General features: G+C 37.1%; 8 protein-coding genes and 5 pseudogenes across 34 annotated transcripts; 5 read left to right on the forward strand and 8 right to left on the reverse strand.

Moving 5' to 3' along the window:
- Positions 1-8,423: 8,423 nt before the first annotated feature.
- On the reverse strand, positions 8,424-661,602 carry CRPPA (CDP-L-ribitol pyrophosphorylase A). 17 transcript variants are annotated; one of them, XR_012512151.1, is made up of 13 exons: positions 661,277-661,602; positions 646,239-646,515; positions 622,809-622,958; positions 557,083-557,187; positions 549,487-549,532; positions 520,091-520,188; positions 500,196-500,288; positions 499,658-499,750; positions 471,226-471,357; positions 347,951-349,743; positions 346,943-346,985; positions 134,945-135,063; positions 8,424-12,968 (listed from the first exon to the last, which is right to left on the reverse strand). XR_012512151.1 is itself a non-coding variant. In XM_003938685.4 (11 exons), the coding sequence occupies exons 1-10, from the start codon at positions 661,531-661,533 to the stop codon at positions 349,639-349,641; spliced, it is 1,356 nt and encodes a 451-aa protein (XP_003938734.3). In that variant the 5' UTR covers positions 661,534-661,602; the 3' UTR covers positions 346,601-348,088; positions 349,598-349,638. The 17 variants fall into 17 exon arrangements, 10 of the variants coding, with proteins under 10 accessions (XP_003938734.3, XP_074235660.1, XP_074235658.1 ...); XR_012512148.1 differs by having other exon boundaries at positions 8,426-12,968; positions 346,943-349,743; XR_012512150.1 differs by lacking the exons at positions 8,424-12,968; positions 134,945-135,063 and adding an exon at positions 331,797-340,505.
- LOC101047523 (rRNA-processing protein FCF1 homolog pseudogene) lies at positions 268,814-269,422 on the forward strand (annotated as a pseudogene).
- Positions 660,947-824,177, forward strand: LRRC72 (leucine rich repeat containing 72). 4 transcript variants are annotated; one of them, XM_003938668.4, is made up of 11 exons: positions 660,947-661,205; positions 663,200-663,258; positions 773,646-773,786; positions 779,163-779,236; positions 785,105-785,174; positions 801,172-801,253; positions 802,354-802,464; positions 810,244-810,333; positions 811,649-811,801; positions 815,669-815,696; positions 816,909-824,177. In XM_003938668.4, exons 3-11 carry the CDS (start codon positions 773,697-773,699, stop codon positions 817,072-817,074), a joined length of 864 nt encoding a protein of 287 aa, XP_003938717.1. In that variant the 5' UTR covers positions 660,947-661,205; positions 663,200-663,258; positions 773,646-773,696; the 3' UTR covers positions 817,075-824,177. The 4 variants fall into 4 exon arrangements, with proteins under 4 accessions (XP_003938717.1, XP_074235667.1, XP_074235669.1 ...); XM_074379566.1 differs by lacking the exon at positions 660,947-661,205 and adding an exon at positions 661,591-661,996; XM_074379568.1 differs by lacking the exons at positions 660,947-661,205; positions 811,649-811,801 and adding an exon at positions 661,591-661,996.
- On the reverse strand, positions 701,759-707,053 carry SOSTDC1 (sclerostin domain containing 1). The gene is made up of 2 exons (XM_003938669.4): positions 706,715-707,053; positions 701,759-704,016 (listed from the first exon to the last, which is right to left on the reverse strand). The coding sequence occupies exons 1-2, from the start codon at positions 706,917-706,919 to the stop codon at positions 703,601-703,603; spliced, it is 621 nt and encodes a 206-aa protein (XP_003938718.1). The 5' UTR covers positions 706,920-707,053; the 3' UTR covers positions 701,759-703,600.
- LOC101028772 (ataxin-2-like protein) lies at positions 820,810-835,386 on the reverse strand (annotated as a pseudogene).
- On the reverse strand, positions 831,057-882,022 carry ANKMY2 (ankyrin repeat and MYND domain containing 2). 3 transcript variants are annotated; one of them, XR_012512154.1, is made up of 11 exons: positions 881,734-882,022; positions 871,919-871,983; positions 862,795-862,933; positions 860,723-860,821; positions 851,857-852,017; positions 845,918-846,132; positions 845,017-845,152; positions 839,894-840,022; positions 837,581-837,710; positions 835,263-836,122; positions 831,057-831,434 (listed from the first exon to the last, which is right to left on the reverse strand). XR_012512154.1 is itself a non-coding variant. In XM_003938667.3 (10 exons), the coding sequence occupies exons 1-10, from the start codon at positions 881,798-881,800 to the stop codon at positions 835,938-835,940; spliced, it is 1,326 nt and encodes a 441-aa protein (XP_003938716.3). In that variant the 5' UTR covers positions 881,801-882,022; the 3' UTR covers positions 834,965-835,937. The 3 variants fall into 3 exon arrangements, 1 of the variants encoding a protein (XP_003938716.3); XR_012512155.1 differs by lacking the exon at positions 831,057-831,434 and adding an exon at positions 831,483-834,715; XM_003938667.3 differs by lacking the exon at positions 831,057-831,434 and having other exon boundaries at positions 834,965-836,122.
- A 387-nt stretch (positions 882,023-882,409) lies between these two features.
- On the forward strand, positions 882,410-949,238 carry BZW2 (basic leucine zipper and W2 domains 2). 2 transcript variants are annotated; one of them, XM_039472614.2, is made up of 12 exons: positions 882,410-882,511; positions 902,444-902,508; positions 911,434-911,610; positions 923,726-923,829; positions 925,107-925,172; positions 928,235-928,370; positions 932,762-932,871; positions 937,564-937,734; positions 939,705-939,851; positions 940,865-941,003; positions 947,256-947,378; positions 948,772-949,238. In XM_039472614.2, the coding sequence occupies exons 2-12, from the start codon at positions 902,451-902,453 to the stop codon at positions 948,798-948,800; spliced, it is 1,260 nt and encodes a 419-aa protein (XP_039328548.1). In that variant the 5' UTR covers positions 882,410-882,511; positions 902,444-902,450; the 3' UTR covers positions 948,801-949,238. The 2 variants fall into 2 exon arrangements, with proteins under 2 accessions (XP_039328548.1, XP_039328549.1); XM_039472615.2 differs by lacking the exon at positions 882,410-882,511 and adding an exon at positions 898,558-898,660.
- Positions 949,239-970,485: 21,247 nt separating this feature from the next.
- Positions 970,486-971,040, reverse strand: LOC101049532 (EKC/KEOPS complex subunit TPRKB pseudogene; annotated as a pseudogene).
- Positions 971,041-992,148: 21,108 nt separating this feature from the next.
- Positions 992,149-1,025,164, forward strand: TSPAN13 (tetraspanin 13). The gene is made up of 6 exons (XM_003938672.4): positions 992,149-992,441; positions 1,013,610-1,013,777; positions 1,014,440-1,014,520; positions 1,015,196-1,015,309; positions 1,016,358-1,016,471; positions 1,024,078-1,025,164. Exons 1-6 carry the CDS (start codon positions 992,379-992,381, stop codon positions 1,024,150-1,024,152), a joined length of 615 nt encoding a protein of 204 aa, XP_003938721.1. The 5' UTR covers positions 992,149-992,378; the 3' UTR covers positions 1,024,153-1,025,164.
- A 6,722-nt stretch (positions 1,025,165-1,031,886) lies between these two features.
- AGR2 (anterior gradient 2, protein disulphide isomerase family member) lies at positions 1,031,887-1,045,858 on the reverse strand. Of its 4 annotated transcripts, none has more exons than XM_039472610.2 (9): positions 1,045,778-1,045,857; positions 1,042,122-1,042,190; positions 1,041,698-1,041,843; positions 1,041,358-1,041,421; positions 1,041,187-1,041,239; positions 1,039,287-1,039,360; positions 1,037,192-1,037,255; positions 1,034,139-1,034,222; positions 1,031,887-1,032,203 (listed from the first exon to the last, which is right to left on the reverse strand). In XM_039472610.2, exons 3-9 carry the CDS (start codon positions 1,041,834-1,041,836, stop codon positions 1,032,154-1,032,156), a joined length of 528 nt encoding a protein of 175 aa, XP_039328544.1. In that variant the 5' UTR covers positions 1,041,837-1,041,843; positions 1,042,122-1,042,190; positions 1,045,778-1,045,857; the 3' UTR covers positions 1,031,887-1,032,153. The 4 variants fall into 4 exon arrangements, with proteins under 4 accessions (XP_039328544.1, XP_039328543.1, XP_003938722.1 ...); XM_039472609.2 differs by having other exon boundaries at positions 1,045,760-1,045,831; XM_003938673.4 differs by lacking the exon at positions 1,042,122-1,042,190 and having other exon boundaries at positions 1,045,778-1,045,858.
- A 49,798-nt stretch (positions 1,045,859-1,095,656) lies between these two features.
- AGR3 (anterior gradient 3, protein disulphide isomerase family member) lies at positions 1,095,657-1,116,564 on the reverse strand. 2 transcript variants are annotated; one of them, XM_010349339.3, is made up of 8 exons: positions 1,116,460-1,116,564; positions 1,113,160-1,113,295; positions 1,108,824-1,108,887; positions 1,099,196-1,099,248; positions 1,098,573-1,098,649; positions 1,097,951-1,098,014; positions 1,097,105-1,097,188; positions 1,095,657-1,095,881 (listed from the first exon to the last, which is right to left on the reverse strand). In XM_010349339.3, exons 2-8 carry the CDS (start codon positions 1,113,266-1,113,268, stop codon positions 1,095,832-1,095,834), a joined length of 501 nt encoding a protein of 166 aa, XP_010347641.1. In that variant the 5' UTR covers positions 1,113,269-1,113,295; positions 1,116,460-1,116,564; the 3' UTR covers positions 1,095,657-1,095,831. The 2 variants fall into 2 exon arrangements, with proteins under 2 accessions (XP_010347641.1, XP_003938725.1); XM_003938676.4 differs by lacking the exon at positions 1,116,460-1,116,564 and adding an exon at positions 1,116,291-1,116,365.
- Positions 1,099,260-1,102,716, reverse strand: LOC104652976 (cell cycle checkpoint protein RAD17 pseudogene; annotated as a pseudogene).
- Positions 1,116,565-1,123,119: 6,555 nt separating the features above from the next.
- On the forward strand, positions 1,123,120-1,123,878 carry LOC101051232 (U6 snRNA-associated Sm-like protein LSm5 pseudogene; annotated as a pseudogene).
- The last annotated feature ends 29,555 nt before the right edge of the window (positions 1,123,879-1,153,433 follow it).

Consider the following 1,153,433-nt stretch of genomic DNA (forward strand, 5'->3'; position numbering starts at 1 on the left):
CTTATAAACAGGAATAAACAAGTTACAGGTGGGCAATTATCCAGTTGAGCTTGTTTTTATAATCAGGGAGTGTCCCCTCAGTCAACTGAATAAGAAATGCTTATCTCTGTGTCTAGTTAATATCAGGGGAGAAACATTTCACCTAATCACTGGTGAGCTGAAGAATGGAAATTTAGAGCTTTTGTATCTGGCCTTGTTACAGCTAAACAAGGAGGTCATCTGTCAGTCTTAGGAGAGTCACAATAAATAGTGGACATCAAATCTTATGAGTCATATGGGGCAAGGTGGTTCTTTGCAGTAAACAATTTCCTGGAACATAAAAGAATGGGGGGTCTGAAAAACATAAGAGTGGTGAATATTTCTTAACCACAGCTGTTTTCCGGACAAAGTGCTCAGGTAAAGTTCAGTGTTCTAAGTCTTACCTCTGGAAAGGTATTAGGAAATTTATCAAATCTTCCTTTACGCATTAAAGAGAAAAACTAATGACACTGTTATGATTATAATTTTTATCATTGGTACTCTGCAAATTAAAAAAAAAAAATTTGACTTTCAGTCCAACATCTAAAGAGCTTAAACTCATCACTCCCATCCTCATAAGAAATAAAAGAAACAAATTCAAAGTCAACAATGCTACTTAAATTCATCAGAGAATTAAAGTCAAAGGCAAACCACTGCCATAAAACCTGAAAAAATGAGGAATACGACAAATCACAATTTAGCAGAAACAGAAACAGTCAGGAGACAGGATCTGGTAGGAACATTTAGAGGGAACCGATGAATTGTTGGAGACTGACATGGACTGGCTCAAGGGGTAAAACCTCCTACGGGCCCAGCCTTAAAGAAGCTGTCATAGTTCTGGAGGTTCTGGAGTTTTTATCTCCAGGAGCCCACCAGGTTCTCAGGGTGAAGATCACAGGAAAAACTGTCATGATTCTGGCAGAGGAAAAGGAAAGCAACCATTTTTAAATATCCCCAAAGTCTTCTGTTCTTCCTAACAAAGTCCGGCCCTTAAGGGAAACTATTTTATCAGAACTTAAACAATTTGGGTTTTTCCAGAGACTGAAGGACCTTGGGGAAGGGAAATACCCAGTTCCAGCCTTCTCTAGCTTTCCTGTCTCACCTAAAGAGAAAAACAAGGCTGACAAGCATTTATGAAGGTCAGAGACCAAGGGCAGAAGCCCACTAAAATATTAATCAGAGGAGTATAGAACACTTCCCCTCCTCCTACACATTTCCAATTAGACTACTGAATAATAAGGGATTACAGCTGAAATAAGTGCAAAGCTCAGACCCTACTTAAGAAGGAGTCTGAAAGGAAATCCAAAGACAAAAGGAGATGCAATAACAAAGACACTAGAGGAAAATTTTAGACTCTGACACCTACAGATACAGCCTAACCTCAGCCAGATAATATAAAACTTCATACTAATAGTCTATTTATTTCAGCTCCTTGTACCTGATACATCACTTCTGGCTTTGAACAACAACAAAAAAATCACAAGGCATATTAAAAGGTAAAGAATATAATCTAAACATACAAATTAAGCATCACAATTAGATTTAGAGACAGCAGAAATTGGAATTTTCAGTCTGCAAATAGGAAATAACTATGATTAATATGCTAAGGGCTCTCTTGAAAAAAGCAGACCCCATGCAAGAAAAGACGGATGCCATAAACAGAGAAGACCCAGAAATTCAAAGAAATAATCAAAAGTATATGCTAAAAATAAAAAATGATATATTATGAGAAAAAGGGAAAAAAAATCTTTTAGTGGCCTCATTGGCTGACTGGAGGCTGAGGAAAGAATCAGAGACCTGGAGACATATCAATAGAAACTTCCCAAACTGACAGAAACTTCTCAAACTGAAAAGCAAGAAAGAAGAAACATGAAAAAATAAACAAAATATCTAAGAACCATTGTACAGTTACAAAATGTGTATCACACATGTAACTGGAATACTGTAAGAAGAAAGAAAGGAACAGAAAAATATTTGAAGTACTTAATGGCTAAGAATTTTCCAAAATTTATAACAGACACCAAAACACAAAACTAGCAATCTCAGAGAACACCAAGTAAGATAAATACAAAAAATACATACCTAAGTATATAATAGCCACACTACAGAAAATCAGAGATAAAGGGAATATTTTCATAGAAGCCAGGCATAGGGAAACCCAAAACCCCTAACTACGGATGAACAAGGTCAGGCATTATATCATATTTTTCTATAGTAATCATGCCAGTAAAAAGAAAGTAGAACAAAATATTTTGTACTGAAAGAAGAAAAGCACCAACTAAGAATTCTATAAAGAATAAAATTATCGTTAAAGAGTGAAGGAGAAATAAAGGCTTTCCCAGAAAAAAAAAAAATTGAAGGAATTTGTTGCCGGTAGACTTACCTTGCAAGAAATATTAAATGTTCTCTAGAGAAGAGAAAAATTACATCAGTCAGAAACCCTATCTATACAAACAAAGGAACAGTATTAGAAAAGGAATTAAATAAACGTAAAATAAAATGCTTTATTTTATCATTCCTAATTGATAAACGGATTTGTTTAAAATTCTAATAGCAATGATATATTTGGTGATTATAACTTATGAGGAAGTAAAATCAATAACTGCAATATTACAAGGCATGGGAGGGAGGAATTGAGAATGTTTTGTTATAAGGTACCTGTACCACATATGAAGCAGCAGAGTGTTACTTGAAAATGAACTTAGATTACTTGAAATGTATATTGCAATCTCTAGGGCAAGTACTAATGTTATTAAAAAAGAAAAAGAAATAAAATTGATAAGCTAAGAGAGATGAGAAAATAAAATCATAGAAATTGATAAACAAAAGAAGGCAACCAATATAGGAAAGAAGGAAGGAGGAAGGGAGGGAGGGAAAGAAGGAAGGAAGGGAAACAGGGAGGGAGGGAGGGAGCAAACAAAGAAAACATTTACAAATATGGTAAAATTTAAGACTCATACAGGTCAAAAGAAAGGGTTCGTGAAAGATGCACCATGCTAACATCAATTGAAATAAAACTGAAGTAATGATATTAATTCAAACAAAGCAGACTTCAGAGCAATAAAATTTATCAGGGATTAAAAGTGCATTATGGAATAACAAAGAATTCAATTCTTGAAGAAGACATAACAATCTTTGATGTTTATGCATCTAACAACAGAGTGTCAAAATGTTTGAAGCAAAAATTCACTCAGTTGCAAGGAGAAATAGACATATTCAGTATTACAATTGCAGACTTAAACACCCCTCTATCGGTAGTAAGCTATTCAGCAAGCAAAAAAAAAAAAAAAAAAAATCAGTAAGTATATCCTTGAACTAAACAACATCATCAGTGAACTGCATGTAATTGAGATTCTTCATCCAACAGTATCACAATATGCAATCTTCTCAATCTCACATGGAACCCTTAGCGACAAAGACCACATTCTGAGCCACGTAATGCACTTTAAAATAGAAGGAATAGCAATCACACAAAATTAGCTCTCAATTCCCAATAAAATTAAACTAAAACAACAGAATGATGGCTGGAAATTCCCCAAATATTTTGAGATTATAATTAAGAGATTATAATTAAGGCTTCAAATAAGAAGCCTTGGGAGAAATTAGATGTATTTAAACTAAATCAAAAGAAGGAAAAGACATAAATTTGTAGGCTACAGTGAAAGCAGCATTTAGAAGGAAATGTACAGCATTAAATGTGTGTATTAGGAAAAAAAAAAAAAAAAAAAAACCTCAACTCAAAAAATCTAAGCTTCTACATTAGGAAACTAGAAAAAGAAGATCAAATTAAATCCAAACTAAGAAGATACAAAATTACAAAAATTGGAGCAGAAATCAGTGATCTTGAAAACAAGAGTTCAATAAATAAAATCAATGAATCCAAGAGCTGCTTTTCTTCTTTTTAAGATCATTAAAATTTATAAACTTTTAACCAGGCTAATACTCCCACCCCCTCAAAAAAAAAGAGAGAAGACACAGATTACTAATATTAGGAATGAAAGAGGGGTCATCATATATTTAAAAAATAATAAATAAATATTATAAACAACTTCCTACCCACAAATAAACCAGATGAAATCAATCAATGTCTTTAAAGATACCGTTCTTTTCTGAGGACAAAATTTGAGAAAGCTTGCTTTAAATGAACTCAGACTTCCATGATGTTTAAATTTTTCTGTCAGTTTTTTCTTAACAATCTTCATCCTTAATATTGAAATTCCATTTGCCATTTATTTTATCTTAAAGAAATAACAAAAGAAATATCTTAAATAACAAAAGCAGACACCTACCACTGTATATCTATTTATTCATCCTTTAGACTTGTCTACCTGTGTCTTACTGAACACTGCATTAGATGCAGAGGATTTTGTTAGCTAGGGATCATTTGGTAGCAGGGCGAAAAAAGTTTTAGTCAGTTGAAGTGGAAGGAAGAGTTTACTGGCTGGAATCAATCCATCTCACAGAACTTACAAGTAGCAAGTACTGCTGGGTCTCATAAGGTGCTAAAACCAGGAGCTAAAAAATTATTATGAATTTAGGTGTATCTGTGCTTATTGGTATCTCTCTCCCTTTCTCTCTCTGCCACCACAGCTCCTTACTACATCTCCTTCCTGTTCAAGTCCCCAGTTGAGCTTACCGGAGTTGTTTTCTATCAAATTCAAGTGTCAGCAAGAGAGAGTAAAATGCTCAATTTTGTTATTTGTGACCCAAACATCTGTGTTTTAATCAGCCTCCAGGTGATTCAGATACATGCTACAGTGTGAGAAACCTTGGGCCAGGGCAATTGTCCAGGGAGGAGGCTCCTGAGAGTTGTTGGCAGCCAACATTGACTGCAACAGCTGGGAGATGAGTGCACCATAGGACATTAAGGACATCAATGGCTTCCACTACAGGGTGCTAAGTGCCAGCTCCTCACTTTTTATATTCACTTAGAAAATTTTACGCTAGGACACAAAACCTCTGGGAGCAGAAGAGACAAGTGTCCTCTAATGTGTCCTAAAATTGATAATAACCTGACAATGTTATAGATCAAGTAGGAAAATGATCACTGTAGAAGCACAGAGCATCTTACAGTATCTGAAGCATATTATACTTTAAAATGGAAAACTGCAGACTACACTGGTCTGCGAACACAGAAGTCAGAGAAATTCAAGCACTTAGGCCTCATGGGCTAAGTGCTTGTTAGGCATGTGACCCAGTTGAAGCACTTCTATTGAATGTGTTTGCAGAACAAGATAGATGGACACTGTCAAGACCACAGGCTCTCTTAAGGGGAACTTCAGAGTTCTGGGATAGGAAGCTCTTCATTCATGGATGAGGAAATCCATTTACACACAAAACCTCAGCATAAGGCTCATCAACAGTTCTCTGACAAGAGAGAGAACATTTCCTGGAAGATTTGGGAAAACAAATATCTTAAAATTGTTTTAAGAAAACAGAAGATGTTTTGAGAAAATTAGTATTCTGACTTATAAAAGATAGAGGAAAATATTGCCTTAATTCTTTCTAAAAAACTGAATTGAGTATGTCACTTGATGTGAATTATAATTGAACACTCAAACTACGTTTTCTTGGACTTTCCTGTATAAACAATAGGACAAAATGTAATTCACTGGAGTCCAATCAGGAATCTCCACTAGGGACAAGTATGGTGGAAGGAATGGCCACATCACTGAACCTACTTGTATGTGCAGAATCATTCTATCCTTTTGTAGTGTAATCTGGCTCATGGGCCAAAGGAAAGAATTTTCTTTTCTTTTATTATTCACAAGTCCTCCAGTAGGGTTTGCTACCAGATTCTGGACTCTAATATAATAGTATCATAACTTGTTAAAAATAAGTTACTGATGTCTGTTGTAAAAAAATTAGCTCGGGCTGGGCGCGGTGGCTCAAGCCTGTAATCCCAGCACTTTGGGAGGCCGAGGCGGGTGGATCACGAGGTCAAGAGATCGAGACCGTCCTGGTCAACATGGTGAAACCCCGTCTCTACTAAAAATACAAAAAATTAGCTGGGCGTGGTGGCACGTGCCTGTAATCCCAGCTACTCAGGAGGCTGAGGCAGGAGAATTGCCTGAACCCAGGAGGCGGAGGTTGCGGTGAGCCGAGATGGCGCCATTGCACTACAGCCTGGGTAACAAGAGCGAAAACTCCGTCTCCAAAAAAAAAAAAAAAAAAAAAAAAAAAAAAAAAATTAGCTCATATATCATTCTAGAAAATCAGTACTATTAACCAAGTATAATTTAGTAAGTCCTATATATTATGATTGACATAATTTACAAATTTGTACTCTAATGACCACTAAATTAGCCTAATAATCAAACTCTTGAAAAAGTAATATAGAATTTTCTCTGATTAAACACGTATTACAGAAGGCATAAGCAAATTTTTGCCAAAGTATATTTCTTTGACACTCTGAGTTGCATATGACTTTCATAAATACTTTTATGCATTATATTGAGTTCAAAATCCATGACATATGTTTAACATTACATGTTGAAGAAATTCCAAGTTTACATTCAATAGTTAAAGTAAACAAATGCTTAGAAACACATAAAATTCTTATAAACTGTCACTACTTAACTGTCACCTGTCAATGTAAACATTTTAAAATTAACAGACATGTATTCACTGGCTGGAGTGATCACATGAAAACCATGCCCAGATAAAGTTTGGGAAAATGAAGTTTCATGCAGATAAAAGAAGATAAAAAAGAAGAAGATGATCCATTAAAAATTTGGAGAGATCACAGCTGACCCCCTTCCTGCTTTGTGGGCTGCCTGGGTGAAAAACCAGGGCCTTCCTGGAATCTGAAGAGGGAGAGGGGGTAAAATGGGTATTCTGCCTGGGGTGGTCATCCTACTGTAATCTAAGAGATCTGTGTGTCAGAACTGGCCAATATCTATGACATAGTCCATGAATACATTATGCTGGCATGCCCAGAATGTCATGATATAAGAGCCATTAATGTGTCTTGACTGTGGAGTATCATATCAGTCATCCTGGACTGCTAATTCATCCAGAAGGAGAAAGATGCTCAAACAGGTGTTTGGTAAGTGTATCAGCAATGCCTTTATTCCAGCATCCTTTCCTATCTCAGAGTGGTTCTGCCCTTGTAGCCAGAATGCTGCCAAAAGCAGACAGCTGCTAAGGTGAGATATTTTAATAGCTCATCTTAGAATTCAAACTCCTGTTAAGCAATATTCTTCTGTCTGGGCACATCTGAAATGTCTGCCACCCTCTTGTCCAGACTAGTAGGCAGGGAATGGATATATGGAATTAGCATACGCCCCAAGTAATCTGGATAATAAGAATCTCTTTATCCTCAAGCTCTCTTTCCCAAATGATCTATCTTCGGGGGCATGTGGATATTCTGTCCCCAGTAGTTACTCTTTGGTTCCTCTAGAATCTGAGTAAATCCAAGTCACAGCTTTACAAGTTATTGATTGAACAACCCTTTTAACCCCTCTGTGCCTTAGATAAATCATGTAAAGCAAGGAAAGTAATAGGATTTAACAGCAAAAAAACTTAAAAGCCCAGCTTTACTATTTTCTAGCTGAGCAACCATGGCGAACTTAATTTAACTCTTAAGTGGCTCAGTTTCTTTCTATGTAAAGTATGGATCCTAATAGTTCCTACTTCATAGATTTGATACAAAAATTAAATGAATTAATTAATACATGTAAGTAACACAGAACAAAGCTTGGCCCATTGTAGACACTATGTAAGTGTTTGCTATCATTACCAATACTACCATCATCATCATCATTATCATTGCATTTTTCATATTCAGCTGAAGAGTTTTTCATGCGATCAATGGATGTCTCTGTCTTTATTTTTCAATGTGATCATGTAAAAATTATACCCAGGTTAAACTCTTTTTTTTAATGTATGTAGTCTCACTATGTTGCCCAGGCTGGAGTACAATGGCTCAATATTGGCTCACTGTAACCTCCACCTCCTAGGTTCAAGCAATTCTCCTGCCTCGGCTTCCTGAGTACCTGTACCACCACACACAGCTAATTTTGTATTTTTAGTAGAGATGGGCTTTCACTATGTTGGCCAGGCTGGTCTTGAATTCCTGACTTCAAGTGATCTGCCCATCTCAACCTCCCAAAGTGCTGGGATTACAGGTCCAGGTTAAACTTACTTTTAAAACTTAAATAGATACAGAGATAAATAATAAAATATTTAACTAGTATTTAAATTATGTTTCAGTGGGCTATTTTTTTCTCTTAAAATGTTATATTTTTTAAAAAATGTATAAACATATTGTTAATAAAAGTATAATCTTAAAAATGATCATAGCTAACAATGAATAATAATGAACATCTGGAAAAGAGAAATATTGTTTAATCTATGATGGTTAAAACAATTGGTTGGCTTCTGTTAAAATAAATATCTAAAGAAAAAAATTAAATGTTTAGATATCAAATAAAAAAAGAAAATAAAGGGAGACACTTAACAAATTTCTGAATAAGGACAGATTTCAGAAGGTTAAAGTAACGGAATAACTCCTAACAACAATACTTAGGCAAGGTGAGACTATTAGGATAGTGGAGTGAGGAACTTGGTAAATCCTCTCTTCAACAAACACAACAAAATATCAGTAAAATCAACATTTTTGGAACTCCGGAAATTAACCAAAGACTTACAATACTCTGAAGAGCAATTATATTCCAGAAAAACTACTGAACTTTGTGATGTTTTAACTTGGCTTACTCCCATCCTCTTGTCCACAGAAATGCAGTTTAAAACCACAATAAGATACCATTCACGCTTACTAGAATGATTGTGATAATAATTAAAACAGGCAATAACAAATGTTGGTGAGGATGTGAAGAAACAGGCCTGGTGGGAATATAAACCAGTGCAGCCACTTTGGACAATAGTTTGACAATTTCTCAGAAAGTTAAACAAAAAATTACCTTTTGATTCAGCAATTCCACTTCTAAGCTCCTACCAAAGAGAACAGAGAACATATTTCCACACAAAGATGTATGTGTATAGTACCTTATTCATTATATCCCAAACCTGAAAAAAAAATTGCTCATCAACTAGATAGACAAAAATGGATGGAGAGACAAAATGTGGCATATTCATACAATAAAATAGTATACAGTAATAAAAACTATTGAAACATGCTATGTCATGGATGAACTTCAAACATGATGCCACATGAATCAAGCCAAACAAAAGATACTATATATTGCATGACCCAATTTATAAGAGATATTCACAAAAGGCAAATTGTTAGAGAGTGAAAGCAGACTAATAATTGTCTGAGCTGGGAATGGGAATGGGAATTAACTGTACATAAGGAGTGATTCTATTGGAAAGCTAAAAATCAGTTATGAAACTGATTTATGTGATGTTTATACCACTCATTAAAGTTACCAGTGATCATCAAATTGTGTCTTTGAAAGGGTGAATTTGATGACATGTAAAATATACCTCAATAAAGTTAACAACAACAAAAAAATGTTTTAACCTAATTTCCTGTGCCATAAACCAGTGGATATTTTGCTGGGTGCATTCTGGGACCAATGGACTACAGTCCTGGTTATGCAGACACAGGAATTTAGTTGCCAATAATGTGCTGTGCCTGGCATGGACAGAGGAAAGAATTTATAAATCACTGTCTGGGGGAGTCTTTGAATAAAAAGTCCATTTAAAACGGCCTTTCTTTAAAAACAGAGTTCTGGGTGTAAAGTCAAATTACTGGATGAGAGAGAGCCAAATATGTGTAAGAAGATTTAAAGCCAAATTTAGGAGGCGGAACAGGGACAAATTCTTAAAATAGCAGAGAGATAGCTGAGCGGCCTTGGACAGCTCCACATGCTCTTCTGAAGAGCATGATGTTGACTGCCACGCATAGTTCTCCTCTTAGATCTTAAGTAAGAATGTAAATGTTCAAGGACCAATAACTAAGTGAAAAACAAAGTAGAGCTTCATTATTCTAGACAAAAAAAAATACCGGATTATAAAAGTTTTGTTTCTTTTATTGAATCCTCCATATTTTATCTTTCTCCTTCAACAGAGGGTAGGATATTCGCTGTACAGTTCACAACTACTCATTAATAATTATCAGGCAAGTATTATGTGTCAAGTACTTGCACTTGGGATATAACAGTAACAAAACAGACCATAATTTCTCCCTCATTGAGCTTGCATCCTCACAGGCAGAGAGTAACAAGTACATACATTTAGATATAGATATCAAGTTAAATCATATAGAGATGCTACAAAAAAAAACTAAATAGGAAAGGTGCATGAGCAGGAATACAGGAAAGAAGTTGTGATTTTAACTAAGGTGGTCAAGGAAATCTCAAAGAGAAGGTGGGCCACTCTGGGAAGGGTCACCCTCTTGGGTGAGGCAATCCCTGCAGTGGTTGGCAGCTGGGCTCACCAAGAGCACTCCCAGTAACAAGGCAATGTCTTTCATTAAAGAGAAATCCAAGTCCACCATGTGCTCCAATATTCTCAAACAATGAAATGAGCAGAATGAGTTATTTATCTGTGATGTACTTATTGATCTTCATGTATAGGTGGTTAGACCCCATGATAGCCAACCCAGATGAGGGAGTAACAGGAGTATAATATCTGACTGGTAAATTATTAGGTGTAGAAGATAGTATACAAACCCAAAAAATACAACAAGAAAGTAGTAGAAGAAATCATTAAAATGTAGATGGATTGCAACACGGGCATTTGCCATGTCTCTAATTCTTAGGACTCAAAATATAGATAATATTATTGGTATACTGTCTCTTTTTACTTTCAAGTACTTCAGGGTGCAAGTGAAAAACTGCAGTCCTATGTATATTTTTAAAGTTCTATTTACTTCAAATCATTGCCAAAGTCTAGTTATTTAGCATTTATTCACATTCTAATTAATGCAAGACAATTTAAGCTAAATCACTAGTTATGACAAAGACTTTTCAAGGGTGTAAATCTTCAGAGATAATAATAGCTCACATTTATTGAGCAATTTCTACATGTCAGGGATTATGTGGAACACTAAATAATTTATCTCTAATAAATCCTTATAACAACTCTACCAAAAATACTCTAGAATTCATTATCCTTATTAACATATGAGGAACCTGAGGGTAAGGGAACCTAAATGACCTGTCTCAGTTTACACAGCTACTAGATTGCACATCTAGAATCCAGTCTCAGCCATGGAATTAGATGTAAAACTCTTAAGAGTTTCATTGCAAAGAATCCTGCCTGATGGCAATAGGAGATACACTCCTGATAAAGACTGATTAGCAGAGATGACAGTCGTATGTCAATGTCCCTCAGATCATCAACAATCTGGCCTTAAGCCCCAACTGCAGCTCTTTACCTCAGATCTTGAATGGGACAGTCATCCACAATAAGATCATCCACTTTGGTGATGGGAATTTAGAGAGGTAGGAAACTAAAGGCTTGACCAATAACACAAGAGTTGATACTAAGTTGATGAAAGCTATCAAAGCAATTCAGTTGCATATAATTTCACAGTAAAAAAAAAATATGATCTTTAAAACATGCTATGAGATACGGTTAATTCTCTGAAGATATATACAAAAATCAGTCCAGCATTGGAGGAATGGAATGCAATGTTTAACAAAAGTAAATTGCTGAAAAGTTGCCATTACAAAGAAATTCTGAAGTGTGCAATTGCTTTAGCTGAAGCAGATGGATTTAATCATGCCATGTTCGAGAATGTTTTTCACCTCCCCTTGAAATAATTAGCCACAAGACTATAAGTACATTTTTCATGTCAAATGGACAATGGCTTCAAAGAAATTGGAGGGCAGAACTTTAGGGAGAGAGTGAGAAAAGAAGATTGAGTGGATGTACAAAAGACAAAATATCAACGTTTTTTGTGTAATCACCGAACATGTGTCAGCAAGGCTGAGGTCACTTTTTAACTGAGAACAATACAACTAAATAAGAGAAGCAAAGAAGTAGAGCTCATCTTGCCGATCAACTCAAAATCTTGTAGAATTTTGGGGCAACATGGAAAGTTAGTTAAAACTAAATGTAAACAATGAGTTAAAGTAATGAAACTGCTAGAAAACAAATATTAAATATGATGCCTGAAAATGAAGGGCAAAAAATCTAATTCAAACCCTACTCAAATCAAACTTGATGACATGTCTTTTGGTCTGAATTGTATACTTGGTCTCATAGTGGCAAGGTTAGGTGTGTCAGGAGAACATTTATGTTATGGAAGACCTAGTAGAAGCTCTTGTATTCAAGGCTACCAGCCTGATACTACTTTAGTTAATCAAAATGTTCATTATATGACTTCTGCCATGGTCATTTGAATCCAAATCTTTAGTAAGGAATGGTTAGTGAGTTTTACCAGATTCGGTTTGGTTGTTCTCAAATTTTAATGGCATAAGCAGAAAAATGGACATATTTCTGAGTTTGCCATGCTAGAACTACTTACTCTCAAAACTTGTGCAAGGTATCACCAACCAGAAATCATCATAATCATCATAATTTTCTGGTCAAAGCACTTTTTATGTAGTAACCCTTGTAACTGTAATAATCATACCATTTGAGGTAGGTCCGATGATTATATCCTCATTTTACTAATGAGCAAGCAGAGGTGCAGAGAGGTTATGTGACTTCACTACATCACAGACTAGTACATAGCAGAGTTGAGATAGAAGCCTAGTTTATCCCACCTTTAGAGTCAGGGCACTTAACCACAGTGATATACTGTTGTGACAGCTACGTGGAAAGCACTTTGCTCGAATACGTGCATACTCTCCCTCCTGGATCTAACCACAGATTTCTTATCCACTATTGCTGACAATTCTGTGCAGTATCTCTTTTTGCTTCTTCTCTAGGGTAATCCAAGTCAACATTTATGAGAATGCCATAACTTACATGTAGCCTCAATGGAATCACGTTTCTTTTCTTCAGTATTACAGGACAGGATCTTGGGAGACCTAAACATAAAGTCAATGGAAATTTACCCCATTAAAAATACAGCATCTTATATATCATAAAATGAAAATGCTCAAAGGGGCTATATCTAAGTTCTATTCATATAAATTGAAAGTAATGATTGAAAAACGTTTTGTAAAAACTCACAAAAAATGTTCTAAGCAGTTTTGGAATGAGTAATTGATGTTTGTGGTACCCAGGGACAAATTAGTCATTCAGAATTTCAGAATGGAAGAAAAGCCCCATGGGTGTTTCTCCAAATATTATTTTTCTCCTTTTTTTCCTATTGTCCCTGCTTTTTGTAATGACCTGTCTGCATTTTTGGATAGCACCATCCTTTCACCACATAGCTGAGACCACTTGAGAAACACCCGAATGTTCTTCATTTCCCTCGGTATCTAGACCCAATTCTGAACCTGGTCAGCAATGATACAAGGAGTTGGAAATCAGAGAAGTTAACTCAGTTGTGCTGTGATGGAGGGTTTCTCTCTTTTTGGTGTATAGCAACAATACTCCAGATGCCCTTTAATCTTAGTCTGACTTTACAAGCTTATCTACTGCTGTAGCCATCTTCTAGGAAAACCATATGTCTTCCCGTGCTTGCCCCAAAACAAAAACCAACCAGGCTTCTACCTTTTGAATTTGAGTCTTGTAATGTAAAAATTTAAACTCCTGCCTATGCCAAACATTGAGGAGCCCTAGAGAAACTGTGTTTCTAAACTCCATTTTGAGAACTTTTTTGCATTTTGCCTTCTTGGCAGAATATCTTGGTGTTTACTATTACTGTAACCACTACTTGCTTCCTATTGTCATTTTTTTTTTTAAACCTATAACCTACTGGGCGCGGTGGCTCACACCTGTAATCCCAACACTTTGAAAGGCCAAGGCGGGTGGATCACGAGCACAGGAGACTGAGACCAACCTGGCTAACACGGTGAAACCCTGTCTCTATCAAATTACAAAAAAATTACCAGGCATGGTGAAATGCGCCTGCAGTCCCAGCTACTTGGGAGGCTGGGGCAGGAAAATCGCTTAAACTCGGAAGGCGGAGGTTGCAGTGAGCGAGATCGCGCCACTGCACTCCAGTCTGGGCGAAAGAGCGAGACTCTATCAAAACAAGAAACAAACAAAAGCAAACAAACACAAACACACACACACACACACACACACACACACACACACACACACAAACACCCCACAAACTTGTTGTATTGGAGTTCTTCTCTTCCATAATGTGGTAGATGCCACCCTCCCCAACCATCCTGTCATGTCCCCTACTCTAAGGTAGGGCAGCTATTTATTTTTCTCATGGCCTTCATGTTCCTTGACAGCAAAATTAGAATTAGCAAATCTATTTTCAGTTAAACCAGACATTAAGTTCCAAAGGGGCAAGAAGATTTTTTCTCTTCCTTTCTTTCTTTTCTTTCTTTTTCCTTTCGTCCTTCCTGCCTTCTATCCTTTTTCTTTCTTTTTTTCTCTTTCTTTCCTTCTCTCTCTTTCTTTCTATCTTATCATTTGTTAAATTCTTATTGTACAGCACATTGGCAAATTATTGGCATGTAGTTAGTGGACTCTAAAAAATATGTGTTGAATAAAGAAAGGAAGAAAATGAAGAGGGAAGAAAGAAAGAATAACTCAGGAGCTTTAAAAACTAGAAATCAATCAAAAAGTAGTAATGAAAGATAAAGTCCTCATACAATTCCTGGTTTCTGGAATTGTATGAGGACTTTATGTTTCATGAATTTTTAAAAAAAATACTACATTTTGGCAGGCAACGTAATCTGTTAGTTATGACATTTAGGTCAATGGTCACTGACAATGTAATAATAGTTAGGATTTAAATATTTTGGTGCTATTAATTTTATTTAGAAACTAACAGTAACATTTAGATCTCTGATACTAAGAATAATAAATGCTGCATGGTGAGCAGGAAGAATATGAAGTCATACATTTTTGTGTTCCAACTCAGCTTAAGCTCTTGCTAGTTGTGTGAACATGGCTAACTAAATTAAGCTCTGGATAATTTATTTTCCTCATTAGAAAAGGGGACCAGTATTTTTTACGTAGGTTTGGAAATATTACCAATATTTGCCTCTAGGGACAAAGTAGAATATTTTGTTTAAGTGTTAGAGGGAAAAAAAGGAATAATATTATAAAGAAAATTTAGTCACTTAAAGATATATTATTAACACTTTTAAACTAATAAAAGGTTATAAAAGCTTGTATAACACCATTTTCACATGTTAATTTATAAGTGAAAAAAAGTAGGTTTTCCCAAAAACAGCTACCAATAATTATTTCTGTGTTATAGGTTTATCATATTTTCTTTGTCAAACATTTCTGTTTATCAATATGTATTATACTCACAAATTGAAAACAAACAGACCTAAGGAGAAGGGGAATTTAATATGTGTCAAATCAATGTTTTTAGCACATTGGTTTTCCTGAATAGGAATAACTGACAGATAAAAACTTGCCTAAAATAGTATATTTGTTTTAGTGTTATTTTAAAATCAATTAGTAGCATTTTAAATGAAGTGTGACAAAAGTTAGTTTTTACTATCTGTATTTTCTAATTCTGGATTTTCAACTCATCAGTAATATTGATAAGGAAACACATAATTTTTTTTTTTTGTTAAGAGAAAATATACTACCTTACTAAGTAGAGAGATATAACAAACAAACTTTGAGAATAATTTTGGTTGCTTTGAAGAGCTAGTTTTTTATTAGAATAATGGTTCATAAAGAGAAACATGGATGCAATGTAACTTACACTTTCATGGTTCAAGATCTCCCTAAAATATCGTGTAATTTGGCCCACCAGTTGCACTGGTCTATTTCACTTATACTTATGGCAAGGGAGGTAATGAAATGGGATATTACCTAAACTAAGTAATTTTATTGGAAATACTACAGTTCAATTGTTGTTGCTGAATCTTTCCAGGACGAGTCAAAATACACCTTAACTTACAAATATCGAAAGTTCTGACCTTTTGATTTTTCATAAATTTTTCTTTACTGACATGAGTTATTCTTCCCACCCTTTTCCAGTTAGTAATTTGGATTCTTTCCTGAAGAGGATTTTTCCATGCACACCACATAAAGCTATCCATCAACTTCTTCCCATGCTTAAGTTTTTATTCATCTTAACCAACACCAATTTTTGTTGGCAAAAAATCAGAAAGTTAGGGAAACTACAAATGGAAAAGATACGACATGTCAACCAGTATAACATCATCCAAACAAGATTACTTCCTAAAATTTACTTAGTTTTTTTTATTATACCTGACATCACCATAATAGCATCATTATTCTTTAATCGTAGACTGAGAATATTTGCCTTGCTTAATGCTGAATATAATATTCATTTTTATGTTTTCATCCTTCCCAGAGTTGGAGGGAAAAATGAAGAAAAATATTTTGGCTGCATAATTCTCCTCCCATCCCTGCCTATGCCAAGTCTTTTCTTTTTAGTTCTGAAATATTAACTCTTAGTGCAAAGAGCATTACTAAGCTAAAAGGGATTTTCCTCAACAAGGAAGAAAAAGGAACAAAATATTGTCATTTACTGGAAAGGGGAGAAAGGAAAGTTACCCCAACTATGTACTTCTTCTCTGCTTAAAAATGGCCAGTACTATGATCCTCCTTATTATCCTTTCCCTCCCTACAAACTTCCTTGTCAATGACTATCACTTCTCATGTAATTATTTAGCAAATATACAAGCAGTTCATAGTACATGAATAAGCAGTGTAGTATATGAACAAACAGTTCATAGTATATAGTACATTGTTTTAAGTGCAGGGTTTACAAAATTAAAATTCTGTAATATCAATCCTCCAGTTGATGCAGACAGAAATAAACAGGTACTACATAAAAAATATTTTAAGGAACAATCCACATGGTACAGTGGACATATGAAAAGGCATTATCAGCCGGGCCTGGTGGCTTACGCCTGTAATCCCAGCACTTTGGTAGGCCAAGGCAAGTGGATCACCTGAGGTCAGCAGTTTTGAGACCAAGCTGGTCAACATAGTGAAACCCCTGTCTCTACTAAAAATAAAAATTAGCTGGATGTGGTGGCGCCTGCCTGTAATCCCAGCTGCTCCAGAGACTGAGGCAGGAGAATCACTTCGAACAGGAAGCAGAGGTTGCAGTAAGCCGAGATTACACCACTGCACTCCAGCCTGGGAGACAGAGCAAGACTCTGTCTCAAGAAAAAGAAAAAGAAAAGAAGAAAAGAAAAGGCATTATCTCTTTGAGAGTATAAAAAGGCTGCAGTAAAAGAGGACTTGAGGTTTGGCATGAATTATGACTTGAAAAAATGACTAGAAGGAACTCATCAGTGGAGTTGCCAAACAAGTGAACACAGTATGCAAAACTAGATGGTGTGAGTGAGTGTGTCATGCTTGGCAAGCAGTGCTAAGTCATCAAACAAATATCGTAAGATCTTTGATTCATATTCAGAAAAATTTAATCTGAAACTATGGAGGGTTAAAATAATGAATGCAACCTCAGTAAAGTTTACATTTCTGAAAGTTTATTCATCTTATTGTTTCAGATCTTCAGCAAAGATAGAATTTAAAATTTTTAATTAACTCTCAATGATTGGTGACCATGTATAATAGAAAAAAGAAAGGCAAGAGAAGCACTTCTGAAATGGTGAGGACAGTACCTCTAAAAATTCTTCGTTTTTACAAAAAGAATTACCACAAAGATAATCAAAATAAACACTTAAAGAATTCTGGAAATTAACCAAAGGGTTACACCACCACCATGAGGGGAATTTATTTAAAAAAATGGCTGAATCTCATTACGAATAAAGAACTCTGACCATTTAGCCTATTCTCATCCCCTTTCTCCAACTCTGTGGTAGTCTTAAAAACCAGTACTCTTGTAACCATGGTAGCTGTGAAAACCAGGAACCTACCAGTCAATGTAGATAACAGAATTGGTTTGAAGCACCCCAAATAACCTGTACCACCAAAAATTGCCACTATTTAACTAGTCTAGCAGCTTCCCAGAAAAGCTTTGATCTCAGGGTTTGTGTTTACTTGACATCACTAAAAGACTGCTGTATGTGAACAGTTTTGTTACGAAGTTGTCTGTTGGAAACAATCAGTGACAAATGTTTACTGTTGTACTGGTCTGAGCTGGTCGTACTAGTGGGGTTAACAAAGGCTGATGAAAATACTTGTAAGAAATTTGGAATGAAATGTCCATGAGGGTTTTGAAAAGCTCCAGCATATTCCTGGGAATCTAGAAGGCCATGTCCATGTGCAGGGCTATGTGCATGCCCAAAAAATACCTTAGAGGTATTATTCTCTCACTTCTTATTTTGAGGCTTTGCAAATCAGGAAATAAAGATTTGGGCAGAGTTATAAAATGTCTGTTAAGGGCCGGGCGTGGTGGTTCATGCCTGTAATCCCAGCACTTTGGGAGGCCGAGGCAGGTGGATCATGAGGTCAAGAGATCGAGACCATCCTGGTCAACATGGTGAAACCCTGTCTCTACTAAAAATACAAAAAATTAGCTGGGCATGGTGGCGCATGCCTGTAATCCCAGCTACTCAGGAGGTTGAGGCAGGAGAATTGCCTGAACCCAGGAGGCGGAGGTTGCGGTGAGCCAAGATCGTGCCATTGCACTCCAGCCTGGGTAACAAGAGCGAAACTCCATCTCAAAAAAAAAGTCTGTCAAGACATTAGGAGCATGTCTTCACACACACACACACACACATACACACACACACACACACACATACACACCATTGGCAAAGGCTGAGAGATTCATTTGTTTGATGAATTTAATGAAATCCCTGTCCAACCATGAGCTGACAACTGAACTAACTGAGCAGAGACTTCGGTGGCCACATATGACAAAGAATACAGGCTTTACAGAATTAGTTCAGGAAAGACAATGAATAAACAAATAGCAACAACAACAAACCTGGGACAGGGTTACGGGCTGATTTTAAGAGCTGTCACATAAACAATCTACAATATTTAATTAATAACAAAAAAGAAAATGTGACATGCAAAAAAGCAGGAAATTGTGGTCTATATATAGGGGGAAATAAAAGCAGCCTATAGAAAGTGTCCCTGAGGAAACTATTAACATGAGACTTACTCAGCAAGAACTTTAAAGAAGCTATTATGAATATGCTTAAACAAGTAAACAATTTGTGTTTAAAGAACTAAAAGAAAATGTGAAAATGATAAATTGTCAACAAGAGAATATCAACAAAGATGAATTTATTTTAAAAAAATTAAGAAAAATTATGCCATTAAAAAGTATAACAAATGCATTGGAAAATTCACTAGAGCTCAAAAGAAAATTTAAATGTACAGAAGAATCAGAAAGCTTAGAGAATGTCAGTTGAAATTATGCAGTGTGAAGAACATACAGAAAAAAAGGGAAGAAAATGAACAGAGCCGCCGTATCCTGTGGGACATCATCAAGCAAAGGAATGTACTCATTGTATTCATTTTCTGTTGCTGCTATGATAAATTATGTCAAAGTTAGTGACTTAAAACCACACAAATTTATTATCTTACAGTTGTAGGGGTCAGAAGTCTCACTGGGCTAAAGCCAAGGTGTCTATTGGATAGTATTCCTTGTGCAGACTTTAGGGTAGAATCTGTTTTTTGTCTTTTCCAGATTTTAGAGTCTGCCTGAGATCTCTGGCTAGTGAGTAAACATAAGCTTGACCTCTGCTCTGTCATAACATCTCTGACTCTGACCCTTCTGTTTCCCTTTGACACTTTCAAAGACTCTTGTGATTATATGGTACACACATAAATAATTCAGAATAACCACCACATTTTAAGACTCTTAATCTTATTTGTAGAGTACCTTGTGCCATGTTCATTAACATATACACAAACTTTGGGGATTAGAACCGATAGTTTTTTGAGGAGTCATTATTCTGTCTACTTCATATATAATGAGAATTTCTAAAAGAGTGCAGAGAGAGTAAAGGGCAGAAAGGGAATTTGAAAAAATTGTGGTTGTATGCTTCCCAAGTTTAAAGAAAAACATTAATATGAAATTCAAGATTTTAATAAACTCGAAGGAACATGTATAATTTGACACATGGTAGTCAAAAGAGAGACTTTCAAAAGCCACCAAAGAAAAAAAAGTGACTCATAAGAAAACTTCAGTAAGTTTAATGGCTGGCCTTTTATCAGAAACCATGAAGACTAAAGGCAGTGAAATGACTTCTTCAAGGTGCTAAAGAAAAAAACACTGTTAACCAAGAATGATTTATGTACCAAAAGGATCCCTCAAGAACAGATAAAAAATTAACACATTCTCAAATACCAAAAAGAAGAGACTGCATCATTAGTAGAGTTGCCCTACAAAAACTACTAAAGAGAGTTTGTGAAGTTGAAATAAAAGGAACTAGACAATAATGTGCTTCAACATGAATACATTAAAGCACTAGTAAATTTTACTATGCTTCTTTTGTAAATATTTTCTTCTATTTGATATAAAAGATAAGGGCATAAATTAATAATTATAAAACTATGTTGATAAGTTTATAATATATAAAGATGTAACTTGTAAGACAATTGTAGCACAAAGATGGGAAAAAGTAGAGTGATACTGGAACAAAGCTATTATATAATATTAAAATTAAATTAATTTGAATTATATAATTTAAGATGCTAATTTTTATCCCTAGGGCAGGCACTCAGGGAATAAGTCCAAAAATAGTAAAAACAACAAAAAAATAAGAATTTTAAAATTATATATTAGAAAATATCTCAACACAAAAGAAAGCTATAGAGAAACAGAGGAACAAGAACAAAAACATAACACCACATAAGACATACAGAAAAGAAATAACAAAATGACAGATGTAAATTTAATTCATCACTAATTATATTAAATATAAATAGACTAAGCTCTCCATAGAAAAACAAACATTTGTAGAATGGACTTTTTAAAAATACGTATTGGCTACAAAAGACACACAGTATATTGAAAAATCAAAAATAGACTGAAAATAAAGTGAAAAAACATATACCACATAAACAGTAAACACAAAAGAACTGTAGAGTTATTTTAAAATCAGACAAAATATTATTTAAAAAGAAATTGTAACTACAGACATACCAAAGTATTGTATACTGATGAAAGTCAATTCATCAGGCTAAAATAATTACAAACATATTTCCTTTTAAGTAAAAGACCCTAAGTATATGAAACAAAAACTGACAATATTAAAGGAAGAGATAAACAATTCAACAATAATAAATAAATATAGCAATACCATTTTAAAAAGGGATAGAATTAATAGGCAGAGAGAGCATCCAAAAAGAAAAAGAAGACTTGAAAATGCATACCAACATAAAATAAAATAATAAAATAAAATAAAATTCATCTTGATTGGAATGGAAGAAATAAAACTACCTCTATTTGGAAATCTCATGATCTTGAATGTTAAAACTCATAAGAAGTTCTCTGTCCTCCCTAAAAAAACTTTTGGACCTTATGAATAAGTTCAACAAGTTTGCAGGATATAAGAACAATATAGAAAGAATCAATTGATTTCCTATATACTACCAAAGGACACCCAAAAATGAAATTAAGAAAACAATTTCATTTACATTTAGTATCAAAATAATAATACTTGATAATTGTCTGAGTCAGTTTGGTGTTACTATAACAGAACAATGAAGCTGCATACTTCATTTAAAAAAGAGTTTTGTTTGGCTCATGATCTTAGTGTCTGGAAGGTTCAAAATTGGGCTTCTTTATTTGGTGAGTGACTCAGACCATTTCAACTCATACTGGATAGTGGAAGGGAAGCAGGCATTTGTGAAGAGAATGCATGGTGAAAGAGGAAGCAAAAGAAAGAAACTGAGGAAGCCAGACTGTTTTTAAAAACCTGCTCTCATAGAAACTAACACATCCCCAAAAGAAAAAGTGAGAACACATTCTGTGGGAGGGCATTAATCTATTTATAAGTGATCTGCCCCCGTGACCCACACTCCTCCCACTAGGCTTCACCTCTAAACACTGTCACATTGGAGATCACGTTAAACATGAGTTTTGGTTGAGACAAATGGTATTCAAATCACACCAGTAATAAAATTTAACAAAAGAAGTTCAATTCTTTTACACTATATACTACAAAGAATTGCTGAAAGAAACCAAAGAATTCATAAGTAAATAGAAATAAAAGTTCATGGATTGGAAAAATTTAATATTGCCAAAATTACAGTGTTTCTCAAATTATTAATTCAACATAATCCCCACACAAATTCCAGTTGCTTTTTAAAAATAAGTTGACAAAGTGATCCCAAAATGTCTATGAAAAGTCATGGGACCCAGTGAACTAAAACAATCTTGAAAAAGAACAAAGTTGCAGAACTCATACTTCCTAATTTTAAAACTTACATCTGCAATATTTAAGACCATGTACTAACATAAGTCTAGACATGTAGATAACTGGAATATAATTAAAAGTCCAGAAATAAACCTTATACTTATTGTCAGTTTATTTTAGGCAAAGGTGCCAATATGGAAGAAAAATAGCCTTCCTAAGTTTTCCATCATTTTTTGTAAATGCATAGATTTTAACAAAAGAGTAAATTTGGACTCCTTCCTGACGGACAACAGACCTACATGTAAAGGCTAAAACTACAAAACTTTCAGAAGAAAACATAGGACTAAATCTTTGTCACCTTGAATTAAGCAATAGTTTCTTAAATATAACAACAGGTTGGGCACAGTGGCTCATACCTATAACCAGAGCACTTCGAAAGTCAAGGCACGCAGATGGCTTTGAACTCAGGAGCTGGAGACCAGCCTGGGCAACATGGTGAAACCCTATCTGTACAAAAAATACAAAAATTAGCTGGGCATAGTGGCTTGTGTTGTAGTCTCAGCTACTGAGGAGGCTGAGGCTAGAGGATCACCTTAGCTTGGGAAGCGGAGGTTGTTGTGAGCCAAGATCACACCATCCTGGGCCACAGAGTGAAACCCTGTCTCAAAACAAACCAACAAACAAAACACAGTAAAAGTACAAACAATAAAGAAAAAATAGGCAAATCATAATTAATTTAAATTAAAAATGTTTGTTTTCCAGAGACATCAACAAAAATGTAAAACATCCCATAGAATAGGAAAGAAAGTGAAAATTATAGATAGATAGATAGATAGATAGATAGATAGATAGATAGATAGATATAGTTACATGTATATATGACAAAGGACTGGTATACAGAATATCAAGAAGTGTAGAAACTCAACAAACATCTCAAATTAAAATGGGTGAAATGTTTGAACATAGACATTTCTACAGAGTATATATATGAATTCCAAATACACTCATGAAAATGTGCTCAACATTATTACTTTTAGGAAAATGCAAATCAAAAGCATAATGAGATACCACTTCACAGTACTGCGATGGCTAAATAAAAAGAATGAACAATAACAAATTGTGGCTCATGCATTTCTCATAGGATGGTGAAAAGCTGTAGATGCACTTTAGAAAATAGTTTTGTGGTATCTCAAAAATCTAACTCCAGAGTTACTATATGACCAAAAATTTCATTCCTAATTGTATTCCCCCTAAAAATAAAAATATATGTTTGATAATAACTTGTGCATTAATGTTTATAACAGCATTATTCAAAATAGTCAAAAAAAGTAGAAACAGTCCAATTATTCATTAACTGATAAATGGACAAAGGTGATACACTTACTCAATGGAATATCTCAGCAAAAAAAGAGTAAAGGACAGATACATGCTAAATATGGATGAATCTTGAATACATTGTTCTAAATGACATCAATCACAAAATATCATGTATTATATGATATCATTTATATGAAATGTCTAGAATAGGCAAATTCATAAAGGCAGAGTCTAGATCTGTAGTCGCTGGGGGAAGGATTTGAGAGGCGATAAAATTCAATCCATAACATTCTGCCATTTGCCCCCAAAATTAACGTCCTTCTCACATGCAAAGTATATTCACACCATCCCAACACCCCCAAAGTTCTAACTCATTTCAGCATCAACTCCAAGTCCAAAGTCTCATTTAAGCATTGTCTAAATCAGGCAAGAATAAGACTCAAGATAGATTCTTTCTGAGACAAAATTTATCTCCAATTCTGAATCTGTGAAACCAGACAAGTTATATGCTGCCAAAATGCATGGTGAAACAGGCATAGAATCGACATTCCATTACGAAAGGAAGGCATTGTAAAGATGAAGGAGGTGGTGAATCCCAAGCAAATCCGAAACCTAGCTAAACAAATCCCATTAAATGTTAAGGATGGAGAATAATTCTCTTTGCCTAGATGCTGTGCCATCCGGGCCCACTTTGCAGGCCCACTACGGTGGCAACCCCACCTTCTGGGTCCAAAGGGATGACAGTCCCACATCATCAGCCCTGGGTGGTAATCTCACTTTCCATAACCTGTGGATTGTCCCCTGAATGCCTGGGCTAGGCAGCCTTGCCTGCAGAAACCAAAGAGGTATTGCGTCCTCTGGAACCAAGGAAGAGATTGCCTTGCTCCTCAGGTTTGTGCACTCTGCGCTTCTGGTGGCAGTGAATTATTTACAACTAATTCCATAACAGGCACATACCTAGGATTGGAATTGCTGGGTCCTTTGAGGAATTGGCACTGTTTTTCCAAAATGTCTGAGCTGTTTCATATACCCAACAATAAATGAGGGTTCCAATTTCTCCACATCTTCAGCAATACTGTGCTTGGTATTTCTGAGGCTTTACATTTTCAGGTAACTCCAGAGCACACTTACCTTCATCATAGTTTTAATCACAATTTCTTTCATTCTTCTGCCCTGTGATGACTCCTGTGCTTTTCTCTGTCATTCCATCTTATCAAACTCCTGCCAACTCATTGGCAGAAGGCAAAACATAATAAAGGACCTCATGAGTCTTTTTAGGATTTTTTAAAAATACTTTTGTTTTAGTACTATGACATTTGCCATCATTTAGTCAATTTGGTTTTGAAACGCAAGCTCTCTGAAGCTGGTTAATTTTGCTTAGATACGCTTCCTATAGTTTTCTTCCAGACAGTTTCTGGGTGGCTGGTGTTTAGCTGGAGTGAGTCTCAGACAAGGACTTCCTAGTGGCAGAACATTTACACATAAAGAGAAAACTGATTTTTTTTAAAAAATCAATATAACGAATTAATCTAATAGCATAAATTATATACATGCTCAATAATTAGTTATGTTTGCAAAGCAAATTAAGTCATGATCTTGAAACAAATTTATGCCCTTCCAATAACCTCTCCAAAATGTGGGACAAATCTAAATTCTGATGGAAAAATAAATGAGGTAGAATAAATATTTTTTATTCAGTTAACTGTGAATTTTCTTAATAACCCAAGCAAAACTGGTGCTTCTGGTTTCCAGCTGTGTAGTTCCTGTCTGTAATTTTTTTTTAAATGACTATTTTTGTTCACAGTGGTCACATAAGCCTGGGATATCCTCTTTAACTTTAAATTGCAGATTATCAGTATCAGACTGGAATTAAGTCATAAAAGATTATTATTGAATACTGATTCATTAGGGCTGATGCTGTAATGTTTCTTCAACTCATAAAATGCATTTACTATGAAGCCAGAGATTCAGAGATTTTTTTGATACACATATTTTTCCATGGTAACAGAGATGATCTTGTCATTTTGTAATTTACTAGACTGAAATAAGGCCCAGGCCAAGTACATGTTCAAAAAAATTGGCAGATGCTCACAGCATGCAGAACAAATTCCAGTCCAAAAGTGAAGGCATTACAAACGCCTGAATTACAATCTTTATCTCTACGGCAGGTGTTTCAAAACTGGAGTCATCCCAATTTTTTTTTCCTCTTGGTTATTGTTTTACTACAAGAATTTGAAAGGATATTAAAGATAAAGCAGGTGTTAGATAAGATTCCTCACCAGGAATGACTCATCAAGAGCCAATCAGGGATTTTCTATCTGTGAACATGACTAGGGTGGTGGCTTGGCTATGGCTATGAAAATTCCCTTCAATTCAAAATAAACCAATGTTTTTAAACAAAAGTTGGAAATAATCTCCACTTTAAGGAAAAAAAAAAAAGAATCTCCATAGTCACTTGGACTAATTAGGTTCCAATGAATCTATTACAATGTGAACATAAAGTGAGCAGTTCTGACTTTGTCTATTACATTAAGGTGTATTATATCCTTAAAATGTAATGTTTTATTAGATGATACACTAAATGTCTTAATACATTTAAATACAACATATCAAAATGAATTACTAAAACAAAATATATTAGTCAAAGAGTGAATCAGTCACAAAAGTCAGAAAACCTAGGGTTTAAGATGTTCATTACTGGTGCCTCCCAGAACTGTGCTAAGTTATTTTTCCTTGGAATAAAATGGATTAATAGATAATATCAAGACAGAGGTTCATTGGCCCCTTTGTCATTCACCTCCGCTGGGAATTACAGCAAGGAACAGTTGCCCTTGTTAACCTGTGAACATTTTTCACTCTCTTAGGTCATTGACTCTGGCTCAGGGGTCCAATTTTCCTTTCATTCATTAAGCACATTAGGAAGCAGAGTTCCTAACCCTTTCCAGTCTAAATGTGGAACAATCACATCCCCTCACAATCCACTGCCAGCGTGCTGGGACCTTTACGTTTCACTGTGCTCTCGCAGTGACGCAAGTTTCTAACAATTGAAGGATATTAACTCAAAAACTTGTTTTCTAATTGGAGGAGCTCAAGGGATTTCAAATAAATGAACTTGTATAAACTGGAAGCTGATACATATGCCTTTCCAATTTTTTTTTTTTTTGTTAAAATTAGAGGACAGGGCACTGCTAATCTCAGAAAGCAGACTTCAGAAATTATTTTAGCTAAGAAGCCAACTCTGAATAACAAAACTGAGCAGTTATGAATTGTTTAGATAACTGAAAAGATATAATCTTGTCTTTCATTTTAGTAAAGACACCATATATTTAGAACAATGTCATTTTATTACTTAAATGTGTGCATTTTATTAATCCATTGGATTATTTACTTTTATTTCACAAATAAGAAAGAAGCAAAGGAAATGTCCAATTGAACATTAGATGTCCACCAGACCTTTCTACTTTCCTCTAATTTTTATAAGCTAATAGTGGATTTTTTGAAACACTAAGTGTTCGTTTGTAATAATTATGATCAAAATATTGTCTTTGTTTGTAAACTATTTACTAAAACATCTATATTGCTAGCATCATCAGGGAACAACTTCCCATACTGCTTAAGTTAAGCATATCACCTTCAAGAGACTGAAATGAATGTGTCTAGTAGATTTTCAAGGAACTTTCAAACTGTACACTGCCATGTTAAGAAAAATTGATTTGGAAGAATGGTATGGAAATCCTCAGTGTTATTTTTCATTTTCTATATCCTCATGAGAATGATAGAGAGAAAGAGCAAGAGAGAGAAAATATGTATTTGGGAAAAAGAGAGTGAGGGAGAGAATTAAGTATCTGAGAGAGAGAGAGAGAGAGAGGGAGAGAATATGTATCTGAGAGAAAAACAGAGACACAGAGAGAGACAGAGAGAGAAGGTAGAGGCTCATATAACTAAATCTCTATTCAGATAATATTAGATACTTCTTACAAAGAATGAGATTTAGGCCTCTTCTTAAAATCTATGATTGATCTCCACAAGGGAAAATATTCATTAAGAAAATATTTTTATTTTATTTTTAATGTAAAATTATATGTTAATATATAATCTATCAGAAAATTTGAAATTACAAAGCTGCCAATTCGCACCATCTCTCTCTCTCTCTCTCTCTCTCACACACACACACACACACACACACACACACACACACAATATCTCCAATGGCAAAATAATGTTTTATACTTAAAAATTTCTTTCAGCCACCACCTAAAATTAAGGCACTCACTGGTCCAGTTGATAAAATGTGCGTATTTGTGCATATTTGAGTATGAGACTGTAATAATTAACTACTCATTTAAACATGTTGTTCAAATTACTGAAGTGATTCATGAAGACATGTGTGTTGTATATTTATACAATACATAACACAACCAGGCCACTAGTTCTGCAATATATATTACCAGTAGTAAAAATTTTTGAAAAAAATTGAATCTATATTTTTTATTCTCTAACTTGTTCTACAAGTATTTACTTTGTAATATATGACAAATGACCAATTTACAATTGCAGTGAAACTATTTGAGATCCCTGTTTTCCAATAACTAAAGCAAGATTCAATGTTATCCTTCAATTTTTTTAATATTATGGATAAAACATAATATTTTCTTCCTTTTTTTGCCTTTCTCTTGATACTAATTTGAGCATACTTCAATGCATTTTTAAACTACTTATGTTATTAGTACTTATATTATTACTATTATCATTATTTTGAGATGGAGTCTCACTCTGTTGCCAGACTGGATTGCAGTGGCTTGATCTGAGCTCACTGCACCCTCTGCCTCCCAGGTTTAAGTAATTCTCCTGCCTCAGCCTCCCGAGTACCTGGACTACAGGCATGTGTCACCATGCCCAGCTAATTTTTTTGTGATTTTAGTAGAGACGGGGTTTCACCATGTTGGCCAGGATGCTCTTAATCTCTTGACCTCGTGATCCACTTGCCTTGGCCTCCCAAAGTGCTGGGATTACAGGCATGAGCCACTGCACCCGGCCTATTATTTTAAACTACTTTTAATTGCCTCTGTATGTTTTACTTGTATATTTTAGGTTATTTTTATTTTTCTATTTTGTTTCACCAGAACTTTTTATATAGTCTCATTATAGGGTAGTTACATTGAATGGTTTATTTGGCCAAGTTACGTTTACTAAAAATGCTTCTTGTAACTAAAGCTAATTACTAATTTTTGTTCTAGGAAAACAATAAGACATTCCATTAAGGGGCAACAGGATTAGAATAAGTAAATGAATTAATATAGAACACAATTTCTGTAAAAAATGGAGATTATAAACAAATTATAATGGGAAGTCTTATTCATTACTAGTGGGAAAACAAAATGGTACAGCCACTTTGGGAGATGGTTTGGCAATTTCATATAAAACTATACATATTCTTACCATACAATCAAGCAATCATGTTTTTTGGGGATTTATTTCCAGGCTCTGAGCTCACCCCTATGACCCCAGGCTCCAGGACTGCCCAGCACACCCAGGTTCCAGACCCACTGCAGCACTAGACTAGCCCTCACGGCTCCAGGCTCCAGACCAATCTCAGCACCAGGCTGAATGCAACCCCAAACTAGCAAACCTGTGTTCGAGGCCTATCTTTGTAAACTTTGGCACTGGCCAACCACCATGTATCTAGGATCCACACCAGCCTGGTGGACCCAAATACCAGGCCAGCCTTCATAGAAGCAAGACTGTTTAACCTTTTTCCATGGTCCAAGGCTATAAGCCCACCTAACCAGATCCCAGACTGACACCCATGGACTCAAAATTAGGCTTGTTCCCACGGATCTGGTGCCAGGGTCACCTTGATTCCAGGCTGGTGACTGCGGACACAAGCTCAAGGCCTATTCCAGTGCCAGGTTTCCCTCCATGGAACCAGGCTTCAGGCTAGCTATTCAGTAGCCAGACCCACTGTATTAGTCTGTTTTCACACTGCTATAGAGAATTGTCCAAAACTGGGTAATTTATAAAAGAAAGAGGTTTAATTGACTCACAACTCCACATGGCTGGGGAGGCCACTGGATACTTAAAACCATGGCAGAAGAGGAAGCAGGAATGTCTTACACAGCAGCATGTAGAAGCGTGTGAAGAAGGAACTGTCAAATACTTCTAAAAACTTCAGATTTCATGAAAACTCAGTCACTCTGATGAAAACAGCATGGGGGAAACTGCCCCATGATCCAATTACTTCCTACCAGGTCCCTCCTTCGACACATAGGGATTATGGGTATTACAATTCAAAATGAAATCTGACTGGAAACACAGAGCCAAACCATATTACCCACCATAGTGAAACCTAGTGCAAGGATGTCCCCTGAAGATACGGGATCTAGCCAATACTCATAGATGCAGGCACCAAGATCACCTATATAGCCCAAAATCTAGGCCCGTTGAGTGGACCCAGGACCTGGCTCACCCCTGGAGACCCAAGCATCAGATCATCCCCTGTGGACCCAAGTTCCAGAGAAATCTGCTCACTAACCCAAGCACCAGGCCAGTCTACCTGAGGACTTTAGCAGCAATCTCTGGACAAGCTATCTAATAATGCCTTCTCCTGCTAAATCCAGTCTGTAAAGACTGGAACGTCTACCTGCTTCAAATAAACAAAACCAGTGCAAGAGTACAAGGATCACAAATAATCAGAAAAACATAACAATACCAAAGAAACCAACTAAAGCACCAATAACTGAACCTCAAGAAATGTCTGACAAAGAATGTAAAATAATCATCTTAAAACGGCTCAGTGAGCTACAAGAGAACACATACAAATTTTAAAAGCAGGAACACAAAACATGAACAAAATGAAAAGCTCAACAAAGACAGAGAAACCATAAAAAAGAACTAAACAAATTCTGGAGCTGAGGCACATAATGATTGAAGTAAAAAATTCCATACAGAGTTTCACTCAAGTAGAAGTATCAGTAAGCTTGTAGACAGGTTATTTGCAATTGCCAGCATAGAGAAACAAAAAGAAAAAAGAATAAAAAGAAGTGAAAAAGACTATAAAATTTATGGGACACCATCAAACAAATGATTATTCTCATTATGGGAGTTCTAAGAAGAGGAGAGAAAGACAAAAGGGCAGAAGACTTATTTAAATAAATAATAACATAAAATTTTCCAAATCTGGAAAGGGAAATTTGTATTTACATTTAATATAAAGAAATTTTCTGTTAGGTACATTATAATCAAATTTTCAAAAGTCAAAGAAAGGAATTTTGAAATCAGAAAAAAGAAAGTGAAAACCTTGTTGACTGGAAGAAAATCTTAATAAGGCCATCAGAGGACTTCTCAGTAGAAACTGCAGAGTAGAAGAAAGTGGGATGGCTCATTCAAAATGCTGAAAGGACAACACTGCCAAACAAAAGTAGTATGTCTAGCCAAACTTTTCTTCAAAAATGAGAAAGAGATACACACTTTTCCAGACAAGTAAAAGTTGATGGAGTTCATGACAACTAGATCTGCCTTAAAAGAATTGCTGAAGGAAATTATTCAAGTTCAAAAAGGACACTAACTGACTACATGAAAGTATCAAACTCACTGTAAAGGTCAGAATATAGTCCAATTCACAATATCTGATACTGTGTAGTGGTGGTGTATAAATCAATTTAATTCTATTTTAAACTTAAATGATAAAAGTAATAAACTATAGCTATAATAATTTGTTAGTGGATACAAAATATAAAAAGATCTAAACTGACACAAATAACCCAAAATATTGGGGGAAGAGAAGTTAAATTTTAGAATTTTTGTGAGTCAAGCTAAGTAGTTATTAAAAATTAAAATAGACTATTATAACTATAAGATGCTTCATGTAAGCCTCATGGTAACCACAATGAAAAAATATATGTATCAGATACACAAAGGATAAAGAGAAAAAAAATCACAACATACCACTATAAAAGTCATGAAATCACAAAGGAAGACAGAAAAGAAAAAAAGAAAGAAAAAGAAAGGAAGGAAGGAAGAAAGGGAGGGAGGGAGGGAAACTTCAAAATATTCAGAAAACAGCAAAATGGCAATTGAAGGTACTCGTCTATCAAGAATTATTTTTAATGTATGTATTAAATTCTTTTTTTTTTTTAATTTTTGTGATCTGGGCTCACTGCAACGTCCACCTCCCAGGTTCAAGCAATTCTCATGCTTCAGCCTTCAGAACAGCTGGGATTACAGGTGCTATTGTCATAGAAGCATAGGGGCAGAATGTTGATTGTCAGGAGATGGTGGGGAGACAGAGCAATTGGGCCACGTTGGGCAAACAGTTCAGAGTTTCAGTTATGTGCCATGAATAAATTTTGGAAATCTAATGTACAATCTGTTGACAATAGTTAATAATATTGTACTGTATACTTGAAATTTGCTAAGGTAATAGATCTTAAATGTTCTCACCACAAAAAAAAACTATGGCAACGAGTGAAATGATGGATATGCTATGTTGCTTGATTGTGGAAATCATTTCACAATGTATACATGTATAAAAACATCACATTGTGGCCATACACAGTGGCTCACACCTGTAATCACAGCACTTTGGGAGGCCAACGTGGGTGGATCACCTGAGTTCAGGAGTTCGAGACCAGCCTGGCCAACATAGAGAAATCCTGTCTCTATTAATGGCCGGGCGCAGTGGGTCAAGCCTGTAATCCCAGCATTTTGGGAGGCCGAGGCAGGTGGATCATGAGGTCAAGAGATCGAGACCATCCTGGTCAACATGGTGAAACCCCATCTCTACTAAAAATACAAAACATTAGCTGGGCATGGTGGCACATGCCTGTAATCCCAGCTACTCAGGAGGTTGAGGCAGGAGAATTGCCTGAACCCAGGAGGCGGAGGTTGTGGTGAGCCGAGATCGCGCCATTGCACTCCAGCCTGGGTAACAAGAGGGAAACTCCAACTCAAAAAAAAAAAAAATTCAAAAATTAGCCGAGAGTTGTGGAGCACTCCTGTGATCCCAGCAAATCAGGAGGCCAAGGCAGGAGACTCCCTTGAACCCAGGAGGCAGAGGTTGCAGTGAGTCGAGATTGTGCCACTGCTGGAGTATGACTCTGTCTAGAATGTGACTCTGTCTCAAAAAAAAAAAAAAAATCACACTGTATACCTTAAATATATATAATTTTTATTTGCCAGTTGTATCTCCATAAAGCCAACAAACAAAGCCACTGAATGTGCAACACCAAGAGTGAACCCTAATGTAAACTATGAACTTCAGCTGGAATGATGTATACCAGTAAGCTCATCCTCTGTAACATATGTATCACTAACGCTGAGAATGTTGCTAACGAGGGAGGTTATGCATAAGGAGGGGCAGGAGATATATGGGAAGTCACTGTACCTTTTGCTGTGAATCCAGAAGAGCAAAGGCTGTGTAAAGGCAGAAACACAGGGAGAATGCTTTATGACCAGAGAGGCAGAAACTGGAGTGATACAATCAATCCTTGTGATCCAGTCACAAGAATTCTATGTCATCATCATGAGCTATGAAGCACCAAGAAAGAATTCTTCCATTGAGCCCTCAGTAGGAGCATATCTCTGAATACACCTTGATTTTCCAATTCTATTCCACAAGACTGTGAGAAAATAAATTCCTGTTGTGTTAAGCTATCTGGTTTATAGTTGTTTTTATTGTAGCTCTAGGAAACTAATACATTTATGAAGAAATCTGATCTGCAAACAATGATAATTTTGTTTCCTTCTAATATTTATACCTCAATGCTTTTTAAAAAAGAAAATGATTTCACTGCCTAGAATCTCACTGCAATGCTAATGAGTAATGGTGATAACGGGCATCAATCTTATTCTGAAGTTCAATGAGATTCTTTACACTAGTTCACTATTCGCACGTTGCTTTCTGGGTCTCTATTAGATAGCATTTATCATGTTAATAAAGTTTCATTCTATCACAGTCTGGCTAGAAAAATTCTATTAAAATTAAGTTTGGATTTTTTGTTTGGTGTGCCATGTATTGAGAAAATCATATTATTTTTCTTCAATCCTTTCCCACTGTGACTTACTCTATTTCTTTATGCTCAAATATTCTTACATTCTTGAAAGAAACTATTGTTGGTGTTGTATTTTTATTTAAATATATTGCTTGATACAATTTGCCAACAGTCTATAGAGCATTTTTATACAAGTTCATAAGTAAAACTGACCAATAGCTATTTTTGGTTTTTTTGTGGATTTTTTGGGTTTGTTTCAAGATTATGCTAATATTGTAAAAAGAACTGGGAAGCTTTGTATCTATTTACATCTATTTCTACTATTTAATACAGTGTATAAAAGATTAGAATAATCTATTTGAATAGAGCTCATTCATAAAATTATCTGATCTGGGTGTCTTTGACTTTCAGCAGTCTTTTATTTCTTCAATGGTTATTGGTATGTTGAAATTTTCTACTCTATCTCTTCTCTAATTCTTGAGCCAATTATAAGGATGATTTAGATGACACTTAAGTATTCATAGATATCACCTATTTTGTATATATTTTCAAATACATTAGCATACATACAGGGTGTAGTAGTTTGTTAGGGTTGTCATAACAAAGTATCATAAATGGAGTGGCTTAATCAACAGAAATTTACAAACCCCTAGTTCTGGAGACTAAAAGTCCAAAATCAATATGGTGGCAGGATTCTTCTGAAGACTCTAAGGAAGTAGTCTCTTGTAGGCCTCTTTCATTGTGGGTAGATAGCAATCTTCATGTGTCTATTCATATGATTTTCTTTTAACATGTGTCTGTCTCTGTTCTGATTTCATCTTTTTGTATGGATGCCAGCCATATTAGATTTAAGTCTAATCACCTCATTTTTAACTTGATTACCTATGTAAAGAACCTATCTCAAAATAAGTTAACATTCTTAGATACTGAGGTTTGGACATTAACATATTAATTTTGGGGGTACACAATTTAAGCCATAGCACATTCCATCATATATTTTATTTTTTAAATTTAAGATAACTTCACATCTGTAATTATGCTTAACTTCTCACTTCTAACGTTACTTAGTGTTGCTTTTCCTCTATTTTATTATTAGTCTTGCCACAGTGCATCTATTTAGTATTATTGAAAATTGTGTTATTTACTTATTTCTTTCTTCTGCTTTATATGTTTCTCATTCTACTTTCTTGATATTGATAGAGGCAGGAGGCAAAGAAATTCTGGGCAGACAGGGGCAGGTTCCTGGCATAACCCTACCTTCAAGCCGAAAAGCCTGAAACCCATGGCCCAAAGTGAGAACTTCAATTCCTGTTGGCCCGCTATCTCCAGATTGGTTCTTTCTGAATAATGTCATTTTACCAATCGAATGTTGCCTTTTCCAAAACTACCTATTGCCCACCCTGGCCCCTATCCTGCGCCTATAAAGACCCCAGAGTCAGCCGGTAGGGAGAGACAACTGGCTTGACTGGAGACAGGTGACGTGACTTCATAGGGATGGCTAGACTTCAGAGGAGAGACGGCTTAACTACAACGAGCCAGCTAGAGTCAGCTGGACTTCAGGGAAAATTATTTGCCCATCCTGTCCCTTCTCTAGCTTTCCTCTCCACTGAGAGCCATTTTCATCTCTAAACAAAATTCTCCACCTCCATCATCCTTCAAATGTCTGTGCAATCTCATTCTTCTTGGATGCTGGACAATACCTCAGAGTTCACTGAGTCCAGGTACCCAAAAAAGGCTATCACACTGGCCCTTTGCCCTCACTGGTGGAGGGCAGCTGCCCTATGTGATGAGGCAAGAGGCACACTGAGCAGGTAACACAACACTGTCAATGGATGGCAGAGTTAGACAGCATTGTAACATGCCCTCTGAGGCTTCACAGGTCACAGGCACACCCACCTGGGCACAACAGTAGAGCCTACCCCGAGCCTGCTCAGGCAGATACCCAAAGCAGCTGGCCGGATCCTGCACTTGCTTGCGCATGTGCTCCTTCCTGCAAGAGGCTGAACAGCACGGACTGAGTAAATGGGGCAACCCTGATGCAAGTCCAATGAAGGGGTCAAGAAAAAATCCTGCATCAATATCAAACTTGGATAATGCATTTTTACTTTTTTTTTTTGGTTGTTGTTGTTGTTGTTGTTTTGAGGGAGTTTTGTCCTTTCGTCTTTTTTTTTTTTTTGAGACAGAGTCTCACTCTGTCGCCCAGGCTGGAGTGCAGTGGTGCAATCTCAGCTCACTGCAACCTCCACCTCCCGGGTTCAAGTGATTCTCCTGCCTTAGCCTCACAAGTAGCTGGGACTACAGGCACACACCACGACGCCCAGCTAATTTCTCATGTATTTAGTAGAGACAGGGTTTCCCTACACGAGCGGAGCTGATCTCCATCTCCTGACCTTGTGATTCTGCTACCTTGGCCTCCCAAAGTGCTGATATTACAGACGTAGGCCATCATGTGTTTTTGTCCTTTTTTTCTGAGATAGAGTCTTGCTCTATTATCCAATCTGGGATGCAGTGGCAAGATCATGGCTCACTGTAGCCTCAACCTCCTGGGCTCACGCGGTCCTTCCACCTCAGCACCCCCAGAGTAGCTGGAACTACAGTCATGCACCACCGTATCCAGTTAATATTTTTATTTTTGCAGAGATTGTGTCTCAACATGTTGCCCTGGCTAGTCTCAAATTCCTGGGCTCGAGTAATCCTCCTGCTTGGGCTCCCAAAGTTCTGAAATAATAGGATGAGCCCCCTTGACTGGTCTACATTTTTGCATTTTTTAAATAAACTCATTCATAGATAAACATTTTGTTATGAGCATTATTTCAATCACTTCCCAAAGATTTTAATCCATAGTATTCCATCTTTGCTCATTTCTAAAAAGTTTCTTATTTTCTTCTTTATCCCAATTGATAAAATAATATTTTAAGATTAATGAGTAGATACTTACTGAGTTTACAAAAATAATGTAGGCTGCATTGTTTGTTTTTTTGAAATCTATGGAGATTTATTTGGTCTATGGTTTAGTGCCTAACTGGTGAATTTCTCAAAATTTTTAAAGCAAAGTTTTGTTCTAAGAATACAGAGTATGTATGTATATGTGTGTATGCATGTGTATAGATTTGTATAATGATGTAAGCCATTTGCCTTACATTCCCTAGATATTTTTATATGTGAAATCTCCTTGAATTTTTCAAAACTATTAGGTTAATTCCTGGGACATCTTGATAAAGTATATCTTTTATCAGAAATAATTTTCCTTTTTTCCATTTAAAATTTCACATTGAAATATATTCAATTAACTTATTTTTATTGCTCTGACTACCTTCTTTTGTCCTTCTGCAAATTTACTTCTTATTTCAAAATTTAATGGTATCAGTAGATACTGTGTAAGTATATATTCTTAGGATAATATTCAGACAATCTGTGAATCTGAAATTTTTAACAGATTTTATTTCACCTCTGTAAATTTTGACTATTTTTATATTTGGAAATATTTCTGCAATTGTATATTGTATTTTGTATTTGCTGTGCTCTTGACAGATTTTAGTCCATTCTGCCTTTTGTTGTTTTATTTTTTCCTCACTTTTTTTTCAAGTTATTTTGAGGATATCTATTGATATCTGGTGTGCTAATGAACATTATGCTTTTTATTATATAGATCTGCCCTTAAATTGTTCTACCAAAGTCTAGGATTAAGCAATAGTCTCTCACTTAAACCAATTTTCTCTCTCTCAACATTTTGCATATTTTAATTTCTCCATTTCTCTTCACTCCCAGGCTCCATGAATCTGGATTTTATATCCATATGTTATTATATTTTACATTAGAAACAAACTGCTACATACACTTAAATTTTAGTGTTTTTCCTTACCATATGTCTATTATCACTTTTAGTCTTATTTATTGGATTTATTTTGAATTTTGCTAGAAATAATCTCCTAGTTGTTCTTTTTTGGAATGTCTGTGTTTGGGGAAATTTATGAGTATTTATATATTTTATGATGTATTTATTTCACTCTTTTCATTTATTAATGGTTTGGCTGGATAGAGGACTAAGATTTAAATTCACAATCATATTTCCTGAATTTGTTAAATACTACTTTATGTGCTCTAGCATCTGCTGCTGACAAGTAAGCCTTATTCAAATAGAATTCTTGTTCTATTGTAGTAACTAATTTTTGTCTCTTTACAAGCTTTAACTTAACTCTTTATCCTCAGAGTTCTGCATTTTACCATGACATTTCAATGTGTAGTTCTTTCTTTATTCATTTGTCCTAGGATTTTGTTGTATGTGTACTCATGTATGATGCCAATTTTTATTACGGAAATTTCCTGCTATGTTATGATGATTACGAGATTTTTCTGTATTTAGTGACTTATTATCATATGATTGTCGTATTTGAAAACACCTGTTCAAATTTTATTAGAACTGTTTCTGTTTATAGGAATTTGCATAATTGATTATGGAAAATGAATAGAGTATACCTGGATGAGGTATAACTGTAGTTTGTCTTCTTCTGCACATGGAAGCTCACTCCCCACATTTTTTTTTTTTTTTTTTTGGAGATGTAGTCTTGCTCTGTCTCCCAGGCTAGAGTGCAGTGGCACAATCTGGGCTCACTGCAACCTTTGCCTCCCAGGTTCAAGCAATTCGCCGGCCTCAGCCTCCCGAGTAGCTGGGACTACAGGCATGTGCCACCTTGTCTGGCTAGTTTTTTTGTATTTTTAGTGGAGATGCAGTTTCACTGTGTTAGCCAGGATGGTCCCGATCTTCTGACCTAGTGATCCTCCCGCCTCGGCCTCCCAAAGCTCTGGGATTACACGCGTGAGCCACCACACCCAGCCATTCAAACTCCTTTTAAAGAGTTGCTACCTGCCTCAGACATTGTCCAAATACCTTTGTTTCTTCTAACTCAGCCAATGTAAGAGACAGAGAATGGTCTCGTCAGCCAGTAATTCCTGCAAAGTTTACAAGTAATCATCTCAGCAGATCCCAGGGGTATCAGGCTGCTCCTTACATTTCATTACTTTGCTTTATCTTCCACCATAGATAGGCTGTCTTAAAGTGTTTTATGCCTCATTATGCTGCAGTTTCTTGTCAATCTGATTATAATTGCTTTGTATCTTACAGAGATTCCTTTCTCAGTGCAGGATGCTATGTTATGTGTGCTACCTTTTGTGTCAGGTCAGGCAAGAATTTAAGGCACTTGTTTTCATTTTCAATACTATTGAGAATAATTTTTAATTTTAAAACAGTTTTTCTTCTTTTTAAGTAGATTTAATCAGGAGGCAAGCCAGAAATATTTTATTTACATGACATTTTGTGACCAATCTTTTTATTGTCTGTCACTGTGATCTGTTTAATCAAAAATTCATTTTTCTAAAGAAAAGGATATAGAAAGATCTTGCCATAACATAAAAATAAGACTATTACTATAAGAAATTATATAATATAAATTTCCATTTTTGTTTTTTTCCTTGTTATGTCATGGTAGTTCAATGCTTCTGAGGAAATCCGAAGTAAGTTGACACTAAGAAAATAATTGTTCTTTTAGCGTTCTCTAAAAATTTGGAATTAAAATTATGACTGCTGATTCAAGAGGAGGCAAAAAAGAAAATGAATTCATTCTTTCACTGTCTTTTCAATAGAGCTATGGCTTGTCACGAAGTCTGAAACAATGAGTTTAACATCAAAGGTTTATCTAGTTTAGGTACTGGAGATAGCTGGATTCTGACTACAATGTTTTAGGCAACATAAACATGGCTTTCTAGGTAATTAGACAAAAAATCCTTGAGGAAATAAAAGTTGTCTCTTCCTAGCCCCTATACTTCCTATCACAGAAAAAGCCTTTAGAATTGTTTCATTTTGCCTAAGTTAACTCTATGCAATGAATGACTGAACTGAACTTCCTCCCAGGTACAGCCCATTATTCTGCACCACTTTAACCAGTAACCAGCCCAGCTGGAACTTTAGCCACTTGCCAAAATCCTCCTCCTTCTTAAAGATTTTCTGACCCACCTCTGAATTTTAATTTCCTCCCACTCTACCCTAGTGATGAGCTCTAACCTCTTCCTCCCAGCTGTCAAACCCACCTACTCCCTGGAGATAAAATATCTGCAACAATCTTGCCTCTCTGCCAACCATTCATTAAGGTATAAATGAATTTTCATATTTCTCTCTCAAGTGTCAAAAAGTCCATATCAAAGGGAAAAAAATTATACCCCCCTTTAAAACATTTCACCACTCTACCAGATATATTAATCCAGATGTAAGAAAACATTTTATTTTACTCTATTCTTACAACTCCTCCAGTTAACACACAAGTTCGCACACATGACATTAAAGAAATACGGTATCTAAAAACCCATTTTCAAATGCTAATTAATGAAAAATAATTATACCATCCTGCTCCTGAGTTATGTGGAAGTGAGATTACTAAGTATTTATCGTAAATATATTTTAAATCCTCTTTTTATAATGCATTACATTAGTGGTTGCTTATAGCAATCATAGAAGTATAGAATTTTAATAGAAGGGAACATAGATATCATCTAATATAGCTTTTCATTCTCGCATGGAACTTAAATGTATCTAATTTTAGGTGCTTACTATTTTGTGATGAAGTTTATTATTCATTTGAATATTCAATAAATACTTATTAAGTGTTTTATTATGCCCCAAAATTAGTCTAGTAACTGGGCATAAATCCAGGAATAAAATATGGTTCTGCACTTGATTTCAAGGAAGTTACATTTCAGTAGGAAAATAACAAGCAATATTTATAAGTGATCAACATAATACTTTTAAAGATAATAAGTAATAAACATAATAACTAATTCAATAATGAAATGTGTTGGGGTAATCTGGGATTTTACTTACTTGCAAGTTAATAAATTAGATACCCTATAACCTGGTAGTATTTGATAGATGATGGCAGAAGACATGAGACTTCTGGGCCAGGGACAAGGTTATATTTTACTCACAGCACAGTGGGCAGATTATTAGCAATTTTGCTTAGGCATCATGCAGACTCTCTTACAACCCCATAGGAATTAAGCAGATGGGACCAGATGGATTCTGTACATACAGTAAGGTTATAGCACAACTGAACACTATGGGAAAATCATGTTATTAATCTTCTTTAACTTTATAATTTTTGCCTGCATTTTTTATCAGTTACTAAAAGAAGGTATCAAGAATATCCCAAAATAAATGTCCATAATTTATTTTTAAAATTGTGCAGAATTTAGAATTGCATATATTCCTGTTGGATTGATAACTTCATCAGAAAATGACTCTCTCTGTGTCTAGTAATATTACCTGCTTTAAAGTTGTTTTATCAGATAGCCAAACTGCTTTTTTTTGTTGTTGTTTAGAGTACATGTAGTACATGTCCAGTAATTTTACTTTGTTTTTTTTTTTTTTTTTCAAGATTGATTTTTGATCTCGTTGCCCAGCCTAGAGTCCAATGGCTCGATCTCAGCACACTGCAACCTCCACCTCCTGGGTTCAAGTGATTCTCCTCCCTCAGCCTCCTAAGTAGCTGGGATTATAGGTGGACACCACCATGCCTGGCTAATTTTGTGTTTTTTTAGTAGAGATGGGGTTTCACCATATTTGTCACTCTGGTATTGAACTCCCAAGTTCAGGTGATCTACCTGCCTCAGTCTCCCAAAGTGCTGGGATTAGAGGTGTGAATCACTATGCCTGGGCTGATAATTGTACTTTTAAACATTCAAGGGCTGTATCTTACACAGCATATTGTTGACTTCTTTTGTTTTATACAGTCTGACAATGTTGAGTTTTAGATGGAAGATTTAGTTAATTTATAATTATTTGGCTGGGCCCAGGGGCTCACACCTATAATCCTAGCACTTTGGGAAGCTAAGGCAGGCAGGTCACGAGGTCAGGAGTTTGAGACCAGACTGGCCAATATGATGAAAACCCATTTCTACTAAAAAATACAAAAATTAGCCATGCGTCATGACATATGTCTGTAGTACCAACTACTCAGTAGGCTGAGACAGGAAAATCGCTTCAACCTAGGAAGCAGAGGTTGCAGTGAGCTGAGATCATGCTATTACACTCCAGCCTGGGCAACAGAGTGAGACTTCATCTCAGAAAAAAAAAATAAATAAATACATTTTAAAAAAAATCTGTGACAGGATCCTGCTCTGTCACCCAGGTTGAAATGCAGTGGCACAATCTTGGCTCACTGTAGCTTCCACTTCCTGGGGCCAAGTGATTTCCCTGCATCAGCCTCCTGAATAGCTGGGACTACACATATGTGTTATCATGCCTGGCCAATTTTTGCAGGTTTTGTTGTTGTTGCTGTTTGTAGAGACAGGGTTTTGCTATGCTGCCCAGGCTGATCTCGAGCCTCTGGGCTCAATCAAGCAATCCTCCCACCTCGGTCTCCTAAAGTGCTGAGATTACAGACATGAGCCACTGCACCCAGCCTAGTTAATTTGCATTTAAAGTTTTGCTGATATATTGGTATTTCAAGCTAGCATTTTACTATGGCTTTTAAATTTTACTAGTAGTTTTGTTCTTTTCTCTCCTCTTTATTTCTCTTTAATCTATATATGTTCTTATTTTACTTCCCCTCTGGTTTATTATGCATTCCTCATTTTTGTGTCTACTCTAGACATTACAAGATTTACCATTTATTAAATATATTTCATCCAAAAAAAAAAAAAAAAAAACAAAAACAAACAAACAAACAAAAAAACAGTAAACCGTGTGTGGATCCAAAAAAAAAAAAAAACTACATTTCAAATTAGTATACCACTTTCCAGAAATACTAGCTTTATGTACTTTCTTGTCAATGCATATTTGTCTTTAAAAAATCTACGTATTTTGCTTTTATTTGCAAAGATCACTTTTGCTTATAGACTGCTTGGTTGCTACTGTTTTAGCATTTTAAAGATGTTATTCTACTGTCTTTTGTCAGCTGAACAGTGACTCTCAGCCTTACTACTGCACCTATGAAAGTAATATGATTGTTTTACCTGTCTGCTGTGAAAAATATCTCTTAGATTTTGGTTTTGAAAAGTTTTTCTAACTTATAATGAGATGTGACTTTTATTGCATTATTCTGTTTAGAGTTTCTATTATTTAATGCCTAATTCTACTTATTGTAGTTTTCAGTTGTCAAATTTTCACTTGATTTTATTTTATAGATTTGTCTTTTTTTTTTTTTTTTTTTTTTTTTTTTTTTTTTTGAGACGGAGTTTCGCTCTTGTTACCCAGGCTGGAGTGCAATGGCGCGATCTCGGCTCACCGCAACCTCCGCCTCCTGAGTTCAGGCAATTCTCCTGCCTCAGCCTCCTGAGTAGCTGGGATTATAGGCACGCGCCACCATGCCCAGCTAATTTTTTGTATTTTTAGTAGAGACGGGGTTTCACCGTGTTGACCAGGATGGTCTCGATCTCTTGACCTCGTGATCCACCCGCCTCGGCCTCCCAAAGTGCTGGGATTACAGGCTTGAGCCACTGCGCCCGGCCAGATTTGTCTTTTATTGTGAAATTCTCCATTTGTAGCTATTTTTGAACATTTTAATCATATTTAAAAATTTACATTTGATTAAATATCTAAATCACCTTTGTGACTGTTTCTATTTTCTGTTCTTTTGTTGTCCTGGCTTTCAATAATTTGGTTCGATTTTCTAGCATGCCTGGTAATTGTTTCTGTTGTATGCTAAACATTGCATATAAAAATGTATAGACTCTTTATGTGTTAGATACTTAATTTTTATCTGGCAATGAATTATAATATGGGTGAATTTAGTTATCTCAATTCAAATGTGAAATAATTTTAGTTTAGATTTCAAAGTGATTGACCCAGCTGGCTTATTTCTGGTATGTTCCTATATACAGGAAAGATCTTTTTGCAGGACCTCAACGTATAAGTGTTCTTTCTTGTTAGTGGGCACTAAATTCTATTCTTTTAAGCTGTAACATTATGAGACAGGCATTAATCAGAATCCTTTTACTGTCATAATTTTCTCACTGTTTCTGTGCTTCAGCAGTGTCAAACTCTATGCTTGGCACATCATACATATAAGCCTTATAATACCTGCTCACAACAATTCTGCAATTTTGGAACTCTGTTATTTCTATTATACATGTAAGAAAACCAAGGCATAAAGTGAGTAACTATAACAACTTTTTGAGACATAGACAGTACAATAAGATGTAAATAGAAACAACAAAAGGTTAAAAAGCAGGGAGATGACATTAAGGTATAGAACTTCTATTAGTTTTGTTTTTTCTTAATTTGTTTATTTCATTTTGCAATCAATGTTAAGTTGTTATCAGCTTAAGATAATGGGTTATAGGATAGTATTTCCAACCCTCATGGTACCCTCAAGTCAAAAACCATTCAATGGATACACAAAAATAAAAAAACAAGAAGTGAAATACCACCAGAGAATATCACCTGCACCAAAAAACACAGGAAGGAAAAAAAAGAAGAGAAGACCACAAAGCAACCAGAAAACAACAAAATGGCAGGAGTAGGTCCTACTTATCAATAATTACATTGAATGTAAATGAACTAAACTGTCCAATCAAAAGACATAGAGTGGCTGAATGAAATAAACAACCCCCACCACCACCAAGATGCAGTGATCTGTTGCCTACAAGAAACATATGTCGCCTACACATAGACTGAAAATAAAAAAAAATAGAAGAAGAAGTTCCATATCAATGGAAACCAAAACAGAGTAGGAGTAGCTGTAATATATCAGACAAAATAGATTTCGAGACAAAGACTATAAGAAGATACAAAGAAGTTTGCTATATAATGATAAGAGAGTTGATTCAGGAAGAGGATATAACAATTTTAACCCCATTCTTACATAGAAAAAAAAAAACTGCAGCTCACTGCCAGCACTCATGTAATTTTACATAAACACACTCTTCGGGGCTGAAGCAAATCTGACTGATTTTCAATGTAAAAATAAAATGTAAAAACTGTTTTTGGAGTTATTTCTAAACAGAACTAACATCAGAATCATTCCTTTCAGAAAAATCAGATTGATCAAATGAATCTTTGTCCCAAAACTGTTCAAGAATGATGTTAACATCACATGAAATGTCACATTTTCCAGGGCCTGACATTTTTAGCATCAAGAATTACTATATTTTGTAAATGGAAATGCCACTATTTATTAGTCAGTTCTCACACTGCTATATAAAGAAATACCTGCGACTGGGTAATTTATAAAGGAAAGAAGTTTAATTGGCTCATAGCTCCACATGGATCAGGAAGTCTCAAGAGACTTACAATCATGGCAGAACATGAAAGGGAAGGAAGGGGCTTCTTCACATGGCAGCAGGAGAGAAAAGAGTGACCAGGGGAAATGTCAGAAAAGTATAAAACTATCAGATCTCATGAGGACTCATTCACTTTCATGAGAACAGCTTGGAGGAAAGCAACCCCATGATCCAGTCACCTCCCATTGGGTCCTTCCCTCAACAGATGAGGGATATGGGAATAACAACTCAAGATGAGATTTGGGTGGGGAAACAAAGCCAAACCATATTACGCAACTAAAAAAGGAATGCTATAAATAAAATGACGTCTTGTGTCCAATGTTGATATAGTAGAGCAATGCAAAAATAATAGAAAGTGAGATAATTTTATGTCCAAATTATCTTGGGGGAAACATGGCAGCTGCAAAATCTGCTGGCAAGTATTCCTGGGGCAGATGAGAAAAGGGTTAAATATATATGCACCAAACACTGGAGCACCCAGATATATAAAGCAAATTTTATTAAAGCTAAACAGAGAAATAGACTCCAATATGATAACAACTGGAGAAATAACAACCCACTTTCAGCATTGGACAGACCATTCAGACAGAAAATCAACAAAGAAACCTTGGACTTAATCTACACTATAGAACAAATGGACCTGATAGATATTTGCAGAACACTTAATCTAATGACTGCAGAATATACATTTTTTTTCCTCAGCACATGGACCATTTTCAAGGACAGATCATGTTAGGTCACAAAACAAGTCTTAAAACATTAGAAAGAACTGAAATAATATCAAGTATCATCTCTGACCACAATGGAATAAAACTAGAAATAAATAAGAAGAGAAAGTTGGAAATTATACACACATATGGAAATTAAACAATATGCTTCTGAATGACCACTGGGTCAGTGAAGAAATTAAGAAGAAAATTAAAAATTTTTGGAAACAAGTAATAAAGGAAACACAGCATATCAAAAACTGCAGGACACAGCAAAAGCACAACCTAAGAGGAAAGTTTATAGCTCTAAATGCCTACCTAGACCAAAACAAGAGAAAGAAAATTCAAATAAACAATCTAACTGGGTACTTTAAAGAATTTAAAAAGGCAAGAGCAAACCAAACCCAAAATTAGTAGAAGAAAATAAATAATAAATCTCAGAGCAAAAATAAATGAACCTGAAATAAAGAAAATACAAAAGATTAATAAACCAAAAAGTTAGTATTTTGAAAAGATAAACAATTGTGAAACCCCTAGACAGATTAAGAAAAAAAAGAAGGCCGGGCGCGGTAGCTCAAGCCTGTAATCCTAGCACTTTGGGAGGCCGAGGCAGGTGGATCACAAGGTACATGGTGAAACCCCGTCTCTACTAAAAATACAAAAAATTAGCTCGGCATGGTGGCGCATCCCTGTAATCCCAGCTACTCAGGAGGCTGAGGCAGGAGAATTGCCTGAACCCAGGAGGCAGAGGTTGCGGTGAGCCGAGATCGCGCCATTGCACTCCAGCCTGGGTAACAAGAGCAAAACTCTGTCTCAAAAAAAAAAAAGAAAGAAAGAAAAAGAAAAAAATGAAACACCTAAATAAATAAAATCAAAGACAAAAAATGAGGGATGACAACTGATGCCACCAAAATACAAACGATGGTTAGTGGCCATTATAAGCAAAAATATGCCAATTAATTGAAAAATCTAGAAGAACTGGATAAATTCCTAGACATAAATCTACTAAGATTGAACCATGAATAAATTCAAGCTTTAACATACCAATAACAGGTAATGAGATCAAAGCCGTAATAAAAATTCTCCCAGGAAAAAAAATCTCAGTACCCAATGACTTCATTGCTGAATTCTACCAAACATTTAAAGAAGAAATAATATCAACTCTACTCAAACTATTTTAAAAAAATAGAGGAGAAGGGAACACTTCCAAACCCATTCTATGAGGCCAATGCTACCTTCATATCAAAACCAGACAAAGACACATCAAAAAGAAAATTATAGGACAAAATCTCTTATGAATATTGATAAAAATACTTAACAAAACACTGGAAAACTAAATTTAGCAATATATTAGAAGGATTACTTGTCATTATGAAATGCAATTTATCCCTGGGAAGCAAGGATGGTTCAACATAAGCAAATCAATCAATGTGATATATCATATCAACAGAAGGAAGGATAAAAACTACATCATCATATCAACTGATTCTGAAACCCATTTGATAAAATTTAACATCCATTCATGATAAAAACCCTCAAAAAATTGAGTATAGAAGGAACATAACTCAATATAATAAAGCCATATAAAACAGACTCACAGCTAGTATCATACTGAATGGGGAACAACTGAAACCCTTTCCTTGAAGATCTGCAATGCAATAAGGATGCCCACTTTCACCACTGTTACTCAGCATGGTAGTGGAAATGCTAGCTAGAGCAATCATTAAAGAGAAAGAATTAAAGAGTATCCATATTATAATGAAAGAAGTCAAATTATACTTGTTTGCAGGTAACATGATTTTATATTTGGAAAAACCTGAAGACTTCACAAACTATTAGAATGATAAACAAATTCAATAAAGTTGCAGAATGCAAAATCAACTACAAAATTATACAAATTATAAAACTACTGAAAGGAAATGTAAGGGAAACTCGGTAGGACATTGACTGGGCAAATATTTAACTACCGGACTTCTACCTGACACCTTACACTAAAATTAACTCCAGATGGATTAAAGACTTAAACATAAGACCTAACACCATAAAAACCCTAGAAGATAATCTAGGCAAAACCATTCAGGTCATAGGTGTAGGCAAGGACTTCATGACCAAAATACCCAAAGCATTGGCAACAAAAGCCAAAATAGACAAATGGGACCTAACCAAACTCCACAGCTTCTGCACGGCAAAAGAACCACTCATTAGAGTGAATTGGCAACCAAAAGAAGGGAAAAAATGTTTGCCGTTTACCCATCTGACAAAGGGCTGATATCCAAAATTTATAAAGAACTAAAACAGGTTTACAAGAAAAAAACAAACAAGCCCATTCAAAAGCGGGCAAAATATATGAACAGATTCTTTACAAATGAAGACATGCATGAGGCCAACAAACATATGAAAACATGCTCATCATCACTGGTAATTAGAGAAATGCAAATCAAAACTCACGCCAGTTAGAATGGCAATCTCACGCCAGTTAGAATGGCAATCATTAAAAAATCGGAAGACAACAGATGCTGGAGAGGATGTGGAGAAATAGGAACACTTTTACACTGTTGGTGGGAGTGTAAATTAGTTCAACCACTGTGGAATACAGTGTGGCGATTCCTCAAGGACCTAGAAATAGAAATTCCATTTGACCCAGCAATCCCATTACTAGGTATATATCCAAAGGATTATAAATCGTTCTACTATAAGAACACGTGCACACAAATGTTCATTGCAGCACTGTTTACAATAGCAAAGACGTGGAACCAACTCAAATGCCATTGATGATAGACTGGACAGGGAAAATGTGACACATATACACCATGGAACACTATATAAAAAACGATGACTTCGTGTCCTTTGTAGGGACATGGATAAACCTGGAAACCATCATTCTCAGCAAACTGACACAAGAGCAGAAAATCAAGCACCACATGTTCTCACTCATAGGCGGGTATTGAACAATGAGAACACATGGACACAGGGAGAGAAGCACTACACACTTGGGTCTGTTGGGGGGAAATAGGGGAGGGACAGCAGGGGGTGGGGAGTTGGGGAGAGATAGCATGGGGAGAAATGCCAGATAGAGGTGATGGGGAAGAAGGCAGCAAATCACACTGCCACGTGTGTACCTATGCAACAATCTTGCATGATCTTCACATGTATCTCAAAACCTAAAATGCAATAAAATAAAATAAAAATTTTAAAAAAGTAATACCCTACAAACACAGACAGTCAAAGCAAAAACGGAAAAATGTAATTACATTAAGTTAAATGCTTCTCCAACAGGAAAGGAACCAATTCACAAAGTCAACAGACAGTCCAAGAATGGGAGAAAATATATTCAAACTATTCATCTGACAAATTAATAACCAGAATATACAAGGAACTCAAATAACACCATAGGGAAAAAATGTAACTATTTGTTTTTAAAAATGGGCAAAAATCTAAATAGACACTTCTCAAAAGAAGACATACAAATGGCAAACAGGTATATAAAAAGGTGCTCAACATCCTTGATCATCCGAGAAATGCAACTGAAAACTACATTGAGATGTATCACCTCACCCTTGTTATAGTGGCTTTTATCCAAATGTCAGGCAAGAACAAATGTTAACAAGGATGTGGAGAAACGGGAACCCTCTTAAACTGCTGGTGGGAATGTAAATCAGTATATCCACGATGGAGAACAGTTTCAAAGTTACTCAAAAAACTGAAAATAGAGTTACAATTTGATCTAGCAATTCCACTTTTAGGTACATGCCCAAAATAAAGAAATTCAGTATATCAAAGACATTTGCACTCCTGTTTATTGCAGCACTATTCATAATAGCCAAGTGTTGGAAGCAAGCTACATGTTAATGAACAGATGAACTGATAAAGGAAATGTGGTATATATACACAATGGAGTACTTTTCAGTCATAAAAATGAATGAGATCCTATTAGCAACAACATGGATGGAACTGGAGGGCATTATATATCATATAATATAAGTCCAACACAGAAAGACAGGTTCCACACTTTCTCACTTATTCGTGGGAGCTAAAAATGAAAATAATTCAACTCCTGAACATAGACAGTAGATGGATGATTACCAGAGGCTGGGCAGGGTAATGGGGGACTGGAAGAAGTGAGGATGGTTGATAAAAAAAAAAAAAAAAAATAGAAAAAATGAATAAGATGTATTATTTGCTAGCACAATGGGATGACCATAGTGAAAAATGATTTAATTGTGTATTTAAAAATAACAAAAAGAGTACAATTGCATCTTCTATAACACAAAGAATAAATGCTTCAGGTGATGAATATCCCATTTACCCTGATGTTATTATCATGCATTGCATGCATGCATCAAAATATCTTATGTAACTCATAAATATATATATACCTACTATATACCCATAAAAATATAAAAAATTTAAAAATTATGAGCTTAGTTTTCTTTACCCAGGTCAAAAGAGTGTTGTTATCGCTCTACAACATGGTCAATATAAAAATATTTCAGTAGTAATAGCATTTGAAATATATTTAAATATGGTACTCATAAATTTCATTAGTCAAAATATTGGAAACAATAAAGAAAGCACCATTTATTACCCAGCAAACTATTTATTGTACTATTACTAAAAATTATAAAAATTCTTACTGTCTGTTTTGAATTTCTCTTCTACTACAATCATTCCAAAGAAGTGTCTGTACTTGAGTCTTAACATATCATTATGGATCTCTGAATAACACGCTAATTATTTGATAAAATCTTTCTGAAAGTCCTCCCAGTATTGGATTGCAATTGTTCTACAAGAAGGAATATATATAAAAGAGAATTAGCTTGCCAGGCTCCACAGCATTTTAAAGATGGTATTTAAGAGAGGCCTACGACTACTATGATTTTACACAATTCACCAGGTGATAATTTCCCAGTCATCAGAACTAATAAAAGTTCAGGAAATGTCAAACTTCAGGAAATATAAAACCTCACCTAAGAACATTTTAGAAGGGTCCAGTAACCATCTCAAGTGACAAATAAGGCCTTCCTTTATGTCCATTACAGGGAGAAGAGAAGGTGGAAGGGGAACGTAGGAGTGGAGGGAAAGCTAGATCTGCAGCTTCCTGCATATGTATGTTGATCCTCCTCTTCCCTGGACAGGGATCAGTCTCATTTAATTAACTAATTATTTTCACATGTTATGTAAGAATGGACTATGTGCTAGATCTGTTATAGGATGTGCAGTAATTGGAAGGGTGGATGGAAATACAGAGAGAGGAAGTAATAGTGAAACTTGCTAATTTCATAGTCTAAGGTGATGCGGATGTGCATCCAAGACCCTTCAGAAACCCTAATTCCAGGAGGCAGTGACTACTCTTGAGGGAATTCAGGTCTTACTGCGTTATTCATCAGAATCAGTGTCTGTGTAGGTGATTGAAATAGCATATTACAACATTTTCTATAAAAGAGAGAAAAAACCTCTAGGTTACATAGATTGAATTTTTAGCATGCAACTCATAGCTAAAGAGAGACATACTCTCCTCTATAGCCATCAACTGTAGTGCTTTTATTATAGTTTCTTAGAAATACTATAAAGCTCTTCCAGGGTCATCTCTGCATTTCTGGGGTAATCCTTTGCATGTACCTCACCCTTCCCTATGCCTTCAATCAGAAAACAACAAATTTCAGATAGGTGAGTGTATTAGTCTATTCTCACACTGCTATGAAGAAATACACGAGACTGGGTAATTCATAAAGAAAAGAGGTTTAACTGACTCAGTTCTGCATGGCTGGGAAAGCCTCAGGAAACTTAGAATCATGTTAGAAGGCACCTCTTCACAGGGTGGCAGGAGAGAGAATGACTGCTGAGTGAAGGGGGAAGCCCCTTATAAAACCAGCAGATCTCCTAAAAATTCACTCACTATCAGGAGAATAGCATAGGAGAAACTGCCCCCATGTCTCAACTACCTGGTCCTGCCCTTGACACACGGAGATTATTACAATTCAAGCTGAGATTTGGGAAGGGACATAGAACCAAACCATATCAATGAGTGAAGTATTTATAAGCAATTGTGCTTTGTATGGATTACTCTTTGAAAAGCAATGCAGTCATTTGTGCCATTACATATATCCCTCAGCATGTTTATATATTTCTGTTCCATGACCTATGGGTCTCAACAATAAATTGAGCCACATTACTTCTTCCATTTTTCACACTGCATTCAGAAACACAAGCCTAAAATAAATAGACTGTGAATCAGGGCCATGGGAGTCTCTTCTTTTACAAGGGTTGTCCTTTGGAAGCACTTTCTCCTTCCCTAAAGAGCTTACGTTTTTACCAGCTAACCTTAAAAATGGGTCTTTTCCATGTCCATTTCCTGACTGTTTTGTTATTGGTCCAAATTATTTTTTCTCTGCCTTTCATGTCATTATAAACGAAATCTCACTGTGCCCTAGTGCATATATTAAAATACAAAATAAAAGAAGATTAAAGGTATAAACGGAAAAGTCAGCGAGCAACCAAAAATCCTCACATTTAGAAAGAAAGAAACTGGGTTAAAAGGTTACAAAGGAAAAGAATATGGGTTTCTGGAAAAGGCTCAAATATAAACAGCCCCCTGACCTTGGGTTCAAATGAGGAATGAATAGAAGGGTTGGACATATTTATTAAGGCAGACAATTTGAAAAATTTAATCCTCAGTTAAACTAAAAAACATCCAAGGAAGGCAGTATTTGAATGTCTACCCTCAAGTACAAGAGGAAGAATCTCTAGGGATTTTCTGGAGAGAAGAAACTCTATTACAACATTTTCCTGGCCTGAAAACCTAGTTACGAGGAAGTGAACAGAACCCAGCCCCAAGGCCAAATTTCAGTTCAAGTGGATGGACTGCCAGGACATCCTACACACCGGACAAAGACAGTAAAGCCAAGACTACCCACATTCTCATGCTTTTAAAACCAGGAACCTCAAGGGGGTACTTGATTTATGTGGAATAACTGGTCTGCCTAAATTCATTTAAGAAAGAAAATCTTTTCCAGCATCCTCACCTGGAATTGAGGATTTTGGAAAATGGAAATGGAAGATGGAAATATATTAAATTGTTCCTTGGCCAATATATTAGGACCCTGAAAAAAAGAGCCTAAGGTTCAAATAACAACAATAGACAGAAGTTATTGAACACTGACTGTTCTACATCATGTCGTTTTATATGTAGAATCTCCTATTGTCACAAAAATCCTACGAGGCATATATCATCATATCAGTTTTTATAGATGAGGAGGCTTGAGCCTAGGTTGGTTCATTACCCAATGAATGTGCTATAAACATGTAATGAAGAGCTATAATAGTTAATGGTAGAGACAGGATTCAACCCCCAGTTCTACCTGACTCAGGGCCTATATTCTTGACAATCTACAGTGCAGAATGAATGAACCACTGCAATAAAGATAATCATGAATTAAGAGCAAACAATATGCATATGATTCTGTACCTCGATTAATAAATCTTACGAGCAAAGGATGTCAAAGAAGACTATTTACAACTCACTTCTAGAAGAGTAAGAGCTTAGAGGGCCTAATGTTGCAAGGTACAATTTGTGTATTTACTCAGGCTCTAACATTCAGAATTTTCATGAATTTATCCTAGTCCTTCATCAGTTGTTATTAATCTATTAATCTTAAAATAAAAGTAAAATTTATAATTAAGTGATTATAATTTGTCATTTCCTTTGCTGTTGCTATATATTCACAGACATTCTCTCTTTTAATCCAATGACCACTTCATTGATTAGTATAAAATATGAGTTCTGTAAGTATTTTAAAAATAGTGTAGTTAGTATTTCCTTCATTTTCCTGATGTGACAATTGACACTCAGAGAAAACTCACCAAGGACCACAAGTCCTCATGTAGGATTCAAATTTAGCTTTCCTAACTTCAAGACCCATATATTTGGTACAATATCAAAAGCCACAAAACTACAAAATTATGTTGTTATAGAAATGAATAAAGTGAGTTAAAAAAAGATTACACTTGAGCAGGGTCTTAAATAATGAGCAAAATTTTTCATGGAACAAAAGTTGATTGTATATGGGGATACAGATATTCTTGGCCACTGCTTCCACATTTGGTGATATCATGGCACATGTATTAACATTTTTATGGCACACTTTTAGAAATGAGAAAATGATTCTCAGCCTGAAGCAACTTTCCTGTGTTCTCTGGCCACCTGGGCTCTGATCAGCTACCTTATGAACTGTGGGATCAATATCACACACTTAGTCCACTTGGCAAATATTCAGGATTTACCAGTTGAGAAGCTTAGTTGTATGAATACAAAACAGCATGCAAAAATGTAGATTTGAAGAAATGCATAAAATATTTTTGAAATCTTAAGAACTTTGGCTTGGTTTAGGAGACATGATGGGAAATAATTCTGGAGAAGAATTTAGAGTCAGATTATAAAGTTTCTTACATGTCATGCATTTGAAATGCAAAATTACATTAAATATGTAAAAAACATAATGTATAGATTTACTTTTTTCAGTTTTTCTCTTCAGCATTATTTCATTTACTTCTAACTGTATTTATTACTCTGGATTCCTTTCTGCAGTGTAGTATTTGGTACAATACAAATACTTCCAATGACATCAACTATGAAAGCTGAGAAAAACAAATGAAGCAAAAAACAGCACTTAAAATTATGGAAGATTAACTAAGTCAACAAGCAATTGAGGAACTGAGTTCCTAAAGAGAATGGAAGCACATTGGGATTAATGTTCATTTGCCTTCACGTTTTCACATTAGCAACCAAGTCGCAGCTCTGCGCATAGAAACTGATCATGAAGCAACAGTCTAAATAAACCTGAGGGGTTCAAATCAGCAAATTTCAGAAAAGTGACTTTGATATTCTATATAGTTTCTACTCTTAGCATTTACCAACTCTAAGACAATGAGAAACTGATTCTGTGGTTAGAAACTAAAAAATAGCTTAGCAATGATTTTGAAAATTTTATTGTGCCAGAAAGATAAAAAGTGGTCTTTAGATACCCCAAATAAGAATGATCCTCAAAGGTGTTTTTTAGTTGAGATTTCTACAAACATTGCATAGAAATGATTGAGAATAAACTAAAAATAGGCCAGTTTTGCCTAGATAAAATGATTTGTCTATATTTTGGAGCTGGCAAAAACAAACAAACCAAATCCTTTTTGGAGGAAGATATCATCCAAATGTTCTACATTTCTACTTTTTTTTTTCTACATACTGTCCAGCATTTAATAAAAACTTAAAAAACACGTCAATAAACACAGTCATTAACCAAACCAAAGAGAAAACAGATAGGAACAGGTATGCAAGTAATCTAAATTTTGTTGGAAATACATACAGATTTAAAATAACTGAGTTTAATGTACGTAATAAGATACAGTACAATTTGAAAATTTCACTAAACATCAGCTCTTCAAAAAGAAATTAACAACTAAAGGATTAGTTTAATGGCACCTTAGAAACTGCAGAAGACAGGATTCGTGATTAGTCTATAGATTAGCAGAAAATAATTTAATAATTAGTAAAAAAATAGGCCGGGCGTGGTGGCTCAAGCCTGTAATCCCAGCACTTTGGGAAGCCGAGGCGGGTGGATCACGAGGTCGAGAGATCAAGACCATCCTGGTCAACATGGTGAAACCCCATCTCTACTAAAAATACAAAAAAAATTAGCTGGGCATGGTGGCGCGTGCCTGTAATCCCAGCTACTCAGGAGGCTGAGGCAGGAGAATTGCCTGAACCCGGGAGCAGAGGTTGCGGTGAGCCAAGATCGCGCCATTGCACTCCAGCCTGGGTAACGAGAGCGAAACTCCGCCTCAAAAAAAAAAAAAAAAATTAGCAGAAAAATAAAAATGTAAAAATGAAGCACAAAGGACTGAAAAATGACATATCTTTAGATAAATTAATAGAATTTATAAAAATAGCATGACATTAAGTCCTAAATGAATTACTTTCCTATATTAGCAACAAACATTTTAAAAAATGAAAGTTGAAAGCTAAATGAATTTACAATCATTTGAAAGTCACCAAATACCTAGGAATAAGTCTAACAAAAATTGCAATACCACTACAAAGAAATCTAGAAAATACTACAAAAGAAATTAAAGAAAATATAACAAAAGGAGGAAAATATCATGGTAAGAAATAAATATAGGAAGAAGTGATACCTTAATAATATTGAATCCTCTAATCTCTGATTTACAACAAAATTGTTTTTGGAAAAAGACAGCCGTGAGATTCAAAAAATTAAAAAAATATTTTTGAGAAAATTACATTATTTAGCTTGATTGTGGTGAATACTTCACAATGTGCAAATACAGTTAATGAAGTTGTAGACCTTAAATATACATAATTTTTAGTTTTCAACTGTACCTCAACAAAGCTGAAAAGCAAAGAGGAAAAGGGTGATCTTTTCAGTAAATGGTGCTAGATCAATCGAATTTTTATGAAAATGGTGGTGATTTGTTTCTACTTCACACCTCATATATGAAATTCAGTTCCAATGGAATGTTAATGTGAGTGCTTATTGCTCAAGGTTCCACCTCAAACCTACTTTCTTCCAACAAGCATCACCTTACTGCATAACAGTCACTTATGTGCTTATTTTCTAAATACTTTACAGATAGAATGGTATCATATTACGCTGTCATACATTTTCTTCACCTGTGACCATTTTATTTACCTAATAAGGTATAATCTCTTTAAAGAGAAGAAATATGGGTTTGTATTCCGTATCAGTAATTTGATGGTACAGTTCCCTGATATAAAACACTTCTTTACCTGTATGTGATTCATTTACTTAAATAGCGTTAGATTCTGGAGGCCAGGCTTCTCACCGTATTATCTATCTTCTCACACATTGAACCCAATGCGTTGCACAACTGAAATTTCCAATATATACTTATTGATTGAATTTTCCAAGAAATAGGCATTTATAATAGTAGAAACTAACACCACACAAGTTTTCTTTACTTTAAGTCTAAGAGCATCACACTCTGCATAACATCCTAATGACTCATCATGTGCTGCAGGTCTTACGGGTCTAGATCTGTCCCAGCTTCCTGGGGCTCTATTCCTCACCTCACTCCTCTCCTTCTTTCTCAATCTAACCTATTCTCCTCTCTACGTGGAATGCTTTCCCAGGTCTTCACAGTGCTGGATTCTTCATATATTTTCGGTCTTTCTCCAAATGCTGCCTCCATGGAGAGATCATTACCATCTTATCAATCTCTGTCCAATATTCACTTTTTTCTCCATAGTTTCACCTACTCTTACCTAAAAATAAGCTATCCAAGGGAAGGGATTTTGTGTTTCTTATTTTTGGCATATCTCCAAGTCTCACACATACAATGTGCTCAGTAAATATATATCGAATATATAAACAAAGAAGTGAACAAATTGAGTAAACACTTGAAATAATGTTTGAAAAAACGAAAAACTACTAATTCATAGCATTGGTTCAGAGTGAATGAAAACAAAATCCTGAGAGACAGAGTAATATAGTAATGATACAAGAAGACATAACCTCAGAACCTGTGGTTATAATTTTAAAAAATAGGGTGAATGTGAGTTTTGAGCAAATTACTTTTACAAAATGATAAGCTGTGACAGTGCTTTAAAACTTCTAAATTCAGGTGGCATTGAATATTGAGCTATATGGAAAATAATGAATAAAGCTTATTATTTATCTATGTCTAAACTTATTCTAAAAAAGGAGTGCATCTGGAGGCCAGATGACTTTAGAATCAGGTTATTAAAAATAACTCCTTAATTCTTCAAAGTCAGTTGAGACAGGCATCATTATCCCATTTAGCAGACTTTAAAAGTTGAGGTCATAAAAATAAATGGCTTGTATAATGTTTCAACATCAATTTGATAGTGTCATGTTGGATATTAATTTGTAGTCACGTTTGTTTCTGAATTTGTGACATCATTTATGACATAATTTATATTATGAATGTAACTTTCAACACAGTGAGAGAAGCATCACACTCTGTGCTCTAGAATAGATTTCTCTTCTATAATCATTCAATTATGGGTAACCAGAGAAGCAATGAATATTACATGAGGTCTTAAATGTGGACATTTCCCCCATTAACTCATTCAAAATGTGTTGTCAGGGAGTTGGTGCAGGTTCAAGAGTGAGCTGACTTATGGAAAGACATGAATTGAAACCCAAATTAGAATCTTAAAGGAAGTATGGTATATTATAAAGCAAAGAAAGTGGGTTTGTGGTGGCACGGTGGTAGCGCATACCAATCTGATGACTGTTGACAAATCACATAGAAGTAGTTTCTTTAAAAAATTAAAATTAAATAAACTAGAGGTAATATTGTGATAGACAATTATTTTTCCTCTTGTGTACCATATCCTATAGATGTATCATATTTTTTTATTCATTCATATTCAAAACCCCATTCTCCCCACCAAAAAGTTCCAGCCTCAAAGTTGTTAAAGTCAAAACAATTGTTTAAATGGAAAATAGAAGCAATTTGTATCATTGGCCCACCACAGTTTGGCTCACTTCTTCCAGTCTCTGCTCTAGTGAGAATGAAGCCAGACCACACACTGAGGCTGAATTACAACACTTCAAAAAGAAGAAAAACACTAATGGAAAAAGTCAAATGGGTTTCCAAAAAGGAGGTGGTAGACAGTACAGAAACCTCTTAGCACAGCTCTTAAAAGGCTAAACTCTAACTCCCAGGCCCCAACAGGCAATCATTAGCTTTCCTTCCCATTCTTCTGTGGTTGTAGAACAGGAAATGTCCATTTAGCTGCACATTGTTCTAGAGTGCATCAGCTTAAGTGGAAATGCATTTTAGAGCCTCTGAACCCAATCCCCACTTTTGTAAAACTGATCCTTTCATTTATAAAAATAAAAATGAGAGCTGCATGAGATACTTTCTTGCTTAAGATTACTTGAGCAAAAGTGAATGAAAAAATAAGAGTAAATTATTTCAGCAAGTAAATGAAAAATTTAAAGAAGTAAATATTTAGAGGTAAGTCCTTATGTTGATAGTGATAGAGAAACCTCATTTTGTTATCTTGTACACAAAGGCAGCTTCCTAATTCCTAGAAGACAAGTGAATGTTGATACCTAAAACTGTGGAAAGGGGAGGAGTGCAGACAGGATTCAGTGAAAGCTCAGAAAAGGTATTTGATTTCTGGAATGTTGCCTGTCTCTTTTCTCAGGCCACAGCACTTAGGACACAGTGGTGAGGAGAAGAAAATACTGTCCCTTCCTTCAGGAAGACAGATCACAAGTTAAAAACAGTCCTACAGATGCAAAGTTAGAATTATTGTGAGTGCTAGAAAAGAGAAGTACATGTTAATATGAGCATAAAATGTATAAATTGACTAGGGAAGGCTTTTCTGAAGAAATGTCGCAAAGGTGACCTAAACTGTGAACAAATAAGTCTCAAAATCATGAAGCAGTTTGTCTCCTGAACACAGCTATGCTGAGAAGTTCTTCCCAAAACTATAGCTTGGTTAGACCTGGGAAGGTTAAGGTCATTTGGCCAGACATATATGTTTCCATGGCTCTTTCACAAACATTATGCAAACTTCTGAAAATCTGGATTTAACTTGGCATTTAAGGAGTCCTTTGGGGAAGAGCACAAATAGGAGCTTGCGAGATGCTTTAAATCTAGTCAGCAGAAATAAATGGATAAAAATAAAGAAGCAATGAGTAAGAAAATGTACATTTTTAAGTGGCGAATAGAAACTAGATGCTGTATATCAGTTATCTCACTCAATCTCCCTAGTTACTACAGGCATGGGGTTTAGTTATCCCCATTTTACATAGGTGGAAACTGAGGCTCCTAAGATTTAAGTCGCTTACCGATGATGACAAATTTAAGTAGTAGGTATGCTAGGATTTCAACACAGGACTGGCTTTGATGTCTTACTTTGCTTTTCATTTTTTCATACACAAAACATCTCCATAGAATCAGTAGGCCATAGGAGTGGATAACAGATACAATTTTTAACTCTATCTCTAATTCAATTTAAATATAGGAAAATCGTCCTGAAAACTCAACCTGATTGTCATTATCCTCTTTCTTTTTTTGAGACAGGGTCTCACTTTGTCGCTTACACGGGAGTGCAGTAGTGCAATCACAGCTCACTGCATCCTCCACCTCCCAGGCTCAAGTGATTCTCCCACCTCTGCCTCCCAAGTAGCTGGGACTACACGTATGCACCACCCAATCCAGCTAACTTTTGATCTTTTTTGTGGAGATGAGGGCCTCACTATGTTGCCCAGGCTATCTCATTATCCTAAGAGAGAGATTCCAGAGATTGCTTTAACTCTGTGTGTCTTGATAACTATTTTTTCTGTCAATTTAGTCATGCCCTGACCTTTCCTGGTGAAAACAGAAGGAGCTCTCTCCCTGACCACAGAGACAGACCCATAACTCAGGTTGGGTCAATAACACTTTCCTATTCTCCTGTCATAATATCAGACAGTGTGGCAGCCATTGTACTTTGGCTCAGTCAATACTCAAATATAATCACATTCTCCCGATAAACTGATTTTCAAATTTATGTAGAAGTTACCAACAATAGTCAAAGGAACTATTGAAAAGGATAAAATAACTGAAAAAACTAACATTTGATCCCAAAAATGACTACAAAGCTATAGTAGTCAAGATTGTCTGGTACTAGCATCAGAATTAAAAAAAAAAATAGATCTATGAAATACAATAGAAATTCCAGAAATAAAACTACACATATGTGAACAACTGATTTTTGGCAAAAACGCACAGTCAGTTCAATGGCAAAAGGAGATGAGATGCTGCTGGAACAATTGGCTACGGTGAAATATACAAGCATCAATCTATACCCCATACTATATGTAAAAATTAACTCAATAGAAAGCATAGCCCTAAAAGTAAACCTAAAATATAAAATTTTGAGAATAAAACATAGAAGAAAAGCTTTATTATTTTAGATCAGGCAATGATTACTTAAACATGGTGCTACCACAATGAATGGAAAATAATATTTTTACATTACTTTGATTTGCATTTATCTAATTCTTATGATGTTGAATATCATTTACTGTGCTTGTAATTTTTACATCTTCTTTGATAAAATGTCTGTTCAAATCTTCAGTCTACATATTATATATATATAATTGACTTGTGTGTTCTTTGTATATTCTAGACACAAGACAATTATCTGACCATTGTTTTGCAAATATTTTCCCCAGTTTGTGGCTTGCCTTTTAATTTTTAAATAATTTCTTTTGAAAAGTAAATGTTTTTAATTTAATGAAGCTGATTTTCTAATATTTTAATAGGATTTAGCTTTATATATCCCGATCAATCTTTACTTATGCCAAGATTATAATGATCTTCTCTGATTTCTTCTAGTAGCATTGTTTTAGCTTTCCTAGTTAGGTCTGTAATCCTTTAGAACTGTGTGGTGACAATGAGTTTCGTTTTTCTTTTCTCATGCAGATATTTAGTTGTTCCATCACACTTAGTTGAGATGGCTATACTATATGCATACTTATATTCACACTTTTAACAAAATCATTGTTCATATGATTTTTGGACTGCGTGTATTTCTAAAGTCCCTATTCTGTTTGATTTGTATAATTTTAAGATCACTATGACTATGTCTTGATTACTGTAGCTGTGTTAAATTCTTAATTCAGAGAATGTGCTAACTTTGATTTACTTCTATTACTTTTAGGTTGGTGCAAAAGTAATTATGGTTTTTGCCATTACTTTCAATGTTAATTAGCATAGTCTATGTCCTTTGAATTTTCATGTCTATTTTTACAATCAGTCTGCATATTTCTAAAGAAAACCCTCTCCCTCTGTAGCTTCCTCCTCCTCTTTACTATTCCGACTTAACAATTACAGTATGTTGTCCTCCTCAAATTCTATCTTTTTAAGTCCTGAATCTACAAGGACACTAGACTCCATTTAGGCTCATCCATCCTATCCTGAGGCCTGGAAATTGCTTCCAGGAAGTGCTGGAGCATTTAGAGGGCTGACCCCATTTATTTTTCTTCTCTTAGAGATTATAATCCCCTGTTGTCTGTTGTTCAATATCTGGAAACAGTTGTTTCCATCACTTTGTCTAGTTTTCTGTTTACATTGAGGAGACATTCCCTGAAACAGTAAATCCATTATGGACAGATACAGAATGCCTGTCAGACATTTTAATATTAGCCCTTGCAGTGGATTTGTAGTACATTTTATTGTGATTTTAATTTGTATTTCTGAACGACTCATAATATTGGGCATCCTGCAATACTTATTAGTCTTTCACGTATTTTCTTTTATAAAAGATTTATCAAATATTTTGCTTATTTTGATTTTTTTTGGCTTTTTTACATTTGCAGAAACTCTTATGCATTCTAGAAAGCAGAACTTTGTCAGAAATATTCATATGTACTGTGAACATTTTCTCCCACTCTATACATTTTCTTTTAATTTTTGGTAGCATTTTTTGTAGAGCAGAAGTTGCTAATAAAACTCAATCGTTGATTTGTAAAATTTTATGATTTACACTTTGTGTGTCCCAAGATACCTTCGCCTACCCCAAAAGACACAAGGATTTTCTCCTATTTTTCTAGATGTTTTACAAGTTTCAACTATTATATTTATATCTGATCCACTTGAAACTAATTTTGCATGTACTGATTAAGGTAAGGATTGAGGAACATGTTTTTCATGTATATATCTAATTAAATCAGACTAATTTTTTGAAATAAGTATTTTCCTCATTTAATTATCTTGGTACGCTTGTTAAATATGATCTCCCTTTATGTTCTCTTTTAATTTGTCTTCATTTTAAAAAGGTGTTTCTATTGTGTTTACATTATTTTTTTCAGTGCTTTAACTACACAATTTCATTGTATACCATCTCACAGAGCTTCTGAAAATAATTCTGCTGTCACATTTATTTTATTCTTTTACATATAACATGCACTTTTTTCCTCTCTACTTTTGAGAGGTATTTTTCTCTTATTGTTAGTTTTCTGCAATTTAATTACAATGTGCCTAGGTATTTGTGGTAGACAGAATAATGACACTCCAAAGATAAACACACTCTAATACCTGAAACTTGTGAATATACTACTTTTTGTGGCAAAGGGAGATTAAGGTTGTAGATGGAATTTAGGTTGCTAATTAACTGACCTTAAAATAGAGTCTTAATTATGTAGGTAGATTCAGTGTATTCACCCAGAGTCTTAAAACTGGAAGATAAATTCAGAAAGTCAGAAGAAGATGTGATTCTGTAGGAAGTTCACAGTGAGGTACAGTGTTGCGATCCTTGAAGATGAAGAAATGGGACTATGCAGGTGGCTCTAGAAGCCGGAAAGGTCTTGGATTCACACTATTTGTGGGTTACTAATCTTTATGTATCAGTGGAGTCATATTTTTATTAAATTTGGAAAATGTTCAGCTACACTTTCCACGTGTATACACACACACACACACACACACACACACACACACACACACACACACATATATTTTAGATGGAGTCTTACTTTGTCACCTGGGCTGAAGTGTAATGGCATGATCTTGGCTCACTGCAACCTCTGCCTCCCAGGTACAAGCAATTCTCCTGCCTCAGCCTTCCAAGTAGTTGAATTACAGGTACCTGTCACCACACCTGGCTAATTTTTGTATTTTTAGTAGAGACGGGGGTCTCACCATGTTGGCTAGGCTGGACTTGAACTCCTGAACTCGTGTGATCCACTCTCCTCAGCCTGTCAAAGTACTGGGATTACAGGCATGGGCCACCATGTCCGGTCCCTCTTCTAATATTTTTAATGATTTTCACTTCAGGATTTGTACAACACTCTTATATTTATAACAAGTCCCTGAGTGCCTATTTCTTTTTCATTCTTTTTCTTTTTCTCTCTCTCTGGACATCATTTTATAGTTGAACTACTATATATTCAGGTTTACTGATCTTTTTTATCATTGTGTTTAATCTGTTAATCTCATCCAGTAATACTTTTATTTCTAGCTCTCTTTGGTTCTCTTTCATTGCTTGTATTTCTTTCCTCACATTTTGTTTTAAATACTTGAAAGCATCTGTGTTAGCCCTTTTAAAATCATTATCTGTTTATTTTACCCTTTCTGTCATTTTTTTGGTTTGTTTCTATTTTGGCTTATAGATAATAATTTCCTGTTTGTTCTTATGTCTAAGCATTCTTATTCAGTGCTGGGCACTTGTGAATTTTATATTGTTGAGTACTAATTTAAAAACTTGTTCAAACGCAGTTAAACTTTGGTCTGTCATATAGTTATCTGTAGATAAACTTTTTTGAGGCTTATTTTTAAGTTTTAGTAGAGGACAATTTTTTTTCTAGTCTTACTACTAACTCTTTCTCCTGTTTATATTGAATGTTCTGGGTGTGCAATGTAAACTCTCCATTCTCACTGGTCAAAACTCAAAGGTCTCCTAGCCTTGTTAACTGCACTTCTTTAGCTTCCAGGTCTCAAGTCTTTCTTTTCTTGGACTAGTGGATTGTTTTCTATGCATGGACAATTTCAAATTTAGCAAAAGACTCAAGGGTACCCTATGCAGATTTCTGAGATTTTCCCTCTCCAGCTCCCTCTTTTCTGGCATTCTACTCTTTTAGCTGTCTCCACCTTCCAAAAATCTGGTCTTTGCCTCCTCAGAGAGATCACCATTCTAAACTTGAGATTCCCACCCCACCTACACCATGGGCTGGCAAATGCTTCTAGAGAAATAGTCACAAAAATGATAGAGCTCATCGCACTTGGTTATCTTTTCTTAGTATGAAGATTGTTACTATCTTCATGGTCTATAATGACAAATGTCTGCAAATTATTGCTTCATATATGTATTAGTCCATTTTCAAGCTGCTCATAAACATATACCTGAGACCAGGCAATTTACAGAAGAAAGAGGTTTATTGGTCTTACAGTTCCACATGGCTGGGGAGGCCTCACAATCACAGTGAAGCAAGGAAGAGCAAGTCACATCTTACGTGGATGGCAACAGGCAAAAATAAAGCATATGCAGAGAAACTCTCATTTCTACAACCATCAGATCTCATGAGACCCATTCACTATCATGAGAACAGTGCAGGAAAGATCCGCATCCATGATTCAATCATCTCCCATTGGGTCCCTCCCACGATATGTGGGAATTATGGAAGCTACAGGGTGAAATTTCAGTGGGGACACAGAGCCAAACCATATCATTCTGCCCCTGACTCCTTCCCAATCTCATATTTTCAAATTTCAAAACCAATCACGCCTTGCCAACAGTCCACCAAAGTCTCTTCTCATTTCAGCATTAACTCAAAAGGCCACAGTTCAATGTCTCATCTGAGACGAGGCAAATCCCTTTGGCCTATGAGCCTGTAAAATCAAAAGCAAGTTAGTTACTTGCTAGATACAATGCAGGTACAGGCATTGGGTATATAAAGCTATTGTGGATGAGAAAAAAAAGACAAAACAAAGGGACAACAGGCCCCACACAAGTCTGAAATCTATTGGGACAGTCCAATCTTAAAGCCCCAAAATGATCTCCTTTCATTCCACATCTCATATTTAGGTCAGACTGATGCAAGAGGTAGGAACTCATGGTCTTGGGCAGCTCCTCCTCTGTGGTTTTGCAGGGTATAGCCTTGCTTTCAGCTGCCTTCATGGGCCGGTGTTGAGTGTCTGCAGCTTTTCCAGGCACACAGTGCAGACTGTCACCCCAGCATCTACCATTCTGGGGTCTGGAGGACAGTGGACCTCTTTTCACAGCTCCAGTAGGTAGTACCCCAGTAAGGACTCTCTGTAGGTGCATTCACCCCACATTTCCCTTCTGCACTGCCCAAGCAGAGGTTCTCCATAGAGCAAGCTTCTGCCTGGGCATCCAGGCATTTCAATACATCATCTGAAATCTAGGCAGAGGTTCCCAAACCTCAGTTCTTGACTTCTGTGCAGTTGCAGGCTCGACACCATGGAAGCTGCCAAGGCTTGAGGCTTTCACCCTATGAAGCCATGGACCTAGCTCTACAATGGCCCCTTTCAGCCATGGCTGGAGCAGCTGACATGCAGAGCACCAACTCCTTAGGCTGCACATAGCATGGGCACCCTGGGCCTGGCCCATGAAACTACTTTTCCCTCATAGGCTTCTGGGCCTGTGACAGGAGGGGCTGCTGCAAAGGTCTCTGACATGCCCTGGCGACACTTTCCTCATTGTCTTGGTGATTAATTTTTGGCTCCTCGTTACTTATGCAAATTTCTGCAGCCAGCTTGAATTTCTCCTCAGAAAATGAGATTTTCTTTTCTGTTGCATTTTCAGGCTGCAAACTTACCAAAATTTTATGCTGTTTTCTTTTTGCAACTGAATGCCTAAATGGCACCCAAGTCACCTCTTGAATGCTTTGCTGCTTAGAAATTTCTTCCACCAAATATCCTAAATCATCTTTCAAGTTCAAAGTTCCACAGATCTCTAGGGCAGGGGCAAAATATCTCATCTCTTTGCTAAAACGTAAGGGTCACCTTTGCTCCAGTTCCCAATGAGTTTCTCATCTCCACCTGAGACTACCTCAGTCTAGACCTTATTGTTCACATCAGTATCAGCATGTCAAAACCATTCAACAAGTCTCTAGGAAGTTCCAAACTTTCCCACATTTTCATGTCTTCTTCTGAGCCCTCCAAACTGTTCTAACCTCTACCCATTACTCAGTTCCAAAGCTGCTTTGACATTTTGGGTATCTTTATAGCAACACCCCACTCTACTGGTACTAATTCATCATAGTAGTCTGTTTTCATACTGCTGATAAAGACATACCTGAGACTGGGCAATTTACAAAAGAAAGAGGTTTATTGGACTTCTAGTTATGGCTGGGAAGGCCTCACAATCATGGCAGAAGATAAAGAGAAGCAAGCCACATCTTATGTGGATGGCAGCAGGCAGAGCCAGCTTTTGTGAGAAACTCCCCATTTTAAAAACCATCATATCAGAATAGGGTATGTCAGACCTATTTACTATCATAACAGCATGGAAAAGACCACCCCCATGATTCAATCATCTCCCCCGGGTGCCTCCCACAACATGTGGAAATTATGGGAGCTATAAGATGTGATTTGGGTGGGGATACAGAGCCAAACTATATCAATATATTTTGTCCAATGTTGTAGTTGTTTAGGGAAGGAGGGTAATAGTAAGTCTTATAATCAATTTCTCTAGCAAGTAAGGAAGCATAATTGCTTTCCTTAGTTTTTACTGGAAATCTGTAAGTTGAAAGATTATAAGTATGACTTACAAAAAAAAAAAGTTTTTTTTTTCTTTCTTTTGTGTTCTTTCATTGTTACCTAATTGCAAGGATTAATTTGTAAGAAAAAAATAATTGTAATTCAAATGGTATGCCTTAATCATTTTTGCTTTAATTCCCAAGGGAATTTTTCTAAATGATTTCTTTCCTTGCACATATTTAAATAAATCTCTAAATATTTTATCGATGTTTCCATATGTTTGGAGGACATATGATTTCCAGGATATTAAACAAATCGGCATTAAACCAACCTCCTCATTATTTGTTGTTTACTGTTTATTTTTGTTTATTGTTTTAATAAACATCATAGCAACTTGATATCATCTATAATCACTTTTTTTAAATTTACTTTTTTTTTTAATTTTTTAAATTTTTTTAAATTGCATTTTAGGTTTTGGGGTACATTAGAAGAACACGCAAGATAGTTGCTTAGGTACACACATGGCATTGTGATTTGCTGCCTTCCTCCCCATCACCTATATCTGGCATTTCTCCCCATGCTCTCTCTCTCCCCAACTCCCCACCCCCCACTGTCCTCCCCTATTATAATCCCTTTTTAATTCATGTACTGATTCCTTTATAACTTCATTTCCAGCAAAGACTATTTTGATAAAATGTAATATATTTTTAGTCTTCAATTATCTTATTGCTTATGCATTACACATCTCTGCCATAGTAACGAACATTGAAACGAAAAGTTAATGTTTTTTTCTCATCTTCTGAGATAACAATTCCCTAAATATTAAAAACTGATTTTTTCAACATTTTATTGTAATATTTCTGTTGTCATAAAATTTATCCAAGTAAGATACAATTCACATTTTTAAGTAGTTATTAAACATTCAAAGTGAAATTTCTTTAAAAAATTCATTTCTTAATGAGATAGGTTTTTTTTTTTTTTTCTGGTCCAGTTAAGTTTTATATCCTTGGATGATATAAAGAATAAGATATATTTCTTGAATGAGATGGATTCCAACATCAATTTGATACTCATTTTTCATTTTTATAGATCTAAGCCCTGAGGAACCATGTAGTCATAAACTTAAAAAATTCAATTGAGGGAGTATTATTTTAGCTATGTCATTAAATTCTTTGAACAACTTCTGAGTTATATGCCCAAAATGACAGTGTAATTTATTGTCAAAAATTATTTTTTTATAATCACTATGTAGATAACTAGATTATCATCTAATTTTTTATTCCTGATTGAAAATAATTTGAAGCCATATGATGTGCATAGAAAAAGTTCATTAATCAGTAATTAAAAATTAGTGCCATTTATTTTCATTGGTGTCATAATGCCAATATTTCGGGGTTTTTATAATTTGAGATTTTATTTTAGATTCAGGGGGTACATAGGTCTGTTACCTGGGGATACTGGGTGATGCTGAAGTTTGAGGTATGAATGATCCTCTCACTCAAATACTCAGCATAGTACCCAATAGTTTTTTGACTTTTCCCCCTTCCTCCCTTCCCTGCTCTGGTAGTCTCCAATGTCTATTGTTACCATCTGCATGTCCATGAGTATCCAATGTTTAGCTCCCACTTATAAGTGAGAACATGTAGTATTTGGTTTTCTGTTTCTACATTAATTGCTTAGGATAATAGTCTCTAGCTATTTCCATATTGCTGCAAAGAATATAGTTTTGTTCTTTTTTAATAACTGCATATTATTCATAGTATCCCATGGCATACATGTGCCATATTTTCTTTATCCAATCCACTATTAATAGGCACATAGTTTGATTCCATGTCTTTGTTATTTTGCATAGTGTTATGATTAAAATATGAGTGCATGTGTCTTGATATTTTGAATTGTCCCTTTTCTCAGCTCCCTGCAGGTTTGAACACCATGAGTTACAAATAAAATAAGATTCAACCTTTCTGCTGTAAAGCAGAAAATGGGGCTATTAATTTCTTGACCATAGGCACTTTCTTAGGTAGATGACTCTTAGGAAAGTGCAGGCATACCTTGTTTTATTGTGCTTCACTTTATTGTCTTTCACAGATACTGTGTTTTATAACCAGTTGAAGGTTGGTGGCAACTCTGCATCAAGCAAATCTATGGGACCATTTTTCCAACAGCATGTGTTCACTGCATGTCTCTGTGCCACATTTTGGTAATTCTCACAATATTTTAAACTCTTTCCTATTATTATATCAGTTACAGTGATCTGTGATCAATGATTTTCAGTGTTGTTATTGTAATTGCTTTGGGGCACCGCAAGGGGAGCCCATACGAAAGACAGCTAAGTTCATCAATTAATGTGTGTATTTTGACTGCTCTACTAACTGGATATTTCCCCATCTATTTTTTTTTCTCCTTAGGCCTCCCTATTCACTGAGATAAAATACTATTACACTTCAGTCGATTAACAACCTCACAATGGCATCTAAATGTTTGAGTAAAAGAAAGAGTTGCACATCTCTCACTTTCAGTTAAAAGCTAGAAATGACTAAGCTCAGTGATGAAGGCATGTCAAAAGCCAGCTAAAAGCTAGATGTCTTGTACCAGTTAGCCAAGTTATAAATACGAAAAAAAATTACTGAAGGAAATTAAATTGCTACTCCAGTGAACACATGAATGACACTAAAACAAAACAGCCTTATTGTTGATATGGAGAAAGTTATAATGGTGTGTATAGAAGAACAAACAAGCCACATTTCCTTATTAAACCAAACCCTAATTCAGAGCAAGGCCTCAAGTCCATTCCATTCTGTGAAGGCTTAAAGCGATAAGGAAGCTGCAAAGGGAAGTGTGAAACTAGCAGAGTTTGGTTCATGAGGCTTAAAGGAAGAAGCCATCTCCATGACAGAAAAGTGCAAGGTGAAGCAGCAAGTGCTGATGGAGAAGCTGCAGCAAGTTATCCAGATCTAGCTAAGGTCATTTATAAAGGTGGCTACACCAAACAACAGATTTTCAATGTGAATCAAATAGCCTTTTATTGGGAGAAGATGGCATCTAGGACTTTCATAGCTAGAAGAAAGACAATGCCTGGCTTGAAAACTTCAAACAACAGGCTGACTCTCTTCTTAGGAGGCTAAGGCAGATGTTGACTTTAACTTGAAGCTAATTCTCATGTGCCATTTTAAAAATCCTAGGTCCCTTAAGAATTATGCTAAATCTACTTTGCCTATGCTGTCTATATGGAATAACAAAGCCTGCATGATAGCACATCTGTTACAGTATGGTTTATTGAATATTTTGAGCTCACTGCTGAGACCTACTATTCAAAAAATTTTTTTTCTTCAAAATATTACTGCTCAAAGACAATGTACCCAGTCACCCAAGAGGTCTGGTGGACATGTAGAAGGAGTTTAATGTTGTTTTTATGCCTGCTAACACATCTATTCTGTAGTGCACGGATCAACGAGTCAATTCACTTTTCAAGTCTTATTGTTTGAGACATACATTTCATAAGTCTATAGCAGCTTAGATAGTGATTTCTCTAACAGATCTGGGATAAGCAAATCAAAAACCTTCAAGTAAGGATTCACCATTCTAGATGCCATTAATAACATTTTTGATTCATGAGATGAAGTCAAAATATCAATACTAAGAGGAGTTTGAAAGACGCTGATTTTAGGCTTTGTCAATGACTTTGAGAAGGTCAAGACTTCAGTGGAAAATATAATTGCAGATGTGATAGAAATAGTAAGACAACTAAAATTAGAAGTGCAGCCTGAAGATGTGACTGCTGCAGTTTCATAATAAAACCCAAATGGAGGTCAGGCATGGCAGCTCACACTTGTAATCCTAGCACTTTGCGAGGCTGAGGTGGGCAGATCACCTGAGGTCAGAAGTCCAAGACCAACCTGGCCAATGTGGTCAAACCCCATCTCTACTAAAAATACAAAAATTAACCAGGTGTGGTGGTGCATATCTATAATCCCAGCTACTCGGGGGGCTGAGGCAGGAGAATTGCTAGAACCCAGGAGGCAGAGGTTGCAGTGAGCCGAGATCCCGCCATTACACTCCACTCCAGCCTGGCCAACAGAGCAAGACTGTTTTAAAAAAACAAACAAACAAACAAACAAAAAACAAAAAAACCTTGAATGGATGAGGAGTTGCTTCTTAAGGATGAGCAAAGAAAGTGGTTTCTTGAGATGGAAACTACTCCTAGTGAAAATGCTATGAACACTATTAAATATACAATAAAACATTTAGAATATTCTATAAACTTAGCTAATAAAGCAGTGGAGTTTGAGAGAATTGATCCTATTTTTGAAAGATGTTCTACTGTGGGTAAAATGCTATCAAACAGCATTGCATGCTACAGAGAAATCTTTCTTAAAAGGAAGACTCATTCAATGTGGCAAACTTCATTGTTGTCTTATTTTTAAAAAGTGCCATAGCCACCCCATCCTTCAGCAACTAATAGCCCTATTAGTCACCAGCCATCAACATCAATGCAAGACCTTCTACCAGCAAAAAGATTACGAGTCACTGAAGCCTCAGATGATCATTAGCACAAAAATGTTAAAAAACAATAAATTGTTTTAATTAGTATATTTACATTGTTCTTTAAACATAATGCTTTTGTATACTTAATAGACTGAAGAATAGTATAAACATAAATTTATATGCACTGGGGAACAAAACATTTGTGTGATCCACTTTATTTCAACAGTCACTTTGTTGCAGTGTTTTAAACCAAACCTGCAATATCTCTGAGGTATGCCTGTACATAGATGAAGTTGAGGATCTGGAAATTTTCCCTGTATTTTAAGCTATTCATGTCCATGGATTATTTGGAAATTCTTTATGTATCTTCAGTTGGAAGATCATAGAAGACTATGTGTGTGTGTGTGTGTGTGTGTGTGTGTGTGTGTGTGTGTGTGTGTGTTCGTGCGCGCGCGTGCTTTATTATGAACACCTCTAGGCATTATGCAATCTAGAATAAAAGACATGGATTCTGCTTTCTAAAAGACTACACTTTAGTCGGTCTCAGTGACTCACACCTGTAATCCTAGCACTTTAGGAGGCCGAAGTGGGTAGATCACCTGAGGTCAGAAATTCAAGACCAGCCTGGTCAACATGGCAAAACTCTGTCTGTATTAAAAATGCAAAAATTGAGCCAGGCGCGGTGGCTCAAGCCTGTAATCCCAGTACTTTGGGAGGCCGAGGTGGGTGGATCACGAGGTCAAGAGATCGAGACCATCCTGGTCAACATGGTGAAACCCCGTCTCTACTAAAAATACAAAAAAAATTAGCTGGGCATGGCGGCGCGTGCCTGTAATTGCAGCTACTCAGGAGGCTGAGGCAGGAGAATTGCCTGAACCCAGGAGGCGGAGGTTGCGGTGAGCCGAGATGGCGCCATTGCACTCCAGCCTGGGTAACAAGAGTGAAACTCCGTCTCAAAAAAAAAAAAAAGAAAAAAAAAAAAAAGAAAAAATTAGCTGGGCATGGTGGTGGGCACCTGTAATTCCAGCTACTTGGGAGGCTGAGGCAGGAAAATTGCTTGAACCTGGGAGGTGGAGGTTGCAGTGAGCCAAAATCACATCACTGCACTCCAGTCTGGGTGACAAGAGCAAGACTCCATATCAAAAAAAAAAAAAAAAAGACTGCACTTTATTTGGAAACACAAAACTAAACACACTCTTGGTATTACTCTGTTTCTATAGATGAGGCAAATGGAGCTCAGAAAGATGAGAAAACATGTTCAGTTTCACAGCTAGTAAATGGCGGCCTTGGAGCTCAAGCTTTGGCTCTGTTAATTGAAAGTCCATGCTGTTTTTCCTAATAACATCTTCCAAATGGCCAGAAAAACAGTATTACTTGACTAATGTTATAAATGGAAGCTATTAGGTGAATATGTATTATTTGGAAGTTTACATAAACAGTGAAGAAAAAAATAACTTGACCTTGAAGAATGGGAAAGCTTTTTGTAGATAAAAACAAAGAGCCAGATAAGCTGAGGCATAGTATAAAGAAGTTGGAAATGAGTAAGGCACATCATAGAAGAACAGGGGGAAAAAAAGCCACAGACAGAGTTTATTTGGAAAGCAGAGAAAGTTGGCAAGTTGCTGTGAAGTCAAGCATGGAAAATCTTAAAATGAAAATTATTTTCTTGAGAATTAGGAGGCATTGATGGGTTTTGAACAGGGGGACATGGTAAAAGTCATGTTTTAGGAAGAATTATCTGGTAGCAGCCTGCAGTACGTTTTGAAAACGGCTTTGACAAGACTACCTAAGTAGGCTGTTATAATAATCCAGATGTGAGGTTAGAAAGGAATAGACTAGAGTGTGAGCTGTGGGAATATAAAGGATAAGACAAATACCAGAGACAGTAAGAAGAAGGAAATCGCAGGCTGGGTGAAATAACGAATGTGGGGAACGGTGAAATATTAGGCAAGAGAGACTACCTTGGGTTACACAGAGCCTTTAATGCAAGCTCAGGGCCCACATATTTTAGATAGTAAGGAGCCAAAAATAAAGCTTTGAGCATAAGAGCAAGAGTGTTTGAAGAATATTAATAGTAAAATATTTTTATCTTATTCTACAGTAATAACATTAAAATATAATTATAAAAACACAGGAATCTAAAGTCTCAATACCATAAATTAGAAATTCCATTCCTCAAAGAGCAATACAAAATTATTTGTCATACTAGGTTGCAGCCAGATTAGCTTGTTTCTGCCATTGTGTGTTTTTAAAAAAAGGGTAAATAAATGGTTAATGAGACTTTCTGATTGTTTTCTATCAGGAGACAAAGAAGATGTAAGCAATTTGGGCTCAGCTACTCTCTCTAGATAATAAAGCTTGTGAGATCAATGGCTGCTATTTACAACTTCACCACAACACCACCCAAGAGAGCTGGCTACTTGGGAAGAGCTTCTATGACTAGGAGCAGAAGCTGAAGGGAACACTGTAAACAGATAATTGGAAGTGAGTCTCCCAGGTCGTGAAAAGTGTAGGGAGACTTTCAGCAGGGTTTGGAAAGAATTTGTCTATTAAGTCTCACAAGACAATCATAAGTCAAAGGAAGGGTTGGTCCTGGCAAAATCATGCAAGACTGACTGTTTTCTTCAGTGTCCATTTGACTTGTGAAGCATGCAGGTTTCTTCCTCTTTCTCTCTCTTTATCTGTCTCCTGCTCTCACACTCTCTCCGACTTTACACTCTACGATTCCCTTTCCCAGATACCTAACTGGATGAGACATACCAGTCTCCAATTTGTTCTCAGTTTTTCTAAGCGACTCTCAAGGAATCACTCATAAGATTGGAAGTAAAGAGCACGATGTTCACCACTTAAACGCTGTAGTGAAAGGATAAAAAGTGTTGAAAATTCCCCACTAACCCAATGAATCTTGACTTCATTGACTCATTCTCCTTTCTACTTATAAAGACTGGTTGGGAGGCAGTAATGAAAGGATGTTTGGGAATAGCACAGCTAACTTGGTATCTTTCTAAGAAGATTCTAAGGGGGTCTGATCCCTACATTTTTAAAGCTTTTTTATTTTTGATATTATTTATTTAGATACAATTCCACGTTTCCTGAATATATATATATATATATATATTTTACTTTTTGTAAAGAAAATTTTTATTTATTTATTTATTTTTTTATTGCATTTTAGGTTTTGGGATAGGAATATCACAAAGAAACTCATATAACTCGATTCATCAATTTTTATGTCAGGAGCTAATGATAAAGGAGGATGGTTGACCATTCTTTGGAGAAGTTGAGGTGAAAAGTAAAAGGAAATATTCAGTAATGGTGAGAGCAAAATCGAGATTTAAAAGACGATTAAATAGCAGCTAATTTAAAAATAAGGGGTTTAAAGTTGTCATTAAACACTATTTGACTGACACTTTTGGAATATCATCTGTATCAAAATGATGCCCCATATCCTAGATTTAGAGAAATTAGGTTTCAGTTTTAAATATTCAAAAGTGACAGGAGCAACTTGATACAAATTTCATGCTCTGTGTAGTTATGGATAAGGTGATAGAGACCAAAAATTATAAATAATTACTTTGGCTGAATTTTTATATCAATAGGAAAAAATAACGTAAATCAGAACAGTGAGAACAATGTAACATGAAATACTTAAATATATGTGACCATATTAATTGGTCCACTAATATGTTTTTACATTTCTCTGGGCAGTTAGGAAAATAATACACCAACCACATCTGTACTTTTTCAGTCAGCATACAGATCCAGGAATAGACTCTAAATTAGTTACCATGAAGCCAACGAGCTCATGCAAATGTCAGAACTCATGTTTTTGAATTCCACCATTTCCCAAAGCAAGTTGACCCAATGATCTATATTTGGTGGTGATTTTTATTCCCAGATGTTGAAAACAACTTCTTTGCTGGCAGTAGGTCCTTGAGGATGCGTTTTCCCTAAGCTTTAAATAGCATGCCTTAGGGAATTAGTATTACCCAAGATATAAAAAGATTAATAAGGATTTACAATTGAATAGCTCCAGTAATTCCTTTAATGGATGTGCATCCAAATTATTTCCTTGGTTAGTATTATAACTGCTTGTTTATCACTGCATTCCTAAAAGATAACTCTCTTTAAGTTTGCGCCTACAGGGTATCAGTCACAATGCAGTGCTGAGGAGGCCTGCCTTATTTCTTGGCACAGGAGCAACCTTGCATAAGTCCATGTGTGGGACTTTGGAGAGCCTATTTCCTTCTATCCCTCTGTAGCTTCTTTTTAGACATCTGACTTTTTTCCTGTCTCTTTCTGGCTTTTATGGAAGATGTTTATTCAATTCAGTGTGAGATAATTGAATTCTCAACAAGGAGCATGATTAATTTTCTAATTCAAACTGGGTACCAAGAAGTGGCCTGTCAAAGTTTTCCTTTTGTTGTACTGGAAAAAAAAAAAAAAGCAAATGAGTGTCCCTGAGAGCAGTTCCCATTTCTGTTTCAAGTTCCCCCACCAAGTCATTAAACATTCTCTGGGTTTTGTCAACAGCCTGGTAAACATCCAGAGAAAGAATCAAAATAACATTGTTTATTTAACATTCTTCAGCTCCAACTGCTGATTAGGATAAATAATTTGGATAAAACTCCTATCTGATCCAAAAATCACAAAGAGAAAGCATTAGTTATTGGGCAAGTTTAGAATGAGTTAGAAATACTTTAAACAGCAAATAATTTTTTGCACACTTTGATATTTTCTTCATCTTCAACTCATCTTGTTATGGCAATGTCAGAGCTAAGCATGAATGCTGAACAACCACTGAGAAAGCTCCTTGGAATCTAAGTGAAAATGTAGACAGTGATTTCCAGAACAAGCCATAGGCTGGAATGCCTAAAACTCAGTAGTCCCCTTTAAGTAACTGAAAGGAGTTGAGTCAAAATAGCATTTTCCAAGGGCTGCCTTTTCAGACTTTGGGCAAAATTTGTACTTATTCTACTTATCTCCAGAGAATCCAATAATTTAGCCAAGAGAGAAAAAAATGTTTCTAATCAACAAGAAGACTTTTAGGTTTATAGGAGATCAGGCAATAATGTGATGCCTCATTTCACATGTCTGCGCAAGCTTTGAAAATATCTATCATAATCCTGAATAAATATCTAGTGAAATAGGTTACTGATTTTTTAAAAAAATGTTATTTTCTTCCTATGACCTCTAATTCAGATTTCAGTAAATTAATTATGGTTCAATAAGCAGAATATTTAGTAGATCTTTTTTTTTTGGAGACAGAGTCTCAGTCTGTTGCCCAGGCTGGGGTGCAACAGTGTGATCTTGGCTTACTGCAACCTATGCCTGCCAGGCTCAAGCAATTCTTATGGGTCAGCCTCTCAAGTAGTGGGGACTACAGATGTGCACCACTGCAGTCAGCTAATTTATGTATTTCCATTTTAGTAGAGACAAGATTTTGCCATATTGGCCAGGCTAGTCTGGAACTCCTGGCCTCAAGTGATCCAATAGATCAGTTTTTTTAACATGAACTTTAACATAATTTTAAAATTCTGAATAGGTCACAAAATTTCCTCCACCAGCCTTGCTCTTATTATCTGTCCTGATCCAGATTAACAAATACAGTTATAAGGGCCATAGGATGCCACTCACGTCAATGCATTCATGTCTTTTCTTAGAAAGTTCTCTTTGCCTTCTTCAAAGCTGATTATCATCCTATTATTCCTTTTAGAATGCCTTCAAATGACAACATGAAATACTATTTTACTAGAAATCATGATTGAAAGACAAACTATCATTCTGCAAAATTGGATACTGGGCAGACATTTCCTCAAAAATGAATAAAATGAGCCTGGTACTTTGAGAAACACAAGTGGCAATAACTGTGATAAAATTTGAGCTGTCAAAAGAAAATGAAAACTTTGGAAGATTTTTACCTACCACCATGTGTTTGATAGTTTCCTGATACTTAAAAATATGACTTTTCAATAATGTATCTCAAGCTTTGGAGATCCACATAAGCTAATAATCTATTATCTTCCCAATTAGGAATGTATTGTTACAAAATCATATGCGAGAAAAAAGCCATCTAGAGTAAAGGATAAACCACTAGATTTTCCTATAAGGGGCAAGAAAAGTTTGTTCATACAATTTCAGATTCTATATTCCAACTAAATTGTAAGAAAATACTACTTGTCAGGTGATAATTTAATACCAAAGAAGAGTATCTGCAATTATCTGCATTCTCGTTCTCTTTTCAATGACTTATCTGTGTAAAAGCAGACTTTCTTGATATACTTCAACTAGAAAAAATATATTGCTACAGATTAATTGCAGGAAAAATATAAGAACCCAACTGTCTCTGATTAAGATATCAAAGAGATTTCCAAAAATGTAAAATAATACCATTCTTCTGGCCAAATTTTTGAATATATTGGCTATTTTTCAAAATGACTAATATTAAGGACAATTTAAAGTAGCAAGTATAAATTTTTCCATGAAAAATGTTTCCAAGGAAATGCAACTTTATAAACTCTAGCTCACTTTATTTTCTTATTTCTTATAAAATTTAGTTCCATTTATTTTGTGAATCCAAGCAAGTTATTTGCCTGAAGAAAAAAAATATACGTAATATCATTTAAATTCAAGGACTTTTTTTTTTTTTTTTTTTTTTTTTTTTTTTTTTTTTTTTTTGAGACGGAGTTTCACTCTTGTTACCCAGGCTGGAGTGCAATGGCGCGATCTCGGCTCACTGCAACCTCTGCCTCCTGGGTTCAAGCAATTCTCCTGCCTCAGACTCCCGAGTAGCTGGGACTACAGGCGTGTGCCACCATGCCCAGCTAATTTTTGAATTTTTAGTAGAGACGGGGTTTCACCATGTTGACCAGAATGGTCTCAATTTCTTGACCTCGTGATCCACCTGCCTCAGTCTCCCAAAGTGCTGGGATTACAGGCGTGAGCCTTCTTAATGATTATAGGCTTAATACAAATCCTTTTAATCCCTTCCCACCTAAATTTAGTGAAAAGAGGAAAATTGGAGATGGTGGTGCAGGTGCTATGAATCTCAGTGGAGCAAGGGAGTGTTAACTTCTCAACTTTGACCTCAGATCATTTTGTCTACCATACATGGAGTAATTTGTCATCTGGTTCTCTACATTGCTGGTACCCAGAGATTCCACAATGCTGCATCATAGGTACTGGAGAACAGGTTAAGTAACCTGATGTGAGACGACGGATAAAAGCATACTGACTAGAAATTTGAAATATTATCATTACCATGTTGATAAATACACAGAGAGCTGGGTACAAATGGCTAGCATCTGTAGTCCCAGTTAGTCAAGAGCTGAGGTAGGAGGATGGCTTGAGCCTAGGAGTTCAAGGCTAAGGTGGGTAATATAGTGAGACCTTGTCTTAAAATATATACACATATTTCATCTTTCCTTGTTTTCTCATTATATCTGCTTTATAAACAATATATTGAGGACATTTTATCTTCTTATTACATATTCCTCTAAATTATAATTTATAAATGTTGCATCATATTTTATCCTAAGAACATATACTTCATTTAAGAAATTTCATTTAGATGTTTCCAATTCATGTTTATTTTAAACAACGAGCTTAAGTGAGCAGCTGTTCATCTCTTCACCCAAATCTTTGTATTCATTCATGATTATTTCATTAAGACAAATATCCAGCAAAAAATTATTGAGTCAAAAGCTCAATATATTATTAAAGATTTGGGAACTCTTTTTCCAAGATTATTCTCTAGAACAGTTGTACAATTTAGAATTCACCAAGAACTACATAAAAATACCTAATTTAGTAGGAGTGAACATTATTTCAAATATGAAATGGCTGTTTCAATGTTTTTTGTGAACATTATATTTATTGTCCATTTTATTGTTTGTATATTAGGCCTTTTCATATTGATTTAATTATTTGTACTATAATTCTTTGAGTGATCTTAATGATGCCAGCCTATTCTCTCTTTTGGTTGCTTTACCTGTCTGTCCTTTTATTTTTAAACCGTATCTATCATTCTTTTATGAATATATTTTTTAAAAGGCAAATTGGCCTGGCGCAGTGGCTGATGCCTATAATCCCAGCACTTTGAGAGACCAGGTGGGAAGATTGCTTGGGCCCAGGGTTTTAAGACCACCCTGAGCAATATAACGAGACTGTCCCTACAAAAAATAAAATAAATAGCCAGACATGGTGCTGGTGCATGCCTGTAGTCCCAGGTACTCCAGAAGCTGAGGTAGGAGGCTCAATGGAGCCCAGGAGCTTGAGGCTGCAAAGAGCTACAATGGCACATATGTACTCCAGCCTGAGCAACAGAGTGAGACACTGTCTCTAATAAATAAATAAATAAATAAAACGGAAAATGCTAGATTTTTATGTTTTCTCAAATTTATAGAGAAATTTAACATTCATATATTTTTTAAACTAATATGAAAGTTGAGTTTCAATGCTGTCATCCTCATTGCTTTCAAGGTTTTTTTTGTCCTGTTTTTCAGTGTGTTTTGTCTCCTGTCTTTTGTTTTTAGGTCACGTTTTCCTTGCAATTTTTGTTAGCAATTCGGATACTCTGCATCCTTCTTATAGAAGTTGTCATTACTTTTTTATCATTAAAATACATTGTAACCACAGGGAAAAAAAAATTACTAAGCATCTGTTTTGTAATTAGAATAAGATCATTTGAATTCTTTCTGTGTCTCATTACTGATACAGGAGTTGAATACTATAGGGAAGAACTCTTTGGGTGAGTTTTTGTGATAATTTGAGTCATCTTTACCATGAAAGTTTGTGGGTGACATCCTTCCTAACCCCTTGCATACCTGATAATGTCAATCTGTTCATCTTGCACATAAATAGATTTGGCTGGTCATAGAATTTTGCCACTCACTGACAACATGACTCCATTGTTTTCTGGCAGTTAAAATGCCTATTTGATAAAATCAAAACATTTCAATATATTATCCAAGATTGGGAGCACTGTATAATCTTCAAATAGTCTTTCTTATTCCAGCTTCCAAGTCTTCTGAACACAATTTTTTGTTCAAATAAGACTGTCTCCTCATTTCTTTTCCCAAATAAGCCATTTTTAATTATACTTGCACTCTTTCCCTCACGTTGTATCACTGCTCTGGAAAGCTTTCTGTTATAGGCAAATTCTCTCCATTATTTTATTCCTAGCTCAAGAATTACATTTTTCACTGAGCTATCCAAAGTTATCCTAGTTTACACGGCATTTTCTTTTCTGTGACGCTCAGGTTAGCAGCTATTTATATGATGTTATATGCTTTTTCATACATTGAATGAGTTGTTTCTCTACTTAGGTAATACCTTAAGGTAAGTGGCAGTCAGCAGTTTTGATATGCATTTTACCTTCAAAATTGTATACATGGTAGCTTTTAGTAAGTACCCGCTGAATAAATCAGCATATGAATAAAGCAAGAAAACCAAACAAAAAGGCCTAAAAATTGATTTTCACTTTAAGGCACTTTATACATTCTTGGAAAAACATCTAAATTGCTCATTGAAAAATTCAGCCGAGTTAAACAGAGCCAGGTGCAAGGGCTCACACCTGCAATCCCAGCACTTTGGGAAGCCAAGGAGGGCAGATCACCTGAGGTCAGGAGTTCCAGACCAGCCTGGCCAACATGGTGAAACCCTATCTGTACTAAAAATGCAAAATTTAGCCGGGCATGGTGGCACATGCCTGTAATCCCAGCTACTTGGCAGTCTGAGGCAGGAGAATTGCTTGAACCTGGGAGGCAGAGGTTGCACTGAGCTGACATTACACCACTGCACTCCAGCCTGGGCAACAGAACAAGTCTCCGTCTCAAGGTTAAAAAAAAAAAAAAACAAAGAGTTCAAATTATTATAAATGAAAATTATACCATGTTCACAGGGTACTTGAAATGACCTTCAAGGAATTCTTTCTAGGAAGAGAAGATAATTGCCTCGTGATGCAGGCAGAATGGTGAAATGAGCTTTGAAGTGAGGTCATTCTTTGAGTTCAACTCTCAGCTCTGAGTTCTGCAAATGTTTAATGATACCTTCTTGGACAAGTTTCTAATCCAACTTTGTCCATTTCCTTCATTCACAAAATGGAAATAATAATGGCCTATGAATGATGTGTCAGACTAAATATTTAAAATATCTCTGAAAGCACAGTGTCTAGCAGGGCAGATAATAATCCCATCTAGCAAACATATCTTTAACCCCTTAAAATGTATTCATTCATCCGTCACAGCTTGATGAGGTGGGATGTATTATTACTTCAATTAAAGATGATGAAAATTACAAATAGAATAAGTAATTTTCCAAAGCCATAGCAGAACCAAACCATTGATTTTGTGTACATCTAGAGCACACATTACTGGCCACCAGAGGCTATAGTGCTACCCAGAGGCACAGGTATTCTTGGCCTGTTCTTACTCATCTTGACTCACACTGGCAGTCAGATCTTGTGGGAATTACCTATCCTCTTATGGAGCTAGTGTCAGCCTGTTGGGATGTTAATGGGAAATGATAATACTCTATTTCCCCTGAGGTATGAACAGGAGACAGGAAGGATTTAAGAAAATAGATCACTTTACAGAAAGTCATAAAATTTCTTTTCTGGAGATTTTCAACAATATTATTTGAAATGGTTTAGGTATTTCTGAATGAATGTCACAACTTCTTATGGTGCGTTCTGAGGCTGATGTTACAAAATTTGATTTTTTTAATTCATTGATGTATGATTCAGATGTGTTTCCCTTCATGTGGAAAATGAAATAGCTGGTATCCCAAGTGGGAAAGAACTCAGAACTTCTAAATTTGGCTTCTATTTATATTCATTTTTTTAAAAAGTTTTTAAAATTTTATTATATATGCATTTAAATGAAACTATGCCTTTTACAGTCAATGAGGGGGCTGTGCTGGAACAAAGTTCAAAACATCTCATTTTTAAAGCCCTATCCTAACACACTCATAGCATAGATGTATTGAGAAATGTTGAAGCACGATGGGATAAAAAAGAAAATGACAGGACAGCAAAGGAAGACCAACTTACTACGCTTGTGGCACTGCTGAATATGCATTATCTGATCCCCAGTATTCACATTGGAACATGATGACAACTCTGAAGGCAGCTTCCAGGATCAGACTTGGATGTGGGCGGAGTGAACATGAATGAGTGTGTGAATGTTTTCTCCTGGCTGGACAAACATTTTGCCATTCTGCCAAAGCCATGTTCTGTGTTGAAAAGATGAACTCCCTGTTCCTGATGCTGTCACATGCACCAGGAAGCAGTAGGAACACCCTGGAGCCAACACTTTTGGGAAACCAGACAAACTCTTTTAAAAAAAGCTTCAAAATATTGTGTCAACCCTGCTAAATAAAGTCACTCTTTGGGGCTTTTGTATCAAGTTATTTGAATATCCTGACACTGAGACAGGGAGAGAGCGCATTATGAAAACAGAAGGGGGTTGGGTATGGCGGCTCACGCCTGTAATCCCAGCACTTTGAGAGGCCGAGGCCGGGAGATCACAGGGTCAGGAACTGGAGACCAGCCTATCCAATATGGTGAAACCCAGTCTCTACTAAAAATACAAAAATTAGCCAGGCGTGATGGTGGACACCTATAGTCTTAGCTACCAGGAAGGCTGAGGGAGGAGAATTGCTTGAATCTGGAAGGTGGAGGTTATAGTGACCCAAGATCATACCACTGCACTCCAGCCTGGGTGACAGAGCGAGACTCACTCTAAAAAAAATAAATAAAGATAGAAGGAGACTGGCCTTAAATGCTCATTTGGATTTAATCTTGTAATGCCGTCATAAAACCAGTGACATGCAGTGATGCAAGAAAATGAACCATCAGACTTCCTTAGCACAAAGAAAAATACCACAGTTTTCCCTTGTGAGGCCATCCCTGTATCTCATAACCTTATAGTAATTAAATATCTCTTTACAGACAGTAAGTGTAGATGACTACAGGTATGGTATATGCAACAGAGAAAGAAAACGAAATCAGTATTGCTTAACTAGTTTAGCATCAGACATCTCAAAGATACTCAATGAATATCTTTCCCTTTACAAAAACCTATTTTACAAGAATCTCAGTTCCTTTCCATTTCTAAAAATCCTCTCAATAGCCCTAAATGTTATTACGCCCATTTTTCAAACACTGTGGCCTAACTTTTTATAAATGAAGATGGACTTGATCTGTTTGACCACAACCCCACATATGAGCTTTCCACACCATCAGGATTATTCCTCAGATTGTAGTAGCTTTTCCAGAAATACAGCAAAGAGCTCTCTTTCCTGCTTTTAATTGATATAGTTTCTTACTGAGATATCTGATTTAAAGGCTATAGCTTCCTCTCACAAGGCATTATAAAGTAGTACTCAAAAGTTTGGTTAGAGCTGGAATCCAAGATCTGTCAACTACTATTGGAAATTACTTTAAAAATCTCATGGTAGAAACAGTAAAAAGACATTAAGAATTAATGAAATCTGAAAAAGTATGGACTTCAGTTAATAATAATAAATAGTATATTAATATTGGTTTCTTAATTGTAACCATATTAATGTAAAGTGTTAATAATAATGTTATTAATACCCTTGGAGATGTGGCATATACTCTCTGTACTATCTTTGCAATTTTCTGTAAATCTAAAATTGTTCTGAAAAATTTATTTAAAAACAAAAACAAAACTCCGTGTTTCAGTGTCCTTAACAGTTTTCTTGTGAAAACTGAATAAATTAAGTAATAGCTACTCAGTACTTAGTTCCTGATAAATGTAAAATATGTAATAATTGTTAGCTGTGTTAGCTATTTTGGAGAATGTTTGGAAAGAGGACAGGGTTTGAGAAAGTCTAAGAAACTTTCATTTATTGTGAACATACTCCAAGTGGCAATGGATGAGTAGTCAGACTAGAGTCCCAGCTTTTCTAAGCATCAAAGGTTTATGCAGCAAAAGTCTTATCAGGAATGTGTTTTTTAAGGTTAACCAGTATCCTTAGGTCTTCTAGGGAAAGTTTATCCGCCCACTTCTCTCCAACCTGTCCCCAGTTATGAAGAAGGGTAAGGTGAGATTGAACAGAAACACAGGAGGAATTAAACTAAGCCCCGAAGAGAGGCAGACTAATCACACATACACATGTAAGTTAAAGATGTTTTGCTTAGATTCACTGTGACCCTGGTTGCTGCACTATGAAGAATGTTGGAAACTCAATATTCTGTTGCCTAAGACTCTTAGTCACCATTTGCCAATCACCAAATTCCCTCATTCCTCAATATTTGCCTCTATTGCCTTTGGTTGCAATTTTCTTACATAGGATGAAAATTTCAGTGTAGTGCCAAAGAAAGCAAGCATATGTGAAAAGATAGCACGTTCATTAGGAAATGAAACTAGGTGTCAGATGAAAAGAATTAACGACTAAAATGAAGTCCAATGAATCATCTTGAGAAAGCTTCCATTTGAATGACCTCCTACACACTGGTGAAATGTCCTCCATCCCTTCCTTAACTCCACGCTTAGTTCATTTTCTAATATATTATTGGATCAAAAAACAATGATCCACTAACTTCAAAAGATTTTCCAATAGCTGAAATTGTATATCGATCCTTTCCAAACTTGAAAGTGCATGAAAACCTCCCTAAAAAGAGTCTTGTTAAAAGGCACATTTTAAACTCAATGATTCTGTCATGTCGCCTGAGATTGTGTATTTCTAACAAGCTCCCAAACCTTTGAATCACACTTTGTTCAGTAAGGTTATAAAGGGTGACCTTAAAATACATTACATTGTCTGTACGTGAAGACCTTAATGTCACTGGTGAGTTTAAACTCAATATGGATTAGCAGTCCTATCTATTTTTAGATAAATAAACTCCTATATTTTGAAATTCTAAAGATACAATATAACTTTGTTTTTTTTTATAGAAATATTCACTTAGCTCAATAATTCTCAACCCTGACAGCAGCAGAGAACTTTTGAAAATTGCCGTAACTCATATACAGAGATTCGATGCAATTAATCTCGTACAGGCCTGAGAATCACTATTTTTTAAAGCTTGCCATATAATTCTATCATGCAACCAAGATTGAGAACCACTATAGAAAAGAGATCGGATTAAACATCCTTCCACTCTGGTTTAGTCATTGATTAGCTTCCTTGCAACACCCAACTAAAACATTAAATAAGTCACCAATGGCCTCTAGAATTCAGAGATCAAAAATACAGTGTTTGTATATTTCTGTATACAGAGTATATATTTCATATATATACATTTCTTATGTTTTTCTTAGAGATTCACAATATGTATGTTCAAACTATATATATATGTGTGTATATATATGTATATATATGTATATATGTATATATGTATATATATGTGTATATATATGTATATATGTATATATATGTATATATGTATATATGTATATATATGTATATATATATGTATATATATATATTAGCAGAATTTCTGTTGAATATGAGAGGAAAGTCAGAACTCAGGAGCTCTGTCATCCAGCTAATTGAAAATGGACTTTGGGCAGACATTTGTAGATATTACATGTCTGTGTAGTGTGTCTAAAGGAAGCGCTATCCAAAACCAACGGGTCTCTAGAGATGACTGTGAGAATAACACCAGTGACAGCGAGTTTCTCTGGCCTAATTAAGAACATGGATATCAAGTTAGTATCAAGGAAGTACACTCTAATAACACATTAATTGTAAGATCTTTAACAGGGCTATCCTAGGCCTTGTTCCTCCTGCTGCTTATCTGAGAGCAGAAGAAAATTTAGAAGGTGTTACAAACAGTAGGGAAGAGGACTTGCTTTCCAAAGGAAATGTGGTATCTTCTGTGCTTAGCATAGGATCCTGAATACAATTGGGACCAGCTGCTGGCCAAATTCTCCATAGCTCCACCCTTGGAACCAGGCCAGAGCTGGGCTTCAAAGTATATTTCAGTGAAAGTTCATTTCTGCTTTATCAACAAACATGAGTGCAGCCAAGTAATGTTGAATTACCCTTATGTAAACAATGTTTATCTGTTGTTTCCCTTTGAAAATAACTATTGTGTTTTTTGAGTAAGCCAATAAAATATTGTTTTTCTTTGTGATTCCTATGGGTTTTTTTTTATACAAATTCCACTCATAAATCCTACTTTTAAAGGTTCCCAAAATTTAAACACATTTAGTATTAAGCTCATGAATTAGAATACAAACACAAAGAGGGATATTCTATATTCTTGAATATTCAACAGTGTTGTGGTAAGAAATGTTACCACAAGCATTTTCCTCCTCTCAGACTGCAGTTTCCTCACCTGTAGAATGGGGTGAAATCCATATACCTGAGAGGATAATGAAGACTAAGTGAGAAAATAGTCAGTATATTTAACAGTGTTAATGCTTTCTCTGTCAAGATTACTTATATGATGCACAACAAATTCTATTAAGAGAATTTGTGTGCTCATTTTGTGCCTGACCCAGTGGTGAGGACAGGGGCATACCAAAAAAAAAAAAATGTGCCATTCAAGTACGGTTAACTCAGGAAACTTATACAGTCTGGATCCAACTAAAAGACAGAGAGACAACCTTTCATCTCCTACTCTCAAACTCAATGACACTCATTTTGTTTTTAATCAGTGCAAGCAGGCACAAGGGTTGGTTGCATTTACATCTCCTTTATGATCTATACTTTTTGAATCAGTGTTTTCCAAAAGGGTTCTCATAGAGCCTAAAAACTTCCTAAGAGAGGTTAGGTTGGATGTATGAGTTCAGGCAGGTAAGGCTGGGCCTCCACCCACACCAGAACAGCTTTATGCCTACTTATTTATACTTACTGCATTGGAATAAGCTTTCTATGGTGGAAAAGAGTTTTATAGCTAAAGTAAGAGTCATAACAATTGCTTTAAAGAACCACAGCAATGAAGCACTGCGTACAACTTATATCAGTCCTCAATCATCAAAATAATAAATATTTAAATGACCTTACATCTCCCTACTAACTCCTTTAATACTCCTTCTGGGTGGTATACTAAGTAGCAATTTGTATGCTAAATTTCATTTCCACGTTGACCTTCTATGTGCTTTCAGATCTTTGCTTTCATTTAAAATGCTGTTTTCTGCTGTCTCATTGAAAGCCTTAATCAATGAAAATGCTTTTGCCAAGTTGGTTAAAATCCACATATTTTAACCTAATTTTATTGGGACATGCCACTTAAGCCATCATTCTGGGCATCCAACTGTTTAAAATGTGCAGAAATTAAATCAACAATAGAAACAGCCACATGGAGATGCTTTCAGGGGCTGCCCAAGGATCTCTAACATTTGCTCTAAAGATTCCATTAAATTGCCTAGTTTTTAAAGATATTTGCTGATCTTTGCACAGTAGTTTTTGTGTGTTGGCTGGCAGTATGACTTCAAATATAAAGAATTAGGAACCAGATAAACAAATTAAATTACAGTAACACTTCATTAAATGCAAGGATGTGAGAGTTCATTCCATAAATATGAATAAAACAGACTGACCTATTAACGGAATTGATGGGTTAAGCATGTACCTTATTAAAAGATATGTGAATCTCAAATACTATGTCTTAAATATAAAATTCAAAATATGCTAATGTTATGAAATAACTTTATAAAAAGATTCAATTATTCTCCGTATTTGATTCAGATCATTGTATACATTTGGATTGATTTTTCAAATGATCACAGGAAAAAAATACTATTTTTTTTTCAAGTTCACTTAAGAAGGTCAGAGGGGGAGGTATGTTTATTTATCTTGTTTGTTTTAGAAAAAACAAAGAAGAGAGAATATTTTTATTTTTTCTTTTTGTTGAAATCAGTTTCTGACTCTAGAGAGTGCAACAGGGGAGAATGGGTGAATTATATCAATTATTTCATGGGGTAAGCTACATTCTCTATAAGGTTATCATAAATTGATTTTTTTCAGTGTTTCTAACAAACACAGAAAATTTGAAACCCCACTAAGCTTTCTCTTTGTTAAAGTTTGTTTTTATATGCCTTGAAATTGATGTTTGCAGGTCCATCAAGAGATATGTAAGAGGATGTTAATCCTAGCATCATTTTTGGTGGTGAGGAATTGGAAGAAATTTGAAAACTCCTTTGTCTCTTGGTGGACAAACAGGTACAACATAAAGGAGGTACTGTATGGAGATTGTGGAGCAGGTGGAGATTGTGGAGCAGGTAGATGCTGTGGTTTGATTATGCATTGAAATGTAAATTGATTTTAAAGTCATACTGGTCAGTGGGAAGCACAAAAGAGAATGTGATATATAATACCACGTTATGTATGTAAACTAAAAATGTATGCATTCTGAAAATATATTTTGCTAAAGTACCTATAAACTAAAAAATGCATGCAATGACTGAAGAGACAGCTTATTTCAACCCCACCCAATCAGAGGACACTACAAACAGATGTGTAATGTTAGTCCTCAACCACATGTTGTTTAAGAAAATCAGACAACTCAGAGCTTTATCATCTCCTTTCTCTTTTCTTACATTTAATTTAAAAAAAAAAAGAATACTAAATGTATACAGGACTCATGGAATAAAGGTCAGAGTTGGAAGTGAACTTGAAGCTAATTTAATTTAATCATCCCTCTGATACTTAATTTTTTCAATAACATTTTCTTCAGGGGCTTGTCAAGTCAACACAGGAATACTTGCATTGAAGAGGGCTCCATGGTCTTTGAAAGGAACACACATTTTCTATGAGTGTATGAAGATATTCCCTAACAAGAAAACCATGTGAGACATGAATAAGTCTAACTCTCTTTGTCCAAAACTTAATTTTTCATAAGATCTAAAGCAGTGTTTTCTCAAAATTGAGAAAAAAACCAATGGCATCAGTGTCTAGGGGTGGGAAAAGGAGAAAGCTTTGTTTTAAATTTACATTCCTGGACCTCATCCCACACTCACTGAATTAGACTCTAGGTTTAAAAATTTGGATATTTAACAAGTCACCCACCACTGCTAAGTGATTTTGAGGTTCATGAAAGCTGAAGAACTACTAGTATAAAGAAGCAGCATTAAAGTCTAATCTGTTCTGCTATCATTCCTATTCATCAAAAATATTTAAGGTGTTCTGGTGGTGAATTATTTTTCCTGTATATGGAGTTCACACTTCTTTCTTCCCAATCACTGCTCTAAGACATTGGATACACAATGAAATTTAAAATAGAAGAAACAAATCTATAGGCTTTTTTTAAGTTTAAAAGTTTTTGTTGTTGAAGAAGAACGCCAAATGTCAGGAATAAACTTTCAATATTATGGTTATAATTATGTGCTTTCATTATAGCAATAAAAAATTATTACTTTAGTAAATGTTCCTATAGTTATACAATTCAAAAAATTCATTTTTCTTTCAATACTGTTGAAGGAAAAACAAAACAAACACTCATTCACGGGCAGAGATGAGAGAAGGCATTAAGGATAAAATGTTCAAGTCCGGCACTGATGTTAATATTTGTCACATATACACATATATGTGTGTGTGTCTATGTTGGGTGGCTGTATATACACACATATATATGTATTTTATATATATAAAAAAAGGACCTTACATGAAAATTCTGAACAAGATAACCCTCTTTTAAAATGTGTTTCAAAGCCAAAATTTACCGCTCTGAGCTAATGAGAGGATTACTTTCCCCCTTAGTCATTCCTCTTCACCCTTAAAATAAGAAAATTTATAATAATGCTAAGCAAATATATATATATATATATATATATATATATATATATATATGATAAAATACTTTTTCTAACAACATCCAGTGGAAAGGGACATTTAGTTACCAAGTCATTGTGGTTTGTAAAGCTGTTATCTTCCTCGTAATATTCAGCTTTGCAGTTTTTAGAATCTGACAATGATGCTACAGTCTGGGACTTGGGACTTGTAATATTTTTCTTTCTCTAAAGTTCAAATAAAACTACTCATAATCAACCCACACACATTGACTACACACTCACAAATGCAGGTGAATGTATGTACATATACTCAAACACATACGGTCTGTCTTTCTGAAGATAGAAATCTGGCCCTTTAGTGCATTACAAAGAATACTAAGGACCAAACATTTTAGGACTGGAAAATAGCTAATGTTCTTGCCAGAGAGTTAAAGCTGGAATATCCCCTTTGTCATAGCCAAATTTATGACATGGATCAAAAACTATAAAAAGCTACGTTGCATCCTGCCATTAAGGAGAATTAATATTTTCAGTGGTATGTTAACCAACATTTTTCCAGTGTCTCTCGTTAAAAGCAGATTGTTGACTTTTCATCATGGTGTGCCAAACATTTTCATTGAAACCCTAACAAGACTTTCATCTTAGAACCATTATTTCTTAATGGACTTGGATAAGGGCAATGTAAAAGAATGGCTTTGCTTTGCAGCACTGTGGCATGTGGCAATGGCCTGTCATTAGCGCATTGGGCCTTGCTGAATCATTACACATGTAGACACTTAAAGCATTTCTAGTGTGATTTGATTGTTTTCCCTGAAGCACAATTCATGTTTTACCTATTACACTTAAGCAACAGAGGTTCTTTGGACTTTCATGTATCTTTATTATGATTGTTTCTATTCAGCTATCTAGTAAAAACCATAATAAATGAAATCATTCACTCACTCTCTCTCTCTCTCTCTCTCTCTCTCTCTCTCTCTCTCATTCACACACACACAGAGACACAGAACATCTTTTGCTTTTTTGTTTCTTATTAAGGATATCTACAGAATTTTTCTCTGTGCATAGGAAATCAATGCACCTTTTTAAAACCCTTGAGCTTCAACAACTTAGCAATAAACTACATGATACCAGTTGTTGAGATTACTCAAATTATATATTTTCAAAAAGCATTGTCTCCATGTACGCTGGAATCAATTGTACTATAGCAAAAAAAAGTCTATGGGAGACAAAAGGTGCTGTGTAAACAGCATGCCTCAATTTTTTTTGGACCCTTTGATTTGGCCAAATTTGATATATGAGATGTGAAAACGATTGTGATATAGCTAGTGAGCTGATATTGACAAGCTCTAATTTGCCTAGTTGGCCTTCTTTTTCCTCAAATACATATTTAGAGTCAATGACAATTAAATCTAGAGATGGAAACTTTGGCTTTTGGCCTGGGCTCTTACTTGAATGTGTTGGCCAATACTTCTATTGAGTGTTTTATGATGTGGTTGATCAAATTGTGGGGTATGACTACAGACCCTACCACTGATTCTGCAACTGGCAAGCTGAGAGTCACCTGAAGTTAGCTATCAGAGTCAGATAAACTGAAATTTAAGAATGCATGGAGGAAGGCTGGTTATCAAAGAAATAAGACTTAATTCTAGAATCTAGATTTTTATGGAGTTTAATATGCCTCCCAAGAAGTTTTATGATTTGGAAACCTGCATGAACTAAACACATATTACAAAATCCCTTACTTGGAATGTAAGTAAAGACATTCCATTCTTATTCCTAGGAAATAAAAGTCATCCCACTTCCTCTAAAGGTATTATTCCAGTTTGGATGCTTTTGACTGCAAGTAACAGATTTGCAAAACAAAAGTGGCTTTTAAAAATAAAATCATCAATATAACTCATGTAAGAAATTCCAAGGTTTTCCTTTCCAGGTGGGTTAATTGAGCACCTCAAGTTTGCTGGGTCCCGGATCAGCACCTCTGCCATTTCCTTTCCCTCACAATTGCGAGACTGTTATAGCACCACTTCCCTGTACCAGGATCTTTAAGATGAGGACAAAAGTAGTGAAGGCTTTACTTTCACATTTCTTTTTTTTTTTTCCCCAAAGAAAAGACATTTCTAAAGAACTCCACAACGTATTTCCACTTACATTTTTGTTCCTTTATTTATATGTTTGTTTTCAGGCAAAAATGAAGCATATGTAAGGTAAATACATTTAAAAAATTATTTGAGTGAATACCAAATTATTAGTTTCTATTGTATCTAAAAAGGCATGCTACTAAAAATGTTTGTAAATGGTACAGCTTGGGAACTAACCAGAACATATGCAGTCCAGTCAGAATGGATGCCAGGTGTGAAGACCAAGGAGACTGCATGAGTAAAAACAGGAGGAATGACATGTGTTCCTTTAGACAGAAGACAGACAATGATGGAAACCCAGAATGGAATGTCTTCCACCCAACTGTGTGCTTTACTCATGACTGAATCCTTACCATATAGCATGATGCTTAAAACACAAAAGGCAATTTCTATTCAGTGAATTAATCAATGAATAGATACAACCAATCACAAAATGTCTGGATGTAGCTTAATATGAAATTAAGGCTCATTTTTAAACTCTTCAATTTGTTACATTCTTTAAATATTTGTTCAATAGTTTTCCAACTTTATGCTTTTGTCTTTTTGTGCAATATAGATATAGTTGGTTGGAACATGTTATTCTTCATGTGATAAAATACCTAACCACTGTATCATAGACATTACAGAGTTTGCATAGTCTATAGCTTTGAATTAAATAAATGTAATATAAATGTTCTACAAAAAATATACTGTTTAGGCGGCATAGTTTGCTACTCTTATGATGGCAATTATGAGGTTAGAAATAACAGTTCATTTTATACTTTAGTATAATGTAGTTGGTTTGTTTCCTCTTCATTCCTCTTAATGAAATAATCTGTGCAACAAACCTCTGTGATATGAGTTTATCTATGTAGCAAACCTCCACATGTACCCCTGAACCTAAAATGAAAGTTAAAAAAAAGAAGTCCAAAATGAATCTTTAAGAAACATCTTTTCTTAGTACACACATATAGTATGCTTTAAAAGTTCATAAATGGAAGACTATGATAATGAAACTGTCTTAAAATTATAAATTAAAGAATATAATTACAAAATTAAGCCCTTGTAAATTGGTGCCCAAAGAGATAAGGTATTTATAAAACGTATACCACCAAGGGAAAAACTATGAGAAAAACGATTCAAAATGTGTTTTTTTTAATAAATGGATAGAACACAATTAATACTATATTTGATGTGCTAAAATACTTTTAATTATTTTAGAATTCAAATCTGCTTTCTCTCACTTGAAATTGTTGCATAACTCAAAAGTGATAATATAATTCAACCCAAATGGTACAGTACTTCAATGAGTTGGTGAAATTGATTCAGGACATTAAAGAGATGTCGGCAAAGTTACAAATTGCTATTCTAATCGGGAGTGAAGAGGTTAATTCAAGAGTCCACTAAAAACAGACTGGCAGAAATGTTTCCAGGGACGTGAGTGTTTTTTTTTTTTTTTTTTTTTTTTTTTCTTCTTTTCTCTCTGGCTCTTTTTTTTTCACTCAGTAGGGGTTTGGAGAAGAGGTTTGGAAGGGAAGGAGAGGGCTGGTTCCAGGCCCCTTGCATTCCCCAGAGCCCCGTTAAGGAAGGGGGAGGGCTTCCTGCCCAGGCAGCCATCTGTAACATTCTATGAACAGCAGGAACCAGGGCCGCTCCAGTCCGTAAACCCGGGTGAGGATTCTGTCTGCATTCAAAGAAAAAAACCAGAGGAGTTTCCCCTCTTTTTTCACGTGTTCTCTCTGGCTTTTTTTTTTTTTTTTCCTTCTTTCTTTCTATTATCCATTGCAGGTGAGCAATGCAGTTGGGGGTCTCGGAAGTTGCTTGCATAAACAAACTATCATCTCAATAATATCAGAATAATGCTATTGAGAACTCGCCCAACGGATACCAAAATGCGGGGCCTGACTTCTGGAATGTGCTGGCAGCAAGCTGGGAATGTCATCATCCCAGCTAATGTCACACCGTGGAATGCTTTCTGGGATCAGTGGAAGAGTGTCTGATGTTCCCTTAAGTTACTGCTTTCTAGGCTTGAGTCAATTAGAGCTGGCTTTTTGGAAAGTGGTGTCATTTAAAACCTATTTTATGAAAGTTATTTTTGTGCTTATAATTTTGGGGCTCACACATCTGTTATTTCCTCCTTGGATTGCACAATATGCTGCCTATGGAAAGTAGTAAAGAGTGACAATGGAAAAAATAACAAGCACTTTTTTGACTTCCAACATCTGGAGAAAACACATTTAAGGAAATGTTAACAAATAGGTACAGGGCTTGATAACATTAAAAAATATATATACTTCCTTACAGAGGGGAAAAACAATCAGAATAGATAGAATCTTTTAGATCAGTTTTACACAAAGAATACCAAAAAATTTAACAATAAAAATGATCTCATTCAAGAGGATTCAGTTCACATCCTTTCCTAGGGTCAACCAAATGACTAAAGTCAACTCCCCAAAGCACATAGGTACAAAAATCTTTTCTCCAAAAAGAAGAAAGTCATAGAATTTCAATTTCCAAAATTTTTCTATTTTCTGCTTTTCAATAAAGTTTTATTATTACATTTAACTTCCTGGCAGCAGACTGCAGAAGTAAACACATACTCATATAGGATATGAGACTTAAAAACAAAAAATTCAAGAAGCAATTCAATGCAGAGATCAATATTAGAATGAACAATGCTGCAACAGTTTTATCGGGAAAAAAGGACAAATGTGAATGTACTCTGGTCTTATATACTGAAATAACTTAAAGACAAAATATACTTCAAGGGAAAATAAATCATAATGAATACCTACTACTGTATTACCAAAAAGAGTGGTGGATACATTTCAGCACAGTTTGTCTACTTTCATTTATTCACTTTTTTATACATTAAAGTAAGCACTGGTAAATACTCCACATGGGTCTAAGTTTTTTTCTTTTTTTCTTTTTTAACCCAAAGTCACAGTTTTACACTGTCAGTATAGGCTAATTTATGAAGGCCTTGCATCAAAATTTGAAGATACAAAGTTCCAAATACAATTTTTTTTCTTGGAATTACTCAGTGTTCAGATGAGAAAACAATCCAAGCCAGTATTTGGAAATAAGTAAAAAATTTTGATAAAATACTTTAAGAAACCTATTGAAAATTGCAAAATCAGGTTTGTAGAAAGTTTTAAAGTTTTAGAAAATAAATGGATTGCTCCCAGGTGCATGTGGATGTGGTCAGTGCTTATGGGGTTATAAGTGCTCTTGATGGAGTAAGGGGGAGATACTTCCTGAGGTGACATTAATTTTCTTCCTGTATCCAGTCATCTTGCTGTCATGTTTGGGGTCAAGATTTGAGTTTTTAACATCTCAGAAACCATTTCTTTTTAATCTTGTATAAGCAAAGGCAGCACCATCAATAGAATCAAAGACATCCATATAATACCAGAAAAACAAATCATTAATTTACAATGACAAATAATTACTGTAAAAAGCAGGTTGCCCTCATCCACACAGCTAGCCTGGTTTCTCACCTGTAGTCAAGTCACAAAGGAAACCAAATCATATTTCAACCACTTTATCATTTTGCTATGAAAACTTGCTGTCCAGGATGAGAATGGTCCAACTTCTATGACCCACATGATTTGTCCATGAGGGTACATATTCTTTCAATTTAAACAACTTAATATATTGAAGAATGTTACAGTCCAGATAGGAGGGTCTGGGATCCATTTTGACTTTTAAAGAAAATGTAAATATGTTAGATGATGTAGAATTCTAAAGTAAAAGTATCAGAAAACAATTTTATCCTTCATTTTTTACATTTTTTTCAGGTGCTTTTGGTTTACTTAATCTCTAAGTATTGACAGCAGAGTTTACTTATATTTATTGACTTTTTTCATTGACTATTCAAATGGTCATTTTTACAATCTCCAAATTAATGGAAGGAAGCCTCCATTTTTCCAGCCTAAAGCAAGGTATTCATGAATTCTTAGCTATAGATGGGCAAATAAAAGGCCTTGAAATTTATTACGGGATGTTTAAACTCAGTCACATTAAACAGCCAATCTGGTTAATCTACAAAACCCTACGATAAGAAAAATTACCTCTATTTTTCTGGTAAGAAAATTCAACTTACACAAGATTTTCTAGTCATTCCTCTGGCAAAGACAGAGAAGGTATTTTAACTAGGCCTCTCTGATTTCTCAGAACAACCACCTGACTCTTTGCTATTTTTATTTATATTTCACTAAATAAAAATAATACCTCCTAAATTAGAGATAAATAATTATAGAATAGGAACTGTGACACATGACTTATGCATTCCCAGAAACTAGTGCAGCCAAACACATATGAAACACCCAGTAATTGCTGAATGAAAGAAAAAAATTAATGACTGAATGGCATAAACTCAACAAAACGTTCAGCTGCTGCTTTGGAAAGCTGTAGACTGAATATAAACTAAACTGACTTGTATTTCATTGAGCTGTTTCTTTTAAATTTATACTAATCATTTAAAATATATATTTATACTATTTAAATTCATACAACTTGGGAATTTCCTTTTTAGTAAGCCCTTTATTTTCCTAGAATTGTCAAATGGAAGGGAAAGGGGTTTCATATCTACACAATTTAAAAATATATAATCAGAGAAAAAAACATTGGTCTACATATGTCAGTTCCTTTTTAGATCCTATTCAACATTGCCCCTTCTCCTCAAATTTGGTTTGTTATTTTAATATAATTTATAATCACCCAATTGTTATTTTTTATTATGAAGGAAGACATAAAGATCTCTGGATGCTGGTTAATTACTTAAGTGGATCTAGCATCTTTCAAGTTGATATAACCTCTTTGAACCCAGAGACTCCTGAAAAGCTCATTCTTACACATCATAGGAAGTATTGCTGGAAAGTCTTAAGAAAAACAAGAGTTATAAGAAAATCCAGGTTTAAAAAAAAAAAATTATCACCAATACCACCATAGTATGAATTATTTGTTAGCAACAAAATGTAATTTATTGTTTAAGACCTAGACATAAAGAAACAGTGGCAGTTTATTACCATTGTTTCCTGTACTGCACTCTATGGATTCTATGAATTGATTTGTGAATTCTAACCTCTGATCAAAGATGTATCTATGGAGCATATGTTTATTTAGTCAGCAATCAATTAAAATATGTATTTTTTTAAAAATCCATTTAGCAAGTATTATTGATCACATACTCTAGACTAGCCCTAAGAGAAATATAATAAATATGGTTGACATTGACATATTGAAATGTGTTTTTGTAAAGAAACAACCATACATTATACATTATTTTTCTTTTAAAAGTGTATATAATTCAAATTTCTAACATTGAATTAGAAGGGCCAAAATATAGCCATATAATTGATTGGAAGATTTTAAACATTACATCTTTCTATTAAAGTTTACAAAGAGTAGTGGTCAAATTCATACATTTATGGTTAAGTAGATCTTTCATGATTTCTATTTCTATCCTGTTTACTAAGGTCAAGAATTATGTACTATATACTATTATTTCTCTTATGACTAATGTTATCTTTTGTGACCAATAATAAACATTCAAATATTTAAGAATTTAATTAAAAGAACTATTAAGGAGGTAGAGGTATGCAGAAAAAACTCAATATTGATTCAAGTCAACAAATATGCTTTTGGCCACAGAACCCCTTGTTACATGCTATTAGAAGAGTTGGGTAAAAGGCGGCAATGTGGTGTTCTGCCTTCTTTTATTCAGGAGGGTGTCAATGCTAGCAGCCTTCTTCTGTAGGTTGTCTTTTTATTTTTGTTGTTGTTGTTGTTTTGAGTTGGAGTTTTGCTCGTCGCCCAGGCTGGAGTGCAATGGCGCGATCTTGGCTCACAGTAACCTCTGCCTCCTGGGTTCAAGCAATTCTTCTGTCTCAGCCTACTGAGTAGCTGGGATTACAGGCACACACCACCATGCCTGGCTAATTTTTCATATTTTTAGTAGAGATGGTGTTTCACCATGTTGGTCAGGCTGGTCTTGAACTCCTGACCTTAGGTAATCCACCCACCTCGGCCTCCTGAAGTGCTGGGATTACAGGTGTGAGCCACAGCACCCGGCCAAGACCACTTGCTTTTCAAAGGGAAACTTGAGGTGAAAGAATTGAAGTAGTTATATTTTTGCATACAAATCAAACTGCTCAGGTAAGAGACACAGACAGGTAATCATCATGGTATCTCGAGGAGCCCTTTTCATTACATAAGTTCAACAAGTTCCAGCAGAAGATACTTTTGATGCCAAGGAAGCACAAAGCAGAGAAGGGTGAGAACCTAACTAGCAGGATTCACCCCTTTGAGATTCACAGCACTAGCTTCTGGGCACATGTGTTTGGTAAATGGTAGCAGCAAGTAGTTTATAGAGGAGAAGAAAAGAGTGTGATTAGTTCTTAATAAAAGCAGTCATTAAAAGCTTTCAAAAAGTAGAAATGCCAAGTTTTCATTTTGTAATTCTCAGTTCTGGAATGATCTTTGTAGAAAAACAAATTCGACATTCAAGGAGAACATGAAGATGGAAGGCAGATACAGCTGGGTAAAGTGATTTTCCCTGCTGCCAGCCAGATCAATTGTACATCCCAGCAGTGGTTTTGTCCTGGCCAGACAGGAAATCAAGAAGTCGTAGTGTAGAGGCAGGTAGAGAGAAATGACAACTTTCCCCCACAATAATCACATTTTTATGTTTTTTTCTAAACCTAAGCAGAGGAGATGAAATTGGAAAACTGTAATCTACTGTGGTAGCGTTAGATTTCTCCAAAATATGGCACTCATGTTTTAATTCATAATTCATTTAATATGTGCAATGTTTGGACTTTTGTAAAACAGGTTAGATTATATGTATATTTCACAGTTTACATAACTGATTTCACATACAATTTGTGTTTCATACATTATTATGTATATAATACGTGAACAAACAGTTTATTCTCCCATGCAGGGGTACTGGCTTGTAACTCTCCCATGCAAGACACCTGGAAGTGGCAGGTGTCTTGGTTGATGGTGGTGGTAAGTTTATAAGTACCATTACCATATAACATGGGAGAGACACATGTAAGTACTATGAGAAGGTAATTTTCATATTTGCCTAGTAAAAGCCAAGGGGACTACAGTATTTGTGAGAAATGAAAATTGCAATAAAGAATGCAGTAATTTTTGAACGTGTGGATTCAACAGTGACCTCTCTGTGCTCTTTCCCACTGTTTCTTTACGTCCTCACAGGGTTATCTCATTTGATCCTCATACACCTTCTATATTTACCTCATTTCACATGAAGCTGAGGCAATATGACCAAGCAGAAGAAGGGGAAATAAGGATGGGATGGGGGCTCTAAATCTAAGAGTCTGTGCGAGGCTTAACAAGCTGGCTCTCACATTCACCAACAGAGACTGAGGATGGCTTCCCCGAATGTCGTTTTCCTCAAAGACCTTTCAGCAGGAATTGCACTAAAAAGTAAACTGGGACATCGTAATGTGATGCTCCTATATTGCCATTTACTCATTGTCTCTCTTTTAAATAAGAACACATTGTAAATCTGTATCTCAACAGCCTCAATGAATACAACTATCTAATTTAAGCTTCATTCAGGAAATAAATAGCAGGTTCTAATATGGGATCTAGAGGCGTAAATACATGTGTATACATACGAGCATGAATGTACATAAGTGCCTTTGCTCTGCCCGGTCACAGCACTTACTACAAAAGCTTCAGTAATTCATTTTGGCAACAGAATGATAAATCTGCCAACCAAATGTTATGCTTAAGTGTGTTTTTCTGTTAGATCATTAGGTTTTTTTTTTCTGTGCTTAACAGATGTGTAGAAATTAAATGGGTCTAGAGTCATTAATATTTTATGAATATGAAAAGCACTGTCTTTTGAGTAAAACCAACCATTATCTAGTTAATTGATCTAAATAAAATATTTTCCCACATTAAAAAAATTTTCTGTGCTCTAACTCCATTCTTTATCCTCTGCTTCTGGAAACATAAACCAAAAAATAAAAAAATTAAAAATAAAAATCTACCAGGCTCTGAATGGAATAAATCCCTTAGTTTTACATTCTTCTTCACTTGCCTATTAAACTCGACTCAGGTCCTTTTAAAAGAGCAGTGAGTGTCATGCAAGTCCACTGGCCCCAGCACTGTAAATAACACTAGAGCATGTGCTATGTCATCACACAGGAATTACTGTAAGGAATAACAGGAAAGGACTTCAAAGATTATCTGGTTTAATTCCCTCACTTTATAGATGAGGAAACCAGGGTCGAGAGAGGGAAGTCCCCTGAACAAGGTCACACGTATAATTAGTGGGAGACCATGTTTGTTAATACAATTCCACCTTCACTGTTCTTCAAACAGCTGGTGGACTTATAGCAGGAGAAAAAAAAGTATAATACTGTTTCTGAATGAACAATGAATGAATAAACATTCATTTATTCAATAAATTTAGTCAGTCAACATTTAACAAACATTTATTGAGATTTCCAATAGGCAAGGTGCTATGCTAAAAGTTGGGGACCCAGAGTTGGACATACTTGGTGGAATCCCAGCAGGAAAGAGCTGGTCTCTGCTTTTAAAGGCAACAATCACAACAAGCTGATCCTTAGCAAGCAAAGCCCATTGAGGATTCTTCACGGCATACAGGCATGGCACCATAATAATGTCTCCTGCTACATGGAGTGAAAAAAAATCAAAGGGTCCTACTTTAATATTTTCAAAATCAGTCACAGGTTCACTGACCGTTAGGAACACAATCATGAGAGGTGGCATGTAATTAGCAAGGAGGTTTATCCTAGGACATTGATTCACACACTTCACTGATTCGTCAATTATAGTTTTCTTTATACTTCCTACTCTCTAAAAACATTACTTTAACAAATATATTCTTTAGGTCCTGTAATAAGGGTCAGGGATTAGAGGACTTTTCCATCAGGTAGATATTCTCAAGGTGTTAAAAAACAAAACTGGCCGGGCGCGGTGGCTCAAGCCTGTAATCCCAGCACTTTGGGAGGCCGAGGCGGGTGGATCACGAGGTCGAGAGATCGAGACCATCCTGGTCAACATGGTGAAACCCCGTCTCTACTAAAAATACAAAAAATTAGCTGGGCATGGTGGCACGTGCCTGTAATCCCAGCTACTCAGGAGGCTGAGGCAGGAGAATTGCCTGAACCCGGGAGGCGGAGGTTGCGGTGAGCCGAGATCGCGCCATTGCACTCCAGCCTGGGTAACAAGAGCGAAACTCCGTCTCAAAAAAACAAAACAAAACAAAACAAAACAAAACAAAACTACCTTGCAGTTCTTCAAGAATATCAGGTTAGATAAATGCCAGTGTTCCTTTCAGTTAACAATTATATTTCACTAAATACTTCACAACATATTTTTGTAGAAACTATATATTTATTATTGAAGTTTTTTAAAGTAGAAACTTAGCCTATGAGTGAATATTGAGAGTCGGAAATAAGCACCTAGGATATCCTTATATACACAGGTAATGAGAGACCACTGAAAAATAGTGAACCCTCAGAGACTTTTGACAAATCTTACAGGAAGGATCCAAAATCCTAAAGTTGAAAACTAGTAGAAAATTGATGGGGTGTGGTGGCTCATGCCTGTAATCCCAGAACTTATGGGAGGCTGAGGCAGGCAGATCCCCTGAGATCAGTAGTTTGAGACCAGCCTGGGAAACACGGTGAGACACTGTCTCTACCCCAAAAATACAAAAATTAGCCAGACATGGTATGGGCGCATGTAATCCCAGCTACTCGGGAGGCTGAGGCAGGGAAATCTCCTGAACCCGAGAGGCGGAGGCTGCAGTGAGCAGAGATCCTACCACTGTACTCCAGCCTGGGCAACAGAGAGACCATGTCTAAAAAAAAAAAAAAAAAGAAGAAGAAGAAGAAAGAAAAAGAAAATAATAGTTAATTTTCAAATGGGAAATTGCCTTACTCATGATACAAATAGTTCACTAGCAAATAAATAGAGAGACTTTAATTTCTAATTCTAACAGTGCATTGATTAAGAGCCTTGACCCTGGGAAAGAAAAATCCAGTTTAAAATACTGGCTCTGTCACTATAGTTTCAGTAAGATTCCATAACATTGATGACTATGAAGATAAAGTAGCAGAGCATTATAATTTATGTTCTTAGGTCCGAAAATATTTGAAACTGAAATTTTTTTATTTAGTAGTCCAAGCAACGTTTAAGAAATGATACAGATCATATCCCATATCTCCTTTAGTCCAGCAACATGCTTATTTCACCAAACACTGCAAATCCTTTTCTGGTTTCCTTAGGCTGAGATCTTCTCTAGCTGGTTGTTATCTCTTATGGAAGTTTAACCACAACCAGATTAAAAACTGAAGTTAAAGAAGTAACTGAGAACCAAAAAGGATTTACTTAATTGCCTATTTTATGTAAAAATGGGCCTTAGGCCCTAAAGAGGAAAGTGAGTCTGTTTCTTAACAGTTAATTACTGGGAGGATAGTTTCAGTGACCACTCCACTGCCAGAAGAGTCAGCAAATTGGCAGCTGGTTCTCTCCAGCTCTCTCTTCTTGGTATTTTACCAAGATAAGGTGGTATGAGATCAATTTCCCCTACTTTCTTTCTCCCTAGGTTTTCCATCTTTCTCTAGAAATCAAGAACAGTTCCTTTCCTTGTTTCAATGCCAGTCCCTCACCCCCCTTAGAAATCAGTGGAATTTGCCTTGGTTTAGGAAAGTTCCAAAATACTTCCTAGGCAGAATCATGGAAATTAAAGATGTGGAAGACCTCATTGGATCATCTAGTTCATCTATTTCCTATTAAAGAGTTTTCCAGATGGAAGATTTTTGTATTTTGGATGCCTCCTCTCATTTCTGCAGGGCCTGAAGTCAGATTTTGAGCATCCAAGTCTAACGTAGAGAGGTGAATAAGGCCTGCATTCAATAATTTCATAGACAGAAAAGTGCCTTATCCCAAAGGTGTTATCATATTACAACAGCTTTTGGATGGAAATAGGCAACACCTCATCAGAACAGTTATGCGAGAGTGCTGGACGGTTCTCCAAGCACCATGGGCCTGACATTTCTTTTGCAGAAAACAGTGTTTTGCTGCTGTGTCCTGAGCACAATGGAGCCCATTGGGAGCTCAGCTTTTTCTTTCCTTTTTGCTTTCTTTTTTTCTTTCTTAAAAAATTGCTCTAGGTTTCTATATACAGGAACTGCTGTTTTGGCGACTTTTCCAGAAGGCTCTTGGAAGAGGAGAGTGTTGTCCAACAGCATATAGATAGAATTGCACGAGGCCATGAACCAGTAACAGATACTTTATTCACTAGCAATTTATTTATGAATCTCCCCATTCATATATCTTCATCAGTATCCTGCAATGCTTCCAAAAAAGGATACCAGTTTTTTCCTTAGTGCTATGTTAAAGAGCCATCTTAAGTAAGCGCCATTGTGTTTACCTGGTTACGGTCATGTTGTGGTCAGGAACAATCTTCAGTTTTATCACAATACAGAAACATACTTTAAAATCAGGTGTGGTGGGATGCTGACTGGCTTGTTATATTAACTCTATAAATTTGTATAGATTATTTCGTCTGAGTCTCAGTGTATTCATTTGTGCTGTGATATTTTACAAGGCAAAACAAATGTTAAAATATCTGGCCCATGCTTAATGCAAAATAAATCATAGTTTCTTTTCTTCCCCTTTAAAAAAAATGATAATTAATTTGGGAGCTGGAAGAATCCGAAACATAGGAAATAAATGTTATCTTTTTCCCCTGTCTCACTTTACAAAAAAGCCCAAGTTAGTTCTACATTTTTTATGGCAATAATGTTTGCTTTTGAATGCATAGCTTCTTGACACTTCTTTTTTAAAAAAGAGAGAGGATAAAACGAAAACTTTACATCCAATATGCAGTTGATAAGAGCAATTGAAACAACTTTAGATACTGAGATTATTAGATCCTATAGTACTCCATTTGCCCTTCCTCTAATAAATTAAAATTATGTCCTTTAAAAATTATCTAATGACATAGGACTCATCAGACTGTTCACATTTGAGGGTCAGAATTATTAAGTCTCCTGTTTACTAGTTGCAGGAAACAATTTGAATTAGTAAGTACAAAGCGCAAAATATAGGAATGATTTTGAGAGTCTTTGCTTGGAATCCTCTTCCCTCAGTTACGTCTCAGTTTTTCTCGTTTTTCCTTAAAATTGTTATTTAAATGTAACTTTCTCAGTGAGGTCTTACATGACCTCTTGTAATGCAATTATAATTCCCTATAGATTCTCAACTTCTTTGACTTAACATATTGCATATTTACTTGTTTATATTGTTTATTTTCTGTCTACTCTCACTAAAAATAAGATCCACGAGGGCAGATATTTCATGCAATTTTAAGACCAATTGCTTTGGCCTCAGCAACTAAAATAAATGACTGGCACACAATAGGCACTCAAGTATTTGTTGAATAAATGACTGAAACAGAATTTTATAAAGTCTGAGAAAAAATAAATTTTGACTTCAGAAAGACCAGGGTCATGTCCTTTCAAAACAAGACTATATAGATTTTTCCCCTGGAGATCTATCAGTAACATGGAAGCCCATTTTTAAGGAGAGGATGTGTCTAAAATCCCATTTGATGTTCATTCTCTGTTAGCATACCCAGTTAGTTTGGAGGAAGATACAACTAACTTGCCTGTCATCATCATCAAATGGTATCCCCAATACTTCCGTGCTTAGATTCTGGAGCAGTAACCAACAGTGAAATGCCTACTTACCATGCTAATACAAAGGTGTGAAGCGGTTGAGGCGTAATTCAGTGGGAAAAGTATACCGTGGTAGTGTACCCTGGTGAGAGTGTGTTGAAGCAGAAAAAAAAAAATTCCTCTTTGAAAGATTGAAGCCCATATAGAGTTTTAGCTGAGTGTTCCATTAGGTCAAAGCACATGTTGCTCAGAGCTTCTGATTTTCAAAACAGTTGTATATATGGGTCTTTTTACAAAATCTCACAATTTCAAAATTATGTCAAACATTTAAAATATTGTATTAAAATATACTGCAAAGGTCATGCAAAGTTTATCTAGAAGACTGACGTGACTGACAGACCATGTATTTATAATTTCTGGTCTAATTTCCAATTCTAATTATCTGAATAATTATCTGAGCCTCTTGTCAGCTCAGTGGCAGTATTAGATTCTCATACACAAACAATTGTGAACTGCACATGTGAGGGATCTAGACTGCATGATCCTTAAGAGAATCTAACTAATTACTGATGATCTGAGTATGAGGTGGAACCATTTCACACTGGAATCATCATCCCCCATCACCATCTGTGAAAAAAACTGTCTTCCAGGAAATCAGTCCCTGGTGCCAAAAAGTCTGGGGACTGCTGTTCTATGCCATCTTAACTTTATTTGAGACATTTATACGATTATTAACAAAATCTAGTTTTACAAACTATATTTCTAATATATATACTTTTTCTTTCCATGGAATCCCCTTTGCTCTCTTGATTATTTTAGCATGCTCTCTAGGACTTTTCTAGTTATTTATATCCATACCTTCCTTGAGTGCTAAGTAGCATAGAAAAAAAAAAAAAAAACACTGAATGTGCCTACAGAAAACCTAGATTCTATCCCTGGATTGACCTATCTCTTACTAGCTATGCAAGTTTGAAACAAGCTATTTAAGCCACTTAGATCTGTGCAATTCTACTTTTAAAATGAACCTAACAGCCCTGTTCCTTTTTACCTGATGTGAAGTCATGTACATGAAAGAACTTTCAAACAATAAAAAGCTTTAAATGTTAAGTCTTATTCAAGTGGAACAGCACCATGGCTTTATACAACAGTTGAGTCTCTCTCAATGCTTTATTTCTAATAAAATGCTTTATTGCCAATAAAATTCTTTATTTTCAATAACATTTAGAATGCATAATTGCATAGTTTAGTTGTTGCTGCTGCTACCATTGCAATAATACTCTAAGGTGTTTTCTAGACTCCATGATTTTTTCCTAGGTCATGATTTATAATTCAGAGTGTAGTAACTTATAAATTTACTTTGCCCTGACCTAACTTATCCTTTTTTCTCCCTTCATATCAACTTTCTGAGTATCTTATATTTTATTGTTAACTATCTCCTTTCAGTCACACTGAATTTTACTTAGGTACATATTCAATCCTTTCTTATCATTTATTTTTATTTTTATTCACTTCCTCTATTTTAACCTTTAAAAATCATATTCACACATCAACAGCTGCCCAAATAACATGGTTTTTATGAAGCTCTGACTCTTCCAACTAAAATTTATCTCTATTTGAAACATCTATATAACTTTATAACTTTGAGGCTTAATGCCTTTTATTTTGGGTAGAATTTGCATTCATGTTTCAAGATTAAAAGACTCAGGCTTGTTCACTTCTGTAACCCCGCAGGACTTTGTATTATACATAAGTAATCAAAATGAGTTGAATTAATGGGTTTTCTTTAAGTCTATTACCTTCGCTTTCCTACGTCAAAGTCAAATGTCATTACTCTTTATTTTCATAGCTTTCATTAGATTCTTGCCTGCTACTCTACCAACTTCGTATTTCACTACACAGAAGACCTTGTAATAAGAAGGAAAAAACTTAAATAATTCATTTTGTCTTTATTCTAAGCAATATATTTAACATACTGGTTGGGACTGTGTTCCAGCATCAGTCCCTAGGGAACCTTGACACTAACACTTCTCTAAGTAGAGAAATGATCATTTATTCCTACACATTGCTTCCTGTCATTAAGCCATTTCCGCACTTAAGACAAAACATTTTCCATAATAACAAGGAAGCCAGTTTTTTTAAATTGTTGTTTGACCACCTATAGGATATATACTTTCAATCTCTTTGCAAGTGGAAATAAAATTACCTTTTTTTTTTGTCCATATGACCTCTGAGAAATCTAGACTGGTTTATTCAATAAATCTGTACTGAGAACCTGCTATGTGCCAGATACTATAAGAGACTATTAGGTATACATATAAGAAAAGCCCATTTTGCTTTCAAAAAGCTTTTTTGTCTGCAATCTGCTAAGAGTTGTAATGAGAGTAGAGGGGAAAACCTCTAACTCCACCTTCATGGATGTCCATGGATTATTTAACTCAGGTGGCCACTTAAGTTGAGTCTTCAAAGACAACTCCCTTGGTGCCCAAGGGACAGGAGGTGCATTCTGAGAAAAAGGAAGAGCATATACTGAGTTACCAAGGCATGTACCAGCATCATGATGTGGTAGAGGGCAGGTGCTTCAGGAGAGAAGCTATAGAGGAAGATGAGATGGGAAGAAGCCCTACTGCAGAAGGCCTTCTGAGCTACGGTGGAAAGTTCCTATAGTCTGGGCAATTAAAAATTATATATTTGTAGGCAGGGAAGGGTAACAATAAGATATGTGCCAGAGAGTTTACTCTGATGATGGAATAAAGGATATACTATGGAAGGCAAGGCTGGAGGCAGGCAGGCGTGTTCACAGATTATCTGAAAAATCTAGTCCAATGCTCTGAACCATTAAAGAGCAGCAACAGTAAAGAAAGGAGAGGACCAGATATATTTTTAGAAGAGTTAATAGGAATTTCCAATTGTGATTGAGTTAATTAGTGGGACATTATTTTCACCCTATAGAAGCTATACATATCCCCCCAAAAGTTATATTTTTCTAGGAATTCGTGATGCCATCATTCTTTCCAGCTGCTGCCCTCTTGACAAGTATGGGAATACGAATCACCACTCTGAAGTTCCCAAGTTTGCTTCCAGTTTCCTCCCAATGGACACTGTGTACTGAAAACCATTAGTCTTTGCTACCACAAGTCAGCTTAGCATGACAGCTTGCACATTCTAGCCAAAAGTTTCACCAGAATCCCTGATGACTTCTTTATACTAGTCTGTCACTTAAATATAGAGCATAACTCTTTATTTACCCAGTACAACTTTGTTTTACTATTAACCTGCCATGGTTTGTGCATCCCTTGCTTTCCTTTAAAGATGATCTTATTCCTTCTTTCCACTATCACTGATCATTCCTCATTTGCCATTTTACCTTGCCAACATGAGTTACAGTCAAGTTATTTTTTTATAGGTGACACATACTTTTCCTTAGGTTTCTGATAAGGTCATTGTAGGAGCCTCCAGACTTCCTGTGCTCTAATTCCTCTCTAAATGATTCCTGTTTCCTTTTACCAGTTTATGTCAATAAGTGAGGATAAAGAATTAAGGACAAAATGGAATTCTGATACATTATAATTTATATATCATAAAATTAAAACTGATGAGTCTACCCTTAATTTAATGTATTTATTTATTAAGAATAAGAAATATAACTAAAGTCCATTGCACTTGTTCCAGTAATTCCATATATAAATTCCAGCATTGTTTTTAAGTACAGAAAATATTTAAAAATAACCTAAATGCTCTAAGAGGGTATATTTAGTGACAGTCACAGTTTATACAAATAATGTGCTAAGTAGCTATTAAAAATTATTTTAGTATTATATTTTTATATGAAAAGCTATTCATTAAATGTAATAAAAGAGATACATGTTACATAATTAGATATAAACTATGAACTTATTTTGTGATAGCTATTTTTCATAATCCTATTTGGATAACAGAATTTCAGATGACTTTTATTTTTACAATTTTTTACTTTCTAGCAAAGAAATCTGCTCATTAAAAATTCAGAATCCTTGCTCTATTTATTTGGGAATACTTATCCTTGGTTCAAGCTCTGCTAACATTCTTAACAAGATATTAGTAATGCAAATGACCAACATTCTATTTTAAGAATGTTTTCAAGTGATACTGCAAAGAAAAGTAAACCAAAAGCCATTATTTCCTTATGGTTTGGAGCCCTTGTCTGACCAAAGAGAGATAATGGGCCTCACCTGTGCCTGAGCCTAGTCAGCGTTTATTTCAGAAACAGTAATGCCATGATGACTAAAACCAACTGGCAACTCCAGATTAAATAAAGATAACATATTGTGGCCAGTTTAGTCAATAAAATTTTCTTACTTCCTATGTCAAGGTTTATTTTCAAACTTCATGTCTATTTTGTAAAATAGCAAAGTGTTTTTTCCCTTTTTCTACACTCTTTATTTTGAAAGAATCCCCACCCCCACCACCCTCCAGTCGAATGACCAACAGCAGCATTTAGCATTACTATTTCTATACTAAGAAAAAGAAGGGACAGCTCCTGGATCAGCTGACATTCTAATCTGTGATCTCTATTTTCTTGATGACACACATTCTGCCATTTTATACTTGATAACTAGTGTTGGTGTACTGTATGCATTTTTCTCTCTTACTTTGTTCCCCTTTACTTTGGCAAGTCTCATGGAAAGGGGAGATGACTCCTTCCAATATCCAGTGGTCTTTTTTCCCTCACAATCTTGGAAATTACATTATAAAATGTGAAACTCAATATCATGCCACCAACGCATTTTGCATGTTAATTCGCCAAAAAGATAAATCACATTTTCTCATGTTTCCAGAATCTCTAGGATTATAGGGCATCCCACACTTGCTCCTGGGATGCTCTACCCTGGAGCCCCATCTGGTTTTCTTTTCTAACCATGTTCCCATGAGACCTTCTTTAATTTGAATTGTATTAAATTCATCAAACTCTTTAATGAGCCTTGGGCATTGTTCGACTTGTGTGGTGGCCTCTCCTGGATAGTAGCAGAGGGGAATCTTTACTGCCTTCAGTGTATATACTTCTGGGCGTTCCCATCAGGTCTAAGCACTGTTTCACATTATGTGAATGTCATAAATAACTTGGTTGAAAGGGTCAATGTTTTCTTATCTTGAAGAGAGTCAAAGGGCAGTTTGCATTTATCTAGGAAATGCACCTCACAGATGCTAGTCTTAAAAGCTCCTCAGGGGATGGGTGGAGAAATATTATTACCCTTACATAATTCTAAAAACCTAGGGGGTAATAAACCAACTGCACAAATCCTTCCCTTTCCTTTTAATCAAGGCTATAGCAAAAAAAAGAAGAAGAAGAAGAAGAAGAAAAAAACACTGCTCATAACCAAAAGTAATTTTATTTTTCTTACAATATGCTATTTTTCTCAGTAAATACTTTATCCCCTCTTGGCTTATTTCTTTTAGGATCTCTTTTACTTGCATACAAAGTGGGTTGTAAGAGGTTGACTTCAGTAAGATCCTTGAAACTGTTTCAAGTACACCTCCCCATATTAAAAGAGCAGGAGCCAAAAATTTTTGTTTGTTTTGTTTTGCCTTTTCTGTGATGAACTGGGATCTGATTTAAGAATTTAACACAAACCAAGCTAAAATAAAATAGAGTTTTGCAACTATATTTTAAAGGCCCCCTACACAGTCTACAGCTGTCTGGATCTGTTCCTGGATGGAAATCATAGATGAAGTCTGTAATATCTCCCGATTGAATTCTTAGTCTACCACCCATTTTCAGTTCATGCAATCTGCCCCTTGCCAAATTCCACTTCCTTTAGGCTGAATCTACATCCATTCATTTATGTTTAATGTCTGGGAAAATCAGCTTCTAAATTCCAAAGAAGTGGAATTTTACCAATTCATTTTAAAGAATTGATAACACATTCCTGCAAAATTCATTTTAAAAAGAAATACCGTAAGATCAATTCTATTTACTGTTGAGTTCTGCAACTGAACTAGTAAATCTTTTTTTGGTGCTGTTTAGACAACTTTGTTGAAGTATATTACAATGTACCTCAATAATACAATATACAATAAAATGCACTTATTTTAAGTATACAGTAGTTTGATGAATTTTTACAAATACATTTATATCTATCCAGGTAACAACCAATCCAATCAAGATATGGAATATTTTCATTCCTCTAAAAAATTCCCTTATGTCTCTTCCAGTGCAAAATTTTTAAGGTGGTACTGAGCTTGGCAGGTTAAAGAAACTGACACAAAGCTAGTGTCACTGTGGCAAAATGAAGAGGCAGAGAAGAATGACATAAAAAGAGGTCAGAGAGGCAGGTGGGGCCTGATCTTGCATGACCTTTTATTTTGTGGAGAGAACTTTGGCTTCCATTCTGAATTAAAACAAACAAACAAACAAACAAACAAAAACACTGGGCTCTTGATTGGGACCTTGTACACAGAAGAATATTACGGTGGGACTTTTCTCCCATCTCCAACTGTTTAGCGCTATAGTTTCGCCCTGGCATAGGTCCTCTGCTTCATGCTTTCCTGTCACATCCACAGCTGCATCAAATCATTTCCTGAACTCTCTTCTTTTTTTTTGGAGACGGAGCCTCACTCTAATGCTCAGGCTGGGGTGCAGTGGCATGATCTTGGCTCAATACAACCTCCACCTCCCAAGTTCAAACAATTCTAGTACCTTAGCTTCCTGAGGAGCTGGGATTACAGGCACACACCACCACACCCAGCTAATTTCGTCCCCTGAAATTTCATACTACATTGTGCCTTTCATTACTTACACTGTTGCTTCCATTCTATCTTTGTGCATGTAAAAGGAATGGAAGAAATGAAAGAAAAAGAAGGAATAGGAGGAAAGAAGCAAGGAAGGGCTGGGAGCTTTTTGGCAAATCCCTTCCTTGCACATAAACATTCATCTCAGGACCTGCTTCTGAGGAACCATACTTAAGGCAGCCTTCCTTGGAGGTCAGTGGTAGTCATAAACGTAATAAAGAAACTGAAGATCTCTGCAGAACAGAAACCCACTTCAACCAGCATATTTAACCACCATGTCCCTGACTTTTGGAGCCATGCTTAACATTGAGTAGACAATGAAAGCAGGTAAGAAAAACCAATTTTGACATTTGATAGAGTACTCAAACTCTTAAAAAGCCTACCCTACATTTAAAAACTATTTTATATTGTAATTATGTCCAAAGGGGATTATAAGCACATAATTAGTCATTAGTTTTATTCTGACATTTTACCCCCATACTCTCCTAAATTGTACTGCCAACCCCTCACTTCATGCAGATATAGTTAAGATGACCGTTCATGCCCACACTAATTTGCAAATGTCTTAAAGTTTGAGATCAATTATATAAATACCTAGCTATAGTGAGATCATTGTTTTAAAATATCGTCACACTGGCTATGACACTAAACTATATATTTGTTCTGTAATAGAGCATTGCCCTAATTGGGAATTTATGTTTTGATATGGTTTGGCTCTGTGCCTCCACCCAAATCTCATCTTGATTTGTACTCCCATAATTCCCACATGTTGTGGGAGGGACCCACTGGGAGATAATTTTAATCATGGGGGCAGTTTATCCCATACTGTTCTCATTGTAGTGAATAAACCTCATGAGATATGATGGTTTTATCAAGGATTTCCACTTTTGCATCCTCCTCATTTTTCTCTTGCCGCCGCCAGGTAAGAAGAACCTTTTACCTCCCACCATGATTCTGAGGCCTTCCCAAATTTCTAATTACATTAGAAATTGTAAGTCTAATTAAACCTCTTTATCTTCCCAGTCTCAGGTATGTCTTTATCAGCAGCATGAAAATGGACTAACACACTGCCATATAAGTGGTTATATGAAAAGTTAGACAAAGTCAACAATTCAAAGGAAAACATATCTTTTATATTTCATTGAAAATGAGACTCAAAGAAGTTAAGAAGCTTACTCAAATTTGCACAGCTCACTGAGGCAGAGCCCGTACTTGATTCAGCTATGACTGGTTCTGATATCTATATTCTTTGCATCTAACATTAGAAAGTATGGCCATAAAGAAGAGTCAGCATGTATCTCTTAGGCTGTAGCTGACACAATTATCTTCTTTGATTACAGATAAATATATAAATAAGTAAAGAGTTGGACACAAAAACATTTGACATGAGATTACATTAGTCTATAAAAATTTTAACTACTTCTAACTATTATTATTTAGCTGTGTTCTTTAAAAGCATATACAAAAAGGACTCATGAAGTAATGGTTTAACTCAGGCCAGGGACACATTGTGGCTTTGATGGTCTATGCTTGTAAGAAAGCATCCCTTAACATCCCTAAACCCAATGCATTCTTTTGTACTTGGTAGGATATTTGGTGGATTGGGGGTAACTATCAGATGAATCTGATATTATAAATATTGATAGACAGCCAGATATTCCATGAGAGATTCTCTACTTTTTCCCTGTGTTCTAGGCAGTATTTTCCAAACAATTGGGAATAGAAGTAATGTACACAGCTGTTCTGTCTTCTCTTAATACACAAAGTCAAAAGACTGCTGCCTACCCTCCAAGTTTTCTTCTCCCCAACCCTCAAACCACTAGAGAAGATATTTAGAAAATTCTAGTGGATCTTAGGGACAAAAAATTCTGATGTGTTGCTGACTTTTTCTGGGGCCTTTTAAACAAACCATCTTTTAATAGATCCCAGAAGAAAGAAATATCTAGGGCATGTAATTCTGACTTTATTATTCACACCAATTTTGATAAGTGGATATCTTACATGCACATGTATGTTCACTGCAGCACTATTCACAGTGGCAAAGACTTGAATCAACCTAAATACCCATCAATGATAGACTGGATAAATAAAATGTGATACATACATGGTGTACATGGAATACTATGCAGCCATTAAAAAGAATAAGATTATGTAATTTGCAGGAACATGGATGGAGCTGAAGGCTATTATCCTCAGCAAACTAATGCATTATCCTTAGAAAACAAAATACCACCTACTCTCACTTAAAGGTAGGAGCAAAATAATGACAACATATGGACACACAGAGGGGGACAACATGCACTGGGGCTTGTCAGAGGGTGGAGGATAGCAGGAGAGAGAGGATAAAAAAAAAATAACTAATATATACCAGGCTTAATACCTGGGTGAGAAAATAATCTGTACAACAAACCCCCATTACACAAGTATCCCTATGTACACCTGTACATATACCCCGAGCTTAAAATAAAAGTTAAAAAAAAGAAAAGTGGATGTCTTGCGGTGGTACTGATATCTTAAACTACCCAGGCAATGCCAGCTGAATGCTTGTTCTGAACGTAATGAGGAGAAAACTAGAGAAAACTTCACCATGATCATCTCAGCATGCTACAAATCTATTTCTGCATAGGCAAAGAGAATTTCTTCACTAAGATGTATCATTCGGTGCCAGGGCTACCACTGTTTATTTATTTATTTATTTTTAAATCTGAAAACCCCAAGTAGCAACTCAGATACACCAGTATGAATTGAAAATCATTTTAATAGTTAGTTTGGTTCTGTGCAATCGAATGATACATTCACAAAGAGGAGATATGGATATGGAATGCAGTTGTGATTGTTATATTACATTTATAATGATCTAATTCTTGGTTGTGAGGTCCTAATCTAATTATCATAATATAAATTATACAAATCAGCATATTATAAGAGTCTACATGTTAAATATTAACTTCCTTTAATGTTTTAGAATATATTTTATATGCTAATCAATTTGGGTCATTTAATATTTTATTCACAATGATTGGGATTTTTGTCAGGTAGTAACTTAATTGAAATGACGGTTTCAAAATTAATTCTAGGTATAATCAGTGAAAAGCCACAGATCCAAAGGTAGTGCTCCTTCTTGGGACAATGGAGAAGAGCAAAGTAAATCAGTAACCAAATAAATGCACATCCTAACTATTCAATCAGATAAACAGTCCAAAGGAATCCTTTTAACTTGGGTAATGAAAGGCGCTGGCTTTCAGTGAAAACACCTGAATTGTTAAAGATAAAATTTAGAAATATCCGCCAAGGAATTTATTGCATATATCATAGCTAGAGACAGAATCCTTTTTATTACAACTATTATGCCCAGGGCTTTTGTGATTTCCAGTTCTTTTACCACCTTGAAGCCTTCCTGCTGATCAGTTGTCTGCTCAAATGCTCCTCTGTGCTTCCCCCAGAGGAGGCAACTACATCTCTCTTGAAAACAGCTCCATTTCCTGTTCTGTGGCTGGGGGCTCTGAAGTGTAGACCTTCTTATGCTTCCATCAGAAGGTGTCATTAATTCTAGGGCACTTGACAATCATGTTCTCTTTAAAAGATACCAAGGAAGTGGGAGGGAGATCACTGACCCCTCACTGCTAGTGCAAGATTTTTCAGTTTCATCTATGGATGAAGGTTTCTTTGTGATTAGCTCCAGAAAGATTATGCCAACTCTTCCTTTCACACTTTACTTGCGGCATATTTTGGACCACAGTGGATATAGACCTGACAGTTGAAAGATGTCAGGGATTGATATGCTAAAAGAAAAAACTCACAGAAATGGAAATAATCACATTTTAAAAACCACCTTGGAAACTGCCATCCTACTTGCTCAATCACTTTGGCACTATTTAGAAAATTGTACAGAAAAGGTAAATAGAAACTGATTTTTCTTTGTGTTAGTATGTCCACTTTGAAGGTATGAACATAAGATTCATATTTGTAATGAAAGCAATCCCTACAGAGGTAATGCCTCAAACATAAATTATTGCTGACTTTTTCATTGTTGGTTGTTTACTTCAATTGATTCCTCTAGATATGTTAAAAATAACAAAAGTAAAACAAGAACTCTTATAGAAGGCATTGTTATGAAGGCCTCCCTGTTCTTCAGAGTGTCAGCTAGAATTGATGTGAGGCCAGAATAAGATGTAATGATGCTTATGTTTAAAGTTACCTCTATAAACGCATCTTCTGACTTCTCAATATAATGATTCTTCTTTTTGGATCGTTAATCTTGTAAAAAACACCAATTAGAAAGCATTTACTCAACTGTAATGGAGACTCTCTCAGATAATTTCTTTGATAAAGCATAGATGAAATCTAAGCTCATAATTTGAATACGGAAATTTTATTTGTGATGAAAGCTACACTTAGCAAATGTGGAATGTGGACTTCATACTTTAAGTGTTCTTGAAAATAGTAACTATGCCAGTGAACTTCAAGATGATGAAGTTTAATGGGCCCTGGAGTCTGAACAGATCTCATTGCTTGGATCCATATATGAGCTTGCAACCAGGAGTGTGTAGAATCAGCACAAATCAGCAGAGAGTCATGGCTCTGGTGGGAAAAGCATGTGTGTCCATCATAGGAGTCCCTGGCTGGTGTAAGTGATTGAGGAATTGAGAACCCTGGCTCCACTGAAGTATAACTGGGTGCTAGACAGAATTCCACTAGGAAACTTGTACTGAGATTATAATGGTTTGTAAAGGATGCCAAGAAAAGCACAGTAGGTGCTGCTGGGGCAGACTGAGGCATGAATAAAGAAGTCATTAGACATTAGACAGGATTAGAAAATATGAAGAATTATCAAATAAAAAGTATTATCTTTAGTGTTTGGACCTGCTTTTTCATTTGTTTTCTTTTTCCTTTTTCTCTACTTTGGTGGTTGACCTAGAGCTAGGTTCAGTTATTTGAATTCTCTGGCACTAGTGTCATCTGGCCTGGGAAATCCAATTAATTATTTTTTTGAAATAGCTACTATCTTAAAGCAATTCATTTATACTGGCAGAAGGTCAGAGCTAGTTCCAGAGTTTTGAGTGCCTAAAAAAACGGAAAATGTTCCTTCTCATGCCCTGACAATGAAAGCCAGTAGGTAATATTGAAGGGAATTGTGAGGCTTCTGGCATTACCGCCCTTTGCTTTGGTACCAGGAAGAAAAAGGAATGACTTGGAAAGATATTTAGCTTTCACCTGGATGAATCATGTCAAGTTTTGGTTTTTCCATTTCTCTGCATTTCATTTATTTGTTGGACAATGCTCTAATGTCACAAAGTGTGGGAACACTGCTGACATGACAGCTGTTTATATCTGTGGGTCAGAATGGTTACCAGGAGGTTGGGCCCATAGTGAGTAAACTGAAAGGCTCTGGGAAGAGGTAATAGGCACAGAGATATTCTTGTAAATAGCACAAGACATGATCCATCTTAATTTTTTTCAATCAATGTAGTTACAAAGTATTTAAACTCTCAAACCAGTGTGAGGGAAGAAGTGACACATTTAAGTTAACATAGGCACAATGGCTTACGTCTATAATCTCAATGCTTTGGGAGGCTGAGGTGGACGAAACACTTGAGCCCAGGAGTTTGCGACTAGCCTGAGCAACATGAAGAAACCCCATCCACACAAAAAATATAAAAATTAGCCTAGCATGGTGGCATAAACTTGTAGTCCCAGCTACTTAGGAAGCTGAGGTGGGAGGATCACTTGAGTCTGGGGGGTTGAGGCTGCAGTGAGCCTTCATTGTGCCACTGCACTCCAATCTGGGTGACACAGCGAGACCCCGTCTCAATAAGAAAAAACACATATTATTTATAGTAATTTTGAGTTTTCAAAAATGTAACACAAGAAATATAAAAATTTCATATTACACAAGAATATATTAATATATTTGAAATCTGGAATTGAATGCAGTATTATTGCCAAATAATGATTGAATTATCTTATTTTCAGTAAGGTTAAGGAAAGAAAATAAACCAATCAACTGAAAACAATTATTATTAAACTATTTTGTTGATAAAAACAAACAAATCTTGTGATCCATACTCTAGAAGCAAAGAAAGCTTACCAATTTTTTCTCTTACTGTTATTTGAAGAAAATCTGTAGACTTTTAGAAACTCATAGCCCTGTGCCTTACTGTAGGAGGAAAGTCTAAGGCCAGTATTTAGAGACATCTACGTTATGCCAAATGTTTTATATACACTATCTAACTCAATCTGAATTAAATGCCATTAAGGGAAGCATTACAGTTATCCACTTGGTGAATAAGAACATGAATCTCCAAAGGAGAAAACAGCATCACCAAAGGCATACTGTTGAAAGTGAAGTTGGATTTTGAGCCAAACAATTCTTAGTTACAAACCCATATTTTATATACTTCACTGACAAGCGAGAAATGGAGAGCAACTAATCACTATTTTTAAACTGTACTTAGCACCAAGGGAGTTAAAAATAATAATAAATGGAAAAGATTTGGCTTCATTCACACTTCATTCATTCAGCGAGAGTAGTGTGAAGCAGTGAACTGACCAAGGCCCAGGCAAAGAAACAACAAATGTGTCTGCAGCCTTCCCCATATATCCTTGCTCTCTGGGAAAACCGGGCTGCCTGCCTCACCTGTCATGGTTATTGCCGTCTCTTGGTTTTTATGGCTTTGAAGTCACTGTTCCTTCAGGCCGTTAGTTTGAGAATATAGTAAATTTTCTTGGCAACCTGACTAGCAGGCACTCTTTTTTTATCTTTTGCCTTCCAGAGAAGTCTGAGTCAGTTTGGTCAGGTTTCTAAACATCCTCATGCAAACCATGTGCCTCGAAAGAAGGGTGACTATATCAGTCTATCCTCATGGGTGGGCATGATTTGTCTAAGGTCTACCTTCCTTCTTTTATTGGCAATTGATTGAGTCGAGTATGAATATGTGACTTTACTTTGGCCAGAAAGATGTAAAGTGTTCTGGAGGTTCAAGAGAAGTTCTTTATGGATCTGCTGAGATGAATACAGGCAGCCTCTCTTTCAGGTCAGAAATGGACTAGATAATTTGTGACTTTAATGGATCAGACAACTACTAACGAAGCCCAATGAGAAACAGCCTTGGGATTAAGCCAGCACTGGGTAGAGCAGAGGAGACGGACAGAACTTGTGAACTCATAAAGGTTTTGTGGGGCCAGGGCTCCACCAATCCTAAAGGATGCCCTACCTCTGTCCTTTCATTGTTTAAGCCAGGGTGAATTGGATTTTCTATTGCACATATGGCTCCAAAAGCTTGCAAACTGATACAGGCACTTTAGACAAGTAGGAAAAGGCTGAGAGGATCCCTACCCTAATGTTGGTTCTGCTGGTTATCCTGAACCATGGGTTAGAATCTCTCCCCATCCAGAAATCTCTACTTTGCCTTCCAGAAGGTATCACACTGAAGGAAGTGAGAATGAAGGAAGGTATTTTCAGTGAACCTATATCTTGGAATTGAATCACACAATAGGAAGTTAGTTGAGCAGTGTCAATCACTCTTCTAGGCTGGAAAGATATAGCAGAAAAGCCAACAAGATTTCCAATGATAAGGAGTTTACTGTTTCAAAGGAGAAGAAAGGCAATAAACAAATAAACAGGCAAGTGTATAACCTGTAATGTGGGACTAAGTGCTAGGAAGGAGAGTAAGAATAAGAGTAAGTGGTAGAGGATGACAGTAAGAGAATGGGCTATTTTAAGAAAGGTGGTAAGAAAAGTACTTTTTTTAAAAAAAGCATTTACGTAGCGAATCAAAAAAACAGACAGACGCCCTCATACAGTTGTCTGAGGAAAAGTTTTCAGGCAGCAGGAATAGGTTATGCAAAGGTCCTGAGGTGAAAGAACACCTGACGTGTTATAAGAAAATCCAAAAGACCAGTGTGGCTGGAGTAGAGTGAGTTAACAGAGTAATGAAAAACAGGGACACAAAGAGGACACAGACCTTGCAGCAGATACACAGGTAAGGACTGTAGGTTTTAATAAACCATGATAAAGGCTTCACCTTTTCCTCATTTCAAGAGTTTTGAGGAAAGAGATGACATTCTTTTTTTTTTTTTTTTTTTTTGAGATGAAGTCTCACTCTGTCACCCAGGCTAGAGTGCAGTGGTGCAGTCTCGGCTCACTGCAACTTCTGCCTCCCACGTTCAAGCTATTCTTCTGCCTCAGCCTCCCAACTAGCTAGGTTTACAGGCATCTACCACTATGCCTGGTTGATTTTTGTATTTTTAGTAGAAATGGGGTTTCACCATGTTGATCAGGCTGGTCTCCATCTCCTGCCATCAAGTGATCTGCCTGCCTCCACCTCCCAAAGTGCTAGGATTACAGAGTAAGCCACCGCCCCCAGCCAGGTGTGATATTCTTGATAAAGTGAGAAAACACACCATAACGAGGTAAGGTTAGAGGCAGGAAGACGTGTTAGGAGGCAAATGCAATAGTCCAAAAAGGAGAAAATGGTGGCTTGAACTCAGGAGACAACAGTGGAGATGAAGGAAGTTGCCCAGTTCTGAATATATTCTGAATGTTGTTTAAAGACTAACTAAAGAATGTGAGAAAAAGAAAGCCATCAGGAATGACTCTACGGTTTTTCCCTGAATAAACAGAGTACACTTTTTCTAAGACTGTGGCACCCTGAGATAGGCTATTTTGGTGGGAGAGAGAAATACAAGTTCAATATTGGAATTAGCTATTTTAACATTTAGAATTAGTAAGGCAAAAATCAGATTTTTGTAGATATCCATGGAGAAGTGTTGAAATGACTGGGTATTCCATTCTAGAGTTCAAGGAAGAGGTTGAGATTAAGGATTTCTATGTGGAAGTTACCAGCATGTAGATGTATTAAAAGTTATGGGATAAGAAAAAATTATTTGGAGTTGTGTGCAGACCAAGAAGAGGCTTAAGACTGACTCCTGAGCATACCAGGGATTAGCAGTTGGGCAACAGAAACATAAACTAGGGAAGGAGAACAGAAGTGGAGGCCAGTGAGTTTAAAAAAAAAAAAAAAAAGAATCAAGGCAGGGGTGTTCCAGAGGGCAAATAAAGAACGTGTTTAAATGAGGAAGGAGTGAATGACTGTGTTTAATGCCACTGATTGGTAGAGTAAGATGAGAACTGAAAAACGACCACAATTTTATGAGAAAAAGACCAAATTCAAGCTGCTTGGCTTCTCTTTTCTGCAGGTACTGCCTTATCATATTTCTTCAGCATTTCAAATGCAGACTAATTAGACTATTTATTTTTGAAATTATATTTGACTTCTTATCCTAGCTTAAAATAAGAGCCAATACATGGTGTAATATTAGTATGATTAATAGCTGAAAACCCTGCAATGGTGCTAGCTAGACTCCAACTCTATGAGTGAATTGGGAGTACTCTGAAGGACATTCTACCCAGATACAGGAGACACTTGAGAATATGCAAATAAACTCCACAGAAGTGGTATATCTTTCATTAAATATCAGTACACAGATCTACAAAACCAAGAGCAAATAAGTTTAAAACCAAACTGATTGATTATAGCAATAGTCAAAAGACAAGATGAGTAGAGATTAATGCTCTTTGCAGACACAGTGAGATGCATGATTTGACTGAATGTTGGCAAGCCTTTTGAAAATTTTTATTTAACTCTCATTATATGTTGGTGTTATATTATCAGAGACCTTATGCCAATAAGATAGAGTTAGTCTTCCAAACCAAAACATTTACACATCTGTGAAACACCTGAATATATGTAAGTTTGTGAGTCTATGTAGTTACAAATCTAATTAAGTTCTAAATGGTGTAATAATGAACAAGGCAGACTTCTAAAATTAATGTTATACCCAGATTTGAGCCTCTCTTCTATGTATTCCTTAATGTTGATAATGAAATAGTCAGAGAAAATGTTTTGTATTTTGTTTTTGTCATTTAAAATTTGTTTTCAGGCTGAAAGAAGTTAATATAGTATGGTGCAATAAAATGAAGGCCACATTGTTATTTAAATAATAGGTAGCTTTTACCCTTAAGTTTTTTCTTTGTTATTTTTATATGACAATAGGAGTAAAAAGAAAACAGATTACTTTTGTTTCCTAATGCATGATTCACAGATGTATTAGTTTGCATTATATTGACATTAATGATTTTCTGTGACTAAAAATTTGAAAAATCCTCAGTGACACTGAATGAGTTAAACAGTCACAATATATGTATGTATTATTGACATACATATATTGTATGTATTATAGACATACACATATTGTAGATAATATATGTATTACTAATTAGGGATAAATATTAGTCAGGATTTTTTTGTTTGTTGGCTGTTGTTTTTTTTCTTTCTGAGACAGAGTTTCTCTCTTGTTGCCCAGACTAGAGTGCAGTGGTATGATGATCTCTGCTTACTGCAACCTCCACCTTCCAGCATCAAGTGATTTTTCTGCCTCAGCCTCCCAAGTAGCTGGGACTACAGGCACATGCCACCACACATGACTAATTTTTTGTATTTTTAGTAGAGACAGGGTTTCACCATGTTAGCCAGGATGGTCTCAATCTTGTGATCTTGTGATCCAACCACCTTGACCTCCCAAAGTGCTGGGATTACAGTTGTGAGCCACTGCACCAAGCCTAATAGTCAGTTTTTTAAGAAAAATTAAGTCAGTATTTTTGTAGGTAATTATAATACAAAACAATTATTTTATAGGTTTTCATGTTTCAGCCCCTGGACTTAGCACTTGATATGTAATTAGGAATCATAAGGGATAGGACTATTTGACAGCAGAGCCCCATTTTAAACAATAGAGATGAGGATTTGGAAATTTAAGCAATTTGGTGAAAATAACAGTAATTTGGTGTGCCACAGTATTAATCAATGCTCTGTACTGTGCTACATGCAAATTCTACAAGGCTAATAGGATGATATGAAGTCTTTTACAAGTAAAAATCTCTGTTCCCATAGGCGTATCATCTAAAATTCCATCATTAGAATAATTTGTGAAAATTTTCTGGGCGTTTTTAATGTACTAAGACCTGACGTTTCCTCAGCCCTAGCTAATACAATAGCACAGATTCATTACTTATTATTAGTCATTACTTTCATGAGTATCTACAGACTTAAAATAGGGTAAATCAGTAATCAATATTTTTTTTTTTTTTGAGACGGAGTTTTGCTCTTGTTACCCAGGCTGGAGTGCAATGGCGCGATCTCGGCTCACCGCAACCTCCGCCTCCTGGGTTCAGGCAATTCTCCTGCCTCAGCCTCCTGAGTAGCTGGGATTACAGGCACGTGCCACCATGCCCAGCTAATTTTTTGCACTTTTAGTAGAGACGGGGTTTCACCATATTGACCAGGATGGTCTTGATCTCTCGACCTCGTGATCCACCCGCCTCGGCCTCCCAAAGTGCTGGGATTACAGGCTTGAGCCACCGCGCCCGGCCAGTAATCAATATTTTTTGCTAGTGTGCCTCTAAAAGAATGTTTCAAAAGACAAATGTAATGCTTTAGACACATTCAGGTGTACATTTTTCAGAATATCTTCCTCTTTCAATTTGTACAATTTAAATTGTAATGTAAATATAATAGCCATTTGACAGTCATCATCTTTCAAAATATTCACGACAAGCTCTTCTATGATATTGGGGAATTTCACTTCGGTTCACTTTTTCCTTGAAATACCCTTTCCTTTCTCCTTCTCCCCACTCAAATTCATCCTGAAGTAAAACATTTTTGTATTTGAAAGTCTTTATATTAACCATCCTTTCTTTCACCCTTTGCTGTGACTACAATATACGTATTCATACATACATATATATATAATGTAATTGAAATTTTAAAAATTTCCTGGTATGATGAATTGTTAAAGCTTAAAATTTTCTTCTGGATTTAACTTTTATTATTATGATTATTGATATGCAAATGATCAAGTAATCATATTTTAAATTATTATCAATAATTATTCATCACCAGAACATGAAATTTATTTGTAAATGTATCTCTTAATGAAGTTAAAATTAATGTTTCCTTATTCAGTGTTCTTGGGTTTTACATATTAAAACTATATTATAGTAAGATTTGATATGAAGAGCTATACTTTTTGAAAAAGTGTGATTATGATGATTGGGATAAGGAAGACAGGAAAGAAGAATCACCTTCACATGACATCAGGCATATTCTCAAGGCAGATTAGTTTTAGAAAAGATGCATATGGAATTCAAGGATATTGCAATTGATAGCCACCGAACCATGTGTACCATAATAACATCTATGACAAGAATTCCTAGAAATCTCTGGTACCATTAGTTCTCCCACAGGGAGGAAGCAGGGATATTTCCACAAGTGAACCCTGGAGGTCAAAGAGCCTGATGACATTGTGTGCCAAGGAGACAGAGGGACAGAAAAGAGAGAGAGGCATTGATAAAGGAAATAAGGTATATAGAAGAAAATGAATAAACTACTACATACTATTTTATTTTAGACTGGATAGTGCTCAAAACAGGTAGTTTTTTAATATAAAACTTTTGGATTTTATTGAATCAGTATTTTGTAAAAATACTAGTATAAAGTAGTTTTTAACATATTAGTATTATATTTTACAGTGCACACATGCATAAATGATATTCTTGGCTTAAACTGTAATAAGTGATTATTCAAGTTGTTAATTTTATCAAGGCATTAATCTTTTAATTCCTTCCATGGATATTAGTTGAAATGCTAACTGAAACAAAATTATGTAAAAATAATTATAATCTACTTTCTGAGAATGTGTTCATTCAATCATTTTTTTTCAATAAACATTTAGTACCTTGTATGTGCCAGGCACTATTATAATTTGTGTAGATAATAGTATTGAATAAAACCAATTCACTGCCCTTGTGAGACTTCCATTCTACAGGAAGATATAAACAATAAAAAAGATCAGGACATGCAATTTTCTCACATTATCCTAAAGTTTCTCAAGATTTTATTTTTTCTCAATGGTAAATAGATCTAACAGATACAAATTTTATATCTTATTCTTAACACAAGACATATTTTCTTTTTAATAATTCAAATTAAATGTTTACTAATTAATAAAGAATCATTAATAACTATTATTAATAAATGAAGAAACCAGGACAATATTAGAGCATGCTGAAAAGAAAACTAAATAAGTACAATATGAACAGTCAGAAATGCTGAAATTACTTTGTAAATAGATACAAAACTGATTTCTTGGAGGGGCACTAGATAAATCCATTTATGCTTTTATGAATAAGAATCTTTTGCTACCAATTCTGTACGAATTAAAGTAAGAAAATAGCTCAAAGACAATGGAAGGCACAGATAACCCAAAAGAGTTAGACAGAACACCAAATAATCCTCTTTGCCTGTTCAAAATCTTTCACATTTTTTTCTGACAGTCTATTCCCCTGTGATCATAATCTCAACAGTTATTCTTGATTATAAAAGGACTATTATAAAAGGACCTGATTATTTATATAGGTGCAGGAAGAGGATTAATTTACCATACAAGCTCCTTGAGTTTGCTTTGCAATTCTTGAGTCATATAGTATTGAAGAGCTACAAAGTCCATAAATTAACCTTTGCCTGGATATTTCATAAGGAATCTCAGATTGTACTTTTTAAAAGTCTCTATTTTTCTATCCCAAAGGCAGGAAGTTAAGCCTAAGAACCTATCCCCATCAGATTTCACAAGCAGCACGTGTATACTGGAATCAATTACCATCTTCTAGAAGTCCCCCCAAATTTTTAATGTTCTTTGCCTGCCAAACATTTTTCTTACTATTCTTTTTTTTTTTTTTTTTTTTTTTTTTTTTGAGAAAGAGTCTTGCTCTGTCGCCAGGTGCCAGGCTGGAGTGCAGTGGCGCAATCTCAGCTCACTGCAATGTCCACCTCCCGGGTTCAAGCAATTCTCCTGCCTCAGCCTCCTGAGTAGCTGGGACTACAGGCGCATGCCACCATGCCCAGCTAATTTCTGTATTTTTTTAAGGTAGAGACGGGGTTTCACCATGTTGGGCAGAATGGTCTTGATCTCTTTACCTCGTGATCTGCCCGCCTCAGCCTCCCAAAGTGCTGGGATTACAGGCATGAGCCACCCCGCCGGGCCAGTTTTCTTACTATTCTTAAGGGTAAGCCTGGCTCCTTGTATTCCAGGTATCACTTGGCCAGTTTCCTTGGGAGAACTTTGGAGACATTGGCTCCTAAACAAAGCCTTTTTTTTTTTTTTTCTTAAAGACTTGTCATGCCTGATTTTAAAAAAGCATTATTTTCAATTATGACATTTCAGGCAAAACATTAGAGGACAGATTCTATTTGTCACTATGTAAATACTTCTACGAAAAGTTGGGAGACTTACTAAGTTTCTGAATTATGGATATGGGGTGGTAGTGGGTTGAATTGTGTCCCCCAAAATGCTGTGTTCAAATTCTAACACTTATGAATGAGACCTTATTTGGAAATAGGCCCTTTGCTGCTGTAATTAGGAATTTTGAGATAAGATCATACTGGCTTTAAGGGGGATCCTATATCCAATGACTGGTGCCCTTATAAGAAAAAGAAAAGAAAGATTTCAGACACAGACACGTCGGGGTAAGTCATGTAAAGACAGAGACAAGAGATTTAAGTTGTATGTCCACGAGTCAAGGAGTGCCAAGGATTGGCAATGACCATCAGAAGCTAGGAGGGAGGCAAGGGACAAATCCCCTCTCAGAGTCTTCAGAAAGAGCAAGCTGTGATGACACCTTGAATTTTGGACTTGTGGCCTCCAAAACTTCAAGAGAATAAATTTCTGTTGTTTGAGTCATCAAGTTTGTGGCCATTTGTTATGGAAACTCTGGATAACTCATGTAGGTGGTCATTAAGAATCAAATAATAGTATCTTAATGTAGTTTACTTCAGTTAGAAAATCAGATTTTACTCAATTATATGAAGAAAGAATAAGATATTTATATATTCAAAAAATGAAAACTTAAAACATCAGCAACAGCATGCCAAATTATGATAAAATTTTCTTTTTTTTAAAATCCCAGGAAATTAATTTTTTGTTATGCTGGTTCTTGGATTAGTAGTCTGCTTTCATGAGGCAGTCCACTAACATGGTTTGAAAGTTGTCTATGTGATGTTAGCTCTGAAGCCTGTACCTGAGTCTAGTCTTTGAAGTGCCAATCATTTAAAAACTCAAGAGACTTTCTTTGTTGGCTTGTAGCTTATGGAAAAGACTTCAGGCAAGCATCAGAATAAAATGAAATTTTATATAGATGAAAGAGACTTGATGGCTGTTACTAATTTGTCACCACAATCAGAAATATTGTCATCATAATAAAAGGTATCCAAATAAAAAAAGTAATATTCTCTATTGGGGTGTAATACATAATGAACTTACAAGTTCATTGAGCAGTTTTCCTCCTAGGGATAAAGCATATTAGATAGGGAAGACATTGACAAATTCTGATACGGATAGGAGACAGGGAAATACTGGGTAAAAGAGGGTGGTTCTCCAGTAAAAGTACCATTCTCAAGCCTAGGTACCCATGGCCCTATGTGAGAACAGGCATTCCTGTTTTCACGCCTAAAAAGTTGCCTTTGGCTCTCCACGCCTGCTAACCTGTACCCCAAACCCCAAACCCCAGGCTCCAGAAACAGTCAAGGAGATGAGAAGATGATCAGATGAATGGCAGAATGGCATGGTAGAGAAGGAGAGAAAAGAAGGAACGTCGGGAAGAGTTCATCTGGGAACAGTGAGAGAATCGTCCACTGGAATGCCAAACTCGAGAGGAAGATCATCTTCCTACTCCATCTCCTGACCAGCTCCCCATCCATCCTGCTGAGAGATACCTCCACCACTGCATTCATCTTTTAAGTTCACGTGTGTGACCCAATTTTTCCAGGATGCTGGACAAGAGATCAGAATACAGAAAGCTGTCACACTAGCCCTATGCCTTTGCAAAAAGGCAGAGGGTCCACTAAGCTGGTTAACACTTAAGCTGTCCAGGGATGGCAAGGCTGAAAGAAAGAGTACATGGTAACACATGCCCACTTGGGCTTTGGGAATCACAGACATTCACCCCGAGATGCTGCCATGGGGCCAGAACCCAAAAGTACTTGCCTGGGTTCCACACCTGTCCCTCTGCATGCTCCCCCTCCCATAAGGGGTTTGAGCTGAACAGAGAGCCACACTCCTGTTGCACATTCTGCAAGGGGTGCCAGGAAACTCTCCCGTTTCAACTCCAGGATTTTCCGTATTTCTGAATATTTATATTAATACAATTTTACCTAGATAATATACAAACTATCCAGAAAATGCTGTATCTCTCCTGACCTGAGAATTTTTCCCATGTAACTGTTGTAATATCATATCACATAAACATAAACTTGACTCTTATCTTTCTATACGGCAAAATAATGTATCTTTGTGATTTCTCATGGGGCCTCTGGGAAATCTCAAATACAGGTTTAGGCGCAAAATATGCCCTGAAAATGTTCTGATTATTTTCTAAATTCAGGGACCAATTTAAGGAAGGCAAAATCAAGAGTTGTCAGAGGCAATTTGGGAGCTTACTAATACAGAAGAGGTATCTAAGAAACAATTCCTAGCTGCCTATTTAATAAAACTGATGTTATATTAAAAACAAACATAGAGGATAATATCATTATAAGAACATTAGCTCTTGCGTAAGTGAGGAAGTTTTGTCCTTTTTTATTTGTTTTAAGTAATTGGGAACATAATAAAGTAAATACAAAGCACAGAAAATTTTTCTGGTGAGATAAAGCCTCTGCTACCTAGGCAGGTTGCACAGAAATTAAAAAAAAAAAAAAAAAAAAAAAAAAAAAAAACCATTCAAAAGTAGGTTAAAGCAACTATCAGTAAACTAGATGTAAGCCCATCAAAAGTGAGCAAATGTTACTAAAAATTTAACATACTTCATAGCTTCTTTTCAGATGTAGATACTTTAAATCAAGACTGACAAAATCCACTTTCCAAGTTTTGTCCTTTATCACGTTCTTTCATATTTGCAACATGTTGAGACTTTTTTAAAAAAAAAAATTATATTTATTCTTTTATTGCAGAGGAATTAAGCATAAACTTTTTTATTGCATTTTAGGTTTTGGGGTACATGTGAAGAACATGAAAGATTGTTGCATAGGTATACACGTGGTAGTGTGATGTGCTGCCTTCCTCCCCCTCACCTATATCTGGCATTTCTCCCATGCCATCCCCCCTGCAACTCCCCACCTCCTGCTGTCCCTCCCCTATGTCCTCCCAACAGACCCCAGTGTGTAGTGCTCCCCTCCCTGTGTCCATGTGTTCTCATTGTTCAACACCGCATGTTCTCACTCACAGGCGGATGTTGAGCCTTTTTAAAGAACATCATATGGTCTGGGGGTCTTAGGAAAACCCTCAGAAAGTCTGTGAGGTCAAAACTATTTTTATAACAATGTTAAAATGTCATTTTTTTATTCTCACCTGTCATAAATGTGCATTGGAGTTTTCCAGAAACTGTAGGCATGATACAGCCATAGATTGAATGCAGAAGCAGGTTGAAAATCTACCTGTTCTCTACTAATTTATATTAAAGACATTAACAAAAATATATAGCAATGCCACTCTTCTCACTAACAACTTTTTAAAAACCATTATTTTTATAAAAACATGTTTTCTATTAACATTAAATTCGCTTACCACTTCTATCTCTAAATAAATCAATAAGCCAGTATTTAAACATTTTCTGTCATAATCTTTAATATGGCAAATAATGATAGCTCTAAAACACAAAATTATGCTATTTGAGATCTTCAGCAGTTTCTAACAGTGGAAGGATATTCAGAGACCAAAAGTTTTGAGAAATGTAGCTTTTAAGAAAGATCTACTTTTTCCTTAAAGAGCAAAAGCACACACAGAGTAATTTTTCTCTGTCACTATCACTCCCTGTTTAGTCTCAACTAACATATTAATTACAACTTTTAACCAGAATAACCAACTTCTATTTCTAAAGTCATTGGAAGAAGCTTATTTCTTAAAATGTAATTTTAAATGTACACTTAGGCCACGCTTTTAGTTCTGAACTACACGGACAGAGAAAATAGTAAGATCTAAGTAAGAAAAAAAAACAAAAACAAAAAACGCTCAGGAAGATTAAAGGGACTAGACACAAAGGAGCACATGTTTTAGAGATTAACAAAACTTCATTAAAATCACAAGTTATCACACAGGGAATTCAATATTCACCAAGAGACAGGCTCCCTATTTTATGAATGTTGCCAGAAAAACCTAACAAGAGGACAGGAAGGAGACCTGTCAGAATCAGAGCCAAAGCAAACAGGTTAGCTAAAAAGACTTGGTAGACTCACTGAACAGTAACACACTCCTGACTGTCTTACTTCTCTCTAAAGGAATGGCAAAACCTGCACTATATGAAAATTAATTCAAGGTCTAATGACAGAGAGGAACTCCAAGTGACTTTCTGTAGTAAAGATGATCCTATTAGCTATGGTAGTGTCTCTATCTATTTAGGTTGCTATAATAAAGGTGCCATAGATGGGATGGTTTATAAATAACAAAAATTTATTTCCTATAGTACTGGATGCTGGGAAGTCCAAGATCAAGGCTCCAGCAGTGCCTGGTAAGGGCCTGAATTCTGGTTCACAGATGGCATCTAAGCTGAGCTCTCACATGATGGAAAAAGTAACAGACCTCTCCTGGGTCTTTTGTATAAGGGCACTTAATGAAAGGTAAATGATAAGCCCTCATTACCTAATTACCTTTCAAAGGCACCACCTTCTACTGTCATCACACTGGCAATTAAGCTTCAACATATGAATTGTGAGGAGACATAAATATTCAGTCTACCGCACGTCAGTTTTGCTTATTGTTTTCTGTAAAAACTAATATCAGTCATATTACTGGATCTTAGTAGCAAATGGTGACCAAACAACAGAGTACAATCAGAATCTGGTGAAAGGGAAAAAACTGCATGTGAACGTGGAAAATCAATTACTCTTGAGGAATTTCTAGAAACTGGCCTGTACAGTCAAGGCAGGTGTTACACTGCTGATAACAAAGCTGTCCATATGCTTATTGTCTGAGAGAGATGACACCATCTAGACTTTAAAGGAGCATTGTATGAACACAAAACAACGCTGAGTCAGCAAGTTTTGATATCACATTGGGAAGCATTATAGAGAATAATTATACTCACTATAACCAGTACATTGGACTAGAGGCACTCACACTATTCAGCCATGTGACTCCTTATCTTTTCTGGAGGATTACTGGCCACTGGTCACGTATTAAAGTGTTAAAGCGATGACAGTCATTTAATGTGGCAATTTTACTACCAGAAACTTACCTTAAAAGAACACTTAGATGTCATGAAATGTTATTACAGTGTGTTACTAATAATACAGAGGTTAGGTGAGAAATAAACATGCATCAATGGAGAATTGGTTCAAAATACTAACAGTTCATCCATGTAATAAAACATTATTGGTAGTTATAAATAATAATGTGACTTCATTTAATTTGTATAGTCACTTGACAAATACTTAAGGGCTCATAATATTCTAGGTACTATTCTATATTCTAGACACGCAGAAATGAATAAAACAGAAAAAGCTCTGCCTTCCTAGAGGTTACAAATCTAGCTACAGAAATAGACAAAACACAGTATTAAGTAATGCACATAGCATATTATATTAGCACTAAGGACAAAAATTAAGTAGTTAAATGGGATAGTAGGATTTTAAATAACGTGGCTGAGAAAGGACCCTCTGAGAGGGTGGAATTTGCACCAAGACCTAAAGTAGGTGAGAGAATAAGCCACCCATGTATGTGGAGGAATAGCACCTAAGACAGAGGGAATGACAAATTCCTGTGCCCCTGAGGAACAGAAAGGAGCCTGCATGGGCTGGGGGGAATGAGCAAAAAAGAGAGCAGTAGAAGATAAGGTCAAGGAGGAAAGGAGATACTGTGATGGGCTTTGGAAAGGATGGAGGAGAGAAGAAATGTGATCTGTCTACACTGTAATAAGATCACTCTGGTTGCTGCACTTAGAAAAGACTAGAATTACCTAAGGGTAGAAGGAAGGAGACCAATAGCAAAGTTTCTTCAATGATCTAAACAAGCAATAATGAGGGCTTGGACCTGGGTACTGGAGGTGGTAAACAGTAAGATTTGGGGTTTATTTATGCCAAGAGAATGTTTTAAAAAATCAGATCAGATGTGGGGTATTAGTAAACCAGTTAAAAATGATTTCAAGGTTTTTTCTTGAGTAACAGAAAGGATGGAGTTGTCATTTACTAATGTAGGGAGAGGAGTAGTTTTGTCAGATATCAGAAAATGGAGTTTGAACTTGAACTCTGAAATTTTTTATTAAGTTTCAGATGCCTATGAAACCTCCAAATGAAGATGTTAGTCAGTTGCATGCAACAGTAAGGAATTCAGAAAAGGTAGCAGAGTGGAGATACATATTTGGGAGATGCCATCATGCAAATGATATTTAAAGGTATCAGACTGTATGTGTCTTAAGAAAATGGTTGTGGAAATAGAGGGAAGTGGTGTAAAGACTAAGCCCAATAATATTTTGGAGTTTAAAGATATGGAATTGAGAAGAAGCCAGTCAAAAAGACCAAGAAAGAGCAACTCTAGAGGCCACATGAAGACAATGGTTCAAGATAAAAAAAGGAAGGATCCACAGTGCCAAGTAAATGTCAAGTAAGATGAAGAATGAAGACTGCACATTAAAATAGAAGTTAGTGGGGGAACTTATCACAGAACAGTTTCAATGCAATGGGTATAAAAATCCAATTAAATCTATATTTATATATATGCAGCATTTCTAAAGCCTGTTTAAGAGAAAAAGTAGCATATAAAACAATATATACTTGGAAAATTATATATACACATATATATGTTTAGATATGTGGGTTTATATGTGCATACATGTGTAAGTTTGGTATTTAAATGTATACATAGAAAAAAATCTGAAATAAAATCTCCCAAGATAGTAACAGAGGCTATTTTAGGAAGCAATACTTTAAAATATGTATTTTTATGTTTCCTCTACAGCATTTTTTTTTCTAATTAGTATCTATTACTCTTGCATTAAAAGAAAAAGGAAAATCTCAGTAAAGCAATCTCCTAAAAAATAAAGAATAAAAATATATAAGGAAACAGCAAGGTAATCTGTATCATGGTAAAATACTTGTAAGATAAAGGATAAGTCAAAGAGATTTTTAGTTCCTGATAAATTAGGAAATGTTCGGAAAAGTTTGGTTGTGAAATATATTTGTATATAAGCATTTGAAAAGTTCATAAAACCCTTTCTTCTTACACTGTATTATTTAGTAAAGAGTGTTCTTTCACTTAAAAATACAAATCTGATTTCAATTTCTCTTAATGGTTTAAAAACAAGATGCTGAATTTACAAAAGTCCTAAGAATATGCATTAGATAGATGGAATTTTATTCCTTTTCTTTGTAAATTTATTCTAATTTTTCATACAGATGAATAAGTGTTTAGTGTAGTAAGACTTATATTTTGCACATTTTAATAGTGATATACTTTAGGGAGGCCTCAGTTTACCAAAAGAGATTATCAAACATAATCATGACCCAGGAAGCAGCTGTATCCCATTTCCAAAGAAAAAAATGTACCATGCTGAACTGTTTAAAAGAAGTAATATAGTGGTGAATTTTTTTTCATGTGATTTAGTTTGAAATACTGTGCCTAAAATGCTGAGCTTGAAGTCCCATAAAGCTTGGTATGCTTTGCAAAAAGCACTTTTCAGTTTAATTTAGGCCAGGCCTCCTTTTGCTTTGAAGGAACAAAAAAGAAACATTCGCTATTCCTGGCCTTATCCTTAGGAATCAACTCAACACTTCCCAGTGGTCACGGTGACATCCATTGCAAACTTAGCTAATTATTGAATGAATGAATGAATGAATGAATGAAAAGAAAACCGTGAGTCACACTGTATCTTGATAGAATGTAAATGTAAATCCTTGAGTGGCTTATAGTCAAATATATTTTTTCATTGATGTGAGGCAGTTTTCTTTCAAAACTATAATAGCTTCAGGCATGCACTACTATTTTTAAACCAAGTCTCATTGTGCTGTACCACCTGTCTAAAATACATTTAAAGAAAATATTTATATATTTACTCCTGAGTTCAAATAATATAAATGAGACTCAGTCTATCTCAGATTTTTTATTCCGATCTTCCTGTCTTCCATTATGAGAACTACCCTCCTCTCATAGTCACTCTGAAAATACCATCATTCAAAATCTCCATAATTTGAGTTTAGAACACAAAAAATATTCATGTTAAATAATCAAAAACTTTTATCTTGATCTCATAGAAAGAAAAAGTTCAAATGACTAAAACAATCATATAAAATGCTTATTCTAGCCTATTGTTTTACATAATAACAAAAAATACAGCAATGAATTATAAAGTTATTAAAGGGAATAACATGAAATACGTGAAAATACTTAATTGCTCCAAATGAATATAAGAAAGGAAGACATATATAGATATATATATGTATATGTGTGTATGTGTGTTTGTGTGTATATATATACATATTAGTTTTATATATATATATGTATATATATACTAGCATTGTGAATTTTTTCTTTGGAAATGAGATATAGCTGTTTCCTGTGTCATGATTATGTTTGATAATCATATACACATATATACATATATATATAAGATAAATAAAAATCAAATAGGAAAATGGTAGACAAATTCAAAAGTGCCAACAACTACATTAAATGTAAATGGAGTAAACATTCCTATTAAGAGATAGAGAACTCGGCCGGGAGCGGTGGCTCACATCTGTAATCCCAGCACTTTGGGAGGCTGAGGCGGGTGGATCACGAGGTCAAGAGATCGAGACCATCCTGGTTAACATGGTGAAACCCTGTCTCTACTAAAAATACAAAAAAAATTAGCTGGACATGGTGGTGTGTGCCTGTAATCCCAGCTACTCTGGAAGCTGAGGCAGGATAATTGCCTGAACCCAGGAGGCGGAGGTTGTGGTGAGCCGAGATCGCGCCATTGCACTCCAGCCTGGGTAACACGAGCAAAACTCCAGCTCAAAAAAAAAAAAAAAAAGAGATAGAGAAATCAGTATAAATTTTAAGAAATATCCAAGAATATGCTTCTTACAGGAAAACACTAAAAATTTTAAAACACAAAGTTGAATGGCAAAAGTGTTATCCTGCATTTATTAATTATAAAAAAGCTGTTATAACTATATTAATATCAGACAAAGCAGACTACAAAGAATATTATCACACATAAAATGAAATTTATATGACAAAGGATCAATTTATCAAAGAGATGTAACAACACAAACATTAGTTTAAAAAGAGTTTTACATACCTGTAACCCCTCTGGAAGGCCAAGGTGGGAAGATCACTTTAGCCCAGGAGTTTGAGATCAAAGTGAACTGTGACTGTGCCATTGCACTTCAGCCTAGGTGACAGAGCAAGACACTGTCTCTGAAAAAAAAAATGTTTTAAATCAGGAAGCAAAAATTGCCAGAGCTAAAGAAATAATGCTAATGTGCAATAATAATAGGATTTTTATGTGTTTATCACTCCTCTTTCACTAATTTATGAAACAAATGGGTAAAATAACTATATAGAACATTTAAACAGCACTATTGCCTTAGTACAAACTGTTAGACAAAAGTATCATAGATTGGGTGGCTTAAAAGCAACAGAAATTTTTTTCTCACAGTTCCGGAGGCTAAAAGTCTTGAGATCAGAGTACAGAAGTCTGAGATCAGAGCATGACTGAGTTCTGGTGAGAGCCCTCTTCTAGGCTGCAGACTCCTAACTTCTTGTATCCTCACATGGCAGAAAGAGAGCTAAAATCTGTCTCTTTTTATAAGGGCATTAATCTATTCAGGAGGGCTCATCCTTATGACCTAATTACCTCCCAAAAGCCTGTTCTCTCATTACCAACATACTGGGGATCAGGATTTCAACATACTAATTTTGGGTAGACACAAACATTCATTCCATTGTACATATCAACCTACTGAATATATATAGACCCAATAACTTCATAATATATATGCATTTCAAATGCAAGCAAAACATTCACCAAAGTAAATATACTGTGACATAAAACTGTAATAATTTCAGAAGCTTGATATGAAACAGGGTATAAAGACAATGGAATTAAAAGTAATCAATAACAAAAAAGTCTAGACAGCTCATTTATTTTTTGTGCTGAATATTTTTATTAATAAAATATAATTTAAATGAATTAAAGATGAATTTCATTAACAATAGCATAAAAAGGTAAAATGCCTAGAAATAAATATACCAAAAAATGTACAAGAACTCTGTTCTAAAAACCACAACATATTGCTGAGAAAGATTAAGAAAACTTAAATACATGGAGACGTATACAATGTTCCTAGGTGAGGAGACTCAATAATGTAAAGATATTATTTTTTCCCTAAAGTTATCTATACATTCAATACAATTTCAATCAAAATTTCAGCAGAACTTTCTATATAAATTGAAAACTGTCATAAAGATTTTGTATGAAAATACAAGATAACCAGAATGGCCAAAACAATATTCATGAAGTTGAAAAACTTGGAGTATTTAATTTTTTCTTATTTTATTCAAGATTTGGATACATGTGCTATACATGCAGGTTTGTTACATAAGTATATACGTGCCATGGTGATTTGCTGCACCTATCAACTCATCATCTAGGTTTTAAGCCTCAAATGCATTAGGTATTTGTCCTAATGCTTTCCTTCCCCTTGCTCCCCATCCCCCAGCCAGCCCTGGTGTGTGATGTTCCCCTCCCTGTGTCCATGTGTTATAATTGTTAAACTTCCACTTATGAAGGAGAGCATGTGGTGCTTGTTTTCTGTTCCAACGTTATTTTGCTGATGATGATGGTTTCCAGCTTCATCTATGTCCCTGCAAAGGACATAAACACTTCTTCTTTTTCAGACAGAATTTCGTTCCTGTTGCCCAGGTTGGAGTGCAATGGCACCATCTCAGCTCACTACAGCCTCCACTTCTCAGGTTCAAGCTATTCTCCTGCCTTAGCCTCCAGAATAGATAGGATTACAGGCAACTGCCACCACCCCTGGCTAATTTTGATATTTTTAGTAGAGATGGGATTTCTCCAAGTTGGTCAGGTTGGTCTTGAACTCCTGATCTCAGGTGATCCACCTGCCTCAGCCTCCCAAAATGCTCAGATTACAAGCGTAAGCCACCACGTTCAGCCAAACTCATTCCTTTTTATGGTCACATAGTATTCCATGGTGTCACATTTTCTTTAATCCATCATTGACAGGTTCCAAGTCTTTGCTATCGTAAATAGAGCTGCAATAAATATACGTGTTCATGTGTCTTTATAGTAGAATGATTTATAATCCTTTGGGTATATATCCAGTAATGAGATTGCTGGGTCAAGTGGTATTTCTGGTTCTAGATCCTTGAAGAATTGCCACAATGTCTTCCACAATGGTTGAACTAATTTACACTCCCACCAACAGTGTAAAAGTATTCCTATTTCTCCACAACCTTGTCAGCACCTGTTGTTTCCAGACTTTTTAATGATCACCATTCTGTCATAAGTAGTATCTCATGTGGTTTTGATTTGCATTTCTCTAATGACCAGTGATGATGAGCTTTTGTTCGTATGTCAATTGGCTGCATAAATCTCTTCTTTTGAGAAGTGTCTGTTCATATCCTTTGCCCACTTTTTGACAGGGTTGTTTATATCTTGTAAATTTAAGTTCCTTTTAGATTCTCGATATTAGACCTTTGTCAGATGGATAGATTGGAAAAATTTTCTCCCATTCTGTAGGTTGTCTGTTCACTCTGATGATAGTTTCTTTCTTTCTTTCTTTCTTTCTTTTTTTTTTTTGATGGATTCTCGCTCTGTCACCCATGCTGGAGTGCAGTGGCATTAGCTCAGCTCACTGTAACCTTCACCTTCAGGGTTACAGTGATTTTCGTGCCTCAGCCTTCTAAGTAGCTGGGACTACAGGAATGTGCCACCACACCTGGCTAATTTTTTGTATTTTTAGTGGAGATGTGGTTTCATCATGTTAGCCAGGATGGTCTTGATCTCCTGATCTTGTGATCTGCCTGTTTTGGCCGCCAACAGTGCTGGGATTACAAGCATAAGCTACTGTGCCCAACTAGCATCACATAGTTTCTTTTGTTGAGCATACGCTCTTTAGTTTAATTAGACACTATTTGTCAATTTTGGCTTTTGTTGCAATTGCTTCTGATGCTTTAGTGATGAAGTCTTTGTCCATGCCTATGTCCTGAATGGTATTGCCTGGATTTTCCTCTAGGGTTTTTATGGTTTGGGGTTTTATGTTAAAGTCTTTAATCCATCTTGAGTTAATTTTTGCGTAAGTTGTAAGGAAGGGCTCAGTTTCTGTTTTCTGCATATGAATAGCCAGTTTTCCCAGCACCATTTATTAAATAGGAAATCCTTTCCACCGTTTGTTTTTGTCAGGTTTGTTGAAAATCAGATGGTTGTAGATATATGGTGTTATTCCTGAGGCCTTTGTTCTGTTCCCTTGGCCTATATATCTGTTTTGCTATCAGTATTTAACTATCTGACTTCAAGCCTTCTTATAAAGATATAAAATACCACATATAAGAGTGTGTTCCTTATTATTTACGTAAGAATAAATAAATAGGTCAATAGAACAGAATAGAGAACTTAGAAACAGACCTAAATATCTATAGTCGATTTAGTTTTGAAAAGCTGGACTGTGTGTGATGACTCATGCCTGTAATCCAGGCACTTTGGGAAGCAGAGTCAGGAGGATCATTTGAGCCCAGGAGTTCAAGACCAGCCTGGGCAATGTAGTGAGACCCTAGTCTCTATGAAAATAAAAATAAAAATAAAAATAAATTAGCCAAGCATGATGGCTTGCAGCTGGTCCCAGGTACTCCAGAGGCTGAGGTTGGAGGACTGCTTGAGTTCAGGAGGTTGAGACTGAGTGGGTGGTGATCACACCGTTATACTCCATCCTGTGTGACAGAGTGAGACTATCTCCAAAAAAAAAAATTCAAGGAAAAAAGACTTTTAAAAAACAGCATAAGCAAACTGAATAAGCATGTGAAAAAAATAAACCTCAAGCTACACCTCACACTATACCTTCATAAGGTCAGCCTAACATAAAAGCTAAGACTATAAAGCTCCCAGAGGGAAAAGATAGGGAGAGATCTTTGTAAATGTAGACAAAGATTTTGTTGAAATTAAAAAAGAAAAAAACTAATGATAATCTGGACTTAATCAAAACTTTAAAAAATTTTCTCAACAAAATAAACTACTATAAATATGAAAAATCAAGCCATAGCCTAGGAGAAAATATTTGCAATTAGCATGTCAATAATGACTAAGACTTGCATCAACAATATATAAAGAACTATAAAATAATAACCAAAAGACAAAATAACTCAATTTGTTCCCTTAAAATAAAGAACAATTAAAATGGACAGGAGACTTCAAAAAGATGTGTGAATGATCATAGGCATTTTTAAATCAAGGAAATGCAAATTAGCATCACAATGAGATACTATTTAACAAACATCCGCTGAAATTGCTAAAATTACATATGTATGTGTGTATATATATGTGTATATACACACATACATATATATATGTATACACACACATACATATATATGTGTATACACATACACACTCAAATCATTCCAAATGTTGGATAGAATACAGAACAACTGGAACTCTCTCATACATCGCCTTTGAGTATTTAAATGGTTACAACCTCTTTAGAAAGTAATTTTTTAATTTTCAGAAAACGGTAAAGAGAAATCTAGCTAATGATTTGTCAGTTTTTCTCCTGTGTATTTAGAGGAAAAATTAAAGCATGATCTACAAAAAGTCTTATGCAACAATATTCATAGTAGCTTTATCCCTAGTAGCCTAAAACTAAAAATAATCAAGGTATATGAACAGGTGAACGTATAAAATAAATAATGATACATTTATCCTACTCAGAAATTAAGAAAAATAACTGATACGGAATGAGCCTCAAAAACTCAATATTGATCAAGAGAAGCCTAACAAAAGAGTATGACTACTGTATCTCCCATTTTTATGAAGTTCTACAGTAACAAAGCTAATCTATGATGATAGAAATCAGAACAGTGGTTGTCCATTGTCAGAGAGGTGGGGAAGGGTCAGGAGGGAACTTCCTATGTTTGTGGAAATGTTTTATATTTTGATTAACCAAATGATTATCTAAATGTATACATATACATAAAATCAGTGCCTTTTACTGTACTTAAGTTATACCTCAATTTTTAAAATCTAATCATATGGAGGTCTGGCTTCTAAGAGATTTACCTACCAGAGTCAGGAATATCAAGCAAATACACTTCCTGTGTTTTGTCCAACAATCCCCAAAATAACTCTACTCCATAGGATCTAATGTTAACAACACTTTACAGCAATCTAGTACATAGAGTTTTAATTCATAAACCTTTTTTTTGGTCTTAAAATAAATCCTTGAAGTAAGCAGGCAGACATCATTATTCCACATCATAATTAAGGAAATTAAGGCTAATAAGCAGGACACAGAATTAGAAGGAGAACCTGTTTTCTGATCACTAACTGGTCCAGCTCTGGTTTCACTGTATCTATACAGAGCAGTTGCCTCCTTAAGGTATTAATTATACCTATTCAGTGATCCCCCACTGACCTCCTGGCTGAGCTCTTGGGTTATAAAGATAAATAACACCAGGTATCAGTCTTCAAGGAAATTGTAGTCTATATTGATTCTGCTGTAGCACACTGGAAGATATATATTTCTGAAGCAGTATACAGAAATTAATATGTAAAAGGATTTTCTAAATTATCTGATGTGCTAAAAATTAAATTAGACATCTTGGTCAATATATAGTCTATCAAAATATTCCTTTAAAAAGACTCTTCAGATTTTAATTCACCACTCATCTAACTGCTTGAACCTTGAACAGTAGTTTTTATTCCAACAGACCAACACACTAAATGTGTGCCTTTATTTCTCAACTGGAAGTAGAGGCCTCAAAACCTCAGAAAGGAAACATTTGGTTTGGCCTTTTTTTAAGCTGTCCTCATTGAGAATATACAGACAGCTATGAGAAGGAGGGATCCCATTAAGTTTCCATAAAACCACCAACTCTGACACCACAGAACAGTTTGTTCCTTTTGTTGGTTTTCACAGTCCCTGAAACTTGAAGGTGATGACAGGAAGAAAAGCTCATCAGTAAAGAAAAGAGAAAGTTACCTTAGAATAATTAGAAGCTTGGTTCTCCTGCAGAATATTTTTTTTTATCTAATAAAGAATATAGTTTCAATTTAACTGTGAAAATTAAAAGAATTTTAATTGTTTTGAAGTATCATTTACTCATTTACTAAGAGTATCATTCAGCCACAACATTTATTTTCTATTACGGTATGTCCTAAAGTTTAGGATCACCATGATTAATTTTGCATTTTAAATTAACAGAACAGGATAAATATACATACAGTAATCTTTTTATCTTATTTGGCCATATTAAAATTCATAGCTTTTGATCTAGAACAAAATAAGATGTTGATATGGCCTTTGTGACAAATTACAAATTCCCCAAATTATTGTGTAAATAGTGAGATGTGAAGCAATTAAAATCTTCACTTGAAACTTTAATGAATGTCAGGAGAAACTCTTATTTAACATTTTAGATAAGGTTAATATCATATTTCAATCCATTTTTAGATAAAATATAGTTTGCAATTAGTCTGCAGAATAAACACAGTCTATAAATTTAATCATAAAAATAAAAAATGAGAATAATAGGAAATATGTACATAGTACTCAGTAAGAAAAGCAATTGGTGTTCAAATTATAAATCTTAATCAGAAATGACTATGAACATATTGAATAACCTGTTAAATCTTAATAGATAGCCTGAATAAGAAACTCTGATGAAACGAAGAACCCACTTTCCATTCCTAGTTTTACCACTAATTAGATGTGTGGTGGTGGGTAAAAATAGAGAATTTTAAAATGAGATGAGGACTCAAAGGTCTCAGTGAAGACATTTTTCTCCAATAAAGATGACTGTAACAGCTGATCTTATGACCTCTGCTTTTACATTTATTTTGACAAAAACTCACTACTTCATGAAGCAGATAGTATTTTCTATAAATTACCTGAGGTTACTTCAGTTTAAATACAGTTATATAAATGTGCATGTCCTCTATGGATAATTACTTAACTGGAAGAATCCTAATCAAGGCCACTCACCCCGGGCCAGGCACAGTGACTGACTCCTGTAATTCGAGCACTTTGTGGGAATGAGGCGGGAGGATCACTTGAAGCCCGGAGGTCCAGATCCTCATCTCTACACAGTTTAAATAAATAAATAAAACTGGCTAGGCATGATGACATATAGCTGTAATCCCAACTACTCAGGAGGCTGAGGCAGGAGGGACCCCTTAAGCCTAAGAGTTCGAGGCTGCAGTGAGCTATGATTGCAACCATTCCAGTCTGGGTGACAGCGCAAGATGCCCCTTCTCACTTAAAAACAAAAATCGAAAAGCTTCACACTCAAAAATCAAAAAACCTCACACTCATGAAGTAGTGAGTTTTTGTAGTTAATCATCTACTACTTGGAAAATCCTAATCAGAATCTCACGCTATAGAATTATAGTCATAACCAATTGAATTGTCTCGAGTCATTCGACCTGCCCAGTGTAAAATGTATGCCACTCAGTCTCAGGAAAGTTAGCAGTGCTTTCTCTATGATAAAATTAGTATTGCCTCAGATGGCATGGACTTATCACTTCTGTTACTGATTGAACAGGACATAATCACCTTGATTAAATCCTTCAAAACAGCACCTACATTTCAGATTATAATCTCCCATTCTGACTAGCAAATTAACATAATTCTGCTACTGGAATATTGTCACATTTACCACATGGGACCCTTTCATTTAATTTTATTGCAAGAGTGTCTCCCCCAAAAAAACTTCATCAGGTTTGCTGATGAAGCTCGAATGCCTGATTTGTGTGAGCTTGCTCATAAATACATGTGTGGCAGAATTCAGCCTGGGAGTTGCTTTTATTGTAATGTACCAAATAGCAGCAGGGTGTGTAGGCTGTAGATATCTAACCAATGGAACCCAATCTTTCTGAAATTCATTTAGGTAAATTCACAACAGCAGCCCATTCTATTTTTGTTTTAGAGTTAATGTCTCAGAATACCATTTACTAATCTGCAAAAACGGTATCAAATTTTGAGTAGACTAGAGCATGTAAATTAGCTGATGAACACATTACCACTTCTGGTTTTATGGGTCCCTTAGGAAATATCCTTAATATTGAGCTGACACCAACTTCTATAAAACTTCTATGCATTTGTCATGGTTTTTGCCTTCTGGGCCACACACATGAACTTAATCCTTCTAAAGCAGGGCTAAATTTTTAAATATAAACTCAAAGTAGAAAACCCAGAACATGACTTAATTTTCTATTCTGGTTGAGACTTCACTTGCCAGAACAGCATAAAATTCCATCTCGGTCAGTTTGAGTGCTTGCCTTTTCCAAGTCTTGTGAAAACCCCAGAGTCTTACAACAGTTAGCCTATTCAAGGAGTCCTTTCTGGTCTTTAGTTTGTATTTGTCTCTTCTGATTTACTCAGTATTTAAGATCAAGCCATCCCTTGAAAGAGGCTACTCCTGTGCAACGTGGGGAACCTGGGATCCTTGCCATAGCTCACAGGCCTGGTGCTTATATGGTAGAGCTCTCTAGTTGCACTAGGTCATTTTACTGCTGACATTCTGCCACCGTCCTGGAACACAGCATCTTGGGAATCTCTGCTATTGACAGAGCCAAATCATGACTCTCTTCCTACTATTGGGGAAGCAAGCCTACCTAGATTTCTGCTTCCTCATCTCCAAGAAACGTGACCTTATACACAAGCACATGCACACCCATTATCTTCATGCCATGATGTTTCAACCCGTTCTCAATCAGTTCCTACCACCATCCTCCAGAGGCAGTCACTGTTCTGATTCTTTTTTATCCATAGAATAGTTTTCCCAACTCCAAAATTTGTGTAAATAGAATTGTGTACACAGAATATTTTAAAATGTACTAGATGTTTGTGGAAGGCTTCTTTTACTAAGTAACATGTCATGATTCATTCACACTGTTTGCATCAGAAAGTCATTCCTTTTCATACTTCTACAGCAGTATTCCATGATAGGCATAAGCCAAGTTTTAGTCATTCTGTTAATTGACAATTAGGTGATCAGCAGTTTTAAACTACTATGAAAAGTGTATTTGTAAACTTACATTTTTTTTTAAGTTAAATGTACTGGGGTGGCATTACAGGGTCAGTGGGTAGATACATGCTCAGTTCTGTAAGAAATTGCCAAAACATTTTCAAAAGCAGTTGTACCATTTTAAATTCTGACTAAAAAATGAGTTGTTCCACATCTCCATCCACATCTGATGTTGTCAGTCTATGTAGCTTTTATCATTATACTGGGTGTTTAGTAACATCTCTTCATGGCTTAAAGTCATTCTTGTCGAGCAGAAAATCAAACACCGCATGATCTCACTCATAGGCGGGTGTTGAACAATGAGAACCCATGGACACAGGGAGGGGAGCACTACACACTGGGGTCTGTTGGGGCAAAATGGGGGAAGGACGGGGGGGTGGGGAGATGGGAAGAGATAGCATGGGGATAAATGACAGATACAGGTGAGGGGAAGGAAGGCAGCAAACCACACTGCCATGTGTGTACCTATGCAACAATCTTGCATATTCTTCACATGTACCCCAAAACATAAAATGCAATTTAAAAAAAAAGACTTATGGCAGAAGTTAGAACTGTGTTCAATGCAAGGCAGAACACTACAGAAGTTGAGCCTGTAGGCTCTAAAATAAGACTGGCAGGTTTCTAACTCTGGCTCTATAATTTACTAATTGTATGACTTTGGGCATGTCTTTTTTTATTATTAAAACTGAGTAAACTCTAAAAAGAAAAGTCATTCTTGTCTCATATATTTCTGTGCCTTTTAGTGTTATTCATTTCAACATTAAGCAATAATGAAGCCATCTCTTGTGTATCCAAGTTTCAAATCAGTAACTTGTCAGAAGCAATCCACTTGGGAAAAGATGCATATACATGCCTACTCCCAATGCTGGCAAGGGCTGGAAAAGAACTATACATGGAAATCAACATATGATAGTCTAATATTTACAAGTTCTAATGTGGGCTGGCAAACCCTTATGTAACAGGTGCTATCATCTTACCTTGACATATCTACCTGCAGAGTGATCTAGGAAGGCAGACTCACAGTTCACACCAGAATGTAGAAGTGTGAGGAAGCCAGCTCAAAGCCTTCTGACCTTCGTTGGATATTCCCAGCTCTGGCTCCTCTCCACCCTCCAGAAGGCGACCCAGTGACAGCCCTGTGGACTCTCCAGATCTGATTTTTGTTCCTACTCCCATACACAGCTTTCCCTGAGCCATTCTTTGGGTCTAGTGACCAACATGTCAGTGTAATCATCTGGAGAGTGGGCCAAAAGGTGGACTTCGAGTAGGTGTGTTGTTTGAGCCCCACCCAAATCCTTGCTCTTTGGAAAAAACGTGGCCAGAGGCACAGACTCCTCTTAAGGAAATCTGAGCAAATTAGAGTGGGCACACCCATTTTATTTGCTACTGAAGTTTCATTTCACTACTTGCCTCAGAGACATGAATTTTGTCCTGGGCCACCACGGTTGCAATATTGGCAGTTCCTGAACAGAACTCTTACTTGCTTAGTCACCTTGGGCTTTCCCCAGCATTTGGCTGAGATGAATGTGATGTTTTCACAAGGAAACAACAAAGGAACAACAAAACCCACAAACAGATTAGAAAAGCACAGAAACTGATGTTGATCTATCTCAGATAACTTTTTGTCTGATGTGTAGAAATATAGTATTGAAAAAGCCGAAACCTAAATAACAAGAAGAAAAAAACACATACTCCCACAAGCAGGCACACACACACCTCTGCCAAAAGCATATACAGTTGAATTAGAAATGCTTCAAAAGGTCAGGCGCAGTGGCTCATGCCTGTAATTCCAGTATTTTGGGAGGCTGCGGCAGGCGGATCACAAGGTCAGAAGATCGAGACCATCTGGGCCAACATGGTGAAACCTTGTCTCCACTAAAAATACAAAAAAATTAGCTGGGCATGGTGGTGGGTGCCTGTAATCCCAGCTACTTCAAGGTATAAGAATTGCTTGAACCCTGGAGGCGGAGGTTGCAGTGAGTCAAGATTGCACCACTATACTCCAGCCCTGGTGACAGAGTGATGATACTCTGTCTCAAAAAAAAAAAAAAAAAAAAAAAAAGGAAAGAAAGAAATGCTTTAGAAAACATTTATTCATAATGTTTAAATTTATGAAACACTTATTATATCCACTAGTCACTGCTCTAAGGGCTCTTCATGAGTTATTTAAGGCTTAAATGCCATTTTCATCTCTATTTTAGAGACATGGAAACTGAGGCTCACAGAGATTAGATTAAAAAGACTCTTACATTTACTTGCTAGGGAGGAGCATAGGCAACATTCAAATCCAGACAGTCTGGCTGCAGAGTCCAAAGGCCTGGCCAGGAGGCTACACTGGGTAGGTCTACTATGTGTTAGGCATTTTACGAGGTGTTTTATATAGGTTAGCTAATTCAAACTGTGACATAGGTATAATTATCTCTGCTTGACAGATGAGAAAACAGAGGCTAACTAATTTGCCAAAATTATAAAACTAGCAAATGGCTAAGCTAGATTTTACTAACTTGCCAAAGTTATATAACTAATAAGTGGCTGAGCTCAGTTTTAAACTTGCTTAATTTATATTCAGGAGACAATGCCTGTGAAGGCAACATGAAATATTTTGAAGAATGTTTAAAAAATGGTTTTTTTATTTTTTAAAATTTTTGATTTACACATTAAGGAGTAAGATTCAAGTATCTGAGCCTGTTTTTTGTTTGTTTGTTTTTTAAATATGGAGCTCCTTGTCCTTTAACAATGCCTGATAATTGAGGCATTACTGTACCTTACTATACACAGGGGAGATATGATTTAATTTCCAATTCTATAGCCAACATAGAACCCGAGATTTTAGAAAGGTGCATTACAACTGGCTTTAAATGTATTTTATTTTTCTCCAGGAGAAAAAAAAGCTTCTTAGACATAGAAAGAAATATATCCATTAAGTATCAAACACTATTTCATTTCTATGTAAATCTATGGTTAAGATAACTTAGTGATTTCATATTTCCTTGTGAATGCAATAAAATCTGTTGGAAACTGAAGAAAAAATATCTGCACCAAATAATTCAGTATGCATTCCTCAGTACATTCCAGAGCTTGCAGCACATACAGCAAAGTACGGAAAAAATGACTGCCTGTGTTCTTCTACTTAGATTTTCCTTTTGAGCCCTTGGTGTGAGCATAGGTGTGGTGTTTTATTGTACATTTGTCACATGTTTCCAAGTTGCCACTGAATTAAGCATGTGCTTTTCAAATATAAGAACTGAAACAGAAAAATTTCTTAAAGGAAGCATTGCACTCTCTGTTCCTAAATATAGAAATATCTGCATATTTAAGCATGCTTGCAACCATAATCACAATGTACTACTTTTATAATAGTTGGTCTTACTTGAAGGAATATTCATTGACTAATTATTTTGGTTAAATTACGTTTCTCAGTCTTCACACAAAAAAATCCTCTTTACAGATCCTGAAAATCCTAGAAGGGCTAAAAAGAAAGTCATTCCACAAATGGGAATTGCCAGTAGCATTCATGGGCTGGTTATTAGAAAAAGAAAAGCAAATACAATCACAGATAACTCCATGACTCTTTTAAAATAGAAACATCTGTGTGGCCAGGTACAGTGGCTCACGCCTGTAATATCAGAACTTTGGGAGGCCAAGACAGGTGGATCACCTGAAGTCAGGACTTCAGGACCAGCCTGACCAATATGGTGCAATCCTGATCTAAAATCTTGCCTCTGCACTCCAGCCTGGGCAACAAGAACAAAACTCCCTCTAGAAAAAGAAGGAGTCGGGAGGAGGAGAGAAGGAGAAGGGGAGAGGGGGGAGGGGGAGGAAGAAGAGGAAGGTGGAGGAGGACGAGGGGGAGGAGGTAGAAATAATATTAAAATAGAAATGTCTGTGTAACATCTCTCCAAATGAGAATGCCTATCAGTATGGGTCTCTGTTTACTAAACATGGCAACATTGTTGCTGTTCTGTGTGACTATTAGTGGATGCATTCTCTCAACCATATTATAAATGTCAATGTATATTGTCGAAAAATTTATCTGTGCTGTTTGGTTAGTTTTTGGAACTTGACTTTCCAAGACTGCTTCAGCAATGAATGGGAGGTACATGGTGAGAATGAACCCCACACAGCTTTTGGTACCAAAGCCTGGCATAGCCCACACACAGCAGGAAGCAACTCACACATCTGGCAGTCCTGCTGGGGCATAGAGCCATGGGCAACCTGGCTGCCCCAAGCCCTTCCCTAAATGAGAGGGCTTCCTTGGAAGTATGCAAGGCAACACCAGCAGTGGCAAAGCTTAAAAGTAAACACTTAGAGCAAAAAGCATTGAGAAGGAAAACAAACACACTGTAGTCTTTTTGCCAGCATCAACAGTGGGAGAAAAAAAATCCTTTAACTGGGTAGTTTGGAAACAGGGGCCTTTAAGAGAATATTTTTCTTTTGTCCAGTGATTGAATTCTGTCCTGCTTTGATTTGTGATTTATAATGTACTGTTTTTTTTTTTAATTGCCGTTGTTTATGGCTTTTTTCTTTAAGAAACAAAACTATATCCGATAGTAAATGACAATAACTGATTAGCCTCCAGATTTTAATAAAGTTATGCAGAGAGTATTTTTAATTAACTTTAAAACATTTTTATGAAAAGAAATACAGTATCTTAAGAATCTGCTATGTGCTAGACGGTATATTAAGTGCTTAAATTATTTCATTTGGTGCTCATAATTAAACTGATAAAATATTTATTTCTGTCTTGATGTAGAATTTAAAGTGCAATGAAGTAAACTGACATGCTCATAGTCATACAGCTACAAATGTGATTTTTAGAAACTCAAATTTCAGCTCTACTTTTGACAAACAAATCCATTCTGCTAGTACACTATAAAGAAGATCCCATACATTTTCTCATTATTAATTACTAAATAATTTTGTCACATAACAATATCTTATACCAAATGTGAATTCAGGTATTATCCAGAAATCTCCATTGTCAATTCTGTAATTTTATTTTAAGAGGATTTCTGTAGAGAGACATTTTCAATCTATCTGGTTACATGATTAGAACTGAACATTATTATATGGAATCAAAAAATAATTAAATTAGAAGACTACCTAGGGATTGTCTTGTCCTGCAATGTCCATGGTCATCACTAGCCACATGTGGCCATTTAAATTTAAATTAATTAAAATTGACTTCCAGTTTCTGGCTCCACATATAAGAAGCTTGGAAACTGCCACCCTATTCTAACAGTAAGGAAAAAGCTATATATCAGACCAATCAATAACTTTTTTGGATCCAAAAGAGAGAGGTGGACACACAACGAACTGCTGCCCCAAGACTGGAAAGACAGATAGACGAATACCAGGAGTCACAGCTTAGCACAATTGCCTCACAAGCAGAAACCTCCCAGGCAACTAGGGCTGGAGTAAGAAATCTAACTGTAATTAACAAATTTTGGAGACTTGGTGTGGAGAACTCTGAGAGTTAAAAACTCCAGGAGAAATTGCCAGTAGACTTGCAATGTTAAGTTATTTAGAAAAAAGGAAAAAAAATATAGGTCAGAAACTTGTATTGATATAAAGGAAGAACATGGTAAAAGAAGTGAAGATAGGCCAGGTGTGGTGGCTCACACCTGTAATCCCAGCAGTTTGAGAAGTTGAAGCAGAGGGATCATTTGAAGTCAGGAGTCCAGGATCAGCCTGGCCAACACTGCAGCAATGTAGTCTCGGTTCACTTCAACCTCTACCTCCCAGGTTCAAGCGATTCTCCTGCCTCACCTTCCTGAGTAGTTGGGATTACAGGCGCATGCCACCATGCACAGCTAATTTTTATATTTTCAGTGCAGATGGGATTTCACCATGCTGGCCAGGCTGGTTTCAAACTCCTGATCTCATGATCTGCCCGCCTTGACCTCCCAAAGTGCTGAGATTACAGGAGTCAGCCACCTTGTCCAGCCAAGACCAAAAAGGTTTTTTTCTCTTTACTTATTTAATGTTAAAATGGAGGATCACGTGAGTGTCTATTCTCCCTATAGTAATTATAGCTGACTTTAAATTAACAGTCCATCGGGGCTGCATTAATACTGGTGCTACTGCATTGTAATCCATATTAGTTTACCAGAAAGGATTCAAAATGATTTAGTAATTTAACTTTCGTTCCAGTGTTCTCCTAAGATAAAAAAAAAAAAAAAAAAAAAAAAATGTTAGGTAAATTCTGCTTCACAGGTGGGAAGAATGAAGCACAACGCTGTGATTATCTAAGGGCTTGTTTAATATACCAAAACATGCAGCAACTTGAGAGTCAGGAAATCTGGATCCAATGGCTCACAAATGACCACAAGCCATGTAAGACTCTTGGGCCTTAATTTTCACATATATAAAATCAGTGTTATAGCTAAAGGACTCTGATAGAGATAACATCTTACAAATACACCTCAGGAGGCCAGGCATGGTGGCTCAAGCTTGTAATCCCAGCACTTCGGGAGGCCGAGGTGGGTGGATCACGAGGTCGAGAGATCGAGACCATCCTGGTCAATGGTGAAACCCCGTCTCTACTAAAAATACAAAAAATTAGCTGGGCATGGTGGCACATGCCTGTAATCCCAGCTACTCAGGAGGCTGAGGCAGGAGAATTGCCTGAACCCGGGAGGCGGAGGTTGCGGTGAGCCGAGATCGCGCCATTGCACTCCAGCCTGGGTAACAAGAGCGATACTCCGTCTCAAAAAAAAAAAAAAAAAGAAAAAAAAAGAAAAAACAAATACACCTCAGGATATAAAACAGGGGCTGGATTCTGTGAAGTACCTTGGGTGTGGGGTTAAATCCTGACACAATTATAACATTTGAAAACACACAATATTTCATTTTTAACCCTCCCATTCCATCCTTTTTCACCATTCAGGGTATCTCCCGAGAGAGATTAAAGAAACAGATTTTAGCTCTTACTCGTTAGTGCAGAAATTTCAGTTATTTTAAGTTTGTTTCCTTCTTTGCTTCTCTATCATCCAAGTTTTTGTTTCTTTTCTTTTTTTGTTTTAGTTGCTTTCCTTTCTCTTAGGGGCTTTTTTCTGAACATGTAGTGATCCTCAGCAGTGATCTTACATAATAGTCATAGCATGAAAAACTGATTCAGAAGCAGAGGCTCCACATGAGAGGACTATGTCAGTGGGGGCTCTGACTGCCTGGTTCATGGGGGATCCCAAGTGTAACATCAGCAGACTCTGTCTCTTGGAATACACAATTTCTCCACCTAGTTGTTTTCTAAACTATTCCCAGGACAATTATTTTCTGAAAAAAAAACTGCCCTTCCTGACAAGGGAAAAGGCCTGAGTGGAGTTTTCTCATCTTCGCCTGTACCACTGACCTGTGAAAACCAAAAGGGAAAGATGGTTCCCACAAATAAATGGATCTTACCCAGTGAAATTCCAGTTAAGAGTTGAATTTCTGGACCTTATTTAGGTGAAAGAAGAAAGAAAAGAAAAGAGAAAGAGAGAGAAGGAAGAAAGGGAAGGGGAGGGGAGGGGAGGGAAAAGGAAGAAGGGAGGGAGGGTGGGAGGGAAGGAAGGGAAGGAAGGGAAGGAAGGGAGGGAAGGGAGGGAAGAGAGGGAAGCAAGTGACTTCAAGTTACAGCCTCTGGTGGAGAGAGAACTTCTAATTCATTTCCGCTTGCTTGGTTTAATATTTGTTGAAAGCCTTATTCAATTATGATTTAAGGCAATAATGATTTTAATGTTGAGTGCTAATTCTTATTTTCTTACATTTAACTTTTTATTCATTCAACATGCCTTTCAGTAAATGATAAGATAGCGATAGGAGTGCGCTGTTTAGTAAAAGAAAATAGCACAGGAAAGGCAGAAGAGGGGAAACAATGAGGTGAGTTTCAAGATCCATAAGAGCCCAATTTTTTGAATACACATACGCGCGTGCGCGCACACACGTACACACACATCCAGCTAGTTCAGTTTCTCTGGGGAACACTAACACAGTAATAGAAGAAAATTGCGTGTGTGTGTGTGTGTGTGTGTGTGTGTGTATGATAGCACATATATGAAGAGCTAGCATATGTGCGTAAATACATGTTAGCTCTTACATATTTGCACATATATGCTAATTATTCACATGTGTGTTAGGTAACGTATATATGTCTATTTACATAAGTATAATGTGTATAAAGCACAGTGTTTTTGAATTAACACTAATAACAGCAGACATTTGAGTAAGAAGTTACAGGAAAAGAATTCAAGCTTAAGCGACATGGAGGAAATGGTATGATGAGCAAAAATAGCAAAATCAAAAGGAGTACTTAGGAGTAGGAGACAAGGCAGCACAATGAATTTAGTTTTATTTTGGAACATATCACATTTGATTTACTAAATGGATAACCAGGAAGGAAATTTAGGTAGTAAGAAGTGAAAGATTAGTAATGCATAATAAAATAATTGGGGAGGAAAGCAACATCTGAATTTCAAAATAACTGGAATAAAAGTGCCAAGATTTTTAATGCATAAATATGTATATTTCTATTAACACAATATTAAGTAAAGACTAAAATGTTAATAGAAAGGATAGAGCAAAATCTGTATTTTAACAGTAATTTCTGCCAGCACTTCTATTAAAGTATAGGCAATTGTGTGTTATACATTTATAATATATTAATTATATTTTTCATCTCTCTAATGCTTAAGATAAACAGCTGTTTCTTAAAAGGACTCATGTGTAAGGTGTCAAATGTTATTAAGTAGAATAGTAGCAATGCTGAACAAAGAAAGCAGCAAGAAATTAAGGTCATTATATACCTATGTACAATGTATTACAGTGATTATCTGTTATATGCCAGACTCTGTGGTATTTACTTTAGCTCCTCCTCAGACTATACCTGCTAGGTTAGTTATTTGTTCCCTAATCTATAGATGAGGCTCTGACTAATTCCCTTGAGTACAAACAGCTAGTAAGGATACAGTTTGATCTGAACCCAAATTCTATGTAGTTTTGACAACTCTTAGGTGTGTGGAATAGTTAACAGAGAAGATTTTTTTCACCCGATGGTTATCAAAATCAAGCATTTCTATTGGTTAGAAATGCCTCAAGAGCATTCTGTGGCTAAGCATTTTGTATTTTTTTTGGGTTCTGCTCAGTCACAAAGGAAGTTGTAATAAAAGTTCTCTCATGGAAAGATACTTAATTTTACTTCAGCTACTGTCTCCTCCCACTCACCATAAAAAGTTTATGTACCACAGACCATAAAGAATACAACCGAAGACAGAGACTCACAGAAAAGGGTTGATGTAATCTGTGCTCTGCAAACACTCTTCCTATACGTCATTTGTGGAAAAGCACAATAACTTTTCAGACATCTGTTTTTGAGGTTACAAAATCCAAAAACATCTACAGACTTCAAAAAACTTTGTAAAATTTAACACAATCTACCATATTGGAAACTAATACCAGCCAAAATGTTTTATCTTAAAGCAGCCTCTTCTTTCATATATTATTTGGATAATTATTCCATTATCCATTGGTCTAGCACTGAGTATATTTACTATACCTGGAGACGCATCTTAGAGCTAAAATAACATCAATCGAACAGCACCGCATATTTACTATCCTTTCACATTCTCAAGCTTTGACAAAAACCAGGACAAAAACCTTTGATCATAGTCTAGAATCCTGTAATAGAAGGGGATGTGTCAGAAATTAGGCTTCCCAAGATGGGGAACTCCAGAAGCTCCTGGAGCTCTGTGCTAAGTTACAAATTGGCTAAAGCAGAGCAGGTAAGCAACTGTTTACAGAAAGCACTATTAAAGGTAACAGGGGCAGGGCACAGTGACTCACGCCTGTAATCCCAGCACTTTGGGAGGCTGAGGTGGGCAGATCACAAGGTCAAGAGATTGAGACCATCATGGCCAACATGGTGAAACCTGGTCTCTATTAAAAATAAAAAAAAAAACAGCTCAGCGTGGTGGCACGTGCCTATAATCCCAGCTACTCAGGAGTCTGAGACAGGAGAATCGCTTGAACCTGGGAGGCGGAGGTTGCAGTGAGCCGAGATCGCACCACTGCACTCCAGCCTGGTGACAGAGAGAAACTCTCTCTCAAAAAAAAAAAGTAACTGGAAAGTGACTTCCCAACCAAGAACCTAATCTGTTCCTGCTCAATGATTTCTTATAGGTCAGTGTATTTTTTCCTCTAGATAAAATATTATAAATTTTACCTACACTCTTAGAAAAACTATTCCATACCTCAAAATTACCAAAAGAAAAAACTTATAAAAATAAAGCACAAATATATGCTTTAAAAATAGTAAGTAAATCAAGTAGAATATAAAATCACTTTGTAAATGCCCATTATGGTGGATTATACATAAGCAGAAATGGCAAACCTATGTAGAAGACAAGCCCAGTGAAATTAGGAATATATAATGCTTCAATGTCAACCTTTTAGAATACAGACATTTTTCTTTGCACCAGGATCAAAATTGTATTTATTATAAATTTGCTATGTATTAAAAACATTGAAAGCTTTTGAACTGGTAAATACCAGAGACAGACTTAAGAGACTTGCTCTTAAGGTCTGCAGGGCCTGAGACCTGCATGTTGCCTATGAGACTATTTTAAAGCTATTAATCACGCAGGCGTCATGGGCCTGCCTGGTTCTTGCTAGGCCCCTTGAAACGTATTTCTGTACTAACCCTTGAAGCTGATGCTAAGAGGTATTGCTCTCCCCTGGGCTGCATCACTCCCTGAAAACTAGGTTAGGAACCTGGATCTGCTGGCACAGGCCAACACAGAGGCCAGTCCAGCGCCCAGGATGCCCAGCTCTCACTGCAGTTGACAGAACTCAGAATGGGACTGATCCACTCAGCTCTCTAGAGAGCTACAGGGACAGCGTCTCCTCCCACTCTCCTTACCTTTCCAACTCAATATTTCTAGGCGGTTGTAATCCATCCCCACCCAGGGAGAGGTGGAATTCGGTTACGGACAATTTAGTCCAACTAAACCTCACTTTGGGTGATTTGAGGCAGCCTGCTTAAAACAAGAGCAGATACTCTCTCTTGGCCTCCAGGGCAGGGGTTGTGATTTTCTCCCCTCCTCTGCTCATCCCTCTTCCTACTGTCCCTGCGTGAGCACGCGCGCGCACGCACACACACACACACACACACACATACACACACACACGTTTCTCTCAGCTCTGCATCCTCTATCTAGGGGTTGAGATTTGGTTTCATTGTTCCCATGTAATTCTGTCTGTTCACACAATCAGTTATCAGACTTTCAAAAATTTTCCTTAAAAGATCAAAAAGAAAAAAAAATTCTCTATTTTCGGGTTTGGGATATGCATTGCCCCTCTGAAATCTGAACTGACTCTAGGAGATTCCCTTTGCTTATATTTTAATATTATCTTCATTAATTTTCTCTAGCAAAAGCAAGTCTGGCAATTCAATCATATCTGCAAGAGAAACATTATTGTCTAATTGTCATTTCAAACGCAGTTGTATTGTTTCTCATTATGCAATATTTGTTCTAAAGCCTTTCCAATCTTTTTAAGTTTTAGAGTAGAGTATCTTTTATGTTTTATTTTATTAGAATAAGAAGACAACATAAGGTCTATCTTCTTAGCAAATTTTTAAGTATACAATAGCATAGTATAGTCTTTTTGACTACAGGTACAATGCTGTACAGTAGACCTGGAGAGAAAGGCAGAGCATCTTATTACCTCTTTATGGTTAGATTGAGCTTTGGAAAGAACAGAAGATACGACTTAGATTTCCCCTTTCCTGGAGATTCACTCCTCTCCATTTCATGCAGTTCTCTTGGGATAGTCAGTCATGGAGCTTTACCTGGGCACTGGCACCTCAGATGGGAATCTGATCAAGGATTGGACAACCTGAGTATTTCATGCCCTGGTAACATGACTGGATCATGACAAACTAAGTTAATCTGACAGAGATACTGAGAAAATGTATGTTCTCTTCCTCAAGAATCAAAAGTATATAGAACTAAGGCTGTCAGTTGCCCTCTTACTGATTGCTTTATGGAAAAACCTCTCTGAAATTGAAGCCAAACAGAAGCAAGGAGAGATGAGAAAGTTCTAACAACAATGATTAGATCTCTAAATCCAGCTATGCCCATTTGCAAAGGTCAATAAATACTTTGATTTGATTTAAATTATTTTGAATTGGATTTGTGTCACTTGCAACAAAAAGTGACTGCAAAAATAGTATTTCATTCTGAAAGCAGCAATTCCATCTGATGCCTGGCAAATCCACATAGATGTCTCACAAGCACAACATCTTAAAAAATAAACTTGTTTCCCTCCTCCATATTCCATGTCACCAAAAAAAAACAAACAAACAAAAAATACTTCCAAGGACATTTTGTTTACATTAAGTACTGCCACACTTTCACCTGAAAATTCTTGAACCCATCCTCTCTTCTGTTCTTCCACTCTTGCTGCTTAATGTATAATCTCAATAATTTTTTGGCTAACCTATTGCAATAATCTTTTCTTAAATACTCTCCGCTACTTGCAGTTTTTCCCATTTCCAACTGTATTTCAGTTGTTGCCAGAGTGAAATTTCTGGAGTGTACCCTTAACAGGTGACATCCACATGAAGAGTTTCAATGGCCCATTACTGCCTAAAAGATAAAGTTCTAATTGCATAGCATATCCATAGCTCCTTTATAGCTTGGCTTCATATTCCACACTTCTAACCTGGTCTCCTGCCACTACTGCCCTGCAAATAACCTGTGTTCCATTCATAACAAATTATCTCTGTTCCTTGGACACACTAGTTGTTTGCATATAATGTTTCCCCTTTACCTGGAATGACCTTGTCAACATTTGCACCCATCAGAAAATTATGTGCCTTCTGAGACTCAGTTGAGCTTTGCTTCCTTCTACCAGATTTTTTTTTTTAAGGTTACATATTATCTAAAAATCCCCAATCCTTCTACTTTATAAGCTTAGCATTGTATTTGTACCCTTTTTCTTAAATTCACTTGGAAAGTCAATGAGCTGTGATCACAAGGGAACAGGAAGTAGTAATGTGTCCAAGAACTTTGCTGCAAAGAGGCAATATTTATTATCTATTGTTCTGGAAGCCAAGGCAAATGCAAAAATTTAAATCTTTTGATCCTGTACTATTTGGCTGGCTCAATATATCCATGGATTACATACTTGTGTTTCTATAAAAGAGGCCCTAAATATGCACTGGCATTTGCTGAAATTGTGGAGGACACTCCATGTTGTTTATGGCCTGCCCCCTTCAGCATAACTTCTTTCCTAGGGCCCAAATGGTAACTTTGTTACCCAAAAAATCAGGGATTTTCCTGTATTTTCACAAGTGTCTTGCTTTGGGCAATTCCTCAAGGTCTCTGGCATGGAATCCTTTTGCTGGCTGTCTCCATTTCGAGCTACTTTGTAGAGTTTACCCACTGTAGCCAATGCACTGGAACTCTCTCCTTGTACATTCCCCACTTCTTATTACTGACCAGAGCTTCCTTTTAAGTCTGGTTAACAAGAAATATGGATGTTAGCTTGGCCATGAGCACAATTTTAAAGGCCCAGCAGTGATCATGAAATCTGGCCAGATTTTTTTTTTTTTTTTTTTTTTTTTTCAGTTACTTAGCACTTCTTTCTAAGTCTAGGGTTTTAGGCTGTAAATGGAAGGAAACAAAAGTTCCTGTTTATTTCTCTAAAGTGCCTGCCTGCAACACTGATTTGTTCATTTTGAACCAGAGAAGAGCCAAAGCCAGAAAGGGGTAAGACTTACTCATTTAAAATGGTTATTTCAGTCCATCTCAGCAGCATGGATCCTTGGGACTTTCGAAGGCAACAATACCTGGGTAAAGGTGGTTTATCATTCACTCCTAGTTTGCATCATGCTAAATGCTGGATTTTTAGCCATAGGTGTGCTAAGAAACCCTCAATGCCCAGGCAAGACATGCTGAATATATTCTGTGCATTCTGGTAAATACATCAAGGTAATAATTACTTCCACATTTCCCCTTTAAACACACATTTTTTACTCAGGGCCATAGTTTGCCCTTACATACACCCAATGCATTTCAGATTTCTCTGTAATTTAAAGAAAAAGTATTGCTGAGGTGAGCCAAATTTATATATAAGCTCTTTGTGTAAGCTATTTCAGAGCTACAAAGGCTATGTCCCCACGCTTATATAGTTTGTTTCCTCATAATGGCTTTCTGCCATCAATTGGAATACCTTTCTTACAGTACCCCAGATCCCAATATGAAAAGCATTGACTTATTTTTTTTATTATTTTTTTAAAGAAAGAGTTCTTATGTATGTTTCTAAAACAGGAGGGCTGGTTTGCATTTTTGAGATCCTCGATCTGAACATAGTAAAAAAAGGTGATATGTTGGGGGGAAAACTGAATTGTAATGCCAGTGGAAAGAATGGGCTCATTTTCTTGCTTTGGAAGCAAGGTGGGCGGGAGCATATAGAATTTTTTTTTTTTTTTTTTTGCTGTATGGAAACTAAAAAGTATTATAATATGTGTCTGTGAAACAAAGCAAATGTAATAAAACACATACATTTGTAATATTTAAAAAGAATTCACTTCGGTTATTTCTTCCTTATGCATAGAACTATAAATATATTTTATTTAGTTTTATAATACTTTGAAATCTTCCCTATGATTATGAACTAGGTTATCATTTATACAGCTCTGTTGAGTATTGATAATGTCTTTTCAAAATGACATTTGTTCATCTGCAAGTATTTTGGTTTTATTAACATTGAGAGTGATTTTAATTTTCTTGACCGCAGGTTTTCAATATAGAACTGTGTTTCTTAGTTTCAGCAGCTTCTTCTAATTATATTTGATTTGAGAATGTTCAAGACCTGATTTTTGGAAGTGGGTCTCTTTGTGCATTGTTTTTATGTTTTTCTAAAACAGCCAATAGTTTATAGATGTACTGGGAAGTTACCAGGTTTCACTGTGCTTCTTACTATTATCCATACTTTCTATTAAAATACAAAATTTTAAAAAGCTCAAAATTCTGTCTGTGGTTTTGAAAACATTAAACTTAACTGCATCTTGTGAATCAAATACATGTCTGTGCAGAGACAATCAAAAAGAAAAAGCAATTGAAAACTCAAGTGCAATGTTGTTATGTTTTATTATAAAGAGTATTTAAAAAGCCAGATATTGTGGTGCCAGATATATTGCTTTAATGGTTAACTTCTTGGCATGTGGTCAAAAGGTAGAACGTGTATCTGGAAAAACTTGATGGGGGAAGAAAATGTCATAGCTTTAATTTTACTGCCTCAGACTACACAAAATTGTCTGTTTGAGCTTTACCTGCATCACTCTGTGAGCGGTCCTGTGTTCGGCACCATCCATGGAGGTTTGTGGAGGAAGTTATCCAGGAACACACAAAACAGTCATTTTAGTGTTTCCTTAGATTGACTGCATAATTTCAAAATTAAAAATGACTTTTGACTACCTTAACAGGAATTAAATTTAAATCTAAACTTAATTGATCTATTCTCCAAATGAGAAGTCTGAAATTCTGTGAATTCTCAGGAAAACATCTTTACTATCTTTATTTGCAGTTTTGGTTTGAGAAAATCAAAAGACTCAGGAATTACTTTTTATCGTATACTTTCCTTTAACCACACTTATTTCTATTTTAATTAAGATAGTCGTAAGTTCCCAGTAGGCAGAGGGAGAATCAGAAGAACAGGGATAGTAACTTTCTATCTTTAGTATCAAGAGCAATGGAACTGGTAAATTTGAAGAATTCAAATGCCTTATCTGTAAAACAGGCCAATGCCACATAGCAATAGGAATGTGTCATAACATAACTGAAAACATTCATGCCTGGCATTCAGGGTATGCTCCTTCTTTTTCTTTCCCTGAGTAGTTAGTAGTCTATACTCTGTAAATTACTCAAATGCATTTGTCTTCCTGTGTAATTTGCCTTAATTGATCTTACATATAGCAATGTAAAAAAGGTTTTACCCAAGGAATGATGAGAAAGAGAGGAAGCTACTAAATGTTGAGCATTTACTTTCTGTCTTTGAGATAGGCCAGAGTGCCTCATTTGAATTGTTGCCTCCAGTTGTTTTTAGTCCAAAGCTTTTCTTTGGAAGAGAGTGTAGTCAAGTGCTAAGTGCTTTGACTTTGGAACCATGTTGAACACGTTCAAATGCCAGGGTTTAAAAGTCTTGTGCACTTGGGAAAATGATGAGCCCTCTCTGAGCTTTAATTTTCCCTGGAAAACTTGAATAAACTTTGCCCTATATCATCAGGTAGTTGAGAGGATCAAATAAGATGATGCAAATAAAATGTTTATCTTAGACCCTGGCACATGGTGAGATTTGTTAAATTATTCCTCAAGTGTTAAAGGCTGAAGGCAAGGAGCAGAGGGAAACACATTGATTAATGGCATACTAACACCATTTACTAACTTCAGAATAACAGGAAGATGTTGGTAACATTTATTATGGGTCCATCCTTATCTCCTCACTTGTCTTTGCAAGTCAACTGTCTCAGTTGCCAGCTCTACTAAACTCAGAGCAAAGTGGGCATTCCGAGCTCCCAGAGAGTGGCAAGCTACAGAATGGTAAATGTCTGATAGCCCACTGGCTTCTTAGGCTGTTAAAACTGTAGCTTAAGGACTGGGCAAATAAGCATGTGGCTTACAGTGTCCCAAATGAGACCCTATCTGTTATATCACTTGCTCTTCATCACAATTAAGGATGGAGAACACTGAAATGTGGAAAACATGAGTAGTTTACATGAATTCACAAAATGTTTAAGAAGAAGTGAGTCTTGCCCATATTTTCTACAAAAGGGAAATACAATGGCTATAATTCCTTGCTCATTATTTTAGAGGCATTGACAAAGAAAGATAACTAGCTGCACATATATTTACTGAGTATTCGTGAAAAAAGAATGTATCATTCAAAAGACTGATGCCAGTATAATATGAAAGTGACTGTTAACATAAAACAAAGCTACAATATTTTCTTGAGTGATTCACATAACATATCACTTACATGTGAGTGAAATGAAGATTGACGAGGAAATTGCCAGCATCATATCCCTGGTTCAAAATAACAGGTCTATGCACAGCTTTATTCTGGCCTGTGTCTTTCGTTTTTGTGACAATCTTTGTTCTCCAACTACATTTTAAGTTCTTTAGATATAAACACCATGACTTATCCTTCTGCTAAGAACAGCTAGTACTATATGTACAAATAAATAATGTTTAGTAAGCCATAATTATGCCTCACAAAGAATTATAAGCTTTGGAAATAGGTCCAAATGAAAGCATGGATTCACAAAGACTTAGCTGAAGTCAGGATTAGAGAATCTTACTGGTCCACAGGAAGCTAGAGGCTAATGACTTCAAAAATCAAAATCTTGAAGAGATGGTCAGGCAATCCACCTTAGGATGCTTTCAACCCAAAGGGACTAGATCATTGAGAGACAGGGAGAGAGGGAGAGAGAGAAAGGGAGAGAGAGAGAGAGAGAAAGAGAGAGAGGTGTGAGGGGCATGTGGAGTCTAAAGCAGCGAGTGGCAAACAAATTAGTAAGAAATAAACAATCCTATCAAAAAGTGGGCTAAGGACATAGACAATTCTCAAAAGAAGATGTACAAATGGCCAACAAACGTATGAAAAAATGCCCAGCATCACTAATGATCAGGGAAATGCAAATCAAAACCACAGTGTGATACCACTTTACTCCTGTAAGAATGGCCATAACCAAAGTATCAACAAACTATATATGTTGGCATAGATGCAGTGATCAGGGAACACTTCTACATTGCTGGTGGGAATGTAAACTAGTACAGCCACTATGGAAAACAGTATGGAGATTCCTTAAAGAACTACCATTTGATCCAGCAATCCCGTTACTGGGTATCTACCCAGAGGAAAAGAAGTCATTATTCAAAAAGGATGCTTGCACACACATGTTTACTGTAGCACAATTCACAACAGCAACATCGTGGAGCCAACCCAAATACCTATAATCAACAAGTGGATAAAGAAACTTCAATATATCTATGTAACTTAGCCATAAGAAGTAATGAATTAACAGTATTTTGCAATGACCTGGATGAGATTAGAGACTATTTTTCTAGGGGAAGTAACTCAGGAATGGAAAACCAAACGCTGTATGTTCTCACTGATATGTGGGAACTAAGCTATGAGGACGCAAAGGCATAAGAACAATATAATAAACTTTGGGGACTTTCAGGGAAGAGCGGGAGGGGAGCCAGGGATAAAAGACAACAAATGTGGTGCAGTGTATACTGCTTGGATGATGGGTGCACCAGGATCTCACAAATCACTGCTAAAGAACTTACTAATGTAATCAAATACCACCTGTACCCCACCAACTTAGACAACATTTAAAAAATAAATAAGTAAAGCAGTGAGTGGGAAAATAATCTGAAGTAAGTAGATGAATTAAAGAGAGTTAACTGTAACAATCTTTTTTCCAAGGAAGGGGAAAGACAGGGAGTGCTGGTGGTGGTTGTAACCTGGGACAAGCAGAGAAAAGCAGTCACTAAAAGGGCCAAGTCCCTGCGGGACCACCATGGTTATGTATTGTGAAGTCATATTCTTTTCTTTTTTCTTTTTTTTTTTTTTTTTGAGACGGTTTCCTGTGGGCCACCATGGCTATGTATTGTGAAGACACATTCTCTTTTATTTTTTGAGACGGAGTCTCACTCTGTCACTCAGGCTGGAGTGCAGTGGCATGATCTCGGCTCACTGCAACCTCCGCCTCCCAGGTTCAAGCAATTCTTCTGCCTCAGCCTCCCAAGTAGCTGGGACTACAGGCTACTGCCAACATGCCCGGCTAATTTTTGTCTTTTTTAGTAGAGACGGGGTTCCACCATGTTGGCCAGGATGATCTCAATCTCCTGACCTCATGATCTGCCCGCCTCAGCCTCCCAAAGTGCTGGGATTACAAGCGTGAGCCACTGCACCCGGCCCAAAGACACATTCTCTTTCTTAACTTCTGTCTCCATCAAGCAGTCATGCTGAGCAATAAATGAGTCAATGAGATAATATATTATAAATATTTATTTTTATTAATATAGAAAAAGATGATTAAAGAATATGATTAAAGGTATAGTATGATCTATCAAAGACAGGTTTGTGTATATGCATATATGTGCATGCATACTTGAAAGAAGAATTGAGACAGTTTACACCCTGAATTATTGGCAGAATTTACTGATTGGTGCTGGTAATATGGTTGTTTACTCTTTCCTTCGTGGTGTGTAACTTTTCCAAAATTTTTGTTTTGTAAATGTGTTTTACTTCTATAATAAGAAAATATACATTTATACTTGAAGTATAACTCTCCAAAGTAAATAGCTACTCTGTCATATTATAATCACCATAAGAACAGGTTATAATGGAGTAAAAATAAGAATCATACAGTCCAACATCAGACGGTACATCAAAACATACAATACTTTTCTGATTTCTTACACAGATATATCACTGATTGCCCAAAGTCCCTTAGAATATTTTATCTCTTGTCTCCCCAACACATTTCTTAGCTGTGGCTAAGTTTCTTTGCTTTATTCTCAGCCAATGTTTCTAAAACTAAAACAGAATGAGAAATAATGACATTGGTTCTATAAAGAATCTGTTCTTCACCTGCAGAGATGCTACTGAGGCATTGTCAGCAACATGCACTTTGAATTATATGTTTGCAAATGTAGATAGTGGTGTTGAGTCACACATATTCTGTCCCTTGATCTCCTTTTCATCAGCAGCAAACATTTGTAAGGCAGCTGGCTGGAATTATTGCTGCACGCTGCATGGGCATAACACTAGCTTTGGTCATATGTAGGAAACTAAAGAGATAAATATCATACCCTTGGCATTATTAACACTGTATTCTCCACAACTGCTTAACTGCACAGCACTATGTATATTTGAACTGGGAGCAAATTTACTGTGACAGCCTAATTTCAGATACACTGTGGTTGAGAAACACAAATCAAATTTTTACGTGTATTTTGTGCCTAGGGGGTAGGTGGATTAGAACAGAGGTTTAGAAGAAAGAAATCTGGCTTCAAGACTTAAATAAGCTATCCTTTGGATTAGTAATTTTCATTGGCCTTAATCTTGGTATCTGCAAAACAAAGGATTTGAGTAGTTCATTGTTTTCCAAATGTATTCAGTGTTAGTAAGTTCATAAAGTGCTGCCTGATGTGACAGTTCCCTGTTGCTGTACATTGCTATTTAGCAGGAATGGAGCCTATGAACTATGATTTTAACGAATACTCTGATATAAGAAAAACTGGGTAACACTGGATGAAGTGTTGTTTGACCTCCCCACCCCAACTGTAAAAAGTCAGTAGTATAGGAGGTGGTTATCATCACATTATTGTTAACACATTCCTGTATGAATGCCTACAGTGAGAGATTTGCCTATTGCAACAACAACAACAAACAAATCTAAGAGATCATTTCCTTTAAGGACACATTGTTTTGCTTTATTTATTTATTTATTTATTTATTTATTTATTTTAAGATGGAGTTTCACTCTGTCACCCAGGCTGGAGTGCAGTGGCGTGATTTCGGTTCACTACAACCTCCGTCTCCTAGGTTCAAGCAATTTTCCTGCCTCAGCCTCCAGAGTAGTTGGGGCTACAGGTACACACCACCAGGCTTGGCTAATTTTTTGTATTTTTAGTAGAGATGGGGTTTCACCATATTGGCCAGGCTGGTCTTGAACTCCTCACCTTGTTATCTGCCTACCTCAGCCTCCCAAAGTGCTGGGATTATAGGCGTTAGCCACTGTGCCCTACCTGTTTTGCTTTTATTGTATAACTGAATGGCCAAATATAGATTCACTCATACATGCCGTGCATTGAAATCAACAGAGGGAACATGAGTCCTTAGAATAAAGGCTTGTGACATCAAGCATTCAGCTGTTAATCAGAGGGAAATCAGTGATACTTTTCTACCTTGTAGTCTTAACTGTAGTTACAGAATCCCTTTCCAACATTTACTATTGGAAGATGTAGAGCATGGTGAAATGTTGTAGGAATCATGGAAATGTAGCCTTGAGATGATGCCAGCTTTGAAGATTATAAGTGTGGGCCTTATTAAAGAAATGAATAAAATAAAACAGAATAATACAGCACACACACACACGCAGACACATACCTTTGATTATACTCAAACATTCACACGTAGAAACATACTTATGCTCCCCAAAATAAGAACACATGCACCCCTTTTCGGAACATATGCTGTGCCAAATTTTCAACTCTGGATTTAGTTTTTCGTTGATTAAACAATGAAACTGAAACTATCCAAATAAACTCTTTTGGCAGTTATTGAAAGTCTTTTGAAGTAAACCAGAATGCCTCTATAGTCAATGTTTCCATACTGAATCAGTCCCTGTCACAGTGATATTATGTTTATTTTTTATGCTGGAATGTAGATTTCTTCTTTTATTGCACCAGCTCTGCAAAGATAAAATAAGACGTAATGAAGCAGAATTTTATGAGTATGAGGACCTCTTCCCTGGTGAATGTGTAGGCTCTAATTCTTTTTACAATCTCTTTATAATAAGATTGGCCTGCTACTTCATAGCAGTAGTTGCAGCCTTCTTCTATCCCTCAGCAAGAGAAACTATTTTCTTGCCTTTGTGAATAAGTAATCCCTCTTAATACTTGGTGCTTCCCTCATTCTTCTTATGTTTCCATAGCCATGTGGTCTGTTGGAGCTTGTCATCTGTGACAGGAATTGACTGGAAGAGACCCATGTGAGAAATTCTAAAGGTACTTTTGAAGATTTCCCCAAAAGCATGCTTGCTTTTTTTTTTTTCCAGAGCCCTTTACTGATCAGAAAGAAAAAAACTCATAAACCAAACTTAAAACTTCAGTACAAGTATGATAACATTAAACATATACAAAAGTGAACTCGTAATTTTCTGCAATCCCCATAAAACCATTTACTTCCTCTAGAAGTCCCTGTTTTGGATAATGGCATCAAGCTAAGTGTTGAAGCCATAAACCAGAGTCACCCTTATGTCCTTCTCTGCAAATCCAGTTATTCATCACACTCTGGCTATTCTAAATCCAAAATATCTCTTATTTCTCATCTGTCTGTTCATTCCCCACTCATGAAGCCTCAAAGTAGGATCTCATTTAATGTAGCCTGTTCATCTCCCTGCCATTAACCTTTGTTTAACTAAAGTCCCGATTCCACTGCCAATTTCTAAAGTAGGAATTTGATTTTGTTTTTAATCAATTTTTTTTTTTTTTTTTTTTTTGAGACGGAGTTTCACTCTTGTTACCCAGGCTGGAGTGCAATGGCACGATCTCGGCTCACCGCAACCTCTGCCTCCTGGGTTCAGGCAATTCTCCTGCCTCAGCCTCCTCAGTAGCTGGGATTACAGGCACGCGCCACCATGCCCAGCTAATTTTCTGTATTTTTAGTAGAGACGGGGTTTCACCATGTTGACCAGGATGGTCTCGATCTCTCGACCTCGTGATCCACCCGCCTCGGCCTCCCAAAGTGCTGGGATTACAGGCTTGAGCCACCGCGCCCAGCCTCTTTTTTTTTTTTTTTAAGACAGTCTTGCTCTGTCGCCAGGTGCCAGGCTGGAGTGTAGTGGTGTGATCTTGGCTCATTACAACCTCCGCCTCCCGGGTTCAAGCAATTCTCCTGCCTCAGCCTCCTGAGTAGCTGGGACTACAGGCACGCACCACCACGCCCAGATAATTTTTGTATTTCAGTAGAGACGGGGTTTCACTGTGTTGGCCAGGATGATCTCAATTTCTTGACCTCGTGATCCACCCGCCTCGGTCTCCCAAAGTGCTGGGATTACAGGTGTAAGCCACCATCCCTGGCCCTATAAATTCTTGAATAAGATGAAAAACAAATGCTTTTTTCTTATGATTGTTAGCACCTTCATAACTCAGCCACAGTCTGACCTCTCAGACCCATGTTATTATTTCCTTAGCCTTTATTGACTTTCTCTTTTAGCCATACTTTTTTATCATTCTCTATTCATGCCTCCTTGTTATTTTTCTATCTTTGCATGGAATATCTCCTAAGAGATGGAATTCCATTACTTCTCACACTACAACACTCCTGCTTTAATCTAAAAAACTCCAGTTCAACCTTTAATCTTCTCATGTCACATTTCCCATGAGGCATTCTCAATTTCCTCACAGAGCACTGCATTCCTATCTATTAATAATGCGCAAATCATATTATGGATGGTGCAGTGGGTTGAATGGTGGCCTCCCTAAAAGGTACCTCACACCATAACCCCCTGCACCTCTAAATGTGACCTTATTTGGGAAAAGGCTCTTTGCAGATATAATTAAGAATCTTAGGATGAGATCATCCTGGATTATATGTGTGGGCTTTAAATCCAGTACAAGCTTCCTGATGAGAGACACAGAGCAGAGCCACACAGGGAAAATGGGAGACCATGTAAAGATGGAAGCAGAGATTGGACTGACCAAAAATCAAGAAACTCTGGAGCCACATGGATGAGGCAAGGCAGGATTGTCCCTTTAGAGCCTTTGGGAAAAGTAAGCCCTGTAGACACCTTGACTTCAGATTGCTGGCCTCCAAGCCATGAAAGATTAAACTTTCATTATTTAAATTCAACAAGTCTGTGGGAAGTTGTTATGGCAGCCCTAGGAAACTAATGTAGGTAGCTCTTTATACATTCACTCCTAAATATATCATAAAACCCTGCAGGGCAGATGTCACAGATTATTTTTAAATTAATAGACTTTACCTCTTGAGAAGTTTTAGTTTTACAGAAAAATTGAGCTCCAAGTACAGAGCATTCTCATATACCCCTTCCCATACAGTTTCCTTATTAGTAATAGCTAGCATTAGTGATGTACAGTTGTTACAATTAATGAGCCAACAGTGATACATTATTATTGACTGAAGTCCATAGTTCGCATTAAAGTTCACTCTTTGTGTTGTATATTCTGTGGATTGAGGCAAATGTATAATGACATGGATCCACCATCATAGTATCATACAGAATAGTTTCACTGCCCTAAAAATCTCATGTTCCATCTATTTATTCTTATCTTCTCACAAACACTGGCCACTGATGATCTTTTTACTGTTTCTATCTGCTTTTTCCAGAATGCCACACAGTTGGAATCACACAGTATGTAGTATGTTCAGATTAACTTCTATAACCTTATCAGGATTTAAGTTTTCTTCATGTCCCATGTTGATTTGATAGATCATTTTTAAAATCACTGAATAATCTCCCATTTTATGAGTATAAGGGGCCATAGATTTTTATTTCACCTTTGTAGCCTTACCACATTGCTCAGGATATTACATACATGTTCATTAATTAATAGATATACAAGAAGATATGTGATACATGGATGAATGATTGAATAAACCATGAATGAGTTTTAATGACTTATTGAATATAAAGTGAAAGCATGAAATCATACAAATCCTATAAAATAACTAAAGTGACTGTATCATTATTTTATAAAAGGATTTTTTTAATTATGGAAAAATTCATACCTACACAAATACGGAGAATATAATAAAACAAACCCCCTTATCTCTGTTACTTAGCTTCAACAATTATCATCTCAGGAATAATTGTTTTCCTTATCCCGTAAGACCTTCCAAAATTATTTCGAATTAAAGCAATAACTATAATCCAAATCATTAGAAAATTCTTATACCAAAACAGTCTTCTGTGTAACCTACCCTGACTCAAGGAATGCCAATGGGTTCAGAGATGCTGTTATGTATACCACATTAAAAATATTAATATATAAAAATAGGCATGTTTCATAACACTGTAAAATATGCACACTAGGTTTCTAGTGGGGATTCCTTTTAATATCTGCAAGATAAGTTTAGCGGCACCACTAAGAATGCCTGAGGTTATTAAAAAAAAAAGGCAGAGAAGAAATGAATCACTTGGCATAGTAATGACTAAGAAAGTAAAGAAATATTTTTCTATTAGTCAAACATCAAAGTGTGTAGCAAAAAAAAAAAAAAAAAAAAAAAAAATCAAAGAACTTCAAAAACAACAAAACCAAAACAACATTGCTCCAGGCAGGAAAAAAACATCAACCAAGTGATACAGGTTATTTCAAGGGGATTTCAGCTCTTTTCCACGTTCAACAGCAAGGTGGTGGCAACTCAGATTTCAATGATTTACTTTACCAATGATGGTAAATGTGTTAAAAATTTTTATTATAAACAATGGGGAAGAGAAGAATGAAAAAACAGGAGACTGATATAAGAAATGTTGGGAGGCACTGAGTGGAGCCTCCTGGGGAACTAAGATGCTGTGTTTGAGCAATCTGTGCTTTCTGAAAACCGAAAGTTCAGATTTTTATAGCATTCTTTTAAATGGTATTTCTTATAGACTAATAAATATATTGATTAATAAGAAATCAAACTATGTAATGCCAGCTTGAGCAAAGCAAGTTTCAGTTGCAGGGTTTTGTGCGTTGCAAACCATTTGAAATTGTAAATAAAACCTTCATGTTTTTCTTTCCTGTCCAGTATTTTGGGGGCATTTTGAAGGGAACTTTTTTCATTATTTAAAAAGGAAATGATTAATCTGCCTCTGTCCATTGCTGGCCAGATGGTAACCTGAATTTGCAGTTTATTTAAAGATTGTCAAAAGTTGGGGAAGAGAAATCCTTCCTATTTGTGATATGCCAATAATCTGAAAATAAATGAAATTATTTACTGTGAGGTTACATGACAGATATGTTTCCTATATCTTCTCTGAAGACACCATGAATAAACTGCACCCAAAATCACATTATATTGCTGACAGCTTTATGAAACTATTCAAATATTTTCTTTTGCAACTTTCTTACAATACATAATTTATGCCAATTTTTAATAGTAATATATTTTTATAGTAATATATATGGAGATATATACAGAGATGTATAATATCATAATAATTACATATTATTATTTATATATGGAGGCAGAATGGGACAGAGAGAAACAACTTAGGCAATGTAAAGATATGATTTAGATTATAGTCATTGCTTCCTTTTTCTGGTGTTATAATAATTTGACCCCTGCCCCATACCAACTTCCTAGTCATCTATTCAGTTTTTATTTATTTATTCAATAAATATCTGTTGACCACTACTTTTTGCCATGCACGGAGTTAAACATTATTAACCATTAGTTGAATACATTCAAGTAGCTCACACATCTTGAGGCCCATCTTTGTTCAAAGTGAGTTTATAAAGAAGAAAAATGGGAGTAACAATGTCCTTCCATGACAACAGTATAACTGAAAAAGAAAAGTAAAAGTATAAAAGAGAGATCTTTGGAAAGAAAAGAAGATTCTGAAACATTTTAGATTGAGAGCAAATATTTGGATTTGAACTCCAGGTTTTCTAGCTTTTGACAAACTTCAAAACACTTTTACATAAAAAACCCTCAACAAACTAGGTAGAGAAGGACTTTACCTCACTATGAAAAAGGTTATATATCAAATACACACACACACACACACACACACACACACACATACATACACACACCACAGCTGACATTACATTCAGTGGTGAAAAACTGAAAGATTTTCCTATAAGATGAGAAATGAGGCATGAAAGCCCCATTCTCACCATTCAAAGTACTGGAAGTCCTCTATATAATAATTAGGCAAAAAAGAAATAAAAGGCTTCCAACCTGAAAAGGAAAAAGCAAAGTTATCTCTGTTTGCAGATGACATGAACTTATAAGTTAAAAATGTCAAAGACGCCACCAAAAAAACCTTTTAGAATTAAGAAATGCAGCAAAGTTGTTGACTCAAAATCAACATACAAATATCGGTTGCATTTCTACACACTATCAAAGAACTGTTCAAAAAAGAGATTAAGAAAGCAATACTATTTACAATACCCTCAAAAAGAATACAAATTTAGGAACAAACTTAAGAAAGGAAGTAGAAGTCCTTGGACACTTGAAACTAGAAAACACTGATGAAAGAAATTAAGACACAAATAAATGGAAAGACACCCCATGTTCATGAATTGGAAGAATTAATATTGTTATAGTGCTCGTATCATACAAAGCAATCCACACATTTAATGTAATCTCCATCAAAATTCCACTGGTATTTTTTACAGAAAAAAAAAAAATCCTAAAATCCACATGCAACTGCAAAAGACTCCAAATAGCCAAAGCAATCTTGAGAAAGAACAAAGCTGGAGGCATCACATGTCCTAATTTTAACATATTTTACAAAGCTACAGTAATCAAAATAGTGTGGTACTGGCATAAGGAAATACACATAGACCAATGAAACAGAATAAAGAGTTTGAAAATAAACACACAATACGGCCAACTGATCTTCAACAAGGGTACCAAGAATACACAATGAGAAAAAGATAGTCTCTTCAACAACAAATATTGTTGGGAGTGGTGATGGAGCAAGATAGCAGAATAGAAATCACTCATTGTCCTTTCTGCAAGGACACCAATTTAACAACTTTCTATACCAAAAAAGCACCATCATAAAAAACAAAAAAACAGATGAGTACTCCCATTATCTGGTTTTAACTTCATATCACTGAGAGTCACTAAAAATGCAGGAAAAGCAGCCTTGAATTAAAATATCACCCCTCCTTTATCCCTCAGCAGGGGTGGCATGGTGTGGAAAGGGAATCTGAGTGCTTGGAAGAGGGAGAGCACAGCAATTTTAAGACTTGCATTCAATTCAAAACTTCCCTGGTAAGAGCAGAAAGCAAAATCAGAATGAACTCAGTTGATAACCGCCCATGGAGGAAGCATTTAAACCAACCCTTCTTACGTACCCACAAGCCTCACCACTATGGGCTAAAGGGCACTGTGGCCTTAAATGAGCTTTAAGGATAGTTGAGGCCACAGGCCTGCAACTCCTAGGCAAGTCCTAGTACTGAACTGGGCTCACAGCCAGGGAATGGAGGGGGTACACCACCTACCTACTAAGACAAAAGTGCTGGCATCACACCTCCCCCAAGCCCAGCCTGCAAAGCTATGGCTTCAAGAAGAAACCTTCATTCACTTAAAGAGAGGAGAGGGAAGAATGAAAAGGACTTTGTTCTGCATCTTGGATATCATCTCTGCTACAGGAGGATATGACACCAGTCAGAGTCCTGAGGTCTTCGTTCTAGGTCCTAGCTTCAAGATGACATTTCTAGACATACCTGGGGCAAGAAAGGAACCCACTGCCTAAAACAGAAGGATCCAGTCCTGGCAGAATTCATCACCTGCTAACTAATGAGCCCTTAAGCCCTTAATAACAACCAGCAATATCCAGGTAGTATGCCATGGGCTCTTGGATGAGACTCTGAGACTTGCTGGATTCAGATGAGACTCAGCACATTCCCATCTGTGATGGATAGTGGGAAAGATTCATTTTGCTTGAGAAAAGCAGACATAAAAGTAAAGGGGAATTTATCTTGCACCTTAGGTACCAGCTTGACCACAGTCAGGTACAGCACCAAGTTTGGGGTCCCCAATTCTAGCCCTTGACTCTTGGATGACATTTCTCGACCTACCCTGGGCCATAAAGGAGCTGACTGCCTCGAAGGGTGAGTCCAAGACCAGAAAGCATTTACCACAAGCTGACTGAAGAGCCCATGGGGCATAAGAGAACATCAGCAGAAGCCTCATGGGCCTATTGTGGTGGTGGCCACAGGGTGAGGCTCCTCTGCCTTTGGAGAAGAGGAGAGAAAAGCAGGAAGGACTGCATTTAGTGGGTTGAATGCCAGCTCAGCAGCAGCACAAGAGAACACCAGGCTGACTTCTAAGGTTTTTGACTCTAGACTCCTGGATGGCACCTGTGGACCCACCAGGGCTTGGAGGAACTCACAGCTCTGAGGAACAGAACACAGACTTGGCTGGATTTTCTACCTGGTGATTGTAAAACCCCAGGGCCATAAGTGAACATAGGCAGTAGCCAAGGAGTTGTTAGATCAGACCTTGCGAAAGACCCAGCACTGTGCTGGCTTGAGGTCTGACCCAACACAGTCATAGAGTGGTGGTGGCCACACAGGGTGCCTGTGTCCTTCCACTCCCATCTCTATGTGACTCTGAACAGAGAAACAGAGAAACAGAGAGAGAGAGAGAGAGAGACAGAGAGACAGAGAGACCAAGACCTGATTAGTTGGGGAAAAGTACGTAAGGGAAGAGAACAAGAGTCTCTGCATGGTAAACCAGAGAATTCTTCCAGATCTTGTCCAAGATCATCAAGGTGGTACCTCTGCAAGTCTGCAAGAACCAGAACCACAGAATTAATAGGCTTGGGGTACCCCCAGTGCTAGATCACAACACTTTCAATTATCTGGAAAGCCTCCCCAAAAAGTCAGGTACAAACAAGTTCAGACTGCGAAGACTACGATAAATATCTAGTTCTTCAAGGCCCAACCACAGACAAATATCCACAAGTATCAAGATCATCCAGGAAAATATGACCTCACCAAATAAAATAAGTAAGGGACCAGGGACTAATCTTAGAGAAACAGGAATATATATTCTTTCAGATAGCGAATTCAAACTAACTGCTTTGAGGAATCTCAAAGAAATTCAAGATAACACAGGGAAGGAATTCAAAATTCTCTTAGATAAATTTAATAGAGAAATTGAAATAATTAAAATGAATCAAGCAGAAATTCTGGAGCTGAAAAATGCAACTGATATACTGAAAAAGCATCAGTCTTATTAGCAGAATATAACAAGCAGATATTCTGGAGCTGAAAAATGCAACTGATATACTGAAAAAGCATCAGTCTTATTAGCAGAATATACCAAGCAGAAGAAAGAATTAGTGAGCTTGATGACAAGCTATTTGAAAATATGGAGACAAAAGAAAAAAAGAATAAAAAACAACGAAGCACATTTACAGGATCTAAAAAAATAGTCTCCAAAGGACAAATCTAAGAGTTACTGGCTTTGAAGAAGAGGTAGAGGGCAAGATGGAGGTAGAACATTTTTTAAAAGGGATAATTACTGAGAATTTCTCCATCCAAAAAAAGATCTCAATATCCATGTATAAGAAGGTTATAAATTATTGTTCCTGCTCCACTCCCACTGCTTCAGTTCACTAGCCTTAAAAAAAAAAAAGGTTATAAAATATCCAGCAGATTTAACCCAAAGACGACAACATCAAAACATCTAATAATCAAACTCCCAAAGGTAAGTATAAAGAAAGGTTCCTAAAAGTATCAAGAAAAATACAAATAACATACAAAAGAACTCCAATATGTCTGGCAGCACACTTTTCAGTGGGCCAGGAGATAGTGGCTTGACATGTTGAAGTGTTGAAGGCAAAAAACAAAACAAAACAAAACAAAAAAAAATATCCTTCACAAATGAAGGAAAAATAAAGACTTGTCCAGACGAAGAAAAGCTGAGAGATTTCAACACCAGACTTGTCCTACAATAAATGTTATAGGGAGTACCTCAACAGGAAAGTAAAGGAGAGAAAAAAAAAAAAAAAAAAAAAAAACACAGAATATTATAACATTGTAACTATGGTTTACAAACTACTTTTATCTTAAGTATAAAGATTAAATGATGAACCAATTAAAAACAAGCAATAACTACAACTTTTCAAGACGTAGACAATACAATAAGATATAAATACAAAAAACAAAAACTTTAAAATTAAAGATAAAAAGTTGAGGTGTAGAGTTTTTATTAGTGTGTGTGTTTATGCAAATGCTGTTAAGTTATTAACAACGTAAAATAATGGGTTATAAGATCGTATTTGCAAGCCTCATGGTAATCTCAAATCAAGAAACATATGATAGATTTACAATAAATAAAAGGAAAAGACTAAATCACATTACCGGAGAAAATCACCTTCACTAAAGGAAGACAGGAAGGAAACAAAGAAGGAAAAGACCATCAAACAACAAGAAGACATACAACAAAATCACAGGAGTAAATCCTTACCTGTCAATAATAACATTAAATGTAATCGGGCTAAACTCTTCAATTAAAAGACATAGAGAGACTGAATAGATTAAAAAAAAAACAAGACCCAATGATTTGTTGCCTAAAATACACAAATCTATCAATGTGATATATCATATCAACAGAATGAAGTACAAAAACCTTCTGATCATTTTAATTCATGATGAAAAAGCATTTGATAAAATTCACCATCCTTTCAAAATAAAAACTCTAAAAAAATTGGGTATAGAATGAACATAACATAATAAAAGTCACCTACAAAAGACGCATAGCTAGTATCATACTGAATGGAGAAAAACAGTGTTTTAGAAACACTAAGATTGGAAACACAACAAGGGTGCCCACTTTAACCACTGTTATTCAACACAGCACTGGAAGTCCTAGTTAGAGCAATCAGACAAGAGAAAGATATAGGGCATGTAAATTGGAAAGGAAGAAGTAAAATTATTATTTGCAGATGATAGGATCTTATATTTGGAAAAACCTAAAGATTCCATACAAAACATCCAGATAGAACTGATGAACAATTTCAGTAAAGTTACTGAACACAAAATCAACATACAAAAATCAGTAGCATTGTTATATGCCTACAGCAAACAATCTGAAAAAGAAATCAAGAAAGTAATCCCACTTACAAAAGCTACCAATAGAATAAAAGACCTAGGAATTAACCAAAGCAGTGGAAGATCTCTACAATAAAAATTACAAAATATTGATTCAAGAAATTGAAGAGAACACCAAAAAATGGAAAGATATTCCCTATTCATGGTTTGGAAAATGAAAAAAAAACAATGAACCACATTTACATGATCTAAGAAAATAGTCTCCAAAGAACAAATCTAGACGTTATTGGCTTTGAAAAATAACTCCTAGAAATTATTTGGTTTGGAAAAATCAATATTGTTAAAATTTCAATCATACTCAAAGCAATCTACAGATTTAATGCAATACCTATCAAAATGCCAATTACACTCTTCACAGAAATAGAAAAAAAGTTCTAAAATTTTTATGAAACCACAAAACACTTGAATAGCCAAAGTCATCCTAAGCAGAAAGAAGAAAACTGGAGGAATCACATTACCTGACTTCAAACTATACTACAGAGCTAAAGTAATCAAAATAGCATGATACTGGCATAAAAACAGACACGTAGTCCAGTGGAACAGAATAGAAAACCCAGAAATAAATCCCTACATCTACAGTGAGCTGGTGTTAGACAAAGATGCCAAGAACATAAATTGGGGAAATAACAGTCTTTTCAATAAATGGTGGTGGGAAAACTGGATATCCATATATCAGAAGAATGAAACCAGACTCCTATCTCTAGCTATATATAAAAATATCAAGGATATGGATTAAAGGATTTATTGAATTAAAGACATTTTCCATTGGATTAAAGACTTAAATAGATTAAAGTCTTAAATCTAAGACCTCAAACTATAAAACTCCTACAAGAAAATATTGGAGAAACTCTCCAAGGAAAAGACTTATTGAGCAATACCCACAGGCACAAGCAACCAAAGCAAAAAATGGATAAATGAGATCACATCAAGTTAAAAGCTTCTCCATAGCAAAGGAAATAATCAACAAAGTGAAGAGACAACCCAGAGAATGGGAGAAAATATTTGCAAACTACCTCTATGACAAGGAACTAATAATCAAAATATGTAAAGAGCTCAAACAGAGATATATATATCTATATATCTATATCTATCTATCTATCTATCTATCTATCTATCTATCTATCTAGATATCCATAAATAATCTACTATCAAGTCTCTATAATCAATAACAAGGCTAACAGGTTGTATTCTGGTTGCTTTCCAAGCCCAAGTCATTTTCAATCTTGCTCCCAGAGAAATATTTTTTTAAAATAGGAGTTGATGATTTTACTTTGACACTTTAACTTTGTAACTCAGGATTCTTCAAAGGCTTCTTATGTTACATTAAAATTCAAAATCCCTAACAGGAACTAAAAGGTACTACCTGATCTCGCTCTTCTTATCTCTCCAAATGTATCTTGAGCCTCTCTTTCCTTTGTTCAGTCCACTTGAGAGTGGACATCTTTTGAAGACATACTCATTTCTAAATTCAGAACCTTCAAACATGGTCTTCCTTCTGCCTGAAATGCTATTCTCCTACTTTTTTCTTTTCTATTGCCTTTTTACGGCTTTTTCTATATATTTCATCCACAAAATAAAAAGCCCCATCTTGAGTCCTCTCATAACAGATACTTCCTCTTCTATCCTCACCCTTTTTCAGTTGTAATATAAAATGCTAGAAACACTGGCTACTGACTACCCACAGTTTCCTCTTTCACTGGAAATGGTCATTTGCCAGAGGCTATACCATCTCTGAGATAGGGACAAAAATGCCTGGCAGTATTCACAATAGCAAAGTGATGGAATCAAGTTAAGTGTCCATGAATGTTTGACTGGACAAAGAAACTGTGGTACATATACACCATGAAATACTGAGTAGCCATAAAAAGAATGAAATCATATCCATTGTAGCAGCATGGACATAGCTGGAGGCCATTAAACTAAGTGAAATGTTTCCTAACTCAGAAACAGAAAGCCAAATACTGACAGTTCTTGGTTATGAGTGACAGGTCAATAATGGGTACACAAGGTCATAAAGATGAAAACAAAAGGCACCAGGGACCCCAAAGGAAAGAGGCTGGGGGTAAGGGAAAGGGTAGAAAAAGATTTTCCTTTAGTGTTTCTACCAAGTCTTACATTTAAATTGTTAATCCAGCTTGAGTTAATTTGCGTATGTGGTAGGAGATAGGGGTCTCATATCCTTTGCAGTTAAGCTTATTAAAGAGTTATTACATTTACTATTTCTGCTGCTTTTCTTGCCAGTTCTCTCCTCAGTCAGCTTCAACCAGCTTTGTTGAATCCATTATTCTTCTAAAATTATCCACACCTAGACTGCCAATCTAATTGTTGATAAATTCAACAGAATGTTTCCAAACATCAGATTACAAAGCCTGTCTTAAAACTGTATAACAGTTGTCCTGGCCGGGCGCGATGGCTCAAGCCTGTAATCCCAGCACTTTGGGAGGCCGAGGCGGGTGGATCACCAGGTCGAGAGATCGAGACCGTCCTGGTCAACATGGTGAAACCCCGTCTCTACTAAAAATACAAAAAATTAGCTGGGCATGGTGGCGCGTGCCTGTAATCCCACCCACTCAGGAGGCTGAGGCAGGAGAATTGCCTGAACCTAGGAGGCGGAGGTTGCGGTGAGCCAAGATCGCGCCATTGCACTCCAGCCTGGGTAACAAGAGGGAAACTCTGTCTCCAAAAAAAAAAAAAAAAAACAGTTGTCCTGTCTCCTGAAAAGACCTCTTTCTTGGCTTTTAGACACCTGCTAGCTTTGTATTCCTCCCATCCTTGCTCATAATTGTTCTCAGGCAACTTTGTCAACAGTGTTCTCCAACTTCCAAAATTGTTGGAGTTTTTCTCAAGTTCTTGGCTCTCTTTTTTCAAAGTTTTATAATGATCAGAAGGTAATACCATTCAAGTTTTTGGTCTCATTTATTCCATCTATAACTCTAATACAAATCTCTATTTTCAGTGTCAGATTCTGCTCTACCCCTTACTCTACTCAGTGCAACCCCACATTTCTTTCTTTCTTTTTTTTTTTTTTTTTTGAGACGGAGTTTCGCTCTTGTTACCCAGGCTGGAGTGCAATGGCGCGATCTCGGCTCACCGCAACCTCCGCCTCCCGGGTTCAGGCAATTCTCCTGCCTCAGCAACCCCACATTTCTAACTGTGAGTTCTTTATCTTCCTCCCTCCTCTCCACTGTTCCACTCATCCAGCAACACAAACCAGGAACTTGAGAATAATATTTGGCTTTTTCTCATCTTTTTTGTCTGCAATTCACCACACAACTGAGATAAAACTTTCTAAAATCGAACCCAATTATTTCAACCCCTCACTTAAATCCCCTCAATGATCTTTATTGTCCTCAAGATAAAGCTCCACTTTGTTTGCAAAGCTCACTAAAACTTTCATGAACAAAACTCTCTCCTCAGAAATATTCTATTTTAGTTATCATTCTCTATCTTGTCTAGAAAGGCAGTATAATTGAGTAGAGTGAAGCTGCCTAAATTTGAATGGTTTGCTATCCGTGTGTTTATTTGTATGGAGGTAGGGACTGAATTTGCCCAGGTCTCATTTTCCCTTAATGTTAAAATATAATATTATTCATTCACGTATGTGTGAGAATTGACATCAGATCTATAAAATCCTGTGATGGTTCCTCACAAGTAGAAACCACTCAACAAATTTTAGCTGTATTCATTATTATTAATAGTATTTCGTTTTAGACATTAGATTTCTCCAGGGCAGGTGCTATGCTAGGCATACAGTAGATACTAACTAAATAATTGTTACATGGATATAAAATAGTAGAACTCTATAAAGCAAGCTTATTATACTATCTAATACTTCATTTCTTTAAAGTAATCGTGTAAATTAAACAAACACACATGAAAGAACTGAGATAAGTATAAACTGGGAGATTCTAGAATTAACACATTCTAATACATATAAAATGAGAAGAAGAGTGGCTCATGCCTGTAATCCCAGCACTTTGGGAGGCTGAGGCGGGTGGATCACCTGAGGTCTGGAGTTTCAGATCAACTAACATGGTGAAACCCCACCTCTACTAAAAATTCAGAAACTTAGCTGGGCATGGTGATGCATGTCTATAATCCCAGCTACTTGGGAGGCTGAGGTAGGAGAATTGCTTGAACCCAGGAGGCAGAGGTTGCATGCAGTGAGCTGAAATTGTACCACTGCACTCCAGACTGGACAAAAAGAGCAAAACTTCAACTCAAAAAAAAAAAAAATCTAAAAAAAAGAAAGAAAAAAAACAAGAGAAGAGATAGTAACAGTAAGACTAATCCAGGAAATTCAATCACTTCACATGTAGAGGCTTAAGAAACAAATACTTTTTGAAATATCTAAAAAACTAAAGTCTTCTATTGTGCCTATGTCATCAGAGAAAGTAAATTTTGTAAAATAAAGCTTAACCAAAGGATGCCTTTCAAACTTTCTTATTCAAACCTTCTGGCAGAGATTGAAAACTCAACCACTTTACTTATCAAAGACTGCAATCAATATACCAAAGCTTAAGAAAGATAGGAATGAATAAGCTGCTCCACAGACTCTGAAGGTAATCAGAGTCTGATAGTCAGAGCCAGCCACACCATATGGTTGCTGAAAAATTCACTCAGCAACAAGAGCCATAAAATTGCAATACATTTCTGAAGACATAAACCCCCTACCTGTTAAGGATCAAATATAACCAGGGACAGAGAATTTGCCAGGAAAGAAAGTAAAGCAAGATTAGAAATCTTTAAAAACACCATTCCAGGGTTTGTACTATACACAACTGCATAGCAGACAGACAGACTTGTGAATTGCCTTTAGACAATACTGACTCAATACTTAACCACTACTGATACATGCCCATCCAATGGCCATTTCATTAGTGTGTGTCCTCATTCAATGAATTTTCTTCTCTTCCACAAACTTTTCAGAATTAAAACCACAACATTTAGGTATAAAGGCATATACATTACTAAATCAAAGTAAGTCCAACTCTGAGTCACTAGTGAGAAATTCTCTTATATTGCAAAGTCCTAGGTCTCAAGGATTGTATATAATTCAGAACATTTGAAAATGGCCTTTTTGTTTGTTTTATTTCTTTTCCATTATTCATGGATCAAGTCGGAATGGTCTTCTGAGGGTAGGAGTCACCACTTTTTCTCACCAGGCTTGAGAGAGGAAATTTTGCCCAGACTGGAAGCCTCAATGTGCTGGATCTAGCCTTTCTAGGATCACCCTGAAATTATTACTCTGCAAAGTTCTATGTCCTCACAGGTTTGCAAAGAAGCTGGATGTGAGTCTTCCAAAATAGCATAAATCATGGATTGTAATTAATCAAAATATGACTTTATTTTTGTTTCCCACAGGCCTTTCAGGTTTTATTCAATTGATAATTTTTCTTCATTCTTGGGTGAAAACTTAGGCCCTGTGATTTTCTGCATATTTTTACGGATTGGTTGCTGTAAGTCACAATCATTGTCTTATTTCAATAATTAGCATATCCAGAACATATTTTAATTAGAAGTTTGAACTTATTTGAACATAATCTCTCTTCTAGTTTAGATCAGCTTTATTTGGGAGTCTGAAAAAGGCATCAGGAAAGTGGGAATCAGATATTTTAAGTCAGCTGTACTCACTGCTCTTGGCACATGATGATTAAACTTGACTCTCATGAGGCACTTGCACAGGCTCTTCAGAGATGCTCACTTCTAGAAACTTCCATTCTGAAGTCCCATGACCATCTGCTGCTCTAAGCAGATACTTTGAATTTTTCTTTTCGAATCTAGTGATAAACCCTACCTAGCTTCTCTCTAATGGTATCTTTGCAGGCCCCTGGTCACCCTCTTTGGCATGATCTTAGATAAATTCATGCTGGTTCTCTATTCTGCATGACTCGCCAATGGCCTGCCAAATACACTCTAACAACCTTTGCTCTGACAAACTCTAGGAGTGCAGGTTGTTTGCAATGCTGCAATGCTCTGTGGGCTCTGTCACCATGAAATTGGCTTGCCCATCTTCTGCCCACTAGTGCTGTCAATGTAACCCCCAACTGCAGAGACACACACGGCATTCCCAGTCATCTTGTCAAAGCCTTCCTCACCACGCTTAAGAAATTGCCACAGACCCAGGGATATTGTTTGGAGGGTGCCAAATTGGTCATAGAGCTCACGATACCATCTTCCCCAAAGACACTGTCCTTAGAAATCTGCTCTGTCCACATTTCAACCTTTTCTGTATTCTTCATCTGCTGAGATTTCTTGGAGTGAGGAGGATAGAACTCAAGATATTTTATATAAATATACACTGCTTATAAAGATGTGTCTCATATCCACTGTAGTATCCCAGTCTCTCTTATGAGAGCATATTTGAAAAGGAGTCAACATGAGTCTCATTCTAACACTGTCATAGCAGCCTCACCTGACAAGATTACAGCATTTCTGGTTTGGGGCAGGCTCCCAGACTTTCCTATAACATTGCTACTTCTTTCTCTTTTGTTGATCTTTAGAAAAACACACACAGTTTCTCTTCAGTTTGAATTGACTTTTATATCCTCCATTCTTGGATTGGAGCAGATAAATAAGATGCTCAGACCAATTTCAGTTTTTTTCTTATGAATTGAACCCACTGTATAAATCAACTGCAAAGGTTTCTCACAATCTACAAAGATCAGTTACTGCTGGAAATTATATATATTTTATATATCGATATACGTTATACATAATATACCCATAGTAAAAAAAATACACGTATACACACACACACACACACACACACACACACGTGGTTTGAAATGCTACTATCCAAATATTTAATGCATTTGAAAACTCTAACAGCATTTGTGATGAAATGATAAATATTTAATTGCTACTGAAACATTCCTTAGACATGCCAAGTACATTCAAAAGAAACTTTCAGAACTTTCACTGAGGGTGAAAATATCAAAATCAATAATCTTAATAAACAACTTGTTGGTATTCCCAGAGATATTCTGACAGATGAGAGAGAAAATAGTTCATCTCTAGGTTTTTCCCTCTCTTTTGACATCAAGTGAGTATATCTGTCTTATTTTTGTGCAGAAGTATAAATAATGTAATGAAGAATCACAAAAGAGGAGCCTCCTCACAATTGGTGAGCCAGCTTTTTTAAATTAACAACCGAAAAAGATAAAGATCATACTGAAACACTTGTCTGAGGTCCAGAGGTAAAGCTTAATACGTGCATCTTAACAGGTACTTGACATTGAACCAAGTGTTGGAAGAGAGGAGGATATAACGAATGACTGGGTCAAGTGGAAAAGAACTCTGCTACAGATGAAAAGTATTGTTTTGCTGTCTTACACAAAAATTAATGAATGATTATAGTGTTTACAAGGAAATAAATATTTCAACTGCCAAATGATTAACAATGCCACCTATCTCCCTCCAAATATGATGAACCTTGAATATTTGTCTAGGTATATTCAAAATTATTTTCTCATTCCTCATTGTCTTAGATTATGATAAAATTTCTGTGTATATAACATATGTGCACACATACATATATATACACATACACATATTGAGAGAAAGAGTTCATTCAGTTGATCAATCTAGAATGGTAACATAGGAGAAAGAGTGGTTCATTGTAAATGCCGCAGGACACATGGTATTTTCTGACCAGAGATAACATAAATAAGGAAGCGATAATGTGCCTATATTTACAATAATTAAAACGTGTGAGGGGCATGCTTGGTGACACATTTTAAAGTGTATTTTAAACACACTAGATAAACAATAACTCATTCAAGTTGTGGAACAAACATGACATCAATTCTTTATGTTTCAAATGACAGGAAGAACTGGGAATGTTTTCTTTGGAAAACACAGAATTCGGTTAAACAGGTACACTGAGAAACGGGAGAACTATCTTCACACATTTAAAACAGCTATATGGAACAGGAAATCAATGTTTCTCCAGGTGCAGAAAGGAAAGAGAAAAAGGTAGAGGGAGATCATATCTGGATCAAAGAAAAAATGGGATATCTCAGAAGGAAGTGAGTTCTCTGCAATGTGAGGTGGTCAGATAGGTGATTTGAATCATGTCTATAATGTAATTTGACTTGACTCATTCATAAACCCTGTTCCATCACTTACTACCACATTAAACTCACGTGGGACATATTCAAATGGGTTAAAGAGGTATAGAGATACCAGTTGACTCCCTAGCTCAAGTAGGGCCCCATATTGACTCCTACTGTTCGGCCTTGGGCAGAACAGAGCACATCATTCAGAGTTGCAAAATACTTTTGTGTTTTAGCCCTTTCAAAATAGTCAGCTTCCTCTAACAAGCTCTAAATCTACTCTTTAAAATCCTGTATTTTGTTGCTCAATTAATTTATACCCTCCATTTTTTGTTTTCAACCATGAAACTATTCTTTATGGATTTCATAACTTAAAATCTCATATGCTGCATTGACAGCCCCCCCAAAAGAAAAGCACTTTGCTTTTTCAACATCTGTACTATTGTGATTTATGACCTCTTTTATTTGGTTCTCTGTCTTACATTTTTTTAGTAGGTGGAGGGATGGGGATCCATTCTTTGAACTGAATTGTATATAAATATCTGAGCTGAAGTACAATAACGGGTCTGTCGTGCATCGCACTGCAGAACCAGGAAGATAAATAATGTAGGCACATAAAAATACCTTATTATGCTTATTATAAACACCTTTGATTTTCCCTAAACACAGCCAAGTACACAGTATTTATACTACCCTGGTGTTTTGCATAAAAATCATGAAACACATAAATTTGTATGTGTGATTGTTTTCAGTAATCTCTAATCATTAAACGGAGTATAGTGATAGTTCATCTTTAAATTTAAACCATTTTTCTGTACACATAGAGCTATAACATTTTTTTCCACATGGTGTCATATTTATTTCCACAAAGTAAAAGTGATGACAGAAACTTTTTTTTTAAAAAAGGGGGTTCCAAAAAATATGTATTAAAACAACAGTAGATTTCCCATTAAGCAAAGAATTCAGTACCTCATTTTTCAGCCAGTTGAAGGAGTGTTGAGAATGTACTGGCTTTGGAAAAGATACCTCTTTCCAGCCAAAACTCTTCAGAGAAGTTTAATAAGAATAATTTCCATTCAGGAATTCCATCTTTCATATGCCAGGTGTCAGGACTGTCAAACCTTTGGATTGTTTAGTCTTATCAAACCTAATAAAACAATTGTACATAACCACAAGGAAACATTTTGTTCCTCTTTTCCTCACAGTATCACTTTTAAGTTCAACTAGGTTTACAAAAAACCAGTTTTGCATTTTTGAACATCTTGTTCACATTTCTAAGGAAGATTTTTCTTGAAAGCACATCAATGTAACGAGTTATTAAAATATACACATAAAACAAGAGGGATATTCAAGTGGTTATACACTGAATATAAACCCTGAGACATGAAGTCTAAATGGTATTCTTTCTGGAGAAAAAAAAATCCACAGTCAAAATCTTTTAGTCTTATCTTACTGGCCCTTCACGGGGAGTCAGATAATGCTGGCTGGCTGCTGCCTTGTGCCAAGCATTTGAAATTCAGTATAGAAAAGGGGCTTGCAAATTGTCATGGCTTGACCCATGACTCAGTTTTGTGAGATGATGGTTTCCCATGCAGAGCATCAAGTTGAAGATATCTTTATTTTCTTTAATTCCCACAGTTTATAGTTCTACAAAAAAAAAATGCAGTGGGAAGAATTTCTCAAAGTAAATATTTTAAGTGTCACCTATAACTGATACTGTTTAAATTCCTTAACAACATTTCATTAAAATCTGTTTTAATTTCTCCATTAATATATTAGTGATAAGAAAACATTCATTTTCCTAGAGGGCTGATGTCACCACTGTATTGCTCTAGCATAGGAGAAAGCATAATGTAGATTACATTTTAAAAATCCTCTCTAGATTGTATTTCTCCTGATTTACAAGATGACAAAATATGTTATTTCTTTACTGACCTATCCTGAAATGGTTGTGAATGTTCTCAGTGAATCTTGGATTTAAGAATTTATAGCATTTAGGAAAGAGGTAAGTATTTATTCTGCCCAACTGCCAGACTATAGGTTGGGTGCACATTGTCTCATCTAAGTCTCTCAAGTGTTCCCTGAGGTCCTCAATCAGTCCTGCCCTTAGTTAAGGGGAGGTCTAAGCCATGATTCACTTTCAAATCACTGGGTCCATCAGGGCCTTTCTGATCATAAATTGTAGTTCTAAATTCAGGGATTCAGTCTTAGATTTAAGACCAAGTCTTTGAGCTCTACATCAGTGTTAGTAGGGTGCAAGTTTGTTCTGCTATGCCTGAATCCTTTTCTCAATAATTGACCTAATACTTCAGTTCCTCCCAGAATGTTTAGTCCTGTTTGCTTTAGCTAAATTTCTGCAGTGATGAGAGTATAGTTCTAGTACTTGCTACTGGTTCTGTATCTCTTATTGCTGACTTTCAGCATATTCAATCATTAATCTATTCTAGCCTCCTGATGATAAAAGCCATCCCTTTGGAATTACAACTAATAGCTAGTGCAATGGAAATATTTGTAAACCTGTATACTCTCATAGCAATGTGATGCTTTATAAAATAAGCTGTTAAATTTGCCATGTTAAAAAAAAGGAGAAAATCATTAATTTTAAAGATTACTGAAGTAACATGGAAGTCAAATTTTTTATTTTGTCCCCGAGTGTGACAAATCCTCAAAGCCAAAGAGCCAAATTCATCATTGTATTCCTTGTCACCAAAATAAGGCCTGGCCTAGAGGCCTCTGTCCCACCAGCAGATCTAATTCCCAGGTTCTAATTCTTTCCAGTCTGATGTCAGAACTTGATTTTGGCATTTGACAGCTTCATTTTAGAGTTTTCATGGCTTAGAAAAAAATGTCAAAGATGTCAAAACAAGATTAGCAGCTGTAAGTTTCTGACAGAGCAGAGCAAGCAGTTAATAAATTGAGGCAAAAAGGAGGAGAGAGTAGACCTCTTTTTACCTCTAAAAGCATCAAATATAGAAGGTGAATCAAGGTGACTTAGAGCTTGTTCCATAGAGCCACATTGGACAAAGGAAAACTTTAGCTTAAAAACATCAGTGTGTTAGGATAAAAGTATGTAACCTGCATTTTTTTTTTCTGTATCAGTTTTCCTAGCAGTTAATGCTCCCATGCATGGACATATCTAGGATTTTGTTTCCTATAGTCAGTAAAGCATGGAAATGTGAACAATATACTACATACTACCTCAAGGTATGATTCTTCTCTAATCACCATTAAAATTAAAATTTATACATTTATAAATATCTAAAAATGTACAAATGTACTCTATTTCATACATCAGGTTGCATTATTAATAATCATTATGAAATAAAATATGGAGTTAGTATTAACCGAAAGTGAAGGTTAATCTCTGTTCTGCTAACCAATTAATATTTAAACACAAAAATGTGACTTACCAATGAGAACAAGTCATTTATGTAATAAAGTAGAAAATAATTTTTGGGGACAAGAGAAACCTTTCTTACTTTTCAACAACAGCATAGTCCATTTCAGTAACAAACAGTGTATCCTCTCAGCAATCCAACAAAGTGATCATATAGCAAGTACAACAGGAAATGTTTTCGGAAAATGCCAAGCATTCAGAAACTGTTATCTACAAAGTCCATACAAGAATATCTAAGTGATAAGTTTTATATGGTTGTGTACAAAAACTCATGTGGCCTGTAAAACTCAACAGAATATCAACCTTCTTAAAGAAATACTCTTGAACACACATACACAGAGAGAGAGAGAGAGAGAGAGAGAGAGAGAGAGAGACAGACAGACAGAGAGAGAGAGAGAGAGAGAGAGAGAGACAGAAGTTATGAAAGACAAAAGCACTTTTTAATGTGCATTATTAATTAACATGTTTTGAATGGGTTCATCCAGAACACACCAGTAAATTTCTTAACAATTGTTTCCTTGAACTACCAGTCACAGCATACCCTCATCTCTTGCCTAAAATTATCAGCTTTTTACTAAATGATTTTAGTTTGTTTCCATGGAGATCAAAAAGTGACTATGTGAGATTATGTATGTGAAGTTCCCTCTAAACTGTGTACCGTTAAAATGATTTCTGTTTCTGTGGGTTTTTTACTCACACCTCCTACTCACCTATCTTATTTTTTATTTTATGATTCTTCCAACTATGACCCAATGTCCCCATCTAGTTCTCCCTAATTTCTGAGACTTCCAAATATAAGACCCTCTCACTCATTACACATAGTGGGGATCACGGTTTCTTGTCATGACAAGGCGCAGCATGAGATTTAATATATTGCCACTCAGAATAACATACTTCTAATTCCTGGTGATAGTCAGAGATCAAGATGGCATATAACAGTCACACATATTACAGTAAAACACAAAAGATAACTATTAATATTTAAATGTATATAAACATAATGGCTTTCCCCAAAATAGATTTCGATTAAAAAAATAGTAATGACCGATGCCATTGAACATATACGAACACACAGTTGTTAGTGGTGTATATGAGAATTATCAAGTCCTCTATTTTTTTATCTAATATTTCTCCAGATTTTTTTACTTGTACAATTTTAAAATATCTTTATGCTTTAATATATAAGCTTAAAGAAAATATTATAAATGTAGTTCATGAAAACTTACAATAGTAACGAGGAAATATTTTCACCAAGTTGGAAGCTACATTTTATTAATAGTTTAAAAATGCAGCAGTTGGATAATTTTCTAAAAAATAATGAATTATTTTGCAGTGCTTGAAGTTATTTTTCTCTTTTCTGATTTCTCATGTTATCTATACAGAATATGGAATCATGTTTAAAGATTTTAAAACATTTCAAAAACATATTGTACATATATTACATAGACACATGTGTAATATGCACATATATGTATATGTGTGTATTCATATACACACACACTTTGAAGGATATTTATCTATGTATTTCTCTGTTTTACCTTAAGTTTCAATTCAAAAACCTGTGTTTTTTGATAAGATTATAAGTTTTATAAGATTAAATTCTAAATCAATACTGTTCATTTTTAGCATGTTTTATCATTCCTTAATGATAATGTTCATTTTTTAGAGCTAACTTTTTGTAGCTTCTATAAATTGTCATTCCAGATGGCACTCTATTGTTTCAAACTTGATGCCACTCACTTTCTTTTAGGAAAAGATATTTAATAGGAAGTCTAGACAGTGTTTTTCTACAAGAAGAGAGGGTGTAGCTAGAGGAATGCTATTAGGTTTAGCAATTAAATAATTCTTCCATGAATTACTTCCTAAAAACTGATATAAGTAAATAACTCCTCTAAGTCTCCAAGAAATGCTTTACCATAGGAAGTATCTCAACAATTTGCTGAAAATATTTGCATCTGTTCACCCAGAAAGTGAAAATTGAGTGATTATTATCTTTTTCTCCTTAAAGAAACCATCATAGGTACCCTGTGTCGTCCAACACACACCACAGCTAAGGGTGTGTGCTGTGTTGAGAAATGCTAATACACTGTTGAAAAGAAACATATCTCAGTATTTCCTCTGCAGCATATATTTTTAATGAATTAAACATAAAGGTCACTGGCAGTAAGAAAATACTTTTATTATTATAGTCAACTTAGTGCCCATGTTAGAATCTGACACAGACTAGAGGCTTGATAAATATTTACCAGATGAATGAATACAAGTTGTTTATAATCTCAGCTGCTGAATAGCAGGCTTTGAGTAAACTAAAAGACCTAGTTTAATATACTGCCCCCTCTCCTTGCACATTTTATTATCTTCAGAAGTTAAAAAGACCTAAAGGATGCATCAACATCATTTTACCATTCCAAGTGATAAGACTTAAGAATTGCTTATATTGTGTCTGGTAAAGACCAAATATAAATCAAATGATATATGAAAAAATTGGCAGGAAAAAAATCACCCAAGACTGAGAGCCAGGCAAGAGATATTTTCTTATAGTCCAGATTATCCCTAGCTTGTTGTATGTTCCAAAGCAAATGACTTCATATTTCTGGGAATCTTGACACATTGTTACAAGAAGAAGATGTTTTAGCTGTCAAAGTCTCTTTCAGGTTCTATATTCTCATGAAAACAACTAGCAATAATGAACAGTGGTTAGCTTGCTGAGCAATAAGGAGCCCCAAACATTGCTGGTGGAATTTTAGGAAATACCTCAGCCCCTCTGGAAAACAATTTGGCAGTTTCTTATGAAATTCAATATACATCTACCCATAAAATCCAGGAAGTCCACTCCTAGGTATCTACTCAGAAGAAATGAAACGTTCTATTTACACAAAAACCTATACACAAGTATTTACATCAGCTTTGTAATTCTTAACAATGAGAAATAACGTAGATTTCCTTCAACCAGTAAAGATATAAACAAACTGTGGCACATAGCTCAAATGCAGTATTAGCAATAAACAAAGCAAACTAATGGTTCAAACAACAACATGAACGAATCTTAAATACATTTTGCTGAGTAAAAGAATATGCTCTATTTTGTGACTTAGTTTCTTTCAAGGATACCTATGAATCAGGAATCCTAAAACAATTACATTTTTATATTAGGATTAAACAAATAAATAAATGTATTGTGCATAATAAAAGCCAGGTATCCCACTATCAGAGAAAGAAGTTGTAAAAAGTGAAGAGGAAAGATTAGAATGTCTCCTGGGGTGCTGCATTGAAATGATAGCAATATTGCCTTACTTTTAAGTTTGTATGTATATACACACACATATGGATATGTAAACAGATCTAAAAATAGCTAGGAAAAAGAGTGTAAGCATTAATTAGTAAGCTATATATTTTTCCTACTACTATTCCCAAATGGGGCTAAAATAAGTAAGACCCTTGTAACAAATGAGCACATACTGGAACCAGGACTCCTGGGAGAAATGATTGATTTGAAGATTCAGAAGGAAAGTTTAAAGTGAGCTGGAAGTATCTTCAAATTGCCAGAAAATAAGAAACTGGGGTAAAATAAGAAATAAAGAAAACAAAGGATAGAGGAATACTGAGTAATCACAGGAGCCAAAATGAAAAATCTCCCAATGGCTAACGCTGAAACAGCAGGAACAAAAAATAAGCAACTGGTATTTCAGATAAACTCCTAAAAATAAAAATTTTAGTTCATACTAACATAAATAAATAGATAGATAAAGAAGTAGGGTGACATGATTTGGCTGTGTCTCCACCCAAATCTCATCCTGAATTACAACTCCCATAAATCCCAGGTGTTGTGGGAGGGATACAGTGGGACATAATTAAACCATGAGGTCGGTTCCCCCCATACTGTTCCCATGGTAATGAACAAGTCTGACAAGATGTCACTTGGCTCTCATTCTCTCTTATCTGCCACCATGTGAGATGTGTCTTTTACCTTCTGCCATAATTGTGAGCCTTTCCAGCTATGTGGAACTGTGAGTCCATTAAACCTCTTTTTCTTTACAAATTACCCAGTCTCTGTTATGTCTTTATCAGCAATGTGAAAACAGACTTATACAGTGGGGCGTGGGTGATGGTTCTACTTTATATATTTATCAATGGAAAATTCCAATTAGAATAGCACAGATGCTGGAGAGGCACTGGAGAAATAGGAACACTTTTACACTGCTGGTGGGAGCGTACATTAGTCCAAGACAATGTGGTGATTCCTCAAGGATCTAGAGCTAGAAATACCATTTGACCCAGCAATCCCATTACTATTAATGACCATTAATACCCAAAGCTTATAAATCATTCTGTTATAAAGACACATGCACACGTATGTTTATTGCAGCACTGTTCACCATAGCAAAGACTTGGAAACAACTCAAATACCCATCAATGATAGACTGGATAAAGAAAATGTGGCACGTATACACCATAGAATACTATGCAGCCATAAAAAAAGGATTAGTTCATGTCCTTTGCAGGGACATGGATAAACCTGGAAACCATCATTCTCAGCAAATTGACACAAGAACAGAAAACCAAACACTGCATGTTCTCACTCAAAAGTGGGTGTTGAACAATGAGAACACACGGACACAGAGAGGGGAACATCACACACCAGGGCCTGTTGGGGGTTGGGGCGCTAGAGGAGGAATAGCAGGGGTGAGGGGACAGGTGAGGGGTAGCATTAGGAGAAATACCTAACGTAGATGACAGGTGATAGATGCAGCAAACCACCACAGCACGTGTATATCTATGGAACAAACCTGTACATTCTGCACATGTACCCCAGAACTTAAAGTATCATAATAATAATAAAAAAAACAACAACAGTAAAAATTGCCACAGCTGTGATCCAGAGATGGATGCTAAAATAAGTGGGCAAAAGTTTAAGCTGAAACTGGATATTTGCAACAAGATAATTACAACAAGGAAAATAGAAATTTAGAAACTCTTCAAAGACACTAACACAGTCAAGTGATTACCATTACCTGTCAGGCAAACTGTGCCATCTTCAGTACTCTGACATGACTCCCAGAGACAAGCACATTATCTGTGACATTTGTCTCATAAATTCATAACCTCAATTTAATCGTCAAAAAACATTAGACAAGCTTATGTTGAAAGTTAAAGTATATATAAATATGTGATGCTTCTACTGGCCAGTTCTCCGATCCGTTCTCTTCAAATGTCAAGGTCAAGACTGATGATTGTCACACATTGAAGAAGACCACAGAGACTTGACAATTAAAAGCAATGTGGGATTTGAGATTAGTTGCAGAACATAAAAAGTACATTAATAGAAGAACTGGGGAAATTTGAATAAATGTTGTGCCTTAGTTAATACTATTGCATGAAGGGTTATTTCTTTTGATAAACTTTTTATAGTCATATAATATATAAACATAAGGGGGAGATGAATCAAGGGTAAATGGAATTCTCTGTACTATTTTTGTAATTATTTTATAACTGTAAAATCATTTCAATATTAAAGAGTTAAATTCTTTGATTATTCAACCAGTAGGTTGTCAATATATTCATTACATGATGCCAATATGAGATTTTTTTTTTACGTTTGGGATAATTTCTGATTTCCTCCAGTGTGTTTTCTGCCATCACAGAGAAACATCAAAATATCTAAGCACTGCCTGGTCTTAAGAAATTTCCCTGTATATAGCACACATCAGTTTAGTCCACATAAACTAAGATATTTGGCCACATCTAACTGTAAGGCAGTCTGGAAATGGCATCAGCTATAATTCTGGTGCTGTAGAAAAAGGGAAGAAAGATTTTGGTGGTTGGCTATCAGCCTGTGATGCAAGAATAAAGAGCATTACAGGGAATTCTCAACCTAACATTTATTAAAAATGTTGATGCACTTCATACACAGAAAAGACTCTTAAAAAATATGAGTAATGTCATAAATATTAATTGCAATAGCTAACATTTGATTAGTAGGTTTTATTTTATAAAGGATCTTTCTGTGAAATATTGCTTTTAAATCTATGAAATAAATATAACAATCCCAATTTATATATGAAGAAATTAAAGCAGAGAGAAATTACATATCTAGTGACATACATGGGACAGAGAGATATTACATATCCAGTGATGTAGCTGGGATATAATTCTAAATTTTCTGACCCAACATCGACATTTTTCTGTATAAATTGTCTGTAGATACCCTCACTTTAATTACGAATGTTTTAAAAGTTGAAAACGATAACACCTCAATATTAATATCACATTGTCAGAAAACTGTATACTCTTGTCTTCAGAGAACTAGGAGTTTCAGAATGAGTCAAATTCTGCTTTTGGACCTGACTTACCTGAATTTGTGAAGTTCATAATGACTGAATGTTTCATTTAGGCCAAAGAGCCACCAATTCCAGGCTCTGGGTAAAAGCCAGACCTCGAAGGCTCCTATTATTCCAAGGGTACATTTCCAAATATTTTATTTCCTTAATTTGTCTCATGCTCTGGTTTTGTCCCAGGCAGGTCTCGTTCAAGTCCAAGTTCAAACAAGAGCCTTTCAGTCTCACAGTCTCTCATCTCTCCCCAAGTTTGTTTTGGCTGATGGCTTCCTGCTGTGGCCACACTACTTCTCTCACTCAAACAGTTGATCCCATATGTCAATGCTGTTTGAAAAGGAGTACTTAAAAGGGTAGGGTTATTCATAGATGGGATTGCTGAAGGACAGAAAGCCAGGAGAAACTCCTCAGTCTGTAACATTGCATTATCTACTCCCTTACTATGGTGTGAAAAACAAACCCCTATGTATCACAAGATTCAAAGTCAATATTCTAGTCCTTCATTTCTATCCATATAAAATTGGTATATCAACATTGTAACAAGAGTGTCAAGAATGCTAGTCTGATTTGCATCGATGACTGGGTAAATGTTCTGAATGGCAGAGTTGATAAATATGTCCTTGCTCTATGATAGTCAAAGCATACTGAAGCCTTTGAGCAAAAGTCACAGCCTCATTCTTTAAAAGATGTACAGAACTTATGCCTGCAGAACTGTAAGACCAGTAAAGGGAGTCAAAGACATTTTGCAGAAGAATAAAATTGGAAGAGTTTTCTCCAACCATCTTAAGGGCAACCTTAAACAATCTTTATTGAGACATCATTTTGAATAAAAGGAAAACCCAGACTTTCTAAAAGGTAATTCTTAGGTATCACATATTACCTCAACATAAAGAAAGATAAGCATAAATATAAGAAGTATCCCAAAAAAAAACCAAACAAACACAAACAAACAAACACAAACAAACAAACAAAAAGAATGGCTATCTCAGCAGAGAGGTAGTTTCTCATCTCTTGGAAGGCTCTAGGCAGGACAGCAAACGAAAGTCTGACTACATAGCTACAACACAACTGACAAAGTTTATTAACTATTTTTAAAGTCAGTTTAGATTTATTCCTGGATTTACTTTTTAACTGTCCATAAATCTGTTAAGGTAGATGTAATAGAACTAGTGAAAGTCAAAAAAGTATACAAAAATGCAAACAGTCAATATCAAACAAGGGAGTCATGCAAATATATGACTCGATACATATTATATTGAGATAGGCAAAATACTGTAATAATCAACATGAAACTCCAAGGATGATCAGAAATGACAAGCAGGAACTGATGGATGGAACCTTAGAGAAAGAGGTGTTAAGTGTTGCCAAAAAAAACTTAAAATAATATGGCATGGGCTTGGTTATGTTAAATATTGTCAGAAAACTGGATGGGCTGACAGCTGCAGTGAATGTCCATGATAAAAAAACTCAGCATTCTTACCGGTCTCAATATTTTTGGTGTTTGAGAGCAAAGATCATAGGATTTTATGAGAATGAGGAAGACTCTGAGTTATTTGATTAAATCCAGAGACAACATTGATAAGATCTTCTACATCACACTTTTAAGCTCCATCTCCATTCCTCAGTACCCTTCAACATAAAAATGAAATGAAAAGGAAAAAAAAGCAACATTACATGATTGACAGCTTCAATTATGCCAAGGGACATCTGTTATTCTTTCTGACCAGTTATGTTGCCTCTGCAGACACTAGCAGGCTTACACAGGTAGTCCTTTCAGAAAGAGCATGTAGCTGAGGGCTACTTTCCAAGCATTACTTGGAGGGGGCGCATTCTCTATTACTTAGGAAAACTGAAAGAAACGTATCTATTTTTAAATATCTCATTAACTTCAGGTTGCATGTTCCCAAGAAAGAGTTGAGTGGTTCTACTTTTTCTTGAGGTGGAGAATAGTCTGAAGTTATGTGTATAACAAGGCTGCACAACAAGACAGAAGAGCAAAGGACTAGTGATTACAGAACACTAACTTTGATTTTAATTCTTGTATGCATTGTATACCTTGTCTGGAAAGATAAAAGGGTATCAGGTGGTATTTAAACAATAGAGTGCACTAGGACTAAAGGATCTCAAAGAACAGGGAGGCTGAAGTGGGTGGATCACTTGAAGTCAGGAGTTCGAGACCAGCCTAGCCAATATGGTGAATACTCATCTCTACTAAAAATACAAAAAAAAAAAAAAAAAAAAAAAAGCCAGGTGTGGTGGCATTTGCCTGTAATCTGAGCTACCCAGGAGGCTGAGGCAGGAGAATCACTGCAACCTGAGAGGCAGAGGCTGCAGTGAGTCAAGATCACACCACTGCACTCTAGCCTGGATAAAAGACAAGACACCATCTCAGGAAAAAAAATAATAAAACACAAGGAACAGGGATCACACTTGTATGGGCCCAATATGCTTTGAAACATGAGCTAAATGACAGTCTGAGAGCTGATTAACAGACTATTTTTACTGAGCTGACAAGAAATCTTAAACTGAATCTCAAATTGCCTTCCAATATCATGCTAAAATATGTTGAGAAGTAAAAATTACCAATAATTTGGAGACAAATAGTTTTCTTGTAAAGAATTAATGTTGCCAGGGAATCCCATTTGTCTCCAAAGCTATGGTGCTGGATGTCATGTTGAGATGTTACCTTATTTTTTCCTCTCCCCTTCAAGGAGGTAATTAGCTCTATATTCAATCATTTCAAAAAAGACATGGCAGGACAAAAAAGAGGAATTGGCCACAAGTCTTTTAAGATCTTAGGAAAACCCAGAGGATTTTATGATGACGCCAAGATTCTTTGGTTTCACAGGCATAGCTTCTGAATGCAGAGAGAATGATTATCTCCAGACTAGAAAAATATGCTGCAGTATGTATAGAGGAATATATAGAAGGAGGTTATAGATTAGAAATAGGGAGAACTACATCTGGTTTTCTAGCAGTTCCAAGGGGGAGATAACAAGATTCCAGACAAACAATGGCTTGACACTGTTGTGCAGCTCAGTACACAGGATCCCTGTGTCCTACATTATTGGTCAGGGTTCTCCACAGAAACAAAGCCAATAGGCTCTCTCTCTTTATATATACATATATAAAGTTCTCTCTCTATATGTGTGTGTGTATATATATATATATATATATATATATACACACACACATAAACGTGTATGTATATGTATGTTATACATGTGTATATATACATATATGTGTGTATAAATGTATATATGTGTGTATAAATGTATATGTGTGTATAAATGTATGTGTATATATGTATATATATATACACACACATATTACATATATGTGTGTATAATTTATTTATATACATATAAATATATACATTTCTCGTGTGTGTGTGTGTGTGTGTGTGTGCGTGAGAGAGAGAGAGAGAGAGAGAGAGATTATGCAGGTTGAGAAGTTCCATCAGCTGCAAGCTGGAGAACCAGTGAAGCTGGTTGTTCAAATCGTCTGATAGCCTGAAAACCAGAGAGACAACAGTATGTCTCTCCATTTGAGATTAAAAGCCGGAGAAATGGCGAGACTACTGGTATAAGTCTAGAAGTCTGAAGGCCTAAGACCTGGAGTTCTTCTATACAAGGGAAAGAGAAGAATGATGTCTCAGCTTCAGAAGAGATAATTCACCTTTCTTCAGGATTTTTGTTCTATCTGGACTATCAGCCAATTGGTTGGTGCCCTCTCACATTGGTTCTGGACCAATCTTCCTTACTCAGTTCACAATTCAAATGCCAATCTCTTCCAAACCACCCTAACAGACACCCAGAAATAATGCTTTCCCATACATCTGAGTGCCCCTTAACCCAGTTAAGTTCATACCTAAAATTAACAAGCCCTCTGGATCAAACATATCAGGCAAGCAGCAGGGAGCAAGTGACCTTGAAAAGCCTAGAAGGGCTCCACAATAGACATCATGAAGGCAAATCACAGGAACCAGATGCAAGGGTCTACATCTTGGCTGACCAATGTATCTGGGTAGCCCTGGACTTCCCAGGTGTTAGCATTGAAAGATGCATATCTAGGAAATCCCCTCAGTTCCATGCAAACCAACATTTGTCATTTCCCCATCCCATTCTGTATCTGTGGCACTAGTTCAAGGAGGGTAAATATTTCAAGAAATAAAGTTAAACTTTCTACCTTTTTCCTAAGTACTAGAGATTCAGAGATGGAATTTAAAAAGGAATAATAGAGAATAAAGTTTTATTTTCTGACACAATAGAATTTGTGAATCAAGAGTAATACCTACCATAATTGAACACCATGAAAAAGAAAAGAATGAAGGTTTTTCAGAGGAAAATTGCTAGCCTCCAATTCTATACTGAGCCAAAATACCGAATAGTCCCATCATTGCAAAAGTTAGAAAACATCATAAATATATATGTTATGAAAGAAAAAGGGCAAAATAAAACAAATACAAAGAAAGTGCAACTAGCAGAATGCATTAAAAAATTACTCAAGTAGGATTAGTCATATTTCATGTGATAATAAATATTAATGAGTTAAACTCCCTCCTAAGTTACAAAACTCTCCATTTGCATTTTAAAAAATAATTCATTCGCATGCTATAATAAGAGTAATGCCTAAAATCAAACATGGCTCTGAGCCATCCAATATTAAGGCTCTCTCCTGAAACCCCATTGTAACACCAACAAAGATGTTATTTTAAAAGACATAAAGTGAAAAATGGAAGAAAATGGAAGGAGAGACACACCAACAGAACCCTGAAGCCTGGAAAGGATATGAATATCTGGCTTTGTTCTGATTTGCACTGCTGAATTTTCAAATGCTCAGAAATTATGTCCAGAGAGACTCTTTGGTGGCGGTGGGGTTGAGAAAAAGGTTGGTTAACAACTGCTTGAGGAGTGTTATCTGCGTAGCTCTCTCCCACTCTGTGTCCTTAGTGGCTGCCCCTCCCTGACCTAGTATAATAGATGTCTAAAAATTTATTCTCTGGAAACTTGAAAGAGAGGATCTCTGGACAGAGAAACACCAGGAAAAGTTAAGAGCAGATGTGCTTTAACAAAATAAACAAACAACAATAAAAGGAAGAGCAAGAGAACATCTGCAAACTGAACGATGAGACTTTCTACTCAATTATCCCTGCCTCTTACCAGAGTGCTGCAGCCAGGACTTAACCTCTAGGCAAGAGACTAGAGGGATTTTTTCCTAGGCACTATGACCAGACCAACAGGAGATGATGTAAGAGACTCACACTGAGGAAGCCCCAAGAAATGTCTCAGTCAGATAATCTTACTGTGTCTTTCTGTGAATCCCAAGGTCAACAGGTATCATTCTCATGCACAGAATTTATAATCAGATTTTCAGACCTTTCACTCTTAAAAACACACTAAAGGACCCAAAGTTACCAGGTGTTCTAGGAAAGTCTCTCATATAAAAGATAACAGGCCAAAACACATAGAAAAAGAAGACAATCTGAAGGTAAAGAAAATTACTTAAAAAGAAGGGAAATAAAAATCATATCATTAATAACCTAAGAGAGATACTGACACTGTGATTAAAGTATACACAGAATCTTCTTAAAAATAACTAGAAAAAAATTTTAAACCTTGGGAATTAATAATGCCACGAGCGCTAAGAAAAAAAAAATGATATAAGGTTTGATTACAAAAAAATGTTAAAAAAACAAAAAGATGGAAAATAACTGCTAAGAGAAAGAAAATTAGACATCTATGCAAGAGACTTAACATCTGAGTAAATGAATTTAAAGAAAAAGAGAATTGAAAAAGAGAATAAATCATGAATGATGTAATTTAAGAACATTTTCCAGAATTAAAGGACTTAGATTTCTAAATGTAAAAGACCTATCTACTGCCTGAGACAATGGTGTAAAAAAAAGTTGTACTCGAAGACACGACACTATGAAATTTCCAAATAATAGAAAAAAGAAGAAATTCTAAAGCTTACAGAAAGGGAAGAATAGGAAGGCTCATATAAAACAAAAAATAAGAATGACTTTCTTCTAAACAGCAACACAAAGAACCAAGAAGATGAAGTCATGCCTTCAAAATTCTGAAAAGAAATAATGATTAATCAAACAATTTTATTGCAGTCAAAATATCAATGAAGTGTCAAAATAAATTAATCTTCTGATAACCAATGCCTCAAAATATTCATCTGTCATTCCTTAAAATATCTTGTAGAATATGACACACCAAAATCATAGAGGGAAAAAAAAAGAAGATATGAGAATATAGAAAACACAAAAATCTAACAATGGAGAAAGGGAATCTCTATGATCATGATGACAGGAAATTTGATGGTGACAGCTGAATTCCGGATGGACAAAATAATCTAGTGAAGTTTGCCCAGATTCTTATTCATTATTGCGCTTATTTAACCATGTGCTGAGAAAAGTTTTATTCTCTCCTTCACCAAAATTTCTTCTTTGATGTACTTGTAGTTTACATAGGTAAACTAGTAATTTGAGCGGCAGAACATGTAAAGCAACCCCAAACTCCCTTCCATGTTTTTATGGAATGCACCTGTCTCATACCACAGCTCTGCCTGACAACTAATCAGCGGTTGATCCTTGTGATCCTTGTGTTTTGACACCTACTCTAGGCCACAAGCTCTGGCTTTCTCAGAAGGTAACCTTGAAATCACCCTGTAAAATCTTGGTTCAACTTATCTTCTTCAGAACACCTTTGTCTAATAATGCAAATATTGCCTTTCTTGGGCTTGTGGAGTGCTAATTATCATACTAATAATATTTCATATTCATCTGAATTCACAGTGGTTGATATAATTTTGTAAAAATCCTTGAAAACATGAAATAAAAGGACAAAAGCTTGCCAAAATATGCCTCAAAAAAATCAGATGAGAGGTATTAATTACAGAGAGAGAATATTTTGAGGCCATGAAAAGGAGAATCATTCTGCGTTGATAAAGTGTACACCCCACGATGAAAATATAACAGTATTCAATATGCTAAATGTGTTGTTATGTGTGAATGCATACTGATAACCCATAAGAATTCATGAAATAAATGCTGTTTGGAAATTGATGGAAATATAATTGTCATGGGAAATTTGAACTTGAAAAAATAAATACACAAGAAACATGACAAAAAATAAATATTAAGAGCTATTCATGACAAACCCATAGACAATATCATACCGAATGGGCAAAAGCTGGAAGAATTTCCTTTGAAAACTGGCACAAGACAAGGACGCCCTCTTTCATCACTGCTATTCAAACATAGTATTGGAAGTTGTGGCTAGGACAATCAGACAAGAGAAAGAAATAAAGCGTATTCAAATAGAAAGAGAGGAAGTCAAATTGTCTCTGTTTGCAGTTGGCATGATTGTATATTTAGAAAACCCAATCATCTCAGTTCAAAAACTCCTTAAGCTGATAAGAAACTTCAGCAAAGTCTCAGAATATAAAATCAATGTGCAAAAATCACAACCATTGCTATACAGCAACAATAGACAAGCAACAATAGACAAGCAGAGAACCCAATCATTAGTGAACTCCCATTCACAATTACTACAAAGATAATAAATTACCTAGGAATACAACTCACAGGGCATGTGAAAGATCTCTTCAAGAACTACAAACCACTGCTCAAGGAAATAAGAGAGGATAGAAACAAATGGAAAAACATTCCATGCTCATGGATAAGAAGAATCAATATCATATCACAAAGTAGTTTGTAGATTCAATGATATTGCCATCAAGTTACCAGTGACTTTCTTCACAGAATTAGAAAAAAACTACTTTAAAATTCATATGGAACCAAAAAAGATCCCACATAGCCAAGACAATCCTAAGCAAAAAGCACAAAGCTGGAAGCACCATGCTACCTGACTTCAAACTGTATTACAAGGCTATACTAACCAAAACGGCATGGTACTGTTACCAAAACAGACATATAGACCAATGGAACAGAACAGAGACCTCAGAAATAACACCACACATGTAAAACCATATGATATTCAACAAACATGACAAAAACAATCAATGGAGAAAGGATTCTCTATTTAATAAATGGTTCTGGGAAAACTGACTAGCTATACGCAGAAAATGGAAACTCGACTCCTTTCCTTCTTTATACCTTAAAAAAATATTAACTCAAGATTGATTAAAGACTTAAAGGTAACAACCAAAATCATAAAAACTCTAGGAGAAAACCTAAGCAATACCATTCAGGACATAGGGTCAAAGACTTCATGATTATACCACCAAAAGCATCTGCAACAAAAGTCAAAATTGACAAATGAGATCTAATCAAACTAAAGAGCTTCTGCACAGAAAAAAAAAAAAAAAGACATCATCAGAATAAACAAGCAACCTACAGAACAGCAGAAAAGTTTTGCTATCTACCCATCTGACTAAGGTCTAATATCCCGAATCTACAAGGAACTTAAAAATATATACAAGAAAAAAACCCCATCAAAAAGTAGACAAAGGATATGAACAAATACTTTTCAAAAGAAGACATTATGTGGCCAACAAACATATGAAAAAAAGCTCATTATCACTGTTCATTAGAGAAATGTAAATCAAAACTACAATCAGATATCATCTCATATCAGTTAGAATGGCAATCATTAAAAAGTCAGGAAAAAACAGATGCTGGCAAGGCACTGGAGAAATAGGAATGCTTTTACACTGTTAGTGGTAGTGTAAATTAGTTCAACCATTATGAAAGACAGTGTGGCACTTCCTCAGGGATCTAGAACCAGAAACATCATTCAACCCAGCAATCCCATTACTAGATATATACCCAAAGGACTATAAATCATTCTGCTGTAGAGATACATGCACATGTATGTTTACTGCAGCACTAATTACAATAGCAAAGACTTGGAAACAACTCAAATGCCCATCAATGACAGACTGGGTAAGAAAATGTGGCACATATATACCATGGAATACTATGCAGCCATAACAAAATATGGGTTCATGTCCTTTGCAGGGACATGGATGAAGCTTGAAGCCATCTTTCTCAGGAAACTAATGCATAAGTGGGAGTTGAACAGTGAGAACACATGGACACAGGGAGGGGAACATCACACATCGTGACCTGTTAGGGGAGGAGGGCAAGGGGAAGGAGAACATTAGGACAAATACCAAATTCATGTGGGGCTTAAAACTTAGATGATGGGTTGACAGGGGCAGCAAACCACCATGGAACATGTATACCTATGTAACAAACCTGCATATTCTGCATACGTATTTCAGAAATTAAAGAAAAATAAAAATAAAAATAATGAATTTGTGTGCTACATTAAACTATCTAGATAAAATTCACATTTTAAGGAAAACATACTACTAGAATTGAACCAATAGGAAGAAAAGTTTCAGTAAACTATGGAAGAAATTGAATTAAAATACCCAATAATTACTTCTCCAAAAATACTCTAAAGCCAAATGGTTATAACGGTAATTTTTTTCAATTTTCAAGGAAGAATATAAGAAAATTTATATAGTATCATTTTGAGGATTATGCTTCCATATATGGCAAGTGAAGGCAAACTCAAAAAGCAGAATGTAAAAAGTACCTAAATGCTTTCTGTAAAAAATAAAATGTAAAAGGAAATGCCAAACTGAGAAGAGGAGAAGAAAATTGTGAACATATATGACAGAAATTTAGTATCCTTAATATGTAACAGCTCTTAGAAGCAAATTAAAATTATATGGGGCATAATAGGGGGAAAAGGGCAAAATACTGAGGTTTGCTCAGGTTTGTATGATAGGCAAACAGACTGGTTCCTCAGAAAGAATTAGAAATGACCAAGAAAGCTATAAAAAAACTATTTCATAACTATTATTTAAAGATAGGCAAATTGCATCCACAATTTTAATCTGTTTCATCAATGTCAAATACAATAATTATTATAAAGCACTGCCATAAAAGGTGGGAAATGAGAATTGCCAAAACCATCTAGGAAAGTAATCTGAAATAGTAATGGAAGAGATATTAAAGCTGACTTTCATACTATTTTTGCCCAGAAAACCCAGTGCTAGAAAATGATCTTAAGAAAATAATTATATATGCACAAATTGATAAATAAGAACAATATGGATGTTTTCACAATAAAGTGAAAATAAAGTGAGTTTCATTAAACTGACAGACATTCCATATGTATATCAAAACTGATTGGTTTACATATAAGATGATTTATCTACATAGGAAGTTGTTTTAGCCATGAGAAATAATTCTAACAATAATTTAAAATCTTGGAAATTTCTGTAATATTGTGTAAATTAAACAGTCGAATACAAAATCATGTATGTGGTACAATCCCAATATAAAAATGTTTGAGTATGGATACATGTGTTTTACGTGTATACAATTATACATGAATGTTAAGAAGGCTAAAAGTTCTACAAAAAATTTAACTGTGCATATTCCTGAGTGATGGAATTAAGAGATTTCTATTTTTTCTATTCATGTTCTATTAATATTTTTATTCAGAAATAGTAAACATTCCAAACAGCAAGCAGCATTCCTCTTCAATGGAACTGGAAAGTGACAAATATGAAATGAATGGTTCTCCAAGGCATTTAATTGCTAATAGAATAGGCTTAGTCTTCCTACTGGTAGAAAAAAAATCCAAAATAACCAATAAAACTTGTTCACACAACTGTGCTGACAATGATATTAATGCCTAGAACAACACAGCAGTTATCTAAGGGAAAACCATGCTGGGTCCGACTCAATGAGAACCAGAGGAGGGTAAAAGCAAACGGAAAAAGATGAAATTGACAGGAAAAGCAAATGGTAATTTCAAGCTCCCGGCGTGGGTGGGCAGTTTGGGTGGGAAACTAACCTCTCCAGAGTTTGGGTTCACTGACCACAAGTGAAACAAGGATTGGCAGAGCACGCCAGATCGAGGCAAATAGCTATAAAAGTGTTCTGCCCTGTAAGTACCACCCTGAAATATAATTAAGCAGAAGAACAAAAGAAAACAGTGCCCAGGATTTCTCCATTCAGGAAACAAATCTAAAGAGCAGGAACCGGAGCCATGTGCCAACACTTCCCCAAGATCAGAGGCCAAGAAAATAACATAATATCTGAAAAATAAATTTAGTTAGATTCTCGCAGGACTTTCTAACTCAACTCTTTTGAATTGTACTGTTTAGTTCTAAGGACCACTTATGAAAGAAGTCTGGGTATTAGTTCTAGCCTAAAACCATAATAATTATTAAGTTTTATTTACATGGTTATATTTACTTTGGTAAATTATATGAACTATTTCTGACATACTGGAAGAAAGACCTAATCTACCTAGATTATGAACATGCTTATTCTACTTTAAACACACACACACACACACACACACACACACACACACACACACACTTATAAGTATGTATATGTATATTTAGTAGCTTCAATTCTTTTTTTTTTTTTTTAAGTCGTTTAGCATTCAACCCTTCAGCAAATGCTCTATAAATAAAGGACATTTACTATTCCATAGGCCTTAAAAAGTATGTAAAGTTATATAGGTCACATGTAAACTTTTTAAATCTAGGGAGAGGGAATAAAATATTAATATATAAATATAAAAAGGAAAGGCTCTTACTTATAAGAATAAGCTAGGCTACACTATAGTAAAAAACAAAAACAACCTGTTGTATCAGTGGCTTCCATAATAAAGGTTTATTTGTCATTCATAAAAGTCTAAAGGAAGTAAAGTGGCTCTCCAGACCGATGTTCCACCACATGATGACTCAAGAATACAGGATGCTTCTAAAACATGGCCTCCAAAGTTGCTGTCGAAGGAGGAAAGAGATGGAAGATGTACACTGGCTCTTAAATATCTCAGAGCAAAAATGATGTGTTATTTCATTTACTACTTTTATTTGTCAGAACTCAGTAATACTGGCCTTTGGTTGGTTACTCTGTGAAGCAGGCTCAGCCAATAATTTAAATCCAAGTGATTTATTTCACAAGCAATCCTGGGAGAAATCAATAGTGAATGAGGAACACAAGATATGAAACCTACACAAGGAGGCAATTTCAGTCATTAGCTATGGATATGCCATTGGATATGGTGGAATGAACACATATATAAAACTCAGGCATTTCTACATCTTAAAGATGAAACAGCATCAGCATCTGGAGGAAACTTCTAAAGGTGAAGGTACCAACCATTAGCAGAAAGCTGACTGATGGGCACAAAGACTGGTTACAGGAGATCTGAGGTACTAGGCAGGGCAACAATAGCATGCACTCTAAGTTGTAATCAAAATTCAAGAGAAGCTAGAAAGAAAGAATTGTCCTCATGAAGAGGAAATTTTGTAGTAAACACAAGATGTTGAGTCTGCCATGTTCGAGGCTATGTCATACAAGTAGACAAGAAACCTGCAATAACTTGGTGATAAGAGTGAAGGCTGACAATCTAATCACCAGAAGGGTGAACACAATGAACAATATCAATATTGATATTAATTCTTTATTGATCAAAAGATGAGTGTGTGTTTCATATATCAGATCAGTACCGTAGTATTCTCTCTAATAAAATATTATGGACTAAAATTCAGATGTCAACAGTAGTTTCAAAAAGCATAGGAAATCAACTTAAAGAAGGCTATTTATTTTCTTTTAGAAGAATTTTGATTTATTAGCCTTGGAGAAAAATGTCAACCACTTACTTAAAATTATACATTTATTAATCTAAATGAAGGAGGTTGCTCAGCACACTGCCTGCACAAAACAAGTTCTTGATAGATATTTATTTTGGCATTTATATTAACTAAAACCAAAATTAGAAAGTGATTCCTTAGCAAGCAGAATATAATTTTCACATATGACAATGTTAAGCTCTTAAGAATTTCTTTTTATAATAACAAAATTTGTTTTAAAACAACCTTAAGAGATAAATAATCTGATTGTGATCCAGACAGGTAAGAGAAACCTAAACTCCGCCTTCATGCCCAAATCAACCACATTTCTAATTCAAGTGAAGAACACAAAGCATATTTTAAAATTCAACATCATTACGGACATAAGTGATCCTTTACAGAGATTTTTCTACTTATAACTTTGCAGAAATTTCTTAACAGATTTTCTTTCAATCTTGAGTATGTAGTATTCCACGTTTTCTTCTCTTTTTTGTTAATTTGCTCCATTTTCATGTAATTATGCTACTCATATGGTTATTTTCACATTAATGCATGCAGAACTACTATGCTATGTGATTATAATAAAGATGGTTCATGACCCAATTTTTCCATTGCATTGTCTATGTAACTAACCAGTAACTAGAGAATGGTATCAACCTTAAAATATACCAACCTTGGTTTAAACAATCATCTCAATTACAGAATTATCATTGTAGAAGGTTAAAACCAAAATACTGTACTGTTTAAAAAACAAAAAAAAATAACCGAACACATTAAAAACACTTCATCCATAACATTATGTCCTGAAAATTGTTCCTGACTGACTCTAATGACCTGACCCATTTAAACAAAAGAAATTCCCTAAAAAAGCAAGTATTGCTAAAGCCAGATAGTACTTTCCAAAGTCCTGCCAAAAATAAATCCTAAAACATTGTTCTTACGCAATTATTACAGGAGCAGCAAGAACACAGCTCTCCGCTGGCTTTAGTTGCCAAAATAAAACCCAAAGAGTTGTAAAAATCCCAAAAATTCAGTTCAACTGTTTGAAACACATTTTTGAACCCCTACTATGTGCTGAGCCCTACTAGATTTTGAAAGTACAAAAATGTACATGGTATTTTCATGCTCACAGTGGAGCAAACACATTTAATCAAAGCCTGATATCAAGTCTAGATAAATGATGGCTATCTGAAGAATATTCCCAAAGAGATCAATTAGCATTATGATTCAGTCAAAACTGGTGCTTAAATAATAATTAATAATCATTTGTTAAGCTCCCATAGCACTCTATACTCTGAAATCAACCTAAATATATGAAACTTTTACTCATTCCCATGGTGATTTTGGAAATTATGGCCCTTTTGTTTGAAGGTCTCTCATCTCTAATTACTTATCTGCAAAAAAAACATCAAGCACATTGAGATGCTGTTCCATTACATTTAATAGAAAGTTTATACGTGGAGACTGCCCAGTCCTTTGTACATGTGCTACACTATTTGTCCTTAAGTCTAGGGATTTCCTTTACTTGGCATGAATTATAGGAGAAGTGCCTAACACCCAGACTGAGTGAGTTATTCTAGCTTATGGTGGTGTTGGAGAGAAAAGTGCATAAACCAGAGGATGTCATTAGACCAGTGACAATGGAGGAGAAAATATCCCGTGCTGACAGCTCTGCTTACTTGCAAGCTGATGGGTGTCAACCTGCAGAGCAGTACAGACAGAATGGCTTAGGAAGGGGTTTGCCGCATCTGGCAAGAAAGGAAGTGTAACAGCAAAAAGAGAACAAAATATTGTATGTCTGTGTTTGCTCCACCTAGGAAAAGCAGACACAATGAATCTACAGTATGTGTAGAGAAGGAACTAACCACATGTATTAATACTGTCTTTGTGCCTCAGCTGTAAAACGGATTCTGGGCTTATAGTTAAAGTGGCTGCACAGATGGGGCCTTTTCCCCTTTCTTTGCAATATTCCATATTCTAATTATGATTTGCACTGCTTCTGGCATGAAAGCAAGGCCACTGATGTGGCCCCAAGAGTAGGCATGATAAAAAGCCAGGTCCATGAACTCATGCGGCTGTTCTTTTCCTCTTCCCTTCTCCTCCCTCTGCTAATTCACTATGATTTTTTTTTTTTTTTTTTTTTTTTTTTGAGAGCATTTGGAATTCTTCAGTCTGTCTTTGGTTCCTTCTCATTCCCTGAAAGAAAGAAGATTCAACCTTCTAAAGGAACTCAAGAATTACTGGCAGGAGGAGGAGCACAGACTGATTAATAAGGTGGTACAAAAACCCTGCAAGTATATAAAGTGCTAATTGCTAAATAACTAACTATAGTAAAAGAACTTGAAAAGACTAACTGAATTATCTTGGAGTCCACATAAAATCCAAGTGCCAAATCTGTATCATGGGGCACAAGTCTCCCACTTCATATGGTACTTCATTTTGGCTCTAAATGTGAAGTTAGCTAATTCTAGCCTATAAAGGAATAATGCCAAAAAATCAATAAAAATCTCTAATTACAACGTTCTAAGTCATCTTAGTTTATTTCTGTTATTGCCAGTAAAGCCTTATAAATTTTCTGTCCTGTATAAATCGGTGTTTAACTAATGAACTTCACCTTAATATTCTGTCAAACTCTTATGAAGAACAAAAATGTTCTTAATAAATGATTAATCATGTAAGCTATATAGCTGTAAATATAGAAAAGAATCTTACACTATTTGTACATTTTAGCTCTTTAATATACTAACAACAATTACCAAGTATACCTTTCTATTTCAGTGTCATCTTTTTAAACACTCAAAAGGAATTTTTCTTCTTTTCTGTCTGTTGCAGTCATTTTTCCCCCAGAATCTCAATGAGGCTTTGGCTATTAGGTAATCACAGGCATTGCTAAACTTACTCATCAATTCATTCAGTTATTTATTCAGCAAATATTTACTGAATGCCAACTATGTTCCAGGCATTATTCTAGGAAGTACTGTAGTTCATAAAACAAAATGGAGCAAAAACTACCAAACAGAGGTAGAAAATAGGTGAAATAAACAAGTAAAACATATAATAAGGTAGATATGAATAGATGTCATAGAAAAAATAAAGAAATGAATATATAAACAAAGGGAATGGAACATCAAATATTGTGAACAAGAAATATTTCACTGAGGACAGTTGAACACATCTATAAAGAAAGACAGAAATAGTTACATGGATTTATCAAACAAAATTGTTCTGTAAAGGAAACAAGTACAACAGTTTTGAAGACGGATTATGAGTGAAGTATGTAAGGAAGAGCAAGGTGGTGAACGTGGCCGTCAAGGTGGTGATGATCAAAGAGCCCTAACAGACCACAGTATGTAGAACAACGTAAGTTCACTGACTTCTACTCTGAGTAGATGAGAAGACATTGGAGTTTGTGTAGAAGAGTGATATGTATTAATTTATGCTTTATAAATCTCTTACACTGATGATAAACTGTTGGGATGACAAAGGCAGAAATACAGATACTCGTTAGAAGGTTATTGCAATTACCTCGGCAATAATTGATAATTATTTAGGATGAACTATGAGCCATGAAGAGAGTAAACATAGGTTGGATTATAGATGTATTTTAAAGGTACAGTGAACAGCACTTGGTGACAGATTGGACACAGGTTTATCAAAGGAGAAAGATCATCTATGACTCCCAGGATTTAGGCCTGAGAAAATGAAAAGGTGGAGCTGCCATTTATGGAGATGGGGAAGACTCCATGAGGAGCAGGTTTGGAGGGAAAGATGAAGTGTAACTTTGGACATGATAAATTTCAGACGCTTATTGACTATCTAAGAAAAGAGGACCCAAGTTGAGGAGAGAAGCCTAAGATGGACATATCCATTCAAACGATTTGTAAAATAATGAAAAAGATGAGGTTGTCAAAATAGTGAATACAGGGAGAAAAGAGCAGAGTCTGAGGACTGAGCCTTTCTGTACTTTGGCAATTTGTGTTATGAGAGATTAAGGTAACTGCTCAAAGGAGACCAAGAAGAAGCAGCCATTGAAATAGAAAAAAGCTGGAATGTAGTATCCTGGAAGCCATATAAGGCCACTTCCAGGGAGAAGGGAGTAATCAACTGTTTCAAAATCTGGTAAAAGGTTAAGTAAGACGGTGAATGAATAAAAACTGAGCACCGGATTTATCGTTATGGAGGCCATTGGTATTTTTGATAAGAAAATTTTATTAGAGTGGAGTCAAAGCTTACTTAAAGAATGTTTAAGAAAGAAGGTAGGAGAAAATTGGGGAGTGAATTTAGACAATGTTTTGAGAGGTTTTTCTGTAAAAGGAAATGAGGAAAATCAATGGTAGCTGAATGGGATGATGGAGGCAATAATATCCTCTTTTTAGAGGGGAGAAATAAGGCATGTTTGTAGGTTGACATAAACAAATCAGTAGGAAGTTTACATACTTCTACTGAATTGTAGAAATGATACAGGGGAAACGATACAGGAAGGAGAAGAATGTATTGAAGTATAAGAGAAAGCAAGCAGTCTCCTGCCAGATGGAGAGATTGTCTTTGGATAGGAACACCCTTAAGTCATCCACTGTCCAAGAAACACATGCAAGTATGTGGTTTGTTATGATGGCAGGAGCTTGTGGAAACTCTCTTTTGAGTGTTTCTATTTACTCTGGAAGCAAGGTCATCAGCTCGGAGTTAGGGTTTGGGAGAAAGTTTTAGAAGTTAGAAGAGAAAATTAAAAGTATGAAATATTTTTCAGGGAGAGTGGGAGAATGAATGATGTGAAGCACTATGATCGTCAGGTGGCATTAAGTACCCACTTGAGATTAGAGGTCATAAAGTTCAAAGAAGACAATCATGGTTGTGTTTTTCTACAGCCATGTTTAGCAGTATAAAAGCAGGTGTGGAGTAGGCAGATAGATAAATTTAATCACAGGTTAGCCATTGATGAAACTATCAAGACAGATACACTGGAAGGAGAGAGAGTTATTATAGTGATAGAACATAGAACAGAAGGTGAGTAAATTAAAGAACCAAAAGCGTGGTAAAGGACAATGAAAAAGTGGTATGAGCAATTGATTTCGGCCCTGGTGGGATATAGTAGGTGTGAACTGGAAAGAGAAGTGGTAGTCATAGAGAGAAATGCCTGAAATTGCCATCTTTAAAGAAGTTAACGTGTTGGTAAAAATAAGAAACGATACTGTATAGCCATAGTACCAATTGTCTTATGTAGGTGGAAGATGATAATGTAAGAGGAAAGGAAGTCAAAGAACTAAGAAACTGATTGAAAATAAGTTTTGAAATCAGAAATACTTTGCAGAAGAGCAACTTTTATTTAAAAACTAAACTCCTGAAGGACAAAAGTGTCCTGGAGGTCAGTAAACGACTGCAGCAAGAAAGGAAGGGTAAGGTATAGTCTCAAAGCATGAACTTTAAAGCTGCAAAGATGTGTAAGTGAAAGGGAACAGATTACCCAGAAGTGGCAATGAGCAACAAGTGCATCTGTCCCATCTCCGGACTGAGGGGTAAGAAGTGTGAAAGAGAAAAGATCCACTAGTAAAGAGGGCTTCAGCGGAAAGAGTGATCTTAGAGAAGAACCAATGTCAATTATGGGAGTGGTTCTCAGTCTTGGCTCCTCACCTCATAAATAGACAAGACAGACAGACAGGCAGACAAATAAATGATGGACTGATCAACAGATTTTTTAAAAATATTTCTCAGTTTTACTGTGTAAAGTTCTTCTACAAGGCCTGCCATATGATTTAACTTAATTTTTTGGACAATTAAATTACATGATTACTATTATTTACATCGTCTACTATACAGCAAAAAACCTATCCAAAGTCATGCATAAAGTTTACATTATTCCAGATGAATTAATCAAGTGTGATTGGACAGAAAACAAATTCACTTTTGGTTATTAATATTCTTTTCATTATTAAGTTGGAACTCTCAAACAATAATGAAGATAGATCCCCCTTTACATGTTGCTTTGAAGCCTGGGAGTCCAGTGTGGTACCAGGTGTAACTCTGAGATGACTACTGGCACAACTGCAGATAAGCCAGCCTGCCATGTGGCACTAAATAACTGTGCCGCAGCCATGATCTCAATCTTCCAGGCCCTCTACACAAGATCTATGAATTTGGTGTTAGTCTACCATATTAATAAGAAATATTACATTTGTTTCTTTCCTGTAACATGTGTGGTATATATTTAATTGTACAAACAGAGCAAAGAAAAAGGCGAGTGCTTAATTATAAAAGATTAAAGACCTAATTCAAAACTGTTTTTTGAGGCTATATATTTTATCATCTTTAAGTCCTTCATTTATTCCCTCAAACAACATGTTGTGAGTACCTGATGTATGGAAGGCACTTTGCTGGCCAGTGGAGTAGCAAATGGAACCTTAACTTGTGAGAGTTTATGATCTTCTTGCTCCTATGAAGAAAAAGATTTTTCCACCACCGAAAAAACGCAAGATATATATGTATTCACACAAATATAGGAGGGTGAGAATACTTTTCATTTGAATATGTTCTCCTAAATATATTTCCTGAAAACTCTTGTGAAAACTGAATATATGTAGGAGGTCTTAAAAAACTTGGAATGAAGAATCCAATCAAAAATTCAGAGAAAACTAACTGTTAGGTAAATCTCCTGTGACTAAGAAAGTCAGAAATAAATGTTTCTGTCACCACTGACATGGGGACTAGGTGATTAAAATCAACTCATATATCTTCTTTAAAAAAAAAATTACTAAGAAGATAGATGAAATTAAATAAAAACAAGAGAGACCTGAAGGTTAAAAAAAAAATGCATTTGGCCATGATTCCTCTCAGGAGCAGCTAAGACAAAATAGAGTAGTGTTGCAGAAAGAAATAAAATTCCCCAAGGCAACCCAGCAAAGGAAGAAGAGGTTCTCTAAAGTATAAATGGGTCTTTGTTGGATTTTAACAAGCCCTCAATGGAGATTCCTGGAGATGTCTGAAGTTCTTCATTTAATGTGAAAATACTTTACACTTTTCTTTAAACAAACAAACAAACAAAATTACCCCACTGGCAAGGAGCCAAAGCTTGCACATTTTTTTGAGTCAACACAGGAAAAGAGAAAGATGAGAGGCCAAGCACTTCCACATTCACACTGGAGGAAGAATGTGCCCCACTTCCCCAAGTTCTCATCAGTGGCAGTTCTGGATGTTGATTAATGAGCCCTTCCACGCTCTTGGCCTTTCTGTCCCCAACTACTGCTCTATAGTTTCAATATTCACTCCAAATCTGAAAACGCCTCCTCAGTGAAGAAAGCCCTGAGATGATGCGGTGGGAATAAATGGGAAATGCAGGTATTAGCGCTACCTGGCCAGCAGGAAATTTGAACTGTATCAACTGAGATGGCCCAAAGAGCTGTTGAAATGTAAGATAAAGTTTAGAATGTGACTACTATGTCAAGAATATGAATTTGAATTTCGTTTTGGAGGAGACAGAAGGGGGTCAAAGTTCAAACTAAAAGTTTGAGTCAATGGGATACTCCGTCACTTTTTGGTTGTGTCCTGCTCTAGACTGAGACTCCTCTGAGTCACAGCTGCAGGGAGCCTTTTTAGTATTTAACCTTCTGAAAAGGAATTTCTGTACTATTTGGGTGGTTGAGCTGGACTAGCTTATCAAGGGCTATGATTTACTTAAATATGTAAATATGGTATTAATGGACATATGTAATAATAAAACACATGTATTTGCATATGATTTACTGGGCGCTGTTTGGGTTTTGTAAATATTAACTCATTTAACCTCAACAGCATGGCTATATGGTGTAAAACCCGAAGCATGGGAAATGCATGTAATTCCTCTATGGTCGCACAGCTAGGAAATGGTAGTCCTGGGATTTGATGATGGTTCCAGAGTTGGTGCTCACAAGTACTAAAATATCTGCTATACTTTTCGAATAAAATCTCTGATATGAACACTAATGATAACTTTCAAAGATGTATAGATTTTCAAGAGGAATTAACACTTTAGTATAAAGTAGACAAGGAAGGGGTATTTAAGAAGGCAAAATAGAACAGTGGTTAAGAGTTGAAACTGCATTTGAATCCTGTCTTCTGCCTGTTTCCAAGCAGACTTGGAAAAGTAGAAACTTCAAGACTCAGTTTTTCCAACTGTAGTATGGGAGTAGTAACAGTAAGATTACTGATTAGGTCACATACAACTAACACAATAACATTATAGTAAAGTTTAGCAATGATTTTAATGTCTTTTATATACATTGCCTCCAAGATACCTATTAGTGAACTCACCCCAATAAAATCTAAAGTTTTCATTTATTTTACTCTCAAAATATATATTAAAAGATTTTTTTCCGTAGGCCACCAAAAATTTGAGAATGGCAGGGGTGTTCTTGGTTTTAAGAGATATGAACATTATTTTTAGTACATCCAAATTTCTGACAACAAGCTGACAATATGAATGAAGCAAATAATTAAATTTACAAGACACTGTGAAGTGGCTGTCTTAGACATATCACATAATGCCTCCTTAAGGAGGAAACTGTTTTTACCCCAATGTGTCCATACTGTTAGGACTCTTCTAGCCCTTCTAGTATATAGTTGCTGTGTCCCTGAAGCAGCAGTTACTTATAAGTCAGCATTGTGGCTTATGGTACCAAAGGCAACTTTGTGACCAGATCACCCTAAGTCACTCTGATGTTTCAAGCTGCCAAAGACTTGCGGTAAGAAGAATGGTAGAAGGCTTCTATAATTTAAGACCAGAGATTTTTTTTCCACTGGAGTGATTCAATTTGCGTGGTGTGTGCACATGTGTTCCAGTACAGATGGAGACTCAAATGACTATCAGACCCTTTGGTGTGAGTTCAAATTTCCTGAAGGTGTTGGAATGTCTGTAAAACATCACATGCCCTTTTGCCTGCATTTAAAAAAAATATATTTTAATTCTCCACTGATCTAACATTTTGATTTAATTTGGGTAAGACTTGACACTGTCTTTGCAAAATTGTTTACCAAAAATATTTTCGAGTTTCTGGCAGGTAGTTGATTTTCATTAAGGAGTTATAGCTGATCTGTCTATAACGAAAGACCAGTCTTTGTTTGTGTCTGTTTTGTCCCAAAAAATCTTAAATCTTTATTCTTGTTCCAATACTATTAGTCATATTTTACAGAATTATTGGTGAGCCACTGTCATCACCCTTACAATGCATTTTTCCTATTTAAGCTTCAGAATTTTTTTTCAGGGAGCTTTAGGCAATGTTATCAATGCAAGCGCTGGGATTTTTTTTTTCTAAGTTTTTTGGTAATTGCAAAGTAGGTTTCTCTGTTTTCTTAATTTTACACAAATCGCAATTCTTGAAGTGAGAGGAAAGAAATCTTCTGATAATGTTGCGCAATAAATAAGTGAATTTTATAACCAGCTACTCATATATTTTAGGTAATACCTGAGAACCAAAATGCTAAGAATCTGTGTGAGAAGGAGACTGAAGACAGACATGACCTTAAATAGCTACCCTGTATTTTCATTTTTAATCACAAACTCAAAACACAAAAGTATTCATCAATTAAACTACCATCAGCAATTAACCTTGTAGGTAGACTGAAGTGTAACTGCTTATATCACATGCTTTAAGGAGCACGTATTAAAGTCCATTTGTCCCAGTTATTCTCCAGCATAGAAATTCTTGCTCCCTTTACCATGGCAGAAATTTTGCTATTAGATTCACTCTTGTGGATTCCATACCAAAGATTAAATAAATGCCCTTAGCATGCCACTGTGACTATCTAATACATGTTATTGTAACAGTCCGCACAGGCTAGCTTATATTAAGCTAAAAAACAAACTTCAAGTCACAGTAACAAAACAGCAAAGATTTTCTTTTTTCTGGTTGAGACTGTATCTCTATTAGTGCAACAGAGGGCTTCTGTTCAGCATAGTCACTCAGGGACTTTGCTTACCATCATTCTAAAGGAAAAAAGGATTCCTGAGAGAGTCTTGCAGTAACAATTGGATGTTCAACCCTCCAGAGTGACACCTATCACTTATTCCTACAACTCACTGGCCAGTGCTAATTACATCATGCCCTACAACTGCAAATGTGCCACCAAGTGTATTTAATCTGTGCCTGAATTTGGGGAATGTAAAAGCATTTGCCAAGAGCCCTAATGACTACCAACAGTTACCTCGAAGGAGGACTTCTGATTTTGAAAACAGCATTTTTCCTTTTTCACCTGAGAATTGTAAAGTGTTGGATGAATAGAGGGAAAAGCAGAACAAGCCCCATTGTATTGAGAGGCTTCATGGGATGGAAGTCAGAAGGAGAGGACCCTGTTTATTCAGAAGCAAAAATCAGTTGTTAGAAATACAAAAATGAAAGGAGCAGACCAATTTACTATGCAACTTTGTTCATATCAATTTTGCTTAAAACTACATTGTTTTAATTAGGGTCCATTATTTTCATGTAAATAGACTTTAAAATCACATAAAATAATCAAGATTGTTCATTAAAAAGATTGTCACCAAAAATACTGTATACATTTGTAAGGTACTATAAAGAACAAAACCAGGTTAATTAACCTGAATTAAAAGTAGCTGGAATTTGAAATGTACACGTACTAAGATTTATTTATACAAGTTTCTACATATGTTTAGGTAAGTGTTATAGGTATTCTCTCAATTCCCTAATATGGATAACTGCTTGCCAGAAAATCAATTTTCTTTGAGTACTCTATGCAATGGCAACACTTCAGTTTGTCTATTTCATTCTGAGGTGTCAGTGGCATTATAATTAATAGCACTTTTATTTGTAGTCAACCTAAGCATTAAGTTACCCATAAATGCTAGATTACTCACTGGTTCTTAATTGTGTCTCAATAACTAATTTCTTTTTATTTCTGCATAGCATCCTATTGTATGGATACACCGCAGATCCTCTGTTGATGGACATTTGGGTTGCTTACAGTTTGGGGCTACTAAAAATAGAGACAGTTTGAACAGACTGGTGCAAGTCTTTGTATGGATATGTTTTCATTTCTCTTGGATATATACCTAGGAGTGGAATAATTAGGTTATAGGAAAGTTTTTTTTTTTGTTTTTTTTTTTTTTACTTTTTAAGAAATTGCTAAGCTGTTTTCCGAAGTAACTGTGCCATTTTACATTCCTTTGATCATTGTATGAGAGTTCCAGTTGCTCCATATTTTCACAAACATAATACAGTCAGTCTCTTTAATTTTAGCCATTCTAATAGGTGTGTAATGGTATCATATTGTGGATTTAATTTTAAATTCTCTAATATTGAGCATATTTTCATATACTTATTCACCATTTGTAATCTTTTGCGAGGTGACTATTCAATTACTTTGCTTATTCTTTGATTGGGTTGTCTCTTTTGTAAGAGACTTGTAGGAATTCTGTTTATTTTGACACAAATCCTTTGTCTGATAAATATGCTGTGAAGCATCCACTAAGCTTTGACTTGACTTTTCATAACCTAACTGCAGTTTTAGAAGTGTAAAGTAATTTTTTTAAAAAAGGCAATTTAATCTTTGCTTAGATATTAGTTTTTATAAATCAAGGAGCTGTCCTCAGAGTCACATCCTATCCTTTCTAACTCTGAGACATTTGGCATCATTAAGATGAGAACAGTTCAAACACAGACATCCTCATAACCACCACCACCAAAACAAAGTACACTTCCTGAGTACCTAGATTCTACCAAGCAATATGGTTGGTTACTCGGATAGGAAGTGACTAAGACAGAGGCCTTCTGAAAATTATACTTTTATCTCTGCCAAACCCAGCACATTTTGGGTAGTATTTTGATTGCTCTGGCAACTTAAAAAATTGTGAATTAAAACAAAGAAAACCACACACACACATATTTCTAACCATCCACTTCTGTGAATCCGGCTCTTTTAAATACCACATTATTTACTGAGACAGAAAAGAAGAATCATGCAGGTGATTCTCAATATACAGCATCAAATCTCTTTCCATTCACCCCAGCTTTCAGGAATTGATTGAGCCCTAATATAGCATCACATAAAATAAATAATAAGAGGGCTTATTTTTTATTAGTGGGCACTTTACATATACTTTTTAAATATTAAAGCAAACAGTGTATTAAAGTACAAACAGTGTATTAAAGTGAGGAAAAACGTGTGAATTTTTAAGGTAAGACATGAAGTTTCTAGAAAATTTTATTGTTATAGTGAATTATGTCAATTCTACTCTGATGTACTAGAGTTCTTTACTCATTGGCATCTCTGATTTGACTTAATAATAACTGAGTTTTAAGCCAGAGAGAGTTCCATATTTAAGTCTTGAATGGTGCTAAAAAGTTACACATGCATAGAGTAAGCTCTGGCTTCAATATAGTCAGAGATTTTTTAAGTTAGTAAGCTCATATTAATAAAAAAAAAAGTCAAACTAAAAGAAGGTAAAAAGTAGAGCAAGCATATGGATGTAAAACGTAAAAAATATTGTAAGCAAATAGTAAAATGTAGGTTTAAACACAAACATTTCAGTAATTTCAGTAAAATTCAATCCAATAATATTTAATGAATTAAACACCATGTTAAAGTCAAAGATTTTCAGACTGAATTTATCAACAACAGCAATATATTTATGCTTGTTACAAGAGAACATCTAAAAATACAGCTAAGAAAATGTTAAAAGTAACAAATAGAATATTAAAAGCAGAAACCAAACTTTTAAAAAAAGCTAATATAATGATGTTGATATCAAAGAGTTTCATAAAGTGGAAATGTGATTTTAGAAAAAAGGAACATTTTATAACGATAAAAGGTGGAACTTACCAGAAAAATTCAACTATTCTAAATGCTTAATTATGTAGCTTTAATTTAATGATACCAAATTAACAGATAAACAAGAAAAATAGAAAAATTAATATGGAACATTTTACAAATTTTGACCACACACTGGGCTAGAAAACAAGGATTAAAACTCATAAAAACCACAATGTGAAAATGCTAAAGAAAAGATGTACAAACAGAATCTAACAAAATATAACAACAGTAAAGAGTTCCTGTCAGGATGAGGTTATTCCAGTAATGGGAGGTTGGTTCAACGTTTCAAGATGAATCAATATGTTTAGTTACCTTAACAGAATTTAAAATTCAAGAGAATTTGTGTTTATATGCATAAAAATAATTAGCCAAATAGCAACATGTATTACCTATAAACACTTTAATTAAACTGAATTTTTGAAATCTTCCTTTAAAATATATCTATAAAAATCTATGGCAGAATACAGAATTATAAAATATTAAAAGCTTTCCACCTGAATATCTTATTGGTTCTGCTATTCAACATTCTACTGATTCTCAAGCCACTATTTTTTTAAGCAAGTTTATTTAATATATATCATAAACTGCTATCTTTCAGTGCATGAAAAAGTTTGACAGAGAAACATCTTTGTACACAAACACTGAAAATATGTTGTTAGAACATATTTCTTTTTCCAATGAGTTTACATATACAGCTATAAAAGGTAAGCATGTTTTTTTTTTCTCTCTCTCTCTCTTCTTTTTCTAATATATTTTCATGTATATAGGTTTCCTGAAGCCACTATAAAAAGCTAAACAAGGAAATAAAATATATAAGAAATGGAAATAAATAAAATGCTTATTCTTAGAAAAACTAAAATAAGCTACATATGAATTGTTATAATCAATAAGTGGGTACAAGATGCTTGCTGGATACAAGATTGCATTAGTCAGGGTTCTTCAGAGAAAGGAAATCGAGAGAGATTGTTTCAAGATGGCTAACTATAGTACCCAGTTATTTGGTCAAACACTAGTCAAGATGCTCTGTGAAAGTATTTTCAGAAGTGATTAACAGTTGAATTATTAGAATTTGAGTAAAGCAGATTACCTCAAACAATGTGAGCTGCATTCAGTCACAAATGCCTTAAGAGTAATGGCAGGTTTCCTGAAGAAGCAATTCTGCCTCAACGTGGGGAGAAATGTCAGGTATAGGTGATGGGGGGATGGAGGCAGCAAACTATTTTGCCATGAATTTACCTATGCAATAATCTTGCATGATCTGCACAGGTACCCCAGAAGCTAAAGTACAATTAAAAAAAAAAAAAAGATAGCAGTATAGAAACGCTACTGTTAGCTTGCCATGCAAACTTCAAATTCAGAAATGCAACAACTCTTACCTGAATTTCCAGCCTACTGGCTGACCTTGTATATTTCAGACTTGCTAGCCCCCAAAACTCTGTGAGCCATTTCATTTAAATCAGTCTCTCTCTTCTTCCTGGTTTAGCCTTGGGAAGGTTTAAGTGTCCAGGAATTTATCCATTTCTTCCAGATTTACTGGTTTATGTGTATAGAGTTGTTTGTAGTAATCTCTGATGGTAGTTTGTATTTCTGTAGAATCGGTTGTGATATCCCCTTTAACATTTTTATTGCATCTATTTAATTCTTCTCCCTTTTCTTTTTTATTAGTCTGGCTAGCAGTCTATTTTGTTGATCTTTTCAAACAACCAGCTCCTGGATTTATTGATTTTTTTGAAGGGTTTTTACGTCTCTATCTCCTTCAGTTCTGCTCTGATCTCAGCTATTTCTTGTCTTCTGCTAGCTTTTGAATTTGTTTGATCTTGCTCCTCTAGCGTTTTCAATTTTCATGATAGGGTGTCAATTTTAGATCTTTCCTTGCTTCTCATATGAGCATATATTGCTATAAATTTTCCTCTAGACACTGCTTTAAATGTGTCCCAGAGATTCTGGTACGTTGTGTCTTCATTCTCATTGGTTTCAAAAAACATCTTTATTTCTGTCTTCACTTCATTGTTTATCCAATCATCATTCAGGAGCAAGTTGTTCAGTTTCCATGTAGTTGTGCAGTTTTGAGCAAGTTTTTTTTTTTTTTTTTTTTTTTTTTGAGATGGAGTCTCTGTCACCCAGGCTAGAGTGCTGTGGCGCGATCTCGGCTCATTGTAACCTCTGCCGCCCAGGTTCAGGCAATTCTCCTGCCTCAACCTCCTGAGTAGCTGGGATTACAGGTGCCTACCACCACACCCAGCTAATTTTTGTAGTTTTTAGTAAAGACAGGGTGTCAGCATCTTGCCCAGGCTGGACTTGTCCTCCTGACCTCATGATTCACCTGCCTCAGCCTCCCAAAGTGCTGGGATTACAGGTGTGAGCCACCACGCCCAGCATGAGAGAGTTTCTAAATCCTGAGTTCTAATTTGATTGCACTGTGGTCTGAGAGACTGTTACAGTTTCTGTTCTTTCGCATTTGCTGAGGAATGATTTACTTCCAATTATGTGGTCTATTTTAGAATAAGTGTGATGTGGTGCTGAGAAGAATGTATATTCTGTGGATTTGGGGTGGAGAGTTCTGTAGATGTCTATTAGGTCTGCCTGGTCACATCTGTGTTCAAGTCCTGGATATCCTTGTTGGTTTTCTATCTTGTTTATCTGTCTAATATTGACAGTGGTGCATTAAAGTCTCCCACTGCTGTTATGGGGGAGTCTAAGTCTCTTTGCAGGTCATTAAGAACTTGCTCTGTGTATCTGGGTGCTCCTGTATTAGATGCATATATATTTAGGATAGTTAGCTCTTCTTGTTGCATTGATCCTTTTCCAATTATGTAATGCCCTTCTTTGTCTCTTTTGATCTTTGTTGGTTTAAACTCCATTTTATCAAAGACTAGGACTGCAACACCTGTTTTTGTTTTTGTTTTTGTTTTTTCCTCTCATTTGCTTAGTAAATCTTCTTCCATTCCTTTGAGTCTGCGTGTGTCTTTGTGTGTGAGGTGGGTCTCCTGAATACAGCACACCGATGGGTCTTGACTTTTTATCCAACTTGCCAGTCTGTGTCTTTTGACTGGGGCATTTAGGCCATTTGCATTTATCGTTAATATTGTTATGTGTGAATCTGATCCTGTCATTTTTTTCCTGGCTGGTTGTTTTGCCCATTATTTGATGCGGTTTCTTCATAGTGTTATTGGTCTTTACCATTTGGTATGTTTTTGCAGTGGCTGGTACTGGTTGTTCCTTTCTATGTTTAGTGCTTTCTTCAGGACTCTTGTTAGGCAGGTCTGGTGGTGATGAAATCTCTCAGCAATTACTTGTCCATGAAGGATTTTATTTCTCCTTATGAAGCTTAGTTTGGCTGGATATAAACATCTGGATTGAGAGTTCCTTAAGGATGTTCAATATTGGTCCCCACTCTCTTTTGGCTTGTAGGGTTTCTTCCAAGAGATCCACTGTGAGTCTGATGGGCTTCCCTTTTTGGGTAACTCAACCTTTCTCTCTGGCTGCCCTTAGCATTTTTCCTTCATTTCAACCCTGGTGCATCTGAAGATTATGTGCCTTGGAGGTACTATTCTTGAGAAATATCTTTGTGGTGTTCTCTGTATTTCCTGGATTTGAATGTTGGCCTACCTTGCTAGGCTGGGGAAGTTCTCCTGCATAATATCCTGAAGAGTGTTTTTCAGCTTGCATTCATTCTCCTTGACACATTCAAGTACACCGATCAAATGTAGATTAGGTCTTTTCACATAATCCTGTATTTCTTAGAGGCTTTGTTCATTTCTTTTCACTTTTTTTCCTCTAATCTTGCCTTCTGGTTTTATTTCATTAAGTTGATCTTCAATCTCTAATAACCTTTCTCCTGCTTGATCGATTTGGCAACTCAAACTTGTGTATGATTCGTGAAGTTCTCATGCTATGTTTTTCAGCTCCATCAAGTTGTTTACGTTCTTCTCTAAACTGGTTAATCTAGTTAGCATTTCATCTGACCTTTTTTCAAGGTTTTTAGTTTCTTTGCATTGGGTTAGAATACATTCCTTTAACTCAGAGAAGTTTGTGATTACCCACCTTCTGAAGCCTGCTTCTATCAATTCGTCAAACTCATTCTCTATCCAGTTTTGTTCCCTTGCTGGTGAGGAGTTGTGAACCCTTGGAGGAGAAGAGGCTTTCTGGTCTTTGATGCCTTTATTCTTTTTGTGCTGGTTTCTTCCCATCTTCGTGGATTTATCTACCTTTGATCTTTGAAGTTGGTGATTTTGGATGGGGTCTCTGAGTGGATGTCCTATCTGTTGTTGTTGAAGCTATTTCTTTTTGTGTTTTAGTTTTCCTTCTAACAGTCAGGCCCCTCTGCTGTAGGACTGCTGGAGATCCACTACAGACCTTACTTGCCTGGGAATCACCCATGGGGGCTGAAGAACAGCAATGTTTGCTGCCTGATCTTTCCTCAGGTAGCTTCATCCCTGAAGGGTACATGCAAGTTGTCAGCAATAGCTCTCCTGTATGAGACATCATTTTGGTTACACAGGGGTCAGGGAGCCTCTTGAGGAGGCAGTCTTTCCCTTGTCTGCCTGCAGAGGAACTTCAGGGCTGCCACAGACTCTGTCCAGCTGCTGTGTAGGCTTCCTCTGGTTTTTGTTTGCACAGGTGACATCAGAATTGCCTCTACAATGGCAGATGCCCTTCTCCCTACCGAGTTCAATTGTCCCAGGCCAAGCTCGAACTGATGTGCTGGCTGTGAAACTCTCAAGCGAGAGGGCTTCAGTTTATTGGTCTTTGTGGGGGTGGGAACTGCCAAGCTGTATCACCTATCTCCCTGCTTTCAGATCCCCCTCTTTCTGGGGAGCAGGTAGCTCTGTCCTGCAGGAGCTCTCGGCGCTAGTCAAAACATCCACCCAGATCTGTGCCAACAACCCGTGTTGCTGGCCAGAGCCTCCACTCAGATCTGTGGTGGTAACTCACAGTGTTTTTCAGCCTGGCAAGGATCTCCTGGTCTGTGGGTTGCAAAGGCCATGGGAGAAGCACAGTATCTGAAACGGAGTGCCAGAGGGGGAAAAGTCCCTGATCCTCCAGCCAGTTGCACTTCCCAGGTGAGGCAGCACCTCACCCTGCCTTGGTTTGCCCTCATTGGGCTACACACACTGTCCAACCAATCCCATTGAATTGAAACCAGTACTTCGGTTGGAAATGCAGAGATCACTCACCTTCTGCATCTCTCTCACTGGGAACTGTGCTCCAAAGCAATCCTGGTGGAATTCCCCATAGCTCATTCTTTGACTTGTGCTTTACTCTTACTATTTTTGAGATTCTCTCATCTATATATACATACGGAAACATTTATTTATCTTACAGTATCTTGAATATAGTAGTAAAACAAAAATTAAAGAATGACCTATAGATTTATTGTACCATTTTACATGAGATATAAAAGCACACATCATAATATTACATATTGTTTATAGATATATAAATGACACTGAAAGGCTACACAAAAAAATGCAAGGATAAGGGTTATTTTTAAATAAGCAAGGTAATAGTATTAGAGAGAAGTATAAAGGTGCCTTCAATTTTAAGCTTTTTATATTTAAAAAATAAAAAAAATCTGAAGCAAATATGGCAAAATACTATACTTGTTAAATGAAGCACCTGAGTCAAAGCTATGGAGTGAATTGTATACCCCCCACAAAAATGCATATGTTGAAGCCCTAACACTCAATGTGATGGTAATTGGAGCTGGACCTTTGGAAGGTAACTCTTTTACCATTTAGTCCAGTAGTGTGGGGTTCTCATAACCAAAGGTTGCTGTCTCTCTGGCTGTCTCTCTACCACATGTGGACAAGTGAGAAGGTGTCCATCTCTGTGTGTAAACCAAGAAGGGAGCCCTCATGAGAACCTGACCTTGATGGCACCCTGATCTCAGACTTCCAGCATCCAGAACTCAGAGAAAACAAATTTCTGTTGTTTAAGGCACTCAGTGTATGATATTGTGTTATGGCAGCCCAAGCTGACTTAGGCCGTCATCATTATATTATTCATGTAATTCCTTACATTTGAAAAATCACCCACACTTTTCAAATATGTATATCCATAAAAACCTAGGTTATATTGGCCTAAGATTATACCCAGAAACAGAATATTATAACAATTAAAAGTAAATAAAGGCATTTTTCAAAACAAATCAATGTACTACAAAATCTGTGTAAGCCAGAACTGCAAGAGTATCCTGAAAGCCTTGTGCAATATCTGCCACATACTGGTACTTAAAGTTTGTGGCATGTGAAGCGTACATAGGTTAAACAAAAATTATAACGGTACCTGGGGAACAAACTTCACAAACCAAAGTTTTTCTGAAATCCCCAAATAAAGAAACAAAGTTACAACAAGAAAATACTTGTTTTCAAACATTTCCTGTCTAGAAACAAGTTTTTCAACTTCTAATATTAGTTTAAGTAGCACAGACCTCTTAGTCTGATAAAGCCAGTTTCCTAGTATCCTCCGTACACAACTTGCTAGTTCTAGCCTCGAAAACTGTGATTAAGCCCTTTCCCTTACTCTGTTTACAACCTGCCTTCCCCAGTCACCCTTTTCTAGTCCAAATCTCGGATCCTTGCAGACTAAACTGGGGCATATAAAAGCTTCCTTCTTTGCATCCTTTTGAGCTAATAGTCGAGTCAGTCTTATTTTGGATCAGTTTCAAGAAGTGTACTTCAACTTTGTCCAGAAAAGTGATCATATTTTGTTTGTAATCCTTCATCACATAAAGCTAAGAAGGTGTTTTAAATTGATATATTGATAAACTGTCACTGTAGGGAACTGCATCCAGATTTTGGGCCTGGGTAGAATTTCTAGAGTGAAGCTATCAGGAAAAATCTGAAATGTGTGGCTCCAAGAGAGAATTGTATGTATGGTCCTTTCCATTTTTTTTCATACCTCATGTGTGTTTATACTTTCACTAACTTTCCAAAAGTGTTAATTCAAATTGGTCTCCTAAGTATTGCCTCCTGTTGGTAGCATTTGGCTGTATAGTCAAATGAGCAGCTGCCTCTAAGCATTTGCTAATGCTTCCTTCCTCAAAGGAAAACTAGTACAAATTTAAGTTTGTGTTAATTTCCACCTGAGGCATGATGGCCTCTGTTGGTTTTTGGCAAGTTCAGATAATTGTTACAAAAATAGTTTTTTTCTTATTTACATAATATAAGAGTGTAAGCAACAATATTTATACTGTATTATTAACCTGTTTTATAGTAAATGTTGTTTATGTTATTGTACATGTGGTATCTATTAAGTAACATCTCAAAGAATAAAAACCACTTACTTGTTAAATGGAAAGCAAAATGTCAAAAATAATTTGGAGGAAAATAAAAGTAGATGGCAAATGCTGACAGTCATGAGGCTTACTGAAGTTATCAAAAAAGCAGATTAATTAGCTATTAATGAAAAGAAATAATAAGAGTTTTTCAAGCTTGACCGGGACCACTTACGGCAAGACTTCAACATGACTTCACACAACTTGACATATGCCAATTTTTCCAGTGCAGTTACAATTATAATGCCATACAAATGTTGACACTTGGGCAGGGCACGGTGGCTCACGCCTGTAATCCCAGCACCTTGGGAGGCCGAGGCGGGTGGATCACGAGGTCAAGAGATCGAGACCATCCTGGTCAACACGGTGAAACCCCGTCTCTACTAAAAATACAAAAATTAGCTGGGCATGGTGGCGCGTGCCTGTAATCCCAGCTACTCAGGAGGCTGAGGCAGGAGAATTGCTTGAACCCAGGAGGCGGAGGTTGCGGTGAGCCGAGATCGCGCCATTGCACTCCAGCCTGGGTAACGAGAGCGAAACTCCGTCTCAAAAACAAAACAAAACAAAACAAAACAAAAAAGACACTTGGTAATACTGTAGGATAACTGTAAAAGACAGTGAATGATTTATAAAACAGAGACATTGATTCCACGAGGCCTTCTTGAATTCAAGAAGAAAAAAATTAACATTTTTTATATAAAGGAAAAATATATGTTTTTGTTACTGTTGTTGAATTTATAGCTTATCTTTCCATTGTTACAAAGGATTTGAGATGGCTAGGCTAACCGAAATGTAAAACATGTTAATTAGTTTTTAAAATAAATAATCAAGAATCATTTACAAGAGGAGAATCTCAAATACTTTGGCCTTAGGATAAAAGTGGCATATCATCAAGTGCTTTTGCTCAAAAAGAACTGTCATTGCCTGAAACCTCACGTGATATCACATCCAGTACCAAAATATTCAACTATTCTTCCCTAAGACCATGCTACACAGAACCTCAGCAAGAAATGCCTGTGGGCAATTGTTCTAATTTAACCATCTCATTCATATTGTGGGAGACTGATGGAGACGAACAGAATATCCAGAGTGTTGGAACCACCGATCAGTAAAACCTTGCAAGATATGTCCCTACTTGGCCCTTGATGTAGCAGAGTATTGTAACAGAAATTCCAAGGCTGAAAGAAATTGGAAGATGTCTACTATATCTGACTATACAGAGGTAGGAAAAAAAACTAAAAATAAAAATACTGCAATTTTGGATTGTGAATTCAGCTAGCCAATTTTCATCAATAAATTATAATAAATCATAATATAAAAATACTGCATTTCTATTTTTATTTAATCAAACTAGTTTTTTGTTGTTGTTGTTTTTTGTTTTTTGAGACAGAGTTTCGCTCTCGTTACCCAGGCTGGAGTGCAATGGCGCGATCTCGGCTCACCGCAACCTCCGCCTCCTGGGTTCAGGCAATTCTCCTGCCTCAGCCTCCTGAGTAGCTGGGATTACAGGCACGTGCCACCATGCCCAGCTAATTTTTTGTATTTTTAGTAGAGACGGGGTTTCACCATGTTGGCCAGGATGGTCTCGATCTCTTGACCTCGTGATCCACCCACCTCGGCCTCCCAAAGTGCTGGGATTACAGGCTTGAGCCACCGTGCCCGGCTCAAACTAGTTTTAAAACTGAGTTTCCATATTGCAAGACTGGTGGAAGATTTAACCTTAGTTATTTTTGGGACTTCCCAGTAGAGTTCTACAAAGCTGCTAGTATTAAGAAATGGGAATTCTCTCTAGTCAAGTATCTACAGTTGATAACTGGATGCTGCAGGGAGGCCTGATATTTCATTACTCTCAGCAACTTTGGTGCTGCTCCCTTTTAGGGATCTCTGAAAAAGCTGGAAATCTGGAGCCTCCTCCATGAATTTCCAAAGGCTTGTGTGACTTACAGATTTCCCTCCCTTGTGTCACAGAAAAACCTCCAAATTTTCTGCTTCTCCAAAGCACTCTTTCTCCTGCCCTCTAACATCATGCCTTCACTGATTTTAGGAGGTGTCTACTTCATACAGCTTCTATTTTCTGCTACAAAATGCCACTAAGGAAAGAAATGACAAAGATTAACTACCTGCTTGGAACAAAAGGATAGGGAAATAAGGAGAGAGCACAAAAGCTATTTAACATGAAACTAAAATGCTGCCACAAGAGTGAATAAAGAATGGTGAAAAGTTTGTCAGTAGACTTTCAATATAACCTGAGCCTATATACACAAAATATTTTGTCTTGCCCCATCAATGCGACCCATTCTAAGAAATCATGAAACACATGATATTATTTTTTCCCGTCACTTTTTTTCATTTTCTTTTGAACTCAAATTAGAATTGGCTTCATTATTTACTAGATTTCCCTCTCCAACCTCCTTCCATCCAATCATCACTCCTCTCTCATCTTCTGAAAACTGGCAATTGCACTGCCAAGTTAAGTGCTCAGAAGCGGTACATCATGTATTTACTGACTCTCAATGTTTCAGGAATATTTGTCAATGTAAGACAGATTCTGTCATTAACACATTCCCTCACAAGTCAACTGGTGATACTTTTGCTTACTAGAAACTCAGTTACCAGGTCCTCTTGATTCTACTATTGTCCACCTATTTCTCTGAAGTGGCATTTATGGTATTTTGGTTGTCTCATAGCACTTTATCCAGAACCTTGTCTTGAAAAATCTGCCTGTCTACATGCAGATTTCCCTACATTCCATCTGCATATCACATGCTTTAATTTTAAAGTATTTGCTTGCATTGCAAAGTATTAATTATTTTTGGCTTTTATTGTCAAGTATTAATTCTTTCTCTGTTGTCAACAGGATTAAGTTCATTAAGCAATTCAGTTTTGTAATTTCCAATCTCTCAGCATCTAAACCCAACCTTGTTTCTTCATCTTACTTTCTTGTTACATCTCCTTTTAAACAAAAAACAAAACTGCCATGAATCTAGGCAAACCTTCAGGTTGCCTTCCATACAACCTACAGATCTCTCCAACTCCCTATTTTTATGAAAGTTATTTCTCTAAGAGATAGTACATTCTCTTTCTACATATGGGGAAATTCCCAATATCCTGTAAGTTCAGGTCAGGGCCTGCCTTCTCTAAAATGTGCTTTACAACGACAGTGGCTTCTCTTGTCCAAAAACTTCCAGCTTTGCTTTTCTGTAACCATTTATTGTTTCCTAAAAATACATACTTCCTTCAGACTTCTTGGCATTGTTCTGACTTTTTTTTTTTTTTTTTTTTTTTTTAAGATGGAGTCCCACTCTGCTGCCCAGGCTGGAGTGTAGTGGTGCGATCTTGGCTCACTGTAACCTCTGCCTCCCGGGTTCAAGCAATTCTCCTGCCTCAGCCTCCAGAATAGCCAGGAATACCGGTGTGCGTCACCACACCCAGCTAATTTTTTTTGTATTTTTAGTAAAGACTGTGTTTCACCATGTTGGCTGGTCTGGTCTTGAATGCCTGATCTTGTGATCTGCCTGCCTCAGCCTCGCAAACTAGTGGGATTACAGGTGTAAGCCACTCTGTCTGCCCTCTTATAACATTTTTAAATCACTCATATTAAGTTTTAACTTTGTGTCTATAGCCTCCCCAACTAGACTGTAAACTTTGAGTATGAGGCTATGATTCTGTATATGCCCTCACTCAGACCTCTTCACAATTTGTGAAACTCTCCTCTTATCCTCCCATTAAGAGGGCTGAAATGAATGAACAGCCACACATTATATGAGTCTGGAGACTATGGCAGAGAGTTTAGAGATAAAATGTTTTGAGTGAAAATTAACATTAAGTTGTACTCTGTGTCTAAATATAGCCATTTGATTCTTTTATAATTTTCACAAACTATTTTTAAATATGTTCTAATATGTATGTAGGTGTTTGTATACATATATCTACATAAAGTGCCTACTCTAAGTACAATGGCTAAGTGCACATCCTAATTTTTCATAGAGTTAGAGAAAGGTCTCCCGCATTATCCTGAAACAAAGAAAGTGGAAATTTAACTGGTAGAGGCAATGTCTTTCCTCCAAGAGAAGGAAGAATCCCTCCAATAACTGAAATGCAATCAATTTTTAAAAATAGTTTCCATGCATGTAAAATATATTTGAATTATCCATTTGTTAAGGTGTAAAACAAAAAAAAACTCATTTCTGCTCTACAGAATGGCACCATTGCACATTTCTGCTCCAGGGCAATTCTAGTGGATATATCTGGCAGCCAAACATGAAAGTGTGGGTGCTGTGGTGCTGGCAGCCAGCCCAGCATTTAACCCTGCTGTTTTAGAATATCATAAAGTAAGCACAATTTAATCTTTCAAATCATTTGGTCAGTGGCTGTGATTTCTGCAGAAAATAACTTCAAAGAAGACAGGCACCTTTGTTGATGTGTATTTAAGTGCCTTGAGTGCCAATGTATTTAAGAATAGGAAGTGAAAACCTCAAAGCCTGGAACACGTTCTTGGGATTAGATACCAAGAGGATGTGTAGACAGACCTATTAAATTTCTCTGGTGGTAAGGATGTGCTCAAGTTGATACAATTAAAAGAGTCACCCCCCCAAAAAAAAAATAGTAATTACAAGTGACTAGATACTACTTGTTGTAATATATCAAAGCCAAGACATTGACATGGGGCAAATAAATCAGTGTATAAAATAGTAAGTTTACTTCTGATGTGGGTTGTGGGGATAACTATTTTTTTTTATGACATGGATCTGAAATGCAGGTAACATGATTTTTTTTAAGTTCCGGGATACATGTACAGAACGTGAGGGTTTGCTACATAGCTATACATGTGCCATGGTGGTTTGCTGCACCTATCAACCCGTCATCTAGGTTTCAAGCCCCACATGCCTTAGGTATCTGTCCTAAAGCCCTACCTACTCTTACCTATCAACCCGTCATCTAGGTTTCAAGCCCCACATGCCTTCGGTATCTGTCCTAAAGCCCTCCCTACTCTTGTCCCCCATCCCCCACTGACAGGAGCTAGTGTGCTCATGTGTTCACATTGTTCAACTCGCACTTATGAGTGAGAACACGCAGTACTTGGCTTTCTGTTCCTCTGTTAGTTTGCTGAGAATGATGGCTTCCAGCTTTATCCATAGTTCCTGCAATGGACATTATCTCATTCATTTTTATGACTGCATAGTATTCCATGGTGTATATGTGCCACATCTTCTTTATCCAGTCTATCATTGATGGGCATTTGAGTTGGTTCCAAATCTTTGCTATTGTAAGTAGTGCTGTAATATACATACATGTGCATGTCTCTCTATAATGATTTATAATCCTTTGCATATATATCCAATAATAGGAATGCTGCGTCAAACGGTATTTCTGGTTCTAGATCCTTAAGGAATCACCACACAGTCTTCCACAGTAGTTGAACTAATTTATACTCTCACCAGCAGTGTAAAAGTATTCCTATTTTGTAACAGTCTCATTAGCATCTATTGTTTCCTGACTTCTTAATAATCACCATTTTGACTGGCATGAGATAGTATCTGATTGTGGTTTTGATTTGCATTTATCTAACAATCAGTGATACTGAGCTTTTTTTCATATGCCCATTATTTGATGGGTTTTGTTTTTTTCTTGTAAATTGGTTTAAATTCCTTGTAGATCCTGGATATTAGACCTTTGTCAGATATGCAGATTGCAAAAATTTTCTCCCATTCTGTAGGTTGCCTGTTCACTCTGATGATAGTTTCTTTTGCTGAGCAGAAGCCCTTTAATTTAATTAGATCCCATTTGTCCATTTTGGCTTTTGTTGCAATTGCTTTTGGTGTTTTAGTCTTTCCCCAAGTCTATGTCCCGAATGATATTGCCTAGGTTTTCTTCCAGTGTTTTTATGGTTTGGGGGTTTTACATGTAAGTGTTTAATCCATCTTGAGTTACTTTCTGTATAAGGTATAAGGAACGGGTCCAGTTTCAACTTTCTGCATATGGCTAGCCAGTTTTCTGAGCACCATTTATTAAATAGGGAATCCTGTCCCCATTGCTTGTTTTTGTAAGGTTTGTCAAAGATCAGATGGTTGTAGATGTGTGGTGTTATTTCTGAGGTCTCTGTTCTGTTACACTGGTCTATATGTCTGTTTTGGTACCAGTACCATGCTCTTTTGGTTACTGTAGCCTTGTAGTATAGTTTGAAGTCAGGTGACATGATACTTCTAGCCTTGCTCTTTTCCTTAGGAGTCTTGGCTATACAGGTTCTCTTTTGGTTCCACATGAAATTTAAAGTAGTTTTTCTAATTCTGCAAAGAAAGCCAATGGTAGCTTGATGAGAATCACACTGAATCTATAAATTACTTTGGGCAATATGGCCATTTTCACAACATTGATTCTTTCTATTCATGAGCATGAGATGTTTTTCCATTTGTTTGTGTCCTCTCTTATTTCCTTGAGCAGTGGATTGAAGAGATCTTTCACATTTCTTGTAAGTTGTATTCCTAGGTATTTTATTCTCTTTGTAGCAATTGAGAATGGGAGTTCATTCATGATTGGGCTCTCTGCTTATCTATTGTTGCTGTACAGGAATGCCTGTGATTTTTGCACATATATTTTATATCCTGAGGTTTTGCTTAAGTTGCTTATCAGCTGAAGGAGTATTATTATTGTGTGGGAGTCTAAGTCTCTTTGTAGGTCTCTAAGAAGTTGCTTTATGAATCTGGGGGCTCCTGTATTGGGTGAATATATATTTAGAATTGTTAGCTCTTCTTGTTGTACTGATCCCTTTACCATTATGTAACACCCTTCTTTGTCTTGGTTTAAAGCCTGTTTTATCAGAGACAAAGATTGCAACCCATGTTATTTTTTGCTTTCCATTTGTATGGTAAATATTCTTCAGTCCCTTTATTAAGGGTTTATGTGTGTGTTTGCACATGAGATGGGTCTCCTGAATGCAGCACACTGATGGATATTGACTCTATCCAATTTGCCAGTCTGTCTTTTAATTTTGGCATTTAGCCCATTTGTATTTAAGGTTAATACTGTTATGTGTGAATTTGATCCTATCATCATGATGCTAGCTGGTTATTTTGCACACTAGTGCTGCAGTTTCTTCATAGTATCATTGGTCTTTATATTTTAATGTGTTTTGCAGTAGCTGGTACTGGTTTTTCCTTTTCATATTTAGTGCTTCCTTCAGGAACTCTTGCAAGGCAGGCCTGGTGGTGACAAAATCCCTCAGCAATTGCTTGTCTAGAAAGAATTTTATTCCTCCTTCACTTATGAAGCTTAGTTTGTCTGGATTTGAAATTCTGGGTGGAAATTCCTTTAAGAATGTTGAATACTAGCCTGCACTCTCTTGCTACTTGTAGGTTTTCTGAAGAGTGATCTGCTGTTAGCCTGACGGGCTTCCCTTTGTAGGTCACCTGATCTTTCTCTCTGGCTGCACTTAATATTTTTTCCTTCATTAAAGCCTTGGAGAATCTGATGATTATGTGTTGTGGGGTTGATCTTCTCACGAATTATCTTAGTGGTGTTCTCTGTATTTCCTTAATTACAATGTTGGCCTGTCTTGCTAGGTGGGGAAGTTCTGGATAATATCCTGAAGTGTTTTTTCCAACTTGGTTCCATTCTCCTGGTCACTTTCAGGTATACCAATCAATCATAGGTTTGGTCTTTTCACATAGTCCTGTATTTCTTGGAGACTTTGTTCATTCCTTTTCATTCCTTTTTCTCTAATCTTATCTGCGTGCCTTATTTCAGCAAAGTGGCCTTTAATCTCTGATATCCTTTCTTCCACTTGATCATTTGGCTATTGATACTTGTGTATGCTTCACAAAGTTCTCACGCTGTGTTTTTCAGCTCCATTAGGTTATTTATGTTACTCTCTTAACTGGTTATTCTTGTCAGCAATTCCTGTAACCTTTTATCAAGGTTCTTAGCTTTCTGGCATTGGGTTAGAACACGCTCCTTTAGCTTAAAGGAGTTTGTTATTACCCACCTTCCAAAGCCTCCCTCTGTCAATTAATCAGCCTCATTTTCTGTCCAGTTTTGCATCCTTGCTGGAAAGGAGTTGTGATCATTTGGTGGAGAAGAGGCATTCTGGCTTTTGGAATTTTCAATTCATCTTCATGGATTTATCTACCTTTGATCTTTGAGGCTGATGACTTTTGGATGGGGTTTTTGTGGAGGGGTCTTTTTGGTTGATGATGTTGTTGTTGTTGCTTTTGTTAGTTTTTCTCCTAACAGTCATAACCCTCTTCTGCAGGTCTGCTGCAGTTTGCTGGAGATCCACTCCAGATCCTGTTTGCCTGGGTATCGCCAGTGGAGGCTGCAGAACAGCAAAGATTGCTGCCTGCTCCTTCCCCTGTAAGGTGCTGCCTGATGCCAGCTGGAGCTCTCCTGTGTGAGGCTTCTGTCCACCCCAGTTGGGAGGTCTTTCCCAGTTAGGAGGCAAAGGAGTCAGGGACTCACTTGAGGAGGCAGTCTGTCCCTTAGCAGACCTGGTGTGCTGTGCTGGGAGAATCCCCCTTGTCAGGATCAGCTGCTCTCTTCAGAGCCAGCAAGCAGGAAAGATTAAGTATGCTGAAGCTGCACCCACAGCCACCCCTCCAGCCAGGTTCTCTGTCCCAGAGAGGTGAGAGTCAGGGACATGACCTTTAGAGATCCCCCGCCCAGTGAGGAGAAATGTAGAGAAGCAGTCTGGCCACAGCCACTTTGCTACACTGTGGTAAATTCTGCCCAATCCAAACCTCTCAGTCTCCTCGGCAGTGTCTGAGGAAAACCACCTACTAAAGCCTCGGTAATAGCAGATGCCCTTTGCCCCATCAAACTGGATTGTCTCAGGTCGATTCCAGACTGCTGTGCTGGTAGTGAGAATTTCAAGCCAGTAATAACTGGCTTGCCGGGCTCCATGGCAGTGGGACCTGCTGAGTGAGACCAACCTTGGTTCCCTGGCTTTAGCCCCTTTCCAGGGGAGTGGACAATTCTCCTGTTTGCTGGGATTCCAGGTGCCACTGGGGTAGGAAAAAAATCCTGCAGCTAGCTCTGTGCCTGCCCAAACAGCCAGTCAGTTTTGTGCTTGAAACCCAGGTCCCTGGCAGTATAGGCTCATGAGGGAATCTCCTGGTCTACACATTGCAAAAAAATTACCCGGGGTGGGTAGCACAGTCCTTCACCTCTTCCCTTGGCTGGAAGAGGGTGGTCTCCTGGCTCCTTGCGCTTCCCAGGTAAAGCAACACCCCACCCTGCTTCTGCTTGTTCTCTGTGTGTTGCACCCACTGCCTAACCAGTCCCAATGAGATAAACTGGGTACCTAAGTTGGAAATGGAGAAATTACCTACCTTTTTCATTGGTCTCACTGGGAGCTGCAGACCACAGCTGTTTCTATTTGCTCATCCTGGCCCATTCATCAGATTGCATTATTCTATCTCATGGTTACTTAGAAAAACAAAAAATATTTTTTTGGAGGTATCATTTTTCTGTTTTGGAGAATCGTAAGTGATTTATTTCAATATCAGTGCTACTCTTCTGTGAAGACAAATTCTATTAATATGAAAACAAATTCTATGTAAAGAAACTGCTTTGTGAGCAAAGCAGAGAACACATTTTAGATTAAGGAAACCAAATTTGAAGTACTGAAGTATTCTAGCACAAGTCTCCCTATTGTTATAGACAAATTTTAGCGTGTTAGGCAAAACTCTGAGATATGACTGATAATTAAAGACCTCATCTTGCCTTGATTAAAAATAAAAAGGTATAGAAGACCAAAACAGCATTTTTCCTCAAAGCATTTATCTGACTCAGATTATATATACACAAACAAAACGTAGTTGAAAACAAAATCTCTTCTAATTTCAATAACAAAAAGCAATTGATATCTTCTTTACCTTATTATAGACCACCCAAGATAAACCACATTAGATTTTTTAAATTCAGAATTCTAGGATCATTTTTCCATTATCAGTTTTGTTCATTATCTGTTGTATAAATATTATGTTTTGCCTCCTTTCTTTATATTTTCAAATGACAACTTTTCTCTTATTAGTCCCAATTCCTTACATAACTTAACCTACTTCTGTGATTTTCAGCTCCTTGACCTCTTTCTATTACACGTTCATTTCTAATTCATATTTTCTTCCCTGCCAAAACTAGGCACATGATTTGTCCTAATACCACCTTCATTCCTTGCTCCTCGAATATCCTTGTGCTGTGCTTTTTAGGTTGTCAATTTCTATCTCTAGATACTACAAGTAATCTAGTAATCTGGTTAATTTCTCAGTTACTTTTTCTTGGCTACAAATAATTACTAGGAAAAATTAAATAGCCTAACTTTATAATCAATGCTCTTAGAAAATGTGACATCAACTGGAGCAATCATTCTACTAATTCCCATTTCACCCAGAAATTGTTTCAGGTATTTATATTTTTCTCCAAACTATGCAATTCATTCACTGCATATGATCACTCCTCCAAAACCATAGGGATAAGGATCTGGGTCACCCCACCTGAAGACCCTACCTAGACCAGGAGATCTGCTAGGCAAGGATGAGGAGCATCTGAAATGGGTGATGAAAGAAAGCTCTCTTACTAGACCTGAGTTCTACCTATCAGGAGAGTTTTCCTTCACCAATGCATTTCAAAGAAACCCCTGATTGAAATTGTAAGTAAATTGTCTATTTTCAGCTAATATCAACATAACCCAATAGTCATTTCGTGAACCCATTAGTGAGGGGCGTTCTCCTCCATCAGCTGGTTATAAGGTTTTCTCACAGATGCCAGAGGTTTGACTTGGAGAGCTACTGGTGCAACAGTAGTAAATGATACAGTGGTCTGGTCGACATGCTCATGCAATTCACTTCTTTTCTATCTGTCCCTGGTTATGCTTGATTCTGGATGTACCACTCCCATCTTATGAGGAATTACTGCTGGGTCCACCTGACCATATTACTTAAGTAATCGAAAAGGACTCAGTTCATGAGAGCCATCTCTGGCTGCTTGGTTACAATGCTGTCCGTCACATGGTCAGATGCGCCATTCCTACCGGAGACCAGTTGCACACCAGGAGTTGACTTTCAGGAGGTATGCACTTCTTTGCAACAGATGGTATGAACTTCAAGGGTCCATGTATTTCCATTACAGGTATCTCTCATCCCATAGTATGACAGGGTCTACATTTCTATTCTCCCATCACAGATGTGCCTTGTATAAGATGGCTCAAGTGGTAGGGTTGCTTGCATCACATCCCGGAACTACCGTAGAACTCTTTCCTACTTTGAGTGCCACTAAAAATAGCAGGCTTCCGTGCCACCTATAAACTGTGCTGCGACTTTATTTCTCCTTTTACCTGGTGTTTCTTCCATGATAGCATTTCCACCCAAATCTCATCTCAAGTATAATACCCATAATCCCATGTCAAGGGAGGGACCCGGTGGGAGGATCATGGTGGGGGGAATCCATGACTGGATCATGGGGGTAGTTTCTCCCACGCTGTTCTTGTGATAGTGAGTGAATATTCACAAGATCTGATGGTTTTATAAATGTTTGACAGTTCCTACTTCACATACACTCTCTCTCACCTGCCACCATGTAAGACAAGCCTACTTCTCCTTCTGCCATGATTCTAACTTTCCTAAGGCCTACTCAGCCACGCAGAACTGTGAGTTAGTGAAACTTATTTTCTTTATAAATTACCCAGTCTCAGGCAGTTCTTTATAGCAACTGTGAGAATGCACTAATACAATGCTAATGTTTTTAAAGTTCTAGTGATTTTACATTATCTGTAAAATGTTCAAAATCATTAGTATGCTATAAATATCATTCATGATTTGCCTCCAATCAGCTGTTTTAGAATCATATTGTGCCATCCAACCCTCAAGTTTTTTACTTCACAGCAGTTTCTCAAACAACATATCACGCTATTTTATACCTCTCTGACGTGAATTGTCTTGCTCCTTCTGGAATGTAAGCCTCCATGTCGGTTCTGTATCAAGTTTATACACAGGTTAAATATCTAGCCTAAATGTTCAACTTTAAAAAAAACTTCTTTAAGCAGAGCTAGTATCCCCCACATCTGTTCAATACTCTACTTATCACAGGCACAATACACATTCCCTAAAGATAAGCACCCTAACTTATAATATTTACATAGCTACAAAGGAACACCACATAGTGTTGACCCATGACACTACTCAATAGGTATTTCATTAGTGAGATTTTAACTCTAATGTCCATCAGAAGGATATTAACAGGAGAGAAATAATCAAATAATTGCAATAATAATTCAAAAAACTGGTGACAGAGACCACAATATAAAGACATGGGGATATAATAATGACTTACCTTTAAGTTTTAAGAAAATCAGATTGCATAACAATATTTATAAGACAAAATTCGTGATAATAGCATATTATGGCACAAATGCTAACAAAGATTATACCTGGGTAGCTGGAAGTCCAATTATTTAAGTTTTGTTCTTTATACTATTTTAATGTTTAATTATTATAGGTACACAATAAGTACATATATTCACTAGGTATATGTGATGTTCTGATACAGCCATACAATGTGTAATAAACACATTAAGGTAATTGAAATATCTATCACCTCAAACATTTATCATTTCTTTCCTTTCTTTCTTTTATTTATTTTTTGAAACGGAGTCTCATTCTGTCGCCAGGCTGGAGGACAGTGGCACTATCTTGGCTCACTGCAACCTCCGCCTCCCCAGTTCAAGTGATTCTCCTGTCTTGCCTCCCCAGTAGCTGGCATTACAGGCACACATCACCAAAAATACACTAACTTTTGTATTTTTACTAGAGACAGGGTTTCATCATGTTTGCCAGGATGGTCTCAATCTCTTGACCTCATGATCTGCCAGCCTCAGCCTCCCAAAGTGCTGGGTTTACAAGTGTGAGTCACTGTGAATGGCCACACTTATCATTTGTTTCCAGTTGTTACATTCCAATTATACACTTGGTTATTTTAACACATAAACTAAATTATCGTGGACATACAATATACAATAAATTATATATTGTAAAATATACAAGTAATTATAGTCATCTTGTTGTATTATCAAATACTGTATCTCATTCATTCTAACTATATTTTTGCACCCAGTAATCATCTCCACTTTCCCCCTAACCTCCCTGCTACCCTTCAGAACCTCTGGTATCCATCATTCTCAATTGCTTTAATTTTAGCTCCCACATATGAATGAGAAAATGAGGAAACATTCTGTGTCCAGCTTATTTCACTTAACATAATATCCTTCATTTCCATTTAAGTTGTTACAAATGACAGGATCTCTTTCTTTTTTATGGCTGAACAACACTGCATTGTGTATATATGCCACATTTTCTTTACTCATTTAACCATTGATGAACACAGGTTGATTCCAAATCCTGGCTATTGTGAATAGTGTTTCTGTAAACATAGTAGTGTAGTTTTCTCTTCAATATACTAATTTCCGTTCTTTGGGGTATATATGTAGCAGTGGGACTGCTGGATTATGTAATAGTTTTATTGGATTTCCACCAAGGTGGCTGAATAGGAACAGCTCTGATGAGTAGTTCCCAGCAAGAGCTGCGGAAGGCAAGTGATCTCTGCATTTCCAACTGAAGTACCAAGTTCATCTCATTGGGACTGGTTCGACAGAGGGTGCAGCCCAAGGAGGATGAGCCAAAGCATAGTTCAGTGTCATCTCACCTGGGAAGTGCAAGGGGCTGGAAAATTCCCTCTCCTAGCCAAGGGAAGCCATTAGGGACTTTTACCAACACTCTGACACTCTGGCTCCCATACTGCACTTTTCCCATGGTCTCCACAATCCATAGACCAGGAGATTCTCTCCAGTGCCTACAACACCAGTGCCTCGAGTTTCCAGCACAAAACTGGGCAGCCATTTTAGTGGCAGGTTTTCCCCTCCCCCCTCAAAGAACTGTTCATTCCCCTGAAAAAGGGGACTGAAGCCAGGGAGCCAAGTGATCTGGCTCAGCAGGTCCCACCCCAATGAAGACCAGCAAGCTAAGATCCACTGGCTTGAAATTCTCACAGCCAGCATAGCAGTCTAATATCGACCTGGGACATTTGACCCTGGTGTGGGGAGAGGTGTTCGTCTCTGCTGAGGCTCAGGTAGGTGGTTTTACCCTTGCCTGTGTAAACAACAATGGAGGGAAGTTTACACAGCAACTGGGTGGAGCCCATGGCAGCTCAGCAAGGCCTCTGCAGGCAGACTCTCACTAGACTCCCTTTCGGCTGGGCATGGCATCTCTGAAAAAAGGCAGCAGCCTGTTAGGGACATATAAATAAAGTCTTCATCTTCCTGGGACAGAACACCCAGGAAAAGGGGCAGTTGTGGAGTCAGCTCCAGCAGACTTAAACGTCTCTACCTGACAGCTCCAAAGGGAGCAATGGATCTCCCAGCACAGCACTCAAGTTCCAATAAGGGACAGACTGCCCCCTCAAGTGGCTCCCTGACCCCCATGTATCCTGACTAGGAGACACCTTAGTCAGGAGAGCTCTGGCTGGCACCTGTCAGGTATCCTCCTGGGACGAAGCTACCAGAGGAAGAAACAGGCAGCAACTGTTGCTGTTCTACAGCCCCTGTGAGTGATTCCAGGCAAGCGGGGTCTGGAGTGGAACTCTGGCAACCTCTAGTAGACCTGCAGCAGAGGGGCCTGACTGTTAGAAGGAAAACTAACAAACAAAAAGAAATAGTTCCAATACCAACAGAAAGGACATCTACTCAGAGACCCCAGCCAAAGGTCACCAACTTTGACAAAGGCAGATAAATCCATGAAGACAGGAAGAAACCAGCGCAAAAAGGCTGAAATTGCCAAACACCCGAATGCCTCTTCTCCTCCAAGGGATCACAACTCTTTAGCAACAAAGGAACAAAATTGGATGGAGAATGAGTTTGATGAACTGATAGAAGTAGGCTTCAGAAGGTGGATACTAACAAACTTCTCTGAGCTAAAGGAGCAGGTTCTAACACAATGCAAGGAAGCTAAGAATCCTGAAAAAAAGTTAGACGAAATGCTAACTAGAATAATCACCATAGAGAAGGACATAAATGACTGCATGGAGCTGAAAAACACAGCATGAGAACTTCGTGAAGCATACAAAAGTTTCAATAGCCAAATTGATCAAGCAGAAGATACCAGAGATTGAAGATCAACTCAATGAAATAAAGTGAGAAGGCAAGATCAGAGAAAAAAAAGAGTGAAAAGAAATGAAGACAGCCTCCAAGAAATACAGGATTATGTGAAAAGATCAAATCTATGTTTGATCAGTGTACCTGAAAGTGACAGGGTGAACGAAACAAAGTTTGAAGACATCCTTCAACATACTATCCAGGAGAACTTCCTCAACCTAGCAAGGCAGGCCAACACTGAAATTCAGGAAATACAGAAAACACCACAAAGGTATTCCTCAAGAAGAGCAACCCCAAGACACATGATCCCAGAACACATAATCATAGAATTCACCAGGGTTGACATAAAGAAAAAAATGCTAAGGGCAGCCAGAGAGAAAGGTCTCACCAAGGGAAGCCCATCAGACTCACAGTGGATCTCTCTGCAGAAACCTTACAAGCCGGAAGAGAGTGGGGGCCAATATTCAATATCCTTAAAGAAAAGAATTTCCAACCCAGAAATTCATATCCAGCCAAACTAAGCTTCAAAAGCAGAGGAGAAATAAAATCCTTTATGGACAAGCAACTGCTGAGAGTTCATCAGCACCAGGCCTGCCTTACAAGAGCTCCTGAAGGAAGCACTAAACACGGAAAGGAGCAACTAGTATGAGACACTGTAAAAACATACCATATGATAAAGACCATTGACACAATGAAGAAACTGCATCAACTAATGGGCAAAACAACCAGACAGCATCAAAATGGTACAACCAAATTAATATATAACAATATTAACCTTAAATGTAAATGGGCTAAATGCCCTAATTAAATGACACTGACTAGCAAATTGGATAAAGAGTCAAGACCCATCAGTGTGCTGTATTCAGGAGACCCATCTCATGTGCAAAGAGACATATATGCTCAAAATAAAGGGATGGAGGAAGATTTACCAGGCAAATAGAGAGCAAAAAAAAGTAGGAGTTGCAATTCCAGTCTCTGATAAAACACGCTTTAAACCAACAAAGATCAGAAGAGACAAAGAAAGGCATTGCATAATGGTAAAGAGATCAGTGCAACAAGAAGAGCTAACTATCCTAAATATATATGCACCCCATACAGGAGCACCCAGATAATAAAACAAGTTCTTAATGACCTACAGAGAGAGTTAGACTCCCACACAGGAACAGTCGGAGACTTTAACACCTTACTGTCAATATTAGACAGATCAATGAGACAGAAATTTACGAAGGATATACAGGACTTAGACTCAGATCTGGACCAAGTGGATCTAATAGACATCTACAGAACTCTCCACCCCAAATCCACAGAATATACATTCTTCTCAGCACCACATCACACTTATTCTAAAATTGACCACATAATTGGAACTAAAACACTCTTGAGCAAATTAAAAGAACGGAAATCATAACAAACAGTCTCTCGGACCACAGTGCAATCAAATTAGAACTCAGGATTTTAAAATCTCATTCAAAACTGCATCACTACATGGCACCTGAACAACTTGCTCCTGAATAACTACTGGATAAATAATGAAATGAGGGCAGAAATAAAGATGTTCTTCAAAACCAGTGAGAATGAAAACACAACATACCACAACTGCTGGGACATATTTAAAGCAGTTTCTAGAGGGAAATTTACAGCACTAAATGCCCATAAGAGAAAGGAGGAAAGATCTAAAATCAACACCCTAACATCACTATTAAAAGAACTAGAGGAGCAAGATCAAACAAATTCAAAAGCTAGCAGAAGACAAGAAATAACTGAGATCAGAGCAGAACTGAAGGAGATAGAGACACAATAAAACCCTTCAAAAAAAAAAATCAATGAATTCAGCAGCTGATTTTCTGAAAAGATCAACGAAACAGATAATTTGCTGGCTAGACTAACAGAGAAGAAAAGACAGAATAATTACATAGATGCACTAAAAAATGATAAAGGGAATATCGCCACTATTCCCAAAGAAACACAAACTACAATCAGAGATTACTACAAACACCTCTATGCAAATAAACTAGTACATCTAGAAGAAATGGATAAATTCCTGGATACTTACACCCTCCCAAGACTCAACCAGGAAGAAGTTGAAACCATGAATAGACCAATAACAAGGCCTAAAATTGAGGCAGCAATTAATAGTCTACCAACCAAAAAAAACAAAAAACAAAAAAAAACTCCAGGACCAGATGGGTTCATAGATAAATTCTACCAGAGATACACAGAAGAGCTGGTACCATTCCTTCTGAAACTATTCCAAACAATACAAAAAGAAGGAATCCTTCCTAACTCATTTTATGAGACCAACATCATCCTGTTACCAAAACCTGGCAGAGACACAACTATAAAAGAAAATTTCAGGCTAATATCCATGATGAACATTGATGCAAAAGTCCTCAATAAAATACTGGCAAACTGAATCCAACAGCACATCAAACAGGTTATCCATCAACATCAAGTTGGCTTCATCCCTGGGATGCAAAGCTGGTTCAACATTAACATTAACAAATCTGTAAATGTAATCCATCATGTAAACAGAATCAAAGACAAAAACCATATGATTATCTCAACAGATGCAGAAAAGGCCTCTGACAAAATTCAACAGTCCTTTATGCTAAAAAATCTCAATAAACTAGGTATCAGTGGAATGTGCCTCAAAATAATAACAGCTATTTATGACAAACCCACAGCCAATATTATACCGAAAAGGCAAAAACTGGAAGCATTCCCTTTGAAAATCGGCACAAGACAAGGATGCCCTCTTTCATCACTCCTATTCAACATAGTATTGAAAGTTCTGGCCAGGGCAATCAGGCTGAAAAAGAAACAAAGGGTGTTCAATTAGGAAAAGAGGAAGTCAAATTGTCTCTCTTTGCAGATGACATGATTGTATATTTAGAAGACCCCCACCATCTCAGCCTAAAATCTCCTTAAGCTGATAAGCAATTTCAGCAAAGTCTCATGATACAAAATCAATGTGCAAAAATCACAAGTATTCCTATACACCAATAACAGACAGAGAGCCAAATCATGAGTTAACTCCCATTCACAACTGCTACAAACAGAATAAGACACCTAGGAATGCAACTCACAAGGAATTTGAAAGACGTCTTCAAGGAGAACTACAAACCACTGCTCAAGGAAATAAGAGAGGGCACAAACCAATGGAAGGACACTCCATGCTCATGGTTAGGAAGAATCAATACCGTGAAGATGGCCATACTGCCCAAAGTAATTTATAGATTCAATGCTATGCTCATCAAGCTACCATTGACTTTCTTCACAGAATTGGGGGAAAAAAAAAAAAAAACACCTTAAACTTCATATGGAACCCAAAAGAGCCTGCATAGCCAAGACAATCATAAGCAAAAAAAAAAAAAAAAAAAAAAAAAAGCTGGAGGCATCCCACTACCTGTCTTCAAACTATACTACCAAGCTACAGTAATCAAAACAGCATGGTATTGGTACCACAACAGAGACATGGACTAATGGAACAGAACAGAGGCTGCAGAAATAACATCACACATCTAAAACCATCTGATCTTTGCCAAACCTGACAAAAGCACTGGGGAAGAGATTCCCTATTTGATAAGTTTGGAAAAACTGGCTAGCCGTATGCAGAAAGCTGAATCTGGATCCCTTCATTACATCTCATACAAAAATTAACTGCAGAAGGATTAAAGATTTAAACCTAAGACCTAACACCATAAAAACCCTAGAAGAAAACCAAGGCAATACCATTCGGGACACAGGCATAGCCAAGGACTTCATGACTAAAACACCAACAGCAATGGCAACAAAAGCCAAAATAGACAAATAGGATCTAATTAAACTAAAGCGCTTTTGCACAGCAAAAGAAACTATCATTAGAGTAAATTGGCAACCAACAGAATGAGAAAAAAATTTTGCAATCTGACAAAGGGCTAATATCCAAAATCAACAAAGAACTTAAACAAATTTAAAAGGAAAAAAAAAAAAACTAACAACCCAAACAAAAAGTATGTGAGGGATATGGACAGACACTTCTCAAAAGAAGACATTTATGCAGCCAATAAATAGATGAAAAAATGCTCATCATCACTGGTCATTAGAGAAATGCAAATCAAAACCACATTGAGATACCATCTCACACCAGTTAGAATGGTGATCATTAAAAAATCTGGAGATAATAGATGCTGGAGAGGATGTGGAGAAACAGGAATGCTTTTACACTGTTGGTAGGAGTGCGAATTAGTTCAACCATTGTGGAAGACAGTGTGACAGTTCCTCAAAGATCTTGAAACAGAAATACTATTTGACCCAGTGATCCCATTACTCGGTATATACCCAAAGGATTATAAATCATTCTATTATAAAGACACATGTATACTTAGGCTTATTGCAGCACTGTTCACAATAGCAAAAACTTGGAACCAACCCAAATGTCCATCAGTGATAGACTGGATAAACAAAATGTGGCACATATGCACCATGGAACACTATGCAGCCATAAAAACAGATGAGTTCATGTCCTTTGCAGGGACATGGATGAAGCTGGAAACCATCATTCTCAGCAAACTGACACAAGAACAGAAAACCAAACACTGCACATTCTCACTGATAGGTGGGAGTTGAACAATGAGAACACTTGGGCACAGAGAGGGGAATATCACACACTGGGGCCTGTCAGGAGCTGGAGGCTAGGGAATGGATGGGAGAGGGTGGTGGGATCAGGGAGAGATAGCATTAGGAGAAATACCTAATGCAGATGATGGGGTGATAGATGCAGGAAACCATCATGGCACATACATATACCCATGTAACAAACCTGCACATTCTGCACATGTAGCCCAGGATTTAAAGTATAATAATAAGTAATAAAAATAAAGAAGTTTTATTTTTAGCTTTTTGAGAAAGCTTCCTACTGTTCTCCACAGTGGTTATACTAATTTGCATTCCCACAAACAGTATCTGAAGCTTCCCCTTTCTCCACATCCTCACAAGCATTTGTTATTGACTATCTTTTGAATAAAAGCCACTTTAACTGGGGAAATAACCCATTGTAGTTTTGATTTGCATTACTCTGATGATTAATGATGTTGAGTATCTTTTCATATCCCTGTTGGCCATTTGTGCATATACACACACACACAAACACACACACACACGCGCGCACACACACACACACACACACACATATATTTTGAGAAATGTCTGTTCAGATCTTTTGCCCTTTTTAAAATCTAATTGGACTTTTTTCTTATATCATTGTTTGAGCTCACTATATATTCTGATATTCATTCTCTTGTCAGATGAGTAATTAGCAAATATTTTCTTCCATTCTGTGAGTTGTCTCTTCACTTTGTTGATAGTTTCCTTTGCTGTACAAAAGCTTTGTAGTTTGATGTAATCCCATTTGTACATTTTTACTTTTGCTACCTGTACTGTTGGGGTATTACTCAAGAAGTTTTTGCTCACTACAGTATCCTGGAGACTTTCTCCAATATTTTAAGTAGTTTTAAAGTTTGATGTTTTACATTTAAGTCTATGATCCATTTTTATTTGAGTTTTGCATATGTCAAGAAATCAGGGCCAAGTTTCATTCTTATGCATATGGATATCCAGTTTTCCCCACACCATTTACTGAAGAGATTGTTCTATCCCCAATCTATGTTCTTGGCACCTTTGCTGAAAATGAGTTCATTATAGATGTTTTAATTTATTTCTGGGTTCTCTATACTGTTCCATGGGCCTCTGTGTTTGCTTTTAGGCCAGAACCATGCTATTTTGATTACTATAGCTCTGCAATATAATTTGAAGTCAAATAATGTGATTTCTCCAGTTTGGTTCTTTTTGCTCAGGATGACTTTAGCTAACCTAAGTCTTTTGTGGTTCCTAAAATATTATAATTTTTTTTCTATTTTTGTGAAGAATGTCATTGGTTTTAACAGGGATTGCATTGAATCTGTAGATTGCTTTGGGTAGTATGAACATTTAAACAATATTGATTCTTCCCATCCATGAACATGGAATGTCATTCCATTTTCTGTGTCCCCTTCAATTTACTTCATCAGTGTTTTATAGATTTTATTGTAGCGATCTTTCACTTTTTCCGTTAGATTCATTCTAGGTGCTTTATTTTATCTATAACTATTGCAAATGAGATTACTTTCTTGATTTCTTTTTCACTGCTGGCATACAGAAATGCTACCAATTTATGTACAATCATTTCAATTGATAATGGAAAAGCATTCAATAAAATTTAGCACCTCTTCATGATAAAAACTCTCAAAAAAACTGGGCATAGAAGAAACATGCCTCACCATGATAAAAGCCACATACATGATGGATCAACATCTAATGTACTGGGTGAGGAAAAACTGAAAAATTTTCCCCTAAAATCTGGAACAAGATTCTTACTTTCACTACTGTAATTAACACAGTACTAGAATTCCTAGCTAGAGCAATTCAACAACAAGAAGAAATACAGCATCCAAATTGGAATCGAAGAAGTCAAATTATCTTTGTTTGCTGACAATATGATCTTAGATCTAGAAAAACCTAAAGATTCCACTTAAAAGAAACTATTAGAATTAATAACCAGATTTAGTTCAGTTGGATAAGATATAAAACATTTGTGCTGTATCTTGTCACTTTATATTCATTACAGAAAATGTTTTATAAAAATAAGTATTTTAAGTTTGGAACCAACTGCTGCAAAGAAATGTTATGTAAATAAAGATTATTAGGTTATTCTATATTACCCTTTCTAAACTGATTAATCTAGATGAGTTGTTTTACGTGGCAATAGAAAATTGTTTTCTGGCCGGGCACGGTGGCTCAAGCCTGTAATCCCAGCACTTTGGGAGGCCGAGGCGGGTGGATCACGAGGTCAAGAGATCAAGACCATCCTGGTCAACATGGTGAAACCCTGTCTCTACCAAAAATACAAAAAAAATTAGCTGGGCATGGTGGTGCGTGCCTGTAATCCCAGCTACCCAGGAGGCTGAGGCAGGAGAATTGCCTGACCCCGGGAGGTGGAGGTTGCGGTGAGCCGAGATCGCGCCATTGCACTCCAGCCTGGGGAACAAGAGCGAAACTCCGTTTCAAAAAAAAAAAAGAAAGAAAAAATTGTTTTCTAAGAACAATTCTACTAAAATTTTCTCTTGCAGGCAATAGGACTAATGTCTCCATATTTTTGTTTCAAAGAGAAATAGTCTTTTAGCTGAGCAACAATATATCCAAAGAATTTAGCTCTGTTTGCAGAAGATGAGAATAAATTCGAATAGATCATTGATATAAAACCTAAGGGAAAATGAAGTAGAGGTTTAATAAAACAAAAGCCAAGTTAATAATGCAGAAATAAGAAAAACAATAGAACTGAACACACAAAAAACCCAGGGTGTTTTTGTAGGGGCATAATAAACTGGATTAAACATTATTAAAAATATCAACAAAAATAAAAAATAACACATATAAAGAAGAATAAAAATATTTATAAACAGAAGAAATATTTAAAATTCTAATATAAATTCAACATAAAAAATATTTTAAAACCATGGATCAATTGATTATTTTATGAAAAGTATAAATTACCATATTGATTAAAGTTATAAAGAATTGGATGAGACAATAACTATGAAAGAAGTTAAAAAGTATATTAGAGAACTAGCTCACAGCAAGACAAATAGGTAATTCATGTGGGGCTTAAAACCTAGATGACGTGAAGACAAGTGCAGCAAATCACCATGGCAAACATATACCTATGTAACAAACTTGCACGTTCTGCACATGTATCCTAAAACTTAAAGTTAAAAAAAAAAAAAAAAAAAAGCAACAGCTCACAAGGAGCCTAGGTACAATTTATAGAAACACTTAGGAACAACAACAAAAATCACTTGTCTTGTGACTAACTGTAAGCATAAAAGGAGCCTATATCATACCAAAAAAAAAAAAATTAAATTTTATTATGATTTTGCTTATTCAATCTAATAAAATAGTATAAAATAAAATTATAATCTAATTTGTGATACAAAGATATAAAAATAATGCATGTAAAATCCAACAATATATTTAAATAACAAGAATTTCTTTCATAAAGAGTAAGAATATTTAGTATTAGAAAAATTATTAAAGATTAAATAATAAAAATGACACATGCATCTTAATATAAATGAATAATCATCTGATAAATACTCACTATAAATCAGAAATACATAACAGGTCTTTAACAAGTTAAAATATTTTTCGTATCACAAACCAATAAGAAGATTACACTTTAGGTAAAAGTTTAATTTCAAAGAGTACTAACTTTAGAATACAGCACAGTTATCATCACTATTATTTTATTGTTTCATAAGTAGTCAATAAATCAGTAAATGCATTAACAACCAACAAAAAAAGGATGAAACAGAATCTTATTTATAGAATATAATATCTATAGAAAATATAATTATCGTACAAATTATTAAAAATTATAACACTTTTTTTTGAGATGGAGTCTCGCTCTGTTGCCCAGGCCAGAGTGCAGTGGCATGATCTCAGCTCACTGCAACCTTGGCCTCCCAGGTTCAAGTGATTCTCCTAGCTCAGCCTCCCAAGTAGCTGGGATTACAGGCGCATACCACCACGGCCAGCTAATTTTTGCATTTTTAGTAAAGACGGGGTTTCATCATGTTGGTCAGGCTGGTCTCGAACTCCTGACCTCAGATGATTCACTAGCCTGTGCCTCCAAAAGTGCTGGGATTACAGGCATGTGCCATCACGCCCAGCCAACACATTTCAATACAGTCGCCACTAGCAAAATAAATTATTCTTCTCTACCAACAGGAACCAAATGTAAAATATATATCCCATCCATACAATCAGTAAAAATACAATATATTTTAAGTAAACTTTTTAGAAAATAGCTAATGCCCATATGGATATGATTACAAAATTCTACTGAAGGACAGTAAAGAGATCATGAAAGAAGATACATATTGTATCTCAAATAGTAAATTTTATCACAAGATTTCAAAATATCAGTTCTTCCTAAGTTAATGTGAAAACTCAGTGCAGGGGGGGTGGGAGGTGGGAAGAGATAGCATGGGGAGAAATGACAGATACAGGTGAGGGGAAGGAAGGCAGCAAACCACACTGCCATGTATGTACCTATGCAACAATCTTGCATGTTCTTCACATATACCCCAAAACCTAAAATGCAATTAAAAAAAAAAAGAAAGAAAACTCAATGCATGCCTAATGAAAGCAGACATTTGTCACTGGTCTCAAATCAAACAGGAGTAAAGCTAAGAAGACTATTTGAAATAAAAGCTGTGAGTGTGACAAATCCTATATAACATTAAATTTCACTATAAAATTAAAGTGATTGGAAACATTTGATATTGATGCAGAAATAAACATATCAATGGCATACAATAGAGAATCTAAAAACAGATGCAAGCACACATGGGAAATTTATATAAAAGTTGACATTTCTAAGTAGTCTAGATCATTCATCAAATGACAGTGGGCCAACTGGCTTATATTTGGAAAAAAATAAAATAAACTTGGAAAATAAATCTGAACAGCTACTTTACTTTCACCAAAATAAATCTCAAATTGACTTCAAAGTGTTATATATGTAAAAAACAACAAACACACTATTAAAAAATCCTTTGTAAATATCTTTCATCTTTGAGGTTGGGAAGCTTTTCTAAGCATATTACAAAATTCAAAAACCACCAAGAAAAAAACAATTTTAAAATATAAACTATATAAGCAAAACAAATTTTTAAAGCCGTAAAAAATTTTAAAGAAAAAAATATGATAGCCAAGTGGTCAATAATTACAATTGATAAAAAATGTCCCATGAATCATAAAGTAAGCAAAGAACAATACAAAAGAAAATTTAGCAAATTTACTAACGCAGTATTTCAGTCAAAGACTTTTGATGACCTAAAAACAGAGAATCAGATTCTTCATTTCAACAATACAACAACATTATGGGTACAAACAATAAAATACTGTGGCTCTATGTTTGGAAAATGTTTTTAAATGATAAGACAACTTGGTAGAATTTATAGGCCCAAGTGAACAAAACTGTTTATGAGAAAATGTTCATTAAATAATTGTTTTTAATATTTAAAATTTAGAAACAATCTAATATTTGACCAGCAAAGAATTGGTTGAATAAATTATAGTAAACTTATTTATTAAAAGGATGTGTTACAATACTTAAAGTATTGAAAGCATATTTCTGTGTACTGGCAGAAGAAGTGACCCAAGAATTATTAAGCAAAAGTAAGTAACTGCAGGACCTGACTTAAAATTTGATAGTTTCTGTAAATTGATAATAGTAACATTATTTATATAACAATGCAAACTCTTAGTCTCTACTTTGTTAGTGTACCATAAAAATTCAGCAATGATACACACTAATCTGTTTACATATATGTAAATCTTTGTTATATTTGAAGGGTAACATTAAAGGGGTTCCCTGAATTTCTCTTCTTATATTGATAAATTGTTTTCTAATGAGTATTTATTATTCTTAAAAGGAGAAAAACTATATTACTAATGATAATTTTAAAATACTTGTTTTTAGTTTGGGTATCTACACAAACACACTTTTTTTTTTTTTCCCCCCGAGACAGAGTTTCACTCTTGTTGCCCAGGCTGGAGTGCAATGGTGTGATCCCAGCTCACTGCAACCTCCACCTTCCAGATTCAAGTGATTCTCCTGCCTCAGCCTCCCAAGTAGCTGCGATTAGACATGCACCTCCACACCTGGCTAATTTTTTGGACTTTTAGTAGAGATGGGGTTTCACCATATTGGTCAGGCTGGTCTGGAGCTATTGACCTCATAATCTGCCCACCTTGGCCTCCCAAAGTGCTGGGATTACAAGTGTGAGTCACTGTGCCCAGCACAAACACATTATTAGCATAAAGGGTAACTTAACTGATGAAATTAAGCATGTTGTCTTTGCGATAAAGCAAATCAAAGTTAATCTAATATATAAGAATACCTATTAATATGGTGTAATTTCTGTTCAAATACAAATATCCATGAGCTTAAATATTGTCTATTTACACACATCACAGCAATAACTCAGGTGACATTCATAAGTAGGTATGCCTCAAATTATTTACAGAGAAATTACTTATCTGTAGAGCTGTGTAATATCGCTATAAACAATGTCAGTGATGCCCATATCCTAAAGTTGGTATTGTTTTCTCATTCAGTAACATAAAAATAGAATGACAAGGTTTTTCATTCTCCCTCTCTTGGCTATGGTTGAGAATTTTTTTTTTTTTTTCTCAGAACTTCAAATGGGAAAATAGGTAAGATACAACAGTGTTAACCAACCCAGATTTCTCACCTTATGCATTATTGGCACACACTTAAACATTAATTACTCAGATTTTCTTGGAGGAAATGTTCTGAATCTTAAATATTCTCTTCTAGTTATTTGAAATGTTTCCAACACAAAGAAGTAATACCTATATGAGGTGATGAATATCTTAATTACCCTGATTTGATTTTTATACATTGTATGCACATATGATAATATCACATGTAACCCATAAACATGTACAATTATGTACTAATTAAAAATGTTAAAAAGAAACCTGTTCTCATATAATTTTATGACATTTAATCTGAAATTCTTGAGCATAGTATTAAAAAAGAAAAGTTTTTGTTTTATCTTAAACTTTGGCTGCAATTAAAATCTCTGATCATTTTTACTTTGAGTTAAAGAAAAAACAATATAAAAATTTTAGTTTGTTATGGTAGATTTTAAATATAAGAAATTAAAGGAAAATTATGAACTAAATCTAATAAATGAGGTTGAGAAATAATATATCATTTATACTTAAGTGTTAGATAGCTAATATTAAATATTTATTTTAAATTGAATTTAAAATGGGCTATAAAAGCATGTTTAATACGATCTCCTTGAACATATATTTAGTGAAAAGACTACCTTTATAATAATATTTATTTTTTATGGTTGAATTTGGAGTTAGTTCTAGAGATTTTAGTTTTCCTAGACATACAGTAATGATGCATCTTACAAGCCCACCTAATTTTTATTTCACACAAAGTCACACAGGAAAGAAAAAACTCTAAAACTTCAAAAACTGTAAAATCCAAGCAGATAATACAGTAACACCAGGAGTCTGGGCGCAGTAGCTAATCGAAGCACTTAGGGAGGACAAGGTGGGTGGATCACCTGATATCAGGATTTTGAGACCAACCTCACCAGCATGTGAAAAACCCATCTCTACTAAAAACACAAAAATTAGCCAGGCGTGGTGGTGTGCACCTGTAATCCCAGCTAGTTGGGAAGCTGAGGCAGGAAAATCACCTGAACCCAGGAGGTAGAGGTTGCAGTGACATGAGACCAGGCCATTGCACTCCAGCCTGGGCAACAAGAGGGAAACTCCTTATCAAAATAAAACAACAACAACAAAAAACAGGATATACAGATGCCTGCTGGTAATGTACATTACACACACTGCAGCAATAACTCAGGTGACATTTATAAGTAGGGATGCCTCAAATTATTTTCCTGGGTCACAAGAGGGAACATTTTTAGAGGTTTTGTGTTACGAAAGTCAAAGTTTGCAAAGTAAGATATATGGATTACCATTCTTTTGTACAAATTATGTAATCATATATAATGTCACATGTGCCTGTATACATACAACATATACATACACATATTTCATTTTATATATGTAGATCGTGTACATATATATAATGTGTATGTCTATGTATATATAACATGCACACACATACACATACATGCCTAATCATGCACCTCCTGGACTCTAGAATCAAATTGCCATCTCTCAAGCACAATTACACTTACTTAACAGTTTAAATACTAGGGTACATCATTCTTTAATAAGGCTGTTTTGAAATTTTGAATCATTTCCTCTGGATTTCCATGGTAAAATATATTTTTTAATATTTATATTTTTTAAATACTGAATGGCCTTATTAGCTGAAAACTATAAATGCCACAAAACAGATTTGGAAATTGGAACACACCCAAAATAAATGGTTACCAACAGTGAATGGGAAGGCATAAGAAACAAGGCAGTAAAGCCACCACACAATATGAGGAAAATCATTAAATGATCTGGAAAAGCATCAAGATGGCTGGCCTCTTTGTAGTTCCAGCACAAAGACTGAGCCTTATTTCTAAATATTTTCCCTGGTGGGGAATAACAGCTTGAAAATAATCCCAGATGTATTCATTTGTGTAACTATTTGCTTTTTGCAGCATATAGGCATGGAAAAATTATTGAAGGTTTCAATTCTGGACTTGTATTTTTTAAATGTCAGGCTTTTGAAAAATAGCACCATTTTCCTTTAAAACCATTCATTTACCTGGAATGTTGGCCAGCAGGCCTATAATATGGACTTGGTTTTGTTAAGATTGAAAAAATGCCCAATGGCAAGAAAGGAATGGGCAATTTTAGTGAAGAAAACTAAATTTGAACTCAAACTCAGCTGAGCAAATGTCCAAGCAGAGTATAAAACAGTGTTTTTAGAATTCTCTAAGGCGGCCAAGGAATTCTAGATCCTGTTAAAGAAACATAAATTTACAGGGGAAAAAAGTAATCTAGAAAGTGTTCTTTAAAGATACTGAAAACAACATGTTTTTTTAAAAGTTTAAGGCAGAAGTTAACTTTAACGCTCAGGTACTTTTTTTCTTAAAAGCATTCTCTTATTTGGGATGATTCTAGGTATTGAGACAAGAGCTCCCAAAACTAAAATTCACTTTCATAAAACCATTTTAACACAGAGATACATTAAATGGATTCACAGTTCTCTATCAATTATTAATTTATTTAAACTGAACTTTTTAAAGTTCTAAACACATATAATTTTAAAATTAAAACCATTTCTCTGAAATATATGTATAACATGGCCTCATTTATGCAAATTATCTGTAGAGTATTAGTTCTTTTTTTCTATGTTTGAGAATACATTATTTTCTTAAAACAGGGTCTCTGGTAAGTGTGGAGTGTGTGTGTGTGTTTGTTTGTGTATGAGGGTATGTGAATGGAGAGAAAAATTATAATGAACGTTTTTCATTCATTTACTTTTTTTAAAAATTTTAAATGATACCAGGTATTTAAATAATTGAGTGAAATTACCAAAATTTTTGGTAAGCATTCCAGTGCCAAAATAAATGTTGGTGGTGGTTGTTTTATAATTAGACTGTCATTTAGAATGTGAAGGTGTATGTTTGAATCCACCATCCATTTTACAAATATTTAATGAGTACTATGGTATGTCAGGCAGTCTAGCAACTAGGATTTTAACTGTGGTAATGTAAATACGGTATATCGGTCCTCCAAAATGCATCTTCAGAAAAACAGCTAGAATCATATTCCTAATTATCTTAGGAAGATAATCTAAAACAAGAGATAAACATAAGAGTACTTTTTCATTTACAGATCTGTAAATATTTTATAAACATTACATCAATCCCCACATAATTTATATAGATGATTTATCACCTGAGCATGTGGAACTGCTATCCTCTGCTTTAGAAAAGATCTCTTTCACTCAAGTGATCTCTTGCTTTGAGACATATTACTAGCCATATGACAATGACACCAGAAGGAATGGATTGGATTAATTTCAAACAAAAATAAGTTACTCAATCTAAACTACATAAAACTCACCTCACTCTGATTTATTGCTTTTTTCAGACCATAGAAGTTGCAAATAAAATTTATGAGGGAAGAACAGTAAGTTAGGATTGGATAAAGACATAATTTTAGGCCTCAAGTTGCTTGTACAGTTAGATTTTAACACATAAAATTGGGAGCATAATACTAACAAGTTAATAAAATCAGCTGAGTGCTGACATGTAAAAATATTTCTTTAAACAATTGGTTGGTTCAATCAGCCTGTTGACAACTCGAAGTTTTAAAAACCTACATTACCTATATTCAATGAAATTAAAAATGTAGAAAAGTTCATAAATGCATGCATGAGAAATTCATTGGTCTTGGAATATATTTTGGGGGTGGGGTGGGTAAGTTACCTTTAAAGTTAAAACTGTAAAATTATCACATAATAAAAACCTGTGCTTTGAACACTAATTGCCCATGCATTAACTAAGAAAAAGCTCTCTTCCTACTATTATGAAAGTTTGATGTATGAACTTCCTTTGGTTTTACTGAGCAGTGTTTCATGTGTTTTTGGTTCTACTGTTCTTTTTTGTTTATTCTTGATTTTATTTTTACTAATATTCGTTAGTATCAATAAGGTATTAGATCTATGAAGATTCCTACAGTGTTTTAATTGAGAGTAAATTGCCTATAATAAAAGGGGCCTCCTACAGGCCTAGAAGGCTGGCCCACCCTAGTGGCTGGGCACAATTGCTTGTTTGAAGAGTTAAACCGAGGAACGATAGCCCACTTTGTCAGTACCTAGAGGGAAGTTGTCAAGTCTGGGACCCTGCTGCTTTATTCCTATAACTGTGTTTTAGAAACACCTCACAAGTGGAATTGTGGTTGCCTCATCCAGAAAATGTGGAAAGGATTAATGTGGCATGTAAAACAAATCACTCCTGAGCTCAGCTGAGAAAGTGGGTATTAAAAGCACTCCAGTCAAAAGAGCTTTAGTGAGAGGGTCACGGTGATATACAGTCAGCATATGTTGGGCTGGTAATGCTGCAGGGTGTTTGGAAATGGTAATGGTCCATGAGTGTAAAGTCTTTCAAGACCTCTTAAAGGCACATGTGTTTCTTGAGCATGTTCTCCAAACAAGGACGTGTTATGGGTTAGATTCACTGAAGCTTTTAAACTTTATTGATTGGTTTGTGAGATTCCAGGTTCACTTACTGCTTCAAAAAAAAAAAAAGAAAAGAAAAAAAACTGTTGATAAACACAGGCAAGAATCCCACTTTAATCTTAATCTTATGAATCAATAAACAATGTGGGATGTTGCCTCCTCATCGATTACAGTACAGGTTATTTATTTTTATTATGGAAGTGTTTGCTAAGTTTTCAGAGTTAATGGGCAATATAACCATGTTGTTCTTCTAAATCCAGGTGCTTTGTAGATTTTTTTTGAGGGGGCACAAAAGGGAGAGACCTGACGATTTCTTGCTATTTGAAATATGAACCACAGCCTTAATAAAAACTTGTGGGTTTCAAGTTGAGAGAGAACAAATAAACCTGCTAAGTGTAATTTCATAAACTGAAATGATTTTCCTTGGTATTTCCACTTTTGGAAAGAATTCATTCAGACCCCACATCATAATGCAAATATGTCATTGTAGCCAAATATGTATGAACTTGTAAAGAAAAGAAATACAATACAACAGTTTTGTACACATTAAAAAAAAACTGTCTATTCTCTTTTGTTTGGTTTACATTTGCACTTCTTTTCGGAGACACTTATGGTTTTTCCTACAAAGTTATACCTCATCACTTCATTCATTTTTCTAAATAACTTATACCAAAGGCTCACAGTCTTTGAAAGATGAAAGCACAGGCAAAGGTTGCAATAAATAAGGAGTGCTACATCTAACTAGTTGTCAGCACATGCACACAAAAAGCCTGGGTTTTTAGGTAGGACGTGGTAAAATATCAAAACAGGCTAGAGGGAAGTACTAGTTAACTAGCCTAAAAATCTCATCAGTGAAACTAAACAAATAAAAATATTACATGAAACTGTTTGGGTTCATTGCTTCCAAGGTTCGTCCCAACTTACAACCATGACTGCAAATATTTTTTCACCAACTTCAAGCATGACATTATTTGTTACCTTTGCTTTACTGCAGGCCTAGTAAAAGTCAAGATCAATAATTTCTCACTCCACACTGAAATTACAACCAGCCTGAGGGACACAGCAGATATAAAATTTCTTGCCATCACTGTAAAACTCATAAAGCATCACCGTTGCCTTGTTTTTAAACTGAACTTCCTGTCTTAGTCTCATTCATGTCATTGCTCTTTGCCTCACACATTTGGCAAAGGTAAAGAAGACGGTAAGTGCTCATGGTCTTGAACATAAAATGGATATGTATAGAAAGAAGATTAAAATAATGCAATAAAATAACATGACTGTAAGGACAAGAGAAGCTGCCATTTTCATATCATCCAACTTAGCTTATGTTACTAGCTACTCTTCCAGGACTGCTATGCCAATAAAGTTATTTCTACATTATATATAAATGGGTGCAACTTTTATACTAAGTCATCACTTTCAAATATAAAATAATTCAAAATTGCCTATTCTAGATTCAGAATTTTTCAAATGATTTCCTGATTATGTTAAATATCCAAAAGGTAAAAGTACAGTGTTTGTCTGCTCAGTATTATTGACAAAGGTATAGTTTTTTTTGTTATTGTTGTCAATACTACTTACATGATGACAGGAAATGGATGATCTTGAAAACAATGTTAATTTTGTTAAGTATGTCTGCATCTGTAACATTTTTGCCACTTTAAATTGAAAAGGATTCTGAGTCTGAATGATGGATTCTGCAGCATCTAACAGTAACCAGGTTTGGATTCTGGTAACAAGGAAATCAGTGACCGCTTGTTCCCTGTGCTCAGTGGTACTGACTTTGAATGCTTCCTCAAATACTAATTGGGGACCTGGACTATGTTGAATTGTGCAGGTTTCCACATTTTCCAGACAAACTGCACATGAGGGCAACTAATCCACGCCAAGATGTGCTGCACACCTGTACAACAGATGACCAAATTTAATGTGCAAAGAAAAACCTCCACAAAATAATATGATGTTACTTCACATGGTATACATACAACTCAGACGGCTAAGGGGCTGAATCATGCCATTTAGCTGTAAGTTTTCATTGGTAAAGACATTTTATAGGGCTTAAATTTTATATAGTCCAGTATCAAGTAGTACTCCTAATTGCATGACTTCAAAGTAGACATATGAGCCCTACTTTCATATTATTTTAGTGACAAGCAATCACTGCCCTTCCAATTGTTCCTATGAGGTCCTATATTATTAACATTATTATTGGGAATTTTATTTAAGTTCAATTTTAGTTAAAACTATGTCTCCTCCTTTGAATGAGAATTTGAACACTGAGATTAATTTGATAGAGAAAATCAAGTCTGAATTGTTTTATAGCCAAGAAGTACATTGGGAATCCCATAAAGCATTGTTTCAGGAACCTGGTTAGTGTTCTGTACACCTGCTTAATGTTTTTTTCATCATCACAAATGTCAAAGTGCTCAGTAAGTCACCACAGTTTGAATGACAGCCATGCACTAAGCAAGCAGTTATGTTTTTTCACTACCAAATTGGACCATAAATGATGAAAAAGAGGTCAAAAAGGAAGTATGGAACCATACAAATTTGAAAGGGGAAACTGCTAATAGCCATAAACCCTGTGCAATCAAAGGCTTGGCAAGTCATTGCAAATTACCTGCTCTGTGAATTACTGATCACACTGTGTTATGATATAGAACTTTCTAACTCTTTTCATCTGAAGTAACAGCGCTTCTAATAGCTCACAGATCAAAAGCAAAACCCTGCTAGTGGTATTCTGAAACAAATAAACCAAGGTTGCATAAGCATAATGCATGTGAACAAAATGTTAATAAACAACCACTGTTGCTTTTGATCAACTTACTATTTAATATAGTGTATGTGTTTTACAAATCAAATTTACCAATATAATCATTATATAAGGGGAAGATTGGTGAGGCATGCATGACTAATTTAAAAGGAAGAGTGAAATCTTGCATGATGCTTTCATTAGGGATTAATGTAGGTTGGTATGCTTTAAGCAAGATATTGGCGATCTATGAGATGTAAGATGCCAAACTCCTAAATCCTTAACTTCTAACTCAAGACTAAGAAATGTGGGAATCAGGAGTACTCAGAAAATACCCATCCAAATATTTTTCCTATTAGGGAAAGTATCTGTATAAATAAGTTTCTCTTTTAAATGTGACATGTCTACGAAAAGTGAGGTTTAATCAGATTGCTTTCCTCCTTTCTCTTTGCTAGAAATTATGAGTACTGATTTAAACGAATATTTTATTCTAAGTGGAGAAGAAAAGAAAAAAAAACATTGAGCCATAAGATATTTTATAGCAAAGATTTTGCTGAAGTGTTGCCAAGCTAGATTTTGCCCGAATATAAAAATAGCTCCAGTGCCTGGGATGTAGAGAAGAGGAAGAAGTATAAGAGGTAGACAGTTGCCAAAGAGAGATTTTCAGTTATCTTGGATAATTTTACTTGGTAACAACTCATATGCTTAAAACGGGAAATCACTTTCTCACTGGTTCTTACATCTACATTAGAACCATTGTTTGTTTTTGGTAAGAATTATTCATCAATTAGTGCTACTCATTGCTGTAATGCTGCAAATACAACACTGAAATAAGAGATAGAATTCCTGTCTTTATGGGAAAATGTACATAAATGCACACATGTATATAAATATAGTACTACAGAGCTATAAAGAATAGAAATAGGAGTCTTAGAGGGTTTTTGCATGGGGTGCTATTGGGGGTAGGATTGTTAGGTGGCATTTGAGCTGGCATATGGTCAATATGAAAAAGTTAACCTTGTATAGATCAAGGTTGATGGAAAATACCTGATAGATGGTAATAATAGCAAGGGGCTAAGTTCCTAAGTCTGTACAGAACTAAGAGTGGTTGAGAAAGAGCAAGAAGCCGAATGAGGCTCAACCACAGTGAGCAGGGACAAGAATAGAATATAATCAGGATTGATGACGTAAGGCTGTGTATCACATTAAGGAGAAGAATGGCATCTTATAACAGGCTATTCTTCGAAAAATAGGTGATACATCCAAAAGAACAGAAACAAGAAGACAAGCTAGGTCAATATTGCAGTTTTCCAACATGATAGTGGTTTACACTAGGGTGATGGCAGAAATGAAAGTAATCTGACTACACTCATCATGTTCCCAAATAAATTCTGAAAGATTCTCTTAATCCTCCAGTCCTTGTTGATACAACTTTCTAGTTAAAATGTTCTAGTAAATGACACTCTAGCCTCAATTCTCCATTCAGAGAATTTGTTTCTCTTAACATTAGACTTTAAATTGGTAAAGCATAGCTAACAAATAGTATTTAATTGAGCTGAGTATAGAACGAGTAGAAAACATGAATTCTTCATGAGAAGTTTATTTTTAAAGTTGTTTCAAATATTTTGGCACCTGTGGGGTTATATATCCATTGTTCAATAAACTGCAGTTGATGAAATCTGAGCAGCTAAGTTAAAGTTTTATTATTATCAGAAATAAAGGTCAGGGAGAGATTACCTGGGCAATGGGTATTACATTGGGGAAAGTTTTAGAAGGTTCTCTTGTACATTTTCTTATTATGATTTTCACAAATAACACAGATTCCTGGCTCTGTATTTTGTATAAATTAAGAAAGTCTCTCTATAAGAAAGTTCTTTTAAAGCATTTGAAAAGAGAATCTGGAGACTCTCTGCAATAAATACCAGACTGAAAAGAGAAGACAAAAGCATGGGGCAGAAGAGCAGACAAGAGAAATAAGAGGTGCGCGAAGGAATGACTATCAAACAGAAATGCTAGTACAGTATTCCAGCGTTCCTAGAGCCAGGGTTCTGGGAGGAGCAGTTGATGAATAATACCAGATACTTATTCCTACATATCACTTACAATTGCTTTTGGTACTTACTGGCTCCTTTGTTATTTTATAATTTCTCATGAGAGAAAGAAGCTTTAATTCATTAGTAAATGAAGCGAGATAAGCAATATTGGTCTGCAAGTTATCAGTAGCTGATACTATGTAAGAAAGGCAAGTAACAAATGTGCCTTGTTTCAAGGCCTCCCCATGCTTTTCTAGTTATAGCATACAGAGAAAATGACAAAATCTGCATGGCTCAATAGAAACCAGAGGGATTTAAGAGTGTCTATAAAATTCCTTTTGGAAAAAAAAAAAAAGGACTACATTCTCTTAACATTATATTGTTATAATAATACAAAGCATTAGGGAAAATATTTAATGTTAAATTTGTATCACACTTCCAAATGAATTCTTTTCAAATTTCCAGTGAGACACTTGAGTAAAACTGTATACCAGCTTTTGAGCTTGGAGAACTAATTCTTGTCTTTCAATGGCAAATGTAATGTAAGCATTTCTAAAGGCAAAATATTTTTTAATTGAGCTTTTTTATATAAAATATTTCAAACTAGGACTGAGAATGAGCATGTATTATTAAAGCAGTCAATATACCAGAAGCTTGCTATGGTTTGAACGTGTCCTCAAAGTTTATGTGTTGGAAACTTAATCCCCAGTACAATAGTGTTGAAAGGTGGGAACTTTGAGAGATGATCAGGTCGTAAGGGCTTTGCCCTCATGAAGGATTAATGTCATTACTGAGGGGATGCATTAGTTATTTGAAGATTGGTTTTGTTATAAAAACAAATTCTGCCCTCTCTCACTCTCTCTTGCCCATGTGACGCCTTTCACTGTGTTATGACGCAGCAAGAAGGCTCTCCCAGATTTGTCACCTCAACCTTGGACTTCCCAGCCTCCAGAACCATAAGACAAATAAATTTATTTTCTTTATAAATTACCCAGCCCTGATATTCTGTTGTTGTCCAAAACACGGACTAAGATGAAGCTTAAACATTATTAGAAGAATGTACATATCAAAAATAGATGTAAGCATTCATATATGTGAAGACAGAGATTGACCTTGCCAGTCATAGCTAGGTCTACTAAGAGTTCTTGCAAAACTCTCCTGCCCATGAAGGCTGTGTGCCATGATTTTTGGGTGTTGGAGACCTGAACTGTTTTTCTAGTACAACTAGCACAATCTGAACCTAAGTCCTGAACAGATGTCCACATGTAGAATACTTCCGTAACCAGGAAGAAAGACTATTCTGATTGTCTGATGGCTGCAGGCATTTTTAGCACTTCCCTCAGATTTGACTGCTTTCAGGCCATCCATCTATGGTTCATCTGAATATTGCTCATTACTAAACCAGGATGTCAGCTATGCTAGGAACTTCCTGGACTCCTTGGGGCTGAAAATCTGCAACTCATTGCTGAGGTCACTTGTTGGAAAGTTCTGCTTTAGAGGACACTTATGGAAGTAGGGCTTATGCCTTCTTCAGAATACATAATTTCTATGCACAAAACATTTAGTCACAGGTTTTTAAATCTAACTTTTAATAAAATACAAGAGCACATTTCTATTTTAGCAACTAACTGCTCTTAAAGGAAGTTAACCTTAAGATAGACCAAAAAGAGTTAAGTAGAGCATTCTGCTTCCTAGGTGCACAGTATAAAGAAATGCATCCAAGCCCTGAATGTTGAGTGCCAGTTTTAAAGATTTGTCTAATACATGAATAAAACTTAGGGCAGGAGAGGACTCCATTTTCACTAATTGCATAAAAAGAGAAATTACTACACTACATTCTAAGGCAATACTGTCTAACAGCAACATACTATTAGCCACATAAATAATTTAAAATTTAAAAAGTTTTAGTAGCCACATTCTAAAAACTGAAAGAAAACAGGTGAAATTAAATATTTTATTTTTAATCCAATATGTCTACAATGTTATTTCAAAATATAGTCAATATTTTTAAAATTATTAAATATTTTACATCCTTTCATACAGAGACTTCAGAAGCCATCCTTCAATTGTTTTTATTTCAATAGTTTTTGGGGTACAAGTGGCTTTTTGTTACATGGATAAGTTGTTTAGCAGTGATTTCTGAGAGTTCAATGCACCTGTCACTCAAACAGTATATAAACTACCCAGTATGTAGCCTTTTATCCCTCACCTTCCTCATAATCTTCCTCCACAAGTCCCCAAAGTCCATCACTCATGCCTTTGTATCCTAATAGCTTAGCTCCCACTTGTAAGTGAGAACACACAATATTTGGTTTTCCATTCCTGAATTACTTTACTTGGAATAATGGCCTCCAGCTCCATACAAGTTGCTGCAAAAGATACTGTCTCTTTTTATGGCTGAGTTGTATTCCACGGTGTATATATATATATATCACATTTTCTTTATTCAGTTGTTGGTCAGTGGGCACTTAGGTTGGTTCCACATCTTTGTAACTGTGAATTGTGCTGCTATAAACATATGCATGCATATGTCTTTTTCAAATAATGACTTCTTTTCCTTTGAGTAGATACCAAGTAGTGGGATTGCTGATCAAATGACAGTTCTACTTTTTTTTTTTTTTTTGAGACATAGTCTTGCTCTGTCCCCCAGACCGGAGTGCAATGGCACGATCTTGGCCTCTACAACCTCCGCCTCCTGGATTCAAGCAATTCTCTTGCCTCAGCCTCCCAAGTAGCTGGGACTACAAGGCACCTGCCACCATGCCCAGCTAACTATTGTGTTTTCAGTTTAGTTGCGGTTTCACCACTTTGGTCAGACTGCTCTGAAACTCCTGACCTTGTGATCCACCTGCCTCAGCCTCCTGAAGTGCTGGGATTATAGGCGTCAGCCACCACACCTGGCCTACTTTTAATTCTTTAAGGAATCTCCTGTTTTCCATAAAGATTGTACTAATTTACATTCCCGTCAGCAGTGTAAAAGTGTTCCTTCTTTACCATATCCATGCCAATCTCTATTGCTTTTTTCCTTTTTAATTATGGCCATTCTTGCAGGAGTAAGGTGGTATCTCATTACGGTTTTGATTTGCATTTTCCTGAGATTAGTAATGTTGAGTAATTTTTACATTTGTTGGCTGTTTGTATATCTTATTTTTAGAAATGCCTATTCATATCCTTTGCCACTTTTTCATGAGACTATTTTATTGCTGATGTTTGAATTTCCTGTAAATTCTAGGTACTAGTCCTTTTTTGGTTGCATAGTTCATGAATATTTTCTTCCACTCTGTGGTGTGTCTCTTTATCCTGTTGATTATTGCTTCTGCTGTGCAGAAGCTTTTTAGTTTAATTAAGACTTATTCATTTATTTTTGTTTTCATTGTATTTTCTTTGGGGTCTTAGTCATCAATTCTCTGCCTAAGCCAATATCCAGAAGAGTTTTTCCAATGTTATCCTCCAGAATTTTTATGGTTTGGGGTCTTAAATTTAAGTATCTGATCTATCTTGGTTTGATTTTTGTGTAAGATGAGAGACAGGGATGAAGTTTTATTCTTTTACATGTGGCTTGCCAGTTTTCCCAGCACTATTTATTGAATAGGGTGTCCTTTTCCCAATTTACATTTTTGTATGCTTTGTTGAAAATTAGTTGGTTTTAAGTATTTGGCTTTAGTTCTGTGTTCTCTATTCCACTCTACTGGTCTACATGCCTATTTTTATACCAAGGGTACCATGCTGTTTTGGTAACCATAGCCTTGTAGTATAATTTGAAATTAGGGAATATAATACCTCCAGATTTGTTCTTTTTGCTTAGAATTGCTTTGCCTATTTGGGCTTTTTTGTTTGTTCGTTTCATACGCATTTCAGGATTTTTTTTTCCAGTTCTGTGAAGAATAATGATGGTTTTTTTGATGGGAATTACATTGAAACTGTAGATTGCTTTGGGCAGTATGGTCATTTTCACAATATTGATTCACCCCATTCATGAGCATGGGATATATTTCCATTATTTGTGTCATCTATGATTTCTTTTAGCACCCTTCAATTTTCAGTAGCCACTTGTGGCTAGTGGCCACCATATTGGACAGCACAACTCTCAGGAATAACCCAAGCAAAAGTCCACCTCAACTATTGGCTTCCTGCTAAAGAAAGTCATCTTGACCAAGTTGCTGCAATAGGGGAATAAGCTGGAAGTTCTCTAATATACTCATGCCTAGCAGGCCAGAGGGAGAGGAGAAAGAAGTGGCAGCAAGGAGAAAAGCTAAGTGACTGGTTTCCCATAAGGAATGTTGAATTTTTTTCTTCATTAGGCTATATAGCTGGCTAATCTTTATATTACTTCACGGGCTGACCTCTTTCTGGGTAATACAGAAATACTCCAAGTACTTTATTTCTTCCCTACCTTGTGAAAATGAAAAAAATAAATTCAGACAGCACAGTTTTATTGCCTGCATTAGGTGGTGGTAGAAAATTTACACTGATGGAGAGGCAGACATATTAATTGAAATGATAAAGGAAGAAAAATGATTGTTTCTCAATTTTGGTCAAAATATCCAAAGTGTTTTTCTATGAAACAGGAATAATTGATCTCTCCAAATAATCAATTTGCATATTTAAAAATAGTACTGCAACCATTTTATCATGGTGTGACTTACTCAACATTGAGTTTCAATTTCAAACCCTCTGATCTTCTGTACTTAAGCTATGTCTGCCACATGTGCACATTGCTAAGCTTCCTTTTTCATATTAATTTTATTTACACTGAAAGAATATATAAAAACCAAAAGTGCATGTTTTTGTATTTATACATATAGTGCACTATTTTTGAACAACAATCTTTTTTTAAGTATTTTTCTACAATGTGTATTTTCCTCTGAAAAACAGAATTTGAAAAGAATTGCCAAATCTGTCTTGGAACTTCCACTTTAAATTTAAAACAGATCCCCAAATGTCTACTGGGATATATCTCTAGTATGACAAAGAATGTGCACCTGTGATTACCTAAACCAGCCAAAGAATGGCACCATTGCTTCACATAAATGTAGTCACAGACACTTTTTATTTGGTTATACAATTGTATCATAAATCCCATGGCTCAGTGTAGAATTCTATCTGTCCTACAGGTCCACTTTTTGCCTTTAGATAACATTTTACAGCAAACACTTAATGTATTGCTTCTGTCACCCTTTGACCACCAAAGGTACTTAGAACAGCATAATGGGTGAATAATAAGGAGACAAAGGGAAATCTCTGCCCTTCTGGCTCAGTCCATGCATATGGTCATAATTTTCCAACTTTATGATAATAAGGGGAACGCATTTATTACTCCTCTGCTCCTTCTCAAGTTCATCCTCTACTGTTAAGTTTAGCAGTTGGCCACTGATATTATAGAATTGCTAAATAATGTGCAGGATAATGAATGAGAAGGCCAGTTCAGTTTTATAAAGAAATAATGAATGAGAGAGAAAGAGCAGCAGATTTGAAGGACAGCTTCAGAGAAGCATTAACGAAATCAGAAAGTCAACTTAAAATGTTCTTCACATGTACCCCAAAACCTAAAATGCAATAAAAAATAAAAAAAAATAATTATAGCATATAGTAATATGCTATAATTACTTCAATTAAAAGGCAGAGATTAATAGACTGGAAAAAAAAATGTATTCAAACAACACTCCTGTTTTTATCAAGAATAGAGAAAAAAGAATAAAAGGAATTCAAACAAACAAATAAAGAAAAGATTTCCAAGAGTTGGCCGGGCGCAGTGGCTCAAGCCTGTAATCCCAGCATTTTGGGAGGCCGAGGTGGGTGGATCACAAGGTCAAGAGATCGAGACCATCCTGGTCAACATGGTGAAACCCCGTCTCTACTAAAAATACTAAAAATTAGCTGGGCATGGTGGCGCATGCCTGTAATCCCAGCTACTCAGGAGGCTGAGGCAGGAGAATTGCCTGAACCCAGGAGGCGGAGGTTGCGGTGAGCCGAGATCGCGCCAATGCATTCCAGCCTGGGTAACAAGAGCAAAACTCCATCTCAAAAAAAAAAAGATTTCCAAGAGTTAAAATGAAACTCACAAATAGGCTGACAGATCTCAGACTAATTTGTTCAGTTATTTTCTGCTCCAGATAGGACAGCTCCACCTCAGCCCTGGAGTAACTACAATTAAAATCATATTTAATTTTCTTGTCAATTGTAGACCACATTTAATAGCCTTTATCTATAATGACTTGTACAATTTGGATGGTTTTATATGGCTGAGTTTTTCAGGCAACTAATTAGATAACAGTGATATCACGTAGATTCAATATTGCTCAGTTTTCAAAATCACGTAAGGAAGAAAAAGTAATCAAATTTTTTAAAGTGGGTAGAAATATTGAACACTTTACAACTGTTTGGTTAAAAGCCATTCAAATGGCCAATTTGTAAATGAAAGATTATTCAGTGTCATTAATCATCAGAGAAATGAAAATTAAAACCAAAATGAGATACGACTAGGTGTACTCCAGAAAATCTAAACTTTAGAAGACAGAAAATATCAAATGTCGGCAAGCTTGTGGAGTCACTGGAATGTTCACACAGTGTTGATGAGAATGTAAATGATGCAAACCCTTTGGGTAAAGGTCTGCCAGTTTCCTTATGAAACCAGGCAAATGCCTAACTCATGATCAATCAATTCTATCTTTAGATACTTACCTAAGAAAAGTGAAAACATGTGTACCTTAAAAAGTTTTGTGCAAGAATAACCACAGCGGCTTTATTGGTCCAAAAAAAAAAAAAAACAAAACAAAAAATAACGGGAAAACTAGCTGAAGTCTTCATCAGCATAAGAATGGATAAACTGTGATATGGTCATACAATGGAATATTACTCAGAAATAAAAGGAACCAATCACAACAATAACTTGGATGTATCTCAAAAACATTATGATGAGTAGAAGAAGTCTTACACAAATAAGTTGGACATTATATGACTCCTATGAATGGCCATGGAGTCTAAAATGTGTAATACTAATGTATGACCTAAAAACTCTAACTGTCTTGGTTTTGGTGAACATAGGGCTAGGAGGTAACGATTAAGTTGTAAATTTGGAATAGTAAAATTCTACACCTTGAAAGTAGTTTTACAGAAGTGTGGCGTGACCATGGGGAAGCAAAAGAAAACAAAGAAGTATGTGACCATGAAGCGAATGCTTAGTCTCAGAGATCAGAGGCTTAAAGAAAAGGATAGATTAAAACCTAAAAAGAAAGAAAAGAAGGATCCCAGCATGTTAAAGGAAAGAGAAGTTCCCCAACATCCTTCCTGCTTATTTTTCCAATATAATACACAGTTGGGCCCACCTTAGCACATCCTTGTTGATACCAACTTTATCAACTTTTCCATAAAAGCCAAACTGGACTTAATGCAGTCAGTGATGGACTGTCTGTATGCCAAGTATATCCCTTGTATAACTGATTGTGTAATGGCTGAAATTGAGAAATTGGGGCAGAAGTATCGAGTGGCTCTAAGGATCACCAAGGAGCCAAGATTTGAACAATTACCATGTACACACAAAGGAACCTATGCAGATGACTGCTTAGTACAGAGAGTAACTCAGCCTAAGTGTTACATTGTGGCCACAGTTGACCAGGACCTTAAAAGAAGAATTTGTAAGATTCCTGGAGTTCCTATCATGTACATTTCTAACCATAGGTACAACACTGAACGGATGCAGATGATTATGGAGCCCCTCGATTCTAATTCTTACAAGACACAGTTCCTCTCTGCTTTTCTTTGACAAACTTTCTCTTGTTGCCAGTCCATTATACATGCAATAGTGTGAATTATTATTCTGTTGACCTAATTGCTCTATTTTGAGCTGAGAATGGTTAAATATGCTCACTTTTTTTTTTTTTTTTTTTTTTTTGAGAAGAAGTTTCGCTCTTGTTGCCCAGGCTGGAGTGCAGTGGTGCAGTCTTGGCTCACTGCAACTTCTGCTTCCCGGGTTCAAGCAATTCTCCTCAGAATCGCTGCCTCAGCCACCCAAATAGCTGGGATTGCAGGCACTTGCCACCATGATCAGCTAATTTTTTTTTTTTTTTGTATTTTTAGTAGAAACAAATACTTTCTTTTTTTACTCAGGATAGAGTCTCACTTTGTCACCCAGGCTGGAGTGCAATGGCATGATCTTGGCTCCCTGCAACCTCTATGTCCTGGGTTCAATGAATTATCCTACCTCAGCCTACCGAGTAGGTGGGATTACAGGCATCCGCCACCATGCCCAGCTAACTTTTGTATTTTTAGTAACTTTTGTATTTTTAGTACAGAAAAATACACTTTGGCCTCCCAAGGTGCTGGGATTGGAGGCGTGAGCCACCGTGCCTGGTCTTCTCACTTTTTGATGCTGTTTTGAAATGGATATTTCGTCTCGTAAAAGTTTTAGGCCAGGGACACTGGCTCATGCCTGTAATCCTGGCAATTTGGGAGGTCGAGGTGGGTGGATCACCTGAGGTCAGGAGTTCAAGACCAGCCTGGACAACATGGCAAAACCCCCATCTCTACTAAAAATGCAAAAAATAATTAGCCAGGTGTGGTGTCACATGCCTGTGGTCCCAGCTACTAGGGAGGCTGAGGTGGGAGAATTGCTTAAATCCAGGAGGTAGAGGGTGTGGTGAGCCAAGTTTGCGCCACTGCATTCCAGCCTGGGTGACAGAGTAAGACTGTCTCAAAAGAAAAAAAAAGAAAGAAAGAAAGAAAAATTAATGATTGTCAAAGGGTACAAAATCTCAGACAGGAAGAATATGTTTTATACTTTTTTTGAGTTCTGTTGTACAGTTTAGTGCATATACTTAGAATATTATACATTTTAAAACTGATGTTTTCATCACAGAAATATACTTGAGGTATTGGATATGTTAACTAGCTTGATTTAATTATTCCACATTATATCTACAATTTATGACATTAATTTGTAACCCATAAATTTATACAATTATAAATTGTCAATTTACAGTAAAGAAAGTCATTGCATCTCTTTAGAAATCAGATACTCTGATGATTGCTCACATAATTTGATGGCCATTGTTTTATACTGACTTAAAAAACATATATTAAATGTAAAAAAAAAAAGAAAAAGTATTTTAGTTATATGTGTGTGTATTTATCAAAAAATCATCAAATGATACACAAGATTTGTACATTTCACCTTATATAAAATTTACCTAAACAAAAAAGTCAATAAATATTAAACTCTAGTTGATGATATGCATACTAGGTGTTTAGGGATAATGAGTACTGATAACTGCAGTTAATTTGAATTACATTAGAAACATAAGATCGATTGATTTAATTGTATCATAAATCCCATGGCTCCATGTAGAATTCTATCTGTCCTACAGGTCCACTTTCCGAGAGACAGACTGATGAACGGATAAGTGAAATGTAAAGTCAGCAAAATTACAGATGCTAGAAGCTGAATATATGAGTGTTCATTTTGTAAGCTTTTCTAATTTTCTGTATGTTTGGAAATTGCCATGATAACATAGCAGGAAACAGATCACACAGATGAACTTTTTAGAATTGCTCCTGAAAACTAAAAGTTGAAATGAAAACAGCAAGATTTGAAATACAGAATATAGCTGTCTAATTTAAATAATCTTTAATGTTCTGCTTGCTATTCTGTTTAAATCAATATCTGTATGATTTAACAAAGGGATTTTGTATCTAACCTACAAAGGAATGGTTTTCTTATCTAAGGGACACCATTCTCAAAATGAAGGGCATAGAACCCAATGTAGAAGTGTGTTGGTCAGGGAATGAAAAAGCCTAGTATATGGATGCCTGCTCACAGACCTACATTCTGCCTATGAGCAAACAGCACAAGCTCTTTCTCTATACATAGGGGGCAAAAGTCATGCTGTTTTAATCACAAGGCCTTGAAGTCGGGGGATCTAAGTTTGAATTTGGGCTCACCCCTTCACTGTTTCCCTGTAAATATTATTGAAACTTTCTGTGTCTTGGCTTCATCATTTACCAAATGAGGAAATTATTGGCATGTACCTTTAAGATTTCTTCTGAGGAATAATAAAGTAACGTGGGTATTAACAACTATTATCACACACACATACAACTGAAGAAGAAAGCAGAAGAGAAGAAAATAAATTTGACGGAATTTTTAAAAAGTAAATTTTTTGAGTCAGAGGTGTAATGATGAAATAAGGAGTTGGAAAGAAAGTATAAACTATAGAACTTCTAGTGAATTGCAATCACTCCACCATACTTTTTTCCCTTTATTGCACTACATGGGTTATAAAAGTCCTTCCCCCTGACCCCCCGCCCCACAGCCTCCATCGCCCTTGAACACTGAAAAGCTAACAGGAATGATTACTCTTAAGCACAAGTTTGAATGAAAAGCCACATTATGAAAATTATTTTACTTTCCCCATAAATCTTCTCACAACTTTGTCATAAATAAATAGAGCTAGAGTCAAGGAAAGTGGGCTAAATCCCTCTCTTACTACTTGAACTTTTCCCAAATCATTCATCATTGATACAGGCAGATGGGAGCTTCTTTCTGGCATACATCTTTCTTTCTTTTTTCTTTTTTTCTCCCCCGAGACAGTCTTGCTCTGTCACCCAGGCCAGAGTGGTGTGATCTTGGCTCAGTGCAACCTCCACCTCCTGGGTTCCAGCAATTCTCCTGCCCTGGCCTCCTGCGTAGCTGGGATTACAGGCACCCACCACCACCATTCCCAGCTAATTTTTTGTATTTTTAATAGAGATGGGGTTTCACCATATTGGCCAGGCTGGTCTTGAACTCCTAACCTTGTGATCCACCCACCTCGGCCTCCCAAAATGCTGGGATTATAGGCGTGAGCCACTGTGCCCAGCCTCTGGCATACATCTTTGATCTGGCTGGGCTAAGAATAAGAGACAAAGGAGACTATGCTCAAATATTCAAGTTATATTTTGCCAATCTACTGCTTTAAAAACAGAAATACACGCACTGCATACTTATATCAATAAATCCTCTATTTGCTTACACTGGCGGTGCTGAAAATTGCTTAGGTAGCTCAGAATCATTTCTAGAGCTTTCAGTAGAACAGTGCTCTGACAAGTGAAGACAGGAATGGCATTCTCTAAATTCTAAGCTCTCAGAATTCCCAGTAGTTTTCATTGAACTAGAATTCACAGAATCTTTCAATTTGAGAGCTATCTATTTCAATCATGCCCTTATTCCTGGGCAAGGAGGACGATCATGTGCAGGGGCAATGGACCAGGGTAGGGGTAAAAATATCCTGATCCCAGGGAAATTATGTACGTATATATGTTTTGGTCCCAGGGAAATAGATGTATGATTAAGAGCCAAAAACCCGCAAGAGATTGCTCTAACAATGAATCTTAATTCTGCCTGAAATTCTGTGTTCTATTTCAAATCTTTGGAATAAAATTTCATGCCCCAGAGTTCTCAAAGAGAGGAAAAGTTAAAGGTGGGGGGAAAAAAGAAGACTAAAGCTGAAGTAAAACAACTTTCACAGTATGAGTGGCTCTTAAAGTTATTTTTCTTTAACTCAGAGAAACACTTTTTAAAACCTTTCTAAATGTTTTATTTGGGGAAAATAAAATTATTTATGGTGCTTGGAAGTAGAAGGCCACCATGCCTTATCTGTGTCGGGCTCCTATACTTGAAAGATTTTGCCTAATTGTGGTTGGGCAAGAAAACTTCAAGTGAAAAGTGCATTTTATATTTTATCTAATTAAATATGATCAAAGGTGCCCTCACAGCATTTGAATAAGCATTTTCCTAGTTATGTGGCACAGTCTATTTAAGAATATAGCCATTGGCTCAATGTCCTTGTTATTGATTCAACAGTTCCTTCTGCTACGGACGACCAAAATTTTCCATTCTTTGAAACCTTATGTTTTACTATGCAGATGAAACACACCTGTTTCTGATATACAACCACTTTCAATTCTTGTTAACTGTGAAAAATTCATGAAATGTAAAAAAATCTGCATTTCCCATTCTGGAGTTAAATATAATTTGGAACTTTGCATTGTCAATTAAAAGAAAAAAATAGGAGCACCTACTCCACGCAAGGAAGCCTCCATGGAGTCCAACATATCTGAAAATGTTTATTGAACAGCCACTTTGAGTCAGGCCCTGTTGCAGGCTGTAAAAGGTGAGCTATGAAAACAAAGAAACAAAAAGAGTAATAAGCAGGGAAGGAAGACAGAGTGCTGGAGTTAGGCTGACTTTTAAATAGGATGATCAGGGAACACGTTATTTGGGAAAATAAATGATAGTAGGGAAATTCTAAGAAAGATTGAAGAAAGTAAGGGTGTGAGCAATGCAGGTCTTTTGGAGAAGACTGCCCCCACAGAGGGAGCCATGATGCCTTCAGGTGGGAAGTGCTGGACATTTTGAAAATACAGAAGGCTAGTGATGCTGTTTGTGAATGCCTGATGTGGGAAGTGCTAAGAAACAAGTTCATACAGGTAACAGGGTGAATTATACCTGGCCTGTAAGCCATAAGAAAAACTTTGTTTTTTACCATGGTGGGATGGGAGCTTTTGGAGAGGTTGAATAAAAGGAGACGTATCTAATTTGTTTTATTAATAATATAATAATGCCAAAAACAGTATGGTTGCTTTGTTCCATATATACTGCAGAGTGTGAGTATACAAACAGACAAATCACTTAGCAAGCCATTGAGTACCCTAAGTAAGAGATTATTATGGCTGTTGAAACCAGGTCATGATGTGAAATGGAGAAAGTGGTCTGCTTCTGGGTATACTTTGAAGGTAGAACCAGCATAACTTGTTGAAAGATTGGATTTACCATAAGACAGAAATATGAATCAACAATGATTCTAAGATACTGGTTGTCATTTACAAAAGGCAAATAAAAAGGTACCTCTATTGACTAAGAAGGTAAAATCAATTTTGTAGTGGGGATGGGGGTGGAATTGGAATTTCCATTATGGACACATTTCAACTGAACTGCTAAGTAAACATATAAGCAAAGATGGTGTGGCATGCAAGCAGACATAATACCCATCTTGAGTTGAGGGGTGAGGTTCAGGCTAGAGATCTGGTAGTCATCAGTACATAGATAGTATCTAAAGTCATAAAATTCAATGAGATCACCTAAGGAGGAAGTGGATATTGATCAAGTCCAAAAACCGAGCTTTATCACATGGTTCATAGTCCAGATTAAGGAGCCAAAACCAAGGGAAAAAGAAGCAAAAAACAACAGAGGCAGGCGGATAGAGGTGAGAGACCAGGAAGAAATGGCCATGTTGTGGAGGTAGATGCGGGATAGAAGTTAGGAAAGTATCATGTCCTGGGAGTCAAGAGAAAACAGTGAAATAAAATGAGGATTATACTTTGCAATCATGTAGAAACAAGTAAAGAAAATAATAGGATATAAAACAATATTTAAAATGCAGTATAGTAAGTGGTAAGTGCAATAAAAGATCCACAGCACAAGTGCTCCAGTCATACAAGGGAAAGACTTCGTGCCCCTCAGATCAGGAGAGGGCTGCAGGAAGTAGGTAGTATTTAAGCCCAATGTTGAGAGATGAGTGAAAAAGTGAAAGGAAGAAGGAAAGGAAAGAAGGACAGTTAATTAAGAAGTAACATGTTACAAGAATAGAGCAGGGAAAACACAAGATATTTGGGGAACAGTGAGAAGTTCAAGCTACTCTTGAGTATACAGGAGGTCTAATCTAAGCCTACCGTCTTCATACCTCTAAGGCAGGAGTTCTAGGGCTGAAAGGTATTCAGAGTTTGTTACTGTTGTAGTATTTTCTGAAATCAAATCTTCAGCAGCAATGAGTATAAGAATTACTACAGTATTGCATCACTTTTTTCAATCCTTTTTCCCCTAATTTAATTCTTACCTACCAAAGCTTGTATCTTCATCTCCAAGTATAGTAAGAACGATACAGAGCATATGTCTCTCTCCATTAACATCTATTAAGTTCTTTTTCTGTGTAAATTCTGGTAGTAAGAAAAAAGGACTTACATAAATATGCAGAAACATTCACTGTGATGCAAGTCCCTGTTGTGTTCCAATTTTGGAGGAAGGGGGAGGAGGTAGAGACAAAGAAATATTAATAAGATAAGGCTCACTCTTTGGACAGCTGTACAGATTTATTAGTTAGGACAGTCTGCCTTAACAGTTAGAAAATAGAAACTCCATGCTAAAGATTTAGAATTTGGCACAGCATAATCTGACCTGTGCTCCAGCCCCTTGGAGACAGAGAGAGCTCTCTTGCCTACAAACATACACACAAAATTCCTTAGGAATAACAGTTATCATCTGTGAGATCTGATCAGCTCATGGCATTGAGGAGAAAAAGGAGATAAAAAGAGAAGCAAAGAATCACAAGAGTTTGTGTTTTGTTTTTCTCTAGTAATTGACAGGAAATATCTTATTACATTCCTCAAAATGTGAACATGGTAAATTTTCTTACAGATTTTTAAATGTGACTTAATTGTAGGGCCAATTTTATTGGATATTGCCCCTATCTTTGGGTTTCCAATGGCATAGTGAAGTAAACTAAGTCACAAGATCTGTTTCCAGTCCAAACACAGCTATCAGTTTAGCCCCTTAACTTCTTTATGTCTCATGGCTCTCATATGCAAAATTAGGAAGATATTGTTAAGTGGTAAGTGCAACAAAAGATGTGGAATAGAGTGGAAAATATTCAACATTTTAGAGTCATATAAACTAAGTAACTATATGACATTCGGCAAGCTACTGAATCCTTGTGAATTTCAGTTGTTAAACTGCAAATTAGAGAGAATAACAGCTCTCACACAGTGTAATGTGGATTGAAAGAAAACATGTATGGAAAATTTCTGGCACATAGTAAGACCCTCAATAAATATTCATTTCCTTCCTTCTTTTTACTTGGATATTTCAGTTCTAATATCACATCAAGGCTATGGCTCCTTAATTTGGGTAAAAACCACTTAGAAATGAAATCATCCAGTTTTACTACTGCTGGCTGTTTCGCAACTTTTTTTTTTTTTTTAATTGGCATCCTGTCTCTTTTAGAGCATAAGATAGCCTGTATCTTCTTTAAGGTAAAAAACAAAACAAAACAAAACAAAACAAAACAAAAAAAAAAAAAAAAAAAACTGGAAGAGTGCTTTTACCTTATAGCGGTGAGGAGAAATCTGGTATTTCCCTTGAGAAAAAAAATTTAAGATTATTTGGGAGAAAAAAAGAAAGGAAGGATGGGAGGAAGGCAGTTAGCTGATAAGCAGTTAAAAGGTCTAAAAATTTTAAAAAAGCAAAGTAGAAGTTATTTGCTGTGCTGCCCTCCTTTTAAAATGGGTTAGCATTATGCATAGAATGACAGTCATCTTTGTCTCTCCCAAAATGAAATAATGTATATTTTTTTCTATGAGAGTGAGTGAGTTTATGGCAGGAATGTCAGTTCGGTGAAAGATTCTGTGCTCTTTGTAAGAGGAAATGTATACTTTATAACTTTGACCTTTCTATATTTTTCTTATTTTGCTTGGCTACATATGGCAACCATTCCTTTCAGTTAGCAATTAAAGCCTATTTTGCAGCTGCCTTTATAAAACCAAAGCTTCCCTCCCACAAATGAAAATTGTAAAGTCTTCTTGTTTGATCTCATATGATTGATATAATTCAGTGTCATAGAATTCAGTATTTGAAACACATAAAATGCCCCAAATATGAGGGAAATGCAATATAAAGTCATCAGCCATTGGCACCATTGTTTTAGTCTATCACACAGTATAAACCACAAATGAAGAAAAAAGGAAAGGAAGACGTAGTAGTAATTTACACCTGTTTAGAAAGTTTGGCACTGCATCCCCGAGCATAGGGAGTCATTTACAGCAGGGGAAAAAAACGTAACCAGAGACCATATAAGTACATCAGATGAGATCATCTACCAGCAGCAATCTTTCAAATTCATAGACACTTCTGGATTCACCAGCCATGCAGAGGACTGTAAAATTCATTTTTAGTGTTTGAATGTGTTAACACACATTCTCAAGCTGTCTTTGTTATGAGATAATGCTCATATTATAAATGAAAAAATAATCAATATAGAAAACACCTCTGTTTACTGAAATTATGACAGTCTTAAACATCAGAAAGGCAAAGGACGAAATGAAACTCTGAAGTCTTATCTGAAATGTAAAAATAAGGCAATTTAGCAGAAACTTACAATCATATTTTCCCCAAAATATTTACCTGCTGTTCTTTTAAAAGATTCATTTGAATTAATTAATTACTTCCTATTTATTTTAATGCATTTGTCTTCTGTTGGGCATAACTAAATTTGGTCTCTTATTCTAAACGTCTTCAAGGACACAATTAAATGATCAAGAATATAATAAAGACAAAAGGAAAACAATTTACACACCTGTGAAATTATCCATACCTCTCTTCCTGCTTTTCTTCTGTAAAACCCAACATAGATATTATTTCAGCTTCCAGATCAGGAGAAGAAAGTGAAAAATCTATCTTAGTAGTTTCTGTAGAAACAGGCAACTCAAAGTCAAAATCTAGAATTCAGATGATGAGAGGAGTAAGCTGCTTCAGAGTGAGACAGGGAAGAGTAAGTGCTATCAATATTGCCTGTATGGGGGCCTAGTATGTATTAGAAAACATTAAATAATATTAATAATTAAAGTATCACTTATACTTTAGGACTTGTAAGCCATTCAAATTCACAAAGCAAATCTTTGGGCTAAAGAAAATACACGGGAAAAATAATAGACATTATTAAATTAGGGAAGTCTGAAAAACCTGAAAGGACACATAAGGACCTTAGCCGTACAGACCAGGGCTTTTCCAACTTAAAAGTGTAGACAAATTACCTAAGACTTCATTAAAATACAGATTCCCAATCAGCAGGTGTTGCACTGGACCCCAGATTCTATATTTCTAACTTCCCAGGCAATGCTGATGCTGCTCATTTTAAGAAGCAAAGTCCTAGATTGTAACAAAGGAGACAAGATTTATCCAGAAATTGCACCTAGGAAGTCTGAATATCAAATGTTCTTTCTCACCAATTATTTTCCTTTCAATGGAACTCAATCTAAAAAACATTTAAAAACACTCTAAAGAACTCCTTCTGCCTCTCCCATTGTTTTCCTTCCAAAGGAATGCACTCTAAAACACAAAAGTAGCTAACATTTTAAAACAATCACAGTATGACATTTTACTAGGGTAAACAAATTATTTCATCTAACTCTCAAACAGCCTGTGAAGAAAATACTTTTATTATCCCCACTTGACAGGAAGAGAAACTTCAGCTTAGAGAATTTCGCTAATGGTGTCAAGGGCACATATATAGAATTTAGAAGCAGAATTCTGAATCAGACACAAGTGACCTCAGAACCTAAATATCTTAGTCAATGTTACTGCAATTATCACGACATTCTTGAATACGCTCTTTGCTCTGTTGCAAAGAACTAATACAAAGGTACTGTAAGGGATACAGTTATTTAAGAATTTCAGAGGGCACCACTATCATTGCTAGCTTCTAAAATGGGAGTCCCCTGGGATAACTGCTGTTAACATTAGAGATTGTAAATGCATGATGAATAGGAACCTAGATGCAGTAAATAATCAACTGCAAGAACAAGAATGAATAAAAGATGTGGATAAACTACTTGCTGGATTCATCTCCTTAGACTAAAGAAAGCACATATAGACTCTAGATAAGGATATAATAGAGGCTCCACAGACTTGAACATATGGGATAACCCTTAAAGCTTCACGTCAGAAAAAAATAGCTCTTAAACTTTAGAATCCCTAAAGGACTTTTACTATTGAAGGGTACACGATTAAATATTTTATGCATTCTGTTATTTTTAAAGGGTGTAATCCCTCCTAAGGTGTGTTGGCCCTAGGGTCTTTGAACCAGTCTAGACCAGAATTAACTAAGAGTCATCATGTTCATTATAAGCCTGTTACAATTATGTTTGCTTATTTCACACTGTTTAATATACTCTCTCCTGTTAAACTACATCACAATGCCTTCAGCACCTGTTGCTTCTTTCTGCCAGACTGAAAAATATTCCTTTCTCTTTGTTATTCATGCGTAAGGATAAGATGAACTTGCCAGGAGTTGTCATTCTTGAATGCACCTGCCAAGTATCAGAGACGTTAAGAGTTGAAATGCTTATAGCATATGCTGTGGCTGCTGCAGCTACCGACTTCCAGTGTCACCCTGAATATTCAGGGTGACAGATTAATCTCTTGATGTATACACACATGACAATATGCCCATAGGTATACATCATGTTTATATAACACATCCCCCAGGTTACCTTTAGCTAAAAAGATATACTACAGAAATTTACTACCTTACACCTTTAACTTTATAAAATCAAGAATAAATCTCTTGGACCATATTTACAGATTTGTTGGCAGTTCTTCACATGAATGATGGCATTAAACCACGCACTTGGCCAGGCGCGGTGGCTCAAGCCTGTAATCCCAGCACTTTGGGAGGCCGAGGCGGGTGGATCACGAGGTCGAGAGATCGAGATCAACCATGGTCAACATGGTGAAACCCCGTCTCTACTAAAAATACAAAAAATTAGCTGGGCATGGTGGTGCGTGCCTATAATCCCAGCTACTCAGGAGGCTGAGGCAGGAGAATTGCCTGAACCCAGGAGGCGGAGGTTGCGGTGAGCCGAGATCGCGCCATTGCACTGGGTAACAAGAGCGAAACTCCGTCTCAAAAAAAAAAAAAAAAAAAAAAACCATGCACTTAAAAAATAAAATAAAATTAGGTTTAGGGCTACAAGTTTGAAATCTTCTTCCTGTTTTGATAAGTTCTTTAGTTTTCCTTTCTAAAGATGCCTCATACTTTTTCTACTCTTTTTAATGGTCTTCCAATGAGATAGAAGTGAGTACTTCTAAGCTACATTATTCAGAAGTGAGCTAAGCTTAGATAAATAGCCAGGGTGAAACTATCTAACTGCTGGGGCCTGGCCAGTTGACCCAGAAAACACTAGCCCATTACGTAAAGGACAGCAGCCAACATCCTTGAGTTAGGCTCTTCCTTAGACACAGATGAGGAACAGGACCTAATAAAGAGTTATTCATTCTTGAATCCTATGTAAAGTACCCACGATTGAGGGGATGGGAATGGAAGCTGTCCCTTTTCCATGATTTATTCAACTTTATCCTGCCAATCTTTTTAGATCTTATCACTGAAGTGGAATGGAGAGAAAGAAGGGTAGAGAAGGTTCTGTGGAATCCTGGCATGTGACTAATGCCAAGAAAGACAAGATTGGAGGTACACTGTTGCTTTCATTGCTTCACCACATTCCCAGGGACAGGTGAAGGTCTCGCGCTTTTGTTCAATTCCTGGGCAACCATGTACTTCAGTGTACCTTCCTTTCCTGTCCACATGGGCATGTGTCATTGGCAGCAGATGAACCTCCCTTTCTTCATAGACATAAAATAATCCATCCATACTGTTCTTGCAACTCACAGTGAACTCAATCTCGGCAGCAGCCCTATTTCATGAGCACCTTGCTTCAGGCAATCTCAGAACCAAGGACAGTTTTCCCTCTTAAACAGTATAGCAAAATATTCCTAGGTCTTTCCTTCTCCCTTTTGTTCATGTGTACACATACCACTCAGAGCCCAAACTGCTTCATAATTAAAGACTGAATTACGTATCTTTAGGCTTTTACCATTAGGAGACACATGACTTTATTAATGGCAAGCTTTCATGAATCTGGTGGTCAAAAATCTAGTCTGGGCATGGTGGCTCACGCCTATAATCCTAGCAATTAGAGAAGTCGAGGCAGTCAGCTTACTTGAGGTCAGGAGTTTGAGACCAACCTGGCTAACATGGTGAAACCCTGTCTCTACTAAAAACACAAAAATGATCCAGGCGTGATGGCGTAACGCCTGTAATTCCATGCACTCTAGCTTAGGTAACAAAGTGAGACTCTGTCACATTAAAAAAAAAAAAAAAAAAAAAAAAAAGAGAGAGAGAGAGAGAGAGAGAGCCTTCGTAGTGTAGCACCAGCATGGGATCAGGGACTTTTCTCAAAGAAGGACTTTCCAATGACATTTTTCACAAATAACTTGGCTAAATTCTACATGGACAATGCATTGCAGCTCCTAGAGCAAGAGTTCTTTCGGCAGAGCCACAGTCAAGCTGGATTTTCCTTATCCTGAGTTACTTATGGTACTTCAGTAGCAAAAACTCCTTGGATATGGACGAGGTTCAGTCACAAGTAAGATTTTGTCAGAGCTCTTTGGCATACTTAATTTCTAACTGATGCCAATGATGACATAAAACAAGGACTGAAGACACAATGCATTTTCAAGTGTACTCAGAATAAGCTCATTTTGCTCAGCAAAGAAACAGAGCATCTGCATGTAAGTCCTCTTTGTTCCCATGGGCTGCAAGTCTATTACCTAGCTGGTAGCATTATTGGATAATTATCTAGAAAAACAACACCAGAAGAGGGCTGCTGGCCTTCAGCATACTCAAAAAAATATAAAGGAGACAGAGTTGGAACTCTTTCCAATAGGGCCTAGGTCACTAATCAGAGAATTCTAAAGAGAATTCTGTGCACAGACACCACTAAAATTTAAAAGGAGATTAGAGACCTACTTCCATCCAGAATAATTTTAAAGGCCTGACATACACCATTAGATTGCCTGATGAACATTTCCAGAAGAATGAGATGTCTGTTTTGACTTTTACAGTGTGAGTAACACATGTCGAAAAGCAGGACAGAAGGCTTATTTTTCTTCAGATAGCAGAAAACTTCTCTACTTGTTAAGAAAGTATGGCAGCCTGCTTTTGTCTTTCTTTCTCCTTTGTAATTTGAAAGTCCTCCCAGATAAACCTTTATGGTATACAACTTGGTTTTGACATCCTGGCTTTATGCCTCTAACTGTTTATAAGTCATACAAGGAAGTCATCTATCTTGACCAGTCTGACTCAGACATATTTTCCATGTTAATTACACATGTTTGGACTGACATTGTAGTGATACTATTTCATTTGTTTAAAACAACAGAAGGAATGGCTCTTTAACTCAACAAATGTAGGTAAAAATGCTTCCCAGGGTAAGTGTAACAAGTCTGGAAATTATAAAGTCACAGGCACTGGTGGCTGAAACCCCAGAGACTAAGAGGCTGATATTCTGCAAGGATCCCTTATTTAGATTGAAAGTCAATGTTGGAAAAGTACAACATCATTATCAAAAAAATTATAATTATAATAATATATGTGTTAGGTACTCCAACAAGACTGGCATCCTAAAAATAATCACCGGTTTAAAAGGAAGCAGAGGCATTTTTTACTCTGACCCAATGGAAATGTTCAAATTTTGGCTGTGTTCTTGAGCAGGACCTCAACATTTTTTACACTTACCAGAACACCAGTAGTTAACCCTGTAATGGCCAACTGCTAGTTATTATTCTACATTTGGTCCGCAGCTGCATGGTTGTACTCACTTTATTGTCGTTTCAGCCCTCAACCCCTTAGCTGCCTGGTGACCGCTTGCATGCAGAGGGGCCTTTGGTTAACTAAATCCCCATCAGGATCACAGCTGTTGTAAAATATGTGGTGACAAAAATATCCATGTGCAATGCATTGTAGATAAATCTGTAAGCCAATTTAAGCAAAACTTGAAAAGCAAATGAGGAGACTCGTTGGATTCCCTGGCTTCTGAACAGTATAAACTACATTTCCCTTATTTTTAGGAATATCCATCGTAAAATTCCAGCATTCCCTGCTTTATGCATTGGATGATGAGGGCTAAATTTCAAAGTGATAGACACAATTCAGCAAAAATATTCTAACTTCTTTCACTCAGCAATAAGAAGATGAATGTCTTACTAGATAATTCAAACAAATTCCTCATTTTGGCACAGCTCTAAAGTCAACACTGGGTATTTATTCAACCACATGTCTCAATTTAAACCCCAAACCCTTAGGAGGCTTAACTCTATTGTTATGTATGTACAAATGTATCACACCACAATTGTTATAGGTGCCAAAGCTGCCAGGTCTGACATACCTACCAGACTGCCCTAGAGTATCCTATAGGTAATTATAGTCTGAGTTAGAATGACCACACCATGCCTGGTTACAACATTGGGAGATTTTGCTTCTTGTGATTTGAAAACATTTAAGAATGGGAAGAAACCAAAGAATTATATATGACCTATACCAAAAAGACAGGATGGAGAAATCCTTTTTCTCTATTTTTATCATTGAATGCCACTCTTTTATCACCTTTTCAAGACCCCAAATCAAGTGCCAGATGTGATCTGAAACTTTCTTAGCTCTAACTAAATTTCAGCCCACCAAGAGGAAGTTGTTTCTGGTTCTAATATAAAATTTAGCTTTTACTTAGCAGCGCTGATTGATTGAAATCTCCACCCCAGATTATGTTCTTTCCATTTAATGTTTAAGAATGTTTCTTAAAAGTCAGTGACCTAGAGTTTTCTTTTTAATTAATTTAAACAGGCATTACCTATGTGCCAGATACTAGAGATAAAATATTGAGTCACAGACCCTGAATGAAAGAAACCTAAGGTTCAGAGGTATGTAATCTCCCAAGTGTAAAAGAATGAAGATTTTTTTTCCCCTTCCATTTATCCTCCTTATACAGTGCCAAAAACAATGCAAATGAGAGGGGAAAATGTCTTTAGCAACTTGTAGCTGTTTACCCAACTTGGTAAGGTAAAAGACAATTGCTGAAGTCTGTTTATTAATTATGCATTAATGGCTTATTAACTGAATTCTCAGTAATGTTCACTGAGAAAAAAAAATATTAATTATCAGGAAAATATATGGAGCATAACCAGTGTATTATGTGTATGGCATCTAAAAATAATACAAGGTACACATTTTATCTTCAAGGAATTTACATTTACACTGGAGAAAACAAAATGTTAACAAATATTTTAAAGATAGAATAGATTGCATTGTACTTTGAGTGTGCATGTATGTAATAATTGATTTTAAAAATGATAATTTAGTTTTATAGATAGGAGAGCTCTTTGAGAGTGAACTGTCCAGCAAATCTTCATTAGTTTAGATTCTCATTATCTCACATTACGTTGCTCTATCCTGTGGTATTTCTCAGTGGATCTCCTCCATCCACAAGATAAAAAGCTTAGAAGGGCTACAAGGAATCCAGAGGTAGAATATCACCTGAGTCCGCTACATGAAGCCAGTGAAGTCATGGAGAACTTTATCAAGAGCAGTGAATTCCAAAGCCATCTTTTGCCTATCACCCTTTAGGATCCTTTTTTTCTTCACTTTTCTCCTGGTATTTTATCTGTTTCTTCCTGCTCCCCTTCTCTTTTGGATAATGCTTTGCTGTCATTTAAAGACTATCTTTCATAAAATCAGGGGTTTCAATAAATTTTAAAAGATTTAAATCAAAAGGAAAATAACTTTCTGGATTTGAGTGTGAACTTCACTTTGAGCAAGAAGACCTATATATAAGATATATCCCTTTACAATGAACATTATAAACTTTGCACTAAGGATTAAGAGATATCCCTCCTCTATTATAAAAAAAAATTGAATAGTAAAAATTACATGAAATTACTGTTTAAAGGTTTATTTAAAGCCAGAACAGCCCAGTTCTTACATTCTTTACTATAAATAAGAAATGAAGGTGTTGTATTCAGTTGAGGTCAAAAATCACTCATTTGGCAAAAAGAAAAAGGAAAAGAAAATTAGGTGCTATGTTAGATGCTGTGAACACGAGTATAAATAAGACATAGTCTAATCCATTATGTTACTTCTAATCACCAGTGAAATGGAAAATGAGCAAAGAACTTAATCACAGTATAAACAGGTGAAAGAGAAAGAGAAACTATCACTAAAAATGGATAAGATAGGCACCTGGCCAAGCTAAAAACAGCCTAACAGAGGAAAGTAAAGAAGTTCTTAAAAAGAAAAATAAGAAGAAAATTACAGCAATCAATGAAAGAGAATGACAAAGACTTTTACATTCATGGAAACACCTTGAAAAACACACAAAGATCTAGAATATGTTGAATTTTAGAGTAAGTACAAGTAACTCAATTTAAAAATGCAAGGGATAAATAAATACAAGAAGAAACTGGAAGAACAATCTTAGACTGATGAAGAAGGGCTTTATTTTCCAGATTATGGAGTTTGGAATTGATCTTATAAATAATTGAAATCCATTAAAACTTTTTAGAAAAAAAGATTATCATGGGAAACTAGAGCTTATGCTAGAGCCCTGGTCACCAAGAACAGGAAAAAATAAACATAAGATTTCATTTAGGAGAGAGAGCATAAAATGAGATTCCCACATTTTTTATGTTGAGGTATTGTGATTGCTAGGTTTTACCACATTACATAAGAAACACAGAAAAAAGGACAGGTTTGGCAGGGAAACAAGGATTTCAGCTTTGCATATGTTAAGTAGGTGGTGTCCATGGTATATCCATATGTATAGGGGAAAGCATAAAATTTAAGAGTAGATAAGATAATGTTTAATGGCTCTTAGCACTCATTAATGGCCAAACATCTCCTCTAAGGACAACTCTCCTACAGACAGCTACAGATTTTCAACAGAATATACATATAGAAGGCAATGGACAATGATGAAAAGTAGGCAGAGAGATCAACACTTGGATATAGAAAACTACGACTGAATGAGTCTCCCATTTTTTTACAGTTTATCACTTGAAGCAAGTCCTGGTCAGGTAGCTGAAACAAAGAAAACTCACAGTCTTGGTAGCTCGAAGAGGAGAGAGTTCAGGGTAAGCACACAACAATTACAAAATGAAAGAGTGGGATTCCAGAAAGCGGGGAGAACTGCAGAGAGGGTAAGGCTGAAGTTTTGCAGATAAAATGTATCCAAATTTCTGGATAACCTCGGAACCATGCATACACGGGGCAGATCTAAGCAATTCATCTAAAATGGCAATGAATTGAGATTTCAGCTGTCTCTCATCACAGATGCAGCAGCTTGCAGTTTAACTTTAGCAAAGTTACCTATCAACGTAAAAAATAATATTCTTCAGAGGAGCATAACTTAAACCAGATAAAATTTAAATTATCAACCTATAAAAAGAATGACAGGAAGGAAGAAGAAAAGGAAGGAAGGAGGCAGGATCTTAATCGTTCCTTTTGCCAGACTCGCGCGCGGCAGGGGTGCACCATCTACTCGGTCCACCCGAGTAGCACCTTTGCAGGAGGGAGCGTGTAAGCGAGTGTGGGATCTGGGCAGGGGCTCCGGACACCGACACAGGAGCAAGCTCTGTGCAGGTCTTCAGTGAGACCAGGCGGGCGCATCGCCTCAAGGGGGACGTGGTGGCACACAGGTGAGGGTACCCACAACCCAGAAGCCCCAACGGTGTTATAGTGCTCCTATAGATCCACCGTGGCATGGTAGCAAGCAGCTCAGTTGGCCTCTTGCCTCATCACATGGGGCAGCAGTCCGCCGCCAGCGAGGGCAAAGGGCCAGTGTGACAGCCTTTCTGGGTACCTGCATTTGGTGGGTGCTGAGCTCTTGTCCGGCATCCAAAAAGAATAAAGTCACATGAATGGTTGAAGGATGGTGAAAGTGGCGAATTGTACTGAGTGATGAAAACGGCTCTCAGTGGAGAGTGGACAGGAAGGGCAGGTCATCTTCCCCGAAGTTAGGTTGTCTCTCCAAAGTCAGGTTGTCTCCCCGTCTACCGAGAGTCTGTGGTCTTTATAGCTACCGGATGGGGAGTGCGTGCTGATTGGTTTGTAAATATGCAAAAATGGCTAAAGCTAAGACATCACTCAAAGGTGGGCACAACAATGTAGAAAACAAATTAGGAAAGTGTAGGCATAGGTAAAATAGGTGAAGGGTGGGAATCAGAGGAAAGTGTGCCACAGAGGAAGGCAAGTTCTCAATCCAGTGTGAGGATTTAACTTCTGGCTTGGCTTTCAGGATTTAAACTGTCTTTGGCTTGAAGGTGGGATTCCACCCGGGACCCGCCCCTATCTGCCTAGGCATTTGACTGCTTCCAGTTGCTACCAGAGGGAAGGAGAGAGAAAAGGTGAGAGGGAGGGAGTGAGGGAGGGAGGGAAGGAGCAAATGTAACCCATATCACCTATAGGCAAGACAAAACAGTCAATGGAGATGGATCTCAAGATTACCTAAATGTTAAAATTAGCAGAAAGGAATTTTAAAGCTGTTCATTATAACAATACTAAAATTATAAAGAAAACTATGTTCATAATAATGAAAAAGTAAAGAATCACGGGAGACAAATAGAAAATATAAGAAAGAACTAAACAGAAAGTCTAGAATTAAAAATAACAATATATGACATTTTAAAAATCACTGCATAGACTTAACAATAGATGACATATGCCAGAAGAGTCAGCTTAAAAATAAATTGATAAAAATGACTCAATTGAGGGCCGGGCGCGGTGGCTCAAGCCTGTAATCCCAGCACTTTGGGAGGCCGAGGTGGGTGGATCACGAGGTCGAGAGATCGAGACCATCCTGGTCAACATGGTGAAACCCCGTCTCTACTAAAAATACAAAAAACTAGCTGGGCGTGGTGGCGCGTGCCTGTAATCCCAGCTACTCAGGAGGCTGAGGCAGGAGAATTGCCTGAACCCAGGAGGCGGAGGTTGCAGTGAGCCGAGATCGCGCCATTGCACTCCAGCCTGGGCAAAAAGAGCGAAACTCCGTCTCAAAAAAAAAAAAAAAAAAAAAAAGACTCAATTGAAGAATAGAGGAAAAATAGATTTAAAATGTAAACAAAATCTCAAAGACCTGTGAGGCAATATCAAAAGATAATATGATGTATAATTGAAGTCCAGAAGGAGATAAAATAGAAAAAAAAAAACATGAAATATTTGAAGAAATACGGCCATAATTTTCCAAAATTTGATGAAAGGCTTGAATTGACAGAATCAGATATTTTAGCAAAGGTCAAAGAGAATAACTACAAAGGAGACACATTATAATCAAACTGTTTGAAACCAAATGTACAGAGGAAATCTTGAAAACAGATTTAAAAAAAATAAGATATTACGTACATAGGAACAATGATTAAACTCCCACTGATTTTTCATCAGAAACAATGGAGACCAGAATATAGCAGAACAGCCTCATTAAACGATTGGAAAAAGAAAGAGAAGTAGAAGGAAGATTCTAAGATTATATTGGGGGAATTGCCAAAGAGAAAAGTTATCAAGAACAGAACTTATGCAGCAACACTTTCAAAACAAAGAACAAATGAAAAGTGGTCATAAAGAGACCCAAAAATAAAGTACCAGAGACATTTAGGGAGACACAGAAAAATGAGCTCTCAACAAAGCCAATATGATATAGCATTTGAAGCAGGAAAGAATAGTAAAAAATTAAAGCAATAGAGTGGTCAGTTAAGATAAAGATTGAAAATAACCCTTTATATTTTGTAATTAGACAATTAATCATGTCCTCAGCAGAAGCAATTTAACTGGAATGCATATTCACTGCAGATTACAATTGGTAGAGGACTATCAGGTGGGAAGTAAAAATACTCAGTTCAAGAAGTCGGAATAAGAGGAAGAGCTGAGAAAGTAGTTCAAATAGGGAGACAGCTGTATGGCCAAAATAAGTCTCTTTTACTATGGAAAGGACTTTATTACTATCATATGCTGAAAAAATAACTATTGAGTAGAAAAGACAAAGATATAGGAGAGACAGCCAAGTAATGGATCAAGGCATAGGTAAAATCTTAAAGTTTAAACTGGAGGTATGGGATTTCACCCTCTGAAACTACAGATGAGATAAGAAAAAAAATGAAAATATAAATGAGATTGTCTAATCCTCATTTTTTGTCCTGAAACTTCAGTGTCTTAGAATCTGCCAAATGTTATCTATCTAAAACAAGGGACAGACTATACTTAATAAGAATCTAAAAGATGGCACATCTACATATGAGAAATAATCATTAGTTTAGAAAGTATAATAACAAAAAACACTATTTCCTCAAGTTGTAACTACAAAATGTGTATCGTTTTAGAAAATATCATGTCTGTACCATCACCTGAAATTGACTCTTTAAATGTAATATATAAGCTTTATATTTCACTTAAAAGTAAAAATGTTGTGCTATAAATTTGATAAATATTGAGTAACATACATTTCATAAAATAATATCCAATTTTTAATAAAAAGAAAATATATGAACCAGCCATTCATTCACAATAGAGATAAATTACTGCTAGATAGATGGATAGATGATAGACATCCAAGCACATTTAATAAAAATACAAGTTAAAATAACTTGGTATCATTCTTCATGATCAGATTGTGACAATTGAAGAGATAGTAAGAAAACAGCAAACAAGCATTTTAAAACAGTGTTGATGGGTCTAGAGACACTAATTTCCTCAGCAGCAATTTCAAAATGTGAATTAAAACTTTTAAATTTACCTCACCCTTTACCAAACACTTAACATAGTAATTATGGATGTATCTGAGGATTGAACTGGAAATACGTTCATCCTCTGTTGTTTTTATAATACAAATAAATGGCAGTTCTTATTTTCTTTTATTTTAAAGAAAACATCAATCCAATATTCAAAAACATTAAAAAATACTGTAATTCTGATATTTTTCAAAAACACTTTTAAATGAGAAATTCTAGTCACATCTACATATCAGAACTAAATCCCTCATGTGATTGTCTTCCCTAAAATCTTAGTCACTACAATGTGGCAGCTGCTCCTGATACCTCTGATTGTCTATTAAGGCTTTCCAAAACTATTTTCTAGAATTGCTATTTGTTCTCCTTTTCCTCTTTTCTTCATCTTTACAGTCTTAACAGTAGTATTATGTTACATTTAGAGAAATAAAAGCGTATTTTATCCAAACTGAATTTTTAAAAAATCTCAAACTGACACTCATATAAAATCACATATGACAATAGTTCTAAAAGCAGATACATGAGTTATTTTTAGTAGTAAATTCTAAAAGATAGAATTGTTTTAACTAAAATATACTTTATTAAGGAAAAATAAAAGCTTATATATTACTAAATTTCATGAGGTAAATATAAAAATAATGAAAAAGATATTTTTATATATCTCTTGAGTACTACTATATATTTTATTATAATTATTTAAAAAGTAACTATAGAACTTTATTAACTAGGAAGTATAATTAATTAAAATTTTCTGCTTTCAATAATGCTGAATAATGGAAAGAAGCTGAATGTGTTTCTTTCATTTTTAATCAAGCTCTGCCTTTCTAAGGTGTAACATATACAGTACTCACTGAATGTACTAATAGTTACATTCATCAAGCCCACATAACTGGACAGGAAATGGCATGCTCCAGAGAATGCCTTAAAGAAATCAGGAGGCCTATGTCCTTAGTTTTCAACTTTGGATTACATCAAATTTATAAAAACTTATATTTATAATTAATGCATTAGAGCAAAAGCAAAGTTTAGAAAGAGAACATTAATCAGTTCAATTTCAATAAGTACACAGATTACACAGGCCAATAAATCATGCAAGCAGCTGTGTCTTTTTTTAAAGCATTGGTAAATAATCAGTTGGACTGAAATTAATTGCATCCATTCTACACACCCCTACTCTCAGCAGTGTGAGAGTATCTGCACGCAAAAAATAAATCTAAGACTTTGTCATAATACAATAATATGTTATTAAAACAATTATTCAGCATGCATATCAAGTAATACATGATAGAATCATTGAGTTAATATGTCTACAGTCAAACCAATCAGAGTACTAAGAAATTAGAAAGCAAATTTTCCCACGAACGTACTTTTCAATGTATGAAAATTCATATATATACACATATGAATTTTATCCCTTTTGTGGCATTTCTATAAACAATTGCTTTATTTACTCAATTATGTTTCTTATACTCATGGAATAATTTAATCCAATTATTTCTGATAACTCTTTGAAATATGGGTTTGTAGGGTTGACTGTGTGAAACAAGAATATGTAAGTTGTAGGTAACACCTCATTGTACTCTATGAAATTGGAATAATGATTGTGAACAAACTTTGTTAATTCTGAAGAGTTATATGAAGGTGAAGGGGGAGGTAGAGGAGGGCTGCCTTTGTGTATAATTCCTTCCCAAGCACACCTGCCATCTTGAGCACCAAGAAGAAAACTGATTTGTGTGGCTCACAAGGAGCACACAGCAGATTGCCTCAGGCTTTGTGTTGCCACAGAGGACAGGTGCCCTGAGGCTACCACTTCATCCACTTTGCCCATCAGCCAGGAAAAAAATAAATTAACATCCAGAAAATTCCTCAAGTATCTTTCTTCTTTAGAAGGTAGAAATGACAGAAGACTGAGACTGTATGTTAAGTATTCAAAACTAGCCCTGCAACTTATTAGTCTATTTCCTCTAAAGACTAACCCTATCAGGACTCACATTCCACAATGGCTGACATGTATTTCCATGTAAGTATTTGCTAATTAACTAAATAAATACAGTATATCCTCTAAGGTGACTCAATCCTGTCCTGGCTCTTAAATCTTTGTCCTAGGTCTATGAAACAGAATACGCAAGGCCAGCTTTATGGGCATGTGATCTGTACAATCCCACATTTAGAAGGGTCTGTACTTGGTATAATGCTTATCTGTCATCATCTTGGAATTCTTAATTTTAAACATCATATCCTGCATTTTCATATTTTACTGGGCCCCACAAATTATGCAGCAGATCCTAAACAACATGTCATCAAGAGATGCCCTTATAACTTCAGACTCAGTCTTCCCAAGATACTCTCATTAGCTTCTTAATTTGAGTCCTGCTGACATTATTTTCCCAACAACAAACAGCATAAAATGGAGGGTCATTTTTTCTTTATATCCCATATATCATAGCATCACAAGCCAAAAGGTTGGGGTACCTTCGGCTTTCAATTTTCTTAATCACTCCCTCCCATGTGAAGCTTGAACTACTAGATGACTACGCATTGTATCTATTTCCTGCTCTCTTATACTGACTCAGTTGTTCTGAAATTTGATGGATTCATTTCATTGCTCTTTATCTTCATCTCTTATTTGACATATTTTCAAACACCTGAAGCAGGAGTTACCCAAAAAAACCCAGCGTTTGTTCTCCTGGTGAGTAACTAATGACTCTCCAAGAGAACGCAGATTTTTTAAAAAAATAGGAGTTTTATTGCTTGGAGCAAGTTAAGAGAGCACTGGATGTATTCTCTAAAGCAGTGTCTCCCCATGGGAAGGTGGCAGGAGGGTTTTATGGAGTGATGGTGAGGGGAAAGGGTACATCATCACGTGTAGAGGAAGAGTCCCAGTTGTGCAGACCTACTGACGCATTACGCCAGTTCACAGGTTACATGTTATGGTAAAGAAGACACCGCCCTTTCCAGGGTAGAGACTCTACCACAGTAAAGAGCAAAGTTCACTGGGGTTCATCTACAAATTATTGGAGTCTGTCACTGCAATTCACACAATTTAGGAAGAAACAGGATGCAGGGCAGGAGGCTGTAAAACAGGCTGATTGCTCAAATTGATTAAATTCCTATAATCCCTGAAGAGCCTCCCGGTTGCTGACACCAGCTTACTAAAGTAACACTGAAAATCTGTCTTTTGTGGTGGAAATTTGCATCTACCTCCACCAATCACCATTAATCCAGGCCTTTCCTGGATCAATATTGAGCATTCAACACCTTCAACGGTCTGTAAAGTAACATTTGCCATCTATTCTCTCCGAAGACTCTTTCCTATGAGGCTTCAACTACCTAACAAGGAAACCTTTGCTGGCCAGGCCTCTTCCTTTCTCTCTCCCACAACCTGTCTTGCCACTAAAACCTTGTCTACCAGCATAACCTGTTTTTGGCCATGCTCTGAGCCCGCATTCTTTTTATAACTTCAAGATGACATGTAAGCGTCTATATCTTACTGGCGGTTAGGTCTTCATTCTGAAGGCTCCTATGTACACATGCTAAATAAATGTACATGTCTTTAGCCCTATTAATATGCCTTTGCAAGTTGATTTTTCAGCGAACCTTCAAAGGACCAAGGTAAAGGCTTTCCCTTGGCCCCTGCCTCATTACTGATCACTTTAGAATTTGTAGGGATGAGCCTTTCAAACCCGGCCTGTAAGAGGCTTTCCTTCCTCACTGCCAATCACCTGTTCCTCCACCAATCCACAGCCCATGGTCATACCGTTGACGTTGCATCAGCACTAACTCACCATACCTCAAAATTCTAAAATCAACCCCTCTCTCCTTTGGCTGCCGCTTGCTGTTCTTTCAGTTTGCCTTCTCAAGTACTCATTTCGCAAGAATTCTTTAAATGTAAATGAAATGTCTAAAACACTGACTTTGCTTTTCATTATCTTCCTATGTGCTTCTGTTTCCTCTTCCCCATTTACCTGGCTTTTAGTCCATGTTTCCTAATTGAAGTAATTATCTTTTCATTATTTTAACTTGCTTGTCTTCCCTAGCATCCTCCCCTGGATACCCAAACACTGACTGAAACCATTCGAAAACTTTATTTTTTTTTTTTTTTGACACGCAGTCTCGCTCTGTCGCCCAGGCTGGAGTGCAGCGGCGCGATCTCGGCTCACCGCAACCTCCGCCTCCCGGGTTCCAGCGATTCCCCTGCCTCAGCCTCCTGAGTAGCTGGAATTACAGGCGCCTGCCACCACGCCCGCTAATTTTTGTATTTTTAGTAGAAACGGGGTTTCACCATGTGAGTCAAGGCTGGTCTGGGACTCCTGACTTTGTAATCTGCCCACCTCGGCCTCCTAAAGTGCCGGGATAACAGGCGTGAGTCACCGCGCCTGGCTCAGAAACGTTTTCATGCCAGTGCCTGAGAAGCTGAATATAATTGTAGAAAGTCACACACTAGGGAGAATAAAATCACATTGAATTTATGATAAAGTAGCCACATACATACTTTAACACTGCCCGACAAGCCTATTCTCCACAGAACTGAGCCATCCAGGTGGGAGGGTGACGCCTCAGGACGTTCGCGGTGTTTGCAGAGGGAGGAGCCTGATCCCACCTCTTCCGGTGTGGCGCTCCCTAGCCCAGATTGTGGTCTCGCGAGAGTTCCTGTTTTTTCTTTTCCTCTTTTTCATCCAACAAAACCCTGCCTTGGCTGGTCGCAGTAGTTCACGCCTGTAGTCCCAACACTTTGGGAGGGCGAGGAGGGTGAATCACGAAGTCAAGAGATCGAGGCCATCCTGGCCAGCATGGTGAAACCCTATCTCTAAAATTTCAAAAATTAGCTGGATGTGGTGGCAGGCGCCTGCAGTCCCAGCTACTCCGGAGGCTGAAGTAAAAGAATCGTTTGAACCCAGGAGGCGCTGAGCCGAGATCACGCCACTGTACTGCAGCATAGCAACAGAGCCAGACTTCGTCTAAAAAAAAAAAAAAAAAAAAAAAAAAAACAGAAAAGAAAAAAAGAAGCCTGTCTTACCATTCAAATTGTAAGCCTGAATTTTAGTGCCTGTGGGAGAAAGAACCCTGCCTTTAGCTGAACTAAGGAAAACTCCAGTAACAGAATCACACACACACACACACACACACACACACACACACACACCCCTTTTGTATCTTCTCTTCAAATTTCTGCCCATCACTCTGTCCCCTTCAGTGCAGAGATACTGGGATGATTTTTTTCACACTCACTGATCTTTTTTCCTACTCTTCACTCCTCAACATACTACACTGTAGTTTCTTTCCTCATCACTCCTCAAAATATTCTCTTCCTTAGGGAATTTGTGATCACCATGTTGTCAAATCTTTTCTATTCTCCTTTTCCTTAACATTCACTGGCATCCTAGGGTTGGCATTCTTTCTTGAAACACTCTTTTCCTCTGATTTCCAAAAAATCTGACACGTTCCTATCTTTCTCCTACATTACGCACTATAATTTCTAGGCTTCTCTTTCTTCTAAATAATTGCCTGACCCAGTTTTTCTGTGTAATCTTCTTGGTTGCTCTCTTATACGTACCATTTCTCTAGGGTACCCAACTGTCCTGGTTTGCCAAGGACTGAGGAGTTTCCCAGGACTTGGGATTTCACTGCTAAAACGGGAGAGTCCTGAGCAAACAAAGATGTTTGAACACCCTAGATCTACAAGCTGATAATTCCCATGATTATGTTCCCAATCCAGACATCTCTGATGAGTTTTAAATCTGCTTGGATTTGTAATACTCATTTCAGACTTAAATGTTTTTGAGACAGAATTCGATTTTTGCCTTCAAACTCTTTTCTCCTTATGTTCTGTCTCCACAGATGTCATCATAATGTAGCAGTAATTATGGCAAAATAAAATAAAGCAAAGGAAACTAGAAATCTTTTATGACTCCTTGTTACTCTTTCCTTTTTGCCACCCCTCCCCAGCAGCTGCCACCCTGTCCAGGCCACCAGCATCTACTCCCTGGTGCACAACAAGAGCCTCCTAATGACCTTCCTTCAGTTAACTCCTGACCCTTTGCAATCCATTCTGCACAATATAATCTAGAGTAAATCTGGCTTCAAACTAGAGTTCTTTTGGAAAACATATGTACAAATTTACTTCTTTGTGAAACATTTTGGTTTCTTTGCCCTATCAATAAAAACCAAATATTTCTCCAGGACTTACAACAGCATTTCTCTACCTATCTATAAAGAAATGAGTTTGTTTTACTCTTATTTTTCTATTCCACTGAGGACTGACTTGCACATGGTTAGGAGCAGTTGACAGTGAGATACACAATGCAAGTCTGAAACACCTGAACTGTTCTATGTCCTGAAATGAGTCCAGCGATCAAGTGTTAGAGTCTCAACAATGTGAGTTTTTAAACTTACATGACCAGAGCGGTCCACAAACCAGTAAGTTATACAACTCATTCTCTTGCTCCTGAACACAGAGAGCACCCTGGCTTCTCTGCCATTCGAAAGAGCTATCAGGTCTATGGACTCAGCTTAGAGTGTTCTTTGCCCAGCTCTCCACAATAAAGCTTGTTGTTACCCTTCAGGTCTCAGCTCAAATACCCTCCTGAGAAAGGCAGTTCCAAACCACCCTTTTCTCTCTCTCTCTTTTTTTTTTTTTTTTTTTTTTTTTTTTTTTTTTTTTGAGACAGATTCTTGCTCTTTTGCCAAGCCGGAGCACAGTGGTGCATTCTCAGCTTGCTGCCTGCCAGGTTCAAGCAATTTCCCTACCTCAGCCTCCCGAGTAGCTGGGACTACAGACAGCTGCCACCACACCTGGCTAATTTTTTGTATTTTAGTAGAGATGAGGTTTCGCCATGACCAGGATGGTCTCAATCTCCTGACCTCATGATCCACCTGCTTCAGCCTTGCAAAGTGCTGGGATTACAGGCATGAGCCACTGTACCTGGCCCCAAACCATCCTTTCTAAATTAGCTGAATTCAATGATTTTCTGAATCATCATAAAGCTTATTCCCTTTATAACATATTCTAGGATATTAACATCTATATTTTTCCAGCTTTATTGAGGTATGATACACAAAAATTGTGTTTAAGGTATACAATGTGATATTTTGATACACATACTTTTTGTATATCATTTTTATTTTTTAATTTCTAACTTCATAATTATTTTCTTTTTAGAAATGGGGTCTCACTATGTTGTCCAAGCTGGCCTCAAATCCCTGAGCTCAAGCGATCCTCCGGCCTTGGCCTCCCAAAGTGTTGGGATTACTGGTATGAGCCGCCATGCCTGCCCTGTACATCACTTTAACTCTTTTATGTCAAACAAATCTGTTATTTCCGGATACCTATTAACGGTTAAGAGATTTCCCACAACCCCTATATTGTTTATAGCATTTTGATGATTTTGTTCTAAGTGTTTTATATTTAAATTTTTAATCAATTGAAAACAATTGTATATAAAATATAATCAAAACATATTTTATATTTATATATACATTTATGTTTATATTGACAGATACATATGTAAATTATAAATATATCTAAATGTTATATAGAGAAGGAACAAGACGAAGAAAGCATTCTGTACTACTGAACATTTTGCAATGATGGAGAAGTTTTATAATCTGCGTTGCCTAATAAATTAGACAATAGCCACATGTAGCTTTTGAGCACTATAAAATATGACTAATGTCATAGAGGAGCAGAATTTATTTTATTTTTTGAGAAGGAGTCTTGCTCGGACACCAGACTGGAGTGCAATGGCAGGATTTTGGCTCACTGCAACCTCTGCCACCTGTGTTCAGGCAATTCTCCTGCCTCAGCCTCCTGAGTAGCTGAGACTATAGGCAAACGCCACCACATCTAGATAATTTTTTGTATGTTTAGTAGAGACGGGGTTTCACCATGTTGGCAGGATGGTCTCCATCTCTTGACCTCATGATCCACCTGCCTTGGCCTCCCAAAGTGCTGGGACTACAGGCATTAGCCACTATGCCCAGCCTAGAATTTTTAAATCTTACTGAATTTTAATCGAATTATATTTAAATGTAAATAGTGCTTCTTGCTAATAGCTGCTATATTGGACAGCACAGCCATAGTGAGAGTAGGTCCAGCTTTGTTTCTAGATAAATAGCTAATTGTCAGCCTTCAGTATTAAGTCACTCTTTTCCCACTGAATAGAAATATGAATGTTGCCATATATAAAATTTTCATATACAGACATCTATTTTCCAGATTGCTTGCTTTTTTTGTGGATCCATACAGCTAAAAACCATATTGAGTTGATTATGGTTGACTTTATAGTCTGACAAATAATGTGTAAAGCAAGTTTCCCAGCTTTTCATTATCCTATATCAAAGTTTGCTTGGCTGTTCTCAGACATATATTTTTCCAAGTGAACTTTAATATCATGGTATCCAATTCTAAAATCAACACTTGATGAAGTTCCACTTGGAAGTGTCTTGAATTTATAGAACAATTTGTTTAAGAATTGGCATTTTTACTGTATTAATTCTTCTTGTCCAAGATCACAGTGTTTTCCATGGTTCAGATGTTATTTTATGTTCTTCAATAAGATTTCACAGACATTTCTGCATAGACCTTATGTTTCTGTTTTTAAATTATCTATAAGACTATTATGTTGTTTATTGTAAATAGAATAGTTTTCCACATTCATTGCCATTTGCTTACAGATAATATAAACAAAAATGGTTGATCTGTAGTATTTATCATGTTTCTATCCTAACAAATGCACTTATTCAACGTTATATTTATTGGTATTGATTTTAACAGGAATCTTGGGAGTTTTAGACATATGGTATTATAATAAAAAAATCTAATTTTCCAATGTGTACACTGACTTTAATTTTTTCAGTTCACCATTTCAAAGCAATGGTGGTAGTAGAAATTCTGACCTATTTTTCATATTAATTAAAATGAGAGTTTTATAATGTAGAACCATAACTAGTTTTGATTTCAGGTAAATCATTTTCTTGTATTCTGTAGTTTACTTTTATTCCTATTTAGAGATTTTCTTTAAAATGCTTATTAAATACTACATAATCTTTTCAGGGTTAGTTGATATCATATGATTTTGTTTTTTTAAAGATACAGTTTTACTGAAAAATTCTGATTATTTAGAAATCTCTTATTTTACAAATAGTTTTGCCTTTGTACTTATATGTGAAGTTAAGCTACACTTATGAAGTTAGAAAACACCCAAAAGGTTTTACATTAACGTTTTTTCTGAATAGTCTGTAATAGCTTAAGTAACATGGAAATTATCAGGTTTTTAAAGTTTTGATAGAACTCAGCTGTGAAAATCTATGGTTCTAGTTATTAGTGATAGATTTTTTTAACTTTCTCAATCACTTTTATGATTATTAAGTAGTTTTTTTTTGTTTGTTAGTTTTGGTTTTTTACTTTCTTTGGGACAATTTTGGAAACAGTAGAAAACATTTTATCTAGGTTTTCAAATCTGTTGTCACAGAATCTTCTTTAATTGCATTTCTCTAGTTATACCTCTTATCTCATTCCCTCTCTTACATATTCTTTCAATCAGACTTCTTTGTCTTGCTTCTAAAATCGCCTATCCCTTGAGATTACATTTCCCCTTTGGGGAGTGCTGAGATGGATAGGAACCCAGATGATCCTTTCCCTCACACATGGCACTTACCTTGTGTGTGGACTCAACCAGGTGTACCCTTTGCTTTGAGAACCTCTGAAGACAAAATTCACTCCCAGCCTCCCTCTCCCTGACTCATCTGTCAGCTGCAGCCAGTCACTCAATTGTGACCCTTAGATTTAACAGATTGCTGCCAAAAGCCAGTCTATTGTGTCTCCCCTAATCTTGCAGGGACTACCTTTAAATTCTCAGGGTTCTCTACATAGCTTTTCCTTTAGAGCTGACGTGAAGATAAAATACATTATCACCCTCTGCTTTTATATCAGGTACTCACAGCACAGCTGTTTCCAAATAATTTCACTCTAAAATAGCAGTTCAGTCTCAGAAAACTGAAATGACTCTAGCAGTTATACGTAGAAAAAGGATCAATTTATTTAGTTACTGCTTACCAAATTTTGGCAAGGTGGTATGATATAGTTTGGATTTATATCCCTGCTCAAATGTAATCCTTAGTGTTGGAGCAGGGACCTACTGGGAGGTGACTGGATCATGTCAGCAGATTTCCCTTTTGCTGTTTTGGGGATAGTGAGTCCTCAGGACATCTGGTTTTTAAAAGCGTGTGATACCTCCTGCTTCACCATCTTCTTCCTGCTCCAACCATGTAGGACCTGTCTGCTTCCACTTCATCCTCCACTATGACTGTAAGTTTCCTAGGCCTCCCAGCCATCCTCTGTACAGCCTAGTAGTTCCTTACAGCAATGTGAGAAAGAAACTAATACATGGTGAAACAGCCTCTGAGTTGACCTGCAGGACTGTCTCCCAGACAATTCGAAAAATAACCCATCATAAATTGGCCACTTGTGCTACAACCAGGAAACATCCAAAACTATATACCAGGTTCTACTGTAGTTCCTGAGGATGCAATAGTGAACAAAACAAACAAGTTTCTGTAGTAACAAAACTTTACTTTTAGAACTAGAGTAGGGATGAGAGTCAGGGAGAAAGAAAGGTGAATATGTAAAATATGTATTATGTTTGAGGCTGATGATTGCTATCAAGACACAAAACAAAGGAGGTTTGCAATTTTAATGTGGGGAAGGAAGCAAGATACGTTAACATAGGTGGAAAGAAAGTCCCGGGAGGAAGAAGAATACCTGGCATGTTAATGAAATAAGAAGGCCAATGGGGTTAAAGCAGAGTTAGCAGAGTTAAGTCATAATAAAGTGTTGTCACATGGTGATGGAAGTACGGGGTCATAAAAACCAAGACTCCTTATTGGGGCTACAGAGCAGGTTCATCAATTATCAATTCTGAGGGAAGACTCCCACTCAATGTAGGATGGTGAAGATCATCACTATGGAACCACCAGGAATAGGAATCCAAACACCTCTGCCCACTGCATTTTGGGCTACAGTTTTACTAACTGCCCGAGTCCAATGAGACAGATCTCATTCATATGCAACAAGCTATATGAAGCAAGCTTATTACTCACAGACAGGCAGTCTGTAAAGCTGCCTGGGATGGACAGAGTCTCTACTGAGCTTGCTTTGCTTGTGCCATAGCTAAGGGAACTTAAAAACAGCCTGCCCAGGTTATATACCTCATGGGCTAGAGTAGTCATCCCCAATATTTTTGGCACTAAGGACCAGTTTCATGGAAGACAATTTTTTCATGAACCAGTGTGGTGGTGGTGGGGATAGTTTCAGGATGAAACTTTAACTGTTCCACTTCAGATCATCAGGCATTAGATTCTCATAAGGAATACACAACCTAGATCCCTCACATGTGCAGTTCACAACAAGGGTGGTTCACACTTCTTAGATTCATGGAATCTAACATAGCTGCTGATCCTAGAGGAGGCAGAACTCAGGTGGTCATGCTCGCTCACCCACTGCTCACCTCCTGCTGTGTGGCCTGGTTCCCAGCAGGCCATGGACCAGTATCTGTCTGCCACCCAGGAGCTGGGGATCCCTGGGCTACGTGACTCACCAGGAAAAGCTTTGAACGACATTTTGTTTACAGGGGAGAAAGGAACAAAGCCTTGGCACCTTGAGTAGTTCCTGCCTAACTCAAGATATTACATTCCCTAGGAAGGACAGGAACAAGGCCCAAGCCATTTTAGGCAATTCCTTCCTGTTTCAAGATACTGTATTCCCCGCATATGGATAACTGGGTCAGTGCAAGACCACCCAGAGAACTGTCCTACAGAGACCAGAGATGAGGGATCACCAGCTGATCCTGACGTGGGAGAATCTCCTGAGGCCAGCAGTTCAAGACCAGCCTGAGTAACATAGCAAGACCTGTGGCTCAGAAAAAGAAAAAAAAAAAAAAAAAAGAAGAAGAAGAAATAGAATCTTCCATTGTCTCATTGTTACCCCAGACTTCTACCCATGGCATCCATACTCAGAACTGAAATCATGCATTTGCTCTTTCTTGTATTAAAAAAGAAAGAAAGCAAGCAAGAAAGAAAAAAATACAAAGACTGTCAGATGGTCCAGATCCATAGTTTATGTGCTCAAAATTTTGTTCCTTTTTGGGGGAGAGAGAAACAGAGGTTCCAAGTCTCTATGGGCTATCTTAAAGTGAGAAAGGAGGAAATGTAAGCTAGCATTGATTTAGCACTTAGAATGTGTCATGCACCAGGTTAGAAACTTCCATCTTATCTAATCCTTGTAACTACTCCACAAGGTAGACCATATTAATTTCATTTATAGATGAAGAATCCTGATTCAGAGAGAAGATAAGAAATTTCTCAGGATCACTCAGTGTTAATGCAAGTCTGTCTGAAAGCAAGCCGCATTGTTTTGTCATTTAACTATTTTTACCCTTGAAATATCATTACTTATGCAACAGATTGACACATGTAAGTATTTTTGAACATGTTTTAGATTAAATTTTTTTTATATTTGCTGCATGTACTATCTATTTTTTTTTTTTTTTTTTTTTTTTTTAGGACAGAGTCTTGCTCCATCACACAGGCTGGAGTGCAGTGGCATGATCTCCACTCACTGCAACCTCCGCCCACTGCAACCTCAGCCTCCTGGGTTTAAGCAATTCTGCTTCCTCAGCCTTCCAAGTAGCTGGGATTACAGGCATCTGCCACTAAGCCTCACTAATTTTTTGTGTTTTTGGTAGAGGTGGGTTTTTGCCATGTTGGTCAGGCTGGTTTAGAACTCCTGACCTCCAGTGATCCACCCACCTCAGCCTCCCATAGTGCTGGGATTACAGGCATGAGCCACTGTGCCCAACCTGCATGTACTATCTTTTGGTATAATGGTCCACATCTCTCAGCCCATTTCTCTGACAATAAATGGTGGAGTCGACCTTGGAACCCAGGAGTGGCTGTCTGCAAAGCATATGTTGTTCACGATACTATTTTCTGTTGTGAAACACAAATGATTTTGGATTGACTAAACCTCAGTTCTTCTTCATCAATTCAACTCAGTTCCCCCTTTATCTATCTATCTATCGAGGGTTGATATTATTTAGCAAATTCACAGGACTTAAATTTATCAAAGCAAATTTCTCTGTGTCTTCCTCACCATAAAGGAATGCCTGGAAAGTTTTGACCCCTTGCCTTGATATTCCTCAATCTGACAACAGGTTACCTTGAGTTTGGGCCGTGGAAGATGCCAACCATGTTGGCAACATAGAATTGCTGAGATGTGTTTGGCATGAACTACCTAGTCCTCCCAGAACTACTCTAGTCCTTCCAGTTTATTATACTGATATGCTCAAAAGTAACCATCACTCAAGAGACTGGACCTTGTCCAGGGCCAGATTCCTGGACTTCTCTGAAGCTCTTAAAAGGGCCCACAACCAAACGCTATTAACTGCTGAAGACCACCCAAGAGTAGCCTTTAAACTGGATGTAGCCATATCAGATTTCCCAGGGCTTCCCCAGGCTAAGCTGGAGCACCCAGGACCACCCAGAGGCAAAACTGAAAATCAATTGGAGTGTTGGTTTGGACTCAACTTCCAAAGAATGTGTACTGTCTTCTCTAGCTTTAAGAAACCAGGCTAGAAAAGCCAGAGGCTACTCACTCATGGCAATGGTTTGGATGGAATATATCAACCCGCCACTTGGTTTCAGTAATATGTCCTCACCTAAGAAACAATCACATCCTGTGAATTCTAAACTGTAAGCTTGGCAAGAAAGTTGCAAAAGCCATTGTTCTCATCTACCGTATCCAATAGATGGAGGAAAAATGGAACTTTGTCTCCTCTCAGTCGTCTGATTCTTAAGAAGTTGGGAATATTTTACTCAGGATTTTAGATAAAATTATTAACTCACTAATTATATAGTGCCCTGCAATTTTTGGAAGAAATTTGTTACATATGTGAAAGATATCAGCGTTGTCATTCAGCTAATTTCTTGGCATGAGTTTTGAAAATAAATCTCTTTATCATAAAGATTTTATCAAGATGAATCCTGTTAATTGACAGCAGTAGGCTAGACTTTAGAACTTTAAGTCTGATTGTGCGGGTACTATAGTTCAACATACATGTAGTTGTGTGTCTTTGTTTCATATAAGTGAAAGTCAAAAGCGATGAATGAGCATATTGAAGCATTCTCTAGCTGAGAAATTTTGACCTTCTGAATGTGTATTACCATGGCCATATTCCAAGCCATTCTATTAAATCCCATGAGCAATTCCAAAGTGATATTGTAATTTAACAGAAATTTTTCTTGTGTACAGATGTAAAGAAATACTAGTATAGTTACACTGCAAGTCACCATATAATCTGAATTCGGCATAGATATGTCTCTGAAAAACCCAGGAGGCTGCTTTTCCTTCAACTGTCCATCAACTCAATGATAAAATGTAAGAAAATTCTATTATTTTCCACCTTCCCCAGAAAACCAAGAACAAGAAGTTTCACCAGTTTATGAAGTATTTAAAATTTCTTCAAAGATAGATAAATTGGTGTCCAAGTGATAGTTTTTTAAGAAAAGAGAAAATCCTGCTAGATTTATCTATTTGTTGAATAGGAAGAAGGGTTAACCCAAGAGTCATTTGTCACCCACCATGTGGAATCAATTACGTCAGACTAAGCCATCAATTAAATTGGAAAGCATTGCCCTTATGCTTTCTAGATTATAGAAAAAAATCTTACACAAATGAGAAAGAGGGAGCAGCAAGCTTGTACATGGTTGATTCAAACCCCTGCATTCCTGCAATTCTATTCCCAAAGATTGTCTTTCATCACGTCCAGGATTTTCACCTAAAACTGCACTGCAATACCAGCATCTAGTTACACATCCACACCACTGGTTAGCAGACAGACTAAGAAATCTCTCCACTTTAGTCATTTATGTGTCAGCAAGCAGGGAGCCCCACTTCCCTCATTGCCAGAAAACTTACTTCTCCAACACTAAAGTGATGGCTGGACATTTACAAGCCATTTTCTTTGGCTGACAATTTTGTTTTTAAACCCTTAGTGAAGCATCTGCAACTACTGTTTTACTGAACTAATTTCAAATGCAGTTGTGTTTCCAGTAATCTGTGACAGTTTTAAAAGTTTGAAGAGACCAGGAGTTGGAGACAACAGTAGAGCAGATGGGTTTCATTGGGACTTGTTAGCATCTTGCTAAACTTATGTTATAGAGACTTTTCAGGAGGCAAAAATCAGGTCAAGCAACAACAAATCCTTTTTAACCATACATCATATCAAGAGATGAAGTGAGAACACACAAGCCACAAAAATTTTATCTCTATAAGCAAGGATTACACATGTATATAAAATATAAGATGAACAGTTTTTTAAATCCTGAAAAATCACAATAAATTAATAATCATAAAGAAAATACATTCATTAAAAAAGAAGGGAACCTATGATATGCCAGGCATTCGTTTAAAAAAAGGGAATCTATGGTATGCCAGACACTGCTCTAGATTTGTAGAATTCATCAAAGACTAAAGGTCTTGACTTCAAGGAGTTTCCATCCAGGAAGGGTTGGAGGGCAGGATGGGTAGCCGGGAGCAGACAGAAACAAAGAAAATAACAAGTAAATTACAAAGCTTGCAGGAAGATAGTAAGTATGATGAAAAGATGAACAGGTGGAGTAGGGGAAGGGAGCTTTCAAGTATAGGGATTGGAGAACGAGGGCAGGTGAGAGAATCTGAGTTGTCTATATACTCTTTGATAAGTTGACATTTGAATAAACACTTGAAGGAAGGGAGGGCACTAGCGAGTTTATTTTAAATATACTTGGTATATTTCAGTGCTGTTTATCAGATCGGTGTGTGATTCTCAAATCCATTTGTTTTTAGAAAGTTGAGAATTACACACTGATCTGATAAACAGAACTGAAGACTAATCATTAAAATTTTAGACAGCACAAATGGTGGTAAAAATATACTTTCATTTCACTTGGATTGCGCCTCCCAAGGGCTTCTTTTCCACACCTCTTTCTTCTTTCTCATTTCTTGCTTTGCTCTTCTATTTTTCCCTGCCAAATTCATGTCCTCTCTCTGTTTCGATATAAGCGTTTTTAAAATTAAGTGAGTAACTAGAAGTGTTTCCAATAATGCATTACTGTCTTCCCAGGAAACCAACATACCCATATACCTTATCCTTGCTGTGAACACTTTTCTTTCCTGAGGTGACCATAGGAACTGAGGTAAAGTCTATGTCTCATTTAATGATTTTAATTGCATTCCTGAAACCCCTGCCCTAAAGTGAAAAGCCATAAATTGAAAAAAATTAAAAATCCACTAATTTCAAAAGGAAATTATCATTCATATTATCTCAATTCAAAATTCCCAATTTTTGTAGATTTGAACATATGTTCAAATGAACGGTGAAAACAAGTTTGTATAAATAATAAATGATGAGAAAGTAAGATCTAGTTCAAACATTAGATGTAATGTAATGAAGTTTCTTATGCTTACCAAGGAAGGAAGTGATTGAATTGCGGTGGCGTGTGGCGCACATCATCAGGCAGTTATTTGATATCAATGTTGGATTTGCTGGATGTATTACTTGCTCAGGTTGACAATGAATTATCACAAGCTCGGTGGCTTAAAAAGGCAGAAATAGTCTCTCATAGTTATGAAGGCTCAGTCCAAAATTGGGGTTTCAGCAAATTGTCTGGAGGTGGTAAGGGAGAATCTGTTCCATGGCTTTAGCATCTAATGATTGCTGGCAATCTTTGTAGTTCCTTGGCTTAGAGACATATCACTCAGCCTCTGTCTCTGTCTTCATACAGCATTCTTACCTATGGCTCTGTGGCCAGATTTTCCTTTTCTAATATGAACACCAATCATTGGAGGACCCACCCTCCATTGTGACCTCATCAGAACTTGATTACATCTGCAAATATTATTTCCAAATAGGGTCATATTGAGGCTATTGGACTTAATTTTCTAGTTAAGAGGTTAGGACTTGAACTTAACTTTTTAGTGAACACAATTCAGCTCACTGGCTAAAAAATTCTTTTCCCTGAGACTACAAGAAATTAAGGGCTCAACCTGACAGCAGTTCAAAAGATAGAAAATACATATGTAAAATAAACCGAAGATTGAGAAGATTGAGAAGATGCTTCCTCTTCATTCTTCCCACCTGGCATGCTAACAAAGCAAAAGTGGTTTTTTAATCCAATCATGATACTCAATTTTAATTTGTTCCACATGATGCCCTTTGATTAGAGATTATCATGTAAGTGGATAAATGTGTCTTTTCTAAAGTATTATTAATTTTGTATATTGTATTCAGGGTGTTTTCAGATTTAAAAAAATTATTAATTCCACCCCCAAAAAATGTTACTTTGAGAAAAGTGAAGTGCATGGTAAAAAGTGTTCACATCTTCAGATTCACAATCAAGTTGTGATCCAGATAATTTCATAAGGATTGAAAGCAATATTTTCAATGTATGCCACTATAGTCTAAAATTTCCCCAATTAAAAAGCAAGTCGTTGTTACAACATGGAGGCTTCAGGGTTAGGTAAGAGGTCCCTCAGGTTCATTTTTTAAGAAATGAATTAGCATACCAGGTATTATGAGATTGAATTATGTCTCCCCCCAAAAAGATATGTTTAACTTCTAATCCACGGTATCTCAGAATGTGATCTTATTTGGAAGTGGTGTCCTTGTAGATGTAGTCAAGATGAGGTCATTAGAGTGGGCCCTAATCCAGTAGGACTGGTATCCTCATAAAAAGGGGAAATTCAAACAGAGAGAGACAGTAAATGCAGAATGACATGTAGAGATGAAAGCTGAGATTGAAGTGATACACCTACAAGCCAAAGAACACAAAAAATTGCCAGCAATGCACCAGAGGCTAGGGGAGAGGCATGCAACAGATTCCCTTTCACACCCCTCAGAGGAAACCAATCTTGCCAATACCTGATCTCAGACCTCTAGCCTTAAGAACTGTCAGACAGTAAGATTTTGTGGTTCCGCTTGGTAAGACTTTGCTATGGCAGTCCTCACAAACTAATATACCAGCCTTTGCTGTAAAAGTGACATGGCAGAACAAGTTAAAAGTTATTATATGCCATGGACTTTAAAGGCTGGCCTTGATCAATGGAGATTTCAAACGTTGAATGTCAAAAGTCTGTCCTATGCCATAGCTTTCCCACACAATCTCATCTATACCTTTCTAAATAAGTGTGTTCTCATTATTGCTCCATTAACAGTGAGAGATGAAACATAGCTTCCCATAGCAAGGGTCCTTGCGGATGAAATTCTGTCTTCTCTTTCACTTTGGTTGCTTAACTTTAAACAGAATTCTGAGATGGCACTGAAATGCTACATGCATGTGACAGTAACTCTTCACTCCCAGTGCTACCCCCATTCTCTACTTCTTCCTCCTTTGTAAGAGAGAATAGAGGAAGGCCATGTACCCAGCTATCAGCACATTTCTCAGCCTCACTTGCTCAAAGAATGCTATTATTAGATATATCTTATAAACAAGATGTTGGATGACACTTTTGGAGAAGTTTATTCAGGTAATGGATCCTTTTTTACCCTTCTCATTTTGTTTTTTCTTTTCCAAAACATGGCGGCAATGTCTTGAGGTCCAGCAGCCTTTCAATGACCATGAGTAAAAGGCTAAGAGATCCATCCCTGAGTTCCTGACACTCTTGTGCTACTGAACAGAAACCACCAGCTGCCATCTCCATACTTACTGATTGACAGAAATAACAACAATATAAAAATAACATAATTGACACTAGTAGGCAATTTTTAACACAGAAAAACCTATCTGCAATGGAAGTCATCTAAGCTTGTCATGTATTACAACCCAGACTCATATATTAACATTCTTCATTTTTGTCTTTAAACAATGTTGTTATTGTTTGACCAAGAGAACATTATTTCACAACTTGAATAACATAACGCTAATCAAAAGAAAATAAAAATTATTCTTTTGAGGTTAATTCTCTTTACATTAGGCAGCTACCTCAAATACTGAAAAAAAAAATCTTTGACTACTTAAAAATTTTTAATTCATCAGAGCAAGTGATCATCTTTCAGTGGCCACAGAATGGACAAAGCCTAACTGCTCAATATGGGTTTGACAGAGTTTTAAATTTTGTGGTTATTCACTATTCACCGAGACCTCTCCAAACAGCTTCACTAGTAGAGGAGTAGAAAAGTAGGAATTACAAAAATGAAGATTTGAGGATCCTTTATTCTTTGGGCTTATTAGCCACTCTTTTGAAACGCAAGGAAATTTCTAGGGGATTAGTTCTAAGAAAAGGATAGGTGGTTGTCAATTCAGAAACCACTTCAAAAGATATACTACTAAACCTGAGGACCTATCAGGCTGGAGTTTTTGGTTTTGTTTCTACTTTTAAATCAAAGCCTTATATATAAGAGAATAAATGAAAGCTACTCTTTGCATTTAATAATTCTTGTTTTCTTTCTCCATGCAAAGAAAATCAAAGGAAATAGAAAACGAGGCTATCATCGGAATTATTCTAAAATGAGGCTACATTTTTACTTATAAGGTAAAGTATACATACTCATCATAAAGTTAATAGCATATTGTCAAAATGCCTCTTTAAAACAGAGTGAATTTTAGGAAATTTTCCCCATGCTTGCTTAGTTAACACAACTTATTAAAAACCTATACTTTTTCAGTGATTTCTCCCTGTCAATTCCATTATTTCATTTCAAAAGTCTTAGCTCAGTTCAACTGCTAAATTTTGGGGCATTATTTCTTCAAGGGAGTTATCTTCATGTGAGAAAACAAGTTGCCATGATGAGCAAAAACCCGAGATGTTTCATATGGTTTGATTATCCATCTAAACCACTCCTCAGCTCAGAAAAACTGTGTCGGTCAAAGGCATAAGGAAAAATATTTTTAATTAATTAGCATCCCAGAAAATTCAGCCAACAACGCATTTTAGGATAGATCTTCCTGAGGCTACATGTTACTCACTGGCAATCTTAAACAATAGCAGTTTAAGAAATATACCATAGTTCTTGGCCATAGGAACAAAAATCTTGAGTGTTTCTTGCATTCTCATCTTTTTCTCTTCCCAGAGGCAAGGTTAGGACTTCTAATTCTGCTATTTTAGGTGCTTCTTTTTCCCTTGCAACCACCATTCTTTTTCCTTTTTTATTTTCATATCTATTAATCTTTCAAATCACATTTCCAAATGATAGCATTCTTGAGTTTTTTGACACTCATCTCAGTCTATAAGTGTAACATCTCAAATGCATATGGCATCTTAAGTATAATGAGATTTTATGTTCATTATCTTGCTTTTGATGAGGTAGGTTAAGTAGGGAGTATTACAAATATAAATTGGGAGACTAAGGATCAGTTCAGCTAATTATATAACTCAAGTTTATTATAGTAAGTGAAGGAGCCAAGCCCGGAATCCAGGATTCAGCTTCCTAGTCCAGTTCTTCAACTACTCTCCTATACTTTCCTTTTATTGTAACTTGATAAATGGTACTTTTTCCCCGTTAACTGGAAGAGAAGTGAACCATAAAAGAAAAAATTATCTTCCATTGAATGGTGACATTCAATAAATGTCTCCAAGTCAAATTGCTATTGGTGAAAGCTTAAGAAGGTACTAGGGTATAGAAAAATGTCCTTTTGAAATAAGCAAATTACTTTATGTTACTCTCAACAATTAGGTCATTTACCAAAACTATAATATTCAATGTCATTCATTGCAAATCTAACACAAAGCCATTTTAGAAAGCTGAATAACTGACAAAGATTTCCAGAGGTATCCTCTGCCTGAATTACGTGTTTACCTTAAAAAATGTTATGAAGCCAGATACAGGATGTCAAGACAACCTCTGCTTGGATCAGAAGGTTGTTGCTCCTAAATTTACAGGACATTTCACATATATTCTTTGTTCTTCTGTATCATAAGTTATTTTTAAGGAAACATATTGCCACAGTATTGGGAAATGGTCTATAAGGTTAGCAAAGGCTGAAAATTGGTGGCAAAATTTAGTTTCAGTCTTCTGTTCTTATATTATCTACTTAATTTCAACTCTATCTGTAGCCATGAAATTCAGCACAGCACAACTACAAATTAAGGTTAAATAAACACACTCACAGCCTTAAGAAATAAAAACAAACTTTGCAGGTGAGGGTGTGAGTAGACGAGGCTTAAAAATCATGTATACCCATATTTTTCCTTCATTTGTTTCTGTTTGTTTTTCTTGGCCATCTTTGTGAGGGAGGAGTATTCTGAGTTTATACATTAGAGCAAAAATATTAAACCTTCTCTCAAACCAAGAAGCAATTTGCTCATTCAGTTATCCATTCAATAAATAAATATTTTGAGAGTTTATTCTGAGAAAGACACTGCGATAAATAGTGGGGATATGTTATGAACCAGATAAATATGGCATGTGCCTTCATGAAGCTCAGTCTCTTGAGAGACAAACAAAAATTAAAATCAAATTAAACATAATGCTACAATATTGAGAATATAGGATCCTTTAAGAGAATTTTGAAAAAAAACATTTCTGTAGGCACACTAAGATCAAGCACAATTCACTAAATATTAGGTTTAAATCAACTTAAATTTTCTCTTGTCAGAAAGCTTTTAGGAGTAAAAATAAATAAGGGTAAAAGTATTCTAAGGATCCCTTGAGCCAGCTAAAATGCAGAGAAAAATCTCGATCATTTTAAAACTTGAATCCATTAAGTTTTTGTATTATGTTAATTGCAATGTGGTATATTGCAACACTGTATTTGTGACTATTATGAACATGAGTTTAGAGTGAAATGAAAGGACCTACACTTCTATGGTAATAAAATGTTTGTAACAGTGAAACTCTACCTTCCTTGGTTCATGTCTTAAATTGGATGCACCTAAGAGTGTAACTCCATGAGGAAATAAAGCCAACTTTAGTCCACTAATATGGTAAAATATCTGCATCTTATCAGATGAGGAAATATATTATTTCATAAGGTAGTCAGTGTTTTAGCACAGTAATACTACAAACAGACCATTTTCAAATTGTTCACCTAAATTACTATTAACTGTGATAGTCTGATACTGATTCTAATAGTCAAAAAATAAAAGGAAATGGAGCAAATTACAAATTTACCTTCTATGTCCTGCCAAATATACAAAGTATTTCTGTGAGACATAACCAATAAACTCTTGACAAGATTCCATATTGATTGAACAATGCCAGGGAAAGAACTTTTGGTTGTGGTAGAATCCTCAAACCTCCACTGCAAAAATCTCAACTTTGTGTTGATAATTTGAAAATAACACTCAAATTGAAGAGACAGGAACATTTATTTCTGTTTATGGGTTTGTACTGATATCCACTGGTTTAAAAAAAACTTCCCATAGGAACTTTATTCCAGTAATTAAGATAATTGACAACCGGGACAGATAATAACAGATATCCAAAGATTAGCCAGTTGGATTTTCAAAGTCTTTCATATTTTGAAATGCCTTTTAATTCCAAGAGTAAGAATCAAGTCTACTGAAGTTTAGTCTTGAGTCATATCAGAGTTTTTGCAGTGTTAACAAAGGAATATCTTGTTGAAAATACTTCTTCCTTGTCTTTCTAACACAATACATGTCCTCTTACAGTAATGCAAATTTAAATACAAAGATCCATGGAACTGACACATACCAGTTTTCTGTGGAACTGACACAGCTCAGGCTCCCCCAAATCTTAGAATCTGAGAAAAAGTTTGCCAAACTGGAATTTACATCAATCCAAAAGAAATACCTTCTAATTTCTGCGTCTAGTCTTATCTACTGAAGGTTACCAACCCTGGCAAGCTGCTACACTGAACAGCCCCAGCTAAGCCCATTCTAGAGCAAACAGTGCCAAAGAAACATTTTTTTTGATGTTCACAATCCCCAAGAGAGTAGCTGTCAGACGGCCAGGGAATGAGTGTGTGGGCCAAACCACAAAGAAATAGTCTTATCTAGTGTTTATTTATTTTACTATTTGGCATATCATAAATTTGATCCAAATTTCCCTTTCTTTATGAAATGTTAATATATGTGTTCTGATCAGAGACCGGAAATCACTGCCATACCAGCTTTTAAAAGAATAGCAAAAAAAAAAAAAAGTTTTATATTCAGATATTTTGACTTAAGACATCTGTAAAATCTACATTTATATAACTAACCTCAAGTAATATTTAAAATATGCATAATATTCAAAAAAAATCAAAGAACATTCTTATATATTTAGTACAACTCTAAGGAAAATATCCTAATTCTGTGAATATTTTTTACTGGGCCTATGGCATATAGTACAAGCTTAAAAAAATTGAATTTACTGAAAGAGCAAATTAGACACATAATTATAGATCTTATCACATTAGCACATTAATTGTGATTGTCTAAACTTTTATATATCCAGTCCAATATAAAATCCTTTTTCACTAATCTACTTACAGTCTTTCAAAATAATGAAAAAAAAATAAAAAGAATATCAGAGATTTATTTTAACTTCCTGCTGTCTTCTGTTTTAGAAATTATCATTTTAAAAGAGGTAACTTAGAAGATTTTCTAATTTATAACTTGAGTTTGACTATTTTTATCTTCCTTTCCTATGGCAGTTCACTTAAAATGACAGTAACAACAACAATAAAATTAAAGAATACACTCATCATGATAGAAGAAATGGAAGAAGAATGAGTAGCATACTAGAGAACTTAAGAACAACAAAAAATAGATGAGGATAATTCTTTTTCTGGCAGTGTGGCAGCCTAACATAATCTGCCCTGAAAATAACTAAAATTGCTACATACAACATGCATAGCATCAGATTAAATTTGTGAATGTGCTACAAAAAGATAAGAGTTATTTGAGGGCAAAAACTAAATGACAAGAACTAAGCAATAAAATCAGTTTCACCTTCAGGGTATTCATCAAACCCAGGTAACCCTGACCACCAGTCAAGGATTCACAGGTCACGAGATATATGAGATAAACCCTAGAACTAATCCAACATAGAAAATTCTACTGATAATTTTTCTGCATAAACTGAAGAGGATATGGTAAAATACTCTTGGTTAGAATACAGGTAGACTCTGTTTCCTATTATCTACTTCCCCATCCTCATCCCACCTTTACACCTCCTGCCCTGGCCCACACCTCTGCTGCTAATGATAAAAAGAATAAATTACTCATCTTGAAACAGTGCTGGTAGAGGGAAAAAAAATTAACTCTCCTAAGAATTTGTAAATACATGTAGGTTCTCAATGAGTTTTGCAAACCAATGCTATACTACCTTGAACGTCTGAAAATGTTAGGCCATGAATTTATTTAAGTGGTCCTCGATTAGTAGTAACTCTAGGCTCTGACAGAAAAAACTTAATGTCCTTGCTAGGGGACACCAATGGTAAACCAAGACCTTAAGGAAATAACAGACAAGTTTCCAATAAATATGAACTCCTAAACAAAATTATAAAACATGTAGGAAGTCAAGCACCAGGACGGTATACCAAAAAAATTAACACAGTAGAGTCAGATTCTCAATGTGTTCAGTAACTCCTTAAAAATTAACATATTTTTTCTAACCAGTATACTTATATTGGCCTGGATAAACCAAAATTCAAAGAAAGAACTGGATACGTGAGGAAAGAGCAAAAGACTCTAAAACAACTACTCATATGGGAAATAACCAAATTTAACTTTAGTAATAAATAAATGAATAAGTGGCTTTTATTTTTGATCAAATTAAAGTATCAGGAACCAGTTTTATTAGCCTACTTTAAAGAAACAGGAAATTGAGAAAATACATGAAATTATGATTTTCAGACATTATACACAAGGCAGTATAGAATTTTGATCCTGCAGAAAAGGAGAAGTAAGGAGAATTTCGATTGTCAACACAGGCAAGGGAAATCCATGCAGAGCCCAGTGGTATGAATAAGTTGAATAAAAGGGGCTGAAATTTGGAGAGGTTAAAAGGGATGGCTACTAAGAGGGAGCTGCATGGAAAAAAGCTCCAGAGACCAAGTATTTGTTGGAATAATGATCTGCACATATGTGAGATAAAACTACCTGAGACAGTAGAAATAAAAACTAGAAAACCTTTAGGCCAAACAGTCTCTAGAGCTCACACAAAAATGGTAATAGTGCTTTATATAGCTAGAAAAAAAAATCATAATACATGGGGTGTAGAGAACAACGTTCAAAGGTTTATATATAAAGGTTTTACATATATATATATATATATATAATTTTTTACATTATATAAAACCAAAAAGGTTTTATATAATTGATAATTCATCACTGAGTGATGATGCAAAGTATCTGATCAATGTATTAACAATTCATGGTAAAAGGAAAAAAAATTAAAAATCTCTCAAACTAGAGGGAAAACTCATTGTCCTGATAAAAAACATATATGTCTAACCCATACGCAAAAATCAAGCAAAAAATCATAATACAACCAAAATCATATTTAATGAAAGACTAATACCTACCCACTATAATTTTAAAAAGACAGATATTCTCTCAAATTTTATTTAATATTGTACTTGAAGCTCCAGCCAATACAATAATAAATATAGACATACATTTACATACATATGTATACACATTGAAAAGGAGAGAGTAAATCTGTCTTTCTTTGCTGATCATCTGGCCATCTACATAGAAAATCCTATGGAATCTACTCCTCAACCTAAAAAAAGAAAAAGAAAAAAGAAAAAGAGAAAAAAAGAAAAAAACCCTACCATAACTACTAAGTCAAATAGGAAGACTACAGGACATAAGGTCAATATACAAAAATCTATGGTATTTCTTTATGTGAATGTCAAATAATTCGATGTTAAACTTTTAAAAAATAATACCATTTACAGCAAGATCAATAAAGGGGAATACTTAGAAATAAAATTTTAAAATTATGTTTAAGACCTCTACATTGAAAACTACAAAATAATACATAAAAAATAAAGCACTAGGCCAGGCGTGATGGCTATAATCCCAGCACTTTGGGGGGCCGAGGCATGCAGATCCCAAGATCAGGAATTTGAGACCAGCCTGACCAACACAGTGAAACCCCTTCTCTACTAAAAATATCAAAGAAAAAAAAAATTAGCCAGGTGTGGTAGCATGCACCTGTTATCCCAGCTACTCAGGAGGCTGAGGCAGGAGAATTGCTTGAACCTAGGAGGCAGAGGTTGCAGTGAGCCGAGATTGTGCCACTGCACTCCAGCCTGGGCGACAGAACAAGATTCTGCCTCAAAAAATAAAATAAAGCACTAAATACATTAAAAGATATACTACTGCATGAGTCAGAAGACTCAGTATTGTTAAAATGTCAGTTCTGCCAGTTTGATCTTTAAATTCAACTCAACTTGAATTTTGATGGGCTTAAAAAATTAGTAAGTTGATTTTGAGATTTATATGCAAATACAAGGGCAGTAATAAACCTCTGAAAATGAAGAACAAGTTTGAATGACTTATGCTACATGATTTCTAGACTTGTTTTAATGCTACAGTAACCAAGACAACACAGTATTGGCATAAGGTCAATAGAAGAGAATAATCTAGAAATGGACCCTACACATGTGGTTAACTTTTAATATACCAAGATAACACAACATTAAAAGGTGAACGATTTATACCATCTGAAGAGAAACCACAGAATCCATGATAATGCAATAGGAAAACAGTAATATTAAATGAAAAACTTTCGAGAAATTAAATTTAGTAGAGTCTAATTGAGAAAACAATGATTTGCATATCAGGCAGCTCTCAGAACAAGAACATGTTTTGGGAAACTGGGGCTGCTGCATGGTTGAATAATACTTCTGAGCAGAAAAAGCAAAGTGACATACAGAAAATGGAAGTGAGAGCCAGAAACCGCTGATTTGGTTACAACTCAGCATTTGCTTTATTCGAACACAATTTGGTTATCTGTGATTGGCTGAAGCACAGCTGATGTGGTTGACTCAGCCTCACCTATTCTTACATACATACTCCTAAGTTGGGTTTTTAGTTTATTTATGTGCTAAATTAGGTTGCAATTCATGACAACTGAAGTATGCAAGTAAGGCTTTCTTAGGCCAAATTTTGTTTAACAGTAGTTGTATTAGTCCATTTTCATACTGCAATAAAGAAATGCCTGAGTAACTTATGAAGGGTAATTTATAAAGGAAAGAGGTTTAATTAACTCACAGTTCAGCATGACTGGGGAGACCTCAGGGAACTTACAGTCATGGTGGAAGGTAAAGGGGGAGCAAGGCATCTTCCTCACAAGGCAGCAGGAAGAAGTGCTGAGCAAAGGGGAAAGAGCCCCTTATGAAACCATTAGATCTTGAGAGAACTCACTAGCCAGCACAAGAACAGCATGGGGTAAACTGCCTCCATGATTCAGTTACCTCCACCTGATCTCTTCCTTGCCAGGAGGGGATTACAACAATTCAAGATGAGATTTGGGTGGGAACACAAAGCTTAACCGTATCAGTAGTCTTTCTAACAAAGTGTGTTGGGCAATTGAATATATATGGGAAAAATTCACCTTAACCGTTATCCCATGTCATACACAAAATTTATTTTGAAAAAAAATTATCAAAATAAAAGTTAAATATAAAACTTTTAAAGAAAATATAGGAAAAGACCTTCATAAGCTGTGGGCAAGGAAAGATTACTTAGACCAGAAAAAGTAGAAACAGTAAAAGAAAAATTAATTGACAACTGAACTTTATTTATTCATCACTAGACATTGTCAAAAAATTGAAAGGCAAGGCATAGACTTGAAAAGGTTTGCAAAATGTATATTTAGTAAAATACTTGTATGCAGAATATATACAGAATATAAAAGCAACATGATAAAAAATAAGTAACTATCTGGACCTGTTACACACACACACACACACACACACACACACACACACACACACACAGAGTGAGATACCAGTATCACCCTCCAGAATAGCCAAAATTATAAAGATTGATTATACAAAAGTTAATGAGGATGTGAAGCAGCTGGGACTCTCATGCATTTCTAATGGGAATGTGACATGGTACAACCACTTTGAGAAACACTCGGACACTTCCTGATAAAGTTAAACATAAAGAAATCACCCAGAAATATCACTTCTTCATATTTACCCAAAAAAAATGAAAACATACATCCCCACCAAAGATTCGTAAGCCAATGTTTAGAGAAGCTGTACTTACAGCAGCCAAAAATGGGAAACAACCCAAATGCCCACTCATCATGAATGAATGAATAAATTATGTTTTATCTATATAATGGAATGCTATACAGCAACAAGATGTAATGAACTACTAATATGAACAATGATGGTTGAATCTCAAAAGCATTGTAAGTGAAATAAGCAGGCATAGAAGGCTACGTACTTCATGATACTATTTACATAAATTTTTAGAAAAGATAAAAGTGTAGTGACAGAGGAAGATCAGTGTTTTGCCAGGGGCCGGACTGGAGAAAGGGTTGATGACAAGGCAGCATGAGAGAAGGGAATTGCTGGAGATGGAAATTATCTGTATCTTGATGCGGTCGTGATTATATGACTATACACATTTTCAAACTCATTCATTTATGCTTTTAACATTGATGACTGTACTCCATGCAATTATGCTTCAACAAAACTAGTACTTTTAAACCAGTGGCAAAAAAATATCAAGTGAAAGTAAGTCAACCCCTTAATGTAATTCCATTTAGAACCAATTAAAATGGAAAAAAAAATGAAGAAATAATTGAATACCAAACAGTGGAGCATTATGTGACTAAATGCAATCTCTCGTGCATTACTAGTGGAAGTATCTTCTGGTTGCAAAACACTATCACACGTTTTTGTATTAACTTTTGAAATCGGATAACCATATACTTAATAGCCAACAACTTTACCATATGAGCATATTCAAGTTAACTCTTACATATATGAATCATGAAACATGTTTAACAATATTCATTTTAGCATTCTTTGTAATATAAAATGAAATTATTAAATGTACATCACTGGATGACAAATTATGGTATATTCACAATTAGTGAATTATACTACAGTAAAAATCAGTTAATGAAAGCCACATGTGCCAACACTGAATGAACGTTAGAAACATAATAAGAAAAATAGTCTCAAATGATTACATACTGTGTGATACCCTATTTATAAAACTCAAAAACAAAACTGATACTAGTTTTCTAATCCTTGGTTATTGTTGTGGGAGTTCATTATATTAATATCGATATCTTAATATATGGATCAATGATGGCAATGTCATAAACCAAGAATTATAATTATGTTCCTAGAAGTTATTTAAAAATAAACATATATTCAACTAGAAAGCAAAAATGAATAAAGAGATGAAAGAAAACAATACAGCAAAAATTCATCTTTTATCTCTCAATAGGAAATAGAAATGTAAATAGGAAATAGAAACTGGAACTGTTTCAGAAAAAACGAAAAAAATTACAGAAAAACAATGAATTAAAAAATGAAGCCCTGAGTTATTGCTGAACTGAAGGAAAGAAAATCCTTTTGAGACTGCTCTAAATTTTTTTTGTTTACAAGTACCACCGAGGTTATGACAGTTGACTCTTTCAAAAATTAAATGAGAGAATATATTTCCAGCACAAGTTTTGGTTTTGTATAATTATTATTTTTAATACCTTAAAAAAATTTAAGATTAAACTATCGAATAATCTAGGAGACAAAATTTTAAGCATTATGTCCTTAAGATTCTAGCACCGAATATAAGTCTTATCAATTTTGAAAATGTAAAAGTAAAGGTACAAATAAACAAAGTCAGATGATGGAGGAAAGAGGGAGAGAAGTTACTAGCATGAATATTCTCTTTTTTTTTTTTTTTTTAATCTTTGGGAATTCCAAAAACTGGCATTTGATGCAATTAGAAAGAATTGTCTAAGTTTTAACTCAATAAAACCAATAAAATAAAGAAATAGTAACATAATTGGTGAAATTTAAAAACAGTAGCAGGGACAGAATGTCCATGGTACTGTGGATAAACTATACCACCATTTCTCAGATTGAAAAATACATAGTTAATATTTCGTAAAATCAAAACATTGTTATAATAATATTATTAGGAGTTATACTTTAAAAAAAGAAAACCAAGTAGCAAACAAAAATTTAAAATTCCAAGTGGCTGCTTTTTTGGCAGAACTATGGGTGGAACTATGGGTAGAACTATGGGTGGAAAGATGTGTGGGTCAGAGAACTATTGTGTTTAATTATCAGCCCTCCTCTGCTAGGTAATCTTTCTCCTATTTAAATGAACCACTTCCATCTAAATAAATGAGTAAATAATGAGTGAGTGATAAATAACACAACACCAAAATGAAATGACTTGTGCAGAACTTTTATCATTGAACTACTGTAACTAGTGGATGACACAGCCTTATCTTACATCCTGCATGCAAGACTATTTTTACTCCTGTGTCAAGATGCACTAGCCCGTATCATGATACCTATCTTCCTTTCCATGAAGATAATCTAAATAAATCCTAGAGATGAATTGCAGGAAGTTTTCTCAATAGCTTGTAAAATATTTTATAATCATCCTGATAAGTGAGCTGAGTTGTCAGTGTCAGTCATGGTGGAGGAACAGAAAGATGCAACCAAAGAGTCCCTGAAATATTTCAAGGTAACCTATAGCCAGAGCACAACAGGAATTGAGAGATCCCACAGGGCTGCACAGATGGTTGCTCAGCCCTCTGAACAGCACTGCCATTTAATCCAAACACACCTAAATATTTGCAACGATGTGCTAGGTCAGAGAATCACTCAGTTAACATTGCAGGGACATAAAGTCAGAGAGCAGAGATGTGACTTCACTGATGAGTCAGTCCTATTCTGTCTCTAGTTACCCCTATACAAACAGTACTTGGTTTGCCTTTTTCTTCAAGCTTTAAAACTGAAGAAAATATTGGAAGACAAAATATTATCTTTTTGCTCTCTTCACACAGCAGCAGGAATTACAACTTGCAAATTTGTCCCCTAGTGAGGTAGGTGGCTGATATTCACTTAGTTCATTGGGTGGTTTGCTGTTTGCTACCGATGCTATCAACACAGCTCTGTACATGCCGTCAAAGAGAATGCGGAATCTCATCAAGGGGTCAAAACATTTTTTATCCCTCTTGCAATTAAAAGAGAAAAGAAGGAGAGTTCCAATCTTTGTCTTCTTATTGCTAGTTTTAATTCATACATTCCTCTTTCTTTTCAAGAGATTACTCCCCGGCACAGGGCAACCCAGGAACACGGAACCCCCAAATCGCATCTTCCTAAAATTAACCCATGTTGGTGGACAAGTGTTCAGTGTGGTGTAGAATTGCATGAAAGGTATAATTAATATCCCACTTTTGATTTTCCTATAACTTGTATGCTGACTCACCATGTATTCCTATGTGCTATCCTATTTATTCTCTGAAGTTTTACTTCATCAGAATTGAATGAATCTTGTGTTTGTATCATTTGCAAAGCCATGCAGAGAGATGAGGAAATAATTTCTCAGGCTAGGCTTCTCAAAAAGAAAGGATTAGTAAGGAATCACTGCCAATCTTAAGATAAAAATCTGTTTGTAAGTTTGGAGTGCTTAATATACTGTTAAACATTAGCACCATATAATCACTGTCATGATCAAATAACTACAAACACACCAGTATGTTTAACCTGACAGTTGCTGACTTAGGGCGGTGACTTGAGAAGCATCTTTCAGCTCACTGGGTTTGCTGCACTTTCCGTTCTCATGCAAAGAGCAGATTTTCAAAAGTTTAGCTAACTTTCAATTGTGAATAGTATACATTCACATTCAGTGACAAAACTGTGTTATTGAAGATGTATTTGCTCTAAACTTCTCTGGCATTTTGAAGCACCTACATATAGGAAGAGAAGAGTTGTGTCTGCACATGTGTGCACGTGATGTGTATTTATGCTGGCCGGCATCGTACATATGGTGTGCTGTTCCTCCAACACACCACACGTCCCTTGGGCTCAGGCCTCTTTTGTTTACCTTTTCTCTGCCTGCAGTGCTCTCCTGAAGGTGGCAATATGGTTTGCTCCTTTCACAAGTTTATGCATTGCTGAAATGTCACCTTAGTGAGGTGTCACTGGACCACCAAATTTTAAATTGTAACCCCACCATTCCAGCACTCCATACCCTTCTGTTTCATTTTTCTCCATAGCACCAATGCCTTCTCCTTTATACCTTATTTATTTTTATTTTATATATTTATATTTAAATATAACTTTTTTTTTCTGTTCTCTAACACCAATACACCTGGCACATCTAGATTCATTGAAAAACATTTTTTTAATGAATTAATAAATTTTAAAAGGCAAATGTGTCAGCTCTCTAGATATGGCTATTAATGTGTCATCTTTCCACTATAAACATGCATTTTCTTTTACATTTTGCGTTTTTCCTAATACCCAAACACTGTGGTTTTCCTCAAAGGACTCCTCAGCTTTCTCCATTTCTAATTGTTAACTAGTTCATCATTTCACTGGCTATCCAGTTCATCTGGATAGCCAGTGTTTGGTATTTCCTAGTTCACTGAGAACTACCGTAACAAAGAGGAATTTTCTAAGACAAAAAAAAAAAAATCCCATATAGAAAAAAGACTTGGCCCCACTACAAGGTTGAAGGGAATTTGCTGCAAGAGTCCACGTAAGTAAATTGAAAGATACCAGAGATACAGGCTACATCCACCCAGAAGGAGAAACTGCACTGCCCATGGGATCCCCTGGTCCCCTCCTCAAATGAGATGTCTCTGACAGAGGTTCCATCTACTCCCATGCAAAGGCAATAGTTAACCAGTGGAGCCATTTGGACACATGGCTACTTTCCAATCACTTGAGAAGTTCTGCAGCAAATGTGTCCCATGAAGATGTCTACAGTGTAGGTGTGATTTCAGAAGATGGATCTGCCTGAGTGATTTCTTGTCTGGACTTGGCGAGGCCTCTTTTCCATCTAGTCTAATTTATTTCAGTCTAGATTTTTACGAGTATCAAATAATGAGAGCATTTTAGATGTCTCTAGTAGCTGAGATCGAGTCTTAGACAAAAGACCTCTAAGACTGAAATATAAATAGAGGAGTTCAGGATGACATCATGCTGTATGCACACCAGAAGTGACCACAAATAACCTACAATAACCTTTAAAATTAGTTTTTTCCTGACTTCATAAAACAATATTTTATTTGGCAGGCATCTATTGGCAAGCTTTTTCAAAAGCTCTATTTGTTTTCTGTATCCAGGAAGACACAACCACTGTTTTCACATAGGTTTCCTTCTACGCTGTGGTTTTGCCATTTTCTGCTTCTTTATGAGTGCCTGCTGCAGAATATTTTTCTTTAGGACTTTTTTAAGAGCAACAAGGATATGAATGAAAAACCATCCTTTTAACAATACAGGGTGGGTTTCTCCTTCCATATGTAATGCTGACCAAATCCAAAGGCAGAAACGAAATATATCAACAGTGATATTATTTCTTCTAAAACAATTATATAATACTATGTAGCTGGATAAAAACATTCTACATACATTAAATCAATCCACATGCCCTTTGATGCATTAATTAAATCCAAGGTTAGAAAGATAATGTAACATCATAATATATCTTTCGAAAAAGGTATAAAATCATGCAAGCCAAATTGAGGTGTAACAGAGAGCAGGAAAACACAACTTCAGAGTTCTCTCATAGGTTAGCCAATTGTTCTAGCTTTTAAAACATGTTCGCATTATAAAATAAAAGTGTTATTTTTTTCTAAATATGTTAACATGTTCTAAGATTTTTTTTGAATATAACTTCACATCAAAATCTTCCAATATTTCCTAGAAGACAAAGTTGGGTATGTGTAAAATCTTTGAAAGTATAATAACAAATAATTCCCAGATAAACAGCACTTCTAGAATAAGTCACTATATTACATTTTCTTCTTTTATTTCCTATTAATATTGTACTCTCACAGAGGCAAAAAGAGGAAGGTTCCAATAATTAACCTTGTGCTGTTGACCTAGCCAAAATTAACTGGCTATGCAACAATTTAGTTGTCCATATAAAAACAGGAAGAGAGATTTCCCCAAGTAACCCTTATTCACCATGAGAAAAACAGCTGGTGCTCTCTCCTTGCATGTAAGCCTGTGGGGCATGGATGAAAGGATGTATATTTCTGATATCCTCTCTTGTAAATGGGTGGTTTTTTCAGTGGAAGTGTGCCAACACTCAGTTCCTGAGAGGCAGGGGCCCAAGAAAATCTCGTCAAAATATTTAGAATTATATCTGTACAAGATGAAGTTTGTGAAAATGAACGCTTTCCTTACCACTGTTACATAATCACTGCAAAATAATAATGGAAACCTATACCTTTTCTGCTTAAGAAAGGAGGGAAAAATTAATAAGAAACATTGCCCTTCTAACAACAAAAATCAAAGTTTTAGTACCAGACTTTTTTGTGCCCCTGTTTTCTAGTAGTTCTGCTACATTTCCCACAGTACACTGCTGGGATTTTTTATTTTTTATTTTTGCTACGCATGCTCACACATCTGTTGCACATGTGTGATCAACCGACTAGATTTTCAAGTTAAATGGACAGAGTGGGCAGAGTATTCCTTTGAGAGTTAGGCTCTGCCTCTGGTGGATTGCCGCCAAATGCAATGGTGTAATAAAGAAAAGAAATCTGCTCATTTGAATTGCATTGAAATGAACTGTGTCGTCTCCTAAAATACCATATGGTAATGATCCCTGGAGGTATGGCGCATAACACCTAGGTCTGGCCAACACCACTGGAAGGCTGTAAACGTCCCTGTGTAGTCAGACTGTGAAAAGCAAGATAGTTGACAAGAAGCATGCAGGGTGAAACAAGAATCCTATCTGATGTCCCTCAATCAACTTGAAATGAAAGAAAATAGACTGAACAAAGAAATCCTAGCAAGTCTTCTTGGAGAAATCCTTCTTCTCCCATTAAAAAGCAGTTCTTGGATCTCACCTCCAGTAAAGTGAAACCTTATGGAAAGAAAGCTGTTTCACCTGAGCAGTAGCCAGAGTTTCTTTGCAGCAAATTATCTCAGTAAGACTCAAGTGTATGTCTGCAAGGCAAATTGCAGTCTTCATAATCAAACCTCCACTCTAGAGCTGAGCACAGATGGACTAAGTAACCGGAGACGCTAAGAGTCATGCCTCTGCTTTGGCTAGCACTCTCGGTGAACCTGATCCTGCCGCAGGTAGTAGTAGGTAGTGACCTGCACGTCATTCTGTGAAGTCTCTTAAGGGAGACATACCACACATCCATACACCATACCCGCCCCACCACACACACATCTTTTTAGTGAGGAGAAATTCAGGTGACGTTGGAGAATTGGCAGTGAGATATCTGAAATAGCTGTATGCCAAACAAGAGAAAAGGATAAGTACAGCTGTAGAAATTTATAGCATGGGCTTTACAACAAAACCCTAATAACTGTTAGTAGTTAGAAAATTTTCATTTATATCAATAATACAATTCTGATCTCTCATCTTCCTTGAAAAAGAATAAATTTCCCACTAAGTCTAAAATAAGGTACATTGTATAGAAATAACATGGGAAATTGCCTCAAGACAAGAGGTTATCCTTGCTTGTATTTTTTCATTTCTAACAGTTTGATCATAATGGTGTATGTTAATGAGGTACAAGAATTGCTAAAACTTCAGCTTTTTCTCAACCTTCACTCTTCTTTCTCTAGAAGTGCAGACAACTAAATAAAATTCTATCCATATACCTAGATATCAATTTTAAATTTATATCGTTGTTGTGCTTAACTTCCCTGAAAATTAGTTTCATTTTTTTCTGTCAAATGTGACTTTGGGTTTTGACTTCTTCAATTTCTTTGTGACAATTTAAAGGAAACTTGTTTATTGTTACTTATAAAAACAAAGATACTGTGTAATAAAGTAGCAGTTAGTATACCTTGGTAGTTTCATCTTTTATCAGTTAACAGTAATTCATTTAATCTTAATATAACCAAAAAAGATAGGTATTATTATTATACTGATATTTTACAGATGAGGAAATAGCTTTATCAGGATATTGTAATTTAACCAAGGTAAAAATAAGTGATATACTGGAGATGAAACCCCACCTTGTTTTTCCAGAGCCGGCACTCTGAAATGTCTATTATAACATCATTATATCATAAATGTCTATTATACCATCATAACTGTCATTTTAAACATGTCTTTATATTTTAAGACCATCAAAGGAGAAAATTCTATTTGCCTCAACAATTTCACAGCACTTTTAAAAACCATTATGTAACTATTTTCCCTTTCTTCAGATCTGAAGATTTTCCATGACTAAAGCATTAATCCATTGTCTCTAACTTCTGCCACTAACAATATTATCTAAAAAGCTTAACTTTTTCTTCAAATTTTTTCCCTCCCACAGGAAGAAAAGTTTTAAAATTTTACCACACATTTTTTTTCCCTGCATTCTCAAAGATGAATTTTGCCAAAAGTAGGGATCTATGAGTAAACAATATGAAGTAAATAAATAGGCAAAAAATATATTTTGAATGAAGTAAATGTTTTCAATCAGAGTCTTCATATCTGTAAGGTCTCTTTCTTTTTATGAGTCATTTTTACTTGAGGGCCTCTATGAATATTAGGATCGCAAAAATGACTCTTGGAAATGATGTAGCAAGCAGCTGACATTTTCATGGATATCCATATTTCAGAATAATTCTTGTACTATCAACACAGATGTTTCTTTTTTTCCATTTACTATAGTATCTTCAAATTTGGTGATACTGAAACACCAAATAAATCTCAGCCACTCTTTGCTGATAAAGAGAACATTGGATTCTGAAGCCATACTCAAATTCCTGTACTGCAATGCTGCTTATTGTTTCAGCAGAGGAGCTCTGAGTGCAAAGTATGTGGGAAGAATGTTTATCATCATCTTAGATCAGAAAGCTGATACATACGGATTAAACTCTATTTATGAGGTCAACAAAATATTAACAGAACTGTGAAGAGCCAAATCTGCATTCCACAAAAAGTCTAAAATTAAAGTGGGTTGCCAAATGACATGTAACTAGTATTTGAAAACATCTTGTAAAATTAATGTATTCCTGTATCTATGCTTTTCATTTCAGCTCTAATTTGGACTGTCAACATTTTATTATATTCACAGGAAATTCCTGGCGGAGTTTGTCAATTGATCTCAGAGCATAAAGTTCTAAGAAGTCACATACATATACATATGCATTTTTTAAAATTTAAATAATGTGTATCTCTACAATGCACCACATCATCTGTGCTAAGTAAACCTTACCTAGGTCTGGCAGACACCATTGGAATGCAATAAACATCCCTGCGTAGTCAGGTTTTGCTTTTAGATGAGGAAAAGAGCTGCAGAAATGCAAATTCTCACTCTTCTTAGCTTGGCTCCGACAGCTATTTTCTGGCCAGTCTGAGGATGCTACTAATTGACCTGGTTGGAAAAATACGAGTGTAGCTGTCTTTTTTTCTAATTATTCAGAATCTTAATGATTGCAATTCAGAATCTTCATGATTGCAAATCTTAACTGATTTGTTCTTTTGGGCACCCATATGAACAATTTCTATATTGCGCTAAATTTTAGTAAAAATTGGTAGATGCCTTTTAGTGAAAGCCAGTAGCCGTCTCTGTCCATTCGCATCTCCAACATTTTAAGAAATCAGCTTCTCCTCAAAGATGGTCTGATAATACTCTTACAAATTCTTTTCAGATTTGAATTACAGATAAGATACTAACATATGTAGCATCTCTCTCTGTGTGTGGGTGAGAGAGAGTGAGCAAATAAGCCAAAAATAAGGATTTTGCAGACAAGCCTGACATGAATGCCTCAGAGACTTTTTAGTCCCACTGCATTTTCTCTAGTTAGCATACAATCTACCCTGTGTGAAAACACTCGCAAATAAACAGGAATCTGAGCTCAGCAACACTCCTGCTTACTTTCTCTTCCTCTCTCCGCCCCTCCACAAGTCTTTTTACTTCCTAATCTGCCAAATCAAATGCTAAATCAGGAGCAATAGCCTACAATTAGCTTTTTCAATTAAATTGTAGAGTTCAAAGTTGACTCCAGAGTGAGTAATTGCTTTTGAAAACCACAACCAGCAGGCAGCTGCCAGATTATTACAACAGTTTATTTAACCTCAAAACATCTGATCAATTTTATTATCTGGGCAGAAGGCAGATATCCTGGAGAGGAGGATTTTAAATATACTATACATCCTAGTTGTCTGAGAGAAAATCAAAATTCTTCAACACCATAAATATCCTTTTGCCATCACCTTGCTGAGAAAACAAACTCAAACCACACTTTCTTCATTCGAAAGTCAACAGAAAGGAAGAACACTGTGACATTCAGCTGGGGTCGGAGTGTGGGGAAGGGGCCAGGAACAGACAATTTACAAAATTACAAGGTTTGAAAACATTCAAACATCCGGCTCATGATGTTTAGGGTTTTGATTCATCCAGAAAGGAAAAGTAGAGAGGGCTGCCAACCTCACCAAAACAAAGAGTATCATGTTTCGAGAATCCTGATTTGGCTGCCTTCATACTGGCGACCTTATTATTTGGAAATCCACTCTATGGCTCCAGTAACACCGTGGATTGAAACCGTGCTAATGCATACATTGACTAGAAGGCTCTCAGAACTCTTGCCTCCACAGAGGGGCACCTCGAGGAATTTCTCCCAACTCCTACTACCCAAAGCCTACCAGCCTTTCCTGCACATCCTTGGTTTTAATTCCACAATGTCTCTGCAAGCCCATTAGAACCCAAAACATTAAGCCGGTTGTATTATTTGAGCTCCTCCCCAATCTTCTTCAGAGGCGATACTGGGTAAGAACACAGACACTAGCAGTCTCTCTGAATTACGATCCCAGTTCAACCATTTACTATTAAATAATAGGATGAACTCCAGCAAATAACTTTACTGTTGCTCATTTTCCTCATTCATAACACCATACCTGTGACTGCAACGTGACTGAACAGTTACTGTGACCTGACTGAACAGTTATCATGTGTAAAGTGTTTACACTTGTGCCTAATACATAAGTGCTATGCAAGTTTTAGCTGTTGGTTTTTCTCACTCGGGATGCAGGCCTTAGTTCCCTCTGGCTCCCAGCCTTGCCTGTTAGACAGTTTTACCCAGACTCAGGCCCAGCTCCCAGCTCTTGGAACATCTCTTCAGATAGTCTGGATGAGGGTTCACACAGCTAGATACCTGGGCTGTCCTTCTGTCCTTACTCTGAGGTCACTTTGTAAGAAAGCTGTAATACAATCATGTATTACAGCTTTTATATTTCTTATATTTCCAGAAGTTTAACCACCTTGAACACTGTCCCAGATAGATGCACAACACAAGTAACTCTCAACTGCGGTTGTCTCCAAAATACATCATCCTTCGCTGCCATAAGAGTGTTGCTGGATACTACTTCCCATCTCTGCATTTGAGGAATATTTCCATTCAATCTTTTCTGCCCTAGTCCAACAAATGCCAATTTGACAGAAAAAAATATATTCTTATCACAAGACAATTTAGAAAGTGTTCATTGCAAATAAACCATTTATTTCTAGAAAACGACACTTCAGTGTCCCCAAAAATACAAGAACATCATCTTATTTTTTCTTTGTGTTTCATTTTTTGTTAAAGATCTTTTATGCCAGGGCAGGGCGAAATGGCTCCTGCCTATAATCCTAGCACTTTGGGAGGCTGAGGTGGGTGGATCACAAGGTCCGGAGTTCAGGATCAGCCTGGTCAACATAGTGAAATCCCGTCTCTACTAAAAATAACAAAAATTTGCCAGGTGTGGTGGCATGCACCTGTAATCCCAGCTACTCAGGAGGCTGAGGCAGGAGACTCACTTGAACCCGGGAGGCAGAGGAGGCTACCACTGCACTCTAGCCTGGGTGACAAAGTGAGACTCTGTCTCAAAAAAAAAAAAAAAAAAAAAAGGATCTTTTATGCCTATTCCCCAGTCCGCATTTGCTTTCCCCTCTAGAACCATGCTAACATATTTGATATCCTTGAATTTCTATAAATTCTTTTAGAATATGAAACATTTTATGTATATTTTAAAGTTCATTGATTTATAACTGAATAATCAGTGAAGGTTATTGATTCATACACATTTTTATTCATTGCTTGTTACTTTTAAGCACTCAGTGTTCTTATAATATATGCATATTTTGTCTACATGTCATTTGTTGTTTTTAATGACTCCAGAATACTCCAGAGCATCTGCCTACTGCATTTTTACCTAACCACTCAATGTTTGCTGTATCCAAAAACATTGGCATCCAATAGTTAACCTCATATTCCATCAACCTGATCTAAAGTCAGTGATTCTGGTTAATTCAGCAAGGGAATTTTTTTCTCCAATCTTTCATTTAAGAGTTTTCCACCTGATTTATCAAGACAAATAAATCTTTTACTTTCTAGTAAAGATGCGCTTTGACAAATTAGCATTTTTTGGTTTGAAATCTGATTGCTGGCAACCAGCATGTTTTGATAAAAGTAAGTATCTTTCAAAGACACTAAACAACATAAAACATAGACATCTTAAAAGCTTTGTGGAGGTAGTCAGGCCATGAATGAAATCTAAATAATAACAAGCCAGCTGTGTTTTCAATATCTGTCGGATTATATTTATAAAAACGTAGAAAATGCACAAGATCCCAAAGGTGTTTATTCAAGTTTCTACACTGCAGCATTATTTGATATAATGAAATACAGTAAACAATTTAAATATGTATTAACAGAAGTCTGGTGTCTAACTAAAATATAGGATTTTATGCAACCAAAAAAATGAAGTACTTCTGTAAGTACTGACACATAAACATCTTAAAAATACACTGTTAGCAAAAAAAAAAAAAAAAAGGCACTGAAGAATTTTTTTATATGAACCAGTTTTTGTAAAAAAAAAAAATTAAGGAAATATGCATGTATAGTAACTTGTCTATGTACAGGATTGCGTGTGCTAGAAAATATCCTAAGAGATTCAGACTGCACAGAGGAATAGCAAGATCTAAAGGAAGGAGAAAAAATATTTGTTTACCTTTTAATCTTTATCCTTCAGTACAATTTACATATTTTTATTTATTTACAACCAGTATGTGCTAATTTTATACTGAACTTTTCTAAACATAAAGAAAATAAAATGTGACGGGCAAGCCTGGCTTTTGAGGCAGGTTGGAGGTATGGTTTTACTTACAAATGGGAGTAATGAAGGAGACGGCCTTGTCCTAGAATCATTCAGGAAAGGAAAGGCAGACTTAAAAAAAGGATATGAAGAGCAGGTCACGGAATCAGCCCTATCCCAAGTCGCTTATTAAACGGCAATGTATAATCAAAATAACTAAGTCGTTTCCCTGTTGACATATCACTTGCAAAGTTGTGTATGTGTGTGTGTGTTTGTGTTTTATTGCAAAGAAAAAGAACAAAAAACCAAAAATGTTTTCTTTTAAACAGAAGAAGCAATATTCAGTGAACTGGAGAAGTTAGTGAAAAACTCTTGTGACCACTGATGTTAACAGTAGGTAACTAAAAAAAGAAATCAGTTAGAAATAGTTTTCAATTAGCTAATACAGAACTATGTTTTTTCATTAAAAATAAATTTGAAATAACCAAACATGTTTTTTTAGCTGAAAATTTTGTAAATTCAAATTTAAAATGTATTTTACTATGTAAGAAGCTAATAGCATCTTGATTTTTCATGAAGATTTTTCCTTTGAACTTTTAAAATGCTGTTTGATTGCTTAATGTTTCAAAATGAGTTACAGAAATCACTTTTTAGTTTATCTCCAAATGATCAAACATAAAAAGTTCAATCCATAATTCAACTTGGAGTCTTATGTTAGAACGTGACCGTATTTGAATTTACAGAAACCAGGAAAAACATATATGCAACTTTTAATGAAAATATTTAAAAGGTTAAAATACAGACCCTTCATTCTGCCGTAGGAAGTGCTTTTACTCTTGAGAAATACTAATTGTTATTTTTCCTGAGGCAGGTAGCAGAATGTTGCTTTAAACTTGAGATTTAAACATTTGATTTTGCTACTATATAACCAAAACAGCTGCCCAGTAAAAACCTTTATCTGAAATATCTGGGCACACTCTAACAGAGAATGACAGACTAACAGATAAATATATTAATTATATCCACAGCAAATAAAACAATAACAACAAACCCCCCAAAATTTGGGGAAGTGTTCTCCCATTCCAAGATGCTTTACATTGTTAGATGCAAATAATCTATATTTCATTTTGAGACAATTTTAAATTCTGAAATTTTCACATATAAAAATAAAAATACAGTTACACATTATCTACTAATTTCTCCTGTCACAAGTTTTCTTTGCTCATCAGACTATTTAATAAAATGTGAATTAGGAAAAAAATAGAATATAAAAGACATTCTAGATATTTGCACTCGAATCTTGCTTTCCTGCTGGCTTACCAGTAGCAAAGCATCAAATGAAAGGAAATATTTATGATGTTATACTCCCTCTAGTGGGTACTTTTAAAATGGACAGTTCAGCAACCTCCTGGCAGGCACTGGTGCATTTGAGTTTCAGGATTCTCACCATCCTGAATGGGAAGGGTCTTTCCAGGTTGTCCTGTGATGGAGAAATTCTACAATAAGTAGTTTATGATTTACCTAAGTGTCACTCCCTCAGGAAAGCTGCTATGTCTTAGTTTAACTACTTCTAGGAAATCACCTTTCTAAGAAAGCCAAATTCCACTCTTTGTACCATGAACTTCTGGGGCCTCATGAAGAACCTGGGAACTGCATACACTCTTTCCCATTATGCCAATAACTATGGGATGTTTTAAAAATATCTCAAAATAAGAACAGCTGCCAAAAATGTGAAAATCAGTAACATTAAGAAGCCATTTTAAAATAGATTGTTTCAGGCAGAGGTAACAAAATAAGGCATTATTAATAACCCATGAAATTAGAAACATCAAATGGTTATATTCTTTGCCATTATATATGCCATTGCCCATCACAACCAAAACTGAGTGTTGAATCCGACAATAGTTTATGCGTAGTTTGAGCATAGAAAATATGCCCCAACAATGTTTAATTCAGATTTTAAAATGTTTCTGTCTCTTTCTATGTAACTGTATAATTTCTGTTTCATAGAAGATCTAGAGTAACTTACTATTTTTGCTAGCACACAGCAGCAGAGGAGCCCTGTGTGAAGCCTAAAAGGCCTCAGAGGACTCAGCCCAAAGGATGAAGCAAAACTGTATGTAAAAAACAGCAGGATTTAGTCACAGTAAAGAGACTCAAAATATGCCTGTCTTACCAGATGGTTGCATTTATCTTCTCAGTTTAAAAGGGTTCACACTACCAGGCATAGTGGCTCACACTTGTAATATTAGCACTTTGGGAGGCCCAGGCAGGCAGATCATCTTGAGGCCAAGAGTTCGAGACCAGCCTGGCCAACAAAGAGAAACTCCATCTCTACTAAAAATACAAAAATTAGGTGGGTGTAGTGGTGCACGCCTATAGCCCCAGTGACTCAGGTGGGTGGGGTGGGGTTGGGGGCAGGCTAAGGCTTTAGAATCACTTGAACCCAGGAGGCCAATGTTGCAGTGAGCCAAGATTGTGCCACTACACTCCAGCCTTTAAAACAGATCAAGACTGTCTCAAAAAAATAAAAAATAAAAAATAAAATTAAAAGGTTCATATAGGAGCTTCTGAAAAAAATTAAAAAAGGTACTATCATACAATCTAGCAGCCCCACTTCTGGGTATATATCCAAAGGCAATAAAAACTCCATCTTGAATTATCATCTGTACATCCATGTTCATTACATGTTACTCACAACAGCCAAGATACATAAATAACCTGTGTCCATCAATGAATGAAAGAAAAAAATACGGTATGTGTATACAATGGAATATTATTCATCCTTCAAAAAGAAAGAAATTCTGTCATTTGTGACGCTGTAGATGGACCCAGAAGACATTATACTAAGTGAAATAAGTCAGAAATGGAAAGAAAAATATTGCATCATCTTACTTATATATGGAATTCAAAAAAAAGTTTAACTCACAGAAACAGAGTAGATGAGTAGTAACAAGTGGTTGGGGAGGCATGGGGGACAAGGATAAATTAGTCAAAAGTCAGTCTTGCAGTTGTGAGTACTTCTGGAGGCCTAATGTACACTGTGCTGACTATAGTTTACTAACAATATTGTTACTAATATTACTTTGGCACCAGCATAATATACACTTAATACTTGCTAAGTGAGTAGATCTTAAGTATTCTTACCATACACACAAAAGGAATATTTGTGAGGTGATACAGATGTTAATTACCTTGATTGCTGTAATCATTTCACAGTGTATCTCAAAACATCACATTGCACAGCTTCAATATATACAACTTTTGTCATTTATACCTCAAAGAAGCTGGAAAATAGGATAACAAGGCTATTTTCTCAAATTCTCACCATTATATAGCCTTTGAGCAGAAAAATCTTCCTGTCCCTTTGAGTTGACACAGAATCTACAAATAAGTTGACACTTAAGCCATGCTTATTGTTGATGAAGATGAAGCCCCAGATTGAATGCTTGAGCTTGCCAACATTTACTAATTCCCATTTGTGCCATATGACAATTACTGCTTTTGGATTAACTGCTGCTGAAAAGAGTGTTTCTGTGGGAAGAGAGAGTCAGGAAAGGTATGGAGATCCATGTAATCTAGGACAAGTCTTGTGGTGTATGATGGTGGGGAAATCTTGGCAAGCAGAAGACTATTAACATCGGATGGAAGAGACAGTGTTTTAGACACAGTGGTAGAGACAGCAAAGATACAAACCTGTCAGGGGCCAGCTCAGATCTGCTATGCCACAGAAAAAGAAAGCTTAGCCTGTTTTGAAAGCAAAGTGCTACCTATGCCAGAGAATTATAGGACTTTTCTGCAGTAATTCTGTCTGCCCTAGGTCTCCTCAAAAGCATGACTTCATAAAATCATCGCACAACTGCTGGGGGAGTGGGAGTCATGAGGCCGAGGAGAGGTATCAGGACGGGGACAACGACATGGCAGCAGATTTACTTGTAGGTGAGATCACTTAGGCGCCTATTGATGATTGCACAACTAAACAACAATGTAAGTGCACCAAGCAATCAAAGCAACATTTCTCATGGCGTGGCCTTGGAACAAAACTTTGACATTCATCTGCCGTTTTTATAAACACTTGCAACCCAAAGGCTACTCAGTCTGTATTCCTAGGGGTGGTACCTGATAAGCAACATATTTAACACACCAGCTGATTTTCTATATAGAAAAGCAAGTATTAATATATGAGTTACAGCACCACGGACTTAAACACGGACTTTTCCACACGGTGGGAAGGAATAGTGGTACAGGAAAGTTAGGCTTTAAAATGGCAGCCATCATGAGGGCTGATATTTAAATCTTTACAAATCTGCTAAAAATTGACATCTGAAGACTAATATACCTTTCCTCAATTTCATTTTCCTTCTGTGTGGAAAAATAATTTTACTTCTTTAAATGAACAGATTACATAAGTCAGCTAACATTTAGAGGCCATATTGAAAAATATTTATCTTTAAATTCTAGAACCATCTTAAGCTTAGGGGAAATTACACTCTGAAAAACCCAGAGTAAAACAGACCAGCTAACGCAGCAGCAGCTTTAGATCCTTTAGGTTAAGTGAGAAAATGTGCCAGTAAATGGAAAAAATGGATGTATCCATTTATTACTTCATTCACCCATATACTGAGCAACTACTATGTTTACTACTACTATGTCAATTAACTGCTACAGGAATACCAAGATAAAGAGTAACATTAGCATTTGTTGTGCTTCCAAAAACATAACATGGTGAAAAATTAAAAATGTAACGTTAGAACATTTCAATCCTAGCCTTTATTGTCAGGCTGATACATATTAAGGATTCTAGTTAAATGAAAACATATTAAGGATTCTAGTTAAGTGAAAAAAGAAGCCTTAAAGGACAACCAGGTAGAGTTTAGAGATAGGTTAGAGAGATTAGAGATAGGTTTCAATTATTCACAGGTTTATAACAAAAAGAAAACAGCCAAGAGGCAGTGCCCACACCTGTAAGTCCAGCTCTTTGGGAGGCCAAGGCAAGAGGGTCACTTGATACCAGGATTTAGAGGCCAGCCTGGGGAACACTGTGTAACCCAGCCTCTACAAAAATTTTAAAAATTATTCAAGCATGATGGCATGAGCCTATAGTCCTAGCTGCTCAGGAGGCTGAGGTGGCAGGATCACTTGTGCCCAGTTCGCAGTTACAGTGAGCTATGATGGCACCACTGCACTCCAGACTAGGAGACAGAGTAAAACCCTGTCTCTATTCAAAAATAAACTTTGTTTTTTCTAGATGAAAGATTTATTTACATTTTCATTTTAGAGTATCAGTTTATTGTCCTATTTAGCTGATGGTTTTTAAATGTAGTCACAGTCAGTATCCCTGGATTTCTCTGTGCAAATTTGACATATTTTTAGGAGTGGCCAACTGTGAGATCTATTTCAATGAATTTCTGCATCTGGGGGCTTGACTGTGAATATATTTAACTGCATCATTCCCCACTAGACCACCACATACCTGATACTCAATGTGCTCATCAGTGATACTACACAGACTGCAAAAGGGTCTTACAGTGCCATCATCTCATGGATACATTTTAAAGTATCATTCTCTTAGCAGGTTGCAAGGTGGTTGAATATTCTGTCATTCAAAAGCCACAGAAAGTTCTTCCTAACAAATATCATGCATCTCAGAGAAGAAACAGCCATAATGTGAACAAAGTGATCATAATCAAAACGTACTCTCTATTCTTAAGGTGGTCATATGCAGGGGCCTGGAAATGCTATAAGGGGAGCATTTCCAAATTGAAGAGAACATTCTGCAATGTATTTACATATAAATATTTGACATACATTTAAATCCAACCACCTCTATTTATAAATCCTCAGTATCTTGAAGTCTAAAGTCTCTCAATTAACTCCTACTTACTTCCCCACTACATATCAGTTAACTATGTTTCCTTCTCAATCCCTTCAACCTACTTCATTCTCAAAAATCTATATACTGTGAGTTGGAACCAGGATTTAGGTCTATAACACCAGTGGCTATGGCCTTTCTATCACACTAGAAATACTATGAGCAAAATCACCTCTACTACTTTGATAACATATCCATATGTCATTGTAAACATCTACATAATCTATCCAGAGATGATGGAAATCTTCAGGAAAAAGAAAGCTTATCTTTTGAAACCTCCTCCCTATTAATATTCTGACCACAGGTCTCCTATTAGCCATGGCCTGCCTTCTTGCCATGCTGCAGAAGTACAGTTCTTTAACCACGACCTTCTCTCCCTGCTGTACAGGGGCAGGGAGGGATTAGAAAAATACTTCTCAAGGGAATGAGGAGCACAAGGGAGAGACTGGTAGGAAGTTTGCATGCTTAGTACTATGATTTTACGTCTTGGAAAAAATACTCTCATAAAAACTTCAGAAAGCAAACTTCAAGACTTCTTTGCTGGTGTATTCGTTTTTTATTACTGCTGTAACAAATTACCACAAATCTAGTGGCTTAAAACAACAAAAATTCAATTAAATATCTATCATACTATTTGAAGTATATACCTACTGCACCACTGGGCCATTGTGGAACCAGAGAAAACAACTTAATACCATGTGGGTGCTTGTCTTTCGTATTTTTGATTGTTAATAACTCATTTCTCTTCATTTTCTCCTTGTGCTCAACTAAAAACTTATCAGAGAGGCATTACAAATAATATACAGTGGTCACAAATGTGAAAGGCTACAGAAATCGGGCAGTAACAAATGAAAACGCACGGTAAGCTACTTGCAAGGGGTAGAGGGGCCTGCAAAAAATAAGCGGGCCTGTATTAGTCCATTCCCACACTGCTCTAAGAACTACCTGAGACTGAGTAATTTATAAAGGAAAGAGACTTAATGGACTTACGGTTCAGCAAGGCTGGGGAGGCCTCAGGAAACTAACATTCATGGCGGAAGGCGCAGGATACCTTCTCCACAGGGCGGCAAGAAGTGCTGAGTGAAGGGGGAAGGACCCAGCATAAAAAACCATCAATCTCGTGAGAGCTTATGAGAACAGCCTCGGGGAAACCGCCCCCGTGAGTCAATTGCCTCCACTTGGTCTGTAATTCAATTACCTCCACCTGTTCTCTCCCTTGACATGTGGGGATAATGGGGATTACAATTCAAGATGAGATGTGGGTGGGACAAAAAGCCTGACCCTATCAGTGCCCCTTCTTAAAAGGCTACTCCTGAGGTTGAGACGCAGTGGTTCCTGTCTATGATCCCAGCACTTTGAGAGGCAAAGGTAGGAATATCACTTGAACCCAGGAGTCTGAGACAAGCTTGATGATATGGCAAAATCTTGTCTTTATGAAAAATACCAAAATTAGCCAGGTGTAATGACAGGGCTCCAGTAGTCCCAGAAAACTTGGGAGCCTGAGTTGGGAGGTTCATTTGAGCTCCAGAAGGTTGAGGCGTCAGAGAGCTGAGATCACACCATTGCACTCCAGCCAGGGTGAAAGAGCAGACCCTGTCTCAAAAAAAGAAAAAGGCCCCTCATTGCTAGATAGCTGCATTTTTATGATGAAATGCCCCAATCTGTAAATGTAGGTACCTATTTTGTATTTTTAATACAGATATAACAAACACATCTACGGGCTAAATCCAGCTGGAGGCCTTCTAGTTCTTATAAAGCTAAATGTCAGAAACTCTGTCATTCAACAGAATAATGCTCTTATATGAGACAGAGAAAGGACACAGTCATGAATTAAGAGTTGGACTAACCAGAACTATTGCTTGAGTTAATTTTTTAAGCATTTCTCCATTTTATTTTTCTAATTTTATATTAGTCATAAACTACTATTACTATCAAAATATAAATGAAATCCTTTCAAAAACAATCTTGTTATGAAACAGAGTCAAGATTTTGTGATTATCACAAAATAAGATCATTCTGGTCATTGCTGAGAGCCTGAACCTCATGAGACGTTGATAATAAGCAAATGCTGAGTGCCTTGCTTTAAATGCTAATAAAGCACAAAAGTATATTTCACGACTTTTGTGAAAGAATATCTGAAAACACAGACATATATAACACATATGTATGCATATGTTTAAATGTATACAGATTTTATTTCTCTGCTGAATACATCTCAATGCACAGGCTGAAGTCCAAACACAAAAAACCCATCCTACCACCAGGTGGAGCTTAGTTTCCATTAAAGCAGCAGATCTATAAAGAGGATTTCAACAGCTTGTTTGAATTCTTTGTGTACCTCATGAAAGAATTGAATAAAAAAGGTAAACTTCAAAGGACAGTGTGTGTTTTAAAAGCCTGTCACAAATGCCAGTTACCACAGGCCTTTAGCTAATTTTCATCAGTACTCATTTGATCAGGTGCTAAGTGGCCACTCATGAATGACTTGGCAACTGACTTCCTTCCATTCTGCTCTTTTCCCTTTCTTTGTATAATGTTGAATTCCTACCCATTTAAGTACCTGACTTTAAATAAAAATCACAGATCATCAGTATAACAGAGCCTAAGAGGTAAAACTACCAAAACAAATTGCCTGTATTATGTAAACAATGACTCTAAACATGCATTTGCCATTAGATGAAATGAAATACAGTACAGAAAGCATCTAGCGCAGTGCCTGAAATAAGAATCAGCTGGTAGTAAAAGTGTCTTCCACCATATTCTCAAAGAAGATAACCATTTAATGATTCTCCTACCAAATCAATGTTCTGGCACACATATGAATCCTCATTGTGTGTTCAAACATGGCAGGACCTTGCAGAAGGGCCTGTTGTAAACCAAAACACTGTTTGTTCTTACATTGAGAAAATATGCTACATTTAATTAGTGTATCTCAAGTCAGCATTTTACAGTGTGGATTTGTGAGTTTACAGCCTTTAAATATCAAAATAATAGAAACGTCCGAGAATGTATGCTAGTTAAGCAGGAACAGGAATAAATACTGTAGGAGGCGTGGGAATTGAATCGACAGAGGGTAAGGGTGATGTGTTTCCAGTAAAAGCAAGGCCGTCAGTCAAAGTCCAACAGCAAGAAGGGGATGCGTGAGTGGTGGTCAGGAAGGCAACATGTCTGATCCCGCTGAAGGTGCAAGACTAATGTTGGTCTAAAAGGTAGGACTAGACGGAAAATAGAGAGGTGTAATACATTCAAGAAATATACAGTAAAGGAAAAATGATAGATTTACTTACTGGAGCAAAAGGTAGAGAGTTATTGAAGATTGTAGAACAGGAATGTAAAGTGACGAGAGCATCATCTGTGGAGTTATGAAGGGAAAAAGAAATTGGGGAAACTCATTTAGTATCGATCCTGCCTTTCTACCTTCTGTTATACCTGTCACCAGCATTCCTCTCGATTCAAAGAAAATAAAGAACATATTTACGTCATCGATATGCCATCTTATCTAGTGTTAAAATACTATAAATTCTTTAATAAAATACGACATAAAAATATGTGTGTAAAAAGATAACAGCAGGCTATATCAGGCAGCAACAGCACATTCAAGGGCACAAGGCAAAAAAAGACGGTGTTGATCAGGAAATAGTGACTGGTTTGCTGGAATGTGAAGCATGCAGGGTGTGAGTGGTTTGCAATGAGTGTGTAGATGGAAGTGATGGATGGAGAAGTGAAGAAGCCAACCTAGATTTGAGGGGTACTTCAAAGAAAACTAGGTGGTTGCACAGGTAAGAAGGAAAATACAAAAGGGTCCAAAACTCCAAAAGCAGGAGTATATCCCAACAGTGATCACCAGTAACATCAACAAAGACAAGAATTTGGGGAACAAGTCAAGCTTGGGGGAGAAAACAGTGTGTTTCTAAATGCAAAGATACTCAAATGTAAACATGTTTTTCAGTTGACAAAGATACAGATTTGGAGGTCATACAACACAAACCGGGAGGCAGCATGGTTTTGGGAGGGAAGAGAAAACTGCCCTGAAAAGAGAGCCTTTCATTATCTGCATCTCATTTAATACTCAATATACAGAAGGCAGGACTACTTTGACTATTCACTTATTTTGCCGTTCTTTTTCCTCCCCCTTCTACTGAAACCTGTTAGCCTGGTTTTACAGTTCCTTGACTCAGAGATTTCAGAAGGAAGGTGATATGGTTTGGCTATGTTCCCACCCAAATCGCATCTTGATTTTTAGCTCCCAGAATTCCCACGTCACGGGAGGGACCTTGTGAGAAGTAATTGAATCATGGCAGCTGGTTTTTCCCCTGCTGTTCTGGAGATTGTAAATAAGTCTCACAAGAGCTGATGGTTTCATAAAGGGGAGTTCCCAACAAGCTCTCTTGCCTACCACGATGCTCCTCCTTTGCCTTCTGCCATGGTTGTGAGACCTCCCTAGCCGTGTGGAACTGAAACCATTAAACCTCTTTTTCTTTATAAGTTACCCAGTCTTGGGGAAGTCTTTTAGAGTCGTGAGAACTGACCAACACAGAGGTAAAACAGGAAGAGCCTAAAGTTACAGGTGCTGATGGTTCTGGTGAAAAACACAAAATTCATTAGATTATGCAAATTATCCTCGGCTAAGAGAAAAGAGGCAAGAGCAGGAGAGGGGGTGAAGAGAGGGTGTGAGAGACAGATGGACACTTGGAGGTCAAGAAGAGGACAGTGGGGCCAGGTGCTGTGGTTCATGCCTGTAATCCCAGCACTTTGGCAGATCCTTTGAGGTCAGGAGTTTGAGACTGGACTGACCAACATGGCAAAACCCTGTCTTTACTAAAAATATGAAAAAATTAGCTTGGCATGGTGGTACATGCCTGTAGTCCCAGCTACTTGAGAGGCTGAAGCAGGAGAATCACTTGAACCTGGGAGGCCGAGTTTAAAGTGAGCCAAGATTGCCCCACTGCACTTCAGCCTGGGCAACAAAGTGAGACTTCATCTCAAAAAAAAAAAAAAAAAAAAAGGACAGTGGGACCCGGAAGCCAGAAGTCCAGGGACCTGGGTTGTTTTGATTCCCTGATCTCTGCACCTACAGAAACAGTGGGCCCTTGGGGATCAACAGAGGAGAGGGCCGAGGACTAAAGGGACACTTCCGATGCTTTAAAGCTTCTTAAGACCGAGGGTCTTTATATATCCCTCATGGGCTTTTCTTCTAACCCCACAAGATTGGGACACATTACTTTGTATCTCTTCGAACACAGATTTTAGTTCACAGTTTAAGGTTGACAGTTTCAAGAAGAGAGTGCATCATAAAAGCTCTTGGAGGAAAATCTCCCATTCAAATTACACATTAGTGTATTCGCTGATTTATGTAAATAAAGAGATTAATAATGATAAAGATAAGTAATTTGCATATTTTAAATATGTAACAGGGTTTGAGAATATAAAACAGTGGCTTCTAAGTTGAGTAGTCGTTTGATATTAAGCAACACTTAAAAGTTAGTGAAATGAAAATAAAATTCTCTTTAGGCAACATATATAAGCTTGGGAAGCAGGGACATCATGTATAACCTAATGATTAACCCAAATCTTTTAATATTCATTAAGATTCCCAAACTAGAGCCAAGAATAGTTGATCTATAGTTGCTTCTCCTGGCTATCTTATTATAACATACTGTATTTATGTTTATTTATCTTAAATTCCTGATTTATAGCAGAACTTATAGATATTCCCACTGGGATCCTCAAACTCTTAATTTGTTTACATATTTTGGATTCTTTCCAGATTTATGTGAATAGTAGCTGATCCAAGAAACAAACAAGCGGAAATGTCTTTGAATAACATTCTTTTACCATCGGGTCACACATACATCCATTCAGTAAAACAGGCAACTGAATTCCTGAACTGGGCAGTTCAATAATACATTTTTGAAACTCAGGTGGGATTAAAGAGAATATTCCATTTAAGCAAGAAAAGAAAAAAGAACTATGAACTTAACAAGGTCTTAAAAACACACACAGGATAGGAAAAAAAAATCCTCCAAACTATTGAAGAAAATTAGTAACACAGATTTTATCGTCTATTTCCTCCTTCTCAAAGGGATGTTTTGTTATCCACTTAGACAGAAGAGCTTGCTTTCAACCAAATTAAGAGCTCAGATGTTAAGAATAGAAAAGGAAAAAAATAGAAATAAAAACATGACATACCAATAAACCAACTAATTTCAATTTCAATAGCCTGTTTTATAATGAGGTAGAACAAAGAACATAATGGATAGCTCTCAATGGCAAAGCTCCAGAAAACTCATTCAGTTAATCTTATTAGATGCTTTGCCGAACCTTATCCAAATAACACAATTATTACAATCTGCAGACTAGTGGAAATACTTACAAAATTGGCCACTATCTAGAATCTCAAATCGTGTCTTCAACTTGAGTCAAAACCATCCCTAAGATTGTCTTGTTGAAGCTTTTGCCTCAAGGCTTAACTGCAATTTTGCAAAATGGAAAATAAGTGAAAGCATTGAGGTAAAATTCTGGATGTACATTTAATAAGAGTTTTGAATCCTTAAGAACAGTCCTTCCTACTTCTGATCCATTTCCCTAAAAAACTGTCCAAAGTAGATGGACTATTGTTGGTCCAAAATTATCCTACGTTAGAAATGCTGGAATTCCAGTTTGGCTTCTAGAGTGTCCAGCGATCATGAGTTCTTAATCTCCGCATCTACCTTTTTACAACTGTCACGTCAAAAGGTTGATACAGACCTACCTTGTAGAGATGCTGGAAGGATTAATTAAGGTTAAATTAAAACAAAAAAATGCATTTGACAAGCCAGGCTTCATTAATTCTGCTAAACAGTCCCACAGGTTTTAACAACTGTTCAGATTATTTGGTAGCATCCTAAGTAGAGAATTCATTTGCATAATGCATCTCAGCTGTGAAGTCATTGTTAAACGATTCCAATGTTTCAGATAAGAGAAAAATGACCTGGCTCCACTCTGGCCTCTCACCAAACCGGGCACCATTCACCCCCATGTTTTCCTGCTGACCAAACATTGGCGAACATATGTGATTAAGAGAATCCCAAGACAAGGAAAGACTTCATACTTCCTTTTTCCTAGGCATTTCTCTGAACCTTCCTTTCCCTTTGTAAAGATTAATAGATTTCAACTCTCTTTTCATGTCTTGCTGTGTTGCTGAGGCACAAATGCTACGGCATCTCATGTTCGTCAAGAAAGTGCTTGCTTCCATGTTTTCTTCTTCCACTTTGATTCAAGTGTATCTGATCATTCATTGCCTGAGGAAATCCCAACAACTTTAGAGCTCACAGAGATAGCACTGATAGTAATTTTACGTACATTATCAGTCTTCTTTGTTTCACCAGCACCTACAGATCCAAAGATGTTCTAAAATATGTCTTTTGGGGATGGAGATGGGGAAAGGAAGAGTACTGAAACACTGAAAAGCAATGTGCATTATTCTTTTTATTTCTCTTGTTATTAAAGGAAAAATGGTTTCATCTTTGAGAGTCATTCTTTTAGGACATCTTAAAATCGTATGTTTTTAAATACTGCATAGCATAGTGCTTACAAATATAGGCCCTGGGGCTAAATAGCCAAATTTGAATCTCATTCCTTTCACTTGCTGCTTGGTTGACTCTGAGCATGTTATTCAAAAAGTATGTGCCTTGGTTTTCATATCTTTTAAATGGTTATAGGTGTACTACCTAAGCACATAAAGTTATTATGAAGAATACAGAAGTTACGTGCAAGTAAAATACTAAGAACAGTTTTCGGAACATAGTGATCATTCAGTAAGTTAGCTTTTTTAATTATTATTTTAAATGCCCATATCTTTAACTCAATAAAATTTCATATCCAAGAATGTTTGACCTCTTCTGAAAACTTTTCACAAACATTCAGGTCTTTCTTTTTTAAAAACTGTTGAGTAGGAAATGAGTGATCCTCAGAACCTTCTATACTTTGGTATCATCACTCTAACAATTCTTCTATAAGCATTCTGCTTTAGCAAAATGTGTGTCTCTAGATATGTCCTAGATTTGTGAGGGCAAATATAACTCACATTGCCACAGATTTTCTTTTGTTATCAATTGGTATGCAATACAATGACTGAAAACTCAGTATTGGCAAAAAACTATGAGCATTTATTTGGCTCAAGTATCTGCTGGAGGTCATCCTAACTGGGCTAGGTGGCTCTGCTGATCTCAGCTGGGTCTTTCATCCATTTGTGGGTTAGTTGGAGTCCAGCTGATCTGGGCTCTCAACTTCCTTCTGGAGGCAGCAGGCTAGGCTGGGCTTGTTCTTCTCATGGTTGTGGTGGAAGCTGGAGAGAGCAGAAACATGGAAGGTCTCTGTAGGCCCAGTCTCAGTGGCACACTGCCATTTCTGACCCCCTGTACTGGCCAAAGCAGGTCACATGATGAATATCAAAGTCCTGAAGAAGAATTTCTCCAGTAGAAGGCAATCGGAAGAAAATATTTCTGAGCAATAATTTGACTTATTACAGACATTAGGTCATCAGAATACTTTTCTCTGCTGTGCCCAAGTATAGGTTTTATATCCTTAGCAGCCACTATAATTGCTAAAAAACTTGCTAAAAACTGGGAGAGGCCGGGCGTGGTGGCTCACGCCTGTAATCCCAGCACTTTGGGAGGCCGAGGCGGGTGGATCACGAGGTCAAGAGATCGAGACCATTCTGGTCAACATGGTGAAACCCCGTCTCTACTAAAAATACAAAAAATTAGCTGAGGCAGGAGAATTGCCTGAACCCAGGAGGCAGAGGTTCCGGTGAGCCGAGATCGCGCCATTGCACTCCAGCCTGGGTAACAAGAGCGAAACTCTGTCTCAAAAAAAACAAAACAAAACAAAACAAAACAAAACAAAACAAAACAAAACAAAACAAAAAAAACTAGGAGAGGAGGAGGAAACCTAATTAAGACTTCTGGTTTTATAATCATATGGGGGTGTGTGTGTGTGTGTGTGTGTGTGTGTGTGTGTGAATACACATATAATCTTATATATATATGTGAGTACTATAAAATATATGTATTACATACATATATTTAAACATATATATTTACATACATATATTTAAATATATATTTACAGAATATAGATCTGGACTTCAAATTCTGTCTTTCTACAATATAAAGCATCACAATGTTATATTTTGAGAATATTACACTTAGTTATTCAATTGTGACTGAGTTTGAAAAAACATGTACATAAAAGAAATGAAAATGACATTAGATTTTAAATCAATATTTTATTTACTTATATTTTGTTTTGTAAAAACAAAATATTTAGAATCTTTATAATACTTTTTCAATGTCACCTTAAAAATATGCATATGCTTTTTACAATTTTGAAACTGAGCTTAATAAGAACACATATAAATGCAACTACAATTCCAACCACCACCTACACAGCCCTTTAGTCCACTGATTTTTAAGCCATATTAACAAATCCTGTATAAATTAAAATGCTTCATTATTCTATTTTCAAATTAAACTTTCTAAATAACTTCCATTTTTCTTCTTGCATATGGTTGACATTTTAATTAAGATGTTATGATTTATGCCTCTGTGAATTTGTAGTTTCAACATTAAAACAAAGTGAAATTTACAGATTTTAAGAAAACATTTGGCAGTTTAATTTTAATAAGATGATCACTCTATTTACATGAAGTTGAAATAGTAAGTTAATAAAAATATTTGTTAAATCACTGCAAAATGCTTAAAATAACCAAAACAACGAATCTGAGAGATACAGGGAACTGACTCTTACCTGTAGATGAGTGTACTTGTAATATGTCATCTCAAGTTGAGCACTTTTATGAAAAAAAAAAAAAAGCTTTCACCGAAATGTCATTAATCAAACCACTGCTCACACTGCAATGACTTCCTAAGATGACTAACTTTAATTTGCATTTAACTAGCAATAATTTAGAAAGAAAACCATTTTTCCACAGAATTTCCTGCAAGTAGAAGCACTTTCGGAAACTTTGGTGTATAATCACTATTATTATTTAAGAGATTTTGGAAAATAAAGTGAGAATGGATGGCTTTTACTTAAGTAAATTTACAGATGCAGTGATAGAAGTATAATTGTAAAGTTGCCTCTGGATCTCTTAAACAACAAAATAATTTATCTTTTGGCCAATACTTCTCTTTGTTCCCTTAACTTTAGCTGCAATTTCTTTGTGTTGGGAAGTCGGCTGGAAAGCCAAAAGCTCCAGGACTTTCATCTAGTCCTTGGACATATTTGTCCCACCCTTCTCGTCCATTTCGCCAATGCTCATTCAGCGCCTCTGGCTTGTGTCTCACAACCTCTTTCAGATGTCTTTGCCAGGGGTCACTGTTAGTCAGGAATATGAGCTTAACACTATTTATCAGTTTCCTGGGTTTAAGCCCAGGCTTTTGTTACTATTCAGTCACATGATTTTGGCAAGGTAACTAAGATCCCTGAACTTCAATTTCCTCATCAAAATAGTGAAGGATGTGGAGAGAGAGATACATATATATAAATATATTTAAACACTATGAATTGCTTTGTCAATTACAAAGGACCAAATGCTATTTTTTTCAGGCACCATTTAATATTTTATTAACTAAGTTATACTAAATGTTATCAGTTGACTAGAGTAATGTCATAGTAAGTACTCTGGGATAAATCTCTGTCTGCTAGAAGATTCCTTAAGCTGAAGTCTATGTTAGCCAGCACTCCTAAAATGAGGGTGATTTTGCTGTGCCACAGATATGCCCAGTTTCCTGTATTCTTCTTAAAGGCACTTACCCTCTCTTTAAAGCCTTGATAACATTTCCCCTTCTTCCTTTATAAGCATTTTCAACGTCTTAAACATTTTAACCTGATGACTTCAACAGGAGCATGTTGTGGACTCAGCAGCTGTGGCTTTCACCACACAGCCAACACCTGAACAAGGACACAGATATTCTAACCACTATCCACACACTGCTTACCTATTTCCATCCTCAGAAACTTAAATTAATGGATTTTAAATTTCTTAACCTTTTTAGAGAAAAAAGTGGCAGGCCCAGGAATTTAGGTCCAAGCCTACATTCAAATAACACACTTCATTTAGAAGAATGTAAAACATAAACTCTCCTACTATAAACTTGAAAACTAGAGGGAAACTACCCAACATGTTAAATAAAAATTCCACAAGGCAGATACTGTATAGTGTGTCTTAAGTGAAAATATTTCACTCAATATGGTTTCCACATGCAGCCTAAGCCCTAACTGGTTTTTTAAAAAATGAATGTATGTTGGCTGGGTATGGTGGCTCACACCTGTAATCCCAGCATTTTGGGAGGCCAAAGCAGGAAGATCACTTGAGGTTGGGGGTTCAAGACCAGCCCAGCCAACATGGCGAAAATCTGTCTCTACTAAAAGTACAAAAAAAAAAATCCACCAGGTGTGGTGGCAGATGCCTGTAATCCCTGCTACTCAGCAGGCTGGGGGAGGAGAATCACTTAAACCCCAGAAGCAGAGGTTGTAGTTGAGATGGTGCCACTGTACTCCAGACTAGGTGACAGAAGGAGACTCCATCTCAAAAAATTAAAAATAAATGTATGTATAGAAAAAAAATGTACCTCTAATGAATTAAAGGATACTCATAACTATGAAATTTAAGAGAAAATGCTAATATTTAAGACGTATATATCAATGGAAACTGGAAATAAGAACTTGATTTTAAAAGGTATTAGTATCTGAATCAAAATAATAGCTAATTTAACAGAGTCTCTGTCTTACAGAAGATTGACCGAAATAAGTTGTGAAACTTTCTAGACACTTTTAAGCCCATTCAAAAAAACCAGAGACCCTTTAAAATAATGTAAGTCATAATTATAGTTCACAAACCAAGAATAACATACAATTTAAAAACAGAAAAGCAGGAGGAGATGATATCTCCTTTATGGATCTTGAGTAGTAGGTGGCAAATGTGGAAAACAACAGAAACAAAGGGTTCCATTCCCTGGTATCCCCCTAACCCTTTTTCATTAAAGTGTAGAGATTTTTAACACAAGACAAAAAGACAAAGAAGTGAGAATAATTCTGAAGTTTATCCATTAGCTTCATTATAGTGTGATTAATTAACAGTAAGGATAATAGCTGAAGTTTTCTAAATTCACATTCCTTGAAAGAATAGCTCACCCAGCATTATTTCTATTTGCCCTTTCACATCTTTGTGAAAAGATTCATTTGAAGGCTATTATTTTCCACTTATTTACTATTTTTTCTGGTTCAGGCAATTAATATTTGGTCATACACAAAAGGATTCTTTATTTCATATAGACATTAATACGCTTTTATAATCTAAGCATCACATCCTACAAATTACAGAGAAGATGTAAAAGACAAATGAAACATTCTACCACACACAGTGGGGGTGGGGGTGGGGATAAAGCACAATAAACATACTCAGGTAGATGTTTTAGAAAGTAGGTAATTTTCTGTGGTCTTCATGCTATCAGTAGCTGACCAATGAGACCAGAGTTTCTTTCCTTGATTAATGAAGCAATAACGATAGCACCTTGCCTTAAACTCTCCTGTCGCTTCTGCTCATCCTAAAAGAAAAAATAAAATAATAATATTTTAGGGAAAAATAATATGCCATGCATTAAATTTGATAAAAAACCACTTTTCAAGATCTGCTGCTGTCTAGATTTGGCATTTTAGAAACTCAGACCGTAGCCATTGTCATAGACATGGTTCCTCAAATAAAGAGGAAATACTTTGACAAACACTTTTCATTATGGACCAAAAAATATCTGTTTAAGATACAAGGAAAAACACTGACACAATTTCAAATGCTAACAGAAAGAAAAGATTATTTTCCCTTAATCCAATTTCTGACAACATTTGGCTCTTCGCTGAAGTGTGAGTTTTTCATCAATGATGCAATCCTTTTTTTCATCTTGTTTCTGAGTGTTGTCCAACTTTGTTATGAACTGTTTGTGAGTACTGGTATGGGGTAAAAAACCCTGCCTGCTGTTTTGTGAAGTAAGAAATTTCCAGGAAAATTCAAGAAATGAGTTATTTCACAAGTTGCTAAAAAGTGATTTTGCCTTTGAAATCATATTGCCTATAAGAATCCAATTTAGTATAATTATTTATAAAGAGGAGATGATAATATGAAAGGAATATAGAAACACAGCCAGTATCTTTCAGGTCTCTTTGTTGTGAATTATGCTGTATTTTAAAAGAGGGATGTGGTAACCAATGTCTAAACTCCAGAATCATCCTTAATGCCTTATCCCAACATCCGATATATTACTAAGACCTACTGATCCCTTTCCTAGTGTTTCTTCCATCCATATGCATTGGAATAAGGCATTAAGGATAATGCCTCTCAAACTGCCACTGCCAGAATAGCACCTTCTGCCCTGTATTACTGGAATATTCTCACAGACAGTCTCTCTAAAGTCTTGCCCTGTTATATTCCATTTTCCACAAATAAGTCAAAATACTTATTTTAAAATTAGATTTGAACATCAGTATCCTGCCTAAAATCCTTTGAAGACTACTTTTAAATGTCAGGATAAAGTCCGATCCCTTTACCTGGTAATAAAATGTCTCTTACCTTCCCAGCCTCTTCTTGATATTCCCCTAAAATTACTGAGTTCTCCAAGCCACACAGAACTGCTTAAGATTGTTCAAACAAGCTCTTTTTCTGCGCTTGAATCTCTTTGGACCAGCTAATTCCTTTGCCAGAAAAGCTTTCACATACCCTTTCTAGCTTAGCTGACCCTAATTACTCTTCCTGGTTCAACCTAGGTATTAGAGATTCTTGAAATTTACCCTGACTCCTATCCTCCAGCCCAGTTTGGGTGAAGTGACTATAGGTTTCCACAGCTGTGAATTCCTCTAGCACGTCACATTTTAATAGTCTTTTTTAGTTGACCGTCTATTTTACCAGTTGATACATTTTTTATGTAAAGAATTTTTCATTTTATCTTTGAATATGGAACACTTCGCTCAATGCCTAACACACCCTCCACAAATTGTAACAAATTCAAAGCCAAAGAGGTTCTGACTACAATAGGGATATTAACCTTTCAGTTAAACTCAATTGTTGACACTGACTGCAATTGCTTTCTTTGTTTACTCCTAATTGCATATTTAGCCTAAAGCCTGGCAATAGTACAAAACAAATATATTACTGAAGCCTCATCACAAACACTACCTGTTCCCACCGCCCTGTGTTTGGGTTCTTCAGCTGTGAGAATGATGGTGAGAGGCCATCTCTGCTTAAAGTGCTCTTTCCTATCAGTGTCCCTTATTGTGTGCTAAGGGGTGGGGCTGGAGAAGATCTGCAAGATGCTAAATGTCAGCTACTTCGATTCTTGCAAGTGGGTTTTATACGACATTTTAAAATTGGATTCAAGTGCTGTTAGAGTTTCCAGAATATCAAATACCTAAACCACATCTAAACAAATCATAAAACCATTTATGTTTGGGCTTAAAATATGATTCCTTTATATGAGAGTAGATTTCATCTGTGTCATCACTCATAAACATATAAATATTCTAAAATGGCAAATACAAACCAACTATTGATATGCATTTGTCATGTTTAATAATCAATTAATTACAGTGCTGCAGGGTGTATAATGTACATCTATTCCTAAGTCTCATTTATTAAATTGAGACGTAACACAAATGATGATAATTAAGGTTCCTCTTTCAAAAATAAACAGAACAAGTCTGTCTCTATCACCCTGCTGAAACCAGTTTATACTTGTTATAATGAAGACAGCACAATAACAAATGAAGAAATTAAGGAAAAACTGTTTAAGATCCCAGGGCTAGAAAAAAATCACATTTCTGTATCTTACAATAAATCATCTATGTTCACTTTGACAACTTCATAATGTATATATTTTTAGTTAAGAATTTAAGATGTCCTTTTAAAGATTGATTTACTTCTTCAGTTTTTTACAGGCTTCATTTTGAAAGATTAGAATTGAAGGACAAGAAACTATGTCATTCTACTGAACATTTGTTTTCCCTCTCTGCCTGAACTCATTTGGTCACTCTACCCTTAAGAAACATGGAAATTTCAAAACTGATTAAATAAGATTGTTAGACAGACATATGTTCAGGAAACTATAGTAAGTGAGAAGATTAGATATTCACACAATTCATGGATTTCAAACTCGTATCAAAATTCTGTATCTCTAGAACAGTATTGGTGATGCAGGAAAAAAAAAAAGCAAACCCAATATATATTATAAAAGCACTTCTTGCCTCCAGAAAACATGCAAAAAAATGGTTTTAAGCCTTGAGGAGAGTGGGGGGAAGAGATGCAATACAGGAGATCGTTTTATTATTCACATTCATAAATGTATAAGTATGTTTATGTATATATACAGATATGCACACCCACATACATATACATTTGTGAGTTCCAAATATTATAAACATTTAAAATGTTTACTAAACTCAGGTAAGCAGTCAATACGAAAAGTAAAAAAGCATGTTGATAGTACACACTCTTGAAATTATATGAAAATAGCATTTACGTTCGTGGGCTTCCTCCCAAAAACCTGTACCCTCCAGGCTACTTATGAGAAAGACACAGAAAAGTTCCCGTTGGAGGACATTCTACAACATACCTGACAAGTGCTCCTCAAAACTGTACAGGTCATCAAGAAACAAGAAAATTGTGAGAAACTGTCATAGCCAAGAGGTGCCTGAAAAGAACTAAAAGTGACAACTAAAAATAACGTGGGGTACTGGAACAGAAACACACATGTAGAACTATGGAAATATGACTAAACTATGGACTTCGTTAACAATACATCCATGTTGGTACATAAATTGTAACAAATGTACCATACTAATAATGGGAGAAACTGGGTGCAAGTATATGGAAACTCTCGGCGCATCCTCTCAATTTTTCTATCTATAAACTGAAGCATACCCCTTTTTAAAAGGTATCTTTAATTGATGACCATTTACAAATGCTATGTGCCAGATTACAAAACTTGAGTTACAAAGATAATTTATTTTTGCACATTGGTCCATTTATATATTTCTTGACATACAATATTTCTGTAATAAAGTATGCAGTTGAGAAGTCAGAATGCTGGTATTTACATACAGGTTTGACAGCTTAAGTGATCTTTGCACAAACTGCTGAAGTTGTATAGCTCTCCATTTTTCATCTAAAAATGGGATAACATTTTTGGTGGGAACTTAGGTAAGATATGTAAAGCACTGATACCTAGTAAACATTCAATAATAATAGCAATTAGAATGATTACTTTTAAGATGTAAACTAATCACAGCTATGACAGAGTAGTGTATAACACCCTCTCAGCATATATAACCATTAAGTCTGGAAAAGAGAATATTTCTCTTGAGAGAATATTTTTTGCAAGTCTTGGACAGTAACATATGCATGCTTATAATCCTTAAAAGAAGAACCTCCTAACATTCTCCCCAGCTGTTATGCTGAGAGCATGTTTCCAATCTACAAAGAAGAGAAACAGAACCCAAGGAGACCATAGCAATCTCTGGGTAGAAAAGACATACATAACAATTTAAAGCTGTCAAAGTGGCTTGTGTTTCTGTAGGCAGCGTCCCTGACAGGAAGGAATTGCAGAGAAGTCCTGAAAATCTGCTAAAAATTCCTTCAGTCCTTTGCCAGTTCCTAACTGTGCACATCCAGGGAGAAACTCAACGAGGTCCAGCAGAGTATAACTGCTGGGAACTTGGAGAGCTGAGGAGAGATTTTTGAGGTCCCACAGTGCCAAGGAGCAGGAGGTTGCATTTGAGTTCAGCTAGAATGAAGAGGCCTTGGTGAACACCCATGGCTTTTAGCTGGGATATCTGAAAAGCCATGACTACAGCCTGAGGATAAGGCCAAACTGAACCAGACCTGCCCTAAGAAAGCTTAAAGAACGTCCACAGGATCAAATTAATTCAGCAACACAACTGTTTGCTAGAACAAATTTTATATTCCTTAGAGGATATTAAAATAATCTAGAGCTTTTATGTTTTGTACCCAAAGTGTGGCATCAAATATCACTAGATAAGCCAAGAAGCAGAAAGCAAAAATATAGGGGGGAAAAACACCCAGAATCAAGAGAAAAAATAATTTAAGCAGACCCAGAAATGAGACATATCTTGGAATCAGCATGTGAGGATTTCAAACTAACTATGCATAACACATTAGAAAATAGACCTAGAGATAAAAATATTGATGAAAAATGGAAATTTTCAACATAGAATCTGTAAGAAAGAATTTTACAATTGTAAAATACTTGAAATTAGGAACTGGATTGGTTTTATACTGAATAGGCAGAGCAGAACACAGTATAAGTGATGTGGAAGATAGTAAAAAAAAAAAAAAAAATTGACCTGTAACACAGAGAGAAAAAAATGACAAATTAGTATTATAATCATTTTAATACTTTATGATCATATTACAATTCCATTTTCCTATTTCTACCTTATCTACTGACAACCCCCTTACCACTAGGAAATCTGTTTGGAACATTTAAAAAACCACATATGGGCTATCCTAGCAGCCAAGTCATGTGGGAATATTTGCTTTCATGAAACAAGAATAAGGAAGCATCAACCCCATTCCCAGAAAAGCAATGTGATGTAATGAACCTAAATAAGTATCAGGTGAGAAGGTAGATAATATCATTCTTGCTGGACATAAAAAGATGAGGTAATTCAGAGCATGATAACATTAAATAATGCTGAGATGATTTGTAAAAGTGGAACCAAAAGGTGAGATAAAGAGGCGGCAAAAACTGATGAGTCCAGAATGGACAAGAAATACTTTGGGAACAAAAGATATAACTTATTCTTTTGTGGCATATTGATGTGATAAGATAGGCCTTACAAAGGTATTGCAAGAAAAGCAGGTACCCCAATCCCCAGATTAAAAAGTAAGGAAAGAAAACTACTGAAATTACATTTAGCAGCACTTCATTTACTATCTGTAACTTTGCAAAAAAAAATTTCCAGGACTGGTTTACCTAGATTCCAGCTCAACAGCCATGAAGAACATAAACTATAAAACTGTATACCAAACGTTGATATAGCCACACATAAAAACAAAAAGCATACGCTTGTAAAATTAAAAACAAAAACATAACTAATCCTATATAATGTGTTAAAGTCTGCGTTTTCTCTTAAATCTAAATTATTGTCATAGCTGTTTTGGTTGTTTTATCATCTTGTTCACTTTATAACAGTTTCAATGTTTTTGGAAAAATCTGTGGTCCAGGCTGGAGTGCAGTGGCACAGTCACAGCTTACCATAGCCTTGAAATTCTGGGCTCAAGTGATCCTCCTGTTTCAGGCTCCTGAGTAGCTGGGACTACAAGTATGTGCCACCATGTCTAATATTTTAATTTGTTGTAGGGACATTGTCTCACTATATTGCCCAGGCTGATCTCGCACTCCTAGTCTCAAGCAATCCTTCTACTTCATCCTCCCAAAGTACTGGGCTTTTAAGTGTGAGCTATTACATCCAGTCTCACTCTTTTTTCTTGGTTACAACTATATCATAGCAAAAATAGACACCAGCTAAAAAGGAGAAAAACAGCATACTCTTCAGTAGGCAGCTTTCTTAAAATCCTGGGAGGGAAAATACAAACATGTTAAAAGAAGTTATTTTTGGATGATGGATTTATGACAATTTTTGTTTCTTCTTTCTGCTTTGCTATATTTTCAAAACCTCCACAATGAATACATTTGATTCTCACAGGAAAAGCAAATTATTTTAAAATTTAATTTTAAGACTCTTAAATTCAGGGAGCTAAATTTGATTTGTTGTCATACAAAATCAATAGTACTGAACAGTGTCCAAATTCCTGGAGAACATTTCTCTCTATAAATATTTTCAAAATCTATACAACAAAACCTTTTTTGCTTGAAAATTCAAGGCTTCAGTAAAAGGCCGCTAAATAAATCATATTAGTAATTCACAAAGTCTTAGCTTTCTGCTGATACAGACATTAAGAAAACTATCATAAAATTCTAGCTAAAAGTAGTAACAAAAAATGTGTATTTAATTTTACCCAGCATGTAACAATTGTTCAGAGATCTTAGAGTTTCTTAATAGTTTGATTTTAAGACTATTAGAAGACAAAAAAAAAATAAGCAATATAAAATAGCTATTATTAATTTTCTAAATCATCAAACTAAATTATTTAGGATTAAAATTCACCACGAGTTTTACCTAGAAACTTACATTTATCTATTTCTCTACCACCTATAATTCCACGATTAGGATGAAATAAGCCATATTTGGGTGAAAGATGTAAAAAAGAAGAGCTCTAATTAACCATTATCTTTTAAACAAATAAGGGAATTCTAAATTTAGTCCATAGTAATTAAGTCTTGTCAATAAAATCCCACATGCCAGTCTTTGTGTGTGTGTCTTTTTGCTTTTGAGCTCGTTCTTTTATGATGATTATATTCACTATCTTTAGCAGAGTAGTGAAGTCTTGATGAAACTTTGATGGGACTTCTAAGCCTTTGGCAAACTTGTGGGAAATCAGGAAAAGCAGTAAATTTCTTTATTTTCACAGAATATTGGAAATGACAGTGGCACCTCCGTAATTCATGGCGGCTATTCTTTTACATCCTTCTTCACCCCCCACCTCGAAATTTGAGCAAAGAAACCTTCAGTGAAGTGAATTACTAATACATAGCACCTTGCAAGTGTACAAGAGGTCAATTTTCTATGATGCTCATGTCCTCACAAATTCATACTAACTGTCCCTTTCAATTTTCTCAAAGGATAACTTTGGAAGAAGCTATTTCCAGAGTACTTACACACTACAAACTTTTTTAAAAAGTGTATTTTAAAACATTACATCTTATAATTAAACTACACAAATATCAGTATTTGAATTTTAAAAGTGTAAACAAATTTACAGTAAGCTGTTAGAATCAAATGGATATGGACTTGGTAGGATACCGTTTCAAAGAATAGCAGGAAAAGCTAGAACATAATTGTCCTCTAAATCTTTATGGACAACCTGAAAGGAAATATCTTAGAGATAGCTATCCTCTATACACATCACTTCTAAAAAACACAAGGTACTCTGCTAAAAGGAAAACTATAAAATGTATGCATATGTATTTAGGCTTTAGATGTCTCAAGAGATTACACAATGTTTTCTTTAAGGGTAAACATTACATTGTGTCAGCAAATTCCATACCTAAAACCAAATTCAATTTCCGTGAGTTACAAAATATCTCGAAACTCAGGTGGCTTATAGTTTGATATTAATATCTTCCTTCCATCTTTGTTTTGGTGATCTTACCCAAAATTTATTATTTATGTGTCACAAAATTTCAAACACTAAACAAATGTACTAGCTATATTTCCATCTAGTCATAAATATACACACCCCATCTCTGTACCATATACAATATACGAAAACCACAAGTGTTAGACCTTGTTATATGATCATTAACATCAAATCAAAATAATTTGAGGTTAAATTTTCTTTTTGTATACATTTTGCAGATATGGAAGAAAAAGCCTAACAGTGACACACTGTCCCCTAGTGGAGATCAAAATAACTGTTCAGTGTATGTAAATTTGCGAAACTGCAGGAAAAAGCAATCCCTTATTGACAGTGTATGAGAAAAACAAGAGTCCTCTCCAAATGAGAAACATTTTCCTCTTGCTCCTGTGAGTGAAAACAAATGTCTCTCAAAAACTTAGATAATACTAAAGAAAATAGACTTGGGTTTACTGATTAACATAATCATCATACAACAGTTTAGTCTTTTTTATTTTCTGTGTCCAGAAACGGGGGCTTACAAATACAGTAGGAATTCAATAACTGTTTGGGAAAAGAGCTAATTAAGAAAAAAAAGACTGGGAAGCCAGGCACCATGGCTCAGGCCTGTAGTCCCAGCGACTAATGTGGCTGAGTGAGGAGGATCACTTGAACCCATCCCTATTAGCAAAAATGTTTTGATCCTACACAACTTACCCAGCAGTTGCCAACTCCTGCTAGTTTTCTGTTGTCATGCACCGATCACTGTAAGCCTGCATGAACACCATCCTATGCCTGGACTCCTCTAGGATGTTCTAACTGGTCACTTCTCTGTTCTGGCTACTGCTCTAATCTCCCTAAAATAGCTACCTTCACTCTATCAAACCCAAATTTTCAGCTATTCCTCTTAGCTTTCAAGGCCAGCAACAATCAACCTAATCAACCCTTCTAACTGCAGTTCTCATTCCTGTGCCATTCAGAATCCACTTTTGTCGCCATCCGAGTATAACCATTATTATTTCTGCCCCCAGTAAAATGGTTTCCCAGTAACTGTCTTGCTAATTCACATCGATTTTCAAAGACCCAGCTGTAATGGCTGCCTCTTAAGATGTCATCTTTTTTTAATTGCATAACAGTAATATATGTTATCAGTGTTTTTCTCAAAATACGTTACTAATGTTTTTATTTGGTTTGCAATCCACAGGACTTATTTTCTCAACTAAATCTTAAGATAGTAAAAGATAATTCGTCCAAATTCTAGGCTCAAACATAGTACTATGTCTATAGCAGGCAGGCAATAAATATTTACTTATTAGAATTGACTAATTAACTGTATAAAGAGGTGACATTATAGTTGACCTTAAGATATCTTTGAAATATCAAAGGTTTTAGATGAAGGCTACATTGTCATGAAGATAGCACCATAAAAATAAAAACCTTATATTTGTACTTGGGAACTGGAAACAATGTCAATAAGAAGGGATTTGTACTCTATTTTTCTTCTTCCTACGAAAAAACATGCAGTCTAAGAAGTATAAGGGACAGTGAGAAATCTATATGAACACACCCAAGTCAGGGGGATAAGGGCACACAATGAGGCAAGCTTTCTCTTAAATGGGGAGGCTGCATCAATAGAATGCTACACATCAGCTGTTGTTAGGCAATGGATACAATTTCCAGAACCTATACCCTACAGGAGGGATAGGAAGCTCTAGTTAATAGCCCAGCTGTCAGTAAAATAATACTGATAATTTCTCATGAAGCAGAAAGACTGGTTAGGTTTGTTTCAATAAAATTTAGTTTCAAATTATAAACTTAATGCAAAAAAAAGGATAAAATGTGCCAATTCAAACATATCCTCTTGGCAGAAATATGGAGCAAAGAAAATGATCACTTAAAGGATATTTTTGATTACTTAAGAAGGCCCCTGGTTAATGACCATTAGGCTTCTGAATTCTGGTTAATGGGTGGATAGTTAGTATCCAAAGTGCTAATCTCAAAGGTTCACAGTTATTTGCCATTATATTAGAAACTATTTCCTTCCAAGAAGGTGGCTCTGAATCATAATCTGCCAAAAGACGTCTGTTCTGAACAGAACAGTGCCAATTTTTATCAGCCTTAGTTAGCAAAAACCTAGCATGGCAAAGCTCCCTACCAGAATGAAAGGCAGAAGCAATACTTTCTCAAGGTCACATATGGTAGAATTATTGTCTACAGATATTTTTCCCAATAGGGAGATAGGAAAAAATATCAGCATATAGGTGCAGCCATTCTCCAGGTGGAAATAACTTTTAAAAATCATTACAATTAAATGTCTATCTGAAATGATGCTTTTAAGTAAAACAAGAAAACATGTTACATATTTTCTGATTTTCAGTCTCAGGAAGACTAAAAAAGATGTTCAACTACAGAAGTGGACACAAAGTAGGAGTAATCTTGTGTCAGGAATGTTCATGTGGGTATTAAATGTATTTTGAACTAAAAATCTCCTTAGAGGTAGTGTATAACTTACTTTATCATCAAAACTGAATCATATAAATAGAAGACAGACTTGAAATGTCTAGAACCCTTAAGAAAATGGTGAAAACAGTGACATAAAAGTCAAGACATTAATTTAAAATCTAAAGGAATCCTGGGGAGAAAACACAACAGATACTGTCAAAGGCATTATGCAGTATACAATAGGTAAGGCCAGCAAGATGGCAAAATCAGAAGTCTTCTGCTCCACTGCACCACAGAGAAAGTTCAACTAGCAACTAACCACAGACTGGAAGATTATCTTTTTTAAAACCCCAGCACTTGGAAACAAGACTGAGACACCAAGGAGGTCCATAGAAATGAACAAAATTACAATGAGACAGGTAAGAAGAACAGCCTCACTCCAACTATGATGTCCCTCATACTCCTCTAAGTTGGCACAATGCCAAATGAAGAGAATTTCCCTAGGCCTACAATTTCTATGAGGTGAGGGCAGGGGTGTGAAATAGTGGCAGTCGTATCCATCCCTTCCACTCTGGGATGCTTCCTAGAAAGTCCACTTTGATATTATTTCATAGGAAACGGTAGTGAAAATGTCATAGCTAGACCACCTGGGATCAGGTGGAAACAAAAGAGGCAGAGGTCCTAGTGATCAGATCATGGTCTTGGTAGTACCTCTGTGTTCCTACCACTTGTGGTGCCCAACTGCAGATACCAGTCAACCTCATAACCGACCCAAAAAGCTGAGCTGGTGGTCTTCAGAAGCGTGATGGGATGTTCCTCATAACTTGAGTCCTAGACATCTAAGTCATCCTGTCCAACCTCAAAGACCATCCCAACAATCCTGTACAGGCAGAAAGATGCTCACTTCCTTCCCTTTCAGAGACATTAGGAGGTTAAATTGGCTTGGCCTAGGAAGTCATGCAGCAGCTCTATGAAGCCAAAAACCTCCACAATGATGCGATTCACAAAAGAAGAATCCTATGTTTTTAGATTTTAGAGAAATGAATGGACTACAACAATTTGACCCAGAAAGTTAAGCAGTGTCTCCACAAACCCAATAGGCCTTCCCAACAACTTTGCAAAGGCAGGGAGACTTCCACCTCTGCACATCTCAGAGAAGTATACCCAGCTTGACCCAGGAAGTCAAGCAGTGGTTCCACTCAGCCTAAAACTCAGTGGTTCTATTCAGTGGAACCTAAAACTCAAGGGTTCCACTCAGCCTAAAAGCTCACCCAATAACTCACCGATTTCCACAAATTTGGAGAAGCTTAAGAGCTAGACTTGCTTGACCACAGAGGTAAAATAGTCAATCAATTCAGCAAACAAACAAACAAAAGAAACCATCCTGTGGCTCCACCTTGATAGTCAGTTGTCAATCACACATTTCTAAAGAGGATAGCCTCTCTTCTGACCTGTCTTAGGCGGCAATACTGCCTAAATTTGGAGCCCAGTCTGCAGCTCTGCCCAGCTATAGGTCACAAAGAATTGAACTGGCCATGCAAGGAATGTTATCTTGTGACTAGTCTGAGCAGAAGCTACAGCAGTTTCCAGCAGGAAACTATGCCTAATAGCAGACCCTAGCCAGTGGTCACACTGGACAGCAGAGCCTAACCAGTAGCCCCACCTGACAATTGAGCAGAAGGCAGTGGCTTGGCCAACTAGAGATCTCACAACAAGTTCTGCCTGCCTGGGGTTGTCACCAGCTGGTCCTTCCAGAATCATAGGCTAGGCTAAATAGTGAAGATCTATCCCTGCCAAAGAACATGTGTAAAGGCTAGAAGAGGGAGCTGCTGTCTCAAATGTACAGACAACAATGCAAAGACATAAAAATGATGAAGAAATGAGGAAATCATGACACCTCCAAAAGCAAGTAATAAAGCTCCAATAGTCTACCTCAAAGTAATACAGATTTATGAAATGGCTGATGAAGATATTCAGATTAATACTCAGAAAAGTTCAGTGAACTATAACAATATACAGATAGGAAATTTTGTGGAATTTGGAAAACCAAAAATAAGCTCAACAAAGAAATAATAACATTTTTAAAAAATCAGATAGGAATCCTAGAAATAAAAAAAAATACAATGATCTAAAAAACTGAAAGGAAACCTTCAATAATAGACTAAATTCAGCAGAAGAATCAATTAGCTAGAAGACAGAACATTTAAAATTATAGTTAGTGAAGAAAAAACACAGAAGAGGAAAGAAGGTCTATAAGAATGAAGGGACAGAAGCAAAGGACCAAACAGTCACGTAATAGGAAACTGCAGAAGGCATAGGAAGCAGAAGGGCCAGAAAAAAAACATATTTAAAGAAATAATGGTTGAGAAATGTCCTTCTGGGGATGAATGCCGACACCAAGGACAGAAAGCATAAAGGTCTCTAATCAATACGATCCAGAAAGAAGTTCATCAAGGCACATAATAAACTATCAAAAACAAAAATAAAATTCTGAAAGCAGCAAGACATAATAAACATATTACATACAAAAAAATGACAATGTGACTGCAAGCAGAATGCTCAGCAGAAACCTTGTATGCTAGGACAAAGTGGGATGATATATTCAAAGTGTTAAATGAAAAAAAAGCAACAAAGAATACTTCATTTAGCAAAGCTATCTTTCATAAATAAAGGAGAAATAAAAAGTTTCTCATAAAATTAAAGCAAACAGAACTCATCACTGGTATATTTACCTTATAGGAACTGGTAAAATGGGTTTTTTAAACTGAAATAAAAGCTGTTAATTAATAATATTAACCATAAAAAGGCAAAAAAAAAATCAACTGTATAAGTAAAACAGTCATATTCAGAATACTCTAAAACTGTAATGATGGTAAGACCTAGCATGAGGGTTTTATACTCATATCAGCGTTTAGAAAAACTATTAATAAGTATAGCTATAATTAATTGACAGGGATACATATTATACAATATAAAAATTCTGACATCAAAAATATACAATGTGGAGGAGAGGATAAGTACAATGTAGAGTTACATGCAATCACAGTTGGTTGTTTCCTTTGAAATAGACTGATATAACAGTTATAAGATGTTCTATATAAGCCTCATGGTAACCACAAAGAAAAAATCTTTAGTGGAAATACAAAACAAAAATTAAAAGTTTCAAAGCATACCAGTACAGAAAACCACCAGAGAATAAACAAATATATTATCTGCAAAATAACAGAAAACAACAACATGGCAGTAGTAAATCCTTACCTATCAATAATTACCATGAATGTAAATAAATTAAATTCTCTGAGACAAAGAGTGACTAAATGTGTAATGAAGCAACACCTAACTATATGCCTACAGAGACTTACCTCACTTTTAATGACATGCATGGACTGAAAATGAAGAGATGGAAAGGATATTTTATGCAAAGGGAAACCAAAAGATAGCAAGGGTAGCAATACTTATATCAGACAAAATAGCCTTTACACCAAATACAGCAAAAAGAGACAAAGGATATTAAAAATAATTAAAAGGTCAAGAGATTATAACAATTATAAATATGTATGCACCCAACAACAGAGTACTTATATATACAAAATAAACCTTAAGATCTGAAAGGAGAAATACATTATAATACAATAATAGTAGGAGACAACAGTACCCCACTTTCAACAATGAAATAATCACCCAGACAGAAAATGAACAAGGATATATTGTACTGGAACAACACTTTAGATCATACAGACCTCACAGACATATACAGTACATTCCGTCCAATAGCAATAGAATACATATCCTTCTCAAGCAGATGAAATACTCTGCAGGACAGATCTCACATGTCAGAGCACAAAATAAGCCTCAGCAAATTTAAGACGTTGGAATTATATAGTCTCTTTCCTTACCACATATTATAACATACAATTGGACATTAATAACATGAGAAATGGCAGAAAAATTTTAAATATAGGAAAATCAAGCAACATGCTACTAAAAGATCAATGAATCAATAAAGGAAAGGAAAATTTTAAGATATTTCAAGACAAATAAAAATGGGAGCCGGGCACGGTGGCTCAAGCCTGTAATCCCCGCACTTTGGGAGGCGGAGGCGGGTGGATCACGAGGTCAAGAGATCGAGACCATCCTGGTCAATATGGTGAAACCCCGTCTCTACTAAAAATACAAAAAATTAGCTGGGCATGGTGGCACGTGCCTGTAATCCCAGCTACTCAGGAGGCTGAGGCAGGAGAATTGCCTGAACCCAGGAGGCGGAGGTTGCGGTGAGCCGAGATCGCGCCATTGCACTCCAGCCTGGGTAACAAGAGCGAAACTCCGTCTCAAAAAAAAAAAAAAAAAAAGGGAACACAAGAGCAGGCCTTAGGAGAAAGTCTGTAATGACAAATGCCTACATTAAAAATAGAAAAAGCATTTCAAATGAACAATCTAATGTTACATTTCAAGAAACTAGAAAAAGAACAAACTCAACCCTAAGTTAGTAGAAAAAAAAAAGTGGCAATAATAAAGATCAGAGCAAAAATAAATAAAAGAGATTAGAGGACAACACAAAACATAAAACTAAGAGTTGGTTTTTGGGAAAGATAATTAACAAACCTTTAGGCAGAATAAGAGAAAGGAGGAGAAGACTCAAATAAAATATAAATGAAAAAGGGCATATTACAACTGATAACACAAAGATACAAAGGCTAAGAGATGACTTCAAACAATCATAAGCCAATGAATTGGGTAACCCAGAAGAAATGTATAAATTCCTGGATACATACAAACCACCAATATTGAACCATGAAGAAATAGAAAATAAGAACAGACCTATAACAAGGAGACTGAATCAGGAATAACAACTCTCCCACCAAAGAAAAGTCCAGGGCCTGATGGTTTCTTGGCTGAATTCTACCAAACATTTAAAAAACTACAAAATAAACTTTACTACAAGAATATTACACTACCAGAAAATTACAGACCAATATTTTTCAAGAATATAGATGGAAAAGTCCTCAACAAAATACTAGCAAACAGAACATGAAATTAAAAGGATAATCTGGAAGACAGATGCAAGGATGACTCAACACTAGGTATAGAAGAAACTTACTTCAACATAATAAAGGCCATATATGAGAAGCATTATGCCACAGCCAACAGTATAGTTAATGCTGAAACTAAAACCCTTTCTACTAGTTTTGAAATAAGACAACGATGCCCACCCTTGCCACTTTTATTTAATACAATATTGGAAGTCCCTGCCAGAACAATTAGAGAAAGAACAAGAGAAAGAAATAAAAGGCATCCAAACAGAAAAGAAAGAAGTTAAACTGTCAGTTTACAGATGACATGATCTTATATATAGAAAGCTGTAAACACCTGAAAAAACACACACACATATAGTAAGGTTTTGAAATACAAAATCAATACACAAAAATCAGTAGCATTTCTATATACTAGCAACAAACCTGTGAAAAGGAAATCAAGAGGACAATTACATTCATGATAGCTGTAAAAACATTTGGGAATACATTTAATCAAGAAGGCAAAGACCTAACTAGTGAAAACTATAAAACACTGATTTAAAAAAAAATTGAGGACAACACAAATATATAGAAACGTATCTCATGTTCACATACTGGAAGAATTTGTATTGTTAAAATGCCCCTCCTATTCAAAGCAATCCACAAATTTAATGCAATTCCTATCAATATTCTAATGTCATTTTTCATAGAAATAAAAAATATCCTTAAATCCATTGGAACCACAAAAAACCTTGAATAGCTAACCACGAGCAAAAAGAAAAAAGCTGGAAACATCACATTACTCAATTTCAAACTACACTACAAAGCTATAGTAATCAAAACAGCATGGTACTGGTTAAAGACACACACACGGGCGCGCGCGCACAGACACACACACACACACACACACACCCCAATGAAATAGAATAGAAACCTCAGTAATAAACACATGCATATACATACAGTTAACTGATTTTTGACAAAGGTGCCAAGAACACACAATGTGAAATGGATAGTTTTTTCAATAAATGGTGCTGGGGAAACTGAATATCCACATTCAGAAGAATGAAATTGGACCCTAATCTCACACCATATACAAAATTCAACACAAAATGGACTAAAGACTTAAACACGAGATCGGAAACTATGAAACTAGAAGAAAACAGAGGAAAAACTGCTCAACATGTACACAACTGCACAAAATTATGGGAAACTGTTATGGTTTTTCCTCAAAATCTAAAACTAGAAATACCATGTAATACCATGTACCACTGCACAACATGGGCAACGACTTCTCAGATCTGACTATAAAAGTACAGGCAACAAAAGCTAAAGGAGACGAATGTGATTAGATCAAACCCAAAAGGAAACAACAGTAGAAAGGAAAAAACTACAGACTGGGAGGAAATATGTGCATGCCATATACCCGATAAGAGGTTAATATTTAAAATATTTAAGTAGATAAAACATTTTAAGGGCAAGAAAACAAACCAAAACAAAAAATAAAAGAAAGGCAAGGGAACTGAGTAAACAGTACTCAAAATAAAAACTACAAACGGCCAACAAGTGTATGAAAATCAGTTATCACTAGAGAAATGCAAATTTAACCCACAATAAGATATCATCTCACACCTGTCATAATGGCTGCTACTAAGATGATAAAAGATAAAAAATGTTGGCAGGACGTGGAGAAAAGGAAACTCTTGTGCACTGCTGGCAGGAATATGAATTTGTACATTGTGGGCAACTGTATGGTTGTTTCTCAAAATCTAAATCTACAAATACCATGTAATCCAGAAATCCTGCTTCTGGATATTTACCCAATATATTTTAAATCAGTTTTTTCAAAGAGATGCATGTACTCACTCTCGGGGTCATTGGAGCACTATTCACAATAGCCAAGTTATAAGATTAAGGGTCCATCAAAAGATTGTTTAAGAAGATGCAGTACATATATAGAACAGAATACTGTCAACCTTTAAAAAAGAAACTGTCATTTGCAACCACATGGATGGAAGTAGAGAACATTATGCGAAATGAAATAAGCCAGGCAGAGAAAGACAAACACCACAGGTTCTCACTTATATATGAAATCTAAAACAATTGAACTAGAAGGAGAGTAGAATTGTGGTTACAAAGGATGAGGTTGGCGGAATGAGGAAATAATGACCACAAAGTATATAAGTCTCAGACAGGAGAAATATGTTTTCCTTTTTATTTTTCAATTCTATTACAGTGTTGTGAATATACTTAGGAATACTATACATTTCAAAACTGCTGGGTAAATTACAAATGTTCTCACCACAAAAAATTAAGTACTGGAAACATGTATATGTCAACTAGACTGATTTATTTCATATTTTATTCATAAATTGTAACATCACTTTGTACCCCATAAACTTACACAATTAAAAACTGTCAATTTACTAAAACTTTTTTTAAGAAAGAAAATACCACTAATTAAACTAAGATCAGCATCTTCAGATAGCTATCATTTGATGCCTTACAAAATTGGTAAAAGAATAGAAAAAAAGAAGACATATTTCAAAGATAACTTCAAATTTAAAGAAAAAAAATCAGTCACCTCCAGCAGAAAATAGAGACTGCTTTTAACAGATAAGAATGACTGATGTGTAACTTCTCTAGAATAATAAGTAAGAAAAACCAATGGAATATAAGAAAAGTAGTTACCTAAGACCCCTGGCTGTGAGAGAAACAAAAAGGAGACATTGTACTATGTGCAAGGACTCTGAAAGTAGTGCAATTAATGGAGCCTTTCTATTTTGGGGGGTTGTTGGGGGAACTGCTTAGAAACTAGAAACTTAATTTGTCCAATGATCAAATAAGTAAAGTTCTGGGAGCAGGAAGAAGAATGGAAACTCTTTTATTCATTCAATGACTATATTCCAGAAAATTACCTGATGTCAGACTCTAAGCTATATATAAAGACATAAATATATACTTTTTTCCCCCGATGGAATATGTAGTTAGGCAAGACAAATATGTTAACACAGAAATGCATTCATATTAAAAATCTATGAAAAATAGACCATTAGCATCAAAATTAATTCAGCATTAAAATTTTCAGGCACAAAATACTTTTTAAACTATGTAAAATATTTAAATAAACAAACATAAAATCACGAAAATAAAGCAAGACAAGGCTCTCATTTTGAGAGCCTTGAAACATAAAATTACAAAGAGAAATGAGACTTTAAACATAAAAGACCGAATTTGTGCAAATGAAAAGCACTGGTGAATATAAACAAAAAAGAATCTCAAAGGATAGCTCAAGCAATAGATTAGATACAGTTGAAGAGAGAATGACTGAAACTGGAGAAATTGAGGAAATTACTCAGAATACATATTAGACAGACAATGAAATGGAAAACGCAGTAGGAAGTTAAAAAATTTGGCAGATACAATAAGACTGTCAAATATATATTTAATCAGAACCCCATAAAGGGAGCATAAAAACAGGCAAAAAATAATAATTTTTGGTTGTAAAATTTCTGCAAGTTATATAACAAAAATTCATCAAGGAAACCTAATAAATTTCAAGGTGGATTTTTAAAAAATCACAACAAGTAGATGAATCGTAAGGAAACGGAAATATTAAATAAAGACAATCTTAAAGCAACCAGAAAGAATACATTAAAATTGACTAACAATTAGCCTGGCAGTGTTTTTCTCATGACAATAATGGCAGCAGAACACAATTATAGTATTTTCAAAGTGCTAAAATCAAAAGCAAAAACTACTCCGCCCCTCAACAAAGCTATCGAGCTAGAATGTTTACCACACACCCCCTTCCCCCCCACACCATTATTTTTCAAGATTAGATATAAAATACTGCCTCCTTCAGATAAACAAATTATGAAAGTATATCCTTAAAATAATCTCTGAATCTAGGTCTAAAGAGCAGGAAGGAATGGAAAATTTAAAGACAATTTTAAAATAAGTACATAAAGCTAAATACAATAGTCTCCAGAAAATTATAAATAAGTAACAGGGAAATCTAAAGAATATTTGAAAGAACAAAATCAAAATACGGAGTAAGAACAGTATCATAAAAGTTAGGAGGTGAATGATCCAACTTGAAATGCTCCAAGACTCATAAAAGTGTTGGGAGAGTAAATTACTGACTTCGTATTTTCAAATAAATATGCAAAGTAAAATTTCAAGAGACTGCTCAATGTATAAAAATAGGATGTGAAACTTTTAACAAGTAGAGAGAAATTGGAGTAAATACAATGAGGGTCTCAGGTGGCTAAAGCCAATGGAGACTCAATACTTTTCCAAAAGTAGTAGTGAATAAGATCAGATAAAACCAGACACACACACACACACACACACACACACACACACAAACTATATGTATGATGTCATTTAAAGACAAAAAAAAAAAAAAAGGCCCAAACTTCAGGTAACAGCAAGTTAAAGAAAATAAGAAAAAACCCAGCATATTTCAGTGAGCAATTTCTCCTTCCCCTGTTCTGCCATAAGTGTTTGTAGCAACTAAGGGCAAGCAGAAAAAAAAGAAAAGAAAGAAGGAAGCTACTGATGAGTATAAAGTTTATTTAAAACCACCACCAAAAATAGTAATCCTGACTTAAGCATTAAAATACTAAAACGTGTGAAGGTATAATCAGGAAGACTTCAGGGAAGAGACTCAATATTACGCTTGATTTGGCATACTTTTCCTGGGGAAAACACATACACACATACACACAGACACACAGACACACACACACACACACACACACACACTCATCAAGGGAGAAAAAATTTTGGCAATAGAGTAATGAAGAGAAAAAGGAAAAAAAAAATGGGTTCTGAAATACAAAAGAGAGCTAAACAACTGGAGGACACACAACTGCTTCCTCTACCGTTAAAGAAGATAAATTAACTAAAGCAGCTAGATTCTGCTACACTGACAGAAGAGGGCAGCATTGAATTACGGATCTTGAAAAGTAGTCAAATCCACAAGAAATTAATGAAAGAATGTAATAAATGTGTAATTTATTAGAAAAATAAAGTTTTTATTGCCCTATTAATAAACTAGTAATTAGTAATAAACTAAAAAATAATTTATGCAAAATAAAATTCAATCACCTCAATTAATGACTCCCCTGCTGTCCAAAAAGAAATGAGACAAAAAGACTAAGGTAACACTCCAAACTGAATAGCATTTGACTATATGACTTTCAGAACCATGTTAATGTTTCACACACTCCAAAAAATAATTAGAAATAAGCAGGATGGGGTGGGTATAATCCAACATCTATTAACAATATGAAATGAATCAAAATGTACTATAAATAAATAACCAAACTGAAGAGGGTAGCAGAGAAAATAACCTAACTAAATTTGGAAATTAGTATTTAGATTCAACATTCTAAGACAAAACTATAAATAACTATCATACTAATTAGTAATGTTGTTTTCTAAGAGATATAGGTTAGCAATTCTGAAAGTATACTTATATGTATCCTCTGCTGAATAAGATACCGTTGGAGAGAGGGATTACATGTAAGAAAAAGGAGAGCTAGAAAGATTCCATGATGTTGGAATGAAAAACAGAGATACAAACGAATGGTTTCTGTTAGCTAGATTAAAAATTACATATAAATATACACTGTTACAAATGTAGAAATAGATATAGATGAATGTTTCTATGTATAAAAACAGATATATTTCCTAGTTCTGTCCACTGAAAGGGCTTACATATTGTGATATGCAAGGAGCAATGAGCACCCTTAGTGCCCAGGATTTTGGTTTCTAAATACCAATCTTTAAAAAAAAAAAAATTGGGGTTTCTTGCACAATTGCTCATTTCAAGTCTGGATGAAGAATAAGATGAGTCTGAAATATTTTTTGGTGCCAGAATGTAGGGATATGCTCAAAATCTGATGAGAACACTGTGAAAGACAACATAAGGCAACATGAAGGAGCTCCCAATGGCCTTATCTGGGAAAACTGGAGCAACAAAATAATGCGACTATGGACCAGAATCCATAAAGTAAGACTAATACTAATGAGTTCATTCAAATAGATTAGAAAAATAGAAAGGGAAAAAGAGGATTAAGAGAAAGATGGCACAAAAGGGAAAAAATCTTCTTTATTGGAAAATCCCAGTTAATACATTTGGAAAGAATGATGGGAATAAAAAACCTCTATGTGACAAGCAACACTATATAAAGATTTCCACCAAGAATCATTGATGCATTCTAAAATTATCATGCAATGGTATGATTAGAAATCGGGATATTTACATATGTCCAATATATTTTACCATAATTCTTAATTATAAAGGTAATAATACATTTTCAGTGGAGAAATCCAGCAGATGCCACCTTCACCAAGTGATCTATGTTAATATCAGCAGTAGTGAGACAGACAGACATCATGTGATCCCTGATATGTTGCATTGAGAAGGATATAACACTATTTCAGTGGTATTCCTGCCCAGTTGCATTTATTCATGAGAAATTAATAGAGAAATATAAATTGAGAAACATTATACAAAACAAGTCAGTATTTATCAAAAGTACAAAGTCATGAAAGACAAAGAAAAAATAAGCAGCCAGGTGCAGTGGCTCACATCTGTAATCCCAACACTTTGGGAGGCCTAGTCAGGTGGATAACCTGAGGTCAGGAGTTTTAGAACAGCCTGGCCAACATGGTGAAACACTGTCTCTACTAAAAATACAAAAGTAAACTGGGCCTGGTGGTGTATGACTGTAATCCCATCTACTTGTCAAGCCGAGGCAGAAGAATTGCTTGAGCCCAGGAGGTGGAGGTTGCAGTGAGCCTAGATCACATTGCTGCACTCCAGCCTGGGCAACAGAGCGAGACTCCATCTCAAAAACAGAAATGAAAAAAAGAAGGAAGAATGAGGATACATCCCAGAATAAAGGAGACCAAGAAGACATGACAAAATGCAACATGTGTTCACATGGATTGAATCCTGGACCAGAAAAAGCATACCAGAGGAGCAAGAACAAAGTGTGAATAAGATTTGCAGATTAGATAATAGAATTAATCAATGTTAACCACCTGACAGGGACTCCACCCAGGTACCATACAAAGCAATCTGGCTGAAAGCCTTTATGTGTCACTCTAGAGACCATGTTTTCCTGTTTGTCATACAGAATCATCATTGGCACTGACAACCAGGCCCTGATGCTTTTTTAGCATCTAGAGCTCTCTCAGACTTGGGCTGCAGACTTCCAAATGTATTTTTCTGTTACAGATTTATATACAGTTTTTTATATACAGGTATTTCCCCTTGAAAAGATGTCAACTTAGAAAATGATGGATTTTAAAATGGGATAACCATTAAGAAAAATACTTTCAGTATTCCTGTTGTATCTTCCACGTAAATCAGTTGTCTTTTCCTCACTGTGAGCAGATTTTCATGTCTCCAATGAAACCAGGCAGTATGAATCTGTTCCAGGCCAAATCTGTAGCATCAGGGTTGAGTTCTATTTAGAAGTGAATCTGAACTGAGCATGTAGTCATGTCTACATGTAAAACTCTGAATAGATAAGCCTTTCTTTTTTTCAGGCATTTGCCTTGTCTTCTGTTACAGAGGCTGAGTAAGGCAAGAATTCTTTTGCCTCTAGGCCTTGGCCAGGCTATCCCGCTGTCAGGAAAGATGGAAAAGCAAGCCACCCTCTAGCAGCCCTGGCTGGAATCTTGTCTCTAGACTCTGCTGTAGGACAGGACAACTTCGCGGGAGCCATGCACAACCCAGCACATCATCAGAACCAGGGAGCACAGCCTTACCACCTGGAAGGGGCCTTGGCAGCCTCACAACTTCCTCTCTTTCTAATCCAGGTTGCACAATCCAAAGAGGGATCCTCTAACATTTCCTACCAACCACATCTGCACTCCCACTGCCTTCTTTTTAAGAAAGACATCATGTGTTTCACCAGAGTCCATTCATTTTGCAGTTACTCAGGTTACTATTGCCTATACAGGTCACTTCCAGAGTCCTCAGCCCTGCTCCTCAAAATATGAAAATTACCCTTGTGTTGCTGTAACTTACTTCCCTACCTTTGAGTCCTGAGTGACTGTCTCCTAAATGTGCCAAGACAGGAGTAAGCTTTAAAACATAACAGGTCAGTGTCAAGATGGTAAGAAACTTCTGTGTTCTAATGTAATTACATATCCCAAAATCATGCCATTAAGATCATCTAGCTAACTCCCTTTCCTCAATAAATCTTCATCAGGTTCTTGAAGTGGCTCTTAAAATTTATCCATTCATTAAGTACTTACAGGGTTTTGGCTCCCTGTCAAGCACTGTTCTATACCAATTCCTCATGAATTGGTCTCCGAGTCCAGCCAATTTTGGGTGCACTAGCCAAGGAGAAGTTTCACTTCTTTCCCTCTGAGGTCCAGACCATGGAAGGTGGTGGTCTTACCAAGGTGGGGCCGACTTGTGCAGCCCTTTCTAGCAGGGTAGAAAGTAGCCAAATAAAAACACATCTCAGCCCACGGACGGGACACACTGCCTGCACTGCTTCTACATGTGACTGTGGCCATCGGGTTAGACTTAAATGAACCCTAGACAAGGAGCCAGAAAAAAATGCATCCAAGCCCTGTTACTTATACATTGTGTTCTTGAATAGTCACTTAACATCTCTGCTTTAACTTCTTGTCTTTAAAAGAAAGTATAGAGGCACAAATACCAATTACAGTGTAGCCTGCCTCTTGAGAGTCAGCACAAGTAAGATAATGTGTGAATCAGTAAAACGCTGGACAAAGAAAAGAGCTAGGGCTGGCTGGGATAACTTTTCATTGACAGTTAAGATGAATTCATAACTGTCAGAGCTGTGACATCTGTAGTGTCTGAGGATGACTAGAAGCATGGTTTCACAAGGCACTGGTTTCTACCATGTCAGCTCTGAATAAGTTGGCTGAGGAAAACCAAACCTGAAGGATAAATCCTATCATCATGGAGCTCAAACGGATAAGCTTTTGTTTTTGAGACATAAATCATTTCTGACCTAAAGACATCCTTGGTTTAGAGATAAGAAGTCTGGGCAATACTTGAGTCCTCAGGGACCCTTTCTCAGCTGGGGAGGAGGGAACCTTCTAAAACAGATCAGCAATAGGAGGAGGTGCAAGGAGGGCCACAGGCTTACATGGGTCTATGCCCTCATCCTCAGACAGCCTCTGCCCCATTCACTCACTTGCTTTGCCTGGTCTCCCAGGGAGTCTTTCTTGGTGCCCCTGCCCCACAGCCAGTTCCATGCTCATCCCTGTCCCCAACTTCCAGTCTTGATGAAAACCCATATTCTCCAACCCTGAACTGTCCTAGATTCATCACTTAATTGCTTGATAAGACTCAAATAATTTCTAATTACAGGGAAGGCTACTATGTCCACAGATGGTAAGATAAGGACTGTGCCCTTCGTATCACGTGGCCACTCTGCCCAGCCCTAGGTAGGCACACAGTAGGATCATAGAAAGTGGGCACTGAATTAAGTCACACATTTCATTGGTAAACCATGATCATTTCAGTGTTTCTACTAAATCCACAAATCTGAAAGAAAAAATTTTAAAAATAAAAATGAAAACACCAAAATCCTTCAACAGGTAAGATATTAAAACCAAAAAAGACAGAAAGCAAAAATAAGGTGAGATACACAAGTCCAAATAGTTCTTCAATTTCAATTAATGTAAATAGACAAAACATGTGGGTGGAAACACAGAGATTGTCAAGATGGGTTAAATATTGAATGTAATTATGTGACCTTAATAACAGTCATACCTAAAACATACCTAAAACCAAAAGACTGAACATAATTTTAAAAGATATACCAGACCAAGCATGCACCAAAAGAAAGTTTGGTTCACTATGTTCACCAGAAAACACAGACTTTAAAGTAAAAATAAGTATTACAGAGTGTTGCTACAAAAGTTATAAAAAGTTTAATTCACTAGAGGCAGGTTTTGGACGTTAGAAACAATGAAGTATGCTTTGGGTAAATCTGAGATGCCAGGAACATCAAAGAGAAGGTATCAGGTAGACAGCTATATATGTTGAGTATGGAACATGAGAAAGAGTCATATGCAAATAAATGGTGTTTAAATCCACAGGGATGTGCAAGAATTCCTAAGGATCACAAAGGAGTGTCCTATGAATCTTCAGCATTTAGAAATCTAATGGAAGTAAAGCTGGCAAGGAGTCCCACAAGAAACAGACACATTTTATAGAAAGAAATCAGAACACTGTTGTATAATGGAACCTGAGATTAAAAAGTTATAAAGAAGAAAACAGCACCGTGTTAACCATTGGTATTTATAGACTATTGCTAACAAAGCCCTTCTCCTTGATCAAACTATAATCAGGCTCCATTAAACCCTTTAGGTTTTGATCTTGGTCAGATCTGTATCATCCAATTTTATCAGAAATCTTCCTAAATTAATTTACCAAAAATTCCCCACCTTCATTATCTTAAATCAGCTTCAATATCGATCAAATTTCTCAGCCCCCACCATCTTCCAAGTGCTGTATCATCATCCTGGTCTGCCTTCAGTAAGAATCCCATCAAATGAGTTTAACCAGAATCACCCCTTACCCCTAACATTTCTTAGTGATTATAAAACATTAAATCCCATCACTGTACTACACAGATGTCTGTCCTTAAAGAAAGATAAACAAATTAATGGTAGGCTGTTATAATCAAATTTATGAGCATTTTATAATGTCTCAATAGTAGAAACATCTGTAACATCATTGTTTTCCAAATCTTTATTTCCACCCAATGGCTATTCATCTTGTTTTTTGGCTATAAAACCCCACTGTTCCTTGCAGTATTCAAAGTTGAGGCCCACCTCCCTCCCCTGCTGTCTTTAACAAGTATTAAAGTAATATTTAACATTACAGAATACAAAGAATTGGTTATAAAGAGATAGACAATTGTTCTTAATAGATTATGAAGCAAAGCAACATGACTAGTAAGTCTGCAAAGATAAGGATTTAAAAAGATACATTATTAAAAGTGTATCACAGAATCTGGGAATGTAAAGAGATAATGAATAGGGTTGAAAGTGGTACTGAATTTCTCATTTTACACAAAGACAAACCAAAATACATTAAATCATCACTGATCTTAATAAGAAAAATATATACATAGAGAACAAAAACAACCAGAAATAATACAAAACAAGCTTATGCCTTATAAATTCACTAGGGGAAAAACAGTAATAAAACTTGAATAACTTGTCCAAACTGACATAGTCAATGACTGAAAAACCCAGAGTTCAAACCAAAATTGAAATCTTACAGAGTCCAACCACTTCATAGCTACAACATTCTTATCTGAGAAAATGTGGTTTTAAATGACTCTCTGAAGTTATTTTGTGCAATCTAATATCAAATTTAAAAATAGAACCCCTGTCTTCAGATTTTAAATGATTCGGCAGCAGAAAATAGTCTGTGTGGTCTAACACACATTCACACCTTGATCCTATGTATAACTTGGCTCCAGGAATACCCATCCCACCTCCCAAAAAAGAAAAAATGCTACCAAGTTAATTTATGTTTACAGTGTGATTACAAACTAACAGAGAATCAAATCTCTTGAGTCAAGAATAATAAAAACCCTAACTTGAAAACTGAGACACTAATGATTCCCAAATTTGCAATATCTAGACAAAAGGTAGAAATAAGCAATTTTTCAGTGAATATTGATAGAGGAATAAAAAAAGAGTTCTGTAAAACAGATGTAACGGACACAAAGCAAACATTTATGGAGTCAAAATGTCATTTTCTCTTACAGTTTATATCGTCACACATACCCATTACAAAGGTAGGCAGGAAACCTTGTCAATTTCAGAAACTGTCATTCCATAAAATGATAAGCCATAGGGAAAACCAAATATCAGAATCAAGTTGCTAAAGCAAAGGCAAAAATAAAAATTTAAACTAAAACATACATTGATTTGACTGTCATGGTTGGTCGGGTTTGGCATGATCCCTGGCAGGATCTGTTTTATATTGAGAAATGATAAACATTTGCTGTCTCTGCCGACACGTTTTCAGTGAGGTGCAGGCCATAGGAAATGCTAAGGAATATTTAATTATTCCTCCAGCATTATAATAAACTGAAAGAGATCTGGGGAAAATACAAACAACAGCACATTACAAATCTCCTGTGGCACCCTGGAACCCCTACAAAGGAAATGTTAACATGTTTTCCATTCACTCAGCCTAGGGCATAATTCTCCCATTTCCTGGCTATACTAATTTCATAAGAATAATTTAACTGTTATATAGAACACACACAATCAAAAGGAAAAGAAGGGCTAGGGCTACAAAACCTTTCTTCCTTTTAATTGTTTATTCATTCTGATTGGGATTGGAAGGCCTTTAAAAGACAAATGTCTGGCAGCTATAAATAATTAAATACTAGCAAAGAGCAGTAACAATTATAAGAAAGAAAACCGATTATACATATTTCCAGTGAAAAGAGACACCACTGAATACTAAACTTAGAAAACAAAAAACAATTGATAACCTTTATAGAAATATGTTACAAGACAATTAAAAGTCAACATGTTCAATAACATCGTTCTTGTAAGAATACACTCCTCTTGTGGAATACAATATTTATTTCCATAACATAAAGAATGAAAGGAAAACTTGCACTGAGAAACCTATCCCACTCTGTCTTCCTTGGAAACAAGTCATCATGGCAGGGACAAAAACAAAGCAAAAACATAAACTCATCTAGATTATCTAAGAAAACTGCGGCTTACACTGACCACTGACATTCTTGAAGCTATTATACTTTTTTTTTTTTTTTTTTAAACAATGATAAGAGTTTAGGAAGAAAGGGTGGGAGAGGTTTGTCTAATTGGTATGGAAGAAGCTGGAGGGCTTTCTCTTCATGTTTTCAATAATCAATGCTTCAAGAATATCCTAATTTACAGTAATTATTTTCAATATGAGGTGACAACGTCTTTGTACATCCCTTTATAGCATGTTAACATGAGTTATACAGCATATAGTAGGACTAAAGCAGATGTTTTAAAAAGGAGGCAAAATGATTTGTTTAAAAGAAGAGTACAAAAGTCTTGGTTTTAGCTAAGCACATTTTAGGTATAAGATTATATGGGCATATAAAGCATTGCAAAGAAGCTTTTAACATCTTATAGTTTGGTTACTTATAATAGGCTTATTAATCAAAAAGTTATGAGAAATTATAAATATAATTGATATATGCTACAGTTTAATATGCTTGAAATTAAACATCCTAAGAAATGACATTAAGCTTCTAAGTGCTTCTTTTTCTTCCCTTCAAAACAAAATAATTAGTTGTCACTTCCTTAGGTCTGACATCTTGCTAATTTTCAGGGTATATAAAACTGCATGAAATCAATTTAAATTGTAGAAAAGGATGATCAAATATAGATAAGCCAAAAGAGACTGAAATTTCAGGTAAGTCCAAAGGCAAACTATGTTAGAGTCATGAGAATTTGTCTTGTCAGGAAACAAAATGCAAAAACTTCAGTAATTTAAGCTCTGTCCAGCAACAGTCATTTTCACATTAACCACAAGAAGCCAAGGATAGCTTTCAAAAAAGTAAGTGTTTTATAGCTCTTAGCAGGGGACCACCCAACATGCTAGGCCACCCAGTAAATATCATGTGATGGTCATGATAAACTCTAAAATATGGATCGTATGCCAAATTGTATGGTGCTTAAGAGGCATGAGAAAAAGTCACTGAACTACATTAAACTCTAGAAATCCATGAGTTGAGAATTTACAGGAGATTCTAAATTTGTGAAGGTGTAACTGCTTTACTTACAACTTTTCACATTTTTGAAAAACAGCTTTAACAAAAATATGGAAATATTTTCTCCAACACCAGCCATTTTACAAATTAAAATTTTATTTTAAAATGTGAATTAAATTTAACTTAAACCACAAATATTCACCCTATTTCTTAATTGCTACTCATCTCTTTTCAAAACCCACTCAGACATCCAAATTGACATTTAAAATAAAATGCCTTATGTTGATTTCATATATTGGCTATTGTGAATAGTGCTGCAATAAACATGGAAGTGCAGATATCCCTTTCACATGTTCATTTCCCTTCCTTTCGATAAACAGGTAGGTGGATTGCTGGATCCTATGGGCTCTATTTTTATTTTTTTGAGGAACCTCCATACTGTTTTCCATAATGCCTATACTAATTTACATTCCCACCAATGGTGTGTAACAGTTCCATTTCTCTGTTATTGTCTTTCCAATAATAGCCATTCTAACTGGGATGAAATATCTCACTGTGGTTTACATTTGCTAATAATTAGCAATGTAGCACATTTTTTTCCATGTAACTTCTTGGTCATTTTTTGTTGTTGTTGTTCTTCAGATTCTGGGGTACATGTGCAGATCATGCAAGATTGTTGCATAGGAACATTCACGGCAAGGTGGTTTGTTGCCACCATTCCCTCATCACCTATACCTGATATTTCTCCCTACGTTATCCTTACCCCCCCCCATTCCTCCCGTAGCCACCCCCAATAGATCCTAGTGTGTGATACTCCCCTCTTTGTGTCCAAGTGTTCTCACTGTTCAACACCTGCCTATGAGTGAGAACATGCGGCATTTGATTTTCTGTTCTTGTGTCAGTTTGCTGAGAATGTCGGTTTCCAGGTTCATCCATGTCCCTACAAAGGACACCAACTCATCGTTTTTTATGGCGGCCTAGTATTCCATGGTGTTTATGGACCACATTTTTTTGGTCCAGTCTATCATCAGTGGGCACTTGGGTTGGTTCCAGGTCTCTGCTATTGTGAACAGTGCCGCGACGAACATGCGTGTGCAAGTGTCTTTATAACAGAACAATTTATAGTCTTTTGGGTATATACCCAGGAATGGGATTGCTGGGTCAAATGGAATTTCTATTTCTAGGTCCTTGAGGAATCACCACACTGTCTTCCACAATGGTTGAACTAATTTACACTCCCACCAACAGTGTAAAACTCTTCCTATTTCTCCACATCCTCTCTAGTATCTGTTGTCTGCAGATTTTTTAATGACCACCATTCTAAATGTTGTGAGATGGTATCTCGATGTGGTTTTGATTTGCATTTCGCTAATGACCAGTGATGATGACCATGTTTTCATATGTTTGTTGGCTTCACAAATGTCTTCTTTTGAAAAGTGTCTGTTCACGTCCTTCGTCAACTTTTGGATGGGTTTGTTTTCTTGTAAATCTGTTTTAGTTCTTTGTAGATTCTGGACATTAGCCCTTTGTCAGATGGGTAGATTGCAAAAATTTTTTCCCATTCTGTTGGTTGCCGGTTCACTCTAATTGTTTCTTTTGCTGTACAGAAGCTCTGAAGTTTAATTAGATCCCGTTTGTCTATTTTGGCTTTTGTTGCCATTGGTTTTGGTGTTTTAGTCAGGAAATTCTTGCCTATGCCTATGTCGTGAATGGTTTTGCCTCGATTTTCTTCTAGGGTTTTTAATGGTTTTAGGTCTTAGAAGTCCTTAATCCATCTGGAGTTAATTTTAGTATAAAGTGTCAGGAAGGGGTCCAGTTTCTGCTTTCTGCACATTGCTAGCCAATCTTCCCAGTACCATTTATTAAACTGGAAATCCTTTCCCCACTGCTTGTTTTTGTCAGGTTTGTCAGAGATCAGATGGTTGTAGATGTGTGGTGTTGCTGTGGAGGCTTCTGTTCTGTTCCACTTGTTTATGTATCTGTTTTTGTACCGCTACTATGCTGTTTTGATTACTGTTGTCTCGTAGTATAGCTTGAAGTCTGGCAGCATGATGCTGCCAGCTTTGTTCTTTTTGCTTAGGATTGTCTTGGCTATGTGGGCTCTTTTTTGGTTCCATATGAAGTTTAAAGTGTTTTTTTTTTCCAGTTCTATGAAGAAGATCATTGGTAGTTTGATGGGGATAGTGTTAAATCTATAAATTTCTTTGGGCAGTATGGCCATTTTCACAATATTGATTCTTCCTAACCATGAGCATGAAATGTTTTTCCATCTGTTTGGGTCTTCTGTTATTTCCTTGAGCAGTGGTTTGTAATTCTCTTTGAAGAAGTCCTTTACATCCTTGGTTAGTTGTATTCCTAGGTATTTTATTCTTCTTGTAGCAATTGTGAATTGGAGTTTGCTCTCAATTTGGCTCTCTGTCTGGTATTGGTGTATAGGAATGCTTTCTGCACATTGATTTTGTATCCTGAGACTTTGCTGAAGTTGCTCATCAGCTTAAGGAGAGTCTGGGCTGAGGCAAAGGGGTTTTCTAAATATACCATCAAGTCATCTGCAAATAGAGAAAATTTAACTTCCTCCTTTCCTAAATGAATATGCTTTATTTCTTTTCTTGCCTGATTGCTCTGGCTAAAACTTCCAATACTGTATTGAATAAGAGTAGAGAGGGCATCCTTGTCTAGTGCCAGATTTCAAAGGGAATGCTTCCAGTTTTTGCCCATTCAGTATGATACTGGTAGTGGGTTTGTCATAAATAGCTTTTATTATTTTGTGATAAGCTCTATTGATACCTAGTTTATTGAGAGTTTTTAGCATAAAGCACTGTTGAATTTCATTGAAGGCCTTCTCTGCATCTATTGAGATAATCCTGTGGTTTTTGTCTTTGGTTCTTTTTATGTGGTTGATTAAATTTATAGACTTGCATATGTTGAACCAACCTTGCATCCCCAGAACGAAGCCTACTTGATTGTGATGGATACGCTTTTTGACGTGCTGTTGCAATCAGTTTGCCAGTATTTTACTGAAGATTTTTGCACCTATGTTCATCATGGAGATTGTCCTGAAGTTTTCTTTGTCGAGTCTCTGCTGGGTTTTGGTATCAGGATGATGTTGGTCTCATAAAATAAGTTTGGGAGGATTCCCTATTTTTGTATTGTTTGGAACAGTTTCAGAATGATTGCTACCAACTCCTCCTTGTGTGTTTGGTAAAATTCAGCTGTGAACCCGTCACGACTTGGACTTCTTTTGGGTGGTAGGCTGTTAATTGCTGCCTCAACTTCAGCCATTTGTATTTATTTGACAAGCAACTTTCAGATGATTTGTAGTATATATATGCAATAGAATACTACTTAGTCATAAAAAAGAAGGAAATTCTGTCATTTTTGATAACATCGATGATCCTGGAGAATATTATGTTAAATGGAATAAGTCAGGTAAAAGAGATAAATGCTCCATGTTTTCACTCATATGTGGAAGCTAAATATGCTGACTTCATATAAATAGAGAGAACAGTGGCTACTAGTGGCTAGGATGGAGAAAGTTTGGCTAGCAGATACAAAATTATAGCTAGATAGAAGGGATAAGTTCTAGTGATCTACATCGCTACAGGGTAACTATTATTAATAATAATCAATTGGGTATTTTCAAATAGTTATGAGAGGATTTTTAATCTTTCAACAAATAAAAATGACAAATGTTTCAAGTACTGGATATGCTAATTACCTTGATTTAATTAAAACACATTGTATATATGTATCAAAATGTCACATTGTGCCCATAAATATGTACAATCAAATGTCAATTAAAATAATTTGAATATATATATGCATATACACACTGTATACATACACACACACACACACACACACACACACACACACACTCACTCACTCTCTCTCTCTCTCTCTCTCCCCCCTATTTTCATTAAAGAGTAGAGAGAGGAAGCCGAAAAGGAAGAATAGTTTTTTGGAAACCAAATCATGCTACTTTAAGACTGTGAATATGCTGGGCATGGTGGCTCATGCTGGTAATTCAAGCACTTTGGGAGGCCGAGGTTGGCAGATTCTGTGAGCTCAGAAGTTTGAGACAAGCCTGTTCCAATTAGTGAAACCCCGTCTCTACTAAAAATACACAAATTAGCCAGGCATGGTGGCATGTGCAGTAATCCCATCTACCTGGGAAGCTGAGGCAGTGGAGTCACTGGAACCCGGGAGGCAGAGGCTGCAGTGAGCTGAGATCGTGCCACTGCACTCCAGCCTGGGTGACAGAGGAAGACTTTGTCTCCAAAGAAAACCCCAACTGTGAATAAACACAAAGCAGAGTTTTTGTTTCTTTAGATATAGTAAGTTCTAAATTTCTCCCCTGCCCCCAATTATAAACAGTATGAAGCGCAGTCTGCCATTTACTCTGGGGACATTTATATCATGTACAATTTGTCAAAAAATAGCTTCTTTCTTCAATGCAACCCAATAAAATAGTTTAAGAGCTAATTAAAAATAAATTCAATGAGTCACTTATAGAGTAATCACCATAAATTTGAAGATAATATAAGAAAGCTAAAAGTCAAGACATGGTATGCTCTCAATTGACTCAATTATAAGTAAAATTATAGTAATGAACCACCTTGTAAATAACCAAGTGTTACAAATTCTATCTTTGAAAAAAAATCAATTATTTTTTAATTGTATGAAACAGGATGTCTAGTGGGTGATGACTTCAAGATATATCAGAAGAACTTTATTGTTTATTTTATTGTTTTAAGAATTTCTTATTTCAAAAAATTTTCAAGAAGCTAGATTAAGACAGTAGCCTCAGGACACATGTCTCTGTCATTTTAAATCCCTACAAATATATATTGGTGTTAGTGGTGTTAGATGTAAAACAGAAGCATGCCTACACACACATACACACAAATACATACATAATAATACTAGAAAATAAAGATGAATTCTCTGACGTGACTAGGAATTGGAGAATTTCTAAGAAATAGAAAAAAAATTAAACTGGAAACAAACAAACAAAAAAACACAAAACCATGCACAAGGTAGGGCTCTATAAAAGCCAACAATGGGTGTATTTAACTTTCAGGTGGGAAAAAAATCAAGAAGCAGAAAAAGATTTTATGGCAGTCTTTGAAGTAAGGACCCATAAAACTATATTCTTAGCACTCAGTAGGCTCTTCCCCCATTCCCTATCTGCATTAAAGAACTGGAAATAAGTATGTTTATCTACTGTTTAAAACAAATCATCCAGAGCACTTCAACCAAGGAAATAACAGTCTTAGGTTTCCAGGAAATCCTGGAACGAAAATGGATTTCCATATAAAGGAAACAAACTATTAGGAGGCAAGGCCCAAATGTCTTACATGTTGTTTGCTCTCTCACCCCATAGCCACTGACATACACTTTGGCTAATTTCAAAGATTAGCAACAACCAAATATGTATAGAAGGTCAATACCATGAAAGGAAGTCAGTGAATTTAACAAACATTCAAAGAAAATGTTGGTAGTTCAAATAAATAAAAAACGATCCTGGCCAGGTACAGTGGCTCACGCCTATAGTTCCAGCACTTTGGGAGGCCAAGGCAGGTAGGGATCACAAGGTCAGGAGTTCGAAACCAGCCTGACCAATACGGTGAAACCTTGTCTCTACTAAAAATACAAAAATTAGCAAGACATGGTGGTACGTGCCTGTAATCCCAACTACTTGCAAGGCTGATGCAGGAGAATCACTTGAAACTGGGAGGCAGAGGTTTCAGTGAGCCAAGACTGCACCACTGCACTCTAGCCTGGGCAGCAGAGTGAGACTGTGTCTCAAAAAAAAAAAAAAAAAAATTCCTAATATATGGTCCATATCCCAATGAGGATTAAAAATCTTCCATGTCTAAACTACCTAGAATTGCTTTTGGACATACTGAAAACTAAAAATATCATCACTGAAAAACTCAATACAAGACTGTAAGCAGAATGAGTACAGGTGAAAATAAAAATTAGTAAGCTGGACAATTGACTCCAGGAATTATTCTAGCATACAGAGAAAAAGAAAGAAAGAGAGACACAAAAGTTCCAAAAATGACTGATAACATACATGACGTGCTTGTGAAAGGAATATTGGAGTTCTGTCACATAAAAATAAGCTATGAAAGTCAAACAAAATTGAAAGAAGGATTGATTCCCAAATTTGTACAAAGAAAAAATAGTATGTTACAAGACTGAGAACTAAATGCCATTTATATAATGAAAATAATGTGAACAATGAACACTGTGTTAATTAAAAGTTGTGGTAATATGTAGACAATGTTCTCTCACTGTACTACATCGTGAAAAAGAAGTATGTATACTAGGATTTCAAATTTGGTTGACATATAAAAATCAATCAGTGCAATTTAATACACTACAAAATTAAAAACCAAATAATATAAACTTTTAATGAGATGCCAAAAAAATTTAGCATTATTCAACAACCATCCCTATAAAAACAAATAAAAACTAAATAAAGGATGAGAATCACTGTTTTATTAAGAATTTCCCTTAAAGTGAGAGAAAGAATAATGATAACTATTAAAATGTAACCTTGTACCTGAGTTCTTGGCTAATGTAACAAGAGAAATAAATAAGAAGTTTAAATATTAGAAATAAATTAGTTTAAATAATAGAAAATAAGAAATTTATCCTCCTTTTTAAACATAAACATATAAAATCAGTACTAATTGAGTTTAGTAGGTGGTTGGGTAAGAAAAAAATCAACTCACAAAACAATATGAGCTTTCCTATGTAAAGAGAATAATCAATTATAAAATTTAATGTTCTAAAAATTTCCATTCACAAAATTAGGCAGCTTTGAAAACACTGCCAATAACTAGTTATAAAATATAAAAAATCATAATCACAATAGCCCAAACAAAACAAAAACCCATAAAATTATAAGAATGAAGTATAGAAAGGTGTCACGTAAAGCACTGATATTGCCAAATTAAAACACATAAATCACCAATAAAAATTAGTAATTGCACCTCAACACAAGTAACCTAACCTATAGTTTTGGCTATACAAAAATAATGAATCACAAAAAGCGACACTAATGTTAAATCTTACTCATTTAGCATTTTAATATCTAATGTTATTAGTATTCTTACACTGAATTTTTGTTGACTGATAAAACAAATATTATGTTAATTTTGGTCCAGATTTACACTAAAGAAGTAATGAGTTCATACAGTGTTTGAGACTGCCATATTCTTTGACTATAGCTGTAATTTACTCCACTGTAATAATTTACAAAGGATTAATTTTCACTGATATCAAGTACATGTGGGTCTCTGAGGAATAACCACATTGTCTTTCACAATCGCTGAACTAACAGCAACAGTGTAAAAGTGAACAACCCACCCGGGGCCTGTTGGAGGGTGGGAGTTGGAGGAGGGAAAACACCAGGAAGAACAGAATCAATGTTTGTCTTAATACTTAAGTGATGGAATGTTCTGTACAGCAAACCACCAAGGCACACATTTACCATGTAACAAACCTGCCCATCTACCCTCGACCTTAAAATAAAATTTGTAAGTTAAAATTTAAAAAGTACTATGTGGAAAAAAAATAAAGATGTGATTTTACAAAAAAAAAAAAATTCATCCCAAATAATATCAGTGATCAAAAGTCCTATTTTATTTTTTCAAAGAAAGGACGCCTGTGGCTACAGAAATTAGAAGAGTTTGTAAATGATAAACCTCCTAATCTAGGTTAGACATAATCTGTTACTTTCATGTACGAAGAACATTCAGGGAACATAGGGCTTCTAATGGAAGAAAGAGAAACCAGAAGATAAATAACAAAGCCAAAGAAATACCTTGACAAGAAAGCTGAACTTCGGCCAGAATATAAAACAATGGACTTATTAGTGGTATGAGGTAGAAAAAGGAGGATGACAGTAAAATAATCATCCATACCGGTTCCAAGTTGTAGGCCAGATGGAAAAATTTGTTCCTAATAACACACCACCTCAGTAGAATTCTGTAATGAACAAAATTAAGAAAAAGCCAAATATGTTGCTATAACAGTTTATGATAATTATGGAAACAGAAAGCAAAGTTATTAAGACTATGGTATAAGATGAGTAGAAGAGGAGTATAGTAACAGAAGCAAATGATCCAAACAACAGAAAATTTTTATGTGATTAAATGCATAATAAACTTTTTCAGTCTTATAGGTCTGTTTCAAGCAAGAAATATTGGTACATACTGCTTCGATTATAGCTAAATCATAAAAGTCAAAGCATGAGCCAAAGATTCAAAATTTTATCAATCCATCCAATTTTAACTATTACCACACCATTTTCAGGGTAAAATGACATTGCTCTCTCTTGCCACATCATACATCATGCTCACCCTTTCTCTCATCTAACCTAATTAGCTCACTTTCAGTCCTCTGAATTTGTTAACATGTCCTCTGTCACAAGACCCTCATGTTATGTTGCCTCCACTCTAGAATGATCTCTCATACCTTCAGATTGCTGCTTGGATGCAAAAATTGCTATTCATTCTATTCCTCTGCCTCAAGAAAGTCTTTGATCTCCTACCTAGGTCAAATACATCCATCTCAGGCTCTCATTACATCTCTCCTTTTTAGCATACCTCTGTCCCAGTTTTATGTGCTTAGATGGAAAAGATGCCATTCATTCCATTCCTCCTCCTCAAGAAAGTGTTTGATCTCCTGCCTTGGTCAAATCCATCCATCTTAGGCTCTCGCTGTCTCTCTCCTTTTTAGTACATCTCTGTCCCAATTTTATGTGTGATTCTCTTCCTGCCTGAAGCTTCATGCCACAATACCAGATACCATGTCACATAATCTGTTTTTGCTCAGAATCGCATCCTGAATAGGTGCCATGTTAACCAAACTAGGGGAGCTCTCAATACATATTTTATTGTCAAAGGAAGGGGAGCTAAGCAAGCTTTGTACAGATTTTGAACAAGTAAAGGAACAGAACCTTGGTTTCTGGAACTACTTGTTGCTAAGTTTCTCCCACTTTTTCAGAATGCAACTTGATTCTCTTTTTCTGTAATAAGTTTACATTTCATCTCCCTTCCTCTCACCTTTTCCTTTCCTCATTGGTATCCAGTTACAATGATCAGAAAAGACATTTCTGTTTAGGGGTTCCAACCCTTCTGATATGTCACAATTCCAACTCTCAGGACCCATTCTTTGCTGGTTGGTGCTCTAGCTTCACAAGAATGAGGAAGTACACAAATAACTACTGCATTTTAAGAAAAAATAAAAACTTGCTCCCATTCTACCTTAGATCATCTCAGATTCCATCCAGAGCATGCCTGTCACACCGAAGAAAATCCATTGTCTTGACCAAACTCTTGATAGGAGGTACGTGTAAACAATAACACTATGATATTAAAAATAGTACACATTTTATAATTTTTTGTTAATGGAAATAGATGACATTTTGCTTTTTAAAGCAAGATTTCACAGTTTGTTTCTTTAATGGTGCAATACTGGGTATTTCCCAGGCAGGAGGAAGTAAGAAAAAGGAGAACAAAGGCATCTCTAAATAAAGACTCCAGAAAATCTTTACTTATATGACAGAATCCATGCTAAGCTACAAGGCTGGCTAGGAAATGTTATCCCAAATAAAAATTGAGTTCCCATAGAGAAGATAAAGAGAAGAACCCAGCAGATTGTATCTCGAGTTTTACTTAATTCTCAAAACAGAATTAAACAATAAAAGGGAAAATTCCATTCCTCTGTTCTATACAATCCATTCCAAAATTGAGAAATGGATTTCCAAAGGGCAAGAGTCAACTTTATAACAATGACCCCACTGTCTCCTTCTGCTAACTTGCAAGAATTGGAAGCATTTCTGGAATGTTCTCTTTCCCTTTTGAATACTAAGTAGCACATTTATTTATAGCAAGTAATGAGTAATTAGTGTCTATATCCTATTTTAAAAATTAGGTCCAGAAGAGTATCACCTGGAAAGTATTCCTAGAAGTTTGGGCTTTAAAGATGATGAAGTTTCCTTCTGTAGACTGAATATTTTTGTCCCCCGAAATCCCTATGTTGAAACTTCATGCTCAATGTGATAGTTTTCAGAGGTAGGGCCTGTTGGAGGTGATTAGGTTATAAGGACACAGCCATTATTACTAGGATTAGTGCCTTTACATAAATGATCCCAGAGAGCTCCCACGCCCTTCCACTATGTGACGACACAGTGAGAAGATGACCATGTATGAATCAGGAAGGAGGCCCTCACTAGACACAGCTCTGCCAGCCTCTTAAACCTGCCAGCCTCCACAACTGTGAAGAACAAACTCATGTTGTTTATAAAACCACCAAGTCTATGGTATTGTTCTAGCAGCCTACAAAGACTAAAAAAAATTGACACCACAAAGTGGGGGGTTCTGTAACAAAACCTAAAAAAGTGGAAGAGACTTCAGAACTGGATAATGGGTAGAGACTGAGTTTTGAGGTGTATACAAGAAAAAACGTACATTGCTATGAACAGACCATTAGCGGCAATTTTAGAAAGAAAAGAAGAAAACTAGAAAGCTTTAGTTTTCTTACAAAATAACTAAGTGTTCCTGAATACAATGTTGATAATAAGGAAGGAAAAAGTCATTCAATGAAGAATCACACAGAAATTAGAAACATATTATTAGAAACTGGAGGAAAGGTGATTGTTGTTATAAAGTGGCTGCCCCATGTACAGCTCAAGTGGGCTGAAATGTTACCAGCGCTGTGGTGGAAGCTCACTTTGGAGTACAAAGTCAACACATTTCGGCAGTGGGGTACAGAGTACAGAGGTATCAAGGCTTCCTCCACCTAGATTTTTCTTTTTTGAGACAGGATCTCACTTTATCCACTAGGCTGGAGCGCAGTGGCACTATCTCAGCTCAATGCAGCCTCAACCTCCTGGGTTTCAAGTGATTCTCCTGCCTCGGCCCCCCCAGATAACTGTAACTACAGGCTGCACCATCACGCCCGGCTAATCTTTGTATTTTTTGTAGAGGCAGAGTATCACTATGTTGCTCAGGCTGGTCGCAAACTCCTGAGCTCAAGTGATTCGCCCACCTGGGCCTCCCAAAGTGCAGGTATGAGTGAGTCACTGTGCCCAGCCACCACCTAACTTTGAAAGGACATCAGGCAGAGCTTCAGGCTTGGGATCTCACCCTTGGAGAGTTACAGTATAGGATCCAAGCCAGTAGGGCAAAGCCTCGGCAGTGAACCACCACAGAGGAAGGGCTACTGCAAATATCTCCCATTAGGGCAATGCCTAGAGGAGCTGTAGTGGCTGGGAATACCTAGAGCCTAGAGGAACAAGCTCCTGCCTGGCAAAGCTATAGGGGTAGGACTCTCAGCCCCAGGGGCCTAGAGAAAAGAACATGGAATGAAAGAGCGATCTTGAGCCTTAAGATCTAATGACATCTGTTTTAGGTTTTGGACTTAATTAGGACTGCTTACTCCTTTATTTCTTTTCTACTACTCTCTTTCAGAGTGGCAATGTTCATTGTATGCCTGTAATGTCATTGTATTTTAGAAACATATAACATGTTTGTTTCACAGGTTCCCAGCTAGAGAACAATTTGCCTCAGGAGACCTTGACTACAGTAAGGAAGACAGGATCTAAACAAATGAGTCTTACCCATAAAATGAAGAAAGCATACATAGAATTCTTTCATTGCAAGAAAAAAGAATTAAGAATGACTCAGGACTTTGTAAAGGGAAAATAATACTCACAAAAGTAAAATTAGAGAAGCGTATGTTTTAATGAGGTAAAAAAGAGGTAGAACGTAGCAAAAGAGATAGAGTAAATTATTTCTTCATATGAAACTAACATCTATAGGTTTTATAACACCACTGACCCTTGAACCACATAAGCTTGAACTGCATGGGTTTACTTATGTGCAAATTTTTAAAAAGGAAATTTACTGAAAAATTATTTGGAGATTTGCAACAATTTGTAAAAATTGGCAAATAGTGTAGCTTAGAAATACCGAAAAAAATAAATAGTCAGGTATGTTATGAATGCACAAAATATATGTAGATGCTAGTTTCTTTAATCTTTTACTACCATAAAATATACATAAATCTACTGTAAAGTTAACATTTGGCTGGGTTTGTTGGTTCAGGCCTGAAGTCTCGGGACTAAGAGGATGAGGTGGGAGGATTACTTGAGCTCGAGTTTGAGACTAGTCTGGAAAACATAGTGAGACCACCTTTCTACCAAAAATACAAAAATTAGTCAGGCATAGTGGTGTGTGTCTGTAGTTCCAGCTACCTGGGAGACTGAGGTGGAAGAATCACTTGAGCCTGGGAAGTCAAGGCACTTGAGGTCAGGCGTTCAAGACCAGCCTGGTCAACATAGCAAAACCCCATCTCTACTCTTTGGGCATGGTGGTGCATGACTGTGGTCCCACATACTTGGAAGGCTGAGGCATGAGAGTTGCTTGATCCCAGAAGGCAGAGGTTGCAATGAGCTAAGATTGCACCACTGCACTCCAGCCTGGGTGACCAAGTAAGGGTCTGTCACACAGAAAAAAAAGGGGGGTTAATATTTATCAAAACTCAATGCAAATAACCACTTCCAGCCAGTAAACACCACCACTTGCAGTCAAGCAAGTGCAAACCAATTTAGAGCATTAAACTGTAACTGCATAAAATTAAGTGTGATACATTCTGTACTAATGTAATAATTTCATAGCCACCTCCTGCTGCTATTTCAGTGGACTCAAATGTTGCAAATGTCTGCTTAAAACACTGCATGATGCTAACCAACTCCACATGAGCAGTTCATCTCTCCATTAAAATGTGTTATGGTAAAAAGTGATCTCTCATGGTTCTTAAGTGTTTTTTTATCACATTTAGTGTAATACTATAAACCTTGGACAACACCATGGGAGCTATACAAAGTACCAGTGAAGATTCTGGAAGTGTTCTCAAAACGTGAAGAAAAGTCATGGCATTACTAAACAAAAAAGCTGACGTGATTGATATGTACACAGATTTAGGTCTGCAGCTGAAATCTTCCATTTCAGAGGATTCATCTTGAAAAGAAACGGATGAGGTACACTTACCGTATTAACAAATACAGTATTGTAAATGTATTTTCTCTTCCTTATGATTTTCTTAATAACCTCTTTTCCCTAGGTTACTTTATTGTAGGAATACAGTATATAATACATACAGCAGGGGTCTGAACCCCTAGGCCCCACAGACCATTATCAGTCCATAGCCTGTTAAAATCTAATGATAAATATAATGCACTTATGAAAACCTAATGAAAAATGTGATACACTTGAATAATCCTGAAACCATCCTCCCACTGACCCCAGTGTGGGGAAAAATTGTCTTTCATGAAGCTGATCTCTTGTGCCAAAAAGGTTGGGGATGACTGGCATACAGGATATGTATTAATCAATTATGTTATTGGTAATGCAAGGTTCTTTGAACTCACTGCACCATGGACTACAATATAGTCAACCATGGTGACCCCTGTGACCCACTCGTACATCTCCAGATGGCCTCCTGGAGCCAGAAAGTCTAAGGTAACAGAAACACCACAAAAGGAGAAGAAGTGCCTGATTAACTGACCTTGCAACATTCCACATTGATCTTGCCTCAACTGATAAGTCAACCTTGTGACACTGGACCCTATGGCCTGATTAACCAACTTGTGACATTTTACTACTGTTCCTACCTCAACTGATAGGTCAAACTTTTGACAATGGACCCTGTGACACCCCACTCCCCAGCATGCAAAAAGCCACCCTAAACTGTAATTTTCCATGACCTACCCTCAACCTATAAAATCAGTTCCTATTCTACTATCCTCTACTGACTCTATTTTCAGACTCAGCCCACTTGCACCCGAGTGAATAAACAGTCTTGTTGCTCACACAAAGCCTGTTTAGGTAGTCTCGTCATTCAGATCATGCTTAACAGGTAAGTAAGTACCTTAGTAGTCAAGTTTTTGGGGAGTCAAAAGTTTTACACACATTTGACTGCATGAGGGTCAGTGCCCTTAACCCAATGTTGTTCAAGGGGATAATAATCAATAATCAAGAACACTTCCTTAAGATTCAACAGGTAAGTAAAAACAAAAAAAATTATATGACAAAAATGACCTGAGGATATGGGCAATCTTCACATTTCTAAGGCTTGCTTTTGTAAATTATAACTGAATCACAAGATCATGTACAAATTTATTAACCATCAAAATCCTGGAAATGCTCTTAAGAAGTACACACAACTAAACCTAATCATAAAGCAAAGTCAGTGTGGAAAGATTTAGGTGAATATTAAAATTTTTTTCCTAAAAATACAGAAAAATTTTATGTTATGATCACCTATTCATATATTTGTTTTGTTGTCTGAATTTTTATATCATGTTTCCTTAAAGTGGAACACACTATATTAAACTCATAAATAAATAACACTAGGCACTCTTGGCCACTATCTCAAAGCCCTATTATTCCAGTATGCCTGGAGGAAGCAATGGGGAAGGATGAATGATTTTCTAACTTTTGAAGTTCATGTTTCATCAATTGTTACTTGCTCTTTGAATTGCTCACAACAAAAGAGAAAAATCTTACAAAGGCTTTTAAAACAGGAATAATCTAAAATGCACAGCAGAAGGTTTTAATAAATCTAAGCAAGTACAGTGTCAAGCAAAATGTTAACATATACCTTTGTGAAGACCTCTGCTTGACTGGTCCTTGAACGTTTTGCGGTTAGGTAAGACTTTATTATATAAACTGTATATTGAGCCTTTATGCCTCGTAATTATGTTAAGTGTTTTTTTGTGAAAGTTTCTTCAGCTTATTTGGACTTTTGCTTCCTCAGCTGGCAGCAATTAGACCCAAAGACCACCAGAAATAATTCTTCAATTCCTTTTGGGATACACGAGCTTATTATGAACACTTAAAGAAACGTACAGAAACATTACATTCTGATAAAACAAGGCAGGGGGAAGGTTATTCTTTTCCAGTAAAAAATTTTCTTCATAAATGATTCAAAAGACAAAAAAGGAATAATTCTACCAACATATGCAACTTTACCTGAAATCAGAGCCACCCTATGCCTAATTTTGAACTTTGAAAGTAACAGCTCACATAAATTACTGACTACTTCTTGCCCAGTCAGTACATTCATCTAACAAAGCAATTTCAATTATGAGCAACCACAAACATGTGGGGCTTCAGCTATTAATCTCCCATGAAAAACTATTTCCACAACTATTTTTAACTTGTATATAGCAGTGATTATCTGTTTATCTCTGAAGCATGAAAATTCTTATGGTGCCCTTTATTATGCATTTATGTGCTATTTTCCCTTCTATGCCCCAGGCAAATGGAAGATTCACATCTTCTGCACAGGAACAAAAGTAAGAAAGTGTATTGCTTGCTTTACAATTGGCTTCTATTCTATCTCTCTAACTCTTACATTATTGGGACTACTTCTCAACAGCTTTTCGATTTTCCCTTCTTAAATAAAAAGTGCAATTATGTAATAGTTGAAGTCAACTAATGTGGAAGAGTAGATGAAATGGAAAATTAAGTTCATAATTCACTTTGGCCATGTAAGTATAAAATTATTACATATTTTACTACAAATTAGAAATTTGATATTGTGAAAGCATCAATATCCATTCAAGATATTTAAAGGTAGGTATGAACTAAGATTTCTTGCATGCTTGTTTTGCAGTTTGTAAATTAACTCATTTAATACACTTAATAACCATGAGATATGAACATTGTTTGAGTTGACAGACAGATCCAAGATAGCCGAATACGAACAGCTCAGGAGTGCAGTTGCCAGCAAGAACACAGAGGGTAAGTGATTACCGTATTTCCAAAAGAGTTTTTGCTGCCTACAGACCTGGCGATTTCCAGATGGAAAAGTGCCACGAGTCTCCAGCGTGGCTGCCTCAGCCGGCACAACAGATCTCTGCACAAAAATTCACACAAATCTGGCACCTGGAATGCCTGGGAGAGAGAATCACCCATTCAACTGACAAAAAAGGGGCTGAAACAGAGATCCAGGTCATCTGGCTCAGCAGATCCCACTCCACAACAAAGACCAGCAATCTGAAACGTTCTGGATTGAGAGTTTCACAGCAAGCACAGCTGGCCCTGGGACGGTCTAGCTCTGTGGGGTGAAGGACGTCTGCCATTACCAAGGCAGTGTGCCATTACAGAGACAATCTGCCATTACTGAGGCAGACCGCCATTACTGAGGCAGACCGCCATTACTGAGGCAGTGTTAACAAGACCTCTATTAACAAAACCACAAGGAAGTTCACAGAGCAGCTGGGCAGAGCCCATGGCAGCTCAGCAATGCTTTTGCTAGCAGACTGCGACTAGGTTATCTCCTTGCTGGGCAGGGCAGCTCTGACAAAAGGCAACAGCACATCAAGAACTTATAAATAAGGCCCCACCTTTCCAGGACAGAGCACCTGGAAAAAATGGTGGTTATGAGTTCTGCTGCAGCAGACTTAAACATACCTGACTAGCAGCTCTGAACAGAACAATGGAGCTCATAGCTAAGAATTTGAGCTCCTACAAGGGACAGATTGTCTCTTCAAGCAGCTCCCTGATCCCCATATATCCAAAGAGACACCTCATTAAGGAGAGCTCAGGGTGACATCTGGTGGATGTCCCTATGGTACAAAGATAACAGAAGAAGAAACTGGCAGCAACCTTTACTTTTCTGCAGCCACCACAGGTAATCCCCAGGCAAGCAGGGTCTGGAGTGGACCTCCAGCAGTCCTACAGCAGAGGGGCCTGACTGTTAGAAGGAAAACTAAATAACAACAAAAAAAAAATAACTTCATCATCAACAAAAAGAATGTCTGATCAGAGACCGCATCTGAAAGTCACCAACTACAAAGACCACAGGTAGATAAATCCACAAAGATGGGAAGAAACCAGTGCAAAAAAGATGAAAACACCCAAAACCAGAATGCCTCTCCTTCTCCAAGGGATCACAACACCTCACCAGCAAGGGAACAAGGTTGGACGGGGAATGAGTCTGATGAATTGACACAAACAGGCTTCAGAAGGTTGGTAGTAACAAACTTCTCTGAGCTAAAAGATTATGTTCTAACCCAATGAAACTAGCGCAAGAAACTAGGAAACTTGAGAAAAGGTTTGATGAAATGCTAACGAGAATAAACAGCTTAGAGAAGACTACAAATGAACGGATGGAATTGAAAAACACAACACAAGAACTTTGCAAAGCATACATGAGTTTCAATAGCTGAATTGACTAGGCAGAAGAAAGAATATCAGAGACTGAAGACCAACTCAATGAAATAAAAGGAGAAGGCAAGATTAGAGAAAAAACAGTAAAAAGAAATGAACAAAGCCTCCAAGAGATACGGGATTATGTGAAAAGACCTAAGCTACATTTGATAGGTGTACCTGAATGTGACAGAGAGAATGAATCCAAGCTTGAAAACACTCTTCAGGATATTATCCAGAAGAACTTCCCCAACCCAGCAAGGCAGGCCAATTTTCAAGTCCAGGAAATACAGAGAATACCACAAAGATATTCCTCACCAAGAGCAACCCCAAGGCATATGGTCGTCAGATTCACCAGGGTTGAAATGAAAGAAAAAAGCCAACGGCAGCCAGAGAGAAAGGTTGGGTTACTCACAAAGGGAAGCTGATCAGACTCACAGCGGACCTCTCAGCAGAAACCCTACAAGCCAGAAGACAGTGGGGTCAATATTCAATCAATATCCATAAAGAAAACAACTCTCTTTTTTTTTTTTGTTTTTTTGAGACGGAGTTTCACTCTTGTTACCCAGGCTGGAGTGCAATGGCGCGATCTTGGCTCACCGCAACCTCCGCCTCCTGGGTTCAAGTAATTCTCCTGCCTCAGCCTCCTGAATAGCTGGGATTACAGGCACGCGCCACCATGCCCAGCTAATTTTTTGTATTTTTAGTAGAGATGGGGTTTCACCATGTTGACCAGGATGGTCTCAATCTCTCGACCTCGTGATGCATCCGCCTCAGCCTCCCAAAGTGCTGGGATTACAGGCTTGAGCCACCGTGCCTGGCTATGAAAACAACTTTCAACCTAGAATTTCATATCCAGCCAAACTAAGCTTCGTAAGTGAAGAAGAAATAAAATCATATACTAAAAAGCAATTGCTCAGAGATTTCATTACCAACAGGCCTACCTTACAAGAGCTCCTGAAAGAAGCACTCAACAAAGAAAGGAACAACCAGTACAAGCCACACCAAACATACCAAATGGTAAAGAGCATCGACACAATGAAGAAACTGTATCAACTAATGGGCAAAACAACCAGCTAGCATCAAAATGGCAGGAACAAATTCACACACAGTAATATTAACTCTAAATGTAAATGGGCTAAATGTCCCAATCAAAAGACATAGACTGGCAAATTGTATAAAAAGTCAAAACTCATAGGCATGCTGTATCCAGGAAACCCATCCCACGTGCAAGGATACACATAGTCTCAAAATAAAGGGATGGAGGAAGATTTACCAAGCAGACGTTTCAATCCTAGTCTCTGATAAAATAGACTTTAAAACAACAGAGATCAAAAGAGACAAAGAAGGGCATTACATGATAGTAAAAGGATCAATGCAACAGGAAGAGCTAACAAACCTAAGAATATATGCACCCAATACAGAAGCACCTGGGTACATAAAGCAAATTCTTAATGACTTACAGAGACTTAAACTCCCACACAATAATAGTGGGAGACTTTAACACTCCACTGTCAGTATAAGACACATCAATGAGACAGAAAATTAACAAGGATATCCAGGACTGGAACTCAGATCTGGACCAAGCAAACCTAATAGACATTTACAGAACTCTCCACCCCAAATCCACTACATTCTCCTCAGCACCACATCACACTTAATATAAAACAGACCACCTAATTGGAAAAAATCACTCCTCAGCAAAAGCAAAAGAATGGAAATCATAACAAACAGTCTCTTAGACCAGAGTGCAATCAAATTAGAACTCAGGATTAAGAAATTAACTCAGAACCACACAACTTCATGGAAACTGGACAACTGGCTCTTGAATGTTGACTGGATAAACAACAAAAGGAAGGCAGAAATAAAGCTGTTCTTCAAAACCAACAAGAAGGAAGACACAACGTACCACAATCTCCGGGACATATTTAAAGCAGTGTCTAGAGGAAAATTTATAGCAATAAAAGCCCACATGAGAAGCAAGGAAAGATCTTAAATTGACATCCTATCACCAAAATTGAAAGAGCTAGAGGAGCAGGATAAAAAAAAAAAACTCAAAACCTAGCAGAAGACAAGAAATAACTAAGATCAGAGCAGAACCGAAAGAGATAGAGACACAAAAAACCCTTCAAAAAATAAATAAATACAGGAGCTGGTTTTCTGAAAAGATTAACAAAACAGACCGCTAATCAGATTAATAAAAAGAAAAGGGAGAAGAATGAAATAGATGCAATAAAAAATGAAAAAGGGGATATCACCACCGATTCCACAGAAATACAAACTACCATCAAAGATTACTACAAACAACTCTATGCACATAAACCAGTAAACCTGGAAGAAATGGATAAATTCCTGGACAAGTGCACCCTCCCAAGCCTAAACCAGGAAGAAGTCAGAACCCTGAATAGACAAATAACAAGGGCTGAAGTTGAGGTATCAATTAATAGCCTACCAACCAAAAAAGCCCAGGTCCAGATGGGTTCACAGCTGAATTCTACCAGACATACAAGAAGGAGCTGGGATCACTCCTTCTGAAACTATTAGGAACAATACAAAAAGAGGGAATCCTTCCCAAATCATTTTATGAGACCAACATCATCCTGATACCAAAACCCAGCAGAGACTCAACAAAAAAAGAAAACTTCAGGTCAATATCCATGATGGACATTGATGCAAAAATCTTCCATAAAATACTGGCAATCCGACTGCAACAGCACATCAAAAGGCTTATCCACCATGATCAAGTAGGCTTCATCCTGGGGACGCAAGACTGGTTCAACATACTCAAGTCAATAAACGTAATTCACCACATAAACAGAACCAAAGATAAAAACCACATGATCATCTCACTAGATGCAGAGAAGGCCTTTGACAAAATTCAACAGCCCTTTATGCTGAAACCTCTGAATAAACTAGGTATCGACAGAAGGTACCTCAAAATAATTAAAGCTATATACAACAACCCACAGCCAGTATCATACTGAATGGGCAAAAACTGGAAGCATTCACTATGAAATCTGGCATTAGACAAGGAAGCCCTCTCTCATCACTCCTATTCAATATAGCATTGGAAATTCTAGCCAGAGCAGTCAGGCAAAAAAAAAAAAAAAAAAAAAAAAAAAAAAAAAAAAAAGAAAAAGAAAAAGAAAAAGAAATAAAGGGAATTCAATTAGGAAAGAAGGAAGTCAAATTATCTCTATTTGCAGATGACATGATTATATATTTAGAAGACCCCATTGTCATTGTTTCAGCCCCAAATCTCCTGAAACTGATAAGCAACTTCAGCAAAGTCTCAGGATACAAAATCAATGTACAAAAATCACAAGCATTTCTATACACCAATAACTGACTTAAAGAGAGCCAAATCAAGAACAGACTGCTATTTACAATTGCTACAAAGAGAATAAAATACATAGGAATGCAACCAAACAAGGATGTAAAGGACCTCTTCAAGGAGAACTACAAACCACTGCTCAAGGAAATAAGAGAGGACATAAACAGATGGAAAAACATTCCATGCTCATGGTTAGGAAGAATCAATATTGTGAAAATGGCCATAGTGCCCAATTTTAGATTCAGTGCTATCTCCGTGAGGCTACCTATGATCCTCTTCACAGAACTGGAAAATAACCACCTTAAACTTCATATGGAACCAAAAGAGAGCCCACATAGCCAAGTCTATTCTAAGCAAAAAGAACAAAGCTGGAGGCATTACTCTACCTGACTTCAAACTATACTACAAGGCTACAGTAATCAAAACAGCATAGTACTCGTACTGAAACAGAGATATAGACCAATGGAACAGAACAGAAGCATCAAAGGCAATGCCACACATCTGCCACCATCTGATCTTTGACAAGCCTGACAAAAACAAGCAATGGGGACAGGATTCTCTGTTTAATAAATGGCATTGGGAAAACTGGCTAGCCATCTGCAGAAAGCAGAAACTGGACCCCTTCCTGATACCTTACACTAAAATTAACTCCAGATGGATTAAAGACTTAAACATAAGACCAAAGATCATAAAAACCCAAGAAGAAAACCTAGGCAAAACCATTCAGGACATAGGCATAGGCAAGGTCTTCATGACTAAAACACCAAAAGCATTGGCAACAAAAGCCAAAATAGACAACTGGGATCTAATAAAACTCCAGAGCTTCTGCACAGTAAAAGAAACAATAATTAGAGATAACTAGCAACCAACAGAATGGGAAAAAATTTTTTGCAATCTACCCATCTGAAAAAGGGCTAATATCCTGAATCTACAAAGAACTAAAACAGATTTCCAAGAAAACAACAAACAAACCCATCCAAAAGGGGGCAATGGATATGAAGAGACAGTTTTCAAAAGAAGACATACATGAAGCCAACAAACCTATGAAAAAATGCTCATCATCACTGGTCATTAGAGAAATGCAAATCAAAATCACACTGAGATACCATCTCATGCCAGTTAGAATGGCAGTCATTAAACATCTGGAGACAACAGATGCTGGAGAAGATGTGGAAAAATAGGAACACTTTTACATTGTTGGTGGGAGTGTAAATTAGTTCAAACATTGTGGAAGACAGAGTGGTGATTCATCAAGGACCTAGAAATAGAAATTCCATTTGACCCAGCAATCCCATTACTGGGTATATACCCAAAGGATTATAAATCGTTCTATTATAAAGACACATGCACATGTTTGTTCATTGTGGCACTATTTACAATAGCAAAGACTTGGAACCAACCCAAATGCCCATTGATGAGAGACTCAACAAGGAAAATGTGGCACATATACACCATGGAATACTATGCAGCCATAAAAAACGATGTTTGTGTCCTTTAAAGGGACATGTATGAATATGGAAACCATCATTCTCAGCAAACTGACACGAGAACAGAAAATCAAACACTGCATGTTCTCAAAGGCAAGTGTTGAACAATGAGAATACATGGACACAGGGAGGGGAGCATCACACATTGGGGTCTCTTGGGGAGTACGATGAGATGGACAGTGGCGGGGGGGGTAGGTGGGGGAGGGATAACACGGGGAGAAATACCAGATACAGGTGATGAGGATTAAGGCAGCAAACTACATTGCCATGTATGTACCTATGCAACAGTCCTGCATATTCTGCACGTGTACCCTAGAACCTAAAGTGCAATAAAACATATTAAAATATATATATATATTAAAATTGAAAAAAAACTGTTTGAGTTTTGCAAATGAGGAAAATAAACTTCACAAAGATTAAGTATCTCATCCAAGTTTAAACAAGTGATGGTCCTGGGTATTAAACTCATTTCCATCTGGATTCAGAAAAATACTCTTTTTGTGACAACGCTCTAACCTTTTCGAAGGTCAAGGAGGAGCTAATTACAACCTAGACTGACTTCAAATATTTAGATCCCGAAACAGAGTTACAATACAAATTACTGCAAACAATTGTTTAATATCACACATTCTTAAGGAACTCATAGTTACTGTTGGGCACAAACATCTTTATTTCCATAGTATCTTTTAGAACTGTTTCCATTATATTAAATACGTGGATATAAGACCTTCACTAAGAAGATTTCATGAGAAAGAAGATGCCCATTATTTATTGGGGTGAGGTGAGAGTAGCAGGTCATTTTTACACATGTACATGCATACACAAACATTTTGTATAAATAGATCTCTTAAAAATAAGGTATGTATCTTCTCAAATTTATATCTAGATTATGGTATCTAAAAGTATTCCCTATATCTGATAGCTTCGAGTTCTATAGACAACAAAATCAAAATCATATTTCAGAAAGAACTGAGATGCTCAATTCTAGTAACCTTTTTGATGTGATTTACTGTGATCTAAGGGCTCAATCTTTGTGTTGCCAGAAATTCATATGTTGAAATCCTAAGCCCCCTAGAAGTAGGGCCTTTGGGAGGTAATTAGGTCATGAGGATAGAGACTTCATGAATGGGATTAGTATGCTGCTTGAAGAAGCTCCAGAAAGCTGCCTTTCTCATATTCCATGTGAGGAATCAGGCAAGAAGCACAGTCAATGAACCAGGATTCAGGTCCTCACCAAACCCTGAATATGCCAGTGCTGGACCTTGAACTTCCCAGCTTCCAGAACTACAAGAAATACATTTCTGTTGGTTATAAGCTACCTAGTATATAGCTTTTAACAGCCCAAAAGACTAAGACACCTCAGGAAAGAAGTAGAATAAACAGATAAATAAGAACATTTCTCTTTGATATATTGTTGTATTTTAAAAATTATTTTCTAAAAAAAATGGGCTCATATACTAACTTTTTAAAAAAATAGTAATAGCAACAAAGAGAGTATTAAAAATTTAACATTCAAAGGAAGGCTGAATTTTAGAGACCACTACACAAAATCTCCTTTTATTAGCCTATGATTAACAATACTATATATTATTTAAACTGGTCTTGTTATTTTGTTCTAAGAAGAGGTTTAACTTTTCTTCCAATGAGACTGATCCTGTACTTTAGCTTTGATTAGAATATCCACTCATTTTTTTCTCTAAGCTTTTCCTACAGAAAACTACCTTGGAAATAAACAACTCTGCACCAGACTTAAAGATAACTGTTACCTTTGCGTTTTTATTTCCACAATGTATGCAGTACACAAACAACCCAAGATGAATTGTATAATAAATGCTTGTAATTATAATTTTATACAAAATATGAGCACTGAGTGTTCATTAAACCAGTAATGCTTCATTAAAACCTAAGAAAATATCCCAGAGGAAAATATTTTACAGCATAAGCTTTATTCTTTTTTGAAGTGACAAGAAATGGATAACATAAATATTAAAACAACAATACGACCTGCATGCTATGAAAGTCAGCAAAGTTAAAAGATCATAAACTATGTCAACCATTTATATGTATATATATCTGACTTATTTCTCCATCTGAAGCCTTTATAGCTATTTATGTGAAAACAAGATAATCATTTCTAAAGAATGTATGCTGTTTACTTACCACCTACAATAATGAACTTTCAGGTAGGACAAATGATTTACAGCTGAAATACCTATAATATTTCCAGAAGCAAATTTGTCTATGCAAAGATAGCACTGGCAAAAGTACTACTCCTCAAAGTAAAGGAAAGAAGCTAAAACTAACTTTTAGTATGGCCTGTGAAATGTAGAGAAGTGGAAATGCCTTCAAAAACTATATACCAAGAATATTTCAAAAGCTTTTAAGTAAACATGAGAGGATATCCAAATTATATTACAAGTCTGTATTTACCTATATTAACCTGTTTCATGTTTTATCTACCATGAGTTCGTAGTGAGCTTAATGGAACTGCAATCCTACACAAGCTCCAAAGCATAAAAACAGAAAAAAAAAAGTAACTTTATGGCTTTGATATACTTTTTTCATTATATAAAATGTCTATATCCTACAAAATTAAAGAATAGTATAATTTTCTTTAAAATTATCTTATAATTTGACCAATGGTAGAGAGTAAGAATGAGTGAAAATATCTAGTAAACATTGTAAGGGGCCCATTTATCTCCTCTACCACTCTTTTTTTTTTTCTTTTTTTTTTGAAACGGAGTTTCAATCTTGTTGCCCAGGCTGGACTGCAATGGCAAAATCTTGGCTCACTGAAACCTCCGCCTCCCAGGTTCAAGCAATTCTCCTGCCTCAGCCTCCCAAGTAGCTGGGATTACAGGTGCCCGCCACCACACCCAGCTAATTTTTCTATTTTTAGTAGAGATGAGTTTTCACCATGTTGGTCAGGCTGGTCTCCAACTCCTGACCTCAAGTGATCCACACACCTTGACCTCCCAAAGTGCTGGGATTACAGGTGTGAGCCACTGCCCCCAGCTGATTTACCCTCTTTATGAGCTCACTTAACATGAGAAAGGCATTAAAACTAATAACTGAGTAAGAGGCAGTGTGGAGTATTTGGAGGAATACAAGGAGGTAGAAACAGCAGTCTACTCAAAGATCTGAGACTTAAGAACACTGTGATCTGGGGTAAATCATTAAGCTTCTTAATTTTCTTTTTTCCTTTGCAAAGCAGAGACAACAAAATCTGACCTGTACATCCCTGAACCTACCTGTTCATGCCAGAATTTGTCTAAGATTTAAATGAAAAGTCTAAGAAATATAATTCTCACATACAGTTTAAGACTCATTCATTTGATCCTGCTGAGGGAAAAAGACAAATTAAAAACCTTTATAGAATGAGTTTTTCATATCTAAATAATATTAACACTGAAATATTAGGTTGGTGAAAACGTTAGTGTGGTTTTTGCCATTAATTTTAAAAACTGCAATTACTTTTGCACCAACCTAATAATTTAAAATAGAAATACTATCCAAAAACCAGAAGCTTTTATCTTTCTCTTTCAACTAGATTATACTTGCCTTCAGGTCCCTTATGCCTGATATTTAGTAAACACAGGAAAAACTGATCAATAAAGGAAGAAAGGAAAAGAAATGTATCTCCTAAATTACCCAGATTGAACTCTGCTACATTATTTGTTAACACCTGCAAGAAACTCATTTAGTAACTCATTTTCAGGTTGAAAGTGAAAAATACCCAATAGCTTTCAAAATGGGATTTCCCCCACACAAGCCCTGTTGCCTGCCTGTTGCCATGTAAGATGTGCCTTTGCTCTTCCTTTGTCTTCCGCCATGATAGTGAGGTCTACCCAGCCATGCAGAACTGTGAGTCCATTAAATGTCTTTCCTTTGTCAATAACCCAGTCTTGGGTATGTCTTTATTAGCAGTATGAGAATGGACTAATACACTCACCTTACCTTTCAAAAAGGCAAAATCTCTGGCCTCAAGGAAAGCATTTCCCTGATGCAGGCCACATGCTTTACTTCTATCCCTTCTATATCCTCTCAGAGATTCACCCTCAAAATCAAATCTCCCATCAATAGCCTGATATAATTATGAGTGGTTATAATACCACTCAGTTTAACTTCCCAATCACAAACACATTCTTTGTTGCATGTCTCTACAAAGCATAGTCTTCTTATTACTAATGTCATTTATGCACTTACTTATCTTTAATAAGTAAAAAGAACTTATTTAACAAAATCAATGAGTTCAAGTAAACAAACTTCCTCTGTTTTAAGAAAAATTTGAAAATAAATGTTTTGCTACTGAAATTAAGCTGTACTCTAAGCTTTTGGAGGAATAAAGCATGTCTGAAATTTTCAGCACCTATCACAAGGTCTTGGCACATACTACAGATTCAAAAAATATTTATTCACAGAATAAAGGCATATTAACAGGTATCCCAAGCATTCTATCATTTGCATTCTGACTTAACAAACCTCCTATAAAATTTGACATTCATCCATATTTTACAAATATTTCCATACCAACTATGTGTCAGGCTTTTTATCCTTTTCATTAATAAAATAATAATTTGGTTCCCACCCTCATTCTTAGAATTTGCAGTATTTCACATTTTCAGTCTTAACAAATTGATGCTGAAATCTATTCCATGAAGTATTTCTCAATCATCTCAAACTAAAATGATCAGTCTCCTTCAGGCCTCAATATTGTCTGTCCCTATTTAAAGACTCATACAGCTATTATTTATAAACATACTTTATCTGTCCCAATGTAATTTCTTGTATAGCATGTTAAAAATACTTGTACATATTAACAAACATGTATACATATTATATGCATACATTAAATAATTTCAGCATAGTTACACATAACTTTGTTTTCCTCTTAAGAGGAAAAGGTATAACTTTATTTTTCTCTTAAAAGTGCAACCTCCAATTTCTCAATAAATCAAAAATCCAACTGTGATATGAACTAGCAACTGCACTACTATTTTTCCAAAGGAAAGGAAATCAGTATTGTTAGAGATCTAGGCCCCCCATGTTTAATGCAGCACTATTCACAACAGCCAATATATGAAAATAACCTAAATGTCCATCAACAGATGAATGGATAAAGAAAATGTGGTACGTATACACAATGAAATACTATTCAGTATTTAACACTGAAATCCTGTCATTTTTCAGAAACATGGATGAACATCAAGAACATTAAGTGAAATAAGTAAAGCACAAAAAAGAAATACTACATGCCGTCACTCACAAGTGAGAGCTTAAAAAAAAATGAGCTGACGTAAGTAGACGGTAGAATTTTGGTTATTAGAAACTGGGAAAGGTAGTGGGCAGGAGAAAACAGGGAAATGGTTAATGGATAGAAAATTACAACTAGATGGGAGAGTGCATTCTATAGCACTTAAATATAAGTGATATTATCCTTGAATGCTAAATTTTGTAGAAATGATATAAGATAATGGCCTTGATTTCCTCCTGTTTCCAATGTGCATTGAACAGACCAAGTCTGTGATAATATTATGGAATGTATTATCGATTATAATTTTTGCATATATTTATAAAGTTAGAAAGGTGGATTTTAAGTGTTCCTAACACAAAGAAATAAATGATTGAGGTGATGGATATGCTAATTACCCTGCTTTTATCTTTACATATTCTATATGTGTACCAAAATATCACTCTGACAAAAATGTACATTATGTACCAACTAAAAATGGAAAAAAAAAAGTATAAAACCCCCAAGAAAACTTAGGAAAAATATGTTTTCTTCTCTGAAAGTACAATTCATATTTTCATTGAATTTATTTTGTCTTTACCAACAACAAAATGCTCATGATCTTACCCAATACATACATGTAGAATGTGATTATAAAGTAAAAGTAGGGTACTATGAATATACATATGGTTTGTTTTACCAAGTCACCATAAGCCAAGTTATTAATGCTTTGGAAGGAACCAGGTTGATTCAGATTCTATGGATCCCAGGAATCTGTATTTTAAAATACTTTTCAGAGGAGCTATGAGTAGCCAGTTTTGGCTCCTCTTGGTCATGTTCATGTGTAACAGATTTGAAACGCTGAAACATTTTCACTCTATCCTGCCACAGCAAGGAAAGACAGACCAAGTCCAGGATAGTATTACAGAATGCACTATCCAGAACAGCGTTATAGAGGGAAAGCACAGGAAACATGCATATATCCTTTTTCTGCCATGACCATTAATTTCTCATTAGGATTTGAGAAATTTTAACACTACATACAACACTATATATAACACTATACATTGAAAACATGGAGGGAATCGAGGCCATTATCTTGTACCATTTCTACAAAATTTAGTATTCAAACATAGTATCACTTATATTTAAAGAAATATTATGTAGGCCGGGCGCGGTGGCTCAAGCCTGTAATCCCAGCACTTTGGGAGGCCGAGACGGGTGGATCACAAGGTCGAGAGATCGAGACCATCCTGGTCAACATGGTGAAACTCCGTCTCTACTAAAAATACAAAAAAATTAGCTGGGCATGGTGGCACGTGCCTGTAATCCCAGCTACTCAGGAGGCTGAGGCAGGAGAATTGCCTGAGCCCAGGAGGCGGACGTTGCGGTGAGCCGAGATCGCGCCATTGCACTCCAGCCTGGGTAACAAGAGCGAAACTCCGTCTCAAAAAAAAAAAAAAGAAAGAAATATTATGTAGCATCCCTCTAAATTAAATTCTGAAGTTAACTAGGAAGTTGATTCATGAAAGTTACAGTTGAGTTCTAACTACATCTATATCATTAATAGAAACTATTAGCCGGGCACAATGACTCACGCCTAGAATCCCAGCACTTTGGGAGGCCAAGGCAGGCAGACTGCCTGAGTTCAGGAATTCACCACCAGCCTGAGCAACAGGGTAAAACCCTGTTCTCTACTAAAATACAAAAAATTAGCCAGGTGTGGCAGCATGTGCCTGTAGTCCCAGCTACTCGGGAGGCGGAGGCAGGAGAAGGGCTTGAACAGAGAAGGAGGTGGCTGGAGTGAGCCAAGATCACGCCACTGTACTCCAGCCTGGGTGACAAAGCAAGAGTCAAAAAAAAAGTAAAGAAAGAAACTATCATTTACATCCTTACAGATACGGCTTATTCTTTAACCTCATTGAGACATTTTGTGTACAATGAAACTGGTATTCCTCACTGGAAATAGTCATAGTATTTTTGTAAAATCATTACTTAACCCTTTTATTCTTATAATTGAAGATTTTAAATGAGCATAATGCCTTTGTAATAATGTTAGATTTATCAAAAACTGTAACTGAATATTTAGGGGAATAGAATGTATTAGTTTTATTTTTCCTCAATATAAGAATAACCAGCAACATTCTTACTTTCTGGTTTTTAAAATTTATTTTAACTATTAAAATATAAAGGTCCCTGTCTTATTAAAAAGGATAGATATCCCCAACATTATCCAAGCAGCTATGCATTGCAGGATATTAAAGATATTCCGGGATAAATCATCATTTTGAGGATGCTAAATGTTAGGAATGAAATTGAAAGAAACCCATGACACTTTGAAAATATGAAGCATGGCTTTTTAATGATGGTTTTCATCTCACATCAAAAACATGATATAAAACAGGAAATCCATGCTATTTTTCTAGTTTTAGAATTTAAAAACACTACCACTGCACAAGAAGAGAAATGAGTAAGAGTTAAGCCTGTCAGTCAGCAACATTTCCTGAATGAACACCATATGCTAAAGAAAATGTGAAAGGTGCCTTTTCTTAGTCCATTTTGTGCTGCTTAACAGAATGCCAGAGACTGGGTGGTTTATAAAGAATAAATTATTTCAGTCCTAGAGGCTGGGAAGTTCAGTATCGAGGTGCCAGCAACTGGCAAGGGTCCTTCTACTGTGTCATCCTATGGCAGGAGGATAAGTGACAAAGTGAGATACCAAACTAGTCCTTTTTATAAGAAACGCACTCCCATGATAATAAATCCAGTCCGGCAAATGGCATTAATCCATTCATAAGGGTAGGACCTTCATGGACTAATCATCTATCATTAGGCTCCACCTCCCAACAATGTGGCATTGAAGATTAAGTTCCCAACACAGGCTTTTTGGAGGACACATTCAACATAGCATGCCTGTTTTGCAGTCACTAATTTAAAAATCAAATAGTTTCTTTGTCAGAATTTTGTTAACACATCAGTAGGATTCACTGGTAGCCCGATAAAATGAGATAATATAGATGAGGTGGGAACAATGTACCTCAATGACTAAATGAGTCAAAGATAATAAATCATTATTCATTAATGTGTTGTCTCTTCCAAGACAGATAATATTTCGAGTAATGACAGACAAAGGAGCTTCAAACTACAAACCATTACCTGAAACCATCAATTTAGCAAAATCTATTCAGTTACCTTGAGAAAGGAGTCTTCTCAGAAAAAGAACTTACTCAAAATTGCCCTCAGTCTCAAAACTGAGATAGTCATGTAAAGGAAATGTAGGTTGTGAAGATTTGTTATTTCTATCAACGGTAAACAAAGGCACTGTGCTCATAGAGAAGTAGAAATACTATCTTGCCTGTTCCTTGCAACAGTCAGAAGATACCACTATAGTTACTACGCCTATCCTAATGATTATATATATTCTTAATTCCAAAAAAATTCATCAAGATGGGTAGAAAACCATTTTAAAATATAGTAAAACATAATAAAATTATCTTATTCCTAGACATTTTGAAGTGTATTTCTTCCATGTTTTCTATTTACATATTTACATTCATGTACATACTTTTGAAATAATACTGTACACATTGTCTGATCTAGTTTGCCATATATTATTTTGTAAGACTCTATTTTAAGAAAACTGTAACATAAAACATGTTCAACATAATTTTTCTAGAAAAATACAAGTAAGTATTGTAGGAAGTTACAACACACTATCACGTCTTGGGTTAAAACTATGTGCAAATTATACATAATAAGGTTACTCCTGACTGAAAACCTAGTATGCAAATAAAAACTCCAAAATTTCATGAAATTAAAATTTCAACCAAGTTGAACAACATATTCTTCAAACATTCAGAAATTCTTCTGAATTTCTTCAGAAGGATTCTCAAGAAATTCAAAATGGCAAAGAACCTATGCTCCATTTCTCCATAAATAATTTTTAAATCACCACAAATAGAGGATGATTATATATAATCAGTGTGAATATGGTAATAAAAGAAAAGATGCTCTGCATTTGAAAAGTGTAATAAAATCTGATGGAAATCTGAGACCATGTAATTTCAGCATTTTATGTGTAAGTAGATAAGTATTTTATAATCAAGATACAACGGGAAATAAATTTAAAATAACATATATGAGATGTTAGTTTGATGTATATTGAATGTGTACAGATAGTATAAAATATACTTTATATGAATTTGTAAGTTATATAAACTTAACTTTAATAGAAAAAAAAAGCAACTTTCCATTTGACCTATAATATATTCAAGAAAACAGTTACTAACCCCAGTGAGGGTTTAAAAATGTTAATACTCGGACTTCTATTGGATGACTATTTCATTTACCTTACTGCGAATCAAAAGTTTTTGTTTCAAGAAATTTAAATATAAACACATTTATTGAACACCCGATAATTTTATTTCTTAAAGCAAAATGGGATACATGTGCAGAACGTGCAGGTTTGTTACAGAGTTATGCTTGTGCCATGGTGGTTTACTGCACCTACTGACCCATCCTCTGAGTTCCCTCTCCCACTTCCAACCCCCCAACAGGCCTGGATGTCTGTTGTTCCCTTCTGTGTGTCCATGTGCTCTCCTTGTTCAACTCCCACTCATGAGGAACACTGGGTAAATTTTAAGGACTCCATTTCCTTCATGAATTATATGTTACATGTGAGGAAATGCTTTTAGAGAAGAGTGTATCATGTATAAATGCTCAGAGTAATAAAATTAAACTTCTGTTATAATGTAAGAGTAAAAAAATGCATCTCCAAGTATTAATTATATAAGTAATCACTGTTAAATTATCATCTTCTTGGACTGATTTCCCAGATAAGAAATTAAAATTACATTAGATTTCCTCTTGCTGTTGATTGTGGAACAAAACATGAGTCTTTTTAATAGCTACCCTTGATTAATGATTTTAAATATTAATTTTATGTTACAGGTGATTCAAACTTGAAAGTTTGACAATTATCAATCTTCAAGATGAGTTATTATTATTTTTTAGACTGAGTGTCACTCTGCCATCGAGTCTAGAGTGCAGTGCCATGATCTCAGCTCACTGTAACCTCTACCCTAATTGCTTGAACTCTAATTGCTTGAACTCTACTGGGTTCAAGCAATTCTTCTGCCTCAGCCTCCTGAGTAGCCAGGACAACAGACATGTGCCATCATACCCAGCTTTTTTTTTTTTTTTTTTTTTTTTGTATTTTTAGTAGAGATAGGGTTTTCTCATGTTGGTCAGGATGGTCTTGAACTACTGACCTCAAATGATCCGCCTGCCTTGGCCTCCCAAAATGCTGGGATTACAGGCATCAGCTACCGTGCCAGGCCTCAAGATGAGTCATTACCTTTGAGTAAATCAGTATTGCCACTATCTGTGTATTGTTCTATTTATTTCTTTTTCCACAGCTGTGGGCCAGCTATCAGTGTCATAGTCTACATAAATTAATGGTCTTATTTTAGAGGTGCAAAAATTTCTACAAATCATATTCCCCCCTCCCCATATTTAAGCAAGTGATCAGTGGGTTGATGTCACTGAACAGGCCATAAACTAGTTCAGACATTAACTCTGGTGGGTCATATTCACAGTTAACTCTTGGACAATATAAGTTTTAAGTACGGAGGTCCACTTATCCAAGGATTTTTTTCAATACAGCTTACGCTGAGTGAACTCACCTCTCTTGCCTCACTTTCCACCTCTGCCACCCGACACAGACCAACTCTCCTCTTCTGCCTACTCAGCATGAAAATGATAAGGATGAAGACCTTTACAATGATCCACTTCCACTTGAGGAATACTACAGATATTTTCTCTTCCTTGTGATTTTCTTAGTAACATTCTCTTTAACCTAACATTATTGTAAAAATGCAGAATTTGACACATACACAAAATATGCATTAATGGACTGTTTGGGTTACCAGTAAGATTTCCATTTAACATTATGCTATTAGGAGTCAGGTTTTCAGGGGGAGTCCAGAGTTTTAAGTGGATTTTTAACTATTCAGCGGGTCAGCGCTTCAGTTCCCACATTATTCAACAGTCAACTGTACAAGCTACTTAAAAGAAACACAGTAACAGAGGTTAACTTCCAAATATAACAAACAAGCCCTCCTTAGTCTCAGTTTGAGAAGCACTGCCATCCAGGATATGGCAGAAATACAAGGGAAAGTCAAGCGGAGGGGCAGCATAAACATGATTAAGGCCAATAGAGATGCTATATACGTTTTATGAGGACTACATCTTTTTTTTTTAATTAAGCCAACGAAAATGTAGCTAAACCTCGTATATATTTACTGAGTTATTCAAAAGCCAAAAAAAAAGTCATGTAATTAAACTATATAGAATCTTAAAAACAAGCATGTTTGGGTAATTGGCCAAGATTCAGACTTAAAAATAGCTCTAGGGACAACACTCATTTTATATCACTTGCTTTAGCTAATAACTGTCACTGGTCTATCTTAGACAAGACTTTGCTAAGTTTTGCCCACACTTGTACTGTGCAGTCAATTTTTGTGTCTGGTACAGACATTGGCAGCTTTCTCAAAGGGCTGTGCCAAGGGGCTAACATTCTTTCTGGTGGTGTTCACGAGTAAAGGGAAGAAAAACTAAGCTCCTAGTCTTAAGAGTCAGGTGGTAGAAATTTTGACCACACTCAGAATTTCCCTCTGGTGACCTCTCTGTAACTTTGTTCCTACTCCTATCTCTCCCACAGAGACCAGATGCTGGAATTTTACTGATGTCATCTCAGAAGATCAGAGAAAAACTAAAAGACAAGGCACAACTTATGAACAAATTTGTAAAGTAATAGGTCTACATCTAAGAAAATCCCATTCTATGCTATGGTGAATATTTTCACCTCCATTAAAATACAGAAGTGATGGCAAGAAATTCAGTCTTCATGTCAAATGATCATAATAGCGATTCTTAAGAAACTTTTTTGGGTGTCCCATAATCCTAAGAATCTGCTTAAAGCTGTGGATGTTGTTGTGGAAAAGTACTTGCATCAGCAGAGACATTTTTTCATACTACTTTAAGGGGCTCGTAGATCACCCAAAATCAAGTCAACAACCCCAAGAAATTTTGATTTAATACGGATAGCAAAATATAGCTCCAAAGAGGTGACATCTTTTGCCTAACACAGCAGAGTATGTTAGCAGCAATGATATGCAATTTCGTTTTTTTTTTTTTTCTCCCAATCTAGTGGTCTAAAAAAGGTTCTTAACTTAATTCCTTTGGTAACAAAGACTTCAAAGTAAGTTGCAGGAAGCTTTTCAGAAGGAGAAGAAATATTTCTTGTTTTTGAGACATTGGGAAATCTTTCAGAACACAAATACTGCACTTTTTTTTTTTTTTTTTTTTTTGCCCGAAAGAGCCAAGAAATGAAATTCATAAGCTTTCTGTTATTCTGATTTGGAAAGACAAAAGTGAGCAAGATAAGCAACTAGAGTTAGACAAAGTACCTGGAAGGACATCTGGGAGCTGGGAGAAGGTTCTCATATGGAAACAATATGATTCTGCTACACATCCGTATTTATTAGGATAAAACCAAGTCATCCTGAACATTATTGCAATTATATTAATGAAATATTAAATTTCTAAATGAAAACACATGTTCCAGCTCCCTATTCTAGCTGCTCCCTCTCTCCCAGTCCTCACTCTACTTGACATTACTGCCACCTATGCAGACAGCTAGCTTGGAACCAGAGTAATTCCAGGTTCCTCCCTTCCTTTGGCCTCACACTTAAAGACCTATCAATTCCACCACTATGTCTGAAGTCTACCCTGTGCGTCCCTACCCATCATCCCAGCCAAGTCTCAAGCTCTAGTCACCTCTCACCTTGCTTCCTTTTTGCTTGCATTTCTTTCGACTCCCGTATCTTCCCAATACATCCACCAAGCTGTTCCGAAAGGGATCTTTCTATAAAGCAAATCTGATCTCATTCTTCTCTGGTTTTGATCCCCCCACTTCAGTGGCTACCCTCTTACCTACAACTTCACTCTAAAAATTTTATTGGATTTCTAAAACATTTCCAAAATGGTATGTAATAATCACTTCATGGTTTTACATGGCTTAGAATAAAGCAGAATGTTTATTTTAGATCACTGTATTAGCAAATTTTGTGACAAAAGTTACATAACATAGTCTTTAAACTCATTTTATTGACTAATTGAAAGAGGAGGCAAAAATAAAATAAAAAAGGCTGGTTGTGGTGGCTCATGCCTATAATCTCAGCACTTTGGGAGGCTGAGGCAGGAAGATCTTTGGAGCCTAATTGTTCAAAACTTGCCTACATAAGAGAGACCCAGTCTCTATCAAAAAGAAAAAAAAGCTACACAGAAACTGAGGAAGGAGGATCACTTGAGCATAGGAGGTCAAGGCTACGGTGAGCCATGTTTATGCCATTGCACACCAGCCTTGGTAACAGAGCAAAACCCCCTATCAAAATATAAAAAAGGATGGTGCTGTTTATATTGTTTTATGTTTATTATTTAAGAAAAACAGATGTAGGACATAATATGCGGTTAGAAGGAAAGGCATACTATTTTTTCACAATTTTGAGCTATTACCATTGCATAAAAATTATTATATCCTAAAATTTGAATTTAAAATTTTGGGGGTAATAAATCAGCTAGTTTTTTTTTTAATAATGATATACTTTATGTTTAAAAGCTAAGAAAAAAGGGACTAGAGACAGACATCCCAGAAATTCTTTCAACTATTCTAGGGGTTTTAAATCACCAACCAGATCCTGCTGAATTGTCAGCAAAGCACCAAGGTAAACCTTAACATTCTGTCCCATCTCTGTCCCTCACTTACTTAAATCAATTCATTTGTGGGCCCCCAAGCCCTTGAACATACCATATTTGCTTCCTGTTGTGTCACTTTGATTTCCCTTCTTGTAAATGTAGATATTTCTATTCATTCTTTAAATCCCAGAGTAGGAATCACTTATTTTTGAGGCCTTCTCTAAAACATTTTCCTTTGTACCACCCTTTTATTTCACATATTATACATTACTGTCATTATAAACATTTCTCCTTCTGAATTCTAAGTTTCTAGGGAGTAGGAACCCCAATTCCAAAAACAATATGAAGAAGTAGATATTTGTGAATAAATTTCTACTGAAATTTCTAAATGGAATAAAGTTACTTTAGGAAAATAACTAAAGATATTGGAAAATATTAATAGAACAGGGACAGTTGGAAATTTTCCACCCACTGGCCTTTTACACAATATTATACCAGTATTCTCTCCTTTAACATTTTTTCTGCATAGCTAAAAGATGTTGCATGAAATTCGTTTATTGTCATTGAATCTACAGTCACACAGTTAACTAGTATACTATTAATATGACAACCCAAAATTTGACTTTTCAAAAATATCTTAATGGGTATAAAGATACTCTTAAAACAGTATAGCTTTTCTTATACATCCAATAGTGTCTGTGCTGACATTGGTTAGCTATCAACTAAAGACTTTTCTTCACCTTTCTCCATAACAATAAAGCATGGTTGAGACATGGCTGCTGGCTAGGAATTGTGTTTCCCAGTCCCCTTTGGCACCAGTGTGGTCGTGTAACTAATCCCTTATTGCCAACGGAATACAAGAAAAAATTATGTAAACAACTTCTTTGTGTGTTTTGTTTTTGTTTGCTTTTTAGCTATACTTATTTTGCAATTGTCTGTAAACTGAACTGATTTTCATAAACTATGTGACCAATTTCTGTTCAACTTGCCTAAGAGGAAAATCAGTGGCCAAGGCTTCTGTTCTTTTCACCACCATTTAGGGTGGTTACAACCAATGACTTTGAAAGTTATGCATTAAAAACTGGAAGAGCAGCCAGGTGCAGTGGCTCACACATATAATCCCAGTACTTTGGGAGACTAAGTGGGGTGGATCACCTAAGGTGAGGAGTTTGAGACCAGCCTGGCCAACATGGCGAAATCTTGTCTCTACTAAAAATACACAAATTAGGCGGGTGTGGTGGCAAGTACCTGTAATTCCAGCTTCTTGGGAGGTAGAGGCATGAGAATCCTTGAACCCAGGAAGCAGAGGCTGCAGTGAGCTGAGATCACGCTACTATAATCCAGCTTAGGGGACAGAGCAAGATTGTCTCCAAAAAAATAAAATAATAAAATAAAATTGGGAGAGCTACTACTACATGAAGAAGAGTTCCTAACTGCCCTGGATAGTCTACCTTGACTGTCATCAAATAGAAAAATAAACACCTATTTTCTCTGAACTACCACATTTTGTAAACTCTTTGTTTACAAAGCAAAGAGCAAAAAACAATTAGCTCTTTCCCCTAACTGGTACAGTATCAGGCATGAGAAAAGTACAGATCTTTGTATATTCCAAGAAATACTACATTTTTATCATATTTCAATGGATCCTCAAGGCAGAGCTTTTAAAACTAGCAAATATTAATCTTTATGACAAATATCTTCTGAACTACAAAAAAAATCTCTGAATACCAAAGTTCATCAAACTGATATTAAAAACTTAGCATTCTATTTTACGTTTATAAATGATTTGCTGGCAAAGATAAACCAACTTTTATACAGAATAGACACGTTATGTGGCCCTATAGCAAAGAGAATGCATAAATGCAAAGATACTAAAAAATAACTATCTGGTAAAACTTCACCAAGTTGGTGTTTTCTATAACTTGTTGTATTAATTTCTCCTGAAGTTTGAGTAACTTCTAAATCATTTAACATTACTAAACAGAGTTCCAGTTTCTTCTGTTATATGTGAGATATTTAATTACTTAAGAGATCCTAGCTCCTTCGAATATACCTAACAGTATAAATACAGGGTAGAATTATATTTAATATCCAGTTTCTGTTAGTTTTCAATTAGATTGATTGCCTCTATTGCTATCAAATTTTACTCCAAAAATACCTAGTGGTAAACACTTCTTAATGGAGACTGAGTTTGTATCTTTCTCCTTAAAATGGACATCACTGCTTCAAAGAGACAGTGTGAGCCATTAGACAGAATCTTCAACTGGTTGTTGCCAAAGTTACAAAGTAGCTGCAAAGGAACTTATTCTTCTCCTTGCACTGCTATAACCCAGCAGTCTCCCTCTTTCAGGCTCCCCACTGACCAATGCTCTGTATCCTAACCCATTAGCTATCCTTACACAAGCCCCTTTCTAACCCATACTGCCACCTTCTTAATGTCTCCTTAACATTAGCATGTTTCCCATCTTAAAACAACACAGATCCACACCTGTCAGCTGCATACCTTCCTCCTCTCCTCCACAACTACCATCATTGTTGTAGTTTTCCACCTCATAGACTACTACTTCCTGGCATTTGGTTTCTCCCTAACAACTATACTGTAACAGCTCTGGTCAAAGGTCACCACTTTCCTACTTTGCTATACCTTTCCTACTTAAGCAAATGTTTTATCTTTTACTAACCTTAGCAAGTATCTTTTGGAAATTAGAGAGTCTTCTCTGCACCACCCAACTTTAAGAACACCAGTCACCCTTTAAGATATGAACGTTGGACAGAGAAGTTCATCTATATAGATTATAGCCTAATGGTGGCATGTAGAGGTATGAAATGTTGCACAATGCTTTTTGGGGTCGAGGGGCCGTATTTAGTAATGTTAACCAATTCTTTTTTCTGGATACGTTCTTTTCCTTTGTTTCTACAATATCATACTTGTCTGATTTTCTTCCTATGAGTATGGTTACTTCTCAGCATGTCCTCATTTCTCTACTTGTCCCTTAAATGCTGGAGTCCTTAGGACTCTGCCCTCGGGTATTTTCTGCACTCTTCACAAGTTGGGCTAGGACACTCTCAAATACTATGGGTTCATCTTCCTCTACCCTGGTAAGATCTGCATTCATATCCTAATAATAATGATCACAGATACTATTTCTTTAGCTTACATTTTGCCAGACACTGTACATGTTTAACATTTAATATAGCAACCCCTAAGGAAAGTGCTGTTTTTATTCCAGTTTCAACGATGTGGAAAGCAAAGCCCAAAGAGTTGCAGGTAACCTGCCCATAGTCACGCTAACTGGTTACAGAGCCAAGACGGAAACCAGATCACTGGCCTCCAAGTTCCCTCGTGGATGCTTACAATATATTACTACACAATTGCCCAGCTCCATGTGCACACCATTAAGCTTAATTCACACTCTTCTCCATGAGTAATCATTCAGTTGACCAGTCATCCCAGGGATAGGACATTCTCTTTAATTTGGGGCTGAAAACAGTATAGGAAAACCTTTTACTTCAGATCTTTTTCTCGAAAATGATTCAAAATACATTTGTCTACACTCTGCTTTTGCAGAGTCTACTAAACCTAGCTGGGATTTTAGTGATTGAGAAATACATAATGCATTTTGAGGTTATTACTTACAAACTGTTTTTAATGACTCCTTAATTTTATTTATAGAAAATACAGCAGAATACCTTTAAAAACCTAACATACAATAGACCATGAAGGCCACCTGAGTAATTTTATAAGTCTATTTTCTTACATGTTCTCTTTCACATCTGAATTTAAGATTTATAATTTTTCTCTATGCATCTCTCCCAAACTCCTCCAAGAAAAAAACCAACCATTGTGGACATTTTAAATTAATATCATCTGTAAGCTTTTATTTAAAAGGAGAAACATTAACAGATTAAATGATCTGTTTAGATTACACAGCAAACAAACTAGCAACAATACTAGAAGCTTGATATATTTACATTCGTCTCACAAACTAAACCCAGACTCTTAAATTTTGCCATCTGGGAGGAAGCAGCCACATCTATAAAATATTTTCAGTTATCATCAGTTCCAGGAACTAGGTCAATACCATACACTGTTCTTGTCACTGGAAAATAATCTAAGGCCATATATGCTCCAGCAGCAATGCCTATATGGAACCACCACAGGTGAGGAGAAGTCAACAATTAACTCTCATGTTCATTGTCAGATGGAAGCCACATGCAAAGGCAAACTCAAGAACAGTCTTTTCTTTATAAGATATTTAGAATGAGGTTCTGAAAGCATCACAATTCCTTTCTTCCTCCTTGCTTTCTCTTTTCACCCCATCCACTCCCAGTTAGGCTGCTGTTAATAAAAATTATCAGCACTCAAATACTATAAAAAGGTGGCATAGCTCATGTTGGTAGAACTGGTCAGATGCACTTCTACAGAGGTCTTGCTATGTGTACTATAACCTTTCATAACCCTTTCAACCTGCAGAATCTTCAGGTTGAAAAAGACCATGGCATTCTAACAACTTTGTCTCAGTTCTTCCTTCATTTAAATAGCTCCAAATGCCTACATTAAAATTTCCTTATTTGAAAGGACAGAATTGCTCCAATCATATTCTATCTAAACATGAACACTTTATGGCTGCTCCTTTGTTACGTCTTAACTGTTATAACACCGCTGGTGGTACACAAAGTCAGACCTGAGTGGATTTTTTTTTCAGCAGTCTTTGTTAATTACACGTTTAACCTGTTCTCATTTGTACAGTCTTAGAATAAAGGTGATGCAACTGACAAATATTTAACTAGTTCTTTTTGACAGCATTAAGAGGAGACAGTTGCATGAAGATTCCTAACACTGTTGCTACAGCCTAAAGTTGTTGTTGTTTTTAAGATGGAGTCTTGCTTTGTCACCCAGGCTGGAGTGCAGAGCCACGCTCTCAGCTCACTGAAGCCTCTGCCTCCCAGGTTCCAGTGATTCTCCCACATCAGCCTCCCAGGTAGCTGAGATTACAGGCTCACACCACCACCAGCAGCTAGTTTTTGTATTTTTAGTAGAGACGGGGTTTCACCTTGTTGGCCAAGCTGGTCTCAAACTCCTGACCTCAGGTAATCCACCCACCTTGGCCTCTCAAACTGCTAGGATTATAGGCGTGAATCACCACAAGTGGTCAGCCTAAACTATTTTTAACAAGCTATAAGGGACATTCTGTAATTCTCATTATCAATTGGTTAAAAATACATTGTCCTACTCGAGAATCTCCACAGCCTCCTTACTAGCTACTGTGCCAAGTGTAAATTCCCTTGATGATTTTTGGGGACTTGTTTTTTTTGGGGGGGGACAGAGTCTCCCACTGTTACCGAGGCTGTAGTGCAGGGGTGTGATCTCAGCTCACGGAAATCTTAGCCTCCTGGGTTCGAGCAATTCTCCTGCCTCAACCTCCTGAATAGCTGAGACTACAGGTGTGTGCCCCCACGCTCAGCTAACATTTTTGGATTTTTAGTAGAGAAAGGGTTTAACCATGGTCAACCATTGACCAGGATGGTCTCCATCTTCTAACCTCCTGATCTGCCCACCTTGGCCTCCCAAAGTGCTGGGATTACAGGCACTCCCGGCCTCAGGACTCCTACATCATGGTCTTTCCAGGTTCCCACTGCTCTCAGTATGAGCCCAGCACTACTCTGTAAAAGCATCCTACTTCTGCCTAGCCCTTCACCCATGCCAATGTCCTTCTTCTTGCTTTCTTCCTACATAACAATACCACCCTAAGCTTGTGTGCAACCTCTTCACCAAAGCTTTTCCCTTCTTTCAATCTATTTTTATCACCAGCTTCTCTGATTTTGTAAAACCGTGATACAAAGTAGCACTTACCTATACGCTGTTTCTTAACTGTTTGGGTTGACCTGATCCAATCTTGTCATCTAATTCATAAACTTTGCAAAGTTTGGAAAAAATGTCCTAATTTCTTTGGATATTTTCTGACAGATGATGCCTATGTATAAGAAGGCGATAAGTATACTAAAATGTATTAAGAAATTAAAATGTTAACTGTCCCAGGATTTCCAAGATGGACTATCCAGTCTAGAATAAAGGCATGGGGTCCAAATTGCCAGGTCCATTACTTATAACTGTCTCCATAACCCTGGTCAGTGTTGTACAGTATTGAAAAAATGGGCTTGTGAATATTCCAACTTCTTATCAGCTATATTATCTAGAAGTCAATCTCTGAGCCACTGACACCTTGGAATAAAATCAAGGATAAGAATACGTATCTTTCACTGACTTCCTTGATTTCTTTGAATATATTATGCATACTCTGCCTCAGGGCTCTTCCCTCTGTCTAAATATTTCTTTCCCATCTATTTACCTAGTTAATTCTTATCTATCTATTCTTAAACATTCTTAACAAAGCTTTCCTTACTCCGTTCTCATCCCACTCTATTTATCTAAAGACCATCTTTCCTAGGAGAGACTGTAACTTGCTAGAAGAATGGATCGTCTTATACTGTGCTGCGTTATCCAGTGCACTATGTAAATATGCAAATATTTGTTACTATTTTTCACTTCTCCTTTCTTCATGTTACATATGATTTATTTTTAGCCTAAATCCTGTAAGTGGCTTTTGTTATTCCTTGATGTGTTTCTTGGCATTTGATTATGGTCATCAATCACTGTCATAACTTAATATAATTTTTTTTTTTTTTTTGAGATGGAGTCTTGCTCTATCATCAGGCTGGAGTGCAATGACGTGATCTCGGCTCACTGAAACCTCCGCCTCTGAGGTTCAAGCAATTCTCCTGCCTCAGCCTCCAAAGTAGCTGGGATTAAAGGCACATGTCACCATGCCCAGATAATTTTTGTATTTTTAGTAGAGACGAGGTTTCACTAGTTTGGTCAGGCTAGTTTGGTCACCAGTTTGGTCAGGTGACCAAAGTGGTGAAACCTCAGCCTCCTAAAGTGCTGGGATTACAGACATGAGCCACTGCACCTAGCCAAAAAAAATTTTTTTTAGTTATGTAAGTGACAAAATCAGCCAAAACAATACAAATATGGGTCAATATTTCCTTTGTGTGAACTGACTAAACAGATAATTTATGTTGATTGCCAAGTTAGTTGCTCACTTTAGATACCAATAAATACTTCTTACAACTTGTTTTGCTATAAATGTATTTTAAAACAGTTAATGCAAAATTGTAAAATTAAGTGAATAGGGAGATATAAGAAACATGACATATCTGGAATCCTTTATATACAAACCAGTATTATTGGTATTGAATTGAAATAGATTTATATGATGAACATAAAACTATTAAATTTATAGTCCATATTTTCATACCTAGTATCAGTGTTTTCAGTCTAAATAAATTAGAACTTAAACTGACTCAAGACACTGAGTAAAACACACACACACACATACACACACACACACACACACACACGCACACCATTAACATATCATTGAAGAGAGAACAGACATGGATATTCTTATGGAAACAATACAGTTGTGGTCAAAACAAGAATTCTAACTCCATTCAGCCAGAAACCTTGGGGTATCTATCCAGAATTCTAAAAAAGAAACAGTGACTGTACAAATAAATTATCTTGTTCAATTTTAGCCAGACTGAAAGTTAGGTTAACCAATAAACATGCTAAAAGAAAAAGAAATGTATAATATATGGCTTTATTTACACAACTGTTAATGAAAGTAAAGTTCCTCAACAAATGAGGTGATGATAACTACTCAAGCAATTACCATTAGATTTGGCTGAAGGTACCTGGAAAACCAATGGTCCCTGAAGGGGCTTGTCAAAATCACAACCCCATACTCTTAAGGAATTGCAGACATTGTCAAACTATATGGGAAAATTGTTAGGAAAATTTAGGAATGTGATATTTTTAGGAAATTGAAATCCAACTCTCAGTAATAAGACCTTTTATTCTCCTTAGCTGGCAAAATTGAAACATCATCCCTGTGTTACATAAATACAAAAGATCATGGAAATTTTATTTCCACTCCAATACCTAGCTTATATCCTCCCTAACTAATAAAAGGTAAGGCACAATTAAAATGGAGGAAAATATTACAGGGGAAATTTCAAAAGGACAGGTAGTACATTAATCAAATGGAAAAGAACAGGAATTAAATTAGGTCAGAAATTATTCCATTTGAAGAAACAAAATTAGAAAGTCAAAACAAGCTCCAGTTATACAGTTGTTTACCTTTACATTCTGTCTAATAAAGTCTCACAAACATTGCTAATCATAATCTAAAGCTGTGTGCCAGGAACGTGAATGCCAAAATGAAATATCTCTCAAACTGTCTTGTTTTATTGTTTTACAACATACCAAGTGTCAGTAGGAGAATGCTCTTACTCAGACTAGAATGTAGGCAGCTTGAGCATAAAATTGTAAGGCTTTAAATTCAAGAAAAAAAAATGCATTCAATGAGACATTGCCCAACTAACTCACAGTGTGACTGTGTTGCCCTGGCACAACTCTACTTGAACTGAAGATCTTCTTGTGCTATACTGTATCACTATTTTACTAGTGTCTCTCTCATAGACTGTATCAGGAAATAGTCATACACTTTGGACAACTGGCTAAAATGGGGTTATTTCCAACAACAATTGTTTTGACTACTTAGACAATGGAAAACAACTTTCCTTAGATCCAGAAAACAAGCAGCACTGTACGGAGGGAAGAGGTAGAGGAAAACAAATGCTAATATTGAACTGTAAATAATTTAGATATTCCTGGTAGATAAAATACACTGAGTTTAGGGAGCTCTGCATTATTCCGTGACCAGCAGCTAGTATTTCTAATTAATCTGTTAGGTTGGTGCAAATGAATTGCAGTTTTAATACACACTAAAGTGAATTTTTACACCATAGTCTATTATAAACAAATAAAATATAGAAGTATAAATCACAAATCATCTAAAAGTAGAATTGATTACTTTAATTTATAAAATTGACTGTCATAGCTCCTTAACAGTGTTAGTCGCTCATAGTCTTCTGTTTCCTTCTCCAGGGCAGAAAGTAAATGATTACAATTATACATAATTAATCAGCAAACTCAGACATGAGCTGCCAACGGAAAAATAGTGGAAACCCAGTATCTTCTAAAAATCATTACAGGATGGGTTTTTGGCAGAAAGACATTATTTTTAAATCTCTTAGTGGAAGCACCTGTATAGCAAACATTTAAAATGTTTCTCCAACCTTTTATGCAACTCAACATTGACTGCTCAGCCCTTTATGATTAAAAAGCTAATTCATATTAAAATTTACACAATATAAATGTTTCATATGTTTTTATACTACTTCTCTTTCTTTTTACCTATCTGTTGTGTTTTTGAATATAACTTGTTGATTTTTAAACTCAAAATTTTTCCAACGTACTAAATACATCAAAAGTATTTTCTAAGAAAAGTTGTTTAGAACAAAGAACACATTTGCTCTTAAAAATAAGTGCTTTCTCTCAGAGGATATGCACATTGACACTTGCAGTATATTACACATTTTAACAGGTACACTTGCTCATTGACATCCCTCTTCAACCAATCTTTTTGATAACTGTGGTATCAATGTTTTCTAGTGGTTTACACACATACTAAAGGTGAACTATCTTACAAATAACTGTATTTTTGGGCTGGGCACGGTGGCTCACGCCTGTAATCCCAGCACTTTGGGAAACCGAGGTGGGCAGATCACGAGGTCAAGAGATCGAGACCATCCTCTCCATGATGAAACCCTGTCTCTACTAAAAATAAAAAAATTAGCCAGGTGTGGTGGCACACGCCTGTAGTCCCAGCTACTCAGGAGGCTGAGGTGAAAGAATCGCTTGAACCCAGGAGGCGGAGGTTGCAGAGAGCCGAGATTGCGCCACTGCACTCCAGCCTGGGGACAGAGCAAGACTCCATCTAAAGAAACAAACAAACAAACAAACAAACAAACCACTGTATATTTCCTCATTTTCTATCAAAAATGTCACTTCAGTTCCCTGTGGTTCACCTCAGCTTACCAAAGCATGCTATCTTTTCTTCCCCAAACAAGCAATGTGACTGCTGTTCCACCTCCTACACGTCTTTTACTTGATAATTACAAGAGATTTTTTCCCGATTACTTGCCCACCATAAATACGGTGGTAGAGACACTGTGGAATTTCCCCTCTGCAATTATACAAGAAGACTGGGCAAAGTAGAAACTAAGGAGCTTGGTGATCATTGTTCTGAAGTTGGGTCTGCAGCTAAAGCGGTCCTAACCCAAACCAATTCAATGAAAAACTCTAGGGCTAAAGCCCAGATTTCACTAAATTCCTCCTAATTTAGTGATTCTAATGAAGGCTAGGAATAAATTCATCGGTCAAATGCAGGATCTACGTCTTCTGGGGAATGTACTAACTGGTATTCTGGAAAACAGTATTCCATCGTTGTATGTTTGAGACCTAAACCTGGAACAATCACTATACTTAATAATATCTGAAGCATTTTTATAGTGAGAGATAATATGACAAGTATTTCTACTCTCACCACTACATTTAAGGTAGTTGAGCAAATCCTAATAAACGTTCTAAGAAAGGAAAACGAAATAATATATGGAACATGTTGAAGGAAGAATGATATTGTTACTCTTTGCAACCTACTACATGGTCCACTTAGAAAAACTAATAAACTTTAATCAGAGAGTACAAGATGTCCAAATAAAAGATCAATTTGTAAAAATCAATGGTACTCTAAGTTCGCAATTTATATTTATAGAGTATGATAAAATGAGAGACCACTCACAAAAGCAAAAAGCTACATAGGAATTAGTTAACCAAATATTCACTGATCCCTACAGGAAAAAAAAAAGGTTGCAAGCCTTTTAACAGGCATAAAGAAGACACAACAGATTAAGAGATACTCCATACTACTGAATAGAATATTAACAGCCATGATCTAAAGTTAAACTATCCTTGTATATTTAATATACTCTCAATAAAAGTGTTACCTGTATTTGTTTAAAAACACTGATTAATAGATGCCATCAAAACAAGTAGCTCACTATATTGGGAAAAAACTCAACTGTTATCTAAAACAATATAAAAATTGGGACTCCTGATGGGGTAAAATTTCCAAACACGGAAGGTAAGTAAATGATAACATATACAATTACATAAGAGAAAACACTGCCTTTGTGATCTGTGAGGAAAGACTTTCTTAAACACCTCAAAAAAAAGTTAACTATGAGAAGCCAGATCAAAAAGGCCACAAACTGTATGATTCCATTTACAACACACATTGAAAACATGCCTTCAGTGCAAACAGGGGACAGCCCAATAGCATCATACTGATGTAATTCATAACTGGGTTCTAGAAAAATTGTAAGCATGGGGGAAAATATCATCTTATCAAGTTGGGGTCAACAAATCTCTTCTGTAAAGAGGCAGATAGTATTTGTGGATCACATGGTATGTGTCACAGCTACTCAGTTCTGCTGCTGGAGCATGAAAGCAGCCCCAAAGACAACACAAACAAGACTGGCTGTTTTCTAATAAAACTGTAGTTAGAGAAATAAGCAAATGGCAGACTTGGCCCATGGGTATAGTTTGCTCTCCCATGCAAAAAACCCACTTCCAATTAAAAAATAATTACACATTAATAGTTACCACTCTCTTAAGCATATTCATAATGAAAAGGCATTAAATGATGAAGAAAGAGAAACTGAGTTATAGAATTAAAGGAAGTACCCAATTCTATTTTTTTTTTTTTTTTGGCAGAAAGTACCCAATCAACCACAAAATACTTAGATGTCATAACTTACATTTTTAAAATATAGCACATGGATATTTATATGTAATTCTGTAAAGACAAGTCAAAAGGTTCTGAATTAGAAGATTTATACCTTTCAGTTAATATTTTCCAAGCAAGGCTTCAAAGGAACCATTACATTATTCAGCAAACAGCTCAATTTAATATCAAAATAATCTATTTTTTCCATCCTACTCTTCGTCAGAGAGAAGGGACAAAACAACTAAACTGCAAATACTTCCACACATTATTTTAACCAATTAAGAGATACACCTCAGGTCTCCATCTGAGGGAAGAGAGAGATTTTGTTGTATATTGAGCAACATCTGGACATTCTTCATAGTTATAGGCTCATATGGCCCAGTGGAAATGTACTGCACTTTAGGCAGTCCATGGAAAGCAATGAAAATGGTTGTTAGATGCAAAGTCTTAATATGAAAATTAAATAAATTTGAAAATATACATAAATTTTCAAAACTGGACAATTTGAGAACATGCTACTTTGAAGATTTAAACTGATCATAAACCCAAGTCACAGTACTCTCTAAAATATTCTACCTTAAAATAAGCAAAATATTAACCGATTAAAAATCACAATCTCTCAATATACTGTTTCAGTTAAAGTGATTCCACTTTTAACTACATTTTTGTATACATTACTTTTTTAAAAAAAATCTTTCAATAGAGTGAATATTTACTCTAAGTGCATGCATTATTCTAGCTCATTCCTCATCCTAATGAAAAAGCTAAAATTGCCAGACTCAAAGAATCACACTCTTCTCCATCTTGTATCTCTGTGACTATAACCACTGAAGGACCAGAGAACTGTGAGAACAATTTGTTGCTTCACAAATCTCTACACTCAAAATGTTTGAATGTTTTTAAAATCAATCCCAGTGCCTCTGAACACCAACCAAAGCAATTCACCAAAGTAGCTATACGGATAGCAAACAAGGACATAAAGAGATGTCCAATCTCATTAGTAATTAGGGGAAAAAAAATGAAACCACATAAGCTACCATTACACACCCATGAGACTGGCTAAAAACAAAAACAGTAAGTGCTATTGTAGGCAAGAAGCAACTATCAATTTGTTGTTTATTGAGTAACATCTGGACATTCTTATATATCCAGAAATATATATAAAAATTATATATTTCTAACGTAATGCAGAAGAGTAATATTTGGAAAAACAGAAAAACACCTTAGGAATTTTTGTAAGAGACATGTTCTCACTATGTTGCCCACACTGTACTCTAACTCCTGGGCTCAAGTCCTCTCACCTCAGCCTCTGAAGTAGCTGGGGCTACAGGCATTCACCAACATACCTGGCAAAAAAAATTTCATCATGTTAAATGTGTAATTTTCATATTATTCTCCCCTGATATTCCCAAGTACTTACTCTAGAAAAATGGAAACGGATGATCATATAAAATACATAATACCTGAACATGAATGCTTATATGGGCAATTTTTTAAAGCAAGTATGTATTTCGCATTTTGTTTAAATTGTACTTTAGGTTCTGGGGTACATGTGCAGATCATGCAAGATTACTGCATAGGTACATACATGGCAATGTGGTTTGCTGCCTCCATCCCCCTTCACCTATATCTGGTATTTCTCCCCGTGTTATCCCTCCCCAACCTCCCTAATCGCTGCTGTCCCTCCCCTAGCCCTCTCCACCAAGACCCCAGTGTGTGATGCTCCCCTCCCTATGTCCATGTATTCTCATTATTCAATGCCCACCTACAAGTGAGAACACGTGGTATTTGATTTTCTGTTCTTTTGTCAGTTTGCTTAGAATGATGGTTAACAGATTGATCCATGTCCCTACAAAGGACACAAATTCATCATTTTCTATGACTGCATAGTATTCCATGGTGTATATGTGCTACATTTTCTTTGTCCAGTCTGTCAATCACTGATGGGCATCTGGTTGGTTCCAGGTCTTTGCTATTGTAAACAGTGCTGCAGTGAACATCCATGTGCATGTGTCTTTATAAAAGAATGATTTATAATCCTTTGGGTATATACCCAGCAATGGGATTGCTGGGTCACATGGTATTTCTTTTTCTAGGTCCATGGAAAATCACCATATTGTCTTCCACAGTAATTTATACTCCCACCAACAGGGTAAAAGTGTTTCTTTTTCTCCACATCCTGTCCAGTATCTGTTGTCTCCAGATTTAAGTATCGCCATTCTAACTGGTGTGAGATGGCATCTCAATGTGGTTTTGATTTGCATTTTTCTAATGACCAGTGATGAGCATTTTTGCTGGCCTCATATACGTCTTCTTTTGAAAAGTGTCTGTTCATATCCTTCACCCACTTTTGAATGTGTTTTATTCTAAATCTGTTTTAGTTCTTTGTAGATTCTAGATATTAGCCTTTTGTCAGATGGCTACATTGCAAAAATTTTTTCCCATTCTGTTGGTTCACTCTAATGATTGTTTCTTTTGCTGTACAGAAGCTCTGGAGTATACTTAGATCCCATTTGTCTATTTTGGCTCTTGTTGCCAATATTTTTGGTGTTTCAGTCATGAAATCCTTACCTATGACTATGTCCTGAAAGGTTTTGCCTAGCTTTTCTTCTAGGGTTTTTATGGTATTAGGTCTTATGTTTAAATCTTTAATTCATCTAGAGTTAATTTTAGTGAGGTGACAGGAAGGGATCCACTTTCTGCTTTCTGAACATGGCTATCCAGTTTTCCCCAAACCATTTATTAAACTGACAATCCTTTCCCCATTGCCTTTGTCTGGTTTGTCAAAGATCAGATGGTTGTAGATATGTGGCATTGCCTCTGAGGCCTCCAAGGCATTTGGTACTAGTACCATGCTGTTTTGATTACTGTAGCCTTGTAGTATAGTTTGAAGTCAGATAGTGTGATGTTGCCAGCTTTGTTCTTTTTGCTTAGGATTGTCATGGCTATGCGGGCTCCCTTTTGGTTCCACATGAAGTTTAAAGTGTTTTTTTTTTTTTTTTCTTTTCCGAGTTCTGTGAAGAAGTTCATTGGGAGCTTGGCGGTGTTAACGTTGAATCTATAAACTACTGTGGGCAGTATGGCCATTTTCATGATATTGATTCTTCCTAACCAAGAGCATGGAATATTTTTCCATCTGTTTGTGTCCACTCTTATTTCTTGAGCAGTGGTTTATACTTCTCCTTGAAAAGGTCCTTTACATCCTTTGTTAGTTGTATTCCTAGATGTTTTATTCTCTTTGTAGCTATTGTGACTGGGAGTTCGTTCTTGATTTGGCTGTTAGTCTGCTATTAGTGTTTAATAATGCTTGTGATTTCTGAACATTGATTTTGTATCCTGAGACTTTGCTGAAGTTTCATATCAGTTTAATGAGATTTGGGGCTGAGACTATGCGGTCTTCTAAATATACAAGCATGTTGTCTACAAATAGAGACAATCTGACTTCCTCTTTTCTTCATTGAATGCCCTTTATTTCTTTTTCTTGCCTGATTTTGCTGGCTAGAACTTCCAGTAACACTGAACAGGAGTGGTGAGAGTGGGCATCCTTGACTAGTGCCAGATTTCAAAGGGAATGCTTCCAGTTTTTGCCTGTTCAATATGGCAACTGGCTGTGGGTTTGGCGTAAATAGCTTTTATGATTTTGTGATATGTTCTGTCAATACCTAGTTTACTGAGAGTTTTTACCATAAAGGGCTGAATTTTGTTGAAGGCCTTTTCTGCATCTATTGAGATAATCATTTGGTTTTTGACTTTGGTTCTGTTTATGTGATGGATTACGTTTACAGACTTGCGTATGTTGAACCGGCTTTGCATCCCCGGGATGAAGCCTAAATGATTGTGACGGATAAGCTTTTCGAAGTGCTGCTGCAATCAGTTTGCCAGTATTTTATTGAAGATTTTTGCATCTATGTTCATCATGGATATTGGCCTGAAGTTTTCTTTTTTTGTTGAGTCTTTGCCTATACAGGCATTATTTATAGTCACAAAATCTTGAAACAAAGAAAATATCCTCCTGTGGGTTCAGTAAATCATTATATGGTACACCATAGGATTGTTATTCAGCATTAAGAAAAATTTATTGATATACCCAGCAACATGAATTAAGCTCAAATACATATGCTAAGTGAAAGAAGTGAGACTCAACTCAGTAAGTTATATATGGTTTCACTGCATTTATATGACACTGTTAAAAAGCCAAAACAATAAGGAGAGAAGAGAAATCAATAGTTGTCAGACTTTAGGGATGGGGAGAAAGTATGACCAAAAAGACCATGACAACAGAGTTAAGGGAACCATTTTGTACCCTGGTTGTGCTTGTGGTTGCTCAATACATTTGTTTAAACTAATGAAATGGTACTCTAGATAGATTATTATATGTAAGTTTTAAAACTACAGTATTATATATAAAATATCTGAAAAGGAATGAGGTGTATAATATGTCCTATTTAATATAAATTTATTAATTCAACTTTTTAAAAACATTGCAACACACAGAATCCTAATTTTGTGAAACAGTTACAATCAAGGTTGTGGAGATGAGATGATCAGGTAGGACTAGAGATATTCACCTGGGGGTCATATCCATGTATACGAAGGTAATAAATGTAGTAACTCAGAGAAAAAAAGAACCTATGTATATGTTTCTACCAAAACTAAAAAGTTTGAAGGAAAATGACTAAAATACCAAGACAAATTATTTTTATTTTTACTATTTCTTAGACATCTTATTATAATACCAAGAGCAATTAATTTGGAAAAAATAATTCTCTAGAAACAAAATATTCTAATTAACATATTTCTTCACAATTCGTTTTCAAACAGAAGTACACAGGAGCAATCAGCAATAATTACATACATTATCATTTTATAAAACTACCTATCTTTTCACATAGGCCACAAAATGGATACCTGTTATCCCTCTGGCATTTCTGTGAGCCTACTATAACCACTGCAGTTCTTATAAGCTTCAGAATTAGTAAGCAAACACTATTTGTATCTTTCTGTACACCCTCTGTACCAACTTTTTTCCAGAAAATCAAGAAGGAGAAAGCTTCAATAAAGTATAAACAATAGAGAGATTAATGAAGGTTTCTTGGCTGTTGTCTAAAAGAACGGGGAAAAAAAGAACAAATGGCAAGTTTGACTAGAATTTAAGACGCTGGAATATTTTTAAAGGCCATTATAGGTCTTTTCCTGATTGATAGAGAGTTCTGGATACTGAATTTAGAAGGGGAGTGCTTACTAGCAAAATTTTGCCCCTAGCTCAGTTAGATGTATGGCAGAACAGTGACAGATGGAAGTGACAGACACAAAGGACTATACAGCAATTACTGTGATTCATCTGCTGGCATCTGGAATTTGGTATAAGTAGGTTATCAGTGGTTCCAATACCATATGAAGCACAGCTGTTGCACAGAACTTCTGAAGATTTATGTCTGTAAAGCTTCAGAATTTAAAATACAGAATTAGTAGAAAATTAAGATGAAAGAAAATTTTGTGCCTGCACAAATTATTATGTGAATTACTAAGAAATGGTGGGATAAACCATGTTGGTACAGTTTCAAGAAACAAATGTAGTATTTATACATTATCAAAAACATTTCATCCTCTGAACTAAAATTATTTCTCTGTATCTCTCTTAAATTGCTTTTAAGTTTTCACATTGAATCGGATATTATATATTCAGTTGAGGGCAGACTATCAATGACTTATTTTTATATCACTATAGCTACCTCAAAATCTTAAGAGTACGGATACATAAAAACATTCAGTGAATACACAGAAGATACATAAATCTACCAAGTCAGACAATAATTAGATGTTAATAGTCTGTACATAAGCATTTTTAAAAGATAAATCTGCTATACTAACATCAATTATTAATTGTGTCTTTATTATGTTTCTATACCTGTGTGAAAAATGCTGTGTACATTTATCACTTAGGTATCAAATCTCCATAAATTTGGTTTAGTCCCTATTTAATGACAAGAAATATGAAGACATGGAGAGATAACGAAATAGAACAAACATTGTATATCTTGGGAGTGTTTCAAGCACATACAAATCTTATCTCAAATTAGATGCTATTTTGGAAAATCAAATTCTAATTGCACAGTAACGCAGTCAGAAAACACAAAATAATGAACTAAAATATTTTTAATTAAAATGTGTCCATGTATTTTATAGTTTAACAAGTGTTAACTTCAAGTATTTTTTGCACTGTCCTGCTCTCTGAAAAATCTAGCACTGAATTTTTTTGTTCTGTTCTTCACAGACACTCTATATCCTATGATAATTTTTAAATGCTGTAATTTTATTTTTAAAAAGTAGCTCAACTTTACAAACGGTAGACAGAATAAAGCCTCTCTAAAGATGGCCATGCTCAAATTCTAGAACCCATGAAAATGTTATCATGTATAGCAAAAGAAGTTTTGTGGGTATAATTAAGTTAAAAATCTTTAAATGAGGAGGTTATCCTGGATTATCTTTATGTGAGTGGTGCCGACATAATCACAAGAGTCCTCTTAAAAGGGAGGTAGAAGGGTAAGAGAGAGAGAGAGAGATGTAACAACAGAGGCAGAAACTGGAGTCTTGCACTTTGTGGCAGAGGAAAGTGGCACAAGCAAAATAATGCAGACAGCCTTGAGAAACCAGGAAAATAATGTAGGCAATCCTCCCCTAGAGCCTGGAAAAGGAATGCAACCTAGCTGATATCCTGGCTTTTAGAACTTGTGACCTACCAGAACGATAAAACAATAAATCTGTTTTTTGAAGCCACTAGGTTTTTGGCAATTTGTTACAGCAGCAACAGAAAATGAACACACTGAGGCACATATTTCTGCAGTAAAATACATCTAAGGGTGTTTTCAGAAGTCTCTCCTTAGCTATAGTCAACCAATCATGATGTTCATTTATGTCAGCAGATGATTTTCCAAAGAATGATCAGAAAAAGCAGGAGCATCAATTACATTTTTTCCCATTGCATTGATTTTAACATGTATTTAATAATAAAAAAAAAAATCCATGTTTTCTGAGCATCAGCAATAACATCATAAGGCTGTAAGTTAAGAAAAGGTTTTTTTTTCCTAATTTGCTAGGCTTGTTAGAACTCTATAAGCCACAGAGATAAATAAAATTGTATTTCAATGGTATGCTATGATGATACTTGTGTCTATATTCTTGTATCACAGACACAAGATGTCTTCAACCCAGGCTGCATGTTAGAATTGCCAGGAGAATTCTAGAAACAAACTCTATTGCCCAATCCTACCCTGAAAGATTGATTTAACTGGTTTGTGGAGGGACCCAGGCATCAGTACTTGTTAAAAGCCCTTTGGTGGCCGGGTGCAGTGGCTCACGCCTGTTGTAATCCTAGCACTTCGGGAGGCCGAGGCGGGTGAATCACAAGGTCAAGGGATCGAGACCATCCTGGTCAACAAGGTGAAACCCCGTCTCTATTAAAAATACAAAAATTACCTGGGCATGGTGGCACATGCCTGTAATCCCAGCTACTCGGGAGGCTGAGGCAGGAGAATTGCTTGAACCCAGGAGGCGGAGGTTGTGGTGAGCCGAGATCGGGCCATTGCACTCCAGCCTGGGTAACAAGAGCGAAACTCTGTCTCAAAAAAAAAAAAAAAAGCCCTTTGGTAACTCTAACATACAGCGAGAACTGGGAACCAGAAATACAGATGCAATTTTAAAAAATATACAACACTGTATTTTCCGTAACTCTTAAATAGTAACAAAACTTCCTTGGTGGAGGTAAAATGTTGAGTTATAATATATAACAATATAAGAAAGGCAACAAATACATTATATGAGTGGGTTTTTTTTATGTTTTTTTTTTTTATGAGATGCTATCCTTCATAGATAATGTAATAGTAGTTTTATTGATCTAGGCATACATGGTTGCTAATATCTCTAATCTCATTAAATGCATATGTGGCAAGCATTATGTTATTCATTAATTTCAAACTCACATAATGGAATATATTCATCTAACAATATTTTCTACCACTTTATTCTGTAATTGACTGAGCTTTCACTGTGAAATGCCAATTCTCTAATTGTCACAGTCAGCTTTTTGTCAAGAAAAACAAGTTATGAATTCTATAGTAAATATTTAGGGAAAGAAGTCCCTCATAAAATATAAATATAACTTACTGGAATTATGCCTATGTGTGATATCTAATGAAAGTCAAAATCAAAGCATTCATAAACCTAATCTTTTACTGAGAAATATCAAAACTGTATGTGACTAGGATGGCTGAACTTGTATCTCCAAATTGCTGTGGTGCTTTCACATAAAAATGAAAATATTTCCTCATTTTGTGTTTCACAGAATGGCAAACAGATGTGATACATATGATTAGAAAAGCTTCACTGTAATTTTAGGTATAATGTTTGTAGAAAAGCCATGATATAAAGTTGAAGATTTTCAATTGATAATATTTTTTCCAGATAATGTTTTGATCTCTACTACAGTCAAAATTTAAAAATTCTAATTTTAATTCTATTTAAAATTATGAAAAAACTGTATGATTATAATTTTTATTTTATATGTACCAATGGAATGAGATACAAGATAATTATTTTAAGAAAATGTATTTAAGACTTTTTCATAGGAAAAAAGATTATGTACTAAGTATAGACCCTGGAAAACATACTTCCTTTCCAAATGAACTTAAAATATATTAATATCCATAATCAGTGTTCATTAAAATATTCTAATAAAATAAGAATCTATTGTATCATTCATTAGTTATAACCACAATGAAAAGGCAGAACATACTCATAATGCTAAACAAGTTAAATCATTAAATTTTGTTATTCTTTATGTAACTTATTAATAACATCTCCAGCTTCAAGATATAAAGAAAACACATATGTAGTATCAAGTGCACCAAAACAAAAACACAAACATAATGACATGCAATTGATGATTTTCACTGCTACAATTCAAATCATCCTGTCGGACTACATCTTTTACCAAATCACATTCTCTTGGAAAGTAACAGAGCGCTTTTCTCAACTTAGAAAATAGCCTAAGGCATTAAATTAATTCAAGGATATTTCACAAAATATGGTCCACATATGTAACAGCCTCTAAGACACTTTTATGCTTTAAAATAGAAACATGGTAATATTACAAATACTTAATATAAGAAAATAAAAAAGTACTATATTCTTCAACAATCATAAGTTGTTTCTTAAGTACAACCTTTTAACAGTAAATAAGTTAGATTTTTAAGCTATTTCATATATAGTTCATATATATACATATAAACAATGTAATTAGCCTCTAATAAGCAGCAGAACCATTGTAACTGTATCATCAATATTTATTGTTAAACCTGTAAACCTAACATATAATTGCTAAAAAGGTAGGTAAATATTTAACGCTTAGCAATAAATAAAAACATATGTAATACATATTTTGCATTTGCTTTACAAAATATCTCTGCATCTGCCTGAAATATATTGCTTAACACTGTTCTGTAACTACCCAACTAATTGATGCTAGGCAGCATTAAATAGGGATTAAAAAATATTTCATCCTAGAGAAACTGTATCAACTATAATTTTAATATCAATAATTTTACTAATAATTTTAATTAGTACAGTTTATGAAATATAAAAAGGTTTATTAGGAATTTGGAGAGAGTTGGGGATGCTGGTAAATAAGCCATAGTAAAATTCCTTGTTTAACAGAAAATAATTTTTTAAAATCACAAAAATACAGATCGTCACTATAGTTTGTAAACATCATTTCAAGAACATGCAAAAATAACGTCTCATTCCATTATTACAAAGCGGTTTTCTATCCAAAGTGTTACATAAATGAAGTATTTAATAAATATCCCAAGCAAAACTCCAGTGTTACCCTGAACAAAATAATTTAAGAACGAGGAACCTAAATGGAACTGTACAGAGCATCTACACAATCCTCTCATTTTAATAAGAGAAACTAGAGCCCAAAGAAATGTATTTGTTTTCTTCATAACCAAGTTATCAGCCCTGGCTCCCCAATTTTCACTTCATGGCACTGCTCACCCACAGCAATTTTAGTCAGTTAGAATCCACCCAAAGTTTAACTGTGACTTATGCCAAGTTTGTCATCATCTTACCTTTCTGGATAATCTAGGCCTCTCCACTTTGAGTCTGTGCTCATAGAATGTGCCAATGACTTTGAGTTGGTGAAGTAACAAAAATGCTATTAAACTACTTTCTGCAAAGGCCCAAGAAAAGTCTATCCATAAAGACCTTTATGTTTTGAGTAACAGAAAATACTAAATCACAAGGGCTGAGTCATGTCTAAAAATGACTACATCTATTTCAAACTTCAAGTTCTTTACAGTCAGAGCACCAGTTTCTCATCTCAAAGATCTGGAGTCTGTAAGTAAAGACCCCAGGGAACTGTAACTAAATAGTAACGTAGCTATCTCTTCACATTCACACGTCAATCAGTGGTAGAGAAAAAACACAATGTCAACCACGGCAAAAATGATGCCAGAAAATGGGTAAATGAAAAGCAATCCAAAGTCATCCCTGGCCCACAACTCTCTCATAAGTTGATGATGCTAGCAAGATAAATTGAAGGTTTCCAGGTTTGGGAAGAAAACATGTTCCTGGATAGACAAAGTTTCTGCTTTCTAAAGGCTTTCTCTTGTTCATTTTCCTCCACGGCCATACTGTGAAAAGCATTGTAGAGAATGCCTTTTCTGTGAGCCATACAGTTATCAGCTCATTTTGCCTGTAGTGGAAAGCCTGAGAAGTTGCCTTAGGGATTGAACAGTCTCAAAGACTGTTACCAGGATTACCATTTCAATGGATACAGATTTCTCATAAAAATTCAGGATGCTTCTATTGTGTCTGAATCTAGTCAAATCTATGGCCTGGTAACTTTAGTGAGTTGCTTGAAAGTCCTTCTAGGACTCTGGATACTCTAGTGTTTCACACGCACAGGGTTGTAATCTTGTCTATTCTACCATCCTCAGTGTAATGGCCTATGCCATAGGCAATTGAAAAGATGACCCTAAATTTAATTTATCACATACAGTTCTGCCCCTTAGATGGAACACAGGATGCTCAAAGAAAGGTATGTAAGAAAAGCCAGAAGAGTTTGGTCCTTTCCCAAACTCATCTCCAAAAAAAACCCACCCAATTCAATGACTATTGCCAGCACTAATTTTAGTTTAAGGAACAAAATTAAACTGTTCTAATGCTAAATGATTCAAATCATAGGTGATGGTCCTAGCCAGGGAAACTTCAGACTTCCTGGTTTGGGAAGAGAATATATTCCTGGATAGCCCAAGTTTTAAATCATCAGATTCTCCTTCCACGTAGATTTTTTTTTTCTGTTTTCAAGTAAGTCACTTTGCACCTAAGTTTGTTCCTTTATTGCATACTCCAAAAAAAAAGTGAACATAGTCTAGTTTTATTACCTTTCCCCAGCATTTCCTCTAAAGTTTCAGGATCTATAGGTACAAGGTTAATATCCAAAGGCACAACAAATAAGTTTTCCTTTTTTTTTTTTTTTTTAAATCAGTTACGAAGGATCACCTACATCCCAGCCTTAAGAGTGAGGTATTACTGCTGTATTCCCCAGATCCTTCATTCATTCAAATACATTTCAGAAACTTTTGTCGCAGCACCGCATGGCATAAACCAAATGCTATACCAAAAGAATGTACTTGGCTGCAAAGAACAAATATTCTTCAAATAATTCTACAAGAAGGAAATCTCTTGGCTCACATAACCGAAGTCAGACACAGAGTACATTCTACGGTTGGACATTTTTGTGCATGTGATTCTCTACACTTAGGAAAGTTTAAATGGGATAGACTGTCAAAAGTAAAATAACTGGTTCTAGGTACCATAGTCTATTTTAAGACAGACATCTCTCTCCATGTGTATTAGTCCATTTTCATGCTGCTGATAAATACATACCCAAGACTGGGCAATTTACAAAAGAAAGAGGTTTAATTGGACTTGTATTTCCACATGGCTAGGGAGGACTCACAATCATGGCAGAAAGTGCAAGGCATGTTTCACATGGAGGCAGAAAAGAGAGCTTGTGCAGGGAAACTCACCTTTATAAAACCATTCAGATCTCATGAGAATTATTTACTACCATGAGAACAGTATGGGGGAACTACCCCCATGATTCAATTATCTTCCACCAGGTCCCTCCCATAACATGTGGGACTCACGGGAGTGACAATTCAAGATGAGATTTGGGTGGACGCAGCCAAACCATATCACCATGGCTCATTTTATTAATCCACACCTTCATGTTTATAGTAGCCTAATTATAACAAGGTGTAACAATGGTGGTGGCAATAGGAATATAAAGAAAACTCCAGTGTTTTTGTGTGTGGCTCCTGCCTGGCTTCTCCTAATCTGGATAAGCAAATTTATGCTTTGGATGACCGTTTCTTTAGTTTTGTCTCAAATGATGATTAAGAGAGTACTAGTAATGGCAATATGAGAACCACTTGAAATATGTTTTTTATATTCCAATATGGGTTGAAAGTCGAGCAAAAATAAATTTTCTAGGCATCACATTCTAACAGAATACCACTGCATTGGTATAGTAGCATGGCCAGGAGGCAATGACTGGAAAAGTGAACAAGAAAAATATGTGGCAATCAAAATAATGACATACTATGATAGAAATGAATAAGGAGGCAACTGTAAAAGAATGTGTATGTTATTTAAGCTAAGAATTCCACTTCTTAGATTTCTCTTTTGCAGAAATAAATGCACATGAACATGACTGTACATATTCACACATCTTAATGTTCAGATTAGCACTGATAGACCACGTAATAGTTTACAACAATTAAAAGAAATGATAAATTTAGATAAACTGGCATGTAAAGTCCTCCAGGACATACAAATCCATATGTATACATACATATATAGACAGATTTGATAATCCAAGTAAATTTATCAAGGTAGATATCCACTAGAAGGTCAACAGTTATTTTCTTTGGAGGATTTTACAGCCTGAATATATGTGCTCCCCATACCCAGTTCAAATATTGAAACCCTAATCCAAATGTATTAGCATTCAGCTAAATCCTATGGTATTTGGAGATGGGTCTTTTGGAAGGTAATTAGATCAGAAGGGAAGAGTCCTCATGGCCTTACTATAAGGGAGACTAGTACCCTTTTAAGAGGCCAGAGAGCTAGCTAGCTCTTTTCTGCCATGTGCGTGTATACGAAGTCAGTCTTAGCAACCTGGAAGAAGGCCCTCACCAGAATCCAACCATGTTGGCACCCTGATCTTGAACATCCAGCCTCCACAACTATGGGAGATAAATTTTTACTGTTTATAAGCCACCCAATCTATGGAAATTTGTTATAGCAGCCTAAAGTGAGTAAGACAGAAGGGAAATAGGATTAAAAAGAATTTACTGGTTGATACAATTATTTTTAGAGAAAAATAAATGTTAAAAATGACAGGCTACTTGGTCAAATAAAAATAATAGACTATCAAAAAGAAGTCTTAGCCTCGGGATATGGTACTATACAATTTATATGTATTAAACAGCTTGAGTCCTGATTTTTAAATAAGCTTAATAACAGAATTTGCTCCCAGAATTCCCAAAGATACACAGATGATATAACAGAACAAAATCTAGAAAACTTACAGAAGGAAAATATCAAGGAGAAGATTTTGTCCCACCATCAATGGATTCAATGCAGTTAACAATGTTTAATCTATACTGAAAGATGGCTGAAAGAATCAGACAAGGTCTAAGAGTAACATTCACACTTTAGGCATATAATTTAATTTTTGCTCATGTGCAAAGATGAAAATTAAGTATTTAAGTGAAAGTTCCTTTTTCAGATTCACAGCCTCCAGTTCAATAATTTTATTTTTATTAAGTCTCATCATGTATGGTTTGTGAAAAATATTTTTAGTATCCAATATTCACTAAAAACTGAAACAACAAAGATAAGGTTTTCTTTTATCAAGTATTTCCTACATGATACCTAAATCATTACTTATAAAAATACTTAGGCCCATTAAACATATATACTATGTTGTTCTTGTCTGTTCTACTCATATGCCTTTAATTAGTCATGGTACACTGAAAACATACACTCAGCCTCTAGACAAATTTCTAGGGAATTTTCTGTTCCTAAAACTTAAGTATTTCTGGATTAGGTACCAATATGTATATTTACAGTTTTCTGTTTAGACAAAAAGACATTTTCTTAGCATTTCAATAATCCATAGTAGCACAAGTATTGTAACAGAGAAAGCAAAGGAACTGGGACATTTTTCTGAATCCTTTTCAAGTCTAACTTCTGCTTGTCCATAAAATACTTGTGCTACTTGGTTTTTCTGTTAACCTTAATAGATCTAAGGCTACTCTTAAGAGTTGCTCAACAAAGACCATGAATCAACAATGTGTATAGCACAATTATAAATGCCCTGAAGGAAATGAAAATGGAGTAAAAGAAAAACATCAAAGGCTTCCTATGAAGAGAAATGAATATGACTTTGTAAATCCAAACTCAATTTGGTAGTTTTGAAGGAATATGGGATTGGTAAGAATTAAATAATTCCTTGAGAAAAAGGGAGTTGATGAGGAGGAACCATGGATTTGAGATGATGGGAAGGCAGATCTCCTTTAGTGAAGCAGAAGCAGGAATTAGGTAACAAGTCTAGAGATTTGTGTGGTTGAAACAGAATTACACTCAAGACAAAAAAATTCCCTTAAAGATTAGCAAGTGCTAAGACCCAGGAAGAGTGTTCCAGGCTGCAAGGTGATCTAGTTTCTAGTTTTAGATAAATGAAGAACTAAACCAATGCCAGGACAGTTTGTATGAACTTGGGTAAAGTCTTTATTTCAATCCCTAAATAATTTTGTCCTATTTCATAGTCAGGACAATGAGAACAAATGTATGGTGTGAGCAAAGAGATGAAGTGAGGGAGTACGTTAAATAGATAACTATTAAATACATGGTTCAATAATAAAGAAAGCAGTATGGTTTCAAGTCATAATTACTGCTGCAAACAGTTGCACAACTATTTGGAAAGTATTTTAAAGCAATGCATCATATAGTATTGCAGTTATTAATATTAAAAACTTAAATAACAGACTGGTCCAGGATTCTATCCAATGTCTGCCTCTGCTAGCAGTGTGAGATTGGACATATTACAGAAACTCTCAGAGCCTCCTTTTTCTCACCTATAAAATAATAATACCCCAACAGGTTCACTGTAAGCATAATATCAGGTAAACCTAGAGAACTCAGTTCATTGCAGGAACACAGTAGGCCCTCAGTAAATAATACTCATCAACAACCCAACTTTTCAAAAGCAGTATAATGCAAATTAAATATATTTACTTTCATGTGGCTTTCAAAAGAAATTTACATATACAATAACAATTTGATGAGTAGCATGGGAATTCTGTCATTATTCCAATACAAATGTATTTTATTAATATAAATATTTGACTAGTATGCAGCAGGTCTCTAGCTCCTTGAGAAGTTGCTTAACAGGTTCGAAAATATAAAAAGCGCTATTTTCAGCTCTTATAGTCAGAATAATTGAAAATAACAAAAACATAAGAGAAAAAACATAACTTAAATGCAGATAAGGATGATCCACACTCATGCAAACATTTAGTTTGTTGTAACATCATTCACTGTCTCAAGACTCTGGCAGATGTAAACACCCATTAAAAAAAAAAAAAAAAAACTCATGAACATTTCAAAGGTTCCAATTTCCTCTCTCTGATTGTTACAAATCATCAGGACTAGAATAAATCTCAGCAAGAGTGTGACTGAAGCTATCTCACAACCCTCAGTAGCTACTGGTATATTAACAAGGGAAGTATTCTATTAAGCATGAATAAAATCACTGCAACTCTAGAAATCTGAGGCATCGCAGAACTGGGTTGAGCACAGCAGAGCCATTTTGCTGTGATCCGATTTCATTTGATATTCACAGCGGTAAGAAGTACACAAGAAAAATTCAGAAGGTACAGTGATTTCTACCCAGATGGCAACATCATTAGAAAAGTTATGGCTGCATAATTACCATCTGTAAAGTGAGAAGCCATTAGCCAACAAGCATCTATATGTTCAAGCAAGAGCTACCATATAGCCACATACATGGAAAGTCTGAATGAGTAACAAAGCCGAAGGCTGTTTTACCAAAGAATGAATATTCATGATGTTGCCAAGTACCACACAGATTACATTAAACACAACTGTTATAATTTCATATTGTTATTCTGCCTAACATCAACATCAAAGATCAAAATAGAACATGATCAAGGATAATTCATGGAGAATGTGTATTTAGTTAGCATTAAGAAATGAATTAGACACTAGCAGTAATCACAGAGGTTCTTCTGAGTGGGAAAGACTATTGTACAGAAATAGAATACAGACCACCTGGAGAATCCCAAGTGAAAATATCCAAGGTAAATACAGGTTTGAGAAATCCTCTATAAATATGTAATTGTTTTACTCTTCTAAATCTAAATATGTTGACACCCATTTCTCTGTTTCTCAATTCTCTTAACAACTATTTATCTTAACTCTAAAACAATTCAGTATTATATAAGAATACAGGGACTTTTACTGATAAATATTTTGAAATCTCTCATACAATAACTCTTTGGTTCACCATAGTCTTATCATGATCAAAATTAAAACTTCAAACATAAAAGGCAACACTTTCAAACATAAGGCTACAAGGAAAATTCATCCAAACTTATAAATGTCAAACCAGCTTGCAGACACATAAACCAGATTTCCATCTACTAGCATGTGCATAGAGCTTCACAAGTGTCTGCCCTAATTGTTCCAAAGTTCATCTGAAGTTGTCCAGGCAGAGCTAAACTAGAAAGCTATTGTTAATTGCTAACTTTTAATAGAAGACAGTTAACTTAAAAACATTGCTTTATTTATGTGCAATGCAGAAAAATTGGGACTTGAATCCATTTTTGGTAATAGGAACAAACAAATTAAGTATGGTAGATTAAGTCACCATGTTACAAAATGAAAAAAAATAACTATAATCAAACAGTAAGCATTCCTCAATAGATTTGTTCCATTTGGCTTTGCTGCATAACTGAAAATAAAATGTAAGCTTTTAAACAACACAGGTCTAATTATGCTATTACTCCTTAAATTTTCTAGGATCTCCCTTAGAGCACATTTTAGTGTGGCTTTTGTAACTGGTAATTTCTTTTCAATAGCTTTTTTTGCAGAAAGCAGAGTTTGGAACAGGTGGACTAAGTGCTTTGGTGGTGACTTCTGAGATTTCGGTGCACCCAGCACCCAAGCAGTGTACACTGCAACCAATGTGTAGTCTTTATCCCTCACTCCCCTCCCACCCTTTTCCCCAAGTCCCCAAAGTTCATTGCATGATTTTTGTGCCTCTGCATCCTCACAGCTTAGCTCCCACTTATGAGTGAAAACAAAGGGCATTTAGTTTTCCATTCCTCAGTTACTTCACTTAGAATAATGGTCTCCAATTCCATCTAGGTTGCTGTGAATGCCATTATTTTGTTCCTTTTTATGGCCGAGCAGTATTCCATGGTATGTGTATGCATCTTTTTCGTATAACTTCTTTTGCTCTGAGTAGATACCCAGGAGTGTGATTTCTGGATTAAATGGTAGACTTACATTTAGAAGCAGCAGCAATCTTACTCTCATAGGGTAAAGGAGAGGTTTACCCAGTATGTGCTAGAATGAAGACCCTTTCAACTTCTGAAATGCTCATAGACTATAACACTAAGCTGAATTTTCAGGCTTTGTCAGTCAAAAAGTGCATAATTATGAGTTTAAAAATACCTTTAAATTATCTTCATCAGTTATATCACCCATATATTTGAAGATAATTATTTCTTCCTTACAGAAAATTCCTAGAGTAAAATCGATGTGCAGACTTTGATAATGGTGGTGTGGCTCATGGTTTAGGAAACACTCCTAAGGTGAAAGAGGAAGGTATTAAGAATTGCCCCGAGAGAGATCCAAGATGGCTGATCACTAGCAGCTCGGGATTGTAGCTCCCAGTGAAAACGCAAAGAACGAGAGGACGCCACACCTTCACATGAATTCTTGTTGCTCACGCACCAGGAGATTCCCAGCAGAGGAGCCCCACGGGTCGCCAGCGTGACTCTTGTGACCGGCGAGGCGGTTTTGCCGGCGCCTCAGAGCGTCGGTTCTCGGTGCAGAGTCAGAAAAGCACCACCAATCTTAACGCCGCTGATTTAGTCGGTGCAGTGGGTTGCTCAGATTTCGGCGCTGAGAATCAATAAGTTGGACGTCCACTCAGAAACCCAATTAAAAGATGGTAATTATAAAGACCACAGATGGATAAATCTACAACGAAGGGAAGAAAACAGTCAAAAAAGGCTGAGAACACCCAAGATCAGAACGACTCTTCCTCAGCAGGGGATCCCAGTTCCTCATCAGCAACAAAACAAGGCTTGCTGGAGAATGAGTGTGTTCCAATTACAGAAGAAGGCTTCAAAACGTGGATAATAAGAAACTTCTGTGAATTAAAAGAACTTGTTCTAACACAATCTAAAGAAACTAAGAACTTTGAAAAAAGGTTGGACGAAATGTTAACAAGAATACAAAATTTAGAGAGGAAAATAAGTGAATTGATGGAGCTGAAAAACACAATACGAGAACTACGTGAAGTATGCACAAGTTTTAACAGCCGAATTGATCAAGCAGAAGAAAGGATATCAGAGGTCGAAGACCAACTTAATGAAATAAAACTAGAAGACAAGATTAGAGAAAAAAGGATAAAAAGGAATGAGCAAAGTCTCCAAGAAATATGGGACTATGTGAAAAGACCTAATCTACGCTTGATAGGTGTACCTGAATGTGACGAAGAGAATGAATCCAAGCTGGAAAATATGCTTCAGGATATTATTCAGGAAAATTTTCCCAACTTAGTAAGGCAGGATAATATTCAACTCCAGGCAATACAGAGAACACCACAAACATATTTCTCAAGAAGAGCAACTCCAAGGCACATAATCGTCAGATTCACCAGGGTTGAAATGAAGGAGAAAATACTAAGGGCAGCCAGAGAGAAAGGTCAGGTTACCCACAAAGGGAAGCCTATCAGACTTACAGCAGATCTCTCAGCAGAAACCCTACAAGCCAGAAGAGAGTGGGGACCAATATTCAACATCCTTAAAGAAAAGAATTTTCAACCAAGAATTTCACATCCAGCCAAACTAAGCTTCATAAGTGAAGGAAAAATAAAGTTTTTTGTGAACAAGCAAGCACTCAGAGAATTCATCACCACCAGGCCTGCTTTACAAGAGCTTCTGAAAGAACCACTACACATAGAAAGGAACAAACAGTATCAGCCTTTCTAAAAAATACCAAAAAGTAAAGAACATTAATATAATGAAGAATTTATATCAACTAATGGGCAAATGGCAGTATTAAACTCACATATATTATTATTAATTCTAAATTTAAATTGACTAAATTCCCCAATTCAAAGACAGACAGCCAATTTGGACAAAAAACTAAAACTGTATGCTGCATCCAGACGCATCTCACATTCAAGGATACACAAAGACTCAAAACAAAGGATGGAGAGAGACTTACCAACTAACCAGAGAGCAAAAATAAATAAATAAAAAGCAGAAGTTACAATTTTTGCCTCTGATAAAATAGTATTTAAAGCAACAAAGATCAAACGAAGCAAAGAAGGACATTATATAATGATAAAAGAATAAATGCAACAACAAGAAGAGTTAAAGGTCCTAAATATATACGCACCCAATACAGGAATACCCAGACATACAAGACTTATAAAGAGACTTATACTCCCACACAATAATAGTGGGAGACTTCAACATTAATATTAGACAGATCAATGAGACAGAAAATTAACAACGATATCCAGGACTTGAACTCAGATCTGGAACAAGTAAACGTAATTAACATTTATAGAACTCTCCACTTTACACAAAATATACACTCTTATCAGTACCACATCATATCAACTTAGAAGTTTAAATGAAATGTTGGTTGGCTCCTTGTTTGTTACTCTCTTCCCTCATTTTCTTTCATGTCTCCTTTATTAAGGACAATTATAGGCATACCCATATTTAGACTGCATTCTAGCCCGGGCAACAAAACAATACCCCCATTCTCTCTCCCTCTTCCTCTTTCTCTTTCTTCCTCTTCTTTATTCTTTTTCTCTTTAAAAAAAAAAAAAAAAGAACTGCCCCAGCACTGTGTTTTCACTGTCGTAGCTCCAAAGGTCAGCAGTGTAGCTGCACAGAGCATGCTCAGTACTTATTTGCTACAAGAATTAACTAGTGAATATCAGAGTACTAGTCTTAGTTACATTCGGCTTTGGGACTTTGCACTGGTTGCTTCCTTTAGTGAAATGTGCTGCCCCAGGATATCTGCAAGGCTATTTCCCCTCCACTGCTTCAGGCATTTGGCTAAATGCCATCTTCCTAATGAGGCAAATCCACACCTGGGATCCGCAATGCCTCCTCCCTGACCTTATTCCATTTTATTTTTCCCCCTACAAGTTATCCCGATAATTCTCTTACCATTTAATTCTCTTTTGTACTATTTTAACTGTCTCCCACTTACAGACTGCAAGATGTACAAGTACAGAGACTGTATGATTTGTTCACTGGTACAGTCCAAGCTTCTAAAAGAATGCGTGGCATAGTGAATCTATTTTAAATGACTTAATCTTTAACAAATCATTCCATGTCTGATCCTTCTGTACAAAAAAAAAAAAAAAATGAAGTATCCCCTCCTCAGTTCAGAGTCGTTCAAAAAACAAGTGGATTTACCATTAGAAAATGAAATCCAATGATAATTTTGAAATTTATGTAATTGTACTTGTAACTTTTCCACATGGGATGGTACAAGTGATAAGGTAAAAGAATAGAGGGATCCTCTGTCAGCTAGATGCTTACTGTTTGGGTGGATGTGACAGTTCACCTGTTCAGAATATATATATTCTGTTGGTTCTGTGTCTCTGGAGAACCCTGAGGGATACATAAGGTTCTGAGGCAGCCTAAGCTGTAAAAAAGCAGTATTAGCAACATGCTAATTAAGAGATGCACAGATAACATGCATGATCCGATGTGATTTCTTAAGAAAGTTAGTTTCTACTGAAGTATAAATGACACTACAAACTGCACATTTCAAGTGTAAAGCTTAATGAGTTTTGACAAATACATACAACTGTATATGCGCCATCCTCATTCATATGTACATTTCCACCATCTCTCTTGCCCTTTTCCACTGTTCTGATTTCTATTACCTTAGTTTTGCCTGTTCTAGAACTTCAGATTCTACAAAGAAAAGGAATAAATACAGTACAAACTGTACAATGAAAGTCATTTCACCCTGTCACCTACTTAGGTGACTAGTGAACTGCCAAATTTAGGGGATAGGAGAACAGTCATCTTGTCAATCCATAAACAAGATATACATATCCATTTATTTAGGAGCTAATTAATAGATTAGGTTAAAAGGTCTTCACTCTAGAACATACCAGGCAAACCTCTGCTTTACACTATGAGGGTAAGATTGCTGGTTCATTGAAAAGCAGATCTAACATTTAAACCAGAAACCCCACTTCTGGGTATCTACCAGAGCAAAAAAAGTCATTATATGAATAATACAGTACACAGTACAAATAGTACAGTACAAAATCTATCATAAATGGTTTCCATTGCTGAATGTTTTCCATCAAACACAGTGTTTGAGATTCAACTTTGTTGTTGTATGTCTGTATCTTAGTTTAACCTTTATATTTATATTTCTGATCATCTTGAGTTCACTTTTGCATTAGGTGATAGAGTATTGAGCTTCAATCTCTACTTAAAAAATGTTTCCAATTCTTTAATAATTTACTGAAATGACGTTCCTTTCCCTATTGAATCACCTTGACACCTTTGTCAAAAATCAGTTGTCTAAATATGTATGGGTCTATTTCTAGACTATTTCAATTTCTCTACTTATTTTTCTCACACCAATTCTACACAATCTTTATTCTGTAGCCTTACAAATTTTTAAATCAATTGGTATGAGTCATCTAACTTTGTCATTCTTTTACAAATTACATCTATAGTAGGCTTTTTGCATTTCCATGCAAATTTGAGAATCAGCTTGTCATTTTCCTTTTTTTTTTTTTTTTTTGGATACTCTCTTCAAAAAATGGTGTTGGGAAAACTAGATATGATATCCATACACAAAATAATAATATTAGACCCATGTCTCTCACAATCTACAAAAGTCAGCTTAAAATGGATTGAACACTTAAATGTAAGACCCCAAACTATAAAACTACTCGAAGAAAACTTAAGGGAAATTCTTCAGGGCATTAGTCTATGCAAAGATTTATGGGTAAGACTTCAAAAACACAGGTAACAAAAACAAAAATAGGCAGGGTACAGTGGCTATCACCTGTAATCCCAGCACTTTGGAAGGTCATTTTCAAAAATAAATGCCTCTTGGCATTTTAATTAGGATCGCACTGAGTTACAGCTCATTTGGTAGGGAACTGTCATCTTGTCAATCCATTCATTTAGGTGTTATTTAATTCCTCTCATTGATATTTAGTACTTTTAAGTATAGAGATCTTGAACATTTCTCTACACTTATTTTCCTAAGTCTTTTGTATTTATCATGCTACTGTGATATTATTTAACTTTAATTTTTAACACTTGTAGTATATATTTTACATTGACTTATATTTAAGAAAACAATTCCTCTAAAATTAGTTAACTAAGGGCTTTTTAATAAACTTATTAAAAACTTGTGAAATTAACATTTTACATAAATTACTTCTAAGGTAAATTTGCTTCAATAAACAAGTCTACATTTACATTAGTGATGCACACATACTCTCAGTCTCCCATAGTTTAAAAAATATGAACATTAAGAAAATAATTTCACCATATTTTAAGTTGCTGCTCATATAAGCTTGGGAAGATATCAAATACTTAAGTATAAATACCAGAAACAATAAAAGGGATTAATGTCTATTTCATATGTATGTTTGTGTATGTGTACATATATGTATACACAGGCATATATATAAAAGTCTTTACAAATCAAAGAAACAGTACTGCTTTTGCTGAAGCCACACAAAATTATCTCAAGACACTACTTCTTTGTGTGTTTATCCCTTCTAACGAAACAGGGCCAATTCACTGGGTATTGTTTTCTTTACTTAGACAGGATTCATTCCTCCAACTTTTAAGGAATTCAAAGCTGTCCTGACCTCTTCAGCACCTTCAAGCAAACAGTCGTGAATCTCATTTTTTATATATTGTGGCTGTTATCACTAAAACTGAAAACACCAATGGTAAAATTTTACCAGGATCAGAACATTTAATACTTAATATAAAATTAAACATACTTACCTGAGGAAGGAGACTCTTAATCCTCTCAAGCTTCTAAGACCCCTTCTCCCTAGACTTCGACATTGCATTTCAATAGGAGAAGTAAAGGCTGGCAGACCAGGTGCCACCCTTAATCACACTCTTGTAGATCGCAGGCATGGTACGGAGCGATCTCTCTGGAAGTCACTATTTTTGCTTAAACACGATCAAACCCCCACCTAGTCATGTACCCCATACCTACTTCATGGATCAAAACCCTTCCACATGTAATTTCTAGAACTGTAAAACTTTGAAAGGGCAAGAATTTTCTTTGTGGAGGAGCTTGGTTGTTAAGGTATTTTCACCTTCCACAGCTACTGGGCCAATAAATCACCACTCCCTTTCCTGTTCGGTGGTCAAGAGGTTTGTTTGTGGCCACTCCTGCTTCAACCTAAGACCAAAAAAATATCATTTGCAAAACAGATGAAAAACCAGAGTGACAGGTAAGACAAAGAGGCTTTTAAGTCACATGAATATTCCTCTGCTAGTCCTGGAAGAAGCCCAATCTAGGCCTTTTAGTCCATGCTGTGGGCAGAGGACAGTGTGAACCTAGTTCTTTATTTCTTAGACATAACACTATTGCCCTGTAACCCTGAAAGATAAGGTAGCCTTATACAAGTAGATGAGAAAGGGGGCCATTTTTGCCTCCCTTATGACCTGAAGCCTACTCTGCTTCCTCAGAGATTTTACACACAGAGATACTTTTGTTACTACTTATGCTAGAAGTTTCATAGTCCCTTACCTAATATCCATATGCCTTTGTCTCTTAAGTGTCCCCTAAATTTGCTTATAAAGTCTCTAGGAAGTAGCCTGGCAATAAACTACAATCTGTCAACACAAAGTTACTGAAAATTTATCAGAAAAGAGAAAAATCTATGGAAAGTGTTTCCCTATACCTAGAACAATCTGAGTGCCAAAGAAAGCTGACTTTGGATTTACATCTTGTATTATGTTTTATTTTGCTGTATTGCTTTAATGGTATGATTTTTCTGACACACAGAGAATCGAATTGCATGTATATAAACTATACTCTCAATTAAGGGTCAAAAACAGAAGGTAATGAAGACAAACACAAAACTGAACAAAAGAGTAGTAGGATCTGTATTAAAACTCTGGAAACTTGTGCGAACTTCGGAAATTATGCTCTAGTGAGTTTAAAACCTTGTTTTTTTTTTTGGTATTTTGGTTTTTCTTCCTTAACACAAGGAATGTGACATTTGCATGGATATTGTTCGGAGGTGGCATCTTGGAATCACTAGCACAAGTGATTCCAAGTTTGGAGTGGACACTTTTGCAGCTTGAAACAATTCCCCAGATCATTCCGATAGGTTCCTGCAATACCACCATCATTGCCTCACCCCACCAAGAATCATAGTGGTAAATTTTTTTAGAAAAAGGCCTAAAAAACTCTGTTTACAATGTTCTTTATATAATTACAATTTGGAGCGCAACCCAAATCAAAGTAAACCGCACAATGATGCCTTGAAGCAAAGGTACTTAAGATGTGCAGATAATTAACATGGGCATTATCAAAAAAGCAGTGTTACAGCTCTCTAGTTCCCTCTGGAATGTAACCCACCAAGCCAATTCTGGCAGTGAAACAAAGCAAGTGTCAAAGAACTATTCCTTCTAAAACCAAGTATTTCCGTTGAGATTTTGCTTTTTTAAAAAACGGTTGATATTTAAATTGGCTCTCTCTCTTAATACTTCACTGAAAGATTTGCCCCGCTCTTCCTCACACCACTGTAGCTGATTGAGGTAGCCCAGCAAACAATCTATCTGTATCTTGATGACTCTGCAACCAATATCAGATCTAACTGCACTGAGACAGGCACTTCGCAGAAGAGCTGGGAAGGGTCTCCGATCCCCTATTTAGAAGTCCTGTGGAATCCTCAGCTTCCCTCTGTCCAGAAGACAGAGTCTAAGAAAGTGCAGCAATACCTGAACTAACAAGCAACTTTCATATCCTTCTCCCCACGTTTGGGGTCAGGCTGTGGCCACTCCATTACAAAAAGCTTGTTTCCTTTCATATGCCTTCTTCGCAAGGAATCTCTTTAGAAGACTCTGATCTCCAAGTCCCCTCCCACACCTGCACATCCATTCTTGCCATCGTGATTAGAGATCATCTGCTCAGGTCCATTTCTTGTTCTGAATTGCTCCAGAAGAACTGATAATAAAGGCTGTCGTGGTTTCCAAGCACACCCAGGCCAGATTCCTTTGGTTCCTCTGCATCCAAAGCTGAGGAGAGGCCCTGCTAACTCCCATTCTCCACAGCATCCCATTCCCAAAAAGCCAAGGAAAGAAGATGAGACCATAAAATAATCTGAAGATTAATAGAAATGAGATTGCTTCTTAGCATAAAGCCAAAGCTCACTAAATATTAATAATGTAACATGGCTTTCATTTTATTTTGTGCATATGTATGTGTATACATGTAGTATATGCATATGTACAAACGTGTATAGAGATATATAAAATATATACACTTTTTTTTTTTTACTATAAGAAGTTCTTCTGCTAAAGCCTCACTGAGCATGTGAACACAGTTGTGCATCTGAGGTACAAATCTAGTTCAATCACCTATTAGCTTATGTATGTGAAATTACGTGAGTTTCTGGGCCTGGGTTCCTCACCAGCATGTATTAGAGCCATCAATTCCCACCTCATGTGGCTATCCTAAAGTTTCTGTAAGAGTTTATATGAAAGTGCCTGGTGCACACCGTGCTTAAAAAAAATATGTCTTCTTTCCATATTCTATCAATGACTAATTTTAATGAATGCCCTTAATTTAGAAGCTTTGCTAGGCTACTTATGTGAAGAAAATAAAATACACAATCAGAAATAGTGAGATTGTCTTCGACTAGGATGACAGAAGACACACTGTAGATACAAAAGTGCATTCACGAGAAATGTTGTAGTGTTTCTGAGTAACGTAGCTGACAAATTCAAAGACAAACTGAACATCAGAGAACTTTTAGCCTTTCCAGAACATGTTATACTATCTAGAGAAAGACACTCAGGTTTGTTATACTATCTAGAGAAAGACTTAAGAACTGTAGGACTCACTCATAGTCTGAACCAAACAACCATCTTCCCTAATTAGGTGGCAAGGACTGTTTCTATCACATCAAACATTCCGGTCCCATGAAAGCAATAATCACTCTCAGTATTTTACTTCCCTAAATAACTGAGATAATGAAGCTACCTAGATCACTCTCAGTTTTGTTGCTCTTTCCATACTAATGTTTTTTTCATGACCTAATGATGTATATTATTTTCATACACAAAATAAGCAAACCCTGTTGATCACTCAAATGCTGACACTCATATTTTAGTAAAATACAACAGGTGCTTTGTTCATCTGACAACATGACAACATGTTGGGAAAAACTCTTAAAAAAAAAAAAAAGGCAGATATCTACCCAAACCCAGGTCAAGCAGAATAGGATAAACATGATATACATGGCACACCTACATCGTGAATACACCATTGTGAACCTGAAGAATGCTAGAGGGCAAGAAGGAAAACCGAGTTATGAAACCAAGCTGCACACCTGGGAATCAGAGTGGAGAATGAGGACTAGGTTGACAGGGACACAATGGCTTTAAGTATATGTGATTTAAGTTTAAAATCATGTGAATATACTTTCTCAAAGAGTAAGTTTAAAAAGCCAAACATACTTGAAACCATGAAAAGAACCAGTAAATTTTTGTTGTTGTTGTTAGAGTCTCCTCTGTTGCCCAGGCTAGAGTGTAATGGTGTAATCAGTCATAGCTTACTGCAGCCTCAGATTCCTGAACTCAAGCGATCCTATGGCTTTTGCCTCCAGTGTAGCTTGGATGACAAGTATGCACCACCACACCTGCACAGCTCATTTTATTATTATTATTATTTTTTAAAGAACCAGTTGCATCATATTGCCCTAGCTGATCTTAAACTCCTGGGCTCAAGCAATCCTTCCTGCCTCTGCCGCTGCCTCTGAAAATGCTAGGCAAAAATGAGTAAGTTCTTTCATCTGAATTTTATATAATATAAAGTAGTAAGAACTATAGAACTTCCAACATGTAATGATTCCATCCAAATCACTGCACTAGAAGCAACCAAACTCCATCAGGTAGAATAGGAACCTTTGTCTCCTAGTCTCTGTGGGTAAACAGAATCTTAACTTCCTTGATTACCAGATAACATACACAACTAGCCTAAACACATTCACACTGACCAATCCTTCGTAATTTTTTACTGGAGTGTTGCTCTCTCCCAGACTCCCAATACTTTGAGAAGCTTTGACTTGGATCCCTGATGGCTAGTTGAAGGGTCTAACTGGACCAGTGGTTCCCAACTCTTGCTGCACATTACAATCACATGGGAATTTTAAATATTCTCCCACCTACCCCTCCATGCTCCTTTAAAAATGACCACTTCTGCACAAATCAGAAGGAAGCTCCACTCTTTACCCTTCAGTAGTTACTAAAATCTGTTTTTACCACTTTTTAATCAATGTCTGCCTTTATCTTTCATAGTAATTAATGCCTCTCACATGAGTAAAGGACATGTCCAAAAAACTTATTTTAAAAAAATCTGTATCATAGAATAAAATTTTCCAATAAAGTGGATAATAAAAGAACTAAAACATTTAACTGCCTTTTACACACTAGAATGATTCTAAATACCAACTCTGCAGGATAAGCCCTCCTCAAAAAAATTAATCCCATAGTCATTTTTTATTACCATTAAAATTCACCTAAATCTCATTTCTATGTAGAATTTGCATGCCTCCTGTGCATACACACAAACCGAAAGTTCACTTTAAACAAATTCCATAAAGAATTTTCTCACTTGATATATCTTTGCACTGGCTAGATAATTCACTACAGCAAAATCCTTAATGGGGTATCTGGTTTCCAGATTTAAATAACATGGACTCAAGACAATTAGACATTCCACTCTAATGTATTCCAAAACCAATGCCTTCAGATCTGTAGCCAATTTTTTTTTTTTTTTTTGAGATGGAGTTTTGCTCTTGTTGCCCAGGCTGGAGTATAATGGTGTGATCTCAGCTCACTGCAACCTCTGCCTCCTTGGTTCCAGCAATTCTCCTGCCTCGGCCTCTCGAGTAGCTGGGATTACAGGCAGGTACCACCACACGCAGCTAATTTCTGTGTTTTTAGTAGAGGCAGGGTTTTACCATGTTGGCCAGGCTGGTCTCAAACTCATGATCTCAGGTGATCCACCTGCTTCAGCCTCCCAAAGTACTGGGATTACTGGCATCAGCCACTTTGCCCTGTCAGATCTGTAAACTTCGAAAAGTGACTGCTCCTATGGACATCACTGCTTTTTTTTCCAAAAAATATAAACTTCAATCACCTCTCAGGAGTTCTTGCGCAAGAAGCAAAGTGGTTATGCTTACATACTAAGTGACTTAGTCTTCATCAAAGTGATTCACACTGAAAAGCATTCTCTCACACCAGAAATTGGAAATGTTAGACTACAAACCACAAATCTGTAAAGTATTCCAAAAAGTTTTATCACATCAATAGTATTTATTTACAATAACAGCAACATCTACAATGATCATACACTATACTATATGTATAGTGTATGTGGGAGTACTTAATTAAATATTGTCTGCATGGCATTCACATGCCTACAGATTTAAAACACTGGAATGACCTGACACATAAAAGTTTAATTAAAAATATATGTTGCGCCTAATTTGATTTTTAGACACTCTATAATTAATCGACATACAGCTACCTTATGATGTCTTAAGATTTTTTACAAGTCAATGAAAATCTGTTTACAAGAAATTTCAAGTCAAAAAATTTTTCACAAAGCTTTTTATAAAGTGTAAGCATTGTGTACATTTAAATGCCTAGTACTGTGAAAGAGTATTAAATTGGCATTTCATCAGTTCCCTTAAGCAACAATGCAAACCTAACAGACAATGAATTTTCACACGGTAACGTGGTGAGAAAACATGCAGAAACCTGAAACAAATACCTAATACACAGATATCAAAAACTGTTCTTGCTTAACAGTCTACCAGATACACTGAATTCTTCCAATCGAAAAGGAATCCTATTCTTATTTTTATGATTTTTTAATATAAGCATTTTTCCTTAGTATTTTTGAGCTATGTCTAATCATGAAGAAAACTGTAACACATATGAATACATGAAAATATCAAATTCACTGCAAGGAAAATGAATTAAAATAGTCACATATCTCCTAAAATGAAAGGAGACATCAAAGGTACACACATACGTCATTTAGTTCGATTCAGTTTCATAAAACACAATATTTGGATCTTCTAAATTTGTCACATTTATGTTGAAATAAAAACATGTAAGTATTGATAGTGACAGCAGACAGACAAATTCCTAGGCAGACAGGGGCAGGTCCCCAGTGAAACACTACCTTCAAGCCAAGGACATCCTAAAGCCTGAAAAACCAAGCTACCAGTTACAGACAGAATTCATGAACCAGAGTAAGAACTTCCATCACCATCTTACTCACTTTCTCTCAACTGGTTCTTTCTGAATGATGCCTTTTAACCAATCAAATGGTGTCTTTTCCAAGCCCACCCATAAACCAAATGGCACACATTCCCCCATTCAAAGTCCATTTAAACCACATACTAGCCTCAAAAACAGCTACTCACTTTCGGGTCCCCTCTTGCTGTCGAGAGCTTTTCTTTCGCTCAATATATTTTACTCTGCCTTACCCCCTTCTCCAATGTCCCAGTACCTTATTCCTTTTGGTTGTGGGAAAAGAACCTGGAATTTTCTGAAATGTCAGAGTGAAACAGTTGTTAATGCTCCTGCTCACTGAGCTGCAGGACAGTGGGAATAAACAGCTGTAACACTCCTGCCTGCTGAATTACAGGAATAAAAAAAGCTGCAAACAGTATGTTGATTGTATGTGTAAGACTTTTGAGTTCTTAAATAATTGTCCTATTTGAAAATAATGACTGTTTCTTACTTTCTAATCCTTTATTCGTTTATTTTTCTTTTATCTGACTGTGCTAGAGCATCCAGTACCAAGTTCAATAGAAATGGTGATTATGACCATTCTTTTCTTGTTCTTTGTTTTAAAGGTAATGTTCCTAACACATTAAGGTTGATGTTCAATTTAGATTTTTGGACTATAACTGTACCAAGACACTTTAATTTGCTAAGAGTTTATCATTATTGGTGCTGAATTTTATCACATCTTCTCTCAAACTATTTAGAGGATGTCACCAACTTTTCTTTAACTTGAATGTACGGTAAATTACCACGGCTGAATTTTTAATATTAAACTATCTCTGAATCCCTAGGATAAATCATTTGTACTCATGTTTGTGAATGATAATAGCCTGCAATTTGTAATTTATTAACTTTTACCTCCATAACTTGAAACAATATACCAATAATTTAACCACTGTTCTGTTAATATTTTTCATATTTTCAGGAACACAGTATCTATAGTGTAAACAGAAACCATTAGAGTAGTACATTAAACAAAAAGTACTACTACTCATATCTATGATGTCCTGATACAGCTTCCAAGTGTTTGTTCATTTTTGCACTTTACATATTGGTCACTCAATAGTCACTGAGGGCCTACGCTACAATAGGCACCATTCCAGTGCTAGAAATAAAGTGGTAAACCACACAAAAACATTCCGTCTTCTTTGGCTTCATATTCTAGATAAAGAAGACAGACAATCAGCATGAATAAGCATTTTGTGCCAAATTGTGTTGAACTGTTATACAGAAAAAGCAGGAAGAATGACAGGGAATACTTGAGTGGGAGATGGGCAGGGTCAATTCAGGCTCAATACATACTGAAGCACATCTGTAAAGACACCAATATGATAAGAAGGCCAAAGCTAAGCATTATGATGAAAACGGTATAAAACTATTTTTTTGTTAAAAACAAAAACAAAAACAAAAGACAAAGACAATTTTGGCAAGGCTAACAGACATGGTAGAATAGTAGTTCTCAGCTCAATTCTTCCTAATGCAACAAAGAAAAGAAATGATGTAGATGATGTGACCTAACCTTTCCTTCCTCACCTAGGGAATATACTGGAACAAAGATGAGACAAACAGGTATTACTATTATACTACTTATTATTACAGCAAATACCAAATTTTAGAATTATTTTTAGTGTATGTTACTTACAGTGTATTTCACAAGTGGTTAAAAATAACTATGGTTGGCAATATTTTAAGGGTCTTATCTAGCTGCACTTCAAGGTTCCCTGAAAATCTGACCCTTTACAATTCCACAGCTCATTATTCATCAACAAGTATCCAAATTTTATATAATTTGGGCACAAATCTTTAGTGTCTTTATCTTACTCATTTGCTAAAGAGGAAAACTGCCAAAAATAATAAACACAATGATCTATTGTTTGGGTGTATCTAACATCTGTTCCCCATCCTGTGGGGAATGCACTCCTCCCTTATTCTCATTCATGGAGTTTGGGTGGGGCTGACCTGGGTCCAGGTGTGGACAAGTTAAGTAGGCCTGATTAATAGAAAGTACATTCACATGGGCCACAATAATTGAATGAAAATGAAGATATATTTTATAACAGGCTTAATGAGAGTTAGAACTATGGTTTTCAGTGAAAATATTGGGATAGAGGCACTCTCTTTCCCCTGAATTTACAAAACATAAAATATAAAGTGGGAGCAGTAAATTATATAGTGTATCTTTCATATTATTTAGAAAACCACCTGAGAATAAAGAACCAAATTATGTGGTATAGACAGGGATTTGACAAAGCCATAAGCCATTATCTCAGGTTTCTTCAGTTATATTTGTAAACCACTTTATGTTGTGTTTCTGACATTTGCAATTAAAAAGTCCCAACTGATAAACCAATTAGTTCATCAATTAATTCAACTGGTTGAAAAACCACTCTGCCTTAATCTTCCTCCAATAAATAAACCTGAAACTGACATGCAAGGCTTTAAGTCATCATAAAATATTGTTCAGGAAGCAAAATACTGAAATCCATATAGTAACACTTCTACATAAAGATTTCACATCTGTATTAATTCATGTTACAAAAACAACAATCATTTCAAAATTTTCAGGATATTGGTTAAAAATTTAGAAAGGAAATTAAAATTTGCACTTCTGTGTTTTTTAGCAAACTGTGGTGAGCATTTCATTTCCCAGCTCATTAAAAATTTTCAATCTATTGGGAGGCCAAGGCAGGCAGATCACGAGGTCAAGAGACCGAGACCATCCTGGTCAACATGGTGAAACTCCGTCTCTACTAAAAAATACAAAAAATTAGCTGGACATGGTGGCATGTGCCTGTAATCTCAGCTTCTCAGGAGGCTGAGGCAGGAGAATTGCCTGAACCCAGGAGGCGGAGGTTGCGGTGAGCCGAGATCGCGCCATTGCACTCCAGCCTTGGTAACAAGAGCGAAACTCCGTCTCAGAAAAAAAAAAAAAAAATTTCAATCTAGTTAGCGAAATTATAATTCTGCAATTTACACACATTACTCTACATTTTCCTTTGTAAAATTTTAAGTGAATTTGGTAGTTTGGACAAAATTTTTTTACACACTTCCATCTAAAATGTTACAAGCATTAGAAACAATATGACAATTGAATTGAGGGAAAAGTGACTATGATTTCAAATGAATATCCAAGTAATATAAACCTATAAAAATCTTAGATTTTTGCAGCAACATGAGTGGAACCGGAGGCCATTATCTTAAGTGAAACAACTCAAACAGAAACTCACATACCAAGATTTCAATTATTAGTGGGAGCTGAATAATGCATACACATGAACAAAGAAGAGGATGACAGACATCAGAGACCTGGAAGTGCGGGAGGGGGAAATTGATGAGAAATTACATAATGGGTATAACGTACACTATTTAGATACACTAGAAGTCAAGACTTCACCACTCCGTAACATAGGCATCCAACAAAATTGTACTTGTACTGCCTTAAATTTATCAAAAAACAAAGAAACAAACAAACTGAGAAGGCAAAGAGTTAGCAATCATTCACCCGCCATACCTAAACCAAACTTTGAAATTTGTTAACTACAAAATTTGGAGATAATTCATTTAAATTTAGCACCAAGTATAATGGAAAAGTTATAGAGAGAGAGTCCCCTGCCTTTATAAGCTTTGTTAAAGCCAAGGAATCTATAACAGTAGAAGCAAATATAATTTCTGTGACTCTAAGATATTTTAAAAATCCTAATTAGGTAACTTTTTGGATTTGTACTTATTATTTTTCTTTACTGCATATTTTACATCAGAGAATTCGTAATTCAAAGATTTAGAAGAGATACCTCTCTGCCATTCTTAGCATACATGCTTTCTCATTAAGCCCCAAATATAAACCAGCTAAAAATATCTGTAATCTCAATGCAATACACACAGCACTTCTCAAGATAGAGGCTTGCAAACAATTAGTCCACAGGCAGCAGAAGGCAAAACAGCTATTCACCATTACTTATTTTCTTGAATTTACAAGGGCCACATTTGCTACTGCTCAGCTAACCTCACATGCCTGTGGGAATAACTAAACTCTAAATAACAAAAGACATGGCTTTTTAACACCCAACTAACCTAAGGTAACCCTGATTTACGTGACTTGAAAACGTTACTGAAGAAGAAAATCTATTTTCTTATGATGTTGCTGGCAAAGCCTGGTGTTGTCAGTTTATTAGAAACACAAGTTATGATATAGAAGGTGCAACTGTAGAAAATATGAATGAGACTTTGAAATTATTTATTGGCCAGATCACTTGTCAAAAATTAACCACTCCCCACCCCACACCAGTTGTGTTTACGTAGTTGCTTAAACTGGTAATTTTTAGGCTAAATACAATGCCTTCATTATTGAAACTGATAACAAAGTTCAGAAAGATTTGCCATTGCATGTTTTAATGTTTGCTGTTATCAGCATGTTTTGGAAAACTTATGTAACAATTTTCATCTAAAAAGTCAGACTTGGTGATCATGCTTATTTCTTTCTCCATGGGCAAGAAGTGGGAATTGAATAGCTATATTTGATCTTTTATGTAGGGTCTTTAGCTTACTTCCTCTTATCACAGTGAAAAAATTACAAGCAAGTCTGTGCTAATACTGGACTTTCTTAAACTAAAAAAAAGACCACCCTCCCTAAAAAGTATAAATCCTTTATTATCATTAAAACAACTTAAATATGAAGGCAGAAATTTAATAAAGGGGTAAGAGAATTAAGGTGGTGACTAAGGCACAATTAAATTTAAATCCTAGTAATAGTTAATGAAACATATTATTCCTACTTAAAATTCAAAAACAATCAGATCAAGTCAGAAGCCAAGGTATTTAACTGATAGATAAGCAAGAAATGACCTGACTATTCACTGAAAGGCAACTAGAAACATATAGTATAATAAGGATAGGTGTATTATAAAACCATAAATGCATACTTTCCTATATTATAAAACTGTATGTGGCTTAATAATTACTGGTATATTTTCACAAAAGCATATCCCCACTGGAGGGTCAAAATATTTTTTGTTACCTTAAGACTGGAACATAAGGTTGGCTCAAACCAATGATGTAAGTACATACCAGTAGGTAATATAGAGTTTAGTGGTCCATATTTTAATACATTTCATATTGCATGGATTTCAGCTTGCGAGTCTATAAACAAAATTAAATTTTCCTTCCTTGCATCCTAATTTCAATACTTCTAATAAAAAAGTATTTTTGGTAAACAAAAAAAAATTAGTATATTCAATACAACTTTTAATTTTTTGTTTTTCTGATGCCCTCTTTTGAAAGATCTGTCTGTAGGTAAGATCAATGGCCTATTTTATGACTTAGAAACTTTTGAGCCATAAATACAAATTCTGAACCTTTTTTTAAACAAAATTATTAATGTGAAATATTATAAGGTACACTTTCACCTGAAAAAAGTGGCAAACCCTGTGGTACTCTTTTTGAACACTACTTCCTTATGTTCCTCCTTACTAAGTGATGTAGAATGATACAGTGATTACAAACATACATATAAACAATGACAAAAGCATAATAATCATGAATAGTGTCTGTGTAAAACATCTGTTTTTCCTGTCCATTAAAATTCAGAGTCTAAGTGGAATTACTGTAGATGTGTTTATTATTAAACCAACTCATTTCTAAACAGCATTAGTACATGGTCACTCTCCATTCAGTTAAGAGGAAGTTTGAATCTTAATTAAATTATACTTCCTTACCAGTTGTCAAAAGTGAGTAATGAGATGGATGAAAAACTAATAAACCTTGCTATTTTCTATAAACAAAACTCAATGCCCAACATTACACACCTCTCTGATTCTCCATGGAGAAGTCCTTTTATATTTCCATTGTGATCAAAATCAGAAAGATTGATAGGATTTTCAGAGACTTTAAGCACATGCCCTCTACAAACTATTTTACAAACTATTTTTTAATTTTACAAACTATTCTCTTTACTGAGTGGGAAAGCAAGTAAGGAGTTTTGCATAGGAACAAATTCTACCACTCTTCACTCTCATTCCTGAAAAAATGTTCTTGGACAGATAGCTCCTGATTTTGGAAATCACTTACCTTTGCTCTAAAATGATATACAGCACCTATTAGGAAATAGGCTGCAAATGTTTCAAATCATTCAACCTTACTGTCATTGACTTAGAATGTCAAATATTTAAAATTAGGTTGACTTTCTCCTATCTAGTTACATTTCCTACCCTTCTTGATGCTTTCAAGTCCTCCAGCATGAACATGATGCTCTTCACTTGATTCCGTTAAACACTGCAATTTTAGAGTTCCTTGTACAGATTTTTATGCAGTTTCAATAATTAGTGTTGCATAAAATCAAAACAGAGATCTCTCTGTCACTCACATATTATTCAATAAAATCTACATAAAACTGCTGCAAGCAGGCTACACACATATTTCAATGCACTAAAATAATGCCACGTACCTTAGAAAACACTCCATTTTGCAAAGTGTAATTATTCAGTATGTTCTTTTAGACCATTTGTCATGCCACTACTTTTTCAATATTTCATTACTTGAAATATCAGAAACTGGACAAAGACTAAAATCAAATACCATTTTAAATTTTTCATTGACATAACAGAGTAGGAGTTTTACTGTGTAAATAGTTACAAGAAAATCAGATGAATCCCAATGAAGTATATCAATGTTTTCTGTAAGTCCACAACATGTTTTCCCTGAAGACTAACAGTAGGATTCCACTTGTCAAATTGCCTTGTTTCTATTCCTCTTATACAACTATCCCCTGGGAACGCCTTTCTAAAACCTCTGAGACACAACACCTTCTGTATTACATGCTTTTAATGTGTGCATCTCAACTTTCTGAATTGTAACACCACCATTTTCTAGCAATTATTTTGTAACACTGGCTTCACTAATGTGAATCAAAATCATGTAGCCTACATATACATCCCCATTAATGTAATGCTCTAAGTATAAAACTCAAAGTGTCAAAAATAGTTCCTTTTGTTGTGACATGGGTTGGGATAGTGAGGAAGTCTCACAAAAACAAGGGATAAGGGATAATTAAAAAATAACTTAAACCTCTATTTTTGCCAGTTTAATATTTGTCTTATTAGGAAAAGCTCCAATTTCCTCTATTTACATACTTAATACTACTTTCATTGATTTTGCAGTGTTCTACATTGAATCTCTTTTCAAATACATGAGTCAGAAAAGCAATACATTAGGTAAAAAAATTAGTACAGCTAGTGCTCTACCTACGACCACGGTCGGGACCGCGGAACGGTCGTAACACGATTTGGTCTTAAGTTGAGTAGGCTATATGTACAGTTGAAATTGTGCACGTGGAGATGGTAGTGCTGCCAGAAGCTGGTCTGCACTGTCGTACACCAAGCTGGGCAACGTTTGCGCTGCCAGACGCGGAGCAGTCGTGGCTAGCGATTGTGGTCGTAAAGTCGAATGGTCGTAAGTTGCATAGGTCGTAAGTCGATCAATATCTGTAATCTATAGTTTCGTAATTTCAGGATAAAGCATTTAATTTTCTCACTTCATGGTGATCTTCTAAATTCTAGTGACTCTATGGAACCTCCTCTTATGACACACCAAAGCTGCCCTGTGCCAAGTCAGAGAGCATGGCAGGCAGGGTGAACATTAGCCTTACCTCTGCTCAACTCCTCTAATACTATCGTGTGTCCCACCCTTATCAAAGAAGGCTATTTATGGCGAATTCATCCTAAAATTTTGGGAGAACAAGGTAGAGAATTAGTGTATAACACCCATTCTTTATCTTGTTTAAAATGTATGCCCTTGTAATTTTGAAGGATATCATCTCCAGGTATATTAATTCCTTCAGGAATGAAACCTTGTTGGAAGTTGATATTACCCCTTTGTGACTGGCACATTACGTTGTACACAATAAACACTGGGCACTCAGAAAATAAGCTGGATGATTGGACTTAGAATGAATAGAAAGATTTGAGTCTTTCCATGCCAATAGCATTCCCATGATTATGATGAACATTCCTAAAACCCACTGAACTTTCTGTGAGAAGTGTGGCAAGCACCAACCCCACAAAGTGACAACAGACAAGACGGGCCAGGATTCTTTGCATGCCCAGGGAAATGTGGTGTTATGACATATAGCAGAGTGGCTCTGGTGAGCAGACTAAGCCCATTTTCTGCAGAAAAGCTAAAACTACAAAGATGATTGTGCTAAGGCTTGAGTGCATTGAGCCTAGTCCAACTGCAGATCTAAGAAAATACTGGCTATTAAAAGATACAAGCATTCTGAACCAAGAGGAAAGAGAAAGGGCCAAGTGATCCAGTTCTAAGTGTCTTTTTTTTTTTTTTTTTTTTCTGAGACAGAGTCTCACTCTGTTGCCCAGGTTGGACTGCAGTGGTATCTCAGCTCACTGCAGCCTCCACCTCCCAGGAATTCAAGTGATTGTTCTGCTTAAGCCTCCCCAGTAGCTGAGATTACAGACTGTCCTTACTACAATTAGTTAATATTTTTATTTCTAGTAGAGACAGGGTTTCACAATGTTGGCCACTCTGGTCTCTAACTCCTGACCTCAGGTGATCTGTCAGCCTTGGCCTCCCGAAGTGCTAGGATTACAGGTGTGAGCCACCATGCCCAGCCCTAAATGTCACCTTTTGTTTTATTATGAATACAATAAAGGCTTAAGTTCACATTCAAAAAAAAAGAGAAAGATTTGAAAACAAATCTAAAAAGCAAAATTTTAGGTTGTACCATATGAAATGCAACCCACAAGAGAATGAGACCTTTTAGGAATGTATATAAGAACATGTTATTAAACAAAATATTCATTTTTATTTTCTAAAATTTCAGCTTGGTATCTAAAGGAATATGACCATTTTATAATTAAATAGAGAAAGACAAAGTTTAGGAACCTAAGAATGGCCAAAAGGTTACTGAAGATCAAGAACTTAAAACTACGGCTGAAGATGCCCATTTCAACATTATATCCACATTTTTTTCCACTTATATGCAATTTCCCTCTCTTTAATAAAAATTAGAAAATGATAAAAATTGCACTAATGTGTTTGATATGGATCTGATCCAAATCAAGCTCTTTAAAAACAACTGTACAGATGATGTAAAAATAAGTTTTGCCTTCCCACCACCCTGCTACGCCCTCTTCCAGTTGTTATCCCTCTACATGCAATAAAAAAGTATATACATACACACGTTTGTGTATGGTTACATGTATATAATTTGCATGATTTTTATATTTAACATGTCTAGCCCTATTTACTCTATAAACCCCTTAATTTTCGTGGGGGTGAGTAGCAAGAAATACTTAGCCTACCATAACAGCACTCCAATATTACTGTGGTAGGCAGCATTTGATATAGCTCCCAGTGACAACCCTTGTGTAGTCACCTCCCCTGAGTGTGGGTGGAACACAGTGATTTGCCTCTGGTGAACTGAATACAGCAAAGGGGATGGCAGGTCAGTTGCTGATGTTACAGAAGACTGACTTCCACCTTCCGGTTCTCTCTTGCTCTCTATGATGTTTCCAGACACTCTGTGCAAAGGCCTTTGTGGCAAAGAACAGAGGCAGGCCTCTAGCCTGGAGCTCATGAAACCATGAACTGAGGCCTCAGGGCAAAGGCCGTGAGGAAGTGAATTATGCTAACAGTCGGGTGAGTGAGATACCTGGGAAAATTTCCAGGAGAATTTTGAGATAGTTGCCTCCTTGATGGAGACCCAGAGCCTGAGGACCCACAGAAAGCATGAGATAATAATGTTGGGTTATGTAGTAATAGCTAACAAATGCACTACTGAAAGGAATTCACTCACTTAAAATTTCCATAGCAGTATCCTCCTTAAGTTAGAGGATGCTTCTCTTCATTTTCATACAGAAAGTTGTTTCTTTTATCCACGAAAATCAAAGAGATGTGGGTACAAACATACTGTTAGATAAAAAGAAAACTTACTGTTGGACACATCAGTATGGTGGCAATAGTTAACCATCTATTGTACATTTCAAAGTAGCTAGAAGAACATAACTAAAATGTTCCTGCATAAAGGTAAATATTCAAGGTGATGAATATCCTGATTACCCCAATTTTGTTTTTACACATGATGTGAATGGATCAAATTATCAAATGTACCCTGAAAATATGTACATTACGTATTAATAGAAAAATCTATACAAGGTGTGTGTCTAATATTGCATTTCATTTGCATATATATAAATAAAACAAGCTTAGTGCCGCTCTCTAATGAGTCTGCCAAGTAAGGTAACCAAACTCTCCAAAAAACAATTTTTTCAAAACTACAAATTTTTGAAAACGTATTTTATGACCTTTATATTTTCCCAAAGAATGACTAAGTCTAAACAATAAAAACCAAAACAATATTGAAAGTGAAAAATATTTAGTCTCATAAACATTCCCACATCAAAAAGGCCTGATTACTTTGAACAGGGTATTATGGGTTTCTGTAAACAGATTTGGTGTTGCATGTTTGGTGCCTCTGCCATATGATTCACTGCCATGGAAAGTTTCGTGTGTTTAGTAAATAATTCCCAGTTAAATTCCAAGTAATTGCTCATTGCAGGAAGTCAAACTTCTAAGTCTAACCTCACCCATGATAACCAAAACAAAACAAAACAAAAATCACTGTTCTGCTAAGTGACAGCCTACACCCATTTGTTCTCTAAAGGATCATGCATACTAAAAGGATGATTCCTCTATCTAGCAACACAGAGCAAATGTGGACCTTTGAGATGAAAAAACTGATGTCAGTGATACCCTATACATTCAGATCGTTAGGACCAAAGCTGTAATAGAGCAGTGAAACTGATTCCTTTATCATTATGAGTTGACCTAACATGGAGTTTCACAATCAACAATGTTTCCTGGATGTCCTTTATAATGAACAGAAAACCTTGAAGGTTTTCAAAACCAAGACGATAGAGAAAAACAATAGTACTTACATTATCGAGTAGAGCAATACGGTTTCTATTTTGTGATACAAGACCAGTACATACAGCTTTATCTAATTTAATTTTGTTACCAGAAGTAATTATTTTTTTGTTTAATATCCTGTTTTGGAGATTTTTATAATAATTCTCATAAATCTTTTACAATTTTTTTTAAAAAAACAAAAAAATTACAGAACTGCTTTGGTAACTTTCTTATTTGTATGACGCCCAGATCTGCAGTCATAGGAACAAAAGAAAACACAGAATTCAGGAGAAGGGAGAGGGTAAGAGAGTGCCTCTGCTTTATCCCACAGCCTCTCCGCAGCTTGTTTTTTTTTTTTTTTTTTTAACTCTGCCAACTGGTGCCATCTTTTCCAACGTCCCCATTCAATTAAAATGCTCACTAAGCCAACATTACTTTCAAAAATTCTATTTCCCACTATATTACAACTTAGTGAAGTGACAGTTTAATGGAGAAGAAATAAGAGAAAATGGATAGAGTAAAATGATACATACTCCCCACCATGCTGCCACGTTTAATATGCTCCTCAGCCTTCCTCTGATGGATCCAACTCCCCTATTGTCTACTACTGTGCTTTGATCAAGATGTCTGACAAAAGAACAGTTCCCTTTCTGAACGCTACTAAAATATATATACGATAATGAATTATTTCTCAGTAAAAGGAAATAAGAGAGCAGGTGAAGTTTGTGGTCACATATGGAAGGGCAAGAAAACCCAGGCTCAGTTCCAGAAGGTCTGTGTGTCAGAGTGAGATATGTATGTGTAACACATCCCTGGACACAGCCAGCACACCATCCTCTGTCTCCACTTTCTCATCCAACAAAGGCTATAATGTGGAAGTTCTGACACCTGCATTTTACAAATGAAGACCCTGGGACCTATAAAACTTACATTGCTTGTCCAAGGTGATATAACTAGTTTTTCCAACGTGGGGTGGGGGGCAACAGACATTAGTTCAGCAAAAGAAACCATCAGTTATAATAGTTTATGGGAGCTTTTAAACCTTGAACTTATTTGCTTACATTGCTAAGTCCCTAAGCATGTAAAATCCACATTAAAGACAAAACTGCTTGTAACACTTTATTTTATAGGCTTTAAAATATTCACTGTCACAAAAGTTCACATGTGAAACTGAAAAATACATAGTTACAAATATGTGCATTAAAAAGTGATCATAGAGGTATCTTTGAGTTTCAACAAAATTAAGACTACATACTCTAAACTGTTGGCTTGAGCTATTCATGCCAGAAATATGTCTCTGTAAGTTCACCGCTAGATCAAATACAGATTTTTAGGTGATTAGAACAGATTCCTCAAACATAATTCTGTATCATGGACCTTAGTGATGACTTGTATAGCAAAATTAGATTAATAATTACAAATGAATATGTTACACATAAAATTATTTAAAATTATATTGGAAAGAGACTTAGTCTTATTTAATTTTGTCACCAAAAAATTTCATTTTATTGTTCCATATCCTGTTTTGGGGATTTTTATAGCAACTCTCATAAATCTTTTACAATTGTTTAAAAAAACCCAAAAATTTACAGAACTGCTTTGGTAACTTTTGTATTTGTCCCTTATTTCCTTGTAAGTATTAAACTATGAAAGCTCGTTTTAATTATCCAAAGTCCTGTCTATAGAATTATTTTAGAAAGATAAGGCCTGGTTTAAATTGATTCAACAAACTGTAAAAGTAAGCTTTATATTGCACTTCTAATCTAAAGCAAGAATTTCAAATCATTCCAAATTATTGTACGAGTTACTGAGCACTGGATAATAGAGTCAGAAAACTTTATGCTGTGTATAAATGGCCAAGCCAATAACATAATCCTGAAGTCTAACATTAAGCTATCTACAAATAGATTGTTTTAACTGATAAATTTTCTTTTTGAGTTTGCATGTTAAATCTGAATTTCAAGTAAACATCAAAGATTTTTTAAATTCAAGTATTCTCCATGTAACCATTGGGACACACAGTAAAAATTATTGTTTATGTGAAATTCAAATTTAACTGGGCATCATATATATAACCTGGCAACATTACTCTACCGAAAAGTCAGCTTCAGTACAGTGCATGCAGACACTTTTTGCCTGGCCAAGAGTGCTATCCGAATTATTCATGCTCTTCGATTTCTGTTTGAGATTTGCCTCAATAAACTCTATTTTCTAACTGCACAATGTGACAATAGTAGTGTTTGTCCATGACTCCTTTAAATGACATGAAAAAATGAACAGATTTTTCCCACTGTAATCATCTGAATACAACCAAAAAAGATTTTTTTCTGTTTTTGAGATAGGGCCTCACTCTGTTGCCCAGACTGGAGTGCAGGGCAGCAAATCTCTACTCACTGCAATCTCCGGCTCCCGGGTTCAAGCGATTCTCCCACCTCAGCTTCCCAGGTAGGTGGGACTACAGGCACCCACCACCATGCCCAGCTAATTTTTTTCATTTTTTTTTTTTTTGTAGAGACAGGGGTTTCACCATGTTGGCTAGGCTAGTCTGGAATTCCTGACCTCAAGTGATCTGCCCACCTTTCCCAAAGTGCTAGAATTACAGGTGTGAGCCACTGCACCAGCCCAAAAATAATTTCTTAAAGAGAAAATATTACTCATCATGGATGAAGATCTGAATTCTGTTACTCTGCCAGTTATCTGCCCTTGGGCAACTATATATAACTTCTTGGGCCTTGGTTCCCCTGACTTCAGTAGCCCCCCAACAACATTAAGATTTTGTAATTCTATTATTCTAGGTGAACTAAAATGTGTCTAGTTCTTAATAACTGTGGTCATGCTTGCTTATTTTGGAAGAATAGAAAACAACAACCTCTAAGTTAAAAAAAAACCAAGGGACTAGCTGAAAGATAATCCTTACATTTCATTAAAATGCATAGTTTCAGAAGAAATGTTACCCATAGGTTAAAAATGCAGCTCAAAATTTTCATAAACAATAGCTGTTATCATCCATAAATAACTTTAAATATCTGTCATTCGCTGGACATTCAGTACAAATTACTTTTATTTGATACCACTAAAAAAGGCAGTGCACAGTTTAACTTGCAAGACTCTTGTATGTTACCGCCAAGAAATTATAAAGTAGTCACAAATCCAATGAAAGCTATCTATGTACAAAGGACAAATCTGTAGATTCTCCAATTTTTTCTCCTAATTCTATTTTCTGACAGAGTCTCCAAATTATTTGTTCTAAATAGCATTTCTCTGCACAAAGAATCTCTAACGCTAGCTCATTGTGCCTTCAGTGTACTTGACATGTAGCTATTAAAGAAAGTGACAATAAATGCATCTCTCTAAGTCACTACCATGCCCTCTTGTAATATGAATGCCAGGCAGTGCTTTCAGATGATTAAATAATCTGTTAAGGGAGAGAAACAACTGACTACCAATATATTCAACATAATATAAAAATAAACAATCTCAAATTATACCAGTGGACAAGGATTATGGCTTTGCAAGTTTGCAGGATAAATATAAGAATTTGGTTATATTTGAAGTTCAAATTTCTTATTTGGAACACAGTTACAAAAAGCATTATACATTTGAAATTCAGTTTTAACTGGGCAAATTTGAACTTTTATTTGATAAACCTGACAGTTCTATTTGGGATACCTAGTATGAGATATATGCTCATTAAGCATTGCCCCACAAATCAAGTTGAATTGGTTTTTTCTACTAGAGGCAAGAGGTTCTACTATTATAGAACACATACAGATGACTAATTTTCCAGCCATAATTCCTGTTATCAATAATATCTTCCTGCTTTTAACAAACCAGATATCTACCATTAAAACTATAGTTTACATAACATACATTCAGAAAATAAACATTTTACCTACCTGTGGGTAAGATATGAGAAGACCACATAACCAAATATTTCTTTTTTTTACTTCCTTTGCAAATTCTCTGATCAGCATTAGGTTTTCCATTTTCTGACTGGGAGGTACTAATTTAAAATCAAGAAAATGAACCTGCAAAATACAAAAGACAATCTTTAGAATATCATTCCTTTCAACTTTCTCTTGAGGGAAAAAACATTAAAGAAACCTAAAACCCGTATGATTACAATACTGCAATAATCTTTATCAACGTGTGTTAATTTCTAGTTTTGCTTCAAGTCATACTTAAGATCAATGTATCCTTTCTTATAAATACAGATGTAGTAAACACTGAAAACACAATGGTAAAAAACCAAATGCTAATATTCTATTTCACTTAGAGTCAGATACATAAAGGATGTGTAATTTCATTAAATCATTCAACCTAATTCATAATCTTTTACTAGGCAAGACAGAAATAGTCTTACATATACTAAGATATTAACAATATAAATAAAATTCAAGAAGAGTGATTATCCAATTAAGTAACTTAAGTTTTTTAAGAGAATCTCTTTCAATGTGATCAATAATTGTCATCTCTAACAAATAGTTATTTCTTAAAGTAAACCAAGAGGGCTTTTATGGAGACTATTTTTAAGTAGTTGTAATGTTTTTCTTGAAAATTTTCTAGTGAACATTTTTAAAACATTTTTAATTTTTTTAATTGATACATAATACTCCTACATACTCACAGGGTACTGTGATATTTTGTTACATACATAGAATGTGTATTGATCAAGTCAGTGTATCTAGGCTGACCATTATCTTCAACGTTTATCATTTCTATATTTTGGGAACATTTATTAGAGTCCTCTCTTCTAACTATTTTAAAAAACACAATACATTAACCCTTGTCACTCTTGGCCAGGCATGGTGGCTTACTCCTGTAATCCCAGCAGTATGGGAGGCAGAGGCTGAAGCATGCAGATCACTTGAGCTGAAATACATTAACCCTTGTCACTCTTGGTCAGGCATGGTGGCTTACTCCTGTAATCCCAGCAGTATGGGAGGCAGAGGCTGAGACATGCAGATCACTTGAGCTGACAAGTTTGAGACCAGCCTGTGAAACAAGGTGAAATGCTGTCTCTACAAAAAATACAAAAACTACCAGGTATGGTGGCATGCGCCTGTAACTCACTACATACCCCCGTGCCAGCTGGACTAAGGAACAACAGTGCTGCTTAATGTTTAAAAGCCTCAACACACTATTTAAATTTTTGAACTACAGAAATACCTTTATTACTTAGATACCATCTACAAACTGACTTATTTCTATGTTATCCCATCAAATCAATGACTTAAATTACAGGGAAACATTTAAGACATCAAGGAGACATAGGAGAACTATTTTCAGGGTCTTTTTATGAATTAACTTAAGCACAGATACAGAATGCAACCTTATGAAATGCATAATTAGGGTAACAAAATTCAAGCATGAAGAAGTAGGATGTATCTCAAAATTCCCTTTTACCAGATGCAAAGGCCTGATGACAACATGAAGACAGAAGACAATCTCCTGCAGATGTTTTTCCTAATACCATGAAACTTCAGCATATACTTTACAAAGTGCTACTAAGTTTCAACTTCTAAAATATACCAACTACTTACGTATTCCAGGAAAAAAAATCAGTTGGTACAAAACCACAGTTTTAATTAAAAACACACACACACACACACACAAACACACAGGTCACTTTTATACAACCACAGCAGAAGGTTACAAAAGGGTAACTCAAGAGAAATGTAAACGTTGTTGCCTTAATAAAATAAACCTACAGCCAGGACAGGCTTGCATTCATTGAAATACAGCCAAAAATTTCATGTAGTTTGAGTTCTGCAAATTTGCTTATAACTACTTATCAACTAGGTATTTTTGATGTCTTTTTGTACTGTTTAGTAATTCACTACATAGAAATTACAATAAAAGAGTATTTCCCATGTATTTCCAACAGTTCTTTCTCACCTATACATAAAAAAGATAAGGCTATCCTTCTGCCATCCAAGAAAGAACATCTAATTTCATTTTAATGAAAAGTGGCACATTGACTCTTATAAACTAGTAAACTACTTAAACATTTAACATGTGGTTAGCCTCATGGCTTTGTGGGTGGGCAAAGTTTCTGGATCTCAGTGTTTAGAAAAGACTCCTCTGTGCCTTGTGCATCTTCTATACTCAGCTCTACATAAACTTTATATTTGTCTAGGAATCATTTAATATATTCCTGGTCCCAGATGAATTCTAGTTAAAGTTTAACATTTTAAAGTAACATTTTTTTTTTTACTTCTGAGAATACATATGTTAATTAAAGGACTGTAAGTATCAAGCCCAAGATTCTTTAAAACCCCACATTTAACACTTTCCTATCACTGCAGAGTCTATGTTCACAATAAAAGGCACTCAAAGGGAGTCAGGATTGGTGGTATGAAGGGAAATCGTCTCTGTTCATTTCTCTAAGAAGAAAGTTAATTTGCAAATCTTAAGAATATACCTAAAAAGCCGGGCGCGGTGGCTCAAGCCTGTAATCCCAGCACTTTGGGAGGCCGAGGCGGGTGGATCACGAGGTCAAGTGATCGAGACCATCCTGGTCAACATGGTGAAACCCCGTCTCTACTAAAAATACTAAAAAAATTAGCTGGGCATGGTGGCGCGTGCCTGTGATCCCAGCTACTCAGGAGGCTGAGGTAGGAGAACTGCCTGAACCCGGGAGGCGGAGGTTGTGGTGAGCCGAGATCGTGCCACTGCACTCCAGCCTGGGTAACAAGAGCGAAACTCCGTCTCAAAAAAAAAAAAAAAAAAGAATATACCTAAATAATGCATTGCTTAAGGTCCACCAAAGTGGAAAGAAGGATGGTAAAAATGAAAGTTTGTATTATGAGCTAGAATTGGTAGATAAAACAGATTCTTTGAATCTACATAATAGTTGCAAAATTATCAACATGTGCATAAAAAATTGTACCAGGAAGACTCAGGATCTTCAAAACCTAATTTTTCAAAAGGAATAAAAAGATTCTAAAAGCAGATGAAACTAGTCAATACTAAACAGCTCCAAGTAATATTAGATCTGAAGGATTAGAAAAGATTTTAGAAAAACTGTCTTATTTCAACTATTTTAGAATAAAATTCTATTAATTCAATAAACTATGCTTTCAAAAGAGTAAACTTCTACTACTGAACCACTTCATTGTAGAACAATTTTAAATCAGAGTCATCATCAAAGTAAACTAAATTCTGAGGAATAGAAACTAAATCATAAGCTATCATGGAAACTCAAAGCAAATGTGTAGCAACTCACTGGTAAATCTCCACAAAATAAAATACCAGCAAAACTAAATGGAAAAATAATGGCATTTAACGAAAGGTAGTAAATAAAACACACCGCATTAAAACATTAACCATACAAAACATCCAAATGTTTCTTTTGATTCAAAGAATTAAAAATGAAATGAGTTTCATAATATCACTACAAATGTTATGAGTACACACTGTTTCAGATCCTTATTCAAAACATCAAAGTAATGAACTAGAAATTCACATTTTAAAAAGTTAATAGGAAAACTTAACATTGCTTCAAAAGTATTTTTAAAGTCGTAAAATACGTATTTTTTCAAATTATTTTACAAGGTGGTCTCTCTTAAGAACATTAACACTGTTATATTATGGCACAATTATCTCAAGCATTACATGCATCTACAATTACTTTATTAACATCTGTAACAAATTTTAGAATCAAAAGTGAAAAACAATCCCACTGATTAATATAAAGCATTGATTTGTTTAGCTAACTATAAAACATAATTCTATGCTCATTTACTTTCTCCAAGAAAACTGACAGAATATAAATCACCAAAGTAAGAAGTAACCAAAAAAAAAAAAAAAAAAAAAAAAGCAGGTATATACTGCTTCAAAATGTAACTGAGTTTACAATATCATATTTTAGATAAAGAGGACTTATGCATTTAAGCCAACTACTACAAGTCCATCATGCTACTTTTAATCTGTAAGAATTGATTCTGTGGTATGTACCTACTTATGCAAGTTTTTAAATATATATATTGAATGTGTTTCAAAGGCAAAATCATCTTAAAAATATTTTTTAGATGATCAGGCATTCAGAATACACAGAAAAAAAATATTCAAAGACATGACCAAGATGCCTGTAAGGCAGGTATATACTGTATCTAAGTCATATTAGAATAATCTCCAGTGATTCATCCTGTGCCTTTTCTTGTGTATGACCCAAATCATTACAAGTTTTTGTAATCAGTAATTATTTAATAAACTCAGAAAAAATGCTTTGGTAAAATAATCTTAGGTTTCTTTGATCACAGGAAATAATCTAGTAACCAAAATCAATGTAGATATGTAAGATTAACATGTTATACATATTTATTGTGAATTTTTCATTAAAAATATGTGAAAATATTTTTGTTTATGAGGCCAACAAACATATGAAAAAATACTCATCATCACTGATCATTAGAGAAATGCAAATCAAAACCACATTGAGATACCATCTCAGGCCAGTTAGAATGGCAATCATTAAAAAAATCTAGAGACGACGGATGCTAGAGAGATGTGGAGAAAATGGAATACTTTTATACTGTTGGTGGGAGCATAAATTAGTTCAACCAGTATGGAAGACAGTGCAGCAATTACTCAAGGATCTAGAAATAGGAAAATTCCATTTGACCCAGCAATCCCATTGTTGAGTATATACCCAAAGGATTATAAATTGTTCTATTATAAAGACACATGCACATGTATGTTCATTGTGGCACTGTTTATGACAGCAAAGACCTAGAACCAACTCAAATGCCCATCAATGGTAGGCTGGACAAAGAAAATGTGGCACACATATACCGTGGAATACTGTACAGCCATAAAAAACGAGTCTGTGTCCTTTGTAGAGACATGGATGAATCTAGAAACCATCATTTTCAGCAAACTGACACAAGAACAGAAAACCAAACACCGCATGTTTTCACTCATAGGCGGGTGATAAACAATGAGAACACTTGAGCACAGGGAAGGGAACAACACTCAATGGGCTAGATGGGGAGGGAAAAGGGAGGGGAGTGGAGGGACAGGGGAGGGGGACAGGGTGAATAGGGAGGGATAACACTGGGAGAAATGCCTGATGTAGGCGACAGGGTGGGGGGTTTGCGGGGTTGGGGGTGTGGGGATGTGGCATGTATGTACTTAAGCAACAATCCTGCAGGATGCAGGTTGTGCACATGTACCTCAGAGCCCAAAGCACAAAAAAAAAAAAAAAAAGTAAAAATATGTGAAAAAACTATGTTAAAAAATGTAAACATAATGACCATAGTCAAAAATACCAGGAAGTTATAGTTACAGTGCTTCCAGTAAAAAACTGGAAGGTCATGGTTTTACTTTGTTGGGCTATTCTGAATTAAAATGAAATGCCAACATTTGCTTTTGAACAGATTTTTTTTCCATCAAACTACATAATCTAATAGAACATACCTAATTCAAAGGTTGGGCAAAGAAAACAATCTACAATTGCACTGTACACTTGACTAGCCATTAGCCATATACTGCTACATTTAAATTCAAATTGATTAGTATTAAAAATAAAAACTCAGGTCATCAGTTTAGCTATATTTCAAGAGCTCATAGCCTCAGATAGTGGCTATCACATATAAGAGAAATACAACTTTTTGTTAATTTTCACACAGGCAGATAAGATTTATATGTTTACTTTATACATATACATTATACATACGATTACCGTATACATTATTTTCTGAAGTATACATTAATTATGGAATGACTAAATCGATACAATTTACATAAGTATGGCCTCATAGTTATCATTACTGTGGCAATACTTCATATCCTCTCAGAGTTTTTCAAGAATGTATTACTTGCACTCAGATTGTACAATCAATCTTTTATTCCTTGTCAAAGTAAATTTTATGTTCTTTGACATTTCCTCAATTGTTTACTATCTACTACTGTAGTATCAACTCTTTCAGATTCTACATGAACAATATAATACAGCATGTTGGCTTACTTCATTTAATATAATGTCCTCCATGTTCATCCATATTGTTACAAATGCCAGGATTTCCTTCTTTCTCATGGCCAAAGGGCATTTAATTGTGTATAAATCACATTTTCTTTATCCATGCATTTGTGGATACTTCGATTGATTCTGTATCTTAGCTATATTGAAAAAATCTGCAATAAATAAAGGAGTGCAGGTATCTCTTTGAAATAACGATTTCCTTTGCATGTGCAGCTAGTAGTGAGGTTGCTAGATGATACAGTAGTTCTATTTCTAATTTTTTAAGAACCTCCATATTGCTTTCTACACCGGATGTGGTAATTTATATTCCTACTAACAAGGAAATGTAAGGTTTCCTTTTTCTCCATATCCTTGCCAACACTTAACTTTATCATTTTTATAACAGCCATTCTAATAGGTATCAGGTGATATTTCATTGTGGTCGTGATTTACACTCCCCCAATTAGTGAAATTGAGTAGTTTTTCATATACCTATTGGCCAGCTATTTCCTTTTCAGACATATATACTCAGGTTTTCTACTGATTTTTAAATATCTTGCTCTCTTGATATGGAGCCAAGTTTTTTTTACATAATTGGGATATTAAGGCCTTATGAGATGTATACTTTGCATATAAGATGTATGCATAATTCACATGACATTCATGGTTTCTCTCATTCTCTAGGTTGTCTCTTCATGTTTCCTCAGGTGTGCAGAAGCTTTTAAGTTTGATGTGACCCCAATGTATTTTTGCTTTACTCCCCATTACTTTTGGGGTTTCATCCAAAAAGTCATTGCCTAGACCAAAGTCGTAAGGCTTTTCTCCTTTGTTTTCTTCTAGTAGTTTCATAGATTCTGATTTTACATTTAAATGCCTAATCCATTTTGAGTGGTTTTTGTTCATAGTGTGAGATAAGGGTCTAATACCATTCTTCTATGTGTGGATATCCAGTTACCGCAACAACATGTATTGAAGAGACTGTCCATTCTCTGTTTTGTCTTCTAGGAAAGTTTGTCTAAATCACTTGGCTATAAACACAGGACTTCTGGATACTTGATAACATTCCATTTGTCTATGTTTGTTTTTTACACCAGTAGTATGTTGTTTTGATTACTGTAACTTTCTAGTGTATTTTGAAGGCAGGTAATGTGATTTCCTCCAGCTTCATTCTTTTTCCTCAATATGGTTTTAGCTACTCAAGGTCTAGCAAAAGGTTTTCCAAGTTTTATAGATCTATTCTACCATTTTCCTACTATTTCATTCATTTCTACTCTATATAGTTTCCTTCCTTCTCGTAACGTCAGACTTAGTTTGTTCTTGTTTTTTTCTAGTTCCTTAAAGCAAAAAGTAGGTGAAATGAAATGTTTCTTCATTTTTGATGTAGGTGTATATTGCTATCAACTTCCCTGTTAGAACTGCTTTTACTGTATCTCATCGATTTTGGTATGTTGTGTTTCCATTTGTTAGTCTCAAGAAATTTTTTAATTATAACTTTAAATTCTTCAGTGACCCACTGGTTGATCAAGAGCATGTTTAATTTCCATGTATTTGTGAATTCTCCAAAGACCTACTGTTCCTTATTTATACTTTCATATTTTGTAGTCGGAAAATATTTGGTATAATTTCATTCTAAAGTTTTTTAAGACTTGTTTCATAGCCTAACATGATTTACCCTGGAGAATGTTCCAGTGTACCTGAAAATTGTGTATACTCTTCAGCTGTTCAACTCTTAGACTGAATATCCTGTTTATGTCTGTTATGTCTATTTGATCAAGAGCATAGTTTAAGTCCAATATTTCCTTATTGGTTTTCTGATTAACCTGCCCATAGCTGGTGGCAGTTATTAAAGTACCCCATAAATACTGTATTGCAGTCTTTCTTTCCCTTCAGATCTATTAATATTTGTTTCGTATTATATATTTAAGTACTCCAACATTGGGTGCATATATCACAACTGCTGTATCTTCTTAAGTGATCCCTTTGACATTATATAATGACTTTGTTTTCATTTTACTAAAAGTATATTTCACCTCATGAATACAGCTACTTTGCTTTGTTGTTTCAATTTGTATGAGATATCTTTTTCCATCCCTTTACTTTCAGTTGTGTGTGTCCTTAGAGGTGAAATGAGTCTCTTTTAGGTAGCATATGGTTGGATTTTTAAAACTCTATTAAGCTACTTTATATCTTTTGATTGGAAAAATATACTTAAATTCAAGATAATTATTGATGGGTACAGATTTAAAACTGCTATTTTTGTTAATTTTTCTTCTAGGTGTTTTGCCAATTTTTGTTCCTTTATCTTTCATGGCCAGTTTTTTCAGTGCTTTGTTTTTCATTTCTTGCTTTTAATTGTTTTGTGTATCTACTGTAAGTTTTTGCTTTGTGGTTACCATGTTGCTTACAAAAAACACATTGTATTAAGCTGAACACTTTGATTTCAAAAATATAAACTATATATTTATTCCACTTACACCTCCATATTTAGTATTTTTGATGTCACAATTTTCATATTGCATATCCTTAAATTCTTGCCATTTTGAATAGGTTTGCTTTTTCATCTTTATACTAGTCACAAAAATGATTTACACACAACCACTACAGTATCAGTATTGTGGATTTCACTGTATACTTTCACCAATGAGTTATGTATTTTCAAATGTTTTCATATTATTCATTAGTGTTGTGATTTTTGGCTTGAAGGATTCCCATTAGCATTTCTTGTATGTCAGGTCTGGTGGTATTATATATATTCCTTCAGCTTTTGCTTGCCCAGGAAACTTTTCATCTCTTCTTCATTTCTGAAAGAAACCTTTGCTGGATACACTACCGTTGGCTGGCAGTTTTTCTCCCAGTCCTCTTTTGGAATTTTAAACATATCCCTTTCCTTTTTCCTGGCCTATAAGGCTTCTTCCAAAAAGGCTGCTGCTAGCTATATTTGAATTCCCTTATGTTATCTACTTCCTTTCTCTTGCTGCTTTCAGAATCTTCTTAGTCTTTAATTTTTTGACGATTTTATTCTACGTCTTAGAGCCACCTTATTTCGTTTAAATTTGATTAGAGACCTTTGACATTTCTGTACCTGGATATTTACACTGTTCTCCAAAATTACGAAGTTCTGTTGCTATTTAAGTAAACTTTCTATCCCTTTATCTTTTTCTTCTTGAATGCCTGTGACTCAAAGACTGGCTATTTGTATGTTGTAGCATAAATCCTATAATCTTTCTTCATTCCTTTACTTCTTTTTTCTTCTGTTTATTTCAAAATAACCTGTCTTCAAGTTCACATTCTTTCTTTTGTTTGACCAATTCTGTTGCTGATGCACTCTATTGCATTTTTCATTTACTTCATTGTATTTCCACCTCCAGGATTTAATTTTTTTAAAGTTGTCTCATGCTTCATCTAGCAAAAACTAAAAAAGATTTCAATCTCATTATATTTCACATTTTGGCCACTTACTGTTTTCTTCATTTTGTTGAATTGTTTCTCTGTATTTTCTTCAAGACTGCCGAGCTTCCTTAATAGTTTGAATTCTTTGTCAGAAAGCTCATGTCTCCATTTCTTTCGGGTCAGTCACTTGTATCACATTTTTTCCATTTGGTCATGCCATGTTTTACTAATTGTTCTTGATTCTTGTTGTCATATGTCAATGTCTACATATTTGAAGAAGTAGATACTTATTCCAGTCTTCAGAGATAGGGATTTGGCTTTGTCTGGGATAGCTCTGTAGCAAGTGTGACACTGCCAGGAGCCTGTGGTTCACTATATCAGGTGTGGCACTGGAACTGGCCAGAAGCCAGGGGCCACCTGTAACTGCTGAGTGCTGTTCAGAGAACTGACACAAGCCTGGCAGTAGTATACGCTGGAGATAGAGTTTGCCAAGAAATCCTGAAGCCTGGGGCTTTGGGGTCCCACCTGGTGCTACAGCTGGTCTAGAGGCTCTATCTGCAGTTATTGGACTGCAATACAAAGCTGTGGAGATCATCTTCATGTTGAGTATTACTGTGGTAGGCCAAGTGATGGGGTTCAAGGTAAAGTCTTATGCTCACTTCCTTCTTTTTCCCTAAGTTAACAATCTCTCTTTTCCATTTCATGCTGTGTTGAGTTAGGGAAGAGTAACACAGGTAACAAATTGTCCTTTATACTCTCTTCAATGCATATTTTCTTACTACCATGCTACAATCAGATACTGTGATCTATCACTTGGTTTCTCTAGCTCTTGTTGAAGGTATTTTCACATGTGGATAGTTGTTCAAACTGATGTTTCTGGAGGTGGGATAACAATCACTGGATAATCCTGCTTTGTCATCTTGTTCCACCTATCCAAAACATGTTATCATGTAAAAAAGTGTTAATGGAAAGGGCTTGCCTAAACAAAAACTGCACTTTTATGACTGCTGGTCATATATCCCATTTTTGGTCATTGATTTACAAATCCATGCTGCACTGGAATTTTTATTCCTAATGTTACTACTTAGCATCCCACTGTGAAAAATTAGATCTGGAATAAGCAAAATTACAGAGAGTGTAGGCTAAAAGAAACTGATATTTTTTTATTTACATAAAAAATGTATTTCTGAAAATGTGGATAAATACTGAATGTGTAAATATTAGACACTCAAAATTAAGATGAACCCAGTTACTGTTTCTATGCAAGGGAGGGTACTAGGAATGAAATTTTTCTACCTCAACCAACTTTAAAAAAAGCAAACTTCATGAAACAATGTTTTGTTAAGACATTATACATGATACAAAGAAGAAATAACAACCCCCGAGAGATACAAAACAAAGTTAGCTGTACATGTACCCCTTCCTACTGCCCACAGAGAAGTTTCATGCCATAAAACATGGAGGAATTCTTTTCATTGAGAGATGAAGTTAAGAATCTGGGGAGACCAAAGTATACAGAATAGAGTCACAGGTACAGCACCAGAGAGAAGTGAGCTTCACAGTGAGAGAGATCTATAGAACATCAGAATATCTTCCGGATATAGACAGCAGAGAAATGATCAGTGCACCTATGTGAGAAAATTCGTCAAAAGACTAGAAGAAACAGTACTCAATACACGCACAGGGTTGGGAAGATTGGCAATAGCCATGAGTTATACTAGAAAACTTCATAATTAATGTGGCTTAAATTTCCCTATCAAAACTCACATTAAAACTTAATTGCCACTGTAACAGTATTAACAAGGTAGGGCCTTTATGAGGTGATTAGGTCATGAGGGCTCAAGAAAGGACTAATGCCTTTATCATGGGAATGGATTAGTTACTGTGGAAAAGTGTTCTCAGCAAAAAGAATGATTTCAGTCCACTTCTCTCTGCCATGTTCACTTGCTTCCGCCTTCTGCCCTTCCACCAGGGGATGAACTTCACTAGTTGTCAGCAGCATGCTCTTGGACTTGCCAGTCTCCAGAATTAAGAGCCAAATCTCTTTTCTTTATAAATTACCCAGTTCATATTATTCTGTTACAGCACCATACAACGGACTAAGTCAATAGCTTACAGGGCACTAAGTACAGTATAAAAAAGGGTCTTTCCTCACTTGTGGCAAATAATTATCTCTACACCAAATATACTAACTGGTCCTGCTGAAAGATCATAAAAACATGACCCAGATGGATCAAACTATTTTTAATTACTTGCATCTAGAACAAAGCTATTTATAAGAACACAACAATATCCAGCACCTATGATAAAATTTATAATATCTAATAGCTTAAATAGCAAACATTTTTAAAAAAGGAGAAAAGTCAACCAAAACCAACCCAGCTGACACCAACCTTAGAATTAAAAACATTAAAATAGTTATTAAAACTATGATCCATTTGTTCAAAAAAAGACTGAGCATATTAAGCACAGATGTAAAATAGACCTAAATCTAACTGCAAGAAATGAAAACTACAGCATGTGATATTTTAAAAACTCTCACTAGACATAACTAATAAGATTTGAGATTAAAGATTAGTAAAATTAAAAACACAGCCATAGAAACTATTTTAAATAAAATAGCAAAGAAGAAAAAGGCAAAAGGAGGAAAATGAAGCCGACCACCAGTAAGATATGAATCAAATATGGTCAGCCTAATACACAGGTAACTAGAGTTGCCGATAAGTTGGGAAAACAACAGAAAAACATTTGAAAAATTAATGCTGAAAACGTTCCTAATCGAATGAAAAATTTAAAAACACGTATCAACACATCTTAAGTATGCACATAATAAAGAAAAACCTCAGGCAAGTAAAGGAGGAAGAAATTGTGACCCATAATGAGGCGACACATACTTCCTTTCAAACTAATCCAAAACTGATAGGCATTAGAATCTTCAGACAAGGGTATTACAATGGTTGTGTAATTGAATAAAATATATTCAAAAATTAGAGACTATACTAAAAAGGATTCAAATCCAACTTCTAGAGATAAAAACTACAGTGCCTAATATAAAAAATACAGCTGTTTAAAATTCAGGCCTGTGCATGTCTGCACACATACAACAGTACAATGATATATACCGTATCTGCATGTAGGTGCTGAGCTCAATTTAATGGCAAGCCAGAGCAACGGAACATCTTTTTGGCACATGCTTTCATAGTGGTATAAGAATAAGTTGTGCAAGAATAAATGAATGAGTGAAATATCAAATTCTATTGACATTTTTATTAGCATTTATTTTAAGTTTGAAGGTACTTTTGTTCCACTTTAGATTTATGACAAGGGTAGAGGCTATTCACTTTCAGGCTTTCAGGTCCATTTAATTGAAAAATATAAACTTCAAGGAAAAAATGCTTCTATCCCTATTAATATTATTAGGATTCAATAAGGCAGTCAGTTTACTACATAATCCAAATAAAAGGAGACATAAAAAAACCCAATTATCATCCATAATTTTTTTACTTCAAACTTTTGTTTTCACTCTAACGTTTGTGTATGTTGCACATATAAACTAAAACAGCAAATTAGTGTTTATAGTGTATTTTTGGTTTACTTAATATATCACTTAATATATATATATAGTATTATCACTTAATATATACATATAGATCACTCTCTCTCTCTATATATATATACACACACACACACACACACACACACACACACACACATATAGAGAGAGAGAGTGATCCATTTAAAATTTATTCTGGGACAAATAAAGGATGCTACCTTCAAAAAAAAGTTTGAATATCACTCTGCAAATTTAATTTTTAAGAGGAAAATGAGGTCCCATTTAGAAATGAGAAATACTTCAAAGGTTAATACTACTGTTCAGGACACATACAGAAAATAATTTAAACTAAGACCTAAGTAGTCATTTATTGACACAGTAAGATGCTCTGTAAAAACTAAAAGCAGGCACTTGTCAGTTAGACAATTTTGGAATTCAAAAATGTTTTTCTAAAAGGGAAAATGAAAAATACTAAAATTGAATTCTGCTAAAAAGATTAACATAGTAAAACGCATGCAGTTTAAATTTATATACTGTAAATGTCATAAAAACTCAAAAGTAATACTATTCTTCTTAATAGAATGTAGCAATTACTTGAGTTGCAATTTTTATTATTTCCTCTTATCTGGCTCCTTCTTTTCTACAAGTCACCACAAAGTACCTTGTTGTAGAAGACAGCAATGGAGCAGGGTAGGGTAGGACACAACGTAACCTGAAACATCAAGGCACATTCAAATGAACAAATATTTCTGAATGTCTACACGTGCTGACTTGTGAAAGGAGAAGGCATATGAGCACAAGAGTATTAGGGAAGAATTCCAAGAGGAAATGTCACTCAAATTTTTAAGGGGAGTTAGGCACGTGAACAATTAAAAAAAAAAATGTGTTTCAGGTAGAAAACTCATGCAGCAAACACATCTAATTCAGGTCACAAGGTACATGTGGAGAACTATAAATCACTCAGTATTTCCAGAGAGCAAACTACTCAGTAAGGAAATGAGAAAGACAGAACAGTAGAGTTAGGCAAGAGTGATCTGAGCTTTATGATCTGAGCTTTGCCCATTAGGAGATGAGAAGCAACTAAAATGTTTCAGTAATGAGAGTAACTTGCAAATTCATACTAGCAAAATCTCTCATGGGGGCTATGGTGGCTCAATTGGAAACAAAAGATAGAAGTTGAGATGAATTATTCAGAGAAGGAAAGACACTTTTAAAAATTTAAACTGCATGCATTTGAACATGTCTATCAAAACTTTGAGAAATAATGAAATTTAGGGATAAAAATATCTAAGTCAGTGCATGAGTAATCTTTTAAATCATGACGCTTCATGACCCAGAGAGATTATGTCTGTTAAAGAACGCCTAACATATTTAGGGTGAAGGTACTAATAACCGCTACAAACTAGGTCATTAACAATGGAAAATCTAAATAAAAAATCTGCAAACTATGGGTCAAGCCTGTAGTTTTATTTAAACACAGCCACACCAGTTCTGTTGCATACTGTCTATGACTGCTCTGGCATTATAAGGGCACAGCTGAGAAGTTGTGACAAAGACTGTGTAGACAGGCCATAAAGCCTAGTATTTATATCTGGTTCTTTGTAGGAAAAAATTGCCAACTCCTTTTTTTTTTTTTGAGACGGAGTTTCGCTCTTGTTACCCAGGTTGGAGTGCAATGGCGTGACCTTGGCTCACTGCAACCTCCGCCTCCCGGGTTCAGGCAATTCTCCTGCCTCACCCTCCTGAGTAGCTGGAAGTACAGGCACGCGCCACCATGCCCAGCTAATTTTTTGTATTTTCAGTAGAGACGGGGTTTCACCGTATTGACCAGGATGGTCTCGATCTCTTGACCTCGTGATCCACCCGCCTTGGCCTCCCAAAGTGCTGGAATTACAGGCTTGAGCCACCGTGCCCGGCCAAAAATTGCCAACTGTTAATATAAAAGAAGTTATCTTAGATCCAGGCAAAGAAAAGGCTTGAGTTACCTACTTAAAGTGAGAGTAAACTAAATGGTTTTTCAAGATCCTTTTCTCTTGTAACAAAATAGGTTTTTACTATTTGAAAAGGGCAAGCATCGGCATTACTCATTATGTGATATGGTGAAATGATCACCAGGCTTAATTTTGAACTGCGGATAATGCTATCTATAAGAACTCCCAGGGTTTCTCTGAAGACTAAAGCTCTGGGATAATTTATTATAAAAGAAGAGAAGAGTGACTCATAATTTTAAGCTTTTCAGTAAGTGTCTGTTATTACTAATATTAACCTAATTATACTAATAATATGCATTAGCAGGCCACATTTGCCGGGAGGGTTCTGGAATTTATAAATGTATTTGAAGTTCCATCTCATACCAATGAGAAGATCAAGAAACACACGTTCATAGTTGCATTTTCGAAGGCTGAGGAAACAACTCAGAACTCAGTAATCACTATAAACACTTTAACTAAGAAAATTTAAATCTAGAGTCTTCTCACTATATTCTAGAAGTGGAAATAATACTCAGTACTCAGAGGAGTCATGCTGGCGACTTTAACCAGTCCTGTTGTTCCTAAGTTTTTTCAGTTTTGACTCTGGGACTACTTTGACAACACTTGCTACATTATACCTTAGCAAGTACCAGTAGAATTTAACTTAAGTATTGAACATTTAAGTAGAATTAAGTTCCAAAAGTCCATAAAACAAAATGTCTGGTTCCCAGAAAACTGAATCATACTATACTTTTCAAAAGTATCACACATATACTTGTTGCTAACAGAATTCAAGACCAAAAAAAAAAAAAAACGAATCTAGACACTTTTGGCATTGATTCCATTATTTTTCTCCACTTTCAATATGAGAAGAGTTCAGGCTTTTCAGAACCTGCAGAAGTAATCTATTTTTAGGCGGCTACAGATACAAATGCTAAGGCAACAGCATTTAAAGCTGGCAATATTCTTACCATTTTCCTGTCTGCCAATGATTCAACCAATACAAAAGGTTTTTCCTGAAGTATTACACGAAAAAAAAAAAAATCATCTATCATACAGACACTATAGAAGGCTTGGAAAAGACATTGTAATATAAAAGGTATATTTTAAATTGTGTCTATGCCTGGAATTCTACTGAAATTTAACATTAAGAAAGTCATAAAGGAGTATACCTTTCAAAAAAAGCTTTAAGAGCTTTTGTTCACACACACACACACAAACAAAAAATTTTTGATTATCTTTTTAATTATGCTTTGCCAAAAAATCTGTAATATTCCTCTGCCTATTCAATCTTAAGAAACAAACCACAAAGTTCCCTCTCTAATCTTCCCTATCTTAAAATCAGTCACCAAGTTTTATGAGACATAAAATTAGAGGTTATACTTCTTTTCTTTCATTTATTTAAGCTTCAATCCTTAATGCTTTAATCTCTTAAATATATCTTCATTTCATTTTATTCACTTTCATTAAAACTACCTGTCTTTGGGCTGGCCGCAGTGGCTCAAGCCTGTAATCCCAGCACTTTGGGAGGCCGAGGCGGGTGGATCACGAGGTCAAGGGATCGAGACCATCCTGGTCAACATGGTGACACCCCATCTCTGCTAAAAATACAAAAATTAGCTGGGCGTGGTGGCGCCTGCCTGTAATCCCAGCTCGGGAGGCTGAGGCAGGAGAATTGCTTGAACCCAGGAGGCGGAGGTTGCAGTGAGCCGAGATCGCGCCATTGCACTCCAGCCTGGGTAACAAGAGCGAAATTCCGTCTCAAAAAAAACAAAAAAACAAAAAAACAAAAAAAAAAACTACCTGTCTTTGTTTGGCCTGGTATAACAAAAACCATCAACCAGATGGCTTATTAACACCAGAAATTTATTTCTCACAGTTCTGGAAGTTTAAAGTACAAGATCAGAGTGCTGGTATCATCAGGTACTCATGAGGGCTGTTTTCCAGCTTGTAGACTGCCAGCTTTTCATATGTCCTCAGGGGATGAGAACAAACTCTTTCTCCTAAAATGGCATTAATCTCATTCATGAAGTCTCTATTCTCAAGATCTAATCACCTCCCAAAGGACCCACATCCTAATACCATCATCATGGGGGTTAAGATTTCACCATGTAAACACAGTCCAACATACCAACCTAGTCACCGCCACCATTATTTCTTATAGCATTGTACTGTAGTAGCCTCCCAACTAAATCAGGGGCATCAAAGAATCTCTAATTATTTTAATCTACTTCCTGTCCTTCATCCAGAACATATAAAATAGAAATCTGATCACATCAATTATTACTAGGCAGTGCTGCTTTATAGACTGCAAACTTAGAAGGCCCAGCTCAAACTCAAACCTCTCAAAACCCCATAGTCAACACTTCACAACCTGCCATTCCTTCAGTTTCAGATGCACTCAGTGGCTCTTTCCAATTCCAACCACTCCACATGCTTCTTTGTTCATATAGAAATGCCATTCCTCTCAGTCCTTACAGAGCTGGACCCTGGCTCAGTCTTCCAAATCTTGCCTTCCTCTCACATTCTTAAGAAGACTTCTCCAAGCTAAATTGCCTCTTTCTGAAGCATACCTGGCTAAAGTTCTCAAACCTCAGATGGTAGACAGAAGAGAAAGGGACCAGCGATTTTGTGAACTCCCAGTCACTAAAGCACTTCCCCGGCTAACTCTGGTCATTTTAAGTAAACTCATTATGAATCCTTATTTAAGGAAAGCCAGACCAACACAATTATTTCCTTAATATATAACTTGGAAAATTAGCTTATATAGAATATTTCAGTGATCTAAAGATGCTGTTTTTTTAAAAAAACTGTATTATCATATAAGCTCCAGGTATGCTAAAGTAGCTAACACACACATGTTAAATCAGTATCACATGAATCCATATTAAGTAATCTATTAGGTAAGGGAGAGAATAAGATCATTCCCTTGCAAGTGCTAACTAGGAGGTATATACAAGTTTAAAATGAACTGGTAAGAACAAACAGCATGAGCATTACTCACTATGGAGTCATTCTTAGATAGAGGGCTTGGATAGACATGAAAGGATAGATTGATGGATGAAAAAAATTTCTAACAGGTATTAAGCAGTGAGAAAAAAAAATGAAACACAAAAAGGGAAGATTTAGATGTAATCTGTAAAAACTAGACATAACGAAGAGGATAAATAAGAAATGGACAAATACAAGCAAAAACATCAAAATAACCTGTAAATCCTGTGATAAGAATTAATACAGAAGGACTCAAAAATGGCTTAAAATAGGAATACCATACTATCTGCTTCACATTTAACATGACTATTATAACGTGAATTATTCTGCAAAACCTACACATTAAAATCATATAAAGAGCATATGAAAGCAAAAAGACTTCACAGCATGTCATAGTATAGAATATATTTTTAGAAAAAGAAGCCATTTAGGGCCAGGCACAGGGGCTCACGCCTGTAACCCCAGCACTTCAGGAGGCCAAGGTGTGTGGATCACTTGAGGTCAGGAGTACGAGACTAGCCTGGCCAACACAGTGAAACCCCATCTCTACTAAAAATACAAAAATTAACTGGGCGTGGTGGCGTGCACCTGTAATCCCAGATACTTGGGAAGCTGAGACAGGAGAATTGCTTGCATCAGGAGGCAGAGGTTATGGAGAGCCAAAATCAAGCTAACTGCACTCCAGCCTGGGCAACAGGATGAGACTTTGTCTCGAGGAAAAAAAAAAAAAAAAGGAAAAAAAAAAGCAGCAGCAGCCATTCAGATGCCATCAAAGGCATCCCACCCTGTTTAAATAGAAGGATTCTGAACTAAAGTTCAAAAACATTAAGTAACTTGGACAGGTTAAGGGACACTTGTTACTTGAAGACCTAGTACTTGTACCTTAAATCTTAACTCTAGATTCAGTATCATAACCATGCCCATTTTACAAGTTATAATTTCTAAATGAAGTAAAGCCCTTTTAATTATAATAACAAATCCAGGCTTGGCATATTTAAATTTTATTAATTTTATGTATTAATTACAAAATATAACCATTAATTTTCATAAATGATATTGAAAATATATGATCTGGTTTCATTTTTGTAAAGAAACAGCATATGAAAATTAAAGCTCAGATCCATTTCTATTACTTAAATAGAATTCAGTAGTGTCTCGACGCCGCCCCCGGCGCAAAAAAAAAGTGAGAGAAATTGCCAGTCATCTTTTAAAAAAACCAAATGACCACATAAACTGTTGAAATTTCTTACCTAGGGCTGCAATCAATGTGAGATGCCTAACAAAGTCTAATTTCATTTATTTTGCCTCCTGTGCATTTCATTTTAAATTTTATAAACTGATTCACTAGAATAACACGGGAAAATAATTCACAAAGAATCTTGCCAATCTTGGCCATCTGACAAACTTAAGAAAATTACAACAATACCAACTCTGTGATTAACCAAAAAAAAATTTACTCATAAAATGGACAAAGTCCTTCAGTGTTTGTTTTATTCACATATTGCATCAGAATACCATTCTATCTGAAAATAACTTACTCATGAAAATAATGAATACTAGAAAGGTGTGCCCTGTGAGAATCATTCCTTTACACATCAGTTACATGTCCATCACAACAAATCCGAGGTTGTTTCTACATCCCATAACATACTTTTCATTAACCATTTAGCCATAAGCAAAGATCTCTTAAAACTTACAACAACACCGTCAATTCTTTCTATTCAACACCTCCTTGTAGAATGATTTCAACATTCCTCATCTTTGTGTTACGAATGAATCCATTCATGACCACAATAAGATAAAGATTCTAAAGGTATTTTAAACAAGTACTTATTTAGGTTTTCTTATTGATTTAGACAGGAAATACCTGAGACTTACTGCAAGTAAGAAAGCAGAAAAGAAAAAATGTGTAGAATTTATACAAGTCGTTGTATTTCTGGCACTGGAGCCATATACAACTTTGAAAGAGAAAATTTCAATATCTCTTAAGTGTCAACATAAAAATTCAGTATGTAACAAAGGTATAGTTTTCTAACAAAATAATAATAATAATAAAAGAATCCATAACATAAGGCTATAGCAGCAATAAGTTTGAGACAGGAAAGGAACAGGGATTTGGACTGGCCCTACTCCTCAATCACTGGTTATTACACATACCCATATTTATATACACACATACACACACTATTCATTTAAATTGTAAACTATCAGGAACCTGAAATACATTATAAAAAGTAAACCTAATATGGATGCAGCGAAAATTTAGTGAGCTCTTTTGTTTGATATGAACTTGGGCCTTGAAGACACATTTTCTTAGTCTAGTAATAACAGGGTTAACAGAAGAACAAGCAATTAAGTAAAAAATGACAAAGATATGCCTGGGATCTGGTATTAAATTTAACAGCATCATCAATTTTTATAACAAATTCAGTAAGGCTTAATACCCTCTATGAAGCTAAAGTACAAAGCCATTAGCACACAGAAGGAATCATTATTCTTTTTTAATTAATTAATTTAATTTAGGTACATAGTGTATCTGGCATTTCTCCCCATGATATCCCTCCCAACCCTCCCCACCTCCCACTGTCTCTCCCCTACACCCCCAACTGCCCCCATGTGTGATGCTCCTCTCCCTGAGTCCACGTGTTCTTATTGTTCAACAACCTCCTATGAGTGAGAACATGCGGTGTTTCGCTTTCTGTTGTGTCAGTTTGCTGAGAATGATGGTTTCCAGATTCATCCAAGTCCCTACTAAGGACACTAAATCGTCATTTTTTATTAAGAAGAAATATTAAACACATATATGTGTATTTTTACTTTTTCCATGCTATTACTGAGCACATTCATGAGAACATAAAAGTAACAAGTATATAGGATACGCTGTAATACACTAGATTGATTCAGTTCCTGGCCCTGCCACTGGTGAGCTTTGGAAACTTCTGGAAACAATTTACATCTGTGACAGTTTCTCCAGATGTGAAAATATCAACTGTAAATGGTGACTTTTTCTTTTTTTTAATTTGCTGATATGTTCAAATATTAAATATTTTCAAGTATTTCAAAAATTATTTATTGTGATCTGTCAATAAACTATTTCTTAAGAACTAGAATTGGATACTTTTGAAGGTTATGTTTCTCACACTATCAAAAGTCACCTTGGTAGTTTATACTTTCAGCTAAAATAAATTCATGAGATTTTTAACTCCCATAAAACATCAATAAAATCATTGTCTATACAAGCAGAGAAAAGCAGAGCTCTCATGTAATTAGATAATTACAGTAAAATTTTTGCTATGGAAAATATGATTTATTTAATCAAGTGAAATTAAAGAGTTTGCTTTATATTTTGAACTTGGATTTGTTACCAATTTCTTCCTTTCCCACATTTAACAATTAAACACTTATTTGGTACCTATTATGTGAACTTGCTGCTTTTTTTTAAAGCTCTAAATAAGAAAATATTGTCCACTATTTTATCTGACAGTAACAAAGGATGTTTTGAGAAAACTTTGCCAGAACCAAGCACGTAAGTAATCCTATCTTCCTTTTTGGATGCAGGAAAGTATTTTTTGTGTTTTTACATAATACTGCTAAAAAAAACACATACAGTTAGTTTTGTCTCTTGAAATCTCCTTTCTCCATCACTGGGTAAGTATAGCTCTCTAATCAATAACTTAAAACCAAGGAACTCAACCTTCAGTTAAGATTCTTCCTACATACAAATCTTGTTTAACGTTTGTAAAAATCTACTTTTTTAAAGTGATTTTTACATGAGAAATTTTATGAATTTATCTTTTAGTATTGCAATACATTTACCATATTACTTTACTTCTCCAGGCATTTTTTTCATCATTACTTAATAAACAAAAACACGTAGAGTAGAAAACAGAGAACTGGCTATGTCCCATGTTCGCATCTTATGTGACAGGTCCCAAACAAACTTTTAATTGTTTTAGAGATACAATCTGACAGAGGTGGTAGCAATACTACACATGCCCATAAATGTAAGGAACAGAAGGCTAACAATCACTCCAGTCAAATCAGGGCAAAAACTAAGCTCCTCGACAATAGAGTATAGAATAAGCATTTAGAGAAATCACATATGAAAAAAGTTTCAAACATAATCTGTTCCAATTTTATTTTTACAAAAGAAAGTGTGGTTTGTAGCATTAGATTTTTCTTAAGACATAAAGGATCTAAACTTGCAAAATTCCTTTATGCTGACCAGTCTCTAATAAAAAATATTTTCACCTAAGTACGGAGCATTCTAGTATAAGGTGTGTTTGTTATCAGGCTATGCATTTCTAAAGCTCACAGTTAAAAGATTTCATAGAATCATAAATGTCATACTAATATACACAGATTCATTAAGAACAGAACACTTGTAATATGACCACCCAATTTCAGGCCACCTAACACTGAAATCTATTTTACCTCAAGTAATCAATATTACCAGTGTCTAAAGAGTATGGTTTGGCGTTCTGTCCCCACCCAAATCTCACCTTGATTTGTAATTTCCATATGTCAGAGAAGGGACCTGTAAGCCTCATATGTCAAGGGAGGCAGGGGATTGGATTATGGGGGTGGTTTGCCCCGTGCTGTTCTCGTGACAGTGAGCTCTCGTGAGATATAATGGTTTTATCAGTGTTTGGAAGTTCCTCCTTCATTCTTCTCTCACTTGTCACCTTTGGAAGAAGGTGCCTGCTTCCCCCTTCACAATGATTTTAAGTTTCCTGAAGACTTACCAGCCATGCAGAACTGTAAGAATTAAACCTCCTTTGTTTACAGGTTGCCCTCTCTAGGGCAGTATCTTTATAGCAGTGTGAAAACAGGCTAACAGACTAGATGATGGTAATAAATGTGCAGAAATCTCATAGTTCAATATAATTACAAAATAAAGTTACATCTACCAAAACATAAATATTTTATTAAGGTGGTCAAATACTGGCAGAGTCCTTAAAGCATGCTAAATACTATAAAAATGAAAACTTCCTGAAAGAAGACTACTTAAAACATATAAAAATAAATGAGAGTGATGACCAAAGAGATGCTCCAAAAATATTTCTAATATCAAAAGATTAATAATCAATATTTTTGGAAATTTAGAAGTACCCCAAAAATATTTTTGCAGAAATAACCACTCAAAGGCTGGGTGATGTGGCCACATCTATAATCCTAACACTTTGGTAGGCCAAGGTGGAAAGAGTGCTTGAGCTCAGGAGTTCAAGACCAGTCTGGGCAGCATAGCAAGACCTCATTCTACTAAAAATTTAAAAAATTAGCCAGGAATGTTGGTGTATACCTGTACTCCCAGCTACTTGGGAGACCGAGGCAGGAGGATCACTTGTGCCTGGGAGACAGAGGATGCATTGAGTTATGATCATACCACTGTACTCCAGCCTAAGTAACAGAGTGAGATCTTGTCTGAGTCAGACAATAGCCTCTTAAAATGAAGCATATCACAACATATGATTATATTATGTCCACAGGACTATACAAAAAGCTTAACTTTGCAAACATGCCCTAGAGGATTTTTAAGAATATGACTATTTTAATAAATATCTTAGTTCTTTTTAAAACAAAGTCAATTTTTTTTTCTGTTCAAGGTGAAAGTTGTTTTCTTCTAAAAGTTGATCTTAGAATGGTAGACTCTTACTTGTGCCAGTTTATCTTAGCTTAACAAAAACTTCCCACATTAATTTCTAGCCCATTTCACTTTTCATAAGAGCCAAAAAATTGATCTTCATATAGTCATATAGTCAAGACCTCTGCAAAATCTAAAATAAAATCTAATTATGCTAGATACCAACATACCAAGAACCAAGCACCGTTAACCATTCATTCACTCCTTAACTTCTTCCAAGAGAAATAACATGGATGAGGTTCAAAGTTGCAAGTCCCTTTAGAGTTATCTACTGAATGACAGGTAACAGGGAACTCCAAAGTATTTTTATATACTTGAGAATGTAAGGGACACTGGAGGTTTCATCAGTATTGTAGCATGAAACAAATTTCTGCCACTTAAACCTAACCCAATGTTGTTTTTGCCAAATGCCCACCTAAGTTGACATTCAGCCTCATTTTTTTTTAAAGTATCTTTTCTTGTAGAGTAAAACGTAGTAACATTGCAAATGACAACCTTAACTAGTCTATTGAAAAACCTCATAAATGGCTAATAACCATGATTTTACTTTGCATGTGACTCATTCCTGCTAAGCCTTCCACTCTTCAGATGGACTGAAATTGGAAGTTGACAACCCTTGCATAAGAAAAAGAACCACTGTAAACCACTGTACATCTCAGCCAAGACAAAACAGGCCTTTAAGCATTTACAATAAATGCATGCAATATCTGTGGAATCATATAACTCAAAAATCAAAATGGACATATTTTTATTTAACTTTGATGTCATTTGGTAATATATTTTCTGATGAATAAAAGCTACTTGTTTAGGGAAGCAAGTGATCACACTCCTTTTGAAAATTCTTTTCATAAAGTTAACAAAAGTCTTATTTATAAAAATAAAAATAAAAAGCTTGTGGTAAGACATCTTTCTTTCCAGAAAAGTTAATTCAGACAGAATGAAAGAGAACGCCATAGCCTCTGAAGTGCCTGGTATGTAATTTTCCAATTACAAACATGTGTATACATGTCTGCACATGAATTTGCACATGCAAACACTATATATGTATATTAATAGTTTTTCCTCTTACTAATGAGCAAACTGTGATGTATCTAGATTTCTTTTATTTTATAATTATCATATTTTTCATACATCTATTAAATTGGTATGCATTTGAAATGTTCTGCCCGATTTTCATTAATAGGAAAACTGAAATTGCTTTCTGGCCATTTTTGGTGAAAGTGGTATCAGAAGAAAAAACGATGAAGCCTGATCAGTCATACTCACAATCAATGACAGGACAATTCAAATACTCAGACAATATTCACTTACTTCTCCATCCAAGAAACCAGCATTACTTACAATACCCTTTCTAGTTATTTGCTCCATCCTATGGATACAGATTCTAGATATAAACTAGTTACATATTTTTCTATGAAATTAATAATGCTCATAAAAATATCATCATGCTAAGTCTGCCTGTGCAATGGGAAAGCAACAGGCATATCTCAAAAATATTGGGAGTCTGGCTGCAGGCTACTGAAGCTAGTAAGGCAAATTTCACAATAAAGTGAGTCACATGAAATTTTTTATTTCCAGTGGCACAAAAAGTCATATTTACATTATACTATTGTTCATTAAGTGTACAGTAGCATAACTAAAAAATAATGTACATATCTTAAATTAAAATGGTATGTTGCTAAAAATCCTAATTACCATCTAATCCTTCAGTGAATCCTAATCTTCTTGCTGGTGTAATGACTCCTGACTGTTCAGGGTAGTGGTAGCCAAAGGTTGGTTGGATACAGAAATTTCTTAAAATAAGACAACATTGTTCACTGCCTAGAGTGATCCTTCTTTTCACAAAAATTTCTCTGTAGTATGGGATGCTGTTTGATAGCATTTGACCCACAACAGAACTGCTTTCAAAATTGGACTAAACCTTCTCAAACTCTGCCACTGCTTTATCAACTAAGTTTATGTAATATTCTCAATCCTTTATTGTCATTTAAACGTTTACAGTATCTTTCCCAAAATTAGACTCTATCTCAAGAAACCACTTTCTCTTTGCTCATCCATAAGAAGCAACTCCTTATCCATCTACATTTTATGAGATTAGAACAATTCAATCTATTTTCAGACTCCACTCCTATTCTCTTGCTATTGCTACCACATCAGCAGTTACTTCCTCCAGTGAAGTCACATGCCTCCAAGTCTTCTATGAGGGTTGGAATCAAGTTCAAAACTCCTGTTAACATTAGACCCCCCCCCCACCATGAATCATGAATGTACCTAATGGCAACTAGCACGGTGAATCCTTTCCAGAAGGGTTTCAACTGACTTTGCACAGATCCATCAGAGGAATCTATCTAGGACAATGATAGCCTTACACCAGGTATTTCTTCAAAAATGAGAAATGAAAATCTAAATGACTCCTTGATTTATGAGCTGATGAATAAATGTTGTGTTAGCAGACAAAAAGCAACCTTCATCTTCTTACACATCTCCAAAGATCTTGGGTAACTAGGTACATTATCAATAAGCAGTTTTTCAAAAAGTATTTTGAAGGAATCTTTGTTTCTGAGCATTAAGTCTCAAAAGTGGGCTTAAAATATTCAGTAAAACATGCCGTAAACAGATGTGCTGTGATCCAGGTTTTGTTCTATTTACAGAGCACAGAGAATTGACTTAGCACAATTCTTAAGGGTCCTAGGATTTTGAGAATGTAAGTGAGCACTGCCTTCAACTTAAAGTCACTAGCTGCATTAGCTCCTAAGAAGTGTCAGTCTATCATTTGAAGCCAGGCATTGACTTCTCCTCTCTGTCCATAAAAGCCCCCACACTGGCATGTTCTTCCAGTAGAAGTGTCTCATCTATACTGAAAAATCTGTCATTTAGCATTACTATTTTCATCAATTATCTCAGCTACCTCTTCTGAATAATGTGGTACAGCCTCAACATCAGCACCTGTTGTTTCATCTTCCATTTTTCTGTTATAAAGACAATTCTTTCTTTAAACCACGTGAATAAACTTCTGCTAGCTTCAAACTCTTCTGGAACTTCTTCACTTTCCACAGTCATCACAGAATTGAAGGGAATTAGGGCCTTGCTCTGTAGGCTTTGTAGCTTTTGACTGAAAGTGACAGACACAGGACTATTCCTTTCACTTTAACATGTAGGGGTCATTGTAGGGTTATTAATTGGCCTGATTTCAATATTGTTGTGTTTCAGCGAATAGGGAGTGTCAAATGTAAGGAGACAGATGAGGAAACAGCTAATCAGAAGAGCAATCAGTACATACACATTTATCAGTTAAGCCTGCCATCTTACACAGATGTGATCTGCAGTGCTTGAACACAGTAATAGTAATATCAAAGATCATTGATCATAGACGACCACAGCAGAGACTGTAATGACGAAAAATTTTAAAATACTGTGAGAATTACCAAGATGTGATAGACACATGAACTGAGCATACCACTCTTGGAAAAATGTACCAATACACTTGCTAGACACAGGCTTGCCACAAAACTTCAATTTGTAAAACATGTATCTTCAGAGTGCAAGAAACTGAAGTATGCCTGCAGTCAAGTATTAGAAAAGGATAATGTCCCAATATAAAATAAACATTTTACAATATTTTAGCATATAGAGTTTTAATTAACTACACTGGATGGCCTCATCAGCATAACTGGGAATATGGAAAAATGAGATTTCTAAGCGAGTAAATGTGGAGAGAGAATAAAAGGCCAAACACAAAACTCTGAACTTACCTCTATCCTACAGAGTCTCAGAGGCTTCCAACAATGGATATATTCCACATTGTTCCTAAAAAGCTCAACGGAAGCATCTGTGATGCATGAAGATCAATTACATAAGAACCTTGGGTTTCAATAACCACATGCAACTATGAAAGTTACCTTTATGGTATATGACCAAATAAAGAAGCCACTGAATTAATTATATCTCTCAGTTTGTTGGAGATGCTAACTTGTTACTAGCTGCATTACTCAGTCAAGTTATTTATATTGCAAATTATCTTATTATTAACCTTATCTGAAAAGAATTACATTCCCAGACTATGGGATGGTCCTGAGCTTTAAAAACTTGGCAGCTACTAAGCTTTTCAGAGAATTTAATGTCTGGAACCCCTTCACACAGCAAAATGCTACTAACTATAGATTCTGCTCCTCAGCCAGTTTAGAGGGCTTTGGGCTCTAATTCTGTTCCTTCCCAACTTTACTCTCTGATAGTCCCCTCCGCTATATAGTTTAACAGGCTAATGAAATAAATTCTGCACTAAACATATACTTTTAGATTTTCATGGAAAAATCTCTCCAAAACTTTCATAGGCCATTCTTCTAGGAATTCTTTTTTATTTGCTGCTTGTTCTACTTTTGCTTTCAGTGGAACACAGAAAATGAAACAATCCAAGAACCAGTTTTCTTCTACTAGGTTTTTTTCTTCACATTAACAACTGGAATGCTTCCCTAATAATATTCTGATAATATATTAAATAAAACTATTTTATATTATCCAAACAACCAGTTGACTTAAGCTGAATACCCTGCCATTTTTTGTGCAGGAAAAAAAAAAATGAAATTGACTGCTGGGTTGAAAAAGACTTCCAAACCTGTTAATTCAACCAAATGACTGTAATAATAAAGACATTCAGTAATAGAAGTCATAGCAAGAGAGTAAGCAGAGTAATCCACAAAGAAGAGTTTCTTTTGAGTTTCAGTTAATGCTCTCAATTGGATCAAGTTTTTAAAAATACATACATTAGTTACAAAGAAGGAAGCATAAATTTGAGAAAATCTGCATTAATTTCACTTACTGAAATGACAACAACAGGATATAAAAAGGAAAGATTACTTTCTTCAAGCATGCTCAGTAACTTCTGGGTTTCTTGAAAATCAGAAGTCATAACCTAAAAGATCAGAAAAATAAAGTGATATGAGAAGACATTTTTAAATGACTTAAAATTCAAGGAAAAAAATGAAGAGATTCTGCATAACATTCAAAATACTTAACAAGCTTAGTTTTCAATTCATAAACAATTTTAAAGGATATCCATAAAGTTATGCATGTCAAAATTTCATCTACCAATTGAGTCAACCTGTGTCTTCCTTATTATCTACTTTAGATCAGATACAAAACAGAAAACTGACAATGTTGTCCAAAATATCACTGTTCTCATTGTGGGATTTAGCTTGTTAAAAGTATTATTTCTCTTTCAAAGATAAAAATCTCTAAAAACATGTAAAATAACTCATCAAAATCTCATATATAAATATTTAAGAATCAAATTAGTTTTCTTCCACGTTACATTTGCTCATATCCTCGAGTGCTTTCAATCACTTGAATTGACTTACATTCACACAAACAAAATTGTAGCACTGATCTAGGATGATTTGCTGAAGATCTCTGCTAGCATGACACAGAGCCTCAGATGTGACTTTTACATGCTAGTAGGAAAAAAACAGAAATGAATTCACAAATTAGACCAAACATAAACATCTTTGTTACAAAGAAGCACATAATTGCTAGAGGAGAGACACATAAAACTAAGGATCATATATTTTTAAAAAAGTAATACAAGCTGAAGTTCATCAGGTTATCAAGAAGTCATTTGAACTAGGCTATGAATAATGCATGTTTTAGCTAACAAGGGTACAGAAAATTGTTTCAGATAGGAAAAAAAAATGTAGACACACACAGATTATATTCCAGAACATGCTAGTAGTCTGGTTTATCTTATACAAATAAATATTGAAGAACGTGTTGAAGGACTAAAAGAGAAAGGTTACAGGGATAATTGCAGGTACCTAGAGGCATATTAAATAACAGTTTTAATACAAGGAATAGACTTCACTAAACCTGAAATGACTAGAAGTGGGGAAAGGAGTAAGAAATCATTACAACAATATAAGTGAGAAAAGATTTAAACTACAAAGACTATCCTTTAGAAAACTGTCAGTGAGTTCACTACTACAAGTAGTCCCAGATTAGATTTAGAAAAGAACACATATTACACAAACTTTCCTAAAAAGATTTTTATTCCATATAACTTAATATTCTAATTAGCTTGTTTCAAGATTTTTCTATTATAACAATATGAACAAAAACTTAAGAATTTCTAGACAAGGAATCTGTGATACCCTTGCTATATTAATTACACAGGAAATCACATTTCAGTGATTCATACTAGTATTACATTTAGAATGCTTTACATTTCATAGTTCTAAAAATAATACAATGCTGTTCCTCAGTCGAACATCAAACTCTGTAACTCTGCACATTATCTACTTAGTAGCTTAATTTGCTATGATTTTGACAAAATACTGAAGAATAAGGGAAATAAAGGTTTCAAGGTCTTAGCGTCACTATAAAAATTAGATATTAAATTTTAAAAATTTTATATCAGTTTAAAATTCTTACTGAGCAAAAGGTTCAAAGATTAATAAAAAAAGCCGAAAGGCCATAGTTGTCAACAATTCATTAAAATTACGATCAAAAAGAAACTAGTATCCATTCTGCAATAGTAAGTTTGATCAAGTGGTAACATCTAGATATTACAGGAGGAGAATTTTTTCAAAAGTCTCTCATGTATTCAAACATTTTCTAAGGCATTCACAGCTAACTTGTTCCATACTTTCTTTGCAAGGATGTTTGCACAAATTGCAAGCATAGAGATATTTCCTCCTAGAACAGATTTTCCACTAAGATGGGAACATCTCTCTCCCTGGATTAGGCTTACATGGCATTTCAGAGTAATACTTCTCTCTTAAGGAGCAGATGGGCTGGTTTGCCTATACAAGGCCAGGGTTTTCTACTATCAAGCTTCTTTTTAAAGAACCCCACTGCCTAGCAACAACTAACCCTATTTGTATTTCTCCATGGAAATTCGAATTCCGAAAAAAAACGAGAGCTACATTTTTGTTCTTGCTAGTGCTATGGTTGTAATAAACCGTCTTTTTCTCTGACCCTGTAGTCTCAGGTCTTCCACCAACATCTATGATACTGTGTCATGTTGAGTTATTTGTATGAAAGTAGGGTATAGTGTTACATCCTGCCAAATTTCTGACTTGACAGATATGAAATAAGGCAACCGTATCATCAGATCTTAAATTCAACAAAGATGCCCAAGTGAATTCTGAATTCAGAAAAAAAAATCTTACTTTAAAATTTTCTTCTGCATATAGAGAATGACAACCTAAGAGATATTCTGTTGTTTTTTTTTTTTTTTAGTATTAAAGTGTTAAATTTCTTCAGGACAGAGTTTGAGATCTTTGAGGGTAGAAACATTTATGTTTTTATCATTAGCAAATACTTAATTGTAAAAACAAACAAACAAAACAACAACAACAAAAAAAAAACGATGCCACCAGTTTTTTTAAAAGAAAAACGTCCTGTGTCAAGAAAATAGTGTATGTTCTTAAAATGAACAATGTGGGAAAGTTCTTTAAAAAACTCATCAAAAAATAACTATATAAAGGTAGTAACTCTGAAAGTTGGGTACCATTTCAACAGTTCTCTACAAATAATTTATGTAGTAAGCAGGAAAGACAAATGAAGGGAAAGACTATAAGTATGAATGTTCTATTAAAATGGAATAATATGCATGTCATTTTAAGTCATATAATATTAGCGAATGAAAACCAAATGTTGTAAAACCAAAAGTATTGCTAAAATTCAGATAATTCATTTCCAGGAAGTTTACTTTCTAAAGGTTAAGAAAAGATGCTATGGGCAGGATAAAGACACTGCCCTCGTAATGACAACTTTCTAAGTCAGTATTCACTGATTTCCTCTGCATGTAAGAGGAGATAGCACACTTTAAGTTCTGCCCATAGCCAAGGTCTGGTCAATCACGTGGTTTCAAATCTAAAAGGTTTATTAGATTCTTATTCTATTTTGTGGCCATAATGAATGTAATTTAGACATTATCTTCAAGGAAATTGAGTTAACAAAATTTCCCCAATTCTAAATTTTTCTTCTTAATTCACTGTATTATTAGATGACTATGTGCAAGTAGTTGCTTGTTTTGGATTTTTTTTTTTTTAACTAAAGCCTGAACATTTTTAGGTTCCTTGAGTTTTTGTTTCTTTAAGAATAGTTTATCTAGAAATAAAAATTTGGTTTATACTTTCCCTCACAGATCTACAATCACTGTGCCACTATCTTTAAAATATTACTTGTTTTCCTTCTGCCCTTTCTTTTTCTTGAAATGGAAACTCACTGTGTTGCCCAGGCTGGAATGCAACGGCACAATCTTGGCTCATGGCAACCTCTGCCTCCCTGTTCAAGTGATTCTCCTGCCTCAGTCTCCAGAGTAGATAGGAATAGAGGCCTGCACCATCATACCTGGATAATTTTTTATATTTTTAGTAGAAACAGGGTTTCATCATATTGGTCAGGCTGGTCTTCAACTCCTGACCTCCTGATCCAATGGCCTCAGCCTCCCAAAGTGCTGGGATTACAGGCATGAGCCACTGCACCCAGCCTTCCTTCTGCTTCTTATACTTCATTTGTCATTCAGCCATTTGCCATTTATTTTCTTGGATTTCAATGTCAGGCAGTTTTTCCCCCATCCGTCAACCACCCTTCCAAGTACTCACAGTTGTTACATTTGAGATTTTTTCTTTTAGTCTTATCACCAGAGGAAAACGTGGCTTGTGGTGATACTCTTGGATTTCACCTTCATTCCCTCCAATGCTTGTAGATAATGCTTCATTATATTTGGAGTGAATATTGTAGACATGTAAGAGGTCAGATTATCCTAAGTTTTGCTTATTTATGGGTTTTGCATCTAAGTCTCTCTGAATTATTCTTCACGGAGAATTTCCAAATCAAGCACAGTAAGTTTTATTCCCAACTGTTATTTCTAAGCTTTTCCTGAAAATATGCCCTTTAGGTCAAAAAGAATTACTTAAAAAAAACTTTCTTCTAGCTGTCTGAAGAATTTGATTTTTCTACTTAATATCTGAAAACTGTCGACATATTGGCTGCCTTAATCATCTAAACACCCACTCTATTTTAGCTATCATTTATTTTTTTATTGGAATATGGTACAATTATCTTGACTTTTCCCTCTGAGTTACCTGACTTGTTATATTGTTTCTCTAAGAGACTAGTTAGTTCTATAATAGTGCTGCTCTCATATTAATTTGGTTCCCTATTCAACTACTGTTAATCTCTTACAATGTTGTGTTTTGAATTTTTAACCTTCTTGAATTCAGATTCTCACTGAGTTCTTCTACAGAAAAGGTGTAATTTGGAAGAAGAAGGAGGTCTCAGATTTCATCCAGGTTTACTACTACTTATATGCATTATAATTTTTTTTAAATACGAATTGTACCTTTCCTAGTTATTTTCTATGAGTTAGAGTGTTAAAACAAAAACAGGCAGTGATAGTTTTCTCTGCCTCTATGAGATGCCACAGGAAATTGACATATTTTCTACTCTTGAAGGATTCTCCTTGGCCCTCATTTCAGCCCCTCAATCTGCTTATAAGTTAAAAATAAAAAAATTATCTTAATGAATCAACTTTTGCCCTCATTACAAGGTCTGGGAGATCCATGTGCAGCGTTTAGAACTTATTAGCCAGATTGCAATCTGCACTTACTTTCTTGACTGTTACCTTTAAAAATGTATGCATTAAGTGGGGCCTCTCAGATTTGCTTGGTTACTGTTAGTAATTTTGCTAATTTTCTACTGTTTTTAAAGCAGTGGAGAAGAAACATTTTGTGAATGACCTTCATCATATTTACCTTGCTGTCACTACTATATTTAAGTACTCTAAGGAATTATTTCATTTTAATATTATACATCTTTATAAAAAAGCAAAGTATTCCCTAACCATTAAGAGTATTATAAGATTAGTATTCCTAGAAGAGCTTCATTTTTCTCATTAAGAACATGCAATTACATATATATATATATATATATATATATATATATATAACATGTATATGCATATAAATCCTATTAGAGTACATCTAAAACAGTGACTTTAACATTAATGCCTTTCATAGTCTACTTATATTCTACCTATTCAAATCCTAACCACCCATTCTGCTCTTCAACACAAATATTCCTCAACTCTAAGGATATTTTTCTGTATTATCACAAATACTGGGCTCATTCAAGCCTATGACAACTTTGGTCCATATTGACATTAATATCTACTTGTTCCTTCAAAGCTATTATTTATTTCTTATTACATGTATTAACAGTTAATAGGATATACACTCTTAGAATATATAATATAGATATATGGAAAGCACATTGCCCAGCTACATAGTGTTACCGTAATTAAAATTTATTTGTTCAGTTACATGATACATTTAAAACTGCACTTCGAAAAGTCATTCTTCAGCTAATGACCATAGACAAAGATAGAAATGCACACACAGCATTTGCATGAAAGTTATTAAATATTAGTATTTCTGTACTCTTGAAAAGCCAAACTGAAATTTTTTTCTTGAAATTTAGACTCTTAATAATTGTTTCCACTTTAGTATAATTCTTTTAGTCATGCTGCTTTCCTCCCCAACAGAAAACAATCAGTATTTTCCATGCTTGAGTAAAGGAACTTAGATTTTACCTAAATATAGCAAAGGTATCTGTGATACCTTTAATCAACAAAGACCACATTAGACAATGCTATTAGGTCGTTTATAAAAAATCCTATGGAATCATCACATGCTGTCATTCCTGATGTTTCTGCACTCAAACACAACAAATGGAACAATCCGCTGGCTAGAAGAACTTCTTCTGTAAATATTCTGGTTCAAAAGACATTTAAACAAAATTTAAAACAAACTTCCAATGTGTTCAGTAAATTAAAGTCCAACAACAGCAACAAAAAAATGAAACTTTCCTTACATCCTAACAAGTTTAGGAAAGATTTGCCATAAACTAAATGCAAACATCTGTGTATTCACAATATTAATACTATATAAAGCATGCATAAGAATAAAGATGGATTGTCAAAAATATGTTCACTTCAAAAAGCATTATGACCTAACTAAGGCTGAAAGGTTTTGGTTCAACTCCCATGAGTCAGAGGTTCAAATATGTGTTTCTGAGAAGTTAATCATCTGTTTACAGAAAACGCTAGCTGGGTCATCTCTGAGTCTGAATCTGCCAACTTCTTGCCTATCTACCATTCAAACAATGGCACTAATATCAGCATAAACAACTGACTTGTAGAGACACACATTTTCTTTCCATTCTGTGAACATGCCAACAATTAACATCCCTTTTTGTCTACCTAGCATTCAGCATTTACTACTTAATTTCTTAGAGCAAGCTTTTAAGTTTTTTGTTTGTTTTATTGTTTTAAAGACCATGGGCTCTTGTACCAACATCCTTGGGTCTGAATCTATCTCCAGGACATCGTTGTTGTGTGACTTTGGGTATGTTACACAAGCCCTGTGGCTCAGTTTACTCATCAGTAAAATGAGTACAATATAGAATTGATATGAGGACTGGCTAAGTTAATATGTGAAGGGTTAACGGTTAACTTTTCCAAAATGTCTTCTCTAAAGCTTGTCCTCTTGGAAGGCTTTAAAGAAATCAATCCTGGTAGAGTTGCGAGCTAAGAAGTTGGGTTATCAGTCTTCTAGGTTATATAAACTACATGAATGGTAAGCTGGTGGATCTTAACAGTGGCCCTCCACTTCACGACCTGCCACCATAGGACTTAAACCTTAACTAGCTGATCATGCCAAAGCAGGTCTTGATACTCTCCCAATCCTAGATGGTAGGTAGGCAAAATAGGACTATAACCAAGGTTCTGAAACACTGCACTGCTGTTGGATCCCAGTCTCTTAACACACCAGTGAAAGGACTGGTGCTTCCCTCACTATATAACTTAAAGTCACAGCACAAAGACTGAAGTCTAACATTCAGCCCTGAAGATCCATTTGCAGTGCTGTATAATGCAGTGGATACTGCCTCCGAGTCCAAGGACTTCTCCCAACAACTACTGTTCCAGAAAGTCTAAAGTCTAATATGTGTGCTCTCAAGTCATTCATCTTTGAATATCTGTAAAGACCCAGTAACATTCATGTTTTGGGTCATAAATGCTTGCTGTTATTACTCTACTCACTTCTTACTTATCTTCTACTATTAGAGGACCCTTCAAAACCTATCACCATTACCCCTTTAAATTTAATATATTATATTTACTGAGGCTTTATAAGTTGCCAGAACCTGTGCTAATTACTTTCAACAATTATTTTAAAACTGCGAGGTGTATCATCATCCTCATGTTATAGATAAAGCAGCACACGCACAAAAGTTTGAATAATCTAAGATTACACAGCCAGTAAGGGGCAAGCACTCAGGCTCAGATCTGTTTCAACTCCCAGATCCACATATATAAACTCTAAAGCACACTGGACATCAGTGTTACTCTGGGTACTATTACCTTGTCAGAGACATCATGAAACTCTTACCCAGAGGGAAGTAATTCCACAAGTCCCAAAGTCAACTCCAGGAGGAAGTGGGGCAGGGGAGGAACATATATTCTGGAGGAAGTCAGTTAAGTAGTAACAATCTTAATTGCCAGTACATACATTCCCTTAACTGTGATGCTTCTGGGTCTGGAAAGGGAAGAAAGTATTTAAGAAGTGGCCTCACACTTCAATCTTCAGATTTAATTTTGAAGTAATGTGAAGTGCTTCTGACCCACTGCATTAAACATATGCTGAGCAGTTGGTGGTAACAGAAGACAGTACTGTGGTAAGACGTCCTTTGTGCATCCGTCTCTCACTGTTAAGACTCACTTTGAAAGCCAACTATTGTTCTGATGCTGCACTACAAAGACCATGAAATGGAAAATGACAAGCTCTGATGCTAAGAAACCTAAGCACCTAACACATAGAATTTAAGGCTCCTGTTGTTTATTGTTTTGTTTTTTTTTTGAGACTGAGTCTTGCTCTGTTGCCTATGCTGGAGTGCAGTGGCACCACCTCAGTTCATTGCAACCTCCGTCTGTCGGTTTCAAGCAATTTTCCTGCCTCAGCCTCCCAAGTAGCTGGGTTTACAAGCACCTGCCACCATGCCGGCCTAATTCTTATATTTTTAGTAGAGACGGGAGTTTCACCATGTTGGCAAGGCTGGTCTCGAACCTCTGACGTCAGGTGATCTGGCTGCCTTGGCCTCCCCAAGGATTACAAGTGTGAGCCATCGTGCCTGTCCCCATTTTATTATACATCCAAAGCTGGATAGTGAATACACAAAATGTAAAGCTACAAAATACCATCCTGCTCCTCTTTCTGTTGAGCTTTCTTGACAGATTATACTACAACTAAAAGGCAGCGTGTAGTAGATGGGAAACAACTGGCATTAACTCATAAATCATGTTTGGCAGGCATATTCTGTAGTTACTACTCAGGAGAAATCACCAATGATATGTGAAAACGATACAAACAGTAAAATGATCCCTTTATATTTATTAGTAAAGTATAAAACATCTGCAAGCTGAGAATTGGCAAGTTAAAAGGAACAAATCCTATTTGCCTTAATTAAAAATAAAAACAAGGTCAGAAAGAACTGAGTATCTTAGCCATTGATGGATTAATGATTAATATACTTTCATTCATTTCACCAATATTTATTGATAGCTACAAGCCAGACACTAAATTGTGTACTGCGACCATGCCAATGAACTAGACAGGTTTTTGCCCTCCAGAAGTTTATAGCCTAGAGCGAAGACAAAATAAATTTTAGATATGTGTTTCTTAATTTGAATGTTCATGAGAATTACTGAGAATCTTGTTAGAAATGCAGATTTTAATTCTTTTAGATGTGGAGTAAAGTTAACAATAAACATTTCTAAGGAGTTTCTCGTTGATAATGATACAACTGGTGCTTGTATCACACTTTGAGCCAACAAATGTGCTACCATTTGAATCCAGGTTAATCTAAAATCCCTCTCTCATTTTGAGAAGATTCTGAGGAATATGTCGCTCATCTAGCAAATGAAAGACAACTGTAATGTTACTAAGCCAAACCCATTGCAAACATAAGTGACTAAAACTAAGCAATTCACTAATTCAACTTTTTTTCTTCAAATTCTAAGTTTACAACACAATTTAATTTACATGCATAAAGTTTTTATTTTTCCTAGTAGAGACACTGCCTACATGCACAGTCTACTTTCAGAATCTGTTGGTTCCACAGCTAAGGATTCAAGCATGGGTCAAAAACATTTGAAATACATAAAAGTAAACAAAAATACAAACTTACAAAACTACACTGTAACTATATAGCATTTATATTGTACTAGGGACTGTAACTAAAGATAATTTAACAGATACAGGAGGATGTACATAGATAATATGTAAATACTATTTCATTTTATGTAAGGGGTTAGAGCACTCAAAAAGTAGTATTCGTAGGGCAGAAAGGTAGGTACTGGAACACCCACATATACTGAGGGACAACTGCATATAGAAGTATAATTGCATTCTGTTTCCATATTAAAATCATGTGATGAAAAAATAACACTCAAATTACATGATGTTGATTGACATTGTACCACCAACATGAGAAATATTCTCAAAATGTCTAGATAAGAAATATCAAAAAGATTCTCAACAACCTCCATTTTCCACCTGGTTTTTACAAAATGATAGAAAATAAAGAAAATCAAATTAGCTATAATATGTATGAATAGCTTACTGAAGAGTTATTTCACATGTAATCCCAAGAAAATCATGCAATAGGCTTTTAAGGACTATTCAAACATCACCCCCATATTTGTTCAACCTGAAACTTGCCATTATATTGCATCAAACCTTTTGTAGTAAACAAACTATTTTTCATTAATGTACATTTCTTGTGTATGAGAAATATACTTGCAATATTTATATGTAAAATTTCCCTCTCATATAACTTTCCCATTATGGCTTATTAGTAACCTGTTGAATACACATTGTTTAACTTATAGGTTCAAAGTATTTAAAAATACTAAGGATAAGTTACATTTTGAACAAAAACTAAATCATCTGACTTTTTTGAGAACCATGTCTAAATCTTAAAATATTTCTTAAGCAGTACATTTCTAGACAATATAGAAAAAACAGATTAAAATATCAATGTAGAATCTTACTGCAGATTCTACAGAATACGATTTTAAAATATTGCTTACTGGTTATCTTCTTCACTCCACTAGAAAGTCCCTTCTGCAGAGTTCATTTGCCTAACACTATCTTTCCTGACAGAAGGCTGATCACCACCAATTTCATCACTGTTGCTAACTCCACTTCATCTAATCTCTGCAACATCTGTTGCCAGCACCTATTCTTTCCTCCTTTTATGAACTTAGGTTTTTCTTCTGGTTAGAAAATCAGTTCAAACGTCTTGAGTATACTTGATGTTTTAAACTCTTCTCAACTGTTAACATGATTGATGGATGCCCAGAGGCTACCTCTTTATCTCCAGCAATATATTTGGCTATTGGCCAGGTAGAGAAGTACTCCAGAAGCTTGCTGGTTCATCATGTGCTCATTTTTAGCCACAACTATTTATCTGGCTCCTTCTATCTCCACAGCACTGTGTGAGGGATCCATGACAAGAGATGGTAAAACAGATGTGCAAACAGATAATAACCAGGATATGCAGACTGATAAAACTACTAGTGAATAATTTAAGAGATCCAACAACTATAAGAAAAAAAAGATTGGGAACAACTTCATGGAAAGAGTCATCAACTAAGGCTTAAAACATAAAATTGACTATTTAAATAGAGAAGGCAGGCAATCCGGTAAAATAAGTGCGTAAGAGGTAGAAGACTACATTGTTTGAAGACATGTTGAGCCAGAAGAGCAATAGCATTGTGACAAAAAAGTTCACTGTAGATTGCAGAAGATCTTAAATCACAAATCAAGGGGTAGAGACTTGCTTTTACTCTCATATACTAAATAGTCCTTTCAGGTATATAGTGCCCAATGTAAGAGAGAAGGATAAAGACTTTTTTAAACCCAAGTACTTAGTTGTAGGCCTTGGAAAAAAAGTTTTCAGGTAACAAGATAACATGAATAATTTTCTGTGGTTATAAGCTCAAAGTAGTGTATTTAATTCAGTTGTCCCAGAACCACCAAAACCTTGGAACCATTGTTTAACTAAATCTACTAGAACAACAGAATAATCTATTTCATGGTACTGTAAAGTAAAACTATACTGTATGCAAATACTTGACATAAAATCCATTTCCAAACTCAATTATTAGGAATAACATAAGCATAAAATGATGCTTTGCAAACATCATGTAACCTATCATTCGAGTCAAAAAAATCAATAAAATGACATCACTGAGTTCTGAAACTACATCTCAATTTAAACCTAAGCAAGTTAATATACAGCATTCTTCAAAATCAATTGTTGAAGGTTAACTATAATCTACATACAAAACAACGTTGTCACCTTTTTATGGATTTTCCTTCTAAACATATTTACGCATAAAATTAAAAATTTTCCTGAGTTAAAGGGTAAGACTTGACTTTACGAATACATGACCCAAATTTGATGGTGGCTCGTTTCTGTTTTTATTTTTACTTCTTAAGCTTAGTATAATGGTTGTCCAGAACTTATAAGCAACGACCTCATTTCTAAGTGGACAAGGTGCAAAAGACCATTTTTTACAGATTAACCACCTGATTCCTTTTGGGAGACTAATATTTCAACAGGTTCCTGTATTTCAAGAATATAAATGATGAAAAAGATATGTGAAATACACAAATAAAAAAATAGAGAAAATAATATTTCAAGCAAATTATCCTAGCTCCCTCAATTAACCTTTTAAAACCATGACAATCCATTATTAATATAAATTATTAATTTTATTAAATACAACACAAATATAATTCATACCATCATATGCAACTAGGTGGTCCATCATTTTGGACTTTCTTTCTACCTCTGGAGAATTGCTCAGGAAATCTGGCTACCATACCAAATAAACCAAATGGATTTAATGAGATGGTTTTTGGTTAGTTTCTGTATTCTTGTATACAAATGCATGCACCACATTAATGTGGCACTGTTCAGAGTCAGAAGTCCAGGAGAAAAAAGCAGCTTTCCAGTGTTATTTCATTGTTATTAACTATACAGTATTCAGATGCAAAAACCAAAAAGCCTGTGTATTCAGACTAAAATATAATACATATGACAATAAGCATAAAATAACTGTTTTGGATAGTTCTTAGGATGCTGCTGTGGCTTAATTTGCTCCGTTTATCTTCTCTCTGCTTTTCTTTATTGCATGTGCTATTTTTGATGTTTTGTTTGACTAATATGTCATACAGTGAATTTACCAAGTTCTATAACAAAAGGCATAGATCCACACACTGGACACAACTTTGAGGGCATAAGAGAAAAAAAAAAAAAAAAAAGAACTAAGTATCACAGAACAGTCTCAACAAAATCAAAGCATGCTTTAAACATGATTTTCAGTTACACCCTACTTGTCATTTGTGATTACTCAAAACAATAATTAACTTATGTGCTCCAGGAAACAAGAAGGAGTGGATAACAAAAATACATGAAAAGCCCCTATAGTCCCTGTTTATTCAGAGTATAGATCAGCATTCTTTTGGAGTTCCATTTCTTTTACTACAGGAATGAATACTGGGTTGAACATGCTTATTATGTGTTTCGAGGTAATGTGATGTATGAACACAAATACTGCAGAGGTCTTCCTCTGTGGAACTGTACTTTTAAGTGTCAGCAGCCAGCATAATCTTCTTGTAAAGGTAAACTGGATCATGTCATTTCCAAATAGAGTCTTTTCTACATTTTCCTTTTAAAACATTATGTAAGTGGTAATAGTAGCAATGGTAATAGAAGTGGTAAGCTCAACATAAAGAGCCTACAAGGCTGTCTCTGGGTCTGTCACCACCTCTTTCCTTGTCTCCTGCTACTCCCACCTCCACTCCATTTGCTTCTCCAACCACAGAGGCTTTCTTTCTGTGCCCCAATGAAGCACTTGATGTGGCTTTCACATACTGTTACTTTTGGTTTGTTCTTTAAATAGGTAATTCTTTATTACCTTTAAAGGCTTAGTTAAATACCACCTCTGCTAAGAGATTTCACTTTCTGCCTTCCATTCCCAGTCTAAGTCACTTTCCCTGGATGTCTTACATAAATAAGCACAGTTAGGTTTTCCTGAGGATATTCATCAAAATTTGACATTTTAATTTGCATTTGTTTACTTTTCAACCCCCAACTGGACAATATACTCCTTGGAACTAGGAAATCATACTTGCTCAGTTCAATTCCCTGTATCTAGTGACTATATCATGATAGGCATTTATTATTTGGTAAATTAGATAATTAAGGTAAAGAAGACTAACCATATCTTCCTACTTATAAATTCCTTACTATCTTTAGTATAATATAAAGTATTGTCCGATATTTACTGAGAAGTGAGAATAAGTGAGAGAGGTCCCTTTGCAACTGTCTACCACTATGATCTATCTCTGGAGACCTCTATCTCCAAATCTGGTAAGGTCTGTGAAACACTTCAAAATGCTTAGGCAAACGAAGGAGGAAAATAAAAGACTGATAACAAAACCTTGTCTTTTAAGTATCAATGAAAACGGCCAGTGTATGGGGGGAGGAGGAGAGGGTGCCTTTCCCATGTTAGCTCTTTATTTAACTGTTTAACAACCTCTTCCAGGTATTTGGTGTGTATCATTACATTAAAGCTAGATACTTGGTTCACCCGCAAGGTATGTTGCAAGATTCTAGTACAGATAATTACAATAAACATACCCAATCTTTTCCCTTAATTTCAAAGGAAAACATTTTTTCTTTTCATGTTAACAAAACAATCCTCCCATTGTGTGTTGAGCAGCTCCACACCCACACTGATCTGCCCTACAGATGCCAGGATTTCAATAGTGGTGACTTCATCCTTCTACACATTCTTTTCAAAGTAGGATAAAAGCTTTGAGAGGTAAAAATGTTAGAATACATTGCATTTTGTGTTAGTTTTAAGCTGAAAAATGTCATGAGATAAATTTACCTTTATAAGGGAAGAGAAAAAACATACAAAACTGGGTAAATCCTTTCCCAAGGGGATGTCTTTCACACATTAGGTATCAGCCCCTTGTCAAACTTAAAAATCTCAGTCTTATATCTCACCTTTCCTTAGATTATTAATTAGTAGAGACCACTTTGACTCAACTAACATCTATATTCACTAGTTACATGATCTTAGGCAAATCAAACTCCAAGGTTTCCTATTTCTATTTGTATGTAAAATAAAGGGGGACATCACAGGGTTATTTTAAAGGGAAAAGTATTGCATAGTACTGATACAGACAGGAGGCAGGGAAATACAGGGTAGGAGGAGGCAGTCCCTGGTGAGGGCCACACCCTCAAGCCTGGTACAGTGACACAAAGAACATGCATTCCTGTTTGTTCACTCGAATGTTGCTTTTTGGCCCACCCTGCCTCCCATCCTGTATCCATAAAAATCCCAGGCTATACTGGCAGAGGGGCAGCAGAGCAGCAGAGTGAAGTGGCAGAGGAGAGAAGAGAAGCAGCAGCCATCAAAGATAAGCAGTTTGAATTCAGAGGGATTGCTTGATGCTGGTACTTCACAGAAGAGTTCAGCAGGGGACAGCCAAACTGCAAGGGAAGACCACCTTTCCACCCCATCCCCTTTCCAGCACCCCATCCCACTGAAAGCCACTTCCACTGCTCAGTAAAATCCTCTACCTCCACCACCCTTCAATTCAGTCATGCAGCCTAATTCCTCCTAGACGCCAAACAGCAACTCGGATACCAAGAGGGCTGGTGCAAAGCTATGACCCTGACACTCCACTGAGTTGCTAAACACTTAAACTGCTTGGGAACACTGTGGACCCCTCAGTGGTGACTGAGCAATTCCAAGCTTCTGGAAGAACTGGCAAAACCCTAGCATCTGAAATAACAAGACGAAATTGTTTATTTTTAACCTGAAAATTCTCTTAGAATTTGGTTTCCCCGAAATGAGTTATCTGCTTTGTTATGCTTGTTACTTACTGTATTGATTATATTTGAGAAAATGAAGAATAATGTAAAGAGTTAAAATGCAGCTTGTGACTTTTCCTCCTGCTATGCTCTTTTGCAAAAACATGAACTCTGTGTAAAAGACAAACCACATAGCCTGACGGCCAGAGAGAGATGATAGTACCTAATAAGCTTCTTGTTGCAGGCTGCCTATAAACAGACATGTAATAGAGTGTCTTATTACTCAGATTCCTTTCCCAGGAAAGGCATCTTGATTATGGCCTTGATAAGGGAATGCAACTCTTTTGGAGAGTCTATAAATGGATGCATGAGGGGTGTCTGTCGTCAGGAAAAACCTCTGTGGTTGAGATAAAGATGTAAAAGACTTGCTTCTCCCACTGCTTCTCCAGGCCTACATGGGGTCTCCCCTTTCTTGCAGTTTTGTGGTCAGGCCAATAGTCCTGTGTCAGATCCTGTTCTCTATGCAGCTGTGTGCCCAATGCTTTTCCTGCTGATAATTATAAGTTTATAATTAACCTGTATTCTTGCTAAGGTTTATAGTTTTCATGCTGAAGCACAGAAACTAACTTTTACATTGTTCCACTTTTACAAAACCGTATCGTGATCTTTGGACAACAGTTTTTGCTTATGTTTCTTTTTGTATAATTATCTCTGAAACTTTGTGTAACCTCATTCACCCTCCCCTATTGAAAGAGCCTAACAAAAAACAGGTTTTCAGGAGAATGTCAGACACGCACGGAGCAGCATTAGTGGTGTCTCCCCTGGGTCCAGCTTTAAGGAAAAATGTTTCCTTGTCTTTCTTTTCAACAACCGCTTGATCACTTTGAGAGACACTGAATCCATGTTGATATATTGGGAGCTGGTCACATAATAGTAGACAGCAAAGATGAAAGAGCACAATGTAACACACGTTATCTGGGACTCCAGAGGTCACGGATACCTTCCCTACATGCTGCCGTGGCACCACAAGAAGTTCTATTACTGTCAGCACCCAGAACGACTTGTCCTGGCCCCTGTATTTGCTCACCTGCATGGCCATCCCATTAGGGGCTGAGACCTCTGGGCTGAGTAAATGCGCCAGCTTATTAGCGAGACCCACAAAGGGGTCAAAGGAACTACTCATTTCAGTACTACTCCTAGCACTCTGTAATTAGTATTGTGGCTATTTCTAAGGGGAAGCATTCTCTTAGGTTTGTGTGGCATAACAGGTTTTTAAAAACTTTTAATTCTTTTTAATCAAATTTAGATGCCAGGAAGGGCTTAGCAAAAATGCTATTTCCCTTCAAGGTCAACCAAGATTCTCTGAGTAAAGTAACAGCACATCCGAAGTTCAGTTTTAGAAAGTTCTACATTAGCTCATTAAAAATAAATAAAAAGTCTAAAGTATCTTCAAAAAGGAGGATATTACAATTAAGAGGTTTTTGAGGAATGGTGATTTTCTTACTTTTAAATATATGAATACTTCTTAGATTTGTCTAGTATATGAAAGAAATCCGTAAGTTCAAGTCAAATCTAATTTTTAAAAATTCCAAATTTGCTGTATCTATATTCATAGATGAATTAAATACTTGAAATTAAAAGAGAAATTTCAGTGCTCTTTAAAAATTATAAATGCCCAGGAGAGCACACAAAGTATCAAGGGGAAAAAGATTCTGGAAAGCTAGAAATGTGATTTTAGTATTTGAATCTCCGCAGACCCTTCATAAAAACAGACAAAAGCAAGAAGGATATGAAAACAAAAGACCTACAGACATTACCTACTATAAAACCAGTATTTGGGAGGCTGAGGCACAAGAATCGCTTGAACCTGGGAGGTAGAGGTTGCAGTGAGCTGAGATGATGGCACTGCACTCTAGTCTGAGCAACAGAGTGAGGCAGTGTCTAAAAACAACCAAAGGAGAAAAAAAAAAACACAAAAGTATCAGTGGGCAAGGGTAAATTGGTAGCACACATAAAGACACAAACAGTTTAAGAAACTGTAGAAGAAAATGAAAGTAAACCAAAAAAGACAGAAAACAAGAGAATCATCATCAGGTACTTTCTGGAGACTTTAGCAGGCTATTCCATTCCGGGACTAGCAACAGAAACTAGGAGAAGCCTTTGTAGGCTTTAATTCAAAGTTGAAAACAAAGGAACCACATGAAGGTTCTCTGCGAGAGATAACTGAGGGTCTGGACTCAGAGGACACTCAAAACCAATAAAGAAAAGCGCCCTGGTATGTTAAAGGACCAGCCTGAGAAGTCCAGATGGACCAAGAGAGGTGTACTAGGAATAAAGGAAAGAGAAAGTGCAGGCAAAAGAGGGCCACGGAAGTATTATTTTGACCCATCCCTTCCTCCTAAACTAAATAAAACTCTTCTACTTTAAAAGCAACAATAGGACTAGGTGCAGTGGCCATCCTTGTATTTCCTCCCTTAGGGGGGCCAAGGTGAGAGGATCACTTGAGGCCAGGAGTTTGAGACCAGCCTGCACAATAAATGGAGACTCCTGTCTCCACAAAAAAAGAAAATAGCTGGGCATGGCAGTGCATGCCTGTGGTCTCAGCTACTCAGGAAGATGAGGTGGGAGGATTGCTTAAGCCCAGGAGGCCAAGGCTGCAGACAGCCATGATAGTGCCAGTGCACTCCAGCCTGGGTGACAGAGCAAGACCCTGTGTCAGAAAAGAAAAGGAAAGCAAAGAAAGAATAAAGAGCAAAATAATGTCCATGCAGGAAACACAAGCACTTAAGAAAGACTAGTCATAAAATATATGAAGATAATAACCCATTATTTAATAAGCTAATAGAAATTAAGAAAATAAAGGAACCAGAAAAGTCAGACTTGGAGTAACTTGGAAACAAGGTGATGAGAAGAAAAAAATATTTCAGAAATGAAGACTAAAATTAAAAAAACACAAAAGGTAATGCCTCAACAGAAGGAAAAGACAGGAAGTAAGAAAATAAAGAAGAAATTAAGAGATTAGAAAAACTCAAGAGAAAGTAACAGCTATAGATGCCCAAATAACATGTAAGCTTCATCCAACAGGAATCCCTGAAGAAAAGTAAAGTAACAGAACAGAAAATACTAAAGAAAATAATGCCAAATAACAAGATTTAGAACTACCCAGAAGAATCCACTATGTACCTAGCAGTATCATCCCAAAGGACCATAATTAAGAAAATTATAGTCAAACAAAAGGACTTTAAAGGAAAAGAATTATTTGGGCATCCAGGGAAAGAAACTAAGTCACTTATAAGATGAAGAAAGTCAGATGTTCATCACAGTTGACCAAAATACTTCATGACAAAACAGGTTAGCATATCAAAGATGTGCAACAAAAAACTGTTGAATCAAGATGGTTTTTAATCTAGCCAAAACCACCTTGAAGGTGTTGAGCGAAAGAATAATTTTATTCACATGGAAGAACTTGGGAATACTGTGCCCGTGAGCCCTCACAAGAGCATCTATTGGAGGATTAGTTCCAGAAAACCAAAATGATTAAGCTATCATCCTAAGGATTTGTGGTGGCTATTACGTGTATATTTACTTATACAACTAAGAATAAACAATGGTTTGAGGGAGAAAGTATAGTAATGACAAGAATTTAAGAATATACACAGTAAAAAAGTTCCCTGTTATCTTTCAGCTATAAATTAAGTTAAAGCATACTAATTCAAGTTAGATTCTTCAGAGAAGAGGACATAGAAGACACTGGCTAATTTGTTAATTTTAACAACTCATGTATTCAGTTCAGCACTGAAGTGTGGGAACTAGCAGTCTGTGCTATGTAATACTGTCACACCACTCTGTCAACTTATCATTGAAAGTTTTATTATAGTTCATATTCATTGAAAACTTACTGCATGCCAGATGCTTCTCTAAGCACTTTAAATATATTCATGTTATTCAATTCTCCCAGCAACTTTATAATATAGTTATTATTAACAGTTTCAATTTACAGATAAGGTAATTAGGAAACAGAGCTGACATCCAAAGTGCAAGCAGTCTGATATCAAAGCCTGTTTTCTTTCCAACTGTGCTAGCATGAGAAAATGACACAGCTAATAGGCGTGGTGGTGCTCACCTGTAGACCAAGCTACTTAGGTGGCTGAGGCAGGAGAATTGCTTGAACCAGGAGGCGAAGGCTGCAGTGAGCCGAGGTCATTCCACTGCACTCCAGCCTAGTGACACAGTGAGACTTTCTCCCCACCCCCCAAAAAAAAGTTACATAGCTAAAATGAACTTTTACCCTCTGCTCTTGATGAGAATTATGTATGTTATTAAAAGGTCATCATGCCAGCTGCAGTGACTCATGCCTGTAATTCCCAGCACTTTGGGAGGTTGAGGCAGGCAGATCACAAGGTCAGAAAACAAGACCAGCCTGGCCAACATGGCAAAACCTCGCCTCTACTAAAAATACAAAAATTATCTGGGTATGGCTGTCGTGCCTGTAATCCTAGCTACTCGGGAGGCTGAGGTAGGACAATCACTTGAACCAGGGAGTTGAAGGTTGCAGTGAGCCAAGGTCAGCACAACTGCACTCCAGCCTGTCAACAGAGCAAGGCTCGGTCAAAAAAAAAAAAAAAAAAAAAGTCACATGTTGCTCACAAACTCTGATTAGAAGTTATACATTTTATAATGAAAGCAGGGCAATTATTTAAAATATACAAAAATAAGTTTGGCAAACCAAATACTTGAAAGTTGTCATAAAAATGACTAATGGTAGAGCTTAGTGGTAAAATATAGTTCCTACAGATATCCTCACACTTATTGCATCTTATATTTTACTAGTCCCAATATTAGACATGAATTTAACTAGGAAGTTGGTCACTTCACATTCATTCACTTTTTCAATATCATGATTATCTCACCTTTCATCATCATGTCTCTCTTTTTCTCCTTTCCTCTTCTTAATCTATCTCTAGTCTTCATAGAGTCTATAAACTTTACTAAGCATCTAGCATGTGCTGGCCACTATGCCTCTTAAGACAAGTCTCAGCCTTACACTGGGGAGTGCAGGCATCAGGCAAGGCTTCCTAAAGGACATGGAGATTGGAAGAAAATCCATGACAGGAATGAAAAGAGGTATGGAGTATGTTTTAGATAGTAAGTGCTGGGAGACCAAAGAAAATCATCGAGGCAAAATAACAAGAACATTACGATTAAAAGATTTTTATGGTTTTTTGAGAAAGATATATTTACACTATAAAAGTTAGTGGCAATCAAAGTTTATCAAACTCAGTCTTTGAATACTTACATTTAATTCACTTTTTAGCACTTCTTCAAGAAGATGACTTACATGTTTGTTATCTTCCTCTGTATCTGTAACTACACAAATCTCTTGGGAAATTCTCTCTGAAATTAAAAAAAAAAAAAAAATAGGTTTCAAACAAAACATATAACAAGGCCCTAGGATGCTGAAACCTAAACTTAACTGATGTTCTTAGCTGTTGACCAAAAATAGGAAGGTTCTGACTTCAGCCCAAGTAGATTAATCTGTGTCCACACTAAGATGGCCTTGATTCAGTGTACTACCCAGGTCCATAAATCTATCCATTAAACACTTTGTGGGTGAAGAAGGAGCCATTGTGGAACTAACAGAAATAGATATTTTAGGATACATTCAGTAGGGAGTAATTAGACGTGACTACCATTTCAAGTTCAACAATTCAATCTTTCCATGTTTATAACAAGTTTCCCAGAACCTAACAAATTCCTTCTTCTCTAACAGATTGACTCTTTAGGCTACAGGTTATCTATGCACAGACTTACTATGCCATCCAGATTTGTAGTAATTGTTGTATAGTACCTGGTTAAGTACGTCATGTTCCTTGGCATTCCTCTAGATTTTCAATTCAATAAAATTAACTTCCTGTTCTGACTACAGTAATAACAAGTAAAAACAGCTGAAATAATTTTCTTCACATCTGCAAGAACTGAGATGGTCCAATTTAAAATTTATGAACTATGTGACACAGTGAGAGTCACCTCTGGAAACCCTGGATACATTCTCCCGAAAGATATTAAGTCCTGTTCTACAGCAGGCAAATCAGAAGGTACCCTGATTCAAGGTAAGGTGACCTCTTGTTTTCATGACATGAAGTTCAACCATGAGCTGAAGTCTGAGACTTTTTATTAATCCCCATATTCCTGTCTTAAAATTCTTCAGTATTTTCTTCCTTCCACTATCTTTCAGTTTTGTTTGCTGCTTTTCTTTTTAAAAATGTTTAAGTTACTGACTCTCTTCCTTTTTTCTACTATTTACATTTAAGTCTCTAAATTTTCCTCTAGTAACAGTTTTAGCTGTATCTCAAACATTGTGATATTTTCACTCAATTTAAATTACTTCACATTTAGTTTAAAAGATGTCATTTTTTATTTGCTTTCATTTAGAATCGTATCATTAGAAACCTCTAATTTCTATTGTGGTTTCTTATTTCACCTATGGATTATGTAGAATTTTACTGTTTTTATTAGATCGCTATACAACAATTACTATAAATTTGGTGGTTTAACCACCACCTCATTAAGTAGTTCACAGTGCTACAGGTGAAGAGATGAAGGAGGAGACAGAGAAGAAAGTGTGACTGAAAAGGTGGGAGGGGAGTACATGAACAGAAATGATAAAGTAAACGAGACAAAATGTAAATAGCTGGTTAAGTAGTGAATCTAGGTAGGTAAAAGATAGGGAAGCTATTTGTGTTATTTCTGGATCTTTTAAGTTTGAAACTGATTTAAAAAGTACCCTTTCCTAAAAATAAAACTTAAGAAATTTAAGAAAAATTATATGAAACTATATTAATAGCAGTAGACATTAAAGTTCACCTCTCGTAAGTGAGCAAAACATAAGGATGTAGATTCTAGATTCATAAGTAACGTCATAAGAAATACGGAGGATCTGCTATTTTCTTGGTTTCTACATTGTCAGCTAATCACTCCTAATTCCCAGCTATTTGCAATCTATAGTGGTCTGACAGGCCAATTTCTTACAATGTCTATGGATCCAATCAATATGTCCTCCCTAATGATAAATTCTCCATCTGTCTACAGTCATTCAAAGATTAGACCACATACCAAATCTTTATCAATTTCTAATTCAATGGTTATCAACTGGTTGCACATCACAATCAACATAAATATTTTTGTTTTCCTTTTATATTTTCAAATATCTATGCATAGTGCCTATCAAACAAGATAATAGCCTATATATTTGTAAAGTTCCAAAAGTGATTCTGATGTACAGCCAGATTAAAAACCTCTGCTTAGGTACTGCACTGATTTTTTATGATGTCAGGATTGTAAAAAGTGTGTCATATATAGAACCTATATAAATATGGTTTCATATATATAATACCACATTTATACTTTATATATAGTGTCATACATATCATTTGTATCATATATGCTATATAGATATAAATAGTAACAATCTATGATATACCATATATTAATGATACTATCTAGAGAGCTCTACCTGTTTATAACTATACAGTATATATTTCATGTTAAAGTTTTGTATGAAAGTTATTAAATAACTTTCAATCTTAAAAGATACAATAACGAAGATTGTATCCTTTTACATAGATTTACTAACACACCGCATATGTATCATATATTATATATATGACACTACATAGATGATACTGTATCTATAGGTATAGACAGGTAGATCTATATAAATGATTCCATATATGTGTGCATGTATCTGTATATATACTATTTGTGTGTGTTTATATATAGGGTATGTACATATCCTACTATAGCTAATCATCTGTAATGGAATATTTGAGACTATTTTTGCATTTTTCTTTAATCTTCTGTGTGGCAATTGGAGGATGGTGAAGATGGTGAGTTCACTGAGAAAAGAGTTGTGTTCAGTTCCCCATTACACAGAAACTTTGATATTTCTGACATACAACTATTTCAAAAATCCAAACCCACACAAACACTACTCTTACCTGCATGTCTCACTGGTTTTACAATTAAGCAATCTCTCACCTTTATAAAGGTGATATTAAATAAGGTAACATATTTAATAACTATGGATATAAGAAACCTGACAGGCATTCAGTATTTGTTAAATTGAGGGAAATACAATTTTTAAAGTTTTATACAATTTCAATTCTATATCTGAACAGATGCTCAAAGTAGCATATTGATATTTTAGCAGCTCTTTACATGTGTGAAATGAGAAGAGACCATAGAATGATTTCTATGCAGTCAAATTTTCTTTAAGGATTTTACTTTTTAAAAAGATTATTCTGAAGCACATATCTGTAAAAGGACAATCAAGGGCAAGGAGATGGACTTGAAGAGTCTTTTCATTTACTGATGACTTCATTGTGATAGGCATTGTCTGCTCAAAATTAAGAAGTGACAGCTGCTATTACTGAATTTTCCAACTAGCATAACAATTTTCAGATTCATCTTTCTGTAGAATAAAATATTGTCATTTTAAAAATAGGCATGTGTAAGAGGAAGTTGGAAGATGTGTGTAAAAGACTACATTTTGAGATTTTAGTAATGATTAGTTAATGTGTAAAATTCTTTCTGGTGCCTGGTACTAGGAAACACCTAGTCGATGACACAATTATGCTGTTATGGGCACATACATCAAGAACATAAATTGAATAACTTCTATCTATTCAAAATATCATCAATTTCTGACTTCAAATTAATCTCTTCTTTATGGTCTTAATATTTCAAGGTTTGGTAAACAATCCATATCAACTGCATCCCACTAAGACTTTGTTTCAAATTTCCAAGTTTTAGCAAACATGCCATAATCATATGTGACAATGGAATACAAGTTTTGTGTAATACAGCTATATTTGCATTTCTGAATTTCTTTCAAACAAATGCCTACTCGTTCTCATTGTTCAGTTTATCCACTAGGATCTAGGCTGAAGAATTTTACGTGATTGCCATTGACAATTTCAAAAGCATGCTGCATTATCAATCTTCATTGTGGATGGTAATTAAGATCATCTCAAAAAAAAGAAAAAAACAGTAATGACTGTACCTGTACCATGGACTTGGAAGTTCAGAATAGAAAAAAATAGAACTACAGGAGCAGGGCTCCAATAAATTAATTGAACCTCCTCAATCCCAGGGTTCTTCTAGTATCCCAAAACTCAGTGAGAAGAGGAAAGGCATACAAAATATTTAAAAATAATTTTTTCATAAAGCACAAAATTCTTTCCAAACTTATGATTAATACTGATGATTTTCTCAAAGAAAGCAAAGCACTTAACAACTACTTTGAGGTTAAAGAAATAAAAAACATAGACGCCTTTAGAATTGTGAATCTCTGTTCCATTAATAAAGCACTTCTTAGAAAATGTCAGAGGTTGAACTAAAAATATTGAGGCTTATCACAAAATCATTTTACATTCCAGAATTATACAAACTTTAATACAAAAATCTAATCTTTGTTCTACCCCTGAACATAGACCTGAGAATAAATTATAAAGTACTTAGATTTAACATTAAATGATACATGACCTGTCAATTCGACTGATACCAGCCTCCAAGTTTTAGTTTTTACATTACCCTATTTTTTAAATAGCTTCTAAAAAGGCAGTGGCAGAGGGCAAAATACTAATGTCATAACAAGTAGGGTCCCCCCAAAATAATTTTAACATATAGTCTGATTTACACTGAATAACTTTGTCTGTAGCATTTAAAGGCCACATAGCTTGTTATGATTTAATGGAGAGAAAACTCACATCAGAATAGTCGATAGCCTTGTATTGAAAACTGTAAGCATTAAATAAGAAGCCCAGATTTTTCACTTAATACATCAGCCAATGTCTGAGAACCTCTAAATGGTAAAGGTATATGTACAATTGCCAAATAAAATTATGCCAAAAAGAAACAATGTTCAACTTAATTTTCCTGGCTCCAATGGTTAATTTGTGTATCAACCTCACTGGACCACAGGGTACCCAGATATTTGGTCAAATATTACATTAAGTTTTTTAGTGAAGGTGTTTTGGATTGAGATTAACATTTAATAGGTAGGATGAATATAACAGATGGTGATTCAGAGTATAGGTGAGCCTCATCCAATCAAATGAAAGCCTGAGACATCCACTCTTCAGATTTTGGACTTACCAGCCTACGTAAGTTGGTGAGCCAAATGTTGATCTGCATCTGTATCTATACCTGCTCTACTGGCGTTTCTCTGCAGAACCATCTTAAACTGGCAAAGCTCTAAGCATTCTTCACCAGGTAACCAGTAATTCCCAGGTCCTCATCATAGGATTCCCACCTCTTCTCATTCTATACAAAGCAGTCAACTCATACCTTATTCATTAATCAACCAACGCTACCTACCAATTTCCTGAACCTGTCTATAAAATACATGTTCCCCTGCCTGCAGCACGATCTAATTCTCCAACAAAGTTCACCTCAAGTGCCATCTGTTTTAATAACTATGGCCTGTGTTTTAGACACATTGTGGTATATATGTGGGTTGGGTAGGAGAAGAAATGCAGAGATAACAATCACCAAGGAGACTGTTGAAACTAAAAAAAAAAACCCTATTTCTAATATATAAAAGTATTTCTTTCAAACACATATCAACACACCAAGCATTCTCCTTCTATTGAAGTAAAAATCACTATATTATTGAATCTGAGTATTCCTAAGGACTTTCAGTATAGGATTTCAGAAAAAAAGAAATCTGTAGGTAATATGATTCTTATAAGTTTATTCAGAGCTGATATCCATGCATTATGTACCAAAAGAGCCATGCCAGTTCCTTATAGTCATTTCAATAGTCAGCAGATGTATTACTCATTATTTAGTGCTCATGTCATACTATATCTTTTTAATACTGCCTTTGCTTTTTATTATGGTAGGTACTTTTTTATGCTTTACCTAATGACTATAATAAAGGAGTATTCATTATTTTCTCCATTTTATAGATGAATAAAAGCCGTCTATGAAGCAAGTAAACTGCCCAAAGACATAGGCATAAAATTGTCAACTTTAAGATTTCTAAATGATATCTACGTGAAATTAGCATCCTGCAAGATTATTTCCCTCTAACACTGTTTCATATTTTGATTTTACTTTGATTACAGTTTCTACATTACAGTGCTTTTTTTGTCTTTCTCTTCCACAAGATCACAAACTCCTGAACTCCAGTTTATGATTTCTCAGTGTCACCCCAAGCTTTGGAACACAGTAGCACCAAGAAGACATTTGAGACTTATTTTCCAGGCTCTGTACTAGGATCATGACTCACACACATTGCTATAGGTTGAACTGGGTTTCCCCGCAAACTGGCATGTTGGAATCCTACCCACCAATATACTTCAGAATTTAACTTTATTTGGAGATATGGTCTTTAAAGAGATGATTAAGATGAGGTCATTAGGGTGGACCCTTGTAAGAAAAGGAAATATTGGCTGGGCACAATGGCACATGGTGGCTCATGCCTGTAATACCAGTACTTCGGGAGGCCAAGACGAGTGGATGGCTTGAGGTCAGAGGTTCAAGACCAGCCTGGCCAATCTGGCAAAACCCTGTCTCTACTAAAAATACAGAAACTAGCCGGCCAGGGTGGTGTGCACCTGTAATTTCAGCTACCTGGGAGACTGAGGCACGAGAATCACTTGAACCTGGGAAGCAGAGGTTGCAGTGAGCCAAGATTGTACCACTGTACTCCAGCCTGGGTGAAAAAAAGGAAATATGTACACAGACATCTAAAGAGGAAAGACTATGTGTAGACAAAGGATGAAGAAACCACCTACAAGGCAAGAAGACAGGCTTTAGATGATATGAAACCTACGAAAACCTTGATCTCAGACCTCTAGCATCCAAACTTAAGAAAAAATAAATTTTGGTTGTTTAAGCCATCCAGACTTGGTACTTTGTTATGGCAGTGCTAGTAAACTAACATACACATTTTCTTACATCAATTTGAATAAAAATTGATGTTAAAGATTGTTTAAAAAAAAAGACGTAGAGAAATCAAGAAATTATCAGTGGAATCTTATTTTACAGGAATAAAAAATACAACCATTTTACTTTCAAGTCAGTAACAATTATCAGTAAGTCAAGCTAAAATATTTATTTTAAATCTATGTATTTTAAGGAAGAAAAATGAGTAAGACTTAAAAATATTTTAACATAGTATAATTCCAATTTTATTAAGATGTAACCTAACAAGCTGATGATGCACCCCAAAGAACTACAAAAACAAAAATCCAAAACTTGTAAAAGAAAAGAATGATCACAACAGAACTAAACAAAATAAGACTCAAAACACAATACAGACTGTCCACAGTGGGTCACGCCTGTAATCCCAGGATTTTCGGAGGCCGAGGTGGACGGATCACCTGAGGTCAGAAATTCAAGACAAGCTTGGCCAACATGCTGAGACCCCACCTCTGCTAAAAACACAAAAATTAGCCAGGCATGGTGGTACATGCCTGTAATCCCAGCTACTCCAGAGTCAGGTAGGAGAATTGCCTCAATTAGGGCAGCGGTGGTTGCAATGAGCCAAGATTGCACCACTGCATTTCAGCCTGGGTGACAGAGTGAGACTGTGACCCCCTCCAAAAAAACCCCCAAAACAAAAAACAAAATACAAGGATAAACAAAATGAAGTTCGGTTGCAAACCACCCAAAAATAATAATCATCATCATCGGTAAACCACTAAGCAAAAAAGAACCACCAAATAAAATGAGAAACAAGGAAACATTTTAACTGATACATAAAAATACAGAGAATCATGAGAAACTATTATGAACAGCTATATGCAGATAACTAGGAAATCTTAGAGGAAGTTGACAACATCCAGGACACATGCAACCTACCAAGATTGAATGAGGAGAAAATATAAAAATTTAACAGACCAATAATTATTAATGATATTGAAGCAGTAATAAAAAGTCTCTCAGGAACTAAAAAGCCAGGACCAGATGGATTCACTGCCAAACTCTACTAAACTTATCAAGAACTGATATTAAGTCTCTTCCAACTAGTCCAAGAAATTGAAGAGGAAGGAATTCTTCCTAACTCATTCTTTGGGCCAAGCATCACCAAAAACAGACAAGAATACAATATTTAAAAAAAAAAAAGCCCACTAACAGGCCAATATCCCTGATAAATATAGACAAACCTCATAGAAAACATTAGCAAACCAAATCTAGCAGCACATCAAAAGATAACACACCACAGTCAAGTGCGATCTCTCTCAGGGATACCAGATTGTTCAACATATGCAAATCCATAAACGTGATACATCCCTATCAACAGAATAAAGGCCAAAAACAATATGATACTCTTAATAGACATAGAAAAACCATTTGATAAAATTCAGCATTCCTTTTACACAAAAACTCTCAACAAATTAGGTATAGAGGGACATACCTCAACACAATACAAGCAATATGTGATAAAGCCACAGCTAATATTATACTTAATGGAGAAAAGCTGAAAAGTCTTTCCTCTAAAAAATAAACAACAAGAAAAGGATGCCCTCTTTCACCACTCCTATTTAACAAAGAACTGGAAGTCCTAGACAGACCAATTAGGAAAGAGAAAGAAATATAAGACATCCAAATTGGAAAAGCAATTAAATTGTTGTTCCATTGCAGATGACACAACCTTATATTTCGAAAAACTTCAAGACTCCAACACAAAACTCTTAGAACTGATACATTTAGTAAGGTTGCAGGAAACAAAATTCAACATACAACAATCAGTCATATTTTCATATACAATTAACAAACTAGGTAAAAGAGAAATCAGGAAAGCAATTCCTTTTACAATACTTAAAAAAGTGAAATAAAATACCAAGGAGGCAAAGATCTTTACAACAAAAACTACAAAACACTAATCAAAGAAATTGAAGAGGACATTTAAAAAATGGGGAAGTGGGAGCTCTCCCTCGTCAGAGCCAAAGGGAGCTGCTGCCCCATCCATAGGCACCCCACAGGTCTTGGGCCCAGCCATACCAAAATATCAGAGACCTGAAAAATTTTATTGGCTGCTTAATAGAAAAAAGAACCAACAACAAACAACCCAGCTCAACCTGCACGATGGTGAAGGCGCAAGGCCGGAGTGACTTGGGGCATCTTTCTCCTCAGGACCTCACCACGGTGGATGTTGAAGTCCAACAACCTGCCTCCACTTTTACACGAAGTTATCAGCAGACAAGCCATGATGAACCGGGTGTGCTCATGGAAAATCCACAGCTGTGAAAACTATTTCTGGAGTTCACACTGTCAAGTTTAAAAATGAACTGGAAAGAACCACAGAATCCATCATGGGTAGGCTGAGGCCAACATTTATAAATCTGATGACTCGAGTTATCCTTGGCCAGAATGTGCTAGGCCCTGTGGAAGCAGTATACCTGATGCCTTTCCTACACGCATGCCAGGAACCCAAGGGAACTTCAAATGATTCAGAGGTGTTGCATGTGTTGACTGTCCTGGCTCTGATATTTTGAGCTACTATGCTGAGCAGGGCAGCACTGACAGATGCTGCTCTTCGTTGACAGCTGGTGATGAACCTCGTCCTGAGCCTTGGACTTCTGAACATCTGGTTGCCATAGACAAAAAGCTGAAACATATTTTTATTAGACAAAAATGAGATTTTTAAAAAGATTTGCAGCTGGGCGCCATGGCTCAGGTCTGTGATCCCAGCACTTTGGGAGGCTGAGGCGGGCAGATCATGAAATCAGGAGCTTGACACCAGCCTGGCCAACATGGTGAAGTCCCATTTCTACTAAAGATGCAAAGATTGGTCGGGCATGGTAGCATATGCCTATGATCCCAGTTACTCAAGAGGCCGATGCAGGAGAATCACTTGAACCCAGGAGGCTGATAGTGCAGTGAGCTGAGATCATGCCACTGCACTCCAGCCTGGGCAACAGAATCTCGAGAGACTGTCTCAAAAATAAAATAAAATAAAAAGATTTGCCTTTTATTTAAAATAATAAAATAAAAACGAAAGGGCTCTTGCCTCTCAGTGAAAAATAAAAAAATTTAAAAAATGGGAAGACATTTATGTTCATGAATCAGAAGAATATTGTTAAAATGACCATACTACATCTAAAGCAATCTACAGATTGAATGCAATGCCTGTCAAAATTTCAGTTATGTTCTTCACAGAAATAGGAAAAAAAATCATGAAATATGTATGAAACCACAATAGATCCATAATAGCCAAAAGGAATCCTGAAAAAAAGAACAAAGTTAGATGCAGCACACTACCTGACTTCAAAATACACCAAAGCTGTAGTAACCAAAACAGTACAGCATTAGTTTAAAAACAGACACAGAAGACAATACAATGAAATAGAGACCCAACAACTAAATCTACACATTTACAATCAACTGATTTTCAACAAAGACACCAGGAACATAGAGTGGGAAATGTACATACCCTTCGACAAATGGTGCTGAGAAAACTGGGCATCCACATGCAGAAGAAAGAAACTAGACCCCTATCTCATCATATACCAAAAACCAAACCAAACCAAAACAACCAAAAAACTACCTCAAAATAGACTGAAGACATAAATTTAAGATGCATAATTTAAAAAATAACTGAAAGAAAATAGAGGAAATGCTTGAGGACATTGGTGTGAAAAAAGATTTTATGGCTAAGACTCCAAAACACAAAGAACAAAAATAGAGAAATGGTACTTACTAAAGGAAAAAGCTTATGCACAGCAAAGAAAATCAACGGAACAAGGAGAAAATCTGTTGAATGAGATTTTCATCCAACAAAGGACTAGTATCTACCATATATGAGAAACTCAACAGCAAAAAAAGAATTAATCCCATTAATAAGTAGGCAAAGGACATGAATAGACATTTCTTTTTTTGTTTTTTTTTTGAAACGGAGTTTCACTCTTGTTACCCAGGCTGGAGTGCAATGGCGCGATCTCGGCTCACCGCAACCTCTGCCTCCTGGGCTCAGGCAATTCTCCTGCCTCAGCCTCCTGAGTAGCTGGGATTACAGGCACACGCCACCATGCCCAGCTAGTTTTTTGTATTTTTAGTAGAGACGGGGTTTCACCATGTTGACCAGGATGGTCTCGATCTCTCGACCTCGTGATCCACCCACCTCGGCCTCCCAAAGTGCTGGGATTACAGGCTTGAGCCACCGCGCCCAGCCAACATTTCTTAAAAGAAGGCACAAAAGGCCAGGCGCAGTGGCTCATGCCACTAATCCCAGCACTTTGGGAGCCCGAGGGGGATGGATCACAAGGTCAAGAGATCACAACCATCCTGGCTAACATGGTGAAACCCCATCTCTACTAAAAAGACAAAAAATTAGCCGGGCATGGTGACACATGCCTGTAGTCCCAGCTACTCGGCAGACTGAGTCAAGAGAATCCCTTGAACCTTAGAGGGAGAGGATGCAGTGAGCTGAGATCACTCCAATGCACTCCAGCCTTCGTGATAGAGCAAGACTCCATCTCAAAGAAAAAAACAAAAACAAAATGACAACATACAAACGGCCAACAGATATATTATAAAAAATGTTCAACATCACTAATTCTCAGGAAAATGTAAATCAAAACCACAACGAGTTATCAACTCACCCCAGTTATAGGACTATTATGAAAAAGACAAAAAAATAACAAATGCTGCAGAGGATGCAGAAAAAAGGCAACTCTTATGTTGGTGAAAATGTAAATTAGAATAGCTCCACAAAAAAAATAGAGATTCTCAAAAATATGTATATATAACTACTATACTACCCAGTATATCAAAGGAATATCTGTACCCCAATGTTTATTGCAGCACTGTTCATAACAGCCAATTTACAACATCAACCTAAGCATCTATCAATAGATAAAGAAAATGTGGTACATATACACAATGGAATACTATTCAGTCATAAAAATGAATTAAATTTTGTCATTTGCAGTAACACAGATGGAACTGGAACTCATTACTTTAAGTTATATATCCCAGCCCCAGTATAACAAATAGTGCATGTTGTCACTCACATAATGAAAGATTTAAATAATTGATTTCTTAAAGATAAACAAGAGAAAGATGACTAGCAGGTGGGAAGAGTAGTAGAGAAGGAAATAAAGCGAGGTTAGTGGGTCCAAACGCACAGTCAGAAGTAAGTTGTAGTGTTCAAAAGCATAATAGTGTGACTCTTAGCAGTTAACAGTATGTTCCATATTTTACAATAGCTAAAACATATGAAATGTTCTCAAAATAAAGATAATAAATATTTGAGATGATATCCTCAATACCCTGATTTGATCATTATGCATTGTATCAAAATATCAATGTAGCCATAAATATGTATAAATACATACCAATTTTTAAAAACCAGAATTTCCTAAACTTTAATGCAGTAGGCATACATGCATTATTTTCTTCTTACTTCCATTTGAGAATATATATCTACATTTAATTATTTCCATCTGGAAGTAGAAAATATTCAATTATGCAAATAAAGGTGATATATGATTAAGAGGAAGTATGTAATAGACTAATTCATGTGTGGTATTTAATATATAAACAAAATATTTCAAACATAACAAAAGGATATTCTTCAAAGATAGCAGTAACAGCAGAGATACCATTCTTCAATTTCTATAAATCTCCATATAAAACCAGAACCAGATAGAAACCAAAAGCCTATGAACAACATTGTAAGCACAGAAAAACTATCATAAACCTCAAAATACAGCTAAATGAAGATGAACCACCACCAGACACCAAACATAAGATATGGGAATACAAGCAGAAGGAAGCAGAGGGAAGCAACATAACAGGGTGTCTGATAGACTGGATAACAGAAGAACCCCAAGTTAGCCAACAGATACTCACTGAAAATTGGAGTAGGCCAACTTGAACAGAGCTCTAAAAGAAAGAACTTTACCCAAAAAATTTTCTGTTAAGTTAATAAAAAGAACACTTGGTTAGACTCACAGAAACTGTATACTCTCAAAATTGGCACACCAGGATTCCCTTCTAGCACAGATCCAACAAAATAAGAAATTGGGAATAGAATAAAGATTATGCAGGAATGAAATAAATCAAAGAAAGAAAACGTACATATAAAAGTGAGAGAGGAAAACAGAACTAGGAAATCATGCAGTTGGACTGCCATATATGTAGTTACCACAAGAAAACAGGAGGAGCTCCTTGAACTATCTGGAAAATGAACTTCCCCTTAAATTTTAATAAAATTATCTTAGAAAAATGAAGAGAAAAGCATCAAATGCAAACACCATATAAAATTATTATAAGAAACAAAAATAAGCAGAATAATACCACTAAAGATATAAGGGCATATCAAAAAAGTATGCTTATCAAACCAATCAAAGCCATAACCTATTATTTCAAAGCAAGCTAAAAGGCATTAAGGTAACAAAACAAGGCATTTTAAAAAAATACAATTTACAGTTAGAAAAAGTCAACTTAGGTGAGTAAAGTCAGAAAAAAATTAGAAATAAAACTGTCAGAAATGAGGACTAAGCAAGGAATGACTCAAGTAAAAACACAACTCCAAAAAATGTAAAAATGAGGAAAAATCTCTTAATGAAAAAAAGGTTAAAATCATTCACTCGAAAATAAAGATGATGCAACATACACATAACAATTCATGATTAAAAGAAAGCTAAAAATAACTCGACTTTTCTAAAATTTTTATTTATATTAAAAGAAAGTATTTTATAGACTTCAATTCACTTGCAGTATTTAATATATACACTTAAAATTATTTCAAACAAAACGGTATCTTAAAAGATGGCAGTGATGGAAGAGACACCATTTTTCCATTTCCATGAATTATCCCCCCAAAAACAGAACTAGATTAAAAAAAAAACAAAATCTCATGAACATTACAACAAATGTAGAATCAGAAAATTTTTCAGTATTCATAATTTTTTATTGCATTGCTTCAATCCATTTTCATTTACTAATTGTTCACCTAACTTCAGTAAAATTGCCATTGTGTGTAGTGGTTACTGTAACACCTTGTAGACTTCTACAACCATAATCAAGTTATGAAAACATTCAACCAGCCCAAAACATCCCCTCCCCCAACTCTTACCCCTAGGCAACCACTGACCTGTTCCTCGTTAACTATGGTTTTGTTTCTAAGGCTATCACAAATGGAATCATGCAGCATGCAACCTTTGAGACAAGCTTCTATCACTCAGCGTAATTTCTCCAAGATAAACAAATTTCGTATGTGAACAGTTCATTTCTTTTCACATGTGAATATCCTCCCTTTGGCTCTATCAGTTTATTAATTCATCCACTGAAGGACATTTACATTGTTTCCAATTTTTGGTGATTATGCAGAGAGCTTCTATAAATATTCATGTGCAGTTTTCTGCATGAACAGTTTTCCTTTCTCCAGGTTAAGTTCATAACAGGATTGCTTGGTTCATATGGTAAACATACACTTATTTTCACAAAAACTGTCAAACAGCATTCCAGTCACCAGTACTTGGTATTAGCAGTATTTTCATCGTAATCATATTGGCAAGTATATAACAATATTTCATCATGCTTTTGGTTTGCCAATATATTCATGAGGAATAATGGTTTGTAGTCGCCCAGTACTGTCTTTTTGTGGTTTTTGGTACAACTGTCAGATAAGAGTTCTTCCCCCCACTATTTTCTGGAAGTAACTAAGAATTAGTGTTGTTTAAATATTTTAGAGAATTTATCAGTGAAACCATCTGAACCCGTAGATCTCATTTCTGCTGGTTTCTGAATCTTGAACTCAAGAACATTCTAAGAGACTGGGTAGTTCGCGGTTTTCAAAGAATTTGTTCATTTTGTCAAAGTTGTCAAATTTGTGTGCAGAAATGTAACATTCCATCATTATTTTAGGATCCGAACATCTGTAGTAAAACCCCCTTTCATTCTTAATACCAGTGGCATTTTTGCCATCTTGTGATAGGTTTGTCAACTTTATTCACCTTTTCAAAAACCAGCTTTGGTTTTTATTTTCATGTACATTTTACTTTTATTGATTTCTAATCTACATATTCTTCTGCTTATTTAGGGCTTACTTTGCTCCTCTATTTCTAGTTGATTATGGTGAAAACTTAGTAGATTCAAGATCTTTCTTCATTTTCCACACAAGAATTTAGTGCTATAAAGTTCCTTCTAAGTACTGTTTCGGTAGCATTCTCCAAGTTTCGATACATTTTTATTCTACTTCCATTCAAGGTATTTTCCAATTTATCTTGAAACTTTCTCTTTGACCCATAAATTGGTGTTTAGTTTCTAAATATTTTAAGGTTTGTTATCTTCCTACTACAATTTTCTAATTTATTTCTATCAGGGTCAGTGAACACACTTTGCATGCTTTTGATTATTTTCTATTTGCTATGGTGTTTTATTATCCAGGATACTTTGTCTTATGGAATGATCCAGTCACACTTGAACATTTAATTTTTCTATTGTTGAGTGTGATGTCCTGTAAATATCAGATCAAGTTGGTCAACAGCGATATTTAGCTATGCATCCCGACTGTTTAGTATTTGCAATGACTCAGAATTAAAGCTTCCAAATATTCTTTTTTTTTTTCACTTTTTCTTAATTTGTCAATTCATGCTAACTATACCTTGAAACCCTAAGTGCATACTTAGAAAACCGTCTCTGCTTGCTATGATTTGAATATGGTGTCCCTTCCAAAGTTCAGGTATTGATATGACAGTATTAAAAAGTGGGGCCTTTGGAGGCCAAGACAGGTGGATCACAAGGTCAGGAATTCGAGACCAGCCTGGCCAACCCCATCCCTACTAAAAATACAAAAATTAGCTGGGCGTGGTGGCGGGTGCCTGTAGTTCCAGCTACGTGGGAGGCTGAAGCAAGACAATCGCTTGAACCCATGAGGCAAAGGTTGCAGTGAGCTGAGATCCTGCCACTCCACTCCAGCCTGACAACAGGGCAAGGATCTGTCACAGTCAATCAATAAGAGGAGATTAGGCCATGAACGCAGCTCCCTCCCAAAAGGGAATAAAGGCCATTATAAAGGAGGCTTCTCAGTGTTGGGCTTTTCAGCATGTTCTCCTACCATATGAGGACGCATCTGTTCTCTTGTTCTTTCACCATGTAGGGACACAATAAAAGGGCCTACACCAGACATTGTCACCTTGATTTTGGACTTCTCATCCTTCAGAACTGTGAGAATACATTTTTGTTAATTATGCATTTTGTGGTATTCTGTCATAACAGCACAAACTAAGATGCTGCTGAGTTTTACCTTATGATGATGAAATGTCCCTCTCTTACAAGTAGTCCCTCTATCACAGGTAGTTTCCTATGTTCTGAAGTCTTCCTTGATACTAATATATTTACTCCAGTTCTTTTGACAAGCATATGCATCGTATGATTTCACACTTTTGGTTTTAACATACTCACACTGGCAGTGGGCTTTTATACGAGTATATAATCAGATCATACTTTAATATTCTGAAAATGCCTGTATTTTATGTGCTGAAACCATTTACACTTAATATAATTGATGTTTGGATTTAGGACCATTTGTTTTTTTCCCTATTATCTTCTTCTGCTTCTCCTTTCTCCTCTCTTGGCTAAAACTTTCATTTAGTATTTATTTTCTCATTTCTGATCTCTTTGTATACATTTTTTAGTGCTCTAGGAATTGCAATACACTTGGCTACCTGAAATAGAAAACGGAAACCTAACCATGGTATTGCTCTCTTTGCCCTACTTGTGTTGCAAGTGTTGCAATGTTGATATGGTTTGGCTGTGTCCCCACCCAAATCTCATCTTTAATTGTAGCACCCATAATTCCCATGTGTCATGAGATGGATCTGGAGGGAGGTAATTGAATCATAGGGCATGTCTTTCCCATGCTGTTCACATGGTAGTGAACACGTCTCATTAAATCTGAAGGTTTAAAGGGGAGTTCCCTTGTACAGTCTCCCCTGCCTGTCACCATGTAAGATGTGCCTTTCTCTTCTTTCACCGTGCACCATGATTGTGAGGCTCCCCAGACATGTGGAACTGTGAGTCCATTAAACCTCTCTTTTATAAATTACCCAGTCTTGGGGATATCTTCATTAGCAGTGTGAGAACAGACTAATACAGTTGTCTACAACACTGTTGCTGCCCTCATAAAAACTCATTCAAAATTTTATAGCGTTTGCTTTTAACTGTCAAATACTTAAAAAACTAAAGAGGATTATATGTGCCTATTTCATTTACCCAGATATTTATAAATTTTGTTGCTCTTAGGTAACTACTTATGTCCCAAGATTCCTTCTGCTATCATTTGTTTTCTGTGTGAAGAACTTTGTTTAGGTATTCTCTTAGGAGTACATCTGCTGGCACTAAATTCAGTTGTCTTTAATATGAAAAAGTCTTTTACATTTCCTCCTCAAAGGATTTTTGCTGAATACAGAATACTCGATAGGAAGTGGTCTTTTAGCACTGTAAACATCCTGTTCTTTATTCTTGTCTTCATAGTTTCTGATGAGAAATCTACATTCATGTTATTCTTTCCCTATAAGTAAAGGATCACTTCTTTGGCTACTTTTAAGGACTTCATTTTGTCTTTAGTTTTCACCCATTATTATGAAGCACCTGTGTGTGGATTTCTTTGGATTTATCATGTTGGAGCTCATTTAGCTTATTGAATCTATAGGCCTATGTATTCTGACAAATTCAGGAGTATACACCACAATTTATTCAAATATGTTTTTAAACTACATTCTGTATCCTCTCCCACTGGACTGACAACCTATTACTGTCACAAAGGTGCTGGTCAATGTTCATTCTCCCTCCACTTTTCATTCTGGTCAGACTGAAAAATTTCAGATGACCCATTTTCAACTTTACTGACACATCCTGTCATCTCCAGAGGCCATCCAACCACTATAGATAGTGGTTTTTTCAGTTCTAACATTCTCCTTTGGGTCCCTACATGTTCAGTATCTTTGCTGACACTTTTCATCTTTTGTTTCAACAGTAACACTTACTGCAGCACTTTCACAATAAGTGTTTTATTTTTCAGAGATTCCATCTGTGTCATCTCAGCATTGGTACTGATCATCTTTGCCATGTGAATTTAGTTTTTCCCAGTCCTTTTTAAGCCCAAGTGACCTTGAACCATATCCTTTATATTTGGGTACTCTCCTGTTGGATCATATTCTATTATGGAACTCAGTCCTGTTTAAAACCTCTGTCCAGTATTTGTATTAACAAGAAACCAAAAGAGTTAGTCTCGGGCCCCAATTTTAACCATTCCTCTGTGTCATGCATCCAATCTTAATTTCATTTTTCAAAGCTTTGGCTGTACTATTTGTATCACCCTTCTCTGTGTGCTTCTCAGTGGCCAGTCTGAGACCAGGGTTTTTCCTAGTTCAGTACTTAGTCTTAGGGTTTGATGTTTAGGGTTAAATCCATTAATACACAGCTCAGGTTAAGCCCAGAAATTTGTAAGCATTATGAACTTTTCTGTGCTCCAACACAATCTCTCCTGTGCTTTTCATATTCCTAAGGGCATCCCATTTCAATACCCCACCTGAAAGCTGAGGTTTCATTTTCCCCACTTGACCCACATATCTGATAAACCCACCATGACCAGAGCTAAGAAAAAGATGACCAAGTAGCAGTGTTCAACCCAACCCTTGAAACCAGAGCAATTCTGAGCAGAGAAATATTCCCTTCTCTAACAACTTTAGGCTCATCCAGACCCCTATTGCTGCTCTTGTCAGTACTACCACTGTCACACAATTGCTTGAGGGAACAAAAACATTAGTGTAGAAACAAAACAAAAAGGACAGTGATGGGATTTCTTCTGTTTCTTACCATTAACAGGCCACTTTTCTGCTCCTTACCATTAACAGGCCACTTTTCTGCTCCTCTGACAAGAATGAGAAGTTTTCTCTTGCAGTTCTGTCTAGTCTGATGCCCACTTCTGGTTTTGGGGCTGCATTGGGTCCAGCTTAGTATCCAGCAGAGGAACAAGGTAGCACAGTTTGCTGCCCACTAGGTAGTACTTCTAATGTTAATCTACCATTAACCAACCTGCTACTATTGACTTCAAATCTTCAAGTAACTGTTCCATGTGTTCTGTCCATGTTTTATAGCTTCATTAAGTGGGAGAAATAGAGTGGAATGGTCCTGTTCCACCCTACCTAAAACTAGAACCTACCTGTGTCTTTTTACGTACGAACAAGTGACAAAAAAATCTGTCTAAATAAAATAACTTAGTTTAATTGGAAGCATTTTCTATTCATATATAAATATTGCTTCTTATTCTCAAAGGCACCTTATGGTAAATGAAACATGGTGGAAATGTACTTGTTACATTCCTCCCTAATCAAGTAAAATAATTCTCATTGACAGCTGCTTATCTAACAGAACATTAGCCATCGTGTACCAAAATAGTAGAGACTGTTTAAATCTTTAAATTTCAAAGTCAAAGTCATACTGTCTCTCATTTGTCTAGTTTTAACAATACTCTCCAACCATACTCAAATTTGATGGCTACAGACAGAGGACTTCAAAGTTTTGGCTGCTTCACTGGTCCACAATATACTAGAGAACACAATATTCTCAAATACCAAAGACAATTAGTATTTATTGAAGCACATAGGATATTAATCTAGAACTTCTCAGGAGGTCAGTTGTCCTTTTGTGCAGGACTCTTCAATGCTATAGCTATGTACTATTAGGTCCAAAAGCAAGAAAAGAAGACATGGAGGCCCTTCCAAGAAAAGTATGTTCCTCTTCCTCTACTTCTTTCAAGGAGTCAATGGTAGCACAGAGACAGGAAGAATTAGAATTCCAAACATCTCTGCTGAAAGGTGGATTAAGGAACGCCTAGCTTGAAATTCTGAATGTCAGAGATTTGAGTATATCCATCTGCCAGACTCCTTTTAAATGTTCTCAAATTTCAATCCAGTTTTAAGGGCAAAATAACTTCTTTAGGGTTCAACTCCCTGGTTTAATGTTATTTGCAATCTAAAATATAGCCACTTTTCATTAGAATACATGATTTAATAAAACATAGCTGTATATAATGTGGTTTCATAAATGTTCAATTCCAGTGTTATTCTGACTAAAATCTCATAAGCAAAAGGAGTTATAATGTATAAATCTCAAAGTTTATCAAAAAGGCCAAAATCTAATCAGAAACATACATGTCTTTTAAAGCTTCCTCTTACTTTTCTTGAAGATTGGATCTCTTGATATATAGGAAGTATATTGTCTTCTACAAACAGTTAGAAAATAGATGTAATCAGGGGTCTTTTATTTTCACAAAACAGTTATATGTAAGGTTTCTAATACAGTTTCTGCTTTACCATGTGACAGACACATGACACATTAAGGAGCAAGGAATATGCATATGCTTTTATCAATTACCTCCAATAAGAATGCTGTTTGTATTTTATAAGAAGCTCAGTAACAATGGAAGAAAGACAAACACTAAGGTAAATCCTCAAGCAGGTGGGCAAAATATCCAGAAATCTTGCTCCAATTTTCTTGGAAACATTCAACAATCTGCCATTCTTTTACTGAGCTTTTTGGTCCACTGTACTGGCCTCTTGAATTAAAGTTAATGTCCTTTGAGAAATAATGTCTCAAATCCAAAAGTAGCCATTTCCAAAAGATATTTCAAGTTGTAACTCATTCAAAATGAGTACAGTGTTTTCCATTACCCTATTGCATTCCTTGAATCAAAAGCCAATCTTAGAGTCTATTTTCTGTGTCACAAGAAAGAATTTTAAAGTGATATTAAAGAGAATCACCACTATTGAGTCTTGATGTGTCTAAGTTTCATCTGTAAAGGGGACTCAAGGTTTGTTTGAATACCTTGAAATAGGAAGCCATTAGAACCGGAAAAATAAAGTTAGGCAGTAAATACAAGCAGAACCGCGAAAAAGGCAATATACTACAGTACAAATGGACAGAGACAATAAAGACTTGCCAGAAAACCATAGGCATCCCCCATTAAAAGGTCAAAGTGGTCTGATAAGCTAGCTCACAAACTAACTGAGCATGTTTCAACTGGAGGACAATGGCACATAGGCAGATTTTTTAAAAGATATTTTGTATTATCAGATCTTAACCAAATTTTTAAGTGAGTCACTGAATATAGGATGAGGTTTCGTACCTTAGAACTAAAACTAAGAACCAGGCCTGAGACATCTTTTCTCCTGCACATGTTTTTACATGTAAGCAGAAGAGTCAAGCATATGACTGTCTTCTAACTCAACGACATCTGCTTCTTTCTTCCCCCTTCTTTCTTGCCTATTAAACTCCTTGCTCCTTAAAACTACTCCACGTGTCTGTGTCATTTTTTTCTAATTCAAATCAAAAGGAAAAACCTGTTCTCAGCAGAGTTGTATCAACACTTTTTTTTTTTTTTTTTTTGCTTTTCAGAGTAGTATATATTCTCTAAGTTAGTTGAGAGAACAGTTCAAAGGAAAAGTAATATTCCAAGGTTAGTGACTCATGAAGATATTTACCAAATGTACTATTTGCTTTGAGCATAAATATTTGGATTTTTTTTAACTATCTACATTAGAGTGAAGTATCTGTTATTAGCTTTTGTCCGGTATCAAGTTTTATTTAGCTAGTTGATTAATACCTCAATGTGACCTTCAAAAGCAATACATTTACTTGTTTATGTTTAAATTATTGTTTCACTGCCAACAAATTAAGGAAATGATAAAACTAAAACAAATGAACTCTACTTTTCCTAATCCTGACCCAAATATTGAACTTTGCCCATGTGCTTTTTTCTTTTTTGTAACAGTAAGATTCCAAGGGGACCAAACTGCTTTTAAATCCTGTTGCAGCCTTCCTGCTTTTACTAATTAAAGCTTGACGCAAATGTTCTTAGATTCAGAAAAGATACAGTTACGGTCTTCTTTGAGAGAAAAAAGAACAAAAAAATATTATTTATAAAGAAGTTATGGTATTACTGTGAATATTTGAAAAATTAAGCACCATCCCCAAAGCCAGAAACATTAAAAATTAGGGTTACTATATAAATCATCTTAGCTGTCACTTTGCATTGTCCAAAAAACATGACTAACAATACAGACGGTGTCATTCTGGGTATTTAACAAAAAAGCCTGATGAGAACATACCACAGATGCAAAATGTTGTCTGGTTAGTGATTTGGAAAACCTGATTTAAAGTTCCTCATCTTTCCAACTTGATCCAAGAGACTCAACAAACCAACAATATTGCACATCAAATGCCATGATTTTAAGTAAAAAAGTTAAAGAATCACTAAGAAATCAAGGCACTGGTTTCTGCATATGCATAAAACACAGTCCAACAATCTTCCTAGTTCTCAGCAATTATGTATCAAAGTTATTCTCATGTGATTTTATTCCTTTCAGTCAATGCCAATTAAAAGTATATTTAGTTACTTTCAATGTCTAAATATAAAAGAATTTAACTGCTCTTCTACCAGTACAGTTTAAAAAAAAAAAAATATGGCATGAGGGTAACTTGACAGCTGCTAAGTACTTACTGAAAGAAATCTACTGGTATCACTTATCTGTATAAGATGTAGGTTTCTGAACTAGTAAGATGCTGTATTTCAGAGAAAATCAATTTCCTGAAAATACTTAAACAGAAAACATTACATAATGACTGGAAAAAAAGGTCAACTAAAGCTAGTTAAAACCAAAAGGGATGAAATGAATTTCCAATTTTACCTATCTTTCCTCTTTTTTAATACACACCACCATATATAAAAAGAAGTACCATGAGGCAGTTTTGTAGCACAAACTTACTAGGGTTTATACAATTATAACCATTAAAGAATAAAATAAAATTTTAAAAATACTCTTTAGCTACAAACTTGAATACATTAAATAGTTGAAGAATGGAGGTAAAAAATAAATGCAGGATTTAGGGGCTTTTCTTAGAAACTCTTAGAATATTGACCCTCATGCCAGGATATGTTCAGCATACTAAATCAAGTGTGGGTTGGGACTGTTTGTATGCCTTATGTAAATCTATATAAAGTATGTTACCACTGGCATCTGTTACCACTTTAATCATTTGGGTTCATCTGAGCATGCAGAGCAGGCTTGGGTGGGCTTAACTAGCTTGAGCGACAAAAATACAATACCTCTTTTTTAAGTGGATATTTACAAACTCATCAGTCCACTGTCTTCTTGTACTACTCCCTAGAAAACTGTTTTAAATTTCACTCACAGAAGCCTGAATGAGTTAAACATTAAAGAACCACCACCAAATCCAACCCTCTACCTAAGGGATTATTATGATTGCTTTATTTTACATAGTTTTAACAAATTTGTAATTAATTATATTTTAACAGACTGAAAGACAAACTATCACCTTCTATACATGTTTTCTATTTCAAATAGTTTACTATAAATGGAAATCCATATAAACATATTAATGCTAAAATAAATTAGGCTTAAAATTACCTAAAAATTTAAGATAAAAATCAGATTTAGAGACTTGCTATATATCACAATTTGGAGATTTTAGTCAAAAGTATGCCTTTAAGTTAGCAAACCTCAGTACCACTAAAAGAGTATTATTTTTCTCCCAACTTTAAAATTCCCATACTAAACAAAAGATACTGACTTGAAGATAAATTAAGATGGTCCAAAACACACAGACTACTTGGGTGACAAATAATTTCCGAGTCCAAATGTTCTTGCAAGACATGAGACATGGTATTTATCCTAGAAATGTTTTCTAGTACCTGAAAAAAACAACTTAGTAAACAAGGATATCATTACTTTTACGGAATGTAATTTGTTGACCAGCAATAGTTGTTATTTGACAGAAAAAAAAAAAAAAAAAAAAAAAAAAAAAAAAAAAAACGAGCTCAGGAAGGACACTTTTAAAAAATGAAGCATTCATTACAGAACAAAAAAGTTCCATCCTAGAAAGGAATGTTTTATGTCTAGATAATGAACATCAACTACCAGAATTAACAACAAAAAAAAATTAAACAGTACCCCAAATCATTTTAAAGCCGTTATTTTGATTTGGAATTTTATTTTTTTTCTAAGCATATCTAAAAATCTGTCATTACAACATTAGATGCTTTTCACACACCTGTGATACCAGTAACTAACACATTCTAGAAGACTGTACTATGTGCTTAGGAAAACATCGGAAGATAAAATTTTCTGTCTTCCTTATAGGATCATTCTTCTTCAGACCAGCTAGAAGGTACAGTAATTAACTCAGAGGAATTAGAGCTAGGCAAGTCGAACTTTATAAACCACTTATGTACCCAACAAAGAGAGAGCTCTGCAGTCCAGTATCTATTTTAGCAGGCAGCAAGAGCAGCTATGTGAATAAGAGATACAAAATGGACATGTCCTAGAGTAGAGTCAAATTTAAGGACAATGACCTGAGCTTAAATAGTGGACTTTGCTCTTATTAACTGTGTAGCTCAGAGGAAAGTAACCTCTGTCAGTTTTCCTACCTGCAAAATGAGAGCACTATTTTAGTGTGATTGTAAAGAGTAAGTGAGATAGCATGTAACATGTAAGGCACCTAGCATGAGTCCAGTGTCCTCCCCGTCTTGGTTTTAAATCCTGACAAAGAATGCTAAAATGCTATAGCATTTCTACGTTTAAAAAGAAAAAAAACCATACAGTAATAGATATTCTGGTTCCCTATAATCATCTGTTAGGAGCAAGAAGAATGGCAACACAGGACAGAAGGGCCATAAAATCTCTTAGAGTCTAAGGAAAACTGCAACTGCATCTGTTAGCCTATGTAATTCAACTCAACTAAATGTTAGGGGATGTAACTTAAAAATTAGACATTCCTAAAGAGATCGACACTATCCTGGTCAACACAGTAAAACCTCGTCCCTACTAAAAATACAAAAATTAGCTGGGTATGGTGGTGTGCACCTGTAGTCCCAGCTACTCGGGAGGCTGAGGGAGAATTGCTTGAATCCAGGAGGTGGAAGTTGCAGTGAGCCTAGATTGTGCCACTGCACTCCAGTCTGGCAACAAAGTGAGATTCTGTCTCAGCAACAACTGTGGGGAACATTCCCGTGTGAGACACCCAAAAGGCGTGGGTCTCACTATACGGTGAGTTTGATCCCAAACACAGTTTCCTGTTGGAGGCAGTCGAGCTATCAGGAAAAAGGAACTGAAAGATGAGTGATCAGTTTCTAATATCAACCACGATATTATTTGGGCCTAAAACTATGCGGTGCTGCTAGACCGAGTGACTCCCTGCCATCAACCAGTTTCTGCTTTTAACTTTTTATGACTCTTTCTTTAAGAATAAGCTTTAAACTTTTCTTTACTTGCCTGACTGCCTTGTACCCTAGATAATGGTTTAACTGTGGGGATATTTGCAAAGCAAATGCCACTATACGGATGGCTTTGATCCCTGACTCAGAGACTCCTGAATAGGGGGAGTTGAGAAAAGTTGAGTCAGGAGCAGACAAAGGAGAATCTGGTTAAAAGATATTCTGATGAGGAAAACCAGAAAACCTTTTCACATCTCAGTTCTAAAACAAGATCAAACCAGAAATACCTGCAGCCAGGAGGAATAATGTCTGGATGTAAACAAGCTTTGTGATCACAGGAAATTCTGTTACTTTTTACAACCACTGATTGTGTATCTGACTTTTCTATTGTATAGGCCATGTAAGGTATAGATTTGCATTTCCTCTTGCAACCACTGATTGTGTATCTCACTTCTCTACTGTATAGGCCATGTAAGGTACAGATTTGCATTTCCTCTTGCAATGACATAAACCAGAGCAAAGAAAGTGTATTTATTCCTGGCCTTTGAAAAATAAAGGCTGCTGTTTAGGCACGGCCTATCCAGCCCTCCAGACACCTTGCTTTCTCTGTCTCTCTTGTTTCTTCAAGCGCACGCTCTCTTCCAGGTACTGGGACCCTCTTGCAGGTTGAGAGACCCCCGGCAGACGTGCCATCCCGGACTGGTCCCCGACATCCAACAACAAAAAAACAGGTTCCAGGCAATGCTAAAATCCAAAAAGTGCTTAAAACCATAATAAACAATTGTTTTTACATAAATTGAGTGGCAAAATCAGTCCTGAACTTGAACTGCCTTAGAAGCTCTATGGCCTTTATTACTGCATTGAGCATAAACATTTATGCATCTTAAGTTTCACTTTGTGGTGGCATCCAAAATCCCACTGGGGATGTGATATAACATGTGATGTACTGCAGTAGCTTCTAGAAGTACAAATTATTCCAAAATCTAAGACATATATAGCCCAAAGGTTTCAGATAAGGGAATTTGTACAATCTCTATTTAAAGGAGGGGGAAAAAAAGAAATAGAAATATAAAGAGAGCTAACCTGCCTGAGGCAGAGACTTGTGGTTAACAATTATCTTTCTCAAGTCAGCATTTGCTTTAAAACCCTCAAATATTCTAGTATATGAAAACAATAACAGTGCTTGTAGTATAACATGAAGTTCTTGAAGAAATAAGAAATAGAGATAACATACCTAAAACGCTTCAAACAATGCCCAGCACAATATAAGTGCCCAATAAATGCTGTGTAATAGTAACAGTGCCTAAAAAATACTTTGAACATAGTTCATTGTGTCATAAAAATGGTTAATTTTATGTTTCAATTACATCTGGCTAAGGGATGCCCAAATAGCTGGTAAAACATTTTTCTTTAAGTGTGTCTATGAGGGTGTTTCCAGAATAGGTTAGAATTTGAATTGGACAACTCAGAAGATCACTCTCACTCAAGTGTGTGGGCATTATCCAATCCTCTGAGATCCTGAATAGAACAAAAAGGCAAAGGAAAGGCGGATTTTCTTCTAGAGCAGAGACACACTCTTGGGTCTTCTTGGGACTCAGACTGGGATTTATACCCTTGAATCCCCTAGTTCTCAGGCCTTTGCACTGGAACTCTACCACTGCCTTTCCTGGGCCTCCAGCTTGCAGCTGGCAGATCATGGGGCTTAGCATGCATCATCACCTGAGCCAATCCCTCATAATTAATCTATGTATATATGTATATATCTTAGCTATAGCTCTGTATATCCTACCGATTCTGTTTCTCAAAGTAACTCTGATTAATCACTAGGAAAATGTCTACAGGTAAATACACAGCTCTCATAGTATGCTATGTGCTTTAACAGATATATATTTATATATATATATATATATACACACACACACATTTTAATCCAAGAGTTCTCTCTTTCCTATGCCTACAGAGGCATTTCTACCATCAGAGATAGTCTTGAGTACAAGTCATAAATGGAATGGGTTATCTCAGGTGAGCAAACAAGCACCACAGCTGGGAGACGATCGTAGGACTTAAAGCTCTTAATGCAAGAAAGATATTTTTTAGAAACAAATAACCAATAAGACTGAGGAGCAGCCTAGAGGAAAGCATCTGGAATTTAATGTACAAACTAATCAACCAGAGCTCCTGTTAAAATGCAGACTCTCATGGAATGAGGTGGGGCCTGAGATTCTAGTTCTCAGGTAATCACAATGCTGCTGGTCTAGGACATTCACTGAGATTAGGAAGGTCCCACAGCAGTGATCCTCTAAGTATACCAGAAGCATGAGAATGTGCTGGGAAGTTATTAGATATACAAAAAGTTATTATTAGATATACAAAAAGTTATTAGATATACAAACTAAAAAATTTGTTGACCTTAACAGCCATTTACATTAGGCAATTTGGATTATCTTCCCTAAGAATATAAGAAGAACTTGTTTTAAATCCCTTAAAAATAAAAGTAGCAGACCAGAACCTTTTACATAAATAAAAGCCATTTCTACAAACTATTTCCAAAGTCACAGCCCCTACAATTACACTTGAAGTATAGGTTTTACATTTTAAGAAGGCTCTAATAATACATAGGCCAAGTATTGCAATTAGACTTCGCAGTCGAACTCCTTACTAATTGTTGACAAAAAAAATCATTTCCATTTTTCCTAGGTTGTACATACAAAGAAGCTTCATAAAGAAACTAAACTGAGTTTTATATTTCCTGTGTTGAGGACATGACCAACCACAGATGGTTTAGCTGACTTTTCCAAAGAAATGTTTACATATTGCTTGGTTGACATGTAAATATATGTCAACATTTTGATTTATAGCTATAAATGATCTGTTTACATACACATATACAGATGCAAAAGTTATAGTACATTAATTGTTTGAAACAAAATATCCTTGAAGGACAAAGAACTTGAGGGTAAACCACAAATATATTATCATAACCAGAGAAAAGATTTTCATTTTCTGAATGTGAAGTCCACTGATTGTTAAATAAACTGATGGACTCAGAATGCAGATTCAGTACTTTCTTCTATTTCAATAAGAGTTTGAATTTAGAAGTTCATCTCTCAATGAAAAACTGAGCACATAGTTCTAGCCATAATCTATTTTCAAAGAAATCGTTTCTAACATATTGTAAAGTATTACATGTGTTTCAGGTTTGGGGTGAACACTTCTGATTTTGCTATGAGTACGTATTTTAAAATAGTGTTTCTCTATTAGGGGAAATGTCTTTTCCCTAGGCAATGTTTGGCAATACCAGGGAACACCTTTGATTGTCAAAACCAGAGGTAAGGGAGTGAGGGATGGATACTTCTGACAGCTTGTGCGCAGAGGCCAGGAATGCTGCTAAACAACTTGTAATCCACACAACAGTCCACACAGCTTAGAATTTTCCATACTAAAATGCCAATAGAGTGCCACGACTGAGAAAGCTGATTTAACAGGTTACAAAAATATACAAAGACTGTCTCTAGTACATCTTAATTACATTCCTTGCATAGTGTTAAGCAAAATAACAAATACTTATTGCTTGCTAAATAAACTAACTCTATTTAGCTGAGAACTTTGAGTCAGAGAAGAAAAAGTTAAAAAGGGTTATCCCATGTGTGATATCTACAATTACAAAATTGCAGTCGTTGTCCAAACCCAAAAGAAACTTTAAAAATCACCCTGTCCAGCCTGATATATCTAGTTAGGAAAAATAGTGTTTCTCATATAGAAGATGCTATGTTATGTACCAATACAACACTGTTAAGGGGAGAAGGCAATCCTCTTAATAGTAAAAACGGGCTGGGAGCAGTGGCTGATGCCTGTAGTCCCAGCCCTTTGGGAAGCTGAGGCAGGTAGACCAGGAGGTCAGAAATTTGAGCCTGGCCAACATGGTAAAACCCCATCTCTACTAAAGATACAAAGAATTAGCTGTGCATGGTGGCACACACCTATAATCCTACCTACTCCAGAGGCTGATATAGGAGAATTGCTTGAATCTGGGAGGTGGAGGTTGCACTGAGCCAAGATCATGCCACTGCAATCCAGCCTGGGTGACAGAGCAAGGCTCCATCAAAAAAAGTAAAAATGAAGTGAGACCTTTACCAAATTATATAAATCAGTTTTTGCCGTTTTCTTTCTAATAGTATCAATGTACTATACTTTCCTCAAGTTAATAAAGTATTTCCTTTATAAAAATTAAAATCAATGTGACATCATAATAAGTGCTATTTCACAAGCAGGAAACAAGATAAAATATAATTATTTTTTAAAAACAAATCAAAGACCTTGGGGGCCTACAAGCTTTCCTGCTTTCAAGATTGCTGGGATTTAAACAGTCATAAGAAATTCTGAACTGGCTTACATTTTTGAAACACAGGAATTGACAGTCATAAGGCCAAACATACCCTTAATAATCGATTCAGCCGCATACAGATCTCGTTTGTAGGTCACCTAAAGGACAGATAAACTTCATTAGACTTAACAGAGCAGGAAGGAATGTGCAAGCCATAAAATAATGCCCTCCAGGACATTCTTGATTTTTCACAAACTATAAACATGTAATACTGACATTTCCTAAATTAGAAAAGCATCAGCAAATTCACATAAAAATATATTCTATTTCTACAAATGGTTGATTTGTTTTTAAAGCTCTGAATAAACTGAGATATTATATGGCAGTGGTTACTGAAATCTTAATGTAACTCAAGTATTATATTCAAAGAAAATGTGGTAGTGCTTAAACAACAGTGTTAACATGAGTGCATAATGAGGTTTTATGCTAGAAAAAAAAGGTAGGGTGGAAGTCTCTGAGTTGCTTTCTTAGCTGAACTAATTCTGAAAGATCAATATATGTTAAGAGGGACTTACTTCAGAATTGAGTGTATCTATACATACCTAGGTAAGATTTACCTTCTAAGATTTTTATTAAAATGTGGTTAAAATAGAGCCTATAGCATATCCCTATGTCCCTAAGAACAGCAATAATCTTTCCTTAAAAACATGGAGCCTCTTAATAAGTGTAACCTGTTCCTTGTAATGTAACCTGCCATCATAGTATGTGCCTGTTCTATGGCAGACACTTGAAAGACTCCCATCCACTGAGCTCAGGTACAGAACATGTAAGTGCACTGTGGTACATAATTAATTCTGTATCACAGAACTGAAATACATAGTAAATCATGACACAGTATTAATAAGCTTTTATAAGTTCTTAAAAGCTCTTTTTTTTGGATAGCAATTTTTTAAAATTGCATTTTAGGTTTGGGGTACATGTGAGGAACATGCAAGATTGTTGCATATGTACACACATGGCAGTGTAACTTGCTGCCTTCTCCCCATCACCTATATTTGGCATTTCTCCCCATGCTATGTCCTCAACTCCCCAACCCCTACTGTCCCTCCCCTATTTCCCCCCAACAGACCCCAGTGTGTGATTCTCCCCTCCCTGTGTACCTATGTTCTCACTGTTCAACACCCACCTATGAGTGAGAATATGCGGTGTTTGATTTTCCACTCTTGTGTCAGTTTGCTGAGAATGATGGTTTCCAGGTTCATCCATGTCCCTACAAAGGACATGAACTCATGGTTTTTTATGGCTGCATAGTATTCCATGGTGTATGTGTGCCACATTTTCCCTGTTCAGTATATCAGCAATGGGTATTTGGGTTCGTTCCAAGTCTTTGCTATTGCAAACAGTGCTGCAATGAACATTCGTGTGCATGTGTCCTTCTAATGCTACTTTTAAGTACCAAGATATTTATGATGCAAGTGTTCTAAAAACCCATTTTGAGAAATTCCCACCATATTATTACCTGACTGTGATTATGAAATTGGACTTTTTATCCTCCAGATTAGGTAACTACAAGATTTGTACAGAAACTTTGTTTAGTGACATGGGCTACTGCACTTCTATCCAAAATAGATTCCTCTGCTATGTCTTTATCCTGGCAGGTAAATCATGGACCTAAACTGTATCTCACCATCCAGAAATAAAGTAGCAACTAACTCGATAACACAGATAAAAAGTTGTTCAAGCAATTCAACCAATATATTAAAATGTGAAATGCTATCTTATCTCTAAAACAAGCACATGCCAACCAAAACTAGTGACTCCTAGGTTAGTGATCCATAATGTAATACTCCTACCTGGGGGAAGAAAAATGATAGAAAACAGACAGTTCAAGGTCCATGCTATGCGTTTTACCAAATCAAGTTATGTATTACCTAATTTATTCAACAAATAATTCATCAAAACATTACCGTGTTCTGGGCTCTGTTTTAAGTGCTGGGAATGGAGAGAGAGAGAGAGAAAAAAAAAAAAAAACTTCATCAAAAATCTCCAACATGTAGAGATTCATTTTATTTAAGAAATTTTTTTGTAAAGTTGAATAGAGTTAGTGTTTATTTCTTTTAATGAATATGTAAACTTAACTAGGTATCTGAAATTAGGCCTCAATATTTGCAATGTGAGAAATTTTTTTCTACAGTAATAGTTTGTTACATAGGATAAACTCACAACAGAAATTAAGGAAATATGCCTAGTTGATTTTCTATTCCCTCCTGCTTTGAAGGGTAAAACTGCATTCTACATTAAAATAGAATATGAATGTACCTTACATTTTCAAACAGTTTTAAATGATAGATTTCTGGATTTATAGAAAAGTTCTCAGATTCTAACATGACTTTTCCAGAATACATTCAGATTTAATTTTTGCAGTGGAGTCACTTTTCAGTATAAAATACATTTTTTACGATGCAGAGATTTTTTCTCTTTTTATGTTAATTAACTGGCATAAACAAGAAAGACTCCTGAATTTTTTTCTGTCAGCCTTTTCCTATAGGCCATGGATATCTACTATATACTAAGGGTTTATTAACATATTTTACAAGGAGCTTTGTTGAATACCTCAATTGTGCCTCAACAAATACTGATCGAATTTAAGTAAATGACAGAAAATGTATCTTATAAACATCTAAAGTCCCATTAGCCTTATTTTTTTCCTTCATAGCTAACATGCTTCAAAAGCAGTGTGACTGGAAAATGTTGTAATTCTCAACTGATGGGTTATTCATTTTTTCCATCTAAATTTTACAGCAATATGGGTTGTCCTTATTTTAATTTAAAAAACCCAACACCCTGACAATGAGTATTCATGTTATTCTATTAGCATAAGTAGTCTTTCTTTGACCTTCCACAATACCCTACTATGAAAAATTACTTAAAAAAAAAAAAATCAATCCTGTAGTGATGAGAAAGAACATCAATCCTCTAATTTGCTGGTTTTCAGATGGTGCTCACTAGAGTCTCGGGGACCACCTGAAGAAGACAAAAGATGTTCTGTGCAGCTGAAATTCCAACCCAACACCTGGCACTCACCTAGTTCAGTTCAATTTTTCTCTATTTTGTTTCACTGAGCTTCTGTGTGCTCTTTCAGCTGCGTAACATATTTAGCTTTAAAAAGAAGTTCCATAGAAAAAGAATCCTAAACTCAGATCTACACATGTAATTGTTTTCTCATTCCCAGATCAGGATTCTTAGCTACTTCAAGGTACACTCTGGCTGAAGCTATCACATCCACATGTTGTTTTTCTGTGTTGAAACATAAAATAGTAAAAAAAAAAAAAACAAAAACAAAAACAAAAAAAACCCCACAACTATCAGAACACAGCCAGTTGGCCACTATCTTCAATAACTTAAGACAGACAACACATAATGTTCTCCCATCTTTCCCTTCAAAATAAAGCGGCAACTTGAATGTTTAGCAAAACTTGCATTTTAAAGACAGCAGGAAGTTTATTAAGTACAGATTTTTCAGAACTTTTTCTTTATTATATACATACAGGAAAATATTCTTTTCTGGATACCTATATAAAAATACTGGATAATGGTATAAAAATAGCTAAAGAGAAACAATCTTACCACATTGTGTTTTTGAAGTTACAAACACCAAATAGAGACTATTTTGTTTCTTTCGTTCTTAAACAGATGCTAAAATACTTGGACCTCAAAAAAAAAATATTCCCTCAACTAAAGGAAACCTCAAAAGTCATTCATTCCAGTAATGTTGTGATTATACAAAAACTTCAGAAACTCCTAAAAAAGCACTTTCAGACAATAGAACACAGCCGTTAAATTTCTTCCATAACTGGTTATTAATCTTTTACGGCTTGAAGACAGTTTTGACATTTAGAAACAAGAAGTTCAATCAATTAGGTCTGTACAGTGTAGTAAGAGACCAAGCTAATTAAAAATACATGGGGCCGAAAATAACTAAGTTAAAGGGACTCAAGTTGTTGTGCAGACTAGATGAAATCTCATGAAAATAGTAGTGTTTACTTGGGCCTGTCAAAGCAAGACTACTCCAGGGAAGCATGACAGCTGATTCCTATTCCTAGAGCCAGTCCTGTGTTCTTCAGTGCTCATCATCCTTGAAGGGGAGAGTGGGATACTGGAGTCATTTTCTATACTGCATGGTGATTTGAAAGGAGAGAAAAAACAAACTAGTACCTCTAGACCCCAGAAGAGATAGCACAGGAAGGTGACATCAACCCAGAATGTTTTTTACTTTTACCAAAACGTATTTATAAAATACAAAACACAGACCAGCCTGGCCAACATGGCAAGAGTTCGTCTCTACCAAAAATACAAATATTAGCCAGGCATAGTGGTGTGTGCCAGTAGTTCTAGGTATTTGGGAGGTTGAGGCAGGAGAATCACTTAAACCCAGAAGGCAGAGGTTGCAGTGAGCTAAGATCATGCCACAGCCCTGCAGCCTTGGCAACAGAGCAATAATCCATTCAAAAAAAAAAAAAAAAAAGAAAAAAGAAAGAAGAAGTAATTAAATCAAATAAAGTACAAAATAATCCTTCTGGAATTTCTGGGGGCAACTGAAATTCTACTGCTACTGAAATTCTAGTATGACATGAAATCCTCAGAAATTTCAAGTCACTTTCACCCAGTGTGAAGTGAAATCCCTAAGGAAGGTGTATTGCTCCATGTTTTAGAATCCTCCCTTGCTTTACTCTGTACAATGGTAATAACATGCCTCAATTACATCCAAGTGTGTCTTCTACTGTTAGATTTTTGAGTCATGTTCCAAGTACACGGCCATACCATCTGAATCCAGTACCAGTTCAGTGTAATTGTACTAGAATTTTTCAGATCCAATTTTGTTTTTAAAGCAGCATCTTTGCAGTTAGTGCAGAATTAGTACACTAATTTCAAAGTGTAAACTCCATTGCTGTGTGAAACAAACACTGCTGCCATACAAAATAGATCACAAAATTAAAGTAAAAGCCTAAAGACAAATCATACAATGTTATCAAAAGGGATTAAATAATTAGCTATGAAAATATTTAGCTATTTCATAGCTAAATGATTAACTATGAAAATAATTAGCTATGAAAAAGGCAAGTCAAAGACGAGACAAGAGGCAGAGAAAAAAGGGAAGCTGAAAACAACCACAGTATTTACATTCTGGTATCACGTAACAGGAAAAAAAAAATTGATGCTAACAAACAAAAAAACCTCATAATGTCAATCTGCAAGACATTTTCCCCAACCCAGAGCATGATGGGCCTTTTAGACTCCAAGCTGGAGAGAAGAGAGAAATATGAACACCCCAACCAAAAGAAAACATTGAAGATGGAATGAAACATTCAGAGAGTAATGTGCTGATTCCCTTTCATCCACGGATCTCAAGAGTGGTTTACAAACTTGAGGAAGGCTCACAACACACACAAAAGATAAATAATCACAGCCCTAACGATGTTAGACGTGAGACCAGGGAGTACATACTAGTTTGACATATTAGTAGCAATAAAATGCCTTACAGTTTCCACATCTTTTCTTGGTCTTCAAATTAGGTCTGCAAGATAGCCAAAGGGGTTCCAAAAAAATGTGGGTCAGAATCTTTAATGAAACATCTAACTGGAAACTGCCAAAAATGATAATATTTGTATCACTATTGAGATATATATATATGAGTAAAAATGATGAATAAAATGTTTGCCATATATAGAAAAGGATGAATAAAATGTTTGCCTGATAGGCTGATGACAGTTAACCCAGCAGGCAGGCATTTTAGGTTGTCCTTAAGTGAACATTAATACTGCATAAATTTTCTCTACCAGGCAATAATCCAAACATGTCAATATATTTTTAAGAGGTTAAATGACCCCATTTGTGGATGGGAGGGGGAGGTTTATTGTCGTAATTATTAAGCATGCTAAAATCACGGAGTGGCTATTCCATTTTTGCCCCGACTCCAATCCACGGTGGGGCAAATGGGAACTACAGGAGTCACTTGGTTTGTGTGGGCTCTGGGGATGGCTAGACTTGGGAAATAGAGCCAGGCAGGTTAGCAAAGCCCCAAATGTTACAATTCAACATTTGAAGTAATTAAGATTATTCTGAGATAATTGTAGCAGGCAGTGAGGCAGATCGTGTTACTGTGCAAAATAACTCATCAACTTACAGGGGTTTCTGTTTTTAAAAATCAGTAAGGAAATATGCTTACAGACTCAGAATGAATCTTTACTAATCAGATTCTGATGGATGTTTTGTAAAGATTTTCAAAGACTACAATCATTATCTCAAAAGCAGCAATACTTATTTCAAGATTATGAAATGGCCCTTAGAACTCTTATTTCCAAATATACCATTCAATTCAACTAATGAAACAAAGAATCATACTCTAAACCATCTCTGGCCTTGCTAAGAAGCTGCAGTATAATAGTGCCATTATCTTCTTGGCAATAAGTTATCTATTCCCTCCAAATGAAGTACATTAGGCTAGGTGCAGTAGCTAACACTGGTATCCCCAGGACTTTGAGAGGCAGAGGCGGGCGAATCGCCTGAGGTCAGGAATATGAGACCAGCCTGGCCAACATGGTGAAACTGCATCTCCACTAAACATACAAAAATTAGCCAGGTATGGTTGCTGGCACCTGTAATCCAAGCTACTTAGGAAGCTGACACAATAGAATAGCTTGAAACCAGAAGGCAGAGGATGCAGTGAGCTGAGACCGCACCATTGCATTCCAGCCTTGGCAAGCAGAGTGAAACTCCATTTAAAAAAAAAAAAAAAAAAAAGAAGTTAGCCATTAGTAGAGCTGGGCTCTGCCACAGGAAACAGTATAATTCCTCACAGTGCAGCAGAGAGTGGATCCAGCCACTACCCACACTGGGTCACAACTGTGGCAAATAACTTTTCAACCCAATTAAGTTGGAGCAACCACCCAGGGGCTGGAAGGAAATGTTGCAATTCCAAGTTCCTGGAAGGAAACTGGCAATTGGCGGGCCAAGTTGTAGCTTTAATCCAACTGAGTGAAGGAAGGGGGAGAAAAGGCTACTGATACGGTTTGGATTTCTGTCCCCACCCAAATCTCATGTGGAATAGTAATCTCTAACGATGGAGGTGGGACCTGGTGGAAGCTGACTGGATCACAGGGGCAGATTTCTGCCTTGGTGCTGTTGTCGTGATAGTGAGCGAGTTCTCAGAGATCTGGTCATTTAAAAGTGTGTGGGTACCCACCCCTAAGCCTCTGTCCACCTACTCTGGCCACTTGAAATGTCTCACTCCCCCTTTGCCTTCTGCCATGATTGGAAGCCTCCTGAGGCCTCCCAAGAAGCAGAAGCTGCTATGCTTCCTGTACAGCCTGCAGAACTATGGGCTCTTTTCTTTATAAATTACCCCATATCAGGTATTTCTTTGTATCAGTGTGAGAACAGACTAATACAGTTATCTACAGAGAGCAAGATAAAGAAAAAAAGTGAATAAACCAACCTCACAGGTTAAAATGAGTTATGTCTGAGTAAATTATCTCAAAGTGAATTTTCTTGAAGCCAAGCAATAGAAAGGATAATACACTTTGATGTTTCAGTAAATCCATAAGGCTCCTGTAACTACCACTAAACGCGCTACCGGTTTTAAATGTATACCCACGCAAACACATAAAAGTGCAGCAAAGAACCGAAGCAAAGTAATCATTCCTCTTACCTTCCACAGGTCAGGTGATCCTTCTACAAGTTTGGCTTTAGTGCCACAGTATTTTAGGGCCAATTGCAAACACTCAGTTCCAAATTCCAAGTCATAGTCACTACACTGGTGTAGAAAAAAAAAATTAAGCTAAAACAATTTTAAGTAAAACTCAGCCTTTTATTTCATAATCAACTGCAATCAAAGGAAGAGCCTAGAGATATCAAGCTATTTAATCAGCTACTGATTGAGTTATAACATTCCCAATAGCTAAAAGCAAAACAAATTTTGAGTAGGAATACTGCAATCATCATTTGAGTTTCGCAATTCCTATATAGTTTTAAGTATAAAATAGATAGAATACTTTGTTTCCTTTGCATATAAGTTATATTTCCAAACATGTTTATATAGAATCTTATATTATAGCTGAGGATTATCATAATTGTTGATAAATATATATCTACATCTCAATCTCATATCTTGTATTTATAGCAGAACATTTGTAGTTCATAGTTATATTGCTTTAATATTTAAAATATCAATATATCCTTTTTAATTATTTACATTTTGCTTATATGTATGGAACATTTAGCATTTCATTGTGAAACAAAATGTAAAGGTACCACAAAAATTCAGTAAAAATAAAAAAAAAACAAAAACATTTTTTGGCATTTTAAGCAGAGCCATTAAAAAAATCCAAGTAAAATACAATTCAGCTGAGCAATATTCAGGGTACGTATCCTGTCTCCAAGTTCTATTTTAAGCACCAGATATACAAAGATAAATCACGCATGTATTGTGCCCTCAAGGAACTCAGGTCTAGAAGGGGAGGCTGATATCTAACAAAGCAGTTTGCAACAGAACCTGATAGATGCAGCACTAGCAGAATGTCCAGAGGTAACTCAGCAGATAAAATGCTTAATTCTATGTGAGGGCATCAGGAAGCCCTACCAGAGGAAATGGTTTGATCTCCATCTAACAGCAGAATAAAACTGGACAAGGGGATTACGTTTAAATCAAAAGGTGCCATGCAAAGTTACAGAGGTTTGAGTCATTTGGTAGACTTATATTGTTTTTCTTTTTTCTTTTGAGACAGAATCTTGCTCTATCACCCAGACTGGAGTACAGTGGCACCATCTCAGCTCACTGCAACCTCCACCTCCAGAGTTCAAGTGATATTCCTGCCTTAGCCTTCCTAGTAGATGGGATTACAGGGGCCCATCACCAAGCACAGCTACGTTTCTGTATTTTAGTTGAGACGGGGTTTCACCATGTTGTCCAGGCTGGTTTCGAAGTTCTGAGCTCAGGTAATCTGTCTACCTCAGCCTCCCAAAGTGCTGGGATTACAGGTGTGAGCCACCACACCCAGCTGAGACTTATTTTAGATAGGATATTCACGTAAGGATTGCAAGAAGGCAACATCAAGCACCCCATTGCCAGAGCTTTTATTATACTGAAGGTTACAAAATTCTAACTAGTGATTTGTAAAATCAATGAACAAAATATGACCAGATATACATAGAATCTTAATTAGACCAGAAGAGTCCCAGTTTGTATCCTCTATTTTTATATACTACATAAAATAACATATCTAGGTATTTTTAAAAGACTATTATGAACACTAGTTACATTCAAGTAAGTTGAGTTTGGTAAACCTTTGTTTAGTAGTTTGTGATTGAGATGTATGTACAATAAAGGAAGTTCTGTTTAAGACATGGTTAAATCTTAAAAATGACTAGCAATAACCTTAACTCTTTCTGACTCACTCCAGAGGGGCAGAGTATCAAACACATTCCTGAATTGCCTTAAAAGTACTCACAATGTGCCATATTGAAAGGAGTGCATAGAAATAGGCACTTCCTTCCTATCTCAGATAGTGGTGTGAAACATACTTGATGCTCTGTTCCCAGCTACAGTGCCACCAATTGCAAAACGAGTTCATAAACACTTGCAGACTCCTCTTTTGTGACCTCCTATTGGGTGCCCATAAACTAATATTATTTGAAGAAGATTATCTGAAGGAGATTATTTGAAGGAAACCAATAGTGGTGATAAAATGAAATCATTTAACATGGTAAAGTAATCCAAAGGCCAATAGAAAAGTGAGAAAAAGAACCAAGGAAAGGTGGTACAAACACAAAGCAACTAGCAAGATGATTTTAGTCAAGAAAGTTAACGAATGACAGAGGGTATTGCACAAAATATTTTGACATTTGTGATTCACCATGAGAGGATTATAGTTATAATGATATCAATGATCACATGAGAAACATATATGCAAACATATAGACACTGAAAACCATCTGCCTCCCCAAATTTGGCTCCCCAAAATAGTGCCAAACAGCCTTCTGCCTAGGCAAAAGCCTTAAGGACACTTACTAGAGATTCCCCCAAAAAGCCAGGTCAAGTCATTTTATAGAGAAGCACATCAACACACCCCACATAGAAAACTCACCACGTATAACCAGACCCTAAACATGAGCAGAAAACCCACATTTAACTGTCACTCAAGAAAATATTGTAACATGAAAGATCGAAATGGCAAAATAATAATAATAATAATAATAAAGCACTTGAGGAGGCTGTAGTTTTAAAAAAAACTATGGATCTAGGAAGATAAAGAATTTGAAATACATGACCAGGTAATATTTAAAAAGGTAGAAAATGAAAGAGCTGTATAACTCATCAGCAAAGTCAAATATCCAAATAAAAAGATTGAAATTTCAGGAAAAACAGGAAAAAAGGAAAACCAAGTAATTCAAGATATTCCAAAAACGCACAACACTGAATTTCCAGATTAAGAGAAATTAGAGTATGGAAGCTAATGGGTGAAAATATGCCAAAACCATTTAACAAAAATTCTCTAACAAGCTGTAATCCAAATAAGCTGGGACTTCATAAAAACAATAAAACTTATAAGAAGCCAATTATTCACAATTCTTAGGTTAATGATTTTAAACAAAGAATTCTACTCCCAGAGAGCTATCAAATTTGAGGGCAGATTATGAACTTTTCCTTACATCCAAAGTCTCAAAGAAATTTTATTACTCATGCATTGTTTTCTTTCCTACACATTTTTTAAGACTTTAAGTATTAGGTTAACAGCAAAATGTAACAAAAGGAAAAGATTGTCATATACCTTTGAGCCCCCACATACACACGACCTCTCCTACTATTGAAACCTTGTGAACAGTGGTATGTGTATCCACATCAGTAAACCTACACTGACACATCTTTATCATTCAAAGGCCACAGTTTACATTATGATCCATGCATAGTATAATACATTCTGAGTTTTCAAAAGTGTACAGTGATACACATCTATCTCTGTGTTAAATACAGAATAGTTTCACTACAGTGAAATTTCTGTGTACCACCTATACATATCTCCTGCCCAACCCCTTGCAACCACTCATCCTTTCAACACCTCCATAGTTTGTCTTTTCCAGAAATTCATAGCTGTAATTATAGAATATTTGGCCTTTTTACATTGGATTCTTGCACACCAAAACATTCATTTAAATTCCTTCCATACCTTTTGGTGACTTTATAGCTAATTTCCTTTAAGGAGCGAATAGTATTTCATCATCTCAATGTACCACAGTTAATCCCCTACCTAAGCTATCTACGTTGGTTCCAGTTTTGGCAATTATGACTACAGCTGCTATAACCATTCATGTGCACTTTTTTTGTTTTGTTTTCTGTTTTGTTTTGTTTTTTGTTTTGAGACAGAGTCTCACTCTGTAGCCTAGGCTGCAGTACAGTGGCACGATCTCAGCTCACTGCAACCTCCACCTCCCGGGTCTCAGTTCAATCAATTCAGCAGCAATTCTCCTGCTTCAGTGTCATGAGTAGCTGGGATTACAGGCACGTGCCACCATGCCCAGATAATTTTTGTATTTTTATTAGAGATGCGGTTTGACCATGTTGACCAGGCTGGTCTTTAACTGCCGACCTCGTGATCCACCTACTTGGGCCTTCCAAAGTGATGGGATTACAGGTGTGAGCTATGGTGCCCAGCCCATGTGCAGGTTTTTAATGTGGACATAACCCATTTGGATCTTATGATAGGAGTATATTTTGTAAGATGCTGCCAAACTGTCTTATAAAATGACTGTCACTTTGCATTTTATGTTTTATATTTAGGTCTGATCCATTTTGAGTTAATGGTTGTGACAGGTTGAAAGTGTATGCCTAGATTCATTTTCGGTATGTGGTTATCTAGAGCAGGCGTCCCCAAACTTTTTACACAGGGGGCCAGTTCACTGTCCCTCAGACCGTTGGAGGGCCGCCACATACTGTGCTCCTCTCACTGACCACCAATGAAAGAGGTGCCCCTTTCTGAAGTGTGGCAGGGGGCCGGATAAATGGCCTCAGGGGGCCGCATGCGGCCCACGGGCCATAGTTTGGGACGCCTGATCTAGAGTGTGAGCCTAGATTTATTTTTGGTATGTGGTTGTCTAGTTGTTCGAACAACATTTGGTTGAAAAGACAGCAAATCTTTGCTACATTGTATGGCATTTGCTTTTCTGCCAGAGACCAATTGATTATAGTTATGTGTTTCTATTTCTGGGGTATTTCATTCAATTGATCCATTTATCTATTCTTTAAGCCAGTACCACACAGCCACAATTCCTGCAGCTTTACAGTAACTCTAACAGTCAAGTAGTGTCAGTCCTCCAACTTTATTCTTTGCTTTCAATATTGCGTTAGCTATTCTAGGTCACGTGCCTCTTCAAATAAACTTTAGAATAAGTTTGTCAATACTAAAAAATACGTTGCTGAGATTTTGATTGTGATTGCAATCAGATTTGTAGATCATGTTGAGGAGAATTTACATCTTGACAACTTTGAGTCTTCCTATCCACAAACACGGGACAGCTCTCCTTTTATACAGTTCCTTGAAGTCTCTAAGAGTTTTGCAGTTTTTCTCATAGAAGTTTTGTACATTTTGTTTGACTTATGCACAAGTATCATTTTGGGGGTTGCTAATGTAAACAGTAATATATTTCTATTTTCAAATTACACATTTGTGATGGTACAAAGGAAGGCAATGGACTTTTGTTTATTTGCTTAGTATCCTGAAGCTTTTCCATTACCGTCCACTAATTCCGTAACTTCTGTCAATGCTTTCAGATTTCCCACAGAGACAATCCTATCATCTCTGAAAAATGTTTTCTTCCTTCCCAATTACAGTATTTAGTTCATTTTCTTCTCTTATTAGCTAGAAATTCCAGGACAATGTTGAAAAAGAACACTGAGAAGGCACATCCTTGCCTTGTTCTTGATCTTACCAGGAAAGTTCCTAATTTTTTTCACCATTAATAATGTTAGCTGTAGGCGTTTTATGGATTTTTTTTTAAATCAAGAAAGAACTCTATTTCTTGTTTTCCGAAATGTATCATAAATGAGTGTATTTTGTCAAATGCTTTTTCTGTATCCATTAATATGATCATGTGATTTTCTCTTTCACCCTGTTGATGTGGTGAAATACATCCAATTTTTCAATGTTGAACCAGTATTGTATATGTGAGACAAATTCCCAGTCAGTTGCGGGGTTTTGTTTTTGTACATTGTTGAAATCAGCTTTATAGTATTTTGGTAAGTACCGTGACATCTCTATGGTCATTGATCATACTTTCCTCAAAGTTTTTTTTGTATGGTTTATTGAATCAGGGTAATTCTGGCATTACAGAGTAAGTTAAGGAATTCTGGAAAATTTAGGGTAATTCTGGCATTACAGAATGAGTTAAGTTCAGGAAAACTGCAGAGCGTTGGTATAATTACTTCCTTGAAAGTTTGGTCAAAATTACCAGTGAACCCATCTAAGTCTAGTACTTTATATATTAGGTTCATTATTGACTCAATTTATTTAACAGATGTTGGTCTATTAACATTTCCTAGTTCTTCCTCTATGAGTTTAGACTATTATGTCCTTCAATGAACTGGCTCATTTCATCTAGGTTGTTAAGTTTTCAGGTTGTTTAGCACAGAGTTGTTCATTATACTCCTTTATTAGCCTTTTAAAGTCCATGGGATCTGTTATAATGTCTGTGTTTTCATTTCTGATACTGATTTGTGTATTCTTTCTTAGCTTGGCCCACCTATTTTATCTTGTCAAAGAAGCAGATTTTGGTCTGGTAGATTTTTCTCTACTGACGCCCTATTATCAGTATCATCTATTTCTGCTTCAATTTGTATTTGCTTTTTTTCTCCTTAATCTTTTTCTTTTTCTAGTTTCCTAAAATGGAAGCTTACATGATTGATTTTAAGTCTTTCTTTTTAAATATATGCATGCAATGCTAGTTTTTCCTTTAACCACTGTCCTTGTTGCATTCTGAAATTTGCTAAGTTCCATTTTATTTAGTTAAAAATATAGTTTTGAGATTTCTCTCTTACACATGTTATTTAAGAGTATGTTGTTCAGTCTTCAAGTATTTTTGGATTTTCCAGGTAACTTTATTGATTTCTAGTTTAATTTCATTGAAGTCTGAGAACACTCCTTGTGTAATTTGTCCTTTTAACTCTGTTAAGCTGTGTTTTACGGACCAGAAAGTTGTCTATCTTGTAGGATGTTCCATATAAACATGAGAATAACATGAAGTTTTCTGTTTGTGAATGAAATAGATGTCAATTTTACCCAGCCAATTTATACTGTCACTGAGGTCAAGGATGTCTTTAACCAAGTTTCTGCCTATGGATCTGCCCATTTCTGACAAAGGGGTGTTGGAAGTCTTCAAGTTTAATAATAAATCTACCTATTTCTCCTTGCAGTTCTATTATTTTTTGCCTCACACATAAGCATGTTCTGTTGTTAGATATGTACACATTAAGCATTGTTTTATATTCTTAAAAGACTGACCCATCTATCACTCTGTAATGCCCCTTTAGTAAATGTCCTCGATTTTGCAATATACTCTTTACAACTAATCTGTGACCACTTTCCAATAATGCTGTGCCACTTCATGAATAGGATAAGTGTCTTATAAAATAATCCTAATTATTCACTCCCATTCCTTATGTCATTGTCATTTGTTTCACTTATGGAAGCACACAGATACATAGTTGCTATTATCATTTTGAACAAACTTACCTGTCACATTAAGAAAAGTTTATTTTACCTTCATTGCCTCCTCAATTGAAATTTTCCCTTTCTTTATATAGATCCGTGTTTCTGTCCTATATAAATATCTGAAAAATATTTTGGACATTCTTTAAAAGACAGGTCTACTGGCAAAAATTTCTATTTTTGTTTTTCTGTGAAATTCCATTCCTCATTTACTTTTGAAAAATAATTCTGCAGGGAACAGAATTCTAGGGTGGTAGGTTTCCTCATGCAAACATTTTTAAAGTATTTTATTTTCTTCTTGCCTGCATGGTTTCAGTATAACATGCCTAGGTATAGTTTATTTGGAATTTTTACAGTTTGGTATTCCTGAAGCTTCCTGGATCTTTGGTTTGGTATCTAACAATGATTTTGAGAGATTTCCAGTCGCTGCTGCTTCAATTATTGCTTCCATTCCTTTGTTCTGCTGGTATGCCCATTATATGTGTGTTATGTGTTTTACAGTTGCCCCATGATTCTTGGATATTGTTTTTCCATCTTTTTCTCTTTGTTTTTCAGTTCTGCCAATTTCTGTGAAGACATATACTCAAGCTCAGATAGTCCTTCCTCATTCATGTCTAATCTGCTGATAAGGCATCAAAGGCATTCTTCATTTTTGTGATAGTGCTTCTGATCTCCAGCATTTCTTTTGGTTCTATTTCCCTATCTTTGCTAACACTGCCTACATCTGCTCCTGTTGCTATCTACTTTAACCCTGAGAGTCTTTGGCATATTAGTTTTATTTGTTTTAAACTCCCAGTTGGGTAGTTCCAATGTTGCCAATATCTGGAACTGGTTCTATGCTTGCTATTTCTTGTGCTTCATAACTTTTCCTTGAGAGCTGGATATCATTCCTGGGTAAAAGAAACTAAGGTAAATCAGACCAGTGCTTTGACTTTCTCAGTTCTCCCCCTCTCCCCAGAGGATGATCAGAGTGGAATAGAGTTGAGTGGGTAAGACTGGGGTTGGGTATGGGCAATAGTTTAGGCACTGATAAAACAATTCCTTTTGAGGGTGGGCCTCCTCGTTAAGAAGAGAAAGCTCTAGCATTTTTCAAAATGGTTGTTTCCCTTGCCCCATAGAAAGCACATAGAAGCACATAGGAAGATTTTTATCCAGTAATCATTTTAAGAAACAGGTCAAGCTGCTGGAACTAAAACTCCTAAATAAAACTCCTAAATCCTTAAATAGGATTTGCTTAATAAAAGTGTACATGCATTCTCATGAATATGAGGCACTGATTAAGAGCATGGACACTGAAGTCAGATAGATTTGAGTTCCAACCATGGTCTTGCCATGTTACAAAGTTGTCACACTATGGACAAGCTACTCAGTCTGTCTCAGCTTCTTCCACATTGGGGAACAGAAGATAAAAGTTATAAAAAACAAACATGACGACACATCTGATATAGCTGGTATAGTGGGTAGCTTATGACAAATTCTTAATAAAATCTAAATAATTACTGGTTATAAATGTAAGTTGTTAATGCTATAAATTGAGATTGAAAAGTAGGCAGATGCTAATCAATAACATCTGATGGTTGTGTAGCTGGGTTCTCTTTTCTCTGCAGGGAGATTGAGGGTTGCTCTGACAATATACACCATCTTCTCCTGCTTTTTCTTACACCTAGTGTCCATTTAGAAAAAGGGCAGATTCATTCATGTTGTTGCAAATAGTGGGATTTCCTTATTTTGTGGCTAAGGAACATTCTAGTGTGTACACGTGTGATCACATCCTATTCATCAATGGACACAGATTTTTTTCCGTATCTTGACTACTGTGAACAATGTGTCAATGATGTTTCAATGAATACGGGAGTATAGATATCTATGAGGTGCTTATTTCATTTCTTTGAGACATACCCAGAAGTGAAATTGCTAGATTATATCGTAATTCTATTTTCAATTCTTTGAGGAACCTTCACATTTTTTGCTCTAATGGTTATACCAATTTATATCCCCAGCAACAGAGTATCAAGGTCCTCTTTCGTACACACCCTCACCAACACTTATTATTTCTCTGGTCTTTTTACTAGTCATTCTAATAACTATGAGATGGCCTTTATCTTCACTTGAACAACTAGTTTCTGTGATCAACCTGGAAACTTGGCTTTACTTCTTTCATGGCTCCTCTGAAATTTTTATTGTAAACACAGTCTCTAACTGGAAGCTCCATCCATTATCTATCTTACCTTCTCTTAATGTACCCCTTTTAACTCACTGAGGCATCCAACCCTGTGAAACGTCCAATTGCTCTTGGTTAGAAAACCTATTTTCTTAGACTACTCTTTTCAACAAGAAGACCATGGCTAATGGCATGAATAATTTTATTACTAGCTCCCCAACTTCCTTGTACATCCATTAGATCTTCTTTATCAACCCTAACCACAAAACCACGTTACCTGTTTTATCATCTTAAATTATAGTTTATGTTTTTATCAGTCACACATACACATGGTATAAAGACCCAAATGTTGCTACAAGATCAGTTATGAAAAAAGTGTACCCACTCCCTTCACACCACTTTTGTCAGGATTGTCCCATATTGGGCATTCACGTCGGGGTCACCACCTGCATGGATCTGCCCCGCAGACCCTGATTCAGCAACAGATGAATAAAGTACACTGACACACAAGTATTATGCCTTCCCAGTTTGGTTGAGGGTCCAAGTAGCTTACAGACACCCTGGAGAGTGCTGTAAACAGTTGCAACTGCCAGCCCTTACTAGCCAGTTAGACTTGCATTTTTTTAGTAAAGTTTAATTGGCAAAGGTTTGAGTCAACACCACTAGAGTGGAAGGTTAAAGCACAGGTTCTCATGCCCAAAGCAAACACTATTAGAGGATAACATCCCTAGTCAACCTCCCTGTGAGAGGGCCATCTGCCTCAAAAGTTAGTTTTAAGACCACATGAGTAAACACGTTAGTTAAGTAAACTCCCCCACATGCCCTAGCTATTTGCTTTACTTATTAACCAAATGTAAGGGGGATTTAGGCTGCCTGCAGTGGAGACTTCTTCTGAAACTATGAAAAAACTCTCAGGTCTTCCAAAAGGGTTTGAGGCTATATTCTTATAACTTTATCTACTACTTGATCATTAATATTTTTGCCACTGTCCTGAGTGAATTCCCACACAGTTTATCCTCCTGATAGGCAATCATTTTTCACTTAACTATTCTAATTTTTTTTCCATATGTAACAGTCAATACTTGCTGAGTAACAAACATGGGCAAAAAACCTCAGTGGCATGTAGCAATCAACTTTTACTTCTTACTCATACAGTTGTGACACAGCTGAGGTAAATTTGCTCCAAGCCGCAGGTCTGTGGCAGCTGTGCTCAGTGTGTTTACTCTGCAGCTCAGACTAGAGGGACTGCAACCAACCAGAGTATGCCTTCCTTTTTTTTTGTTTGTTCTGTTTTTTGAAACACAGTCTAACTCTGTCACCTAGGCTGAACTGCAGTGGCACAATCTTGGCTCACTGCAATCTCTGTCGCCCAGGTTCAAGTGATTCTCCTGCCTCAACCTCTCAAGTAGCTGGGATTACAGATGCCCACCACCACACCCCACTAATTTTTCTATTTTTAGCAGAGATGGGGTTTCACCATCTTGGTCAGACTGGTCTTCAACTCCTGACCTCGTGATCTATCCACCTTGGCCTTCCAAAGTGCTGCGATTATAGGTGTGAGCCACCATGCCCAGCTCAGTATGCCATCCTTAAGGCAATAAAAGTAGCAAAAGAGGGCAAGTCCAATAGGACAAGCACACTTTTGGCCCTCCACCTGTATTGATCACATCTGGTAAAAATCTCATTTCCAAAGCAAATCAGGCAACCAAATCAAGGAGAAGGGAAACATACTCTATTCACCAGAAAGCCACTGCAAGGGCACAAAGTAGAATACTGTTGCTGAGGACTGAAGAATTGAGACTAATAATTTACCTTTCATTCTGTATCTCTAAATTACATTCTAGTGATGCTGCTTCTCAACTTTTCTGTCTTGGTTATCATCTCCAAAAGAATTTTGTCCTTCTTCCAAACTTCACCTCAGTGTATACTAACACTTCCCCTTCCCCATCCTTTCAATATCATAATTTTGGTTAAATCAGTATTGAGTGTTTAAATCAGTAGCTTTGTAAACACTACTCATAGCTGAGTCACATATTACTAGAATTAGTTTCTTGTACAATTCTTTGTTTCCCTGGAATTAGAGTTTATCTTTTGTTTTATGTGGTTTTCTGTATGCTTATGACTCATTCAACACTAGACACTTAGCTATTCATTTAAATCTACTCTCAAGATGTTCAGACACAAGGCAATGCACCAACTTTATATTCCTGGAAAGGTCACCCTTGCAATCCTCTGATGTTTTCCAACAGACTTGTCTTCTCTGCCAGTCACTCTGCCACCATCCTGAGAACTCCCTGTATCATCATCTTGGAAAGAGTCTTCATCTCTATCCCACCATATATCCCGTAGCTTCTCTATGCCATACAATTTGCTTCCCTGATTGACTTATTTTGGAACTCTCATTTTGGAGGGTTGGAATAAATCCTCCAATAGCTTTTTGTAGAGTGATAGACTTAAGGTGTTTATGGGTACAGCTCTGAGGTTAATATTTTTAGGTCTTTCTTCCTATACTGGATAGATTGCCCCCTCAAAATTCTTCCAGTCTCCAGCCTGGAAACAAAAGCTAAGCTACCAATATACCAACTGCTGAGTGGAGGCAGCAGCCATGGGCTTTCCTATTCAGCAGTCAGTAAACATATGGTTGTTAGTCACTGCTTTTGGCAACACACTCAGGCCTTCTACTGCATCCTGTGTTTTCCCAGTACATACAGAGCACTTCACCACCATCTGCCTCTGCTAGGGTGGTCATAGATTAGGAAAGGAGATTTAGAGATCAGACTGCTTAAACAGCTTTTGGCTAACCCTCCGTATTTTGTACCCCCGCTTCATTCTGTTCCAGAAGTACCTGGGGCTGCCAGGTCCTAGACATTGAGAATTCTAGAGCAGACAGTTTTAAATCTAAATTCTTAGCTTGCCCCAACCATTTGCTTGTAATTTGGCCTTCTCCAAGCTGAATCTGTTAGTGCTAACTCACTGGTTTTCCAGCTATTCTTCATTTTTCATTGTTACCTCTCCTATTCTTTTGAGGGTTTGTCATTTATTAGCCCTTTCTCGTAGCTTTAATGAGGTTTGAGTCCTCAGCAAAATTAGGTAAATGCTCAGTTGGCTATCTCTACCCAGAAACAGGAGAGAAACAAGAGAATGTGCATTCTAATTAGATAAATATTCCAAATTGTTTTCTATGAAGGTGGTTCCAATTTATATTTCCATAAACAATGTATGAGAATGTGGCAGGGTTATTAACATAAGGTAAATGGATACAAGTCAGAGGGACTCAAACTTCTGGAAAAAAAGTATTTCATAATATATAATGTGATTCTTTTTCTGAGAAGGAATTCTACAACTTTCAGAGGTTTTGTAACAACAAAAAATTAAGGTAGGAACCACTGTTTTATGGTAAACACATAATGGTCCACGGCTACAGATAATCTGATTACACATCCTTACAGCCTTAACGTCATTCACAGTATTATTTCTGCTAGGCAGCCCGGGAAGTGTGCCCAACCAAGAACAATATATACATTAGAATAAAACTAAATCAAAGGCATGCAAGCACAGGTTTCTCACGCTGCAGTTACAGCCCCATACTCATGATGTTTTAAGTAGAAACAAAGTAGACCATCTTACAATTAGGTAAACAATGAACACCTGCATTCAATTTATCATCTAAAACTCAAAACTTGAAGCATTTTGCATATATTTACATTTTCTGAATTATGCAATGTATTTTGGAATTTCATGAGACACAATTATCCAAGCAGCTTTGTTCTATCAGTTCATTTTATGAGTCAATAAACAACTTCAGACTAAGTCCACATGAGGCTAACAGAGCTACAACCACTACTCTTCCGGAAACAGTATGAATGGTATGGCTAAAAATAAGATTTCTTCTTTGGGTAATATTATTTAAATGGGCATACATAGAGAATTATATTCACAAGAAGTTTTCAAATGCCTATCAGTGGGGAAAAAAATAAACTTATCAGTTTATTCAAATTTTTCTAGCCCCACCTAACCAAAAATCCATTATAAACTTAGAGGCAACACCATCCATGTATTTATCAGTTAAACACTGCCCATTTTTAAAAAATAGTTTGATATGAAGGTCAACAGAATTGTCTGAAAACGTAGTTTTAGAGTTACTGATAAAATTGTTTCCTGTATTACTTCTTTCCCAATTATTTGACCTTCATATCAAACTATTAAAAACGAAGAATCTCCATAAAATGTTTTCCTCTACTGCAACTTCTTTGATAAACTCATCAAAAGTTAGACAAAAGGAGAAATGTAAATACTTGCCTAACACACAAATTATTAACCTCATATGACAACACTGAGTAGATAAATCACATGTAACATATCTAACCCCAGTGTAAACCACTGAAGGAAAAAAATCAAAACTATCACCATTCAATCCCAAAGGAAAGGTGGTTTATACTCATTCAAGGAGAACCATTACAACACTGTTGGCCATAATCTCACTAAAAGGTTATGAGAATCTGAAGTAAGTCCAAGAAATACAGGTAACAGAGGGCCCAAATCCAGAAATTGTCTTATTAGCAACAGGACTGGTGACATTATTATTCAAGTCGGATGATGGAGCAGATAAAGAGTAGCTCTACTGGTTAGTTTGAGGAACCAATTGGATTTAAGTTACCTGTAGAACAACCACTAAAAGTATTCATAGACAGTTAAAAATATATGCCCAGTATGTACTGGAGAAACATGAAAAAGATTAACTGGAAAACTGAGGAAGCGCTATCCTTTTCATAAGCAAATATTTATGAAAAACTTGCCAGGCAATATACTAAGTCCTGAGAAGGACGCTGAGGCTCAGGAAAAATCATACAAGTAAATGATATAAAAGGCATGTAAAAGAAAAACCAAAGCATTGCTGACCAACAGAAGAAACTAAAGGAGACAAAAAGACTCTGCCTTGGAGCCAGAGTCTAGGTCTGATGACATCTCAATTTTGAACTTTTAGCCTCCAAAATGTGAGATAATACATTCCGGATCTTAAGTCACTCTATTTTGCAACCTTTTTACAGCAGCCCTAGGTCATACATTATCCCTCAAAAAAGAACACAAAATACCAAAACCTAATATATGTGATATTGGCTTCGGAAGCTGGCACAAGGGGGCAAAGAAACAAAGGTGGGAGGGAAACCCTTATTATGCAGTGTGGGAAGTAGAAAAGTTCCTCTTCAAAGTTTCCCTTCTTAAGAAAAATTCATGTTAGAAATAATATTTTGTCTTTAACACTTTCTTTAAATACCTTCTTGCTTTTTGCTAGAAGCCTTATCCTATGTAGCTGTTAGCGATCTTTACAGGCATATAGTACGTTCTATGTCCTTGTACTTTAACCAAGATATCTGTGCGGGACATGCTCACAGGCATGTAGCAGCTCACAGCCTATTCCCCACTTCCTTATTTGGACTTACTTTTTATGCTTTCCATTGGTTTTACCCATTTAGAAAATTTCCAAGTGATTAGCCAATCGGGTTTTAGTTTAGATTGTGGGGTCTGGCTCCAGCCAGCGGAGATCAGACATACCAGAAAGGACAGCCCCAAATGTGTAAGAAAGAAACATGCCTGCTTTCCTTTGTTCATTGTACTCTCCTGGCAAGATTGCTAACGGGAGTACCCTCTCTGCAGGAAGTAAAAAGAACTGCCTTGCTCAGAGAATCTTTATCCCAGTACAAATTTTTCTTTGCAGCACCAAAAAGAAAAATTTTACACCTAACACCGAAGTTGTGGTGGCACAACTTACAAGTTCGGAAGGATCTGCAGTGACTTACAAAATAATTTCATCAATTTACTAACTTGAGCAAGATAGCCTTCAGAATCAAGGCTGAAAACATGAACTGGTGTCTTTTAGGTGAATATGTTAAGGTACCACACAAATGAGAAGGCCTAAGAAACTGGCCAGTTTGTAAACAAATTTAAAGAAATGTGAGCCCAGAATTTAACGGCCTAGAAAAACAGAACTCTAATATCCCATCTTCCCCCAAAAAGATTCTCAAAATAAAATCCTGAGGATATAAATGAAATCCAGGATCCTGGAGGCCAATTCTAGGAAGGAGAGAACTAGAACTTAAATAAAGAATAATCACTATTCTCAGAGTAAGGAAACCTGCCAACACGGGTCAAGCAGGATTTCAAAATTTCTATGAACCAGTGATTGGCATTTGTCTTCTATTCTACTCCATTTGAGAGGGAGTGTTTTATGTGATTATTCCATGTAAGTTCCACAACTGGAACTTACTGTGAACAGTGTATCAGTCCATTCTCATGCCTCTATAAATACCCAAGACTTGGTAATTTATAAAGAAAAGAAGTTTAATTGACTCACAGTTCCACATTGCTGAGAGGCCTCAGGAAACTCAGAATTATGGCAGAAGGCACCTCTTCACAGAGCAGCAGGAGAGAGAATGAGAGCAACAAAGGCAAATGCCAAATACTTATAAAACCATCATACCTCATGAGAATCACTCACTATCATGGAAACAGCATGGGGGAGGAGCCCCCATGACCTGATGACTTCCACCTGGTACCAGCCATGACACATGGAGAAAGATTATGGAGATTACAAGTCAAGATGAGATTTTCGGGTGGTGACATAGCCAAAATCATATGAAACAGAAATCTTTTTTTCTTGAGACGGTCTCCCACTGTCGCCCAGGATGGAGTGCAGTGGTGCCATCTTGGCTTACTGCAACCTCCACCTCCCACGTTCAAGTGATTCTCCTGCCTCAACCTCCTCAGCAGCTGGGATTACGGGTGCCCGCCACCATGTCCAGCTAATTTTTTTGTATTTTTAGTAGCGACAGGGATTCACTATGTTGGCCAGGCTGGTCTCAAGCTCCCAACCACCTGATTTGCCCACCTTGGCTTTCCAAAGTGCTGGGATTACAGGTGTGACAACTTCCTTTTTAATTCACAAGTCTCCAGATAAAGAGAGGCTGACCATGATGGTGTGACTAGATGAAAATTTAAGGGGTTCTGGGATATTATTCAGCATATTTAATGTCAAGGGGTATGATCTAACTCTACACACTTGCCCGTATCTATACCGTTTTTTTCCCATGTAACTTTACATTTTTCCCTGCTATGGGGTAAAATATATTTTTCCACCCCTTGATTTTAAGTTTGATCATATGATTGGCCTTAGTCAATAGAATGAGGCACACGTTATGGTATGCCAGCTGCAAATCTAGGCTCTAAGAGGCCTTGTATGTTTCTACTCTTGTACCTCTGGCATCTCCATGAGAAGAATGTGGTTGGATAATCTGATTGTAAAAGAAGGATGAAAAGAAACTAAAGCAGAGCTATCCCACCAAGTTCCATTTATTGCCAAGTCCACTTCAAATCAGCAGAACTCCAGCTAACCTACAGAGGCATGAGCATAATTTGTCAGTAAGCTACTATCCTTCTGTATTTTATTACATACCATGTGTGTAATGAGTAAATTGATATAATTGCTTGAGATTAAGCAAAAAATAAGTGTAAGAATCCATAGTACATAAATATAATCGACAAAAGTTAAAGGCTACAGATACATGCAATAGAAATGAATCTCAAACATTGTGCAAAAAAAAGCACATCACACAAATATATTACTAGTGTTATTCTATTCATAAATACATTCAAAAGTAAGCAGCTTTTGAAACACCTACATATGTGATAAAACTATAGAGGAAAGCAATGAAATTAACAGAAAATTAAGGATAGGAAATAAGAAGGAAGGGAATACAATCAGTAACAGGGATGCAGATAGGAAGGAGCAGAGAGGACATCATGCTCTGGCAATGTTCTATCTTGTGAGCTGGATCATGCCCACAAAATGAAACAACTCTTGTCTTTAAATCTGTTGACCAAATGGATAGGACACATACTCAAGAATATGTTATCACACACATATGCACAAAAGCCTTCCTGAGGGGAAATGAACTAAGGCCTTCATGTCCCTCCCTTTCACTGGCGGAGAGCTAAGATGTGCTCCCCTAGTCAAGATGAACTCCGTATCACAGACATAGGCAGACTGGTGAGCCATTGTTTAACAGTAATAGGTCAGGATCATCTGATGACACTAGGAAACAAACCTCACCATCAAGGAGTTGAGATCTTTTCATTTGATTTCAGCAACTACAAAATATGGGTAAACAAACAACCTAATGGACAAATTTCCTATTTCTCAGAACATTCTGTCAATTCTAACATGGGCCTGCAGAGAATGCTATTGGCAAACACCAACTCCTCTGGCCCATCAAACAAGACTTTGGACACTAGCGTTGGATGTAGTTAGACCTCAGCAACAAGTCACTGCATTCAAGTAACTGCCTTGGCCCTTGCCACCTTGAAGGCACTTCTAGTAGAGATGGAGGCAAAGAAATTGTGTATTACTATAAACAAGGCCTAGAGACTACATTCTCTAAATCACTAACATCATTATCTGCTCATGACATAACAGCATAACTATAAAAAGCAGTGATAAAAATGAGATGAAATCGGGATTATCTCAATAATTATGGTATCTGAGACACAGAGTTTACAATCATTGACTCAACTTATCCACTTCTGCTCCCACACTTGGAACATCAAATGAGATCATGTCCTTGAAATATTTTACAGTTGAGTATACTACAGATATTGAATACTCATTGTATCCTCATCCTTTAAAGGAAATGCCTAGACCACAATTCCTGCTAAGGATGGTGCAGCCTTATTTCTTGTCATGATCTAATAGTACTCTTCATAAAGATTAGAATGTTTTAATATATGAAAACATGCTTTAAGTAAGGAAATCTCCAAAAAAAAGTTCAGTGTCAGCACTAAGGCTGACACAAAAGACTCCTATCTACTTCCAGCTGCAAGTCCTCTGAAAGAGCTGCATTCCCTCCCTGGGTAATAAATATTTCCTCAGTGTTGACATTTATTCCTTGGTATTTCATATAAGCAAAAGCATATTCTCTCCCAAAGGATTACCATGATATTAAACAGAAATCTAACAGACACAGGCCTACATCAAGTACAAAAATGGGAAAAAATAAAACCTAGCTTGCTGATTAGCTTTCACCGTGATGATACCAAGGCCAGGAAACATATGCAGATATTAAAGGAGGAAATCACTCTTAAGGTAGATGTCATGGAGTAAGACAGATCATCTGTCCTACAAAGCCAAAGAATTCTCTTCCGGGCCGGGCGTGGTGGCTCATGCCTGTAATCCAAGCACTTTGGAGGCCAAAGCAGGTGGATCACCTGAGGTCAGGAATTCAAGACCAGCCTGACCAACATGGTGAAACACCGTCTTTAAATATATGTATATATATATATATATATATGTGTATATACATATACATACACACACATACATGTATATATATACACATACATTTATATATATATACACGTGTGTGTATATATATATATATATATATATATAATTTTAAAAATGAAAGAATTCTGTTCCTCTAGAAAATCCACCTATGAGCATAAGATTTAATAACCATCAAGTTCACTGTGAGCTAAAATTATCTTAATTTGTAATCATTGGGACCACAACAAAAACTGAAGCAATATTTCTGGAAAAAAGTGATGAAGTATATGTTAAATAACTTTTTAAAATTCTAGGTATATTATGTTCTGAAGTTAAAGAGATTCAGTACATACCTACTAGTTCTTGCCAAATCCTATGGCATTTGTTAGGTAGTTGCGTGATTCTCTTTTTCACCAACAAGTATAATGCTTGTGATCTACACAGATTGCTTTCGAAGAAATTTGGCCAAGAGTCTAAATACTAGCAAATCACAAAAGCGCTGCTTTACATTTTTTCACTAGCCAATACTCTCTTTCTAGCTGTCCTGATGCAATGTGTAAGAAAAAAAGTCGGAATTTGGGTCTTAACATTTTTCCATGTTACAATAGTGAAAATTAGTGCCTGGAATAAGACATTCTAGATTATTTTTGCCACAATTTAATGTTTTGTCCTATTTTTCCCCAGGAAAGTAAAAATATTTCACCTGATCTTTTCCATCACCTACTTTAAACAAACAGCAGTTCTTTTGCTTTCTCTTTTCTCAGGAATGGAGACATCTTCAACTCCAGGTAAAACTGATTATCTTCAAATATATCTCAACCTTAACAAAAAGCTAAGTAACGTGTCTGGCCCTCAGCCTTGGCATCTTGGGCGACAGGTAAAGAGTAACTCCAAGACCACAACTGTCATGGAGATCTACATGCTCTTCCCAGGGTAAAATACTCCTTTATTAATGCATTCAATTTATTAAAAATGTTCAAATTAAACTGTGGCTTTTTAAAAAATATGTTACTGCATTTTAGGTTTTGGGGTACATGTGAAGAACATGCAAGATTGTTCCATAGGTACATACATGGCAATGTGGTTTGCTGCCTTCCTCCCCATCACCTATATCTGACATTTCTCCCCATGTTATCCATCCCCAATTCCCCACCCCCAGCTGTCCCTCCCCTAGATCCCCTCCACAGACCCCAGTGTGTGATGCTCCCTTCCCTGTGTCGATGTGTTCTCATTGTTCAACAGCCGCCTATGAGTGAGAACATGCTAAACTGTGGCTTTTATCCTAAAATTGATACTTATTAACAAAACCTATCAGTATAGGCACTGAAAGGGCAAAGAGCTCCTTGGTTAAGTAATAAAGGGAAACATGCAACACACAATCCTTCTGCTTGCTTTGCACGTTAAGTGGAAATGGACAGCTGAGCCAGGTGTGTACCCAACACCAGCTTGCTACAAAAAGCTAAATCATATTCATCACCACCAATTGTTCTTGCCCAAGACTAAGACAAATCCTCCATATATTTATTTTCTTACTTCTCCATAAAATCCATATCAAATTTCCTGTTTTTGTTTCTCCTTTCATATCAAATGTTTTAAAAATGTACATATTAAAAGCACCTAGTATTTCACTTTATACTAGGTGACATTAACAAACCACATGTCCATTTATTATGAAATCTTTAGGGAGCTAACATCTTCTGATTTGTCCAGGATACTTAAGTCTTTTTATTTTATGGTTTCTCCTCCTGTAGTTTGTTTTATTTTATTCAGACTTCTGAAAAGGTCGAGAATCCTGCCTTTATGCCCAAATGATTTATATACCTTGACGTTTCATCATGCCAAAATGCTAATAACTTAGTACACAATTTAAATACTTAACTACATTCAAAAGTCTACCAGTCTTCCCTTCTATTTTCTATATACGAATAACAGTAGAAAGGTAGTAAAATTAAATTAAATCGTAATATTGTTAGAAATAAATTACAAGTTGTTGCTTTCTCTGGAAGAACCACAGATAAATAGCTCTCTACTTCCAGTTTTCATAACGGAATATTTACTACTGCATTTTCACAGAGAATATATGGCACTTTGCGGTTATTTTTTAACATGATTGCCTAGCAACTGTCAAATAACAGCACACAGTTTGGGCCACCGGAGGAAACGTGGACCCTTTGTAAACTGCTTTCTTGATAGTACATAGCACCTGGACATGGAAAAGTAACACACAATTCCACGATGGCAAAATTCATGAAACTAGAAATCTTACCAGAAACCTTATTATTCACAAATGTCCTTAATGTCCAAGTTTAAAACCAAATAAAACTTGGGGATTTTTCCACAGACAATTTTAGTTACTGATTATATTCAATAGGCAAGTCAGGCTTGTTCAAGACCCTGCACTAAAATTAATTTGGTGGTGGCGATATGGCGATAAGAGTTACTAAGATAATGAGTTTGTTCCTTTACAAATGACTTTATTCCTAGCATTTCTAACTGTGCCTGACAAATGGAAGTTACAAACGAACGATCGCCCCCTTGAAAAAACAGCACATTCAAGTTACATTCCAAAAATATCAAAACAGATTTTTATGACAGTTTCATATAAAGTGTAGGGCTGCAAGCAACAAAATATATTCCCCTCTAGATTATCTGATAATATATTATCTGCAGAAATTTTTCACCTGTAACTGGCTTTCAAAATACTATCAGGCCTTCCATTATCCAAATAGTATGCACACTCAAGAAACATTTGACTAAGAAACACAATTAAGAGACACATTTATGTCAATCTGAAGGTTTTAAACCACTTATATGAAAAAAGACTCCTTACAAGTATTCTATCAGACCTTGCCAAATCTTTGCCTCTCTCATCAGTAAATTGCAGGTATAATATGAACACATCAACAATCCTCCACACATGTACATAAAAAGCTGAGGATTCAATGGTCACGTAGGCCTTAAAGTATATATTAGAAATCTTTGATTAATAACAAAAGGTCCAAATAAAATGTAGTTATCATTTGGCTGCAATCACAGAAGACAGAAAAAGGAAAAGTATAGAGGAGCCATGATGTTCGTCACAAGTAAAAGGAATACGACCTGAAGCCCTGTGAGATTTTCAAATCCCATTAGGCCAGCTATTATTCTTGTTTCTTTAAAACATTTTCAATAACCTTTCCTAAATTTACCTCAAAAGTTAAACCTAAGTAACTGAGAATCAAGAGCTGAAAATCATAGTATATCATTTCCTTCTAGCTTGCTTTCTTCTGAAATTAACAACTCTGAAGATGATGATGAAATGTATTCATTCATTATACAGCACACAAGCTAACAACGGCCATGTGTTAGATAGAGACTCTAATTGCAAAACAATTAGAACCAAATCATTGTGTTCTTAAAGTTCTAAGACACATATAGAATTTATATTTTGTAAGCTTATGAACACTTCATTATCCCAGCAGTATGATGACACAACTTAGCAGAAATCAGCGAATCCATTCTCCAGAAGAATATTTAAAACAAGATTGTCAATTTATATGGTTTTTGTTTCCACACATAAGGTGATTGGAAGTCTCACAACGTCATCCTAAAAATCTGTACTACTGAACTATCAACCACTCCCTCTTATAACCATAAGAGAAATGAGGTCATAGGTCAAACTGCTGCCCCCAGAATCATAGAGAAAAATAGGCAGATTCAGACAATCACAACATATGGAAGCAGAAAACACTGGAGGAACAAGTGCCTGGGTGGGGAAAGCTCAATTGTAATTGATGAATTCCTAGAGACCCAGTATGGACAAGTATGAGAGTTATAAACTCCAGGAAAACCCAGTCCCAGAGTAGGGCTCCCATGCTTCTTTGAGTTTTACCTACAGGAGGTTGATCAGGTTCTTATACTACTAAAATGGGAGAAAAGTTTTCTCCTGCTTCCAGCAGAGGTAAGGAAAAAAGGAAACATTTTGAAATACTCCAGAGGCTGCTCTTCTTAACAAGGTCCACCCTGAAGAGACTCTAGTGAGCCAGAGCCTAAACTGCCAAATTTATGAGAACATAATGAACCTGTGGGAAAGGAAATACCCAACTCCAACCACCCAACCCTCCATGTTGGAGAAGAGACATCCCCAACTCCAGCATACTCTAGCTACCCTGTCCCACTTATGATGGAAGACAAATTAAGAAACATGTGTTTTACAAATTCAATGTCCAGAGGCACAGGATCACTCATTGACTGAGATCTAATCGTAGAACTACGGAATGCTTTCCTGCCCCCACACCTTATTACTAAAGGTTTATTTACTTCAGATCCTTCTATACAATACCCAATACATTATTATTATCCTTCTACCCAACACCCAATACATTATCAATGTCTTGGATAGAAGGATCTGCAGTAAATATACCTTTAGTAATGTGGTAAGGTATGGTAATACATGTTAACAAAAAATTACAAGGCATATTAAAAGACCAAAAAACAGAGAAACCAGCTTTAATTGAAGGAGTAAGATCAGAACCACACAGCAAGCATGTAGGAGTATCAGATATTAATATAACATTTAGAACTATCATCAACTACATACAAATGGTTCCAGTAGTTAGAATGCAAGAAGATGGGCAATTTAAGTGGGTAGGTGGAAATCTTAAGAAGGAATGGAAAAGAAATGCTAAACATCAAAAACACTAATAGAATGAAGAATGCCTTTCAGCAGACTGAAAATGGCTGAGGAAGAATCTCTGAGCTTGAGGATGTCTTAATAGAAACCTCTAAAGTGAAAAGTAAAGACAATGAAGACAAAAAAAAAAATCAGAATAGAATACTTAAGACCTATTAAAGGTATAACATACAAGTATAATGGGAATACCTGAAAAGGAAAAAAAATAACAGAAGAAATATTTGTGACAACAGTGTGATAATTTCCCCAAATTAATTTAAAATAGCACACCACAGATCCCAGCAGCTCAGTTAACACAAAGCAAGTTAAGTGCCAAACAACCCTACCAAGGCATATAATAGTCAAACCACAGAAAATCAAAAATAAAACAATTCAGAAAGAAGCCAGAGGAATGAACACCTTATCTATAAAAGGGCAAAGATGAATAAATCTGTTTGCTCACAAACCATGCAAGCAGGAGATTTGAGTAATTTTTTGGTAGGAGGAGACGAATACCCACCTACAATTCTATACTCTGAAACTGTACTTCAAAAGGGAAGGAGGAATAAACATCTTCTCAGACAAAAACTGTGGAAAACTGTTGCCAATAAACCTGCCTTGCTAGAAATGTTAAAATAGTTATTGAGAGGGAAATGATACAGGTCTGAGACTCAGATCTACAGAAAGAAGCGCTTCAGAGAAAAAACAAAGGTAAAAACTTATTTTTATTATTCTTAATTGGTACAAGAAAGTTTGTTCAAGACAGCAAAATGTATTTCTTCTTAAATGTGTACATGTACATGCTTATCTATGCTTATATGTAAGTGAAATTAATGACAGCAATGATACAAGGGATGCAGGGAATAATAGAGATTATTTTGTTATAAAGTGCCATGGTGTTATTTCAAAGTAGAATTAGTTGTAAATGTGTGCTAGAAACTGTGGCAAAACTAAAAGAAGGTAAAGTGGGGAAAGCTCCTGAATCCAGGAGGCGGAGGTTGCGGTGAGCTGAGATCACGCCATTGCACTCCAGCGTGGGTAACAAGAGCAAAACTCTGTCTCAAAAAAATGGCAGGGTGGGAAGCTATTACTGAGAGAGAAAGAAGAAAAACACAAGTCACAAAATGTTCAATTGAACTAAAAAACAAGGCAGAAAACACTGGAAAACAAAAATAAGAAGGGCAACATATACAAAATAGTTTCAAAATGTAGTCAATATCAACCCAACCACATCAATAATCACATTAAATTTCAGTGATCTAAGTACACTAATTAAGAAAAAAATTGTCAGCGCATAGAACAAAACCCAACTCTTATCTATAAGAAATTCACTTTAAATGTAAAGCCACATAAATGAAAAGTAAATAACTGGGGAAAAAAAAACCATGCTAACGCCAGTCAAAAGACAGTGGGAGTAGCTAATTTCACACATAGCCAAATTCAGCTCAGTGAGCGTTATCAGGGATAAAGAAGATTATAAAATCATAAAGGGGTCAATATTCCAAGAAGACATAATAATCTTCAATATGTCTGCACCTAACAAAAGAGGGTAAAAACAGGCTGAAACTGATAGGCCTGCAAAAAGAACTGGATCAATACACTGTAATTGGAGACCTCAAAACCTTTCTATGAGGAAAGGACATACTCAGTGCAAATAAACTAAAAAGCAATAAAGACACAGTTGACCTCAACAGCACCAATCAACAGAATAGAATTGATATCTATTGACTAATTCATCCAATATCAGAACACGTGTGCTTCTCAGACTCACAAGAAGCATTCACCAAGATAAACCACTTCTGAGACCATTAAAAACCCTTTAACAAGTTTAAAAAAACAGAAATCATACCATGTCCACTCTTTGACCACAATAAAATTAAACTACAAATCAGTAACAGAAAGATAGCTTAACATTCCTAAAACATTTGCAGATTAAATACTTTTATATAATACATGTGTAAAAGAAATGAATTTTTGAAATTAATGAAAATTAAAACAGAAGTTTCTGGCTGCAGCAAAAGCAGTGCTTGGTGGAAAGTTTATAAAATTAAATGCATGTTTTAGAAAAGAGTATTTATCTAAGCTTTCACCGTAGGAAGTCAAAGAGTCAATTAATTCAAATATAAGTAGAAGAAATCAATAAAATTAGAGCAAAAAAATGTATGTAACGGATCTGCGACATCAGCAAGATAGCTGCTCATTAGAATTTCTATGGGCTCTCCCCCAATTTCACAAACAGCAATCCAACTAGCAATTATCTGCAGACCAAAAAAAAAAAAAAAAAATTTCCATCCTGAATATTCCAGAACTTGGCAGTAAGGTTGAGGCACGCCCTGAACCCACAGAAATGAGAAAGGCCACAATCGAACTGCTCTGTTCAACTACACTACCACTCCACCAAGCCACAATTCCCTGGGCCCAATGGTTTCTATGGTGGGAAAAGTGAGTTGGAGGCAGACGGCCACCTTCCTCACTATTCTAGGACTCTTCACAGGGGCTCACGCCAGCCTCCTCTTAAAAAAAAACAAACAAAAAAAACAAACATTAGGAGTACCAACATGAATAAACCAAACAAAAAAACGGGTGAGGGCCAACAACTCATCTATCTTGGTGGTTGCTCTACATTCTGGCCAAGGGTGACATCACATCAGATGAACTAGCCAACTGTATCACACTGTTGGAAGTACAGTCTATGGGTCTTCCAGTGTGCAATCCCTAGGCAGCTTCCCACATAGCCCAGGTGTCCTCGTTCAGGTCAAGAAGCAACTACAGGTCAGTGATTATCTGCAGAGGGAGCACTTGGGCCCACCTAACCCTAGCAGCAGAGAAGTAATCCACCTAAGCCCTGGTGTTCTTGTTATATCTTCCAAGATAGGAGGTACCAGCAGGTTAAGGAATACCCACAGAGGGAGCATCTGGACCCACCTGACCCTAGGTGCAGAGCTGTTACTCCAAACTTCAGAGCTCTGCTTAATCTAAACCTAGAAAGCAAACCAAACTTCACACACACCTATGAAGCATAGCATCTGGTCCTGCCCATCTGATGTGACAATCCCTTAAGAATTCAGTAAGCCTTGAAGTCCTTCACACAGCCCTGCCTAACTACAGATTCTGAACAGTACTGCTACAATCCCTAACTCTGCCAAATCACAGACGATTCCAGAGCCAAATTGCTGTCTTTTTCTAATCCCAGACAACAGATTGTTTTCTTTTTCTAATCAGAAAATAACTCAAAATAACTCAAAAAGAACTCGGAATAATCCTCTTAAAAGAAGTTCAGGAAGTTCAGGCTAGGTGAAGTGGCTCACACGTAATCCCAGCAGTTTGGGAGGCTGAGGCAGGAGAACTGCTTTGAGCACAGGAGTTCAAGACCAGCCTAGCAACATAACCAGATCCATCTCTACCAAAAAAACAAACAAAGGAAAAAAACAACAACAACAACAAACTTAGACACAGTGGTATGTACTCCCAGCTACTCAGGAGGCTGAGGCAGAAGGATCATTTGAGCCTGGGAGGTTGAGGCTGTAGTGAGCTGTGTTTGTACCACTGCATTCAAGCCTGGGTGACAAAGTGAGACTTCCCTTGCCCCTTCAGACAGAGTTCAGGGAACTACAAGAAATATAGATATAAAATTCACTATAGTATGGGAAGCAATTCATAAACAAAAAGATAACTTTGACAAAGAAATAGAAACAAAAAAAAATCTGAGATAAAGAATTTAGTAACTTAAAAATTTTGATAGAAAGCTTCAATAGCAGACATGATCAGGCAAAAGAACAGGGAACTCACAGAGATGACATTTGAAATTGAGCGAAACAACAACAAAGAAAAGAATAAAGAAGGCCTAGGGGAATTACAGGACAGCATCAAACAAACTCATCTTTGGATAATAAGAGTTTCTGAAAGAGGAAATTAAAAGGCCTGGAAAGCATATTTAAAGAAATAATGGCTGAAATTTTCCCATATCTGGGGAAATAAAACCACCAGATACAGGAAGCTCAGAGGTTACCAATCAAAACCAACGAGAAGTTCACCAAGATGCATCATAATCAAATTATTATGAACCAAAAGAAACGATATTCAAAGCAGTGGGAGGCTAAGAAACAGTATTCGAAGAAGCCCCAAGATGCTTTTGGCAGGTTTCTTAATAGAAAATCCTCAGGCCAGGATAAAGTAGGAAAATATATTCAAAGTGCTGAAGGAAAAGAATACAAAAAACAATACTTTGCCTGGCAAAGTTGTCCTTCTGAACTGAAACATAATTAAAAACTTTCCCACAAAAATAAAAGCTCAGAGTTTGTTGCCAATAGGCCTGCTTCATAGAAATTGCTAAAGGAAGTTTAAGTTGGAGAAAAGTCGACTAATGAATAAGAAAAACCATGAAATTAAAAATCTCAAAGGTGTAGATAATACAAAGTTGTACTTACAATTCTCTAATATTGTGACAGTGATGTATAAACCAAATTAATCACTTTTAAAAGAGTTAAAAGGCAAAACTATTAAACACAACTATAGCTGCAGTAAGCTAAGGGATAAAAATTATTTCTTAAGTATAAAACATCAAAATAATCAAAAGGGGCAGTAAAAGCAGAGTTTTTGTATGTGATTAAAGGCAAGCTGTCACCTAAAAGTAGGCCTAGCATAAAATTTTATGTAAGCCTCACAACTGCAAAGCAAAACCTGTATTATAGCTGTACAAAATATAAAAAGAAAGCATTCAAAGTATACCACCACCGAAAATCTCATGAAACCACAAAGGGAAAAAAAAAAAAAAAAAAAAAAGAAGGGATCTACAAAACAAAGTTACAAACTGGCAGTGGCAAATTCCTATCTAACAATAATTAGCTTGAATATATATACACTAAGTTCTCCAACTAAAAGACAAAAGTGGTTGAATGAAGTAAAAAATAAACAGGATCCAACCATATGTTGCCTAAATGAGACTCACTTTACTGTTAAGAACAACAGACTGAAAATAAAGGGATGGAAAGAAGACATTCCACAGAAATGAAAACCAAAAGAGAACAAGGTCAGCAGGATAGCTATACTTATAAAATAGATAAAGTCAAGACTTATAAAGAAACAAAGAAGATGATTCTCTATTAATAAAGACATTAAAATAGCAATTCAACCTTAGAGCACCCAAATACATATAGCGATTACATAAAAATCTGAATAAAGAGAGAGCGTACAATACTATAATAGTAGGGGCCTCTATATCCTACTTTCAAAAATGGACAGACCATTTAGAAAGATAAAAGAAACAATGGACTTTATTCTTTAGATCAAATGGACATAACTAACATGTACAGAACATTCAATCCAACAGCACAATACATTCCTCTCAAGTACACAAGAACTATTTTCCAATATATATTACATGTTAGGCCACAAATCTTAAGAGGCTTGAAATCATCTTAAGCATTTTTCCAGATCACAATACCATAAAACTAAAAGCCAGTGACATCTGAAATCATGGAAAATATATACATATGTGGAAATTTAACATGTTCTGAAACAGGTCACAGAATAAAATCAAGAAATACCTTAAGACTAATGAAAATGGGAACACAACATACCAAAACTTACAGAATGCAACAAAAAGAGCCCTAAGTGTCAAATTTATAGCATTAAACATCTTTATCAAGGCAGACCACAACCAAAATTTAGCAAAGGTAAAGACGACCCAGGCAGAAGTAAATGAAACAGAGTGTAGAAAAACTACAGGGAAAAAAAATTTACAACTGGTTTTTTTGCAAATTAGAAAATTCCTTAGCTAAATTAGGAAAAACAGACTACTCAAATAACATCAGAAATTAACAAAGGAACATTAAGACTGATACCACCAACATACAAAGGATCATTAAAGATTACTAAAAAAATTATACTCCAACAAATAATATCACCTGGAAAAAGAGCACACATTCCTAAACACAGACAACCTGCCAAACTGAATCTAAATAAACCAGTAACAAGTAAAGACACTGTAATCAGTGCTAAGTTTCCCCAAAAAAAAGCCCAGAACCAGGTATCTTCACTGTTGAATTCCACCATGTATTCAGAGAAAAACTAACACCAATTCTTTTCAAACTCACTATCCTCACCCTCAAATACAGGAGATATTTTCAAATTCATTTTAAAAGCTAAGGTTATCCTGTTACCAAAGCCAGACAGGGACACTACAAGAAAACAAAGCTATAGCCTAATATCCCTAATGAACATAGACACAAAAATTAGCAAAATATTAGCAAACCAATTGGGAATGCTATTAAGATGACTAAAGAAAAAATTATTAGCAAATCAAATTCAAACCACATTTTTAAAAAAGCATTAACAGCCGGGCGCGGTGGCTCAAGCCTGTAATCCCAGCACTTTGGGAGGCCGAGGCGGGTGGATCACGAGGTCAAGAGATCGAGACCATCCTGGTCAACATGGTGAAACCCCGTCTCTACTAAAAAATACAAAAAATTAGCTGGGCATGGTGGCACGTGCCTGTAATCCCAGCTACTCGGGAGGCTGAAGCAGGAGAATTGCCTGAACCCAGGAGGCGGAGGTTGCAGTTAGCCGAGATTGCGCCATTGCACTCCAGCCTGGGTAACAAGAGAGAAACTCTGTCTCAAAAAAAAAAAAAAAAAAAAGCATTAACAATGACCAAGTGAGATTTGTCCCCAGGATGCAAGGATGGTTCTACATTGTCAAATCAGTAAATATACATTAACAAAATGAATATAAAAGTCATATGATCTTGATAGATGCAGAAAAAACATTTGACAAAATACCCTTTCACGATAAAAACTCAATGGTTTAGGTACAGAAGGAATGTACCGCAACACAACAAAGGCTATATATTACAAGCTAATCGCTAACATCATTCTTAATGGCAAAGAGTTGAAGGTGTTTCCTCTAAGATTAGGGGTCAGGCAAGAATGCCTACTCTTGCCACTTCTTTCAACATAGATCAATTAACCTGGCTAAGAAAAAAAGAGGATAAAAATTATTAACACCAAAATGCAAAAAAAGGGCATTACTGCAAATTTCATGGACATTATGATAAAGAAGTATTATAAACAACTCTAGGCTCACAAATTTGATAACCTACATGAAATGTACCATTTCCTGTACAGGCATAATCTAAAATTCACAATAATAGAATATGAATATATATAACGTCTCTTAAAGAAATTAAGTCAATAATCTTTCGCAGTAGAAAGCATCTGTCCCAGATGGGTTCACTTGTGAATTCCAGCAAACTTTTCAGGAAGAAATTATACCAATTCTCTAAAATCGTTTTCAGAATATTAAAGCAGAGGGAATACTTCTTAACTCATTCTTTGAGGCCAGCCTTACCCTAATTCCTAAAACAGAAAAAGACAATATAAAAAAAAAAAACTACAGACCAATAGCTCATGAATATAGATTCAAAAATCTTCCACAGAATATTGGCAAATTAAATCTACTACATAAAAACTATACACCATGACCAAAATCACAGGTTTTTAAGGCTCATTCAACCTTGAAAAATTCATTAGTGTAGTCTGTACCATCAATAGGTTGAAAAAGAAAAAAAAAAAAAAGAATCACATGATTATATCAATAGATGGATAAAACATTTGATCAAAATCTAACACACACTTATAACAAGTCAGCAAACTAAGAAGAAAGGAAATTTTTTAAACTTTATAAAGATCATCTGGAGGAAATCTACAGCTATCATCATTCTTAATGGTGAAAACTCTGAACAGTCCTGCTAATATCAGGAACAGGGCAAGGATTTCCCCTTTCACCACTCCTTGTCTACATCATACTGGATTTCTTAGCTAAAGAAATAAGAAGTATTCTGATTGGGAAGAAATAAGACTCATTTTCACAGATTACATCATTGTCTGTTTAGAAAATATAAAAGCATCAACAAAAAGAACTGGAATAAGCTTCTATGTTACGGGACTGACACTACTGGACTTCAATACTTACTATAAAGATACAAAGATGCTGTCATCCAGACAGTGTGATACTGGTGAAAAAGATAGATGAACAGAAAGGAATAGAGCACCCAGAAATAGACCCACATTAATACAGTCAACTTTGGTAAAAGAACAAAAACAATACAACAAAGCAAAGAAAGTCTTTTCAGCAAATTGTGCTGAAAAACTGGATACCGGCATGCAAAAAAAGTCTAGAAAGACTTCACATCTTTCACCCAAATTACCTTAAAAGTGATCACAGACTTAAATATAAAATGCAAAACTACAAAATTCATAGAAGGTAGCAAGGGAGAAAAATCAAGATGACCTTACGGATATCACTTTAGGTAAAACCCTAAAGGAACAACAACCCATGAAAGAAAGAATTGGTACACTGTACTAAATAAAGATTAAATTCCTGCTCTGTAAAAAACACCATCGAGAAAATGACAAGACAAGCCACAGACTGGGAGACCCTATGTGCAAGAGATATGTGGTCAAAGACTTACCACAAATATAAAAAGAACTCTTAAAATTCATCAATAAGAAAACAGCCCAAATCAAACAATGAGCAAAAGACCTTAAAAGACACTTCACCAAAGAGGAAGTAAAATGTAAAACAGGGATATAAAAAGGACCCTCCTAGGTAATTCAGGAAATCCAAGTGAACACAATAACAAAATAGTTCACATAATATATATGACCAAAATCCACAAATTAACTACCAAAACCTGGCAATAATGTGGAACAAGAAAACCTCTCATTGTTGGCAAGAATGCACAATAGTATATCTGCTTTGGAAGACAGTTTTGCAGTTCCTGAGGAAACCAGATAAACTCTTACCATATAATCCAGCAATCTTACTCATTAATGTTTACCTAAAAGAGTTTAAAATTTATATTCACTCAACAACCTGCACAGATGCTTACAGCAGTTTTATTTATAATTTCTTTAAGTTTGGGAGCAACCAAAAGTTCTTCAGTAGGTGAATGAATATAGAAACTGTGGTGCATCCAGACAACGGAATATCACTCACTTTTAAAAAGAAACTATCAAGCCATGCAAAAATATAGAGGAACCATAAATGCATACTACTAAGTGACAGCATCCAATCTAAAAAGTTTATATACTGTGCGACTCCAACTATAACATTCTGTAAATGCAAACTATGGAGAGAGTAAAATAATCAGGAGTTGTCAGATGTTGGGGGACAGCAAAGGTTAAACAGAGTATAGAAAATTTTTAAGGCAGTGAAAATACTCTATGTAATATTATAGTGGTAGATACGTGTCATTATATATTAGTTCAAAGCCTTGAAATGGGGCTGGGCGCTGTGGCTCACACCTGCAATCCCAGCACTTCGGGAGGCCGAGGCAGGCATATCACAAGGTCAAGAGATCAGGACCATCTTGGTCAACATAGTGAAACCTTGTCTCTACTAAAAATACAAAACTTAGCTGGGCACGGTGGTGAATACCTGTGGTACCAGTTTGTTTTGCAGAGCTGCCCTATTTTGTCAGTGTTACCAACTGTGATCCTCAGAAAGTATAGTTTACGTATATAAGGTGGGGGAAATGCTAGCTTTAACAACTTTCAAATTTATCTTAGGGACTTTATTAATAGCACATATTCTGAATCCTCAAATGTGGGGTATTATGTCTACCACTTCCCAAATATATTTTCCAAGAAGACTTATCTCAACAATTAATATCTTAAAGAATAATGTTCCATGTAACAGAAACTAAGAAGTGATGGTTTAAGCTTTCTTCCTAAGAGCAGCTAGGAAAAGTAGTTTTCCACTATTTCTGTAGAATAGGCTCTCTGACTTCCCTTCCTTGTCTGTCTGCTATTTCTTTCTCTTGTCATGTCTTTCCCCCTTCTCTCTTTGTCCCCTACTGTAGAGTATGTCACAATCTTTCTTTCTGCCTACCTTTCCATTGGTTTCTCACTCTGGGCATAATAATCTTTTTGTTGCACACATTCTATTTCTGTACCCTCTCCATACACACAGGCACCCACACAACTTATAAAAATCTAAATATGGGTTTCATGAGAACCGTGACATTTAGGTATTAATAATCAACCCACCAGGTAAGGTGGCTCACGCCTGTAATCCCAGCACTTTGGGAGGCTGAGATGGGCAGATCACGAGGTGAGGAGATGGAGACCATCTGGCTAACACTGTGAATGCCCATCTCTACTAAAAAAAAAAAAAAAAATCAACCCATGTTTCCCAAGTGACCCTCTGATTATATATCCTAAAATTTTATTTTCAGTTCAACAGATAAATGAAAGTGTGTGTTTCAATTTGTGTCAGACATTAATGTTACTGTTTCCAGAAATCTTTTGAGTAAGAGCTTAAACACTACCTTAAAAAAAAAAAAAAAAAAAAAAAAAAAAAAAAAACCACTGATTCCCTTTAATGGAAAATAATACATTTCATTTGAGAAAAATGACATGAGAGAAAACATGCTAAATTAAGAGATCAGGTAAATCAATATTCTAATGGTAATTAAAAGGTCAAAACAAGCACAAACTTTTATTTTAGGAAAACATTCCCAACTAAAAGAAACATTTAAAATATTTGTATTTAGTACTGAAATATGATTTAAAACAAGTAACAATGGATATGGCATGTAAAACTCAGTGGTGAGCTTTGTTTATTTGGCTCTTATTTCACGCTGATAATCCTCAACTCAGGAATAAGTGAGACTTAAAAACATGCACAAGACTAGGGGCAGTGAATCACACCAATAATCCCAGCATTTTGGGCAGCCGAGGTGGGCAGATCACTTGAGCCCAGAAGTTCAAGACCAGCCTGCGCAACAGGATGAAACCCTGTCTCAACAACAAAAAAAATACAGAAATACAAAATTAGCTGGACGTGGTAGCGTGTGCCTGTAGTCCCAGCAACTTAAGGGGCTTAGATGTGAGAATTGCTTAAGGCTGGGAGGTGGAAGTTGCGGTAAGCCAATGAGGTGTCACTGTACTCCAGCCTAAATGACAGAGGCTCTCTCTCAAAAAATAAAAACACATGCACAAAGTACAATGTGTAAAAACCAAATAATAAATTACATTTTATGGGAACTGAATCAGCAAAAATGGCTTAGTAAGCAGTTCCAAAACTTCATTCATAAAAGTCATGAGAGCCTTGGAAAAATGATCAGAATCAGTTTTTCCAGAAATATGAAATTAATCAAAAGCATGCAACATCTAAGGGATTTTTTAAAAGTATAAAACACTGAATCCTGGCAACAGGTGAAGTTAGGGCAGTTTAATTTTACCTTATAACCAAAACCCTTTGTCTCCACCCCAAACTCTCCCGAATCCGAAGCTGGCCTTGAAAACCAGCATTGTATAATCACAGTAAAACCAGAAGCCTAGTAGCCAATGAAAAAAGCACTGGGCTATGCTCATCCCCCAGGAAAGACCTCAGAAAGCTGTATGTTCTCACCTCCGGATAACCATGTGTCTTTGCACATGTACTAAGTGAGGACTAAAGAAGGGTTGTCAATAGCCTCTCTAAGCTTTAAGGATGTGACTCTACATGTGCACCAAGCCCCTAGGCAAAAGATGGAACAGTTATTACTTCCAGTTATTAAAGGAAATCTGTCTAAACAATGGCTGACCATCAAGCTAATCTAGAAGAGATTTCAGTGATCTTATGTAACAAAGAAAACAGACCTTATGGAATTAGCTCAGGAAAGCTGTTAAACAGAAACAACAAAAAATTAACAAGACTAAACCCTAGTTGAGAGGAGATCTGATTTTTAAAATTGTCATATTATGTTAATAAAAATGTTCAGTTCTTAACCAAAACAGAGGAGGTAAAGCAACAGAAACATTTAGCCAATACAGAGGAGGGAAAAGCAGTCAAGAGAATCTGTCCTGTAGAAACCTAAAATTTTGACTTATTTAAAATAACTTGGGCCAGGTGTGGTGGCTCACACTTAAGGACTTAAAAGTTGCCTTATCAATTAAATAAAAAGGTATAAATTATGTGAAAAAAGAACAAGGCATAAGTTCTGGAGTCAAAGTACAACACAAATGACTAGTCCACTAGATGGGTACAATAGCATGCCTCATCAGTCAAAAGAAAGAACTGACACACTTGAAGATAAGACAACTGAGATTTTACAAACTAAGGAACAGAAGGACAAAACAAACAAAAAACCTAAAACACAACGACAACAATAACAAAACAATCTCAGAGACCTGTGAATCATCAAGCTTGACAAAATATTCATAATGAGAGACCCACCCATAAGGACAGGACAGAGAAAGGGGCAGAAATAATTTTTGGTAATAATAACTAAGAATTGCCCAATTTTGATGAAAAACTGTTAATCTACACACCCAAGAAGCTCAAACTACAAGCAGGACAAATACAATCAGATCCACATACAGATGCATGAAAATCAATCAATCAAAAGCCAAAGGAACAACAACAAAAAAGAAATCTTTAAAGTAGTAAGAGCTACTCATCATGCACATTTACCAGTAAGATTAACAGCTTCTCATCAAAAATCATGGATGTCAGAAGGCAGTGGGGAATGATGTTCAAAGAGCTAAAAGATAAAAGTCTGTCAACCAAGAATTCTATTCCAGCAAAATAATCCTTCAAAACTGAAGTAGAAATTAAGACATTCCCAGGTAAGCAAAAGCTGATATAATCTGTTGCTAATCAACATGTGCCACAAGAAATATCAAACTGAGTAGTTGAGGCTAAAATGAATGGACATCAGACAGTAACCTGAATCCACATTAAGAAGACCAGTAAAAGCAAGCACATACATAAATAAGTAAATATAAAGGACCATATAAGTGTACTTTTGGTTGAACCCTTTTACTGTCCTGATTTATATGACCACTATACAGAGCAATAATATAAAACGTATACAGTGCATAAATATGCAATTTATTTGACAATACAGCACACGGGAAAGAGAATGCAGTACTGCTGAATACTGCATTGTTTAATGAAAAAAAATCTTTTATGCTAAAAATTTTCAGTTAAATATGTAGGATATACAGAAATACTGCATGCTTTGCTTGACCCTTACACTGTTAGTTTGGCAACTCTGCTATAAGGTCACTCTCAATCCTTTAGGGATTTTGAAGAGGTACAGTTATCTTTTTATACATGGAAATTGACTGTATAAAAGCACAGAAATCTGCTGCTACAACTAGAACATTTTTTTTAGGTTTTATCCTCCCAAGTCCAAATGATTTCCTCTATTTCTCTGCCTAAGATATAAAAGCTTTTGTTTACTCATTGCTGAATTCACTTATAAAAAACATTATTTCTCAAAGTTTTCTGTTGTATATGTAAGTGTTCTAGAGTGTTATTTAGTAAATGCCTATAATAAATGATACACCAAAATGAAACACTGGAAAAGATAATTTTATCTAAAATATAAAGCTGGTATAAATGAGCTGTTTTTGTAATTTCTACAAATGTTTCCTTATTATATGGAACAAAATAATACTGAGTGGCTTTTATGTGCCAGGCACCATACTCAGCCCTGAGGATGACACGGTGAGTAAGTCAAAGTCCCAGCCTTCGTGTACTGAGTATTTAAAAAGTAAAAGGTAACAGACAGGTAAAAACAAACTAGATAATTACAGACGGAAATAAGTACTATGAAGGAAGCAAAAGGATATTAGAAAAGAAATAAGAGAAAGAACAACAAAGCCTCCATGAAAAGTTTACATTTAAGCTGTGATCTAAAGGGTTGAAATTAAGCCTGAGTATAAGGAAAAGAGCTTTGTCAGTTGAGAAAGAGATGCAGTCAGTCAGCCTTGTAATGTGCTAAAACCACAAGTATGTTACATGCTCAGCACCCATTCCGTTCATGCAAGAAAGTTCATGGCAAGAGAAAAAAAAAATAAGAAAAATTAAGATAATTAGCAGAGGCAGTAGAGTTTGTTGACTACTGCAGTAGATTGAATTATTTGTCATAGCTTTTTTATTTCCCTGTAATAGAATACTGTACTCACCCCCTTGCCATTGTCTCATAGATGTGAAGTGTACCAGCTTACTGCACTCATGTTTGGCTTTGTCACAAGACTTGCTTTGTCCAAAGGAATGTGAATGAAAGTGGCAGTGTGCACATTCCATGCCTGTTCTTCGTTAAAAACCCCATCTGTCCAATAGTTCTCTTGCACCTCTACTGCTATAAAAACTTCACAAATGTAGCTACCTCCCTTTCAGCATGGGCTCCAGGAGAAAGAGTCCTGTGAACAACCCTCAGTAAAGGGCCAAGCGCAGCCAGATCTGCAGCCATAAGCCAAGCCACCCAGTCAAGCCCACCTTAGATCAACAAACATCAAGTCAACCCAAGGGCAAGTAATTAAGAATGAATGATTGTCTTATGCCATGGAGTTATGAAAATATTTGCACATAATAAACACTTCCAATATCAGGGATAATACTGGATCTTTTACATGGGTTAGCTTATCCAAACTTTCCACCAATTTCACGTCGTAGATACAACTTTCAGCCCTATTTATCAGACAGGGAAACTAAGACTGACACATTAAATAACCACTGACAGTTACATAGCTAGTAAACAGGAAAACCAAAAAGCTCAACCAGTCTAGTTTCAAAGTTCTGAAATTCTATTGCTGTGACATTCCCCCTTTTCTTAAGTGGCTAAAGTCTTGCCGCATTATAAAAACATTAGTATCACAAAGTATGTATTTGTCCTATTTCTAGTCTACCACTTATAGAGTGACTTAAAAAATAAACCAAGGATTTGTGTTATCAGTTGTTCTTGTCTCAGTGGAGATCCACTTTATCGAGGTACAAACTGAATACAGTTCTACCACGTTTTGACGCCACTTTAAATAATGCCACTATTTTACTGTTCAGAAAATAGTCAAGAAGCAATCAGGGATGGTAAAATTAGAAATATGGCAGAAAAGGAGGCTCCAGATTACCCCTTCACCCATGGAAACAGTGAATAGACATCTATTCACAGGTGAATTCCCTTAAATCAAGTCAGACAGCAGTCAAGTCTCCTACCCAATAAGGCAACAGAGAAGACATCCACATTGGATGCATAGAAAACGCTGAGGCACACTCAGGCACAGACTCTGCCATAGCCACTGTACCATAAAATTGAAAAAGAATCCCAAACATCCAGCTTCTCCCTGTGGAGAAGAGAGTTTGAACCACATATAGCACTCTAACCTAAGGTGCCTTATGGCTGGCTCTTAATTCACCAATCCAGGGAGTGAAAAGCATTAAAGTCTCTCCAGACAACAGGGAAAAAAATAATGGTAGTTTTTCTACAGGCCGAAAAGTACTTCCAGGGGCCTCATCCTCTGAGGGCAGTGCAGACAAGGGACTATGAACAGCTCCCTGTTTCTCCATGAAGGTGTTTTATGACACATTCTTCCATTGGCTACTTGGTACAGCCCAGCTTCTAACTAGCTTGTATCGAGGAGCTAAAGGGTCAGATAATTAACACTTCACTGGCAGCATGAGCAGCAGATCAGCACTGCCCAAGCCTCCTTCCTCAGCTCACTCCAGCTATTAACTCCAGGGCTATTAATTTCTCCTGGAAAGAGAAATTTGAATGAATTTGTTCATCCTTTGAATGCTCAACTGTTATGCTTCCACTTCATAATGATCTTAAACTTCCTAACTCTTCAAGAGGAGACTACACATAAGCAAGTCTCTCTACACTACAGAAAAAACAGGCAGTTTTAAATGAACAAACAAGCATGTCCAGGGGCTTAATCCCCTTAGAGTAGAGAAAGGGCTCAGAAACTGCAGTTCCCTATTTCACCCTGCAAGAGGTTTGTGCATACATTCTGTGCCTAATTTTTTATACCTGCCATCCTGAGGTAATGCATCCTATGTATATACCTCTTAGCTCTAGAAGCATAAGAGACTAGGTATGTAAGAGTCTCCCCAAGAACACCAAACCAAAAGCTAGGCATAGGCATGAAAATACAAGGGTTATACTCTTTGGGAACAGTGCAGAAAAGAGAATGGAACATGCAGCTCTCATTTGCTCTGGAAGGTGGTTGTTGAACACTCCTCCAGTGGTTAATTAGTGGTGTGGCTTCCAGTCAACTCGCATATGGGAGCTAACAGAGCAGACTAGCAGTAGCCTCTCAGCAGCCTCAGCCAGGACACTGTACATTTCCTAAAGCCTTTCCTCTGGTTCACCCCAGTGATTATTTCAGGTCTACCCACTCTTGTTAGAGTTTATCCATGCACCAAGTGCCACACTTCTATAGCTCCACCTAAGGGACTGTCTCCTTAACAAGCTACCTCTGGAAGTCAGTGGGGCTTTGTACTCCTGAATACCCCTAGACCCAGAGGACAAAGAAGTGGACATACAATAGGCCCACTTCCTGCAGCTATCTCCCTGGGATCAAAGGGTATAGCTTCAATGTGAGTACAATATTTGTAACATATCCTCCCCCTAGCTTGATGAAGAGAATGGGAGATAAATAACCATGTTCAGTTTCATCATGAAAGTAGAAGGAACTAAGACACCATCCAACACCTAAACATGTTCAGGTATATCTAGAGGATCTTGGCTTATACCTTGTAGGTATCAGAGTACTGCCAGGATGTGGCATATCCTAACTCCTGGAGATCCACAAAAAAACATCAGTCCGGATAAACATGAGATTGAGAGATACTTTAAAATCCTGGGCTAGACGAATCATGAATCCTCTTCCTAATTGAAATTAGTCTGACTAGACAGAGAGGCAGATGTCTTACCTAATACGCAAAAACCAACAGAGTCAAAGAACATGAAAAAGCAGAAAGATATGTTTCAAACAACAGAACAAGATAAATGTCTAGGAACTAACCTGAGTGAAGTGAAAATATGTGATTTACCTGATAGGGAATTTAAAATAATGGTCATAAGATGCTCACCAAGGTGAGAAAAGCAATGCAAAAACTGATAATTTCAGTAATAAAAGATAAAGTATAAAAACATGTCAAGCAGAAATTAAAGCTGAAGAAAATAACTGAACTGAATACATCGAATCAGCAACAGACTAGATCAAGCACAAGAGACTGAAAGTGAAATCAAAGATCACCAGAAATCACCCAACCTTAGGAGCAGAAGGAAAAGAAAATGAGCAAGAGTCAAGATTAATTATGAGATTTATGGGACACCATCAAGTGGAAGAACATATGCTTTATCCACATTCCAAAAGAGGAAACAGAAGAAAAAGAAAACATACTCAAAAAAAAAAAAAAGAGCAAACTTCCCAAGTCTGGGAAAAGAAACAGAAATCCAGATCCAGGAAATCCAAAAGATACCAAATAAGATGAATCCGAAGAGACCATATTGAGAAATATCATAATCAAATGGTCGAAAGTTAAAGACAGAATCTTGAAATCAGCAAGGAAAAAGCAAGTTGTTGGAGACATGTTAACGCCCCTAAGATGATCAACGGATTTTTTTTTTTTTCTGCAGAAACTTTGCAGGACAGGAGGGAGTGAAATGATATTTTCAAGAACTTGAAAAAAAATGCCAACCACAAATTCTATGCCCAGGAATTCTCTTTCTCAAAAATGAAGGGGTAATAAAGACATTCTCTTACAAAAGCTGGGAGAGTTGATCACCAAGAAACTTATAAGAAATGCTTAAGGGAGTTCTTCACCTTAGAGAAGATGACACTAACTGGTAACATGAAAACATATGAGTACGTAAAACTCACTGGTAGAAGTACATTGTCAAATCTAAAACACTAATACTGTAATGGCAATAAGTCAATTATATCTGTAGTATCAATGTTAAAAAACAAAACTATTCAAAACACTTAAAGCTGCAATATTTCCTAAGGACTACAAATTTAAAAATGTAAATTTTGACATCCAAAACATAAAACATGAAAGGGAACTAAAAATGTAGTTTGTGGATGCAATGAAAATTAAATCATCAACTTAAAATAGCCTGTTTTAAGATGCTTTCTGTAAGCCTCAAGGTAACAAAACAAAAGCCTATCATAGACACACAAATGCTTTTTTAAAAAGTGAGCCAAAGCATACTACTACAGAAAACCATCAAACTGCAAATGAAGCAAGCCAAGAGAAAAAGAAAGCAACAACCAAAAACCAAATGACAAAATGGCGCCATTAAGTCCTTACCTATCAATAATTACTTTGAAGGTAAATGAATTGAATTATCTAATCACAAAGCATAGAGTATGACTGAATGGATAAAAGACCCAACTCTATCAGAAACTCATTTCAGGTTAAAGAACACTCAGAATCAAAGGTAAAGGATGAAAAATACATTCAATGAAAATGGAAACCAAAACAACAGGAATACCTGTACTATTTTCAGAAAACAGACGTTCGGGCAAAAACCATAAAAAGAGAGAAAGATAACCATTATATTGTGATAAAGGGGTCAATTCGTCGAAAGAATGTAACAATTTTAAATGTATGGGCACCCAATATCGTAACACCTAAATATACAAAGCAAACACTAAGAGACACGAAAGGAAATGAAGTGTAACACAGTAACAGACTTTAAGACCAGACTTCTTTAAACAATAGACAGATCAGACAGAAAAAAAAATTAGTAAGGAAACAGTGGACTTGAACTTTATTTTAGGCCAAATGGACCTAACAGAAACATACACAACATTCCACCCAAGAGCAACAAATACATTCAAGCACACACAGAACATTCTCTAACACAGATCATCTGCTGGGCCACAGAATGAGTCTTAAAAATTTAAGATGACTGCAACCATATCAAGTATCTTTTCCAACCACAATAGTATGAAACCAGAAAGTAATAACAGGAAGAATCATGGAAAACAAGTATGTGGAAATAAAATATGCTCCTGAACTATTGGGTAAGAAATTAAAAGAGAAACTGAGAAATTTAAGATGATGCATCAAAAGCAGCTCAAGGAGAGAATTTTATAGCTATAAATTCCTGCATTAGAAGAGAAGAAAGCTCTCTAACAATCTAATATTATACATCGAGGAACTAGGGAAATAACAAATTAAACACAAAGTTACCAAACAAAGTAAATGAATATAAGAGCAAAAGCAAGTTAAATAAAGGCCAGAGAAAAATAGATTTAAAAAACTGACCTGGTTTTTGGAAAAGAAAATTGGCAAACACTCCCCTATACTGAGATAAAAAGTCTCCAAATCAGAAATGAAAAGAATTAAAATTAACAACACAGAAGTACAAAAGATAGTAAGATATTATGAACTTATATGTCAATACATTGGAAAACCTAAAAGAAATGGATACATTCCTAGAAATATAATGTACCAAGACCGAATCATACAGAAACCAGAAATATGAGCCAATAACAAATAAGGCAACCAAATCAGTAAATTTCCCATCAAAGAAAAACCCAGAACCCGATGGTTTCACTGTTGATCTCTATGAAACATTCAAAGAATACCAATTCTTTTCCAGATTCATTCTAACAATTCTGCAGTATCTTGCTACAAAAGACAAAGACATTACAAGATAAGAAAACTACAGGGCCAGTATCACTGAAGAACATGTATGCAAAAATCCTCTATAAAATATTAGCAAACTGTATCCAACGGTATATTTTAAAAAATCATTCATCAAGATCAAGTTGGACATTTCTCCAAGATGCAAGAATAATTTAATATAAGCAATAAATATAACTCATTCTGTTAACAGAATGAGGGATAGAAATCATATGATTATCTCGGTAAATGCAGAAAAGGCATCTGACAAAATATGACATCTTTTCATGATAAAAACTCTCAGATTAGATGTAGAATAAATATTCCTCAATGCAATGAAGATGATATGATAAAACCACAACTAACATCATATTCAATCAAGAATAGTTGAAGGTTTTTCCTGTAAGATCAAGAAGAAGACAAGAATGCCCATTCTCATCACTTCTGTTAAGTAGTACTAGAAGTTCTAGCAAAGGAATTAGACAAGAAAAAGGCATGCAAATCAAAAAGAAGTAAAATTATCTGTTTCGCTAACAACATGATCTTATACATAGGAAATCCAAAAGAATTTACCAAAACACAGAAAAAAAATTCAGTACAATTTCAGAATACAAAAAAAAAAAAATCAAAGAGTAGCATTTCTATATACCAACAGCAGACTAAGAACACATTAAGACTATCTCATTTACAATAGCATCAAATTTTGCTTTATTCGTACAGCAATTACAAATTATCAATCTCCCTCTTCAAAACTGGACTAAAACTAAAACAATGACAAAAGAAACTGAAGATGTCACATCACTGGAAAGATATGTTCACATATTGGAATGTTGTTAAAATGTTCATACTACTCAGTGATCTAAAAATCACTAACAAACTATTTCAATATGATCTCTACTAAAATTACAGTATTATTCCCACAGACACAGAAATGGCTCTCCTAAAATCTGCACAGAACCGAAACAGATCCTGAATAGTCAATGCCATCTGGAGAAAAAAGAAAACAGAGGCATCTCACTACCAGATCTCAAAATGAATTACAAAGCTATAGTAATCAAAATGGCACAACAATAAAATAAAAACAGAATTAAAAATCAATAAAATAGGATAGAAAGCCCAGATATAAACCCAAACATTTATTGACAACTGGTTTGACAAAGTTGCTAAGAACACACAACTGGTAAAGGACAGTCTCTTCCATAAATGATGTTGCGAAAAACAAATATACACCTGCAAAGAACAAAATTACAGTCTCATGTCACATCATATACAAAAGTAAATCTGAAATGGATTAAAGACTTAAAAGTAATACCTGACTCTATAAGCCTAGGAGAAAAAACTTAGGGGGAAAGCTCTACATTAATCTGTGCAGTCGTTATTTTGAATGTGACCCCAAGATAAAAAAACATCGACTAACTGAGTAGCATCAAACTGAACAGCTCCTACAAAGCTAAAGAAATAATGAACCAAATGAAGAGACAATCCACTGATTAGAAGAAAATACTTGCCAAGCATGTATCAGGTAAGGGGCTAATATCCAATATACACAAGGAAATTAAACTACTGAATAATGAAATAAGCCTGTTTAAAAAAAAAAAATCCCTACTGATGGATAGAAAGAATATTGTGAAAATGGCCATACTGTCCAAAGTAACTGATTTAACCAATGCTATTCCCATTAAGCTACCACTGACTTTCTTCACAGTATTAGAAAAAACTACTTTCAATTTCATCTGGAACCAAAAAGAGAGAGCATTTAGCCAAGACAATCCTAAGCAAAAAGAACAAAGCTGGAGGCATCACAGCACCTGACTTCAAACTATAGTACAAGGCAACAGTGACCAAAACAGCATGGTACCAAAACAGATATATAAACGAATGGAACAGAACAGAGGCTTTAGGATTAACACCACACATTTGCAACCATCTGACCTTTAACATACCTGACAAAAACAAGCAATGGGGAAAGGATGTTTTGTTTAATAAACGGTGCTGGGAAAACTGGCTAGCCATATGCAGAAAGCAGAAATGAGAAATCAGAGACTTGGAGAGACTGATGGGGTAGAAGGAGGAATTTATTTAAGGTGATCACAGACTCAGTGGAATTGCTTCCCAAAATTGAGCAAAGTACAAAGAAACTGAGGGCCTTTTTAAGCACTGTTGTGATACAGGATGATGAAGCAGGAAGCAATTTTAGAGAAACAAGAATAAAGAACAATGAAACTATGACATGTCTTGTAATGTACCTTACATTTAAAAAATAACATCCTAAGAAACATTGCACATTCTTGGGTTTTTATCTGACCTTGCAGCTGCTCAGCAAGAAAAACAGGCACCTTGAGATGCTTGGGAACTTGCTAAGAATGTGAGGAGGATAGATAAGGTAGCTTGCAAATCAACTAGCTTGCAAAGAGTTAGTTGACTTTAAGCAGTGTTAGGGAATAGTTTTCATATTGAACATGACACACTAAAATTTTGCTTTACTGTACAGTAATTACAAATTATTAATTTCCCTCTTCAAAACTGGACCCCTTCCTTCAATCTTATACAAAACCTAACTCAAAATCGATTAAAGACTTAAACGTAAAACCATAAAAAACCCTAGAACAAAACCTAGGCAACACAATTCAGGACATAGGCATAGGCAAAGACTTCATGACTGAAACCCCAAAAACAAGAGTAACAAAAGCTGAATTTGACAAACGGGGTCTAACTGAACCAAAGAGCTTTTGCACAGAAAAAGAAAACTATCATCAGAGTGAACGAGCAACCTACAGAATGGGAGACCATTTTTTCAATCTATTCATCTGACAAAGGGTGAATGTCCAGAATGTACAAATGACTTAAGCAAGTTTTCATGAAAAAACAAACAAGCTCATCAAAAAGTGGGCAAAGTATATGAACAGACACTTCTCAAAAGATGCCATTTATGTGGGCAAACATGTGGAAAAAGCTCATCACTGGTCATTAGAGAAATGCAAATTAAAACCATAATGAGATAGCATCTGATGCCAGTTACAATGGCAGTCATTAAAAAGTCAGGAAACAACAGATGCTGCAGAGGCTGTGGAGAAATAGGAATGCTTTTACACTGTTGGTGGGAGTGAAAATTAATTCAACCATTGTGGAAGACAATGTGGTGATTCCTCAAGAATCTAGAAACAGAAATACCATTTGACCCAACAATCCCATTACTGGGTATATACCAAAAGGATTATGAATCATTCTGCTATAAAGACACATGCACACATATGTTTAATTTGGAACCAACCCAAATACACACCATTCCATGGTGTATATGTGCCACATTTTCTTTATCCAATCTAAAATGCCATAAAAAAGAATGAGTTCATATCCTTTGCAGGGACATAGATGAAGCTGGAAACCATAATTCTCAGCAAACTAACACAGGAACAGAAAACGTGACACCACATGTCCTCACTCTTAAGTGGGAGTTGGACAATGAGAACACAAGGATACAGGGAGGGGAACATCACACACTGGGGCCTGTGGGGGGAAGGGAACAAGGGGAGGGAGAATATTAGGACAAATACCTAATGCATGTGGGGCTTAAATCCTAGATGACAGGTTGGTAGGTGCAGCAAACCACCACGGGGTAAGTAAAAATAATGTAACAACCCTGTACATTCTGCACATGATCCCAAAAATAAAAAACAAAAAATAACTTCTGAAAATGGGCAAAGGACCTGAAATAGACATTTTTCAAAAGACATACAAATGGCCAGATATATATGAAAAGAAAAATGTTCAACATCTCTAAATAGAGAAATGCAAATTAAACCCATAATGAGATATCATCTCACAACTGCTACATTTCATCTTTGATAACAGCCAATCTAAGCAGCACTGGTGAGGATGTGGCAAAAAGGGAACCCTTGTACACTGTTGGCAATTCTGTTAGTATAGCTGCTTTGGAAAACAGTAGGAAGGTTCCTCAAAAATAGAATTATTATATGATCCAGCAATCCCACTTCTGGGTATATACCCAAAGAAATTGAAATCGATATGTCAGAGATGTCTGCACTCCCATATTCACTGAATCATGTCACATTAGCCAAAATATGGAAACAACTTAAGTGACCAAGAGACACAAGGATTTAAGTAATGTGGTACACACACACACACACACACACACACACACACAAATGGAGTACTATTTCAGCCTGCAAAAGGCAGGAAATTATCATTAGGAAAAATATGGATGACCCTGGAAGACATTTTGCTTAATAAAATAAGCCAGGTACAGAGACCAATGCTGTATGATCTCACTTATACTTGTAATCTTAAAAAGCTGGCTAGGCCCAGCGGCTCACACCTGTAATCCTGGCACTTTGGAAGGCCAAGGTGGGAGAACTGCTTGAGGCCAAGAGTTCGAGACCAGTCTAGGCAATATAGGGAGACCCTGTTTATACTAAAAAATAAAATTACTCAGGTATGGTGGCACTGCCGATCACCCCAGTTACTTGGGAGGCTGAGGTGAGAAAATCGCTTGAGCTCAGGAGTAGAGGGTGCAGCAAGCTATGAATGAGCCACCATACTCCAGCCTGGTTGACAGAGCAAGACCCTGTCTCCAAACAAGTAAAAATGAAAACAAAAAAGTCCAATTAATGAAAGCAGATAACAGAATGGTGGTTACCAGAGGCTAGAAGGGTGAGATGTTGGTCAATGTGTATAAAGTTAGGCCAGAGGAAGAACTTCTGGTGACCTATTGCATAGCATGATACTATGGTTAATAACACATTGAATATTAACAAATGGTTTCAATTTTCATTGTCGGCCAGGTGCAGTGGCTCACACCTATAATCCAAACACACTGGGAGGCCAAGGCAGGTGGATCACCTGAAGTCAGGAGTATGAGAACAGCCTGGCCAACATGGTGAAACCCCAACTCTATGGAAAATACAAAAATGAATTGGTCATAGTGATGTGCACCTGAATCCCCACTACTCAGGAGGCTGAGCCAGGAGAATTACTTGAACCTGGAAGACAGAGGTTGCAGTGAGCGGAGATAGCACCACCACACTCCAACCTAGGTGGATAGAGCAAGACTCTGTATCAAAAAAAATTTAATTTGTCCTCACTACCAATATTTTAGGTGATGGGTCTATTAGCTTGATTTCATCCTTCCACAATGAATACGCACATTAAAACATCACATTATACTCCATACATATTTGCAATTATCAAAAAAATTCAACCAAACCTATAAAAGTAATCAACCTAAATAGTAACTTTTACTATTTATCATTTAAACCTGATAGAAAATAGACATCAAGTTCAGTTTTTAAAATGTCCTACTGAAAATAACACTGTCAGGTCACATTGTAAGTACACAATTTAATTCTGACAAAAAAGGTATGATGGCAAGAATGTTTCTTTTCTTAAAAACTATTGGCTGGGTGTGGTAGATCACGCCTGTAATCCCAGCAGTTTGGGAGGCCAAGGCAGACAGATCATGAGGTCAGGAGATCGAGACCATCCTGGCCATGGTGAAACCCTGTCTCTACAAAAACACACAAAATTAGCTAGGCGTGGTGGCGCATGCCTGTAGTCCCAGCTATTCAGGAGGCTGAGGCAAAGAAATCACTTGAATCCAGGAGATGGAGGTTGCAGTGAGCCAAGATCATGCCACTGCACTCCAGACTGGCAAAAGAGCAAAACTCTGTCTCAAAAAACTAAACAAAACAAAACAAAAAAACTATGTCATTATTTTATCTGTGTTATTAAAGCCATAATAAAAACTGAAGTTCACTTAAAATGCAATATTCAACATATAGCTTCACCTTTATCACATTATTCTACTTTCTATAGCATCAGGACATGATATAACATGATTCGTAATACGGTTGAAAACAAAGGGCATTCATGCATTCCACAATCAGAATTAGCTATGCAGTAAGTAGACTAGCCTACTTCTGAAAGAAAAAAGTCTGACTTCCTAAAACTCTTAATTCCATTTAATATCTTGTGGTAGGGAACACACAGACTGCACAAAATGATGTAACCTATCTTCACCAGCCTAATGAGGCTTTAGACATTTTTAAATTTTTTTTTTTAATCTTACAAAGAAATTTGAGATTACCTTAGGGGAAAAGAAAAATAGAAGAGTTCATTTTAGCTATTCTGGGCAATGGAGAATATAAAATTTTTCTTAGCAGTTTTTATTATTATTACTACCCCAAAGACAACTGTGGCTAAGAAAAGGATGTATTTCCCAGAAAGGAATTTAGTGTCATTAAACACATATACTTAATGGAAGGTTTTCTGAACCTCCTCACTGAACTGCAGCCATCAGAAATTACTGGAGTTAGTCATCTTTAACATACATTTCAAATACATTTATTCCCCTAAAGCATGTCTATGAAAAACACATTCAACATTAAAACTAAACTGCAAAGTTAAACCACAAAGATGAAAACCACACAAAGACAGCCAATATGCTATAAAAACGTATTGGAAATTTACTCCCAACTAACTGCAAGGTAATATTCTTTAGCCTTTTCATACTAGGTTACCAAATCTAATCAAAAAGATATTTGCATGAGTAACTATCTCTTTTGTAGGCAAATAAAATATATCAAAACAAAGCATGTCAATGTTTTAGGAATCAGCTTCAAGAAACTTAACAGGTATTGTAATCAGATTAACTTGTTTTTCCCATTTAATATATATTAACCTCATGTAGGAACCTTGACTTAGATCAAAATGGGACTACTACTTACCCATCACTATGGTTTCTACTGAGTGGGTACTCAATTAACTAGTTTGCCTTTCCCTTCGCATAAATCAAGAATTCCACAAGTATTTGGCCACTGAAATGAAACTCTTGGTTCTTTAAGTAGGTAATCTTTAAAAGCAACTGCTTCTTCTCCATCACAATTTAAGACAGCCTTACAGTGATTCAATCAGCAAATGTCTTCACTGCTACATCTCATCATATACTTTCATGGCATCATTGCATCAGTACAGTTTGTTCTGGTTGTCCGTATCTCATGCCTACTGTGCTCATGTAACCAAAAGACGATTGTGTATCTTTTCAGTCTCTACTTAATGGTTTTTGGATAATCATTACCTTACCCAGCCCTTTGTTTCTCAGTCAGAGTTAGAAAGTGTTTTAGTCCAAACTCCTCAGTTACAGGTGTGGAATTAGTCCCAAAGAAATTAAAGTCTATGACCATTATTGCTCAAGCCCATTTAGCTAGAAACAAAAGGAAGCCATCCTGGACTCCCAACATCCTCATGTCTTCTGGCATCTATTATCACTGGTAGAACAGGCTTGAAGTAGAGAGGTTTGTGAATTAAGAGAGCAGGTGGGAGGGCAGGTTAACCTAGCAAAATGGCTGCCCACTGGAACAGTGACTTGAGTAGGCAACTGCTGATGGTTCTCATTCATTCAGTGTTACAGTATAAAGATCTGCGTTGACTAATTACCTCAGATCATTACAAGCTCTTCACTACTGTAAGTAATTATAAAAGATCAGACAATTTCATTAGTTATATTGAGGACAACACTTTTTTACTGATTTGACAACTTACATACCCTAGCATAGCTAAAACTGGAATAAAAGTGGGTAAGTAGAACTGGAAAAAAAATTTCACAGAGAAAAATTCCAGGTTGCTTCCAGATTTATTCCAAAGTCATCAAAGAAAAAAAAATTGCCTTTATAAACTTATCTCAAAGTATCTACATATAAATACTAGGCACTGAATAAGTTAAACCAAACAATAAAATTATTAACATGTAAGTTGTATTAATTTTTCTATTTCTATATACTTCCTTCTCAACAACCCAGCAAGAAAGGTACTACCTTTTTTCTTGGGTAAAACACCACATCTCAGAAATATAGGACATCAACAACAATAAATACACTCAAAGCTGTCTGATTCAACATTATCTGCTCTTATAATGACTGTGGTGGATTGAAGATAGCCACAAATGCTTTTGGAGATGGGGGAGTAGCTGGTTTTCTTCTGTTTAAATACAAGCTGGCCTCTGACTGCTCTGCTCTATGTGGTACAACAGCAGTGATGCTGTGTCAGGTCTGGCTCAGGCTTTAAGAAGACAGGCTGCTTCTACTTTGTTTTCTTGTAACCCTGAATAAACTTCCCCAATCTATTCTGCAACCTGCTGTTAATCATGGCCAATAGATCCACTACATTTCACATTCAAGATACTTTTCAGTTCTGGAATTGGTATTTTTTACTTTCTACATGTCTTAAATTTCCTCATCTCTCATACATTGTATCAACCTTTTCTTGTAGATTTATGATAGTTATTTTAAACTACACTGCCATTTCCAACATCTAGGTCCTTTTATATTGATCTAATTGCTTAACATGAGTCACAATATTTAGTAAGTTTTAACTAGGTACTGAACACTGTAAACAGTATTTTACATTTAGAAATTGTTAACTTTCTCTGAAGGATGTTGAGAATGTCCTGGGAAGTGCTTTTTACTCCTAAAATGTGGTTCTCTGGGATATCAATGAAAAGCCAAAGATGTCTGTCAAACTCCCATTAACATAGCAGGATTTGAACTCCAAACTCCATTTCCCCTCCACCTGAGCATTAACTACAGTAGTTTCAGTACTAAGAAGGAACAAGACAGATCTTAGAGATACCCGAAGTCTGATGGGGAGCACCCAACGAAGGAGCACACCCTCTCCAACTCTGAGCTGCGGCCCACTGGACGGCACGAAAGATTCACGGCTTGAGGTACATCAGAGTTGGTGGGTAGTCTTCAGGCCAAGGCCAGTGTCAGAAACCACAAAGGCGTGCAAGCTGGGAGCCCCCCCCCCAACTGGACGGCCAAGGAGCCCAAGGCTGAACACAGAATGACAGACTGGCCTGACAAGCTGAAAGCCTACTGCTGGGGTACCAGCAAAATGAGGCTGGCAGACACAGGGCCACAGGCCAGGACTGGCAAGCAGGAAAATATCCATGAGGGTGTACACAGGCAGAAGCTGGCAGGCAGAGAAGAGCAGGCCAGATTGGCCGTGAAACCTGCTAGAGCAGGCATCCCCAAACTTTTTACACAGGGGGCCAGTTCACTGTCCCTCAGACCGTTGGAGGGCCGCCACATACTGTGCTCCTCTCACTGATCACCAATGAAAGAGGTGCCCCTGCCTGCAGTGCGGCGGGGGGCCGGATAAATGGCCTCAGGGGGCTGCAAGCAGCCCGCGGGCCGTAGTTTGGGGATGCCTGGGCTAGAGAGTAAACACCACCAAGGGCCACACACATGCCCAGGGGCACCTGTGGAGCCAGCAGGGATGGAAACATGCCAGAATCAGGAAGAGAATCCCCCTCCTCCCACAGCATCCCTATGGCATCCTCGGGTGATGAAGCTTAAGAAGTATTAAGCAAAGGAGATAGTTTGCAGGGTCCAGCAGGCAATGAAGGGTAAATTTGGAGCTGGGAAGCCATTATTAAGGGGTACAACTTGTAAAAGGTAGCTCTTACCCAGTACAATTACCTTTCATGGGCTAAAACCCTTCTGTTTTTTGCCTACTTTTGCTCACTCTTCACTGCCTTTATACAAATAGGTCAAACCTATACTGCTGCCCCCATTCATCCCATTTATAAAGTATCTATCACAGTTTATAATTTGTATCCAGAGGGCTGGCATCCTATTCTGTCATTACTAGGAATCAAACACCTTGGGTAATGACTTGACACAATCCTAAGAATACTATAAGGAGAAAACTCCCACTACTTCATGTTTCAGACTATCTGTTTGAGGCAAATCTAGAGTTATCTTGGCATTCAAGAGTATAAATTTCACTTGTCCAATATATTCTGAAAAAAAACTGCTTTCTAATAGTTCTAAAAAACTTAAGAAATTGAGTTCATGTCAAAAGCATTCAAAATGACTCTTCTAAATCGTCCATATAAAGCAAAACTACATCTTTAGTTCCCAACCAGAAACACTAAGTTCTTTCAAGATATTAATGCCCACAAGGAATGTCAGTAAAATGACAACTTCGAAATAATGTGAAGAAAAATATTGTGTGTTTTTGTTTTGAGACAAGGTCTCACTCTGCCACCCAAACTGGAGTAAAATGGTGCAATCACAGCTCAATTTAACCTAGAACTGCTGGGCTCAAAGTGATCCTCTGCCTCAGCCTCCCTCTCCAGTAGCTGGGAGCACCACTACATCCAGCTAACTAAAGTTTTTCATTTTAAACTTCATTTCTTCCCCCTAAATAATGGTATCATTACTGGCACACAAGTAATTCACAGTGTGATCACAAGTACTATTGTCATTGCTTGGTAGTCAACAGCTGTCATCTTTGGAAGACTATAAGAGCACTGCCTGGACACTGGTGTGCATAGCACTTGCTATGTACAAAGCCAGCAGTTTTAACTGTCAGTTATGTCTAATTCTTTAGTGTTCATCTGTGTCACTTCAACTTCCTTCTAACTTTTGTCCCCTCTTGACCATCCTCCAGAAGTAAAATTTAATTTAAAATGCAGAGTCTTGCAGTAAAAGGTCAAGAGAAGACATGTCTCTCAGTTCATTTTTATTTACTCAGGAGGGGCAGCCTCCCTTGCCAATGTCTGTAACAAAATAACAGGACTTCAAAAGATAAAAATCCTCTCACAGTGCCAAGAGGACCAGCTATCTACTGTTTATGATAGAGTAAGCATTATACACCTCTTTTCTAGGATTTTATTATCCACCTTTAACTTTCTTACCAGAAAGACACAAACAGTAATTTTGTGCCTTTGAGCTTTCCAGTAATCTCCCAGACTTAAAGCCTTTTTACCCCAGAATTCTAATTTTCCAATACAACACTATAAACTCAGGACAAGCCACAGGAAGGAAGGAACAACTCTATTATTGTTGGTGTCCCCACTCCATCCTCTGCTTCTATGTCCTCTGCTCTATCTTTTGTCTTCCGTTGTTCTTCAAGACATTTACAATTGGATTTCATCCACACTACATTTTTAGAAATAGTCTAACCTAAAGACAGATATTCATGTCCTGTTAAGACATGATTCCTAAGGAACGGTGCCAAGACCATTTGATGGTGGAGAAACACATTCTTCAACAAACGGTGCTGGGAAATGTTAATATCCATATGAACATGAAAGAATCTGAACTCTTACATCATGACATATCAAAAGTTAACTCAAACTGAACCAAAGACCTAAACATAAGTTAAAGCTAGAATTATAGAAATCTTATAAGACAGCATAGGGCAAAATCTTCATGATTAACCTGGGCAGTGATTTCTTGGCTATAACACTAAAAGCTTAGACAACAAAAGAAAAGAAATTAGATCATATCTAAATTTCAGAATTCTGTGCATCAAAAGACTTATCAGTGAAAAGGCAACCTCCGGAATAAGAATAAGTATTTGTAAATCATACTTGAAAAGGGCTAATACATAGCATACATGAAGAACTCACAGTCTGGGATACATACCGGATCAATTTATAATCTTAAAGAATTCCAATAAAAACTTCCAACTGAAGGGAACTTAAGATTTCAAATGTATATAAAAGTTATAAAGGTCAACACAAAGTCTATGAGAACACAACTTGCTCTTTGCCTCAGATTCCCTTGGTCTCATCTGTCTCCTAGGACCCCTCCCCCAGAGTGACTGTGTGTGGGCCCTCATGGTCCTTTAACTGAGGACACCAGCCAGAGTCTCCAGTTTCTGCCTATAGCTTCCTCTGGTCACAGAGAACCATGACACTCGTGATGGTCTCTGGCTTCTTCCAGTGACTGAAAGAGCTAGGAGTTCGCTGCCTCTGGGATAAATGCTAACACAGGAGTAGCTGCCAGATGAACTGAGTCTTAGAACAGTCCACTGGAGGGAACAAACACAACAGTTTTAGATAAGCCTATCTGGATACGTCCCCATGTGATGAACTGACCAGCTGTGTCTGTAAAATAGTGGCCAGATTTGTAATCATCATCTTACGTCAGTGTTCACGTCTTGCCTAAGGCTCTATTTGCTGGAGAACCTGTGCTCAAACAGATAATCTTGAAAGTAATTAACAGAAAATAAAACAATATGGTGGGGTATCACAGGAGACAGTGAATAATGAACCCAAAAGTAAATCTACATATATATTTAAGAAGTTGGCAACACAATAGAGGCACAAATTAGTCAAGAAACGGATGATTTTTATAAACGATGGTGGAAAATCTCTTTATAAAAATGAAAAAGGCAGGTGCCCTACATCACAGCATATTTTTAAATGACTTCCAAACAAACTTAAGGCCTAAGTGTGAAATGAAAAAAACAACAGAATAAAATACGACCATGATGCAGAAAAAAAATTAAACAAGACTTATACTCAAGATTTGGCTGCATCAAAGCAATGTATTAATGCATTAAAGACAACATTGACTAACAGATTCAAACATATTTGTAACGTGTAAGACCAAGAAAAGAATAGTACCTAGGATGTATAAGGAACCCTGCCAAATCAACAAAAAGAAAATTAGACACCCAGAAGTAAGTGAACAACAGATATTAAGCATTATTAAAATGTTGGTAAGTCCCTTAGTCCATTTAGGCTGCTATAACAAAACACCTCAGACTGCATAGTTTAGAAGAATAATTTATTGCTCACAATTCGGGAGGCTGTAAAGTCCAAGATCAAGCCTTCATATCTAGTGTTTGATGAGGACCCATTCCTGATAAATGGCACCTTCTTGTTGCATCATCACATGGTAGAAGGGGCAAACAATCTCCCTCAGGACTCTCTTCTAAGGGTACTAATCCGATTCATACAGGCAGAGCCCCTATGACCTAATCACCTCCCAAAGGTGCTACCTCTCAATACCATCATCTTGGTGGTTAGGTTTCAACATGAATTTTAGGGGAAAGAGACATTCAGATCACAGCAATAAGTAACACAAACATAAACAAACATACGAAGCTGCACCCTCACTGGCAATGAAATTCTAAGTAAAACCCAAATCAATATATAACCATCAGATTGACGAAAACTAGAAAATTAAAAACATTAAAAGCTACAGAAGATGTCGCTGAAATTATAAGCACTGCTAACCTTATATAACTATACTTATTAGGCTTATAGAAACTCACAGAAACTTACAGAACTAGAACCACTTATAAATTGCCATACAGATGAATTGAATAACAGATAAAAGTAATTTACGCTTTTAGGCTAATGGTTGAAAACAAAATTTCTGGAGGTAACAAATATCATACTCAAAGAAGATCCCAGCGAAGTCACAGGATCATTTTTTGTACCATTTTTCAGAATTTTTCCAAAATGGAACCAAAGAAAATAACATGACTATATGAACCTACCTAGCAGAACTGACAGGAAAAAAAAAAGGCAGGAGAGGAAAAAAAAAATCGTGAGAAGTATGACAAATAGGAAGAAACATGACCTTGAAGCATTATTAAATGTTTTCCAAATCTACAAATTTACTTTCTCTGATGAAATGCCATAAATATACAGATGATGTTTTCATTAAAAACTGAAACGTGCCACTTTGCTACTGTGGTTTGCAAATGACATGCATAAGAAACAGTATTTTACAAATACTTTTACTAAAGTAACAATCAGCTCTTTCTAACTTAGAAAGCTTTGTCTTTAAATCCCTAATCATTACTCTTTATAAATCATTTTTTTTCATATGTTCTTTCACTCACCCTCCCAAGGATCTTTTCATTCCTCACCCCTTTCCTCAAATCCAAATCTTCATTTGTTAAAAAACAAAAAACTTATGCCCTCTTATTTCTTCCTACTGTACCCCTTGTTCCACTGTGCCCCCCACCCCAAAACCCCATGTGATATGAGGTTTCTTCTGAGGCTCTTCCTTATCTCCAAATCCAATCCAGGCCCAACCCAAAAACTAAGCAACAAGAGCCAAGGAAGGAGGAAGGAAAGGAGAAGAAATGGGGAATTACACTTTAAAGCTGCAACTAATACTCCTCAGAGTTGTAATGCTTGGTGACCAGAAAGAAAAGATACTTCATAAAATTTCATCTTTTTGACTTGTTGCTTGTAACTCAGCATTTAAAGCCCAAACATGTTGACAGTACAAGATACAAGCCTTATTTATTCTAATGCATATGGGATACAGGCAGCCATGAATTATGGATAAGAATTCTTGTCATATTTCTTTAATGTTATAGCTATTATATTCAGCTACCCACAGATAACCAACAGTAATCTTTAGAAATGGGGGGAAAAGGTTGTTTCAATTAAAGTTAATACAGCTTCTCAATCTCTATTATAAGATTAGTACTTAAATATTATCTATCTCCACAGTCAAGTCTAGGTTATCAAAGCAAAAGGTACATAATCAACAGCCCAGAGACTGTTTATGACACTGGTTGAGTCCTGCTTTATCTTTCATGAATTTTCATTAAAACCTAATTAAATTACCTTCTAAAATTCTCTATGTACCTAAAAACTTGAGTTAGAATCAAGACCAGATCTCTAAACAATGACATTCAAAATACCATCTGTGAACACAACACCAATTTTCTCAGAAAATGGATTTTAAAAAGCTTCTTTGTATAACCACTTATTATTTTTCCTCAAACTGCACAGAGAAGAATTTCACATCTGAAGATTCAGAAGAAAAGCCAATCCATAGGCTTTTCTTCATGTTCCTGGAGATCACATCATTTTGACTATTGAATTTTTGTTATTCTTTAATAGTTATTGTTCTTTTCTTTAGAAATACTTTCCTTTAGCAAACTCTTAATGAGTCATTAAAAACTCTCAAGGGATGAGACTTTTCTTCTACAATCTTAATAAAATAAAACTGAACAAATATCTAGTTACATGGAAAAGCCCAGGATTCTGTAAAAGCAAACACACACTAATTTATGAATCTTAAGTAAAACACAACAGATTTTGATTTTTAAATTATCAATTCAGGCATTGGCACTAGTAGCATTTTGGTGTTCACATGTGCAATCAATCTTTCTGGTTTTGTGTGTGCACTTACACTTACAAACAGGCATATGTAGATTTCACATAGTTATTAGTACAACTTTATATATTAATTCTCACTAACATTCTAATGGGAACAATTTCATGCTCAAATTCTGCAAAATAACTTTTAGTGACCCTTTAAAGTTTCTACTAATGTCATTTTTATTGCTCTGTAGAAATAAAGGCTCAGTAAAAATGACCACTTATAGAAATGCTGCAAGTCACCAACTTACACACAGATCTTTGTCCATACTTCCATTAATTTTTCAGAAAATTTCTGTAAGATTTTTTAAAGGGGTCTTCATTAATGTGTATGTACTTAATATATACACATATATTACCCACACCAAATCAGTTTATATAACTGGGATTAGTGTTAACATATAAAATATGTGTCCACATATGTGTATATATACATGAAATTTGTCCAGCAATATTTAAGAACCCAATCCATGCTATGAACTCTTCTAGGTACTAGAGATGAGAATGAAAAAGACAAAGTTCCTGCCCTCACAGACTGAGGTTTTATAAGGAAAGACACACACGAAAAAGATATGTCAGATAGTAAGCAAAACTAAAGCAGAACAAAGTAAAAATGATCTTTATTTTGCCCCAAGATGGCAGCAAGTAGGCAATGTTAGTGTGTCTAGCCCACACGGAAGGACAGAATAGTGGGTAGAGATTCACACTGTGATTCCCGCCCCCCCCCCACCCGCAAGAACCACCACAGGAACTTAACAGGAAAAACCAAAAGAATCCACAGACTCTTTGAAATAAGTGGCAGGATGTAGCCTACTCTGTAGTGTCCAGAATGTGAGAGGGGGAAAGCCTGCCTCCAAATATACATCCCCACTGGGGAATCTAAAAATCCACACCACAGGAGAAGGCCTTAACCTTACCCAGAGCTGGAATGGACTTAGGGAGTGGCAAGAAGCATAAAAGTAGAAGCAACAGCAGGAAGTGCCTTGCAGGCATTCCCAGTCACCAGCACCAGCCAAGGGAAGCCATTCCTGACTATACTTCACAGGGGATCTTGGGGAAGTCAGCTATGGAACTCAGGGAGGGGTTGCAGGGTCAAAGAAGCTCCCAACTGAATTCTGTGATATAATCTCAAATGGAGATGAACTCCCTTGAACAGAATCCAGGGACACGTTTGAAGTGTGTCACAGATAGGAGTGAAGGATCCAGGTGCCCAGCCTTGTGGGCATATGGGAACGGACATGGCCTGAAAGCCATGGTTGCTATCTCTGCAGGGAAACTAATGGCCAGGGGCAGGTCTGAGTTCTTTGTGCAGGCTGCCCAGATCTAAACGTGGTGCTGTTAGCAGGGCACTCGGGGAGCAACACTAGCCTCACCAATTACATATGAGAGCTGGGTAAGGCTTACTGCCGCCTGCTACTTTTTACTCCCTTTGTGAACTTTTCTGCACTGAAGAAGCAGTTATATTCCTCCCTGAAACATTACCACAGTGGCTGGAGAACCACCTGTTTCCCATGGTGGCCATGGTAGGCTCCACAGTCTGAGCTCAGATCCACCTAATCCTGCCCCTGCCTGGTGGTATTTCTCCACCCACCTTGATAGCGTAAAGCTAAGGACAAACTTTTGGGTACTTTACAGCCCCACTTATCTCCTGAGAAACCAGAATACTTCCCCTGGGCAACTTAGGGCAAACTCAAATCCCACTGCTAATACCACAGCTGATACTCTCTTGCAAGCACCACCTCCTGGCTGGTAGCCAACCAGAACAGTCCATTAAGCACCTCTCAGCAGAATAGCACTGAATCCAAGTAGGAAAAAACAGCTACATGATCTCAGCTTTCACCACTGTCTCCAACACCCTGCCCAACCAGAGATCCGGAGTATGTCCACGTAACAAGTTCACTACTAATAGAGCCAGCAATCAAGAAAGCCAGTGCACTATGCCAATCTACAACCAAGGAATCTCACATAGTCTGTATCTGTCCCCTACCACCTCTAGCAGAATTTAATCTATTGCTGGGAGACTTGAAGACAGGTCACATTATTGGATCCCTTGCAAACATTCCCCAGCACCAGTCCAGAGTTTGGTAGCCCCACTAGATGGCTAGACCCACAAGAGCATTATCACTGTAGTCTAGCACTCAGGAAGTCCTATTCCTAGGGGAAGGGAAAGAGGACTGTATCAAGGAAACACGCTGAAGGACAAAAATCTAAACGACAGGCCTCAAGTCCCAGATCTTTCTGCTGGTGGGAAGTTTCTTACAGCAGAGACCCAATTGCAGTGCTGGGCAGTAGGGAAAGTCTGCACCTCTACACCAACAGGCAGGCAGCCTCTGTAACTGAAAAGGGTACTGGAGAAGGGGTCCTTGTCCTTCCCCCCCACCACCACCACTGCAGATACAGCTGGGGCTTCTCCCACTGGAATTCTGTGTGGACGCACCTATTGAGGGAATGTGGTTTGGTTTTTTTCGGGTCCACAAGGTCGCATAGTTTTAAGGGCAAGAATTTCCTAGCACCATGCCCCCCTCCCATCTCTCTCCATGTGGGAGATCTAACGGTTTATGTTTACATTTCACGGGCATGGGAAGAAACTAAAAATCAATCACTCCAGCGGAAGTTCTAAGGAACTCCTCTCATTGGCCCAGGGTCTTGGAGAAGGTTGGAGTTCCTCCCAGGATAAAAGTCCACATCTGCACACCTGGCCATATTTCCCCTCTGGAATCCCCTTCCACACTCTTTGTGGAAGTCTTTTTCTTCTCTTTTCTCTACCTACATAAATCACCTTTCTGCAATACTTCTTGGGTCCAATATTTAATTTTATGAGTGTACCGTGCACCTGCAGTGGTCCCATCACTTATTCTTTAAGACTCTGGAAACCAAAATCCCACAGCACTCTCTCAGGGGAGCTGTGTCTCACCAGCATACAAAAAATTAAAAAATAAAAAAATACGGTTACAGAATTGGTAGCCAACATGAGGCATGACAAATGCAATGTAAGGAAAACACTTCAGAGGGGTAAGTAAAAAATATTAAACCCTTCTCACTTGCTTTCTGTCCTGTCTCTTTAAAAACACCTAAAGCTATACCTCACCAGCACCCAAAAAAAAAAAACAGTTACACTATCAACAGCTTTCCTGGAACAATTCAGGCCAGCATGAGAGGTCTAAGTCACAATTCCTCCTTACTTGGAACATCAACATTCCTGCATATGAAAAGAGATGTCTGTTTGATCTGAATAGCCAGAATACTGGTACAAGAGTGAGGCTATGAGGTAGATAGCTTTCCTGCTGGCCTGGCAGGGGAGCTGAGGTAGCTCCCACCCTTCACCCTAATAAATCTAATTGAGAGCCACATCTAATTGAGAGCTCCCCCAACTACTTTTATCAAGGCTAGGACCTCTGCCCACCATTTAGTATTACGTCTACTCACCTGCCTTAGCTACAAGTGGTACCTACCAAAGGATATCTCGCTATTTACCTGAATCTCAATCAACTCAGTAAATAAAATACTAGGAAAAATTAAACTGTATACCACAACAGGATGAGATAAGCTTCAAGAGATTCCTACCATGCCAAACCCATAGGAGACAGTGAACTTGCCCACACATCAAGTACACAACTACGACAATCAGCATCTTGAAAAGCCAGTATACAAAGATGCTTTGTAACTAAGGAACTCAAGTGGCGGCCTCTCCCCTAAAAGCACCTAGAATCAAATAAGGCTATAATAAACATCAAAATCCGATCCTTGAAAGGGGAAAAAAAAATAAATTAAAAAAACACAGTCCAATCAAAAATAAATTCAACAATTTTTCTAGTTATATAACAAAACAAGGTTCTTTAACAACCTATAAAAGATCACACTAGATCCCAGGCAATGGATGCAAACCAAGATGAACTCTCCAAAATGCCAGATCAAGAATTCAGAAGGTTGATTATTAAACTATTCAAGTAGACACTAGAGAAAGGTGAAAACAACCTACAGCACTTTTTTTAAATCCATGCTCTAAATGAAAAAAATTCTAGAGAAATAGATATCATAAATAAAAAAAAAAAAAACAATCAGAACTTCCAGAAATGAAAGGCACACCTAGGGATATACAAAAAGCAGTGGAAAGTTTCAGCAATAGACTAGAACAAGTAGAAGAAAGAATTTTAGAGCTTGAAGACAAAGCTTTTGAATTAATCCAATCAGATAAAGGAAAAGAAATTTTTAAAAAGTCTCCAAGAAATATAAGATTATGTAAAATGGCTCAACTTAAGAATAATTGGTGTGCCTGAGGGAGAAGTGAAGTCTAAAAGTTTGGAAAACTTATTTGAAGAAATCATTGAGGAAAACTTCACCAACCTTGCTAGAGATCTAGATATCCAAATTCAATAAGCTCAAAGAACTTTTGTGAAATTCATTGCAAAAAGACTATCACCAAGGCACATGGTCATCAGGCTATGTAACTCAAGACAAATGAAAGAATCTTTAGAACTTATCAGAGGAAAGCATCAAGAAATCTACAAAGGAATACCTAACAGACTAACAGATTTCTCAGCAGAAACCTTACATGCCAGAGGGCTTGAGGTCCTATCTTTAGCCTCCTGAAACAAAAGAATTGTCAGCTAAGAATTTTCTATCCAGCCAAACTAAGCTTCATAAATGAAGAGACCAATGAATGCTTAGAGAATTTGTCACTACCAAACCAGCAAAAGAAATGCTAAAACGAGTTCTAAATCTTGAAACAAAAGCTTGATATATACCAAAATAGAACCTCCTCCACATAAACCTCACAGGGTCTATAAAACAATAACACAATGAAAGAAAAGTACCTAGGTAAGAGGTAACACGATGAATAGAACAGTATCTCAAATATTAATAGTAACACTGAATGTAAACAGCCTAAATGCTCCATTAAATGATACAAAATGGCAGAATGGATAAAACCATCAACCAAGTATCTGCTGTCTTCAAGAGACTCACCTAACACATAAGGACTCTCACATAAACTTCAGGTAAAGAGGTGAAGATGTTGCATGCAAACCAAATGGAAACTCAAAGTGGGCAGGAGTAGCAATTATTATAACAGAAAAAAGGATACATGATAGATGCTGCTACTTTATATAAGATTATCAGTTAAGACTTCTTTGAGGAAGTGATGTTTGCTACAGACCTCAATAAAGAGTGGAAATAGGCTGGGCACAGTGGCTCATACCTGTAATCCCAGCACTTTGGGAGGCTGAGTGGGTATATCACCTGAGGTTAGCAGTTCGAGACCAGTCAGGCCAACCTGGTGAAACCCCATCCCTACTAAAAATACAAAAAATTAGCTGGGCTTGGTGGCGGATGCCTGTAATTCCAGCTACTTGGGAGGTTGAGGCAGGAGAATCGCTTGCACCCAGGAGGCAGAGGTTGCAGTGAGCCAAGACTGTGCTGCCATTGCACTCCAGCCTGGGCAACAAGTGTAAAGTTCCATCCCCCCACCAAAAAAAAAAAAAAAAGTGGAAATAAGCAGTTTGAGATGTGGAAAGAGTGGTCAAGGCAGAGGAAGAACAGTGGGCCATTTTCAATATATTTATTTGCATAGCCTTTTATAATCATTCCTTTGAATAAACATATACTTTATATTAATAATATGACAGGCAGATTGCTAAGAACAAGACAGATACCATCCCTGCCTTCACAGCGCTTTCACAAGCCTAGCAGAGGATTTTGACATTTCACAAATGACTTCAAGCAATTATTCAATTCTGAGCCTGATGCTGGGGAGAGAAAAAAAAAAAAAAAAAAACAGGCACTAAGAGAACACAGTATGGGTCAGACCAAACTGGTGAGGCCCGACAGAAAAAAATCCTTGAATAAATGATAATTATAGGATAACTAAATAATAAGTAGCAAAGTAGTAAGTAAAGTTCCAGATAGTGGGAATCTTGAATTTAAAGAAATAAAAGTGAGCATTGCTAGAGCATATATAAGAGAGCAAATGAGATAAGCCAGAAGAAACAGGGAGAAGAAGCAATCCATCCAGTCAGCATACAGAATGGCAATTAGACCTCTGTGACCTTCCAGTGCCATTTGCAGAGGAAGAGTTACCTATAACCTAAAACTGCACACCTCCTTTTATTTTACCACATTCTACAATGGCCATGGATCCACTTGCAATAGGTTTCTTCTGACTCAACTTCATATCACACCTTGGTTACAGTTGCCAGATATGTGCTTGTGATGGTTAATATTACGTATTAACTTGATTAGATTAAAGGATGCCTAAATAGCTGGTACTGTTTCTCAGTCTGTCTGTGAGGGTGTTGCCAGAGGAGAGACATTTCAGTCGGTGGACTGGGAGAGGAAAAACCACCCTCAAGGTGGATGGAACCATTCAATTGGTTGCCATCACAGCTAGAACAAAGCAGATAGAGGAAAGTGGGATAAGCTGGCTTGCTGAGTCTTCTAGCTATCATCTTTCTCTTGTGCTGTATGCTTATTACCATTCCTTCTGCCCTTGAACATCAGACAACAAGCTCTTCAGCATCTGGACTCTTGGATTTACCAGAGGTTTACTGGGGGCTCTCAGGCCTTCAGCCACAGACTGAAGGCTGTACTTCTCAACTTCTCTACCTTTGAGGCTTTTGGACTCAAATTGAACCACTACCAGCTTCTTTCTTCCCCAGCTTGCAGATGGCCTATAGTGAGACTTCACCTTGTAACTGTGTGAGCCAATTCTTCCTGATAAGTTATCTTTCATATATTCATACATCCTATTAGTTTTGTTCCTCTGGAGAACCCTAATGCACTGCTCAGCTCTCAAATGGTATACATTATTATGTATTTTCTGCATGCATTCCTCAAAAGTGACAAATTCAAAGTCCTCTAATCACATCTACTAGTCTATCTGCATCTGTCTCCACCTGACCCTATGTCTCCCTCCTGACCCTATGTTTGAGCTATCCATATTCCCAGCCAAGGTCAACTTCGGTACCACTAATGCAGTATGTCCCATCCACTCTCACTTCACCACTGTCTTCTCACTGCTGAATCACCCCCATTGACATGACAAAGTGCTGTTATATCACCCATTGGGGAAAAAAAAAATCAGTCTTAATCTGTAACTCTTCAGCTACCCCATCCCATTCCTCTATTCAATATGTATAAAAGTTGCTCCAAAAATCAGCCTTTCTATTCTTAGATCAATTCCAACAAGATTTTCAAATCCACCACTCCCGTCAAACACTGGTCATCTCACATTGGGAATGTTTACATACAGTTCTCATTCCTCACTTTTTAGAACTCTCAGGAAACATTTAACACAGTTGCTCAATCACAAAGTACTTTCTTTATTAGGTTTCCAGGATACTAACCTCTAATCCTTACGGTAACTCTTCTATGGCCTTACCTAATTCTTCCTCACTCCTATAGCAAATTGACTGAAGCACTAGATTAGTTGCTCTAACTTATCTCATTGGGAAATTTCTGCCAAGTCCAATATCTGATATTCAATAACTATTTACTCAAATGTGCAAACAGATGACGTACTTGCAGGTAAAACTGCAAGTACAGCAGTATTTCCAAAACATAAAAGCCAGAAGCAATCCGTTATTAATGAAATGACTGATTTTAAGTTAGTTTTAACTAAAATTTTAATTAACAAAATGTCTAAGGAGCTGTGTAGAAAACTAAAATATCTAAGATTGCTGTCCTTAAAAAGCCTGGCTTGTAAGACAGGCATCTGAGAATTAATTAATAATGGCAATTCACTATGCCTGCCTAGATCATTGGTATCAACAACGTGATTTATGCTCCACACCTACATTGTTTCTGGAAATCTGGAATTTTTGTATGTACCAAGCAGAGAATGTCCATATGACCAATCCAACGTCCTGGGCACTGTGCCTCTAATGGGCCTATCTGGCCAGAAATGTCACACACAATTTGCTGCACGTTCATTGCTGGAAGGAAGGTGTGCTTTTCATGATTCTTCAGGAGAGGCAGTGAAGAGAGCATATGGAAGCCTGCAAATGGATTCCTCAAGATTCTGTCTGCATCTCTCTGTTCTGATCCAGCTATATTGACCTCAATACTTCACTGTATTAAGTCTTAGCCTGGAGTATAACTATAAGCTCAGTCCCACGATTTCTGGAAATTCTCTAAATGTGAAGGTTGTTTGGGGAACCCTACATAACAGCAGCTTATTCAAAAAGCTCAGATTCTTACCTGCTGATATGCTTCATAAATCACGTCAAATAAAAAAGCCTGAGGCATTTCACTTGCTCGGTGTCTTGCACGTTCCAGTGAGTGGTCTAAGCAACCATCAGTAGATGGGCTAATGACAGTAGACACAAGAGGTCGAATGGCTCCTGCTGCCTAAACAACAAAGAGGCAAAGAATATATATCACCTACAAGCTATTTTAAAGTGGAATTCTGAATTCAGTATCTTACTTTTGAAAGCAGATCTTATTCATACCTTCCACAAGCTACTTTAAGAAAACATCAGAATTAGTGTGATTGGTTCACAAATGGTTATTTCAGGCAAAAAAAGAAATCAATTTTGTAGTATTACAGTTTCATATATTCAGGTGAAATGTGTCTTCGTTATAGGTTCAAAATCCTTCTGATCACAGGCCATCAAGGTCAACACTAAAAAAAGATGCTAAGATCCAACTGGGTATTCCCTGAAGATGAAGGAAGCAGAGAAAGACTATCATGAAATAACTGATACGGATTGCAAATATTTATTAGTATACCCTCGGGAGATTTACATATTAGATACATAAGGAAACAAACAAGTTATCCAAGATCCTCTAGATCAGACTCAACAACCCAAACAATAAATTTGTGTCTTGCTCTAATTCATGAGAAAAAACAGTTCCCTTCAAACACAGTCTCCATGCAATGCTTCCTCAGGCAATACCCACTGACTTCAATTGCTGTGATGAAAGCTCTTTCATTAATAGTTGCATCTAAACTTTAGAGGAAGAGACATTTCGTGCCTGACAGTTTTTTCATTTATCTTTAATGGAGTCCCATTGTAATACAGTTTTGAAGGCTATTACCAAAACAACTGCCTTAGTGAAACTGCTTTAAAATACAGTTCAATGGTAGGCAGTTAACCAAACCTTATATTGACTCCAAAACATCCTTTCTTCCACACAATTGCTACATGGGGAATGCAGCATATGAAATTAATACACAAATAAAACAAGTGCCTTCTTGAGACCAACATCTAAACAAGATAGATATTCCACTCATTGGTTTGCAAAAGCCAAGGGACTGGCTGAAAATCAAAGCTAATATATGAACCAACTAGACAGTTTATAAATTGTGTCACCACTTCCAGGGCCTCAAATAGAAATTTGTAAACTAAACATAAAAGCAAAAATGAGGACAGAGTCAGGATGACAAAGAGGAAGTAGGGTCCTAGTAAGTGAAGGGTAGTTTAGGAGCAAACTCAACTGGTCAAGCCCAATACCTATCAATAGGGGTTAGAAGATAAGACAGGAAGGAAATGCAAGTACATACAAACATGTATGCTGTTTTAAGACAAAAAGACTCCACTGCAACTACATATAGCTATCTTTCAACTCTATACCAGAGCATGAAGTTAAAAAATACTTAAGAGAACATGAGCTATCCAAAATGTCAATTCAAGGGGCTCTGCAGACTCTCTCCTCTTTGTGATGACTGAAAGGTATTTTAAGAACAATTAAAAGCCTCTGAAAATTGTTCTAAGGACATTCAACAAATGAAGAAACATTTAATTGAGAAAATCTACTCAATTTTTGAAAGAACAGACTCAGTGGCACTCAAGCCATGACCCATTTCTTCTTCTATCCCCTTGTCAGCTCAATGGATGCTCTACTCAGAGGAGGTCTGGCTAAAAAGATAGGGCCCTCTCACCCCAAGTTCCCAGTGTAAAAGGGACGACTGCCAGCATTTCCTATGCCCCTCAGCACTATGGCAAAGAGACTAAAATCCGTGCAAGTATGGTTGAGGCCCACTTCCTTCATATAGTTCCCACCGATGCCTGAGAATATTGGTGCCCCGATCATTCTTCTCCCAGCTGACAGATATGGCAGTTTTCATACCAGGGGAAATAGAAGACCAGAGTCTTCTACTGGCCCCATGTAGATCACAGAGTAGGGATTTTACTCCAAGAAAATGGTACACTGTGCCCACCCACAGTTTCAGAGTAGTGATGCAGTGATTTTTCACAAGGAGAACACAAAGGATTTGAGAGTAGAGAGCTATGAAGCTCTCCTTAAGGGAACTCATGTTATTTGGAAATTAAACCTAAGTGTACTCTCAAAAAAAAACATCATGGTAAGCAATTAAAAGGATGCTGCAGATACATGAGTGCAAAAGCTAAAATGTAAGACAGCCACTTTATGAGTGAAAGCCAAGGGAAAACACAGCTAACACAAAAGATCTCCTGAGATTAGGAACAAACCTCGAATACTGGCCTCAAAAACTACCCCTGAAAAGGGACTAGAATTTAACTGCAACTATGGAGGGATATATGCCCAAGTCATTATCAAAAATAAAGGTGACCAATTAGCACACAGTGAGTTGAGTTCAACAGCTATTCTATCAAAGGCAGGCAACAAAACAGAGGTCAAGGAAACAGTCAAAGAGAGCCCTACTGAAACCACTTTCATTCTAAGAGGACTATACAGTACTCAAGTGTCCAGCCTCTGAAAACCAACATCAGAAACTTTTCCCTGTGAAAGAAAGAGACTTCACTAAAATAGACCAGCCAAGTCATAAATACACCAGCAAGACATGCATCCAAATAGGAAAGTGACAGCCTACAGGGATGGGGTGGGAGGGGAAGGGCAGGCAACAGGAACTGCCTATAAGAAGGCCCCACCCATATATAAAACTTAGCAGATAAAGACTTCAAATCAGAATCAGCTATTATAAGTATGTTCAAAGAATCAGAGGAAATTACACTTAAGGTAGTAAAGCAAAGTAGGCAATATCACCAATGTTAAGCCATTTATAAAAAACAGAAATTCTGGAGTTGAAAACTAACTTTAATGAACATTTGTAAAAGAGCAGAGACATGTTTGAACTGGAGAGGAATCAATAAACTTACACTTAAATCAACAGAAGTAATACAATCCCAAGAAGAGAAGAAAAAAGATGAGAAATGAGCAGAGTCTCAGAATAAAGGACCCCATTAAGTACACAACAATTTTGTACTGGTAGTACCAAAAGTAAAGAGGAGAAGGCACTGGGAAAAAAAAATATTCAAGAAAATGACTGGTAACATTCCCAAAATAAACAAAAAATTAGTCTTCAAGAAGCTCAATGAACCACAAGTAGAAAAATCAGAAAGAAATTCACATCTAGACACATTATAGTAAAAGTGCTGAAAGCCAAAATCAAGGAAAAAAAAAATCTTGAAAGCAGCTTGAGAAAAAAGATTAGCCAGAAAACATCAGTAAGATTAACAAGTGACTTATCAGAAACAATTAAGTTAGAAGATAGTGGGGTAATAGTCACTACTAAAAGGAAAAATATCTCATATCCAGCAAAACCAGTATTTCATACATGAAAGCAAAATGAAAACAATTCCACAGAAAAACAGAATTCTTTGCTAGCAGATTCATTTTCCAAAAACAAAAATCAACAAATATTCAGCCTGAAGGAAATCAACCTAATACAGTAATTCTAATTCACATTAAAAAACAAAGTATACCAGTAATAATAATTTAATTATAAAAGACAGCATAATGTGTATTTCTATATATATATTGTTTTTAAAAGGAATTACAAAACAGAAGAGTTTCCTAAATCCCCTTACAAAACCTGCAACAGGGGTTGTGGCCTATCCATTTAGCTGCCATATGCTCAAACCCCTTAGGATGGGGAGCACCCAAATGGGCAGATAAAGTAGCTAGACTGAGTGCTTTTGGGCTCTAGCCAAAAGCTACTAGATGCTCCAATAGCATCTAGGGATGGGCACTGTGACTCCAAAAGCTCCAGTAGGCATGTTACAGTGTCCTTTAGCTCTGCCATCTGCAGAAAGCTTAAGTGTTAACCAGCTTAGTGCTCTCTTGGTACGCAGGTCCTTGTCTAGCATTCAGGAAGAATCAGATCATACACGGACCTGAAGGATGTTGAATGCAAGGGTTTTATTTAGTGGTGGAGGTGGCTCTCAGTAGGATGGATGGGGAGCTAAAAAGGGGATGGAATGGGAAGATGACCTTCCTCTGGAGTTGCCTGTCCAGCAGTCAGTCTCCTCTCTGACCATCCCTAGGCTGGACTCCTCTTAACATTCAGCTGCTCCTTCTCTTCTCTCCTCCCCTGCAACACCATTCTGCCACTCTGCTGCTCTTTTGTCTGTCTGCTCTTCTGCTCATGCAGCCCAGGGTTTGGGGTTTATATGGGTACAGGATGGGGGTGGGGGACGAAAGGCAACATTTGGGTGTGCAAACAGGAAATTCTGTTCCCATTTAGGACCATGGGTTTCCAAGCTTGAGGATAATGCCTTTGTCATCAAACTGCCTTTTTCTACCCAGTATTTCCCCCGACTCCTGTCTGTGTAAATTAAACAATAGATACATAGTTAACTGATTCATCTATAACATATTGAACTGTGTATATCTGACAAAACAGCAAAAAGGAGGTGGACAGGGATAAAAGTGTACTGGATTAAAGAAATGACAGCAGATGGCAACTTGCATCCACAGTAACAAATTAACTAAAAATGACAGGCAAACTATTTAAGATAACAAACTCTATAAATACGTACTTGCAGCTGGATACAGTGGGTCACACCTGCAATCCCAGCAATTTGGGAAGCAGAGGGCGGTGGATCACCTGCAGTAAGGAGTTTGAGATCAACCTGGCCAACATGGAGAAACCCTAACTCTACTAAAAATACAAAAATTAGCAGGGTGTGGTGGTGAATGACTGTAGTCCCAGCTACTTGTAAAGCTGAGGCAGGAGAATTGCTTGAACCTAGGAGGCAGAGGTTACAGTGCTGAGACTGGGCCACTGCATTCCAGCCTGGCTGTCTCCAAAAAAATTTTAAATAAAATTAAAATACACATACACACACACACACACACACACACACACACACTCTCTCTCTCTCTCTCTCTCTCTCTCTCTCTCTCTCTCTCTCACCTTTCAGCTTCTGCAGATAGCAAATATAAAGTAATAATTATCAGGTTCATGTAAAAGTAACTGCCATTTTTGCCATTACTTTCAATGACAAAAATATAATAATGGATTGTAGGGTTTCTTACTTAGATAAAATATGCGAGCCATGTAGAGTAATTTTTAAATATCTCACTGGAATTAAGGTAGTAAATTCTGATGTAAATAAATGTTTGCATGTATACTGTAGGCCTAGAGCAACCATTAAAAATAAAATTCAAAAAAAATGAAGGAATTCAAGTATTATAATAAAATATTCACTTACTATAAAAGAAGGCAGTAAGAGGTATTAAGTAAACTAGTGAACAAATCTAATTATATATTAAAATACTAGATCACTCAAAAGGCAACACTTGTCAAACTCAATTTACTTTAAAATCTATCATACACTGTCTACAAGAGACAACTATGATTCAAAGACACAAATAGGTTGAATTTAAAAGATGTCCAAAATACAACCAAAAACTAACAAAGCTGAAGAAATAAACAATCCAACAATAGTTGGAAACATCAATATTCTGCTTTCAATAGTGGTTAGAACTAGGCAGATCAACATGGAAACAAAAGACCTGAAGACTATTAACCAAATAAACCTAACAGACATCTACTGAACATACCACCCAACAACAGAATACCTATCTCAAGTGCATATGGAACATTCTCTAAAACAGACCAAATGCTAGACAATAAATCAAGTTTTTAAAGGATCAAAATCATGCCAAGTATAGTCTCTTAGAATAAAATAAAATTAGATACAAAGTTAGAAATTTTGAGAGGGTATAGGGACAGACAGGGTCTTGCTCTGTCCCCCAGACTGGAGTACAGTGGCACAATCAGAGGTCACTACTGCTTCAAACTCCTGGGCTCAAGCAATCTGCTAGCCTCAGCATCCCGAGTAGCTAGAACTACAGGCAAATGCCACCCCACCTAGTTAATATTTTATATACACAGGGTTTCACCATGTTGCTCAGGCTGGTCTCAAACTCCTAGGCTCAGGAAACCTGCCTTTAAATTCCCAACCATGCCCAGCCAAAGTTGGGAATTTAAAGTATGTGGAAAGTGAATACAAAAAAAAAAAAGTCAAACCACTAGCAAACTTGAAATACTTTCAAGTGAAAACAGACACACTATGAAAACATATGGGGTACAGCTAAAGCAGTCCTTCGAGTTGAGGAAAATATATAACTGTAAATGCCTATATAAAAAGACATTCTAGACAAATGTAATTTTTCACCTTGAGATACTAGGGGAAAAAACAGAACTAAAATTAAAACGGACAAAAAGTAAAAAAAAGAAATAAATTAGAGGACAAAAAAACCCCGCAAAATGTGGTTCTTTTATAAAATAACAGGTGAGGTCGGGTGTGGTGGTTCATACCTATCATCCCAGAACTTTGGGAGGCCAAGGCACGTGGAACACTTCAGGTCAGGACTTCGGGCCTAGCCAACATGGTGAGAAACCCTGTTTCTACTAAAAATACAAAAAATTAGCCAGGCATGGTGGTATGTACCCATAATCCCTGTTAATCAGGAGGCTGAGGCAGGAGAGTCACTTGAACCCAAGAGACGGAGGATGCAGTGAGCTGAGATCGCACCACTGCACTCCAGCCAGAACAAGAGAGCGAGACTCTGTCTCAAACCAGCAAAAAGTTGATGATCTTTGACCAAAAAAAAAAAAAAAAAAGCAAATTAGTAAAATCAGAAAGTAGAGACATTTCTATCAACTCAGAAATAAAAAGAAATATAAAAGTACAAACTATATTCCAACAAATTAGTAAAGCGATAACGTGAACAAAAATTAACTTAATAGTTGACAAAAATTAACTTAATAGAATGTCTGAATACACCTATAAAAAGGAAATTGAATTAGTAGTTTAGAAATTTTTCACAAAGAAAAACCAAGATCCAGAAGGCTCCACTGGTTAACTATGCCAAAAAGTTTAAAGAATAGTTAATACTAATTCCTCAAAAATTTTTCCAAAAAATAGAAAATGCTTCCGAATTCATTCTGTAAGACCAGTATTATCCAAATACCAAAAACAAAGACAGCCCAAGAAAGGAAAACTAATTAGGGATATTGGTTTGTAAATAATGCAAAAACAGATGCAAAAATTCTTAACAAGACACTTACAAACCCAATTCGGCAACATATAAAAAAGCATCATGCACCATGACCAAGTGGGATTTATCTCAGGACCATATGAGTTCAACATGTCACAAAAAAATAGTAAATGTAACACACCATGTTAATAAAGGACAAACACATGAACATGTCAATAGGTGCGTAGAACTCATCTGACAAAATCTAACACCCCTTTGTGAGAAAAGGATAAAAATTAGAAACAGAAGAGATCTTGCTCAACCTGAAAAGGACTGTCTATGAAAAATCCGTAGTTAAGATCATGCTCACCGGGGTAAAATACTGTGTTTTCCTTTTGTGATCAAGAGTAAGCAAGGAAATCCACTGTTGCCATTTCCAGTATTTTAATGGGAGTCCTAGCCAGGATAACTAAGCAAGAAAATGTAATAAGCTATTCCAAAAGAAGTAGAGCTATCGCTATTTGCAGATAGCCTGATCCTAATGAATTCACTGAAGAACTATTAAAATAAGCCAGTTGTCGGCAAAGATACAGAGAACAAGCTATATGTATCAGTTCGTTGCTAGTATATAAAAATACAAAAACCCAAAAATGAAATTTTAAAAATTCACTAACAAAAGCATTGAGAAGAACATTTAAGAGTAAATTTAACAAAGAATTTCACAACTACAAAAGCGCCAACAAAAAATTTCTGGCTTCTAATTGTCCAACATCTCTACTTACCTACTTTTACCCATTCCCTCTCAAACACTTATCTACATTTAGTCCTTTCTGTCCTGCCTCCTCCATTTCCAGTCTTTCATTTAATTATGCTCATTAATATATAAGCATGCCATGACTTCGGCCATTAAATCACTTCTTTTGATAGGTATCTTCCTCTAGCTAGTAACAAGTTTCTTCACGCAACTATAAAGCCCAACTCTGAATTATCTATGTAAAAGCACATCTCCAATTTCTGTCTTCCTATGCTTTCTGGAATCTATTTCAATCAGGCTTGTATCTTCACACCACCACAAAAATACATTTAACCAAGGTTACCAATGACCTCCCCATCACCAAATCCAATTAATGATTCTTAGTCTTCTTGAGTGTTTGTTCAATTAGTTTTCAGAAACCATTCTCAACTACATCTTCTCATCTTCCCACACTAACTCCTAAGTCCTTACTTTCTCAGACTGTAAATGGTCGAGTGTTCCAGAGCTGCATCCTCAGACTTTCCCATTGTTAAATGGGAAAAAGTTAGACAACTTTGCATTTTAATCAAGTTTGAGGAAACAAAGCCAGCAAAACAAGGATGACTGTGAATCTCACAGCCCTTCAAACCAGAGCAGGTTTGGAGAACTCCAATAATATAATCTAACAGCATTTACAGGAAATAGAAGTGCTGTATAGAGATGACTTAATATATCACAGCTTAATTGGTTATAGTCCTCCTGCAATTAATGAACCCTCAGCTACTGTAAACTCTCTGAGTTATTTTAGGAGCCTACTCCAAGTCAATAGCCTCCTATAAATTTTATTTAACACTATCTACACTCATTCTATCAATGACTGCATTGAAGTCCCATGACTTTAAACAGTATCTATGTAAGAAGTTCCAAACCCCTATGTTCAGCCCAGAATTCTCTTCAATTATTTGCACTTCCAAATGCTTAACATTTTCACTCAGCTCAAAATGCATGCCTCAACTCTAACAAATTGAACTCAAAGTTTTGGTTCTACTCACTCCACGTCCTCCAAACCTGTTCCTACAGACAACCATCTACACAAACATTAACTCTATTCTGTTTGTTATTCTTGCCTAAAATCTTGAATGCTGTCCTTCATTTCTCTCCCACTCTCAAAATTCAGTCAATCAGTAATCCAAGTCCCCAAAAGCTTCAGAATATTCCAAATCTGTCCACTTTTCTGTCTCCACTATCTGAGTCAAAGCCACCCATCCTCCTCTCAGACTACCCCACTAGTCTCCCAATTATACTTGCCACTCTTGTCCGTCCACAGCCTATTTTTCACAAAGCAAGAGAACAAACATGTTCAAGATGAGTTAAATCATATCTCTCTTCTGTTCAAAGCCTTCCAAGAACTTTCCATCTCTAAGAACTAGTCAAGTTCCTTTCATTTAATTCAACTTAAATAATGTTAAAAAAAATTCCATTCCTCATTTCCACTAGGAGCATTTTACGCACTCAAAAGCCGCATGTGACTAGTAGCTTAGGTACTAGACAGTGGAGTGAGACTATTTCCATCACTGCATAATGTTTCATTGGACAATACCGCCCTACAACGTTCACTCCCTGACTGCTGACTCTCTAGCACCTAGAAAAGTACGTGACATAGCATGCACTAAATAAATAAGGGTTACATTAGTGAATCAGTGTTATAGGTCTTATAGATACTGATCAGGCCACACAAAGAAGTCAAACTGTCACTTGGTAATACACATGTCTTCAAGATCTTTTACACAGAAGCAGCATCTGAAGAATTTTCAAGATGAGTCTAAACCAAATCCCATGGCCTCAGTAAGACACCTACCTTGCTCTGATAGAAGCACCCTGCATTTGTGGTCTAAGAACAATAATGAAAGTCTCATTCATGCCACTTAATAGCTGTGTTACTTGGAACAATTTTATCTCTGCTTAATTTATACTCCTTTCTGTGAAATGAAAAATTTTAACCATGTATTTTATAGCAGGTCCCTCCAGATTTAGTACTGTAATATTTAATGAGGAAAGCCCCCACATGTCAAAGCTTCCAACCCAACAATCCACACTAAGTCCTCTCAATAGCCATCATATCCCTACATATGAATAGTTATGTGGTTTCCCAAACCAAAATAGAAATGTCAGCCTGACAAAGGCAGAATATTGTGAAATCATCCAGAAAAAAATCCACAATATATCATCACCCATGCAGAAAACATACTCAGTAGAGTGTATGGGCAAACAGTAGCCTTAGATCCTTCGTATTTTTGTCCTACTTTCACATAGCCATCTAGTTCATATGATAGATTTTTATTATCTAAAAGAGGTAGACAACCATACTCTAAGCACTATGCTTCACATAATAAGGAATACACAAAATACAATCCTTGCTCTGAAAGGGTTTAGTTTCGGTGGGAGGAAGAGGGTAGATGAGTTCCTTCCAAGACCAGTTATTAGAAACTACGGGCTACAAATACACTTTGAACTTGTTTCATTCATCTCAGTTACTTGATGAACATAAGCCATTAATAAATTGCTTTTGATAATTTTAACTTCAGTTCCTGTTAAAGACTTCCTAATAGTTTCTCAATATTATATTCACTCAGCTTTATGACTTTAAAGAATTATGTAGTTTAAATAAAAACTTAAACCACCTCCCATACACCCAAGTCCCCTCCCCTACCCAACAGTGAAAAGCAGATAGGCTCACAATATTCTTTCCACCTGGATATACCAAGTAAGAATCTTTTAATTACTTCACCTTTTCTCTAAAAAGTATTCTTGCACTAAACATTTCTTGAGCACTTCTTTTTTGTACTATGTGTAAAAAAAGAATCCTGTTTTCAGGATTTCAACAAGATAGAACTGCTGTTGTCAAGGATTTCAAAGTATCATGAACATGACAGATTTGCAAGGCAACAACTCTAAGATTCAGTAATGCAAAATATTGGCGTGGTAAGCCCTGAGTTCTACCCCAAGGTGGGAGCTTCTAACTTCTTGAAATGGTTCTCAAATGCTTGCTATGTAGTTAAGCACTGGGTGGATCAGTGATTGAACAAACTAATTCTTAGGAAAATTTAAAAATTATCTAATAGTTTATAATGCATACATACACAGCAATATTAATGTCATAAGAAAATTAAACGGTAGTGGTTTAAGAGATACACAAGAATAGTAGGGAAAGGGGTCGATTGTGGTGGCTCACACCTGTAATCCCAACACTTTGGGAGGCCAAGAAGGGTGGATCACGAGGTCAGGAGATTGAGACCATGCTGGCTAACACAGTGAAACCCCGTATCCACTAAAAATACGAAAAAAATTAGCCAGACGTGGTGGTGCATACCTGTAGTCCCAGCTACTGGGGAAGCTGAGGCTGGTGAATCTCTTGCACCCAGGAGGCAGAGGGTGCAGTGAGCCAAGAACACGCCCCTGCACTCCAGGCTGGGTGACAGAGCAAAATGTCTCAAAAAAATAAAAATTAAAATTAAAAAATAGTAGGGAAATGGACTTGATCTAGTAGTATGAAAAGTTATTAAAGAGCTATCTCAATAGTGACTAAGACAGGGTACAAAAACAGACCAACAGCATGTGAGAGTGTCCAAACAGACTCATGCATATATGGAAACTCAATATATGATAGAAGTGGCAGTGCAAGACATTAGTGATTTTAAGTATATTAAAAGTTCTTATTTATCACAACACATTGTGATTTTAAAAAAAAAAAATTCCAGATGGCAGAATATAGTTGTAAAACATAGCATACATTGCCAAACTTTCAGTGTCCAGAATATATAACTCCTACAAGTCAAAACAAGTCTAAAGTTTATATATTCAAAACAGGGTAAATTCTTACATGGGCATTTCAATGAGAATATTTAATGCCCATAAATATAAAAAGATGCCCAACCTGTTAATCAAATGCTAAACTTAAAGCATAAAGAGAAAGCATTTTCCAGTAAATAGATTGTAGGGAAGTCTAACTATATCGACAGTGGTGAGGGCTAGGGCAACTTGAATTCATTATACACTATTGATGAGTGTAATTCAATAAAACTTTGGAAAACAATTTGGCATCATCTATTAAAGCTGATAACCTATATATGTTAGAACTATAGAGAAATCCTTGCACATGGGCACAAGATACATCATAAGGTCCATATTAGTAATGTTTCTATCAGCAAAAAATTAGAAAACAAATTTCCATCATCTGTAAAACTATAGTATATACAAAAGCGATTATGAACAAACTATAGTTGAGTAGACTTATATGAATACATTTCTTCAAATATACTGTGCAAAATAAGTATGCTGTCAAAATATATGCAAAGCATGGTTAAAAATCATAAACAAAGCCAAAATATTCCTTGGAAAAGATGTTACACAACTATAGAGAAAAGCAAGGAAACAAAAAAAAAAACAAAGTTTGGGTAATGCTTATTCATTGGGGGGATAAGACGGGAAAGGAGACAGTTGCAATGTGACAGGTGATGGTCTAATTATACCACTAGTAGACACAGAGGTATCCAAAGTTTCTCAATAGTTTTTTAAAATTCTCAATGTGTATTCATGGGTTCCCATCTTGATTACTAAAAACTAGCTTCAAGAGCTTTCTCCATATTTCAGATACAATTATTGCAGAATTGGTAAATTTCACTAATTACTAGCTTGTTGTATATGAAAGCCAGAATATTAGATGGGAAAGTAGTACTACAAGAAAAGAATTCAAAGCACTAAGCGACAAAAAGCTTCAGGCACCTTAAACTAAAGACCAATGAAAAGAGATCACAAGTGAAAATAACTTTTTGACTGATTCCATCACTTGCCTTGCCATCTGCTGTAAACAGATACAAAACATGCTAATGACAGAAGGCATATATTCCACAGCTGTTTTCATAGTAAGAGACCTCTGTTCACAAACATGAATCCTCAGTTTTGCGATATTTTCTGAAATTCAAAGTATCAAAATGATGACAAGTATAAACAAGCTGGGTTAGTGGCCTGCAAGGCACAGCTACCTGGGAAGACTGTCATAGGAGAAATCATTCCCAAGTTATCAAGTACAAGCGTCTCCCCAAGTATTAGTAATAAGCCCTGAGTGGAAGCTTAACAGCTCAGCACCAACCACAGTGATTAAGTGTCTCTCAAGGTAATCTATCACTGTATTTCTACATGTCACTGTATGGGTATCATTGATACAAACCATAAAATGTGAAATAAACAATCCCACCTCTACAGTTTGCTTTATATATAATACTATGATACATACATTCAACAGGCACTAACATGCATTCCTCCTCAGGTATCTGCAATCTAGCTAATTATGACAATATACAACAAATTCTCCAAGCATACAATTACTTTATTTAGGTGAGTTGTCTTTATTGAAAGGTTTAATCAGTGTTTTCAGAATGACATCTCCAAAGCTAATCATTGGGTGTTGTAAGATTGAGTATTTCACATTTTTAATCACAGCATACTTCCAATCTCTTTCTGACAAACTGAACTGAAACGATTTACCCAATATAGAAACAGAAGTATCCTAGAAAAAACTCTATTCATCTTACTGTAGCACACTACTAAAAGTGAATATGCAGGAAAAAAAAGGCCTTTATTTTACATGCTACCTATATATTTCTAAAATTTGAATAGTACCATTTACCTTTATTATAAAATGATTGGGAATATACTAGGATGTGAAACGTTATTTCATGTTACATTATATATACTCATTTGTCTGACCTACCCTTTCCCCAACTTCTTTTGAAGGAAATTAATACAACAGAAACACAGGAGTGGATAATTTGAAATAATTAAAGCAAAGCAAAAGTTTTTCATAGTAGCTTCTCCAGCATCAAAAATAGATCAAGTTTCACCTCATCCCCATAGCAGTCCACAGAACAGGTCTGTCCTTGCTCTAGGCAATTTAACCTTTGTTAAAATCAATCTAGATTTCGTCTTGTAGACAATACTACGGAATCCAATAAGGCAGGAAAAAACCTCTTATCCCCATGAGGAAGCCAGCAAAATCCATTATCTTACCCCAACACAGGAATAAACGCTGACCTGCAGTATACTGATCACAATCAACAAGTTCAAGTAATTATTAGCCATGGTCAATGCTACTTAACATCACATTTCCAAATCCAGGTTCAAAAATCTACCAAGTGATCCAGAAAATGCAAATCAAAACCACAGTGTGATACTACCTTACTCCTGCAAGAATGGCCATAATCAAAAAATCAAAAAACAAATGTTGGTGTGGGTGTGGCGAAAAGGGAAACATTCTACACTGCTGGTGGGAATGTAGACTAATAAAACCACTATGGAAAACAGTGTGGTGTGGACATTACTTAAAGAACTAAAAGCAGAAGTACCACTCAATCCAGCAATCCCACTACTGGGTATCTACCCCGAGGAAAAGAAGTCATACGAAAAAGATACCCACACACCATGTAAACAGCAGCACAATTTGCAATTGAAGAAATATGGAACCAGCCCAAATGCCCACCAATCATTGAGTGGATAAAGAAAACTGATATATACATAGGTAATGGGATATATATGTGTAATGGGATATATATGTGTAATGGAATACGTATATACATATATTTTATATATATATAAAATACATATATATATGTATACACACATATATAATGGAATACTACTCAGCCATAAAAAGGAACAAATTAGTTGCATTCACAGCAACCTGGATGGAACCAGAGACTATTCTAAGCGCAGTAACTCAGGAATGGAAAATCAGACATCGTATATTCTCACTCATAAGTGGGAGCTAAGCTATGAGGATGCAAAGGCACAAGAATGATACAGTGGATTTTGGGGACTCGAGAAAGAGGGTGAGAGATGGGTGAGGGACAGAAGACTACAATATGGGTTCAGGGTATGCTGTTTAGGTGACGAGTGGACCACAATCCTACAAATCACCACTATACAATTTACTCATGTAACCAAAAGCCACCTGTTCCCCAAAAACTATAGAGAAAAAACTTTTTAAAAACTCTGTGATTTTTCATCTCTATTTTGAAATGTGCCCAAAATATGTGACAAGTTATAGAAGTAGGTAGTAGAAAAGCATCTTCTTTCTGAGGCACATATATTAACTTAAAGAACTTTCAAAATGTTATCAGTATAGACATGTTGTAGAATCCAAGAATTACAGACATATACTCACATCAGTTTCTAATTATATAAATATAATAAAGATGACTCAAATACTTTCTAACTAAAATAAAGACAACTCAAGTACATTAAAATTACTTTAAAATATTTCATAAAGCAATGTGGACAGGGGCGGTGGCTCACACATTTAATTGCAGCACTTTGGGAGGCCAAGGCAGGTAGATCATCTGAGGTCAGGAGTATGAGACCAGCTTGGCCAACATGGTGAAACAGTCTCTACTAAAATACAAAAATTAGCCAGGCATGGTGGCACATGCCTGTAATCCCAGCTACTCAGGAGACTGATGCAGGAGAAGCTCCTGAACCCAGGAGCAGGGAGCCGAGATCATGCCAAGGCACTCCAGCCTGGGTGACATAGAGACTCTGTCTCAAAAAGAAAAAAAAATGTGTGTCTTCCTACATAAGGAATGATATCTATATAAACCTTTGGTTTTAAGACTTTTGTAACATTCTACCACTACTGAAGCTCATTTTAATCTGTTCAAGAAATAAAATATCCAAAGCCATTTTTAAGCTTACATTATAGCCAACTGCTCATTAAATCATAAAGACAAATTTCTAACTTATTAAGAAATTTCTAACTTATCAAGACAAATCCATACACATAATATTATGGCCAACTATGGTCTCTTTTAATAGGCAAGACTATTATCCTGCCACAATAGTTCTCAACTGGGGAACTGGTGGTAGTACAAACAAGGATCCTGACCAGGTGCGGTGGTGCACACCTGTAGTCCCAGCACTTGAGGAGGCCAAGGCAGGCAGATGATCTGAGGTCGGGAGTCAAGACCATCCTGACCAGCATGGAGAAACCCCATCTCTACTAAAAATACAAAATTAGCTGGGTGTGATAGCACATGCCTGTAGTCCCAGCTATTCAGTAAGCTGAGGCAGAATAATCAGTTGAACCTGGGAGGCAGAGGTTGTGGTAAGCCAAGATGATGCCACTGCACTCCAGCCTGGGCCCCAAGAGTGAACCTCCATCTCAAAACAAACAAACAAAACAAAAGGATCCTACTTACCATCCTACCGTCAACCCAACTGTCTCCACTACTACAAAGCTGATCTTACAAAATGTCAACTGCACCAAGGTTTGAGAAACCCTGTGCCATATTTATATTCCAAAACAAAAAACAAAACAAAACAAAAAAAACTACCTGTTTCTTTAAACATTAAAAAAGTGACCCTGTACAGGAAGAGAGGCTTGTTTTTTGTTGCTATGCAGTATGATATACCACGAACCAGTGCTTACAGAGTCCCAGGCTGTTAAAACTTAATAAATACAATTTTCGTGGGTCATTAGGCAAAGTCATGGCAAGCAAGTCAGTGCCCACGCTGTCACCTCAGAGCCTTCGAGGCATATGGGGAGGTGGGGGAGGGCAGCAGCACAGGGATTCAGAGAAGAGATGCTAGGCCTATTATCAAAGACAAGGAAGGAACAGCAGCAGAGGTACACAAAATGCATTTGCCTTCTTACCTCAGGGCTCACGTACTATCCAGTCAGGTCCAGGCAATCCAGTTACCTGAACGTTTTTAACAGTCTTCCTCTCTATCTCAATGCCTTCATCATCATCTCTGATTTGTATCATTACTATAGCTTCCAAACTAATTTTGTTTTCTCCTCACTCATTCTCAATTTCGTCATTAGTTGGACAAGCTTGCTTTTGGGAATTATCAAACCTAAGTAGAATTCTAGGAACCTCCTGGATTTGTAGCAAGTTGTAGATTAGAGAAATCTCATTAACTCAATTTCAATGTTAGTCTTTGATTAAAAAAGAAAAGAAAGAAAGAAAAGAAAAAGATCAATTCCCCCATTACCTATACAATAAAATTTAAGGCAGGAGATCAGAGGATTAATGAATTCAGACACATATATGTACCACCGACACCAAAAAGAAAAATTAACGTTGTTCTGTTCAGTAGGAAGCTAAATTTATAAGGTCTGGAATTCAGGAGAAAGGCCTAGGCATAAGAGAGCTGAGACACACCTCTGCATCAGTGGGAGTGAAAACGCATGCATGCAAACGCATTATGCCAGGTGAAAGAACAGTCTCCACTTTGGGAGGCCAAGGTGGGTGGATCATGAGGTCAAGAGATCGAGACCATCCTGGTCAACATGGTGAAACCCCATCTCTACTAAAAATACAAAAAATTAGCTGCGCATGGTGGTACACACCTGTAGTCCCAGCTGCTCAGGAGGCTGAGGCAGGAGAATTGCCTGAACCCAGGAGGCGTAGGTTGCGGTGAGCCGAGATCGCACCATTGTACTCCAGCCTGGGTAACAAGAGCGAAACTCCGTCTCAAAAAAAAAAAAAAAAAAGAACAGTCTCAAGTTACATGCTGCATGATTTATATAGGATTTTTACAAGTTACATGCTGCATGATTTATATAGGATTTTTGAAAAGAAAACACATCACTGGTTGCCAGGGGTCAGGACTGGGTGGTAGGTCTGAATGCAAAGTCATGCAGGAGGGAATTCTCCAGAGCATTACAGTCACTCCACATCCTACCTGGTTAACAACAATCTGCATGTTTTAAAATTGGTACACAATACAACCAAAACAGTGAGTTTTATTTTATGTGTTAAAGATAATAAAGCATGAGGGTGATTTAGGTTTCTCAGAGACAGTTTAGTGATAACAGAAGTTAAAAAAAACCACACAGAAGATACGAAGAGGCTTCTGAAAAGAGGTGGTCAAAAAGTAAGAAAAACAAGAGTTACAGAAAATAGAGAAGCCAAGGTAGGACAAGAATTCCAAAACGTAAATGTTGGTTAAAGAGTTCAAATTTAACAAGAACTATATTGTTTCAACCCCAAATGGTGCAGTATAATTCAATTCTGATCATAACCATCTAGGGTTAGCAGAGACTCTACAAGTTAAAGAGTATAATCTCCAAAAAAGAAAAACAACAACAACAAAAAACTGCCTGCTCTTCAGACACCACCCACAGATGAGCCACCCACACTTCCGATCAACTTGCTACAAAACTCAAGAGGTTCCTAGAATTCTACTCAGGTTTGGTAATTCCTAAAAGCAAGCTTGTCCAACCAATGGTCTGCAGGTGGCATGTGGTCCAGGATTGCTTTGAATACAGTCCAACAAGAATTCATTAATTTTCTTAAAACATGTTAAGTTTAAAAATATTGCAAACATCTCATCAGCTATCATCAGTGTGAGTGTTATCTTATGTGTGGCCCAAGACAATTCTTCTTTCAGTGTGGCTCAAGGAATCCAAAATACTGGAACCCCCTGCTTAAACTAACACACCAAACTCAGGAAAATGATAAATTTGTAATTACAGTTTTAATTACAAAGGATACAACTGCCAAATGAAGACATGCAGGGGTGAGGTCTGGGGGAATCCAAAACCTTCCATGCCCTGTCTCCATGGAATCAGGGTGCATCATCAGTCTTCTAGCAAGGCACTGTGTTCAGTAACCAGGCAGCTCTCCTGGACCAGGGGTCCAGAGTTCGAGGTTTCACTCTAGAGGCATGACTGATTCAATCACTGGCCACCTGGTTGAACTGAATCTTTATATAAAGTCCCAACCTGACTGAAAAGGCTGAACTGGTTCAAAGCCTCTAATCACATTATGCATCTTTCTAGTGAGCAGCCCACTTCCTAAATCATGTCATTTCATTAACATAAGCTCAGGTATGATCCAAGGAGCTAATAAATATCAGAGACCTTCCTGTTACTTCAAAACTTCCCAAGATTTAGTGTCTTCCTCCTAGGAATCTGGAATAAGGGAAAATTCTTCATTATTCAACAAACTGAAATGCACATTTAATGTGGGAATTGGGTAGTCACAGGTGGTTTTGGAAAGAATAGTCAGGAAAAAGTAGCCAGACTGCTGTGTTGTGTAAAATAAACTGAAGGTATGGAAGGCAAGAAGTGTGTAAGAAACTGATCACCAACAAGAGGATAAAATGACTAGGACGTGCTAGAATATAAAGCTGAGGAAAGAAAGATGTACAAGTAACTTAGCAAATGCCTTCTTCCACTAGGAGCAAACACTTAGAAGGTTGCTTTGCTAATGCAGTCTTATTTGAGTCATGCTACTGTTGGCGTTCTTAGAGTCAATGTAATATTTAACATGTTGGTCCTTCTTAAAATTATTCTCACTTAGCTTTGATTCCTCCACATTCCGACTTATTTTATTGTTTCCAACATTTCCCTTATGACGAAGTCCTCATTACCACTTCTTTATGTGACTTAATTATGCCAAATATGCAAGTACTTCTGACTTAAGATTAAGGACTTCTATGATAAACTAGGGGGACGGGGGACGGAGGGACGGAGGGACGGAGGGACGGAGGGACGGAGGGACGGAGGGACGGAGGGACGGAGGGACGGAGGGACGGAGGGACGGAGGGACGGAGGGACAACAGAGGAGAGAATTTCACAAACAGCCTTTTAAGAGTATGTCTGGACTCAACCAAATCACCTAAGTAAAACAACCTGATAGCTGGAAATAACAGAGCAGAGATGCTTTGGGTTAGCAAGAGGCTTTAGTTTTAACAGATGAGCAAGAATCAGGACTAAGACCTTGAGCCTGTGCTACTTGGTTAGAACTGTAATTTCCACACGAAGACCCATAAAAGGGAAAGTCCTCATTTAAAAGGGAGTTGGGTGCAGGGTAGGAGAGACACCCAACACAAGTGAAGGAAAACAGCAAGCAAAATTGTCTTGGCTTGGGATCTGTAAGGGTAGGGACAGTTTTCCCTGAGAAGCTGTAACAATCAGCTTGGCTTGTGAGTTTAGAGTTTCATTTAACATTACTGCACAATCTATAAAACTTCAAGCCAAGAATTAATGTAAAGTTGTTCCAAGTTGATAAAGCCCTTGCGATCCCTGGTAGAAGGAACACAAATCCATGCCTCAGAAACACACCCTCATCCCATGCTAGCAGAACTCCTCATGATAAAGTCTTGCCAAACATGGACTTACAATACAAATTACAGAACAAAGGAGGAAACAAATTATGAGCAAAAGTACATAGAAATCAACAGTGAATTAAGCTACCAAGAAGTGCTATTGGCTATAGGGTATAAAGTGTTATGTTCAGAGATTGAAAGAAGATCAAAAACAGAAAGGGGATTAATAATATATGAAAAAGGACAAAACAGAACTCCAAATAATCAAAAAATGTTTTAAAAGCCCTTAAACAAGAGATTAGGAAGAGCTAAAAAAAATGTGGGGGTGACTAGGAAACAAGTTACCTAGGATGCAGCATATAAAAACAGCAATATGAAAGAACTTAAGACATACAAGACTGGGTAAGAATGTATCATGCATACAGCATACCTAAGGGGAGGGAAAAAGAGTTGTCAGGCCAGAAATGCGGCAGAGTCAAAATTCAAATTAGACAATTCAGATTTTTCTAGAATAAAAATATAAATCAAAGTTTATAAAGGACAGTAAATCTGACGCAAGGGAAAAAGTATCTAGACACGTCATAGAGACTAACATCTAGATAGAATAATTATCTTAAAGACATTCAGAAAAAAAAGGCAAATTACTTGCCAAGGAATACAATTATGTTGGTTAGATTTCTCAAAAACAGTATAAAAGCTAGGAGACAGCAACATAATCTAGTTTGTAAGTAGCGAGGAGGGGAGGAACTGTAGACTTAGAATTTTATACCCAGACAAACTATTATCATTTAGGTAAGACAGAAATAACCCTGATGAAATTTTGCTCCTGGCCTTTTGGAAGTCATCTTGCCTCCCCACAGGGCCTGACAATGAAATACAGATGAAAAGAAAAACTGTGACACTTTTGAGCTCTACAACCTTAATGCCAGCCATAATCCCTGACATCTGAGTCCCTTCAAGCAATCTCTTTACCAGTTTATTTTTAATTAAGCAAAATGGAACATGTTAAAACAGAGTTATTGTTAAACTATTTAACCTACCCCTTCTCAAAAAAATAATCACAGTGTAACTTTTTCAAGAAATATGTCTGAAAGGGACCTTTACCTAGAACTTGAGAATACCTAAGAAGAAAAATAATCAGTTTAGGAGTCTGTAGAAAAGTATCTAAGATGACAAAAGGTGGTAAGTTAAAAGGAGGCCTGGAAACCAGTCTGAACAGTGTGTAACTGCATTTATGTTTTTAAGACTGTACAGTGTGAAAGAATTGGCAGGACGTAGTGCCTGGAGTTAACTGAATACTGGAACACTATCCTAATTTTAATTTAAGAAAATTTAAAACAAACCAAAGAGGTTACTGCGAGTCTGCAATTAACAACCATAGAGCAGACTCTTCCAGATTAGTTCAATCTAGCCTTGAGGTTTTACGACTTCCGAAGTTGTATATAACCAATAGCAATGCAAAACAATTCATGCCTATAAACATGCAAACAAATTCAGTCTCTTGGAATTTCAATTGACTCCCCCATGAAAAAGCCAGTTTTCTGTTTTTATTCGCTTCACCCTACCTGTTTACATTGTATAAATTTTTTCTGGATTCTGCTTTGAACCAGTTTTAACATATGTCTGGTTCTCTCATTAATAAACATGAAAAAAATTCTTAAATATGGATGTATATAAAATTCATTTTACCCTTTATGTTTTAACACCAACAAAACAAGGCAATGTTTCTAATAGAAACCATATTTCTGAGATTTAAACAAGTTGTAAAGTTTTGTTCTGAATCAGCTTCTTCATCTAATCAGAAACTTACAGATTTCATTGAAATATAATTGTTTCATTTAAAATGCGTTGTGATTCAATCTTACAAATTTTATTCTGATTAAGAAACAATTTAATAGGAACTCCCTCAAATCTGCAAAAAAATATGCTATATATTTTAATATTCTTTATTAACTCACCTGTCAATGTTGTCCTTAGCATATAAATTGGAGCAAGATAAAAGGCCTCTTTTGCCTTTTAAGACATACTAAAAGAATCACTTTATGGACAGTCTCTCAGAAATGCTTTCTAGCTTATTACTCAACAAAAAATCCCAAATATGTGCAATTATTATAGCGAGGTTGAGTGATAATTTTCCAAAAGGTAACACAGGCCAAAAAAAAAAAAATTGCGTGTAATATAATATGCATTGGGATGAATGTCCATCTACCAAATTATATTGTCATCCCTAAGAACTTTCTCAAATGTGCCAAATTTACTCAAATTCTTAAGTTGTAAATCCTTTGCGTCTTTATGCCTTCTCACCCCCCTTGCAACTGATTACCTTGCCTCTACCACAACTGAGCTGCCTGGAGAAGAGGAAGGAGTCAAGGAGGAAGCAGTCAAGGAGGAAGCACAAGAGCCAGGAGAAAGTTTTGTGGTCTTTAATGCTTCCTGGACCACAAGTTTCACTACCTTAAGTACCATTTATCCTTTTGTTCAAAGGCAAATGAAAATATTTCATTTGGTATATAAAATTCTTATACAGTTTTAAGTTTAAGGTGGAATTCATGTTGCAGAATGAAGAGATGAAGTTACAGAAAATTTTCTATGGCAATTCAAATACACACGGGTTACTGAAACGAAGTTATACAGTGTCTTTCCTAAACAGGTTTTAAAGAGGGGAAAAAAAAGCTTCCTGGGCACCCAGATGGCTAGGAAGGCTTGCCTCCTGTTGGTCTATAATCTTAACAGAAACTATTACTTACATGTTATAATTCATCTTAAAATAATACACTTTAAGCACTTAGTATTTTAATAGTAACATCATTTCCAGTCCTAAAATAACCTTACAAGTATTGATTTCTTTATTTTCACAGGTAGGGAAAAGAACTTAGAAATTAAGTTAAAAACATGACATCACTAGTAATTATAAAGACAGATCTGGGCCTAGGTCTGTTCAACTTCATAGCCTATTTCTATTATACAATACCATTGCTTTGCAATAAATTTCACTAAGTCTCAAATTTAGACTGCAAACAAGTTTAGTATCTATTACCATATTTATATCATTTTACTTGGTAATAGAAGGTAAAAAATAAACATGCTCCAAATATTACAATAGGTCTTTTGCTATCCTGTGTTTATTTTGGTGAAACAAATGGAAACAATTGTCATCTCAAGATGATTTAAGGGCTATGAAAATGTAATATAGTATATACTAAAAAACAAACCTCTTCTGAAACTTTAACACAAAATTGAGTACAATGAACCAGATTATATATATATACCCTTTACTTCTGAGAGATTTCTCAGGCATTTTTAATGTAACTGCATTTTAATTTTCATTAAAGTTTCATTCTCCTCTATACTGTAATAGCATTACTACATTCTTCTCTAAATATCTCATAACGCATTATGGTAGGTGACTATAGCAAAAGATATGTTCCAGAACAGTCTTAACCATAAAGTTTCTAAAACAAATCACCATAACATCTTTAGGTCATCATGCACATTTTAAGTAATCTGACATTTAAACACAATTGTATCAAAATTCAGCAAATGAACCACACTACAGTGTTTGTCCCTTCTAACTAGTCTCAAGTAAAAAGACTTACCCCATGTTCCTTAGCAGCTGTGACAACTTTGAGGAGGATATCTTCCTCAACAAATGGCCTCACAGCATCGTGGATAATCACTATTTCTGGTTTAGAGAGTTTACAGTTGAGCTGATCTTCCGCCAGTGCTTTTAGTCCACTGAAAATTGACCTGTGGCGGGTCACTCCAGCTTCCACCAGTGAGACGCGTTTATGCTGATACTTCTGAATAATACTTTTCATTACTTCCATGTTCTCTCCAGTTACTGCCACAACGATGTCCTTTATCCAACATACTCTAAAACGAAAGAAAGTATGTATATATTTCATAAGTTAATTCTTAGACAACTAAAGTGAGTAACAAAATTGAATCACTAGTACTGGTGTATTTACATAAGGAGATTGAAAATTACAAGTCTATATGTCAGTCATGCATTTTTATTACATCTAGTTAAAAGATTAATGAAAAAGAATCGGTGAGCATTTAATACTAAAGCGCTGTTTCACATTACATAGAATATTTTACATGATGTAGAATATGTAAAGAGTCTAGTATACAGTACCACCAGGTACCATTTTTTACTTAAGTTAAATTGGAATTAGAGTATCAGATTGTACGAGAAAATCGCCTATATTAAGAATATGCTTTTAAACTTTTTTCCAAATACTTTTCCCTTCAATGAAATAATTCAAAGCACTTTTGATATCCAACAGTTGACTGTCACTTTCAAGAAGTCCACTGAGTTGGCAGCCAACCACTTGAATACCAACAAAGTTGGAAAACTTAGCTACAACAAGCCTTACTAAATACGTAACTTAAATAGGAGAAACCATAATAATTATTACTGTAGAAATAAGGTTTATGTAAAATGGAAAAGCTTACAATTCATGAAATAGAATTGTTCTATTGAGTCATATACAAAGCAAAGTTTCTGTTGCAAAACATTTTCAAGACAGAGTCACATTCTGTCCTTTAGGCTGGAATGCAGTGGCATGACCTCGGTTCCCTGCAACCTCCACCTCCTGGGTTCAAAAAATTCTCATGCCTCAGCCTCCCAAGTAGCTGGAATTACAGGCATCTGCCACCAAGCTCAGCTATTGTTTTTATTTTCTTTTCCCCCATAGAGATTGGGTTTTACCATGGTGGCCAGGCTATCCCAGAACTCCTAACCTCAAGTGATCCGCCTGTCTTGGCCTCCCAAACTGTTGGGATTACAGGCATGAGCCAATCCACCCAGCCTGTAAAACATTTTCTTAAAGAAGGACCTACTGACATACCAGACTGCAAGTAGCCCACATTACTGAGTTGCTGCTGCATTCAAGTCTGGCAGATTTGTGTTGAACACCGGTGCTAATGGAGACAAATGTCACTGCAGACTCAATATTCTACAGCCCAAAAGCCCAGACCAAAACAACTATCTCTGATCCATGATATAAACTCTGAATAAAGACTTAATCTTTAATTTTTAGCCTATTAGATTCTATACTTTCATACTAGAAAAGTAAAGAGTTTAGAATATTTTTAAAGATATGGAAGGGCCTGAAAATTACTGCATAAAGATTACCTTTACTGAAAAATGAAGGTTAACATTGGGTTGCTTTATTCAGTAACGTCCCCTACCTCTTGTTATTGAACAGACCCTTACCACAACCCAAAACCTCATTCTGCCTGTAGCTAAAACAAGACTACACTGGTGAATAAAACCAATAGCTACTTTACATGTGGCACTGCCTTTTCATTTTAAGCACATTTCTTTAATAAATGTTTACTGAGCACCAATACATTATCAGCATCGGCCAGGCATGGCTGCTCATGTCTGTGATCCCAGCACTCTGGGAGGTTGAGGTCAGGAGTTCAAGACCACTCTGGCCAACATGGTGAAAACTGTCTCTACCAAAAGTATAAAAAATTAGCTGGGTATGGTGACACATGACTGTAATCCCAGCCACTTGGGAGGCTGAGGCAGGTGAATCGCTTGAACACAACAGGCAGAGGTTGAAATGAGCCAAGATCGTGCCACTGCACTCTAGGTTGGGCAACAGAGTAGGACTCAGACAAAAAAAAGAAAAGAAAAGAAAAGAAAAAAGCATTGAGGATACAATAGAAAAAAGCCCAGACATGAAACAAAAACACCAATCAATAAATGCAAGCTATCATCAAATAGAATGAACTCCAAGTTGAGGACAGCCTGTAGGCTGAGTAGCTAAAGAGTCTGAAGGAGGGTTTGAGAGTGTTCTTTAAGAAAAGGGAGTTTGCACTGAAATACAAGGGGTGGGTGGCAGGTAAGCAGGCAAAGGTGCTAGGAGTGAGGGAGAGAGGAGTGGTCCAAGTAGAGGCCATGGTAAGGTCCTCAAGGGTTGAGAGGAAGCAGAGCTGGAGTTCCCCAAGCAAGGAGAAGGGTCCATGCAGAACCTGGAGGCCCTATCCTAGGGGTTTTAACCTTTAATCCTAAAAAAAGGATAGGCACCCATAAAGAAGCTTTAAGCAGGTGAGTGCACTCACGGTAAAAGCCAATGCTCCCTCATCATGTTCTAACAGGAGTTTTTGGATAAACAGAATAATGAACCCAGAAAGATGTGCACTTCCTTACTCATGAAACCTGTGACTATGCTACCTTAAATGGCCAACAGGACTTTACGGAGGTGATTAACGATTTTGAAACAGGGAGATGGTCCTCAATTATCTAAGGGGATCCAATGTAATCACAAGAGTCCTTATAAAGGAAAGGAGGCCACAGGAGAGTCCATGGAGAAGATGTGATGACAGAAGCAGATGTCAGACTGATGCAGGGCCCCAAGCCAAAGAATGTGAGTGGCCTCTAGAATTTTATTTTATTTTTTGAGGCAGAGTCTCACACTGTCACCCAGGCTGGAGTACAGCAGTGCATTCTTGGCTCATGCAACCTGACTCCCAGGTTCAAACAATTCTCCCGCCTCAGCCTCCCAAGCAGCTGAGATTACAGGCACCTGCCACCACAGTTGGCTAATTTTTGTATTTTTAGTGGCTATGAGGTTTCACCATACTGTCCAGGCTGGTCTCAAATCCCTGACCTCAGGTAATCTACCCACCTCAGCCTCCCAAAGTACTGTAATTATAGGAAGGAGTCCCATACTTGGCTGGCCTCTAGAATTTAGAGGAAGGCAAGGAAATGGATACTCCCTAGATCTTCTGAAAGAATGCAGTTTTGCCCACACCTTGACATAGCTCAGTGAAACTAAACTGAGACTACTGACCTCCAAAGTTGTAAGAGAATGTGGTTTTAAGCCATTCAGTTTGTGGTAATTTTAATAGCAGCAATAGGAAACACAAGAGCATAAATTTTACTCTGACTGCAGAAAGGAAAAAGGATTCGGCAAAGAGAGAAAGGATACAGACAGACCAAGTAGGAGGCGGCTGCTATAATCTGGGCAATGCAATGATGGTCGCCTGGGTACCATATGGAGCTTGTATTTGGGATTTTGGAGATAGTCTATTCTAGAGATAATCATCTACATAAGTAAGGAAGAAAAAGTAGCAAAATAAGACACATATTACATAACAATAGCCAATATAAATTAAGCACCATGTCTTAAGCATTTTTCATAGTTTAACTCTTATAATCTTTTCAATACCTCTACACAACCTCTCAAATAAGAAACAAAAACATTAGAATATATAATTACATTTTTCCTATACTACCATCTCACTCTAAAAGCATTGAAGCAGTAAGAAATGTTTACCATTTTTCAAGATAATATATTTCATTTTATTTCCTCTTCTAGAATGTAGGCTCTATGAGAGAGACAATGTCTGCTTCATCCATTGCCTTACGCCTAATGCCTAGTGGGCGCTCAGTACGTATTTGTTGAATCAATAACCCTGGTCCGTCTCATCTACCGGGGGCAGTATAACATCTTACAACACAGCATAATCTCTAGAATTATGAAAACAAAGGAGGCTTTCATTACCCTGACTAGCTACAAATATATAAATAAATCCAAGAATGAAAAAAGCATTCCCTATGCAAAGTGATTTTGTTGGCTGTTTTGCTTCTAGGTATTTGACTCTCTGCTCTGATTTCTACATCCTAAGGCTCCTTGAGAGCCAGGATTGCTTTCATGTTCCACATACCTTGAAAGGATTTTAATCACAATCAAACAAAAATAATACCATTCCAAACTCCAAAGAATCATCTGTGGTAATTAGCACAGGCAATGAAAGTGATTCTAGATTAAGAATAGACGTGGGTTATTTCCTAGGCCTTTCATTGCAAATTTAGCAATTGCAGAACTTAAACTGCACTTGCAGTTTCAAACTAAAGTTCTCAGCAAGTGGTAAGTGACAGTTCTGCAATCCCTCTTGCATGTGGGATTTCCCAAGGTTCTGGCTCCACTGCCATAGCTGTGACCCACAGAATCATCTCTAGCATAATTGACTGCAGTAGCCTCTCAGCTGTTTCCTCTTACTCTTATATCTCGGTACAATCCATTCTCACCACTTCTCGATGATCTTTCTCAAGCACAAATCTGAGGTCATCTCTTGCTGGCTCTTGAGCAAGGCCCTTCAAGACCTGACCTCAGCCTACCTCATGCACATCGTTTGTTCTCTTCCATTCCCTCTTACTCTCATACCAAACTGCTCCTTGAAGGGAAGGCATCTCTCACACTCAGTTATTTGCATATACTGCTTACCTGGCCTCTCAACACTGACCCCTTCCCTCTCTCCCCACTGTACCTCCTCAGCTCCTGCCCGAGTTCCACTTACTTACTCATCAGTTTTCAGTTCACAGATGGCTCCCCTCAGCAGGAAGCTACCCCTCACTGTCATTCTGGGTACAACATACCTGCTTCTCAGCTTGCAGAGTGCTTATACACGCAGAGACTCTTTTGAACTATACTGCACTCTGTTTATAAACTTATCTTCCTCACTAGGCTGCCAACGCATAGAAAGCAAAAGCTAAGCCCCAGAACTTGGTGCATACTCAACTTCCAGTAACATAGTAGAAACAACACTTAAGATATATGGAACATTTGTTAGGTCCCAGGCAATGTGTAGAATATTTTGTATTATCTCAATATCCGTATCTGCTCTATAAAGCACATTTTCATCATCTCGGCTTTACACATGAGGACACAGACAGTAACCTGCCCATTATCACAGAGCTCAGAAACTAAGGGACCAAGCTGTGACCTCAGTCTGACTTTGAAGCCTATAACTTTAGCCTGTGTAAATGCACGAGCACTGTCTCTGAGAGGAAGGTATAAAATCCAGGAGAGAAAAAATCATTTTGGATCACTGTATCTACAGTACTTCATTTATATTAAGGTTGAAACACATAACATTTCTGCTTTTATAAACCACTCAGGTTTCTTAGAGCTTCTTGTAACTCAAGCAGAAGAGAAGTAGGCATTCTTTCAAGTGTTCATTTAGTCATTTAACAAACACCACGTATCTAGCATTTGCCAGGCACTATGCTAGATACTGGCCAGTCAGTAATGAACGAAGACTGACAGAATTCCTGACCTCTCAGCCACATGTCAATAAGTATACGTTAAATAAATTTAGAGAGGAGAATGCTTGAATAATTTGGCATAAAAACTGCTTAGATTTATAGAAAGCTACTAAAAGCAACTATTTCATATATACTCCAGTTGTTTATTAGTGTGACATGTTAACTTTTTAAAACAGGAGTTAGAAGTACGTTTTCAACTAAATCGGTAGGATTCTTTCTTTTTTTTTTTTTTTTTTTGAGACGGAGTTTCACTCTTGTTACCCAGGCTGGAGTGCAATGGCGCGATCTCGGCTCACTGCAACCTCCGCCTCCTGGGTTCAGGCAATTCTCCTGCCTCAGCCTCCTGAGTAACTGGGATTACAGGCACGTGCCACCAAGCCCAGCTAATTTTTTGTATTTTTAGTAGAGACGGGGTTTCACCATGTTGACCAGGATGGTCTCGATCTCTCGACCTCGTGATCCACCCGCCTTGGCCTCCCAAAGTGCTGGGATTACAGGCTTGAGCCACCGCGCCCGGCAATCGGTACGATTCTTAAGGGAAGACATTACAACTTGTCCTCTAAACTATTCACCTGTTACTGTTACTTTTCATAGTATATTCTACCAGCAAAATTGGTTAAACTTTTAAAGAAATCAGGTTGCTACTTTTTAATGACTTTACATTGACTTAAATGTTAGAATGCGATGTAGAAGAATTAAAAGGAAGACAGGATATCACTTGACATAAAGTAGTCACTCCAGTATCTGTTCCCAATTAATTCCCAATTTTACAAGACTGCCTTAAAATAACCAAAACTCTGTTCCATCAGACAGAAAACAGCGAAAGTAGATGTAAATAATTACAGACACTTACACTATTTCCAACAATTCTGTGAGACTCTAAACAGAAAATGTCGTTTTAAACCAGTATTTCTCAAACTGCCGGTTTCAGGATCCACTACAGTGTCATAAAACAAGTTTATACTAAGTTTTAGACCAACACTATTGTGTAAATATGATGAAAATTAATATAACAGTAGAATGAAAATGCATAATGCAGAGATAAGTTCTTTTTATGAATTTTCTTTCAAATATGTTTAAGTGTGTAATAAGTAATTATGTGTTTGTCACTGAGCCATGAGGCAAAAATGTCATTCTTTTAACAGCTCACAAAAGAATTTTGGAAAACACTGTTTTAGACCTCTCTTCAGAGATAACAGGCTTATAAAGCTATTTTGGTCAGCAACCAAGCATACACCCAGTACTTGCAAGTCTTTATAAGTACTGTTTGTATTTCAAAGGATTTATTCACATTCTTTTCTAGTTATAGAATTCAAAGTCTTTTACAGCATTAAAATTTAATAATGTAAAATCATAGGACTGAAAAACACCTTAAGTACCTTACATAGTGCCTACAGATCAAATATTTGCTGAATAAAGGGATCTAGTTTACCTCTTAACTGAGGACAAGTCCACACCAAACCCCCAGCAGCCTAATTCCGTCAAGTTCTCCTGAATATTTCCTTTCTAGCACATTCCATAGGCAAATAGGAACCTAGCCCTAAGCTCTATTACACCTACAGACGTTGCAGAAGAAATATAGTATCTCAAAAGTTATTTTTTCCTAGAATAACAAATACTGCTTACTGGAAAACTTGGCCCAGACAGTTTTAACTGATCAGCTGGGAACAGAACATTTTAACAAATGTTTTATGAAACAGATGGGAAAGATCAGGCCCTGAAGCACTCTCATCCAGTCTGCAGAAGTTTGGCTGCAAAGGGACAGTGGCAGCTGCTGCTCATTGCCGTGACAGCCTTGACGGAAACTTGGCCACTGGATTGTACTATGGACCCAATTCATAGACTTCTGTTTCTCCATACTGACCCTGACGTTTTAGTAGCAAAATACTGAATCGGCATGAGGAGGCTGGCTCTTGGATTACCTTTGCAATGTCAAGCCTTCCTACTATGGCCCATGAAGGCTGCCAGTTGTCAGGCCTTAGCCTACCTGCCTTAGTCTTAGCACTTATTTTGAAGGCATTCCATGGGGTCTTTTGGAAATGCAACACTGATCGGTAATCATCTGATCCATACAAAATACAAATCCCATGACTCAGACTTGACCCTTTCATTAAGGAAGCCTTGACACAAAATTTTAAGTCAAATTCATCTAACCACTCAACTAAAAGCATTCCTTTCTCATAATGAATCTCTAATACAGTTAATCACTAAGAGCTATCAACACTGGCTCCTAAATATTTCTTCTGTCCATTCCTATTATCTCAGCCAAATTCAAGTGATCAACATCATTCATCTGGACTAACGTCTGTATCTTTACTTGTGTACCTTGTTCAACAGTATTTGCTGTAGTTTTGAGAAATATAGGACAGAATACGTAAAAGTACACAAGAAAACAATGGGCAAAAGTTTAAAAACTAAGCTAATATACTGAAACACAAACTATGGAGTCTTAATAATGAAACAGACTTTCATTGATTTCCAAGCCCTATCTCAATCTGCAGATTAAGTTTCCATAACATCAACACATGCAGATCTACAAAACCGATTTTTCATCCCAAATTTACCTGGAGTTGTCAGACTCAAAGAGACTAATTCTCTCCAGCCAAACTGGTAAGATTATGAAACATAAATCAAAGTGGCAAAAGATTAACATATAATGATACACACAACTATCACAAGGTCTAGAATACTTTTTCATCAGTGGAACAGCACATTTTCCTGTAGAAGATTTATAGGGGAAGCAGAGTTATAACAAACATGACAAGCATGAAACTACCTAAAGGAAAAACTTATCTTAAGCATTGTCCTCCACCTAAGAGAGCTCAAAAACCTCATTAACTATGAGGAAAGCCCTACCAGATCTTGTTCAAATCCACTGTCAAGAATTCCCACTCCTACCCAACCCATCACCAAGTCGGAATAAGCATGGCTGAAGACTGCCTCTCCTCTTTGCTTTTGTTGTAGTTATCTTAGTCTGTTTTTCAGCTACTCCAGGTTGACTACCCCCTCAGCCCCCCACACACTTTATGACACTTTCCTTATATATTTAAATCAGAAATCAGATTACTGGCAGGAATTTTTGCCTCCTACATCAGATACAGGGAATTTTTTTTAAAAAGCAGTAAAATCTAGATACATGAATTGGTCAATTATGAGTGAATGTTACTGTTTGTCAGAGCTTTATGCCCTTGCCAATAACACCATCGTCATGATTCCTTGGAGCAACATTTCCTTACAGAATCTCAGGTCACAAAGTGATAGTTATCTAAGGGATTATTACCCCTGATCTCCGTTCCTTGTTAGTAAAAGGTGAAAAGTAAGATTCCCTTTACTTTATAACTTGGGGTTTAATAATTATATTTCAATTCAGTTAAAAAGCCAAAACAACTTTTGAAATCCTAGAAACATTTTTAATCAGCTTCTGAAAGGGTCTAGTTCCCAACATAACATAAAAATGAGTTGTTATGTGTGAGCCTTCCTAGTTATATCCATATGCACACATCTGGACTACCAGCTGTATAATCTTAAAGAATGAAGTATATTAACCTATACACACATTCATATTTATTAATACATATGTATATGCATATCCATGATTCTTAATCATAGTATACAAATTATATCCACAAACAACATAATCTTGATATCTTAAATACTTAACTGTAAATCTCCATTTTCTTGGAGTCTTTAACCAACACGCTTCAGATACTGGAGGATTCAGAGGTACTTTTGAATATCATTTAATCTGATAATTAGTTTTCCAAGCTATTTCAATGGTGCAAAGTAGGACTTGGCTAAACTAGAAACTCTTTTCCAATTTTGTCAAAAAGAAAATGAAAAAGGAATCTGAAGTTCCAGTGAATTCACAAAATTGATTTTCTTTCAATGTCTCCTCCAACTACTTGATTTTAGAAGAACAGCTTTTTTTAATGTATGGCATGTCTGAAAAGCAGAAACTTCCTTCACTTGTCTACCTTAGGCCCTAAGGATCTCACTGTAACAAAACGTAGTGTCTCTTAATTCCCCCAAGGCCATAGAGCACCTAACTCAAGTCATTAGCTGTGCTGATTCTCAGCCATAGAATAAGCCTCAGTACCTGTCAAAGATCTGAGTGTTTTACTCGTTCTCTTGAAGGATTCAATCAGGTGTCCTGTTTTCAGTGTTCTATCCCACCTTCAGGGGTACCCTGTGACTCTGATGTCTACACTTTTCCAAGGTCCTATAACTTTAATCATCTGACTTCCTAAGAAGGTCAGGTGGAGCTTCAGGTCTACCTGACAGCTTGTTTCAGCTTTCATTAGGTTACCACTGGCCCATCTCCTGAGTTTATGAGTACTTCTTATCTGCTGCACTTCCTCTCATTCATTCTCCCTTCTGTAGCTATACATTTTTAGCTCCTTTAGGTGGGTCAAGGAAATAGTAGAAACAAAAATATGTGTAAGTAGCAGCCTTTAACTAGAGGTGAGACTAGTCATGTTGCTTTATATTTCCCTATCCCAATTTAGGAATTTGGGGCCAAAGTTTCAAGCGTCTCCCTTCTCTTTTGTAGTCCCCAATTAAATTTTGGTTTAAAATTCCAAAAGACCAAGCAACCCATAAGATTATTTTCAATAGTAGTTTGAATTTCTTAGGTGAGAAAGAAAAAAAAAATCTCAACTTCTCAGCCCTCTATCAGTGAGATAGCAGAAGTTTGGGCAAGGAAAATCCTTACTTATGTGGGGCATATAAAATGAATTTTGAAGTCAAATTCAGGGTATCAATTTCAAACTGTACTATAAGGCTACAGTAACCCAAACAGCACAGTACTGGTACACAATAGACACAGACCGACAGAACAGAGAACCCGAAAATAAAGTCAACTAAAATAAGCAATGGAAACAGGACTCCCTATTCCATAAATGTTGGTGGGATAGCTGGCTATCTATATCCAGAGGAATAAAACTGGACCCCCACCTTTCACCATACACAAAAATTAACTTGAGATAGATTAAAGATTTAAATGGAAGACCTCAAACTGTAAGAATCCTAGAAGAATACCTAGAAAACACCATTCTAGGCATCAGTATTGGGACAGAATTTGTGACCAAGTCTTCAAAACCAACTGCAACAAAAACAAAAATTGACAACTGAGAGCGAATTAAACTAAACAGCTTTTGCACTGCAGCCAGATGTAGTGGCTCACACTTGCAATCCCAGCACTTTGGGAGGCCAAGATAGGTGGATCACCTGGGCTCAGCAGCTCAAGAAGAGCCTAACCAGCCTGGCCAACAGGGCTAACCCCCATTCCTACAAAAAATAGAAAAAAATTATCTGGGCATGGTGGCACCTGCCTGCAGTCCCAGCTACTTGAGGGCCTGAGGCGGGAGGATCACTTGAGCCAAGGAGGTTAAGGCTACAGTGAGCTGAAATCCCCCCACTGTACTCTAGCCTGGGTGGCAAAGTAAGACCCTATCTCCAAAAAAATGAAAGAGCTTATCCACAGCACAGGAAAAAAAAAAAAAAAAGCTATCAGAGTAAACAGATAGGCCTTTGCTGGATAATGCAAAAACTAATATCCAGAATCTACAAGGAACTTTAAACAACTGAACGAGCAAAAAACAAATAACCACATTAAAAACGCAAAATGACAGGAACACACACTTCTGAAAAGACAATACAGAAGTATCCAACAAACAAAAAAATTCTCCACATCACCAGTCAGAAATGCAAATCAAAACCACAATGAGATACCACCTCACACCAGTCAGGATAGCTATTATGAAGTTTAAAAAAAAAAAAAAAAGATGCTAGCAAGGCTGCAGAGAAAAGGGGAACACTTACACAGTTGCTGGTGATAATGTCAATTAGTTCAGCCACTGTGGAAAGAAGTTTGGAGCTCTCTCAAAGAACTTAGAACTACCATTCAACCCAACAATCTCATTAATGGGTATATATTCAAAAGAAAAATGCTTCTACCAAAAAGATACATGCACCATGTTCATCACAGCACTATTTACAACAGCAAGCACATGGAATAACCTAGGAACCCATCAATGATGAATTGGATAAAGAAAATGTAGAACATATACACTATGGAACACTATGTAGCCATAAAAAGAAGAAAATCAAGTTCTTTGCAGCAACCTGGAAGCTGTTATTCTAAGCAAATTAACAGAGGAACAGAAAATCAAATACATGTTCTCACAAGATGGATCTAAACAATGGGTACTCATGAACATAAAGAGGTCAACGACATTGGGGATTATTATATAGAAGGCAAAGCTTGAAAAACTACTCAGTATTACACTGATTACCTGGGTGATGGGATCAATCATACCGTAAACCTTAGCATCACAAGATATACCCAAGTAATAAAGCTATACACATACCCTCTGAATCTAAAATAGAATTTGATGAAAAAAAATTTTAGAGCATCACATACAGCTCTTGAAAAACAAGAAATTACATTCTCTCAGAATTACCTAAATGACTGACAGTGTTGACACCCAATTAATTTTCTTATTTGGGACAATGAGAATTGTAGTTTCTTTAATACGTAAAAAGCATGCATCATTTCTCAACAGGGCAAAAAAAAGTAGTCTTATAAGACATTTTATACTTCTATGTCCCTTTCCTTATTTGAATTTGTATAAATTATCTTTTTTAATGAAGTGACTGAGGACTTTTGGCACCATACCCTAAGAAAACAATCAATAGTCTGTAGGGTTGATCTTTTACAGAAGGAGATAAGGGCGTTCCCTTGGCAAATGGCCACCCAGACACTGCTATAAAGCAAGCTTTCCAAGGACTTACTAGGATATACCCAATGTATAATCATGTTTTGTAAGTTCTTCAGACATAATAGTGATAAAAATGAGCCATGAAGTATTTCAGAATGGAAATTGTGATGAATTACTATCACTATTAGGATTTTATGACTGCTGTTATCTAAGTAAAAGTGGAAGACAGTTTCTTTTCCATTAACAAGGCCTTTCCAAACATTCTTTTGCCTTAAAAGTGGGTGTATTAGTCCGTTTTCATACTGCTATAAAGAACTGCCCAAGATTGAGTAATTTATAAATGAAAAATATTTAATTTATTCATAGTTCAGCATGGCTGAGGAGGCCTCAGGAAACTCACAATCATGGTGTAAAGTGAAGGAAAAGCAAGGTACATTCTTCAGAAGGTAGCAGGAAAGAGAATGAACACAGAAGGAACTACCAAAAACTTTAAGAGTGCCACATCTGGGAGACCTCACTACCAAGAGAACAGCATTGGGCAAACCACTCCCATGATTCAAGTACCCACACCTGATCTCTGCTCTATGATTCAGTTACCGCCACCCTGATGTCTCCATGGCCCATGATTCAATTACCTCCACCTGATGGCCCCCTTGACACACAGGATTATGGGGATTGCCAAACCCTATCAGTAAGATGCTTAGTGTCCACCTATCTTAGGCTGCCTTAGAAAATGCAAAAAATTCAATGTAATGCAAAAGTTTTCTCCATGGGACAAAAGTCTAGTGTAGAAATGACTATAATCCCCTATAGCTAATTACCAAGCAGATAAAGATCCTGATGGCCATTGTGTCCCATAGAAATGCCTGCATATATGAGCTATGTTGTGACAATGTTCATGGCACAATATTTTAGGTAAGTGGTTCGTGAAATGGTTTCAGGGACCCCTCCTTCCACCGCCCAGAAAAATGGAATGAAGTTAGCAACTAGAATTTCAAATTTCGCGTTTCAGATGTAATCATTGGGCTGATTACACAAATCATCGGTGATTATGGAATTTTACACTTCCATTTTCCAAATGCCAATATTCAGAAAGTAAAATAATATGAGACCCTTAATCTGCCTTTGTGAAAATTATAACTGAGGAAATTAAGACCGTGAAAGGTCAGACCTAACCGACTCCATCTTGCTTCTACCCATTAAGCTGTTCTTGTTCATTCCTTGGTGTAGGCCTAACTAACCTTGGGAAGGAATTTAGTTTATGGTTTGACTCTGAAACAAAAGTGATGATAATTCTTTCCTGAAAAAACCCCCTTCTTGCCTGGGGACTGCTCTGCCTTGGTAAGACTAAGAAATTCGCTACAAGATTAGAAATTACGGTTTAGAAGTCATGCAGCCTCTGGCTCCAAGAGTCCGAAACTCTCCAAATTGCTCCTGGGGATAACATCACTATTGTAAAACCTAAGGTCAGTGCTTGAGATATTTTACAGACCCTTCTTTCCATGCATCAGGTGACACCAGCCAGACTGGTAATCTGTCTCATTCAGTTCTGCCATCTCACCCAGGAACAGAAGACAGCAAGAAAACCTCACTTAGACCCCGCCTGATTCCATCTCCAACTTGGACAATTAGCACTCCCCACTTTCCAATCCCCTACCCGCCAAATTATCTTTAAAAACTCCGATCCCGAAATGCTCGATTTGACTAATTTTTTAAGTAATAATAGAGACCGATGTGACTAATAATAAAACTCCAGTGTCCCGCACAGCAAATTCTGCGTGAATTACTCTTTCTCCATTGCAATTCCCCTGTCTTGATAAATCGACTCTGTCTAGGAAGGAGCAAGGTGACCCTGTGGGGCAGTTAAAAAACAACTTGAGCATTTTGGCTTTTGAGCATATGTGAGGGTTTGCGAGGGGCTCCTCTCTGGAGAACGTGCCACTTCCCTTGGACTAGAATCTCGGTAGCTCGGTTTTCAAAACCTCCTGCACAGGCTGTGTATGCTGAAGGATGACATCCATCTTAAAATAAAAACGGTTCGCTTCAATTCGAGGCTTCACAAACTACAACGCCCCACTGGCTTCGGAGAAGTTCAAACACCTTAGCAAAATTATGTGAATATCTGTAATGCCGCTGCTTCCCACCCCAGCCTCCACCTCATTCCTCAGTGCTAAAAACAAAGTAAGATAAATATTATCACGTACGCCTCCATTTCACTTCCTCAGCTCCTCACTGCTTTCCCCCTAGTCCTCCTTTTCCCATTTCCTCTGTTTCCTTCATTTCCCCAACTAGTTAACTTCAGTGCCTCTTCTAAAATAAAGGAGGTATATCTCGAATTCAGGCTTAAATCCCTAGCCTCCCTTGAAAGGTTATTAAGTTCTGCTCCTCTCCCCTCCTGCAGCACCTAGTAATCAGCGCAGTCGGTCTCATGGAAGGTGCTCAGTAAACTAAAAAAACACACACACACAACGAAAACACACCCTGCAAACAAGCGTGCCCGTGCTACTCAATCCACGCATGCGCGGATGCAGCGTCCCGGACAGCGAGACCCTCAGGCCCGAGTTCGAACTCCAAGTCGCTCATTCCCAGCCCACGCAGTCTCTCACCCCGTGCCACACGCCGGGCCTTCCCCACCACCTCATCTGCCTGGGCGCGTCAAGGGCTCGGTGAGGCAGCCGCAGCTTTGCCTGTTAAAGGCCAGAGCGTCCCATCTCTGAAATGACGGAGGGAACAGAGCTCAAGCTTGAATCACTGAGCGCGGCCCGGCAGTCCCTGAGGTGAAGACGCCAGGGCGGGGAGCGGGAGGCCCGGCCCCAGGGAACAGCGGGGCGCGCCCGGCGCCACTTACCTCTCCAGGGCCTGCAGGGTGTAGCTGATGAGCGGCCTCCCCAGGATGGGGCAGAATTGCTTCGGGGTGGGGACGCCCATCCTCTCCCCGCACCCCCCGGCCGGCAGCACCGCAGCCACGGCGAGCGGCTGGCGCCCGGGCTGGGCCCGAGCCGCGCGCTGCAGGGAGGCGGAAGCCGCTTGGTCCGCGCCTCGCTGAGCGCTCAGGCAAGGACCCGGCTCCGTGGGCCTGGAGCTGCCCGGCGGCCCGGGCTCCATGGCTGCGGGCGGAGCGGCGGGCCACACTAGCCCCGGGCCGATGCGACCCCACGCTGCTCCCACCCTCGGCCGGGGTCGCGGGGTGAAGAGCAGACCACCGGGAGAGTCGCAGAGCGCGGAAGACGAAGGCGCCCCCCTGAGCCGCCGCGGCCCGGGTGTTGCCACCCCGCAGGGGACGTTTCCGACAGCCGCGGCAGCGTCCGAGGCGGCCGCTCTGCCCTCGCCGCGCAGCTGCGGCCTCCGCACCCGGACCCCGCGCCTCCGGGAGGGCCGACCTGCCCGCCCTGCGCTTCCCCCGGGCAGGCCCAGCTGTCGCCGCAGGTGGAACTGTCAGCGCGCCCTACAGATCTAAAGATCGCAGATACTTAAGGGCCTTGAATGAGTTTGCAGGAGAGCTCAGGCCTCCATCCCGTCCCTCCTGGCTTTAAAATTTTGGAAGAAATTGGGATTCACAGGATGGGAGGTAGGGTGCGTATGCACCTCGATTATCTGAATTTCGTTAAGTTTTGGAGACTTCCTGGTTCCGCCCCGGGTAAAGACAGATGGATTAGCAAATGTTAGTGTGGCACATCAATAACCCAAACTGTGGTGGCTCTCAAACTTGTCTGCACGTTGGAACCACTTGGGGAGCATGTCCTGGCGTCTGCATTTCACCCTCAGAGACTGGGATTTAATTGGTCTGGTGTGGCCTGGGCTTTGGAATGTTTTCAAAGATCCTCATGTGATTCTGATGACCGTGCACGTTTTGGAACCACAGGGTCAAAGCAATGCTAATTGCTGAACAATTTATACACCTGATGTCATTTAGTCCCCAGGAGAACTCAACTATTGCCAATTCCCTTTTTACAAAGGGAGAACCAAGTTAAAATGGTTAATTTATGTAAGATTGCAAAACTAACAGCAGAGCAGCCCCAAGGTCCTCATACAGAAGTAGGCCGAGGTTGAATAATTTCAGGCCTAAAGCATATCTCACCTTACTTCCTACTGTTGTTGCCGGTGAGGTTTACCATTAAAGTATAGTGAAGAATTTGGAGTAGGAGAGCACTATTGCATTAGGTCCCTGGAATGTAAACTTCATGAAAGTTGCAACTCTTTTTTTTGGCTTGGGTTGTGTGTACCCAGCTCATGGAACGTAACAGGAACTTAATATTTATTGAGTGAATTGCTGATTAAATAGATTAATAAACATTAAAGTGTATAATCAGTAATTCATAGTCTTAATGCAGTGGTTTATGACTCATAAAAACCTTTTAAACACTGGAAATATCCAGTTATAGGATTTATTACAATTTTTACACATTTATTTTTACCCATTTTCTCAGTTGAGAGCACATAAAAAATGATGTTTTCTGCTTTTTCTTTTTCTTTAGTCTTATTGAAGGCATTCTTTCACTTTTGTTACTTTTATTATAATTAGCATTTAGGTCCTGTGTTAACTCTTAGCTGAAAACTGGGTGCCATAATATACTTCCTGGTCATTTTTATTGCTGTTCTTTCTAATTTGATCTTGAGGTCTCTCTCTTTGAGAGCGGCTTAAGCCAAAACAGCCATTCTTCAGGATAACCCTGACCCAAAGAGGAAACCTGGGTTCTGGTGTGCAGATGAGATGCCAAAGGAGGCAACACACAAAACATGTGAAATAACAGGCACATTTTATTACTTACAGATTCGCCAGAGAATAAGCCTGATGGGAAGTCTGGAGATAACGGGACACCCAACCAACAGGTGGGAAGGAAGAGAGAGGACTGGTGGGGGCTAAGTTAAGGTCTAAAGCCTTTATCCCTTAGGCTTTCCGGAGTGGGTTGTGGGTTGACTAGTTTAAAGAAAACACCAGCAAAGGGGGAACTTGACTCTGGTGTTGACCATTGGGTTTTATCATGGTTAGCAGCTGTGGGATGTGTTGGGGCTTTGGTCGTGGAATGAAGAACAAGTGTTCTGTATCACAGGGAGGGGAAGTTTTAAGTAGGCTGCAGGTGATGGCATACAACTGAGTTTCAAACAGTGCATATCAGGCCTAAAAATGAATGCCCAGGCAGCAACTATATTAAACAAGTTTGGCACAATACTTGAGTTCGTAGCACCACTACCACACCTGTATCAGACATTTAGTAAATATCTGTTGACTAACTGGGTAGATGAATGAATGAGTCTATGAGAGCAGGAAAGTACTTCATATTAGTATTTCTGTTAGTGTTGATCTTTAAACCTGTTTAATCTAAAGCTGGAGTTGTTACAAAGCTCTTCTTCCTTTGCTTAATCTTAAGCAAACTATAGTAATAAAGGTCTTGTTACACTAATTGCTATAGAATAATTTTATATAATTAAACATTGGCAAATTTTAACTAGAATCTTATTTAGTTTTGTTCTTAAAGTATATCAATTTAGATCTTACATGACTCCTTAGATCCTTAGATCTAACATACTGTATATATGTTTAGTAGACATAATGTCTAGCAGATCAACTTGCAGTGAAAAAGGGCAGACTATAGTATATTAAGTATGAAGCAACATTTTTCTGTCTCCTTTTTATATAAATATAAATAATTAGTTCCATGTTATGTGTACTTTGGGTAACAGATGTAACTTTCTTGTTACTTAATACTGAGTTACAGCGGCCATATCATGATAATATCTTCTCTGCGTCAGGCATGTGAAAGTACGTACCCTGAAAAGTGAAATCCTCTGGTAACCATTGGTAATAACCATTCTGAAGTATCACTTGAAGAGTTTAGAAAAAATAAATCCCAACTGAATTATGAGGGAGAGCATGCAGTGAGAAGTTCTTGGAGGGGTTTTTGTTTTGAGTTTCCACGATGATAGACAAAATAATGGTTCTCCAAAGATGCCCATGTTCTTATCTCCAGAACCTATGAATATGTTACCTTACACTGCTACAGAGACATTGCAGATGTGATTAAGTTAAAGATCTCGAGATGGAGGAGAGCACCCTGGATTATCCCGGTGGGCCCTATATAATCTCTGGCATCCTTATAAGAGAGAGTTCAGAGTCAGAGAAGGAGGCATGAGGATGGAGAGCAGACAGGGTTAGAAATGTAGGCAACCTTGAGAAGCTGGAAAGGGCAAAGAAGCAGGCTTTTCTCTTAGAGCTTACAGGAGAATATAGCTCTGCCATCCCATTTTCAGATTTCTAACATCTAGAACTTAAGATAATCTACTTGAGTTGTTTTAAGCTGCTAACTGTGGTAATTTGTTATAGCAGCAAAAGGAAACTAATATAGGCTTCACACTGACAAATATGCTCATTTGGACTATTACGACTTTTTAAAATAAATCCTTTGTCTTGCCAATTTGAAAATGTATTATAAATGTTTAAAGCATAACTTTGTAATATATACCACAATTTCATAACCTGCCTTTGTCATGCCTTTAATTTTTTTAAAGTAGACTGTTTTTAAGATTAGTTTTAGGTTCACAGCAAAATTGAGAGAAAGGTACAGAAATTTCCCATATGCTCCCTGCCCCACACTGTTAAAATCTCACCAGAGTGGTACATTGGTTACAACTGATGAACCTACAGTGACATATCATTATAACCCACAGTTGATAGTTTACATTAGGGTTCACACTTGGTGTTGTACATTCATTCTGGGGGGTTAATAAATTTACAGTGATGTGTATCCACCATTACAGTATCATGCAGAGTAATTTCACTGCCTTAAAATCCTCCATGCTCTGCCTATTCATATTCATGCCTTCCCCTCCCCTCATCCCTGCCCAACCTCTGGCACCCACTTACCTTTTTAGTGTCTCCATGCTTTTGTCTTTTCCTCAACGTCATATAGTTGGAACCATACAATATTCTTTTCGGATTGGCTTCTTTCACTTGGTAATATGCATTTAAGTTTTCTCCATGTCTTTTCATGGCTCAACAGCTTGTTTCTCTTTAGCACTGCATTTTTTTTTGTTTTTTGTTTTTTGGTTTTTTTCTGTATGTACCATGATATATTTATCTATTCACCTGTGGGACTGTTTTAGAGGAACTTGCTGGGCTCTCCAGTTTTCCAGCTTCAGACGGCTAGGGCTCTTTGTTCAGTTTCCCGCCTGCGGGCCAGGTAGAGCTCTTTGTTTCCAGCCCACAGCCGAGGTAGGCTCTTAGGAGGAGGGGGCTCTGTGACTCAGCGTTATAAAACAAGTAGCCAATCCAGTAATAGTATCAAAGATCAATCAATCCAGAGGAGGTTTGAAAGAATTGGATGAGAACATGAAAGAGGAGGGAATAACTTGAGGAGTTAAAACTCCAGCCACCCCTGCCTGAATGGATTCCTTTCCGCGTCCCCTCCCACGAAAGCGTGGGAGCTGTTCTTTCACTCTGCCTAATAAACTCCACTTTGACTACTCTTTGGGTCCACAAATTTAATTTCAACAGTAAGTTCACCCGGCCTTTAGCGCTCCTTTCCCCATTCTTGGGGTTAGGAAGGCCAAGAACCTACCAGCCTAGCTTTTGCTTCCGTGGTAGACTAGCGGTTAGGACTTCTGGTTTTCATCCAGGTGGCCTGTGTTCAACCCCTGGTGTGGGAAACAAGCAATCCAACTGAACTTTCATCACTACTCCGGTAACATACCTATCTAAAGATATTTTAATTCCTTCTAAGTTCTGGCAATTATGATTAACCTGTAGTAAACATCTCTGTGCAGGTTTTGTTTTGTTTCAGTTTTTAAGTTCTGGGGTACGTGTGTAGGATGAGCAGATTTGTTACCAAGGTAAACGTGTTCCACAGTGGTTTGCTGTACCTATCAACCCTTCACTGAGGTATTAAGCCTAGCAAGCATTAGCTATTTTTCCTAAGGCTCTCCCTCCCCACTCTCTATCTCCCTACAGGTCCCCATGTGGTTCCCCTCCCTGTGTCCATGTTTTCTCATTATTCAGCTCCCACTTACAAGTGAAAATATGCGGTGTTTGGTTTTCTGTTCCTCTGTGCAGGTTTTTATGTGGACTAAAATTTCCAATTCCTTTGGGTAAATGTCAAGGAAAAAGATTACTGAATTTTTTGAGGAAAAGTATGCTTCGTTTTGTAAGAAACAGCCAAACTTTCTGCCAAAGTAACGATACCATTTTGCATTCCCACCAACAATGAATGAGAGTATCTGCTGCTTCACATCCTCACCAGCATTTGGTGTGTCAGTGTTCTGGATCTGGCCATTCTAATAGGTGTACAGTGGTATCTCAGTGTTGATTTAATTTGTATTTATTTGATGACACATGATGTTAAGCATTGTTCATATATGAGTATTTGCCATGTGTATTATATTTGGTGAGATGTCAGAGTCGTCATCCCACTTTTTAGTTGGGTCATTTGTGTTTTCATTGTTCCATTTTGAGAATTCTTCGCGTATTTTGGAGAACCATTTTTTATCTAATATTTATTTGGCAAATATTTTCTCCCAGTCTGTGGCTTGTCTTTTTAGTCTCAACAAGTGTCTTTTGCAGAGCAGAAATTTTTAATGTTAATGAAGTCCAGCTTATTAATTGTTTTTCATGGATCGTGCCTTTGGTGGCACTTTTAAAAAATCATCACCTAGATTTTCTCCTATGCTATCTCTTAGGAGTTTTATAGTTTTGTGGAGATTTTTTAGGTCTGTGATTCATTTAGGCCAGTGAGTTTCGAGTTAATTTTGAGTTAATTTTATGAAGGGTATAAGTTTTGTCTGGATTCTTTTTTTTTTTTTTTTTGCATGTAGATATGCAGTTGTTGTAGCAACATTTGTTGAAAAGACTATCTTCGCTTTATTGTATTGCCTTTGTTCCTTTGTCAAAAATCAGTTAACGGTATTATTTGGGTCTAATTGTAGTTTCTTTATAATGTTCCATTGATTCATTTCTACATCCTTTCATCAATACCACACTGTCCTGATCACTGTAGCTTTTTATATGTCTTGAAGTCCAGTAGTGTTTGTCTTCCAACTTTGTTCTTCAGTGTCATGTTGGCTATTCTGGGACTTTTGCTTCTCCACATAAACTTTAAAAGCAGTTTATCACTTATCCACAAAATAACTTGCTATTTTGATTGGGATTGCATTGAATTTATACGTCAATTTCAGAAGAACTGACAGATTGGCAATATTGAGTCTTCCTACCCACAAACATGGAACATCTTTACTTAGTTTTTTTGTCATGTCTTTAATCAATTTTGTACTTTTTCTCATATGTATCCTGTACATATTTTCTTAAATTTATACCTCAGGATTTCATTTTGGGTGGAGTTAATGTAAATAATATTATGTTTTTAATTTCAAATTCCACTTGTTCATTACTGGTATATAGGAAATGATTGACTTTTTTGTATTAACCTTGGATCCTACAGCACTGCTATGATCACTTATTAGTTCCTGCCATTGTCTACTTTTTAATATGCACAGACGTGCACATTAAATGGAAGTGGCTCTCATCTTTATATCTGAAATATGTAAAACTTGCTTTTTTGTATATTTGTTTGTCTTTGCATGTTAGTACACTTCTCTGGAATACTTGTCTTGGAGATTTCCTTTATTAGAAAATCTTAGGTCCCAGTGGGTTAATTTTTTTAGGATTATCTCAAATATAATTAGCACTGCCAGTCATTCCCCTCCCCTCTAGCTACTTTTAGAAATTAGTTGGGTGTTTCTCATAAGTGCTAATGAACAGCTTAATGGTTCATCCTTTACCTCCGTTGAAATCAGAGCCAGAAGAAATAAATTAATATTCTACCATGGGCCAGCCCAATCATTTCTGGCAGCCTGTGAATTCTAATTTCTGTTTTGCCATTGTGTATCTTATGTGAATGGTACAGTCTATTAACTTCTGACATTTAACTCATTTTTATACATAAGAAAGGTGGCACTCAGAATTGAAGTCTTTCTGTAGATAATGCAGACTAAACAACACCACATGACATCATTATCTTTTATTTTCGTAGTATTTCTTGCAAAGTTATTGTCAGTTGTATCTATCATCCACTCCACTTTTCCTGAATCACTAAAATGGGAAGCAATGGTGAATATTTAACCTTAGAACTGAATTAATCATATTAAAGTTTAACTTTTCATAAGAAGCACCTGGGAGCAGTGGTTTCGAGGTAGTATTTTTATATATTTTTTACAAAATAATTTACATAGTATATATTATGTAATAATCTTAGAAAATATATTCCTGTCACCTACTGACAGAAATTTTGATTTAATACCTCTACAGTAGGCCCAGAATTCTGATTTTTAATACATCTCCATAGATGATTCCAATGCAGGTGTAAGCCAAACTGAAATAAGCACTGAATTTAAAAGAATTATACCCCAACTCATTTTAGGTTCAATACATTTAATGTCAGTGTCCAAGGAAAAATGCATGTAATGTATAAAAATACTATATAAAAATTGCATAAGAAATTTATTTAAAAATTGCATAAGAAAATTATTAAACTGTTTCATTTCCTTGTTAAATTGTAAGAAGGTAAACACAAGGAAATAATATTTAAGTACCAGAAAAGAATGATGGAAGGGAAATAGAAAACCAGATCATCCCCTGGTATTTCTACAAACTGTCATTTTGTGTGTGTGTGTGTGTGTGTGTGTGTGTGTGCGCACGCACGCACGCTGAGAATTCATTTTGCCTTGTAAAAGCTGGCATTTAAAAACACAGTATCAACTCTGAAAACCATCAAAGGCAGTATCCTTGACCACAGCTTAAATAGAATAGAAATTGTTGCCTGAAACTGCTCTGAGCATGGAACTAATGCTTGCAATTAAATTGAGGATATCACATTACTCCAGAAACCAAAAGAGGGGAATGACCCCTTGCACAAGGGACAATGTGACAGAGATAATATCTTGGAAAGTTTTGTTTAGGAAACAAATCACCAGTCTAGAAATGTTGGTGGCCAGCTTTAATCTGTGGAAGGGAGGAACATATGGAATCATTAAAGAAGAACAACAGCTAGAAAAGGAAGATTTGTCATTTCTCCAAGAAAGATATTGACAAAAGCTATGTATATGCACTTTAACCTTGACTCATTGGTAAAAGAAGATTTAAAGAAAAAGAAAAAAAATAGGCTTTAAGATAAAAATCGTCCCAGGGAATTTAAAGTGATATCTTTTATGTGGGGGCTAAGAAAAAGAGAATTCAGATGTTGTGCATTGTGACCATAACCACCACCACCATTACCTTGACAAGCACAGAGTAAATACAGAAAGTGAGCTGTCCAGTAAAGTCTGAATTTCATACATCATTGCCTTATAGTGCCTTACCCATGGGGTCACCACATCTTTATCTTAAACAGATTGAAAGGGACTATGGTAGGCTAGAAGCACAAGGGGTAACATAGAGAAGGGAGAGAGAGAAGACTGGGACATCTTTTCATATAATAATCTAGTCTCTTCAGTGATATCCAAAGGATATAAGGATATAAACAAGCTTTTAATTTTTGCAAAAAGAGTGTTTCATTGCTCTCGAGCATGGAGCACTCACTGGGATAGACCCTCCCTCCTCCCCCAAGAAAAAGAAGAAGAAGAAAAGAACATACAGAGTTTGGGAATATGCTGTATAATCTACTTAGGAGAGCAATGAGCAACACTGTTTTGGACAAGAAGTACTTAGTGGTGACAAAAGGACAATATTTTCATGTAGAAGCAACTAGCAGCAGATTGCAAAGAAGAATAAATGAGGTTACTGTGTTGTTTCCACTGTACGTGAATAGAAATAAGTTAAATAGAAATTAAGTACTTTCTTTTGTGACCACTGCTACCACTAATTGGCTTAAGACATAAATGAAAGAATAAATGAATAAATGGAAGAATGTTAAACTTACTGTTGAATATAAACATAAATCAATAAAGAACAATTTACATGTACTCTTCAGAAAATATTAGAGTGCTTGAAACTATTCACAAAAGAAAAAATTTGTTTTGTTTTTAAGTTTGTACAGACTCTTCTCACCCCAACTTCTTAATGTCTTTTCACCTCTCCTACCATTTATCCTTGAAACAATTCAAGACATTGACAAGTGACTAAAGAGAAAACCAGAAACTCCCCCTTTGTCAAATCTTCCTTAGTAATTATTCTCTCTTAACTTCATAAAAATATAGGGTTATTAACTGCTATAGTACAATAACAAAAATATACATGAAACTAACCAACACTGGTCTTGGGCAAGTTATCAAATTTCATTATGCTTGTCTTGGTTCTCCTGACCTCTTGCCTTTCTATAGTCTTTTTATTTTTCCTCACTACATCTTGAATTGGGTATCTCATCATACGCTCAGTTGAAGAGGAATTCACTTGTGTCTTTCATCTGTGAACTTATCCCTGTTAGTCCTGACCAGGACAGGCAGCTTCATTTGGTGAATAGGCTGAATCTTGCATTTGTCTCATTGCCTAGAGAACTGCCTTACTATTCATGGGGTGTACCCACCACTTGCAACCTTTTTCCCAAACTCGACCTCATTGACCCAGGTCCTATAACTGGCCCTTTCTTGGAATTTCTCATCTCTTTACCGTGAGGTAAAACACAACCCCAGTTTGACTGACTAGACTTCAGTCATCAGAGAGCTCTCTTCTGATTAATTAGCTGAAGAACTGCTATGAAAGGATTAATCACATACGAACAGGATGTCGCCCCTTGACTAGCTTTAATTGTTATTCTTGTGCCGTCTGATACCTCGTTCTCCCTTGGATACTCTATTGCCTGGCCTTGGCTTACTTCCCATCCACATCAGCCAATGCTGCTAAGATCTGATATTGCCCATGTTATGACACTAAGGCCTTCCTGGACCTGCTTAATTTGGCTCTCAAAAAAAATCTAATCTTTTCATTTATTCTCAAGAATAAATACTTATAGTTGTTTCAGACATCTCCATTTTAGTAAACATCAGAACTATAATTGCTATGATTTGGATATGTTCCTTAAAATTTATGTCTTGACAAGAACAGAAAATCAAACACCTCATGTTCTCACTCATAGGTGGGTGTTGAACACATGGACACAGGGAGGGGAGCATCACACACTGGGATCTGTTGAGGGGGAGTAGGGGAGGGACAGCACAAGGTAGGGAGGTTGGGGAGGGATAACATGGGGAGAAATGCCAGATACAGGTGACAAGGGATGGAGGCAGCAAACCACACTGACATGTATGTACCTGTGCAACAATCCTATGTGTTCTGCACCTAAAGTGCAATAAAATATATATATGATTATGTGTTGAAAACTTAATTGCCATTGCAACAGAATTAAAAAGTTAGACCTTTAAAAGGTCATTAGGTCAGGAAGGCTTTGCCCTCTTGTATGGATTAATGCCATCATCATGGGAGTGGCTCCTGATAAAATAATAAAATTTGACCCCCATTCCTTTTCTGTCCTATGTGCTCACTTCTACCTTTTGTCCTTCTGCCATGCAGTAACACTCAACCAGATGCTGTTAACATGTTATCAGACTTCCCAGCCTCCAGAACCATGAGCCATATAAACTTCTATTCTTTATAAATTACCAAGCCTGTGCTACTCTGTTATAACAGCAGAAATGTACTAAGACAACCATCTAAAGGCTTGATATTCTAACTCTGGAAATTTCTAAGGCCTGGGAATAATGGCAATAAGTCAAAAAATATACCTTACACATGAGCCAGTGAAAGACTCATCTTAAAAATAACTCATTCTTTACATTTAAAGGGATGATCAACAGTAAATGTGCTCTGTAACTGATAAATCAGATTAAGCTATGGAGAATAAAAACTGTAATGTTTTTTAACTTTTTTCAACTGTCTATTGCTGTATAAAAAACCATTCCAAAACTTAGTAGCTTAAGATAATACTATTTTATTGCTCACAGTTTTGTGGATCCAGATTTTTTTTTTCTTTTCTTTTTTTTTTTTTTGATCCTGAGTCTCGCTCTGTCACCCAAGCTGGAGTGCAGTGGCATGATCTGGGCTCACTGCAACAGCTGGGGTTACAAGTGCATTCCACCATAGCTAATTTTTGTATTTTTAGTAGAGATGGGGTTTCACCATATTGGTCAGACTGATCTGAACTCCTGACCTCGTTATCCACCCACCTTGACCTCTCAAAGTGCTGGGATTGCAGGTGTGAACCACTGCGCCTGGAGGATCCAGATTTTAAGCAGCACTGACAGAGACAGCTCATCTCTCTTTCGCTTGGCTTTGACTGAGATAGTTCAACTGAAGCTAAAGGAGGATCCAAGTGGACTACTTCATAGGTTGTGTCTTTGGTGTTGGATGTTGCCTTGGGCACCTCAATTCTCTTCCACATGATATTTTTCTGCAGCAGGATATACTGATCTTCTTAATGTAATGATTGCTTTCTAAGGAAAAAAACAGATTCTGCCAGCCCTCTGAAATTTTATGCCCCATAGTAGCACAGCGTCAAATCTGTCTCATTCTATTGGTCAAAGGAAGTCACAAGCCCAGACAGAATTCAAGAGGAGGAAAAGAAGCTGCACACCATGAAAGGAATGCATACATTTACAGGAAATGAAGGAATTATTAATGGCTGTCTTGGCCATCTTTGCAGACAATCTTCTACGGGTACTGACATGGTTAATTTTATGTGTCAACCTGACCTAGCACGGGATGCTTAGATAGCTGATTAAGCATTATTTCCGGGTGTCTTTCTGTGAGGGTGTTTCTAGAAGAGATTAACATTTGAATTTGTGAGCTGAGTAAAGCAAATAGTCCTCTCCAGTATTGTGGGCATCATCTGACACGTGGAGGGCCTGAATAGAACAAAAAAATGGAAGAAGGTTGAATTGTCTCTCTGTTGGACAGCTTAAGTTTTAAATGAATCTTCTCCTAACATAGGTCCTCCTGATTCTCAGCCCTTCAGTCACAGACTGGAGTCTACAGCATTGGCTCTCTGGCTATCCAACCTTCAGAGTGCATGACCAGCTTTCCTGGGTTTCTAGTTTATAATCAACAGACCCTGGGCCTTTTCAGCCTCCATAATTACCTGAGCTAATGCCTTATATAAATATGTATCTTAGGCCGGGTGCGGTGGCTCAAGCTTGTAATCCCAGCACTTTGGGAGGCCGAGGCGGGCGGATCACGAGGTCGACAGATCGAGACCATCCTGGTCAACATGGTGAAACCCCGTCTCTACTAAAAATACAAAAATTAGCTGGGCGTGGTGATGCGTGCCTGTAATCCCAGCTACTCGGGAGGCTGAGGCAGGAGAATTGCCTGAACCCAGGAGGCGGAGGTTGCGGTGAGCCGAGATCGCGCCATTGCACTCCAGCCTGGGTAACAAGAGCGAAACTCCGCCTAAAAAAAAAAAAAAAAATATATGTATCTTGTTATTGGTGCTGTTTCTCTAGAGAACCCTCACTAAAATAGGCACCAAACACCTGTTTTAATAATTCACTTGTCTTTAGATCACAGTAGTATCTTCTCAAGAGATACAGACTCCATTGATTTCTGGCCACAGGAGGGCGGAAGAGTCAATAGGTTATTCTTTGGCCTTCTTCCCAGGAAAGGAAGGTGTTGAAGAAATTCAGAGTGATCTGTACGGCCCTATCTGCTCTTTGGAATCATTTATTTCTATAGGCTATTCACTTTTAAGTTACCAATAACTGTCTAAAGCCCTCTTCTTTGCCATCATAAAATCCCAAGCTAGGGTTGATGTGACAACATTTATGTCTCACTTGTAAGTGAAGCTTTCTTTAGGATCACACTGTGTGGACTAACACTGTATTATTAGAAGGAGAAATTGTAGCAGTGAGACTTTCTTCATATTTGAAATTTTTGCCATTTTAAACTTCATGCATATGAAATTTGACTTTAATCAAAGTTAAAACCATTTCACATGATGATCTTAATTTACAAGTCAACAAAACTACAAATATTTCCAACAGAGATGAAAAGTAATTAATTTCTTTGGAAATATTTGCAATAACAGAGATTAAAAGCAATTAATTTCTTTGAAAGTCAATGAACAATTTAGAAGGTGGCTTTTACTATCTCAAAGCTGGAAGTTGTAAGTGCTAAGTATTAGAATTTGTTGTGGCCATCTACTTTAAGAGAGAGAAATGACTACAAAATGACATTTTTTTCTCTACCTACAGTTGTATACTGGGCAAACCAGGAATTTCTGACCATTAAAACTGCAGTATGTTAGAAAGGGAGCCAAAAAGCTCAATATCTACTAGAGATGTACAACCTGTCTTTAACAGAAGCCACCTGCTTATGAGTTTTTAATAAATAACCCACTGGCTATAATAATAGGAGAAAAACAATGTATTTTGCCTGATTTTCTGTCATGTGTACATGGAGTCCCACTTCAATGAACTTGTTTATCTGAGTTAGACCTCTCATTTAAAATCATGAGTGCCATATTTGAACTGTCAATGGCTTCTTCATATCTTGGGACTGGAGCTGGATTAAGAGTTCTATCTTATAGGAGACTTCTCCCTAGTTAGAAATCCTCCGAAAAGCATAAGTAAATGTGTCAACCAGAAAAAAATGGAAGGAACCATCAACGAATCGGGGGGGAGGAAATCAGATAAGTCAGATAGAGTCATGATATCACTTTGTCTTTTGCCATTGCATGCTGTATTCCGGCCTCTGATTCCACTGCAAATGGAAGCAAAGTATTCTTAACAGCAACTAAGACAAGAGTAGTTTTGCACGGATAAGCTAGAGATTTTGGAAATAAAAGGCTGTCACATAAGCTAGATTAGTAGTTCTCAGAGAGGCTGAGAATCATCTGTGGGGTTTTCACAGGTGCAGATGCTAAATTGGCATTCTAGACAGGACCGTGGAAGTGCTTAATCCAATGAAGAGCTTTGTTGATAGTCGCCATACTAGATTATCTACCAATGTGGAAAACCTGGTCTAGTTTAACTAGTTTTAATTGTTCAAGGTGAACAGAGTGTGATATAATGAATTGAGTGCTGAATCAGGGAACAGGTCTACTTTTACTCTGTGAACAGACTTGTTGAATAACTTTAGCTTATTACATGTATCACATGTCAGGCACAGTGCATGATTATGTGTATATATCAATAATTCTTTCAGTTCACAATGCTTTGTGATACAAAAGTTATTCTTGCTCCTTTTTTACAGATGTGAAACTTGAAATTAGTGATTGATCAAAGGAAATGATGAACTATGATCCCAAGTCTGTCTAACCCATACTTGTCTCCAAAGGGTAGGGCAGTGTTTCATTTCTCCCAATAGTGATATTCAGCCTCTTTAAAGCCTCTTTTAGCAAAATATTATAATAAACTCTTCTCCAATAAACAGTGAGCAGTATCTTTTTGAGCAAACATTCTTGGATGAAATGAGATGAGGTAACTGACGAAGGCATTAAAAACTATAATATTCCTTAGAAATTAAGATTTCTTTTCGTCTTGAATGATGGCTCTTACATCATCATCCTAAAGTTTACGAAAATTTTTTTCTGAAAATGCTTGTTTCCTCATTTTATTACCTTCAACATTTTTCATTATTACAAAATGTTTATTTAAAAAATTTTCTCCAAAATTTTCTGACATAGCCACCACAATTTTTCTTCAGTAGAAATGTAATATAAATTGAAATAGAGCTTTCTCTTCATTATAAAATATTTTCCCAAATTGCAGAGTAACTCAATTTTTAGTCAAATTTGTTGTTTAATTTTGGAAAAGCTTTTTTGAAGTCTTAACATCCTATTAGCTTTTCAAAGAGCCCTAGTATAGCACAAAAACATCATTACCCGTTACAAAAACTGTATTTCTATTTCCCTAGTAATTTGTCCTGACATACTTAGAGGTCAAGGACCCTGTGTTACAAAATTCCGGGAGTTACTGTGTTCAGAAGATATACTGTAAATTATGCTTCCAGAAATTGGGTCATACAAGGATTCAAATTGAACTTTCATGTATTATTATTATTATTTTTTTGCTTCTTGTTAACTAATTTTAGAAGATTGGAAGTGGGGGTGTCCATGCTTTAGAAGATCCTTCTAAAAAAGGATGAATTAACATTTGCTCTTGCTTTCTGGTAAAAACCGCTCATTGATTTAACAGCTAAAAAATTGAATTTCAATATTACCATAAATTTGAAGTGCATAATATTTCCTTGTGAAGGAGGAGTTTGGGCAAAGTATAAATAAGTAATTAAAATTGTGCTCAACTAAACAGTTTGTTGTGGAGGGAAAAGCGATCTCTTCTTCATGAATGGAAATTAAATGTTTTTGTAGAGCGACACAGCTACTGTGACAGTGCAAATTATATTAATAGCTAATAGATAATTCAAAATGTTTCCAAGTTACAAAGACTCACCCTTTTAATTGAGTTTTGTGTGATTGTCACATGAATGAAATCAAATCTAAGTGTTTCTCATATTTTCTGCTGGAGCAGACATTCATTTGTTCACAATTTTCTCACTTATTTCATTGGCATTCAAGCTTTTTGATGGTCAGGTTGTCAGAAAAGCTGAAAAGTGACCCAGAAACAGGCTAGGAGGAGTGAGTATGAAAACTTGCATCTCATCGGTGTTATGATAGTGTTTCATAATTGGAATCTGAAGATCAGATTTTTTTAGATTGCTGATTATTCACTGATAGCTTAGCAGAGACCCTGAAATCATTGCAAGTATACCCACGCACATTGACTGGCCTCCTTTTAATACTTGTTTAGAATTTATTGCCTATGATAACTGTGATTTCCAAAGAAATATATGCATAGTTTCAAGGATATGCAAGATAATCCATTAGGCTATAGGTAATAAGGAGTAAAGCTTCTCTTTACATGTGCTTTGCATTTCATCCCTTTTAAACTTTTAAATTTTTTTAGTTTTGTTATGTATTTAACATAAATACAGTAGCAAATGTACACTACTTAAACTTTTTAAAAAATATACTGCTGTACAGGATCCAAATTGTCAGTAATAGAGATACATGTCCAACAAAGTTTATAGCTAATATCCTACAATTCTGTGCTCATTTTGGCTCTTAAGCAATGACTGAATCTTCCTGAACTCAGACGACCTTTGTGGTATTAGGTCGGTGAGGAGATTCCTCTGAGTCTTTGTTTCCTCATTACATACATTATATAAGATGTAGTGTCACTTTATCATTCTTGTAAGAAGAGTTTTTTAAGGGATAAAGTGTTACTCAAATATGTGTGGACACTTTGAGAGCAGAAAATAACTGAGTTTTGCATCCCCAGCAGTTTCGCAGTAGCTACCAAATAGATGTTTAATAAATATTTGAATAAAGGAATGAATGTCTATATATCATTAACATTCTTATGGGAAGGAACAGATGTGGTTAAAAACATAAATGATTACAAGTAGAACAAAGTAAGCCTTGCTCCATCCCTGGTACTGTGATTTTTGAAAAACATCATTCCTTTTTGCCAAGCTCAGTTTCTTACTTAAACTGGGCATGATAATATCATTTTAATATCCTACCAACCCCACAGGGTTATTTTCAGAATAAAATGTATGTGAAATCTCTCATGACTGCTAAAGAAAACTTAATGCTAATGTTGGTTATTATTTCTTGTGGTTATATCATCTTCTTCTTTGAAATGGCACTTGATTAGAAGGGAGGGTAGTTCACTACCTTGAGCTTTTATTACATTCTCCTCAGTGTCTAATTGAGCTTTATATATAATAAGATCTTTAAAAAAAAAAAAAAGGCTTATTAAGGAATGGTGGCCTTATGTTTTCAAAGCTCTCCTTCCTTTTCAGCAAAAAGGTGGTAGTGTTTGAGGGGTTCCAACAAGTACCAACTTGTATAGCCCCAAGCACTTTTTATCAATAAAAAGGCAAAGCATAAACTAGAGACGATACTTGATTTATACCTGTCTAGGCAATCAACCTGCCACCCACAGAAGTGTTAGAAATTTGGCAGTTAATCAGCAAGGCAATTTTTGCGCTTTATTCTTTACTGTTGATCCTTTGTTCCATAATGGTACTCCTTAGTCATTTTGTGCCATAATAAAAGCTCTGTGGACAGGAACTTATTTTTTCCACACTCTACAGCATCTTCAGTAACAGGAGAGTGCCTACCAAATGCTTAGTGAATGCAGGAATTAACCCATGAAAATGAAGGATATGTGTACTCATTCAAAAACTTGAGGGATTTACCCAATCATTCTTGTAATTTAGTTCAGTAAAGATTTTCCCCAATTTCCTTCTTTCTCTGGAAAAGAGTGAAAAACTAGAGTTTATGGTGAATTATTTTCCAGTGTTTTAAACTCCTTTCTTATTCAGACTACATTGTAGTTTCTCTCCTGCGTTTGTGTGTATGCACATTTGTTTTAAATGTATATAGATAATAGACATCCTTTTGATTAAAGCCCAGTCTTATTCGTGCTCCTATTTTTCTAATGACTATAATTGTATGTTTGAGGAAAATAAAAAATGTTTACTGTGTGTTTGAGCATAAATACATCCATTCTTAAAGATGTGCCTTTCATTGGACTAATTAGGCTTTTTTCCCCAAATATATAATCCAAGAAAGTATTTTGCAAACAAACTAGAGAGATTATAGAATGAATTTTAAAATTTAACTATTCAAGGTAGCATTATATTTACTTTCAGAAATTGTAAATTTGAACATTAGAAAATAATCACATTTTATGTACTATTTAAATTTGCTTTCCCTAAGACTCAAATTTTATATGCATTTTTTCCTCATTTTCCTAAATAGCACTTTTCTTAAGCAGTTGATTATTATGATCTCAACAGGTTCCTTACAGAGTAAGGCTGAGATGCCACAGTAAAGACTGAGATGCCAGAGTTACATTGAGTTGCTCAATTGACCAAATAAGTTCATTTTGCTTTTCCTACCCTGCCTATCACTTGGGGTTCAGTTAATGAGGGGTAATTGTCTAAAAGACAAGGAGTAAGGCATGGGAGAGGCAAAGTCTTAGGTAAAAAGAGCTAGGAAATTAGATTCCCAATAGTCGAGAGTTGATATAAAAAAAGGTCTTTTCAAAAAGAACTTCACATTATTGTCTCCTTGCCAGACTGACGAGGTCAATTTGTTGAGGTCTGTTGAGTCTCATGCAGTTGATGTAACCTGAAAGCTAGTAGCATGTAAGGGTCTGGTGACCAAGCCAAGGCATTTGGAAGCACAGACTAAGTAGAGATGAATTGTTTTTCAGTTAATTGGGATTATATTTTTCAGAGGTTTCTTAGTCTGTTGCACATTAACAGCATGTTTTAAACACATTTTGTGCTTTATAAAATTGTTTGTAATTATAGAAATTTTGGGGAGGTCACAAATTAGTTACAGGAATAAGTAATGATGAAGGCTTAGTTATTGATTCATTGTATCTCCTAAGAGTTCTGGGATATTTCACAGGCAGATTGATGTAGTTCAACTTTTCTTTGGATGGACAGTTAATCTGGGTTTATATAGAATTTAGAGTTCAGTCTGTAAATATTCACTTACTACAAAAATGCAGTGGGAATCTTTTTTTTTTTTGAATGGCACATACTACTGTCATTATTAAATATATGCATATTTCCCAGAAGCCTAAGAGTATAGTCATGCACACACACACAAAAAAAAATTTCAATGTTCTGAAAAAAAAAAAAAGATTCATGCAATATTTGAATCTCAGCTACCAAAACTTAATTAATAAATAAGTTGAATGAAGCCAAAGTAGCAGATTTCCAGATGTTCTTAATGTCATCTATCTTCATTATAATTCTTCATTACCATTAATACCTCCTTTGGGACTAGAAGGATCAAAAAGAAAATAGATTCCAGCAGAGCCAGGTGGTGCCACCATAGGCATGATGGGTAGAATAATTACAGTTCTCAATGCAAGTATATACAAGGAGAACTGTATAACTGTCCGTTAACGAAAAATCACATTGATCAACTTGAGCAGTCTATAACATCCTCTGCTACATATGGGATACCTCCTTTTGGACAGATACCCTCAGTTAACTGAAGACAAATAGCTTTGAATCACCAAGGGTTCTGCATATATTGACTGTGATTGCCAAACAAGGAATTATTTCCTTGTTTGTATTTTTCCCATTGTAAGTACTGATTAATATTTTATATACTCTATTTATTTTCTTCATTGCACTCATTGCCATGTATTTATGTCTTACTTGTTTATTTGTCTCATACTCTAAGTGGTAAGACATTTTCATTTTTCTTAGGGAGGGAAATACATTTTTATTGAATTATAATGTTCATACAGGAAAGTACACATATCACTAGTGTAGAGCTCAATGAATTTTTACCAGTTGAACACATCTGTTTAATTAGCATCCAAATTAAGAGACAGAAAAACAAACAGCACCCCAGAAGATATGCATAGCATTATACTCTTTACCATAGGGCCTGCCCTGAAGAGAAAGTATTTTACCAGAGCGTAAACTATTGTGATTTCATCCATACCTAACCTAACTGGATGAAGAGCAATAACCAACCCCAGTCCCCGCTGTTCCTCCTGTCCCACCTAAGGGCTTGGCAGAGAGGGAGGACTCAGAAGTAGTAGTGCGCATTCCACAGGCACAGTCTCACCTAAAGACTGAGATCTAATCACAGGACTAGAGAACTTTTCCCCTCCACCTACACCTTACCTCTACACTATTAAAGGCTTATTTACTGCAGCCTCTTTACCCGGTACATCATGTCTGCCTTTCAATAAAAAATTACATGACATATTAAAAGTCAGAAAACACTTTTGAACAGACTCAGCAGTCATCAGAACCACAGTCAGAAGTGGCAGCAATGTTAGAATTGTCAGACTAGAAAATTTTGTAAAACTAAGATTAATATGCTAAAGGCTTTAATGAAAAAAGCAGACAATATGCAAGAACAGATGGATAATATAAGCAGAGAGATGGTTATTTTTTTAAAGGATCAAAAGAAAATGTTAGAGATCCAAAACACTATGACAGAAATGAAGAATGCCTTTTTTGGGCTCATTGGTAGACCTGACAAGGCTGCAGAAACAATCTCCGAGCTTGAGGGCATGGCAATAGAAATTTCCAAAACTGAAATCAAAGGGAAAAAAGACTGAAAAAGAATTAAACAGAATATCCCTGAACTGTGAGACAACTACAAAAGGTATAACATACACATAATGGAAAACCAGAAACAAAAGAGAGAAAGGAACAAAGCATTATTTGAAGCAATAGTAACTTAGAATTTCACCAAATTAATGTAAGATACCCAATCTAGGAAGATTTGGAAGATCTAGGAAGCTCAAAGAACACCAAGCAGAACAAATGCCAAAACAAATATATTTAGGAATATGATATTCACACTACAGAAAATCAAAGATGAAAAATTCTTTTAAAGAATTATTTAAATGTTTAATTTTGTGGGTACATAGAAATTTGTGGGGTGTATGAGATATTTTGGTACAGGCATGCAATGCATAATAATCACATCATGGGAAATTATCCCCTCAAATATTTATCATTTGTGTTATAAACAATCTAATTATACCCTTTTAGTTATTTTTAAGTGAATAACTAAATTACTACTGACTACAGTTCCCATGTTGTGCTATCAAATACTAGACATTTTTAATTTTTTCTGTTTTGTTTGTATCCGTTAACAATCCTCCCTGCCCTTAAACTACCCGTCTCAGCTTCTAGTAACCATCCTTCTATTCTTTATCTCTATGAGTTCAATTGTTTTGATTTGCAGATCCCACAAGTAACTAAGAATATACAAGGCTTGTCTTTTTATGCTTGGCTTATTTCATTTAACATAATGACCTTCAGTTCCATCCATGCTGTTGTAAATGACAGCTGAATAGTACTTTTTTATGGCTGAATAGTACTCCATTGTGTGTAAGTACCATATTTTCTTTATCCATTCATCTGTTACTGGACACTTAGGTTGCTTCCAAATCTTGGCTATTGTGAACAGTGTTGCAACAAACATGGGAGTGCAGATATCTCTTCAATATATTGATTTCCTTTCTTTTTAGTAAATATCCAGCAGTGGGATTGCTGGAGCATATGGTACTTTTACTTTTAGATTTTTGAGGAACTTCCATACCAGAGCATAAACCATTGGGATTTTATCCATACCTCACTCCATAGTGGTTGTACTAATTTACATTCCCACCAGTGTCACAGGGTTCCCTTTTATTCACATCTTCACCAGCATTCATTATTGCATGTCTTTTGGATATAAGTCATTTTAACTGAAGTGAGATGTTATCGCATTGTAGTTTTGATTTTCATTTCTCTATTATTCCCTCCCAACTCTCATGTCCTTCTCACATGGAGAAGGACATGAGAGTTGGGAGGGAATTATATGGTTTGGCTCTGTGTCCCCACCCAAATCTCATGTTGAATTGTAATTCCAAGTGTTTGGAGAGGGACCTTGTAGGACATTATTGAATCCTGGGGGTGGATTTCCCCTATTTCTCATGATAGTGAGTGAGTTCTCACAAAATCCGATGGTTTAAAATTATGTGGCACTTTCCCCCGGTCCACTCATGCTCTCTCTTTCTCTCTCCCCTGCTGCTATGTAAAGAATGTGCTTGCTTCCCCTTTGCCTTCTGCCATGAGGTTTCCTGAGGCCTCTCATTCATGCTTCCTGCTCAGCCTAAGTCTCAGGTAGTTCTTTATAGCAGTGTGAGAATGGCAGATTTAACACCAAGCAGATTTAACCCAAAGAAGACTACCTCAAGGCATCTAATGATCAAACTCCTAAAGGTCAAAAATAAAGAAGGTATCCTACAAGCAACAAGAGAAAAGGAACAACATACAATAGAGGTCTAGTATATCTGACAGCAGACTTTTCAGTGCTGTCTTATAGCTCATTATTTTTGAATGATAACAACTCAGCACTGATTCCATAAACAAACATGTAAAAATAGAATGAAAACTTTACACTTTTCTTCCCTCTGCTTTTTAACTCTTTGTTGTTTCTCTTTATGTCTTATTATACTGTCTATGTCTTGGAAAGCTGTTTTAGTTTATTTATTTTTTATTGTTTATCATTTAGTCTTTCTACTGAAGTCGAGTAGTTCAGTAGAGTAATACCACAGCTACAGTGTTACATACTATTCTGTATTTTTCTGTCTGCTTACTATTACCAGTGAGGTTTGCACCTTCAGGAGTGAGTGGCATGACATATTTAAAGTGGTGAAGGAAAAAACTTTCTAGTGAAAAAACACTAGAGTAGTATATCCAGTGAAAATATCCTTTAAGTATGAAGGAGAGATAAAGACTTCTCAGACAAACAAAAACTGAGGGACTTCATCAATACCAGAACTATCCTACAAGAAATGCTGAAGAGAGTTCTTCAATCTGAAAGAAAAGAATGTTAATGAGTAAGAAGTTACAGAGGGAAAGATATGTGAGGCAAAACTGGTACACTGTAATGAGATACAAATGAGATATACTATTATCATTGGATATGTTAACACTGTTTTATCAGAAATAGATCCAGCAGGTAGAAAATCAGTAAGGACATGGATGAACTTCATAGTTCATCTGTTTATTGAACCGCTTCATCCAACAGCAGCAGCTTATACATTTTTCTCAAGCTTACATGGAAGATTCACCAATATAGACTAGATTGGGGGGAGCATAAAAAACATTAACACATTTAAAAAGAATAAAAACCATAAAATTCTTCTCTCAGACCACAATGCTGTTAAATTAGAAGTGAATAACAGAAAGATTACTAAAAAATCCCAAAATGTTGGATATTAAACAAAATACTTCTAAATAGCACATGAGTCATAAAAGAAATCTCAAGACAATTTTAAAATATCTCAAATGAAAATCAAAATGTAGCATCAAAATATGTGAGATGCAGTGAAAGTAGTGCTTAGAGGGAAATTTACAGCACTGAATGCCTATTTTAGGGAAGACACATTATCTAAAATCAGTAATCTAATTTTCTATCTTAGAAAACTAGAAAAGAAAGAGGAAGTTAAATCCAAAGTAAGCAGAACAAAAGAAATATTAAAAATTAGAGCAGAAATCAATGCAATTGAAAACAGGAAATCAATAGAGAAGATCTACACAACGAAAAGCTGATATTTAAAGAAGATATTTTAACTGTTATGTACAATCTCTTCTAGAATACAGAAGCAGAGAAAATACTTTCCAACTCTCTATGAGGCCAGCATTACCTTAATATCAAAACCAGACAAACATATCACAAGAAAAGTACAAACCAAATAGCCGTCATGAACATATATGAAAAAAAAATCTCAAAAAATAGCAAATTGAATTCAACAATGTATAAAAAATATTACCACAACCAAGTGGGATTTATCCCAGGTATCCAAGACTCATTAAACATTTGAAAATCAATTAATATGATTGATCACATTGACAAGCTAAAAAAAAATGTGATCATATCAATAGATGCAGAAAAAGCATTTGATAAACTCCAACATTCATTTATGACAAAAACTCTCAGTAAACTAGGAAGAGAAGTGAGCTTCCCCAACTTGATTAAGAATATCTACAGAACACCTCCAGCTAACATAATATTAAATTGTGAGAAATTCAACCTTCCCACCAAGACCAGGAACAAAACAAGAATGCCCTTTCTCACCATTTCTTTCAACATCATACTGAAAATACTACCTAATGCAATAAGACAAGAAAAAGAAATAAAAAGTGTACAGGTTAGGATGGAAGAAATAAAACTGTCTTTATTCACAGATAACATTGTCATCTATGTAGGAAATCTGAAAAAAGGAAAAAACACTTACCTAAGCCCAGGAGCAGTGGCTCACACCTGTAATCCCAGCACTTGGGAGACCGCGGTGAGTGAATCACCTGAGTTTGAGATCTAGCCTGGCCAATGTGGTGAAACCCCATCTCTATTAAAAATATAAAAATTAGCCTGGCATGGTGATGCATGCCTCTAATCCTAGCTACTCGAGAAGCAGAGGCTGGAGAATCACTTGAACCTGGGAGGCGGAGATTGCAGTGAGCTGCACTCAGCCTGGGTGACAGAGTGAGACTGCATCAAAAAAGAAAATGTTGCCTAAAACTAGTAAATTAATATATTAGGGTTGCAGAATACAAAGTCAGTAACTTTTTTATATGCTAGCAATGAATAAGTGAAACTTGAAATTAAAAACACAATGCCATTTACATTAAGACCCCAAAAATTTTAGGCATAAATTTAACAAAATATGTTCAAGATCTAGATATGAAAAATTACAAAATGGATAATATCAAAGAACAATTAAATAATATAGATATATTCTATGTTTCTGAATAGAAAGACTCAATATTATGAAGATGTCAGTTCCTCCCTTCTTAATTTATAGATGCAATACATTCTCAATCAAAATCCCAACAAGTTATTTTGTGAATATTGACAAACTAATTCTAAGACTTATATGGAAATGCAAAAGTCCTAGAATAACCAACAGGATATTGAAGGAAAGGAACAAAATTGGAGGACTGACACTCTCTCACTTCAGACTTACTATAAAGCTACAGTAATCAAGACTGTATAGTGTTGGTTAAAAAAAAAAAAAAAAAAAAGAGGACAAATAGGTCATTGGAACAAAATAGAGATCCCATAAATAGACCTACGTAAATATAGTTGACTAATCCTTGACAAAAGAATAAAGGCAATAAAATGAAGCAAAGATAGTCTTTTAAAAAAATTATGCTGGAACAACTGGACATCCACATGGACAAAAATGAATCTAGACACAAACCTTACACACTTCATACACATTAAATCAAAAATGTACCATAGACCTAAATATAAAATGAAAAAGTATAAAACTGTTAGATGATAACATAGCAGAAAACCTAGAAGAGTTAGGGTATGGTGCTGACTTTTTAGATGCAACATTAAAGATACTATCCATAAAGGAAAAATTGATAAACTATAATTTGTTAAAATTAAATACTTCTCTGTAAAAGACGATTTCAAGAGAATGAGAAGACAAGTTACAGATGAAGAGATCGTTTTTAAAAAAGAAATATTAGATAAAGGCATTTTATCCAAAATGTACAAAGAATTATTAAAGCTCAACAGTAAAAACATAACAATCCCTCCTCCCCTTGACATTTTTTGTTTGTTTGTTTTGTTTTTTGTGAGATGAGGTCTGGCTCTATTGTCCAGGCTAGAGTACAGTGGCACAATCTCAGCTCACTGCAACCTCCACCTCATGGGCTCAGGCTATCATCCCACCTCAGCCCTCCAAGTATCTGGGACTACAGGCACACACCACTATGCCTGGCAAATTTTTGTGTTTGTTGTAGAGACAGGGTTTTGCCATGTTGCCCAGGCTGCTCTCAAACTAATGAGCTCAAACGAGCCACCTACCTTGGCCTCCCAAATTGCTGGGATTAGAATCATGAGCCACCACACCCACCAATGACTCTTTTAAAATGGGCAAATTCCAAAACTTGGAAGCAACCAAGGGGTCCTCAGTAGGCAAGTGAATAAATAACCTGGGAAAATAAAATACTGCTTTGCGTTGGAAAGAAATGAGGTACAAAACTATAAAAATATTTATAGGAGACAAATGTATAGTACTCAGTTAAAGAAGCCAATTAAAAAATGCTTCATACTTTATGTTTCCAATTATATGCTGAAGAGGCAAAAACATGAATACAGTGAAAAGGTCAGTGGTTTCTAGGAGTTAGGTGGGACAGAGGGCTGAATAGGCAGTGAACAGAGGATTTTTGGGTAAGTGAAACTATTCCATATGATACTAAAATTTTGGACACATGTTATTTAGAAATAGAAATAGAAGTAGAAATATTTTCTATTTCTATTTTCAATTAAGATAAATCCAAAGGCAAAATGTATCAAGTGAAATAGAAAAATATAAAATATATTTCTATTTCAATTGATACATTTTGCCTTTGAATTTATATTTCAATTGATGCTACACAGAATTAATTTAACCATAGCCAATATGACAGTCCCTGTCACACAACAACTATGTCATATAACCTATTGTAATAAATAAATATGCATGATTCTTCTCCACAAATAATACAATTTAACCAAAATGAAGAAATGCAGGAGGAAAAATGACTCCTATCAAGTCTTTGTGGCTCAGAGTTAGGGTTAAGAATAGAACTTGAGAATACTTTCTGCTTATCTAATCTTATTGCTGACACATTTTATGGACCATGTGCTGTCTCTCTAGAACTAAGCTAGATTTTGTGTAAGAGTACACTATTTACTCACCATAGGTCATTGCCAAGGCCCATTAAATCTCAGGTCTCATTTGGAGTGGAAAAATACAATTAATTCAAGAAAAAAACAAATTAAATTGTATCAAGGCTAAAGTAAAGAGCTTATCTAAGCTGTCTTAAGGTTCATCAAGTTAAAAGAATATGTCAATATTGATGCCTGTTTTGGCTGTGGCATGCAAAATGATTTACAAGCATTACTGAAAGAAGCTTAGGACCAAGAAAAAAGGAGTAAAACAATCTTAGTATGACTGCCTGACTCAACTAGCCCTAAAACTCTATTTTGATGTATGGGAACCATATTAAAGAGAAAATGAATCAATGAGACTTTCGCAAAAACCTACTTTGTTTCAGCTACGTTGTTGAGATTTTTCTGTTTTATTAAACAATGATTCTTTGTGAAAAGGGCAATGTGTATGCACTGTAACTAGTCATCTGTTTGAGATTCAAAACCCAGCCTGGTATGCTAATTTTACCTCCCTAAAGGACTGAATTACAGAATCAAGAAATGTAGCAGAGAATTGGGAACGCCACACTGAGTTGAGATAATGATCCTGAAAAAAGTTTAGAAAGCATATTAAGAAAATAAGCGAGAATATTATCCACATGAAAAAGACTTTTCAGATATCCCAAACACATGCTGTCTTCAGTTTTTGGGCTGAACTCCCTCTTCCAGCAAACCTTACCAATGTCTAACCTTTCTATTGAATAATTCTCAACTGCCTATTTAGCAGTCACCTATTACAAAGGGTTCCCAGCCAACCAGGACTCAGGAGTTGACTGCAAGGCCTGGCATTAACAGGAAGGTGGAGCTGCAGCCAGACCTCTTTGCTATGGCTTGTGGGACATTTCCCTTGGTGGGAAGAATAAGACATGACACTTCTGGCCATCTTGCTATCTGAGAGTCTCAAAAGCCCCGACTTCCTCACCTACTTGGGGATTCTATGCTTTGGAAAAACAAGAATAAAATTCTTCCTTATTAAGAGAGTATCAACCTATTATGAAAGAGCTGCCCCTCCAAGAAATTTCAATCATATTAAAGAAAAAAATGTTGCACCTCATACCCAGTGCAATTAAGAGTTCAGTTATGTGGCTGAGGTTATATAGGCAATAGATGATATGGGCTTCCAGTAATAATAATGATATTTTTATTTCCATTCCCATAGAGTTTGATTGTTAATCTAAGATTTATATGTACTATTGTAATAGCAATTCCTTACTAATCAAATCTGGTTTAATATTTATATAGCAATGGGTTTTCCTATGGAAAACAAACACAAACAGGAACGAAAAGAGCTAGATGGTATTTCAAAATTATGAAATTATACTTTAGTACAGAAAAGAAAAAGTTTTTTCATCTAGAAGAAGACACAAAACTTCTAATGTTTCTAGTGTGCCTTCTTCCCTGTCTAATATAAAAGAGACATATCGAAGAATTGATATATTAAATGCAGCCATTAATTGAGAATATAAAGTTTCTAAAGGCTATTAAGCAAATTTGCCAAACGTATAAAGAGTATACTAGCATAAAAATGGTTTATCACTTTTCTTTATACCAGAAAACTATGCTGAAAGAATCTTTAGCAACAAATCCTCTATTTATACTTCTTCCAAATATCCTCTTGTGAGACCAAGAATAAAGTATATTTCCACATATAGCAGGAAACATTTCCCTGGAATTTTGCCAGTGGATTTTGGAGTGATATTAAATATTTTATTTTCATTCACATTGTCTTCTGGATTGTACTCCATAAAACCACCTTGGCATGTAGAAGAAAAATATATGTCAAAGAAACTAGTAAATTAGGGAAGGATTAATCAGGTTGTGATTATAGGAAATTATAATTTGTACTGTTTAAGTACTGATGGCAGAGATCACTTAAGGGGAGTAGTAACAGTGAATTGAGAAATGTGCCAGAAATACTTAGAAATGTACTTCAAATAGACACTATAAAATCTTGTGCATTTTCCACAATTATATGTGGTTTCTTATTTTCAAAGAATATAGTCAAGTTTACTTGTTCATAGTCTTCTTCCTTTATATTTGCCTTAATATATTCAGGCTGCTATAACAAAATACCATAAACAACAAACGTTTATTTCTTATAGTTCTGGAGGCTGGAAAGTCTAAGATAAAGGCATTGGCAGGTTTGATGTCTGGTGAAGGCTCATTCCTCACGGGTGGAACCTGTTTTCCCCCACATGACTGAAGAGAATTGCTAGCTCTCTGGAGTCTGTTTTATAAGGTCACTAATCCCATTCATGAGGTTAGAGCCCTCCTAACCTAGTCACCTCCCATAGGCCCTATTTCCTCAATACTATCACATTGGTGATTCCATTTTAATGTATGAATTTAGGGGGGACACAGACATTCAGACTATAACAAGATCGTCATTATTTTTTAAACTTTAATAAACTATTGAAGTATAGGGAGGAAATCTGTTTTCAATTTTGTCTCATTCAATGTCTCTTTTAAGTGTGTATTTCATAATGTGCATATATTAATATGGTTATATAATTACAAATAAATGAATAAAAGATACATGGGGAGAGGTGCTCAAAATTCCTTTTTTCCTGGGAAGAACTTGTTTAAAATAATTAGACACTAACCTTAGAGAGTAAAAAGCCATCAGTTAACATAAATAATAAAAGGGGGGAAAAAACAGAATAAAACAGTAATCCTTACACTTAGGATTGAATTAATATAATTTGTTGGCATTATGAAAAAACAGGAATGAAGCTGTGTTTGTTTCTTTTGTAGAATAAACAGACATGCGGGTGAGCCCTGAAGTGATACACTAGTAAAGTAACCAAGTACAGTAAAAGAATAAATGTGTAAAAAGGTTTCCTATATCAATTTTTGTGTTACACAAATATATGAAATAAGTGGAAAATGACAACATAGCCAAGAAAAGCAAGCTTAAGATGATTTAAAAAGAATAAACAAATGCATGTTTACAGTAAAAGAAAAAAATCCCTCTTTGAAAACTAACACAAGGCCAAAGCTTTTTATCTTTATTTAAAATTTAAAAGATCAGTCCAGAATGTCCTCCAGAAGATACTTTTGTATTTCCGCTCAAGTCTTCCTCTCTTTGGGACTCTTCCTTCTTTCCTCTATTTCTCACTATTCTGCTCTGAGTCTGCCTTCTGCAGCCAGGACTTGAAGAAGGTAAAGTCCCTATTCAAGTTTACATTTTCTCTCACTCAAATAGCTAATCTCAATTTAAGAAACATAATAATAGTAGCAGTAAAAGCTAATGATATGGGCCCTTACATATGTTAACTCTTCTAAGGTAGACATAATCACCCCTTTACAGATGAGGAAATTCAGACATACGTTGCTCAAAGTAATCAACTATTACGTGGCAAGGCCAGGATTCAAATCCAGATATCTGGCTTCAGTACATATACTCTTCACTGCTATGCACTACTATCTAGTAATATGCCAAATAAAATACAAGTAACGTTTCCATGAATTTCTCATTTGAACTTTGTGTGTGTGTGTGTGTGTGTTCCCATTCCTAAGACTCCAGCATTCTAGAACTTTTATTTGGATCAAGTAATATTACCATGAATGGATTAAACTCAACATATGGTCTTTCAACTTAAGGGAGTGGAATGAGAGAAAAAGGGAACTATTCCAGTTACAGAGTTGCTGTATCTATGCAATCAGATGTAGGTGAAGAAGAAATTGCAAAGTTGGCAGTGCTTTTTATCCTTTGTACATCTAAAGACTGTGCTCGGCAGTGTAACCACGAAGCAAAGCCTGGCACAGCTGTTCATTCTGTCTCATCATCTTTTATCTATGCAGTATTTTTCCCTTAGCATGAGTCGTTGAAATTCTGAAAGCCGCGTGCTTCGTTTCCCATCGTTCTACACCTATGCTAAGTTTCAAAATTGGTTTTGATGTGTATCTAAAATGACTTGGCACACTGCTGTCATCATTCCCTGGATCTAACCCACTCTGTGAAACTGTGATATGATCATCACTGTCCCATGGGAGGAGACCAGCTGCATGTGGAACCATAGTGATATCTTTGACAACTTTGTGTGGTGCATGGGTCATGCTGATGACTGCTAGACAGTACAAAGTGAATGGGTTACACTTACATGTCTTGAAATCATATAGGAGTTAAGCAGCTACCCTACGTCTAAGCCATAAACCTTCCACCTTAGAGTTTTAGTTCTAGCACTTTCCTCTTACCATGGATTACAATGGCAGCTTAAAAGCTTTCTTTTTCTTTTCTAAGGATGAGGAAAAAGCCTAGCATAATATATATTTGTGCTCCAGATAATGCCTTTTGGTGAGCATTAACATAGTTAATAAGACATTGTTCTCAGTGAATTTTTCATGGATTTGTAAACTATATTGTTTTGTTTACCCATTAATGTCTTGTTTGAAAGATTAAGTGACCATTTTGAAATAAGCCCTAAAATGGAAAATGTGCATATTAACCAGTCACTGCATATTGCAATGACATGGTTGTTATTAAAACATCTAACAACATTAACAACAAAAACAAGCAGCTGTGGTGGCTCACACCTGTAGTCTCAGCTACAGGCGAGGCTAAAGCAGGAAGATTATTTGAGCCTAGGAGTTTGAGGCCAGCTTGGACAACATTGCAAGACCCCCATCTCTAAAACAAAAATAAAAACACCCTCTCCAAATAGCCAAACGCTATCCCGACTCCAGAATGTAAACGTGAAAAATCCTTAGAGTATATAGAGATCTATACTTAACATTCTCCTATTTTTCATAAACTACATGATGATACTCTGCCAAAAAAAAAAAATCCTCAGTTTTCATGCCTTTTTGGGCTTTAGTTTAGGTCTTTTTGTTTCTTGAAGTACATGATAACAGACTGCAGAGTAAGACATTCAAAGCTCTCAGAATTTCTCCCAAATTTGTCACTTTTAGATTCTCATCTCAAGTATAAAATAATGAAGTGAGAAGATTGATGTTGAAAGGCACCTTGGAGGGCATTTTACTATCTACCTTTAAAAATGAAAAACAAAGTAAAACAACAGATTCTATAATAAATCAGTGCCAACTAAATGCCATACACTCTTCCAGATATTGCAAAGAAAGGTAACCTCAAGGCTGATCTGTAGGGATTACATTCACCAGCTCCCAGTCAAGGGGTAGCCTTGGCAGGAGGTGAACTGGAAGAAGGAAGGAAAATGACAAAGTTATTACTCCCCTGGCCCCCTTACTTTGCAGATTCCTCTGACTACGACTGACCACAGCCCACTGCTTCTCTCCATGTGTGCTCTCACCTTCCGGGCACCAGTAACCTCACTCATCCCTCGTTTTTGGAGGGCTTGGAGTGATGACGGCTTTGCTGTTGCTGGTCCTGGGCTTCTATGCCCTGCCCTGTGCTTTCCCCATCCAGACTTTCATGATTAGTTGCCTTGTAAATAAGTCCTCTCTAACTTATTCTAATTGTGCCTTCTGTTTCAGCTTGAAATACCAACTAAAATAGAGACATCAACTCAGGTTTCAGGAAGCTTACATTTTAGCTAAATCTTCCAAGGCTCTTCAGGAGAGCAGACTTGAGATTAGCATGTAGCTCTTCTAACTTCCGAGCGATGATATAAGTAGCCCCATAAAGCCATAGGACAGCTTCAACTAACCCAGCAAATCGGCAGATATGTATAGTTTGACAGGCATAGGAGTTTTTAAAAATTTGTCACTAGTACTTAAAAATTAGTAAAATTTATGTAAAATATTTGAATTTATGAGGAAATTTGGCCGCGTCTGGGAGTAGATTTGGAGCTGTTTATATAGCTTTTCTACAGTCTCCACTGTTTTCCCTTGCGTTACTCCCAACCTATTGGTCTGAGTAGGTAATGAGTTTATAAACCTTGTCTTGATGAGTTTTCTCTTCTAGAGATATTTGTATGTGAGAGGAATAAAATATTTTAAATAATAAAAATAATATTTTAATGGTAGAAATTTGGTATCAATAGTTATAGAAGAGCTGCAAAGGGGTGTTTTGTTTTGGTTTTTATCCAGGAAAAGAGAGAAGCAGGTCTTTGGATAGCATTGACGTTACAGTGTTTGAAGGCTCCTATTCTGGGCAACAGTCCTCATAGACTGTGGCTTTTCAGAACTCATTCCAGGGCTATTTTATCATGTTTATTGTGTATCCTTACAAGCCTTTTTTCACTCTTATCAGCATTTCCCAGCTTTTCACTACAGCTTAACATACAGCTGCTTGGTATCATGGTCATCTTCCCATTGAACATGCCTATCATTACTACTGATGATGAAAGAGAGAATAAAGCACAACAGAAAAATTCTTAACCTGAAATGTCCAGTAACCACACCTGTTTTGGTTTAATAATATTACTGATTCATAAATGTCTTAACTCTAACAGAACACAATGATCAAAAAAGAGCCTTGTTCCAGCTCCAACATCTGCTGGAGGCATTTTCTTGGATTTTTTCCCCCATTATATGGATTAAGAAATGGGGATATAATATACATTTACACAAATGCAATTCAAGTCTTTAAAAAAATTATTACCCTCAAACATATGTTAATAGCTGAGAATGAGCTTAACTTACAAAATAACATCATGGCTTACATGATAGCACTGCAATCATCTAATGTAATTCATAAAATTTTCCATATTCTTGGAGATTGCTTTCCTGAGACCTTATCAAATGAAGCCAGGCAGATCATTCTGTCATCACAGGCCCCTTCCAGAGCAAATTGGTTACAATACCATTATTTGAAAAGTATATAATTATTTTGAAATATCTTTCTAAATATTGGATACAAGCAATATTTAGTGGCCCAGATGGACCAATTTCTACATATTTTGTTTGTTGAATTTGTCTACAACTATTGCCTTTAAACTCATGCTATCATTAGCAATGAAATGGCTTCATCTAATATGTGGAAAGTAACATGAAACAGGAATTTTTATCTTTAATATGAATACTTAGAAGAAGATGGACTGTAAAAAGCTACTTACGAGTACATGAATAGTTAATAATCAAGGGGAAAGAGATCTATAAAATTTCTAACAATTTGAAACAAGAAGATAGGTCCTTTACAAGAAGTTAGTGCTAAGATTATGTCTCCTTACAAATAAAGGATCAGCTCCATTTGATAAGCTTTACAATCATAAAGAAAGATGTCTACTTACCAAGTACAATGTTCACTATCTGGATAATGGGTACACTAGAAGCCCAATCCCCAGCAGTATACAATATACACATACATGTAACAAGCATGCACATGTACCCCATAAATCTAAAATTAAATTAATTTTAAAAAGAAAGTTTTTTTCACTATGCTTATTATTATTTACTGTGGTTTATCTCAAATGTTTGTGGGAATGTTAGCAATACCTTCTGAAATATACTCTTCTTGTTTTTGGTTTTGTTTTTGTTTTTGAGACAGAGTTCTGCTCTTGTTGCCCAGGTTGGAGTGCAATGGCGTGATCTTGGCTCAGGGCAACCTCTGCCTCCCTTGTTCAAGGATTCTCCTGCCTCAGCCTCCCAAGTAGCTGGTATTACAGGCATGTGCCACCATGCTCAGCTAATTTTGTAGTAGAGAAGGGGTTTCTCCATGTTGGTCAGGCTAGTCTCGAACTCCTGACCTCAGGTGATCTGCCCTTCCTGGCCTCCCAAAGTGCTGGGGTCACAGGTGTGAGCCACTGCATCTGGCATACTTTTCTTGTTTTAAGTTCAGATAGTGTGATTGAGGTGATCGATCGTAGCAATGACACATTTAAATTTTACTTAATAATGGGATTATATGTATTTGCCTTTACATTTTGCGAAAGAACATTTGTTCTTTTCCTAATAGGATTGCCTTTTGTTCATCAATGTGTTTTTAGAACCTCAAAGTCACAGACTAGGTTTTCAACAATTGCTAAATGAAGGAGTAGATTAATGAATGAATTTCAAATATTATAAAATATATTGACTAGAAACATCACTATGTCACCTATAATATGTAATATAAATTTAGAAGAAAAACTTTCAACAAAATATAACGTCATTATTTTAAAATACAACCCAATTTTCATTATATGTTCCAGCCACCTTTTTATTATTTTCTCTAGAAGGGAAGAGGTAACAGAATAGTAATAGATTTTTTGACAGAGAAAAATCTTAATATGTTTTGTACAAAGTTTTCTCACCTTCTCCCAGATCCTTAACATTTTCCTAGTATTTGATAAAGTTGGGACAAAAAGTGGTAAATACCTGCTAACAAGCTACGGTCTTAACCCTCCTGAAGCTGGGTCTCCACTTTCATCCTGTATTGCCTCCCTTATTGGTTATAATAGACTATGTGAACTTCCATAACAAGTTTGTCCAAAATGTTATTGCAAAAGTTTACATTTGAGTGAGCTAGAGACAGAATCAAAAGTAGAGACTAGCATGAGTTAAATCTGCCTTTGTGTATGTCACTGTGACTGTAAATATGAACATATTGTTTAAGACAATAGAATGTGAATATTTCAGAGCAGGAAGATACTTCAGACATTATCTAGTTCAACTTTCTTAATGTACATATGAAGTAAGTGAAGCTTTGAAGCTGAATAAACAAGTGTAAATTCACCCAACAAATTAGTAGCCACAGTGTCTAATCCAGATCCCAGATCTTCTGTTTCCAAGTTCGCATGTCTTGAAAGTCACTTGTATAAAGTTACTGCATTAAAAGACTGTAGATAACTCCAATGGAAAACTTCATTATTTTTTAAATGTTAAACTCAGTCACAGATTAAATGTAAACTGTTGTTAGTATAAAAAGTAGACAAAATTAATCAACCTTAGGAAAGATAGTGTCAATGAACAGGCAAAATCGCAATCCCTCACTATATTATTAAATGCATTTTGCAATTTTTTTGTCTTAGTTTTACAATAAAGAAATTGGAGGCAAGAAAGTTTTTTAAAGCCCTTTGAGGTTAAGAAAGTAAAGCAAACAAAGCAAAAAAATTATTTTATAACTTATAAACCACATTTAAAAAGTAAGGTGAAGCAAACAATTATACAGGAAGTTCAGGTCAGTAAAAATGGTCAACTGTTTATCATAAAATATAACATTGATTAAATATTGTGATGCATCGTTCAAAAGTGCTGGTTAGTGGATAGCTAGGTTCTGTGTTTGGCTGTCATTGAATACCAAATTTGGGTTAACATCTCTATGAATAAAAGGAATCAAATGATCATTTTGTGACAAATTTGCCGGTATTGTAAGGTAAAAAAAAATTAAACTTATGTGGATTTAATGACAAATCTTTTTTTTTTTTTCTTGAGGCGGAGTTTCACTCTTGTTACCCAGGCTGGAGTGCAATGGCGCGATCTCGGCTCACCGCAACCTCCGCCTCCTGGGTTCAGGCAATTCTCCTGCCTCAGCCTCCTGAGTAGCTGGGATTACAGGCACGAGCCACCATGCCCAGCTAATTTTTTGTATTTTTAGTAGAGACGGGGTTTCACCATGTTGACCAGGATGGTCTCGATCTCTCGACCTCGTGATCCACCAGCCTCGGCCTCCCAAAGTGCTGGGATTACAGGCTTGAGCCACCACACCCGGCGACAAATCTTTAAAAAGAAATTTCTTTTTTCTGAAAAATGTGATGCCTATATTTTTATACTAACTTAGCTTTAAGCCATATCAAACTCTTTTTTTGTTGGTTTGTGTTTTGTTTTTGGTGTTTTTGTTTTTTTTTTTGACATTTATTTTAGGTCTGGGAGTAGCTATGAAGATTTGTTACATAAATAAACATGTGTCATAGGGGTTTGTTGTACAGATTATTTCATCACCCAGGTATTAAGCCCAGTACCCAACAGTTATCTTTTCTGCTCCTCTCCCTTCTCCCACCCTCCCCGGTCAAGCAGACCCAGTGTTGTTTCTTTCTTCATGTTCGTAAGTTCTTATCATTTAGCTCTCACATATAAGTGAGAACATGTAGTATTTAGTTTTCTGTTCCTGCTTTAGTTTGCTAATGGTAATATCCTCCTGCTCCATCCATGTTCCTGCAAAAGACATGATATTTGTTCTTTTTTATAGCTGTGTACTATTCCATGGTGTATATGTACCACATTTTCTTTAATCTGTCATTTATCGGCTTGTAGATTGATTCCATGTTTTTGCTATTTTGAATAGTGCTGCAATGAATGTTTGCATGCATGTGTTTTATGGTAGAATGATTTATATTCTTCCAGGTATATTGCTGGATCTAATGGTAGTTCAGCTTTTAGCTCTGGGCAGAATTGTTATAATGCTTTCCACAATGGTTGAACTAATTTACACTCCTACCAACAGGGTGTTAGTGTTCCCTTTTCTCCACAACCTCACTAGCATCTTTTATTTTTTAACTTTTTAATAATAGCCATTCGGATTGGTGTGAGATGGTATCTCATTGTGGTTTTCATTTGCGTTTCTCTAATGATAGTGATATTGAGATTTTATTCATATGCTTGTTGGCTGCATATATATCTTCCTATGAGAAATGTCTGTTCATTTATTTGAATGGGGCTTTTTGTTTTTCTCTTGTAAATTTGTTTAAGTTCCTTACAGATGCTGGATGTTAGGCCTTTGTCAGATGGATAGTTTGCAAATATTTTCTCCCATTCTGTAGTTTGTCTGGTTACTCTGTTGATAGTTTCTTTTGTTGTTCAGAAGCTCTTAATTAGATCTCACTTGTCAATTTTTGCTTTTGTTGTGATTTCTTTTAGTGTATTTGTCATCAAATCTTTGTACGTTGCTATGTCCAGGATAATATTGTCTAGGCTCTCTTCCAGGATGTTTATAGTTTTGGGCTTTACATTTAAATCTTTAATCCATCTTAAGTTGATTTTTGTATATGGTGTAAAGAAGGAGCCCAGCTTCACTCTTCTGCATATGGCTAGCCAGTTATCCCAGCACCATCTACTGAATAGGAAATCTTTTCCCCATTGCTTGTTTTGGTCAGCTTTATCAAAGGTCAGATGGTTGTAATTATGTGACCTTATTTCTGGGCTTTCTATTCTGTTCCATTGGTCTGTGTGCCTGTTTTTGTACCAGTACCATCCTGTTTTGGTTACTGTAGCCTTTCAGTATAATTTGAAGTCAAGCAACATGCATATCAAACTCTTGATCAGTTTTAATAAAAATAAACTTTGGTTGACTATGTCTTTGCCACACAATTTAATTTAATTTAATTTAATTTAATTTAATGTCATTCAATTTAGACATCTGTCTCAGGTGTAAGCACCTAATCCCATTCCTAAAAATGAAATAAATAATACAAGGTGACCCTTGGTTTGCAGTTATCTAAATTAGAGGAAAATATTTTAAGTTTTTTAGCAAGAAATCTACCAAACTGTTTTGCTAGTAAACAAAAAATAAATCCTTTAGCAAGTGAGCCAAATGCAGATGATAAACTCAGTCTAATTTGCTCTGGAAGTAATTATGCATTTATTTTGGTATAATTCATGTTAATCAATTTTTGAACCTGGAAACCAAACTATCTTCCCTTTGAAATTTCAAGATTTCTGCAGTAGTTGTTACCCTATAGCTCTCCAAGACAATTTGCAAAATATGCAGAAAATGTACCAAATGTGAAATTAGCTATCACATTAAGAATGATAAGGAACTGAAAATGTCACTGACAAATACAATGTCTTTTGGGATATCTATTTCAGTGGATCTCTTTTTGGCTGCAACAGAGATTTCTGGTGACCAGATGTCTACCTAGTTCACAAATCTAGATTCATATCATTCAACACAGAGCTATATTTTAATAGGTTCCAATGAAACGAAGATGAGAGTCATATCTCCCTGCCTTTGAGGGAAGGAAACATTCTAACAAGAGAATGCTGCTTTTTCACAATGAGCATCCTAAGTTATGTCTCCACTGAACGCCTTCTCAGTTTCTACAGTGATTCCATCAAAACCTTGCCATGGATTTCATTTTTAATTAGTATGATATGATCATCTAAAGCATATAAATAATGAATTTAGGGCATGGAGTGAATTACCATTTTAGGATTAAAAAGGATTTTTAGAGGCTAATATAATCTAAATCATGTTTTAATTCCAAATGTAATGAATTATATTTTGATATCTAAAATTTCATGATGGTGGCAAACAGAGAAAACTGCAACATACTGAATTTAAGCTTTCAAAAGCTTTAATTTTATTCAGAAATTTGGAAGTTTTCTGATTTGTCTGCTGCTAAATGTTATTCTTTCTACTCACAGATTCTTCGTTCAACCGTTCCATTGAGCATCTATTGGATAATATGTAGTAGATATTCTGCAGTGATTTATGGGGTGGATGATACTGCAAGATCCCCTGGTAAAACCTTACTCTTTTGATAATAGGGCAGAAATGAATCAAGGCTTTGTCTCTGTTATTTAACATACACATTCTAATTTTGATTCCTTTTCAAAAAATATATAGTGAAATAAACATGGCCAACAGTGTGTTGCCAATTATTGGTTGGTTGTAACTAACATAAATTAATAACTGTAAATGATCTGTAGTTAAAATATTTTTTGCATATATATATATATATATATATATATATATATATATATATATTTAGATGAGTCTCACTCTGTTGCCCAGGCTGGACTGCAGTGGAGCAATCTCGGCTCACTGCAACTTCCACCTCCCGTCTTCAAGCGATTCTCATGCCTCAGCCTCCCAAGTAGCTGGGATTACAGTCATGCGCCACCATACCCAGCTAATTTTTGTATTTTTAGTAGAGACAAGGTCTCACCATGTTGGCCAGGCTGGTCTTGAACTCCTAACCTCAAGTGATCCACCCGCCTCGGCCTCCCAAACTTCTGGGACTACAGGCATGGGCCACCGTGCCCAGCCTGCAAATAGATATTTTTATAAGTTTTATGTCCATGTTTGGCATAGGTCTAGCATACTATATATTAGTCATTTGTATATATGTTATGAATTTTTCTTTCATTCTTGTTAATATATATGTCAATATATTAATCTATAGATAACAATATGTTTATGTCTATTCATTTGTTTATGTATCTGTGAAATCACTTTAAAAGTCCTTGATCTATAGTGGCCAAAATAAATTTAATAAATTAATAATTTAATTAAATTAAATATGCTTATTAAATTTAACTAAGAATACCTCTAATTTACATTCATAATGTCTATCATTTCATGGATAGATATTATAAATGTAAACTAGAGGTAAGAATGTGCTAAAATTATTATAATCTACCATTTTGAGATGACAGTTACTAAGGTGATAATAAAATTATGCATAGTTTATCAGATTGGAACACATGAGTTAACTGACAATAAATCACAAAATATAATTAACAGTTGAGACATGTATGACTTTTAGTATTTTAAAATAATAACTGGAAAACTATTCTTTCTTTTGGTTTTTAATTTTTACTTCACTGAGACACTGATTTTATTCTAGGCCTTTCTTATTGACTGCTGATCTTTCCCCGTCATTTGACGTTAAAGACAATGCAATGAATGTATCATCAATGTAACATGATCTGAAAGGGATCAGTAAATTGAATGTTATCATTAGAAATAGATCCAATTCTTGACTTAGCAGAAACTATAGAAGTCTTTTTTATAAGCTGCTTCTATTACATTTCTTTTTTCTTAGTATATTTATGGTCAATTCGCCAATACACTATTAGGAATCAAATCACTGAAGATTTTAGCATTTTATTATCACTAAGACCTTTGTTTTAGTAAAAGGCAACAACATAGTCTTCTTGATTGTGAAAAGTTGTTGTCAGATCAAATACTTTTTATGCCTCAGATTATAGGGCACACTAATTCTTCAAACTGTCTCTAAGGCCTTCTACAGAAGATGCTGTCTTGCTGAGAAGGAATAAATAAGTGTCTGTATCTGAAGTTTTCTGTATTATCTTAAATATCCCACATTGAGGATGGACAGGTAAAATAGGAATATGAAGCAATACATTTTTGGTATATTCAACCTATAATGATTATGGATTTTTATATAGTAATATGATGATATAATATGAAATAATTTAAGATGCTTATTAAGACTGAAAGAGAAATCAGTAGTAGGCTAAGATTTGTTTATTTTATGGTATAACAGTTAGCATTATTATAAAATCTAGAGTTTTTGTTAGATGCTTCTACTTCTCACAGGGAAGCGACAATATTAATGTTCTTGTGTAGCTTAGTATGCTATACGTAAGTTACATGTGATTTGCAGACTTGTAATTACAAAAAAAGTACTAAGGAGTTATTAATGTTCAGCATCCCAAAAGGGAAAACCCAGAAAACACTATCAATACCTAACTGAGCCTCTTTGGTTTTCTTCATTTGGAGTAATGAAATCGATCATTTGATTGAATTGACACAACAATCCTTCAACTGTATAATCTGCTTCAAGATACTATGTTGCTTAACATAACAACAACACAAAATTGAAAACACTAAAATCTTAGTTTTTGTTTCCTTTGATTTCTTTTTTTTCCTTTCTTTCTTTCTTTTGGTTTGTGAGCTATACAATAGTATTCAAAGTTCTCCAACATAAGATACTGATTTCTTCACAATTCCTTCCTTTCTCAAATTTAGCTGCACGTTGAGATTACCTGGAAAACTTAACAAAATGCTAACATTTGAGCCCAAGAAATTCTGATGTAATGTGGATCAAAACCTGGGCATTGGGTCATGTAATATCTCCCCCTGGTGATTACAATGAGCAGCAGGCTTGGCATCCATTGGTATATGTAGATCTGATATTCTCATGACTGATCATTGCTGGACTGCTACCCAACTTTGGCAACCTCCCATTTACTGAAGAAGGGGTCTCCCTGTCTCCCTGTCTCTCCTCTCTTAGAATAGATACTTCTGTCAAAGCCTGACTGTGACTAATTAAAAAAAAGCAATTATTCTTATACATTTATTCTATAATTTTTTCACCTTTTTATACATGTTAGAGGCAACAACAATAACTTCTAGCAGTGTTTATTTTTGTTAAAAGAAACAATTGAATTAAAGGTTAAGACACCTTCTGATTGCACAGATTAAACAAGAAAGTATTACGTATTTCAACTTTACAAAGCATCTTATTGATTTAAAAAGATCCATACTATTGATAAAGTTCACCGTGAAACATATATGTAATAAGGAGACTAACATATTCATTTTACATATCTACAACATGTATTTTCATATTTCTAAATCAACCACAAATCATATAGAAAATATTTAGGTCCATGAAAAAGCTTCAAAACATTAACAAATTAACATTTTGAAAAAGATCACATGTGAAAGCTCATTAAATAATAACATTGACAAATAAATAGTTAATCAGCTTTACTTATTAGCTGCTGCCATGCATTTCTGGCATTCCATTCCAAGCAAGGGTCTGCATGCAGGGTATAATTTCATACTATGCGACTGTAAAAGCTACAGGGCTTATTTTTAAAGCGAAATGTCACAAGGTCTTTTATTCTCTTTCAAAGGAAGATCACTCATGGCTGCTAAACTGTTCCCATGAAGAGTACCAAAAAAGCACCTTTCTGAAATGTTACTGGGGAGATTCATGGCAACAATTTTTTTTTTAACTTTTCTGTTTTGAAGGGGATTTGTTTGCAAGAAGGGATGGACCAGGAGATGGAGGGTAACTGAGAAGCCCTTTTCTGTTTTAAAATATAATGATTCACTGATATATATAGTATCAACAGTCTTTTAAGATCAATGGGGAATTAAAACTACATGATACATGGAATTTAAATGCAAATTGCATTCATGGATATACATACATCTTGAAAAACTTGAAAAGGGAAAATTATTCCCAAAGAAGGTCCTGATACTTAGGACAGCTTGCTGGGTTTGATCAAAGCAGAAAGCATATACTTTCAAGTGAGAAAATAGCAATGGCAGGCTTGAGTCTTCCAAGCAATCAAATCTGTAAAGCAGATGGATACTAGTAAGTCTAGTTATGGGAGTCTGAGTTCTAACTCATGCTGTGCTTGCTGGATTTGCTGGCTCTCTTCCGCTCTCTGTGATGCTGGACTGGCTTGGCAGGTGACATGCTCTCAAAGTTGTGACTGGACTCGTTGTGCTGGCGGGTGTACCTCTTGCACTTGCAGGCAGTGACTACTGTGATTTTGTAGGTGCGCGTGCTGCCATCTTGGCATTGCAGCTGGATTCTCTGGGTACGGGTTTTGTCATTGACACACCGCCACTCCTGGGAGCTCCTCCTGCTCCAGTACTTTGTTCCATAACCTCCTCCAATCCAGTTAGGGAGCACTGGCAGGGGCAAGCACTCGCCAGCACACACCAGCTCCTTCAGAGGGCTGATGCTGGTGCACTGGCCATCAGAGATGTATTTGGTGGAACGCAGTTCTCGGCAACCCACTTGAACCTGAGCTGCAAGAAATAAAAAAGAATGTGCATCAGAGACAAAAAGCAAATGAAAACTTTCTTAAAAAGTGATCTGCAATGACAAAAATAGCAGCCAAATGACAGTAAATTGCCAAATACAAAGTCAGTACCTATTTCATTTTCACAATGAAAAGATCTGCCGGGATAGTATAGAGACACTTTCATGAAAATCATTAGTTTACATGGCTATAACTCTTTTGGGGGAAAAAAAAATCTACGCCTGATTTTTCATGTATAACATTAGCTAATTGCTTATTAGAGTGTTTGAAAATCCAGTTTTCTTAATCTCTCCAATAAGGGGTTAGCAGCTCTTCCATTTATGTGTAAATATTGATTCTTCAGTAAGTTAAAACAGTATACTTTAAAATTCTCTTTCTCAAGGGTCATATTGGTTAATGTCTGTTAAGTGCTTTTAATTAGGCTTTAAAAAAATCTGTTGAGAAAATGTGGAAGGTATTTAAATATTGTGTAAATACATATGCACTTGGTAATGTTTTATTTCAATTATTGATTTTAGCTGCAGAGCCTCATACATACATATGTGTATAATGTCTGACATTTTGCATATCAAACTTAATAACTATGTTTTAAACACAAATTCCCAAATTGTCTTTTAAAAAATATGAACAGTAAAATGTTTGAAATGCAAAATGCCACTATAACTCAAGATTCAAAGAATATAAAAGCCCCTAAATAAGGAACGTATGGTTGCCATAACAACTTGGCTACATTTCCATGAATTTTATGGCAGAAAAGTGCCTAACATGTCTGATTTACAACTGCAAAAGGAACCAGGGTGTTCATTTCCCGAATATTGGTCATGGCAAACTTTTTGTTTCCGTTATTTGGATTTGACTGATAGGTATGTTATCTAATTGGCTGTTTCTTGTTACATGCCTTATGTAATTAAAGCAAAAATTAATCTTGAAATATTTTAAGTTTTCTTTATCATTGCTTTGTTATCCAAACTTGAGGAGAATTGCCTTGCCTATAACAAGCTTGAAAAAAATAAAGTTTGCCAACCAGGAAAAAAAAAAGGATGTTTAAAAGTACAGGCTGCTGACATTTTAAAAATAAAAATTATAAGAGACATTGAAGTGGTTCTACAAAGACTAGTAAAAGCTACATCAAAATAGAAACTGAATCAGGAGTTTTACTTCATCTCTGTATCCCAGTACTTCTAAGGTAAGAGTTATAGCCTAAGGGGAATGTGATGGTTGTGGAAAAATTCATGTACATACACATACATGCATAGAAATCAAGAACTGTGGGATTAAATGTAAAGTGTAAATTGTTTGGCTGGACAGTGTGCTCAGCGTGCCTGAGTCTGCCTCCAGCTCACCTTCCTGCAGCTGCCTCAGGAATGCACCTGGAAATAGCCAGAAATAATTTTGACTTGTCAAGCTTTCTGTTCCTGTGTATATACAGATTTGGCATTTTTGCAGTGACAGTTCATTGACAATGAATACCCACCACATTGCTCAGTAATCTAATAATAATCAGATATGTCCTGTGTACTTAAAAGCAACCATCTTCATGAAAGTTAAAACATCTTAGCTTTCTTAGACACTAGCAGTCATATTTGCTTTGACTTTTCAAAGGTCAAAACTACTTTTTGTAGTTGAATGGAGTAAAGAAGGAGAGGCAAAAGATTTGTGTAAGATTTCCTGTGCACTGTTTCTCTCTCTCTTAAAACCTGATTATTAGCATGTGACCTCTTCTAAAGGAAATGATGGAAACAAAAGTTAGGAGAAATTTGAATCCCCGTAACAAGTGGTCAATTAGCATGTCAACTAAACAAGCAGAAAAGGAAAAAAAAAAATGTTCCCTGTATAAGAAAACACTACTGTGCTGTTGTTTTAAATCTCTTAAGTTACAAAGATGTCCCCAATCTGTCACAGAAATATACAATTATCTAAATTTTGAACTTGACAACAAGGAATTATTTTAGAAAAATGCGATTCTCCAACATTTTTAGTTTATCCCTCTTTTACATTGGGCATCATCAAAACTTTCAACTATCTCTGTAGACATATTTTAAAAATCCAATGTAAGCAACTTTTTTTCTCCTGGAAGCTTCCTTTTTTCCCTTGTAATTCCCTATACATATTTGTGGTTAGTTACCTTTATACACTTTACCAAAATTGCACATGCCCCGAAATACATTGACAAAACAACCTGAACTTGAGCAATCTAGAACAATGCTTTTAAAAACTCTCATTTTGCATGATTTTGACAAAACAACAGTCTAATTCCTGGAAATGTTTTCTTTGTGAATGTTTGATAAAACTTAAGTCTGTGCTTGCATTATTAAATCACTGTTTTAGTTATGTTAACTTTAAAATCATTACCTAGGGAAGAATGCCAGCCTACACATGCAGCAGATTACTCCCAGATTGTTTCACAAAATGTATAGTTATATACTGGTAACTAACCAATATAATTATATATATATAGTTTTTTATATATGTATATATATACATATATATATATAAAACGATATTGGTAACTAACCAATATCGTTATATACATACATATAACTGTATATTACCAATATCATTATATATATATATAGTGATATTGATAGTTTAATGCTACAGGGATATAAAACAATGCTACAGGAATGTGAGCTAATGCTACCAGAAAATAAAAAAAAAAATCTGTGCAAGTAAAACACACTTACTGTTCTGATCCAGTCCAGCGTTACTGAAATGCCTGCCTCCATTCCTGGCTTGATTCAACGTGCTGTTGCTGCTGGGGTGTGCTGGAACAGGTTTAACCACATGTGAATAAAGGATTTCTGTAGCATCATTTTTAAAAGCCAAACAGCTTTTCATTAGGATACATGCAAGGGGAAGAAGATAGAAATGAATGGCAGGAGGAAGCATGGTGAGTAGAGGATTTGCTTGGCTAAAGAGCTGGTTAATTCCTTTGCCTCTGCTTCTGCACTGTAACTGTGAAATTCCTCCTCAAGCTTCCCTTTATATATCCACCGAGGTTTGGCATTCATTCAGGTGTAAAGTTGTGTAGAGCTTCAGAGTGAAAACACAGAGAAGGGGTGGGATCCCTACATGACCCTGCAAAAGCATTTTACCAATGGAAAAGAAGACTGCAGAAAAGGAGGAGCTTGGTATACAAATTGCCTGAAATTTCAGAGTTGGACTTCATCACTTGTCTGTGAGCTGATGTTGTGAGCAGGCAGGCACATTCTATATCAACGACAGACTCTCCCCTGCCATTTCCTTTCCTGAATCTGGTTAACATTCGGGTTTAATTTAAATGAAAATACACTGCTGTTCATTTGAAGAGATTGGCTTTCTCACTATTGTTCTATACTTTCCTCAGATTTTAGAGTATTTGGGGCAGGAAGGGGGTTTCTCCCAGTAGCAGGAGGAATTCATGTGAGTTTAAATATTGTAGGACTTGCATGAAGCACCTAGTTAGCTAAACCTTGCTTTCTCTCAAGAAGCAAACCAATATATTTTTTTCCTTAAAGTAAAAGGCACAGAGCTAAAACCTGCCCCCTGGACATGCTTAAATAATGCAGCTTTGATCTGCATGAACTACTGTGCCGCTAGGTAAATTATTGCCAGGGGTTCTGTGTGGAGAATAATAAGCAGAGTTCTGTCTGCGTTAAAGTAACTAATATTCATTTTCATCTTAAAAATGTCACAAGCATTAATATCCATAGCATTGTTTTATACAAAACAAAGCCATTTCTGACAGATTATTGTTTAGCAAATTCAAAATAATTTTTTCTATATTTTTTTCTTTGCTGCAGAACATGGATTCTACTCATAAATTTACTAAATATTTTGTTCATTAGACTCTGCTGCCCAAGTAAGAAACCTATTTTTCTGAATTACTTTACCCATACCCAAACACGTGTTCCTTTAATTAATTATTGGCCACTGATCATCCCTTTAAAAAAATCATGAAATTCCATTACGGGACATCTCAATTGGATTAACTATTCCGAATCACCTTTTCAATTATAAATCCTTTTTTGTCCTTTGTGTGGCTACCTAACTCACTTAATTTTGTATCTCTTTTCTGTATAAGCATTTGTCCATTGTAACTGCTATTCATCTGTTTGTCTACCTGAATTTCTCCATAGTAGCACTACTGAAATTTTGGAAGAGACAGTTCTTTATTATTGGGGGACTGTCCTGTGTGTTTTTCAGCATCCCTGCTTCTACCCACTAGACGCCAGTAACACCCCCTAGTTGGTAACAAAAATATCTCCAAACATTGCCAAATGACCCGTAGGGGTAAAATCAGCCCTGATTCCACCATCAATTATCTATTCATCTCTCTCACTATAAAAAGAAAGTAAAAATAAGGAAAGTAATAATAAAGGAAAGCTATTAAAATAGAAAGAAATTACTGTTCTTTTTTAGGACAGAAATGGTACTGTATTTTTGTTTTAAAACAATGCTTCTCTATTAGAGGTATATACTGGAATATCCTTAGATGAAAGGATTTTATATAATCTTTTATATTATATGGAATAAGCTAGAATAAGCTTTAAAAATAATATGAGGAGGTTAGAGGTGTGAGTGGCAAAAGATTAGTTATAACTTGATGGCTGTTAGAGAAGGATGGTAAAGTAAAATTCTGTTTATTCTTGTGTATGTTTCAAATTCTATATAATAAAAAGTTTAAAAAACAGAGTCAGACAATCAATTTAATGGACATATACTTCCTACTAACAATATATCTTTATCCTAAGGTTGGATGTAGTCATTTATTCTAACATCCTTCCTAAAAAATCATGTCCATTTATTTTGTGCAAATGGAAATTGCAGGCATCCTTCTTAAATACTAACTATGAAGAATTTCTTGTCCTACTTATCAGGGGATTCGATGTTAATTACGCAAAGTATATTAATATTAATCACTGACCCACAGACCCAATACCTAAAGGAAATTAAAAGGTCAAAATAATCTAATCTGTTCCTCACTACTTTTTATTATTTTGTGTGTCAGAAGCAGGAGATATTTTAATTGGAATTTAATTATCAGGTTGGGCTAATGAGATTGACCAAATTCATACATAGTTGTTATATCTCCTGCACGTAATATTCTGTAGGCTCAGCCTTAGGATATCACCTCAGACAGAAGCAAAATTAGAAGAGAAGACAAGGTAGTTGTGCCTGTGGACAAGACAAACCTAGAGTTCTTGGGCCCAATTTACCTGACAGACGTCTAGAAAACTACTTTGAGGCTGGGTGCAGTGGCTTCTGTCTGTAATCCCAGCACTCTGGAAGGCCAAGTCAGGAGGATTGCTTGAGCACTGGAATTCAAGACCAGCCTGGACAACATAGTGAGACTGCATCTCTGCAGAAATAAAATAAAAACTAGCTGAGTGTGGTGATTCACACCTTTAGTCCCAGCTACTCGGGATGCTAAGGAGGAAAGCTTGAGCCTGAGAGGTTGAGGCTGTAGTGAGCTGTGATAGTACTGCAACGCTCTAGCCTGGGCAAGTGTGAGACCCCGTCTCAAAATAAATAAAAGAAGAAAAACTACTATGATAAAACAGAAATAATCATAAATTTAACAGTTATTCTGATCAATTTAAAATAGTTCCATTAAAAATAACCACAAACTATTGCTTCTAGGCCTTTTGGCTGAGATCAAGTGAAAATAACCACAAACTATAATAACCCAAGAAGAATGAATATAGATGTTTAATATTGAAATTGATTCTTTCTCATCTCCAGTCGTTAATATGTGCATGTTATTCCCTTAACATAGAACACTCTTTCCTCACCCTCTTCTTTGGCTAATCACCTAATTTTCCTTCCAATCTCAGTTTCGATGGTACTAGCACTGAGAAAACTTTCCTTGTTCTCTCTTCCCACTGTCTGCTCAAGTCTCAATCCAGCATACATGTGCCAGAACAGCTAGTTGCCTAATGACTTGGCAAGACTTGGGAAAAAACAACCATTTCTATCTTATTGGTATTGTAGAATTACTGGTTAAATTAAGTATTTAAGATATATAGCAAATACATTCTTTCACATAAAAAGATTGGTTAATATTTGTGGTAGGCAGTTACTAAGCTGGCTCCCTATAATCCCCTTCTCATGATATTCACATCCTTGTAGCAATCCCCTTTCCTTGAGTTTGGGAAGAATGTAGTAAACGTGATAACATACTAACATGATGAGATGTTACTTCTATGATCAGGTTTTCAAAAAGCTGTGACTTCTGTGTTTCTGGCTGCTCTCACGCTCTCACTTGCTTGCTTTGGTGGAAGCCAGCTACCATAATGTGTATTTCCCCATAGAAAGGTCCATGAAACAAGGAACTGATGCCTGTAACCAACAAGGAAATAAATTAGCCCCTCAACCAAATGGGTGAGAATTCCATCAACAACCATGTGAGTGAGCTTAGAAGCAAATCCTCTCACAGGTAGTCTTTCAGATGAGGCTGCAACCCTGGCTACAACATGAATGAAAACTTTAGGAGGGACATCAAACCTGAGGCACCCACAGGAACTATGAGATAACAAATGCTTATTGTTTTAACTAAGTTTGGGATAATTTGTTACGTTGCATAGATAATCAGTACAACGTTACTTGTAATTAAGTCTTTTTGTGAATAATGCTAGGGCCTTGAGAGCATCAGATGTGGAATCATTAGACTTGGCGACTGTGCAACTTTCACTCTCTGGAAGAGTGTTAAGACTTATTTTTGATTCTCAGCTGTGTATCAAGAAAAGTAATATAAAAATAAGAAATTTCTTTAAAGACTTATTTTCTAGCCTCAGCTGAGTCATCAATATGGTGGTATTATTAACAATCAAATAATGGTATTAGAATTACTACTAGGGGCTTGATTTGCAAAAGCTGGAAACTAATTTTGATTTTCTAAATAGTATCATTTATCGTATGACTTGGAAATTGAATTTGAAAATCTGAATTTGGATCTTAGTTCTGCCATTTACAATCTCTATGAACTTGGATATACAGTTGACCCTTGAACCACACAGCTTTGGACTGTGAGGATCCACTTATACCTGGATTTTCTGCCACCTCTGCCACCCCTGAGACAGCAAGACCAACCCTCCTTTTATTCCTCTCTTAGCCTACTCAGTGTGAAGACAGTGGGGAGGAAGATGTGTCTTATGATGATCCACTTCTACTTAATGAAGAATAAATGTATTTTCTCTTCCTTACTATTTTATTAATAATATTTTCTTTTCTCTAGCTTACTTTAAGAATAGAGTATATCATATACTCTATTATATATATATATAATTTTTAAAATATGTGTTAATCAACTGTTTATGTTATTGGTAAGGCTGCTAGCTGACTGTAGGCTATTAGTAGTTAAGTTTTTGGGGAGGGAGAAGTTCTATGTGAATTTTCAACTGTACAGGGGTCAGCTCCCTAACTCCTGTGTTGTTCAAGTCAGTTACACTTTCTGAAACTCCCTTAGTCAGTTTCTTCATCTGCAAAACATGACCAAGCTTACCTACTCACCAAGGAACAAAAATATATGAAAGTATCTAGCACAAAACTGGGCACAGAAGAAATGTGGAAAAAAATAGTCATTTAATATGAATCTAGGAGTACTGTTTTATATTATAGCCTTCAAATTATAAACATGAGTTTGGAAAGACTAGAGATGTCTGAACAAAAATATGATTACCCTATTTAAGGTAAAGAACAAAAAGTTGAGAGAAGGGAGATTTGTTTAGCCCAACAAAGTAAGAGATAATGGATAAATGTCATTACAGGGAGGGGAGCATCACACACTGGGGTCTGTGGAGGGGGGCGGAATTAGGGAGGGACAGCAGTGGGTGGGGAGTTGGGGAGACATAGTGTGGGGGGAAATGCTAGATATAGGTGATGAGGAGGAAGGCAGCAAATCACACTGCCATGTGTGTACCTATGCAACAATCTTGCATGTCCTTCACATGTACCCCAAAACCTAAAATATAATTAAAAAATTAGTCTAACCAATTGTTTTTAAATATTAATAGGGCATGCATCAGAATACAACAGCATCCCTTATCTCCAGGGCGTATGTTCCAACACCTCTAGTGAATGCCTGAAACTTCTGGTAGTTCCGAACCTGACTGCCGTCATTTGGAACACATTTCTGTTCATCTCTCCTATCCAGAAATTTAATGCCGTTTCCATCTTAACTAAGCACTTACCATGTACTGTAACTTGTGCAGTTTGAAGAGCCACAGCATAAGTAGCAGAAATATTTTTTCTTCTTTCATGAATCAAAGTTTCTTTCTTACCATAGATCTTAGTAAATTCACCGTATGATTTTTTTTCTCTATTAAGTCAAAAGCTTTCACCTTTTCCCTTAAAGGAAACACTTTATGGCTTCTCTTTAGCATATCTGAATTGTCAGCATCACTGCTCTTGTGCTTTGGAGCCGTTATGAAGTAAAATAAGAGTTCCTTGAACACACAGCACTTCGATGCGTAACAGACGATCTGATAACATATACAGTCACTAAGTGACTAAAAGCATGTGGTGCAGACAATGTGGAAATGCTGGACAGTGGGAGGATTCACTTCCTTGGTGAGATGCAGCAAGAGATGGCATGTGATTTCATCATGCTACTCAGAACGGTGTGTAATTTCAAATTTAGCAATTGTTTGTTTCTCGAATTTTCCCTTTAGTGAAACCAAGGAAAGCAAAATCACAGATAAAGGGGATTACCATAAATATAAACCAAAAGTATTTATTGAATGCAAGGACAAACTATTTCTGCTCCTCTCTGGCTTAAAATTATTCTGAGATTAGGATTAAGGATCCCCTTAATAGGACAGCACTTGTTAAGTGGAAAAGTGATTAGCTGTTATAAGTTTAGAAAAAAAAAATGCATCAAACTACTATAGAATCTTCATTCATAAAAATCCTTAAAACAAAAATGAGCTAATTACTTTCATTCATTTCATATTAGTGTCTATTGTCCCCAGTCTTTTAAAGATGGTGTCATCCAGGCAAAGTTGAATGAGACATGAAGCCTACCCTCTCTTCCTGTTCCAGAAAGCTCCTGTTTAGATTTTACTAAAGGAACTCCCCTTAACTTACTCTTGTACAATTTTCTTTCTTTCTCCCTAATCACCTTCCTTAGTTGTCTCTTTATTTGTATTTTGTTTGAATGCTTGCTGGTCTTACTTGTTGAATATAATGCTTCATTTATTATAAACTGACTCACCATGAATAACATTAGAGAACCCAGCTTACAATGCCCTTTGTAACCTGATATAAAACCCAAATGAAAAATCTCAAATCCAATTGACAGAGATCTAGATAGGGTTCCTCCAGTCTCCACACTATTGACATCTGGGCTGGAAAGTTCTGTTGTGGGGGATGTTTAGCAGGATCCCTGGGCTGTACCCACTAGATGCCAACAGCCCCCACCCAGATACTTCACAAGCAAGTGCTAGGGAGTAGGTGAGGACAGGAGGGACAGGGCTTCCATCTGATTGCACAAATGAGTGCCTGTAGGAAGTTGTCCTTTTTACTTCAATTTATTACATCTCACAGTAGGAATCAATGTCCTCATTCTGTGTGTTCAGTCCACATAGTCCCTAAACTAAATCTGACAAAGGCTGGCAGCATATTCTATATGCTGCCCCCAGTGGTGAATGCGGACTGGAATTAGTTTCCTGCCACCACCCTAATAGTTCCTGTAAAACAATGGTTCTCCTGGGAGCTTGTTACATATGCAAATTTTAGGCCTGACCTCAGACTTGAGTCAGAATCCCCTTGGGTTGGTGCTCAGGAACCTGTGTTTCAGCAAGCTTTCCAAGAGATTCTTAAGCATGCTAAAGTTTGAAGTAACTGTTATAGGATACACATATGACCTCATAACTGTGGCCTAGCCTTATGATCCCCCTGAGGGTTGCCTATTCTGTTTAACTGGGCCTGTGCTCCAGGTTCTTCCAGTTTGCAGAATCAAATGGAAACCCTGCAGTAAAACTCAGCCCTCAAGGCCCACACCCTAACTCGTTTCCTTCTCCTATATTTATTTCTCCCTAGGGACTGGATACTCTCAGTGTCCCTCAGTGCTGATTAATGCTTTGTTTCACTGAAAAGGACACCAAGAACCATAACACTTACTACCTATAGTAGTAATATCACTCACTAGAAATTCTGGCAGCCACTTCTAGTTTGCTCAGAGATCAGCATTGATGAAGGGTTTAGGTAAAATACTTTGAGCCTTGTGATTTTGTACTGTCCACCAGACTTAATGACATCCCACAGCCAAATTGGGCTCCTATTCCTGGTCATATGCAGTGTTGCTTCACTCTTTCCTAAGGAGTCCCTTATTCAAGGACAAGCAGGTCTCATGGCAAGGCCTAAGTCAGTTATGTTCTTACATCACTGGTAGAGACTTGGACTTAGAGACTTTATAGTATGAAGTTTCATGGTGTGTCAGGTCAGGATGCTACAGAACCTAGTAGGATTTGGCCCAACATTGCCACAGTCTCTCCTAGAAACAAAAAGTCCTTGCAGAAATTTCCAATTTCCATTTTCATATTTTAAATAAAATAATTTGCTTCCAAGTTACATACAGGTGGTATCTGTGGTGTAGGGCAGTGATCACAATGCCAGGGCCACGAACCAGTACTGGTCCATGGCCTGCTAGAAAGTGCACCACACAGCAGGAGGTGAGTGGTTAGGGAGTGAGCATGACCACCTGAGCACCTCCTCCTGTCACATCAGCAGTGCATTAGATCTCATAGGATGCGAACCCTATTGTGAATTGCACGTGTCAGGGATCTACATTGCAAGTTCCTTATGAGACTCTTAACTAAGGCCTGATGATCTGTGGTGGAATAGTTTCATCTTGAAACCATCCCTATCCCTGGCCCTATCCATGGAAAAATCATTTTCCAAAATGGGTCCATGGTGCCAAAAATGTTGGGAACTGCTGGCATAGGGGATTTCACAGCAGCAACATAGCTGGGATGAAGGGGTTCACATTGGGAAGGAAATAAGTTTGACTCCATTGAATGGAAAGGTAGGTTGGAGCAGATTATTGACTACAATCCTGCTTTACATTTCAGAAATTTGGACATTATTTGTTAGACAATGGAGAGCTATTGAAGGATGTATATGTGTATACATGTGTGTTTATTTTTATTTTTTATTGTACTTCAGTCTCTGGGTTACATGTGCAGATCATGCAGGATTGTTGCATAGGTACACACATGGCAATGTGCTTTGCTGCCTCCATACCCCCTGTCACCTACATCTGGTATTTCTTCCCATGTTATCCCTCCCTGACCTCCCTACCCCCTGCTGTCCCTCCCTTGGTTCCCCAACAGACCCCAGTTGTGATGCTCCCCTCCCTGTGTCCCTCTTTTCTCATTATTCAACACCAGCCTATGAGTGAGAACATGCAGTCTCTGATTTTTTGTTCTTGTATCAGTTTGCTGAGAATGATGGTTTCCAGATTCATCTATGTCCTTACAAAGGACACTAATTCATCATTTTCTATGGCTGCATAGTATTCCATGGTGTATATGTACCACATTTTCCTTGTCCAGTCTATCGTCCATGGGCATTTGAGTTGGTTCCAGGTCTTTGCTATTGTAAACAGTGCCACTATGAACATATGCGTGCATGTGTCTTTATAATAGAATGATTTATAATCCTTTGGGTATATACCCAGTAATGGCATTGCTGGGTCAAATGAAATTTCTGTTTCTAGGTCCTTGAGGAATCACCACACTGTCTTCCACAATGGTTGAACTAGTTTACACTCCCACCAACAGTGTAAAAGTGTTCCTATTTCTCCACATCCTCTCCAGCATCTGTTGTCTCCAGATTTTTTAAGGATCACCATTCTAACTGATGTGAAATGGTATCTCAATGTGGTTTTGATTTGCATTTCTCTAATAATCAGTGATGACTAGCATTTTTTTCATAAGTTTGTTGACCTCATATATGTCTTCTTTTGAAAAGTGTCTGTTCATATCCTTTGCCCACTTTTGGATGGGTTTGTTTGTTTTTTTCTTGTAAATCTGTTTTAGTTCTTTAAAGATTCTGGATATTAGCCCATTGTCAGATGGGTAGTTTGCAAAAATTTTTTCCCATTCTGTTGGTTGCTGGTTCACTCTAATGATTGTTTCTTTTGCTATACAGAAGCTCTAGAATTTAATTAGGTCCCATTTGTCTATTTTGGCTTTTGTTGCCAATGCTTTTGGCGTTTTAGTCATGATGACCTTGCCTATGCCTATGTCTCGAATGGTTTGCCTAGGTTTTCTTCTAGGGTTTTTATGGTGTTAGGTTTTATGCTTAAGTCTTTAATACATCTGGAGTTAATTTTAGTGTAAGATGTCAGGAAGGGGTCCAGTTTCTGCTTTCTGCACATTGCTAGCCAGTTTTCCCAGCACCATTTATGAAACAGGGAATCCTTTCCCCATTGCTTGTTTTTGTCAGTTTGTCAAAGATCCGATGGTTGTAGATGTGTGACATTGCCTCCAAGGCCTCTGTTCTGTTCCGTTGGACTGTATCTCTGTTTTGGTACCAGTACCATGCTGTTTTGATTACTGTAGCCTTGCAGTATAGTTTGAAATCAGGTAGCATGGTGCCTCCGGCTTTGTTCTTATTGCTTAGGATTGTCTTGGCTATGTGGGCTCTCTTTTGGTTCCATATGAAATGTAAGGTGGTTTTTTCCAGTTCTGTGAAGAAGGTCATTGGTAACTTGATGGAGATAGTGTTGAATCTATAGATTACTTTGGGCACTATGGCCATTTTCACAATATTGATTCTTCCTAACCATGAGCATGGAATGTCTCTCCATCTGTTTGTGTCCTCTCTTATTTCATTGAGCAGTGGTTTGTAGTTCTCCTTGAAGAGGTCCTTTACATCCTTTGTTAGTTGTATTCCTAGGTATTGTGTTCTCTTTGTAGCAATTGTGAATGGTAGTTCGCTCATGATTTGGCTCTCTGTTAGTCTATTATTGGTGTATAGATATGCTTGTGCTTTCTGCACTTTGATTTTGTATCCTGAAACTTTGCTGAAGTTGCTTATCAGTTTAAGGAGATTTTGGGCTGAGATGATAGGGTCTTCTAAGTATACAATCATGTCATCTGCAAATAGAGACAATTTCACTTCCTCCTTTCCTAATTGAATACCCCTTTTTTTTTTTCCCTTGCCTAACTGCTCTGGCTAGAACTTCCAATACTATATTGAATAGGAGTGGTGAGAGAGGGCATCCTTGTCTAGTGCAGGATTTCAAAGGGAATGCTTCCAATTTTTGCCCATTCAGTATGATATTGGCCTTAGGTTTATTGTAAATAGCTTTTATTGTTTTGAGATATGTTTCTTCAATACCTAGTTTATTGAGAATTTTTAGCATAAAGTGCTGTTGAATTTTGTTGAAGACCTTCTCTGCATCTACTGAGATAATCATTTGGTTTTTGTCTTTGGTTCTGTTTATGTGGTGAATTATGTTTATAGACTTGCGTATGTTGAACCACCCTTGCGTCCCCAGGATGAAGCCTACTTGATCCTGATGGATAAGCTTTTTGATGTACTGTTGCAATCGGTTTTCCAGTATTTTATTGAAAATTTTTGCATCGATATTCATCATGAATATTGGCTGAAGTTTTCTTTTTTGTCGAGTCTGCTGGGTTTTGGTATCAGGATGATGTTGGTATCAGGATGATGTTGGTCTCATAAAATGATTTGGGAAGCATTCCCTCTTTTTGTATTGTTTGGAAAAGTTTCAAAAGGAATGGTACCAGCTCCTCTCGGTACATCTGGTAGAATTCAGCTGTGAACCCATCTGGACCTGGGCTTTTTTGGTTGGTGGGCTATTAATTGCTGCCTCAACTTCAGTCCTTGTTATTAGTCTGCTCAAGGTTTCAACTTCTTCCTGGTTTAGGCTTGGGAGGTACAAGTGTCCAGGAATTTATCCATTTCTTCCAGGTTTACTGGTTTATGTGCATAGAGTTGTTTGTGGTAATCTCTGATAATAGTTTGTATTTCTGTGGAATCAGTGGTGATGTTCCCTTTTACGTTTTTTATTGCATCTCTTAGATTCTCTTCCCTTTTCTTTTTTATGAATCTGGCCAGTGGTCTGTCTGTTTTGTAGATCTTTTCAAAAAACCTGCTCCTGGATTTATTAATTTTTGAAGGGTTTTTTTGTGTCTCTATCTCCTTCAGTTCTAGTCTGATCTTAGCTATTTCTTGTCTTCTGCTAGGTTTTGAGTTTTTTTGATCTTGCTCCTCTAGCTCTGTCAATTTTGATGATAGGGTGTCAATTTTAGATCTTTCCTCTTTTCTCATGTGGGCATTTATTGCTCTACATTTCTCTAGACACTGCTTTAAATGTGTCCCAGAGATTCTGGTACATTGTGTCTTCATTCTCGTTGGTTTCAAAGAACATCTTTATTTCTGCCTTCATTTCATTGTTTATCCAGTCAACATTCAGGAGCAAGTTGTTCAGTTTCCATGAAGTTGTGCGGTCTTGAGCTAGTTTCTTGCTGAGTTCTAATTTGATTGCCCTGTGGTCTTAGAGACTGTTTGTTATGATTTCCATTCTTTCCCATTTGCTAAGGAGTGATTTACTTCCAATTATGTGGTCAGTTTTAGAGTAGGTGCAATGTGATGCTGAGAAGAATGTATATTCTGTGGATTTGGGGTGGAAATTTCTGTAGATATCTATTAGGTCCACTTGGTCCAGATCTGAGTTCAAGTCTTGGATATCTGTGTTAATTTTCTGTCTCATGGATCTGTCTAATATTGACAGTGGAGTGTTAAAGTCTCCCACTATTATTATGTGGGAGTCTAAGTCCCTTTGTAGGTCATTAAGAACTTATGTACCTGGGTGCTCCTGTGTTCGGTGCATATATGTTTAGGATCATTAGCTCTTTTTGATGCATTGATCCTTTTACCTTATGTAATACCCTTCTTTGTCTCTTTTGATCTTTGTTGGTTTAAAGTCCATTTTATCGGAGACTATGATTGCAACTCCTGCTTTTTTTTTTTTTTTTTTTTTTTTTTTGCTCTCCATTTGCTTGATAAATCTTCCTCCATCCCTTTATTTTTAGCCTATGTGTGTCCTTGCACGTGAGATGGGTTTCCTGAATACAGCAAACTGATTAGTCTTGATTTTTATCCAATTTGCCAGTCTGTGTCTTTTGACTGGGGCATTTAGCCCATTTACATGTAGGATTCATATTGTTATATGTGAATTTGATCCTGCCATTTTGATGCTAGCTGGGTGTTTTGCCCGTTAGCTGATGCATTTTCTACATTGTGTTGATGGTCTTTCACATTTGGTACTTTTTTGAAGTGGCTGGTACTGGTTGTTCCTTTCCTTGTTTAACGCTTCTTTCAGGAGCTCTCATAAGGCAGGCCTGGTGGTGACAAAATCTCTCAGCAATTGCTTGTTTGTAAAGAATTTTTTTTCTTATTTGCTTATGAAGCTTAGTTTGGCTGGAAATGAAATTCTGGGTTGAAAGTTCTTTTCTTTAAGGATGTTGAATATTAGTCCCCACTCTCTTCTAGCTTGTAGGGTTTCTGCAGAGAAATCTGCTGTGAATCTGATAGGCTTCCCTTTGTGGGTAACCAGATCTTTCTCTCTGGCTGCCCTTAGCATTTTTTCTTTCATTTCAACCCTGGTGAATCAGACAATCATATGCCTTGGGGTTGCTCTTCTTGAGGAAAAGCTTTGTGGTATTCTCTGTATTTCCTGGACTTGAATGGTTGGGGAAGTTCTCCTGGATAATATCCTGAAGAGTGTTTTCCAGCTTGGATTCTTTCTCTCTGTCACATTCAGGTACACCTATCAAATGTAGATTAGGTCTTTTCACATAATCCCATATTTCTTGGAGGCTTTGTTCATTTCTTTTCACTCCTTTTTCTCTATTCTTGCCTTCTCATTTTATTTAATTGAATTAATCTCCAATCTCTGATATCCTTTCTTCCTCTTGGTCAATTCTATTGAAACTTGCGTATGCTTCGTGAAGTTCTTGTGCTGTGTTTTTCAGCTCCATCAAGTCATTTATATTCTTCTCTAAGCTGTTTATTCTAGTTAGCATCTCATCTAACCTTTTTTCTAGGTTCTTAGTTTCTTTGCATTGGGTTAGCACGTGTTCTTTTAGCTCTGAGAAGTTTGTTATTACCCACCTTCTGAGGCCCATTTCTGTCAATTCATCAGATTCATTCTCCATCCATCTTTGATCCCTAGCTGATGAGGAGTTGTGATCCCTTGGAGGAGTAGAGATGTTCTGGTTTTTGGTGTTTTCATCCATTTTTGCACTGGTTTCTTCCCATCTTAGTGGCTTTATCTACCTGTGGTCTTTGTAGTTGGTGACTTTCAAATGGGGTCTCTGAGTGGATGTCCTTTTTGTTGATAATGAAGTTATTTCTTTCTGTTTCTTAGTTTTCCTTCTAACTGTCAGGCCCCTCTTAGGACTACTGGAAGTCCACTCTAGACCCTGCTTGCCTGGGGATCACCCACAGGGGCTGCAGAAAAGTAAGGGTTGCTGCCAGTTTCTTCTTCTGTTATCTTCGTCCCAGAAGGGTACCTGCCTGATGTCAGCATGAGCTCTCCTTTATGAGGTGTCTCTTTGGGCATACAGGGGTAAGGGAGCTGCTTGAAGGCACAGTCTGTCCCTTATAGGAGCTCAAGTGCTGTGCTGGAAACTCCATTGTTCCGTGCAGAGCTGCTGGGCAGGTATCTTTAAGTCTGCTCAAGTGGAACTCATAACTGCCTCTTTTCCCAGGTGCTCTGACCTAGGAATGTCAGCTTTATTTATAAGTTCCTGACATGCTGCTGCCTTTTTTCAGAGATGCCCTGCCCTGCACAGAGTAGTCTAGTCACAGTCTGCCCCCAGAGGCATTGCTGAGCTGCCGCAACCTCTGCCCAGCTGCTGTGTGAACTGCCTCAGTACTGGTGGACTGCCTTGGTAGTGGCGGATGCCCTTCCCCCTACTGAGCTGGACTGTCCTGGGTCCAGCTGTGCTTCCTGTGAAACTCTCAATCCAGAGCATTTCAGACTGCTTGTTTTGTGGGGGTGGTACCCACTGAGCCAGATTGCCTGGCTCCCTGTCTCAGCCCCCCTTTCAGTTGAATGGGCGGCTGTGTCTCCCAGGCATTCCTGGCACCAGTTAAAATGGCCACCCAGATTTGTGTGAGTTTCTGTGCGCCAACCCGTGGCACCAGCCATGCTGAAAACTCGTGGTGCTTTTCTGCCTGGGAATCTCCTGGTCTGTGGACAGTGAAAACGTGTTTGGAAATGCAGTGATCACTCACCCTCTGTGTTGTTCTTGCTGGGAACTGCACTCTGGAGCTGTTCCTATTTGGCCATCTTAGATCCTCCTCTGTGTGTGTTTATTTTTCTTCTCCTAAAGAGAAAGCAGAATGCAACCTCCATCCAGGTCAAGTGATAGAAAATTTCCAATATCAGTTGAGCACAGTGGTTCACACCTGTAATATCAGCACTCTGGGAGGCTGAGGTGGACAGATCACCTGAGGTTGGGGGTTCAAGACCAGCCTGGACAACATGATGAAACCCTGCCTCTACTAAAAATACCAAAATTAGGCAGGCGTGGTGGTGTATCCTGTAATCCCAGCTACTCAGGAGACCGAGGCTCAGGAGACTTGCTTGAATCCAGGAGGCAGAGATTGCGGTGAGCCAAGACCGCACCACCCTACTCCAGCCTGGAAGATAGAGTGATACAGGGTTTGTCTGTGCTCAACTTTAGGAGATAATACCAAAGAGTTTTCCAAAGTAATTGTAATAATTGAAATTTCTACTAGCCTTAACAGATTTGAAACAGGGACAATATCAACACTATGTTTTGGGATGCTGAATCCAGCTGCAATGTGTAAGATGGATTAGGTGTGGTTATGTTAGAACACAGGAGGAGAAACATTATTTTGAGAGTCCAATTGAAAAAGAATACAATCCTGAACTTGAAGAAAGACTAGGACAGAGATTAGAGATACTATGGAGTTTAGGTTGGTAGGCAATTGGAGAGGGAGTGAAAAAAAATGTTTAAAACCTGAGTGAATGGGAGACTGTAGTGTCAGGAGAAAGAGGGTTGTCTGAGACAATAATGAGTATAGGCTGAGTTAAGACAAGGTTAGGTTGCTGATAGGAATCCAAGGCAAGGTGTCTAAGAAACAAATAGAAACTGTATTAGTCTGTTTTCATGCTGCTGATAAAGACATACCTGAGACTAGGAAATTTACAAAAGAAAGAGGTTTAATTAGACTTGCATGTGGCTGGGGAAGCCTCACAATCATGGTGGAAGGCAAGAAAGAGCAAGTAACATTTTACATGGATGGCAGCAGATAAAGAGAGATAGCTTGTGTAGGGAAATTCCTCTTTTTTAAAACATCTGATCTTGTGAGATTTATTCACTATCACAAGAACAGCACAGGAAAAACTTGCCACCATAATTCAGTTTCTTCCCACATGGTCCCTCCCACAATGTGTGGAAATTCAAGATAAGATTTGGGAGGGGCACAGCCAAACCATATGAAAAGAGAACTCAAGAATCTGTCCAGGGCTGGAGAGCATTAGGGAAAAGACCTAATGCATGCTGGGCTTAATACCTACATGATGGGTTGATAGATGGAGCAAACTACCATGGCACACATTTACTTATGTTACAAACATGCACAGCCTGCACATGTACCCTGAAACATAAAAAAAAAAAAAAAAGAAAAGAATCTGTCCAGCTACTGAAGCAATTTCACGAGGATGCTTTCCTACAACATTATTATGATATAATAGGTTTAGAAACCTATTATACTGGTTTAAGACTTTTCTTTATATATCTACAGTCACCTAATCATGTTTCTAGATTTTAAAGTTTCACTCCTTGCTTTCAGTAATTCTCAAGTCAATTGAACGAATATAGATATATTCGTACAGACTTATGAAATCTATTCCCTGTGTTTTATGTGAAACCATAGGTAATACACATTTCTTATATCTCCTTTTTTATTGCCCATTTAGCTACAAGCTTCGTTCAAGTTTTCATCATTTGCCTTAACTGCTGTCTTAACTTCTTAACTGATCTCTTGCCTTCCAGTCTCATCATCATAAAATGTACTCTCTGCAGTGAGATCCAGATGATGTTTGTAAAATGCATATCTGAACATCTCATTCAAAAATTGTTGTTTCCCTTTGCTTGCATAATAAACAAACACCTTCATGAGCCAGAGACTCTGATTTCTTGCCACTCCCTTGTTTACATTTTGTGCTTCAGTGGTAGTTTCTCATACTCATGACTATTTAATGCTTTCATGCCTCTACATATATCATTCCTCCCGCCTAGAAAACCTTTCCTTCCTGTAAATATTCTTGCCATAATTCAAAATTCTGCTCCTTGAAGTGTTTTTAAATGTATAGACTTAATTAATCAAGCAATGGGAAAGAAAGACAAGGATAACTGGAGCAAAAGGGAGCTTTTCCAGACATGTAGAGTATGGATCTATGAGAATTAGATACTGTAACTTAAAGTAATGTGAGGACATTTCTTTTAGTCTCAATACAATTGTGTGGTTTACTTTTCCAACACTAACATACAGCAAAATATATTTATGATTAGTAAGAATAATTTAAAATATAATAAAATGAAACATTAAAATAGCAGAGGGAAAAATGCAGATTTTTAAATGTTTATTTAATTTAGGAGGCTTGAAAAGGAATACTGCATTAAATTTTCATATTTTCTGAACAAGTATTCTTCTCCCTGCTCCCACAACAGTAACATGAAAATTAACAAGATTACTTGACAATACTTAAACTTATTTAAAAATGTATTGAACAAATGCAAAAATGATTGCTATGAAAAAGACTGTACAGATTTCTACCTTTTTTAAAACTTAGGTTATACAAATTTTGAGAAATAACATGTACATGTTGTAAAAAATGTAAATAATTTATTATGTAGAAGGATAAAATCCACCTCTTCTTCCAATGTCATTCTTTAGAGATAATCACATTTAAGAGTTTATTGTGATGTTTTCCAGTATTTTTTGCATTTATAATCATGTTTAGGTACACATACATATATATACCTAAACATACTTATAAATGTGCACATACTTATACATGCTTATAAATATACACATACATATATATTTTATATTTTTATATAAACTGGATCATGCTATACATATAACTTTTCCAATTACATTTTGCACTTAATTATCTATATTGGATATTTTCCTATGTCAAGTAAACAGATTTACCCCATTCTTTTTAACCCCTTCATTGTACGGGTTGTATGGATGTACCATAGTCTATTTATCCAGTTTTCTGTTGATGAATATGTAGAGTATTTTCAGATTTTCTCCTTTATAAATGTGGTGGGATATTTGTTTTGAACTGTTAGGTTTTTATCCCCCTGTTTTTTCCATTCCTTTATCCAGGTAGGTGGGCAGAGATAAAGAGTGAGAGTGGAAAAATGGGCTGGGCATGTGCACTTCATGAAAGACAGGAAGCCAAACCTATTTACTGACAGTGTCCAGACAGAAGACCAAGCTTCAGAAAGGCATGGTAACCACATTCATTGACAATTCCAAGGACCCAGAAGGATATGTAATTCCAGAGCCTCTGGGCCTGAAGGAATTGTACAGACTGAGTAGGGACACCTTGGCTGAACCAATGGGGAATGACTGCTCATGATCAGTGTTTGTAGGGACCTCTCCAATGCCATTATAAGGTTCTTGGAGAGTGCTTAGGGAAGGAGGAAGGGAAAAATAAGGGTCAGGATTCTAAGTTAAATTGATTTTAAAATAGAAATGAAATTCAAGTTTTCAGGTTTTTAAAAAAATTTAGGGCTGGGCGCAGTGGCTCATACTTATAATCCCAGTGCTTTGGGAGGCTGAGGCGGGTGGATCATGAGGTCAAGAGATCAAGACCATCCTGGTCAACATGGTGAAACCCCATCTCTACTAAAAATACAAAAATTAGCTGGGCATGGTGGCACGTGCCTGTAATCCCAGCTACTTGGGAGGCTGAGGCAGGAGAATTGCCTGAACCCAGCAGGCGGAGGTTGTGATGAGCTGAGATCACGCCATTGCACTCTAGCCTGGGTAACAAGAACAAAACTCTGTCTCAAAAAAAAAAAAAAAAAAAATTTATTCTGTACGTCTAAGCTTCTTGACTGGAATTCATACCACCTTCATAAACATTTGCAATTTTCAAGATACCAAGATATTCAATATATCTTTATACTTAAAGTCAAACTTTAAATTTGGAAATATTTCATCCATAAGAGTCTAAATGTTTTACATTGATCAAAGAGAAAATGCAGGCTAGGTGCAGTGACTCACACCTGTAATCCCAGCACTTTGGGAGGCCAAGGCAGGTGGATCACTTGAGGTCAAGAGTTTTATATTTTTATACTAAAAATATAAAAATTAGCTGGGCATGGTGGCATGCACCTGTGGACCCAGCTACTCAGTAGGCTAAGGTGGGAGAATCAGTTGGACCTAGGAGGCTGAGGCTGCAGTGAACCGAGATGATGCCACTGCACTCTATCCTGGGAGACAGAGTGAGACAAGAAAGAAAGAATGAATGAAAGAGAGAGAGAGAGAGAGAGAGAGAGAGAGAGAGAGAGAGAAGAAAGAAAGAAGGAAGGAAAGAAAGAAAGAAAAAGAAAGAAAAAGAAAAGGGGGAGAGAGGAAAGAAAGAAACAAGAAAGAAAAGGGAGAGAGAAAGAACAAATACCCATTTGAAATGGTGTTCTTTTATATTGACACAGTTACCTGTGGAATTTTGGGATATCCATTCTTTTATTTAAAAAAGAATTTCTACAAAAATAAAACATACCTTTACTAGAGTCTCAAGTCCTCAAGTTGTTAGTTTTGGGGGGTTTTCTGGTAGTTTTTTGTTTGTTTGTTTGTTTGTTTTTAAGAAAGGGTCTCACTTTGTCACACAGACTGGAATGCAATGGCATGATCTCGGTTCACTGCCACCTCTGCCTCCCAGATTCATGTGATTCTCATGCCTCAGCCTCCAAGTAGCTGGGATTCTAGCCTTTGCCACCATGCCAAGCTAATTTTTGTATTTTTAGTACAGACAGGATTTCCCATGTCAGCCAGGCTGATTTCGAACTCCTTACCTCAAGTGATCCTCCCACCTTTGCTTCCCAAAGTGCTGGGGGACTACAGGAATGAGCCACCGCCCCTGACCTGACAGATTTATTATATCACTGTGATCACTTTGTTTTCACACTGATGTCACGCAATGTCTAAAACATTTAAGAAGAGACAAGATTTAATGATTTCTTATGAAGAGGAAAAAAAATGTTTTATGGAGAAGCAATGCCTGCATTAAGACTCTTAGTTTTTTGTTTGTCCTTGCTTTTACTTTTAATTGATACTTTCACAATCTTTATTGAATGATTTAACCTTGTTTCAAGTCAGCAAAAGATTAACTCAATTAAAAATCTCATGGAAATAATTTAACCATTATTCTGTAATTTAGAAGCATTGATTAAAATTGTTTTCAACAAGGAAAGACAAAGAGGATCCTTAAAATGTCTTACAGTTTAGAATTTTATGATGTCAACTCACAGTTTATGTTGTCTTTGGGCCTAATTCCCCAGCAAGTTTATATAGCACTTGGGGGCTGTCAGCCCGCCAGTGCTCACAGAGGCCAGGCTTCTCTGACAAACAGCCAAAGAAGAACTTGAAATAGACTGGAGAAAGTTCACTCCTGCCAGGACAACACAAGTTGTTTAGTGACCATCTAACTGTTCTGCTAGTTTTGTTACCATACTTGGTAGTCCCAGGAATCTGGCTAGCTTCAGAAGTTAAGCAAAACAAAATACAACTGTGCACAGCCACACCCGAGGGTGACTCTGTCTCCAAATACCATGCAAGTCCAAGACAGAAGCACTTGAAAGGCTTGTATCCTTGCAGATGAAATCTTTGTAAGATTGAGCCTTTAAAGACAACCCTTAAGCACATAAATATTGTCATTTACAGCACCGTTTCAGTGCTATTTTGCCTCTCCAATTATAAAGGTGGCTAATGCACATGATAATTACAGTTCCTTAAAATTTATTCACTCTTGAGCAGATCAACTCACAAATGTTGGCACAGTTTCAGGGTTCCTGCTTGCCAAACACCCTTTGATCCAGTGAAATCATCATATGATTCAAAACAAGGCCTACAGCCTTTCAATAATTTACATCTTAAATTCTCATCTTCTTTGCTAACCCCCCATGTTCAATCTAAAAACAGAGTTTTCCTTATCAGTGACAAAGAAATACGATTCTTCCCTGTGGGGTTTATAATATGCTTTCTTTGTTTCTTTTCATTTACTCATCATTTTAACTAACTTGCATTGAGTGCTTCTTATGTACTAGAGATTGTGACTTGCCCTGCAGTTATGGAACTAAACTACCTCCCCTAAATTCACTGCATAGGGCATAGACAGTTAAGCAGACAGTTGTTTTGCAGTGCTTTAAGTAAGGTCAGGGTCAAGGGAAAACAGAAGTAGTACCCAAAGTCTTTGGTGGGACCCAAAAAGATTCCAAATAGAGGTGAATGCTGAGCAGACCATTGAGGATAATAGCAGCAGGTGGATGACAAAAGCAAATAAGTTGGGTGTTCAAGAGACAGAAGAAATAGTATGTGCACCCAGATCTGGCAGTGACAGAAAACATGACAAATTTTAGAGAAAACTAAAAATGTTTTGCTTGTCTTGAAAGACCTCCATGGAGCAGCAAGAAAAGAGGAGGGGTGGATAAGCACACCAAAATTTTAAATCACCATTTTTTGCCTTCCAAGGAAGCTCGAATTTTATTCTAAAATCAATGTGGTCCCTGAGAAGAATTTAGAGCAAAGATGTGACATGACCCGTTTGGGTCTTAAATAGATGACTCTGAGGAACTGTAGAAGAAAGTTGAAGACAAAATATTTAGCATAGAATGACCACATTTCAATTGACATTATGGAACACTAAGCAGCTATCTGGGACTGAAAATAGTACTGGACAAAAAGCTCAGAGGCTGTGCCGTTACCTCTATTGATCAGGACTACCATAAAGAAAGAAAAACCAAAGAGAAGGATAAAAGGAAGAAAAGAAACAAAAATAGGGGGAATGGAGAGCCAGAGGGAGAAGAGGAAAAGAGGAAGCAGGCTGTGGACGTGATTAGAAGTAAAGCTTGATGCTCGAATCATAGGTCTCCAATTGGAGATGAATGAGGAAAAAAAAAAAAAGAAACAAATAATTCTTTTATTCACCTTAATATCCCAACAATGTTGCATCAGTTACTCATTCTCATCTAGCCTGTTCTCAAAATAATACTAAGATATCTGAGAAATTTCTTCATATCTTCCGTGATTATGATTGGATATCCTATCAAATGGATTTGATCAAAAACTCCCCATTGGCCCTCTTTCTGTCACATGAGTCTTAAATCTGCCAACAACTATTATCAGCTCTCCTCTGAAATTATATCTAGGGTCCAAACACTTCTCACCATCTTCATTACTACCTTGATCCAAAACACCATTGTCTTTTACTCGGACAATCAAAACTTCCTAACTCTCACCTGCCTCCACACTATAGGCATCACGCCTTTGTTCATCATCGTCCAGTGGCTTTCCATCATCTTATCATAATCTACAGACTGTGAGTGATCTGGTCCCTTGCTACCTATTTGTCCCCATCTCCTCCTACTGTCCCCTCTTCTCACTCTGATCCGGCTATGCTGGGCTTCCTTTTTGTCTTAGATGTACAGTTATCCCAGGGACTGGGCGCAGTGGCTCACACCTGTAATTACAGCACTTTGGGAGGCCAAGGTGGGCAGATCACTTGAAGTCCGAAGTTCAACACCAGCCTGACCAACATGATGAAACACTATCTCTACTAAAATTTCAACAATTAGACAGGTGTCATTGAGGGCACCTGTAATCCCGGCTGCCCCGGAGGCTGAGGCATGAGAATCACTTGAACCCGGGAGGTGGAGGTTGCGGTGAGCTGAGATTGCACCACTGTACTCCAGCCTGGGAGACAGAGCGAGACCTTGTCTCAAAAAACAAACAAAAAATGCAGTTATCCCAGGGCTTCTGGCCTAGCAGCATCCCTCTGCCAAAAACATTCCTCCCTTTGATCTCTGTTGTCCAAATGTCACTATATCTGAAAGTTTTTCACGAAGCCATCTTAAAATAGCATACCTCACCATTCTAATTTTTCTTTGTTCCTTTTGTTTTGTCTCTCCTCACCCCCGACCCTCTACCACATGTACACTCCTGAAGGAGGGACTTTAGTTTGTTTATTGTTGGTTCCCACATAATGAAGAATTTATCTGGGACAAAGTTGGTGCTCAGCATTTCTTAACTAAATTAACAAGCAAATGAATGAATAGAATTGTCCCCTGAACAGCACTTCTTTTTAGTTTGATGGCCTGAGTAACCATTATTATTTAGAAAGGTTATGGCAGAGAGCTCAATCCCTTCACTTTGCAAACAGAAATTCAAACATTGCCTGAATCCTAGAGGGTAAACATCTTTAGTATAGAAATGAAAATGGCAGTTATTCAGCAGTGGTTTTAGCCTAAAGGTTAGTAAACTGAATAAGAACTTAAAATCTTTTTAGGATTTCCAAATAATTTGGAATGAGCCAAAGTTCTGTTTCCATGAAAATGGTAAATTTTTAAAGGAAATAACATCTTTGTGATGGGACAATTCAAAAATACTTAAGGGCAAAGAAAATTTAAAGATCATCCTTACATACTGAGAGATAACCACTGTTAGTAGGTGCATCATTAATAATTTTGTTGACATGATCTCGAATTGATAAATTAATTAGGAAGAGTATTTAAATAAACTCTTGGCAATATTTACTCTTTCTATCCATTATTTTTATCCATGTATTTCATTTATTTATTCATGTTATTTATTTATTTATTTAAACAGAGTTTTGCTCTGTTGCCCAGGCTTGAGTGCAGTGGTGTCATCTCAGCTCACTGCAATCTCCACCTCCCAGATTCAAGCATTCTCCTGCCTTAACCTCTGGAGTGGCAGGGATTATAGGCACCTGCCATGATGCCCAGCTAATTTTCATATTTTTGTAGGGATGGGGTTTCACCATGTTGGTCAGGCTGGTCTCAAACTCGTGACTTCAGGTGATCTGCCTGCCTCAACCTCCCGAATTGCTGGGATTACAAGTGTGAGCCACCACACCCCCTGCTGCTGAGATCAGATTTTCCTGCATTACATATTCCAAATTTTTGTTGAATTGCTTTTGAATTCAATAATTGATTTTGTACTGACCACAGTAAAAATACTTTTTAATACTTTTTCTGTTACTCAGTGTTTTGTGATAATCACATCATCTGTCAATATTAACAACTTTGTTCCTTCCTTTTCAATATTTATATTTTTGTTTTTCTCATACATTGTTGTTTATCACTTTGATTAAAGTTTTCCACTAATGTTAAAATATAGCAGCAATGATGGGTTATCTTTTATTGCTTCTGATTTAACTTGGAGGATTTTAGTATTTTCATTTAAACTTTGATGTCATAGTTATGTTTCAAATAGACACTTTTTAATTGTCTCTTTTCCCTTGATAATTTAAATTACACCTAAGCAAAGATCTTTGTGCATAAATATTTGTATTTCTTATTTTCCTTAAAATTGATGCAATGATGCTTGATACGTGATGCCAAATTGTTTTCAGTGCTTGCTGTAGAAATATACCTGCAGTGTATCACACTCTTATCAGTAGTTAGCATTGCCAATGTAAAAAAAATCCCAACATTTTAGTTAATAAAAATTTTGGGGCTTGGTGAAGTGGCTTAGTCCTGTAATGTCAGCACTTTGGGAGGATGAGAAAGGATTGCTTGAGCCCAGGAGTTCAACATCAGCCTTGGAAACATAGTGACACCCTACCTCTACAAAAACATGCAGAAATTAGCTGGGCATAGTCACACATACCTGTAGTCCCAACTACACAGGAGGCTGAGGTAGGAGGATGGATTAAGCCTAGGAGGTTGAGGCTGCAGTGAGCCATGATCACGCCACTGCACTCCTGCCTGGGCAACAATAAAATTAAGTAGTTAATTAATTAATTAAAATAAATAAATCTAATAGATAAGAAATGTATTTTACATTTTTATTTATTTGCTCATTATAACATTTTGTTCGTTTTTCACTTGCTGATTAGCTATTTGTATTTCGTTTGCGAATTCACTGTTTTTTAAATTTCACATTTTGTCTGTGAGTTCTAAAAACTTAATGGAAAATTACTTCTTGATTATTGCATGTGCTCATTTTAGTACATTTGTGAATAATGCCAAGTTGTTCTTCACAAATATCAGATTAGGTAGTCTTCAGCCACATGTGAAAGTGCTCATATCTTTCAACCCACCCCAAAACTGAGAATAATAATTTATAACTGAGTTGCCAATTGAATAGATGAAGATTACATGTGTTAAGTATTTAATTTTCATCTCTGAGATTGTTAATGAATGGAACTTTTCATGTTTATCATGAGATTTTTTTTCTTTCTTATTTGCCTCATCTTTAAATCGTATTTATCCTATGAGTTATTAATGCTTTATCATAAATAGAAAATACTTTTTCAGTACGATTTACTGCTTAGTTATGCTTATGAAATTTTTTGTTGGTTTGCTATATTGAACACACTGGTGCCCAGCCCAGTCCTCCCGTCTAGTCTCATCTCGTATTCCAGCCACTGTTGCAATGTTCAGCTTCCTTCTTGCTTAGCCTGGCTTCAGTTGGGTGCAACCTGAGTGCATCTGCTTAAGCCCCCTGTCCCATGCCTCCTGCTTTCTGCTCTGGGGTTTCTGTGACCCCACAGTAGAATATCTCCCAGAATTCACTTATACTCACTGGTGCAACCTGAAAATATGGAGGAGTCACCATCCGTTGGTCACTGTCACCACTGACTAGTAAGACCTAGAAAAAATGGAGCTTCTTCTTTATTTCTTCCAGTGGGCATTCTGAGTCTTCTCAGAACGTCCTTAGGGCTAGAGTAACCTGATGCACAGAGGGTGGCCAACTGAACAATGCATCCTTTTGTTAACTTTTTCTGCTAACCTGTCTCCCTCCTTCTGTGACTCACTCCTGCTGTCTGGTATCATATTTCTAAATAAACTACTCACACATAAATCTTTGTCTTAGGCTTTGCTTTGAGGCTTAGTTGTGTATGCTTTTGACCTATAAGGTTTGCCTATGTCTCTGTGTGGGGATGGGTATGTATGATCACATATGTAATTCATACATTTTATGGTTTCCGACTATAGTTTAATAGGTATAAGGCTTTCTCTGTCACCAGGAGCAGATAAATATGTATGTACATTTTGACTTTTTTGGTATAGAGTACAAGGTTGTGATCTTTTTTGTTATATTTCACAAATGATTAAGCAAATTTTAAAGTAAAGTCTACTGAACCTTTTCTTACTGATTTTTGTCAGTTAACACTTCAGTTTCAGGAGGATTACAGATTTACAAGAGACTAATCTGCATATTCCTACTCTTCTTTTTTTTTTTTTGAGATGGAGTTTCACTCTTGTTACCCAGGCTGGAGTGCAATGGCGTGATCTCGGCTCACCGCAACCTCCACCTCCTGGGTTCAGGCAATTCTCCTGCCTCAGCCTCCTGAGTAGCTGGGATTACAGGCACGCGCCACCATGCCCAGCTAATGTTTTGTATTTTTAGTAGAGACGGTGTTTCACCATGTTGACCAGGATGGTCTCGATCTCTTGACCTTGTGATCCACCTGCCTTGGCCTCCCAAAGTGCTGGGATTACAGGCTTTAGCCACCGTGCCTCGCTATTCCTAGTCTTCTTTACATGTTATGATTATTATTTAATTAACCAAATATATATAAATGTAAAGATCCTGAACTTAACAGCAACTGATGACACTCCTTTTAGAGGCCTATCACAGCAGAGTAAATAGCCAAACCCTTGCTTTGCCATGAATCTTAAAATAGTGGGGGTTATAGCCTGGAATTACCAGGAGAACTAGCATCAACAGTGTAATTGCTTCAGATTATAGGTATTTTTAGGGGACACGAAATTATCTGGTGTTTTTTTTTTAGAAAAAAAATTTAAGCAAACCTACTTATCAGCAAAGTGACAGCCACATGAGAATGGGGTATAGAAAATAGCCAGTACACTAGTGTTCGTGATTTCTGTGACTGCCTTAATCTTCCCAGTATCCCAATAAATAAATAAACCTGTTGCCCCACAATCCTGCACTAAATATTTACGTGTACAGACAGCTGTTTCTGGCCTTCACATCTGTGTCACTGAACTTTCATTCTACTCCTATGATTTCTCTACCTACTACCTATGATTTCATCCAACTACCAGAGATTTGTTGGGCTTTTAAAACATGTTTTAACACTGGACAGAACACATTAGAGAAATGCAAATCAAAACCACAATGACATACCACCTCATGCCAGTTAGAATGGTGATCATTCAAAAGTCAGGAAACAACAGATGCTGGCAGGGCTGTGGAGAAATAGGAACACTTTTACGCTGTTGGTGGCAGTGTAAATTAGTTCAACCATTGTGGAAGACAGTGTGGTGATTCCTTAAAGATCTGGAATAAGAAATACCATTTGACCCAGCACTCTCTTTACTGGGTATATACCCAACGGATTATACATCATTCCGTAATGAAGACACATGCAATTATGTCTTTATTGCAGCACTATTTACAATAGCAAAGACTTGGAACCAACCCAAATGCCCATCATTGATAGACTGGATAAAGAAAATGTGACACATACATACCATGGAATACTATGCAGCCATAAAGAGGATATAGTTCATGCCCTTTGCAGGGACATGGATGAAGATGGAAACCATCATTCTCAGCAAACTGACACAAGAACAGAAAACCAAACACCACATGTATCACTTATAACTGAGAGTTGAACAATGAGAACACATGGATGCAGAGAGGGAAACTTCACACACTGGGGCCTATCGGGCGGTGAGAGGGAAGGGGAGAAAGTACATTAGGACAAATACCTAATGCATGCAGTGCTTAAAACCTAGATGGCAGTGCTTAAAACCAAGATGACGGGCCAGGTGCAGTGACTCACTCCTGTAATCCCAACACTTTTGGAGGCAGAGACTGGTGGATTACAAGGTAAGGAGTTTGAGACCAGCCTGGCCAACATGGTGAAACCCAGTCTTTACTAAAAATATAAAAAATTAGCTGGGCATGGTGGTGGGTGCCTGTAATCCCAGCTACTCAGGAGGCTGAGGTGGGAGAATCACTTGAAACCAGAAGGCAGAAGTTGCAGTGAGCCAGAATCTTGCCAGTGCACCCAGCCTAGGCAATAGAGTGAAACTCCATCTCAAAGCAAAAACAAAAACAAAAACAAAAAACCTAGACGATGGGTTGATGGGTGCAGCAAACCACCGTGGCACATGTATACCTATGTAACAAACCTGCACATTCTGTATGTGTATCCCAGAAATTAAAGCAAAAATTTAAAAAAAAAAAAAGGAAAAAGAAAAAACACTGGACAGAACAAATCCCTTCTCAGTATTTTCCTTTTTCAAGAATGTGTTGACTCTTCTTGTTGGCTCATCCTGCTTGTTAAACTTTAAAATCATGTTGTTGAGTTCACCCCAAAATGTGGTAGACACAAAGATGCACCCCCAAATGCCACATCAAGGAAGCACTTGTTGCCCAGCTTCTGGGAGCACATGGACAACTTCCAGTTCTTGACTGCTTCAAGGTGACGTACTTCTGATGCCACTTCCCTCAGGTAACTGGGCAAAGTGGTGATAAAGAGAATCAGTCATTTCAGCAGACCTGGGATGACTCTGGTGGGCAACACCTGCTCCTGGGCCTCCTTGCTGGTTTGGCTGAGGCTTTGTTGGGTCTGCATCTCATCTTCACTTTTCCTTCCACTCAATCCTGTGACTTCTCCTTCTTTTCTCAGATGTCAATCTCTATACAATGTCTTATATACTAAATTCCACCTTGACGTCTTTCTTTGAAGAACTCAAACTGTGACAAATTTAATTGAAATAGTGCCAAACCTATCTATTTAAAAAGTTATTTTAATATTTAGTTTTTCCATTTAGAAATACAGTGTCTCTAAATTTATTCATCTTCTTATACATTTCTTAGCAAACCTTTCTTTATATAAGTTTTATAGATTTGTTTTTTATTTGTCTGTTTTTGAGACAGAGTCTTGATCTGTTGCCCAGACTGGAGTGTGGTGGCACAATCTCAGCTCACTTCATCCTCTACCTCCCGGGTTCATGCGATTCTGTTGCCTCAGCCTCCCGAGTAGCTGAGATTACAGGCACCCACCACCAGGCCAGGCTAAGTTGTTGTTGTTGTTTTTTAAATAAAGATGTGGTTTCACCATGTTGACCAGCTTGGTCTCAAACTGCTGGCCTCAAGTGATCCACCCACCTCAGCATCCCAAAGTGCTGGGATTACAGGCATGAGTCACCATGCCTGGCCAGTTTACAGATTTTTTAAAGAGTTTTCCTGGTTTTCTTATATTAGTTGTTATTGGTTTCTCCATTATGAATAGAACTCTTTCATCATGTTGTCTATGTGATCCATAATGTTATGTAATAAAACATATTTTAACAGTAACTTCAGGGAATTCAGTTACAAAATATACTTATTTAAAATATTCTTTACATTTTTTCCTATCAAACTTTCTCTTTTTCTCCATTATAACTTTTGCCTGACATAATGAAATTATAAACCTCATATATTAAAGAGATTTCATTCCAGCTTTCTACATTTGGAAAGCAATTACAGTAATAATAGCATCGATCTATTGAGTACCTCTAATGTACCAGGCAACAGCTCATAAATGCTCTGGTGATATTATCTATAATCCTAGCAGCCACCCTGCAAGGTTGCATTATAACCTACACTTTTCAAGTAATGTGTGCACCTTACCCATTATCAACAGCGAGTTATTGAACGAAGAATCAAATCTAGGGGGAAAAAAATCTAAAGACATTTTTCACAGGCAACATAACCAAACTGAAATTTTTCAAGTTCTCTTTCACTTTTGTCATATATCACACACACACACACACACACACACACACACACACAAACAGTACGCGTAATTTCTGACTGCATATTCTTTGTATACCATTAAAACAAAAAGAAGCTTATGAACTCAAAAGTTAAATTCTACCTTCACCTTACTCGCTTACAAATACTTTTCCTTCTTCAGAGATAACAACTATGAATAATTTGTACAGAACCTATAAAGAAAGTCAACTTCATTCTCTTTAAGTTCTATATTGTATCTCATAATGTATCCATGCTATCATTTATTAATTAGCATCCCAGTGGATATTTGGATTGTATGTAGTGTTTGACAATAGTGAAACTTTGTAACTTTTCTTAACTAAAAAACCTACTTTGAGTATTTTAATTATGAAATTAATACATTGCTCACTGAGTTAGTGAAAATAAATACTGAACCAAATAAAAAAGACTGTAAGTTTGCTTTTGCCAAGATTTTTTTCTTATCTCCTTAAACAGATTTTGTATTTAGTAGGAAATTCTCAGGGTTTCTAGGCACGTGGAATTACAGGGCATTCCCAATTATGTATCCTATTGGTTGTATCATTAGAAATGGAGAATATTGGGGTCCAATGTATATGAGCACACTGACATTTTACTTGATAGTCTTTTTTATAACCCAAACCATTTAAACCCCAAAACAAAATATATTTATTGTAAAAAAAAAATTAGAAAAGGCAAATAAGTAAAATACTTTAAATCACTAAATAACTACTGTTAAACTTTGGCTGGAGATCTTTTCAGAAATATTCTGCGTTATGTATAGACACATGAATTGTTTACATATCCTACATAAGATCATGTAATTTGTATTAATTATTTTGTATCTTTCTTTACTTAATAATATGTCTTGAGATTTTTGTGCAAATCATGATTAAGTCGAAAATGAACCCTTATATTCTCTTTTTCAAGGAAACTGGGATGCCACTTCTGTAGCTGATAAAAGTATAAGCACAGTGGAATGTTTAAGCTAATGCTTCTCAATCTTTTAATTGTTTTTCCATATCTGTAAACACTTCAGCCTAGCCTTAAGCCTCCGCAACCTTACTTGTATTAAAATTGGACTCTACCATAATTGTACTTAATTTTAATGGACATCCAACCTTCATTTGTCACAAATTCCATAGAAGCGTGTTTCTTCTAATGTATGATCTCTAGTATATATTTGCATACTCTTGAGCAATTTCTTGGCTTGTCAAACATTCCAGTATCTTGTGACTGCTTTTTTAAATAGTAGTGATGACTTGAAACTTCTTTGTCAGAAGTTGTTCCAAACTTAATCACTCCTCTTTAATTGTCTAATTTTAGTGCAAATTAAAGAGAGCAATAAATCACTTTTCTTAACTCACAATTTCCACCTATGGTTATCCACAGCTTGCCTTGTACAGTTGTACATGCAGTACACTGAACAAGTCTAAAGTTTAGCATTTATACTGCAGAGATAGATAGATAGATACATACATACATACATATATACATACATATATCTTTCCAGTAGATAGCGAAGAAATGCCTGGTTGTAATAAAATCAGGTTCCTATGACAACTTTCAAACAGATGATAAGGGGCACATTTTTCTAATTTGCATGCTAACAGATTGAGATCAGTTGTAGTGAGCAAATCTCATAGTATCTGGGAAAGAATAGTTTGGCTTTATGATCAGAAAGCTGAGAAAGGAGTGTATCACACTCTTGCTATGTATCACACTCTTTTATTTTGATTATACTCTGCCTCATTTTGTTGAAGGTTTTTGCAATCTCCACCACATACGGGACTGTAGCAACCTCAGTGCTGAACATATAATATATTCTTCAGGGGGCTTGAGTACCAGCCAGGTGATCCTGAAGGCCACAACTGTACTAGGCAAGGTCTTGATACCTCAGGAATTTCGGACGCCAAAACCAGGAAGAATTGAAGCAAATTATTTTGTAAGAAAGGTCCTTAACTATGATAACTCATACAAATACACTTACAGACACATACATATGTATACATGTATGCATGTATATATACAGAAACCAAATATTCTCATCTTACACTAATTTATTTCACTGCAAAATTAACTAATCTTTACCATATTTTTGTCTCTAGCATTCTATCTTGGGAATTTAATGGTTTAGAATGAAAGTTTAGCTGTATGCAATACAAAACCAGAATCATAGTGACTTAAGATTAATTTTTATTCTGACTTGACTAACACAATCTGAATTGCAGACGTTACTTGTGCTAACATATTGTTGAACTTAAAATTTAGTCACATTAAAAAAAGAGAATCTAGCCCCACAGCCACAGCTAGTTGTAAGAATGTCTGGAAAATGTAGTCTTTGATCCAGGCCACCATAAACCCAGCTAAATATTTTATTGCTAAGGACAAAGGGAAGAATGAGTGAACTTTGCCCCAGGCTGTGCTCAATAACCTCATGATTCAGTCTAGAAAAGAACCCTAACAACCACTTTTCTAGTGGAAGCTTCTTGCTTTTTCCCTCAAAATAGTTGATTTAATCCCTTTATAAAGCTTCTTAAATTTGAACTGAAAATGCAAGTAACCCAAAATGGGAAATCAAGTTTTGTGAAGTTTCTTTACCTGAATCTATTAGCTCTTATGACTAAGGCCAACGTATTTTTTTAGAATGGTTTAAGAGTCATTCATTCAAATAAATAGTTATTGAGCAATAAGTTGCTTACATGAATTATGAAAAACATATCAGAAAAAAATCATAAAGAAGATTCTTGGTATTCATTTATCTATACATATAATTTCATCCAAATCATCTAAATTGGTAAATATTAAGGAAGAAATAGAAGCCAATTTACCAATGTTATTTCTATCATGAAAACAATTATGTATTTCTGACTTGTGTAATTTAAAGTTTCTTATAAGATTCAGAATGTAAGGCCTTTACTTTTACAAACAAAAATAAAACAAAAGAAGATAGATGAATATATGAACACCTGTTAGCCAGGAAATTTTTCACATAAGTTATTTCTATAACGTATCTGATAAAGTGAAACCTGTTTGTCGTGAAAATAAACCTGTCTTTAAAGATAGAGAACAAAAAGAATAATACGAAATTAAAATAGAATTAAAGAAGAGTTTGAAAATGAACTTTAGAAATTCATAACACACTATCACAGGGAATTTATACATTTGGTGTCAGTTACTTGAGGAAAGCCCTTTCTTGATATTAGTTGGACTCATCAGTGTACATTAAAGGTGAATATTGATGACTGGTCACAGAAAAGGTTCGCAGGAACTTAGTGACAAAGTATACCTCTCTACCAAATTCACTTTATAGGATAACACAGATGGCTTAAGCTTTTGTGAATTTTGTCAATAGGCATTTTAAAATTCTGGATCACGATAATACAACAGGCTATGTCAGATGACTTTTGTCCTCATGCTCTTTATGCCTAACAGGACAATGACAAATAAATATAGAGTGTATGTTTCTTTTATGTAGTCTCATGCAGCCTGTACATATTTCTTTAAGCAGAATAAATATGTGCGTTTTCTGACACTAGCATTTACTTTTTAGGAAAGAAATATCCAGACAGTAAATATATGCCTTTCTTGGTTAAAAATGAAACCTTCCAAGGCACAACCCAACCAGATTGTGCTGAATGTGATAATTTGCACACTGAGTTTATCCACCCCCATCCCTTACTGCCCATTTGCATGTAACATTTACTGACCCATGAGCATAGCATTCCAGTAAACCCACAATGTACGAGAGTTCAGTGAGGCTCAAAGCAAGGACAAAGTAAACGTGTAGTGTCTATTACTGAGTAAGTAGAATGGCAGTAGGGGACGCTGAAACGTTCCTTTTTAAACCAGAACTTACTTCCAACACCATGTCTTTCCAAGAAACGTGAACAAGTATATATCTTTTCTTCCTGCGTTACCAACCACTTACACTGAAAATGATGAAACAGAAGGAAATGGAAAGACTGGGCAAGCCTAGCTAGCTACTTTTCTTTTTAGTTCTTCCTTTCTCACCAGTATGCCAAAGACAGAGAGTGTTGGCAGAACGAGCATATATCAAGAAGTAAAATAAAAGTCACAGTGTTTCTATTCTCCTTGTAAAAACAAAGTGCATATGCACATTTAGGCTATAATCTATGAATTATGGTAATTTCTGTAATTCTGCATATGAGTTAAATGTTTTTATATTTCCATTTAAAACTGACATATTGTCTTTAAAACTAATATAAAGATAAATGATAAAATTCATACCCAAATGTTTTAATTTAAAAATTGATTAATTTTAATTTTTTTAACTTAGAATAATATGAAATGGCAAGAAAAAAAAACCGTGAAAAGTTGAGAAAGACTGCAGAAAAAGGAAAGAGCTTTATATTTTAGTACCTTCGATGGAAATATTCTACTTGAACAAGTGGAACCATATTTGCATTTTGCACTAGGCCCTACAACTTATGTAGTTCTTGTGTGAGCTCCACTGTCTGTGTCACTCTGCAGCCACTACAATATGACTTAGGCATTGTCCTCTTTATGCCATTGCTAAGTCTGACTCTCTGTCCCTCTCACCTCCAGGATTTATGAGTCACCTGATTTCTTTGATAAATTCCTTTTCTGCTTAATCTAGCTGGGATGGGTTCTATTTTTTGCAGTTAAGCACATTGATTGATAATAATAAAAATAACTAAAATTTATAATTACTATATGCTAGCACATATTCCCATAATGTGAAGTATACACTATTATCTATAGTTTATAGATGAGAAAACCTAGGGTTAAAATCAAATAAATTGTCCAAGTTAACTACCAATACATCCAGGGCCAGGATTCAAACCCAAGAAATCTAACTCCAACTCCGTGGGGAGCTGTGTTTATGTTAATGTTTGTCCTCCTAAATATTGTTGATGGCAAGAACTTTACTAAGTTCTAAATAGGCACGGTACCACCTAAACAAATAGCCATTGTTACAATCCAAGACAGTAAATGTTTAAGTATTGTTGCTGAAAACATAATTCTTAGGGAAGAGCCAATTAACTGTCTTTTCTGAGAACCACTCTGGTGGCAACAGAGAATGTTCAATGGCTTTTACATTTCTGAAAGTTGTTGTCCCTGGATTTCATTTCCCTAGATTTTAGCTCTCTGAATTTTACAAGATTTTGCCAGCAGATGATAACATTGATTAGAAAAAGCAGACAAAGTGAAAAAGTTAGATAACTTGAAATAGGAATACTCACCTTTTTTCTCTGTTTATCAGAGGTGCTAAAATAGCTTTCCAGCCAAGTCTTTTTCATGTTTTGTGCTATGGTTGTCCCATGGAAGGTTTACACAGATATCCTGGCAGGATAAAAATTTTGCAATTACAACTGATTCTTGAAAGGTCTTCACCAATTAATGATGGACCATAAAGTTTGGGATTGATAGAATTTGGGAGCTTGAACAATACTTACATGTACTAAGTTTATCATTTTGCTATGTGTCCCTCAGTCTGTGAAAATTAAATCATTCTGACTTAGGAATGCATTTTATTTCAGTTTTTAATGTTTTCAAATTTTGCTGCTAAAAGATAACAGAGACACAGTACTTTTTTAAAAGCTTGAGATTTACTATTTAAGAAAAAACATGTTATGTGGGCTAAACTGTGCAAGTTAAAACATTACAAATCATAAAGGTAAGGATCATAGGACAAATATTTCTCTACCAGCTATGAGTGGGATGCTGCCTTTGCGATTTATTCTAAAATAACAAAACAGTCTGAAACAATGAAGTGTTTCTCTATGCCTCATGAATATATATTAATTCAGTTCATGACAGAACAAGTCATTGGCTGTCTCTGCCAAACAGCCAGAAGGGAATGATTGATTATTTTATGCAGAACCTCACAGGGTCTAAAGGTACTTGAAATCTGTGGTTTATGAAATGCAAACTACTACCAAAAAATGAATGTAACTCTTGAATATTATCACAATATTTATATTGACCAAAAGTACTTGAGAACTAATAATCACAACCTTCCCAAATCTACTATGGATATCCATATAAAAACTATGTTTTCATTACTTCCTTAAACAAAACTATTATTGCCTTTAAAATATATACACACTAGAAAATGGATTTGATTAGCTTCAGTTGCTCACTTCATACATGCTAGTGATTTATTATTTGCATGAGAAAATGTTTTTATCATAAGTTAATATGAGCAAGTAAGTAGTTTATTTTGTTCATAGTTAAATAAGGAAAATGGCCCTTCCCAAAAAGTAAATGGACTAAGATTTCTATTTACTTAGAATCTGAAATTATATCTTTGTGAAATTAAGTAACCATATTATTACTGAACTCATTTTTCAAATTTCTGGCTAATTAAAATTATTTTAAGGGAAAGAGATTGCTGACGCTTGCCTCTATCCATACATATATTGTCTTAACTTGGCCCCTAAATGTAGATCTCATGACACAAAATGAGATTTATTTAAAGGGCATTCACAGGAAGCAGGAGTGGAAGACTAGGGAGATAAAGAAGGCAAGAGGCCAGCACAGGAGTGTGCTATTATAATGGCTGCTGCAGGCAGCAGGGGTGAGGCTGCCAGAACCTCTGAGAAATAGCATGCCCACACTCTCTACTTGAGGGACAGCTACTGCCCTCCCTCAGTGCGTGCAGGGTTACCTGGGCACAATTAGTCCCTCACACTGCTGGGCTGAAGAGGCCCCTATGGCTTCGGGAAAAGCTCTGGCTAGTGGCACCAGTAAAATATAAAACCAAATTAAATTTGGTTTTATATTTATTTATTTATTTATTTATTTATTTATTCATTTATTTATTTTTATCTGGAGATGGAGTCTCAGTCTGTCACCCTGGCTGGAGTGTAGTGGTGTGATCTCGGCTCACTGTAGCCTCTGCCTGCTGGGTTCAAGTGATTCTCCTGCCTCAGCCTCCTAAGTAGCTAGGATTACAGGTGCGCAACACCACCTGGCTAATTTTTGTATTTTTAATAGAGAAGGGGTTTTGCCATGTTGGCTAGGCTCATCTTGAACTCCTGACCTCAGGTGATCCGCCCACTTTGGCCTCCCAAAGTGGTGGGATTACAGGTATTAGCCACTGCACCCAGTCTAAATTAGAATTTTAGACAGCACTCCTGGCACGTGCTTGAGATGGGGTGCTGTCAGCATGAGTCCAAGGTTGCCCAGACCTTGCTGCCCCTGCTGCAGCTAAAATCAGAGGTGGGCTGAAGGGAGATGAAGAAGAGAACCAAAAGCATCTGCAACCCATGGATATTCTTTATTTTAAATAAAGTATAAATCTACCACCTTCACCAGTCAGAACACCACACATATTCATCCTTATGCATCTTCATTTTTCTAGTCAACACTTCTCTTGTTAGTAATAGATCTCCACTTGACCTCCTCATAATAATCTTTTTATTTGATTCTGTATAGTGCCAGCTTTCCTAAAGCAAAATTATACCACAGGTTACTTACCTTTCGAGTTATCTTAAGTCCTCATAGGTTTGCTTGTGCTATTTTCTTGTCACTCTGTGATCATAGATGCTTCATGCAATACCAGAATATGTTAGTCCAGGCCCTCTAAGAAGCAGGTTCCATGACAGGAGTAGCTGTGCAAGAGATTTATTAAGGCAATGTATTAGTTTATTTTCATACTGCTATGAAGAAATACCCAAGACCAGCTAATTTATAAAGAAAAAAGAGGTTTAATGAACTCACAGTTCCACATGACTGGGGAGGCCTCACAATCATGAGAGCAGGTGAAGAAAGAGCAAAAGGCACATCTCACATGGTGGCAGGCAAGAACATGTATGCAGAGCTGTCCTTTATAAAATGACCAGATTTTGTGAGACTTACTCACTATCACAAGAACAGCATGGAAAAAACCCACCCCCATGATTCAATTACCTTCCACTGGGTCCTACCCACGACAGTGGGGATCATGGGAGCTACAATTCAAGATGAGCTTTGGGTGAGGACACAGCCAAACTATATCAGACAACATTTCCTTCTTTGAGGAGGAGATGGGGAGGGATAAGGGACTGGAGGCTGGTCAAACCACGATGCAGTCTGATCACAGGTAAATGAGAGATGAAAGGAAAAGGGATAGTAGAAGTGTCTTGACTGTAGTGCAGTTTTTGTTATTGTTTTATTTAAAAATATTTAATTGACAAAAAATATATATATTCAGGGTGTGCAACATCATGATTATATGTACATATGATATAATGATTGCTATGGTCAAATTAATTAACATTTCTATTGCCACCTATAGTTACCATTTGTGTTTGTGTGTGTGTGTGTGTGTGTGTGTCTGTAGAGAACACTTAAAATCTACTCTCTTATCAACTTGTAAGTAGACAACACAGTATTATTAGATATAGTCACTGTGCTGTAAACTAGATCTCTAGAACTTATTCATCTGAGAGATGAGCAGAGCCATGGGAGAATCTATCATCACAGAAGTCCTGCAGCCAGCAGGAACTGGCCTGGGTAAGTGACCCTGCCACTCCATCACTGGCCAGGAACCACTCATGGGAAGCACAGCCTCCATGCAGACAAGTATGGAGTTCGTGGCACCACAGCTGGGCTCCTCACAGTCCCAGATCTGTGAGGCTCACTTTCATGGCTGGCTACTAGACAAAATCTTTCACTGGAAGAGGTAGAAAAACACACCTGCTAAACATGTATTCAATAATGGACTGAATACCCTGTTTAGAGATAATTTTGAAAATGCTTAAGGCTCATATTCATGAAATTTAAGCAACTGTGATATCTCATTTGTAAAGGTATTTTCGAGCAGGGAAATTTTACATTTTTTCAAATCACAGCTACTTAGACATCAGCTTATTTCAACAGCTCCTTGGTTTTCTTGCAACAAACTGCTGAGATATAGTAACAGTAGCTACTCTGTAGGGTTACTGTAAGAATCATTTGAAGACAACTCAGGTAAAGTTCTTAGTTCTTAGCACAGAGCTGCCAAATGGTAAAAGTTCAATTAATATTACCTATTTTTGAACTACCCCTAAAAACTAATATTAATATTAAGCTATTGTTGAACCACCATTAAGTTTAATCAATATTAGCTATTATTGACCTACCATTACAAACTAATGTTACATATAAAAGTCACTTACTTTCTGTATGAATCCTGGCTCTACATTCCTGAGGAAGGACACATCTCCTTTCCTGTTGCTAAAAAAAAGAAAAAACTGAAAGGAATGGGTCACCAAGTTTGATCTTCTTACTTTAAGTGATAGATATCTGTAGTCATGAATGTACAACAACTCTCAGTCTACCAATTCTGCTTTGTCATCTGCTGCTGCCAAATAATTCACCCCTAAAACTTAGTGGCTTAAAACAATAAGCACTCATGATGTCTCAAGTTTCTGCTGATCAAGAACTCTGAAAGGGCTCTTGTGTGAAGTTCTGACTTGGAGTTGCTCATGTAGTTGCAGTCAGATGTCAGTTGGTCGTGCAGTCATCTGAAGGCTTGATTAGGTCTAGAAGATCCATTTCCAGGGTGGCTCACTCATTAGGCTGGCAAGTTGGTTGGAGGCCTCAGTTTCTCTGCACAAAGCTGTTTAAGTGTCTTTACAGCTTGATTGCCAGCTTCCTCCAGAGCAAGTGATTTAAGAGCCAGAGGTGAAAGTTGCAATGACTCACATGACCTACTGTCAGAAGAAACACACCATCACTTCCACTGTATTCTGCTAGTCACAGGGTTAGCACACAAGGCTATGAATACTGGGAGGCAAAGATAATTGGGGTCATTTTGCATTTAATGTATATATTAATATCTCCTATAGAATATGTGTACATATAGTATCCAGAGGAAACTCTGTGACAATAATAAGAGTGCTGATTGCACTGGAGAATACAGACAAGAACTGTCTTTCAACAGAGCTAAGCCTTGGTTTTTTTTCACTTGTATACACAGGCAACTGCCACCTTGTGATCTGCCTTACTCTTTTAGAAAAGATATAAAGCAAAGGCTAGAAATAGGCAGCTCTCAAGCAGAATTCAGCCCAAAGTCAGATTTAGCTTGGCCTAATCAGTGTATTTAATGAGTAATGAATATGTAATCAAATGCCTTTAGAATATAGTATTGGATTCTTTACTTTGCCACCTCTCTCTGCAGTCTTAAATTCTACAAGTTGTATATTATCTTCCTGAACCCAAAAGGCACTTTCAATCCCTGCCTTAAAGAAACTGAGGGCTCAGCACAGTGGCTCATGCCTGTAAATCCCAGCACTTTGGGAGGCTCAGGCAGGTGGATCATTTGAGGTCAGAAGTTTGAGACCAGCCTGGCCAACATGATGAAACCCTGTCTCTACCAAAAATGCAAAAATTAGCCACACTTAGTGGCGGGCGCTGGTAATCCCAGGTACTCAGGAGGGTGAGGCAGGAGAATCACTTGAATCTGGGAGGTGGAAATTGCAGTGAGCTGAGATAGCGCCACTGCACTCCAGCCTGGGCAATAGAGCAAGACTCAGTCTCAAGAAAAGAGAGACGGGGAGGGGAGGGGGCGAAGGGAAGGGAGGGGGGAAAAGAAAAGAGTAGCTGAGATAAGAAATACAGAGAAAAGAGCGTGAGGGTGGGGTAGAGTTGGGAAGCTAAAAGGGACTGAGAGCTCTTGAAGCAGCTCCCTCAGTTGTCTTCCTTCCCTGTTTGAGTGTTATGAGAACAAAGGTCTTGGCAGTATCACTGAGGATTTAACATAGACAAGGACAGTATTCCAGAGAATGAAGTTTGTTAAATACTAAAAAGCAAGGCAATGGAAACTCCTTCACAGGAGGTCTTTAAAAATAGGAAAGATTGTAATCTTTCTAGAAGAATTTAGGTGTGGTTTTTCTTGGGGGTAAATGGGTTGGTTTATATAACTTTGCAAAGTTTCCTCTATTAATTTTTGACCCCCTTCTATGACTTTTAAAAAATTTGCCCCCCTTTCTTCCTTTTCCCTCCACACCCCAAAGGCCCCTTGGGTGCTGAGTACATCACGCCTTTATCACAAAGCTCATTGTTTCCCTCTTCTGGGAAATGGGAGACCACCCATGCTGGCAGTGATAGGCTACCACCTAAAATCTGCCTATTTGCCTTGCTGTAAATTGTCTGTGACTTCATTTTGCCATTTGTAGAATTATTTTTAAAGTTTATTCATTAGTATATTTTTAAGTCTTTATTATTTTGTATCTTTTTCCAAAAAGTATTCCCCATGCAGCAGTATTCTAACTAACTTTTAGTATTTCCAATAATATATATATATTTTTAAAGCTTGACACTTTCAAGGAAAAAAAAAAGTAGTCTGTAATTTATGCTTCATCCAAGCCTCATCATATTCAATGTGTGTGTTCTCATGTGAAGAAATCCAATGCTTCCAACATATTCTTTGAATGTTATGTTTTCTTTTCTAAACAAACAATGTGATGATCAATTTCAATCTTATGCCCAGACTTCTATACAAGTGTGTTTTCCATTAAAGTTCATCATAACTTTCCCTGATGCGTTTCTCAAATAAATCAAGATTCTTTTATCCCTACATAGCTAAATAATCTTGATTTAATTTGAGAAAAATCTTACATATCAGAGGTCAACAGAAATTGTAGACGTCTGAGTGCCACTGTTAAAAATTTTATTGTACTAGTAAAGATATAATATATATCACCTTTTACATACAAAATCTAGAAATTCCTTAACTCCCTTTTTCCCTGTGTGGTGCTGTAACTTTCTATGTGTTCACACAAGGGAATCTCACCTTTTAAAACCACGTTTTTCCTCTTTTTACTTTGTCCAGTTATATACTGTAAAATTTCAAACTTATAGCAAAGTCGAAATAATTTTACAATGAGCACCCCATGTATATTGTCTTTTACTATAGCCTTACCAGTACCTCTTTACCACATTCAGGCACCTTTTGGCTAATATAAAACCATCATCCCTTACTCCCCATAGGCTAATACACAGGTTACCTTGAGAATCTTTGCTATCTTGCCTTGTATCCCAACCAGACAAGAAAATTTAGACAGGCTTTATAAGCTATGGTTTGAATTATGGTAGCAGATTAAAAATAATAATCACTGCAATGGATTAAAACACATTAAACATGTAGGGATTTAGAAATTTATAATAAAATTTTAACGAAGATTCATCAGTCATCTTGGAGGTTGGTAAGTACCAACTTACCATTCTGAAAATGAATCAATAAAGGGAGAAAATAAAGCACTTGTTCTTTTTATCCTATACAAACTGTATTTCTGGGTGGTTAAATCACAGACAAGAGAAAGTTATTTTTAGAAAATGACAACTAATAAATGCAGACAGAATGAAAGAAGAGTCACCATTTTACATCCCCTAATGAAATAAAGGAACTAGACAAACATTAAAGGCTGCTAAAACCTTTAAGTGAAAGTAAGGTTAATAGGAAAAGTTGTAATGAGATCATCAGGCTGAAATCTCTTGAATCCACTGATCAATCTATTTTTTTTTTTTTTTTTTTTTTTTTGAGATAGAGTCTCATTCTGTCACTCAGGCTGGAGTGCAGTGGCAAGATCTCAGCTTACTGCAACATCTGCCTCCCAGGTTCGAGATTCTTGTGCGTCAACCTCCCAAGTAGCTGAGATTACAGGCATGAGCCACCATGCCCAACTAATTTTTATTTGTATTTTCAGTAGAGACAGGGTTTCACTATATTGGCCAGGCTGGTCTCGAACTCCTGACCTCAGATGATCCTCCTGCCTTAGTCTCCCAAAGTGCTGGGATTACAGGTGTGAACCACCACAACCAGCCCACAGATCAATCTTAATATTGATAGGAACAGGAGGCAGGGAAATTCTGGGCAGAAAAGGGCGCCGACGAGGGCCCCACTTTCAAGCCAAAAAACCTGAAACCGTGGTCCAAAGTGAGAACTTACATCCATGTTTTCTGCTTGAATGTTGCCTTTTCCAAAACCGCCCATGGCCTGCCCCAGCACCCTTCCAGGACTATAAAAAAACCCCACAACTTAGTTGCAGAGAGAGAAGCAGCAGCCGCTGGATGTCAGAGACTACAGTTGGGTGTCGGAGAGAAACAGCTTGACTGCAGAGGGCAGCTTGACTTCAGGGGACAGCTTGACAGCGTAACCTCGGAGAAGAATCTGGCCAGAGATAGCTGGATTTCAGGGGACGATTACCTTCCTGCCCTGTCCCCTTTCCAGCTCCCCTTCCAGCTGAGAACCACCTCTATTGGCAATACAGTACTCGCATTTACCATTCTTGAGTTAGTTCGTGAGACCTCATTTATCCTGGACACTGGACAAGAACTCATGAACCACGAGTGTGGATGCAAAAGGCTGTCATACTTGCCCTTTGCCCTTGCTGGCGGAAGCAGCCACCTCACACAAAAAGGTAGAGGGCCCCCTGAGCTGTTAACACTTAAGCCCTCCGTGGACGGCTGAGCTAAAAGAGCTCTGTGCCACTCCCTCTGGGGCTTCAAAAGTCGCGAGCACCCCCTAGATGCTGCCCCACAGCCACCACCGAGTTTGCTCTTGCAGGGGCTCAAAAGCACTCACCCCAGCTGCCGCAGCTGTTCATTTGCGTGCTCCCTCCCGTGAGAGGTGGAGCGCAGCAGCCGGTCTGAGTGAGTGGAATTCGCCCCTGCCAGCACAGAAGTGGCTAGCTAGTTCCAGCACCTGTGCACGCCATTTCCCAAAACATTTGCGCGCCTGTGCCGTCCCACGAGGAGCTGAGAGTTGCGGGCTAAGTAAATGAGGTACCCCCTTCACCAGTCCCACGAAGGGGTCAGGGAAATATCCTGCTTCAATATCACTAAAGGAGAACAGAAGACGTTGTGGGTCTTCTGAATCATGTAGTACACAAGGACATCTGTAAAGTATTCTTCCCTAAAATAATTGTGCTAGAATCCAAATCAAGCCTCTAAATAGTTCTAGCTCCCAATATGCCAAAAATACAGGCAAAAAAAGGACATAACAATAAGTAGTACCATAAGGAATTGAGCAACCAAATACAGAAGATAGGACATTATACAGGGCCAATGAGTTGATTTATTTAAAAACTAAAGGATATTAAAAAGGGGTAGGGTGGTAAGTGGAAGTAGATTAAAAGAGGCTTAAGAAACACATCAACCAAATCCTGATTATGGACATTGTTTGCATCTTGACTGAAACAAACGAATTGTAAAAAGTCATTATTGAAACAATTTTAAAAATTTGAACATGAAGTAAATATTAAATGATATGAGGCAATTGATAAAAGTATTTAGTATTTAGTTACTTTTAACTTTTAGAATTACAAGCAAAATGATATGACATTTGATATTTCTCTTAAAATACTCCAGGAAAAAAATATGGATAGATAGATAAAAAAAGATTAGTCATATATTATTCTCTCTGCCCTTACTTTAATTTTGCATTAAAATAAGAAGGAATAGAAAAAATATTACCAGGAGTGGTGATAATAAAGAAGGCATTTGAGGAGAAAGAAAATAAGCAAAGTCTCCTTAAGCATTAAAATATATGTTGTACTTACTTAAAAAATAAGTTGGCACATAGGAATATGTTAAAAAATTATGTTGGAGTCATACTCTGTGTGTGTGTGTGTGTGTGTGTGTGTGTGTGTGTGTGTATCGAGGGCGTGCTTCAACTGCATACTAAAGATTCAGCAATTTGTTTTGTAATAAATCTGAGCCCAGTAAGGAATTTTTCACTGAACACTAGTACTATTAACTCCGTTTTGAGAAGAATAAGTTATCTTAAAAGTTTTGCATTTAGCCATTATTAAGCCACGGGAGCACAACTTAACAAAAAGAAAATAGCAAGTTTTTGTTTGTTTATTTTTATAATATATGATAATAATATAATAGTGAAAAAGTTTTCAAACTATTATTCACCTCTAGAGATTCTGAGATGTTCTGTACTTTCTCCACCCACCTCAAACCGTAACATTAAGGTGACAATCTTCATTTAAGGGGGAACAGACAAAATGGCAGACCGAAGGCAGAGAAGCAAGAGGTCCTGTAGCAGCAAAGGGTGAGAAGCAGAGAGAAAATAAACATAGGAGCTACCATCAACCTCCAATACCTAAAGCCACACCATTTTACCCACTGACAAGATATAGAAAATGAAGCATCAAGATAATTAGGCCCAGAGAGATTCTTGACAGAGTCTGTCTGCTAAAGCAGACAGAATAAGGAGCTGATCTATTGGATCCAAAGCAGGAAAATCAAGGAGAGGAAATAATTAAACTCTCCCATGAGATTTGTAGACATCAAGTTCAGACAGCATCCAGCTACTCCGTAGGCCTCCTTAGACAAGCAGGAAATTTTCTCCAAACATGGAGGGCTTCAGTGACTCATTTCTTACAAATGCTAAACAAAGCTTCACTGGGTATGTCACTGCGAGGAGTCCCAGAGAAATCTAGCCACAGCTTCAAGCTTCACAGGAGACCTTATGGAGACAACAGAGAAATGCCACACTGTTTAGGGAAAGCCTCCTGGGAGAGACTAAGATTGAAAACTGAAGAACGGACACCAGTGGCAAGAAGAGGTGGTTTTGATGAAGTGGAATCAAGGAGGGAACCTAGTATGAGAGCTGCCGGGTGGGCTGATCTGCTAGTGGGAGAGGCCAGGGAAGGCAGAAAACCTAGGAAATGCAGAAGACAAGGAAAAAATGAGGGGAAAAAAAGAGAAGGTGGGCGCCAAGAAAAGGGAGTTTAAGGGGGAGAAAAGCAAAGAAAGAAAGTACAAAAGTGGGTGTTGAATCAGCCTACAGAGCCCCTTATAAATCTTTGATGTGTAGCACATTTACACCTAACATTCAATGCACCTTGGGAAGAATAATATCAAGGTATAACATCAAGATGAACTCAAGTTGCCTTCTCCCTAAGGTGTGCCTTTTTAATGAGATATTAAAGTGTTTGGATTTTTTTCTCAGAAGCGAACAATATTCTTTGCCTAAATATATAGTAATATATCATTATCTATTATTCCAAAAATGCAGAAGCAATTTTAGACATTTTTGTTGTTGTTGTTACTTGCTTAGGCATTGGTTTCTATTTCAAAATGCGTCCTGTGCCATCTCGCATCTCTCCCCTCTCGGCCCATCCAGCAGTGTGAAGATGGCTCTGCCCCAACAAGGGAGCTGGGTCCTCCTCGCCTATTTGCTTCATGATGTGTGTGCTTCTATTTTTCCCTGTTGTCTCTGCTCTAGTTCCCAGCTCCAGACCCTCCACTCCAGTGTCTCCACAATCTTTGTTTCTTTTTTATTGGACTTTAAAATATGAGTCCATTTACCTGGCTTCGACTTTAAATATTTGCTAGCTTAAGAGTAGCTTTAATGTTCTGCCTAGAGCAGAAGAGAAAAGGAGAAGCTGACACAAATTACAGAGGCCTGGTGGTCTTCAAGAGGGGGTCTAAGCCCATCTATGATACATGTCAACAATAAGATTTGTAGCAGGTTAGTCCTTACTGGGAAGCTCTGGGAAATTTTGTCTCCTAGGTTTCATTCTTCTTCCTGTCTGACTGCTGCTAGTTACTTTGGTAACCTGCCTTCATCTGATCCAGAACGCACATCTAAGAGTCATTCTCGATCTTAAGAGAGTCAACTGCCTCTCTTAAGAGTCAACTGTGAGACTTTAACAAATACTGTTGCCAAGGTCCTGACCTTAGCAATATCATTGCAGCTGGCTGTGGTGATGCCTGGGCTTTGGGGTCTTTTAAAGCTCCTTACTAACTTTATTGTGCAGCAGAGATTACAAAATACTGCTCTAGAAACATCTCTCAGACTTCTGGTTGCCTAAGTGGTACTTCAATCCAACAATCTCCATCCATGTAAACCAGGAAGAGGGAGTCGGATATCTAAAGTGCCACTTACTAATAACATAATAAAGCTAAAACTGTTAGAGCCAGTCTATCGGTATGCACTGAAACAATGTAGCATTACCTTTGCCTGTTCAAATAAATTAGCAAGCCATCTGGACTGAATTACCTATTTTGGATGCAAGGAAGATGTTCATGTTTTACTTGGTTTAATGTGGAAAAGGAGTATAGGAAGACTGAAATCAGAAATATGTGGTGTTCATAACAGAAAGTCAAGTGCCAGATCCAATTCTAGAATATTATAGAGTATGTGAAGAGAAGATGTCAGCCATTGAATAGAGAAGGAACCAGAACTATAGCAGTGAAATAGGGACCAATGATCAGGAATGGAAAATAGAAAAGGCAAGAAGAGACAAGTACTAGATAGCTCCAATTAATTCTAGTGCAAAGAATATTGCACAAAGCCATATCTGCCCACTTGTGCTGTGCAGTATAATTTAGCACCTGGCTCCTCACAAGTCCTAAAGAAAGATGGTTTATTTTGTTTTCTTACAAGCACGTTGTATCTGTCAGCATAGGCTGAGTCATGTTGCAGTAACAAATAATGCCTCCCCCACAAAATCTCAGGGAAGCAAAACCACAAAATGTCATAGTCACAGACCATGCCAATTGGGGGTAGGTAGGGTGTAAGGGGCCTCTTTTTCAGTAGTTACTCAGGAGCCCAGCCTGATGAAGCAGCCACCATCTCCAGTGCTGTCCATCTTCATGTCAAAGCAATAAAAATGTCCTGGGGGGTGGTGGGGGCAGCTTGCACTGGCATTTAAATGCTCCAGCTCAGAAGTTCCCCAAGTTACTTCTATTTACAAGTCATTGGTGACAACTAGTCACCTGGTCCCACTCAACCAGAAGGAGTCAAAGAAGTGCAGTTTAACCACGTGTCAGAAAGTGGGGAAGACCAGAAATATGACAAGCAACCAGAATGGTACCACACTTCATTGAGAAAAAGTCAGCTTTTTGTTTTTCTTGCTTTTTATAGAGACATCTATGCATAAAGATACATGTTGTAGAACTGTTTTTTACCCACTAAAATGTAATCTTCATGAGAGCAATACTTTTTTAACTTATGTCTATGCCTTAACCTAGGAGAGTTCAAACAAATATTTTAGGGTAAATAAACTTGTGAAAAGTAAGCATAGGCAAAAAGAAAAGAGCTAAGTATGATGTTATCATTTATCAGAATAATTACTATTACTATTCATATTAAAAAGCATTAATAGGCTACTTACTATTCATGATGTTAAAAATCACCATGTAACAATGGAACAGAATAGAAAGCCCAGAAGCAAATCCACACACTGACAGCAAACTTATTTTCAGCAAAGGTGCCAAGAACAGACACTGGGAAAGAAACAGTCTCTTCAGTGAGTGGTGCTTACAAAACTTGAGATTCATATGCAGAATAATGAAACTAGACACCTATCTGTTGCCATATACAAAAATCAAATCAAAGTGATTACAGAATTAAATCTGGCTGGGCTCAGTGGCTCATGCCTGTAATCCCAGCAATTTGGAAGGCCAAGGTGGGCAGATCACAAAGTCAAAGAGATCAAGACCATCCTGGCTAACATGGTGAAACCCTGTCTCTACTAAAAATACAAAAATTAGCAACAGTCTGCATGTACCATCACAGCTTTCTATTCTGACAATCCCATTTTATTCACTGTGAGTGGGAAAATAGGTTTTTTTCTTTTTTTTTTTCTTTTTTTTTTACATTGTACATAGTTATTTGACATATCAACTTGCTTCTTTAAATAGACTCCTATAAAAATAGCATCTGAGAAAGGTTTTAACTCTTGATGAAACAGACTTGCTGGGTGAGTGGTCCATCTCAGTGGCATGAAAAGGAGCACAGATGTCAGAGCCCAAACTGAGTGAAGATGTCTGTGTGGTGTGTTCATATTGAGGATTCAGGGCCTCAGCACATTGCACAGAGCTACTCTGTGAGTGGAAGTGAGTAGGAGCACAGGTGCAGGGGCAGAGTTCAAGCCAGGTGATGAGAACGTCCATGTGGAAGCAGGGCAGCCCAGTGGGTGGTATGGGAGCTCCAGCAGGGTGAAGACGGAGGTACAGGCACCCAAGTGTGGACTGTCAGCCTCCACCTGAATGAGGGGAGCATCAGCTTGGCAGAGGAACTTGGCATGGTGTATCAGAGCCTCAGCAGTTTGAGGAAGGAGTTTAGACTAAGAACGGAATGGCTTGGGAATGCAAGCTAAGCAAGCACAGGCAGAGACAGGTGTGAGTGTCCATGCAGGGGCAGCATTGTTCTAAAAAGTTTGAGTCCAAGAAAGGTAAGTAGGGTATCCTTGGGAAGTGGAAATCAAACACGTGGTGTCAGAATGCAAGTAGGATGGGTAGGGTATGTATGCAGAGTGCCAGCCAGGTACAGGGGGTCAGAGCCTAGTCAGGATCTGATGGGCATCCCTGACAAGAAGAGACTCAGAGAGGGTCAGAGAATGCTGAGCGCACTCCAGACCCCAATCCCTCCAGCAGGGCTTCTGGCCATGTGGATCCAGAGTGTGAATTGTATATTTGTAAAGCCAATCTGAGCAGAAGTTGACCTGGTCCCAGATGCAGGTGACCCTGGACATGATTTTTCCATCTATTCATGCTTCCAAAGCCCAACCCATTGTAACTAGAGTAGCTGTAGCCAGACTCCCTGGTTCCCACACCGGGAGTCAAACCTGGGCCTCCTGGGTGAAAACCAGAAATCCTAACCCCTAGACCACCACAGAAGTAGAGTAACTGCAGCCAGAACTTAGGCTCTTGGCCTTCCTAACCCCCAAGAATGGGGAAAGGGGTCTCGGTGTCATGGTGAGTGTTACAACTCAAATACAACTCGTGGACCCAAAAAATGTGTGATAATGCAATTAATTAGGCAGAGTGAAAGGAGAGCTTCCATGCCATGGAAGGTGACCTGGAGAGAGGGTGCTGGTTCAGGATGGGGCAGCTAGAGGTTTTACCTCTGAGTTATTCACTCCCCGTTCATGTTCTCCTCCAATGAGAGAGGTTCTTTCAGACTTTCTCTGGATTAATTGATCTCTGAATCCTTTACCAAGTTAGCTACTGTTTTACAACCCTGAGTCACAGAGCCCCCACCTCCAAGATCGAGAGGTGGGAAAGTGGAAACAAAGTCCCTACCCAGCCAGCCGAGGTGGGAAAGTGAAGACAAAAGGCCCTAGCCAGTCAGAGGCGGGAAGTCCCTCTAACACAGTCCCTCACCATGAAGTCTGAATACTGTGCAAATGTGTATAAATAAATGATGTTACTTCCCTCAGTTCAACCCTTTGAAATAAGCAACCAGTGTAAAAACAACAAAAAAGTGAAAGTGGTAAGTGTCATGTACATTTTACTCAGGGTAATCTGGCACCAATAAGAATGTAGATAAGACAATCTCACCAAAGTCGAACAGCACAAACCCTAAATCTTTATACTTCCATCTTAAATAATGCCATCTGTAATACATCAGTTGTTGAAAACTGGTCACTTTGTGCCAAGTTTGGTTCATATTTCTTTCACTTTCTCTCAGTGCCAGGAATAGTCAAGTGCAGAGATAGCAGTCTCTACCCACACCTACTCATAAAAGGGCACACAGGATGCCACAGTAACACTCCATAAGAGTGCCTTCTCTGTATAAGGAGAAACCAACAACAATTTTCAAAGAGAGTTTCTTTGTTTGAAGGTGTCAAACAAAAAAGAGAATCCCAAGTTTACTCTCATAACTATGTATAAATAAAGTGTACCCCTGGACTGCCATGGTGTCTCATGCCTATTATCCCAGCATTTGCAAAGCTGAGGAGGGAAGATCATTTGAGCCCAGGAGTTTGAGACCAGTCTGGGCAACATATGGAGACCGTGTTTTTTAATTAGCTGGGCAGCATGGCATGTGCCTGTAGTCCCAGATATTTGGGAGGCTGGGATAGGAAGATTGCTTGAACCCAGGGAGTTGAGGCTGCAGTGAGCCATGATCATACCACTGCACTCCAGCCTGGGTGACAGAGCAAAACCATGTCTCAAAAAATAATAATAATAATTTAAAAAATTAAAATAAAGTGCTGTCATCTGATTTCAAACATCCCTTTAGAGTGGGGTGAACACAACACAACTCAATGGCACTGTGATGACCAGTAAGCAGGGTCTGTGGTGGGTGTGGGAAAAGGGATAGCTAACCTTCACAGACACACATTACCCCATGCTCTAGGAATTGTGATGAGCTGGATATTTGTGTTCCCCCAAAATGTGTATGTTGAAATCGTAACTCCCAACACAATGGCATTTGGAAGTGGAGCCTTTGGAAGATAATTAGGTCATGATGGTGTAGCCCCTTATGACTGGGATTAGTGCTTTTCCTAATCTCATTCATAAAGTTATGAAAGAAGTGTGAAAGGAAAATATCTTGGGCCCCCAAAATCGCTAATGAAAACCCAAGCTGGGAACTGCTTAGGGCAAACCTGCCTCCAAATCTATTCAAAGTCACTCCTCTGCTCACTGAGATAGATGCATATCTGATTTGCCTTTTTTGGAAAGGCTAATCAGAGACTCAAAAGAATGTAGACATTTGTGTATCACCTATCTGTGACCTGGAAGCTCCTTCTGGGCTTTCTGCCTTTGCTTCAAGTTGTCCCACCTTCCCAGACCAAACCAATGTACTTCTTACATATATTGATTGGTGTCTCATGTCTCCCTAAATTTATGAAACCGAGCTGTGCCCTGACTACCTTGAACACATACCATCAGGACTTCCTGAGGCTGTGTCACAGGCTCATCCTCAACCTTGGCAAAATAAACTTTCTAAATTGACTGAGACGTGTCTCAACTTTTCAGGGTTCTCAGGAAAAACATGAGAGAACTCTCTCTGTTCTCCACCACGTGAGGATCCAACAAGAATGTGGTCATCTGCAACCCAAAAGAGGACCCTCACAAGAACCCAATCATGTTGGCACCCTGATCTCAAAATTCCAGCCTCCAAAACTATGGGAATAAAATTCCATTGTCCATAACCCACCAAGTTTATGGCATTTTGTTATAACAGCCCAAACTGCCTAAGATTGTAGCCCTGAAATTATTGAAGAAAATCACTCGATGATTAGGCAGAGCTCCCTGATTGTGTTGTTGATTCTCTCAAACAGAAATCACATCAGGAAAAGAGGTTCTCTCCTGCTGAACCACCAAGGACTGATGATAGATGTCAGGAATGCACTAGAGGTAGGAAGAACTATAAAATCAGCATTTTCTACTGCTATGGGATAGAAAACAGTATAGTAGAAGAAAAGGATGTTGTCTGTTCAGAATGGAGTGGGCAATGGCTTGGAGAGACATCACCTTTTCCCGCCAACGTCCGTTCTAACCAACATCATTTTCTCCTCCCAATTTGAAACCTTGGCTCTTTGTTCAACTGACCACCCAATCTGCTCAGGCATCCCTAGCTCCAGCTGAATTTTAATTATCTACCAATCATTGCAATATCACTGGTTAGAGATTGATTTTTGGAGGGCATGTGACTATTCTGGCCAATGATGCATGAAGGGAACAATTTAGGGTGAGGGGCTGTATCAGAAGAACTTCCAGGGTCGGTTAGGGGCTTTGTTTCCAATGCAGGAATTTTCCCGCCTCTGGCTGGTTAGGGGCTTTGTTTCAAGGGCAGGGATTTTCCCACCTCTGGCTGCTAGAGATTTTGTTCCCAGTGTAGAAATTTTCCTGCCTCTGGCTCCTAAAGGCAGAGGCTCAGTGACTCAGAGTTTTAAAATAGTAACCAATTAGGTAAAGGATTCAAAGATCAACTGATCTAGAGAAAGTCTGAACAAACCCCTCTCATTGGATGAGAACAAGAAAGGGGAGGGAATAATTCAGGGGTATGAGCTCCAGCTGTCCAAGCCTCCAGCGGTATCTGGTCCAGGTCCCCTTCCACACTGTGGAAGCTGTCCTTTCGCTCTGCCTAATAAACTGCACACTCCTTGGGTCCATGAGTTCTGTTTGAGCTGTAACACTCACCACGACACCAAAGTCCCTTTCCCCATTTGCTGGGGTCAGAGAGGCCAAGAACTAGATTTCCAGAAAACGGAGTTACAAGGGTAAGGTTCCAGAAAAGGAGTTTATTTTTTCATCTCTCCTAAGAAGGTGACCGTTGATTGTAGGCCCTTTACTTCCTCTCAAGAGTGACATGTCAGTATGTGAATCCTGGAACTGTTTTGGTTATCTCATGATGAAGAATGGCAAGCTGAAAAGAAAGCCAACTTAGAAGAATGTAGGACTTAAAACTTTTAATAGTGGAGATTTAGAGCTCTGGCCCTGATTGTATGGAACCTAAAACTGCTCTCCCTTTAAACTTCTTGCTGATGGAGGTGAGAGGCTCTTCCCAGTCCTCAAGGAGCGGGGTTTCCAAGGCAGGAGTTTCCTGGCTCCACCCTTCCATCCAGGAACCAGAAGGGTTTCAAATGTGAAGTTCTTTGCCTAGGTTTCACTAGCGGGCTAGGTGGAAAAATCCAGGTGAGCTTCTTTGTTCAAAAAACTCACCAAAACTCTGGGAGGAGGGGCCTCTGTAGCACCGAGTTGTGAACCAAATAGCCAATCCAGTATCAAAGTCAAAGATCAGTCACTCCACAGGAAATTTGAAAGAACTCTTCTCATTGGAGGAGAATATGAATGCGAGAATAACTCCAGGGTTAAAACTCTGCTACTCCCTTACCTGTAAGGATTCCTTCTCTGGATCCTCTCCCACAGCAGTGTGGGAGCTGTCTCTCCTTCTCTCTCTGTTTCTCTCTCTCTGCCTAATAAATCACTCTGCAAAACTCTTTGGGTCCACAATATTTATTTGAATGGCAAACTTACCGTGTCTCTGTGGCCCCTTTCCCCGTTCTTCAGGGTAAGAGAGGACAAAGACCTTTGGAATCCGAATGGGGAAGGAGACGGGTATGCCAGCCCCCACCTCCCCTCCCCCCACCATGTTACATCTTCAAGACACTTCTTTATTACTTAAACAAGTAGATCTTGGTGTGCTGATACTGTAACAAAAACATTTTCATTGGTAACAATACCTTTACTTCAAATTAAGCACATATCATTGCCAGTGAGTCTGCTAGCAGCTCTGCACATGCCAAATCGTAGAGACTACATTCTGGGTTATTGGAAATAACAGCTAGGATTATTTATAGATAAGCAGTGTAGAATTCAGAGCTTAGAAGCCTCCCCTTAACCGGGAGGAAGCCGTAGCCAGGCTTTACAATTGCCCACAGGGTCTCATGTGGTACTTCAGACAAGAGCCTCATTGTCATTCCACCAGTTAAATAGTTTCCTTTATTTTCTTTCTTTCTTTCTTTCTTTCTTTTTAAGAAGCAGAGGCTAGAATGCAGTGGTACCACCTTGGCTCCCTGCAGCCTCCGCCTTCCAGGTTCAAGCAATTCTCCTGTATCAGCCTCCCGAGTAACTGGTACTGCAGGCACCTGCCATCATGCTCGATGTGAGCCACCATGCCAGGCCTACATGAAGTTTCTTTTTTTATTTTATTTTATTTTTCTGAGACGAAGTCTCACACTGTCACCTGGACTGGTGTGCAGAGATCTTGGCTCCCTGCTACCTCCACCTCCCTGGTTCAAGTGATTCTCCTGCCTCAGCCTCCGGAGTAGCGAGGATTACAGGTGCCTGACACCATGCCCAGCTAGTTTTTTGTGTTTTTGTTTGTTTGTTTGTTTGTTGTTTTAGTAGTAGACATGGGGTTTCACTATGTTGGCCAGGCTGGTTTCAAACTCCTGACCTCATGATCTGCCCTCCTCGGCCTGCCAAAGTGCTGGGATTAATTACAGGCATGACCCTGGCCAATGAAGTTTCTTAAATGTCCACAATTAATACAAAGCATGAACTTATTATGTTACCATAGCTATACAATTTAGGTGTGATCCATATCTAAGTAACAAAATGAAGTTAATAAAAAGAATTTTGTTCAAACAAGAGTAATATATGGGCCGGGCATGGTGGCTCAAGCCTGTAATCCCAGCACTTTGGGAGGCCGAGGTGGGTGGATCATGAGGTCAAGAGATCGAGACCATCCTGGTCAACATGGTGAAACCCCGTCTCTACTAAAAATACAAAAAATTAGCTGGGCATGGTGGCACGTGCCTGTAATCCCAGCTACTCAGGAGGCTGAGGCAGGAGAATTGCCTGAACCAGGAGGCGGAGGTTGCGGTGAGCCGAGATCGTGCCATTGCACTCCAGCCTGGGTAACGAGTGAAACTCCGTCTCAAAAAAAAAAAAAAAGAGTAATATATGAAAAAAATGGGGCAAGATTTAAAAAGTAGCTGTAGGGTAGGAAGAATTTAAGCTGGGAAAGCTAGCATTTCTTAGCAAAGAAACTGTCAAGTTTACCAGTCTAGTAATGTTCTTGGTAAATTTTCTTGTCAAGGGACTTCCGACAGACAATTCTTGAACTTTTAGAGAAAACACAAAAATACCAAAAGATTATGTCAGAGAACAGCATAACTTTGATAGTGGAAATAATTTTCATTGTGGGCCACACCAAGACAAACAGTTATGGAAGTGCACACGTAATTCTTTGAGTCATTAATTTGTAAATGACAAAGATCGGAAATAAAGGATTTTCTTCCCCCAAGAGACATCCTAGTTACTAAGGCTGTGATACAAAATATAACAAAAGTCAACAAAAGGAAATTGAAAAGGAATGTATGTAATTATAGCAAAGACAGGATGCATGACATTTTTCACCACCTAATATTACAATAAGTAAATGGATTAACTAACTATACAATCTGACTTAGGAAACACAGAAAGGATTATTTTAAATAATACCATATAAAGATCCTAGTTGACTTCCTTTTGTCTAATGGTATTCACACTTAAGTGACAGTATGTTAAAAGTTTATGAGTAAAAGTAGGAATGCAGTAAAATGTTTTTAGACCACCTACAGCTAGCATACATTAAATTACACAACACATTCTTTTCAATAAATGGCCTCTTTATATCGTTCCAGTTACTGATAGAAACTGCAAACAGAATTATGACATTTAATTAATTCACAAAATGCAGCTGTTCTTCAGGCTTTTGGCAGCTGTCCAATAATTTTAATGAAAATTTTTTTAAAAGAGAGAAAGGAAAAAAAACAATTCCTCTAGATATAACTTCAATTTTTCTATTAGTTCTTAATATAGTGGAAAAGGTCAAAAGGTGCAAACTCTGGGCAAGTATTACAACAAAAATTAGAATCAATGTAAGCAGAATATAGACCCAAGAAATGACACATAAATTTGAAATGCGATGATATTGTGAGCTACTTCCACAAGATAATGTTACCCCATCACTAACTTGGTCAGATTCCAGATTTAAAGTAGAAAAATCTAATGCAAACTATCTTAAATCCAAAGAGTGGTATATTGACTTGCATAACTAAACTACAGTAAAAGCAGGTGTGGCGCTAAGTAGAATGAAGGACTCAAACACTATTAGACTTGATCGTCTCTTGCTCTCTGCATTAGTTTAGTTTTCTTCTACTGTGTATGCTGGAAGATGCATGGCTGATAGCAGCTTCTAGGCTCATGCACTATTGAACCTGGAAGACTCCTGCTTAATAAGACAATGGAAACATTCTAGGGAAGGTTTTTAATTGGCCTATCTTGTGTGGTTGACCAAGAGCTGTGACTAAAGTTGTGAAGTCCACTTCAAGTTCCCACCTTTAGACCAGAAACTGTGACTGGGAGGTGGGCCATACAGTCCCTATTCTTATTGGCTCATTAACAAAACCTCTCATTATATGAATAATATAGAAAATGAATACTCAGTAACAATACATGTAGAAGAAATTCACATTGGTATTAACTAGAGAAAGACTAGAAATAGTCTGTACAAAATCAACAGGTTGTAAAGCAAGCCATAGAATGGAAGAAAGCATTTGCAAATCACATATCTGATAAGGTACTGCTATTCAGAATAGATAAAGCACGTTTCCAACTCAACAACTAAAAGACAACTCAACTACAAAAATGAGTAAATATCTTGAATAGGCATTTCTCAAAGGGAGATAAGTAAATCTCAACGAATGAAAAGATATTCAACATCATCAGTCCCTGAGAAAAATACAAATCGAAACTACAATGAATGTTGGTGAGGAACTGAGAAGTTGGAACCTTCATACATTCCTGGTGAGAGTGTCAAATGTTGCCATCACGGTAGAAAAGAGTCTGGTGGCCCCTCAAAAAGCTAAACATAAAATTAGCATACAACTCAATAGTTGCTTTGATATATACACAAATTAATGGAAAACAGGTCTTTAAATGAAGATTTGTAAACAAATGTACTTAGCAGCACTAATCATGAAAGGCAAAAGGTAGAAACAACCCAAATGTTCACCAACTGATGAGCACATTAACAGAATCTGATATACTCATACAATGGAATATTATTCAGTCATAAAAAGGCATGAAGTACTGATGTATGTGACAATGTATGCGATGTGACAATGTATGTGAACTTCAAAAATATTTTGCTATATGAAAAAAGCCAGGCATAAAAGGTCATATATTGTATAATCACACTAATATAAAATGCCCAGAATAGGTAAATTCATAAAGACAGAAAGCAGAACCTGCTACCCAGGGACAGGCAGCAGAATAAGAGAGCAAAACAGGAAGGGGAACTTGCAATTGGCCATTGAAAGTCCTCTCTGTTTCACGTGTCAAAACAACACAAGATATTAATTTTAGGCCTTATGGCACACAGCTTCACTGCAAACAATAGACTGCTCCTTTCTCTTTAGTCCCAATTTGAAAAACATGGGGGGATTATTCTGCTTATACTGGCAAAGGTTGCATGCCTACCCTTAATTCCAGGAGTATAGTAAATTATGTTTGTCAGCCTCACTGAGACACGGAATTGAGAATGAAACGCTGTCCACAAAGAGGACATCCTCTTTTCAAAAGATGAGGAAGATCCATTCCTAACCACCCTTCTTTCTATTTTCCCACCTTACTTTCCCTCACACCTGTTTCTCTATATTAAACTTCCCTTCTCCTTCCTTCCCTTCTCTTCACATCCTTTCTCCTCTCATTTCTTTTCTTCACTGTCTCTTCTCTGCAATTCTCTTTTCTTTTCATTTTTTCTTCTTTATTTCTCCTCCTCCTCTTCATTTTTGTTCTATTCTCGTCTCTCACTCTCTTTCCTTATCCCTCTGCCAACTTTTAATAGTCCATTCCAACAAAAGCCACCCACAGCCGTCACCTACACAAGTACTAGGTGATCTGGTGGCCTTCATCTTGAGTTCTACTTCTTCCTTAATTATTCAGATCACTTGATAAATGGTAAATAATTGGGCAGAACCTACATTCACTGCTAATGTATCTCACCCATCCAAATTTATGGAAAATTGCCAAGTTCTTGGCAAGTGTGAAAAGAGATTTTCTTCCTTTGTTATAACTGCAAATGAAACAAAAATTATTTTCTAAAACTTAAAAGCCTTGAACTTTCTCTGCCAAAATCTCTCAATATCTTTGCATTTTTTTTATGAAAACGATTTCTTTTGAACTACTTTCCAACATATACTGCCTCTAATTAATATGATTATTGAACTTTACTCTGCTCTTTGCTTTGTGTGATAAGGTGGTAATGAAAACATCATTAATAAGAACCTAGCAGCAGAATAAAGGCCACAAAGAGCACACACTTAATGTGGTAAGGAAGATAGTCTGGAATTATGCATGAAGGCAATTGAAACACTTCAGGCTCTAAGGAGATAAGAATAACATCTTTAATAATCCATTTGATTGCCAGTCTATATCAAACAGACCAAATACAATTAAGGTAGGTTTAAAGCTGTAGGTTCTCAGGCTATTTGCTTCTTCATGGTCATTCTTTAGAGATTGTCTTATTCACATCCCCCAGTCCCTGGTTGAGTGTGTGGTTTATGGTAGGAACTCAGTCAATTTTACAGCCTGCCTGGCTAAATCAATAATAAATGAAGGATGCCAGATTATCTAAAACAGTTTCTTCATATAGTAAGAACACTTTAAGTCGCTTGATGGCCCATGTCTGGCCACACATGGTGACCCAGGCTTCCTGGAACTGGTTTGAGAGTCTTTTCCTGCCACGGTAGCTTGTAGATGAGAGCAGCAAAGACTCTGCTACCAAGAATCCTGAATGCTGCTGCTAAGAGAGATCATCTGCAAAACAATTCCAGGACAACAAGGAAAATGACTTCCAAGCTGATTCTTTTTTCTGAAATTTACCTTAAAAATTATGGGAGTATGGAGAAGAAAATCCCAGTATCTTCAAATGCTTAAGTTAAAAATAATCAGAGAAACCCATAGGTTAATAGATAGTGAAACCCATGTGTTGACAGATAATATCCCAATATTTTTTTTTTTAGGAAAAACCTCATTACCTTTACTTGGTCAAATGACAAAAATAACCAAATAAATGAGTCAAATAACACATTTATAAAAATAACCAAAATGAGTCAAAATAACTCAGAACAAATTGATAACACACGGAGAGGAAATAATAGACTGAACCCCAGCTGAGGAAAACTTGCCTGTGGACTCACGTTAGTGATGGGGCAAACATTCATGACAAAGCCAGCAGTTCTTCCCAAGACTCTTTTTTCTTTTGGGGATCCTCAGTTCAAAACATCCCAGCCAATCCTCTCTGTGTGTTCAAAACAGTCAGTGCCTCTCACAGAAGGGTGGGAGGGCCCACTTGAAACCTAAGGGAACATAATCTGACTCACCCTAATGTGAAACCTCGTGCTTCCATTTCTACCTCAGCCTGAGTACTAACATAAAACTTTGGCAGATGAAAATCTTTCTTCTTTCTTTTGAAGAAAATTAACCTTTGCTAGTGTAATCCCAAGAACATGTTCTACTTATTTATTTGGAAAAATAGAAGCTAGGGACCTCTGTTTATCCCATGACAATCTGTTCTATGAGAAAACAGGAAAAATCATTGTTGTGACTTTGAAAAATATAACCTTTAAAAATACTTATATTGGGAAGCTTTAAATAATACATTACAAAGATTGTTAAGGATACTTTCTTTATCTACCTGTATTGGTTCAACTTCTGGTAAGAATATAAGGTGATAGAAAATCTAGAAGCCAAGACTTTTAGGGAATTAAAGAAAAGTAGCAAAATACATTGATTTGCAAAGATTTTAAATAAGAAACCTGGAATAGAATTAAAGAGGCAATGAGCTCCAGAAAATAAGCTACCCACAAGTCAAAATAATCTACTACCAGAAGTAGATCTACCATTCAATCCAGCGATCCCACTACTGGGTATCCATGCAAAGGAAAAGAAATAACATCAAAAAGACATCGGCATGTATATGTTTATTGCAGCATAGTTCATAATTGCAAAGATATGAAACCAACCTAAGTGCCCATTGGCCAATGAGTGGATAAAGAAAATGTGGTATAGATACACCATGGAATACTTTGACCAGAAAATAATGAAATAATGTCTTCCACAGCAAATTGGATGACGCCGAAGGTCATTGTTCTAAGTGAACTAACTCAGGAATGGAAAACCAAATAGCCTATGTTCTCATTTATAAGTGGGAGCTAAGCTACGGGCACACAAAGGCATACAGAGTGGTATCATGAACTTTGGAGATTCAGAAGGGAGAGGATGGAAAGTGGTATGGGATTTAAAAAACTACATATTGAGTACAATGCATACTACTTGGGTGACAGGTGCACTAAAATCACAGAGTTCACCACTATACAATTCACCCTTGTAACCAAGAACCACTTGTACTCCAAAAAAAGCTACTGAAATTAAAAATAAAGTTTAAAGATAATCCAGAATGGGAGTAAAAAAGTCCTGTGAAGAATCATTAAGGAGAGAATATCTGAAGATAGCCTGACTAGCTGTGTGACCTCAAAAAAATTAATATATTTCATGTAATAATTGTGCTTTACACTGTCCCCATTTTTTAAAGTATGTAGCACATTTGCAAAGCTTTTCATAAACAGGTAAGAAATATATATATATTTTTAACTTTTACTTTAGATTCAGGGGCACATACATGTGCAGGTGTTGTTATATAGGTAAATTCATGTCATGGGGGTTTATTGTACATATTATTTCGTCACCCAGGTACAAAGCCTAGTACTCAATAGTTATTTTTTTCTGCTCCTCTCCCTCCTCCCACTCTCCACCCTGAAGTAGTCCCCAGTGTCTGTTGTTTCTTACTTTGTGTTCCTGAGTTCTCATCATTAAGCTCCCACTTACAAGTGAGAACATGTGGTATTCGGCTTTCTGTTCCTGTGTTAGTTTGCTAAGAATAATGGCCTCCAGCTCCATCCATGTTCTGGCAAAAGACATGATCTCTTTCTTTTTTATGGCTGCATAGTATTCCATGGTGTATTATATTACCACATTTTCTTTATCCAGTCTATCATTGAATGGCATTTAGGTTGATTCCATGTCTTTGCTATTGTAAATTGTACTGTGGTGAACAGTCGCATGCATGTGTCTTTATGGTAGAATGATATATATTCCTCTGGGTATATACCCAGTAATGGAGTTGCTGGGTCAAATGATAGTTCTGGTTTTAGCTGTTTGAGGAATAACCACTTTGTCTTTCACAATTATTGAACTAATTTACACTCCCATCAATGGTATATAAGTGTTTCTTTTTCTCCACAACCTTGCCAGCATTGATTATTTTGAGAAAAATGTTTATTTACCTGGTAATAGTATACATTCTAGCAAATGATTTTTAAGTCAACATTCAACTTATATTATATAACATTAAAAAATATTTTCTAAATTATTATCTCTTATGGCAAAAAATTTAATTTATTTTTACATTTGAGATGGAGGCTCCATGCAGATGGCATTCCAAGAGTAAATCTGTCATTCTAGATTTAAACAATAACCCAGCAATTGTTGAGTAAGAAATTTTGTCAAATTTTTACTACATAGACTGGCAAGGGTAAGGATTACTTTGAAAAAAACTGAGTTTGACAAGAGAAATCTCTTTTGGGGGTCTTACATATATTTGTAATTTTAATTTACATAGAATATATATAATAACTAATAATATACATATATAGATATATACATAGCAAGTTATCTCAAAACTCAGCTATGAAAAACAACCGGTATTTAATATCTTCCCTTCTGAATGTTAAGACTTTGGGAGTTGCTTGGCTGGGTGTCTCCAGTCAGTCCCCGACCAGGCTGAAATCCAGGGCAAGGCTGTGGTTATCTCAAGGTTTCCTTTGTGGGGATCCACTTCCAAAACTGCCTCACCTGGATGTTGACAAGCCTCAAGTCCTCTCCAACTATTAGCCAGAGACTTCAATACCTTGCCATGTGGGTCTCCCTATAGATCAGCTTACAACATGACAGCTGGTTTTCCTCAGAATAGGCCAGAGAGAGAGAGAGAGAGAGAAAGAGAGAGAGAGAGAGAGAGAGAGAGAGAGAGAAAGTGCTCAAGATAGAAACCACAGTCTTTTTGTCACCTAATCTCGAAGTGATATCCTATCCTTTGTATTCTGTTCATTAGAAGTGAGTCCACAAATCCAGCCCACATGCAAGAAGAAGGGATCACACAGGAATGTGAAAACCAGGAGGCAGAGGTTACTGAGAGTATTGCAGAGGTTGTGCACATGTGCACATGCATGCATGTATGCATGTACATGTATATGATCATGTATATGTATACCTACTCATGCACTCACATTTAAATACACATATGCACATGTGTGCACATACACATATGTATGCATGTGTGTATATATTTCTAGAGTATTTGTTTCAAATGCCTGCCTGTCATATCATATGTGTGATAATATGTGACATTCCTGCTAACATTCACAAGACTTCTCTGTTAGTTTATTTAGCTAGAGAATAATTTTCAATTATGATCACCAAGTCTAAATTAAGTTAAGTGAGGAAAGGGTTAGTAACTTCAGTGGCTTCAGGCATAATGGAAGTTAACTTCTATAAGTTATTGGACTTTTCCATTCTGTTCCATCTCTAATTTTAGGCTAGACTCCTTTGTCCCTGGCTCCATGATTTAGAAAGTCTGCTTTGGACCTCCTCACTGGAGGAGAAGGAGTGCTCACTGGAGATTTCACCTCCTCATCTTTTTCACACTCTTTACCTAGGGCCCTGAAATGATGGGCATGTGCTCCTCTAGACCCAAAGGATAAGCAAAGGGTGGCTGTTTATGAGGATGGACAGAGCTTAGACATGGAGACCCATTATTCTTGGGAGAAAATGTGAAATCACACCAAAACTGTCCTGGTTTGGAATTGAAAATTATTATTATTGTTATTACTTTAGTTAAGCTGAAGTTGTGTCTACAGAAATATAGCTTTTCCAGCCAGTGTAGGAATGTTTACAAATCTGAACCAGTTTCTGTTCCTATAAAGGTAGATATTTGAGAGATTGTGTGCAAATTTTGAAAGAGATGAAGTGCATATGGAAGAAATGGAAGTGGCTGCTTTCCTGAAAGAGCTTAAGAAAAAAGCTGCATGTAAGCTGTGTTTCTTTAGAACTTTGATGGCAAAGTGTCGCGTGGGTTTGTAGTAAGACAGTGCTTCTCCTATCAGCTTGCAACCCATCACCACTCTAATAACTCAAAAAAAAAAAAAAAGTTGATACTTAGAACATCAGGTCATAGTATCCAGGGCATGGACCCTAGAGACTAGCAAAAGGCACTTGGGGTTAGAGACATGAAGTTTATTTCAATAGTCTGAAGGGCAGCAGGCATTAGCCAGGAAGAGAAGAGCAAAAGAAGACAGTTTTGCAGGATGCTGCAAGATGACTTGAGGCCACTCATTGGTGACTTCAAGAAATAAATGGCAAACACTTTATAGATCCAGCTTGCAGGGCTTTATTCATTGGCATTTGGAGGTTAAAAGTTAAGCAATGAGGCCGGGCGTGGTGGCTCAAGCCTGTAATCCCAGCACTTTGGGAGGCCGAGGCGGGTGGATCACGAGGTCAAGAGATCGAGACCATCCTGGTCAACATGGTGAAACCCCGTCTCTACTAAAAATACAAAAAATTAGCTGGGCATGGTGGCGCGTGCCTGTAATCCCAGCTACTCAGGAGGCTGAGGCAGGAGAATTGCCTGAACCCAGGAGGCGGAGGTTGCGGTGAGCCAAGGTCACGCCATTGCACTCCAGCCCGGGTAACAAGAGCGAAACTCCTCCTCAAAAAAAATAAATAAATAAAAAATAAAAAGTTAAGCAATGAATATGAAAAGACAATTCACATAAAAAAGTACAAATGAACAATAAGCTTTTGGAAAGATAGTAAACTGTACTAAATAAATATAAAACAAAACATTGAGATTAAAAATTTCTCCAATTAGATTGCAAAGTTCAACAAAATTGATATTGAATAGAGGAAGATAACCCTATCCAGAAAGGGGCATTGTCATATGTGATCCAATAATCTCATGATGGAATTTCAGCTACTGGAACAGTAGTAATCCAAGTGTGCAAAGACATCTGTTACAACATTGTTTGTCATAGCAAAAACATGGACAATATAAATGTTTATCAATGGAGTAATAAGTAAATAAACTGTAAGATACATTACAATGGTACATAATGCCACTATTCGATTTTGTAATTCTATGTTCACTGACTTGAAAAGATGGAGGTTCATGAGATGGTAAAGAGAAAAATGAAAAATGAAGAACAAATTATATGGTTTAATCTCATTTAATGTCTACCTATATACACAGAAGCAAAAGTTAGCCTACCACAGTTTCACGATGCTGGCAAAAGATGATACTTCTGAGATAAAGGATAGCTTATTACTCACAGTAATGGCATAGACAGAATATTAGTATTTCCACCAATTCTATGCACAATTTCCAGAGGGCAATGTGAAATGGGCCAGATGATATGGGCACATAGAGTGGGTTGTGTTACAGAAGAGGAAATTTGAACTTAAGGAAGCCAGACCTTTTATACTAGGCAGTAAATTGCCTGAGCTTACCTTTATAATAAGCAAGGGAGACGTTATCTTTATTATGCTGCTGAATAAAAAAACAAAAACAAAACACCTACTCTTTGCTCTGAAGATAGACCACTATATCTATCAAGGCTGTGAGCAGACATTATAGCTTCAAAAACTGTTTGCTGTACAAATGTCCTTGAAAATGTAGTCCTTACCAAAGGCAGTTAGTGGCTTTGCTTATGCACAATAACAGGAGAGACTCCTGGAGAATTTTCCCTCAATATTCCATTGTTATTTGCATTTTACATAAACAACAACAAAAAAGAATTGTAGCTATCAAATAAAATGGGATGTTATTTTATCTAAACTTATAACAATGAAAATTTTGGTAACCTGGTCATTGAATATCATAAAAACGTATGTTTTTATTAATTTTGAATATTTATTTTTTTTCTTAGAGACAGGGTCTTGCTCCATTGCCCAAGCTGGAGTAAAGTGTGTGATCATAGCTCACCACAGCCTTGAACTCCTGTCCTCAAGTGATTCTCCCGCCCTGGCTTCCAAAGTACTGAAATTATAGGCATGAACCACCATGCCTGGCCAGATATATCTTTTTTACATGTGATATAAGACTATATATATTGATTGTGGCCAATATATTGTTTATTCTATGCTCATTTTACACAGTAGAAAATGAGTGATAATGGTTATTTTATTTAATACATGTTTTTTACTCACTTAGAAAAACAATATCTAGATTGATAATAGGAATTACTCAAGGAAAAATTATATATAGAGAATTTTTTTAAATTATGTAGCTTTAATGATAACCATCACATGCATATTTTTCTCACATTTTTTTACTGAAAATTTATTCTTAAAAACCTGTTTAATATCAATAGAAGAATCTTTTACTTTGTAAGCAATACACATTACCTGTATAGGAGAGTTAATTAAATAAAAGATTTTTTGGACTGAACTTCTAGCTTTTGCTATTGAAGCAATTGAGGCCCAAAGACATTAAGTGATTTGAAAGTAGCCAACAACTAGTTAATGTCAGAGCTGAGACTAAATCCCACATGCCCGGACTTGGAGCAGAGGATTCTTTCTTCTCATCCAAATCCACATACATGATATGATTGAGCTTTCAAACTGGGGAATGCATACCCCTGTAGGCAATGGCAGCAAGCCAGGGAGGTAAAGCCACAGGATAAACACAGGGTGTCTTGCTTCAGTGTAAATATTACACAAAGATTTAAGGAGAGTTAGGGGAACCGCTTTATTTTTATATTAAAACAAGATTGATTATAAAGAAGAATGCATATTTTACATGAATTTTAAAAATTTCAGGCTGAATTCCTCAGGCTATAATCCGACTCCATGGAAGCAAAATTCTCTCTGCTTACTCTACAAAGAATAATTCTTTTGTAAAAATTTCATGTCACCAATGTGAGAATGTCTGGGAAGGAGGCTTTATCAAAAAAAAAGTGCCTTCATTAACCTCCATGCTTGACATTCCATAATTAAATGTGTTTTATTGTAGCCTTTGTGATCTGTTAATTTTTTTCTTGAAGTAGGAACATGTTAAGACCTTATAATAAATGAGTCTTGAGTTCCTTTCCCAAGAATAGAGTTTTTTTAAATTACCTTTTTAATATAAGGTGAAATGCTAAAAATAAAGGATAAACATTTTAAATGTGATTTTAGTAGAAATTAACTGATGACTAGTTTACATCTACAAGATGCTCTTTAAAACTATTTTGCATATGGTTATAAAGTCACATTTGTGTAATGTAGAAAACTGAACAAGTATTGTGCATTTTAATTTTTTTATGTAGCATATTCATGAATAATATCTGAAATGCTATAACATATATCAACAGCAAAAATGGGCCAATAAATTATTATATATGCCTTCTCAGTGGAGTATTTCTCTCATTTGAGTTTTATTTCTAGGATAGAAACTACTTAAACAATAGTTTCTCTCCTTTTTTTTTTTTTTGAGACAGAGTCACCTTACTGCAACCCCTGCATCCTGGGTTCAAGTGATTCCCCTGCCTCAGCCTCCCAAGTAGTTGGGATTACAAGTGTGTGCCACCACGCCCCGCTAATTTTTGTATTTTTAGTATTTTGTATATTTAGTATTTTTAGCAGAGATGGGGTTTCACCATGTTGGCCTGGATGGCCTCGATCTTCTGACCTTGTAATCTGTCTGCCTTGGCCTCCCAAAGTGCTGGGATTACAGGCGTGAACCACCATGCCTGGCATCAAAATAAATATCTTGATGCAATGTTTTTTAAAAAATCAAAATGTATGCAAATAACACCCATGATGAACAAAATGTCAAACTTTTAAATAGAGACATGATAAGTAGTACTGGCTTTTATCCTTTTGCTTCAAGTTCCACGGAGACTCTGCAGGGCACCTCCTCGACTCCCCACCCTGAACATAAGACCAGTAGTCCTCACACACATCTGATTTTCAGAAACCTAAATTTTCTGATATTCAAATCTTGAATCAAAGCGATGATTACTGGGTGACTGTGGTTGAGGCGCTCTGACCTCCTCTTGGCCTCGGACATAGCTGATCCTTCTCTTCCTGGCATCCACCGCGCGCAGGGGTAACATGCGTGTGTCCAAGGCAGAAGCGTGGGTGCTGCAGGGCCATATGCGCAAACGTCACAGAAGTCAGTGTTTGGCTTCAAAAATTCCCCATTGTGGATTGGCTTTCAGTCAACGGGAATGCAGTAACTGTTGGTAACAGAACAATGAGCTGCGCGCCAAGTCAAGTCTCTCTTCGGTGTCACAGGCGGGAGCTGCCGGATTAATCACCGCTGCCGCTGGCCACCCCTGTGTGCTGATGTCCTGGGACCGGATCCCCGTGCCCCGTGCCTTCAGATGCTGGAGCCTACGGAGGGCGTCCGAAACCGCCCTACAGAACAGTCGCCGGGTAAGCAGCACCTGCCTTCCCAGGCCACCAGCCCCTCAGGCCGCCTGCCCCAGGGCCCCAACTCCTTTTGAGGACTCCAGGGAGGTACTGAATTTGGAGGGGAATTTCAGTAGCCTGAAGAGATAGGTCAGATTTCAAATTGGTTGCTTAACATAAACGGAAAACAAAGAGTCCAGCACAAAATTAGGATGTGAACAGCAATGAGCGGTGGCAAACCCCACTCTGCACCGCCTGGGCTGGAAGTCTCTATTCTACTGGGTGGGGTTTGAGGACTTCCCCATCCACACTAATAGGCTCACATACCTTTTGCAACTCAACGTCTGCTGCATATATAATTATGGTGTTTTGGAGATCAAGTGAAATGGAGATTAAGTAAATTTTGCAGTCCTGATTCTCCAACGTGTGTGTGTGTGTGTGTGTGTGTGTGTATCCCTGATATATTGTTCCCAGAAAGTGTAATTCACACCTTGAAGAACAAACATTACTTGATGAACCCTATAAGCAGAGTTGAGAGCAGCTAAGATAATGATTAAAAGAATATTTGGGTGAGAAAAAATAATCTCAGAATTGTGACAGGTAGGACCTAGCAAGCTAGCAAGGTTTTCTGGAGTTCTCTGACTCATCTGCAAAATGGTGATGTGGGGAGGGGGGGGGTTGATTAAACGAACCTCAGAGTTCTGTGATGAATTGAAAGCTCCTCACACTAAGTCCTAACTTGTGCCTGCGTGTTGCATGGAGGAATAAGAATTTATCATCAGAGAGGACATTTTCTTCTGTAGGTTTTAATATTGACCTTATTCTTCTAGGATTTAATAATCCTACCATTTTCAAACTTTTTTTGCCTTTGATTCTAGATCCTCAGGCATTGGACGGTGGAGGAAGCAGCTGCTGTTCTCCCCACACTAGAACTGTTCACATCCCAATTTTCTGATGAATTTTTTTTTTTTTTTTTTGAGACGGAGTTTCTCTCTTGTTATTCAGGCTGGAGTGCAATGGCGTGATCTCGGCTCACTGCAACCTCCGCCTCCTGGGTTCAGGCAATTCTCCTGCCTCAGCCTCCTGAGTAGCTGGGATTACAGGCACGCGCCACCATGCCCAGCTGATTTTTTGTATTTTTAGTAGAGATAAGGTTTCACCATGTTGGCCAGGATGGTCTCGATCTGTTGACCTCGTGATCCACCCGCCTCGGCCTCCCAAAGTGCTGGGATTACAGGCGTGAGCCACCGCGCCCGGCCGTCATGAACTCTTCTTATTTTCCTTTCATGTTAACCAATTAATTTGAAATCTGACTTTTCCCCCTCTTCAGGCTATTGAAATTTCCCTCCAAATTCAGTGCCTTTTCTGAGTGAGATCCTCCAGCAGCCAATGTAGTGCTTTAGATCGAAAACGTACCTTCTTCAAATGCCCCTCTGCTTCCACTGTCCTTTTTTTCCTCCACCTCACTTGATAACCCTCCTCCTCTGTCTCCTTTCCAACATGCTTCCCTCTCCTTTCTCTCCATGTAGACCCTTCATCATAATCTTCCTTAGACCCACTCTCCTCTGGTTAACTGACTCATCAGATCTGCACAGCTGCTGTGATGAGATCTCTGATGAGCTCCACATTTACATTTGCAGCTTTCTGGTGGGTGCCTTGACCTGTATTTTCCACCAGGGCCTCAATCTCAGCATTTCTCAGCTGCGTCTGTCTTCCCTCCTAGTCACCTTTCTCATCATCAAGTCACCACATCATCATCATCATCACCTGTGGCTTCCCTCCTGCTAAGTCTCTGCCTCCATTTACTTGCCAGTTCCCATTCATTCTCCCTAAACATGCCCCATGTCATATCTGTTCATTGCTCATTCACACTTGCCCCCACCCTAGGGCAGGCTCATTAGCTGGTGGACTTCATTTTCCAGAGGCAGCCTTGCTTCCTGTCTACAGTTCTCACTCTACCCCAGGACCCCATACATGTCACTGCTAGAGTCATCCTCCTGATGCCTAGCTTTCTCACATGTTTTTTTCTAGATCAAAATCCAGTAATACCTTCCTATTGCTCCAGAAGTGAGCACAATGCTGAACCACATATGAGTTAGGTGATTGAACAAACCAAGGGCACCAACAGAGGAGGAAACATGTTTGTGAAATAACTTGATATTCGATATTGTATAAAAGCATTGATATAGAAATCCTGGGAAAACAGAATTAAACTTTCTTACATGAATTTTACCATATAGTTACCTAGAATATATATTTCATATATATGTACATATACATGTTTATATATTATCTAAAATCAAATGATGTTAAGTTAGAGTTCTCAAGGCCTGAAGAGGTTTTCTCTGGACACTGAATAAGTACACACTTCTGAGCCTAAATTTCAAAGTTGGCATAAATAATATGAGCCCAACCCACCTTTAATTTACTTCTCACAATTGGCTTCCACATGCCTTTTACTTCAGCCTAAGGCTGTACAGCCCCATATACCTTACACATTCTTCTGCTTCTTCTGTTTTGTGCATTTAGTCTCCTCTTCCATCAACATCCCATTTCTAATTTTACTTCACCTCTTAAAGCCCAGCCTGACTGTCAGTTGTGCCCTGAAATCTTCCAGCATGTCCAAGCTAACGGTACAGGCATACTTCATTCTACTGTGCTTCACTCTATTGTACTTTGCAGATACTGGGGGTTTTTTTTTGATGTTACTATAGTAATTATTTAAGAGACCACAAACTGTGCCTCTATAAGTTGGCAAACTTAATTAAATTCCTTTAGATGAGGGCATGTGACTAGTGAAATTGTGTGTTGACTGGGAACTGGAATTGTTCCACCACGGATTCACTGAAATATGAACTGGCACATTTTCATGTTTCTTGGCACTTTGATATTAATATTTTGTATCAGATTTATGCAAAATTACTGATTAGAAAGAAACATGCTGTGATAAAAACTTGTATAAATAATTATGATAGTGATTTACATATTATGCTGAGACATTCCATTTCTCTTTTACCTCATATTTTTTGAAATTTGATTTAAATCTTTAAATATTCATTCTATGGCTAAAATTTTCAAAATGTGCATTACTTTCTGATTATCAAATTAATATGTGCTTATTGTAAAATACTAAAACATCACTAAAAATATATATCGCCTAGAAAGTGAAAGTCCCTCATGATCTCAAGTGATGACTTTGGCTAATAATTTGAAGAGTGTGCATTTTGCCTACAGATAAATATGACTTTTAACAAAAATATTGTTACACGTATTATACTGCCAATTACTTTTCTATTTATAAATATATTTTAGATATCTTTAGATGTCTAGATATCTATTTGTATTAGAGTTCTACAGAGAAACAAAACAACAGGATAGATAGAGATACATAGAAAAATGCTTATTATGAGGAACTGGCTCACTTGATTATGGAGGCTGTCCCACTATCTGCTGTCTGCAATCTGGAGCCCAGGAGAGAGCCACTAATGTCGTTTAGTCCAAGCTCAAAGACCTAAGAACTAGGAATGCTGATGTCTAAAGGCAGAAGATGGATGTCCTAGCTCCAGAAGAAAAATGAATTCACATTCCTCTGTTTTTCTGTTCTATTGGGGCCTTCAGTGGCTTGGATGATATCCACCCCCCATTGTCGAGAGTGATCTTCTTTACTGAGTCCACTAATACTAATGCTAATCTCTTCCAAACACATCCTCAGAAACACACCCATAAATAATGTTTTACCTGCTATCTGGGCATCCCCTAGTCCAGTCAAATTTATGTTTAAAATTAGCCATCAGACCACCTCTCTGTATTTTTAAACCACTTCACAGTATTACATTGTGACATCACATGTCAATTTAACATGCATTCTAATTAATGGAGACTATTTCACAACCACAGAAAATGTATGCTGAAATAAGCAGTGATAATCACATTTTCTGTGTGTTTGCACCTGTGTGTTTCTGAGTCCTGGAGGTAGAATGGCTGGATCAATTTAAAAGCACATTTATAATTTTAATAGATGGCTGCCAAGTTTTAATTATTCTTTAGGTAGGCTATAACCACCCCAAACACTATGCAAAGTTGTGACTGACTGTACATAGTAGAGGATGATAGCTGATATCTTTAAGTTAAAATACCCGGATGAGAATGTCTAAGCCCAATCCAATGGGTTTTTCCAAGCCCCAGGTTTAGCTTGTGTAACTGGCTAATAAAACATCGTGATGGTAATGCCTACATCTGAGCCTTTGAATGCTCCAAGTCCCTAGATTCAGCTTGCTTAACAAGGAGTCAAGGAAGTTTAGGACTACAAATGTGCAGCTGCTCTCCATCACTAGGATACCTACCTTCCTCATTTCTGTAAATATGTTTGTTACAGTAAAGATAACTCCTGTTAAAGTCTTCTACCAAATAGCAAAACCACTGTCAAAATTTCATAAATCACTCAGAAATATTTATAATTCAGTTATAACCTCACCATTCACAGCGAATCCAAGCAAAAATTTGGTGACTGTTTTGACTCTGATAATTACAATGTTTGTCAGATTCTAGAATTACAATGATTATACTTTTCACTTTTGTCATATCTTGTTAGCTCTTCTTTTTCATGGCAAATTATAGACAGACCTTACTTTTTTCATATTATTTCAGGTCATGTGGCCTATTAATGTTATTTTATAATTTAGCAAAGGACTTTAAGGAAGAAAAGCAAAGCATTTAAATAGCTGTTGCTAAATTTTTATTTTTAAAACAAAACCTATGCGAATAAAAGTTGCTTCTCCACCAAAAATTCTCACAGCGTGAGTATGTTAGCAACTCATGAAAAATGAAGCACTGTTGGTTGCCAAGCAAGGAAAAATGTATTTATTCATTTGTTCAGAGAAAAATGACATGTATTCATTCATTTTACATTTTTTGAGAACTTACTGCGTGCCAAGCATAATATGAAAGGCACAAAAAAGAATGTCCTATAATAATGTACATTTTATCCTACTTCTTCCATCTCCAACCCTGATGCTGACCGACTTCTATATAGGAAATCTATGAAATACTAATTCTTCATGATCAAAGAAACATTTAAGAATAGTTATTTAAAGACCAAATTACCTTACCTCATACAGAATAAAAAAGTTGTATTTGGTGTATATGTACACATACATATTTTTCTCTCTCTGATTAAAATTATTCAAACATCTGTGCCCAGGATTAAGGGTAATGAAATTCAGCCACAAAGATGAGTAAATAATATATAATTATAGTGTTGGCATTTATCAGTTTAGAATGGTTACCTCCATATTCACCTTTCTTTTGATCTTCTTGTAGACATTATTGTTATTGACTGCAAATGCCTCAGCATTTTTGTTCATTGGAATGTAGTTTGACAGATTAATTATATGTTATCAGGCAGTTGAAGATCAGCTAAAGATATGTGGCCACAAGAGGGACGATGATGTCTTTGAGCTGTTCCTTTCTAAAAAGTAAGTGTACTTAACAGAAAAAGTTATCATGATCATGTTATAATGTTTCATAGATTCAAATGTTTTGATTTTTTTCCCCTCAAGGACTGGGTAGGCAACCATACTCCAATTATTTTACCACTTGCTGGAGTCCACAGTTTTCTGTTGGAGAGACAAGTTACTGAAATTGATAAAAATAAAGATTATGGAAACAGGCTGCTTGAATCCCAGCTCTGTCTCTTCCAGCTGCTTTGTCTCTTTTAGCTGGGTGATCTTGGTGTTAAAAGCAAAATTTTTGGTGCTGCAAAAGAAGTAGCACTCAAATATAAATTTCCTCAGCAAGGCAATTTTCTTCTATAGAAGGGGGCGGCTCACAGATGGAACAATGGCGAACACACACCTGGATTAAGGGAGAAGAAGGAGTACTTATTCCTTATGGAGGATTGCCCCTACTGCTATGTCATTCCATGGCAACTGCACAGTCTAGACTACTCCTGACTGGCTATTTTAAAGGGAGCAGGGGTACGAGCTGGAGAGGTGGGGTGGGTTGTTTGGTGGGAAAAACAGTTACAGGCAGGTCAGAACGAGTAGCCAGGGATCAAAGCAGGTGACCAGAGCAGGTGACCAGAGCGAGCAGGTGACCGGGATGAGTCAGGACAGAGCAGAGGGCCTGGAGAACAGATGTGAACTACTGATTAGAACTGGTGGAAAAGGTTGTTTACTAAAATGACAAGGATGTCAAACTTTAAAATGGAGAATTAAAGAATAAGAGAACTGAACATAACTGACATACTGACTCTTCAAAGAGAAACTTGGGGTTCACTATATCTAACATTGGGTATATCATATAACCTCCCTGTTAGGATTGTCACATTTGACAAGTAAGTATACAGGACAACCAGTTGAATTTGAATTTCATAGAAATAACAAATATAATTTTATTTAATATAGTATGTCTCACACAGTAGTTGGAAAATTTGTTGTTTCCCTGAAATTCAAATGTAGCCCAATATCCTGTATTTTATCTGGCAACCCTATTCCCTGGGTGTAATTATACTACCTCATTCTCAGGGTTGTTGTGAAGCTTAGGTGAGTTAGTAAAAGTTAGTCCAAGTTACTGGTACACAGTAAGCACTCAATGAGCATTAGTACAGTTAATATTATTACAATTATTAGGAATCATTATGCCACATACTATAATAATAATCCCCATTATACTACAACCTCTAACAGTCCCCATACCAATTTTACTGGTAAATAGGAAAATGCCTCTCTTTTATCAACAGCCTACTTTGATTCCACTCAAATTCCCCAAGGTGGTAGACAACAAATTGGGTTTTTCTATAGAGTAGAATGAGATAGAACCCAGGTATCAGAGGAAGAGGGAGTTATAAATAAGATTAGATTCTGATACTATAGTTCTCACTGGCCAATAAGTGACACTAAAGTTTGCATTTTAAGCACAATGACCCTATTTCTACATTTTAGTCTACCTACTTTGTGCTTTTTAATGCCTCTGAATTCTGTGTATTATTTTTAAATAGGTTTGATATATCTTTGCTCATATGTAATCTTTGGAACTCAGCTTCTTATAAAGAAAATGCTTTAATTTATCAATGATTTTAATCACTTTTATTTCTAGTGATTTGGGGAAATCCTTTATTATTATATTCTTTTTATTATAAATAAATATCTATGCTTATCAGTACAGAGAAAAGTGTTTATCTTTGTAATGGCTCTGAATCTCTTGGTAGTAAAGGAATAAATTGATGACCAGTTTGAAATGTTTAAAAATATATTTTTTAGTATGGAACAGGTATGGGAGAGCATTCTGACATATTTAAGGTCATGCTTTGAGCCTCTCAATATAGGTAAGTTAGTTTTACAATAACAATAAATACTTCATGTGGTCAAAAGATTGCATCTTCCATGATTTTGACAATTGTATACTACTAATCACTGTAGTAGATGATATACTATCATCTACTTACAGTAGATAATAAGAATAGCTTTAAAATACTAGGAAAATTGAGATATTGACCACCTGACAGTGGATAATTAATGGTCTCCTTGTGAGAATTACACTACCTTTTGCATTTTAAGGATACTGAGTTACCATTTCATCCAGCTGTGGACAAAAAGTATTTCCCAGTCCAGATGCCAATACAGTGGTATACTGGGTTATTTGCATAAGTTTCTGTTGACTCTGGGAAATGGAAAGCATCTTATTGATGTGTTCTTGAGTGATCAGGGAGAACATACATTGTAACAAGATGTTGAAAATTATTGTCAGCATGAGTCATAGTAATCGTTAGTAGAATTACCTCTCATTATCCTTTGACTGGCCTTACCTCATAGTGTAACAGCCCGTTATTGATTTAGGACACATTTATGTGCAGAATAAACCCTTTTGACAAGAAGGAGTTAAAGTACCATTGAAAAGTGAATTTACATAATGTTAGATGTGGGCTTGTTAATTTTTTTAATTAAATTTTTAAAAAACTGAATGTATTACATTCCCTAACCAATGAAAATTCAACACTGATATTACCACTACAAAAAAAATTAACGAAAGTAACTTAACACAGTTTATACTTTAACATATTAGTGTATTAAAATAACTTTGGGGGTGGGCACAGTGGCTCACTCCTATAATCCTAGCTATTTAGGAGGCCAAAGCAGGTGGATCACTTGAGGTCACGAGTTGAAGACCATCCTGGCCAACATGGTGAAACCCTGTCTCTGCTAAAAACACAAAAATTAGTTGAGCATAGTGGTGCATGCCTGTAATCCCAGCTACTCATGAGGCTGAGGCACAGGAATTGCTTGAACCTGGGAGGCGGAGGTTGCAGTGAGCTGAGATCATGTCACTGCACTCCAGCCTGGGTGACAGAGCAAGATTCAGTTTCAAAAAATAAAATAAAATAAGAATCTTTTATGGGAAATCCTCTGAGTGGGGCCTTAGATACTCTAATGTAGCCATGTAATGATTTCTTTACTATTTATCATGAGAACAGATGAAGTTAACATACTCTTACTATTGCCCATTGCAATATTAGGGTACCCCAAGGTCCAAGTACTCTTTCCCTGAAATAAGCTACATATCTACAGTGAGAGAGGAGAATGTATTATTATTTGTGCAACTTTCTTACTACAAGTTGCTTTGAGGACACACAAGGTGGCTTATGCCTGTAATCCCAACTCTTTGGGAGGCCAAGACAGGTGAATCACCTGAGACCAGGAGTTTGAGACCAGTCTGGCCAACATGTGAAATCCCATCTCTACAAAAATTAGCCAGATGTGGTGACATATACCTGTGGTCCCAGCTACTTGGCAGGCTGAAGTGGGAGGATCACTTGAACCTGGGAGGTAGAGGTTGCAGTGAGCTGAGATCGAGCCACTGTACTCCAGCCTAGGCAAGAGAGTCAGACCCTATCTAAAAATAATAAGTTGCTTTGGAAGAGTCTGAAATATTTCGTTGTACCAGGGAAGTGCTAAGAAACTAATGGTACATATTAGAGAGACACAAGATTCTGCTTGAAAAGTCTTTTATAAAGGGAGAATTTGATAATTGTTTTAAGCGATAAAGGATTAAGAAAAACCTCTTGAAAATTCAGGGAAGATGAGAAGGAGAATGAGTGAGAAAGAAGAGGAGGGGACAGATGTTCATTACAGAAGAATAGTAGCTAATAAATGTAAAAAGAATAAGAACATTAAAAAATCATTTTATAATCCCAAATCTACTGGCTCAGGTTAGGATCATCAAGGAAAGCTAAAGCTATTGAGTAAAGAGTTGTCAGGGAACAAGATATACACATGATCTCAGATATTCACCTCATGAAAGACTTTCCAATGATAAAATTTGTACTTTTACAGTGGAGAGAACTGGCAGATACCATCTTAACCAAATGACTGAATTTAGATTCATCAAGAGTGGGACAGACTGACATCATTTGCATCCTTACATGATTCATTAATTACCACCCATGTAAATGAGAACTAGGAATAATCTTCCTTGCATTTGAACATTGGGAAATAATTAAAAAGTCAATAATGTGAGACATTCTACAAGAGAATTATACTGGACTCTCCAAAAAGCTAATATCTTTTGGTTGTTGTTTTGTTTTGTTTTAAGATGGAGTTTTGGTCTTCTCGCCCATGCTGGAGTACAATGGCATGATCTTGGTTCACTGCAAGCCCCATCTGCTGGGTTCAAGTGATTCTCCTGCCTCAGCCTCCCAAACAGCTGTGATTACAGGTGCATGCCACCATGCCTATCTAGTTTTTGTAGTTTTAATAGAGATGGTGTTTCACCATGTTGGCCAGGCTGGTCTCAAACTCTTGACCTTAGGTGATCCACCCATCTTGGCCTCCCAAAGTGCTGGGATTACAAGCGTGAGCCATGGTGCCCAGCCCAAAAAGCTGATGTTAAGGGAGAAAAAGAAAAGAAAGTGACTACCTTTAAAAAGACTAGAAGGTTATCCCACCCCAAAATACAATGCATGAATGTTGATAGGATACAAGATTTAAACAAACCAAAAGAAATGCAGGATCAACAGAGAAATTTTAAATATGCATGGCATATTAGATTATATTACTGAATTCAATTTCATCTTCTTAGGTGTGAGGAGGGTAATGTGGTTACTGAGGACAATGCTCTGATATGTGAGATACACATGCTGAACTCCCTAGGTTGAGACATCTGCAATAAGCCTGCAACTTTATCTTCAAATGATTCACCAAGAAAATTACCAACCAATAAATATGTAAACTAGATAGATAGAATGAGCATGTGACAATATGTTGAAAATTATGATGGTTACACAAGTGCTCATTATACTATTTATCTTTTCTTAGGTTTGACATTTTTCAATATAAAAAGTTGGTGACAAAAGGTTTATTTTGTTTAGAAATGTTAGCATGCTTTCAAAAAAATGTATGTTTTTATAAAAATTAGAAAAATATTAGTCCTTCTAATCTGTCTCAAGATTAAAAATAATTGTGATAGATTATTACCATAAATGAATTAATATGTGTAATAATAATAAATATTGATATTTTTGTGCTTTGAAAAGTACCTGGCACACAATATGTGATCTAGAAGCATTTGATAAGTAAACAGATACATACATATATGTATAGACTTGGGTTCCACAATTTCTGCCCTGAGAAATAGGGGATCCAACTACTCCAGGCCACATCATCGAATGACCAACTATCCTCAGACAGTGCCCTCTCCCCAACCCACATCTGCCCCTTTGATGACTGAGCTGCCTTAGCAGCAAGAACCAAGACGACTTGGACAGGTGGAGTCTCATAGAGTTCAAGAAAAGTGGGTAATATTTTAATCCCATAATTAATAAATAAAGTGACAATAAAGCATTTCCCACAGTGTCTGTCTCTTGGTGTCCTGCAATTTCCATCTGAGTCCAGTCTGGCCAAAAACTTCAAGATTATTGCTCTACAGTAATAACCCCACAGACAATATTGAAGCAGGATCCAGCTACGTTTCCCACATTTACTTGAAAGTCCAGTATCACCTTCACCTTTTTCCTTTGTCCTCTCCCCAGTAAAACTTGTTTTGAAGTAAGATTCCAATAAATTCAGTCACAATGAGGTGTACCTTTTTGCTAATGTGATAAAGTGTTATCCCTTAAGTATTAGCTTTAACTAGCTGACAAAACCGTAATCCACATGAATGAAGTTATAATGATAGTTTCTGAAATAAGCAGGTGAGTATGCCAATAATTTTGAAAAGACAAAGAGAGAGAAGCCTTTCTAATTACTCCCAAGCCTTACTAAATACATGCCCAGCCTTACCAACCACGTGCCCAGCCTTACCTATGAGTGAGCTAATTGTTGCTAATTTCACTTTTTTTTTCTTCCCAGGGAACTGACAGAGGTCATTGATCTTTCTAGGTTTAAAAAATTAAAATACTTATGGCTTCATCATAACAAGGTACTGTTGTATTTTATCTTTCAATTACTAAAATTGCTATCTTAATTGTATGTTCCTAGTAGAGCTAATCTTTAAAAGTATTAAATGTTTGGCTTAAAATGTAAATTCAACTAAGAAACCGCTATACAACATATATATCTCGTACATATGTATCTGTTTTATATATATATATATATGTGTGTATATATATATATATGTGTGTATATATATATATATATGTGTATATATATATACACACACACATACGTGTGTGTGTGTGTGTGTGTGTGTGTGTTTGGTATACATACACATATACGCACACACACAAAAAATATATTGAATAATGACAATCTGTGAGGTGCTATCAAATTGCAATTTTACTTTTGTCTCTCATGTCCTATCAAATCGACTTAGTGGAAACTATTCCTTCTTAGGCTTCTGAAAGAAAACCTGAGCAGCCCCATAACCTTTTTTCATCTCTCTTAGGTAATACAAAATCTAACAGCCCATTGAGTCATAGTCATAGTCCCAATTCATAAATGCGAATATAATAGCCAACTGTCAATCTTCAATCACAAATGAGATATGCCCTCATCTATATCCGGCTATGGCAGACTGCAGATGTCCACCTACCTTCTTTAGTAACTAGAAAGCCATAGTTGGCTGTTTTCCTTCCCTCTTATCTCCATTTCTGCCTTCTCCAGGTTTGGTATGGAATGGGGTGGTGTAGCAGCAGACAAAAGGCAAGGGAGCAGCAAAGTTCTTTGCTTTGTATACTGAAGTACTAACAGATGTTCAAAGTTGATCCTACCCTATGGCTTATTCAGAAGTTCCTCTGCTAGACCTCTCCAACATTGACTCCTCTTTGCTGGGCAGTCCTGACCTCACCTCACCTTTATCCCAGGGCTACTTACAACTGAGGGTCTTTTGGCCTTGGCAAATAACCCTCATGGGCAGAATCTCTTACATAGTGTCCCAGATCAACATACCTAGTCCCCAGACTCACATACCTTTATCCTACAGAGGCCAGGAGGGTTGGTACTACTTAGTCGCTACTAGGTATGATTTGGCTCTGTGTCTCCACCCAAATCTCATCTCAAATTGTAATCTCCACATGTCGAAGGAAGGACATGACGGGAGGTGATTGGATCATGGGGGTGATGCCCTCCATGTTGTTCTCATGATAGTGAGTGAATTCTCACAATATCTGATGATTTTTAAAGCGGCTCTTCCTCCATCACTGCCTTTCTCACCCACCACCATGTAAGATGTGCCTTCACCTTCCATCATGATTGTAAGTTTCCTGAGGCTTCCTCAGCCATGTGGAATGGTGAGTCAATTAAACCTCTCTTCTTTATAGATTACCCAGTCGTGGGTAGCTCTTTATAGCAGTGTAAAAATAGACTAATACAGAGAATTGGCACTGGCAGAGTGGTATATTATTATAAAGATAACCTGAATATGTGGAAACAATTTTGGAACTGAGCAACAGGCAGAGGTTGGTGGAACAGTTGGAGGACTCAGAAGAAGACAGGAAGACATGGAAAACTGTGGAACTTCCTAGAGACTTGCTGAATGATTTTGACCAAAATGCTGATAGTGATATGGACAACAAAGTCCAGACTGAGGTGGTCCCAGCTGGAGATGAGGAACTTACTGGAAACTGGAGTAAAGGTCACTTATGTTATGCTTTAGCAACGAAACTGGTAGCATTGTGCCTCTGCCCTAGAGATCTGTGGAACTTCGAACTTAAGAGATATGGTTTAGGGTATCTGGCAAAAGACATTTCTAAGCAGCAAAGTGTTCAAGACGTAACATGGCTGATTCTGAAAGCATTCAGTTACATGCATTCACAAAGAGATTATCTGATACTGAAACTTTTATTTAAAAGGGAAGCAGAACATAAAAGTTGAGAAAATTTGCAGCCTGACCATTAGGTAGAAAAGAAAAACTCATTTTCTGGGGAGAAATTCAAGCCAGCCACAGAAATTTGCATAAATGACAAAGGGCCAAATGTTAATAGCCAAAACAATGGGGAAAATGTCTCTGGGGCATATCAGAGATCTTCAAGGCATCACAGGCCCAGGGCCCTGCTCCTCTGTGCAGCTTAGTACTTGATGCCCTGCTTCCCAGACACTCCAGCTCCAACTGCTAAAGGAGGCCAAGGTACAGCTTGAACTGTTGCTTGAGAGGGGGAAGGCCCCAAGCCTTGGCAGGTTCTACATGGTGTTGAGCCTACAGGTGTACAAATGACAAGAGTTGAGCTTTGGAAACCTCCACCTAGATTTCAGAGGCTGTAAGGAAATGCCTGAATGTCTAGGCAGAAGTCTGCTGCAGGTTGAATCTCTAATGAAGATCCTCCACTAGGGCAATGCAGAGGGGAAATGTGACGCTGGAGCCCCCACACAAGAGTTCCCACTGGGGCACTGCCTAGGGGAGTTGTGAGAAAAGGGCCATAGTCCTCCAGACTCCAGAATGGTAGCTCACCAATAGCTTGCACCACGTGGCTAGAAAAGCCGCAGGCACTCAGTGCCAGCCTATGAAAGCATCTGTGGGAGCTGGATGCTTTCATGGGCTGGCATTGAGTGCCTGTGGCTTTTCCTGGCACATGGAAAAAAACCACAGGGCAGAGCTCCCCAACGCCATAGGAGCCCACCTTTTGCATCAGCATGCCCTGAATGTGAGACATGGAACCAAAATTTTTGGAGTTTTAAGATTTAATGACTGCCCCACCTGGTTTTGGAATTGCATGAGGTCTAGGGCCCCTTTGTTTTGGCCAGTTTCTCTCATTTGGAATAAGAACATTTACCCAATCCCTTTACCTCCATTGTATCTTGGAAGTAACTAAATTGCTTTTCATTTTACAGGCTCATAGGTGGAAGGGACTAGCCTTGTCTCAGATGAGACTTTGGATTTAGACTTTTGGGTTAATGCTGGAATGAGTTAAGACTTTGGGAGACTGCTGGGAAGCCATGACTATGTTTTGAAATGTGAGAAGAACATGAGATTTGGGAGGGAACAGAGGCAAAATGATATGGTTTGGCTCTCTGTGGCTCCACCTGAATCTCATCTCAAATTATAATCCCCACGTGTCAGGGGAGAGACCTGGTGAAAGGTGATTGGATCATGGGAGCAGTTTCCCTCATGCTGTTCTCATGATAGTGAATGAGTTCTCATGAGATCTGATGGTTTTTAAAGTGGCACTTCCTCCTTCATGTTCTTTTTGCCTGCCACCGGGTAAGAGGTGCCTGGCTTACCCTTCACCTTCCACCATGATTGTAAGTTTCCTGAGGCCTCCCCAGTCATGTGGAACTGTTAATCAATTAAACCTCTTTTCTTTATAAATTACCCAGTCCTGGGTAGTTCTTTATAGCAGTGTGAAAATGGACTGAAACACTATCCAAGCTGATTTAACTTTCTCAGGAACTGTCAGGCACCAGACCACCATGCCCCCAACTGAGGAAACATGTGTCAAGGTCACCAAGTGTGGCTGTTGAAGCTTCTCTTAAAGGCTAGGGTTAAGAAAGCAGTGCTCTCCCACCCACTCCCTCATAGTGAGGGCCTGAGTATGGGACTCAAAGGTGTTTCCAAGCAAAAGAGCAAGACTGAACTAAGATTCAAACCCAGACAATAATTACCATTAAGCTAGTGACTAGGTTGTTTTCAACTTTTAAAAATTTACCTTCTGACAGCTTGTATTTGTTCATTATACAGTATATTGATAACCCAATCTTAACATTTTGAATGTAGACTTTCAAACACTAGCCAACAAAAGAAATAATTTGAGTTTTCAGTAGTCATCTGCCTGTCAAGTAGTAAGTCCTGATCTCAGCACTGAATCTGTAAACAGCCATGTTTATAAAAATATTTCAATATTTTATTTCATTTTTAGTCTTTTTAAACACCAACTAAGTGGAAAATGGAAAATGAAAGTGCATTGGTATTAACTATAAGCACAAATCTCATAAGCTTAAAATAATTTCTAGGAGAACAAACACAATTACTTTCAAGGCCCAGGTAGCTAACAGCTGGAATGGAAAGTACACCCACCACTTCAGGGCATACAAATTCAAAATGCTTTTTAAAAAGCACACTGCTAAAAATGATCCTGGGTCACAGTGTGTGACTTCTGTTAGAAAAAGATGAAAATCATCAGGCATGACAAAACTGACTAATCTTTGTTTTTAGTGTGTGCTTTTGTGTTCAGTGGTGTCCAGTTTGGAGGGAAAGAACATGTACAAATGTCTAGAAGAGGTATAATTAGGGATTTTATAGTTTTGGGGGAATATTTGGGGGAATGGATATCATCTGACTTCTAACTACTCATTGAATATTCACAAAATGGACTTGGAGATGCATCTGCACTTAAAAATGGATTGTATGTGCCATTAACTATTCTCCTTTCTTTTGGTTTTGAAGAGGTAGGGCAGGAAAGAGATGCAACAAAACGCTGATTTTTTTTGTGTGCTTGATTATTTGTATGTAAAAACCATATTATTTCTGTGATCCCCAAATATCTGAGACAGGTCTCAGTCAATTTAGAAAGTTTATTTTGCCGAGGTTAAGGACACGTACCCATGAAAAAGCCTCAGGAGCTCCTGACAACATGGGCCCAAGGTGGTCCGGGCACAGCTTGGTTTTATGCATTTTAGGGAGATGAGACTTCGATTTTATAGTTTTGGGGGAATATTTGGGGGAATGGATATCATCTGACTTCTAACTACTCATTGAATATTCACAAAATGGACTTGGAGATGCATCTGCACTTAAAAATGGATTGTATGTGCCATTAACTATTCTCCTTTCTTTTGGTTTTGAAGATAAAATTAGGAAGGGTAAAGGGAGTAGTTGGGTCACTCTTAGCAAGTATATTATATTTGCTAGCTGCCTGGAATGAGACAACACAGTTACCTCTGAAGTAAATAAATGTAATTTGGTAAATTTGGAGCCCAGTATGCTAGAAGGGTGCATATTTCTTCAAATCATTGTCTAGTGCAGGCGTCCCCAAACTTTTTACACAGGGGGCCAGTTCATTGTCCCTCAGACCGTTGGAGGGCCGCCACATACTGTGCTCCTCTCACTGACCACCAATGAAAGAGGTGCCCCTTCCTGAAGTGCTGTGGGGGGCCGGATAAATGGCCTCAGGGGGCCGCATGCGGCCCGCTGGCCATAGTTTGGGGACGCCTGATCTAGTGGATGATAAAACTTGAGCTTCTGATCCAAACCTAAACTAGCTGATGAAAAAGCACAAGTTTATTTCTAAGGATCTCCAATGTCCTAACTTTCCTAGATTTGCTTTGGAAACTCTAGTTCTCTCATTTTGTTCTCTGAGGGCTTGTTTGGCCTCCTGTTATATAGATATTCATTAGTGCTGCATCTCTTCCTTTTTGAGATCATGTTTTTCTAACACCCCCTGATATAATTAATGGGAGCCAGCTGCTCTTAGGTCTAAAGTCTCCCTCATTTCATTTTCTAACAAGTCTGACCCAGAGAATTTCAGATCCACAAATTCATTCTTTTCAGCCTCTCATGAGAAGTTATGTTTGGCTCAAATAAATGACCTAAGTGACCTATATTTTATACAACAATTTAGATGGCACATACATATGATCTCCCTCTGTCTGTGCTCATTACTTTAAAATTTTTCTTTTGTGGATGTCCAAAAATGAATCTGCATTCATAATATTGGTGCCACAATGTTAATATACTTCTATATCTGGAAGTACAGCAGTAGCTTGGTATATTTCATTTTGTCTCAGATTAGGATAACCATTACATGAAGAACCTATCTAATGCTTCACCAAGCCACTATTCAAAATGGAATCTGGTTTCTGCTGTGCAGCAAAAACGAAATGGATAACAAATTGTATAAATTCAGTTTCCATAAAAAGACCACTCCTGGCAAAGTCATTGTTTATAAATATCATTATCTAAAAAATAAGTGAAATTGTTGTAGTAACATTACTCACACTGAGTAGAGAATGGTCAGATTAGAATAAATGCTTTAACATTAGGACAAATACCTAACACGTGCAGGGCTTAAAACCTAGATGATGGGTTTTCCAGACCTAGGAGCTCCCCAAGCCAGGGCTGTGATATCCTTTTTAGGGTTCTGTGGTTCCTGGCATCTTCAAGCTTCCTGGCGTCACACCGCATTCCCCAGTGTCAGCCATGCGAGCTGCTTATTATACACCTTGTCCAGCCATAGCCTCACAGGAAGCTGGTATCCATGCCAACCCCGGGAGCTGCCTACCCTGCCACAGTCAGCCAGACCCCACACTTGCTCACTCACCCCTCACTGCTCTGTGCCTGACTCATCCTTGACAGGCGTGGGATCCAAGCTGGTAGTAGGAGCTGAGCACAGCCTTCCAGGCCAAGTAGGCAAAACCAGACCAGCAGACCAGAGCAAAACTCAAGACAAAGGCGCCATTGGCCACAGAGGTTTCCAGCTGGTGAAGCAGCACCCCAAAGATCCCGGAACACAATCTCCAAGCTTTATTTTTTTCACATAGCACTTATCAACTTAGGTCATAATATATAATTTACTCATTGTATGTATTATTTATTTAATCTTTCCTTACTATAATAAGAGCAGAGATTTTTGTCTATTTTCTTCATGGCTGTTTCCCCAGCACTTAGCATGGAGTCTGGCACATAATAGGTACTCAACAAATGGTTGCTGAGTAGAGGAATGAGTAAATAAAAACTTTAAGATTTTCTCATAAATACAATATTTATTTTCATTTTGTCAGTGAATCCAAATGGCATGTAATTAGTTACCAATTACAAATTTGAGGAGGGTATAATATTTTGTTTAGTATTTTACTTTTTGTTCATTTTAAAAGGTCAGTTTCTGTTTTTTGGACTTCATGGCTAAGAATATTTCTTTGCATGAGTACTAGTTAAGGTAACAGAAGTTCACATGACAGAAGCATGCTTTGGCTGATTTAAGCAGAAAAATTATTTATCAAGGAGATATTGAATAGATATTATGGAGCTTGAGAATCAAGTTCAGAAAATTCTCAAAATCAAAGGGAGCCATGGTCAAAACTATGTCACAGAACTATTTTCCAAAAACACTTGTTTGTGGAAAAACAATCAGCAATAGGAGCAGTGGCTTGTACTGTTGGTGTCACCAGCACCAGCCACTGGACACATCGAATTCACCATCACCATTGTCACTATTTCCACTACTATGGAAAGCAATTATTTTTTCTCTCCATCTCTAACCACCACCGGAATTAACTTTCAACCGTCTCAGCTTCTTTGCACGAGTAGTTCTTGATTGGAAGTTTGGAGTGGATGCATCAGATTGTCTTAGCCTACATCATGAATCCATGCCCTACCTACCAGAAGTATGGAAAAGCAAATATCTTGTATAATGAGGTGTAGTTTCTGATTGCCACCAAGACTCGTTAGACAAGAAATTCTTTGAATTGTGGGAGTTTTCGATGCTATACAGCCAAAGAGTTACAAAAGGAATAGTACTAATATCTGCATTAATGATTCCTATCAGAGTACCAGGAACAGAATAGTTATTAAATTAGCAAATGTTTTCAGGTGAGGTGGCTCATGCCTGTAACCCCAGCACTTTGGGAGGCTATGATTACAGAACTGATTGAGTACAGGAGTTTAAGACCAGTGTGAGAAACACAGTCAGAATACAACTCTATGAAAAATTTTTAAATTAGCCATGCATAGTGATGTGTGCTTGTAGTGCCAGCTACTTGGAGGCTGAAGTGGGAGGACGCTTGAGCCTGGGAGGGTGAGCCTGCAGTTGACTGTGATTGCACCACTGCACTCCAACCTGGGCAACAGATTGAGACCCTATCTCAAAAAATAAATTAAAAGCAATGTACAACTAAGAACTGCCGTGTAGCAATGGCTCTGTCACTCACCAGATGATAATATGGAGCAAGTCACATCATATCTCTAAAACTATGTTCTTCTTAGACAATATGAGGTATTTATTCTTTCCAACTGCTTCTAGGGTTGTCATAAAAAATAAATGAAATAACAAGTGTGAAGTACTAATCAAAGAAACTTGCACACAGTAGTCACAGAATAAACAATAAGACCCAACCTCCTTACTCTTTTTCTTTATGTTGTTCTTAACATAGCAATATAAACATATAATATTAGTTGAAAGAATTGGCTAATTCTCTAAGTTAGCGAGAGTTGCATGCATCCACCCTCACTTGTCATTCCCCAGTTGCAACAACTTTCAATTCTTTTAAGTGATCCTTGGTTATTTATCAGCTTTTCTCTATGTCACTTGCTGGTATTGTTGTGACTTCTTGACTTTTCCCTTTTAGAAAATAGCTATTGAATTTTCACTAAGGAAATGAGCATTTAGTTCTTTCTCTTTCCTGCCTTTTCTTATACCACACACATGCATACTTTCCATTCCCCATTCTCCTGATGTGGTTGTATTGTAATTTTGGTTAAATTAATATTCACTGGTATATTGTTATGACAAAGTATCCTATTCAGAGCTAAGCCATGTATTCAGCTTTATGTTTTCCTTGATTATACTTCCTTCAATTCCCCGGAGTTTATATTTGTTTGACTTTTTTGTTAGCTTTTTGTTATGAACTGAATTGCATCTCCCTCAAATTCATATGTTCAAGCCCTAATTCCCAGTGCCTCAGAATGTGGCTGTATGTGGGAATGGCGCATTTAAAGAGATGATTAAGCCAAAATGGGTCATTAGGGTGGGCACTAACCCATTATGACTAAAATCTTTATAACAAAAAAAGACTAAGAGAGCCAGAGACACCAGACATATGCACATAGAGAGGGATCACATGAAGACACCAGGAGCAGATGGTCACCTACGAGCCAAGGAGAGAAGTCTCAGAATGAAACCAAGCCTGATGACTCCTTGACCTTGGACTTCCAGCCCCCAGAACTGTGGAAATAAATGTCTGCTGTTTAAGCCACCTGGTTGTGGAATTTGTTTTAGCAGCCCTAACAAACTCATATACTTTTTAAAATCTGCTATTTTCACTTATTTAACCCAAACTCTCTGTGAGCTGACCAAATCTATTCAATGCATTCAAATATTTTCATTTTCTTCATGCTGTCTGCCCTAAACCTTCTTGCTGCAATCACAACTGCTTGCTCTGTGTGCCTGTGCATAATCCCAATCACTCTCCTTCACCACCCTCGGTATTTCCTTTGCCTCTTGTTTATTGTACTGTCTTTTATATTATTATTGTTTCTGGAGTATATCCTCCAGTAGGTTCCTGAGAAAGGGTTGAAGGTGTAAATTTTTTTTAAATAATGCATGCCTACAATTGAGTTTATTCAATTCTCAAATTTGACCCAATATTTTGGCTTGTTTGGCTGGTGGAATTCTAGGTTGAAGGTAAGGCATCTCCTCATTGTCTTCTAGCTTTTAGTGTACCTGTTGAAAAGATAAAACCCTACTGAGCCCTGACCCTGGTCTGTATGTGTGTCCTGTGTGGAAGCCCGTAGGCTCTGTTCTTGGTCTTCAATGTTCTGATGTTTTACAGTGATGTGCCTTGCTATGAGCCTATTTTCATTTATTGTGCTGAACTTAGGGAAATTTCAATGTGAAAACTCTTGCCTTTGGTTTTAGAAAATTTTCTTCAGGTATTTTGTTAATTTTCTTCTCTTCTCTCTCTGCTGCTCTTTCTTACCAGAACTTCTACTATGCACATGTTGAGCTACTGAACTGGTCCTCTAATTTTCTTATATTTTTCTTGTTATTTCCTATTTTTTTCTTTGTCATTTTGCTCTTCTTTCTTGGAGATTTCCTCAACTTTCTCTTTCAACTCTCCTATTACATTTTTAATGTCACTTTTATGGTTTTAATTTTTAAGAGCTTTTGTCTTCTAAATGTTTATTTTTATGTTATTTATATTATATGATATAGTAAAATTACATGTTTGCATATTTTAGATTAAATATATTTATATTTTATATTACCTTTATATATAATATATTATTATATGAAACAGTTTTAATGAGGCATAAATGATATACAAAAAAAAAAAACCCTGTACATGTTTCATGTATACAACCTGATGAGTTTGGAGATTTGCATACATCCATGAAATCATTACCACAATCAGAGTAATGAGATAGATCCATCACTCCAAAAGTTTCTTAGTGTCCCTTTGTGTGTGGGGTTTTTTTTTTTGGTTGTTTGCTTTTTGTGTGTGCTAAGAACATTTAACATGAGATTTACCCTCTTAAATTTTTCAGCGCACAATACCGTATTTTCAACCATAGGCACTAAATTACACCACTAATCTCTAGAACTTATTCATCTTGCATAACTGAAACTTTATGCCATTGACCAAAACTTCCCGTTTCCCCCTCTTCCAAGCCCCTGGCAACCACCATTCTATTCTCTGCCTCTATGAGTTTGACTCTGTTAGATACTTTGTCAGTGGAATCATTCAGCATTGGTCCTTTGTGACTGGTTTACTTCATTTGTATGATGTCCTTGATGTACTTCAGGTTCAGCCATGTTGTCTCAGCTGTAATATTTCCTTCTTCTTGAAGTCTGAATCATATTCCATTGCATGTAAGCAACAAATTTTCTTTAATCGTTCATCTATTGATGGACATTTGGGTTGTTTCCACTCCTTAGCCATTGTGAATAATGCTGCAATGAACGTGGGAGTACAGTATCTCTTCAATGTCCAGATTTCAATTCTCTTGGACCTACATCCAGAAATGGGATTGCCAGATCATATGTTAGATTTATTTTTAATTTTTTAAGGAACTTTCATACTGTCTTCCATAGAAGCTGCACCATTTATATTCCTACCAAAAGTGTACAGTGGTACCTATTTCTCCACATCCTCAATGACACTTATTTTTTGTTTTTTATAATATTCATTCTAACAGGTGTGAGATGATTCAAATGTTTATTTTATATTACCTTTTCCTTGTTTCTAGGATAAGATATCCTCTCTAATCTCTCTGAGCATAGTAATAGTATTGGTATTGTTACTGCTGCTGTTTACATAATATCTATTTTCTCTAAGTTAATCTTATTCATATATATATGTTTGGATCTCTATTTTTCAGGTCCAAATTTTGCTTCAAATGTCCGTGACAAACTGGCTGTAATTAAGATGAAAGTCTAAAATGCTGATTGGACATATTACACATGGGTGATTGAGGCTTGTTAACAATAAGCTTCATTGTAGGGATGTCTGGCGGGACAGAGTTTGAAGGAATCATTACCTTAGTATTTTTAGGTCTTTCCTCTTGGGATGATAGAATCCCCATCAAAGCTTTTTCCAATCTTCTGCCCAGGGGTAAAGACTACCAGCATTCTGAGAGCCAAGCTGTGGAAGAGGGCTGGGAGTTCTCAACATTCAGTGTACATACATTCCCTTGATCTTCCTGTGAAGCTTCTCTGTCTTCAACTCTGCTGGGTGACTCTGTATTTTATTCTCTCTAAAGAATAAACTTTCAGTCTTTTGATGTGGTAGGTGACACTCAGTTGCCTAATAGTACACTGGGTACCTTCTCTAGAAATGGGATTGCTTCTTAAACAGCTTTAGGTAATGCTTATTTAATCCCCTCCCCTTCACCTTTGCTTCCAGTTACTGAGTCTTTTAGAACATCATGAAAAATGCAGATGCTCCCTGACTTACAATGGTTCAGTTTAATGACTTTTTAACTTAATGATTGTGCAAATGCAACATACTGAGTTCGCTCCTCAGAGTAAGAATGGGGTTACATCCAGATACCCATCATAAGTTGATGGATGGATGCCCATCATAAGTTGAGAATATCCTAAATTGAAAATGCGCTTTTCACTTATAACATTTTTAACTTATGATGAGTTTATTGAGACATAGACATATTGTAAGTCAAGGAGCATTTGTATCAGCTTGATTTCTGGTTTAGAATTTGACTTTCTTATTTCTGTAATTCCGTTACCACTTGACCATATGCTTCCCAGCTTCCAAAATTATATTGCTGCTGTGTCCTCTCCTATTCCATCTGTCATTATGGATATACAACTTTGAAAACAATTATTTTACTGTCCTTTTAGATTAATTTTGGATGAAAGTAAATATGTGTGTTTCATCTATATCTTGAACCAGAGATCATTTACCTCACCTATGCAGTCTCAGATGCATGATTTTAAAGTTCACTTCCAAATGTAAAGTTTCATAGTCTTGTTTCACAATAATAAACTTTTTGAAGCCATTCTTTATATTGATGACACTATGTGGGTTTCATGTACAACCCCCAGGGCAGCCCCTACTCTATCAACTCCAGTGAAGAATTATCTGGTCCAATATATGTGATTGTTGTAGAAGTTAAGAAAACCTGAATTTCTCCTTAATTTTAAATTCATGGTTGTATACATTTGTATCTAGTAGTAAACCCTAGTGATTACCTATACGTATTTTATATTAAATGTAAAAGCTCCCAGCTCCAGAAAATTAATAATGGTTAAATAATAGTCATCTATTGAGCACTTTCTATGGTCCAAGCCTAAGATAAAACATATGATTTATGAAATGTCACACTAAATATAAATCCTACAGCAATCCTGAGAAGCAGTGACATAGATTTCTCTAAATGGATAATTATAATAACATTTTATGGCCAGGCACGATGGGTTACACCTGTAATCCCAGCACTTTGGGAGGCCAAAGTGGGAGGATTATCTGAGGTCAGGAGTTCGAGACCAGCCTGGCCAACATGGCAGAACCCCAGCTCTACTAAAAATACAAAAATTAGCTGGGTGTGCTGGCACATGCCTGTAATCTCCGCTACTAGAGAGGCTGAGGCAGGAGAATCACTTGAACCTGTGAAGCAGAGGTTGCAGTAAGCAGAGATTATACCATTGCACTCCAGCCTGGCTGACAAAGTGAGAATCCATCTCAAAAAATAAATAAATAAAATAAAATAAAATTTGACTTTAATAATAGCTGAATATCAGGACAATACACATGTTTTATGATGTTCTTGACTTTAACAACTTGCTATCTTGCAATGTCTATTAAATTCTGCTTTGAAATACTCTCACAATTTCCTCCATTTCTCTTTTCTCCTGCCACCATTACTCTACTTTGGGCCACCACAAATTCTTCTGCATTAGGGAAACACCCTCCTTATTCATCTCCTGCTGTTGGTAGTTACTATGCCCTGTAAACCTGCCATTTTCTTTCTAAAATCTAATTGGGCAATAACATTCTTCTAAACAACATCTCTAAATTGCTCCCCAAGGCCCTCATGATCTGGCTTTGACTCCACTCTATCTCCCTTCACTCCCCCTCACCTTCACAAACAGTGCAATCCTATAATCCCAATAATCATGGTCCAAGGATGTTCATGCTTATAGGAACACTATGATTCCATAATCAAGGTCAAACTGTCAGATTTATTAGTGTTCAACTTGTTTTAATTTGCAGTGCAAGAGAAATTAAAGTCTCAGCTAATGAGTAATGTTCTGTTAATGTGTGGTTGGCAGGTAATTGGAAGAAGAGAGAAGAAAAAGTCATGATTTCCACTGGCGTTCCTTTCCTATGCTGATGTCAAGTGTAGCTCTTATTAAAGCAGGGAGTGATGACAGGAAGAAAAGAAGGCAGTGAATTGCTGCCAGGAGGCCGGTCGGAAAAGTTAGAAAGGGATAAGGAGCCAACAGGGACACTCTCCTTCTGGCTTTGAATGGTTTCTCCCACCTTGGGGAAACATGGCATCTCTCATGACATAACAAAACCTGGAGAGATTACTGGTGGCCCTCCAGAAGGAGTGCTGGCATAATTTGGAAGAGATGAGTCTGTGAACAATCAGATGAACAGCACATGATATGCCTTTTATAGCTTCATAATTTGTGAATGTTTCCAATATAAAAACAAATCAAAGAAAATTCATCAAATAAGTCAGTTTTTAAACTTTGAATACAAATCTAAAACAGCTTTTCTGAGATTTGAAAGGGGCATGAATAAAATGTCCAATAAATCTTCACTAAGTCAGACGAGTTGGCATCCATTTTCTGAATCTGTTCATTAATGCGCAAAATAGTTTTATTTAACTAATAATAATAGGTCTTGGCTGGGCATTGTGGCTCACGCCTGTAATTCCAACACTTTGGGAGGCAGGTGGATCAGCTGAGGTCAGAACTTCGAGACCAGCCTGGCTAACATAGTGAAACCCCATCTCTACTAAAAATAAAAAATTAGCTAGGTGTGGTGGCATGTGCCTGTAATCCCAGCTACTTGGGAGGCTGAGGTAGGAGAATTGCTTGAACCCAGGAGGTGGAAGTTGTAGTGGGCCAAGATCACACCACTGCACTCTAGTCTGGGCGACAGAGTAAGACTCCATCTCAAAAAAAAAAAAAAAAAAAAAAAAAAATATATATATATATATATACACACATATATATGTGTGTGTGTGTGTATACATATATATATGTGTATATATATATATATATATATATATATATATATATATTTATAGTTCCTACGATAAACTTTAGAAAACACACAATAAAATGATTTTACATTCAGGAACATGTATTTTTGTATATATAAAGTACTAAATACTTGATCAATAACTCTTTCATGAGAATCTTTTCCTTGCTAGATTCTGTGTTAAACAGTGAAGGTATCATTCTTACGTTTAACTTGCCTGCAGTTCTGACAACATAACTGCATCTCCTCTATGGCTCTACCATGTCTCATCTTCACAATGCAAATACGTCTTATAAATTTGGTTGATGTTATAGAGTCAATGTTTTTTAAAAAATAGGAGTTCTCCTTAAAGGGTACCTGAATGATTTCTGACATACAGTTTAGCGTATTATGCATATAGCACCTAATGGTTCATTTGAGAAATTTAGAGACAGTACTTTTACTATTTCCATTCATATGTAATTTTGAATTTAACCTTAAAAGTAAGGTGCAATTTCTTCACTATATTGTTAAGAGAGTTGGCAGGTAGAAAAGATGAGATGCTGAAGAAACATGGTTCCTTTCCTTAAGGAACATGCAAAACTCTAATGTTCAAGTGATTAACTGTACCTGTCAAAATAAGCATTTGGGATGGTAAAGAAAATGGAGGTTCATGAGCATAGGAGTTATCAGGAAAGGCTTTGTGAAAAAGCATGGACTGTGAATGATCAACAGGTTTATACTGTGCCCTGCCCTCTAATTGCAGATGGTATCTGGTTAAGCTGTTAGCACTGGCCCTGATCTGGCAGAGCAGCCTCCTGTGTGTATTCAGACTGCAGAGCCCTTGGCTAAACTGAGATCTGTTTACCAGAAGGGCAGAGAGCTAGAGGAGATGGTTATAGACGAGGCCATAAAGAAAGAGTCCAGTATTAAGCCATCACTCAGGAAATCTGAGTCAAAGTGCTAAAGCAGGTAGAACTTTAGAGAAACAAAAAATGAGTCAAAACAGAGCAAAAAGACAGCAGTGAGATACAAGGAGATCAACCCTTGGTTTCAACAGATTTCCGGAAGCAAAAATTTACTGTGGCAGTCCACTCATGCGGTTTAGTATGCCTTTCTGGCCTAGGGCTAATCCTTAAAAGTAATTTCAAGTGTACCAAGAAGAAAAGAGTTGCAGGCAAACAGAAATCTTGACTCCTACAGATGCAAAAATGGCCTTGGCATAATCTAAGGAGAGAGTCCTTGGCACATGATAATATTATGGGGTGGATATGTGGTGCCAGATCCAGTGAGACTATGTGGAGCAGAAGTAGAAATATTGTTAGAGCAAAAGGGCTACGCCAGGTGGCAGAGGTTTTGAAAGCCAGGCAAGCGAGTTTGGCTGAGATGTTGTAAGAGAGGTTAAAGTTGGCTAAAATATTCTTTTTATCACACTTTCCTAAAAGACAATCCAAATGTAACTTGGCCAGAAAAAAAGGTCACAAATAATAATAGCAAAGGTCAAACTTTTATCTTATTATAATTAAACATATATTATTTACATAGATCATATTATTTACATTTCTGTAATATATACAGTTATTATAGAGAGTATATTGTTCTCTAACTCTCATTTTTAGCTCCATGGAATAACATTTCTAACTAGAAACTATTGTCTGACAGAACTATATCTAAACAACAATGCAATCTTTGAGATACAAGGTATGTCTTAAATTTTCTGTTGATTTAATAGATTTTCTATTAAGTAATAACTTTTAACTATGGTAATTGCTAATGACATACAAAAATCAGTTTTAACATTTCTCTTGAAATATATTATGAAATCTATTTTTCAAATGTTTTAATGTACATTTTATTTTAAGAAATGTGCTATTAGATTACTTTTCTAATTTAATATTGCTATATGTCTTATTCAAAGTGTAAAATAATTCTTAACAGTTATTTCAGATATAAACTAGACATATGGAAGCAAATTTTAACAATAGTTGGGAGCATTAATAAATACAAAAACTTCATAAATAGTCTTAAAAATTTTTATTGGCTATTGTTCTACCAAATTCCTGCTTTCACTCTGAGTTAATTTTATATGTAACACACTCTCAAAATTTATCACTTCAAGCCAATTATAAAAGCATATAGCACACTATGATCATGAAACATGGAGGTACAGTACAAAACACTTTTCTTTAATACCATATCATAGAATCAAAATGTCATAAATTTTAAGGCCCATCATGATTTCATGCACCACTAAGAAAGAACATCTTGCCAATGAAGCTATGACATGGCTATCAAAAAGACACATCCCATTTTCATTTACGTTAAAAATGTGGGAAAATATACAAGTTAGAATCAATGAAAATGATATGAATATTTGGCTTCCAGTTATATACAAAAATACTTTGCTAAGCAATATGGAGGAAATTTTTCCCTTGACTGGCCTTATAAATCTAAGTAAGATTGACAAGGAAAAAAAACCCTCAAAACTAAACAAAAAGAAGAAAGAAAATAACCCCTCCAAAATCAATCAAGCAAACAAAATCATTGCTGTTTTAAGAAGTAAAATAAAAACAGTGGAAAGAAATTTACTCTATATTCCCACTTTGAAATTAATTGTATGACTTATACCTTACTGTATTCTTCATAATAATTTATAATATATTATTAGTATGTATTTATTTTTTAACTAGCAATCATGTTTTCCTTTTTAGTTAGTATGTTGGCATTAAAAATGTTTATTTTTATTTGCAGTAGAAAAAAATGCTTAAAATCTTGTAAAAAATTTTGGGTTTTTTTTTTAGGCCTGCATTATTTGCCTTCATTGCATATACTCCTGCTACACCACAATGAGTTAACCAACCTTGATGCGACAGTGAAGGAATTAAAGGGAATGCTAAATCTGAAGATCCTAAGTAACAATTTGCACTTTTATATGGCCGTAAATTAAAATAGTATTAACATAAGACATTTTTTCCATTTATCAAGTTTAAAATTAGAGGAGCAACGTTTTTACAGTTAATATATTGAGACTGGGCACTGTGACTCACGCCTGTAATCCCAACTCTTTGTCAGGCCAAGGTGGCCTGATTACTTGAGCCCAAGAGTTCAACACCGGCCCGAGTAACATGGCAAAACTCTGTTTCTACCAAAAATACCAAAATTAGCCAGGCGTGGTGGCACATGACTGTAATTGCAGCTACTCAGGAGGCTGAGGCAGGAGGATCACTTGAGTCCAGGAGGCAGAGATTGCAGTGAGCAGAGATCATGCCACTGGATTCCAGTCTGGGCAACAGTGAGACCCTGTCTAAAAAAAAAAAAAAAAAATTAAGATATTCCTGAAAATAAGACTAGATCTTACTGTCTTTTAAGACAAGGTTTTGAAAAAACAACAGGTAGAAAAATTTGTGTGTGTGAAATGCTATCTATCACATGTCTAATGAAAACAACAAAAGTAACAAAAGCATTTACATGTTTAAATTTGTTTTTGGTTTTATCTCAAAAGTAAGTTTTAACACATATTATATGAGTCCATTAATATAAGTGCCCAAGTAGGCACATCTATAGAGACAGCAACACTGAGAGATAACTGTTTTTAAATAGATGAGTGTTGCCTAGGGCTAAAGTATTGGGGTTTGTGAAAGCTAGAGGGTGAGGAGTATGGGGTTATTTGGCAGTGATAAAATGTACTAAAATTGACTGTGGTGATAAGTTGCATAACTGTGAATATTCCACAAACACATGAATTGTATGTTTAAAATGGGTGAATTGTGTAGTACATGAAGTATATTAATTAAGCTGATAACAAAAAAATAAACAAATAAATAAAAACAAATACTTTTTAAGCTTTCAACTGGGTAACCAGCAAACTTTAATCATATATGTTGAATCACACCCAGTAAGGAACTGACCTATTGGAAAGCAATGTGAAATGAGTCAAAAAATAAAAATAAAAATAGCCAGACACGTTGGCTCACACCTGTAATCCTAGCACTTTGAGAGTCTGAGGTGAGTGAATCACAAGGTCAGGATTTCAAGACCAGCCTGGCCAACATGGTAAAACCCCATCTCGACTAAACATATAAAAATTAGCCGGGTGTGGTCTACTCGGGAAGCTGAGGCAGGAGAATCCTTTGAACCCAGGAGGTGGAGGTTGCAGTGAACTGAGATCGCGCCATTGCACTCCACCCTGAGCGACAGGGAGAGACTGTCTCAAATAATAATAATAATAATAATAATAATAATAATAATAATAATAATATACCACTCCTACTCTCACAAAGCTTATGATCTTGAGGGGTAAATAAACATGTATACAACCACAATACAAGATAAAGGATTCTGGGTACTAAAGGTAAAAGACCTGCAGATCAATGAGTAGGATTTCAGACTTTAGAGTTTAGAGACCTCTTTATATAATGTAATGCAATAGATTTTTTTAAAAATTCCTTTTCTATTTATTTCTCAGATTTGCCTGAGACAGTGTTTTGAATAGCTGTAAACTACTATTGATGGTGAAGGTTCTAATCAGATCAATATAGAGAGTTACTAAGGTTTCCATATATTTTCAGTGTTACTGGTTACGTATTTTCAGTGTTACTGGTTATATATCGGTTTCCATATATTTTCAGTGATATCTACTGTAATGAGGGAAAATGATTCACTTGTTATAGTTAGATTCTTTAAACCCAACTATTAAAATCACAAAATTACACCAAGTTCATGGCAATTTTATGCTTATTTTAGAGACATGATAAGACTGCCTGCTGTCAGGAGATTTTCACAGGTTTTCGATCTTCTGTGAAAGAATTGGCCTGCGTATTTGAGTTACCTGGCCCTTGTCTGCTGAAAAAAATGCTGCTATAATTAAAAGTCTAGTCATGCTAGACATAGATCTCTTACCTTTGTTTTTCTATAAAATGAGCTGAAAGCTACCTCTCAGGGTTCCTTCAAACATTAAGATAACTCTGTAAACACTTTTTAAGGAAACATTTCTCATCATTAATGTTATTTTGGAGCAACAACAAAAATTGAAATTTAAAAAAAAGAAAAAAATTGTTTTATTGTGAATTATGTAAATCAGATCATGAAATAAGTTGCATCCAGTCTTGAAATTCTCAAGAAAACATAACTGATATTTTAAATAATAATCACATGGTGACATGTTTGAATGTCTTTCCTGGTGAAACACATGTTTTATTGTATTCTCATTTAAATCTTTATAGCATCCTATGACGTGATTAGAATTATGCCCTCTTCAATCATAGAAATGCAAAGCTCAGAGATTTAACCATACTCTTAAGGGATGGTGAAACATTAACTCATGTCTTATTTTACTTATCATTTATTCATTTATTCCATTCATTCAATTCATTCAATAAATATTTATAATTCATTCATTTAATAAATGTTTATCACACATTCACTATATGACACTGTACTAGAAATAGGACTCAAAGTTGAGCAAGAAAGACCCAGTCTATACCTATATAGGGCTTACAAATGTATAACTTTCAGCCTAAATATTTCTTAAGAGAGTTGAAGGAGTTTGATGCAAAATGATTTAATTTGCTATTTCAAAAACTCGATAATTTTGTTATAAAACAACATTTGGAGAGTAGTAAATAAGCTTGCTCGCACAGTAATAAGCAGGGTTATGCCCATAGTAATAAACAGGGTTATGCCCTAAACAAAGGTGCCCAGCCCAGGACCAAATGGATCCTGAAATCCAGCCCATTCCCTACTTGTCAAGGGTGTCATGTGAGCACAGAATTGTGCCAGGCATGAGGGGTGGGAGCAGATTTTTCTAGTTTTTAAATAAATACCAGCCTGGTAGTATAATGTCCATATCATTACCTGTCACAGCAGTTTACGACCACTACTTAAAATCATAGTGACATATTTCAAGTTGTATAACTATAATTTTCCAGTTGAGAATCTTATTGTGGGGTCATTTGTTTGAAATGGAGAAAATTCTCTGTCAAATTACAAAAAACAAAAAGCATTTTCTGAAAGTTCACATTTTGAACACATGTCCCATCTTGGTTAAAGATATTGTATGAAAAATACTTTGTATTTATTAGACAACTAATGTTATTTGTGCAGTCATGTTCTCAGATTGACTTTCTATGAGCCTCATTTGCAATTATAGATTAGTTTCAGCTCATTAATATGAGAAATCCGTGTATTTTAGATTGTTGTCATTTTTGTCTTTTTAGGTTGTAAATTCATATGAAAATATAAAGTGTTGTTATTAATCCTCTTAAATTACAAGTTCTTCAGAGGGTGAGAAAATAGCCTGAAGGATAAAATGCTAATCCATTCTCAGCATTGCACCCTCCGTTGGCATTTATGAGGAGAATTGCCAAGGATTGCCTAAGAGACTCATGGCTGAGAGCTTTAGGGAGGCCTAAACCAGCTGCAGAGTGTGAGGTCCTGGGAACTGGAATTCCTGTCTTCCGGGGCAGAGTCAGGGGGCCCCACTTCTTGTCTCCAGGCAGTCTACCTTTCCACACCCTCCCTTTCCAGCTCTGTTTTCCTTGTCTCTTCCCTCCTCCAAACCCTTTCTAAATCAGAATCCACACATGTCAAAGACCCACTTTGTGGCTGACGGCTTTCATGAACTCCTCCCCCATTTCTAGTACTAAGTGAAAAAACCACCACCACCAAAACCCGCAGCAACAACATGCTTAATCCATTCTCCTGTTCTAAACCTTCAGTTTCCTCATTTCTCTCTAATTTTCTGTTTTATTAAGCTCCACTGTTGGAAAGCATGCATAAGACTCCTGCATGCCATAATTGCTAAGACCTGCTTCCTACCAGAGCTTCCAGGAATCAGCATTGGGAACAGGGAGCTCCTCCTTTCGAGAGAGGGTCTCCATGTTTCCACAGGTATTGCTTTCAAACGTTGTTTGCCTTTCTCTTTAGCAGTGGCCCCAATCCACTGCCGATGGCAAAAGTCACGGGTGTAGGGGGATGCTGGGAAATGGGGTGGGACTAGGATCTTCAGTGTCTCCTCCTTTGAGCCTCTCCTACAATGCCCTTCCAGGTGGGACCACCTCTCCCAAAAGACAAACCAATCCACCAAAGAAAAAGAACCAACAATGTTTTTCACCCCTGTTTGTCCTGAAAAAGGGAATGTTCTGATCCCTCCTCTCTCGATCCTCTGCTCTATCCCAGTTTGCCTTTTACAATCAGGGTTGATTTCCATGTTCAGTAAAAAGCACATGGTGTGTGGTGGCCCCCAGATTTTTAGTAAAAACAAGTTGATAATTAACAATGGAGATGCTAACCTTACTACGTAACCTTGACCCAGAGCCTCACAATCCTGGCATCTCGTTATTGACAGCTGCACTTTCTTCCACAGGCTGTTCTCTGTAGGCTTTTAACATTCTCCATATCATTTTCTTTTCCCCATGTATTAAAACTGGGATGTTGGTCCTTTATTAATTATGTCAACTGTCTTCAAAGGCAGTCTTAAAAGCATGGGGGTTCATTTAAATAACAATTTTTAATTCTGCTTTAAAAGTTTACAAAAAAAATAACTGGAGCCAGTTATTTAGATGTCTTTTTTTTTTTTTTCCTCTTCTGTCTCAATAATAAGTAGCTTCATACACGTGACTCACGTAAGTCAAGCTTGTGTGGTAAGGTAGTAGAGACATTTTGGTATATCATTGTGTAAATGTAAATTGCTTAGACTCAGAATCCCAAATTAAGATAAGCAAGACAGTGCTGGCGCCACTGAGGTGTACTCTCTAAGTAGCCTAGAGGGAAGGTGGATTAAATAGTATTAACCTATTGAAAGTGAAAGTGTAAGCAATTTCACTTCATAGTTTCTAAAAGAATGTGCCCATACATCATAGAAGGCTTTCAGAACATTCAGACACAGGAAACCAATTTCACCTCTTAGACATTTAATTTATAGCGATTTTAGTAGCATCAAGCCAAAACTCATAAATCCAAAATGTTAAATGTTTAATAGTATAGAAGGAAAAAAGAGTTAAAAATAAGATTGCTTCCTTCTAAAATTTAAGATCTGGGAAATAGTGAATAATAACGATGAAATGCCTTTCAAGTTATTTAATTCAATTTTTTGAAGTTAATTCAAACAGAGGCTGGGCTAACAGCTCAGTTTTCTGATTTTGTGTCACTCAGTTTTTACTTTAGGATGAAATGAATGGTCAGCCACAAGTCAATAGTGTTTTTAGTATCAATATGTTGTTAATAAGTAATGGAACAGTCGTAAATCTAAGTTTGGTGTTTTATTTAGCTGAAGCTAGGTTTTGGATTTCCATATAGAAGTTACTTCACCAAGGATTAGCAGAAAAAGCCAAGAAATGAAATGAAATGGATAGTTACATCCTCAGAGGGAAAAGAAGACGAAGGGTATACCTAGAAAAAACATCATTGAAAGATGTTGGTACATTTTCCATTAACATCATATGTAAAGGCCTACACTACTTCCAGATGCTATAATGTATAACAGGGTTATGAGGTGTCAGATGTCATTCCCCAAGACAGTAACCACAAAGCAGACTGCTGTACTAAAGCATTTGTGACTTTTTCTTCCTCCTAAGTTCTCATTAAAAACAATTGTGCTTTGCTTTTAATCCTTGAAGGGTTTCCTTTGCTTTACTTTCTCTGGCTCAAACTGCAATTCATGATCCCTGTGGCTCTTTTAAAATCTATCCTTATTACTGGTTTAATATACATATGTTCTATTCCCTATCCTGCAGTTATAATTATTTGTTACCACTATAAAATCCTTCTAAGAATAAAAATAAAATTCAGTCCATTTTCTATCTCTTAAGAAATCTTGAAAAAGAAAATTTTTTTTTTTGTCTTCTCATTTTCTCCATTACATACATATTTCCTTTCTTTTAAATTTTTTTTGTGACTCCTGGCTCTACATTTTCCTTTATACCTTTCCTCACTCCTATAACTTTAGTTTATTATGCACCAGGTGTCTTCCATTGCCTGCTTTATGTCCCTCTAAAGCTTGTTTTTTACACAGGGAATAGCTATATATAATGCTTTTATTGGCCAAAAAAAAAATTGCGTGTATACAACAAATATCAGGATGTTTTATTACTACAGAAAAAACATCTGGATTATTGACTTTTTTTTGAGTTTTTATCTAGTTTGCTACCTTTAAGCATGCAACCACCCCAATCTTATTTGTTACAAACTGCTCTTCATTAATATTAATCACATTTTTTTAGCATTTCTAATGCTTACTATTTTCATGCCTTTATCAAACCTCTTTTTTATGATTAATCTACAACAGTACTCTTAAATAACAAGTATATTAAGTGAGCTTCATTTTGTTGAGGGAAGTAGTTGTGCAGCTGGAGCTCTTTCTATTACTGCCATCTAGTGGTTCTCCTTATTAGATGTATTTTCCCAAGTATTTCCTAGAAATTTTATGTGAGTTGACAGAATTCAAAAAACTAAAGATTCCTGGCCAGCCGGGCTCGTGGCTCAAGCCTGTAATCCCAGCACTTTGGGAGGCCAAGGTTGCGGGAGGCGGGGTGAGGGGATAGGATCTCGAGGTCAGGAGTTGGCCTCCCTATGTTGGCCAGGCTGGTCAAAAGTTCGAGACCAGCGTGGCCTACATAGGGAAACCCCGTCTACTAAAAATACAAAAGTTAGTACGGCGTGGTGGCAGGTGACTGTAATCCCAGCTTCTCGAGAGGCTAAGGCAGGAGAATCGCTTGAACCTGGAAAGTGGAGGTTGTGGTGAACCAAGATCGTGCCATTGCACTCCAGCCTGGGCGACAAGAGCAAGACTCTGTCTCAAAAGAAAAAAAAAAAAAAAAAAGACGCCCAGATGAAAAATTATAAAAGTTTTATTTCATGTTGTGTTAAAAAAAAAAGTTTATTATCATCTAGGATGAATAGGGAAAATATCTTTTTTTGAAAAAAAAAATAAAGCCATTACAACTTCTAGTTGAAGATGTTTAAAAACATACCTATGTGCTGATTCCTAAGGGATATGATGTCAGAGGTGCCAGGGCTGCTTCTGCATCCACATGCCTCCCTCTTCCAACCACTGCATTAGGAAGTGCGGTTTATTGCAAAAGCTAGCACCTGCACACCAGGATCTCAGAGCTGCACGTACCTGGCCAGAGGTAGACAAGATGCAAGAGCCACATCTGCTCAGCTCTGGTCCTGCTGAGCTCTGAAGCTAATATTGACCATTTTGAACTATGAGCAATGGTGTAGAGGCAGTAAATTGTATTAGAGCAAGGTGCTGTGTCTCTGCCTATCTTCACACATGCACCCTTGTAAACTTGAAGACTGAAAGAAGAGTACCAAGTGATATTTTAATAAAAAGTAGCCTCAAGACTTCAATAGAGCTGATATCTAGTTTTCCATTTACTAATTTATTTATGAACATGTTAAAATTTCCCTTATTTTTGGCAGATTTGGGTTAATGATATAATCCTAGCCCTTAGCACAGTTCCTAGTAGATAGTAAGCACTTGGCAAACATTTGTTGAATACATGAATTTAACACATAGAAAAATTAACTGCTGCTCTAAGTGAAGGTTTAATAAGTCTATTGCTTGATGTGAAGAAGAGCTTTACAAGTTTTTAGGTTTTACATGAATCTTGCAATTTCTTGTATTTTATAGGTGATAAATGAAACTAATTTTGAAATCTGACATCTTATTTTGGATTCTTCATTTGCAGGTCTATACCAAAACCCTTTGTGCCAATATAACCTGTATCGTTTATATATCATCTACCACCTTCCAGGAGTGGAGCTGCTTGACCGAAAACGTAAGGACCCTTCTTTCTTGCAAAGAAATATTTGGGAAGCAGTCTCATACCTCAGTGGTTTAAAGATGAAGACTACCTTTGAAAATACATCTTTGTGGCCAGGCTCGGTGGCTCAAGCCTGTAATCCCAGCACTTTGGGAGGCCGAGGTGGGTGGATCATGAGGTCAAGAGATCGAGACCATCCTGATCAACATGGTGAAACCCTGTCTCTACTAAAAATACAAAAAAATTAGGTGGGCATGGTAGCATGTGCCTGTAATCCCAGCTACTCAGGAGGCTGAGGCAGGAGAATTGCCTGAACCCAGGAGGCGGAGGTTGCGGTGAGCCAAGATCGCGCCATTGCACTCCAGCCTGGGTAAAAAGAGCGATACTCCATCTCAAAAAAAAAAAAAAAAAAAAAAAAAAAAAAAAACCTCTTTGTGAAAAAACAAAAACAAACAAAAAAAACCTTTGAATAATTGTCTTTGTAAATGAAAGTTTTTCAATTATTTATTTTTGAAAGATCTGCTCTCTGACATTTGCCCTAATTTAGAAATTCATGTCTCTCTTTTACTTTATTAGAAAGGCCCTCTAACTGAGCATGAGGAAAGTGTTCCTTCTCATCCTGGTTTTGACATTAACCTGTTCAAAGCCAAATCATTTACCTCCTGGCACCCTAGTTTCTTATCTCAAAAGTGAGGGAATTTGAATAAATCTCATAAGGCGTATTTAAGTTCTAAAAGTCATGCTTTTTAAAATTCTGTAAATATATATATTGAAACATATAATCAATGATTTCTTTTTGAATGTATCTTCAAGATAGCATGTCTGACTTCTGTAAGCTGCATGGACACACACACAACCAACCTCAGCATATTACACTTAAACATTTTTTGAGACCTATTTTGCCAAGTGCTATATTATCTATCTACTTACCTTTCTGTCTCCACAGGTTTGAACACTCTTAGTTTATTACTGAGTAACCACTTTCTATGGGATACATCAGAAACTTATGGTTATACCTCTTCTTTCTAATGGACTTGAGAAAATGAAAGGATGTATCATGCTAAAATTTTAATCATCCATGGTGATGTGTTAGTAGGTGTTTGGGATGCATTAGACTGCAGGATTAAGCTCTGCCTTGTGACATGGGGGTTGTATATTGCTTATAAGGTTATGGAAATAACTGTGATAACCCCTTTACAAAACAATTTTGACAGGATGTTCACCTGTAACATGGTTCAGATAAATACATTCTGGGAAGTGTCCATTCTGTTTTGAATCACTCTGCCTATTTATAATGCTATGCAGTAACATTACTTTTTGCATTTATCAGAAGTTACAGAAAAAGAAAGAAGATCAATGATTACCATTTTTAACCATAAAAAGGCTCATATTGTTCAATCGATAGCATTCGGAGGAAAAGTAGATGCTTCATGGGATCCTAAATCACCATTTAAGCAAAAACCAACCCAGAGAGTACCTTCAGGTATTTTGCCAAAAAAAAAAGTTATGAAATTTAAAACTCTTCAAACTTTTGGGTAATTTGATTATAATAATAACAACTACAATTTACAATAAAGTTAAGTATCTATATAATGGAATAATTTCTAATATATTTGCTAACTTTACAATACTTTTAGTCCAGTTAAAGTAGGTGTTCAATTTTCATCCTCACTCATGCATGTTAAATTAAATGAGGTGCTGTGATAATAATGTGATAATACATTGAAGCCTCTACTCCATTATCTAACACAGTATAAAAAGCTCAATAAATAAGCTATCATTATTTTTATTGTGACTAACATGGATGATTTTACCAATTAAGGTTATATAATTTCTGACAACATAGAAAAAATATGAAGAAAAAATAAAGATCATCTGCAATTCTGCCATTCAGAAATAAATACTGGTAATATTTTGATTATACTCACATACAGGGTCATTATATGCAAGTATAACTTGTATATTTTCAGGATGTTTCATTAGTAGGAATTTAATTTCTTTTTTTTCTTTCTTTTTTTGGAATTTAAGTTCTTATTTGCGACAGAAATGCAAAGAAAAAGAATTGGGATTTAGTTTTCTCAGACAGCAAAGAATACACAGATAGGGTGTCTAGGGTTAGTGTAAAGTTCTATAATGTCGTCAGTGAGCAAGGGTCCATCTGTCTTTTGTTCTGCTACTGTTAGTGTGCTTTATGATTACAAAGTGGCTAGTATACCACCAAGCCTCACATCTTCATTCCAGGAAGGAAGAAAGGGTGGATGAAACAAAGATGCAAAGGCGAAATCCTTTTCTTTATGACACTTTACCAAAGAGACAATATAGCTTTCAAAAGAACCAAATCAATTATCTAGAAATAAAGGGGAAATTGAATTGAAAAACAATTTGGAAGAAATTACCCAGAATGCTACATGGAGAAAGAAAGTGATAGATATGAGTTAGATATTGAGAAAAGGAGAGACATTAGAAGGAGAGGGTCCAATAGAGTAGTAGTAATTCCTGAAAAACAAATTATAGAGAGAAATTGAACAGAAGGTAATATTGATGCTTTGCCTCTTTATTTAAGAAGGACAGGTCTTAGAAGAAGACCTGTCCTTCTTAAATAAAGGACTTACACTTCATCTGTCATTTCCAGCTACAGTGTAAATTGGAAAATCAATGTATTGCAGAAGGACTTAAATGTTTCTGTAGCAGACATCATTACATTTCACTCCTGTCAACCTAAAAAAAGACATCAGAGAAAAATATCTCTGAAGATAATGAATTTATTTGGGAGTAAGCACAAAGAATTATAACTCTGGATGTACAGGCAAGCCTCTGCAAGAGAGGAAGGGAATGGAAGGAAGCTTTTTATTTGGAAAAAAGTGGCTGGATGCAATGGCTCACTCCTGTAATCCCAGCACTTTGGGAGACTAAGGCAGGCAGATCATTTGAGGTCAGGAGTTTGAGACCAGCCTGGACAACATGGCAAAAACCAGTCTCTACTAAAAATCCAAAACTTATCCAGGTGTGGTGATGGCATCTATAATTCCAGCTATTTGGGAGGCTGAGGCAGGAGAATTTGCACCTCAGAGGTGGAGGTTGCAGTGAGCCAACATCATGCCACTGTACTCCAGCCTGGGCAACAGAGTGAGACTCCATCTAAAAAAAAAAAAAAAAAAAGAGTTCAAATAAGCCTCTTGGAAGCACAGTTCATTGATTCCACAGGCGCAAAGCCACGACTTCATTGGTGGAGATTCTGTTACTAGGCAAACGTTCTTTTGACAGGATTTTATCTGAATTGTTGAGTCCTAAAGAATGTGTAGTGATAAACCTGGTCATATTAGTGTGTACATACGTGAGAAATGTAGGTCATGACAAATATGAGATGTGTGAAGGGCATGAAAGCATTTATTGCAGGGTTATTTTGGAATACCCTTGAGATAGGTATTACCTCAGACATGCAAGCATAAGCTCTCCTCCTTACTGCCTCAAAACAAACAAACAAAAAACCACATACACATTGAAACAGTTGTATACTATAAAGTAATAACAAAATTAGAATTTTTTAAACAAACAAATCTCTATGTATATGTGTGAGTACATGTGTGACATATAGGCTGGAAACATACAAACAAAAATTTTAATAGTAATATTAATAGTAATAAGAGGAAGTGGAAAGGTTAAAGGGACATTTTCCTTTTTACTCGTTATTTATTGTTTATATTCATTAGAATAAAAATATGTACTTTTTGTAATTAAAAATATAGAAGAGAACAGGAAAATTCTGTCATTTTGACAATATAGATGAAACTGGAGAGCATTATGCTAAGTGAAATAAGACAGACACAGAAGAACAAATACTGCATGATCTCACTTATATATGGAATCTAAAATAGTCGAACTCATAGAAGCAGAGAGTAGAATGGTGGTTTCCAGGTGCTGTGAGGAAGGGGAAATGGGGAGATGTTAATCAAAAGGTACAATGTTTAAATTGTGTTACACAAATGAATAAATTCTGAAGATCTTATGTAATAAGACTACAGTTAGCCATATTGTATGCTTGAAATTTACTAAGAGGGTAGATCTTAAGTGTTCTCACCATGTACACACAAACAATGGCAACTGTCTGGCTGATGACTATGTTAATTATATTGAGTGTGCTAATTATTTCACAATGATCACAATGAATATGTATATTAAAACATCAAGTTGTAAACCTTAAAGACACACAATTTTTTTTTTTTGTCAATTATACCTTAATAAAGCTGGGAGAAAAATATAGAAACAGAAAGAAGCTACAATGATCAGAAACGCACTGAGAGACTTTTATCAGCCACTTGTGAAGGGAACAGTGCCATGAATTCTAAGGCAGAGAGGCTGTGTACTTGCTGCTGCTGTGGAATGGCAAGAGCTCATACAGTGGGCTTTACCGGTGCAACAGGTGCTGGTAAACTCCATCTCTAGACAGGCACTAGGCTTTCTGGAGAGAAATCAACAAAGCAATGACAATATCTGGAAGACATCATAAGAAACCCAGGTTTTGAGAACTCATCTTGGAGCTTCACAGCTAGGAACATCTAGATTCTTGTGATCTAGTATTTGTTTATTCTGTTTCTTTGAAATTGATGCCAAAAATCCAAATGGTTAAAATGTTCATAAATATTTCTCCTCGGCCGGGCACGGTGGCTCATGCCTGTAATCCCAGCACTTTGGGAGGCCAAGGCGGGTGGGTCACGAGGTCGAGAGATCAAGACCATCCTGGTCAACATGGTGAAACCCCGTCTCTACTAAAAATACAAAAAACTAGCTGGGCGTGGTGGCGCGTGCCTGTAATCTCAGCTACTTAGGAGGCTGAGGCAGGAGAATTGCCTGAGCCTAGGAGGCAGAGGTTGCGGTGAGCCGAGATCGCGCCATTGCACTCCAGCCTGGGTAACTAGAGCGAAACTCCGTCTCAAAAAAAAAAAAAAAAAAAATTTCTCCTCATTTGGACTTTTAGTCCATTTATAGATGCATTGTGCCTTTTAGAAGAAAAGGGATCATTTTCTGCATATCAGCCTCAGTATCTTAATTATTAAAAATTCCCACTTGGATTCCATTGGTACATTATAAATTGACTAAGCTTTCTGTTCTCCGGGTTTTGAGATTTGTATTGTATTTTAAAATTTGCCTCAAAACCTAAGGCAAAACCCAATATACCTAAGAGAAAGTTTCAGTTCGGAGTTTGATAAAAAGGCATTTTTGACAGATTGAACTATTGGTGGAAAGGATAACTTGAAAACAGAATACTTTTCCTTTATAGCATTGTTCCATTGTTTTTAAATACTGGATAAATATTTTAAAATTCTAACTTTAAAATGTATTTTTTTTTTAGATTTTGCATTTGCAAATAATGTAGACAAGTAAGTAATTTTATCTATACTTTTATTATTGTATTATTTCATAATTGTATTATCCCTTTAAATCATCTCTGTTTCCTAAAACACATTTTAATAAATTAAAAAAATGACTCACTCTTCAATAGATGAGAAACATTGCTAGGTCTTTCTGTGATAAATGAGTTCAAGCTCTGTATTCATATTTGACATATTTAGACTATTAATATTACTATGGAAATCCCAAATAAGTGAAAAGATAATTTGATGCTTAAAAAAAATAAAGCTTGATCAGGTGCAGTGGCTCACACCTGTAATCCCTGTACTTTGGGAGGCCAAAGTGGGTGGATCACCTCAGGTTAGGATTCTGAGACCAGACTGACCAACATGGTGAAAACCCTTCTCCACTAAAAATACAAAAAATTGGTCCGGCCCTGGTGGCAGGCACCTATAATCTCAGCTACTCCAGATGCTGAGGCAGGAGAATTGCTTGAACCTAGGAGGCAGATTTTGCAGTGAGCCTAGATTGCGCCACTGCACTCTAGCCTGGGTGACAGAGTGAGACTCTGTCTCAAAAAATAAAAATATAAAAAACAAACCTTAACTATTAGCTATTCTGAAAGTCAGGTTTTACATTCCTTATTTAGTTATTCTCTAAATATGTTCAGTCATAGTGACTATCATGTAGATTAACATTTTATACTCATTGGAATTTACATTTCCAAAAGCAAGCACCTCACTATGGAAGACTTTTCAAATTCAGGAATACTGATTATTTTAAAGTCATCATTTTTTTTATTTTTTAATTTAAGATGTTTTTCTCTAGATACAGTATTGAATATTATCTCTATGTACATTTATAAAATATGGCATAATATAAAAAATAACAGCAATACAATGAATTTAAGATAATAATACACATATATCAATAACTATTTTAACCATCCCTTTTAACTTGGTTTTAAAACATTACTACATGAGTATGTGAGACCTGAACGGTAATAGTTGATTCTCAAATATGTTCAGATACCTTATTTATAAAATAAACACTATATACTATAAAAAGTGCCACTTACCCTGAAAGTCATTTGTCAGTGGAGCCTGCAAATTATTGTTAGTGGTACAATACTGCAAATAACACAGAAAAACATAGCATTAATTCATTTAAATAAAAATTTTATTTTGGTCAAATTTTCATTTTTGATTGATTTTTTTCTGATATAATTGCTATTTTTGCAGAACTGTGTTTGATGACCCAGAAGATGCTGTTTTTGTGAGGTCCATGAAGAGATCAGTGATGACTTTTTCCTCTATGAACTGGGACACAGTTCCAACACGAGAGGAAAGATACCTTGAAGAGGAAGGCACAGAACCTGCTCAGATGCTCACAGTTACACTGAGATAAGCCCTGGTATTTCTAGAAATCTTAGTGGTTTTCAGTTTTTATTATTATTAAAGTTCCTTGTGACTTAGCATATTACATACTTACTACGATATTATTTGAGACATTTAAATGTAAACAGAAACACCAATGATGAAAAGTAATTCCTACATTTTAGGTTTTTAAATGTAAAGTTGTTGAAGTAAAAATGTAATTCCTAAGTGTTCAGCTCAAGCAATTTTCAAAAATTGAACATGTTTATGTAACTACCATTATAGATCAAGAAATAGAACATTATCAGGACTCTAAAAGTTCCCTCCTTCCTGTGTTAGTCACTACTCAGACTTCCAAAGTAATCACTGTCCTGATTTCTAGACAATAAATTAATCGGGGAGAGAGATCCAAGATGGCTGATCACTAACAGCTCGGGATTGTAGCTCCCACTGAAAGCGCAAAGAATGAGAGGACGCCACACCTTCACATGAATTCTTGTTGCTCACGCACCAGGAGATTCCCAGCGGAGGAGCCCCATGGGTCGCCAGCGCGACTCTTGTGACTGGCGAGGCGGTTTTGCCGGCGCCTTGGAGCGACGGTTCTTGGTGCAGAGTCGGAAAAGCACCATCAAACTTAACGCCGCTGATTTGGTCGGTGCAGTGGGTTGCTCAGATTTCGGCGCTGAGAATCAGTAAGTTGGACGTCCACTCAGAAACCTAATTACAAAGACTGTGAATTCAAAGACCACAGATGGATAAATTTATAACGAAGGGAGGAAAACGGCCAAAAAAGGCTGAGAATGCCCAAGATCAGAACGCCTCTCCCTCAGCAGGGGATCACAGTTCCTCATCAGCAACGGAACAAGGCTTGATGGAGAACGAGTGTGTTCCAATTACAGAAGCAGGCTTCAAAATGTGGATAATGAGAAACTTCTGTCAATTAAAAGAACTTGTTTTAACCCAATCTAAAGCAACTAAGAACTTTGAAAAAAGATTCGACGAAATGTTAACAAGAATACACAATTTAGAGAGGAATATAAGTGAATTGATGGAGCTGAAAAAACACAATAGGAGAACTTCGTGAAGTATGCACAAGTTTTAACAGCCGAATTGATCAAGCAGAAGAAAGGATATCAGAGGTCAAAGACCAACTCAATGAAATAAAACAAGAAGACAAGATTAGAGAAAAAAGGATAAAAAGGAACGAGCAAAGTCTCCAAGAAATATGGGACTATGTGAAAAGACCTAATCTATGCTTGATAGGTGTACCTGAATGTGACAAAGAGAATGAATCCAAGCTGGAAAATACGCTTCAGGACATTATTCAGGAAAATTTTCCCAGCCTAGTAAGGCAGGATAATATTCAACTCCAGGTAATACAGAGAACACCACAGAGATATTCCTCAAGAAGAGCAACTCCAAGGCACATAATCGTCAGATTCACCAGGGTTGAAATGAAGGAGAAAATACTAAGGGCAGCCAGAGAGAAAGGTCAGGTTACCCACAAAGGGAAGCCTATCAGACTTACAGCAGATCTCTCAGCAGAAACCCTACAAGCCAGAAGAGAGTGGGGACCAATATTCAACATTCTTAAAGAAAAGAACTTTCAACCCAGAATTTCACATCCAGCCAAACTAAGCTTCACAAGTGAAGTAAAAATAAAGTTTTTTGTGAATAAGCAAGCACTCAGAGATTTCATCACCACCAGGCCTGCTTTACAAGAGCTTCTGAAAGAACCACTACACATATGAAAGGAACAAACAGTATCAGCCTTTCTAAAAAAATTATCAAAAAGAGCATCAATATAATGAAGAATTTACATCAACTAATGGACAAAATAGCCAGCTAATGGCAGTATTAAACTCACATATATTATTATTCTAAATTTAAATTGACTAAATCCCCCAATCCAAAGACAGGCAATTTGAATAAAAAACTAAAACCCATCAGTATGCTGCATCCGGATCCATCTCACATTCAAGGATACACAAAGACTCCAAACAAGGGATGGAGAAAGATTTACCAACCAAACAGAGAGCTAAAATAAATAAATAAAAAGCAGAAGTTACAATTAAGCAACAAAGATCAAAAGAAGCAAAGAAGGACATTATATAATGATAAAAGGATCAATGCAACAACAAGAAGAGCTAAAGATCCTAAATACATACGTACCCAATACAGGAATACGCAGACATACAAGACTTATAAAGAGACTTAGACTCCCACATAATAATATTGGGAGACTTCAACATTAATATTAGATCAATGAGACAGAAAATTAACAACGATATTCAGGACTTGAACTCAGATCTGGAACAAGTAAATGTAATTAACATTTATAGAACTCTCCATTTTAAATATACAAAATATACACTCTTATCAGTACCACATCATATCAACTTAGAAGTTTAAAAGAAATCTTGGTTGGCTCCTTGTCTGCTATTCTCTTCCCTCATTTTCTTTCAGTCTCCATTATTAAGGACAATTATAGGCATACCCATATTTAGACTGCATTCTAGCCCAGGCAATAAAGCAATACCCCCATCCTCTCTCCCTCTTCCTCTTTCTCTTTCTTCCTCTTCTTTAAAAAATAAATAAATAAATAAAAATAAATAAATAAATAAATCATGTCTGATTTCAAAAGCCATATAAATGGCATCTTAGAATTAAATATTTTGTATCTGGCTTCCTTCACTTGACGTTGTAAGATTCATCCATGTCATTGCTAGTAGCAATGATTCTATCAGTCTTACTGCTGTATAGTATTTCATTGTAAGACTATGACACAGTTAACTTATCTAGTGTACTATTTTTTACTCTCATCTCTGGAGATATTTGCCAGTTCTGCCTAATGACCTGGGTTTGGTGTAGCCAGAAACTTGCTCCTCAGGGGAAAAAAACAAAAAATCCAATACTTTTAGCAGTTGCCTAGTACTGAGTGACAAAAGTGGACATTGAAGGTAACTCAAATTCATTACTGGTTTTCCCTGACTAAGGAGCTAGATAAAAAGCTTACAAAAGGCAGCGAGAGTGACATCTCCCTCTAGCTGATGGTGCTTGGGAAACACAGACACACTGTGGAAGTAGACTGGAATCAAAATAGGCAAGAGATGAAAACCTAGAAGGAATAGCGAATTGACCTTGAGAATCTACAGCCTTCATTCAACTGTGGGTACTTATAACATGCACAGCCAGAGACTAAAAATTCAGATATGGTCCCTGGAAAAAGTTTGCAGCTAGAGTAAAGAAAAAGCAAAAGTCTGACCATTCATGTGGGTGAGTGGCTGATATCATGACAAAAGTGGTTGTATGTGGCTTCCAGGATTAGGTGATAGAAAGAATTGAGACATTCTCTTGCCTGGGTTTGGGCCATAATCCAAAAGACATAGTCTCAAAAATGTAATTCTGGAAAAATAAATTTAAACAAAATTTAAAATACATTTATTTACATTTTAAAAAGGGATTTGTTTGAGAAACATATCTACAGAACATTTTATAGGCCCCTTTGTACAATAAAATAGGCAATAATGACATACACATTTTTACAAGCATAAGCACTCAGGTATACTAATGATGGTTGCACAGGTATAACAGTTATGAGTAGATAAACCATATTCACAAAGAAATAGGTCAAAAAGCAAAATGTATAAATGCCTATCACCATGGCTAGTAATTATGTGCACTCAGCTTTATCATGAAAGACAACCTATGTCTTTCATTGAGACTGTTCAAAAATGTCTCGAGATTTGTTTGAGAAATATTATATCTACAGAACACTGCCCAGGTTTGTGGCCTGCCCCACCTGATGCTAGACGGGACTGGGGGCTGCATGCTGGGACTCTGGCTGGCTCCCAGTAGGCCCGGCAGGCATGGAGCTGCGTGGCATAGTGTGGGTAGGGCCTGGTGAACAGTGGCATAAAGGGCCTGGTGGGTGGGCTCCTCCGCAGAAGGGTACTGGGGGTGGAGGAGGACACGATGGCCAGGGGATGGCTGCCCAGCATCAGCATTCGTGGGTTGCTCTGAAGCATGGGGGCAAACACCAGCTGTGAGGGGTAGTGGGCCATGGTCTGCATTATGGTAGGCTGGCCTAGGAACTGCTGTGGGTTGTAGGGGATGTAGGAAGAATAGGGCATGGCAGACACCAGAGGCAGGCCAGCAGCCACAGAGGCCTGCATCATTGGCATGGTTGAGGCTGGCTGGCATTGGCAAGGAGCCTTTTGCTTCCCAGTACTGTCCCTGCTGCCTAGGCACTGAATTGGATGCAGGATACGAATACATCTGGTGCTATATGGATCTGAGGTATGTAGGAGATGTACTAGGGGCTGTATAGGCTACTCTGACCTGCTGTCAGTACTGGGATGGAGGGAGTTGAATGAGTCTGGGGCCTTGGAGAAGCTGGGGTACTGATGGATTTATTCACAGACAGCAGAGGCTTTGTGGGATTGAACTCCTTCGCACTGGGGTTCCACGTTTATTTCTTTACTTGTTCAGCAACAGGGCCCTCATCCTTGTCCTCTCCCTTGATGAGGTCTACCAGGGGTGCTGCCGGCTGGGCTTGGGCAAGGTGGTGAGGTCTGCTCTGACCCCTCAGTGCCTTTTGCTGGTGTCAGAGGTGGTTTTTCCTCCTTATCTGATATAGACTCTTGTCTTGGAGGAGACAGGGGACCCCATTGTCTCTGAAGTCAACAGATCATCAGCATCCTTCTCCTTTCCTTTGGCCTCCTCCTTTAAGATCCCAGGAGGAAAAGGATCCAGGCTGTTGTCAGAGGAGCTGCTGGGCTGAAGCTTAAACTGGGCCCCAAACTTTCATTCTGAAGACCAAGGACTTTCTCAGCTATCCAAGCCAGCTCCTGCAGCTCCAGAGTTCTCCCAGGTTCCTTGGCAGAGATTTCTTTTACATCTGTGGGGTCCAGAGAAATCTTTGGAGAAGCTGGGGAAATGGAGCCCACTCCAGAATCTGAGGCTGATGAGGTCACAGGGAAAGAGGCTGAAGAGATTGGCACTGTTGAACCGATGGGAGGCTTGGAACAGGAAGCTGAGATTGGGGCAGGGGCAGCAGACTTGGGAGAATGTGGGGGATACATTAGGCCCACTGCAGGAGGAAGTGGAACAGAAGTTTCTCCAGAATGCCTATTATTGGGTGAAGACAAAGTCTCAGCACCTCTCAGAGGTTACTGTACTTTTGGGGACATGCAGGAAGGGCCTCCACTGATACCACAGGCCTCAGAACCTGGGCCAGGGCTGCTATTGTCCAGATGGGTGAGAGTGACGAAGTGGCAAAAAGCTAAGGACAGGCTGACTGCTCCAAGAGCTGCTGCATCAAACTCCTCCCTGGGGACCTTCCAGGACTCGTCAAGGCAGAGGGATATACATCTTCTCCCTGGATGCCAAGCTGGGGCTCTCTTGCCCAAGCCCTGCCACTAGACCACACAGTGCTTCTCCTCTTCAGTATGCCCTTCGTCGTTCTCCATGGCGATCCGCAGGCGGTACTGGGAGCTTGATTCAATTTCTCAAGCCAGCTGGGCCACACGCAGCTGTCACTTATGAAACTCTTTCAAGTTGTTCTTTTCTAAGGGCACCGTATAAAAAGAAAGACTGCTATCATAGGTGGTCTTCACACCGTAGTTCTCCTCATTGAACCTGAACATTTCATTGGGGTCCCATCCATTGGACATGTCGGACTCGAGGTCGTAGTCGTCGCTGCTGTTGTCACCCCCCCTCCCATCGCCGAAGCACCTTCTCTTTGTGTTCCCCATTCACTTTCGAGTTCTTGGCAATGGTTGCATGGCTGAACTTGTCTTTAGTAGCGTAACTGAAGTCAACATTTCGTAAGAGAACGAGCATGAAATCCCTTGGCTTCAGCACCATGGTGTCCACGATGTCCTCCCAATGAGGGCCCCCTGCTGGCTCAGATGCTTGCCGCTGCACAGCATCCACTGCTAGTTCAAACTTTGAGCTCAGCGTCTTGAAGACACCCTCATAGAGATGGTGCCATTTTTCACCTTTACATCCCAAGTGAAGCCCACAACAGCTGTGAGGAAATGCAACATTCTGTAATTGTAGACGCCTTCAAACAAGGTGACTGGGGTGGAGTGGGGGTGGGGGAATGTCCCTTTCCCGTCCTCTGTCCCCTGGTGTTGCCGATGTTGGCAGCTCCCGGCCTCTCCTGGTGCTGCTGCACCAAGAAGATGCCTTTGGGTTGGGAGGGCTGTTGTGGCGGCTGAGGCTTCACCATGATGGCAGCAGGAAGAGGAATTAGAAGGAAGGGAAGGAGAGAGAGGGCCGGGGCTGGAGCCCTGCAGGAGAGTGCGGGAAGCGAGGGGGATCCGGCCACCGGGCTGCCATTGGTGGGCGGGGTTGGGGTGAGCCCTGTGGTGTCAGGGATGGAAAGAGCCACGATTATTATTTATATTTTGAAATGTTGATGCAGGATTATTTTTGCTCCTTAGTTCACCTAAACCCTGGTTCTTGACTAACAACCAGGAAAAATTAGGCATGCAGACACGTTGAAAAGTGAGGAGGGCGGAATTTATTAAGTGAAAGGAAAGCTTTTGATAAAAAGAGGTGACCTGCATGCAGATTTCCACCTCACAAATTGAATGCCAGAACACCACTCGTGAGTTGAAGAGTCCAGGCTCCTCCCCGACGTAAGTACGAATTCCTGGTGGCTCCACCCCATTCCCCCAGTGCATTTGGGCCTCCAGTCCCTTGCGGGCATGCCCAGGCAAGACCCTGTGCAGGTTTCCTTATCTGCACAAAAACATCTGCCATAAACACTTGTGGGACGAGTAGGAGATTCTCCAGGGACCCTTCCTTATCTGCATAGGCATTTGCTGGCCTCTGCATCTATCAGTATTGCATCTTGATGAATAGCTGCTTTTTTTCTTTTAGGCATGGCTCTCCTTGTAAAGTATGTTCCCATTCATTTCCTTCTCTCTCTCTCTCTCTTTATTTTTATATTTTTCTTTATTTTTTAATCTTTTCCATTTTACAGGAGATGCTCATTTAACAACCAGATGCTACATTTGAAAGGAAAAGTTCCAAGGATTATCCCCTTCTCCCTTTCTTGTAAGGACAGATTTCTTCTACATAAAACAACTATGTAGCAATAGCCAAAAAAAAAAAAAAAAAGAAGGCCAGGAGACCAGCCTGAGCAAAAACATTGGAAAAATGAGCCCACTTCTTTAAAAAAAAAAAAGAAAGAAAGAAAGAAAGAAAGAAAAAGAAAATCCGGGCACGGTGGGTGGTCCAGGCTTCACACCCAGCCCAACTCAGTGAAGCCAGGTCGTTGTCTGGGGCAAATACCTAGAGTTCATTGTCTTACCATGGAAATAGAGTATAGGGACACAAGAAGTGGTTTAGCAGTAGAGGTTTAACAGGCAGCAGGAAGAGAAAGGAGAACAGCTCTCTTTCTTGCAAATGAGGGGTTTCAGAATGGGACTTCCAGCCCAAAGCAGAGCACACTGGATTTTATAAACGGGCTTGAGGAGGCAGTGCCTGATTTACATAGGGCCCACAGAGTCTTTGAACCAGGTGCGACATTTACATAGTGCCCTGGGAAGCTGCCTATCCCACTCTAATCTTATTATGTAAATAAACTTTCCCTTTGGCCGCGCCATGTTGTCTTTTCCCTACTATACAAGCGGTTGGAAAGGAAAAGGGAAGATGGAGTCACCATTTTGAATATTCCTAGTCCCAGGTGGCCTTTTCCTGTTGGCACAGCTGCTGGCATTCAACCCTACGAGCTTCTAGCTTGCGTGTCTATGTCTGCAGCTCGATTTTACTGGCTGCTCTTTGTTAAAAAGAGAATAATTTGGGGGGTGCATTTCATTAAAAGGAAAACATTACCGAGGACTTCCTTATTGTCACTGTCTAAATAATTTCTTCTAACCTCATATATCATCGGGAGGCTGGGGCAGGAAGTCTGAGGATGTAGTGAGGTAGGATCATTCCCATTGCACTGTAGTTTTGGCGACAGAGTGAGACCTTATCTCAACAACAAACTTTGGTTTGTGTCATTTGAGATGCAAAAAGAGAGAAAGGGAGAGAGCGAGCGCGCGCATCCAATAAAATGTTAAAATTCTCCAATGATGCAGCTATGAGAAAGAATGATTTTATGGCTTTCACAGCAACATGGATGGAGCTGGAGGCCCTTATACTTACTGAACTAACTTCAAAGCAGAAAAGCAAATCTTGCACTTTCTCAGTTGTAAGTGGGAGCAAAACAGTACATACACATGGTCATAAAGATGGAAATAATAGACATTCAGGACTCTGGAAGGGAGGAGAGTGGGAGGAGGCAAGGGATGAAAAATTACCTGTAGGATACAATGTTCGTTATGTAGGTATTGGGTACACTGGAAGCCCACTTCCTACCAGAGTTCAGTACCTCATTTAACAAACAAGCACATGTACCTGAATATTAAAAAAAAAAAAAAATCAGACAAATTGTTGTATGTAAGTAGCAATTGCAAATCAAGACCCTTTCAAAAAACGGAACGTAGAATAAGGAAAAAGGCTTATTGATCCTCTTGTGACTGATCGAGACTATACACCTAGATCGATCTGTATTCTAGGACTAGAAAAAATCTTCAGTGCACAAACTTAAATACAGCAATGCTTTTACAGTATTTAAAATCACGAGAGATTAGGAGCATTTCACTCAATGGGGCTTGTACCACTAGAAAAGAAAGGCAGGTTCGTGAGATTGATCTGTCTCAAAATTTTTGTTTTCAATCCTTGTATTATCGCTATGCATCTGAACTGGAACATGGACTGGAAGGAATCAATACATAAAAAATATGACCAAGCTGGGCATGGTGACTCATGCCTGTAATCCCAGAAGTTTGGGAGACCAAGGTGGAAGGATTGTTTGAGTCCAGGACTTGGAGCCTGGGTAACAGAGTGAGACCCTAGTCAAAAATAAATTAATAAATAACAATAATTTAAAAAACCAAAGAAATAATGACAATAAATTGGGAGTGAACAAAGGTAAAAGGTAATTAAGATCACAATTAATTGTACTTAAAAAAAGTTTCACTTTAGCCTATCTCTGTCTATTTCTCTGTCTGTCTGTCTCTTTCTGCCTCTGAGACAGGCTCTCCCTTTGTCACTCATGCTAGAGGGCAATAGCTCAATCACAGCTCATTGCAAGTCTCAACCTCCCCAGCTCAAGTGATCCCTGTAGTCCCAGCTACTTGGGAGACTGAGATAGAAGAATCACCTGAGCCCAGGGAGGTCAAGGCTGCAATGAATCATGATTGTGCACCTGCCCCCAATTCATTTTCTACGTGGTACTGCTCTTTCTGAAATTCTTCTATGATTCAATATACATTTACATGAGCATTCCCTTTTAAATTTTCCCATCTTCTGTACCATGCTTCTGCATTGTCTGGAGTGCTCAGAATCTGTTCCATATGCACTTATAGACCACTAATTTGGCAGAAATGATATTGGTGATGGAACAGGAAAACTGTTGTGTAAGTGTTTTCCTGTCCTACTGTGCACATAATTATTTTTGAACGAGTCAGTAATTTTACTGGCTTCTCCAGGCAAATGCAGAGAAAGCTATTAAAAGCTCCTGGAATTTCACAGCTGGAAAGAATGCCAATGCAGACAAATTTTTAAACTCAAGTTTTTGTCATTGCTATATTATGTGACCAATCCACTCATCTGATTTTTTCTACTTTGCCAAAAGCATCGGACTGATTGGAAAAAACAATCTTTATTGACAACATCTTGAAATTCACTTTTAGAAGGCTTGTTCATACCTAATTCTGAATCTGTCATTATGGTTTGGGAGTTTAGTTGGAATCCTTATTTTTCTTTTTTTTTCTGGAAACTCTACTAAATCTTCAAATAAGCATTTATAAAGCGCTTCACTTTTTCCAGTCATAAATACATAAATGAATGGATATGTTCTGTAATTTTCAGATCCAGTAGGGCCATGAATAGTACCTAGTTGATTAAAACACAGTGGGGACAGTTTTGAGTGTGCCATCTGATAACTTACAGGTCACATTTGGCAGGCTTCCAAATTAACTGCCTGGGGAAAGTCTTGTGATTCACAGCGTACTTTCTGTACTGGAATAAAGAAGTGTACTGTTAGTCCCTCAAATCTTATCGTGAGTTACTCAAACCGTTAATATACTGATTAATAAATGACTTACTGACATTGAAAAGGACACTGGTTTGTTTCTAAATCATAAAGTTTTGCTGATTTTTTTCTGAATCATGAAGTTGTATTGATTGTCTTGCACCTAGAACGTTTTAGTGTGTGTGTTGATATCTGTAGCCAATGATGGTAACCTCTGTATTGTACTGTCCGAAGATAAAGGACAAGTCCAGTATGAGAATTCCCTATCTCTTCCCCTAAACTTCCTTATAAAAAAGCATTCCAACTTGTAACAGACTTTGGAACATGCTCAACTTTGTTGGCTCTTCTATATCCATCCTCACATTCAGCTTCCAACACATTTTTATCAAATTGTTTCTGCCTCAACAGGCTTAATTTCGGTCAACACATTCATGAGCCAAAGTGAAGCATGTGCTAGTTTTTCTATGTTACATTTTTAATAGAAAAAGTCTATCTTCTTCAATAGTCAAATCCCTAACCAAGAATAGGTCACTGTTTAATTTTTTGTGACACTGGAGGAATCTCAAAATCAGCAAATGTCTTTGGTTCAGAAGGTCTCTGAACTTGAATTCTTTTTATGCTCTGATGTATTTTTTAAAAAGGCAAGCATGGCGTTATGTGTGAAGGGGCAGGAGTAGTACACAATTGAATAATCTGGCAGGAGAGATTTCGTTCTTTCCTTCTTTCTTTCCTTCTTTCTTTCTTCTCTCTTCTTTCTTTCTCTCTCTCTCTCTTTCTTTTTTTGAGATGGAGTCTTGCTCTGTTGTCCAGGCTGGAGTACAGTGGCCTGATGTCAGCTCACTACAACCTCTGGCTTCATGGGTTCAAGCGATTCTCTTGCCTCAGCCTTCCGAGAAGCTAGGATTAAAGGCACGTGCCACTACATCTGGCTACTTTTTATATTTGTAGTAGAGATGGGGTTTCACCATGTTGGCCAGGCTGGTATCACTCTCTTTACCTCAAGTGAGCGTCCGCCTCGGCCTCCCAAAGTGTTGGGATTACAGGTGTGAGCCATGTCACCCGGCCTCTTATATTTTTTGCTTGCATTTTCATTTCTTTGGTGATCTTTGAAAAACTAGAAACAATGAAGGCAGCTCTTCCCCATGCAGTCCACTCAGACTCAGACACTAATCTCCTCTGGAAATACATAGACACACTGAAAATAATGCTTTACAGGGTCTCTAGGCATTCCTTAATGAAGTTAAATTGACACCTAATATTAAGTCCACAAGTCTACCCCTTGTTAGCTTGGCATCATATGCATCTCCTTAAACCACACTTCATTTCCAAATAAGGAAAATGACAAGGTAATAGTTCTGCCTAATAACGCTGCAACTATCCTGTGTACAACTGTAAATGTACTAATTGTGATTTTAGAAATTTTAGTAGATGTTAGGAATTTTTACCTTTAGGGCTTTTGATCTTTAGAAGTAATAACGTCTGGGATTATGGCATTTGGGGTTGCATCTTTTGGAATTATTGTTGGCACTGCTCTTACTCTCTCTCTCCTGGATCATTTATATTGTGGGACTCCAACTGCCATGTCATTGTAACACTCACGCAGTCCTCTGTAGTGGCCGATATTCTGAGGAACTGAGGCCTCTTTCCAAAAGCCAGTAAGGTGTAAGGCCTTCTGCTAACAGCCGTGCAAGCATATCCTGCAGACCCAGTTAAACATGCAGATGTCTACAGCCCTGGCTGAAAGCTTCACTGTACCTTCAAGCCAAACAAATCCCAAACCAGAACCACCGAGTTAAGCTGCTTCTAGATTTCCTGCCTGCAGAAATCATGAGATAATGCTTACTTTTGTTTCAAGCTGATACATTTAGGGATAATTTGTTCCACAGCAACAGAAAACTACTACAATATCCCAGTGTAATCCAGGATACCTCAGTGGAGTCTCCAGCCAGCACTGAAAGGAGAGTCACAGTGCAGTTTCGAGGGTCCTTGAACAAGGCCACACCATCTACAGCAGACAACTAGTCACTGTTTAAATAGCACATCTAGGCATGCTGCTCCATGGATTCTACTACTAACTGAGAATCTGACCCTTGACCAAATAGCTGTTTGACCAAAGCGATTCATCATGAGCTGAGTACTATCGGATCCACCAAGCAGTAACATTGGGTGACAAGAAGACATTTCATGATGGAAATAGTATATTTGGCATCAGGTTTAAGGCGGCCCATGGTTACATAAGAAGTATTAATTTTTAATCAGATTGAAGTAAGTTAAGGATGGGCTAATGCAATCTCTTGGTTAACCACTAAAAGAATGATTTTCAAATGTGTAGTTTTTGACATTTTATATATATATATATATATATTTTTTTTTTTTTTTTTTTGAGAAGGAGTTTCATTTTTGTTACCCAGGCTGGAGTGCAATGGCGTGATCTCGGCTCACCACAACATCCGCCTTCTGAGTTCAGGCAATTCTCCTGCCTCAGCCTCCTGAGTAGCTGGAATTACAGGCACGTGCCACCATGCCCAATTAATTTTTTGTGTTTTTAGTAGAGACGGGGTTTCACCATGTTGACCAGGATGGTCTCGATCTCTTGACCTCGTGATCCACCTGCCTTGGCCTCCCAAAGTGCTGGGATTACAGGCGTGAGCCACCGTGCCTGGCCTGACATTATATTCTTAATCCCAAAATTGCTGAAAATGAAATATTTACTCCAATTTTAAAATGTCTAACAAATTTTACTTAATCTAGAAAGAGGTAGAAATTATTTTTCTTTTTACAAAACTGTGTCACCTGCATAAAAAAAAAATTGCTTTAGAATGCATTCCTCAATACTGGATATATGATTGAACAATGGAGGGCTAATAAATGACCCTTCATTATTGCGAGCGGGAAACACTGTACGAAATACCGTTTCAGGAAAAACACGATATAGAAGACGTGACTTTAAGTTACCTAAAACTATACCAAAATAGAATATGTCGTTATTAAGAGGGTATTTTAAATTAAGTTATTTACTTTAAACAAGAGACCCAGATGGGTGCAGTGGGCTCACGCCTGTAATCTCAGCACTTTGGGAGGCTGAGTTGGAGGCAGATTGCTTGAGTCCAGAAGTCAGAGACCAGCCTGGGCAACATGGCAAAACCCTGTCTCTACCAAAAAAAAAAAAAAAAAAAAAAAAAAAAAAAAAAAAAAATTAAATCCAGGAATAGTGTCATGCACCCTTAGTTCCAACTACTTGGGAGACTGAGGTGGGAAGATTTCTTAAGCCTGGGAAGCAGAAGTTGCAGTGAGCTGAGATTGCACCATTGCACTCCAGCCTCAGTGACAAAGCTAAAACCTATCTCAAAATAAAGAAGAAGAAGAGAAAGGGAAAAAAGAAGAAGAAAAAAAACCCAACACAACAAGATGCCCATTCAAGTGGAAGTGGGACTCTGGAATCCAACAGATGTAGCTTAGCTGTTCCACTTACTAGATGATACTTGGAAAAGTTAGTTGACCTGTCAAGGCTTTGATATCCTTCTATTTAAAATAATAATAGTTACCTCACAGAGTCTCAGCAATTAAGTTAGATAACGTATGTCAAGTTAAGTGGCTTTCTTAAAGTACTCCATATATGTTAGCTATTACTATTATTCATATCCCAAGGGCAGCTGTGCCCTTAGGGGCTATACTTGGTGTTATGGACTAAATGTCTGTGTCCTCCCCAAATTCTTATGTTGAAATCAAATTCCCATTGTGATGGTATTTGGAAACGGAGCCTTTGGAAGGTAACTAGGTCATGAAGGTGGAGCCCTCATGAATGGGATTAGTTCCCTTATAAGAAGACGCCAGAGAACTAGCTTACCCTACTTCTTCCACTTAAGTAACACAGTACTCCGTAGACCAGGAAGAGGATGCTCACCAAGAACTCAATCCTGCTGGAAACCCGATCTTAGACTTGCAGCTTCCAAAACTGTGAGTAATAAGTAATTGTAGTTTTTACCACCCAGTGACAGCAGCTTGAATTGACTAAGGCAAATGATCTATTAGTAGGGTTCTCCAGAGAAACAGAACCAGAAGAATACACGCATATGTAGAACTAGATATTTATTTTAAGGAATTGGCTTATGACATTGTGGGGACCGGCAAATTCAAAGTTTGTAGAGAAGCCAGAGCTTCAGGTATGAGTTGATGCTGCAATGAGTTGGAAATCCACAGGACAGGCTGGCAGACTGGCAGGCCTTTGTTGGGACTTTTTTGGTCTGCAGCTGTTGGTGTTTCCATTTTCTAGCTTCTTCAGCTCCAAGTCTGGGCTACATGAGGCAGGAAGAAAAGCCAGAGAACTCATCAGGTGTTGCTACATGGAACCCCTGGGTCCAGGATCCCTAGCCAGTCTACCTCCTCTCCAACTTTCAGGGTCTTCTTACATTTTTAAAATATACAATTGTTCAGGGTTTTTAGCTTTCCTTAGTGGGAATAATAGTGAAAAGTATGTTCACTCCACCTTCCCAGGAGCAGAAGTATTCAGATTATGTTTTAAATGTAGCCAGATTTGTTTCCTTTTGTGATTTCTGGGTTTCTCATGGGATTATTTTTTCCACATTAAAATCTTAGCCATTTGGAATCTCATCAGATGAAGTGGTTTTGTATGAGTATTTGAATTAGCTAGCTACATTCTCCTGAAATGGTCAATTATGTAGCTATCTGATTTATTTGCTGCATAGTATGATCACCATTTGCCTTTGGCTGTTTATAAAACTAGGACTTTAAAGGATATATACAACCAGCTCTGTGAACCAGGATAGAGCTATCTTTGGGGGAAAAATCTGCTCATCTACTGAAATAATTATAAGAAGAAAGTTTCTTTTTACTAAATTAAGATATTGTTTTTGTCCATAGAAATGATGCTTTGATATTATCAAAATTTACATAACCATGCCCTATTCCAATTTTAAAGAAATATGAGGTTTTTTTTCAAAATAAACATCAGTAAATAGGTGCAAAAATACCTTGTGTTGATTTGTTCAACAAAAATAATGGCAATCTGTCAACGAAAAGAGACAAACTCTGTAAAATATTCAAAGAGATTTATTCTAAGCCAAATATGAGTGACCATGGCCCATGACAGCCCTCAGGAGGTCCTGAGATCACGTGCCCAAGGTGGTCCCAGCGCAGCTTGGTTGTATAGATTTGAGAGCGGCGTGAGACATCAATCAAATACATCTAAGAAATACATTGGTTTGGTTCAGAAAGGTGGGACAACTCAAAGCAGGGGTTTCCAGGCTATAGGTAAATTTAAACATTTTCTAGTTGACAGTTGGTTGAGTTTGTCTAAAGATCTGGGATCCATAGAAAGGAATGTTCAGGTTAAAGATAAAGGATTGTGGAGACCAAGTTTTATTGTGCTGTGCAGAGGAATCTCTCAGATAGCAGACTTCAGAGAGAGAGCAGGTTGTAAAATGTTTCTTATCAGACCTAAAAGGGCACCTGGCTCTTAGTTGATTATCTCCTGGATCTGCAAAGAAAAGAAGGAAAACAAAGTGGGGAAGGGATTCTCTATAGAAGTGGATCCTTCCCATGCAATTTCAAGGCATGGTAAAGAAATATATTTGGGGGTTATATATTTTTTCCTTGTCTCATAATGTTATGCCAGGTCACAATGAAAAGCAAGTCACAATAAACAGGGTCAAATAAAACCCATATGATGAGAATTCATGGTTTGTAGGGCATGTCTCCCCAGACCCCTTAGGTAGGAATTTGGGCAAGATAAATTATCAGAGGTTAGTCCTCAAATCTAATTCAAAATTTGAACTGTCATTGTTCATTTTCTAGAGAATATAATCATAAAATTCAAGTGATATGCCTTCATTTTTCTTTTACCTATATTTGTATGTATTTAACTTTTTAAATTTGCTTGTTTTTTAGTTGCCACAAGATAAGGATTCTTCGGTTCTAAGTGACAGAAATTCAAATGGGAAATGCATTTGCTCATGTAAGTGGACCTTATAAACCCCAAGTGTGGACTCTGTCAGAGCCCACTGGATTCAACAGCTCAAATAGTGTTGCCTCTCTCTAGCCCTATCTTGATGGTGTCCATGTAGAAACTGCATTTTCAGGCGCCTTCACATGTCAGGAGTCATGGCCTCAGACAGTTCTGGAGCCAAATACTTGTGCTTTCCTATTGCTCCTGTTAAATATAGGGAAACCCAAGTTTCTCTTTGAAGAATCAGTATTGTCAGTATGGTCAGCTCTCTTATTCTTTAATTCTCCATTTTAAAGTTTGACTTCCTTGCAGTTTCAGTAAACAACCTTTTCCACCAGCTCTAATCAGTAGTTCACATCTGTTACCCCAGTCCCCTCCTCCATGCTGACTCATCCCAGTCACCTGCCCCAGTCACCTGCTCCAGTGCCTTTTCTGAACATGGAGCGTATGGAGACATGTTTATGATGTACGCCTGTGCATCTGGAGTTCCTCTCTGAATAAGCTTACTCTCCTCCCACCCCACATCTAACTCCTTAAAGTTCCCCAACTTCCCACAGCTTGGGAGGTAGATGTCTTTAGAGCAAGAGCTCCCTCCTTTTCCATTCCTGGCCAGGAATAAAACCTGCTTCCCTTTTTTCCTCACCAATTTTATGTTCTTTTTTTGCAGCAAATGCAGAGCAGGGAAATAATTCAGTACTGGATGACAATTCTTTCTGCTTTTCCACAACCCTCCATGGCAGGCGTCCCCAAACTTTTTACACAGGGGGCTAGTTCACTGTCCCTCAGACCGTTGGAGGGCCGCCACATACTGTGATCCTCTCACTGACCACCAGTGAAAGAGGTGCCCCTTCCTGAAGTGCGGTGGGGGGCTGGATAAATGGCCTCAGGGTGCCGCATACGGCCCGCGGGCTGTAGTTTGGGGACGCCTGCTCCATGGTATCCAAAGACAGGGGGCCATGCCCTCTTGCCAGAGCCCTCTACAATGTGCAACAGAGTGGGGTGAAAAGGAGAACGATGGTAACACAAACATCACACAGAAATCACTAAAATCCCAGAAACTCAGGTAAAAAGCATGTCAGCGGGAGAGGAGGGGCTGGGAGGGCTCCTTTACTACCAAAAGATAAATGCTCATCAGTGTGTACACAGGTGGAAGTACTTGGATGAATGATTTTATTTTTTTCCAAGGGAGGCTTGTCATGATTAACAAATTCAGTCTAAATTCATCTGCTGGAATCCTAACCAGTTAACCCTCAACATTGAATTTACTCAAAGTCATCCTAGAGCCAGCATGGTATAGGGTGTGTGTAATATAGGAAAAAAATAATGGAGTGTTAGGAAGATAAAAATCTGCAAGATAGGCCAGGCACGGTGCTAACACCTGAAATCCCAGCATTTTGGGAGGCCAAAGTGGGCTGATCATCTGAGGTCAGGAGTTTGAGACCAGCCTGGCCAACATGGTAAAACCCCATCTCTATTAAAAACACAAAAATTAGCTGGGTATGGTGGTGGGCACCTGTAATCTCAGCTACTTGTAAAGCTGAAGCAGGAGAATCACTTGAACCTGGGAGGCGGAGGTCGCAGTGAGCCGAGATCGCACCATTTCAATCCAGCCTGGAAGACAGGAGCCAAACTCCGTCTCAAAATAAAAACAAACAAACAAAAAAACCCCACCAAATCCAGAAGATGCAATCTGATCAGCAAAGTGAGGTAAGAATTCTAGTCATTTTGTTCTGCAATTGTACATATTAAAATAATTAGTACTTTGCTGGTCTCCAATATTTGTCAAGTTCCCTATTACAAGTTTCCTAATATTTCTCTAATATTTGCCACTCCCAATAACAAATTATAAAACAAGATGAGTTGTTTATATTTGTAGGCACAATTTATTTTAAAATCCACACAAGAAACTTAGAAACGCAGCACTATCTTCAGACATCACACTCTAGCTCTGTTTAAATACCACATATGCTAAAAACTGATGCCAGGACATTCTCTAAATGACAGTTACAAATCAGTTTCTGGAAAGGAAGTGCTCGATGAAAAGCTTACAGCAAAATAAGTCAGTTTTTCAGGTGGAGTATGGCACGTGAATTAGCCTTACAATAATTGTGTACATAGTATGTTTAGCCATTATTTAATCAAAAGTTTCAGGAAGTACCTTTTTTAATGCACGTGCTGAGAGAACCGTCAATATGCCTTTGTTCCTGCTGAGGGTTCTGCCATCCTGGACGTACAAAGACTGCAGACAGAACATCACTACAGTTCAGACTGTTCAGGATCATTTCTATATAAAACTACAATTAGCGGAACTATGGCAAAGGTCCTTGAACATATAGCTTTTCTTCATTTCATTGCATTTTAATAAGTAGAATGTCACTACAGTAAATGTTTATATGTATTTCATTCACCTATAAGTTATGATTTCTCTAACTGCCCATCTGTGTAGCTATAATTTTTTTCTTTCCTGAAAATCTCTCTTCCACACCTGCTCTGTTTGTCACTTTGTTCTCTAAAGCCTATTATTTTTTCTTTAAGGGGATCTATTTTCCTTTGAAACAATTGCTGGAAAGTCAGCCTCAGAAAGGTAACAGGAATGTTTTTCCTGTATTTTGAAACAAAAAATTTTCCATAGGAATATCCATTCAATTATAGAACAGAAATCAATAGGAAATTAGGGCATGGCCAAGAGGGCTTTGCTTGAAAACCTCTATTCTATGAAATGCAGAATCCTGCCAGGGTGACATGCAGGTATAAGGAGGCAAGGAGGACGCATTCCCATGAGTCCAGCTCCCTGCAGGGTGAGGACCATCCACACTGGCACTTGCTCTGGCTTTTACTCCTCCGACACCTGTGGATCTGCAGGAGCATCCCGTAAGCCTTCCAAACCAGCCTCACTTTCAAGAGATTCTTTCTCTTCTTCCCCGGAATCTTTAGGATTGGAATCCTTTTGGGAGATATCCACTTCATTCTCTGGTTGCTCTTCATTAACACAGTTAGAATTGACATCAAGTTTGTGGTCTGATTAAAAAAAAGAAGAAGTTGTTATTTTGTTGCTACCACGTGTCAAACACTCTTCCCAATGCTTTACATGTATTATGTAATCTTCATATCAACTACATGAGGTATATTATCTCTACTGTAATTGCTATCATTATTTTACAAATAAGAAAACTGAGAAGACGGAGGCTTGGTAACTTGCTCCAAGATTCCTAGCTAGTGAAACAGCATAATTAGCATTTGAATTCAGGCCTCTGGCTCCAAAGCCACCTATAAATCAGGATTGTTGCTTGGGATTTGACAAAGCCTGTATTTGAATACAGCTCTTCTCTGAATTAGTTTGATGTCCTTGGAGAGGTAATTACCTGCATGCAGTTGGTTTTTTTTTTTTTTTTTTTTTTTTTTTTTATCTATAATATGGAGGTAATAAAGGCTATCCTACTTTGGTGGAAAAAAAAAAAAGGTGTCTGAATATTTAGAGCAGTGTTTGGCACATGGATGATGCTTAACAGCTGGGAGTGCCCATTCTATTGACAATCTTATTCTCCATCAATGGTGTGTTAGTAATGAACATTTGTTACTTTCTGTCCTTAGCACATAGAATAAAAAAGTTTGGTCAAGAAAACAAGAGAAGGCATGGCAATCAGAAAGCCTGACTATTCTCTTAAGGATAAATGGTTTAATTCTGTACAAATTATTAATTCCACTGAGAGTATTTCTCAACCCAGTAGTAAAAGGGATATGGTTCCTTGAGGGGTGGAGGTGGAAATGCCTGGTATCAGAGTAACCAATGCAGCTTTTTCAAACTACATATACTCCCTCAGAACATACGATATATTGTCTAGAGTGAGGCATGAAGGTGGGGGTGGTTATCCTTTCCAATCGAGAATCACTGCTGAAGCAACTCACTATTTCTGATGAAAATGGGTCATAAAACCTCAAGAGGGGTGGAGAAAAAAATAACTCAAAATTTACTGCTCTGACACTTGTAGAAATTTGCTCTGTGTATTAGATCTGCAATTTAACGAGTGATTTATCAATCTACTCTGTAATTTCACCTGTAGTTCTGAAATTTAATTAAGGAATTTAAAGGCTTCCACTCTCAAAATCTTCTGGTAGCCATTAGTGGAAATTTAGTTAATTCCCTTATTCAAAGACTTTAAAATCCTTCATGAGCAGAATATAAGTTAATATCCATTAGGAGTCCCATTGTTCCAGGGCAGTCACCTAAGCTAGAATGTAGAATATAAAATAAACTACATTCCTCAGAATTTGATGTCTCTGTTTTCCAGTGATGTCTAGGCTGACTATATCCCAAGAATTTTAAAAAAGGGATACATTTGAATTTAAATGTGATGCTTACACTGGTCACTCTTGAGCTCCTCTGGCTTCCAGAGAAGACTCAGTTCCAGTGTGTTAAGATCACCTATCATCTCTCTCCACTAAGAAGCCAAATGAACTTGGTTTTTATATACATACGGTTCTCCTCTCGTCTCTTTTCTTTGGCAGCCTCTAATTGTTGCTTCTTGTAAATGTCCTTCAGATTCTTACAGATTTTCTTATGAGTAAACCAGTGTATTTTCTGGCAGGTTTGATCACAATATATTACCTGAAAGCAATTGTAGGTTTATTTTCATTTCAAGAGCTGGGATTGTATGATTTCCCTACTATGACATTAAACCAAGAACTATGCTATAAAAATGTTGTTTCCCATACTTTATTTTAAAACCGTAATATGTGGCTGATATAATTTGGATGTTGTTCCCTCTAAATTGCATATTGAATTATGATCCCAAATGTTGGAGGTGGGGCCTCGTGGGAGGTGATAGGATCATGGGGGTGGTTTTTGCATAAATGGTTTAGCACTCTTCTTTGGTGCTGTCCTCAAAATAATGAGTGAGTTCTCACAAGATCTGGTTGTTCAAAAGCGTGTGGCACCTCCCCTGCCCCTGTTGCTCCAGCTCCTGCCGTGTGACATGCTTGCTCTCCCTTCACATTCCACCATGATTGAAAGCTTCCTCACACCTCACTAGAAGCATGTGCCATGCTTCTTTTACACCTGCAGAACTGTGAGTCCATTAAACCTCTTTTAGTTATGAATGACCAAGTCTCAAGTATTTCTTTATAGCAGTATAAGAATGGCCTAATACAGTATCTATGTATTGATTTCGATTTGTACTTTGTAGCTTTACTTTAAAACAATAATGAATATATAACAAATAGTCTACCGAAGACTTTAGCAAATAGCTTATAATAAACCCACTATGTGCCAGAATTGGTACATTACAATGTCAAGGAAAATAGAGTTTTGTCCCAAAGGTAGATAGGGGCAAGCAAAAGAAGGATATGGAAGAAGGGAGGAGGCGGGCACCTAAATACATAATTTTTTAATACAGTACAAGATGTAAGCGTGATGGAGGCATAGAGGAAGCAGCGACTCACCCTAGCTGCGGTGAGTCAAGGTAGACAGAAAAATGGGAAAGAAGTATTCCAAATGGAGAAAATTTCTTGTACAAAAATGCAGGAACAGGGAAGTGAATGTTATGTTCAAGAATAGCAAGAAGTTTTTGTAAATGACCTTATATTTTTGCAAGTGGGGGTGGAAAGGAGATGGAAATGAACTTTATTAAACACTTACTATATTGCAAGCACTGTGTTAGCCCCTTATACATATATTGTATTATTGGCCCCAATTCTCCATTCATTCCTGCATTCATACACTTTCTCATGATTTCAAAGCTCTCTGCACTGAAGGAGAGGAGACTTGATCTCAGATTAGGCCATGTGATTTGTTTTGGCCAACAGCATGAGACAACATGGCAGTTTCAAGGCTAGTCCTTGAGAGACCTTCTGTGGTTCCAGCTACATACCTTTGCTACTGCCATGACAACATGCTCAGCCTAGCCTGCTAGTATAAGGAGGATGAGAGTCACATGGAGCACAACTGCTCCAGCTAACAACAGCCAACCACAACTGGGAGAGAAAGATTAAATGATTATTGTTTTAAACACTTTTACTGTGCTTTTATAAGCAGTGCTAGTTAAAAGTATTTCCATTTAATTCTGGAATTTCACTTAATTCAGGAAAGTGAGGTTCAGAGAAGTAAGTCATTAAAATGAAGCTGAAGAAGTAGGTGACAGCAGATTATAATGGGTTTCATTTCAACCTTAAAGTCAACAGGCAGTTGATGCTACCTATGGGATTAAGTGAATGTACAACACGTGCATCTGTCCAGTATGTGGATGTGAGAACAATACTATCAGATATGCCTTTTACAAAGATAATTCCGGCAGAAGGGGGCAATATAGTCCATAGGGATGAAAGATTAGCAACACTCAGAAACTGCAGTTTTATAAGGACATGTTGATGAAGAGATGGTCATTAAAGTCAACATCAGAAAAGTAAAGATTATATATTTATGAACTGTCCTATTCGAGGTTTCACATCTGCACCAGCCTCAGTCTCCTTGCCCCCCAGATAATCTTTATCTTATTTTCTCATATTCATTCATTCATTCATTCATTCATATCCTTTCTTTCCATGAGGTGATCAGCAAAGAGGCAAAGGAAGACTGGCAGTTTGGCAGAAATTTGGCAATTTGACACAGCTTAGAACTACACTGATCCTATTAATTCTCTTCCAAAACTAGTTTTTAAGTATTAAATGCAATATTTTCATTGTTAGAATTTATTAGAAAACTAATGTCAACTGTTACAGAAAATTAAAACTTAATCATCAGCTTGGTGGAATCTAAACCAGAGGTTCATGAACTAAAAAGAACTCCATTCTTACCATTTTGCAAACTGAACATCGTTTACTTGCTCCCTTTTCTCCACAGGTGGTACAAAATTCCACATCCACAAAACCCACCTGGCCAGTGATGGCTTGGGTAAGGACGGAGAATGCAGTGGGATCAGAACCCTAGAGTGGGCAGGACGAGGAGAAAAAACAAACTCTGAAATCACCATGGAAACACTACAGAGATATCAGCCCATGGACACTGCTGTCCTACAATGTTGACACAAAAAGGGAAGAAATCATAAGGCTATAGATTACACAGAATTTAAGATAAAGTGACAAAAATCTTTTAGAATATACCATTTTATATATAAAACATATGAAAAAATAAGTCATGGGTCCAAATAATTAAAGAGAAAAAAGCCTTAATCTAGAATAAAATGATTTTTCCAATTCGGTTAATTGAGTAACCCCATAATGACTCAGATTTAGGACAATGACTCCAGAGTGGAAATTTTTTTTCTGAGAACTGACATCCAGACAATATTCATATTCCATGAGATGATTATAGTTACAGTTAAGCATCCGAAATGTTTAACTATCTTAATTCCTAAAAGTTTGGTACAATCTAAGTATTTTAAAGACAATATATTTGAACTCATTTATTTGATGTTGGCTTGCAATTCAAATAAATTATCACCATTATAATTGGTATGTTCCAAATTCTTTAAGAAATATACATGCAATTGAATCAAACATGAAACTTATTACTAATGGGTTATGGAAAATTAAAATAGGTTGTTAAAGATTTATAAATTTTTTTTAAAAGAAAATTATAAGGGTCTGGGAGTGGTGGCTCACGCCTGTAATCCAAGCATTTTTTGAGGCAGAGGCAGGCAGATCACCTGAGGTCAGGAGTTCGAGACCAGACCAACACTGTGAAGCCCCAACCCTACTGAAAATGCAAAAATTAGCCAGGAATGGTGGCACACCTGTAGTCCCAGCTACTTGGGAGGCTGAGGCAGAAAGGTCACCTGAGCCTGGGAGGCAGATGTTGCCTGAGCCAAGATCATGACATTGCAGTCTAGCCTTAGTGACAGTGCAAGAACTTGTATCAAAAAAAAAAAAAATCGTTAAGTATTTATCTGTCTGAGACGATGCTACTAAAACCTATTTAGCAAAAAATAATTACAGGGTATCTATTTTCTTACCTACTCCTAACAGTTCTTTGTTCTGAGTTTTTCAAATTTGTTCATTTATTCCAAACCAGAATTTTAACACTCCTTATAATTTTAATTTTCATTTGAATATTTTCTTTTTCTTCTTAAGAATATTTGTTTTTATATTATCTTACCAACTGTACATAATAGAGGTTTAAAAATACCACCTGGGAACAATGTCCTGCACTGTTCTGTATACTCAAGATAGTCAAAGATAGTATTCAAAGATACAAGATATATTTTAAAAGTAGCACTCCTTTTGAAACTGCCATGTTCTTCTTGAACACAAATAATAATTATTGGGTTTATTTTCACATGAAAGTGCTGTGAATTCTCTTTCAGAATGAAGATAGTACAATGGTGAGGAAAAATTAGCTGAAATGAAGTTTCAGATATTAGATAGTTCAGTTAATAATTTCATCAGGAATGAAGGTCTATTTTAGTTGTGCTCAAATGCCAGAGGGCATCAGAGAATCTGTTAAAAATGCAGATCCATCCCACTGCCCCATACCTTCTAACTTAAAATTTCTAAGGATGTGGTCTAGGTACCTGCATTATTACTAACATTCCCAGGTAATTCTAATACATACTGAAAGTTTGAGTATAACTGGTTCTTAATATTACATTGAAGGCTTACAAATCTGCGTAATTCTTTTGCCTGAAAAGTAGAGTACTGGATCAGGGAGCAGTCTGGTCCAAATCAACAGAATATAATACATTCAACAGACATTGCAACAATGATATTTTCATGGTCAAATATTTCTTCACAAAACTGCCTGAGACATGTTCAAAATCTCCCATGAAATGGGACAGTTGTGGGAGCCATATCACACACTAACATTCTCACAGATGTAACTGAAGAGAAAATAATATTTTGCTAAAAGCACACCTGTTAGTGAACTATGGCTTACAAAGAAAAGTTAACAGTGGTACAGATGAGTAACCATGTAGAATCTTTCTTGGTCCTGGTGTTGTGACAATAAATCCCTTGTCATACCAAATTTTGCCATTTACTTTGTTAAGTAAGAATCTGTTTGGGTGCCAGAGCTCCTCCCATAGAAAGACATTCAGCCTAAAAACAAATAGGATACTTTATTCAACCTATGCTATAAAATCAGAAACATTAGCTAGCCTTCCAGAAGTTAAAATATATACTGTCAATGGATAAAGCAAACTTATCTTCAATGGTATGATCTGCTGTGATGCTGGAGCAATCTTTCTAAACTCAGCTATGCCTCACACTTCCTGCTGAGCCTTGTGACAGGCAGAAGCCAGAGTTCCACAGTATGCAGAGGGAAGCAAAAGCTGAGGAGGAGGGCCCAGGATTAGCACTGTCAGAAAACAACACAGTGAAGCTCACGGCAAGCAGCCCTGAGAACCATCACGTGCTGGGAAAAGGTGGGCATCACTTCAGAGGCTTAGAACTGGCAGAATATCAAAACCTATAGGGCAGTAAACAGTGGCTGTGATATGCATAATCATAAGCATTTGGCATAAAGTTTTCCAGAGAGTAGAACATAAAACTTTCAAAGAAAAAAAATTTTTTAAAAGAAGTCTTTCTAAAATGCATTAAATACTATCTTAACTTTATAAACCTTTTCTTAATGACTCAGATCACTAGGATAAACAATCTTATACTCCAGGCTGGGTGCAGTGGCTCATGCCTGTAATCTCAGCACTTTGGGAGACCAAGGTGGGCAGATCGCCTGAGGACAGGTGTTCAAGACCAGCCTGGCCAACATGGTGAAACCCCGTCTTTACTAAAAATGCAAAAAAATTAGCCGGGCATAGTGATATGTGTCTATAGTCCCAGCTACTCAGGAGGCTGAGACATGATAATCGCTTACACCCAGAAGGTGGAGGTCGTAATGAGCCAAGATCATGCCACTACACTCCAGCCTGGGTGACAAAGCAAGACTCTGTCTTAAAAAAAATAAAAATAAAAAATAATAATCATTATACTTTATAAACTCCAATTACATTACTCTAGTATATGGGGCTAAGATAACTTGTTGACTATGATATTGACCTGCTTTTCTTTTTTTTAAAGAGAACTCTAGGGTGCTGTTTTAGTTTTTGTGTTTTCTCCCATGAAGGCAGAAGATCAGCAACCATTTGTGACTGCTGGAAATCCCACATAACAGGTACTGCTAGTTGCTTCTCTGATATCAATTCTCCCAACTTCCTCACTAACAGAAGTGTAATTTTGTTCAGAGCGGCAGCGTTTAGAAAAGCCAAAGATACTCATTTTCCCAGGCTCCTGTGTGTTTAAGGGGAGTCATGTTACACAGGCAGAAGGCTTCTGGGAGAGCTTATGTCTTCCAGATATAGACCCCTTTGCTCTTCCTGCCTGCCTGGGATAGGAATGTGAGCTGAAGGAAGAACATCAATGTCTTGTAACCATGAGGTCATACGTATGCGTATGAGAACCTACAAAGCTAAGGTTGGAGGGAAAGATGGAAAAGTGTTTGGGTCGCCAAACTATTTTTGAGTCACTAGGCCAGACCTAGTCTGCCTACCTTTGGGTATCTAAGCATATGTGAATACATAAACCCTTATCTATTTAATTCATGGTTGGCTGGGCTTTGATATGTGCTGCCAAACACATTTGTAATTGATAAATTATAATTTGCTAACTTTATTCTTCCAAAAGCAAAAACATTAAATAGCCAACTATATTAAAAAGCATGAGGAAAGAAACTCTTGAAAGTATGGGGGGCACATATGAATAAATTAATGCATGAACTTTATGAGATGGTTTTGTCTGCTCAGGTCTTTCTTGTTTATTTCGTGGTTCAGAATAGGTTAAGTCTTAAAAGTACGAAGGAGCATCTGGAGCCCACTTTGAGCCTTGATGTTCCATAGTAAGAATGACATAACGACCAACAAAGAAGGCTCAGAGAAGGGAACCAGATTTGCCAGAGGGAGGGAGGAAGCAATGGATGGGACTGATCTTAGGAGCAATTTCTTGCCTGATAGACAAAAGCTGATCAAGGATTTGACTGAAATGTACAAAAGCATGAATGGGTATAGATAGGGTAAACAAAGAGCTATTCATAATAGAAAAGGTGGCCAGGCACAGTGGCTCATGCCTATAATCCCAGCACTGTGGGAAGCCGAGACAGGTGATCACCTGAGTCAGGAGTTTGAGACCAACCTGGTCAACGTGGTGAAACCTCATCTCTACTAAAAATACAAAAATTAGCTGGGCATTGTGGCATGCACCTATAGTCGCAGCTACTCAGGAGTCTGAGGCAGGAGAATCACTTGAACCTGGGAGGTGGAGGCTGCAGTGAGCTGAAATGGTGCCACTGCACTCCAGCCTGGGTGACAAAGCAAGACTCTGTCTCAAAATAGAAAAGACAAAATAAATTAAAATATATGAAAAATGAGTAGTAAGTAATTTAAGTGACAGATAAAGTTAACAAAATGTACTTATAAAGTTGGGAAGTATAAATAGGTTTTAAGTATGGACATTTTCTAATCAGAGGCATTAATGTGGATTATAAGAAGCTGGGGCATGCTTTGAGATTGTTATCAGGAACCACAATGAGACTTCCCATGACTTATCCCACTACATCCCCACTGCCTGGATACTATCACCCTAGGCGATCAGTTCATACATGCAACTAGTCTATGACTTTGTGCTATAGCTACAAGGGCATATGTGTGTACCTATATTACATAGTGGATGTATTTAAAATGTAAATTCCTACCCTAACCACATAGGGACATCCTGTTTATTAAACTCTGAACCATAATAAGATAAAAAGAGAATCATGAGATGGAAAATGGATAAACAGGAACAGGTTTAGCAGGCAAACCTATCTCCACCTTTGTTCCTAAAAAAATTCTGAAACAATAAAAATAAATACTAAAGAGAACTTGCCTTTAACAATACAATATGTGGTAATTAGGTCTTACTGATAGAGTCAACTTAGGTCAGAGGAGCCTTACAATTTCAACAGGGGCAATGCTTCGAACCAGCTGCTGGAGGAGTGTAGCTTCGCAGTAAGGAAATTTTCTGATACTTTCTCGAATGGTCTTTTCTTGATATACTGGAAAGCCATCAGAAGCTCGGCCTTTTAACAAGCTGAAAGATATTTTTAAAAGAGTAATTGGAGTTGACTCACTAAGCATTCTCTCCTAGCTGAACCCAACAGTTTTTAGTAGTTTTCCTTGTCTCTTCACATCATCATGACGAGCTGAATTCAAATTGCTGTTCAACCTACCTGCTAGGCTAGGCTTTATAAGGTTTTCAGGCACAGAAAATGAATATGCAAAGGTGACTACCACCATAAAACATGCTAAACATTGTTATCAGATTAGCTAGCTACTTATTACTATGTCAGTTATTTGTACTAAGAATAAAAATTCTCATAGAGCCACACCCTTCAGACTTAGTTCCCTTTTCTAGGTAAGGATGCAAGAGAATTTAATCTCTGTTGGTCAGAGAACAAGCAGAACACACAGCTCTCCAAGGTACAGTCACAGAGACACCTGGATGCCATTATAAATCTAGAGTTGCAACCTAGGGCATGAAATATTCTCAAATTTGGACATGTGCCACTTTCTTGCTGTGTGATCTTACACATGCTATTTAACCTCTCCACACCTCAGATTCCTCATCTGTAAATTGCTAGTAACAATAAAAACATCACAGTAAAGGACACAGAACTGAATAATCACTCAATGTAACTATAATATTATTCTCTGTTTGCCAAAGACTAAATGTGATTACAACAATAGCAATTGGTGCCAAAATGTTTAATATTGAAACACATAATAATGAGGCTTCCTATAAAAAAAACTATATTTACTCGAGTGTATTTTATAAATGACATAGTAAAATGAGTACCTTTTGATCAAGGTGTCCAGTTTATTCTCTCCACCTTTTAAGAAGTTAATGCATTTCTGAAAGATACAGCTTATGTAATGCATTTTCATAGCCAATACTTCATTCATGTCTCTTTGCTTCATACATTTCTCACAAATCAAATCCATCACTCTGTAGCATTTATTAAGGGCTGCTTCTTCTGTCAGCAGAGGATTCTCATTTATAAGCATCACGATCTAGAGGAAATCCCAGTACACTCGGGTATTAAAAAGGAGAGACTTTTCCATGTACAAATTAGGGAGTCCATTTAGTTGATTTCAAAAGATTACCAAACAAAGTCTTCCCTAGGATCATAAAGTTTTTATGTTATTTGTTAGAATGCAAATTACCCCTGACCAAACTTATAGAACTAATATAGAAAGATCCTAAAATAGTGGAATCTCTTGAACTCTGTATATCAAAGTTATAATGTGATCCATTGAGTGGTGTCTTTGCTTTAACCTTTTTTTCATACTCACAAAGCAATCAGCATCTACTTAAGCCAGAGTGCAAGTATGCCCTCAAGAGTACATGATTTTACAGTCTCCGTTAAATGCACTTTTACTAAAGATAAACATGGCAAATTTGTACATTTTACATAAAGAATCAAATCATTGAGCAATAACCACTTTTAGTTAACACTACTCAGCTCTACAATTTCATGGCTGGGAGAACTACAATTCTCATTAATTCTTATTAAGCATAAGGAAATGAGATTTTTTTTTTTTTTTTTTAGCATGAAGTCTAAAAGTGAAATGTGTTTTACTTTCCAATTAACTACACTTCCCTGTGGAAATTTTCCTGATGATGCTTCCAATCATCTACAGTAATGAGAATAGGTCAAAGAGGAAACCATAAATAACTTCAAAGGGGAACTATTAGAATTACCAAATCTTATACATTATGAGTCCCACATTTCCTATGCATGTACAGATTAAGCTCAATTTAGTGTAATATGGAGTATTTTTGTATTAGCTTTGTTGTAGGGTAGATTATTTGAAGTAGGTCTGCATAGGACTGCTGCAAACATCCATGGTGGCATACAGTAACATAAACATGAATGTGAGAATGGCAGCAGGCAGACAAATGCCTAGGCAGATAGGACTGGATCCCCAGTGAAATTCTACTTCTAAGCCAGAGAGAGTTTAAAGCCTGAAAGCCAAGTTACAAATTAAATTCTCGAACCAGATCAAGAACTTGTCTTCCTGTTTGGCTCAATCTCTTCTGATTGATTCACACCCTCCACCTATTTTACATACACCTACCCTTTCCTAACTGGTTTTCTACACTGCTGTGCCCCCCAATGAGTGGTGTCTTTGCTTTAACCTTTTTTGCATATTCACAAACAAATCAGCATGCACTCCTCATTCTGAGTCCATAAAAGGACCTGGACCCAGGAACACAGGGCACTTTCCTGTTTTGGGGTAGGGGAACCACCCTGCTGCATCCCCTCTTTGCTGAGAGCTTTCTTTTCACTTAAACAACTCTATTCCATTCACTCTCCAGTGTACATATACCTAATTCTTCCTGGTTATGAGACAAGAACTTGGATCTAGCTGAACTAAGGAGCTGAAAGACCACAACATATGTAACAGGGACACAACTGTATGTGCAGAGCAGACAGCCAGTCAGTACTTGCTAATCTACCTGTTACAGCTAAATCAATATTCCAGGAACTGTACATGTCAGGGAACAACAGGTAGATTTCTTGAATTAGACTCCTTTCTTTAGGGACAAAAAAAGATCATCTATTGGTAAAGCCCATAGCTAGCCCTCCAATTAGAATTTTAACACAGATAAAATGTCCTTGTGAAATTAAAAGATTTTCGCTTTTTGACATTATTAGATTTATATATACAATCTGGTGTTTTACAAAAATCCAACACTTAATAATAAATTATTAGACTTAATGAAGTAAGTATAATCGGAATCCCCATTGGTAAATTTGTTGCTAATTCTCTCTACCAAAACATACATTGACAATTAATTTATGGTGGAGAAGAAAAGAATCATTAATTATCTGCTTTAGACTTCTGCTAATTGGAATCACTTAAAGTTGTTTGATCAGTATTTTTATATATGGCATTTATAATCAACTATAAAATCTTAAACTTACAACTGAGAATTCTTTTTAAAAATTTCCAACAGAACTCAGATTAATAATTTTTTGATTGGAGACATTAGACCTTATCTATGTTTTAATATACAGCACAAATACCCACCAAGAAAAATGACAACCACATCATTACCATGAACTTTATTTATTTATTTATTTATTTATTGAGACAGAGCATCACTCTGTTGCCCAGGCTGGAGTGCAATGGTGCAGTCTCAGCTCACTGCAACATCCACCCCCTGGGTTCAAGTGATTCTCCTGCCTCAGTCTCCTGAGTAGCTGAGACTACAGGTATGTGCCATCATGCCTGGCTAACTTTTTACATTTTTAGTAGAGTCGGGGTTTCTCCATGTTAGCCAAGATGTCTTGATTTCCTGACCCCATGATCCATCTGCCTTGGCCTCCCAAAGTGCTGGGATTACATGTGTGAGCCACTGCGCTCGGCCACCATAAGCTTATTGAAACAATTACATAGCCGCAAACAAAAGAATACTATTGTACTTGTTTCCTTCCTTAATCTCTGCAGCATTATGAAGTAATACATTACAAAGGAAATCCTTTTTATTAATGAATGAGGAGGAGTAAACAAATATATTTCTATTGGCATTAAAAACTAAATAAATCTTACCATTCAAAGGATTGCTGCCTAAGAATATGTTTATGCAGTGGCATTTTGAATTCTTTTTCATTTATAAATCCCAATTTTAAAAACATCGCCAAAGCTACAATACTGGGCTTGAAAAATCACAATAATCAAAGATAGAATTGCTCTGTGCACATCTGCCTCCTGTCCATGTAGAGACCCTGCTCTGCTGACATTTTCTTCAGTGAGTTTGTTTTTCTCCTAAATAACCTTCATATTCTGGGCATCAGCACAATCCTCCCAGTCCCTTTTGAAAACAAACGCATCCTTACTGCTTAGCAGCCACTTAACCTAGACACAAATATAGCTATGTTAGGTGCACTGTAATGAAAAGTGAGGTGAGTATTGGGGAGAATTTCTGAGCTTGTTTTAAAAACTGTTTGACATTATACAGTAGTTATTATTTTAAAAATAATACTCCATAGGAAAAGCCATGCTAGCTTAAAAAGGGGCAGAGCAATAAAAATGGGCCGCAACAAAAAAAGCAACTGGGTGGCTTTTACATTTTCTTTTATAGATAAAAGAAAGAAAGGGTTTCAAGTGAATAGATTGTTTATATCTACAAAAAGCGAGGTCTGGTATGGAGGAAGGTATATAATAGGATAGCCCCCTTTATACTCTAAAAAATATTACATAGTCTATTTCACACTATATAACTTTACTAATTATTGCCTGAATAAATATGCCCTCAATCTAATTTACTTAAAATATATGCCTGCAAAGATAACTGAAGGTAGAGCATTAATAATTATTAGGACATTTAACCCTGAGAGACTGGGTTCCAAGTTAACATTTAAAATTATTCCACAAGCCTGGTCAACATGGTAAAACCCTGTCTTTACCAAAAATACAAAAATTAGCCAGGTGGCCATGTGTGGTGGCTCACTTCTGTAATCCTAGCAGTTTGGGAGGTTGAGGTGGGGGGATCATCTGAGGTCAGGAATTAGAGACCAGCCTGGCCAACATAGTGAAGCCCCCATTTCTACTAAAAAAAAAAAAAAAAAATTACAAAAGTTAGCCGGATGTGGTGGTGGGCACCTGTAATCCCAGCTACTCGAGAGGCTGAGGCAGGAGAATCGCTTGAACCTAGGAGGCAGAGGTTGTAGTGAGCTGAGATTTGCACCTCTGCACTTCAGTCTGGGCGACAGAGCAAGACTCTATCTCCAAAAAAAAAAAAAAAAAAAAAAAAAAAAAAATTGCCAGACATGGAGGCAGGTGCCTGTAATCCCAGCTACTCAGGAGGTTGAGGCAGCAGAATTGCCTGAACCTGGAAGACAGGCTACAGTGAGCCAAGATTCGCACCACTGCACTCCAGCCTGGTCGACAGAGCCAGATTCTATTAAGAAAAAAAAAAAAAAAAGTCCACAAACTCTTACTGCAATCTGTAGGAGTAGAAACATAAATATGAAAGACAGTGAATCAGAAAAATACAGGGAACTTCTTTAAATCAAAGTCAGAATATCCTGTAGCGCTCAGGCAGGGGAGGGACAAGGGATGTATAAAACAACATACATTCTCTACACTGAGAAATATTGTACCCTGACAGAAACTTGTCTGTCCATCCCAGCCAGTCCATGCCTGAGAGAGTGCCATGGACAGGAGTCAGTGCTTCTCTAGGGAGTTCTCTTCCCTAGGTGTGCTGGGAGGGAGAGAACCAATAACACAGAAGAGGATAAATATTTTGTAAAGCGTAAATTCTTAGCCCCCTGTAATCTCCACTAGACACATGAGCATGAGAGTCACAGCTGAATTTGCCCACTTAGTATCACAAGTGTTGCCTCTGGCACTTCTTCCAGAATGTTAAGAAAAACTCTGAGTTTTCTAAAATAAAAATAGCCGATTTCACTCTTCCGTCTGAGGGGAAAGGTATCTACTAGTTTGTCATCTTTCTTAAAGGCCTAGAAAATTAATTTGGGTGGAGGACCACACAATGAGTAAATTTAGTTTGTTTCTCAACCTTCAAATACTCAAGAAAGATGCACAGGGATGCAAAGTAATAAGATTATACACATTTTGGATCTTATATCTTTGAATGAGTGTCAGTCTTCAAAAGAGTCACCTTATAAGAACTGTCCACTCATTTTCATGATACCCAGTAGACTTCACAGATTATTCTTTTGTAATAAACTTCTGGGGAAATCTATTTTACTACATGACAGTAACACCTTTTATTAAGGAAGAACCTCAACTTTTGACCCAGCTTACTATTTTGCTCACTTAAACAGCTCTGAACTACTATCAAATCTTTACACTATGAGTAAAAGCATGTAATAGATAACTGAAATTGAAATAGGACCTCATCACTGTACCATACATGTAACTGTGTAATTTTCTGTGAGGATTACTGAGGAAATTATACTCATTTAGCTGGATGTATTTTTTTAAATTATGCTGTAAACAACAACAGCAGAAGTCTGTATTTTTAAAATCTAGAAGAAAATAGCAGTGAAATATTTCAGAATAGCTCTTGAAGTTTCTCAGTTAAGCCATTTGAACTTATGTGTTGTTCTAGAAGTTTGAAAATCTGTTTGATTGGAGAATTACTGGAAGAGCTATGTTACTTAAAGGCATCAAATCGTCACTTACCTTAAAAACGTGCTCACGATTACATTTCAGAATCTTTCTTAGAAAGACAATTATTGGAATAGATGCAGTTAGTGCCCCACCTACATCCTCCTTACCAGGCCTGTACACCAGACCCCAAGGGCTCTGAGGATCAGCTACTGCGGTCTTTTCTCCAGAGGACTGCCCTCAATGAAAGGGAGCCACCTCGGTTGGTACTATCCAGGAGGCTGTCCTTTCCCTCTGGTGACAGGCCTCAGCCAACAACAGACTGACGAATACAAAAGCTAGACTCCCTTCCCTCTCTGGAGCCACTCACACTCCAGAGCTCCCAGTGGGATGAGGTGGAAGCCAGTCTTCAGCAAACCCATCTCTTGGGGTGGCCTTTCCTGACGCTTTAGTCTGTTTCTCTCTTGCTTGCTCGCTTCCAGGTTTCAACGGAGAGCGCTCCTTCAATAAATCAACAGGCCAAAGGAGCCCACTGCAAGTTCTACATCTACAAAACTCAACCCAAGATAATTATGATCTTGTATAATAAAAGCAGTTTAAACTCCAAAGCAATATTTACATATAAGGCAAATGCAGTAGACAGCATGTTACCTTGACAGGGTGAAGATTCGTTGTGGTGATAATTTTGTGCAGCGGGCCTGCCAACTTTGGGGGCAGTTTTGGCTCTTTATCCAGTCCCTGGGGCTTAGTGTAGTAATCCAGTCTCTCTCGAGGAAAGAAATTGTTGATTATGGTCACACAATCATGTTGACCTTTTCATAGAAAAACACAAAAGTTGTAGTTTTAGTATTAAAAATAACAGATCTGGATTAAAAAATTAATTATGTTGCTATATTTGTCATGTCAACATGCATCAATATGTTTATTTTTCAGGAAAGGAGACTACAGGAGGAGGAGGAGGGGTAAAATATTTTAGAGAACATTCATAAACATTCCTTATAAAGTTGAGAAACAATCTTTTCAAAACACAGAATGCAAAATACATATGAAGATTATATGGATTACAAAAGAGAGTACTGCTCAACTTGTAAGTGACCCTAAGTATTTTATAACAGTTGCTTATAAGTTAAACGCTCTTCTTTCAACCCTACACAAATGATGCTCACATTTCCCTAATCACCTCTGGTTGTATTTATACATCATTTAAATTTACTCCATATAAAGCATCATTCTTATTATAATAACAACTAATATTAAACTAAATCCTTCTTCCCCATACCTCCTATCCCCCTAAATTTGAGAAAAGCTTGGCCTCTTTATGAAATGAAGTAGAGAAAAGCCTTTTGCTCCCATAAGCTTGGCATCCACATTGTGACTCTGCATAGAATTCCAAGGTCCTTCTCTAAGCCATCTCCAGTTAAAAATGGTTCAGTGAAAGCAGACTGCAAACGTGCTCCTGCAGCCTCCCCTCCCTAGCTCCCTCTCTACTACCTCTCTGAGGGAGCAAGGCAGTGGTCTCTCTGGGCAAGCAGGCAGAACCACAGAGCACACGGGAGGGCACAAACTCTTCAGGGGTCTCTGGAGGAGAGACTTAGTCCTCCTCTCTGCCTGATGGGGGCCGGGGGACCAGTGGAGGTGAGTCCTGGGGAGAGCGCCCAGATGCCATGGCCCCCGCGCCCAGAGAATGGTCCACCCTGGGCAGCCTGCATGGCCCCTATCCACTTGTGCTTGGTCTGGGGAGCATCTGCTTGATCCTGCCAACAACAGGTAACCTGCGTGGGGACTGTAATGTGGGCCGGTTGGATCCTGGTGCCTGAGGTTGGGTGAGGGCTCTGCTTGTCCTTTAAAGTTCCTGGGAGAACCTGGGAGTGGCGAACTTCATCCCGTGCCTGAGGTGATTTGCTGACCTGGGCCCACAGGTACAGAGACATGAAACTTTCTTCTTCCATTGCTCCAGGACCCTATCAGTTTTACCTGACTGCCTGGGAGGTACAGACCAAGGTAACTAAGGGAACCCAGCAACTCTGAAAACTATGCAGTGTCCCCAACAGAGAGCTTCTTGGGTTGGAAGTATATGGATAACATTTACCATAACAATAACCACCACAACTACAGCTAATAAGAGCAATTAAATTAAGCAGATTCAATTACAATATATAAATATACTTTCAAGAGCCACAGAGAGATTCAAATTTTAAAAATTAACAGGCAAACTGAAATTGGTGATCCTGGTTACTACTGAGAACTAAATTAGTAATACAGAGGATATCAGGGCCAGGCGTGGTGGCTCATTCCTGTAATCCCAGCACTTGGGGAGGCTGAGGAAGAAGGATTGCTTGAGCACGGGAAGTGCAGACCAGCCTAGGCGACATAGCAAAACCCGTCCCTACAAATAATTTTAAAAATTAGCTGGGTGCAGTGGTGTGTGCCTGTAGTCCCAGCTACTTGGGAGACTAAGGCAGGAGATTGCTTGGGACCAGGAGTTGGAGGCTAAAGTAAGTTTTTTTTTTTTCTTTTTTTTTTTGGTGAGACAGAAGATAGAAGACAGAAACTGTTGTCCAGGCTGGAGTGCAGTGGCACAATCTTGACTCACTGCAATCACCACCTCCTGGGTTCAAAGCAATTCTCCTGCCTTAGCCTCACAAGTAGCTGGGACTACAGGTGTGTGCCACTACGCCTGGCTAATTTATTTTGTATTTTCACACGGGGTTTCACCATATTGGCCAAGCTGGTCTGAAACTCCTGACTTCACACGACTGCCCGCCTTAGCCTCCCAAAGTGCTGGGATTACAGGCATGAGCCACCATGCCCACCCAAGGCTTCAGTGACTTTTGATCACACCACTGCATTCCAGTCTTGGTAAAAGACATTCTGTCTCAACAGAACAAACAAAAAAAAGAAGATCAAGTGGATGAAATATCTCAAAACAGAAAAATTCAGATATGGAAATCATTATGCAAGAGATAAAAGAGCTAAAGAACAAATACAGGAAATCTAATTGTGAAAAATAATAGAAATCTCAAAAAAAAAAAAAAGGAATAGATGGAGAATCGAACAAATGATAAAAGAAAACTTGCCTGATTTGAAAAGAGAATTTAGCAGTGATCACGATACCATTTTTGGTACTCTATGCTATTGTTAAGTACCAGAACACCCAATTTCTTTCTTTTTGCAGGGATTGGGAGAGGTGGGTATTTCTTTTATTTCTTTCCCCATTAAATATGTCTTGAGAAGTCAAACAGTAGCAGTCTCTATTAAAAATGTAAAATGAGCCAGGGTGCTCTGCTTAAAAAATGATCACCTCTCCTTCCAGAATCTTCAAGAAGAGAGAAAAATGACATTCAACTAAGCAAATCTAATGCAAGTGGGTTATGAACACAGCATCAAAATCCACATGGGTAACTGTTGGGAAATTTACAACTGTATATGAAGAAACCAGAGAAGATGAAGACAAACTGTATATGCTATATGCTTCCTTAAAACAAAATCTACATCCAGTTTCAATAAAAAGGTAGGTGATCACACTAAAAAAAATATTTCTAAACTATCTCATTAAAAGTATTAAACCAGACATAGGAAAACTTGATGATAATGGGGTCAGAGGAAAATATGGAATTAGCTTATATCTTCTCATCAGGTCTTCAACTAGTACAGTCAGGAAAAGCAGGGAGCAGTTAGGAATATTTGTACATAAAAATAATTGCAAGATAATGAAGATACTGTCACAAGACTAGGGATTTCTTAATTATACCTTTTTTTTTTTGGAGATGGAGTTTCATCTTGCTATCCAGGCTGGAGTGCAATGGCATGATTTTGGCTCACCGCAACCTCCAGCTCCTGGGTTCAAGCAATTTTCCTGCCTCAGTCATCTAAGTAGCTGGGATTACAGGCATGTGCTACCATGCCCAGCTAATTTTATATTTTTTAGTAGAGACAGGGTTTCTCCATGCTGATCAGGCTGGTCTTGAACTCCTGACCTCAGGTGATTCGCCCACCATGGCCTCCCAAAGTGCTGGGATTACAGGCATAAACCACTGCGCCCAGCCTAATTATACCTTTTTGAAAAGAAAAAATAGTATTACTTTACCTTTTTTCCTGATTAAGTTTTTTCATTTTAGTTAGTGCTTATTTTGATATTTTATTTTAATTAATCTGCTAATAACATATTTGAATATGTTTAAAGTTTTTCCTTGTAAATACTTGACTATTTAGGTTTACATTTTTGTAATTGAAAATTTTAAATATTTAATTTTACTGGTTTTAAATTTATAAATTCTGAATATATATAAATAAAATAATATTATTAATATAGAAAATAAATTCTGTGGGTAGAAAAGCCAGTATATATCATTTTGCTCCCATATTACAGTCCCTAGACTTGAGTCTGCTAGCCTTAAAGGACTCATTGAGTGTAACTAATAGGTACACACATATACAACAAGATAGATCCTAATCAAATTTTTTACTTTCAAAGATAACCTAAAATTCAAACCCTCTTCCAGAGTGAGAAATATAAAATTTACAATGGAAAGTAAGTTGAATTCTCATTTGCAAAACCAGAACTTACAAAGCTGTAGAATAACTTCTATATGTCTGAGAGAAAAGAACTGTGATATGAGTCAGAAAGCTAGGCAAAATATGAATCACATTTCAGAGAGAAAGGTATTAATAGCTCTGTCATGATGGGTTTCAAAGAATACACAACCTACATAACCCATTTGAAAAGGTCTTATAACCAAAATCTAAATGAGAACAGAGATCTAAAGACAAATGGAGACAAAGGGGAGGAGAGAGAGGACAGTAAGAGAGAGAGTTCACATGAGTAGGTGAAGATAGATGACAGGCAAATCATACAGTCAGTGGTGTGGATTACTGAAAGAGAAGTAACACACTGTCAACCTCACTCTCATTCTGGTACTAAAAATACTAGACTCTCTCAGCAAAGTCCACAGCTACAGGTATGACTGGCATGGGTTTTGAGGAAGTATCAGAGCGGGCAGAAAGTAAAGACCTGAGGCCTGACAAGGCAAAAAACAGAGAATGTGGAGAAATGAATGATGTATAAGGATTTCATCTTATAAAGTTGCTAAATGGATAAATATGGGGCCTTGAGAATGGGGGATGTGGTACTGTACCCTTTAAGGAAATACATGCATGCGCCTATGCACACACACACATGCAAAACAATAGTCAAGTAAAATAAAGAATAAAAATGAGGTAAAAGGAGGAATGCAACCACATATATCAGTAATTACATTAAATATATATAAGCTAAATACCTATTAAGAGAGGAGAACTATCATTTTGGATTATAAAACAGAACTCACCTATATGTTTTTAAGTTACACTACTTTTGCAAATCAACAGGGAAAAATAAAAATAAAAAAATAAGTTATACTACTTAAATGAAATGATAAAGATTGAAAATGACAGATGGGCAAAGAGATTATTTTCAAAAAAAGGAATCAGGAATAGCTGTAATATCATTAAAAGTAGAACTAAAAGAATTTGACAAGAAAAGGAGTGATATTATACAATGATAAAACCAATAGCAATATCATATTAAAAGTGAAAAGCTAAAAATATTTTCATTAAAAGCAGGAAAAAGGCATGTCAATTATCACTATTATTTCTTCTTACTTTGAAGCCCCAAGCAAATTCAAATAGAAAACAAAATAAAATTTAATAGCTAGAAATTAATAGCTTTTCTCATTTTTAACCATTACCAATAGAAGTGACTGAGTATGGCCGGGCGCGGTGGCTCAAGCCTGTAATCCCAGCACTTTGGGAGGCCGAGGCGGGTGGATCATGAGGTCGAGAGATCGAGACCATCCTGGTCAACATGGTGAAACCCCGTCTCTACTAAAAGTGCAAACAATTAGCTGGGCATGGTGGCACGTGCCTGTAATCCCAGCTACTCAGGAGGCTGAGGCAGGAGAATTGCATGAACCCAGGAGGCGGAGGTTGCGGTGAGCCGAGATCGCGCCATTGCACTCCAGCCTGGGTAACAAGGGCGAAACTCCGTCTCAAAAAAAAAAAAAAAAAAAAAAAAAAAAAAAGAAGTGACTGAGTATGGAGGTGACAGTGCAAATTCTTACCATATAGACAATAACCACAAATTACTAAGAAACAAATTTTGAAAGAAAAGATATAAAGAAACCTATTATATACTATTGAAGGAGCAAATGTCAGTCTCCTCCCCAAAAAGAAATGTAAAGGTATACTGTGTAACTGGATGGGAAGTCCTAACATCATACAAATGTTAATTCTCTGCAAATAATCACATTATCATTTAGTAAAAGAGAACTTAACTTACCACAAAGGTGGTATTTCAATTTAGTGAGAAAATGTTAGCTGGTGTAATAAATGGTGCCATCACAATTAGCTATGTTATCGGGGGTGGGGGGGAAATAAACTCTAAAAAAATAAATTCTAGAGGTACCAGAAAAAATCATAAAAAATAGCTGAAGGATATTTAGGAGAATACTTACATAACTCCTGGTCAAGTGCCCCACTTTTAGCAAGAAAATAAACACAGAAGCTATAAAAGAAAATATATAACTACTTAAAAATAAATATCCTGCCAGGCATGGTGGATCATGCCTATAATCCTAGCACTTTGGGAGGCAGGAGGATCACCTGAGGTCAGGAGTTCAAGACCAGCCTGGACAACATGGCGAAACTCCATCTCCCCTAAAAATACAAAAATCAGCTGGGCGTGGTGGCACATGCCTGTAGTCCCAGCTACATGGGAGGCTGAGGCAGGAGAATCACCTGAACCCAGGAGGTGGAGATTGCAGTGAGCTGAGATCATGCCACTGCACTCCAGCCTGGATGACAGAGTGAGACACCATCTCAAAATAATAATAATAATAATAATAATAATAATAAATAAATAAACAAATAAATTTCCTATGGCAAAGGTCTCCATAAAGTTAAAAAAGAAGAAGAAGGAAGAAGAAAGAAGAGGTGGAGAAGGAAGAAGAAGGAGAGGAATAGGAGAAAGAATAAAAAAGACTGACATAAAATACTTGGAACACATTTGTTAGATAATAGATTTGTGTGTATAAAGCTCTTCAAAGCAATTTAAAAAAAGGGCATCCCCCAAAAAATGAATAAAGAGTACAAGCGGGTAATTCACAGAAGAGAAAATACAAATTACTAACAACAGAAGTGCTTAATTTCATTAATAATAAGGGGAAAGTAAATTCACAATATGCCATCTTTTTAACTATCAGACTGGCAAAAATCAAAGTACGGTAATACCCAGCTCTGATGAGGACACTACTGTGAATTACTATGCCCTTTTGGAAAGGAATCTAGACTTACATTAAAATTAAAACTCTATATCCTTTGTCTCAGCAATTTTACTTCTAGAAAATGCTTAGATATATTAAAGTTCTAACATGTAAAAAATATTCAGGTACTAACTTGTAAAAAATATAAGATCAGGGATGAATATTACATTATTTGTAGAAAAGTGGTTAAAAATTGTAAAATATGTCAATAAGGGAGAGCTAACTGAACTGTGGAACACCTATATCATGGAATATCATGTAGCTGTTGAAGGAAATGAATTATACCTACTGAGATGGGAGGAACTTCCATGATGTATTAGTAAGTGAAAAACACAACACAATACCTGCTGTGTGATGGATGGCATTTTTAAAGAATGACAAAAACCTTATATATGTATGTACACATGTATACATACTGATCCACTTCAAGGAAACAAAAAGAAGAGAATGAACTTTTTTAAAGGCTAATTATTTGGAAAATACAGTAACAACTGGAAGGGTGCAATGTAATTTTCTGTCTGTGAAATTAGTCTAAATAGATTAAAATGGAATGAAAACATTACTCTTATCTTAGGATGGGATTATAAACAATTTCTACCTTAGTGAGAATTTTGTTAGTATTACAGTGTTAAGAAAAAGCAAGGAGTATCATATTAATGCCTGAAACAAGAGACTCCTCTGTTTCCAGACCTGTGGTCTTGGGATAATTATTTTACCTCTGTCTGAGCCCTATTTTGTTACATTGTGGATATAATAAAAACTTGTACAGTTAAATAGAAATTCAGAGATCACTTAATTACCCTGCTTCTTTGTATACAGATTAGAAAACTGAGGCCTATGGAGGTAAATGAATTTGCCCCATGATCCTGTAACTAATTATCAGTATACATGAACTAAAGTTCAAGTCTCCAGATTCCTACCTTAGTGTTCTTTTCCCCAGTGACACCATCAAAATTAGCTTAGAACTGAGCTGGGGGCAACTTGGGGCCCGTATGTATGGGAGTTAAAAGATTTCTCTGAAGCTTACACAAGGCCACACTTTTCTCAAATCCTGAAATTAAAATAAGAAAATTTCTTCTAACAGAAAAAGCTGTCATAAGGCACTGAGTGTCTGGCTTAATCAATGGCAGCTACTACTAGTAGTTTCAAGAAAATGTCATAAAATTTAACATAATATTCGGTTACCATTCTCCATCCTAATTTCCACTGTATCTGAGCTTGACTTCTCTCAAAACCCCCTTGAATGGGATAGATCCTCCTCTCCTATGTAAATTTATGGAGCTCTTAAGTTCTACCTTGGAGTATGTATTTTCGCACCGTTTGTCATTGCTATTACCCTCTAAGTGCCATGAAAGCATGAACAGCCTCTGTCTTGTTATCACTATAACCAAGACACTTACAGTGATGCTTGCTTTATAGATTGTGAACACTATTTATTTAATGAATTATTAGTCCCTATAAGGCCACTTATGGCATTTCCAATAAATCACATGTTGCTATCTTTGCTTTTCTCTCAACGGAGTCTCTTCACCATCAATTCAATGGCCTCAAAATACCAAAGATCAAGAATTCACTCCCACTCTTTCCTTACATTTTGTCAAATAAGTGGATTAACATGCCAAGAATTATTGGGCACACAAATGTCTGTGGTTGATGAAAATGATAATGAAGTAGTTGTACATTACAATCAATCACTCTTAGGAATCCTAAGAGTTATGTCACTGTTGTAATAATTACTAACAACAGTAACTAATGACATTTATTTAGTGTTACATGGAAAGCTCAGGTCTATCACCTCTTTTAAGCCTCACAATAACCGTGTAACATTTTACCATGAGGAAGGTGAAGGTCAGAATTATTAAGTACTTTGTTATTACATAGCACAGCCAAAATTTAACTTGAGATTACTGACTTCACTGTTCATATTCTCAAACATTAGGTTTAGCTACTTCTATTAGAGACATAAAATATACATGTTATAAGCATTTGTGTGCAATTAAAATGGCCCCACTACTCTCTGTATTCCAAAAAGTAGAAATTCAAAATAGCTGTTTGTTTTCTCCAAAAAGTCACTAGGTGTTTCATTAAGTTACAGTGGACTGTACTTAGTTTTTTAAAAGCAACACGATAATATTTTCACCATGAGAAGCAAAGTGGTTTTTTTCCCCACAAGAGAAATTTGGGGTATAATCTAATGTAAAATTGCAGCAAAATCTCACCCACAAAGGCTGCCATCTGAGCTGCTGTTCTTCCCACGGAGTTGACAACATCTGTGTCTGCACCAGCTTCCAACATTACCCATGTGATGTCTTTATTACCTAGAGTTTTAAAGGAAACCTATCTGTTAATGTTAAGGTGGACACAATTTAAACATCCCCTTCTAAACTCTCTGTTCCCTGTCTTCCCCTAGGTTTCTGCCAGGTAGATATTTTCATTTTCTTTTAAAACATGAATCATAATTACAGTAAAGAATAAGATGCTACAGAACCTACTTAGAAATTAACCTTATTTTCTGGAAAACAAATCAAGCAATACAAAAAGCAGTACGGAATTGAATATCGCTTTTTTAAGCAAAATGAAGTATGTTTTCCTAGAGGTAACACTTAGTATGAAATCAAAATACACATACCAAAAAATTTTTAAAAAGAGATACAATAAATATGATTCCCCTTTAATATCAACTACCCTTCCCATTCCTCATACCCTGCTGGCTCTGGAATAACTATAAGCCATTGGGGAATCTATCTTTCTACACCCTTTTTCTATCTAAAGATACACATGTTATTCTATTCACATTCGTCTACTAACATAGTCATTACGGGTATTTTGCTATTAAGAACTACACTCAGTGAAAAGTATTTTCCATTCATTTTCACAAGTTTGAATTACGATTTCCTTAGGAACAGTTCCTGGGAAATACTACTAGATCAAATATTACGCATATTTTAAATGCATTTTGCCAGGCTGCCACCCAGCAAGGCTGGAGTGACAGGTACTGCCCAACATAGTGTAAAGAAGTTCCTGAGCCTTATAGCTCTTTCTTAGCATTTGCCAGTATAATAAGCTAAAAAATAATTTATTGTTCTGATTGGCATTTCTTTGATTACTGTGGAAAATGTTTTTATGATCAGCTGATTGTATTTCTTTTGTTTCCTGTCCAATTTTCTACTGCGTATTTTTCTTTTTATTACTGATTTATAAGAACTCTTTCTTTCTTATAAGATGGGGCAACAGAGTCTCACTCTGTCACCCAGGCGGGAGTCCAGGGGCATGATATTGGCTCACTGCAACCTCTGCCTCCCAGGCTCAAAAATCCTCCTGCCTCAGCCTTCTAAGTAGCTGAAACTGCAGATGTGCACCATAATGCCTAGCTAATATTTGTATTTTTGGGAGAGATGGGGTCTCACCATGTTGCCCAGGATGATCCTGAACTCCTGGACTCAAGCAATCTGCCCACCTTGGTTTCCCAAAGTGCTGGGATTACAGGTGTGAGCCACTGTGGCCGGCTAAAAGAACTTTTTATATTTAACAATAGAATCCTTTAAGACATAAAATAAATATTTTTAGTTTTTCATTTGTATTTTAACTATTTATGGTATATTCTACCAATGAAAATGTTAAATTTTTGTGTAATTAAATTGGTCAAAATTGTCCTTTTAGGCTTCTATGTTTTATATAATACTTAGAAATGCTTCTAGGTTCCAGAATTATGAAAATACAGATTATTATATTCAAAGTACAAGGATATTATATTACTTCTGTATTTTTCAAAGAGCTGTACCAATTACAGATAACCCCATTTAATTTTAGACAGTATTTCTAAATTGTCTTTATTCAGCAAATAATAAATGATACAAATCAGAGTAAGTTTCTAAATGGCTCATCATATTTAGTATGTAAATGCCAGTGAGGTAAACAGATAGTTCTATCACAGAATCTGTTTGATAAAGGGAACAAAGAGGTTTCCATACATTTGAAAATATAAAGATATAGAATATCAAAGGAGGTAACTTGAAAGAAAAACAGAACCAGTTCCTCAATTCCATCAAAATGTTGTCCACATAAAGAATCAATTGATTTAAATAACAAAAGAAACAGATCACCAAATTAACTATATAATTTATTTCCTACATTGTAGCTTCTCAAAAATCAATTCCCATCATTCCTTTCCATAAAACTTGATCTTAAAATACTTAAAAAAAATGAATTTAATCTATTAGTATATATGTACTTATAACAAGTTCATATAGGTAACTAATATTTATAAATAGAGTAAATACTAAAACTTCACCAGAAAGTGCAGCAAACATGAGAGCTGTGTATCCATGTTCATGCTGATGACAATTTACGTCGGCTCCATGTCGCAGTAGTAATTTGCACATATCGAGTTTTCCTTTATATGCTGCATGCATTAGAGGAGTCATTCCATTCTTTAATAGAAAGGGAAAAAGTATTAATATTACTGTTTTATCTTTTCCATACCTATGAACAATTTCTGCAATTAGAAACATAAAATGAGGGGCCAGGCATGGTGGCTTACGCCTGTAATCCCAGCACTTTGGGAGGCCAAGGCACGTGGATCACGAGGTCAGGAGTTTGAGACCAGCCTGGCCAATATGGTGAAACATAAAATGAATATAAGTTAATTAAGATGGTCTTTATAATATGTATTTTTATATTTACTGCTACACTTGGACCTTCATTAAACTTCTGAGGAAAAGAGATGGTTTTATTACCGGAGATGTTTTTTTACAGATTAGCAAAAAGATTCACAGAAGACTTGCTCAACCACACATGACTAATAATGTTGGGGGAAGGGACTGAAACCCAAATTTTCTAAACATACTTACCTTCTCAGAAAGCAAATGAACAAACAGATACACACACATTTTTTTAAAAGAAGAAAAATCTCAAGCAATGCCTCTCAAGGGGAAGGTTGAAAAAACGATGGTATATGTATAACATAGGACATTATGAAGGTATATTAAATGAATGACTTCACCTGTATCTACTGAACTGGAAAATTTTTCTTTTTCTTTTTTTTTTTTTTTTAAGAAACAGGGTTTCACCATGTTGGTCAGGCTGGTCTCGAACTCCTGACCTCAGATGATCCACTTGTCTTGGCCTCCCAAACTGCTGGGATTATAGGCATGAGCCACCACGCCCAGCCTTGAATTGGAAAAATTTTCACAAATTATTGTCAATAAGAAAAGGTACAGGAAATGCACATTATAGTAGTATTATTTTTGAAAACCATGATCCCCCAAATCACACATATATTTTGACCATACCTATGATTTGATTATATGTCATTGTATAAATATGGAGAAATGGCTCCTAGTATTTACCCTAGGCTACATCGTTTAGTCAAATCACACATATATTTTGATCACACATATGATTTGATTGCATGTGATTGTATATATATTGCAAAATGGTTGGTAGTATTTAGGCTACACTGTTTTGTCTCCATAGGCTTTGTGCATATCCAATGAAACATCCAACTTTTTATGTCCTAGGTGCTACTATTATTTGGTAGATAAGTGGATGAGCTGTTCTGTAAGTGCCAAAATATCAAAGTTGTTTTGGATGAAAACTTCTGTAAAACATATAATCTGTTACCTTAGTGAAGCTTAGAATGCTAACATAAAGTGAATTATTCTTCATGCTTCCAGATTATTACTACAAACATAAGTCATCATCTTGTTAACACAGTACGCACTACGCTCAGAGGGTTGTGGAGACAGGGATGATTGAGAGGCTGGGATCTTTCAGTTGGCTGCACAAGAGGCAACTCCGTGGAAGCGATGGGCATTTCTTGACAGTAAGAATGGAAAAATGATTAGCAGATGATAACTTTTAACACTCCCTTAGTTGGGTGTTTCTATAGAGATGGAATATTACTATGTTAGAAGTGGGTGGGTGAGTGTGAGCCAATCTCATTGTACAGAGCCAGCCAATGGGGTGCTTTAAGGGAATAGGAATGGACTGCATGGCCTCTAACTTTTAAATGAGAGAAAAACATATTGCGAGCATGACTAGGGTGATAGCTCCTAAAGGATGATATAACTGTCCTTAAGAAGCTAATGTCTAGCCTGAAAGGTGGCAGGGAAAGGACACAGTACCATCAGAAAGGTCACCACAAAGAAGGAAACAGCTGTTTCTGTTACAGATTTTAGGATCCAGACTTCACTAGCAAGTTAGTTTTTTTCTGTTTATCCAGAATAGGTGGGCAGTCAATCACCCAGCAATCCTACAAGAGGCTCTCTAGCTCTGAGAATGAATAGTCTCCAGTCTACAGAAGGGTTCTGAAGTTTTTTTAAAAGAACAAAACAAAATAAAACAAAACACAAAACTTTCAACAGAATGTGATAATCTGCTTAAGAGCAAAAGAGATACAGAAAGCTTTAGAGTCTCACATCGCCAACTGTCCTTATTTTCAGTGTGTCTGTGTTTTCACTATCATTTGTGTTAATCACTTCTGCCCATTTACGTGTCATCATGTCTCCTACTACTCCCTTTCCTCTCATTAAAAAAAGATTTTCCCTGTCTCTTTTCTCTTTCTTGCTTGTTCTTTTTGGTTTACCAGCTGTCACCTTAGCAGAAATTGGTTTTTAGAGCAAACCAATGAGAGAGTTTCTTTCCAAAAAGGTAAATACTGGCCGGGTGTGGTGGCTCACACCTGTAATCCCAGCACTTTAGGAGGCCAAGGCAGACAGATTACTTGAAGTCAGGAGTTTGAGACCAGCCTAACCAGCATGGTGGAACTCTGTCTCTATTAAAAATACAAAAACTAGCCAAGCATGGTGGCAGGCACCTATAGTCCCAGCTACTCGGGAGGCTGAGGCAGGAGAATCACTTGAACCCAGGAGGCAGAGTTTGCAGTGAGCTGAGATCGCACCACTGCACTCCAGCCTGGGCAACAGAGGAAGACTCCGTCTCAAAAATAAATAAATAAACAACAAAAGGTAAATATCTATCCCAATCATATCATCTGCTGTGCCATTTCTGAACATCCTCTTTTTGTCATGTTTATAATGCAGGTATATGATTTTCCCATGTCAAATTTCAGTGCTATGGTAGATGAGATGGTCATGGGTATTAGAAACCAAACTAGTTGATAAGTAACTAATTTACACTGATTTTTCAAAGAGGGTATCACATGTACTTTCCTATCTTAGTACAATTTTGTGTTATAAGAATTTAGAATACAAAGGAAATTATAAATTTTGACTGCAATTATTACTATGCATTATCTTGGTTTTAGTACCACGTTATTTATAAAAACTTTTCCATGGGCAAAGTAAAAAGAGATAATATTAATAAATTTTGATGCTCCATAGAGATATAAAACCACCATGCTATAAATGTTCTATTTATTCTATTATTTTTATAGTTGAAATATCCAGAAAAGAAAATAATTTGAAACAATACTGCTTATCTACTAGAAGTACAAGAAAATATTCCCATGTTCAAAATACATGATGCAAGTTAATTTAAAATGTTATATTACAGTTGTAAAGATGAAATAACTTAGTATCAGACAGAATAGTAAAATAATAAATGTCCATCTCTACTCAAACTATAAAGGTAGTGATTTCATAAAATGTTATACTGTAATTCATCAATTCTAAGATGCATCTCATTTTTATATTTAAAATCTTCAGAATTGAGTTTCACTTTACTCAAATCTCACAAATCACCATCAGTTTCCACTCCTCTCATTTAAATAATATCTAGATGAAATTTTAAATCTATGGCATCTTAGATTCAATGATACGTAAGACTAAAAATCCTCGCATCCTTGTGATTTCCCAAAGATAACCCTGCAGGTAGTCTGCTTACTTGAGTTGCATGAGAAACAAGCTTCTACAATTCTTTAGATATAATCACCTTAAAAATAAAGGTCCTCTTCCATAATTCTTAAGTCAAAGAATTCATCAGAATTAGGCTATTATATTGCAATTCTATGTCATTAAATGCAGCATCCATTCATTCAGCAAATATTTAATAAGTGCTTAATATATGTCAGGCATTGATCTATACATTGGAGGTAGCAATAAGCAAACTCCATGCCTCCCAGTCTAAGTCCCTGGAACTTACAGTACAGATGACTAGGTGGATGGGGATCCACGTGCTAGAGGAAAATAACATTAAGTAAAGGGGAGTAGTGTCAGAGGGAAAGAGAAGACTATTATTTTAAAGAGGACATTCCAGAAGGCGGCACTTGAACAAAGCCCTGAAAGGAGTTGGGGAGGCAAGGAATGCAATTAACTACAGGAAGAATGCTCCAGGTAAAGGGAATGAATGTGCAGAACGTGCTGTGTTGAAGATCATCACAGAGGCCAAGTGTGTCTGTAGCCCACTCACAATCTTCAGGAACATGTCAGGAAGCTTCTTGTCTTGATCCTGGTACTTCTATTTGAACATTAAGTATGATGCTAATGTTTGTGGAAGGTTTCTGCTAACCTGTCAAGTTACAGAAGAATCATTCTATCCTAATTTGTTCGTTTATACCATGAAAGGTTATTAAATTTTATAATACACATTTTAGCATCTGTTGAGATGATCCTATTTGTTTCTCTTTCATTCTGTAATACAGTGAATTACATTGAAAGATTTTCTGAAACTGAAGCATCCTAACATTCTTGGGAAAACCTTACTTGTTTATGATGTCTTATAATCCTTTTAAGAGATGGCTGGACCAACTTGCTAACATTTTTAGAATTTTTGCCTCTGTATTTATAAAGTGAATTGGGTCCATAGTTTTGTGGAACTTCTTACTATTTGGCATCAGCATTATACCAGCCTTATTAAATAAATGAGTTGAGTTTCTTCCCATCTTTTTCTAAGCTAATGGTATAACTAGTGTAAAATGAGAATTAACTGGTCCTTAAAGTTTGGTAAAGCTTACTCTGGATTGCAGCTTTTGAAGGTGAGATTTCAAAATATATACACACATTTTCCTTGATTACAGTTTTTCTACTTCTTCTTCTTCTTTTTTTTTTTTAAATGAGGTGGAGTCTTACTCTGTCACCCAGGCTGGAGAGCAATGGCATGATCTTGGCTCACTGCAACCTCCGCCTCCCGAGGTCAAGCGATTTTCCTGTCTCAGCATCCTGAGTAGCTGGGACTATAGGCGCCCGCCACCACACTCAGCTAATTTTGGTATTTTTAGTAGAGATGGGGTTTCACCATGTTGGCCAGGCTGGTCCTGAACTCCTGACTTCAGGTGATCTGCCAGCCTCGGCCTCCGAAAGTGCTGCCAATCACTTGAAGTCAGCACACCCACATCAGTTTTTTTACTTCTACATGAGATTAATATGTCCGTTTTAATTCTTCTACAAAGATCATATGGATTTTGAAATGTGTTGGCATACAAGCTGTGACAATCTTCTTTATTATTGCAGTTATGTTTTTCTTTTTCCCTCCCTCCCAAGTCCTTCCCTTTCTCTTTTCCTTTCTCCTTACTGTTTATACATGTTGTTTTCTTGCTTGTACTTCCCAAGTTGTATCTATATTTTGGTTTTAATTTGATTAATTTTTACTGTTTTTTTTTCTTTCCTAACAGTTTTATTGAAATACAATTTACATACCACACAACTTACCCACTTAATTTGTACAAATAAACAGATTTAATATATTCACAGTTATGCAGCCATCACCACAATCAATTTTTGAACATTTTCATCATCCCAAAAGAAACTCCATACTCACTAGCAGTCATTCCCCCGACTCCCTTACCCAGCCCTAGTTATCCATTAATTTACCTTCTGTCCCTATGAATTCGCCTATTTTTGATATTTTGTATAAATGGAATCCTAAAATACGCAGTCTTTTGTGACTGATTTCTTTCACTTAGCATTAATGTTTTCAAAGTTTGCACATATTGTAGCAGATATCAGTATTTCTTTCATCTTGAATAATACCCATTGTAGGATTACACTACATTTTGTCGAACTATTCATCAGTTGAACATTTGGGTTGTTTCTACCTTGCGCTATTATGAATAATGCTGTCATAAACATGCATTTGCATATGCAAAATTTTGTGTGGATATATACTTTCATTTCTCTTAAGTATTTATATAGGATTTTTGGGTCATATGGTAACTCCACATTTAATTAAGTATGTGAAGAACTGTGAGACTATTTTCCAAAGTGGCTACACAATTTACATTCCCACCAGCAATGTATGAGGGCTCCAATTTCTTTACCTAATATACCTGCTGTACCACCTTTTTGAATATAACTATCCTGGTGGATATGAACTGGTATTTCACTGTGCTTTTTATTTGCATTTCCCTGATTGTTAAAGATGTTCAGCCTTTTTTTATTATGTATTGATCATTTATGTATCCTCTCTGGAGCAATGTCTATCCAGATCCTTGGCTCATTTTTAATTGAGTCATAAATTTTTTATTATTGAGTTATAGGAGTTATTAATATTTTCTAGTTACAAGTCCCTTATCAGATATAATTTGTAAAATTGTTCTCCCATTCTGTACATTGTCTTCACTTTCTTGGTGGTATGCTTTGAAACACAAAAGTTTTTAATTTTGATGATTTCCAGTTTATCTTTTTCATATTGTTGCTTATGTTAATCTGCTTTTAAATTTTTTTATTTGTTTTATTTTTTTATAAATCATCTCTTTTTTTTTAGTATACTTACTCTTTTAATAATTTCATGAATTGAAAGCTCAGAACACCACAAAGATTAAGAGTAGAATAATAAACATTACAAAACTTCTTTTGAGTATCACTTTGGCCACCAAGCAAAGCTTTTGATAAATGTTGTATTTTCAGTTGTAAACAGTAGGCAATTTTTATTTCTATATCTTAGTTAACATGAGCATTATTTAGAGTCAAAAAAACAAATTCCAAGATATGTGTTTCATTATCTGCATTACATTTTTGTTTCTTTTCAAATGTATTATACTACATTTAGCAAAGCTGCGTGAAATCAGCTACAATTTCCTTTACAAAACAGTATAATACATGGACTAATTTTTATCAATGTTATGTGTAAAAAAGAAGATACACTAATTTTTTCTGCTAATATACAGTCCATTTACTGTTAATTGGGTTATCCAAATTTTCTGTTCTGAGTTACTTTTTTTCTACTTAATCTGTTAGTTTCTAAAAGGTGCTATTATGGTCTCACAGAGTTCTCCTTTGCGCACTATCATATTTTTCTTTATGAGCCTCATTGTTTATAGCTGATAAGGTTATAATAAAAGGCTTAAGGCTATTATGTTCTTGGTGGATTATTAATTTAATATATAAGAGAGAAGATTCATATATGTTGCTTTAAACTTTATTTTGTCTGATATTAATTTTGCTACCCACATGTGGGTAAAGAGTTAACAGAACCCCTTTCCCTTTTGCGTGAGAAACTGAAGTTCAAGTAACATTTTAGCACTAGACTGTGCTATCTAATATAGTAGCCACTAGCCACATATGGCTATTTAAATTTTAACTTCTAATTAATTAAAATTAAACAAAATTAGAAACTGGTACTTCCAGCCAAGATATTGTAACAGAACCAGAGTTATCTTCTTCCTAGAATAACAGAAAAACACATGAAATATATAAAGTAACAATTTGCAAGACACAGTCAGTCAGGCAACAAAACATGTGATTTCTGAGGCATGGAAAGCAACTGAATTGGCTCCTACAATTGCCTAGCTTATCACCTTAACAGGATTTCTAGGTTACAGTATATAGAGAGGTCATCCAGACTGAGCCTGGCAGACTGCACTGAGGTGATGCAGTTGGGCATCCAGGGTCACCAAGTTGGCTTAAGTTCCCAGGAAGAGTAAAAGAGAGAAGAGACCTGCACAGGAAGAGAATTCTAAAGATCTACAGAGGGTTTCTTCAGAGTGTTTGGCTGGAGTACTGATCAACACAAGCATTTATGGAAACTACCCAAGCCTGGGCAGAGAACTAGCTGACAGCATTAGAAGGAACAGCTTCCAGAGCTCACACGGGGCCAGGAAGAGTGCCTGTTCCCACCATCCAGGCTTGAAAATCTCAAGCATCTGAGAACATTGCACAGAGAACAAGGAAGTGTCTTAGTTCAGCACCAGGAAAAAATCCTTCACAGAGCACTTCGCTAGTACCACCTAACAAAAATTAAAAACTAGAACTAAAATAATCAAACTGCTTTCAAGTAACTTAACCGTGTTCATTTAAAAAAGCTCAGGAGTACTTATCAAAAGACAAAATCATACAGCACCCAACAAGGCAGAATTTACAATATCTAACACCCAATAAAAAACAATCCAATACAGAAAGATAAAAACTACAACCCAAAGAAAAGATACATCATTCAAAAGAAATAAAAACACATTCGCATACCAATATTCGCACATTAAGGTTCTTAGAAGCTTTATGGTAATAGTCCCCAGACTGGAAACAACCCAAAAACTCTATCAGCGGTTGAATAGATAAAAAGATTATGATATACACAAACAATAAAAAAATTACTCAGCAAGAAAAAGGAATACTATATCCTACAGCATGGGTGAATCTCTATGCTAGGTAAAAGATGCTAGATTAAAGAGTACTTATTGTGTTATTTCATTTATATAAACTTTTTGGAAATGCAGACTAACATATTGTGACTAAAAGCAAATTAATGTTTTCTGCAGGAGTGGGTGGGGAAGGGCAGGAAGGAAAGATTACAAAAGGGTATGAAGAAACCTTTGAGGTGATGGATATATTATCTTGATTTTGGTGATGGTTTTATAGGTATAGCGATATGTCAAAGCTCCATAAATTTTACATTTTAAATATGTACAGCTTATTTGCATATTAATTATATCTCAATAAAAGCTGCTAATAAATGAAAGAAACGAAGGAAAATGAAGAAATATAAACATCCATTTCCTCAGTTAAACTTTCCATATTTGAAGAATTTAATGGTCACACATGACCAATGGCTACTGTAACGCTCAGATGTTACCATTATTTCCAAAATGTATTTTAGAAGCAACTATTCTAGGAAATTGAGTTTAGGTTCACTTAACTTTCCCTAGAAGTGAAGTTGCTGGATCAAAGAACATATGCAGTTAAAATAGATACATATTCCAAAATTTTCTACAGAATAGTACATCGATTTACACTTAACCATTAGCATCTTTTACATCTTTGGACTTTTAGTTCATTTTTTCCCCCATGCTAGACAAGAAATAATATGATTTTGACTTTATTAGCACTTATTTGAATACTAATAAGTTTAAATAACTTTTACATACTTATTTGTCTTTTACAACCTATTTGCTTATATTTTGTTTAGGAATTATTAGTATAACATGAGCATAAGTGCTAGAAAAAAAACTTGTATTAACAGATTTGATATATTATCTATTCTTATAGGGAGTAAAATCCTTTATTAAACTTCTAAAATTTTACCTCGTCCAAACAGTTGACACGAACATTCTTGCTGGATAATAATGTTCCAGCTTCTTGTACAGTACCTTAAAAAAAAAAAAAACATGAAAAGTAGGGTTATTTAACATTAAGGAAATAAACTTTAAGAAGTTATCTGTAAAACTAAGACTAGTCAGGGTAGGTTGCTAAGAAATGAAACATCCAATCACATACTATTTATTTTACAAAGTAATTGTCCAGTAGAATAGATTTATAGAAGACAAAAATAGCTCCATCTTGTTTTTATTTTCACAGACCTTAAAGTATATTAAATTGGCCACATTTTCCTTTTGGCAGCAATACAGTGACCACAAAGAGTAAGACTTAATACTGAAAAAAATCTTAAAGGGCATCTAATCCAAATCACCATCTGAAGCTTAAATTCCACTCAATGTAATACTTGGAATTCAAAATGCAGTCAGTATTTATATAATCTGTCAGCACCATATCTTGTGAATTGAAGGCATATTTATAATAAAACGCTTGGTTTTGGAAAAACTTAGGTGAAATGTATCTTTAATGCCTAGTACTATATAAAAGTGCTCTATGATCAGTATTCACCACCCTGAAAGTCATTTAATGTAAACCTGAAGGTCACTCCTCTGTAAATTTGGAAATAAGCTATAATTGGGCCACAATTGTCAGGTTTTTCCAGTCTTCTATAAAGCATAATGACAGAAGCATACTTGCAGGAGAGAATGTTGCTATTATTATTAGTATAAGCCAGCCATACATTCTGCCAAGAAATTTCTGGTTTTACTGGGAAGAGAACGATGAAATTGAATGTGCTCAGGAAAAAAGGCTGAGATAAGCCTCTCCTTATAAAAGAACATGAAAGAATAGGTGAATATCCCAGCCAGATTATTTCCTCTCTTTAAATTTAGACTTGTAGTGTGAGAATGTGCTAAATTCTACTAGCCTTCTAGAGTTAAAGGTGGAATGCAAAATAAAGATTAGCATGCTTCTTTCTCTCTGACCCACTTCTTAAGTAAGTCACCTGAGTTCCCCTCACCAACAGAGGAGAAAAAAAAATGTCTCCTAGAGAGATAGAGAAACAGCTCTGCTGGGAAAATGTCAAGTGAATGATCTACATGTCCCTGGAGTATGATGGCAGCTATTTTTTATAAAGAGTGCATTTTTCTGACCCTGTATTCCATCTGAAAGCAGTTAGTATCACTGGCTGAATGGTTATGAGAAGGCAAAGCTTTTGTGTGCAAAAAAAAAAAAAAAAAAAAAAAAGCATGCAAGCCAGTTCCTTATGAAACCTTATTCATACCTGTGGCTTCTCATTAGAGACTTTCTCAAAAATCTTTATGGAAGAATAAAACCAGAGCAAAAAACCCTGTACCCCAGTTTCACTTGAGGAAGATGTTTCATCCAAATCCCATTCTCCACTCAGAACCAAAGTTATTCTCTATCTTTTTCTATCTGCCCAGGAGATGTTTCTGCAGGAAAGGGGGAATACTATGGGAAGAGGGTAAAGAGCATGTCAAAGCCTGCTACATGTAAACAGTAGAATCGGGATTAAGATCATAAACATTTGGCTCTCATTAGAGAACAAGCTGATAATTCTCTAAGATGTTTGTCCAATGGCCAACAATCTAAGTTAACATATTCTGTAAGGGAATAATATATTTTAAAGATGATGCATGTATAATGGAAAACAAATGGTTTTCTCCTACTAAACTCTCACTCAGTAGTTTCAATCCTTCACTTCTGATACCAGATATATGGGGGTCTCCTCCATATATACCAAGCAATTCTCCACTGGACACTAATGAGGTTCCTATAATTTAACTCACTTATAACACTGTTTACCAGAAGTTAGAGTTAGATCTCCTAGGTCAAGGGCTCAGTCCACAAGACTGTCCCCACTTCAGATGCCAATCATAACCCCCTGTGCTTCTGACTGGCTATAGATCCGGGTTCCCATGATCCCCTCCTCAGATTCCATAATTTGTTAGGACAGCTCACAGAACTCAGGGAAACACTACTAATATTTACCCATCAATTGCAAAAAATATTACAAAGGATCAGATGAACAGCCAGATGGAAGAGGGGCAAAGAGCAAGGTATGTGGCACAGGCCACGGAGATTCCACACTCTCTCCAGGCACTCTTTCTTCTAAGAACTTCCATGAGTTCAGCAATCTGAAGCTGTCTGCAACCTGTAGTTCCGCAATATTTATACCAGATTCATCATATAGATGTGATCTATTATTAAGTCAGTCTTCAGCTCCTCTCCCTTTCCTAAAGATGCAGGGGAGCAGTCGAGTTGAAAGTCTGAACTTTCTAATCATGGCTTGGACTTTCTCATGACCAGCCCCCATCCTGAAGCTATCCAACAGTCACCTAATTAGAACAAAAGACATTCCTAACACCCAGAAAATTCCACGGGTTTAGGAACTCTGTGTCAGGAACCAGGGTCAACGACCAAATATTAGAACAAAAGATGCACCTAGCACCCCTATTGCTCAGATTATAAGGGTTTTAGGAGGTGTGCCTTAGGAGCCAGGGGCAGAGACCAAACAGATATATCTTATTACATTACACTTGTACACACACACAATCACACACATGTCACTCAACAGGTTAAGGTTAGCCTTTTGAAATGCAGGGACTCGAACGAGAAAAATAATCTGAAACAGACTGGGCTTCTAGAGAATAAAAATAGATTCGGAACATGGATGAGCAAAATACTCCAAGAGGAAAAAGTGTGATGATTTCCAATTTGGTGTTCACAATGTAATGACATTAGTTGGAAATTATAGAAAGTCCAGAATAGCATAGAAATGTGAAACACATGGCTCACACAGAAGGATTTTTACTTTATGTCATTCCTACTGTCCATAGTAGACTTAAATAATATTTTACAAGTAAGTTTAAAAGATTAATTGCTTTATTCTGGGAAAGAAATACGTTAAATCTGATTTAACAAACTGCTGGGGGTGGAAGATAGAGTACTATAAGAAGGAATGTGCAAGGAGCCAACATTTACCTTCATTGGAGATAAGAAACAACAGACCTAAACTAATGAAATAATTAGCGATTTATTTCCCTTTAGAGAATTTCTCCAATTGCTCAAAACAAAGAAGAAAATACAGCACAACCTGCCTCATTAGGGTGGGACTGATCACTTTATCTGGATGAACAAGCATTTTAGGAGAGAAGAAATTATATACATAATATTTTCCCAGCATAGACAGCATACTGAGACCCTACCTCTACAAAAAAATTTCTGAAAAATTAGCCAGGTGTGGTGGCATGCACCTGTAGCCCCAGCTACTCAGGAGGTTGAGGTGGGAAGACTGCCTGAGACCAGGAGGTCAAGGCTGTAGTGAGCTATCATCATGCCACTGTACTCTAGCTGGGTCAACAAAATGAGACCCTGTCTCAAAAAGAATGATATTCTTAGTGGTACTGCGCTCTTCTACCACATGAGAGTTTTTTCAGGAATACTATAAAGTGGAACAAGGTCTGTAAAACTTGGCCGGGCGGGGTGGCTCATGCCTGTAATCCCAGCACTTTGGGAGGCCAAGGCAGGTGGATTACCTGAGGTCAGGAGTTCAAGACCAGCCTGGCCAACATGATGCAACCTGTCCCTACTGAAAAAAAAATACAAAAATTAGCTGGGTGTAGTGGTGCGTGCTTGTAATCCCAGCTACTTAGGAGGTTGAGACAGGAGAATTGTTCGAACCCAGGAGCTGGAGGTTACAGTGAGCAGAGATTGCACCACTGCATTCCAGCCTGGACAACAGAGTGAGACTGCGTCTCAAAAAAAAATAAGTAAGTAAATAAATAAATAAATAGACCTGCAAAACTCTGTTTCCATATCTATGAAATAAGGACAATAGTATCCATCCCATAGTTATCTGAAGAGTACTGGGGACTTGTTCTAAGCTGGAGCACACACATATAAGCCTTTATTATATCTTCTTTTTATTTTATATTCAGAGAAGCACAGTATAATTCATGACATTTCCAATATCTGGATAGGGAACACGGTTCTCTACCGAAGACAAGCAGATGTAGCCAAAACAAACACAACAGGAGAAACAAACATTCCGTTTTCAGCAATTCATCACACAACAATGAGATTCAAATACGTATAGATTTTAATCATTGTTTACTACTATTATTTTAATTTTTTCTAGATCTAAGGCCTTGCTCCATAGCCCAGGCCCAAGTGCAGTGGCATGAACATGGCTCACTGCAGCCTTGAATTCCTGGTTCAAGCAATCCTCCTGCCTCAGTCTCCTGAGTAGCTAGGACTATAGGTACATGCCACTGTACCCAGATAAATTTTACATTTTTCGTAAAAATGGGGTCTCACTATGTTGAGACCCTGACTGGTCACAAACTCCTGGATTCAAGTGATCCTCCTGCCTTTGCCTCCCAAAGCACAGAGGGGTCACTCTACAGGCTTGGCCACTGTGCCCAGCTGGATCTCAATCATTACTTACTGGAATCCACAAACATGGATATTTTTAAAACTATATAATCAAGTTAAGGATTTAGAAATCTGTTTGGCTTTGTTGTTATAGTGCTTAGAGTTTACGTATAAGCGAAATCACATAAAAATGTTTAAAGTGCCTTAATCTTGAAACAACATGTGGATATAAATTTTGATATAATCATAGATACGAAGCTGTAAATATATTTTAAACGTGGAGACTTTTTTTTTTCTTTTTTGAGACGTAGTATTGCTCTTGTTACCCAGGCTGGAGTGCAATGGCGTGATCTCGGTTCACCGCAACTTCCGCCTCCCGGGTTCAAGCAATTCTCCTGCCTCAGCCTCCCGAGTAGCTGGGACTACAGGCACACGCCACCATGCCCAGCTAATTTTTTTGTATTTTCAGTAGAGACGGGATTTCACTATGTTGACCAGGATGGTCTTGATCTCTTAACCTAGTAATCCACCCACCTTGGCCTCCCAAAGTGCTGGGATTACAGGTGTGAGCCACCTAATTATAACACGTACTTTGAAATAGTGACTTTGTGTGATGTTTCTAAAAGGTCTCCTACTCATATCTATTTTTAGACTTTGTAACAAAATGATCTTAAATTAGTATTACAGAGCACGGTATAACACTGAGAGTATCTAAAAGAGCTAATGAAGCCCATCTAGGTTGCATAACCTGTCCGGCCATACAACTAATGGTAACCATATATTTTAAGTTAATTTTTTCTTTGAACTCTGTACTATAATTGGTTATAAGCAGACTTGAATGTTTCTCAACCATAAAGTCACTAGAAGTATTATTAACTACATAGGACCTTAGAACAGGATCTTACTTCAATAGTCCCAAACTGGAAACAACAATTGTCCATCCATGTAAATGGATGCACAAATAATAATATATCCTTCCAGTGGAAATGAAAGAAGAAAATAAGCTACATACTACTGGTACACACAATACAAATGAACCTCAAAATCATAATGTTGAATGAAAGAAGCCAGGTCCCCTCTCTCAAAAAAAGGATACTTATTGTACGATTCCACTAATATAAAATTCTGGAATAGAATCTAATCAAGAGGCAGAAATCTGTTAGTGGTTGCCTGCAGCTGGGGGGGGAAAGTAGTGACAGATTACAAAGAGGTATAAGGACTTTTTGGGGGGTGATAGAGAAGTTCATTACGTTGATCTTAGTGATGGTTTTACAGATGTATGTTCAAATCAAAATTGATTAAAAAAATGTGTGCCTTAATATGTGCAATTTATTGCATCTCAATAAAGTAGGTAAGAAAAACTCTATCGTCCAAACCTGTTTCATAGCTTCTTTTACACAGATATGATTTAAAAAATAGGAAATATATCACTTTCTTGTTACCAACAGTGAGCTCAGGAATTTCAGTTATTAAATAAGTAATAGGAAAATCATCTAGCTCATAACCTTGAAAAAGGTTTAATTTATTTCACAATAGTGCTTGCTCAGAGATTAATGAAAAAGGTATCAAAGCTTAGAAGAATGGGTCACTCTACAAGTAATGTAAGCCAATTAAACACAGTTCAGTGATTTCAATTTTCTCTTACATATTGTTAAATGAATGCTGTCTTAACTATTAAATGGGTATGCTGGAAACAGATTTTCATTTTCATCTGGAACTTCTTGGCATTCTAATAAATAAAAAGTCCCATTTATAGTCTGCTAATTTCTGGAGAGCAGTGGCTGGCAGGTGGGGAATCACTTAAATATTTGCCAAGTTCATTTTAGATTGTTTCAGATGCCAGGCCAGATTTTGCTGAAAAGTTAATTAGTTCCAAGTACTAGAACTTATTATCTAGTCTAGAGTTTTTCAAAGTTGAAAAATGTATGAAAGCAAACAACAACAACAACAACAACAAAAAACCCCTCACTTCACCCACTTTTTAAAAAAATGCTTGGGAGGCCAAGCTGGGCAGATCACCTGAGGTCAGGAGTTCAAGACTAGCCTGGCCAACATGGTGAAACCTGGTTTCTACTAAAAGTACAAAATTTGCCCGTGTGGTGGTGGGTGTCTATAATCCCAGCTACTCAGGAGGCTGAAGCAGGACAATCACTTGAATCCAGGAGGTGGAGGCTGCAGTAAGCCGAGATCGTGCCTCTGCACTCCAGCCTGGGAGACAAGCACAAAACTCTGCCTCAAAAAAAAAAAAAAAGAGAGACAGAGAGAGAAAGGAAAGAAAAGAAAAAGAAGGCTATTTTTGGCAGAAATATAAACTTTGCTTATGATTTTTCTTCAATTATAAAATAAAAATTTATTTTAAATTTAATGCATACAAAACTACAAAATCAGTAACATTTAAAACTGAGTTAACTTGACAGATGCTGTTTTGGTAAACCTAAATGACTTCTCAGAGTGAATACTCCATGGACTGCTATGGTGCTGGTTTCACATTTTGTTTAGTTTGTTTTTAAGTGCAGCCTATTTACTGCCTATAAGCCCTGTGATACCTCTGCTCTGCTACTCACCTATTTGATGCTATTTCCTAACTCCCCAGTTCCTCAGTTTCCTTGCCTATGAAGTAAAGATTACCATATTTATCTCAAACATAAGCAGTGCTTTAAATGCTTTAACTATACTAACTCTTTTCATCCTTATAACAATGTTTCGAGGTAGGTATTATTATTATTCCTATTTTTCACATGGAGGACTTGAGGCTCAGGAAAAGTCACTCATCCAAAGGCCACATCACCAGTAAATGAGTTAGAATTTCAAACAAGGCCTGCATGGTTAACCACTAGCCCATGCTGTCTCTCATACTGTTACAGCTTAAAACTAATTCCTGGCTCATCAACATTAAATGCATTAATATGTGTAAAGCACTTAAAATTATGTGTGGCTGGCGATAATAGTCAGTAAACGTTGGCTATGGTTATTTTTCTCCTATCTCCCATTCTCCCATTACTTTTCTTTCTTTTTTTTTTCCTTTTAAGATGGAGTCTGCTCTTTCACCCAAGCTTGAGTGCAGTGCTCAATCTCGGCTCACTGCAACCTCTGCCTTCTGGGTTCAAGCGATTCTCCAGCCTCAGCCTTCTGAGTAGCTGGGACTACAAGTGCGTACCACCACGCCTGGCTAATTTTTTTTTTTGTATTTTTAGTAGAGATTGGGTTTCACCGTGTTAGCCAGCATGGTCTTGATCTCCTAACCTCGTGATCCGCCCACCTCATCGTCCCAAAGTGCTGGGATTACAGGTATCAGCCACCGTGCCTGGCCCATTACTCTTCTTTGTGAGTGCAAGTGATGTCCCACAAACCTTCATTTGACAAGAAGGCATCACATTCTAGGTCCACATCAGTTCTTTTCTCATTGGCGTGGGTCAATTAAAGCAATGAAAGCATCAGTGCACTCAGGCAATTCGATGTACCATGTGAGCCCAGAAATACCACAGCACTAACCAGAATAAATGCACATTCATTCAAGTTTATATATTCTTTGAAATAAAAACTAGTGGACACCTGAGAATGTATCCAAGGAATCCTTTCTCCCCTGTCAGAGACTCAATTTATAAAACTGCTCACTATTTTCCACTTTTAAGAGAACTCATGATGGGCCAGGCTCTGGTTCATGCCTGTAATCACAGCACTTCGGGAGGCTGAGGCAGAGGATCAGTTGAGTCCAGGAGTTCAAGATCAGCCTGGGCAACACAGGGAGACCCCCATCTCTACCAAAAAACAAACAAACAAACAAACAAACAAACAAAACTTTTAAAGTAGCCAGGCATGGTGGCTCACACCTGTAGTCCCAGCTACTAGGGAGGTGGAGGCTGCAAAGAGCTGCAACTCCAGCCTGGGTGAAGAGTGAGATACTGTCTCAAACAAACAAACAAAAGAGAGAGGGAGAGAAAAAAAAAAAAGAGAGGACATGTACTAGCTCTGTTAGGTTTAAAAGAATTTTTGTCCCTGGTGGATTGTGAATTGATCATTTGTCTCCTTTGGGCCCAACACAGTACCTGGAACACAGCGAGAACCTGCATGTTTGCTTAAATGAACGCGGGAGCCATCAAAGGCAGGGAGAAATTACCCAGAGACAGGAAGAACCGAAAGACTGAAATGACAAATAGGTCTGAGAGAACCATGCAGTAGTACAACAATAAAAACTCTAACCCAAATCCCCAAATTCCAGGCAAAGAAAACATCACTGATAGATGTAACTATGATTGATTTAGAATAGTTGAGATCAGGTCTGGTGGGCTCAGCTCATCAGCACCTGTTGAGTTCAAACCTGAATTTTTTTTCCTTGAGTTTCCTTGTCGCTATGAAGAATAAGTCTGCCTTATTGTCTAGGATTCCACATTTTGGCCTGGCTACTAAGTAAATAAAATTGGAAACTAGGAAGCCCTATGCTGCAAAGACTGGAATCTCTGCCATTCGAGGGCAGACACGGCTATATTATTATTGCGTTTAAAATCACCACATTAATTATGCCCGCAGTCCCAGGTATCCCCAGCCCCGCGCTGTGAGGGTGCAGGAGAAGCATGCAGTCACGCTGATGTCACCTGCCAGGTAACGGGACTCGGCAGGGAACTCCTCTGGGACGTCCACTCGGGGACTGCGGAGAAATACGGCTTCTGGCTCCTCTTTGGGGCTCCCTGATGGGACTCAGTGAGAGGAAGTGGGGCACGCGTGGGGAGAGTGGACCAGAAAGCGCGGGGGAGCGCGATGAGAAAGTCGCTGCTGTGCAACGTGGGCCGAGGGGTGGGTGTGGACGCCTGGCCAATTCCCTCGTCTCTCTAGGGTTCCTGTGGTTGTCGGGGCTTATGGAAGCCAGGGAGGCTCTGGATGCGGAAGTCTCAGTGCAGCAAATTACAGACCTAGTTCTGTGCCCTTATAAAGAACCCCTCTCCCTAAGGGCGCCGTACACTCCCAAGCGGGGGCGGGGAGCAGCAAAGTATCCAGATCATTCGGCCTGCGGAAGTCTAAAGGGCGCTTTAGACACCCGCCTAAGAACCTGAAACCACCAGGACCCACCGTGGTCAAAATCCCCGGGAAGCAGTGAAGAAGGCACACACTGGGGCCCACGCCCCGGGACGCTCGCATTAATCTAAGATAGGGTGTGGAAATCCGTACGTTTCCGAAGGCGGATTTAGAGGCCGAGCCTCTGTAACTACCTCTCTTGTCCCAGCACTGCTTCTACCTCCCCTGTCCGACCCGCAACCCGTCCCAGACCAAAGGGAGAAACCTCTTTCCCGGCTCCAGGCTGCCAACCTTGCAGAACCGCAGCCAAAGGCCACCCAGGCCAGGGGCGCCCCCCGGGCCCCGCCACGCCCCCCGGCCAGGCCGGCAGCGCCCGCGTTGCAGCCCAGCTCCCATACCTTTCCCGATGACTTCCAGCAGCTCCTTCTCCTCCTGGGCCAGCTCGCCTTTCTTTATGTGAACCATTGGTCCCGCCAGCTTGAAGGTTATTCTGTGTCTTAGCAAGTATTAAAAAAGAAACGATGCGTCTGTATTAGGAACGCCGGACGCAAAGAGGCAAGTTGAGACCAAGACACTGAGTAGCCAACGGCGGAAGCGCTCCACTTCTCTCCTCCCTCCAGCGGGCAGGCGGACAGCGGGCGAGCTCCGGCGAGCCGGGCGGGCAGTCTCTGCAGGCCGCGCGGCAGTCACCGCCCGCCGCCTGTCATTGGGCCGGCCGAGGAGGAGGAGCCGCAGGAGGCGGCAGCGAGAGACCACCATTGGAGCAACCTGGGAGGGAAAAACCAAATGCAGAAATCCGGAGGGGGGAATTAAATTTCTCCTACACGTTCCGTACCCCTGTCCTGCCCGCTTTAAATATTTGGCCAAGTGTAGTATTGAATAATTTCCTAGCTAGTGGTTCTATGTTCAGCGACGGCTTTCTGGGGCGTGCAGAGGCCCCCGGTTGTCGCTGTATCTCCACCATGCCCCCGGGAGTGGCGCGGTCCGAGTGGGGGGCGGGCTGGGAGGCGGGGGCGGTGCGGGAGGCGGGACTGCGCCGGGTTCCGTGTGTCTATGTCAATGTGTCTGTCCTTCACTCCTCCATTGTCTGCCGCCGCTGCTGCCGCTGCCGTCGCTGCCGCTGCACGAATCGCCGCAGCCCCCAGCCTTGCGCGTCGTCGCTACCTCCTCGGACAGGTGAGAAGCTGCCTAGGTGAGGCAGGGGGTGCCGGGAGGGTTGCGAGAGCCGCGACTGCCGCCCCTCAGGGGCTTCCACAGAGCCGGAGCTGGCGGGGAGGAAGCGTGTGCCTCCCGGGGCGGCTTCCTGCGTCTCGGAGAAGCCCTCGCTCCACCTCATCATCACCGCGCGCACGGGGTATCAGTGCCCCAGGATGAAGACCTTAGACTAGCCTCGTTTGGCCGTCCCGGGAGACCCTGGGACCGCGGGCTGGCGGGCGGGGGCCAGCCACGCGGTGAGAAGTGGCGGGTGCACATGGTCTCGTGCGTGGCACCGCCAGACGCGGCTCCGGGGCAGGCTGGGGCCGGGGCTCGGGCTAGGGGTGGGGAGGAGAGCGCCCCATTAGGGGCGAGTGAGTGCCTGATGAGAATAGACTTGGGAGAGCATAGTTTTTATGTTGGTGATCCTCGCCCTCCCCACTACTTGTCATCTCCTTGGCCTCTGTGGAAGCTGTGTAAGAAAACCGGACCTGATGGCCCTATGCCGCCTGTTAAGGATGTTTAGAAACAATTTACACTTGCACTAATACTTCGTTTATGAGAGACAGTCTGGGGGAGGGAGAGGGAAAGGCCTCTTTGCTCTGCTAGAGTTCTCAGTTCCCTTTGTAACTCAGATCTTGAGATTTATGGAAATAGGGAATGGAGGGTGGGGAGGTTGGAGAGGGCGGAGATTAAATTGGTGTTGCTGCCTATATATAGCCTTAGATTAGCCTCTTAATCCAACCTTCATTCAAGTGTAATATGTAGCCTAGAGCTTCGACTATAGGTAGATGGGGGTAAATACAAGCGTGTATTTAGAAAGAAGACCTGCTTGCTAAAATGTGGGAATCAGTCATTTCTCCAGGGTGCACGTTTATATTTACATCATCAATGAAAGTTTCTTTGCAAATTAGTGTTTATGTTTTACTGTTGTTTCCCTGCAGAGTACTATTGATGTTTCTCTCAGTAAGTGTGTGCAAAGAGACGTGTATGTGTCAAAGAGAAATATTTAAATAATTGTGTAGGTGTTTTTCTTTTTTAATTATCCCCAGGACCACTGTTTCTTCTCATAGTGCTGTACAAAAAGTGAAAGGCATTTTCCTCTGGCCTTAAGCATTCATTTTGCGTGAAGCTTTCACTAATACATCTGAAATCTCCTGGAATATGTTTATCATTATTTGCTGCCTTTAGCAAAAATCTTTCCTAAACTCCAGCTGTTTTCCCACTCTAAACTGGGGCAGATCTGAGCCAGAGCATCTTACATGAAAATGGTTTGAAATTATTCATCTCAGTGTATAACAAAGATACTTTTGTTGGATGATGTTTTAATAATGATGTGGCTGTTCAAACAAGTAGTAAGGCTTTTCTGTGAGTGACCAATCTTTTGTAATGCTGTTAGTGCCAGAGTTACTTGATTTATAACATAGTATCATGCGGAAGAAACCCACAAACCTAAAAAAACGCTTGAGTAGTAACCTGGAACATGTGATTTAGCATCTTACCAGCAGATGCGTACACAGAATTGGGTACTTCATGGCTACTATTTCCATCTCTTGTGCCAAATCTGGGCCATGGTTACTTGAAGGTCACACCTGTTTGTCTCACTGGGGTTGTCAGTTCCTCGAGGATAGCAGCTTACTATCTATTTTCTTGATGCCTTATGACACCTGGTTGGTATTTAGTTCTCTCTGAATACATGGCCAGTGAATTTAGGGACAGTAACATTTAAAGAGAATCCAATATCTACCTAGAAATGCAAATAGATCATGTTGAGTTTAAATGTCTAGAAACAGATGCCTAATGGGCATTGTTCATTAGATGGATTGACTACATTAGTAGTTTTGTACAGTGTAAATATTTAATGTAGGAATAAGATAGATAATGAGCATAGTAAAATAGATTCACATCAAAGAAGTTTTATCGATAGTAAAATAGCTACTTCATATTATTTAGTCTGCTAGATATTCTACTAGATGCTTTGCATAGAATTATTTTAGTGTTATGACAACCCAGGAATTAGCCAGTATTATCTCCATTTCTGCAAATAAGAGGACAAAAACGAAGGGAAATAATTTGCCCATGATCCCGTATTAGGAATGTCAGAGCCAGAATTGGAATAATGATTCCTGAAATGTTTGAAATGTTGTATGTGTCCTCTCATATCTTTTTCTACTACTAGCACTCTAGACCTATTGCAGTGCATCTTAAATAGCCTGCTTCTCTCCCACCTGTCTCCTTCTAGCTAATTCAGGGAACTACCAGTTCAATAAACATTGAGCATCTGTCATCTTGTGAACGGCTCTCCTCTGGCCACAGAATAGAGGGCTAGATCTGTCCTGGAAGGTTCCAGTCCACCAGTGGTCTCAGCAGGCATTTCCAGTCATCTGGGCCTTCCCATACACCGGGCTCTAAGGTCACCACTCTGCTTGTTCCCTAGCCTGCCAATAATTTCCACCACTTTGTTCCTGCTTTTCTCCTCCTGGAATGACTTCCCTTCCCTTTTCACTGAATCTCCTCTCCAGATCTGATGAACTATTCAACTTTACAGACACAATTTAAACAAAACCTCTTTTATTGAGCTTTCATGTTCATCTCTCCCTCTCTATCCAGTAAGGGAAATATACATGCTAGTAAATACATTTATTCATGTCTCTTGGCAAGGGTTATAAGTAAAATCTTTGTATGGAGGATATTGATATGCAACATGGCTGCTGGTATCATTACTGGCAGGCTTTAATTCTCTCTTCTTATGGATTCTAGCAACCCCTTTTTCTGCCCCCACCCCCTACACCAGCTAAATTGACATTGCTTCTTCATCTGGATCTCCATGAAAATAACTAAAGCAGGCACTTTCTCATCACATTCTATTATAGTTATTATTATTAATCTGTTTGGTCTCTTCTCATCCTAGAATGTACATTAACTAGGTCGAAATTATCTTTGTTTCTCATGATTTAACCCAGTGTCTTGCACTTAGTGTATGCTCAGTACCAGCTGAGTTGAATTCAGTTTGATCTCTAAGTTATTTTATGTGGATTTGTTTTCCTACTTGACTAATCCTTCCTGGCAATGTGAGGTGAGGTGGCACTAAGCACACACAATCATAACCAGAGGCAAAAAGTCTTTAAATGTTTTGGATCTCAAGCTTCTTGACATTCTGATGAATGCTATCAACCAAGAAAAATTGTTCCTATGCATATGTTAGAAATTTGGCATGCCATTCCTAGATTTACCCCATTAAAGCCCCTGATCTCCAGGTCTCTACATTAAGACAATGTTGCCTTTTTATTGCATTTTTGAGTATTACATCTTTCAGGGTACTGGTGTTCTTAACATTTGACTTTTTCTTGACTGAATATTTGATAATATTAAGAAATTGTAATTTTTTTTTGGGTTTGAAGTTGATTATGGTTATATTTTTTTAAAAGATTACTTATCTTTTAGAGATAGGAACTGAATTATTTCAGAACTGGATGATAAGACATCTGAGATTTGCTTTAATATAATTCTGTGACAGAAAGGAAGAGAGACTGAATGAGAATATAGATGAGATAAAACTGATTATGTTAACAGTTGAAGATGGGTGATGAGTACATTTGCTTGATTATACTGTTCACTCTACTTTTGGATCTATTTGAGATTTTTCATAATGAAGTTTTAAAAAGAAAATTTGGAAGTATTACAGCCTCTAAGAAATTTTTTTTAACACAACATAAGAAAGTAATATGAATACAAATGTTCTTTTTTCTATACTTGGAGTTTCTCTTATGTGATTATTCATTTAAGTTTTAAAGCAGTTACACCTAAATCTGCAAAGAACTGTCTTGTGAACAATGCATTTCCATAAACATTTCATATCACATTTTAACTTCTCCACAAAACTAAAAGCATGGTGGCATTACTCAGTGATTGTGAAACAAATTGATGAATATCTTACCAGTAGTTAATCTTCATCTTTTTTGAAAATTGACAAAGTAATTTGCAGAAAATTCTGAAGAAGGGGTACAGATATATTTAGTTTGAGAAAATCAACTTGTGAATGAAATAGAGATACTGATTTTCTTTTATGCCTCATTGTCTAACTTAGAAGGCATTCCAAAAAAAGGAGTACCAATACTGTTTCGAGCAATTTCAGCACTGTTAGGATAAATATATTAGTCTAGGAAAATCAGGTGCAGGCCCAGGATAAGGTGTGACTGGTGGGTTCTTACTCAGTGTTTACTTGACTGAATACTTACTCAGACACCTACTTTCTGATTTGTGCAATTTTCTACAATTATTTTTTGATGTTTAAATTTTTTTTTTTGTTGTGTTTTAGATATATGAAGTGTCATTTATAACATGTCATCCTACACTTTGGGATTTTAAAATAATGCTTAATTAATATGAAATCCACCAATATTAGCGGGTCAGAAACAAGAATACTTTTCATTTTTAACTCACTCTGATTGTCTGTGTATTGAGGCTGTGGTGCTCTTTAGCAAATATCTTTTGGGCAGCTAGGTGCCAAGCGAAATGATTTGCCCTGTTCTAAATTTGGCATGTATTGAGTGAAGAGTGCCAAAGATGTTCAGATAGTCATATTTGTAAACTACTTTGAAAATAAAGGTTTAGATAACTCACTGAATGAACTATTCTTTGTGAAATGCCGAAAAGACAATGTTCTCATTATTCTGTCTTCATTTTTAGCAGTAGGTGTTTCCATTGATGTTTTTTAAGTTTATGTCAAAAATGAAAGGAAAAAAGTGTAACGACAATAAGAAAGAATAATACCCAGTTACTATTTGATAGTATAATCTAATAGTATAGTGCCCTGTATACTACTAGATAGTATAATTCTTGGCTATCTTTAATTCTTTTAAGTTTGAAAATATTAATATTTTTGTAGAAAAGATGTAGAATTATTTTTGGCATCAGATGTTGAATTACGTTTTTTCTTTTCACATCTCAACTTATTTTTATGCTAGATGCAAACTTTAAAAATATAACAGGTGTACTGTTATTTTTGAGGACTTCTAAATAAATCTCAAGAAAAGTCCTGGGTCAGAGATAAATAATAAGGGATAGTAACATTTATCACTATAGAGAATATATTGTAAGCTACTAATGGATGTGTAGTTTTATGATATTCTATTATCATCCTTTGTATATATCCACAGAGAAGACTTTAATGCTTTTCAAACTAACCTGGATTTATGGTCATTTCTAAGAAGAAAAAAAAAGTCATGTTTTTCTTAGTATACAAGGTAATAGAATGGGACTGTTATAAACAGGAAGGAGAACCCCTAGTTGATGGTGCAGAGGAAACTGCTGGCTGGAGGAAAAGGATGCGGTGTTAGTATTTGGAGTGTGAAGATTGTGTTTTTGTTAGAGCTGAGCTTCTGCAGGAAACAATTTAAAAACTGGATCCTATAGTGCTAGAACTTATGGTGCCATAAATTTTCTAATATTTGTATGTCCCTAAGAGGCAGTATTCTTAAATTCTCTCTTTAAAGATAAATGCCTTTTTTTCTTAGTAGAAACTCTATGGAGAACTTTTTGGTATTTTGGAAGTAGCATATGCTAATTCAATTTATCCAAGTGCTGAACTCAACTTTAAATTAATATTTGTGCTCTCCTCCACCTAATTCCAAACTATAAAATTTATGAGGCAAATAATGAAAAAGCTGCCTTCGAGAATCAGATAAATAATTCTCAAAGACATTGCAACAGCTTTAGTTGGCTCCCTAGAAAAATGCGCTGAGTGGAGACAGTGGATTGGGTTCTGGCCCCAACTCTTCCACGTGCACAAGCTCCACATGGGCAGGGATCTTTCTGCTTTGATCTCTACTGTCTTACCAATGCTAAAATGGAATTCCTGACCTCAACCAACTGGTTTGACATCTCAGTGCCTATCTGAGGGTTAGCTTAGGGACTGGGCTTAGATCCACGGTTTTCAAAGTATTCTCTTCCACATGGATGCCACTTGTAAGCTAAAAAGTAAAAAAACATCGAGTTGTAATAAAAGACAGTTGCAGGTGAAAAAGAAAAAAGATTAAAAGTAAAAAAACATGCACTTATTTGTTAAAACGTTAATAAACACAACTGCAACTCGAATGCATCATACGTTGTCTTTAAACATACTAGAGACCGTCAGTGCTTGCTGACTTGCTCTGCCCGATTGTGCAATACTTGGAACAAAACTCTACCTGCTACAAAGTGATCTCTATGAAACTTGCCTGATTTCGTGCTTGCTTCATCCCTGTTGACCAGTACCAGACCTAGTGTATTTGTAAACAAGTAAATAAATGACTGTAGATTTGGGCCTTTTTTTTGAGACGGAGTCTTTCTCTTGTTGCCCAATTTGGAGTGCAATGGCGCAATCTCGGCTCACTGCAACCTCTGCTTCCTGGGTTCGAGTGATTCTTCTGCCTCAGCCTCCCGAGTAGCTGGGGTTATAGGCCCCTGCCATCACATCTGGCGAATTTTTGTATTTTTAATAGAAATGGGGTTTCACCATGTTGGCCAGGCTAGTCTTGAACTCCTGACCTCAGATGATTCACCAGCCTTGGCTTCCCAATGTGTTGAGATTACTGGTGTGAGCCACTGCACCTGGCTTAAACCTTTTTAAGAAGTATGATTAAGAGAGTTTGTAGCTCTGTACTAGTTCTGTTTTATTTTTTATTTTTTTAATTCAAGTTTTTATGGTCCACTTCTATAAAGTTGTGTCAGGGAATCTGGTCCCATATCATCAGTGTGTCCTAGACTAGGCTTGGCATTTCTATCCAGTTCATGCTGTCATTGTGTAATAAGCATGCGTATGGAAAGTAACTTTGTGTGTGTGCAACTCTTCAAATAAAGCTTCATCTGCTAGACAGGCTTGGGCAGGTCCCCTTCTGGGAGGATGGGAGTTTCTTGGTTGAGAGAACTAATAAGTGAGCAAGTATTTGGACTCATGCCTACCACCACCTTTGAGCTTCCTGAAGGTCCATTATTAAGGTTAAGCATTTGCTCCGAACCAGAATTCTCTCACTGGTTACTAGTCTAGGCCTTGCTTTTGTTTTTCCTTCTTTCTTTCTTTCTTTTTTTGGTGAAGATTTTGTTTTCCCCTCTTCCTTGATTAAAATCCTCTGAAGAAAGGCAAACACTTCAATACCTTTTTACTATAATAACTTATCTTCTGATTTCCCATTGGGCTAATAGTCACCAACACTCCCAGCAGTTTTGTGTCTATATAAACTAACTTGTTCTCTGGCATCTGCCACTCCACTCCTTGCTGATTTTCATCCCTGGGTTTACTAGCCTCAGTTAGAAAGGTCAGTGTTGTGTGTGCTCCTTTCCTCTAGGTGGAAAGTAAATCTAATATAAAACCATCTTTCTCTTCTACTGCGTGAAGCTCAAAATGTTTTAGTTTTACATGATTAGTTAAAATAATATAGAGACTGGTTGGGCATGGTGGGTCATGCCTGTAATCCCATCACTTTAGGTGGCCAAGGTGGGCAGATCACTTAAGGCCAGGAGTTCAAGACCAGCCTGGCCAACATGGCAAAACCCCATCTCTACTAAAAAAAAAAAATACAAAAATTAATTACCTGGGAGACTGAGACATGAGAATCCAAGGAAGGCAGAGTTGGCCGTTTTTTTGTTTGTTTGTTTTTTGAGACAGAGTCTTGCTCTGTCTCCAGGCTCCATCTCAGCTCACTGCAACCTCTGCCTCCTTTGTTCAAGAGATTCTCCTGCGTCAGCCTTCTGAGTAGCTGGGACTACAGGCACACGCCACCACGCCCAGCTAATTTTTGTGTTTTTAGTAGAAACGAGGTTTCACCATGTTGGCCAGGATCATCTCTTTACCTTGTGATCCACCCGCCTCAGCCTCCCGAAGTGTTGGGATTACAGATGTGAGCCACTGCACCGGGCCAAATTATACTATTATTAACAAATTTCAAGGACATTTACCTCTCTATAAGAGTTTCTGCTTTTCCTAAAGTGATGCAGTGGAACAGATGACTTTTAAAATAAAGATTCTAGAGGATATCACTGAATCAATTTATATAGCTCCAAGTCCAAATGCAAATAATTTTTAAATTGTAATTTAGTGTAATTTGAGAAAGGATGGTAGAATTTTATTTTATTTTCTTTTTATATGTAACACCACCACCACCCCCCATAAAAAACATAAAAACACTGGAAGTTTTTTTTTTTTGGTTTGTTTTTTTTTTTTGAGACAGAGTCTTGCTCTGTCAGTCAGGCTGTGGTGCAGTGGCACAATCTTGGCTCACTGCAGCCTCTGCCTCTGGAGTTCAAGTGATTCTCGTGCCTCAGTCTCCCAAGTTGCTGGGTTTACAGGCATGCACCACTATGCCTGGCTAAATGTTTTGTGGATTTTGGGGAATTTTTTAGTAGATACCTGGTTTCACCATGTTGCCCAGGCTTGTTTCAAACTTTTGACCTCAGGTGAACCACCTGCCTCAGCCTCCCAAAGTGCTGGGATTACAGGCATGAGCCATCATGCCCGACCTATATACTATGTTTAAATGTGAACAGTGGTCATTGCTGAAAGTTAGACTGATAGTTTTTCCTAATTTTTTCCTGAATATTCTATAATATGCATGAGGAGCCGATCTTATAATCAGTCATTTTTGAAGGTTACCTCTCACTTTCAATAAAAGTGCAGTCACCTTGATCACTTACTTTTTTGCTTCTTTTCAGCATTTTGTTATAAAAACCTGCCTAGAGACAACAGATAGCTTGAAAGTGGCCATCTACTTTTTTCAATGGATTAGACTCTGAATTATAACTGGCAATTTTCTAAAATTAGATCTTCAATCAAACAATAAAATTTCTCATCATTAAGGATAATCAAAAGAATGATCTGTAGACTCTAGAGAAAATTCTAAAAAAGGTTTGTTAATCTATTAATTAAAAGGAGTTTCGGTTAATGGAACCATTATTAATTTATAGTTTTTCTTTGTTGAAGGAAAAAATTACTTTGATGGGTAAATGCTAGAAAACATTTTTTAAAAATCACTTGTTACTATATAACATTTTGTATTTATGTGTATTGCTTTGAAAAATATTTAAAATACTCTGTAAAAAATAATTTTTTGAATGGCTTCTTAAAGTTTTGTTTTTAACTGTCATACAGTAATTGTTCACATATGGGGTACAATGTGGTGTTTCCATACACATATACATGTGTAATAATTAAGTCAGGGTGATGAGCGTATTTATTACATCGAACACTTGTCATTTCTTTGTGGTAAGAACAAACAAAATCTTTTCTTCGAGTTCTTTTGTAGTATATGATGCATTATTGTTAACTATAATAACTGTATTGTGCAATAGAACACTAGAGCTCATTATTCCTAACTGTGACTGTACCTGCTCGCCAGTCTTTCCTCATCCCTGCTCCACTCCTGTTCTCTCCTCTGTCTCCAGGAAACTATTATTCTACTTTCTACTTTTACAATACCAACTTTTTTCGATTCTACATGACTGAAATCATACGATATTTGCCTCCCAAAGTGCTGGGATCACAGGCCTGTGCCATCACTCCTGGCCTTAAAATACATATGGCTTCCTGTGTTTGCCATTGCCCAATGGTTCTATGTATACATAATCAATTTTATAATCATTTGAAAGTAGGTCGCATACACTTTCTGCCTTTATCCCTTATTTCTTCCGTGTTTATTTTGTAAAAATAAGATATTTTACTTACAGAACGACAGTGTAAAAATAATTTAGTGAATTTAACATAGAAACCATAATTTTATCCCTATAGTCTATACTCCAACTTCTTAGGTTGTCCCAATAGTGTCATATATATATTATACATCTATATGTATATATGACTATATAGATGAATATATATATATATGGATGATTATATATACATACATATTTTTTCCCAGTACAGTATTCAGTCCTGGAATGTGCACTGCGTTTAGCAATGTCCTTTTAATTCTCCTGGAACAGTTCTTCAGCCTTTGTTTTAGAAAGATGTTGCCATTTATGAAGAATACAGACCAGTTGTTTTGGAGAATGTCCCTAGATATACATATATTTCCTCATGATTAGATATTTGGGTCATGTATTTTGGTTTAGAATACCACATGAACAGTATGTTCTAAGTGTAAAACATCTGGAGTTGCGGTGATTGTCTGTTGTCCTTTGGTTAAGGGATTGTCTTGTTTCCCCAATGTGTAGTTACTATTTTTTAATTTATTTATGTGAAGATGTTTGGAGGCCATGTCAGTATCCTGTTGATCATCAAGCACTCCCCAGCACACACACACACCTATATAGGTTTAGCATACATGGATGACTCTTGCACAAATCAATTTTTGACATAATTATTGCAAAATAGCGATTTTCTAATTCACTGCTTCATTCTCTGTTTGTTATTAGTTGACATTCTACTGAAAGAAAATCTTGTACGTACTTTCCTTTCCTTGTGTACTGAAAAATTTGTTTTCTTTAAAATGAATAAAAGTTACGAGCGTGGACCTGTGGGTTTGTATTTTGTTGAATGGGTTATTAGCTATTGTTGTCCTTAGTTATTTGGATCCTCAAATTATCCTGGGCTAGGCCAGTCGAATCATCCTCAAGATGGCTCTTGTGTTGTTTTGATCTAGCTTGATTTTTTTTTTTAGGCACATTTGAATTTTCTAACACAAGATGTCCCAGGATCATAGTGAATGTCCCCTGCACCAACCTTGGAATCAACCATTTATCCAAGAAACCTTGGTTTCCTTCAGTAGGGAATGATATTTAGATCCTGTGGCACATATCTTTTTTTGCAAAAATGTTATTGCTTGTGACTCCTTGGGAATTGGTTTGAACTTCAAAAAGAGATTAAAACCTTTTCACTTAAGTGTATACAATTTTCTAATTATAAAAAAGATACATATTTATGTACAGAAAATATAGAAAAGTATAGGTAAGAAGAATAAAATGTGCCTTGAACCCACTACTCATGTTGACCACCATTTGATGTTAGTGTATTTTACATAGCCAAGATCACATCATGTATATAGAATATTGCGTTTTGCTGTATCTATATAGCATGTCATTGTTTTCTCAAAGGCATAGAAATTAGACAATTTCGTTAAGTCACACATTGCGTATTAAGATTTCTCTTTTCTTTTTTGTTTTTGGTTCCATTGATGCAATATCCTAAAGTAGAAAAAGGTTGTCCGCTGGCTTTGAGCTGCTTTTTTTGCGTTATCTGTAAAACCCATATCCTTGCCTGTCCTCTGCCCTCCCCCTAAATTGCATAAGATGCCAAAATACCAATTTCAAAAATAAATGGTTTGTATCAGAGACTGGGAAACATGTATTTTGTACATTATAACTGTACTTTTGGTTTGAGGTGTGACTATTCAGTGATAAATTTGTTTTTTCTAAAATTTGACACCTAGCGTTTGGCAAATATGAGTAATTAGTTCAATGAAATACATGCCTAGTTGCCACTGGTATGTTTAGACCTGGGTACAAAATTATCAGCCCTTAAGAGCAGGGACCATCTCTGGCGTGCTTACCATTATTTCCTCTCTAGAGTAGGCTTTCCCAACCTTAGCACTTCATTGAAATTTCAGGCAGAAGGGTCTTAACTTATTGAGAGTAGACGTTTTAGGGCACTTTGTTAAAATACTCTGAAACAGTATATTTGGGGGATGAATTTTTAAAAGCCAAAGTATGCTACGATGTGGGTAGTGTGAGTGTTTGTGTTTGTGTTGTTCAGACTGTTGAAAGACGTAAGAATGACATCAGCAAAATCAGACCATCTGGAAGATTGAGTGAGCTGGCCAGCTGTTGGGGGAAGGGCAGGGCCTGGGAGATAACCCATCTGGGGAAAGTGCAAGCGCCCAGAGGAAGGAATGCACATACCTTAAGGGGCCTCTTAGAAAAGTAGAATTGCATTAACTAGAGACCAGGGAGTGATTCCTAGAGTGAAAGGATTTTAGGAATTAATTTATACCTCTTAAAAGTTTGTGAAAATAGCTTCATTGAGATAAAGTAAATGACATTGTGCAGTTGCCTTGATTTGTTTCTATGAGAGGTTATACATGGATTTTTTAAATGTCCTTTTTTTAAATATTTCTATTTTTATTTAAAAGAATTTTAAAACAAGCATTTACAACTTAGGTCTACTAATAAGTTTAAGGTGTAAAGTGGTTTTGGAAGTATTGTAATAAAATGAAAACTATCATGGTGCCTTTATGGCTTTTTGTTTTGTTTGCTTGTTTGTTTTGTTTTGTTTTGAGATAACATCTCACTCTGTCACCAGGGTGGAGTCCAAGGGCCTGATCTCACTACAACCTCCACCTCCCTGGTTCAAGCGATTCTTCTGCCTCAGCCTCCTGAGCAGCTGGGATTACAGGCATGCACCACCACACTCGGCTAGTTTTGTATTTTTAATAGAGACTGGGTTTCTCTGTTGATCAGGCTGGTCTCCCAACCTCAGGTGATCCACCTGCCTTGGCCTCCTAAAGTGCTGGTATTATAGGCCTGAGCTGCCACACCCAGGGTTTGTTTTCTTAAAGGAGATTTGCATTAACATATTTTACTCAAGTGCGCTCTTTCACATGACACAAGTCATTTGGGCTTTAATCATTCTTTAGAAGGTCTTTAGTTGGCAGAAGTAAAGAGTCCACCATTAAAGTTCTTAACTGGAAAATATATACATTTTTGAAGAGACTATATGTTTAATGCCTTTTTAAAAAATTAGTTTTATTTTTTAAGAGACGGGGTTTCACCATGTTGCCCAGGCTGGTCTCCAACTGAGCTCAAGCAGTTCTTCTGCCCTAACCTCCCAAATTGCTTGGAATCCTCGTCTGACCCTGTTTGATGCTTTTTTTTTTTTTTTAAGTTTTTTTTTGGTTATTTTATATTATTAAGGATAAGAATGAAGGGAATATGGATATGACAACAATACTTTTATATTAGGAAAGAGAGTATTTGACTTTATTTTGCCTTTAGAGCTGGACTATTGGCTATTTCAAATTTTAATTTTTTTTCAATTATTATAAACGCTGCAACTTTCAGAGTATTTGTTAGTAATTAAGCTTTTTGTATTTGCTGAGTGATTTTAAGTAGACAGAGGCAGTTACAAAATCATGATCAGGATATTAAACAAGCTATGTTATTGCAGCAACAAATTTTATAGTGTTATTATAGGCATATAGTTAGTTTATTGCTTAGAGTGTCAATAATTTAAACTTTTAGAACCAACTTAATTGTTTTTGTTTCTTTGGAGAGAATAATGATACAATGTTACCAACCCAGAAGATTTCTGAATTCCTTTATTTTCAAAGGGTTTTATGTCGGTTGTTCTTTTAATTTTAGCATTAATGGAAAGGAAAATAGTGTATAATTATGGGTAATTTTTAAAGTTTATTTTAATAATAGATAAATTTACTCATATAAAATATAGATTAAAAGGTGATTCTTGAAACTTGAACACAAAGTACTTCATTAGTACTTCATGAGCATTGAGAAGTTTCTCAATTTTATTGAGTTTTGTGTGTTACATCTTTATGAAACATCTTATACTTTGGGGATGATATTCTTGTTCTACAATTTTTAGACTCCAAAGTCTTTTTTTCTAGCTTGAGCAACATGAGGAAACCCCATCTCCACCAAAAAATATAAAAAATTAGCGAATGTCTTTTTTCTCTAAAGTCTTAAACAATATTGACTGCACACAGAGTGTTACTTTGAAATGTGTTATTTTTTTCTTTTTCCTCCCTATACCCACCTGGCTTTGAAATTTGTACAGAATACTCTTAGAGCTACTTTATTTGAAAAATATTAATTAAAAATTTCTATTCTTTAGACGTATTTTTATCTTTGTATCAAATTTAAGTATTTTGGGACATAAGAATTGCATCGGAATTTCATGGCCCAACATAAGTAACCATTAGCCACACTGTTCAAAGTTAGTTAATGGAAATAAAATAAAACTAAACTTTTAGTTCCCTAGTCACTATCCACATTTCAAGGGATCAGTCATGGCTACCATATTAGATATTGCTGATGCAGAACGTTTCCTTCATCACAGACACTTCTATTGGATCCACTGCTCTAGAACAGGTGTTCACAAAGGACCACCTGGGGGTCCAATCTGGTCCACCACTTGTTATGTTAATATGAAGTTTTATTGTAATACAGCCATGACTATTTGTTTACATATTGCCTATGGCTGCTTTCACACTGTAACAGCAGAATTGACTGATTGGAACAGAAACCTTATATCCTCCAGAGAGAGTAAAATATTTTCCTTTTATTTCTTTACAAAAAATGTTGTGTTCTCTGCTTTAGAGTATATATGCTCATAAAGTTAAAGTGGTTTAAATAACATATGCATAGCACATGTTAGTAATATAGCATGTTACATAAGGCAGGTTATCATAGTTCAAAGATGAGTCAGACCAGAACAGTCAAAAATAGAATCTAAGACCAAAGTGCTGAATAATTAGACAGGAGCAGTCATTCCCTTGTAGAGACAACTAGAAGATAAGTCCTCTGGTAGATCAGTTCCTTTCCAAAATGGAGAGAAATAAGGATGAGTCTCAGGTAAGACAACAGTCTACATCAAAGGTGCTAATCCACTTACAGTGGGCTGGGCAGCCGGAAGGATTAGTGCACAGTTGCCATAAGATGCATCCATGTCAGTGTGGCTCATTGTCACACCTGGGCCTAGAGTCTTTTTGCAAGTTAAGGGACGGAATTTCCAAAAGGTGCTAGGACAGTTAGAAGATTAACAGAGTGAGGTAGGGTGAAATAGATGTAATAGGTTAGATCTAAAAACCTTTCAATTTATACCTAAAATGGGAATTTATGCAGAAGTGTTCAGTTCATTAATACAGTATCAAATTTTTAAATATTTGATTTGATTGAACCATTTTCATATTCTTAAAGCCTTTTACCGTGTAGAGTATCCAAGAAATGTAGTCTCTTAGATGACATGAAATTCTTTTTTTTTTTTTTTTTTTTTGAGACGGAGTTTCACTCTTGTTACCCAGGCTGGAGTGCAATGGTGCGATCTCGATCTCGGCTCACCGCAACCTCCACGCCTCCTGGGTTCAGGCAATTCTCCCGCCTCAGCGTCCTGAGTAGCTGGGATTACAGGCATGTGCCACCATGCCCAGCTAATGTTTTGTATTTTTAGTAGAGACGGGGTTTCACCATGTTGACCAGGATGGTCTCGATCTCTTGACCTCGTGATCCACCCGCCTCAGCCTCCCAAAGTGCTGGGATTACAGGCTCGAGCCACCGCGCCCGGTGACATGAAATTCTTAAGTCCATTTTGTTTACCATTTAATGTACAATTTTAATACTGTTTTAAACCATGGAACTATTCCATTTTGGTGGAATATGTGCTTATTTTGTGTGTGGCTTATGGTTTTTTTTTTTTTTTTTTTGAGACGGAGTTTCGCTCTTGTTACCCAGGATGGAGTGCAATGGCGCGATCTCGGCTCACCGCAACCTCCGCCTCCCGGGTTCAGGCAATTCTCCTGCCTCAGCCTCCTGAGTAGCTGGGATTATAGGCATGTGCCACCATGCCCAGCTAATTTTTTGTATTTTTAGTAGAGACGGGGTTTCACCATGTTGACCAGGACGGTCTCGATCTCTTGACCTCGTGATCCACCCGCCTCGGCCTCCCAAAGTGCTGGGATTACAGGCTTGAGCCACCGCGCCCGGCCGGCTTATGGTTTTTAAAACAGAAGCCAAATTGTCATGATGCATAGGTTGTACCCCACTGGGATTTGTTTCTGAGGATACTGTTAGACTTTTATTTTTCTAAACATGTGTATTTTTAATTATTAGATTTGAAACTGTACATTGTAGGGCAGTATACTAACAGCCTTTGACATTGGCCTAATAGGCCTTTGTTACTCTTTCTTTGTGATTTTCCTAGATTGACACTAGCAGTTTCTTATTCACTGTCCTTGGCTTCTCTTGGGCCAGGGCTTTTATAAGTGCTCAGTGAGTACCTTATAAAGGCTGACCCTCACTGGAGCAGATTATAGTGTAGCATGAAGAGCTAAATTTAGAGGGAAGCGGGGCCTCTGCTCCAAATAGTAACAGCTAAAGCCTAGACACTCTTGGAGAGCAGAATATCTTCATTGAGTCTGTCACCACCAGTGGGTGAGTTTTCGTTTGTTTTAGTTTTGGGTGTTATATGAAAGTCCTTGCATACGTTTTTATGTTTACGTGTTATTATGTGTTTTTCTACATGGAATATATTGAGGGTATGAAAAGTAAGCCCACATAACTGGGTTATAAAGAAACACATTTTTATGCTTAGAGGAGAAGTAATATAAAAGCTAAAGATTTTGAAAATACAGCAGTTCTTTCATATGCTGTGTTTGGTGGTACTTCTCCATTAACAGAAAAAAAGAAATAGAAACAAGGTGCAAAGAGTTAATTAGGGAGTTCCATGAGTTTGTATTATAAACCTCAAAATAAAACTTTTAGGAAGGACTCAAACTTTAGAATTTTTGAAATTACAAATTAAAAACATCTTTAGCCAGGCACAGTGGTATGTACCTGTAATTCCCACTACTCAAGAGGCTGAGATGGGAGAATTGCTTGAGTCCAGGAGTTTGAAGTCACCCTGGTCAACATAGTAAGACCCTCATCTCTAAGGAAGTAGAGAGAGAAGGGAGGGAGGGAGGGAAGGAAGGGAGGAAGAGAAAGAAAAAGGAAGGACAAAAGAAGAAAAATATCGTTGGTAGAGAAGTCTGTTGAAGACATTCTGTCTAGTTGAGCTACATTCTTTTTGCGTCTTAGTACATGGCCCATATTCTTGACACATATTTTTCTTTGCTAACACAAATCAATTTTGTATAATATTTGTATTTGGGAGGTATGGAGACAGTGATACATGTATATCATCATCACCTTTGCAACAATGAGGTATTTGCTGATCCTGAGTGAATCTGTTTATAATGCCAGCAGGAAAATTTGTGAATGAAACTTTTGCAGTGAATATAAATGATGCATTAGAAGCTCTATTTTCAACATCCATCAAATGAAATTGGAATTCATTGATTAAGTTTATAGCATTTGTAATGATTTCAGTGTGTTGCTGTTGGCCCATACACATAAGCAATCAAATACTTTGTTCTTGTTCTGGTCTGTGTTTCTTTTCTTTTTTTTTGAGATGGAGTTTCGCTCTTGTTGCCGAGGCTGGAGTGCAATGGTGGGAATCTCTGCTCAGTGCAACCTCCACCTCCTGGGTTCAAGCGATTCTCCTGACTCAGCCTCCTAAGTAGCTGGAGTTATAGGCATGCGCTACCACGCTGGCTAATTTTTTGTATTTTTAGTAGAGACCGGTTTCACCATGTTTGCCAGGCTGGTCTCCAAATCCTGACCTCAAGTTATCTGCCCACCTCCACTTCCCAAAGTGCTGGGAATACAGGCGCCACCTGGCCTGGTCTCCATTTCTGTTGTTTGAACTATTACATCGCGTTGCAAATGTTTGAATTTTATCCCTTCCAGTGAGTTCCTCAAGGGTACGGATTCTGGCTTAATGACCTTTTTATCTCCAAACGAGATGTATTAAGTTCATTTTAATTTACAGGGTTGATAAAAATTCTTTCTCAAACCATGTAATAATTTACTTTATGTGTTTTTATGTGACTTTAGTCTCCCTTCTAAAATAATGATTAACTTAAAGTTTTCAATAATAAACAGATTTTTTTTTTTATGCACAAGTTTCTCTTATGCAGTGAGAAGAAAGATTTGATATATAAATTTTTTTTTATGTTCTTAAGGATTTTTTAAAAAAACTTTCAGGAGTAATTATATTACTTGAGTACTGTAAATTGTTTATTGTTTGATGGTGTAAATAATTAAGGAAATCTAGACATTTTCAAATGAATGTCTAAAAGCTTTGGAAGGTGATTAAATAATTTGCTTGAATAATGCATGTTATATTGAATGTTTGGCCTTCATAATTTAAGCAGTCTAGACATATTTTCAGTTTATCTTTATGTCAGCAAGGGTAGTCTCAATTTTTAAGAAGTCTGTGGAGCAAACTTTACATATTTTCAAAGATAACACTACATTTTCTTAAATTGTGTATTAAATCCACTAAAATAATATGAAGCACCCAAGCCCCTGTCCATTAAGATAAACCAAAAAATAAAAAAATCTATTACCTGTTTCTTGTATCCTTCTAAATTGTTGTTGCATTAAAAACCATTTATTCTATACACCCTCCTTTTAGCCAAGTGCTTTACATTCTGTTATTCAGCTTGCTGTTTTTCACTCTCATATGCCTTGAGCATGTCTCCATATCAGTTCAGCAACTTATTTGAAAATTATTTATTGTATGTTTATACTTTGCTCAGTGTAAAAGATGCAGAATGGAGGCACTAAAGGAACACTATGGAATAAAAAACCTCCAAGGTTCCTATCCTAGTGGAGGTTACACTCACGGGGGATCTAGACCCCAAACAAACAGACAATCATAAAATGGCAGGTGCTGCTAAAGAAAAATAAAGCTAGGTAAGGAGATTGAGTGACAAGGGGCCACTTTGGTGGAGATGGTCAGGGAACTCCCTTCTCAGGGAGGCACTTGAATGAACGCAAGAAGAGAGCCATGTGGACAGCTGGGGAAGATCTTTCCTGAAAAGAGGCAGGTATAGAACCTCAGAACGCAGAACTTAACCTGGCCTATTGGAAGAACAACAAAGAGATCGATGTGACTGTAACTCAATGAGTGATGAGACGAGATGTATATTGAATACACATACATAGTCAGAAAATAGACATATATGGATCAGAAATGTAGTGCAGTTAGCCGGGCGCGGTGGCTCACGCCTGTAATCCCAGCACTTTGGGAGGCCGAGGCGGGTGGATCACAAGGTCAAGAGATCGAGACCAACCTTGGTCAACAAGGTGAAACCCCGTCTCTACTAAAAATACAAAAAATTAGCTGGGCATGGTGGTGCATGCCTGTAATCCCAGCTACTCAGGAGGCTGAGACAGGAGAATTGCCTGAACCCAGGAGGCGGAGGTTGCGGTGAGCCGAGATCGCGCCATTGCACTCCAGGCTGGGTAACAAGAGCGAAACTCCGTCTCAAAAAAAAAAAAAAAAAGAAATGTAGTGCAGTTAAATCTAATTCATTCTTTCATAAAGCTTCATGGTGTTCCACTTGGTGGCTAAATTATCAGTTATTTGAGGGCATTTCATGTTCCATTTTTTAATGTGTCCAACAATGTTGCAACTAAATCCTTTTACATATACGAGTATATTTGCATCCTTATGTGAATAAAACTATAAGATAAATTCCCAGTAAGGTATTGCTGGACCAAGGTTATGCCCATGTAAATATATATAGATACTCACCAAATTCTTCCTCAAAATATAGCATGAAATTTAACCTTTACGTCAAAGTTGGTATCTGTGGTTGTTTGTCCTGTGTCCTTTGCCAACACTGAGTATTGGTAAACTTTTAAAATTTTTGCTAGCCCAAGTTAAAATTAGATGTCATTTTAAAAAGTACATTTAGGCCAGGCGCAGTGGCTCACCCCTGTAATCCCAGCACTTTGGGAGGCCAAGAAAGGTGGATCACGAGGTCAGGAGTTCAAGACCAGTTTGGCCAACATGGTGAAACCGCATCTCTACTAAAAATAAAGAAATTAGAGGGGCATGGTGGTGTGCACCTGTAGTCCCAGCTACTCAGGAGGCTGAGGCAGGAGGATTGCATGGACCCGGGAGGCAGAGGTTGCAGTGACCTGCGATCGTGCCACTGCACTCTAGTCTGGGTGACAGAGTGAGACTCTGTCTTGGAAAAAAGAAAAAAAGTATATTTAGTAATGGGTGAGCTTGAACATATGTTCAGCCCAACATATTAGCTGTATATTCTTCATATAAATTGCTTATTTGAAATACATAATATTTATTTTCTTTGTTTTCAGAAATTTTATGAATAAGCATCAGAAGCCAGTGCTAACAGGCCAGCGGTTCAAAACTCGGAAAAGGGGTAGGTTGTGTATGTGTGTGTTTAAAGTTGCAACCAAAATATAAGCTTGAAGAAGAATCTGAATGACACCTGTTTTCCCCCACCTCACTAATTCTACTCATTTGAGCTCTTGGTGTAGAATCTGAAGTGCTTCAGTCAAACGATAGAACTGCCAATTACTTAGGTGTTTGATGTTGGACAAGTTATTTAATTTGCTTGAGCTACTTGTTTTCATCTACAGAATGGATAATTATCTTTGTTCAGGTTGTCTTACTTTCATGTGAGGTTATGAAGGCAATTGATAAATTTTACTGGTTTTGGCATTAGCATTTGTATTTGGTTTTTGCTTTCTTTGTTTTATGAAAACATTGATGGCAAAGATGATAAAATGAAAAGAAAATTAGGAAGTGAGATATTGAAGAGTTTTTAAATTTTTTAGAAACGAGGAAGTTAAAATAAATCTACTGCTGTAAATTCTCCTTAAAAACCATTTTTTCAATGTCTTTAATTGTGGGAAGAGTAGTTACAGACCCATTTTGATGACTGATAAAATTTCTATTTGTGTGAGTGACTTTTTAAATATAATGCTCATCTTGGCATATATTTTGTGTAAATAATATTTTATTTTATTTTTTTAAAGACAGGGACTTGCTCTGTCACCCAGGTTGGAGTGGGCAGTGGTGTGATGATAGCTCACTGCAGCCTCAAACACCTGGCTCAAGTGGTCCTTTCGCCTCAGCCTCCCAAGTACCTAGGACTATAGGTGCACACCACCACACCTGGCTAACTTTTAAAAAAATTTTCTGTAGAGACAGGATCTCAAACTCCTGGTCTCAAGCAGTCCTCCTGCCTCAGCCTCCCAAGGTGCTGGGATTACAGATGTGAGCCACTGCACCTGACCTGTATAAAGATGATTTTATTTATTTATTTATTTTAAGTTAGTTATTGGCTTATTTATTTTTTAGATAGGGTCTTGCTCTGATACCCAGGCTAGAATGCAGAGGTACAATCACAGCTGCTGCAGCCTCAACCTCCTGGACTCAAGCGCTTCTCCCACTTCAGCCACCCAAGTAGCCACCAGGCCCAGCTATTTATTTACTTATTTATTGAGACAGAATTTTGCTCTTGTTGCCTAGGCTGGAGTGCAGTGGCACCATCTCAGCTCACCACAACCTCCACCTCCCAGGTTCAAGCAATTCTCCTGCCTCAGCCTCCCAAGTAGCTAGGATTATAGGCATGCGCCACCACGCCCAGCTAATTTTGTATTTTTAGTAGAGGTAGGGTTTCTCTGTGTTGGTCAGGCTGATCTCAAACTCCCGACCTCAGGTGATCCGCCTACCTCGGCCTCCCAAAGTGCTGGGATTACAGGCGTGAGCCACCATTTCCAACCAATTTTTAAATTTTTTTTTTGTGGAGACAGTGTCTTGCTATGTTGTTGAAGCTGGGCTCAAGCGATGTTCATGCCTCAGCCTCTCAGAGGGATTACTGGCATGAGCCACCACAGCCAGCCAAGAATATTTTAAACATGATTTTATATTTAGTCAGTTTTGCATAATTATATAGAGGTCTTCTTGAATATAATAATAGCTGAACTGAAACTCACTAGGGAAACTTTTTGAAAGAGGAAACATGATATACATGATGAAGTTAAATAAAGTTGAAGGGAATTACTGAAAAAGATTTAAGGAAGTATATATAAAGATAAAAGATGTTGGAGCAGAATCCCATGTACTGATCTTGGAGGGCTATTATTTCATTGATAACTGAGTTTAGATTCCTTCGGCAGTCAGTGTTAAGCAGCCTGTGTTCTCTTGCAGTGCTATGTCCATTTAAGTTGCAAGTCTAGTCATGTAGACAGAAAAGAAATTGCCATATAATGGATCATTTGGGTCAGAAGCATTTGTAAGATTCACTAGGAAGCAGTAAGACTGAATTTAAATCTCTGCTGTCTGCTGGGAAGCTTCATGTTCACAGTAAAATATGAAGATTAAAAAAAATTAAGTAAGCACAAAATAGTCGCTTTGTACAGTTTTTCTGTTTTGTGCTCCCCTTTTCCTGTCTTTTCATCTCTGTTCTATCCCCATAAGAAGAATGAATACAAGTATAGCCTGAGCCACTTCTCATTTACTCCTCATCTTAGTCTTACAGATTGTCCCCTACTACATTCCTGCCTAGAATCTGGAAGCAGATGTCAAACCCAAAGTGCTCACTAAAATGCATTCATAGTCTTACTGTTTAAAGCAGCCTTCGAAGAAAGGACGTGAAAGGTTTTGAAAGGATTTATCAGTCACGAACAATATAGTTCAGAAACTTAATTATAGTTAAGGTAACATGGAGCCTACTAGCGTGACAATAGCCAATATACGTCCAACTAGGTGGCACAGAAATGTTTGCCATTGCCTGCCGCTGGGGGAACGTGTTAATCTCAGAGCTGGATCTCCAGCTCAAGTGGCTTTATTAGTGTGACGTGAATTCACGGGAACTGAGCTCAAGAGAGGGCCCTAGAATGTGTTGCACAATAGCAGACGTGAGTCAGCGAGTAAACTGGCCCTTACATTTTGTCTACAGTTTAGAACCAGAAAGTTATCTCTCATTCAGAACAGGGTTTGTCCCTGAATCACTTGGTGGTCAAAATTGTGCTGTGGGAGTACTCAGGGAGAGCCACTGAGAAATATATATTATTTGCCAGTTCATCTGAATTTATATAACTCATATCTCTTGGGGATTTAAGCAACACTTGGGCCATTTTGTGCCAAACTGCTGATGGGGGGAAAAATTGAGTCAACCTCATTTTCTGTTCCTCTTAGTAGTGAAATGCCTCCTGATGATTTCTCATCCTTAACTTTTCTTTGCTATGATGAAGGGGCTGACTTCAAATAAATGGTTAGCAATTTTGTAGAGCTGGGGAAAATTACTGCTGAGGATATTTCAAGGTCCTTGTGATAGGCTGTTCTCTGAAGATATTTCCTCACTTTGAAACATTTCTTAGCAAAGCCAGTGCTTCTGCATTCCAAGTTAATATGACAACCTATTTCTTATTGCTTAGCATTAAAATACAAACACCGTGGTAGGACACATTCTATAATAGAACTCTAATCAGATTCTCTTTTCTTTTATGAAATACATCTTGCTTATGATACATTCTCCAAAGTAATTATGTTTTCTACTGTGGCTTGTGGAAATCTGAAAGAATGAACGTTTCTCCCCAAGCAATTGGGTTATGCCTTGCTAAATGAAACATTTAATAAACGAACTGGTCTTTCTGTACATTTTTAGAAAAATTGGATTATAATTACTGAAAACAAGAGAGAAGGGGGAAAAAGGCCAAACTGCAGGCATTCAGCATGACCATGTGCTCAGGTTTCTCCCTGAGATTTTTAGGTCTCTGATAATGATTTTGTTGTTGTTGCTGTTTTAGTTAGATTCTCACTCTGTCATCTAGGCTGGAGTTCAGTGGTGCAATCTCAGCTCACTGTAGCCTCTGTCTCCCAGATTCAAGTGATTGTCATGCCTCAGCCTCCCAGATAGCTGAGATTACAGGCGTGCATTGCCACGCTTAGCTAATTTTTGTATTTTTTTAGTAGACAGGAGGTTTCACCATGTTGCTCAGGCTGGTCTCAGAACTGGCCTCAAGTGATCCATCCACCTTGGCCTCCCAAAGTGCTGGGATTACAGGCATGGAGCCACCATGCTCAGGCATGTAATATTGGTTTTTAAATCACTTTTAGCTTTATAGTAAGTGGTATTAATAACTAAATGAGTAAACCTTTAAATCTAGGAAGATATGTGTTTATGTATATATGTAATTAGAAAATACAGTTGATTGTACAAGAAAAGAAAGAAAATATGTGATTTAAAAAATTCAGTACTATACCTCAATGGCAGTCAGAAAGGGATGTAGGTTCTGTTATTATATCACTTCACTAACATGTTTTTAACCAGTTACTGTGGTTCCCACAGTAAGCAAGTTAGATAACGTATAGGAGGCATATTTGAGTGTCAGAATTAGGCCCATTTCTTCTCTGTGTCGGTACAAGGTCTATTAATGACTAACTCTTGAGTGTCACAATTGTGATTCAGCAGCACGGTTTAAATTGGAGACCCTAATTATATCCTTCTCACTTCAAGGGAGACTTGAACTGCCAAATGGAAACCCCAGAAGGCAATGGCATACTTTCATTCAAATTTTGTTAGTATTTCTGCTAGACTGTCCTCTAATAAAATACAAACTACATTACTGTAGTTTCAGATGAAAAAGACTCATTAGGTCAAATGTTGTCTTGTTTCACAAATTTCCATTAGTGTTCTTGCCATTTTTTTATGTGGGAATTTTCTAGTCTTCTTGATGGGTACCTTGTTTTAGTAGCTGGGAGCTTTTTTCAGCCCGCAAAACAGTTATTAGTCCTATCAAGTCTATCATGACTTTTTAAGATTCCCAACCTGTAAGTAATCATTTTGACTACCACCCTATTGCTCACTGTTGAAGTATCCTTGGTTGTAATATCCTATCTTCCTTTTCTCTTTGTTGGTAATTCTTTTGGAATGGAAGAATAAAGATATTTTTACAAAAAAAGTTTTTAAGTTGTGTCTAAAGTTCAAAACAAATTCCTCTGCATGGATTCTTGGCATAGATGGGGTTTTTCCTTATTTATCCACTTATATTTCCCAATGCCTCCATTTGTAATTTTCAGATCATCAAAATCTGTTCTACCACCTGAATCAACATCCAACCATGTGGGGATGTGGGGATGACCTTATTTGATTTTGAAACTGGTCACAAGACTTAATAGACAGCGTGTAGTTTTATCTCTGCCATTCTCATATTTTAGAAAAGAAAATATCTTTTTTCCAACAGGGAAGGATAATTGCCTGTTGGCTAGACCCTGACTGGAAAGTGAAGTTTTCTGTGCCTGTCATTGGGTTGCTTTTGTATGGAAACAGTTATCCCCTCCTCCAGCTCCACCTAATGTATTCCTCTAGAATTCCTCTCCATTTCCTCCCCCTCTACACAACAAGACCCTAATTATATTTTTTCTGCAGTCACCATTTGCATGTTCTTGACTGCATAATGTTTTGCTTACAGCATCAAAAGGACTTTTTATCTCTTGTTCATGATGAATATTGTCCCAGCTAATTTATGTGTGTCTTTATGGTATCTCACACTGCGTGACTCTGACTGGTACTGGGAATGCCATTCTTCTCTGGTTCTCATCCTGATGTGGCTAGTGTTAACCACTTAAAACCCTGCCCTTCTGTTAGACCACTACAAGCAGTTGCTGTGTGGTTCTAAAATGCCACTAGGCAGTTGCTGTGTGGTTCTAAAATGTAGTTTTTAATTCTATCAAGGTTATGCATACACATAGTATGGCTAGTTCTTGATTTTTCTGTTGGAGATGTTAAATATGCCTTTTCTACTATGGAAAATGAAGATTCAGCTCTTTCATTGCTCGCTTCCCCTCACCCCCATACTTCCTGTCCTTCTCTATTCTTTCATTGTATCATAGTTTCAGCTACACCAATGTTTAGAGTTTAAATTTCTGTGACTTTTTACATGCTATTCACAGCTGAACTGTGATATGATTGCATTTTTTAAAAATTAACACTATTTTGTTGCCTTTTAATAGTGTAATTCTCTCTTGAGTTGGGGGGCTTAGTTTTCTGTGCTTAAAATTAGCCAACCCTAACCTTTCCCTTTGTTGTATGAATCTCTTAATACAAAACACTTAAGGAAAAGCTTGAAATATCCTTTTACCATTATCCACAGGAATACTATTGCCTGTCTTGCTTTTTCCCTCTTGCCTGCGATCTCATGACTTAATCTTGAGTTATCAACTATTTTTGAGGCCTTGGGTGTTTCATTATATGTATGTTCATATTGCTCTTCCCTTGATTCATAGTTTGGCTGGACCAGGCACAGTGGTTCATGCCTGTAATCCCAGTACTTTGGGAGGCCAAGGCAGGTGGATCTCTTGAGGCCAAGAGTTTGAGACCAGACTGTGTAACATGGCAAGATCCTGTCTGTACTGAAAATACAAAAATTAGCCGGATGTGGTGGCATGAACCTGTAGTCGCAGCCACTAGGGAGCTGAAGCAGGAAAATCACTTGAACCCAGGAGGCAGAGGTTGCGGAGGGCCAAGATTGCGCCACTGGCATCCAGCCTGGATGACAGATCCTGTCTCAAAAAATATTTTTTTTTGGCTGAACACTAACAAGAATTCTAGGCTGGAAATTCTTTTTTCTAAGAATTTTGAAGAATTATCTTCTGGTGTCTGGTATTTCTCTTGAGCAACTGAGTTTCTTGATACTTTTTTACTTTTTTTTTTTTTTTTTGAGATGGAGTTTCGCTCTTGTTACCCAGGCTGGAGTGCAATGGCGCGATCTCGGCTCACCGCAACCTCTGCCTCCTAGGTTCAGGCAATTCTCCTGCCTCAGCCTCCTGAGTAGCTGGGATTACAGGCACGAGCCACCATACCCAGCTAATTTTTTGTATTTTTAGTAGAGACGGGGTTTCACCATGTTGACCAGGATGGTCTCGATCTCTCGACCTCGTGATCCACCCGCCTCGGCCTCCCAAAGTGCTGGGATTACAGGCTTGAGCCACCGCGCCCGGCACTTTTTACAGTTTTACAGATTCCTTGTTTTTTTGTTTTTGTTTTTGTTTTTGTTTTTGTTTTTGTTTTTTGCTCTGGACACTTCAGATAGTTGCTTTGTTCCCAGTATTCTGAAATCTCACAGTAGTCAATGTGCTTGTGTGAATCCACTTTCAGTCTTTGTGCTGGGTTCCCAGATAGCCATGTGCTTGGGAACACTGACATCTTTCAATTATATGAAGTTTATTAAGGTTTTTTTTTTAATTTCCTTTGCTTTGTTTCGTCATTCTACCTTTCTGTTAGATGTATTTTTTGGATATTTGACAGATCTGCCTTTTTTCTCTTCTTTTTACTATTTTCTAGGTCTTTGACCTTTTTTCCTAGTTTCTAAAAGATAATCTTAGCTTTCTCTTAATGCTTCCATTGAGTTTTTTAAACTTTTTCTTTCTTTTTTTTTTCTTTTTGAGACAGAGTCTTGCTCTGTCACCCAGGCTGTAGTGCAGTGGCACACTCTTGGCTCATGGCATCCTCTGCCACTGGGTTCAAGCGATTCCCCTGCCTCAGCCTCCTGAGTAGCCGGGACTACAGGTGTGCGCCACCACACCTGGCTAATTATTTTGTATTTTAGTAGAGACTGGGTTTCACCATGTTGGCCAGGATGGTCTGGATTTCCTGACCTCGTGATCCGCTTGCCTCAGCCTCCCAGAGTGCGGGGATTACAGGTGTATGGGTGAGCCACTGTGCCCAGCTGTTTTTTACTTTTTCTATCATATTTTTTATTTCCAAGAACTCTTTCTTTATGAAATATTTTATAGTATTCTCTTCCTTCCCTCCCTCCACTTTTGTTTCACTATCTCTCACCTTACTCTTAGAGATATCTATGAAACGATTTTTTTTCTTTCGAAGTTTTGGGTTCATCCTTTGCTTGTCTCTCCTCACATCCAGTCTTATTCTCCTCTATTGGTGGGGAGGAAAGAGTAATGTCCTTTGAGTTGAACTATAGACACTTTACCTTTAATCCACTCACTTATTTCCACCTCATCTGACATGTAGTTTGTCATTTTCACTTCTTTTCAACAGTATATGATCCCTGCTTTGTTCAAGACCTGGCTGCAAGCCAACCTTCCGCAAGGGCTTGCTAGAGTCTAGATTAAAACTCCTTCCAAACCCAGACTCCCAGTCACCACATCAAACTACTTCTCAGGCTCATGTGTCTGTTTCACTGTGACAGCTCATTTATGCTTTTAATGTGTGCCTTTGTGATCACTCTGTATTTGTCTTATCCACTTTGTTAAGGAAAAAAAGCTATATGATATCTATATCCCTGTCAATCCTCTGAAGCACCACAAAATCAAAACCATTTTTATAATAATATCAAGATATTATTCATGTGTTTCACACATTCTCTCATAATTTTACAGTGGAGTTTTCTAGAGTTTAAGGATATGTGATTTTGCAAGAGATTGAATGCAGTGAATATGAAAATTGATCTGTCTGCCATTAAGCCAGGCATAAAAGAGATTTGCAAGAGTATAAAACAATACTATCCTTCTCACTAATTTTTTTGTTAAATAAATAATATAAAATGTTTTGTTTTAATTTCTTAAAATAAGTATCCATAGATTGAAGTTCCATAAACAAAAACTCCCTTTGGAATGCTTTGTAATTAGGATTCCAAAGAGCCTTTTTCCGAAGAATCCTTTGGAATCCTAATTCCAAATATACATTTTATGTGTCAAGAGGTGATGAGACCAAAATGTTTAGTATATTCTGTTCTGAAGCTGTAGATATACATATATGGCTCACTACATTTATTAAATGTTTAAGTACTCTCAATAAATTCTTTAATTTTTTTATTTTTTTTTTTGAGATGGAGTTTCACTCTTGTCTTCCCAGGCTGGAGTGCAATGGTGCCATCTGTGCCCACTGCAACCTCCACCTCCTGGGTTAAAGTGATCCTCCTGCCTTAGTCTCCCAAGTAGCTGGGATTACCGATAATTGCTACCATGCCCAGCTAATTTTTTATATGTTTAATAGAGACAGGGTTTCACCATGTTGGCCAGGCTGGTCTCGAATTCCTGACCTCAAGTGATCCAACCACCTCAGCTTCCCAAAGTGCTGGGATCATAGGCATGAGTCACTGTGCCTGGCCTGTAATAACTTCTTTTAAAAAGAGATATCCTTCCTTATTCCCCACTACCATCTCCGTTTGTTTATATTTGTATATTCTCCTGCATTCTTTGGCAATACTCTGTAGATTTTTTCCCGTCTCCTAGACAAAATAGAAGTAAGTTTTGATTGTTTTACTATCAGTATTTATTTATTTGATGGTTATTTTAAATTGTTTTATTTTAGATGAAAAAGAGAAATTCGAACCTACAGTCTTCAGGGATACACTTGTCCAGGGGCTTAATGAGGCTGGTGATGATCTTGAAGCTGTAGCCAAATTTCTGGACTCTACAGGCTCAAGATTAGATTATCGTCGCTATGCAGACACGCTCTTCGATATCCTGGTGGCCGGCAGTATGCTTGGTAAATGTATATTATCGCATCTTGGAGTATATTTATATATTTTTAGTTCGTTGAAGTATTTTCTTATAAGATAAGAGTCTTTATAAGTTTATTTTTTGTTTTTTATTTTTTTTTGTGACGGAGTTTTGCTCTTGTTACCCAGGCTGGAGTGCAATGGCGCGATCTCGGCTCACCGCAACCTCCGCCTCCTGGGTTCAGGCAATTCTCCTGCCTCAGCCTCCTGAGTAGCTGGGATTACAGGCACGCGCCATCATGCCCAGCTAAGTTTTTTGTATTTTAAGTAGAGATGGGGTTTCACCAGCATGGTCTCGATCTCTTGACCTCGTGACCCACCCACCTCGGCCTCCCAAAGTGCTGGAATTACAGGCTTGAGCCACTGCACCCGGTCTTATAAGTTTATTTTTATTAGAGTTGATAAAAAATACAAATGGAAGCTTATGATTTTTACCTGATTTAGGATTTGGAATAGTATTAATGCGGATGTGAAACTATTGTGAAATTATTGGTTAATAGAGGCATTGAACAGAAGACTTCGGTTGTCATTACTATAAAGTTGGCCACTTTACTTCACCTGAAAGCCACCTTCCTCATATGTCCCTAGTCTTTCAGTGTTTTTGGAGGGGTCATAAAAGGGGTAATTTCTGCAAAAGACTATAACTTAGTGTATAAATTTTAAAGATGTAATTAATGCCATTTTATCTATAAATAATAAAACATATAAAGAAATAGGGTTTAAACCTGGTTTTTGAAAAATCATTTAAATTGTAAGTATAGGGGAACAAGATGGCCGAATAGACACAACTCCGGTGCACAACACCCAGTGAGAGAGACACAGAAATAGAGAGATCTCCTAGCTCCCACCAAGGTACCAGGTGCCTTTCAACAAGTCTGGTCGGATGGTGAGCAAAGCCCAGGCAGAGCAGACTGAGGCGGGGAGGGATGCTGCTTCACTTGGAAAGTACATCTGACTGGTGAGTCAGAGGCTCCCCTTCCGGCACCCTGGTCTAGATACAGCGCTTCCCCTAAAGCCTCAGCAATACACAGAACAGGGGATCTTTGCCAGTCAAGCCCCGGGAATTATGAGCATAGAGTTGAATAATAATCCGGGATGGTGTCCCGGATTGTTGCACAGATCTAAGCAAACTCATAAGCCCATAGCCGGTCGGGAGAGCCTACAGACCAAGCTATCATCTGCTCCCCCTGCCCAGAGAGAGGGAGCTGAAAGCAGGAGACAGTGCAGTCGGGTGGGTTCCTACCCACCACTAAAACCCCAGAGGGCTGAAGCACTAACTCTGACAGGTTGCACAGCCAATGCCTCAGTCTGAACTAAACCCTGAATGATCCAGCTCTGTGGAGGAAAGGCCAACCCACCATTAAAGAGGCAGGACTAGGCTTCATGTTTTAACAAAAAACACAGGAAGCCTACTTAGCAACGGGATGGTGTTCTTGACCATCCAGCAGCGCCTCCAGGTCAGTGGAAGATGCGGGCCTAACCTTTCAGTGTAAACAAAAATGACACAGGAAGCCTACCTAGTAACCTGAAGGAGTCCCTGGAAACCCAGTAGCTCCTCCACAGGCAGACAAGCAACCTCATCAAGCATCTCCCTGTGATCAGAGCCAGGTAAATCCACAAAGATGGAAAAAAAACAGTGCAAAAGTGATGAAACCATCAAAGACCAGAATGCCTCTTCTCCTTCAAGGGATCACAACTCCACATCAATACGGGAACACAACATGACCGAGAAAAAGTGCAATGAATTGACAGAAACAGGCTTCATAAGGTGGGTAATAACAAATGTTTCTGATCTAAAGAAACACGTTCTAACCCAATGCGAAGAAACTAAAAACCTTGAATAAAGGTTAGATGAAATGCTAACTAGAATAACCAGCTTAGAGACGAACATAAATGACTTGATGGAGCTGAAAAACACAACACAAGAGCTACTCGAATCAAACACAAGTTTTAATAACTGAATCGATCAAGCAGAAGAAAGGATATCAGAGATTGAAGATCAACTCAATGAAATAAAAAGAGAAGACGAGACAAGAAAAAAGAGCGAAAAGAAATGAGCAAAGCCTCCAAGAAATACAGGATTATGTGAAAAGACCTAATCTGTCCTTCATCAGTGTACCTGAATGTGACAGGGAGAATGAATCCAAGCTGGAAAACACATTCCGGGATATTATCCAGGAGAAACATCCCCAGCCTAGCTAGGCAGTCCAACATGAAAATCCAAGAAATACAGAGAACTCCACAAAAGTATTTCTCAAGAAGAGTAACCCCAAGGCACATAATCATCAGATTCAGCAGGGTTGAAATGAAGGAAGAAATACTAAGGGCAGCCAGAGAGAAAGGACAGGTCACCCACAGAGGGAAGCCATTCAGACTTATAGCGGATCTCTCGGCAGAAACTCTAAAAGCAAGAAGAGAGTGGGGGCTAATATTCGACATCGGTAAAGAAAAGAACTTTCGACCCAGAATCTCATGTCCAGCCAAACTAAGCTTCATAAGTGAAGGAGAAATAAAATCCTTTATGGACAAGCAATTACTGAGAGATTTCGTCGCCACCAGACCTGCCTTACAAGAAGTCTTGAAAGAAACACTAAATACCAAAAGGAACAAGTACCAGCCACTGCAAAAGCACACCAAACAGCAAATACCAAAAATCCAAAGAAGAAACTGAGTCAACTAATAGGCCAGAAAACCAGCCAGTAACAAAATGGCAGGATCAAATTCACACATAACAATATTAACATTGAATGTAAATAGCCTAAACATTCCAATCAAAAGACACAGACTGGCAAACTGGATAAAAAGTCAAGACCCATCAGTGTGCTGTATTCAGGAAACTCATCTCACATACAAAGACACACATTGACTCAAAATAAAGGGATGGAAGATGTACCAAGCAAATGGAGAACAAAAAAAAGCAGGGGTTGCAATCCTAGTCTCTGACAAAACAGACTTCAAACCAACACAGACAAAGAAGGGCATTACATAACAGTAAAAAGATCAATCCAACAAGAAGAACTAACTATCCTAAATATATACACACCCAACACAGGAGCACCCAGATACATAAAGCAAGTTCTTATTGACCTAAAATGAGATTTAGACTCCCACACAATAATAGTGGGAGACTTCAACACTCCACTGTCAATATTAGACAGATCAGCGAGAAAGAAAATTAACAAGGACATGCAGGACTTGAATGCAGAGCTGGACCAAGCAGACCAAATAAACATATACAGAATGCTCCACCCCAAATCCACAGAATATATATTCTTCTCAGTACCACACTGTGCTTACTCTAAAACTGACCACATAGTTGGAAGCAAATCACTCCTCATCAAATGCAAAAGAATGGCAATCATAACAAACAGTCTCTCAGACCACAGTGCAGTCAGATTAGAACTCAGTATTAAGAGACTCACTCAAATCCGCACAACTACTTGGAAACTGAACAACTTGCTTCTGAGTGTTGACTGGATAAACAATGAAATGAAGGCAGAAATAAAGATGTTCTTCAAAACCAATCAGAATGAAGATACAACTTACCAGAATCTCTGGGACACATTTAAAACAATGTCAAGAGGGAAGTTTATAGCAATAAATGCCCACATGAGAAACAAGGAAAGATCTAAAATTCACACCCTATCATCAAAATTGAAAGAGCTGGAAGAGCAAGATCAAAAAAACTCAAAAGCTAGCAGAAGACAAGAAATAACTAAGATCAGAGCAGAACTGAGGGATATAGAGACACAAAAAACGCTTCAAAAAATCAATAAATTCAGGAGCTGTTTTTTTGAAAAGATCAACAAAATAGACTGCTAGCAAGACCAATAAAAAAGAAAAGAGAGAAGAATCAAAAAGATGGAATAAAAAATGATAAGGGATATCTCCACTGATTCCACAGAAATACAAACTACCATCAGAGATTACTACAAACAGCTGTATGCACATAAGCCAGTAAACCTGGAAGAAATGGATAAATTCTTGGATACTTGCACTCTACCAAGACTAAACCAGGAAGTTGAAACCCTGAAGAGACCAATAACAAGGGCTGAAGTTGAGGCAGCAATCAAAGGCTACCAAACAAAACAAGTGCAAGTCCAGATGGGTTCACAGCCGAATTCTACCAGACGTACAAAGAGGAGCTGGTTCCATTCCTTCTGGAACTATACCAAACAATACAAAGAGAGGGAATCCTCCCTAACTCATTTTATGAAACCAACATCATCCTGATACCAAAACCAGGCAGAGATTCAAGTAGGAAAAAAATTTCAGGCCAACTTCCATGATGAACATCGATGCAAAAATCTTCAATAATATACTGGCAAACGGATTGCAATAGCGCATCATAAAGCTTATCCATCACGATCAAGTAGGCTTCATCCTGGGGATGCAAGGCTGTTTCAACATACGCAAGTCCATAAACAATTCATCACATAAACCGAACCAAAGACAAAAACCAAATGATTATCTCAATAGATGCAGAGAAGGCCTTCAACAAAATTCAACAGCCCTTCATGCTAAAAACTCTCAAGAAATTGGGTATTGACAGAACATATGATAAAATGATACAAGCTATTTATGACAAACCTACAGCCAATATCATACTGAATGGGCAAAAACTGGAAGCATTCCCTTTGAAATCTGGCACTAGACAAGGATGCCCTCTCTCACCACTCCTATTCAATATAGTATTGGAAGTTCTACCCAGAGCAATCAGGCAAGAAAAAGAAATAAAGAGTATTCAATTAGGAAAGGAGGAAGACAAATTGTCTGTATTTGCAGACGACATGATTGTATATTTAGAAGACCCCAGTGTCTCAGCCCAAGATCTCCTGAAACTGATAAGCAACTTCAGCAAAGTCTCAGGATACAAAATCAATGTGCAGAAATCATAAGCTTTCCTATACACCAATAACAGACTTAAAGATAGTCAAATCAAGAACGAACGGCCATTCACAATTGCTACAAAGAGAATAAAATACCTAGGAGTACAACTAACAAAGAATGCAAAGAACCTCTTCAAGGAGAACTACAAACCAGTGCTCAACGAAATAAGAGAGGACACAAACAGATGGAGAAACATCCCATGCTCATGGTTAGGAAGAATCAGTGTCGTGAAAACGGCCATACTGCCCAAAGTAATCTATAGATTCAATGCTATCCCCATCAAACTACCAATGACCTTCTTAACAGAACTGGAAAAAACCACTTTAAACTTCATATGGAACCACAAGAGAGCCCACATAGCCATGACAATTCTAAGCAAAAAGAAGAAAGCAGGAGGCATCACGCTACCTGATTTGAAACTATGTGTACTATGAGGCTACAGTAATCAAAACAGCATGATAGTGCTACTAAAACAGAGATACAGACCAATGGAACAGAACAGAGGCCTTGGAGGCAATGACACACATCTACAACTATCTGATCTTTGACAAAAACAAGCAATGGGAAAAGGAGTCCCTGTTTAATAAATGGTGTTGGGAAAACTGGCTAGCCATGTGCAGAAAGCAGAAACTGAATCCCTTCCTGACACCTTACACTAAAATTAACTCCAGTTGGATTAAAGACTTAAACATAAGACCTAATAACATAAAAACACGAGAAGAAAATGTAGGGAAAACCATTCAGGACATAGGCATAGGCAAGGACTTCATGACTTAAACACCAAAAGCAATGACAACAAAAGCCAAAATAGACATATGGGATCTAATTAAACTTCAGAGCTTATGTATAGCAAAAGAAACAATCGTGAGAGTGAACCGGCAACCAACAGAATGGGAAAAAAATTTTGCAAAGTACCCATCTGGCAAAGGACTAATATCCAGAATCTACAAAGAACTAAAACAGATATACAAGTAAAAAACCCATTCAAAAGTGGGTGAAGAATATGAACAGACACTTTTCAAAAGAAGACATACATGAGGCCAACTAACATGAAAAAAATGCTCATCATCACTGGTCATTAGAGAAATGCAAATCAAAACCACATTGAGTTATCATCTCACGCCAGTTAGAAGGGTGATCATTAAAAAATCTGCAAACAGGCCGGGCGCGGTGGCTCACGCCTGTAATCCCAGCACTTTGGGAGGCCGAGGCGGGTGGATCACGAGGTCAAGAGATCGAGACCATCCTGGTCAACATGGTGAAACCCCATCTCTACTAAAAATACAAAAATTAGCTGGGCATGGTGGCGCACGCCTGTAGTCTCAGCTACTTGGGAGGCTGAAGCAGGAGAATTGCTTGAACCCAGGAGGCGGAGGTTGCAGTGAGCCGAGATCGCACCATTGCACTCCAGCCTGGATAACAAAAGCGAAACTCCGTCTCAAAAAAAAAAAAAAATCTGCAGACAACAGATGCTGGAGAGGATGTGGAGAAATAGGAACATTTTTACACTGTTGGTGAGAGTGTAAGTTAGTTCAACCATTGTGGAAGACAGTGTGGCCATTTCTCAAGGATCTAGAAATAGAAATTCCATTTGACCCAGCAATCCTATTACTATAAATCGTTCCATTACAAAGACACATGCACATGTATGTTCATTGCAGCCCTGTGTACAATAGCAAAGACCTAGAACCAACCCAAATGCCCATCAATGATAGACTGGACAAAGAAAATGTGGCACATGTACACCATAGAATACTATGCAGCCATGAAAACACGATGAATTCATGTCCTTTGTAGGGACTTGGATGAATCTGGAAACCATCATTCTCAGCAAACTGACACAAGAACAGAAAACCAAACACCACATGTTCTCACTCATAGGCAGGTGCTGAACAATGAGAACACATGGACTCAGGGAGAAGAGCATCAGGCACTGGGGTTAGTTGTGGGGGCATAGGGGAAGGACAGTGGGGTCAGAAGAAGGTGGGGTGGGTGGGAGGGTTAACATGGGGAGAAATGCCGGATATAGATGAAGGAGGAATAGAGGCAGCAAACCACCTTGTTATGTATGCACCTATGCAACAACCCTGCATGACCTGCACATGTACCCCAGAACCTAAAGTAAAAAATAAAATAAATTGTAAGTATAACTAGAAAAATTAAAGACAGGGGATTAGAAGTCATTAAAGATAGGTAAAAAAAATAAAAGCTATACCTTATAGAATAGAGGCATTATGAAAGAAGGCTTTAAGTTTATTAAGTAGTTGATTCTAATGTTTATTAAATATGATAACCACCCATTTTCCTCTTATAGTCATTCTTAAATCTAAGTTCTTACAGGTAGTTCCTTTGGTAGCTGTAAATCACTAGAAATGGTCAAATTTCCTAGGCCAGGAATCTTCAGTTTGCAAATATGTGCAAGTGTTCTGGTTAAAAAAAAAAATCTTCAGCAGTGAGGGCAGATATCTGTCTACTCTGCTGCGCAAAAAAATATACAGCATAATGAAAGATTGCCTTGCCCAAAATGGCATCATTGCCTTTTATTGAGAAAACACTGCTTAAGCCAGCCTACCTTGGCTCTGAAAAAAAACTGTGCATACATTCCTCCATATTGAGGTGGAACTGCCCTTAAATTCCTTTTTCTCTGAGCTCTTATTTCAAGCAATCTGTTTTGGCACATGGCCCCATTGACTACCAGGCCTTCTGTCATTCTGCATTGCTGGTTTTCACCACATCCTGAATTACTTTGGCTGTTCTTATTGTTTATGAAGAGCTTACGTTGTGACTGTAGAATTCAAGTCTAACAGCTATCTATATTGAGCTCAAATCCCATAACCCACAAATAATCATTGTTAATATTTTGGTTGCTTCACTTCTAGAAATCTCTTTACCAACCAAGCGTGGTGGCTCACACCTGCAATCCCAGCATTCTGGGAGGCCGAGGCAGGTGTATCAGCTGAAATTAAGAGTTCGAGAAGCCTGACCATGATGAAACCCCATCTCTATAAAAAATACAAACATTAACGGGGCATGGTGGCAGCCACTGTAATCCCAGCTACTCAGGAGGCTGAGGCAGGAGAATCGCTTGAACTTGGGAGTCGGAGGTTGCAGTGAGCTGAGATCACACCACTGCACTCCAGCCTGGGTGACAGAGGGAGATTCTGTCTCAAACAAAAAAAAAAAACTCTTTACCTCATAAACTCTTGCGAATGGGTCATACTATGCAAATATGATATTTTGAATGATGATGTCTGTTTATTCAGCAATATGTTGCTGTCTTGCACACCCATGAGTGTTATACTGGATGATTCTAAAAAGAATTAAAGCCAAACGATGTTAAAGAATATTTAGTCTACTTCCCAGTTGCTATTATAAACAACAGTTATCAGTGTCTGTATGCACATATATATCTTTGTGCTTTTACCTGATTATATGTTTATCTACTTAGCAAGGGATTAATGGATTAAATAAAAGATGGAGATATTTATATCTATCTTCATCTACCTAGCTGAGAGAGAAAACCAGTCTTCAAAAGGAATATTATATATAATTTATCAAAAATTATGAGTTACTATTTACATACACTTTTAGCAATGTTAGCTGGTCAGTTTCATCAGTTTTCTAGATCTTTGTCAATTAGGTAAGTGATAAGTATTTTCATTTTAAAACTTTTAATAGCGAAGTTTAATATTTCCTAATATACTATTGACTTCCAGTATTTCATCAATTATGATATATTTTTATCAGAGTGATCTTCAGCGAGTTTTGGTTCTTGCCAAAGTCACACCACTGTGCTAGTCGCTTATGGACCCTTTCTGACATTCTTGAACTCTTTTATTTTCTTCCCTTACACAAGACCCCTTAGACCTTCTGTCTCTCTGGATGCCACTTCTTACATTACTCCTGGCTTCCATCGTTAACTGTCCCCCCCACCCCCAACATAAAATTATCTGTATACTTTGTATTGAGTTTCTTAAAGTTTCATTTACCATGTTCAATACATTTATCTCTGCAGCCCAGATTTCACTTCTTCCCTCCATGTGTATATATTCAAGAAGAAGGTAGGGCCAAATGTTTCGTGTGACTTACATAGCACAAGCTGTACAACATCAGATGTCTATCAAATCTGATGTAGAATGTAATGACTGAAGCCAGCTAGGTGCATTCTTCTTAAAGAAATGCTTTCTTTAATTATTAAGTATGTAGAAATTTTCTTGACACTCACAGTTTACCTTCTTCTATTGTTCTTTTTGTTCTTTTTAATGTCGCCCAGGCTGGAATGTCAGCTCACTGCAACCTCCACCTCCTGGAATTAGGCAGTTCTCCCAAGTAGCTGGAATTACAGGCATGCTCCAGCACCCCCGGCTAATTTTGTATTTTTAGTAGAGACAGGGTTTCCGCCATGTTGGCTAGGCTGGTCTCGAACTCCGACCTCAGGTGATCCGGCCCAAAGTGCTGGGATTACAGACATGAGTCAACATGCCCGACCTCATTGTTCTTAAAACAACAGCTATCTGGTCTTTCAATATTGTCCTTTGTGTAGTAAATACAATAAACATATTAAGTTTACTTCTACCTCTATCTTGAGAAAAACAGCAGGCACTCCAAAAACATTAGGAACGCAAACAATACTTGATCCTAATATCAGTGAAAAAAAAATTTAATGCAAACTGTAGCAATATTATTAATGTGTAATTTTATTTTGTTAAACAATGTGACTTTTAAAACATATCTCTCAATTCAAAAGTCTGCAGTTTCAAAATCAAACTTTTCAGTTATGTAATTTCTATCAAAAGCAATAGCAATAATTACCCCAGAGTTTTTAGAAGATGATTATCTTAATAAAAGTTTGTGGCCGGGCGCGGTGGCTCATGCCTGTAATCCCAGCACTTTGGGAGGCCAAGGCGGGTGGATCACGAGGTCAACAGATCGAGACCATCCTGGTCAACATGGTGAAACCCGTCTCTACTAAAAATACAAAAAATCAGCTGGGCATGGTGACGCGTACCTGTAATCCCAGCTACTCAGGAGACTGAGGCAGGAGAATTGCCTGAACCCGAGAGACAGAGGTTGCGGTAAGCCAAGATCATGCCATTGCACTCCAGCCTGGGTAACAAGAGCGAAACTCCATCTCAAAAAAAAAAAAAAAAAAAGTTTGTTTCAGGTGGTTGTATTCATTTAAAAGGGCTAATTAAATTCATGCATAAATTAATTGAGTGGAAAGAGACTCCTGAAGAAGCTGACTTCTCCGAAAACTAATTTACTTACAAAACTGTATGCTGGAGTCTGAAGCCCATAGAGGAGATGATAAGCTAAGAAAAGTATAACTCACTTGAATTCTCATTTGCCTGTATCTGCTAACAAAGGTGACTGTGGGTGGCCCTTTTAATCCAGAGATCCTGAAATAACAAGTTAAATCAAGGTGGTTGTATACCAATATGCAAACATATAAAGGGAGTAGCTAATGAGTAAAGAGTGCTTGTCTTTTCAACTTTGACCATTGTTGGATACTTGGTGCCTAGCACAGTAGCTGGTTTAAATATATACACTGCAAACACTTGTAAGTATGTACACTGCAAACATTTGTTGTGTATATGAAAGATACTAATCTAATTTGGCCTGCTCAAACCCTCTACCTTAATTACATCAAAGTAGAATTATAAAACAGAAATTCTTTTTTTTTTTTATGTTAAGAAAGAAATTCTTAACATTAAATTATTAACATTTTTTAATGTTAATTAAGAAATTCTTAATGTTCTCATTCTGCTGGTTCTGCTCTTCTAATCAACTGTTTCTAATGGCTACCATTGAAACTTAGAGGAGGACATTTTTGGAGTATCATTGGAAAGTTGATTAAATAAAGAAAAAGGCTTTCTTTGGTCTCATCTATTAAGTCCATGAGGAAGAAAAAAGGTGAGAGATTAAAATAATCTCTCCTAGCCAACATAGCAGCTGGGCTATCAAATACAAATAGCAAGGATCGGAGTCCATGCTACTCAACCAGGCATGGATAACTGGGTTAGTGAAGGAGGGAGCAATGGTAATAGCTACCCAAGTAGAAAGCAAAAAGATGTATGAGTCATGTCTGGTCAGTTCTGTAGTGCAGAGTATCTGCAAAATACTTGCAAAATGTTAGCAAGCCTGAAGAAAGAACTATGTCCTGGAGTGGGAAGTATCTGGAATTGCATTGAGAATAATGAAATAAAATTTACTGAATAAAGGTTTTGCTTTAGCTTCCATGATTAGGAATATACTTTGGAAAGAACCCAGACTTACAGTGATAAGATGTAGTGAAGGCAAGGGTGTGGAACAAAAATGAAGGACACTATGGTGGGAGTATGAAATAAAACAACTAATTTGTGTTATATAGGAAACATGAAGTACACAATGCCAAGTACGATGGTTTATGCCTGTAATCCCAGCACTTTGGGATGCTGAGGCAGTAGGATCACTTGAGCCCAGTAGTTAAAGACCAGCCTGGACAAGATAGGAAAACCCTGTCTCTACAAAACTTACAAAAAAATAGATAGGCATGTTGGCACACACCTGTGGTCCCAGCTACTTGGGAGGCTAAGGTGGGAGGATCACTTGAACACCCCGGAGGTCGAGACTGCAGTCAGCCATAATTGCACCACTGCACTCAAGTCATTTTTTTTTTTTTTTTTTTGAGATGGAGTTTCACTCTTGTTACCCATGCTGGAGTGCAATGGCGCAATCTCACCTCACTGCAACTTCCGCCTCCTGGGTTCAGGCAATTCTCCTGCCTCAGCCTCCTGAGTAGCTGGGATTACAGGCACACACCACCATGCCCAGCTAATTTTTTGTATTTTTAGTAGAGACGGGGTTTCACCATGTTGACCAGGGTGGTCTTGATCTCTTGACCTCGTGATCCACCCGCCTCGGCCTCCCAAAGTGCTGGGATTACAGGCTTGAGCCACCACGCCCGGCCTCCAGTCTTAATGATAGAGTGAAACCCTGTCTCAAAAAAAAAAAAAAAAGGAAAAATATACAGCAACATGTGTACATCTATTCATGTTTGTCATTCTTTGAAATTTTATGTGACTCTTACATTTCACATGTACTTTCATTATTTTCTTTCATTTGCCAGAATTGATCTGTTCTGCAAATGCTGTTCTCAATTTCAGTATTATCCTAACTATAGTTACCTAAATTTCAGTATTATCCTAACTATAGTTACCTTTCTCATTTCAGCCCCTGGAGGAACACGCATAGATGATGGTGACAAGTCCAAGATGACCAACCACTGTGTGTTTTCAGCAAATGAAGATCATGAAACCATCCGAAACTATGCTCAGGTAGAGCTTATTTGAGAGATTGCCCTTGAAGCGTTGAAGAGGATTGAGGAAAATACTACAGAATCTCTATAGCCCACTCACTTTTTAAATAGGAGTCTTGGATAGATTTTAAACATGAAAAGAATGAGCATTAAAACTACAAGAATAGGCCTAGTGGCATGGCTCACACCTATAATCCCAGCACTTAAGGAGGCGAAGGCAGGTGGATCGCTCGAGGTCAGGAGTTTGAGACCAGCCTAGCCAACGTGTTGAAATCCTGTCTCTACTAAAAAATACAAAAATTAGCCAGGTATGGTGGCAGCCACCTATAATCCCAGCTACTTGGGAAGCTGAGGCAGGAGAATTAGGAACTAGGTTAAGAAAGCATTTCCAGGCCGGGCATGGTGGCTCAAGCCTGTAATCCCAGCACTTTGGGAGGCCGAGGCGGGTGGATCACGAGGTCAAGAGATCGAGACCATCCTGGTCAACATGGTGAAACCCCATCTCTACTAAAAATACAAAAAATTAACTGGGCATAGTGGCTCGTGCCTGTAATCCCAGCTACTCAGGAGGCTGAGGCAGGAGAATTGCCTGAGCCCAGGAGGCGGAGGTTGCGGTGAGCCGAGATCGCGCCATTGCACTCTAGCCTGGGCAACAAGAGCGAAACTCCGTCTCAAAAAAAAAAAAAAAAAAGAGCATTTCCAGAGTTATTAAAATAACCAATATTTGCAAAATCCCCATTTAAATAAAAACATCATTCCACTTACAAAACTGTCTAGAATCCTGCTGACACAGTTGCAAACCCTGCTTTAGAGTTCTAACAGGATTATGGGGAACAGCCATCCCGTATTGCCAATAAATTATAACAGTTTTTGCTCATCTGCTAGAAGCATGTTTGTTGTCCACCTAGAGTGAAATCTGTCCTGCACTTTGCTCTCCCCTCCATTGCATCATTATCTAAGTGATTATATCGTTAACGGCTTCACTTCAGTGATTTTCAATCTCCACATCTCACAATTTGAAAATCACATTTATTTTCATCAAAGTTTTTTTTTTTTTTTCCTATCTGCTATATTCTTGAATGAATTTGTTTTCTCCTACATGTGCATTTTGATCCTATTTTTCCCCCTAGGTCATGGTAACATCTTTGAAATGCTTATAGTTCTCATATTACAGAGTGGGAATGTTTAACTGTACGTATTTATTAATGTAGATCTATGGTGTCATTATGGTGAGTTTCTATACCTCGTCTGCCTTTTTGGTTGACCTAATATTTTATGGTTCTGTTTTATGTTTAGGTCTTCAATAAACTCATCAGGAGATATAAGTATTTGGAAAAGGCATTTGAAGATGAAATGAAAAAGGTAAAATTCAGATATAATGCCTATCTGTTTTATAGCAGTGAAATAGAAGGGGATAAAAATTTTACATGTACAATGATACTCCAAAGCGCCATATACATAGTAACATGAATGTGAAACACATAGTGAGTTCGTAATAAATGTTTAGTAGATAGATGAGTGTGAAAGATTATAATTTAGTAGCCATAGGAAGAAATATGTAATTATTCTGGACTTTTTCCATTAATATTTAATGTAAGACAGTGTGCTTTGTTCAGTAAAAATAGTTTTATGGACTATAATCTCTGACCTTGCAGAGGTTAAAAATTAAAATGAAAACTAGAATCAAGATAAAGTGATTTAAGTAGTTAAAGCCTGTGAAAGAACATACAGCAGCTAATGTTCAGTAAAATTTTTTGATTTTTTGTAGCAAAGGGAATAAAAACATATTTTTGGAGTTAAGAGTGTATGGGTGTAAATCTCAGTGCTCTTTGTTATCAGTGGAATAGCTATAATAAGAGGCATTCCTCATGGTTGTTGTGGGAATTATAGGAGATAACACATAAGGGGCTCAGTGTAGTAATTGGTCTCTAGTCAAATCAACAGTAGCATCTCCTTAAAAGATGGCCTCTTTTGAGTAATTGCATGTTCCCTCTTCCAGTTGGTAACTCCTTTATGTATTTATATATAGCACCCACTACAGTTACTTGTTTCAGATTTATCATTGTTTCCAATTTTAGATATCTATCTAAAGTAAAAAATTTAGCATAACATATACTTCCTCCCTATTTACTTACTCTCCCCACTTCTCCCCTTCCCTGCCCCACTCCGTTCAGAGTGGTTCCATGTATAATATTGAAGAGCACTTTGGCAATAGTTAAAGATGTCACCAAAGTATTGAAAAATAGCCTAAATATTCATTGGTGGGAGAGGAAGACTGGTTAATTAAATTACAGTCTATCTATATAATAGAATACTATGCAGTCTTTTAAATAATGAGGCATAACTCCATGTGTTAATAAGGGAAAATGTGCATGACAAATTAAATGGAAACGCAAGGTGCAAAGCAGCCATTTGGTAGTAGTTTGACCTTGGGCAAATTAGTTAATGTTTTTGTACCTTAATGTTTTGTAATTGGAGATTGAGCCTGTTGTAGGTATTAATACACATAAATTGATCAGAAGAGTGTCTGGTCCACTCAGCAAGCTTTAGCTATCATCAGCATATAATGCAATAAAAAACAATATGTGTGTATACATGTAATTGTGTTTTGATATTGAGTAAATTATGTTTTTATTGTATTTTAATGTTGATTAATATAATTGGGCATTGTGGTTATTATTAGTGTTATTTTTAAATTTAATTTAATTTTTTTTTTTGAGATGGAGTTTCACTCTTATTACCCAGGCTGGAGTGCAATGGCGCGATCTCGGCTCACTGCAACCTCCACCTCCTGGGTTCAGGCAATTCTCCTGCTTCAGCCTCCTGAGTAGCTGGGATTACAGGCACGCACCACCATGCCCAGCTAATTTTTTGTATTTTTAGTAGAGATGGGGTTTCACCATGTTGACCAGGATGGTCTCGATCTGTTGACCTCGTGATCCACCCGCCTTGGCCTCCCAAAGTGCTGGGATTACAGGCGTGAGCCACCGCGCCCAGCCGGTTATTATTTTTAAGATGATGATCTAATTTTTCTACCATTTCTATGTGATTAAGTATATTTTAAACAAATACGATTACATTTGTGAGCTTAAAGAAGTGGGGTTAAAATTTTATTTTAGAGGCTATTTTTTATTATTCTCATTTAAATGTTTATTTTTATAATGGAGGAAAAGGACAAATTGACATGAACTCTCTATGTTATGATAGTTCTTTCACTCTTCCCCATTCTTGGTGCTCCTTGGAACTTAAGCCTTTGAAACACTCATTCCTTCACTCCCTGGCACTTACTTAGATGGTAACTTCTTTTTAATTTGTTGAGACTCTAATAGGTATAAATTGAGAATCAAATGGACTGGTTTGGTTTCACTTCTGTCACTTACACATAATGTAAATAGTCTATAATACAATAATTCTTCAATTGTTGGGGCATAGTAAATTAATATTTTCTTACCTCCTACACAGTTAGTGGAATATTATATCATTAGGATGGAGACACTTGTTTTATCAATGCCAGTGATTTTTGCATTGGTGCAAAATAATGGAAAATCCGCAAGGCCCCTGCAGTGATAGTGGCTTCTGAGGAATTTCCATGGCAAGCCTAGTTAGTAACTGGTGAAATGGAGAAAGTAACAATAGAATGTAGTCAAAGCACAAAGCAGAGGAAAGTTAGGAAAGAGAAAGGTGTCCCACAGTTTAAATTTCAAACTCTCAGAATTTAATACAGGAAGTGAGTTTTATGTTTTGTTTGCCTTTAGCTTACATTCAAACATTCTAGGGTTGCTACTTTTTCAGGTCCCTGCCTCTTGGGGCAAGAGAATCTAAAAGTTTACAAAAAGAAAATCAAGAACCTAGAAAACCGCTTTATCCCTCAGCAGTGTTGTTTTGAAGACTGTTGTGTTCTATGAGGTCGGAAGAGTATATATTAAATGTCAAAGCTTAACATCAACTCTTTCCTGTTTTTTTGTATTTGTGGGGCTGTTTGTATGTTTTTGCCACAAAAATTCTATTCAGAGAAAATGGGTACATGTAGCAGGGGAAGAGGTAGTCACCCAAAGAAGTGGAAAAATTCGAAAAACAATACATTTCAGAAAACATGTCCATTGTGTGTACTTAATCCTTTGGCATGCACATGGTCAAATGTAAATCCATCTGTTTACATGTCATCCAAATATCTCTTTTCCTTCCCGTGAATATTATCTACAGCTATGAGCAAATGAACTGAGAAGAGAGGAACTCTGTCTGCTCAACTCACTTTCCACAGCATCCAGTTTATCATGAAATGAAACGATGCTTTGCATATGACTTACTGTGTGTGTGCCACTTAGCCATGGATGTTCACACTGTTTATCTTACAACTTCAGTCCTTTACTTCATAGACATGATTTCATTTTGTTTTTTGTTTTTTGTTTTTTTTTGACCCACAGCTTCTCCTCTTCCTTAAAGCCTTTTCCGAAACAGAGCAGACAAAGTTGGCGATGCTGTCAGGGATTCTGCTGGGCAATGGCACCCTGCCTGCCACCATCCTCACCAGTCTCTTCACTGACAGCTTAGTCAAAGAAGGTAAGGAGGCTCCTGTTTACTGACCTGTCAGACAACAAAAGAAAAATCAAGCCACAGATAGTTAGAAAATGCCAGTGGCTCTTTTTGGTGTCTTCTACTACTCATGCTTCACACAAGAGAGTATCTGTGGATGTGTGTATATTGCCTTTCAAATAATAAAAGGAGTGGACATGTTAACTGTAGGAAATTTGAAGGAAAAAGCATGCATACCTGTACAAAGACATATTAAGAAAGACTAATAGCAAATTAAAATCTCATATGGAAGACTCGATGTATAGGTCAAATACTCTGAAATTCACCTGGTCTAAATAATTTCTCTCAACTTAGATGCTCCCGTATTAGGTTAGGACAGTTCTTCATTTTGGAAGAATATTTTGTTCTTTGTGGAACGTCTAATCTTTTTGCCCTTTGACACAAAATGGCAGCCTTTATCTGTCCCCCCTGTTATAACAACCAAAAATATCCCCCTCTCAAGGTCTAGAGGAACTGATGCTCACATATTCATTTTGGTCGCACTTTTTAAGATACACATTGTCTCAGTTTTAGAAAACAGTTTTAAGTCTGCTGCATTGGAAGGAGTCTTGTTTTAATTTTAAGGCATTAAAAGAGTTGGATAGGCATGCATACCATTATTTGGTTATAGAATAAAACAAAAGTGGGGCTGTTTACTTGTAGGAGGATAATGATAGTCAAATTACAATGCAACACAAAACACAGTTATTTTTCCTTAATAATAAATTAAAAGAGCTTTTGTGAGAATGTCTGTTTCTTCCAAGATCTTAAAAAGTTTTCCTCCTACGTATATGAAGCCCTAGCCTCATTCATGCCTGTAGTGAAAGAAAGGGGTTGTAGTTTTCTTGTTGCTAAGAAAAGAATAGTAAATTGAGAGTCAATTGGTCTTATTCAGAGACTCTCTCTAGTTTTTAGCTTAAAAATCACTCAGATTCTTGACAATTCAGACTCTGTAATTGTTGGATGTTATTAGTATTATGACATTTTAAAGTATTTCCCTGAAGAAATTTCACAGTACAACACACACTTATTTTTGCTATTTGCCATTTTACACATGGAAAATCAACATAAAATATAAATGTTAATTTTTAATTATTTATATTATCCTAGCCAACATAACAGAAAATAATTGCCTTTCTAGTTCTTTTTAAAACCTAAGTGATGTCTGTAACTTCCTTTATGATATATCTAAAAGTTACATTATTAGATGGATAGATATGTGATAAAGCAAATATGGCAAAGGATTAGTTGTAGAAACTAGATGGTAGGCATATGAGTGTTCATTGTTCAATCTGTTCAGCTTTTCTGTATGTCTAGAAATTATTACAGTAAAATATTGGGGGCATGATGAGGAGAAAAATAACTTTGCTATGCAAGTAACATGGTGCCTCTGTCATATGGCTTTTCTTTAAACTCTACCATCTTTTAGAAACTAGAGGTTTAAACTGTTGCTTCCTAATTGAAAAAGGGTTAAGAAATAGACTGGATATGGGGACTCATAACTGTAATCCTAACAGTTTTGGAAGCTGGAGTAAGAAAATTGCTTGAGGCCAGGAGTTTGGGACCAGTCTGAGCAACATAGCAAGACTCTTTTCTCTACAAAAAAAAAAAAAAAAAAGAAAGAAAGAAATTAAAGAACTAGCCAGGTGTGTTGGTACACCTGTGCAATCCCAGCTGCTCGAGAGACTGAGGCAAGAGGATTGCTTGAGCCCAGGTGTTTGAGGCTACAGTGAGCTGTAATCGCATCATCTTACTACAGCCTGGGCAATAGAGAAAGACCATCTAAAATAAAAAGAGAGAGAAAGAAAATGATTAAGAAATTATACTTTTCCCCAACTCCCCATCCAATAAATGGCCAGGTGAGATGGGATTATTCTATTCAGTAGAGGAGTAACTATAAAGAAACTTAAATCTCAATTTTAGACTCTTAGTTTCAAGCATACTTTTTCTTTAGTTACAGTACGGATTACAGCCTAGTGTTAATTTACATTAAAATTTATATTGGGTTTTTTGTTGTTTTTGAGACAGTCTTGCTCTGGCCACCCAGGCTGGAGTGCAATGGGGTAATTTTGGCTCACTGCATCCTCTGCCCCTGGGGTTTAAGCGATTCTCCTGCCTCAGCCTCCTGAGTAGCTGTAATTACAGGTGCCTGACACCACGCCCAGCTTATTTTATATTTTTGGTAGAGATGCAATTATGCCACGTTGGCCAGACTGGTCTGGAACTCCTGACCTCGTGGGCCACCTCAGCCTCCACAAACTATATTGGTTTTATGAGCTAATGACAATGCTAAAAATTCATTTTAAAAAGTTGTTTAACATAAACTTTCAGTTTACATGTAATGCATGTATTATTGTCATAGCCTTTTTTTTCTTCGAGACAGAGTTTCGCTCTTGTTACCCAGGCTGGAGTGCAATGGCGCGATCTCAGTTCACCGCAACCTCCGCCTCCTGGGTTCAGGCAATTCTCCTGCCTCAGCCTCCTGAGTAGCTGGGATTACAGGTGCCTGCCACCATGCCCAGCTAATTTTTTGTATTTTTAGTAGAGACGGGGTTTCAGCATGTTGACCAGGATGGTCTCAATCTCTTGACCTCGTGATCCACCCGCCTCGGCCTCCCAAAGTGCTGAGATTACAGGCTTGAGCGACTGCACCCGGCCCCGTAGCCATTTTTTTTTTTTTTAACTTACTTTCTCTGCTTATTCAAGAGAAGAAAATCAGGTTTAGTTGGTGGCTATCTGATTGATAGGGCAATTAAATGCTTTTACCTTCCAGTTACTAGAAGACCTGGGTCAAATTAATATGTAAGGATGTATTTCTTATGTAACATAAATAGAAAATTAGGACAGACTTCAGGCTGAACAGCAATATTACTCAGTACTCAAGTATTTTCTTCTGTTATCATTCAGAGCATTAACTTCATCTGAAGGATGGTGCCCCCTCTAGGTGTTGTCTGTTGATACACTTAGGGAAGATTCTTCCTGGTTCAGGTTCAGTGGAGAAACCCATCTCCTGAGCATAGGATAATTTATCTTTCCTTCAGCTGATTGGCTGCCACAGACTGCATGACCAGTGCAGGTCTATAGCAGTTGCCAGGAGGGTGCCTTGGGCAGATGAGGTTAAGTGAGGTCACTAAATTAATCATCAGAAAGAGGTGGGACTAGGACTTACAGTAATCAATAGTCACCCGGCCTGGATAAAGTGGGACTTCTGTTAGGAAAAAGGTAAAGAGAATAGAGGCTGCTTAGGCCACCAAGAAAGTGGAACCTTCAGTTTAGAAAACTCAGTTCAATTTTTCAACTACATCTTAACTCTTCATTAACCACACCCTAAATTTAGAAATTTGAAGTGCTCGAAGAACTGTCTTCTTGTGATCTGATTATTTCTATTTGGAAATAAGTGGTAATGTACATGTGGACATGTGATTGAATGGTTTCCTGATTTAACATAATTAGCTTAATAACCATTTTTTAAAATTCAGAAAAGTTTAACTTGAAACAGCCTTGATATTTTTATAGCTTAACTCAGGAATATATTAAAATGCTTTTTATGGAGGGGCACAATGGCTTATGGCTGTAATCCCAGCATTTTCGGAGGCCGAGGTGGGTGGATCACTTAAGGTCAGGGGTTCAGGACTAGCCTGGCCAACATGGTGAAACTCTGTCTTTACTAAATGTACAAAAATTAGCTGGGTTTGGTGGTGCATGCCTGTAATCCCAGCTACTTGGGAGGCTGAGATAAGAGAATCACTTGAACCTAGGAGACAGGTTGCAGTGAGCCAAGATCATGCCAATGCTCTCCAGAATGGACAACAGAGTGAGACTCCATCTCAAAAAAATAATAACAATAAATAAAATGCTTTTTACGAAAAGCAAAACTAAGGTAAATGATGCGTGTTTTTCTATTTGTAGCAATAATTATTATATCTATCACTCTCAGTGTTCTTGTACTGGCATCCCTTATTAGCAAATTAGTGATAAAGGTTGACATTGCAGTTTTGTGTCTATTAATTTACTTTCTTGTGCCTCAAGATCACTGTTATAAACATGAAATACTTATGAACTAGAGGGTGAAATAAAGGCAATAACCCCGGAGATATTGGGTGTTTTTGACCAAGGTAAAATAAAATAAACTTACAGTTAGACCGTGTTGGTTGGATTAAAAAAGAGTCCAAGTTTAAAAATATTTTAATTTATTTTTCTTTTCTTGAAAATGTTCTATTTTCAGAAATGAGGGGAACTTTGCCTAGAGGTCTATTGACTTTTCCTTTGTACCAAATTTAGTCTTTTAGTTATTTACGCATTTCAGGAAACCTGATTGCTTTGCACAACATCACAATTGGTTTTGCTCATAAAAGGAATTCGCTTTCGTTTTTGAACAGGCATTGCAGCCTCATTTGCTGTCAAGCTTTTTAAAGCGTGGATGGCAGAAAAAGATGCCAACTCTGTTACCTCGTCTTTGAGAAAAGCCAACTTAGACAAGCGGCTGCTCGTAAGTGTTTTCTGGTCAGAGGGTTGTATGTATGATGCCTTTCTTGGAGCGTGAGCAGTGCCTGCAATGTAGTGTATGAGTAAGATCCCTGGATCTGTGTCAGCCTGAAGGACTGTTTCTTTTATTTCTGTGTAATTGGTAGTAGAAACTAATTTCATTTTAATATTTGTTGTGTCAACAAGTGGTACAATAAAATTAAAGAACCTTAGGCTTTCAAATTTGCGAGTTTGTTGACATAGTATTAGCATTTCATCAGCATTAAGACTTAGTTTTATGGTCATAACTTTTATTTTTTGAGACACAGTCTCTCTCTGTCACCCAGGCTGGTGTGCAGTGGCACAATCTCGCTCACTGCAACCTCCGCCTTCTGGGTTCAAATGATTCTCCTGCCTCAGCCTCCTGAGTAGCGGGGATTACAGACACTTGCCACCACACTCAGCTAATTTTTGTATTTTTTAGTAGAGATGGGATTTCACCATGTTGGCCAGGATGATTTTAAACTCCTGACCTCAAGTGATCCGCCCACCTCAGCCTCCTAAAGTGCTGGGATTACAGGCGTTAGCCACCGAACCCAGCCTATAACCATAACTTTCTAGACATTTTAAGGTTTTAATATGATGAAAATTTCATCAATCTCACTTTATCAAATACTTGTGGTGTCTGTCTTGAGTAGCAGTCAGAGTGCACTAATTGTAAGTGTGTTAATAGTGTGCAAAAAAATAAAAGTTCAAGCGAGATTTCTCTGGAAATACTTAAGCTGTACAGAAGTCTAGATTCTGGTTCATAATAATTTTCATTCCTCACACATTTACTGAATGCCTACGCTGCTGGGCATGGTACCACAAGCTGCAAAGCCCATAGAGGAATGGATAGAAAAGTTCCTAGCCCTCGTGGCTGCTTTCTAGTGGACTTAGGCAAATCCTTATAAATAGAATCAAAATTTGCAGAAGATAAAGGAAGAGGTTCCTGAGGAAGGTGGAGGTTCATATAAAGAGAGCATATCTCTTGTCCATGAGGCTGTGGGTTGTCTGTAGGTTAGCTCTGTCTTGGCTAAGCCTGGCTCATTTCCACGTGCCTTTTCAATTTCGGGACCCAGGCTGAAGGAGCAGCTCCCATCTGGGCCATTCTGTCTCCAAGGCAGAGTACTGGAACACAGAGACTGAACTGAACCTCTCAAGTACCTTAAAAACTCACCTATGGATTACTGCCGTGTCTGGCAATAGACTAGGAAAATCCAGTCCCCTAGTAGGCTTCTTCTCCACCTCTGCAGATAGACATAGCAAGGAGAGGGTTCTCTTAGTACCCTCTTGAAGGAGAGGAGGTGGGTAATTGGGAACAAAGATAAAATCTTTCCAGTTATTTCTTAAAGCAGTGATTTTATTAAATATACTCACAACCATAGCCGGTTAAATTAATTAGATTGCTTCATTCACAAAATTCCTTTTCTTTTTGGAAACACATGTCATTTAGCTGTTTTTATTAGGGTGTGTGTATATGTGTGTTTATATGTATATGACACATAGGTGATGGTTTCTGCAAGAAACATATAAACTGGGTGAGGACAGGTTAGTTTCCTATGCACTATGCCTGCCTGATGGTTGTAGAATCAGCAAGAGAATGAGAAACTAGTGAGTCAGTTCCACTCTTAAGAAGGAAATTTTATTTCATGAACATATACAACAAAATCCTCTTTAACTCTGAACTACTACATTTTAGGAAAATTAGTGTATTACTAGACTTTAGCTGTCACCCACTATTATAATACAGAAGAAAGAACAATTTATAGCAACTCAGAGAGGAGGGGGGATGGGAGAAGCCAACCCTTATTACTAACAAAGAGAATGGTGATTAAGAAATTCAAGATATTGCTCTCTTCCTTTATTTATTCATTAAGTATGTATTGATCATATTATATGCCAGAAAATTCCAAGAGCTGGGGAGATTGAAAGGAACCAAACATATAGACCCTTTCCTTCATGAAGCTTATATTCTGTTTCAGGAGAATGGGCCATAAACTAAAACCCTTAAAATATGTATTATAATAAAGGTAAAAATTAAGTAGGGGCCGGGTGTGTTGGTAATCCCAGCACTTTGGGAAGCCAAGGTGGGTGAATCACTTGAGGTCAGGAGTTCAAGACCAGCCTGGCCAACATGTTGAAAACTTGTCTCTACTAAACATACAAAAAATTAGCCAGGAGTGGTGGCGCACACCTGTAATCCCAGCTACTTTGGAGGCTGAGACAGGGGAATCACTTGAACCTGGGAGACAGAAGTTGCAGTGAGCCAAGATTGTGCCACTTCACTCCATCTTGGAAGACAGAGCAAGACTCTGTCTCAAAAGAAAACGATATTAAGTATCAAAGAGTTAAAGAGCTTCCAAATGTGGGCTGTAATTTTTGGTGGAAAGGCCTCTGTGATGACATTTGTGTAAAGATTTGAGGATGCTGCAAAGTGAGCTGTTTAAATATCTCCACATACAGCATTCCAGGCAAAGGGAACAGGGAATGGGAAGGCCTTGGGGCATGGCTGTTGGGGACTCCATGGGGAGAGCAAAAGTGTAGAAGATCAGCCTAGAGAAATAACAAGGCACATATCATCTGGAGCTTTGGCTTGTATTCCAAATAAGATAGAAAGCTTTTGGAAATTCTCAGCAGAATGGTGTGTAATGTGAGTTTTGAGCTTCAACAAGATCACTCTGGCTGTCGCTTTAGGAATAGACTCAGGAGCAAGAGCAAAAGCAGGGAGACCTTAATCCAGGGATGAGATGATAGAGATTTGTACCAGGGTAGGGTTTCTCTAAAAAATACAAACCATGTTCCAAGTCAAAAAAATGACACGGTGTGATTTAGACTGGTTTCCCCTTAACTTAATCTGAATAATTTTCAATGTTTTATATACTATTCTTAAGAATTTGGACCAGGTATGGTGGCTCATGCCTGTAATCCCAGCACTTTGGGAGGCCGAGGCAGGTCGATCATTTGAGGTTGGAGTTCAAGACTCACCTGACCAATGTGGTAAAACCTCATCTCTACTAAAAATGCAAAAATTAGCCAGTGGTGGTAGTGTGTGCCTGTAATCCCAGCTTCTTGGAAGGCTGAGGCAGGAGAATCGCGTAAATCCAAGAGGCGGAGGTTGCAGTGTGCCACTGCACTCCAGCCTGGACAATAGAGTAAAACTCTGTCTCAAAACAAAAACAAAAACAAAAATAAAACAAAACGAAACCAAAAAAACTGGGGATGTAGTTCCTAAGTGAACTACAAGTATTGTGTTTAACGGCATATTGCTCTGGACATAACTTTAAATCAAACTTTGCAATCACACTCTTCCTAAATAGAATATTGAGTGCTACCACAGAATAATGGAATAAATATTGACTTTGGGCACACAGCTCTATTTTTAAATATTTTTGGCGGCATAAATTGGGTCAAGCTGCTTAACCTTTTTGAAACTAGAAAAATGTCCACTTTACACAATTATTATGAGGAAAGTGCCAGTACATTCTGATTCATAGAAAAAAACTCAGTAAAAATAAATTAGTTCCCTGCCCTGCAGATTCGGAAGATCTGGACCAGTAGAGGAAATATCAGTGACGCAGTTTCAGTGTGGTATAAAATATTTGCTTTATTATGAATGTGTGTTTGATAGCTGCTCCTACCAACTCTCTTCTGACATTTTGAAACATATGACTCAATGGGGGAAATTAATGGGATGATAGAACATTGAAATTTGAATTCTGACAAAGGAGCCCTCCAGCTGTGTTCCTTTAGGTGGTGGCAAACCCATAACAATTCTTTCTACTGAGGCTTTTCCTGGAACCACATAGCCATTGGCCATATATATGCAAGTCTAACCAATACAAAAGCTTGTATATATTTTTTTAGACCCTGCAGCAGTCTGAAAAATGTGGGAGCTTTGAAAATCACCTTAATTTCTTAGATGGGTGTTGAACTCACCCAGGATTAGATCATGACTAAGTGTTACTGAGATTCTGCCAAACTGTGTAGGGTAAAATGGAAATGAGGTGAAAATATGAGAGCAGCTATGGTATATTGCTCTTTTTGAAAATTTCCATCAGAATTATATAATAAACTAGAGTTGGTAGGGTGGGTGTCTTAGAATTTTTTATTGCTTATAACAGAAACCTGGAACTAGATTATTTATACAGAAAAGGAACTAATTTCTTACAGTTATGGAGGCTAAGTCCCATGTCAAGGGGCAGCATCTGGTGAGGGTCTTCTTGCTGATGGGGACTCTGCAGAGTCCCAAGGAGGCCCAGAGTATCACATGGTGATACTAGCCGAGTGTGCTAGCTCAGGTCTCCCTTCCTCTTCTTATGAAGCCACCATTTCCCCTCCCAAGATAACCCACTAATCCATGAATGGATTAATCCATTCATGAAGGCAGAGCCCTTATAATCCAGTAACTCTTTAAAAGCCTCACCTCTAAATACTGCCATAGCAGAGTCCAAGTTTATCTCAATCGCATAGCTTTTTTTTCTCTTTCTTTGTGAAACTGCCTGATTTCACAAGATGTTTAGCTTAATAAATATACCAGCAATTTGTTGTTTTGAAAAACAGTCCTTGTTCTTTTCTTCCAAATATGGGACATTCTAAGTGAAATGAACATTTTTGTCCTTTATGCTTCCTGAAATTTGAATGGCTTCTTGTATAGCTGTCTCTTTTTCTCTTTCAGGAACTCTTCCCAGTTAACAGACAGAGTGTGGATCATTTTGCTAAATACTTCACTGACGCAGGTCTTAAGGAGCTTTCTGACTTCCTCCGAGTCCAGCAGTCCCTGGGCACCAGGAAGGAACTGCAGAAGGAGCTCCAGGAGCGTCTTTCTCAGGAATGCCCAATCAAGGAGGTGGGAGACCATGGGCAGACATCACCACAATATACATAAATGAGAGGAATTATGTGGGCTGTGTAACAAAGGCTTTCCTTCCCTCAAAGAGACTGCCCTGTGCTTACTACTGTAAACTTTATCCACTTGTTCCTACCACTTAAATTAACTAAGCTTCAAAGTATTGATTCAGAATCTATTTTGTTAACATTCTAGTGTGGTCCAGAAAGTAAGTGATTGCCACACAAATGATTTATTTTACTGGGCTGCTATGATTATCAAAATACTTCATCTGTCGAATAGATTTGACAAGCCACTATTCATATAGCCCATTATATGGTGGTTTTAAAATTTTATTGCAGATTATCTAACCTGCAATAAAATTTGGAATCAACACTAGATTTTTTGTTCATCACCATGTATGAATATGTCAGCTTTTTATCTGAAAAAGAAAAGTTTGAATTCACATCATGGGAAAAAACTAGTTGGATGAGTGACTTGTTTAATCCTACTGACACTCACAATAGCAGTGTTTCCCTATAATGTAAAAGCTGTATTTTTTATAATATGCATATGCAAAAATACATGTATACATAGTTATACATGTATTTTTATAATATGTATAACTATAATATATACATACTATAGTTCATAAAGCTATGACTATTTTTTTTAAATTTGTAACATACCTGGAGAAAGCTTTCTGTTTGAAGTTTTACAATCTTTAACACAACAATTAAAAATTAATATATACAGTCCTTTCTTTTTTTTCACTTGCTCCAAAATGCCTGACCCGCACCACCTTCTTCCATGCTCCAAGCCCTGCATGGCACCTCACATGAGTGAAGGCTGGAGAATGTGGGACTGATAGTATCCAGCAGGTGGGGGTGTTGGAATAGCAAATATTCTTATGTTTCATGGTATTAAGGTTAGCAGTATATTCAATCATATTTCTCCAAGCAAGAATTTGTACATTATTTTCCATGGGGGAAAAAAAGCAAAACCAAAAAGCCTTGTGATGCTCGTAGATGCCCTGATGTCACACTTTTATGTGGCTTCCTCCAGCCAACACAGGGACTGAGACTGCCCAGCTCTTTCTGCTTTTGAAGGTTACTCAAGTCACTGCTGTCATTTCTGCACTCCAGGCCAGAAGTAAAGAAAGCAATATGTTTCCACTAAAAAAGAAAAGGGAGAAAAAAAAGGTTTTACCACTACTCACAAAAGTAGTATACTGGAGACATAGGATGACTTTTAATCACTTCTGAGGCCCAAAACTCTCCATTTATTATTTTATTTTAAAAGGAAAAAGCCTTCCAAATAAATTGGATATAAAATACATTAAGTTAGGCAAGCCTGTATTCCATACTGTCAGGGTTGAGTCTAAATTTGCATATTTATACATAATTCGAAGGGGAAAATAAGTTGCTGAATATTGCTGAATTGATATATATGAAAATTAAAAATTGACCTTGCACTTTAAAATTCATTTACAAATTAACTTTTCATTGAGATGGGGTATAAGGGTCATCAAAAGTAATCATTGAAGAATAAATTGCAGAGAATGGACTTGTACAAGCCCAAGATGGTATCTATCAAGAGTTTTTAAAGTTTAGGGATGGAGATGAAAGTTCACAGTTCTATTGCCTTCTTTAAATTTCAAAAAAGTCGAACTGGCTCAAGTATCCCTGCTCTACTAGACTCAAAGGGGTTTCTCTATGAGGAAACAAAAATCCTCTCTTATTTCACATTATCCAGCAGCTCCTGGCCAGAGCTAAGCCTATTAATTTGGGGACTAAAAATAAATCTGCTCTGAGAACAAATCATTATATTTTTTGCTCCCTCTTCCAGTCTGAGAATGCGGACAAGGAACGGAGAAACGAAGCAGATTGTTTCTTAGCTGCCCCAAAGCCTTGATTGCCTGGGCAGCTAGGTGGGAGCTGGGAACTCTCCATCTGTCTGATACTTTCTGACCCCATTTCCGTGAAATGTAGGTGGTGCTTTATGTCAAAGAAGAAATGAAGAGGAATGACCTTCCAGAAACAGCCGTGATTGGTCTTCTGTGGACCTGTATAATGAACGCTGTTGAGTGGAACAAGAAGGAAGAACTTGTTGCAGAGCAGGCTCTGAAGCACCTAAAGGTAACAGCTCTTAGCAAGGAACTGACCCCGCTAAGGACAAATTGCAGCTTTTTTTTTTTTTTTTTTTTGAGACACAGTCTCACTCTGTTGCCTTGCCTCAGCTGGAGTGCAGTGGCACGATCTGGGTTCACTTCAACTTTGAACTCCTGGGCTTAAGCCATCCTCCCTCTCAGCCTCCCAGACATCTTTGATTACAGGCGCTTGCCACCATACCTGGCTAATTTCTTCATTTTTGGGTAGAGATGTTAGCTTGTTGTGTTGCCCAGGCTGGTCTTGAACTCCTGGATTCAAGTGATCCTCCCGCCTCAGCCTCCCAAAGTGTTGGGATTACAGGTGTGAGCCACCACACCTGGCCCACATTTGTCTTAATTAAGACAAATGGGTTCCAACTACAACTACCCCAGACTCGGGCTAAACATATACTGTACTTCCCAATTTTTTTCAAGGTTGCACTCAGCGTTCATGAGTACATAGCAGTGAGTAAACTGTGCATGTTACTTTGATCAGAGAAGGCCCTTTGGAAGAGATAAGTGTTGAATTGAGTAAGTCTCAGAAAAAACAATGGCTATGCATCAATGTCAGAAAGTCAAGGGCATTTCTAAATGAATGCTTTTTATCCTGGCAGCTTATCAAGATTCTTTCCCTGTACCCACTAAGAGACCAAATAAAAGAATCTGCCTGTGTTAAAGATAATTGCTGTGCCTACTTTGTCTAAGGGATATTGTGAAAATGAGATCATGTCCTCATATATTTCCGTTGTATTAATGGACTGTGGCTCTGCCATTAAAAGAGTGTGAATCTTCTTCCCAGTGCCCTCACAGGTCCACCATACTGCTTTGTTCTTACTGTTCTGTTCCCCTCACCCCATTGAGCACAATATGATGATAAGAAGGTACTAATCCTGAAAGTGAATCTTTTCTAAGCAACCCTCCAGGTTATTATTATGGTTCCAGCAGTGTCGGTCCTGTACCTCCCACGCAAGTAACGGCTTTTACTCTCTGCTTCTGTTCTAGCAATATGCTCCCCTGCTGGCTGTGTTCAGCTCCCAAGGCCAGTCAGAGTTGATCCTCCTCCAGAAAGTTCAGGAATACTGCTACGACAACATCCATTTCATGAAAGCCTTTCAGAAGATCGTGGTTCTCTTTTACAAAGGTATTCATCCGCATGCCACTGCTGTGCTTCTGTGTTTTGCTGAAGCTCTTTGAGGGGCAGAGCAGGGGATGAGGCAGAGGAGGTCACTGGGCTCTGTTTAGAGAGGAACAGCAAGATGCTAATTTGTGGAAGTTTTACTGAGGCAACCTTACCACGTAGAGAGAGGAGGCACACAGGCCATATATGCGTTGCCCTGGAAACCCTGCTTAGGCCCCTGGGCCCTTCTCATTGGTTGATGAACTGGTGGTTATTGTTTCTTAGGGATAGTGGGAAAAAAAATGCAATTATGTAAAATTGAGCCTATTTTTCAATTGCAAGGATTAGCTCTAATAACAATGATTATCAAAATGCTATATATATTATGTTCACATGCTTTTTAGGTACCATAAAACTGACTTTAAAATTACTGAAATAACTAGGCTTTTTACTTTGTATTTTAGTTACTTGGCCCAGCCATTCTCCCATTTTCCAAGGGAATGGCTATTTTTAGGTTTCCACATTTACTGTCTTTTCATTGTATTTATAAGGATTGGGTTACCATGACAACTGGCACTAAAAAATGAATGCTAAAGGTTTTAACTGATCTCAATCTGTATACCTACAGCATACAAAAATGTCCTAGGCTATTTTTTAGGCCTAAATTTATGTCATTTTGTGAGGGAGAGAAAAAGGAACACTTAATAATACATTTTGAACATTATAACATGTTTATTTTATGTTATTATATTCATAAGTATCATGATGTCAGAAAAGTTAATACCAGCAAAATGTTTATTTTCTTTTTGATGTGTTCCTAAATTTATCTATTTTGAATGATATCTTGGAAATTTGGAAAATAAAGGTGTTACATAAATAATAGCTCTTTTTAAAATGTTGAATAGCATTTCACAATGAATTTTAATTGACTACATAGATTCTTCAAATGAATGAATCTTGTTCATAAGTATTTAGGTCATATTTTACTTTTTCAGAACACTAAGGTATTCAGCAGCAATTATAATAGTCAGTAGGAGAATCTCATGGCCACCATTGCCATTTGAAGTTCAGTAATTGGTGTTTTCTCCAACCGGATCTGAGCTGGGTCTTCTTGGATGTAGTCATAAGATAGCAATGTCCTAAAACTAGGCCTCACCCAATGATACCTACAAAGTGACCCATCAGAACCAAACCTGCAAGCCATATTACCAACTCATAGATGGTACCCAGGAGCCAAGAATGAGAAGTGGGTCCCACCCTTCAGTGGCCACAGCTGGCTCCATTTGTTAAACTGGTGGAGAGACCTATGGGACAGATTTCACATTTGCTTTGATGGTGGTAGATTTTTTCCACTACGGAAAAGCAAACAATTCATAAATGAGTTACCTGACCATGGTTTGCTTTCTTGTCATTTAAAAGATAACCCAACAAGTGTTTCTCACCAATCTTTTTTTTTAACTGAGACATCATGGTTTGAGTCTCATCTTCATGAGCACCCCATCTTATTATTAAAATGCAGTCACAAAAGAAACAACAAACCCCTTGTTATGGGCAACGGCATCTAGGTGGCATGTGGACTATTAAAATCCTTCAGATTTTGCATTTTAACCACTAATGCCAACCTCCTTTTCCTTTAGACTTCTTAAAACAACTACTGATAGGTAGTAAAACTGGCTACTTTTTTGAGTTTTTTCTTATTCATCGGCCCCAGATGCTAAGGGTCAGTATGATCTGAAATTAGAAAATAACTCAAGAAGTAAATACTAGGAAGTAAAAAGAAGAGGGATTAGCTCTTAGACCACTCATTTGGTAATCAGCATTTAAATAACCCAAAGTTAGTGAGGTCTGTGTCAAGTGTGACCGGGCCCCAGGGAACACAGGAAGGGTGAGTGTCAACATCAATTTTAATTCTGCCTTAGTTATTTTTGCTAACGAAATTGGGAAACTTTTTAAAAAATGGAAACCTAAAATATATCACTGAGCTAACATTTTAAATATCATTTTTTAGGTAATTTTGTAATTTTCCACAAGATGATATATATAGTCTGTTTTCCTAGGTGAAATAATTACATGGTCTCTTGAGAACATGGAATCCCTGAGGAATGGTTGTTCCATACCGCTATTAAGAGCATTGCTGTATTAACTGTGTTTACCATCTTCTCTCTTTCTTGCCAGATTTTTCCTTTGATCTTATTTTGTGCACCAGGAGACATGTATTTGATTTGTTTCTGTAAGGATTTGGATGCTCTTATTCTGTGTTTTATATGCCTAGAAAGATTTAAGAATCAGTGCGTGTTAAAGCTCTCCTTTCCTAATATGCCTAAGAATTACCCAGAGAGCTTGTTAAGAATTACCAGAGAGCTGCCCCAGGGATTCTGATTCAGTAGGGCTAGGGTTGGGCCTGAGAATTTGCATTTTAACAAGTTTCCAAGGTAATGCTGTGACTGTTATACCAGGACGACTGGTGTAAAGTGTATAGAATTCGAGAAGCAACAGATTCTATGAATTCCACTAATATGTTCAAGATTATACTTACCTTTGATTTCATGTACATATACACATATTACAAACATGAAATAGTGTCTTCTGCTTCTTTTATCGAGTTTCTGTGGATTCCTTTAGTTTGTCATAAGAAACGTAGTGTTCTAAAACAAGTTTTTAAAATGTAATGGGAAGCATTACTCCTTTATATTTTTCATTTTTATATCTCTCTTACACAGTGCGTGCACGCACGCACAGACACACACACAGACACACACACACACACACACACACACACACACACACACCCCTTCCCTTTCCCAACAGGTCCAGAACTTGAGGATAACAGAAAATTGGGCATAAGATTAGCCATGTCCTCACTGGCAAACCTAATTACTTAACTGAATATAATTATTGAAAGATTTATAAATCTTTTATATAAATAACAGTGGAATAAAATAATATAAATAGTAGCAGAGGAAAAGATAGCAGTTGGTCATTTTGCAAAGACTCTGTTTCTGTATTAAAATCTAAATTTGTGTATTTCTGAGGCAGTAAGAAAGAATAAATCCATGGCTAACTTTCAGGCATCACATTATTGACTTTTTAAAATAATTTTTGCTTCCTTTTCCCCTGAAGACAAGTGCCATAGACTCAGCATGCTCTAAAATGTAGAAAACTTCCTTGTCAAGTACTGTTATTATCTCTATCATGGGTTTTCTTGTTTGCAGAAATTTTTTAGGTTACATTCTATCCTGCATGCAAATTTTTCTAAAAGGAGTTTTTTATTCTAGTTCTAAAAAAAGGTGAGTGCCCTTCTGAGCATAAATTCCCAGCATTCTTAGGGTAAATTATTTTTTACTTGTGTCCCTACGTGACACTCCTAATAAAAAATTTCTGAATTTCAAAAGTTTCAAGTGACATAGTTATAGCCTAACTTTCTAAATAACCAACATGATCTAAAATACAGTATTTCTCAAGCCACTTTTACAATATTTTCTCCTGAATCCTCATGAACATGTTAGAACTCTACAAATTGAGAAATATTTATTTTTTCTCGCTAAGATAACCGATTTGTTCACTATACATGTGTTGAATGGATACTATAGGGCAGGTCTTTCATTAAATGCTGGAAATGAGATGAACAAAATATAGTCCTTGACTTCCTGAATTTCAGGATGTAGAAGAAAACAAAGAATTGCACTCACCATGTCAGTTGCTGAAATAAGGCTCATAAAGAGGGTATCCGAGGAAAACAGAGGAAGGGCACATAACTTGTTAAAGCTAATTTGGAGGGGGACAAGTGAAGGCTCTCAAGGGGTGCATGTATCTTACCAGACATCAGGAAGAAGTTGGCCAGATAGAAGGGAAAAACATGTATTCCAATCTCTGTGCCAACCATCATACAATGTCTTTTTTTCTTACTGTCTTTTACTGTTATTCTATATTCCTAATAGGTGTTTATGGAACATCCGACCAAAAATGGTTTCTCAGTTTTAATTACTATTTTCCCTACTTTATTCTTAGTTGGGGAAGAAATTGTATGGATTCTTCGTCCTTCCAGGGGTTCCTTCCTTTTCAGACCTTTCCTTTCACTAAATAGAAGTTGAATTTCTTCTTAAACTCTTTGATGTTCATGCTTTGCCTCATAAGATGCTCTGTGTAGATACTGCAATAGCGCTTAATTAACAATTCTTGGGTACTAGAAGTTTGATCTTTCAGCAAATAGTTATTACCAAATTGGGTTCTTCTAAGAACTCAACATTGCACAGTTACTATGTAGACTCTTATTTTAAATTCCCCTTCCTATTTTTAACATTAAATATTCTCAATTAACGGTAACAAGAATATCAAAGCACAAGATTTACAATAAACAATGCATTTGATTGGTTTTACCTATCATTTAGTGTGCTTTTCACAAGCACTGACATTGACAGCATTTTAGTAGTTGCATGGTCTCGTTCAGCCTCTGTGGGGCAATAAAACACAGGAATGAGCTCTCAACCTTCAAAAGGAAAACTCAGACAAATCATGTCACTAAACTGCAGACACATCAGCTTTCCAACCTGTACTTTGTATCAGCCTCAGTTCATTAAGGCGTAGAGAAAAAAACAATTCTCTTTTCCATGTTTGTAACTATTCAAAATTATATTGTTTGTTAGAATATTAATAATGATAGTTCAATAGTACATGAATATGATTTATAAACTCAAATATCCATATATTGGATGTATGTGCTTAAAATTATCCTAGGCCAGGCGCCATGGCTCACGCCTGTAATCCCAGCACTTTGAGAGGCCGAGGCTGGTGGATCACGAGGTCAAGAGATCGAGACCATCCTGATCAACATGGTGAAACCCCCGTCTCTACTAAAAATACAAAAAAAATTAGCTGGGCATGGTGGCGCGTGCCTGTAATCCCAGCTACTCAGGAGGCTGAGGCAGGAGAATTGCCTGAACCCAGGAGGCGGAGGTTGCAGTGAGCCGAGATCGCGCCATTGCACTCCAGCCTGGGTAACGAGGGAAACTCCGTCTCAAAAAAAAACCAAAAAACAAAAAATTAGCTGGGCATGGTGGCACGTGCCTGTAATCTCAGCGACTCAGGAGGCTGAGGCAGGAGAATCGCCTTAACCCAGGAGGTGAAGGTTGCGATGAGCCGAGACGGTGCCATTGCACTCCAGCCTGGGTAACAAGAGCAAAAACTCCGTCTCAAAAAATAAAAAAAATAAAATAAAATAAAATAATCCTATAGGCAGGAAGACATGATCAAAACAGTTTGATAATTACTGGTCTAATCACAAGCATCTTAAAGATAATTACAAGTTATATAAAAGGGACTTTTAAAATCCCTTTTAATGTTCTCGAAAAGTCTCTGCAAGGCAGCCTTACACAATAACAGATCACTTCCTAAGGACACAACTGCCTGCTCCTCACCTCTATAACAATTAGGCTCTGAAGACTGGTAGAAATTTCTTTCATCTCAGTGCAGAGCTGGAAACAAAGAGCTAAAATAACTAGAAGCTAAGAGTAATTCTGTAGGACTCCTGATTGTCCTTCTTGCCTCCAGTCTCTGTAAGTAAATGTAGACCTCTTGCTTCCTTTGCAAAATGTAGTGTTTTTAATGATAATAAACAGGTTAAAAAAAAAAAACTTTCATTTTCATAAACAAATTCTGTTCATTTTAGTCAGCTCAGTCTCTTCAATTTAACTCAAGAACATTTTATAAGAGCCAATAATTCTTTAAAAAGAAAAAAAGCCAATGTTTGTTTTGAAAATGTCAGTGATGTTTTAAATGAAAACAATATTAAATTGTTTCTGTCATTTTCATGAGTTGAAATTATATTTTAGAGTAATTTATTAACATCGTACAGCTTCATCAGTATTTGTAGTGAATTGAGTCCTTCTTGGGAACAATAATAAATCCTTTATTCCTGTTTTTTGTCCTGTTTCCCACTACAAATTCCCAAACAACAACCCATTGGAACACTGGAACATTAGAACATTAGAAGAATATTAGAACAACCCATTAGAACATTGGGAGAATATGTACACTCATTTTTATATTCTCCTTCCTATTCTTAACATTAAATACTCTCAATTAATGGTATCTTGAGAATATCCAAGCACATTTGTGGAATTTAGAGTTTTGGACAAAAAATAGTTTATTTTTTCTTTGAAACCTGTAGGAAACCTAGCTAATATATCTGTTTTCTCTTAATGTAGTAGAGGAAACATGAAGTTGTTTTAATACATGACATTTGTATAGTAACTTTGGAATTTCGATTTAAAATTGCAGCTGATGTGCTGAGTGAAGAAGCAATACTGAAATGGTATAAGGAAGCACATGTGGCTAAAGGCAAAAGTGTTTTTCTTGACCAGATGAAGAAATTTGTTGAGTGGTTACAAAATGCAGAAGAAGGTATGATTCTGTTTAAAAATTTTGATGGCCTTTAAACACTGTCTTGTTATTCATCAAAATATTTACCTCTTCCACAGATTTTACTTGCTTTCCTAAAACTAAAATTATTGCAGTATCTTCTGTATCAAACCTTTTGCTGACATCTTACGTCTCCTTTCTGAAATCATGGCTATAAAAATGTCTACATGTTGCCGGGCGTGGTGGCTCAAGCCTGTAATCCCAGCACTTTGGGAGGCTGAGGCAGGTGAATCACGAGGTCAAGAGATCGAGACCATCCTGGTCAACATGGGGAACCCCCGTCTCTACTAAAAATACAAAAAATTAGCTGGACATGGTGGCGCGTGCCTGTAATCCCGGCTACTCGGGAGGCTGAGGCAGGAGAATTGCCAGAACCCAGGAGGTGGAGGTTGTGGTGAGCCAAGATCGCGCCATTGCACTCTAGCCTGGGTAACAAGAGCAAAACTCCATCTCAAAAAAAAAAAAAAAAAGTCTGCATGTTAAAAAAAAAAAAAGAAAAAGAAATGAAATGCTTGAATTATCTACTCTGATGGAGGAAAATAAGAAACAATCAGTAGATGTAAAAGGAGAAAAGTAGATTTAGCTTAACCGTGTATTATGGAACTCTATAGATTTTTATGACACTTTTACCAATATACTGGCAATTTTAAATAATGGAAATAGAAGGTAGAAGACTAATAATGGGTAAGAGTGAATTCAGGGCTGAGCATGGTGGCTCATGCCTGTAATCCCAGCACTTTGGGAGGGCAGTGGAGGTGGATCACCAGGTCCCATCCTGGCCAACATGGTGAAACCCCATCTCTACTAAAAATACAAAAAATCAGTGGGGCGTGGTGGCACACACCTGTAATCCCAGCTACTCAGGAGGCTGAGTCAGGAGAATCGCTTGAACCAGGGAGGTGGAGGTTGCAGTGAGCCAAGATCGTGCCACTGCACTCCAGCCTGGCAACAGAACAAGACTCCATCTCAAACAATCAATCAGTCAATAAAAAGAGTGAATTCGATTAAGAATAAAAAGTTTATGTTAGGTAATCCAAAGAAGAAAAGTTATTTTGTTCTATTTTATATATGCTTAAATATATTCAAATGTTATTTGTATGTATACATTTAATATAATGTATACATTTATATATTTGATATTATATGTTATATATTTGTGTATATATGCATGTTGCATTTTTAGACAGGCCATATTTACCTGAAAGGAGAAAAGAGCAAGAGTTTACTATCTGTTCTCATGTGACTGTTTTACCTTATAAGGGGTGCCTAGGGTAAAAGTATGCTGGGGTGATGGCAGGTTTCTGAGTTGGTGACTGTAGAAATTCATGACCTTAATTAGAGGAAATACCTAACATCTTTCTTTCTTCTCTCCTAGAATCTGAATCAGAAGGTGAAGAGAATTAAATGGCTCAACAAGCACAATACCTAGGTTACCACACACCACTTTTTGATTGGGAATGCTGAACCATTTGGGAAGAGAAACTTGGCTTCTGTTTTTGCAAAGGAAAAAAAATAATAGGATAGGCTTCCCTTGTGCAGAGGGGGAAATGGTTTTGTTTTTGTTTTGTTTTTAAATGGAGCCCTGAGGCATCAGCTATTATACTTGGGACTCTACCTCTCACTCACTATATGCTAACTTAAAGCCATTCAACAAGGAGTCAAGTAGGAATCTGAAATTAAATATTCAACAGACTCCTCTTTTTTTAGCTGTATTTTTCAGGTACTGTGTGGTGATCGCCCCACTGGTGTCTATTACAGGCCACTTTGGTAGTTGTGTATCTGCTCGTGTATGTGATTTGACAAACCAGTTTTTTAAAATAAATGGCTTTTTAAAAATCTGGGCTCATATTGTCAGAGCTTTTCTTTCTTTCTTGTGCATAACTTCTTACACAGGTGGTATTTCAGTGGTTTTTCTCTTTTCATCCACAATATTGAATGGTTATATTTCTTGTCACCTATTAAAACTATTCTGTTTCTCTCATCTCATGAGTCATGGTAAAGGAGAAATTAACCCCAAAATACATGCACATTGGTCTTATTGATAATACCATGGTTATATGATTAATTAAGCATATTAATATGTTCCAGATCGGTTGTTTTCCTCAGCTCTATTTTCTCCCTACTTAGAGAAGAGCTAATTTATATATATAGGTTTAAGTCTTTGTTTATATTTATTTATGACTAAGTTATTTTATTCTTAGGTTAACCTTATTCTTTTTTTTTTTTTTTTTTTGAGATGGAGTTTTGCTCTTGTTACCCAGGCTGGAGTGCAATGGCACGATCTCGGCTCACCGCAACCTCTGCCTCCTGGGTTCAGGCAATTCTCCTGCCTCAGCCTCCTGAGTAGCTGGGATTACAGGCACGCGCCACCATGCCCAGCTAATTTTTTTGTATTTTTAGTAGAGACGGGGTTTCACCATGTTGACCAGGATGGTCTCGATCTCCTGACCTCATGATCCACCCGCCTCGGCCTCCCAAAGTGCTGGGATTACAGGCTTGAGCCACCGCGCCCGGCCAGGTTAACCTTATTCTTTAAGTTATTCTTCTTTCAGTAGTATAATAAGAGTACGAAACATCTGAATATTTGGGAAAACTGTATTACAGAAGTCCTTTTTTTTTTTAACTTTTGAAAAGCTTAAGGTACTGCCCTGCTGCTAAGGGTGATGGTAATTTCTAAGAAGGAAACATTTTATTTAAGACTAAAACCAAAAGGATGATACTTAGTAACCCATGTACTCATTAAGATAAGCAAAAGAAAACTTGTCATTGTTGTATCCTCATCATCCTGTATCTAAAGAGGCTTTTCTAATTTCCTGTTTACCTTCAGGAAAGAAAAATACTACGTAACATTTTCTCGCACAAAGTATTTTTTTCAAACAAAACTTGAGATAGGGAATTTAAGTTAAGGCAAACAAAGAACATGTTAATAAAATATTAAAAGAAAAATACAAGTTTTAAAGAATGTGGTTTCTTACATCAAAAAAGCTATGTGTGTATATACCTTTATAAATACATAAAATAGAAAAGAAATAATATTCTCAATATTCCCCAATAATTGTTATAAATGTTATTTCTGTATGTATCTTGGACAATGACGGAAGAAAAGGAAAGAATAATTTTTCTTTTTATTCTTCATACTTGTTTAGATTTCCTTAGAGTATCTGAAACATTCATAATTTTAAAATTATTGTGTTTATTTTGGAAAACATCAAAAAGCTTTAGAAAAAAACAGACGTTACACAGTATTCAACCACAAAAATGAGAACTTCTAACATTCTTACATTTTTTACAAATATAGTTTTGCTTAATTCTTTAAAAATTCAGTCCATTCCATATTACTTATATATCTTGCTCTTTAATCATATTCTGTATTTTACCATACCAATAACTATTCTTCAAAAACATGTTTGTTTGTTTGTTTGTTTTGAGACGGAGTTTTGCTCTTGTTACCCAGGCTGGAGTGCAATGGCACGATCTCGGATCACCGCAACCTTCGCCTCCTGGGTTCAAGCGATTCTCTTGCCTCACCCTCCTGAGTAGCTGGGACTACAGGCACGAACCACCATGCCCAGCTAATTTTTTGTATTTTTAGTAGAGACGGTGTTTCACCACGTTGACCAGGATGGTCTCGATCTCTCGACCTCGTGATCCACCCGCCTCAGCCTCCCAAAGTGCTGGGATTACAGGCTTGAGCCACCGCGCCCGGCTCAAAACCTTTTTTTTTTTTTTTTGAGACGGAGTTTTTGCTCGTTACCCAGGCTGGAGTGCAATGGCGCGATCTCGGCTCACCGCAACCTCCGCCTCCTGGGTTCAGGCAATTCTCCTGCCTCAGCCTCCTGAGTAGCTGGGATTACAGGCACGCGCCACCATGCCCAGCAGATTTTTTGTATTTTTAGTAGAGACGGGGTTTCACCATGTTGACCAGGCTGGTCTCCATCTCTTGACCTCGTGATCCACGCGCCTCGGCCTCCCAAAGTGCTGGGATTACAGGCTTGAACCACCGCGCCCGGCAAAAACATGTTTTTTAAACATATCATTGTTCTTGGTCTGGAAGGGTTACCATTTATTTAATAATTTCAGAGTTCTGTATAAGGTATCTTTATGCTTTTAAAAATTACATTTAAAACTTTATATAAATTTTTGTTCATCTATGGTGATTTAGAAAAAACATGGAATTTGGGTCAAAGGATTTGAACATTTTAACACATTGTGATCTCACTTTCTGGATTTACATTTATACATTTAAATACATTTTACTCCCATTTGGGGCATAGTTCAAGGCAATATCATTTCAATAAGAAATTAAGAGTTATTTGTTAGTGTCTAAAAATAGAATGCTACACTTTGAAACTTCCGCAATTCAGCAGTTTCCAGTTTGTTGGGGTAGAGGGAAATAAAAATCATTTTCAAAATTTAAAATTTTGTTGGGGTAGAGGGAAATAAAAATCTTTAATTTTCAAACCAGGAAACCAACCGTGAAACATACCATGTCTTGGATAGTCATAGAATCGTTTGTTTTGAGACAATGTGTATCCCATTACTAATTTCTAAAACGCCTTCCCAGCTCATGCTGATTCAGTGTTTCTGACCTCACCTGCTTGGAACTAATGGAAATGATTTCCTGTCTGCTGTCTGTACTTTTGAGAAATGATAGTCCTCAAGGTCCCTCCTGGTATGCCCTACACTGTAATGACCCTTTACTTCTGGAATAGATAGGTCTAAAATGTTTCTTCCATGTAAAACACCTTTTTAAAACTAATCTTGGCATAATTCAAACCTTTATGTCTTGGTTTTATGTGTGTTTTAACTGTTACTGACTCACAACATATAGAAAAGTGCAAGAAAGTCATTAACTTGAATGGAAATAGCATACCTGTGTAATCAGCGTTCCAGTGAAGAAATCTAAGTTAGCCTCCTCCTGCCTCTCCCAACCTCGAAGTCCACCCAGGAAATCATGATCCTGGATTCTTTTTGCCTGTGTTTGAAATGGATGCATTTAATACTCTTTTGTTAATGTCTTCTTTTACTCAACCTTGTTTTACCTTTTTGTTGTTGTTGTTCTTCGTGTTTCATTGTTTTCTGGTGTGTGATTAAGTAGATACAGTTGACCTACCAACAATAATGCCCAGCTCTCAGCAGGAACATGTGAAACATGAGAACATTATTTTTTAATGAGCCTGAATGTTGCGCTATGTTCTTGGCAGAGAACAATTTCTAGGTACGTATCTGTTTTTCAGAGATCATATTTGGAGCACATGCTTTTCCTCATTACAAAAAAAAAAAAAAATCATGTCTTCTCTGGAAGAGTAGTCACATCTTTATGGGCAAGATATGTATATATTTTTAAATGAAATCATAAATTACTGTGGCTTCAGTTCTTTGTATATCTTCCCACATTTGGCTTTTGCTGCTGTATAAGTGGAGGGGTAGAGACAGGAACTTGGAATTGATTGACTTAAGCATGGAGAAACCATTCTGCCATTTAATTTGCTGTAAACTAGTTAGCTAGTCACTTAATTCTTGGTATTTACTTTGCTTAATTGTTAAAAATAAGAGCCTGGACAAGATTCAGCCTTAAACCAATACTGTGAGCCACCCAAAGTAATCCGTAAAACTTTTCATCAGTGTGTCAGTGGGCTGAGACCTAAGAAAAGTAAAATATGATTGTTCATCCTCAAACTTCCCCATGCATCTGGATCACCTAAGGGCTTGTTACAGTTGATGGCACCCCTGCCAGCCTGTGTCTGACTCCGTCTAAGGGCTGGTTCTAAGGATTTGCATGTCTAACAAGTTCCCAGATGACACCACCCTGTCAGAACCATACTTGGAGAACTGCGAGGTCAAATGGTTACTAAGCTCTATTTCTGGGCTGACTTTCCGAAGTCCATTATGTCTTCAGTTAAGGAGACAGATTGTATTTTGTTTAACTCTGTTATCTTCGATTGCCATACAGCGTAGCACACAGCTTGCCAGGAAATTGGTGTCCCGTATAGTTGGAATGTCTAAATAGTGAATGTGCATTAAGAATTCCTTTTTAAAGAGTTGATGATAAATTCATCTTAAGTTGTTCCTATACCTTCTTTAAAAAGTTCAGCATTGGAACCACCACCTGACTGCTACTTCGTGAGAATTTGGATTAATGCACTAAACAAAAACGCACCGTTATTCAATATGTCATTCTCTGAAACAGAGCCAATACCATGTGGGTCCATAATTCATTTATGAAATACCCCTGACACTTTTTTCAAATGAAGCAAAAAAAAAAAAAAACCACACACACACACACAAAAACACCTTCCTGTGAGGAATGTCTAACCAGGCTCTGTAACAATACCAGTTTAGGGTTCTTTTTTTTAAAGTTTTCAAAATTTTTATAAATGTAGGGAGTAACAAGTGCAGATTTCTTAGGTGCATAAATGGTACAGTAGTGAAGTCTGGGTTTTTAGTATACTCATCACCCAAATAGTGTACATTGTACCTGACAGGTAACTTCTCAGTCCCACCCTTGCCTTTTGTAGTCTCCATATCTATTCTTCTACTCCATGTCCATGTATGCCTATTGTTTATGTGAAAGTGAAAACATTTACTTTCTGTTTCTCAGGGTTTTTTCCTAAAATCCTAAAAGTTTTTTTTTTTGTTGTTTTTTTTTTTACTTTTTAGGTATTTTCAAGTATTTTTATTTTGTATTTTTAAAAATACTTTTCAGCCAGATGCAGTGGTTCATGCCTGTAAGACAAGCACTTTGGGAGGCCGAGGCAGGCGGATCCCCTGAAGTCAGGAGTTCGAGGCCAGTCTGGCCAACATAGTGAAACCCCATCTCTACTAAAAATACAAAAATTAGCCGGATATGCCTGTAACTGTGGCTCATGCCTGTAGTCCCAGCTACTTGGGAGGCTGAGGTAGGAAAATTGCCTGAACCCAGGAGGCAGAGGTTGCAGTGAGCTGAGACTGAGCCATTGCACTCCAGCCTGGGTGACAGAGCCAGACTCTGTCTCAAAAATAAAATACTTCTAAAGTATTTTAAAAGGTACAGAAGGGTGGGAAACTTCTTTAAAAAGATTTTTAGACTCCAGGGAAGAAGCAGTCCTTGATGTTTTATAACCAACTAAATCCTTTGAGGAATCTCGGACCTTTTTGTAGCATCGTCTTTTCTTTATAGGAGGAAAACCTCATGGTTTTCTGAGTGCAGTCTCCAGACTGGCAGCATTGATATTCCCTGGGGGCTAGCTGGAAATGCAGACTATCAGGATCCCCCCCCTCCCAGACACAAAAAGTCAGAAACTCTGGGGGTGGACAGAGCAATCTATTTCAACAAGCCCTCTTGGTAATTCGGATGCATGCTTGGGCTTAACGACACTGAGCTAACCCAAACTTCAGGTGTCAACACATCTGGGAACACATTCTCAAGGAGAGGTAAAGACAAGCAGACAAGAACTGAGGCAGGATCAGGCTTTGGCACAGGATAAGGGATTAGTGAGATGATAGATTGCATTTTTCCTGGAAACAGATTAAACACTGGCAAATATCTCTCAGGGCAAGATGACCTGGCATCCTTCAATGGGTTTTACCCGATGTAAGAGGGTAGAAGATGTCAGTACCCTGTAGCTATATGACAGCTAATCTGAACTCATTCCAACATGTGTGGAAATACTGTGAAAAGTAATAGTCCTAAAACTGGTCTTTCTGAATTTTTTTTTAGTCTTATCGAGCAATAAAGTGAAAATGTATTTAGTTTTTGTTTTCTTTTTTCCAGTGTGTGTTCATCAACAATTACAACCAAATAACAATTTTTGTTGTAGTACGAAACAACTTTCCTAAACAAGGAAATCTGGGAGATGACTATTTGCAACATATCTAAAACTTTTGGAGAATAGAGAGGAACACAGGGGCAACAGAGTAGGGAAAGGTGAATTTTCTGCATACATGCTTCTAGCAGTCTAGATAAAAGGGTACTAGGCTAACTAGCTTGCAACCAAGGATTTTAAAATTCTGATGTTGAGACCAAAAATAACAGATGAAATATTTGATCATTTATCTTGCTTTGGACCAACGTTAAAGTTTTTTCATGGATTTTTAGAAAAACTGTTTTCTTTGCCCAGATGGCCTCTACTGTTTTGTTCAAATCACAACCTGTTTCACATCATAGATTATACCTGCTAAATGGCTTTGAAATATTCTGAGCAATGGCAATGGCCAGTGAATTATTTACAAGTGCATTGTTTAATTTCCATATATTTGGGTTTTAAAATATGTGGTTGTAATTACTTCCTAGTTTAATTTCACTGTGGTAGAAGAACATACATGGTAAGATTCCAAAGCTTTTAAATTTATTGAGACTTGTTTTATAGCCCAGCATATGGTCTATCTTGGTGAATTTACCATTTGCCCTTGAAAACAATGTGTATGCTACAGTTGTGGGGTGGAGTGTTCTACAAATAGCGATTGGTAGTTGATAGTGTTGTTCAGAAGTTCTGCATCTTTAAGGTTTTTGTTTTGTTTTATGTTTCTTTGCCTGGTGATTGTATCAATTGCTGAGAAAGGGGCATTAAAACTCAGGCTATGACTGTAAACTGTACGTTTGTCTGTTTAATTTGGTCAATTTTGCTTTATATATATACCTGGAAGCTCTGGTATTAGATTCATACACATGTATCATTGTTATGTCTTTCTCATGAGTTGGCCAATGAAATGTTCTGCTTTACCTGGTAATAATCTTTGTCTTGCCTTTTTTTTTTTTTTTTTTTTTGAGACAGAATTTTGCTCTTGTTGCCCAGGCTGGAGTGCAGTGGCATCATCTCGGCTCACTGTACCATCCACCTCCCGGATTCAATCAATTCTCCTGCCTCAACCTCGTGAGTAGCTGAGATTATGGATGTGCACCACCACGCCAGGCTAATTTTGTATTTTTAGTAGAGAAAGGATTTTTCCATGTTGGTTAGGTTGGCCTTGAACTCCAATCTCAGGTGATCCGCCCACCTCGGCATCCCAGAGTGCTGGGATTACAAGCATGCACCACTGCACCTGGCCTCTTGTCTACTTTATCTGACATTAGGATAGCCACTCCACCCTTTTAGTCATACTGTTTGCTAAAGTATGACTTTTCTGCACAGAGCACATTACTAAGTCTTCCAACTCTTTATTTTTTGTTTTTTGTTTGAGACAGGGTCTCACTCTGTTGCCCACGCTGGAATGTAGTGATATGATCATGACTAACTGCAGCCTTGACCTTCTGGGCTTAAGTGATCCTTCCACCTCAGTCTTCCAAGTAGCTGAGACTACAGGCGCACCTCACCATGCCTGACTAATTTTTGTTTTTTGTAGACACAGGGTCTCCCTAGTTACCCAAGTTGGTTTCAAACTCTTGGGCTCAAGCAATCCTGCCTCAGCTTCCCAGTGTGCTGAGATTACAGGCATGACCTACTGCACTGGGCCAAGTCTTGCTTAAAAAAAAAAAATTACTGGGCCAGGCGCCGTGGCTCACGACTGTAATCCCAGCACTTTGGGAGGCTGAGGCGGGTGGATCACGAGGTCAATAGATCAAGACCATCTTGGTCAACATGGTGAAACCCTGTCTCTACTAAAAATACAAAAAATTAGCTGGACATGGTGGCCCGTGTCTGTAATCCCAGCTACTCGGGAGGCTGAGGCAGGAGAATTGCCTGAACCCAGGAGGCGGAGGTTGCGGTGAGCCGAGATCACGCCATTGCACTCCAGCCTGGGTAACGAGTGAAACTCCGCCTCAAAAAAAAAAAAAAAAAATTATTAAAAATTATTGTGATAATTTCTGCCTTCCAAATGGTATTTTTAACCTATTATTAAGATGGTTGCTTTAAGTCTATAATTTTAGTTTTTTCCTGCTTGTTCCCTCTGGTTTATTCCTCTGTCCCTCTTTTCCAGTCTTCTTTTTGAATTTATTGAATATTTTTTAGAATTCCATTTTAATTTATCTATTGCCTTTTAGCTATACCTCTTTATGTTATCTTTGTAGTAGTTGCCCTAGGGATTTCACTGTACAATCTTCAATTTTCAGTCTAGTGAGAGTTAGTATTACAACCTGTTGCATAAAATATACCTTGTAATTATACAAGTCTATTTACCCTCTCCTCAATCATTGATATAAGTTATATATTACATCTATAAACATTATAACTTCAAAATATAATGTTATTAATTTTTGTTTTAAACAGTTATATTTATTTTTAATTAAAAAAATTAAGAATTTGACTGTATATGCAAAATGAAATTTTTTTTGAGACACAGTCTCATTTTGTTGCCCAGGCTGGCCAGGCTGGAGTGCAGTGTTGTGATTTCGGCTCATTGCAACCTTCACCTCCTGGATTGAAGGGATTCTCCTGCCTCTGCCTCCTGAGCAGCTGGAATTACACGTGTGCACCACCATGCCTGGATAATTTTTGTATTTTTAGAGATGTGTTTTTGCCATGTTGGCTAGGCTGGTCCTGAACTTCTGACTTCAAGTGATCCACCCACCTCAGCCTCCCAAATTGTTGGCATTACAGGTGTGAGCCACTGTGCCCCACCTACTTGACTAGTCTTAAAAAGATAAAGTAAGTTCCACATATTAATGCATACAAATCTTAATTATGGCCAAAGAGACTTTGAGACTTGGAATAGCATATTTTAATACATAAGAACACTGATCCTTAATATGTTGTGTGTGTGTGTGTGTGTGTGTGTGTGTGTGTGTGTGTATATCCATGTGTGAGTATCTTTAGTCATTGTCCTTTTTAAAAATTTGGTAATCATTGATCTATTAATTCTGTAGTTCACTTTCAGTTCAGATTAGCTTCTTTTTTTAGTTCATCATTTCATCAGAAAGTAGACAACTCAATGAACAGCAACAAAAAAAAAAACTAATTTTCTCTGACATATCATATCTCTTTAAAGAGATATTCTTACTTGATGGCAAAATTAATGTCTCTCCATATTTATTAACAATAAATTTAATAGTTTATGTTTATTGGTGACTTCTATATTTCTAGCAATGATGTTAAACCTTGTGTATGCCTTATTTTATTTCATCTTCACGAATTAATTTTTTGAAGTCAATGTGATTATATTTTCACATATTACAAAGACAGAAAAGTTAAGGAACACACCCGAGTTCATTCAGATTATAAAAATGGATCCAATGCATCTTTAAAAAAGTTATTTTCCATATCCAATGACCAACAAAATTGGAAGCAAACAAATTAACTTCAGAAACCACGTTCTTAACCATTATGTGGTTATTCCATTTGATACGGTGTGGCTTTGTGGCCCCACCCTAATCTCACCTTGAATTGTAATGATTTCCACGTGTCAAGGGTGGGACCAGGTGGGAGGTGATTGGAGCATGGGGGCAGTTTCCCCCACACTGTTCTGTTGATAATGAGTGAGTCTCACGAGAGCTGAGGGTTTTATAAGCATCAGGCATTTCCCCTGTTGGCACTGACTCCGTCCTACCGCCCTGTGAAGGAGATGTGTGCTTCTCCTTTGCCTTCTGCCGCGATTTTAAGTTTCCCGAGGCCTCCTCAGCAACACTAAACTGTGAGTTAATTAAACTTCTTTCCTTTATAAATCACCCAGTCGTGGGTATTTCTTAATGGCATTGTGAGAACAGACTTATACACCATTTCATAGGGATAACAAGATTATATTATTTTAAGTGCTGCAAATATTATGAATTCAAGTTTCCTTCAGATAGAAATTAATCTCCGTAAACTGTCCAGAAAAATCTCTAAAATAGATATCACAGCCTTTTCATTGTTGCGGTAGTTTCTGAGGAACCACGTTTGTTTATGTTCGAAGTCTGAAGTAGCGTAATTTTGGAGACCAGCGCATCAGGTTGGGATTCAAAGACCACAGTTTCTCTGTTGTTCCTTCTTATCTCCCCTTGTCTTGGATTCCTTCTCTTGCAACGCAGAGGTTAGACATGATGACCTTTAGTATTTCTCTGAGTATTTCTAAGAACGATTCCGTAGTTCCATAAGTAAGACCTGAGACTTGAAGGTTATCCAAAACTACCTTCTGATCTCTTTGAATCGACGCTCTCAGGATACGCCAAAAACGATTATAAGAAAGATTAGACTAGGCATGGTGGCTCATGCCTGTAATCATAGCACTTTGGGAGGCCAAGAAGGGAGGATTGCTTGAATGAAGGAGTTTGAGACCAGCAACACAGAAAGACTTGTCGCTACAGAAAATAAAAAATTAGCCAGAGTTCTAGCTATTTGGGGGGCTGAGGCGGGAGGATCGCTTGAGTCCAGGAGTTTGATGTTACAGTGAGCTAAGATTCTGCTACTGCACTCCAGCCTGGGTGATAGAATGACACCTATGGCAAAAGAAAAAACAACAAAACAGAGAGAGAGATTGAAAAGTTTTCGAAGCCCACACATCACGATTTTTTTTAACAATCGATGAAATTCATAAAAGCCACTGATATTCCCCTTTTGTATTAAAAAAGTTGTTTTCCATATACAATGACCAACAAAGTTTGAAGCAAACAAACTCCCCAGAATCTATTCTGATTTGTGCATTATATGAGATATGGGGAAAATATTCTAGTTTTTAAAATCGTTCTGAAAGTAAAGAATGATTCTAACACTGAAATATTTGTAACTGAAGTAATTCAGTAGATGGCTTTGAAAACTGGACTGCAAAATATGCTAAAAATGCGTGCACTCAGGAAAATTACATAGAACACATGAAAGAATATGCCACTTCTGCAAAAAACAAATAGCACCCAGCTAGTGAGGGCTTGCCAAAAGTAACTCGTGGAAGTTAGTTATAGCCAACAGCCCGCCTCTCACATGAAATATATGTGCCATTTTGAATATCAGAGTCTCTTAATTATATCTCATTTTGTCCTAAGGACTGTTCTTCCTTCTGATACATTCTCACAATGGAAAAATGTAGAAAGGGGAAAATGAGGTGTGAAGATTAAGAGAGATTCAAAAAGGAATTGTATGTCGATTGGTGCTGGCATAATCAAGTGCCTGCTCCAATGACCCCCTTCTCCTGTCCACGACTCAGCAGTGAGCCTAAGAACACTGCATAATAATGTTGGAGAGAGAAAAGATTTAAAAAAGCAAAGGCCCATGTTCTAAGAAATAAGAAGTAGATAACTCAAATTATTTTTTTGTTTTTAAAAACTCAATTCATAGGCCAGGCAGGCCCAGTGGCTCACCCATAATCCCACACTTTGGGAGGCTGAGGCAAGCCGATCACTTCAGCCCAGGAGTTCAAGACAAGCCTGGGCAACATAGTGAGATCTTATCTGTACAAAAAGTCAAGAAAATAACCGGGGCCTGGTGTGGTGGCTCACGCCTATAATCCCAGCACTTTGGGAGGCCCAGGTGGCCAGATCACTTGAGGTCAGGAGTTCGAGACCAGCCTGGCCAAAATGGTAAAACCCCATCTCTACCAAAAACATAAAAAATTAGCTGAGTGTGATAGCTCATACCTGTAAATCCAAGCTACTCAGGAGGCTGAGGCAGGAGGCTTCAGTGAGCTGAGATAGTGCCACTGCACCCCAGCCTAGGCAACAAAGCAAGACTTTGTCTCAAAAAAAAAAAAAAAAAAAAAGCTGGTCATGGTGGTACATACCTGAAGTTCCAGATACCTGGGAGGCTGGGGAGGGAGGATCACTTGAGCCTGGGAGTTTGATGCTTCAGTGAGCTGTGATTGTGCCGCTGCATGCAGCCTTGGCAACAAAGCAAGACACTGCCTCAAAAAAAAAAAAAAAAAAAAAAACCTCAGATAATAAATTTGAATTGTCCAATAGTCAATTAAGGATAATAGTCTAGTAGTGTTGTTTTTGGATACGTTCTTTTTTTTTCCCCCTAAACACTGAAAACCAAATTAAAAAGTGAAGAAACAGTGCTGAAGATCTCAGTTTTGCAACATGACTGGCATGGTTAGAGGTGGTGCTGGTTCTCAGGATTGCAGTACCCAGAATGAACTAAATTTAACTGTGCTTTGCCTTTTTTTAAATTTGAACTCCCACAGGCCATCTCTCAGCAAGATTGTAGCAAAAAGTACTAGAGGACACGTACAGCAGAACAGCCCTCCATTTACTACCTCAGAAGATAAACGAGGCTGGGACGAGAGAGCAAGCACCGAATACGGCCTAGAGAATGAAGGGGAATAGAATAATATTTTTATTCCACATGGACACAGAAGTAAGCAGTAGGCAATCTGGGCTCTGAACTAAATAGGTGAGAGGATAGCCAGAGGAAATTTCCAAGATCAGTATTTAATTAAGGAAAATAAAAGTATTGCAGTGGAGAAACATTTTTTATATCAATTTGGCTGGATGGTTCTAGACTTACAAATAATAAAGGTTCAGGGTGAGTTAATTCTACTCAAATTTACAGGAAACCCAAATTAGATTCAGCAGAGATGAAGAGTTAACATTTCCTGGTAAGAGTCACTAATTGAGTTTAGGTACTGGTGTTTCCTTAAATCTTCCTCTAAATTGTCTATCTTAAGATTAATTTCTAGTGATTTTGTTATGGTGAATGAGACTTCTAATCTATAGCTTAGCCTCCTGTAGAAGAATCCTAGCTTTTCTTCTTTTCTTTTTTCTTTTAAGATGGATTCTCGATCTGTCGTCCAGGTTGTAGTGAAGTGGCACGATCTGGGCTCACTGCAGCCTCCATCTCCCATGTTCAAGCAATTCTCCCACCTCAGCTTCCAAGTAGCTGGGATTACAGGCACCCGCCTTCACACCCGGCTCCTTTTTGTATTTTTAGTAGAGAAAGGGCTTCACCATGCTGACCAGGTTGTTCTCAAACTTCTGACCTCAAGTGATCTCCCACCTGGGTCTCCCAAAGTGCTGGGATTACAGGCGTGAACCACCCCACACCAGCCTCTAGTTATTTATTATAAGACAGCTTAGGCAGTACAATTCACCTGAGATATCAACTACCTTCAGCTTGGTCAGTAAACATGGGCAGCCACCTGAACAGCTTTAGTCTCAGAAACACAAACCTAAAAGCAACGCCACAGACTAAATATGCAAATCCCACAAAAGACATGGCTGACAGTTGATTACAGATCATTACATTCATTTCCTATTGGCATTGAAACAAATTTTCACAAATGTAGTGGCTTAACACCACACAAATTTATTATTTTACAATAGGCAGAGTTGCTTCGTTCCTTCTGGGTGATCCACGGAGGAATCCAGGTGCTTTCCTTTTTTAGCTACTACAGGCTGCCCACATTGCTTGGCCAGTGACCCCTTCCTCCAGCCTCAAAGCCAGCCCTATAGCTTCTACCTCTCTGGTCACAGAGCATACTCCCCTTCTTAGAGGACCCTTGTGATTCTACAGGGCCCACCTGGATGATCCAGGATATTCTCCCCATCTCAAAATCCTTTCTTGATCACATCTGTAAATTACACTTTGCCATGTAAAGTAACATATTCACAAGTTCCAGAGATTAGGAAAAGGACATCTTTAAAATGCCGGGTGCAGTCGCTCACACCTGTAATCCCAGCACTTTGGGAGGCCGAGGCGGACAGATCAAGAAGTCAGGAGTTCGAGACCAGCCTGACCAACATAGCCTTCTTAGTTGTAAAACTATTTGCAAATAAATACTTCGTTAATTTTTAAAATTGTCATTTTAAAAAATGACCAAAAAAAATTCCCATTCTCTGTAGCACAATGTGTTTATGCATCTTCTGACCCTTCCATTGACTCTTCTCAGTAGGGTCATTTGTGCCTTGCATGTCGATATCTGATTCTCCCAGCATTTCTGTTTTTCTTTTATAGGTTTGAAAATTTTCATAATTATAATTGAAAAAATTTAAACTGTTCTTATGACCATTCAAAAATACACATTTGAAAAGAAACAAAAATATACATTTGAAATTTTATTTTAAGAATCTAATGGCACTTCACTTCTTTCATTACCACATGTGATATTGAAATTTCTGTAACCATGCAAATGGTTTTAAATCCATACAAAGTTTGTAAACCTTAAGTATTTCTAAGTAACATGGAAGCTTTCATTTGCAACCTGGATTTTAGAGCAATGACACTACTGCAAACCTAAAGCCCACTAACAGTGTACACCACCTGCCATAAATGTAGAAAAGTCCCAAAGCACAGGATATTTCAAAAGTCCTACTACAGTTTTAAGTTTTAGTAATTTCAGAAGAATAAATCCTTCAAAATTTTAAAAATTGAAAATGTAGTGATTTAAATGTATTACAATGAGGATGTTTTGAGAAAGTTTCAATAATACCTTTTTATTGTAGTAAAAAATATGTACCATAAACTTCACCATCTTAACCATTTCTAAATATAGTTCAGTGGCATTAACTATATTAACACTGCTGTGCAACCAATCTCCAGGACTTTTTCATCTTACAAAACTGACATTCTGTATCCATTGCAGTGGACCAATGTTTGTGTCTTCCCAGAATTTAGATGTTGAAATCCACCAATGTGAGGTATTGGGGGCAGGGTCTTTGGAAGACAATTTGGGAGGTAATAAGGGTGAGGCCCTCATGAATTAAATTAGGCCTTATGAAAGAGACCCTCACATAGCTCTCTAGCCCTCTTCCACCTTATAAAGTTACAAGAAGAAGTTGACAATCTGCAACCTAGAAGATGGCCCTCACTAGAACATGACAATATTGGCATCCTGATCTCAGACTTCCAGCCTCTCTGTGAAATACATTTCTGTTCCTTGTAAGACACCCAGTCTATGGTATTTTGTTCTAGTAGTCCATCCTAAGACACGCATTAAATAGTAACTCCCCATTTACCTCTCCCCTCCTCCCCTGACAATCACCATTCTACTTTCTTTTTTTTGAGACGGAGTTTCACTCTTGTTACCCAGGCTGGAGTGCAATGGCGCGATCTCGGCTCATCGCAACCTCCGCCTGCTGGGTTCAGGCAATTCTCCTGCCTCAGCCTCCTGAGTAGCTGGGGTTACAGGCACACGCCACCATGCCCAGCTAATGTTTTTGTATTTTTAGTAGAGACAGGGTTTCACCATGTTGACCAGGATGGTCTCGATCTCTTGACCTCGTGATTCACCCGCCTCAGCCTCCCAAAGTGCTGGGATTACAGGCCTGAGCCACCGCGCCCGGCCTCACCATTCTACTTTCTAAATATTTGACTACCTTAGATAATTCATATAAGTGGCATCATACAGTATTTGTCTTTGTGACTGGCTCATTTCACTTTGCATAACATCCTGAAGGTTCATTCATGTTGTTGCATGCATCAGAATTTTCTTCCTTCTGAAAGTTGGGTCACATGCCCTTGTGTGTATATGCCTCATGTGTTTATGCACTCATCTGTTGATGGACACTTTGGTTTCTGCCATCCCTTGGATATTGTGAATAATCCTGCTATGAACATGGGCGTACAAATAGCTCCTTGAGACTTGTTTCCAATTCACAGATACATGTGTAGAAGTAGACTTGCTGGATCATATGGTAGTTCTATCACTAGTTTTCTGAGAACCACTTTAATGTTTTCTGTAGCAGTGGCACTATTTTGCATTCCCACCGATGATGCACACGAGTTCCACTTTCTCTGCCTCAGGGCCAGCACTCGTACTTTTCTTTCATTCTCTTTTTATTTTTATTTTATTTTTTGATAGTAGCCATTCAAATGGCTGTGGGATAATACTTCATTGTGGTTTTTCTTTTTTTCGTTTTCTTTTCTTTTCTTTTTTTTTTTTTTTGAAATGAAGTCTCGCTTTGTCACCCAGGCTGGAGAGCAATGGCACAATCTTGGCTCAGTGCAACCTCCGCCTCCCGGATTCAAGAGTTCTTCTACCTCAGCCTCTCGCGTAGCTGAAACCACAGGTGCCCACCACCACGCCCGGCTAATTTTTGTATTTTTAGTAGAGATGGGGTTTCACCGTGTTAGCCAGGATGGTCTCAATCTCCTGACCTCGTGATCTGCCCACCTGGGACTCCCAAAGTGCTGGAATTACAGGTGTGAGCCACTGCGCCTAGCCATATAAACAAATTTTTAAGAGCTAATTAATAATCACAGCCAAAGAAAGAAGACTCAGGTATCTAATGCGACTGCGCTCGGTGGTGACTAGGTGGGCTGTGAGGGTGCGGATGTCCTTAAACTCCTCTCCCTTCATCCTCAAGGCAGGCAGCTGCCCATGTCTGGAGTTCACCACAATGGGGACATCAACACCCTCAAAGCCCACCTGTCACCACCGAGCGCAGAGGTCTAGTTGCATTAGATACTTGAGTCTTCTTTCTTTGGCTGTGATTATTAGCTCTTAAAAATCTGTTCGTATGGCTAGGCTCAGTGGCTCACACCTGTAATCCCAGCACTTTGGGAGGTCCAGGCGGGTAGATCACAATGTCAGGAGTTTGACACCAGCCTGGCCAACATGGTGAAACCCTGTTTCTACTAAGAATACAAAAAAATTAGCTGGGTGTGGTGGCGCACACCTATATTCCCAGCTACTTGGGAGGCTGAGACAAGAGAATTGCTCGAACCCAGGAGACGGAGGTTGCAGTGAGCCAAGATGGTGTCATTGCACTCCTGCTCTGGGCCACAGAGCAAGGCTCTGTCTTGGGGAAAAAATCTGTTTGTATTATCAGCCTAACTGTTAACCTTTGAGCTAGTTAAATTTTTAAAACTTCAAATTTCTCAGAACTTTTAAATAAGTACTCAGAATACTTCCAGCATCTCCCTGGCTTTTGATCTCCGCAGAGACTGCATTAGCTGGCAGTGTTCACTAAAGGCTAATGAATACAAACCCAAAGAATTAAAGGCATAGCAGTATTTTTAATTTACCCTGAGTTATTTTATGCCAGTGGGCCCAAATCTGTAAAATGTCACTTGCTAGTTCTTCTAAATCATTTGAATTCCCTGAGTGGTACATAAATTATTGAGTATTGGCTTTTAATTAAGGCACTGTAACGAAAGCTGCTTTATGCAAAATTAAATGCTTTTTGATAGCTAATTTACAGACCACTTTTTAACACTGAAAGTACCATACCAGGAAACTTAGCCCATTGCTAATTTGATCTGGCAGCGCTCTTAGATTACATGTAGTATTCAGTTCACTTTTATAAATAAATGTTTCTTATATACAGCTCTGAATTTTATTTCAATATTACCAATACTTCTCACAGAAGGAAGATATCAAGTGAAAAAACTTAGACCACATAATATTTTATAATAGTATGAAAATTAATATGGCCTATGAACTCATGAGAGCTCAAAACTGATTTCGTATCATTATCTAAGTTGTACAGGTAGGAATTGAAGGTAACTAGGTGTTATGGGTTGAATTGCATCCCCTTCCAAATTTATCTGTTGGTATTTTAACCCCCAATACCTTAGAATGTGAACTTATTTGAAAATAGGAACATTGTAGATGAAATTCGTTAAGATGAGGTCATAATGGGCCAGGTGCACTGGCTCACGCCCATAATCCTAGCACTTTGGGAGGCAGAGGCAGGCTGATGGCTTGATCCTAGGTGTTCAAGACCAGGCTGGGCAACATGGTGAACCCCATCTCTACAAATAAAAAATTAAAAAATTGCCAGGCACAGTGGCATGCACCTGTAGTCACAGCTACTCAGGAGGCTGAGGTGGGAGGATCACTTGAATGTCTGATCGCTTGGAGGTTGCAGTAAGCCAAGAGTACACCAGCCTCAGGGTGACAGAGCAAGACCCTGTCACGTTAAAAAAAAAAAAAAAAAAAAAAAAAGATTAGATCATAATGGAATAGGATGGTCTCCTAAACTGATTTATGTCCTTATGAAGACGGACAATTTGGACACAGGCACGCACAGAGGGAGGACATCATGTGCTGATGGGGGTAGAGACTGGGATGATTCAGCAGAAGACAAGAAACAACAAAGGTTGCCAGCAACCCACCAGAAGCTGAGAGAACAGCATGGAACAGATTCTCCCATGCAGCCCTCAGTGGGAACCAATGGGCACTCATTATGGGACTAGTGTTCTTATAACAAAAGATACCAGAGAGGTTGCTCTCTCTCTGCCATGTGAGGATAGCGAGAAGCTGCCCTTGCAAGTTGGGGATGGGGCCCTCACCAAGAACCCAACCATGCTGGCCTCCTGATCCTGGACTTCCCAGCCTCCGGACTGTGAGAAATGAACATCAGTTGCTTAACCACCCAGTCCATGATTTTTTTTATAGTAGCTGAAGCTAAGATACCAAGATGCCAGTTAATACACTATGAATTCCACAAGGAAGTCCAGATTGAGCATGAAGCAGAATAGCTTGGCAAGTATTCTTTTTTTCTTTCTTTTCTTTTCTCTTTCTTTCTTGAACTCCTGGGATCAAGTGACATTTCTGCCTTGGCCTCTCAAAGTGCTGGGATTACAGACATGAGGCCCAATGCCCAGCCCCTGCTGATTTTCTGAAATCAAGTTTACATTAATAATGTCTTTTATAGTACTTGAAGAATTATGATAAAATATCAAATAAGTCAAAATGTCTTATTCTAGTATTTGAGACACTATAAGATGACAGTCAAGATGTTTTTAAGAGATAATTGTAAAATATCTAATAAGTGGGCATCCTAACATTGACCATGAATGAACTACTTTTAGAGACAGATTAATATAACGAATACTATTAAATATGCAGTGCACTACTGTGTTCTATGATGTTTCCGTATTAGGAATCTTGTCATTCAGCCGCAACTTAAACATTTGCTAAATTAAAATGTACGCTAATCAAATAAATACATAGACTTCTGTAAATGTGAGTAGGCAAATATAATTGTCATTTCAGTAATTATTCTAAATTCTCTATGGCCAAAAAATCAATTTTCTTTTTATCTTCGAAACCACTCTGTAAGGCAGAGCTATTAATCTGACTTTGCAGCTGATGAATCATTTTAGCAAAGCTGAGTAACTCATCCAAATCTGAAGATAATAAGTCTTGGAAACCTGACTTCCAGGATACTTCAGTATCTGTTCTACTACCCTTAAAGAAAATGCATAACTTACTTTTTTTTTTTTTTCCGAGACAGAGTCTCACTCTGTTGCCCAGGTTGGAGTGCAGTGGGGCAGTCACAGCTCACTGCAGCCTTGACCTCTCTGGGCTCAGGTGATGCTCCCACCTCAACCTTGGAGGTAGCTGGATGAACTGCAAGCCATGCCACTACACTACCTAATTTTTGTATTTTTTGTAGAGACAGGATTTCACCATGTTGCCCACAGTGGTCTGCAAGAACTGGGCTCCAGGGATCTGCCTGCCTTAGCCTCCCAAAGTGCCTGGATTACAGGTGTGAGTCACTGCGCCCTGCCCATAGCTTTCAAAGTACAAATTCTAATAAGTTTGTTTTGTAAGCCTATTATTATATTAATAAAAAACTTTTAAAAATGGGCTGATCATAGTGGCTCATGCTTGGAATCCCAGCCCTGTTGGAGGTCCAGGTGGGAGGATCTCTATAGCCCAACAGTTCAAGACCAGCCCAGGCAACATGGTGAAACATCTACAAAACAATTTTTTTTTTTTTTTTTGAGATGGAGTTTCGCTCTTGTTAACCCAGGCTGGAGTGCAATGGCACGATCTCGGCTCACCGCAACCTCCGCCTCCTGGGTTCAGGCAATTCTCCTGCCTCAGCCTCCTGAGTAGCTGGGATTACAGGCACACGCCACCATGCCCAGCTAATTTTTTGTATTTTTAGTAGAGACGGGGTTTCACCATGTTGACCAGGATGGTCTCGATCTCTTGACCTCGTGATCCACCCGCCTCGGCCTCCCAAAGTGCTGGGATTACAGGCTTGAGCCACCGCGCCCGGCCACAATTTTTTTTTTTTAATTAACTGCGTGTGGTGTGGCATAGGCACCTGTAGTCCCTGATACTCAGGAGGCTAACTGGTAGGATCACTTGAGCCTGGGAAGTCGAGGGTGCAGTGAGCTACAATTGTGCCACTATACTCCAGCCTGGGTAACAGAGAGATACCCTGTCTCAAAAACAAACAAACAAAAAACTTTAAAATGAAGAATATCTTTGAAATTTACCAAATGTAATCTGTGACCTCATGGAGCTTATATTCTCCTGGGCAAGATGAACACATAAATGCAGAGACAACTCTTCCATTGCAATTGTTGGGAATGCTTTGAAGAAAAAAATGCAGAGTTGGAGAATTAAGTTGATAACTAAAGGGTAAAAGAAATGCAGTCAGGCCTCACTGACAAAAAAGTGGTGTGGGGACCTGGGGTTTGGGGTGGGAGAGTAGGAGAAGGATTGAGAGTGGACAGTTCTGGTGGAATGAACAATGAGTCTGCGTGAAGATGCTTCAAGAGTCCAGAGATTTGAGGAAGCCTCAGAAGCAAAAAAAGGAAAGGAGGCCAGTGGAGAGATGGAAGCAGGGCAAGTGAGGGCAGTGGACAAGAGGGCTGGGCCGAATCAGTCAAGTTACTCAGTTTGCATTTTACCCCTAGAGTTTAAAAATCTCCTGAAAGCCCGTCAGCAAGATTGTATCATAAAGTTTGCGTGAAGAGAATAAGGGGAAGAAGAGAAGCCGGTCAGAGACCATGCCAGGAGCCCAGGTGCAATAGGAGGGGTGACTGGGCACTGGGAAGGCAGTGGAGATTTTGTGATATGTTTCTTGAAAGTAAAGCAACAGGACTTGATGACTCAGTGTGAGCATGGAGTTAGGCACAGGGACCCATGAGGAGGCTTCCGTGAGCCGAGATCACACCACTGCCCTCCAGCCTGGGCAACAGAGCAAGACTCCGTCAAATAAATAAATAAATAAATAAATAAATGCTAGGATTCTTCTACATGTGGCTAAGATATAGATCAGAAGGCTTGTTCACTATCACAAAATCACTAACAAATTAGTCTATTTAAGTGTACAATTTTTGTTCCAATTATATAAAATAAAGTATATTTGAATAGAAACAGAACCCAAGAAGGCAATAACAACTAATAGTCACTGGTTATCTTTTAAAATAATACGAGGTAGGACTAGAAGTGTTTTTCTTTTTTATGCCATTCTGTGATTTAAACTTTTCTATAATGCACATATATTAGTTTTACAATCAGGCAAGGAAAATCAATGTTTTCTTTAATGCTGATAATTTCTGTTAATATTTTTGACATTTCACAAAACATCTTTTTTTGACATTCTACAATGATACCATCCAATAATGTCCCAATACTTTCTTCTTGTGAAGAGAGTTTATATATCTTTTTGACTTCTGTAATATTTGTTATTTCAGGAGGGTTTTCCAGAGAAACCTGATGACCTTCTACTTGAGATATTAGGTGTTCTTGATTTATTTGTTTTTCTCCCTCTTTAATGTAAACATTTAGAATTGAAGTGTCATTTCCTGAGATACCAAATTTTTTCAAAGCCAATGAAATATTGTTATTTGGGGAAAGGTTGTAAATAATTTCAGTAGATAGAGTTCTTGTCTTCATTTTTCCCAGTTTGTAGACGTGAAGTGCTTTGTTTCCTGCCACAAGTATCTGAAATGGATCGACAGTCACCTTAGGATTTATCAAAGATCCATTGGTGGTCTCTTCCATGGCCTTTTTTCTCAAGTATCCTGCATTTTTGACATCTTTAAATAATAGAAGGATCACGCTGCATTCAGGAAATAGGTCCAGCTGATGTGTTAACTGCATTTCAGAGATAAGCAGGATTCTATATCCGGTCCCCAGTGCGTCTCGGAAGGTCTCTCAGAAATTAATCTTAAGATAGACAATTTAGAGGACGATTCAAGGAACACCAGTACTGAAGCTCAATTAGTGCCTCTTAACAGGAAATGTTAACTGCTCATCTCTGCTGAATATAATTTGGGTTTCCTGTAAATTTGAGTAGAATTAACTCACCCTGAACCTTTACTATTTCAGATAATTTGGAGTGAGCTGAGTTTGTGCCACTGCACTCCAGCCTGGGTGACAGTGGAAGACAAGACTCCATCTCACAAAAAAAAAAAAAAAAAAAAAAGTCAGCAGTACTCATTCCGTAGCTCCTTGTCCTCCAAATTATTCATAAAAACCCTCACCTCCAAGCCTTTGGGCAGACTGATTTGAGTGATGACTCCAATTCTTCTGCGTTGGCTGACCTTGCGTCCATTAAACTCTGTACTGAGTTTAAACCAATCTCAGTGAATTGATTTTGTCTGTGCAGTGAGCAGGAAGAACTCACCAAGCACATATAACCCCATCACGTCATCTTTCCGTGTCAGTTCAACCCAAGGAATGATTTCCCTTTTGGTAAACTGCTGTGGCCAGGCCTTTCAGAAGCCGCCTCTAAAAATTTAAGTTTCAGTAATTAGAGGAAAGTCTTTAGTGAGTTTGAATGGCAAGGATCAAAGATAATAGGTCTCTTAAAGTCCCTCTCATCTCTATAGAGCTGTCACCAAGCTAACAGCTCGGATACTCTTAGCCTCTCTCTTTCCTGTCTTTTTCATTCTCTCTGTTTGTAGCGCTGCGTCTGTCTCTCTGTCTCTATTTTCCCCCATCTCCAGTTTCCAGAATATGGCATTTGTTCCTTTTCCTTTGGTGATTATCCGGTGATTGTTTCTACTTTCTGTGCCAATCCTGCTGTACTTCCTCCTGTCCCTCCCATGAAACAGATAAATATGTATTGAGCTTCTACTTTATATTAGGCTCTGTGCTAAATTCTGGATATTTGGCTAAAAATAAAACAAATACGATTCTTGCCCTTATTTGGATACGTCGTGCTTGCATTTCCCCTTTCCTTCAGCTTGTCGGCTTTTTCATTCTCTTTTTCTTTCTACTCTTCCAAATTCAATCACTGGGTATAATGTGAAATTAAAATTTTATTTTTTATTTTGTTGTATTTTATTCTATTTTTGAGATGAAGTCTTGCTCTCTCACCCAGGGTAGAACGGTGTGGCATGATCTCGGCTCACTGCCGTCTCCACCTCCCAGGTTCAAGCAATTCTCCTGCCTCAGCCTCCCGAGTACCTGGGATTACAGGTACCTGCCACCTTGCTGAGCTACTTTTTGTATTTTTAATAGAGACGGGGTTTCATCATGTTGGCCAGGCTGGTCACAAACTTCTGACTTCAGGTGATTCACTCTTGCCCTCCCAAAGTGTTGGGATTACACGTGTGAGCCACTGCACCATGTATCTATACTGAATCTCATATTCTACCTCCTGCTCCACATTTTAATGCATTTTTCCTTCAAAAATTAAAGTAAGATGATAACCAAAGCTATTAATCCTGCTTAATGCAGGATTTGGGGTGTTGCCCAAGATTCAAGAACATTGATAATCCTCAGCAAAATGGATTAAGATCACTTTAAGTGAACCAAAAAAAGGTTATACTTAGTTTCATGTCATTTTAAGTCAAATGTTAGTACCAAAACAATCTCAGCACTAGACATAAAAATTATAATTTTCAGCCGGGCGCGGTGGCTCAAGCGTGTAATCCCAGCACTTTGGGAGGCCGAGGCGGGTGGATCACGAGGTCGAGAGATCGAGACCATCCTGGTCAACATGGTGAAACCCCGTCTCTACTAAAAGTGCAAAAAATTAGCTGGGCATGGTGGCACGTGCCTGTAATCCCAGCTACTCAGGAGGCTGAGGCAGGAGAATTGCCTGAGCCCAGGAGGCGGAGGTTGCGGTGAGCCGAGATCGTGCCATTGCACTCCAGCCTGGGTAACAAGGGCGAAACTCCATCTCAAAAAAAAAAAAAAAAATTATAATTTTCAGAGCTTTTTAGTTTAGAATAAGCATAAAGGATTTTTTATTTGCCAAGTGCATGCCTGGTACATAATATAAACTAAAAATAAAAATCTAAGGCTCCCAACTAACTGAACACACCATTTCTTGGCCAAAAGGACCTCAGAATTATCTTAAAAACTGAGTTCTTGGAGATAATGGGATAGGGGTAAGACACACCTCTTATAACCCTTCCCTTGCAAACTATGATTAGATTTTCTTCCCTAAGGGCTAAACAGAAACCAGCCCTTTCAAAAGATTCCACCACAGATATCAACCAACCACCTGATACTGTCCCTCCTTTTTTGCCTTATGAGAGGCCACAATCAAGTGGCTCTGGCCAGTCTATAGAGAATACACAATAAGGATTTTCAAGTTCTCTGCTTCACCTTTTGATGTAAGAGGGCAAAACTTTATCCTCTAGTTGAAGCAGGAGCGGCTGCGAGAAACAGACCTCTCAGACACCAAACTAGAAAGGAAGGGGTTTTACAAAAGAGAGACTGCATAGCCAAGACAATCCTAAGCAAAAAGAGCAAAGCTGGAGGCATCATGCTACCTGATTTGAAACTATACTATGAGGCTACAGTAATCAAAACAGCATGGTACTGGTACCAAAACAGAGATACAGACCAATGGAACAGAACAGAGGCCTTGGAAGCAATGCCACACATCTACAACCATCTGATCTTTGATAAACCTGACAAAAACAAGCAATGGGGGCCGGGCGTGGTGGCTCAAGCCTGTAATCCCAGCACTTTGGGAGGCCGAGGCGGGTGGATCACGAGGTCGAGAGATCGAGACCATCCTGGTCAACATGGTGAAACCCCATCTCTACTAAAAATACAAAAAATTAGCTGGGCATGGTGGTGCATGCCTGTAATCCCAGCTACTCAGGAGGCTGAGGCAGGAGAATTGCCTGAACCCAGGGGGCGGAGGTTGCGGTGAGCCAAGATCGCGCCATTGCACTCCAGCCTGGGTAACAAGAGCGAAACTCCATCTCAAAAAAAAAAAAGAAAAAGAAAATATATGTAGAAAATATGCAGTAAGTTTGTACTCATTTTAATAAATATAGAACAGGCAGAAGGAAACATGCCAAAATATAAATGATTATTTCTGAGTAGATAATTTTAGTAGTTACCATTTTTTGTACGTTAGACCCGTGAAGGGGCATGAAGCTCAATTGCGCACATGCATGTTTCTATTATAGCTTATTGAATATGTATATCTGGCCACCCTGCTCAGCATAAATTCCTTTTCCCCTTGCTCCTCCCTCGAAGTGCCTGTTTTTGACTTCTGGTGTTGGAAGTTATGCTTCCCATCTTGTCAGAATGGTCAACCTGCAGGCTGCATCCCTTTATGAAAAATAAAGCTCTCTTTTCCAAATTTTGTACAAACCTCATCATTCTTCAATTGGCAGTAGTAAGCAATCTTAGAAATATTTGTTGGATGGAATTTCACCTATTTTATTGTCTTAGATACCTAGAGTCAAAATATGTGCATCATGAAAGGACAAATACAAATGAAAAATAAGAGGCTTATTTCTCCCTGTGGAACAAGAAAGAATTTTTTTCGTTTTGAGCATTTACTTAAAAAAAAAAAAAACAAACCTTGTAATTGTAGATACTCTCTTCTTCTTTTGAAATGTATATAAATCCTTTTGAAGACTAGATTGAGGTTTTTCTAGCTTATGACCTAGGACCGCCTTTTTCAAGGAACTAGGGACCATCTCTTTGAAATGTAAACATCAAAGGAGATAGTACCCTACATACATACAGGTTTCAGTGGAGATTATTTAGATGGGCACCTTGCTTCAACTTGTAAAACTACCCCTTGTCATAAAGATATAGAAGTTTGTTTGTTTTTCCTCTCTGATTTTTTTTTTTTTTTTTTTTTGAAACAGAGTCTCACTCTGATCCCCAGGCTGCAATCTCGGCTCACTGCAACTTCCATATTCCAGGTTCAAGCAATTCTCTTGCCTCAGCCTCTAGAGTAGCTGGGATTACAGATATGCACCAGCATGCCCAACTAATTTTTGTATTTTTAGTAGAGACAGGGTTCGCCATGTTGGCCAAGCTGGGCTCGAACTCCTGACCTCAAGTGATCCAACTGCCTTGGCCTCCCAGAGTGCTGGGATTACAGGCGTGAGCCACCCTGCCCAGACCCTTTGTGATCTTATTCTTTTCTCTCTCCTTCTCCTCCCCCTTCTCCTCCCCCTCCCCCTCCTTCTCCTTCTCCTTTCTTCTTTTTTAGGAGGGATTCAAACATCTTGTGATCTGAGAGACCAAAACAGATGCCCCTTTATCAACTAAGAGGAACCCTACTGTTAAGGAAACAAAGTCACCTACGAGAGTTGAGGGTTCAAGGCTTGGCTGGCAAGGCAGATTTCTAAATCCCTACAGATGTAAACTCACTAACAATAGGAGCTATTGGACCTCTCCTAACTGTGACTTACAACGGAAACCACTACAACTCTGACTAGACAAAGGGCAGACATTCCTTTCTGATAAGCTATTGCAGACTTAAAACCATTTTATCCAGTTTATGGAAGCTGCACACAAACTGTCTTTGCATCCTATAGTTCATCTTTTGACATAAACGAGCCAAATTTCACTTCATTTTCCTGGTAAAACTTTGCCACAAAGTGAACATGAAACATATGTGACATATGTGTTTTCTCATTGTGCATACACTCAGCTTCTCTCCTAAATGTGTGTAGCTTTCCCCCCCAACCCCCAGTGACTTTTCCAAGAGAGCACCTTTGGCACATGCTGGATAAGGATTTTCAAGTCCTCTGCTTCACCTTTTGATGTTAGAGGGCAGAAAACTCTACCCTCGGACCACGCTAATGCCACCATTTTTTGTACATTGGATCCATGAAGGGGCATGAAGCTCAATTGCACACGTGTATGTTTCTCCTTTCATAAACATTCATGAAGAGCAGAATGTCTCTTCCCAGTTTGCAAACCACTATTGCCAAAAAGCTCTCTTTTCTACTATTTAGCTATGCTGGTAGTCTTTTGGATGACATGCTGGAAAAAGTCAATTAATTAATACAGATAGTGTGATATAGTGAAATATATATTTGGTTTTCTTTTTTATTTCCTGGCATACAACTCTTAGAATTCTTAGATACTCCTAAGTGATGTCTTTTTGTCTGCTAGTGAGTTGACTGATGAGCCCTAGGTAGTTCAGGATGGGGAATGGTCACTAGAAATATTAAGGCAGAACTAGAGGACTGGGACTTTCAGCAACATCTCCCACCCAAACTCTGAAGGGAGCGAGGAGGGGCTGAGGGTTAAATTGATCACCAATAGCCAGTGGTTTAATCAATCATGCCTATGTAGTGAAACTTCCATGAACACCCAAAAGGACAGGGTTTGGAAAGCTTCCTGCAGCTGAACTTGTGGAGGCTTACAAGAGGGTGAACAAGAACTCAAGCATGTGCCGGAAGTTGTGGCACCCCAACTCAACAGGGACAGAAGCTCCTGCACTTAGGACACTTCTAGACTTCACCCCATGTGTCCCTTCATCTGGCTGTTCATTTATATCCTTTAACATATCTTTTGTAATAAACCAGCAAATGAAAGTAACTTTCCCTGAGTTCTGTGAGCCATTCTAGCAAATTAATTGAACCCAAAGAGGGGGCCATAGGAGCCCCAGCTTAAAACTGGTCAGTCAGAAGTTCTGGAAGCCTGGACTTGGAACTACTGGGAAGGAGGTGATACTCTTGGGGACTGAGCCCTCAACCTGTGGGATCTGAGGCTATCTCCAGGTAGATAGCATCAGAATTGGATTGGAGGAACAAGAGGACACCCTGATGGTGTCTGCTGCTTGGAGTAGGGGGAACCCCTTACCCTATTGTTCATAGATATATTCTGTGTTGATTGCTGTATGAGAGCAGAGAAAAAACACAGATGGTCACCCCAATTGCTAGGTAAAGGTAGGATGAACTACGGTGTGATAAATGGTTTTGACTGCCCTCTTATTTGACAACTAATTGGCGTGGTGGCTCATGACTGTAATCTCAGCCCTTCGGGAGACCAAGGCAGGAGAGTCACTTGAGTGCAGGAGTTCAAGACCATCCTGGGCAACGTAGCAAGACCTCATCTTTACAAGAACTAAACAAAATTAGCCGGGCATAGTGGCACAGACCTATAGTCCCAGCTACTCTGGAAGCTGTGATAGAAGGCTCTCTTGAGCCCTGGAGGTCGAGGTTGCTGTGACATGAGATCACACCATGGCACTTGAGCCTGGGTGACAGAGGGAGACCCTGTCTCAAAACAAAAGTAGTTATTGCTTATCTTGAAAGCATGTATATAGTGGATTACATCTGGTTGACAATATAAGGGAGTGAGATTCCTTTTCGTTTTTGCAATGTCTTAGCAGATTGCCTATGATGTACATCACATTCTGGTTTAATGTTTATTCAGTAATAAAAGTGTTTCTTTTTCTTTATTACCATTCTGAAGAGGATTTCTGGTTTGGGAGAAGATTTTTTTACCAACTTCATTTTTCCCATTAATTTACACCATGATATAGTAGCCATGTTTTAAAGATAATGTTCAGCTAATTTTAATTCCTTCCTAGTATAATTACTGGTGCTCACCAATTATTCCATCCATTTGATTCATTCTGGCCAAAGGACTGTGAACCAAATTGCATGAATCACTTTTGAGTGGAAGTTTTTAAGAGCATGTGTGTGTTCTCGAGGCTCTCTCCCTCTGGTGTGATAAGATAGAAGCTGCTTGGATTGCTGGGTCGCTACAGGAGGGACAGCTGCTCTGACTCAGTTTTGCACGTGGGAGGAATAAACTTTCTATTACAGCATAGTCTACCATATCTGACTAATACAGAGCTTAACCCAGACCTAGGAATTAGAAAGACCAAGAGTGAAAAGAATATCAGAGAATTAAAAATAGTTCAGTTGTAACTGGATCAAAGAGTGCTTGAAGGTCAGTAGGAAGAATTGGATTGAACGATAGTTATGGTACAGGCTTTGAAAAATCTTGTAAACTCTGTTAAGGAATTTTTAAAATGGCAAAGAGCCGTTGAAGATTTTCAGCTAGAATGACAGGTCAAAGTTAATATTTAGAATGATTTCTCATGTTGCAGGGTAGAGAATAGACTGAAGCAACTAAAATCTGAGATAGGAAGACTACTTATAGACACTATAGTAGCATGTCAGAAGAAAGTGATCCTGAAATAGGCAGGAACTCAGAATGGAGAACAGGAAGGAATTAAAAGATTATAAATAGGTCTCTTTCAGGGCCTTGGAAGCGATTCTGGGAATGCTGTGTTCGCATAGTCCTATGTTTTTGTAAAATTTGCAAATTTAAGATATTTAAACTTCAAACCATTAAGGCTGTTGACACTACTACAACTTCACTTCTGCCAGGTGGCTTTGTAGAGGCCATCAACATATTGGAATTTAGTTAGGGGTAAATTGAGGTCGAGATATATTTAGTTTGGATTTAGTACAATGTAGTTATATAGCCTGCAGTGACTTCCACATATAGTTAAGTTATTGCTGGTTCTGTGTGTTAAGGTACTTCCACGGTATTACTTCACCTGGTGAAACACGAAGGTGCAGTACCAGAGATGATACGTTTGTTAGGGTGTGGTAACTAGTCTCAAAGACGGCCCCCAATGCTTCCCGGTATTAATGCCACGTAGTCTTCTCCTCTTGAATCTTGGATGGCCACATGACTTCATTTTGACCCAAAAACTGTGGTAGAAGGATTGGGTGACTTCTGAGACTAAGTCCTGAAAAAGTCTTGGAGCTTCTGCCTGAATCTCTTGAAACATGTAGAGGAAGCAAGACATCGTGTAAAAAGTTCAGCTACCCTGAGACTGTCACGCTGTGAGGAAGCTTCACCCTTTTATGTAGAGAAGGCCAGTATGCCCCAACTATTTCAGCCGTCCCAGCTAAGGCTGCAGAGAAGCAGTGAGGAAGCCATCTTCTACGTCCAGCCCAGTAGAGCCTTCAGAGGACTCTAACCCCAGCCGCCACCACTGGAGCAGAATGAGGAAACACAAGTGAGAAACACTGATCTCAGTCCAGGCAATCCACAACATTATGAAAGATGATACTAAATTGTTGTTTTAAGCTTCTGTGTTTTGTGGGCAGTTTGCTAGGTAGCAGTAGATAACTGCAACCAAATCACTGGCCACAAAATCTTTGTTACAACTCTTACCAAGAGGTTGAGTCTATTTCCTCTCTCCTTGGACCTGGGCTGACCTGTAACTGCTTTGGCCAAAAGAGTACAGCAGAAGTGACCCAATGCCAGTCCAGAGGCCTGTCTTTAAGAGTACTGGCAGCTTCCACCTTGACTCAGCACAAGGAACCACTGTGTAAGAAGTCCAACAGCCTTGCTGGAGAAACCATACAGAGAGGTCCTGAGCCTTCATGGAGAGGGAGAGCATCCCAGTGGAACCCCAGCATCTGGACCCTCCAGACCAGCCTGACTCTCACCTGAATACCACAGAGTGACCTTGTTGACACCATAGGGCAAGAATTGGCTAGCCAGGCCCTACCCAAATTCCTTACCTACAAAATTGTGAGGTGTAATAATATGGTTGAGCTACTAAATTTGGGGGTAATCTATTACATAGCAATAAATAATTGAGACAAGGAATTTCCCCAAAGCTATGTAGTATCACTGATAAAGAATTGTGAGTGTAAGTTGTAAAGCAGCAATTAATATAAAGTATTATAAAGTATAAAATATAAAGATAATAAAAAGTTTTAATCAAAACATGCTAGAGGAAAGACAATTATTTTTCTGTTCTTTCTGGAAAATACTACAAAACTATTGTCATATGAAGAAGATACGAAAAAGTAAGCAGCCAAAAAAAACAGGGAATGCTGGGTGTGGTGGTTCACGCCTGTAATCCCAGCACTTTGGGAGGCTGAGGCAGGTGGAATGCTTAAGCCTAGGGTTCGAGACCAGGCTGGGCAACGTGGTGAGCAGCCTGGGGAAAATTTCTGAAAAAAATAAAAAAATTACCTAGGCATTGTGGCATGTACCTGTAGTTCCAGTACACAGGAGGCTAAGACGGGAGGATCACTTGAGTCCAGGAGGCTGAGGCTGTATGATCTTGTCACTCCGTCCTGGGAGTCAGAGTGAGACCATGTCTCAGAAAGAAAATAGAAAGAAAGAAAACAAGGTAGGAAAAACGTATTATAGAACTATTTGCATATCATAAAGTGGTTAATTAGTACAAACTATATAATATTTTTCAAGATTTTGTGAAGGGGTCTTTTAGTATATATCATTGTATCATTTGTTTTGAAAGTTTATAATTTGCTGTTTTTTAAATGTAATTATTAACTTTGTACCTAATTTTGTATTTTGTACTTTATATTCTTTTTCTTAAAGAGCTTCAGCAAATTTTCAGAACACTGCAATGAAAGTCAAGATTCTACAAACTTCAAAGGGGGAAAAAAAACAAACCCAAACTCAAATTGCCACATACAAAGAACCAAAATGGTTTTAGACTTTTCTACAGCACTGGAAGGTAAAATTTAATAGAGAAAAGCCCTCAGACTTCTAGCAGGAAATAATTTCCAACAGGTGTAGAATTTAATATACTGTGAAACCCTTGATCAAAAGAGAAACAAAAATATTTTCTGACTCGTGTATAGCACTTTAAATATTTTAACCATTAACCTTATTTCAGGAAAATACTAAACAATGTGTTCCAGTGTATTTGAACTTGTATAAACAGGATGTGACTTACCTTTGACACACTTTTATTTCCAAAAACTCTGTGACTTTGCCGTAGGTTGTATCTAGCGGAGTTTGTTAGAAATATCCTGAATGCACAATTGGAACATTTTGGCAGTAACAGCCAACATGCGAAGTCCTCTGAAGTGAAATGACAAAGGTCACTTTACCATCTGGATTCTCTAATAAGCAGCTACTGTTCTAAAGAAAAATGTGTGTAAGAAATTAAGCTTGAAAAAAACACAGATGGTTTCACTACTTTTTTTCTGTGATAACATTGTTTGTATAATCTAAAACTCAGATACCAGTACATTAGGCTGTAAGTATTTCCCTTATCTTCACTAGTCTCTTTTATAGCTTAATCACAAAGTGATCATCTAGGTATGTTATCAACATACAGGGGTTCAGACCCTGTGGTCCTTTCCAATCACTATTTTCCCACCCCTGGGCCCCCCAAACGCATAACTCCCCTGACTTTCATGATTGTCAAGCCCTCGCATTTATTTATAATTTCACTCTTTTACAGTCATCCCTAAACATGGCACGTTTACATGTTTTTGAGCTTTCTATGAAGAGAATCATACAACATGTATTTTTATATTTCCAGTTTCTTTTACTCAGCTCTATCTTTGTAAGACACAATCATATTGTTGCCATAGCTGTGTTTTGTTGTTTCTAGTATTGGATAGATTTCTCTCATGTGAATGTACCATGATTTAGTTATTCATTTCTATTATTGATGAATATTTGAGTTATTTCCAGTTTGGATGATTACCAGTACACCAAGAGCTGCATTAGACTGATCAATCTCACTTTTAGGACTCATAAATTCTTCATAGATAAGAGACAGAAAGATGTTTTAAAAAAAATTTAAGAACATTTAATCACCCTTATAAATGCCAGGATTACTTCCATTTTCTTAAACACAATGACAGCTTATTTAAATAAACTCAGCTGGCTACTTTAATTGTACTTTTTCCTGTTCATTCTTACCTATTACTCTCTGATTTATGTGTATTAATTGAGGCAGTATTGATGCAGGATTTTTCTTGGCCACTTTGCCATCCAGGGACCTCCATGGTTTGTGATACCCCTCTGCCCTCTCCTGGGCCTCACTCAGCCCCAGGTCTGCTGGTGAAGCCACCTTACCCACTTGGCCTACCTCAGATTACTGGTACATTAGGTGCTATAGCTTGTACCCATGTTCTGTGGCTTCCTAGCACTCGTCCAAGAATGAGGATACACTGACAATTGATGGATGGGGATGGGCAGAGAAGAATCGTATTGAGCAATGGAGCAGCTCTCAGAGGAGAGTGGACGCAGTAGGGGAGGTGGTTCCCTACCCCCACAGTCAGCTGATTTATCTCCCAGGTGGCCGAGTCCAGGATTTTTATGGGCTCAGAATAGGGGATTGTGTGCTGATTAGTATGCAGAGAAAGCCTAAAGCAAAGGCACCACTCAAAGGTGGGCATGATAGTGGAGAAAACCGATTAGGAAAGGGTAGGTACATGTAAAATAGGTGAAGGGTAGAGATCAATCAGAGGAAAGTGTGCCAAATGGGAAGACGCGTTCTCAATCTGGTCTGTGGATTTACCCCGGAGTTATAGCTAGGAATTAAACTGTCTTTGGCTTAAAGGTGGGGTTTCACTAGGACCTATCTGCCTAGACATTTGCCTGCCTCCTGTCACTATCAATATTATTATCTTTCAGAGACAAACAACATGCATCTATTGAAGTGGCCCTTGGACAAATAAATACCACACATTGGCCTACAGTATTCAAAGTGGAAACAGATTCAGGCCTCAGAATCTAAATGTGAATAAAGAACAGTGGAAGAGGAGGATGCAGAGAATAAAGAGGCAAAGAGTAAATGGACTATTCAGTCATTAAAGCTGATGGTCTTCCTCGCTGAAGGCAGGGTGTTAGTGGCCAGGCTGGATTTGCCGGGTTGTCAAGCTGGATTTGCTCTTTAGGCTCTGGAATTTTATGTAATGCTGTAATAGCTAAATACACCATTAAAAATACTCCCTTCTAGAAATACAGAATTGAGATGTCAGTGCTAATATAATCTAACGAGATGGGCAAATACATATGTATGTTTTACTCCTGCTGGCATCATATGGAGAAAAAAATAAAAAAAAAAGAAAAGAAATTCACATACAACAACTGGCTGGTAAAAGCCAGAAAAAAGCTTCACGTTTAATTTGTGGTTGTAAGAAAAACATTTTCTGAAACTGAATTCCAGTTTGACGTCCTCTGGTAGGAACAGTGAAACATCCTGCATAGCAAAAGGGAGAGTGTATATTATTGTAGGAGCAATGAATGTGTTGCATTTAATTGCTAATGTTTGGCAATACATCCAAAAGAGTAGGATAACACAGAGAAAAGAAAGCAAGGGGCAGACTGAGAAGGAGAGAGAAGTCTGTTGCTGATCAGCTTCTTTGTCTCGTTTTGTCAGCCAAGAAGCTCCCTGCCCATGCTTCATTCAAACCAAAAGATCGCAAATCATTACAAAGTTTTCAGCCCTTTTCTTTGTTTGCTTAGGAAGCAGAAGTATCAGAGGAAAAATGGAAAAACATGTAATAAAAATCTATTTGTCATGAGAGGTAATTTAACCGAATCAACATTGACAGAGATTTTTTTAAATTGTCACTTAATTTATTTAATAATAATATTTGATTGGCTGAGGAAATATTACACTGCAGTTTAGCTATAGCAATACCGACTATGGTTGCAGCAATTTAAAATTAACTATACCACTGATATTTTATGTGGCTATAACTTACAACAATTAGATAAGCAATTATATCCAATTTCATGTTTATATTTTGGAGAAGTCAAGAAAGTATTTTGGCAAGGTAGGTAACAGTGCTGTATAACATTTTAAGGGTAATTTTGCTTAGGATTTATTGAGGATGACTGGGTCCTCGTGTTCAATTATTACTGTTTTTTTCCTCCTATGGTGTTGTCTGAAAAGGACTGAATAACATTTGCGATTTTTTTTTGTTTGCATGTGTTTATTTTTTAGAGAAAGGATCTCACTCGCGCCATTGCACTCCAGCCTGGGTAACAAGAGCGAAACTCCGTCTCAAAAAAAAAAAAAAGAGAAAGGATCTCACTATGTTGTCCAGGCTGAACTCAAACTTCTGGGCTCAAGTGATCCTCCCACCTCAGCTCTCTGATTAACTGGGACTACAGACATGTGGCACTACATCTGACTGTCGTGTTGAATTATTTAAAAATAAATGTTGACCTTAAGTTTGAATAATAAGAATTTTACCAATTTGAGTTAATGTCAAGCTAAACATAAACCATGAAAAGAGTTTTACAATAAGAGCTGTTAAAATCTGGCCAGGCATGGCGGCTTATGCCTGTAATCCCAACACTTTGGGAGGCTGATGCGGGCAGATCACCTGAAGTCAGGAGTTCAAGACCAGTCTGGCCAACATAGTGAAACCCCATCTCTACTAAAAATACAAAAATTAGGTGAGTGTACTTGCCTGTAATCCCAGCTAGGGAGGAGGATCGCGTGAACCCGGGAGGCAGAGGTTGCCCTAAGCTGAGATCGTACCACTGCTATCCAGCCTGGGTGACAGGGTGCGACCCTGTCTCAAAAAAAAAAAAAAAAATTGTTAAAATCTGAAATAGATTACCCAGTGAAGTGAGAGAATTTTCTTCCCTGATAAAATGATGAAGATTCCGAAAGTTAAAGATGGGTTGAAATGTGACTAGAGAAATGTTTGTAGAATACAGGGAAAAAAATGTAATCAGAATTATTTTTCAAGAAAACGTACTTCTCAGAACTATTGTGGGAAGCATAAATAAAGCCAGTCCCATGTTATGCTCTGAAATCCATCACAGCGTTTGTGCTGATATTTCCAGCCTGTGACAGTGTGGCAGGGACACTGAGACAGGCTCCTTCCTGGAAAGTACGTGGGATTTCTCTGACATCTGGCTTTGTTTCAAGGACTCCCTGTTGGTCTTGCCAAATCTCCTTAAAACTGTGCTGCAAACTAAGACTCTTCCTTCCTTCCTCTCTCTCCCCTTCCTTTTTCCTCTCCCCTTCTTCCCTCTCTCCTACACGGAAGTCAAACCTGCATTGTGGTCTTTTAGCCCTCCCAGCCTCCAAGAGCTCCCTCCCAATTTCCTTTCATGGACATTCCTAATTAATTGTTTGCACACCTAACGCAGTTTTGGCATCTGCTTCTCAGAAGATCTGGACTAATGCACAAGAATTCTCTCTTTGCTGTGACTCAAAAACATATAAAAAAAATGTGTATATATATATATATATATATATATATATATATATATACATTTTTTTTTTTTGAGACAGAGTTTTGCTCTTGTCGCTCACGTTGGAGCGCAATGGCGAGATCTCAGTTCACTGCAACCTCTGCCTCCTGGGTTCAAGTGATTCTCCTGCCTCACCCTCCCAAGTAGCTGGGATTACAGGCGTCTGCCACCACACCTGGCTAATTTTTGTATTTTTAGTGGAGACGGGGTTTCACTATGTTGGCCAGACTGGTCTTGAACTCCTGACCTCAGGTGTCCCACCTGCCTCGGCCTCCCAAAATGCTGGGATTACAGACATGAATCACCACGCCTGGCCTCAAAAACATATCAAAAGAGCAGGAAGAAGAAGAAAGAGGAGGAGGAGGGGACAAAGGGGAGGAGGAAACGGAAAGGAAGAAGAGGGGGAAGAAGAAGAAAAGGAGGAGAAGGAGGAGAAAGAAAGTGTACCAATCTCTTAAATTGCTAGGTCATCTCATTTTAAAGATTTATTCAGAGACTAAGAAGGTATGTGTAAAATTGGTATGTGTCTTTGTTATTCCTAGTTGAAAATGGCTAAAAAGAGTTTGCTTATGTAGTATATTCTTATAATTTTATGCTGCCATGGCATACATTTTGAAGTTGGACTCATATCAGAAGCGGGGCTCATTCACCCTTGACACAATTTCCAGTTCTATACTTTCCCGGTTTCTCAATATGGCCAATCCAGACATCGGCCTTATACAACTTCCTCCCGGGGACCACCTCCCAGTGGGATGGTTATTAATAGATGCAGCCTGCCTGCCTGGCCTGCTGATCCTCACACCCCGCATGGACTGTGCAGACATGCCACAGTGACTGACAGGCACTGTGTGACTTTCTGGAAGTCATGCCTGCTTGTTATGAACTCACCAATTAAAACTCCCCCCAGGAAACCCCTGAACCCAATAAGGGCACTGGCCCACAGGCCCCGCTCTCTGTCGCTGCCCACACTCCCTGATATTTCTGTGTGTGGCCCCCAGGCCTGCCAGGTACCTAGCAAGTAACAAAATCTTTATTTCCATCTTGTATCTCTTCTGATCATTGGAGGGGCACTCTGCATCTTAAAGATCTTAAATTAAAAGTTTAGAAGACCTTAGGCCGGGCGCGGTGGCTCAAGCCTGTAATCCCAGCACTTTGGGAGGCCGAGGCGGGTGGATCACAAGGTCAAGAGATTGAGACCATCCTGGTCAACATGGTGAAACCCCGTCTCTACTAAAAATACAAAAAATTAGCTGAGCATGGGGGCACGTGCCTGTAATCCCAGTTACTCAGGAGGCTGAGACAGGAGAATTACTTGAACCCAGGAGGCGGAGGTTGTGGTGAGCCAAGATCGTGCCATTGCACTCCAGCCTGGGTAACAAGAGTGAAACTCCGTCTCAAAAAAAAAGTTTAGAAGACCCAGTTTAAAAAAAATAAATTCAATTATCCATTCTGTTGATTTTGTGGAAAACACAAATGTACAAAAATAAAACCTTGGCCAGGCACGGTGACTCACACCTGTAATCCTAGCACTTTGGGAGGCCGAGGCAGGTAGATCACCTGAGGTCAGGAGTTAAGAGACCAGCCTGGCCAACATGGTGAAACCCTGCTTCTACTAAAAATACAAAAAGTTAACAGGGTGTGGTGGTGCACCCCTGTAATCCCAGCTACTCGGGAGGCTAAGGCAGGAGAATTGCTTCAACGCAGGAGGCAGAAGTTGCAGTGAGGCAAGATCACGCCGTTGTACTCCAGCCTGGGCAACAAGAGTGAAACTCTATTAAAATAAAATAAAACCTCTCCTCCCACTCAGCAAAATACATAATCTGGAGACTCATAGCTTAGTCTCCAATATAACTCTGTGAGAAGAACTGCAGTCAAGCGTCCCATTCTTTTTTACACTTAAAAAAGGCAGTTTTTCATCAAAAGGGCAATATGGAGGCCTAATATGAAATAAGGCCTTTGCCTACGGCAGATTTTATTTTAAAGACACCACAGTGTGTCTCATCACATATGCTCTTCCAAACTGCTGCCTTGCAAGCTTGAAGGAAAATAGAGCCTGAAGTAAATAATGTTTACCTCCACAAAACAGCACATCCCTTACTCTGTCAGGCTGCTGATGTGGGTGCCTAAGTCCGTCTGAACTGCAGTTAAGCTGGATCAGGGCTGGTTATAGGTTTAATAGATTCTGTTCATTACTGGCTTCAAATATTCTTGAAGGCACGATCAAGACTCTCCTTTTACAGAAAGGAGGTCTGTGCACAGATTTCTTTGTGCTTAGTAACCTAGCCACCAGCAATGTGAGCCTTGGGAGATCTCTGTGCTTTACAACCTGTTATACTTTTGTTTGCTGGGGAATATTCTTTGCTCTCCACTCACATCCTGGACTTTCTGTATCTTGTGAGCTCTCTTGCTATCCTGTGGTTCTGTCCCAGGCTTTGGAGGGCTGTTGCAGCATACTGCAGAAAGAATTTTCCCAGCCTGGCCAACATGGAGAAACTCCATCTCTATTAAAAATACAAAAATTAGGCTGGGTGCGTGGCTCACACGTGTAATCCCAGCACTTTGGGAGGCTGGGGCGGGCGGGTCATGAGGTCAGGAGTTCAAGACCAGCCTGGCCAACATGGCAAAACCCTGTCTCTACTAAAAAAAAAATACAAAAATTAGCTGGGCATGGTGGTGAGTGGCTGTAATCCCAGCTACTCAGGAGGCTGAGGCAGGAGAATTGCTTGAACTGGGACTCTGGAGGTGGAGGTTGCAGTGAGCCAAGATCACACCACTGCACTCCAGCCTGGGTTACAGAGTGAAACACCATCTCAAAAAAAAAAAAAAAAAAAAAAAAAATTATTTTCTCCTGCTCCATTAGCCCGGGAGTTGAAGAACCAGATTGCTTTGTTGGAAATGTTCTCATTTCTCTCACTTTACTACAGCCTTTAGCCACTATCTTGCATTTGGGGAAGGCCTATGCACCTTGAAATAGTTGTAGATGAAGACTCCTATTAGCACTTGATGTGGTTTGGCTTGTCACCAACAAATCTAAACTTGAACTGTATCTTCCAGAATTCCCAGATATTGTGGGAGGGACCCAGGGGTAGGTAATCAAATCATGGGGGCCAGTCTTTCCCATGCTATTCTCGTGATGGTGAATAAGCCTCATAACATCTGATGGGTTTATCAGGGGTTTCTGCTTTTACTTCTTCCTCATTTTTCTCTTGCCACCGCCATGTAAGAAGTGTCTTCTGCCTCTTGCCATGATTCTGAGGCCCCCGGCCATGCGGAACTGTAAGTCCAATTAAACCTTTTTCTTTTCAGTTTCAGGTATGTTTCTATCGGTAGTGTGAAAATGAACGAATGCAGCCATTCTTGCCTGACCACAGCCTTTGTAGCTTATATCGCCTTTTTTAAGAGAAAGGCCATGGGTTAGAGCTGGCAAATAGTTGCAGAGTCATTCTGTAGCTGGGGCTTTGTGGATTATAAACTGCCACAGAGTCCAGGTGGGGTCATTAGAAGATAGTTAAATGGTCATTTAGTTTCTCCTTATCCCTCTTAAAGGCAGTGTCTTCCTTCTACAGCCAGTACAAGAGATGAAAGTGACTGTGGGTTTTTTCCCCTCTCTAATAATGTCTCATCACTTCCTGGATTTTAGTTCCTTTAGATGTCTTTAGCCCCTCAGTTCTTTGACAGCTTTTTGTTTTGTTTTAAGCATGATTTGTAGCTTACCTAGCTTTTTCTTACTTTGAGCTTTTTCTTGCTCTGCACCCAGGCTGGAGAGCAGTGGCACCATCATAGCTCACTGCAGCCTTGATCTCCTGGGCTCAAACAATCCTGCTGTCCCCCCGCCCCCACCCCCACCCCCCATTGGGGTCCTGAGTAGCTGGGATAGCTGGCAGTACCACACCCAGCTGATTTTTTAAATTTTTAGTAGAGATGGGGTCTCAGTTTGTTGTCCAGACCACTTGTTTTTTATTAGGGTGGGAGCAGATGGCCTTTTGAAAATTTCTCTATCTAAATCAGGAGAAATTGCAACGTATCCATTTGTTTCATTTTGCTATTTTCAGTAGTTCCTCTGTTTCCTCTATCAAAAGCCATATCTCCTATCAGACAATCCTCCTACAACTACGGTTCTTGCCTGGTTACTGTAACTGCTCCCTTAAATTATCCCCTTAGGCTTAGGGGAAATTAGAACTTCCTGCTTTTACTGTCTCTGTATCTCTAAGCTCCCTCATCATTCTTTCTTGGTTTCCTTTTTTGTTTTTGTTTTTGTTATTTTTGAGACAGAGTTTTATACTGTCACCTAGGCTGGAGTGCAGTGGCCCATTCTTGGCTCACTGCAACCTCCACCTCCCAGGTTCAAGGGATTCTCCTGCCTCAGCCTCCCAAGTAGCTGGGATGACAGATGTCCCCCCACCACACCTGGCTAACTTTTGTATTTTTAGTAGAGACCGGGTTTCACCATGTTGGCCAGTCTGATCTCACACTCCTGACCTTAGGTGATCCGTTCCCCTCGTCCTCCCAAAATGCAGGGATTACAGGTGTGAGCCATTGCACCTGGATGGTTTCCTTTAACTTTGTCCACATTTTTGAAAAGAGTCCCTTTGTTAAACTTTTCTCAATTATGCTATTTGAACGAGTCATATCCTTTTTGCTGGGGCCCTGACTGATAGGTGGTACTTCTCTGAGAAAAGAAAGTGATTTAGCCTATAGGAAGATAGCAAAGAGTATTATGCAGAAGCCAAAGAAAGAGTTGCAATAGTTGGTTGAGTAATAGTTGAAGTGGTACTAATGCTGGTGACACCCAGGAATGGGAAGAAAATGAATAGATTTCCCTGCCAATGCCTCGTCTTTAGTAAACCTCTGGCTATTAACAAGGAAAGTTGAGCATCATCAGAGTATTGTTTGTGTTTGAGGATCCTTTTCCAGGTTAGTTTTTTGAATATATCTAGTGTGGAATACAAAACCTAACAGATCGATGAGGTCTTGTTGGTATACTGGGGTCAGGGGAGGCAAAGAGAAGCTGGAAGAGGGAGCAGAGAATTCTTTTTTTTTTTTTTTTTTGAGACGGAGTTTTGCTCTTGTTGCCCAGGCTGGAGTGCAATGGCGCGATCTCAGCTCACCGCAACCTCCGCCTCCTGGGTTCAGGCAATTCTCCTGCCTCAACCTCCTGAGTAGCTGGGATTACAGGCACGTGCCACCATGCCCAGCTAATTTTTTGTATTTTTAGTAGAGACGGGGTTTCCCATGTTGACCAGGATGGTCTCAATCTCTTGACCTCATGATTCACCCGCCTTGGTCTCCCAAAGTGCTGGGATTACAGGCTTGAGCCACCGTGCCCGGCGGGAGCAGAGAATTCTAAGAAAACAAATTATTTTAATCAGCTGCAATGTTTAATTTAATACAGATTTAGCATTTGCAATTACATAATTTACTCCATATGAACCTTTAGGTTAGCTATAGTATTGTAAACTTGCAAATCTCTTTATAAAACCTTTTTCTTTGGTAGAAGCTGCTATGAAATAACTAAACCTTTATTGCATTAGCTTAGTGCCTGGAACACAGCAGGCCTTTACAACACGTTAGGTCTGCAAATACTAGCTGACATTTATTGAGCCCTTACCGGGTGCCAGGCATTATGCAGAAAGTGCTTGACATACTTTTAAAATCCCAATTTACAGGTGAATATTTAAGGATACAAGATGCATTTCTGTAGTAGACAAACAGTAAAGTGATAATGAATTAATTAAGGTGAAGTCTGAGTTATTTGAAGATTTTCACAGTTATTTTTGTGAAAAAGTAGGTTACTGAAATCCAAGACAGGAACACAAAAATAACCTCTCTTGATTTTCTTTTAAAAAATTAAAAAAAGGGGCCGGGCGCGGTGGCTCACACCTGTAATCCCAGCACTTTGGGAGGCCGAGGCGGGTGGATCACGAGGTCAAGAGATCGAGACCATCCTGGTCAACATGGTGAAACCCCGTCTCTACTAAAAATAAAAAAATTAGCTGGGTGTGGTGGCGCCTGCCTGTAATCCCAGCTTGGGAGGCTGAGGCAGGAGAATTGCTTGAACCCAGGAGGCAGAGGTTGCGGTGAGCCGAGATCGCGCCATTGCACTCCAGCCTGGGTAACAAGAGCGAAACTCCGTCTCCAAAAAAAAAAAAAAAAAAAAAAAAAAAAAAATTAAAAAAAAGGGTTTTTTTTTGATACATAGTAGGTGTACATATTTACGGGGTACAGGAGATGTTTTGATACAGGCATGCAATGTGAAATAAGTACATCATGGAGAATAGGGTATCCATCCTCTGAAACATTTATTCTTTGAGTTACAAACAATCTAGTTACATTCTTTATTTTAAAATATTCAATTAAGTTCTTATTAATGATAGCCCTCTTATTGTGCTATCAAATAGTGTTCTTATTCATTCTATTTTTTTGAACCCATTAACCATCCCATCTTCTCCGTCTCTTGATTTTCCTTCGCATGCATGTATTCATAATGTTTATTAGTATTTTGCAAATCTTTGTAGGGTAAGTCTGCCACAGGTCACAATTATAGGCCACATACCTTACTTTCTGAGAGAAGCAGGGATTTTATTTATTTATTTATTTTATATTGTTTCACTTATTTTCTCCCCATCATTTCCCTCTATTTCGTTCTCTTAAATCTTTCACATGTTTTCATTCATTACTTCCTGCCTTCCATCCTTCAAACAAGACCAGGTAGGTGCTTAATTTTGAAGTCTCATTCAAAATGGTGCCACGTCATCTGCCAGGGCCTAGAATCCAGAGGTGCTGTCACATTTCTCCTTGCCAGCGTGGATCTCCTCCGAGCCCCGCCCTCCCTCCTCACCTGCTCCCGGGGAAACCACACCTAGGCCGCCGACACCAGCTCTGGCCTGGGGCTCCCTCCCTCGCGGCCTTGGCCCCCTCCCCCTCCCCCCAGGATCGCTCCTCCCCTCCCGGATCCCGGCGGGCGGAGCGCGTTTATTTGCATATTTCTACCTTTGTTCCCAGTCAGCGGCCAATCAGCGCGCGGGGCGAGGCGAAGGGCTGGGCGGGGCTCCGGCTCCGGCTTCGGCTCAGCTGCGGCGGCCGCAGGTTCCAGAGCGGGTCCGAGCCGCCGCGGGCGCGCCAGGCACTGCAGCCCCCGGCTCCGGCCCCCAACCTGCGTCCGCGCTGCTGCTCCGCTTGGGTCAGGCCCCAAAGGCAAGGACAAAGCGGCTGTCCGGGAAGCTCCGCCGGAGTCGAATTTACGTGCCGCTGCTGGCAACCACAGGTTCCAAGATGGTTTGCGGGGGCTTCGCGTGTTCCAAGAACTGCCTGTGCGCCCTGAACCTGCTTTACACCGTGAGTACCCCCAGTCCGTTCCTGCCCGCTTGGGGGCTTTGCACCTGCTTGGGCGCTCTTGGGCTTGCCTGCCTGGCCAGCGACTCACTCGTTCCATCCCGCGCCCCCTTCCCGGCTTCCCACACTCTGCGCGGCCCCGGCCTCGCCCTCCGTCCCTGCCGGGGACCGGGCGCCGGCGCTTGTCGCAGTCTCTTCCTTTCGTTCATTGTGAAGCTGTCGTCTCTCAGGCTCCCTGGCCGCGTCTCTGCCTCACTGCTCCACCCCACCCCCTCACCCATCGCCTTGTTTTTCAGACATTTGACTGGACCTCCGCGCTTTCCCACCCGAACCCTTCTGTGCCGCTTGCCCCTGGCTTCCAAACGCATCTGGGCCAGGCGTGGAGGCGCGAGAGCCGTCCGGGCTTGCGGACAGTTTTGCGGAATGGCGTGGCCTGAAACTGACGAGGCGGCATATGGCTGGTGTGCCTCTGGGTTAGCTCTAGGTGCCCTAGTATTTTAACTGAGGCCACTGAGTAGGTTGACAGGATATCCGCTGCTTCCTAAGTTTGTTTCGTGCTCACAGAAAAAAGATGTGTTTTTGTTCTTGTTGTCAGTTTTGCTCGTACTCGGTGCTTTTTCTATGTGTCTTTGCCCATGATCAATATCCTAACTCCATTTTAAACCAAGTCCTCCAGGAAATAAGCGAATCCCCACCCAAGTCGTTTCTTTCCCTGCCAACCAGCTTGGGTCTGTTAGTTTTAATGCTGCAGGTGATCTTTGTCGTTTTTTTGAGGCCCAATTCTAGGTGAACAGGAGGATGGGCAGGACAGATCGACGTTTATTGGATGCTTATCACGTCCCAGATTTTGCATACACAATGTTCGTCCATCATTCTGACAACCTTCTGAGGGAATGGGGCATTGTGTACATTTTATACATAAAGTAACAGACCAAAAAGGTTTTAATAAGTTTATGTAGCTGGTAGCTGACTAGTCAGGATTGGAACCTAGGCTGTGGAATCCAGACCTTTCCACAGGCTGCCTCTACCCGGCGGAAGAAACTTCCTCTTCTGTCATCATCCCTCCATCATGTCTTGCTCCCTTCTATAAATACACCTGGCACTTTGCAGCACCCACCCTGAAAACAAACGCAGCACCCCTGCATTAGCAGAGAGTTAGGCCATCTGTACAAGCTTAGATTACATCCTTGGAATAGAGAGGCTGCCTTGTGGTCACCAACAGAAGAAGGAGGTTGGGTCATTTTACCATTACTGTTCTTTTGTATGCGAACATGATTGCAAGCTTTGAAGGCAAGACAGAAACAGGCATTGAGTGTGCTTTTATGGCTAGTTAATAGGAATCTAGTCAACATGGTCATTAATAGTAGATTTTGGGGCAAACATTTTTAGAACATCTGGTGATACACTTCGGGAAGATACATGTCAAGTTTCAGATGAAAATTAGTATGTCTTAACCTGAGGCATGCTTATCACCCTGGCTGTTAGTACATGCTGACCAGTTCTCTAGGCATTTAAAAAAAAAAATCAGTGTGAATGGCCTGCTTAGAACTTTAAATTCCTTGTTTTGTGCCCCGAGTTCTGTGTGTGTGTGTGTGTGTGTGTGTGTGTGTGTGTGTGTTTTCTGCCAATGATTTAGTCATCTGTTTGCCAGACACTTAATCTTACAGTGTCTGCTTACACAGAGTGGAATGTCCGCTTTGCATACTTACTTGAGTGAGGGTCTGTATACATTAATGTATAATATTTTTTTAAAAGGCAAGTTATTTTAAAATGAAATTCCATTGCTTTCTAGACATACCATTTTTAGTTGTATTTAGAGTATATCAGGAAAGTGAGGCAAAAGAAAGGTATTATAAAGGGACATATTAAGACTATTTAATATCTATTCTAAATTACGGACCTTCAAAGTGTATATTCTATTGATTTTAATAGCTGTGCAGTGAAACTCAATGAATTGAAATTCATGAGACAATAAAAATGGCTAGCTCTTTTAAATCATAGACTTTTTACACAAAGGGACATTTCTTGAAGTGTATTAGTGTCTACTTCTTTTACATTGTAATTAGGCTTAAATAAATGTAGCAGTTTAAAGTGGAGGCAAGTGACAGGTAAAAGTTGGATCAAGTCTTAGATGCTGAAAATGTGCCAGAGCCATTATTTAGCTTCTATTTCTCCCTGATCTGTTTCTCAACATTTTAAGATGAAAAAATGTGAGGCGATTAGGGATGGGATTGAGCATGAGGGCTTGGGACACGTTTTCTATAAGGCGTAAATAGAAGGATTCTTTGTAGTTTCTAATCCCACCCTGGTCACTGCATCTAAAATTGCTCAACGCTACAGGATTCAATTTTAGATCATTTCTAAAAGTGTTGGTTAAACCAGGATTGCATATGGGAATGGCAGGTGTAAAGGCCATGGCTGCCTGAAGCATCATCACTGCTGTGTTGAAGCATTTTTCTGAGGAACATAGGACTCTATCATCTGAACTGTCTGCATGCTCTTGTGGCTAGCTAATGAGCCTGAGATTCCTGCCACATTCGTGATCAGCTCAGAAAGCATGTCACTAAAAACATGTTGCAAGTCCCAAACAAGGAAATTTGATCACTAGGCAGAATGTTAACAATTGATTTTTCTGGTTGTTTATAGCTTGATTATGTTAGTTAATAGAATCCCTAGTACTAGACAAGCTTAAATCAGTGTAGTATGTGTTAACAATTTGTAAATATAGAAAGAAAGGGGGAAGCTATAGTCCTGAATTCACCTTCTCCGTATTCTAAGAGAATAACTTGCTCAGAATTTCCTGCATTTAAAGAAACTTTTAGTTTCATTATTCAACAATTATTTGAGTGCCTACTGTGTGCCAGGCTGTATTCTCAGTTTGGAAATACAGCAGCAAACCAAACAGGGCTTAAAAATCAATATGCTTTTATGAAGCCTCATATTTATTTATTACCTTTTCTGCATATGATTTCAGGAATTGTATTCTGTCGGTAAACATTTGCCTACTGTGTGCACTCTGTTGAGAACTGTGAGAAAGAATAAATACCTATAAAGACAAATTCCTTGTGAAGACAGGATCTAGATGACAGACATGGAGTGGGAAAACGAAATTACGTAAGAGGAATATACTGACTTAGGCACCATAAAATTTAGGACTGTGGGAAATATTTGTTGGTTAGAGAGACTAGGGGAATAACGGAGGTATGATTGAGTCAAGGAAATGTAGAAATAGTATGTGGATCTTTTTGATACCATTTAGGATATACATAAACATGAAAACTATTTTGGGAAATGACTTATTTTTAACAGTTTATAAGAATATTGTAGGCTGAAAAGAGTTTGACAAATAGTGAAAAACACTTTTGAAAATTATGCTTAGTGATTTGTGGGAAATTTTAGGAAATATGAGATTTTGTATTAAAACATGTAATATTTTGAAGCTTTATAATATTTCTCCTGCCTCTTCTTAACCAGAGAAGAAAGCTCTATTAACAAAGAAACAAACCAAAAAAAGGTAGCTGACTTTGTTAAATAGAACCAAACTGAAAAATGGCCAAACATATATTTACTGGGACTTTTAAGAGTTGCTTTGCCAGTTTCAAAATCCCCAGGAGGGAAATTTCAGAAGTTGCAGTTTTGTTTCCTCCTTTTTGTGTTCATTCTTCTAACATCTTTCCATGTTTGTTTCTCTTTTTTGTTACTCTTTTTCCTTATGCTTTTGGTTGTTTTGAGAAATATTCTCATACAGCATAAAAATTATATGGGAGTACATTAATTCTAAGACACATTAATTTATATTTTTAACATCTCTGACATTGGGATGCAGTTTTTATTTCTGCTTTAATTTTAATTTTTTTTTTTTAAGATGGAGTTTCGCTCTTGTTGCCCAGGCTGGTGTGCAATGGTGCGATCTCTGCTCACTGTAACCTCTGCTTCCTGGGTTCAAGTGATTCTCCTGCCTCAGCCTCCTGAGTAGCTGAGATGCCAGGTGCCTGCTACCATGCCCAGCTTATGTTTTGTATTTTTAGTAAAGACGAAGTTTCACTATGTTGGTTAGGCTGGTCTCAAACTCCTGACCTCAGGTGATCCACCCGCCTTGGCCTCCCAAAGTGCTGGGATTACAGGTGTGAGGCCCCGCACTCGGCATGTATTTTGTAGGAAAGTGTGCGGTATCTGTTAGATAAAACAAAACCACCATTTATGGGAAGAAAATTCGGTTTCTTATCAAAATTATGAGAAGAAAGTTCACTGGATTTATGAAGAAAATGGAACTTTTCTAACTCTATTACTGGACAAACAGCTTACTTCGTTTGAGTTTCAGTTTCTTCATGTATAAATTGGTGATGATATTTTTCAGTCTTCCCCTCATGAAGTTGTGTGAGGATAAAATGAGGTAGTGTATAAATGCTTTAGATGTATAAGAGAAATGAAATTAAATTGTTCCAGCGTCAGGTGGAAAAAGTTGAATTACACTAAATTTATGGACTTGGCTTCTCCTTTTCAGCTATTCTTCACAGATAAAACTTGCGTAAAGAAAACTTGTGTAAAACAATGTTTTGTTTCTTTTCATCTGTAGTGATCAAGATTACATCCAGAAGCACAGCTACATATTTTAAAGCATGAAAGTTAGCATTAAATTAAAAAGTAGTAATACTAAGTAGGAATTACTTTTATTTATCCACTGTAGACTCTTTTTTTTTCATCTTTGGCCAATGCTTCAAACATGTCTAAGGGTTTCCTCTACCCTTTCTCATGAACAAATCTACTTCCTGTAAAATTGTATTATAACTGGTTAGGGTTATTTATGAGTCTAATGTAAGTATATTATAAGATGTGCCCAAGTTATTTTCTCTCTGTTCTTTATTCTAATCATAAATATTAATTGAGCATCAATAGCAGTGAACAAAACAAACCCCAATGGCTTGCTTTCATGGAGTTTACATTTATGGGGACGGACAGATGATAAATAAGTTAAGTTGTATATCATATTAAATGGTAAGCAAGTGCTTCGGAGAAAAATAAAGCAGAGTGAAAGGAATAAAGATGGGTGGGGCAGTGGACTGGGTGGGGGAGGGTGGGTACATAGCTTTATATAGGGTAGTCACACTTGGCCTGCATGGAAAGACATCAGTATAAGAACGGTGTTAGACTGTTCTTGTATTGCTATAAAGAAATACTTGAGACTGGATAAAGAAAAGAGGTTTAATTGACTCATGGTTCTGCAGGCTGTACAGGAAGCACAGTGCTGGCATTTTCTGGTGAGGGCTCCAGGATACTTAACAGTCATGGCGGAAGGGGAAAGGAAGCCCCTGTGTCACAGAGGGAGAGTGAGAGTGGAGGTGCCAAACACTTTTAAACAACCAGATCTCACGTGAACGCAGAGGGAGAGCTCACTTATCGCTGAGGTTATGGTGCTAAACCATTCATGCAGGATCCACCCCTGTGAATCACGTCCCACCAGGCCCTGCCTTCAACATTGGGGATTACATTTCAACATGAGATTTGGGGGAGACAAATAACCAAACTATATCAAAAGGCTTAAAGGAGTTGAATAACACTTATCTAGGCAGAGTGTTTCAGGTAGAGGGAATGGTCTTTGGAAAGACTCTGATGGAAGAGTATTTCTGCTTTTTTTTTTTCCTGAGATAGGGTATTGCTCTGTCACTCAGGCCCGAGTGCAGTGGTGTGATCTCAGCTCACTGCTGGAGAGCTGTCTCCTGGGTTCATGCGATCCCACATCTGCCTACTGAGTAGCTGGGACTACAGGCATGTGCCACCATGCCTGGCTAATTTTAAAAAATATTTTGTAGAGACAGGGTCTTACTATGTTGTCTGGGCTAGCTTTGAACTCCTGGCCTCAAGCAGTCCTCTCCCCTTGGCCTCCCAAAGGGCTGGGATTACAGGCGTGAGCACCTGTGCCTGGCCTGGAAGAATATTGCCGGTTTATGCAAGGGACAGAGGAGTCAGATATGAGTGGGACAGAGCAAGCAAGCAGTACAGTGTAGGAGAAGAGGTCAGAGAAGTTATGGGTAGGACACAGGAAAAGACACTAAGGACATGAGCTTTTATACCAAGTGAAATGGGGAGCCATTGGTGTGTTTAGGCCTGAGGGCTGACTTAGTCTGATTATTATGTAAAAAGTTAGATGGCTCTTGAGTTAAGAATAGATTATAGATGGCATAGGTGGGAGCATTGAGACTAGTTATAGGGCTGTTGCTATAATTTACACATGAGATGATGGAGGCTTGGATTAGTACGGTGGCAATAGAATTAAACGAAATAGGTTCTGAGACTGTTTTGGAGGTAGGGCGACCTGATTTAATGAAAGAGACAAGTCACAAATTACTCATGATTTGTGGCTCAAGGAACTGGCAGGATAGATTTGCCATTAGCTAGGATGGAGAAGATGGTAGGTGGAGCAGGCTTTGGGATAAATTAGAGGGTTCAGAATTAGATGTGATGCCGAAGAAAGCCAAGTGGAAATGACTGGTAGCACTTGTAGTAACAACACTTGTCATTCAGGGAAGAGGACTTTCTGGAGATTTAAATTCAGGAAGCCAATTAAAGAGTTGAATTGGATGAAATCAAGGTAGTGAAGGTAGACAGAGAAGGGCACTGGTCCACTAATTAAAGCAGTGCTGTTCATACATTAAGAGATGTGGCCAAACACGGTGGCTCACACCTGTTATCCCAGCACTTTGGGATGCCAGTGTGGGTGGATCGTGAGGTCAGGAGTATAAGACCAGCCTGGCCAAGATGGTGAAAGCCCGTCTCTACTAAAAATACAAAAATTAGCTGGGCGTGATGGTGTGTGCCTGTAATCCCAGCTACTCAGGAGGCTGAGGCAGAGAATTGCTTGAGCCCGGGAGGCGGAGGTTGCAGTGAGCCGAGATTGCAGCACTGCGCTCCAGCCTGGCAACAGAGCAAGACTCCATCTCAAAAAAAAAAAAAAAGATGCTGGAGATGAGGAACATTCAGCAGGGGAGCCTGAAAAGGAATGGCCAGTCAGGTAAGAGGAAAACTGCAGAGAGGCTGGTGTCTCAGAAGTCAATTGAAAACCATTTCAAGGAGATGAGGACCAAGACCTGATTCTTGAATTTGTCAGTGAAGAAGTCATTGAAAAGAGCACTTACGCATTTATTTTTCTTACCATCTTTTCAACAATAAGGGCCATTTCACAGTCATTCTGGCTTTCCTGCGTGACCGGCACAGCCCTGGCATGTGGTTGGCATTTAGTTAATTGAACGCAGGAATCGGTACAGGGCTCTGCTGCCCGTACTTCATTTCTTGTCTCCCTGAAATGCTCCAAAAAAGGAAGGTGTAGGGTGGGGTTGGAACTTTGTGGGTAGCTGTGGGTGTCACCTCAAATAAGTTATCTTGGAAAATGACAGTTGAAGTCCCTTACCTTCAATCACCTTTATATAATTTCCATATACTTTGTATTTGTGCTCAGTAAGTATAAAAACAATAGCATCATAGAGAACCATAATGAAGAATACTATTTACAAGAGCACTTTAGGCTTTCTGTGTCATTTGAATAATGATCATAAAGCAGTCAAAGAACAGAGGTTTTGGCTTCAGCACTCAGCGTCTGGCTATTTAGCAAAATCTAGATTATTTATAGACTTTTCCCATTTTCATCCAGATGTTTGGCATCGTGGAAACACATGCTTGGTCTTTTCCGAATTGCTCTTCAGCACTCTTTCCACATTAAAAAGACATTCAGAAGAGAGTCAGTGTGTAATTCCTCATTATTATTATTATTTTTTTTGAGACGGAGTTTCGCTCTTGTTACCCAGGCTGGAGTGCAATGGCACGATCTCGGCTCACCGCAACCTCCGCCTCCCGGGTTCAGGCAATTCTCCTGCCTCAGCCTCCTGAGTAGCTGGGATTACAGGCACGAGCCACCATGCCCAGCTAATTTTTTGTATTTTTAGTAGAGACGGGGTTTCACCGTGTTGACCAGGATGGTCTCGATCTCTTGACCTCGTGATCCACCCGCCTCGGCCTCCCAAAGTGCTGGGATTACAGGCGTGAGCCACCGCGCCCGGCCGTAATTCCTCATTATGAATGTTGAAGCATATTGAGGAAGATAGTCTGGGGCTTCGTTTTCTTTTTTTAGGGGCAGGTTCTCGTTCTGTCACCGAGGCTGGAGTGCAGTATGTGATGACAGCTCACTGCAGCCTTTAACCCCCGGGCTCAAGCAATCCTCCCACCTTTTCTCCTTCTGAGTAGCTAGAACTACAGGCATACTCCACCCTACCCAGTTAAATAATTTTTTTTTTTTTTTTGGTAGAGACAGGGGTCTTGCTGTGTTGGCCAGGCTGGTCTCAAACTCCTGGTCTCAAGCAATTCTTCTGCATTGGCGTCCCAAAGTACTCAGGTTACAGATGTAAGCCATGGCTATTACCTTTGTTTTCTTTACATGTCTGGATGCCGTAATACATTTTGTTGGTATAGTCCTTCAGTATCTTATTACTGTTTTAAAATTGCTTGCCTTCCACTACCATCATAACTTCTCTCTTGCTTTAGTGCTAACAAAACTGTTTTGAATAATTTACAACATCTAATCCGGCTTTTTCAAATGTTTTAAATTCTTTCATCCTCAAAGCAATTCACTTACCTTGTAAGAATTTTGATACTTAAAAACAAGGTAGTTGTTTGAACAATATTAAAGTCTGTCTTTTCATCTTGTTCTTTAAATGTGGTGGGTATTTGATGAAAGACTGAAGGTTATGTAGACAGAGAATAATATGGAACATTATTAGGCTGACTTTTTTCCCCTCCAAATATTGTATAGATTGGAGAATAAGCATTTCCTTACCCTCTTATATGCTCTTTCATTCAACAGTATGTTTTGAGCACCTCTTCTGTTGCAGACTCTTAGCCAGGTGCTAGGAATATAAGATACCATAGGCCTTGATGATCTGGCACTCAAAGTGTAGAAGGCCCATCAGAAGAATTCCAAGTATGGCTGGGAGGAGGAATGGTGGTTAATGAATGACCTCTGGTGATAATGCAGCCCTTTCACGTCTTGGGATTTGTCAGCCTCGGAGTTTGGACTTTATCTCAAGATCAAAAGCAAAGGACAGCCAGCCTAGGAATGACCTGATCCGATTGGCTATAAAACAAAGACCACAATATTAGGAATAGAGTTCAGCCCAAAGTCATAAAAACCCTATTATCACGACTTAAAATGATAAGGTTTATTCTTTCTTGGAGAAAGAAGTCAAGATGTAGGTAACCCTGGGCATGTGCACAGTTGAAGTATATTGTCATAGGCCCAGTCTCTTTCCTGCCCAACTGTCCTTGCTATGCCACCAAATTACATATAAAACTCTAGCTACAGTGAATGGTGTGCCATGCCAGGTGGAAGATGCTCTAAAATGTCTTTTTTTGGTAACGCTTTGTCTTTTGTGGGGAAACAGATTTACTGAAATATTATTGACACAGTAAGGTGAATATACTTAAAGTGTAGCATTTGGTAAGTTTTGGCATATGTATATACTTAGGAACTCATGATCACATTCAAGACCCCTGAAAATCTCCTCATCCTTCTTTGAAATCCCTCTTTCCCATTCCTAAACCCCTACTCCCAGTCTGCAGGCAACCACAGACCTGCTCAGTGGTAAAGGCCAGGTACTTTTGTGCTGTGGTGTTCTCTTTCTGTTTCTGTCTCTGTCTCTGTTTTTTTTTTTTTTTTTTTCTTTTGGTGAGTGGGGAAAAGGTCTTGCTTTGTGCTCAGGCTGGTCTTCAAACTCCTGGGCTCAAGTGATCCTTCCTCAGCCTCCCAAAGTGCTGGGATTACAGGTGTGAACCACCGCGTTCTACCTGTGCTGTGGTGGTCTATGTTTGTGCTGTGAGCCCTGGCTAAGAATTTCTTTCTTTTTGAGACCAGTTCTCACTCTGTTGCCTTGCAGGTCGGAGTGCAGTGGCATGAACACAACTCCCTGCAACCTCGACCTCCTGGGCTGAAGCTATCCTAGTCAGTCTTCCAAGTAGCTGGGACCACAGTTGGTTGCCACCACACCTGGCTAATGTTTTGATCTTTTGGTAGAGACAAGGTCTCGCCATGTTGTCCAGGCTGGTTTTGAACTACCTGGGCTCAAGCAGTCCCCCTTCCCTGGCCTCCCAAAGTGCTAGGATTACAGGCATGAGACCCTGCCCATGGCCTGGCTGAGAACTTTTGTGTTCCTGGCAGTAGCACTTTCCCGTTTATTCACCTCCATTAGACCCTCCTCACATGTGCACCTGCAGTTTTGCCATTGCCGCTTTCTCTTGGGGTTTACTTGGGGAAGCAATGCCAGTTTTGGACGTTTTTTATGACAGTTTAATGTCTTGCTTTGGTGTACCTTTTCCATTACAGCTCCTTTAATTCTCTTAAAACTGGTTTTATACGATTCACCTTTCTTTGTTTTAAAGAGAAAACAAAGATTGGAAAGATTGGTGTTTCCTGCTTATAAGAACATTGCTAGCAATGAATTAACAGATGCATAATTCCTTTTTTATCAGCATTCTGTGTCCCAAAGGGAAGGAAACTATTTGTCATAGGCGTACATTTACTTGCTATTACAATTGATTTCATAAGAAAACTGTTATTATAATAGAACAAAAGATTCTTTGGAGTTCCTTTGTCTACCAAGTTCTAGAGACAAACCTAGGCTTTTTAATTATGCAGTTAGAGTTAACTCTTTAAATTAATAATTTTTAGATCACTAGTTTGGAAGACCTCATATAATCTCATTCTCTTCACAATTACAAACCAACCATAACATGTAATTATCACTACTGAGAAATAAATTGTTTTATTATCTTTAAAAGGCTCCTTTTTAGTAAAGTGAAAGATACACTGATAATCAGACCTTATTAGAAGCATATTATAAATCTTTAGGTGTTATTTCTAATTTAAAAAGCTAACTTGGATACATGGGGGATTTTTAAAATAATGTGTTAGAAACACCAGTGATACAGAAGAAAACACATTGATTTGGCCTTTTTAAATTAAAAAATCCAACATATTTTTGGGTGTTTATTAGAAAATTGATTAGCACAAACAAGTTTATGGTGTACAGTTTCACTGTTGTAATAAGTGCAAAATTTGTTTTGGATTGGACCACTGAATCTATGTTTTCTTTCACCTTTGGGAATGGCCCTTATAAATAAGAATGTGTATTTGCGTGTGCATGTGTGTGTGCATATGTGCACCTAGGAGTTGGGCTTGAAAAACGGGGTAAGGCAGTGTCTTGGTTCACACTTGAGACCATCTGAGTGTGATGGACCTAGAGCATCGCTTTCCGTTATAAACGTGGACAATCAGCAACTTGCTACCCGTTGCCTTCAGTTGTATACCACATTCATTCCTAAACCTCCTCTTTCCTAAATAGGAACAAATTATAGGAGGGAATGTGGACTGCATTTATATGCACAGATGGGAATTGATGTGAAATATTTGAGAGACAAGTGAGACTATCTAGATTTAAGTAGCTGGGTTTGGGAGACAGTGGGAGCTAAGGCTGGATGAGGAAAGTTGGACCACTTTAGAGAGGAAAGCAAAGGAGAACTTAGAATTGGTGACTTAGTAAGAAGGGGCTTATTACATTTTTCAAGGCTACATTTAATGAGGAAGTTTTATATGCACAGGAAATAATCTGGTAGACCCCTATGAACTCAATAGCTTTATATATTTCACATATGCCAGTGTTTTTTCTCTCTCTCTTTTGAGATGAAGGTTCTCTATGTTGCCCAGGCTGGAATGCAGTAGCTATTCCCAGGTGCAGTCACAGTGGACTATAGCCTTAAACTTCTGGGCTCAAGTGATCTGCCTTTAGAGTCCCAGCTACTGTTGAGACCGTAGGCAGTCACCACTGAACACAGCTAGTCTCTCTTTTAAGAAGTTAAATGTTGGCCGGGCGCGGTGGCTCAAGCCTGTAATCCCAGCACTTTGGGAGGCCGAGGCGGGTGGATCACGAGGTCGAGAGATCGAGACCAACCTGGTCAACATGGTGAAACCCCGTCTCTACTAAAAATACAAAAAATTAGCTGGGCATGGTGGTGCGTGCCTATAATCCCAGTTACTCAGGAGGCTGAGGCAGGAGAATTGCCTGAACCCAGGAGGCGGAGGTTGCGGTGAGCCGAGATCGCACCATTGCACTCCAGCCTGGGTAACAAGAGCGAAACTCTGTCTCAAAAAAAAAAAAAAAAAAAAAAAAAAGAAGTTAAATGTTACACTGTAGCTGAAGGCCCACTCTCCAGTCCCTTTCCCATTTTACCCTCTCAAAAGTGCTCAGTGTCCTGAAATCAACATCTGTCACTTCCATAAATGTTTATGACAATGTCATATATTGCATATATTAATCATCTACAAATAATGTATAGTATTGTTTTTGTGTTTGAAAATTTATGTAAATAGTATGTTTTATCTGTATTTATGCAACTTGTCTGATTTCCTTTATATTTTTTAAATTTGTCAGTTTAATAGGAATAGATAAAAATAATTTGTATTTTATTGTGTGATCACACCAGAGTCTGAGAATTCCCTAGTCATGATGTTTGAAAATGTTTTTAATTTTTTACTGTAACAAACAAGACTGTAGCGGAATCCTGGTGTATGTCTAGTTGGGGACATAGGTGTTGTCTTGGAGATTAACCTAGAAACAGAATTGCTGGGGTAGTAAGGGCTGTATATCTTTAATTTTCCTAAGTGGTGTTAATTTGTTATACAACGTGGCTACAACAATTTAAATTTCTACTTGTATATGAGTTCTAGGTTCTTTACATTGTTGATGTTATCAAGCTTAGATTTTGCCAATCTAGTGCATATGAAATAGTCTCTCCTTGTTTACGTTTTTGTTTTCCTGATTTTTGATGAAATTTAACATTTTTCGTGTGTTGGTTGGCCTTTCAAATTCTTCTTCTGTGAACTGCCTCTTACTACCTTTGACCACTTTTAAATTTGCTTCGTTCATTTGTAGGCATTTTAAAATATACATGTGTGCTAGAAATATATTCTTCTAGTCCTAGGCTTCTCCCACATTTGTCTAGTATTTTTCACTGTACGGTACAGAAGTTTATATTTGTAACAGGTAGGATGGTACAGTAGGTAAAAACACAGATCTACAGCCAGGTAGCCTGGGTTCGTATCCTGGCTATATCCCTTCCTTGCTATCTAACCTTGGGCTAGTTACATAATATCTCACTTTGTGCACAACTTTTCCCATCTGGAAAATGGAAGCAGTAGTACTACCTACCTCTTAGGATTTTTGTGAAGATTAAATTAGTTAATAAATGTAAAGCCGTTAAAATACATTCTTTTTTTTTTTTTTTTTTTTTTTGAGACGGAGTTTTGCTCGTTACCCAGGCTGGAGTGCAATGGCGCGGTCTCGACTCACCACAACCTCCGCCTCCTGGGTTCAAGCAATTCTCCTGCCTCAGCCTCCCAAGTAGCTGGGATTATAGGCACGCACCATCACGCCCTGCTAATTTTAAAAAAATATATATATTTTTGGTAGAGACAGAGTTTCACCATGTTGGCCAGACTGATTTTGAACTGACCTCAAGTGATCCACCCACTTTGACCTCCCAAAATCCTGGGATTACAGGTGTGACCCACTGCACCCCACCCCCTTTTATCTTTTTAGTCAGTTTAAAATATTTTGTTTTAGTCTTCTTCAGTTAGTTCTGTCATCTCTAGTTCTTGGGAGCTTTTATCCTTTCGTTGTATTTGTCACATCTCTCTCATGGTACATTTTTTTACCTAGCTATTTTGTGATTTTTTTTTTTTTGATTGGCAGCAAAGTTTGTATTTTTTTCTTTGAGAATCCTGTAAGGGCTGGGATTTGGAAGGGTCCCTCCTGAGCAAATTTTGGATATGCTTCTATGAGTTTTTCTCCCCAGATGCCGTCACCTCTTGTAATCAGCTTTTATTTGAGTTGTTTGTCTTGAGGACTCCTGTATGCCTGAGGCAGTGTACACTTGAACTGCAAGAATGGGCATGATAGATTCTTGTTTGATAGGCCCATGTTTCTCTTTCTTGCAGACTTTTCGAAGAGACTGAAAAGTCTTTGCTGTCTTCCTGGGGTAGATTATTGTGGTTTTTCTCTAACCCCTTACACTAAAAATACAACTTTTTGGAGATCTCAGTTACGCAAGCGTCTCAGTTGCACTTCCTAGCTCTGCTATGAAACCTAAGTCCATCCCCTTTAGGGACTGTTCTGAACCAGGATCTCCTTCCCCACCTGCTCATGGGACCCCATAGCACCAGCTGTATGCTTACAGTTCTAGCTTTTGGTTCTCCTTTCATTTCTGGCCTGTAGGAATTTCATATGGTTTCTCTGTGCTCAGTTACATATTTAAATAAAATATTGCAGTCTTTTTCAGTGTTTTAAAATATTTGTAGCTGAAAAGATTCTATGGTAGCTCAGTTGCCCATGTTTCAAGAACTCTCTGTGGTGAGCTAAATAACCATAACCTCCAAAAAATTGTTTATATCCTAATCCTAGGAACCTACAAATGTTACTTTACATAACTAAAAGGACTTTGAAAGATAGGATTCAATGAAGAATCCTGAGATAGGGAGATTATTCTGGATTATCTGGGCAATCTTTATGGAATCACATAGGTCCTTAGAAGAGGGGAAAGAGGGTCTGAGGCAGAAAAGGACCTGCGTATTTGAGGCTATATGCCAAGGAATTCAGAAAACCCCCAGAGGCTAGAGGAAGCAAGGAAACAGATTCTCTCTCTGGAGCTTTCGGGAGTACAGCCTGACCAACACAGCCTCCAGAACTGTAAGGCAATACATTTGTGGTGCTTTAATCCACTATGCTTGCGTTAATTTGCTAAAACAACGATAGGAAACCCTCTTTGATGGTTTTAGAGGACTGCCTGGTACGGGTAATTGGAGTATACTGAAAACTGTATTAAAGACACAGCAGAATCAACTTGGCGAGGAATACCCTTGACAGAGGCTTATAAGAAGGAAGCAGCCTCTTTTTCCCCCTATCTGCAGGAAAAGAAAAAAACCAGAACAGACATACTTGTGAATATTCTGGATAACGTTCTCAATGCCTAGTCTGAGAACTAAACTAGTGCTTTCTCTCCTCTTTTTGGTTGTAGAGATATATATATTTTTACATTTACATTAATAGATTTTAATCATTAATGAGCCTCTTAGTTGGCATCGGAGTGAGCATTGAAGAGTTTCCTCATTTTGCCAAAACTGTGATGCAAATAATGTATTTGCTTTGCTGGGAGGATGCTGATGAGGGTACCAGAACACTTCACCCTAGCTGCGTGGTAAGGATTCCACTGATGGTAAAATTCTAGGCAGGTTCTGTAACAGTGAGAGGTGCCTGACTTGTCAAACTCCAAATAGGTGAATTGCTCAGTATTTCTTTGTCGAGGCTGCTGTAGCAAATTACCACAAACGTGGTGACTTAAAATAACCGAAATGTATTCCCTTAAAGTCCTGGAGACCAGAAGTCCAAAATCAAGGTGTCCGCAGAGTCAGGCTCCCTCAGGGCCTCTTCCATTTTCTGGTGGCTGCTGGCATTCCTTGGTCTCTGCCTCTTTCTTTCACCTTCTTCATTGTGTGTGTGTGTCTCTCTAATTTCCCTGTGCCTCTCTTGTAAGGATACCTGCTATGACATTTAGGGCCTACCTCATAATGTAGGATAAGCGCCTTCTTTAAAGATCCTTGGTTTAGTTCCATCTTTTACCACGTAAGATGGTATTTATTCTTTACTACATAAGGTTATATTCACAGAGGGGTCAGTTGGCCTGTTCTGTTTGTCTGGAATTTTTTGTGTGTGTTGGGGGGCGGGGGGAGATTATTGTTCTGTGCTGTAACTCAACTTATAAAAAATCTCTGGTGTAGCAATTATTTGTTCCATTGTAATTTTTCATTCTCTTCTACACTGACTTCTAGAGCAAGGGTCAGAAAACTACAGCCCACAGCCAGATCCATCTCACTGACTTGTTTTTGTACAGCCTGCTAGCTTAGAATGGTTTCACGTTTTTGATTGCTGAAAAAAAAGGAGGAATGATATTTTGTGATACATGAAAATTATATGAATTCACATTTCAGTATGTATAAATAAGGTGTTATTGGAACACAGCCCTGCCTCCTCCTTTGCTTACATATTGTCTGTCACTGCTTTTGTGTATAGTGGCAGAGTTGAATTGCTGTGGCAGAGACTATGTGATCTGCAAAGCCTGATGATAAATACCTGGCCCTTTGCAGAGAAAGTTGGCCAAGCCCTGTTCTTATAGGGATGTCTTGTTTCTGGCTTTTAGCGTATACTCAGCATTAAGTACTTGTTGATGAATAATTAACTTTTAATGTAATACTTAAGCATGTATAACTTTTAATATTCTCATATTTAAGAATTTCAGTAATATAGTAAGGATGTACTATAATTTTCTGAAGAATTTAAAGAATCTTTTAAAGATTTTAAAGTTTTAAAGAACTATTGGGTTTGAAATAATGTCAGATTATTCATACTTCTAATCTTTCTGGGTCTAAGAGTTAAAGGATACAGCGCAGTTCTCCCTGAACTTAACTGAATTAGGAACTATGCATCACACCCAGGACTTGGATGTTGGCAAATGTAATGGTTAATTTTATGTGTGAACTTGACTAGGCTATGGTGCCCCGTTGTTTGGTCAGGCACTAGTCTTAGATGTTGCTGTGAAGGTATTTTGTAGAGGTGACTAACAGGTACAATCAGTTGACTTTAAATCATACTACCTTCCATCATGTGGGTGGGCCGTAGCACGTCAGTTGAAGACCTGCAGAGCAAAGATTAAGGTTTTCTGAGGAAGAAGAAATTCTGCTTGAGTTTCCAGCCTGCTGGCCAGCCCTACAAATTTCTGACTTGCTAGTCACAACAATCATGAGCTAGTTTTTTAAAATCTCTCTGTCTCTGTGTGTGCCTGTTTCACTGTTGGATTTTCACTCAATAGATTAGATACAGATACAGATATAGACATAATTTCCTATTGGTTCTGTTTCTCTGGAAACAGAAATGCAGCAGGCTGCTGTGATGTGCTGCACACGTGGCCCGTCTTCAGTGTTGGGTACCAGGATGCAGCACGGATGCTAAGCATAGCCCTCCTGCCCTGCGTCCTCCTCCTTCCTTCGCACCTCCTTCAGGCTTCTGTCTTTTACAGCTCCTGAAAGGAAATGTGTTAAGTTTGAATACCGCAGAGTTAGAAATAAGTTTACTCATGGAGGGGCAGAGAACTTTTTCTCAGTCCAAGGCTGTTTGAAGTTGTTAGAAGACTGTCCATGAGGATGATAAAATCAAACAGAAACAAATGAGCCTGCTGATAAGGAGCAGTTGGGCACGTGAGAAGGACTAGACAAATTTCTGAGTGGCAAAATTTGTGAAAGTTTTTGCCTCTCCTTGTCCCTCTGAAAAGAAAAACTTGCTGGGTGTATCAGCTGCACTGGAGCCTATCAAGTCCATATAATTCCCTAATTTGGTTCTCTTATGCTACAGATGGTTCCTTTTATTTTCAAGTTTTGTCTCTTTGGCAAAAAAACAAAAAAACAAAACAAAACAAAAAACGCAAAAAACTATTTTGGATAAGAGTACAAATAGACTCAATATATAGAAGTTTTGCTTGTATCTCAACATATGTAAGAAGGTTCATTATACCATTAAATGTTAAATTTGCCTGATAAACTATACTATTACATGTGAACATTTACACATTTGGTCAGAAAAAGATCCATTTGAGTAAGTGGCAATTTATATTTCTAAGCAAAGTTTATTAGGCTTTTAAATGGTGCTAGAAAATAGATTTTTAGTGTTTTGAGTCTTTCTAATTGGATATTATGCTGTCTGATTGCTGCAGGAAATGGTTGACCCACAATTGAATTGAAGATACTGTTTCCTTCCTGTTCAGCAGCCTGTCCCCTATTCCTGTCTGTAATACCTTTATTAAGCTTCATCGTCTATAAGTGAATTATGATCTTTATGTGGTGTACTGTTTTGAAGTGTGATTTTATTCTGAGGACATGTTCTACATTTTATTTACCTTTTAGGGTTAACTTTATTTATTTATTTATTTACTTTTGAGAGAGAGTCTTGCTCTGTCAGCCAGTCTGGAGTCCAGTGGTGGGATCTCGGCTCCCTGCAGCCTCTGGCTCCCAGGTTCAAGCGATTCTCCTGCCTCAGCCTCCCCAGTAGCTGGGACTACAGACATGCCCTACCAGGCCCAGCTAATTTTTGTATTTTTAGTGGAGATGGGGTTTCACCATATTGGCCAGGCTGGTCTTGAACTCCTGACCTTGTGATCCGCCTGCCTTGACCTCCCAAAGTACTGGGATTACAGGAGTGAACCACCGTGCCCAGCCCCTTTTAGGATTAACTTTAATCTCAAAATCATGTATCCATACACCTATTTCCTTTTTGTTGACTTCGCTTAAATGCATGGTTTGTTAAAGACTGTAGACAAATATTTACCATGTCTGTTACATGTAACACACACGAACAGCTTTTAACAGAAGTTCATCCACTCACCCCAACATTTTTTATAGTATATATAGGTATCAAAACAATCCTGAACATGTTTTTGATACTGCTGGTCATCAGCATCTACACTGCTTCAAAAATTAACACATTTGTGACAACACTCATTGTACCTGCTACTTTTTAAGCAATTTCAACTGCAGCTCTCTTTCCCTAAGCAAGATGGATAAAGCATGCCATTTCTGTTTTCTTTCTTGAGGTTTTTACTTTTTTTTTTTTTTTTTTTTTTTTTGAGACGGAGTTTCGCTCTTGTTACCCAGGCTGGAGTGCAATGGCGCGATCTCGGCTCACCGCAACGTCCGCCTCCTGGGTTCAGGCAATTCTCCTGCCTCAGCCTCCTGAGTAGCTGGGATTATAGGCACGCGCCACCATGCCCAGCTAATTTTTTGTATTTTTAGTAGAGACGGGGTTTCACCATGTTGACCAGGTTGGTCTCGATCTCTCGACCTTGTGATCCACCCGCCTCGGCCTCCCAAAGTGCTGGGATTACAGAGGTTTTTACTTTTTTAGAAACACACATGCTTCCACTGCCATCTAACACTTCTCTACACACTTTTATCTTGGAAACCTGAATTCTATTTCAAGTACTCCAGGTTTATGTTTAAGTGACAGTGCCTTAACAAGAGAAAAACAAATTGTGCTGCATTTTTCCTCTTGTTACCTGAAAATATAATGGGTGTACATATATTAGATACATTCTTACATATGTCCAGGTCACATTTACCAGCTAGAATTCTTTTACTTAATGTGTGGGTATTTCACATTGTGATATTTAATCAAGACATTAACATGAGTGGAGGTTGTTGATTTAAGACAAGTTTGAGATCCGCTAAAATTAATTGCTGTATGTTTATTCTTCTGGTGGCTGTGGAAGCTTCATATTTTCTTTGGACATCATTAGACATCATTAGCATCATACAACTTTAATGCTATATGAATTTTGCTATTTTGCTAACACTGGTGTGCTCCAGGCATCCACCATCCCACTGGAATGATTTATTCCATTCATATTAATTTTTGCTACAAATCTAACTGACGGAGGAGCTTCTGGGTATTTAGGTCCACATTCTACTTTCAGGCTATATATTCTGTTTTCTTTCTTTCCTTCCTTCCTTCCTTCCTTCCTTCCTTCCTTCCTTCCTTCCTTCCTTCCTTCCTTCCTTCCTTCTTCCTTCTTTCTTTCTCTCTCTCTCTCTCTCTCTCTCTTTCTTTACTTTCTGCGTCTTCCTCAGTTGGCCAGGCTGGAGTGCAGTGGTACGATCTCGGCTCACTACAACCTCTGCCTCCTGGGTTCAAATGAGTCTCCTGCCTCAGGTTCCCGAGTACCTGCGACTACAGGCATGTGCCACCATCCCCGTGAGCCACCGTGCTCAGCCTTTATATTCTGTTTTCATAATTTGTCCTTGGTGACCCAATAGTCATGCCTGTCCACCTTGTGTCATATGTTCATCGTCTTCAAGGCTGCAGCTAACTGTACCATTGCCTACTCCTTTTTGTCCTTCAAGTTCTTCCAACAAGCGCAAATTAGGAGGAACTTTCTCCTGTGGAGACCTTGATCTTCTGCAGCCCGATGCAGCCACTTGCATGCACGCGGGACTTAAGTGTGATTTTTTTTTTTTTTTTGGAGACGGAGTTTCGCTCTTGTTACCCAGGCTGGAGTGCAATGGCGCGATCTCGGCTCACCGCAACCTCCGCCTCCTGGAAATGTGATTTTAAAGAAGTAATGTCATTTTGAGTTTTAGAGGTCATAACCACTAGGCATGCCTTCTTCAGCCAGTGTTGTTTTATAAATATATGAATAAAACAATTGGAATATAAAATAATTTCTTTTTGCTCAGAATACTAGTTCATTTTAAATAGCTAAAGTCTCTTACATTCTTTTTATGCTGCCAAGAGTTTTAGTGATCTCTCTGAATATGATTTTTAATCAAATAGATGATGACATTTAAAGCAATTCATTTCAGCAGCAATTCTGTGAGCAGTTTCTGAGTATTCTCCAGGGACCCGGTCCTGTATAGGTGCTGTGATTCTGGGGCTGTATAGCCAGGTGAAAAGATGTGGGTCCTTACTCTTAAGTTGCTGCCAGTCTTCTGGAGAGACCAGCTTGGAAACACAATGTGTGATGAAGGGAATGAGAGAACCATGTTCAAGGAACAGAGATCGGCCAGACACTGGAGGGGTTTATTCAGTCTGCTGGGGACTATGAGGGCTTCCCAGAGAAAATTACAGTGCATTTGGGCTTTGATGGAAAGATAGATGATACCCATTTGAAGAGATTAATATGTTGGACTGAGATTGGCATCTGTAAGTTTTTGCATATATGATCTCTTCAAAATCTCAAGTTGCATGCATTTAGGTTTAGTAAGCAGATGACTTCTGAGGCTCTTTGAGAATTTTGTGTATTATTGTTAGTCTTTTTTTTTTCTTTTGCAAGAATAAAGCACCACTGGGGATTAATGTAATTTGTTAAAACAATACTACCTACTGAGATCTTGTGTGTGTTCTTGTATTAAGTATTAGTGCTTATTTGTAAGGTACTAAATAGGTACCTGATGGATGCTGCTGATACTTAATTAACCAGCATTTTCCCATTCTCTCTTCTCCCTGTGCTATACTCCTGCCCTGGGTGTTTTTGCAGTTGGTTAGTCTGCTGCTAATTGGAATTGCTGCGTGGGGCATTGGCTTTGGGCTGATTTCTAGTCTCCGAGTGGTCGGTGTCGTCATTGCCGTGGGCATCTTCTTGTTCCTGATTGCTTTAGTGGGGCTGATCGGAGCCGTAAAACACCATCAGGTGTTGCTATTTTTTGTATCCTTTTTAAAAAATCAATATTTTACCCTTGATTAAGATTTTAATGGTTACAACTAACTTAATATTATCACTAGGAAATTTATTGCCAGGAAGCAACTCCTAGCGAGCCTTAAGAATATTTGTTCAAGAACTGTTAGGAACATTTCTTAGGGTGATGTAATTGTATGTTTTTATATTCTCACTCTGTCCTTGTGACATCCTGAAGAATATATTCTGCAAGTTCTGTATAGTCCTATTTATATATTGTAAATTCAGAGTTAAATTGAATTGATTTGGTGACTTCTAGGCCCTTTTTTACACATTAATGTTTGGTTGAGAATTTCAGTGTTTTTTTTAGACTTAATGTTAAAAAAGCTTACATGTATTTATCTATACCAATTTCTGTTTTATATATGTAAGAATTTTAATTTTATTGTAAATGAAATTTGAATCTATTTTAGTTATATAATTATCATTAGAATTTTTCTATGTAAATTTAATGCAACTGTATATTACCAAAATAATAATATGTCTATCCTTTTTGAACTTTCTATAAGTGCCATCTGTCCTGTATTCTGGGTTAATTGCTTCTAGTGCATTCTAAAGTTGCCAGTACCCCTGTACCTTGTTTTATGCCATTTTAATAATATTTAGAAGTATCCTTAACTTCTGACTCTCAGTATATGATTATTCTCTTACTTGTATTTATTGTCCAGTTTTCTGTATCTTGTGCTTGTTTAGCCCTGAACCAGGAGCAACAGGTAAGCTAAGACTTTTTTTCTTCTGCTTTATTATACCACACAGCATGAGTATGGAAAAAAAAAGGAGAGAAATGATTGGAATATAAAATAATTGCATCTTGCTTAGAATGCCACCTTCACGTTGGATAGCAGAACTCTCTTGTTCCCTTTGCATTAGTGCACCTGGTTGGAGCTGGACACCATCAAGTGTTGCCATTTTCTGTATCTTTTAAATTGGATTTTGATCTCACTGGGTAAAAAGTGCTATGGCTAAAAGATGTTCCCCCAATCTTTTCCTACCATTATGCAGTGAAACATTTGCTACAGAATGTTTGCCGTCCCATTCTAGCAATGACTCTTTTCAAGCTCTAATTGGCAGACAAATCTAGGAGACAAATCTAGGTTTTTGTCTTGGAGCAACAGAAGTTTTGCCTTGTTAAGACTCTGAGAATTATGCCTTTGAACTGAGTGCTTCTTTTAAATTGCATGTAAAAATTAGGAGTTTTTCATTCTTGGGATAGAAATAGTGCCTTAATTTTTGCTGCCGACTGAGTAGTAAGCCTTGGAAAAATTTTAATGATTTTTTAAAATAAAAATTATATATTTTAGGTACATTTAGTACTAAAAGTCACAGGGTCTAGCTTTATACATTTTATGCAGGGATGACACATTTTGTATATTAAATACATTTTCTAGGGTCAGCTTCTTGAGGTTGGTTGGAACAATACAGCAAGTGCTCGAAATGACATCCAGAGAAATTTAAACTGTTGTGGGTTCCGAAGTTTTAACCCAAATGACACCTGTCTGGCTGTAAGTACATTGTATAAATGTTTCTGGAAATGTATTACATACAGATGAATAATGATTAACATGGAAAAAATGGACTTTCCGTTGCTGAATTGTATTTCAGAATTTATATATATATATATATTTACATTATATTTCCATGTCCTCTGTTATATCATTTGCCTGTTCTCAAATACCCACTCCAGAGGGTGCTGAGTAGATGTCCCTGATTTCTTCCCATCCTTCTCCTCCTAGAACAAGTTGCGAAAGAGAAATAGCAGTAGGTCAGTTCGTGGGTTCATATTCTGGGAAACTCCTGTTATCATCTCTGTGAGCCCTAAGCTGAAAATTGCCTCAGCGAGGCTTCTTTTGTGAGATTATCTCCTTGTAGGGCATCTGTGTCATGTTCCTTTTGCTGTGTAAGACATTATTACACAGTGATAGAAACACACTGGCTTTACAGTTTAGTGGCTTTAAACACCCATTTATTATCTCAGTTTCTTGGGTCAGCCTTGGCTGGTCCTCTCTCACCTGGCTGAAATCAAGGTGTGATCTGAGGCTGGAGTCTCATCTGAAGCTTGGGGTCCTCTCCCCATGCTCAGTGGTTGTTGGAAGAATTCAGTTTTTGTGGCTGTGGGACCACCCCTGTTTTTTTTTTTTGCTGCCTGTTGGCTGGAGGTCTCTCTTTGAGACTAGAAGCCACTCTTAGATCCTTTGTTACTCTTTCACAATGTAGCAGCATCAAAATCACCCTGAGAATCTCTCCATTCTGTTATGATGGAGTCTTGTGTAATGCATAATGGAGTCTTATCTAATGTAAAGTAACATGGGAGTGACTGCCCTATCATATTCACAAGTTCCACCCATACTCTATAGCGGTGAGCATATAGGGTGTGTTCAGGCGGGAGGTAGGGGGAGTCTTGGGGACCATCTTAGAGATTTGCACACTAAAAAAACCAAGGCCTCAAATTGGATGTAGTACACTTAGACACCAGTTTTGTGTGTATGCAGTTGTTATGTACTTTTTATAAATGTATTTTGAAATGAAAGTTTGTTATTTTAATTGGTGCAGAGCTGTGTTAAAAGTGACCACCCGTGCTCGCCATGTGCTCCGATCATAGGAGAATACGCTGGAGAGGTTTTGAGATTTGTTGGTGGCATTGGCCTGTTCTTCAGTTTTACAGAGGTATGTGCAAATAACAGTTTTCCTGCTTTGTCACAGAGATTCCTGTTTTGTATGGCAAAGGGCCTTGATTCTTGTAAAGAGTGAGTATTTTTGTTGAGAACTAGCACTGTAAAAAGAAGAACCTTGGTTTAGAATCAGAAGATCTTACAAATCTATTAATAGCACCAACTTTAGGACCGGGTGAAATATTTGATCTGTCTCCTCTATGTAAAATTTAATGAAATAATGAGTGAGATTAGACTAAATAATCTCTATAGTCTCTTCTGTTGCTAGAATTGTATGATAAATGATAATTTTAAATTTAATTTGGAAAAGGTAGGGTATTCACATCGTTTAATATGTATGTTAATATCTATAATACATAGACATACAAATATAAAAAGATGCGCTTTGGAAAATTGCCTTCCAATACCTTTTTCATTCTTCTTTGTTCCCAGCCTTCTGAAACCTGTGGGTGATCACTGTTATCATTTTCATATATGTATATATCAACATATATATTTACATATGAATATAGACATTCATATATGTACCATACTAATATATTTATAATATATCATACACTACTTCATATTTATACCAATTAATACAGTTTATACTGTATATCTCTATAAATAAAACCACTCATACATTATTGATAATTTTAAGGAGTGCTAATTCCTCAATATCTTTATTAAACTCTCAATATCCGTAGACATTTTTTGATGCTTCTGAGTTGGCAATATGTGTCAAGATTAATGATTAATTTCTGTTTGTTTGTTGAGATAGAATCTCACTCTGTCACTGAGGCTAGAGTGCAGTGGTATGACCTCATCTCACTGCAACTTCAACCTCCCGGGTTCCAGTGATTCTCATGCCTCAGCCTCCTGAGTAGCTGGAATTGCAGGCGTGAGCCACCATGCACAGCTAAGTTTTTATATTTGTAGTAGAGATGGGGTTTCACATGTTGGCCAGACTGATCTCAAACATCTGGCCTCAAGTGATTCACTTGCCTCAGCCTTCCAGATTGCTGGGATTACAGGCATGAACCACCACGCCCAGCTAATTTTTTATATTTTTAGTAGAGATGGCGTCTCACCACATCGGCCAAGCTGGTCTTGAACTCCTAGCCTCAAGTGGTCCACCTGCTTTACACTCCCAAATTGCTGGGATTACAAGTATGAGTGACTGTACTCAGCCTAGATTAAATTTTTTTTTACTCATCAGTTTCACTTACAGTACTTTACTTCATTGAGACCGTTGTATAACTATGTAACATGAATACACAATAACGTTTATTGTTTGTAACAGGAAACATTTGACCAAGCCTGTGTTCCTCATTAAATTGAGGCCTGTCGCAGAGGAGCAGTGGGTAAAGCATGGGCTTGGAGCGGCACTGTCTGGCTTGAAAACATAGTGCTGCTGCTCATTAATTGTGTGACCTTGGAAGTCACTTAACCTTTTGGTGCTTTTCTTTCCTCATCTCTAAAAAGAGCAACTTTTTGAAATGGAGTAATGATAGCTTCTACTTCACAGGATGGTTGTGATGGTGAAAGGAATCAGTACCTGTAAAACTTGTGACATTTTGTGGCCATTAATAAATTAATAACTGAGCATATTATGTCCCATTAAATAAAAAGACTGAACCGGGCGCGGTGGCTCACGCCTGTAATCCCAGTACTTTGGGAGGCTGAGATGGGCAGATCACTTGAGGTCGGGAGTTTGAAACCAGCCTGACCAACGTGGAGAAACCCTGTCTTTACTAAAAATGAAAAATTAGCTAGGTGTGGTGGTGTATGCCTGTAATCCTAGCTACTCGGGAGGCTGAGGCAGGAAAATGGCTTCAGCCCAGGGGAAGGAGGTTGCAGTGAGCTGAGATCGTGCCATGGACACTCCAGTCTAGGCAACAAGAGCAAAACTCCTTCTCAAAATAATAATTATAATAATAATAAAAATAAAAAACACTGTGAGACACCCGTTACTGTCATGCTTAAATGCCCATGTCACAGTCCTCTTTAAAACAGGTAACAGAATAACATGTAGAGAATAATTCTTTTAAGTAAGAGATTGTGTACATCATTATAGAAATACGTGGTAGGCAGTTTGTAAGAATAAGCATGTATCTTCAAAAGAAAATCAGAAAAATTGCAAGTGATTTTTATGGTTGGAGTTTAGTGTGTTTATTTAATCAGTTGGGCATTTAATTTCCTCTTTAATAAGTTGCTATAGTAAAAACATTCCATGGTCAACATCCTTGTATATGGTATCTGTATTCTCTAGCTTTTTTCCTTATAATACATTTCTTGAAGTAACATATGACACAGTATATGGATATTTTTAAAGATTTTGTTTATTTTGTTTTTATTTTTAGGCAGAGTCTTGCTCTGTAGCCCAGGCTGGAGTGCAGTGTCGCCATCTCACCTCACTGCAACCTCCGCCTCCTGGGCTCAAGTGATTCTTGTGCATCAGCCTCCCAAGTAGATGGGATTACAGGTGTGCACCACTACTCCCAGCTAATTTTTTGTATTTTTAGTAGAAATGGGGTTTCACCATATTGCCAGGCTGTTCGCAAACTCTTGGTCTCAAGTGATTTGCCTGTCTGGGCCTTGGCTCCTAAAGTGCTGGGATTATAGGCATGAGCCACCACGCCTGGCCCGATTTGGTAAATTTTACCTAATTGCCTGATGGGGAAATCCCACCAACGTTTGAATCAGCACTAACTCTCCATATTTTTATTATAAAACATATTTGACAGTCTGAGGTAAAAATATTATTACTATTAGGCACTATGAAAAAGTGGCTCATTAATTTGACCATATATGCAACTTTTTTTTCTTTTTTTTTGAGGCGTCTCATCCTGTTACCTAGGCTAGAGTGCAGTGGCACCATCTCAGCTCATTGTAACTGCTGCCTCTTGGGTGCAAACGATTCTCCTGCCTCAGCTTTCTGAGTAGCTGGGGTTACAGGTGCCCACCACTATGTTCAGCTGATTTTTCCACTTTTAGTAGAGACAGGGTTTCACCATGTTGGTCAGGCTGGTCTCGAACTCCTGACCTCAGGTGATCCACCTGCCTTGGCCTCCCAAAGTGCTGGGATTATAGGTGTGAGTCACTGAGCCCGGTCTGTCTTAGGCCCTTTGGATTGCATGTAACAAACTCAAAATAGCATACGCAAAACAGAAGAATTTTTATAAGAAAACCCAGGTTAACCTCTGGGGGTGGGCTGTGTGAGAAGCCACATACAGCTTGTCCTGTGAAGGCTGCACCTGAAGTCCAGGCTCTGCTCCGCTTGGATTTCCTACTTCTTTACCTCCCTTTCCTCCTTCCTCTCCATTTTTCCGTGTAGTTTGCTTTGTTCTGCCTTCAGTGTCTTTGGCATTTACCTACCTTATGTTTCAAATGATTATTTTTTTCCCTATGGGTTATTTCTTTGATCTTATGCTTAGAAAGTCCTTTCTTGTTTTGATAATTGCGTGTGTGCGTAAAATGTGTGTAATACATGAATGCATTTGTACATATAGTATATACATAATGTCTATATATGTATAATGTATATAATATATGGTCATATATAGTACATTATAATTGTATGTGTATTTATCATATGTTTTATTCAAGTTTAGGGTTTTTTTTCTTCCTCATCAAGAATGAAATATGTACATTTGGCTGTCATTAACAGCATAGGGAAAAAAGACCAAGATTAGTATTTATTTTTTAAAATATTTATTTTATTTATTTATTTTGAGACAGAGTCTTGCTCTGTCGCTTAGCCTGGAGTGTAATGATGTAATCTTGGCTTACTGCAAACTCCACCTCCTGGTTTCAAGCGATTCTCCCACCTCAGGCTCCCGAGTAGCTGGGATTATAAGCATGCACCACTATGCCCAGCTAATTTTTATATTTTTAGTAGAGATGGGGTTTCACCATGTTGGCCAGGCTGGTCTGGAACTCCTGGCCTCAAGTGGTCTGCCCACGTCAGCCTCCCAAAGTGCTGGGAATATAGGCGTGAGCCATTGCCCTCAGGCCAGTATTCATTTTTTTAAAGTTCCTCTGACTTCGCTTTTTCCTCTGGCCATTTTATCATTTCAGTTTTTCTCAGAAAGAGCTGACTTGTGAGTTTGTTGTGACATAAATTCTAGAAAAATTATATATAGCTTGAAAATAATTGTGTGCATTTCTGTTTTTTTTTTTCATTTAAAAACCATAGATTTTTATTATAAAAACTTAAAAATACAGATAGAGAAAAATTGGAGTGAGTAATTTCTCTCCACACATCAGCTAGAGTCAGCAGTTATCAGAATTTTGCCTCGTGGCTTCTTTTTTATATCTGGAATTTATTTTGAGAATTTAGTTCTTTTGAGCAGCCCAGTTTTCTTGTCATCAGATTACACTGCCTTCAGTTATGCTATTTTTTAAAATATGAATTCTTTAAAAATAGAACTCATAAGTCTTAGATTTCTAAAGTGTTCTTTCATGGAATCCTGCTTTGTATCTTACATACTATCTCCTTTTGAAACCTGGCTAGAGATTTTTATATTATGCAACCTGGTATTTTTTGGATGATGAATATTTGATAGGCTATCACACTTTTTAAGTTCATATTTTGCTCAATATTTCTCAAAATCATAGGTTCTCAGAATTTGAAGGGATGAAGTTACTTAGCTGTTGACTTCTCACAGGTGAAACAGAAAGATTTGATTTGAAATATTTATTTAAATAAATTTAAACCAGAAAAGAAACATTGATTTAGAATCTGAAAAAAGCTATGACGATTAATATATGTTCTTTGTAGAAACTTGAGAAAATGCAAAAAATTAGGAAGATGAAAAATTAAACGTAACTACTAAAATTATCTAGTCAGAAATAATCATTTATATTTTGGCATGTTTCCTTCTGCCTGTTCTATATTTAATAAAATGAGTACAAACTTACTGCATATTTTCTACATTTACTTTATTTATTTATTTATTTTTTGAGATGGAGTTTCGTTCTTGTTACCCAGGCTGGAGTGCAATGGCACGATCTCGGCTCACCTCAACCTCCGCCTCCTGGGTTCAGGCAATTCTCCTGTTTCAGCCTCCTGAGTAGCTGGCATTACAGGCACACACCACCATGCCCAGCTAATTTTTTGTATTTTTAGTAGAGACAGGGCTTCACTTTGTTGACCAAGATGGTCTTGATCTCTTGACCTTGGGATCCACCCCCCTTGGCCTCCCAAAGTGCTGGAATTACAGGCTTGAGCCACCGCGCCCAGCTACTTTATTTTTCTACATATACATTTTCATGTTACGAGCAATGTGATTTGGTGACCTCTTGCACACCGGACGTAGGTTCTAGAGACAGCAGAGCTGATGATGATGTCTAATCAAAATTACCTTTGAAAAGTGCTCTGTAAATCATAAGCACTTTTGTAAGCTTGAAGTTCAATAGTTAACCAATTCTGATCTTTTTGCATTTTGGGTATGGCCTCCCTTTCCATTCCTCTGAACAGTGGGGCAAGGCAGGGGATTTTCCCCTTTGGTCACTTGGAGCCAAGCCAGAGGAATACAGTTCTGGTAAAATGTGGCTCCAGATCATGAGTAGTGTTGCTTCCCCTAAGGACTGTGATTTACACTTGGCACATATCTAGGGGCGATAATCAAAATACTAGCATCCTCAAAAATTCTGACCGGAAGCTCCCTGTGCCAAAAATTTCCAAGGTGGGGGGCTTTGGCAAATGATGGTTGGGCAGGTTGAGGTCAGGGTGGGTCTCAAAGAATTAGTTGTTTAACAACAGATATGTAAGTATTTCCGTGTTGTAAGAGCTGGCGTGGCTGAGGACAGCCAGTGACATGTCAGATTGCAGCATAAGACCACAAAAGTGGGGTAGGGTATAGGCTCCAGGTTTGAATATGGGCTCTACCACTGAGGACCTGTGTGATTATTTGCCAGTTATTTAGCCTCTCATTGCCTCAGTTTCCTCACTGCTAAAATGACGATATTGATTATGTCTATTTTGTGAAGGCTGTTGGGAGGATTATATGAATTTCTCGTTTGTATAATGGTGCCTTTCACAAAGAACTCTTTGTTATGTTTGTTAAATAAATTTCTTTTTCCCCATTAGATGGACTCCCAAAGAGATGACTTTCCACATCTTCAAATCAGGCTTACCTTTCCTTGATTTCAACATGCAAACCTCAGTCCATCAGCCCATACATATGTAGCTATAAACACTGCCAGTTATGAATCTTATAGTGAATTGTGGATTTTTATTGTGGTTAATGGGAGACTCTGGGACTTAACTAATTCTCTAGAAGTAGTTTAAAAGGGCTAATGGTTGCTATGAAGTCACATAAACAATTTAGTTTAAAAGTTGGCACGTGTGCAAAGTGGGAGATACAGTTTAAAATTCATTTTATTCTATTAAAATTTTGTGTCTATTTTAGTCTAAAAAGTTAGAATTTTCAATTATTTAAAATAAACCAACTTTGAAACAGAAACAGATCACACATTTCTTAATGAAAAAAACTATACTGGCGAACAGTTTAGTAGACTTGGTGTGGGAAATAGCACAGTAACAGCTTAATCTCTTCCTACCAAGAGAGGTAGGAATTATAACATTTTAAATTTTAAATTTCTATGTTGGAAAATTTATTCATTTTGAGATTTTTGCTCTTGCTTAAATTTTCCTGAACCTAGTTTATTCCTGAATTATCAAAATATATGCTATTTTAGCTATTTAGACTACTGAGACTTTGGATTAGTCTTTTGTATTTCTGCTGTAACAAGTTACCACACACTTAGTTGCTTAAAACAACACAAATTTTGGCTGGGTGTGGTGGCTCACACCTGTAATTGGAGCATTTTGGGAGGCTAAGGTGGGCAGATTACAAGGTCAGGAGACGGAGACCATCCTGGCTAACATGGTGAAACGCGTCTCTACTAAAAATACAAAAAATTAGCCGGGTGTGGTGGCGCGCCTATAGTCCCAGCAACTCGGGAGGCTGAGGCAGGAGAATCACTTGAACCTGGAGACGGAGGTTGCAGTGATCCACTGCACTCCAGCCTATGCAACAGAGCGAGACTCCATCTCAAAACAAACAAACAAACAAATGTATGGTCTTACAGTTCTGGAGATCAAAAGTTTAAAATAAAGGCAGCTTCTGGAGGACAGGCTCACAGTCCCCTTTACATCTTCAACGCCGGCAGAGTTGCAGCTTCTCTTTCTATTTCCCTTTACTTCTGCCATCACAGGGACTTCTCTCCATGTTTCTCTCCTTCCTGCCTCGCTCACAGAAGGCACCCTGTGATTATATCATTGAGCCCACGTGGGTAATAATCGCTTTATCTTGAGAGCCTTAACTTAACCACACCTGGAAAGTCTGTGTTACTCTGTAAGGGAACATATTTTCAGGTTGTAGGGGTTAGGACAAGAGAGCCTTTGGGGGTAGTTTACCACAGTGTTCATTTTAATTTTTTCTTAGTGCCTCTCCTTTGGTTTCCTTCATTTCAAAAAGAAGAAAAATCTCTCCCCTGTGAACAAAAGATGCAAGGGATTCAGAGGTTCCAGAGTTCTTTTGTTGATAGACTGAATAAATATACATAAATGTTACTTTCTTTTTCTTCTTTTTTTTTTTTCCCCATTCCAGATCCTGGGTGTTTGGCTAACCTACAGATACAGGAACCAGAAAGATCCTCGTGCTAATCCTAGTGCATTCCTTTGATGAGAAAATAAGGAAGATTTTCTTCCGTATTCTGATCCTGTTTACTTTCTATAGTTTTATGTTAAGCTCAATTTGCCAGTTGAAGGAAGGAAACACTGTCTGGAAAATTACATTATAGATAGTGGAATTATATATTTTTACTCTGCGTTTCTCTAAATGTTTTTTTCTTTTTCTGTTGCTGAAAAATATTTGAAACTCGTGGTCTCTGAAGCTCAGTGGCACCTGGAATTTACTGTATTCAGTGTCGGGCACTGTCCACTGTGGCCTTTCTTAGCATTTTTACCTGCAGAAAAACTTTGTCTGGCACCACTGTGTTGATCATTTGGTGAATCTAAACATACATCTCACTGGTATACATCTCACTGGTATAATTATATGTAGCACTGTGCTGTGTAGATAGTTCCTAATGGAAAAAGAGTTGAAGTTTATTAAAATCAGAAAGTATGAGATTATATTATGTTAAGGGAAATCCAGATTCCCAATTTTTTTTTTTTTTTTTTTTTTTTTGTCTTTTTAGGAAAGATGTGTTGTGGTAAAATGTGTTAGTATGAAAACAAGAATTTACTTATAGTAGTCTTTTATGATTACACCAGTGTACTCTAGAAATAGTTATGTCTTAGGAAATTGTGATTTAGTTTTTGACTTTTACAGGTAAGTGCGAGGGATAGGTGGTTTTGTGAAATGTTCTAATGCACAACATTTCCATCAGAATGGAATGAGTTTGAGTCATTCAGGAAGTATACCTATATAATCTTGATATTGTTTTATAATAATTTGAAGGCTAAAAGACTGCATTTTTAAACAAGTTACTATTAATGTGTTGGCCCACGTAGCAAAAAGATACTTGATTATCTGAAAAATTGTTAAATACCTTTTTCATGAAATTTCTCAGTATTGTAACAGCAACTTGTCAAACCTAAGCATATTTGAATGTGATTCCCCATAATTTGAAATGGAAATTGTATCGTGTGGCTCTGTATATTCTGTTAAAAAATTAAAGGACAGAAACCTTTCCTTGTGTATGCATGTTTGAATTAAAAGAAGGTAATGGAAGAATTGATCGATGAATTACGTGACGTGGAATTCTTCTCTTTCTGCTTGAGTTCTCTTTGTTGGACTTAGAGCTGGGTATTGCTATTTTAGTGTAATCAAGCGATGGAAATAAATTTCCAGCATTAATATCTGTTGGTAGTCATCCACAAATTCTTTCTTGAAATGTTCCAGTGGCTAATATTATCTCCATGGTGAGAAAAAGTTTTTCTAAAAAGAGGAGCCATTAATATTTATTTGGGAAAAATATGTAAGTTTTTTCCCATTACCAAAAGTTGTTAATTTCTTGTTTTACATTCTGGGCAGCATGTGGCATTTTATTGTCTTACTAGGTTTTTAGACCAAGAAAGAGGGTAAGTAATTGATCTATAGACTTTTAGAGGATTTTGTAGGTTCGTCACTTCCATGACTTTGTAACACTAGCTAATCTTCCGAGAAAACAGAATTGTGCCATTTTCACAATATCATGTGAGTTCTGGGGTAGCTTTAACAGTGTCCCCACTTGTACCAAAAGATGTGATTATAAGTGGCACATGAAGGGAGATTTTCTTAATATTTTTTATTATTATACTTTAACTTCTGGGATACATATGCAGAATGTGCAGGTTTGTTACGCAGGTACAAATGTGCTATGGTGGTTTGCTGCACCTGTTGATCTGTCATCTAGGTGGGAGATTTAAAAATTCTGTCTTCTTTTAAGGAATTTGGCATTTTCCGTGTTTGTTTTGTTACATTTTGAAATTCTTAAAAGGCTCTGGAATCTCCTAAAGTAATACTTGCCTTGGTACAAATGATTATACTGTTCCATAGAGAATCAGCCCTCACCTTGGTTTGTGCTCTGATTGCAGTGACCTTATGTAGGTCAACCCAGGATGCTTTATGCATCATCTGAAGTTAAATGATGCATCGTGGAAATTCTAACAAAGGAAGGTCTCTCTCCTGTTCAAATATAGAATGACCGATGTCAGCCTGCCTCAAGTGTGTTACTTAAAAAGCAAAGTACAGAGAGAACAGCCGTCAGGGTGAGAAGTCTAAACACGTTTTTGAAAGTAGCCTGGTACTGACAAAATGCATTTAATCATGCTCAAGGCTTCGTGAAATTGAGTTCGTTAAATTAGGATTTTAAAACGCTGTGGCTAAGAAAAACATGTATATCTAAATATTAAATAAATATGTAAAGCTATCTTAAAAAGATGTTAAGATTTTAGTAAAATAAGTTAATGAAAAAGAAAGTCAGGGTCTGGGAAGTATGAATCTTTAGGACTGCTAAACTATAGGATTGTAAGAGTGGATAATGACAGCAACTCAAGAAATACACATTTTCAACCACCAGGATCGCTGCTGTGAAATGAATCTGGGCTTTCGGTTCTCTCAGGCAGATCTGAAGGTGATTGATTAACCAACACCTTCTGTGATGCTTCCTGTGATCTTTGTGTCTGGAAACCTCTGAATAAGTCCATCCTGAGTCCCAGATGGCTCTGCTATGATCTTGCAAAGGTCAGCTTGATACTAGGATTAGAGAGGGCCACTGCCCACACTGTGCACAGAAATGCTGCCACAAACACGTAGTGTCAGAGGAGGGTGAGTTTCAGATCAGGCTCTGTCCTTGAATTACAACAAAGGGCTGTAAGGCAAACCCAGACCCTGGATGTCCTTTCCTCCCAAACCTAGCATTCTTTAAAAAGGAACTATACTACTTTAAAAAAAAAAACAACAACAAAAAAAACGCTCTTATTCTCTGCACATTCCATTTTGAGGAACGTTTCTTGGAACATTTGCCCAGTCAGTCTTGATGTTAAGGGTTAAATTTTAAATAGAAAACAATACTAATACAATGGAAAAAAGAGTTCAGCTGTGATTCTAAAATCTGAGCTCATTGTGGCTTAAATTCATCTCAGATACTCTGTTATTTAAGCAACAATGTGTTTGGTATGAAAACCGGTTTTGCATGCTAAACCTAAGTTATATGCTGCTGAATGGAACCTTTCAGAGAAGGAAAGGAAACCCGAAGTGTGGCTTTTACTTTTTCATTTCCTTGAGCCAAAACCTCCTCCTACAATTTTTCTAAATATTTGTTTGACTCTGTTAAAGTTTATTCATTGTTTTGAAAATATACTAAATACGTGAAACTGTTTCAATTTTTAGCTGGTACTGAAAAAGTTAGAATCACATTTTTGCATAGTATTTCATAGGAGAAAAACACTTTGAGTTATTGTGATTGTACACACATGACCATTCGCATGTGAATTGTTTTATTAGAGATGATGATAAAGTTAAAAACCAACTTTTCCTGTGTTCTGGATAAGTGAGGGGCTGGTGTAAAGTTTTGTTCTGTATTTGGTATGTTTGGGGCTAACAGATAAAGTTTAGGCCAGGCTTTCTATGACAAATGAAATTAAAATACATGTAAATGAATATATTCTAAATACATTTAAGAGGGCACTCCATCCTTCCCCCAAGTACTTACACTCCATGAGAAGAGGAGAGGGAGAGAAGGGAACGGGGCTTGTCATGTTAATGTTTTTCTTAAATGTCACAACTGAGAAATTGTAGTCATTGAAATACCTTTTGAAAATATAAGAAAGGGGAAAATAAAACTCCTCTGCCATGTGCCAGGCCACTTCTCTTCTCTTCACTCTCCTTAGAAAGCCAGCTTTTGGAATTCATTTTCTTTTTCTTTTCTTTTTTTTTTTTTTGAGACGGAGTTTCGCTCTTGTTACCCAGGCTGGAGTGCAATGGCGCAATCTCGGCTCACCGCAACCTCCGCCTCCTGGGTTCAAGCAATTCTCCTGCCTCAGCCTCCCTAGTAGCTGGGACTACAGGCGTGCGCCACCATGCCCAGCTAATTTTTGTATTTTTAGTAGAGACGGGGTTTCACCATGTTGACCAGGTTGGTCTCTATCTTTCGACCTCGTGATCCACCCGCCTCCGCCTCCCAAAGTGCTGGGATTACAGGCGTGAGCTGGAATTCATTTTCAAATGAGGGTTTGAGTCCTGTGAGTTAAAATATGTGTCAAAGAATGGACTTTGACATCACTTGGAGGGTGAAACCACTTTGCTTACTTTTAGGATCTTGCACGTCACAGGTTGTGGAGTCCTAACTTGACAAGTAGCCTTTTTTTATTTTTTAGACGGAGTCTTGCTTTGTTGCCAGGCTGGAGTGCAGTGGCACAATCTCGACTCACTGCACCTTCCACCTCCCTGGTTCAAGCGATTCTCCTGCCTCAGGCTCCTGAGTAGCTGGGATTACAGGCATGCACCACCACGTCCACCTAATTTTTGTATTTTAGTAGAGATGGGGTTTCAACATGTTTGTCAGGATGGTCTTGATCTCCTGACCTTGTGATCCACCCGCCTCGGCCTCCCAAAGTGTTGGGATTACAGGCGTGAGCCATTGCTCCCAGCGGACAAGTAGCCTTTTCAAGAGGGTAAGTTGACTTGACTTGGACTTTGAAGTCAGGGTCCTCGAACTGAAAAAAAAGTTCTATTCTTGCCTTAGAGCTTTTAATGATTTTCTCCTGACTTGTATTCTTATCAGTGATTGCTAGTTAGAGGGTTCTCAGTAGACTACTTAGAATTACTAGATTCCAGAAAGAAAGAAAACAGTTAGACAGTCATAGATGATCATTTGAAGAAGATCGCTCTGAAATAGGTCAAAATGGTTTAATTAGGCATGTTGACTGTCTGTGTAAATGACTTGTACAGATGATTTATGTTAGCTACATTTCGTTTTACAGTTAATTCCTATTTTTTCCCCCAAGCTGTTGGATCTTAGATAAAACTGATTTTTTTTTATCGTGGTAAATATATATAGCATAGAATTTATCATTTTAACCGTTCATAAGCTTATAGTTCAGTGGCAGTAAATACATTCACGTTGTCATGCAACCATCGCCCCCATGCATTTCCATAACTTTTTATCTTCTGCACCCGTTAAACAATAACTCCTCATTCCCCATTTCCCCACAGCCTCTGGCAGCCTCCACTCCACTTTCTATGTGAAAACTGGGTACCCCATAAAAGTGGAATTGTGTAGGAGTTGTCCTTTTGTGGCTGGCTTATTTACTGAGCATAGTGTCCTCAATGCTCATCCATGTTGTTATATATGCCAGAATTTTCTTCTTCTTTTTTTCCCCCCATTGAGATGGCATCTTGCTCTGTTGCACAGGCTAGTCTTGAACTCCTGGGCTCAAGCAGTTCTCCCACCGCAGCCTCCCAAAATGCTGGGATTACAGGCATGAGCCACCAGGCCCAGCCATGAATTTTCTTCTTTTTTAAGGTTGGATAGTATTTCGTTGTATGTATAGGTCACAATTTGTTTATCCATTCATCCATTGATGGATGCCTGAGTTGCTTCCACCTTTTAGCTGTTGTGAATAATGCTGCTATGAATGTGGGTGTATAAGTATCTGTTCCTGCTTTCAGTTCATAAGCATATACCCAAGAGTGGAATTACTGTGTTGGATGGTAGTACTATGTTTAGTTTTTTGAGGGACCACCATATTGTTTTCCACAAATCAAAAATGGCTGCACCATTTTACTTTCCCACTATGTTATTAACATTTTTATCTGGCTGTTTGAAATAGTACTCTTCAGTCTTCTAATACTCTTCTACTTCTCTGTAGTCCGAGAAATAGTCAAGATATACTTTCACTGGAAAATTTATCTAAATGCAAATGAAAGATTGTGAGATGACAATAGAGGGGTTTGGTAGGAAGAACAGGCATTGCCAATATTTCAGTGAGTTTAGAACAACCAATTTCCATGTTTGTATCTTCTATTTATTTTTGGGAGGGGCAGACAGAGTCTCTCTGTCGCTTAGGCTGGAGTGCAGTGGTATGATCTTGGCTCACTGCAACTTCCGCCTCCCTTGGATTCTTGTGCCTCAACCTCCTGAGTAGCTGGGATTACAGGCGTGGGGCAGTGTGCCCAGCTAATTTTTTTGTGCTCCTGGTAGAGTCAGGATTTCTCCATGTTGGCCAGGCCAGTCTTGAACTTCTGAGCTCAAGTGATCTGCCTGCCTCTGCCTCCCAAAGTTCTGGGATTACAGGCATGAGCCACCACGACTGACCTCAATTCTATTTTTAACCTTGTATGGACACATTTCCTATAGTTGCAGTTATACCATAGAGGGTCAAATTCTTTTTTACTTAGGCTTTTTCTGTTTTACCATTATGCTTATTATTTTAATAGATGACAACGCAGTGCATTTTGTCTTAGTATACCATGTAATCATTATATATTTGGGAGGTTGCTTTTCTTTGGTACACTTAAGTAATGTTACCATTGGCATCTTCACAGAACTGTTTCTGCTGAATGACTTCCTTAGGATAAATTCTCAGTATTGGAGGAGACTGGGACAAATGACTTCATGCACTGTGTTTCTTCACTGCTTTTAAAGGGGGACTCAGACTCATTTTGCTTACAATTGTAACATTTGATTTCCTATGTATATTTAAAAAGTATTTGTATGTGTTATTTTGCCATTCGTAAATTTTAAGAAGTTAACCTTAGTTCACGTCAGTCCAGTGAAAAAAATATTTTGCTGTACTATGGAAGAAGCTCGAATCGCTTAGAAGTTGTTATTTAAACTATTTGTTTATGGAAGGGAAACCTCTTTTTCATCTTCTTATCCCTCAGAGAGCTTTCTAAATGGAATATTTTACCTTTTTCAGCACATGTAAGTTACCTACTTGTGAGAAGGGAACTGATTAACCTGTGATAATTTTGCTGAAGATTTGTATGTTACTCAATAAGCCGTATATGCTCAGCACCTACTAATGGTAGGAGTCACTCTGAGAGATAGGAAAGCATTGAAAATATATCCCTGGAAAAATTGGTAATGCCAAAAGATCTGTTCAAAAAAGAATGTATCCAAAAAAGTTAAGACAAGCAACAGTTACTACGAAGCATTATATAGAGCACCATAGTCCACGGGCCAAAGAAGTCAGTAGAGTCTGGGCAGTAGAGGAATTCCATGTATTAATGAATGTGAGATTAAGTATATAGTGAAGACATTAACACACAATTCTAATTTCAGGGTAGGCAGAACACTCCCCTACCCTGATGCCACAGCCTTTCACATTTTCTAAACCTTAGTGACCTGTGATCTCCATCTGCCTCATCAGCATTCACCAGCCTTTGCTCTTCTTTCAGTCAGTCACATGTTGGCTGAATTTATTTCACTGTGGTACTCCAGGACCTTGAGAGACAAGTTCATTATAAGACCAAGTCCCAGGATTTCTTTAGGCTATGTTCGGGGGATGCAGATGTTCTTTGGATGACCTTTCTACTTACTAAGTTAGACATCTGAAAGAGAAAGCTACCTGCCACAGGCTTTCCCTGAGAGCATTAAGTTGGGCAAATTTAATAACTAAATGAAAGTGTGTACATTAGAGTGCCTGGTCAAGGTTGACTCTAGGTACTGATCCGATTTTCTTGGGATGTCTTTCTAAATATTCTTTTACCCTAAAGCACGTGGCTTGATACTTCTGTTGATTAAGCTCATGTCTACTTATAGTCATCCAATGAGAATGTGTAGTGTGGTGAGATGATAATAACTTGGTCTTTGGTCTTCATCATTTGAACTGGTTTGGGTTTTGTCTTGTCCCTTCCTTGAGCATTTCGTGTGTTTTTAATCCTGTTTGGTGAATGAATCACATCAGTTTTCTGTGAAAGACCAAGTTGGAAAAAACAGAACACCCCCGAAAGGATTTATTTTTTTAGAAAATCGTGGCTCACTGTGGTAGAACACAATATCGTCTTCATACATGTACACTTGAAACCGAATTTTTAAAATTTGTTTTTTAAAAAAATAGCTGTTGTAGCATTAAACTGTCACCAAATCAGTGTGCTCACTAGTGCTTCTGCGCTGGCCAGTCTTCTCACACCTCTTCTGGTTTCAAGTCTCAAGGCCTGACATAGACAGAAGGGCTTGTAGCTTCTTTTTCTTTACAGTTCAGTCTTCAGCAACTTGAGAGCTTTCTTCATGTTGTCAAGCACTAATAGGGGATAAAAATAGGAGCGTCAAGACACCGTCATAACTCATATTATATCAATAGATATAATAAACCCCAAACTTGGATACCTTATTCATGATTTAATGGGGTGATTTCTTTTTTGAGACAGGTCTCACTCTGTCACTCAGGCTGGCATGCACTGGCACAGTCTCTGCTCAATGCAACCTCTGCCTCCTGGGTTCAAGTGGTTTCTTCAGCCTTAGCCTCCCAAGTAGCCGGGATAAGAGGTATGCTTCACCATGCCCAGCTATTTTTTGTATTTTTGGTAGAGACAAAGTTTTCCTATGTTGCCCAGGCTGGTCGATCTACCCACCTCGGCCTCCCAAAGTGCTGGGAATACAGGCGTGAGCCACCGTGCCCAGCCTAATAGGGTGCTTTTTAATCATAAGGTGAATATTTGCTGATCTTACTGTGATTTTGAAAACATTGTATGAAACGGCTTTTGTGACCATCTAGTTTTCTAGTGTTTTCACTCCTTCCAGATACTTCATCTCTAACCCTCACTTCCAAAAGAATCCTTTTATAAGCTCTATCAGCAGAAAATAATTTTGGCTCATGTAGAAGTAAATTTTAAATCATATTTAAAATAAATGTCTATTAGTAGATATGTGCAGCTACTGTAAATTCTTTTAGAAGTAGGGGAAATATAAATAATAGCAAACCAAATGCTTTATGCACATGAATTCTTTAATCCTCATAAAACACTATTAGAACTTTATATATGCATAATGAAATAGGTAGAGGGAGGCTGAGTAGCTCGCTCAAAGTCACACAGCTACCAAGTAATGGAGCTACTGTTCCAGAGTCCACACTCTAGGTCACTGTTTCTTTAACAGCAGTTCATCAAAATGAGGTATGTGATCTACTACAAATAAGACGTCCACGTGATAGGCACTGAACAGCCTCTTATACAGTCTTCCTACAAATATTAAGTGCCTGTTCTACAAGGCATCATGATATTACCTGTGTAGGAAATCTGCCTTTGAAGAGCTTAGTCTTATTAAAATATATAGTGTTATCTCAAGAATGACTGACACTACTTGAAATGTGCTTCCCTTCGTCCAGCACACATTGGAAACCTTGCTAATGGACCATGACGATCTCTCCTGTTTCCTAGACACGGCCTCACTTTTCTTCCCAAAGTGACATTCTGAGTCAACACTGGCCAATAGAAATATCTGTGATGATGGAATTGTTCCGTGTCTGAGCACTGACACTTGTGATGTGGCTAGTGCGACTGGAGAAATGAATTTCCAACTTAAATAGCAACATGTGGCGAATGGTTACCATATTGGACAGTGCAGTTCTAGGCAGCCACTACTCATTGAAGAGAGTTGGTTCCTAGGATAAAACCCAATTTTCTTCCCAGAGGACTCATCAGATGTCCCAGCTAGGTACAGTCTTGCACTGAGGTACTCATCAGCCTTAAGTCAGTCACTCTCTTTTTTTCGTTCCTGGCAACCACAGGGAAGGTGATTTTCTTGGCAACCATTTGGATCATCTTTCCTACTGATCTCTAAAGTGAACCTGAATTTAATTTTAAGCTGGACTACATGCTTTCACTTTTGTTGTTTAAAAAATTAAAACATGCAGATGATCACAATTATTACACTCCGTTCTGTGATAGAAGGAGTGTGTGCTAGTATACTGAAGAGAAAACCGGAAAATTAGGTAATGTCATAGAATCCTCCTAGAGAAAGATACTTAATCTAAATAATTCATCTTCAATTGAGAATAAAAACAAATAAACAAACCTGAGATGGAAAGAGTGTGTGATTTGCCTGAGGATGCAAGGCTAGTTAGAGTCAAACAGTCTGGGGCGCCCCTAAGCCTGGCTCTCTCTCACTTTATTGCTATCACTGTAGCAATAAAGGTGTTCAACCCTTGGCCAACATCCCCGTTGAAGGTAACACTTACACAGAGATACATCTGAAGGTTCGTAAGCATAGAGACGATTTGAGTATCTTCCAGTGATATCAGCTCTAACTGTCAGAGATGGGTCTGCAAAGATAAATGAAGCAAAAGAGAATGAAATGCTTTGTTTTCAAATAACCTCTATCTGCTGCCCAGCCCCTGTCAGTTAGCAGCAAATGCAGGGCCGGAAGCATCAACAGCTGTGCAGTGCTATTTGCGGTAAAGGTTATGAACCCTTCCGTCCTATCTACAGCAACCTGAAAACAGAGTAATATACACTTAGGGGTGACATGCTGTTTAGTTTTTTTCGTGAAAACATTAGCATTCTCCACTGTAAAATTATTTTAAATTCTTGAAATGATTGTATTGTAGTTTACATGTTTCTAGATCATTAGAAACCCACATCTAATGCTAGGTTTCAAAACAAGAGTTTTTTTTTTTTTTTTTTTTTTTTTTTAATAGTCAAACGCAAATCCTTAACAACAGCAAAATTCAAATAAACATATCGTACTGTCACTATATATTACTTTATTGTTAATTAGCCTCATTTTTAAAAATAGAGATTGATTTTCTCTTAGGTATACTTATATTCCTCTAAATTTAAATCCATCTTGTCATGTTTTATATTTAACTTGAAGTGATCTAATTAATGGGAAAAATGGGTATTTTAAAATTAAGGTGCATCCAAGAGGGAAGCATGAGCATACAGAGAGGTCTGGAAACCTTGCCTTGAGAGAAGTAATAGAAAGAACCTAGGACACGTGTCCTGAAAACGAGACACGAAGGACACGTGAGAACCATCTGGATGTTTGCAAAGTCTGTCGCTGGTATTGGAGTGGGCAATCTGTCATTTCAGAATGTTGGACTAAGGCCAGAAACAAATTACAAGAAGCAGATGTACATTTATTCAGCAGATTTAAGACCAACTATACTTCTGTTTGGTGTGCGGGATACAAAGACACGGTCTAATCTTTGTAAGAAATTAACCTAAGAAGGGCCTTTTAAATACCCAACTAGCAGCTCGCAACCCTGGCTGCTCATTGGAATCATCTGCAGAGCTGTAAATACTGTGGATGCCTGCATCCCCGCGCCCCCCCCACCCACCGAGATTGTGATTTAATTGGTTTGAGGTGTGGCCTGGGCAACTTGATTTATAAAATCCCCCAGGTGATTCTAACACTTAGCCACGGTGACTGCTACGGAGCTGGAAAAGCAAGCTGTCTTGGAGCCGCTTCTTAGGACGGAAGGAATTGAATGTTAAAATGCTCTTCCACGGAGATGCTGTAAAAAGAATTCTTTTACAAGGTATGACCAGACAGCCTATAAATTCCCTTTCAAAGTTAGGATTCCAAATGTTCTGAATTCTATCAAAACTAAACCTATAAAATTAGTGCTTTTGTTCAGCCTTCCTTTTCTTCTATCTCGTTTTTCTTTTCCGTGTTTTATACATTCATTGTAACTTTAATTAATTATACTGGTGAATCATGCATGATTAGAGTGAACTCTTCTAAGTTATGAATTTCATTATGGGTTGTCCTTAAATTAGTATGACTTTGAACAAAGCTAAACTCAGTACATTTCATTTAGTAATTCAGCACATATTGATGGAGAGCCTACCACAGGGTCGTGCTGGAAATATCATGGTGAGCAGAAATAGCTACAGTATCTGCCATAGGGGCTTATAGTTCAATGTGGGAATATTTACTACATAACCACCCCCAAAATGCAAAATTATTCCTGAGGAAAGGACGACTAAAAAGAGAAATATAGTACCACAAGAGCACATGGCAGGGATTTCACCAGGTCAATGAATGATGATGATTGGCGAGTTAATGATGTGAAATTGGGGGACAGAGAAGGTAGTGGGAAAAGTACCAGTGGCAGGAAGGAGCATGTGGCTCCTTTCATTTCTCTTTCCTACCTTGCTTATTTTAAAAACAAATAATTATTTTTAAAATATTTTTTATATTTTTAAATTTTTTTAAATATTTAAATTATTTTTTAAATTAAAAAAAAATTCCTGTTTTTTTTTTTTTTTTTTTTTTGAGACAGAGTCTGGCTCTGTCGCCCAGGCTGAAGTGCAGTGGCACCATCTTGCAACCTCTACCTCCCAGGTTCAAGCAATTCTCGGGCCTCAGCCTCCCAGGTAGCTGGGATTACAGGGGCCTGCCACCATGTCTGGCTAATTTTTTTTGTGTGTTTTTAGTAGAGACAGGGTTTTACCATGTTGGCCTGGCTGGTTTTGAACTCCTGACCTCAAGTGACCCTCCTTGGCCTCTCAAAGTGCTAGGATTACAGGCATAAGTCACCCCACCCTGCCTTTTCCTAACTTTCTTAAAAATAACGATCAAAAATATCAGGTAGAAAAATCTAACACATAAATCGGGAGCTTGTTAGATTAAAAAATAAGTATTTGCCGTCCTCTTGTAGTCAGGAAATTTATCAATATGTTTAAATAGCGAATAGAGTGCTCTGTTCTCAGATGTACTGTAGCAGAAGATGAAAAGTTACAATCAGCATGTGAGAAAAGAAAGTGTTCTGTGGAAATAGGTAGAAGCTCACATTTTCTAAAGAAAATATGTTGTGGAACTGGCTGGGGCCGGTGGCTCATGCCTGTAATCTCAGCACCTTGGGAGGCCGAGGCAGGCGGATCACAAGGTCAGGAGATTGAGACCATCCTGGCCAACTTGGTGAAACCCCATCTCTACTAAAAATAAAAAAAATTAGCTGGGTGTGTTGGCGCGCACCTGTAGTCTCAACTGTTCGGGAGGCTGAGGCAGGAGAATAGCTTCAACCTGGGAGGTGGCGGTTGCAGTGAGCTGAGACCGTGCCTGCTGCACTCCGGCCTAGTGACAGAGCGAGAATCCATCTCAAAAAAAAAAAAAAAAAAAAAGAAAAATGAAAAAAGTACATGTGAAACTTAAAGGAATGTCATACGCCTTGCTAGAGCTTAGTGATGACCTTGGCCATGGTGAAGTGGCAAAGGACAGTGGGGAGGAGAGAAGGAAGGTGGCGGCACTGAGTTTCAGAGTGGCTTCGTTATCACTTCCACTTACCAACAAACATAATCCTGGGGACATACTGGCCATCAGGAGAAAGGTGTTTGTCAGTTGTTTCATACTAAGATAAAAAGAAAAGCATCTTTTAGTTTACTTTTCAGTTATTTTCAAACTTGTTAATACAAGAATCTGTCTAGTTCTGACCAGGCACCCTAAGATATTAAAAGGCACCTCTCTTCCACAAAGAGTTTATTGTATAGATGAGGAGACAAGTTGTAAGTGTGAAATAATAAATAAGATAGAGCAAAACACGAGATAAAGTGCTGAATGGATGTGATAAAGAGCAAAAAATTTAAGGGAGAATTTGGAAGGAGTTACTGTGTTTGGGAAAAACATCTTGGATGAAGTAAGAGGATATTAAGGAAGAAAACATGCAGATGTAATTTCTAGAGAAATTAGACAAATACAAGATTTTCTTGACTATTCATTTATCCATTCATCAATTTTTTTTTAGAACTGTATTTAGCAATGCACAGTGCTTATCTTTAATAAGTGCACACTCTATTGAGAGAGGTAGAAAAATGAATATTGACGATTCAGTCGGGGAGATATTACGGTGTAGGATATGCAGGTTCGGTGGGTGCTCTGAGGAAGACCTTTAGTCCAGAATGCAGATTGCACCCTGGATTAGGAGTTTCTGAAGCGGATAAGGAGGAATCTTTAAAAATGAGCAGGAGTCAGTTATGTGGAAAGAAAGCCACTCCATGGATGGGGAAGAGTATGAAGAGGACAGGCTGAGCATTTTCTCCTATGGCCAAGTGCTGAGGAAGGACTACGTTTGGGGGACGCTTGAGGGCAGTGGTGAGAAGATGCTAGAGCTGTTTCAGGAGCAAGCTCAGGAACGACTTTGCACACCATGCCATAGTGTTTTCCTTTGTTCCGAAATAGGTAAGAACCACTGGAGGGATATTACAGGAGGAACTGTGTCCCCGATGTGGTCTGTAAAGCAATTACTCTGACAGCCACGTGGGATTAGGCAGGTTTATCTTTCAGACTTGGAGCCATTTAGTCATATTACAGTAAGCTAGGGAAAGTGAATGAGGCTTACTAAAATACTGGTCCTGAGTTTATAGATAAGTGACGAATAGCAGGAACGCTTGGGATTTAGAAGCACGGGGCTTCTTGAATGCTGTGGGTGAGTAGGAGAGTCTAATCTAGCACAGTGCCAATTTCAATAAAATAGGAAATAGAGAAAGAAAAGCTATTGGAAAAGCCCAAACCAAGATGATTAATGCAGCGTGGAACATACTGAGTTTAAGCTGATTATGAGATATCTGAAATATGGTTGGATAGATAAGTTGTTTCATGTTTGGGAAAGATGCAGGAATTATTAGTGTGTTGAAATTGATTAAAGGCAGTTGTAGATGAAGTTATCCACTGAATATAAAATGTGGAAAGAGGAAAGGGTCAAGTAGAGAGTCATGTCACATTAAGAAGTAGGAAGAGGAAGAGGAGCCATGGAAGAGAGGCAAAGAAGAGCTACTGGTATGGAGCACTCTTTAAGGAAGCCAGCCTGTGAAGAGGAAGGGCTGGAGGGCTCAAAAGGACATAGGAATAGGTAGAGTGACTTTTCATTTGTTTACTTTTAGAAGAAAAATGAAGTGTTAGTATATAGCAAGAAGAATTTGCAAAGACAGAAAGCTTGAGCATCATGAGGGGTGGTGATGGTGAAGTAAGGTGGGAATGCATGAAGCTAAGGCACAAGAGGCATGATTAGGGTGGGAAGGCCAGAGAGCTATCTCTTCCGAAGAGAGAGGTGAGCAGGATTAAGAATGGGTGTAGGGAAGCCAGGACTGCAGAAGGATGGGCACAGCAAGTAGCAAAAATCCTCCAGTTACTATAGCAACAGAAAACATTCTCACTATAGGAGAGAATTTTTCAGACAAACTAAGATGATTAATTACTCAACAGACATGCCAAATGGATTATTAATAAAATGAAATATCTTTCTTCTCTCTCTAATCTATGAGATGGGATATTTGGAAGCAATCCCAGTTAATGTGGTGTGACTAAGATGTACAGGAAAAATGAATCATTCATTTCAAGTAATGAGCCATAGAGAAATGTTAGTAATGATGTAAAGGAAACTTACAACCAGATTGAGGAGGACAAACTGCTCTGCCAACTTCTGGATTTCTTTATTCTCGGCAAACACTTTCTTTAAAGCTGTAAGATAAAGAAAAATCATTAAACATCCAACTTAGCCTTGGTTAAAAGCCTTGCTCTATTTTAAGTTAAATTGCATTTTATTTATTGATTGAATGTGTTTTAAATACAATATTCTACTTTGGCCTTTCAGCAAATGATGAGTGAAGTAATATCCATGGCACTGACTAGCTCTGCTTTCTATTCACTCATTCATCCTTCATTCATCAATGTATTTTTTTTCCATCTCATATTTATTGAATGGCTGCCATGTGTTAAGCCCTGTGTTATGTCCTAGGGATAGTGCAGTGGAAAGAAAAATAATTTTTTTTTTTAATAGAGCCCCAACGCTTGCATGGGAGATAAACCATAAACAAAGAAATTAATAGATAATTTCAGATAGCGATATGTACTTTGAAGAAAAATAAAGCAAAGCAAGGGGTTTAAAAACTGAGTGGTCAGGGCAGATCTTCCCGGGGAGGTAACATTGGAGTGAGGGAGTGATCCATTCTGGGGTAGGTCACTGTGGGCAGGGGAAGCTGCAACAGCAAAAGCTGTGAGGAGGAAATGAGTTCAGATGGGGGAGGAACAGCATGAAGGCCAGGCTAGAGAGAGTGAAGAAAGCAGGAGGAGAGTGGTAGGAAGGCAGAGATAGCCATTGGCCAGATTCCATCAGCCTCATAGCGTGTGGTCAGGAATTTGGATTTAATTCTGTGATAAGAAGCCACCTGAGTGATGAGATCTGACTTATGTTTACCAGCCTCACTCTGGCTTCTATGTGGACTGGCTGTAGGGTGGCCAGGCAGGTGACTGTTAGGGAGTCTAGACACGATCGGCTCTTGGCTTAGACCAGGGCAGCAGCATGGAGGCAATAGGAAGTGACTGGATTTGGGCCCTGTCCAAAATGCAACTTTTCTTTTTATCCGAAAGAGAGAATCCTTTTAATCCTTCAGCAAGTCTCTGTGAAAACAGTATGCTTACAATAAAAGTGAGAAGGGAGCACCTAAAATACCCTCTAGAGGCTTGCTATGTCATTCAGCATTAACTGCCTCATCTCCTGTGTGTGTGAATGGCCAAGGAATGACAGGAAGTCCATTTGTCAGTAGTTCAGTAATTCCTTTCACCACTGCTGCCAGCTGAAGTCCTCACTCTTCCAGAGACCAAGAAAAAGTCTAGTATAGTTGCAAAGATGACTGTGTTTCCTGTGAGAAGAAGTGTACGAGCTCCCCGCTTAATCAGATATGCTCTGGCAGATCTGGGAGTCCAAATACTGACACACAATGCCTGTTGTAAGAAAGATGGCAAGTTCCTTACAAGCATTACTCAGGGCATCTGTGTCATCCACTAATTTTCTTGCTATGCAGTATGGAATAGGTGAGAGGATGTAGAAAAATAGAACCAAGAGGGGCCAGTATTTGTCGTATATCGTAAAATGAAAGTGTAGAGCCCCTTGTTTAAGAATTACTAAGAATTTTAAGACAACGATAGCAGAGTTGAAACCAAGTGTGGGAACCTTCTAAGCTCTGGTCCCTGTGTGATGGTACAGGTTTCATGTCCATGAAGCTGGCGCTCGTTTTAGGATATATTTTGAAGCCGGTGTATTGAATGTGGACTGTAAGAGAAATCAAGGAGTTGAAGATGAATCCTAAAGCTAGTTTTTCAAAATATGCACTAATGGTTATCGCAAAGTGTGGAGATATTTGAAGTTGCTTTTTAATGTGTTTTTACTATATAAAATGATCTTTTTTATGCAACTGTGGTTCTAAGGATACAAACATGAGTGATCTGAACCCTGGCCGCAAGACTAAAAGCCTATAAAGTAAATCATATTTAGAAGAATAAATTACCTTGACTGTGTGGGCATTCATCCAAATGATGAATAATCATCAAGGGTTTGTTGCTTTAAAAGACAAAGAGATTAGACAAATTTTAATGAGTAAGATTTCACATATAGCTCGATGTCACTAGGTGGTGCTCTTGAGAGCTTTGAGAGAGCTCTAAGTAACCCTGATCTTTACCTTGTCTTGGATTTGTATAAAGCTTCTTCATATGTCTGAGTCCAGATGAGTTGATCACCCCAACCTAGAACGAAATGAGTCAGTATATGTGAAGCTTTTGTAAATTCAGATCCAGAGCTGTTGAAAAGCAATGGTAAAGACTAGGATAAATATACACCTGATACTAAAAAAAGAAGAAAAACCCTTAGAGAAAGCAGAAATACTTATAAACAATGATAAATCTAGAAGCAATGCAACCAAAAATAACCTGGTACCAGGTTAGCACCAGGTTTAAGCACTGAGAGAGGAAATCTTTTCCAATTAAGTAGCAGTTGAAAACCAACAAGAAGCTGACTCCTACCTCTGGAGAGGGTCTGGGGCAGTTTGGGTTGAGAGTCCTTCGTGTCCTTTTTAGCTCCAGGTTTGACTGTGGTATCTTTGGCCAGAGTGTAGGAGAGGGCCACAAGGAGCAAGAATGCTGACACTGAAATTTTCTCCATGGCAACTCTAGTATGGAAAACCAACCCAAATCAGTAAGGCGAAAATGAACCAGCGGTCTTCAGGGTCTGCAGGTTGCCCCACAGTGGTGGAATATGCCAGAAACTGAGGCTCTGCTGAGACTGGACATGTGAGATGGGAGTAAACAGCTCTGTTCAATGGGATTTTCCTAAGAATACAGATGGTCTTTGACTTACAACTGAGTAATGTTGCAAGAAACCCTGTAAGCTAAAAATATTGCAAGTCAAAATGCATTCAGAGTAGCTTCTCCTTTCCCAGGGTCTTACTTTCTGTGGTTTCAGCTCTCCACGGTCAGCTGCAGTCCAAAATAGATGAGCACAGTGCAATAATATATTCTGAAAGAGAGACCAAATTCACCTAACTTTCATTACAAGATACTGTTGTAATTGTTCTTTTATTAGCTCTTGAGAATCTGTTACTGTGCTTAATTTATAATTTCAACTTTATCAGAGATATGTACATATAGGAAAAAACAGCAAATGTAGTGTTTGGTGCTAATCTGCAGCTTTAGGCATCCACCAGGAGTCATGGACCATTACCCCACAGATAATGGGGGGAACTGCTGTAATACCCCTAACCTCCTGAAGACCACGGCTAAACCTGCCTTACATATGCTCAGAACACTTGCATCAGCCTACAGTTGAGAAAAGCCATCCAACACAAAGCCCATTTTATAGTAAAGTGTTGAATGTCTCAAGTAATTTTTATGAATATTGTATTGGAAGTAAAAACCAGAATGGTTTTGTATGGATACTTGATGTACAGTTTCTACTGAATGTGTATTGCTTTTGCACCATAATAAAGTAAAAAAAAATTAAGTCAAACCATTGTAAGTTGTAACTGTCTGCATACAGTATGGATATCTGTCTACTGATCCACATAGATACAGATAAAAAGATAAAGATTTCTATAGAGTTATCTATATAGATAGACATTTATATAGAAATATATATATATATATATGTATGTATATATACTTTTTTTTTTTGGAGACAAGGTCTCACTCTGCTGCCCAGGCTGGAGTGCAGTGGCACAATCTTGGCTCATGGCAACCTGCACCTCCTGGGTTCAAGTGGTCCTCCCTCCTCAGCCTCTCAAATAGCTGGGACTACAGGCACATGCCACCATACTTGGTTGTGTGTGTGTGTGTGTGTGTTAGTAGAGATGGAGTATTGCCATGTTTCCCAGGCTGGTCGCAAACTTCTAGGCTCAAGCCATCTGCCTGTCTCAGCTTCCCAAAGTGCTGGAATTACAGGCATAAGACACCATGCCCAGCCTCACATTTTAATTTTATACTTAAAAAGTAAAGTACTAGAAGGCAGGTTAGGGGTTACCCCCTCTTTTCTCACCTCCCCAGCACTTCCTTGTATGGATGAAGAATCTGAAGTTCAGAGACAGAAAGATTTGTGAGATGGCTTCAGAACAAAGCCTTCTGGATCTTGTTATTTTGCAGTGCTAGCTCCTGTCTTCCCTCCCTGAAACAATTATCCTAAACATACACACTTCTCTAAAATTCAGTTAAATGGGGACATTGCCATCGAAGAAGAAGATATGAATAAAACAGTTCTTAACTTCATTTATAACATGCCAACTCTGTCACTTATCTGAAGGCTACCTATGCAGCTCTCTCCCTAATGTAACATTTACTCAAACTCTGTATTAGCTCTGGGTTAACTAAGACACACCAATGACACGTTCTTTCCACTGAAACAACTCTTTGACCCTCTGTATGGGCCTGTATAGGTAGGTGATGGTAGGCATACAAGTTAGTGCACAAAAGTATTTGGTGCAATTTGTAACAGATAAATAAGCCCCAGGGATCTCTCTCTCTCTCTCTCTCTCTTTTTTTTTTCTTTAAACAGTCTTGCTCTGTCACCCAGGCTGGAGTGCAGTGACACAATCACAGCTCAACACAGCCTCTTCCTCCCAGGTTCAGGTGATTCTCATGTCTCAGCCTTTCAAGTGGCTGGGACTTCAGGCATGTACCACCATGCCCATCTAATTTTTTAGCAGAGAGTGTTTCACCACGTTGGCCAGGCTGGTCTTGAACTCCTGACCTCAAGTGATCTGCCTGCCCCAGCCTCCCAAAGTACTGGGATTACAGGCATAAGCCACCACGACCAGCCAAAATCTTAGTTAAATTACTTCTCTTTATGCTATTCCACAGTTGATTCCCAGGAAAAGCTAAAGCCTTTTAACAGGAAAGTAAATGGCAAGATAAGTTTTGTGAGTGAGGAGGGAGGGAGGGAGGGAGGGAAGGAGTAAAGTGAGTTGCTCTAGCAAGTCACTAAGATTGTCCAAGTGGCTGTAACAAGGAAGGCCGGAGACTCGGGATTCTTGTAAAGGCAAATACTGCAAGGGCTAAAAAGGAAATGTGAAACCACAGCACCTAACTCTAGTATTGCTGTAGGTTTTGAATGAACTCAAACTCTGCAAAGGTATTAGTATTTTTAAGAGAGAAGTTTTTCATAATCTAGTATCTTTAGTGCAAACCTTTGCTAAGCATGAGCTGATTTTTTTTAAAAAGGTGTTACAAAGTTACTAGATCAAAATGACGCTTTGTATTTAACTGACCAATTGTTAACAAATTCATAGAATGTAAATACAAAATGTCTTAGAAAGATGTGAGCAAAAATCAGGGTTATACTTTGTTCATTTTCTATACCCATAAAGATGTGGAAATGCCAATACAACTTTTGTCTTCTAGAGTTTTGCAAAAACAACTCAAATGTACACTGTAAGCCAATAATTCTCAGCCCTCTTTGTATAAAAACTTATTTTTAATGTTAAAAAATCAAGAACTTTTATATGAGGATAATTATACTTTTTGAATCTATAAACATTTGATTTTTACTTTTATGCATAACAGTATCTATGAATGTTCTAAAATATAGTAAATTGATGGTACAGCATTTTCATTTACTTAGTCCATTTACAGTTCTTGTTGTACAATTAGCTACTAGGACCCCTTGTAATACCTCCAGAGATTACAGGTTGGAACTATTGATATATTGCTTGTGTTTTATGGCAGGATGACTCAAGGAAGGCTAATGTAACTCCTGCTATACAAACATCCAGCTCTGGGGTGACTTTCTGAGATTCACTCTACTGAGTTTTTATAATATGAATAGATTCTGCTCTGCAAACTTCCTGCATAAACCACCTCAAAACAATTCCAACCATGAAAGATAATGATAATTTGGAGACACACAGACACACACAGGTACACACACACACACACACACACACACACACACACACAATGTGACGCCAGCACTTTCCACTCATCATCCTGCCTCTGTCTTCTTGCCTTTTGTAAAGAATGAATGTGCAAGAAATTTCAGTGTCCTTGTTTGTAAATGCTTCAGGAAAGCAACCAGATTTCTCCTCTCCTCTAATAGCCTATCCCATGAATTTAAAAATTGCAGATGCAACAAGGATATCTGCACCAAAGAGAGAAAAGAAAACTGTTTTTTGATTTGCAGTAATATATTCCAAGCAGGCAATCCGAGCTGAGGTGTCACAATGGAGAAGCCTACCGGGCTTTGCTTTAGCCCGTGGGAAAGAAGCAGAGCTTTAGATGATGACAGAGACGAAAATCCCTGGACCCTGTCCCAGGCTTGAAAAATCCTAGGATTCACCGACTCTTGGAAATTTTGTTTCCGAAGGGAGAAAGCATTCCTTTGAATGAACTTGGGAATGTCACACTGTGCCAGCTCTAGCCAAAGAAAGGCCCCAGTGAGCCTTGGGTAGAAATTCCATGATTCCCTCTCCAAATCCTACTTTATTGCCCTTGGAAACTTGCACTTCTCTGTTGCTTGATTGCCTACAACTTTATACAGTAATCAGAGGCCGAAAGTCACTCCAGCAGGTGCCCTTCTAAAGCTGCTCTCAGGAGCCTTACCTGGATTTCCTCACCCACCTGCCTTGTGTGAGCCGGCGGCTAGGATTCGGTCCAAGCTTCTGAGTGTGCCAGCACAGCTGAGCCTCTATTTATGCACCAGGGCACACCTCAGTCCCACCCACTAGTGCTGTATTTACTTGTTGCTAACTCAGAAACGAACCTTCCTTTTCCCACATGATTGTCTCTCCTGGGTTAAAGAGTTCCTTGTTTTTAAAAATAATGTTTCAAAAGCGTGCTTTTCAGTATGCATGTTTTTAACTGTTTGTGAAGTACATTGTTAAGAGGTTTTGAAACGATGGGCAGAGTGCCAAATCCAGGTAGACTTTGAATGAAGACATTTGATTTGCCTGAAGGCTGATTTGTCTTTATATGATTGGACGGAGTTTGTAGTCAGTAGTCTTTTTTTTTTTTTTTTTTTCTCCGCCTTGGACAGACCGCCTTTATTTACTTGAAAACACACAAGAGATGATTCACAATTCTGATCCTCACAGTCATATAACCTGCCATACTCCATTATGATAAAAATTATTTTCTATAATACTTCCCCACTCCTGTCAAAAAAATGCACCCGAACTACTACAGGTATGGGAAAAAAAAAAAACAAAAAACCAACAACAAATCAATTAAGCCATATAATAATTCAAAACTGAGGAAGTATTGGGGAAAAAAAAAACCAGCCTAATACTGTGAGCCTGTATAATTGCCTTGCCACTGAATGTATGCAGCAACTTCCCTGCAAAGAGTTCAAAGGTATTTCACAGATAATCTCTTACTTAAAGGCAAACTTTCCTGCTAGGCAAGCAGGAAGCCGTTTCCTACATTTTTTCAGACCTAAAAACTAAGATCTGCAACTATTTTTTTTTCCCCACTCAAGATTTATTTAATTACTCCCTGAAGATTTTAAAACTGGGATTTCAGTTTTCTCTCTGTAAATTTTAATCCTGTATTTTGTTTGTGAAGTTGTGTGCTGTCTTTAAAAGCTCAGAATGGAAAATATTTTAACGAGAGAAAGTTAACTGGGCTGCAAGCCCTATATAAATGACTTTTAAAAATGAGTTAAGATTGGCCAGGCTTGGTGGCTCATGCCTGTAATCCCAGCACTTTGGGAGGCTGCTGAGGTGGGTGGATCACAAGGTCAGGAGATCGAGACCATCCTGGCCAACATGGTCAAACCCATTCTCCATTGAAAATACAAAAATTAGCCGGGCATGATGGTGTGCACCTGTAGTTCCAGCTACTCAGGATGCTGAGGCAGGAGAATCGCTTGAACCTGGGAGGTGGCTGTTGTGGCCAGCCAAGATTGTGCCATTGCACTCCAGCCTGGGTGACAAGAGCAAAACTCAGTCTCAAAAAATTAAATAAATAAATAAATAAATAAAGTAAAATAAAATGAGTTAAGATCACAATATTTCAAAAGCATTTGCAAGTATGTATATTTTTCCAACAAATCTTTGAATTCTGTGGGCAAAACTGTGATTCTCCAAATACTGAATTTCCTTTCAATTCTAAGTGAATTTACAGAAATAATTAATTCAGGACTTTAAAATCAATGATTTGAGCAAAATTCTTAAAACTAGCAGGCCCTTATATAGACCCTAAGAATATTCCGTTTCATTCCCTCATTTTGCAGATGAATAAATGAAGATAGCAAAACATTTATAACTTTTTGAAGGTCTCACAACTAGTTTAGGGCAGAGTGGGGACAAAAGTCTTCCAGTCCCTTACCTGCTGAAAGTCAAAAGTGGATGGGATTTGGACTCAGGAGATTCCCTTCTGGTCCTGCATCCTGGTGCGTGCTGGTCAGATGATCTGCGATCTCATTTAACATCCCCAACACTTCAGTTTCTCCATCTATGATATGGGGATAATATTAACATATTGGACTGTTTTGAATATTCAATGACTTAAGGAATATTAAATGACTTTTTCCTATACTGCCATATGGTTTTTCCCTCTATACCTTTCTGTGTCATTTTTTCCTTTTCTTACAAGGACACCAGCCATATTATAGTTGGTCTCAGCCTAATGACCTACTTTAACTTAATTACCTCCTTAAAGACCCTGTTCTGAAGTACTGAGGATTGTACTGGGTATTAAGACTTCAACATATGAATTTTTTGTGGGACACAATTCAGCCCATAACATTTGGTAAAAATAATTAATGCATGCTGGGCTTAATACCTAGGTGTTGGGTTGATGTGTGCAGCAAACCACCATGGCGCACGTTTACCTGTGTAACAAGCCTGCACATCCTGACTGTGTACTCTAGAACGTAGAAAAGAGTCTCTGAATTGTTATAATTAATTATAGTGATATAATTATTCTATACTCCTGTGCCTAATCTTATGTCAGTAAAAACCCAGAGTTTGTCATAGTGGCTGAGGGATGCCAAGGAGAAGGTAATTATTAGAACATACCTTACACATACTATTGTGGCTGTGGAATCTTTGGCATACCTGTCTTGGTGTGAGGTAACTAGAGTTCTGTAGGTGATGTATATAGTATGCTTTGAGACAAGCGGAGGAGGGGTTTTTCTTATAGGCTATTAAACTTCACTTTTAACAGTGATGCCAAGTGAGCAGTCCTTCAGATTTGTCTCATATTGTAAAAATACGTTGCTTTCAGGTGGATATTCTGGAAAATACCCAAGTAGGACTTCCTGAAGTAGGATTTGATAATTTGATATACAGGTCTAATATTGAGTAAGTAAATCTAAGCTTGGTACGAAGGACCCTAACAATGGTCATAATGAAGTGGATAATATACCTTTGTGTTTTAAGTGTTTATGTCATTATAATTTTAGAGGCATTTATTCAAGCATATTTTATTTTCTTTAATTCAACTTTTATTTTAAATTTAGGGGGTACATGTGCAGTTTTATTACATGGGTGGGTGTATTGCGTGATGCTAAGGTTTGGGGTAGGATTGACCCCATCACCCAAGTAGTGAGCATAGCACCCAACGGGTAGTTTTTTAGCCCTTTCTCCCTTCTACCCTTTTGGGGTCCCTAGTGTCTATTGTTCCCATCTTTGTGCACATGTGTACCTAATGTTTAGCTACTACTAAGTGAGAACATGTGGTATTTGGTTTTCTGTTTCTGCATTAATTTGATTATGACCTCCAGCTATATCCATATTTAAGCATATTTTACAGTGATTTATTTTCTTTTTTTGGGTTAAATCAGGAGACTTGTAACTGGTAATTATTGTGTATCCAGTATGCATGATTAATTGACTCCGGTGTTTTATTTATTCATTCATTCATTCATTTATTGTCTTCACCAAATATTCATTCATTAACTCTGTTTATGTAGCAAATACTGTGACAGGCATTACAAATATAAAAATGAAAAAGTGATGGTTAGTTATTGAGGTAGCCAGACACATACATAGATAATTGCAATTCAGAGTGATGGGCCATGCTATGGGGAAAACATAGCAGTTTACATGACTGTTTCTTCTCTAAGTTTACTTACGATCTGAATGAAAAATTCTGACGGAACAACACAAAACCTTAGCCGTTCACATGAGGATGGCATGCGACAAGAAACAAGTAAGTGGGCTAGACGTTGGGTGTGATTATTTATCAGAGATAGTAGAGATTGCTACCTACTAGAGTGCTCAAATTGATGGCAGAAAGCAAGACTTCCAAATGGAGACAGTGATACAGAATTTGCAGAATGTATTTGTGGGATATTCAAGGATCAGTCTTACTGAAATAAGAGCCGTCTGGGTAGCTCACAGACAGTAGGGTTAGAAAGGTGTTTTGGGCCTATTTGCCTGGGCCTTTAATGCCATTCTGAGTTTAGACTTTACCGTCAAGAGGAAGAATGTGAGGGTTAAGAGGGCGAGCTGTAGATTCTGATTGGTTCGAGTTTGAATCTATCTTCCTGACTATTGCATACGTTACTAATCCAGGCAACCTACTTAACCTGTCTCTGCTTTAGTCATCTCACTTGTAGGTCTTCCTATACCTACTTTTTTACTATATAGGATCTGTGGAATATTACATAAAATTATATATATATATATATATATATATATATATATATATATATAAAGTGCTTAGAATCATACATAGCACATAGTAGGTGCTCAAAAATATTAGTTATTAATACAGAATGTATTACTTCTTTGTATTATGATTATTTAAGTCTCCATCTATGACAGCTGAATCTCTGTTTGATTACCCTTTGGTTATAGCCTATCACAAGGCTTATACTTTTAACACGTTTATTGGAAAAATTAATTTGTCATTACACAAATCTCATCAGATTTCATTATTTTCTTTTAAAAAAGTAAAAAGGCTCAGCTGAGTGGATATAATTAGCCCAAAGCCACAAAGCTGGTGAACAGAGAGAAGACCTAAAATTTCCTATAATTGCTGAAAATTAATTCAGTATTTCTTTTTATTGAGATAGAGTCTTGCTTTGTCACCTAGGCTGGAGTGCAATGGCACAGTCTTGACTTGCTGCAACCTCTGCCTCCCGGGTTCAAGCAATTCTTCTGCCTCAGCCTCCCACGTAACTGGGACTACAGGCGTGTGCCACCACACCTGGCTAATTTTTGTATTTTTAGTAGAGATGGGGTTTCACCATATTGGCCAGGCTGGTCTTGAAATCCTGACCTCATGATCCTCCCGCCTTGGCCTCCCAAAGTGCTGGGCTTACAGGTGTGAGCCACTGTGCCCGGCCAATCCAGTATTTCTTTCAGTCTATCAGGCTGCTTTCTGATGTCAGGAAGTAATGAGATAAACCTGTAGATGCATGTGATTCCATATTACTGAATTATAATGAGCCTTATGCAGAGGGAAATGTGAATGATTTCTTGTACTCAAAGGGTTTGCCTCAAAGATGTGTCAAACATATATCTAACTGCTGACCAGGTTGTTGAATAAACTCTCCCTAAACTCTAACTTAGAGAAATAGACACATAAAAATTTGTGTTTTGAAAAAGGAAGGCTTGATTACCATTTGAATTTATTTTAATTGCTGAATTGGGCTTTTGTGCACAGAAATAACGGTTTATAGTCTCTGGAGTTTTAATTGATATTCAGTAATGAAATTATTTGAAATACTTTAAACTATACTTATAATTTTAATAGCTATATATTTAATTATCTTAAACTTTCTAAAGGCCCAACAGGGCAAATTTGCAAACATAATTAGCAAAATCTTTCTAAGGATTTAGCAACTCTTACAAATATTATAAATAAAAATTACTGAATAATAAGTTCTATTAGTTATTTTAATCTCGCTTTATAAATAATTATTTTGTAGTTTTAAAATTAAAATCCTAATTCTAAGCACAGGACTAATATTTCCATTGTTAAAATATAAGCTTCTTTTATATCTTACAAACACTGAAATGACAAACACATAAAGTTTATTACAGTATTTTCAAAACATAAACATAACATAAAAGTCTTAATGCTATGGAGTATTGAGGGTTAGGTTTGAGTGAGCTTATCAGCTTTATTCTTCTTTGTGCTCTTTCCTGAGACTAGTGATGGAGGAGTAGATTTACCGCGTGAGTGGATGAAGGTTCTTGGGTCTAAAGTTTGGGACCATGATATGGGAGTCAAAGGCTGAGAACCAATCATTGATATGTTACCCTTAATGTCATGCAATTAGATGTGTTTCTTGCTGGAAATTATAGAGCAGAAGGCACAGCATACACCTTTGGAAATAATTGTCCACTTAGGAGTGAGGAAAAGAAATACTTGCAAAGCACAAAAAGTAGAAAGTATGAGGACAGGCAGGACAGTGTCATAACCCTGAATCCAAGTCCAGTGGGAGCTACAAATCTCAAGGTAACAGCCAGTGCCAAATGCAGTGAGACTTGTGACCACTACAAGTGGAATGCTGGGAGAATACACTGATTGTACAAAGATCAGGGGCCTTAAATGAAAATTTACGAAGGGTGCTTGGGTTGAAATAATGAAAACCTAAGTGCTCTGGTGTAGTAGTATATTACCTTTTGGGGTCATTAATGAGGTGATTATACTTCCCAGTTTGCCCATGAAAGCCTCAGTTTAAACCTGTTGCTGGGTATAATAATTGAGAATGCTTCTTTCATTCTAGAAAGTACCATAATTTGGATAATAAGTTACATGATCTAGATGATGATAGCTACTAAATTTACCTGCAGATAAGATGCACATATACATGCATGTGCATAATTTTACAATTAGTTCAGAGGGTTCACTTTGGATACTGAATCCAATCCTAGGATCTCTTTGAGGGACTTAGAAACCCTCAAACATTTGCCCTTGTGCTCAAGTTTCTATGCTTAGCATGCAGGTAAAAACCTGCAGGTGAAAGGCTTTTGCTCTTGTGTTCAAGTTTCCATACTTAGCCATTCTCAAGGAGTATATAGCTTTAGATTTGGCATTTAACGCTCCTCACTTGTTTTACAGAATAGAAATAATCAAATATTTCTTCCTGGCAAGCAGAAATTTTATACCCTGCATTAAGCTGGAAGCAATCCTAGTCTCATAGTTTCAAATCTCTTGTTTCCTCTGAATAAAGTCCTACAGCCTGAAATCCTTTTTAAATCATGGTGGAGGTGTACTTTGTAGAGAAGGAGGAATAAAAAGTAATTTAAAATGTAATAACATCCAAAGTTAGGAAGAGATTTTCCCACAAACTCTAATCTTTTAGAAGATGAGTATTTATAAAGCAGACATTAAGATCTTTCTTTTAGAATTTGAAATGAATAATCTCAGTCAATACTTAGAAATTTCCATGGAAGTGATATGCTGCTAGTGAGGTTGAATAGGCTTCAAACGGAGTACATTAAAAAACAAATTGGGTTTTGCAACTACTTCAGCCATTTGTGAAAGGCAGATTTTGTACAGATTAAGGCAACGTGTGCTTAGCAGTTCCATTCTGACCCTAGAGTCAATATTGTTAGATGACAAATAGACTCCTTCGGGTGGAACACTGAATAAACAGAGATGCTGTCAGAAGATGTCATTCTTCCTTAAGCATGGAAGTGACTTTAAAGAAAGCCTAATTCTACCTTGTAAGACAGATTTACATCGACTGAGTTCCACAAAATTTCCTGATTCTTTTTTTAAGTCTTATTCCTTTGAAAGCTATTATATCTTTATTATCCAATGTAAACAGTTATCTTGTGGTCATGACTAGATCTGGAGTTTTCTATCTCATTATATAGTCATCTGTATACTGAAAAGACAGGTGTTTTGTAAGGAATGTTAGCAAATAAAAACCAACATATTATGGAAATAATAAGTGTATTACATATCAATATTAACTTGATAAATATAATACATGGTATACTATATCATGTAATACAATACTGCAGTTTATGAAGTTTTCTTTTTTTTTTTTTTGAGACGGAGTTTCGCTCTTGTTACCCAGGCTGGAGTGCAATAGCGCGATCTTGGCTCACCGCAACCTCCGCCTCCTGGGCTCAGGCAATTCTCCTGCCTCAGCCTCCTAAGTAGCTGGGATTACAGGCATGTGCCATCATGCCCAGCTAGTTTTTAGTATTTTTAGTAGAGACGGGGTTTCACCATGTTGACCAGGATGGTCTCGATCTCTCGACCTCGTGATCCACCCGCCTCGGCCTCCCAAAGTGCTGGGATTACAGGCTTGAGCCACCGTGCCCGGCCTTGAAGTTTTCTTTAACAGGCAAAATCCCCCAAATTTTAACATTTTAAATCCACAATATTTAATAGATTACAGAATATACCCTTTATCATTAAATAGACTCAAAAGAAAAAACTAGTATGCTTATATTTTTCTCATCTTTCAAATAGTAATAAGTAACTTTATAACACCTCAATTTTTGTGTGCATGTGATTGAATATATTTCTTAGAAGGCCAAACTAATTTTTCTATGATCTGTGATTCCACGTTTGCCTCCAGTGAGGGGGCTTCTGCATGTCCTTTATACCAGTTCATTTTCTTGTATTATTTCTCCTAATGAAAGAATTGATTTCAAAGGTCAGAGTTTGGGTAACCTTGAGTTAAAAAAAAAAAATCCTGCCATATTGTTACTTAATGAGGCAGACTCATTTATGGCTTTTCATAAATTGTTTTGGGATGTTTTACCCTGCTTTTTCTGTTTTATCCTTAACGTTAAGTACCAATGAGAGAATAACACGTATTATGTTCTCAATATTCTTCTGTTGGCAAGTGTTTTCCATATGACTCATTCTGTAATAACTTTCTTCTCATAGTCCGTCAGCCACAGGTCAGCCCAGAAAGCAAACAGAGAAGAAACTTGCCACATTTACTTTCTTCCTGATTTCTTTAAGTCCTCGTCATCATTTCAAGATTCAGCTTTGCTATATTCACTGCATTCCTTTTTTTTTTTTTTCCTAATCTGTGATTTTAAGGAAAAACGACACTTACTCATTATTTATGGGCTTTTGGACTCTGTATAATGGGGGAAAATGGGTTTTAATTCAGTGAATATTTATGATGTAACTTTATAATATTTATGATGTCTTTAGTTAAACTAGTTTTCTATTATTCTCAGTTTATGTTGGCTTGCCAAATGAGAGGATCTCTTAGTCCAAGCAGTTCAACCAACTAATTACCGTAAATGCTAAATTATTTGATGAATTTGGTGAATGTTCTGAGGCTGTCAATATGGTTTGAAGGATATCTGAATGTATCCAAGGCATGAAATATAGATAGTCTATAAGGAGATTTCCATATGAAAGATTAAGATCACTTCGTTTAAAAAACCAGAATCAGCACCAAGACAACTTTTGTTTTTTAAGCTCCAAACTACAGATAGGAAAGTAACTTTAAAAAATTTCAAATGAATACATGGACATTTTTGTTTGTGACTTAAATATTGGTCTCATTTGATTCATTTTTACTGGACTGGCTTAGGCTGATTTTATACTGCTCTTAAATGAAAATCTTTTTTCTCAGAGTGTTTTCAAATGACTTTTATGTGACATGTCCAAAGTGTATCATTTACAACTAAGATTAGTTTAGAAAACTGAGATTAAGGACTTCCTGAAGACAGAGAAAGGAAATAAAGCAGAAAAGATGTGAAAATTGTGATAAAAATTTCTGAAAGCACACCTTTGTATATGTCTTCAGTTGTTACAAATACCTACAGCTATGATTTCTGAAGTTTTATTATGGTACTCATTTATTAAGCTTGATACTCTCAAAATGTAATGGGTCACTTATGTTCTATATTTTCTTTATTCTTTGTAGTGAATTGGTTGCCATAGTTACTTCACTTTCAGTACTATTTGTCAACTTTTTATCATAAGGTTTTTCTGCATAATTTTGCCTATTAGGATCACTTAGATAATTTAGTACTACTAGACTGTGGAAAAGTTGATTAAAGGACCTAAAATGATTGCTTTGAGATTACTAAGATATGAATTTTAGAGGTATTGTTTTATGAAATGACTCTTTTGAGTAAAAATGAAATTTATATTTTTATAGGTTGCGATCGTTACTTTTACAACTGTTTTGAACAGTATATGCTACTGAATTTTGGCAAAACTGCCTACCTTTGTTGACTAACTACATGTTCTGAGCCAGAGTAAACCAGAAACCATGTATGAAGTAATATAATATTTATTCTGGCATATGTGATCCAAGAGAAATTAAACTTGAAAAAGTAATCTCCAAAGCATATTATACCAGAAACAATAGCACATCCGGAGGCCTCCTTGTCACCTGAAAGCACCACAGCTTTCAATGGAACGAAAGATTGAGACTAGCACACATTTTTTTTTTTTTTCTTAAATGACAGCTTTGACATGGGAGTTTTGCACACAGTTATTCTGAGGTTCAGATTTTGTGGCCATTTTCGCTTTTGTTAGGCTCTGTGGAGGAACATTGCAGGTTAGGCAATAACCCAACACAAACGTATTAAGTTCAGAAGAAGGAAGTTACCAATGCAGAAGCAGTGCCTAGGGGGCCAGTTTATGCTAGCCAATTGCCAGAATTCTAGGGTGCTGGATACACACACACAGTTTAACATTTTATTTCCAATCACAGGTCAGCGTCAAAGATAACCACAGCAATGCATTGTTTAGTCTGTCTTACCTAAAGTCAGACAAAGAAGTAGTTCCAGAGTCAGAGCTGGACTCAGTGCTTACTGCAAAAGGAGTGTAAATAAGATAGTGCTTCCTCCACTGCACAAGACCTGGAAGAGCCCTTGATCCTCTATACACCCACAGCATCTGTCTCAGCAGCAGGCTGGCTCTCCTCAAAACTTCTTTTTCAAGGATGCCTGTGTATTCAGTAGGCAAAGTGCTGTGTTACGAATAACAACAGAAGTGTAACCCAGAATTGAGTCTGTTAGCATAATGCCACTGGGGCTCTGGAGAGAAGTATTTTGCCATCTCATTGCTAGAATGGGGGCATAGTACTGTCTTTTTGACATCTAGGGAAGGTTTCCCCTTTACAGAATGTAAATGGAATCACTTCAAGTCTTTTCAGACAGTATCTGGATGAGATTCCACTTTCACCACCCCAAAGTGTTGACCTGGGACACTCTCAACCTGTTTTGGTGGTTTTATTTTTCATTTATAGACATTTTATTGGGTTCTTTCTCAGTCTGCCTGTTTATCTTTATAGCCTTCTACCTTTATTGTTTCTTTTCTTTTGAACATTTCTTTAATAAGTATAAACATTTAAATTGGAAGTACTAAATAAACCTGTTTATTTTGCTTGTTGACTCTCGCTTGAGGGGATGCTTTTCTTGAAATGGTCCTTTTTTTTTTTTTTTTTCATTTGTTAACCCTTCTTCCTTGGGGATTATTTTTCTGTTGGAGTCTGGTGTGCTGAGTTGTAGACACGTTTCTATAGAGCCTTTTGGAGTTGGTGTCTGGCAGGTACTTGAAAGATATCTCTGGTCCACAGCCATTTTTATGTTAATTACTCTCCTTAAAAGATTTCAGCACAATGAGGATGGCATAAACTTCATTTCCAAACCCACAGGTAGGACAGACTTAGAATTTTACTTTTTCACAAGAGCATGTTTTGTTTTATTTTGATTTTCTTTACCAGGTCTCAGAAAAAGACAAGTTTCTTCTCTGGGTTTCTTGATCATTAGGTGGTATTTTCTGGCCCTCTTTCACCATCATCCCTAGTTTAAGAAGAGCTCAGAGCTTTAGCGCCCTTCCTAGTATCCAAATCACTTTTTCTGAACACACTTAACATTCTCGAATGTTCTTTGGAACTGTCAGTTAGAGGGGAGTAGAGATCCCTGTCTCCTGGCATATTTAGTTCTGAATTGATTTGTGTTAATGTGAGCTCGCATGACTTTTTTTTTTTTAACTGAGTATCTGCTCCCTGGACAAGAGGATCCAGAGGGACAGCTTTGACAGTGTTGTCTAAGGAGCGATTATTGCCATGGTAACCCGGGAGTGGCTTTATTTAAAGTTTTGGTGGAGCCAGCCCCAAGCTTGACTCATATTGATTGGTGAGAGGGAGACTAAAGAAGGGAATTAGGTGAGGTGGGCAGCCACGGGCAAGCCCGGGCCTTGTCAGATGGTGACTATAAAGGTGCTGAGCAGCAGATGGGTGCCCAGAGAGAGGCCTGGTTTAGGGTGGGTGAAATGGCAATAGTACCTCATTCTTCACGTAGAAGTGGAAGAAGGCCTCTATTTCCTGCTTTTATGTATTTGTCCTTGGAATGAGAAATGATAACATTCAGGATATGTCTGCTCTAGTGTAAACATCTAAGAAAGTAATCTGATGGGATAGAGGGTGAGTTGGGAGATTTCCCAGGATGTGCCATCTTTATCCTAAGAAAACTCAGTGTTTAATACCAAGCTTTTTTTTTTTTTTTTTTTTTTTTTGAGACAGAGTCTCACTCTGTCACCAAGCTGGAGTGCAATGACACGATCTCGGCTCACTGCAACCTCCACCTCCTGGGTTCAAGTGATTTTCCTCCCTCAGTCTTTGAGTAGCTGGGATTACAGACGTGCACCACCTCACCTGGCTAATTTTTGTATTTTTTGTAGAGATGGGGTTTCACCATGTTGTCCAGGATGGTCTCAAGCTCCTGACCTCGTGAACTTCGCATCTCAGCATCCCAAAGTGCTGGGATTACAGGCTCATACCACTGCACCCGGCCCCTAAACATGTGTTTAATAGATCTAATATACTATCCAGGGGTCTATGTGTTTGTCTCTGCATGTTTGTGTGCATGTGTATGTATGTGTTGTGTATGTATATGTACGTATATGTATGTGTATGCGTATAACTAGGTAGTATCTTTTGTGGTGATGACTGATTAGTCATGGTGAAGGAAACTTCATTCAATCAAAAGGTAATTGTGACCTGCCCACAATTTCCAGGCCCTTTTTTAGGCACAGAAGATTCAGCAGCAGATAAAATAGCAACATTCTTGGCCTCATATAATTTACATTTTTGCATAGAGAGGCAGACGATAGACAAGTTGGTGAAACGCAGTGTGTTAGACGGAAGTAACCAGGATGGAGAAAAATAACGCAAATAAGGAGTACCTGGAACGTTGCTAGAGGCATCTGCCATTTTAAATGGAGTGCTAAGGGAAGGGAGACGGCCAGGGAGAGGAAAAAGGAAGGGCAAAAGCCTGCCCTGGGGGTGGAAGGAGGCCATTTGGCTGGAGTCACATGAGCTGGGGCAAGTGGAGTGGAAAGTGCAGCCAGAGAGATGCTGATTTCACCGTGCAGCAGATGGCCTGAAGTGCAAGGTCTGTGGAACTGAGAACACTGGGCAAAAACTCTAGTATCTGTGCAAGCTGATTCTTTGGGTTGGAGGGTGATGCAGGATTCTGGGTGGGTGTTGGAAAGGTCACGTTTTGTTCCCAGGGTCAGCCTGAGGAAAGGCACGGTCAATGAAGTGTTTCTCTGAGGCCCGTCTTAACTACTTTACCAGACTCAGCTTGTCCGGACTCCAGCACCATTCCCTCAGCATCCTGGGCTCAGCTGTGATGCTTCCAAAGTCACATGATAAACTTGTCCCTGCATAGCCGGGACCTGGCTGACACTGATTTAAGGTTGTTGCTCATTTTGAGTCTATAAGATGCTTGAAGATGAACGTCCTTTAAGACTCAGAGATAATTTAACTTGATTCCTTGCACACAGAAAGTTACCTTTATACTTAAGTTCCCTTGTGGCACTGTACTAGGTACCTCAGGGAGATGCAAAGAGGAGTGAAACATGATACCTGCTCCTAGAGGACTCGATGCCTACGTCAGGGATCGGGAGGAAAGAGACTTTCACAACCAACCATAACATTCTGCTAACGATAGCATTTCAGAAACGGTTACCAACTAGTGTAGGAGATACTTTTGGGAGGGAGAACTTGTAATTTTTAAAACATAAGGATGCCAGCAGCTGCAAAAGCCGGCCTTGTGTTTCACTGTGATCCTCAGCGCCCTATGTTAGCCTGGAGAGCCTGCAGCACTGCTGGTTGGCATGAGGCAGCGGGAAGAGCCTGGGCTGGTAGGGCTGTGCCCGCGTTTGATCCTGGCTGCCAGCTGAGGGACCTTTGGAAGTTTCTTGATCTCTCTGTAGCTCAGTTTTCTCGTGGGCAAATGAGGAAGAAAATGGTAGCTACTACACAGGGTGTTTTAGAAGAACAAGAGAGTTATATGCTAAGAATAGTGCTTCGAGCACAATAAGGCCTCTGCAAATGTTATTTATTATCCCAAGCAGCAAACTCACTTCTTCTTCCTCTTTTCTAGCCACCAGTTCTCTCAGTGACTTTATCTTCACTAATAATTGATGCTTGCATAAACAAATAACACAACTTTTTCTTCCATTAGGAACAATCTGGAGACTCTCAAGAGATAAGTATATGGAGAGATCCTATAAACGCTGGGGGAAAAAAGTTCCTACTTTCAAAAATGTTCAGTGTGACAGGAGTTTCTGGTTAAGTGAAACCTTAATGAATGTTACTTAGTTTTCAATCTGTCTTTCTTTATAGCAAGATAGATTGAAATTTCTTTTATATTTTAGTAAATAAAAGATAATTAAAAGCATGAATATATGTATATGTAAATTATAAGTAACCTTTGTGTTTTTCAGTTATTAGCAAATTAAAACTAGAAATTTTTATCTCACCCATATCTATGGAATTTTTAAAGGGTCTTTTGAAGGTCTTAGAATCTGTAATACATGACATACAAGGAAGCTAAAAATGTTTGGTTCAGAAGCTATTGTAGCTTTATCTGCTTACACTTCACATCCGTAATCCAAGAATTTACTGAACTACTTGCCTATGGATAAGCTGACACACAGCTCTCCTAATTGATGCTTCAATTTGTATACATAAAAAAAGGAAGTCTTTTGTAGTGGCATAGCTGCTACCAAATAGAACTTGACTCAAGAGTTTTTCTAAAGGAATCTGTGATTGAGGGAGGGTAAAATATGAAAGGTAGATGGCAAAAAAATGGGGAAATACATGATCTACTGTAAGAAAGAGAGAGAGAGAGTGTGTGTGTGTGTGTGTTTCAAAGCACAGTATATAAAAATCAAGGGTGCCTATGGTATTTTATAGAATCTCTGAAGGATCTTGTGGAGGAAGAAGAAAACTAGACAGCCCCAAATTTCATTTAGAACAACTCTCACTTTTTGTTTTACACAGTGGACTTCTGAGTAAAGATTTCTTTTGAACAAATTTTTTTAGAAGCAGAACATTTGAAAGCCTCTGTTACAGGCCAAACTCTTTATTGCTAGTCTATTTTGCCCAACCCAGAAACGGCTAGTACCTTGCATGATGCTTTGCACAAGAAGAATTCAACAAATACACATTCAGTGCATAAAGAGAGATAGAAAAATGCACCCCATCCATTTGGTTGCTGCATAGAGTATGTTTAGGGGAGAAGCAGAAACCAAAATTTCAAACAAGGCAGCTGCAGCTGAAGCATGGAAAGGCGTGGATTGCCTCACTAGGGGGTTTACACTTAATTTGGCCAGCATTGGGAAGTACTTGTTAAATTAAGCAGTAAGAAATTAGCCTGAGGCTGTCTTCATATTTCAAGTTTCTACCTAACAAACTGCAAGTTTGTAAGCAAACCAAAACCTAATTTAGGAGTATGTTTTTGTAACAAATAGGTTTCGGCCAGTCACAGGTGGCCAACTCATCATACCATGCCCAAATAAGGTAAATGCTTCATCACAGTGTGCCCCAATAAGGCAGATACCTAGTTGTAGCTAATCAGGTGATTTCTCTGCTTTGCTTTCATGTTCAGCGTGTAGAAGCTTGCTGCTCCCATTGATGGGCAGAGCTGTCAGCCTCTTCTGGTTCTGAGTGTTGCCCAATTCCTAAATTGTTCTTTGCTCAAACTCTTAAATTTAATTTGCCTAAAGTTTTTAACATGCCTTTTAAAATTTTTTTTAAAGTTTTAAAATTTTTAGATAAAAATGTATTGAGATGTAATTCACATACATTACAGTTTGCCCATTTCAAGTGAATAAGACTTTTCATTATTCTCACATGTATCTGCAAGCAACATCACAGTCAATTTTAGAATATTTTTATCACCTCAAAAAGACACCCTGTTTCTTTTAGCTGTTCTCTCCTATTTCCCTACCCGCCTCCTCCAGACCTAAGTAACCAGTAGGCTACTCTGTCTCTAGATTTTCCTGTGCTGGACATTTTATGTAAATAGTCACATGTAGACTTTACTTAGCACAGTATCTTTAAGGTTCTTTTAGCATAACCTCTTCAAGGTTCATCAAGTTGTAGTGTAAGTCAGTACTTCATTCCTTTTTATGGCTATCATAATAATTAAAAAATTCCATCTTAGATGCTGATTTTTAAATTAACTTTCATTTTATAAACGGGGCACATGTGCAGGCTTGTTATCTGGAAGTATTGTATAATGCTGAGGTTTGCGGTATGGGTCCTGTCACTCAGGTAGTAAGCATAGTACCACTAGGTAGGTTTTCAACCCATTCCCTCCTCCTTTCATCCCCACTGTTGCAGTCCATAGTGTCTATTATGCCCACCTTTATGTCTGTGTGTGCTCAATGTTTAAAAGATATTTCATTGAGAACATGTGGTATTTGGTTTTCTGTTCCGGCGTTAATTAGCTTAGGATGATGGCCTCCATCTGCATCCATATAGCTTCAAAGGACATGATTTTATTCTTTTCTATGGCTGTGTAGTATGCCATGGTGTACATGTGCTACATTTTCTTTATCAATTCTACCGCTGATGGGGACTTGGGTCAATTCTATGGCTTTGCTGTTATGAATAGTGCAGCAATGAATATACAAGTGAACATTCCTTTTTGGTCGAAGGATTCATTTTCCTTTGGGATTATACCTGGTAATGAGACTGCTGTGTGGAATGGTACCTCTGTTTTAAGTTCTTTGAGAAATCTCCAGACTGCTTTCCACAGTGGTTGGACTAATAGACATTTCCACCAGCAGTACGTAAATGTTCCCATTTCTTTGCAACCTCACCAGCATACATTGTTTTTTGACTTTTTAATAAGAGCCATTCTGATTGGTGTGAGATGTATTTCATTGTGGCTTTGATTTGCATTTCTCTGATGTTTAGTGATGCTGAGCATTTCTTCATATTTGTTGGCCACTTCTATGTCTTCTTTTGAGAAGTGTCTGTTCACTTCCTTTGCCTATTTTTAAATGATATTATTTATTTTTTGCTTGTTACTTTGCTAAAGTTCCCTATAGATTCTGGATATTAGGCCTTCGTTGGACTTGTTGGATGCATAGTTGGTGAATGTCTTCTCTCATTCTGTGGGTTGTCTCTTTACTCTGTTGATACATTATTTTGCTGTGTAGAAGCTCTTTAGAGTAATTATGTCCCACTCACCTATTTTTGTTTTTGAAGCAATTGCATTTGCAATTATGTAGCCAATAATTCTTTGGTCAGTCCCTGGCTAAGAGGAAAAAAATTCTTTGACAAGGTTAATGTCACAAAGAATATTTCCTGGGTTGTCTTCTAGGACTTTGATAGTTTAAGGTGTTACATTTAAATTTTTGTTTCATTTTGAGATAATTTTTGTATGTGGTGAAAGTAGGGGTCCGGCTTCAATCTTTCGTAGTTGGCTAGCCAGCATACTAATTCTTCTCAAGGAGACTCATATGATTCAGGGTGGCGTTTTAATTAAAAGTGTTTTATATTGTTTTGAATAGAGAGGAAAAAGTGGTATAGAAGGCTATTTGGAATTTTAGATAATACTTAAAGATAGACTAAATTGGATTGTGCCAGTGGGAATAAAAATGAGGAACAGAGGAGGTAGAACTGGACTGGCAACTGGTTTGGTGTAAAAATGGGAGAGATGTATTTTACTTCAAGGTCTCTTTCTCTCTCTCTTTCTCTTTCTTTCTCTTCATCTTCATCTTCATAGTTGAGGAAAACAACTTCAAGATGTTTACCTGAAAGATTTCTAGTGATGGGGTGAAAGAGAATACATGTGGGATGGACTTGTTATATGTAAATATATATACTATGTGTATTATATGTAAAGGGCAGTGGATGATGGAGTCTGAAAATAGACCATGAGAAAGGGCAAGAAGGAGAGCTTTGATTTAATGTTTGGAGTAAACGGTTTCATTTTTTAATTTTATTTTATTTTTGAGATGGAGTGTAGCACTGTTGCCCAGGCTGGAATGCAGTGGTGTGATCGTGGATCACTGCAACTTCCGCCTCCTGGGTTCAAGTGATTCTCTTGCCTCAGCCTCCTGAGTAGCTGGGATTAAAGACATAAACCAGCACATCCAGTTAATTTTTGTATTTTTAGGAGAGATGGGGTTTCACCATGTTGGTCAGCCTGGTCTTGAGCTCCTGACCTCGTGATCTGCCCCCGTTGCCCAGGCGTTAGCCACCATGTGGCTGCAAACAGTTTATTTTCAATGTGAACTTCTCTATGATTTACTCTAAGCCACTAAAAACTCAGACTCAGGAGTGAGGCCGGACAAGTTACCTGAATTTTGGTAAATGAATTTCTGTGTCATTGCCTGTGCTTAGGTCTTCATTTAGGTTCCTGTACCTAAGTTTTACCTCCTGCTGTGGTCCTTCTGAAATAAGGCCTCATCCTTATTCTTCCAGAACCTTCCTAAAACTGGCATTCAGTAACTGGAACTCTGCTATCTGCTCTCAGAATTCCCTCTTGCTGTCTGTTGGAATCTCTGAATGTTACCTGCTTTTGGGTATTTCCATGCTGTGTTTTACTTGTTAGGGCCCCTGGCTCTCCAGGTTGAATCTCTTCTCTGGAATTATTTGTCTTAAATTAACTCCCACTTGTAGATAATGTTTTCTGTTTCACTGATTGAATTTTCCATGAAAATTGACATCAGAGTCCTAACATTCATTGCTGCCTGGCTCTCGGAGGTCTCTTTCCAGGGTCCTTGGTCCCTCACTTTATGCCCCACCTGCTGAATTGTACTGGATCATTTCTTAAAGGCACCAAGTGCTTTTCTGTGTCAGCTCTTTGTAGATCTCATTGCTCTGTTGTAAAGGGTCATTCTACTTTCTTCTTAGAACAACTAGGTATTTTGTTTTGTTTTGTTTTGATACAGGGTCTCATTCTGTCACCCAGGCTGGCGTGCAGTAGCATGGACTGCAGTGGCACAATCTTAGTTCACTGCAACCTCTGTACCCTGGGCTCAAGTGATCCTCCCACCTCAGCCTCCTGAGTAGCTGGGACTACAGGCATGTGCCACCATGCCTGGCTATATTTTTGTATTTTTAGTAGAGATGGGATCTTGCCATGTTGCCTAGGCTACAACTGGCTATTTTTTGCACCATTTCAGAAAAGCCTCTGTAGCCATTGTATCCAAGTAAGTAAGTAGGCTTCCCTTGCTCCCGTCTATCATTTGCCCATTTCTTCCCTTTATAGTTATTTCACAAATACTTCAGTATCTGCAAGTATTTTTTTAATCTGTTCACCTGTGACTTGATTGTTTCCCCCACTATATTATATGCTCTTTGTTACTGTTGCACTTCCAGCACTGAGTGTAGTATGTGTTTCAAAATTACTTGCTGAAGGAATATGTGTGCCTTTTTATATGAAGTGAAAGTAGGTAATTGGGAACAAAAGTCAGTTTTTAGGGCTTTAAGATGTGATTTGCTGGAGAATAATCTGTGAAAAACTACATACCAACAACTCAAGAGATTGGTGGCAAGACAGGATGATAGTCTGAGGGAGCAGCCAGGGTCGATAAAGGTTTATTTTAGAGTAGAGACCATCTGAGCTTGTTAGAGATAGCAAGGAAAGGATTCCCAAGGACTGCAAGAATTGAAAAGACAAAAAGATCCATGGTGAAGCAGTGGAAAAATTCTGGAGGAAAGGTTTTCATTGACAATGAGAAGATAGAATATCTCTTCTTCAGCAACAGGTAAAAATTTGGAGGACAGTGGGAGGGAAGCTGATGGAGTTCAGTTTGCTTGGCTTTAATCACGCATGTAGATGGGAGATTGTTTTGTCTACTTAAGCAAAGTTGGGTATTGTAGAAGGAAAAGACTTGAAACTACTCAGCCTCCCAAAGTAGCTGAGATCAGACAGCATGACTTCAGACAGCCAGGGTTTATGACCTTCCTTCTGAAAAGTAAATTGCTTTTCAGTTAAAGAAATCACACAGTAGAGATTGTGGAGTTACCATTCACTTAGGAACTTTTCAGTTGGTTTTCTTTTTTTTTTCAGTTTCATATTAGTGTGAGATAAGCTGACAGCACATTTTATGGGTCATTTAGCAGATACTGGGATAAGAGGAAGATGATATTAGAGAGAGAAAGGAGAGTTCCTGTTGTATTAAATAATATAGTCATATTTTTTTATTGCGTGGCATGCGGTGCATATTCTATTTGAGCCTTTTTTTCCTGCTAGAATTAAATCCTCTTTGTATGATCAGTTATACATAGGGGATAATTTATTTATTTACTTTTGAGATGGAGTCTTGTTCTTGTTGCCCAGGCTGGAGTGCAATGGTGTGATCTTGGCTCACTACAACTTCTGCCTCCTGGGTTTAAGCGATTCTCTTGCCTCAGCCTCCCCACTAGCTGAGATTACAGGCATGCACCACCACACCTGGCTAATTTTGGATTTTTAGCAGGAATGGGATTTCTCCGCGTTTGTCAGGCTGGTCTCCAACTCCTGTCCTCAGGCGATCCCACATCGGCCTCCCAAAATGCCGGGATTACAGGTGTGAACCACCACCCCAGGCCTTTTATTTTTTAAAACTAAAAATATTATTTAACTTGTTGACTTCTCACTTGACTAAAAGAGTGAGTATAATATTGGTTATTACATTTGATAAATTGTGTATGCATTGGGGCCTTAGCTTCTCCATTTTAAAAAAGGAATATAATAGTAATGAACTATGTTGGATTGCTAGGAGGAAAATAAACAGTGATATTGTAAAGGGCTGGCTAAATATTAAATGCTATACAAATACCTTTGGTGCTGCTATCCAGGAAGGACTCATGACCTTTTAGATAATGTTTATTAAATTTCCGAGAAAAGAACATGAATGAACAACAAAGCAGACATTGCTGTTAGAAATCAGTCCCCTGATACATTGCTGATAAGCAAGACTGGTTTTCAGTTATACTTTCCTGTTGAGGAAATGCAAACACTTTAGTACATGATCTTATAAATAGTCTTAGTCTCATGAATTGGGGGCCATTTTTACAAAGAAAGGAAGCTTGACCAAAAATATGTGACTTGATAAGGATCAGTAACATGGCAGGTAAGAGGGGAAATTTACATGAACATCTGGTTCTGTAGGTAATGAGTCATATGCTCCATGATTCCAGCAGGCTTGCCCCAAGAACAATTTCTGGTACCTATTAGGTGCTCAATAAATATTCCTTGCTTCAGTGAATATTATTTTTAAAATGTCCCATTGTCTAACCACCAGTCTCCTAATCAGTGTGAAATACGTTCTGTTTTCCTCTGCCGTGATAGATTTGTTCATGACTCTGGGTTTCATATAGGATTTACGATTAGGATTGTAATTTTTTAATCCCATCTCCCAAATAAAATAAGAAGTGATCTAAGTGGAGTGACAGCCAGTCTCTTTCTTGAGTGTTACATGTTACTGTTTGCCAAGAACTTCTATATTCATGTTCTCTGCCAACCCTGCTAGCATAGAGAAAATATGCCCTAGGAGGGTAGTCTCTATTTAACTAGTCTCTATTTAACTTTGCTTAACCAGTCATGAAGAGTAGGTATTAGTTCAATTTTTCTGAAGAGTAAACTGAAATTTCAAGATATTTTTTTTTCTGCCTAACGTGTTATGATTAATATGTTGCAGAAACAGGGCTAGAATTGAGATCTCCTAGTTCATAGTCCCATGTTTTATAATTTCCTAAATTAAGAAAAAAACAAAACGAATGAATACATAAATAAAACCTGAGGATCAGTCCTTTAATTACACTTTGAATTATAGTAGTAAGAACCTGTGTTAAGAATAAAATGCCTAGAAGTCTATTACTAATATTTTTATGGAATATTATATGAGCTAGAATAATATAAATAGCAAACACTATTACCAGATACTCTCATAAGTGCTTACTTTAATGCTCATAACAATTCTTTGATGTAAGTACAGCAAATATTGCTATCAAATCTATTTTATTACTGAGGTTGAGTAGCAAAATTGAAAAATGACAATATTATACTATCCAAATAAATTTGGTTCCTCTTTTAAGTCAAGTAGTGGGAGTTTAAATAGCAAGATATTTATTCAAATCCATTTACTTCCTAAATTAGAAAGTGAGGATACTTATATTATATTTGCTTTATGTAAGAGGAAACTGAGGCCAATGGAAGTGAAGAACTTGCCCAAGGCCGCACATAGGGTGGATCCAGGCAGTCCAGCTCCTGAATAAGTTCTTATCTACTACACTATTCTGTCCTTCACGAGCTCCCCCCAAAATGTGCCAAAATGTTCAGGGCCTTAAGTTTTGAGGAGAAGAAAAAGAAATAGTAAAAACAAAGGATTATTACAATGTAGTTGGGAAATGAGAAGGGAGAACAGCTGTAATGATGTGGGTAGGTAAATCTGGACCAAATGACATCCACTTACTTACGGTTTTACTTCAAAACCTGGGAATCGACAGTTGCATTTTCTATCAAATGTCTGCTGCTCAGAATACTATTTATTTTAATGTTATTAGAAAAGTGATTAACCCAGCTGGAATCAGTATTAGCTACTTTACTTTTCTTCCAGATGTGTGTCTAAAATTTTACCTCTGGGGTACATGTCGAATGGGTTCTGCTTCATTCAGCAAGTTATACAAGAGAAAACAATTTTTTAGTGCTGTTTCTTAAGTGATACTTGCTGGGCAGTATTCCCAAGAGATGTTCCCTAGAAAAATGGTCCTATGGTCAAAGAAGCTTGGAAATCATATGGATTATATAGTGAGGATCCCATGGAGGATTGCACGTTGGCATATTAAAGGTTTTATGAAGTTTTGCAGGAAAGAAGTTATTTAACTTTGCTTAACTAAGCATTTATTCAGCCTATTTAATACAAAAAATGTAAGGAGTTTCATTGTTGTAATTATTTATAAAATATTAACATTCATGGAACAAATTTCAGAAAATCTTGAAATAATATAAAAAACTTGTCGGTTGGGCATGGTGGCTCACGCCTATAATCCCAGCACTTTGGGAGGCCGAGGCGGGTGGATCACGAGGTCAAGAGATCGAGACCATCCTGGTCAACATGGTGAAACCCCGTCTCTACTAAAAATACAAAAAATTAGCTGGGCATGGTGGTGCATGCCTGTAGTATCAGCTACTCGGGAGGCTGAGGCAGGAGAATTTCTCAAACCCAGGAGGAGGAGGTTGTGGTGAGCCCAGATTGCGCCATTGCACTCCAGCCTGGGTAACAAGAGTAAAATGCCATTTAAAAAAAACAAAAACCTTCTCATTAAAATAGATATTTTACAGACTCAGACCACAGCTTAGTTGCATGATAATATGCAGTTTATTTAGAGAAAAATAAAACTACTTACACTCTTTAATGTCAATAATGCTCTCTTGTGCAGTTTTTTGATTTACATTTTATCATTTGACTCTTAAAACCACTGCTTGAGAAAGTAGGACAGATATTATTCCAGTTAATATAAGAAAAAATGAGGCTCAAAAGGTAGCATCACCAGCTACTCTGGCACTCAAAGATATGGTGGCTGACGACAAGACACTGCTTCACAAATGTATCAAACCACCTTATGTCTTGTGAACTTGCTTGGTTGGGGGGACTTGTGTTTAGAGTTGTATTTTTCATAATAGTTGCTGGTGCATGTGGATCTAGCAACCTCCTTTTTGGTGATTTGCATTAATGGTCCTTGGGAAATATCTTACGTAGTATCTGACTGCTGTGGAAAGAGAAGTTTATAGTCATAGGAAGAAAAATACAAAAATAAATATTCTAGGAGAAAAGATTAGTATGAATTAGTGTTCCAGGGAATCAAAATAACTAAAAAAAATACACTTATGAAAAGAATGATAAAGATTGGTTATTAGACAGTTGTATTAACTTTCACAAAAATTAGCAGACGTTGAGTAATAGCCCAAAAGTTGACAAGGATTATAATTACAATGTTCCTCAAGCAAGTAGGTGTAGAAGTTTGTTTCTAAAATTTTTTCAGTAGAATGACAGGATTTTACATTTGAGAATGGTTTTAGAGATCAGTTAATCCAGATCCCTTATTTTATAGATGAGGAAATAGGCCAAGATGAGTTAAGGGCTCTACCAAACACCGACTATTTTAGTGCAAAACTGGACAAGATTCCAAATCATCTCACTCTTCAAGAAAAGGCTGCCTGGAAATTTGGAAGCAAGATGGCCAAATAGAAGCCTCCAGTGATGGTCCTCCCCACAGGAACGCCAAGCTGAACAACTATTCATGTAAAAAACACCTTCGTAACAACTAAAAATAAGATTGGTGGTCACAGTGCTTGGTTTTTACATCTTATCAAGGAAAGAAGCACTGAAAGGGGGTTGGAGACAGCCTTGAATCACTGACACCACCCTTCCCCATCCTCTGACAGCAGCCATGTGGAACAGAGAATCTGTGTGCTTGTGGTGAGAGAGAGAATGCAGTGATTATGGAACTTTGCATTGGAACTCAGTGCTGCCCTGTCATGGCAAAGAGCAGCACAGGGCAGAACTTAGTTGGCACCCACAGAAGGAGCATTTAGATCAGGCCGAGCCAAGGGCAAATCATCCATCCCAGCAGTTACATCCTGAGTTCTAGCAAGCCCTGCCACCACGGGCTATACTGCTCTGGGCCTTGAATAAGCTTGAAAGGCAGTCTTGACCATAAGGACTTCAACTCCCGTGGAAGAGTGGACTCGGGTACGTGTGACCTACTGAGACATCATCTAGGGTGGCCAAGGGAGTGCTTGTACCACCACCCCACCCCAACCCCAGGCAGTGCAGCTCACAGCTCCAGGAGAGATCCCTTCCCCTTACTTCAGAAGAGAGGGGAGAGTAAAGCGGACTGTGTCTTGCAACTTGGATACCTGCTCAACCACAGTAGATAGAGCACCATAGTCCTGAGGCCCCCATTCCAGGCTCTAGCTCCTGGATGACATTTCTAAATACACCCTGAGCCAAAAGGGAACCCACTGCTTTGAAAGGAAGGACCCAGTACTGGGAGGATTCATCACCTGCTGACTAAAGAGCCCTTGGGTCCTGAATATTCAGAGTGACAGCCAGGAAATACTTGCTGTGGCCTTGGGTAAGACTCGGAGCCATGCTGGCCTCAGGTGTGACCCAGTAGATTCCCAGCTGTGGTGGCTGTGGGAAAGAACTCTTTCTGCTTGAGAAAAGAAGAGGGAAGAGTAAAGATGACTTTGTCTTGCAGCATGAGTACCAGCCCAGCCACAGTGGGGTACAGCAACAAGAGAGCTCCTGGCATCTCCAGTTTCAGGCCTTGGCTTCTAGACAGCATTTCTGGACCTGCTCTGGGCCAGAGAGGAGCCCACTGCCCCGAAGGGACAGATATGGGGGTGGTAGCATTCACCATAAGCTGACGGAAGAGCCCTTGAGCCTTGAGTGAACATTGGCAGTAGCCAGGCAGTGCTCACAGTGGGCCTGGGACACTGGGGACCATAGGGAGAGATTCCTCCACTTAAGAAAAGGTGAGGGAAGAATAAGAAGAACTTTTTCTTAAGGCTTGGATACTAGCTAACTTGTAGTAGAATAGAGCGCCAGATAGATCTCTCTCTTTTTTTTTTTTTTGAGACGGAGTTTTGCTCTTGTTACCCAGGCTGGAGTGCAATGGCGCGATCTCGGCTCACCGCAACCTCCACCTCCTGGGTTCAAGCAATTCTCCTGCCTCAGCCTCCTGAGTAGCTGGGATTACAGGCACGCGCCACCACGCCCAGCTAGTTTTTTTGTATTTTTAGTAGAGACGGGGTTTCACTATGTTGACCAGGATGGTCTCGATCTCTCGACCTCGTGATCCACCTGCCTTGGCCTCCCAAAGTGCTGGGATTACAGGCTTGAGCCACCGCGCCCGGCCGATCTCTAAGTTTCTCTCCTGCAGGCCCTGGCTCCTGGATGGCATCTCTGAACCTGCCCAGGGCCAAGAGGAACTTTCCGCCCTGTAGGGAAGGACACAAGCCTGGCTGGATTGCCACCTACTGATTATAGACTCCTTGAGCCTTGGGTGAACACAGCTGGTATGCTCTGGACCCAGTGCTTTACTGGCTTCAGGTCTGACCCAGAAAAGTTGTAGTGGTGGTGGCCACAGGGGTGCTTTCTCGGCACCCCTCCAGCTCCAAGTGGCTCATCACAGAGAGAGATTCTATTTGCTTGTGGGAAGCAGTCCCTGCCTGGTAATCCAGGGAATTCTTCTGGATCTCACCCAAGACAACCAAGGTGGTACCTCTATGAGTCTGCAAGAGCAACAGCGTTACTGGGCTTGGAGTTTCCCCTAAAGCAGACATGGCTGTAGTGAAAAAAGACTAGATTACAATACCCAAGTCCCTTGGAATACCTAGAAAGCCTTCCTAAGAAGGTTGGATACAAACAAGCCCAGACTCTGAAGACTACAATAAATACCTAACTCTTTAATGCCCAGACACAGATGAACATCTCCCTGCATCAAGACCATCCAGGAAAACATGACCTCACCAAACATGTAAGGCACCTGTGACATATCCCAGTGATACAGAATTACATGACCTTTTAAATAGTGAATTCAAAATAACTGTTTTGAGGAAGCTCAACAAAATCCAAGATAACATGGAGAAGAGACTCAGAATCCCATCAGAGATATTTAACAGAGATTGAAATAATTAAAAAGAATCAAACAAATATTCTGAAGCTGAAAAATGCAATTGACATACCGAATAACGCCTCAGTCTCTGAATAGCAAAATTTATCAAGCAGCAGAAAGAATTCGTGAGCTCAAAAACAGGCTGTTTGAAAATATACAATCAGAGGAGACAAGAGGAAAAAGGAAGAACAATGAAGCATGCCTACAAGATGTAGAAAATAGCCCAAAAGGGCAGATCTAAGAGTTATTGGTCTTAAGGAGGAGGCAGAGAGAGAGAGGGAGGGAGGGGTGTGGAGAGAAAGAGATAGAGAGGAGAGAGAGAGGGAGAGAGCGTGCGCAGAGTAGAAACTTTATTCAAAGGGATAACAATAACTTCCCAAACCTAGAGAAAAATATCAACATCCAAGTACAGAAGGTCATAGAACAGTATGAAGGTTTAAGCCAAATAAGACTACCTCAGGACATTTAATAATAAAACATCCAAAAGAGAAGGATAAAAAAGGATCCTAAAACGAGCAAGACAAAAGAAATAAATAACGTACAAAGGAGCTTCAGTAAGTCTGGCAGCAGACTTCTCAATGCAAACTTTGTAGGCCGGAAGAGAGTGGCTTGAAATCTTTAAAGTGCTGAAGGAAAAAAAAATTATTTTAGACTAGCGTATCCAGTGAAAATGTCTTTCAGGTATAAAGGAGAGATGCTTCCCCAGACAAACAAAGCTGAGGTATTTCATCACTAGACCTGTCTTACAAGAAACGCCAAAGGGAGTTCTTCAGTCTGAAAGAAAATAATGTTAATGAGCAATAAGCTAACATCTGAAGTTATAAAATTCATTGTTGCTGGTAAGTACACAGAAAAACAGAATCTTTGTGTCAAAAAACAACATATGAGTGTAAACTATTCATATGTTGAGTAGAAAGAGTACAAGATGAACCTATAAAAATAATAACTACAACTCTTCAAGACATAGTATAATAAGATATAAGTAGACACAACAAAAAGTTAAAAGGGTTGAAGTTAAATTGTAGAGTTTTTACTGGTTTTCTTTCTGCTTGTTAGCTTTTTTTTTTTAAGGCAATTAGTATTAAGTTGTCATCAGTTTAAAATAATGGTTTATAAGATATTATTTGCAAACCTCATGGTAACCTCAAATAAAAAAAAAAACTACAACAGATACAAAACAAATAAAAAACAAGGAATTAAAACATACTCCCAGAGAAAATCACCTTTACTAAAAGCAAGATGCAAAAACCAGGATAAAGGAAAAGAAGATGATGAAACAACCAGAAAGCAAAAAAAAAAAAAAAAAAAAAAATAGACAGGAGTTAGTCCTTATTTACCAACAATAACATTGTAAATGAATTAAACTTTCTAATCAGGAGTCATGGAGTGGCTGAATGGATAAAGGAAAAAAAAGACCCAAGAGTCTGTTGCCTACATGAAACACACTTCACCTATCAAGATACACATATACTGAAAATAAAGGGATGGAAAAAGATATCCATGCAAATACAAACCAGAAAGAGCAGGAGTAGCTATATTTATATTAGACAAAATAGATTTTGATACCAAAACTATAAAAAGAGACAAAAAGACAAAGAAGGTCATTATCTAATGATAAAGGAGTCAGTTTAGCAAGAGGATATAACAATAGTAAATATATATGCACCCAACACTGGAGTTAAATAAAGCAAATATTATTTGAGCTAAAGAGAGAGATTAATGTCAATACAATAATAGCTGGAAGCTTCAACACCACACTTTCAGCATTGGACAGATGTTTCAGACAAAATTAGCAAAGAAACATCAGACTTAATCTTTGCTATAGAACAATGTATCTAATTGATATTTCTAGGACATCTCATCAAATGGCCACAGAATACACCTTCATCTTCTCAGCACATGGATAATTGCCAAAGATGGATCATATTTTAGGCCACAACAAAACAAGGCTTAAAAAATTCAAAAGAATTGAAATCATATCAAGCATCTTTTCTGACCACAATGGAATAAAACTGGAAATCGACAACAAGAGGAATTTTGAAAACTATATAAACACATGGAATTTAAATAATTTGCTCTTGAATGACCAGTGGGTCAATGAAGCTATTAAGAGGGAAATTAAAAAAATTTATTGACGCAAATGTAAATGGAAACATAACATATCAGAACCTATGGGATACAGTGAAAAGCAGTGCTAAGAGGAAAGTTATAGCAATGTGTCTATTTAAAAAAGGAGAAAAACTTCAAATAAGCAACCCAAAAATGCATCTTAAAGAACTAGAAAAGCAAGAGGAAACCAAACTCAAAATTAGTAGAAGAAATAATAAAGATCAAGTGGAAATAAATAAAATTGAAATAAAAAAATCAAAAGATTAATGAAACAACAAGTTGGTTTTCGAAACCAAACTAAGAAAAACAGGGAAAGCCCAAATACATCAGAGATGAAAAAGGAGACATTACAATTGAGAACACAGAAATTCAAAGGAGCAGAATAGAGAACCCAGAAACAAATCTAGACATCTACAGCGAACTCATTTTCAACAAAAGTGTCAAAAACATCCATTGGGGAAAGGACAATCTCTTCAATATATGGCACTGGGAAAACTGGATATCCATATGCAGAGGAATGAAACTAGGGCCTTATCTCTCACCATATACAAAAATAAAATTAAAATGGATGAAAGACATAATCTAGACCTGAAATTATGAAACAACTAAAAGAAAACATTGGGGAAATACTCCAGGATATTGGTCTGGGCAAAGCTTTTTTATGTAAGACCTCAAAAGCATAGGCAGCAAAAGTAAAAATAGGCAAATAAAATCACATCAAGCAAAAATGCATCAAGCAAAACAATCAACCAAGCAAAGAGACAGCCCATAGAGTGGGAGAAAATATCTGCAAACTCTCCATCTGATAAGACATGAGAGATTGATAACCAGAATATGTAAGAAACTCAAACAACTCTATAGGTGAAAATTCTAATAACCTGCTTTAAAAATGAGCAAAAGATCTGAATAGACATTTCTCTGAAGAAGGCATACAAATGGCAAATGGGTCTATGAAGAGGTGCTCAACATCGCTGATTATCAGAGAAATGCAAAACAAAACTACAATGGGATATCATCTCACCCCAGTTAAAATGGCATTTTTTTTCTTCCAAAAAAGACATGCAATAACAAATGCTGTCAGGGATATGGAGAAAAGGGAACCCTCATATACTGTTGGTGGGAATGTAAATTAGTACCACCACTATAGAGAACAGTTGGGAGGTTCCTCAAACAAATTAAAATAGACCTACCATATGATCCACTAATGCCATTGCTAGGTATATAAATATATGTACCTACTATGTATGTACCACATAAATATAGTCACCTATTATATACCCATAAAAAAATAAAATGCTACATGTTATAGTGAAAGGCGGTAGGAGAATTCCGAGGGTGAGATATGATAGCTTCTGATATGCAAATATAAGTCTCCAGAACATGAATAGAAACCCAGCCATTGTACCAGAATCTGACTGCAAGAATTGTTCTTTCAATTGTCCTCTTACATCTTGGAGTATTTAATTACATGCTATTCTGAAATTTGTAGAATTCCTGTACATGGTTAGCTCTTACCTTGAGAAGCTAAACTCAACATCAGGGTAGTTTGACATGTTGTTCCTCTAATTTATCGTGGCTGAAAATATTTTTCTCTTGTTCTGTCTTCATTGAGTTTTCATATATTCATTCCACTCTCACGGCTTAATGACTCTGGGTTTTTGTTGGCCTTGTGAATCTAATTTATGTTAGCAATGTTTCTCTCACTTGAACTCAATTTCTTTTGCCATTTTCTCCTAATGAGAACACCGAAGTAATAAATTCTCTCAATAAAATTCTCTGTACAGTCACAGACCGAGTAAGTGGAGCCAGAACACTTATTCAGGTGAGCCAGGTATAAGCACACCTTCTGGCCCAGACACTTGTAAATGAGATAATATCTGCCTTGCAGGGCTTGTTTTAAGGATTAATAATAATTTTTACAAGATGTCTGGCATATAACAGGTATCCAATAAGCAGAAGATACCACTATTGTTGTTAACATTAGGTACAGGGCTATCTCTTTGAAAAGCATTCACATTAATGTACCAAAATGAAACATTAATATAATAAAAGCTATCCTGTGTGTGTATGGCAGAGCCAGGAGGGGGGTACAATTCAGTGCAGTCTGAGTGCTTTATCTCTTGTGCTTTCGTTCCCCTGCTTGACCCAGGGCTATATTAATTCTTGGCAGAACAGGACCCTTGTTCTTCAGACAATCATCATAAGTATTATTTTCCTTAATGTACTTTCAGATTAATATTGAATGTGAGACTGTAATGGCTATTAGTGGGGGGCGCACTGACTATTGACTCATGATAAGATCAGTATTCAGAATAGAGGGAAGTTGAGGTTGAGGTACAACTTATATCGGGTAAAGCATGGCTAAACCATTAGCAATTTCTACACAAACTTAAAAAGAATGAGACCTTTTTCCTGTCTTCCTGTAGGTTATGTGAACAGTTTTTAGAATCCCATTTTGACTCATCTATAGCATTTCTGAGTGTATCTCTTTGTTTAGATTTTCTGGTGGTTGCTCTAGATCAGGCGTCCCCAAACTTTTTACACAGGGGGCCAGTTCACTGTCCCTGAGACCGTTGGAGGGCCGCCACATACTGTGCTCCTCTCACTGACCACCAATGAAAGAGGTGCCCCTTCCTGAAGTGCGGTGGGGGGCTGGATAAATGGCCTCAGGGGGCCGCATGCGGCCCGCGGGCCGTGGTTTGGGGACGCCTGCTCTAGATATTACATTTTCTTTATCTATGTATTTATCTATCTAATCTTAACAGTTAACCGACACTGACATTTTACCAGTTTAAGTGAAGGGTAAAAACTTTACCTCCCTTTAGGTCTCTTTACCTTCTCCTTTTTATGATAGACTTGTCTTAAACATTTCCTGTATGTATCTTTAGCACCATATCATATAATACTGTAATTTTTGCTTTAGCCATCAAACATAATTTGGAAAACTCAAAAGAAGAAGACAAATACATTGTACTTCCCTATATTCTTAATCTTTCTGCTGTTTTTTCTTCCTGATGTTCCAAAATTCCTTTTTTAGTGTTTGCATTCTGTTTCAAAAAATGAAACCATTTAGCCTTTCTTTTTGGGTTAGATGCTGACAAAAAATTCTTTTAAGTTTCATGAACTGGAGAATTCCTTGATGCTCCAAATACAGGATGCTAGGTTCACAGTTTTTTCTTTCAACAATGGAAAAATGTTGTCCCTGTTCCTGGCCTCCAGGGTTTCTGATGAGAAATCTGCTGTCTTTTCAATTATTTTTCCCTTTGTGTCATGCATTGTTCTTCTCCCTGCTTTTTTAAGACATTGTCTTTAGTTTTCAGAAATTTTATTATCATATGTTAAATTTCTGTAGGTTTTCTATCTGGATTCTGTAGATTTCTATCTTTTGTCAAACTGGCGATCTGTCAGTAAAATTACTTTTCTAAAATACTTTTTCAGTCACGGTATCTCTTTCCTTTCCTTCAAAGAAGCCAAGGATCTGAATGTTAAAACTTTTATTATAGTCCCACAAGCCCCATGAGGCTGTGTTCATTTTTTTCAGCATATTCTCTATTGTTCAGATTTAGTGATGTTTTTCCTTCTGTCTTCAAGTTTGCTAATTCTTTCCTCTGTTTATTTCATTCCTTTTTTGAGCCCATCTATTGAGTTTTTTTTTTTTTTATTAAATTTCATTTGTACTTCTCCACTTCAAAATTTCCATTTGGTTTTTCTTTTTCTTTTTTCTTCCGTTTCTTCACCGAGACTTTCTAAGTTTTAAATTTGCCTTAAGCATGTCTGTAATTGCTCACTGAAGCACCTTTATGGTGACTGCTTTAAAACCCTTGCCAGGTAATTCCAACATCTTTGTCATCTCCGGGTTAACATCTGTTGATTGACTTTTCTCATTCAAGTTGAGATTTTCATAGTTCCTTGGTATGATGAATGTTTTTTGTTTGTTTTTGAATGTATTCTGGACATTAACTCTGAGAGTGGTGAAAGTCCTTGCTTCTCAGTTGTTCTTGACACCATCACCATGGGAGGTGGAGCCTCCTTATCCCCAGGTGGTGGTGGATGTCCTGGCTGTCCACTTGGCATTTGCTGACAAAAGTGGTAGTGAAGCAGTAACTTTTCCAACCGTGTTTGGTTGGAGCATAGTGGTTATTGTCCAAAAGTTTTTGTCTTTCTGGTATGTGCCTTTCTTGTTTCTCTGGTTAGAAAGAGCATGCCTTTCTTGGAGCTTATTTTGTCTGTGCCCATTGGCAGTTTCAGGTTGCCAGCTTCTTCTGTCTTGATTTTCACAATATTTGAGGCAAAACAAACAAACAAACACAAAATCTCAGGGAACTCACCACTGTGTTATTCCTCCCGTTCCAAGGTCTCTGGTTTGCCTTCTTCTCTATGTCTTAGAGTCTTGTTATGTTTGTTTTATTTATAATATCCATATTTATAATATCCATGACTTTAGCTGTACTTAGTAAGAAGAATGGAAAGAAATATATCTACTCCATCTTGTCTAAAACCCTAAAGGTTTTTCTCTGAGATTTTTATCAGTGCAAAGACTCAAACAACTCAGTTTAAGACTAAAGTTTAGAATAGGGAGAAATAACACAAAGAACTTTGACGATAGTTAAATTGAAAGCCAACTATATATATACCAGAAATGTACAATAATGTATTTTTAATCCTTACAATAATATAAAGCAGTTATTACAATTCCAGTTGGGTAGATGAGATAAGTAAGTTCATAGAGATTAGTAATTTGTCCATGATTTCTCAATGACTACATGTTGAACCCAGGCATCAAACCCTATCTGATTTTAAAGACTGAGCTTTTATTCATAAGCTAAATATAAATATGAGTGGGTGTAACCAGCCAGCAGCTTCACCTAGCCCACTGCTCTAGACAGAGCCAATTTATCAAGACAGGGGAATTGTAGCGACAGTTTAATTCACACAGAGCTGGCTGGACAGGAGACCAGAGTTTTATTGTTACTAAAATCATTCTCTACTACAGCTCAGGGACTGGGGTTTTTAAGGATAATTTGGTGAATAGGGGGTCAGAACATGGGTCAGAGATGAAATCACAGGGAGTTGAAACTGTCCTCTTTTACTGAGTCAGTTTCTGGATGAGGACCACAAGATCAGATGACCACAAGATGAGCCAGTTTATCCGTGTGAGTGTTGCAGCTGACTTACCCAGTGCAAGGTCTGCAAAATATCTCAAGCACTGACATTAGGTTTTATGACAGTGATGTTATCCCGAGGAGAAATTTGGGAGGTTTAGAATTTTGCCGCCTCCAGCTACATGACTCCTAAAACATAATTTCTTATCTTGCAGCTAATTTGTGAGTCCTGCAAATGCAGTCTAGTCCCCAGGCGGGAAGGGAGTTTATTTTGAGAATGGGCTGTTGCCATCTTGAAAGGCAAACTGTAAACTAAGTTCCTCCCAAAGTTAGTTCAACCTATGCCCAGAAATGAATAAGGACTGCTTGGAGATTAGAAGCAAGCTGCGATTGGTTAGGTCAGACATCTTTGAGTATCATAATTTTCTCAATTACAATTTTTGCAAAGGCAGTTTCGGGGAGAATGGAGGTTGGGTCTGCAGATGAAAAGGAGAGTGAGTGTCCCCAAATTTCAAGCTATTATCATGGCAATATGATAATACAAATATTCTAAGATGCCCTCACATACAGATAATTTGTGCTGAACTACATGTATGGACTGTCAGAAAATATTCCTATTAGTGGTGATTAAAATATTTCCTCGGTTGTTGCAGTGAAGAGTTCAGAATATATGAAGATTAGGAGGGAATTCAACTCAATTTATTCAACTCATGATTCTTTGTAGTTGGCAATATTGGATAAGTATTTATTGAATGAATGATTACTATTTATCAAACACTTGTTAGGCCCTAAGCTTGGTGTTTGGCTACATCATCCCTTTCCCTTAAAACAATCTGCCAAGTGGGTACTGTTATTATTACTACAATTATACAGTTACTAACTTAAAGCAATAAAAATTTTGAAACAAATTAGGCGATTTATCTAACATAGGTTAAACTGGAATTGAATCTAGCGCTCCTCTCTAACACCTGGGTTCTTAGACACAATTAACCCTACCAACAAGCCCTAAGAGAAACTGGAGGAAGGCTGACCACAAGGGTGAGACAGGCCCAACGGAGAGCAGAAACATTCCTGTAATTGCTGCTATATTTAAGCCAGGAATCAGATTATGTTGTTAATTGACCTCTGTTTGTTAGACCCTTCTAGGTAGATACCTCACCCTTTTAGAATGGTTGACAATCTCGATACTAGGATCCAGTGACATTTACCCCTAATTTTTCTTACTCTGTTTGTTCAGACTGGAAAGCCCCACAGTCACTGCATGACTCTTGAGGAGAGAATATCATTTTTAACAGTATTATTTTTCTCTGGTTCCTTTTGTTCTTTGTGAGTCTGAATATCGAGGTACAGCAGAGGGAAAAGAAAGTTAACTTGGGGTTGAACATTCTTAGCGCTGCAGCTCTATAAATGGTGTCTTTTATGTTGCTCTGATGTCATGCTGTCAATTGCCATTATTTTGGACTTTATGATAATATATATCCGGCTAGCTGACGTTAAACTTCGGTTAATGTTTAGAATCAGATGCCTTTGGAAAAGTGCGTCTATGCCAAAAAATGGTGTAAGTAAGATTTCAGGTAGGAACATTTACTTATTTAAGACAACAAACTAATTAAAAAATTGAGCAGTTATAAAACCAAATAGCAGTAGGTTGAAATCACTGTGTCTATACAGTTTATCTTATATGTTAAAACCAGACCATTTTGATCCATTCACTAAAGTGAAGTCTTTAATAGCAATTGGATAAGCTAGACCCAGTTATTACCTAAACTTGAAGATAAACTATATATATTTTTAACTAGTTCATTTTGTATTACTTTCTACAGTACAAATGAGCCATTCACTGAGAATTTTGAGAGAATTCCAGATCTGTTAGCCAATTCAGCAGTCTGCATAGTGGTTAACTGATGGTGCTGATTGGTGTCTGTGGGATTTTGAGAGCTCTGAAAATGTCAAACAGAGCAACACACACACACACACACACACACACACACACAATAGTACTTGTAGGGAATGGATTGGAAAACCTGGGAGTGTTTCTAACCCTAAGGACTTTCTATATCCTTTAGTATCTAAAAAAATGTTGGCCTTCTATGAAGCTGTTCCCAACAGCAGGTGAGGGTGGCCCTCTGCTAACTAGTTACCTTCCCCTGGGGGTCCTACTTGTAGTTCCAAATTAGAGATTGGAAAACTAGCTCAGATGACCTCCTACTCAACAATGGATTTGAATTTAGAACCTCAGGTGCAAATGAATAATCTTATTCCAAAAGATAGTGTTTGTCCTAATTTTGAAAAGTTGAAGATGACAAAGGATGGCCCTTTGAGTAGCCATCATTTACGACCGGGTGAGTGTTTATCAAGTGTTAGGGTCTGAAATTATTACTTCCCTTTTCAGGGACTAGTCTGAAGCAGCCAGTGTTTTCAATAAGCCAGAAAGCACTTGATTGGCCTCTGGTGGTTTTGTTTAAGTTCTTCCATCCTGGGACGGACGACCTAGAGGTAACTGCAGAAATGGATCTCTTGGTAATCTTTGCTAACTGCAGAAAAATTTTAACTGCTGGTTTTCTCTAAATTACAATTTACTCCACAATTTATGGTGAATGGTAAAGAATGCACTCTTAAATCTAAATTTTGAATCTAAAGGTTAAAAAAATCGTCTCAGATATAGAAGCTTTTGGAGTAAGGAAGGATTTAAATAAACAGTAACTAGCTTTAGGTAATATAGAAAGACATTTAAAAAAAATAACCCAAAACAAGAACCTCCCACCACCCAGCACTCTTTTATTTCTTAGCTCTCCCTACTTTGTATGTGTGTACACTTGTTCACATTTATCCTTACTATCAAATGTGTTCAATTGATAATTTGGTTTCTAAAACCAGTCAGGGTGAATTTGACATTTTGTTATAAGGCAGTGTTATGTAAACTCTTATTGGGGAAGGCTTGAAAAAGAGTGTTTCTTTTTTCTTCTTTTAAATAGTCAGAACTAGCTTATTTGTGGAAAGAATATAGTTTAATCTTCTTGACTTGCATTTGCATTTTCTGCTTGCAGGTCTGTACATTAAAAGTTGGCCTTGCTTCCCAATTTAAGAAGGAAAATTATTTTGCTAACTTCAGTAAGATGTTAGGTAAATAGTTAACTTCATAAGAGAGCTTTATGCATTACTTAGATTGAATTATCGGTATCAGATCATCTTTTATAAAGTTGTATAATTTGTTTTGTGCTGTGACACATTTTTAAAATACTTAGGATTCCTTCTGGCTTAAGTATCAAACTACAACAAAAATCCCTTTATATGACTATATTGAAAAAAAATCTTTCTAAATAACAAAATCTTACTAGCTTAATAATACTCTATTATCTGAGAGAAAGTGAAAAGGGCATGTTAATCTAGACAATAAGAAAAATGCAGGCAGGACCTGATGGCTCATGCCTGTAATCCCAAGTATTTTATGAGGCTGAAGTGGGCAGGTTGCTTCATCATACAAGCTTGAGACCAGTGGGTTAACATGGTGAAAGCTTGTTTCTAACAAACAACAGCAAAACAAAAAACAAAAATTAAAAGGATGTGATGGCACAGGCCTGTAGTCCCAGCTACTCAGGAGGCTGAGGTGAGAGGCTCTCTTGAGGCCGGGAGGCAGTGCTTGCAGTGATCTGTGATCCTGCCACTGCACTCCAGCCTAGGAGACAAAGTGAGACCCTATCTCAAAAAAAGAAAAGAAAGATACAAGTCTGAAGATGTCCCTGAGGGAGGCTCAGGTCACTACTTAGGGAGAAGTCAAAGAAGAATAAAGAAAAATAAAGTCTGCTATATTCAAAGTTCTGAAACATTTTCCTGTCGATGTGTAGTTTTTTAATGGCAATATTAAGCTTCAGAAACATTGGTTTAACATCTGTGTTTATTCTTCCAGCTAATCAATGCATACAACTTCAGATGTGTATATCTATTACTTTTTTTTTTTTTTTTTTTTTTTGAGACAGAATCTCACTTTATCACCGGGCTAGAGTGCAGTGATGCGATCCTGGCTCACTGCAATTTCCATTTTCTGGTTTTAAGCAATTCTCCTGCCTCAGCCTCCCGAGTAGCTGGGACTACAGGCACGCACCACCATGCCCAGCTAATTTTTTGTACTTTTAGTAGAGACAGGGTTTCACCGTGTTGGCCATGATGGTCTTGATCTCTTGACCTCATGATCTGCCCAACTGGGCCTCCCAAAGTGCTGGGATTATAGGCGTGAGTCACTGTGCCTGGCCCACTTTTTTGTCTTTATTGATTTCTGGAATTATCTCTCAATAGTTATTTCATTTTATTCAAAATTTGTGTTTTGTTACATTAAGAAATTATCTTGAAGACTTCTGCTATCCACCCATTTCAAGTTAATTTATTTTTCTTCCTGGTTCATAATATTCACAAAAATACTCAGTTAACCTGGCCCTATTTCAAACTCTGGCTAGAAGTGTCTGGGTTATTTTTAACTTAAGTGTCCTCTAGAAGATAATTTTATAAACAAACCAAATGTAGTCTTTCATAATAGAGTGTGCATGAATTTGGGAGGCAGGCAGAATTAGTTGAATTATTTGGGCTGGGCTTTAGCTTTCTTATCTGTAAATTGGAGGGAAGTACACTAATATAATGTTACAAAGATCAGATATTTAAAAAGTGCACATTCCACTAAAGCACTTTGCACACAAGTGCACAATAAAGGAACACTATTTTTTTTTTTTTAAAAGATGGGGTTTCACCATGTTGGTCAGGATGGTCTTGAACTCCCAACCTCAGGTGATCCACCCGCCTTGGCCTCCAAAGTACTTGGATTACAGAGGACCATTATTTTTAAATGATAAGCATTTTACAGTTTAGTCCTGAAAACAAACAGAATGCTTACAAATAGAGTTGTTTTTGTTCTTTTTCTAGGCACATGCTAGCTCGACTGAATTTTTCTCCTTACCTAGTTTATGATAAGTCCTGATTATCTATACATCTGAAAAAAACCTTTATTGTGTTTGTTACCTTTGCTTTGCTTAATCTGAGACGTGGCTTCGAAAAATTTGTGATGGTCCGTTCTCTTTCAAAGTATGGAAGCCTAATATGCTTTCAATGGTTCTGAATGAATTGCTGTGTTTAGGCAATGGTTACTTGACTCTTCAAAATTAAGTGTATCCCCAAATAATGTTGTCATAAGGCTGTGCCACTAGAGGTAGTCATCTGTCAGGTTGTCTTAAAAGTTTGTCTTCACTGTCTCTTACTCTCTGTCAGACTGTGTTTTCTCAGCAGTTTACAACAATCTCTTTCATTCCATATGCTCCTCTTTCAATGTGACCTTGACACTCCTTCCATTTGAAATGTGGGGTCCTGTTTCCTCCTTATAAATCTGGTGGTACTGTGTGACACATTGTGACTTCTAAGACTAGGTCATAAAAGCAGTAAGACTTCTGCTTGGCTCTCTTGGGATGTCTGCTCTTGGAACCCAGCCGCCACACTGTGAGAACCCAAACTAGTCCACATTGGGAGACCACACGGAGAATACACAGATATGTTTTCTGGTGGACAGACCAGCTGAGGTCCCTGCTGACAGCTAATAGCAACTGCCAGACACGTTAGTAAAGACTACTTAAGATGATTCTAATCCCCAGCTGTTGAGTCACACGTTCCTCTCCTTGCCTTCAAATCTTCTCTGCTGAGGTCTCTGACATCAGAAGCTGTGCTCTATATGAAATACTGACCCACAAAATCAGTAAACATTAAAAATGGCTCTTGTAAGATACAAAACTATGTTTTGAGAAGGTGTGTTCTTAGCTATAGCATCTGGAACACTTTCCTTTCCTTTACTCTGTTCCTCCTTCCAAGGTCATGCTGATGGAACTGAATTCTGCATTACTGATAGGCGTATTTTAAATAGATGTGCCGTGATAAAAATGGCTCATCTTTTCTCAGAGCATACTATGTACCATTAATTGTAAATGCTGTATAGGTATCTTTAAATCTTCCAGTAATAGTACAAGAGAACTACTATTACCTGTATTACTATCCCTACCTACAAATAAACAAACTGAGTCACAAAGAATTTGTTTAAGTTGTCCAAGTAACCAATCTACTAATCTTTGGCTCCAAAACCCTCACTTGAACATTGTAATGTATAGAAGTAAGTGAAAGTAATATTAAAATTCCAGGCAGGGAGAGGTTAGTTTACTTTTTAGGTGTATAGATGGAAAATGTTAAATCCCAAATATATTGAAAGCTATTTTTTTTTCAAGACTCTGTTGCCCAGGCTGGAGTGCAGTGGCATGATCTCAACTCATTGCAACGTCCACCCCACCAGGGCTCAAGTGATTCTCCCACTTCAGCCTCCCAAGTAGCTAGGACTATAGGTATGTACCACCATGCCCTGCTGTTTTTTTGAAAAAATTTTTGTACGCGTGGGGTTTTGCCATGTTCCCCTGCCTGGTCGCCGACACCTGGGCTCAAGTGATCCACCCCTGGTGGCCCCTCAAAGTGTTAGAATTCTAGGTGTATCTCTTTTTTGTAGTAACTTAACAGTTTAGTAATGTAACCCCGTTTCTGGGATCCAGGAATCTGTGAATTCGTAAATCAAATCTAATTTCTAAGCTTAGAAATCAAGATTAGCTTTAAGTTCTGTCTTTTATAATTATATTTCTTCTATCCTAAAATGCACATTTTTTTCAACATTTTGCCAACTCTGAAATGAGAATGACTTTTACAATTGGTCATGTGTCATCATTGAATTGGCAATATTTTAAGTCATTTTTAGTGTTATGTACAAAATAATGATCCTTCTTAAAATAGATGCTGTCCTATTTCAGTAAAATGCATATATTTAACATTTTTAACCTATCAGATGCTGGTATCTAACATACACTTTTGTTGCAATAACGGCAGATGTCTAAAAGGACAGGACAAATAATTCAAGAACCGTCCTGTGTGACTGCTGCAGTGTTAAACTCAATGGTGAAAGAGGGTCAGAGATCTCTCAGGCTCTAAAATAAGGCCAATGTTAGCATCCATTATTACCTTGAAAGTATATGTACAAAAGCTCATTTCCCTCAGGTAATTGTCTTCACGTACAGACACTGGATGACCAATATTTAACAAAGTCACTTCTAGAGTTAAGTTTCATAGGGATACAGCCCAAACCCTGTAAAATTTGCTTCGGGAAGGTGATCGTGTTGTCAATTAGTCTACTCTTCTGTATGTAAAGGCAGCTCCTGCATCAAGGGTCTCTTGCACTTCATTTTATTCTGACATTTTTCTTGTAATACATTTTTTTCTAAATTGATTATCTTATATTTATCTTTTTTCAAACTATCAGAGACCTTTGCAAGCTTTTAAATCACAGTTTTTTTCGTCATTGGTAGTGGTGAAAGTGCTAAACATTGCTGATTCTTGTTTTCTTCCACCTTATCCAGTTTTCAGAGTTCAGTCATGTTCCTCCAGGTTCAACTTAGTGATTTCATGTGCTATAGTGGGCCAGTCTAAGGTCTTGATATTCATTAAAAGAATGATCACATTATAACAAGAGTTGGGATAGACAGTGCTTATAAAAGGAAGGCATTGCAGTGACCCATCAGGTTGTAAAATGGCAGATTTCCTGGGGCCATTGTAGCCATAATCCCTGACTCAATAGCTCCACATCTTTCAGCTCACATTCCTTCTTTTAGTTGGGCTGTTGCTCTTATAACCAACTTTCTGGTCTGCTGAGGAAGAAAGGTTTCAAGAGATTGGTTCCTTCTATATTCCCCTGAGAATTTCCTTCTGTTTCAAAGGAAAAAATAGCAAGTAACTGTTTTTAGATTAAATGAAGCATGTATTTCAGTTCATAATGTAGAAATTGTAGTCATTAAAGGTAGAATGACTTTTTAAGTAGTTATAGTGCATGTGGTGAAATCTCAACTAGATGTAGCGCTTTCTAAGACTTCACAGTTAGATGTTTGGTGAGTACAACTGTCAGAGTTTACTGAAGCCAAAGAGGCAGGGTTCTGAGTTTAGATTAGAGGACAAAGGAGCCAGTCATTTGAAGAGCTGCCTGGGAAAAGGTGTTCCAGGCAGGAGCAGCAAGTGCAGATAATCTGAGGTAGGAAAGAGATTCTCAGCATCATAGAACAATGTAAGCAGCCAGTGTCCCTGACGTTGCAGGTAAGCAATAGAGAGATTGATACTCAACGCTGGAAGGAAGAATGGGGAAACAGAAACAGATCATTCGCACTTGGCCAGCTAGGAATCATTGATATTGTTGGTTGCCTCCTTAACTTCCATTTTTCTCTTTTTATTGTTCTCTACTTTTTGAGTCTTACCTTCCTTTATATATTGATCGTGTACTTCAAGAGGAAGCTGACTCCTCTCCATCTCCATGATTGGGTCATGGTTGGCTTGGACCTACTGGCATATTTCAACACTGTGGTCAGGGCATTGTTTCCAGGGTAAGCCTGTGACTCAAGAGAGCCAGTAAGGGAAAACCACAGGACCCTTGCTCCCTCCTTTTAGACATGAAAACAAACTGTTGTCCGGATTGCATTTTGTAGACATCTTATGAGCTGTCACTGGGAGAAATTCAACTTTGTGGATGGCAAAAGAAAGCAGAAAATGGAACTATGATGACAACTTTGAGCTGTTCTACTTCTGGATTTTTAAAATACAAGTTAATAAATCTTCTTCATTGTTTAAGCCAACTTGATTTGGATTTTCTTATTTCGGCCTGTAGAGTCACAGTCCATTGAAAAGTAATTAAGTGGTTTTATGCCAGGAAGTGGCATTGCCCTGGTGCCGTTTTTAAAAAGTTTATTCTAGTTTAAATAATAGCTATCTATTGACTCACAAAGGGAAAACCCAGAGCACAGAGAAAGGGTAGGATGCAATTGCAGTAATGTGTGCAAGGGAGTAGTGAATGAAACTAGGCTAGTGACATTGGAAACAGAGAAAAACATATGTATTTTGGCACCAGCTTCAACAGGAGTGTCAAAGGCCTGTTTTTAGGGAATGAGGAATGGAAATAATCATGGGTGACTTCCCTAAAACCATAGGACGATGTTGGTTTAAAAAATTAAGATGATGCCATTTACTGAAATGGGACTAGCTGATTTGGGGCTGGGTGGAAAACAAGGATTTCAGTTAGCGATACGTTAAAGTGTGAAATAACTGTTTTTCTTTGATGAGTATATGTCAATTACATGGTTTTATATATGAGTCTGTCAGCGCAGAAATCAAGGCTGAAGATAAAGTTTGCGAGGCATCAGCATGTAAGTGGGTTTAAAATAAATGAAATTAGATGGGTAATCTTTGGAGAGATTGTAGATAAAACGTTAAGGAGAACATAGGATAGAGCGCATGCACTTCAAAGTTTGGTGGCTGACTAGAAGGGCTTGGGAGGAGATTAGGGAAAATTGGCCAGAAAGACAGGTGTGAAATGGAGGATGGAGAGTTACAGTAACGAAAAGAGAAACTGTTCCAAGAGATGTATTAACACTGTGGAATCCTGATGAGAGTTTGAGCAGGGAGTGAAAGATATGTAAATAATCAAATAATAATTTAATCATGTTTCAGATGTAAGACAGATATGTTCTAATACCTATGCTTTGAAGAGAATGTTTCATGAATGACGAATCGTAATTAAGCAGCATTATCACTTATATGTCTATATATTTCAAAGAAAAATAAAGTAAGGAGAAAATTTTGCCAAAATAATGATTCTGATTCCAAGAACTCAGGCACGATATGGCTCTATCCAATATACAGAATTGAAAATATTTACTTGCAGTTCTTAAAAAACATGAATGAAGATGTATGCCATAGTTCATAGCCTCATTTCTCTTCAGTAACTTTCCTTTTCTCCTTTAATTCTCTCAAATTTGTAGAAGAGAGAAAGGGGAGGGGATGAACGTGTGTGTATACATGTGTACGTCTGTTTGTCGCTCATGTTTTCCCCACAGCTCTCGCCGATACCCGTCTCTTCTATCTCTCTTTTCTTCCACCTTCCCGCATGTCTTACCACACTGCCATCTCCCTGTGGTTGCTGACATTTTTGGTCCTAGTACCAGCCATCAGAGACCATTCTTGGAGGATTGAAAGACCCAATTGTTCCATTTCTCTGGATCTTCCTCCTGGAGGGAAATGCAAGAAGTTCCTTGAAGAGTGTGTATTCTTTCACTGTGATTGCTATTTTCTTGTAGAGAAAGTAAGATAAATCAAATTATCTTTCTTCTTAAGTCTAATTCTCTAGCTATGTTGAATGAGAGAGTTTAAGGTTCAAATGACTTCTTTTTTTGGGGGAATATTCATTTTAAGTAAATTTTCATACTCATTAACTCTGAAAGTAAAAATGCCAAGTTTTAGAGATCTTAAAACATTCACTGAATTTGTGAAATAGTTTTTCATTCAATGGCTGAATCTTGCTTTTCTTTGTTGCTGCTTTGGAGGTTAATGTGCTTCGCATAATGTCATCACCTTGCTGAAATCCATCTGTCCCAAAGCTCAGCAGTGGGGCAGCCCTTTCAAATTCTGTGGAGAAACCAGATGAAATACAAATATCCAGCTCTTCAACCGGTACGTGAAAAATAAGAAGAAAGAGCTCATAGAGAAGACACAGAGCAGATACCCTTTCCCTAAAGGTGTAATGTGAAACTAATGTTCTGTTAAGCCTGTTGAGCATTACTCAGATTTTTTTCATGAGTGCATTCACATCTAGGGGGAAAATATGACCACTGCCATACTATGGAAAGAAACAACAGAAATTACTAGAGAAAGAAAAGGAGATAGGCTCCATTTTCTGGTTCCAGTTGGAAATTTAACTTGAATCTTTTTGTTAGAGCTAAAATATACTTATCCTGAACATTTTTGAGAGTTCTCTGAATGGGAGAAACAGTGATTCCTGAATATAACTCATTATTTTGTGCCTTCCAAACATTTTCTTTCATTTTTCAGGGCAGGTTTTAAATAGAAAAAAAAAAAAGGAAAGACAGCGCTCGGGGCTCATTCACTCACTTCCTATAATAGTTTAAATGCTGAGGTGTCCTAAAACTTCTGATATTCTTGGGAAGCAAGCTGAAGAATTTTTCTATTTATTCTGGTCTAGTACAAATATTTGTCTATTGAGAAATGTACAGCACATTAGAATCATAAACCCACCATCTGCTTAAAATGAGCCAACACCCACCTGTAAGGAGACGGATACAGGCGAGTATCCTGTTCCTCTAGTTCTTAAGGGAAGGCCACTGACGCTGTGGGGCCCTGCTTTGTTTGAGCTGCCCAGTGCTAAGACTGCCTGATAAAATTTCAAAAGGGTGTGTGTGTTTGCTGCAACCCACAAAGATTACTTTCAGGTTCCCTTGGAGAAATCTTTTCACAGTAATAGGGGCAAAAAGAGGCCAAAATGCCATCAGCTTTGGATATGTAGGTGCATTTGTGGATTCTCCACTCTGATGTTCTAGTGCAAATAATGAAAAGAATGAATAGACCATTTGGCATTCTGCAGTTACGTCAACAGGCATGAGTGCTGTCAAATTAACTGAGCAAGAAAGGGATCTTCATCGCACTATTCCCAGCAAGTATCAAAAGCAGGGTAGAAAAAAAGATACTGTGCTCATGGTAGTTTATCGTTTATTTTTTATTGACTTCTTTAGTTTATTTTTTGAGATGAACCCTCACCCTGTCACCAGGCTGGAGTGCAGTGGCATGATCTCGGCTCACTGCAACCTCCACTTCCTCGATCTCAAGCCATCCTCACACTAGTTTATCGTTTAAATGACTGTAAGTCCCCATTTTAAATTGACAAACATTTGACTGATACTACACCTTAGAATTCTCCCTGAAATGTTTGCTCTTGCCACTCAACAGTAAGCTTATAGAATCTGGAAAATCAATTTGTATTGGAGGCTTGTTCCTTGAAGTAGCTACTGTTGCTTTTAAAAGAAACCCTCCTGGCTGGGCGTGGTAGCTCACACCTGTAATCCTAGCACTTGGGAGGCAGAGGCGGGAAGATGACTTGAGCCCAGGAGTTTGAGACCAGCCTGGGCAACATAGTGAGACCCTGTCTCTACAAAAAATAAAAATTGTCGGCTGAATGGGGTGATTCATGCCTATAATCCCAGCACTTCAGGAGGCCAAGGCAGGAAGATCACCTGCGGTTGGGAGTTCGAGACCAGCCTGATCAACATGGAGAAACCCTGTCTCTACTAAAAATACAAAATTAGCCAGGTATGTTGGCGCATGCCTGTAATCTCAGCTACTCGAAAGGCTGAGGCAGGAGAATCTCTTGAACCCGGGAGACAGGTTGCGGTGAGCTGAGATTACGCCATTGCACTCCAGCCTGGGAAACAAGAGTGAAATTCTGTTCCCCTCACAAAAAAAATTGTGTAGGCATGGTGCCATGCACCTGTGGTCCCAGCTGCTTGGGAGGCTGAGGTGGGAGGGTGGCTTGAGCTTGAGAGGTTGAGGCTGCAGTGATCTCCGATTGTGCCACTGCACCATGCACTACAGTCTGGGTGACAGTGAGTCCTGTCTCTAAAAAAAAAAAAAAAAAAGCTCTCCAAAGGACAAAAGGTTCAGATTCACTATAACACATCAGATATTCCCCCTGAAGGGCTTGCCTCTGAGATTATTCTTCTTTGGGAAAACCCTATGCAAAATGAAGGCCAAAAAAAAATCTACTAGTTACTGTATTTTGTATTGTATTTTGAAAGTTGGTTGTCTAAGACTCCAGGGTAATTTACAGCAATTTATGCACGTTATTTTCCAAATCCGGGTATGATAACAAATCAAGCAAACCTGTTTGTTTGAGGTATACTGCTTTACTCTGCAAATTTTTATTACTTTAGATTGAGGGGGTACACGTGCAGGGTTCCTACATGGATATATTGCATGATGTAGAGGTTTGGGCTTTTAATGATCCCATCATTCAAGTAGCAAACACAGCACCTTGTAGGCAGTTTTTCAACCATTGCCTCTCTTACATTTTGGAGCCCTCAGCATCCATCATTCCCATCTTTATGTCCATGTGTACCCAGTGCTTGGCTCCCACTTACAAGTGAGAACAGGCAGTATTTGGTTTTCTGTTTTGGTATTAATTGCTTAGGATATCAGACTCCAGCTGCATCTATGTTGCTACAAAGGACATGATTTGTTCTTTTTCATGGTTGTATAGTATTCTGTGGTGTGTATGTACCACATTTTCTTTACCCAGTGCACTGTTGATGGGCACCTGGTTTGATTCCATGTGTTCGCTATTGTGAATAGTCCTGTGATGAACATAGGAGTGCAGATGTCTTTTTGATAGAAGAATTTATTTTCCTATGGGTATATTCCAGTAATAGGATTTGCTGTGACACAAGGTAATTTTTAGTTCTTTAAGAACTAAAAATTTTAGTTCCTATTGTTAGTTCTTTAAGAAATCTCCAAACTGCTTTCCATAGTGGCTGGACTAATTTGCATTATCACCAATGGTATATAAACAGTCTCTTTTTCCCAAGGCCTCAGCCACATCTTGTTATTTTCTGACTTTTTATTAATAGCCATTCTGATGGTATGAGATGGTACCTCATTGTGGTTCTGATTTGCACTTAACTAATGATTCGCCATACTGAATATTTTTCATATTTTTGCTGGCCGCTCATATGTCTTCTTTAGAGAAGTGTTTGTTCTGTTCACGTCCTTTGCCTGCTTTGTAATGGAGTGTTTTTTTTTTTTTTTTTCCTGGTGTGATGGTAAATTCTGCAAAAAGGTATTTTATTTAACAGCAGGGACTTCATACACATACATTATCAATGCCTTGAAAACCAAAGAAGTTTAACAGTAGTTTCTAGTTTCTGCATGTACAAAAAAATACTCATTTATTTGTTTATTTATTTATTTGAGACAGAGTCTTGCTCTGCAGCCCAGGCTGGAATGCAGTGGTGTGATCCTGGCTCACAGCAATCTTTGCCTTCTGGGTTCAAGTGATTCTCATGCCTCAGCCTCCTGAGTAGCTGGGACTACAGGTCTCTCTAGGCCCTGAGTCTGGACTGGCCACATCCTCCATAGGCCAAGAGCTGGCACATGAGGAAGAGTGCTTGGGGATTGAAAAGCGTGTTAGAGTCCTTTGGGTGTGGTGTCAGCAGTGCAGTGTCTGGAAGATGGCTTATTTTAATTCCATGGAGCTCTTCATGCCCAATGAGTGGGCATGATGCCTGTTCTTTGCCAGGCAAATTTTGCCACCCCATTCAGCCAGCAATTTTTATTTTTTGTAGAAGAATTAACCCATAACTTCTAATCTTTCTCAGAGCCAGCTATTCTTAGCATTGGTGATATGCTGATAACTTCATTTGCGGTCTGTAAATCCATTACTGTGACAGTTTTAGAATAGGCACAATTCTCAATGTACTTGCTGGAGATTTTAAGGGAAATGCTCTTTGGGTCATCTTTCTCTTTCTCTAGATGGATGTGTCTCTGAAGGAGAGAGAGCCATTTGTCCTTCTGTTCTGGAGAACTGAAAGTGGCCACAGAGTGCCCTGCGGGTCAGCCCAGAGCCAAGGATCTCACGGCATTGGTATTGCCTTCTTCCACGTCATCCACACAGCTTGCTGTCCACGTACCAGTTAATCTAATTTTACTTTGTATTATACAGTTATTGTTATATTTGAGTTTGGCCACAACTAACAGATCACTGAATAGGAAAAGCTGCTCCTCCTTGTCTCTGCAGGCCTCTTCTGAGTTCTCCCTGGCTGTCAATCAGCAGAGTCCTATTGGAGCACCCAAATGATGACAGAATTGCACCTGTGTGATGCTGGCAGCAGGAAACCTGGTAACGAGGCCGTTTTTGCAGGACTTTTTCCAGGTTAAGAGGGCACTTCTCCTTTGTGTTAATGATTTCTTCTTCCAAAGCTAAACTCACAGGCAGGCATCGTTGGCCCTGATAACTTTGGAGCTGACCCTGCTGAAGGGCCACACTCACCCAGGCCACTGTTGGGGATCCAGGGGCACAGCATGCTGAGGAGTTGGGAAATGGGGATTCCTGCACTCCAGCCTGGCACCCCTACTGAGGGCGGAGTCTGGCTGCTGATGAGACTGGAGGTGGGAGGGAGGCTGCCGGTCCACTCAGAGAGAGAGTAAGGCCCCAGATATGGAGAACAAGGAATGGGGGTAGAGGGTTTTGGTGGAGGTGGCAGCAGGGCTGGCCGTGAGGGGCAGGATCTTGGCTCACTGCAACCTCCACCTCCCAGGTTTAAGTGATTCTCCTGCCTCAGCCTCCTGAGTAGCTGGGATTACAGTCTCCCACCACCATGCCGGGCTAATTTTTGTATTTTTAGTAGAGACAGATTTCACCTTGTTAACCAGGCTGGTCTAGAACTCTTGATCTCAGGTGATCCTCCTGCATTGGCCTCCCAAAGTGCTGGGATTACAAGTATGAACCACCTCACCCAGCCTCTAAAACATTTTCTACTGTTTGGTAATTACTCCTGGCTGATTTTGGGATTTCTATTAGCAGGAATTTTTCTCGTCGTGGTTGTTATTTAAATAAATAAAATACATGGTATTAACTCTGTGGAGGCTTCCTGTGAAGAACTGAGTTGAGGATTGAATATTTAATCATTTCAGAATACATAAAATCCTTTCCTACTAGTTAATTGGAGAAATTCTTCAATTTTTCTGAAGCAGTTATACTTTCCTTAAAATTATTAAGTTTTAAAGTATCTACCCAATAATTAAGAAAGCATGTAGCTGGGCACATTGGCTCAGGCCTGTAATCCCCAAACTTTGGGAGATTCAGGTGGGTGGATCGCCTGAGGTCAGTAGTTTGAGACCAGCCTGGACAATGTGGTGAAACCCCATCTCTATGAAAAATACAAAAATTAGCCAGGTGTGGTTGTGCTCACCTGTAATCCCAGCTACTTGAGGCAGGAGAATCACTTGAACGGGTGGTGGCGGTGCTGCAGAGGTTGCAGTGAGCCAAGACTGTGTCACTGTACTCCAGCCTGGGCAACAGAGCAAAACTCTGTCCTAACTAACTAACTAAATAAATGTAGTTGAATTTTAAAAATATAATTAGGTTTTAAATGTCTATCTTAGTGTAAAGTAAGAAAAGTAGTAAGTGGTTAATGCTGAAATATGTAGCTAAAAGTTAAAATCACAAGTGGGCAGAGATGTATCCACTTGTTTTGATAACATGGAGATTATTTATGACCTGCGCTAGCAGGTATGATACAGCGGAGGAGACAGAATTAAAATTACATAGCTGGTGGTTGAACCAGGTGTAGCAGCTCAGGCCTATAATCTCAGCACTCTGGCAGGCCAGCGTTGGAGGACTGCTTGAGCCCAGGAGTTTGAGACCAGCTTGGGCAAGAAAATAAGACTGCATCTCTACAAAAACAAAAGTTCAGAAATTTAAAAATTAGATTGGTTGGTGGAGTGAAGGAGAGGTGAAGAAATAGAGACAAACAGTGTAGGCACCTCTTACTACTGATGAGGCAGAAATAAAACTATATTGTCATTCTCAGATTTAAAAAAAACATTTATTGTAATAAGACTATTGCAAACACATTAAAAAAACTAAAGAGTAATATTACAAAATCTCTATACTTGCACATTTAGCATTTGTCAATGTTCCAGAGGTTTTCTCCCTGAAATTTGACTTCTTTGAAGGGAAGGCATTTTTCCGTCATCCCTTATAACTCTGTTTGAATAAGTCTTAATGCTTTCTTCATGTTGTCTATCACTGAAATAAAAGTTAATATATATTAGGATATTAATAAATGAAAGTACAAATGCTATGATCTAACAACTCTAGAATCTGAAATTAACCCATTTGCATTAATAGCTTAGAAAACACAGCAATTCATCTCTGACATTAAAGAATATGCTAAAGGTGTATATGTGAATTTAGGAATTAGACCATTGAGAGCTGGTTGGTCATCTTTATGTTGAACGATTTTATCAGTGGTGTTTTGAGTAGTATGTCTTTTTCTTAAATGGATCATTTTGTATTAGTATTGCTAGATCTTAAAGGCACAGTTATCTTATTAAATATAGTTGAAAATATTGTAAAAAATAGATTTGGACAGGCTTGGTAGGTCATGCTTATAATCCCAGCATTTCGGGCAGCTGAGGCAGGGGGATCACTTGAGGCCAGGAGTTTGAGAGTTTGAGACCAGCCTGGGCAACATATCAAGATCCTGTCTCTAAAAAAAAAAAAAAAAAAAAAGGGGGATTAAAGTCCTAAGTAAGATTGTAACTCCTTGCTTATAGGCATTAAAGAAAGATGAAATGATTTTACTATTATCATCATTTGAGGAAATCACGAGATACTTGATACTAGGAGAATGGGCTGTCTCAAGTTTGTGTCATTTTAATGTGTACTATATTCTTTTCAGTGGTCTCAGAATTTAGAAATCATAAAACCCCTTAGGCATCCTTGTTAAAATAGATTCTCAGGTAGCCCCAAAAGTCTGATTTTGGTAAGAGCTAGAAGTTGGCATTTTTTTTTTTTTTTTTGCTTGTTTGTTTTTTGAGACAGAGTTTCACTCTTGTTACCCAGGCTGGAGTGCAATGGTGCGGTATCAGCTCACCGCATCCTCTGCCTCCTGGGTTCAAGCAATTCTCCTGCCTCAGCCTCTCGAGTAGCTGGGACTACAAGCGCACACCACCATGCCCAGTTAATTTTTTTGTATTTTTAGTGGAGACGGGGTTTCACCACGTTGACCAGGATGGTCTCAATCTCTTGACCTCGTGATCCGCCCGCCTCGGGCTCCGAGTGCTGGGATTATAGGCGTGAGCCACCGCACCTGGCCAGCAGTTGGCATTTTAAACACCACCACTAGCCTCAATGATTCTGGCTTGTAGATGGCAGTTTGCGGAGAAGCACTGATGGAGGGCGTCACTGGCCCCTAACAAACAAGAGTCAGCAATGACCACTGTTTCAGGTCATTTGTGAATACTTACATAGGGGTAAGTCCTGAGGCTCATATGTATACAATCTGTTAGAGTATCTTCCAGTTATATCAGCCCTGACTGTTAAAGAAGGGTCTGTCAAGAAAAAAACAAGTCACTAAAGCATAATTTAGCATATTCTTTTTTTACTCTTTTAAAAATTTTATTTTATATTTGGGGGTTATGTATGCAAGTTGGTTACATAGATACATTGTGTGATGCTGAAGTCTGGGCTTCCGTGGAACCCGACACCCAAGTAGTGAACATAGTACCCAATAGTTTTTCAACCCTTGGACCCCTCCCTTCTTCCCCTGTTGTGGAGTTCCCATTGCCTATTTTTCCCCTCTCTGTGTTCATGTGTAAACAGTGTTTAGCTCCTATTTATAAGTGAGAACATGCAGTATTTGGTTTTCTGTTTCTGTGTTAATTTACTTAGGATAATGACCTCCGGTTGCATCCATAAAATGTTCTTAAAATCATTTTTGTTTCTTAATCTAAAATGAATGTCAAGTAAATTTATAAGCAAAATTAGTTTTCATACATGTCAGTTCTTGAGGCATTATCCTGATTTCTCCTTTTAGTGTGTCATAGATCTCTGTCAATCTAGTCTGAAGCACTGTACTGAAATACATTGGGATACAGATTTAATAGCATACATGCTTTGAAAAAATATTCAAAATTTTCAAATTACAGATATAGTGGATTTTGATTGTAGAGCCAACCAGAGTTGATAATGATTAGATTAGAAACGACTTCTCTTTAAAAAGAATAGTACTTATGCTAGCATTTAAAAATAAAAGCAAGAATGCTGATTTCTACTAATTTTATAGATCTGATGAAATGAGATCACCTACATACCTACAAACATGATTCTAGGTACATATTGCCCATCGGGTGATAAATTCTTATCAGTGGTCTCATGCTAGCAGGAAAAGAAAAAAAAATGTTATTAGATTCGTTTGTTTTTGTTTTTTTTTTTTTTTTTTTTTTTTTTTTTTGAGACGGAGTTTCGCTCTTGTTACCCAGGCTGGAGTGCAATGGCGCGATCTCGGCTCACCGCAACCTCCGCCTCCTGGGCTCAGGCAATTCTCCTGCCTCAGCCTCCTGAGTAGCTGGGATTACAGGCACGTGCCACCACGCCCAGCTAGTTTTTTGTATTTTTAGTAGAGACGGGGTTTCACCATGTTGACCAGGATGGTCTCGATCTCTCGACCTTGTGATCCACCCGCCTCGGCCTCCCAAAGTGCTGGGATTACAGGCTTGAGCCACCGTGCCCGGCGATTCGTTTGTTTTTAATAGTTAATTTCAAGATGATTTTGTGTGAACTCGATTGTCGGTAAATTCTATATTTTGGCCTTTTATAATTCTATATAACTTTCTGTATTAACTAACATATAGCTCTTTGTGCTTTAAAAGGAGAAAAAAAAGGTTTCAATTTTCCTTTAAATGATAATATTAAGAAAATAGAAAGTTCATGTACCATAAGGTTTAGCATGATGAACTTATTCTGAGCCATTTCTTGTATTTCTTCATTTTGGGCAAATACTCTTTTTAGTCCTGTAGGGAAAAAAAAAATTACCAGTTAGTTTGAAGGATCAAGACATCTTTAATATAGCATAGCAAAATAAAGCTAATATTCAGCATTTGTTTGTGTATACAACTCAGGTGTAAATATTAATAGTTCACTAGTGTATTGCTACTTGGTCCCTCACTGGAAAGCAGTGAGGGACAGTCTGTTCAAAGAGACATCAAAGGATAATCACAGTGAAGACACTAATTTTATAATTTTATGTAACTCACTGACTCATTGGTTAAGGCAACAACTTTTTTTCAGTGTTTCTCCACCCTTTCTTTTTGTGGAAAGAAGAGGAATATCTAATTCCTAAGGGGATATAAGAGAAATATTCAGTAGATTGGTAGCAATCATTGTGATCTTGAAGTACTTTAGTAAAATGCTGGCACTCTGGCAGTCATCTTTTTTTTTTTTTTTTTTTTTTAATGGGATTTGCTGAGTGCCTTCATAGCTATTATTACCAGGTCATTTTTCTTATTTTATATTGGATATACTATGTATTATAATAAAATCTCAGGAGCTAAAATTACCTTGGGAGTATTGACAATCCTCCAGGTGATGAATAACCATTAATGGCTTCTTACTAAAAAAAGAAAGTGTGGAATTAAGTCACATGATTAACTTTGAGTCAAAACATAGAGAGGAGTTAAATTGAAAGTTTTATTAGTTTCAATAAGACTTGCAGTAATAATCTCAGATTTACAAATCATAGCACTGTAGTCAATAGCAGTGTTACTCTATTTGTGGCCCCAGAAGTGATAGTGTCAGTATCACTAGGTAGCTTATTAGAAACTTACATTCAAAGGCTCCATTCCAAAATTAGCTGGGCATGATGGTGTGAGCCCATAGTCTTAGCTGCTCTGGAGGCTGAGACATGAGAAGAGCTTGAACCCAGGAGGCAAGGCTGCAGTGAGCCGAGATCACGCCACTGCTCTCCAACCTGGGTGACAGAGCGCGACTCAGTCTCAAACAAACAACCAACCAAAGACCCCATCCCAGACCCATGCAGTCACAATCTCTGGGGTGAGGGGGGATTTCAGGAATCTGTAGCTTAATAAGCTTATCAGGTAATTCTTATGTACACTATACTGCAGTTAGAAAAAAATCAATTCTGTATCCGGAGATAAAGGGGTATTATGAAAAATGTATTTGTTTCCAATGAACACCTAGTATGAGATTTCAGGAAAGTAACAGATTTTTAATTTAGTTTTTAAAAAAGCTTTTACAAAAATTATTAATATTAGGCTACGTTCACATTCTTTCATTCTTGCACATTGCAGAATGTACAAACAACCTGAGTGGGAGTTCCCTATTTAATACATTTTTGGGGGGTCATTTTGAGTTTAACCACAAAAAATTTTAAAAGATAAAAATTCTTCCTCCTCCTACTGACTTCTGTAAGTATGCTGTATTACTTTTTCTTATGTTTTCTCCCAGAGGTTTTCAGGTATATAACTGAAATCTATGTGAATATGTATATATATTTATCACTCTCATGGTCTGCTATTATTATGTTTTCTTCCACGTCTCCTTGGGCTGAAAAGGGCTGAGGATGGCCGGCAGACAGTTCACTAGCACTGTTCTGACTCAAAGGAGGAGACCAGGTTTCCAGCTCAGCGGCTTGAGTAGATTTCACCCAGAGATACCACTGCATGAAGCTGGGCTTAAATGTCCTTCATTAAGTTGGGCCTCATCTCCACTGACAGGGTCTATCATTCCATGTTCCCTGTCAGTCAGGGCTTCCATTTTCAATCTTCCAAAGTGTCACTTCAGAGGGAGCCTTCCAATATTTTAGATAAAAGAAATCTGAGCTTGATTTCTCAATGGAATCATTAGTAGTCAGTACGGCAGTAGCGGAGTTTGGAGGCATAAAGCTGGTAGACAGAAGTTAGGAAAAAGTGCTTTTGCTGCCAGGGAATTTTCCCAATACTTTTTATTTATTAGAAACCAGTGGGGTTTGTGCAAGAGTCAAACACTTGATCCTCCTCCTTGGCAATGATTATATCCTCGGACTTGGTTGGAATGTATCACCCCTCTCGTGTCTATAGTTGTGCTATATTCCCTGAGTAAAGAGCGTGTATTGCAGTCACCACTGAGGATATCTGCAAAACTTAGAAATTCACTGGCTCTCACGATATCATCAATTTCCACAAAGAAATCTACATAGTTTGGGTGAAGATATAAATTAGATAATTCTCCTGGCGTGTGTAACTTTACTACTACATCCTCAGGTTCAACAAGCAATATATCCCATTCATATTTTGATAAATGAGAGGGCAACTGATGTGAGTATAATTCTGTTAAAGAGGCTCTTTTACAGTTAGAATTTTCCCCAAAGCTCTGAAGATAAACAGGGAAACATCTTTGCCACCAAGAGCTTGGACCTCTTGATTTTCAAAAACCCTAAGGTTTTCCTCTTCATTTGGATTTTGACAGCACAGCATCTGACTTTAAAGACATTGCTTTTTTACTTGGCCATGCGTTGTTTTCTCCTATTGAAGAAGAAAACTGGAGGCTGTTACTGCACTTCTGATGTCACCAGAACATCCTTGACAGAGCAACTCTAGAGAAGTTTTGTCAGGGACAGTAATTTTTCCTCCATTCTTGTTAGCTTCTGTAGTCACTATTGGATTAAGACATTTAATCGTAATTGTTTGTGTCACGGTGTTGAAACTAATATTTGAGATAGATTGTTCCTCCTGAATTTCTCTGGGAAACAATAACCTTTGATTATTATCTCGATTGAGACGGTCAGAGATCATAAATATAAGAGGACATTAACCAATCTTCACATACTTCCTTAGAACTTCGTGGAAAGTATGAGAATTCCAATAAAACTGGTTAGGCAAATCTTCAACTAGAATTATCTTCTTATCAGTTCTGAGATCATCTCCAAGCATTTGTAACTTGTTATACTTTGTTGCTCTTAGTGGAAACTCTTTGAAAACTGCGATCTGAGACTGATAGGGAAACATATGGAAGCTTGATTCAGTATTAAACTTTTCCTTGAAATCACCTTTTTGGAAGTCTGGTAAAACTGGATTAATTCACTCTTGTACTTGAATACCATGCTCCTTTGATAGCTTTTTTATGATCATTGTCTTGCCACATCCAGGAGGAGCTGTTATTAATAAAATAGATCCATCCTGTTTTGGTTGCCTTTTTAAGACTTGAGCTTTTAACTAGGTTTCAAAAACTTCCTTTTTTTTTAAAAAAAAATTAAATACACAGCATGTTCATGCTGAGTTTCTGGTTTATATTTATCCACCCGTGGTTCATTTTCAGACAGATATTCTTTTGAATTTTCTAAACTGTAAATCTGTTCTAAGGAAGATAGATTTCCTCTTTTTCTAGCTGGCAATCTGTTACTTTCTAATGTGGAAGGCCCATTTTTCCTTCTATGACTTGAGTTATTCACATCTAATGAGGTGGCAGTAGTAATAGCGATGCCTCTACACCCTAGAAAATAATCGAATGATGGGTCAACCCAGTCTGTTACCTTTGTGGAAGATACCTTTGGTTTGAGACAATTCGTGGCATTATAAACTATAATATTTCCCACCCATAGTATAGGACTTGCAGTACATTAAACTATAATTCACCTCTTTTAAAAAGCAGGTAACTGTCCCTGAAGATACCACATTCCTGAAATGAGAGATCATACTGTTTTTTTTTTTTTTTTAATGATTTGCACATAGATGGGTATGTTTCTGAATACAATTCCAGAAGTAGAATTTCTGGAAATACACACAAAGAGTGTGTGCATTTATAATTCTGATATATACTCTCCATAGAAGCCATACCAATTCATATTCTCTCTGGTATTGTGAGCAGTAATTATTTTCTCTATTCTCACTAAAGCTAGTTATTAATTTTTTTAATCCAATAGGTGAAAAAAGGGAAATTAATGTGGTTTTTCTTTCTTATAAAAAATAGTCAATCTTACATGTTTGAGTTACTTATTTTTCTATTCTGTGAACTTTCATGCTCTTTGCTCATTTTTTTTCTGTTTACTTGTTTACCTTTTTCTTATTAATGTATAGGAGCACATTGCATATTAGAGGAAGTCACCCTTGTAATATGTGCTACAGAGGTTGGGGAGGGATAACGTGGGGAGAAATGTCAGATACAGGTGACGGGGACAGAGGCAGCAAACCACCTTGCTGTGTACGTGCTTGTGCAACAATCCTGCGTGATCTGGACATGTATCCCAGAACCTAAAGTACAATAAAAAAGAAAAAAATATATAAAAATATTTTTCCTTTGTTCATTCTAAGTTTTTGGTTCTGTAGAAAATTCCATATAATTGAAAATATTAGTCATTTCTTTTAGGCTTTTTCTTTTCTCTTTTCCTTTTCTTTGGCTATGCTCAAGTCTAACAGATAGGACTATGGTGAGGCCGGGGGAGCATCTAGAGTAGAAAAATTCGGGACTTTATTTTTGAACCCCAGGTATCTTTCTTGCCTCACTATAATCTTGGCTCTCCCCAAGCATTTAAATAAATAAAATGTTACAGTAGAATCTTCTAGTGCTTAATGTTTTAATTTTTATGATTATATCTTTCTAATTTATTTTTGTATGAACGTGAGATTGGGATGAAAATTTATGTTTTTCTCAGATGGCTCCCAACTTCTCTCGGACACTATTACCTAATCTGTGTCCCCTATTCCTGATTTAAAATTATCTTTTTGATAACAATCTTTCTAAAAGGAGCAAGGCGATATTTCACTGTAGTATTAATTTGCGTTTCCCTGATGATTAGTGATGTTAAGGATTGTTTTCATCTACCTGTTGCCCTTTTATATCTCTTCTTTTAAAAAATGTCTATTCAGGTCTTATGTCCATTTTTAAAACACCAATTTTATTTGTGTTTTGTTGAGTTGCTTGAGTTCCTCGTATGTTTTGAATACTTGTCTCTTTTCAGATACATGGCTTGCACATATTTTCTTCCATTCTGTTGGTGATTTCTTCATTTTGTTAATGTCTTCTTTGCCGTACAGAAGCTTTTGAGTTTGATGTAATCTCACTTGTCTATTTTTGCTTTTGTTTCCCATATTTTTGAGGTCATATCCAAAAATTCATTGCCTAGACCAACGTCTGGGTATATAGAATGATTTTTTAAAACACTGCTTTGATTTTAAGTGGATTGTGAGAATCAAAGGAAATAGGCTCTTTGTATAGTTTTTCAGGATTTTCTTCTTTTCAATAGCTAAATAGTATTTTATTGTGTACATATACCATATTTTATCGATTCATCTCATGACGGTCAGAAAAGATACTTGACATAATTTCAATCTTCTTAAGTTTGTTAGACTTGTTTTGTGGTCTGTCATGTGATCTGTTCTAAAAAAGAATCCCTATGCCACTGAGAATGTATCTTCTCTTGCTGTTTGATTAAATGCTCTGTATATGTTTGTTAGGTCCATTTGGTCTAAAGTGTCGTTTAAGTCCAATGTTTCCTTATTGACTTTTTTGGATGATCTGTTCATTGTTGAAAGTAGAGTACTGAAGTCCTTTACAATTAGTGTATTGTAATCTATTCCTCTTTTCAGATCTATTAATATCTGCTTTATGTATTTAGGTACTGTAATGTTGGATGAAAATATATTTATAATTGTATCTTCTTGGTAAATTAATACCTTTCTTATTATTTAATGACTTTCTTTGTGTCTCTCTACATTTTTTGACTTAGTCTATTTTATCTGATGTAAGTGTAGCTACCTTTTTTGTTTGTTTTGTTTCCATTTATATAGAATGTATTTTTTGATCCTTTCAATTGCAGTTGATAAACATCCTTTAAGGCGAAGTGAGGCCTGGCACAGTGGCTCATGCCTGTAATCCCAGCACTTTGGGAGGCTGAGGCAGGAGGATCTCTTGAATTTAGGAGTTTGAGACTAGCCTGGGCAATATGGTGAAACCCTGTCTCTACCAAAAATAGAGATATTAGCTGTTGTGGTGGCTACTTGGGAGGCTGAGGCAGGAGGATTGCTTGAGCCTATACTTGGGTCTTGTGAGTTTTTGTTTTTGTAGGGCCGGGGAAACTGTTTTTTAATACATTGAGTCCCTCTATGTGTTTTGTTTGGAGATCCTAATCCATTTGCAAAGTTTTAATTATTTATTTACTTACTTTTATTACATTTTATTTATTTACTAGTGACATAATGTTTATTATAGCTTTATACAGTATTTAATAATGATTAAGTCTTAATCTCCATTGCTCTGTTTTCAGAATGTTCCTAACTATCCTAACTACTCATGTCTAATTTTTCATTTCAATTTTAGAATTATCTTTAAAAAATTTTTTATCATGATTTATTGTGATCACCTTAAAAAGTTTTTAAAGTATAGAGATAATGGGCATTTTTATGATGTTAAGTCTTTCTATCCAAGAATACAATATGCTTTGCCAAATATTTTTTCTTTTTAGTGTATTAAGGTTCATATAGATCTTACACATCTTCTGTCAAGTTTATTCTGGGGTATTTTCATATTTGTCATTGTAAATGAGGTATTTTACAAGTTTTTTGGAATGCAATTTTCTATATATAAATGCAATCAATTTTTAAATATTAACTTATTCTCATCTAATTCAACAGAATTTTTGTTATTCTAAATATTTTAAATTCTTTTCAGTTTTTCATGTATATAAATCATCATCGGAAAATAAAGATAGTTTTAACTTTTCCTTTCTGTGTTTTTCTACCTTTTTCTCATCTAATTGCATTAGTTAGTACCTCTAGAAAAATGTTAGAAATTGCTGTGATTGTAGACATACTTGTCTTATCCACACTTTAATGGGACACTTCTATTTGTTTTCCCAGTAAGCATAATGTTGGTTTTTTGTTGTTGCTGCTACTGTTGGAATGCTGTTTCTTTGTTAAGATTAATTTAAATAAATTAATATTCTCAAATGCAGGGTCTCAAAAATTGAGATATGGATGTTTCATTCTGTTTAATGCCTTTTCAGAATTTTATGGAGATGAGAGATACTTGAATGGATTGTTTCCTTATAAATATTAAATTATTTTGACTAATACATTTCTTAATCCTAAACCACCCTGACATTCCCAGAATAAACCTCAATTTATCAGGGTGTAATTTTTAAAGTTCTACTGGTGCTTCTTACTAATATGTTGTTGATGTGTTACACTGATATTTGGAAGTGAGATTCTTCTGTAGACTTCTTTCTTTTGTAATGCTTGTTTGATATGGAAACAATAGTTAATCTGGAATCTTCATCTTTAATGAGTATTGCAATAGAATGTTCTTTAGCTATTTTATTAACTCTTGAGGAGCTTTTGTAATATGTTTTTCAGCTTCATTTCCAAATACTTAATAGGTCTTTAAGAATAAAAATTGTGTCATACTTGATCATTGAGCCTAGAGAAGTGTCTAGCATATAGCACTGGACACCCAAGGAATACTTGACTTATTAATTATAAATTTGGATTTTTAAAAAAGCTACTCAAATTGTTCTGATATTCAAACAGGTCTTAGAACTGCTGCCCTAAACCAATTTTCTGTTTAAGCTTGTATGATGTCTATAAAATAATACCGCTTTGTCTCTACAACATACTGATGGAGTAATAAATGCATGAATACAGAGGTATTTAAACTTTGTTTATAAGATGCTTTCTAATAGCAACTATTAGTCATACAGAGGCATACAATAGCAGAGCAAATACTTGTGGCATCTTTTTAAACACTAAAATGTCAGTTTTTGAATCTTCTATGAGCTATCTATATGATCTGTTAAAATTAACAGAGTAGAGGATACAAAATCAACACATAAAACCAGCAGCTTTTCTATAGGACGATAACAAACTAGCCGGGGGGGAAAAAAAAAGAAACAAGAAAGCAATGCCATTTACAATAACCACAAAAAAGGCTGGGTATGGTGACTAATGCCTACAACCCCGGCACTTTGAGAGGCCAAGGTGGGCAGATCACCTGAGATCAGGAGTTTGAGACCAGCCTGGCCAACATGGTAAAACCCTGTTTCTACCAATAATAAAAAATTAGCTGGGTGTGGTAATATGTGCCTGTAATCCCAACTGCTCAGGGAGCTGAGGCAGGAGAATTGCTGGAACCTGAAAGGCGGAGGTTGCAGTGAGCTGAGATTATGCCACTGCACTCCAGCCTAGGAGACTGAGTGACACTCCATCTCAAAAAAACAACAAATAAATGAAAGTCACACACACACACACACACACACACACACACACACACACACACAGACACAAACGGGAATATATTAACCAAGGAGGTGAAGCATCTCTACAATAAAAATGGTAAAACATTGAAGAAAGAAATTGAAGAGAACACCAAAAAATGGAAAGACATCCCATGCCATGGATTGGAAGAATGAATTTTGCTAAAATGACCATACTACTGAAAACGATCTACAGATTCAGTGCAATCTCTATCAAAATACCAATGACATTTTTCACAGAAACAGAAAGAAAATATCTTAAAATTTGTATAGAACCACAACAGACTCCAAATAGTCAAAGCAATACTGAGTGAAAAGAGCAAAACTACAGGGAACATACTGCCTGACTTCAAAATATACTACAAAGCTATGGTGACCAAAAACAGTGTGGTATTGGTATAAAAACAGACAGCTAGACCAATGGAATAGAGAACCCACAAATAAATCCACGTATTTAAAGTCAGCTGATTTTTTTGCAAAGGTACCAAGAACATGCATTGGGGAAAGGACACCCTTTTCAATAAATGGTGCTGGAAAACTGGGATATCTATATGTAGAAGAATGAAACTAGACTCCTATCTTTCACCATATACAAAAATTAATTAAAAATGGACTAAAGACTTAAATGTAAGACCTTAAAGTATAAAACTCCTAGAAGACAATATAAGGGAAGCCGTTTAGGACATTGTTCCCAGCAAAAATTGTATGAGTAAGATTTCAAAAGTGCAGGCAACAAAAACAAAAATAGACAAATGGGACTATATCACCTGAGAAGCTTCTGAACAGCCAAGGAAACAAAAGGGTAAGGGGACAACTTGTAGAATGGGAGAAATTATTTGCAAACTGTTCATTTGACAAGGGCCTAATATTTAGAATATACAAGCAACTCAAACAACTCAATAACAACAAAATCCCCAAATGAGATGATTTTAAAAGGGGCAAAACGTCTGAATAGACATTTCTCAAAAGAAGACACATAAATGGCCAAGTATATGAAGAACTTCTCAATCTCTAATCTCATCATCAAAAAAGGCAGACCAAAACCACAATGAGATATTATATCACCACAGTTAGAATTGGCATTATCAAAAAGACAAAAGCAAAACAAAACAAAACAACAAATGCTGGTAAGGATGCAGAGAAAAGGGAATTCTTATACACTGTTGATGGGAATGTAAATTAGTACAGCCATTATGGAATATATATATAGAGGAGTCTCAGAAAACTAAACATATAACTACTACTATATGATCCAGCTTCCCTACCACTGAGTATTTATTTAAAAAATCAGTATATCAGAGAGATACCTGTATCTCCATGTTTATTGACTCACTATTCACAATAGCCAAGATATAGGATCAACCTAAATGTCCATCAATGGATGGATAAATAAAGAAAAAGTGTTACATATACACAGGGGAATACTACCCAGCTGCAAAAAGTAATGAAATCCTCTCATTCACAGCAGCATGAATGAGCCTAGAGGACATGTTAGGTGAAATAAGTCAGAAATAGAAAGATAAATACCACATATTCTCACTCATATAGGGTAGCTAAAAAAAAAGTTGAGTTCATAGCAGTAGAACTGTGGTTATTAGAAGCTGGGAAGAGTTGGGAGCAGGAAGGTTAAGGAAAGGTTGAGGAATAGATACAAAAATACAACTAGATGGGAGGAATAAGTTCTAGCAGTATTTTATTGCACTATAGGTACATATACTCAACAATAGTTTATTGTATACTTTTAAAAAGCTAGAAGACAGGATTTTTGAGTGTTCCCATCAGTAAGAAGTGATATTTTTGAAGTGATGCATATACTAATTATCCTGATTTGATTATTATACATTGTGTTCATGTATCAGCATATCACCCTATATCCCATAAATATGTATAATTATTATGAATCTACTACAAATAAAAGGAAAACATGAGCTGAGAAGGGATGTTACCTTTTTTGAGCATAAAAGAGACCTTCTTCATAAGTTTGTACCCAAGTGATGTCATCTCCCCAACCTAAATAGAAGAGAGAAATCAATGCAGTAACCAAGAACAACAGAAGAGCCCTGAAATGGTTATCTAAAAAGCAGATATCTACCTACAGATTGTAACTAAGCCGTCAAGCTGTTGGCTGACATATGGTGCAGAGGACACACAATTTTCACTAGATATGGAGGTGGTTTCCCTTTAGATTGTAGTATTGAGGTTTTGCTACTGTATTTCAAACCTTGAGGCCCATGGCCTTGAACGCAGTAAGTGCTTAATAAATGTTGTTATGACTAGAGCTGATTGAAAGGAGATCTTCGGATAATGTAAAAGCTCTGGCTTTCAGAATGTTTGGAAAGTAATGGTTAATCTTTGCATACTTTGTAATATTATTAGGAATACTTTGGTCTGTACAATGCCCTCGTATTTTAAGTCCCAAGAGATTCTGACCTTATTCTAAGTGAGTATACATTGTGAAATAAGAGAATTCCAAATTTTGCTTTGAATTTTGACTTGGAAAAAATTCTAGTGTGGGAATTTCATGGCAGAGAGATATAATAAAGCACATGTGTTTTGGAAACACCCAAAAGAATGGAGAGAAAAAACAGAAAGCAATGAATATTGAGAGAACCCATTAGCCTTAAAGAAATGGTATGAGTAGTTGGGAATGTACATTAGAAATTAAAGAATAAGATCATCAAGGAGAAGAATACACAGAACCTCAAAAAACATTACTGTGTATTTTCAGGAAATTCCTCAGTCTATGAATGAGAAAGATTGAATTAATGTGAAAATTAGAATTATTTGAAGGTCAGTTTGGGCCCAGATTTTCTTACATCTTTCAAATGTTGTCAGACCACAGTTTCTGGGTTTAATATCATGGATAATTAGAAAGCAAGATAAATATGATTCTATGATTTCTGCTTGTTTGTTTTGCATGTTTGTTTTCTGGTGACAGTTTTATTGAAATAAATTCATATACCAATACAAATTCCTATTGAAAATGTATACTTTTAGCCAGGCGTGGTGGCTCATGCCTGTAATCCCAGCACTTTGGGAGGCCGAGGCAGACAGAATACCTAATGTCAGGAGTTTGAGACCAGCCTGGCCAGCATGGTGAAACCCCGTCTCTACTAAAAATACAAAAATTATATAGGTATGGTGGCGTGTGCCCGTAGTCCCAGCTACTTGAGTGGCTGAGGCAGAAGAATCGCTTAAACCCAGAAGGCGGAGGTTGCAGTGAGCCGAGATCATGCCACTCATACTCCAGCCTGTGTGACAGAGTGAGACTCTATCTCAAAAACAAAAAACAAAAAACAGTATACTTTTTAAAAGTATATCCACAAACTTGTATAACCATCACCACAATCAATTTTAGAACATTTTCATGTCTTCAGAAAGAAACCCCCTACCATGTAGCTATCACCTCCTCTCCATTTTCTTCAACTGCCACGGCCCTAAGAAACCCCTAATCTACTTTTTGTCTCTATAGATTTGCTTATTCTGGACATTTCATATAAATGGAATCACACAATATGTAGGCTTTTGTGACTAAATTTTTTTCGTTCAGCATAACCTTTTTAAGGTTCATCCCTATAGCAACATGTACTATTATTTAATTCATTTTCTATGGTTCAGATATTATTTTGTTGTATGGATATACCACATTTTATTTATCTGCTCATCAGTTAATAGATATTTGGGTTGTTTCTACTTTTTGTTCTTTACAAGTCATGCTGCTGTGAACATACATATACAAGGTTTTGAGTGGTATATGTTTTCATTTGTCTTGGTTACAGTAACTCTGTATTTAGCTTTTTGAGGAGCTGCTAGCTTATTTTCTGAAGTAGCTGTATCATTTTACATTCTCACCAGCAGTGTTTTTTTTTTTTTTCTTCCTGATTTAAAACCTTAACATTGGAAAACATCTCTTGTTAGTTTAATGCCACATCTTAACAGGAACTCTTGCTCTCTGTAATAATCCTGAAAGATTCTCTTTCCAGCTTTGCTTGAACACATGCTGTATCTATACACCACATTTTGCGTTAAGTAAAAGTTATTCTAAAATAGCAAGTGAGACTAGGCCTCTGCTTAATTTTCCCTGTTCTGTTGCAAATATCATTTAATGCTAGAACATTAGCAATAGGAAAACTTTGTATTCTCTGCTCCTGCTCAATTTGGTTCCACAAACAGTAAAGGAACATCTGCTGTATATCTTACTCCACAAAGCAGTGGAAATATACACATTAAGCAATTATAAAAAATATCCATAGCCCTATAGGGAAGCCATATTGCATTATAATAACTTGTCATATACTGTGTCTCATAATCACAATAGGTCAAAGCTGGTACACAGTTTAAATGCTCTTCACGGCTTCTGCTTATTACTCTAATTCTATCCCTATCTCTGGCTATGTTTTCTTGTCTTTTGATATTTCATTCATTTATCTAACATGTATTTAAGTACTTACTAGCTGCCAGGCACTGGACTAGGAACTCAGCAATTCTGATTCAAAGGAAGTTGAGATTTTTTGGATCACCGTATGTGTATTTTTTTCTCCCTGAACTTTCTACTATCTTTTTCTGATTAATCTATCTTTTTCTCCTTACTACCTTTTCTACTTCACTGTGTTCTAAGAGGCTTCATATGCTGCTCTGCGCTCTAAGGAGCTTCATATACTGTATCCCAACTCCTCCCACTCCTCCTCCCTTTAATCTTCGTTCATTCTGAGCCTCATTCTCTCACTTGTTTCACATGTAGCAATAGATGGCAAAAGACTTTGCCAAATATAAACCAATTCTCAGTAACAGTCATTAGTCATCTTCTGTGTTAAATTAGTTCCTTATCGTTTAAAAAAACAGAACTTTTAAGTTGTTTAAAATAGAGCATACAAATGTAATATATTTTTCATAAAATTCGGCAGGAGTTTTAAATAACTATTTAGAAGTGAACACATAGAATATTGATGCCTTGTTGTATAGTTATAGCAGTGCTGCTTTATGCAGACCTGAAAAGTGTTTAAGGGCAATAACTGAAAAGTGTTTAAGGGCAATAACTAGTTGAATCTCTGGCACTTTAAGGCTACTGAGCTCATTGTTTTACAACTATTATGCTATATAGAGAAACAGAGTTATGTTTAGGAAAACATTTCAACTTTCTAATTCATTCCTTTTGCAAAAATATATTGACTTTCTGTATATATATAGTTTTTGTATTTGTTAAACTGAAGTAGAATTAATTAGCTTAGGTAAACATTGATGAGCACTTGGCTGGCACTCAATACATCTCTTAAGAAATGAAATGTACTTGGGAAGCAAGTCAATGTTTTAGAATTTGAAATCATATATATATTTATAATTATATATTTTAATATAATTTATTACATAAGATATTAGATATAATTATATATAAATATATACTATATTTACTCTATACATACTATAATACAATTACTCTGTTCCTACCTCTGATATATGTATACTCCTACATGGTTATTCAAAACTAGCAGTATTACTACAAGGCACTTGACTACTATTTGCAGTGGTAATGTGGAGTGTAGCAAACAAATGGTCCGTGCTCTGTGGTAATACTGCTAATTTTGAATAGCTATGTGGGGACAAAGAATTCTGTTCCTACTTCTGTTACTTGGAGATACAGAAACCAACTTTGAGAATTTTTTCTTTTATAAAATGTTTTTTTAAAGTTGAATGTATATTTGTTTCTTAGGACAAAGTAAAACAGTAAGTAGTAAAATGTTTTCTAAACATGTAGCCAATGGCAATCCTTGATTATGTCTAAAACCACTGCATCTGTGTTCCAGAGTCAATATAGCAAGACTTGGTTACCCCAGATTCTCAGGGTTTGGGGTACAGTATAGTTTTCTGGGTAGGCTTATATAAAGTTATTCCAAATTATTTTTTATTTTGGAGGACTGGGAAATAGAGAACTGAGAATTTGGGGAAATTTTGAGAAATCTTAAATTGCTCTTAGGACACTAATATGACATAGCAATCTATCATTATTTTCTAAGACTTTGGTTACCAAAGTTACAGACAGCAAGCCAATTCTTTATTATTTCAGTTAAAGATAATGCAAATTTATGTAATTGTTTGCTGGTTGATTTGATCCATTGTCTAAAATAAACTGATCCTTTCTGTTAAAATTCATTTTGAAGTCACACACAACAAAAATCATTCAGTTAGTTTACTTTGCTTCACAATTTGACAATGAGTGAAGACAGTGGATATTTTAAAAAGCAATTTAAGTGACTGAGTTTAGAAAATAAAATAAGATTACAGCACCTCTTGAGAGTGTCTGAGGAGGCCTCTTTTCCTTTCTTATTGCAATGGCAAGGTTGGAAGAAACTGTGATGAGTAATAGGCAGAGAGCTGAAGCTGAGTGTAGCATCATGTCTTCTAGAGAATCTCTCAGAAGAAGCTAGATGACAGAAAGGAATTCTCAGAATCTAGTGAGTTACTTCAAGCTATCACTAGAAGATATTTGCTAAGAGCTGGACGAATCCTGTGATGTCAGACTGATCTGCGTTTTTGGTTTGACATGGTATAACCAAACACATAGAACTTTAATTCACTTTTTGTTTTAAAAATACTTAATCAACTCGATAGATGCTCAGTTGGTGATAAGTCATGTTCTGAGTATCCTGGGCATAGTGTTGTATAATTAAAAGGGAGATAGATCAGGGCACACAAAGCCTGCTTCTGAATTGCCGTGTAGCGTTCACACCACCAAGATGAAACACAAATTAGGTTATGTTTTTTAATGGCCTGTAAACTATAAAGTGACTTTTAGCATGCAGAAATATTCTTGCCTTTTGATTCTCCTGTATCTAATAGGTCAAAACATTTTAAATCTATACAAAGATAAGATTAGACATGAACAAATATTGCTTAAAATAGAAATTAGAGGAAAAATAGAATATGGAGGATTCTCGTCCTTCAGTTCCTTTATTGATTTTACCTTTCTCATGCTTCAGCAATTACTCAGACTTTTGCCTCTCATTTATAACACAGCTCTTTACAAAAATCAAGTGCTGCCATATTACTATAAATGAGGCACATGTACAGAGAAGAGTAGACGTGCCATGATTACGTTGTCTCTTGGTTAGCTAGAATTCAAACTGGTTCTTAACTGAATGTGCTGTTAAGATAAAAACTAAAGTCCAAAGTTGGGTCTAATCTGGTCATAAACCACCTGATAAATATATTACAGGAGGTCTTTAATACTTGTGAGATATTTAGTTACAGCATTAGCATATAAAACTCATTTGAAAATGGTTGGCACATGAAGTTTTGAAACTTTACCTCAAAATATAAAATAAATGTACAGACATTCTTCACATTTAAGGTTCCTTTAAGATATCTTTCCAATTGACTTATATTATTTCGTAGTGAATTCCTCACCAAAACAGTGAAATTCCTTAGCTAAAATGGCTAGTGAATGATTCTTTAGTGATTCTTTTCAAACAAAGATGTTGCTATAGCTTATTGTAGTAGGCATTGTGGAAAATGGAAAGATATGTTAAGACACAATGTTTTGGCATTGGTAAAACATTTGGCAGTTGTAATACCCTAGTCATTTTAAAATAGCAACTGTAGTCATGGACGAGAACGATTTGTTGGTAAAGAAGTTTATAGATTCTAGGTTTCTCCAGACATTTTCTCCTTCCTCCCATTCTACTATTTCCCTTTCCCAGTGGCGCATATATTACAGCCCCTCTGTGGATTGAAAATAGTTACCACTCCAGGTTAACCTTACTTTATTTTCCTCCCTAATCCCAAGTAAACCCTCCCTCCTTCCCTCCCTCCCTTCCTCTCTCTCTCTCATTCTTTCTTTTTTCCTTTTCTTTTTTTTGGATGGAATTTCACTATTGTTGCTCAGGCTGGAGTGCAACAGTGAGATCCCCGCTCACTGCAACCTCTGCCTCCTGGGTTCAAGCAATTCTTCTGCCTCAGCCTCACAAGTAGCTGGGTCTTCAGGTGCCCACTACTAACACCTGGATAATTTTTGCATTTTTATTAGAGTCCGGGTTTCACCATGTTGGCCAGGGTGACCTCAAACTCTTGACCTCAAAGGATTGTGCCTCACCTGCCTGCTTGTGACCCCTCCCCACACCCTGCATTAAAAAACCCTGTTAAACAATTACCGTGGTGCCTGATAAGGATTTCCATTTAAGTTCCCACAACTTATTAAACCATAAAACATTTCAGAATGTCATGTTGTACCTTAAGGACTCAGTCATCTTGTAATTTAAAGACTGAAACAAAGAAAGGGTGAATTTTAGTAGAGGATGGGGACAGTTGACTCTGGAACACGAAGCCCAACCCAGGGTAGGCAGCCTCAGTTAACTTGGTGCCGTGAAGGAACTGAGGCAACCATCTAGGACCTGGATCCAGCAGGCTTCTAGAGGCCTGTGGATGAGCTACAGAAGGCTCAAAATTCCCGGAAATTGTGTGCAAAATCTTCTCTGCCTCTGTTCATTTTCCATGGTAAGAGGGTCCTAAACTTCATTAAAATCCTTCCAGGGATCTTGGATATAAAGAAGAGTTAAGAAAAGTCAATCTGGAGGAAGCATTTGAAAAAACTTGTATGTTAGGTACAGAGGCAAGCAGGTACAATCTGCATTTTAAAAAAGGAAAAGCACTTCATCGTTTTTTGCTTTAAGCTGCCAAGTTTCCAGATAAGTGGGAACCATTTTTCCTTTTCAAATTTCAAGTATTTATGTATTCTTGTAAAATACTTTCTAATTAAAAAATAAAAATCTTGGTTTTCTGGTTTTACACTGACAAATTATAAAATAGATATTAAATATATTCTGTGACAAAGCAATACAACTTGTATATTGTAGATTTTGAATAAATAATGCTTTCCTTAGTAAAATATAGTGTGAATTGTTGAGGGTTCTTTAGTGTTGGTTGCAAGTTTAAGCTACTTAGGGGAACACAAATGAATATGGCATGGTTACAGCCCTACAGCAGCTTAAAATGCATTTGGGAGGCACATAACCATATGTCAAAAACTGTATAAACATTCATCAATTAGCATTTTCTGCCACTAGTATTTTATTTTTCAAAAGTAATTTAACATAAGTAATTGATATTACAACTTCCTGTATTTTAAAGTAAAACAAGACTTTAAAAAATATAAACAAGAGCTATTGTTACTTGTAGAATAATTCTTAAAGAGTCGTTTTTGTGGTTGATGTCAATTTATTCTAATAGCATTAATATAAATAGAGATAAAACTATGAAACCGGCAAAGGAAATTGAGTTCGGTAAAAGAAGAAAAATACAAATTCATTTCACTTACCCCACCCTTTTCTGAAAGCTTTACTTTTAAATAGCAAAAAGTGATTGTTTAAATATAGCAAAGCTTGACCACAGATTAAAATAATCTGGAAACTTTGCTTGCTTACCTGTCTTGGCCAGTGCTCTTGTTGGAAATGTATTCTGGACGTTTCTGGTTAAAAATGGGTGTGGATTTATACACACACACGCACACACACACACACACACACACACACACCCGACCTACAACCTCACCTGCATAGAAACGGAAGCATAGTTACCTGAAAACAAACTTACAGAAACAGACTGGTCTGAAAAGCTCTCTGCTACTTTCCAGTTCCCATGCTTCTCACACTAAAAATGTTCTTCTCTCTTTCTCTAAGATCGAATGTCTTCATAAAATGAGGCCAAATACCATCTTTGTGCTTTTTTTTGTTTTTTTACCTTTTATTTCCCAAGGTAATTTAATGTTTGGCTGATGTTCAGTACAAAAAAAAAAAAAAAAAAAAAAGGAAGAAAGAAACCGGAATGAATTTAAGAACTGTGTGCAAGCCATTGTTCTCGATGAGAGTGCCGTGAGGCTTGAAGATTAGATACAAAGCAAATAGAAATTCCTGAGGGTTACTATGTTTACAGAAATATAATTAATAGCTAAAGAGATTGGGTCCTTTTTTGAGAGAAGGAAATAAAAATTCTATTTCAGTATTGAACACTTTCTTAATTTGATTATTCTTTACAATTTTTCTATAAAACATTTACCGCGCGAAAAATGAGAAATGGACAATTAGATACGTTTACATTTATCTAATAGTTATTCTCCAAGTAATTAAGAGTAATTATGTAATTACTGTTAAAATAACCTGGGGGAGGGTGTCATCAAATTTGGTCTACCTGCTTTTGTACAGCCCAGGAAAAGGAACAATTTTTACATTTTTAAACGGTTGGGAAAAAAAATCAATAGAATCATATTTTGTGATCCATGAAAGTTACATGAAATTCAATTTCAGTGTCCACAAGTAGAGATTCGGTGATGGTGTGCAACCGTGTACATTTGCTTACTTGTGTCTGTGGTTACTTTTGCACTGCAACATCAAAGTCCAGTACAGTCCAGGACAGTAGATACCAAAATCTGTGCACACTCAAGTCCCATATCTAGCCTGGTGCAACCCACAGATATGAAAACTTGGTCCTCCTCATATGCAGGTTTGGAATCCAGTGAACACAGTATTTTTGATCCACTTTTGATTGTAGATGCAGAACTTGCCCATATGGAGAAGCGTATTTATTAAAAAAAATACTTTTGGAATCCAGTGAACACAGTATTTTTGATCCACTTTTGATTGTAGATGCAGAACTTGCCCATATGGAGAAGCGTATTTATTAAAAAAAAAATACTATTCTAAGTGAACCCATGCAATTCAAACCCATGTTGTTTACACAGCTGTGCTCATGACAGGGACTGTATCATCTGCAAAACCTAAAACATTTACTAACTATTGTAAATGTTTACAGAAAATTTTTGTTGAACCTTAATCAGGTTCAACAAAATTTATTGTTTATAAATTCCTTCCCTCCCTCCCTCCCTCCCTCCCTCCCTCCTTCCCTCCCTCCCTCTGTCTCTCCCTTCTCTGGCTCTTTTTTTGTTTCTTCTTTTTTTGCGGGGGAGGGCCTAATTGCTCCAAATATATTAACAAATATACCGTGCAAGAATGGAAGCAATGACTGCCTTGCTCCTGATGTTAAGGGGGTGTGCTCTAGTATTTTAACTTTTATAGTGTGCTGGATTTGGCTGAGTTGACCACGTTGAGAAGGTAGCCTTTTTTTTTTTTTTTTTTTTTTTTTTTTTTTTTTTTTTTTTTTTTTATGGAATTTTGCTCTTGTTGCTCAGGTTGGAGTGGAGTGCAATGGTGTGATTTCAGCTCACTGCAGCCTCCACCTCTCAGGTTTAAGCGATTCTCCTGCCTCATCCTCCCAAGTAGCTGTGATTACAGGCACGCACCACCATGTCCATCTAATTTTTTTGTGTTTTTAGTCGAGATCGTGTTTCACTGTTTTGGCCATGCTGGTCTTGATCTCCTGACCTCAGGTGATCCACCCGCCTCGGGCTCCCAAAGTGCTGGGATTACAGGTGTGAGTGATGGCACCTGGCCGCTGTTATTCTTAAGCTAAGTCTCTTAAAAGCAGGAATGTTGGATTTTGTTCTGTAAAGATGGGTCTATGGATTTTCCCATTTGATAGAGAAAATTTTACTGTTTTCCTAATTAAACTTTCCATGGTCCTGAAAGTAACCTCAAATAGCTGGTTTGTATATTCTTTCACTGTACTGCTGATTTGTGTACTTGTCTAGCTGTGCTTTCTTCCTTACATAGGAGTCTCAAAGGGAACCTTCCCTGGAACATGCTCTTCAAGTGGAATCCTTCTTGCTGAAGGTTAAGAAACTTGACTTACAATTTTAATTTTAAATCCAGCCAGCCTTTGCAAAGCAAAGAAATAGCTGGGCATTGATCCTTAAACTTTCCTGTTAGCAAAAAAGGATGGGAAAGCTATCAACTTCTTGTTGACTGAGAGTAGTTATGGAAAAGTCTCAAAATATTCTGCATCTCTGTTAAACTTCTCACATAGTATTCATTTACATAAATTATAAGATAAGAGTGAGAAAGAGGAAGTCAAGTACCTGTGGGGTAGTGAAACTAGATCCTATAATGTCTGAGCTGATCGGTGTCTTTGGATCTCTCCCACTAGGGTGATAATATAATATGTCCTCTGACCCAGGACAGTTTCGAAAGTAAAAGGAGGTTCATTGGAATTATATTATTTTAAAATACTATTTTGAAATATGTATTTGTCACCCAAAATTGGTTTTACTGTATAATAGATCACAAATGGTTCTATGAAAGATTATTCTTAGAAGTAAAATTATTTAAAATATATTAATGTACATGATGGCAAAATTATACAAATTATCCTTTGTATATCTTTATGTTAATCATTTTCTTAACTGTACGTGTCTGATACCAGGTGGCTGGTATTGTTCTGGCATTAACTGTCTTCTTTCTTTTTCAATATGACCTTATATTTATTTTTTTATAAAATTGCCTGCAGTAATTTTAAAAGTCATCCTTATGGTTAATGGATTTGCAATTGTCAACAGCTTCAATTGATTCTTCCTGTAGATCATATTACATCCTATTTTTAATTAAGAAAATATTCTTTTCACAGCTGGTGGGTTACCTGGTAACTTGAGAAAGTTCAGTTACTGGAGGACAGTTTTAATTCTAATTTATCTTATCAAAATATTATTTCAAATATTGTCTTTTAGCCTCTGCTTAGAGTAGCTTCTTCAACAGAAAATTTTACAAGATGAAACAAGTAAAATAAGTCATCCCTTCTTATAATTAATTTAAATATTTCATTAAATTTCCAAGCTACAAAATTGTAGGTACTCTCTATTTCATTCTATTCAGTAACAGAATAAAAATGTGTCTAATTCTACCCTTTTAATAATAAATCAAGCTATTTTGCTCTTGGGGTTGATTCTTTTGAGGGCATTGTCCTATATTTTTACAAGTTTAATTGGTCACATGAGTTATTAGTTAAATTTAGGGTAGAGATTATCTATTCATTTTGTGTGTGCGCGCGCGCGTGTGTGTGTGTGTGTGTGCGTGTGTGTGTGTGTCCATCTGTTTGTATTTCAGTTTATCAGTCTCTTACTAAGAAAATATACATATATTTCAAAAGACTGACAGTGGAAAGTAGGTATTTCTCTTTCCCAGTCTATGGGTCTTCTTAAGGCAATAATCGTTACTTTCTGAGGCTTCTTTTAGAAATACTTTCTCTCTGTTAAAGCATGTCTTGATTCTATCAATCATCTGTTTATCTCTCTATATATCTACCTATTTATATTTGTATATTAACACAAATGGTGCCATTCTATCATACTTCTGAACATATTTTTTATGTAATAATATTGAAGATTGTACCATATTAGGACAAGTATTTGTGAAACTATTCACTAAATGAAAGAGAAGAATATCTTGCAGAGAGCATTTATGTATTACTATTTTCTAAATCCTGTAGAGGCAAATAGTTATTTTTAAAAACATTGTGTTTGGAAAAAAGTAACTCTTTGAACTAAAGGACTAGATAGCTTCAAAATTTGTTGATGAGCAGTGTGATTTTATACCAAAGATTTAAATGCATGTTGTTTTTATAAGCCTATAATAATCAATGTCTGTTACCTACAAGTTCTTGCTCTGTCAAAAATAGTTGTACTTCCCATTGCAAAACAATAATACTTTATTTCCATTAAGCATAAAGTCTCTGAACTTTCAAGTACATCTAAACACTCGATAAACTTGTGGTATTTTTACAATATAGATATAAATGAGATTTATTCCTTGGTATTTACCCTGTGAGCTAAATAAGATTAAGTAGAATTGTACATGTAGCTTTCGGGTTAGAGATTCAAGTCCTTCAATCAGGCTCTTACCTGTAGCATGTGGTGGTAAACTTTTTACTTTTCCCCATAAAAATGCACTTAAACAGGCATAGCATTTTTTATCCCATGGTAGAAATAAGGAACCTCAACTGGCTAGTTTCCTTAGCCCAGTTCAGGGAGGGGCTGTTTTAGAAGACATGGATAAAGTTAAAATGGAGTGTACAGAGCTGGGAGGCGGCCATAGCAAGTGTAAAATGAGATCCCCAAATAGTTCTCAAATAGGTCAAGAGTTGATACAGATAATGACAAGAATAAAGCAGATCCAGAGAGTAACAGATCCAAGAAAATAAGGGAGTACGCATTGGGAGGAAAGAGTGGTTGGGCTCTTGAGTGATGTGTGGGACATTTGGCTCCATTCAATGGGCTGGAGAATATGGGTATAGATTAGAGGATAAAGACTCTTTTTTAAGATGCAATTAAGGTGTTATAATGTGATCAGAGTTTTAAAAGTTATGTTTTAGTGTGGAAAAAATATATTCATAACCTGCAGATGTAAAAGCACAAAGCAATAGAATAAAGTATGTTTCTAGGAAAACTATAAATCTTTCCTGAGGGAATCATGGTATTTTGATAGCTTCAAAAAATTCTATTAGAAGAATATTCCCTGAAAGAGAATATAGCTTCTCCAGTTGATCTTGTTCTTAAGGGCTAAACATTGTATATACAAATCCATAATGAAAATTAATTTTCAAAAATGTATTTCTAAAAGTCAACTAAATTGTATATTTTTCTAAGTACAAATTGACATTTTCTGTGCTTGATGATTAAGCTAAATACTGAGTCCTCAGTCCTACTAAAACTTTTCATTCATTTCTCTGTTGATTGATTTTTTTTTTTTTTTTTTGAGACAGTCTCACTCTGTTTCCCACTTTGGAGTGCAATGGCATGATCACAGTTCACTGGAGCCTCTACTTTCTGGGCTCAAGTGATTCTCCCACCACAGCCTCCAGAATAGCTGGGACTACAAGCACATGCCACTCGTGCCCAGCTAATTTTTGTGTTTTTTTGTAGAGGCAGAGTCTTACTAAGTTGCCCAGTCTGGTCTTGAACTCTTTGGCTTGAGCAGTCCACCTGCCTCAGCCTACCAAAGTACCGAGATGACAGCTGTGAGCCACTGCACTAGACCCCTCTTAATTAATTAGTACAGAATTTTAAGTTCATATTTTTACCATTGCTATATATTGTTTTTAAAGAATTACCATACAAATATGGTCAGTTGTTTGCTTAAGACTATTTCTCTTTCATGTAGCTCTCTTTTCTGAAACATACTGATTTGGTTCAGCTTTTTCCTTTCTACTGTGCTACTCTATATTTAAGGTGGGCCCATAGCCAGCCTCAGGGGCTGGATTGATTAGTGTGTTCCAGTGGTTCTTAACCAGGGGACATTTGGCAATGTCTTGAGACATTTTTTATTGTTGCAATAAGGGAGGGTGCTGTAGGTATCTACTGGGTAGAGAGCAAGGAAGATTTTAAACAATGCATAAAACTGCTCCCTCCAACAAAGAATTATCCATCCCCAAATGTCATTAATGATGAGGCTGAACCCCTGGTCTATTTTTACCCAATCATGGTGGTCTCCTTCCTAAATCACTACTGGTTTAGGCATAAATATGTAATATAATTCTTGCTGATGAAATAGGGAAAATGTAAGGAAAGTTTCTTCTCATTAATAAAAATCAATAAATGTAAAGAAAATGGCTCTCTTTTTCATTGGATATAGTCATATCTGGTTGCAATGTATGGAATTCTGACAGCCACCTTGGTTTCATGAAGATGATTAGGAAGAACAATGTTGCTGTACCTTAAGGAGCCTGAGAGAAAGATGGAGAGAATGTGTGTGTGTGTGTGTGTGTACGTATGCGCTCACACGTGCGTGTGTCTAAATATCAGAATCACCATTTTAACTAGCCTCCAGCCTGAAACTGTCATATCTAAGGGCCTTTTCTAAGAAAAAATTTTTCTCCCTATTGTTTAAGCCAGCTGAGTTTTTATTACTTTTAGTCATCAGGCAGCATCCTAACTGATAACGTTATTTAGCATTTGCTTATTTCATAGTTAAATATTTAGTCTTTTTGACATTTAATTTCAGCTTCATTTCTGATTGACATTTCTTTTATGTCATTTCTTTATCAGTATTTATTTTGCTTTACTAATAGGCTGGCTAAAATTTTTTTGTGTGTATAATTTTAGAAGAAGCGTACATTGGTGATATTAATTAATCTTTATAAGTCTAAAATGCCTTTTTGTTCATCTCATGGGAATGAGAGCTTGCTTGGATGTTGGATTATGCATAGTTCAGTACATTTTAGATACAGCTGTTTAGGTTTCTGCCTATTTAGTGTATACCGTCTTCTACTTAGTATAGAAGAAAGGTTTGAGGATCATCTGTCTTTATGGTGTGACCTATTTTTTCCCATCCAGAAGCTTGTAGAATTATTTGCTTATTCTTTAAAATGTTAATCAAGGTCAGACATGGTGGCTAACACCTGTAATCCCACAACTTTGGGAGGCCAAGGCGGGCAGATCACCTGAGGTGAACAGTTCAAGACCAGCCTGGCCAACATGGTGAAACCCTGTCTCTACTGAAAATACAAATTAGCTGGGTGTGGTGCCATGCTCCTGTAATCCTAGCTACTCAGGAGGTTGAAGCAGGAGGATCACTAGAACCTGGGAGGTGGAGGTTGCAGTGAGCTGAGATCATACTACTGCACTCCAGTCTGGGTGATAGAGCAAGACTCTGTCTCAAATTAAAAAAATGTTAATCAAGGCCATTTCCATCACAGGCATGGCAGCTAACACAAGTAGCAGCTCCTTGCACCTGTTGTCACTGGAGCTTATAGACAAATCTAAGAATAAAAATTCTCACTGTGATGAAGAGTGATAAAGAAATTGTTGATACTCTTCTAGGATTTGATAACTTTGTCAATATGGCACTGGAGGATATCACTGAGTTTGAAATCCTACCAGAAGAAAGAATACTAAATTAGATCAGATTTCACTAAATGCAAATAATATAATAATGTTGGTTCATGGAGGAGAGGGACCTGAGGTATGAATGTGTTTCCATGATTTACGCTGGAGTCTGTTTTGTCTTGTAATGAAAATATATATTTTTTGCCTTTTAATGTTTTGATCCTATAAAGCTAAGTTTCCTATTAAGGGAAATGTTTTGGAGATGTATAGCCAATTCTGTAAGTTAATCACGATTATCTTGGAAATAGAAGAAAAGAGTTCCTTCGAAGACTAAAGTAGAAGTGATTTTGGTTAAAAGAGTTCATCAAGATACTGTAAAATATAAATTGCTACTTCTTTTTTTTTTTTTTTTTTTTTTTTTGAGACGGAGTTTCACCCTTGTTACCCAGGCTGGAGTGCAATGGCACGATCTCGGCTCACTGCAACCTCTGCCTCCTGGGTTCAGGCAATTCTCCTGCCTCAGCCTCCTGAGTAGCTGCGATTACAGGCACATGCCACCATGCCCAGCTAATTTTTTGTATTTTTAGTAGAGACGGGGTTTCATCATTTTGACCAGGATGGTCTTGGTCTCTAGACCTAGTGATCCACCCACCTCGGCCTCCCAAAGTGCTGGGATTACAGGCTTGAGCCACCGCGCCCGGCCAAATTGCTACTTCTTAATTTTGCCTAAGACTCAGTAAATTTGTTTGATTATAAACACCAAAGTCTGTGTTCAGTTTCTGGAAGTGTTTTTTCTTATCATCTAGCTGGTTATTGATTTTCATTATGATCAACTCTTTATTTCTGGAAAACTTCTTTTCCAGATTTGAGATGTTCCTTGACTAATGGCGGAGTTACATCCTGATAAGCCCATTATAAGTTGAAAATATTGCAAGTTGAAAATGCATTTAATATACCTAAACTACTGAACACTGTAGCTTAGCCTAGCCTATCTTAAGTGTGCGCAGAACACTTATATTAGCCTTCAGCTGAGCAAAATCATCTGGCAACCCACTGCACTGTAGAGTACTGGTTTACCCTCCAGAGCGCATGGCTGGCTGGGAGGCTGGGGCTCGCTGCCTCTGCCCAGCACCACAAGGCAGTCTGCTACTACATATCACTATCCTGGAAAAAGATCAAAATTCAATATTTCTACTAAGTGCATATTGCTCTTGCACCATTATAATGCAGAAAAATTGTAAGTCAAATCATAGTAAATCAGGGACCATCTATACTGGAAATCTGATATCATTATCTATGTGTCCTTTATAATTTGCATCTCTTTAGCCTGCCTCCACAGACCCTGAATTTCTCATTGTTTTTTTAACTGATTTGATCCTTGTAGTAGTCAGTTTATTCTTTATTGGTCTCATTACAGCAAAAAAGTTAGCAATGACACTTTTCAGTTTGAAACCTCTTTTCTAGCTTCAAACTGTTTTATGACCACAGATCTTGTTTTTATATATATATGATAAGATGCTTCTGTAAGGGGTGCAACCAGCTATTAAACCTCCACAGTGACCTCATTTCCTAAGCCAGCGTCTTTGCCAGGTTTACACTCTGGTTGCCTTTGTAGCTCCCCACTGCATGAAGACTCCAGGTTTTTATTGCACTTCCTGGAAATGCCAGCAGAATGAAAATTTCTCCCACACATCATCACATGACTTAGCTTTATTTTCAGGCTCCGCTGCAAACCTGTTGGAGGTGGGTGGTGTTCCTTCACTTACACCCTGCAGGCTGTCTAATGTATATTAGATTATTGGCATGCCAGTCCTCACACTTTGATCTTGTCTGTGCTGTCTTAGAGAGATTTCTTGAATTTTTAGTTTGACTAAGTACATCCTTCTGTCATTTCCAAGAGGATATAATTGTTTCCTTACTATATTCAAAATAGAAAAATGTGGGCTCAGTTTAGCCTCTTGTATATTTTACTCCACTTTAAATCGAACCTAACATAGGTTGAGTGACTTGTCCAAACTTGCAGTAAGTGGCAGAGCCTGATCTTATCTTTAGATCATTTGAACCCATAGTTTGTGTTGTTTCCGCTATGGAAGGCAGTATGCATAGTAGTTAAGAGTGGGGGTCCTAGAAAAGGAGAGGAGACAGGTTCTAACATCTGGAGAAGTTGGCCCATAGGGGACCATGCCAGGGAACTGATTTTCCAGTGCTGATTAGAAAGAGGGAATGGGTTTGAAAAGTAAATTTTCTTTCGATGCTTGAACTTACAGTGTGACCACTGATTTCAATCCCACCTTTTGTGATGTTTGCTCTAACGTTGTCATCATTGCCTAACAATTGTCATGACTTGTTAGTCATGTGAGGAGAGGCGATCATGAGGCCATTTGCCTTGAGCATCCAGACTCCAGTGGTCCTTCTATTCCGGGGCTGGGATGTCCGGGTTCCAGTACTGCTCAGTAGCCACCATGACCACAGACAAATTACTAATGTCAATAGAAATGATGAAAATGCTTCTCTTACAGAGGTGTTGTGATGATGAAATGTGAGAGAACATGAAAAGTGACAGAAAGAGGCAGTACCTTCCCAGACAAGTGGGCCTTCCCTAGAGCAGGTTCTTTGGTAGTTACTGGAGATAAGACAACAAATACAAAAGTCAAGTTGCTCTCTTTTTTGGAAGAGAAAATAAAGGAGTATTTAAAAACTGATAGTTGATGAATTTCCAATAAATACTAGCTTCTCTTATTTATTATATAACTATTATTCAAGTGAGCCCACTAAGCCCAGGAACTGAGACAACTCTTTTAACAATAAGATGGACTGATGTATTAGGTATTTTCCCAAGACATGAGTATTAGAGGGTAAAATTCTCTCAAGATGAGGAGCTAGTTTTGAAAATTCACGGTTCAGGTACTAATTTCATTTCAATTTTAATTCAGTTTCGTTCATGTTTTTCTTGGTCCCACAAATTATCCTAGTGAACTATCTGTCCACTGAGGAGGTGGATTTACAAGCTGAAGAGTCAATTTGGAAGCTCGACAGGAGCTGAGCTGAGCTACTCTCTGAATCTGACATTAGATGTCACTACAATCAAAGGAAAGCAGAGCAGGCACCTGAGCAGTGAAGTGAAACTTGAGCATGGTGGAGGAAAAGAGACGTGTTTAAATTGTAGTGCAAAGTACCTGGATAAGAACTTGTGACATGATTAGCATATACACCTTGCCATGGGGAAAAAGGAGCATTTTAAAATATATATGGCAACTGCATTCATTTTCCTAAGACATTGACTAGGAACAACTCCTCACCATTTTGCACATTTTGGTATTTCTTTTCCTAACGGATAATAGAACTGACAGAGACCGCCAAGGATTTTCAGTGCAGAATATTCCTACCAGGTTATAAATGAGAATTTTACTGGACCGGATCACGAAGTTTAGTTCTTCTAATGAGCTTAATGCTTAAAGCTTCAGTTGTCTTTCAAATATTCTTCAATTATATACTCTCTCAGGTGTTTCCAAAGTTTCTTTGCTTAAAGATGTGAAGAACCCCAGGTTACTAGTATTTGTGTGTTAGGAGTAGAGTTATCGAGTACATTCACAGTTTTTTACTTAAGCAAAATATCTACAAACAGTTGGAGGACAAGGGACCCACCTAATGTTTCTATTTATTGCTAGACAACTGGGTAAATTAAAAAGCCCATCCTCTCAAGGGATGTTATATTAAATATATCTTTTTATGTGTATGAATTGGCACACACTATTGGAATCAATTCAGAATATTTAACAACTGATGCGGCATAGGTTCTAGTGAATTAAATCTAGTGATGGCTCAGGCTTCCAGGGGAAAATAAGGGTGCTCCATATGGGTGAAGGGAGAATTCGACGGGAAACAACTGCTGCAGTACCTATTTATCAACTCATGAGGGAGGTACTTTCACATATGAATAACTGGGATGGCTGTACCAGTATCCATTGGTTGAATATCAGCCTGTGTATATATAACCTGGCTTATCAAGAGCCCACAATATCTCTGGTTTAGATTCCCAGTACAAGTATCAAAGTTCATTCTCATTACCCTCTTGATATTGATGTGGGCTACTAATTTTTACACTGCTTTAGTGATGGGACGGCCCACATGGAGGGAAATATTATGAAATAGGCAGAGAGAAGCTTGATCTATACATTTCTACATCTTTATTTTTTTCCAAGCTGTAATGAAGGCCTTGATTTGATGGTCATCAAAAGGCTGATACAGCTCTGAAGATTCAGAAAGGCAGATTCATGTCTAACGTGACTACATTACCTTGGGGATTTCAGGAAGTAGATGGATACTGGGGATAGGAGTGGGGTTCTCAGTACTGGTGACAAAGTTCATTTTAAAGTGTCTTGATTTTTTTTGCCTTTCCTCCACATGAGAATTGATGTACCAGTTTGCAATACATGTAAACTGTCTCATGTAGATTGATTGAAGAGGAAAGACTGGATTGCAAGGGCCTAGGGGCAGGCAGTTTTCATGTTCAAGGTGTTTTTGCACGATGTGCAGTGTTTAGATTACTGAGCCCACAGTAGTTATCAAACTCTTACTTGATACTTGATTGATATTTTTGTTTTCTCCTGATTATCTCATTGAGAAGAAATGGACCTATGACTTATTTTAGACCAATGATTTTGGTAATGTTTTGAATTTGCTATAATTATTTAAGCTGCTCTTCTGAATACTTGTATGATTTTCTTGGTGATTCAGATCCAAACTTACAGCTAAATTATCTGAGTTATATTAATCTTTGCATGCTTTAAAACTGCCAGGTTTTTACAGTGGAAGGAAAGAGGCTTACTACCTATGTATGTTTCAGTGTGCCTGTGCCACACTGTTTTCACAATTATGCTAAGAGTTCACTGACAAAAGTATGAATGGATTATACCACTTAAAAATATGAACGTATTATTAATATTTGGCACTATAACAATCACTGGTTACCATCACTATTAGGAACCTTGTCTCATCAATACCAGAGACATATTGATGTCACCATGAACTGTATTTTTCTGTTGTTAGGTGAAATTACTTTCTTTCAATTTCACCATTTCTCATTGTTTGCCCACTTTTACCTAGGGGTTTTCTCACTATTTCATTGTTACATGTCTTTGTTTTTGTTCTAATGTCTTAAAATTCCAGTTCTTAAAGTTGATTCCATTGCACATCTTTGGATTTTACAGTATAATTAGGTTGCAGTCTTCTCAAGATGAGAACTCACCATGATGCCGTGATAGCTTCTAAGTATGCTACTGTTTCAGAAGTCAGGATCCAAGTTCTCACCGATCAAATTAAGACCTGAAACTACATGGTTTATTGAGTCAAAACCCAGTGAGAAGCAAGGCGCAAAAGAGTAACATAACTTGGATGGGATGCAGATGAGAAGGGAAGACTACAATACTTAAATCTAGAGCTGCATAAAACCCAAATATCCTGCCCCTTTCCACTGCATCAGTATTCCCTGTTAATGGTAGGCTTATAATGACCGAGTTGAAAGTGGGAAAGGAGGCTCAGCAGAAAGAAGGTGCCCAAAGTCGACTTGGTCTGTCTGAGAGACCACAGGGCAAAAATGACCAGTTGCTATTTTTAAATAGCAATGACTTTAGTCTGTGTTGGGCAGAAAACATGAGGAGCCAGAATGAGTGTTAAGGTGGTGTGATTTGAATTTAGAAAAAAATACACACACACACACACACACACGCGCGTATATACTTTTACATCTTTAGTGATATTTAATTTGAATAAAATGCATCCATTACATTTCTAAGACTATTGAAGAAATTACACACTCATGTAACCACTAGCACAATTAAGATATAGAATATTTTCAACAGTTCCCAAAATTTCCTTGTGCCACTTTGTAGTTAGTGGCCCAGCCTAAACCCTCAACAATCACTACTCTTCTTTCTGTCTGTATAGATTAATTTCATCTTTTCTAAAGAAAATTATATAGAATGCAGTCTTTTGTGTTTAGCTTCTTGTGCTAACCACATTTTTGAGATTCGTCCATGTTATTTCACGTATCGGTAGTTCATTCTTTGTTATTGTCGAGTGCTATTCTACTATATAGACAGATTTCAATTTGTTTATCCACACACATATTGCTTTTCTTCTATTTCTTCTTTTTATTTAACTTTTAAGTTCAGGGTTACATGTGGAAGTTTGTTACATAGGTAAACTTGCATAATGAGGGTTTGTTGTACTGATTATTTCATCACCCAGGTAGTAAGCCTAGTACACATTAGTTATTTTTTCTGATCCTCTCTCTTCTTCCATACTCCACCCTCCAATAGACTGCATGGTGTGTTGTTCCCTTCTACGTGCCCATGTGTTCTTATCATTTAGCTCCCACTTATAAGTAAGAACATGTGGTATTTGGTTTTCTGTTCATGTGTTAGTTTGCTGAAGATAATGGCCTCCAACTCCATCTATGGCCCTGCAAAGGACCTAGTCTCATTCTTTTTAATGGCTGCATAGTATTTCATGGTATATATGTACCACATTTTGTTTATCCAGTCTATCATTGATGGGCATTTAGGTTGATTCCATGTCTTTGCTATTGTGAATAGTGCTGCAGTGAACATACATGTGCATGTGTCCTTAAAATAGAATGATTTATATTCCTTTGGGTGTATATGCAGTGATGGGACTGCTGAGTCATTCTATTTCTATCTTTAGGTCTTGAGGAATTGCCACACTGTCTTTGACAATGGTTGAACTAATTTACACTTGAAGCAACAGTGTTTAAGCATTTCTTTTTCTCCACAAACTCACCAGCATCTGTTATTTTTCGACTTTTTCATAATGGCCATTCTGACTGGCATGAGATGGTATCTCATTGTGGTTTTGATTTGCATTTCTCTAATGATCAGTGTCACTGAGCTGTTTTCATAAGATTGTTGGCTGCACGTACATCTTCTTTTGAACTGTGTTTTTTCATGTTCTTTACTCAAGTTTTAGTGTTTTGTTTTGTTTTGTTTTGTTTCTTGTAAACTTGTTTAAGTTCCTTATAGATGCTGGATACTAGACCTTTGTTAGACGGATAAACTGCAGAACTTTTCTCCCATTCTGTAGGTTCCCTGTTCACTCTGATGATAGTTTCTTTTGCTGTGCAGAAGCTCTTCAGTTTAATTAGCTCCCATTTGTCAATTTTAGCTTTTGTTGCAATTGCTTTTGACTTTTTCATCATGAAATCTTTGCCCATGGTTGTCCTGAGTATGGTACTGCCTAGATTTTCTTCTAGGGCTCTTCTTTTTTTTTTTTTTTTGAGACGGAGTTTCGTTCTTTTTGCCCAGGCTGAAGTGCAATGGTGTGACCTCAGCTCACTGCAACCTCCGCCTCTTGGGTTCAGGTGATCCTCCTGCCTCAGACTCCCAAGTAGCTGGAATTACACGCATGCACTACCACGCCTAACTAATTTTGTATTTTTAGTAGAGATGGGGTTTCTCTATGTTGGTCAGGCTGGCCTCAAACTCCCAACCTTATGGGATCTGCCTGCCTCGGCCTCCCAAAGTGCTGAGATTACAGGTGTGAGCCACTGCGCCCGGCCTCTTCTAGGGTTTTTATAGTTTTGAGTTTTATATTTAAGTCTTCAATCCATCTTGAGTTAATTTTTATATATGGTATAAGGAAAAAGTTCAATTTCAATTTTTTGCATATGGCTAGCCAGTTCTCCCAGCACCATTTATTAAATAGGTAGTCCTTTCTCCAATGCTTGTTTTTGTCAGGTTTGTAGAAGATCAGATATTTGTAGGTGTGTACATGGTCTCGTTTCTGATTTCTTTTTTCTTTTCCGTTGGTTTATGTGTCTGTTCTTGTACCAGTACCATATTGTTTTGGGTACTAACTGTACTATAGTCTTATAATGTAGTTTGAAGTCAGGTAGCATGATGCCTCCAGCTTTGTTCTTCATGCTTAGGATTGACTTGGCTATTTGGGCTCTTTTTTGATTCCATATGAATTTTAAAATAGTGTTTTCTAATACTGTGAAGAATATCAGTGGCAATTTAATGGGAATATCACTGAATCTCTAAGTTTCTTTGGGCAGTATGGCCATTTTAATGCTATTGATTCTTTCTATCCATGAGCATGGAATGTTTCCCATTTGTGTCCTCTGATTTCTTTGAGCAGTGGTTTGTAGTTGTCATTGAAGGGTCCTTCACTTTCCTTGTTAGCTGTATTTATAGGTATTTTATTCTTTTTGTAACAGTTGTGCATGGGAGTTTATTCATAATTTGGCTCTCTGCTTGCCTGTTGTTGGTGTATAGAAATGCTAGTGATTTTTGAACATTGATTTTTATATCCTGTGGTTTGAAAAGCTGCTTATCAGCTTTAGAAGCTTTGGGCTGAGATGACAGAGTCTTCTAGATATAGGATCATGTCATATGCAAACAAAGATAATTTGACTTCCTTACTTCCTATTTGAATACAGTTTATCTTTTTCTCTTGCCTGATGTCCCTGGACAGAACTTGAATAGGAGTGATGAGAGAGGGTATCCATGTCTTATGTCCGTTTTCAAGGCGAATGCTTCTAGCCAATGCCCATTCAGTACAATATTTGCTGTGAGCTTGTCATATATGGTTTTTATTATTTTGAGGTATATTTCTTCAATATCTAGTTTATTGACAGTTTTAAACATAAAAGGATGCTGAATTTTATTGAAGGCCTTTTTGCATCTATTGAAATAATCATATGGTTTTGGTCTTTAGTTCTTCTTATGTGATAAATCACATTTATTGGTTTGCATATGTTGAACTAACCTTGCATCCCAGGGATGAGGCCAACTTGATCATTGTTGATAAGCTTTTTGATATACTGCTGATTCAGTCTGCCAGTATTTTATTGACAATTTCTGCATCAATGTTCATCAAAGATATTGGCCTGAAGTTTTCGTTTTTGTTGTACTTCTGCCAGGTTTTGGCATCAGGATGATGTTGGCCTCATAGAAGGAGTTAGGGAGGAATCCCTTCTCTTTGATTTTTTGGAATAGTTTCAGTAGAAATGGTACCAGCTCTTCTTTGTACCTCTGGTAGAATTCCACTGTCAATCTGTCTGGTCCTGGGCTTTTTTTGGGTGGTAGGTTATTACTGCCTCAATTTCAGAACATGTTATTGATCTATTCAGGGATTCTATTTCTTCCCGTTCAGTCTTCAGAAGGTGTGTGTGTCCAGAAATTTATACATTTCTTCTAGATATTCTAGTTTGTGTGCCCTGAGGTGTTGATAGTATTCTCTGATGGTTGTTTGCATTTCTGTGGGGTCAGTGGTGATAGTCCCCTTATCATTTCTGATTGTGTTTATTTGATTATTTTCTCTTTTCTCCTTTATTAGTCTGGTTAGCAGTGTATCTATTTTATTATTATTATTATTATTATTATTATTATTTTCAAAAAACCAGCTTCTGGATTCATTGATTATTATTTTTTTTTGAAGGTTTTTTCATATTTCTTTCTCCTTCAGTCCAGCTCTGATCTTGGTTACTTTTTGTCTTCTGCTAGGTTTAGGGTTTGTTTGGTCTTGATTCTCTAGTTGTTTCAGTTGAAATGTTAGGTTGTTAACTTGAGATCTTTCTAGCTTTTTGATGTCGACATTTAGTGCTATAAATTTTCCTTTTAACACTGCTTTGGTTGCTTCCCAGATATTCTGGTAAATTTGTCTCTTTTTTCTCATTAGTTTCAAATAACCTCTTGATGTCTGCTTTAATTTTATTATTTACCCAAGAGTCATTCAGGAGCAGGTTGTTCGATTTCCATGTAAATGTGTGGTTTTGAATGGATTTCATAATCTTGAATTCTTATTTGATTACGCTATGGTCTGAGAGACTGTTTATTATGATTTCAGTTTTTTGCATTTGCTGAGGCATGTTTTACTTCTGCTTATGTGATCAATTTTAGAGTAAATGCCATGCAGCAATGAGAAGAATGCATAGTCTGTTGTTTTTTGGGTGGAGGTTTCTGTAGATATCTAGGAGGTCCACTTGATCCAGAGATGAATTTACGTTGTGAATATTTTTGTTAATTTTGTCTTGGCAATCTGTCTAATATTTTCAGTGGGGTGTTAGTTAACGTCTCCCACTATTGTGTTAGTTAACATCTTCCACTATTGTGTGGAAGTCTAGGTCTCTTTGTAGTTTTCTAAGATGTTGCTTTATGAATCTGGGTGCTCCTGTACTGGGTGCATGTATGTTTAGGATAGTACCTTCTGGTTGAATTGAACACTTTACCATTATGTAATGCCATTCTTTGTCTTTTTTTGATCTCTGTTGGTTTAAAGTCTGTTTTTTCAGAAGCTAGGATTGCAACCCCTGCTTTTTTCTGTCTTCCATTTGCTTTGTAAATTTTCCTCCATCCCTATATTTTAAGCCTGTATGTGTCTTTGCCCATGAGATGGGTCTCTTGAAGACAGCATACTGATGAGTCTTGACTCTCTCTCTCTCTCTCTCTCTCTCTCTCTCTCTCTCTCTCTCTATATATATATATATATATATATATATATATATATATCATGCTATTTTGTGTCTTTTAATTGGGAGCATTTAGCTCATTTATATTTAAGATTAGTATTGTTATGTGTGACTTTGATCCTGCCGTTATGATGCTAGCTGGTTATTATGCAGACTTGTTTGTGTGATTGCTTCATAGTGTCACTGATCTCTGTATTTTGGTGTGTTTTTGTAGTGGCTGGTTAACAGTTTTTTCTTTCTGTATTTAGCACTTCCTTCAGGACCTCTTGTAGGGGAGGCCTGGTGGTAATGAATTCCCTCAGCATTTGTTTGTCTGAAAAAGATCTTATTTCTCCTTTGCTTATGAAGCTTAATTTGGCTGGATTAAAATTCTGGGTTGGAAACTGTTTTCTTTAAGAATGCTGAATATTGGCTCCCTGACTCTTCTGGCTTGTAGGATTTCCACTGAGAGTCCACTCTTAGTCTGGTGGGTTTCCTTTTGTAGGTGACCTGGCCTTTCTCTCTGACTGCCCTTAATGTTCTTTCTTTCATTTCAACCTTGGAGAATTGAATAATTATTTTTCTTGGTGTTGATTTTCTCATGGAGTATCTTACTGGGGTTTCCTTCATTTCCTGAATTTGAATGTTGGCCTGTCTTGCCAGGCTGGGGAAGTTCTCCTGGATGATATCCTGAGGTATGTGTTCCAACTTGCTTCTATTCTCCTTGTTTGTTTCAGGTACCCCAATCTATCGTAGGTTCAGTCTCTTTACATAATCCCATAATTCTCAGAGGTTTTGTTCATCCCTTTTCATCCTTTTTTCTCTATTCTTGTCTGTCTGTCTTATTTCAGAAAGATAGTCTTCAAGCTCTGAGATTCTTTTCTTTTCTATTCTGCTATTGATACTTGTGATTGCATTGTGAAGTTCTCGTGTTGTGTTTTTCAGCTCCCTCAGGTCATTTATGTTGCTCTCTACATTGGCTTTTCTGGCTATAAGCTGCTGTAGTGTGTTTTATCATGATTCTTGGCTTCTTTGCATTGGGTTACAACATACTCTTTTAGCTCAGTGAAGTTTGTTGTTACCCACCTTCTGAAGCCTCTTTGTTTCAATTAAGCCATCTCAGCCTCAGCTCAGTTCTGTGTCCCTGCTGGAGAAGTGTTGTGGTCATTTACAGGCGAAGAGGCATTCTGGCTCTTTGAGTTTCTAGCATTTTTTTCATTGATTATTTGTCATCTTTATGGTCTTATCTACCTTCAATCTTTGAGGTTGCTGACCTTTGAATGGAGGTTTTATGTTTTTTTTTTTTTTTTTTTTTTTTTGTAGTTGTTGGTGGTGCTATTTTCTGACTGATGGATTTTCTACCTTGTCAGGGATCTGGGGGACAGAGTATATAAAAACTCCTAGGTCTCTGCATGCCTGAATGGCTGCTCTGCCAAGACTCCATACAGCTGTGTGTATTGGACCCAACGCCCTGGTGGCCTGGGCTCACAAGGGGATCTCCTGATCCACAGGTTGCAAAGATCCATGCGGGAAATGTGGTTTCCTGGGCATGGTTGCACAATCACTTACCATGGTCCCTGGCGGGGGGACGGTTCCTTGGTTCTGTGCCACTCTGGGTAGGTCATTGATTCCCCCTGCTTCTCCTTGTTCTCCATGGGCCCACCTGCTTGCCTATTCAGCCCCAATGGGAGAATCTGGATACTTCAGTTGAAAGTACTGAATTCATTCATCCCTTTTTCCTTCTTCTCTGTCAGTGCTGTGAACCCTAGCTTTCTAATCAGCCATCTTGCTTCCACCTGGTTTGTTGTCCAAACATAGTTCCATTTCTTTATTTTAAATATGTGGTAGAATTCACCATAAAGACAATTGGACCTAGAGTTTTATTTGTGGAAAGTTTGAAATTTAAAAAAAAAAACCTTTTATTTTGAAATAAATATATATTCACAAAGAGTTGCAAAGATAGTCCAGAGAGGTTCTGTGTCACCTTCATCAGTTTTCCTCATTGATTATATCTTACCTCACTACGATACAATAACGATGCCAGAAAACTGGCATTGCCACAAAGTGCGTTTACAGTTCTGTGCAGTTTTTATGCTATTAATATGTAGAGCTATTCCATCATCACAAAAATCTCCCTCATACTATCCTTTTATAGCCACTCCTATCCTCTTCCCTCTTTTGACTCTAAGCCATGACAACCATTAATCTCCACTTAGGGCTTTTAACCCTAGTCTTCTTATAATTATCTTAAAAATTCACTCTATATAAATTAAGAACTACTTCAGTGTTCTAAGTTTGCTTCAACCTTGGAACATAATTTAGAAAACTCAAGAGAAGAAGTTAAGTCTGTTGTATTTACTCATATTCTTACTCTGTTGTTCTTGCTTCCTGATGTTCTCAGATTCTATCCTTTATTATTTCCATTACGTTTCAAGGACTTCCTTTGGCCATTCTTTTAGGGTAGATCTGCTGGCAACAATTTCTCTTTATCTGATTTTGATTTTCCCTCTAATTTTATTTATTTATTTATTTATTTATTTATTTATTTATTTATTTATTTTGAGATAGAGTCTCACTCTGTCACCCAGGCTGCAATGCAGTGGCATGATCTTGGCTCACTGCAACCTCCACCTCCCCGGTTCAAGCAATTCCTCTGCCTCAGCCTCCTGAGTAGCTGGGATTACAGGCACATGCCACCATGCCCAGATAATTTTTGCATTTTTAGTAGAGATGGGGTTGACCAGACAGATCTCAAACTCCTGATCTCAGGCAATCTGCCCACCTCGGCCTCCCAAAATGGTGGGATTACAGGTGTGAGCACTGCACCCTGCCTTCACCTATAATTTTTAAAGGATATTTTCACTGGATGGAATTTTGTATTAATAACTTTTTGCTTTCTACTCTTGAAAAATATTGTTCACGATAGTGTCTGATGATTGATTTGCTGTCTTTTGAATTGTTGTCACAAATTAATTATATATTTTTCTCCTCTAGGTAATATATAATTTTTCTCTCTCAAGATTTTTTTCTTTGTATTTGGTTATTTAGAATTTTTTATTATGATGTGTCTTGAGGAGGAGTTCTCTGAGTTTTTTTCTGTTTGAGGTTTACTCAGTATCTCGAATTTGTGAATTTCTGTTGTTTACATTTTTGAAAATTTATTAGCTGTTATTTGTTTTAATATTCTTCTAGCCTCAACTTGTTTCTCTTCTGGAATTCCAATGACATGAATGTTAGACCTTTGGTATGGTCTCACAGGTCCCTGAGGCTCTTTTTATTTTTTTGCCAGTCAATTTTCTTTTTGTTGTTTTGAGTGGGTCATTTCTTTTGTTCCATCTTCAAGGTCAGTGATTCTTTCTTCTGTTTTCTCCATTCTGCTGTTGAGCCCTTCTGTTTTAATTTTTGTTATTGTATTTTTCAGCTCTAAAATTTCCTTTTGATTTTTAATAGCTTCTATTTATCTGAGACTTTCTCTTTTTTGTCTTTTTAAAAAATCGTTTTAATGATGTTTGTAATTGCTCATTAAAGGATTTTTATTATCACTGTTTAAAAATCCTTGTCAGATAATTGTAATATTTCTGTCATCTATTGATTGTCTTTCTTCATGCAGTTTGATATTTTTCTGGGTCGTAGTGTGATGCATGATTATTCACTGAAACCTGGACATTTTTGGTGTTACGTTATGAGACTATCGTAATAAATTTTCTGTTTTAGCCATCCTCCTCTGACTCCACTCTTACAGGGGTAGGGAATTAGGAAATAATGCCCACTTATTTTTAGGGGAAGATGAAATTCCACTTTCTGTAAATAGCCTCAGTTGACACCTAGGGCAGGAATACTGATGCCCCACTAAACCTTGCTAATACCACTCTGCCTGAGAAGAGTGGGACTTAGCTACTTTTCCCCATGCAGTCTCCACTGAGGCCACAGGGGAGATGACTTCGTTAACACTGAGTGAGGATGAGTGACTCGACTTTCTACTCGACTTTCTGACCCTAACCCAGAGGTAGATGAAAAGAGTACTTTGTTTTGATCTAGTGGGTGTGTGCCGTCTAGGCTCCCTTTGTGGTCTTCACAGACACTGTGAAAGTAGACCTCATTGTGACCTTATAAATACAAAAATCCAGGTTTCTCCTTGGCCTTCTTTGACATCACTCTGACAGGTAAGTTGAGGTGGTTTTTTCCAGCCTGGGAATGATAGGAGTCTGGATTCTTAACTTGACTTGTGTTAGTGAGAGTGAATTTGTAGGGGTTTTTCTTCAGTGGTATTTAGGTAGAGTAGAGTAGATATTGTCTTAAAATGTCATGTATTTCTAGGCTGTCCCTTTCCTGCTCTTTGGTTAGATGAGCTGGCTTTTGTTGAAATTTCTTGTTGATCAGCTCCTGCTGGTGTTTTTGGCTTGCTGACTTCTTTAACACTACGTTTGGGATATAAGGGGATAAAACAAAAATTGCAAAAACTCATGAACACAGTCTTTCAGGACCTGAGATCTCTAACTTGTCTGTTTTCTTCTCTCCACCTTTCAGAGTCGTCTTTGCTAATTTTATTTATAATGCCCTGTTTATTTGCACTTAGTAGGAATAGTAGGAAAAAGTACCCCTGCTTCATATGTGCAGAAGTGGAATGGAAAACTTTTGATTATGGAATTCAGTTTTGTTAAATTGATATAATGCTATGCAGATGTTCGCTTTCTTCTTGGGTCAGGTACTGTAATTTGAATATTTTAAGGAAGTTGACCATGTCATATATATATTCAAATTTGTTGGAATATCGTTTTTCATAAAATTATTTTCTTATGCTTAAAATCTGTGTCATAATGTCCCTTTTTCTCTAAAATTGGCAACTTCTCTCTTTATTTCTAGATAAGTCTATGTTGTAGTTTATAAATTTCATTAATCTTTTATTGAACCAGTCTTTGGTTTCATAGATTTTTCTCTGTTTTCTGTTATACATTTTACTGGTTTACCCTTTATTATTTCCTTATTTCTGATTCCTTTTTATTTAATTTGCTCTTCATTTTCTGAGTTCTTAAGGTAGGAGTTTAGGCCACTGATTTCACATCTTCTTTTCTGATAAAAACATTTAATTCACAGATTTCTCTTTACATACTATTTTAGCTGCATCCCCCAAATTTTGACCTTTTAAAATAATTTTCATTCGGTTCAAAAGATTTTCTAAATTTCTCATCTTTTTTTTTTTTCTGCTTTTACACATTGGTTGGTATTACATGTTAATTTCAAATTTTGAGAATTTTTCAAGTATATTTCTATTATTGATTTTAAATTTCATTTTGATGTGCTGAATTGTTTCTGACAAAAAATTTATGATAATACTTAGATTGATTCTTTTTGTTGGTGTGTATATATATAAATATATAAACATAAACACACATATATATCACCGGTATATAACAAAAATACATGTTTTGTCCTTCTTGGGTAAGGTATTAATTACCTTAGGCTGGTTGATAGTGTTCATATTGTCTATGTCCTTGTCTATGTATATTTTGCCTACTTGATCTACCCAACACATATTGGAATAGATGTGTTGAATTATGTTTCTGTATGTTTAAACTCCATAATATGTTATATTATTTTTGCTTTATACTGTCAATTACTATTTAGAGAAATTAAAACAGATTTAAAAAAATCTTTTCCTACATACTTAATATTTTAAACTTTATTAGCTCCTTTAAGTAGAACCAAGTTTTCATTGTGATCATTTTCCCTTTGCCAGAAGAATGCCCGTAACTACTTGCTTGAGTGCATGTTTGCGGCTGATAAATTCTTTCACTCCCACTTTTCGAAAAATGTCTTTATTTTGCCTTGGGTTTTTAAAGACTGTTTTTTAAAAGCTGGGTTTAGAATTCGACATAGACATTTCTTTCTTTCAGCATTGTAGGATATCTTTACATTGTTTTTTATGTTGAATTGTTTCTGACACAAAATTTATGACAATACTGAGATTTTTTTCTTTTTAAAATATTGAATCCTTCATTTCTGTCTGGTTTTTAGAATTCTTTTCTTTATCAGTGTTTTTCAGAAATTTGGCTTGCTGTGATTGACTTTGAGTTCTTCCTCTGTGGGATAAATTGAATTTCTTGTATATATGAATTTAAAATTTTAGCAAATTTGGAAAAATTTTCAACCATTATTTCTTTAACTGTATTTTCACTCTCCTGTGTCTCTTCTATCACGTTGTGAATATATTTATATTATATATTTTATATATATATATATATGTATGTATGTATATATATATTTGGCATTCTTTAGGAGTCACTGAACCTGTGTATCATTTTTCAGTGTGCTTTTCTCTATACTCCAGTATGCATCGTTTCTGTTGTTACACATTGTCATTAAACATTTTTCCTGCAGTGTCTGATGTGCTGTTAATCATGCCCCAGGAAATTCTTATTTCAGATAAGTTATTTTTGATCTCCAACAATTTCCTTTGATTATTTTTATATATTCTATTTTCTTCTTTACTAGATTTATGTTTTTCTTGATATTCTTAAAAATATCCTATTAATATTTATAAAACCTTGTTTAAAGTTTTTCTTTGTAAATTCTTTCATCACTGTCTTTCTTGGATCTGTTTATATTGATTAATTTTTTTTTTTCTTCTGCAGAGTAGTTAAATTTTTTGCTTCCTTACATGTTTGGTAATTTTTAGTTGGATGACAAATATTTAAATTTTTATCTTTTTGAGTGATTAAAAAAATTTATTTAAAGTGTATAGGATCTTTTCATGGAAGTCTTGATTATTACAGGCCGTGTTTTTAAGCTTTTTGAAGTTAGTCCTGGTGTAGCTTTTAATCTAGGGCAGTTTAATCTCACTATTAAGGTGTGGCCCAAGGGATTTCTTTGAATATTCATATGCTCAGTGAGGTTTCTTCACTCTGGCTGGTAGAAACGCAAACAATTCCCAGCCCTGTGTGAACTCATTTAATTGTTTAGCTTACGCATTCTTGATATTTGTTCTTTTCCAACAGTAGTTCTTCTCTGGCCTCCTAGAATGTCAGTTTATGCGTTTGTAAATTGGCATTGAGCCAAATACTTAAGGCAAACCCTATGCGTATTTCTGTAGTTCTTTCTGTATGTAACTCTTTTATAGGTAACCCGTCCTTTGGCCCATGATTTATAACCCTCGTGATCTCCCTGAACTTGCACCTTTTTTTCTCTCAGCTCTGTTAATATTACCCTTCCTTCTGCTGTCATCCAGAAATTACCTCCAGGCAAAAAGCTGGGATGATTGTAGAACTCACTTCATTGTTTTTCCTCTCAGGAGTTACCTCCTATACTGCCTATTGTGTAATTCATGAAAAACAGTTGTTTTACTATTTGTCTACTTGCTTGTTTTCCAATCTTGTAACAGTTACTCCTTTATGGAAAGAAGTGAAGGTCTGTGCCTTAGGCATAGTTAATGTTTACCTGATCCTTCTTCCTTATTCCTATACAAAGCTCTTCGTTTTTACCCCCTCATTCTTTTAAATCCATGTAAAAACATCATATGTGCTACTTGCTTATTTCATTTATTCTATGCTAATATGTTTCACCGGTTACTTAGTTATTTGCTATCTATGGTAGACACATCTTACATGTATTTCCCACCACTTTTTTGTTGTTGTTGTTCTCTATAGTAATTCTTTATATTTTGGAGTTTAAAATTTTCAAGAACTTATTAAGAATTGTGCTGACAGCTATTTTATGATAAATTTCTCCATAGATGTACATAGGTAGTTACTTTCTTAGATACAAGGAAAGAATATCTTAAAGATTTTTTTAGTTAATAAGGTCTCTGGTACATGAAGAGACTCATTCATTTTTCATTTTTGGTCAAGCATTTTTGGCATGATTTCTACTCCAATGGTTCTTCAGGTCAACGTTACTAATATTGTTCTGGGTCTTTTTTTTGTGTATAAACAATTTTCTCAAGCTGATTGGAAGTTTAGAAAAAATACTATCCTAGTATTTTACAAAATAGAAAATACTCTTTTATTCTATATTTACTAAATCTCTTTGGTCTGGCTGGATGCAATTGTGAGAATAAAACTAAGCTTGAGTTACCCTTTTGCTATTGTATTTTACGTTCCTTTACAGAGTTCTGCTGTGCAAATTAAACACCCCTGGCCTCCCTGAATTCTGATCGCTTTCTTTGTGATGTTTAAAACTCTCTTTGCTTATTTTATTCCTTGCAGAGTAAAATTCCGATTTGGATTAAGGGTGAAATTCTCAATGGGCTATGGTACCAAAGGAGTGAAATGTTTTGGTGAAGCTCAAAGAGGTTGAAAGCTTTTGTTTCCTCATGATATGTTCTGTTTGTCTGCTACTCTCAAGGGGTTTACATGAAGCAGACATAATAAAACAGCTCAAGGCGCTTCTTTCTTGGGAGAGCTTTATCAGAGAAGATGATGGTAACTCTGTTTTCTCTTATTGAACTTGTCCTTGAGTTTGTATTTCTTTGAGTCTTCTTGATAGACTGGCAAAATGCAAAGGGCCAAGATTTGCATCCAAATTTAAAGGCCAAAGACACCATTAGTTACAAATGGCCAAGAAATACATGAAAAAATGCTCAATATCACTAAAGATCAGGGAAATGCAAATCAAAACCACAGTGAGATACCACCTTCTTTTAGAAGAATGGCAATAATAATAATTAAAAAAAACTAAAAAACAGCAGATGTTGGCGTAAATACGGTGATCAGGAAACACTTTTACACTGCTGGTGGGCATGTAAACTAGTACAGCCACTATGAAAAACAGTTTGGAGGTTTCTTAAAGAACTAAAAGTAGAACTACCATTTGATCCAGCAATCCCACTTACTGGGTATCAACCCAGAGGAAAAGAAGTCATTATATGAAAATAATACTTGCATACACATGTTTATAGCAGCACAATTCACAATTGCAAAATTGTGGAACCAACCTAAATGCCCGTCAATCAACTAGTAAGTAAAGAAACTGTGGCATCTATACATGATGGGATACTACTCAGCCACAAAAAGGAATGAATTAATGGCATTTGCAGCAACCTGGATGAAATCGGAGACTGTTATTCTAAGTGAAGGAACTCAGGAATGGAAATCAAACATCGTATGTTCTCACCGATATATGGGAGCTAAGCTATGAGGATGCAAAGGAATAAGAATGATGGACTCTGGGGACTTGGGAGTGGGTGAGAAGGGGGCAAGGGATTAGAGACTACCAATAGGATGCAGTGTATATTGCTTGGGTGATGGTTGCACCAAAATCTCACAAATCACCGGTAAAGAGCTTACACATGTAACCTAATACCACCTGTACCCCAATAACCTGTGGGAAAAATAAAAAAATAAAAACATAGAAAAACCAGTGAATTAAAAAATATAATTTGGTAATAAATATCAAGGAACTTAAAGAAAAAACACTTAGAAAAGTCTTTACCAAAGCAATTCAGTGCCTCCCCAGAGCTGGCTGTTTTACATAAGATTTTGACTTCAATGCCTTAATAGTTCTGAAAACAGGCATTGTCTTTAGGGTCCAGTTTTTAAATCTTCAAAAACTAGTGCTGGGTTGGCTGAAGCTTTAGCATTCCTTAACTTTGTTTATCTTAACTTTTTTTTTTTTTTTTTCTTTTTACCATGAAGACATGGGTAAATTTTAGCATAGTTTGACAGATTGTGGTTAGTATGTTCAAGATCCACATATTTAGGAAGTAAAGTTCCACATAAAGAGTAAAAGTGACATCAGAAGCATCCTCTGCTGTTAATACTGCAACTTGCAAGTATTGTAACTGCTAGATGTAGTTAGTAAAATCTGGACTGGTGGAAACAGTGATTCTGAAAATTTAGGTTAAATTTCCACGTGGAAAAACAAGTTTGACAATGGAGAATATCTTTATCTCTGCCTTTTGCTAGCAGAAAACTGGTACTAGTTAATTATTTTGGGGAACGAAAAGTCTCATCTCAAAATAGGCAGCACTTTAATATGTAACATTTTGGATTGATGGTGCCATGGGTGGTGGACTGTATAGAAATTGATCACCTGGGTTATTCTGTGTCCATTTCAGCTTCAGTTTTCTTTATGTGACTGCAATTGTATATCCACCTGCCAACATCTAGGACCAAAGAGGCAATCGAAGAAGGAATAAATTCCTAATTTCTCTCATTCCTCCATAGGCTATTAATTTAACTCTGATTTATTTCTTAGATATTCTCTAATTTCTGGAATTGTGGGTATGTTACATCCAAAGAGAGGAAAAAATGACCCAGTGGTGGCGATTTGAGTGATTGACATGAGATATCCAAGCCTTTTATTTTTGGTCAGGGACCTTCAGTGGACAGCAATGAAGTCTTGCTCCTAGTTATCGTTTCAAGAATTCAGATTAGGGGTCAGCCATTGTTGGAAATAAATGGAATTGCAGATTAGTGGTGTCACCAATGCAAATTCTTTTTTCAAAAAAAATATGTGTGTATGCATAGTAGATGCATATAATTACGGTGGGCATGAGCTATTTTGATACAGGCAATGTGTAATCATCTGGGTAAATGGGGTATCCTTCTTAAGCATTTATCCTTTCCTTGTTGTTACAAACAGTCCAATTATATTCTTTTATTTTTAAATGTACAATAAATTATTGTTGACTGTAATCACTCTGTTGTGCTGCAAATTCTGGCTTTAAAAGAAAAACACTTTATTTCAGATGCCAATTTTTTACCTGGCAATGAAATTGTTCTCTCAGATAAGGTGAATGCAAGAACAGCGTGGTACCATTCACCTCTTTTTTTTTTTTCTTTTTAATTCAACTATTTATTTGTGTGTGTTTTTTGTTTGTTTGTTTTTGTGGGTACATTTTAGGTGTATATATGGGATACATAAGATGTTTTGATACAGGTATGCAATGCGAAATAAGCACATCATGAAGAATGGAGTATCCATCCCTTCAAACATTTAGCCATCGAGTTGCAAACAACCTAATTATACTCTTTAAGTTATTAAAAAATGTACAGTTGTTATTGACTATAGTCACCCTGTTGTGCTATCAAATAGTAGGTCTTATTGATTCTTTCTACTTTATTTTTTTGTCCCCATTAATCTACATTTTTCCCATCCTGCAAACCCCTCACTACCCTTTCCAGCCCCTGGTACTCATCCTTCTACTCTCTATATTCAGAACCACTATTTTCATCAGTCCAGATTTTACTACCTATACCTACCAGTTATAATACATCTAAGTTGCAGTATTAACAGTAGAGGCTGCTTCTGATGTTAGAGTTTTAATCTTTATGAGGAACTTAACTTCTTAAATATGTGGATCTTGAACATACTAACTATAATCTGTCGAACTATGATAAATTTATCCATGTCTTCATGGTAGAAAAAGTTAAAATAAACAGCTCTCTATGTTTATGATTTCAGTTGTTGTAATTTTTAGATCCCACATATACAGGATAACATACAATGTTTGTCTTTGACAATTGGTTGCTCACAGTAACCACCAATGATCCTTTGAATTTCCTCAATATCAGTTGTAATGTTTTCTTTGTTACTTCTAATTTTATTTATTTAGATCTTCTCTCTTTTTTTCTTAGTCTGGCTATAAGTTTGTCAGTTTGTTTAACTTGTCAAAAACCCAGCTTTTTTGTTTCATTGATCTTTTGCATTGTTTTTCAATTTTCTTTCTTTCTGCTCTGATCTTTATTATTACTTTTGTTCTAATTTTGGGTTTGGGATTGCTCTTGCTTTTCTAGTCTTTAAGTTACATTGTTAGATTGTTAATTTGAAGTTTTCCCTCTTTTTTTTTGATGTACTGCTATGAACTTTCCTCTTAGTACTAGTTTTTGTTTAATTCCACAGGTTTTGGTATGTTTGGTTTCCATTGTCATGTGTTTAAGAAAATTTTCAATTTCTTTCCTAATTTCTTGATTGACCTATTGGTCATTCAGGAACATAATGTGTAATTTCCATGTATTTGTATAGTTTCTAAAATTCCTCTTGTTATTAATTTCTAGTTTTAGTTCATGGTGGTTAGAGAAGATACTTAATAGTATTTCAATTTTTCAAATGTTTTAAGACCTATTTTGTGACCTAACATGTGGTCTAACCTTGAGAATGATCCATGTGTTGAGAAAAAGAATGTATTCTGTAGCTCTTGGATGAAATGTTCTATAAATATCTGAGATCCATTTGGTCTGTAGTGCAGATTAAGACTGATGTTTCTTTGTTGATTTTCTGTCTAGAAGTTCTGTTCAATGTTGAAAGTGAGACGTTGAAGTGTCTAGCTGTTACTGTATTGAGGTCTATCTTTCTCTTTTGCTCTAATAATGCTTCCTTTATGTATCTGGGTGCTCCAGAGCTGGATGCATCTGTATTTAAAATTGTTATATCCTCTTGCTGAATTCACCCATTTATTATTATGTAGTGAGTTTTTGTCTCTTTTAATAGTTTGTTTTGAAATCTATTTTCTCTGATATAAACATAGCAACTCCTGCTCTTTTTTTCTTTTCTTTAGCTTGGAGTATTTTTTTCTATCTTTTTATTTTCAGTCTATATGTGTCTTTATAGGTGAAGTGTTTTTCTTGTAGGCAACAGATCAATGGGTCTTGGTTTTTCATTCATTCAGCCAGTCTATGTCTTTTGATTACAGATTTTAACCCATTTGCATTTGATGTTATCATTGATGTTATCCTTGATGTTACCATTGATAAGGACTTTTCTACAGTTATTTTGTTACAAGTTTTCTGGTTGTTTTATGTTCTTCTCTTCTTTCTTTCCTGTCTTCCTCTAGTGAAAATGATTTTCTCTGGTGATATGATTTAGTTTCTTGCTTTTTATTTTTTGTGTATCCATTGTATGTTTTTTTGGTTTGAGGTTACCATGAGGCTTGCAAATATATCTTATAATCCATTGTTTTAACCTGATAACAACTTAATACTGCTTGCATGAAAAACAAGCCAAAGGAAAACTATAAAAACTCACCTTTACTTATCCCCCAACTTTTTAACATTTTGTTGTTTCTATTTATATCTTATTGTACTATATCTTGAAAAGTTGCCGCAGTTATTATTTTCGATTGATTTATTGGTCAGTGTTTCTACTTAGGAGAAGTAGAAAGAGTAGTTTACATACCACAGTTACAATGTTCTAATATTCTGTGTTCTGTACACTTATTAGCAGTAAGCTTTGTACCTTCGGGTTATTATTGCCCATCAGTGTCCTTCTCTTACTGATTGAAGTACTTTCTTTAGCATTTCTTGTAGGACAGGTCTGGTATTGATGAAATCCCTTAGCCCTTTGTTTCTCTGGGAAAATATTTCTCCTTTATGTTTGAAGGATTATTTTTACCAGATAACTACTCTAGGGTAAAAAGGTTTTTTTCCTTCAACACTTTAAATATGTCATACTACTCTCTCCTGAGAGTCTTTAGTAAGTAAGTAAGGTTTCCATTGAAAAATCTGCTGCCAGTCTTGCTGCTTTTAGGATCCTTTCTTTATCCTTGTCCCTTGAGAGTTTGATTATTAAATTCATTGAGGTAATCTTCTTTGGGTTAAATCTGCTTGGTGTTCTATAACCTTGTACTTGGATATTGATATCTTGTTCTAGGTTTGGGGAGTTTTCTGTTCTTATTTCTTTGAATAAACTTTCTACCCCTGTCTTTTTCTCTACCTTCTCTTTAAGGCCAAAAACTCTTAAATTTACTCTTTTGAGGGTATTTTCTAAATCCTGTAGGCATGCTTTCTGTTTTTTTTTTTCTTTTTTTTTTCATTTTTCTTTTGTCTCCTCTGACTGAGTATTTTCAAATAGTCTGTCTTCAAGCTTATTAATGCTGTCTTCTGCTTAACCCATTCTGTATTAAAGGACTCTGATGCCTTTTGCTGTATGTCAATTACATTTTTCAGCTCCAGATTTTCTGCTTGATTCCTTTTAATGATTTCATTCTCTTTGTTAAATTTATCTGATAGAATTCTGAATTTCTTCTCTGTGTTACCTTGAATTTCTTTAAATTTCCTCAACACAGTTACTTTGGATTCTCTGTCTGAAAGTTCACATATGTCTGTTTCTCCAAGGTTAGTTCCCGGTATCTTATTTAGTTCATTTGATGAGGTCATATTTTCCTGAATAATGTTGATGCCATTAGATGTTCTTCAGTGTCTGGGCATTGAAGAATTAGGTGTTTATTTCAGTCTTCACTGTCTGGGCTTATTTGTAGCCATCCTTCCTGAGAATGCTTTCCAGATATTTTTAAGGACTTGGTTGTTATGGTCTAAGCTGTTTATGCTTAGAGACATCAAAGCAGATGCTGCAAGCCCAGTAACACTGTGGTTCTTGCATACTTATAGTGGTACAACCTTAATGGTCTTATACAAAAATTAGGAATATTCTCTGGATTACCAGGCAGGAGCTCTTGTTCTCTTCCCTTACTTTTTCCTAAACATACAGAGTTTTTTTCTCTCTGTTCTGAGCCATCTAAAGCTGGTGGTGGAGTGACACAAGCACCCCTGTGCGACCACCACTGTGACTGTGCTGCGTCAGACCTGAAGGCAGAACAGTGCTGGATCTTACCCAAGGCCTGCTCTAACCACTCCCTGTCTACTGTCAAGGATTGTTCAAGGCCCTGGGGCTCTACAGTCAGCAGATGGCAAAGTCAGCCAGGCCTGTGTTCTTCCCTTTAGGGCGATGAGGTCTCTCAGGCTCTGGGTGGATCCAGAAGTACTAGGAGTCAGGGACTAGAGTCAAAAACCTTAGATTTGACTGGTGGTTTATTGTACTGTGGGTGAGCTGGCACTTAAACCACAAGACAGGGTCCTTCCCACTCTTCCCTTCCCTTTCCAAAGGCAGAGGAGCCTCAGCCCATAGGACCACCACCCTAGGCCGTGAGGAGTACTGCCAGATTACCACCACTGTTCCCTTTGTAGGGAACCAGCCCTACATCACCCATGGTACCCCGCGTTCAGTGGCAACAAAAGAATGAGAAAAAGATTAAGAAAGTGGGACCAGGGGGCCATCAGTCATTACTAGAGGAGACAGTGAAGGCCCCAAGCTCTGAGTATCCACACTATTTATTGATTACAATCACTTTGATCTATAGGGTAGGGATGGCGTGATGGTGGAGTGAATCAGTGAGCTGGAAGTAAATCAGTGAGCTGGAACTGGTGTGTAATTCTAAGGATTGATAACAGTGGTGGTTTGGGAGTTTCACAAAGCAAGAACATGTAGTTATCTTGAGCCTATTATCTATGTGCAGCTGGTGGAATGTGGGCCTGACAAGGAGCCAACAAGTCTGACTACGTCATAGTGCTACAAAGGAGTTTTACCTCCTTGAGTACAATGTTTATAGTAGCAGAGCCGAGGTCACCCTGCACTGGAACACGAGGCACGAAGGGGCCTTCCTCCTCAAGAGTGTCGGGGACCAGTCCGGGACGGCACGTCTGATGGAGGTCTCTCGACCTGCAAGAGGGTCCCAATACCTGGAAGAGAGAGTGCGCTCGAAGAAATAAGAGAGACAGAGAAAGTGAGGCGTCTGGAGGGCTGGATAGGCCGTGCCTAAACAGCAAATTTTATTTTTCAAAGGCCAGGAATAAATATACTTTCTTTGCTCTGGTTTACGTCATTGCAAGAGGAAATGCAAATCTATACCTTACATGGCCTATACAATAGAAAAGTCAGATACACAATCAGTGGTTGTAAAAAGTAACAGAATTTCCTGTGATCACAAAGCTTGTTTACATCCAAACATTATTCCTCCTGGCTGCAGGTATTTCCGGTTTGATCTTGTTTTAGAACTGAGATGTGAAAAGGTTTTCTGGTTTTCCTCATCAGAATATCTTTTAACCAGATTATCCTTTGTCTGCTCCTGACTCAACTTATCTCAACTCCCCCATTCAGGAGTCTCTGAGTCAGGGATCAAAGCCATCCCGTATAGTGGCATTTGCTTTGCAAATATCCCCACAGTTAAACCATTATCTAGGATACAAGGCAGTCAGGCAAGTAAAGAAAAGTTTAAAGCTTATTCTTAAAGAAAGAGCCATAAAAAGTTAAAAGCAGAAACTGGTTACTGGTAGGGAGTCACTCGGTCTAGCAGCACCGCATAGTTTTAGGCCCAAACAATATCGTGGTTAATATTAGAAACTGATCATTCATCTTTCAGTTCCTTTCTCCCGATAGCTTGACTGCCTCCAAGAGGAAACTGTGTTTGGGATCAAACTCACCGTATAGTGAGACCCATGCCTTTTGGGGGGGTCTCACACGGGAATGTTCCCCACATCAGAGGCCTCCTGTGGCCTTCTGCAGTTTGTCATTCCTTGTTTATATGTTACTCAAAACCAGTTTATGTAGGCACTCTGTAAAGTCCTTTCTCCTTTGCTGCTTTTCCCAACATCCTTAAGGCCCAAGGCTCTCAAGTCAACTTGTGGTGAATGCTGCCTGGCCTCGGACTCACCCTACAGGGCAGTGGGCTCCCTTCTGGCCCAGGGCATGTCCAAAAATGCCATCAAAGAGTCAAGTCCTGGAGTTGGGGACCCCGAGATCCCACTTGGTGCTCTACCGCCTTGTGGTGATGTTGGTACCTAAGGTGCAAGACAACGTCCCCTTTACTTTTCCCTCTGCTTTTCTCGCATGGGAGTGCTCTGGCCCGCAGAGCAACAGACAGGAACCCGGGCAAACCTATCGTGGATGAGAAGGGATGGGACAAGAGGCGCGAAGAATGGCAGCAAGACAAAAGTTCTGATCAAGCTGCAAAATTTATTTCAAAATGGGTTCCTTATATAGAGAGGGGAGAGGGGAGGGGAAAGTGGCTCTGATAGGTTGAAAAGCGAGTGCTCAGCTTGTGATCAGCAATCCCATTGGTGCAGCCGCACGTGATCAGCAATCCCATTGGTGCAGCCGCACGTGATCAGCGATCCCATTGGTGCAGCCGTGCGTGATCTTTGGTGGCCCGCCACCACGTCCGTGGTATGCTTCTGGCGGGAGGCTGATGCAATCTTTTGCTTTGATTGCAGCAGCTTAGCCTGGGTTCCCAACATCTCCTCCCTTTTTCTTTTAAAAAGGGGGCGGACCTTAACCAGCTAGGGGAGGTAGAGGCTGTGCTCCTCCTGAGCCTTGATCTTTAGGCTTGTAGGTACCTTTTGGGGAGGAGAGGACTTTTGGGTACCAACCTCTATGCAAGCCAGCTTACCTCTCAGGAGACTCGACAATAGCCTTAGTAAGGCTTCTCCTTGCAGTGCTTTGCCTTGCACCTAGCGGTGTCCATTACCTTTGTAAAGCATAGTGTCGAGCGGTATGCTGCTCCCGTAGGAGGGGAAACCGGCTACAGCTTGTTATTTTCTAGATCACGCGTTGCTAGTTGGTGATAGTGGATTTGTATAGGCTTTCCCAGTATGGAATTAAGCTGATCCTTAATTAATGCTGTCACTCGTCTTAGGATCCAGGGGGCAAAGGAAAAGAATAGGATGATAGCGAATAAGGGTCCAAGGAAGGGGAGGAGGTAAGGGAGAAGTCCATTGAGGCCGGTGAGGAAGGGATTATCGGTGAGTGCCTTGCGTCTTCGTTCGAGATCTTCCTGTAGATTTTTTATTTTATTTCGGACAATTCCTGACTTGTTGGCATAAAAGCAGCAACGTTCCTGTAGGGCTAAACAGAGGCCTCCCTGTTCTGCAGTGAGTAGATCTAAGCCTCTTCTGTTTTGTAAGACTACTTCAGCTAGGGAGTCTAATTGGTCCTGTATGTCATTGATGGTGCTGGACAAAGTTTGGACGTCGCTAATAAGTTGATGGGAGAGTTTGGTGTAAGAGTGGACAGCCACCCCGAGTCCTGCCGTACCAGTGGTGACTGCTGTAGAGATACCCAATCCTACTAGTAGAGGAATTAGTGTAACGGCTCGTTTTTGCCGCCCTGCGATATAGTCAAAGGTAGGGATGGGGACAGGGTCATCGCCAGAAATAATGTCTATATCTGGCAGGAGGGTGGCTAGCACACATAACCCTGTCCAGTTTGCAGGCAGGGCGGTAAAGGCGAGGTTGTTGCCGCAAACAAAAGTTTGGCCTGAGCCGGGGCAAAGGGCCTCGCTATGGTTAGAAACGGTGGAGCAATTAGCAACGCTGACAATGCCAACTGGAATGTCATAGCTGTTGTTTTGTGCACCTTTAAAGAAGCAAGGGTATGTCTGGACAGGCATAAGCTGGACTCTAAAAGGTAAGCTGGGGGTACAATTATTTTGTGAGACATTAAGACTGGATATATTGACAGGGAAAGCTAGGGGCATGGGAGTACCCTGATTTAAGCATAACCAGCAATTTTGGGCTAGGGTGGGGTTGGAGATATTGAGGGCTTGGTGGGTGGCTGACAAAATATCAAGCATTTGTGCATTAATATTAGCTCCTCGTGGTTTTGGGTGAGCTAGGGGGTGGTAGGAGAGTTGAGGGAATTGGCTTTTAATAATAAGCTCCATTTGTTTTTGTACAAGAAGCTCTCTCACAGTATCCTGGGGTCCGCCACCGTCGGAGACATGAATAGGAGCTTGCATATTCCAACAAACAGATTGGCCAACCGTGCCTTCGCATCCAGCCTGGAGGACCCCATGAGGTTGCAGGCCGCTGGTGACAGGATTGGTTACTGAGGAGCTTTTTGTTCTTTGTAGAATGGCAGTAAAATAAGTGTTATTGCCTTTGGTACACTGCGAGGCACTTTGATAGCAGGAGGAGTGCATTTGAAGTTTAAAGTTTTTGCACTCGCTTGGGCACAAGCCTGGGCGGCCATTAATGACCGGTATTTTAGGGGGCTTGGGCACACAAAGCCACTTAGGTGAAGATGCTCCCCTCATATTGGTGTTATAGCTAAGATAGGCACTTTTGTCTCCACAATCTGTTACCTGAGTGTAACTTGTGGGAATGGCATGGTTAGTTTCAACCCCTCCTTTACACTCACATGGCGCTCCGAAGAGGGCAGAGTAGATGTCTCCGGATGGTTTTCCAAGTCCTCCCTTTGTGACTGGGCAGAGGCATGAGTGCAGTAGAAGGATGAGGATGCAAAGCATTTTTTCTGGAAGAAAAGGAAAAGAGGTCCTCAGGGCGAGTTTTTTGGCCCTGGGTCTGTATTTAGATTACTTGGACTGTTGTTTAAGGGGGTTGTCTGATCATTGATATGTCTGATTAGTCGTTCAGGGAGCCAACGTGGGCCATCCTCCTTTTGATCGTATATGCAGGCGGAGCCTCGTCCCCATATAAGGACGGGATCAGGGCCTTTCCAAACATTGGTGAGAGGGTCACGCCACATAACTGCAGCTTGTTGCTGAGAAGTTTGGGGATGCCATAGACGGTCAGCTGCTGAGCGACCTTGAGTGTCAAGCTGCAGAAAATTTAGTTGAAATAGAGCATGACTGAGAAGGTTTCTAGGTTGTTGCATGGAAAACCCAAG

This window comes from Saimiri boliviensis, chromosome 10 (genome assembly GCF_048565385.1).
Source record: "Saimiri boliviensis isolate mSaiBol1 chromosome 10, mSaiBol1.pri, whole genome shotgun sequence".
In the NCBI taxonomy this organism is placed as follows: domain Eukaryota; kingdom Metazoa; phylum Chordata; class Mammalia; order Primates; family Cebidae; genus Saimiri; species Saimiri boliviensis.

Excerpts from the sequence above, each read along its gene's own strand:
- CRPPA (XM_003938685.4), bottom strand. The coding sequence starts at position 661,533 with ATGGAGCCCGGGCCGCCGGGCAGCTCCAGGCCCACGGAGCCGGGTCCT. Across the intron at positions 646,516-661,276 it reads ACCCTGCAGGCCCTGGAGAG|AGTATGTTGGATAAAGGACA; the intron begins GTAAGTGGCGCC and ends CTTTCGTTTTAG. Across the intron at positions 499,751-500,195 it reads ACAATTTTGTTTGTGTGAAT|GTTATGACTTCTGATTTTCA; the intron begins GTAAGTCAATTC and ends CTGATCTTTTAG.
- LRRC72 (XM_074379566.1), top strand. The coding sequence starts at position 661,912 with ATGAGTTTGCAGGAGAGCTCAGGCCTCCATCCCGTCCCTCCTGGCTTT. Across the intron at positions 661,997-663,199 it reads TGGGATTCACAGGATGGGAG|ATTCGCCAGAGAATAAGCCT; the intron begins GTAGGGTGCGTA and ends TATTACTTACAG. Across the intron at positions 801,254-802,353 it reads TGCAATCTTTGAGATACAAG|GCCTGCATTATTTGCCTTCA; the intron begins GTATGTCTTAAA and ends TTTTTTTTTTAG.
- SOSTDC1 (XM_003938669.4), bottom strand. The coding sequence starts at position 706,919 with ATGCTTCCTCCTGCCATTCATTTCTATCTTCTTCCCCTTGCATGTATC. Across the intron at positions 704,017-706,714 it reads CGCTGGACTGGATCAGAACA|CTCAGGTTCAAGTGGGTTGC; the intron begins GTAAGTGTGTTT and ends TATTTCTTGCAG.
- ANKMY2 (XM_003938667.3), bottom strand. The coding sequence starts at position 881,800 with ATGGTTCACATAAAGAAAGGCGAGCTGGCCCAGGAGGAGAAGGAGCTG. Across the intron at positions 860,822-862,794 it reads CATGTTTGCTGCACTTTCTG|GTAATAAAGACATCACATGG; the intron begins GTGAAGTTTTAG and ends TTAAAACTCTAG. Across the intron at positions 836,123-837,580 it reads AAAGAGACGAGAGGAGAACC|ACCACAAACTTGATGTCAAT; the intron begins GTATGTATATAA and ends TTTTTTAATCAG.
- BZW2 (XM_039472614.2), top strand. The coding sequence starts at position 902,451 with ATGAATAAGCATCAGAAGCCAGTGCTAACAGGCCAGCGGTTCAAAACT. Across the intron at positions 932,872-937,563 it reads ACTTAGACAAGCGGCTGCTC|GAACTCTTCCCAGTTAACAG; the intron begins GTAAGTGTTTTC and ends TTTCTCTTTCAG. Across the intron at positions 937,735-939,704 it reads AGGAATGCCCAATCAAGGAG|GTGGTGCTTTATGTCAAAGA; the intron begins GTGGGAGACCAT and ends CGTGAAATGTAG.
- TSPAN13 (XM_003938672.4), top strand. The coding sequence starts at position 992,379 with ATGGTTTGCGGGGGCTTCGCGTGTTCCAAGAACTGCCTGTGCGCCCTG. Across the intron at positions 1,013,778-1,014,439 it reads ATCAGGTGTTGCTATTTTTT|TATATGATTATTCTCTTACT; the intron begins GTATCCTTTTTA and ends TCTGACTCTCAG. Across the intron at positions 1,015,310-1,016,357 it reads CAAATGACACCTGTCTGGCT|AGCTGTGTTAAAAGTGACCA; the intron begins GTAAGTACATTG and ends TAATTGGTGCAG.
- AGR2 (XM_003938673.4), bottom strand. The coding sequence starts at position 1,041,836 with ATGGAGAAAATTTCAGTGTCAGCATTCTTGCTCCTTGTGGCCCTCTCC. Across the intron at positions 1,041,422-1,041,697 it reads GCCCCAGACCCTCTCCAGAG|GTTGGGGTGATCAACTCATC; the intron begins GTAGGAGTCAGC and ends ATTTCGTTCTAG. Across the intron at positions 1,039,361-1,041,186 it reads TGAATGCCCACACAGTCAAG|CTTTAAAGAAAGTGTTTGCC; the intron begins GTAATTTATTCT and ends TTTATCTTACAG.
- AGR3 (XM_010349339.3), bottom strand. The coding sequence starts at position 1,113,268 with ATGATGCTACACTCAGCTTCAGCTCTCTGCCTATTACTCATCACAGTT. Across the intron at positions 1,099,249-1,108,823 it reads CTCTTTTATGCTCAAAAAAG|TAAGAAGCCATTAATGGTTA; the intron begins GTAACATCCCTT and ends TTCTTTTTTTAG. Across the intron at positions 1,098,015-1,098,572 it reads TCATCATGCTAAACCTTATG|CATGAGACCACTGATAAGAA; the intron begins GTACATGAACTT and ends TTTTCCTGCTAG.